The sequence below is a fragment of the Monodelphis domestica genome, chromosome 2, assembly GCF_027887165.1.
Source record: "Monodelphis domestica isolate mMonDom1 chromosome 2, mMonDom1.pri, whole genome shotgun sequence".
Taxonomy (NCBI): Eukaryota; Metazoa; Chordata; class Mammalia; order Didelphimorphia; family Didelphidae; genus Monodelphis; species Monodelphis domestica.
In genome coordinates, this window is record NC_077228.1 from 290,566,423 (window position 1) to 291,438,922 (window position 872,500).

At 37.2% G+C, this 872,500-nt stretch overlaps 5 protein-coding genes and 1 long non-coding RNA gene across 19 annotated transcripts in view; 2 read left to right on the forward strand and 4 right to left on the reverse strand.

Moving 5' to 3' along the window:
* The window catches only part of CLIC5 (chloride intracellular channel 5), a 254,156-nt gene extending 41,487 nt beyond the window's left edge, over positions 1–212,669 (reverse strand). The window contains exons 1-5 of one of the 2 annotated variants that reach the window (XM_056818344.1): positions 212,524–212,669; positions 177,496–178,199; positions 33,699–33,808; positions 27,831–27,956; positions 20,782–20,888 (exon numbers count right to left, since the gene is read on the reverse strand). In XM_056818344.1, coding sequence (XP_056674322.1) covers positions 20,782–20,888; positions 27,831–27,956; positions 33,699–33,808; positions 177,496–178,199; positions 212,524–212,665 — 1,189 coding nt within the window. In that variant the 5' untranslated portion in view covers positions 212,666–212,669. Of the gene's footprint in view, positions 1–20,781; positions 20,889–27,830; positions 27,957–33,698; positions 33,809–105,720; positions 106,126–177,495; positions 178,200–212,523 lie in introns of those variants that run through there. The other variant, XM_056818345.1, reaches the window with a different exon arrangement.
* Positions 104,574–110,165, forward strand: LOC130457383 (uncharacterized). Its single transcript, XR_008916556.1, has 2 exons — positions 104,574–104,879; positions 105,287–110,165. It is a non-coding gene; the product is annotated as an uncharacterized LOC130457383 (long non-coding RNA).
* Positions 212,670–259,122: 46,453 nt separating the features above from the next.
* On the forward strand, positions 259,123–276,064 carry ENPP4 (ectonucleotide pyrophosphatase/phosphodiesterase 4). 2 transcript variants are annotated; one of them, XM_001363337.5, is made up of 4 exons: positions 259,123–259,396; positions 266,914–267,775; positions 270,089–270,256; positions 272,649–276,064. In XM_001363337.5, the coding sequence occupies exons 2-4, from the start codon at positions 266,938–266,940 to the stop codon at positions 273,014–273,016; spliced, it is 1,374 nt and encodes a 457-aa protein (XP_001363374.2). In that variant the 5' UTR covers positions 259,123–259,396; positions 266,914–266,937; the 3' UTR covers positions 273,017–276,064. The 2 variants fall into 2 exon arrangements, with proteins under 2 accessions (XP_001363374.2, XP_016286591.1); XM_016431105.2 differs by lacking the exon at positions 259,123–259,396 and adding an exon at positions 265,848–265,997.
* Positions 276,065–286,868: 10,804 nt separating this feature from the next.
* ENPP5 (ectonucleotide pyrophosphatase/phosphodiesterase family member 5) lies at positions 286,869–309,187 on the reverse strand. Of its 2 annotated transcripts, none has more exons than XM_001368497.5 (4): positions 308,968–309,187; positions 294,620–295,467; positions 292,438–292,614; positions 286,869–289,551 (listed from the first exon to the last, which is right to left on the reverse strand). In XM_001368497.5, exons 2-4 carry the CDS (start codon positions 295,449–295,451, stop codon positions 289,133–289,135), a joined length of 1,428 nt encoding a protein of 475 aa, XP_001368534.2. In that variant the 5' UTR covers positions 295,452–295,467; positions 308,968–309,187; the 3' UTR covers positions 286,869–289,132. The 2 variants fall into 2 exon arrangements, with proteins under 2 accessions (XP_001368534.2, XP_016286596.2); XM_016431110.2 differs by having other exon boundaries at positions 308,958–309,172.
* A 5,449-nt stretch (positions 309,188–314,636) lies between these two features.
* LOC103096394 (maestro heat-like repeat-containing protein family member 1) lies at positions 314,637–458,189 on the reverse strand. Of its 5 annotated transcripts, none has more exons than XM_056818347.1 (35): positions 457,967–458,188; positions 445,197–445,290; positions 444,240–444,309; positions 443,718–443,837; positions 441,874–441,950; positions 437,404–437,526; positions 431,215–431,313; positions 430,508–430,655; positions 413,444–413,511; positions 409,903–410,044; positions 405,983–406,029; positions 404,421–404,528; positions 387,749–387,865; positions 385,898–386,020; positions 378,939–379,082; positions 377,299–377,418; positions 368,427–368,506; positions 364,930–365,059; positions 364,263–364,358; positions 359,063–359,158; positions 354,875–355,016; positions 350,744–350,829; positions 344,216–344,365; positions 342,891–343,045; positions 338,080–338,227; positions 337,866–337,969; positions 334,723–334,860; positions 330,781–330,895; positions 330,206–330,358; positions 325,991–326,170; positions 322,133–322,282; positions 321,019–321,150; positions 318,735–318,804; positions 316,149–316,212; positions 314,637–314,963 (listed from the first exon to the last, which is right to left on the reverse strand). In XM_056818347.1, exons 2-35 carry the CDS (start codon positions 445,254–445,256, stop codon positions 314,957–314,959), a joined length of 3,762 nt encoding a protein of 1,253 aa, XP_056674325.1. In that variant the 5' UTR covers positions 445,257–445,290; positions 457,967–458,188; the 3' UTR covers positions 314,637–314,956. The 5 variants fall into 5 exon arrangements, 4 of the variants coding, with proteins under 4 accessions (XP_056674325.1, XP_056674324.1, XP_056674326.1 ...); XM_056818346.1 differs by having other exon boundaries at positions 337,803–337,969; XM_056818348.1 differs by lacking the exon at positions 344,216–344,365 and having other exon boundaries at positions 337,803–337,969; positions 457,967–458,189.
* A 13,330-nt stretch (positions 458,190–471,519) lies between these two features.
* On the reverse strand, positions 471,520–857,414 carry RCAN2 (regulator of calcineurin 2). Of its 7 annotated transcripts, none has more exons than XM_056818351.1 (6): positions 857,038–857,414; positions 855,776–855,800; positions 800,699–800,925; positions 507,933–508,106; positions 505,126–505,297; positions 471,520–474,345 (listed from the first exon to the last, which is right to left on the reverse strand). In XM_056818351.1, the coding sequence occupies exons 2-6, from the start codon at positions 855,798–855,800 to the stop codon at positions 474,182–474,184; spliced, it is 762 nt and encodes a 253-aa protein (XP_056674329.1). In that variant the 5' UTR covers positions 857,038–857,414; the 3' UTR covers positions 471,520–474,181. The 7 variants fall into 7 exon arrangements, with proteins under 7 accessions (XP_056674329.1, XP_056674328.1, XP_016286598.1 ...); XM_056818350.1 differs by lacking the exon at positions 857,038–857,414 and adding an exon at positions 856,032–856,345; XM_016431112.2 differs by lacking the exon at positions 855,776–855,800 and having other exon boundaries at positions 857,216–857,414.
* Positions 857,415–872,500: the final 15,086 nt, after the last annotated feature.

The following is an 872,500-nucleotide window of genomic DNA, read 5'->3' on the forward strand; positions in this document are numbered from 1 at the left end:
TCTCCAAAATCCTCTCAAAAAAGTTCTCAGAGGCAGGGCTCTAACTAGCAATTTCTGTGGACAAGTAACACCAAAGTTCCCCAGGTCAAATGACATGGAATGTCCCCTCAAATCCTGCTGAGAAGGCCATGGGTTTGGACAAGGTGGGCCAATGGGTCAGGAGGAAAGTTCACCTGGGATTCTTCTGGCTCTCGGAGCGCTGGAAGCTTTCTAACTTAACTAATTATTCTTGCTAGCTAGGAGGTACTAATTTCAATTGCTTCTATTTGCTGAAGGGCTGCACAGTGTTCTCTTCTAAATTCTGGTTCTCTGAGGAAAAAGCCTCAATTAAAAATGTGCAATGTCTAGCTGTCCTTTGCAATGCAAAGCAAAAAAAAAATTGAAGTAGGCAAGGGGTGTCAGGGGAACTGTGAAAGAGGAGAAAATTTATCTGTGGTGGCCCTATGCCTTTTATAACGAGACAGAAAGCACTATTTCATGAGCATTATTACCTACTGGATTGTTGTATCATTTTTCAAACTATTTTCCACAAATCCCTGGTCCTCTACAGAATGTCAAGAGGAGGTCTGGGAGAAAGTTTCAATGCTAATGATTTTTTTCCCTTTAAAATATTAAATTTGTTGTTGTTTCAGTCATGTTCTACTCTTTATAACCCCAATTCGGAATTTTCTTGGCAAAAGATAATGGTGCAGGGTTTGCCATTTCCTTCTCTAACTCATTTTACAGATCAGGAAACTGAGGCAAAGAGGATGAAGTGGCTTGCCCAGGGTTGAATAGCTAATAAATGTTTGAGGCCAGATTTGAACTAAGGAAGATGTCTTCCTCATTCCAGGTCTGGCATGAGCTGCCCAGTAAAATATTAAATAATTGTACATAAAAGATGCTGTTCACATAATATGGGCATATATTTTGCTTCCAAACTTACCCCCCCCCACACACATGCTCTTATTCGGTGTGTGTGTGTGTGTGTGTGTTGGATGGGGGAGATATTTCATCCCCTCCCCTTCTCAGACTTATTGGACCAGAATTTGTAGGTTCTACTAATATATTTAGAACTCCAGGGTGTTCTGTGGGAAAATTAGCTTGGTGAAGGCAGGTGTGAATATTAGCATGGATGTCAATGAAGAAGTTGATTCTAGAAACAGAGACACAAGTCCCTTATGGCTGGGATGGGCATTATACTAAATATGAAAGATTTACAGGGGCATACATCTTTTTAATTTGCAAACCACTGGATGGTTGCAGCTCCAGGATTCTTAGAGTAAATACTTTGTTTCCCCTTGCCTCTGTCCAAGAGAGCATAAGAATCTGGACAACTGGGTATATTAGTCAATAGAGCCCTGAATTGTGGTCCAGAAGACTTGCTTTCAAATCTTGCTACAAATACTTACTAGTATATGATGCTGGACAAGTCACAACCTCTTTCAATATTTTTTTCCCCATCTACAAAATGAGGATGATAATAGTTCCTTTATCACAGAGTTCTTGTGAGAAGAAAATATACAAATAATGTCATTAAAGGGTTTTACAAATCTTAAAAGCATACATGTGTGTATACGTGCATATACATGTATATGCACATATTTTTATGTACAAATGTGTTCATGTGTGTATGCACATAAGTGTTGGCCATAGTTATGATGAGTCATCCAAAGGGTAAAAGATAAACAAATTAAAGGTAAGAGCCATGCCATTTATCCATGCAAAGATGTTTCTTACATGTTTAATTAATGTGTTTATTATCTCTAAAATAAAACAATTCTTTCAAGAAGTCAGGAAACCATGCATTCCAATTTGGAATTAAATCCTGGTCATAGAACCTTAGAAGTCCAGAACAAAGTTGGAGAAAAACTATCAAGAATCAACTGAAATAATTCAGGAGACACAGGTAGGCTCCAGAAGTTAGGATAGAAAGATAAAGATGGCTTCAAAGAAATGTGGAAATAAATATATAAAATCAGAGAGGGTATGGACAGACTGTGTTTGGGCTTATTTCCTAAATCTCAGTGGACCAGAGGTTCGCCCTATTCCTACCCCCCACCACGAAGCCTGGAAAAGCAAGTTTATAGAATAAACCAAAAAAGGAAGTAGTATTTTACACAGTGGGTAGTGAGCATATGGAACTCCTTAGTCAAAGAGGTGGTACAGACTGCAAATGTAACTAGGTCCAAGTAAAATCTGGATGAATTCATATAAGGTAGCACCATAATGAGTTATTAAGGAAAACTAGAGACATTTCACATTATTCTTCAAATTCTAAAGTCAGTCCTGGTGGTAGCCAGCCATGATATCCCCTTAGTACCCATTTCACAAATAGAACATTCAACAGACCATAAATGTGACCAGGATGGCCATTCTTATACTACTGTGTTCTTCAGTTTGGGGAGGAAAAACTAGAAGTCTCAGAGACCTTTTTTCTTCCCCCTGTATCCAACCATGAAAACTCCAACTCCCAGATAAGTCTACATGGGCTTGTGCTCCCCAGACCAAAACTGAAGTCTGCCATCATAGACTATTTCCCAGATGATCACAATAAACTTGAAGCCTTAATGCAGTTCAATTCCCCCAGAGAAACACACAGAGCAGACTAATCTTCTGGTGTGACCTAGCTTCACATCTGAAACATAAAGCATAATCTATTACTCCAAAAGGACTAGCAAGGAAGGGATCACTGCGTTTTATGGTCATTTTGAAGGCTAAGTCCTGTGTTAGGGAAAGGAAGGAAAGGAGAGAAAATTTATTAAGCACCTACTATGTATTAAACATTTTTAAAAATAGTATATCATTTGATCCTCACAACAGCCCTGGGAAGTACCTCATTTGACAGATGAAGAAACTGAGGAAGGCAGCAGTTAAGTGACTTGCCCAGACTCACACCATTAGAAAGCATAAAAGGCTAGATCTGAATTGAGGTCTTCTAGATTCTAGGTCCAGCACTCTTTCTACTGCCTCACTGTGACAGAGAAAAGAAATTACCTTCCACCCTGTTCAGTCTAACAGAACTGTAGTGGAGCATTTCAATAATTCGCTTAAATACTTTCTAAACTTTCTATCTATCCCCAAAAGAAAAATCAACAATACTTTATTTCAGGCTAACAATGAGGGTTTTTTAAAGACTTCTTTTACCTCATCCCAAGATTTTTTTAATCACTCAATTATTAGCAGAGGAAAAGATGATTCCCACCATTCCTATTCTCCTAGCAAAGGAAACCAACAATCTTAATATTATATAATATATATATTTAATATATATAATATAATAACAAACAAAATGTAAAAAATCTTAATTTTAATCATTTTCTTTGTATTTTATATTTATTCTTTATGAAATAAAAATTTATTACTTTATATTATTAGTTTATAGTATTTATTAAAAGTGGTATATATGTATGTATGTATATATATATATATATATATCACAAAGACAAAATAGGATAGTCCCTAGTATCAAGGAGTTTACAGTCTATGAGGATGACATCTATATACATACACATTTCTTCTGTGTGTGTATGTAATATGTTTATATATAGAGAGAGTAAACTGGAGAGATACTCTATTAAATATATACTATGACATAAATAAAATAATACACATTTATGCTACATTGTATGATAGAATAGTATATATATATGTCTATATAATATAAATATATTTGATATGTGGTATATAAATATATTATACATTTGATATGTATTTATAGAGATAATACTCTCTGCATATACATATTTTTATATCTATACATAATATACACACAAACACACACAGAACAAATGCCTGTGCATATAGATGTTGCTTTTCTGATAGATGTAAACTCCTTGATAGTGGAGACTCTTCCATTTTTGTCTTTGTACCTAGCATAGTGCCTATAACCTAACTGTGATTAATAAATGTTTGCTGATTAATGGACTCATCCCTCTTTCTTGATTTCAGCTCCTCCAGATGAGAAAGTGGTAATAAGATAATTAGATTCTACTTCAATGAAGTTTTTTTTTTTTTAGTTTTTAAAACATTATTTTATTTGGTCATTTTCATACATTATTCATTGGAAACAGATCATTTTCTTTTCCTCTCCCACCCCTCCCCTAGCCGACGCGCAATTCATCTGGGTATCACATGTGTGCTTGCTCTGAACCCATTTCCTTGTTGTTGCTTTTTGCATTAGGGCGCTCATTTAGCATCACTCCTCCATCATGTCCTCTTAACCTCTGTAGTCAAGCAGTTGCTTTTCCTCGGTGTTTTTACTCCCTCAGTTTGTCCTCTGCTTGAGGATAGGTTTTTTTTTTTCTTTTCTCGTAGATCCCTGCAGATTGTTCAGGGACATTGTAAAGCCATTGATGGAAAAGTCCATTATGTTCTCTTGTACCACAGTGTTTCAGTCTCTGTGTACAATGTTCTCCTGGTTATGCTCCTCTCACTCTGCATCACTTCCTGGAGGTTGTTCCAGTCTCCATGGAATTCCTCCACTTTATTATTCTTTTGAGCACAATAGTATTCCATCACCAACATATACCACAATTTGTTCAGCCATTCTCCAATTGAAGGGCATCCCCTCATTTTCCAATTTTTGACTACCACAAAGAGTGCAGCTATGAATATTCTTGTACAAATCTTTTTCCTTGTTATCTCTTTGGGGTAGAAACCCAGCAGTGGTATGGCTGGATCAAAGGGCAGACAGTCTTTTATTGCCCTTTGGGCATAGTTCCAAATTGCCCTCCAGAATGGTTGGATCAATTCACAACTCCACCAGCAATGCATTAATGTCCCTACTTTGCCACATCCCCTCCAGCATTCATTACTTTCCTTTGCTGTCATGTTGAACAATCTGCTAGGTGTGAGGTGATACCTCAGAGTTGTTTAGATTTGCATCTCTCTGATTATAAGAGATTTAGAACACTTTTTCATGTGCTTATTCATAGTTTTTATTTCTTTAACTGAAAATTGCCTATTCATGTCCCTTGCCCATTTTTCAAGTGGAGAATGGCTTTTTTGTGCAACTAGTTTAGCTCTTTATAAATTTGAGTAATTAGACCTTTGTCAGAGGTTTTTGTTATAAAGATTGTTTCCCAATTTGTTGCTTTCCTTCTAATTTTAGTTACATTGGTTTTGTTTGTACAAAACCTTTTTAATTTGATGTAGTCAAAATTATTTATTTTGCATTTTGTGACTCTTTCTAAGTCTTGCTTGGTTTTAAAATCTTTCCCTTCCCAAAGGTCTGACATGTATACTATTCTGTGTTCACATAATTTACTTATAGTTTCCTTCTTTATATTCAAGTCATTCACCCATTCTGAGTTTATTTTGGTGTAGGGTGTGAGGTATTGATCCAAACCTAATCTCTCCCACACTGTCTTCCAATTTTCCCAGCAGTTTTTATCAAATAGTGGATTTTTGTCCCAAAAGCTGGGGTCTTTGGGTTTGTCATAGACTGTCTTGCTGAGGTCATTTACCCCAAGTCTATTCCACTGATCCTCCTTTCTGTCTCTTAGCCAGTACCAAATTGTTTTGATGACCACTGCTTTGTAATATAGTTTGAGATCTGGGACTGCAAGGCCACCTTCCTTTGTATTTTTTTTCATGATTTCCCTGGATATTCTTGATCCTTTATTCTTCCAAATGAACTTTGTTGTGGTTTTCTCTAATTCAGTAAAATAGTTTTTTGGTAGTTCAATGGATATGGCACTAAATAGATAGATAAGTTTGGGTAGGATGGTCATTTTTATTATGTTAGCTCATCCCACCCATGAGCAATCAATGTTTTTCCAATTGTTTAGATCTAGTTTTAATTGTGTGGAGAGTGTTTTGTAGTTGTGTTCATATAGTTCCTGTGTTTGTTTCGGGAGATAGATTCCTAAGTATTTTATTTTGTCTAAGGTGACTTTAAATGGAATTTCTCTTTCTAATTTTTGCTGCTTCAATGAAGTTTTGAGAGATCCGTGAAGCAAGACTTGAACATTTGGATTCTACAGAATATGCTATACTTTTCTACTTCAGCTTCAAAAAGCCTATGTTTTCCCTTCTCTAGGATTTCCTGTCCTAGGTCTCTGACCAGATGCTGACCAATGCTCAGAGGAAGGGCTTTAAGTAACCATCTGTGTGGCCAAGGAGCGGAAGAGAGCAAGGTACAAAGAAACATCTCCTCAAGTGATTCTGTGGAGGTCACAGCAATGGATCAATCCACAGTTCTGAATTAAATATCTACTATATGCCAAGCATTACACAAGGTGATATAGATAACAAAGAATGAAACAGTGTCTTTTGTCAATGAACTTACATTCTCTTAAGTGGGCAAGGGTGAGAGAGAATTCACTATTGAGAAAACAGTTTTCAGATCAGTGATGAGGTTTGAAATCAGATAGAAAATGGTTGAGTGTAAATGAGAGAAGACAAAGTGGAGGTGCCGAGAATAGTTAAATTTTCCTAGTAGTTTGGCTGAAACAAAGAGATATAAGATGATAGTGTAAAGGAATAGGGTCTAGTTTTATTAGGCTAGAGATACTAATGCATGTTTGATGGAACCAATAGAAGCTGAAGATTGGAAAGAGAGAAGGGAAGATTCAAAGGGCAATGGAGAAGATGGGAGGGGATGGAATCAAGAGTAAATTCTAAAGGATTGACCTTGAAAAGAAAGATCACCTAATTGGTAGAGATTTTACAGAAAAGGAGGAGAGAGTTGGGGGATCTCTCAAGGGCTTTGAGATAAAGAACAGAGAAGTCCCAATTTTTTCATATGGGGTGCTCAGGGAGGGGTAGTATCTCTGGTATGGAGGGCTTGTCATGCCCTCCTAGGGCAGCTCTCCAGCCTCTGACCCCCACCTGACCCCCAGCTCTCACTTGTGGCTCCCAGTAGCTGCTAGCATGCGGCAGAGGCCACACCCCGGGCAAAGGCTTCGACAGGCCGGCTAAAAATTGTGAGAGTAGCCATCAGGTTGTTGACCCCTGGTGAACCAGGGCTTTGCTCACCCAGCATGTGAAGACTACTTCGGCGGAACAAGTGGAAGAAACCAATAAGAAGGTTCAACAGCTGAGAGGGCAACGCAGCAAGGCACCGTGGAGTGCTTAGGGCGTGTTGGAGCACAAAGGACAACATGGCCATCCAATGCAGCTGAGGAAGTCTCCAGGTGTAACTACTTTTTGTGCCACTGGACCCAGGCTTCCAATGCCGAGAGAGTGGGAGTGTCTCTGTGCATCGACTTTTCCACTTAAATATCCTTCACACACAAGTGTCTTTGTGCACACTCATCTATCATAGATGAAAACGCACAAAGACAATCGTCATCCTTGGTTACCGAGAGACTACTACTACATGACACAAGAGCCACAGCTAAGAGGGTAGCAGAAATGAGAAGTGGGGAAGACTTGGAAGAGAAGGTTTGGAAGAGCTTCTATGATGAATAAGATAAGGGAATTAGAGAGGGGGAAAAAAAAGACTTCCTTGCTGCAGTGAAGGCTCAGATGAAGTTGGAGAAAAGGTATATAATACTTCCAATTAGAATGGCATTATGACTTCTTCCAATTCCATTAAGCAGAACATGAGTAGGAACTGGTAAGACAGATTTAAGGACAAAGAGGTAAAAGATTTGAGAGTAAAGGAGTATAGGATCAAAATTGGGAAGAGAAGAAAATGAAGTAAGATCAGGGAAGATGACCTGAGAAAATCCTTAGGTGTGGAAGGATTACATCTCCAATTATACAAATCAAGACTTTTCCATACCCTGAAGAACTCATGGTCAGTTCTACATCATAAAGGAGTATCAGAAAAGGAGGGTAGTAGAGGTCACAGTCTTTTGTGGCTATCCTTAAAAAATGTCAGTTTGATTTAGGAAGCATTAAAATGTAGTTGCTTGAGTACTGAACTTGGAGTCAGAAAGATGTGAACTTGAAGACTACTAGCCTCTGTGTGCCTCAGTTTCCTCACCTTTTAAAAGGAGATTGAATTTGATGATGACATCTAAAGGCCCTTCTTACTCTGCTATCTAACGATTTTAACATGAAAAAACATCATCATCATATTTTAAGCCCCATTTGGCCAATCTATTTCCTTTCTCCCTCTTTTCCTTCCTTTCTTCCTTCCTTCCTGTCTCATCCAGGCTGGAAGCAGTCATTCACAGATAAGACCCCTCTGCTGACTGACATGGAAACTCTGACCTACTTTTTCTACCCTGGGCTGGTTTGTCCTACCTCAGGCAGCCTGGTATGCCAGAGGCTTGCCATATTGGTGTCAGACTTCGTGGAAATGCCTAATTGCCTTCTGCCCTACTGCAGCTCAAACCTACAACGCTCAAGCGATCCACCAGCCTCAGCATCCCCAGTAGCAGGGATTATAGGCATTTACCACCCTTCTCAGCAACCAATTTCTTTCTGATAGTCCAGACAGACTAGCAGTATGTTTTTGCAAGCTATTTTCCAACCACAGATGAGGGTTATTATGGAAGTCACTATGTAAACTTAACTGTAATGCTCTCTAGCCAGATACTCAATGAAATGCACATACAAACACATGTGTATTTGTACACACACCTATATACATAAACACACACATATGTATGTATATATGTAAAATCAAGTTTCTTTCGATTAACCACCCTGGTACTTTTTAGCAAAGTGGGGAGACTTGGATTCTCATCCAGTCACTAATAACTTTCTAGTGTAAACATAATTTTTTTTCTGGCTAATTGGCATATGTGCCTGTTTATTTAAGGAGGTATGTTATGGCCTCTGGTGGTACACAGAAAGCACCAGAACACACACATACAGTATATGGGCTCTGTGTGAACCTCTCTTCCTATATATGACATATTATCATTATATATAAATATATATATATATATATACACATATACAGGCAGAAAGAGCTAGACTCATGGAATTATAGATTGCATAAAAGAGGATTCCTTTTGTATAGTATGAAGGAGCAGTAGCAAGAGGTAAAAGAGTATTTAACTCATGTACAAATTAGTCTTTTAATGTTCCTTTATTCCTGGCCCTTGATCTGACTCCAGGCCAGGCTGAGAGGAATCATTCTGGTCAGACGGCTGGAAATTCCACCGCATGGAATGGTGTTGGTGGTCTCCCCGCTCAGTTCTGAGGAGGGAGCCCACACAGTGAAAGGCCTTCTCATCCCACTAATGAATGCGCCCACCCACAGAGGACCGAGTTCTCTCCGTACCCTTCCTCCACCCTCGCCCTCCCTTCTGAGCACACTGCCTGCGGCTACCACCACCACCACCACACGCCATCCCTATGCCTGCCCAAGGATTCATTTCATGAATGTCTCTGAGACATAAATTATAAATTTTTCTCTCCAATAATTCATCCCTCTAGAGATCAGCCCCTGGACAATTCTGAGGGGAACTAAGAGGCGCCAGTAGGAAATGTTCACCTCAGGCAAGAGGGAACGTGCGGCTCTACAAGATGACCCAAACCTTCCCCTTGAGCCCTAAGGAGGCTCCTCACTGGAAGGTTGGGTGCACAAGGTCTATGTTGTTTGTTTTTCCTGGGAGGGATTTTAAGCAAAGCAAAACTGTAGCTTGACTGACAAACAAAAAACATGCCAAAAAAAAAAAAACCAAACAACCCACCCCAATATCAACAACCAAGACTGGCCATTTACACATCAGAGCTGCCAGGGAAGCTGGACTGAAGGGTCCCTTTGTGACCAGGGTGGGTTTGGAGAAAGCATCTTGTGGTTAAGGAGGAAGTGGAAATGAGTATACAGTCACATCCTTATCCTCATTGCTCTGGTGGGACTTGTTGGACCACCTAGTTGTGTGCCACAAAGATAACAGCAATAGGGGCCATCTCCTCTTCTCCTTCCAATCCCATTCTCTCAACTGAGGTTAGGGTGAAACAAGTAATCGTGTATTAGGATCCAGGTACCTTCCTCTGCAGGAGCTGCTTGAAGCCTCAGATGAAGGAAGAGATGATGGGGTCACCGCTAAGTGACACCCCACTTTTCCAGTACCATGAAGTTCCAACTGTTCATTTTTTTTAAACCCTTACCTTCCATCTTGGAGTCAATACTGTGTATTGGCTCCAAGGCAGAAGAGTGGCAAGGGCTAGGCAATGGGGGTCAAGTGACTTGCCCAGGGTCACACAGCTAGGAAGTGGCTGAGGCCATCAACTGTTCATTTTAATGCCAGAAAACTCCCAAGGCAGAGCTTTGCAAACCAACATAAGGCCATAAGATCAATGACTTAGAGCTAGAAAGCACCATAAAAATGAGCTAGTCTAATTGCCTCATTTTTACAGAGAAGGAGACTGAAGCTCAAATAGATTAAGTAACTGGCCCAAGGAGATACAAGTAATGAGTGGAAGAGCTGGGATTGGAACTGAAGTCTTCTGAAGCCAAAGCCTGGGCTCTTTCTACTCGATCCCCTTATTGCTTCCACTTCTAAGGTCCTTGTAGTGTGTTTGTTTAAGCAAGCAACCCAAGAGACTCCTGAGGCTAAGATTGTGTCAAATAGGCACACTCAGAGATGTTTGTCTTATGCTGTGAACCGCACCCAGAGAATGCAAAGGAGCAAAGGGATATAGCTGACATTGAGATCTCTCTTTACCTACATTATTATCTCATTTGAGCTTCACAAAACTTCATGCGGTGAGTAACTCAAGTAAGTTGTTCTCCATTTTACAGATAGTGAAACTAAGGCTTAGTGTAGCTAGTTTACAACACAAATAAGGCAAATCAGAATCAAAATTCGAACCTAAAGCCTCCTGATTCTAATTCCAGCATCCATCTCCAATATCTACCTCCTAAATTAAGTATTTGAACTCTAGGAATGGCAATGCTTTTCTCAGACTCTATGCATTACAGATGTGACAGAAGGAATTTTTAGAGGTAACTCAGGCCAATAGGAAGCTAGGTGGCTCAGTGAATAGAATACTAAACATAGACTCAAGAAGACCTGAGTTCAAATTGGACCTTAGATACAGATGCAGTATGGCCCTGGGCAAGCCACTTAACCCTACTTGTCTCAGATATCTCATTTGTAAAATGAGTTGGAGTAGGAAATGATAAGCCACTTCATTATCTCCCCCAAAAGGGGTCAAAGGTGAGTTGGACATGACTGAAATGACTGAACATAGTCCAAAAACTTGATTATGCAAATAGGGGAAACAAAGGCACAAAGAAGCTAAATAACTCATCCAAAGTCACACAGCAAGTTGTTGAAAGAGGTAGGACCAGAACATAAGTCAACCTTCTCCCAATCAGGGCTCTTCTTATCACCACCTTGTTCTTTTCTCCTTAATCCCAGTGGGTGAGGAGGGGAGAAAGAAAGAAAGGCTGTTGAAAGGCACAGGGGAAGAGTAAGAAGAACTGAAAGCCTTGTAATTGAGGATGCTTAGAATAATAAATATATGTATTTTCTTTTTTTAATATCACTTGCCACTTTCCTGGAGATCTGGAATAGATTCTCCATCCTTCTTACTTTCATGATGCTTAAAGAAAAAAAAAGAAAAAAGAAAGGCACTGATCCTTTGATAGAACTGGGAGCCCTATGATTCCACAAATAAACGTTATCCTTGCTTTAATCTTTTCAGACTCTTTTTTATTTTAAGCCAAAGAAATTAATAAGAGAGGGAAAGGGGTGGAACAAGAAGAAAGAAGCTGGAAATTAGAGGAAACTGTGGCATCCAAGGATCTTTCACTACTACCTAAGAAAGAGAAGTCAAACTATATCTATGCTCTGAGTCTCATTCCTGGGGTATGGGGTGCCATTAACAGAGGACCAGGCTGGACCCTAAAGGGCTGTGATGGACTAACGATCCAAGAACCCTTTTCTTTGCTCTTTCTATCATCTTTTCCCCCAAGTGCCAGGAGAGGGCAGCACATAACTCTTTAAAACAAAGATGGGAAAGCAAAAATTGGTCTCATCAAATAGCAAGACATAAAGGGACCCAGAATTCATAGGCTCATGGGATTTGGAAATGAAAACATCCTTGGAGTTCATAGTATCATAGACCTAGAGTTGGAGCCCTAGAGGCCTCAAATTATAGTATCATGGGGTTCAAAGGATCCTTGCTATTGTTGTTCAGTTGTTTCCAACTCTTCCCAACCCCATCTGGGGTTTTCTTGGCGAAAATACTGGAATCGTTTGCTATTTCCTTCTCAAGCTCATTTTACAAATGAGAAAGCTGAGTTAAACAAGGTTAAGTGACTTGCCCAGGGTCATAGAGCTGGTGTCTGATGTCAGATTTGAACTGACAAAGAAGAATCTTCCTAACTTCATGCCAGCACTCAATCCATTCAGTCACCTAGCTGCCCTAAAAGGGGCCTTAGGAGTTATAAAAATCCAACTCCTTCATTTCACAGAAGTGAAAACTGAGACACACAGAGGTTAAGTGACTTACTCGAGATCATGCAGCTAGTAAGTGTCTAAGGCAAGATTCAAACACAAGTGCAAGGTCTTCCTTATTCAAATCCAGCATACTATATTCCATGCCGCCAAGACCTTCATTTTGTAAATAAGAAAAATGAAGACTAGATGAGTTAAGTCACTTGTCCAAGGTCATGCAGGTGGTAACATCAGAGGAAAGATCTGAATCCAGTGGTCATCCCATACAACTCTGCTCATCTAGACAAGCCCCTTCATTTTACACAGTAGAAAAGTGAGGTGCAGAGAAGTTGCTCCTCCCTCCAAATACAATACAAGATCCTTAAGGCAAGAGGCTTCTTTTCTTCCTTTCTTTTCTGGCATTGTGTCCTCAGGACCCTGTGGTGACTAGGTAGCACAGTGGATAAAGCTTTGGACCTTGAATCAGGAGGACCATAGTTTAAATCCGGCCTCAGACACCTACTAGCTGTGTAACCCTGTCAAGTCGCTTCACACTGCTTACCTCAGTTCCCTAATCTGTAAAATGAGCTGGAGAAGGAAATGGCAAACCATTCCAGTATCTTTACCAAGAAAACCCCAAGTGGGTTCAGAAACAGTCAGACCTGACTGAAAAATGATTGAATAACAAATTATTCTAAACTCTTTTAATGGAAAGGAGCTCAATTCCTCCTGATCTTTTCCATGGCTATTATTCTGATTCTTAGTCTAGTTTTCCTTCTACCATGCCATCCTGTGTTCCTGGTAGGTAAAGGGCATGCTTGAACACCTCCAGAAATGCTCACTAAGTAGCCTCTCTCATTTTTGTTTTAAGCGACTGGTTCTTCTCATCTCCTCTAGGCTGGAAGTACAGAGGATACTCATGGGTCTGATCCCAATACAGATTGGCATGGAAATTTTGACCTGCTCCATTTCTAACATGGCCAGCTTGCTCCTCCATAAGCAGTCTAGCACTCCCCTACTTCTACAGAAGATAAATAGGGGAAAAGTAGAAAACATTGGTTTGTGTATTTTATCTTCAGTAAGAGGTCAAACAAAAGGAAAGAGAAGAAAAGTTAGTTAGAAGTAGAGTGGTACGTGGTTTGCTCACCCTATTAGAGCAGGACTTAGTGTGTATACTCAATCAATTTTAGCTTTACTGGATCCCAGAGCTCCTGCGTTCAAGAATGCACCAACCTCTACCTTCCCAATATCAAGGATTATAGGCACATTGGAGAAGGAAATGGAAAAAGCACCCTGGTAACTGCCAAGAAAATCCTAAATAGATGAAGAGTTAGACAACAGTCATCTCCCTCCCAGAACTCCATTCTTTTTGTTAAATAGCTCTAATTGTTAAAGTCCTAATGGAAAATGGTAAACATTTGTCCTTACATCCTACACATAGAGCATATAGAGGCATGGTGACAGCAAAGAAGGTTTCTTTCCATCTCCATCACTTTCCTTAAAACCCTGGGAACAGACATTGGTGAATTTGGGAGGGTTGTGGAGGAGAAAGGACGATTGGGAGAAAACTTCTGCCCACATCTTGAGTCTTGGCTTCCTCTTCTGGGCAATGGGGATAAAAGGGTAACTAAATTAGCTTCCCTTGCATATATACGTGTTTCCTTGTATATCGTACATATTAGGAAGAAGCCAACATAGCTATTGACAGAATGAGAAGAGGAGAAAGGCAATAAAGTCTTATGACTGTACTTTAAGAGACGTAGCCGTTCAACCAGTTTCACTAAGATACAGAAAAGGAGAGCAGTAAGAACTTGGTACGGATAGATGCCACATAGAACTTGAAAGGAAAAGAAGAGATGCAAACACACACACACACACACACACACACACACACACACACAGAGCCCTGCAGCAGGAGCAGAGCTGTGAGATAGACCATAGTAAAGAAAAGGGGGAAATGAGTAATTAAAGCTGGATAGGAGAGAAGAAGAAAAATAAGGATGAAGAAGATAAATAGGGGGAAAGTAGGAAATATTGGTTTGTGTATTTTATCTTCAGTAAGGGCAATAAGAGGACAAACAAAAGGAAAGAGAAGAAAAGTTAGAAGTAGAGTGGTACAATGGAAAGAGTTCTTGGCTTTGGCATCAGGAGTCTTGGGTTCAAATCCTAGCTTTGTCACATGCTACCTATGTGATCACAGGCAAGTCATTTAACCTTTTTGGGTCACAGTTTCCCAATTTGCAAAATGAGGGCCTGGTCTAGATGGCTTACAGGGTTTCCTATAAATCTATAATTGTTATTTCTGAGGGTAAAGAAGCATGGAAAGGCCTCTTTAAAAGAAATGTTTTGGGAGAGGCACTTGGCCAAGAATGAATAAATTCCCAGTCAAGAGATTCTTTGGTGAAACCTCTAATTATTCTAATTTAATTGTAACATACTTAAAGGATGTACTTATAGGAACTGAAATTCTGAGAACTGAGGACTTTGTGAACTTCAAGATCAGGAGAAAAAAGATTTACAAGAATTTCTTACACTTAAAGAGGATTTTGTTCCTGGAAATGGTGCTTAGCCTAAGTCAAATCTAACTTTTCCATAGAAATGATATAATTATAGGAGGGCCCATGCTTGACACTTTTATTAAAATAATCACAACCATTTAATCAATAATAAAACTTTCTAAAGTATCTACAAATGAATGAAACAGGGCAACACAGTAATATCACATATGATTGTTTTTTATATAAAAGTCTCTGTGAACTGAACAAAATAAAATATTTTATTTTTTTAATGAAAGTAAAGGAGACATGGGGAAACATGGAGAGTCATGGTAACATCAGGAAAGTTTCACTTCATACTTACCTTGACTTCAGGCACAGAAATTTGGGAGATGAGGGTGAAGTGAGGCAGTGGGGAGATACAGATGGAAGAAAATTCTTCCTCCAACCATTCAGCAAGTAGCAGGAGGACATATCAAAAACCAGGTCTCAGCATCCTGGTATCCTATTTACTCATGTTGCTGCAACCATGAGAAGCAATGGAAGTTTCCATGGACATTCTAATATTAGCACAGACAATGGGTTAAAGGATTGTGTGATAGTTTTCCAAGTGTAGTTCCAGTTTTACTGAGTGCCAAGATATTTATGACCAGATACTAAATCTTACAATCTTGTGACCCAGATCTCATCTGGGGAATCTGTAGCTACTGGGGAAATGGATAACCACCCTGAAGGTGGCTTTTCCTGCCTTGGGTGAGGGTAGAGGGAGGGTTGAATGGAATATAATGATTTTATATTTTATGCTCCTTTTAGTTTAATTCAATTGAAATGCTACCAAAATAATGATCTTTTTAATAGTGGTTATTGATTGACAGCATAAAGGGAAGGAAAAGATTAGCCAATAGGCAGAGGAACAAGCCAAGAAGTTGGACTGGTGGACAAACATGAAGCCTATAGTCTGATTTGGGGATCTGGAATAGCCTGAAATAGGAGGCTGAGCCTCTTCCTGAGTGGCTTCCAACTTGCCTAAGGATTCTGTCTGAGAGGAGAAGGCAGCTTGGTTAAATAATCACAGTAAGTCCAGGTGATAATAATGATAACAAAGAAAGATAGAGCCTATGTCTACAGAGTTCCTGAGAAGAGTTATGTTTTAATATACGTAATACAAGAAATAAGCCTGAATATAAAGAGGGAAATTACAAACTGCACCTGAAGATCTCATCAGGCAAAAGAATAAAAAAAAACCATAGAAGGGTGGGAAATTTTTCTGGTGGTTTTTGTTTTTAAACCCTTACCTTAATTCTATCTTAGAATTAATACTCTGTATTGGTTCCAAAGCAGAAGAGTCGTAAGAGTGAGGCAATGAAGGTTTAGTGACTTGCCCAGGATTACACAGTAGGAAGTGTCTGAGGACACATTTGAACCCAGGACCTCCTATCTCTCTAGTCCTGTCACTCTATCCACTGAGTTGCCCCTATTGTTTCTTAAGAGCACAATGTGGATGTCTCAAAGATATTAGACCAATATATCAAAAGATGAATTGTCTTGGATGTGAACCGAAGAGGTGAAAGGACCAAATTTATGAATGAAGTACTCCAAAAGAAAAATGAAAGGAATAGCTTCTTTCCTGCTTACAATGAGAAGAGTGTTGTGTGTTTTCCCTGGAAAGGGTTAAAAATGAACAAAAACCTGGCATAAGCCAACTACATAGAATTAATCAGTTGCCAAGTCTTATGGACTCTACCTCCACGGCATCTCTCATAGGTGTCCTCTCCAGTCTCACACCTACCCCTCTATAATTTCCTTTCACCTGGACTTTTAGAAAAACCTCCCAGTTGGTCTTTCTGACTCCAGTCTCCCTCTTCTCTCTCACTGAGACTCTACATTGCTGCTAAATTTATATTCCTAAAACATAGCTACTTGCTGAATGAATTAAAGAAATAACCTTAAAAAGTCCAGTAGGGAATGAAACAGGAAACAATGAGACAAATATACAAATAACTTGAAAATGGCACCAAGACAGTGCTATGGGCATTATGACATAGCCTTCAGTTGGAGGTATCAAGGGAAAGCATCATGAAGAAGATGGAATGTGATCTAGTTCTTCAAGGTTAGCTAGAATTACAAGTGAGATTGAAAGGAGGACACTGCCGATAGAGATAATAACATGTGGAGAGGCAGAGATGGGAAAAGAGTGGGGTGTGTCAGAGGAACCGAATAGTAGACCCATTCTGATAGCAGCAGAATATAGCATAATTGTGATAGGAATGGCTAGAAAAAGAGGCTGATGTTAGAACATGGATGGTCTTTAATGTTACCATGAGGAGCTCAAATTGAAATCATCGTGAGACAAGGAGTCATTGAAAGTCTCTGAGCAGAAGAATGACTGTATTTTGTAAGCTCTGTCACTATGGGAAATTTTCTTAAATTCTCTGTCTTAATTTCATCATCTCTAAAGAAAATAGCAATATAAGAATATCATACATAACATATATCTAATATAATACAATGGCTAGTTAGCACAGTGGATAGAGTGCTGGGTCCAGAGTCAGAAGACTCATTTTCCTGAGTTAAAATCTGATCTCAGACACTTAATAGCTGTGTGACCTTGGGCAAGACACTTAACCCTGTATGCCTCAGTTTCCTCGTCTGAAAAATAAGCTAGAAAAGGAAATGGCAAACCACTCCAGTACCAGTGCCAAGAAACCCCACAAAAGGTCACAAAGAATTGGATATCAGTGAAAAGGAGTGAACAGCAACAACATAACATAATGGAATATAAACTAACAATGTTCATGGTGGTTATAATAAAGACCAGTCAAATGAGACCAAGTATATAACAAACCCTAACCATAAAGTGCTATGTCGACATTATTGTTATTATTAGAACATAGTCTGGCAGTGATGAAAGATCAGCATGTCTAACCTCTTCACTTTTTAGATGATTGATACGAAGGCTCATAGAGGGGATGTGACTTGTCCAAAGTTACCTGGTGAATTCCAATCAAGAATATAAGGGACTCTGTCCTAATCAATTTGGATGCTTGCTCCAACAATGCAGAAGGCAAATCCTTACATTTCTGCCCATCCTAGTGGAACTCTTAACAAACAATGAAAAACAAATCCCTTCCCACACAGAAACACACAAAAACAAAAAACCTTCTGCAGAGAAATAACAAAGGATATTATGAATTATGGAATGTCAGGCTTAGGGAAAAAATGTCAGGATAGAGAGCATCTATTAATCAATCAATGAGCATTTTTAAGCACCAACTATGGCTCAGGTAGGGAAGCCAGGTGGCACCATAGTGCAAAGAGTGCTGGGTCTGGAGTCAGGAAGACTCATCTTTCTGAGTTCAAATCTGGTCTCAGAAACTTCTTAGCTTTGTGACCATAAGCAAGTCACTTATCTCTTTTTGCCTCAGTTCATCTATTAAAAAAAAGACCTGGAGAAGAAGTCAAAACATCACCCCATGATATCACTGGTCCTGTTGAAAAACAAAGGAAAAATAACAGAGGTTTCATCTTATACACCTACTTCTCTAACTACATTATTTCTGTTCTACATTGTGAGCTCCTTCAAGGACAGTGTTCTTCTATATTTCCTTGAATATGACACAATGATTTGCAATTAATAGGCAGTCAGTAAATATTTGCTAATTGATTATGCCAAAATACTCCCTCATTGAATGTTTCCCTGTGGACAAGATGGAATAACAAAATAAATTCAATGGGAGGAAATGAAGGAAGGAAACTCTTAACAGGAAATGGAAATAAAAATGAGACTCACAGAATTCTTGGGACCTCAGCAATGATCTAATTCAACATGTTCATTTTACAGATGAAGAAACTAAGGGTTAGAGATAGAGGAAAAATCTTCCCAAAGACACTCTGCTACGAAGCACAGAGCCAGGGAGATGGTTGGTCAGAAGCCATATTCCAGTCAAATATCTTCCAAATAGTATGGAGAGACATTAAATTCCTATCTAGAGAGGTGAAGAGATCTATCTCTAGCCATGGTATTAGCCATAGAGTTGTGAGTATAAATCAAGTGTCCTAATATGGCCTTTTTTTCCTGCCCTCACCTCTCATGTCATGATGATTTGTTCATCATTCTAAGAAACTCTGAACACATGGCAGTATGGCAGAATGAATTTGGAATTCAAATATCTGGGCTCAAATCCCGGGTCTGCCATTTTTATTATCTTATGCCATTTTCGACCAGCCATAACCATTCTGTGCTTCAAGTCCAAGCGTATGCTGGAGCCAACTTGTATAGGCTCTCAAAAGCCTGATTGTTAAATTTTCAGTGTAAACATTTACACCTCAGAAATAAGCAAAGGCTGCTGTCAGGGCTTGACTTACTCTTCGGTTGATTGTCCAGGTTTAAGAAAGTGATGAAGGGGGCAGCTGGGTAGCTCAGTGGATGGAGAGCCAGGTCTAGAGATGGGAGATCCTAGGTTCAAATCTGACCTCAGACACTTCCCAGCTGTGTGACCCTGGGCAAGTCACTTGACCCCCATTGCCTAGCCCTTACCATTCTTCTGCCTTGGAGCAATACATAGCCTTGGAGCCAATACACAGTCAATACTGTTATTGACTCCAAGACGGAAGGTAAGGGTTTAAAAAAAAAAAGAAAGTGATGAACAGAATGGTAATAATGTGAATTAAACTTAAAACTGTGTCATGCTTACATTTTTTTTATTCTGAAAAGTCAGTTGTTAATTAACAACACACCCCTGTAATCAAGTATCTTATCTATAAAATGAAGAAAGTAAATAGAAAAGAGAATTGGACTATATCAACAGAGCTTAAAGTGTGGTCTGAAGACTCTCTGGGAGTCTCCGAAACCTTTTCAGGGGGTCAGTATGATCAAAACTAATTTCATAATATGAAGATCTTTTTGTGCTTTTTTCATAGAAGCTAGATGACCTTGGATTAAAAATTTAGCCACAATCATGAAGACTGAGTTAATATATCAACCATGTGACTATAATTTTGCATTACAAATAAATGAATCTATACACATGGCTAAAGTTTATCTTTTGCTTGTACCGATGTGAATGTTTGGCTACAAACACAAGTGGTGATGAAATAGCTAATCTGAAAATTTTATTCCACATCTCATGATTGATCCTGTAACAACTAGGTTGAGTTTTGCACTGATGGTAAACAAACAGTTTCCAATTTACATTTCCAAAAATGTAAAACAGTGCCACTCTTATCACTCTTCTGTTTTGGAAAATATAGTTATTTTTAATTAAAATGTTATTTGTCTTAACATGTAAGGGGCAGCTAGGTAGCATAGTGGATAGAGTGCCAGGCCTGGTTTGGGAAGATGTGGGTTTAAATCTGACTTCAGGCACTTCCTACCTATATGACCATGGGAAAGTCACTTACCCCCAATTTGCCTAGCCTTTGCTTCTTTTATGTCTTAAAATCAGGCTTACTGTTGTTGTTTTTAAATGAATATTTTTTTAAAATTTCATCAATTTTAATTTCTAATATGAAAAATATTGATAAATATAATTCCCTTAAAGCTCTTTGCAGTCCTCAATAATTTAATAGATTAAAGGATTTCTGAGTCCAAAGAAAGTGTGAGAACTGCTGGACTAGATAACCTCTAATGTCTCTTCCAGACCTAAACTATCACTCTAAAAGCATTGGCCACAAAAGGCAAAATGGGCTTCTCTACATTATGCTCTCTGATACTCGGCAAGCTTACCAGCTTAAGTTACGTCAGAACTGGAGAATCCTTAGCATTGTATTAATTGTACTATTCAACTATGAAGGGCCACAAACCCTCTTTTGAGCTCAGCCATTTAAAAAATGAGGTTGATGTTTCCCTAATAACTTCTTTGTCTGTGCCAATGATGAAAGTGAACAAAAGCAAAGAGGAGGCATCAATATCAAATGTCACTTGCTATAGATTTCACAAATGGGGATGGGAAGAAACAAAGATGTTGGAATGTATGCAAAAACCAGGGTCCTGAAATATGGGCATTACTCACAGGCATTATCTTGTTTCTTTGTGTTCTTAATGTATGCAGAAAACTTGGAGAAGATGTCAATCCCAGCTGTGTTGGATTCTCTGTGTTTAGCAGCCAGTTTGGGGTACCTGGAATAGAAGAAGATGGGACTATAAACTATTATTTCTGCTGATGGGAAGGGAATGCAATTGTTGGCATCAATGTTATTCTGCACTTTGGATCAATAGATTGCTTTTAAAATTGTTTTTTTCTTTCCAATCTGGAATTTTGATAGATGAGAAGATGGGGTAGAAATATCTGAGAAATGGAGGGACAAAGATTAGTCCAGGATGAAAAAGCAGATTGTTGTGAAACCTATATCTAAACTTAGGAACTACAAGTTTGTAGCCCATGTATGAGTCATTGACAGTAGAATTTTTATTTCAAGGGGGAAATTTACAAAATAGCCCATTAGAGTAATTTCTCAGAAATCTAGGATGTCAAAACTAGAAGGGACTTAGAAAACAAAATATTGGTAGGCATAGAATATACAGCCAGTAGAGAATTTAAAATACGGAATGTTAGAACAAAAGACATAAGACGTCAGAGTTGGACCATATAGCCCAGCTTCCTGATTTTGAAGAGAAGGAAACTGAGACCCCCAAATGGGACAAACTAAACTCCAATGATAAACCTTTTCATCTCTCCTCCTTGAGCTTTCTGTGGTACCTATTCTCTTCACCTCCTAAACTGGAGACGTTTTGCCTCATATTTCATCAAACAAATTGAGACTGTTCATTAATGACTTTCTTTTTGCCACTTCTCCTTATCTCTCATCACCTAGATGTTTTTCCCTTCATCTTCACCTCTGTCACATGAAGCCCTGTGGATCTCTTCCTTGTCAAGGCAAATTCTTCTACATGGACCCTTGATCACAATCTGTCCTGTCTTCTCCAATAGATTGCTTTGTCAGCCCCACTCTCATGCTCATTTTCAACGTCTCCCTATTTACCATTTTCCTGTTGCCTATAAACATGCCCATCTCCTCCATCTTTTTAAAACTTTCACTTAAATCAACCATTTCCTCTAGCTTTTGCCCTTTATCTCTCCTCCCGTTAATAACTGAATTCCTTTATTAACTGAGACATCTTCATTCTATGCTTCTATTTTTCCTTCTCTCACTCTTCTAAACCCTCTTCAGGCTGGTTTCCAACCTTATCATTCAATTGAAATGACTGTCTCCAAAGCCACCAGTGATCTCTTAGCTCCAAACCCATTGTCCTTTTCTCAATCCTTATCCTTCTCTACCTCTCTGCAGCATTTGATACTATCAGTTACCGTCTCCTCCTGATACTCTCTACTTTCTAAGTTTTAATGACATTATCTCTCCTGGCTGTCTTCTTCCCTGACTAACCATTCCTGGGGGTCCTCTGTGGATCTTCCTCCAAGTCATGCTCATTAATCATAAGTCTCTCCCAAAGGTCTACCCTAGATCTTCCTCTTTTCTCTCTATACTGCCCTCATTTGGTGAGTTCACCAACTTCCATGGATTCACCCATCTATTATTCAAAATAATTTTTAGATCTGCTTATCCAGCCCAATCTCTCGCTTGACCTTCATATTCTTAATGCCAGTCGCCTCTCAAATATCACAAACTGGAGTAGAAATTTCAAACTCAACATACTAAAAATAGAACTCACCATCTTATTCTTCTTAATTCTTCAAATAAGAAGTAGAGGTCAAAAGGGAGAACATGGACAAAAGCCAAGAGACCGGAAATTAATTGGAGGTCATCCCCAATGACCACCTATCTCTGAAAACACATGTAGGTCAGCAGATCCCCCCATAACTTGACCCCTTTCCCAAAAGCATATGAAAAAGATAATTCTCTGATTCACTGATCAGAGGCCCTAAACAAAGGCAAGGAGAATTCAATTCATATAAAAAACCAGCAAGGGTGAGGGGACAGGTAGGTGGCTCAGTGATTAGAGAGCCAGGCCTGGAGATGGGAGGTCCTGAATTTAAATCTGACCTTAGATACTGTATGTCTGAATGGACCTGGGCAAGTCAATTGACTCTCATTGCCTAGCCCTTACTACTCTCCTGCCTTGGAAACAATAAGCAGTTTTGATTCCAAGATGGAAAGTAAGGATTAAAAACAAAACACAGGAAAGAAAATTCTCAGACAGCTCTAATTTACAGAGGTTCCCAACTGCCATATCTTGGAATGACTTTCACATCTACCATAACATTTCAAATAATTCCTGTCAAATGCTAGCAGAAGGACTATTGGATTGGTCTCTTATTGTACTGATCTAAATATAGAATTTCCTTAGAATATGGGACAATCTCCTAAAAAGAGATTTTTTCTTTTAAATTTATTTATTTAGGATATTTTTCCATGGTTACATGATTCATGATTTTTCCCATCCCTCTTCCCTTCCCCCTTCCAAAGCCAACAAGCAGTTCCACTGGGTTATACATGTATCATGGTTCAAAACCTATTTTTCATATTTGCAATGGAGTGATCTTTTAATGCCAAAACTCCAATCACATCCCCATCAAACCACGTGATCGATCATATCTCTTTCTTCTGAGTTTCTACCCCCTCGGTTAAAAAGAGATTTTCTAAGAAAAATATGATGAAAAAATAACTGAAAATTCGGAATAAAATGTTATGTAAATGGTTTTCTTCTCAATTTTTTCTATTCAATTAAGTATATCTTATTTTTTATTATCAATTGCTTTCTTCATTTTCATAGTTTTTATTGTTCTCTTTCTTTCATGATTTTAGGATGCACTTAACTGCCATTGTCTAGCCCTTACTGTTTTTCTGCCTTGGAATCAATATATGGTATGGATTCTAAGATGGTAAGGGTTTTAAAAAACTGCACCTTTGGAGTTTTACAGTCTTGTCAACCAATCAGAGTATAAGAAGAAGATAGCATCATAGGTAATACAATGGATAAGTTCTATGAGTTGAGTGCACCGCATGTGCAACAGAATCCATGTCATAAGCTCTGCCACCAAGCTCTCTATCGATTTGTGAATGGGCAGGCATTACCCTGCTATGTTATATCAAGAGGGAGACTTAGTAGACACACGTGTCTCAGTAGCATTGAGAGCCAACAGCTACATCCATGTGCAGGAACAGTTGTCAAGCCATCGTAGGTACTGGACCTCCAATACTGGAGGTTCAACATGTCTTAGGATAAAAAAACATGATATTTTAAAAAGTCCTCATGACATCACAGGCTCTTAGATGTAGTGCTACAAAGAACTCAGAATCTCTATGGTTCAATTCTCTCATTTATAGATGAGGGAACTGAGGTCTGGAGAGGTGAATGACTTGCCCACATAGATCAAAAATGATAGAGCTGGGTTTTCAACCCAAATCCTCCCACTCTAAATCCAGAACAAAATCTTTTCACTGGACCATGCTGTTTTCTGGTTTCTTGGCAGTCTATTTATGTCTTTCCTCTCCACTCTAAAACTCATGTATCCTTAGTGTATTGTGTATTGTATTTGAATCTAAATGAGTATCAAGTCAGCTGTGAGTTTTAATTATGTGTGTGATATAACTACAAGGCAACTTTCCCTCTCCAGGATACCCAAAGCACAATCAGATATATTTATTCTCTATGAATCACACACACACACACACACACACACACATAAACGCACACGGACATTTTTGCTTGCTTGCTATATTATTGAATTTTGTAAAAGGCTTCACTGCCCAAGCAATCCATCCTATGTGTGTATGTTGTCTCCACTGATAAAATATGAGCTCTTTAAGGAAAAGTAAGCATAGTGCCTGGCACCACAGTAAGTACTGCCTAAATGTTCCTTGATTGGTGATTGACACAAGATAGAAAGTCCTATGATACCTTGTAGATGCAGGTCTGGTGGTATGCTGGAGCCATTTGGAAGTGGTTCAAAAGAACGGATTGTTAAAAAACAGAACTTAAACAAGAACTTGAAAACAAAGCTCCCTCGAGTTAGAGCTGCTGGAGGGAACACGGCATTTTTCTCTGGTTCAGAGCTGAAGGCTGGGAGGAACGGATCACCTTATTTTCCTTAATAAAACTAAACACAAAACTTGCTTGTTTTCCAGGCACTTTAAATTAGGCTCTCCACATCCTCTTGCCCTCCAAAGAGGACATGAGGAGGAGGACAAAGAGAAAGAAGAAGAGGAGGAGGAGTAGGAGGAGGAGGGAATAAGATTCAATTCATACAGTAAAGTAATTTTGCAGTGGGAAAGGTAGACTGGCCTGAATATATGGCTCTCTCACTGATTAAATATTTTCAGTAAGAAGAATAGGTTTATGCCTATGAAATTAATGATAATAATAGCTAATGTATTTTTGAAGCTCTTATTATAAGCCAGGCACTATGCTAAGCCCTTGACAATCATTATCTCATTCCATCCTCACAACACTGGGAGGCTGATGCTAATATTATCTCCATTTTACAGGTATGGAAATCAAGAGTCTCCAGAGTCTAGGGACCTTGGAGTTTTTTTCTGGATTAATACCATCATATTAGAGATGAAGCAACCAAGGCCAGAGACGTGAGGAAACTTCATTGCAGAACCAGAATTTGACCTTAACTCTTGACTCCAAATCCAATTCTCTTACTATTATACCCAAACACATGTTGGAGGCATCTTAAATTGGCTCATAAGAGTCAATTATTAAATTTTCAGTGTGAAAATTTACATCTAGGAAATCAACAAATGCTATAAATCCTCACTCTTTGTTGTTTTGTTGATAAGAAAGTGATGGAGGCAATGTTAATAATATATTTTTATTGTTCTGTTGTCCAATTCTTTGTGATCCCATTTAGGGTTTATTTTTTTTTTTGTTGTTGTTTTGGTTTGGTTTGGTTTGGTTTTTTGGTAAAGATACTGAAGTGGTTTGCCATTTTCTTCTCCAGTTCATTTTACAGAAGAGGAAACTGAGGCAAACAGTATTAAGTGACTTCTCCAGAGTGACACAGCTAGTCAGTGTCTAAAATCAGATTTCAGCTCAACAAGATGAGTCTTCCTGACTTCAGGCCCAGCATTTTATCCACTGTACCATCTAGCTGCCCCTAAGAATGCATATTAAAAATTAAAAATTGTATTCAAGAGGATCTCATTTTATAAGAGCTCAACATACATGGATTCAGTATTCAAAACTGGCAATCATAGAAAAATAAAGGCAGAAAAATACATAAGATAAACGTTTTCAATGACAAGCTAAATCTATGCTATTTTCCCAAGTGGTATAAAGTCTCACAACAGTTCACCCAATCATGGTCATTCTTGCTCTGAGAAACATTAGTGTGAATCATTACATTTTTTGCCAAACATTAGCTCCCGTATCATCCTCTGCGTAGAGTTCTCGCCTGTAACAAGTCATGTCTGCATCAGAGCAGTGTGTCTCATTCTTTCATTGATGACATTTAGTTATTAATAATAGTCCCAAAGTACAAGAGTAGTGATGCTGGTAGTTCTGATAAGCTTAAGAAAAGCCATAAAGTGCCTAGGTATGTTCATTTAAGAAATATTAATTAAATAATGGAGTTTGCTATTATTTTATATTTGTTATACACCATTTTCAATTTCTGGAAAGCATCTTAGAACATATTAGATGCATAAAACAGGGACCTATTGAACATGTGTACGTTGTGTCAAGTGTATATTTTGGAGAGCTGGTTATTAAACATTACTAAATGCACAATTGATTATATATTTCACCATTAATTGTGAAACTGCGAAGCTCATATAATTTCTATCTCCAGATGTCCCTTTCTTTCTTCTCTCCTTGCCATTCCCTTCTGTAATCTTCAGCTAACCCACACTCTTCAGTTCTCTTCTTATCCATCAGTCTGATCCATTCAAACATTCTTACATTCTGATAATAAGCATTTTCTTTATTTAGGGGAGCACTCTGGTGGGAGGAGAAGAGAAGAGTCCCATGAGATCATTAGTAAAAGGAAATCCTCTAATGTCAGTAAACTGGACTGTAATTTGTAAATCTGAGTTTCCTGGGGTCAATGGTCAAAGGCAAAATCCCTTACACAAAGTAATACAGCCAGGCCATAATTGAACCCAGGCTTCCTGAGTTGAATTCTCTAACCACTTTACAATGCTGCCTTTCTTTAAAGCTCTAAATACATTTTCTCATTTCATTTGATTCTTTAAAATGACTCTCTTGATTGCTGCGAAAAATAATTGTGAAAATAAAATATATTTAAAGAAAATGATGCTCTGAAATAGTGTGAGCGCTTGATAAACATGGAAATAGAGGCTTTCGAAGAAGCTATATGATTGGCCCAGGTTCTCCCAGGGTGTCAATGTTAAGAGTTGAAATCTAGAGTGCTGATTCAAGGTGAGAACTCTCTCCACTATACCATAAAGGCATTACTGTGAAATGAAGGGTTAAATTAGGTGAGGTCTGGTCCCTTTCTAGCTCTAAGGGTGCACATTTGAAATACATCATTTTATGGTTTACATATGATTTTGAATTAAAGTCAATGGTTAACTGCCATAAGGATAAATAGATTTGGGATGAGAAGCCACTGGTGAGATCATTTTATAGATGAGGTATCTGAGATAGAGAAAAGTTAAATAATTTGCTCAGTGAGTAGATCTCTGAGGTCAAATTGAATTTAGGTCTTATTATTTCAAATCCATGATGATATATTGTGGGTATTTGTATGTTAAACTTTTTAATCTCTAAGTGTGATGAAAGAATTTGCTCTCCGTTCATGGAATGCTAGGTATCAAGAGTGGATGGAGTAGGTAGAACACCTATTCCCAATGAAGTGGAAGACTTACCTTATCAAGGAGCAGGTATTTGTCTATGAGCCTCCTCTGTGTCTGGGTCTTTTTGGCGACTGACAGACCTGTCTGGGAAGCTTAAGCATTTTCTTTGAGAAGAGAGAGACCTCATTTACTGTAAGTTTTTGACCTAACCAAACTGGATGAATACCCTTTGCAAAGCAGACACATAATAATGGACATTTATCCTGATCTCAGTATGGAAACCCATTTTCTCACCACCCCCTATTTCATGAATATTGGAAAAGAAATATCCCCTTACTTTTGCGGGGTCAAGGTCTCCTCCAAGAACTCTTCAATCTTGTTAACATCAGTTTTGACATCCCCGTTGAATGTCAGAAATGGCGGATGAGTCCCAGGGGCCAGGTTGTGCAGGTCAGCTGGTTTTCTACAAAGAAAGTGAGAAGACAACATTGGTTCATCCTCCTTAACTTAGTGTTTCAGGGAAATATGAAACTCTAAAATACAGATCAACTTTCTTTATTGCCAAGCATCTTCAAATGATTCCCTATGTCAGACTTTTGGGAGGACATGGATAATAGTCATAAAGTCTGAGCAGACATCAATGAATTGCAATCTGTATCTTTGAAGTGATCTCCTGAATCAATGAAATTATAAATCTGTTTGAATGTAATACCTTACTCTCCTTTCAATAAAAACCAATGGGAGGGGTGGGGTGGGGTGGGGAAGGAAAAGAAAATGATCTTTGTTTCCATTGAATAATGTTTGAAAATGACCAAATAAAATAATGTTTAAATCTGAAAAATAAACAAAAACAAAACAAATTTGATGTGAAAGAGGAAAAAATAAAAAAAAAAGACTTAATGCTATAGTAAAAAAAAAAAGACAATGTAGTATAGTGGTCAAAGGAGAAGATTGAGAAATAGAAACCTGAAAATAATTATTTCTAAGGTCTCTTATAGTCCTAACACATTATGTCCAACCACTGGAATGTTGCTGAGAATTAAGTAGGACAGGATGCCCATACTTTGAGTTCTACCAGAAAAAAAAATGGGCAATGATAGCTGTGCAGTGACTAGAACCTGAAGTCTGGAAGATAAGAGTTCGTATCCATTTATTAGCTATGTGATTCTGGAAAAATCACAACCCTTATTTGACTCAGTTTTTCATCTATAAAATGAGGAAAAACTGGATAATGACTTAATAACACCAAAAACAACCAGTACATACCTATGAGCATTGCTAATATAAACACCATATCTTCTTTTGCTTCTAATAACTTATTTGGGAAATTGGCATGGTTTATTTGTTTAACAAAAATAAATTTAACAGAATTCTGACCATAAGAAATGTATGTGGTATATGTTGGTGATGGAATACTATTGTGCTAAAAGGAATAATAAAGTAGAGGATTTCCATGGAGACTGGAACGACCTCCAAGAAGTGATGCAGAGCGAGAGGAGCAGAACCAGGAGAACATCGTACACAGAGACTGATACACTGTGGTACAATTGAAGGTAGTGGACTTCTCCATTGGTGTCAATGCAATGTCCCTGAACAATCTGCAGGGATCTAAAAAATACTATCCACAAGCAGAGGATAAACTGTGGGAGTAAAAACAATGAGGAAAAGCAACTGCCTGACTACAGGGGTGGAGGTGATATGACTGAGGAGAGACTCTAAATGAACACTCTAATGCAAATACTAACAACATGGAAATGGGTTTGAATCAAAAACACATGTGATACCCAATGGAATTGTGCATCGGCTATGGGAGAGGGAAGGGTGATGGGGGAGGGGGGAGGAAATGAAAATGATCTTTGTTTCCAGTGAATAATGTTTGGAAATGACCAAATAGAATAATGTTAAAAAAAAAAAAGAAATGTATGAATTGTGCCACAATTCCTAAGCCATACATTCCTAAAGAATAGTTTCTCTTAGAAAGAAGTGAAGATCCTATGCTGCTCCAAGACAGTTTACCTATTATTATTCATCCTACTTAAGCAATTTCTTTTCTCACAATGATAAGGCTCTTTCCAAATTCAACAACTACTACTGTGATATGTTAACAATCCTTAATGAGAATACCAGGCATTGGAGACCATCGGATTGAGTAAGAAATAAAAAAGACCAACAGAAACATACTAGACATTAGTTCATAGACCACAGGTCCCATCAGACATTGAGGCAAACATCCGTTAATAAGCAAAGACAGGACATTTCAATCCTTAGTTTTAAGTACTATTATCTTTTCCCAACCAGGGATAACACAGCTAAGAAATGACTAAGGTTCAGAGTTGAACTCATATCTTCATGACTATAAATCTGGTGTTCTATCCACTGTCCTACATTGCTATTCCACACAAAACATTTTTTTTTTAAAAAATTTGAGAATATATATATTTTATTTTGCATAATTAAAAACGTCATTCTAAGAAGGGGTTCATAGGCCTCACCAGACTGCAAAAGGATCCATGACATAAAAAGGCTAAGAATCTCTGTAGGGTTAGAAAAGAGTAAATTCTATGTGAAGAATGGTGATGTCAGAGTCATTCTTCAAATATACTCTCAGGAAAAAAGGAAGTTTTAGGGGACTTGGCAATGGGGAAAGTGGGGGTGGAAGGGTTGTAAAAATGCTCAGAGAGTACTAGATTTGAGATCAACCTGAAGACAATTAAAATTCTAGAGAAATCAATATGAGGAAGGGGGTCAGGAGCGGGAAAGGAGGCAGGGAAGAATTTCAATTACATTGCCATACCATTCCTAAAACATACACACACTTAGCAGCTGTACTTTGTGGCACTTGGAACGCCTTCCAGAAGCATTTAAAAAATTTCATTTACTTAGTTTCTTTGTTTACTCTGTATGTGTTCCTCACTTTAGACAAACAAAAGGACCTGTTTAGTTTCACCTCCTTTTTCTGAGAGCTAAAGATCTTAATCAGCAAGTCTTGGGTACCCAGCAACCAAGATGAAACTCATCTCATTTTTCGATAATTAGTACTTTCTGCCTTGAAGGTCAAGATATTTTGACTTTGCAGGGAGGGTGACTGGAGAGCCTGTGGGGGTGGGGTGCTCTAAAACAATGGTTTCAAGCTCTCATAGGAAAAGGGGGTACTAAACTCTCATAGGAAAGGGGGATGTAACATTTGTGCAATCCAGTGGAATTGCTTGTCAACTCTGGGAAGGGGGAGGGGAGAGGGGAGGGCAAGAAAATGAATCATGGAAACATGGAAAAATATTTTAAAAAATAAAATAAAAATTTTAAATGAAAAAGGGGGTGTACATAAGGATCTCTGAAGGCCACATGCTGACTTAGTTTTAAAATACAATGATATCTGTTTTATTGTATTTTTATTTATTTTGTTAAATATTTCCCAATTACATTTTAATATGGCTTGGGGAGCACTTAGAAGTGCCATAAGCTCCATGAAGCTCTCCATGGAGGGTTAGATACCTCTGTTCTAAATTAGTGTGTCAAACTCAAATAGAAAGAGGACCAATACACCCTGTGTAAGGCCACCATGTAGCCCCATGGGCCACCTATTGGCTTGGTTTTTAAATATAATATCTGTTTTATCATATCTTTATTTTGTTAGATATTTGCTAATTTGCTAATTAATCTAGTTTGGAAGGCATTTAGGAGTGCTGAAGGCCCCAGGAAACCCCCAGGAACCTGTTGGATATCTCTGCTCTAAATCACTGGTGACAAACTCAAGAAGTGAGGCCTTATAGAAGGATCCCTATAGCCTCATATCGACTTAAAAATCACATGTTAATATTATGTGTGCCCTATTGTATTATTATTCATTTTGTTAAATATTTCCCCATTACATTTTAATCTGGTCCTTACAGCACTTCAGAGTATTATGGTGCCCATAGCCAGGGGGCCACTTGTTGGACACTTCTGTTCTAAGTGACTTTCTCCTGAAATTCTTGTTTATATGTTGTGAGCAAGAGCCAGGCCACCTTTAATAGATGCTATATTCATTGTGCTCTTACTGATCTTCCTATCTCTGAAACTTCTCCAAGACTTACCTATCCTGGGGGCAACTGGGTAGCTCAGTGGATGGAGAGCTAGACCTAGAGATGGGAGATCCCAGCTTCAAATCTGGTCTCAGATACTTCCTAGCTGTGTGACCCTGGGCAAGTCACTTAACCCCCATTGCCTAATTCCCTTACCATGCTTCTGCCTTGGAACTGAACCATAGGAACTAATTCAAAGGCAGAAGGTAAAAAAAAAAAGACTTACCTATCCCATACAACTTAATCCATGGGTCTTCAAAGCCCTGTACTTATCTTGGTGTGGATATTCCCCCTCTAAATGCAGTTTGCAGCTCATTTTAGTCTCAGACTTACAGGGATTCTTAACATGTATGTGCATATATGAGTAAAATAGATTAGATCCCTTCAGCAGTCTGATGAACCCTGTAGACCTTACTCAGAAAAATGTTTTTAAATGCACAAAATAAAATACAAAAGAATTCAAAGGAAGATAGTTATGGTAAAATAATGCATGTTAACAGGGAGGCCCTAGACAATTGGGGTTAAGGTGACTTGGCCAGGATTACAAAGCTAGGAAGTATCTGAGGCCAGATTTGAACCCACATACTCCCGAAACCAGGTTTGTCACTATCCATTATCCATTGTACTACCTCACCACCCATTCAAAATATTTTAAAAATTAAATAAAATATGAGAAATAGTTTAAGAAATTATCAAAACGTTGAAAAAATGTGTGTAGATCTCATCTAGTTAAAATAAAACCTTCTATTAATCATGTAACCATGGGAAAATATTGTAAATTTTAAAAAAGGAAAAAAAAACCTTCCTATTAGACAGGTATTTGTGGTGTGGGGAAGTGACTTGCAAGGTCAAACAGATGTCAGAGATGGGATTCATACTCAGGTCTTCTGGGTTCCCAGATCAGCTTCTCACCATATTTGATGCTTGCTTATGCCATGCTATTATGTATCATTTGTTAATTGCTTCATATTTAGTATGGCTAGACTCCAAGGTTCGGTATCTCTTATAATAATTGTTCAAACTTTGTTTTCAAATAAGGACCAATGACAATTTGGAACTAAGCCCAAAGAGTGCTAAAAGACTGTCTGCCTTTTGATTCAGTCATAACATTGCTGGGTTTGTACCCCAAAGAGATAATAAGGAAAAAGACTTCTACAAAAATATTCATAGCTGCGCTCTTTGTGGTGACAAAAAATTGGAAAACGAGGGGATGCCCTTCAATTGGAGAATGGCTGAACAAATTGTGGTATCTGTTGGTGATGGAATACTGTTGTGTTCAAAAGGATAATGAACTGGAGGAATTCCATGTGAACCGGAACGACCTCCAGGAGGAATTGATGCAGAGTGAGAGGAGCAGAGCCAGGGAACATTGTACACAGAGACGGATACATTGTGGCACAAATAAATGTAATGTACTAGCCGCAATGCAATGATCCAGGACATTCTGAGGTACTTATGAGAAAGAACACTATCCACATCCAGAGAAAGAACTGTGGGAGCAGAAACACCAAAGAAAAACAACTGCTTGATCACATGGGTCAATGGGGATATGTTTGGGGATGTAGTCTCTAAATGATCACCCTAGTACAAATATCAACAATATGGAAATAGGTCTTGATCAATGATACATGTAAAACCCAGTGGAATTGCATGCTGGCTAAGGGGGTGGAGGGAAAGAACATGAATCATGTAACCATGGAAAAATACTCTAAATTAATCAAATAAAATGTTTCAATAAAAAAGACAAAAAAATAAAATTTAAAAATATGTTTTTTAAAAAGGACCAATGACATCACAGGGTAATGACTTTTCTGAAAATTGGGTTTAAATAAGGCAGACAACATACTGAGCCAGCTAGTTGCCCCTTGCCCAGTCTCTAGAAATGTAAGCTCCTAAAGTTGTTGCAGATATCAGTGAATATTTTTTAAACCCTTACCTTCCATCTTAGAATCAATACTGAGCATTGGTTCTAAGGCAGAAGAGCAGTAAGGGCTAGGCAATGGGGGTTAAGTGACTTGCCCAGAGTCACACCACTAGGAAATGTCTGAGGCCAGACTCAAACCGAGGACCTCCCATCTCTAGGCCTGGCTCTGCATCCACTGAGTCATCCATCTACCCCCAATATCAGTCAATATTTCCATTACCTTTTAAGATCCACTGTGGTGACATTGAATACGACTCCTTTTAACCATAGGATCATGAAGAGACGCTGAGAGAATGGGCAGTTCCCAATGCTTTCGCCATCTGATCCAGCCTAGGAGAAAGGAAACCCAAAGTATTTTAATTCATTTCAATCCAACAGACATTTATTTAAAAAGGGCTGGCATTCTTTTAGGTGTTGGGTACATAAAAACAAAAAAGGAAACCTTTTTTATCCTTGAGGAAGGAATACTCTATTGAGGGTCAGTGAGGAATTATAGACGCGTGAAGAAATGAGGAGAGAGAGACAGAGAGAGAGAGAGAGAGAGAGAGAGAGAGAGAGAGAGAGAGAGAGAGAGAGAGAGAGAGAGAGAGAGAGAGAGAGAGAGAGAGAGAGAGAGAGAGAGAGAGAGAAAGAGAGAGAGAGTATGTGTCATGTCAAGGCAGAGAGAGAATGAACCCATAGACATGTTTTCCAAAGGAGATGGAGCTTCCCCTGAAAGCTGGGAGGCCTCCAAAAAGCTGAGGGGAAGAGAGAGAATACCTGGGTATGAGGGACTGTCTGAACTATCTATGGAGGCAGGAGATGAAATATATTTAGAATTATGTTAATAGATATAAAATTACAAGTACATAGTTATATGTGTATGGATATATTTACATTAAACGTACATGCATTTGTGTTTATATTATACTGTGGTGTGTGCACATGTATGATTTATTATGCACATGTTTGTACATTATGAATGTGATATATATGTATATTGTACATGTAGGTGTATACATGCATATTGTGTGTGCTGTTGGTGTGTATGATTTGTCATGAATATATTGTTTATATGTGTACATATATGTGTCTATATGCATTATATATATCATGTGTGTCTATATATAGGTATAAGTGTATACATGTGAGTATATGTTTGTAGGATCACTTGAGGAGGGAGAGAACACTAACAACTTTCAGGGGGGCCCAGGAAATGCTTCTCAGAACTGAGTCTTGCAAGAATTCTTTTTGCCTCAGCCACTCTCCAGCTTCTGAGACAACCTCACAAATTCCTTAGCTTATCAAAATCTTATCAACATATATTCCTAATTTCATCTCTATAGAGACTAGGGAGTAACTAAGAAACAGAGGTGAGGAGAGAGTGAAATCTCAAGGCAGAAAGAATAGTTTGTGCAAAGGTATCAAGGGGATATAAAAGACAGAATTCAGAGAATAGAATTTAGGTCATTTTGGCAAGGAAGGGAGAATCCATGGAGGAAAGCAATACTCAGTAATTGTGGAGACAGAGTCTGGAACTAGATCGTGTAATAAGAAGATTGAAGAAAACAGTACAGATGACTATAGACATAAATTAATGTTTGAAGAATAACCTGTGAATGTCCACCTCCTGAGAAAAAACCGATAAACAGAAATATGAGACATAATTTATATATACATCTTTGGTAGGATTCTGTCTGCTATGGTATGGAGTAAGATCCCTGGGACTTTTGCTGTAACTCACTAACAAATACATTTTTTAAAGGTAAGAAACCAAAGAGGAAAGTCAAGAGTTGTCCAGGATGAGGACTGGATGGGTATGAAGTTGGAAGAAGTTCCCAAATGATAGGGTCATTTCTCTCCTGACAATCACATACTCACCCAGACAGAGAGTTAACCATGGAAAACCTAGACTTGTTCCAGGGTTGGACAGGGGTAATTGCTGTGAAATCACAGGCATTGTAACTCTGTCCAAACCAGGCAAGCCCATCGCATCTTTACTTCTCACTTTGTTCCACTGTTGAAAACGGCCCCTGTGTGGCTAAGGGTGCATACATTCTATTAAATGTGCAAGGATAAAATAATCGGGCATCATGTCTCACCTAAAGAGCTGTAATTACTGACAGCTCCTTATTCTGCAGAGCTTGCTAAGGCAGACCACTGTTAATTTTAATAACATCTTGGCCCACAGAACAGTGGCTTAAATGAGTTCCATCATGCAAGAAACCTCAGCCAGATTTGAGGAAAGGAAGAAGTGTACTTAGCACAATTCTAGGCACATAATAGATATTGAATAAATGCTTGTTCCTTCCCCCTACTAAGTGCCAGGCACTGTGTTCAGTCATTTACAAATGTGGTCCCATTCATGACAATCCTTCAAGGCATGTGGTATTATTGTCTCCATTTTACAGATGAAGAAACCAAGGCAAACAGAGATTCAGCTAATAAGTGTGTGAAGTTGGATTTGTAATCATGTCTTCCTGATTCCAGGCCCAGCTCTCTATCCACTGGAAATGGAGTTTGGAACTAGATTGTATAATAAGTAGGACCAAAAAAATATTTATATAACTCTAGAATTAATGTTTGAAGAATAACTTGTGAATGTTCACCTTCTGAGAAAGAACTACTAAAACAGAAACACAAAAGACATTATATATATATATACATACATATATGTATATATATATATATATATGTAGGGTGATGACTGCCTAGCTGCTTCCTTAAAAATATCCATTTTAAAGGCCACTTCTTCACAAAGCCTTTCCAAAGAGCCATCCCAGTTGTTAGTGTCTCCCTTTCCCCCAAATTACTTTTTGTTTACTTCATACTTCTCTATTTCTTTATATGTGCATAATATATTGCTTACTCTAAAAAAAAATTAAGCTCCCAGAGGCCAGCTTCTCTGCCTTTTAAAAATCGAAAATGTGCCTGGAATGTGTAATGTGCGATTGTGTGCTAACAGTGCTAACTGGTTGGTAAATGGACTTGTTCAATGTGGAAGAAGCAAACACTGGGCTTTGAAAGCTCATCAACAAATACTTGATGAATTGAGCTGAAATTGAAGGCTAAGAAGGAGCCTGTGGTTGCTAAGGAACATAGAAGGCAGAGGGACCAACCTGAAAACGATGAATCCTAGAGGAGAGATGACAGGATACCTGGGTACGTTGCTGATGGGAAGAGTTTAATAGGATCAAATGTTTAATTATCAAGGTGTTCTTCCATTAGTTCATAATTCTTTACAGCAATGAATTTTGCATCTGTCTTTTGAGGATGAAGTCATTTGCAATAGACAAAAATCTCCTTTTGTGTAGCTGATTGTGAGCTCTGTGTGTGAACTACTTGATGCCCTAGGAAAAGGATTTTGCTATGATGGAAAGAATGGAGGAGATAGAAACCCCAGTGATTACATGACTAATGGAGATGGATTTGTCATAAACTGTGGGTAAGTCACTGAACCTCTGTGAGCATTGATTTCTTCATCTGTTGAATAAGGATGATAATAATAACAAGTGCCCTGGCTCCCTTGGAGGGTCACTGTGAATAGGAAATTAGATCATGTCTGTAGAGTGAAGCTCTAACCAAAGCACACGGTGTAATTATTACTAGTAGGGAAGGGGGGGGGAGAAGGAAAATATGCATTACTGGCTTTGTGGCAATGGCTAGTAAAGGATTGAAATTCTTCAGTTCAGTCTAAGGAGTTATAATTATGAGAAATTGGAAAAAATCAAGATATACTAAGGATCAGGTAGACTTTGAACAAAAATGAGGGTATAATATTCCTGCTGGAGAAAGCAGCAGAAATCCTACTGCCTGACTAGCATAAAATCTGGCAAGGCCAAGTCTGATGAGAGCTATTAGAAGAAAGATAAGGCAGTGTATTCCCAGCCTAATACAGTTATTGGTTCTGCCAAAACACATTGGGTAAAAAAAAAAAAAGATTGCAGAAAACATGTAGCTACTTAGGAACTAATCCATAAATGGGAAAAAAGATTCAAGCTAGAAAAACTTCAATTAGATTTTTAAAGAGACCCAAGACAATACAAGTTTTATACTGGTAATTCCGATTTATATTGTATCCCTACTTGGCAACTAGGTGCTATAGTAGAGAGCTGGGATTGGAGGCAGGAAAACCTGAATTCAAATCAGACCTCAAACACTTACTAGCTATGTGATCCAGGGCAAGTCAGTTAAGCCTAATTGCCTCAGTTTCCTCAATCTATAAGATGGGCCCCGAGAAGGAAATAGCAAAACATTTCAGTATCTTTGTTAAGAAATGAAATGTCATGAAGACATGAAGAGTCAGAAATGGCTGAACTGACTGAACAACAATCCCCAACAGTTTTCCCCTTTTCCCATTCCTACCCTGTGAGTCAAAGTTTCTCACCTAAAGGACAGGATGAGGGGGCAGCTGGGTAGCTCAGTGGATTGAGAGCCAGTCCTAGAGACGGGAGGTCCTGGGTTCAAATCTGGCCTCAGACACTTCCCATCTGTGTGACCCTGGGCAAGTCACTTGACCCCCATTGCCTAGCCCTTACCACTCTTCTGCCTTGGAGCCAATACACAGTATTGATTCCAAGATGGAAGGTAAGGGTTTAAAAAAAATAAAAATAAAGGACAGGGTGAGAAGTCTTCCAAAATATTCTTCCTGGGGATGGGGAGAACAAGGGGTTGACTATTCTTTCATCCCGTGTCAGCATAATGGAAAAAGCAATTTCCTCAAATACCAGTGCCCAATACAACGCCACAGCTTCTCTCTCCAGTTCATCCCACTAAGGGGGATAAAGAGGTCAAAAGTCACATGTAGCCCCTCTCCCCAGTAAAGGAAATAGGTCTTCTCAGCCATGGATGGGTTCCTCTTCTATTTCCCTTGGCTTGTCTTGAAGTCACTTTCTAACTGGCCCAATTATTTTTTTTAAAATATATTTTATTTGATCATTTCCAAGCATTATTCGTTAAAGACATAGATCATTTTCTTTTCCTCCCCCCCACCCCCCATAGCCGACGTGTAAGTCCACTGGGCATTAGATGTTTTCTTGATTTGAACCCATTGCTTTGTTGATAGTATTTGCAGTAGAGTGTTCATTTAGAGTCTATCATCTGTCATGTCCCCTCAACCTCTGTATTCAGGCAGTTGCTTTTTCTCGGTGTTTCCACTCCCATAGTTTATCCTTTGCTTATGAATGGTGTTTTTTTCTCCTGGATCCCTGCAAGTTGTTCAGGGACATTACACCGTAACTGGCCCAATTATTAAGGGTCTCTAGGTAGGCTGCACTGTTTTTTGTACACAATGTATTAGAGCTAGAAGGAACGCATCTATCAGACAAAAGGATTTTGTACCTTGAGCACTAATTACTTATAGCTAAGTTTCGTTGCTAGAGGGGTTTGGTGGAATAATAAGGAATTCATTCACTAGCTTATTACATCTCTGATCTTGGCAATTCTGGACAGTGAGGTGGTACAGTGGATTGAATGTGAGCCCTGAAGTCAGAAAGACTCATCTTCCTGAGTTCAAATCCAGCCTCAGACACTTTCTCGCTGTATGACCCTAAAAGAAATCACTTACCCTATTTGCCTCAGTTTCCTCATTTGAAAAATAAGCTAGAGAAGGAAATGGCCAAATCCTCCCATATTAAAAGTCTCACACAACTGAACAACAAAAGGCAGCTTCAGTTACTCAACAAATAAGGTTGTTCACACCCATTAGTCTCTCATGCCTCCAGTCTCTTACTGGAGATGTTGCTAAGAGGAATCTTACATTGAGTGGGAGGTTGAACAAGATTCCATCCAACTATTCTGTCAAGTTGCAAAACTTTCCTGAAGAAAAGAACATTACAAACCATTATGGGTCATCATAGCCTTAGCTCACCAGATCAGTTATCTTTCTAGAAGACCAAACTTGATGTGGTTATATGAATGACACCTGAAAAGCTGAAGGAAAAACTGCATCAGACACTTAATAGCTGTATAACCCTGAGCAAGTCACCTATCCTCCAACTGTCCTCCATGTCATTGTCTGTAGAATGAAGATAATAATAGCATATGGCTCCTAAGATAAAATGAGTAATATTTGTAAAAAGCTTTACAAACCCTAAAGTATAATCTAAATGCTAGCTATAAAATACAACCACTCTTGTCATCGTGAAGACCTCATTTCAAATCCTGACTCTAACAGTAATAACTAACACTAAATAGCATTTTGCAAACCTTAAAACATAATCCAAATGCCAGCTTTTATTACATACAGCCACTCTTGCAGCCATGAAGACATTGTTTCAAGTCCTAATAGTAATAATAACTAACATTAAATAGCATTTTACTATAGGACAGGCACTTTACAGTTATTAACTTATTTGATCCCATAACAACCCTGAGGCAAACAGAGGTGAAATGACTTGCCCAGGGTCACACAAATATTAAATGTCTTTAAGCCAGATTTTAACTCTTTGAACATTTACTAGCTCTATGAACCTGGGCAAGTGACATAACCTCTGTTGTCTCAGTTTCCTCAACTGTAAAATGGGAATAATAGCAGTACCTTCCTCCCAAGGTTGTTGTGAGGATCAAATGAGCTCATATGATGCCTAGTACACAATAAGTGTTATATAAATGCTGACTATTATTATCAAGTTTTTCTTGTTTTTAATATGGTCTTCATCAAGAAGTCTAGTATTCCTAACTGCATGTATGCCAATTGATACATATTGCCTGTTTGACCGAGTAAGACACTTAACCTCTTCCATTCCCAACAACTTTATCAGATTATAATCCAATTGCTCATCTTCACTGATAGGTAGAGGGATTTTCCCCATCCTCCTGGAGTGCCTAATACTGAAGAAACCAGACGTCTAGACCAAACAAGTAAATAATCGGTGCCTTAGATGGTGAAGACAATAATCCACAAAGAACTCAATAAATCGGTTCTAGGTGTAAAAAAATAGTAAAATCATGCCCTCTCTACTGGGGGAAGGGAAGGAAGGGAGTTAGGTGGGAATTTAAATGGAACAAACAAATACATTTAAATTAAAAAAAACATAATAAATTAGTAGAATAAACAGGGAAATAGTAAAAAGGGAGGAAAAAGAATTGATAAAATTAAAAGTTACAAAATTGAGTTAACATTCTAGTCCCCCTGCCTCATCCATACTACTGTGTGGGTCTTTGAGTAAGTTATAGAATCTCTTGATGCCTCCATTCATCAGTTTTGGCCAAAGGACTTTCTCACTGGAAGCTCCTCACACTCAGGAAATCCCTGAGAACAGTCTGCTCTACCTGAGTTCCAAATTTCTTTATCTTAATACCTTAATATCTTGTGCATCTGTTAAATCAAAGCATTGCAGTGAACAGCAAGACTGGTCTGGACTCAGGAAGACCCAAATTCAAGTCCTGCCTCAGATACTTACTAGCTCTGCATACCTGAGCAAATGACTTAAATTCAGTTGCCTCAGTTTCCTCAGCTTTAAAATGGGAATAATAATAGCATCTCCCTTTAAAATGGGAATAATAATAGCATCTCCCTCCCAAGGTTATTGTGATAATCAAATGAGCTCTTTGAAAAGTGTTGGCAATAAGTGCTTTATAAATGCTGACTATTATTATTAATGTGGTCTACATTAAGAAATCTGGAACCACTGTAGGGGAGCTCTACTTACTTGATGTATCCCTGTCTTTGCCTTTTTCCTCATTCAGAGCTGGAAGAAGTCTTAGATGCCATTAAGCCTACCCTTTTAATTTTAAAGATGAGGAAACTGAGGCCCGGGGGGGTGACTTGCCCAATGTCATGGAAGCTCTGGGATTCTAAACCCCAGTTCCTATTCCCCTTGCTTCAATGCCTCTCACCCTGCCCTGCAGTTTTATGGATGGAGATTCTTCCTGCCCTCCTCCTGTGCCGTGGTTCCCCTGTCTTCCAGTTGCTCCAACATTTATCTTTTCCCTCTTCAATATCTTCAAGCCCCCCACCACCACCACTCATAGCTCTTGTCATACTTTATTGTACATCCTAGTCATCTTCTCCTGGTCACCATTGCCTTTAGCAACTCTCTATGACCACAAAGGATGGGCAGGTTGCCAATATGAATCAGTGGAGGATATATTTTCATTCCGGGAGCTCTCTATTCATATATAAAATCACAGCTATGGTTTAAAAAAAAGTCATTGGGTTTTTGCTGGGGGCAGAAAATTCCAAGTAAGAGCAGTCAATGATTATTTTGATTACATCAGGAATTAAAGTTATGAAACTGAAAAATGGAATGAAACGGGGTCTCTGACCCCACTACTGCTTCCTGAAAATCTGCTACTGAAGTCTAATGCAAGCCTTTGTCTTGCTCAAGAGCACCAGGAACTTCCCTCACAAATATTTATTATATAGACATGTTATTCTTAGGCTTTCTCACTGGATCTAACACTTGGATCAGCAAGGCGGGTTTGAATCCTCCTGTCCCAGCAATGTACCCAAGCACAGGAAACCCGCATCAGATACAAATCTACAGCTTCAAATAAACAGAATTCCTTCTCACATGGTTTTGATTCCAAAGAGACGCCCTCCTTGCATAAATCTCCCTTTGGAAGAATCCTCCAACTTGATGGAGGAAATATGTTTTCCTCTCAGCTCACTGTCAAAAAGTTTTTATTTTCTTCTCTTGACATATTATTTCATTTGTTATTCAAGATGTTGGGGAATGATTTCCAGCATTTAGTCATGGAGCCATTTCCCTGGCATACACTTGAGGGACATCTCATGCAAACAGATCTGGCATGTGAGTCCTGTAGTCTTACTACCACAAAAGATATGTCTACGATATCTTGACACATGCATATCCAGAACTTCATGCAAATTTCTATGATGATAGCCAAAGTTCTCTATCTCCCCAGGCCCATGTGGGTACTGAGTTTTAAATACAGATATCCTGACTCCCTGTCCATGATTTATAGAAGTTCAACACATTTGTGAAGTGAGAAAATACTCAAGGAATACAAGAAGTGCAGTACTAGACTGCAAGAAGTTCACAGTTTAATTGTGAATAAAGACTAAAGTGCACAGAACAATTAGGGAAAAAAATACAAGACTTCAAGGGATCAGAAGTTCTATTCCAGGAAGTCAGCCAAGTTTAAGGTCCTATTGTTGAACTCTGAAAAACAAAAAGAAACCTACAATGAAACTAGATTTCATTTTGGCCTTAAAAGAAATTATTGATGAAACATAAAAACCTAAAACCACTGCAGAAACTGGAGCTACTATCCAATTCATAAAAGTCGCTAAAAATCCCAGGAAAAAATAGGTATAAATAGAGGGTAACATGTTGACTAACAATGAGCATTTTTTTCTTTTTTCTTTTATTTTCTTTTATATTTTTATTAAGAAATTTTTTCCATGGTTACATGATTCATGTTCTTTCTCTTCCTTATCCCTCCCATAGCTGAAACACAATTCCACTTTCCCACCCCTACCTCTCCTATAGCCAATATGCAATTCTACTTTTTTTTTTTTTACATGTGCCATTGGTCAAAACCTATTTCAATATTATTGATATTTGCATTAGGGTGATTGCTTAGAGTCTAGATCCCCAATCACATCTATCAACCCATGTGATCAAGCAGTTGTTTTCCTTCTGTGTTTCTACTCCCACAGTTCTTTCTCTAGATGTGGATAGTGTTCTTTCTCACAAGTCCCTCAGAAATGTCTTATATAAAACAATGAATCATTTAGGAGAAGCATGATGTGTGAAGGACATTACCAGATGCTGGGGACCATCAGTCCACAATGCCTTGACAGAGTCATGCATGGTAGCTGGGGAGATCACAGAGTGGTCCTTGGCGAGATGTGATTGCCCACCCAACCCCCTTTACATGACCTCTTTCATCAATGCCCCTTACTTATGAATTGACATGATTATTATCCCCCCTAGTCTCAAAAGAAATAATGCAAGAGCACCTGTACCTTAATTCTCCAAAACATTACCAAAAGATCAGACCCTCAAACCCAATCCCAAAAGACTATCGTGGATTAACTTTTACTTAGGTACATAATTCCCAGCAAAACCGCAGCTACAGGCCAAACCCAAAACTTTCTCATGAAGCCAACACTGTGGAAAGGAAATTAGACTGACAGTTTGTGGGGGAAGGGGCCAATTGGGAGTGGCAGTTGGGTCTTGTGACTAGCACTTCCTTCCTGCCAGGAGTGGCAGTTGGGTCTTGTGATGAGCACTTCCTTCCTGCCGTGGGGGACTGGCTTCTGGGTGTTGGAGGAGAGAGGAGCTTGTTCAGCCCAGTCTGGAGTGGCATGCTTTTCTTGGTTCAGCTGGAAGATTCAGGCCCAGTTGCTTCTGAAGGTTAGATTTGTTCTTGTTTGCTTTCTATGTACTGCTAAGATTCTGAATTAGACAAACGAGAGTAGACGGGAGTGGGACAAACCCTCCGCCAGCCTCTGGGGCCTGGCCTCAGGTCTGAAGCTAAGGAAAAACTCCAATTCCAACTGGATTATCAAACTTTATATTATTTGAATTCGCAGTCAGATAAGTGGACTATCTTTTCTGGTCATAGAGGGAGCTGAAAATCAGTTCAGTCATCAAGGCAATAAAAGACTTTATCGGACCCCTGCTGTTTCCTCTCAGCAGGGGGCATCTCCCTCCTTTGCCTCTCCAAGCAATATATCCTCTCTCCCCTAAACTCCTCCTTACCCCATACAAACCTCCCATTATCACCCATTTTTCCAAATCCCATTTCCTTTCCCAATAAATATTATAACACACAAATCAACCATAGAAGCCCATACAAGACAGGTACACCAAGCTTCAATATGCCTCAGTAACACAAATCAGTAACTCAAAGTCCCTAGTAAGCCACCTGTGATGAAATCATTTATCTTGTATTCTGTCTGTAATCACAATACAAAATATAGAATGTTAATCAAGTGATTTGTTAAAAGTTAATGTATCACTTTTCCAATTATCTCTCTTAGATTTTGTGTATCAGAATGCCAAGAGAATGGGTATAAAAATAAAGATCAGACATCGGGAAAGTTGAGCAGCTTGGAGATGCAAAGCAGTCCTGTAGCCGTAATGATCAAGCTGTCTTCTGTTTACTATTTCTTTTATTTTATTTATTTTGACTGATTGTTCACCAGTCAGGAACCCTGGAGTCGCGAATGGGGCTGAACCCTGACCGCAGCAATCAGAGAGTTGTGTGAGCTGAAAAAGGTGGTGTGGGCAGGTAGCAAGAGCAGGAAATAGTCAGAAAAAGCTTATATGCTCCACTGATGTCCACACACTGTGGAAATCTAGAGGAAGAATCCCTGTGATTATAGAATATTGAAAAAAAATCATATCCTAGAAGAAAGGGATTAATGGGACATAATCTTCACTTTGAAGGGTTTATCAGACTTGAAAAATCCATTTGTAGTAAGAAGGTCTAATAATAGTATTTTTCATATTTGAACACTGCTTACAATGCACTTTCCTTACAATAACATGAGTATTATCACCCCCATTTCAGAGACGATAAAATTGAAGTACAAAGAATTTTAAGGGGGCAGCTATTTGACTCAGTGGATTGAGAGCCAGGACTAGAGACAGGAGGTCCTAGATTCAAATATAGTCTCAGATATTTCCTAGCTGTATGATCCTGAGCAAGTCACTCAACCCCCATTGCCTTGCTCTTATTGCTTTTCTGCCTTGGAACCAATACATAGCATTCTAAGATAGAAGGTAAGGGTTTGTTTGTTTTTTTTTAAAAGAGAATTTTACATAACTGAACAGAATCATAGCTAGTAAATGTCATAGCTGAACCTCAAATTCATATCTTCTGACTCTTAAGACCAGTGCTTTCTAGTACACCCAACTACTTTCCTAAGCCATGATTAAACAATTGAGAGGGCATTGGCACCTTCCTGGAGTCCCTGAAATCACACCTTACATCTCACCAACTTCATTCAGTGATAAAAATCACCTATTACCTCAATTAATTAGGGATATTATTTTTTTTCATTTTTATAGCAGTTGCCACAGGCAAATGGACATGGATATCCCTAAAAAATAAATGGCTTTAATTTCTACATAGGCTTTTATCTTACATTACTTTAGCTTCTTAGTCCCAGTGTTGTGACAAAAAAATATATACAAGCTTCATTTTAATTAATTTAGAAGTGGGTGATATTGGGGATATGTGCATGTGTGTTTACATCTAATTTTTTTAACCAAAAAGAAGCATTTGTTACAATATGTTCTCCTATTTCTTCATAAAAAAATAAAATTTTGATTAGGCATAATCTTGAAAGAATAGGAGAATTTTCTGGTGGAATGGGTTTTCTGAATAATCCTTTAAGAATGGCCCTAATATAGTATAGGTAGAATTGGAATAGGAATGAGAAACCTGTTGTTAACCCCATTTCTGTTTATCAGTTACTCTGTGATGTTGAGCAAACTATTTCAATCCTGAGCCTCCATTTTTTTCATCTTAAAAATGGGGGGAGGGTGATAGGATTTGGAAGGGAAAAAAACTTTGAAGTGTTCTAATCCAGCAGCTAGGTGGCAGAGTGGATGGTATGCCAGACCTAGAGTCAAGAAGACATCCTCTTAAATTCAAATCTGACCCCAGACACTTACTAGCTGTGTGACCCCAGATAAGTCATTTAACCCTCCTGGCCTCAGTTTTCTCATCTGTGAAATGAACTGCAGAAGAAAAAAATATGACATTACTTGTTTATATGGGTACATGATTTGGGGGTTTGGTTTCAAAAGATTGCTCTATTGCAAAAATTAATAATATGGAAATAGGTATCAAGTGATAACATTTGTATAACCCAGTGGAATTGCTTTTTGGCTCTGGGTGTGGGGAGGGAAGAATGGCGGGAAAGAGCATGAATCATGGAAACATGGAAAAATATTTTTAAAAAGAAATGAGCTGTAGAAGGAAATGGCACTCCAGTATCTTTGCCAAAAAAGCCCTAAATAGGGCCACAAAGAGTAAGACACAACTGAACAACAAATCTCTCTCATTTTACAAACAAGGAAATTATGGGCCAAAGTGGTTGTACCTTGCCTAAGATCACATAGTCAAGTGGCAGAGCCAAATTCAAACTCAAATCCTGTGACTAAATTCAGCATGCTTTCCACTGTACCATGCTGCCTTCAACAGTTGGGCTAAATGATCTCTAAGGTACTAACCAGTCCCAATATTTAATATTGACTCATTTGCTACCTTCTCTACAGAACTTTCCCTGGTGCTGCTCCCCAGTCCGCTTCTCTCCACTCTCTAGTCTTATGTGTGGAAGTGAGAAATTGAGAATCATTCTCAATTTCTCACTTCCACACATGGCATTTTATTCCTATTTTATATATTTGTATTGGGGGGGGGGGCTTATGGGTTATTCAGAGAGGACCAGTACCTCTACAATAAAGGCTTGCTGGGTCCTTCTCAGGGCTGTTCATTCACATTTGGTGCCTACCTTTTACCTGAGAATCCAAGAAATTATGGCAATCACAGAGGTCACATCCCAGAAAAACCATCTCAGCAGATGGGCTAAACTAGGTCGAGGGCAGCCAACAAGCCTCTATCCAATCAGTGAGTTAGGGGGATGTCTACCTCAAGCAGGGGAAGACTTCCACCTGGGGAATGGAAGAATCAGAACAATTTGTTCCAACAGTCATCAAGGTGGCTGGAGCAGAAACTGTGGAGCATTTAGAACTTGGCCAAGCATTGAAGGTACCAAAGTCAGTCCCTCATCCTGGGCCAATGCCAGGCATCTTGACTTGTGTCTTGCCATTGGACTCCAATGGCTCTGGAAGAGAAAGTGAGGCTTACAACTTGGTACAACGCTGTCTCATCTAAATCCAATTCATGCTCAAGTCAAGACATCGCCCCAATACTACTGTGCCATAAGAATGACCAACAGAATACTCACAGAAAACCTTGGAACGACTAATATGCAGCGAAGCAAAGGAAAGTGAGAAGAACCAGGAGAATGTGGCATAAAGTAACAGCAATAAAGTATAGTGATTGACTGTGAATGAGGACTATTATTAGTGATGCAAGAATCCAGGACAGCTCCAAGGAACTCGTGATGTGAAGGAAGTGATCTTACAAAGATATGAGATGGAATGCTAGAGAAGCAGAGATGATAGGCAAGAACCATTGGAATGTTCAGGAGCAAGGGTTTCTAGGAGAACAAGTTCAGTTTCTGAACCCCAGAGAGAAACAGCTCCTAGACCCACTTCAGGATTGGAACAATTCCATTCCTGAGGATTTCCCCTGTCATATCCAAAGCCCACTGTGACTCTTTACTGATCTTGTCTCTGTGAATTCAAAACCTGTGGGGACTGATTGGACATTCAGCTGGCTGAGAGGATGTCACCCTGAAGGGCAAGCTGGGTCAGTCCCAAAGCCTGAACTTTATTCATTTGTGCCAGCTACACCTAGAGATGTTGCTGCTTCTTAGTTTAGCCTAGGTTAGCTAGTGTAGAAGAATCCAGCAGACAGAGGGGGCTTCCAGGTCATTCCCTACAGTTAGCCAAGGGCTGAAAGGACCTGTCATCAGTCTATGTTTTTAGCATAAGGACTGCAAAATGTCAGAAATTGATCAGTGAAATCTGTACAGTCATGTAATGTGGAAAAAACTTATTAAAAAAAAAGACATCAGCCTATGTCGTGGGTCCTCTTTGAAAATGAAAAATGAACAACATTTGTATTTTACAATGCATGTGCTTTATATTTTATATTATTTTTATAGATTTTATATTTCTATTGGTATGAATAGGAAGCCATTAGGGATTCAAATGCTAGGGATCAAACAAGCCACCAGTAACAAATTCCAGGTCAAGATATATAAATGCATTAAGAATTTTTTAAACATGCCACAAAATATTATCTCATCTGATCCTCTCAACAACCCTGTGAGGTAGGTGTAGTTATCATTCTCATTTTACAAATGAGGACACTGAGGCTGAAAGATTTAAAATTATTTGCACACCATCCTACAACTAGTGAAGTGTCAGGATTTGAATTTGAGTTTTCCTTACTCCAAGTCCCACACTCTACCCAGCAGCCTCAAAAGCTTCAAGTAAGAACTTGCCAAGATCACCAAGATCCTGACAGGAAAGGTTAGTTTGAATTTAGAAGCAATGTTGTAAGACCAAGGGAAATCCACACAGAGAACATCCAGAGAATAAACCCTGAGGGATTATGGTTTCTGGCAATGACCATTTGCTCCATGATAAGAATCAAGCAGAGGCAGCAGCATTTTATGACATCCCACACCTTCAGGTGAAGGAACTCAGCCAAGGACTCTGCCAAAAATAGCTGATAAGTGAATAAGGAAGCACCATGATCCCCTTTGTTTTGATACTTGCTCTTTCCTGATATTTATTTGTTAGTTCTTCTTAAGAAAGGAGCTGAGAGAATATCACAGAATCAACTTTGGGGCATAGAGGTCCTTGGGGTAACTCAAGACCATTATTCTAGATTCAATTCAGCAGGTATTGAATTAAGCCCCTGATCTGTGAAAGGCAAAGAAGTATGGCACAATGGCTAGAGAGTTGACCCTGGAGTCAGAAAGATCTAGGCTCAGTTCCTACCTCTCATACATATTGACCCTCTGCTGGCTGTGTGATGCTAGGCAAGACATTTAACCTCTTAATGCCCTGTTATTTTTTGTTGTTCAGTTATTTTCAGTCACTTCCAATTCTCCATGACTCCATTTGGGGTTTTCTTGGCAGGAAGATGAAAAGAAGGATAAGTTGCCATTGTAACCCCATTTGGATTTTTTTATAGCAAAGATACTGGCATAGTTGGCCATTTCCTTCCCCTGCTCATTTTACAGATGAAGAAACAGGGGCAAACAGAGTTAAGGGACTCATCCAGGGTCACACAGATAGTAAGGTGAGTGGCCAGATTTGAACTCAGAAATATGAGTTTTATTGACTTCAGACCCAGCACCCTATCCACTTTATCATCTAGCTGCCCCAGTACAATGCTAGGCAAGACATTTAACCTCTCAGTGTCCTAGGCAATTCTATATACATTGCAAAAGAATAGTGAATTTACATGAGTAGAAGGAGCAAAGGAATCAAAGGTTAGAATGGAGAGCCAAAAGGTAGGGAAAGATGCCTATTGATTGGGGTAGGGGCTACACAAATTTTCATACATGGATATGATGGAATATTTCCATGCCATAATGATGGCTATGATGAAAAGAAAGGGCTTACATGAACTGATGCGAACAAGTAGAGCCAAGAAAATATATACCACAACAATTTAAAATGAAAAGAAAAAGCACCCAAAATTTTATTTTAAATCATAGAACAAGCATAGGCCCAAAGAAGATTTAAAGGAAGATACCTTCCCCTCTTTTTAGAGGTGGGAGGCCCACAAATGTAGAATATTGTATGTGTTTTCAGATATTTTCAATATATTAGTAGGTTTTGATCATGTCTTCCTCTTCCTCTTATTATTTCTCATCATTAAAAAAAACTTGTATACAGAATGACTCTCTGGAAGGAGGAGAAGATGGGACATAGGAGGAATTTTAGGCAATGTAAAAAAAATCAATAAAGTTATTTTCAAAAAAGAAACCAAAGTTCTATAATCTATCCAACCACAATGTATATAATATTATGCTAGGAGCTTTTTTTTTGTGGGGGAAGAGTGGTTTGAGAATGGTATATAGCAGACTTATGATGTCATTAGTAAAAGTCCATATAACAATAAAGACAATGGCATAAGGACCACTCTTAAATTTTTAGTCTTAGAGAATTTACCTATGGCACAAAAAAATGACCAAGATCACACAGCCAGTGGGCAGCAGAGGTAGCACATGAGCCCAAGTCTTCTGGACTCAGAGACTGGTCCCTTATTACTACATCAAAATGAATCATAGGTGATGGATATTCAAAGACAAATACTAAATAAAACAAAACAAAACCACCCATATGTGCTGCCCTGAAGGAACCTGCATTTTACAGTAGGAATAGAATGTACTCCTGCAGATGAATTTGTGAAAACAGGAGGTTGAGTGGCATCTACACAGGGACCAGAGTATCCCCTGAAATTTGATTTTAAAATAGAAATTCTTGATGCCAGCTTGATTTCTTGCCATTGCCTTCTAATAGAGAAAGGGTAAGAGAGGAAGACAGAGAAGCCCATTTTGTGGTATACTAAGAAGATTATAAATTTTCATTTAAGAGATCAGGACTTGGACTCCACAGAAGTCTTCTTGTTCACCCTCCAACACAAATATGACAAAGAGCTTAGAGATCTTTTACTTTAATCCTTTTGTTATTGTTCTCGCATGTCCAATACTTTATGACATCCCTTTTGGGGTTTTCTTGTCTGAAGTGGTTTGCCATTCCCTTCTCTAGCTCATTTTACAGATGAGGAAATTAAGACCAATAGGATTAAGTGACTTGCTCAGAGTCATACAGCCAGCCAGTAAGTGTCTGAGGTTAGATTTGAACTCATATAGGTGAGTCTTCCTGACTCCAGGGCAGGTAGTCTATCCATCTCACCACTTAGCTGTTGCTAGCTGTTGAGAAAACTAGAAAAGAGAAATGACTTGTCCAAGGTCTTTATCAGACAAATGTCTTCTTTCCATATATAGGCATATCAAACCCACTCTATAAAGTCAGCAGTAGGGCCAGTAAATATTGCTACAACTTTAGAGAAGGACATTTAAATGTAGAGGTATTCCAATTGCACACCATTTTTTCTTGCAAGGATAACAAGAAAGAGTTCACTTTGTCTTTGCTATTAGCAAACTAAGAATGATCTTTTGACATCAGCTACATTCTACATCCACTCTAAAGACAGGCTATAATTTAAAAAGCAGTTTGCTTTTTATTTCCCCAGGACCTAAAGAGAAAAGGAAATAAAAGCTTTTTCCTCAACTTCCGAAAAGAGCAGAAAATATTCTGTTTACTATATTCCTATTAAAACAAAGCAAAATAAAAATCCAATTCTGCAAATCTGCCCTAACAGTATTCTGGTAAATGCTTAATAACATGCCCTCCAATTAAAGGACATATACAGAAATAAATGTTTAAGTCTAATCTGCATTATTAACATTTTTTCCAATACTTTCTTAAGTCTAGACAATCAACAAAACAATAAATAAAGCCCCGATTTGTGGCAGTTTGCCAATTTTTGAGGTATAAGTAGATTCATTGAAAATTTAACAATTGGGCTCTCCCAAGCCTGTGAGTAGTTGTCTTAAATAAGTGGAAATCTTGAACCTCAGGACTACATTCCCCAAAATTCCTTTAGTATCTACCAGCATCCCTTTTCCTTGGTCCTCATCTTTGCACTGTTATGTGTATATGTAGGTCAGTGACTCTGCCCTCTCCATCTCTTCTCTGGTGACCCCAGCTTGAGTTAGATAGCTCCTTTTTAACTCTAGTTTTTATTTTAGTTATTTTACTAAATCATATTAAATATAATATTTGGAGTTATTGTACATTAATTTTAATTCTCACAGTCTCTAGCATACTCCTGATATATATCCTACTCCACATTGCCGCAATTAATGTCATTTCACAGTGATTTCTTTAAGATATGATAGCCTAACTCTAATATAATGCTCCCCACTCATTTATAATAATGTCATTAGCCCCAAGGCCAGTTCAGTTCCCCTGCCCATCCCACTGAATCCCACAATGCCAGCTCAATCCCCTGGAACTGATCTCTTACCCTGCAAGGAAGACTTTGGTCCCTCTCCTTAGCTTTATTCCTATGTAACTAACTACTCCCAAGTAGTGTTTCCTTCATTTGAAGTTGGGATTCCATGAGGCCAGTGGCAGGGAGATATGCTAATAATGTTGTTGGTATTTATCCTTCATCTTCAAAGTGTAAATAATAGACTCGAATACAGGACTACAATCCCCACAAGCCTTTGCTCCACTTCCCCAAAATGCTTTGTAATCTCACGGGAATTCTGAGGTGGGCCAAGATTGAGGTAGGATTTAAGCTGGTGGCAAAGGTCTTGTCCGGGCTCTTGGACTTCCGTTTTGGGGCAGGCGTGGCTTTTTTTCATAATGTAGGTGAGGTTGTGTCTAGGCCTCTCTATGGCCTGGACACGTGTCTCTTATCCTGTATTTTCTTTAATCCTTAATCTTCAATAAACCTCTAAAAAAATATAATACTCCTTGCAGAGAGAAACTAATTTCTACCTGCCTCAGATGCCTCAGTCTCCCCAGTCTCCCCTAAATTTTAATCTTTACAGATGGCAACCACAAAGGGATGAGAACTTCTCAAATTTTTTAGCCTAGAGAATTTTTTTTAAAGCCACAATTCTCCAAGATGCTCTTAGAAAACCATCTTGATCAGCTCCTGCCTGCGGCCCGCTCCGGCTCCTGCTTCTGCTCCTGGCCTCTAACCTGCGCTCCAGCTCCCGGCCCGACCCACCCCGGCAGTCTGTCTCTCACCCATCTGGCCTCCGACCCAGACGGCTCATCACCCCAGCTCCAGATCCAGGAGCGTGACCCCAGCCAGCTCATCACCCAGATCCTTGGAGCAGATCGCTCAGGACTCATTGCGACCAGCTGGTAACAGTATTGGCCACGTGGGCGGAGGGGAGAGAGGAGAGGGAAAGAAGAACTGGCAATTTTCCCTTAGGCTAAGCCTCTGAGCAAACGGGGTGTATTGGCTCCACGTGGACTGGGGCAGGAGGAAGGATCATATCAGGGGAGAGGGGAAAGAGAGACTAGAGAGAAGAAACAGATCTTTTCAAACAGAAACCTAAAAAGCAATGGGTTTAAAAGGATACCTTTTGACTGTTCTGGTAATTTCATTGATTTCACCTGCCTGTCAGGGAGCAGACTCAGCCCAAAGATTCAACTTTAACTTTGGGGAGGCAAATGGGTGGCTCAACGAACTGATAGCCAGGCCTACAGACATGTAGTCCTGGGTTAAAATCTGGCTTCAGCTCCCCAGCTGTGGGGCGCTGGACGGGTCCCTTAACCCCCATTGCCTAGCCCTTACCACTCTGCCTTTGGACAATAGACATTTAAATGGATAATTAAAAACAAACAAACAAAAAAAACCCAAGGAACTTTGAAGAGACTAAAGGCTATATTTTGAGGCATTTCAAACTCCAATGGTTTATAAAAAATCTCTGTATTCTATTGCATTTTTTGTTATGGTTTAACTTTGTGATTTTAAGTTCATATATTACTGGATTGAATATTATTCTGTGAAGTGAAGGTTGATTGAATTTATTTTGAATGTACTGAGTTTTGAAATTCTGTTGTTTTTCCCCTATAACTGTGCTGAAAATATTGTTGTGAATAAGCCCATATATGAAAAAATAGCCTATTTTGACTTTGTAAATGATCACATAGATGGACTTCAGAACTGGTTATAATTGTATTAACAACCTTGGAAAATTTTAATGTGCTAAATACCTCAAATGATTTTATTTTAAGGGTTTTTTAAATATGATTTTTGGAATTTTTTTTAAACAATATGGTTATTTTTGCCTGCCCTAAGGCCCGTTAGCTGAGTGAAATACATTTTATAACCCCCAAGCTTCCCGCATTTCTAAATATGTGAATGGAAGTTGGGCATTTAATCTTGGGGCATTTGTATCCCTAAAAGCCTCCAAAAAAGGAGCACCCCTTTATTTATACTCTTCATCTTACTATTTTACTTCTACCAAAATGATATATAGATTTCTTGATTATGTTCTTAACCCAAGATGAGTTTTACTCTGTTTAAAAATATGTTTATTACCAAGGTTGAAAGATTGCTACGTTTGTAAAAATTGTGACAAATGTCCATCAATTCATAGGTTTAAATGCCATACAATGTATGTGAAATATGAAAGTGTGTTTCTTTGCTATTGTAATTAATTGGGCTATTGAGAATTTTGGGGATTTTGATAACTACATATTTGCACTACTGTATTTTTAAAAAATGAAAAAATTGTTAACCTTGTTCAATTCATTTGCCTTCTACTCACAGTGGTCATGGCCAGATATTAAGAGGAAATGGATCTCATTTTTGGTGAGAAAACCTTGTATTTTATATTTTCTTAGCTGACATAGAGTGTCAATGATTATAAGCTATATTTTTGAATTTTTAAAGCTCTTTTATTATTATATTTTTCTTGCATGTGCAATATACTTTTTCAGTTTTTTTATTATTTTTCTCTCCTTTTTATATTTGAAGCACATGTCACCAGCATTAAGATTTTCTTTAACCTTTTGATTTTTCAGTACTACAAGTTTGAAATACATTTGCCAATGCATGCCCTAAATGGCTAGAGACTATAAAAATGATGCCACTAATTATTTAATAAATTATGGGACTTTGCTTAATGATTCTGTCTGATTCCAGGATAAGATATACACAAAAGAGCCATTGCACAGAGCCAAAGAAAGGCCAATCCAGGATGGATTGATGCATGTCTAGGCCAATACAAAGATCTTGAACCTAGTGTGAAGACTCAAGGTTACTGTGTTTAACATGTTGTTAAGACATAGGCTTTCCTTGTGTCCACACTCACTCTGAAGATACTTACAGACGAGTATCCCCGAAACCTTGGCTCATATAATCTGGTCCCTTTCTTTTCTGCCTCTCATAGTGTGGTACCTTTCTGTAGTCCTGGCTATTGACTGGGTAAATGCATCATTACTTAGATCATTTTGATTGGGCCCTGATTGAAGGACCTGTTATAGATTTATTTTTCTTCTACTTGGAATTTTTACACATAAGACTTTGATAGTCTATATTTTCATCCAGAAATTTTTCTTTTCTTTTTGATTTTTCTGATGTCTTTTTAATATCTCTTGCCAATTGATTCATATACCTCATACCTCAGCCATGCATCCCTAACTGATTCTGTATTTTTCAATTACCCACAACATGGGGAAATGTAAAAAAATATTATTGTAAATTGCAAAGTTTAAATTCCTTTTGAGAAGAATTTTAGGTAAAGAAGAGGCTACCTCTCTGAATCCAGAAACTGAACTGTTGGAGAAGCCACCATGAAGAAGCCTCCAGACCACAAGCTGCACAAGATCAAAATGAACTTTGGGTGTGGTTGATTGAACATTTATTTGTATGTATACTTTCATGCCAAAGGGGACTGCCCCCTAATGGGCTTTTTGTCAATGCGTTCAGCAATTATTGTTTTTATTCTTTTTTTTCTTTTCTTCTCTTATCCTCACATTATTGTAATCTTTTAAGTTGATTATGTTTTTTATGATCCTTTTGGGGAAAAATTAATTTTTCCAAAAATGATCACACGGGGAAATGTAAATAATAGACTCGAATACAGTACTACAATCCCCACAAGCCTTTGCTCCACTTCCCCAAAATGCTTTGTAATCTCACGGGAATTCTGAGGTGGGCCAAGATCGAGGTAGGATTTAAGCTGGTGGCAAAGGTCTTGTCCGGGCTCTTGGACTTCCGTTTTGGGGCAGGTGTGGCTTCTTTTCATAATGTAGGTGAGGTTGTGTCTAGGCCTCTCTATGGCCTGGACACATGTCTCTTATCCTGTATTTTCTTTAATCCTTAATCTTCAATAAATCTCTAAAAAAATATAATACTCCTTGCAGAGAGAAACTAATTTCTACCTGCCTCAGATGCCTCAGCCTCCCCAGTCTCCCCTAAATTTTAATCTTTACAAAAGAGGACCAACACCATCGTGGGGTAACATCTTGCCTGGTGCATGAATTGGATTTAAATGAGGCAGAGGCACAAAGTCATCAGTCTCACTCTCTCCAGTGGCAAAACAAAGTCAGGGCGGCTGTCCATGGTCCAGGATGCACCTTGGTATCTTGGATATCTGACCAAGTGTTCAAATTGTTCTCATTCTCCCATTCCACCAGGGGAAGTCTTCCCATGCTTGATGTAGACATCTCCCGAAGTCACTCACAGGTCTGGCTGAGCCCTGGTTTAATGCCTCCCTAGGTGATTGCTGTAAAGGGGTGAGGAGATGACTCTCAGCAAAGGTAGCAACATGGAGTGGTGGGAAAAGTACTACATTTTGAGTCAGAAAACCTACATTTAAATACTGACTCCCTTTTGTGACCTTTAGCCATCCCCTTCACCTCTGTTTCCTCAAATGGAAAATGCAGGAGCTAGACTAGATGATCGTGAAAGTTTCTTCTGGCTCTAAAAGTACATTTCTATAAAAGCAAGGTATCACTCCAAAGAAGCCATGTTTTCTAGTCATACTGCATTTTCTTTCTTTTTTCACCCTCTTAATCAAAGTAAGGGTTGGTATGAAATAGTCCGCTGGAAAAGCATAGATCTCTTTAAGAAGTTCGAATATTGTCTCCACACAGAGACAGCACGCACACACATACAAACACACAGGATTAAGACATATAAACAACCTACTACCTGTTTAATGTCAATGAAGCATATTTCATTGACATTAAATTCTCAATTAAAGTTGTCATCACACAGGTACAGAATGGCTCATGATGCACAGGGACATCAAAAAGTTGTCCCCATAAACATTCCTTTGGATGGATTATAGATACAGTGAAATATAAATGGGAAAAAAGTTAGATTTAAAGAGTCAAGATTTAGTCATTTGCTGGCCCAGTAAGCCAAAGTAAACCACCTTGTCTCTGACTCACTTTTACTCCCTATAACATAGAGATTAAAATAACTGGCATATTTCACAGGAGCTGTTGTGAGCAAGTATTTTGTAAACTTTATAAAAAGTATATATGTATGTATATATATGTAAAAATTATAAAAGATAACCATGATGGATAAGGTATATTTCATAAGGGAGAATACTTAAGAAAACAAAGGACACAGGTGATTACAAAAGATCCAAGATTCAGATTTGAACTCAGGTCTTCCTGACTCCAAATGTAACATTCTATGGATCTAGTTGCCTAAGAACTGTTTTCAAAAGGGTTACATGTAAACTGTTAACAATATTGTTAACAATATGATAGATGATTCCAAATCATTAGTGATAAGTGAAATGGGAATTACTCTGAGATTTCACATCCCACTCATTAAATGGGAAAAGGATGACAAAATATGGTAATATTCAACAATAAAGGGATTGTGAAAATATAAGTACATTAAGATACTGTTGATAGATCTTTTGATTGGTTAACCACTCTGATAAGCAATTTGGAATTACCTTAAAGAAAATGACTAAAATATCCATGCCTTTTGACACATAGATAGATGTCACTGATAGGCATATATTTTAAAGAGATCACAAATAGGAAAATGTCTCATATAAACCAAAATATTCATAGCAATACTTTTTTATGGTAGCAGAGAATTGAAAACAAAGTATATATTAATCATTTGAATTATGGTACATGAATGTAATGGAATATTACAGCATTGTTGAAGAATAATAGAATTGATGAATACAGAAAATCATCAAAAGATTTATATGGCCTGATAAAAAGCAAAATAAAATAATTGAGAAATCAACATGCACAACAATGTCTCCAGCAAAACAACAATGATAACAATGACAAATTAAAACCAAACACTGATTAACTAGAATGACCAAGCTTGGCCCCCCAAATAAGAGATATGAGAATGTATCTTTCTCCCTTCTTTGCAAGGATGAGGGACTATGAAGGTTTAAGACAGAATATATATATATATATATATACATATATATATACATATATAATATTACTGAATTTGGCTGACATGCTAATTAGTTTTGTTTCCTTTTTTACTCATTGTTATAAGAGATGGTTCTCAAGGATGGTGGGGAAAGAAAATATTGGAAAAGAAATGTGATATAAAAAAACTATCAAATGATACATGTATATCACCCGGTGGAATTGCTTGTCATATCTAGAAGGAGGGAGGGGAGAGGGGAGGGAGAGAACATGAATCATGTTACCATGGAAAAATATTTTTATAAATAAATTAAATTAAATTAATAAATTTTACAAATTAAAAAACAGTAAAATATAAAAGAATACACAAATGAAAAATGGGAACTCTAAGCAATTCGGATATTAGAACTTTCCACTGTGGTTAGATACCAAATATGTTAGACTTGTTCTGTACCAGAATCTATTAGTAAATAGAATTAGGTATAATATAAAATCAGTTTAGATTTCAACCATAAAGATCTTGTCATTGAGCTCCAAGAGAATTTTGCTATAGCATCCTCTCAACTGTAACAGTCATGCATGGATCTCCATTGTGTATTTAAAAGAATTCTCACAGTTCACTTAGACTACTTTTTGTGGTAACAAATAACAACATAACCAGGAAAGAAAGCGGATATAGTTTATGGTTGGCTAATAATTAGCAGGTTCATAATTTTTAAAATGAATTCCCCTTAATTGGGAAAGTGGCTGGGGAAAAAAAATGGCACAGAAGTGTAATAGACTACAGTAGGGCCCTCTTCTCCATGATTTCACCTTCCAAGGGTCAAACAGAAGTGCCAGCAGTCTGCCCCCAGCATGGTCACTTCTGCATTCACTTTCACTTTTTTTTTGGCTTTGAGTTTCTTTTTTTTTTTCTTTTTTAGGTTTTGTGGGGAAGAGAATGGGAGACCACAGTACAGACTAGCCAAGGGGCAAGAGTCAGGAGAAAAAGCATCTATACATAGGGTCAGCAAGTATTTGATTATATCTGAGGTTTCTGCCATTCATGGTAGATCTAGGTACATATACCCCTCTGACATGGCGCCTACAGTAGTATCTTCACTGTAAGAAATGACAAAATAGAAGCAGCTAGGTGGCCTAGTGGATAAAGTGTCAGACCTAAAGTCAGGAAGACCTGAGTTCAAATGTGACTTCAGATATTTATTGGTTGTGAAACTCTGGGCAAGTCACTTATACTCAGTTTGCCTCAGATTCCTCATCTATAAAATGGGAGTAATAAGCAGAGCCTACTTCCCAGGGCCGTTGAGAAACTCAAATGAGATATCTGTAAAATGCTCAGCACATGGTCTGGCATCTAGGAGGTACTTCACAAATGCTATCTATATATTATTATTACTGAGAAATTCAGATACATAGAAAGATTTGTGTGAAGTTATGGGAGAGTGAAGCAAATGAAAAACAAGATAACTTACAAAATTATTTCAGCAATGCACATTAAAACATTGAAAGGCAGTTGGACTTTGATTAATTGTGATGAGCAATCTCAGTCCAGGAGAAAAGATGATGAGACATTTCCTTTCTCTCCATAGAGAGATAGAGGAATATTAATAACTAATTAATAATATGGACTAAAATGTTCTATCAGACTTCATTGGATGTTTTTGTTTTTCTTTTTTACAAGGCAGGCTTTTGGTGGGGGACTGGGGGTGGTACACAAAGAAATGACTGACCTGTAAAAACAAAAGGCACTAATAAAACTTTATTTTGCAAGTATACCTTGTCCATTTGCAAATATGGAACAAAAGTAATTTTAGGCAAAGGTATATAGTGTTCTGTTTGATGGCTCAGGATTAACTAGTTTCACCTGTTTCTACAAATTGCTTCCAGTCCTCAGATAATGAGATACTCTTTTGTCCCTCCCTAGCTCCCTCTTCCTCCCAACCATCTCCTCTCTAGTCGCCTGGGGCAGGCCATAGTGACATCAGCTTCCATTTATTTTGATGGCATATTACTAAGGAAGGAAACTTGCTATTATTTGACTATGTTTAGAGTATTCGATAAGAAAAATGGCCTTTTAAGCACAAATAGCAGTGAGGCCCCTGCAAGATCTTATCTGGTGCTTTGGACAGCCAGTCCCTTCAATTGTTTTTGGACAGAATCATACAGGCTATTTTCATGAGCAGAGCAGAGAGCAGGGGGTCTCTGAACAGTTACAAGGAATGATTTGCAGCCAAAATGAAAGGGGCTTGAGTGGAAAAAAGTCATGGTGATCCCTATTATCCTTCTAACGTAGGAGGAGGAAGAGAAGTTGCTAACATATATTGCTTCAAGGTTTGTCAGAGCTCTCTATATAATAAGGAGTAGCAGTAGCAGCAGATTATAGCATATATCGCAGCAAGGTTTTTTCAGAGCGATCTATACATTAATCATTTTATTATATCCAACCAACAACCCTGTAAGATAGGTGCTCTCATTGTCCCAATTTTACAACTAAGGAAACTGAAGTTTTAACAAGTTCCCTGACTTTCCCAGCATCATAAATGATGCTACATAATAATAGCTGACACATTAAAGTTTGCAAAACATTTTCTGTACATTATTTCATTTGGTTCTGGCCATAATCTTGTGGGGAAGCATCAGGGTGCAGAGCAAAGAGCACAGTTTCTGGACTGGGAATCAATCCTACATATCTGTGTAATTCTTCTATATATACTTTCATATATGTGTGTGTGTATAAATATATATATATACACATTTCTCTGTATATATATACTTCTCTATATGTATATAAATATATTCCTATATATAATACTTATATATGTACATATATTCCTATATATAACACTTATATATGCATATAAGTATATTTCTATATATAATACTTATATGAATATATTCATATATGTATATAAATATATACATTTCTACATAATACTTATATAAATATACACACATAAATATATTTCTATACATACTCATATACATATATATTCCCCTATATAAATGCATATAAATATACATATATTTCTATATATAATACTTATGTATATAAATATATTTCTAGATATAATATTTATATACATATACAAATATATACATTTCTAAATAATACTTATATAAATATACATACATAAATATATTTCTATACATACTCATATGCATATATATATTCCCATATATAAATGCATATAATATATATTTTTATATATAATACTTATATGTGTATATAAATATATATTTGTCTCTACTGTATAATACTTCTATGTATATAAATATACACATCTATATACACTTCTATGTATGTAAATATATATATATATATAGAGAGAGAGAGAGAGAGACAGAGACAGAGACAGAGACAGAGGGACAGAGACAGAGAGGGACAGAGACAGAGAGGGACAGAGACAGAGAGGGACAGAGACAGAGAGGGACAGAGACAGAGAGGGACAGAGACAGAGAGGGACAGAGACAGAGAGGGACAGAGACAGAGAGGGACAGAAAGATAGAGAGGGACAGAAAGATAGAGAGGGGGGAAGAGGGAGACAGAGAGAGGGAGAGAGGGGAACAGAGAAAGGGAGGGAGAGAGCGAGAGAGAGAGAGAGAGAGAGCGAGAGAGTGAGAGAGCGAGAGAGAGAGAGCAAGAGAGAGAGAGAGCAAGAGAGAGAGAGCGAGAGAGAGAGAGAGAGAGCGAGAGAGCGAGAGAGCGAGAGCGAGAGCGAGAGCGAGAGAGAGAGAGAGAGAGAGAGAGAGAGAGAGAGAGAGAGAGAGAGAGAGTGTTGGGGGGGGGGGGTCACCAGGATCAACAATTCCAGCTCAGGTCTTACTGACTCCCAGTCAAATGCTCTATCCAGTAAGAAACAACTAATGACAGTGGCACCTTGACACAGGAGCTTAATTTAGTCAATGGCCAAGCTTGTAACTCAATTTGCACATGTGTCAAATCAAATTTCCCCATTTAAATGAACAAAAATACAATTAATCTGTTCTGGACCCCTCCTCTTCAAAAAAGAACATGATTTTCTTGTTTTATATGCTTTATAATATAAAAATGTACTTTCTAAATAGCAAATAAATATATTTATAGATAATAAGAAAGAATGTAAGGAAATAAGCTTGCTTATGAAATGTTATTTAGCTTCAAGGTCACGCAAAGATGCTGGCAGAGAAGGTTTTCATTTCGTGTGCTTTCACTTAACATACTTACTCTTTATATACACTTAATGCTACATTTAAATGTAAAATTGACCTTATACATTACTTAGGATATATAACTTTATTGCTAAATTTAATTGCTATTTTCACTCACTTCACTTAATCCTCATCATTTTCTTCATTGCATTTTGGCTGTTTTGCCACACATTCCTAATTTCATTTAGAGGCTGTTTCAACAAAAACCTTTCCATGGAAGCTGGTTTCTGCCTCCCTTTCAGAACATTTCGATAATGTGTGAAACGAGTGTCATTACACAGCTCCAATGAACAACCTGTTGCAACTTTTTCTGGGTATGTCTGTTCAATAAACTGTTTAATTTTTTCCCCCCAAATCCTCAATATTCCCTTCAGCTCCTTTGTACTGATTACCTCATCCATCTCGGGCTCCTCCCACAGACAGAAGCAATCTGCTCCTGACTTAAAGCCAAAAGTCCTGAGCAATCTTTCAAATTGCTCATGACTTAAGGTGTTCATCTATCAAGGCACCGCTGTATGTTCAAACCACATCTTTGAGACTTTGGGTTCAAATCCCAACTCCTATATTTACTAACTGGGTAAGTCCCTTTATTTTTTTTTAACCCTTACCTTCCATCTTAGAATCAATGCTGTGTATTGATTCCAAGGCAGAAGAGCAGTAAAGGCTAAGCAATGGGGGTTAAGTGACTTGCCCAGGGTCACCCAGTTAGGAAGTGTCTGAGGACAAATTGGAATCCAGTCGTGGGTAAGTCACTTTAATTGTAAGCCTTCCTTTTTCCATCAGTAAAACAGAGACAATAGTAGCACCCACCTTCCCTTAGGAGCATAGCTCTAGAACTCCGGAGAAACTTTGGCATCTAGTTCTGTTCTTTTTACAGATGAGGAAACTGATGCCCCAAGGGGCTAAAGTTCACTTATCCATAGTCATAAATAGATGTCAAAGATCATCTAGTTGAATTCACTACAGGTAAGAAAACTGAGGCTTGGAGAGATTCGATGACTTACTCAAGGTCACACAAGAAATTAGCATTAAAGGCAAGATTTGAATTCAGATCATCAGATTTCAGAGGAAGTGATACAGAGTGCAAAGAGCATACTCTACCCCATAGATGTAAACAGTTTTTTTTTATTATTATGCAACATGATGTTCAGTGCTGAAGGAGATAACAGAGAAATATAAGTTGGGAGCCCTGTTGTTAAGGAGCTTATAGTCAAGGAACTGGGGAACTGATGCCTAAAACCGTCTCCCTCCCCAGACATCTGGTAAAGTCAAAAGAGTGCTGGGTCTGGAGTCAGGAAGATCTGAGTTCAAAACTGGTCAGACACTAATTAGCTATGTGACTCTTGTATAGTTGGAAAATCTTGAACCTTTGAACTACGTTCCCCAGAATTCCTTCTGTGTCTCCCAGCATCTCTTTCCCTGAGTCCTAGCGTTTGCATGGTTGCATGATTGGTTATAAATTTGCTGTAACTCCTCCCTCTGGCTCTTTCTTGTGACCCTTTTAACTCTAGTTCGCTTTTTTTTATTTTAGTAAATCTTATAAATATACTTGAGTTATTGTATATTAAATTGCATTCTCACACTCTGAGACAATCACTTAACCTTGTTTGCCTCAGTTTTTTTTATCTTTCAAAAATGTGCTGGTAGCAGCAGATGGGTGGCTCAGTGGATGGAGAGCCAGGCGGTCCTGGGTTCAAATCTGACCTGGAACACTTCCTACCTATGTGACCCTGGGTAAGTCACTTCACCCCCATTACCTAGTCTTTACTGCTCTACTACCTTAGAACCAATATGGAGGATTGATTCTTAGGGAAGGGAAGGGCTTTAAAAAATGAGCTGGAGAAGGAAATGACAACCCACTTCAGTATCTTCACTTAAAAAAACTCCAAATGGAATCGCAATGAAGTGACCAAACAACAATAATAATTATTATTATTACTTACACAGCACTTTTATATTTTTAAATAAATTACATATTTTATTGAAACCATAAACACTGTCTCACTTTTGTATTTATATCTCTAGCACCTACCATAGTATCCAGTTCTTAAAAAAAAACCCTTACCAGGATAGTTTTGAATACATTGTGTGAATCTTTTAGGAAAAAAAAAACATGTGTAAGAATTACATGGATGATAAAGAATGGAAGGGCTGTTCTCTGTACCACTGGAGGAAGTATCTACCTAAAAACAATAATAGGTTAAGCTAAGCATAACCATAAATCACAGTGCAAACTGCAGTCTAGAGTAAAGAAGAGGCAATTGTCTAATAAAAGAGCTTTGCTAAAGATCTCTGAGCAATAAACATCCAATTTATCCCCTACCCCTCAAAATAAAAATAAATAAATAAATAAAGCCCTTACCATATTTCTTGTAATCAATACTGTGTATCGGTTCTAAGGCAGACAACTGGGGTTAAGTGACTTGCCCAGAGTCACACAGCTAGAAAGTATCTGAGGTCAAATTTGAACCCAGGACCTCCTGTCTCTAGGTATGGCTCTCAATCCACTGAGCTACGCAGCTGGCCCCACATCAAAAACTCTTAGTAAATACTTGCTGATTATCCCCATTTTACAGATAAGGAAACTGTGCCTAAGAGGGGTTGTGTTTCATTCATAAGTCTTGGGCATCTAGAGTAGGAAGGGATCTCAAAGGTTACCTCGCCTGACCTCATTCTATAGCTAAGGAAACCATGCCCAGAAGATTATTTAAGGCACCAAAAGACACACAGGGTAGCAAGCACCAGAAACAGTATTTGTGTACATTCCAAAACAAGCAATTTTTCCACTTTGCTGTATTCTCCTGTGTATGTCCCTAGCAGAGTATTTAACAGTCAGTCAACTAACCTTTATTAAGCACCCACTATGTGCCAAGCACTGTGCTGTCCTGTATCTACACATATCATGGAACACCAAAAATAATGCCCCAAAGAGCCCCTGTTCTCAAGGGGCTCACAGTATAATGGGGGAAGAAAGTTGGAAATAACTTTGGACAGACGAGTTCTGGGCAGGATAAAACTGGGGATGGGGAAAGCCTTGAGATTAAGGAGAACACATTAGGCTCTTAATAAAGGTTTACATTGGTCCATTGTTGACAATATAGTTCAGCTAAATTCAGTTAATTCTTTCATCTCACCTTTTTATGTGCAGACTGAGGGTTATAATAATGTAAATATGTACTATATAAATAATTGTTATGTTATATATTATATGCATGTAATATATTATATATTAAATAATAGATAGTAAAATATAAAGTAAATTTTTTCATTTCACTTTTTCATGTGAAAATTGAAGACTATAATAACATAAATATATAATATATAAATGATAATATATGATCTATAAATATATAAATTATATATTATATGCATGTAACATTTTAAAATATAAAGTAAATTCCTTCATCTTATTTTTCATGTACATAACATAAATATGTAATATATAAATAATACATAACAAGTGTTATATATTATATGCATGTAATATAGTATATCATATATTAAAATAATATATAATAAAATATAAAGTAGATTTTTTAATCTCATGTTTTCATGTGCAAACTAAAAGTTATAACATCCCTATGAAATATACATATAAACAACAACACATATGTTAGATAGTATATGCATGTGATATAGTGTATTATAAATTAAAATAATATAATAAAATATGAATTATTTAATCTCACTTTTGTGTGCAAACTAAGGGTTATAATAATATAAAGAGGTACTATAGAAATAATAATATATAACATGTTATATATTATATGCATGTATTATAGTATATTATACATTAAAATAATATACAATAAAATATAAAGTAGATTCTTTCATCTCACGTTTTCATGTCCAAACAAAAAGTTATAATATAAATATGAAATATTTATAACAACACATGTTAGATATATGCATGTGATGTCGTGTATTATAAATTAATATATATAATAAAATATGAATTCTTTAATCTCATTTTCACATGTAAACTAAAGATTATAATAATATAAATAGGTACTACATAAACAATAATATATAACATTATATATTATATGCATGTATTAGAGTATATTATACATTAAAATAATATACAATAAAATATAAAGTAAATTGCTTTATCTCATTTTTCATGTGCAAATTGAGGTTTATAACATAAATAAGTATATAAATAATAATATATCATATTAGATATATGCATGTAATATATTATATATTAAAATAATATATAATTAAATATAAACTAAATTCTTTAATCTTACTTTTTCATGTGCAAACTGAGGGTTATGATAATATAAATAGGTACTATATAAATTATACATATATTAGATATTATATGATTGGAATATATGGTATATTGTATATTAAAATAACCTATAATAAAACACAAAGTAAATCCTTTAATCTCACTTTTTCATGTACAAATTTAGGGTTTTAATAATATAATAAAATGCTATCCAGTCTGCCTACTTCTATGGGGAGGTTATGAGGACCAAAGGAGATAACAGATGTGGAAATACTTTTAAAAGTAAAGAACAACTATACAGATTATATGACAACTAAGTTCAAATCTCACCTTTGCCACTTTTTGTCTGTGTGCTTTAGGTGAGTCATGCTGCCTCCTTGGGTCTCAGTTTCCTCATCTGTAAAATGAGGGGGATGAACTAAATGTCCTCTGAATTCTCATTGTGCTCTTGAACTCTGGATTCTATCTCTGAATAATGGACCGGCTCTCTCCAGCAGTGTGGATGGATAACTAAGAATTGATTAACCAAGTGGCAAATATTGCCATATAGTCATATGCTGAAGGCAAATGAAAAATACAATATCACTCAATTAAACCAAATCAAACAATACAGTTTTGGGATGCACAGATTAAAATATAGTAAGCAAAGGGCAGCTAGGTGGCTCGGTGCATAAAGAGAGGAGATTCTAGTAACCAGGGGTTGCAATGGGTTTGTGGTGAGGAAATGTCTTTGTAAACCCTTAAGCACCATGAAAAATGTGAGTTGTTATTGTTGTTTGTTATTATTGAAAGCCCACTTCTCATGAAGTTTTTCCTGTTCTTAAGAAGACATTTCTTCCCCCAAATCTCTATCTAAATATCTGTGTGTATCTCTCTATCCCTTTTTCTCTCTGTCTCTGTGTCCCTCTCATCTCCTGAAAGAGGGAATTGTTTTTTGGTTGTTTAGGGGTTGGTTTGGTTTTTGTTTTTTGCTGGGGTTTTTTTTTTATTAGGAGGAAATCTCCGGAGATTTTCCCCAGCACCCCTGAGGGAATGTCTTTGTAGTACAAAGACAACAACATCAACAGGATGTAAAGCAGGGTATAACTTTCCCACATGGTACATTTAGACAAAAAATTAGTTCACTGCTCCCAAGAAGCTACATAAAGATACCCCATAACCAAATGTGCCAAAAACTAGAGATATCTATGCCCTGTATTCCTTGCCAAAAAAAAAATTAATCACATCTGTGAACATCTGGAAATCACATAACTCCTGTTTAAGGAAAAAGAAAAAAAAATCTCTGACTCTAGGACAGTAATCTGGTACTTCTGTATTCTAAAGAGGGTAGTGAATCTCAGCCAAATTTCCATACCTCTGAGAGGAGGAGGGTCTTGCCTGCTGCATACAGTAATGGCATCCAGGTGCTGAAAGTTAACACTGAAACTGACACCAGGGCCAGGGTTAAATTATTTATTGAAATTCCATGAGTCTGCCTGTTCTATTAGAAGCCAGGAGAATTTGCATTCATTGAAAATATACAAACTAAAGAAGAATCCAGTTCTGCATCCTTTAAGTCACTGGGCATTCTGCCTATTGGAATATTAAAGCACTGGATCCTTACAATGGTTTAATTTGTGAAAATTCGAAATGCTGCTGTAGATATTAAATTCAGTTCTCCAAGATTCACACTGGAGAGCTCTTGGAGCCCATCTGTAACGAAGTACACTTAATCAGTAGGCCATCAGTTTGAACCACAAAACACAAAAAAATACTACATTTCTAAGGCAATTTAGGTTTTAAGTTCTCTGCCTCAGTTTCTCCACCTGTTGAATGGTTAGAGGAAAGTGAAAAAAGTCCCTGCTGCTAAACACCCAAAAGCAACATACAGACTAACCCGAAAATATAGTCACATTTTTTTAATTAAAAAAAATTTTTAAACCTTGCCTTCTGCCTAAGAATTGATTGGTTCTAGGGCAGACGAGCAGTCAAGCCTAGGCAGTTGGGGTTAAGTAACTTGCCCAGGCTAGGAAATATCTGAGTATAGATTTGAACCCAAGACCATCTGCCCCAGGACTCTATCCATCTAACTGCCTCTAATAGTCAAAATTTTTAAAGCACTATAGCTAAAACATCCTTTTGAATTATAATTACAGGCATTGTTTCCTTAATCAAAAATCTCTGAACTGAAGCTTTTTATAGGCTAAAGACAAAGTGCCTCATTTATGGCAAAAAAAGAAGAAAAAAAGGAAATTTAGGTGCTTGGAATCCATCTTATGATACAATGGCTTTACATGCTCCAAGTAATGGAAATTGACAGGAAATCTATGTGTCCTGGTTTGGGATTCCAGTGTGTAAAATCAGTACCATGAATTCCTGGTCACTATGGAGAAGCGTATTTAGCTTTCACTAGGTGTCAAGCCTACCGTGGTGTCCTGGGAAACACAGGAGAAGAAAGCCTAGCTTGGTGTTTTGGCCAAGGCTCTGTCCATCTTTGCTCTTAATTAAAAAAAAATTTTTTTTTTACAATTTCTTTTTTTAAAAAGGCTCGAGTTTAAGTATAATAAAAAGGGCCATTAATCCACCTATTTTTAAAAGCCAGATTCTTAAATGTTAGCATTAAAGTTGCTAATGCTTTATAACCTGAGTCAAGTCACTTGGTGCTCAGTGACTTGGTTTCCCTTACTATTAAATGGATAGCACCAATCACTGCATACTCAAGTCTTGAAGGTAAAATAAAAAGGGTTTTTTTTAAATCCTTTGAAATCTTTAGATTGCATATGGTGTTGAGAAACAATATGATGCCCTGGAGTTAGTCAGAGGACCTGGGTTCAAATCTCACCTTTGACATGTTCTACCTGTGTACCTCAGTCAAGTCATGTTACCTCCTTGGGCCTCTGTTTCTTCATCTGTAAAATGAGGAGGAGGGGCTAATTGTCCTCTGAATTCCAGTTCTCCTCTAGAATCAAGATCCTATCTCATCTGAAAAATGAACAGGCTTTTTCTGATAGAGTGGATAATTTTTGAGAATTGACTTTTTAATTGACTGACCCATGGTGGCATAACCACACACTGAAAACAAGTAAAAATGCAATATCAGTCATTAAACCAAACCAAGCTATGGTTTGGGGATTCATTATTTAAAATACAGTATGTGAGTTCCTTGAGGGTCAAGGATTTTTCATTTTATGCCTTTGTATCCCCAGCACCTACCACAATATTTGGAACACAATAGATATTTGGCAAATGATTGTTACTTGATTCATAGTTTAAACAAACAAACAAACAAAAAATGCTTCTGCCTTAGACTCAATACTATGTATTGGTTCCCAGGCAGAGGAATGGTAAGGGCTAGGCAATGGAGGTTAAGTGACTTGCCCAGCATCATGCACCTAGGAAATTTCATCTGAGCCTAAATTTGAACCCAGGACCTCCTGCCTCTAGGGCTGGTTCTCAATCTATGAAGTCACACAGCTGCCTCCCTTGATTGATAGTATTAAAAAATTATAACTCAGGATAGCTATGCCAGTAAAAATTTGAGATCCAGAGGTCTTGGGTTCAAATATGACCTCAGACACTACCTAGATGCATGACCCTGGGCAAATCATTTAGCCCCCATTGCCTAACCCCTACCAGTCTTCTGCCTGGGAACTAATACTGCATATTTGATATAATACTGAAGGTAAGGGTTTAAATATATATATATATATAATTTAAATACATATAAATCATATATATGTATATATGTGTATATGCATGTATAAAAACAACTATTCTTTTATATCAATAAGGATCTTGGCAAATTCTGTTTTGGACACTAGCTACATGACCCTGAGCAAGTCACTTAACACTATTTGTCTCAGAGTCTTCCTTTATTAAAAAAATGAGCTGGAGAAGGAAATGGCAAACTATTCCAGTATCTCTACCAAGAAAATCCCCAAAAGCGTCACAAAGAGTTGGACACAACTGAAAAGTGACTAAACAACAACAAAAGCTTTCCATTGACTATAAGCTGCAGACAAGTAGCTACTCTGGATCAGTGAAAAGGCATTTCCATACCAAGAGTTCTCTCTAAATATGGGGTCCTGGATCTGGATCCTCTCAATAAAAAATTCAAATAATACCTTTTGATCTTAACCCCATTTCCTTTTTTGAAAGATTAATTTTAGGGGAATGTCATAGATATAGTATATTTTTATTGTTAAAAGCGAGGCATTTACATCTACCAATGTCCTTATGAACAAGATGAAGAATAGCAGAACAGTTGAGAAGATGTAAAACTATATCTGAACTACAAGTATAATCAAAAAAACGATATCCAAAAAGTGCTAAGAGGTCAATGTTAATCTGCTGCAATGTTTTTAGATGTTTTTAGTGGTAGTTAATGTTCTTGTTCAAAGATACATTTTTTTTTGTCAGTGATTAAGTTGCTATGGAAGATATTCTTTTTCCCCCTTTTACAAAAATAGTTTGTTTGACCATTTACATGTAATAGCAATTTTCCACATAAGTTTTCTGAAGTTATAAGAGCCAAATTGTCTCCTTCTCTCCCTTTCCTCCCCCTTCTTGAAGATGGCAAGCAATTTGATCTGAGTTATATGTATATTATCATGCAAAACATATTGCCATATTGTTCACTTTGGTATGAGAATACTCAGAAGAACCAAAACCTTAAAATAAAAAAAAATAAACTGGGTTATACATGTATTATCATGCAAAACATTTCTATACTGTTCATTTTTGTAAGAGAATACTCATATAAAACCAAAACCCCAAAATAATCAAATAAACTGGTTTATGTATGTATTATCATGCAAAACATGTTACCATATTGTTCATTTTTGTATGAGAATACTCATAAAAACCAAATCCTTAAAATAGAAAACCAAATAAACTGGGTTATACATGTATTATCATGCAAAATATATTTCAAGGAAGACATTCTTAACAAGAGTACAGGGAATAATTAATCACATCAAAGGGGACCCCAGATCTAGTGGAGTATCTGAGAGAATGAAGGCAAGGGCTGATAGAATCAAGAATCAAAATCATGTCAACAGACTGGAAGAAATAATATAATAGAAATAAATAAAAATTACTATACTTAAGGGTTTTTCCCCCCTTTGGTTTCATTTTTAACCTATTAGTCATTTTGCTTAGCACAGGTTTTAAGCATTACTAAGCAATGTCTCTTCCCAGGTACTCCCAATCTCCTCATTTTCTTCCTAAATCACAAGCTCATATTTAGGCTCCAATTTTTGAAGTTTTGGCTTAATCTTGCTAGTCTATCCTGCTCCTACATTCCAGTCTAAAGGACTAAAAAATTAATTTTAGTCCTCTTTCAGTCTCTGGAGGAAAAAAGGTCCTTTTCTACCTAGGATCAAGGTCTGGGTTAAATGGTGATCACAAGTTTGGGGGGGGGGGACTGCCATCATCCTGTTTCACCACCTGCTTTACTAACTTGGTTGGCAAGCTCCCTTGGGCTCTACTCTCAGGAAATCTCTAACTAGCCCTTCTAATGGCAATGTATTGTTCATTTCCCCTTAATTGAACTTCCTATTGTTATCAGCACGTCTATTATTCCCCATATCTGCTCTTCCTGAATGTTGTTCCTCTGTTTCCTGCTGCCCTTATTCTTGGAGAGGTTTTTCTGGTAGGCCACTCTCCAAACCTTTTCATTTTTAGTCTATTCATGTCACATTTGCTCTAGCTTCTGAATCATCCCTGAAATAATATTAAAAAGTCTTTTTTAGGGGGCAGCTGTGTGACTTAGTAGATTGGGAGCCAGGTCTAGAGATGGGAGGTCCTAGGTTCAAATCTGGCCTCAGACACTTCCTAGCTGTGTGACCCCTATTGCCTAGCCCTTACCACTCTTCTGCCTTGGAACCAATACACAGTATTGATTATAAGACAGAAGGTAAGGGTTTTTAAAAACTAAAAAAATTTAAAAAACTAAAAAAAAGAAAGTCTTCTTACCCAAAAGGTCCCTAATTGTGAATATCTCCCAGGGCTCTGCTCTGAGCTATCTTCCTTTTTTTCTGCTCACTAGGTGATTTCATTGCCTCCCTTGTATTCAATTATCATTTCTAAGCAGATAATTCTCAAATCTATTTGTCCATCACCAACTTCTTCCCTGATTTCATATCTCCAACTGCCTATTTGATATCTGGATGTCTCAAAGATCTCTTAAGTTCAATATGTCCCATGAACTTATTATCTCCATCCTGCCCCAAGTCTCTTCTTAACTTCCCTGTTACTACCATTCTCCTTGCCTGGTCACCCAGGCTCATCACCTGAGTGTCTGTCATCTTTGACTCCTCCTCTCTCCCACCCCTTATCTAGTTGCCAATTCCTATCAGTTTTACCTTTACAACATTGCTAGCATATGTGTTCTTTTTAATTCTGATGCTTCCATTACCCTGGTTTAAGCTCTCATCACTTCATATTTGGTTTATTACAATAACACTATGATTGATCTTCTTGTCTCCAGTCTCTCCCTGCTCTGGTCCATCTTCCATTCAACGGTCAAGTTGATCTTAAAGCATAGGTCTCACCATGTTACCTCCTCCATTCAATAAGCTCCTTTGCTCTTGTTGTTCAGTCTAACACTTTGTAACCCCATTTGGGATTTTCCTGGTAAAGATACTAGGGTGGTTTGCCATTTAGTTCCTCAATTCATTTTTCACAGATGAGGAAACTAAGGCAAACAGGGTGAAGTGACTTGCCCAAAGTCACACAGTGAGTAAGTGTAAGGTCACATTTGAACTCATGAAGTTGACTCTTCCTGACTCCAAGCCTAGTACTCTATTCACTGCACCACCTAGCTGCCCCATCATTACCTCCTAAGTCAAATATGGTTTTTAAGCACTTCATAACCTGGCCCCTACCTACCTTTCTAGTGTTCTTATATATTACTCTCCCCTCCATGTTCTCTGTGATCTACTAAAACTGGTGTCCTTACTGTTCCTTGCACCCAATACTCCATCTATTCACCTGGTGCATTTTCAGTAATTGTCCCCCACACCTAGAATTCTCTCTCACCTCTGCCTCCAGACTTCCTGGCTTCCTTTCAAGTCTCAGGTAGAGCCCTACCTTCTACAAGAAGCTTTTCCTGGTCCTCTTCTATCCTATCTCTTTCTCTCTGAGATAGTCTCCAATGGATCCCATCCATAATTTGTTTGTCATACTTGTTTGCAGGTTGTCTCCCCTGTTAGACTGTGAATTCCACGAGAATAGGAATAGTGCTGGGGATTTTGTTTTGGTTTGTTTTTTTCTTGCCTCTTTTCCTTTTTTAAAAGCCTCAGTGCTTAAGCACTTAAAGCATCTAGCAGAAGCTTAATAAATATTTGTTGATTTGATTTGACAAACTATTCCCCCAATAGAAAAGTGATCATAGGACACAAACAACCACTTCTCAAAAGAATTGCAAACTAACAAGCATATGAAAGAATGTTCCAAATCACTAATAATAAGATGTGCAAAACCAAACCATTTATCTCACATCAGGCAAACTGGTAAAGGGGTTAGAAGAGAGAATTGTTCATATTAGAGGAGTTGTAGAAAGCAAGGCAAGCTTAGAGGCAATTAGGTAGCACAATGGAAGAGTCAGTTAGGACTTGGGTTCAAATCTGCCCTCAGGCACTTCCTAACTGTGTGATCCTGGGGAAGTCACTTAACTCCAATTGCCTAACTGATCTGCCTTAGGAAGGCAGAGAGTAAGGGTTTGTTGTTTGTTTTGTTTTTAAGAGAGAAAAAACATGCATGCTACTACCTTGTTGATGGAATTGTGAACTAGTCTAGCTTCTCTGATAAATAATTTGGAATTACACAAAGAAAGTGACTGAAATGCCCATTCTCTCTAATTTAGAATTTTCCCTGCTGAGCATATATAAAATGGTGTTCCTTTTTAATTAGAAAAATCCACCCTGCATGCTTCTCAACCACAAAAAGAAAGAGTCAGCTTTGATAGTATATGTATATTCATATGTAATCCTAGCTGATGGGGTGGCTGAGGCTGGCAAATCTCTAAGCAGATTGGGTTTCGAAGTTAAGTTTTGGATCAATATGATGAGCCCCTGAGAGTGAGGGGCCACTATATTGCCTAAGGACCCAGGACAAAATTGACCCAGGACCTAATTGACCCAGGACAAAAATGGAGCAGATCAGGCCAAGAGTAACCCCTGCACTTGCATCCTGAGTAAGATGAGAAGAATTAGTTTTTCTTTTTTTAATTGACAAAAAGAAATACTGAAATATTGACAATAGCATTTTTCTAATAGTAGAGAAGAACTTGAAACAGTTAATGCCCATGAAGTGGTAAATTGTTCAACAAACTGTACATGAATGTTATGGAGTATGACTGCATAATAAGAAATTATCATTATGATGACTAGAAAGAAGCATGGAAAAACTCATGTGACCTGATGCAGACAGAAATGAACAGAACCAAGAAAATAAGATATGCAATGATTACAACCATATAAATGAAAAGAACAATAAAATGACTCTTTTCTGAGAAAACTCCTTTCTCTGCAACTGAGAGAATTGCCCAGGGACTGAGTGGCTAAATGATCAGCTCAGGGTCAAACAGAGGCTGAAACTTGACCCTCCTGACTGCTAGGACTATAGATAGACTCCCATAAGACCTCTCAATTATCCTAAAGAGTTTGGTAAACCATAGGGCCCAATGCCTATTTTTGTACAACCATGAGCTAAGAATAAATTTTATTTAAAAATATAAAAACCAAACAGGTAGAAGTGGATTTGGCTCTCAGGGCTATATAGTTTGCAGACTCCCTAATATTAGGACATTTACAAATACTTAGGACCTATATATATATACATATATATATATACACATATATATTTATATTTATATTCTAACACACATCCTCTCAATCCATAAACATTTTGCAGGAGGGAAGGCTTTTGCCACAGCCTCCTATACAAACAACTCCATACACATATCCTCATTCATGTAGTGCATATGTAAGCATCGGGGGTCACATTTCACAGCAGGTTGGCTAGAATCCACCATCCACTCCCCCCTCTTCATTATCCTCCACTGAATCCAACTTGGTGAATGTCAGTATCAGCTGTCAATGGGGCTGCCCTTCGGGGGTGGAGTTAGGCATCCCCACAGTTTATGCATACCTGTGCACTGTTCTGAAACAATGAGAATAGCTATCAGGCAACTGGGGAAGAGGGACAGCCTCTGTTGTTATTGCCATTGTTCTAGGTTTCAGATTTGTGTGTATGTACGTTTAATCTACCTGTAGATTGGGTTACCCTGATCTTTTAACTTTTTGCAGTTGACTGAGCAACTAAGCTCACTTGGCTCTGCCTGGGTATGATTTTCTTAAATGGATTCATCTTTTATAGAGGAATGCTATTTATGATATATATTTATTGTGATATTTTTAAAAGATAAGGGATCACTTTTATTCAAGTTTTAAATAACAGATTACAGAAACATTTCCACTCTTATGCATGGCACTGGCATTATTTCAGTCCCTAAATTTTCTTGATATGGCACCTTTCATTCCAATCAGGATGTCAGACTCCTTTGCAATGCCTACCAAGCCTTTTATCAGCTGCTCCTGCCAACTTCTTTTGACAGTATAACCACCGTGTCTATGTGAATATTTAGTGAAAGATGATTTTCCTTGCTATCATCAGAAAAAGAAAGAAAAAGAAAACCTTTCTAGTCTTTGAAAAAAAATTCAGCTGAGTACTTTCAAATAGTAGTTTGGAGAAGCAGCCTCTCCTCCTAGCAGAGCAAGTCTATCTAGCCCACTAGTGCTAGACTCTTCTTAATGCACCACTGTCTTCAGGGAATCAACTTGCTCAAAACCCTTCAATGGCTCTTTATTGCCTAAAGTCTACTTTATTGGTCTCCAAAGTAGGGACTGTTTTATGAGTGTTTAAGAGAACATCTACGTTGGGGGTTCTTAATTTTTTTCTGTCATGGATCACCCTTTTGGCAGCCTGAGGAACCTATGCACCCTTCCTCAGAATCATGTTTTAAATCAACGAGGAAAGTGCTACATTTCAGTTAAAGGCTGGTGAAAATAAAGATGTTAAGTTGATTTTTTTTTGTTTTCTTCCCATCCAAGTTAACAAACCTTCTGAAATCTATCCAGAAATCCCTTGGAACTCAATATCCCCTCACACTCTGTATTATCTTCCTGTCTATGAACTTTAGGTTAAGAAGTTCTAATCTAATTCATCTTCTTCATTTTGTGGATGAATAAATCAAGGACTTTCATTTTCAAAGACCTTGGGGTATGCTGATCATTCAGAGGGAGGCTGGGAAAATGATAGCATCCCCTTTCTCCAAATAGCCAATCCTAAGTTTGTTTCCCACACAACTACATTATGTTGTTGTTCAGTTATGTGCAATTCCTCATGATCCCATGAACCATAGCACCCCAGGCCCTTCTATCCTCCACTATTTCTCTAAATCTGTCAAAGTTTATGTTAATTTTTCTATTACACTATCTAGCCATCTCATCCTCTTTTCTTTTTTCCCAACTTTTCCCAACATCAGAGGCTTTTACAATGAGCCTTACCTTCTTATTAGGTGGTCAAAGTATTAAACATCAGTTGAAAGTTTAAATATTATCTCCATCACATCTTCACCCTCATCCACTTTGCTCCCTTACTCCCCTCTCTCTGCCCCCCCTACTCTGAGCTTTCAACCACCTCATTCCTTCTCTAGTTCTCTTTTCCAGGTGGTAACAACTTAGCCTTGACCTATTGGCACCAGCAGCTATGCAAGAAAAATTTGCTTACCACGACTACTCCCCTAATCACATTCTGTCCCCTAGATCATCTTATAGTTGCAGCAGGCTACCCTAAGAGGGACAGGCTCTATCCTGGGGTGAGGGGGATAGAATGAGTCATATAGGAAAACAAGAATGTGATCAAATTTCATTTTATAATCTTTCCTCACAAATATTCACCTGTTCTGAACTTCCCTCTTTCTATTGAGGGCACCACCATCCTTTCATTCACCCAAGTTCAAAATCTTGGTATCATCCTCTCTCATTTACTCTCACCTACAATCAGGTTCCAGATCTTTTTTTTTCCTACCTCCACAATAACACTTGAATATCTCATCCTCTCTACCCACATAGCTATCACCCTAGTTCAGGACCTCATCTCCTTTTGCCTAGATCTTTTTTTTTTAATTTTTAAAACCCTTACCTTCTATCTTAGAATCACTAACGTGGGGGTGTCCATTGATTGGGAAATGACTGAACAAATTGGGGTATCTGTTGGTGATGGAATATTATTGTGCTAAAAGTAATAATGAACTGGAGGAATTCCATGTGAACTGGAACAACCTCCAGGAAGTGATGCAGAGTGAGAGGAGCAGAACTAGGAGAACATTGTACACAGAGACAGATACACTGTGGTACAATCGAAGGTAATGGACTTCTCTACTAGCAGCAATGCAATGACCCAGGACAATCTAGAGGAACTTATGAGAAAGAACACTATCCACATTCAGAGAAAGAACTGTGGGAGCAGAAATGCAGAAGAAAAACATATGATTAATCATGTGGTTCAATGGGGATATGATTGGGGATTTTAACTTTAAATGATTGCTCTATTGTAAATATGAATAATATGTTACTAGGTTTTGAATAATGATATGTGTATAACCCAGTGGAACTGTTCATCAGCTCTGGAAGGGGGTAGGGAAGAGGGATGAGAAAAATTATGAATCATATAACCATGGAAAAATTCTAAATAAATTAATCAATTATTTAAAAAAAGAATCACTACCGTGTACTGGTTCTAAGGCAAAAGAATGGTAAGGGCTAGGCAATGGGAGGTAAGTGACTTGCCCAGGGTCACACAATTAGAAAGTGTCTGAGGCCAGATTTGATCCCAGGACCTCTGAACTCCAAATCTGTCTTACCTAGACTGTTACAAGAACCTCTTAATTGTTGTCTTGCTTTGTGTCTCCTTATTCCACACAGTTCCAAAGTGATCCCTGAATTATAAGTCTCATCATATAACTCCCTTACTCATAGGAGTTCCTTATTGATCCTAAGATTAAATACTATTTAATATTTATTTTATCCTTTCAAATTATTAGTATGATTTTATGTATATATAACTTAGAAATAATTAAACATATATATATATATATATATATATATACTAGGAAAACATGCTCTTTTTTATTGATAGAAGAGTGTGAATGAAAATGTGGAGACTACTGACCTAAAAGATAAATTTTAAGTTCCTTAGCCTAGAATTCAAGACCTTTCAAAAGCTAGCTCCAACCTATATTTCCAAACTTGCCTACAGGACTCTATCCCCAAACTCTAAATGCCGGACAAGTCTTTATGCCATTCTTGTCTTTTCCCAACTACCTTGCTTTTGTTCATACTTGGCTTGCCTCCTAGAATGCCTTTCCACACTTTAATCCACCTTTTCCAAATCTGAATATACTTCAAGTCCAGTTCAAATCTGTTTTCTGCTGTAAAAGACTTCCCAGGCTATTACAACCCAATCCTTTGGCAATTATTAGTTGCACAGCATTTGGCAAATAATCCTACTGCTGCCTCATAGCCTCTCTCCTAGTGTTGTCAAACTGTCGATTATATCTTTTACTGCTATTGTTTTACATATTTGTGTTCTCTCTCCCTAGAAGTATAGTGAATTCCTTCAGGGTAAGAAGAATATGTCTCTTTTTTTAACCCTTACCTTCTATGTCAGTATGAATTCTAAGACAGAAGAATGGCCTGGATGAGGCAGTCAGGGTTAAGTGACATGGTCCAAAGTCACACAGATAGGAAAGTGTTAGGGACCAGATTTGAACCCAGGTCCTCCCAATTCCAGTTCTTCCACATCTTGCTTTTGGTAATTGGAAGGATACAGCCCTATGATGGACATGTATAACAACCTGTTAATATGTGCTTAAATGCCAGCAATAGGAGAATGGCACTTGACAAACACACACCTGTGCCTTTCCTTTTTTAACTGACTGTCCCCCATACCTGGAAAGCTTTCTTTCCTCACCTCCATCTCCTGGTTTCCTTCAAGGCTTAGCTCAAATCCCACCTGCAAGGAGCCTAATTAACTAAAAGAAAATAGATGTTCATTGAATTGAATTATTTAGAAAAACTAAAATAAAGTGGACAGACTGAGAGTTTTTTTTTTTTTTTAGCAAAGACCAGGGGATCTATAGAAAATAGGATTTCCAGAAAAAGAACTCAGAGGAATACCAGCAGCAGATCAGACAACTGGATTCTCAGAGAGTAGTTCTGATCAGAAATGAAATGGTAAATGACCTAAGATCCAAGGAGGAAAGGGTCTATTTCATTCAGGGGAACCAAGGGAGACTATAAACAAACACTTGAGATAATATAGAAAGTAATCCTAAAGGAACTTTCTGTTTCATTTAAACTAGAGAAACTTGGGGACTCTGTACCTCACCATACAATTTAACCACAAGACCAAAGAGTAAGGAAAAAGGCCTTTTTGAGCATCAGGCCTAAAGTCTAGAATTCCAATTCATCTTCCTGGATTCAAATCCAACCTCAAACATTTCCTAGTTGTGTGAACAAATCATTTAACCCTGTTTGCCTCAGTTTCCTCATCTGTAAAATGAACCAGTGAAGAAAATGCCAAAACATTCTTAGTCAAGAAAACCCCAAATAAGGTCATAGAGAGTTGTGAGTATCTGAAACAATTTAACAACAATTTTCTTCTGAAGCCATGTGGGGAAGAGAAATAGGCCTTCTGTCCTTGACCTTTTCATTTGATTCTGTCCATCAGATGTAGACCGAATGGAGCCTATTCACACAGGCAAATTCCATGTAAGGTTCAGGAGGGTGTCTAGGTGTTCTGGTATTATCCAAGCCCAACTCCAAGACCCACATCAAGGAAAGCTAAAAGGAATAGTCCTGGGGGCAGCAAAGTCATCTTTGGACATGTATTTGATGGGACCAATGCTAATGCTGGAACTAAGCTACCTTTTGAGCAAGCTTCTCCAAAAGACTAAGGTAGTATAAGGGAGAAGATGCCTGATGGGTATTGGAGAAAATATGTTTTTTTTTTCTTTTTCTTATTTTTAAAGTTTATTAATTTAGAATATTTTTCCATAGTTACATGAATTATGTTCTTTTCCTCCCCTCCTCCCACTCCAGAAGCCAATGAGCAATTGCACTGGGTTTTACACGTGTAAAGATGTAGACCTATTTTACCTTTTACATGTAGACCATGTAAAGATCAAGACCTATTTCCATATTATTGATATTTGCACTAGGGTGATCGTTTAGACTCTACATCTCCAATCATATCCCCATCAAACCATGTGATCAAGCAGTTGTTTTTCTTCTGTGTTTCTACTCCCACAGTTCTTTCTCTGGATGTGTTTAGCGTTCTTTCTATTAAGTCCCTCAGAATTGTCCTGGATCGTTTCATTGCTCTAGTAGAAATATACATTACATTTGATTGTGCCACAGTGTATCCGTCTCTGTGTACAATGTTCTCCTGGTTCTGCTCCTTTCATTCTGCATCAATTCCTGGAGGTCATTCCAGTTCACATGGAATTCCTCCAGTTCATTATTCCTTTAAGCACAATAGTATTCCATCACCACAGATACCACAATTTGTTCAGCCCTTCCCCAATTGAAGGGCATCCCCTAATTTTCCAATTTTCTTTTTGCCACCACAAAGAGCATGGCTATGAATAATTTTGTACAAGTCTTTTTCCTTATGATCTCCTTGAATTATAAACCCAGCAGTGGTATAGCTGGATCAAAGGGCAGGCAGTCTTTTAATACCCTTTGGGCATAGTTCTAAATTGCCCTCCAGAATGGTTGGACCAATTCACAACTCCACCAGCAGTGCATTAGTGTCCCAATTTTGCCAGATTCCCTTCAAAGAAAAATGTGTTTTTGCTTTGTCCTTGCTCCATTGTTAATGTAAATATCATTTTGTAACATCAAAAATAAAAATTAAAAGTAACCCTAAGGTCCTAGGAAAAAGAAGTGACAATTGAGAGAGGAAATGGAATACAAATGGTATAATTCATCTTAACCAGAACTTCCCCGGAAATGGCATTATCAAAAGTATTATTCAATCCATGTAACATTTATGCATAAACCCTAAGAATCCCATTGTGGCTCTCCAACTAGCTTGATCCTTGATAGTTTGTTTCATCGTATACAGTAGTCATTCAGTATATTTATTATCCATCCCCATTTCAGAGATGAAGCAACTTCTCTGGAGAAGTGTAATGTCTTATGCAAAGACATAGGGAAGTCAAGGGCAAGGATCATCCAATTACTATTAGTTATGGGTGTGACTTCTAAACAAAACTGCAAAATACCCCTCTAATTTCTTCTTCAACTCCACCCTCTGGAGTAGCTTGCAATGATGTCAAAATTGGCTTGCTTTTTGGAAAAGAAGGTTTATGAATTTAATTTATGGTAGATAATTAGTACAGAAATGAGGAACTCATGTCATTTCCCATCTCCATTAAACATATTTTGTGTTGTTATTAGACACCCTTAAGCAACGCCCCCTGGGCAGATGATGTGGCATTTAGCAAACTTCCAGAATCTTTGGATTTTGGAATTGGAAGTGATTTTCAAGAACTTCATGAAGCAACTAGCTGGTATAGTGGGTATAATCTAGAATTTGGAGTTAAGAAGTTCCAAGTTGTAATTCTTCTATAATCATTTATTAACTAGATGACCTTTTATGAGTCTTTTAATACTACTGAGCTTCAGGTTCTTTGTGTGAAAAATGGGGATAATAGTAGTACCCACTTCATGGGGTTTTTGTGGGCAAGCTCAAATAAGCTAATATATGAAGCATTTTGCATATCTCAAAACATTATAAATATCAAAACATTATTATAAAGTGTTATATTATAAAATATAATTTAGTGAATCATAATTATAAATATTGCTTTTATCTCTGATTATCATTAGATAATTATCACAGATCATCATTTCTCGAGGAACTATAGTCATGCTTGCTAATTCCCAAATTACTCTCTGAGTTGCTCTATCTCCTTAGCTACTTCAAGAAGTCCCTTCCTCTACCACCACACCCTATTCTTTCTTCCAAACTCAGACCCAGTTTCCATCTCTCCTTTATGTATTGTCTTCCTCCCTTAGAATGTAAGCTCATTAACCCCAGTAGAATTGCTTGTCAGCTCCAGGAGGAGGAAGGGAAAAGGGAATCGAGAAAACATGAATCATGTAACCATGGAAAAATATCCTAAATAAATAAATTTATAAAAATAAGCAAAGGAATATAAGCTCCTTGTGGGAAGGGACCCTCTTGTTTTCTTGTATTTCTTATTCACATCACTTAACATAGTTCTTGATCCATTGTAAACAACTTAATAAATGTTTTATCTTGATGTGTCACTGTTCTGGGATGAAAGAGATCTTGATACCATGAAAAGAGAAGAGGTTATCTGAAGACTTGTTCTGCTACTTCCTAAATGTGTGGCCTTGACATGTTGCCTTATTCCTATGGGCCTCAGTTGTTTAGCTGTTTTTTTTCAGTTATGATTGACTCTTCATGTCCCCTTTTGAGGTTTTCTTGGCAAAGATATGAGAGTAGTTTGCCATTTCCTTCTCTAGCTCATTTTACATATGAGGAAACTGAGGCAGAGTTAAGTGACTTGCCCAGGGTCACACAGCTAGTTAAGTGTCTAAAGCTGGATTTAAACTCAGAAAGACAGTCTCCCTGAATCCAGATCTGGCACTGTATCCACTGTACCACCTTGCTGCCCTCAGGGTGCTGTGTAAAATGAAGAGAATGGACTTGGTGACCTCTGAATTTCCTCACAGTTCCTCTTAATCTAGGATCCTATGGTTACTATCCCAGAGGCAGTGGCATTTCCCGGTTACCCAATGGCTTATCCTAGAGACATAAATGTCAGGAATATCACTTGACAGCTATGGTCCCAAAAATACTCCAGGGAAAAGAGCAGCAGGAAGGAGAAATGAGCAGAAAAGAGACAGATGATTTCTGTTCCAAGAGAATGTCCATGCAAATCCCAGCAGTTCAGAAGCAGTCAACACCAGGACCAAAGGACTTGCCCATAGATAGAAAGATTTCTCAGCATCCTGTGTCTATGGCAGTATGACAACTTCCTTAGTCTCCTCTGCTATGAATACTTCACCGTTATCTAGCTAGGAATAGTAATAACTGAAGATTTACACAGGCAGTTGATCCAAGAAAGTTTTTTTTATCTTATTACTCAACCATATGATAGCAAGAGAACAGGTCAGGAACAGAGTCTACCCCTGGCCAAAGCAGACAGAGGTTACAAGTTCATAGTCTCACTGCTTCAAGAAGCCAAATCTACAATTTCTGCTGCATTCTAGTGAAATGGGTGTTTAATTTAAGTTATCTAGTTCACTGAAATTCTGGCCTCTTCCCCAAGAAATCCTTGAGGACAAAAATATGCTTTTATATGCTCCACAATGTAAAACTGAAGTACCACCAAATTTAATAAAGAGTGGGTAGAGTGCCATGGCTGAAGTCAGGAAAACTCATCTTCCTAAATTCAAATCTGGCCTCAGACATTTACTAGCTCTGTGGCCTTAGAAAAGTCACTGACCCATTTGCCTCAGTTTCCACATTTATAAAATAAGCTAGAGGACATGGAAAACCCATCTAGTATCTTTGTCAGGAAAAACCCAAATGGGGACACAAAAATTGGATACAATTGAAAAATCACGATCAACTCTCCCATGTTAGGGATGAAGAAATAAATTTAGGGTTCAGAGAAGATAAGTTATTAATTCATGGAGTTAGAAAATTGGAAAATGAAGGGATGCCCTTCGATTGGGGAATGGCTGAACAAATTGTGGCATATGTTGGTGATGGAATACTATTGTGCTCAAAGAAACAATGAACTGGAGGAATTCCATGTGAACTGGAATGACCTCCAGGAATTGATGCAGAGTGAAAGGAACAGAACCAGGAAAACATTGTACACAGAGACTGATACACTGTGGCACAATCAAATGTAATATATATTTCTACTAGAGCAATGTAATGATCCAGGACAATTCTGAGGGACTCATGAGAAAGAACACTATCCACATCCAGAGAAAGAACTGTGGGAGTAGAAACCCAGAAGAAAAACATGATCACATGGGTTGATGGGAATATGACTGGGGATATAGACTCTAAAGGATCACCCTATAAGCACATGAAAAAGTTTTCTAAATCTCTGATAATCAGAGAAATGCAAATCAAAACAACTCTGAGGTATCACCTTACCCCTAGAAGATTGACTAACATGACAGCAAAGGAATGTAATGAATGCTGAACGGGATGTGGAAAAGTTGGGACACTAATGCATTGCCGGTGGAGTTGTGAATTGATCCAACCATTCTGGAGGGCAATGTGGAACTATGCCCACAGGGCACTAAAAGACTATCTGCCCTTTGATCAAGCCATAGCACTGCTGGGTTTGTGCCCCAAAGAGATAATAAGAAAAAGACTTGTACAAGAATATTCATAGCTGTGGTCTTTGTGGTTGCAAAAAAAATTGGAAAATGAGGGGATGCCCTTTAGTTGGGGAATGTCTGAACAAATTGTGGCATATGTTGGTGATGGAATACTATTGTGCTTAAAGGAATAATGAACTGGAGGAATTCCATGTGAACTGGAACAACCTCCAGGAATTGATGCAGAGCGAAAGGAGCAGAACCAGGAGAACATTGTACACAGAGACTGATGCACAATCAAATGTAATGCATATTTCTACTAGAGCAATGCAATGATCCGGGACTATTCTGAGGGACTTAAGAGAAAGAATGCTATCCACATCCAGAGAAAGAACTGTGGGAGCAGAAACACAGAAGAAAAACAACTTCACAAGGGTCGAGGGGATATGGCTGGGGATGTAGACTCTAAATGAACATCCTAATACAAACACCAACAACATGGAAATAGGTTTTGATCAAGGACACATGTAATACCCAGTGGAATTGTGCATCAGCTATGGGAAAGGTGGGGGGGGGGTGAGGGAGGGAAATAATATGATTCTTGTAACCAAGGGAAAATGTTCTAAATTGACTAAATAAATTTAAATTTAAAAAATAAAGGAAGAGTGGGCTGTTTATCATGAAAAAAAAAAAGCCTTTTTCCTAGGTTAGCTAAGATTATTGTAAATAAAATTCTCCATCACCTTCTACATATTTTTTGTACATGAAATTGTGTTATGGATAAGGCAGGGGAAAAAAGTCTTTTTGTTTCTAAACTTGATTTTGCCTCTGAAAGAGAATAAATTTAAATAATTGTACTTAGATGTAAAAGCTGATTCAATCGCTTATTTTTATCTCTTAAGTTACACTCTTCCCTTCCTAATCACATAAAGAATACAGTGCATTCAAGTTCTTAAGTGCTTAGTGTTTGTTGACCCTTTTTAAAAAGTTCAGTAGAATGCAATGTTTATTTAAAGATCTCTTTTAACAGAGTATCTCGTCTATGTATTTTCAAATCATACATGATTTCTTGCAAAGCTATAGCAATGGAAATAACTTTGTTCAGCAGTTCTCTGATTGTTAACATCAATTAGGTTATAAGATAGGATGATATATGCATTCCAAAGCTGTTTGCCTCTATCATCAAAGATGGCCTACTGTAGAGTTCATATCTAAAGGGGATTTCCTATACATGGAGAGGTTCTCCAAAGTTTCTTATTTATAGATGTCATTGTGTAGATTATTCCATCAATATCTATCTATATGCAATATAGATCTATAACCACTTTTTAAAAATTCCCCTAAGTAACCAAATGGTAAAAACCAAGTAGATGAAGAATATTAACTGTGATGTTCATCATTGTTTCTTTCTTTTGTTTTAAAGATGACCAATCATGTCACAGGGTATTATCTTGACTTGCATCTGAATTGGATTTAAGTAAGGAAGAGTTTCACAAAGTCATCAGCTTCACTCTCTCTTCCAGAGTCATTGAAGTCCAGTGACAAGATAAGTCAGGATGACTTATAATGGCCAAGGATACAATATATGACCTTGGTGTTTTTCAGTGTCTAATCAAAGCTCTAGGCACTCCAAATGCCTGCTTCTGCCACTTTCATGGTTGTTGGAACAAATTGTTCTCATCTGCCTATTCTGCCAGGGGAATAATGGAATAATGCCCAGCATTATATATATAATGAGGATGATGACAGCAGAGATGTCCAGTAGGAAATTGTATGATGCCTTTCAAACTCTTGCCAGAGAAGTTGTACCTTACAGGTGAGGAATTGTGAGACATCATCAGTATGCTGATTTATTTTGTTTAATTGTATGTCTTTATTATCAAGAATAATTCTGTTTGGCAAGGGGGATTCATTGGGAAGTAATGTAGATGTTAAAAAGAGCATCAATAAAGCAGTTTTTGAAAAAATACATAGTGCTTTTAATGATCCTAAGCTTCTCACTGAAATAAAGGCCATTCTTTTTAACATTAATATTCTTCCATGGATGCAATATTAACTCTGAGACATAGATTACCACAGTCTCTAAAGAACAAAAGGAGTAAGTCATTCAAAAGGCAAAGTGGGCATTAGCAGGCTGAAACGTATCACCAACAAACACTGCACAAGAAAATTAGCATAAAGGGTGATATCAGAGAAAGGTGATTCAAAAAGAAAATGAGATGGAGGGCATCCACACAATATCAAGAGTTTTAGAGAAAAGCTACTAGTGTATGAGGACTCCCACCTCCCTGACATCTGAAGAGGATCTGGGTGACAAAAAAGTCAAGAACTGCATAAAAATAAATAAAACAAACAAATGAATGAATAATAAAATATAGTAAAGTAAAAAATAATAAAAAAAAAGAAATTTAGCTTAGCCCCCACCCCCCACCCAAAAAAAGAACTGCATAAAATAAGCAGTCAAGGATGAGTTGCAACCCACACAATTGTATGATGCCTCTCAGTTTCTTTATAATTACTAAAGTACAGGATATTATACAGGTTCTGAGCTTCAATTTTCTTATCTGTAAAACAGAGATAATAACAGTATCTGCTTTCCAGGGTTGTTATGAGAATAAAATATTTATATTTACTCAACATAAAATTTTATCAATATTATTTATAATATTACTTTATTTTTATACTTATAACATATTTGTTTTATTTATATTTACAAAATATTATATATCAAAACACAGTGTTGCTGAAATTCCACCCCTTCAGCTACATTTACTAGGACCCTACTTTAATACCACTGGCAACATCAAGAAACAATTATGATTGCTTTTTCAACCATAGTTTCCCTCAAGCCTAAAACCACTGAATGTACCCGTTTTCCATTGCCTTGACAACAGCCAGAATTGTTTTTTTTTTTTAAGGTAGAGTAACTAGGGCACTGTTTACAGTCCTCTTCATTCTAAGTAATGGGATCACAGTTTGACTCCATTGGGGGAAAAAACCCATACACACATATAAAGGCTTTTCTTTCTATATTTTTTCTTGATGTGGATACATATTTCTTCTACCTTTATTGACTGTATGGTGATAAATAAGTTTTTCAAAATGCTCCAGATATAGATCAGAGATCTAGAGCTAGAAAGGACCTTAGAAGCCTGTCTATTTCAAGCCCCTCATTTTACAGATGAAAAAAAAAAACTCACTTAAAGTCACATAGGAATACAACAGTCAGATCCAAACCCAGACTCTGATTCCAAACACATCCATATTTTTCAACTTCACCACAATGACTCTGTGAACTAAAGGGCGGTTTATATTTCTTCCCCATCCTACCTCCACAATTTGAATGCTTTATTCCTTTAAGAACCTTTCTTCCTATCTTTAGTGCTTAGCACACTGTCTGACACTGATGATGAAGATGATGATAGTGGTGGAGATAGTAAATTTAAAGCTGAAAGAGACTGTAAGTGTCATTGAGCTCAATTTCATTTTATGAGTGAAGAAGTAGGCACAGGAAGATTAAGTGCCCAGGATCCTACAGGTATTGAGTGTCTGAAGGAGGATTTAAACCCAAAATTACTTCATTCCAAGTTTGCTACACTATTCATTTTACCAGAATAAATGCTTGCTGATTGATTAAAAGTTAAAATATGTCACTGGGCATCTAAGTCACATAGGGGTTCTGAGTCTCACCTTCCTCATTTGTAACATATTTATACATAAATACATAACACAAATATATATAAAATATAAATATATACATACCCATATATATACATAACATAAATATATAAGCATAAAACAAATATATACACATAACAAATATATATAACATTTATAAATATATATTACATAAGTGTATACACATAGCATATATGTTATAAAAATATGTACATAAATATATACATACATAGAAAAATATATACACAACTATATAATATATACATAAAATATCTATATCTCATACACATATTACATATAAATATACACATAACATATTAATGTATATACAGTCATATATGTAACTATAGCTATATATAAAACATATACTCTTTGATTCAGTGACACTGGCCCCTTGGTTCCCCTATACACAAAAGATTCTATCTCAGCTCCCCTCATTCTCTCTAGCTTCCTCCATGCCTGGAATTATCTCCCTCTTCTGCTCAGAGTATTGACATCTCTGGTTTCTTTAAGGTCCCAATGTTAATCCCATCTTCTATAGGAAACCTTCCTCTAATTTCTTTAAAATTCTAGTTATTTTAATTAATTTAATTTATTGGATCCCAAATTAATTTGATTTATTGGAGTTCAGTAACTAAATTTAATTAATAATTAATTCTAATTATTTCCCATTTCTCCTATATATAGCTTTCTTTGAATATATTTGTTTGCATATTGTCTTAGTAATGAGGTTTCTCATTGTTATCTCCTTGAGGATAGGAATTATCTTTTGTCCCTTTTTGTATCCCTAGTACTTAGTGTAGTGCCTGGCACATAGTAATCATTTAATAAATGTTTATTGACTGATTGATACAGTTCTCATTATGTACCAGACATTGTGCTAAGCACTTTACAAATATTATTTCATTTGATCATCACAACAGTCCTGTGAAGTGGGTGCTATTATCCTTGTTTATAGATAAGGAAACTGAGGTAAACACAGGTGAAGTTGCCCAGGTTCCCAGAGCTTAAAAGTATTTGAGGCCACATTTGAACTCAGGTTTTCTTGACTCCAAGCCCAGAACAGTAGCTACTGAGCAATGTAACTGCTCTTAAGATGACAATAATTATTAAACAACTGGTGGCTAATAAGAAATAACTGATATTTGATTGTGAGTTGAAAAATCACTTTACAAATCATTATTCTTTAAAAATGTCTCTTTACTATTCACATCCAGAAAAAGAACTGTATAAGTAGAAACACAGAAGAAAAACTGCTTAATCACATGGGTTGATGGGGATATGACTGGGGATGTAGACTCTAAAGGATCACCCTAGGGCATATATTAATAATATGGAAATAAGTCTTGGTCAATGAGCATATAAAACCCAGTGGAATTGCTCATTGGCTATGAGGGAAGGGGGAGGGAAAGAACATGAATCATATAACCATGGAAAAATATTCTCAATAAATTTAATAAAATTTTTCCATTCAAAAAAATATATGAATTTTTTAAATTTCTCATCTTCTCCCCTTTTTTGTATTGCTACTTTCCTTTTTTCCTGCTTTTGCCACACCCCTGGCATGTCTTCCTTTCTCTATCTTTATCCAATTTCTAGCTATTCTTCAAGTTTCAGAAGTCGATTGAAATTATTCAAGTTTATACTGCCCAACCTCCTCTAGTGTCATATTCTACTTTCATTCACTACCACAGTTTAGAACACATAAGAATTTAATGATTTTTCAACTCACAATCAAATAGTTATTTCTCATTAACCACCAGTGTTTTAATGATAATTTCTGTCTTAAGGGCAACTATGTGGCTCAATGGATAGAGGGCTGGGCCTGGAGTACATCCCTAGTATTGGTGATGCATTACCTGTTGCAAAGACCAAGAGATGGAATGTCACATATAAAGGATAGCAAAAAGAGCAAGTTTGACTGAAATGTTAAAAATATGAACAGTAGGAGAAAGCCATATTACGTAGGATTTTAAAAACCAAAAAGGGAATTTTTATTTTTATTTTATTTTAAAGGAAAGAGTCACTGAAGCTTTTTGAATAAGGTAATGATGAATGACATGGTCAGACCTATACTCTAGAAACATCCATTTGGACTGTCAAGGGGATAGAATAGAGAGGAGAGAGACTGGTAGCTGTGAGACCAATTGGAAAGCTATTAGTACTAGTGAAAAGCAATGAGAGCTTGAACCAGAATAGTGTCTGTATGAATGGACAGGAGAGGACAAATGGGAAATAAGCTATACCGTTAATATCAGTAAGACTGGGCAACTGATTGGACATCTCAGGCTCTATCGGGGACTGGTCACTCGGGTCCCACATTTCCAGTCACCTGTCTCACATTTCCATATGGATATCTCAATACATTCAGCCTACCAAAACTAAATATCCTATTTGTTCCCAAATCCAACTCTCCTCTCCATCCTGGTTTCCCAGTGTTTACCACTGGGCATCATTATGACACTTAGTCACCCTGGCTGAAAGCCTCGGGGTCATCCTTGACCTTTACCCTTCCCTCACTGCCTCAAGTCTGTTTCTAACCTTGAAAATGTTTCTCCTGTTATTCTCATATCTTCCAATTCATTCTCATTCGTGATACTTGGTTCAGGCTCTTCTTATGACACATCTGGAGCAACTTCAAGTCAAAAGTGAATCTGCGGAAATTAATTTCATCACTTTCTCCACCTGAAAAACTTGTCTTGGTTTCCTGTTACCTACAGGATAAATGAAACTCTTTGGGCAAAAATTTAAGATGCTTCCTAATAGGGCCCCAACCTTTAATCTTACTTTATCCCCCACTATTTCCTCATCCAGCCTAGGTAGACTTGAACACATTGGCTGACACATTCCAGTCCCCATCCCAAATAATTGATTTGAGAGCATTTTTTTCCATATTTTGACCAGACAAAATGAGTGAATGGCTGAGAACTATGTATAATCAGTCTCAATCAGCAATTTGTGCACTTATGTGATGCCTAGATTGCCATCTCCATCGATCTGAAGCCCACCCATCCCTCAGACCTAATTCAAGTTGAGTCCATTTCTCAATGAATCTTCCTTCACCAGTCTAACACCATCTTTCTCCTCTGAATTCCTATACCTGTCTATACCACCTTTCATGGAGCATTTTCTGGTTCCTGGTCTCTTTCACAGACATTGTGTTAATGGACATTATCTAATTTGAGTTGGCAGCAGAGAATAATGAATAATATCCTTGAGTTGGAATCTGGAGAACTGGGTTCCAATGTTGCTTCAGACATTTAACAGGCATATGGCCATGGAAAAAAATCACTTTACTTCTAAGAATCTCTACTTTGTCTGCAAAATGGGGATAATTATCATTGAGAAGTCCACCTCAAAGGAATATAGTGATTATTACCTCCTGGATTTTGTTATTATTTAGAAATGTTTTTGGTTTTTGAGGGTTTATTTTGAGACCTGCCACTCTTTTAAAAACTATGATCTCAAATAATGGTGAAGAGAATGGGCATCCTTGCTCCATTCCCATATTTATTGGTTAAAGTTCTAGGATATTCCCATTGCATATGATGCTTGCTTTTAGTTTTTGACAGATATTTTTATAGGTAAAAAAGTCCTTCTGTGCCTATCCTTTGTAAGATATTTTTTGAAACATGAATGAAAGTTATTTGTCAAGGGCTTTTCCCACAGCCTTTGAGTTGATTATGTGATTTTGGTTCTTAAAATGAATATGCTTATTATCTTCCTAGTGTTGAACCATCTTTGCATCCCTGATATAAATCCACCTCAGTCATAATAAATCATTTCTTGAATTAAAAAAAAGAATATAGTGAAAAGGCAACTTATAAACCATAAAGTGCTACATAAATCTAAATATGATTTGACAAATGTGTATGTGCCCATTACTTGCCAGGAAAGTACATACCTTCAAATAACCAGCATTCTACTAGAAGTTGTTGGATTGACTAGAATATCCTTAAGTTTTGTTCTGGGTCTATGATTCTATTATTCTTTTCCTTCCTCTAGAAGAGAAGTTCCACTCTGACACTTAACTCCAGTATATATTCAATCTTAAAGACCTTTTTTACACAGGCCAAGACTAAGTTAATGGTGGGGATAGATCATTCTTATACTACAAGTTAGATGAGGAATTTCCTAACTGCTATTTATTCGAAACCCCAAAGTAAGAACTACTTCTTTTAAAGGGGCAGCATGGAACAGACCATTGGTGTCAAACTCAAACAGAAATGGCCATCACAAACTGCACTTAGGGATCCCTGATTGACACATCTTGCCACATATTATTATCTATGTTCTACCGTTTTGGGGGGCAGCTAGGTGGTACACCACGTATGGAGTCATGAAAACCTAAGTTCAATCTGGCCTCAGACACTTATAAGCTGTATAGCCCTGGTCAAGACACTTAAGTCTATTTGCCTCAGTTTCCTCATCTGTAAAATGAGCTGGAGGAGGATATGACAAAGCACTTCAATATCTTTGCCAAGAAAACTCCAAATGGGATCACAAAGAATCAGATATGACTAACAACTGGCCAAAAAAAGTTTTTTTATTTATTTTGTTAAATATTTCCCAATTACTTTTTAATCTGGTTTAGTCCTTACTCAGGAGTATTGTAAGTTTGCCCTCTCTACTGTAGATTACTGAAGTTGGGCCTTGGTTTCAGAAAGGTATAAGTTCAAGTCTTGCTGTGAACTCGCTAAGTCAGGCCAATGTACCCATTGGCAAGTTTCCATGTTCCAGACAACTGGAACCATGAGTTATATTTGCTTTGCCAGTGGCTAAATCTATAAATTACAATCCTTTGCCAATATTTCATCAATGAAGGGAGTTTACACAGCCCACCCCCAAATACACAAATAAAGCAAGCCCTTAGGAGAAGCCACATATCTCCAAAAATGTTCACCACCACCCTCTTCCCCATAATTTTGATCATGAACAGGACTGGTATTGTGCCAAAACTAAATGTCAACTTGGTCATTTGAATCAAAGAACTGCTCCAATTTAGTAGAAACAGAATCAAAGCAATTATTGACTCAATTAAGCAATCCAAACCATCCAAACAGCCAAACTATCTTTGCTCTGAGTAATAACATCTAACACATTTATGATATGCTTTAGAATTCTTCAAAGCACTTTATATAAATATAATTTGATTTTCACAATTGCCTATAAGGTAGGCATTCATTGTACAGCTGTGAGGAAGAGACCTTAAGTGACTTGCAGAGAACCACACAGCTACTAAGTGGCTGAAGCAGGGTCTGAACTTGGGTCTTTCTCCCTTCAAGTCTAGTCCTCTATCCAATGTGCCACATAGCTTCACACACACACAATAGAAAAAGGGTGTCTGCACTTTTTTCTGTTCTAGAGAAAAAGTAGTTTTCAATATAGCAGAAACAGAAAAACATGGGATTTAAAGTCAGGCAGCAGTCCTTGTCAGGTATGATCCTGGACATCTCCTAAAAGGAGAGATTTGAGGAGCATCTAAAGATGCTCTTTCCTCCCCAACCTACTTAGATATCTAAAATTCCTACACATAGAAGGACTTGCCTAGGGTTAAGACATTATGATTCTAGGAGGCCTCCATGAAATGCAAACATATTACAGAGAGGCATGGTGTGGTCAAATTGGAGCAAATGAATTTGAATTCTCACTCTGCCTCCTTATGTGATCTTGGGTGAGTCACTTAACCATTCTAAGTCTCAATTACTTGTGAGTCAAATAGGAATGCTAGATTAAATGATCTCTAAGGTCTTTTTAGCTTCTGATCCTTTGAGTTTATTAATCCACCAGTACCAACAAATCATTGAAATGTGGGATACAGGAAAGGTAAGTTTTGATGGTGGCAGGTTCCATTTTTATGGCTGAATCCATAGCATACTTTATATTCTTGCCATAATAAAAATAAGTAAGAGTAGTAATAATACAGTGAAGTTTGACAGGTAGCCACATAGCCTTAGAACATTTGGGTTCAAGTTCTGGCTCTGATACATACTAGTGTGTATGCTTTTGGTCAAGTCACTGATTTCTTGGGAACCAAAGTGGGATCATAAGTTATAGATGAGTGGATGTAGGAGTGTTCACATTAGATGTTCCATGTATTGGTGAAATCACAGGTCTACACTCTACCCAACCGCCTGAGAAAACAAAAACAATAGCATTTTTCTTTTGCACAGACTTGTAATTTTATCAGTGCAGGGAGCTCATCTATAATGAAAGTGCTTTCATGAAAGCAAATAGGGTCTTGCCCTGCAATTGACAGTCTTACAAAAAGTTTCCTGCGGCAGTGAGAGATTAAATGCCTTTTCCAGGGTTACAAAGTCAGTATATGTCAGAAACTAGACTTGAACTCAGGTCTTCTTTTCTATTCCAGTTCTCTATGGCATGATGACTACTTACTAATTATATATTATACTTATTATTTATCAGCTTAAGATTAGTAAAATGCTTAAATCATTTTGAGCATCACAACAATCTTTCCAGGGAAGTGATATCAGTATTATTCCAGTTTTACAGATGAGGAAATTGAGGTTCAGTGGGGTTGTGCAGATTGGTTTGCTTGGTCATTCAAATAGTAAATACCAGGAGTGAAATTTGAATCCGACTCCAAATCCAACATTCTTTCTGCTATGCCATACGTCAGGTAGAGGAATGAGAGAATACATGGAGAAGAGATGGAGGAAGAGAAGGTCTGGAGACTGGCCAAAAGGGGAGGACCTGAATGGTGTGGGGACACTGGATGCCTGCCAAAAAAGAAGAAATCAAGTATGGACTATAATGAAAGACTGGGAGGTAAAGTATCCAAGATTAACTTCATCAAGCCTTGGCTCTGATACCAGGCTTCAATCTCTTCACAGATAAAATGAAGGGGTTAGAATAAATTATCTCAAAGGCCCCTTTTAGCTCACACAATTCTATAATATGATATTGTCACAATCTTACCTAGGGTAAGCCCTAAGAAAGACCCTTCTTTTTATATAAATAAAATTTATAAATAAAAATTCAATTTTTATTTTTATGTCTGAGTTCATAGAGTACTTTATGTCCTTTACCATAATTTTTTTGTGTTCCCTCAATATACTATCAAAATGATGGTCAATTCATTTGACTATATATTTTTTCAGCTGAAGTTGCTGACTGTTTGACTGGATAGATCACCTGAATGAATGATTAGGAGTTCTGCAGTTCCAGTCTCAGTCCATAATTAATATACTTTAGTCTTGATTCAGACATTTACTAGCTGAATGACCCTGGGTAAGTCACTTCACCCTGTTGGCTTAAGTTTTCTCATCTGTAAAATAAGCTGAAAAAAGAAATGGAAAAACATTCCAGTATCTCTGCCAAGAAAACCCTAAATAGGGTCACCAAGAGTCAGACAAGACTGAAAACACCTGAACAATAATAACAACATTAGATCTAGAGGAAGCTGAAGGTGCAGTAGATAAGAGTACTAGGCATGGAGTCCTGTGGATATGAATTTAAATTCTGCTTCAGACACTTACTAGTTCTATGACTCTAGATAAGTCTGCCTCAGTTCCTCATTCGTAAAATGGAGACACACTGGAGAGGGAAATGGCAAATCACTCCAGTGTCACTGACATGACAAAATCCAGGGAGTCATGTAGTGTCAGACACCAACAACTATAAAGCATTTCTCCAAAGCTTCTGTATATTCTTCACTTCTCAAGCGATGGTGACAAACCACAAAAGGAGAAATGTTGGCCTTTCAAAGACCAGCTTTGATTGTTAGTGCCTCCAAGGAACATAAAACCATGACTTTATAGAGCAGCTTTACTGAATTTTCACAAGCCTTGAAGGCAGAAGAGGGAAAAGCAGGAGGAATGATGCCAGGAGAGTCCTGACCCACAACATACAACACATCCTGCATTTGTCCGTCCAAATTACTTTCTATCTTCCTTTGTTCCATGACTCTTTTTCTTCTGTACCACCCTCCACTTCTACTTTCAAGACTTAAAATGGATAGGGTACTTTCAGACTTTGAAAAATCAAAGTTCAAGCTGCCTCTATGATGGCATACCCTTTGCTGTAGCACCTAGCACAATGACTGACACATGGGAGGCAATTAATAAATATTTGTTCACAGATGGATGCAGTAGAGTACAGAGGATGAAAACAATGGGCTTCAGAAGTCAGAAGACCTGGTTCTGGTCTTGGTTCTTCCACTTATTGCTTATAGGACCTTGAGAAAATCATTTGACAATTGCTGAGCATGAGTTTCATCACTTAAAAAATGGATATTTTTCAATGAAACATGTAAAACCCAGTGGAAATGTTCTTTGGCTATGGGAGTGAGGGGAAGGAGGGGAGGGAAAGAACATGAATCATGTAACCATGGAAAAGTATTGTAAATTAACTAATTAAATAAAAATTTTCAATTAAAAAAATAAAACAAAATGGATATTTTTCCCATTATGAATTATTATTGATGGTGAAGTTATTTAACTGCTCCTATTCACAGATAACATCTTCCTAATTGCATTCAGTTCTAGAATACTATACTATACTCCACAGTTAGACTCAGGGATCAAATTTCCTGAATGAAAATGACCAAAATGCAAAAGAGTTCAATCTAACTATCTATATCTTAAGAACCAAAGTCCATGGGTAACAGGCAGGTGGTTTAGTCAAGCCTAAAGTCAGGAGGTCCTGCCTGCCTTCAAACATGGACTCAGATACTTCCTAGCTATAGGAACCCAGGCAAGTCACTTACCCCCCATTGCTTAGCCTTTCTTCTACAGTGGAGCCAATACACAGTACTGATCCTAAGATGGAAGATAAGGGTTTTTTTAAATGAATTAAAAATGCCAACTATCCAGATTTTAACATGTAGCTAGATGAATAGCTTGTCAAATTCATCTATTAACATATATATCTTGGACAAGCTCTGCTGAAAAACAACAAGGCTGAACCTAGAATTGTGCAAGAAGATCAGTTGCACTGTATTTTCCAATTAATAGGTTTAAGTCCCTCCTCTGACACATTCTGGGCATGTAAACAACTCACTTAACTTGTCAACTGTTCTAGGCAATTTTTAACTACCATGAGATGCAGAGGAGTAGCCAGGAGATTCCAAGGCCAATAAAAATGAAGGTCCCATTCCAATTTCTATCTCTTTTACTCCTACCCCTAGACATCAGTCAAGAAGCACTTATTGATCACATATTGAGTTATATCAGGCACTTTAATTATGTAATATAGTCTAAAAAGCATAAGATCTAAAGCTAGAAGGTCAGGCTTTAATTTTGGATCTGCTATTGACAGAACATCTGGCTTTAAGCACATTTAAATTAAAACTAAACTGTTATCTGTCTTCAAGAAGCTTAAATCATACATGTGACATATATGTGTATACAGCAATTAGATGACACAGTAGATAGGATGTTAAGCCTCTATATATGTCTAAATGCTTACATATAAGTGCTAAACATCTTTATAAATCAGAAAGACTTGTATTCCTGGGTTCAGATTTGGCCTCAGACACGTAATAGTTGTGTGACCCTGGTCAAGTCACTTCACCCCATTTGTCTCAATTTCCTCATCTTTAAAATGAGCTGGAGAAGTAAATCACAAATCCCTTCACTATCTTTGTCAAGAAAGCCCCAACTGACATTACAAAGAGTTGAACATCACTGAAACAACTGAACAACCTGAGTGTATATATACTAATACGTGGCTATTATACTGTATTACTCATTAGTATGTATCCTAGTTGGCCTATATGTATTAGATTAGTATGTCTATTATTTGGCCTAAAAGGATAGAGTTAACAAATATAAAAATTAATGCAACACAGACCATTTCCTTCTTTCTCATTCTTTTCTGGAGTTAAAATTTCCCCAAATTTTGTTTGAGAAGAGTTCAGTGACTACAAGGTATCTTTTGGTCTTGTTGACAAAGGAAAACAATAAAGGTGATGGTGGAAGAGGTAGTTTACTCACTTCCTTCAGTGAGTAAAGGCAATACAAATATGGTAAGTCCTACAGTTTTTTGAAATCTGCTTGGAAGGTTGAAAAGCATCTGGCTCAAATTTAACAAAATCCTCAAAAACCTGTGGCATCATTCCTAATCTGAAGTTCTTTCCTCTGGATTAGGTCATTATCTTCATTTACCAAAATTGAGACTAGTTTAAGTAAAATATGCTTGCTTACAAGGTTGGAATTTAAAGTTCCCAAGGTCTCACCTGTCTCCAAATATGTTTTTCTCCAATCTAAGAATATAAAAGTATTAGCGTTAATCTGCTCCCTGCCCAGATCCTACCAAAATGTTTTCCCAACCTTCCTACCAACAATCCCTTCCTTCTTCCCCCATCCTGACTACATGTTGGCATCTCACTCCCTTACTTTACTCTGATATACACATTTCTACAGAAGGGAATCTAGAGTACCTATAATACTTCAAATTTCTTCAAGACTACTTCACCTCCACCTGGTAATGAACCCTAGTCTACTCATACTACATTTAATAATAATGATATTGTGTGGATAGAATTTTGAAACCCAGAACTCTCTTTCCCAGCTTCCCATGTACCTTACTGACTCATTAGGGAAACTAGGCATGTAAATCTGGGAGATTTCTACATGCTCATGTTCCAATGGAATCACAGGGGGGACTGTATAATTAGATTTTGCTTCCCAGGACTCTAAATTCCAACTTCCCATGTTCCTTCTCACATTACATGCTAATGTAGGGAGGATATAAGTGTTGTGTAGCTCCACCCTCACTCTCTCTCTTCTCAGGGAAATGGGGCTGTGGATGAGGCAGGAGAATTTTACTGAGGTGATTTTTACTCAGGTTTTACTTTTGATCCTTTTATTTCTTCTACTTCAAATGATTATTAATAAACTTTATAAAAATATTTGGAGTTATTGGATATTAATCTAAATTTTTCAATAACTAACACTTATATAGTATGTGCTAAAGTACTATGCTAAAAGCTTTACAATGATCATCTTATTTGATCCCAGTAACAACTCTTCAAGGTAGGTACTATTATTATTCCCATTTCATAAATAAGGAAAAAGAGACAAACAGAAGTTAAGTTACTTGCCTAGGGTCACACATCTAGGAAATATCTGAGACTGGATTTGAATTCAGGCCTCCAGAGTGCAAACCCAGTACTTAATCTGTGAACCATCTTACAGGATGTAACCAACTACAATCCTTCTGGTAAGGTGGAAGCCCACCAGGTCTTCCATGTAGACCCAGGAGCTCTGCCTCCCACTTCGCCCAAATACTCTGAAGGACTCTTATCTGCCCAGTGGTTAGTTGAACACTTTTATATGTTGTCTCACCCAACTAGAATGTGAACTCCTTGAGAGCAGTAATTGTGTCCTTTCTCTCTTTGAATCCCCAGCACTTCACAAAGCTCTTGGCACACATATGTGCTTAATAAATGTTTATCTGTTAACAGCAGAAAGGCCCTTAAGAATCACTTAATACAAATCTCTCATTTACTGGAAAGTCAGAGGCTAAACATTTAGATCACTAATTTAAAATCATTCCTCACTGACACCATCTCTCTTTTTGTCCCTTACATCCATCCTGTTACAATGCTCATCAGATCTTCTTTTACAATTTTTTTGGGGTTCATCCATTCCCCTCCCATTGCCACTAACCTAATCAAAATCTTTTTTACCCATGACTCAGACTTGCTTCCTAGCTGGTCTCCCTGTCTCCAGTCTTTCTCTGATTCAATCTATCCTACAAACTAATGCCAGCTCAATTTTTCTATATCTGTTTTCATTCTATTTCCCTTTCCCAGGAATCTATGATACTATCTATTCCTTTAAAACTCCACCTTGTTTGGTTTTCAAAGTTTTCTATTACATGGCTCCACCCTACTGAGCTAATTTCCTGTAGGATCCCAACATAAACCCTCAATGTCAATTAGCCAGATTCTTTATTGTCCCACGTACGTAACAAGGCTTCCTCCTAACTCAGTGATTTAGCTCATGCTTGGGGGGGGGGGGGAGGAAGGTTAATCTCTACCCATGTCTCAGATATTTCTTATTCCTACTTATTTGTCTTCAGAATCTCCTTCTCCCCAATCTTTTACCTTCTTTCATCCTATCACCACAAAGAGAATTCATGAAAATGTGCCTGATTATACTTGGCCATATTCTATTAACAAGCACAAATTACATTTGAAGTTTTGGTTAATGACTAAGAAAATTTAATAAGCCTATGATGAGGGGGTCATCTAGGTGGTACAGTGGATATAGTGTTGGGTCTGGAGTCAGGAAGACTAATCTTCCTGAGTTTCAAACTTATCTCACTTACTAGCTGTGTGACCCTGGGCAATTTGCTTAACTCTGTTGGCCTCAGTTTCCTCATCTATAAAATAAGCTGGAGAACAAAATGGCAAACCAAACCCAAATGGAATCACAAAAAGTCTGACACAACTGAACAAAAAAGATTAAGTAGAAACTTTTAATTAAATGACAATAATGGTCAGACTGACAGAAGAGGGGGAACAGGGAGAATGGAGGCAGTGTATGTCCTCATGGAAAGAGGACTAGACTTGGGGTTAGGTCAGGACAGAGGTGAAATTCTATCTCTGAAATATGCTAGCTGTGTGGACATAAGATTTAAATTCTTTAACCAAAGGAAACTCTGTAAATTGTAAACTAGGTATAATCTGGATGAGAAACCATTCCAGTGAAATCACAGGTTCTTTAATTTGACTATGGGTTATTAATTTATACTCTCTGAGACTAAAAATATCTATCTGTAAAATAGAAATGACAATATTAGAATTAGTTGATTTTGTATGGTCCTTGTGAGGAAAAGAGAAGTTGTATAAATTCAAGATATTGGAAAGGTAACCAGCTGGGTACAGTAGAAGAGGTCAGGGGCAAAAGTTCTACTCGATAGCTATGTGACAATCTTCATGGTGAAGAAATTAATGGACACACTTTTTATTTTGACAGCCTTATGTGGCTCTCTGGCATAGTAATTAGAAGACTGAACTTTGGAATCAAGAATATTTGGATTCAGTTTCTGCCTCTGACACATTTAGCTGTCACTTAAGTGAAAGTCACTTAAACTCTTGGTGGTGTCCTGAAGAAATCTATGTAATCTTAAACACTTCTTAATCCATGAAAGTCTAGATTTAAGATCAATAAATAAAGAACAAATAAAAAAATCTACTCCAGTCAGATAACTTGTTGCTGGGGTAATTTTTTAATTAAAAAAAAAAACATGGGTTAATCTAATAGATCCACAACCCATCTGGGCAGGTAGGTGGTAAAGTAGATAGAATGCTAGGCCTGGGGTCAGGAAGATTCATCTTCTTAAGTTCAAACTTGGCCTCAGATACTTGCTGTGTTACCCTGGGCAAGTCACTTAATTCTATTTGTGTTCTTTTCCTCATCTGTAAAAGTAGCTGGAAAAAGAAATGGTAAACTGCTCTTTTACTTTTGCCAAGAAAACCCCAAATGGGATGAGGAAGAGTCAGACATGACTGAAAAATGACTGAACAAAGATAGCCTATTTATCTAAATTTGCACTGAATTAAATGGAATGTTTTACAGAGGTTGATAAATCTAGAACTAGAAAGGAATTCTGAGGACATTTTTTTTCAACTGCCTCGTTTTATGATGAAGAAATGGTAACCCAAGGATTCAAACCATATTTTTGACACTTACTAGCTGGACAAGTCACTTAATCTTTCAATGCCTCAGGCAATAACCCTAGGATTTATCTACTAGATCATAGATGGGTTGAAATCTGTGATAGTAGAGGGAATTCACATACTAAGAGCTTCCTGTGCTGATTAATGCACAATCTTTCTGCACCAATGGACTTCTTTTTTTGCCCACAAAAAAAATGACATAAGTAAATACCTTCCTTAAATTCTATTAAATGTGTTATTTCTTCCTTAGAAGGTACAACTGAAAGTCCTGACCAATATAACTATATCAGAATATTTCAGATAATTTCCTATCCCATGATTGAAAATCCAGTTTATAGAAGAGGAAACTCAGAGTCAGAGAAAGTAAATATCATGTCCAAGTCACTATATCAAAAATTTCCAGTTTGATAAATGTAGAAATTAATCAACTGTCAACCCATCAGTCAAAAAACATTTATTAAGCAGCTTCTATATACCAGGTACTCTGTTGCTCATTGGGGATATAAAAAGAAATAAAAGGTAATCCTTGACTTTGAGAAGAAATTCATAATCTAATAGAGACAACAAGCAAACCAATATGTTTAAACAAGCTATATACAGGAAAAATAAGAAATAAAAACAGGGAAGGCACTAGAACCAAGAAGGGTTAGGAAAAACTCTGACGTATAACTTACAATCTTAGAATAAAAAGAGGGGCTAATACATGTTGGTGGAACTATAAATTCTGAAAACCCATTTGCAATTATGTTTTTTTTTAAGTAGCAAATGCCCATAACCTTTGACCCAAAATGGGCCCTTTGTTCCACTGCTAGGCATACTGACCCAAGGAAGTCTAAGAGAATTTTTTTTAAGATTCATCAAAAATTCATCAAAATTAGAATAACATTTTGTATTAGTAAGTGGATAAACAAATTCTAGTACACAAGTAGATATTGGAATATCACTATGCTGTAAAAAATTATGAATGCAAAGAATACAGAAAATGGAAAGACATGAATTAATACAATAATGCATTATTGAATTATTTAATTAATTCATTGAAAGAATGATACACAGAAGTCATAACTGAATTTATCTCTTCTTTCCCTTCTTTGCAGAGATAGAGGCCTAGGGATTTGGAACAATGCATATAAAGAATGTTGGTTAATTGCTGATTTATTTTCCATATAAAAATTATTTGATATAAGGGCTGGATCTATAGAAAGGATAGATTGGGATATGTCAAAAAATAAGCTAACATGAAAAAGAATATATCCATTTCTGCCCCTCCCCCCAACAATTATAGTCTTAGAGTTTTCTCAGGCTCAGAAAAGTTAAGTTATTTCCTTGGTCACACAACTAAGTATCAAAAGCAGAATGTGAATTATTCAATAGCTCAGAAATGAAAATTATTTTGAAGAATTCCCTGTCCTATCCTCTGAACTCCTCAGTACTAGAAAGATTATTGGACTCATTATAAAAGATTGGGCTACTAATTATGGAGTAATGATCTTTTATGGGAGAAATTGATCACTACAACTATTTTTTAAAGTCCTTTGGGATGGTGGGAATTTTATGCAAATGGAAGAACTCTTCAGTTGTCTATGTCAAATTTCCTGAAAAAAGCTGACAGTGGTGCATACACCAGTAAGAAGCTTTGGGGGGGGGGGGCTTTAAAGGGCTCATTTGTGTTTTTTAAATCTTTCAGGAATCTGAGACTGAAGCTCCTACTTACTCTTGGGGAATCTGAGGAAGCCCCAAAATAGCTGTCTTCCAGGAGAGAAACAAAACTAATCTCTTTGTTCAGGTTTCCTCCTAGTCTCCTGACCTGGAAGCTGTAATTGAGGCCATTCTTGACTGGCCCCACAATAAGGCCCCTGGACAGCTCAACTGATGGATGGATTTTTCCCATCTTTTCTTGGTCCCTATCTGTCAAGGCACCTGGATACTCACATGGAGAGCTGTCATAGCAATAGACAGAGGAAGCCAGGAGGGGGTAATGAGAAAGAAGTAAGGGGGGGGGGCAGAAAAAAACAAAAAAACATGTCGAATCTCACAAACACACTTCCAAAGATAATTTAGAAAAATATTTGTGTGTGCATGTAACTAACACATGCTCAAAGCAGAGTCAGTGGAATTAAAATGACACTGTAGAAGGCAGGTAGAGTATAGGGCGAATCAAATTTCCTAGGGTAAAAAGAGCCAACAACTGGATTTTAGATTCTTTAGAGGGACCAAAGGAGTGTTGTGAAGTGTCATGGCATTTCTAGAGCTCTTGGTAGCTGCAAGGTGCTTCAAATTCCCTTAATAGTTTATAAAATGAGGAGGGGCCACGTGTGTGGGGGCATTTCTTTTCCATCCTAGAGAGGATTCTAATTTTCCCTGAGACAAGAAACTCCTGTGACCCTGACAGGAGGTCACATATTTGTCACGTCAAACTTGTCTACTGATTTCTGAGTTTGCCTTTGTATTTTAAATAATTTTTTTGATCCTTTCACTTTCCTCTATCTTTTGCCACCTTAGTCTTTAGAACCCTGTTACTTCCTTCCTCCCACCATTTCCTTCAGCAGTTTCTGGAGGCATTATTCAATTGGCCTCAGGTTACTCAGCTCCGGAGGGTGCCCAAGCAAGAGACCGATCAAATGTTTCTTTCTCCTTTCAGGGGCAGGACCAGAGAAAGCAGCCACTTTTCCCAGATATCTTCTCTTCGCTACAGGTTGCAAATGAATTATAGCAGCTTTCAGGCTAGGCTGTTACTGCTTAGAGAGCAAGATTGCTTAATTTTACCCTGGGCTTCTACTGTCCATCCAAACCCTCACTGAGGCTTATTCCAAGGCTCTGCATTTCCACATACATAATTGCTCCCACTTTTAAGATCAATCTTATGATAATGAGGGTTATCACCATCACAATCATCCCAACTGCCTGGCAGAGCCCTTTCTGGATTTGCTGAGCCTGGAATACCTTTGTTTGTTTGTTTTCCTTTTGAGTAACTCTTATTTTTAAACAAATTAATTTAGTTTTTTTTTTTTTTTTAAAGAAAAGGAAAACTGCTGACTTGGTTTTCTGCAGTCGACAAAGGAGTAAGATATCGACCATCTTTTTTTTTTCTTTTTCTTTCAGAGTCCTAGAAGCTTCTTTGCCTTAGCATCCAGATACCGACTTCCAACCCCGCTCCTTTATCTTTCTCTTCGTAACCAACCTAGGTGGGAAGACAAGCGGAATTCCTGCCTGGCTCTGGAGCTGGGGAGGTGACGACACCGTCGGTCCCAGGCGACAGGTTTGACAAACTCTCCCAGAAGAAAGTAAACAGGGGGCACCTGCCAACTTTTCACCTGACTCCCGTCTCTATTCCCTGGAAGCCCTGGGGTTCCAGAGAGCAGCCTTGGGTGCAGTACGACGCGGGTCCCCCGAGGACCGCTGCCCCTGGCAGGGGCCACTCTGGCCCCTTCCTCCCCTCTCCCTAGGGTTCAGCCACCTGAGCCACAGCCAGGGCGGGGGCGACCTAAAGTGCTAGTGAGGGGCAGGTCGGGGAGTGGAGCCTGGCGCAGACCTACCTTCACAAAGAGCTCAATTTCAGGATCCTTGCTGTCCCCGTTAGCAGAAGCAGAGTCAGTCATGGTGTCATAGGCAGGAGTCACTGCCCGTTTCCTGAGAGGTGGCCACTTCAGCAACAGCTGGATGCTCTCTCTCCCTCCTTCCCTCCCTCAATAGCTCCCACCGAAGCTTTCTAAAAAAACATGCTAATTGTCCAGCTGAGGGGGGTCTTCTATGGCAGAGCTCCTACCCAAAAAAGAGAAGAACCGGGCTACCAAAGGAGAAGGGGAAACAAATGAGCCGGTGGGGCTGATAACAGTTTCAGGGTGCAACAAGTGCCGGGCCCGCTTCTGTGGTGTCACAGTATCCTCAACTGTCAGCGCTTCGGAGCTCCCTGGCGGCCCAAAATAGCCGGGAACACAAGAGGGCGGGGCTAGCGGGCAGTAGAAGGAGGCGGAGACACTGCCCGGCCTGAGCCTTAGACTCTCTCGGCCCCAGACTGGGTACTGGATCTGTGCTCGACCCCCGGGCCCGCCGGACCTGGACTTTGCCTTTCTTTACGCATCCGTGGCGCGGCCTTGTTAAAAGGAGGGTCTGGACTGCGAGGAATGTGTTTCGTCCTTTTTCCTTGGGAAAGGCGGGGGAGAAGAGGGAAGAAGAGAAGAGTGAGATAAGCCCCGGTGGGCGAAGGGGCAAGGGATTTGTGGGGGAGAGGAGACCTGGAAGAAAAGAGGCGAGCAAAGTAAGGCATGAGGAGAGGAGACTCGGAGAGGAGAGGGAAGGAGAGACCTGGGGCAGAGGAAAGGAGAGATAGACAGAGATGGTTTTCAGCTTCTTATGTTTCTTTTATGAAGAGTTTTTTTTCAGGACAGCAGAGTACTAGTGTTACCAACTCGAAAGTTCCATTTCTGCATGATCAGTGCTCAAGAGGGGGGAAGAAGAAGGAGTCAGGGAGGGAAATCCCGCCATCCCCAAGAGAAATGAGATGGCATTTGTCGCTTTATGATCAAGAAAAAGAAGAGTAAGTCAAAGGAAGGAGTGTGGAGAGATGGGCTGGAGAGGAGTGTCATTGTAAGGGAAAGGTGAGCCAAACAGGTCAGATTCATTCATAACTAGGAATCAGTGTTCTTTTTAACCTTCGGTTTCTTTTTTTTATTCCGTTCGTTTTCTGGCTTGCTTTATTTTTTCCTTCCCTAATAGAAACTAAAGACAGATTTTTTTTAAAAAGATGTATTAAACTTTCTTTGTAAATATTTGTATTTATTAATTTTGCATTTATACAGTGTGTATAATTTAATATATTCATTTCCCGTATTAAAATAATCAGTTCTTTTAAGTAGGGATTATTTCTTTTTTTTTTCTTTTTCTTCTTTTAAGCATATACCCAGTACCTAGGATGTAGTATGTATTTATTGAGTGGTTGATTGATGCAACCCATAAAGACTTTTTTTGTTTTCATTTTCCTAAAACAATGCCCACCTGGACCTTGGTCTACTTAATCACCCATATATACCAGGTGTTCCACTTTCTTTTTCTTTCTTTCTTTCTTTCTTTTTTTTTTTGGTAGTGGTTTTTATTTGACTTGAACTATGATCTTATCAGTGTAGAAAGCTTCAGGGAAGAAACTTCCCCCTGTTAATGCCCAAGACAGGTCTACACCTTCTCTATAATTTGTAGTCTCAAAGAGTTGTATAGGGAACTGGGGGGAGAGGAAGAGGGAGAGGCAGAGGCGGGGATGCTGCATGACTTACTCATGCTCACAAGGCCAGTACATATTAGAGGTAGAATTTGAACACATCTTCCTAATGTTTTGGCCAATTCATTATAGGTATCCCATAATGCCTTTCACAGATAATTATTGTCTTTAATCATACCATTCACTAATGTTTAAAAGTTATACTATCTTCAGGTTTTGCAAATGCCTTTACAAACATGACCTCAATTGATTAAAAAGCAATCATCCAACTTTTATTAAGCACCTACTGTGGACAAGACAGAAAGTGATTACAAAACTACTCTGCCCTTGGGGAGCTTACAATCAATTTGGACAAATCAGGACCCAAGATTAAAAACAAACAAACAAAAAAAGATAAAGCTAAAAAAATAACAAAACCATTAAAAATGAATGTCTGTGATATAATACTGACCAAGCTTGATCCCAATGAATAGATGTCAGAAGATATTTCCACATCCCCATTTCTTTGCCAAAGTGAAGTGCTATAGATGTAGAATACTGCTTATGGTGTTAAGAATTGTTTCAATATATTGCTTATTTCTATGGAACGTTACAATTTTTCTTTCTTTTGTCTGTATCTATAAATAAAATATAATCTAAAATAACAATAGCTAACATTTATATAGCACTTACTGTATATCAGATCCTGTGCAAAGCACTTTACAATTATCTCAGTTGATCCTCACGACAACCCTGGTGCTCTTATCATCCTTACTTTACAGAGGAGGAAACTGAGGCAAAAGAGATTAATTGATTTGCCCAGGGTCACACAGCCAATATGTGTCTAAGGTCAAATTTGATCTCTCCTCTTCCTGACTCCAGACCCAAGTGTTTTATCCATTGTATCCCCTGGTTCTCCAGCAGTGAGGGAGTAGTAGTTAGGGGGATAAGGAAGGGGACAAGACAGGAATGTAAGTAAAGTAAAAGCAAAAAATAACAAAAAAAATGTTTAAACCCGTAGGATGAGCAATACAAGAGAATATATAATTTGAATTAAAAGAATTATATGGAAAATGATTCAGAAAAGGATCCCTGCAGAATAGGACTTGAGATGGACCTTGAAGGATGATCAGAATTCAAGAAACGGGAAAAACAAATCTTAAAGTCCTTTAAAGCAAGTCACAATAGGAACATCACCCTCACACCAGAAGGGTGCTACTATTTTTGCTGTGAAGGAAGCACCTGCAAAGCTCAGCTTGTAGTCTTCACAGGACATTTAATCAAGATTGTGGTTAATTGCTTTCATTGTTGGTTTCGGGCTTACATCACGAAAGCACTTGGAAAAAATTGTTTTGTGATTACACATTCCAGATTAGTGACATACTCACCATAGGAGAGGACCAAAGAAATGGTTGGTGGATAAGGCCCTAAGCTGAATGAAGAAGCCTGGTCTAGGCCCTCCCCTGATTCTATCATGGCAGGTAGCTGTTTTCTGTGCTGAGAATTTCTGTCTTTGAGATAGGTATAATATGCAGAGCAGGAATGTGGTAAGGAGGGGAGGCTGACTCGTACACAAAATTAATTTGAAGAAAAGTACTCTGTAAATATTAGCTAGCTGTGTGATGTTAGGCAAATTATTTAGCTTCTCTGAGACTCAGTTTCCTACTCTGTAAAATGTAGATGATGATAATCATGCTACCTACTCCAAGGGGTTCTGTTGAGGAAGCCACTCAGGAAACTGCAAAGTGTGACAGTCTTATTCTACTGACATCTTTCTCAGCTGTAATAAAAAGCAGACTATCTGAGGGTGTGTTTCATGGAATTGTGAATTTTTGTGAAACAAATCAGGTTCCATGACCAAAAAAATTGTTATGATAGAGAAGAATCCATGGAAGACCAAACAATTTTGTTTTAGTCTGTATTCATTGTACATAAGTCATATATGCCTTCTGTGGGGAAATTAGCCAAGCTTAGTTGAAAGCAATCACTTGATTGAAAATCTGACTTCTTATTGGCCTACACTTAATCAGCAAATTTACCCAAAGATCAACTGTTTATTGTATGCTCTGGCATAAAATGTGTAAAATAAGCTATACCCACTCATAGTCTCAACTTTTTTTTTTAAACCCTTAACTTCTGACTTAGAATCTATACGAAGTATAGGCTCCAAAACAGAAGAGCATTAAAGGTTAGGCATTTGAGTGCCTTAAGTGGTTTATTCAGGGTCACACAGGTAAGAAGTGTCTGAGATCAGATTTGAACCAAGGTCCTCCTGAATCCAGGCCTGGTTCTCTATCAGCTGAGCCATCTAGCTGGCCCTTATAGTCTTTGCTTTTTAAAAATAAGATTATTAATACATAATTTTAGGACCAAAGTCCATTGGTATGGGACTCTTATTGATGGAGATCAATGTCCCTGGCCCTCCAGGGCAGAATTGTGGAGATTCACTTTTTTGACCTGCTTTAAGCTTCAAGTTGCTTTAGGTCCTTCAGTCTCTTTGGGGACTTCTGATTTTGAGAAAGGAAAGATGGACAAGGTCAACTTCAAGTTGCAGAAGAAATTACTTGGAAGACAGGAAAGGAATTTACAGTCTCCATCATGTGCCTATCACATCCTTGCTCTACTAGAGACTTCAAGGAACTTCTCTTTGGGTGAGATCTAGGATGCTCTCTTGATTGAGCTCCTAGTGGGAGACCTCCTTCACTCTGTGTCATCTAATATGTATTCTTCTAAGTATACTTTCCCTGATTTGTTCTGCTACTGATTTGGATAAATGGATTTCTTGGGTAATTGCTCTATGTGTGTTCATTGTGGAACCTGTATTTGTTGGCAAAGGAGTCAAGCTTTTATTTATTATTTTTTTTATAAAGGATTCAGTAGGAAAGGGGGAGTTGGCTTATGAAATGACTCCAGATTTTTTTAAAAAGCTTCAGTAAAACTTTTAAAACAATAAATAAAACTTTCTCTCTAAAATGGGGTAACAATTAGGTTTATCAAAAATAGAGGGGGAAATGAACATTGTGACATGTCTTTATAAAAGAAGCTATCCCAACATTCTTCCCAGTTATCAAATATTTATTTAGGATACTTCAGTAAAGCCTTCATCAGTGTCAAGATGACCCTAGTTCTTGAAGGCTGTGCTAGCACAGTAGTGAAGAAGCTCTGATACCTTTTGCAGAGCTGGTCAGGCTTCCAGTATGGACCTGATGACAAAAGGGTATGTCTGTTGTCTTGAGGACAAGTCTCAGAAGTAGGGGGAGGATCCAGGTTGGCTGTAGAATTCCCCAGAATCCTCTACTAAACTACAGACAAGTTTACATCATCCCAGAAGTCAATCAGGAAGCAAACTCTATAGTTTCACAAAAGAGAGAACTAAGACCCACAGAAGTAAAATATCTTCTCCAAGATCCTGGAGGATCACAAGCAAACTTTATCATGTGCCAGGTGTTATTAAATGTGTCATATTGAGATATAAAGCTAGATTCTCTGACTCTCAATCCATACTACATTTATTCCCTTTATTGATGAGAAAAGCCAAACACTGGAGAAATTATAGATTCCTGAAATATTAAAGTATTGTTAGCAAAAATCACTGACATTTGATGTTAGGCTTATAAAATTCATTTGAAAACAGATCTTTGGAAAAAATACACTTATATGTCAACTATTTAGTATCATTAGTTGGAGATATTTACAAGAAAATTTCAAAATGCCTACTGCAAAGTTTCTGCCAGAGTTTTGTTTAAAATTACTGCAAAAAGTAACCCTGCTTTAACACCTGTCTCTAGCAATATCTGACATGACCTCTAGAGTTTCTGAAGTCACTAGTATTTCTTTCACAACTACACTTTAATTTTGGAATATAGAGTGATCCCCTTTAGACAATCATTTCAAGTTCATACTGGCCATTTGCTTCAGTGTGTGCAACCCCCCCACCCCCATCTGTTTTGTTTTCAGTTTTGTTTTTGTTTTTGAACTTTTGGTGTTTAAACTTCCTCTGCCAGTGTAGACCAGATTGGTACCTTAAAGAGTTTTTTCTCCCAATAAGCCCTTATCTTCAAACTTAGAAATGATTCTAAGAAAGGCAGAACAGAGGTAACTGTTAGGCAATCAGGGTTTAAGTGACTTGCCCAGAGTCACACAAGCATCTGAATCTAGATTTGAACCCAAGACCTCTTGTCTCCAGACCTAGTTCTCTATCCACTGAGCCACCTAGCGATTTGTAGGATTCCTCAGGGTATGTTTCAGAGGCAAGTCTTGAATCAGGACTTCCTAACTCTGAGGCCAGCTCTCTATCTAGTTAAGTCACACTATCTTTCATGCTGGAGGTATTAATACAAAACAACCCCTGCCCCTGCTCCCTGTCTTCAAGGAGCTTCCATTCTTCTGGTGGGATCTAATGAATATGATATAATCTGTAGAGGGACAGTCAGTGTTTCAATAAATAGGGAGATTAAGAAAGACTTCCTATCGGAAGTGGCCTTTGACTTGAACTATGAAGCAAGTTTAAGATTTTTAGAGGTGGATATAAGGAAGCAATACATTTCAAATATGTGAAACAGCCCATAAAAGGCATGGAGTCAGTATATGGAATACGAATTCTGGGAAGAGAGAAAAGGCTAGTCTGACCTTGTGAGAGCCACAACCAGGGTTGGGCAACATGGACAATGTCCCAGAGCACTTAAATCATAAAAAAGCATAAAATTTTGACACACTTTCCCAGCAGAAAAGCTGATAAAGTAACAATAACTAATTCTCCCTCCTGATTAGCAGAGTTGTTAATCTCCTAAAATACTACTTATTTTATTTTTGCATCATGATATTACAAAGATGATTTAAAGGGTAACATTCAGGGAGGGAGACAATTTGGACCATATAACTTTGGAAATTTGTTATTACATGTAATTGGCAAAAAGAAAACACAAGAAAAGGGGAGCAATATTCACTGCAAGTACATTTCTTACTGCTTTTCCTAAGCACCAAAATTCTTAGGGAGAGATCTCTGTTCAAGAGAGATCCCCATTTCTTTGTGAGATCTCAGATCTTCCTTTTTCTGTGTTTTGGCTAAAGGAACATGTAGTCAATCCCACCAACTCTGGGCATTAAAGAACCATAGTGTATTCCTACAGCTATGATTCTACCTGTTAATTTATGTTTTCCTAGCAATGGATTTTGGGGGGATTGCATTTATGGGAGGCCTTCTGGAACCTAAGGGCAAGGAAGCCCAGGGAGAAGGAAGAAGAAGCCAAAGCTTAATAAGATGGCATGTTTATACCTGGGTGAGGCCAGAAGGTATAAACCAAATTCCCTATAAACAAAAGTGCCCTTGGGTGTGTCCAGCTTCAGTGATGATGTTGGCATTCAGAGTCATACATTCACTGTGTTATAAGTTATAAGCAGATGAGGTGGGTCTGCAGGGTGATGCAGATGCAGAGAAAAGATTCTAGAATGTGTGGGGGGTGAGACAATTAACTGAGGTTGGAGCTGGGTTCCTTCTCTGGTTTGACCAGGAGGGTGGCTGTTTCTGCCTTGTCTTTCCCATCCTACCTGCTTACCTGTTGGGCTTGTTGTCATCTACTGAGCTTCCTGATGTGATCCTGAACCATTTAATCCATCTGTCTGTAATATTGGGTCTGGGGTCCTTCTGGATCCTTGACCTCTCTTTGGGCCCTATCATGCCAAACTGCCAACACTCTACCTCTATTACCATCAAAAGGGGGGTCGGTTTATCTATATTAGGGTCTGGGACCTTTAGACAGATAAGTAAGGATTAGGTTAGCTCAAATCTGTGAAGAAATCTCTGTGAAGAGATATTTAGATCTGGGGGTTTGGGGTATTGTTATTAGCTTAGAATTATCCAAATCCCCTTTTCACCTTCCCTTATTTAATAAATCCAACATCCATCATCCCTGTTGTATAGTGGTCCCTGTTTGTTACCTCAGGACAGGCTCTGCCTGGACTGGACCTGTTTGCCTGTCAGCCCACAGTTGGTCTTCCCAAAACAGTTATCCTGATAGTGGCCTATAAGTAAACATCTAATCCCATCCCCAAACCACCCTCCATTACACCGGATATTTGGGCAAGGATGAATAAGGGAATGAAAATGGCATCAGATGAAGCCTAAAGTCAAGGCATTTATGCACCCCATTTGTATGTACAATCCCTGAAGCTACCCCTGATTTATCTTGCCTGTTTCTTGTTTGTACATAGTGGCTGGTAGCCCACCTCCCCCATTAGACTCTGAGTTCCTCAAAGTCAGGGATTGTCTTGCTTTTCTTTATACCTTAGTGCTTAGCCCAGTGCCTGGCTTATAGGTACCTAATAGATGCTGGTTGACTAACTATGATCTCAATGTGTTCTTTAGTCACCTAGAAAGGATTTGAAAAAAAAAATCTCCCATTCTTCATTATGATGAGAAACTTTGGTTCCAGGAATTCTGGGGTATGGACAGCTCCTACTTTATTTCCAAGCAAACTGACCTACTTAGTTGGCATAGACAACATAACAAATCTTGCTGCCATGTCTGGAATGCTTTCCCCTCCTCACCTCTGTCTTTTGGGAACTCTGGCTTCCTACAAAACCAACTAGAAGAGCTATTTCCATATTTCTATATACCTGATCTCCCACCACTGCCACACAGTTGTTATACCTCTTCCAAATTTCTTTGCATATATATTTTTATGTATTTATTGGTTCCCACTTGTAGCAGAATAAGAATGCCTTGAGAACAGGGATTTTTTGTTTGTTTTCTTGTTTTGGGCTTTATGTCTTCAGAAATTAGCACAAAGCCTGGAAAATAGCTTTTTGTTAATCCTTACCTTCTCTCCTAGAATCAATATTATTATATTGTATATATACTATATATACATATATGTATATATATATATATATATATATATATATATATATATATATATATAATAGTATCTCCAAGGCAGAAGAACCGTAAGGGTTGGCAGTGGGGGATAAGTGAGGGCCATATAGTTAGGAAATTTCCGAGGTCAGAATTGAACCCAAGACCTCCCATCTTTTGGGGTCTGGCTCTCCATCTACTGAACCACTTAGCTGCCCCCATAAATGCTTTTTTAAAAAATGAACTGACTTCTGTAGAGCCCCAAGGAAATTGCCCGTGTTAAGTGTCCTTTCAAGAATAATTAGACTCTTATTGGAATATTAATCATGGAGCTCTCTGGGGGGGTGATGCCTCAGTGTTGTGTGATAAAACATTTCTGCTTGCATTTCCTGGCACTTCTGAATTGATTCTCCTATGGGCTGGCCCAACATAAAGGGCATGTCCCCATCTTAATGTGACTGAGAATAAGTAAGAAAAGAAAGGAAGAAAGAACGGTCCCCTTATGGTAGGGAAGGGAATAAACATTAAAAAAAAAAAAAGAAAACTTACTTCCACCTTAGAATCAATACTGTGTATTGGTTCCAAGGCAGAAGAGTGGTAAGGGCTAGGCAATAGGGGTTAAGGAACTACTTGCCCAGGGTCACACAGCTAAGAAGTGTCTGAGGCCAGATTTGAACCTAGGACCTCCCATCTCTAGGTCGTCTTTAGGCCTGGCTCTCAATCTACTAATTTACCCAGCTGCCCCCTGAATAAACATTTATAACATCTATTATATGTCAGGCACTGAGCTAAGCACTTTATAAATATTGCCTCATTTGAGCCTTACAGCAACCCTGGGAGCTATTATTCCAATTTTACAGAAGAGGAAACTGAGGCAAACAGAGATAAATGATTTGCCCAAGGTCACATAGCTAGTCACTAGTGGAGGTCATATTTGAACTCAGATCTTCCTGATTCTAGGTCCAGTGCTCTATCCACTGTACCCCCTAACAGCCTCACAATTTTTTCTTTTTTCTACCATAGGAGGGGGGGAAACACTGGCTCTAAAGTCAGAAGTTTGGGACCCTAAATAGACTAAAAACTGCAGGGGTTTGCCATTTCTTTCTGCAACTCATTTTGTAGATGAGGAAACTGAGGCAAATGGTAAGTTACTTGCCCAAGGTCACACAGTTAATATATGAGGCCAAATCTGAACTCAGGTCTTCCTGACTCCAGGCCTGGCTCTTTATTCGCTGTGCCACCTGGCTTCCCTACCTCGCAAATGGTATGTACTTAATAAATGCTTTTTGATTGATCAACTGTTTGCTGACCTCTACAATGGGATTGGAAGTCAAATAATCTCTAGTAAACTGGAGAAGTAATCAGGAATAGGTAAACAGGGTCAATGCAGGTTTGCAAGGCCACACGAATCCACAGGAGCAAAGACCTGGGTGTCAGGATGACTAACAATGATTTTAGGAGCATGGGAAAGTCTAGTACTATTTTTTTTAATTTTTTTAATTAAATAAAAATAAATGAATGAATGAGTGAATTAAATAATTAAATAAAATTTAAAAAATTTAAAAGCAAATAAAAACTTCTGAGCTTACATTGGGTAGCAGTTATTATTATTACAAAAATCATAGGATCATAGGAACCTGGCAGGTTATCTAATTCAACCTCCTTTTATAGATGAGGAAACTGAGGCCAGGGGAAGTCAAGTAACTTGTCCATTGTCGAACAATGCATCCAATAAATAGAAGAGACATGATTTGAATATAGGTCCTTTGACTATAAATCCATTCTATGGTTTGGAAACTGCTTTCCAATTCATTGCTTAATTTTGATCCTTAACCACAACCCTTTTTTTTTTCTATTTAAAATTTCTATACATTTTTTTCCAGATTACATGTCAATTCAATTTCTTAATATTCATTTTCTGATATTCTACAATGCATGTTCTCTCTCTCCCTCCCACTCCTCCTGCCTCCCCAAGAAGGCAGGCAATATGATGTAGATTGTATACATACTACCCTATAATACATATTTTATGTTTGTCATGATGTGAAAGAAGACACTTATTGTTTATAATAGAGAAAAATTCATGGAGGAAATAAAGTAAAGAAGAGTATGTTTAAATCTGCATTTGGACTCCATGTTTTTCTTCTATGCCAATGGATATCCTTTTTTTTTTTTAAATCATGAGTCTCTTGGAGTTGTCCTGGATCCTTGCTTCCTGATAACCATCAAGTCCTTCACTGTTGATCATCTATTGTTAGTGTGTACAACGTTCTCCTGGTTCTTCTCACTTCAGGATTTTTGGTGATCATCTTGTTTGTCATCTCTCATGGCATAATGGCATTCCATTATAATCAGATGCCACATCTTGTTCAGTCATTCCCCAACTGATGGACAACCTTTTGGTTTCCACTTCTTTGCCCCACAAAAAGAGTTGCTATGAATATTTCTGTTCAAATAGATCCTTTTCCCCTCCCTCTAATCTCCTTGGGATACAAACCTATTTCCTAGTCCAAGGCTAGGCACAGTTTTATGGTCCTTTGAGCATGGTACCAGCACTGTGTACTATAGTGTCCCTATTTTTCCACATTTCCTTCAACATTGATCATTTTCCATTTTTGCCATCATTAGTCCATGGATATGAGATGGCACCTCAGAGTTGCTTTAATTTGTATTTCTCTCATCAATAATGATTTGGAGCATTTTTTTTAAATATGACTAGAGAAAGTTTCAATTTCTTCATCTGAGAATTGCCTGTTCATATCTCTTGACCTTTTGTCAGTTGGGAAATGCTTTGTATTCTTATAGTTCCCACAACCTTTTAAAGTAGGTAGGGTAGTACAGTGACATACCAGATAGAGTACTGGACCTGGAGTCAGGAAGACTCATCTTTCTGAGTTCAAACCTGGACTTAGACACTTAGACCTTGGACAAGTCACTTACTCCTGTTTGCCTCCATTTCCTTATTGGTAAAATGAGCTGGAGAAGGAAATGGCAAACCATTCCAATATCTTTGCCAAGAAAACCTCAAATGGGGCCATGAAGAGTCAGAAATGATTGAAACAACTGAATAATAATAACAAAAAGAGCAGTTTATGTACTGGGATCTTAGGATCAAAAAATATGAAGTCCAGAGTTCTTTACCCTAAACCAGTCTTGGCGAACCTTTTCCAAGTTGAAGTGCCCAGAGGGAAAATTCAAGCTGCCTCTGAGCCTGTGCATTTCCTGAGAGAGCTGAGGGAGGAAGTGTTTGCTTTGGGCAGCTCAACAGAGAGGGGAGGTATGCAAAAAATGTCCTTAGGTGCTAGGAAAGGGGGAAAGGAGCAGCTCTCCAAGTGCAGGCTCTGCTTGCCACATCTTTGCCAATGCAACATCATAAAACTTCAGTTTTATATATTTTTTTCTATTTTCTATGGTACTGTGACCTGCCCAAGGTCACAAAAAAAATACTACAAATGGCAGATTCTTTAATGGCAGAGCCAGTTTATCTCTACATCTGATTTTTTTTCAAAGCCATCAGATGAATAAAGATTTTCTTTCATTAATTAACTGATAATGCATGGGATTTGAGGTTGTAGGAGCAATGAGGAGAGGGGAGAAATATTGAGAAAGGAATTGAGTGACAGCAGGTATTGTATAATGGGAGGATGGGATTGGAAATCAAATAATCTCTAGTAAACTGGAGAAATAATCAGGAATAGGTAAACAGGGCCAATTCAGGTTTGCAAAGCCACATGATTCCAACAGGAGCAAAGACCTGGGTGTCATAATGACTAACAATGATTTTAGGGCATGGGAAAAACTAGCACTATTTTTAAAAAAGCAAATATTATACTTGAATAAATCAATAGGATTTAACCTGCCATGTACCTGGACTATACAAATCTTACTTTAGTTGCCTCCTGACTGAACCTACATGCCCCTTCTCATTGGTGAGTTCTCCCTAGAATTGCCATTTTCAGGAAGATCCAGACCAATACATCCCTCATTCTCTAGGATGCCACCATGCCTCTGTTTCCTCTTGACTCCAATCCTGCTAGCTCTTTACCCCAATGGCGAACTTTCCCTGGAACTTACATTTTAGAACTGAACATCCACCTGCCATTCTCTGGACTTGGCTGCCACCTTACTTTCAGTTCCCATTTTATGTAATGTCTTTTCCTCACCTAGGAATAAAATCTCCTTGAGGGCAGAGATTATCTTTTTGCTTTAATTTGTGTTAATTTATGTTCCTGGAACATCCTAAATCTAACTTCCTAAAGGCTAGATGACTGACTGATTATTCTTACCAAGGTTCAAGACTTTACTAGAATTCTAAGACCTTCTAGGCTTCACATCACAAAATGAGGGCCTACAATGTAGGAATTTGTTTTGCTTGACTGTGCATATTTAAGGGTTTTGTTTTCCTTTTTCAGTGGGAGGAAAATGAAAGGAAGGGGGGTGGGGGAAGCCTGTTAATTAAAAATAAATACAATTTTATTTAAAAATGACATGGAAAAAAATTGTCAAGGCTTCAGGTGCTGAATGATAAAAAGACAAAGAAGAGACTAGAAAGGAAAACTAATAGAATTGGAATTATTCATCCTAGAAAATAAAAATAGGCAAATAATTTGCACAAACTAAGTTATTGATCTAGAGCTGGAAGGAACTTTTAAGACCACATAATTCCACTTTCTAATTTAATAGGTAAAAAACTTGAGGCTGAAGGAGGTTGTGTCTTATTTCAGATATTGGCAGTAAGCTTTTAAGGTGGGATTTAAAACCAAGTCCTTTAAATCCAGAGACAATATTCTTTCTGATGTATATACTCTAATAAAAATACCATAATGTCTTCCAAAATATGAGTTTATTGTTATTGTTCAGCCTTTGTTTTGGAAGAGTACCAAAGGTGTCTTGGTGGTAATATTGTTGTGAATTAGATTTAAGTAAGGAAAAGTTGTGCAAAGTTGTCAGCCTCACTCTCTCTGCCAGAATCATCAGAGTCCAGTGACAAGACAAAAATCAGGATGACTGGCCATGGCCAGGATGCAGTGGAAGACCTTAGCATCTTCCATGTCTGACCAAGTTCTAAGCCCTCCACAGTAGCTACTTTAATCACCTGCATGGCCACTGGAACAAATCGTTCTCATCTGCCCATTCCACCTTGGACATCCCCCCTAACTCACTGATGGGTCTGAGGCCTGTTGATTATCTTCAACTGTTTTAGCTCATCTGCAGAGACAGTTTTCCAAGGTGTATACACTGTGTATGCTACAGCTTTTTGAAGCCACGAGGGAGAGTTGAGTGAAAAACAAAAGAGCTCATCGAGAATGGACATCACTATTTTCTTCTAAAGACATGGGTCTAAATATGCTATATGTAAGATTCAGGCTGGGTTCAAGGAACTATTTTCTAATAGGAATCACTACTCAAGAATGAAATAAATTCATGTATGGGAGGCAATATGGTATAATGGAAAGAACACTGAGCTGAAAGCAGAGAACTGAATTCTGATTCTGTCACATCTCCTTTGATGCTGTTTCTTGGTAGTGTCTGGCTATATTGAATGACCTACAAGTGTGTCTCACTTCATTTCAACATTGAACCTGAACTAACTGGGTACTGTCCTACACTGGGTCTCCTACTAACAGAGGCCCAAGGAAATTAAATGACTTGTTTAATATCATGTAGGTAATAAGCATCAAAAGTAGAATTTGAACACAGATCCTTTGACTCTGGACAACTAGGTGGTACAGTGGACAGAGTACTAAGCTTGGGGTCAAGAAGATTCATTTTTCTGAGTTCAAATGTAGCTGCAATCTCTTACTAGTTGTGTGACCCTAGACAAGTCACTTCACCCTGTTTACCTCAGTTTCTTCCTCTGAGAAATAAACTGGAAAGGAAATGACAAATTACTCCAGTATCTTTGCCAAGAAAACCCCAAATGTGGTCACAAAGAGTCAGACATGACAGAAATGACTGAATAACAACTTCTGATTCTCAAACTAGTTCAAGTTAAAAAAGAAATCAAAACAAATTATAAAGCTAGAATAAACCACCAAAGTCATCTAATTATTTGGCCTGCCAACTGTCCCCACTTCTCATTTTTCAGAAAAGGAAACTGAGGCCCAGATGATTCAGTGACTTGTTACAGGTCATAAAAACTATGATCTTCAGAAATAAAATTTGAATATAGCTCCTCTAGACTCTGATTCAATGTCTTATCCATTTACAACACTTCTGCTGCCCTCAGGCTCAGCTTCTTTGAGCTCTTATGTCCCTTCCAGCTCTAACTTTCTTTGTTTCTACAAGTTTAAGATAATGAAATCTGTTCTGGGAGTACTTGATGATGAGACTGTTTCTCAATAAAGGCAATTATTTAAGGAAAGTCTATTATCAAGTCAGGGAGTGACACTCTGAAGACCTATCCCAGCCCTAGGACCCTACATATAGACCTACATTTCTGTCAGAACTTTTTTTTGCTCCATCATCTTCTCTCTGTCCCTCTTTTTTATGAATAACTTCATATTTGGATCTTTAAAAAAAAGTTTGTTCTACCTGTCTATCTTATATCCCAGCTGTCCAGTTATTCCATCTAGAGAGCCCTAGCATCTCCTTATATTCCTTACAACTATTTTGCAACCACTGCTGATATTGTAGCAAAAGGAGATCAATTTAATTTTACTTTTTTAAGCTATCACACATTACACCTGAGTTCTGCTCAGTCCTAACACCAGGAGATAAGCATGACTATTTCATGATGGACTTTGCCCTTTGAGCAGTTAGTAGATTGTTTATAGTCTGCTCAGAGAGATGACAACAATATCCCACATGGGTTGGGTAGAAATAAAATCATAGGATTGTACCTTGGATTACCTTCGTGCCCTTCTGATTAGAAGGTACAAAGTACTTCACACATCTTATCTATTGTGCTCATAATGTTCTCAGAAGGTCTAAATGTCATCCCCACTTCCAGTTGAAGAAAGAGAATGTGTTGGCAGGAAAAATCTATTTTCACTGGTCTGTAAAAAATTGATCTTTGAGTCACTCCCAACTTTGATTCTTTAGGGATTATGGTGTTCCGAGTTTCTCAATCACAGAGTGTCACCAAAAACATAATTTTGTTTTTAATGATCATTATTTTTTGGCCTGGGATAAAGCAGACTTGGATCACTGAGGACAGGGTACAGTGTCCTAAATGTAATCTAAGTTCTAGCCCTTTGATTAGACACATATAATCTATCAATGTAATCTAAACTATCCTTTTGGATAGTTGTTGCAGGTAGTCACTATCTAATATCTCTCTCTATATATACCTTTATATCAGTATAGATCTATGTAAATAATATATAATTATACAGGATATAATCTATTGATGTGTATATCTATATACATACATTATGTACACAGACATGTAAATATATATATAAACATATATTTATAGGCATACACACATATAAGCACATGTATAAATTAAATACATTTATATCTATATCTAAATCTATAGATAGATATATACAAATAAATAAATCTAGATAGTTATAAATATATACATATGTGCATTGGGTATATACCTATAAATAATACATGTGTATTATATATACATACATATTTAGATATATAGGTATTAACATATACTATATAGATGAATATTTATATTTGCTAGGATATGCCACCTCATCAACAGGTCCCATGTCCAGAAGACAAAAGGCTAAAGATGACTATCATAATTCCCAAGGTAGCCTTATATACAGTGGAAAGCACACTGGTCCCCTGAATCAGAGAATCTGGGTCAGATCTGCCTTGACCCTACATAGGAGGCCCTGGGAAAGTCCCTCAATCTCCCTAGGCTTCAGTTTTCTCATTTGTGAAAAGAGGGGATTAGACTAGAGGTCTTTTAAAGCCCCTGCTTTCATGATCTGACAATAAGCCTGGATTTTTTATGTTAACATCACTACTAATTATAATGAAATAATGGAATGTGAAATTACAGAGGATCCTACAGTTTATAAAGTGATTTGTATACATCCTCTTATCTAACCATATATAGCAGTGATGGCAAACCTTTTAGAGACTGAGTGCCCAAACTGCAACCCTCATCCCACATGTGAGCCTCCACCTTATCCCAGACAGGAAAGAAAGGAAGTGTTCCCATTGGACTGCTGAACAGAAGGATGGGTGATATGAGAAATGTCCTCAGGAATTCGAAGAGAGGCGAAGGGAGCAGCCCCATCCAGCACAGGTGCCATAGGTTCACCAACACAAAAACATAAATGGTCCAACATCTCTATGTGTGTGTATCTCTATCTATAGTTATATATGTGACATATTCAGTCATTTCAGTCATGTCTGACTCTCTGTAACTCCATTTGTGGTTTTCTTGGCAAAGATAATAGAGTGGATCACAATTTCCTTCTCCAGCTTATTTAAAGATAAGGAAACTAAAGCAAACAGGATTAAGTGACTCGCCCGGGATCACACAGCCAGTAAGTATCTAACATTGTATTTGAACTTCCCAACTAAAGACTCTTCACTATCTATTGAGCCATCTAGCTGCCCTATATGATAGACAGACAGACAGACAGACAGACAGACAGATAGATAGATAGATAGATAGATAGATAGATAGATAGATAGATAGAATATGTGCATATATATAAAATATATTATAGATACTTAATATAGTGAAGGTACTAGCATCAAAGGCAATCAGGAAAGACTTTGTACTAAGGGTGTAACTTTAGCTGAAATTTAAAAGCAGTCAGGGAAGTCAGGATGCATAGATAAGAGAAAGAATCTCAGGCTCCCAGTTGGGTGAAAGATGGCACAAAAAACATTGCATAGAGGGAGTTTCTTCATCCAGAGGAACCAGAAATCCAGTCCCTCACTGTCCCATATCCTCACAAAATTAAGAGAACTTGAAAAAGGCCTCCAGAATGCTGACTGGACCTCTTCAGTGGCAAACATATAGGAGGATATGGCCAAGGGCAACATATGACTGGCTGTGATCCTCATTGTTAGAAAGGATATTCTCTTCTATGAGATTACATATCTGTTGAAGCATGGAAGGATAGACAGAGCCATTGTCACCAAAGCCTCCTTGTCTCCCTCCCCCTTATAAAACACAGCCTCTGGATGAAGAAAGCTGATTATAACATTAGTCATTTTTCTTGGATTGACACAGCCTGACATGATTACATCAGCTCCCATCACACTTAATGTCACTATGAAGCTCTGAGAGCCCAGATGTATGGCTAATCAAAGAACTGACATTTATACTCTGCATTACTCACATGCTAGACTTCTTTGGTGGAAAGCTGTTGAATTCAAGGACATGGGGATGGGTTGCAAAGCAGTCACACCAAGATTTCACTAAGTTCATCAGTCAACTTTGGCTCCTTAGCTTTTCCCTCTCTGCTGATTATGGAAATGCCATGAGTCCCTACAAGCGAACCCTACCTTAGTACCCTCTCTATGAGAGAGAGGAAGGGTGTGGAGATGAAAAAATGAGGGCAGGGTACATAGGATGATGACCATGATAATGTCCAGGGTGATTGTATGTACAACAGAAAACACACTGGTCTACTAAGTCAGAGAACTTGGTCAGATCTGCCTTGAAACTACCTCTATGAACCTAGGGAAGTCCCACAACCTCCCTGGGTTTCATTTTCTCCATCTGTGAAAAGAGAGGATTGGACTCTTAGAGGTCTTTTTAAAAAATTAGGTATTTAATTAATTAATTTAGAAAATTTTTCCATGGTTCCATGATTCACATTCTTTCCCTCCTCTCCTCCCACCCCCCTACTATCTAGTGGTAGTCTCTCGGTGATCGAGAATGACTATTGTCTTTGTGCAGTTTCATCTACAGTGTACCCTCATGTGGCTTTGGAGTCCAAAGGCTGAGGCGCAGAGTTTGTGGCACATGGGGCATGGAATGCCAGTTGTTACGGGAGGTGCGGTCGTGGCCTGGTGTCGGCGTTCACGCGCAGCAGCAAGACGTCAACGTTGCTCATCTTCAAAGGTGGTGGCGGCATGGTTAATATGGATTTGCCAGCTGCTTCTGTCACAGGCAGCGAGTTCTAGTTGCTTTGGTGTAATGCCAGCCCACTTCAAGTTGGACTTCAGCTGATCCTTGAATCTTTTCTTTGGTCGGCCTTGTTTCCTGAGTCCAGATGACAGTTCACCATAGAATACCTGTCTTGGTATTCACTGTGTGTCCATGCAGATGACGTGTCCAGACCATCATGGCTGGGTTTTGAGGACCATGACTTCGATGCTGGTGGAGTTGGCTCTGTCGAGGACTTCCTGGTTGGTGATTCGGTCCTACCATCGGATCCTCATGATTGACTGGAGGGAGCATTGGTGGAATTGCTCGAGCTGTTTCATGTGCTTCTGGTACAGTGTCCATGTCTCACAACCGTACAGGAGCGAGCTGAGGACCACTGCGTTGTACACTTTGAGCTTCATCGCAGTGCTTACACCTCTGTGTTGGAGGACTTTGTAGTGCAGCCGCCCAAGTGCCTGGCTGGCCTTTTGGATCCTGGCATTGATCTCATGGTCTAGGGACCCGTTGTTGGTGATGGTGCTGCCCAGGTACTTAAAAGTGTTGACGTTAGAAAGCTGCGTGCTGTCGACTGTAATGCACGGCTGGTTCGTTGGCCTCCCTAGTGCAGGTTGGAACAGCACCTCTGTTTTGCTGAGGCTGATAGTCAGGCCAAACAGTTTTGTTGCGGTGGAGAACCTGTCCACAATGGTTTGAAGATGATTTTCTTGGTGGGCCATGAGAGCACAGTCATCTGCAAAGAGAGCTTCCAGGATGAGTCTCTCTGTTGTCTTTGTTTTTGCAGTCAGGCAGCGAAGGTCAAATAGTGAGCCATCCAGTCAGTATTTGATGTAGACGCCCAGGTCTAGATCCATCATAGCATGTCGTAATACTTGGGTGAAAAATAGGTTGAATAGTACCGGAGCGAGGACACAGCCTTGTTTCACGCCATTGGAGATGTTGAAGCAATCGGAAGTCTCTCCACCAGATAGGACTTCCCCTGTCATGTCGACATGAAAGAGCTGGATCAGTTTGACAAATTTTGCTGGGCAACCAAGCTTGCTGAGGATCATCCACAATGCGTCCCTGTTCACTGTGTCAAATACCTTTGTCAGGTCTATGAAGACAATGTAGAGACTCCGGTTCTGCTCAAGACATTTTTCCTGCATTTGCCTCACCGTGAAGACCATGTCGATGGCGCTTCGATCTGGTCGGAATCCACATTGTGATTCAGGCAGGTTCTGCTCTGAAACAGATGACAGGAGTCTGTTGAGTATAACACGGGCAAGGATCTTTCCCGCAGTGGAGAGTAGTGAGATGCCTCTGTAGTTGTCACAGGCTGCTCGTGAGCCTTTGTTCTTGTATAGGGCTACGATGGAGGCATCTCTGAGTTCTGGGGGCATGTCTTTCTCTTCCCATATGCTGGTCAACACTATGTGGAATGCCTGGAGCGACTTTCCATTTAAGGCCTTGTACACCTCGGTTGGGATCCCATCTTTACCGGGTGCCTTGCCTACACTCATTTGTTTAATGGCTTTTTGGACTTCCTCCATTGAAGGAGGGACGTCAAGTTGTTCAATGGAGTGATTTTGGGGGATCTGGTCAAGGGCGCTTTGGTCGACTGAAGAGGGTTGGTTGAGAAGCTGACTGAAGTGTTCTTTCCACCTGTTGCTGATGCCTTTTTTATCTTTTATGAGAGTGTCACTGTCAGAGGATAGCAAGGGAGTGGTGGTGGGTTTTAATGGCCCATAGACAGTCTTGAGGGTACTGAAAAATTGTTTGTAGTTTTTCATATCAGCAAACCACTGGATTTCTTCTGCCTTTTTTTTCCCCACCATCGGTCTTGCATCTTCCTGATCTCATGCTGTGCCGTGGCTTGGAGGGACTTGAATCTGTCCTTTTCAGGAGCAGAGTTTGGGTTATTTTGCCACTCCATAAAGGCTTTGTTCTTCTTGCTCAATAGGTCTTCAATAGCAGTGTTGTTCTCCTCGAACCAGTCCTGGTGGTTGCGTTGTTTGGGGCCTAGGACTGCCTTTGATGTTTCCTTCACTGCGTCTCTGAACTGGTTCCATCTCTCGGTTGAGCTTCCAGTGAGTGGTCCCTTGGCAGACAGCTTGTTGTCCAGGCAGGACTGGAATGTTTGCAAATAAGATGGATCTCTAAGACAACTCACGTTGTAAAATGCGCGAACTGTCTGGGCGCATTTTGGATGGCGAGGCGCAAAGCGCATTTGAAGAGTCGCTCTAACCAATCGGTGGTCTGTCCAGCATTCAGCTCCTCTCATGGCTCTGGTGATCTTTACATCCTGGATGTCTTGCCGGCATACAATGATGTAGTCAATGAGATGCCACTGTTTTGATCACGGGTGCATCCATGTTGTTTTATATTTGTTCACCATTCTGAACACAGTGTTCGTGATGGTGAGTTCGAACTCTGAGCATTTGCTGAGTAGCAGTAGGCCATTGTTGTTCATTTTGCCCACGCCGTGTTTGCCAAGCACTCCTTTCCATCTTTCATGGTCCTGGCCAACGTGGGCGTTGAAGTCTCCCAGTAGTATCAGCTGGTCATTTGTGGGCACTGAGTGCAGGACAGCACTCAGGTCAGAGTAGAACTGCTCAATGGTCTCCTCTGTGCTGGTCAGTGTTGGGGCATATGCGCTGATGATTGTGGCATACCGGTCATTGCTGAGAGGCAAAAGGATCTTCATGAGCCTCTCGCTGATGCCCACAGGCAAGTCTGGCAGCTGTTTGAGCAAACTGGTCTTGATAGCCAGGCCAACGCTGTGGATTCTGTCTTCATTTGAGGCTCTACCTTTCCAGAAGAAGGTGTATCCAGTGGTGGGTTCGCTGAGTGATGCCTCTTCTGGTAAGCGTGTTTCGCTTAAGGCTGCGATGTCGATGTTATATCACGCCAGTTCTTTACCTATTAGAGCTGTTCTTCTCTCAGGTCTTGGGGTGTTCTCTCTATCAAGTAATGTCCTGATGTTCCATGCTCCTAGTAGGAGTTTCTTTGTATTTTTTCTTTGATTTCGACTGCTTAAAGGGGATGACCCGCCAGCCGGGTGTTTGTAGGGCAGGCAATGTTTGGGACACCTTTTCTAGTCCCCTCCCTTGATTAGGGTGAACAGTGCTGTCCTAGAGAGGGCTGCTCAGTCGCCCAGGATGCTGCTGAACGTCCCTGCTGCCTACAGGGCCGAGCGACCACTGGTCCGTGGGCCTCCTACGTGCAGGATCGTGACTACAACTGCCAGTGGTCACCTCCACCTGTTGCGTCGTCACTCCCCCATAGCCGCAGGTCTTGAAGAGGGTGGACAGGGTTAGGATAGATGAGTGTACACAAAGATACTTGTGCGTGAAAGAGATTTAAGTGGAAAAGCCGATGCACAGAGACAGTCCCACCCTCTCGGCGTTGGAAGCCTGGGTCCAGTGGCACGAAAAAAATTGTTACGTCTGGAGACTTCCTAAGCTCTCCCCTACTATAGACAACAAGCAATTCCACTGGGTTTTACATGTGTCATTGATCAAGACCTATTTGCATATTATTGATAATTGCACTAGGGTGATCCTTTAGAGTCTACATCCCTAATCATATCCCCATATGACCGATGTGATCAAGCAGTTGTTTTTCTTCTGTGTTTCTGCTCCCACAGTTCTTTCTCTTAGAAGTCTTTTAAAGCCTCAGATTCTATGGTCTGATATTAATGGACCTGTCTTCTTTTTGTTAGCATTGCTACTAATTATACTGAAATAGTAGAGCAATTAGGATTTGCAGTGGACAGAGTGCTGGAACTGGAGTCAAAAAGACTCCTCTTCCTGAGTTCAAATCTAGTCTCAGATAATAGTGGTGTAACCCTTAGAAGTCACTTAACTCTGTTTGCCTCAGTTTCCTCATCTGTACTGGAGAAGGAAATGGCAAACCACTCTAGTATCTTGACCAAGAAAACCCCAAATGGGATCACAAAGAGTCAGACACAAATGAACAATGAACATATTGAAAAAGTAGTACAAATAGTAGCCTATCCCCTGTATCCAGTCATCATTGACTTTGTGATTAATAGAAAGTAAGAATATCTTTTATGAAACTATTCTTTTTTCTCTACCAGACCCTTACTTCCATCTTGGAACTGACACTATCAGTTCCAAAGCAGAAGAGCCAAAAGGGCTAGGCAATTGGGGTTAAGTGACTTTTATTCAGAGTCACGCAAGTAGGAAGTGCTTGAGGTCAAATTTGACCCCATAATCTCCCATCTCCAGGCCTGGCTATCTATTCACTGAGTAGGTTAGCTGCCCCTGATACCATTCTTATCTAGCAGTATGTCATTCTCAAATGGTGGGTAAGAACATGGGATAAAGATAAAACACAGATCATAATATCTTAAAGCTGGAAGGGACCTTGGCATAACCTCTAGTTTTACAGATAAAGAAACAGAGGTTGAGAAGGGAAGTGACTTATCCAAAGGTGCAAAATTCAATTCAATCCCATATGCATTTATTAAGTACCCCTTACATGTGAGGGAGGGACTATGTGGTGGGTGTTGATAGATCTTTAATTCTCTATCTCTGGCATCTGAATTCTTTTCATGACCTATGCCATCACCATCTCTTCTGTAGACTATTCCAATAGCCACTTAACTGGTCTCCCTACATCTAGCCTTTCCCTTTTCTCGTCTTTTTCTCTACACAGTTATCAAATCGATTTTCCTAACACATGAAATGACATAATACTTTCCCATTTCAGAAGTATCAGTGATTCCTCTAGAATAAAATACAACATCATCTTTTTTGGCATTTAAAAACCTTCATAGTTAAGCTCAAATGTATCTTTCTATAATGATTACAAATTAATAGTTTCTCCTTATAAGACAGCTTTTTTATTTTGGGGAAATATTATTTAATTAGTTAATTTAGATTATTTTTCCTTGGTTACAAGATTCATGTTCTTTCCTTCACCCACCCCCCAGCTGACACACAATTCTACTGGGTTTAAGTGTGTCATTGATCAAGATCTATTTCCATATTATTGATAATTGCACTAGGGTGATCATTTAGAGTCTACATCCCCAATCATATCCCCATTGAACCATGTGATCAAGCAGTTGTTTTTCTTCTGTGTTTCTGCTCCCACAGTTCTTTCTCTGGATATGGATAGTGTTCTTTCTCATAAGTACCTCGGAATTTTCCTGGATCATTGCATTGCTACTAGTAGAGAAGTCCACTATATTTGATTGTACCACAGTGTATCAGTCTCTGTGTATAAGATTTCCCTGGTTCTGCTCCTTTCACTCTGTATTAACTCCTGGTGGCACAATTGATGAGCACTGGGCCTGGAGTCAGAAAGGTTGCTCTGCCTGAGTTCAAATCCAGCCTCAGATACTTACTAGCTATGTGACTTCTGGGGAAGTCATTTTCTTTTATTTATTTTTTAAATTTTATTTAATGGATTAATTTAGAGCATTTTTCCAGGATTACAAAAGTCATGTTCTTTCCCTCCCCTCCCCCCAACTCCCTCCCATAGCCGACACACAATTCCATTGAGTTTTACATGTGTCTTTGGTCAAGACCTATTTCCATATTATTGATATTTGTACCAGGGTGATCGTTTAGGGTTTATACTGGGGAAGTCATTTAACCCTCTTTGCTTCAGTTTCCTCCTCTGTAAAATGAACTGGAGACCACTCCAGGATCTTTGCCAAGAAAATCCCAAATGGAGTCATGAAGAGTTGTAAGCAGAGACAGAAAAACCACTTGAAGCCCTTGCTAGGGAGGGAACAGGCTAGAGACTAGTTGGGGAGGAGGTCACCTGGCTGTCCAGGTTGTGGTAAAAAGGATCAATGGGAAGAAAAAGCCATCTGGTAGCTTCCTAGTTTTATTAATTATCCTTGCTAGGTAGCTGCTAAACTCAGTTGTTTTTGCTTGCTGAAAAGAGCATACAAGTATTGCCAGCTTACTCTAAATGTTAGCACCCTGGGGCAAAGTATTAGTTATGTAACTGTAATATATATTATACATATTATGTTATATTAAATATCATATTATATATTTATACAAATATTATATATGTGTATGTGTGCACATATATATATTATTTACATAAACCCTAGGTACAGTTATATTGAGTGGAGATACCAAGATGAACTACACAAGGAAATTTGTGTGACTAAACAGTTCACCAAGTCTGCTGGGGCCAAATTTCAAGGTAGGTGTCATAGAAAAACAAAACATGATTGGACAAAGCACATTTTTTCTAACTATGGTACACAATGAGGCAAACTTGTTGCTGTAGAATGAGTTCTCAGTGAAGGAAACTAATAACTCATTTAAAAAACTGGCACATTGTCAGTTGACTCTGAAGAATGGAGGTTTGGGTTACCAAGAAACCTTAGTTTTGTGTATTGTTGCCTTGTGATTCCGAGGTAGCTGTGGCTTCAAGTTACCGGCCTTAGATCTGTAGCTGAATTAGGCTTTCATGAGGAAAAATGGACTTTCTCTTAAGATTCAAAGCTCCCATCATCTACTAGCCACTTTGTTCTTGCAAATACACCATTACCATGATTATTTCCTTTCAGTTACCCAAAAATATTTATTAATTCAATTCAATAAACATATATATCAAATACCTATTATGTTCATGACACAGGTCACACAATGATGAAAAATGATAGCATCTCTGCCCTCAATAAGTCTACAGTTGAATCGAGTTATATGACATGTACATAAATTTGTTCCAGGCTTGGAAAATAGTTTGTATAAATTCATGGAGACACCAACTTACTGGTCAGTTGCCTTTGACAGACTGGTGAGCCCCAAAGCCCCTTGAACAGTAGCATTTCCCCATTCTTTGGTCATTGTTTCAACTCCAAAGCCATCATTTATGGAATAATACCTGTGGAAAAGAAGCCTGACATCCCTGTCACCACCAACAGTAATTGCCACTGGCAGGATAGTCAAGGCAGCCTAGCTGAAGTATCGAGGTACCCTGAGGAAGGGACAGGAGGTGTAATATGCCAAGTGGATCTTCAAAACCTTGGTCCAGGACCTTGCATGCAAGAGGATCAGGAAAAGCAACATCCTCTGTGCCAACAGCCTTGTTTCTAATCTATGTATCTAGTCATCCCCATTGCCATGGATCAAAGAAGCAACGCTTTCAGAGAGAAAGACCTGCAAAACACCTCAATAGGTGCTGTAGGCCCACCTGTTCACTCACTACATTTATAATAAATTCACAAAACTCAGTTTTCATCATCAAAATCCTTTGTACCATCAAATGGCCATATATCAGAAATATAAATTGTTTTTATTAATGAAAATGACATTAATGAATTATTACTGCACTCTAAGGACGACTGGACTTTTCTACTGGACTTAAAGTTAAAACAACCATTAAAATGGAAGTTTCTTAAGGTCAGGAGCTGATATTTTTGCCCTCAGATTATCAGTGTTTCACCCATAGCAAATAGTTTAATAAATGCTTTTTTATTCATTCATAAAGGTGACAAGAATAGACAAATCTTTACATACAGATTAATACCATATTATCTTCCCCTTAGTTTCTATGATGATATCCTAGGCCAGTGATGGCAAACCTTTTAGAGACAGAGTGCCCAAACTGCAACCCTCATGCTACATGTGAGCCCCATGCCTTACCCTAGATAGGGGAGGGAGGAAGGGTTCCATTGAGCTGCTGGGCAGAGGGGCAGGTGATGTGAGAAACGTTCTCAAGCTCATGGAGAAGGGAGGGGAGCAGGCCCCTCTGGCACACTATGGCACATGTGCCATAGTTTCACCAACACGGTCCTAGGCTTCCTGGGCAGGGGAGTTGGTGATTAATTCCTCTTTATGCAGAAACAAGTGTGATGCAAGCTAGAATTTGATGTAAGCCAGAAAGTAAAGATTTAGACAAAGTATTCTAAGAATGTTGTGAGGAAATATAGATAGATGACTTTCAGATCAGAAAGACTGTGGAAGAAGTATTTTGCACATGGTGCATAATAAAAGGTCTGTTGGCATTGTAAGAAATGGTGAATACCACAAATACAGAGAAGAATGGGAAGATTTATATGAACTGATTCAGCAAAAATGAGGTAAGAAGACTAGGGAAAATATACACAATGACTATAAAAATATAAATAGGAACAATAACACAAATATTGAATAGGAATTCTGAGAAATTATAATAACCAGTCTAGCTCCCAAAAAGAGAGATGAGAAATCACTTATCTCCCTCCTTTGCAAAAGTGGGTGACTGGGAACATGGACATCTGACTCAGCTAATGTGTTAACTCATTTTATTCATCTGACTTCATTTCCTCTTTTATTTTGGGGGTATAAGGGAAAGAGATTGGGGAGGGCTATTCTAGGAAATTAAGGTTATATTAAAACACATTATCAATAAAAATTAAAATAAAGGAAAGCTGAGGTAGCATCTGAGAGGGATCCTTGATGAAAAGAATGTCTGTACCTCTAGATATAATGGCCAGACCACTGGTCCTGGAGTAAGGAAGACCTGAGCTTGAATTGTACCTTAGATACTTACTAGCTATGTGACCCTTGGTAGATAATATCTCCTCTCTCAGTATCAGTTTCTCCAACTATAAAACTGGGATGAAAAAAGCACTGACCTTACAGGGTTACTGTAAGGATTAAGTGATATAACATTATCTTTGCAAGCCTTAAAGTGCCATCTAAATGTCATCTATTGTTACCTCAACAGGTAATGAGGAGGGAGCCTGTTCCACATACATAGCAATCTGCAGGAATTCTGGAAAATGACATGAGTCCTAGAAGGGAGGTTGAGACCAGGTTTACAGTAGGCTTGAAATGAAAGGTTTTTTTGTTGGGGTTTTTTTTTTGTTGTTGTTGTTCAGTTGTTTCAGTCCTGACTCTTTATCACCCTACTTGGTGTTTTCTTGGCAAAGGTACTGGAGTGGTTTGCCATTTCCTTCTCCTACTTGTTTTACAGATGAGGAAACTGAGACAGAGTTAAGTGACTTGTCCAGGGTCACATAGTAAGGGTCCAGCACTCTATGCACCATAGTGCCACCTACCTGCCATTAAAGAGTTTCTACTTCATTCTACAAATGATGAAGAGTGGCTGAAGGTTTTTGAATAATGGAATGATTTGGTCAATCACAACATATGAAGTGCCTAGTGCTATGCTACATATTTTAAAGTCTATAGTTTAAGAGTTAGTACTACTATTGAGGAGTTGACAGTCTAATTGAGGAAATCAAAGTTTAGACACTGAAACAAGAGGACAAGTAGGATCATAGTAAATAAACCCAGAAGGAACCCTTGAGCTCATCTCTTTTGAGCTTTTAATTTTACAAAAGAAAGAACTGAGGCTCAGGGCAGTTAAATTGCAAACACGTTTATTAAGTACTTCGGCAACTAGAAGGTATAGTAGATAGACATCAGGCCTCAAGTCAGGATGATCTGGGTTCAAATCTAGCCTCTGATGCCTACTATGTGACTGAACAAGTCATTTAACCTGTTTGCCTCAGTTTCTTCAACTATAAATGGAAGTAATGACAGCATTTTCCTCCCAGAGTTGTTAAGATCAAATAAAATCTTTGTAAAGTGCTGGGTTATCACAATAGTGCCTGGCACATTTTTGTTATTGTTTTTCAGTCATGTATGACTGAATTTGGGGTTTTCTTTGCAGAATGGTTTGCCATTCCCATCTCCAGCTCATTTTTCAGATAAGAAAATTGAGGCAAACAGATTTTAAATTACTTCCCCAAGATCATGCAGCCATTAAGTGTCTATGTCCAGATTTGAACTCAGAAAGATGAGTCTTCTTGACTCTAGGTCTGGCACTCTACTGGGCCACCTAGTGGCCTGCCTAGCACATAGTAGGAGTTTACTGCATCTGAGTCTTCCTTGAATTGGACCATTCTGATGAGCTTGACCAATCATCAGTGGAGTAGAAATATACATGAACAAACTTCCATTTCCATAAAGCTTTAAGCTATACAGTAGAGTACTGGCTACTTGAGGGCCAGTACTGTTTCAGTGACTGTTTTGACTTTATACATTTAGCACTGAGTTCTTGCCCTTTGATACACATTTAATGAAAACACAAAAGAATTACTTATTGATTAATAATAAGGGAATTGCTATCCCTATCAGGAAGAAACATTTCCATGTTACTAAAAGGAGAACGCAATGGGTCAGTTCAGTTTAACAAACATTTGTTAAACACCAGGACTAGGAAAACAAACATTTATTAAGCACCCACTAAGTCTGAGACACTGTGCTAAGTATTGGGGATAGAAAGACAAAACAATGAACAGTCTCTGACCTCAAGGAATGTATGTGTTCCTGGGGAGATATGATTACACAGGCAGATAAGTAAATGCAAGGTAATTTGAGGCAGGAAAAAGAACTAACAACTCGAGGAGAGGGAGGGGACCAGTTCCCAGAGAAAGGATTACCAGAGAAAAAGGTTGTCTGAGCTGAGCCTTAGAGAAAGGGAAGGATTTCAAGAGGCAGAGCTGGGAGGAGAGGGTACCTTTCAAACCTAGGGGGTTAGCATTTAGGTGAAGGCACAGAGGCAGAGGATACAATGTAGAGACTGAAGACTACTAGCTAGTAGTCCATTTTGGCAAAAAGATAAGAGTCCTTGGAAAGGTTTGATGGGAAATAATATTGGAAAAGTAGCTAGAAACCAGATAACAGAGAACCTTGAATGCTAAGCTAAACAGTTTGCCTTTTGTCCTCGAGGGAAAAGCAAAGATAATGACATGATTGACCAGTATTCAGTCTCTAATAGTAGAATATAGATGAAGAAATCAAATGGGAAGGACCCTACACAAAAAATGACAGAATACTACTACTAACAATAATAATTATTATGAACATAGCAATATGAATGTGAAAAGATTTTAAGATCCAACCAAGCTATTTGCTGTGGGTGTTACCACTATAAAAACTATAGGAGAAAAGGTGAAGTTATCAAGGAATACTCCTCATGACAAGTACCACCATACCAGAAGCAGCTTGACAAATCTATTGATAATCTATAGAAACACTATGGAAGTGTTTTTATCATTAATACCAAGCCTATATTTGCAATAGAAAATTGCAGTGCCCTGCCAGCTAATTAGAGGGGGAAAACATAAAGAATGGAACTGAGAAAGCAAAAGAATACACTAGAAATGAGAGAGAGAGAGAGAGAGAGAGAGAGAGAGAGAGAGAGAGAGAGAGAGAGAGAGAGAGAGAGAGAGAGAGAGAGAGAGAGAGAGAGAGAATTTACTAGGTACTTTATATAGGACAAGCCCTATGTTAAACACTGATAAAACAAATACAAGCAATAAGGAGGATTCCTACTCTCAAGGAGCTTACATTCTAAGGGGGGAAGGCAACAAAAAAAAAGGGATCTGGAAGAAGGGGTGATAAAGAAGAAAGGAGACAAGGCACCTGTGCAGGAGAAAAAGAAGTCCAGAGAATGGAACCAGTAGTGGAATGTAAGATTGTTGAAGCAAGTCCTGCCCCTTGGCAGCCAGACACCAATCAAAAAAAGCTGTCCTCAATCAACAATTGAGAATGAAAGCCAAAAGATCAAGGTTATACAAGAAGTCAAAGCAACACAATAAACTTAAAAAAAACCACCAACAAATAATGTTATTATAGAGAAGCAAGAAGAAAAGAAGTCAAGAGAGGACCTCCAAAGAAGATACAGAAAAGTTCTTATCATCCATATCTATAAGGATAGAAAACCCTATGCTAATGAAAACATGATTTGGATTAAGCACAAAGCAAAGAGCTTACTCACTTTTAATATAATGAATTACAGAAGAAATACATCAAGAGAGATGGTTGAAACTCTAACTTCTTTGCAAAATTGGAAATGGTGACTGGATAAAATTCATAATTATTGTCTTAGACACTTCATAGGTGCATGAATTACTAACAGAATAATATCCAGGTGTTCTAACTTGGATATCAGCTTTCCCATTCTTTTTAACAGAAGGCAACACATACTTATTACTCAAAAATGAGAACATCAACTATCTTCTCTAAATATGTCACTTATGTGTCTATGTACACTCTATAAAGCACTCATATATTGCAGTATCCACAAAATTTATTAGCACTGAAGTAAACAACATTTTAGCTGAGGCTATGCTAAAAACTTCCAGAGGTATAAAAAGCAACAAATTACTAATTTGGAAATTATTTAGCAAACCAGCCAAAAACAAAATGTTTATATGACTTTTATTGAACATGCAGAGGTTTTGATTCAACTAAGTGTCCATAGGTTATTCACACAAGGAAAATATGTAAAATAGACATGACTATATTGAGAACACAACATCTACATGAAAATTATTCTTTGTTGAAAATATACCACAAATACAATAAAGAATAATTCATGCAAAACATGGTCTTTTAAGACAGCCTAAGCTTATTATGTATCTGCCTAGCCTCAAACTCATTATCATATCTTTTGAATAGAATTGAGTATGGCTCTAGTAATGGCTGCTCCCAAACTAAGAAGAAAGTTACATCAAAACATCATATCAATCACTTAAATTACAACAATGATATTAAAAAGTAGTTCTCCACCAAAGAGCACATTAAAAGCTTCTCTGTCACAAGGAAGGTTACTATTATTATATAAGACTATTATTTAGACTCAATCAACATAAATTTCTCAATGAATGCCAAGAAGAAATAGAAACTAAAAGCTTTGATCTTGAATCAAAAGGTTACATAGAACCAAAGGACAAAAGCACTTTCTCTTAGTCTTGTCTAGAATTCTCCATCACTTGCAAAATAACTATGGATAGAGGGAAGGGAGTCATATATGGAGAAACAAGGGTGATGTAAAAGCAGAAGGTATCAATATTTTTAAAGTTCCTAAGAGGGCTAATATATTAAGCTTAATGAAGGTCAGATGAAAACAAAAACCTGTGGGAACCAGACACAAAACAAGAAGATTTGGGTTGAGGAGAAGAATGATAGAAAAAGGTGATAAAAGGTAAATTAGCACAATAATATAAAACAAACTTGAGATCCACTAAGAATAAAAGTTGGCTTTATTATTCAGCATGTGCTTTACTTTCACCATCATTTAACAATGCAAATCTTTGTGAAGACCTTGATAGGCAGGACACTTGACCTTGAAATGGAGTCCAGTGATCCTATTGAGAATATCAAGGTCAAAATCCAAGTCAAGGAAGGCATTGCTTCAGACTACCAGAGATAGATCTTTGCTGGAAAGCAGTTAGAAGATGAGTGAACTCTGTTTAACTACAACTTCCAGAAAGAATAGACCTTGTACTTCTTCCTATACTTGATGGGAGGTATCTAACTTCCCTTAAGTTTCTTTCAGGCTTTTGAATAATTAAGGATTTTCTCCCCACTAGATAGGCTGATCATTTCACTGAAGTGTTTGACTGTTTGGATGTCCCAAGGACACAGTTTGTTAGCCTTTATTTACTTTTGCTAAGTGGAATCAACATGGTGCTATAAAGGCAGGGATTCAACTGAGCTTTCCTAAATTCCTCTCCATATCACTTTAAATAATGCCTCAAAATGAATTTTGGAGTGGCATAATCAACAAAAAGCAGGGTGAAATAATTTGTCCATCCCAAGACATTTTAGAAGGTCAACAGGAAAGGTCTATCTCACTAGGGTAAGAGTAGAGCACAGTCCAATTCAGATGGCTCCTTGGCAAGCCAGCAGCAGGTTGGGAGCTGGCAAGGCAATGTAAGCCTTGGAGGCAACTAAATCAGTGGAAGCAACTTCTGGAGCTCTTAGCCCACAGATGGTAAGGCGGCTGGACCACCAGTCAGAATGTTCCTGGGAATATTTTGCTGGCACTAGGTGTGGGACTCTGTTGCATTACACATAAAGGTATCTGAATTGCAAGCATGGGTCACAATTCCAAGATGAGGAAGAGCACTAGCACACAAGAACTCACAGACAAAGGAGAGCAAGGGCCTTGGTCACAATTCTAGAGTAGAAAATAATTCCTGTCGTTGCTCACAGACCAAGAGAGCAATGACCACACCTCTCCTTAGATCATAGTACTATAGAAAAACTTGAAACTTACAGAATTATCTCTAGAACTGCATGAAAAACTTGAAACTTGAGAAAATGCCCTCTACCCCAAGAGCAGAGATCAAAATTAAAAGTAAAAAAATAGGCTAGAAAAATTAGCAAACAAACAAATAAACAAACAAACAAACAACAACAACAACAACAACAACAATCCAGATTATCAAAAGTTACTGTGATGACAGGGAAGATCAAAACATAAACTCCAAAGAGGACAATGATGTCAAAATGGCTACATGTAAAACCTCAACTAAAAATGTAAATTGGTGTCAAGTCCAAAAATAATTTCTGGAAGACTCAAAAGGGACTTTAAAAATCAAATAAGAGGTATAGAGGAGAAATTGGAGAAAGAAATTAGTGATGTAAGAGAATCATTTAAAAAAGTCAATAGCTTGGTAAAGGAAGCACAAAAAAATGGAAAAACATGCACAAAAATTCGCTAAAAATATTTTTCTTAAAAAGTATAATTAGTCAAATGGAAAAGGAGGTAGAAAAGTTCACTGAAGAAAATAATTTCTTAAAAATTAGAATTGGAAAAGGAGAAGGTAATGACTTGATGAGGCCTTAAGAAATAAACAAAATCAAAAGATTGAAAATAAAAGAAGAAAATGTGAAATGTCTTCCGAAAACAAAACAGACCTGGAAAACAGATCCAGAAGAGATAATTTGAGAACTTTGGAGTAGGTGAAAGCCATGATAATCAGAACAATAGCCTAGAATTCATACATATTTCAAGAAATTATTAAGGAAAACTGCCTCAATAGCCTAGAATCAATGGATAAAATAGAAATTAAAAAAAAAATTCACTTGTCACTCCTGAAAGAAATTCCAAAATGAAAACTCCCAGGAACATTATACTCAGACTCTAGAGCTTCAAAATCAAGAAGAAAATATTTCATGCACTAAGAGAAGAAATAATTCAAATATCATGTTGTCAGTCAGGATAACATAGGACTTATTAGTTTCTACATTAGAGCAGAGGACTTGGAATATTATATTCCAAAAGATGAAGGAGCTAAAATTATAATCAAGAATCCCCTAACCAGAGAAATGGAATATAATCTTTTAGGGCAAAAATTGATATTTAATGAAATAGAGGACTTTCAAATATTCCTGATGAAAAGACCAAAGTTGAACTGAAAATTTGACTTTCAAATTCAAAACTCAAGAGAAGCATAAAAAAATTAACAGGAAAGAGAAATTATAAGTGATTCAATAAAGTAAACTGTTTATATTCTTACATGGGAAGATGAAACTTGGAACTCCTAAGAATTTGTCATTATTGGAATATTTAGAAGGAGCATACATAGACAAAGGGTAATGGCTATAAGTTGAATATGATGGAAGAATACCAAAAAAACAAAAGTAAGGGATGAGAAAGGGATGAACTTGGAGAAGGGAAAAGGGAATGGAAGGATGGAGCAAATTATCTCACATAAAATAAGGATAAAAAAGTTTTTACAGTGGAAGGGAAGATGGGGGTGTAGCAGACAATGCGTGAACCTTACTCTTATCAGAATTGGCTAAAAGAAAGAATAATATATACACTCACCTGGGTATAGAAATCTAGCTGACCCTACAGGGAAGTAGGAGGGAAGGGAGAGAAGAGAAGAAGAGAGGATGAATTAGCATAAGTGGCAGTCAGAAGAAAAACACTTTTAAGGAGGGATGATGGGGTGAAAGAAGAGAGAGGGAGAGAGAGAACGAGAGAGAGAGAGAGAGAGAGAGAGAGAGAGAGAGAGAGAGAGAGAGAGAGAGAGAGAGAGAGAGAGAGAGAGAGAGAGAGAACAGAAGGATAAACTAGGAGGAAAATAGGATAGAGGGAAATACATAGTAATCATAATTGTGAAGGTGAATATGAATTAAATAGAAGTGGATACTAGAAGGATTTAAAGACCAGAATCCTAGGGGCAGCTGGGCAGCTGGGTAGCTCAGTGGATTGAGAGTCAGACCTAGAGAAAGGGGGTCCTAGGTTGAAATCTGGTCTTAGATACTTCCTAGCTATGTGACCCTGGGCAAGTCACAATTCCCATTGCCTAACCCTTACCATTCTTCATCTTGGAACCAATACATAGTATTGATTCTAAGGTGGAAGGTAAAGGTTTTTTTTAAATAAATAAATAAAAATAATAAAGACCAGAATCCTGAAATATATTGTTTACAAGAAACACTTGAGGGGGCAGCTGGGTACCTCAGTGGATTGAGAGCCAGGTCAAGAGATGGGAGATACTGGGTTCAAATCTGGCCGCAGACACTTCCTAGCTATGTGACCCTGGGCACTTCCCTTAACCCCCATTGCCTAGCCCTTACCACTCTCCTGTCTTAGAACCAATACACAATATTGATTCTAATATGGAAGGTAAGGGTTTAAAAAAAAGAAACACAAAACATAGACACAGAAAGTAAAGGAAAGGGGCTGAAACAGAATCTATTATTTTTCAGTTGAAGTAAAATTTAAAAGAGCTGGGGTAGCAATCATGATCTCAAACAAGGGAAGGTCAAACATAGATCTAATGAAAAGAGATAAGCAAGGAAACTACTTCTTGCTAAAAGGTACCATAGACAATGAAGTTATATCAATACTAAATATATATACAAAAAATGGCAGAACTTCCAAATTCTTAAAAGTTAAATGGGTTATAGGAGGAAACCACACTGGTGGGAGACCTTAGGTTTCCCCTCTCAGAACTAAATAAATCTGGACCAAAAATAAACTAGAAAGAAGTTGAGGAGATGAATAGAATTTTAGAAGTTAGAGATGAAAGATCTCTTTGGAGAAAACTGAAAGGGAATTGAAAGAAATGTACCCTTTTCTGAGTGGTAAGACTGACATCTATACTATACTTTTTCCTCTTTCTTTGTATCCTTAACACTTAATAAAGTGCCTGGAATGTAATAAATGCTTGTTTATTGAGACCTACAAAATTCATTGAATAAATGAATAATTTAAATTTCATTTCAGATTAGTCTATGTTTCAGTAGCTCACCCTGGTAGCTTACGATATTTAGCTGTGCAGCAGAGATGTGGGCTAGATGACTTGGACTGAATGACATCACATTGGGAATTCATATTTAGGTATGGGATGGATTCCATGGCCTCCAAAGTCCTATCTCACCTGAAATTCTGAGATTCTGAGATTCTACATAGCAGAAAGGGGGGAAAAATAAGTCGTGATATCTTTTCCTCTGGCACTCAGATTCTTCATATCTCCTAATCTGATTTCACTTTGCCCCTCTGACTCTCACCTGGAATCTCAAACTTTCTTCTTCTTTCTTCCAAATTCCAAGTACTTCTCTCTTTTCCTTCACATGAAGCTCTTCCAAGGAAATTTCTTACAGGGTTCTACTTATGTTAACAACTATCCCTACCATCAAGGACAGATTAAAATCTAATTACTTTATTTTTTCTTCTTTTAAAAGAATGCTATGAAATTCCCCATCATACTGAAGACTTTTAGCTTTCCACACATAAAATATCATCTGTTATTCTTAAGACTGCCCCCCAAGGGGGCAGCTGGGTGCTCAGGGGATGGAGAGCCAGGCCTAGAGACAGGAGGTCCTGGGTTCAAATTTGACCTCAGACACTTCCCAGCTGTGTGACCCTGGGCAAGCCACTTAACCCTCATTGCCTAGCCCTTACCACTCTTCTGCCTTGGAGCCAATACACAGTATTGATTCCAAGATGGAAGGTAAGGGTTAAAAAAAAAGATTGCCCCCAAAACATTATGATGGGCAGCCTTAGAAGGACTGATTGGTCTAATTGGGTTGCTGTATAGGGGGGAGATATATATATATACATAGAACTCAGAATTGTGAATGGTTCTCCAAGCCAAGGAAACATAAGTACATAGTACATCTGCTAATGGAGCAAAGTGAAGAGGATCCCATAAGGAAGAGAAATGGGCATAATGAAAGAAGGGTAGGGGCATCAAAGACCAACTGTACCATCATAATTATCCAGTACAAGCATTCATTAAATGCCTACTCTGTACCAGATACAATAATAAGAGCTAGAGAAATGAGGAAGATTTTTTAAAATAGTCTCTGTCCTCAAAGAGCTCACATTCAATAATCACAATAATGTGTTGGGTCCACTCCATCATTCAGTTTTGTTTAATTTTAATGAAAGTTTGTGGAATATAGCAAAATGGTAAAACAAATATTTTTGTTAGCAAAAAATCGCACAACTGAAGACAGCATAGGAATGTATTGATTGGAGGGTTCTTGAACAAATTATAGGGTATGGATGATGCTATTACACTCTAAGAAATGATGAATATAAGGAATTCAGAGAAATAGTAAAAGACGTATCTGAACTAATGTAGGATAAGGAAAGCAGAACGGGAGTATCATCTATACACAATGACTACAAGAATGGAAAGGAAAGCAAAATTCTAAGGCTTTGAATTAAATTAAGTTAAATGGTCAATATTGATTCCAGGGGACAGATGATGAATTTCACTTTCCCAGACAAAAGAATGAAGATGAAATAAAGGGCTCAACTCTTGATAGAGAGTGTTGAATTTAAAATGAAAAGAAAAAGTGATATGTATTTTTGGACATGGCTAATATGAGGACTTCTTTTGCCAGATTAAATTGCTATGTGTTAAGGGTTTTGTTTATGAGGTTTTAATTTTTTATTTGCTCACTTGGGCAGAGAGCTAGTCAAAGGGATAAAAAAAACTGTAATTGAAAAAATAAAAGTAAACTTGAAAAAATAAGGGGAATTCTGAGAAAGAAATACTGTGTAGGGTATCAGATGAAAATACTGTTAGTTGTTTTTGCTTAACTTGGTTGTTGGGTTGTTTTTTAATAAGGAAGGGTGGGGAACAGAATGCATACTAGCTATGGTGTAAAAATAAAAGGCACTAATAAATTTTTTAAAATCAAAGTTCATGGGGCAGCATGCACTTTTTTATAGATCTGAGACTTTCCTGTCACTTTAAAAGAATTGGTTTTTAAGGTGGAAGATGATGTGAATTTGCTTTATTTATCTTTCAAACTACTTAAGAATAGGACCTATGTAATAATAATAGTAATTATTATTATAATCTAGCATTTATATAGCACCTTAAGGTTTGCAAAGCATCTTATATATGTTGTCTTAGTCTTCACAACACTGTACAGTTGGTGCTTTTATCTCCATTGTACAGATGTGGAAGTTAAGGCAAACAGAAGTTAAATGATTTGCTCTTGGTAACACAACTAGTAAATGTCTAAAGATCTGAACTCATTTTCCTGATTCCAAGACCAGTGTCCTATTCGTCGTTCCAACTAGCTGCCCTGTTCATCCTTCAATCCATAGTCCCTGGCATGGTACCTTTTGATGCTATTAACAAATCTTTATTGAAATGCATTCAATTGAATTGGGTGGAGTTTTCCAAGAACCATATAAAATCAGTCATAAATTCCTGAGCATAAATCTATAAAGACTCTGTACCTGTGGCTTAAGTCCATGACATGGGACCTAATGACTCTATGATCATTTTATTCTAACTTATTATTCTACCCTATTCAAGGACCTGGTGATTAATAATCAACATGGCCCTTCCCAATCTCTCTCATGAGTCCCCCCCCCCCATTTCCATTTGACATTCCTTCCTCACTCTATCCTACCCTCAACTTTCTCATTCTTCACAATAATCAGGAAGAGCTTTCCAAATGTTTCCATCCATCCTATGAACCTTGACACAGCAGAAAGTGCATGTTAATAGAAAAGCCATGGATGGGAACCTAAGGAATTGTAATTTTTCTTAATGGGAACATTGGCTAGCTTGTGGTTATAGATAAAAAGCCCACAAGCATCATAAAATTGTGATTTTAAAACACAGGCCCCTAAAATGCATACTTTAGGATTGTAGATTTAGAACTAGAAAGACTTTAGCGATCCTCTAGTTCAACCATTTCACTGATGTCATGGTCAACTCTTCATGATACCATTTGCAGTTTTCTTGGCAAAGATAATGGAGTGGTTTGCCAATATAACCCCAAATGAGGTCAGAAAGAGTCAGGCATGACTGAAAAATGACCGAACAACAAGTGACCTTTCAGGAGGATGAGGAGATTAAAGTGGGATGTGGGAGACTTAAAGGTCTATGAAGATCAGGAATCACTATACTCTCTGATGCCTTTGAAATTGCTGGTTGCTTCTTGTTTTATCTCTCATTCTCAATTCTGGGCTTTTCTCAATCAGTCCCTAGAGGGCACAGTTTCTTCAGTTTATTGATTCTGTTTTGTCCTCTTATTTCACAAGAGAAAAATTAAAGGGAGAAATGGAAGAACAAATATGAAAAGTTTTATGCTATATGATCCAAGAATTTAGAATCAGTCCAATTCTTGCATTTTGCAGATGTAGAAATGCAGCCCAAGAGAATCTGATATGACTTAACTGAAGTTAGCAATTAGGGTTACATCATTACTTCATTAGGCATTACATATTGGGCATACATCAAATATGATGTAGAGAATGTGCTGTATTGGGTGAAGGCTACCATGATCAGCACCAATAGGATGTAAATTTCAAGAGCAAGTCACTTAGCCCTGTTTGCCTCAATTTCTTCATCTATAAAACGAGCTAGAGAAGGAAATGACAAACCACTCCAGGATCTTTGTCAAGTAAATCTCAAATGGAATTACAAAGACTCAGACATGACACAACAACAACAACACTTCCTATTCCTAAGACTCAGTATTCTGTGCCTGGCACAGGTTGTTCCTCATACCTGAAAGGAAGTCCTTCCCCACCTACTTCTGCCTCCTAGAATCTTGAATTTCTTTTAAGGCTCAGCTCAAGTACCATCTCCTACAGCAAACCATTCCTAATCCTCCTACCTATTAGTAAACTGAAGCTTTCTCCCTTCAAAAATTTTCTATATTCTTAACAGTTTGCATTCTATCTACTCCTGGCCCCAGTAGAGCATAAACTCCTTGAGGGCAGGGACTTTTTTGTTTTGTCCTTAGAACTCTAGCACTTGGCTCAGTGCCTTATGGATTGTAGGCACTTAATTAATACTTTCTGGATAGGATTGGATTGGAGTTGAGTGAATGGGACTGGATTGATGGTAGATTTCAGTTCAACAATCCATATGTTCTCATTTGTCTATTTTTTGTAATAGAAAAACATATCTTTTTAAGGTAACAATTGAAGAAGACAAAGGGGGAATTATCCCATTTTTGGACTCATCTGGAGATCTCAGAGTCTCCTTGGTTTTATTAGCACCAAAAGAGTTGACTGGCCTAGATGTGAATATTATTAAAAGTATTAACCATTTTAGTAGCTACAAATAATATTGAAAGGGCAGCTAATTTGGTATAATAGAGAGCTGGACCCTGGAGTCAGGAAATCTCATCTTTGGGCAGCTGGGTGGCTCAGTAGATTGAGATCTAGACAGGAGGTCCTGGGTTCAAATATGGCCTTACACACTTCCTAGTTGTGTGATCCTGGGCAAATCACTTGACCCCCATTGCCTAGCCCTTTCAAGACAGCAGGTAAGGGTTTTTTTTAAGGGAAATATTTATCTTCCTCAGTTCAAATCCAGCCTCAGACACTAGCTCTGTAATTCCAGGCAAGTCACTTAACCAACTCTGATGGCCTCGGTTTCTTCATCTATAAAAAGAGCTAGAAAAGGAAATGGCAAATGATTCCATTCTTTTTGCCAAGAAAGCACCAAAAGAGGTGATAGGGTCAGATATGACTGAAAAATGATTAAACAATAACAATGGTATTGACATGAAATAAGGATTGGAAAATTTGAAACAATAGGAGTTACATAAAGACAGGATGCATAAATCAAATTGCAGTTTATTACTAGGAACTTTAGTTTTTATTTTAACACTTTGATTTGGCTAGATCTGGCTGACCATGTAATATGGAATCCTTCAGAAGGAACTCTTTCCCAAAGCTTCCGTATTACTTTTCACCCCTTGAATTGCATTATTAGAAAGTTATTCATTTGACTTAAGACTGCAATATGCCCTTTCAAGATATAAATAATACTGAGAGGTCATACATTAAACATAATCAGTCATTTACAACTCTTTTGAATTTAAATTATTTCCTGAGTCCATTCATAAGGGAATAGAAAATATATAGATATGTGAGGAATATAATGGTAAAGAAAAATGAGGAGTCTGGTAATTCTAGAAGACATATATCACTTATGAAAACCAGTCCTGTCCAGAAATTAATATAAATTGTGAAATCCTGATTAGGAATCTGAGGCCTTTTAGGTCTCTTACAAATAAGTCTCAGTCCAGGGATGATAAAGGGGTTAGATAACTAGACAGAAAGAGATTATAGACAATCCTTTGCTGACATTGGATACATCTAGCCCTGATTGAGAACTTTCTTATTCATAAGCAGTTCTATGTTGCAGTTCCATGGAGGAAAGGAATGCTAGGGATCAGTCACAAGGGAAAACAGGTCCTGGTCACAGTTCCAAGGCATAAAGGAACTCTAATGCTTTTGGTTGCAGGGGACCAGGGGCCCTTCCTGTGTAAGGATTAGAGTACAGATCCAGAGAGTATTGACCATACTTCTCCCAGGATCACTCCACTTTCAAAGCACCAAAAACTTACAGAACACTAGAAATGAAGCACAAAAAGAATCATTGATTCTTGGGACAGCATTTCCCCAACTGTAGATGAGCAGAGATCAACTTTAACTTTAACATTAAGTTCAAAGTTAAGAAGTAGGCTGAAAAAATAAGCAAACAATAAAAAAAAGAATTTGACCATAAAACGTCATCATGGTGGAAGACAAGAAACAAGACATAAACTCAGAAAACAAAAACATGAAAATATATAAAGCCTCAAAGAAAAAAAACTGATTTCCCCCAAGCACAACAAGAATTCCCGGTAGAGTTAAAGAAAAAGATGAATGTCATAAAAAAAATTGGTAAAGAAATGAGAATGATGCAAAAATAATTGTGAAAAGAAAATTAGCAGCTTTATAAAAGAGGCATTAAAATATTCAAGAAAATACCATCTTAAATGCGGCATATTTCAAATGGAAAAGGAGGTACAAAAATTTACTGATGAAAGTAACTTCTTAAAAATAGAATCAGTCAAATGGAAAAGGAGATACAAAAACTCACTAAAGAAAATAATTTCTTAAAAAGTAGAATTGTAAAGTAGAAGCTAAAGACTCCTTGAGACATAGACACAATAAAACAAAGTCAAAAGTATGAAAAAAAGAAAAAAATTAGAAATGTCCTATCAGAAAACCATTTGACCTGGAAAGTAGATCAAGGGATAACTTAAGATTTATTGGAATATTTGAAAGCCATGATCAAAGAAAGAACCTAAACATCATATTTCAAGAAATTATAAAGTAAAACTGTACCAATATCTTCGATCTGAGGGTAAAATAGAAATTGAAAGAATTCATCAGTCATATCCTGAAAGAGATCCTAAAATGTAAACTCCCCAGAATATTATAGCCCAATTCCAGAACTCTCAGGTCAAAGAAAACACTTCAGGCAGCCAAGGAAAAAAAGTCAAATTCCATAAAGTCACAGTCAGGATCACACAAGATGAAATATGGCATAAGCTATAAGAACTGATGCAAACAGTATCAGGAGATCATTGTACATGGCACGGTAATAGCAGTGTTGTTACAGAGACAATTTATGAAAGACTTGACTACTCTGAGCCATACAATGATTTAAGACAATTCTAAAGGAGTCATAATGAAAAATTGCTATCCACCTGGAGAGTGGATGATGAACTCTGAATGCAAATTGAAATATAATATTCTCACCTTGTTTTTGTTAATTAAAAAGGCTAATATGGAAATGTTTTGCATTACTTTCTATGTGTAATTGATATCATTTTATTTGCTTACTTAATAGCAATTAATGGATGCGGAAGAGGTAGGAAGGAAAGATTTTGGAACTTAAAATTTAAAAGAAAAGAATGTCAAAATAAATAATAAATTTACAAATGTTAGATAAAGATAATCTAAACTTCATCCTTTCAAAACTGAAGAAATTAGTACCTTGAATGAAAAATTAAAGAATCAGAGAATATTTCTCTAAGCTATTATTGTAACTTAGGCTTTTTTCTCTCCTGGCCATGACACTTATAACAGTTTGCTGATTGGTATCTTTTCCCCAAGTCTCTCTGAATATCAATAGTTCCCAACCAAATAGATTTCCTAAAGCACAGAAGTGCCATATCACTCTATTCCTCAATAAATTTCAGTGCTTCCTTATTTCCTCCAAGATAAAAAAAAAGTCTTTTGTTTAGTATTTAAAGTCTTTCACAATATGGTCCCAATCAACCTTCAACCTCATTACATATTACTTCCCTTCATATACTCTATAGTCCAATCAAATTGGATTTCTTAGTGTTCCCCATATAAAGTTCTCCATTTTACTGTGTGACTCTGGGTAACTCATTTAACTTCTATTTTCCTTATTTGTAAAATGGGGATAATAGTAGAAACTACCTCCCAGGGTTATTGTGAGGATCAAATGAGATAATAATTATAAAATGCTTAACAAAGTTCTATATAAATGTTAGTTATTATTATTAAAATTATTATATTATGTATTATTATATGTAATATATAAATATTATATTTATATATTATATTATTATAAGCCTCTCATGTGCTAGATAAGGAAACAGAGGAATAAACAGGAAAAGTTATTTTTCAAGGACATTTATCTTGAAGCTACATGGAAAAAAATCTAGCTCATTTCAGATTTATTTTTTATCCTAAATCTTCCCAATATGTGGACATTCACCAAGCCCACCATGAACATTCATTCATGGCTTCACCAATGCCTTATTGGAATACTGTCTTTTATAAATAAATGATCATTAGGCTGCTGACCTAGAGCAATGAGTGGGCTTTCCTTAGAGAATAAAATGCCTTCATCCATTTTTAATACCATCACAGATACTTGTGGGTCAAATTTCCATAGAGTTTGCCAGAGTAATTGGCTGACTTTTTTTTTAGAAATAAATCTCTTTCAAAAGGTTGTAAATAAACATTTTATAAGACTAAAAAGATAATTCCCTAAATTACCAGTCCTTGGGAGGGAACATCTATCTTAATTTCACAGTGTAGACCATCAAACAATAATTCACATTTTCAAGATGCACCATGTCTATGTTCAATGTTAAAATAACAAAGTTGTATTAACTTTCTGTTCTTCTTTTCCTTATTTCCTTCCTATGCCAGATGTGGGTAATTATCTACCCAATGGAAAACATCAATTATTGCAAACTGACTCATGCCTGGGAGTGATTCCATGCATCATTTAGAAATGGGCATTTGGGCAGGGTAGGGTGTCATTTTCTCACCCCTAAACATTGATTCCCCAAGTGGGAGTTCAGTCTTCAGAACAACAACTTGGTCTGAGTGTCAAGAATCTAGTTCTTATGGGTTTTGATCCTGACTCACTTTGCAGTTTTGATTGAGTCACTTCATGTCTCTGATTTTCAATTTTCCCAAATTATTAAAAAAAAACAACTTTGTAATACCCAAAGTTCTAAAAAAGTCAGAACCCTGAATATTCTGCTTCTATTCCTTTCTCTTTATAAATTTCGTCAAAGTTTATACAAATGGCTTAGTCCTAGATTTTTTTTCTTTACATTGCTCCTGATGTTAGGGAGGATATAATTTTATTGTCCTTAATACTAGGTAAGGAAAAAAAATATTATGACAAGTAGAGATATATGGAAAGGAAATGGGCCAAAACAAGAATCCAGTTCTTCTGATGACCATTCTAGAGCTCTTTCCACTTCACCAAGGTAGAGTTTTCTAAGTTATTACATCATGTAAATTTCAATTTGCCACATTTTTCCCCTTCTAAGAAATTATTTTGACAGGGAATGAGTGAGGTAGAGCTAGTCCTAAAGTATTAGCCACTTCCCTAGAACAGAAGCAGGAGGAGAAGTAGGAGAAGGAGGAGAAAGAAAAGAAAAGGTGTAAGAAGAAGAAGAGGAAGAGGAGGAGGAGGATGGAGAGGGCATGGGGAGGGGAGGAGGGATATGAGAAAGAAGACTCTTTCTAGAAGAAATTGGGAGGAACAGACTCCTAAGATTCCTAGACAGAGATGGAGAGTGAGAGGATTCCAATTCATATTATGACATGAGGAAATTGGATTAAATGATCTCTCAAGTCTCCTTCAGTTCTAAATTTATGACCCAGAGGGCTAGATGAGATTTGATAAATTTAGAATGGTCATCTTAAGGGAGCAGAAATCACCTAAAAGAATGATAATTTCATTTAATTTAGTTGAAGTTGAAATGAACTGACCTCCTCAATATGATCAGTAAGAAAACTGACCTCTACAAAGAAAAGACTGAATTTTCCACCCTTTTTCTTTTATTCATTCAACAAATATTATTAAACTGTGTATAAGGAGCTATGGTAAGTACTCAATGAGATATGAGGATGAATAAGATATGGTTCCAGCCCTCATATGATTTACAATCAAATAGAAAATATACAACATGCACATGAATCATTATAACATATATTAGAATTGGATTCATGAAATGATAATCCAAGTGCCATTAACATAGAAGGAATAGAGGGCCCTATCCCATTGTATAGAGAATAAAGATCAGAGAAGGCTTAATAGAACAGGTAGCATTATAACTGATGGAAGAATTTCAATCAATCTTCAATCCTTTATTATATACCTTCTCTGTGCTGGAATCTAAAGGCAAAAATATAACAGGTCCTTCCTTAAATTTCCACAAATGAAGAAGGAAGGACAGTCTAAGCATATTAAACAAAGTTTCAGAGTTGCTAAAGTGTAAGATGTGGTTGGAAAGATCTAATTAATTAAGTAATCTAATTAAGCTGGATTATTATCTCTTCTTAATCTTGACTTTCCCTTTGGTTCTTCCTTCATCTCATGCCCAGTTAGTTGCCATTTTCTGTTGCTTCCATTTCTGCAGTAACTTTCAAATTTTACTTCTATTCTCTATTTTTAGGGTAACTGCCCTACTATAGGCTCTCATTATGAACCACCTGAAGTATTACAATGGCTTCCTAACATGTCTTCACATCTCTACTGTCTCCCCTGCTCCAATCCAGCCTTCATACTACTTCCAGAAGATTTCTTGAGCATAGGAATAGTCATGTTACTCCTCTAACCAAATATCTTCAACAGCTCCTTAAAGCCCTCTGAGTAACTTTAATCCTTTGCCTGGAGAAGTCAATGCCCTTTAAACACCCTGGTGGCATCCTATCTTTCTTTTGGCCAATTTTCATATCATCTCATATTTTTCTTCTTCACACAATATGAAGACTCTCAAGCTCTCATACTGTTGGTCAGAGTGTTCTTTGAGCCTAGAATGCCATCCTACACTCTCTAACCTTTGAATTCCTGCTTAACCAAATGAGGCTCTTTGTGTACATCATTCCTTTGTTCTTTTCATTATCTATGATCATATAAGTCGTAATACTATTGATACAATTATTATTCCATAGCAAGAGATAGGGAGACATGCCACAGAGGCCAATCAGATGGCAAGATGCCCAACCTGGGTAGCAAGAATAGTAGCAAGATAAAATAAGAAACATGGTCCACACATGATTTTTCAAGACTGTGTGATTGTTATTCAGTAGGCTGTGCTGATTCTTCTGATTAATCAGATGGGAATGGGGTTGACAGAACATTAAGAGATGGTTACTATAGAAGAACACATTCACAGCAGCTCTCACTGACAGAAAACTAAGCAAAACAGAGGAAAACTCAAACAAAAAATGGACCTGCATCAATTTGGTAAAAAACTGAAAAAAGTAATTGAATATTTATTTTCAAGTCATTAAAATGAGACGTAGATAGGCTTAATGGATAGAAACCTTGGAGTTGAAGACCTGGGTTCAAGTTCTATCTCTGCTACATTCCAAAACTAGTGAAAACATCTCAGCACCCTAAGCAGCTTAAAAGGACTAGAATTATAAATGAATCAACTATCAATGGTGGTAATTCCCATGCCAAGATTTCCTTGTGTCAGCTGAATCACAGAGAGAAGAAAAAAGAAAGGCAAAAATTTCAGGAAAAAATGGGAAGATTTGTATGAAGCGATACAGAACATGGTCTTTCCATGGTCACCTTGTTACAGAAAAAAAAAAGGCTGGAAATGACAAATCCCTTATCTCATCATGTCATGAAAAAGAACACAGATGAAATTCAAGTTTGTCTTCCTTCCAAATTGTATACAATGGATATGTTTAATGGTGTTTCAGAATGCTAACAATGTATATATGTGAAAAGGCTAATTAATATTTTCCCATAGTACATATAGCCATATAAATCTCCTGATGCAAAAATGGATTTAGTTTATAGTCGTTTGTGCATGTAGTAGAATGTGTGTAACTTTGCTTCAGGAATCCTGTATGGAAAATGCATCCTGTTGGGGCTTTTTTGTTTGTTTTTTGTTTTTGTTTTTGGTAGATGTTTCCAATCTTCTTGTCAAAATGCTTCTAATTAATCAGAGTTTTAAAACAGTATGGAACTTGCACATAAGGCTTTTCATGTGCCTTACTTTTTAAAAAGGGGTATACTGTATCATTTAAAAATGTAATGTAAGCAATAAAGAAAATGGTATAGAAAAAATAATGGTAGATAGATGAGAATGATATATAAAATGACCACAACAATATCAACTCTAACAATACTAAACGACTATTTAAGTTTTGATGAATTATAATCAATGATCTTAGTCTTAGAAAAATGATAATGATACCGACCTCTCTTTTCTTAATTGAGAGGTGGGAGAAGATGTATGTCACATAGTTAATATTTCATGTGACTCTATTTTTATTACAAGACAGGTTTCACAGAGAAGGGTGGTGGGCTCAAGAGAAAATAACTGATTCAAAAACAAAAGCTACAATCATTTTTTAAACACTCTAATTGAGCAAAATATCCATTAGATTCCAGTTTTGACAAAGATAGCCTTCAGTTTGATTGACAGTTGTTACTGTGAAGCATCTAGAATCTAATCTTAGATTACAAATAAAAATAGTGATGAGGAGAAAATAGGATACAGTGGTCCGAAGCAGGAGGGCAGAACAAAAGAGCTGGCTGTCTAAAGGGTACTTCCTTAAAAGCCTTTAGCCTGAATTCTCTTTTGCACTCTCCTATGGGAAGACTGATATGGGAAAGATAAGAGATTGGACTTTGGCCATCCCCTGCTTTGCATGGAGCAGGATAGTTCAGAACAAGGGCTTATTAAGGACAGCAAGGCCAAAGCCAAAATTACAGTCGCCTGAGAAAGCCTTTTTCTGAGAATACTGAACCATCCCACATAGATTAATACCTACAGCGCCTGGTCTTCAAGCATGCCTGGTAGGGGATGAAGGAAGAAATGCTTAAAAGCCTTCTTTTGGTAAGGTCCTCCCACAACATTATTTAAATTGCACTGCAAGCTACTTTGCAAGCCTCAGGTTTTCACATTAATTGTATGCAATTTTCCCCATTCTTCTCTTTAAAAACCCTGCAGATCCGGTTGGAAAGCAAATAAAAGATGAGGAGATGGGGATTCTGGGAATTATTATAGAACTGCACACCAAGAGTGCCTTTCAAACAAAGGAACAATTTTGAATGTATACACATAGTTGTTCTTCCTTTATTTTTTTTACCATGGGGAGATTCCTGACTTGCAGATGAATTAGATTTAAATGAGGCAGAGTGACACCAACACTCTCTTCCAGAGACATTGAAGTACAGTGACTAGACAAAAGTCAGATTGCCTGGCCCAAGATGCAGTGGATGATGTTGGCATCTTCAATGTCTGACCAAGCTCTAAGCCGGTGTTGGTGATGTCATGCATGTTGGAGCATGTTAGAGGGACACGTGCCTGAGGACATTTCTCATATCACCTGTCCTTCTGCCCAGCACTTCCTCCATCCCCTGTCTAGGGTAAGGGGGGCAGTGCTCACATGTGACTTAAGGGTTGCAGTTTGGACACTCAGTCTCTAAAAGGTTTGCCATCACTGCTCTAATTGTTTCCCTAACCTGCTTCAGTTTCCTCATGGCATTGGAACAAATTGTTCTCATCTGCCCATTCCACCAAGTAAGATTTAAATTAATAGCCAATACTCTAAGAATAATATTTTATAGGGTATATCACTTGAAGTAGGAGGAATAAAAATGAAAAAGAAGTAAAAAACTTAATTATCTAACAAAATTAAAACCATGTGAGCAAGTTCTCCTGCCTCTCCCTCACTTCCCCTCCACAGTGCCCTATCACAGAAAGAGAGAGTGAGAGGTGGGCTACACCATATTTATATCTTCCTTATTTCAGCATATAATGTGAGGAGTGAGAAGAAACATGGGACGCTGGGAATCTTGGTTTTTAGGATAACAGATCTAATTGCACAGAAGTCTTCCTATGTTTGGGTTACATACCCCATGAATTTACAAATGGGTTTGAGGCTTGTGAGTTAACTTCAACCTGATTTAACCTGTCTCCTGAGATGTTTTTATAGGGTATGCCTGCTACAGCTTCTTAGAACCACAGATGAGAGCTGGGTTAAAGGTATCTGGAGTGTTCCAGGAGGACTAGCCCTCAGGTATGAGGGTTTGCTGAGCCCTCTTCAAAGCTGATCATCTACCTCGGATGTCCACCTTTCACCTAATACAAATAATTGATATTAAATAAATAGTCCTTGAGATACATGTAAAACCCAGTTAATTTGCTCATTGGCTATGAGAGGAGAGTGGGAAGAAAGAAGGGAAAGAATATGAATCATGTAACCATGGAAAAATATTCTAAATTAATTAAATAAATAAAATTTAAATTTCAAATAAATAAAAAGTCATTGAATTGTTTCTTCATCTTTTGCTTTAGCTCAAGTGCATTTTGTAATGTGCGTAAGTAAATAAAAAATATTACTTATTCCTGTAATCAAAAGTTTCTTGTGGCCACCTACAGTTAACAAAATAAAGTTAAAACTCATTTACTATTCAAACCTCTCAGTTAGGCCTTTCTCATAACTATGTTCCAAAAAAACCTTGATCTTGATGCCTCCAATTGACCCTTCATTTTCCCACCTGCCTAGAGCTCATGATATTCCTCCATTCTTCACTCTTACCACTCTCCTCAATCCATTGTTTTGCCAGATTCTATCGCTTCTACCATTATAACATTTCTAGTCTATAATTCCTCTTCTCCAATTTTGCTAACATCCAAGAACAGACCCTCATCACTTCATCCTTGGAATACTGCAATAGTCTTTTGACTGGTCCTCCTGAGTCAAGTCTTTCCTAACTGCAGTCCATCCTCTACTCAGTTATCAAACTGATCTTAAAGCTCAGGTCTGGCCATGTCCCTCAATAATCTGTAGCATCATCCTGTTACCTTCAGGATCAAATATAAAATCTTCCATTAACCTGACCCCAGCTACCTTTCTAATGTTCTCACAAGTATTTCCATCCTACTCATTCCCTATATACCTTCCAACAGTGACACTGGTCTCCATCAACAAGTGAATCCATTATATATATATATATATATATATATATATATATATATATTTAAATCCCTACCTTATTTAAATATATATGTATGTAATATATATTTAAAGCCTTACCTTCCATCTTAGGACCAATACTGTGTATTTGTTCCAAGGCAGAAGAGCAATAAGGAACAGGCAATGAGAGTGAAGTGACTTGCCCAGGGTCACACAGCTAGGAAGTGTCTGAGGTCAGATTTAAACAGAGGATTTCTAGGATTTCCCATTTCTAGGCTTGGCTCTCAATCCACTGAACCTAGATTCCCCCATCTAGTAACTCCTAGTATTTTTATAGACTAGTCCCTAAGCCTAGATTTCTCTCCCTCCTCATCTTTGACTTTTTTGGGTTCCCTTCAAGTTCTAAATAAAATTCCATCTACTACAAGAAGCCTTTTCCCAATTCTAATTAATGCCAGTTCCTTCCCTTTGTTGATTATCTCAAAATTTTCCTGTATATGGTTTGTTTATGCATAATTATTGACATGTTATATTTCCTGTTTGACTGTAAGCTACTTGAGACCAAGGCTAGGGGTTTTTTTTCTTTTTTTCTTGCATAGCCAATACTTTGAATAGTGTCTGGCACATAATAAGTACTTAATAAATGCTTAACTAACTTTTTAACATGCATGGAATGTTATAGAATCAGAATTTGAGATAAGCCCACCAATACAATTACTAGGTCTATATCCCAAAGAGATCAGAGATAGAGGGAAAGGACCTACTTGTACTAAAGTATGTACATCAGTTCTTTGTGGTGGCAAAGAACAGAAACTGAATGGATGTCCATCATTTGGGAAAAAAGCTATATGACTGTAATGGAATACTATTGTGCTATAAGAATGACACACAAGAGGATCACAAAAAACCTAGAAAGACTATTATGAAGAGATGCAAAGTAAAATGAGCAGAATCAGAGGACCAATGTACAGAGTAAACAATAGCCTATGATGATCAACTGTGAATGATAGCTATTATCAATGGTGCAAGGATCCAGGATAACTCCAAGGAACTCAGGATACAAAAGGCTATCCACCACCATAGAAGGAACTGACAGTCTGAATGCAGATTGAAGCATACCATTCTTCATCTTATTTCCTTCATGAATTTTTCTCTAGTGTAAATGACATGTCTTCTTTCACAATATGACAAACATGAAAATATATATTATATGATAACACATGTACAACCTATAACATATTACCTTCCATCTTGGAGAGGAGAAAAGGGTTTGAGGGGGAGATCATGAATCACAAAATGTCAGAAAATGATTATTAAAAATTGTATCAACATGTCACCTGGAAAAAATTAAATAAAAATTATTTGGCATAAGAAACAACCTTTAGAAATCATTTAATCTACCTCCAATTCATAATTGAGGAAGTTGAAGCTCAGAGAAGTAACTTAATTTATGGAAAATCAGAGATAATAAATGGCAGAGTTTGGATTTGAATCTATAAACTCTAATTCCAAAGTTCTTTCCATTGGACCATGATACTTTTTTCTCTTTGCCTCTTTGATTCTTATCTATCCTTTAAAGCCAAACACAAATTCTATCTCCTCTTATGCTCTATCAGGAAGGACCATTTCCTCTTTCAAAATAATTTTGTTTTCAGTCTCTCTAAGGCACATATACATTATTCTGTATCATCAATATCATAATGCCTCATAAGTCAATTTGCATATATTATCATATGTAAGCCTCATAAAAATCCTGAAAGGTTTATATTCTCGGTAATGTTTTCTAGATGGGGAAACAGAATTTCAGAGTTCAGTAATTTGACCATGGACACATAGCTAGGAGTTTCAGAGATGAAATTTGAACCTAGGTCTCTTTTTATTCCAATTCCAGCACTATTTCTGTAGCTGTACATTGCCTCTTTAACTGTCTTATTCCACTTTTATGACTATGCCACAATTATAACAATAGCTAACATTTTTATAGCAGTTTATGGCACTTTACATATATTGTTTCATTTGATCAATACAGCAACCAGGGGAAGTAGGTGGATGCTATTTTTATGCTCATTTCACAGATAAGAAAATCTGCTATTGAGATAAATTAACTTTCCCAGGGTTCCACAACTAGGAAGCATCCTAGGCAAGATTTAAACTCAGCTCTGCTGGACTCCAGGTCAAGTACTCTATTTTGCTTCTTAGCTACCTTAAGTCCCATAAGGGCAGGGACAATGCCTTGTCTAAATTTTGTATTCTTCTCTCCCCCAGTTTCCTAACATGGTTTCCTGAATGCAGGAGATATAATAAATGTTAAATAAAGTGAGTAAAATCTGAAAAGTTTCCTGTAGTGTAACATAGTGAACAAAGAGCTGGTCTTGGGGTCAGGAAGAACTGGGTTCAAATGCCATCTCTAATAGGTATTACATGTATGATGCTGAGCAAGTCATTTAATTTCTCTGATTCTCTTCCTTTCTCCCTCCCTTCCTCCCCCCTCTCTTTCTTTCTTTCTTTCTTTCTTTCTTTCTTTCTTTCTTTCTTTCTTTCTTTCTTTCTTTCTTTCTTTCTTTCTTTCTTTCTTTCTTTCTTTCTTTCTTTCTTTCTTTCTTTCTTTCTTTCTTTCTTTCTTTCTTTCTTTCTTTCTTTCTTTCTTTCTTTCTTTCTTTCTTTCTTTCTTTCTTTCTTTCTCTCTCCTTTCCTTCCTTCCCCTCCTCTCTCTTTCTTTTTTCCTTCCTGCCTTGCTTTCTTTCTTTCTCCTTTACTTTCTGTCTTACTAACAACTTTAAGACAGAAGGGCAAGAACTAGGCAAATGGGCTTAAGTGGCTTGTCCAGAGTCACACAACTAAGAAGTATCTGAGACAAGATTCAAACTCAGATCCTCCTAATTCTGAACCTGGTGCTCTCTCCACTGTGCCATCAACCTGATACAATTTCTCTGATTTTCAGCTTCCACCTAAAACTATATATTACAGAGAGAATTTCATTTGTCATGATAAAAGAAGTTCCTTTGATAACTGGACACAGGATTTACACTATCACATATTGCTATGCCGAACTTTTAAGGTCTCTAGCACTGGCCTTTACCTAGCTTTTCAAAACTGAATATTAGTTTGCAAATGGAAAATATTTATTGGCAATTATCCATAACTTACCTTGAACTTTTATATTTTCACTAACATCCTTGTCTTTCATCTGGATAGTACAATGGGGAAGAGTACTGTAGTTGTAGTTGGGGAGACGAGTTCAAATTCTGCTTTAGATATTTACTAACTGAGTGATCTTGGAGAAGTCACTTAACTTTTCTCAGCTTCAGTTTCCTTATCAATAAAATGTGGATATTAACAGCACATATCTTGCAAGGTTGTCATTGTGGGTCAAATAAAATAGCACATATATAGTTGTTTGCAAATCTTAAAGTGCTATTTTATAAATGCTTTTTATTGTTCAGTAATTTCAGTCAAGTCCAACTCTTTGTGACACTATTTGGAGTTTTCTTGGCAAAAATACTAGACTGGGTTGCCATGTCCTCCTCCACTCATTTTACAGATGAGGAAACTGGGACAAAGTGTATTAAGGGATTTGCCCAGGGTCCTGCAGATAGTAAATATTTCAGGCTAGATTTGAACTCAGAAAACTGAGTTTTACAGACTCTAAACCTAGCACTCTATCCCCTGTGCCACCTAACTACTCATATAAATGCTAGCTATGAGTATAACTATTTTTAATTAGGGCTTTTCTTTGGATAAACAAAACATTTAGACCATGTCTATAATGTACATCTGGTTGAATGATTTTGTCACTTGGCCAAAATAAGTCAAAAGAGACAAATTGCTTCCCTCAAGGACATTAATGATTTCACTTAACAGTTTGCTAAAGCATCTGGCCAGTTCCTTTTTAAAAAATCAGTCCAACAACTTGTGGACATCATTTAGTCAAAACAGCTGGGTGAATGAAGAAATGGCCTCGTTTTCTACTGTTTCTTTCCTCTCAAACTAGTGCATTGATAACAGACTCAATGTGAAGTATTGATCATATTTCTGATATATCTACATTCTCAACAAAGAATTCTAGAATCATTCTGCCCTTTACTTTCCATCCAACTGGGCAGCCCCTCCCCATTGCCATTTGAGCCCTTGCTAACTGGACCTGTGCTCACCCAAGTGACCAAAAGTTAACCTCAGAACAGTACTAGGATGGTTTTGCTACCGGGGATGTCGATACAGCTTCAAATGCTCATGAAATGTCCTTTTGCCACCATTGATTGTTTGACTAAATTGAATTTTCCAACTGAAAATTTTAAGAAAGCAAGATAAAGAAGTTCAAGTTTAACTTAAGGAAATGAAGAGCTGATAGAAATGTTAATTGATTTTGGACCAAAGGAAGTTCAACATTCTGGTATAATGAAGCTGCTAATTGACAAGAGTTGATCATATAGGTGCAAAACCCATCTACTGTTCTTTAAGTTTTGGAAAGGAAAGGATTAATAATAGATTCACTGGCTTTTGGGAAGAAGAGCTATAGTTTCCAGGAAAAAAAATCTTGGAAGGGGGTAAAGAGAGAGAGAGAGAGAGAGAGAGAGAGAGAGAGAGAGAGAGAGAGAGAGAGAGAGAGAGGATAAAAATAAGAAAATAATATAATATGATAGAGGGAAATGCATAGTTAATAATCATAACTGTAAATGAATGGGAATGAGATGAACTCAAGAAAGACACTGAAAACAGGAAGACATACACAGAGTTAAAACAAGGGGACGAAGTAAAAAAGACAGAGAGGAATTATGATCTCAAACTAAGTAAAATCAAAAATAGACCTAATTAAAAGTGATAAAGAAGGAAGCTACATCTTGCTAAAAGTCACTATAGAAAATGAGGTAATATCAATATGAAACATATATGGACCAAATGGAAGAACATCAAACTTCATAAAGGAAAAATTAAATGTTACAAGAATAAATGGACAGTTAAACAACTGGTGGGGAAACTCAATTTTCCCCTGTCAGAGATAGATAAATCTAATCATTAAATAAGAATGAAATTAAAGAAATTAATAGAATCTTAGAAGTTAGATATGGTAGACCTCAGGAAAAAACTGACTGGGAATAGAAAGGAGAATACGTTTTCCTCAACTGTAAATGACACCTTCCCAAAAATCATCGATATATTAGGACACAAAAACCTCACAAACAAATACAGAAAAGCAGAAATATTAAATTTACCTTTTTAGATAATAATGCCACAATAATTATAATTAATAAAGGGCCATGGAGGCATGGGTTAAAAATTATTTGAAAATTAGTTATATAATATAGTCTTCTGAGAAACAGAAGGAAATTCGGGCAATGTAAAAACAACATGTTCAATAAAATTTATTTTAAAATATTAAATGAATGTTCATGTATATGATTAAAAATGATATTAATAGTGCTTTCCTGCTAAGAAGAATAAAATGTGAAAGACAGAAGAAGACTAAACATATATACAATAGGACCTTGTTTTACATGACCAAAATGTTCCAAGACCTTTTGAGTCAGTTGAAAATCATAAATTTATTTATTTAATTCATCTAATAAGTATTTTCACATGAACTTAGTCACTTTATGACTTTTCTTAGGCTTATCAGAGCTACCAGCATCTCTACTCTTGAACCTTGGGGTTATTATTGCCAATAATTAAATAGCTTTAATGAAACAAAGAGAAGCACTGCACAGATGAAGAGAATCCTAGACAAAGACTGCTGCAGAAGCTAATGTGTTGCATAAAACAATGTAATGAATCACACTAAGGCTTTCCAGAACAAGAATGATAATGACTGAGCAAACTGCTGTGAGACTTCATACCCCTTGGGAAAGTGGCATAGATTTATTTAGCATGTAACTAAATTTTTTATTTTACATATTTTTCTGCCTTTATTATTTTCAGTTGCCAGCCACATATACATGAATTTGCATGTGTTAAGTTCACCTAAAATGAGGTCCTTCTGTATTCACCAAAATAAAGTCAAGGTTTTTTGGAAGTAAGACTGCCGGTCCTATGTTTAGGGAGGCATTTATCCAGGGAGCTGGGTGAGACACTTCAAACTCTGCTTTCAAAGAAGCACATGCCTTTTCAAATTTCTTCCTTATACAGCTGCCTGGAAGTCCTGTCCCTGAGCTCAGGGGCTGAGCTGGGCAGGATGGAAAGTGAGTTCAAAGACCTGGGCAATTGAGTCACTAGATGATAGAATGTCTGAGAAGGGAACAAAGAGATGGGGAAGATTTTACTAACATGGTGAGCAAAGATGTAAACATGCAAAAGCAAAGATATGAGAGTTCATTTTGCCAGTATTTGGTGCCAGTGTATCCTACGTATAACCCTAAATATAACCAGAAATTATTAGAACACAAGGTATCATTTAGCCCTTGAAGGAATGATACTGATGTACCGAAGAGAAACAGGAGCCCTGAAGAACCCATATTTTTCTCTTAATGAATTACTTTTTATATTAGACCATGCTTTCCTGGGTTTGTTAAAAATGTAATTCTTATTTGCTTATATCTGAATAGGTTATTCATTTTCATTTTCATCTTTTTTATCTCCAGAACAGTAAGTGCCTACAAATAAATCTTTTTTTTTTTTTTTAAGGGGGCAGCTGGGTAGCTCAGGGGATTGAGAGCCAGGCCTAGAGATGAGAGATCCTGGGTTCAAATGTGGCCTCAGATACTTCCCAGCTGTGTGACCCTGGGCAAATCACTTGACTCCCATTGCCTAGCCCTTACTGCTCTTCTGCCTTGGAACCAATACACAGAAGGTAAGGGTTTAAAAAAAAAAGAAAATCATTTAATTAATTAATTAATGCTTTTCCATGGTCACATGATTCATGTTCCTTGCCCCCTCCTCTCTTCCCCCTCCCAGAGCCGATGAGCAATTCCACTGGGTTTTACATGTGTCATTTCTACAAATTATTCTTGAATGGAATGGAATTGACATGAAAAGTGAATAAAGTCACTAATTAGCAGTCAGATAACAAAATCCTCATTGAAATAGTATTGGCAGTGGCATCTTGAAACCTAAAAATATAAGCTTAAGACAATGTGATGAAGTAGAAGGAGCGCTGGACCTAGGCACAACCAGTTTCAAATCTTGCCTTGAAAGCCTGCTGCTATGGCCACTTTTCTTCTTTCTGAACCTCAGTTTCTCATCTGTAAAATGGGGATAATAACACCTATCTCAAAGAGCTTTTGTGAAGAAAGCATTTTGTAGATCTTACATGTAACATGTTAATAAAATAAAATTTGTGGTTTTGCTAAGGGCCAATCTTAGTTGACCTAATAGAGATGGTAGATAACTGTATTTCCTTCCCATCACTAAGAAAAGCATCCTGGAAAGTGCCCTGAATAGGAGGACTGGCTCTAGTCCAGCCTAGTTCTTCCTGTAATTTGCTGAGTAACATTGGGTAAATCATCTGAGAAAACTGAATCTCAATATCCTCATTTGCAAATCCATAGGATTGTATATCTACTCCAGGAGGTCTTTTCTGATCCTCTCTAGCTCTCCCAACAATCACTCTCCAATTTACATGATAAAAATGTTTAATATTTATACTGGTCATTTCCTACCCTTCAACTCAGTAGAATAAAAGCACTTTGAGAGGAGAAATGGCTCTGGTTTTGCCTTTTTTATCCCTGTCACCTAGCACAGTGCCTGGCAAAGAAAAGATGCTTTTGGAATTGAATCAAAGAGATGTGGAAAGAGCACCTGTGGCTCTTAAGCACTCAAAAATTCTCTTTCCAATCTACTTTATTTTTTGAAAGTTGATATCATAGGCAGGCAAGTGAGTACATGCTTGATAACATGTTGGCAGAAACCCTGGCAGACCTTTCCATCTGCCTGTTTTACTTCTTGGAAATGAGTGTCCTCTGACCACTACTGCACACTGGGTTTTTATACTCAGGCTATATTTAGCTGTTGTTAGCTATGCCAGTCAGAACCAATCACCTCCTGAGACCAACAGGAACTTTACCCTGGGCAACCCATTTTGTAATCTCAGAGAGAAGAGCCCTGCAATCAAGATTTTACAACTGAAGTCACTAAGACCTAGCTCCACCCTTCATGAGATGAAGGAATGCAAGTAAATAGAAATCAGCAAAGAATAGTCTATGATATACTTTAGAGTCAGTCCATTCAGTTCTGATACATGTTATTTGCTAAAATGATTTTTAAATTATGTTTTAGAAGGTTTGATCCATAAGGATAGCATGAAGCATTAATAATTCAATTCAACTCCATTCATTTAATTTTAAAAGCAACTTAGTGGGACAGGTAGGTAGTACAGTGGATAGAGCGTCAGGCTTGGAGTCAGGAGGATTTGGGTTCAAATCTAGTCTCAGACACTTCCTAGCTGTGTGACCCTGGGCAAGTCAATTAATTCCAATTTCCTCATTCTTCTGCCTTAAAATCAGTACTTAGTTTCTATTCTAAGATAGAAAGTAACAGTTTTGTTTTGTTTTGTTTTTAGAGTAGCCTAGCACAGTGAGAAAAACATTTGATTCAGATGCAGAGGACCTGGGTTACAAATACAACTGTTACAGCTCAGGTCATTTTTCCGGCTCAGTATCTGAATTTTCTACATTATAAAATGAGGAAGCAGGCCTGGATTTGATTCAAATCATGTCCACTTAAGCCTTATAGTTTGTCTGACATTATGGCAGGCACTGGGAATACAAAGATACATAATGAAGTGGTGCCTACTACCCTCAAGAAGTTTTTGAGGAGAGAAATAGCATGTACACAAGTAAGTACATACTACATAAAAAAGTAATACAAAAGTAATTTCAAGATGTCAAGAATGATAATCATTGGAGAGAGGTGGAGAGGAGGAGATGTTAAGAAAGGCCTCCTATTGGAAGCAATTCCTGACCTGTTCCTTGAAGGAAGACAGGGGTTCCAAGAGGCAGAAAGATAAGGAAGCAATATACTCTTTATATAGAATACGTAGAATGAGGGCTAGATACCAGGAGAGTCCAAATGCTGTACTGGTAATGTCGAGATATAACAGAGCTAGAGGAAGGCTTTGTATTTCTTAGATATGTTCTCAACGAATGAAGGATTTACAGAAAGACATGGACCAAAACTGCCCAGAATGATAAGGTATGAATAGGTTAGTGTCTGCATCAGTGGAGAAAGTATTCAAAGGTTCACAAATCCATTATTAGAAATAATTTTCATTATGCATTTGCTTTGTTTTTAAGTGTATTCTAACATCATAGGACTCATAGGATTTTAGCCTTATAGTGTCTTCAAGCTATAATAGGCTTAGAAGTTAATCTAATACAACTTTTTCATTTTATAAAACGTTTAGAGAGATGGCATAATTTGCAATTAGGTCATCCAGGTTGTTAGTTACATTAGGACTGGAATGAATTGAACTAGATGTTTCTCAGGTCCCTTCTAGTTCAGACATTCTATGGTCTGTATAGTAATATTCTTTGTTTTATATTTCCTTCCTATTTGATCATTCACTACTCTAAGGTCCCTTCCAACTTTGTCATTTTATGTCTTGTGTTCTAACATTCTATGTTCAAAGGTCCCTTCCAAGAGAAAGGGTATAATGAGGATGATGAGATGGTGTTTAAAGTAGTCAGAAGCAAAACAGAATTTAGAGAAGGAATGAGAGAGAGAGAGAGAGAGAGAGAGAGAGAGAGAGAGAGAGAGAGTGAGAGAGAGAGAGAAGATAAAGAGAAAATAGGATAGAGGGAAATGCAGTTAGTAATCATATCAGGAACTGTGAATAGTATGAACTCATCCATAAAATGGAAAAGGATAGCAGAATGTATTAGAAATCAGATTCCAGTAATATGCTATTTACAAGAAAAATACTTGAAACTGAAAAACATACACAGAATTAAAATAGAGGCTAGAGTTTATGTTTCAATTGAGGAAAAAAAAAAGGCAGGAGTAGCAATCGGGATCTCAGCCAAAGCAAAAGCAAAAATGGACTCAACTAAAAGTATAGGCAGGAAAACCATATTTTGCTAAAAGACACTATAAAGAAGGAAGCAATATTAATATGAAGTATATATGCATCAAATGGCAGAGCATCCACAATCATAGGGGAAAAGTTAAATGAGTAAATAGACTGTAAAACTATACTAATGGAGAACCTCAGCTTTCTCCTCTCAAAACTAAATGAATCTAACCATAAAATAAATAAGAAAGAATAAAAGGAGGTGAGTAGAAATCTTAGAAAATATAAGTATTATAGACTTCTGGAGAACACTGAATGGGAATATAAAGGAGTATATTTTTTTTTTCTAAGGTATGCATGGCATTGTCACAAAAAGTGACGATGTATTAGGGTGTAAAAATCTCACAACCAAAAACAGAAAGGCAGAAATATTTAATGAACCCTCTTGGGACCATAATACAACAAAATTATATTAAATAAAGGGAATTAGAAGTATAGATTAAAAATTAACTGTAAATTAAATATTTTAATCCTAAAGAATGAATGGATTAAAGAAAAAATAATAGAAAGAATTAAGAATTTCATTAAAACTAATGAAACAACATACCAAAATATGTGGTATATAGCCAAAGCAATCCTTAGTAGAAATTTTATGTCTCTAAATACTTACATCAATAACAAAGAGAGAGTAGATAAATGAATTCAGCATGTAATCAACGATCCCTTCCATTTCAAACATTCTATGTCCTATGTTCTAACATTCTAAATTTTATGCCCCCTTTCATCACAAATACTCTATTTTTTAGTGCAGCTAGATGGCACAGTGAACAGAAAGTAGAATTTAGAGACAGGAAAATCTGAGTTTAAATCTTCCCTTAGACACTATCAGCAGGGCAAGTCATTTCATCTCTATGAGACTCAGTTTCTTCATTTGCAAAAATCAGGATAATGCCTCATATGGTTACTATGAAGAACAAATGAGTTAACATACTTTAATTGCTTTTCAAGTCTTAAATCACTATGTTAATGTTATTATCACTATTGTCATCATTAAACTCCCTTTTAATTCTGAGTCCTAAAGGAAGGATGCTAATTTATTAGGTAACCTGGGATATTTCTGTCCCAAATTCTCCAGGAGGACCTTAAGCCAATAAATGTGTAGCTCCCCTAAAAAGTAACTTCCCTGCTCCCAACATAATCTCAGGGATCACTGAACAATGAAATAGAAGAAACTCTGGAGAGAGGGTGGAGTAGGGTGGGTGAAGGGGAAGAATGCCCTGGCTGTGTCCCTGTAACAAAAGGATCACATTTCTATCATTCATGACCAGGCTCCATACACATCCAAGGCAGTCATTGTTGCTGAAACCTCTGAGCTTTAAGAGTTTCCCAAACAATGCATACCCCTATTTATTTTAGTGGTTGCTGGGTGACTGCCATATGCCAAACTCCTGTAACCAAGGGAGACTGAAAGCTACCAAAAGGACATTGCTTCACCAATATCCACATACACCTGGAGATTTCAGAAGGACAGGAATGCCTTTTTTATGGAGCACATGAATGGGGTAAATATATATGTAATGAAGGTGACTCAAAGCACAGCTTTCTAATTTTTATCCCCAGAAGGTTACACAAGTCAGTGAGAAAGGACAGCATCTGATCACAAATGATTAAGGCTTTATCTGGAAAGAAACAACTAATCAGCAGATTATGATAATTATTCCATGCAAACCCCATGCGAAGCAAAAAATGAAAGGTTGAAGAGGTTGAAGAGTTACTGAAGCAATAGAATCCTTCTTAGTGGCAATTTCCCTTGGAGATGGAGTGAAGTATCAGGCATAGAATTACCCTAAATTTGAATAATGAAAGGAGAAACCTGAAGAGATGGACCTGCCCAGAGCTGGATTCAGTGATAGCAAGCCTTTTAGAGATTGAGTGTCCAAACTACAACCCTCACGCCACATGTGAGCTTCCCCTCCCCCTCCCAAGACAGGGGAAGGAGGAAGTGCTCCCATTGGGCTGTTGGGCAGAGAAGCAGGTCATGTGAGAAATGTCCTCAGGCGTGTGTGGAGAGGGGGAGGGGAGCAGTATACTCTGGCACACGTGCCATAGGTTTGCCAACACAGGCCTAGAATATTTACTTGTTGTTCAATCATTTCAGACATAGATGACTCTTTATGTCCCTATATGGGCTTTTCCTGGCAAAGATCCTGAAATAGTTTGCCACTTACTTTTCTTGCTCATTTTACAGATAAGGAAACTTACGAAAAAGGGATTCAGTGACTTGCCTAGGGTCATACAGCTAAATGTCTAAGGTCAGATTTAAACTCAGGAAGATAAATTCTCTTGACTCTAGGCCAGGTACTCTATCCACTGTGCCACTTAGATGCCCTCAGTCTCTAAAAACTAAAAGTATGAGCCATAAAAAAGCATTGTATAGGAGAAGATGAACTGTTACAGAAATTGGAGGTTAAGGGATGGGGATGGGAACTGATTGACTCTTGCTCTGATCTAGATGAGAATAAAGGGCACACTCAAAACCAAAACAAATCCATTAGTGAGTATTTAATTTGTATCAATAGGTATATGATTCTATCAATGTGGGTTATCCTTGCACTGGTGCATGTAGCACTGCTAAAATGTTTTGCTGTATCTTCATTAATATATGCTCATTTCAATCACAGTAAGCTTTGACTTCATTCCATCTAGGCTTCAAAACAACTCCTAAGCTGTAGCACATTTCCTTTAATATCCATCAATATTACTTAATCAAAAGATAAAGTAATTCAGCAGAGCCTGGGTCTAGAGTCGACTGTTCAGTTTCTGTTCACAGAAATAAAGGCTGGAACACCCTTCATTTTATAGATTAGGAACTACCCTTAATCCAACTCTTTCATTCATAAGGAAACTGAATCCAAAAGAGAGAAAGAAACTAACCCAAGTTCACCAAGGAACAAAGTTGGGATTTGAACCCAGGTCACCCAACTCCAAATATAGTGTTCTTTTAGCTACAGCATATTTTCTTTGAGTTCTACTCTCCCTCTGTCTGATTTTTGCAGAAACATTCTCATCCTTGTGCCACTTGTTATATATTCTCTTGTACCCTTAAAGTAACAGAACTGAAAAGGGTCTCTCAGAATATTAGTATGATGTTGTTTTTCTGGAAAAGAAAAACTTTTTATTGAAGAGAAAATGAAACTTTCAAATCTAAAAAGTCAGAGCTGGAGAAGAAATCTTAGAGAACATCTAGTTCAACTCCTGAATGGTATTGAGGGCCAGAGGAGAGGAAGCCACTGCCCAAGGAGCAGAGCCAAGTAGCCCGAGTATAAGGTCAGTGATGGTTTCCCTGTAGGCTCTTAACCAGGACCTTTTCTTTTTTTTTCCAAATGGCAATGTAGGATTATCATCTTCATCATCATCATCATTGGTCAGGATCTAGAATTTCACTGGTATGGAGAACTCCCTGTAAAGAAATTCCTTCTACCAATACAAATCTAAACCTATCCCATACCTTCTAATTTTAATTGCTTGGGGGTGTTCAGGAGAAGTTTAAGTGACTTTCTCTTGTTTAATTAATAGCTTGTATGAGATAGGAATTGAGTACAGGTCTTCTCCACTATTGAGGCTTTCTCTGTATACACAATTCTATGATGCCTCTGTAAAAGGAAGGAATTGGAATAGTTTCTAAGGTCCCTTACAGCACTGAACAGTCTAATTCTAACATCTCTGCTTTAAGGTTCCTCCCAGCTCTGGCATTCTATGGTCTGTCTTCTAACATTCTCATTTCTAAGGTATTTTCCATCTCAAATGTGTTGTATTCTAAAGTTTCGTCCAGCCCTGCATTCTAAAACTATGGTCTAAGTTTCCTCCCAGCTCTAACATTTTGTCTTGACTTCTAATATTCTAAATTTTAAGGCATCTTCCATCTCAAATGTTTTGTGTTCTACAGTCTCATCCAGCCCTGTGTTCTAAAACTATGTTCTAAGGTTCCTATGAATGTTTTCTTGAGGGTTCAAATCAATAATTATGGACAAATAATAGAGACTTCCTGGTGCCTGCTGGCCCATGTTAAAATACTTGAGTATACTGATTAAGCAGGAATTCATAGTAAGGACTTTATCTTAGCTCCAACTTGCTCCTCATTTGGATTTTTAAAAATACTTCCTTAGTCTTATTAAATGACAATTGGATTTATAGGGCAAGTCTAAGCTTGCACAATCCCCACAGAGGTTTCCAAGGACACAGTTTGAACTACCTGCTTTTGTTCAAGCTAGAACAACCTTTTCTTAGTCTGTCTTATGGAATAAGACACCTTTGCAGTCTCAGATATTCCCAAATATCTCGATATTTGACATTTAATATACACAGGTTGAGATAGATCATACAGACACCTTTGTGAGACACAGTTTTACCAGAAATAAAATGAATAAATAAAGTTCTCCCAATGTAAATCCTTATATGTGTAACAAATTTTAATAAGGTTTATGTCCCTGGCCACTCTTTACCTTACCCCTTCCCTCTTCTCTCTTTCTCTGGTTCTCTCCCCCTCCTTTTCCCCCTCCCCTCTCTGTCACACACACACACACACACACACACACACACACACACACACACACACACACAACTGAACAATCAAATCGAATGCAATACCTGTCCAAGCCCCTAGGTGGTATGCCAAGTTCTGAATGATCAGATCAAAGATCACGCTGCCCATTCAAAGTCTCAGGACCATATAAGTACTTCTTTGGATATGTGTCTGGATTTGCTTGGTTTCCTGTGCCTTTCCAACCTTTTTCCTTCCAGGATCACCCCAGTATCTCTATTTAATCTTAACAATTTGACATAATTTGCATCATAATTCATAATTCCAAATGGCTCTTTTGTCTCTTCCCATAGGTTCAGAACTTTAGAGCTCAGCCCCCTTGTTCTCCCTCCAGATGAGGAATTGAAGCTTAGGGTAATTAAATTACTTGCTCAGACTTACAACGCTATCAAGCATTTGAGGTGAGATTTGAACCCAGGTTTTCCATACTACAATTCTCCACACTATTCTAACTCCACCCACTGTTCTAACAGGCTGATGTTCTAGAAATCTCATTTCCCTTCAGTGTTCCACCATCTAGAAAGATATATATATATATATATATATATATATATATATATGCATAAAGGATACCTACTGAATTGAAATAGAAGAAAATGAAAACAAAACAGAACTCTTAAAACTCCTTAAAACTACTGAGCCACTCTTAGAAAGGATTGAATGGTGGGTTTTTTTAAAATTCCCCCCACCTTATTTTCTGTACCTGATTGTCAGAGGTACACCCAAATGCCATTTTGGAGGAAGTATTTTCCAGTATCCCATTCTCTAAGTCTCATGGAGGAAAAGAAGGGAAAGGAGGAAATTAGCTCACTTTGAAACAACTTCCTCTGATAGTAGGCATTCTTAAAATGAGGTCTATGAATGTGTTTAAAATAAAATATTTTGACAATTTTTCAATATAATTTTTTCCTTTATAATCTGATATATTTTAATATATTATTTAAAAAAATAATGTGGTCACCAGGCTGCCAAAGGGGTCCATGGCACAAAGAAGGTAAAGAATTCCTACCTTTGGACAAGGTCTTCATCCTACATGAGTACCCCAGTTGAATCCTAGGAATATTCTCTCCAGAAACTGGTCCTGGAAAATTTGATATTAACTGCCAATGTTTTTGAATTCTTTCTCAGAGGCTTCTACCCAGGTTTTGGGTTGCGGGCATGGGCAGGGGCAGTCATACTTAAACCCTGTTCTCCAGCATACACTACAAACTTGAATCCTGGAATCAAAAGAGCTAAAGAGACACACAAATGCATAAAACAATACCCTCCTCTTTTAAATTCCTGAAGAAGCTCACAACCTCCCAAGATCTCCTGACTCAGTCTTCTACATTAGCTAAGCATCTTCCTTGTGCCTATTTCTTTCCTTAATGATTAATTTTTTAAAAAGAGAGAGAACACAGTTTCTCCACTAAAGCTATAATGAAGATTTCATACACTTAAAGAAAAACATCAAAAGTGTTTTTTAATTGCCCAGATAATTTGCCTTAAATATGTTTTATCATTAGGAAGCAGAGTATTTGGATATCTGAACTCACCTTCCCTGGATTACAGTTTCATATAATGTTGACCTGATTCTTAGTTTCCTCATCTCTGAAATAAGAATAATAATATTCATACTAACGTCCTGAGAGACATAACTGGGGAGGTGGTAGAGGTAGCCCTGGTTAGAAAGAAGATCTGGAGTCTAGTAGGGCCTTTGGCATATAATTGTGTGACCACTGACAAAATATTTAACTTCATGATCTAGATAATTCTCTGAAGCTAAGTGGCTTAGAGCATCAGGTCTGGAGTTAGGAAAACCTGAATTTAGACCTGACCTCAGACACTTACAACAAGCTTTTGTGACCCTGGTCAAGTCACTCAACTCTGTTTGCCTTGGTTTTCTAATCTGTAAAATGAGCCAGAGAAGGAAATGGCAAAATTTCCAAGATCTTTGCCAAGCAAAACCAATTAGGATCACAAAGCATCAGACATATCTGAAATTACTGAATAGCAATAATAAGTTCTAGATGAGTTACAGATCTACTGTCAATAAAATCATATTCCTAGACCAAAAAAAAAAACCAACTAAAAAACTTAGCTACTTACTTCCTGAAGTTGTTGTAAAGGTAGGGCTTTATAAACTTTAGAGTGATATTAAAATGCAAGCTTTTAGTATGCTTATCTATTTCAATTTAAATAGTAATTTCTTATTTTCTGGGTTTAGGTCAATTGATTATTTTTTTAAAGAGGATAATGATGCGATACTACAAAAGAAAAACAGCTTAGTAGCTCACACTAGCTCTCTCAGGTTGTATTTAAACTCTAGTCTTCCGAATTTCAGTTCTAATGCTCTATCCACTGTGCTACCTACTTGCCTATTGAGGCAGTCTGGCATGAGAGAGAGTGGATGAAAAATGAGTGAATTAAAAAAAAAACATTGGTTAATTATTTACAATGTGCTAAGAAATTAGAAAGACACGAATTCAAGTGTTACCTTCAGAATTTACTAATTGTATGGTCATAGAGACAGATGGTAGCATAGCATGCTGGGTGTGGAATCAGGAAGATGAGTTCAAATTTAACTTTAGACACTTACTAGCTGCCTGACCCTGGGAAGGTCACAACCTCTGTTTGCCTCAGTTATCTCAACTATAAAATAAGAGTAATAACAACATCTATCTCAAGGGTTGTCAAGAGGATGTAGTGAGATTTAAACAATGCCTGGTATAAAGTAAGTGCTTAATATAATAAGCACTCATTTCCTTCCATGGGCAAGTCACCATGAACCTCAGTTTCCTCAACTTGTAAAATGTGGATAATAATAATACTTGCAATGTCTACCTCATCTAGGTTGCTACCTGGAGACAATGTGATTAGAGAAAGGAAAGTATCATACCAAGAAAAGGGTAGCATTCATTTTATTACTGCCAGGAAAATCTAAAATGAATACTACTGTAAATGGTAAGGACCTCCTTTATGGATAAGATTTTTAGAGCCAGGCCTAGAGCCAGGCTGTCCTGGGTTCAAATCTGAACTGAAATATTTCCTAGCTTTGTGACTTCAGGCAAGTCATTTATTCCAAATGTCTAACCCTTACCTCTCATCAGCCATGGAACCAACACTTGATGGTAAAAAGAAAAGTAAGGGTTTACATACATACACACACACACACACACACACACACACACACACACTGAATGAATCAAACTTTGTCCAATTTAGCAAATGAATCTCATGGAGAGATTCTCTAATTTTTAGTTCATAAAAACATTGCTCATTTCTGTCTCAAGATCCTTACATTCTAGATCCCTAAGAAATCTACTTGCCTCTGATCCTCAAATCTCAGGCCACAATAAACTGTTTTCCTGAAACCCCTTCTGATCACTTGAAAAAATATTAACTCCAAAACAGCAACAGCATCAAATTATTTCAAAGCAACAAAATTTTGAAGTAACTCAAATAACACTGAGTTATATAATTCATTAAATTGATGTCCAGTAAAATGAACATTTTGGCTGAATTCCTCAGCTTTCTAAGAAGTTGATATCTTTCAGCATTATTCTTCTACTCTGCCAGTTGAAATCCAATTCACTCTAAAATGCAACTCAGATGGCACCTTATTTATATATATTTCCTTATTCCCCTAGCCCCAAATGAGTACTCTTCCCTTTGAATCACCCATAACACTTTGCTCATACTTTAAAAAATATATTTTCTGTGGTTCATTTTTAATAGTCACTCATGAATATCTTATATCCCACTGTTTAATTAAATTCAACTCAATAAACAAGATGATAAGCTCTGAGAAGGCAGGGGTCCTGCTTTATTTAATCTTTGTTTCTCTACCTTTATGTCTTTACCTCTCCTGATGATACAATCTTTTACCAATACTGAAGAATCAAAGCTGTGGTTGACCCAAAAGTCACTTGCAGAATGAATATAAATAAATAGGCAGTAGCTTATATTCATCCATGACTCCTGAGAAGGGAATGACTTAAGAGATATGATGGAGGAAATGGATTGTCAGCTAGGTAGGTTTAGTCACTCATGTGGCTGGAGAGAACAGTCTGCCTAAGTATGGCACCAGTGCCCATTTCAGTAAGAGTCAGAAGGAAGCTTCCAGAATGTCAGGTAGAGCCCTGTAGAGGAAAAGGGTCCCAGAATCAAATGGGAAGAGGCCAACATGAATTTCAACCCCCCCACCAATACAGATCAAACTACTGTCACTTAAATCACATATAAGTCAAATTTTGCAACACTGAAGCCTTGGAAGCATTTCTCACCATTCCTAAACACACACAAAAAAATGCTTGAGAAATTTCTGGTGATTTATCCACTACAAACAGATGCAAAACACTCCATATACTGTCAGACTCTACAAATATGTTTGTTGGCTAGTTTTTGTTTAACTGCCTTTTTTCTGTTGATATAAAAAACTCTTGTAACAGGTTTTTCTCTGGGAGGTAGTGGGTTAAGGATGTGTTGGAAAATGAAGGTGATCTAAAAAATAAGACACTAAAATTAAAAAAAATATTTGATGAATTAAATCAAACAGATCTTTATTACCAGGGCATATAACCATATTCAACTAGATGCTCATTAATAGTCAATCTTCAAATTAATAACAGTTGTGAATACTGACAAGAGAAAATGTTGAGAAATATTGCACATATTCTAATATGTAACAATTATTTGTTAATGACTGAAATAATTATCCTGTCTCATGAGATTCATAAATATCATCTATTTGGGATGCCCCTCAATTCAAAGATTACTGAAGGTTTATCTCTGAATATTAATATCATTAATCATTAACACAGATCATAATTTTCCTGACCATTATGAAAGCAGAAATTACTTTACAAGCTGATATAGATAGTATTATCAGGAACAGAAGGACAAGGTCAAAGACAAAGGCTCTATTTATTTTTTGAAGACAAAGTCCCTATATAACATATGAAAAGCACAGGAAAAAAATCTGAAAACAACATTCCCAAGTTGATTTTCACAAGCAATAGTATTGTAAATAATAAAAATCAATAATATAAAAATTCATGTTGATGAGAGGAATTTAATTTGCCTGAGAATATAAAAATCTTAAATTCTTCCAGAACACATGAATTTGAGGCAATTCTTAGGTTCATAGGTAACATTTAAAATTACATAGGGACCTGGAGCTCACAGACGCTAGTTCTCTAATTTACCAGGGAGGAAAAACTAAAAGGGAAAGTGACCTGAATCCAAGTCCCTCAACTTCAGGAAGACATTAATACATCCCGACTTCCTACCTGCCTCCTTACTTTCCCTGAGCTTTATCTTTTTTCACCTTTAAAATGAGGAATTTAGACTAGATGACCCTTTAAGATCCATCCCAGCTGATTGATTATGCTAACATTCTGTGTTCTAGGTTCCCTTCACCTCTGATATTTTAATAGCTTTTAGGAGGAATTTTTCATTGTTTTTTAAAATAATATTTTATGTTTTGTGACATTTAATGATATTTTATGTCTTTTAAAGTGACAGTGTTGTTAATTAACATTTCAATCTGTAACCATTATTCATTATATGAGGGCAACTAACCAGCTGACCTTTTCTGAGTGAAAATAGTATATAGTGTCAATTTCTAACTTCATAATGTATTTTAACAGGCTCCTAAATGTTTTTATATATTTGAGAGGATTTAGATAGATTTTGAGATTATCGAGATTATTATTGAGATTCTATGGTGAATAGCTGTTGAATAGCATAAATGTAGAGTCAAAAGGGATTTTGGTTCATATCATATATCATGCCACACATTTAGAACTAAGAGAGTTCTAGTCCAATCCCTTCATTTTATAGGAAAGGGAACTGAAGCCTAGAGAGGGGGGAAATTGACTTCCTATATTAGCAGTATTAAGATCAAAATTAGGTCCTCTGATTCACTATTTGGCTTTTCATTCACTCAGCTACATCTTTGGTTGCTGTTGATACTTTTTAACTGTGTTGCTTAGGAAAGAGTCCCAATGTATGATATTGTATAGCAGTATTGTCAAACTCAAAACAGAAACTGGGAAACTAAACCATGCATATGGATCTATGAGACCTTCGTGTTAATTTAGAAAACCAGATATTGTCATTAACTGTGTTCTATAGTTTAAAATTTTTATTTTATTAAATATTTTACAATTATGTTTTTTTTAATCCTTATTTCCATCTTAGAATTTGTACTGTGTATTGATTCCAAGGCAGAAGAGCAGTAAGGGCTAGGCATTGTAGGGTAAGTGATTTGCCCAGGGTCACATAACCAGGAAGTATCTGAGGTTAGATTTGAATCTAGGACCTCCCATTTCTAAACCTGGCTTTCAATCCACTTAGACCATCTAGCTTCTCTCTCTCCTCCCCTCCCCGCTGCCCAATTATATTTTAATCTAATTTGGGCAGTACTTAGTAGTGTTGTGGGCACTGTGACTAAAATAATCAGATTGATTCTGTATCATTTTTTAATTGACCTTTTTCATAGTTCATTGATTCTGTCCTATAACTGCCTAACTCATCTCTCAACTAAGCTTAGAATTCAGCTGACCTCTAATAAGATAGGTTTAGAAATCCAGCTCTCTTGTCAATCACTGTTCTATTCTCATGTCAAGGAAATCTGTTAGCTTTGACAGAAGCAGGTGCATACAGGGATCCTGGGCCAGTGACTTTACATCACCAAGCTATCTTTCAAGGCTATCTGGTTTGCTTTTCAAAGAAGTCTGGTCCACTACCTCTAAACTTGTAGGTAGACTCAAACACGGAACATTTCTTAGTCACATGAGGGAAGGAGGGGGCTGTTTTTAGCCCCTCAATCCCAGTTTCCAACTAATCATACTGGTGCCCATGCCTTAGCTCTATAACTGATGATGTTAAGTTTGTCATTCATGATATCAAGTTCTTTCAACCAATTATAATTTGTTCTTAACCTATGAAGAAATGTTCTTTGTTATGCACTTCCCTAAAAACTATAAAAAGATAGCCATTCCCCACCTCTGCATCTTAGCTTTGCTGAAGAAGCTGAGTTCCTATTTATTAGTAAATTCATGCTTAGAATTTGTGCCTCAGTTTGCCTTAATTTGACCATATGTTCAACACTTTTGCTATATAAAATGACCAGTAAACCATGATTGGCTTTTTTTTAAAAGAAAACTTCATCAAACCATGTAAGAATACATATAATTAACAGGAGCATCTTCTTACCTTGACATAGAGATGGATCTCCAGGTCAGTGGATGAGTTTCTATCTTCTTGCAAACTGCTGGATCTGGAAAACAAGGTAGTGGAGAGGGTTTTGGTAGACTGTATGCTGAAGGCAGTGGGAGAGAGCAGTGTGTCCCCAGGGAGAATATTGCCTATTTCTCTATCATCTGAGCAGGGATCTGGACAATGGATCATCCTGCTCTTCATGGATTGATCCTCTGGACCTTCTTCATCCAGTTGGTAGAATGCCTTGGTCTCCTGATAAATTCCTTCAAGCTTCTGGTCTGCTTCATTCAATTCCTGGTAGATTGGTTCTGATAACTGGTTGGTGTCTTGGGGCAACTCGTGGGCTTTTTCAGGCTGCTGATAGACATCTTCAGCCTGCTCATAGGCTTCTTCAGGCAGCTCATAATTTCCCTCTCCATGCTGAGAATCGACCAAGCTGTAATCTTCATCACTGCCTGAGTAGGGGAGCACAGAGTCATTCTCTGGAGTCTCCTGGACATTGATGTATGTGGTTTTTGTATCTATAGTGGAACCTTGAGAAAACTCATCATGACTAACCTGGTCATAAAGACCATCTTCACTTTCGGATGACTGATCAGGAACCTCATATGCCTCCTCTTTTTGAATAGTGTCATAGATGGTGCTGTAAGCTGTGTCTTCCATCCTTGTTGGTCTGTGCAGTCTTTCTTTAAGGAACACTGTGCAGGATCGGATAGAATAATGAAACAGGTTACCATACACAACCTTTCAGAGGAAATGAAACACATAGAATATCAACCAACAGCTACAGATGACAGGTCTCTAACAATAATTTACATAAGGCTTTAATCAGCAAACCACATTTCCACTGGGTGGAAGATAAAGCCAATAAACATAGTTAACTCTTTCATTGCTAATGATTCTTACAATTGGGATGGTAAGGGGGGTGGAGTTGTTTCCTTTCCACCACACCCTTATTTTATTTTATTGTGCCCAGACCTAGGATTTTGTTGGTTTAGACAACTCCTGGCAAGGAAATTTCCTTCACCAGTTCAGATCACTAACTGTTCTGTAACTTACAGTTTTATAAGAAATAATGAGAATAATAGCTATCATTTATATAGCACTTTAAGGTTTACAAAGAGCTTTGTAAATATCATCTCATTTCATCTTCACCACAATCCTGGGAGGTAAGTGCTATTATCCCCATTTCACAGATAAGAAGACTGAGGTATACAGAGGTTAAGTAGCTTGTTCAGAGTCATAACAGCTAGGAAGTATTTGAAGCCAGATGTGAACTCAGATCTTACAGATCCCAAGTCCAGTGTTCTATATACCATATAACCCAGCTGTCTATATTATAAACATAAAATAAATATAATATAAAGTTTTTGGGGCCAATGAGAGCTCAAGTGACTTCACCAAAGTCACCCAATCAGTACGTGTCAAAAGCCAAAACTGAGTATAGATATTTATTACTCTAAAAACAACCCACCACCACCGGCAATTATTTTTATTTCCTAGGTACCTTAAGTAAACTAGGGTGGAATTACCCTCTTGGAATGTGTTTAATTCTAAAATGTATGGCTATCTGTTAGTAAACCTACCCTACCCCCTCTGCTAAATTTTGACAACATTCCTATGAAAATTATATAGCTCTTTAAAATGGTAGGAAATCCTTTTCTAAATGAATAAATGGCTTTTAAAGTCTTTGAGTATAAGGAGCCTTTAATGAATGAATTTCAACTCATACACAGGTCCAGGTGCTAAATTGAATTTGGAGTTCTTATCAGTTAGCAGCACCATTCCCTATCAAGGTGATTAATCAGCAGAAGGAGAAGGACATGGGCAGAGACCACATTAAACAAAGGCACAAGGATTCATAATGGGTGATTTCATTTTCATAGACATAATCACCAAACTGCAAAGCTAGTAGAGTCCCAAAAGACCAACTTCCTCATATTATCGTTGAAGAAACAGAAACTCAGAGAATTAACCAGGCTTTCTCAATAAATTTGGAGCTTGTAATTTAGAAGTCATTTAGGCCAATTCCCTTATTTTGCAACTGGGATTATTGAGGCCCAGGGAGGTCAAGTATTTTGGCCCAAGTCACAGGTAGTCAGTCAGTGATAGAGTTATATCCAAACTAAGAACCTCTGTCTCAAAATCCAGCTCTCCTTGATGTTATAGCTAGTCAATAAGAAAGATGGTGATGAGGATCAGTCCTGCTGCCATTTATATGGTGCTTTACATAGATACAGGATCCTTTGTATACATAGTGCAATGAATAGAAAGCTGGTGAGGAGCCAGGAATATGGGGGTTCAAGTACTACTTCTGACACATACTGGTTCTGGGGCTTAAGGCATATTCTCTAACACTATTTAAAGAAGATGCTGATTTATGCTGGTAAAAGGAGTTATCTCATTTTGGAGTTCCCAATACAAATGAAGGGGCAGCTAGCTATTACCCTGGATCCAGTGCTGAGTCTGGACTCAGGAAGATTCATCTTCCTGAGTTCAAATCTGGTTTCAGACACTAGCTGTGTGACCCTGGGCAAGTCACCTAAAACTCTACCCTAGTTTCCTCATTTGTAAATGGTGCTCATAACTGCAATGAACAACAATACTAAGACAGGTGACCTGTCCCTATCTCCTTTGTAAACATTATCACATTTGACTCTCACAACAACCCAGTGAAAACTGGAAATATAATCTTGTTCTCTTTTTATAGATGAAGAAACTGAGGCTCAGAGAAGTTACAGACTTTACTAGTCATACAAAGTAGGAAAGAATAGAATCAGCATTTGATGCTAGGGCCTTCTTTCTCCAAGTCTAGAGTTCTTTCCACTTTATTATGCTAACTCTCAACTCTTCTCCTGGGGTCTTGACTGTTATTTACATATTCTCTCCTTTCTACTAGTTCCTACATGATACAACATTTTATGAAGCATCAGGATTGTATTCATCAATGAACATTTTATCGAGAAGCAATTAAGCTGCGCTCAATTCTGAGGATTCAGAGGCATTGTCTCTGCCTTCTAAGGGTTTCCAATCTAGATAAGGAAAAGAACTGGAGAACTAAATAACCGAAGGAAGAAAAACAAACTTTTTCTTAGTGCTCCCCCCAGATAATTAGTGCTATTTTGACATTTTGAATGGTTGGAACAGCACCTTGTATTCAAGGGTTTCTGTTTGTCTATTTCTTTGCCAGTTTCCATTGTAAGAGGCTCAAAAATGTGTCCCATTTTATTCTGGGAGCTTAGGGTCTTTCTGTTGTTGCATTTGCCTCTGCCACCTGCCCCTAATATAGCTCTTCTTTTGATATGCCAATGCAGATAGACCATCAGATAGAAGGTGCTAAGAGGTACATTTAGGTTTGATACAAGGGGGAACTTCCTAGGAAATCAGAATTATTCAAAAGTAGTGCCTACTATGCACGTAAGTCACTATACGAAACTCTGGGGTTACAAAGAAAGATAAAAGATAGCCCCTTCCTTTCACCATCTTCTGGACCATTCGGTCTATTTTTTAAAAGTTTATTTATTTAATTAATTCATTTAGAATATTTTTCCATGGTTACATAATTCATGTTATTTCCTTCCCCTCCTTCCACCCCCTCCCATAGCCAATGAGCAATTCCACTGGGTTTTACAAGTAACATTGATCAAGACCCATTTCCATATTATTGATATTTGCACTAGAGTGATCATTTAGAATCTATATCCCCAAGCATATCCCCATCCACCCATGTGATCAAGTAGTTGTTTTTCTTCTGTATTTCTACTCCTACAGTTCTTCTTTCTCTGGATGTGGATAGCTTTCTTTCTCATAAGTCCCTCAGAATTGTCATTTGGTCTGTTTTTAACAAACCTCCCTTCAGAATTAGTTTCTGATACTCTATTTCTAGACACTAGCTGAAATCTGTATTTTTCCTAGTAATAACACATTCCTTTACCACTTCTCCAGTGCTGGCCATTACTTCTCTATTGCTACTGACTCACAGAGGCAAAAAGAGGGCTGTTATGTCTAGACTGCCCCTCTACTACCATCACCCAGCAACCTCTTCTCTTTTGATCTTCTGACTCTCTGGATGAGTCATTGTGACTAAAAAAGTAACTCTTCCTTCTGTCATCAACTGACTTCCAGATTTCTCTCCCTTCTTGCTCACCGAGTCCCACTCATGGCTTATAATCTTTCTTTCAGCCTCAACTCCATTCATCATCCTCAGTGACTTCAATATTGATTTTGATTGTTGTTCTATCATTGCTTCCAACATTCTCAATTTCTCTGGCCTCCATTCCCATTCTACCTCTGTTATGGAAATCAGGGTTTGGCAAACTATGACCCATGGCCAAATATCATAATTTTAAAATGTAAAAATCATCCTTAGCTTGCAGGCTATGGGGGAGGGGGAGCAGAACAGTAGGCCAAAGTTGGGCCATGGGTCATAGTTTATTGATGTTGGACCTCTTTAATAACATCATAGACTTTATCTAAGCTCTTTGGTAGAATGCCCCAGGGGTCTCTGGTTAACCTTGTGCTGTATTATTAACTTGGAAAAAGGCATAGACAGAGAAGTTATCAAATTGGAAAATGACACAAAATTAAGAAAAATAGCTAACATCCTAAATAAGAATCAGGATCCAAAAAGACTTTGATAGGTTAGAACATTGAGCTGACTCTAATAAGGGTAAAATTTAATAGGGATCAAATGTAAATCAAGTGTAGGATAGGAGATGCATGGCTAGATAGCAATTTTTATGAGAAAAAATGGAGAAGATTCTTTGTATTCTGAAACTATAAACTGCAGAGCAAATATAGATTTGAATAGTAAAAGGAATTCCTCCCATTCCCTACCCCAGGTCTCTATATAGTTCTCTTCATAGGGCTGATCCAAAAAAAATTGTTTTTAATTAAAATAAACTAGAAAGCATCTAAAGGATGGGCAAATCATTTAACTTCCCAAGGCCTTAGTTCCTTTATTTGAAAAAGAAGGTCATACTCCATGTCTAAAGTCCTTTCAAACTCAAAAATATGATAAAATGATCTTATGAAGAAAACCACTGTGGACAGATCTTTGAATCTATGAGAATTATTTTTCATATACTGCATTAACATCTAAATTTTTAAAAGAATTATTGTGTATTCCTGAGTCTGGAATCTGGGTCAGAAATACCATGGAGCCTGCTGCTTTTTACATTTTCTTTGTCCTTTGGAATGCCAAAGAAATCCTTCCTTTTTATCAGAATTTGGTTAATAAATGAAAGAGACAATGGTTCTTTTTCTGTGAACATGACTGTCTAACTGTCAGTTAGGGAAGGTCTGAGTGTCTGATGGACCATCTCTTAATTAGTTGTCACTAATTAAAGATGTCTTCAGAGAGTCAAGGGAGGACCTGAATAATGAGCTCCTAAAAATCTGCTTATCAGGCTGCTTTACCCATCCCACATGGTCCATGGTCATGAGAGACAACCCTGGAGACCGATATCACTTTGTTGATTATGATGTTGGCCTAACTGATAAACCTTATATAATCAATAAACTTATGTTCTTACCCCAAAATCTGTCTCTCCAGATAATTTTAATCATAACAATTCCATGCCATACAAAGATCAGTTAAAAGAAAGGGGATGTTTAACTTTGAGAAGAGAAGATGGAGAAGTGAGACAGGTGAGGGGAGGAGGAAAGATAGCAGCTATCTTCAAGGATTTGGAAAATTATCATGTGGGAAAGGAATTATACCTGTTCTAATTAGCCTCTGAGGGAAGAACCAGAAGTAATGGGTGGGAGCTGCAATGAAACAAATTTAGAGTTGCTGTCATAAAGAATTTCCTACAGATTATAACCAGTGTGCTTGAGCCAGCTGGAACTGGAGAGCCAATTGTTAAGATTTCAGGGTTAGCATATAAACCACAGAAATTGGCAAATGCTACAAATCAGGGCTTGATTTATTGTTTTGTTGATTTTCTGGAGTCTAGACTTTAGAAAGAGGTGGAGAAAATATTAATAATGCAGATTAAACTTAAAAGTGGGTCATAAAAACACTTCTCTCACAGAGAGCTGGCTTTTAAATATTTACCTGAGCACCACTGTTTAAAAACACCTTTAAGTGGAATGGACTGCCTTGGAAGGGAACATTGGTTTTTGAGAAACTTGAAAAGAACCTGGAGGACCCTTGGTCTGCCATATTGTAATGGAATTTCTTTGAGGGTGAGTTTGGCCATATTATCACAGGGGTCCCTTCTAACCCTATAGCTCTGTGATTCTGTGACATAATTCTGTGAACTTATTCCGCCTCTAAGATATTGAATTCTAAAATTCCCCTCTCTGATCATAATCTCCTTCTACCTAATTATTGTACCCTTCTTTTATCATAGCTCATCTTTTTTCCAAGCCCCAACCCTAGGATACCCTTATTATGTCTCCCCTCCTACTTAGGCCTGCTGAATTGTGCTGAAGGAAGTCACATAACCATGCTAATAGGATGCACTTCAAATTTTTGTTACCTTTTCAAAGGGGCCCCCACTGATGAAAAATAATTGTTTTATTCTCTAATTAACTATTGCATTGCTCACATCTACTGTCCTAAATTTTCTCTTCACTCCTCATTTCCCTACTCCGATTCTTCCTCCCACTTTACTGAGAAAATAGAGTACATTTGCTGTGAGCTCTCTTTTCTCTTCTGTTTTGCATCTCTAGACTTCTATCATTCCTCATTCTTTCTTCAGTTTCTGATGCAAAGGGTAAAGGGTCCTATAAGCACAAATATGAAGCAGGAAGAGACCTCAGAAGCCCCTCTTCTTGCCAAGGCCAACCTCATTCACATTCCCAGTGAAACTGAGCATAACTGTCCAAGGGAAAAGTGACAATGAAATAGAGAACTTACAGGTATTCTTGCCTCCCTCCCCCCCCAAAATCCCAGAGCTGAAAAGAAAGTTTGATGAACAAATTTGACACTTAAAAAAAGCACAAAAAGTACACTTGTACACCTGACCCCACCCTCTCCCATTTCCTCTAGCCCCTTGCCCCAACAATTATTCCTTCTTTCTCATTTTTAAATTCCCCTAAATTCTGGTTCCTTCCCTGTGTACTAAAACACACACCAAACACCTTACCATCCTTTAAAAAAATCTTCACTTTACCCTGCCCTCCATTCAATTTATCTACATCTTCAGAGCTTCCCTCAGACAGTCAAATTCTTGGAAAAAGTCACCTTCACTTTTTCTATCAACTTCTCCTCCAGCTTCTTCAACTTCTTGCTATCTGGATTCCTCCCTTCTCAGTTTGAAATTGCTCTATCCAAAATTACCAATGGTCTCTCTCTCTCTCTCTCTCTCTCTCTCTCTCTCTCTCTCTCCTTTCTTTTTATTTAAACTCTTAGATTGTCTTAGTATAAATTTCAAGGCAGAAGGGAGGGAAAGGCTAGGTAATTGAGCTTAAGTGACTTGTCCAGGGTCACACAACTGGGAAGTATCTGAGGTCACATTTGAACCCAAGCCCTCCTGATTCCAGGCCTGGCTTTCTATTGACTATACTACTGAGGTGCCCCCCATTCCCCCAATGATCTCTTAGCACCAATTGTCATGGTCTTTTCCCTTAACATCTCTTAGCACTTGACACTGTTTAATACTATACTGTCTTAAATATTTGTCTCCTTTCTGAGTTTTCCTGATGCTTCTTGTGCTTGATTCCTCTCATATTTGTCTCCTCAGTTTCTGTTGCAGGATAATTATCTGTGTCTCACCCCCGTTATGATTTAAATTCTCTAGAGACTGCATATTTTAATTTTATAATTATTTATTAAATAGCAAAAAGCAGGTCAGAAAAAGAAAGAAAGAAGCATAAACCTTTTGTGGCTGGCTAGCTCTTTTGGCTGCTTCCTCCAGGAGGGGGCTGTAACCACACCTCACCCTCTCTGCTTCCAAGTGAAAAAAGAGACTTCCTGTCCCCTCACCAATTTATGCTCTTTGAGATGATCCTTTCCCAAGCCTCTCTGATTGGCAGACTCAGCCCTGAGGCCAGACAGAAGGTGGGTCTTTCAGACTCCAGAAGTAACCACATGAGATTTAGAAGGACCACTGTAAAAATGGAGATTTGAACCCCAGACTTCAATTCCCAGGAGTCCTTGGTAGCTCCCAGAGTTCCCCATAATCTCAGGTGAGGTCATCACCTGGGCCATGAGGAGAGAGGGGGTTTTAAACGGACTTGGCTTTCTTCTCTCTCTCTCCTCCTGATTGTGCTTCCAGGGACACATGTCTCTCATGATGTAGTGTAAGTGAATGGGCCATTTGGCCCTCCTAGGCATGTGCTTTCTTATTTTGTTTTTTCTTTATATTTTTAATCTTAATAAACCTCATAAAAATATAATACTTCTAGCAGAGAAACTAATTTTAACTGCTTACACCACATAGGGCATGTGTAGCACCTCTTAGCATGGTAGACAAAAGGGAGGAAACCTACCATAGCCTCAGAGAGATATAGTCAAAAGAGCTTCAGATGTACTTTTTTTATTTGAAATCAAAAGGTTATTTTGGGGGCCAAAATGGGGGGTTCAGATTAATATTAACTTTTCACACTCCCAACCATGGGTATATCCTAAAGTTCTGTCCTGAGACCTCTTCTCTCTCCATTTTAGATGATCTCAGTTCTCAGAGATTCAATGATTATCTCTATACAGATGCCTCTAATTTATATCTCCAGCTCTAGTCCCATATCTCTAATTACCTACTGAATTCTTCATGAGTATTTCTTAGGTATTGCAACCATACCATGAGTAAAATACCTTTCTCCAAATCTCATTCTTTTTTTTTTTTGTAACTTCCTTATTTCTGCCAAAGGTACCACAATCCTTCTAGGCACCCATATTTGCTACCTGTAACCATACATAACTTTTCATTTATGCTCTTTGAGATGATCCTTTCCCAAACCTCACTCTCCATATTAAACCAGTTCCCAAATTATGTTGATTTTTATCTCCCTAATATCTTGCTGCATCCATTTCTAGTCAAAGTTCTTATCATCTTTTGATTAGACTATTGTAATAGCCTTATGAGTCTTCCCTTTCTAATCCATCCTCCATTCACCTGCCAATATGATATTCCTAAAGCAAAGGGTTGACTATACTATACTCCATCCCAAAAATTCCTGTGGCTTTTGGGGATTAAATGGGGACTCTTATTTAGCATTTAATATCTTTTAGCACTAGACCACAGCTGCCTGTCCAGGTTTATTAATTCATTACTACCCTTCATGTACTCTATCTTCCATCCCAAATGGCTTACTGGTCTGCCATTTTCTTTTGTCCTTTCCTTTGTCCAGGATGTTGGCCAGGCCTGGAATGCCATCTTTCTTTACCTACATATCTTGGAATCTTTAGCTTCCTTCAAACCTTAGCCAAAGGGCCACCTCCTCCTGTATGAAGATTCTTTCCCAATTCTTTCCCAGGCTCTTCTTGATCCCCATCCTCCCAGTAGCTAGTGCTATTCCACCAAGTTGCTTTGATTTACTCATATCCAAGCCTGTCTTGTTTTTACCTATGGGAGATGAGCTATGTTAGGGCAGACACACTTTTGATTTTTGTGTCTGAATCCCTAGACCCTAGCATAGTGGTTAGCACATAGTCAGTTCTTAAATATTTCTTGAATGAATAAATTAATAATGCACTATTAAGGGAATAAATGAGGATCCTTCTGCCACACTCCTCCTTAAGTTGTCCTTTATCCTCATCATGACCTCTGGTCCCTTGATCTTTGCCTCTTTTCCAGGTTTATCATTCCTATTATGATTTCACTTTCCTCTCTTAGCATTCTAGCCCTTTTAGAAAAAAAAAACAACACTCTCCTTTACTATTGAATCCCTTGTCCCTTGCCCTTCTGCTGCTAATCTACAACCCTTGGTCACCCTCACCATTCATCCTACTCTGGATCTGCTGATACTACTAAAAGGAATCACAAAACCTTGCTGATTAGCTCTTTTCCCAAGTTCTGTTATCTAACCACTGATGGACCATGATCATACAAACATAGGATCATTGATTTATAGCTGGAAAGAACCTTAGAGATCAGGTTCAATTTGACCATCTTACAGATAAAGAAACTGCAATCTAAATGACTTGGTCACAGCTAAAATCTCACCTCCTACAGGAAACTTTCCCTAAACTCTTTTAACTCTCGTGCCTTCTCTCTTTTAATTATTTCCTATTTATTCTGTATTTAACTGGCTTTGTTTGCATAATATCTCAGGCATTCGATTGTAATCTCCTTGAGGTAAGGATTGTCTTTTGCCTCTTTTTGTATCTCTAACATTTAGCACAGTACCTGGCATGTAGTAGGCACTTAATACATGTTTATTGAGTGAGTGAGTGAGTGAGTGAGTGATGTGTCTGGCAAGATTCAAATTCAGGTGTCCAGGATGCCAAGATTGGCATTGTCTACTAAATCAATTACTTGCTTTTATCCTTCTCTGAATGACTGCACCGTACTTTCTAGCTGTAATATCCTATTTCAAATCATCATTCCTCCCAAATGGACTGCCACCAGATTTACCTAACTGTTTTCCCTAACTCCAATGTCTTCCTCCCTCAATCTTTTTTACATTGCTGAAAAAACAATAATCTTCCTATTACATAGGTCTGACCATGGCAGTCCCCTTACTGAAAAACTTCAAAAGTTTCTTAGTCTCTAGGATAAAATACCAACGCCTTAGCTTATCAATTAAAAGCCTGTACAATCAGGATGCCACCTTGTTCTGGCCTTATAACACAGCACTACCCTTTAGGTATAAAAATAAAATATTGTTTGTAAGTTACAGTTTGCAAAGTGCTTCACAAATATTATCTCATTTGATCTGCCTAACAACCCTGCTATTATCATCTCCATTTTACAGATAAGGAAATGGAGACAACTAGAGGTTAAGTGACTTGCTGAGAGGTACACAGCTTATAAGGGTCTGAGAATGGATTTGAATTCAGGTCTCACTGACTCCAGGTCCAGTGCTCTGACCACTGAACTACCTAGCTTCCTCATAGTGTAATCTGCATCCCAGTCAAGGTAGGCTATTTCCAAAACTCAGTATGCCACCTTCCCTATTTACTCAAGCTGTCCAGGAAGCCTGGAGTGTATGTCTTCCTTGTCTCTGCCTTTCCCAATTCTTTATTCCTTCAAAACCTCAGCTCAGGTGCTATCACCCCTGTGAAGCCTTCCATGCTCCCACTGGCAGAAAATCATCTCTCCTTTCTCACCTGTTACTGGAGTACTCTGTCTAGTGTCTCCCTTGCTTTATCCCAGCAAACCTGGATCACACTTTTCTTTGTACGTGTCCTATGCAACATATTTAGATATCGTATTTCTTCTGGGCAGGAACTGTGTAGTCTTCTTTTTCTCTCTCAAGTATCTAATATGGTGCCTTGCACATAGTAGGGTCTTCATAAATGTTTTAACGAATGAAACTTACTTACTTCTTCTGCTTTAAGTTCATTTCTATCAAAGGAAATACCGTTTATGCATTCATTGTTATTGGTAGTCACTGGATTCACACTGACTGGTAATGAACATAGAGGCCACCTGATTAATCTTTCGCTCAGTATGCCTCCACTAGGAATTTACTCCCCACTTATATTAGATATAACTTATGCTTAGGGTAAATGCGTTTTAAAAAGTCTCCCTCCCTTGAAGGCAGCTGGGTGGCTCTGTGGATTGAGAGCCAGACCTAGAGATGGAATGGTCTCGGGTTCAAATTTGACCTCAGACACTTCCTACCTGTGTGACCCTGGGCAAGTCACTTAACCCCCATTGCCAACCCTTACCTCTCCTGCCTTGAAACCAATACACAGCATTGATTCTAAGACAGTAGGGAAAGGTTAAAAAAAAGTGTCCTTCCTTCTTTTTTTATTTTTATTTTTTTATTTGGTCAATTTCAAACACTATTCCTTGGTTACAAAATTCATATTCCATTCCTCCATCCCCTCCCTCCACCCCTCCCATAGCCAAAGTGAAATTCCACTGGGTATCACATGTGACCTTGACCAGAACCTATTTCCATGTTGTTGATGTTTGCACCAGTATGTTCATTTAGGGTCCACATACCTAATCATATCCCCTCGACCCAAGTATTCAAGCAGTTGTTTTTCTTCTGTGTTTCTACTCCCACAGTTTTTCCTCTGATTGTGGATAGTGTTCTTTCTCATAGATCCCTCCAAGTTGTTCAGGATCACTGCATTGCCACTAATGGAGAAGTCTATTACATTTGATTGTACCTCAGTGTAACAGTCTCTGTGTACAATATTCTCCTGGTTCTGCTCCTTTTGCTCTGCATCACTTCTTGGAGGCTGTTCCAGTTCCCATGGAATTTCAAGCACAATAGTATTCTATCACCAACATATACCACAATGTGTTCAGCCATTCCCCAATTGAAGGGCATCCCCTCATTTTCTAATATTTTGACACCACAAAGAGTACAGCTATGAATATTTTTGTACAAGTCTTTTTCCTTATTATCTCTTTGGGGTACAAACCCAACAGTACTATGGCTGGATCAAAGGGCAGAGAGTCCTTTAGCGCCCTTTGGGCACAGTTCCAAATTGCCCTCCAGAATGGTTGGATCAATTCACAACTCCACCAGCAATGCATTAATGTCCCCACTTTGCCACTCCTCCACCAGCATTCATTACTTTCCTTTGCTGTCATGTTAGCCAATCTCCTAGGTGTGAGGTGATACCTCAGAGTTGTTTTGATTTGCATCTCTCTGATTATAAGAAATTTAGAACATTTTTTCATGTGTTTATTAATAGTTTTGATTTCTTTGACTGAAAATTGCCTGTTCATGTCCCTTGCCCATTTATCAATTGGAGAATAGCTTGTTTATTTTGTACAATTGATTTAGCTCTTTATAAATATGAGTAATTAGACTTTTGTCAGAGGTTTTTGTTATGAAGATTCTTTCCCAATTGGTTGCTTACCTTCTCATTTTGGTTGCATTCATTTTGTCTGTACAAAACCTTTTTAATTTAATGTAAAAAGTTATTTATTTTACATTTTGTGATTTTTTTTTAGCTCTTGCTTGGTTTAAAAATCCTTCCTTTTCCAAAGGTCTGACATGTATACTATTCTGTGTTTGCCTAATTTACTTATAGTTTCCTTCTTTATATTCAAGTCATTCACCCATTCTGAGTTTATCTTGGTGTAGGGCGTGAAATGTTGATCCAAACCTGATCTCTCCCACATTGTCTTCCAATTTTCCAAGCAGTTTTTATAAAATAGTGGATTTTGGTCCCAAAAGCTGGGGTCTTTGGGTGTATCATAGACTGTCTTACTGAGGTCACTTACCCCTAGTGTATTCCACTGATCCTGCTTTCTGACTCTTAGCCAATACCAAATTGTTTTCATGACCACTGCTTTATAGTATCATTTGAGATCTGGTACTGCAAGTCCACCTTCCTTTGCTTTTTTTCATTATTTCCCTGGATGTCTTTGATCTTTTGTTCTTCCAAATGTTGTTATGTTTTTTTTTTCTAATTCAGCAAAAAGACTTTTGGTAGTTTAATGGGTATGGCACTAAATAAGTAAATAAGTTTGGATAGGATTGTCATTTTTATTATGTTAGCTCATCCTACCCATGAGCAGTTATTGTTTTTCCAATTATTAGATCTAGAATGTGGAGAGTGCTTTGTAGTTATGTTCATATAGTTCCTGTGCTTGTCTTGGCAGATAGATTCCTAAGTATTTTATATTGTCTAGAGTGATTTTAATTGGAATTTCTCTTTCTAATTCTTGCTGCTGATGTGTTGGAGATATATATAAATGCTGATGACTTATGTGAGTTTATCCTGCAACTTTGCTAAAATTGTTGATTATTTCCACCAGCTTTTTAGTTGATTCTCTAGAATTCTTTAAGTAGACCATCATATCATCTGCAAAGAGTGATAACTTGGTCTCCTCATTGCCAATTTTAATACCTTCAATGTTTTTTTTCTTCTCTAATTGCTACTGCTAGTGTTTCTAGTACAATGTTAAACAATATAGGTGATAATGGGCATCCTTGTTTCATTCCTGATCTTATTGGGAATGCATCTAGTTTATCCTCATTGCAGATGATGTTGGCTGATGGTTTTAGATAAATGCTGTTTATTACTTTTAGGAAAGACCCTTCTATTCCTATACTTTCTAGTGTTTTCTATAGGAATGAATGTTGTATTTTGTCAAAGGTTTTTTCTGCATCTATTGAGATAATCATGTGATTTTTGTTGGTTTGCTTGTTGATATGGTCAATTGTGTGAATGGTTTTCCTAATATTGAACCATCCTTGCATTCCCAGTATAAATCCCACCTGATCATAGTGAATAACCCTTGTGATGACTTGCTGGAGTCTTTTTGCTAGTATTTTATTTAAGATTTTTTCATCTATGTTCATTAAGGAGATTGGTCTATAGTTTTCTTTCTCTGTTTTTGACGTGCCTGGCTTTGGAATCAGTACAATTGTGCCATGAAAAGAATTTGGTAGAACTCCCTCTTTGCTTATTATGTCAAATAGATTGTATAGGATTAGGATTAGTTGTTCTTTGGAGGTTTGATAGAATTTACTTGTGAATGCATCAGACCTTGGTGATTTTTTCTTAGGGAATTCTTTGATGTCTTGTTCAATTTCTTTTTTCTAATATGGGGTTGTTTAGGTAATCTATTTCTTCCTCTGTTAGTCTAGGCAATTTATAATTTTGTAAATATTCATCCATATCACCTAGATTGGCATATTTATTGCCATATAATTGGGCAAAATATTTTTAATGATTGCCTTAATTTCCTCTTCATTGGAGGTGAGGTCTCCCTTTTCATCTGTGATACTGTTAATTTGGTTTTCTTTTTTGCTTTTTTTTATTAGATTGACCAGTAGTTTGTCTATTTTGTTTGTTTTTGCAAAATACCAGTTTCTAGTCTTATGTAGTAGTTCAATAGTTCTTTCACTTTCAATTTTATTAATTTCTCCCTTAATTTTTAGAATCTCTAATTTAGTTTTCTTCTGGGGATTTGTAATTTGTTCACTTACAAGTTTTTTTATTTGCATGTCCAATTCATTGACCTCTGCCCTCCCTAATTTGTTAATATATGAACTCAAGGATATAAATTTTCCCATAAGTACTGATTTGGCTGCATCCCATAGATTTTGAAATGATGTTTCACCATTGTCATTTTCTTCAATGAAATTATTAATTGTTTGTATGATTTGTTCTCTAACTGATTTTGGAAAATCATATTATTTAATTTCCAATTAATTTTTGATTTGGCTCTCCATGTGCCCTTATTAATTATTATTTCCATTGCATTGTGATCTGAGAAGGTTGCATTTATTATTTCTGCTCTTTTGAATTTGTTTGCAATGTTTTTATGTCCTAGTACATGGTCAATCTTTGTGAATGTACCATGTGCTGCTGAAAAAGTGTATTCCTTTTTGTCCCTATTTATTTTTCTAAAATTTAATTCTCATCTCTGACCTCTTTCTTATTTATTTATTTATTTGATTTCTCTAAATTTGATAATGGTAGGTTCAGGTCTCCCACTAGTATAGTTTTACTATCTATTTTCTCCTTCACTTCCACTAGTTTCTCCTTTAGAAATTTGGATACTATACCATTTGGTGCATACATACTGAATACTGATATTTCCTCATTGTCTATACTCCCTTTTATCAGGATGTATTTACCTTTCATATCCATTTTAATCAGATCTATTTTTACTTTGGCTTTGTCAGATATCATGATTGCAATTCCTGTCTTCTTTCTATCAGCTGAAACCCAATAGGTTTTGCTCCAACCTTTAATTCTAACTTTGGCAGTGTCTACCTGCCTCAAGGGTGTTTCTTATAGACAACATATGGTAGGATTTTTGGGTTCTATTCCATTCTCCTATTTGTTTTCATTTTATGGGTGAGTTCATCCCATTCACATTCAAAGTTCTGATTGTCACTTGTGTATTCCCCAGCATTTTGATATCCTCTCCTAGTTCTGTCCTTTCTTCTTTTGCTATATCCTTTTAAACCAGTGGTCTGATTTTAATCAATCCCCCTAATCCTCTCCCTTAACATGCTTCCTTTTATGGCCCCTCCCTTTTTGTTCCCTTCTTATTTTTTTAGGGTCTGTTAAGTTCCCTCCCCCATTTATTTCCCTCCTTTTGTACTCCCTCCTTCCCTACCCCCCTTAGTTTTCCCTTATCACTTTCTCTGTAGGATAAGATAGAATTCAAGACCCCAATGGATCTAGATGCTCTTCCCTCTCAGAATTGATTTCACTAAGAGTAAGGTTTAAGTATTACCTATTAGCACTGTCTTCCTCTCTTTCTTATAAGAGTATACTTCCCCACCCCTTCCCATGTGTATCTTTGTATGATAAAAATTATCCTATTTATTTTATTTCTTCAAGTATCTCTTGGTGCCATTTTCGAATCCCCCCTCCCTTTTTCTTGTTTTGTATATCATCTTATAGCACTTATTACCCCAATCTCTTCCTTTGAATGATTCTTCTAATTACTATAATAGTGAATATAATTTTTGAGAGTTACAAATGACATTTTCCCCATATATTAATATAGATAATTTGATCTTATAGTAGCCCTTAAAGAAAAAAGTTTGAATTAAAAAAAACATTTTTACCCTTTTCCCTCTCTTATTTACCTTTTCATGTTTCTCTTGATCTTTGTGTTTGGATATCAAACTTTCCACTTAGTTCTGATCTTTTCTTTCCAAATACTTGGAAATCTTCTACTTTGTTGAATGTTCATACTTTTCCCTGGAAGCATATAGTCAGTTTTGATGAAAAGGTGATCCTTGGTTGAAGACCCAATTCTCTTGCCTTTCTGAATATCATATTCCAAGTCCTGTGGTCCTATAGTGTGGAAGCTGCCAGGTCTTGTGTAATCCTGATTGGTGCTCCTTGGTATCTGAATTGTCTCTTTTTGGCTTCTTGTATAATTTTCTCCTTAGCTTGGAAGCTCTTGAATTTGGCAATTACATTCCTGGGAGTTGTCTTTTGAGGATTTAGTGTAGAGGGTGTTCTATGAACTCTTTCAATGTATATTTTGTTCCCTTGTTCAAGAACATCAGCTCAGCTTTCTTGGATAATGTCTTGTAGTATGATGTCAAGTTTTTTGTTTATTTCTGGTTTTTCAGGTAGACCAATGATTCTCAAATTGTCTCTTTGTGCTCTGTTTTCCTGATCCATCATCTTTTTAGTGAGATACTTTATGTTTTCTTCTATTCTGTCAGTCTTTTGGCTTTGATTTATTAATTCTTGCTGTTTTGTAAGATCATTGGCTTCCAACTGCCTAATTTTGGTCTTTAAGGATTGATTTTCCACTATAATCTTTTTATTTTCCTTTTTGGTTTGGCCTATCCTTCTTTTCATGGCTTCCAGCTGTTTCTCCAATTGGGAGTTCTTGTCTTTTCAACTGTTATTTTCTTTTTGAACTATTTCCCACTTTTCTTGCCAGAAGGCTTCCATCTTTTTGATAAGTTCCAATTTAAAGTCTTCAAGAGCTTGTGAACAATTTCCATTTTGGGGAAGGTTTTGGTGCATTTATTTGAATTTCCTATTCTATTTTCTCTGTAGCCTGGGTTTTTCCTCCATAAAAATTTTCGAGGATCATGCCTTCTTTTTCTTTTTTTTTTTTTTTGGTGGAGGGAGGGTTGTTGTTTCTGGGCACCATTTGCCATAAGTGTGGAGGTTTTTCCTTCCCTTTTTAGTCAGAAATCTGAGTGAGATGGGCAGGCTCTCTGTGTATGGAATTAAGGAGCAAGGATTTTACATGAGGCAAGCTCTAGAATCTCTGCAGTTTCTGCTGTTTGCTGCCCTTCTCTGTGCTATCTTTTTGCTAGAGCCCACAGCCTGTGCTCTTCAGCCAGCTGGGGTGTCAGGTCTAGTTGCTCTCAAGGGTAGGACTTTGGTGGTCAAGACCTACAGGTGCCCCTCACTAACTCTAAAGGTGCTCCTCACTCACTCTAGAGGTGTTCCTTATTTACTCATTGGTTCTGGTGCACGTTGGCTCTGACTCTGGCTCCTTAGGTGGGGTGGGGGAGGGTATATCAGCTCATGTTTTGGCGGGAGCTTTTTCATCCCCTTATAGTGTGGAAATGCCCAAATCCCATGTACCTTCAATGCTATGCCCTACTATAGAGTCCCTTCATTCATATGAATTTGAGGGGGGTTTTTTTGGTCTTTTGAGGTAGGTCTATTGGTAGGTGCTGAGGAAAGGAAAAGTCCTGTGTCTAGATTGCCACCATGTTTACCTGGAAGTCTCACGGTTCTTCCTTCTAGTTGCCATACAAGCATTCAAAGTAATCAATGAATAGGATAGACAGCTTTTTTTTTTTGCTCAGCAGAAAAACAAAAGACTCACAGGAGCCCATAAACAGATGCCAAAAAAATATAACATCTAAATAAATTCTCTGGAAGCAAGGGTAAGCATATTCGGAAGCTCCTAAAAAGATAATATCCTTGCCTACATTGTCTGAAACACTCACTGAAACTGTAGATTTGGGGACTTTTATCTTGCTAATTCTATGGTCCCCAAAATCAGCCCTGCATCACAAGGGTCATGTGGGCAATGCTCCTGCTAAAAAGAAAACACTGATCATGAGATCTCCTTTCTTGAGAATGTTTGATTTGTCAGTTCTTTAATTTGGAACTCTCTACCTGGAAGTCCCCTAGAGAAAGCAATCTTCCAAGGCTGGCATTTCCCAAGGAAACTTCCCCTTCTCTCCTAGAAAGCTGTATCCTACAATCTCACTGCCTCTGCTTCTGTCACATGACTGCCTTTAGAAAATCTATAGAGTCTTAGTTGGTTCCCTTTCTTAGGCTAGGGAAGTCTGTTCTAAGAAGGAGGAAGGAACAGTCTTCTCTTGCCTGGTAGACAAGCTGATAGAATCACAGACCTAGAGCTAGAAGATATTTACTGCTCATCTTGTCCTATCCTCTCATTTCAGAAATGAGCAAAGCAAGACCAAGGAAGGTGAAGTGACTTGAAGGTTGGACCTATAGAAAGCATAAGAAGCAAGGTAGGAACCCAAACTCCAGGGCCAATGCTGTTTCTACTATATCACACTGCCTCCTTGTGGAAGTGGATCCTCATGTTTTCCAAGGGAGCCAGTACCACTTTCTAGAGTAGAGGAAGAGAAGAGCCCATAGTCATAGGTTTACTCTTCCCCAGAAGAGCAGTCATCTAAACAGGAAAAGGAAAAGAAAAATCCAAAAAGGGCTGAGCTGGCCTGTTTCCTCTTGCAAAAGAGTGGCTCCTCTGTAAAGACTCCCCCTTCCCAATAGCAGTCTGCTAATGATTTGGGAAAGCAGCCCCAGTCACTGAAAGTCAATCAGGAGTTTGGTCTTCCAGATGAGGTACTGATGGGTATACATATGTTCCACAGGGACGTAGGGACAAGAATAATTTCCTGACTCATGATAAAGAATCAACAGATGTTAGCACCTAGTTATCAAGAATCATCAGTTTAAGTAGAAAGTTAGAAATGTTATAATTCTTATTTTAAAAAAGGATGTGGATTGAAGTCAATGTCCCCATCACTGGACTCATGGTAAATTATGTTTCTGTCTTTACTTCTCCACAACTGAGTCACAGAATTTCAGTCTAGTCCAACTTGTGTCCTTGAAGCAACATGCCTGTCATGAGGTTGTTGAGCTTTTGAAAGAAAATCTCCAATGAGAGAGAATCTACTACTTTTTGAGGAGAGACAAGCCATTCTACTTTCAAATAGCTCTAATGGTTAGGGAGTTTTTCATGACATGTGATCTAAAATTGCCTCTTTGCAACATGTACTCCGTGCTCCAGGTTTACTCTCTGCAGACAAACAAAGTAAGTATAATGCCACTTTCTTCTTTTTATCACAAAGCTTCTAGTGCCTAAAGACAATTATCAAGTCAAATCAAGAAATATTAATAAGCACCTACTATGTGCTATATTATGTTATATTATATTGTCATATTCAATCATCACTATTATATCATAATATATCATATATTGGAGATAATCAAAAGAGGGAAGGTATTAGCATTAGGGAGGAGAGGGAAAGGTTTTTTGGAGAAGGTAGAATTTTAGATGGTGCTTGAAGGAAGACAGGCAATCCAGAAGACAGAGATGAGGAAGGAGAATATTCCAGATTGGAGGATGGCCAATGAAAATGTACTGAACTTCCGGTCAAGATGGCGGCTTAGAGAAAGCTAAAGTTCAGATCTCCGGAAACCCTTCCCTACCGAACTGAAACTATATGCTTCTAAGGCACCGAAATTCAAAACGAACAACAGCATAGACCCCAGGAATCCTCCTCCTGGACCTGGACCTGTATCAAAAGGCATGCCCCCCCCAAAAGCCAGAACACGAGATCACTCGGACCTAAGGGGTAGACAGAAGGAAGGTCCCAGGACCCATCCCCCCAACCCAGAGGCAGTAGAGGGAACCTCAGAGCCTCAGGGCTGGCTATCCTGAAGGCAGCTTCCTGAAAACAACCTGATCCAGTTGAGGGGGCACCCAGACAGCAGGGAAACAGAGAGAGATAGGGGGAGCCTGTAGCCCCCTGACCGGATCCTTCCATCTGAGTCTCATCAAAGGTCCTTCCCTCAGGGCATACTCAGTCTGAGGTTAATCCTATCACTGGCTCTCAGAGCTCTGGGGAGCCACGGTCCCTCCCCCCTCAGAGAGCAGGGTCGTCTGAAACAACAGTAACCCTTAGGGCTGGCAAAAGAGCCTCAGAGCTGAAGGCCACATCCTGAAAACAACCTGACCCAGTCGAGGAGGCACCCAGACAGCAGGGAAACAAAGACAGGAGGAGCCTATAGCCCCCTGACCAGATCCTTCCATCTGAGTCTCACGGAAGGTCCCTGCCTCAAAGCATACTCAGTTCAACCCAGAGAAAGTTAATCTTATCAGGAGCCCTCGGAGCTCCAGGAATCCACGGCCCCTCCCCCCTCAGAGTGCTGGCTCTCCTGGCCAGCTAAGGCACAGAAACAAACACCCCGTGGAAAGGGCCAAGCCAGGCTCAGAGCGTGGAAGTAAGGCAATAGAGAAGCATCGGGAGGGAACTGAGGAGGGCAGTAACACGGAAACACCGGCAATTCTTAGCTTCCCCAGGAAGACAGAACAACAAATGCATAGAACGGACAATCTGCCTAGGGCTAAAATCTCTGAACACCAGACAGATATAAGAAAAGCTAGTCCTCCCCACTCAGATAGAGATGGCAAACTCCACAGAAGCACAAAAGCCCCAAAATTCCAAGAAAAACAAGAAGAAGGGAGCAACTTTGGACACATTTTATGGAGCAAAAATACAAAATACAGAGGAGATAGAAGAGGAAACACAAGCAAATGCTCTGAAACATTCCAAAGGAAATGGAAACTCTCCACAAACCCATGAATAATTTGAATCGGAAAGGATCAAAAAGATGGAAGCCCTCTGGGAGGAAAAGTAGGAAATAATGCAAAAGAAATTCACACATCTACAAAACCAGTTTGACCAAAATGAAAAGGAAAACCAGGCTTTAAAAGTCAGAATCAGGCAACTCGAAGACAACGAGCAAGAATTAATAAAGCAAAGCCAAAAGACCAAGAAATTAGAAGAGAACATAAAATATCTCACTGACAAGGTGACAGACTTGGAAAATAAAGGAAGAAGAGATAATTTAAAAATAATTGGACTTCCAGAAAAGCCAGAAATAAACAGCAAACTCGACATCGTAATACAAGATATAATCACAGAAAATTGTCCAGAGATTCTAGAACAAGGGGGCAATACAGCCACTGACAGAGCTCACAGAACACCCTCTACACTAAATCCCCAAAAGACAACTCCCAGGAATGTAATTGCCAAATTCCAAAGCTTTCAAACAAAAGAAAAAATCCTACAAGAAGCCAAAAAAAGACAATTTAGATATAAAGGAATGCCAATCAGGGTCACACAAGACCTTGCAAGTTCCACTCTGAATGACCATAATGCGTGGAACATGATTATCAGAAAGGCAAGAGAGCTGGGTCTTCAACCAAGAATCAGCTATCCAGCAAAACTGACTATATACTTCCAAGGGAAAGTATGGGCATTCAACAAAATAGAAGATTTCCAAGTTTTTGCAAAGAAAACACCAGAGCTCTGTGGAAAGGTCAATATCAAAAAACAAAGAGCATGGAATACCTGAAAAGGTAAATATGAAGGAAAGGGAAAAGGAGAAAAATGTTATCTTTTTCTTTTACTCAAACTCTCTTCTATAAGGACTACATTTATATCAATCTATGTATACTAACATATGGGGAAAATGTAATATGTAAAAAGGGGGGAAAGAAAGACCAAATAGAATAATCTTTCTCACACAAAGATTCACACAGGAAGGGGAGGGGAAGAAAACTCCTATAAGAAGGAGAGGAAGAGAGTTTTTACTTAAACATTAATCTCAGGGAAATCAACTCTGAGAGGGAAGAACATCCAGATCCATTGGGATCTTGAATTCTATCTTACCCAACAAGGGAAGGGAGAAGGGAAAACCAAGGGGGGTAGGGGGAAGGGAACACAAAAAAGGGAGGGAAGAAGAGGGGGGGAGGGGTAGGGAACAAAACAGGAGGGACTAGAAAGGAAAACATATCAAGGGAGGGGACAAGGGGGACTGATTTAAAGTAAATCACTGGACTAAAAGGTAGAGCTGAAGAAGAAAGGTTAGAATTAGGGAAGGATATCAAAATGCCAGGGAGTCCACCAGTGACAGTTATAACTTTGAACGTGAATGGGATGAACTCACCCATAAAATGTAGACGAATAGCAGAATGGATTAGAATCCAAAACTTTACCATATGTTGTCTTCAAGAAACACACATGAGGCTGGTAGATACCCACAAGGTCAGAATTAAAGGATGGAGTAAGACTTTCTGGGATTCAACTGACAGAAAGAAGGCAGAGTGGTAATTGTGATATCTGATAAAGTCAAAGCAAAAATAGACCTGATCAAAAGGGATAGGGAAGGTAATTATATTTTGTTAAAAGGGACTTTAGATAATGAGGAAATATCACTAATCAACATGTATGCACCAAATAATGTAGCACCCAAATTTCTAATGGAGAAACTAGGAGAGTTGAAGGAAGAAATAGACAGTAAAACCATATTAGTGGGAGACTTAAACCAACCATTATCAAATTTATATAAATCAAATCAAAAATTAAATAAGAAAGAGGTAAAAGAAGTGAATGAAATCTTAGAAATATTAGAATTAATAGACATATGGAGAAAAATAAATAGGGACAAAAAGGAATACACCTTCTTCTCAGCACCACATGGCACATTCACAAAGATTGACCATACATTAGGTCACAGAAACATGGCACAAAAATGCAGAAAAGCAGAAATAATAAATGCAGCCTTTTCAGATCACAAGGCAATAAAAATAATTATCAGTAATGGTACATGGAAAACCAAATCAAAAATTAATTGGAACTTAAATAATATGATAATCCAAAATCATTTAGTTAAAGAAGAAATCATAGAAACAATTAATAATTTCATCGAGGAAAATGACAATGGCGAGACATCCTTTCAAGCCTTTTGGGATGCAGCCAAAGTGGTAATCAGAGGTAAATTCATATCCCTGAGTGCATATATTAACAAACAAGGGAGAGCAGAGATCAATCTATTGGAAATGCAAATACAAAAACTCAAAAGCGATCAAATTAAAAACCCCCAGCAGAAAACCAAACTAGAAATCCTAAAAATTAAGGGAGAAATTAATAAAATCGAAAGTGATAGAACTATTGATTTAATAAATAAGACAAGAAGCTGGTACTTTGAAAAAACAAAGAAAATAGACGAAGTACTGGTCAATCTAATTTTAAAAAGGAAGGAAGAAAAGCAAATTAACAGCATCAAAGATGAAAAGGGGGACATCACCTCCGATGAAGAGGTAATTAAGGCAATCATTAAAAATTACTTTGCCCAATTATATGGCAATAAATACACCAATTTAGGTGATATGGATAAATATATACAAAAATACAAACTGCCTAGACTAACAGAAGAAGAAATAGAATTCTTAAATAATCCCATATCAGAAAATGAAATCCAACAAGCCATCAAAGAACTTCCTAAGAAAAAATCCCCAGGGCCTGATGGATTCACCAGTGAATTCTATCAAACATTCAGAGAACAGCTAACTCCAATACTATACAAACTATTTGACATAATAAGCAAAGAGGGAGTTCTACCAAACTCCTTTTATGACACAAACAACCAGGCAGGTCAAAAACAGAGAAAGAAAACTACAGACCAATCTCCCTAATGAATATAGATGCAAAAATCGTAAATAGGATACTAGCAAAAAAGACTCCAGGAAGTGATCAGAAGGGTCATCCACCATGATCAAGTAGGATTTATACCAGGGATTCAGGGCTGGTTCAATATTAGGAAAACCATCCACATAATTGATCACATCAACAAGCAAACCAACAAAAATCACATGATTATCTTAATAGACTCAGAAAAAGCCTTTGATAAAATACAACACTCATTCCTATTAAAAACACTAGAAAGCATAGGAATAGAAGGGTCTTTCCTAAAAATAATAAACAGTATATATATCTAAAACGATCAGCTAATATTATCTGTAATGGGGATAAACTAGATGCATTCCCAATAAGATCAGGAGTGAAACAAGGATGTCCATTATCATCTCTACTATTTGACATTGTACTAGAAACACTAGCAGTAGCAATTAGAGAAGAAAAAGAAATTGAAGGCATCAAAATAGGCAAGGAGGAGACCAAGTTATCACTCTTTGCAGATGACATGATGGTCTACTTAAAGAATCCTAGAGATTTAACCAAAAAGCTAATTGAAATAATCAACAACTTTAGCAAAGTTGCAGGATACAAAATAAACCCACATAAGTCATCAGCATTTCTATATAATTCCAACACAGCTCAGCAGCAAGAACTAGAAAGAGAAATCCCATTCAAAATCACCTTAGACAAAATAAAATACTTAGGAATCTATCTCCCGAAACAAACACAGGAACTATATGAACACAACTACAAAACACTCTCCACACAACTAAAACTAGACTTGAGCAATTGGAAAAACATTAACTGTTCATGGATAGGATGAGCCAATATAATAAAAATGAACATTCTACCCAAACTTATTTATGTATTTAGTGCCATACCCATTGAAATCCCAAAAAATTTCTTTACTGATTTAGAAAAAACCATAACAAAGTTCATTTGGAATAACAATAAATCAAGGATATCTAGGGAAATAATGAAAAAAAAAACACAAGTGATGGGGGCCTTGCAGTCCCAGACCTTAAACTCTATTACAAAGCAGCAGTCATCAAAACAATTTGGTACTGGATAAGAGATAGAAAGGAGGATCAGTGGAATAGACTGGGGGCAAGCGACCTCAGCAAGACAGTATATGACAAACCCAAAGATCCCAGCTTTTGGGACAAAAATCCACTATTTCATAAAAACTGCTGAGAAAGTTGGAAGACAGTGTGGGAGAGATTAGGAATAGATCAACACCTCACACCTTACACCAAGATAAATTCAAAATGGGTGAATGACTTAAACATAAAGAAGGAAACCATAAGTAAATTGGGTAAACACAGAATAGTATACATGTCAGACCTTTGGGAGGGGAAAGACTTTAAAACCAAGCAAGACATAGAAAGAATCACAAAATGTAAAATAAATAATTTTGACTAAATTAAATTAAAAAGCTTTTGTACAAACAAAACCAATGTAATTAAAATCAGAAGGGAAACAACAAATTGGGGGAAAATCTTCATAGAAACCTCTGACAAAGGTTTAATTACTCAAATTTATAAAGAGCTAAATCAATTGTACAAAAAAATCAAGCCATTCTCCAATTGATAAATGGGCAAGGGACATGGATAGGCAGTTCTCAGATAAAGAAATCAAAACTATTAATAAGCACATGAAGAAGTGTTCTAAATCTCTTATAATCAGAGAGATGCAAATCAAAACAACTTTGAGGTATCACCTCACACCTAGGAGATTGGCTAACATAACAGCAAAGGAAAGTAATGAATGCTGGAGGGGATGTGGCAAAGTAGGGACATTAATTCATTGCTGGTGGAGTTGTGAACTGATCCAACCATTCTGGAGGGCAATTTGGAACTATGCCCAAAGGGCGATAAAAGTCTGTCTGCCCTTTGATCCAGCCATAGTACTGCTGGGTCTGTACCCCAAAGAGATAATGGAGAAAAAGACTTGTACAAGAATATTCATAGCTGCGCTCTTTGTGGTGGCCAAAAATTGGAAAACGAGGGGATGCCCATCAATTGGGGAATGGCAGAACAAATTGTGGTATATGTTGGTGATGGAATACTATTGTGCTAAAAGGAATAATAAAGTGGAGTAATTCCATGGAGACTGGAACGACCTCCAGGAAGCGATGCAGAGCGAGAGGAGCAGAACCAGGAGAACATTGTACACAGAGACTAATACACTGTGGTATAATCGAAAGTAATGGACTTCTCCATTAATGACGGCGTAATGTCCCTGAACAATCTGAAGGGATCTAGGAGAAAAAACACTATTCATAAGCAGAGTATAAACTGTGGGAGTAGAAACACCGAGGAAAAGCAACTGCCTGACTACAGTGGTTGAGGGGACATGACAGAGGAGAGACTCTAAAGGAACACTCTAATGCAAATATTAACAACATGGCAATGGGTTCGAATCAAGAACACATGTGATACCCAGTGAAATCACGCATCGTCTATGGGGGGGGAGGAAAAGAAAATGATCTTTGTCTTTAACGAATAATGCTTGGAAATGATCAAATAAAATATTATACAATTAAAAAAAAAAAGAAAATGCACTGAACTGGAAGATGGAGTGTTAGGTGTGAGTGACAAAAAGGAGGCCAATATCCTTGGAATGTAGAGTATGTTGTGGATGGAAAGAGTTGAAGAGGCTGGAAAAATAAAAAAAGAGACCAGAGGATTTTATATTTGATCCTGGAATTAAGCTAGAGATAGGAGAACTGAATTCTAGACCCACCTCTAACACTAATTTTGCGATTCAGTCTCCTCTGAGGAACAGGGAGCCATTGGGCAAGTCACTTAACCCCCATGACTAGCCTTTACTGCTCTTATGCCTTGGAACCAATAAACAGTACTGAATCTAAGACAGAAAATAAGAAAAAAATTAATGTGGCAGTTTAGGGAAGGATGGAATAGAATGGAATGGAGTCTTAAGGCAGGAAGGAGATGTCTAGGGTTTTTATCAGAAGATCAGAGTTTCAGAGGGTTTTTATGAGACTTGTGTCAAGGGGGTATGTATAAGAGATATGAAGGTACAGTCAACAGGACTTGGCAGATGATTGGATATGCGGGCTTAGAGTGAGGAGCTGAGGCTGGCACTGAAGTTGTAAGCTTGGGTGACTGGCTGGGTGGTAGTAGTCTTGACAAGAAAAGGGAATTTAAGTGGAGAGGAGGGTTTGGGCAAAAGCCATCTCTTCTTCATGTTAAATATCCCCATGTCCTTTACCAGCTTCTCATGTGGCATGACCTTGAGGCTCTCCCCCATCCTGGTTATCCTCTTCTGGGCAATTTCCTTCCTAAATGTGATGTCCTTAGCCAAACAAAATACTCTAAATGAGATCTGGCCAGAGCACAGTGAAACAGATTTCTCAGTGACACAGAAGGCATACCTCTCTAAATGCATCCTGAGATGAAGATGCTATTTTTGCCACTTGTCTTGGACATGCTTTGTGGTACTTTACCCAGGTGCAAAAATTCCTACTTATGGCTCCATCTTTTGGACAACTGGTGTTAAGGAGGTCATGCATGCAGTCCAGTCAAGGGGAGACTTGATTGTATAAATATATGGAGACAGAAGATGGCAGAACAAATTCAGAAAAGAGATAGCAACGCAGTCTGGCTGAAAAGAAGTGTGATTGAAGCGGAACCCTGTGAAAAAATGCCTGAAAGGTGGCTTGGAACAGGATTGCAACCTAAGTGGTTTGCATTTTATTCTAGTGGAAAATAGAGATGAAGTTATGACACCACAAACATAGAAGCACTGATTTTTTTGTTTATATTTTGTCATAAGGAGGAGGAGAATGATGAGGATAGAATTACCTTCATTTCCTGACAATCTAGACTGGATAGCAGAGAGGAAATGACAGTGTTCAGCTATAGCATGGAAATGTGATCTCTGAAGAGCACATTCCACCTTATTTACCATGAAATCATAATTAGAAGGAGGCTTTACCCCAATCCTACTATGCCTTTTTCCACGCTTCTCACACTTCTCTTATTGTTGTCTTCAAGGTTTTCCAATGGCAGCCATTCTCAAGGGTTCTAGGTTCCTAGTCTTTCTAGCCTTCTTAGTATGACCTCTCTCTACCCTTTTCTCTCTTTTCAGCCTATAAAGCTGATGATCTCAGGTTCCCTATTGACTTCCACTCCTTGAAGCTATCCAGTCAGGTAAATTCAGTCCTAGACTTGTAATTAGCAAACCAGGATTTGTATACTACTTCTATCACTTATTGCCCAAGACACCATGGCCAAGTAAGTTCATTTTTCCAACTCTCAATTTCCTCATCTGAAAAATTAGAGTCAATGAGGTTTATGCTGCCTGCCTAATAGAAAAGAAAGACCTTGGTAAACTCTACAGCACAGTGTAAATAAATTACTCTTCTCTGCTCCCAAGGCAGGGAAGAAGGGCTCAGATTGATTAATTTACTCCCCACCTGGCTGGGGTACCTGGGCTGGTAGTTTTCAGTCCCTCTGTTCCCCTTCTATTCAAGACCTCATCTGCTCTCTCCTGGGCTATTGTAAAAATCTCCTAATTGGTCTCCCTTCTAGCCTATTCCTTCTCCAACCTATCACTAGAACCACTGCCAGATTCATCACACTAATTGGAAGGACTGATTATTTCATATCCCTAAAGGAAGATGGGAGAAATATGTGGAGGGAATTGGGGATTTGCCCTAAGACAACAACATGGTGTGGTGCATTGATTCCCTACAGGAATTGCTGTCCCCATGCTTCCCTTGTAATCATCCAGCAATGTGTTGCACCACTGTCTAGTGGCCATCCCTGGATCCACCCAGTTCCAAGACAATTCCCCTGGTAATTCCAACAAGAGCATTAGGGTTAAGTGATTTGTGTAGAAAAAGTCTGAGGCCAGATTAGAGCCCATGATCCCCCATCTCTAGTCCTGGCTCTCTATACACTGAACCACCTAGCTCAAGTTTAAGAATGGATTGATTCCAGTCTGTCTTACTACATTTTCAAGCAACATTATCCTTCATATACTGTACATTCTTTAAAAAAAAAGACTCCACATTTCCCCTGCTTTGGATTTCCAGTGTCTGAACTGAAAACCTAAAATGACTCTGTTTATTATCCTTTATCTCTGTCCAGGACTAGCTTAGGTGGTACCCCCTTCATGAATTCTTCCATGATTCTCTTACTTCTCATCCCTTGCACCCCATCTATTCTCCCAGTTTTCGCAAACTATTCTGTTTAGATCTCTCTAATGTATTGTATAAGTGGAAATTTGTATCCTTTGGACTTCATCTCCCAGCATTCTTTCCTCATCCCAAAATTCCCCTTTCCCTTTCTGTTTATGTGCCTCCTTTATGTTATGAGTTTTAATCTGTGGGTAAAGCCGCTCTCACTCTCTTTTCCATGTGGAAAGCTGGTGAGCTCTCTCCGTTTTTCTAGCCTTTTACTTTCCCTTTGCTTCAAGTTAAATATAAATAAATATTATTAAATATAATACGTAGAGTACTGAATACTAATTTTTAAAGTTTACATTATATAATGATGATAGCTAGCATTTGCATATTGCCTACTTTATTCTAGGCACTGTGCTAAGTGCTTTAGGTATTGTTATTATCCTATCCATTTTACAACTGAGGAAAATGAGGCAAAAAGAGGTTAAGTGACTTGCCCAGGGTAATATGGCTAGTAAGAGACTGAGGCCAAATTTGAACTCAAATCTTCTTGACTCCAGACCCAGCACTCCATTCACTGTACCACCTACCTGTCCTCATATTATCTCAGACACTTATTAGCTAGTGACCTGAGCAAGTCACTTAACCTTATATCCTCAGTTTCCTCATCTACAAAATGAGGTGGAAAAGGAACTGGCACCATTCCAGAATCTTTGCCAAGAAAACCCTAACTGGGATCACAATACAACTGAAAAATGCCTGAATATTCTGCTGGGAGTATTCTTGGATAGTAGCTTTCCCATCCTCTGTGAGCTTTTTATGGAAACTTGTCTTTCCTGTTCCAAAAAGAATTCCTTGTGGATCTGTTATCTTTTTAAACAACACGCTCCTGGGAGTGCTTTTATTTTTTCTTACTCTTTATCATACAGAGCTGTCTTGGTTCAACAGGTGCCTTCCGCCGTCCTGTTTGCTTAGTCTCTTCCTCACTTTGTGTTTCTGAGAATACTATAAAAGACTCAACCTCGATGCTGTTGTCCCAGTTTGATAACAGACTGGGACAGAATTGCAGAGGCTGGCCGTCACAACAGTATACCAGATATTTGCTTGGAATTATAGAGTGGGAATAGAAGAAATTAAAATTTCAGAGATTTTATTGGGCATGGATTTTTAATTTTATGTGTATTAAATGACTATCAGGAAACAATAATGCAGGACTTGGGTGGTAAATAGGAAATTTAAAAATATTTGACAGACAGATGCTTGATTCTTGGTCTGGAAGTCTGTTCTCTATCAGAAACAGCACTCCCCAAAACACTTTAGTGTCTACTTTTTTAACCATTGCTAAACTACAGAGTGATTATATCTAGTTAAGAGAAGGAACTATAAGCTAATATTGGTTCAATTTTCTCTACTATCAAGATTCCTTCCCTGAGTCAGAATAGAAAAAATGCCAGTAATGTCTTTAGAAGTTTAAAACATGTACCGGATTTTCATATAAAGGGGTCAACAAATGTGTAAATTATAGTAATGACTTTGTGCACTACTTCTAATAAAATAATTTCTTCTCAGCTTTGAGTGTGATGGCACCTGGTAGGTACCAGAGGTCAACCCTGAAAACTTCTTTTAGCCTTCCTCTAATTGTTCTTACCCCTTACTTCCATAAGAGGGAAGTGTTGTCTGCTTTTCATCATAGATTCTGGGCTTTTAGAGGAGCTCTTTATCTTATTTTTCACATGGAGAAAAACCGAGAGGGTCTATGTGACCAGTGATCATTATTTTATAAGTTTTGTGAATATTCCACATATAATGATGGAGCCAGGAGTAATTTTTCTTTCTTTTTTTTTTTTGTTAAGTTTTGCTGCCACCAGTTCTAAACCCATAAAGTGATAACCAACCAATTATACATTTTCTCTTCTTTTTTTTTTTAATTTACATTTTCTTTATTCATTTATTTAATTATTTAATTTTATGTAGTCCCTCCCTCCCCTCCCCACACCACAGAAGGTATCATCCAGTAAACTAGTTAGATTTTTGTCCTTCCTGTTTCCACTTCTCCATTCATTCTCTGGAGGTAAACATTCATGAGTTAGTCTTCAAGTATTAAATCTGTAGCTGTATATAATGTTCTCTTGGTTCTAATCATTTTACTCTTCATTATCTCCTGTTCTTATTTCCGAGGTTTTAAAATATTAATCTGCTTATTCTTTCTTGCTGTGCAGTAGTATTCCATCACAATCCTATGTCGGTTTATTTAGCCATTCTCCAATTGATGAATATCCTCTCGATTTCCAATTCTCTGTCACCACAAGGCAAACTAGTGTAAGTATTTTCAAATATATAGGTTATTTTCCTTTTCCCCTGATCTCCTTGGGAAATAGACCCAGCAATAGTATTGATGCATTGTGGGGTTTTTATTTGCATTTTCTTCCTTTCTACCACTTTTCTTTTTTCCTTATTTCACACACATTTTTAATCAACTGTTAATGTCACTATTCTCCAAATTAAATGACAAAAATATCCACACCCCATTACTAGTCACATAACCCAAGGAAGTCACTGTTAAAAGAGAAAGTCTCCATATACAAGAAAATATTTAAAGCAGATTTCTTTTTTGTGGTGGAAAATAAATAAACAGATAAATGAACAAAAAAAGAGACAAAACAGAAGTCCCTTATTGGGAAAAGGTTAAATGAATTGTGGTATATGAAAGTTTTGGGATATTATTGTGCTATAAGAAATAGCAAATACCATGCCTGCAAAAAAAAAAAGTCTGGAAAGACTTATTTAAACAGATGCAAAGTGAATTAAACAAAGTCAAGAAAACAATAATAAATAATGACTACAATAATGTAAATGGGGAAAAAACTATAGCACAAAATTATCAAAAATGAATATTATAGGAGGGCAGCTGGGTGGCACAAAGTGGTTTGAGAGCCAGGCCTGGAGACAGGAGGTCCTAGGTTCAAATCTGATCTCAGACACTTTCTAGCTGTGTGACCCTGGGCAAGTCACAACCCCCATTGCATAACCCTTACTGCTCTTCTGCCTTGGAACCAATATACTGTATTGATTCTAATATGGAAGGTAAGGGTTTAAAAACAAATGAACTTTACAAACTACAAAGCACAAGTCTAGTCCCAAAGAAATGAGAACAATCTACCTTCCCTTACTCCTTCCCATAGGTAAAGTGTTAAGGTCTAGTCCATGAGTGTGGAACATTGACTACATTTTTATATTTTTCCGTTTTTTTTGATGCTCCACTCCCCTTTTCTCTCTCTTTTTTTAAAAGAATGTATCAAAATCTCTTTATTATGAAACGATTCCCCATAAGTGGGGAAGGAAAAACAAAGGGGGAAATTTAGACAATATAGATTTTAAATAGCAATAAAATTTATTTTATTAAAATGACATTTATTGAGTTCCCACTATATCCAAGGTCCTGGGAATACAAATATAAAGAAAGAGACAATAGCCATAATCAAAGGACTTATGTTTTACCTAGCAAAGAAATAAGCATGCCTATGAGTATATATAAACTAAACAAAAAGTGATAAATCAAGAGTAATTGGAGGGGAGGGGGGAAATCAGGAAAGTCTTTCCATAGAAGAAACTCCATAGAACAAAGAAGCTTGTACCATAGTGAAACCAAATCCCAATTTAAGAAAGAGAGAAAAAGAAAGAAAGAAAGAAAAAAGAGAGAGAAAGAGATAAAGAGAGAGAAAGAGATAAAGAGAGAGAAAGAGATAAAGAGAGAGAAAGAAAGAAAGAGAGAAAAAAGGATAGAGAAAGAAAGAAAAAGAAAGAAAGAAAGAAAGAAAGAAAGAAAGAAAGAAAGAAAGAAAGAAAGAAAGGGAGAGAAAGAAAGAAGGAGAGAAAGAAAGAAGGAGAGAAAGGAAGGAAAGAAGAAAGAGAGAAAAAGAGAGAAAGAAAGAGAGAAGAAGAGAAATAGAGAGAGAAAGAAAGAAAGAAAGAAAAAAGAAAGAAAGAAAGAAAGAAAGAAAGAAAGAAAGAAAGAAAGAAAGAAAGAAAGAAAGAAAGAAAGAAAGAAAGAAAGAAAGAAAGAAAGAAAGAAAGAAAGAAAGAAAGAAAGAAAGGTAGGAAGGAAGGAAGGAAGGAAGGAAGGAAGAAAAAAGAAAGAAAGAAAAAAGAAAGAAAGGTAGGAAGGAAGGAAGGAAGGAAGGAAGAAAGGAAGGAAGGAAGGAAGGAAGGAAGGAAGGAAGGAAGGAAGGAAGGAAGGAAGGAAGGAAGGAAGGAAGGAAGGAAGGAAGGAAGGAAGGAAGGAAGGAAGGAAGGGAGGGAGGGAGGGAAGGAGGGAGGGAGGAAGGAAGGAAGGAAGGAAGGAAGGAAGGAAGGAAGGAAGGAAGGAAGGAAGGAAGGAAGGAAGGAAGGAAGGAAGGAAGGAAGGAAGGAAGGAAGGAAGGAAGGAAAAAAGAAACCCCCAAGAAAAGAAAAAACATATTGAATTTGAAGCAAATATAATCAGCTGCAAATTTAAAGGCCTCCAGCAGAGGTCATGCAGGGTAGTGAAAAGAGTTCTAGCTTCTAGGTTAATAGACCTAGCTTTAGACCTTGCCTCTGCCACGTTCCTAGCCATGTGATCTCTCTTTTCTGAGGTCTCATTTTACACATCTGTAAAAGGAAGAGTTTGGATTAGATGATTTCTGAGGTCCTGACCCTAGACCTTATAAAGAGGGGAAAAAAAGTAAAAGTAGAATAAATTAATTCCCTGGGAGTGGGTTAGCTTTTACTATGAATTATAACTGTATCTTTTTAGATTTGTTAGACAAATGGGAACAGAATGTGTTTTTTTTTTCAATGTCGTATTAAATCACCGGATTTTCCTCCTACTTAAGTAAGAAGTAACATTTCTTTTTGGTGGTTCTGGAGTCTGGGGGCATGACTTTCTTGGCTCACTGTGAGATTTGCTGGAGGCATTGAGAGTGAATTATTGAGGGTTATATTGTCAACATGTATCAGAGGCAGCACTTGACCCCTTGTCATCTTCCTGCCTGAGGCTAGCCTTCTATTCACTATTCTAGGCTTTTCTCTGTCTACACACATATACTCATGTCTATTCATACATACTTCTCATCACTACTGTCCATTTGGTGGATGAGAAATTTATATGATTAAGCTCTTTATTTTGATGTTTCCAATTTAGCTGTCCATGAATAAGGGTGGATGAGAAGAGCACTATTTAGAAAACAAGTCTTATTAACCTGCAAATTTAAACATGCATTGGAATATAGCTCATGTATAGGTGAGAATGAATTTGAATTTGCCTTCCCAATATTTTATGCAGGCAGTGTAAGGTAGTGTGAATAATTGCAGGGAACTTTCCCTTTTATATTACTCACGAAAAAAATAAATGTATCAATAATGAATTATCTGAATCATCCAGGTGTACCCTCCCTAACACTTATATCCTAAATGCTTTTTCTCTACAGATGATCAAAGGTAGGTGCTGCATAGACCAGACAGACATACACATCTCCCAGAAAAGATATTTCTAGCAATACCAAAAGGTGGTTTCTAGTCTGTTTTTGTTTAAAAGAAACCTATTTCCCAGAGGCAAGACAGAGATTTCTACTCACCTGGGCCTGTATCATCTTCCAGTGTATCTGTTGATAAAACATCAATCAATTCTTCTCCCTTGATTTGTTCTAGTTTTGTTCTGGGATCTCCTGTGCCAGAGAAAACTTGATTACATATGCTTGTTAATATTGATCCACTCATTAACCAGTCCTAATTCAACTAGTCATTCATGGTCTGACCCTGGCAATTCACCAAGTTTTATTCTCAAAAAATGAGGCCCCACCCACCAACATAATTGTCACATTTAATAATTCACAATGTCACATTTATTTCCTGTAGAGAATGCTAGCCAATTTAAATGCTAGCAAACATGAAATACTTGAATTTTCAAAATCATTTTCATATGCATTATTTCACTTGATTTGGTACCAACTTGAGTCCTCTGAGGTAGGCAGAGGAGATATTATAAAGTTCATTTTATTTGAAGAAACTAAGACATGAGATAATGAGGTTCTGAAGTGAGAAGTGGAATTAGCCCTAGAACACTAGCCTCCTAACTTCTGGCCCTAAAATTTTTGGCTATGCCTCACCTGTAATTAGAGTAGACTGCCTGAGCTGCGAGGATCAGTTCTTTAGTCTTATTGGCTGAATGAAGCTGGCCAAGTCACTCACTCTTTTACAAGTCCCCAAGAATTTCAGTAAAACTAGTTTCAAAGCAGTTGCTGATCTGCATTAGTAGAAAGGGATTTCCCTATTGGGAGACCTCTATTCCAATGGAATCATAGTTCCTGATCCCTTGAAAGAATATTAATTACCCTCAAGCCATCAATGCCATCCAGAAAAATTATTTTCTATCTTATCCATTCTAGCAGATTTCCCACTTCAGTATAACAAACCTTTCCTATTTCCCCCAATATTCCCACCCCATCGTTGCCTTCTTTGTTCTGAGTAAATCAATCTTTCTTTGCTGAGATAGAGATAATCCAACATGAACTCCCTCAATTTTCTTCCTTCATACTTCAAAGCTTCTATTTTTATCCTTCCTTTCTCTTTCCTGCTTATCTAATAAAAATAATAGCTAATATTCATAGTCTTTAATATGTGCCAGACACTCAGCTAAGTGCTTTACATAACAACCTAAGAGATAGGTGCTATTATTATCCCCATTTTATAAGTGAGAAACTGAGGCAAACAGAGGTTAAGGGACTTGCCTGGGATCACACAGCTAGGATACCGATGTTAGGGCTTCCTGATTCCAGGCTCACCTAGCTGCCACTTTAGAGTAAGAAGTGATACCCCTTACTCCCAAAATGATTCAACCTACCAAAGCCTTTATTCTAATCCATTCAGACCTCCTCCAGGACCTTGCTCCATTCTTCCTGCAATCATATCCCCACTGTCCACCACTTTTATAGAGACCAGGAGAGTGGAGCTCCAGCCGTGAGGGTCAAGTATGCCATTCTAGGACATTTTAGGGTCATCATCTTTCAAATTTCTTCTCTGAAATACTCCATATTTTGGCAGATAGAGCAGATCACCTCATTGTGTTTCCCCACCTCTCCACGTACACAGGCAAAATCATATCTAGGAATTGTATTACCTACTAGGAAAAAATAGCTGGAAATTAAGACCAGCAGAACCAAGGCAATTCAACGTCAGTTAAGGTCACCCTAGAAGAGAAGGCAACTATTTCCCCTGAAAGTTTAATCCCCATTCCCACTGGGATTAGAGAGCAAAGCATGATACCTCTCTTCTAGGGTACACCAACTGGTCTCTAGGGGTAGCTGAAGCACCTGGTAGTAAAGGTCTAGAGATGATGTGTGAAGAATGTGGCTACTGAGGGAAAGGAAGTATATATGGGATGAGGGGCCATCCACCCTATGCTAGCTATGGCGCCATGTCCAAAGAACCTAAACATAGCAAAGAAACTCCTTTCTCTTCCAGAAGTTAAACAATCAAAGCCACCTAAAAGAGACATGGAGGGCATCAGGAATATATCCAGAGGACCACCCCAGGTGCAACGCACCACAAGACCCCAAATCCTTACCCAGACATTCTTCCTATACTCTCCCTTACCCTGAACCATAGATATGACTACTTTACCATCTGTAAACCAAGCCTGACTTCCCAATGATTATTACTTCAGTAGTCTTACTTAAATGCTCAGAACCCAAAGAACAATAAAACATCCACAACTATGTACATAAACCTAACAAGGAAGACAACAAAATCCAGATAAACAAGGGGGGAAAGTTCAGTAGATTTGTTACAAAGGACATTTTTTGGTGCAACTTTGTTAAAATTAACACAGCCTTAAAAAATGAACATTAAAAGTTTATGGGATGTGCTCCATCAATTAAAAAATGTCATTCTTTTGCTTTAATATATCTTAATTTTCAAAATATACCTTTCAATTCCTCTCCGTAGAAAATTGCCCCATTTAACAAAGACTATAAAAAGAAGGGAGGGGAAAAACAACAGTTCAGCAAAATAAAAATATACAATGAATCTAAAACTGTGGTTATTATTTCATACCCATAGATGATCTCCAAACTTTGCAAACAAGTGGGAGAGAGGAAAATACCTTTTCAACTGTCTTCTTTGGGTCCAGATTGAGTCATTATAATTACATAGCATTTTGTTTCCTTTTTAGATCTTAATATTTTCATCTCATAAATTATGTGGCTAAAATGCTATGCCTAGATTCACAAAGACCTGAGTTCAAATATTGATTCAAATACTTTACTAGCTGTGTGACCCTAAACAAGTCACTTAATCCCTGTCTGCCTCAATGATCTCAAATGTAAAATGGGGATCAAAACAGCACCTCTCAGGGTTGCAGTGAAGATCAAATGAGTACTTTGTAAAGTTCTCAGCACAGTGCTTGACACATAGTAGAAACTTAATACATGTTCATTCCCTTCCCTTGATTCTTTGTGTTGCTTTCCTGGTTCTGTTTATTTCATTCTGCTTCAGTTCATATGTTTTCTCAAGTTTCTCTGAATTCCTGATATTCATTGTTTTAAGAAACAGTGATATTCCATTTTAATCATGTATTGGTTTGTTTCACATACCAATTCCCTAATAAATGGGGATTTACTTTTTTCCTATTCTTTCCTAATCTAAAAAGTGATGCTATAAATGTATTTGACAAATATTAACTAGTCATCATCTGATGCTGGATTTGAACTCAGGGGTTTCTGACTCCAAGTTCAGGATTTGATCCATTATGCTACCTAGCTGTCAGATATACCAGCACTATGTTATTGTGTCTGTCATTCTATAATCCCTTCAGCACTGACAATTTCCACTTTTTATCATCTTTGCCAAATTCTTGGTCTTGAGGAAACATTTCAGAGTTCTTTTGATTTCTTATTAGTAGTCCCCCTTGTTCCATAGACTGTTGAAGCTGTTGCTGCCTTTTAAAAAACCAAATATTGGAGGCAGCTAGGTAGCTCAGTGGATTGAAAGTCAGACAAAGACAAAGAGGTCTTGGGTTCAAATTTGATATCAAATACTTTCTAGCTATGTGACCTAGGCAAGTCATTTCACCCCCATTGCTAAACCCTTAATACTCTTCTGCTTTGGAACCAATATACAATACTAATTCTAAGATGTAAGGTAAGGGTTTTTAAAAAAGAATAAATAATATGACATTCCCATAGATTAATATCAAGTTTGGGCTTAAGTTAAATATACAGCAATAAGTCAAAAGGTAAGATGAGATTGGATAAACTATAAGGTAAGTGGTAATTCCTAGTGAAATGTTGCCACCTATGGAGAAAATTTATTAGCAGAGATGCTAAAAAGTAAAACAAAGTCACAAAGCCAAAAAGAAATAGGTTTATTGAGAGAGGGCTGGTTTCACAATAAAGTCGAACTCCAGTTATCTACAGAAGACTCAGAGCCTTGTGAGTGACCTCCTTATATACCCAAAAACTTTTACTAAAGATACAATAATTTTTCAGATATATTCATAGTTACTCAAGAATCAAATCAAATAAAAAAACATAAAATAATAATAATAGTAGAACATAGGGTAGAGAAGTGTCAGAAAACTTTATGCCTGCTGTATTATACTTAGAAATGATTCTTTCAGAATTAAGTGATTGCTATTTTTAGAAATATTTAATACTCCAAATAAAATACTTATTCAGGTCCAACAGGACTATTAATTGAATACTGATTCCGTTCCTAAAGGACTGAGTTACTTAAATGCTTATATGATTAAGACACAGAAAATACTTCAGATAGAATCATATCTTGATTATTTTTAGAAAACTTTAAGATCTATGATCACAAAATAACTGAAATGTGAAAAACTGCTAATCTAATGTAATCATGAGGAAGGGTAGGGGATTTCACATTCACACATCCATGTAGTGTTAGTGTCCCTTCTATCCTGCTTTATGTTGGGAGGATGGTCATTTCCATGGCTTCTCTAACTTGCTATATAGTAATTTGGAGCAATCTTACATCTACTTATTAATAGTTTCCAATGATCTATTCCCATTCCTGATGTCTCTTCACTATTCCATCTCACCACCCCTTAGAACTTTGGAATAAGTCCCAAGAGATAAACATTCCTCCTCCCCATTTTTCCCTGGATCTAGAAGCAGGACTCTACCACCCCTTCCCACTAAAATCACCGACACCCCCCACCCCCGACCAAATTGGGTTGTTAACTTTGTCTTCCTTTGCTAGAACATGAGCTTCCTGAGGTCAGGAACTGATTTGATTGTTTTTATTTGCATTCTCAGAATTTAATACAGTGCCTAACACAAAGTAAGAGCCTAATAAATGCTCTGTCTTTTATCTAGTTATATTGTTTAACCATTTATCTGTTGAAAAATGACTTGCTCTTATTTATTTGTGTTAATTCCCTACATAGATTGGATATGAGATCCATAATGAGGGATATTTGATACAAGGCTGTTGTCCCTCAAAGGACAGCTTCCCTTTCTATGCAATATCCTAGCTGCTGTAATTTTGTTCATGCTACAATTGCTTTTTAATTTTTATTTTTAACTCTCTATTTTGCCATTATTTAAGAAGGAGATGCTGTATAGGGGCTAAAGGAAGTTTTCCTGGTAGTAATGCACTTATCTCTCTAGTGAACCCTGCTGGAGGAGGCAAGATTAAGCAAGCAGCTGAGCAACTATTTCTCTTCTGAGCACCATTTATTTAGATCAAAATCTCAGCACGTCACCAACTGGCAGATTAAGGTAAGGCTACTAGCCACAGGCTTCACATATATCTAAGTTTCAAACTACCTGATGAGATCTTAGCATACGATCTGGGAACCTTTTCCAACTCCCATTACTTACTATGCTCAACTAGATTTGAGGATTAACATATAAAAACAACATAAAATATTTGATCAAATTCATCAAAATTTACTCATGATCTTATTCTCCATTAAAAATCTAGTCCTTATGAACCTCTAGGAACTGATGTGGAGTGAAATAAACAGAACCAAGAGAACATTATACACAGAAAGTGAAACATTGTGGAACAATACAATGTATTGGACTTTGCTAATACAAGACAATCCCAAGAGACTTATGAGAAAGGATGCTATCTACATAGAGAGAAAGAGCTGGGGGAGTAGAAACACAGAAGAAAAACAAATGACATCATTTTTTTGTATGGATATATGATTTGGGGTTTTGGTTTTGAAAGATTGCTCAATTGCTCTATTGCAAAAATGAATAATATGGAAATAGGTATAAATGATAACATTTGTATAACCCAGTGGAAGTGCTTATTGGATCCAGGAGCAGGGAGGGAAGAGAGGGAGAAAAAATGAAATATGTAAACATGGAAAAATATTTTTATATTAAAATTTAAAAAATTCTAATCTTTAGTGCGCAGCTGAGTGGCTCAATGGATTTAGAGTCAGGCCTAAAGATGAGGGGTTCTGGTTTCAAATCTGATCTCAGACATTTCCTAGCTGTGTGACCCTAGACAAGTCACTTAACCCCCATTACCTAGCCCTTACCACTCTTCTGCCTTGAATCCAATACATGGTATTGATTCTAAGATGGAAGGTAAGGATTTAAAAAAAAAAAAAGAAAGATTCTAATCTTCACCAACTTCATGTGACTATGGCCTAAAGGAAAACACACATGCATTATAGATTAGGGGAAGATAATAAGCATTTAAGTAGCACCTTCTATGTACCAGGAACTATGCTAAGCATTTTAAACAAATATCTCATTTGATCCTCACAACGATGTTGGATGGTAGGTACTGTTATTATCTCCATTTTACAGTTGAGGAAATTACAAGCAAATAGAGATTCAGTGACTTTTCCAGGCTCACACAACTAATAAAGGTCTAAAACAAATTTGAACTCAAGTTTTCCTGACTCCTAGCCCTGTGCTCTTCACTACCATACCTCTAGCTTGTTAGAATACTTTTACAGAATAAAACCAAAATCAGAGACACTATTCAATCTCTTGGTTGCTCTATCAATCTAGAAAAGAAATCTGAAGAAACTTCCACTTTCTTCCCCTCTTCTCTTCACTCAGGTATTATGTGAATGAACTTTTAGTAGACCACATTTCTGTACTCCAATTCAAAGTCAATGGAGAAAAAGGAAAAAAAAAGCAAAACTTCTTCATCAGTATTCCCTTTAGTGCCTGACATCTCAGTCAACAGTTCATCAGGGAATTCAAGGTCAAGTCTCCCAGGGTCATCTGCATGTCATTTCCCATCCTACCCCCATCTCTGAGTAGAACACTCTGCCTTCTTCCCTGACAGGTTCTGGCAGATCTCCTTACTGTCCCCACCATCTAAGCATCTGAAGCCTCCAAGGCCCTGATCCCCAAGAGAAAGAGAAAGTGTCCCCTACCACAATAGGAAGATTAGCTACCACCTACACATTGTAGCTACATGTCCAACTGGTTGTATTCCAGCTATGTCTTGGCATGTTTTGTTTTGTTTTCCCAATATCTTAATCCTCCCCCATTATATATGTATAGATATGAATTTTTAACATTTATTTTCTCACACTTTGAGTTCTAAATTCTTTTCTTCCTTCCCTTCCCTCTCCCTTCCCTGAGATGATAAGCAATTTGATATAGGTTATAAGTGTGCTATGGCTGCCATGTTTTTGTTTATTTTGCAAAATAGGCTACTCCCACTCAGTGGGACAAGTAAATGTTTTTTTTTTCAATTATCTTTATATCAGTGGTTTGGGGCAAGTCACTCCAAATCCCCTGGCATTTCCTATCCCAGTCTAACTTAGTTGCCAGGTGGAAAAATACAAGGAAATGCTAAGGAAGATGTTCTGAAGTGATGAGTCCTAACTGGCCCTTATACTGTGCTTGTAAAGTTAATATAGGTTCATAGGAAGAGAGAAAGGTGAGAACTTGTGTGGAATTTCCAGGGCTTTTCCAATGCATCTTTGTTCATGCTCCTCTCTAAGGCATGTTTTAATTGAACTGTGCTGTAAACTTCTTGAGCTCTCAGCTCCAACACAGGAGTAGGGAGGGATGACCCTGTAACATGAGGTCAGAGATAGTTTCAGCTTTGAGTATACAAATGAACACTTCTCCGGTCCATGTTAGAGATGTTGAGACCCCAATCAGTTGGAAGTCATAGAATACCTATAAGTAATGTCAGCTTTAAGGATCAATCCTATCTCCTAGCCTATAATCCTAGAGGGTCTGATTTTAGTTATCCATGGGTTGGATGAATAATTAATAATTATCATAATAATTAATGGTAACTGAATTTGTGGTACAGCAAGAGTATCTTACTTCATTGACTATATTAGCTGGCATGTTTCTGTCATTGGGTTTACCACTAGAACAGACACTCACCATCAAAGGTGATAGTAGGATGATGTAGTGGGTAGAGTGCTGGAATTGAAATAGAAGGACCTAAGTTTGAATCTCTTCTTTGCTTCTTACTACCTGAGGGTTTCAGGAAGTCACTTAAATTCTCAAGGCTTCAGTTTCCTAAAAGGTAAAATAAAGCGGATGAACCAGCTGGCCTTTTAGTTCTGATGTGATGCTCTGAACATAGGCATGCTTTAGGTTGCTTGGTGACCTCCAGGGATTTTGTCTTGGAAATGTAGAGATGAGTTCAACTGTGCCCAGGAATAAAATAAGTGTGAAGATAGTATTAACTCTTCCCTTGCCTATTTTTAAGTTACTCAACAAAAACTGAAAACATCCCTACCTTAACACTAAGTAGGGGAGGTTCATAAGCCACTTACTAAAAGTGGGTGAAAACTCAGAGACTGACCACCCCCTGGGCAGTGCTAAGCAAATTTAAAGACTGCAATTGGCTACCGTAAAGTAGAGAAAGAGACAGGAAGTGACATAGAAAAAGGACTATAAAGGGTCCTTAACTTCCTGTCCAAGAGGTCTTTGGCCTGAATGGGGCTTGGAGGAACTTGAACTGGGTCTGTGGCTTGGAGCTACGAATTGGGACTTCAACCTGAGACTCTGGCTCTTGGACTGCTTCTTGTAAGGCTGCTCATGGCTTCTCTCCTTTGGAGCTTTGGGGGGGGGGGGGTAAGAAGCTGACCCTCCTTTCCTGGCTTCTGGAGAGATTAGTTCCAGAGAGGTCTCTCCTTCTTGGAGCAGACCTTGTAGGTTGAGTCCTTATTTAATTCATCTCCAAATTCTCCAGCTGAGGGGTTGACAAGCCCTTCATGGGTTGAGCCAGGGACCAGAGCAACATTTAGGGTGATAGACTAAGTTTCTTACTCTACCCTCTTTCACATTTCTCTACTTTCACTCATTCCACCTCTTTATAAAGCTACTGAAAGTCAATTTGATTTGAGCTATAATGTTTTTAAATTGGTGACTACAGTATTATCTTAGAATTTTCATGTATTTAAATCAAACCCTTAAATTTTAATTCCTTACGTAAGTTATACTAGAGGAGAGGATCTTATAGCTCTCATCATTGTTTATAGACTATAAGGAATCTGATAAATGAGAGAATCCTCCTCGTGGGTGCCTTGAAGTCATTTTAGGAAGGCATTTGTAGTGTTCCCATCATAACCTGGACACAGTCACTGCTTGGTAGAACTCTTAATGAGGTGGATGGATATTGACCATTAGATTATTGTGTTTTAGGTATCCATTAGGAATTGAGATTGAGATGTTAAATAACTTGCCCCATACAAGGTCATACAAGATGGTGGCAAAGCTAGGTTTTGAATCCATCTCCTCAGTCATAAAATTCAATAATCTTTCCCTTATACCATGCTTCCTCACCATAGATCCTCTATAAATTAATTCTGCCAACTAAGGGTCATCTTGGAAGGCCAAGAGGCAGTGCCAATGGAGACATTTCACATTAGACTTTCTGTGAGTTTAAAGAACTCTCATCAGGACCTTCTAACTCTTAGCTATTTTAGCTGAATGACTTCTTGGAAGAAAGGAAGGTGGTGATGTAAGTTCAGGACTGGGAAGGTTGTACAGTGTGGCAAATGAGGTCTCTCAAGTTTATGTAAATATGAACCTACTGAAGAATTCATTTCCCTTATAGGTTGCAGTATTAGGCTTTCCATAAACTGAGCTTCTAGTATGCCACCTTTGGGAAGTGAACAACCAGCTAAGAATATGATAAATGAAAACGAAACCAAAATTTCTGAACTACAACATAAAATGAGGAAACATTGGGCTTGTTGGGCAGGGATGGAATATGCCTAACAAAGACTGGCAAGAAAATATCTATTTAGGCTCTATTAAATATGCTTTAAACTGTAAAAGAAGGGGTCAGAGAGGAAATGTCTGATATTTGTATCATATTTTAAGGTCTGCAAAACATTTATCTCTCTGGAGCTTTACAATAACCCTGTGAGGTATGATAACTTTTTTTATGAAATCCCTAAATTCACCTTTGTCCCTAGGGAACTTTCCTTCAAGGAACTCTCAAAATTATCCTTGTCTTAGACTGAACAATGTGATCTAGATATAGATAGAATTAGTCGATATAATCAAATATTAAGTATGCTTTTGTCTTGGAAATTTCTCCCATTGCATCTAGGCCTCTCCCACTTAGTCCATCTCCTTACTGGAATCCTACTATTCCCATTCATGGTACTTTTTCCCAAAGACATTGTTTCCAGAGTTCTAGATGTTGTCTCATGTGTTGTATGTTTATTACTCTGTGTGGTGGCCATATGAACTTTGTCTCCCTTGTCCTGATTAAAAAAACTTGTTCTTCATAACTGCTTTAGTGGGTCTGTGTTTTTCTAGGTTGACAGTTGCATTCTACAAGTATCATTATCCCCATTTTCCAGATGAGGAAACTGAGACACAGAGGGCTTCAGTACCTTGTCCATGGTCATATAGTTTATAATTATAGTTAACATTCTCAGATACTGAAGGGATGTCAAAGAGGATGAAGACTGATAAAAAATAAATTGGATTTGACGAGTTTTAGAAGAGCAGTTTTATTTTTTTTAATTTTAATTTTTTTTTTAATTTGGTCAATTTCAAACATTATTCCCTTGTTACAAAAATCATTTTCTATTCCTCCCTCACCACCCCCTTCACCGCCCCTCCTGTAGCCGACACACAATTCCACTGGGTATTACATGTGTCCTGGACCAGAATTCATTTCCATATTGTTGGTATTTCCACTAGGATGTTCATTCAGAGTCTACATCCCCAATCATATCCCATTCAACCCATGTAATCAACAAATTGTTTCTTCTTTGGTGTATTTACTCCCATAGTTTTTCCTCTGAATGTGGACAGTGTTTTTTCTCATGGATCCCTCCAGGTTGTTCAGGATCACTACCTTGTCACTAATGATGAAGCCTATTACAATCAATTGTACCACAGTATATCAGTCTCTGTGTACATTGGTCTCCTGGCTCTGCTCCTTTTGCTCTGTATCACTTCCTGGAGGTTGTTCCAGTCTCCATGGAATTCCTCCACTTTATTATTCCTTTAGCACAATAGCATTCCATCACCAACATATACCACAATTTGTTCAGTCATTCCTCAATTGAAAGGCATCCCCATGTTTTCCAATTTTTTGCCATAACAAAGAGCCCAGCTATGAATATTTTTGTACAAGTATTTTTCCTTATTATCTCTTTGGGGTCCAAACCCAGCAATGCTATGGCTGGATCAAAGGGCAGACAGCCTTTTAGTGCTTTGGACATAGATCCAAATGGCCCTCCACAATGGTTGGATCAATTCATAAATCCACCAGCAATGTATTAATGTCCCAACTTTGCCACATCCCCTCCAGCATTCATTACTTTCCATAGTTGTCATGTTAGCCAATCTCCTAGGTGTGAGGTGATACCTCAGAGTTGTATTGATTTGCATCTCTCTGATTATAAGAGATTTAAAACACTTTTTCATGTGTTTATTAATGGTTTTAATTTATTTGCCTGAAAATTGTCTATTCATGTCCCTTGTCCATTTATCAATTGGAGAATGGCTTGATTTTTTGTACAATTGATTTAGCTCTTTGTAAATTTGAGTACTTAAACTTTGTCAGAAGTTTTTGTTATGAAGATTGTTTCCCAGTTTATTTCCCTTCTAATTTTGGTTGCATTGGTTTTGTTTGTACAAAACCTTTTTAATTTGATGTAGTCAAAATTATTTATTTTACATTTTGTGACTCTTTCTAAGTCTTGCTTGGTTTTAAGATCTTTACCTTCCCAAAGTCTGACATGTATACTATTTTGTGTTCATATAATTTACTTATTGTTTCCTTCTTTATATACAGATCATTCACCCATTCTGAGTTTATCTTGGTGTAGGGTTGAGGTGTTGATCCAAGCCTAATCTCTCCCACACTGTCTTCCAGTTTTCCTAGCAGTATTTTTTTTTTTATCAAATAGTGGATTTTTGTCCCAGAAGTTGGGATCTTTTGGCTTGTCATATACTGTCTTGCTGAGGTTACTTACCCCATGTCTATTCCACTGATCCTCCTTTCTGTCTCTTAGCCAGTACCAAATTGTTTTGATGACCACTGCTTTGTAGTATAGTTAGAGATCTGGGACTGAAAGGCTACCTTCCTTTGTATTTTTTTTTATAATTTCCCTGGATATCCTTGATCTTGTGTTCTTCCAAATGAACTTTGTTATGTTTTTTTCTAATTCAGTAAAAAAAGGTTTTTGGAAGTTCAATGGGTATGGCACTAAATAAGTAAATTAATTTGGGTAGGATAGTCATTTTTATTATGTTAGCTCATCCTACACATGAGCAATCAATGTTTTTCAAAGTCTTTAGATCTAGTTTTAGTTGTGTGGAAAGTGTTTTGTAGTCGTGTTCATATAGTTCCTGTGTTTGTTTCGGGAGATAGATTCCGAGGTATTTTATTTTGTCTAAGGTGATTTTGAATGGAATTTCTCTTTCTAATTCCTGCTGCTGAGATGTGTTAGAGATAAATAGAAATGCTGATGACTTATGTGGGTCTATTTTGTATTCTGCAACTTTACTAAAGTTGTTGATTATTTCCACTAGCTTTTTAGTTGATTCTCTAGGATTCTTTAAGTAGACCATCATGTCATTCGCAAAGAGTGATAGCTTGGTCTCCTCATTGCCAATTTTAATACCTTCAATGTTTTTTACTTCTCTAATTGCTACTGCTAGTGTTTCTAGTACAATGTTAAACAATATAGGTGATAATGGACATCCTTGTTTCACTCCTGATCTTATTGGGAATGCATCTAGTTTATCCTTATTGCAGATGATGTTGGCTGATGGCTTGAGAAAATGCTGTTTATTGTTTTTAGGAACAACCCTCCTATTCCTATACTTTCTAGTGTTTTCTATAGGAATGAGTGTTGATTTTGTCAAAGGCTTTTTCTGCATCTATTGAGATAATCATGTGATTTTTGTTGGTTTGCTTGTTGATATGGCCAATTATTTGAATGGTTTTCCTAATATTGAACCATCCTTGCATTCCCAGTATAAATCCCACCTGATCATAGTGAATAACCCTCCTAATCACTTGCTGGAGTATTTTTACTAGTATACTATTTAAGATTTTTGATTCTATGTTCATTAAGGAGATTGGTCAATAGTTTTCTTTCTCCATTTTTGACCTGCCTGGCTTTGGAATCAGTACCATATTTGTGTCATAAAAGGAATTTGGTAGAATTCCCTCTTTGCTTATTATGTTGAATAGTTTGTATAGTATTGGGATTAGCTGTTCTTTGAATGTTTGATAGAATTCACTTGTGAATCCATCAGGCCCTGGGGATTTTTTCTTAGGGAGTTCTTTGATGGCCTGTTCAATTTCTTTTTCTGATATGGGGTTATTTAAGAATTCTATTTCTTCTTCTGTTAATCTAGGTAATTTATAATTTTGTAAATATTCATCCATATCACCTAGATTAGTGTATTTATTGCCATATAATTGGGCAAAATATTTTTAATGATTGCTTTAATTTCCTCTTCATTGGAAGTGAGTTCTCCCTTTTCGTCTATGATACTGTTAATGCATTTTCTTCTTTCCTTTTTTTATTAGATTGACCAGTACTTTGTCTATTTTGTCTGTATTTTAAAATAACAGCTTCTAGTCCTATTGATTAGTTCAACAGTTCTATCACTTTTGATTTTATTAATTTCTCCCTTAATTTTTAGGATCTCTAATTTGGTTTTCTTCTGGGGATTTTTAATTTTTTCACTTTCAAGTTTTTTGTATTTGCATGTCCAAATCATTGACCTCTGTCCTCCCTAATTGTTAATATATGAACTCAAGGATATAAATTTTCCCCCTGAGTTCTGCTTTGGCTGCATCCCATAGGGTTTGAAAGGATGTCTCATCATTGTCATTTTCTTCAATGAAATTATTAATTGTTTCTATGATTTGTTCTCTAACTGATTTTGGCAAATCATATTATTTAATTTCCATATAATTTTTCATTTGGCTCTTCATGTGCCCTTACTAGTTATTATTTTCATTGCATTGTCATCTGAAAAGGTTGCATTTATTATTTCTGCTTTTCTGCAGTTGTATGCCATATTTTTATGACCTAGTATATGGTCTATCTTTGTGAATGTACCATGTGCTGCTGAAAAGAAGGTGTATTCCTTTTTGTCCCTATTTATTTTCCTCCATATATCTATTAACTCTAATTTTTCTAAGATTTCATTCACCTCTTTTCCCTCTTTCTTATTTATTTTTTTATTTGATTTCTCTAAATTTGATAGTGGTAGGTTCAGGTCTCCCACTAGTATAGTTTTACTATCTATTTTCTCCTTCAAGTCTAGTAGTTTTTCCATTAGAAATTTGGGTGCTATACCATTTGGTGCATACATGTTGATTAGTGATATTTCCTCATTGTATATACTTCCTTTTATTAGGATGTATTTACCTTCCCTATCCCTTTTAATCAGGTCTATTTTTACTTTGGCATCATCAGATATCATGAATGTAACTCCTGCCTTCTTTCTCTCAGTTGAGGACCAATAGGTCTTATTCCAACCTTTAATTCTAACCTTGTGAGTATCTATCCACCTCGGGTGTATTTCTTGAAGACAACATATAGTAGAGTTTTGGATTCTAATCCACTCTCTTATTTGTCTACATTTTATGGGTGAGTTCATCCCATTCACGTTCAGAGTTATGATTGTCACTTTTGAATTCCCTAGCATTTTGATATCCTTTTCTAGTTCTGCCCTTTCTTCTTTTGCTGTATACTTTTAAACCAGTGGTTTACTTTTAACCAATCCCCCTAATCCCCTCCCTTGATATGCTTCCCTTTCTGGTCCCTCCCTTTTTGTTCCCTTCTTGTTGTTGTTTTTTGTTTTTAGGGTCTGTTAAGTCCCTCCCTTCTCCTTTCTTCCCTTTTTGTACTCCCTCTCCCCTACCCCCCCTAAGTTTTACCTTCTCCCTTACCCTGTAAGATAAGATAGAATTCAAGATCCCAATGGATCTAGATGTTCTTCCCTCTCAGAGTTGATTTCACTGAGAGTGAGGTTTAAGTATTCTCTATTAGTACTCTCTTCCTCTCCTTATAAGAGTATTCTTCCCCTCCTCTTCCCATGGGTATCTTTGTATGAAAAAGATTATTCTATTTATTTTATTTCTTCAAGTATCTCTTGGTATCCTCTTTGATTCCCCCTTTCTCTTTTTTTTATATCATCATACAATTTTTGAGAGTTACAAATAATATTTTCCCTATATATTAATATATATATATATATATATAATTTGATTTAATTGTAGCCCTTAAAGAAGAGAGTTTGAATACAAAGAAAAAAAACATTTTCTCCTTTTCCCTCTTTTTCTTATTTACCTTTACATGTTTCTCTTGCTCTTTGTGTTTGGATATCAAACTTTCCACTTAGTTCTGGTCTTTTTTTTACAAATACTTGGAAATCTTCTATTTTATTGAATGCCCATACTTTCCCCTGGATGTATATAGTCAGTTTTGATGGATAGGTTATTCTTGGTTGAAGACCCAGTTCTCTTGCCTTTCTGAATATCATGTTCCAGGTCTTGTGGTCCTTCAGTGTGGAAGCTTCCAGGTCTTGTGTGATCCTGATTGGTGCTCCTTGGTATCTGAATTATCTCTTTTTGGCTTCTTGTAGAATTTTCTCCTTAGCTTGAAAGCTCTGGAATTTGGCAATTACATTCCTGGGAGTTGTCTTTTGGGGATTTAGTATAGAGGGTTTTTCTATGAACTCTTTCAAGGTCTATTTTGCCCCCTTGTTCAAGAACATCAGGGCAGTTTTCTTGGCTGATTTCTTGTAGTATGATGTCAAGATTTCTGTTTATTTCTGTATTTTCAGGTAGACCAATGATTCTCAAATTGTCTCTCCTTCCTCTGTTTTCCTGATCCGTCACCTTGTCAGTGAGATATTTAATGTTTTCTTCTATTTTCTGTCTTTTGACTTTGCTTTATTAATTCTTGCTGTTTTGCAAGATCATTGGTTTCCAGTTGCTCAATTCTTGTCTGCCCTTTGATCCAGCCATAGCACTGTTGGTTTTGTATCCCAAAGAGATAATAAGGAAAAATACCTGTATAAGAATATTCATAGCTGCGCTCTTTGTGGTGGTAAAAAATTGGAAAATGAGGGGATGCCCTTCAATTGGGGAATGGCTGAACAAATTGTGGTATATGTTGGTGATGGAATACTATTGTGCTAAAAGGAATAATAAAGTGGAGTAATTCCATGGGACCTAGAAGAACCTCCAGGAAGTGATGCAGAGTGAAAGGAGCAGAACCAGGGGAACAATGTACACAGAGACTGATACACTGTTTTACAATTAAATGTAATGGACTTCTTCATCAGTGGCAATACAGTGAGTCTGAATAACCAAAGGGATCTATGAGAAAGTACATTATCCACATTCAGAGGAAAAACTGTGGGAGTAAGAACACCAAAGAAAAACTGCTTGATTACATGGGTCAAGAGGGATATGATTTGGGATATAGACTCTAAATGTACACCCGAGTGCAAATACCAACAACATGGAAATGGGTTCTGATCAATGACACATGTAATACCCAGTGGAATTGAGCATCGGCTATGAGAAGGTGGGGAGAGGGGAGGGAGGAATAGAAAATGATTTTTGTAACCAACGAATAATGTTTGAAATTGACCTAATTAAAAAATAATGTCATAAAAGGGCAAAAATTATGTTCTTAAACAACAACAAAATAGATTTGAATGAAAGATAAATCTCATAATGGGAAAAGGCACAATAATGAATTAATATTATACTTAATATATATGCCCCAAATGATTTTGGCATGGGCACTGTACAGTGACCCAAAACCATAGAAGTGTTTCAGCTAAACTATAAGCAGGGCAATTCCTTTGCTCCCTTACATCCTTGTGACTTCTAACCCCAAACATCTGATAATTCTTATAAGACCCTGAGAGGATTATCCTCCTTGAGGCTTCCTTTAGATTTGAGATGGATAGAGAGATACATCTGCAGGCTATGCCTTGATACCATCAGGTTGTAACTAAGACATCTACCTGTCATGTCCCCTAAAATGTGAGGGTCACCCCCTATGCTCTCAAGCAGGCCCCAGTCAGATGACCAACCCTCCCTGTCAATGCTTCAATGCATATCACTCTAAAGTCATGTCTTCACCATGACACAAGGGCGTGTCTTCACTGTTGTTAAGAGTATAAAGACCTCCAAAATCATGTCATTCAGGAACAACTTTCCATCTATGCTATTCCTGTGGGAGGCAGTCTTCCTGGCCATATTTAACATTACCTTGTAAATGAATGAATTTCTCTTTTTATTTTTTAAGATAAGTTTCAGAGTCTTGCATCCTTGCAAAAGATACCCTTCCTGAACCCCAGGGGTTCACCTCAAGTCCCCCACAATAATATTGCATGTAAATATATAAGGGAGACATTAAATGAGTTGCAGATTGTATAAGTTAAACCAAAGATGGTGAAAATATTATAGTGGGAAAATTAAATGTTATCTTTCAAATCAAGATACACCTAATAAAAAATAAACCAGAGGGAAAGGATCTGAAGATAATTTTAGAAAAAATAAATATAAAATTCTGATATTTCTTGAATAAGAAAAGTGTATACATATTTCTCAGCTGTATAGGATAGGTCACGTTTACAAAATTTGACTACCTATTGGTCACCCATCTTATAAACAAATGCAGAAAAGTAAAAATACACATTCTCAACTTACTATACAATGTAAAAAATTTAATTAAGAGCCTCCATATAAAAATTAAAAATTAAGTAACCAAATCCTAAAAAATTGGTGAGTCAAGAACAAAATTATAGAAATAAGAAAATGTCATCAAATAAAACAACAATTAAGACCCCTAAAACTTATGAGATGCAACTAAAGCAATGCTTACTGGAAATGTTATAACTTTAATGCTTTCATCAACAACAAAAAGGAAAAAAATCAACAAAATGGTGTTGAAATTAAAAAGATATACCAACAAATAAAAAATCTAAAACTAAACAGAGAATTAGAAATTATGAAAATTAACAAAATTGAGAGCAAGAAAATTGATTTGATCAGTAAAACTAAGGACTAGGTTTTTGTTTTTGTTTTTTAAAAACTGAGAAAATAGATAAACCTCTTGACTGAAAAAGAGTAGACTAAATTGTTAATATTGGAAATATAAAAATTGACAACAAATGAAGTGGGAATGAGGAAAACTATCAGAAATTAACCAAATTATATCAACAAAGAAGTAATCAATAAAATAGATGAATACTTATAAAATATAAAATATCTAGATTAACATAAAAAGAAAAATTATTTAAATAACATATTTGAAAAATAAAATTAACAATTCATAAGTGAACTTCTAAAAAAAACCCTCCAGGAGCAGCTGAATTTTTAAGCAAATTCTATCAAAAAATAATTTAATGCCAACATCACATAAAATATAAAAGAGCAAGAGGGGGGCCCTTCTAACTTATCTCTAAGAAATATGGCTTTGATACCGAAACCCAGAAAAGACAAAGTAAAGGGGGAAAATATTCCTAATGAACCCGGTTATAAAAATGCTAAATAAAATATTAACAAAAGCCTACAACAACATCAAAAAGATTATACATGATAGCCAAGTTGGATTCATACCAGAAATACAGGGCTGGTACAATATAAGAAAAAATATAAACATAATAGGTCATTGTGACAACAAAAATAATAAAAAGTACATGATTATATCATTATATGTTGAAAAGGCCTGTGACAAAATCCAATACCTGTTTCTCTTAAAAATTCTAGAGAGCATAGGAATAAATTACTTTTCCTTAAAATGGTTAGTAGTATCTACATAAAACCCAGAGCAAAAATCTCATATAATCGAAATAGTTTGAATATCTTCCTTAAAAGACCAGGGATAAAACTAGTATGCCCATTATCACTTGTGCTAGCTATATGATTTTTTAAAAAAGACAGAAATTAAGGGAATACGCACAGGAAAAGAAGGAACAAAACTATCATGTTTTCCAGATATAAGGTTCTGCCTAGTGAACATTTAAGAGTAAAATAAAAAATTAATTGAAATATTAACTTCAACAACATTGCACAATATTAAATAAATCCATACAAATAATCAGCCTATTACAAATAATACCCAGCAGGAAAAGAGAATTTCTATTCAAAATAAATATGAAATATATAAAAGATTTGGGAGTCTATTGAGACACATAGGGGAATTATATAACTATATATATAAAATTATATGCAACTACAAAACACTCTACAGAAATAAAGACAGAACTAAAAGACTAGAAAAATGTTAATTATTAATGGGTAGGCTATGTATAACATATGTAGGCTATTGTATAACAGAATACAATCTGAATTTATATTCTTAGTGCCATACCAAACTACCAAACGATTCTTTTAAAGAGCTAAAAAACTGTAACAAAACTCATCTTGCAGAACAACAGGTTAAAGGATCTCAAGAGAAAAAAAATTTTTTAAGTGGGGTGAGAGCACAGGGTATCTAGCAGTATCAAAGCTCAAATTTTACTACAAAGCAGTAATTATCGTTTCTAGTTATAAAATAAAGAAGTCAGTCAGTGGAACTGCTTAGGTGCACAGCACACAGAAGGAGAAAAACAGAGGGGAAGAGTGTTCAGCAAACCCAAAGACTCCAGTTAATGTAATAAAGATTCAACAAGAACATTTTGGGGAAAATGGAAAGCAGCCTGGCTTAGAGGGTAATGTCTTTTAAAAAGAGAGGAGCTAATTATATAAAACAACTCAAAGTTTTTTTGCATAAAATCAATGCAATTAAATTTGAAGAGGAATGGGTAATGGGGGGAGGGTAGGAAAACGTAATAAGTTTTTTTATAAGTATGAAATACAAAATATATAGAAAATAGACTCAAATTTAAAAGAATTCATTGCCCAATAGATAAATGATCAAAGGTGTATAATTGGAAATCAGTCACCCTAAAAATTGCATTTCCCAGGAGCCCACTGACTTCCTGATATTAAATGGTGATGTAAACAGGGAAATATATTGGGTGGGGCTCCTGGTCTCCCTCTCTTTGCTTCCTGTTGGCAATTGTGGTAGAGCGTAGTGTTTTTGAACACGTTGAATAGCCATGGGCACATGGTTTTATTTTGTTACCTTTTTTACTCCTTTACTTCTAATGATCATTAATAAATCTCTTAAAATATAATATTTTATGTATTTTATATTAATTTTAATTTTTCCAATGATGATAACCACTGAAGTTGGGGAAAGAATTCTCAAATTTTAAAGCCATATTTCTCCTACCATGGCTTTTTGTACCCCCAACCCCATTACAAATTATAAGAAAACTCCGAACTCTCTTTGGAGCTGCTGCCCTGATCCTGCCAGGATTTGTTCTTTCCCATTTTTTTTTTGCCAGCCACACTGCTCTTCCTTCTGCTTAAGCCAGCATTCCTTGATGCTGCCTCTAGCATTGCTGCTTTTGCTGAAGCCTCCTCCTGATCCTCCTCCTCTGGCTCTGGCTCCTGCTGCTGCTGCTGCTGTTCCTGTTCCTGTTGCTGCTGCTGATTGCTGCCTCTGTGTCTTTAGAACACACAAGCTGGGAGTCCTTGGAGCCACTCTCCAGGCAGCTGGTAAAAACCTGGGTGCGTTTCTCTTAGGCAATAATTAGCCTCCTAACTCTCTGTCAACATAGCAGGGGAAGCAAGCTGCTCCCTAGTTTTTTATCCCATGGGGGAAGGGGAAGGAAGGTTACTTCCAAACAGACTCTCTCTATGAAAGGGCAGTACCTTGCCTATTTCAAGCAGCTCCTGGTTTTTGGATGCTTTTTCTTTCTACCATTCCTGGGTGCACTAATCCTTGTGATTATCTTGCCTGAGCTTCAGGGGAGAAATTCATCTCCCTAAAATCCCTTGCCATTTGGGCCTGCCCAGTCTCTAAGATATATCCAATTTGGGATTCCTCCACACCATGTTCAGTAAGGATTTCTCCCTCACTATGGGAGATCCCAGAAGTGTGACAAAAGGAACCTACATGGATAGGGAAGAAACTTTAAAGAGTCTGAAGGTGAATTTTTTTTTTAATTTGGTCAATTTCAAACATTATTCCCTGGTTACAAAAATCATTTAATATTCCTCCCTCCCCTCTTGCCTCCCCTCCCATAGCTGATGCAAAATTTCCTTGGGTATTACATGTGTCCTTGACCAGAATCCATTTTCATATTGTTGGTATTTTCACTAGGATGTCCATTCAAAGTCTACATCCCCAATTGTATCCCCCTCAACCCATGTAATCAAGCAGTTGTTTTTTCTTTGATGTTTTTACTCCCACAGTTTTCCCTCTGAATGTGGATAGTGCTCTTTCTCATACATCCCTCTGGGTTGTTCAGGATCACTGCATTGCCATTAATGGAGAAGTCCATTATATTCTATTGTAACACAATGTATCTATCTCTGTGTACAATGTTCTCCTGGTTCTACTCCTTTCACTCTGCATCATTTCCTGGATGTTCCCTTCTTGTTTTTTTTTTGGTTCTGTTAAGTTCCCCCCCTCTCCTTCCCTCCCTTTTTGTACTCTCTCCCCCTACCCCCCTTAGTTTTACCTTCTCCTTTACCCTGTAGGATAAGATAGAATTCAATATCCCAATGGATTTAGATGCTCTTCCCTCTCATAGTTGATTTCACTGAAAGTAAGGTTTAAGTATTACCTATTAGCACTCTCTACCTCTCCTTCTTATAAGAGTATTCTTCCCTTCCCCCTTTCCATGTGAAAAAGATTATTGTATTTATTTTATTTCTTCAAGTATCTCTTGGTACCCTCTTTGATTCCCCCCCCACCCTTTTTCCTTTTCTACATAACATCTGATATCCCTTAATGCCCCAATCTTTTCCTATGAGTGATTCTTCTAATTACTATTATAATGAATACAGTTTTTGAGAGCTACAAATAATATTTTCCCCATATATTTTATATATAATTTGATCTAATTTTATCCCTTAAAGAATAGAGTTTGAATAAAAAAACATTTTTTCTCCTTTTCCCTCTTTTTCTTATTTACCTTTACATGTTTCTCTTGCTCTTTGTGTTTGGCTATCAAACTTTCCACTTAGTTCTGGTCTTTTCTTTACAAATATTTGGAAATCTTCTATTTTATTGAATGCCCACACTTTCCCCTGGATGTATATAGTCAGTTTTGATGGATAGGTTATTCTTGGTTGAAGACACAGTTCTTTTGCCTTTTTGAATATCATGTTCCAGGCCTTGCAGTCCTTTAGTGTGGAAGCTGCCAGGTCTTGTGTGATCCTTATTGGAGCTCCTTGGTATCTGAGTTATCTCTTTTTGGCTTCTTGTAGAATTTTCTCCTTAGCTTGGAAGCTCTGGAATTTGGCAATTACATTCCTGGGAGTTGTCTTTTGGGGATTTAGTATAGAGGGTTTTCTATGAACTCTTTCAAGGTCTATTTTGCCCCCTTGTTCAAGAACATCAGGACAGTTTTCTTGGCTGATTTCTTGTAGTATGATGTCAAGATTTCTGTTTATTTCTGGTTTCTCAGGTAGACCAATGATTCTCAAATTGTCTCTCCTTCCTCTGTTTTCCTGATCTGTCACCTTGTCAGTGAGATATTTAATGTTTTCTCCTATTTTGTCAATCTTTTCACTTTGCTTTATTAATTCTTGCTGTTTTGCAAGATCATTGGTTTACAGTTGCTCAATTCTGGTCCTTAAGGCCTGGCTTTCTACTTTAACCTTTTGATTTTCAGCTATATTTTTTTGGTTCTCTGCTATAATTTTTTCATTTTCTTTTTGAACCATTTCCCATTTATCTTTCCAGAAGTCTTCCATCTTTTTTATAAGCTCCAATTTAAATTCTTCCAGAGCTTGTGGACAATTTCCATTTCTTTTGGAAGGTTTTGGATCATTTATTTGGATTTCCTCATCTGCTATTTCCTCTGTAGTCTGTATTTTTCCTCCATAAAAATTATCCAAAGTCATCCTCTTCTTCTAGTTTTTCTTGGTTTGGGGAAGTTTTTCCTGGGCACTATTTGCCATTTTTTCCCCTTCCCTTTCCAGTCAGCAATCTGAGTGAGGAGGGCAGGCTCTCTGTGTATTAAGCTAAGGAGCACAGCTTTTGCCTGAAGCAAGCTCTCAAATCTCCACAGCTGTACTACCTGCCCAGGGGCACTCAGGGTTCAATATTCCCCACTTGCCTGCCTTAATTTTGAGTGTAACTGCTCTCAGAGGTCTTAGTCAGCTCCCAAGACCTACATGTGCCCCTTGCTCGCTCCAGGGGTGCCCTTCACTCACTTGCTTTTTCTGATGTGTGCTGGCTCTGAGTGCCCAAGGTCTACACTCCCCTGCCTGCCCACCTGCATTTCGAGTGTGACTGCTCTCAGGGCTAGGTGCTTGGTGGTCTTAGTCAACTCCCAAGACCTAGGGCTTCCCCTTGTTCATTCCAGGAATGCCCCTCACTCACTCGTTGAATCTGGCATGTGTTGTATCTAATTCTGGCTCTGTAGTTGGGGTGAGGGGAGGAGGGTAGCACAGCTCAAGTTTGGGTGGGAGCTTTTTCACTCCCTTGTAGGGTGGAAATGCACAAGTCCCACATATCTTCAATGCTGCGCCCTACTGTAGAGTCCCTTCGTTTTTGTGAAGATAGTTTTTTGGGGTCTTTTTAGGTTGTCTATATTGGTGGGTCTGAGGAGGGGAAGCGTACCATGTCTAGACTGCCTCCATGATTACCCGGAAGTCTCTAGAAGAGCAGTTTTAGAAGCACAGTCAGAGTAAAAGTGTTTGCACTAAATTAAAAACAAGGAAAATGTCCTCACATTCAGCACAGAATTTAAAGAGTAGAGTTAATAATAATTCCTCAATTTGCATATTTATTTCAACTTTTTAACATCATTTTTACTTATGAACTAGATCTAGTCTCATCAGGTTCTATGATGAGAATATGGCAGCTACCATTGCCATGTTATAGATGAACAAAGTGAGGCAAAAAGAAAAAAAGATAAAATTATTCATTTCTACTAAAGTATTACAAGTTATTAGTGGCTAAATCTAGAATTAGGCTAAATCTTAATCTCCTAATTCCTCCACTACACTATCTTCCCTACTTAATTACAGAAGTGGGGGACTGTGGCTGTAGAATATTATATATTCTGTCAGAATCAATGGCTGTGCTAATTAGCTTTTGCTAAACTTTTTTTTCCTCCTTTTTTAATCTGTGTTACAGGAAGGACTCGAGATTGGAGGAGGAAGAAATATATTTGAAAATAAAGGATATACTGAAACAAAAGAAATCATTATGTAGGTAAGTGGTCTAAGAGGAAGAAGGCACATGGGAAGAAAGTAGCAAAAAAGAAAATCAAGGGGAAGAAAAGAGGTTATTGAATCATCTTTTTACAAAACTGCAGGGAAGGCAGTAGAAAGATGGCCAGAGGCACAAATGACCAGGATAGCTTTGAAAGCTACAGAAAGAAAAGCAAGTTGTATATAACAAAGAGCTCCAGCTTTCTGTACAATTCTCTTTTTCTGTTCTACCATGTATATGGAAATACCCATTTCATTTGGTGTTTGTTAAATTCTGAATAAAAAAATAAAATTTTAAATAAAATTAAAAAAAATCTTTTCCTCTTAGCTTTGTAACAAATAAAAGGGTGGCATGGAATAAAATGAGAGAGAGAGATAGTGAGAGGTTGAGAGGTATCAGCCTTAAGTTGAACTGATTCATCATTTGACTGGCTGAGGCCCTATCTCTACTGAAATTTGGCAGGTCATCATAGATCAAGAGCCCAAGTCAAGAGCCCCTCCCTGTCCCTCCCTTGCCTTTTAAACCCCATTAGCTCCTCCCTCCATGGTGCCATTGCACATTGACACCAGGAGACACTAGGCCATTAGACATGATGTCAGGGTGCCTAGGGGTAAAGGTAATTTACTTCACACAATTCTCATTGCAGCTCCCCCACCATTCTTTGGGAGTCTAGTGTGTTATGTCTCCCTACTCTTGTTTTTCTAGGAGATTACCATGTCAGGTCTTCACTATGAATCATTACACATGTGGAGTCTATACTTTTAGGGTTTTCTCACTAGGGGGTATAAAAACAGAAAAGATATTATACATTTCATGGAGGAAGTTACAACAATTTTGGGAATAAACGAGAGAGAAGAAGAAAAAAAAAATCATCAATAGGCACATTGACAAAAAGTCCACTGGGGACTCCCCTTCAGCATGAGTTTGCAATCAGGATAAATGGTGGGCTCAACCCAACCTCAGTTCAGTTCACTATATCCAAAAGTTCACTCCAAATCTCCTGAGGTAGTGTATATTTTCTGCAAGCATCCTTATAGCATCTTCTCTAGAAGATCCACTCTCCCGGTCCAGGGTATTAGTGATTATCTTTTCCTAAAATTACTTTAAAAGATCTTAAACTTTGGATTTTAGAATAATTACACAATCCCCCCTCAGAAGAGCATATATCAACAATAGAATAGGCACAGGATACATGGCTAAGCTATAAGGTATATGAATCAATTCTCCCAAAAATAAGAAGAGATGAGAGAAAAGTTAAATTAAAAAAATATTTTAAACTTAAAGCAAAACCAAATCCCAAAACAAACAAGCAATAAAATACGATGTGTGTGGCAGTATACAATCACTCACTGTCAGAAGATGGTACATAATTTACATGAGAACAATGAATACAAGAGAGTTTTTTGCTAATTTTTAATTTTAATTAATTTATTTTTAAAACCCTTACTTTCTGTGTATTAGTTCCAAGGCAGAAGAGTGATATGGGCTAGGCAATGGGTGTTAAACTAACTTGCCCAGGGTCACACAGCTAGGAAGTGTATGAGGCCACATTTGAACCCAGGACCTCCCATTTTTCTCCAATAGTTAATGGTACTGTTAGATTTAAAATCGTTTTGAGCGTTAAATAGTTGTAGATAAGAGAGTGGGAGCCATAAAATGTGATAATTAAAATGTTTGGGAGCAAGGGAAATATATAACAATTATGACCGCTGAAATATGTTTTCTACTGTGTCTTGGTTTATATAAATATAAGATGGTCGCCAGGGAATATATTCCCAATTTATGAATATGCCCAAACCAACTGGGTTTTATAGAGAAATTTAATTTATAATCACTGATTATTCAATAGAAAAAGAGAACAAGGAAGAAAGGAAGAAGAATGAAGGGCCTCAAGCCAATAAGGCCTAGACCTCAGTCCTAAGAGATAAATCAGTCAGTTGGTTTTATCACTCACCCAAGGTCTCTCTAGGTAAGGCTTCTCATGCCAAACTCAGGCTCCACCTTCAAGAGATCCTCCTTTCAAGAAAAATTTCCAGAGAATTCTCCTCCTGACTACTCCTGAGTTCTCCTTCCACAGCCTCCTTCAAGACCTCTCCAGGAGCTCTCCCTCCAGGACCTCTCTCCTCTCAGACCTCCTTCAGAGCATCCACCTCCTCCAGTCCCCCTACCTTGCTATCTTTAAGCAAACAATCTAAGTTCCCTCCCCTCAGTTCTCACATCTACCAATCACTGTCGATGTCTCCCCTGTGCCAATGGTGGCTCTAGCTTAACCCAGGACCACCCAGAGGTCTGTCCCCTTTGCACATGTCTGTTGAAGGTCATATTCTCAAATAATTAAATCTTGATCTTTGCTGCAGCCCTTCCTAAATCCTGTTACTCTGAGTAGGGTGGAGACTGTAGTTTCCAAGACCTGATTCTGTCATTCCAAGTATCTCTATTTTATCAATTCTAAAATCAATCATGACTCAAAGAACTTCCTGTTCTATGCTTAAGCATAGGTCAAAGCCCTTTCCATTGTTTAGCAAAAGGTTTCTGTCCTAAAGTAGACTTAAGTAGGGAGGAGAAGAATCCTCCCATGCCAAGGAGTTTCATATTCCAATAGAGTTCTTACTATCAGTAAGAAATTTTTTCAAGTTTGAAATTTCCCAATGGGGAAATTTCCAACATTCATAAGTCTAAGAAATTTTAAGGTTTATAGTACTGGGAAAGGGTGTTCCCTGGTAGGCTGAGTTCCTGCAGTGCACTGGAAATTAATTGTATCCTGAGTGTAGATCTGCATTTATGATTGTGTTGCATGAATTTTTTTCACTAGAGAGAGGGGAGAAAACTGAAATAATTAGCATCGATAAGACATTAGGGTCTGAAAAGGAGTAAACTTCACCTCCAGATTCCTTGAGCCATCAGAAATCCTGATTCCTTTGGTCATATCTCTGGCCATTCCTCTTGTCATTCTTGTCATTCCTCTAATCCCTCACAGTGACTATAGGTTCCTTGAAGGGTGTTATGGTTTGAGTTATGATTTACCCCTATGAGAATTACTAACTCTCTTAGAGAGTCTGTTGTTATTATTATTTCTCTAGCTTCTGTTCCTATTATACTGATTCAGTCTGGACAACTCTTATGAAAATACTCTCTGTGGAAGAGTGATTTATAAAATTATTTCTTATAATTCTAGAGTCTGTTTTTGATACATCTGGTCCCTAATTCAACAATCCTATCATAAAAGCAGATTGGCCTTTCATCTTTTTCCTCGTTAATATGTTCAAATTTTACCTAGTCTTCTGTTCTTGAGGAGCAAGCCTTCATACCCCTTAATAAAGCCTCCCTGGCTTCACATAATTGTATATAATCCTCAGCTACATTTGGGTCCCATTTTGGGTCTTTTTTAAAAAATATTTTATTTGATCATTTCCAAGCATTATTCATTAAAGACATAGATCATTTTCTTTTCCTCCCCCCACCCCATAGCTGACGCGTAAATCCACTGGGCATTACATGTTTTCTTGATTTGAACCCATTGCTATGTTGATAATATTTGCATTAGAGTGTTCATTTAGAGTCTCTCCTCTGTCATGTCCCCTCAACCGCTGTATTCAGGCAGTTGCTTTTCCTCGGTGTTTCTACTCCCACAGTTTATCCTCTGCTTATGAATGGTGTTTTTTTCTCCTAGATCCCTGCAAATTGTTCAGGGACATTACACTGCCACTCCATTTTGGGTCTTTTAAAAACCTTTTTTTTTTTTGCATTTTCATCCTGAGACCCATTCACTGCTGAAAAAACCATGTGTCTCTCCCCTTCAGTTAATAAAGCATAGAGGATATCCATGATGTTAGTCCAACTTTGATTATAGGTCCTAAGTATATTTTTAAACCTCCTGATTACCAGCAAAGGTTCAACATCAAAGGAAGGGGTATAATATATCTATCTTTCAAGATCTCCTGGAGGAAAGGAAATGAGTTCTTATTGTTATTAAATTCCTTCTTCAATCCTGTGTGGGCACTTCCCTTAGAGGGAAAATGCCTTTATTTAAATTTCTTTGGTATTCAGTACCCAGTCTATCCTTTAAGTAGAAATTAAGCACATCACATGTGGCATAGGGGGAGGAGGGAGAAGAGAAGAAAGTGAAATGGATGGAGTGTCAGATGAAGGAAAAGTAGGAAAAAAGGAAGAGAAAGGGGAGGGACAGGAGGAAGGGAGATGGGCAGGGGTGGGAAAGGAGAGAGAAGAGGGGAGGGAAGAGGGACTGAAAGAAGGAAGGATATAGGGGAGGTGCTGGGGGGTGAGGAAGAGCAGGGAAATCAGGAGGTGGGACCTCTGAATTATGGTGGGAGGGACTGAGGGAGCCAGGGCATTGTTTTTAGAATCTAGTCTCCTTATATAGGAGATTAAACATAATTCAGGCCTTAAAACTGAATCCTGAGTTATCAGGGACAACCAAAATTTTTGGGGAAGTTAGAAATTGGACTGGTAGACAGATCTACAAAACATCCCCAAATAAACCAGTAATAAATCTCTTTAGGATTATCTGCTCTTATAGCTAGCTTTAATTCCTTTAAGTTTTAAAGTCAAAAGAGTCATATCTTGGCCATGAGAAAACCCATTTTGACCAAGCTTTACAGAAATAAATTGCTTCCTTCCATGGCTCTATAGGAATATTTGTAATGTCATAAAATTCTGGTTTTATAAAAGTTAAGAAATTTGCTACTCTTAAGGGTAAATTTTTAGGGTTGAGACAATATAATTTTAGTGGTTGCCAGGGATTTAAATTCTAAATCCTAATGAAATACTCAAGTCAGAATGGAATTTTATGGTGGTTTATTTACAATAGAAGGAAGAAATGGAGAAAGAGGGAAAAGAGTAGAAGATCTACTCCAGCCCGGCCTGAGCCAGGGGGAGTTCAGAGGCCTCAACCAAGGGGCCTTCCCAGAAGATTAAATCTAGCTGGGCTTCTAGCCAGGAGGCTTCCTCCAAGATGAGGGGCTTCCTTGGAGGCTGGTGCCTTCAGAAAGTCAGGGCAAGAGGATTCAGCCTTAACCCTCACCACATAATATGTGTGATATTGCCAAAGAAGCAAGTAAATTAGAAGACTTTTCATAGTCACTACTAAATGATGGCCCCTGGATATTCCCATTATTTAAATTCAGATAATAAAATACTAATTACTCTTATTTATAATATCTACTGATATGTTTAAGGAGTAAAACTTGTCTTGAGGATTTGATTTGCAATAGTGATTTGTTTATTTGTGGACTAGAATTGTGGATAGGAATTTACCTTAGGCAAGGTGTGGTTTTGTTTTCAAACCTTTTTTCTTATCAGTCTTCCAGTTTCTAATTTACTCTGTTTGGCAAAATATTGTTTACTATAAATCAGGTGACATATAATTCAATATATAATAGAATTCAAGAGAAAGAATTGGTCATTAAAAAACAATCTTACTGAACACTTAAAAAAAAATCTCACCACTGCTTTTCCATACAAGTCCTACATCATGGCATGAACCTGATTCTGCTTAAGGGGTTTAGGACAATGGAGGAAGAGAAAAGTGAATGCAAGTCTTGCCTCAGACTCATTAATTGTAGAAGTACAGATAATCACTTATCTTCTTTGAACCTCAGTTTCAACACCTGGTTCAATTTTGGATGATAATGTCTATATTACCTTTTTCACCTAGTCACTGGGAGGATCAAAAAGGATAATGAATAAATGAATGAATAAAAAAAACATTCATTAAATGTTGACTGAGTACTGATCTCAAGAGTTACTGCTGTCTAGGAGCTCACATTCATAACTGAGAAATGAGTGTAAGCTGCAAGACATATAGAAGGCTTGGAAATCCTATGGGTTCAAAAGAGTGTAGATGGAAAGGTCCAGGGGTTCATAAGGTATATATATATATATATATATATATATATATATATATATGTCAAAAGGCAGTGTCTGAGAGTCTGAATGGCACTGTACCAGGGCAGATGGTGAGACCCATAGATATTGTAGTTGATGACTTATTGCTTATCCAAGTTGTGGGATCAGCAATGTCTGCCATCTTCCACTGAGAAAGGAAAAGTGGGCTTAAGGTTTATGAATGTTCTGAGCACCCTCTTTGAGCAGAGAGAATCAGAGGAGATGGTAGTATTTAGCCATGAGTAGAAAAGGGGAGGAAGGCACTTCCTGCCACTGTCAGGAAGGTTCAGGGAGAAGGAGATCTTGTATCACTTGATCCACAAGATCCTCCAGTGCCCAAGGATAGCCTGGGATGGGAAAGCAATGGTGGAAACTTCCTCTTGTTCCTTCATAATTATGTGAAGTGCTTTATAAAACTGTAAAAGCATTGTATGTCAGCTATTATTATTTTAAGTGGCTATAATTGCTGATATTTATGTGGTATTTTAAAGTTTGCAAAATAGTCTCAGTATATCATTTTATTTGATTCTCTGAAGTAGGTGCTATTATTATCCCCATTTTTACAGATTAGGAAATGAGCTCAGAGACATTAAATGCTCAGGGTCATACAGTGAATGTACTTTTAATGTATTTTTTATTTTTTCAAACCCTTTCCTTCCATCTTAAAATCAATCCTATATGCTGCTTTGTAGAGAATTATTTATTAATTAATAGTTCATTAGGAAATAGAGTAAGTAGCATAAGTTATTTATAGATGCATAAGAGATTATAAACTAGAGTTCTTTAACAAATCTGAAGAGAATCTCAGTTGGACTTAGAGGCAAGAGAGGAATTCCATGTGAACTGGCTTTGGGAGACAATTACCCAACTGACTTTGCACTCTGAGGGCTATCCCTGTCCTGAAAGGAGATCCAAAGAACTGCTCTGTGAGATTTGAAAAATCTCTGTGTTTTCATATCAAGTACTTATCTACAAGATCTGATAAGTGAAGGAGGTTGTTGGTGATGAAACATTGGTGCAAGACCAACAGGTTTTCTGGGCAAGTGGAGAAAGCTGTGGAGATTCAAGCTGTTTGTTCATCTACACAGCAGAGAGAGACCTAACTTATTTCTCTTGTGTATAATTTAGATAGGCTAGATAGATTAAGGTTTGGGGGATTTAGATAGACTAGGGAGAGAGAGTAGCCTCAACTCTTGGAGAAAAAGGAGATCCTTACAAAACAGAATTGGGTGGTTGGAGCAAAAAAATTTAGCTTAGGGACTTATATATCACAAGAATTTCCTTTCCTTTTACTTTTCTTTTACTGTCTTTTTCCTTAGTTTTTTTTTTAACCATAATAAAAAATATTTTTATATAACTGGCTAAGTGGAATTCTTAGGCTGATCTGATAAGCCATTTTCTTAAAGTCAGATCCAACAGCCTGTTCACACAACATCTAATCATTGGTATAACCATACTATACCAATAATCAATAAGGGTAAGAAACCCTTATAATAGGTTTCAAGACAGAAGAATGGTAAGTGCCAGGGAATAGGAATTAAGTGACTTGGCAAGGGTCATGCAGGTAGGAAGTATCTGAGGTCAAACTTGAACCCATGACCTCTCATCTGTAGGCCTGGCTCTCAATCCACTGAACCACCTCCCTGGCCCCTGGTGTAATACATTTTTGAACCCAGGTCTTTATGATTCCCAAATCTAGCAGGCTATTTACTGACCAATCTACTTTTCAAATACTAGTAGAATGCAACATCTGGAAAAGCTCAATGAACAAGAGCCACATTGGTCACTAAATGATCAGCTATGCTCATTTTGAAAAGCAATAATAATTGAAGAAAACTGCAAAACAATATGGCAGACCCACTTTTTGTGGTGGCAAAAAATTAGAAAATGAGGGGATGCCCTCCATGGGGAGAAAATGGGGAATGGCTGAACAAATTGTGGTATCTGTGGTGATGGAATACTATTGTGCTAAAAGGAATAATAAAGTGGAGGAATTCCATGTGAACTGGAATGACCTCCAGGAATTGATGCAGAGTGAAAGGAGAAGAGCCCGGAGAACATTACACACAGAGACAGGTACACCTTGGTACTATCAAATGTAATGGACTTTTCTACTAGCAGCAACACAATGACCCAGGACAATTCTGAGGAACAAACACAAAAGAAAAAAACTGCTTGATCACATGGGTTAATGGGGATAGGGTTAGAGATGTAGACCCTAAACAATCACCCTAGTGCAATTATCAATAATATGGAAATAGGTCTTGATCAATGACATATGTAAAACCCAGTGGAATTATGTGTTGGCTCCAGGGAGGGGAGGGAAAGAACATGAATCATGTAACAATGGAAAAATATTCTAAATTAATTAATTAAATAAAAATTTCAAATAAAAAATATGGCAGAAGCTAAGCAATGACCAACATCTTATGCCATATGAAAAGGTAAAGTGAAAATGGATACATGATTTAGAAATACAACCTATAGTTAAGGGAAGAATTTTTGACAACACAAGACATAGAGAACATTTTGGGGTTGAAAAATAAATAACTGACTATACTAAATTAAAAAGGTTTTGCACAAATACTATTAGAAGGGAAATAACAAACTGGGAAAAAATAATTTACAGCAAGTGTCTGACAAAGGGCTCATTTCTTTCTTAGGTAGGAAATGAAGTTAAATTTATAAGAATACAAAGCATTCCCCAATTGACAAATGGTCAAAGGATATGAGCAGGCAGTTCTTAGATGAATATATTAAAACTAGCTTTAGTCATATGAAAAAAAATGTTCCAAATAACTATTAATTAGAGAAATAAAATTAAAACAACTCAGGAGTACCACTCCCACCTATCAGACTGACTAATATGATAAAAATAAAGGAAAATGAATGTTGGAAGGGATGTGGAAAAACTGTGACATTAATACAGTATTGTATTTAGAACTATGCCCAAAGTATCATCAAACTATGCACACCCTTTGACTTAGCAATACCACAATTAGGTCTATATCTCAGAGATCAACGATATGGACTTATGTATATAAAAAATACTTAGGGCAGCTCTTTTAGTGGTAGCAAAGAATTGGAAACTGAAGGGAAATCCATCGAATGTGGAATCACTGAACATGTTGTGGTATATGATTATAATGGCATATACTGTTGTAACATAAAAAATCATGAACAGGACAATCATAGAAAAACCTGGAAAGACATGAAGTGATGCAAAGTGAAGTAAGCAGAACCAGAAGAATATTTTACACAATAATGGCAGTAAAGTATGATGATCAACTATGAATGACTTACGTCTTATCAGAAATGCAAAAATTCAAGACAACTCCAAGGGACTCATGACAAAAAAAAGCAATACATTACCATAGAAGGAACTGATGGAGTCTGCTTGTAGATTGAAGACCATTCTTCACTTTATTTCCTTTATGAATTTTTCTCTAGTGTAAGTAATATGTGTCCTCTTTCATAACATGAGGAACATGGAAATATGTATGGAAGGATAACATACATACAACATATGATATGTTACCAATCGTGCCAGGGAGGGGGGGAGAATATGCATCACAAAGTATCACAACTTTATCATTAAAATTTTAAACATGTTAGCTGGGAAAAATATAAAGTAAAAAAAGTAACTATAGTACTGATAAGATGACTATCTCTAGAGCAAGAAGCAGAAGGAAGGATGAACAAGAAGCTGCTGGGTTTAAGGTCAACACATCTAAAGCAGACATGGATTAAATGTGAATTGTGGTTTGGGGATAGTTGTAATAGTTGAGTTTGCTAAATGAATGAGTTGGCACTTATTCATCAACAAGGAAACAAATTATGAAGCACCTTAGAGAGGCTTGTGCATAAGGTCTGGGCAGTAGGAGCGAGGGAAGGAGAAGATTTGGGTAATAATGGACAGTGGGGTCAGATTTTATTTGGGTCCTTCAGAATTTGATTGCTGTGATGTAAGTGGCATGTGGTCCACCTTTTATGTAACCTGTGACAAAGAACCAGAGGCTGAAATGATATGAGTAATATATTTATGCTTAGATATTTCTTGATAATGAAAAATAGTCTCCAAATTGAAAGCTAGTGTGGAATGTGGATAGACATCTCATACTCATCTCATACTCATGAGGTCTTGGTTTCAAGCTACATCTCTGACACATATTGGCTATCTGATCATGGGCAAGTAACTTAACCTCTCAGTGTCCTAGACAAATCTTTTAAACAAGTCTCAGTTCAGGGACCTTTAAGGGGTGTTGAAACTCTTTCAGGGGGTCCATTAAGTCAAGATTATTTTCATAGTAATACTAAGACATTTTAATTTCCAATATGGTAAGTATCAATAGATATGACCCACATAAACCCACTATTTGGAGGGTCCTCAATAACTTTTAAGAATGTAAAGAGATCATCAGACCAAAAAGTTGGAAAATTTCTTCTCTATGAGAATAATTTGTTCTTCTGTTTTGCTAGATAAGGATATAGGTGATATGCAAACAGTAGAAATGAATAATTCATTTGTCTAGAAAAATCTGACCAGCCCAGAAATCATATATGATTTGGAATGGAGTTTTCTACACAGATGAAATCACATTTCTGAATGAAAATAATTCTCTAAATCTTTCTTTTGGGCTCATATTTTAACTCTAGTTATCTCAGGGCAGCAGTGCAGAGAGAACAACAGATAAACAGAGGGGACAAAATTAGAATATGGGAGGTTTAGCTCTTGCACAGAGATACTGAGTTCCATTTCTGCAGTAGTTCAACAATTCCATTTATTTGTACATAGATTATTTATTCAGGATAGTAAAGGGCATCACATTTACTTCAAGGCTAGAGAGAAGCTAGCATTATAGGCCATAAAAGGGACTAGTATTCCCCTCCCACTTTGTGTCTACAAAAAGGATTAGTCATTGCAAAAAAGGCAGACTTAGGCTTCATAATGACTAGATCAGGGGTTCTTAACATTTTTGTGTGTATCATAGAGTCCTTTGACAGTCTAGTGACACCTATGAACTGAACCCCTCAGAATAATACTTTTTTTAAAAGTTGAAGGAAACAAAATTCAGTTAGAGGTTAGTGAAAATAAAGGTATAATTTTCCCCAAAGTTTATGGACCCCTTGAAATCTATACCTGGTTAAGAACCTCTGAAACAGAACTTCCACTAAAGGGTAATTTTAAGTAGTGAATTTTCCATTTGCTGGAGATAATTAAGGGGAGACTAAATGATTTACTGATAGAGATACTATAGAGCAGGGATGGCAAACCTTTTAGAGACTGTGCTTTACCCTGCCCCCTGCCCTCTCAGACCATGTGCCATGCCTCCCCCCCCATCAAGTGCCACCTGCTCCCAGACCCCCACTCCTTACCCCACACAGGAGAGAAAGTTCTCCCATTGGACCACTGGGCAGAGGGGTGGAGGATGGGAGAAAATGCCATCAGGTACAATGGAGAGGGGGAGCGGAACAGCTCTGCCAGAGTCCCTCTGCCTTTCAAATAAGGAACTCTGGCCAGCATATGCAGCCATAGAGAGAACTCTGCATGTTCTCTCTGGCACACATGCATTAGGTTCACCATCACAGCTATAAAGGGTAATAGATCACCTCTGGGATTTTGTATACAGGCATTGAACTGTGAATCAGAAAACCTGAGACATTTATTAAGTACTGTCTATATATATATATTCTTATAGAGGCAGATTGTACTTCACTGTGTAATTAGAATTTTGTACCCTAGGACTCCATTTCCCAGAATTCCTCTTTTGTTCCCACGTTATCACATTATGTCCTTATGTTTTGTAGATAAAAGTTTCTGTAACTCCACCATTTTTTTTCCTTCTGCTATCGTTGCTGGGAAAAGTTCTCTTTACTCAGGTTTTTTTCTATTTCCTCAACTTCAAGTGATTAATAATAAATCTTATAAAATGTAATACTTGTAGTTATTAGATATTAATTTTAATTTTACATTTTTGAGGACACAAAGTCTGGAATTCATAATCATTAATTGAGTAGAGAAACCACATTTTTCTCCAGCCATTGGCTTTTTGCTTCCCCCACCACCCCTTTGGCATGAGAGAGTACATTCAAAATAAATGTGTTCAATCCTCCACAGTTCAAATCACCACATCCTAAAGGTCACTCTGGATCTTCTGGTGCAGTATATGGTTTTTGCAGGCATCTTCATGGCACCTTCTCCAAACAGTTCACTTTCTGGATTCGAGGAAATAGCAAGTGTCTTACCCTAAAATTACTCTCAAAAAGAATTTAAAGTTTGCATTATAGGATGATAATACATCACTTAACCTCTGCTCAGTTTCCTCAACTGTAAAATGAGGATAATAATAGTACCTGAATCACAGGGTTATTGAGAGGATCAAATAAGATACTATTTGTTAAAAGAAAAAAGAAACACTTGGCATGTAGTAGGCGCTATATAAATGCTTATTCCCTTCCCTCTCCTTCCCTTCCTTCTGGGTATACTGCTAAACATTGTGGATCAAGTGCCTTCTCCACAAATAGTTTACATTTCATCTGGGGAAGCAAACTGTGCATATATAAGTAGATATAAAATATATACAAAGTAAATACAAGGTAATTTTGGTGGGGAGAAAGACTAGCAGCTCTCAAGAGAAAAGCTTGAGCAATAAATCTAAAAAAGGAGTTTGGAGCTCCATTGTGAAGGAATTTTAAAGCTGAACAGGGGAATTTATATTTGATCTTAGAGCCATTAGGGAGCCACTGAAACTTCTTCTTTAGCAAAGGAGTGATACAGTCAGCCCGCATTATAGGAATATAATATGAGAGGTATAGAGAACAGATTGGAGAGGAGGCTGTGAGACCAGTTAAGAGGCTGTTATAATAATGTATGTGGGAGGCGATAAGGACTCAAACTATTGTTGATATATGAGTGGAAATAAAGGGCAGATGGGAGAGATGCTGTGGAGGTAGAATTGATAAAATTTGGCAACTGACTAGTTATGGTAGAAAGCAAGAAGATGGAGAGTAGGAAATGACTCAAAATGTATAATTAAATGATTAGGATGGTGGTATGTTTGAGAGAAATGTGGAAGTCACAACATCTGGGCTACTGTTTTCAAAGTAGACTAATGAAAGGAGTTTTTAAACTACTATGATTAGAATCACCTAACTAAACTTATATTATGAAGGGTAAATAGATTTTAAAATTATTAGCTAGGAGAGAAAACTCGGTGGTATAGTGAATAGAGAGCTGGGCCTAGTCTGGAGGAACCAAATACAGCCAGACACCCACTAGCTATGTGACCCTGAGGAAATGACTTCATCTCTACATGCCTCAGTTTCCTCAAATGTAAAATGAGGTTAATAATAGCATCCATGTGCCAAATGTAATGATTAAAATTCTCTGGAGACTGTATATTCATTTATAATTATTTATTAGTAAAAGTTAGAAGAAAGAGAGAAAAAAGACCACATAATCTGTCAATCACTCTAATTTCTAGCTGCTTTTGCTGCCCTCAGCTGGAATCCAAGTGGCTACTCAAGCCACCAAATAAAACAGTGAGAAATGCCAGAGTCTGTCTAGCATTAAACACTCCAGAAAGGAGAGAGAAAGTGGCTCTAATCCAGCAGAGAGAGTATCTCCAGGAGAGAGTGTCTAGTGAGAAAGAGCACACTATTGCTCCATCCCTTTTCTAATAAGGCCAATGACATCGCTCCTCCTGTATCTCTCTGGTTGGACAGTCTAAGTCCCAAGTCCTAACTTCTGGACACATCACCCATCTCTCTGGCACTTCTATCAGCTTGAGCTGATATCTTCCAGGAAACCAGAGAGCCATGTACCCTGCCATAGTGCGTAAGGGTGGTGCTATCAAATGGAATAAGGGGGTACAATTAACATTAAATTGACACACAGGGCTATTGTGAGAATCAAATGAGCTAATTGTAAAGTGTTTAACATTGGGCCAGGTATCTAATAAGGGCATAATAAGTGCTTGTTTCCTTCCTTCCTTCCTTCCTTCCTTCCTTCCTTCCTTCCTTCCTTCCTTCCTTCCTTCCTTCCTTCCTTCCTTCCTTCCTTCCTTCCTTCCTTCCTTCCTTCCTTCCTTCTAAAGCAAAGGCAGAGGAATTCTAGACTGCCTCTTGGAATCTCTCCCTATCTTTTGACTTGGGTTAAAACTGAAAAGCCTTGGGGAAAGAGAGGGAGGGTTAAATACCTATATATCTGAAAGGAATTGATTTGGCTCTCTTTGACTGACCTTTGAAAGAAAATAAATAAAAAGTTTATGGAATGGTGAAAGTGTTACCTGTGAACCTTTGAAAATGAGTTCACTGTTAACTCTGGACTCTAAATTTTAGCAGGTAACTTATACTCTTGGAAAATTGAGAATTTGATTTTGTGGTTGTAAATCCGTATTTTATCTGGTTGATGTTTTTCCAGTAACTAAATCATATTGTGGTAAAACATGTTCTATTAATTGTGGCATTATGTGCAAAAAAAATACTAAAAAAATACATGGATCAAGGAAACCAGAGCTGTCATGTAGGGAACAGTCTAGAAGTCAAGGAGAAAATGGCATGTGCTGTAGTCTAAGAACTGCTACAGTTCTTATTTGGAAAATATTTGGGAAAAGTTGAAGGGATGATTTTGGCATTGCCTAAGTTAGGGCCCTCATGATTCAGATTCCTCATTGAGCTATTTCCTTTCTAAAAAGGAAACTTCCCCACCTGGTTAATCCTGAGCCTAGCTTTTGATACCTTGTGACTATGTGACTGATTGGCTTTCAGAGAGGACTCCTGCCTGGAATCAAACTCCTAGTTGTACATATCAGGTCAGTCTGTGCCCTTGAGGGAACAGTCTTGACACTATTATAATTATTTCTCTCCTTTGCCTTTCATAGAAAATTTCTATTATCAGGGCAGATGACCTTTGGAAGGAGATGAAGTCAATTTGGAATAGGTTGAATTTGAAAGATTTCTGGGACAATATGAAATGCCCAGGTCATGTGGAATGTGGCTTCTATGATTATTATGAAGTATAGGATAAAAAGTTAAATAAGAGAGCCTAGAAGAGGCTGATTATGGAAACTGGGAGAATAATTTTGTCTTTGATTTATTTTTTTATAACCCTTACCTTCTGTCTTGGAATCAATACTGTGAATTGGTTCCAAGGCAGAAGAGTGGTAAGGGCTAGGCAATGGGGGTCAAGTGACTTGCCCAGGGTCACACAGCTAGGAAGTATAGTCTTTGATATTTATATTCTGCTAAAAAGTATAGTGTGGTTTCCCTATTTTCAGTAGTTAGGGGAAGTTTAGGAATGGAGAATAAAGTATAAACTTTCAGATGAGGTTACTGAGTAGTTAGCTTTGCTTAATTTTTTCTTTCATCAACTCAAGGCATGAAGGTTTCAATCCACAAGTATGTTGAGAAACTTATGGAGGAATGATTGTGGAATAAAACAAAAGACAGCGACAAAATTTTGAAAAAAATTTAATGCTATTTTATTTTTTTATTTTATTTTTTAGTCTTTTTTTATTTCATTAATTTAGAATACTTTTCCATGGTTACAAGAATCATGTTCTTTTCCTCCTTTCCTCCTTTCTCCCTCCAGTAGCCAATGCGTAATTCCACGGGGTTTTATGTTATTGATCAAGACCTATTTCCATATTTTTGTCATTTTAAAGCTGTTGGACTTGCTATTTTCCCCACAGAAATGTTACTACAATTATAGATTTAGAAGTCTAACTCCTTCATTTTGCAGATGAGTAAAACTAAGGCCCAGAAAGGTTATGTCCAAGTTGAAAATTAGAAAGCCAGGATTCATAATTAAGGCCCTTGTCTCCAAATGCTCTTGTAATTGAACTACTTTGTCTTCATTAGAAGAACAAAGGATTTCTTTATTTCCTAAATTAACTCTGTGATGGGAAAACATGGAGTCATTGAACTGGAACTGATTTGTAAGGGGAACAAATTGTTTGGGGGCATTAGTTACTTTGAGCTGTAAAAGTAGAACAGGGAATCTGATGGATACCTATTATACTTGAAACAGTGTCATATTGATTTATATCTTCCTTGAGTTTGCATCTTTTACTGAGAAAAGATAAAACTAGTCTACACCTCGACGTAAAAGTACACTTACTATGTGAAAAATGCACTTGGTGTTAGTCCTGCCTTTTTGTGGTCCAAGCAGGCTAATAATTTTATTGGTATGGGGTACATGGCACTTTTCCTTTTGTGGAAATTGCCTCTATTCCTACAGATGAGCAAGTGACCCCTTCAAAATTTTTTTAAGTTAAATTACTTGCCCATGGTCATACAGTCAGCTTGTGTCAAGGCAGGATTTCAACTCAGAGCTTTCAGGTCAGCCCTCTTTCTACTAATTCATATAAATCCCAAAAGTCCACCATAAAAGGTGGTCCATTAAAAAAAGAAAACCTGTTTTTTAGGGTCTTCTCACATTGCTCTCAATAGAATAGAGAATGTATTTATAAGACTATGAAAATAGATTAAATTTATTGTCTAAATATTGCAATGTTAGCTATGAGGATAGCATGCCATTCACTAATGTATTATTGATGGACCTGTGAAAGCTGTCCAGTCATTCTGAAAAGCTGTTTGGAACCAGGCCCCCAAAGTTATTAAAATAGGCATTATCTATGATTCAGCAATTCCATTGCTAAGTCTATTCTGCAAAAAGATGAAAGATAAAGGTAAAGGACCTATATGTATTTATAATGACTCATATTGTGGTGGCAAAGAATTGGAAATTGAATAGATGCCCACCAATTTGGGAATGACTGAATGAGTTATATAGTATGAAAGTGATGAAATACTATTGTGCTATAAGAAATGGTGAGAAGACTTGTATGGTCTGATGTAAAGTGAAGTGAGCAGAACCAGGACAAAAATTTAAATAATGGTGTGAGAATTTGTTTTTCATAAACTGTATTAATTCTTACCTCAGTACTCGAGAATAGAAAGACCCCAATTCCTATATAATGAAGAGGATTGCTATATATTTCAGTGTCTGGGTCCTGGGACAGAGATTCAATGCATCCTGTTGCTTTTTGCTTCTACTTTGTCCTTAGGAATCCTAAATGATGCCTTCCCTTTTAATAGAATTTGGTTAATGCATGAAAAGGACAAGGGTTCTTTTCCTGTGTATGTGTTTCCCACAACATGGGAATGGGGGTGGTGGTGGGTAGTTTGATGGACCACCTCCTAATTTTAGAGCTATTTACCAACTATAGATGTCTTGGGATGTTCAAGGAAGGAGCTGAGTAATGAGCTCCTAAAAGTGTATTTACTGATCTGTCTGACTGACCTTCTCTGGTCATTAAGAGGGTCACTGACCTATGTCACTTTATTGGTTATGATGATGGCTTAAACAATAAACTGATGTTTCTTACCCTAAATGTTCCTTGAAATAATTTTAATTGTAACAATGGTAATAGGGTAAAGAAACTCAACTTTGAAAAACTTGGTAACTCTAATAAACATAATTCCAAAGAATGCTATCCATCTTCAGATGGACTCAAAGTGCAAAGTGAAGCATATTTTTTCCTCTTCCTTCCTTTCTTCTTTTTCTCCCTCTCTCTGGACTTTGCATGCATGTTTTACATATTTGTAATATATTTTATTTTCCTTGCCTCCTCATTGGGCGGTGGAAGGGAAAGGATGAGAGAGAAAATGCAGAATTGAAAATAAAATAAAATTGAATTAATAACAAAAAAGAAAACACTCTAATAATGTGGTCTGTTTTAGAATAATTCAGATTATATTGTGCTTTTAAGTGGCCTAAAGATTAATAAATCTCTTATCTAAAGCTATCTGACTATCTCTTTATGTCATCATGCAAATATCTGAGCAGAATTTGTGATGTTCATTACCTTCAGAGTACAAAATGTAGGAGTTCTCTTGTCTGGAGTAAAGAACAAGCAAACCACAAAACAGAATTAAGAAGAGTTATACAGATTAGATTATACTTGAAAATAAAGAATACAATTATTTAACATTGGGAAAGAAATATAAATATCTCAGCTTAACCAAAGGGACCCCAACCTCCCTACAAGAAATTCCTTCTAAATTGTCTTCTAATTACTTCATCCAGGTATATTATCTTTGTATTATCTTTGAATTTGTATTCTTTCTTTCCCTATAAAGAAACTCTACTACTAAAAACTCTTGTGATCAGAAGAATACGGCAGAGCCAAAAGGGGCACTGGTGTGCCAGTACCAACTGGGTACACAGTTATGTTGGCAGCAATAAAAAGTAGACAGTAAAGGATGATTATACATGGGTCATGTAAACAATAAAGTGAAGGATTAGATATTTTCTCTGAACCCTACAGCCCCTTAAACTTAAATTTTACAACAAAGATAAAGCAAATTTAATTGTCCCCATAGTCTAGGTCAGTACTTTAAAACTCAAATGGAAAGGGATTCCTACATGCTGAAGATTGATTAGAAAAACAAATTAACATTATGTTATATTTTATTTTAATTTGTTAAGCATTTCCCAATTACATTTTAATCTTCTTTTGGGCCCTATTCTAGAGTTTGTGACCCCAATCATGATTTTGATATGTCTGGTCTAAGGCAGCAAGAATCCAAAAGAAGGTTAAAAACCCCACAACCTGCTATATACCCTAAACTCACTCAACATCTCTCCTTCACCTCCCACACTACAAGTAGCAAGGCTCTTCTAGCCAACCCAGGAACCTGAGAAGTTGACTCCATAGGCTTGCCACAAAGTATACCCAGTTTCCCCTCCCTCTTCCCAGTTTGTGGAGATCCTAGCTGATCTTGGTGGAAGTTTCCCCGGGGCTCCTGAAGTAGACAGACAGCATGGTGGAAGCCCTCCAGGGCAGAAGCCTGCTGGGCACTGTGGAAGATCAGAAGGGAAGGAGTAGCCTTGGAAGAAAACTCATCATCATACTCCACTCATTCCTCTTTTCAGAGCCTGGACATTGCTATGTGTGAAGGGGATGTGAGGTGGGGAGGGGTCTGCTACTCCACTAAGCCTCAGGGAAAGAACTCAGCATTCAGCTGGGGCCAGTTCTGTCTCCTCAAAAGTCACTTTAAGGCAAGATTCCAGGTTATTGAAACATGAAATTGCTAGCATGGAGGAAGCGGAGATGCCTTGAGTTCAAGTCCCCAAAGAAACCACCATCAGAGAGGAGCCAGGAAATAAAAATAAAGGAAAATAAGGAGGGTGAGGGGAAAGCCTGAAATTACCAAAGATCTCAGGGAGAAAAAACTCAAAGACCTTGAGCTTGTACAAGTGGATAAATCAATATGGAAAACATTAAAAAACAGAAAGCAATATGGACTCCATATGAGTAAACCAGTTCAGGCATCTATGAACAAATTACTGCAAGCAAAGGAGAACAATACAACACTTGATGAGACAGAGGATTCTGCAGAATGTGAGGTGAACATGGAACTAGAGCATACTGTTCCTGAGTGGTTCAAAAATGAATGAGAATTATGAGAGCAGAATTTATGACCTGTGCAGTAAAGAAAACACAGAATGGGACAACTGGAATCTGCAATGGCAAGTCTCATCTAAGAAACAAAAGAGAATAATAGATTAGTAATGCAAATATACAGAAGTATAGGATAATCTAGAAGAGAAGAAAAAAAACCATAATAATACTAGAAAAGAATATGCTCACTATCCAAATAAAACATACTGATCTCAAAGATAGGATGTATATAAACAAGCCAAAGATCACAGGTCTCTTAGAAGAACACAACAGAGCAAAATATCTTAAGATAATAATATTTTAATATATCTCATAATGTAGGACTCTTCTTAACATGTACAAGGAGATGGGGATAACTCCAGGCCCTGCAATCTACTCACGGCACCACTTTGCACCTCTTATATTCAGTTATATACAAGATGTCTAACAGTATATTAGGTATTGTAAACACAATCTAAAGAGGAGAGGTACATTTTCTTACCTTGTGTTTCATTTAGATATAAAGGAAGAAAATATTTAAATTCTGGGCGCAATTATATCTTCTGATCAGTATTTCTTGCTTTTCTAATCTCCATACTGTTTCTTGAATTAGAAACTTTATCTCTAAATTCTAAGGCATTTTCACTGGGTGTCCCCCATACTTGAAATTTTTTCCTACCTCATCTTTATCTCCTGGCTTCCTTCAAGTTCCAGTTAAACTCTTGCCTTTTATAAGAAGCCTTTCCAAAAGCTCAGTCTAGTGCCTTCATTTTGTTATCTCCATTTTATCCCTGAGGCCTTATTTGTATACAGCTGTTTGTATGTTGTTTCCTGATTAGGCTGTGCACTCCTCCAGAGCAGGAACTGTTTTTGTCTTTCTTTGCACTCCCCTCCCCATTGCTTAATATGCAACTACCAGATAATAGGCACAATATTTATTGACTGACTGGTACATAAAATGTTTATTATCAAAGGGCCTTTTTTCCTGAAACTCATAAAATACTAGCAATTCAAAGGGCAGAAAAATACATTTGCTGTTTGATTTATTTTGTAATTAATTATGTTTGTTTACTTCATAGTATTCAAAGTAATCTATTACTAAAAACCCAAACCATGCTTTTATTTTCATTTCTTATTCCTTGGTTTCCTATATCAGATCCTCTTCCAACATTAAGAGGTTGCACGAATTGGGTGTGTGTGTATGTCAGGGGAAGTTCCTGTTTCCCCTTTGGCTTATCACTACACCTACCCATTATAGCAGGGAATGTTTTCTGCCAACTCTTTCTAAACTGAATTATACAGAACTTTACACATAACGTATTCCTAAGGGAGGGGTGGCAACAGCAGAACTGAGATATAATAGATTAATTCTAATTTAATATAAACATTTTCTGTTTATTAAAATTTTTCTATTTTGGTTCTAGGCCAATTGATCAGAAAATCATCAGATTATTTACTGAATTGGCAGCAAACACTAAAAGGTCATCAAAATTCAAAGTTTTAACTACTGAATAGGGGGAAAAAATAAAACCCTTAAAACTTTTAACAAGTTCATGAAGTGTCTGTTACTAAAAGTTCATCTTAAAATCTAATTTAAAAAACAAAACAAAATTATAACTCCTCCTTTTACTTCTCTCTCCTCAGCACCTGACCTTTAAGTGTTATACCTTAAAGAGGGTTGGTGAAGAGTGTAATAATCTATAAAACAGGCACATTTTGGATTGAGCAATGCTAATTTAATCCAACCTCACTTTACAGATGAGGAAACTGAGACCTAGGAAGGTTAAGTGGCTGTTACACAGTAAGAATTTAAATCCTTCTTAAATTTGAATTAGAGCCTATATATATACACATACATACATACATACATATATATATATATATATATATACATATATATATATACCTTTTCTGTCTTCATTCTGGACCAATAGATCATAAAATCATAGGATTTTTTAAATGTTCAGGAACTCTGGAGGTCATCATCTCTCAGTCCACATAATGCAGATCATCAAAGGCCTTTCTTAAAAGCTATGTAATTTTTAAAAAGAAAAAAAAACTACTCCTTTTCATCTTCTCTCCTCAGTTCTCATACCTCTGTCCTTACTAAGTCCACAAAATGCTGATTGTCAAGGGCTCTTCTTAAAAGTTCCATAATTTTTAAAAATAAAAAAAATTTAAACACTGCTCCTTTCCCTCCTTTCTCCCAGCTCTCATCTTTGTCCCTAATAAGTATACAACTTGTTGATTATCAAAGGCTCTTCTTAAAACCTAATTTTTAAAAAGACTGAAACAAAAAACCCAACTACATCTTTTCCTACTCTCTCTCCATCTCTCTTTTTTTGTCTCTGGCCTCTAAGAATCACATCTCTGAGGTTGGGGGGGGGGGGGGGGAAATGTTATGATATTGAAGGGCAATACATTTTGAACTGAGCAACGGTAATCTAGACTTAATCCTCTCATTTCTTTTTATGAAGAAACTGAGGCCTGGAATGATTAAATGACTTTGTCCCTAGTAGGCACTTAAATGCTTTTTGAAAGGAATTAGAATTTTTTTTCCCTCTCTAGTTTTGGAACCAGGCAGAACAAGACTAATCCCTCATACACTTGACGTCATTTAAATTTAAAGTACCTTAAAAGGTACTTTAAACTCTTGAAGGTCCTGGTCCAGTGTGCTCTCCTCTTCAGGTTAAATATCGCCCTAATTTCCCTGAGATTCCCGGGATGCAGGGGCAGAGTCCAGGGAACTGAATGCTCCAGGGAATCGTTTGTGGCAAGGGCACAGTTCAATTCAGCAGAGGCAGAAAAGGAAGGTTATTTCCCACGACCTTTCCAGCCACACCCTGCTCCCCCCACCACACACACACACCCCATTCCACTTTTTGGTTCCGGGAGTAGGGTTATACCGAATGCCCACAAACCGTGCTCCCTCTCACATAGGATAATTCCATTCCTTCGACTAACCAGGACTCCACCTTAACCACCTGTATTCAAGGGGCATCCCAAGACTGACCAATCAAAAGTCGGGTCGCATCCCACCCTCTCCCCAACAGCCAATCGTAGGGCGTGTCTCAAACAAAACGCCACCACACCCTTTCTTCCATTATCGCCCAACACAGCCCATCCCCCTCCTCCTCCCCCCAGCAGGCCAGAACCGCCAGGCGAGCTCCCGACACCACCCCCCCTCTCTCCGCGCCTGGCGGCGGCTGCTCGGGGCGGTTAGAACCGCGACCCGGACGCCTGCCACAGCTGCGCAGGCGCCGTGGGGGACCGCCACCACCCCAACCACCGCACACCCTGCCTCCCTGGGCACCTCCCGGCGGGGGTCCAGGAGTCCCGAGGCTCTGCGCTCCGGGGCTGCGACGGTGGCGGCGGCGGCGGGTGAGTCCTCGCATCTCCGCCCGCCAGTTTCCTTTTCAGGAGAGCTGGAGGGAGGGGTGAAGTGTGTCCTTTACAACCCCCAAACCGCTCCCACCCCACCCTAAAAGCCTGGTCGCTGGGGACGGGGGGTGCGGAAACAGATACTCTTACCACCACTACCTCCCAGCTCCCCCGGGTAAAGGATTTGAGGTCAGATAGACCTGGGGCGGGTAGCGGACTAGGGAGGAGGAAAGCTGGAGAAGCGACGAGAGCCCGAGAGGAGGAGGAGCAACGGGGCAGGAGGAAAATAACTCCAGAGGCGAGGGGCTGTGGAGGGCACTGGAGAACGGCGGGTCTGGAGAAGGGGAGGGAGAGGGGACTTAAGGGGGAGGTTGAGGAAGGAGCGGCTGAAGAAAGAGGGGCTGAGTAGAGAAAGCATGAGGGTAGGGAAATGGAGAAAAGGGGGTGGGGAGGGAAGCTGAAAGAGAGGGACTAGGAGAAGCTGCGAGGACTCCGGACACAGCGGGAGAGTGCTGGAGAAAGGAGAGGGAGAGGGGTACTAGATAAAGGGGAAATGGAGATAGAAAGGCCATAAACAAAGTTGAGGGACCTGGAGAGAGGGAAAGGCAATGGGGTTTTAGGGGAGGAAAAACGCTCATATTTGGGGAAGAGGAGGTACAGATGATTTTGGGGAGGGAGGGGAAAGTGCAAGGACCACAGGGGTGATTGGTGCCCAGTAGCGGAGGGGCTGAAGAGGAATCTTAGTATGTGAACCCGGAAGGGTTACAGCCCCTTTCGGAGAGTAATAACATCTAGGAGGAGATGGTACAAAATGGGCGCAATAAGTAGAAATAGGATGGTTGGGTTTTTTTTTTTTTTTATCTGAGGATGAATTTTATTTTTTTAAACTAAAGTATGTGATGCCTTAAACACCTGTGTGGGCATCAGTTATGTGAAATAGCATAAGGCAAATGACTCACAAATTAAGGCAGGTGTTATTTCAGGGACCTGTAATAGGTTATTAAGAAATGCCTAACTTTAACAGAGGTCGATGGACCTTGGGGAAGCCATTTAACTGCTGTGAGTTTAAATTTACAACTTTTATTCAAGGAAATGAACTTAGGCTAAATAGTCACCAAGTTCCTTACAATTTTAAATAGTCATGTGGTCTGGAAAAGTGGAAACTTATGTGGAAAAAGTAGTAAGAAGCGAAAGTGTTGAATGAAGCCTCTTCTGACTTCTATGATCTTGGCTCATGCTTGTTTATATGGATTTATTTTAAACGCATAATTCTCTCCTCTTCCCTGTCAGTCAATAGGCATTAATTAAGCACCTACTATGTTTTAGGTAATGGGGATCAGTGAGTTGGTGCTTTTAGAGGATGCCTTCCTTACCCCAGTGTGAACTCCAGTAACCCGAAGTTGAAAATTCTTAATTATACCATCAGATATTTAAGTTCTAATCACATTAGGGGATCTAAAAACAGTTTAAAATAATAGGAATCATATAACTTTTAAAATATTGATAGAGGATAATTTACCTTTCTTATCTTGAACAGAAGATTGCTTTTCTTAACATGCTGACAAGGTCATTACCAGAAACTGTCAAAAAACTGGATACTCACACAATATGTAGTTAGTAAATATTTTTAAATAGGGAGATTCTTATTTGCAGAATCCATTTAAAAATTTTCACTTGAATTAAGAACCCTATTCTAAAGATATTAAAGGGTGCTTATAGAGCTAATAGGTTTTTTTAGATTTCATTGCAGGTGAATTGTGAGTAGTGACACTTTTCTCTCGATTAAGAATATCCTGCCCACTTCAGAAAGGGTTAGGTCTTTTTTTTTTTTAATCCCTTACCTTACCTTCTCTCTTAGAATCAATATTGTGTATTGGTCCCAAGGTAGAAAAGATAAAGGCTAAGCAATGGGGATTAAGTGACTTGCTCAGAATTATACAGCTAGTAAGTGTCTGAGGCCAAATTTGATCCCAGGACCTCCTGTCTAGGCCTGGCTCTCAATCCACTGAGCCATCTAGTAGTACTTTCAGTGAAAAATATCTGGGACATAGTAGATATTTTTGACTTCTGGAAGAGGGTTGTCTTGTGGTATATAGCCTGGGCTGCCAGATAATACTAGAAGTAATATTGATTAGTAGACCTTTGCCTATATTTCCAGAATTTTCTTTTTGTATAGAGGTTAGAAAATCTTGTATGTCTTTACAAGTCCTATGATTTTGCCACTATGATGTTCCTAGTGAGAATGCCTCTCTACCAATGCAGATTTACATGTGACACTGCAGTCTAGGGCATTAGACAGTAAATTGGGGCACTGAATATTTAAATGACTTTATAGGGTCAGGTAATAAGAATGTGTCAGAGGCAGGACTGGAAGTTAGGTTCCTCTAGACCAGAGGACAATTCTCTTATTGTCCTCCTTAAATAATTATATCCCAATCCTTGGGGAAACTACTTGGAAATATTTTTGTGAAAGTTTGTCTGGGACTCAGAGAATGAAACAAAACATCAGAAATCTATCAGGTCATAAAAATAAAAGTTATATCTATATCTATGTACAAAGTCCTGTGGTTTGGAATTCACACCTATTGTTTGCACCAGAGCCCACTATAATACTATTGTCTGTGATGTAATAGAAAGAAATCACTGTCCAAGTCAGAAATCCTAGGTCATAATCCTAACTTTCTTGATAACTCTCTGTGACTCCACCACTTGACTTATTGTGAAGGACCTTGAGTTTATGATGTGCCTGAGAGATAGATTGTTATTATTATGTTTTGTCCCTAACCTGGTCCTGTGATACACATCCTGGGAATAACGTTGTGGTAAATTATACATACACATACACACACACACACAATAAATGGACAAAGTCAGCTGGGTTTAAAATATATCTCTGTAAACCTACATCATGCCTTTATTTAGGGTGCTTGTAGAATCAGAGAGCTGGTGGCAGTAATAATAAAATATATTTTCTTCTGCAAGTATCCCAAATTTCTTCAAAAGATCCAGACTTGAGGAGTCCCTTCACATTGAGTCAGATGGCCAGGTTACTTGCCTAGAGTCACTAAGAGTAAGCTGTTAACATTTATATAGTACTTACATGGCTTTATAACCAGGCAGTGTTAAAAACTTCTTCAAATATTATCTCATTTCATCTTCACAACAACCCTGGGAGGTAGTTACTATTATTAACTTCATTTTACTATTGAAATCACTAAGGGCAAATATCATGTTAAATGACTTGCCCAAGGGCACACAACTATAGAAGTGTCAGATAATGGATTTGAACTCCAGTTTTCCTGACTCCAGACCAAGTATCCTATCTACTTTGCCATCAGCTGCCTCGTAAGTTAGTATCTTCATCTCAGACTCCTGCTAAATTCAGTGTTCTTTTCTCTTTAGAACAGACAAAAAGGTATGGATTTAGTTTAGACAATACATGTGCGTACCAGGCTAGAATACTATATATGTAGATAACTTTCAACTGTGACATCTGGATTACCATTTCTGTGTTTTTGGGCAGCTTTCAACAAGTGAACTTTAAAAGTTTCTTTAACTGTGTGCTTTATTTTTATAGCTGTACAATAGGCCTGAAACTTTGACTGATATTTGATGCACATTTAAAACCTCTAACATGATGAGAATTAATAAACAACTTTTTTTTAAGAAAAGGGCTCAAAATCTCAGATTTCTTACAATAGCATAATTTTCTTCAGTCCTTTTCAGTCATGTTCTACTCCTTGTGACTCCACTTGGGGTTTTCTTGGCAAAGATACTGGAGTGGTTTGTCATTTACTTCTCTAGCACATTTTACAGGTGAGGAAACAGGCAATTAGGATTAAGTGGGTTGCCCAGGGTCACACCAGGTACTAAGTATCTGAGGCCAGATTTGAACTCAGGAAGATGAGACTTCCTAACTCCAGGCCCAGTACTCAATTGATTTTGCCACCTAACTGCCCCCATAGTATAAATACATTGATCGAATAAAAATATTCCTTCAAATAATTATCACTTAAAAATTATGATGTTTTAAATGAGCGGAGGAGTGTTAACAATATAAAATACTACTATAAATATACTTATTTACAATGCTGCTCTATGATATTATTGATTACTTGATTTTGTTACCACTCATAATTCAGTAGAGTGGATTTCCAGAAGGTGGCAGTATTCCAAGAGAAAGATAAATCCACTAAAATGCCATTAGCTTTACATTCATTGGCATGAAAATGCCACACTGTTGCTTTTTACTCATTTATGACAGTCTTTTTATTTTTTGTCATATTTTAAAAAATAGATTTCCTACTGGTTTCCTATAAGAATAAATAGTTCCTAAAGAAATTTAAGTAGCTTGCATCCGTGACACAAAAAAAGTTAAGAATCACTGTACTACAAGTCTTCCATCTCTAACAATTTTAAAATAAGAGTTTTAAAATCTTTTTGTGTCATGGACCCTTTTTGGGCAGTCTGATGAAACTTATGAACCCATTCAGAATGATTTCTAAATGCATAAAGTAAAAACAAAGTTACAAAGAAAACGATTGAAATACAGTTTTCAAAATATTTTTTTAAAACGAGTTCATAGGGGCAGCTGGGTGGCTCAGTGAATTGAGAACCAGACCTAGAGATGAGAGATCATGGGTTCAAATCAGGCCTCAGATACTTCTTAGCTGTGTGACCCTGGACAAGTCACTTAATCCCCATTGTTTAGCAGCCCTTAACTCTTTTCTGGCTTGGAACGAAATGTTGATTCTTAGATGGAAGGTAAGGGTATAAAAAAAAGTTCAGTAACTATAGGTTAAAACCCATTATCTTGTCCTATACATACCATCCTTTTACATATGATACTAAGAGCAAAATCTTTGCTTTAAACAAAGGTCATCTGATTCCATGTTCATTCTTCATTCTCTGTAAGTTACATAGCTTAAATAGTTCATATTGAGGAATCTTTGTGGGGTATATATGTGTGTTGTATTAATACTTTGTGTCCTCTTCCTTTTTTTAGTTATTAGAAATGGCTAGTGGGTGATGAAGCCTTTATTGACCCTTGTTCGTTTTTTGTTTTGTTGTTTTTGGCTACCCTTGTTCTTTCTAGTGGGCTAATTATTTTTATCACATACAAAAACAGATCATCTTAGGTTAATATGGGATGGGAGGGACAGAGTCTTCCAGAACTGAAAGATCTTCACAGAAAAGAATCTGTGCTATTTTTCAAAATTTCAAATATCATTTCTAGCATGGTGAGAAGCCTATTTGGATGAGTGAGATTCATTTAGTTGCTTTTATTGAGAACCTGAGTACTTAGCATTATACCAGGTGCTGTGAGTGAAGTAGAAAGTAGAGCCTTCTGCCCCCAAGTAATTCACTGTCTCAGTTGGGATGCAAGAGAAATACAGAATTTAAACATGTTTTAATATTGAACTCTCTCTAAATGTGTACACCTACATATATGTGTGTATATGTATATATATACACATACAAATATATAGCTGAGGGGAAAGTACTAGAGAGTGGCATAGGAAAGTGGGTAAAGATGGGTGGCAGGGATTGGAAAACAGACATTTCCTCTTTGAGGAATGGCATGAGGAAAAAGCTATAGATGTGGTTAATAAGTAATTTGAGCTGGGCAGAGCATGTAGAAGAAGGGGTAGTGGTAGGGTACAAATGATGAGAAGGGACCATGTGGTAGTAGAGTAAATGTTGAATCGGGTGCCAGGACATGTAAATTGGATTTTGCCTTAGATACTTGAGTTAGCTGTGTGATCATAGACCACTGATGACGAACCTTTTAGAAGGGAAGGTGATGGGAGAAATATTCCCAGGAGCATGTGGAGAGGGGGAGGGGAGTAGCATGGCTCCCTGTCCCTCTGGCAATGAACTCTGGGGAACCTTGTGCTGGGGCAACAGTGTGCATGCCCATTGTAGGGCTCCAAGTGCCCCCTCTGATATGCCAGAGGTTTGCCACTATGGTTATAGTCAAATCACTCAGTTTCTCAGAGCCTCAATTTTTTCATCTGTAAAGGGAATTGTAATTGGTATACTAGATACCTCAGAGTGCCTTATAACCCATCTGGTGTTCTAAACATGTGAGATGGTGGTTGTGATGATTAAGATGACTATGTGCCATCAAAGCTAGACCAAGGAATACTAGAATTGATCAAAAAGGTAGGAGCACCACTGAAGGTTTGTGAAAAAGACAAGGCCTTTTCTACCTATTGCTAGCTGTGTGACCCTGGGTAAGTCATTTAATCTTTTTAAGTCTTCATTCTTATCTATAAACTGAGAGAGTTGAATTTAATGGTCTCCATGGACCCTTTTCAGGTCAAAATCTATAAACTCTGAATGTATCAGGAATAATAATGTTTAAGAGATTTATTTTAGGAGATTCATGGGCAGGAGTAGGGACAGAAGTTATGTTACTAATGTTCTATTTAAACAATACCTTTCAAAGAAATGGAAAGGAAGAAGACTCAACTCCTAAGAGGAAGGATTAACAAGTTAATAACTGCCTAAATAAAGGGAGTAAAGTTAACTCTGAAGTAAGCCTGAGGGAAAGGGAGGATAAATGTGTCATTGACAATGATGGAAGAGCTGAGAGAGAGTGAGTAGAGGAAGATGGTTCATGTTAATATGGAAAATTTTAGATACGTTTTCTTAAGGATATTATGCCCACCTCAAACACAGTAAAACTCCTTAAGTCTACCTGTGGTAAACTATAGTAAGCAAATTTAGGAGCTGGTTTAGGAGAAAATAATTGGATGAGGAGAATTCTTTACTTTTTAAATTTCCATATTGTTCATTTTTATAAGTGAGTAATCTTATAAAACCCAGGCCCCAAAACATAAACCCAAACAAACAGTTGAAAAATTGTCTATTTTCTTCTGCATTCTGACCCCAACAGTTCTTTTTCTGGAGGGTGGATAGCATTCTTTGTCATGAGTCCCTCAGAATTGTCCTGGATCATAGTATTGCCAATAATAGCTAACTCTGTCACAGTTAATCTTTCTACAATGTTGTTGTTACTGTGTACAATGTTTTCCTGAGAGGAAGAGAATCTTTTAATACAATATTTACTCATCTGCCTCTATTTCCTCTGACTTCAAAGTGAGCCTTCCATGGATGAAGTGGAACCCATAGGACAGAATAATTTAAACCAGTAATGTATTTTCCTTACCCCAAACCCCATAAACCTTTAGCAAACTAAATAAGAGCAGTTAATGTCATTTATATGTCATCTGTTTTTATCAAGTCTTCAGAGCAGCTCCTCCTAACAGCTGCAGATAAACTGGGGCAACCAGGTACCAAAACATAGAGGAATGGGGTGGCACAAGGAAAAGTAAGGCCTTTTTCTTTAAAAGATGAAGGTGGAAAAGGAGTGAAATTGTTAATGAAAGCATAGTATTTCTTTTTCTAACTACTATTGCTAAATGTAAATAATTTCATTTAGTTGAAATATCTTCAATAATTTTAAACTTAAAATAAATCAATTGATGAACTGAATATTTTTATATTTCTAGGAAGATTGGCTATTACGTTTTGGAATGGTGTCCACAATGAAGTTAGTATTGACACTTCTATTTTCTGGAATTATAACTAATTGTAGAGGTAATTCTACATATAATTTGATGCCCAGGTTACTCTTAGTATCCTTTGATGGCTTCAGGGCTGACTATCTAAAGAAGTATGAACTTCCTCATCTTCGTAATTTTATTGAAGAAGGTGTTTTGGTGGAACATGTTAAGAACGTTTTTATCACAAAAACATTTCCAAATCACTACAGCATAGTGACAGGCCTGTATGAAGAAAACCATGGCATTGTGGCTAACTCAATGTTTGATGCAGACACACAGAAAATTTTTTCAGAATCTAAAGACAAAGATCCTTTTTGGTGGAATGAAGCAACCCCCATTTGGGTAACCAATCAGCTTGAGGAAAACAAAACAAGTGCTGCTGCAATGTGGCCTGGTACTGATGTGGCTATCCACAATACAACTCCTGCCTATTTTATGAATTATAATCCTTCAGTAACATTTGATGAGAGATTAGGCAATATTACTAAATGGCTGAACAGCTCAGATCCTCTGGTTACCTTTGCAACACTCTATTGGGAAGAACCAGATGCAAGTGGACACAAATATGGACCTGAGGATAAAGAGAAAATGAGTGCTGTATTGAAAGAAGTAGATAACCACATTGGCTGCCTTGTCAGTAAACTTAAGACATTGGGATTGTGGGAAGACCTTAATGTCATCATTACAAGTGATCATGGGATGACACAGTGTTCTAAGGATAAATTGATAAAATTGGATCCCTGCATCGATCGCTCAAACTACAGTATAGTAGACACAACTCCTGTTGCTGCAATATTGCCTAAAGAAAGTATGTATATATTGTTTATGTATATGTATATACAAAAGGAGAAGTCATTATTATATTGATTTAGGGGGAAGAATGTAAAAAAGATGTTTTATTGGTTTTTAGCAAATATGTCTTTACTTTAGGTAGATCTATAGCCTTACAGTAAAAAAGGGGTATAAAAAGTTTGGCTTGCATGTTTAAGTAACTGCATATATTTTCAAGGTGACTATTTTACTTCTATAATTATGCCTTAATGATCCTTATCATTGAAGTAGAGACATTCCTTTAAAAGACATTTATTTTAGTTTTAGAATACACCTTTTTATGTTTACTGCCTAATTAGATTTCCTTTTTAAGTAATCTTAAAAATTGATTTGCCATTTAATCTGGCAGAAACTAATATATGGGGAAAGTATTTTTAAGAATTGCTATAGATAATTCATAGTCAGTAAAATGTCATTAATTCTAGCATTAAAGTGACCTAGCATGATCACACAATTCTTATGTCTATTAAGAAACATAGATGACTTAGATGATATTTGTGGTTTGGAAATTATTTTTAAAATATTAATATATCAGAAACTCTGCTTATAGGAGAGAAATTCAAATTCCAGGTACAATACTTTTTTCCTTTAAAGTCGATTTAGATGAATTCATCATGAACAGAAAAGGAAAAAAAGAATTATCAACATCTATTATATACAATCATATGTTGTGAATGAAGAATTTAAAGGAGAAGTATGCTTATGGAAACAAATTCATAAAAGATCCCAAATATCAAAATAAGAAGTAGTTTTCTTACCAATTTTAGAACATAAAATTGAACAAGGTACAAATGAAATACTAAAAGGGGAAAATAAGAACTCTGGTCTAAACAGATGTACAAATGAATTCCATCCAATAATGAAAGCTCCTTACTACAAAAATTATTATCAGTAATTGAAAATGTTCTATCACTTTTTTAAAAGAAAAAACGTATGACCCTAATACCTTATAAGCCAAGAGATAAATTGGAGAAAGAGAACATAGGACCAATATCACCAATAAATATTGATGTAAAAATTAAATAAAATCCTACCTTGAAGACCGCCCTCCTCTCTCTCTTTCTCTCTCTCTATACATACATACATACACACATATATATATATAAAATCTATGTATAATTCCTTATAACCAAGTTAGAATGACAAGTAAAAATTTCAAGAGACTGGGTTCTGGATAAGAAAAACAAATTTATTGATTAGGCTACCCAATAACCAGTAAATTTAATATTGGTCCATGATATCTCTCAGTAACCAAACACAATTCATTCAGCCTTGAGTCATTTAAGTACAATTTTGAAAGCTCAGAATTAACTCCTTCCCTAGGCAGGCCAAGACATCTCTAATTGGTAGATATCTAATGAGGTGGACTAATATTTTCCTATCTCTCCCAGATCCCCTTATGATGATGAGGAAAAATCACATGATTCCAATATTTTTGCTGATCTAGATGAAGAAATCAAGTTAGGTCTGGTAAAGATTGACTTTCATCATTCATCCCAATGGGGAAATGAAGGACATAGTCACATCCTCACTCCCATCCTCAGAAATACTTGATTGGAGTCAAGTTTGTTTACTAGATAGGAAAAAACTTATATTCTTTATCTTAATTATTCCAATTTTAGGAACTGCTCTAGGACAAGGAATGTAAAGTATATTTCTATGTCTATTAGACAAAGGAATGAGAAAAAAACTTGGACATAAAATCTTATAGAGCAATATTGGAAATCAAAATGACAGTGTTAAATAAATCTCATTAGATCTATGCTGGTTAAGCTTTCAACCTAGGAAAGCATTAAGCATAGTTAATCATATTAAAAATAGCTACATGATTGTATCAGATATAAAAAAATCCCACTTTGATTAAATGTAACACTTAATAATGCTAAAAGTCATAGGTATATAGGGATTTGTTTAATATGCTAGTAGTATAAACCTAAAACCAAGTTAGCATTTTTAAGCAATCCTAGTAAATGTGGGCATAATGCAAAAATGCCACTATTTGGCATATTCAAGAAATGCTAGTAGTAACAGTAAAATAGGAGAAATTAAAACTATGTAAATATTGACAGAAAGGAGATGAACTTGTTCTTGTTGTAGATGACATGATGATTTAGAAAACCCCAGAGAATTAGCAAAGAAATTAATTGAGTGTTAATAGTTTCAGAAAAGTATTAGGATAAGTCTACAAAATAACAAAAATAACTAGATTATTTCTTTAATCCTTACCATGTTTTTCCTTTGCAGTATATTCATTTACTAATTTGTCATCTTTTTTTTCTTTTCCTCCCAGATCAAACAGATGTTTTTAAAAAGCTAGAAAAATGCAATCCTCACATGAAAGTCTATCTTAAAGATGATATTCCAGGAAGATTTCATTACCAGCACAATGGACGAATTCAGCCAATTCTTTTGGTTGCTGATGAAGGCTGGACAATTATGTTTGATGAATCATTTAAATGTAAGTGCTTTTTCTGCTGGCTTGGGGCCAGATGTAAAAGTGGTTCTGTACTATTGCTACTTATTTGAGACATATCTCACATTTAGAATTGATAGGATTTTGCCAGATGTTTTATAATTATGACATTCATTCTGAGGTACCTTCTAGCTCCCTAAATCTGCTTCAATAGATGTCACATTCAGTCTACGTTTGAGATCTTTTTTTTAATGCTACTTTGTATACATTCAAAACAACAACAACAAAAAAAACAAGTTTACTTTTCACAGATTAAATACAGCAAATTAGAAATTGAAGGGAGGGTGACTGGTAGAAGTTGGACACAAAAGGAGAGAAGCAAGAAATAATAATACCTTTTCACTGAGGGAGGAGACAGAAGATATTAAAAACAGATATGTGAACTCAGAGTATGATAGTGTGGGGCCATTTCATTCATGTAAGATCATATAATCCAGTGGACCTGAGTAGTCTGGATAATACCACTCTATTATAGCATAGTACAAAAGTTTATTTCTAAATGTACTTGTGATGCTTATTCTCAGCATCATTCCATTATGTTTAGTGCAGTCCTCCATATGTATATAGTCCTCCATGAAAGTGCTTGTTAACTTTCTTCCTGTAGATCTGCCCTTCCCATTTTATTTAATTTTTTGGAAGCATACTTTTTCTTTTTTTAAGATGTCCCTGTCATTTCTGGATATACCTTTTGTAACAAAAAAAGCCAAAAACCTTATCATAATCAACTGATAGGTCAACTCTCTTTGACAGTGTATGGTAGTAATCTATAGTTTTAGGTTCATACTAGAGTGAAAGGAGGGAGGTACTTCTTAAAACATAGATTTCCATCAGAAATAGTTACTATTACATTGTGGATAACCTGAAAATATCTGAAAAAATTCTTTGTGTATGTAGGACTTAAATCTAAAATTCAGATGTCATTACTAAAAATATTATTTTTATGCTGACCATAACTCAGTGTATCATAAGATTTCCCAAAAAACCTGCGTTATCATAAAGTGATCTTGAGTTCAAAATAGCCTATTGAAAATTCACAATTGTTGGACATGGAACAATGAAAATTGTGTTAAAACTAACATAGTTTAAGAACATCTGGTCCTGGGATATATTGCATCAGTGATCACTTAAATGTTAAAAGTGAATTTGATTTAGTTTTAAATATATTAGATATTTTATACAAACAAGTATAATCATCCTGTTTGTGTAGACAATGCCACATAGCTAAAGGATTTTTACTACATATTATGTATGAGCTAACATTTTGCAATGCCTGAAAAGACATACTAATTTTCATCTAATTAAACCAATATTTCTTTTAGACTGTTACTATGTACCCAAGTGCAGTGATGTGTAAACCTTTTAGACACCTTGTGTAGTGCCCTGCCCCCAGTAGTCTGAATGCTCTGTCCCACCCATGGGCACACCCCTCTCTCCCCTTCTACTCATCTCCCTCCAGACTGGGGAGAGAGAAGGGGTGAGGGTGAAAGGGAGTGGCCTGGACTCAGGGGAGTAAGCACTTCTACTGGGCTGTTGGGCAGAAGAGCAGGGAGGTACATTGGAGAGGAGGAGGGGAGCATGCCCAGAGAGATCTCTGAGTGCCATCTTTGGCACCCATGCCATAGGCTCACCATCACAGCCCTGGTGTATCATTTTTAATGGTTATTGATTTTACTTATTTAATTAAATTAACTAAATTTAAATATTTAATTGTTATTGATATGTCATGGCTTAATGTCTTTTCTCAAGAGGTTTATAAGTTTTACTTGTATCTTTCTGAAATTTTTATAGAAAGTTGCATTATGTGTGAAGCAAGGTTTGCTAAATCAATTGACATTCCTGGTCATGAAACCATATTCCTGCAATATCTGTTGACAAATGAATTTGTTCGGTCTGCAGTCCACATTTAGACAGTGAACTACTGTTTGTACTCCTTAGTCTATATTACTGTCATCTCATTGACCTCACCTAAGCATTCTGCTTTTTCACACTGTACTTTCTTACTGTGCTCATACTCATTTGTATTACCCCCAATTGTTTCTTATTCCCTCTTTGCAGCAAACTTTGGGGAATTGGTGAGTATGAGTAGCAGGAGGAAGTAGTAGGGAGCTTGTGTTAGAGACTAGGGGCAGCCTAGGAGAGAAATGTTATTGAAGACAGGGAGAAATAGTGGTTCAAGGGAATCAATGGGATGGGAGAAGGAGGGCTGATTTGACCATAATCCCCCAAACCTTAATTTTTTTAATTTCTGTGCAAAATGATTTAGTTAACAGAACTCATGCATAAATATACTGTTCCTGTATTGGAAATTTGGGTTGGAGGGTAGATACCAAGAAAGAAAATCTGTTTGCTAACATAAGTTTTTGTTATTTTTTTTCAGTAGGTGACCATGGTTATGATAATGCTTTGCCAAGCATGCATCCATTCCTGGCTGCCCATGGCCCTGCCTTTCACAAAGGCTACAAGCACAACACAATTAACATTGTAGATATTTATCCTATGATGTGTCACATCTTGGGATTAAAACCACATCCAAACAATGGAACCTTTAGTAACACTAAATGTTTATTAGCTGATCAGTGGTGCATAAAGCTCCCAGAAGCTATCGGAATAGTGATTGGTGCCCTTCTCGTGTTAACTACTTTGACCTGCCTCATCATTATCATGAAAAACAAACTGTCTGTTCCACGTCCATTTTCCCGACTTCAACTACAAGAAGAAGATGATGATGATCCTTTGATTGGATAGCCTGTGCAAAGTTTTGACTTTGTGTCTTGAAGCAGTCATTTGAATTAGTCATCAGAGTTAGTCATCAAATTTAGGAGAATTATGCTGGATGGTATATCAGCAAAAAAGGTACACTTTCAAAGAATTACAAAAGATTTAGACCAAACATGTTAACAGTTGTTTTACTATATATCTTTCGGTGTGTTAGCAAATATAAACTATTCTGACTGAACATAGATAAATTCACTATACAAGCCAAAAAGTGATCTCTTTTGCTAACTAGAAAAATCTGTTATGCAGAATTATTTATTCCACTTTTTTTTGCAACCTGTTGCACTTTCAAATACTAAATCTCAGTAAATATCTAGATCTCTAGTGAATTTTTATATTTGTAAATGAAACAAAATTCTTCATGCAATTCTTGCACATTCATGTATCAGGGAGAAAAGAGTTTCTATATTTTTGTATTAATCTTTAATAAGACCTTTCCCCTCAAGTAGTATATACATATGGTGAACTGTTTTCTGTGACCTAGAGTTAGGAAATAGGAAAGCAGAGATCCAGTTTAAAAGCAGTCGTTCTTAGGAATTCTAATCTGAGTTAAATTTTTCCTAACCAGTGTGTATTAGTTACCATTGTTGGAGAAGTATTTATTTTATGATTTTAATCTGCTGAGGTCTTACACATACTCTTTGAAGAATTATACTTAATTAGAAATGTGGGGGGGAAGTATGATAAGTGTGACAATATATATTTTATTAATGCCTTTTCTGCAAGATTAACAATGTACTTAGTGTCTATGTGGCACCTGGCATTTTTTTCCCCTAAAGAAAGAACCAGACAACTTAATGCTAAAGTCCATAGGTTTTCAAATGACCATGTGGGCTTTAAGTTTTTAGGAATATTTTCTTTTTTGCACTTAAACTTAGTCCATCCTCTCTTTGTAACTCATAAATTAAAACTATACTTAAAAATCACTGGTTTGGTTACCATTGCTAACTTTCTTATGTTACTTATTTTAACATCTGATATCCCATTACTGGGTAATATATGAATATCGGGTCTAAGAAGTTCTCTCTCTCCTTTGAACACCACAGATTTTTAACACTCTTGGTAGTTCAACTTTCCAGGCATTTGGATAGTTCAAAGAACTAGGAGTGAGATTTAGGACCTTTTAGTCTTATTTACGTGTCATCTTTGAAGAATAAACAATATTTACACTGTGATGATATTCAGTATATCAAATAACTTTGTTGACTTTATTTTCAGTTTATCATGGAGACATTGCTTCTCTCATATTTTGATTAGCTTAAAGCCTAAGATTTATTGTGAAGGAGTGCCTTTTTCCATCCAAAGGAGGCACTTCCTGATGTTCCTTGAGAATTTAAGATTTTTATAAGGTAGTTAACACATACTTAGTCACTAGTTAGTAGAAAATGTTATCGCTGTAATCATAGAGAAATACCTGAGACAAATGGTTAATAGCAGTTGCAATCTTTAAAAAGTCAGTAGTGTTAAATATTGAATAGCTAAACTTGTGAAAGTCAATATTGGATGACACTGCAAATATTTTGTTTTCTAAACATATCAACTTTTTATTATTTGTGATGATGGAAATAACAGTATTGTTATGAATTATCAAACTGAGCAGTGTTGTAAACTCTGGACCCATTCCCGGTAGTGTAGTTCTTTGATTAATTAGGTCATTTGGCCTTGAGAACAAATTCCCAGACCACATCTGCAGAAATAACTTGTGTGACTAATGTATATGCCGGTTAGAGGGAATATTAACTATTGAGGGTGCATAAACAAAGATTATTTTGCCTTTTTGACAAATATTTGTATCCCATTTTCCTCTAATTATAGGGCCAGGAAGAATAGGTAACATAAAAAGAGTATTAGTTTATTTTTATGAATTAGTGTAAGCATTCAGACGAAAAACTTACTTGTAGAACAAAATTAACCCAGGAGAACTAAATTGAAAAATGTTTTCAGAACTTTAAAATTTGGGGCATTTGACTGTCTGGAGTGAGTGCCCTTAAAATAAAGTGAATCAGTAGGTTAATCCTTATAAAGTCTTTGTGACTCCTTTATGAATGAAAATCTCAACTTTGTAAATGTAACATTTGCTTTGTTAATGAATTATTTTCAAACAAGAATATGCATTTATCTAGTAAATCCCCCAACATGATTAGATTCTTTTTTGTTTTTGACAGTTAATGTATGTCTTTCTAGGGGCAAAGAAGAACAGCACTAGGGATGAAAAGTTGTTTATTATTAAATTATACTTTGAGTTCATTTACAATATGAATACTTTAGTCTGCCACTCTAGAAAATAAACCAGGAGCTGCACTGGTGATAAATATCTAGTAAAATTAACCTTCAAATAAAACTGCTATAACATTTTGGTAAGCATTTCAAATGCTTGATTAGTAAGTCTGATATCAATCTTTTTATACCACTTGGAAAATAAAATGTATATTACGAGATAACAGTTTCAACAATGTCAGTAAGTCAAGGGTAATAGATTTTTGAATGTTTCTCAATTAAGAGTGAAACTGTTAGATGGTGTCTTTAGTACATAATGGGGATAGTTCTGCTATTCCCATGAACAACAAAAAAACTGAACCCATTCATATGATATTTCCTACAGGGATCTGCTATGCTTGTTATAAGAACTTGAATATCAAGTTCCTTAGGACACTGGAGAATTGAAAGTGTTTTTTTCATGGTTTCTGAATGACCTTTTTTTTTGCCAGTATCTGGTGAGCACTGAAGGCCTGGGAAGGGTGTGGGTAATGGAGGGAGGTGGTGGCTGGAGAAGATACTTGCCCCTTCTTGATAAAGGTGGTTGTTGAAAGGAAAAGGGTGATTTGAAATGTTCATCCATTTTTCCCTCATAAAATGTTGTGTGTGAATAAAGCAAATGGGACAAAATGAACTTTAAAAAGTGGAGTGCCTTAAGTTTTAAGTAAAATATTTATATTTTGACTTTATCATTTGGATTTCTATGGAAAGATTTTTGCAGATGCCTTTAAAAACACTTCACTAATAAAAATTATCCTCAAATTCTCTGCTGTGTTTATTCTAAGGGTAAGCTGTACCAATAGGCAATGGTGGTGTGGTTGAAGGAACATGGGACTTCAGTTATTAAGATCTAGTTTCAAGTCCTTGTTCAGCTATAGTAGTGTGCTCATGGGCCTGTCATTTAATCATTAAACCTCAGTTTGTTTATCTGTAAAATGGTCAAATATTGAGGGTAAGGTACTTTGTAAACTTTTAAAGCCTTGCAATAATGAAAAAGTATTAAGTATTGACTCTTGAGTTACCTGTTTGGGATATAAATAGAAGATCAAGACAGTCCCTGCTCTCTTGAATCTCACATTATTATAGAACAGTTGATGGTGAACTTATGGTATGAAGGAAGGGTGCTCTCTGTAGTCATGCATTGCCCCCCCCCTTTCATTTCTACAAAGCCAGAAAGACTCTGCAGAGCTGCTCCCCTCCCCCTTTTTACCTTGCCTGAAGACATTCACAACCCAGCCCCATGTGTGTGTGTGTGGGGGGCATGGCACTCAGTCTCTGAGGGGGTGAGACCTGGCATCCATCTCTAAAAATTTCACCATCACTGTCATAGGAGATAGCACTCTATGGAAAGGGCCCTTGGTCTTTAGTTGCATCAACAAAGCAGATGATAATAATGCATATTTAAATCATTAACATATTTTCAATATGGAATGATTCTGTCTGGATACAGTGATATTTCTGGGTCTTCAGTCGCTCTGGCAATTGAAGCAGTTACAGAGTTGCATCTCTGCAGGTTTCCCAGGATGATAACCATAAGCAGGACCAGAAGGTATGGGAGAGACTGCCACCTCAGGGGCTCCTATTTGGTTCTCCTCATCAGTCACCAACAGTAGTTAGTGCAGTGGTGGTAAGGAATGGGGGGGGGGGCGCTTCTCCTTGGTGCTTGCTCCCCTCAGTTGTCATCGGGGGCCTGATCTAGAAGTAAGCTCCATAGTCTGGGGCTTAGGCTCAAGACTCTTTGGGTGTCTCTGTTAGGATCAGAGAAGTAGTTGTCAAGGGTGGGAGTGGTGACTATGACTTGCTTAGCACATGCTGCTTCAGTGAGGCTTGCTTACTTGTGCCTCCTCTCCATAGGTGGGAGTTGATGCAGATGGTGGTTGGCCTTTTCTTCACCATAATTGCTTCCCTAGATGACAACTTTGAGGCTCTGACTTAAAAATAAGAACCACTGCTCTGGAGGAACTTATTATTCCCAAACCAGAGAGGATTAGCTACTAAGGAGTGACCAGTGCACTTTAATAAGAGTGACTCCTCCTCCTTGGCTGGCTCTCAGTTCTCAGCTGTCAAATATGAACTCTTATTACAAAATAGGTTAGAGCTGTGCCTGTTTTTTTCTTTTGCTTTAATTTTGTCATATCGCTCATGACCTTAATATTTCAACATTTTATTCAAGGTGCTTTTAGCCACCTAGATGACCCTGGCATATATCACTGATTATTTATGATGACGTTAATTTCAGTAACCTGACGAACATTTTCAAGAATCAGAGGGTTGCCAGTAAAAACACATTATGTATACACTATGTGGTTATACTTACCTAGCCTGATTTTTATTCCTGCCCCTGCCCAATATGGGTAATAGTCTTTTCCTGTAGACTTGCTTCACTCAGGACTCTTTCTCTTGTCTGTATTTCTATTATATCCCCCTATCAGGACAAGTATTTTGTCTTTGTACCTTTTCCAAAACCTACTATTGGTAGGCTGTGCACAGTAGGTATTTAATAAAGTATTTGTATTTTTATAATATTTAATTTACAAGTGTAAAAACCAAAGTGTAAAAAGGCTTAAGAAATCCAAGCAGAATTTCAAAAGTACAACAGGTGATTTGGAAGAACTTTAACACAGTTTTAGTTTTTAGAATATTAAAAGATCTTGGGCAGTTGTCCATATAGTTTGAAATTCTTTTTCCATTTGAGATAACTGGAGAAAAGTTCAAATACTAGTTTTTTAACTAAGTGTGCACGGTTGGGATGATCCCCCCCCAATATTCCAAAGCAGGTGGAGTATAATTGTATGAACTTTTTAAAGCACTTAAAGAAGGAAAAGACATCATTCTAAGCCAGAGGTTATAGTTGACACTTTGGTGTTGATAGATAAAACTTGCATCATTTTACGCACAGAAATTTAAGAGAAATTGGGATTGGGGAATTCTCAGGCCACTTACCCAAAAGAGATTTATTCCAGATATGTGATTGCCCTTTAACAAATGGCTGTCATCTTACCTTATTTAGTAGTTAACCAAATTGGCATTAAACACTTGCTATGGGCTGGGGATATAAAAACAATAGTTTAAATCAAATTATCTCCATATTCCATCTCTTCTAATTTCCCTACTTTTATTGAAGGCTCCTACAGTTACTTTCAACTTTCTCCCTCCCCCTTCTTTCACCATTAAATCTATTGCCAAGATAATTCTGCCTTCATAATATCACATCCATCCCATTTTCTCCACTCATTCTAATCACACGTTCCATTTATCTCTTGCCTGGCCTCCTAAATGGCCCTTTGTTAACCTGACTAAGCTGCTGCTTCTTCAATTTGTCCTTTACAAAACTATCAAACTGATATTTTGTCCAGGTGTGACCTTGTCAGTCTTCCCCTCAAGAGGCTCTAACATCTGGCTTCCTATTGCCTATAGGACAAAATACAAATTCCTTTCTTTGCCTTTTATAGGTTTCAATCTACCTCCAGCCTTTTTTTTTCGCCTCATTGTACATACCTTCTATGTCATATCCTTAATATCCCCAGTTTACTTCAGAATTTAGCACAAGTGCTACTACTATAAGAATACTATTTCCTACAAATAATTGTTTCTTGATCCATAGCTTGCCTTCTCCCATTCTTTGTTCTCTCTTTGCGGAAATTATATTTTATATTTAATTTTCAATGTATATCGTGTTTGTCCTTAATAGGATGTGATATCTTTGAGATCAAGGACTTTGTTTTTTTGATGATCATAGGTTCCTGGTACATAATGAACATTTACTAGCTATATGCATCTGGGCAAGTCACTTGTCCTGCTTTGGTTTCTTCATCTTCAAAATGAGTATAGTAATATTACATACCCCACAGCGTTGTTGTTAGACACTTTGAGAACTTAAAGTGCATATAAATACTAGTACTAGCTATGAATAAATGCAATAGTTTTCTGGCCATTAAAATTTTTTCTCTGTTCTCAGAAAACAAACATTTCAAGCCATTTAGCAGTGTTACAAACTCATACTTGCACAGTGACTACCAAAGTAAGTTAAGCCAGGTCACTTGGAGTGACTGTCTTCTCATTCAGAGCAATAGTTCTCTCATGGCAAAAACATAGATCCAAGTACACACTAAAATTATCCATCCCACCCTCTAGCTGTTGTCATCTTTGTCTAAATTATGATTCATCCCAAACTGTCTATGGTTTATGGGCTTAAGAGTAGTTCCATAACTAGCATTTTTCTTCACTGTGGTATGCAACATGGGAAGCACCCACTGTTGTGACAAGACACAATAAAGCTGCCCCAACATTTAGTAGTGGGATGATATGGGAAGGGGAAGAGTTCTCCTTGGATTAGTTAAATGGAGCTAAACATACATCTTCTGGTAGTTTGCTATTTTAACTAATTTTTTCCTGGGTAGCTATGTAGTATAGTGGGCTTGAGTTCAAATTTGGTCCCAGATACTAGCTATGTGATCCTGGGCGAGTCACTGTGGCCTATTTGCTTAGTTTTCTCATTTGTCAAATAAACTGGAGAAACTCCAAATAGGAACACATTGAGATCAGACACAACTAATAACTAAAACTAACAGGTAATTTGATCTAGTGCATAAAGAAGTATACTTCAGCCTGGATTCTACCTCAGTTTTGAGACACTTAAAAAGATGAAACACTTCTACCTAACAGTTAACAAAATAGGATTTACTTTGCAGAGGAAGGGTATTTTTCAGAAGATAAATTGTTATTTCAGTTGAGCATAGTTCCCCAGTGTTGGATATACTTGTTTTACAGTCTGAAACTTTAGAAAGAAATCACTGGCTTTTCTATTCAGAGGACCAAGAAGCATTGTCAATGGCTCAAGCCTTAGCCACCTGGCCCAAACCAATCCTGAGTCCAGTGTGAAAGAATGGGGGTTACACGACTAATAGTTTGGGTTTAGATTTGGATCAGTGCTGACCCAAACAGTAGTTCTGGCCTATCTTTGGCCCAGGGGTCAGCCACATCAGCCCTCTGTAAGTTTAACAAAAAATCTGAATGCTCTTTGATGTTCAAATAAATGATGTTTATAAATAGCAGGATGGGTAGTGCACCAAGGTAAAAGGAGTCCCCTAAGCTACCAGGTTCTACCTCCCACTTCTTATGTACCGGTTTGGTCCCATCTGACTACTGGTCCACAAGTACGAGAACAAAGTAAAGATTATAAGGTTTTAGCTAGAAGTCAACAAGCTTAAGCCAAGAGTGGTCTGGCTCGGAAACTTGTCTTATGCAGATAAAATATCCAGGAACCAGATCTCAGCACTAAGGCGAGATCAGGATGAGGGTCAGGATCAAGTAAAGAGTCTCTGAATTACTGGTTCTCCTCAGGTAGATCTAGAACTCAGCCAAACCCCCTGTAATGGATCAAAATGGCCACAGGAAGTTCCCGTCTCCCACTCAGTGTTCCAAGGCAAAAAGATCCCCTGGGCCTCTGTCCTCTCACTTATCCTTCCCTCTCAGTCCAGAATGTGACCCCAAATGGTTCCAGGCATGCAGTCTCTTCCACAAGGTTCTTGCCTACTTTTCTCCCAGAGTCTTCTGCAAGTTTGCCTTTGTCTATATTCATTTTAACACATTTCAATTCCTTCCAAGGAAAAATTACCCTCACCTCTGTGGGATGACAGCCTTAGGAAAAGCAAGCCTAGCTAACCTAGCTCATCAACACAGGCTGAAAGTCACCAACACATCCTACATCTCTTGGGATCATCCTGGGACCCCGTAAAAGGCAGGGATCCCTCACTTTGAAGAAGATTGGAGTGTAATTATTGCTATGTTAATCTTCTTGGGCACCCCCTTGTTGATAGGTACCAAATAGATAAGGCTATTGTGGTGATTAGTAACTACTGTTTTTTGATTTGCAGACTACCACAAAGTTAACTTTCGTCGCCAATTACTTCATTCTCTACTTTTTGCAACAAGCAGAATTTTGCTTCTATATTATGAACATGTTGTCTTTTGTATTTTATTAGTAATTTTTTTTAAAATAGGCTTTATTTTAGTCTTTTTAAAGCTGCATCATCTATCTCACTGCTCCAAGGGACACTATGAATCTGGAAAGCCCAGCAATAGCCACTACAACCTTTCCAAATGTGATGTCTAATTCTAGCATAAAGTCATGTAGAATTGAACAAAATGAGGCATCTGAAGTCAGAATTTTATAGCATGGGCTAATTGTTTTATTCTAGCCACCATTAATTTCCTCATCCCCTTCCTTTTTAATGTTTATCCAATGCATCTTCAAAAAGTTAAAGTTGAGGAAAAGGGGAGGAAATTAATAAACACAAAGGTAACAAGAACTCGAGAGCTAGCATAAATACAAAAGTAAAATATATAAGGTGGATTTCCCACACAGGTGTGACTTCAGCTCTCCTGTAACCTGAAATATGGATTCAGGTTAGGCTCAAAAAGTTTAACAAGACAACAGCCAAGACCAGGAGATTGTCCCATATCCAAGGTGAGCAAACACTTAGCATATGAAGATGGTGGGAAGAGGGGAGGGGGAAGCAGACATTCTTAAGTTCTTGAAATGTTCAAGAACAGAGGGAGATTATTAGATTTAGACCTGGAAGAGATTAAATTTTAACTCAAGTTATTTGGTCCTGCACCATCAAGTGGCCCTTAAAAGAACCTGGGTCACTTCAAGCAGAGACCACACTCCAAGAGGAACTTGGCTTCCTGATGAAGATGCCAGATGCTGGAGAAGTGGAAACTGAAAAAGATGTGTGGATACTCATACTCAACAAAGTATTTCTACCAGCACTTTGTGATAGCAAAGAACTGGAAACAAAGTAGATGTCCATGGGCAAAGCAAAATGGATTGTGGCACAGGAATGTTATGGAATATCACTGTGCTGTAAGAAACAATGTCAAATAATGAACACAGAGAAGCATAAAAGAGGAATTTTCATGCAGAGTGAAATTAGTAGAATCAAAGAAACAACTAAATACAGTGCCTACAACAATATAACTGGGAGGAGCAACCATAAAAATGATTGAAAGTGTATTGCAGAATTTCAAAATGCAAGTCTGGCCTTGAAGAAGAGATATGAGAAGATACTCCTCTGCCTCCTCACATTCCTTTCCAAATATTTTCAGAGGACTCTAGATGTGAAAAATTGCATATATTTTCAGACTTTCTCAACATATTGACTGATTTTGCTGTTCTTTTTCCTTTAAAAATCTTTTGTCATATAGGAGAGCTCTGTGATGGGGCAGGGAAAGAAATATAAAACAAAAGTATCCGTTTTTTAAAGATATGAAAAGCTCTGTGGAGTTGGGAGAACAAGTATATGGAGACATATAGTCAAGACTCTAATAGGCTAAGTGGCCTGATTGGGCACAAGGCATGCCAAGGCAGATGCCTTTTGGTTGACCTGTCCCAACCTGAGACACTATAATTATAATCATTTCAATCATTGATTGTAATTTTCATTTAATGATGGGATATTTGAAATGAAACAAGTTAATCATTTAAAAATATTTCTGTATAAAATTTGTCAACTGATAAAAGTTAAATGAGATCGAAGCTAGCCAAATAAACTTATAAATTATTAAATTAGTTGAATACAAAGACTGATATGAATGTAAAATATAGTGTTTTAGTGCCTGCTACTGAATGGTATGCATATTCTCCATCATATGTGTATGTTCCTTATTCTAATCTGACAAAGAAATCAGGTAACAATTTCCTGCAAGACCTTGTTGTAATGATTGGCAAGAATTTTCATCACTTTTAAATGTAGTGCAGACTAGACCAATTAACATTCAGGAGTTTCCAAATTTAATCAAACACGTAATAAAGGCTTTGGAAAATTTAAGGATTAATATTTGGAAAGCATCAATCTCAAGTTGAAGATGTGATTAAGATAAATTTAGACATTTCACTTAATAAAAATAATGCTTTTCCTTAGGAATGTTATTTAGAAAGTACAATTCAACACATGAGGTCTTTTAACAGACAAATAACAATGAAAATATTGTTAATTATTTTGATTTATTAGGACCATCATCTATTTGGCCTTATGAAGAATTAATTTCACTATGGCTGGTAGAAAAATGTATTTTCTAAGTGAAATTGTAAAATATGGAATTGATTTCAATACTCTCTGAGATTTCATAGATAATGATGTAGAATCAAACAATGTTCCAACCTCTGCAGTTATATTAAAAGATAAAAAGATAGTATTATTGCACAATAGTCAGAAATGCTGAAGCCTAAAGAGGTTTCAGTTTAATGAACATGATTTGTACTGAGGGTGAGAAACAATTTAACAGTAGATCGCATATTTGATATAATGTCAATAAATTTATTGGGAAAAGAGTAGGTTAGGAGACAACTCCATTTATCACATAGTGGTTCATTTGCAACCACAAGTTGGCTACAGATACAAGAGTTCAGCAAAAAATAAAAATTATTCTGTGATGTTCAATTGCCTGTATGCAATTTATAATAGAATATTACATATTTTATTATTTGTAAATTGTGTGCTACATATCCTGTATGTCTTTAAAATTTATAATAAACCTACACATATGTGCATATACACACACTTCCTGGAATCAGAAGTTCAACTCTGGCCTCAGATGCTTCAGTTGCTGTGTGAACCTGGGTAAATCACATTTTTCTTAAAATTTCCTCTGTTTCCTTATGTGAAAAATGAGGATAATAGGATTGTTGTGAAAATCACATGAGATATTTGTAAAGTGCTTAGCACATCTCCTGGCACATAGATGCTATATAAATGTCATCATTACTATTATTTTGAGAACCAGTTAGTAAGCACTCATGAACTAACCACTGGTGTGAGATAAGATTGGGAAGCCATTGATAACTGAACCTTGATGAGTGTACTAGGAAAGGGAAAGGAGAGGCAGAATTTAGAGGGTAGAGAATACCTACAATTAGGATATAAGACATGGACCTAATTTGACAAAGGAAATCAAAACAGGAAAACCAAGAGAGACCAAGTCACAAAAACCCAGAGAGTAGAGGATATTCAGAAGAAAGTGGTCAAAAGTGTCGACTGCTTCAGGTGTCCAAAATGATGGGGCTTGAGAAAAAGCCATTAGATTTGGCAATTTAGCATGAAAGCCTATTGCTAGTATGTGCTGTTTGCCTTTATGATTTCAGCAACTAGCATAGTAATGGACACAAGGATAGTAAATAGTACTTACCTCTTGGGGTTGTTGGGATGATCAAATGAGATAATTACAAAGCCCTTAGCAACAGTGTCTAATGCATAATAAACCCTATATAAATGTTTATTATTGTTTTCTAGTCAAGAATTGACAATATGACTTAAATCTTTCCATGAAAGGGAAGCAGAGCCATGTGGAAGAGAAAACTGGCCAGCATCTAGAGACATGGATTTTAATATTAGCCTCCTTTTCTATTTATGTTCACTTTATAAACTGGGTTCAAATCCAAACTCAGTCACTTAATGCCTGAGTGACCAAGTGAACAAGTCATTTTCAAGTCTCTGTCTATTGTTTGTAAAATAATGAGATTAGACTAGATGCTCTAGAAAGCCCTAGCTTTCTAGGATTTCGTTTATTGCTTCTGTTTTTGACTTATTTCACCTTGTCTAACATCTATATAATTTGTGGGTTTGATGAATGAGAAATTTGGAGACTCATTGAATTTTAGGAATATTTATTTGACTTTCTAAGTTTAGTGCTTTCTTCCATGATATATTCAGGCTCACAGTGTGGCACCAGTCAAGGTTCTAGCAATTAAAGGGAAAACACAACTAGTTTCTGGAACCAATTTTCTTTCTATACAAGGTGGAATGTAGATAATGAAGATAAATATAATCAACACTAAGGTAGGGACAAGAAATCTGTTATGAAGGTGAAAAGAAGGGAGCTCAAGGAGAAAGGAAATAATCGATATTGTTCCTTCCTCTTCTTGGGATTGGTGTATAAACCTTGAAACAGTTTAATATTTTAGCATTTAATAATAATTTCTTTCATCTATAAAAATTAGGGTCAGTAGAATCAAATGAATTCACAGAAAAGTGAAAAATAAACAACTTTGCTGTCAGTTTCAACTTTTTTCCCCACCATGCCTTACCCAGGGTTCTGGACCTCATGAATTTTAGAGAAAAAAAATGATCAATGTATTTCTGCATAACTAGATTTCTACATAATCCTATGTACTTTATTAATTTAAAAAACATTATCCTAAGAAAAAGTTTGTAGCACAAAAATGTTGTCCCTCTCCAAAGAAAGAACTGATAAACAGAAATAAGTAAGACATCATTTTATTACACATATCTTTTTGTCAAATGATTCCTTCTTTAATGGATAGAGGAGAGGAAGGGAGTTAACTGGGTATTTTAATGTAATATAAATATAATAAGTAAAGAAATTTAAATTAAAAAACAAAAAATCTTGTCTTACCCCAAGGTGTTAAAATGTACTAAACTAACTTTAAGATTTTCTTGGGAAAAAATCACACACACAAAAAAGAAAAGAAAACTAGAAGGTAATTTGGCCAAGAATAATTAAACCTACTACATGTACAATTGACCAAATGGGGGAAAGCTTCTGAGGAGAAATGGAGAGTTATACCCTCCAAATGCCAACTAATTGCCACACACAGGGCAGACGCCAATTTAGTTGAAGCATCAAGACATCACTATGAGGGAGAGACAGGAGACAACATGTGACAGACAAGTCAAACCACACCATTGTTACCGTGACCACCATTTTTGGAACCAGATCTTGAGAGGCAATTGTTAAATCTTTAATGTTAAATATTAACACCTTGGAAATCAGCAAATATTATGGTCAGGGCTTGATTTATTATTTTTTTTATTGTCTAGACCCTAATGGGAATAGCTTAGGATACCAAACTAAAGAGCATTAGGAATAGTGACATTAAATAATAACTTGAAAGACTTTAACATTTGAATTGTCGTCACTCCCTAAGAACCATAGAACTTTTCCATTTGGTTTACAGTTGAAACTTTCCATATTTGCTATCTATTCTATTAGTACATGAGCCCCTTAAGGGCATTTTCTGTTTCATTTTTATCTTCATATCTCCAGCACCAAGCACAATGACTGGCACATAACACATTTAATAAATATTTGTTGATTAATTCACATGAGAAAATGTAGCCAGCCAGAATCCTGAAAAAAGTAACTGAGAAATGGAAATTTACTGTGTCTCAGATTTTATTTTCCATTCTTGTTTCATTTTTTTAAGACTAGATCTCCCTATCTTGTCCAGATTGGAAGTAAAATAATTATTTATGGGATGATTTCCACTATTGATTTGCATGGAAACTTTGACCTGCTCCATTTGGGACCCAGGACAGTTTACCACTTCTGTAGGCTCACCATATTGATGTCAGATATAGTGGGGATATCTGATAGGCTTAACCTCCTGCAGCCTCGAAATTCCAAACTCCAAATCTACAGCCTCAATCTCCCCACTAGCTGGAATTAGCCCACACCCAGCATGATTTATTTTCCAGTGCAGTCTTTCTTGTTAGCTTAAGAGTTGAAAATCAAATATTTAGAAATAAAGGAAAAATCATACATGTATATTAGAATCTTAATTTTAATGGAATCATTACAAGGTTGATTTTTTCTTCATTATTAAATAATTTTTCTTACATCTTATTGTTTACTGTATCAGAAACTTCTAGAATGGAGGAAAATCTGGCTTCATGATACTTGCATTTACAGACATCCCCCACCCCGCAAAATACAAACAAATTAAAAAATGGGCAGTTGACCCTTAAAGACAACACATTCTATTTACATCATCCACATAGCAACATCCCAACATTAAAGGTAAGCAGGAAAATGGAAAGTCAAAATTGATGCATACATTGTCCAAGATGGCTGACTCAGGTTCTAGATTTCTTGAGATTAAATATCAGTATCATGTTTCACAGCTTAAAGAGACTTATAAACTTGTAATCAGCCTAGGTGCCATCATTCATTATTATATAAAACAACTCAGGTGTTAATGTGTATTAATAGTACTATTATCCAACAAATGGTCTGTTCACATTATTTTAGAAAGCATTAAAGTGCAGTTATAGTAGCTCTTTAAAATTTCACACTTCTTACCATTCTTTTATGCTTCTAGCAGCTTGTTTGTTAGTCATTAGTACAAATATATATGTATATATATATCAATTTATATGTAAAGATTTTCTATGAGTTACATTTCTGACCTACTTAGAGAATTTATCTATTAGGAGAAATGATGTCATTTCCCATTACTTAAAACAAGAGGGGGAAAAAACCACCTCTCTTTTCTCTTCCCTCTGAGAAGCCCTTTAAACACTTGAAAAAAATGTCTTAAACTTGAAGTGTTTGTTGTTTAATTGTTTCAGTCAAGTCTGAATCTTCATGACCCCATTTGGGGTTTTCATGTCAAAGATACTGAAGTGATTTGCCATTTCTTTCTCCAGTTCATTTTACAAATGAGAAAACTGAGGCAAACAGGGTTAAGTGATTTACCCAGTGTCTGAGACCACACCTGATTTAGGAAGATAAATCTCCCTCACTCCAGACCCAGGAACTATTCATCTCACTACCTAAGTGCCTTTAAAATACATTTTTTTGTGCTAAGATACAGTTGGGAATGAAAGGGGCTGCTGGGATGACATATGACACATAACAAGTACTAAATGGAAATGAAAAAAAAATTCCTAAAACCAATTCATCTATGACCCCCACTTCCCAGCCCCTAGCAAAGTACCTTCTTCTTTAAAAGCTTTAAATTTATAGTCCATTTATCTTGATAAGTATTTTTTGAACATATAACCTTAGGCTTAAACTTAATTCTTGCTAGTTACTAATTCATGTATGCCTAGCCTTTTTCATGTTTATTCTGAAGCTATCGTTAAGATAATCTTCTCCACTTTATGTTTTGTTTTGAGGGTCTTAGAAGAAAAGGTATTTCATCAATATTGATTGTAATGTTACAGGAAAGGGACTGGACCTGTGATTTCTCTGGTTAAAGAGACTACCTGATAAAAGTAATCTCTCAACCAATACAGGTAGGCATAAGGGTAGGAAAGGTGGGCCTTTTTAGCTGAGGACAATTTAATCTAGGTCTCCTAATTTTTAAGGAGACGTATTATGTAATTTTGAAGCAACTTTTGTATCTCTCTTGTAGGCAGAGAATCACACCTCTTCTTTTATCAGGAAAATTTTGCTAGTGATGGGCATGATGAGTTCTGTTTTTCATCAATTGGCCAAATGTTAGGACTCAATAGTCCATAAAGTGCATTGTATATTTGAAAATTTAAATTTTTGAAAGGATGAAAAGTCACAACATGTCCAATATTGCTTAACATTGGATATTAAGGGGAAGCTGGGTGGCTCAATGGATTGAGTCTAGAGATAGGAGGTCCTGGGTTCAGATCTAGCCTCAGACACTTCCTCTCTGTGTAACCCAGGGCAGGTCATCTAACTCCCATTGCCTAACCCTTACCACTCTTCTGCCTTGGAACCAATATTTATTATTTGTTCTAAGATGGAAGGTAAAGGTGTTTTTTTTTTTGTTGTTGTTTTTTTAAACCAACAAAAAACAAACATTGGATATTAACCTTCTCCCCAACTAAAGAATAAAATAAAGACATGCCCTTAGTTATATTTTTAATCTCATGCAGGTAAAGAGCATTGTGAACTTTAGTTGTATGTATGGTACATGGGTGAACTGTGATGTGTGTTTGTATAAAACACTATGTTCTTTCTATGCAAATTCTGAAGTTGATTTCCTGAAATCACACCTTTTTTTTAAAACAACAAACACCTAGCTATAAAGTTCTCTGTTCCAAAGAGCTCTTAAGACCATAGCAATGGCTGAGCTATTTCAGCATTCCGCTCTTGTATGGTGGGCATTTGGCTGTGAACTAAATGCTTAACAAACACTAGAAGAAACACAATCACTATGATGCTCCCAAGGAAGACGCCCACAAAGTAAGCATATGAATGTAGTTTGTAAACCTTTAGATTCATGTTGCTCTGTGGAGTCATCACACTGGGTGAAATTGCTTTGGGGGCTGTTGTAGAAAGAAGTTCCTTTACGTTCGCCAGTGATCCATTGTGTGGCAGTGGAGGAATGTCAAGAATATAGCACAGCAGAGGGTACAGGTCTGTAGAGTTTATGGATTCCTTTGAAACATTCTTTTTGAAAGCAGGACCAAGGGCCAAGAACAACGGATGCATATCAGAAAGTGCATTATCGTAACCATGGTTACCTACTGTAAAAACAAAACCGATGAGTTAGCCAGCTGCTTGACACTGAAATAATCACTTGGTTTTTCATATTTTTAAGTTAAATACAAACTTGGTCTGGTTTTGAAAGTATCTTTTTACCCAGAAGTTATACTACAATTTCTTTCAATAAATGGGAAGTCAAACAGGATGATCTCTCTAGACCACATGCTATGAATTATATAGGTAGTCTTCAACTTGAATTCCAAATTCCAAAATTCTTCAAAATTTACCATTCAATTATGCCCAATTATATATATATATATGTATATATATATATATACATACATATATACATATAGCACCTACTATGTGCCAGACACTATGCTAAATGTTTTACAACACTATCTCATGTGATTCTCACAACAATCCTGAGAGGTAGGTACCATTACTATCCCCATTTTATAGATGAGGAAACAGAGGCAAACAAAGATTAAGGATTACACAATAAGTGTCTGAGGTTGGATTTGAACTTGATCTGTCCTGACACCAGGCCCAGTGTTCTATCCCACAGAATGCATGAACATGAATTTATGTCAGTCTTCTATGGGATGTGTTCTGCATATTCTGAATCTTGGTCTTGCCCATGGCCAAACCACTCACCCTGGGGGACTTTGATTCTCAACCAGTATTTAGTTTTTGTTTGGAAGTACTAATCTGAATAGTGGCAAGCCAGTGATAGCAGAGGAGAAAGGATTAAGGGAAAGATAAGGTAGATCTCTTTTAACTAGGAGAATGACTTTTTTTTTGTAGTTAGTAAGCTATATCAGAAGATAACTCTAAATTAGGGATTCTAAAAATGTTTAGAGCCACAGTAGAATCCTTTGAATAAGTATGCAGCTTCTCAAAGAAATTAAAGTATGGCTCTCACTTGGATGTGTAAATACTGCTAAGTTTGTCTCCCTGCTTTCTAGTTATTTATCAGACTCGGTGCTGAAACATGGCTAATCAAAGGAAGTGGCTAAAAAAGAGTGAGCTTTGATCTTGTGGATTCATCATCAGTCAGCATTGTGTTTTTGCATTATTTAAGTCAAAGTTTGGAGAATTTCTGACACTGTGAAATGATGGGGGGAGGGACCAAAGGATGGGAAATTTAGGGCAAATAATTTGGTTCATGCATTCCAAAGGCAGGTTTACATGGCATAACATCAGCATGCAAGCAAGGCAAAGCAGTCAGGGCTGATGAAATGATATATGAAGAATGCAGAAAGACTTTCTGTTTCAAAGGTGGACTGACCAGGAACTTGATCAACATTGGCAGGTTTATACTTGCTACAGGAAAGTATGTGATGAGATCAAGAAAGAAACAAAGCAAACACCCTGTCTGTCAAAAAGTAATCAAGTGACCTTAAATTTCCTCCAAAGTCTCTTCAAATTATCCGTCACAGCACCCTAAAATAATAAAAGCTTGCATTCATATAGCTTTTAAAGGTTTGCAAAACCCTTTACATTATTGTCTCATTTGACTCTCACAATAACCCTATGAAGTAGATGCCAGCATCACCCCCAATTTAAAGCTGAGGTAACAGGCTGGGAACGGTTAATCTACTTGCCCAAGTTCACACAGTCAGTAATCATTTGACATAGGATTAGAACTTGGGCCTTCTTATTTTAGGTGTCACTATCAAGCTGCCTGAATTCCATGGTGCCATTAAAGGTATTTCTTCACTTAATTTTCTGTAGGAAAAAATAGGTGTAAATGATTTTTAGAAATGTAATCTACATATAATCTGGAGAAGAAAAAATTTATAAAAATTAAAATTTAAAAAATCAGATAAGAAATATGAATTATGGATATTATCATTCCTTCCTTTCCTCCCTCCCTCTCTTTCCTCCTTCCTTCCTTCCTTCCTTGATAAAGAATCTGATTTATAACATAGAATTAACCAAAAGGAATTTAAAGCTACCAACTGAAAATCTGGTAGAGGTAAAGTACTTCCAGAAGTGATCAAGTTTATAAAATGATGAAAAATGATTATATTTATAAATTAGATTCATGTCCTTTTCAGACACACCTGTTCTATAAACTATGTTGACAGTCAATAAGTCCTGGAGCTACAAAGGAAGACAAAAGTATTGTCCCTTCCCTCACCTCAGGAAGTTTATATTTTAACTGGAAAGTCAACATGGAAATAACTAGGTACCTATAAGATGGATATAGAGTAAATGGAAAGCAATCTTTAGAGGGAAGGGTCTGGGAATGAGAGAGAGGGAGACCAGGGAAGGAAGGCCCCAGATAGAAGGCAAAGTTTTGAAGGAAATATTAAAGGAAGCCAAGGAACCAAAGAGGTGGAAATGAGGAGGCACCACATTCCAGGCATGAGGTACAAGTTAGCTAGCACCAAAGCAAAGAGTGGAGAGACGGAGCATCATTATTCCAGGAATAGCAAGAAAGTCAGAAAAACTAGATTGCAGAGTTCATGTAGGGGAGTCTGGAGTAAAGAATACTGGGAAAGGAACAAGGAGCCAGTTTATAAAGACCTTTAAATGCCAAACAAAAGATTTAACATTTGATCTTAGTCTAATATGATTCAGCTGGTGTATGTGTGTGTGTGTGTGTGTGTGTGTGTGTGTATTTGTGTGTGTGTGTATGTATGTGATGGTGGGGGAAGGGGTGTCATGATCAGATACCCCATTCTAGGAAAATCACTTTAGCAGCTGAGTGAAGGATGGGTATTGACTATGGGTGGATCCTCAGAAAACAGAGTAAATTGTTTGCTATAAGGAGGTGAATGCTCAATTCTTAGGGCATGCAGGTGTGCTTAACTATGAGTAGAGAAGGCTAATTGGTTATCTAAGCAATAATTAATCCCCAGGATGACAGTTCTTCATGAAAATAATTACATTGAAGCAATATACCGCAAAATACTTACACATAAATGAATTGGATCTATTCTGTAAAATGGTCCATCCTTTGTCAGCCATTATTAAGATGGGTTGAATTCTCTGATGGTACTTGTAATGAAATCTGTCTGGAATATCCTCTTTTTTATAAACAGTCAGGTTAGGATGAGCATTATTCAATGCTGCAAAAATCTTATCAAATTTACCTGGAGAAGAGTGGAGAAATATAGGAAACTGAAACCAGATTGTGCATTATAAATCCAAAAAAAAGCTTTCTCTGAGAAAAAAAAATAAAACAAAAGTTCTTTGGCCACTGAAAATTACAATTTTTAAATAATAATTTTTAATTTTACAAATCACATTTTTAAAAATAGGCTTGCAGGGCTCTTAGAAGTCATCTGATCTAACGCTCTCATCTCACAAATGAAGAAACTGAGGCCAGGGCAGTTTGGAAAAGGATCTTCCTGAGTAAGAAAAAGTTAATACAGCAACATTTCCAAAACACAGATGAACTATGTCAGTGAAAAGCAATTGATAGAATACAACAACATTTATTTAGTCTTTTTATGTGGAGAAATTCTGTTGGACTCCTCCCTTCCCTGTCATGCCTCAACACTGCAGGGAAGACTGAAGAGCTTATTCCTTGTTTTAAGTAAACTCGCTTTAAAGAATTAATAAAGTAATAAAAAGGGGGCATTGATTCATCTGCAGATCTGGAAAGTGCAATATAAGGAATTTTCTGCTTGGAATATATTATGCATTTACCAGGGAAATAAAATATTACCATGTAATTGTAAGTTTGTCAGTTAGATATGGATGGCTAATACCCAAGCAAAAGAAAGTAAGGTAAAGGAGAGAAGGTAAGATTTAGCAGAAAAATGTGGAATTAGGGGATCCCTTGAAAACTAAAGGAGAGGGGCAGGTAGGTAGCACAATGGATGGAGTACTAGTTCTAGAAGTGGGAGGATATGGGTTCAAATATGATCTTAGACACTGTGATCCTGGACAAGTCACTGAATCCCATTTGCCAAGCCCCTGCTTTTATTTTGTCTTAGAATTGATACTAAGACAGAAGGTTTCTTTTTATTAAAGAAATCTGTCACTTTCTGGCTATATGATTGTGGGCAAGGCACTGAACCCTGTTTGCCTGAGTTTCCTCATCTGTAAAATGAGCTGGAGAAGGAAATGGTAAACCAGTCTGATATCTTTGCCAAGGATTCATGAAGAGTAAGACATTCCTGAAAGGCACAACAAAATAGTCATCGAATCAGATTCTGAAGGGGTCTATTATGGCAAAAGATATACCATTTAATATATTATTAAGGTTGGAAGGACTTTTCAGGACTGGGTTGAGAATGGCTCTTCGGATTCAGTCCCCTCATTTCACAGATAAAGAAAAGGAGGACAAAAGAGGTTAAATGATTTGGCTTCAGTCATATACTCCTGGCTCCAACCCAGTTCTCCTAACTTCTAGAAGGTCCTGGGTACTTTCCTTAATAAAATTCTGGAGCAGCTCGGAGGCACAATGTATAGAGCACTAGAAGGGAAGTTCTGTGTTCAAATCCAACCTCAGAAACTGCCAAATTGTCTGACCCTGAGCAAGTCACTTAACCTCTGATTGCCTGACAGAAATGCCAGACCACTTCTGTATACTTATCAAGAACACCCCATGGATAGCTATGTTCCATGGAGTCACAACAAGTCAGACACGACTGATCAATAACAATATTACTATTGCTATGTTAAAGTCAGGTGGGTGGTGCAGTGGATAGGGAGCTGGGCCTGGAATCACAATGACCTGAATTTAATTCCAACCTCAGATTCTTTGTAATTTTATGATGCTGTGCAAGTCACTTTTATCTCAATTTCCTCAATTATAAAATGGGGATAATACAAGCATATGCCTGTGTAAGCATGTGGGTGAATGTATAATTAAATATGCATGTATGTATGATACACATATACATATATATGTATACTTATTTATGCTTGGCTCTCATCAGTAGTAGGCACTCAATAAATGCTTATTTCCTTTTCTCCTTCCTTTCCTATGACACAGCTGAGCATATTAAAATGAGATCTTAGAAGCACTTACCTAAGAAGCTCCCTAGCTTGGTTACAGAGATCAAGCTATGTTAAGACAAAAGGGATAAAGAAGAACAAAGTTCTCTTTTAAAATGGCCAATCAGGACAATCAGAACTGGGTTTTACCTTTTTTTGGCAAAATGGCTCTAACTGGTGAATGGTCTATCAGGATGTAGTCATTTGGATCAACATATTGGTCAAGCTCTATGATCTTTTCCCCAGAACACTGTGTCATGCCATGATCGCTTGTGATAATGAGGTTCATTTTGTCCCACAATTTTTCTTTGTTCAGCTCGCTGATGAGGTACCCCAACTTATTGTCAATATCAGAAATAACAGAGTCCATGAGGGGATTGTCGGGACCTAAATTATGGCCCATCTCATCAGGATCCTCCCAGTAAAGTAGACCAAGATTTATGGGTTTCTTGGACTTAAACCATTCAATAAGTCTTCTGACTCTGTCTTCAAATGAAACAGACTCATTGTAAGGCAAATAGTAGGTAGGAAATTTTCCATGTATTTTCACATCTGTTCCAGGCCACATCGCGGCACCAGTGTTATGTCCTGCACCTTGATTTGTGATCCATATTGGGGTTGCATCTTCCCAAAATTCTGAATCATAGATGTTCATGTCTTCCAAGGAGAAGGTTTTGTTCCGAGTAGAATCATACATATCATTGGCAATTATGCCATGACTCTCTGGGTAGAGACCAGTCACCAAAGTATAGTGATTAGGATAGGTTGTTGTAACAAAAACATTAGTAACTTGCTTGACATAGGCACCGTACTTCATGATATAATGAAAATGGGGTGTGGGTACTCTGTAGATGTAATCCCAACGGAATCCATCAAAAGAAACCAGCAGAATTTTTTGCTCATGTTGTAGTTCAGAAAATGCGACTGAAAATGTTAATGCAGACAGTGTGAAGAACACACAGCAACAGAATTTTGAATCCATTTTCAGAAAAAAAAATCTGTAGAGTAAAGACAGGCATGTTAGCATCAATCATTTTCAACACTTTATAGCAACTCTCAGTGATCCCCCCAAAATGATTAGGAAGAGTTTGTTTTTTTCAATCATAGCCTGTGAAGAAGCATAGCAAGTACCCTCTGCATTTACTTTAGGCAAAATAAAAAGAAATTTTTTGGATAAAAAATTACAGTAAATAAATAAAATTTCATAAAGAAATTGTTATGAGAAGAAACATTCATAAAATTGATAGAAATATAGCTATCCTTAAGAGGGCCTTAAATACTCTAAAAATTATTTCTCCTTGCTTACCAGCATTTTATAAAAGGATTCCTATAAGTAGTGAGTTCCTTTAGAGTATCCAGAATAAGGTTTACTTTTCTGGAGCACAACTACCACTAAAATCAAGAATATCCTATACATGCAAATATTTTTTATGAGTAGACTAAAATCTGGCATCTTGGCAGTAGGAAAAATTTGCAAATTCATTCACTGCATTTTTGTATACAAAATACAAAAAAAAATGCAAAAGTCAACTAAAGTCAACTATTAGTTCCCTTTTTTTTTCTATCTTCATTTTCAAGTTAGGCAGTTGTTTGCTATTGTTGTTCAGTCTTTTCAGATGTATCCAATTCTTCATGACCCCATTTAGGCTTTTCTTGGCAATGATAATGAAGTGGCTTGCTATTTCTTTTCCAGCTCATTTTACAGATGAGGAATCTGAGGCAAACAGGGTTAAGTGACTCATCCAATGTCCCACTGCTAGTGAGTGTCTGAGGCTGAATTTTAATTTAAGATGAGTCTTCCTAACTCCAAGCCTAGTACTCAATCCCCTGTACCACCTAGCCAAAGGAAAATAAACAGATGAACTCTGAAACTCAAACATATTTGCAAAATACAAATCTGTTTTCATTTACTAGGGGGAACAGAATCAAGGTGTAATTTCTCACTTAAAACCCGCAATAGATTTTGAATGCGAACTATAAAATGGAAAAACAAGCCTGGAGTTGTTTTTGTCTCCTGCAAACATTAGCCTTTAGCAGAAATATGTGCAGATAAATAATTCCTCAGGAGAGGATCCAAACCAGTTTAAAAAAGACTTAATCAGTGTAAAGATCTCTTCTCTAAAAATGATTTACTATTTAAGAAAAGTAAGTAGCTCTGTCTCAAGTATCCATATAAAATGGACAGATCTACCCTCTGCAAATAAATCTTATTTTAATAATTAAAACAGACTTTCTCCCAAAGGAAGGATTATTTAGTTTTGTTTTTTTTTTCCTTTCTTAGCTAATACTTCACTGAATATGTTTTCAAACAGCACAAAAAAGCAGATCAAACCTAGTTTTCTGCTTATTAGTCTTGAAATTAAATGTGTAAAATGTTTCTAAAATAGGTAAATACTATTTGAAAAATAAAAAAAATTGTTCCTTTCAGACTATAATTTTGGGGACTCTTGTCCCTGGATCAGCGACAAGGACAGGTATTATGATCTCTTCTGTAGAAGGAACTCCCAGATAATGAAATTCCCTCTACCAATGCATTTGGTAACTTCTCTGAAACTTATGATCTTGGAGAGATGGCTAGAATATGTCCAAACCAAAGACACACAACATATTTGCACTTATTCAATGTCAGTATTAAAAAAGACACCATCATTTTGTCATAGGTGTCCAGCCATTTCAGTCATGTCTGACTCTGTGACTTTATGTGGGGTTTTCTTGGCAAAGATACTAGAATGATTTGCATTTTCCTTCTCCAGCTCATTTTAAACATGAGGAAACTGAAGCAAATGGGGTTAAGTGACTTGCTCAGGGTCATACAGCAAGTAAGTGTATGAGACCAGATTTGAATTCAGGAATATGAGTCTTCCTGACCCCAGGTCTGGTGTCTATCCACTGCGCCACTTGGCTCCCTATTGATAATATATCTAGACCAATCTATAAGCAAATAGGATTCATCTCCTAAAATATCTCTAACAACCATTCATCTAGTCTCTTTGAAGGCACTGAGGATTAAAGAACTCATGCTCTATTGAGGCAGTCCACCCTTCTTTTGAACAGCTCTAATTGCTAGAATGTTTTTCCTTCTATCTGGCTAGAATCTGTCTCTCTACAACTTCCATCAGACCCTACTGAGTTTTCCTTTTAAACCCAAGTAAGCTCTTTTTCCACCTGACAGTACTAGATTTGTGGAGGCAGAAATTGTATTCTTGTCATTTCTTCTGTGAGCTAATGATCTCATTTCTTTTTGTTTCTCTGTAGGTTATTTATTTAGTCAATTTAGAATATTATTCCTTGGTTATAAGAATCATATTCTTTCCCTCCCTTCCCTCCCCCTCCCCTTCCATAGCTGACGCACAATTCCACTGGGTATTACACGTGTCCTTGATCAGAACCTAATTCCATGTTGTTGGTGTTTGCATTAGGATGCTCATTTAGTCTACATCCTCAACCATATCCCTTTGATCTATGTATTCAAGCAGTTGTTTTTCTTCTGTGTTTCTACTCCCACAGTTTTCCTCTGCATGTGGATAGTGTTCTTTCTTGTAGATCCCTTCAAGTTGTTCAGGATCACTGCATTGCCACTAATGGAGAAGTCTTTTACATTCGATTGTACCACAGTATACACAACATTCTGTGTACAATGTTCTCCTAGTTCTGTTCCTCTCACTCTGTATCACTTCCTGGAGGTTGTTCCAGTTCCCAAGGATTTCCTCCACTTTATTATTCCTTTGAGCACAATAGTATTCCATCACCAACATATACCACAATTTTTTCAGTCATTTCCTAATTGAAGGGCAGCCCCTCATTTTCCAATATTTTGCCACCACAAAGACTGCAGCTATGAATATTCTTATTTGTCTTTTTTCTTTATTATCTCTTTGGGGTCCAAACCCAGCAATTCTATGGCTTGGTCAAAGGGCAAACAGTCTTTTAGTGCCCTTTGGGCATAGTTCCAAATTGCCCTCCAGAATGGATGGATCAATTCACAACTCCACCTGCAATGCATTAAAGTCCCAACTTTGTCACATCCCCTCCAGCATTCATTACTTTCTATTGCTGTCATGTTAGCCAATCTGCTAGATGTGAGGTGATACCTCAGAGTTGTTTTGATTTGCATTTCTCTGATTATAAGAAATTTAGAAAACTTTTTCATGTGCTTATTTTTTTATTTCTTTAACTGAAAATTGCCTATTCATGTCCCTTGCCCATTTATCAATTGGAGAATGGCTTGATTTTTTGTACAATTGATTTAGCTCTTTATAAATTTGAATAATTAGACCTTTGTCAGAGGTTTTTGTCATGAAGATTGTTTCCCAATTTGTTGCTTCCCTTCTAGTTTTGGTTGCATTGGTGTTTGTACAAAACCTTTTAAATATGATATAATCAAAATTATTGATTTTGCATTTTGTAATTTTTTCTAGCTCTTGCTTGGTTTTAAAATCTTTCCTTTCCCAAAGATCTGAAGTGTATACTATTCTGTGTTCACCTAATTTGCTTATAGTTTCCTTCTTTATATTCAAGTCATTCACCCATTCTGAGTTTATCTTGGTGTAGGGTGTGAGATGTTAATCCAAACCTAATCTCTCCATATTGTCTTCCAATTTTCCCAGGAGTTTTTATCAAAGAGTGGATTTTGGTCCCCAAAGCTGGGGTCTTTGGGCTTATCATAGACTGTTTTGCTGAGGTCACTTACCCCAAGTCTGTTTCACTGATCCTCCTGTCTCTTGGCCAGTACCAAATTGTTTTGATGACCACTGCTTTATAGTATAGTTCTAGATCTGGGACTGCAGGCCTCCTTCCTTCACTTTTTTTTCATTATTTCCCTGGATATCCTTGATCTTTTGTTCTTCCAAATGAACTCTGTTATGTTTTTTTTTTTTCTAATTTAGTAAAATAGTTTTTTTGGTAGTCCAATGGGTATGGAACTAAATAAGTAAATTAATTTGGGTAGGATTGTCATTTTTATTATGTTAGCTCATCCTACCCATGAGCAATCAATCTTTTTTCAATTGTTTAGATCTAGTTTTAATTGTGTGGAGAGTGTTTTGTAGTTGTGTTCATATAGTTCCTGTGTTTATCTTGGCAGATAGATTCCTACATGTTTTATATTGTCTAGAGTGATTCTAAATGGAATTTCTATGTCTAATTCTTGCTGCTGAGATGCATTGGAAATATATAGAAATGCTGATGACTTATGTGGGTTTATTTTGTATCCTGTAACTGCTAAAGTTGTTGATTATTTCGACTAGCTTTTTTGTTGTTTCTCTAGGATTCTTTAAGTTGACCATCATATCATCTGCAAAGAAGGATAGTTTGTCTCCTCATTGCCTATTTTAATAATTTCAATTTCTTTTTCTTCTCTAGTTGCTTCAGCTAGTGTTTCTAGTACGATGTTAAATAATAAAGGTGATAATCCTTGTTTCACTCCTGATCTTATTGGGAAGGCTTCTAGTTTATCCCCATTGAAGATGATGTTTGCTGATGGTTTTAGATATATACTGTTTATTATTTTTAGGAAAGGCCCTTCATTCCTATGCTTTCTAGTGTTTTTAATAGGAATGAGTGTTGTATTTTGTCAAAGGTTTTTTCTGCATCTATTGAGATAATCATGTGATTTTTGTTGGTTTGCTTGTTAATATGGTCAGTTATGTGGATCGTTTTCCTAATATTGAACCATCCTTGCATTCCTGGTATGAACCCTACCTGATCATAGTGAATAATCTTTGTGATCACTTGCTGGAGTCTTTTTGCTAGTATCCTATTTAAGATTTTTGCATCTATATTCATTAAGGAGATTGGTCTGTAGTTTTCTTTCTCCATTTTTGAATTGCCTGGCTTTGGAATCCGTACCATTTTTGTGTCGTAAAAGGAATTTGATAGAAGTCCTTTGCTTATTCTGTCAAATAGTTGGTATAATATTGGGATTAGTTGTTCTTTGAATGTTTGATAGAATTCATTTGTGAATCCATATGGGCCTGAGGATTTTTTCTTAGGAAGTTCTTTGATGACTTATTCAATTTATTTTTCTGATGTGGGGTTGTTTAGGTAATCTATTTCTTCCTCTTTTAGTCTAGGCAATTTAAATTTTTTGTAAATATTCATCCATATCTCCTAGATTGCCATATTTATTGCAATATAATTGGGAATAATAATTTTTAATGATTGCCTTAATTTCTTCTTCATTAGAGGTGAGCTCTCCCTTTTCATCTTGGATACTGTCAATTTGGTTTTCTTCTTTCCTTTTTTAAATTAGATTGACCAGTAAAGCACTGGTGTATTTTATTTGTTTTTTTTTTTTAAAGTACCAGCTTCTAGTCTTATTTATTAATCAATAGTTCTTTGACTTTTAATTTTATTAATTTCTCCTTTGATTTTTAGGATTTCTAATTTAGTCTTCATCTGATAATTTTTAATTTGTTCACTTTCTAGTTTTTTCTATCTCATTTCTTGAACAGATCATTGTAGAGATTGGTTTTTAGTGTCCAGTTTTATCCTAGTTGTACACCTATGGACATACTCCAACCTGTTTCTTAAAATGTGACACCTTGAAGTGAATACCATAATCCTATACTCAGGAGGTGGCCTAATCAAAGCAGAGGACCACAGGACTCCTACATCCCTTGTTCTGTAAACAAAGTAATACATATTGCATGGTGACTAGAGTGCTGGACACAAAGTTAATAGATATAGATTTAGAGGCAGCTAGGTGTTTCAGTGGATAGAAAACCAAGCCTGGAGTTGTGAGGACTTGGATTTAAATCTGACCTCATACATTTCTTAGTTGTGTGACCATGGGCATTCACCTAACCCCAATTGCCTAGCCTTTACCACTCTTAGAACCTATATTGAGTACTGATTCTAAGACAGAAAGAAGGTAAAGATTTTTTTAAAGATATGAATTCGAATCTCACTGCCAAATCTTATGAACTATGTCACCAAAACCAAGTCATTTAACTTCTCCAAGGCTGTTTCCTTTTTTGTAAAATGGGAATAAAAATAAAACTGTAGCACCTATCTCATGCTTCAGCTATCTTTTTACCCTGGAATTTCCCTCAAGGAGTGGGGCCTTTTCAACATGCTTCTCCAACTTCTTCCCTTCTTCCTTTCATAAGCTCCTCCTGAAGCATTCATTTTGGAGATAGGCCCAGGCCAGTTATGCTTCATTTCCTTCCTGGCTTTGCTTTTGACTCTCTGGATTTCCCCACCTTGCACCTACATGGGTACTTTCCCTCCCACTCACCCTTGCTCACTTCTCCCCACCTCTACTTTTCTTAGCCAGCTCTCATCTGTACTGTTTTTTTGCACTAAAGTGCAAGCTCTATCTGTATATGATACAGAATGCAAGCTGTGACTCTCTTGTTGCTTATATTTGTGTCTTCAGCACTAAGTATAGTGCTTGAAACATTATTGTCATTCAGTCATTTCAGTTGTGTCTGACTCTTTGGGCCCCTATTTGGGAGATTCTTGGGCAAAGATTCTGGAATGGATTGCCCTTTCCTTCTCCTGCTCATTTTACAGATGAGGAAACTGAGGCAAATAGGTAGAAGTGACTTGTCTAGAATCATATAGTTTGTAAGCACCTGAAGCCAGATTTGAATCCAGGAAATTGAGGTTTCCTGATCCCAGACTGAGTATTCTATCCATTGTACCACCTTGCTGCCTTGCTTCAAATATAGGAAGTATTTAAAATATTCTTATTTCTTGCTGCTTGCCTATCTTTCCAGAGTTGTTGTTCAGTTCAAATAATACAACAAAGGTAAAGTTTCTGTGACTATTATAAAATAGTTTCATATTTTTGTATTTGTATCCCCAGGACTTAATACAGTGCCCAGCACATGTCAGGCATTTAATAATGATTGATTTAATTTGATGCCATGCTATTTATTTGAATCAAGCTCTTAGTCTCCTAAAACTCCAGGTTATCTTATGAACTGTCTAGCTCAAATGCCTGAACAGAAAAAAAGAGACTTTAGATTTATGCCTGTTCATTTTATCTTCTCTGATTTGGTCTAAATCTGGAATTTGAATCCAATTCTTCTGACTTCAAATCTACTTCTCTTTCCAGTGCACCAAACATTCATTATAACACTCAAAATGCATTTATAAGAGGGGGAAAATATTTTCCTAATAAACCAAGTCCAAACATTTTGATAAGGAGGAAGTTAGGATGGTAGACAGTCATAGAACCTGTTGGATACTAGGAAGCAGCAGTAGGGTTATAATTATTAGGTACTATATTCATCCATCTGGCAATTCACTTTTGATTTGCAATACCTTTTTTAACCCTTACCTTCTATCTTAGAATCCATACTAAATATTTGATTTGTGTGATAAGGGCTACCCAATTGAGATTAAGTGACTTACCCAGGGTCACACAGCTAGAAAGTGTCTGAGGCCAGATTTGAATCTATGTTCTCCCAACTCCCGGCCTGGTGTTCTATCCCCTGCAATACTTTTTTGATGTTTCCCAACTTTGGACTTGTTGTCTTCTAGACCATATGAATATCTCACATTCCTGGAGTCATCTGACTCCACATTTATGGCTTCAAGAAATCTCTTCTCTTTTCCTCCTTTGGTCTGAATGTTGCCACAAATATCACAATTCTACTACCTTGCATGAGGTACTCTCTGAAAATTTCTCAAGTTCAAAACTGGCAAGTATACTAAATGAACAGATCCTTAATTTGTTTCTTTCCCCCACTATGTTTAAAATTTACATTTTAAAGTGATTTATTGTTAATGGATTTGGGCTGATTCTGTCTCACATCTTGTCCTTGCTGTGACTAACACCACAGTTCTGGAAAGAGAGTTGACCTGGTTTGGAACTATGGCTTTTATTTCAGCTTTGAGCCATGAAACGGCATTGTTCAAAGGTGAGAATTTAGAACTTCAGTGTCATTCATTTTATCAAGCTATAACTAAATAAATTAGGCAACTCAAAGATTACAAGGCACAAAGAAGATGGCAATCTCCATTGATAGAGGAAATGTTTCCAGCCTTTATGACGACCTGATAAAAATTTGTTAGTTTGGTGGGCAGGCAACCCTCTTAAGAAAGTAAATATACACACATATTTAGGGGCCGCTAGTTGACACAGTGGATGAGTGCCTGGTCTGGAGTCAGGAAGGCTCATCTCCTTGAGTTCAAATCTGGTCTCAGGCAGTTACTAGCTATGTGAGCCTGGGCAAGTCACTCCACCCTGTCTCCCTCAGGTTCCTCATTTGTAAAATGAGCTGGAGAAGGAAATGGCAAACCATCCCTACTGCCTTTACCAAGAAAACTCCATATGGAGCAATGAAGAGTCAGAGACAACAAAAAATAACTGAATGTCAACAACAAATCTATATTTATAAAAGTGTAAGTATACATACAAATGCATATTTATAGAAATGTAGATACATATGTATATATAAATATATTTGTGTGCATATATGTATATATAAATGTATGTGTACATACATTTACATATACCTATATAAATATGTTGACATACATATGTGCATATTTATATATGTAAATATATTTATATAGACATGCATATATTAATGCAATGCATCTGCATAAATATGTTTACATAGGTTTGTGTTTGTATACATATGTATAAATCAACATGCACACATGCATGTATCAATATATTTATATACACATATGCATATATTCATGGCAACATACATATAAGTTGCAGAAAAGGTGCTGGCTTGCATGGCAGAGGGAGTTCCCCACCTGGGAATTCTCTATACCAATGGCATCATAGGTCCAATTCCTAGCTCTATTTCTGTTTCGCCAGATCCATTCCCTGGAGATGCAAAAGTTAAACAGTCCAAATTACGAGACAGTTGGCAAGTAGCTATTATGTTCCCTTAATTCATAGGATAATCTATAAATGGCTCCTAGACTCCCCTTTGCGAATTTACTTCTTACTATTTTCACCTTGTACTAACTTCTTATAAGCTTACTTAATATATTAGCTGTATTAATCTTCATTTGTAAAATGAGCTGAAAAAGGGCATGGCAAACCACTCAAGTGTCATTGCCAAGACATCCCGGAGTGGGGTCAGGAAGACTTGGACATGACTGAAAAGGACGACTGAACAAGAAGACTACATTAACGAAAGGGGGCAGGGTGATCAGGGGCACCAGAACAACATACACATTTTTAACACCTTTAACAAGTTTAAACTCTTCCCTCAAAAAGTTTTCTAATAGGGCAAATCAAAAGATCAAAAAAAAAGGCACATGCATCATAAACGTTTGAATAATGAAAAAGTAAGATCATTCAAGTGGAAAAAAGGTTTTCACAACTATTTCACAACTATTTCACACACAATGCCTCTGTCCTGTGGACATTTTTCTCAACAACTAATCCAAAGGCTAAGTATGACATTGCAGTTTCTCTTTCCAAACAAACAAACAAAAAAAACCCAGTTCTTCTTGGATGGAATATCTATTAAAAAGAAAACAAACACCAGCTTCTCATGCCTCAACTTGGCTAACAACAAATAGGTTTATTCCTAGAAATGAAGACATTGACCACCAGAATGGCTTTCTGAGCCCCTGGATCACACATAACCTGCTCAGGATAAATTAACTGGCAAACATTTATCAGGCCCCAGTTACTGTTACACATTGTGCTAGGTGCTGGGTATCCAAGGCCTGAAACAAAATAGTCACTCTTCTCAAGGAGCATTCTCTGTGGGGATTCAACATGTCTGATACAGGTAGATACAGAATAACTATAACAATTTTAGGGAGGAGGAACTGGCAGCTGAGGGGAAGGTAGAGATTAGGAAAGCTTCATGTAAAAGGGGCGCTGGAGTTAAATTGGGAAGAAAATTATGGATTTGAGGAGGCAGAGGTGAAGGGTAATTCTATTTCTGGTAGGAGGATCCTTAGTGCAAGGTTCTGTGTAGGGAAGAAAAGAGAAGAAATAAATGTACTATATCTAGACAGAGACAGCAGTTAGAGAGCTCTGAGTCCACATCCTGCCTTAGATTGCCTTTATAACCCTGAGTAAAGTCATTTCACTTTTCTCTCTGTTTCCTCATTAGTAAAATTGGGAAGGAAATGGTAAACCACTCTAGTAGTTTTGCCCAATGGGGTCACAAAGAGTCAGACACCACTGAAACAAGTCAACAACAGCAACAAATTTGGGATAATAATAGTATTTTACCTCACAAGGTTGTTCCATTCAAATGAGATCACATAAGTAAAACACTATTTAAATGCTGTTATCATTATTTGAGGAACTGCAGAAAGAAGGTCAACTTGACTAGAATGTAATAAAGCTGGACAGGTTGTAAAGGGCTCTTGCCATAACCCAGCAAGGAACACCAGTTACTGATTCCCCTACTTTCCTATATATGTATATATATGTGTATATATATATGTATATATATGTGTGTATATATATATATATATATATATATATATATATAATACACAATACTGGGTATTGGCTCCAAGGCAGAAGAGTGGTAAGGGCTAGGCAATGGGGGTCAAGTGACTCTCCCAGGGTCACACAGCTGGGAAGTGTCTGAGTTCAGATTTGAACCTAGGACCTCCCGTCTCTAGGCCTGGCTCTCAATCCACTGAGCCACCCAGCTGCCCCCTACAGTTACTGTTATAGATCCCACTAATATGAAAATGTCAATATTATGGAATCAATCATTATTAAACATCTTTAGTAACTTAATTTTTAATTATTTAATTTTAAATTTTCAGTTACAAATTCTTACCTGCCCCATCCATTGAAAAGGCAAGAAATATGATCTTCCTAAACATTTAAAATGGAAACATATAGGTAGCCTACATTTTATTATTATATCTCACTGTGTAATTTAATGATATGATATAATAGAATGAAAACTAGATTTGCCAATCTCTGTCACTTATGACTTGTTTAGCCTTGAGTTAGGCATATAAGCAGTCAGAACTTATTTCCTAAGATAGGTAATTAGATTAGAATGGATGACCCCTAGGGAAGGAGAAGGGAACAAGAATTTATTAAACACCTATGGTGGGCAGCTAGGTGGCACAGTGGATAGAGTGCTGGGCTGGGACTCACAAAAGATTTAACTTCTTGAGTTCTGGTCTAAGACACTAACTGGATATGTGACCCTGGGCAACTTTAACCTGTTTGCCTCAGTTTCCTCATCTATCAAATGAACTGGAGAAGGAAATGGCATACTAATTCAGTATCTCTGCCAAGAAAACTCCAAATAAGGTCGAGTTTGACAGTATTATAAAAAGCAGTGAACAAGAACAAATATGGTGTGTCAGGCTCTGTGCTAAGGGCTTTATAAATATTATCTCATTTGGTGCTTACAACAATCCTGAGGTACATGCTATTGTTATCCCTATTTTACAGTTGAGAAAAATGAGAAAGGTTAAAAATGAATTGCCCAGTATCATACAGCTGGTTAGTGTGTGAAACTAGATTTAAACTTAGTCTTCCTATCTTCAGGTCTAGTACTCCATTGCACTACCCACCTGCCTCTGCCTACTTCAACTACTCAATCAATCCTCCTTTAGTGTCAAAGATTCTCTTATCTGGTTAATAAGTTCTCAATATCCTAATATTTAATACTTACCTCTAGGGTTCCTTTCAGTTCTGAACTCATGAAGAGGGCAAGGTTGACCAAGGTTCAATAAGCATTTATTGGTGGTAAATCAGATTACAAAGTAGTGCTCTCAAATCATTTTCCATCTACCCCGCTTGATAAGAAAATGTTTTAGCCTCAGAATTATTCATAGAATTGTTTTTCTCCTCTTTACTTTGCTATTACGGAATATACCCATCAAATTATGTGCTGTACAGCTTTTTTTTTTTTGTGGTGGCAAAGAATTGGAAATTGAGGGGATGTCCATCAATTGGGGACTGGCTGAACAAATGGTCATATATTTTGGTGATGGAATATTATTGTGCTAGAAGAAATGAAAGCAGGATAATTTCATTAAAGGAAGGAAAGATCTACATGAATTGATACAGAGCAAAATCAGCAGAACCAGAATACTGCACACAGTAACAGCAATATTGTAGGATGATCAACTGTGAAAGACTTAGCTACTCTCAGCAATGCAAAGATCCAGTACAATTCAAGATCCAGGACTAATGACAAAGAATGCTATCTACCTCCAGAATAGAACTGTTGTAGTTGTAGTATGTTTTGCATGATAATACATGTATAATCAATCCAGATCAAATTACTTACCACCCTTGAGAGAGGGAAGGAAGTGAGGGAGGAAGACAATTTGGATCTTATAATTTCAGAAAACACAGGCTGAAAATTATTACATGTAATTGGGAAAATAAAATATCTTTGAATAAAAAATATGAACTGTACAAAATTCCTGCTTTTCCTGAGTTTACTATTTGAAGTGCCTATAAATGTTGAACTACATAAAAACAAACTGACTCATTCTGATCAGCTCCAAAATTCTGTATTTGGGGCTAGTTTCTGCTCTCCATCTTCTCTTCTTCCATCCCAACCTCCCCAAATATGACAGAATAGGAAGAAGCTCAAATCAGCCCTTCATTATTAAGCCCATAGATAAAATGAGTGATACAATACTTCTGATTTTCCTCTAATTTATTACGCAGCAGAAATGGCAGGCAAGGGGAGAGGCACTTGGCTTTCACTGGCCAACAGAACAAATTAGACCAAAGTTACATTAAAAAAAAAAAAAGCTTTCTAGTGTTTTGTAACTTGAGCTGCCACATCAATGACATCAACATAGCCTGTTCCACTAAAATGGGAAGTAGGGGTGGGAAGAACAGAAAGCAGAGCTTCTTTCTGCTTCACCAGCAAGAAATGCAGTTTTGCTGTGTCCCAGATCCTAATTTCCTAATTCCCTCAATTTACCGGGAACATGTGAAAGGTTGATTTGGGGGTGAGGGTGGGGATAACGCAAGGTTCAAGGATGGGCGAAAGAAGGGAGGAGAGGCTTAAGTTCGGTTTGTAAAAGAAAAGAGAAGGGATTAAGAAACTGGCCGTAGGAGTCTTTGTGGGCTGAGGGTTGGGGCATAGGGTTAATCACAGTTACACTGTTTTCGTTAAGGCCCAAGAAACCTCCACTGGGTAATGAATTCTCATTTCCCCAATATCTGCCCAGGTATTATATAAGGTGTGTAATTTACAAGGTGGACTCCGAGTGTTCGTTGGTGCGTGCGTGAGAGTCTGTATGTTTACATACCCCGTGGACTGCATGTGTACAGGATGCATTCCATGTATGTGTGGGTGTGCAAGAACGAGAGTGCATGGAATGGAATTTTGTGTGCGTGACAATATGAGCATGCAGTCACAGGGGAAGGAAAGGGTAGCGCCGCCCCCTCCCGCATCACATTCCTTTTCCTGGGGCTCTAAATCTCCGAGCTCAACCTGGGGCAATTTCAGGGGACTGAGGCTCCTTTCTCGACCCAGCAGATCCGAGATCCCAGGAAGTGGGGGACGGGGTAGGGAAGAGAGGCATTAAAGAGACAATACAGACTCACTTCCACTCACCTGCAAGTTTCCCGACGCTCTGCAGTGCACCTGACCCTTACTGATCCACCTTCCCCCGAAGGCTAAAGAAAGGAGCTGTCTGAAGTGGCCAGACTTACTGTCAATCAGAGGAGAGAGGGAAAGGCGTAGAAGGATGGGGGTGGGAGCTGATGTTACGGAGACTCTACTTGGGCTGGACCACGGAGGTGGAGCTGGGGTGGAGTCAGGAGTGGGCATCCAAGTACTGGCCAATGAGGAAGAAGATATCGGAGCATGGATCGCTCGGTCCCCCTCTTCACCGCCCACCTCTACTGTCTGCGAGCCCGGGGAACTAGTCTCAAAAAAGTTATTGGACTTGAACGAGAAAGGTGAATTTGTCAGAGTAAACAATGGTAAACAATTGCACAGCCATTAGCCTCGTTAATTCTCTTGAAGCTTATGATTGAAGGATTGTCTTTTCTCTAGCATAAACTTTAACTATATTTGTGAAAATATGTTTTTGGTGAGTTTAAATGTAAGAGGAGATGATGGCAAAGGACAATTTTTGAGTCCTGTCTCCACTTCTACCCCACCCCCCCAGCCACGTTTCAACTCTACATTCGGAAAAAAAAAAAAACAAACTAACAAAATTGCCTTTCAAATAGACAGCTGCTTCTACTTGTATCCTCCCATAATAAGCTGCTTGAGGGCAGGAACTATTCAGTTTTGTCATGGAATCCCCAAAGCCTGACAAATAGTAGAATTTGAAAAAATACTTATTAATTGACGAATTAATTCCAGCTCCTCCAATATTCTCCAGACGACCCATTGCCTCTCCCTCACCACCCTCCAATCTTTCCATTTTCCCTTTCTACTGTCTTTTCTCTTTTTACCTGGGAATAGTTACCTTAAGTTATCATTTTCCCATGTCTCTCCTCCCTTTCATAATCCAACTCCTAGAAAAAGAAAACCTGTCTGCTGTCTTTGCCTCCATTTCCTTTTCTGATCTCTTCACAAATAAAACTGCTCTTTCCAGTTACTACTGATCTTAATGGCCAAATCCAACAGATTTTTTCAATCCTCATTTTTTAGCCTCTCTGTAGCATTTAATGATGTTGCTTACCCTCTCCTATATACTTTCTTCTCTTTGAATGTTTGACATTGCTTGTTTTTGACTCTCCTACTCCTCTAACCACCCCTAACCTTAACTCAAATCCTATCCTCAACACTAACACTAACTCAGTGACTACATCAGTTCCCAAAGATTCAATTAGAAGTTCAGTATAAATACTCCCAGATCTATATATCCAATTCTAGTCTCTCTGGAGTACCAACCATCCTTCACAAATTACTCTTGGGCATATTCAACTGAGAGTGTCACAGGCATCTCAAATTTCTGTTGGCATCTCAAATGTTAATTAGCTGCTCCTCTCCAATATTATCCTAAATTTCCCATTTCTTTCTAAAGCATTGCCATCTTTCCAGTGATTCTGGTTCAAAACCTCAGAATCATCTTTTACTTTTACATCCACAATACAGTTCAATTTCTCATCGCTTTTTACATGGATCTTTGCCACTGTCTCTTAATTGGTTCCTTTTCCTCTTCTTTGTCTTTTCCAATCTACCCTGATATTCCTAAAACTTGGAAACACAGTCCCTTCTTACAAAAAATCTCTTAAGACTATTGTTTCTAAGATAAAATATAGGCTAGTTTACTTATTCTTCACATGACACTATTTCATTTTTAACTTTGTATCCAAAGTTCCTAGCATAGCTCCTGGCATAGGAGAAGTGCTTAATGAATACATATTAATTGATTGACTTATATTCTTTTGTAAAAATAAGTTAATTTATTTAATTAATTAATTTAGAATATTTTCCATGATTCCACGATTCATGTTCTTTCCATCCACTCTTCTCACTCCCCTTCCATAGCCAAAGAGCAATTCTGCTGGGTTTTACATATGTCAAATAGGTCAAGACCTATTTCCATATTATTATTTGCACTAGGGTGATCATTTAGAGGATTGACTTTTTTCTTGCAAGGTTGATAATGCAAGTTTTAGTAGTCTCATTTTAAAGAACTAAAAAATAGAATCTCAAAGAGGTTTTGACTCATTGCTACTTAGCTATTAAGTATGGACTTCAGATAAGAATCTCATGTCTCTTGATTCCAGGTCCTATACTTTTTCTAAAATGCTATACCATCTCTTTCCTTATTCTCCAAATGTGGGTAATTTGGGCAGTGAAGGTGTTTTCAAGGATTACTTATTGTCTCTCATGCTTCCACCATTGCTACTAGTTCTGAGAACTGGTACTCTGCCTCTAAAATCCTATTATCATTAGAATCTGGGAATCTGATGACCCATGTACATGAAATGGCATCATGCAGAGTGGGACATGATCTTTTCCTGACAAGATTTGTGATTGTGACCATTTAGAAGGTAATGAATTTTTAATTTAACTGCATAATCATATAAGGGAAATCTTTTTTATTTTGGATTTTCTGATAACTTTTTAATATCACTTGCCAATTGATTCATATACCTCAGCCATGCATCCCTAAGTGATCCCTTTTTTTTAAATCACCCTTTTAAAGGGGGGAATGTAAAAAATATCATTATTTAAATTGCAAAGTTTAAACTTCTTTTGAGAAGAATTTTAGGTAAAGAAGATGCTACCTCTCTGAATCCAGAACTGAACTGTTGGAGAAGCCACCATGAAGAAGCCTCCAGACCACAAGTTGCACAAAATTGAACTTTGGGTGTGGTTGATTGAACATTTATTTGTATCTGTACTTTCATGCCAAAGGGGACTGCCCCCTAATGGTCTTTTTGTCAATGCGTTCAGCAATTATTGGTTTTGTTCTTTTGTTTCTCTTATCCTCAAATTATTGTAATCTTTAAATTGATTATGTTTTCATGATCCTTTGGAAAAAAATTAATTTTTTTCAAACGATAAAATGGGGGAATGTAAAAAATAGACTCGAATACAGGACTACAATCTCCATGAGCCTTTGCTCCACTTCCCCAGAATGCCTTGTAATCTCACCTGGGCCAAGATCGAGAAGGTATTTAAGCTGATTGAAAGGCTTTTTGGCTCTCTTGGCTCTTGGACTTCTGTTTTGGGGCAGGCCTGGTTTTTTTTCCATAATGTAGGTGAGGTTGTGTCTAGGCCACTCTATGGCCTGGACACGTGTTTCTTATCCTGTATTTTCTTTAATCCTTAATCTTCAATAAACCTCTAAAAAATATAATACTCCTTGCAGAGAGAAACTAATTTCTACCTGCCTCAGATGCCTCAGTCTCCCCAGTCTCCCCTAAATTTTAATCTTTACAAATGGAGTTATTATTTATGATGCAATTTGTTGCATTATTGGATATTTATTTGTTTGGTAGTCTCTAATCATGATATCTGATTTTAGCTTGAGATTCTCAACTTCTACTTCCTAACCTTACCTTTAAATTGCTGGCTCTACTTTAAGCACTGTATGCTTGGCTTAGAAAAATAAACAGGAGATGTGTTACTATCACAAAAAAAGGAAATTCTCTTTTTATATCTCCTTTCCTGTTCCTACTAAATATATCCTAGAGTACATATCATTCCTATTTCTCCTAACTGGATCAGAATTTCATCTCAAGGAGTTTTGGGGCTAGGTGAGGTATAGACAGGGTTAATCAAGAAAATTCCATGATCAGACTGATGAGTTTCCCTAGAAACTCTAAGCATGAGTGTACTGGAATCTGGTCTTCTACCAAGAGAAAGGGGAAAAGAGAATGGATCACACATGTGACCCCAGAAATCAGAAGAGTAGCAAGGGACCAAAGTCACAATAAAAGGTGGCAAGGAATCCACTTGTGTTCAAGATTTATTAGAACAATGTGGGTCTGAAAAGGTGGAAATTTGACTATCTAGCACTCCAAAGTATTTTTCCTTCTGAGAGAGTCCCATCCAGCATCATCAGGTTAGATATGAATCACTATGATGTGAAAAGGAAGATTCACTGGAATTTTGGAGTTTTTGTCATTTGAGTGACTCTAAATTTGTTTCTTTTGAAGGAATTCAGTTATGGAATGGTGCTATAAGTTTGGAAGACTGCATGCATTTTTGTATAAAATAGATTTATTAGAATGTCAGAGGACCTCCTACTAGCAACCACAAGTTCATTTCCCTTCTAAAGAGAATCTGAATCAAAGGCTGATGCGAGAACCTTGTGGAATATGGGACTCCTTGGGGAGAGAAAGGATTGCATTGATTATATGTGGGCTAGTATAAGTCCTATTGATTCTTTTCACTTTCTGTTGGGTAGGCTAAAGATTGCCCTATACCCAGTACCTTAATTATTAAACTGAATACTATTTAAAATTTATAGTATCTTTTTTTTAGTAACTTTTATGAAAACCTAAACAACTTATATTTTGATACATCCTACAGAAAACTCTGGTCAGAGGAATAATGAGCCACAGTGAAAAGCTAAAGGAAATTTAGGGCCACCTCCAATATTAGACCTGATCTCTGTAAATTTAGAATCCAATTGTTCTGAGCCAAAGGCTATATATATTTGTCTGTGGTTTTTTTTGGAGTAATCATTATATTTCTCAATTTCCAGAAGGGAAGCACCACAGTAGCTGACTGCTACTTTAAACTTCACCTGTAGTGATCTTATAAAAATGTTACAGATTCCCAAACTCTAATATTTTGAGGTTCCATCCAGTTTTCTATACCATCAAAAAACATTCTCCAGGCAGTTATTTCCACTTGGCCTCAACCAGAGACACTGGAAAAATAGCATGTTACTCTAGCAAAATGGTGAAGATATGAGACTTGGGCCCTCTTTTTTATTTATGATTTGTTGTGGACCACTATGAGACTCTGTTCAGCTCAATTCATCTGTCTTTCTAACAAGTTGTTCACTTACAATCAAGTAGGGTCACCAAATAACTAAAAAACAGACAATGAAACAAACAAAAAAATGCATATACCCTGATACATCATTAAGAAGTTACTCATTTCCTAGCTGTGTGACCCTGGGCAAGTCACTTAACCCCAACTGCCTAACTCTTACCATTCCTCTGCCTTGGAACCAATACTTGTATTAATTCTAAGATAGAAGGTAAAGGTTATAAAAATTACTCACTAAGTTGGTTAAATATCAGCCATGGGCAATCCTAAAATGAAGTTCTATCTGTGAAGTAGTTATGGAGGAAATTATCATCATCTACAAAAATGGACTATTGAAAATTATGTACAGGAAAGCTCAAGATCACTTGAAGCTGGGACAATGAAGGAAATGGAATCCAGGGCTCCTTATTCTAAAATATAGGGTGCAGCTGTGCATATAATCCATGTATTACATCTGCTCCCCTTAGAAAGTATGATTCAAATAACAGCTAGTAAAGCAGTACAAACATGGGGCAAAAAGGACAAGACATACAATCCCTGTCTGTCCATGATTACCTTTTACCTGCCTTACTTCTTAGCTCTGATTTCTGATCTTTCTGCCCCAAATACTCTTTATTATTGGGAAGCCAAAGTTAGTATGGAGACTGCCCTTTAGCCCACCCCCTACTGCAAGTTAGGCTTAGTTGTGCCATAGAGAGATTATGGGTACCATAACCAGAAAAAGTGAGGGGCAGGATTTGAACCAGATCCTGTCTATGAGCCTAAAATTCTACCTACTATGCCAGCCACTTCAAACAGAAGTCTGAAAATAATTACCTTCATTAATATTTAATTATATAATTTAAATCCATATAAGCATCCTCAAAATAACTAATAATTATTTCCCCCTGGATATCTGAATTTATACAACCCCCATCCTGAAACTGGCCCTCAACTCCTCTTTTCTTCATTGTTTTGGGGGAATTAGTGCCTTCACGGAATCTCTAAAGCTTGTAAGGGGCCACAAAGACCATTCTGTTTCTTCTAAAAGGGCTGAAAAAGCTTCTTCTGCATCTGGAATAAGAGGCTCTTGGTTATGGAGTATCCAGGGGTATGTCCTCATCGCAGGGTCCTTGTGTCCAGGACCGGGTTATAGTCTAGAGCAAGGAATAGCAAAAAATATGAAATTCTTAACATGCATAAGACCCATCACACTTTTCCTGGAATTTCCCTGCAAATAGTTCAAGTTATCCCCTCTAGACTAATCCATAAAGCCAAGATCCTACAGTCATCGACAGGCCCTAGTTCTATGAGAGTTAGGTCCCATACCACCAGCAATACCTTTAGATAGGGCAGATAATAAACACCAAAATAACTTTGGTTTTGGAGAAAGCAAGAGGATTTAGTGGGCTAAGGCTTCAAAGTTAAGTTTTATTTTGGTAATTGGTATGGATCAGAGATTTAGAGTTATAAGGGATTTTGGTGATTATCTTGTCCAGTTGTCTTATCTATAGATAGATAATATAGATAGATAGAAGAAATTGAGGCTCATAGAGGAACCCCAGGTCACATAGGTAATAAGTAGGAAGAGCAGGGTTTTGAACTCTGACAATGAGTCCTCTTTCCACTAACCATATTACCTCCATTACTTTTCTCCCACTGTACTTCCATACTCTTTCTTATCTTTTCCCCTTTAAATCATAAACTCTGAGAACAGAAACTATATCCTATTCATATTCATATTTCCATAGCATTACCCAGATTAGGAATTCAGTGAATACTTGATGAACATACAGCTATGTTGAGCTGAAACTGCTCCTGAAGTGTTTGCAAGTGAAAGTATGTACAGACAGGCTAGGAATGACAGTCCTGCAAAAACTGTTCAATTCTTTATGATAGCCTGCTGCGTAAGTGGGTTGAATATTTTCTCCCTTTTTACCCTCCTCCAATCATTTTTTTAAACCCTTACCTTCCATCTTAAAATCAGTACTGTTGTGTATTGGTTCTAAGGCAGAAGAGTGGTATGGGCTAGGCAATGGGGGTCAAGTGACTTGCCCAGGGTCACACAGCTGGGAAGTGTCTGAAACCAGATTTGAACCTAGGACCCTCCTGTCTCTAAGCCTGGCTCTCAACCACAGAGCTACCCAGCTGCCCCCCTCCTCCAGTCTTATATATTCTCTTAAATTGCTTAGTGAACCTTTCATTCATTCATAGTTAGTACAAAACGTAATGAGCCCAGCCTAGATCAAAATAGCATCAATCACAGATAAATAGGGTTTGATGAAATTTTTCTGTATGAGCTTAAGCATCAGGAATTTAGTCTCTTGAATACAAGAACTTACAGGTGCAAGAACTCCTTGGGGTTCCCAGATGTGCTGATGTTCATATCCTGTTCCTCCATGAAACCTGAAGACCACACAACAAGATGTGGAGTTATTTATTTACTTTTATTTTTTTGTTTTGGCTCCAGAACCAAGTATTACACCTTGACTGTAATAGATACTTAATACATGCTGGGATTGGATTGGATTTAGCAGTCAAAGACTAGGCCACTCTAGAGATGTAATTGAAATGTGAATAAGAAGTAGCAAAGATCCTTTGGGCACTTGATTTTTTTTGTTGCATAAAATGATTTGGAGAATACCTTATATGTTATGCTCACCAGAAAATCAAATATAGAAATGGACCACTTTTGGGCTCATAAGAGTAGCACATTACTCCCCCTCACGTACTTTATGGACCAGACAGATTGGCCTCCTTTCTATCCTCATACATGCCATTTTCCTATCTCTGTTCATAATATTCCATCTCACATATCTATGCATTTGTAAAGCCTATTATTCCTCCGGCCTGAAATGTATTTCTTTCTCATATGCACTTCTTGGAATTCCTGGCTTCCTTTAAAACCCAGGAAAAGTTGTACTTCCTCTATAAGGCCTTTCTGAGCATCCTGGTAATTGGTAACATGTAGATATGACTATATTGAGCTGAAACCACTCATGAAATGTTTGCAAGTGAAAGAATCTGCAGACAAACTGTGCATGATAGTTCTGAAAAACTTGCTATATATCTTCTCCTAGTAACACTCCAACAAAATTGAGAGGGAGCATGGAGTAGTAGATAGAAAGCTGGTCTTGTCAAGAAGATGAGTTCAAGTCACACATACTGTTGGTGTAATCTTGGGCAACTCATTTCGTCTCTGTATCCAAGGCAACTCTAAGACTAGGTCATTGAGAAAGTTCTAGCTTCCATTGGTAGAGGAAGTTTCCTCCCTATAGCAATGAAATCATAGATTCAGTCTTTAGCTTTACTCATGATTTCTTCTTCCAGACACTCTCTTGACCATCTCTAAGAAGCAACCTCTCTTCTTTGATGTTCACAGGTATCTAAATTTATTGACCAGTCTATATCCTTGTGGCTGTTATCTGTAGAAACCTCAGGTCTTTCTCTTTTCTTACTCAGTGAGTTCAGTGCCTTGCTCAAAATCTTCTCCCCAACTCTTATCCCCATACTAGGGGACTTCCACATCCACACTGATACTCCATCAAATACCCTGATTTCCCAGTTTCTCAATCTGCTCACTTCCTATGACCTACCTTTCTACTCCACCTTGATTACACACAGAGATGGACATATTCTTGACCGTACCATTTCCCATAGGTCAATATTCATAAACTCTGAAATTCTCTTATCTAATCCTAATCTTTCATCATTCCACCTTTCGTAATGCTTTAGGACTCCTAAACCTGGTTTTAATCTTCATTATGAGTTCTATTCCCTCCACTCCTCAATTCTTTTCTAGGCCATCATGCCTAAACTGGCTATTCTAGCCTTCCTTCTCTGCCTTCATCCATGGATAAGCCAGTTCAAAGGTATACTTTCCTCCATCCTCAATTTCCTCATCCCTTTCTCTTATCAATGATCATGCGTTGTTTTATTTTTAAATATTTTTTCATGTTTACATGATTCATTTTCTTTTCCTCCCCTCTTCTCTCCCCACTCCCAGAACTGACAAACAAATGTTGTCACTTGATATCTACTTCCATATTATTATATCATTCTTCCTTATATTTGTCCTGTTCCAAGTGAGTAGGATAATTTGTGAAGCACTAGTCAGGGATGTGTTAATAGTGTAAATAGTTTTATAGCCTTTTAATTGGTCTCTTTGCCTCAAATGTCTACTTTCTTTGTTGCTTCATTTTCTATATAGCTGCCAAAATTATTTTCCGAAAGCACAGATATGATTGAGTCACTCCTCAATAAATTCTAGTGGTTCCCAGTGTCTTACAGGATTAAATCCAAATATTCTTTCCCTTCAAACATTCTACATGTCAGACAAACTGGGATTCTTGTGGTTCTCCACACATGATACACCATCTCCCATCCCATGTTTGTGCAGTTACTATTCTTTTTACTTGGAGAATGCATTGCTTAATTACTTCTACCTCTTAGAATTCCCAATTTCCCTTAAAACTGCTCTCGAATGTCACCTTGAAGCCTTTCATGGATTCTTCCAGTTTCTAGTGCCTTTTGCAGCAAATTACTCTATTTATTTTATATCTTCTCTGTATACCCTTTTACATGTACCCTCATTAGAAAGTTAATTCCTTGAAAGCAGAGGATGTTTCATTTTTGCCTATGTATCCCAGTTACCTAGTTAGTTCTAATAGACTCTTACTAAGTGTATGTTGTTTGGCTGAATGAATCAAAGTTGCTCTTAAAGAGAGATTTTTGTTTCCTCCAGGAAATTCTATTTCTAAAATGTAAATGTATCTCTCCTAATGACATTTTTTACATTCAACTTTGTATTAGAGTTATATTGTTTGGAGAGGGTTCAGGGCATGAAAAACACACTTGGTCTGCTTCACAGTTTTTCCAAGAGTCAACTCTACTTTTTGGTTATTTTCAGGTTAAGTTTTTTTGCTTACAGCGGATCTCAGAGGCTGATGCTGCTTTTGAAAAAAATGTCTCATCTTCTTTTTCTGAGTACTCCTCCATCTAGAAAATACAAGCAAATACTCCAAATTCAATTTTCCTGGACATACTAGTCACTGACTATTTTATTAGGGCAGCAGACCAAAAGAAATGATCTTTTCCAAAGTGGTAGATAACACCCTCTAACGCCTTTGATTGATTCAAGGAAGACTACAGACCCTGTTCATAATCAATTCTAATTGGCTAATTCAAATACAAAAATGTTCTTACTTATGACTTTTCAGGGAGGTTGAGATAATCAGTTGAACCTCACTCTTATATGCCCATCATTAAAAATGACATCGACACTACCATGTAGTCTTTTACCATTTGGGCTGGGCTTTTACTAGCCATCAAAAATAATATGCCAATTCCCATCTCCATGTTTTCAATCATGCTCCCCCCCCCCCCGCTTGGAATGCTTTTCCTTCTTCCTGCCATCTATATAAATACTACCTATGCTCCAGCTTACATTCCACCTCTTCCATAAAGACTTTCAGACCTTGATGCATTCATTTCCATCTGAACTTTTGTAGCATTTTAAGCATATACCACACAATTGAGCATTTAATGATTTTTTTACAAAAATAGTAGAATCTGAACCTATAATTACATCTGTATGGCAAACTTATTTGTAACTTATGGTCATAGTGCACTGCAAGGTTTAATGACTTGCCTTTGGCCATAGAAAGAGTATATTGCAGAGAAAGTACTTAAATCCCTGTCTTCCTGGCTCACAGGCTAGCCTTACTATTCAGTGATGTGCTAATAAGTGCTTAACAATTGTCTCTCTCAGATTAAAAAAAAGGTGAGCCTGATATATTTTAAAGTTTAATCTAAATTATTTCATTTTCTCCATCACTTTCTTAAGTCTAGACAGTCAACAAAGCAATACATAAAGTTTTAATTGTAGTATTTGCTGATTTATGAGGTGTGAAATTTTTAAATTGGTTCTTATGAACTGGTTTGAACTAATGCCAGGGTGCCCTTGCTATTATCTAATTTATTCCAGAAATCATAAACTATCCATTGGTAAGTACTGAAGAAGTCATTGTGTCCAAATCCTACCTGAAACATGAGCTCCTTCTATAACTGCAGTTCTCACACTTTTTGGTCTCAGGATCCCTTTATGCTTTTTAAATTATTGAGGACTAAAGAGCTTATGATTTTGTAGTTACATCTGTTGGTATTTACCACATTACAAATAAAAAGTGGTAAATTCTGAAATTTATTATCTCAGTTCAAATAAGAATAATTCCATGTAACACAAATAGCATTCTAATAAGTAATAAGTATGTTTCCAAAACAAAAAATAGTGAAAAGAGTGACATTGTTTATACATTTTCACAAATCTCTTTAATGTCTAACTTAAGTAAAAAACACTTGGATTCTCATATCAACCTTGGCGCTCAATCTATTGTGTTATATTTTTTTGGTTGAGATATATAAAAGAATTCCCAACTCACACAGATATATTATTAGAAAAGGGAGGAGTGTCCATTGCATTATTATGACAATACTTTCAACCATCTGGAAGAAAGCATCTGGAGGATCCATAGAGGGCTGTAGATGATAATTTGAGGACCATTAACTCTACAACATCCTGAGGATGTGTTTATGTACTGAAGATACATTTTTGTGGTTTTTGAACACTTTTGGTGATGAAACACTTACCACTTCATAAGGTAACTCATTCCATTACTGTACAGTTTTAATTATTAGGACACTCTTCCTTATGTTGATATATATCCTCCTCCTAGTTTCCAATCACATGCAATAGTCTTATTTGCCTGATTAGAGTCAAATCAAGCAGTCAACAAGCATTTACTAATCACCTGCTACATACCAGATAATGTAAGCTCTTGAGAAAAGGAACCTTCTCCCCCAAAGCCTACCATGATTTGACATAAAGTAATCAAACATTAAATAGGGTTATAAATATTTGTTGATGTTAATAGTGAGTGGCTCTAAATAATTTAAGCCTCTGGCAGTTATTTAACCTATGATATTGTTTTCTTTTACTTTCAAAATATTAATCAATTAAAAGATGAATAGTAACAAGTGATGATCACATGATTTCACTGATGGACAACTCATTCACATTTAGTATAGTTTTATGATACTATGGCAAAATTATTGTTGAATAAAAATAGGGCTAATTCTGCAATTCCCCAAGTCTCTTTTCTTCTGACTAAACATCTTCAGTTCTGAAGCATTAAGTCATGCAAGCCTACTTACCAGGAGATTGTACACTTTGCCATAAAATTGTGGGAAGTTGATTTCTCCCTCAGGTTGAAGATTCTTTAGTAATTCCTTAAGTGGCTCTGAGTGGAGGAATGAAGAGCAATCCCTAAGCACAATTCTAGAACTCTGAAAGAAGTAGAATCACTGTGTTAGGGAATTCAACAACCTAGTTACTGAAAGCAGTATGTTACGCAATTTTGCATCTATGATAATGTTCATTCAATCTATCAGCAAGCATTTATTGAGCCCTCATTATATGTCAGGCATGGGGCTAAATTCTGGAGAAGCAAAGACGTGCAAAACATAAAAAAAACAATACTTTTCTCTAGGAGGTTAACACATAAATTGATACAATCCATATTATCCATCCTCCACCCAGCTACAAAAGGGGTATTCCTTTTTTTTTTTAATCAGTAAAGCTTTGGCAATGCTTAGTTACTGTCAAAATTTATTTTAAAAAGTTGATCAGTGGAAAAGGTTTCATCAACAAGATCCAAAAGGAATATTTAAAAAATATAACTGACCACATTATTCTCTCACTTAAAATATTCTAGGAGATCCTTGTTGTCTAGAGGGTAAAGTATAAGTATCTTTTACATTTCAATCTCTTCAATATTTATCTCCAGAGTACTTTTCTTGTCTTATGCCATATTCTATATTCTAGCCAAACTGGTCTCCTTGCTATTCCATGTACATGGCATTCTATCCCTTGTCTCTTTCTTTTTGCACTATTTCCTTTGCCTGGAATATGTCATCCTCACAACTACCTCTTGGAATCTTCAGGTCTTTTCATGACTAGGTTCTTAGAGGAGATCTTTTCTGATACCAACACATCCTCCCCTCTCTCCCATAAAAACTTGGTATATATTTTATGTGTACTTACATGTATTCATTTAATTTCCCCCAAGTAAAATAAGCTTCTGGAGGCCAGGGTTATTTAATTCTTGCTTTTATGTGCCAATTGGTAGGCAATGCCTATTCACAGATTGAGAGGAAAAAGACTTGAAGTCAAGAGAAACCTAGTTTTTATGGTCCTCAATAAAAAGAAGCCTAGTCCTGAATAGCTGAGCCTGGCTATCCATTTCCAACAACATCCAGTTGTTCTTACTTTGACTACTCGGGGGTCATTGTCTTTAAGAAGGATCAGAAGTGAACCCAAGCTTTTCTCTACTTGATCCACAAACACAGGCTTTTTATTGGCAAAAGAAAGCAGGAGTCCATACAGAGTGACAGCAGCCAGACGTATGGTGGTCACCTCCTATGGAAACAAGATGGAGCAAAGACAATAATTAGTAGTGAAAACTGTCTCAGCTAGTATAATAATCCAGAAGTATGATGTCTATGCAGCAAAGATATCATAGAATAGACTAGGGTTGGTGAACCTTTTCCCAATTCAAGTGCTCAGAGGGCAAATTTAAGCTGTCCATAAGCCCCTCTCCCCTTCCCATTACCAGAGAGAGTTGAGGGAGAAAGTGTTTGCTTTGGGCAGCTGGACATAGGGGCAGGGCAAGCAAAAAATGTTCTGGGGTGTTGGGAAGAGGGGGAACGGAGCAACTCCTGGAGTGCCAGCTCTGCATACATGCCACAGCTTCACTGACATGGGCATAGACTTATCCCACAGTGGAGAAACATAGAAAGTTACTTGCTACTTGGAGCAAACTTTCAGCACATTTACACTCTTAGATTGTAATCCTGAAATTGGGATTCTAAATAATATCTGGTTCTGTATTCCCAGTCTAGAACAGTTCTGTGCACACAATAGGTACTTAATAAAAATTTAAAGATTTTAAATAGAATCAAACTGGCTATATTTAATTAGTCTTTTTCGAGAGAAAAGAAAGCATGGCTTGATTGATTTGAGAGTTGCTGGAGAAAGGAAGATTTGGGTTCTTTTCCTACCACTGGCACATCCTGGTTGTGTGACTTTTGACCTCCCAATATCATAAAAAGGCGACTCCAAGATAACTTGAAGATCAAGGGCTGATCTAGACTGGTAGAGGGATTTGCCTAACTGGGAATTCTGCTTACCAATGAAAGTTCTGGTCAAATTAAATGAAAAAAACAAACTTTTTTGAGGGAAATTTTCTTAAGAATCTGCAATAGATAGAATAGCCCAGCATTAAAACATCAAGTCCACATTCTTCTGCTTGACACTGAAAGCCTCCCACCAATTTACGACTCCCTAGGAGAATTTCTCAGATATGTCCAGAGGAGCAATCTCCACTTGGGCCATTGCCTTCCACTCTCTCTCCAATAGAAAACTTTGCTCTGCAGTTGCAACCTCCTGGACTTTTAGAGGCCAGAATGGATCTTACATTGCTGGGTGCCAGGCCACAGTACTTCTCAGACATCTCTAGGCCATACCATCATGTGTATGCCCCACCCCATCCCAAATTCTAGTTTTCTTTATGTTTTATGTGTTAGTTATCTTCCTTCATTAGAATTTATATCTTTGAGAGCAGATACCATCTACCATAAATTTTATTTGCATACTTAGCACTAAGTACAGTGACTGGCACATTGCTCTTTAGTCATGCCCAACTTTTTGCAATCCTTTTTGTGGGGGGGGGGGGTTTCTTGGCAAAGACACTGGAATAGTTTGCCATTTCCTTCTCCAGCTCATTTTACAGATGAGAAACTGAAGCAAACAGGCTTAAGTAACCTGTCCAGGGTCACAAAACTAGAGTCTTCCTGACTCCAACCCCAGTACTCTATTCATTGCACCACTTGGCTCAGCCTAGTACCCAGTAACTACTTAATAAATGTGTTCTCATTTTCTCTCTCTGTCTCTGTCTCTGTCTCTGTCTCTGTCTCTGTCTCTGTCTCTGTCTCTGTATATCTCTCTCTCCTCCATCCTTTCTCTCTGTCTGTCTGTCTCTGTCTCTCTATCTCTATCTCTCTCTCTCTGTTTGTCTCCACTAAATCATGTCACCTGCCAATAATAATATGAATAGTTAGAAGATTTCCTTGGGGAGTAGACATTTATACTCCTATAGGGGTGGGTGTAGGGTGATACTTAAAGGTAAGGTGGATACTTAAGGAAAATGGATCAGGAAGGAACATTCACATTTCTAAATTTATCCTTTCATCTTTCAGGATGCATCAGTAACTAATGCAAGAGGAAGACTGGAAAGGAATTCCCAAAGCAGCAAGCCAACCCAACCATGATAATCCAGGATTTTCCCAGGACCTTAATTTTTTTTTTTAATTTGTTTTGTTTGTCTTGTGTGTATTCTCTTGACCAAATCTTACTATTTCCATTTCTGCAAGGGAAAACCACCTAGAGCTATATTAGTGAACCTATGGCATTCATGCTGGAAGGGGACTGCTCCCTTCCCCTCTCCACAAGCCTGAGGATATTTCTCTGCCCAGCAGCCCAATGGGAACCCTTCTTCCCTCCTTTATTTGGGGTAACACAAGGGACTCACATACAGCATGATGGTTACATTTTGGGCATTCAGTCTCTAAAAGGTTCACCATTACTGACCTAGAGGTTCAAGAATGTATAATCATAAGGTAATGATTAATGGGCAGCTAGGTGACACAGTGGGTAGAATGCCAGGCCTGGAGTTGAGAGGTACTGGGTTCAAATATGACCTTAGACATTTCTTAGCTTTGTGACCCTGGGCAAGTCACTTAACTTCAATTGCCAAGCCCTTAATGCTCTTTTTGCCTTAGAATCAATTGATTCTAAAATAAAAGGTAAGGGTTAACCACCACCCCCCAACAAATCTGACTCTAAATTTCTCTTTAGGTAATTCACCTCTTTTTCACTTGAAGTAGTCAGTAAGGGATTCTTTTTTTTTTTTTGGTGGGATGTGGTTTTTTACACTTTATCAATTACCCTGGATTTGCTTTCTACATTATTTTATAAATGTTATATGTTGATGCTTGTCCCTGCAACTGGATTATAAATTATATTATAAGGAACCCATCTTATTTCTGTGGCATCAAAGCATTCCATTTTTTTTGGCATACAATGAGTATAGATTATGGTTGACTGACTAACACCACACGTGCTGCTGAGGGGAGAAGGAACATTGAGAACTGAATTACCATTTACTCAGAAGTCATCAACATGATAATTATTATCATCTTCATTCTCATCCTTATCAAAACTTGGTTTTCTTGTCTCACTTAGTCTAGAAGTACAACAGTCACTCACAACCCAATCCCAGGCCTGATTCAGCACAAAAGCTTTCAATTGCTTCATTGTTTTATGAACTGGGGCAGTTCACAGTTCACTCCTCCACAGGGAGCCTCCATCCCCAGAAGTTCATTGCATTTTGTCTGGTCTTACCGAAGAACCTGCCTGACTCAGCTTAGTCTACCTTAGAATTCTTGAACTCGAATCATCTACCACTGATTCTTTTTTCTCCCCTCCTTCCTCTAGCAGAGTTTGCAGGAATTCATTATCATGACCTGCTACTTAATAATATTATTTGTTGTTTAGTCATGTTTGACTCTTCATGACCCCATTTGGGGTTTTCTTGGCAAAGATCTTGGAGTGGTTTGCCAATTCTTTCTCCACCTCATTTTACAGATGAGGAAACTGAGGCAAACAAGGTGAGGTCATTTGCCCAGGGTCTTGTAGCAGTGCTCTATCCACTGCTCCACCTGTCTTTGTTAAAATATAATAATTTATTTTATTATATATCATTTTGTATTATACTATTTACATAATGCTATTATTAATATAATAATATAGATTATATTATTTTGTGTTCTAACTTATAAAACTTATAATATTATAGTTAATCACAACTATTTTTCCTCAAGGTGATTACATCAGGTTCTTAGTGTAATAAAAGTGGATAAAGTTAGGGCAGGCAGCCAGAGTAAACTAACCTCAGGGAATATGGTTATTTTTTATAAAGTCACAAAATCATTGAACCACAACTCATAAAGGATGAGCAATGAGTGCTTTATACATAAGGAGGCAGATCCTCTGTCTCTGTATACTTACATCCCGCAATAATGCTCTGATCTGGAGAACTAACTGTAGAACAGTGTACCTCTTCAAAGTCTTCAAGTAGGGGACAAATTTTGCAAGCACAATTAATGTTTCTTCAATAATATATGGGTCACAGGCCCAGCACAGAGTTTCTGTAAGGACCTTAAAAATTATCTTCTTGCATTTAGGTGTCTATAAAAGAAAGAAATGTAAATTCATTCCAATGGCACAGGATTTTCTATGTTCTCTCCTTTAAAATTTGAGTCTAAAATCAAAATCTCACTATTGAAATGGAAATTATTTCTCTCCATTTCCTAAAAAAACACTATTTTTTTAAACCTTACCTTCTGTCTTTCAGTCAATATATTTCCAAGTCAGAAGAGTGGTAAGGACTAGGCAATGAGGGTTAAGTGATTTGCACAGGGTCACACAGCTAGGAAGTGTCTGAGGTCAGATTTGAATGCTGAACCTCCCATCTCTATGCCTCTCTCTATGTCTACTGAGCTATCTCACCTCCCTCCCTAATTTTTTTAAGCAGAAATGAAATATTAGGATCATAAGAGTCATTATAAGTAATCTAGTCCAACTCCCTATCCAATGATGAGATCTTTCATCTTTAGAATGTAAGACTTACATTGTAAGTTTTATGACAAGTACTATTTCATTTTAATATTTCTATGCCCAATCATTAGCACAGAGTCTGGAATACAGTAAGTAATCAATACATTAGCACTGACTGAATTATACAATTTCTCGGATAGGTAATCATTCAGATTCTGTTTGAATACTTACAGTGAAGGAGAGCTCAATACTTCACAAGATAGCTTATTCCATTGCTAAATCACTCTAATTTTATTATATAAATCTCAACATCTACCTTTAAATTGCACTTGTTTGGGGAATATGATGGGTATGCGAGCCAGAATAATATTCCTAGTGTAAGGATGATATTAGAAAAGAAGCATTGTTTTTTATTAGTTTAGGGATAAGAAGTAAACTGGCTGGCTTGAGAAAAGAACTGCAGTTTGAAGCAGAGCTGAGAGAGTGTGTTAATTTCAGATGTGACAGTTATAACTGTTTTTCTATGTCAATTACTATCTCTGGCAGTTGGGAGTTGGTATCTGGCAGTTGGCAGAGACACACACTCAGAGACTCTCTCTCAGGGCTAGAGGAGGTAACATCTTTGCCTCTCTCTCTCTGAGGGAAAGACCTGAAGTAACTCAGTGTTTTCCTTTCCCAATTTGGGAAACACTATTGAATATCTATTATGTTTTTTATAAATTGTTTAACTCTGAGAAGACCAAAGAAAAAAACTTGGTCTTTGGTTTGGACTCTGAGTCTCTTAAGACTCAGAGTCCTAAATGGATTTTTGTTGAGACTCAACCAGCTAGCCTTTGCTATTTTATAATTTGAAGGTGAAGTTAAGATTTATAAGGATAATAGTAGTAGTTTTTATTTAGATAGTATAAATTTGGGTTAGTCAGATCAGGGAGGATTAGTGTAGCCTGTGAATCAAAGGAGAAGCAGTTCCTTGCAGAACCTGGGAGTTTATTTGGGTGGATTTAGAATCCCTTAGAATTAGAAATCTTTATTTATCCTTATATATTTCAATAAATACTTTATTTTCATAATACGATTCTTTTTAGCATCCTTGCACCTGGCCCTGAAGGGAAGTTCACATTTGAGCTTCACTTCATCACTGAGGATACGTTTGATTATCTCCATCAAAAGTATCCAAACCATTTTGAACAGTTTTGAACCTATATTTGAACAGTTTTTCCATCTAAATATTTTATTTTTATAACTTGCCAATTTTATTTTTTATACTATGCAGCCAGGTGGCAAAGGGAAAAGAATACTAGGCTTGGAGCTGTCAGGAAGTCCTGAACTTAAATCCTGTTTCAAAAAAAATTTTTTTTATTTGTAAGACCTTGAGCAAATCTCTTTGCCTGTTTGCTTCAGTTTCATCTTCTGTTAATGGAAGTAATAAAGCATTTATCTCATGAAGTTATCAGATGAAGGATAAACTGAGATAACATGTAAATCTCTGCAAATTTAAAGTACTATGTAAATGCTAGCTATTGTTATTATTCCTTCTCAGTTAGGTAGGGCAATAGAGTGTTAGGTCTCTGGTCAAGAAGACTCATCTTCCTGAGTTCAAATGTGGCATTGGACACTAAATGTGAAACCTTGCACAAGTCACTACATCCCATTTGCCTTAGTTTCCTCATCTGTAAAATGATCTGGAGAAGTACATGGCAAATCACTCTAGTATCTTTGTCAAGAAAACCCCAAATTGGGCCAAGAGGAGTCAGACATGACTGAAACAAGTCAACAATATCAACAATCATTATTACACCTACTTAAAAGCAGGGCTATCCAGATGGTGTATGTAATGTAGATTTTACAATAGACTAGCTTCCCAAGGGTTCCCATGTGTAACTAACTTAAAAGGTGGTATCTGGTTCTGGGTTTAGACCTGGTACAGGCATACCATAGACTCAAGAATATTTAAGTATGGCTCAGATTAAAAAAAGCATATCAGTTGGGACACTACTGAAAGTTGGGACTCTGAAAGATAAAAGAAGATATGGAAATGAAAAGCTGGCATTGGAAATGGTATTAAAAAATCAAGCTTTCCTTTCTTCCCTCTTTACTATCACTTAAGATAGCATAATGACATTCTTCTTATAAGGACGGGTTGGAATTTTGCTGCCCTAAAACTGAAGGGAAAGCAGAAAATTTAATTTAAACTATATAATTGCTATAAAATAAAATTAAGCTATAAAAATGGACTTTATGAAAGACAGCAGGTATGATTTGGTAAGAACAACAAAATTAGAGGTGTCCAGATTGGTGATAATACTACTTCCACTAAATATGTGGATGCTCAGAATATGAGCAATAAACAAAAGAAGTTGTCATTTTATATCATCAAAATAGCTATGATTGTGAGAATTTATTTTTTATATAGTGTATTAATTTCTATATATTAGGGAGAATTACTGTGCATTCCTGTCTGGGATCTGGATCAGAGATTCCATTCAGTCTGTCCTTTTTGCCTTTTCTTTGTCCTTTGAAATCCCAAGGAATGTCTTCCTTTTTTATTTTTTAAATTATTATTATTTTTAAATAAACCCTTACCTTCCGTCTTGGAACCTATTGGTTCCAAGGCAGAAGAATGGTAAGGACTAGGCAATGGGGGTTAAATGACTTGCCCAGGGTCACACAGCTGGGAAGTGTCTGAGGTCAGATTTGAACCTAGGACCTCCTGTCTCTAGGCCTAACTCTCAATCCACTGAGCTACCCAGCTACCCCCTGTCTTCCTTTTTAACAGACTTTGAAGTGAACAAGAGTTTTTGTCCTGTGTACATGTTTCCTATGGCGTAGATATGGGGAAGGGTAGATAGACCATCTCTTAATTACCAGTTAAAGGTGTCTTGGGATGATCAAGAAAGGGACTGAAGAATGAGCTCCCAAAAATGTACTTATTAATTTACCTGAGATAGCTCTGGTTGTCTCCAGTTATGAGAGGCAACCATGAAGATCTATATCACTTTATTGGCTTTGATGTTGGCCTAACCAATAAACCTGATATAATCAGTCAACTAATATTCTTACCCAAAGATCAGTCTCTCAAGATAATTTTAATTGTAACATGAATAAGACTCGTTTGAATGGGATTCATGACCAGAATTTGGCAATGGGATGTATAATTTATGTCGCACCTCTCAAAAAAAAATACAGGTTGATAGAAGGAGTGTCAGAGTAGCATTATATGTTAAGAAGACATGAAAATCCATGTGGATTTCTCCATCTGAGTGTAGAAACACAGAGAACATTTTCAAGAGAATGATAGGAGCAACAGAGTGCTTAGGCTGATGAAAAATAAGGATGAGATGAATCTTTCCTAATACAGATCAGAACTGCAGGGGTGAGACAATGGTGACAATGGACTTCTACTATTTGTATAGCTGCCCTCAATTTTTTAAAAGCATTGTTTTGGGAGGTCAGGTAGGTGGGTCAATGGATTGAGAGTAAGGTCTAGAGATAGGAATTCTGGGTTTAAATTTGACCTCAAACACTGCCTAGCTGTGTGACCCTGGGAAAGACATTTAACCACCATTGCCTAGCCCTTACTGCCATTTTTGACTTGGAATTCTAAGACCAAAGGCAAGGGTTTAAAAATAAACAAACAAAACCCCAAGAGAATCTAGGTAGACTCACCTCCTTGGGTAACCCAACAAGAGCATTTCCTAAAGCTCTTACTGCCAGGAATCTGATAACAGGATTGACATCTTGGGTTCTTTCTATTTCTAACTTCAAAGCTGAATTCAATGAGTTTTTCTCCAGCATCCCCATTTCCTGGCAACCTAAAAGCTACAGAAGACAAAATGTGAACATTGCATAGTGTGCCCACCCAGGAACCCTTTAGCCCAAGTTATTCCTTACCCCCACCCACCTCACCTCTATTCCTTAAAAATACAATCTTCCTACAAACCTCAGCTCAAGTGGCCATCTTCCAAGTAAAGTCTTTCTTGATTTTCCACTCCCTACCCTAGTTGCTAATAGTTTCCCTTCAAAATTACCATGCATTTATCTTGAACTTATTTTGTATAAATCTATTTATGCAAGCATTTTCTCTTCTGATGGAGTATAATCTCCTTGAGGGTAGGGGCTTTTTCATTTTTGTCTTTGTATCCCCAGCCTCCAGCATAGGGCCTGTAACAAACTAGACCGTTAATAAATTCCTGTTGATTAACTGGTTGTCCAATATTTTCCTGACTCTGGCTTGGCCTTACCTCTGAAAACAGGGCAGTGCAGACCATTCTGTATTCATGTTCAGCCGACTTAAGGAAAGGCAAAAGATTATGTAGCACATTGCGATTTAAGATCTCAGGGTACTGGACCAAAGATCTATAAAGAAAAGGAATAGCAGCAAATGAAATATTTTAGGGTAATGTCTCAGAGATGTTCCTAAAATCCTTCCCTTCTGCCCTAGGTCTTTGGCAGAATTTCCTTTTGATTTTCTGTACCCAAACTTTCTTGTTTCTTCTTCTTCTTCTTCTTCTTCTCTTCTTCTTCTTCTTCTTCTTCTTCTTCTTCTTCTTCTTCTTCTTCTTCTTCTTCTTCTTCTTCTTCTTCTTCTTCTTCTTCTTCTTCTTCTTCTTCTTTCTTCTTCTTCTTCTTCTTCTTCTTCTTCTTCTCTTCTTCTTCTTCTTCTTCTTCTTCTTCTTCTTCTTCTTCTCTCTTCTTCTTCTTCTTCTTCTTCTTCTTCTTCTTCTTCTTCTTCTTCTTCTTCTTCTCTTCTTCTTCTTCTTCTTCTTCTTCTTCTTCTTCCTTTCTTCTTCTTCTTCTTCTTCTTCTTCTTCTTCTTCTTCTTCTTCTTCTTCTTCTTCTTCTTCTTCTTCTTCTTATTGTTATTACTTAAATAACCTTCAGGGTTCTATTTTATTTTATTTTTTAAACCTCTTTACCTTTCAACTTAGAAGCAATACTAGTTATTGATTCCAAGGCAGAAGAGTAGTGAGGGTGAAACAATAGAGGTTAAATGACTTGTCCAGAGTCACATAACTAGATTGAACCCAGGACCTCCCCTCTCTAAGGTCTGGCTTTCAATCCACTGAACAGCCTGACTGACCCACAGGGTTCTTTATTTTAATACCATTTTCAACACCATTTACTCTGAACCATGACTTTGGCCATTTGGTGCAGAATGTTATTATTATTATTACCAGAATTATATTAGCAGAATAATAAGATTTGCAGTGTCACCAAGGTTAGAGTGAGGAATTGCTCTGAATATCAGATTTTCTGGGTAAATTTCAGAGAACAAATGCCTAGACAACTTTTTCAAACAAAAATCTCCTTCCAATGTCAAAACAAAATACTACCAGAGTATTCTTTAATATCTGACAAGCTGCGGGCAAATGTGAAGCTATTTAAAGTGGTTTTAGAAATTTAAAATTAAAATGAGAAAAACCAAATCTTTTCCATTTCCTCCCTATAAACTAGGAAAATATTAATTAGGCTGAGTGTGAGTAAGCACTTTTAGTAGTTACCTATGGGAGCTCTATGGCCTCATTAAAAGAGTCACACCCAACTTGACAGACCCATAATTCTAGCTCCAGTCTGAGCAATATCTTGATATTTCAGGAGCTAGGATCTTTAGAGAGGAAGGCAAATATACTTTTGGGGGGGATAAGGGAGATAAGGGGACTATATATGTCAGGAAAGTTAATTAGATCATTTATTAAACAGTCTGGTAAGTACAATAGAACAGCTTGCTTGTTCAGTGGGTTAGAGCAGGGGTCCCAAATTATAGCCTATGGGCCACATGAGGCCCTCTGAGGCCATTTATCTGGCCCCCCCTGTACTTCCAGAAGGGGCACCTCTTTCATTGGTGGTCAGTGAGAGGAGCACTGTATGTGACGGCAGTGCAAAGCATGGTGTCTCTCACGTACAGTACTACTTCCAGTGACATAATCCTTTGCGTGGTGCTGTGTTCTGAGAGTAACTGAACAAGAACAAGGTGCCACACAAGAGGATTATGTAGCTGCACAATGGAAAGCATCAGCATGGTGAGCAATGATCTGGGGGGAGGGGATTCCGCAGTGTATACTGCTGTCCGATATAGTGATGGTAGTGACGGGGTATGACAGGCACATCACAGCCAGTACTGCAGCCTCTGCTATGCTATCCCAGACAGAGATATACAGGTTTGTTCATAGTTTTTTTTTTTTTTTTATAGTCCAGCTCTCCAATAGTCTGAGGGACAGTGAACTGGCCCCCCTCTGTAAAAAGTTTGGGGACCCCTGGTAGAATATTGGGCTTGGAATCAGTAAAATTCATCTTTCTGAGTTCAAATCCAGCCTCAGATCCACATTTAACTGTGTGACCCCAGGCAAGTCGCTTAACCTTGTTTGCCTCAGTTCCTCATCTGTAAAATGAGCTAGTAAAGGAAATGGCAAACTACATAAATATTTTTGCTAAGAAAACTTGAATGGGATCCTGAAGATTCCACATGACTGAAAAAGATAGAACAAGCCTTTAAGATTCTTGCCCTCAGGCAAAAAGATAGAACAAGCCTTTAAGATTCTTGCCCTCAGGCAGAAGTAGAAACTTGGACTGAGATGATTAAGGATAGCAGAGGTCTTTGATCAGCCAGAAGCCTGTGGTCCTGGTCACAGAATAGAACCAGAACTTCAGAAGCAGCCAAACTATCCTTTCAAGCCCTGCTCAGGACCCACATCCTTCATTAAGATTTTCACAGCTTAGCCTGCTAACACAGATGACATCACCCTCAGAACACCTGCTTCATTGCATCCCTAGTTCATCTCTGCCACTTTAGGACGTAATGGCTCCTTCTTATAAGCAAATAAGTCACAGGATGATAGAATCTTGGCTTCTCATTCAGGCATCACTATCACTCTACCCCAAGCCATCCCTGAGCAGGAATCCTCTCTACAATACTTCTGTTAAGTAAATGGTCTTCCAGACTCTGATTAAAGACCACTGCTTCCTGAGGTGGTCACTTCTACCATTGCCTTCCTTAATTAGTAGGAAGTTTTCTTCTACACTGAATCTGTATGTGCTGCCCTATCACTTCCATCCATTGATCCTCCAGGGGTCCAAAGAAGAACAAGTAGAAGGTGCTTCCCAGAGCATAGAGTTTCAATATTTCATGGTCCCACAAAGTTTTTCCGCCTTAAGAGTAAATATCCTGTTCTTATTTGTCATGGTCCCCAGTTTCCTCACCAACCTGGTCACCTTCATTTAGATTAACCCTCATTTAGATTAACCCTCATGTGAAAATCCTTCCTCAAATGTGGCATCCAGTAATGAAAATGATTCTCTAAGTGTGGGTTGACTAGGGCAGATACAGCATCACTAGAATAAATGTCATCCTGGATGCTTTGTATCATCTATTGATAAAACCTAGGATTGAGCTGAAAAAGCATAGCAGAGCAGAGCAGAGCAGAGTGACTGGAGTTGAGGACACTTAATTTAAATGTACAATAATTGTGTGGCCAGAATCAAGTTACTCCACCTTCCAGTGCCATGCACAACTCTTAGGGATTATAAGTAACACATTGAGATCCAGCATGACCCCAAAATGAAGGGAAGATATATCTCTTTTACTTCTTTGCAGAGGTGCAGGCAACTGGATAAGAAACATTGCATATACGATTAGGCATGGTGGATTAAAAAAAAAAAACAGAAATGTGTCTCCTCCCCTTGTCTTTGCTCTTTTAGAAAAAATATGTTCATTTGTTTGCTACATTAAATTTCTCATGTGTCTTCCTCCCTTCATCTCCCACCCTTTTGAAATCTTTGTTGTAAGAAATATCTCCTTAGGGAGATGTGGGGGTGGGGAAAGGTTTGTAATTGGAAATGAATATGTTATAAAAATAGATGTTTATTTAGATACTTAAATAGATATTATTTAAATATTTTAAATATATTTGATATTAGAATATTTAAAATATTATAAAGTTCATACTTATAATTAGTCTGCTTCAATAGAAGGAATTTCAATATAGAAATTCTCCCACACCCAATGTGTCACAATTCCAGATTCACTGCATGCATCCAGATGCCTTTTGTTTCTTTTGGGCGGCAAGTATGTCCTACTATTGATTCATCCACTTCATTCACTTTTTTTGTCTTTTCCCCAAGTTAGGGTCCAGTACTGACCAGCTCCACGTTAGGTGCTTAATAAATAAGAGATGATTGATCTTTACCTGCACAAATGAGTCACTCCAATGTGTACAAACTGGGCATTCTGAAGGAACTTCCAAACTTGTGTATTTTCCATTTGAACAACAGCACTGTGGAATCCCTTGAGTTCCAGAAAGTTCTTAAATCCATCCTCCATGGAGCTAGACAATGAAGGAGAGAGAAGAGTTGGTTCCACCATGTCTTTACAAATGGTCAGAAAGGAGTACATATGTAAATAGGAAAATACACAAAGTTCTTAGCTTAAAAAGACCCTGACTGGTCAACAATCCATGGATGTAAATTGCTACTTTCACCTTGATTGCTTGTTATGGTCAGCTCTTGCCCTGATATTTAAGAAGATACCTGATAGTCCAACCCATCCCCTATTCCCTACTTTAGAATTTTGCTGGGAGATTAAGGAGTTTCTTTCCATTTGCAGTTGGTAGGAGATACAAGAGTTCAGGGTGGATAGAGTGCCAGCCTTGGAATCAGGAAGACTTATCTTCCTGAGTTCAAATCCAGCCCCAAACATTAATTAGCTGTGTGTAATCCTGGGCAAGTCATTTAACCCTCTGCTTCAGTTTCCTCTTCTATAAAATGAGTTGGAGAAGGAAGTGGAAAACCATTCCAGTACCTTTGCCCCCCAAAACCCAAATGGAATCATAAACAGTCTGGCACGACTGAAAAACAAATGAATGACAACACAAGAAATAAAATCTTTTGGCTCTCTAATCCCATTCTTACAATATTATGCAATAGCTGCATGTGACTCTGGGCAAGTCACTTACCTTCTCTGCAAAGCAGTAATAAAGAACTTTTGTACCCTGGTAAGCACAACAAACTGTGATAGAGGGCATGGGGGGGGGGGGGAAGGAATGGAGAAGAAATATAGTCTTTAGTGAGAGTTTGAGACCTCAGGCTGCTGCTGGGAAAAATGCCCACTCCTCATCCCCAGAAAAAGAGGTCAAATTGGTAGTTTTCTAGTGGAACTGACAGCACCTTGTTGCTATCAATGTTGTCTCTTCATACTTATCTATAAGAAGCCTGATTACATAGGGGGATTTGGGGAGTAAAGAATGGACTCTTACACTGGAGAAACAACTGAAAAAAAGTTTTTAGACATTATTACTCCAACCCCCAGACTCTCAAAGTATCAAGTAATAACTAGAAGGGGACTCAAAAATCATATCGTTTAACCATACTATCCAATAATTTATTGTGCAAAATAAAAAAAAATTGAGGTCCAGAGAGGCTCGAATTTATACAGCTCTTATTGAAATTGTGGTCAAGTTGAGGGGGGACTCAAATGGTGTCCAAAGCTCATAGATCCACAGAGTTAAGAGCTAGAAAAGACTTCAGAGAGTATCTTGTCTATCCTCCTTATTTTATTGAAGAAGAAAAGAACCAGAATTGGAGTCAGAGTGCAGATTTGAACTTTCTTAACCAGGATATTTGAACTTCTTAAGTGGTTCAGGGACATGGGACTTCCCAGAGTATTGGTCCTCAGACTCATGAATTAGGACAGTCAAGGAGGCAAAGCCCCTCTATCTTTCCAGGTACACTCTGACTCCTAGCTCATGAAGATCTACCAGAAAGACAGGGGAGCAGTCAAAGTATTATCAGCATCCTCCTTGTCAGCATCTTCTGACAGCTATGGCGAACTTCTCTTCCAATCTCCAAGGCAGTGGGTTTCAAATTTTTTTTTGCTTATAGTTTAGCTTTCTTTGGTGTGGAGAAGCATTGAAGGTTAAAGCCAGTGAAATGGTAGAATTGAAAAATAATTAAAACAGCCATAAAAAAGGTTCTTTATGGATTTAATCTACCTACCATCTAGCTGCCTTTATATGCCTTTATTATCTTTCCCTTCCATTGTCCCCCTCCCCACTGAACAATTTTTAAAAATGCAATTAAAATTTTCATAACAAATACTCAGTACAGCAAAACAAATATGGGGTCACAAGATAAATTTTGTGATTAATGCATATATGTGTATAAGGAAAATTGTGTTTATTTTGTGAATACTACATTTTCCACACTATGCATGGTGGGTGAGTAAAATTTATATTAAACAAAATTATGTATAATTTTATTTTATTTGCTCTAACATCCACAATTTACCAGCACATTTTGAGAACTACCGACTAACTCAAATAGTCTTAAGATCAGAGGTTCTTAAACCTTTTTTTCACATGGAGCCCTATGGCAGGTGAAACTTATGGACCCTTATATATTAAGAACCTCTGCTATATCATAAATTTAGAGCTAGAAGCCTTCAATTCCAACTCCTCCATTTTATAGATAAAGAATCTGAGGGACAGAGAAGTCAAATATTTCATCCAAGTTTATAAGGCCAGCAGTCTCAGAAAGCAGATTCTGAACTGGTGTTTTCTTGATTCTATATCTGGCATGTTAGCTATTTTACGCCATTTTGTTTTTCAGTCATTTTTCAATCTGTTTGACTCTGATCACATTTGGGTTTTTTTTTTAAAAAACTACTGGAGTGATTTGCCATTTCCTTTTCCAGCTTATTTAAGGTAAGAAAACTGAAGCAAATAGAGTTAAGAGACTTACTCGGGGTCATACACTAGGAAGTTCTGAGGTCAAATTTGAACCCAGGTCCTCCCAACTCCAGGCCTGAGGCTCTATAAACCATGTCACATAGTTGCCCTCTAACCTGTGATCTTAAAATATATGGAAGGAGAACTATTGTTCAATCATTTATGATTCTATGTAACCACATTTGGGGCTTTTTTGACCAAGATATTGGGTGGTTTGTCATTTCCTTCTCAAACTTATTTGGCAAATGAGGAAACTGAGGCAAAGAAGGTTAAATGACTTGCCCAAGGATATATATCTAATAAGTGTCTAAAGCCAGATTTGAACTCATAAAGAGGAGTTTCCTAACTCTTAACACTCTAGCACTATTCTATGTAGCTGTCCATTTTGCACCCTACTGCTTCTCAAATGATCAAGTGTTGTCCTTCCATGAGACTGTTGCCATAGCTACTATCACTTCCATGCCATCCTCATCCCAGACCTGATGATTGTTTTCACTGATAGTCCTAGGGACCCTTTCCCATTAATCCTTTTGTTTCCTCCTTACCTATATGAGGCTAGCTCACTGGGGCTCTGGATCTTGGATTCAGAAACTTGCATCTTACTTAACTGTGGAAGGGAGAGAAAATAGGTGGTGAACAGTTTATCTTCTAATCCTTCCAGAATTTCCTTAAACTCCAGTGCAGCAGTGACCTCCCATAGGGCCTGTGTTTCCTGAAGGGAAATGAGAGAAAACAATTGGGTTCACTTTCAGCAAAGGTCACAAAGAGAGGAGGTTATTTGTAATCAGAAACAAAGAGTAAAAGTTTGATTTGTAAACTTACCTTGGGAAATGGAGGGATTGGTTCCTGAGATTTAAGCCATAACTTTGTTTCTTTTTTCTGGCCCCTGTTACAGTGGAGTAGAACAGGTAACACCAAGATGGCAAGGCAAGCATCATTGCCAAGTAGCCTCCAAAGTTCTCTGATATCTCTATAAGTAGAAAGACAGAGGTCCAAACACTAAAGCCAAGTTTCCATTTGATAGAGAGATGAGAATAAAGGGGAAAATAACTGATCCCCTCTGTTAAAGTAAATAGCAGAGTTATCTGGGTAAAACTCCATCAGTTATTTCCATTACTGATCTGAATAATTAAAAAATCAATAAGGATTTGTTTGGTGACTATTATGAACTAAGCACTTTGCTTTTTTGTTTTTCCTTCCTTCCTTCCTTCTTCTTTCCTTCCTTCCCCTTCCTTCCTTCCTTCCTTCCTTCCTTCCTTCCTTCCTTTCCTTCCTTCCTTCCTTCCTTCCTTCCTTCCTTCCTTCCTTCCTTCCTTCCTTCCTTCCTTCCTCCCTCCCTCTCTGCTTTCTTTCTTTCTTTCTTTCTTTCTTTCTTTCTTTCTTTCTTTCTTTCTTCTTTCTTTCTTTCTTTCTTTCTTTCTTTCTTTCTTTCTTTCTTTCTTTCTTTCTTTCTTTCTTTCTTTCTTTCTTTCTTTCTTTCTTTCTTTCTTTCTTTCTTTCTTTCTTTCTTTCTTTTCTTTCTTTCTTTCTTTCTTTCTTTCTTTCTTTCTTTCTTTCTCTCTCTCTTTCTTTCTTTCTCTCTTTCTTTCTTTCTTTCTCTCTTTCTTTCTTTCTTTCTTTCTTTCTTTCTTTCTTTCTTTCTCTCTCTCTTTCTTTCTTTCTTTCTCTCTCTCTTTCTTTCTTTCTTTCTTTCTTTCTTTCTTTCTCTCTCTCTCTCTCTCTCTCTCTCTCTTTCTTCTTCTTTCTTTCTTTCTTTCTTTCTTTCTTTCTTTCTTTCTTTCTTTCTTTCTTTCTTTCTTTCTTTCTTTCTTTCTTTCTTTCTTTCTTTCTTTCTTTCTTTCTTTCTTTCTTTCTTTTCCATTTTTTTTCTTTTAAAAACCCTTACCTTCTCTCCAGGGTCAATTAAAAACCAGAAGAGTAGCAAGGGCTAAATTACCTCATTACCTCCTTCTTTACTGTCCTCCCTGAGACATTAAGCAGTCTGATTATAGATTTTATATTTCCAATCATGTAAAACATTTTCCCACAAAGGTATATTCTTGATGAATATGTTATGACTAAATAAAATGTATCTTAACCATTAGACATTTGTTCTACACAAGGCCATTCATTTCAGTCTCAATCTTAAGCTGCTATATTGGCCTAAATCAAGTCTGGCCTATTACAGTACCAGGTAAAGTTGCCAAGACAGAATGGGGATAGAGAGAAAGAAGAGGACATAGGAAAATAAGTCTTGGGCTACACCTATAATGAACAGGATATGGATGATGACAAAGCAAAGGAGATGAGGAGAAACAGTCAGATAGGTAGGAGGAGAACCAAGAGAGAACAGTGTCATGAAAACTCAGAGAGCAGAAATATACAGCAAGAGAAGGTGGTCAAGAATGGTGCTGCAGGAGACAAATACCTATACAGCCAAATCTTGAACTAATCTTGCAGAAATTAATAGACTGATTATTGAGTGAAGCGAATTTTGGAATTCCAGTGACACCCAAGAGGAACTTTTAGGGCTATGACTTCTTTTGAATAACAGTGCTTTTTGTCACTATAAAATGAGAGGGCAAGAAGCAAGTACATGGTAAAGTGGATGAAGGATTGGAAATCAAATTTAAAACCTGAGTTGGAATTCTGCCTTCTACTGTGTGAAATTAGAATCATAGTTGGAAGAGGTCATCTCATTTCTGGACAAGAATTCTTTCTTGAACATTTCCAAAAAGTTATCATCTAGGATTCAAACTGTTGTGGAATTTCAAACTAATCTACTCTACTGAGAAAAGTAGCTGTCCATAGCTATCAAAACAGTATAGTCCAGTCCCAAGAACTCTGAGGTTCCTGACAGTAGATCCTTTAGATTCAGTTCTGAACTTTTAAAAATCCAAAGAGGCCTAATCTTAGGATGTGGAGGTCAGTGCCAGAACACATGGGCTCCAAGATAAGACCCAACATAAGCAGTCAACATACCCAGAAGGTCTATCTGTGTCATAACTCAGTTCCAGGAGAAAATCTGAATTCGGGAACAAAACCTGGAGAGACGAATAAATTAAAGATGAAAATAACATCCAGAACCAAAACCAGAGATCCTCAAGATGAAGGAATGAGCAACTCTATAACAACTCTAACTAGAGACTTTAAGGAAAAAATAAATTTTCCACAAGAATTTCATCAATTCTTAGAACAAATGAAAGAAGAGATAAAAAGTGAAATACGAGTCCTAGAGGAAAGAATTGGGAGTAAATTAAATAGCTTAGAAGAGAATGTGGAAAGCCTTGCCCAAAAAGTAGAGTTCTTGGAAGCAAGAATAGATCAAACAGAAATCAATGATTCCTCAAGACAGCAAGAAATATTGGAACAAAATCAAAAGATTGAAAAACTGGAAGAAGAAAATGTAAGATATCTGGTATCAAAAACAACTGATTTAGAAAACTGGTCAAGAAGAGATAATATTAAAATTATTGGGCTCCCTGAAAACACTGATCTAGTAAAAAGCTTAGATACTATTTTTCAAGAAATCATAACTGAAAACTGCCCAGATTTATTAGGACCAGAAGGGAGAGTAAAAATTGAAAGAATCCATAGATCACCTCCTATAAGAAATCTTCAAATGAAAACTCCCAGGAATGTCATAGTTAAGATTCAGAATTCCCATATCAAGGAGAAAATATTGCAAGAATCAAGAATGAAACAGTTCAAATACCAAGGAGTTACAATTAGGATTACACAAGACTTTGCAGCTTCAACAGTAAATGAGAGGAGATCTTGGAATACAATATTTAGAGAAGCAAAAGACCTGGGTTTACAACCTAGAATAATTTATCCTTCAAAACTTGGCATAATCCTATATGGGAAAAAATGGACATTTGATTCAGTAGAAGATTTTCAGGCATTCTTGATGGAAAGACCAGAACTGAGTGTGAAGTTTGGAATAGAAACAAAGGAATCCAGAGAAATGTAGAAAGAATCCTGGTAGTGTGAACTGATGCTGAGTGAAATGAGCAGAATCAAGAATTAAAATCAACAATGTAAAGAGAAATAATGCTGAAAGTAATGAAAAAACTGGACAACTGGACAAAGTTTTGAGACAGAAGAGATGGACTCGAATGCATAAAGAAACCTATATTTTGACTACAGTGATTAATCCCAATATGGGGATTAATTTTGTTGGTGTTAGAAATCCTCTCAACACTGTTTTTGGAGGAGAAATGAGGTTGGGTTTAGCAATAATGATGTCTTAATGGCCATTGCAATATTGTAAATTCACACAAAGGAAGAGAAGTTCAAATAGCATGACAAATATTTTGAAATGAAAGTAAAGAATTTTATACTTAAAGAAAATGGTATGATGCTAGCATTCCTGGTTTCATATAAAGTCCACTTTTTTTGTGTTTACATATTTTGTTTTAGGTTTGGAAGGGCTTTTTATGTTTATTAGTAATAAACAGTCCCCAACAAGTTGTAATTCACATTGTCTATTGAAGATGTTTTATGACTGACAACCTGCCTTCCAAACCATCATATTTTGTTATAATAGAAATTTGGAAATTTTCATTACAATAACTTGTCTGATCTCCAAAACTTGGCTCACTGGTTCTAGTTCTTTTCTGTCCCTTCCAACCCACCTCTTTTAAGAAATAGAAGCCTGATTCTTACTCTTCCCCATGATCTTTCTTTACTGCTACTGTCAATCCTACTTCAATAGGTTTTGAGGTTTCTCCATTACCTTGAAGTATAAAGTTCAACTTGTTTACCTTGACTTTCATCTCCCTACATTTTGACACTAACTCAGTCACTCCAGCTACTCTCATCCACTGAAGACCACCAGCATTCTAACCTTTATTCCTTTCTCTTGAGAAATTTGCTTCCCTCCCCTTCATTCATAGAAAAAAGTTCCTTGAGTGAGTTGAGGATCCTTAAGTATACCTTACCTTGTCTAAAAGCTTTTTTTTATGCATATAATAAATATTTGTCAATATCAAAAAAAAAAAAAAAAAAAAAAAAAAAAAAAAAAAAAGAATGGTGCTGCAGACCCATTTCTATTCCCAGATGATGCAAGTTTACCCTTCATGACACATAAATTAGTTCATTTAATAAAATCAATATTCCTTTTATCTGAGAAGCTATGGGAAGAATGTTTTGGAGGGAGAAAGGAAGTAGAGAGAGACTGAATGCAGGAAGACCTGCTGTTAGGCTATTATAGTAGGCTATTATAAGAGAGAATGTAAGAAGAACAAGTTTCGGTATCTGAAAAATAGACATCATAATATTTGCTCAGATAGGTGGCACAGTGGAGAACGTGCCAGGTTTGAAATCAGGAAGATTCATCTTCCCAAATTCTAGCCTCAGATATTTAATAGCTATGGGACCTTGGGCAGGTCAGTTAACTCTGTTTATCCCCATTTCTTATCTGTAAAAAATGAAATGGAAAAGGAAATGGCAAATCATTTCAGTTTCTTTGCCAAGAAAATCCCAAGTAGGGTCATAAAAAGTTGAATATGATTGAAACGATTGAACAAAAACAGAGATAACTGGAAAGAGGGAATCACTGTTCTAGATTACTTACCTCATGTCAGCAAAGGAAAAAAGAAATGTATTGACAGTGAAGATGGACAGGCACATATGGGTAAGTTTGTGCTTACTTGTCATATGGAAGTGGGTTTTTCAGGAGGCAGGGTACCACAGTTCTTGGAGCCAATTTGGTCAACTGTTGGACGGTAGCTGTAAGTTCTCTTCGTACTAATTCATCCTTTAAAGAATGCAACATTTCCACCAGAATAGTAAGGAGACCTGGGATCTATGAATAGAGCATGGGGATACAGAGTGGTTTCACTTTAATTTAATATCGATCAATCAATCACTAAGTGTTAATTAAGCTCCTACTATATGCCAATCATTGTGCTAGAATTTGGGGGTGCAACAATAAAAGTGGAGCAAGGAGCATACATTCCATCAGGAGAGAAAACAAGGACATAAATAACTCTACAGGAATCCTACTCAAAGTAAGTGGGTTGGGGGACTAGAAGATGGGAGAATCAGGAAAGGCTTCATATACGTATTACTTGGCATGATAGGTGATCACATTGTCTTACTCCCAGCAGTGCAATTAAAAAAAACATTTTTAAACCCTTACTTTACAGTGTTATGGATAAAGAGGCTGCCACCAAGATACTTTATCTTTTTTTTAAACCCTTACCTTCTGTCTTGGAATCAATACTCTGTATTGGTTTCAAGGCAGAAGAGGAGTAAGAGTTGGCAATGGGGTTTAAGTGACTTGCCCAGGGTCACACAGTTAGGAAGTATCTGAGGCTAGATTTGAAGCCAGGATCTACTGTCTCTTAGCCTGGCTATCTTATCTACTGGGTCACCCAGCTGTTCTCAGTGCAATTAAAATTGAACAAGTATATATTAAATACTTGCTTCCTATATTGAATCCAACTTCACACCATTACTAGTTTCTATTTGTTTTCTAACTGTTTGGAGTGATTTAGAATTGGAATTTCAATGACTGACTTCTTTCTGGGGTCTCTCTGATCTGCCACTTGGGATTTTAGTGCCTGGAGTAAGTCAGTGTCATTTGAAATTAGGAGATGATACTTCTCCATGGGGAAAGGAGACAGAAACTTCAGGATACTGGCACAAAACTGTTGTTGAGAAGGTTTTGGGGGGTGGAGCTGGTACAGAACAGCAGAAAAGTAGCTCATGCTACTTGCCATCTGGTAGCTTCCTTCTTTAATTACTGTTAACTAGTGTCAGATACTTTGGTTTCTAAGCCCCTGAAGGACTTCCAAAATTTAGCACCTTCTAGGTTTGGTGCTCTTGGACAAACCTCTAGTCACGTCACCCTAGGTACAGCTCTGCCACTCCATATCATTTGCCACAGATACTCCCACAATTCTCCTCATTCATTGGAGAGGGCTGCAAATGTGGCAAATCTCATATGTTACCTTGAAACACACAGCATTACCTCATCTTTGACTCTGGCCCCAAAGGACTCTACCACCATCCTCAATACAAACACAATCGACCTGGGGCAAGTGACTCTCTCTATTATTCCATCAGAGGCAGTATACAGAAAGGTCAGTAGCTCCTGAAGTGGCAGATGGTTAAAAATGAGCTGAAGAAAGACAAAAATAGACCAAAATCCTAAGAAAAGTAAGCATCCCTTTGAATTGCGAGAACTATGGTTAAAATGGCAGTCGTAGCTATGAGCCTAGTTTTAGAAGAATCCTGAGCTGTGCAGTAGAACTGAAAAAATACCCCCATTTCCCTCCTCTATTTTATTTTAAGAACCTAGGGCAGGAAGCTGATTTATGTCAAATCAGTTGGTAGGGAGGTGAGATTTGAATCCAAGTCTTATGAATCGAGAACCAGTGCTCTTTTAACTATACCCTAATCCATTAAACAACCCATAGCTGGCCTTTAACATTTATATATATTTTTTAGAATTGCTGATAATAAAGATCTTTTGTAAGCTAAAGAAATATGGTGTGATCTTTTGGAGGTTCTCTTTATGCTTGTGTAATTAATAATTTCCTGAAGATGAGGAAATGGCAGGATCATATATTTAATTGTTCAGATATTTCAGTAATGTCCAACTCCATGTGGGGTTTTCTTTCCTTTTCTTTTCTTTTTATTCAGGTTATATTTATATTTTTTCCTTTTAAACATTATTTTATTTGGTCATTTTCAAACATTATTCATTAGAAACAAAGATCATTTTCTTTTCCTCCTCCCCTCCCAACACCTCTCCCATTGGCGATACGTGATTCCTCTGGGTATCACATGTGTTCTAGATACAAACTCATTTCCATGTTATTGGTTTTTGCATTAGGGTGTTCATTTGTAGTCTTTCCTCAATCATATACCCTCCATCCCCATAGTCAAGGTGTTGTCTTTCCTTGGTGTTTTTACTCCCACCATTTGTCCTCTGCTTGAGGGTAGTGTTTTTTTTTTTCTCCTTGATCCCTGCAGGTTGTTCAGGGACATTGCATTGACACTAATGGAAAACTACATTACATTTGATTGTACCACAGTGTATTAGTCTCTGTGTACAATGTCCTCCTGGTTCTGCTCTTTTCGCTCTCCATCACTTCCTAGAGGTTGTTCCAGTCTCCATGGAATTCCTCCACTTTATTATTCCTTTTAGCACAATAGTATTCCATCACCAACATATACCATAATTTGTTCAGCCATTTCCCAATTGAAGGGCATCCCTCCATTTTCCAGTTTTTTGCCACCACAAAGAGCGCAGCTATGAATATTCTTGTACATGTCTTTTTCCTTATTATCTCTTTGGGGTACAAACCCAGCAGTGCTGTGGCTGGATCAAATGGCAGACATTCTTTTATCACCCTTTGGGCATAGTCCCAAATTGCCCTTCAGAATGGTTGGACCAATTCACAACTCCACCAGCAATGAATTAATGTCCCAACTTTGCCACATCCCCTCCAACATTCATTACTTTCCTTTGCTGTCATGTTAGCCAATCTGCTAGGTGTGAAGTGATACCTCAGAGTTGTTTTGATTTGTATCTCTCTGATTATCAGAGATTTAGAACCCTTTTTCATGTACTTATTAATAGTTTTGATTTCTTTGGCTGAAAACTGCCTATTCATGTCCCTTGCCCATTTATCAATTGGAGAATGGCTTGATTTTTTGTACAATTGATTTAGTTCTTTATAAATTTGAGTAATTAGACTTTTGTCAGAGGTTTTTGTTATGAAGATTGTTTCCCAATTTGTTGCTTCCCTTCTAATTTGGTTACATTGGTTTTGTTTGTACAAAAACTTTTTAATTTGAGGTAATCAAAATTATTGATTTTATATTTTGTGACTCTTTCTATTTCTTGCTTGGTTTTAAAGTTTTTCCCTTCCCACAGGTCTGACATGTATACTATTCTGTGTTCTCCTAATTTACTTATAGTTTCCTTCTTTATGTTCAAGTCATTCACCCATTCTGAGATTATCTTGGTGAAGGGTGTGAGGTGTTGATCCAAACCTAATCTCTCCCACACATTGTCTTCCAGTTTTCCCAGAAGTTTTTGTCAAATAGTGTATTTTTGTCCCAAAAGCTGGGGCCTTTGGGTTTGTCATAGACTGCCTTGCTGAGGTTAATTACCCCAAGTCTATTCCACTGATCCTCCTTTCTGTCTCTTAGCCAGTACCAAATTGTTTTGATGACCACTGCTTTGTAATATAGTTTGAGATCTGGGACTGCAAGGCCACCTTCCTTTGTATTTCTTTTCATTACCTGGATATCCTTGATTCTTTGTTCTTCCAGATGAATTTTGTTATGTTTTTTTTTAATTCAGTAAAAATTTTTTTTGGAAGTTCAATGCGTATGGCACTAACTAGATAGATCAGTTTGGGTAGGATGGTCATTTTTATTATATTGGCTTGCCCTACCCATGAGCAGTTAATATTTTTCCAATTGCTCAAGTCTAGTTTTAGTTGTGTGGAGAGTGTTTTGTAGTTGTGTTCATATAGTTCCCGTGTTTGTCTCGGGAGATAGATTCCTAAGTATTTTATTTTGTCTAAGGTGATTTTGAATGGGATTTCTCTTTCTAATTCTTGCTGCTGAGATGTGTTGGAATTATATAGAAATGCTGATGACTTATGTGGGTTTATTTTGTATCCTGCAACTACGCTAAAGTTGTTGATTATTTTGACTAGCTTTTTTTGTCTATTCTCTAGGATTCTTTAAGTAGACCATCATGTCATCTGCAAAGAGTGATAACTTGGCCTCCTCATTGCCTATTTTAATACCTTAAATTTCTTTTTCTTCTCTAATTGCTAGTGCTAGTGTTTCTAGTACAATGTCAAATAATAGAGATGAAAATGGGCATCCTTGTTTCACTCCTGATCTTATTGGGAATGCATCTAGTTTATCCCTATTGCAGATGATGTTAGCTGCTGGTTTTAGATATATACTGTTTATTATTTTTAGGAAAGACCCTTCTATTCCTATGCTTTCTAGTGTTTTTAATAGGAATGGGTGTTGTATTTTATCAAAGGCTTCTTCTGCATCTATTGAGATAATCATGTGATTTTTGTTGGTTTGCTTGTTAATATGGTCAATTATGTGGATGGTTTTCCTAATATTGAACCAGCCCTGCATTCTTGGTATAAATCCTACTTGATTATACTGAATGACCCTCCTGATCACTTGCTGAAGTCTTTTTGCTAGTATCCTGTTTACGATTTTTGCATCTATGTTTATAAACCCTTACCTTCCATCTTAAAATCAATACTGGGTATTGGTTCTAAGGCAGAAAAATGGTAAAGGCTAGGTAATCTGGGTTAAGTGACTTGCCCAGGGTTACACAGCTGGGAAGTGTATGAGGTCACATTTGAATCCAGGACCTCTCATCTTTGGGTCTGACTCTCAATCCACTGAGCAACCCAGTCTCCCCCCCCCCCCCCTCGCCGGGTTTTCTGGACAAAGATAATGGAGTGATTTGAAGGTTTCTTCTCCAGATCATTTTACTAATGAGGAAACTGAGGTAAACAAGATTAAGTGGTTTGCCCAGAGTCACACAGCCAGTAAATGTCTGAGGTTGGATTTGAACTCAGTTCTTCCTGACTCAAGGCCCTGCATTCTCTACTGTACCACCTAGCTGCTCTGTAGGACCATACAATACCAACCTTGTTGCAGAAGAATAACTCTCGTTTACTCAATATTGCATAAATATTGCCAGGTGTATAATGAGGCATGCTACTGGCCTTAAGGTACAGCTTATGAATCCTTAACAAACTTTAGTGATGTAGATAAGAAATACATTCTATTTTTTTTTAAAGTATAGCTACACGAACATGGATACCACATTAAAATTCCCAAGGACACAAGCCTTTCTCTAAGACCATAAAGACAAGACAAATAAAGATAAATAGGTTGCTGATTTGCATCAGTAAAGGAAGTCTCCATATTAGGAGCTCCCCACATCAATGAAATCACAATCTGAACCCTTCCTAAAAAAAAAAAGGAAAGTGGAGCAAATCACTAGATATTTCCCAAACCCTCTTATTCTAGAGTCTTCTTATTTAACAGTATATAGCTTGCTTATACATATTTATTTGCTTGTTATCACCTCCATTAATTTATGAGTTTAAGAATAAGGACTGTCTTTTGCCTTTTTGTGTCCCCAGAATATGCTCAGTGCCTGGTACATAGTACGGGCTTAATAAATACTGTCTTTATTGACTCATAGACGAATAATCCCTAAAAGGGATAAGGTGATATTTATTTGCATATCGAAGTTTATTGAATTGTATATTGTTTACTGAAGTAGGGTTTCTGATTACATAATCATATCTAAGAAACTTGTTTTCCACTCATCTGATGGGAAAGGAGTAAATAAGATGGCTTGAGAAATTCTGGGGGAAATATGGACCAATGGCAGGTGTGAGAAACAGTAAAGGGCTGTTGTTTTCCTGACCATTCTCCTCCCTGGTGAGAGAAAATTGTTGATAACATTTTTCTGTCAATAATTATGACTTCAAATAAATATTTGATCAGAATCCAAAGAAGTCACACAGGAGTCTCTAACCAGGACTGACTATGCCTGCAGACTATATTCCATTCATCAATCACTTGGACAGTGCTCCAAATAACCCTGATCCTGATCTGCTAGCATTAGTCATCTCCCTCCCAAAGAAAGCTTTAAATGACATAGAAATGGGTCGGCACCATTGTGAGTGACTGACTCCAATTAGTTACCTGAATGAATCTGAGCTTTACCCCCATGGCCTAGGTAAACCTCTGAACTCCATTTTTCCCATTCTTAAAATAGGATTTTGAACTTGAATCAGGAAAGGACCTTTTCAACTCTTTCATTTGATTGGGACAAGAGGGGTAAAGTGATTTGTCTTGGGATACACAGCAGCAATATCTGGGTTGCAGCTTAGGGCTACCACAAAGAGTTGATGAGACATTGCATCTGAAGGAGCTGTTGTGACCAAAGGATTTTGGAAATTCTAAAGATCTCCATCTCTTCTCCAACCCTTCTATCTGTTTCTCTGTTTCTGTCTCTCTTTCCATATAGTTATATATGTAAACATAGGTATTTTGCACCTATACATAAAAATACATACATACATACATACATACATGTTATTTAATTGTTTCAGTTGTGTCTGACTCTTCATGACCTTTTTTAGGATTTTCTTGGCAAGGATATTGGAGTGGTTTGTCATTTTCTTCTCCAGCTCATTTGACAGGTAAGGAAACTGAGGCAAACAAGGTGAAGTGACTTGCCCAGACTCTCAAAGTAAGTATCTGAAGTCACATTTGGACTAAGGAAGATAAGTCTCTCTTTCTATCCTTCCCTCCATCCAACCTTCCATCCATCCATGTATCTATGTAAGCATGCATGCATGCATCTATGTATTTATGCATCTATTTGCATATGCATGCATGTATGTATGTATCCATCCATCTATCTATCTATCTATCTATCTATCTATCTATCTATCTATCTATCTATCTTTCTATCTAGTTAATTGACCTACCTACTTACCAACCTATCTGTCTGTCCATTTGTCAATATGTCTGTCTATGTATCTTTATAAAGGAATGAATTTATTGAGATACAGCATGGCAGAGTCACAGCAGAACCAGCATCCAAGTCAGGGAGCAGGATATAGTGACAAAGAGGCCTGTGTTTGCACTTAGAGAAGCTGGATCGAAATTCCAGCTCTCCCTCTTACTACATGTGTGATCTTGGGAATCAGGTTGCCTCTATGGGTTTTAGTTTCCTCATATGTAAAATGAAGGGGGTTGGGAGTGGAGAGACTAGACAACTTCTAAGGCTTCTTTCACTTCTTTATCTATGACCTTGAGACTTGGGTTCAAGTTCCTCCTCTGGCATACTGGCTGTGTGACTCTGAGCAAGTTAGTAAACCTTTAATGCCCCCAAGCAACTCCCTATGACCATAAAGTACAGAACAATTATTGGTCTGCCATCAGGGCCATTGAAGGATTTTGAGCAAGGAAGATGGCAGGATCAAATATTTGCTTTAGGACAAGGCAAAAGAGAGCTAGAAAACTGAGGCATTCCTCTCTTTTCAAATTCCCTGTCTTAGCTTAGCCACAGTTCTCTATTGGGAAGGGAAAGGAATAAACATATATATGTAACATACTATGTGCCAGGCATATGCTAAGTGCTTTTACAAAAAAAAATTACCTAATTTGATCTTCCCAACAGCTCTTGGAGGTAGGTGCTATTAAAACTTCCCATTTTACAAATGAGATAATTGAGACAGACAGAGAGAACTTCTAAGTTCCCTAAATGAGTGACATCTCAAGAATGAACTTAAAAAAAGTACTATACGATTGCTAGGTGGATGTGAGCAATTGTTATTATTACCATAGCTGTATTATAACTTGTTTGGGAGACAATTCATTGATTTGTATTTTGAACCCAACCCCACCCTACCCCGTCCCTCAAGCCAGCTTCAAACTGAACTATTTTCATCATGAATCCTTTGGACCTTACCCTAGCAATGTCAATAGGCATGATGTTAGAAGCCTCAACTTCTTGGGCATCGGTCTTCAGGTTGTAGCCTTCAATTTCTGAGGGTCCTGAATAAGAAGCAGGATAGAATAAGGAGAGGATCCCATTGATTTTACTCTGTTTGCTCCTTTCATGCACAGTGCCAAAGTCAGAAGGGCTAGGACTGGACTAATCTCTTTGAGATAAGGGTAGTATTCCAAGGACTGGTATGTAGTTGCTGAGCCATTTCAGTTATATCTGACTTTTTGTGACCCCATTTGGGGTTTTCTTGGCAGAAACCCTGGAGTGGTTGACCATTTCCTTTTCTAGTTTATTTTACAGATAGAGAAACTGAGGCAAATAGGTGAAGTGACTTGCCCAGGGTCACACAGCTCCTAAGAATTTGAGGTCAGATTTGAACTCAAGAAGATATAAGGTCCTAGTAATAAGGCTTTTATACCCCCAAAGTCTTATTATTAGACCTTAAAAGTACACTAAGACTTTTGGAGCTATGTGTGCATAATACACTTACACACATACACACATACGTCCATACATCCATACATACATACACACATAACTAGTCCCTAAGGCAGTGAATAGAGCAAAAGTTAGAGTGCCTGAAATTAGGAAAACTCATTATTCTGAGTACAAGTCTGATTTTAGATTCCTATATGACTCTGGGCAAATCACTTAATCTTGTTTGCCTCAGTTTCCTTATCTGTAAAACATGTATATATATGCATGCACACACACTGCATAAATTTATTTGTACACATGGCAGCATACAAACAATGTGCATGCGATATGCACATGTTTACATACATTTTCATATGAACAAGCACATGTGTACATGTATGTATATAAACACATATTTGCCCTGGACCCATGATTTCATAGATATGGAAAAATCCCAGTGATGAAAGTCCCTTTACCAATATATCTCTTTATCATGATAGGACTCATGTTTTATTGTTTTAAATTAATTTTGTTAAATATTTCCCAATTACATTTTAACCTGGTTCTGGTGCTCTCAGGAGAGTTGTGAGTTGAGTGTTGGCACTTCCCTTGTAAACAATAAAGAGCCCAAGAAGAATTCTGAGCCAAAAAGATGGCATGAACAAATATTTTATAGGCAAAAGAGAACTCAAGAAATGAGGCATTCTTCTCAAATTCCCTGTCTTAACTTAGCCATAGTTCTATAGTGGAAAGGAAAGAGAATAAACATTTATATAGGGCCTACTAAGCCAGGTACTGTGCTAAGTGCTTTTACAAATAAATATTATCTGATTTGATCTTTACAGGAACTCTTTACAACTATTCTAGGAGGGAGGTGTTTTTAAAACTTCCCATTTTACAAATGGGAAAATTGAGGTAAAGAGAGATTAAGTGATTTGCCTAAGGTCACAAAGACTGGAAGCTATGAAGTGTCTGGGGCTAGATTTGAATTCACATCTTAATTCCAGCCCCAGCACTCTATCCATTGCCTTAAGTTATTCCTGTGGCTCTGAAAACCTAACAAAGAAAGGTTTTCAGTTCACAGAGAATAGTAACATTATAGTAGGATAGAGCATTAGAGCAAGAGTCAGGGGACCTTTACTGATAATATAGGTTCTGCCAGTAAAAAGCTGTGTGACCTTGAAAATAAATCACTTAAATTTAACTCTGACAAATTCAGTGGTCAAATAAGATTCCAGATTTGTGGGCTAGAGGTAGAGAATTGAGGCCTGAATCTTCAAAGAACTAATGTACTAATTTGTTTTGCTTCTCTATGTGTTTACTGAGTGGAGAGAGTTGTAGGGAGTAGATTAGGTAGTGAAGATTCAGAAAAGAAGAAGAAAAAAAAGTACTAATAAAATAGTAAAAAATTATGCAGAAGAGGGGGCAAATTATGATGGGAGGTCTTGGGTTCAAGTGTGACTTCAGATACTTCTTGGCTGTGTGACCTTGGGCAGATCACTAAACCTCAATTGCCTAGCCCTTCTGCCTTGATATTTAGTACCTATTCTAAGACAAAAAGTAAAGGTTTAAAAAATTATGCAGAGGAAAACATATATTCATTCCCTGCCCACATGAAACTTATATTCTAATGGTGGAGACAACATTCACCTGATATGTTCAGTTCATCATCAGAGAAGTCAAGTCATGAGAGTTTCCTCTCTTCTTTCTCTCCTCTCTTTCCTCTCTTTGCTTCTCTATTACTTCATTTCTAAGTTTCCAAGTAACTTTAGCCTCTCCAGTAGAAATACAGGAACTCTTCTGGCAACAAGATGACTGACTCTCTCTCTCTCTCTGTCTCTCTCTCTCTCCCTCTGTTTCTATCTCTGTCTCTGTCTCTGTCTCTCTCCTTCTGTCTCCTCTCTGTCTCTCTATCTCTCTCTGTCTCTCCCTCTCCATCCCGCTTCCTTCTCTCTTCCCCTCTGTCTCCCTCTCCCTTTCTCTCTCTTCCTCCTTCTCTTTCTCCTTTTCTCTCCCTCTTTCTTTCCGTCTCCCCCTTCTCTCCCCTCACCTTCATTCCCTCATGTGTGTGTGTGTGTGTGTGTGTGTGTGTGTGTGTGTGTGTGTGTGTGTGTGTGTGTGTATAAGGTAAGGTATGGTATGGTGGTCTGACAGTAGCCTGGCAATGGTCATAAACAGTCAGACAACCCAGTCTGTGTTTTTTAACACCCCCGCCCCCCAAGCCTATGAGAATTCATCATACTCCCTCTGAGTTTGGGACACTTCCTCAAAACACCTTGCTTCTGTACCCTGGGGCATGTAGGTTTGGGTGGAAACCTAAGAAATGAAAATATAAGATAATTCTTCACAGCCCTTAAAAAAAATGGAGGGCAGCTTTACTGCCTGGCTGCTGCTTATTCTCAGGAGCTGTGGGAGCCAGAGGATTCAGTAACCCATGTTACTGGCTTGTGCCATCTGCAACCCCATGAATTGGGACCTACCCAGCAGGTACTGTAAGTCAGCTTTCCCAGCTGCTCTCTTTCCTCCAGACCCTGTCACTCTTGGTATCAGCCTCCCATCTCTTCTCTGCTAAGCCCAGGTTGGATCCTGTATGCTTGGTACATAGTAAATAGGTAATAAATATGTATTGACTTCTTTCCTTTTCTCCCTTCCTCCTTCCTTCTGCCTCTAAGTAATCTCTCATAGCAGAGCGTCATAATCCAAAGGCAACATCTAAAATGTGGAGAATCATGCCTGACTCCATGCTTGGGGGGCATAGGGATTCACTGGAAAGAATGCTGACTGGAATCAAAAGACCTCAGTTCAATTTCTCTCTTTCACTTAATTCCTATGTGACCTTGGGTAGCTCATAACTTCCCTGAAGCTGTTTCTTAAACTATAAAATGAAGAAATGGCACCAGGTGGCTTCTGAGACATTTTAAATTCTAATTCTACCTTCCTATCATTTTCAAGTATAATATTTGATTAATTGAGTCTCTGAAAAAAAAAATAGCACCAGCCTTAGAGATAAGGGTAAGTAATGGACCTATGATTTCACTTGTATGGGGAACTCCCTCTATCAATGCAGGTTGGGATCACTTTACAACTTATTTTCTTAGAAAGTTTCTTAGAGTGATGAGAAGGTAAATGATGTGTCTGGAGTCACATAGCCAGTACATGTCAGTGTCAAGACTTGAACTGAAGTCTTCCTAATCTCTCTGTCTACTACTACATGGTCTTTCTAGAACCAGATCAAAATGGAGGGATATAATAATAGCTACAGCATTTAAATAGTGTTTTAAGGGTTGTAAAGTATATTAAAATATTATTTTATTTTCACATCAATTCTTGTGAGGTAGATGCCTCAGTTTTTCTGATGAGAAAACTAAAGCTGACAGAGATTAAGTGACTAGACCAAGGTCACATAAGTGGTGACTATCTTAGGTTAGATATTTGGATCTTCTTGACTCAATGTTCAGCCCTCTAGTACCTCCCTTCTCCTTCCCCCATTCTCTCTCCTCCTTTTTCTCCTTTTCTCTTTCCCTCCTACCCCCCTCCTCTCTCCTTTCCCTTCTGTTCCCCTTGCCTTTCCTCTTTCCTTCTCCCTTCTCTCCTTTCCTTTCCTTTATTATGTCCCTCCTAGTATTAGATAGTGGGAATTGAATTTTTGTTTCAGAATGTCTCATGAACTTTTACCTGAAAATATATTATTCTGATTTCCTTGAAGCACAGAGGTTAGAGTTTTAGAAGCCCAGTTCCTGATGGATGGCAGTTGGTCAAAGCACCGGGGAACCAGAGCACCAGCAAAGAAACCCAGACATGGGAGATGTCGGACATCCTATATCATGAAAGGAAGTTAGAAGTCATCAGTAAGGTGTCAGGACATGAAGGGATGATCAAGTTAAAGCAAGTGGAAATTTTTCCTACATCCCAGGCATTTCCCCAACCTTGCTCTAACCAAATTTCAGAATTGATCCTACTGTTAATAATAATCATGATAGTCTGACAGAAGCAATTTAGGAAATGGGAAAGAAGCTTTCATTACCTTCTCAAAAATTGTGGGAAACAAATTTTAAATGAAAGCAAATAGCATTGCAAGAAAGTGATAATTTGTATTTACCACTTCCCAGGTGGACTATTGCAATAGCTTGTTGGTGAATCTCCCTAACTTGAGTATCTCCCCTTTCTAGTATATTCTCCACTCAGCTGTCAAGGTGATTTCAAAGTTCAAGCCTAACTATGCCAGCCCCACTCCCTCCTTCATATTTCAGTGGCTCTTCACCACCTCTAATATCAAATATAAAATCCTTGATTTAGTATTCAAAGTCCTTCATAATCTGCCCCTTCCGACTTAACTCTTACATCATTCCCACTGTCTCCCCAACCAAGATACATATACTTTTTGATCTAGTGACATTGATCACCTTGGTATTCTTAAAACAAGACCTCTATCTTTTGCCTCCAGATATTTTTTATTATTGGTTGTTCCCCATGCCTGAAATACTATTCTTCCTGGATTCCCTGATTTCCTTCAAGTTATAGATAACATTGCCTCTGTCTACATCCTCAGTACTTAACACAATGCCTAGAACATAGTAGATACTTAATAAATGTTTGTTGATTGTATGACAAGGTCTGTAGGATGTTCATCTAACTGCATTCAAAATCTGGAGTACAGACACACTTGGAAGGAGAATTAGAACATTGACTGTCATCAAGAAAATAGCAAAAAAAGAGATGGACTATTTCTACGACAAAAAATAATGAATGGATAGACCAAGTGGTCTGCTCTAAAAAACACTCAGATATTGGTTTGACCCTTCCTGACTAACTTCTGGGAGGATATAGAATAGCTGAACAGTAGAGACAGCCCTCAGTTAGTGGAGATCTATGTTGCTGGAGAGAATATTCAAGTCATTGAGCTCATGGATCCATTTTAATGTAAAGAAAGTTATATTTTCAACAATTTCTTGTATTTTATTGAATGAATGAAAAGAAGACAGTGTCACAGCAATGAATTAATAGTATTATCAAATTAATTAACATATACAAAGTGCTCTGTAAACTTTAAAGTGCTACATGAATACTGTGAATTTTAAAAGTCTCCATCTTGGTCTAGCACCCAAAAATTGTGCACACCCACACTACACGGGCATGTGCTAGTCAATGACAAATCTGAACTAACTGCCCACCTGGGCTGTCCTAAGCCAAGCTAGAGCCAACCATTGGCATTTGTGAGACACAGGAAGTGAGGTAGGGAACAGCCTCTGGAATTCGCTCACTTCCTGTGGAGAGAGCGAGACGGGAGTTGGTGTTAGGAGCTTGGACAGGGAGGACGCCTGCAGACAGAGCGGTCAGGTGAGTTAAGGACTGATTCTTTCCACCTTGGCCCTTTGGGCCTAAAACTCTCTCTGCCTTGGTCAGAGGTTGAGTAGCCCCTTTCCCTTTTCTCTTCTCTCCTTCTCTCCCATCTACCAATCCCTGTTCATCAATTTCCCTGTGCCAATGGAGGCTCTAGCTTAACCCAGGACCGCCCAGAGGTTTCTGGCTTTTGCACATGTCTGTTGAAGGTCATATTTTCAAATGATTAAATCTTTGATCCTTTGCTACAGCCCTTTCTAAATCCTGTTAACCTGAGTAGGGTAGAGATTGGAATAATTAAATTTTGATCTAGGCTGCAGCCCTTACTCAATCCTGTTAGGACTGAATAGGGTGGAGATTTATTCCAAGTATCTCCATTGTATCAATTCTAAAATCAATCATGACTCAAAGAAATTCCTGTTCTATGCTTAAGCATAGGTCAAAGTCCTTTCCATTGTTCAGTTCTGTCCTAAAGTAATCTTAAGAAGGGAAGAGAAGGAACCTCCCATGCCAATGGGGTTCCCATTCCAATAGACTATCAGTAAGAAATTTTCCAAGTATGAAATAAATTTCCAACATTTATAAGTCTAAGGAATTTTGAGGTTTACAATACTAGCTATTATTGGATATTATTATCATTAGTAGCAAGTTGGCATAGTGGATAGAATGCTGGGTTTGAAGTCAGGAAGACTCATCTTCCTGAGTCATAATTGATCTTAGACACATTCCAACCAACTTGGATGCCCAGGAAGATAGTAGTACCCTTTCTAAGAAGGGGAAAGTTATATAGAAGGGGAGTTTGGTACAGAAGGATGAACTTTATTTTGGACATATTTAATTTGAGATTCTTATGGGATATCCAGTGGTAAATGTCCAATGGGCAGTTGGTTATCTGAGAGAAGTTAGGAGAGCTCCTCTAGGTGGATATGTAGTTCTGGAGATTATTTTCCTAAAGGTAATATATGAAACCATGGGTGCTGCTGAGATAACCAGAAAAGAGTGTGTATGAAAAATTAGAGACACTAAGGCTCAGGAAACACTGTCTTTTTTACCTTAGGAAAAGGTTTTTGTTGTTCATGGATAATTTAAAAAATAATATCATTTAGCTTCAATAGAGAATAATGAAAAATGTTAATATTTCACAATAAGTTGTTTATTTCCTTTTCCCCACTGTTAGCTTCTTTGCTTAAGGAATATTTATTTATAATTTGCTAGGCTTTCTTGGAAATTTATTTGAGACAATGTAATTGAATGTCCAACAAGAGAAATATGTCCATGAGAAATGTGGTAAAAAGTATTTCCTAGATTTTTAATATCTTTGCTTTAATAAGTACAATAAAAGAAAAAAATTGCAAAAAAAAGTCTATCAGAACTAGGCTTTGGAGTAGACAAAGTAGACAATGACCTAAGGCAGAGTTGGTGAAGTATTGGCATGTGTGCTGACCCCTGCACTGGGGAGCTGCTCTGTTCCCCCTCTTCCCATTGCTCAAGGACATTTTTGTATGCCCCTCCCTTTTGTCTAACTGCCCAAAGCAAGCACTTCCTCCCATCTCTCTCTCTCTGGTAATGGTGGGGGGACCTCACAGACAACTTGAAGTTGTCTTCTGGGTATGTGGACTTGAAAACCTTTGCCAACACTGGCCTAAGGAATAACATGAGGGAAGGGTGTGATAAAGGCCATTTTGGGGTACAATCAGGAATGTTCTATTTCTCTGTGGGACTGGGGGACATGATGTGTATTCTGGGCTTTGACCTATTCCAGTGGATTCCATGTTTGACATTTGTAGAAGGACTTCCTTAATTACTTCCATGATACATATGCTCTCAGTGCCAGAAATTTATTCTTTCTATTGATATGTGTTAGCATGTTTTGTGACCATAGGGCAGAAAGAGCTCTGAGTTTTGTGTCAGAGGAATCTGGTTTGAATCCTGGTTCTGCCTCTTACTATTTGTGGGACTTTGATTATGTTACTTCAAACCTCTGGTCTCACTTTCATAGATCCAAATGGTTTTGGGATGCCCTTCCAGATTCAAATCTAAGATCCCCTGATTAAGATATGTATTAGGATCACAGATCTTCAGGTGGAAAGGACCTTAGACATCATATAATCTAACACCTTCATTTTACAGATGAAATAGTGACAATGAGAGGTTATGACCTGCCCAAAGTTGCAAAGGTATTAAATAAACTCAAAGCTGGGATAAAAACCCATAATTCCATTCACAATTTTCCAAACCTGCCTGGCCAAGAGTACACCAGAATCTTTTCTGGATCTCTATTCTCTGCTGACATAATGGTGTTTTTATGAGTCCAAGATGTTCCTGCACAATTGATCTGAGAAGAACAGTTCTTGTCCTTCTGATGTAGACAAAGAAATATTAGTCTCTGAATGGCAGAACTGGTTTTTCCATGTAGGTGCCCTTGTACAATGAGTCTGTCCCAATCTTGATTCTCACAACACAGCTTGAAACTAGGTTGGTTCTCATACCTTGACTCTTCCCTTTGCTAAACCTGTATCTTACCTCAGATGTGTAATAGAAAGTAAAGAGCAGGTGACTTAATCTCATGGCTCCCATGCGCAGCACCGGCTTCTCTGATCCCAACCACTTGGAAAGGTGCTGTGGGTGAGAGGATATATTAGGTGATAGATCAACAACTGACATCTATTAGAAGGGGCTACTTATGTGCCAAGCATTGTATTAAGCACTGGGGATACAAAGACAAAAAAAAAGAAACTCACTTGGGCTGCCCATCCATTATGCAGTACATCTCTCTCTCTCTCTCTCTCTCTCTCTCTCTCTCTCTCTCTTGCCATTTCCTTGATTTCTCAAACTCCTTTCAAATAGTATGAATGAATTTCCTGGTCTCAGGAAATTATATATATACATATGCATATGTATATATATATTTATAGTATAATATATAGTGTATAATATATATATTCCTACTTATAGTGTATAATATATTACTATTTAATAGAATCAAACTCCTCGAGAGCAGAGAATATTCTTTTTTTGTCTTTGCATCCCCAGGGCGTAGTACAAGACCTGATGTACTGAGGCCAGGAAATCCATCCATGCTACTTCAGCTTGATATAATAGTGAGAGAACTAGCCTTGAAGCCAGGAAAGATCCGAATTCAAACTCCTACTTCTTATATATTCGAGCTGTGTATCCTTGACCAAGGTACTTAATCTCTCAGTACTCTTGACAACTCTATAAGACCCAAGGACATGTAAAGAATGTTGCTTTATCTCTCTCTGTATTGATTTTACTTTTCTGGGTGTTTACTGAGTTAGTTGTATCTGATTCTTCCATCCTATTGTACTAGGTGGGCCCAGGGGATACAAAGACATCACCAGAATGGAGCATTCTTTGCCTTCAAAAAGTTCGCTTTTTATTTTTTTTGCTGAGGTCAGGGAATTCACACTCTTCTTTTGTGTTCATATTGTATATAACATTTAGAAACAGCTTGCATGTAAATATATATGTATATATCTGCAAATGTATACAGGTATCATTTCTACATTGCAGGGGTTTAGGGACATGGCACAGCTTCTCCCACCCCCCAACCCAGGAGGTCTAGAAAATCTGCATAAAACTTTTTGGCCCACTCTTCATACCAGAGAACAAGTCTGATTTTTCCTTTTCTTTTATGAAGTTCTTACAATACTTTATATGTATTTTGGAGTTGCTAAACTTTTTAAGATATCCCTACCTTTCTAGCCTTTGGGTCTTGTCTGCTGTCTTTTGTATTCATTTTATAGACTTAACTTTTTACTTATTTTAACTTTAAAAAAAATTGTATGTACTTATGGTATAAAGGATAAAATATGTAGATATTATATGATATTATACATGTAATTTATGCATTTCTTGTTTCTAAACTATTTCTGTATTGTCTGCTGGCCACACATATCATCTGTAGCTTTTGTGAAACTTCCTCAAAATTCCCACTTAGTTTCTTATACTGACCTATGCCATGTCATAACAACATTGGAAAAGTTGTGATGTGGAAGGAAAACCGTTTTGTTATTCTGCATTTTGGAGTATGTGGGTGAAGAGAACTGACCCAAGTGATAAACTGTTTCCTTCTCCTGATACTAATCAATTCCTGATGTTGTGTAACTAAATAAAAATTCTAAATTCAATAAAACCAATAAGACAAAACCAAAATAGTCAAGTAATAAAGGTTTGGATTAGGGTGTAGCTGTGTAATTAGAGAAAAAGAGAGAGATGTGAGGAGTGTTGTTGAGATAGAGTTGATATATATAATATATATACATATATATATTATATATATATATGTCATCTGTGTGTGTATATACAGATATATATGTATATATAAATTAGGTGATAAAATGGGCTGGCTCTGGAGTCAGGAGGACCTGAGTTTAAATTTAGCCTCAGCCACTAGGTACGAGATCCTGGGCAAATCAGTTAACTCTTTTCACTTCAGACTCCTCTTCTGTGAAATGAGTTGGAGAAGGAAATGGCAAACCACTGGAGTATCTTTGCCAAGAAAAATCCAAATGGAGTCACAAAGAGTAGGACACAACTAAAGTGGGTTTATTTCAATATCTATATGCATCTATGACAACAACATTCCCAGAAAAGTAAATACAATATAGAGAGAGATGGGGCCAGGGATTGGACCTGGGATTTCATTGACAAAGCAATCTCCTGGTTGAAGAATCTCTACCAAGGGAGATTGGCACATTCTTTGCAAGGGGTAGCCTTAGGGAGTTGTCTAGAGCATTGAGAAGTTCAGCAACTTGGTTTAAGTATATAAAACCAGAAATTTTAGAAATAGGACTTAAATTCAGTTCTTCCTGGCTTCAAAGCTGGCTTTCTAACCACTATAACATCATGTTTCTAAATATTATATACAATATGAACACAAAATAAGAGGTAGAGTGGATTTCCTGACTTCAGAGCCTATAAGACTTGGATTTCAAGTCCTGATTCTAGTATATTCTCACTGTGACCTTGTAAATCACTAAACCTCTAGGTAGTTCTCTAATGTGATGTAATTTGCATTAGAAGATGTTAGCCTACATTAATAGAGAGAGTTTCTTCATCTTGGGATGCATCAATAAAACCACAGATCTGGTGTCTCAAATACCTCAAATACCTAGTAATTTCAGTGAGAGGAAGACATTAAAATTTAGATTAGGAAAGATTTGTTTCAGAGGCTGGGCTCAAGATGAGCTTTGCAGAAAGCTAATTATTATAAGAGATGGAAGTAAAGAGGAAGACTATTCCAGGTATAGGGTAAAAGCTATATAAATGCACAGGAATGGGAGATGAGACTGTCATCTATAGGAAGAGTAAAACAGTTAGTTTGACTGCATGAAAGAGAATAAAGCGTGCTAAATCTGAAAGAGTAGGCTGGAGTAAGATTGCAAAGATCTTTAAATACTTAATGAGAGTTTGTATTTGAAACTAGGGTTTACTAGTTACTAGGTAGCAAAGTGATGTGGTTAGAATGCTGTTCTAGTGGGGGAAGCTAGGTGGCTCAGTGGATTAAGAACTAGGCCTAAAGATAGGAGGTTCTGGATTCAAATATGATCTAGCTGTGTGATCCTGGGCAAGTCACTTAACCCCCATTGTCTGCCCCTTACTGCTCTTCTTCCTTGGAGCCAATACCCAGTATTGATTCTAAGACAGAAGGTAGATTTCTAAGACAGAATAGAGAAGGCTATTCTAGGAATATCACTTTGGAAGATCTATGAAAGATGTATTGGGGAGGAGAGAGTAGACAGTGATGATTATTAGGAAGACATTTCAATAGTTCTATAGGCAAGTACTGAGGGCTTGCACTAGGATGTAGCCATGTGAATAGAGAAAAGAAGAGAGATGTGAGAAATAATGTCAAGATTGAATTAACAAAACTTAGCATCTGGTTGGCTATGAGGTTGAGGGAATGAGGGAGAATGAAGAGTTGAGATTGACTCTCAGGTCTTGGACTTAGATGAAAAGATGAGGGCATCCTTAACAGACATGGACGTTATGGGGAAGGATGGGTTTGGGTTGGGTAAGGAAGACAATGAATTCTGATTTAGATATTTGAGGCTTAAGGTGTAATTAGGATATCCAATGGGAAATGTTTATGATAAGTGGTTTACATGGGGTTGGACCTTAGGAAAATTACTAGAATTGTGGATAAAGATCTAAGAATCATCCTCCTAGATGTGATAATTTTAGCCATGGGAGCTGATGAGGTAACCAAGACAGAGTGGAAAAAAAAAGTAGAGATGAAGGTCTAAGATGAAGAGTTGAGATGAACTCACAGTTAACACAGAGACAGAGGCAAAGAGACAGAGAGATAGAGAGATGGGCACAGAGAGGCAGAGACAGAGGCACAGAGAGGCAAAGAGACAAAGAGACAGAGACAGAGAGGCAGAGAGATTTTGATTACATCAAATTAAATAGGTTTTGTACAAACAAAATTAATGCATCAAAAATTAGAAGGGAAGCAACAAATTGGGAAATAATCTTCATTACAAAAACCTCTGACAAAGTTCTAATTACTCAAATTTATAAAGAGCTAAACTAATTGTACAAAAAATCAAGCTATTCTCCAATTGATAAATGGGCAAGGGACATGAATAGACAATTTTCAGTTAAAGAAATCAAAACTATTAATAAGCACATAAAAAGTGCTCTAAATCTCTTATAATCAGAGAAATGCAAATAAAAACAACTCTGAGATATCACTTCACACCTAGAAGATTGGCTAACATGACAGCAAAGGAAAGTAATGAATGCTGGAGGGGATGTGGCAAAGTGGGGACATTAATGCATTGCTGGTGGAGTTGTGAATTGATCCAACCATTCTGGATGGCAATTTGGAACTGTGCCCAAAGGGCACTAAAAGACTGTCTGCCCTTTGATCCAGCCATAGCACTGCTGGGTTTATACCCCAAAGAGATAATAAGGAAAAAGACTTGTACAAGAATATTCATAGCTATACTCTTTGTGGTGGCAAAAAAAATGGAAAATGAGGGGCTGCCCTTCAATTGGGGAATGGCTGAACAAATTGTGGTATATGTTGGTGATGGAATACTATTGTGCTAAAAGGAATAATAAAGTGGAGGAATTCCATGGAGACTGGAACGACCTCCAGGAACTGATGCAGAGTGAGAGGAGCAGAACCAGGAGAACATTGTACACAGAGACTGATACACTGTGTAATAATCAAATGTAATGGAATGCTCCATTAGTGGCAATGCAGTGATCCTGAACAACTTGGAGGAATCTATGAGAAAAACCACTATTCACATCCAGAAGAAACACTGTGGGAGTAAGAACACTAAAGAAAAACAAATGCTTGAATACATGGGTCGAAGGGATATGACTGGGGATGTAGACTCTAAATGAACATCCTAGTGCAAACATCAACAGCATGGAAATAGGTTCTGGTCAAGGTCACAAGTAATACTCAATGAAATTGGCCATATTGACCATAAAAGAAAGGGGAAATAGAGGACAATACGTTGAGGACATGGTAAGGACAAAAGAAATTTTTCTTTAAATATGAAAGAATTCTCAGCAACAGGGAAGGATCTAGTAGATGAAAGATAAATAATAGATTGGGAGAGAAAGGGATGACTAGATCAACATCAAACCTTTTGTTTGCAATGTAAAGAAATAACCTCCCATCCTAGTATGTTCCAACGACTGTTGGTAGATCTCCTTCTCCCCCACAAACCCATCTTACTTTGAATATTCTGAATGTAATTTCTGGTGTGGGTTGACTCTCCAGAATGGTCATGATGACATTATCCAAGGCTTCAATCTTTTTCTGGCACAGGGACTGAAATAATGAGAGAAACATTACAATGTGATGATTCCAGGGGAGAGTACGCAAATGGACTGAAAAAAGGTAGCCAAAAGTCAGGCATGATGCTGTACCAGATTGGATGAATAGGTAGAGTGCTAAACATGGAGTTACAGAGACTTGGGTTCAAATTCTACCTGGTCATTTGCTAGTTGTGTAACTTTTCAAAAGTATCTCAGAGCTGTTTCCTTAACTATAAAATGGGAATAATACTGACATTAAAGGGTTGTATTGTGGTTCAGATCAGGTAGATGTTTTGCAAACTTTAGAGTACTTTATAAATGTCACATACAATATGAGAAGAGAATATGAGTAGGAAAATTTGGGTGAGCTAACCTTAGAAGAATTGAGAGCCACTAGAATTTATTAAACAGAGAAATGTCATGATAGAACTTGTGCTTTGTTCACAGGATGAAAGATGGATTTGAGACAAGGAAAACAGTTAAGAGGAAGCTATACTTTTATTCAGAGAGAGCTAACTGAGGCATTGGGTGAGGTGGGATAAAGCATATTGCTTTGGTCTGAATGAGGCCTACTGAAAACTCACTTTCATGGATGTCCTCAATGGTGATTTTCCTTTCAATGACTCATTTCTGGGAGGCATCGAGAACACAGATTTAAGGCAGCAACTGATGACCAAATCTATCTCTTCCTCATTTAGAGGTGGGTAAAGTTCCCTAAGGGGAGAGGAATAAGACAGATTATCAAGTTCAAGTAGACAGTGAAAATATTCACTGCTTTTTTTTGATACCCTTTGATCCAGCAATGCCACTACTAGGTTTGTACCCCAAAGAGATAATAAGGAAAAATACTTGTCCAAAAATATTCATAGTTGTGCTCTTTTGTGGTGGTAAAAAACTGGAAAATGAGGGGATGCCCTTTGATTGGGAATGGCTGAACAAATTGTGGTGTATGATTATGATGGAATACTATTGTGCTATAAGGAACAATAGACTGATTTCCATAGGAGTTAGAAAGACCTCCATGAACTGATGCAGAGTGAAAGGAGCAGAAGCAGGAGAACATTATACTCAGAGACTGGAACATTATGGAACCATCAAATGTCATTGACTTTGCTACTAGTAGCAAGGCAATGATCCAGGACAATCCTAAGGGACTTATGAGAAAGATGCTATCCACATTCAAAGGAAGACTGTGGGAGTAGAAATGCAGAAGGAAAACATTGATTTTTCACTTGTTCACATGGGTATTGGATGTGGGGTTTTGGTTTTTAAAATATTATTACAAAAATGGATAATATGGAAATAGATATTGAGTGATAATACATGTATAACCCAGTGGAATTGCCCATCAGCTCAGGGAGTGGGAGGAAAAGAACATGAATTTGGAACCATGGAAAAACAAATAAAAAATTTTAAAAAGATATTCACTGTTTTTTGTTACCATTTATTTTTATTTTTATAGATAGCATAATATAATATGTAATATAACAACAATATAATTTGTGTAATTTGATATAAACATATAATAAATCTTAGTAAATACACCTTTTCAAGATAAATTCTCACTTTAGCAAAAATCTGTCTCATTCTTTTCTTACCCCTTCCTGCCACCCCTGAAGGCAGGTAATATGATGTTGGTCATACAGATATATCATACAATATATATTTCCATTTTCATCATGTTGTGAACATATTGCTTACACCAATGGGGCAAGTCCTTACCTTTGGAGCCAAGAGATTTGCAGTTTAGTTCTGCTAGTCCCCTTATAAAATGTGTGAACTTTAAAGGAATCAATGATCCTTTCTATGTCCTAAGTTCAGTAAAATGGTGACAAAAATGAGGTCCCTGTACCTCTTCCCTCAGAAAGCTGCCATATGGCACAAGCATCAAAACATCAAATCAGCATGGAGACAATATGGCCAAAAAAGCCTTAGAGATCCAGTTTTCAGGGTACAGACAAGATGGTAAGGAGTGAAAAGAAGTATATTTGCCTAACTCAGCCAGCACACCTTCTCCACAATGACTTAGAAAATGTATTAGGGGCGCTGGTGACTCAGTGGATAGAGAGCCAGGTCTGGAGTTGGAAGATCCTGGGTCCAAATGTGGCCTCAGATACTTCCTAGCTATATGACCCTGGGCAAGTCATTTAACCTTGATTGACAAGCACTTACCAATCTTCTGCCTTGGAGCTGATACCTAGTATCAGTTGTTATACAGAAGGTAAGGGTTTAAAAAATGTAACAGACTAAATTCTGATCAGTAAAGCCACAATAATGTCAGAATGGACCACTTTTCCAGCCCAGGGGTACCTAAGGAGACAGACAGACAGAGAACAAGAGAGAGATAGAGAGAGAAAGATCTGGAGACAATAGGGAAAAGGATTGGTTAGGAGTATATACAATGGCAGCAACAGACAACATTTCACTGCTAAAGGATGGGAAGGGGACTGAACCAAATCACCAGGACAGGAAACACCTGGACTAAACAAACTTCCAGAGGATTCCTGGGCTAGCATTGGATGCAGGAATGAAGACCATCTAGTTATCCTGTTACCCATTTCTCAGTTCTGGATCACAGATCCTGGGAACAGAAGAGGCATCTGGATACTGGCCCTAACCGTGTGCTGAGCAAGGAACAAATTGTGAGCAGAGACCCAGTATATATCAAGCTTTAGTGGAATAACCAGGGCAGAAATCCAGTACCAAAGAGAAGCCAGACAATTCAGTCTCTCTGAACTTGTATAATCTCTTAGTGTGTAAACACTGACTGAGAATATGAGCAATCTATTAAAACACATAAGGCAACAGATCATATTCTGGGTCAGAAACTTGGAGAGTATAAACTACGTCAATGAATAGACCTCTTCCTGGTTCACACCTCACTGGGAGCATCCAAAACTTGCAAACCTCCAGACTGAGTTGTAAAAGCACAGAAAGACACAAAGGAACAGAAGCTCAGATCAGACATCTGGCAACCTCCAGAAATGCACAGAATCCAGTATTAACATAAAGTCCAAAGTTTAGAATAGATTGAAAGAACGAATCAAAAAAGAAAAAAAGAACCCAACCATAAAATACTACCATGATGACTGGGAAGCTCAAGACACAAAACCAGAGGAAAACGATGACTTAAAATCATCCACAAGCAAAGCCTTAAGGGAATATACAGAAAGCCACAGAGGGAAAGAGCCTAAACATCATATTTTATGAAATTATAAAAGATTTCATAAAGGGCAAAATTGAAGTAAAAACAAAGAAAAATTCACCAGTCACCTCCTGACATTTATATAGTGCTTACCATATGCCAGTCACTGTGTGAAGCACTTCACAATCATCATTATTATTTGATCTTCACCACCACCCTAGGAAGTGGGTACTGCTAATATTTTCCTTTTTTACACACCAGGAAACTAAAGTAAATAGAGATAACATAACTCACCTAAGATCACACAGCCAATAAGTTTCTGTGTTTGGAGCATAACTCAGGTTTCTCTGACTCATGCAGTTTTCCAGTATTTGATGCCACATTTAATAAAAGAACATATGTCACCTCATTATAAATGATTTAAAAGACAAAATTTCAACCAAATCAAATAAGGATTTACAAGCACCAAATTAAAATCTCAGTTTTCTAGGATTATCAGGAACCTGCACTTTAAAAGCTAGAGCCCAGAGTTAAAGAACTCATTCTCAAAGGTTCCCAGTTGTACTTTCACCTTTCTATAAAAATTTTAAAATGTTCTTTCAGACGTCAACCAAAGAGCCTAATCCATCCCTTTCATGTTCACAACTTAGCCCCACCCTCTCTTTCCCTGAGGCTTTTCAGTTTTAACAGCTGATAAAATAAAAGGAGATAGTCTAAGCAGCAGCCTTGAATTTCCATTCCCTTGCTTTGGAGCTCATTAGATTTTATAGACTGGGGAATATGCCCCTGCAATGATCTTTCCATATTCCTGTTATGTCCTTGGGACTCTCTTCCCAAAGAATGGTACTTTCTGCCTGTTAACCTTGGTTTATTGTGAGTCCTAGAAGCACCTGGAGAAAAACTAGTTAGAATCTATTCTGTAGACCATTTACTTACCCCAAGTAAGAAAGAGCTGTCATAATATCTGAGCAGACTGAGGTGTCTGAGTCTTCCTTGGACTCTACTGCCAGTATTTGCTAATGTAGAAAAATATGGAGAAAAGAAAACACAGAACAAAGGTTCGAATGGGCATATCTATTCCTGTCCTCCTGTCTACAAGAACCCCCCCCCCCCCCAATCACCTTTCATATGTATTTCCCAAAGGACAGAGCAGAACAAATCTAGACTAAAGCATCTTTTAAATGTGTAATCAGTTAGCAGAAAAACAAAATCAGATAATCCGCAGTTGTACAGTGTAAACTGTATTGCTAGAACTACCTTGTATTTTCCATATTGCCAAGAGAAGAACTGAAACTTAAATTGCTGGGAATTAGTGATGCTAAAATGAGCCTTTCTCTGGGAAATAGTTCATCCTACTAAGCATTTGTATAATCAAAACCTCAAGCAATGTAGGGAGAGATTGAAGACTATCTTGAATGAAAACAAATTAAGTGTGATGTAATAAACTTTTTTTAAAGTACTTTGAGGTACGTTGCCTGTCATGAAAAAAAAAGTCAATTCAGTTGAAGTATTAGTGAGAAGGATTTTTCTGTCCTTCCATGACTTAAAAAGAAAAGGAAGGAAGGATATAGAAGAGGTTGGTCCTTTCCTATTCCCTTTCTTTTTTGTTTCTTGTGTTATTTATTTAAATAATCAGTGGCATCATTTTTATAGTCACAAGCCTTTTAGGGCATGCATTAGCAAATGTATCTTAAACTTAAAAATCAAAAGGTTAAAGAAAATCTTAATACTGGTGACATGTGCTTCAAATATAAAAATGAGAGAAAAAATAATAAAAAAACTGAAAAAGTATATTGCACATGCAAGAAAAATATAATAATAAAAGAGCTTTAAAATTCAAAAATATAGCTTATAATCATTGACACTCTGTGTCAGCTAAGAAAATATAAAATGCAAGGCTTTCTCATCAAAAATGAGATCCATTTCCTCTTTGTATCTGGCCATGATCACTGTGAGTAGAAGGCAAATGAATTGAACAAGGTTAACAAATATGGAGTTATCAATATGGCTTTTTTCATAATGTAGGTGAGGTTGTGTCTAGGCCACTCTATGGCCTGGACACGTGTTTCTTATTCTGTATTTTCTTTAATCCTTAATCTTCAATAAATCTCTAAAAAATATAATACTCCTTGCAGAGAGAAACTAATTTCTACCTGCCTCAGTCTCCCCGTCTCCCCTAAATTTTAATCTTTACACAGTGAGGTTTGTTTTAGACAAATATTGGTTGGGAGAAAAAAGATTCACAAGAGTCTTGGATGTTCTGTTAGCCATAATGTGTTTTGACAGAACATCAGGTACTGAAGATTCTGTGAAAAGCCATCAAAGAAAAGCCAGGAGCCTTTCACATGGTACAAATGCTTAGTACAATGCCTTTCTCCAATACAATCCAATATAAGACAATAAACATTTTATTAAGCAGTTACTATATATAGGACAAGGAAAGTTTATATAATGCTTAATATCTTCCCTCCTGGAGTTTCTCATTTAGTTGGGGGGATGGCAACAGCACATTTAGCTACAATGCACACAATTATACAACATGGAGACAACCTTGGAGTTCAGAGAGCCTGAGTTCAAGTCCTACCTCTGCCATCTACTGGCTGTGTGGTCTTGGATAAATAGCAATTTCTCATGCCCCAAATGCCTCCAAACCTGGAATACTTGCCTTTTTTTTTCATTCATGTCAGACTCTCTAGTAGTCTAATGAAACTTGTAGACTCTCAGTATAATGTTTTTAAATGGCTAAAATAAAATACACAGGATTACAGAGGAAACAATTGAAATACAGCCGTTCAAAGATTCTAATAAGAAACAAGTGCCCACAAAACCTAGGCTAAGAACCCCTTTTCTATAACTAGATGTTACAGAACAAGTGCCTATTTGTATTGGTAGAGGGGAGAGTTCCTCATTGGAAATCCCTGCGCCAAGCAAATGAAGTCATAATTCAGGCAAGTCTAGCCAACAGGCATTGTTTAAACATTTACTATCTGCCAGGCAATGTACTAAGTTCTGGAGGCCTGGGGGTGGAACAAATACAAACTGAGGGAAAGGCTATCCCTGCCCTCAAGGAGCTTATTTATATTCTAATGGAGTGTATATAAAAAGTAATTTATATAAAATAAAAAAAGGAAGTTGAAAGAGGTAGGAAGGAGTGGGAAAGAACTTATCTGGCCAGGGGGAACTGGAAAGAAAGTCCTAGAGGAGAGTCAAGAGTATTGAAGAATGAAAGCAGATTCTCCTTAAAATGGCGATTCAAAACAAAAACATAAAATTACTTGGAAAGTACTTCAGAGAGGTCGAGGGGGACATTGAAGATATAAGGAACAGCATAAGGAAAAGAGACAGGAGAATGTAATATATTCTAGAGGGGAAAAATTACCAAGCTTAATGATAGCCTAGAATACAGAAAGGGGTTGAAAAAGAGATAACACTAGAAAGTTGGGATAATTCTAGATTAGGGGTGGTGGAGATCCTGCTGGAAGGCAGAGGATTTTGGTCTTTACTAGATAGCCAGTTAAAGGTTTCTAGTGAAAGAATTTATGACCAGATCTATGTTAAGGATGATGTTCTAATAATGATATGAAAGATGGATTTGAAGGGAAGAGAGAATAGAAGCTGGGGATCCTCCTAGGAAGCTATTGCAATCATTCAGGGGGTTGGTAGTTAGGAACTCTCTGCAGATGGTGGGAAGCCTGGTGCCCCTATACTCCTTTTAGCTCCTAACTTATACTTTAAGAGTATAAGGCCAGTTAATTAGGAGGGTTCCCTGAACAATTTTATAAGTTCCTTAGTCAACTTGAAGAGCTTTTAGGATGGCAATTCTTTGGGTAATGAGCTCTCCTTATGGAGAATAGCCATATCCATTAATGCCTTGTTGAAAGGACAGGGTATAGCTCTTGTTTCAATGAAAGGCAACTTTGCCCATGGTGACTGACTGGCTGGTCTTTAGTGATAGACCTCAGTGAACTCTTTTTCCACTTTCCCCCCTACTTAGAGGACAGACCAGAGTGCAGGTGGACAGATTTGTGTTCTCTGATGGATAAGGGGAAGGAAGCTCACGCCTGCTTGGTCTTCTCCCTGGAATTGATAATGAATGCCTTGGGGACAGAAGCACAGTTATATAGATTAGCTTACTGCTGTCTCACCCACTCTACTTGAAAGGCGAATTTCTAAGCGGGTATTCCCAATCTAAGAAATGGCAAAAGGAACAAGATTAAGAATTTCTACTGAAGCACATGACAAAAAATAATGTATTTGTTCACATGGTCTGAGAGGAAAGTCATGGATAATGAATGACCCTGAATCCTAATCTCTTGTGCAAAGAAGAGTTTATTATGAATCCCTAGGCTATGTGATCCTAGAATCTAGCCAGAGAAGGAAAAATTCCTGGGCCTCATAGGTAACCCAGTTTCAAATGTCCTGAAATCCAGTATCCTAGTAGGAATGGGGAACTCTAAGCAGAATAATCATGGATGATTAATTAGGTAAAGATAAGATTTTCTGGGCATGAGAAGCCTTGGAGATTGCTTCAAGAATTTTCTCAAGTTTGTGAGTTCAGGAATCAGACCTCCTAGAAAGAGAAGCCAATTTACCCAGTAGCTTGTCTCTGTAGTTGGAGGAATAATAAGGGTATAAGACATGACTTTGGAAGGTCTAAGAGTTCAGGGCCCTGCTGTCTCTATAAAGAATCAGAAGTATAGGTCTGATGGGAAAGATGTTGTCTGTTCAACAACTCCAAAGTGGACTTGCCTTCTGGAGTCTAAACCAAAAGAGGGACACTTATGAGTTTGTGAGATAAGAGATTCTGGGCAGAGTTGAATTTTTTGTGTTGTCCCAGTAGCAATCCTGAGTTCAGTATCTTTCAGGAAGAACTGTTGTGAATGCTTTTTTGTGTTTTCTGTATTTATTTTCTGGGTTATGAAATAAAACATGCCTTTGAACTGAAATTAATTTATTATCCTTAGTGCTTGCATGGGATCTGGGCATAATATTAACTACATTCGTGGATTGATTACCTATATTTGACGATTTTTCCACAGTAAATTCTGAATAGGAATCAGATGAATCTTTTGGATCAGACTCCTAGGTCCAATCTAGTCTGTGTGAGCTCAGGGCTTTGGGAGGCTCATGCTAATAATAGTAATTGACATTTCTATAGTGCTTTTAGTTTACTTGTCTTCTTAAGTTTATTATGACTTCTACCCATAGTCTCTGTTTCCTCAGTACCCAGAACAGTGCCAGGAATAATAACAAGCACTTAATAAAATATTTATTGAATTGTATTGAATTTTATTTGATCCCCAGAAGTAGGCACTATAAGTATTATCCTAGTTTTATAGATTAGGAACTGAGACACAGAGAGCTTAAGTGCCTTGCCTTAAAATAATATTTTTTAATATTCTAATAATCACACACATATTTATTATCATCATATAATATCATCATCTCTATATGACTATTGACTGTATGACTACTGGTGATAGTGTTTTTAGCATCCAAGGCTCCTTTTCTCTTTTTCCTAAGTCATTGCCTCAGCACTTTTAGTTAAGCTACTCAAAGTACACCTGCCAAGGAGAGGTACCCAATACCCTGGGGACAATGCTGCATCATGTTACATCCTTACTACATTAGCACAGCCTTCCAGGTCACAATTTTCCAAATCATCTAATAATGGACTCCATTTTAAAAATTCCACCAAAGGCAGATTCCATCACTTCCTGAAACATTCCTTTTCAACAGTGGCAGGATGTCTTTAAGTGGGAGGAACACTTGGGTTCAAGTCTCCATTCCTTGATGAATACTGTCTGTGTGACTCTGGGTAAATCACAACCTCTCAGTTTCCCCAGACAACTTTCTAAGACTATAAATTTCAGAGGAGATGGAAGATCAGACTTGGTAGAGCAAGATTCTCCCTAGGAATATATTTTACTTCTGAAACCACAAGTATGGTCAAAAGTCAAAATTCCAAAGCTATGAGTGCATAGGAGACAATAACTGCTGAGATAACATCTTAATCTGCATATTTATAATTGTAAACTTCTTTCAGATGTAAGCCCATAAACATTACTGAACTGTTGGTGAAGCTATGAACTGGTCCAGTCCTTCTAAAAAGTAATTTGGAAGTATGCATCAAAAGTTAATTAAACAGTATGTGCCCAGAGATACTGCTACTAGGTCTATATACCACAGAGATCAAAAAAAGAGATGGACCTATATATACAAAAATATTTGTTTCAGCTCTTTTTTTTTTGTAAAAACAAAGTATCTATCCATTGGGAAATGGCTAAGCAACGTATGGTACATAAATGTGAAGAAAACTATTGTGCTGTAAAAAAATGATGAAGATGTAATCAGAGAACTGAAGAAAACTTGTATGAACTGATGCAAAGAAAAGTGAGTCAAACCAGGAGAAAAATAATAATATTGTAAAGTCAAACAACTTTGAAATATTTAAGAATTCTGATCAATATAATAACCAACCATGATTATAGAGGATTGATGATCTATTCTCTTCACCTCTTAACAGAAAAAGAGATTTAAGATGCAGAATGTAACATCTTTGGACCTGGCCAATATGGGAATTTGTTTGCCTGATAATGCATATTTGTTGCAAGGAATTTTTTCCTGCTTTTAAGTTGGGAGTGAGGTGGGAGGGAGAGAAAATAAATGCTTGTTTATCGGAAAAGAACGGAAAATGGAAAAAGACCAATTGAATGTAAGCTCCTTGAAGACATGGGCAATCTTTGCCTTCTTTTTTGTATGCCCAATGCTTAGTACAATACTCAGCACCTGTTATTGTTTTTGTTTGGTCGTGTCTGACTCTTTGTAGTGGAGTTTTCTTGGCAAAGACTCTGAAATTGTTTCCATTTCTGTTTTCAATGGATCAAGGTAAATAGGGATCAAGTGATTCCAGGGTTACATAGCTATTAAGTAACTGAGGTTGGATTTGAACTCAGATCTTACTGACTCCAGATCTAGTTCTATACATGGTGCCATGCAATAACCACACCCTGGACTGGGAGAGAGGAATACAAAGACAAAAAAGAAAAAAGAAAAGAAACAGCTCATGCCCTAAAGGAGTTGACATTCCACCAGGAGAGAGAGCATCTATAAGCATATGCATTTGCATAGGTAAATATTTCATCATGTAAGCACATAATATATATATATACAAAACAAACACATCAAATAATAAACATTTATGAAGGGATTACAATAAATGCATAAATACAGGTATCCCTTTCACATCAAGATCTTCGCATTGTGGATTGGTATAAGAAATTTAAAGGAAAATTTATGGGAGTTTTCTGGAAGTCAAAGACAAAGACATGTGAAAATCAGCAGATGACAGAAAATATTTAGGAATTCAGAAATGCATAAAATATGTGAATAGTATTGTTTAATATCACCATATTTACCTTTTAATGCCATAAACATACATAATTTGTTTTTGAAAATTAGAATAAGTAAAAAGTTAATTTTCATATTTATTTAATAAGTAAAGTTTTTCTCATGCAGTATTTTTATTTAACATTAACCTACATATAGCCTATGGTCAAATACTTAAACCAAATTTTACAATAAGGTACTGTCAACACCCCATAAAGAAAAAGAAAAAGAAAAAAAATTCAGACTTCTTTGGTATGAAGGGAGAGCCAACAATTTTATGTGGAGTTTCTAGAACAAGGCCACTACACCTCTAACCCCCTGTGAAAGGGAAGGAATCCCTGTTCAAGGTAATTTGGGGGTGGGTCATGACACAAGCAACTTAGAGTGTCAAGGGTCATTGATAAGCAGGAGAGAGTCCAAGGGAAAGTTACCAGGATGGGAAAGAGCCTCCAGATCATGCTCAATACAGCCCATTCCACTTTGGGATAATTTAAATTATTAGGAACATTTTTCTGGATTTCAAGGCAAAATCTCCTTTTTTGCAGTCTCCTCTCACTCTTAATTCTGGAGTTTGGTGATGAATAGTAAAAATGTAATCTTTAATTAGGAGGGCAGTTGAATCTCAGCAATACATTGTTTTACTGACATTCAGGAAAGTCCACTGACCCAACAATTAGGATGTGGCATCCGGAAAAAAAAAGGGGAAGGGGGTGGTCAAGACTGTGTTAAAAATAAATATATAATGCCCAGGACAAGAGAAGTGATAACCCTACTACAATCAGTCATCAAGGAACTAGGGGGATGAGAGGGAAGAAGATATTAATTATAGAGAAGAGAAAGCTGAGGTGCGAAGGGAGGAAAATGAGGTGAGCAGGTGATATCCTTTGAAAGGATATCAGTGGACAAGGGGCTGTCTCCTCATTCCTACCTCCCACCACCAGGCATCTAGTGTCATAGATAGAGTACAGTTCCAGTTATTACTCTGCAGCTACTACTACTACTACTTATATTTATACTATTACTATTATTGTTGCTGCCACTACTATTATTACTACTATTGCTACTACTGTTACTACTACTGCTACTGCTACTGCTACTGCTACTATTACTGCTACTGTTGCTACTACTACTGTTACTACTGCTACTATTGCTACTACTATCACTACTTTTACTACTGCTACTATTGCTATTACTGCTACTACTGTTACTACTACTACTGCTGCTACTACTACTACTATTACTGTTACTATTGCTACTACTGTTACTACTGCCTCTATTGCTGCTACTACCACTACCACTACTTCTACTACTGCTACTACTATTGCAGCTACTGCTGCTGTTTGCTGCTGCTGCTACTACCGCTACTTCTATGACTATTTTCTACTACGCAGATGAGGAAACTATCTAAAAGATGTTAAATGACCTGCCTAGGGTCCTACAAGTAGATAGTGTTTGAGGTGGATCAAACCCAAGTCTGAAATGTAGGTTATATTATTATTATTATTCCTATTTTTCAGAGGAGGAAACTGAGGCTGCCAAGAGGAATTAAGTGACTCAACCATTGTCACAGCTGATACAAATATCTGAGGCTATTTAAACTCAGGTCCTCCTGATTCCAAGACTGATTCTTTTTACACTGTAGCTACCTAGCTGCTTCATTATATATAGAAAGAGTTGATGACTCTTAATAGAATGGAAGTCAGAGATAAATGAATGGGATGAGTAAATCTCAAATTAGGAAGATTTTAATTCAAATTCTACCTATGCTTCTCTAGGAAATTCTCTAAGATTGTATTACAGAGGGACAGCTAAGTAACAAAGTGAATATAATAAGGCTAGGCCAGGAGTTGGGAGGACCTGGATTCAAAATTGACCTTAGTCACTTCCTATCTGTATGACTGGACAAGTCACCTAACTTCCATTGCCTAGCCCTTGCCACTCTTCTGGCTTAGAATTGGTAATAATACAAAAGAGAAAGGTTTAAACAATTAAAAATAAATAAAAAGATTACGTTACAGAATAGTTGCTGATCTTCAAAGGTAGAAGGAGTTTTCTCACTATAGAATTGTCTGTACTAAGAAATCTTGGGTTCAGACCAAAAAAATTCAATTCATATTTCTTATATATACTCACTGTAAATAACATCCATGTGGAACTGGCTTCACTTGCATCTTAATTATCTGTAACTTAACAGATAATAAATCTTGGAGGATTGAAAAGTTAAGTAACTTATACAAGGTCATAAAGATAGTGTCAAAAAGAATTTTGAATTCTAGGTATCTCAAACTCCAAGTGAACACTCTAATGTCCTAGGACAGAATGACCTGCCTACTGTAAATAACTGACATAAAAGGGTTACATCACATGATATTTGGCAGCACAATAAAATAGAATGTCTTTTGACTAAAGTCTCACTTACCAACAGATGATTTGTTGCTGCCCTCCTCAAATGAGTTTTGAAAAAAAATCCCTTTCCCTGGGCCATTATTTCTCCAGCCATCAGGACAGACTCAATAAATTCTCTCCTGATCTGGACATCCTGTAGTTCAGAGATACCATTCATGGAGGGAAGGGAAGAAGAAGAAGAAACAGTCATGAAGAAAGCAGTGCAAAGTTGGCCACTTAGTGAACAAGCAGGATCCTTACTCTATGTACTTGTATAAACATACATGTGTATGTTTTGTGTTTAGTCATGTTTTTAGTTATGCCTGACTCCTCATTGACCCCATTTGGGGTTTCTTTAGCAAAGGCACTGTAGTGACTTGTCATTTCATTCTCCAGCTCATTTTTATAAATAGGAAACTGAGTCAGAGTTAAGCGATTTGCCCTATGTCATAGATTTAGTAAGTGGCTGAGGTCAGATTTGAACTCAGGAAGATGAGTCTTCCATTGTGCCATTCAGCTGCCCCCTCATACAGTCTGCACTGTAGACAAATATAAAGGGTGCTAGATTCAATAAATTAGAATGAAACTTAGTTCTGGTCCTAGATTTGCCAATATGAACTCTGATGCTAGAAATCTATGCAGTCCCAAACAGTTCACATTGTAGAGTTTTATGATTCTATCTTAGCCAGTTCTAGCACTCACAAAGCTTTTCTGTCAGCACTTCATAGAATCATAAAATTTAGCTCTGGAATGTACCTTGGGCATTGGCTAATCCTATCCCATCATTTTATAAAAGAAGAAACAGATCTACTAGAGTGAAACGATTTATTTATTCAAGGTGACAGTCAGAGGCAGAGTTGGGACTAGATCCCAGATCTTGGAGAAGCATAAATTTAGAGTTGGAATGGACCTCAAATATCCAAAGCTTTGATTTTACAGAACATCCCATTTACTCTTCATATGTCTTTTATGTATATAGTTGCTTGCATGTTGCCACCTCTATTAGACTGTAAGTTCCTTGAAGAAAGGCACCCTTTTGCTGCTTTTCTTTGTGTTTTCATTGCTTAGTGTAGTGCTTAGTACCAAAGAAACACTTAATGATATTCGTTGATGTGACCATAGAGGAGGATACTAGCCTAGCAGGAATAAATGACTTCCAGGTAGTAAAGAACAGAGTCAAGCTGCAAATAAGTGTGGTTCAATCCCTTTTATTTCCCATGAGTGATCAAAATGTCTTATAGAGTCCTCAAGGTTCTCTATCCCTTCCATGAGCCAAGTTGGTGAACTTGACTCATCCAAAGGTACATAACATTGTTAAGACTCTTTCTGATAGCTCACACTTCCTTCAACAAATTATAGCTAATAGTTTGTTACCAATAATAACGAATATTCATAGCTAGCATTTATATAGTGCTTTAAGGTTTGCAAGTCATTTAAAAACATCATCTCATTTTATTTTCACAGTAGCCCTGAAAGGCAGGTGCTATTATTGTCTCCATTTTATAGGTAAGGAGACTTGTCCAGGGTCACAGAACTGAGTCAGATTTGGACTTGGATCTTCTTAACTCCAGCCTCAATTCTCAATCCATTGTTCCACCTAGCTGCCTCAGTTTCTTCACTTGATATGAATTGTAGAGCATTTACTTATATGCTCTTTACTTATATATGACTTACAGGGCAGCTTGTATTGAAGCAGTTGACTATCTTTTCAATGATTTCATTTTCCACAATAGGAAGCAGCTGTTCTTTGGGGACTAGTAGAAGTACCTTCTGATAACTGTGAAGTAGGAGCTGAGTCATTTCCTTGCAGGTAGGAACCTGGAAGTTCCAAAGGAATGCATGAAGAGAAGAGATCAGATGCCTGAGAAATGTCCTCTCTTTTCCAACCTAATGAAGATGCTTCAATATTCTGTTCTTCTAACAATACCATCCCCATGATTATATCCTGTCCCCAGGGATCATTACAAAAGCTCTTTACCACAGTAGCCTTCCCATTCTATGTTCTTCCACTCTCTGAGATTATATCAGTTTTATCTGGTATATTTCTTCTTTATACATGACATTATATATTAAATATATTTATATATGTTATATCTATCACATGTGATATGTATTATAGATAATGTATATAGCATACATATATGTATAAACATATTTGTACACACATATTCTACCTCCTTGAATAATGGACTATACATACTCTGGTTAAATTTGTCATCTTTGAAATAATTCCAATAAGAGTGAGATTCAGGCCTTATATGTCATTTCTCCCTTCACTATAAAAATTCTTTCTTGGATGCCTCTTTTATGTGAAATAAATTTCCCCATTCTACCTTCCTTTTCTCCTCCCAATACATTCCTCTTTCTCATCTCATTTTTTAGATTATCCCACCATAATTGACTGTTTGTGTTTAAGTATGTACATATTTCCCCATTTAGATTGGAAACCCTTTGAGAGAAGAACTATTTTTGTCCTTATTTGTATCCCCAGCACATAGAAGGAAAACCGCCCTATTATCTTAGATCCAGAGGGCAAAACAGAAATAGAAAGAATTCACTGATCACCTCCTGAAAGAGATCCCCAAATGAAAATTCCCTGGAATAGTATAGCCAAACTCCAGAGTTCCCAGGGCAGGGAGAAAATAAAAACACATTCAAATATTATGGAGCCAGTGTCAGAATCACTCAAGATTTAGCACCTTCTATTTTAAGGAGTAGAGACCTTAGGATATGATATTCTAGAAGGCAAAGGATCTAGGATTACAACCAAGAACATTTTTCTCAGAAAAACAGTATATTTCAGAAAGAAAAATTCATATTTAATAAAATAGAAAATTTCAAGCACTCAAGATAAAAAGACCAGAGCTGAATAGAAAATTTAACATTCAAACATAAGACACAAGAAAAGCATGAAAAGGTAAACATGAAAGACAAGACTCAATAAAGTTAAACTATTTAACATTCCTATATGGGAAGAGAACACATGCAATTCCTATGAACTTTATCATTACTTGGATAGTTAGAAGTAATACATGTAGATAGAGTATAATATAGGATATATAGTCAGTCAGTTATTTTGGAATGAAAATTTAAAAAATGAAGAAGTGAGAAAGAAGAATGTATTAAGAAGAGGAAAGGGAGGTAGAATGGGGAAAATTATCTCACATAAAAGAGGCATCCAAGGAAGAACTTTTATTATGGAGGGAAAAATGAGAGGGGTGACAGACAAGGACTGAATCTTACTCTCATAATTTCAAAGAGGGAAGAATATATATGTATATATAAGTATACACACAGACACATATGATTATATATGTACATTTATGTGTATATTCATATGTGTTTCTATCTATATGTCTATAAACATATGTAGTTGGGTTTAGAAAGCTGTTTTACTCAACAGAGAAATAAGAAGAGCAGGAGATAAAAGAAAGGGCAGAATGATAAAAAAGAGAAGGGTAGATTAAGGGAGGCAGTGATCAGAAGCTATGTGGCCCAGGCCAAGTCATTTAACTCATCTCTACTGGACTTTCTTGATTATCCAGTAGAAACTCCACCCCTACTTCACATACTGGAAGTGTTTGGCATCCCTGAGCATTCACTTTCTGATCAACTCATTCATCCAGGAACTTTAGGACCCAGGCCAAAGATGTCTTCATTCCTCTTGAGGCTGTATTATTTTCTCCAAAGGTTTTCTCTACCATACTTGCATACCATATTCTCTCTCTCTCTCTCTCTCTCTCTCTCTCTCTCTCTCTCTCTCTCTCTCTCTCTCTCTCTCTCTCTCTCTCTCTCTCTCTCTCTCTCTCTCTCTCTCTCTCTCTCTCTCTCTCTCTCTCTCTCTCTCTCTCTGTCTCTCTCTCTGTCTCTCTCTCTCTCTGTCTGTCTGTCTCTGTCTCTCTGTCTCTGTCTGTCTTTCTCTGTCTCTCTGTCTCTCTCTGTCTCTGTATGTGTGTATGTCTGTCTGTCTGTCTCTGTCTCTCTGTCTCTGTCTCTGTCTGTCTCTCTCTCCTCTGTCTCATGTGTTTTTCCCCCCTGATTTGAATGTAAGCTCTGAGATTGTTTTTCTGCTGCTATTTGTATTCCCAGCTCTTAACATTGTACCTGTCATATTTGGTTAGTTATTTCAGTCAAGTCCAGCTCTTCATAGTTAAATCCTTTATAAATGTTTCTTGACTGACTGACTCAGTGCTCTAGGCAGTTCTCTAAGATTATAACTTGCAGAGAAGGTGCTGATCTGAATTTGTAAAGGAAGTCAATTTATCTCTATCACATTGTAATCAGAGGTCTAGTTCCTACTCTTGTGCCTCAGAAGTATTCTGAGAAGAATTCTGAGAGAACACACTTTGAGAGAGGGTATCCAAGGAAAGTGCTATTAAAGATAATTAGAGGAATTAGGCAGAACAGGTAACCCAAGCTGGGAAAAGGTATGATTCATCATTAGGCTCTGTGTATCAGTTATTTCAGTTCTTTAAATGAACAGAAAATGAGCTATGTGCTAATAGGAACTTGGTGGGAGCACCAAGTTGAGGTCTGATATTTGACATTAGGAACAAAAGCAGTTTTTTTTTTATGGTCCTTGGAAGGAATGGTCATGAGAAAGATCCCTAGGAATAGTCCAGTAGCCATCAAGATGCATTGTATCTAAGGCAGTGATGGTGAATCTTTTAGAGACAGAGTATTGAGCCCTACCCTCACCCCCAGACCATTTGCCATGCCCCTACCCTTTTTACCCCACACAGAGGAGGGAGAAAGCACTCCCATCGGGGTGCTGGGAAAAGGGGCAGATAAATTGAGGAATGTCTCCAGGAAGTGTAGAGAGGGGAAGGGGAGTGGCCTGAGCACTCTGCTCCCTTCCATCTCTGCCTCCTGTGAACCACTCACCTTACCCTCTGTGTATTCCCATTGGACTGCTGGATAGAGTGGTGATGGATATGAAAAATTGTCATCAGGCCTGGTAAAGAGGGGGAGGAGAGCATCTCCTCCTGAGTCCCTTTGCTTTTATAGTAACAAATTGGGGAGGTGGTGGACACATGGCCACAGAGAGTACTCTGCATTCCATCTTTGGCATCTGAGCCATAGGTTCACCATTACTGATCTAATGAAACTTTGTTGTTATTGTTGTTGTTGTTGTTGCTCAGTCATTTTTCAGCCACATCCATCTGTTTGTGACCACATTTGGGTATTTCATAGCAAAGGTACTAAAATTGTTTGCCATTTCCTTTTATATAGTTCACTTTATAGATTAAGGAACTGAGACAAACAAGGTTAAGTGACTTGCTCAGGGTCTTCCAGTTAGTAAGTGTATGAGATCAGATTTGAACTCAGGAAGAGGAGTTCAGACCCAATACTCTACTGAATTACTTAGCTTTGAAGGTGGCAATCAAGACATTACATGAAAGACTTGAACTTTAATATGCCACCTTTAGTGAATTTGCCTTAAGCCAATCAAGTAGATAGAACTTTCAACAGTCCAGAGCTATAGTAATCTACTAAAAGGAATGATGCACATGATTGCAAAGTCACCAAAGATATAATAACAATGATACATTTAGAAAATACAATGCAAAAGTGCATACTTATCTCATAGAGAGGAAGCCAGGGGCTGAAAACCTATATTTCCTTCTATAGGTTATCTGAGGGGAGGGAGACCCAAGGACAAAAGGAGAAGTGAGAGTAAAAATGAGGGAATAGATACCCCTCAGTTTCAAGAAGGAAAGAGGAAAAAAAAAAGCTGACGTGGGACTGAGAAATAAACCCTAGATAGTGGTAGAAGGTTCTGTTTTAATATAGGTAAGAAATTCTGCCCTTGCCCTTCCCATCTCTGACCCTACATTGGTATATTAAAAACATGAGAACATAGGATGTTCCCATACCTTGGAATAATCTCTCTATCCCCCCTTCTATTTGAAAATTTTAAGTTGGATCCTTTTTTCAAGGCCCAGCTCAAGTCCTACTTCTTTTGTAAAACATTCAATCTTCCCCGTTCTTGGCATTCTTTTTCTTTCTCTACATTCCCATAGTACTTATGATATAATGTATTCTTTAAAAGATATTTTTCAAGTACTGTACATAAGCTACTTCATTTGAGTCTTGCAACAAACCTTTGATTTGTAAATATGCCCATCTTATAGTCAAGAATACTAAAACTCAGAGAGGATTAAAGATTTGCCCAGGGTCATATAGCTAATCTTTCCACTGATTTCTAAGCTTAATTTTTTCCTGTCCTATTATATTGTCCCTCTATAAGTCTATTAATTTTATATTTCATTAGGTACTACTTTATATTGTTGGCTATGTTTTTATATGTATAGATCCTATTCCACCAGCTAGACAATAATCTCCTTGAGGCTCAAAGACTATGTCTTCTTTAATATAATTGCAGAATTTCAGAGTTGGAAGGGATTCATTAGCCAACTTGTCCAAAATCTATATGAAAAGAAATCCCCTGCCCATCATTTGGGGAATGTCTGGAAAAGTTGTGGAATTTGATTGTGATGGAATACTACTGAATTCTAAGAAATGATGAAGGGAATGCTTTCAGAAAAAACCTTTACCTGGGAAGATTAGTATGAACTGATGCAATGTGAAGCAAGCAGAACCAGGAGAAAATTGTTCACAGCAACAGCAAATTGTAATGATAATCAATTGCATTAGCTACTCTGATCAGCATAATTCCAAAGGATTCATGATGAAAAGTGATATCCACCTTGCAGAGAACTGATGAACTCTGAGTGCAGAATGAAGCATTTTTTTCACTTTATTTTTCTTGTTTTGGGGGTAGGGGGGTTGTTGTTACAACAGGGCTAATGAGAAAATATTTTCCATGGCTTCATATGTATAATAGATATATTGTTTGACTTTTCAGTCTGAGAAATATGCCCTAGGGAGCGGTGGGAGGGTTCTGGTGGTTTAACATAGGCAAGACTTTCTACCCCTTCCCTCCCAACTTCTGACCCTATATTGGTATATTAAAAACATGAGAACATAAGAATTAGCCTCCCTTTGCCTCCTCCTACATGAATAACTCAGTCTCAGGCTGGATTTGACTTCTCAGTGGGTGAGGGAGAAACTGAAGGGAGGAAAAGAATTTTGAACTCCTAATAAAAAATTGTTAAAGATAAATAAACATTAAAAAATGAATTCTTATTATAACAGGTTTAAGAAGTCATCATTCCGTCTCTGAAGACTTAACATTTTTAAATAGATCCAATTGTTAGGAAGTTTTCCTGACTCCAAATTCTCTCCTATATTTACCCTCTCTGCAATTTCTACCTTTTCCTCCTAATTCTGCCTTTCTGGGGTCAAACAGAACAAGACACATCTTTCTTTCCTTGGGAATACTCTTCAAATACTCAAAGATAAGTATCAGTATTTCCCCTGACTAAGACCTCTCTTTTACAGTATAAAATCCCAAGTTCCTTCCACTGGATATGTATATGACATACATTCAAGTCCGTTCAACATCCTAGCTGCCCTTCTCTTAATGCCCTCCAATGTATCAATGCCCTTCCTGTCTGGGTACAATCTGAATACAACCTTCTGGTTGTGGGCCAAAGCAGAGTAAATCTATTTTTCCTTTATTCCAGGATGCTATGTCTCTTTTCCCCAAACCTTGATAATAGGCATTCAATCATGGGTTGCTGCTGTTGTTGTTATTCAGTCATGTCTGACTTTTTATGACCCCATTTGGGTTTTTTTTTGGCAAAGATACTAGAGTGGTTTGCTGTGTCCTTCTCTAGCTCCTTTTCCAGATGAAGAAACAGAAATCAACAGGGTTAAAAGTCTTGCCTGGGGTAACACAGCTTGTAAATATCTGAGGCTGGATTTGAACTCAGGTTTTATGAATTCTAACCCCAGCACTCTATCCATTCTGCCACCTTGTTGAAGTTTTGCAATACTATTGCAATATGAGATGTAAATTCTCTACTATGTACAAGGTTCTGATCAAGGCACAGGACTTGGTTGAGACATTAAAGAAATGAGTAAGATAACATTGGATTTGGGGATCAAAGAACCTGGGTTTAAATCCCAGCACTACTCTATTACATCAGTTAAGTCACTTAATCTCTGAGAGTTTCAGTTTCCTCATCTGTAAAATTATAACAATGTTATGTTGACCTTTCTTGGTAAAAATACTGAAATGGTTTGCCATTTCCTTCTCCAGCTCATTTTACAGATGAAGAAACTGCAGAAAACAGGATGAAGTGACAGCTAGCAAATGTCTGAGGTCAGATTTTAACTGGGGCTTTCTTGACTCCAGACCCAATGCTCTATCCACTGTGCCACCTAGTTGTATAATAATAAAAAATCAGTCTAAACGACTTTACTTTGTAAATTTGTATAAACTCCCTAGTTTGGCTTTTCTAAATTATCACCATCTTTTTTTTTTCATTATTAAACTTGTCTTTGTACCTTCAGTGCTTAGCATAATGCCTGAAACAGAGCAAGACTTAATAAATATTTGTTGGTCAATTGATTCACTGGTCTTGACCCTCAAAGAACAGGGACCACATTTCTGTGATTGGGACTGAGGGGGGAAGGGAGTTGTCAACAGGACAACTCCCATTTCCCTCTTCCCTGACTAGGTTTTGTAACTAGAGAAACATGAAAGGGAAAAATGAACTCATTACCTCCAAGTAGTACAGCATCTTTCCATCATGCAGCTTGTCAATAAGCATTGCCATCCTTTCCAAGTTTTCTAGTGCCTCCTGGAGGTGGCCAGAAGCCCAGATTCCCACTCCATGAGCAAATCCCTGAAAAATAAACTTGCAATATTATTGGAAAAAGGTAACAGAGAGGTGGCATTTTGGAATATAGAGTTCTGGACAGAAAATCAGGCAGTCTGATTCTCTCTTCCTGGCTTCACTAACAAGTAGCTGTTTGACCTGAGGGAAATCATTTTATCTCTTAGAGACTTAGTTTTCTCTTTAAATGGAGTCAGGGAGCGCTAAGATCTTGCCCATTTCTAACACTTTATGACCTCAAGAAGCTTCTTAAAAACTACTCTGATCATTTGCCCTCGGGTTTCAAAGTCTTCAAATGTCCTAGACTCCCCTCCCTGAAAAAAACCCAAGTTTCTTTTTCTTACTCAAGACCCTCTAGAGCCAAGCTCAATGGACTTTACCAACGTGTCCCCTACTGGCACCATCACAAACACTTTTTTTCAGTCAAACTGGGTTGCCATATCTGGAGATTCTTAAATTCTTTGTTCATGATTTTGCTTCCTCAAATGCTTTCCCCACTTAGTCCCATTTGTACGATTCCTGCCAAATATTCAAGACAGAATACATTTTCTCTTAAATCAAATATTCCTGGATCTTCCTCTTTTCTATCCCTACTTTAAGAAGTTGACTTTTCCTTCCTTTGAACTAATAGAATTTTTCCATCTTTCTTTTGGGACCGATCATATTCTAATTTATATTATATGTAAGAGAGGAAAATGTAAAAAAGAGAAATCAGATCCATTGGAGCAAGAAGCAGCCCACACAGGGGAAGGACAGAAAGGAAAAAAAAAAACCCCTAAGATTCTAGGGAGAAAACAGAAGCTGTGTGAACTCAAAACTGCCAACTCCACTCCACTCCTCCAGATGGGAGCCTGAGAAAAGGATCTCTGAGGCTGGGGATAACCCTGTTTCCTAGTAAACCCCTGAATCTCTTATTCAGCTCAAATACTCTCCAAGGATTATTCTCCACCTCTCTATCCCCAATTTGTCCTGAACTCCATCATCCTAACCAGATTAGCTGGCATCTGACCAGAAGAGGGGTTGAGGCTGAGAGCCTGGACACCCCCTGAGATTTGGGGGTGTCAGTCTGCCAGCCAATATGGATTCCTGCTACCCACTCACCTCATTCAGTACCTTCATTCATCCCTTCTCTGGGTGATTCCAATTAGAAGTGTTATTACTTACATCAGGTCTGTCTGCTTTTTGACACAAAAGGGGACTGAAGATTTGGGGAGAACTATACATCTCCCCAAAAAGTAGGATTAGCTCAAGACCCTGGGGAACCAACAACTATATCCAAAGGACAGTCCTCTCCCTTGGGCTGAGGAGTAAACTGAGGTCTTAAAGGGAAGAAGTGGCAGTTGGGGTACTGGAAGAACTCAGAGGCAGGAAAGTCTATCCTGCCTCTCCACAATAACTGAGGTCAAGAAGGGAGGCAGTGAATCACTTCACCAAAGCTTTTGCCTATAAGCTAACCTCCACTTTCCAGACCCACTCTCTGAGGAGACATATTTAGTCCCTCAAGGAGACCTAACCAGGTTACTTTTCACAAAGGGAAGGGAGTGGAATATCCATCCCTTTCTCCTCTCATTCTCTCAATTCTTTCTCTCCTTCTCTCCAGTTCCCCAGTGTAGGTGGGTAACCTTCCTGACTGGCCATTTATTAAATATAGTTATCTGTATTTAATAATAATGATAACAATAATAACAACTAGAATCTATATAGTGCTTTAAGGTTTGTGAGGTACTTTATTTTTACCTCACATTCTTCCTTTTCTTTGCAGTTTATGGATTCAAGGCAAGTCCAAAGATGGTCCTCACTGCTTTTACAGTTTACTAACTTCTGAGCAATTCCCCAAGATTGGTAGAGAAAACTCTGCAAAGATAGAGGACAGTATTGACTATTCAGTTTGAATTTGAACTGTGAGACTGAAAGAAAGCAGAAGTAGACATCCAGTAGAAGTAAAACAAACAAAATAGAGGTGTTCTCTGGTCTTTGTTCTCTACTCTCCATCCTGTTAAGAATATCTACTTGTAATAACATGGAAATAGGCTTTGAACAATGATACATGTATAACCCAGTGGAACTCCTTGTCAGTTCTGGGAGGGGAAAGGGAAGGGAGAGAAAGATCATGAATCATGTAACCATGGAAAAATATTCTAAATTTAGAATTAAGCTTAAAAATATTTGTATAGTCTTTAAAAAAGATTAGAAAAACTTACCTTTCATTTTAGAATCAGTACTGTGTATTGGTTCTAAGGCAGAACAGTGGTAAGAGAGAGGTAATGGGGGTTAAGTGACTTGCCCAGGGTCATACAGTTAGGAAGTGTCTAAGGCCAGATTTGAGCCCAGAACCTTCCATCTCTAGGCCTAGCTCCCAATCCATTGAACCACCTAGCTGCCCCCAGTATTTGTGTATTCTATACTCATATATCAAGTCCTGGAAAATCATAGCACCACCAAAATGGGAAGTATAAACACTCTATGGAGTTTGGCCAAACCATTCAAACAGAAAAAAAAAATTGGCTGAAAAATACATATTATAATATTCAATTAGTTCAAATACTTCAAGGTCTTTGATGTATTTATATGTTAGTCAGAAGACAAAAACATACAATTAACTGATTCCAGACCTGAACAAGAGTAGGAAAATGGAGTGTATTTTAATAATACCAAACCTCTTCCTGAAGCAAAAGTCATTCAATTAGAAATTCAAGAAGCATTTTAAAGTGCAAGGCATTATTGAATACTGAAGAAATGGAAAGGAAAATGAAACAATCATTGTCTTCAAAGAGCTTACATTTTCCATTAGTTTTTTCCCATTGTTGGGTACATGGGTGGTTTCCATTTTTTTTGTTATGAATAGTTGTTATAAATGGTTTTAGTAAAGATAAATCCATTTTTCTATCTTTTGATAACATTCTTAGGGCATGATACTAGTAGAGGGATCACTAGGTCAAAGGTTGTGAATAATATTTTTGCTCTTCCTTTTAAATGTCATATTTGTTTGTGAAAAAGTTATACCAGTTCAAAGTTCCACCACCAATGCATTAGAGTGGTGACTTGACAAAGACAAAAGTCGTGGGATGGTTCCAGCTGAAGGCAAAAGCAGAAATTCTTAATTTTGTATGTGTCTTGGGGCTCATTTGGTGGTCTAGTGAAGCCTAGGAAACTCTTTTCAAAATGATATTTTGAAAGAATTGAAGAAAGTGCTAAATTTCAGTTAGAAGTTAGTGAAAATAAAGATGTATTTTTCCCCATTCAAGATCACATGCCTCTTGAAATCTATCCACAAATTCCAGGTTAAGATCCTTGACTTACAATAATGAGCCACCTAAGACCCAGTCTCCCTTTCCCTATTTTCTGAAGGAATTATGATATTGAACAGTGATTGGAGGGATTCCTCTAGATGGCCCTTGAACATCTGGGATTGGGCCAAGGGAAAACCTTGAGAGCAGTGGTCAAAGAGTATTGAGTGGCTTTAGGATACTGATTGTTCAGGGAAATTCCAAAATATTAAGTTGAAATTTTTCTAATATATGAAGTTGTAAGAATTGAATATTTCTACCCAGATATGTATTTTATAAAGTTTATTGGAAAGGGTAGACAATCATTCCTATAAGTAACCTGACCATGTGGTCCCTAGCTTGCATGTCTTTTCCTCCATCCCTCTCACCTGCCTGCTCTGTTCCCAACTTCTTCCTTCTTCATTCTCTTCTCGGTTCTACCCGCCCCCCAAAGCTTGACTTTTATTGACATACATCACATAGAGGGCTCCAACCTGGCTCAACTGTGTTATTTCAGGAATGTTTGATGGACAGGCCAAGCTACTCAGGAGGGGGAGGGAATGAATTGCCTTGACACAAACCCCCCTCAGTGATCCATTGGGAGATCCATCTCTCCAATGGATCATTTAAATATAACTATCTTATAACTCGAATTACCTTCTTGCTAAAAGTGCATATAATACTGTGATTTTCTAAGAGGAAGTTACAATAGTTAGAGATGAGAGTAAAATACAAAAAATGATTGATAGACGCATTGACAAAATGTCAATTAGGGGACAGTCCCCTTTGGCATAAGAGTTTACATTCAGAATAAATATGTTCAACCCCCTTCAATTCAGATCATCATATCCCAAAGTTTAGTCTGGATCTTTTGATGCAGTGTGTGGCTTCTTCAAGCATCTTTATAGCACCTTCTCCAAAAGGATCCACTTTCTTGATTTGAGGTGTTGGCAAGTTTCTTTTCCTGAAATTTCTCCAAAAAATTTTAAATCTTCATTTTGGGATAATTACACAATCCCCCCTGAGGAGGGTCTTGACCAACAACAGAATCACAATGGGATACATGACTGAGTTATGAGGTATATGAAACAATTGTAAAAAGAAAAACAAAACAAAAAAAATCCCAAGTAAAAGCATAAAAATGAAATTCTGTATAAAAATAATAAGTACATAAATGATAAAAAAATCTTATGTGTATAAAATTCTGTGTAAAAATATAATAAACCTGTAACAGGTTCTTAAATCACAGTAAGGCTCTATTAAAATTATTTATGTCCCACAAGCCTGTAGGACAATAGCAGCAATACAGTACTTTACCCATTTACAGCCAGAACTACAGAAAATTGTCAAACTATAAAAGAGAAAGGACTAAGTTTTAGCAGCAAATGGGAAAAAAAATCATTCCTTGGTCTGATTTTACCATCACTATAAGGGATAAGGGGAGCCAGGATGATAGCCAACCTTAGATACTTGACTCAAAGTATTAAATATGGGGTGTTGTTCAAGGGAGTCCTGTATCTTAACATATGTCAAGTGCTGCAACCTTGATTCTCACATTAGGTTCAACTCCTTTCACATTGGCATTGAAGTTCAACTATCCTCCCTGGATTGGATTTGGTCTTTTTTGACCTCATGCTATTTGGCACTGTATATTGACTCTTTTGTTCCCTTCTCCTGGAGTCAGACATAATCATTCAACAAAGTCCCATAACATTTATCAATAAATGGCAGGTTTCCATAGTCAAAAGCTTCTGGATATACATATTACTAGGGCTAATAGATACCATAAACATACTGTAAACTCTATCCTTCAAGTAAAAAAAAAAAACATTAATGCTGATTTCATGTACTTCAAGTATCACCAAGGTTAGGAAAAAAGAAAGAAAAAAAATCAAATATCATATTACAAACATAAGAGAAAAAATAATTTAAAAAATCATAATATCACAGTTCACATTCCATGTGACAATATGCTAGCCAAGCAGAGTTATCACTCTTAATTGGCCAGGATCCAAGTGTGAATGTACATAATTTTTTCACCAGGTAAAAACCTTTTAAACACAATAGTACAAGAACTAATACAGATTCAAAAAAGTACCAAAATTCCCAAAATTATAAGAGCCCATTTAAGGATAATTGCAAACAAACCAACTAGCATTATGATTCACATGAGTTGCTGTGTGACATTCAAAAAACCTATGAACACATGAATATTTGTCACAAGTTCTACAGATGTAGCCAATTTTTCTACCTTGGCAAAGATATAATTAACAAAGTCTATTATTATAATCATTCCAAAATTTGGTGGGAGAGAAACCCAGAAAAAAACCTCTGTACTTTTGATGAAGAGTTGCAAATATAAGAAATCCATTTCAAATATACTAGGCTTCACAGGAAAATCATTCCCACCTCCTGGATGAGATTACAACACACCACAGGGTAACTAAGCCACATGGGCAACTCCATCCCTCTTGGTGTAAGACTGAAACAGTGTAACATAACTGTCTCCAATATGTCCCACCAATTTTCAGGTGGAGCCAAGGACTAAAAAGCAAAAATCACTTCAGGTGTGTCATCCATTACATTTACAATAAATGCAGAGATGGGAAAATGCAACAATACCATTTCACTCTACTTCAACTACAAATGGATTTTTACCTCTTGTTACAATTCAAGAGGCAGGCAAATAAATGATCAGTCAGAGGTAGGGATGCTCCCAAATATATGAAAATCAATTTTGAAGACTCATGAAAATCAGTTTAAATTATTAGACAATTAAATTCTCCAAAACTTGTATACAGGTTGAAACCAGTTTGATGGAGTCCATCCATTGGCTCTGTGTGACAATTAACAAAGGCAAAAAAAGGAACAAAATTCTGTTTATGGGCTTTTTACAAAGATATTCTTCTATAATACAATCATAGTCATAGAGGAGATACAAATATAGAAACACAGTGTAGCAGAACATTTCAATTTTGATAACTTATGAAGTAGTTAAGAGTAAATTACATGTATCCTGTATTTAGAATTGAGTTATAGAGACTTCTTCATTCTGGGAAGGGGAACAAACTGCAACAGTTAATATCAATAAGGCAATTAGGTCTGAAGAGGCTTGAAAATTCACCTCCAGACTCCTTGAAGTTCCTTCCCCTCCCAATTACCATCATTCATCACAATCTCTTTGTCCTCACATCCAGGGTCCTCCATACTGAGGGGAGTTCCCACATGTTTGGGTGTGAGTCTTGATTTGCCTCATTCGAATAATTATTCCTCCTATTAATATCATTATTCCTGAAACTTCTATTCCTATTTTCCTGATTTCTCTTATTGCAATTCATAATTACATGCTCCACTTTTCCACAAAAATAACATGTTAGTGGTTGTTTTGTGAATTCTTGTAAGGGAGCTATGATCTCTCCTTGCTTTACGTTCACAATTGTTTCAGTTAATTCTTTTATTTCCTTCCTCAATGTCTCTACTAAAGTAGCATTCTCCTTATCCTTCTCAGCCTGTTTAGAAGTCAATTCATTCATTTCCTTCCTTAATGCTTCCACTAAATCAGTGTTCTCCTCCCTTTCCTCATGTCCCCACCAAAGCATAAACTTCTACCCTTTTTAATTCTTCAAGGTCCATAGTAGACCAATTTGGACATCTACTCATACAATAATTCCTCACTACCTTACAACTGTTTTTCACAAATTGTATTCTAATTTTTCTAAGATCCCATTTCCCTAACCAGATCAAGCTCAGTATATCTTCCTCCAGGCTCAATAAGTCCATCCATAAATTTGGATGGGCTTTCACTTTCTTCTTGCTTAAGATTTTCAAATTTAGTCCATGTGCCAGGACTATCAAAACAGCCTTTCATAGCTTTTAGCAATGCATTTCTAGCCTGGCATAGTTGTAAGTAATCTTGCTCTGAATTTGGGTCCCATTTGGAATCTTCAGTTGGCCAATGAGCTGTTCTCTCTCCTTGGGCCTGATTAACAAGAGAAAGAATCTTTTCCCTTCCCCTTTCTGTTAGCAAGGCCTGGGGCAAATCTCCTACATGTGGGATTATATGTTCAAAAAATGCTTTCAAACTTTATTTATCACCACCAGAAGCTCAGCTTCACAGGAAAGTATTTTTTCTTTGAATCTCTCAATGTTCTGTGGAGAAAAGGGTGTAGGATATCTACGTTTATTAATCTCCACATCTGTTATATGTAGGGACAACTTTTTTTTTTGCCAAGTTTTTCAATTTTATTAGGAGGTAAAATAGTTGTTTTCTTTTTTTTAAAATATATTTTATTTGATCATTTCTAAGCATTATTCAATAAAGACATAGATCATTTTCTTTTCCTCCCCCCCACCCCCCATAGCCGACACGTAAATCCACTGGGTATTGCATGTTTTCTTGATTTGAACCCATTGCTTTGTTGATAATATTTGCATTAGAGTGTTCATTTAGAGTCTCTCCTCTGTCATGTCTCCTCAACTGCTGTATTCAGGCAGTTGCTTTTCCTCGGTGTTTCCACTCCCATAGTTTATCCTTTGCTTATGAATAGTGTTTTTTTCTCCTAGATCCCTGCAAATTGATCAGGGACATTACACCACCATTAATGGAGAAGTCCATTACGTTCGATTATACCACAGTGTATTAGTCACTGTGTACAATGTTCTCCTGGTTCTGCTCCTCTCCCTCTGCATCACTTCCTGGAGGTTGTTCCCGTCTCCATGGAACTCCTCCACTTTATTATTCCTTTTAGCACAATAGTATTCCATCACCAACATATACCACAATTTGCTCAGCCATTCCCCAATTGATGGGCATCCCCTCGTTTTCCAGTTTTGGGCCACCACAAAGAGCGCAGCTATGAATATTTTTGTACAAGTCTTTTTGTCCATTATCTCTTTGGGGTACAGACCCAGCAGTACTATGGCTGGATCAAAGGGTAGATATTCTTTTGTTGCCCTTTGGGCATAGTTCCAAATTGCCCTCCAGAATGGGTGGATCAATTCACAACTCCACCAGCAATGAATTAATGTCCCTACTTTGCCACATCCCCTCCAGCATTCATTACTTTCCTTTGCTGTTATGCTAGCCAATCTGCTAGGTGTGAGGTGATACCTCAGAGTTGTTTTGATTTGCATCTCTCTGATTATAAGAGATTTAGAATACTTCTTAAAGTGCTTGTTAATAGTTTTGATTTCTTTATCTGAGAACTGCCTATCCATGTCCCTTGCCCATTTATCAATTGGAGAATGGCTTGATTTTTTGTACAATTGATTTAGCTCTTTATAAATATGAGTAATTAAACCTTTGTCAGAGGTTTCTATGAAGATTTTTTCCCAATTTGTTGTTTCCCTTCTGATTTTAGTTACATTCGTTTTTTTGTACAAAAGCTTTTTAGTTTGATGTAGTCAAAATTATTTATTTTACATTTTGTGCTTCTTTCTATGTCTTGCTTGGTTTTAAAGCCTTTCCCCTCCCAAAGGTCTGACATGTATACTATTCTGTGTTTACCCAATTTACTTATGGTTTCCTTCTTTATGTTTAAGTCACTCACCCATTTTGAATTTATCTTGGTGTAGGGTGTGAGGTGTTGATCTATTCCTAGTCTCTCCCACACTGTCTTCCAATTTTCCCAACAGTTTTTATCGAATAGTGGATTTTTGTCCCAAAAGCTGGGATCTTTGGGTTTATCGTATACTGTCTTGCTGAGGTCGCTTTCCCCCAGTCTATTCCACTGATCTTCCTTTCTGTTTCTTAGTCAGTACCAAATTGTTTTGATGACTGCTGCTTTGTAATATAGTTTTAGGTCAGGGACTGCAAGGCCCCCATCATATGTGTTTTTTTTTTCATTATTTCCCTGGATATCCCTGATCTTTTGTTCTTCCAAATGAACTTTGTTATGTTTTTTTTCTAAATCGGTGAAGAAGTATTTTGGTAGTTCAATGGGTATGGCACTAAATAGATAAATAAGTTTGGGTAGGATGGTAATTTTTATTATATTGGCTCATCCTATCCATGAGCAGTTAATGTTTTTCCATTTGCTCAAGTCTAGTTTTAGTTGTGTGGCGAGTGTTTTGTAGTTGTGTTCATATAGTTCCTGTGTTTGTCTTGGGAGGTAGATTCCTAGGTATTTTATTTTGTCTAAGGTGATTTTGAATGGGATTTCTCTTTCTAGTTCTTGCTGCTGAGCTGTGTTGGAGATATATAGAAAAGCTGATGATTTATGTGGGTTTATTTTGTATCCTGCAACTTTGCTAAAGTTGTTGATTATTTCAATTAGCTTTTTGGTTGAATCTCTAGGATTAAGTAGACCATCATGTCATCCGCAAAGAGTGATAACTTGGTCTCCTCCTTGCCTATTTTGATGCCTTCAATTCCTTTATCTTCTCTAATTGCTACTGCTAGTGTTTCTAGTACAATGTTAAATAGTAGAGGTGATAATGGGCATCCTTGTTTCACTCCTGATCTTATTGGGAATGCATCTAGTTTATCCCCATTGCAGATGATATTAGCTGATGGTTTTAGATATATACTGTTTATTATTTTTAGGAATGACCCTTCTATTCCTATGCTTTCTAGTGTTCTTAATAGGAATGGGTGTTGTATTTTATCAAATGCTTTTTCTGCGTCTATTGAGATAATCATGTGGTTCTTGCCAGTTTGCTTGTTGATGTGGTCAATTATGTGGATGGTTTTCCTAATGTTGAACCAGCCCTGCATCCCTGGTATAAATCCTACTTGATCATGGTGAATGATCCTTCTGATCACTTGCTGGAGTCTTTTTGCTAGTATCCTATTTAAGATTTTTGCATCTATATTCATTAGGGAGATTGGTCTATAGTTTTCTTTCTCTGTTTTTGACCTGCCTGGTTTTGGAATCAGTACCATGTTTGTGTCGTAAAAGGAGTTTGGTAGAACTCCCTCTTTGCTTATTATGTCAAATAGTTTGTATAGTATTGGGATTAACCGTTCTCTGAATGTTTGACAGAATTCATTGGTGAATCCATCAGGCCCTGGGGATTTTTTCTTAGGAAGTTCTTTGATGGCTTGTTGGATTTCATTTTCTGATATGGGATTATTTAAGAATTCTATTTCCTCTTCTGTTAGTCTAGGCAGTTTGTATTTTTGTATATATTCATCCATTTCTCCTAAATTGGTGTATTTATTGCCATATAATTGGGCAAAGTAATTTCTAATGATTGCCTTAATTTCATCTTCATTGGAGGTGCTGTCGCCCTTTTCATCTTTAATGCTGTTAATTTGCTTTTCTTCCTTCCTTTTTTAAATTAGATTGACCAGTACTTTGTCTATTTTGTTTGTTTTTTCAAAGTACCAGCTTCTTGTCTTATTTATTAAATCAATAGTTCTATCACTTTCTATTTTATTAATTTCTCCCTTAATTTTTAGGATTTCTAGTTTGGTTTTCTGCTGGGGGGTTTTAATTTGATCGCTTTCGAGTTTTTTCATTTGCATTTCCAATTGATTGATCTCTGCTCTCCCTTGTTTGTTAATATAAGCATTCAGGGATATGAATTTACCTCTGATTACTGCTTTGGCTGCATCCCAAAATGTTTGAAAGGATGTCTCGCCATTGTCATTTTCCTCGATGAAATTATTAATTGTTTCTATGATTTCTTCTCTAACTATCCGATTTTGGAGTATCATATTGTTTAATTTCCAATTGGTTTTATATTTGGTTTTCCATGTACCATTACTAATCATTATTTTTATTGCCTTGTGATCTGAGAAGGCTGCATTCATTATTTCTGCTTTTCTGCATTTGTGTGCTATGTTTCTGTGACCTAATGTATGGTCAATTTTTGTGAATGTGCCATGTGGTGCTGAGAAGAAGGTGTATTCCTTTTTATCCCTATTTTTTTTCTCCATATGTCTATTAATTCTAATTTTTCTAAGATTTCATTCACTTCTTTTACCTCTTATTTATTTTTTGATTTGATTTATCTAAATTTGATAATGGTTGGTTTAAGTCTCCCACTAATATGGTTTTATTGTCTATTTCTTCCTTCAATTCTCCTAGTTTCTCCATTAGAAATTTGGGTGCTATATTATTTGGTGCATACATGTTGATTAATGATATTTCCTCATTGTCCAGAGCCCTTACCTTCTCTATCCCTTTTGATCAGGTCTATTTTTGCTTTGGCTTTATCAGATATCATGATGACCACTCCTGCCTTCTTTCTGTCAGTTGAGGCCCAGAAGGACTTACTCCATCCTTTAATTCTGACCTTGTGGGTGTCAACCCGCCTCATGTGTGTTTCTTGAAGACAACATATGGTAGGGTTTTGGATTCTAATCCATTCTGCTATTCGTATACGTTTTATGGGTGAGTTCATCCCATTCACGTTCAAAGTTATGATTGTCATTTGTGGACTCCCTGGCATTTTGATATCCTTCCCTAATTCTAACCTTTTCTTCTTCGGCTCTACCTTTTAGTCCAGTGATTTACTTTGAATCAGTCCCCCTTGTCCCCTCCCTTGATGTTTCCCTTTTTAGTCCCTCCCTTTTTGTTCCCTCCCCTTCCCCCCTCTCTTTCCCTCCCTTTTTGTTCTCCCTCTCCCCCTCCCCCCCCTTGGTTTTCCCTTCTCCCTACCCTTGTTGGGTAAGATAGAATTCAAGATCCCAATGGATCTGGATGTTTTTCCCTCTCAGAGTTGATTGCCCTGAGATTAAGGTTTAAGTAAAAAAACCCTCTCTTCCTCTCCTTCTTATAGGAGTTTTCTTCCCCTCCCCTTCCCATGTGAATCTTTGTGTGAGAAAGATTATTCTATTTGGTCTTTCTTTACCCCCTATTTATACATTACATTTTCCCCACATATTAGTATACATAGATTGATATAAATATAGTCCTTATAGAAGAGAGTTTGAGTAAAAGAAGAAGATAACATTTTTCCCCTTTCCTTAATATTTACCTTTTCATGTATTCCTTGCTCTTTGATTTTCGGTATCAAACTTTCCACAGAGCTCTGGTCTTTTCTTTGCAAATAGTTGGAAGTCTTCTATTTTGTTGAATGCCCATACTTTCCCTTGGAAGTATATAGTCAGTTTTGCTGGGTAGCTGATTCTTGGTTGGAGACCCAGTTCTCTTGCCTTTCTGAAGATCATGTTCTATGCCTTACAATCATTCAGAGTAGAACTTGCAAGGTCTTGTGTGACCCTGATTGGCATTCCTTTATATCTAAATTGTCTTTTTCTGGCTTCCTGTAGGATTTTTTCTTTTGTTTGATAGCTTTGGAATTTGGCAATTACATTCCTGGGAGTTGTCTTTTGGGGGTTTAGTGTAGAAGGTGTTCTGTGAGCTCTGTCAGTGGCTGTATTGCCCCCTTGTTCTAGAATCTCTGGGCAATTTTCTTTGATTATATCTTGTATCACCATGTCCAGTTTGGTGTTTATTTCTGGCTTTTCTGGAAGTCCAATTATTCTTAAATTATCTCTTCTCCCTCTATTTTCCAGATCTGTCACTTTGTCGGTGAGATATTTTATGTTCTCTTCTAATTTCTTGGTATTTTGGATTTGCTTTATTAATTCTTGCTCTTTTACACGATCATTGTCTTCCAGTTGCCTGATTCTGGCCTTTAAAGTCTGGTTTTCCTTTTCAGTTTCATCACACTGGTTTTGTAGATGCGTGAATTTCTTTTGCATTATTTCCCACTTTTCCTCCCAGAAGGCTTCCATCTTTTTTGGTCATTTCTGATTCAAATTCTTCATGGGTTTGTGGAGAGTTTCCATTTCTTTTGGAAGGTTTTGGAGCATTTTCTTGTATATCATATTCTATCTCCTCTGTATTTTGTATTTTGGCTCCATAGAATGTGTCCAAAGTCGTCCCTTTCTTCTTATTTTTCTTGGTATTTTGGGGCTTCTGTGCTTCTGTGGAGTTTGCCATCTCTGAATGTGGAGGATTAGCTTTTCTTATCTCTGTCTGGTGTTCAGAGGCTTTAGTCCTGGGCAGATTGTCGGTTCTATGAGCTTTCCCTGGGTTAAATTGAGTATGCCTTCCAGCAATGACTTTCACTGGAACCAGAATGGAAGGGTCAGATCAGGAGGCCACACTCTCCCCCGGCTCTCTGGGTCGGGTTGCTTTCCGGAAGTTGCCTTCAGAATAGCTGGCTGTGAGGCTGTTTCGTCGGCCCTGAGGGTTACTGTTGTTTCAGAGGACCCTGCTCTCTGCGGGGGGATGGGCCACGGCTTCCGGGAGCTCTGAGGGCAGTGACATTCACTGGGACTTGGATAGCAGGATCCAGCCCGTGAGGCTGTCTTGCCAGCCCTGAGGGTTGTTGTTGTTTCAGAGGACCCTGCTCTCTGAGCGGGGCAGGGCTGCGGCTTCCCGGAGCCTTGGACTCTGCGCTCCTACCCATTAGGTCCGAGTGATCTCGGGTTCTGGCTTTTGAGGGGGGGCGTACCTTTTGATCCAGGTCCAGGTTCAGGAGGAGGATTCCCAGGGTCTATGCTGTTGATCGTTTTGAATTTTGGTGCCTTAGGAGCTTATAGTTTGAGATCGGTCGGGAAGGGTTTTCCGGAGATCTGAACTTTAGCTTTCTCTAAGCCGCCATCTTGACCGGAAGTCTAGGGACGACTCTTAGGGGGAAAAGATCTTTATTTGAATCATTTGTGGCAACTACTTCTTGGCCTGTGTTCTGGAGTTCAATGGAGTGGGTTGCAGTGAGACTGGTAGGGGAAGGGGGTGGGGTGGTATAATGGAGCTGGTCAGGAGGTGGGAAGGCAGAGCAAAAAGATTGGGGGCAGGATTGGGGGTGGGGTGGAGAGGAACAGGGGAGGGGCCAGGGGCAGGGTGGAGAGGAGGGGTGATTGGATCAGGTATGGGATGGAGAGGAGTAGGAAGGGAGAGGTCTAGAGTAGTCATAGTAAGGTGGGTGGGAAGGAGGGTACAGAAAAGGATTGAAGTAGGGATGGTATGGGTGGGTGTACGGGAGATGGGTGGGCACTGGGTAGTTAGGGTAGTGAGGTAGATTGGGGGGAAGGGGATAGGAGGAGTAGGGGATGAGTGAGGTCTGACAAAGAGAGGAGCTGAGGGGTTCAAGTCCTGGTTTGGGTCAGTATGAGGAGAAACCTCCTCACAGGCCAGGTGGGATGATAGAGTGTGTTTCTTGTTAGATTTCACTGAAGGAGTTAAACTAGAATGGTTTGGTTCCAAAGAAAGAAAGGTTTCCTCACGTGAGCTAACAGTCGATTTATCAACATGATATGCCCATAAGAACCCGTATTTATAATCTTTGGAATCTTTGTTTTTAATGGTTAACTGCAAATCTTTTAAGATCTTAAAATCAAAAGAGTCATATTTTGACCAGATAAAAGATATGTCCATCCATGCCTTACAAAGCTTTCTAGCTTCTTTCTTTGTCATCCAATTTTTCTTAAGCAAATTAGGATCACTCCAGGAATTTAAAAAGGTATGCAGGAGTGAATCAGAAGGAATATTTTCTGATTTCCCTTGATGTGTTGCATTATTTCCCATATTGTCTAGTTTGTATGTCTTAATCTGCCTATTTAAGCTAGTTTGAGTATTGCTAAATGGTCAACTTAAAGAATGAAAAGTTCGCAAAACATAAAAAGAAGATAGACCTGAAGTTCTTCAATGTTATTGTGGAAGGCAATAAGAGGAGGTTTAAAACAAAAGACTAATGTAAGGAAAGTGTAATTGTTGCACAGCAATAGTATCAATAATGAATGTGTATTTAGTGTAATAATTTTTGTTATTTATAATTATTAACAATATGCATTTATTATAATTAGTGATATTGTCATTAATAATTAATAACATGCATTTATCATAATTATGAATAATTAATAATATGCATTGGTTATAATTATTGTTATTAATAATTAACAACCATAAACCATAAATATCAGTCATCAATAATAACCATTAGTAATTACTAATAATAGTTATTAAAATTAATAATTATTTTATTGATAATGTTATTAATACTATTGTGTTCTTAAATTATTCCTTAATATTGCATGTAATATATTTGATTTAATGTTGACTTTGTTCAATTTTAGAAATTTGGTTTTAATTTCAATTCAATATTATTAATAATTCCTATTAATAATCCTTTTCTTTGAATGTATTCAATTTAATAGCATTATTTTAGATCACTAGTAGCAGTAGCAAAGGAATTCTTTTTATTTTCTTGCAATTTTAATTCTCTAGACAGTAGGTTGTGTTATAAATGTGTGTAGAGTGTAAGGCACCTGTGGGTAGACCTAACTAAGCAAGCAGTCAGATAAAGAGAAAGAAAAAAAAATGTGGCTTTTGATATGTTAAAGAAGGCCAGTAATCTGCAAGGAAAGGTTGAGGCTGGGGGAGGGCAGAGAAGAATTCAAAGAGAACTTCCTTGTAAAAATGCAGTCTGAAGAAGTAATGGAAAAAAGAAAATGATCCTAAAAGACACTTCTTAGCCCAGTTCTAAAGATTGTTTGAGGGGGGAAAGGAGAGGGGAAAGAAAAAGGGAGTGAAATTCCTTCCCCTCCCCCAGAATGAACAGCCATGTGTTTTCAAAGTTGGAGGGGGGAAGGGAATGCCTAACCCTAGTCCACAGCCTGGAAGGACCCCCAGGATTAATTTAATGGGTGTCTCCAAGCAGGTCCCTGCTGCAGTGGTTCAAGTGGGTGTGGCACTTGGGGAAAGTCACTGGACTGGGAAAGACCTGTTGGGTCCCAGTGCCCCTTGGTTAAAAAACAAAACAAAACAAACAAAAAACCTCAGTCCTGTTTGGAATTGAGGGGTGCTCCCATGCTCTGGATTGTGCTGATAGTGTGCCTGGAGAGAGTGCAGAGGCTGGGAAGAAACAGGACTCTGGGTTTTTCATAGCCAGGGCAAGTCAGACTATCAGAGGGCATGTGGGATCCTGCCATGGGATCCTGTCCTTTAATATAAAGCAGCTTCTCCCCTGCCTGGGTCCCCAGTTCCATTTTGGGCAAAAAGCCTCCTTTACCTTCTCTACTTCCCCAGGGAGACCCTAACTCTACCCCAGGATTAATGTGATGCGTGTCTCCTGAGCTTTGAGCAAAGCGGCATTACAAGCCAGCAGTTTGGTTGGTCTGGGCTGGGTTCCTGTGCTCTGGCTGGGACTTAACTGACCCACCCTAGGCTATGGTAAAAGAACAGGGGTAGGGAAACACATGGGAGGGAGATTTCGCACCAATCCATCCAAAGAGGGGCTTAGATGATTCTCTTTCTCTTTCTCAGCAAGTTTCATGTATGTAGGCAGGTAGCAGCCGCTTCTAACTTACCTTAGCTAAGGACTTATTTAAAACTTCAGAAGAAAATTAAGGTCCTAAAAAAAGCTCCTGACTGATGGTCACCAACTGTAAGAATTGAATAATATTTCTACCCAGATATATATTTTATAAAGTTTATTGGAAAGGGCAGGCAACGATTCCTATAAATAACCTGGCCATGTGGTCCCTAGCCTGCATGCCTTTTCCTCCATCCCTCTCACCTGCCTGCTCTGTTCCCAACTTCTTCCTTCTTCATTCTCTTCTCAGTCCACCCCCCTCCCCCCCCAGCCCCTAAGCCTTGACTTTTATTGACATGTACAGCATGTAGAGGATGCAAACCTGGCTCAACTGTGTTATTTCAGAAATGTTTGATGGACAGGCCAAGCTACTCAGGAGGGGGAGGGAATGAACTTTCTTGACACAAAGTACAATGCTAAATGTGAAATTTTCCTTGTTCATAATTTCTATAAATGTCATTTCAAAATGTCTTGTGTGGAAGAGATGCCCAAGTACCTACTAGGACCATGTCAGTTTTAGACATTTCTCTTTCTTAGCTAAAATGCTTGGGATTAGAGTAATGAGAAATTACTAAAAATGATTTCTGGCAAACTTGTGCCTAAAATGCAGAGTATGATATTCGTATTTTTTCTTTAGTCAAATGTATTGTTGAGACTTAACCCGAATGTATTGTTGTTCAACTGTTCAGTCGTGTCTCACTCTTTGTGACCCTGTGGACCCTAACCTGTCATATGGAGATTTCCATTTGATTTCTCAGCAAAGATATCGGAGTGGTTTGCTATTTCCTCTCCATTGGATTAAGGCAAACAGAGGTTTAATGTCTTGGTCGCACAGCTAGTAAATGTCTGAGGCAATATTTGAACTCAGATCTTCCTGACTTCAGGCCCACTGTTCTATCTGGCTGCTTCTTCAAATATTGGTAAAAAAGGATATAATTTTCTCCAGGAACTAACTACTAGAACATAGGGCTGGCCTAAGGAAAAATTCTGAAGAAGGTAACATTTATCTTCACTGCTCCAAGACTATGCTTTCTGTAACTTTCTCCCCTATTCCCTAAGCTCCTTTCTTCCACAATCTTCCATACTTTCCTTGCCCCAAACTCAAAAGGAAAAAAGATAATGCTGACAATACTTCCTTATTGATATAGTATTATGTCTCACAAATCAAGTTTTTATTAACCACCTACTTATTATGTGTCAGGCAATGTGCTAGGCACCAAGGATTCAAAGAGAGAATTGAAACAGTCCCTGATCTCAAGGAACTCATATTCTAAAATGAGACAATATATCCATTGACTTAGTATGTGTAAATGTGTGTACCCAGTACAAAGAAGGTGATTTGGAGAAGTTACTAGCAGCCCAAACAAGTATTATTATTTTCACTCTACTGATAAAGAAATTGCATCTCAGAGAAGCTAAATGACTTCCCCAGAGTTATCCAGCTTATAACTATCAGGGAAAAGGTTTGAGCCCATGTTCTCTTTGTACAATATCCCATTACTTTATTATTAAAATAATTAATCTCTAACACTAGCATTTCAGGTATCATTAAGGAGATATTATGGGAATAAATAAGGGACCCTTGCAGAATCTTTAAAATTATGCAAACTATGGGCATCTAGGTGAATTTAGAGCCAGGCTTAGAGATAGCAGATCCTAGGTTCAACTCTGGCCTCAGACACTTCCTAGTTGTGTGACTCTGGGCAAGTCACAACCTCCATTGCTTAGCTGTTACTGCTCTTCTGACTTGGAACCAATACAAAATATTGATTCTAAAATGGAAGTTAAGGGTTTAAAACAAATACATAATGCAACTAGGCATTCACCAATTTTCTATGAGTAAGGCTGACTATGAGTCCAGCAGAACTGACCTTCTCATTCGGGGTTCCTTGCCCAAGGCGCAGTTGAGCAATGATATCTTCCAGGAAGTGAATAATCCATTTCTGCTTTGTTATACATTGGAGTGTATACTCAAGAAACTATGAAGGAAGAAGAGAACATTTAAAAGTCCATGCTGGCTCCTATTTTCAATAGGAATGCAACCTTTTGGACCCTTTCCTGGATTGCTATGAGACAAATATATAGGAGCTCCTCCGTCCCCCATTACCTGGTTCCATATCTTCATCCAATTTTTCTGCATGGAGGTAAGGAGTGGAAAAAGAGCATGTAATGGATGACAGACATTATTTAGCAAGTCTTCTGAAAGTGATGGGGAGAAATTAGGGAGATGTTCACCATCAGATCCTGGCTTTTGCTAAGGCTACTAAAGTGGGAGCCAGGGACATCTCTACCAAAAACAAACAAACAAACAAACAAGCCCTTACCTTCCATCTTAGAATAAATGCTTGGCATTGGTTCCAAGACAGAAGAATGGTAAGGGCTAAACAATGGGGGTTAAATGACTTACCTAGAGTCATGCAGTTAGAAAGTATCTGAGGTCAATTTTGGACCCAGGAGCTCTCCTCCAGGTCTGACACTCTATTCACTGAACCACATAGCTGTCCCTCTATGAAATGTTTTTGACTCATGGGCCTTATTCTGTGTCCACAGACTTATTCTATCTCCAGTGTTATTTTGTCCACTCAGAGACTTTTTTAGCCATCAAGTCTCAGAAGTCAATTATGATGGCATAGGTAGCCTTCTTGGAGTTGTAGAGCTTCAAAGGATTTTGAAAAGATAGCTAATGCATCTTTTGCTCCCTAAACAAAGATACATTATTAACAGGTATTGATAAACTTTTATTTTTTAGGATTAGTTTTCTCTGTCTGATAAACTGTGTCCTTCTCATACCCTCTCCTCTTGCCTATCCATATTCTAGGTTCTCTCAGATCTGGGTTTTCTATTCCTGAAAGTTTTTGTGCTAAAAACTTTCTATTTTCTGGCCTGTGCTTCAGAGGTGGGGAACTATTTGCATTTACCTGATAAGACTCACTCCTAGCCCTATAAAATATCCAGGCTGCCCTGCTCCGTGAAGATTGAACCAGGATTCACAGGAAGAGTTAAGTGTGATAATGTACCATGCCCAGGAGGTGGCCTCTCAAAACCCAATTCTGGACTTTCTCTTCCTGCCATGGCATGGAAACCATTAGTCCTGAGGTTTCCTGGTGACATGCTTGTTTGTATCCCTTCCCTGTACTTTTTTTGGAGGTGTGGGTCCCAGCACCAGGGGGAGGCTTGGTGAACTACCCTAGCACTCTTCTCTTGTGGACTCTGCCTCCTTGATTCCATTCTCTCCAGTATTTCCAGTTCAGCCCCTTGGTTTTCTCTTAAAAACACCAAATAAAAGAACCCAATGCTTCCAGAATTTACCAGTCTACCAGATTCATTTTTGAAGCATCTTTATTTCTAGTAATGATATTAAATACTACGTTAAAATATAAACTATTTGATTTGCTATGACTTACTAATGCTAACAAGTCTAACACCAACTTACCAGAAATATGTTCTCCTCCCAGAATTTCTGATAGCATGTTTCTTCACCTTAGAGAAGAAGGAATATGAATATTATCTGTTTGCATTTTGTACCCTCACATTTAGCTCTTGGTTTTCCTGCTTCCCTTTTAAGACTACCACCTCAAATCCTGCTTTCCTAGTCCCTCCTAGCTGCCTATTCCTTCCCCTTTGTGACTTCTCTCTAGACATATTGTTTGAACCTGTTGTGTTTTTTTAAATGTCTCTCCCACCAAAATGTAAGCTTTTTGAGGATAAAGACTGGGATTTTTTGCTTTTCTTTATATTTCTAGTGCTTTACACAATACCTAGGATATAGCAAGCACTACACAAATGCTTATTGACTGTTCCCCACTGAATGTGGGCAGTTTTGTGATCTTTTATAAGGATAAGAAATACAACCATCTCTTATAACATCCTGACAGTAGGAAGACTTTCCAACATTCCTCAGAACTCAAATCAATATTGAGGCATTAATAACTAGAGTTTCAGTAGTCTTATTTTAAGATGAATCTATAATCAGGAAACCTGAGTTTGAATCCTGTCTTAGACAATTACAGTTTGACCCTGGGCAAATCACTTAATCTCACAGAGTTTAAGATTCTCTTCTATAAAATGGAGATAATCACAAGATTTAGATTTTTAGATTTAGAACTACAAAAGATATTAGAGGTGATTGTGTCCCAATTCCCTCATTTTTACAAATGAGGAACTTGAGGCACAGAAATCTTGGGTTTGCCCAGGATCAGAAGGTATATGAAGCAGGATTTGAGTCCAAGGACTCATGACTCTAAATTCAGTGCTCTAGCCATTATGCAATCCTGCCTATCAAAACATACATCTCCTTAGATTCAAAATGGAACCACTGGGTGGGAGCCAAGAGAGTGGCTTAGTAGCAACAAAAGCTGAAACTATTTTGGTAATCCTTCTAAACCAATCTTTAAAAAGTGACTCAAAATGACATAAGTAAAAAACCAACAGCAAGATGGAGTAAGAGGGCTCTCCTGCTGAATATGTCTTGAAAGTTAGGGAGGGAGGGAGGGAGGGAGAGAGAGAGAGAGAGAGTTGATTTTCATGGGATATGGGGGAACCAGAAGCAAAACTGCATACAGAAAAGTGCTGAGGTGGGTTGCCCTTCTGCCCACTCCCCACTTATTGTATCAGATTCTAAGCCTGTTTAACTTCAGAATCCTGGGATGCTGCCTATACAAAAAAATAGAGCACTCCATATACCAGGCCCTGGCATCACTCACAATGAGGTCATAAGTCCATAGCACTTGGCTCTTTCAAGCCTGCTTTGAGGAGAAGACCTAGCCCTAGGACAAAATACTTCACAGTGCTGAAATCCTCAAGCCATCAATAGAGGAGACAGAATCAACAGCTTTCAGAATTCCCAGTCCACAGGCAAAATAAAAAATTACTGAGAAAATGAGCAAACAGCAAAAGAGACATCTATCCCTAGAAAATTTCTATGATTTCAAAGATTGAAGCAGTCAGTGGGGGATGGTAAGATCCAAAAAACCACATGCAAAACTTTAAAGAAAAATGGAAATTGGTCTCAAGTACTGGAAGAACTCAAAAAGGAATTCAAAAATTAAATAAGATAGATGAAAAATGAAAGGAAAATGGGGAAAAGAAATGAAAGTAATGCAAAAACAAAATAATAGCTTAAAAATCAAAATTGGTTACTTGGAAAAAGAGACACAACAATTCAATGAAGAAAAGAGTTACAGAAAAAGTAGAATGGACCAAATGGAAAATGAGGATTAAAAGGTCATGGAAGAAATTCTTTTTTAAATATTAGAATTAAAGAAACAATAACACAAAATAAAAATAATGCAAAAAATTGAAGAAAATATGAAATATCTCATTGAAAAAACAACCAACCTCAAAAATAGATCCAAGAGAGACAATTTAAGAATGATTGGACTACCTGCAAGTTATGATAAAAAATAAAGCCTAGACAATCTATTACAAGAAATTATCAAAGAAAACTGCCCTGGTATTCTTGAATAAGAGGGTAAAATAGAAATAGAAAGAATGTAGATCACCTCCTGTAATAAACCCTCAAATGACAACTCCCAAGAATGTTGGAGCTGAGTTCAAGAGCTTCCAGGCCAAGGAGAAAATACTGCAAACAAGAAAGAAACAGTTTGAATATCATAGAGCTCTAATCAGGATTACACAGTATCTGGCAGCTTCCACATTGAAGAACCACAAGGCTTCGAATATGATATTTCAGTAGGCAAGAGAAATGAGTTTACAACCAAGAATTACTTATTCATCAAAGCTGACTATATTCTTTCAGGGGAAAGTATGGCTATTTAATAAAATAGAAGATTTCCAAGCATTCCTGAAGAAACTATCAGACTTAAACAGAAAATCTGATGTCCAAATACAAAATTCAAGAGAAGGATAAAAAGGTAAATAAGAAAAAAATTTAAGGACTTCAATAAGGTCCAATCATTTATATTCCTATATTGTGACAAGGAAGTCACTTTAAAAGACTGATATATATCAATTTAAGGTCACCAAGGAATTCAGCTATGTAATTCCTAAATGAAAACTCAAGTCAGTAGTCAACCTTTTATGGAATTTAATTACAAACAGGAGGAAGAAAGGTATTAGAGATAGAGAGAGAGAGGGAGAGAGAAAGGGGAGAGAAGGGAATAGGGCTTAAATACCCCTTCTGTTTAGGCTGGGCCAAAAAGGCCCAAGCCCTTAGATAGCTGAGGCAAAGAAAAGAGATCAGTCCCTATCACTCACGTGACCAAAATGGAGAAACAGTCTCAGGGGCCTCCACCTCCAGCTTCCTTCAGAGCAAGCTTCTCAGAGCACAACCTCTCCAACCCACCACCCAGTCCTCAGACCCTGCTATCTTTAAGGAAAACATCCAAGTTCCCTCCCCTCAGTTCTCACATCTACCAATCACTGTCCATGTCTGCCCTGTGCCAATGGTGGCTTTAGCTTAACCCAGGACCGCCCAGAGGTCTGTGGCTTTGCACATGTCTGTTGAAGGTCATATTCTCAAATAATTAAATCTTGATCCTTTGTGCAGCCCTTCCTAAATCCTGTTACCCTGAGTAGGGTGGAGATTGGAATAATTAAATTTTGATCTATGCTGCAGCCCTTCCTAAATCCTGTTACCCTGAGTAGGGTGGAGATTGGAATAATTAAATTTTGATCTATGCTGCAGCCCTTTCCATTGTTCAGCAAAAGGTTTCTGTCCTAAAGTAATCTTAAGAAGGGAGGAGGAGGAACCTCCCTTGCCAATGGGGTTCACATTCCAATAGACTATCAGTAAGAAATTTTCCAAGTATGAAATTTCCCAATGGTGAAATTTCCAACATTTATAAGTCTAAGAAATTTTAAGGTTTACAATATGAAGAGATGATGTCTGTAATTCTTAAAAATTGCTATCACTATCATAGTAATTAAAAGTGTACAAAGACAGAGAATGTGATACTAAGCTGTTCATGAGGATATAAAAATCTAGGGGTGAAAGGGAGGATTGTACTAAGAGAAATGAGAAGAGTGAAGTAAAGTGGGGTAAATTATATCACATAAAGAGGCATGTGTGTGGGGGAGACAAAGTGGAACCAGTACCTCGAGGTAGTAATTACATCTACCCTTCAAAACAGTATTATGAGAAATGAATAACTCTCTCCCTCCCTCCTTTTCTGTCTTTGACTCTCATCTCTCTCTTTCTCAGTTTGATTTGCAATAATTTCTCATATTATTTTCTTTAGTAAGAACTTCCTGATTAGGTTTTGAGGTGCCATGGTGTCACCAACTACTTCTCTAGGCAATAGAAGATGGGGTGGGAGAGAGACTCAGTCTTTTACTCAAATGAATGACATCATGGCTTCTACTCATATAGGTCAGCATCCTCCTCCACCTTACCTTCCAGGTAGCCGATCAGAGTCTCAATCTTCAGAACCCATTCCTTCCCCAGCTGCTTGCTAATCTGGTTATGGAGAATTGAAAGGATCCGAAGGGCACTTTTCCGAATTTTTATGTTCACCTGACTAGAATAGGAGAGTATCTAGGGAAGGGGAAGGAAGAAACATGACCTCACTGAGAGAGCTTCCATTCTTCTTCCTAATTAGAATATTTTTCCTTGTCAGAATGTAAGTTTTTTGTGATTTGAGTTTACTTCATTTATTATATTTGTATTAGCACTTAGTGTAATGACTCTACATAGTAGGAGTTTAATAAATTCTTCTTGATTGATTCATTATTGATATTGAATAAAAAACATTGCTTTTTTTAATCTTCCCAAGACCTATGAATTCATCACTGTGACCCTGAGAGAAAATTCTCCCTACCCACGCAGATCTCTGTTTTGAAGCTTATTGTCTACAGATATAGTAGGGGAGTGAGGAGAATAACCTCATTCTTCCATTAGATAATGAAATCAAGGAAAATAATGGACAGAGAGTAGAAATAATGTGGAATATGTTAAATGGAATGCTAATATATGTCTATTATCATATCATTGGTATACAAATCTGAAGAAGTCTCCCAGGGGTAACTAGAAGGGCAGCTTGCCATTGGTTGGCTGGAGATTGACCATGCCATGATGACTTTTAATAAAGATGAGCCAAATTTAGCCTAAATCTTAGAGAGATGAAAGATTTTTAACAGAAGAGGAAGTATCAGACAGCTGTTGGGGAGGGGAGGGAAAGAGAAGTGAATAAGCATTTCTAGAGAATATATTAAGCATTTTATAATAATTATCTCGTTTGGTCCTCACAGTAACCTTGGGAGGTAGGTACTATTATTATCCTCATTTTACATATGAGGAAACTGGGGCAAACAAGAAGCTAAGCAATGTGCCATGGTCACATATCTAGCAAGTGTTTGAGGCTAGAATTGAACTCAGGTCTTCCTGATTCTTGGTGCAGGATTCTATCCACTACAATACCTTGCTGCCTTTGTAAATACCTAAGGCAGGATTTGAACTTGGGTCTTCTTGATCTAGGAACTAGCAGTATTCACTTTGTCACCCAGCTGCCTTCATGTGACCTGGGAAAAATTACTCAATTTCTCAAACACTCAGTTTCCTCATCTTATAGTAGATATTCAATTCAATAAGCAGTTATTTTAAATATCTACTATGGGTCAGACACTGTTCAAGGTGCTCAGCATTTTATTTTGGGTCATGTCTATGATTTCATTCACAAAGAGAAGTCCCAGTGGGGAGACTCCCTTACTAATGTAGGCTGGTACCTTCTCTGAAACTTAAAGTCTTAATTTCCTGGACCACTGAGAGCTTGAGTGATTTATCAAGGGTTATACAGTAATTATGTGCTAGAGATGAGACTTGAACCCAAGCCTTCCTGATTCTTAGCCTAGTTCTCTATATACTAGACCCTGGCTGCCCCTTATGCTGAGGACACAAAGACAAAAACAACCAAAAAAATATCTCCCGCCTTTAGCAGGGGAATCACTACCTGGGCTGGGAGAATGAAAAAAGCATATGAAAAACTAAGTATATACAGAATAATTTGAATATGAGAAAGTATTAAAAATAGCAGGATCAGGAACACAAAAAATCCAGGCAAAAATCAATGCTATTATTCAATACTTTTATTGTTGTTGAGTCATTTCAGTCATTTCCAATTCTGTGTGATTCCATTTTGGGGTCTTCTTGGCAAAGATAATGGAGTGGTTTGCCATTTCCTTCTCTCCAGATCATGAGGAAGTAAGGCCAATAGGGTTAAGTGTCTTGCCTAGGGTCATACTGCTAGTGTCTGAGGCCAGATTTAAACTCATGATGATGATTTTTCCTGATTTTAGAACCAGTGTTCTCTCTACTCTACCATTTACCTGCATTTTTTTTCAATACTACTCATTCCCTTGTCTGCTTGCATGGTCCTCCTATATGTGATGCCTTTCTTGAATAATTGATAAAACTTCTCATTGGTTTGTCTTTGCCCATTTTCTCCAAAGTCCCCAAGTACCCTCAATGCCTCTAAAAAAGACTGCATAGGACATTTTCTTCAAATAAGCTATGTTTTTTGGTGTGGATTTACTAAGGTTCCCATTGACTATTTAAAATGTCACCAAACCCATAACAATAACCCAGATTTCTGTGTCTAGTTTGCTTGATAGACAGACCCAGGAGAGTTAATTCACAGGATTGTAGACAACAACTCTTGATAAACTTTAAAGAGCCATTGTATACTTCAATAAGTATCTGTTTAAGTTAGGATTATTATTGCTAGCATGGGGCAATTCAACATCTGAAATTAAATAGCTGAGTAGCAATTTGATGGCCCTTCCACCTGCATGATTAATGGACTCTTTTGGAAATGGGAAGAGGGAAGAAGATGACATTGGTAGAGTTTTAGTCAGAATCAAAGAGGAAGATTCCTTTAGTGCTTAAATATTACCAAGTCTTTAAAGGCAACATGCATTTAGTCTAGTACCAAATGAATGAATGAATGAATTTCTTCTATCATTATGATGGAATGCCAATTCCAAAATAATCATAGAGACTGGGGGGTAGGGACTGAAATGCCAGTTTCAGAACTGATCATGACTATGGACAAGAAAGGGGATATATGCAGTTCTAAACTAAAAAAAGAAGTTACCAAAGAATTAACAAGGTGGTCTTCCTTCTCCTCCTCTTCTTCTTCTTCCTCCTCCTCCTCCTCTTCCCCCAAAAGTTATATTTTTATAGTTTGAAGGAATCTCAGATAGTAGAGGATCATAGGTCAAAGCAAGGGATCTTATCCTAGGGTTTTCTTTAATATTTTGATAGCCATATTGCAACATGCCTAGTTTCCTTTGTAATTTTATGTTATATTTTGTAAATTTAAAAATATTATTGTCAGAATGGTTCATGTGCTTCATCAGACTGCCAACGGTGTCCATGACACATTAAAAAATGTTAAGAATTCATGGCCTAGAGCCAGAATGAACCTCAGAGATAATTTATTTTAACTTTCCTATTTTACAGATAAAGAAATTAGGGCCCCGGAAGGCTAAATGATTTGTCCAGGGTTATATAGGTAGCAAGCATCAGATACAAAGGACTTGAACCCAAGGTCTCTCTAAGCCAATATTCTTTCTAGTATCTCTTAATTAATACAACTGTTCAGTCACATGGCAATTTGGCTATAGAAAGAGTCCTCTGAAAGCGACTCCAAGTAATTTTGACCAGTGAATTGAATCATGTGTGACATAGGTCTTAATCAGTCTCTAAATATAATCACTTTGATTTCAGAGAAGTCAAATTTGACTAGTTAGTCTTATTTTAGTTCTATCCATGAGAAGGAAGAAGGATTTAAACCATTTCATCTTCTTGGGGAAATTTACAAAATGGTTTACTATTAACTTTGAACTAAAACTAACTGAGTCAGGCTGCCCTTGTTTCAAAGATTCCTTTTCTTTACACTTTAGATAAAAGAAAATTCGAAGAAAGTGGCTTACTAACCATGAGTTGCAAGAGAAGGAATTGAGGTGTTGGAGTTCTTCTATTTGCAGTAGGCATAATAATAGTTCCTGAAAAGAAAGAACCATCACATGATCCTACAGCTTTGAGATGGGAAAAAATTAAGTGGGAATAAAATGAAGAGTTAACATTAAATTAAGAGTTAAGAGAAAATTTATTAGTTTGTTTGTGTTGTGTTCACTAGACCAGTGAATTCTGTGAAGTGAGGAATTCCCATTATTGAAATTCTCTGTACTAATTGAAAGGGACAACTTATTTTAATGCATTGCCTGAGAGCACTGAGTGGTTAAGTGACTTCCTCATGATTACATAATTAGTATCTATCAAAGGCAGAACATGAGCTCAGTTGCTTCTGACTCTTAGATTATCTATTTGCTATGTCAGATGCCCTTCTAATCAAAGTATATTTGTGCATTGGACTTATGGTTTCATTCATGTAAGGAACTTAAAGTGAGGAAATGTCCTCTAACATTGCATATCAGCACCTGCCCTGCAACTAACAATCTTTGTAAAAAATTCAATTCAATTTTAATTTCCGTTCTAAATTCTCTCCTTCCTCTTCCTCACCTCCCCAGGCCACAGAAAAAGCAAAAGAAATAAAATTCATTATGAATATGTATGGACATTAACAAATTCTTTATTAGCCATATTTTTAAAAAGCAAGGATGAAACCAAGCAAGACTTAGAAAGAATCACAAAATGTAAAATAAATAATTTTGACTACATCAAATTAAAAAGTTTTTGTACAAACAAAACCAATGTAACCAAAATCAGAAGGGAAGCAACAAACTGGGAAACAATCTTCATAACAAAAACCTCTGACAAAGGTCTAATTACTCAAATTTACAAAGAGCTAAATCAATTGTACAAAAAATCAAGCCATTCTCCAATGGATAAATGGACAAGGGACATGAATGGCAATTTTTAGTCAAAGGAATCAAAACCATTAATAAGCACATGAAAAGTGTTCTAAATCTCTTATAATCAGAGAGATGCAAATCAAAACAACTCTGAGGTATCACCTCACACCTAGCAAATTGGCTAACATGACAGCAATGGAAAGTAATGAATGATGGAGGGGATGTGGCAAAGTCAGGACATTAATTCATTGCTGGTGGAGTTGTGAATTGATCCACCCATTCTGGAGGGCAATTTGGAACTATGTCCAAAGGGCGATAAAAGACTGTCTGCCCTTTGATCCAGCCATAGCACTGCTGGGTTTGTACCCCAAAGAGATCATAAGGAAAAATACATGTATAAGAATATTTATAGCTGTGCTCTTTGTGGTGGCCAAAATTGGAAAATGAGGGGATACCCTCATGAGGGGAATGGCTGAACAAACTGTGGTATATGTTGGTGATGGAATACTATTGTGCTGAAAGGAATAATAAAGTGGAAGAATTCCATGGGAACTGGAATGGCCTCCAGGAACTGATGCAGTGTGAGAGGAGCAGAACCAGGAAAACATTGTACACAGAGACTGATACACTGTGGTACAATCGAATGTAATGGACTTCTCCATTAGTGACAATGCAATGTCTCTGAACAACCCAGAGGGATCTATGAGAAAGAAGACTATCCACATTCAGAGGAAAAACTCTGGGAGTAAAAACAAAGAAAAGTAACTGCTTGATGACATATGTCGGAGGGGATATGATTGGGGATGTAGACTCTAAATGAGCATCCTAGTGCAAATACCAAAAACATGCAAATGGGTTCTTATCAAAGACACATGTAATACTCAGTGGAATTGTGTGTCAGCTATGGGAGGGGCGAGGGGAGGGAAGGGAGGAATGGAAAATGATTTTTGTAACCAAGGAATAATGTTTGAAATCGACCAAATAAAAAAAATGTTAAAAAAAACAAGGAAAAGAATAGAAAGTAATATTCTTCAATCTGCATTCTGAGTTCTTCTGTGTTCTTATTGGAGGTGAATAGCTTGATTCATTATAAGTCCTTTGGTACTGTGATTGGGTGATGCTTTGATGAGTGACTGTCTTTTAGAGCTGATTATATTTATAATATTGTTGTTACCATGTTAGTTGTTGCCTTGTTCTTCACACTTCACTTTGCATTAGTTCACACAAGTCTTCCCAATTTTTTCTAAAACTATCCCACTCACAATTTTTAGATAACAATAGTATTTCTAAACAGTCATGAACTATAACTTGTTCAACCATTCTCAATTGATGGGCATTTCCTTAGTTTCCAATTCTTTGTTCCCATAAAAAAGAGTGTAAATAAATATTTTGATATATATGGATCTTTTCCCTCTTTGAACTTTTTTGGGTATAACAGTATTGTTAAGTAGTGTGTACTATTTCATATCTTTGGGGGAATAGTTCCAAATTACTTTCCAGAATGGTTGAGTTCACAATTTTACCAACAGTACATTAGTATGTCTTTTTTTTCTCACATTCCTCCCAACTGTTGACATTTTCCTTTTTTGCTATCTTTGACTATCTGATGGGTTTGAGGTTATTTTATTTTGAATTGCTCTATTAATGATTTAGAGAATTTTTTTCAAATGTCTCTTAAGAGCTTTGATTTCTTCTAATTAAGATTACCTATTCATATCCTTTGACTTTTTGTCAATTGGGAAATGCCTTTTATTCTTGCTAATTTGACTAAGTTTCCTATATATTTTAGAAATTGGCTCTTTATCAGAGAAACTTGTTGCAACGATTTCCCCCTAGTTTTGTTGTTTTCTTCTAATTTTAGCTGCTTTGGTTTGATTTGTAAAAATCTTTTTAATTTTAGGTATAAAAAACTATCCACTTTACTTTCTTTGAAATGCCCTATTTTTTATTTGCTCACGAATGCTCTCCTATCCATAGATCTAATAGGTAATTTATTCTATGTACTTCTAATTTGCTCATGATATCACACTTTACTTTTAAATCATGTGCTAATTTTGAGCTTATCTTGGTATATGGTATGAGATGTTGAACTATGTCTAGTTTCTGCAGAATACATTCAGGTTTTCCCAACAGTTTTTATCAAGTTTTATCAAGTCCTTGACCCAATAGCTGGGATCATTGTATTCATCAAGCACTAGGTTGTTGTTGAGTCATTTCAGTTGTGACTGAATCTTCATGACCCCATTTGTGAGGTTTTCTTGGCAAAGATATTGGAGTGCTTTACTATTTACATCTCCAAGTAATTTTACAGATGAGGAACTAAGGCAAACAAAAAAAACTTGCTCACAGTCACCTAATTAATAAGTGTCCAATGCCAGATTTGAAATCAAGAAGATAAATCTTCTTGACTTTAGGCCAGCACACTATCCACTGTGCTACTTCATTACTCTAAATATTTGGATATTGTGCTTATTTGTTTTTGGATATTATATACCTAATTTGTTTCATTGATTGAATCAGTTATTCTTTTTCTTATCTAGTACCAAATTGTTTTTAAAATAGCTTGAGAATTATTTTGGAGTTTTTAATGTGTAAGTTTTCTAATTTTTTAGTGGCATTTTCAATTTATTGATCTGATCTTTCTCTCTTTTATAGAAATAAGCATTCAGAAATATAAATTTTCTCCTTAGTACTGCTTTGACAGTGTTCCACAAACTTTGAATCATTATTTTTATTATCTTTAGCAAAATTATTGTTTGTTTCTAGGATTTCTTCTTTTACCCATCCAGTTTTAAGATTAAATTATTTAATTTACATTTAAATTTTAATCTATACATCAAAGGCCCTTTATTGAATACAATTTTAGTCAGACAAAATTCATTTAATATTTCTACTTTTCTGCATTTGTTTTTGAGAGATTTGTTTTTGCCCTAAAATACGTTCTGTTTTATGAAGGTATCAGGCACAACTGAGAAATAATTATACATCCTTATATTTCCACTGCATATTCTTCAGAGATCTATCATATATAACTTCTCAAATTTTATTAGTCTTTTTAACTTCTTACTGGTTATTTTATAGATAAATTAATTATTGTCTGAGAATTGTAAATTGAAGTCTTTCCCTATTGTAGATTTATTTCATCCTGTAACTCATTTAGCTTTTCCTTTAAGAATATAGATACTATGCCATTTGGTGCATGTATGTTCAGCAATTCATTGTCTATGATATCTTTTAATAAAATATAGTTTCCTGTTTGTCTCTTTTATTAGGTCTATTTTTGCTTTTGCTTGTCTGTGATTATAATTGCCACTCTTGCCTCTTCTTGCTTCAGTGGAAGCATTCTAGATTCTGCTCCAGCTCTTATTTTAACTCTATATGTATCTTACTGTTTTAGGTGTCTTTCTGTAAACATCATATAATTAGACTCTGGTTTCTAATCCATTGTTATCTTTTTTTTTTATCTTATGGGTGAGTTAATTCCATTCACATTCACAGTTATGACTGCTAACTGTATTTCCTTCTATCTTATTTTATTATACTTCTTTTTTCCTCTGCATCCTCTTTAAGAGTTTATTTTGCTTCTTATCACTTCCTCTTCTAATCTATCTTCATTCTTATTGTCTCCCCTCCCCCCACATACACATATTTCTCTAAACCCCTTTCCTTCTCTACTTCTCTATTTGGTAAGATGAGGTTCTTTACCCAACTATCCTCTGATGAATTCGACTTCTTCTAAAACCCTTGTGATGATACAGTTTTGAAAGTTTACATGTTTCATCTCTCCACAGAATAATGTATTTTAAAGTTAAATCTTTTTAGTATTCTATGATCACTCATAATTATCTTTTTATGCTTTTCTTGAGTCTTGTGTTTATCAGTTTTATTAGCTTTTTTTTTTCTCAAGAAAAGTTCCCTATTTTATCAACTTTTTCTAAACTTACTTTTTGTCTTAGAATTGAAATTAAGTATTGGTTTCAAGGTAGAAGAGTTACTGGTAAAGGCTAAAAAATTGGGGTTAAGTGACTTGCCTAGGGTCATATAGCTAGGAAGTGTCTAAGACTAGATTTGAAACCAGGACCTTCTGTCTCAAGGTCTGGATCTAATTGCTGAGCCACTTAGCTGTTTGATATTTTATGAAATGTTCACTTCCCCCTAGTAAGAGTATAATAATTTATGCTGAGTAGGTCATTCTGGGTTGTAATTCTAGAGCCTTTCCTTCCAGAATATAATATTCAAAGTCCTCTAGTTAGTCATTATAGTAGTTGCTAAATATTGTATAATCCTGACTAATGCTTTGGTACTTGAATTCTCTCTTTTTTGGCTGCTTACAATATTTTCTCTTTGAGAGTCTTGGATTTTAGCTAAAATATTCTGGGGAGTTTTGATTTTGGAGTTTCTTTCAGGAGGCAACTTATATTCTTTCAATTTCTACTTTGCTCTCTGAATCTATGATATTTTTTAAGTTTCATAACATGATGGTTAGGCTCTATTTTTTTTTTTTATTGTTCATGTCTTTCAGGTAGGCCAATGATAAATTATCTCTCCCTCATTTGTTCTCCAAGGCAGTTGTTTTTCTCACCAGATATCTCATATTTTCTGCTATTTTCTTTTGTTTGTTTTACTTTGTTTTGCAGTTTTTGACATCTCAGGAAACCATTAGCTTCCATTCAAATAATTTTTTAAACCTTACCTTCTGTCTTAGAACCCATATGGGTTCTAAGGAGAAGAATGGTAAGGGATAAGTAATGGAGGATAAATGGCTTGCCCAGGGTCACACAACTAGTAAGTGTTTGAGGCTATCAATCAATTCTAGTTTTTAAGAATTAATTTCTTTGGTAAGGTTTTGTACTTATTCTTTAAAATCAAGTTGTTAATTGTTTTTTTTTTCAGAACTTTCTTGGCTAGGTCTCATTTTTTCCTCTATAATTATTTAGTTTAAAAAATTTTTTGTTGTTGTTCTTTTTAAATAAAGCTTTTCTAAGAATTCTTCTTGGACTTTTGTTCTACTGGCTTTTTCCATTGAGGCTTTGCTTATGGATGTTTTCAAGTTATTGTCTGCTTCTGTGTGTCTTCAGCTTTTCTTTCATCATACTATCTCTTTATGGTCATGGTTTTTTTTTTTTTTTTGCTCATTCTTGAACTGGATCTTGATGTTACTGTTGGATTCTGCTTACTTCTGGGGACAATATGGAGGGGGGTTATGTCTGGCTTAAGCATCTTATGTTTTCATAGTTCAGTTTGGGGACCTGTAAGATGTTAGTGCTTCCAAAGTGGTGTGACCTAGGGAGGAGTCTGTTCAGAGTTCTTCTGATCTGAGATCAGTTAGTTCCTGACCCAGGTTTGAGACTGCCAGCTTGTATATAATTGAGTGTAAGTAAACCATTGCAGTCATTGTTAGGTTGCTGAGAGGTTCTGATGTCTAATTCAGTGTCTCATTTTCTAGGTTGTTGTGGAAAAGATCAAAGCTAAGCAAAAAATGCTGATTCTCATTCTGCCATTTTGGCTCTGAATTTATTGCAATTTAGAGTCATAAATGATTATCTTTGGCTTTGAGAGGTAAAGGGATTTTCCCTTTGTCATGTAGCAAATAAATTCAAGAGAAAAGACTGGTATTCAAGCATCTACTACACCGTGCAATCTTTATTCTCTGAATCTGAATCATAGGAGATTTAAAAGAGAGAAAGTGATGAAATTTTGACATAGAGCAATCAAATAATCTGGGTATGAATTCTGGCTCTGCTCACTGCCTTGGAGTCTTTGGGCAGAGCTCTTTACTTCTCCAGCCCCTAGGTTCCTTATATATAAAAGGGGGAGAGGATAGTGGAGTCTGTACCATATGATGTTAAACAGATGTTCCAGTTCACATCTATGAACCTTTCATTTTCAGATCTTTGGAGTTGAGTCTTGCTATATTAATATTGTTTTCCAAGTTTTATTTATTTCACTGTTCCTTACTTCATATAAATCTCCCCATAATTCTTTGTATTCTTGATACATAGGCAACTAGGTACCATAGTACATGGAATATTGGACTTGAAGCAAAGAAGACCCTGAGTTCAGATTCTGCATCAAACACTTACTAATTCTGTGTTCTTGGGCAAGTCACTTAAACCTTTTAAGTCTAAGTTTTATCTTCTCTAAAATGGGAATAATAATCATATCTCCTCAGTATTGTTTTGGGGAACAAATGAGAATATGTATATATGTATGTGGATGTCTATGCCAATGTATATGAAAATCCATCAATATAGCTTTACATCTATGTGCACATGTAAAGTACATATATGTATATACATGTAAAGACACACATATATTGGTTTGAATTCTTTTGATAAACTTCAAAATGCTATAACAATTTAGCTATTATTTTAATTATCATTAGTTTTATTACTTTTAGAATGCATTTTGGAAAAATTTGACAATACTTCTTTTTTAAACCCTTACCTTCTGCCTTAGATTCAATACTGTATAGTGGTTCCAAGGCAGAAGAGTGGTAAGGGGTAGGCAATGGGGGTTAAGTGATTTGCCCAGGGTCACATAGGTAGAAAGTGTCTGAAGTCAAATTTGAACCCAGGACCTCCCATCTCTGTGCTTGGCTGTCAATCCACTGAGCCACCCAGCTGCTCTTGACAATACTTTCTTAATAACATCAACTAACAACAACAACAACAACAAAATAACAATCCATAACCTTCAACCCCCCCTCCCCCATCTAGAAAACTTTTCAGTTATGGTAAGAAAAACAGCTTCATGGGAATACTTTCATTAGCTGTCATCAGTCATGCAGCAGCAGCTTCACAAATCAGAAAGGTCTTTAAGCATTGCTTTCAAGTGTTATTCAAATTATTCTAGTTTCAGTTTAATTAATTAATTAGGTGAGAGAATATAAGCCTTTTCTCATTAGTCTCTGGGTCAGGCATGCATAGGAAAGATAGATGCACTGGTGATGGTAATTTTTAATTGGTGAAAATAATTTGTAATCATGATTTATCAAGATTTATTATTGTGTGTGATTTGCCAGAGATTCTGGGTAAAGGCTAATGTATATTTCATGACGATTAGGAAATTGATCAATTTTATGATGCTGATGCCATATGTGAGAAGCATGACTAGGTATGGTAGCCCAGGAATTTTAAACAGCTTATATTTGTAACTGTCAAACAATGCTGTAAGCCTTTACTGCCTGCTGTTAAAAATTCCTGCTTTAATTAGAAACAAATTTTTCATTCTGTTCAAGGGGAAAAGCTTCAGTGCTTATTTAGCTAACAGGCACAACAGACTTTATAATCAATCTTAGACAAAGTTGGTAAACTTCATGAGTTGGTTATGGTGAAAATATTGAATTTCATGGTCTGTCATAGATGAATAGAAAATCTCATTAAGTGGCATGAATAAACAACACAGGACAAGGAAGAAGGCTCTTTTTACATTAGTGCCTTCCCACTCATATGTTTTATTTCCACTAAATTGGATATTGGAAATAATACTCTTAAACAGTCAACAAGTAGTGCCTTGCACACTGTAAATATTCATTGCTCTGAGAGACTCTCTCATGGAGGCACTCTATTAAAGGATATAGGGAACAGAGCTTCATTTCCCCCAACACGATTTAGATCTCCATTGTGCCTTGGGTTAGTTAGACTTCCCAGAGATTTTGCTTCATCAATCCAGGATCATGTTCATGCCAAAATGTTGCATTGGCATAAAACTTTAATGAAGGCTATGTAAATGAGTTATTGTTATGAGAGCCAGGAAACCCCTAAAATAGTCAATAACCACGATAATTTATTTTGAGTTACTTTAAATGCCTCTTTGTGAATCAAAAGTCTTGATATCAACAATAATCATCATACTACTTTGCATATTTCTATTTTCTTTTGTTATTCCATCTATGAGCAATGGGTAGGAATGATGAAATTTTCTGTTTGTAGTAAGTCTGAAATGAATAAAATAAAAGCTCTTTTATCTGATTAACTTTAATCTGACTGAAATTAACTCCACTAAATTCTTTTTTGAAAATTTTATTTAATTAGATGATTTAGAATATGTTTCCATGGTTTCAAGACTCATGTTCTTTCCCTCCCCTCTCCCAATTCCCCTCCCATATCTGATATGCAATTCCACTTGGTTTAACATGTATCATTGATTAAGACCTATTTCCATATTATTAATATTTGCACTAGGGTGATCTTTTAGAGTCTACTTCCCCAGTCATATCCCCATCGACCCATGTGATCAAGCAGTTGTTTTTCTCTTGTGTTTCTTTTCCCACATGCTAAATCTATTATATTCAAAATTCCCTCCTAGGCTTTGGATTGGACTGACATTGACCAATCTCTCACCTGGAACGAGGGTAGGCCCACCCCTAGCATGGATTGGTCCAATTCAAGACCAAGCCTATGCCAGGAAATGGGGTGGGGCATGGTCCCTCCCCAGCATGGGATTGGTCCATTTAAGACCAATCCCACGACAGGAAGTAAGGAGAACCCTGGGGCATGCTGGGGGATGCAGTTCCCTTGGCCACAACACTTTAAAAACTACAGTCTTACACATTGTTACTTCTATGTTAATAGTCAGTAATTTCCTTTATCAACAAACATTTATTAAGTATCTACTATACATCAAACACCTTACTAGAAGCTGGAAGCTACAAAGACAAGAGTGAAACCACTCCTACTCTTAAGGAGCCTATTTGTCTATTCCATGGATATATGTAAAGGCATATGTAGAAATATAGAATATGTAGAAAATTGAAACAAGGTGATGGCATGCAGTGAGAAAGCTCAGAGGGAGATCAAGAAATGCTTCATGTAGAAGGTGGCATTTTAACTAAGCCTTGAAGGAAATAAGAGATTCTGAGAGAAAAAGATGAATACTGATCATGTTCTCAGGCATGAGAGTCAACTGATATAAAAGTACAAAGGTGAGAAATGTAGTATTGTGAATAAGGAAGAATAAAGTCAGTGTGGTTTAAATGTTACATAGATAGAGGGGAAAAGGTCTGGAAAGGCAAGTTGGAATTAAGTTTAAATGATTTTTTATTATTATTTTGTTATGAAGGCCTTAAATGATAAAGAATCTGTGTTTCATCTCAGAAGCAATAGGGAATGATAAGAATTTTGTGATTAAGGTAGTGACTCGGCTTTAGAAAAATTACTTTAGGGGGCAGCTGGGTGGCTCAGTGGACTGAGAGCCAGGCCTGGAGATTGAAAGTCCTCGGTTCCAATCTGGCCTCTGTGAATTTTAGATTTACTCCTCCCTGCTTAGTCTTTAGAATTCTAGCAACCAGGATTGTATACACCCCCACTTAAGGATTAACTGTGAGGAGGATGGCCTATGACCAACATGTGCTAGCTAGTGACAAATCAGAAACAACTGACAGACCCCATGGGCTGTCCTAAGCTAAACTTAAGCTACCATTGGTACATGGGAGATACAGGAAGTGATGTAAAGAACTGTCTATATATTTTGCATCACTTCCTCTCTCCATGCTCTCTTGGAAACATTGAGTTCTTATGGTTACTCATTGGTGTGCTTGTGGGTTTTTGCTCTGTAGCATGGTTTAGGTGAGGCATCTTCCCTGAGGGAGTCTGGTGAGTGATTAGGCTGATTCCTCTTTTTCTTTACCTCCTAAAGCACTATCCTCTTGGGAGGCCCCTCATCTCCTAGTGGCTGGAAGCTGAGTTAGATTTAATCTTCTGAGGAGGCCTTGTGGCTGAGGCCTCTGAATTTCCCTTGGCTTAGGGTAGGCCAGAGAAATCTTATACCCTTTCCTCTCTCTCTTCTTAATTTCTTCCTACTATTGCAATTAAACCACCATAAAAATCTCAAACTGACTTGAGTATTTCATTGGGATTGAATTTAAGTCTCTGGCGACCACTAAAATAATATAATCAGTCAACAATCCTAATTTTACCCCTAACACCTCACATACTTCCTGTATGACCCTGGGAAAATCACTTCACTCCCATTGCCTAGCCCTTACTGCTCTTCTGCCTTGGGACCAATACACAGCATAAATTCTAAGATGGAAGGTAATGGTTAAAAAAATCACTTTATCATTTATATGTCAGAAGAGGGCCTGAACTAGTGTGGTGGCTGTATGAATGGAAAGGAAAGCACAGATGTGAGAAGTATAGTGGAAGTAAAAAGGACAATATTTGACAACTGAGTGAACATGGAGTGAATAAGAGTGAGGAAACAAAGACAACCCGAATGTGATGAACCTGGGTGATTAGGAGGATAGTGGTAACCCAAATAAAATTGTGGGAGTTTGGAAGAGGTGTATTTTTGGTAGGGAGATTTAATTTTAACATTGGATATGTTAACTTTGAGATATCTAAGGACATCTAATTCTACATATCCAATTGGTGACATGATATGGAGTTCAGGAGAGATACAAGATCTTGGAATCATTACCTATATAAAATGATTAAAGCCTTGGAAACTGATGAAGTCATGAAAAGAAGAGAAAGAGGTTCAAAAAAGACCATAAGGAATACATATCCAGTTAGGAATATCTAATATAAATGATAACCCAGTTAAGGAGACTGAGACGAAACAGTTGGACGCATAGATCAAGAGAGGGGGGTCAGCTTTACAACATCTTAGAGAGACCAAACAGGAGAGAATGATTAATAATATAAAGTGTTGCTAAGAATATCAAATATGCAAAGACTCACATGAAATAATGAAAAATAAAATAAAGCTAAGAAAATAATATACAAATAGAAGTGACAAATCCACAATAAAAAATCCACAATAAAAAGAATATTGCAAAAATGTTATTTAAAACATAAACTTGGCCTCAAAGAAGAGATATGAAAAGATATCTCCTCTCACTTCTTTACAGAGGTAGTGGTGCAGGGTGGTCCATGGGTATAGAAATTTGTGTATAATGCCACCTACTGCCAGATATTTTTGGGTGCATTTTTTTTCCCTAAACATTTTCCCTTCTTTCTATTAAAAAAAATCTTTGTTATACAAGATAGCTCTCTTGGACAGAGGAATATATGGAGTATGGGGAAATCTGGGTAATGTAAAACCAAAATATATCAATCAAATTCATTCTGAAAAATGTTGCAAAGAGGTCAAGAAGGCTGAAGACTGAAAGACCATCAGATTTGATGAATAAGAAGCCACTGGACACTTTAGAGAGAATAGGCAGAATACAAAGAATTGTGTAGTGAATGAGAGGCACTGTGTACAAAGCAACTTTTTTCTTGGAGTTTGGCAAAAGGAGAGCTATAGAATGAGGGTTATAGTAAATGGCAGAATTTTTATGTTAGTTTTCTTTTTAAAAAGGGCAATCTGGCATATTTGTAGGCAGCATAGAATGAACCAAAAGAAAGGGGATGATTAAAGATGAGAAAAAAGACAGAAAGGGGAGGGCAATCTACTGACAGAGATGGAGGAATTTGAATATAGGGCATATATATAAGGGTCATTATTGGCAACCTCTTCATCAGAGACTTAAGTAAAGATGTAGAGAATGGGGAATGCTACAACAGGTTCTGAGAAAGGGGTTTTGGAACAGTCATTATGTGGGATGATCTATAGAAACAATTAGGGAAGAGCAGAAACTTTGTCTTGTTGATTCAAGGTCCCAATTGAGATAAGTTGACATAAATGTAATGCACTCAGATGGCCCTATTGTGTGGCTTTTCCTAACACCATTTAGTAGTGCATGAGTAGGAGCAGAGGAAGCAAATAGTGGAAGCAATCCAAGACTGGGGTTTAGCAAGGGTAGTAATAGGACAAAGGTGCATAAGATTCAAGAATAATATATGATAAAGAGTGGAACTAGGGCACCTAGGAAATACAGTAAATAGAGTGCTGGACCTGGGGTCAGGAAGACTCATCTTCCTGAGTTCAAATCCAGCCTCAGACACTTGCTAGCTGGGCAAGTCACTTAATTCTCCCTCCATTTCTTCATCTGTAAAGTGAGCTAGAGAATGAAATAACAAGCCACTTTAATATTTTTCCAAGAAAACTCCAAATGAGATCACAAAGATTTGGGCATGATTGAAAATGACTGAACAACAGCATAATAGAACTGTATGAGATAAAGATTAAGATTGGGAAGGGAAGAAAGTAAAGACAGCATAGTAGTCTAGACTTGGGAAAATACTGAAAGGTAGAGGGATTGAAGGCCATGGTAAGGGCTAATAATGGAGAAGGGAGACAAAGAAAAGGTGGAAAAGAGAAATGGGAGATTATGAATGGATAAAGCCATTTCAGAGATTTTGATCATAGGATTACAATGTATGTAGGGGATGAGAGATCATGGAGAATGGCCATTTCTGATCATAGCCAAAGATGAATAGGTCATGGAAGCCAAATTGATTGAGAAACTGGGAGGTTAGAGTATTTGAGAAAGCATTTGAATCCTCTACTAATGGAAGGGAGAGATAGTTTTGGGGCTAGAAAGGAAGATTGTTAACTGGATACTGAATGTCTTTAAAAATGATGAAGAAATGACTCATGGATTTGTAGATAATAGCCATCACAATCTGGATTGATATAAAATAAATATATAAAGTGATCCTCAAAGAAGGAAAGTTGTTGAATGATTACATCAGAGGAAGAACCTTAAAGAGCTGAGAGTATTTCTTATCCTGCTCGCAAGATGAGTGTGTTAAAAAGTATGAGAGAAAGTATCACTTTTGGAAAAGATGCCCAAGATACAAGTGCCATGTGTCAGAAGTGGAAAGAGAATTCCAAAGGACATGGTAGAAGGAATGGACAGAGATGAAGTATGCCACTGGAGGGATAGAGTTGCATACAGACTGAAATCCAGTCACTCCTTGTTTTCCTGAGACTTTTGTCCATGGTCGAGAGGTTCCTCTAGAGGAATCCAAGAAGTGATGTGCAGGGGTATCCTTGCCTATAGATGTTTTTTTTTTTTATAGTGAGTTTTTTTTTTGTCATAGTGAGATACTAATAGAATATTTCAACTGTCCATCCCTCTCTTTCTTCATGACTAGCTCTCATCTTTTTCTGGTCATGGATTTAGCTGATGACATCTTTTTATCATTTCTTCATAGTTGTCATAGTTAGATGGAAAATTTCTTTCATTATGGTTACTGTTTAGTCAATTGCATATACTTTTTTGAAGTATGCAGAACAGATTAAATATTTGTAGAGTAGCAGGTCATTAAGAATTGATATTCTGCATTGTACTGTGTATTACTGATTCTCCTCTAAATATAATTCCATCAATTTAATTAAATCCATTTGAAAAAGTTTGATAGCTTTCAGGCCCTAGTTACACAAGAGAATATTTTGGGGGGAACATTACTATAGTCATCAAATCATGTAGAAAAGCACAATCTTCAACGTTAAGGTTTTTAAATATTGAATGGAATTATCTTTAAGTTTCCTTAATCTGCTTATCTCAGAGGTAAAAATTTATTCCCTCTTTCATGATTATCAGGAAACAGGCCAGGAGTTACAAAGGGTGTTAGAGAAGGCTTAGGGAAATTACAAATCCTAGAGCATTTTGGGATTTAGTTACATAGAATCGTTGATTCAGAGCTAGAAAAAACCTCTTAAAGTCTTTGTGGTCCAACCCTATCATTTTATTTTATTTCATTTATTTATTTATTTATTATTTATTTATTGAGTCAATTGAGAACATTATTCCTTGGTTACAAGAATCATATTATTTCCCTCCTTCCCTCCCCTTCCCCTTCCCGTAGCTTACGTCCAATTTTACTGTGTATTACATGTGTCCTTGATCAAAACCTATTTCCATGTTGTTGGTGTTTGTATTAGGATGTTCATTTAGAGTCTATATCCCCAGTCATGAGCCCTCGATCCATGTAATCAAGCAGTTGTTTTTCTTCTGTTTCTACTCCCACAGTTTTTCCTCTGAATGTGGATAATGTTCTTTCTTGTAGATGCCTCCAAGTTGTTCAGGATTGCTACATTGCCACTAATGGAGAAGTCCATTACATTCCTCCTGGTTCTGCTCCTTTCACTCTACATCAATTCCTGGAGGTCCTTCCAGTTCACATGGAATTCCTCCACTTTATTATGCCTTTGAGCACAATACAATTTGTTAAGCCATTGCCCAATTGAAGGACATCCCCTCATTTTCCAATTCTTTTCCAACACAAAGAGCGTAGCTATGAATATTCGTGTACAACTCTTTTTCCTTATTATCTCTTTGGGGTATAAACCCAGCAATGCTCTGGCTGGATCAAAGGGCAAACAGTCTTTTAGCGCCCTTTGGGCATAGTTCCAAATTGCCTTCCAGAATGGTTGGATCAATTCACAACTCCACCTGCAATGCATTAATGTCCTGACTTTGCCACATCCCCTCCAGCATTCACTGCTTTCCTTTGCTGTCATGTTGAACAATCTGCTAGGTGTGAGGTGATACCTCAAAGTTGTTTTGATTTGCATCTCTCTGATTATAAGAGATTTAGAACACTTTTTCATGTGGTTATTAATAGTCTTGACTTCTTTAACTGAAAATTGCCTATTCATGTCCCTTGCCCATGTTTCAATTGGAGAATGGCTTGATTTTTTTGTACAATTGATTTAGTTCTTAATAAATTTGAGTAATTAGACCTTTGTCAGGGATTTTTGTTTTGAAGATTGTTTCCCAATTTGTTGCTTCCCTTCTAATTTTGTTTGCATTGGTTTTGTTTGTACAAAAACTTTTAAATTAATTATTGATTTTACATTTTGTGATTTTTTTCTAGCTCTTGCTTAGTTTTAAAGTCTTTCCTTTCCCAAAGATCTGATATGAATACTATTCTGTGTTCACCTAATTTGTTTATAGTTTCATTCTTTAAATCCACCCATTCTGAGTTTATCTTGGTGTAGGGTGTAAGGTGTTGATCCAAACCTAATCTCTCCCATACTGTCTTCCAATTTTCCCAGGAGTTTTTATAAAATAGTGGATGTTGGTCCCCAAAACTGGGATCTTTGGGATTATCATAGACTGTCTTGCTGAGGTCACTTACCCCAAGTCTATTCCACTGATCCTCCTTTCTGTCTCTTAGCCAATACCAAATTGTTTTGATGACCACTGCTTTATAGTATAGTTTGAGATCTGGGACTGCAAGGCCTCCTTCCTTCACATTTTTTTCATGATTTCCCCGGATATCCTTGATCTTTTGTTCTTCCAAATGAACTTTGTTATGGTTTTTTTCTAATTCAGTAAAAAAGTTTTTTTGTAGTTCAATGGGTATGGCACTAAATAAGTAAATTAATTTGGGCAGGATTGTCATTTTTATGTTAGCTCATCTGACCCATGAGCAGTCAATGTTTTTCCAATTGTTTAGATCCAGTTTTAATTGTGTGGAGTGTATTTTATAGTGGTGTTCATATAGTTCCTGTGTTTATCTTGGCAGATAGATTCCTAAGTATTTTATATTGTCTAGGGTGATTTTAAATGGAATTTCTCTTTCTAATTTTCCAAGATGTGTTGGAAATATATAAAAATGCTAATGATTTATGTGGGTTTATTTGGTATCCTGCAACTTTGCTAAATTTGTTGATTATTTTGACTAGCTTTTTTGTTGATTCTCTAGGATTCTTTAAGTAGATCATCATATCATCTGCAAAGAGTGATAGCTTGTTCTCCTCATTGCCTATTTTAATACCTTCAATTTCTTTTTCTTCTCTAATCGCTACAGCTAGTGTTTCTAGTATAATGTTAAATAATAGAGGTGATCCTCGGTTACCGAGAGACTACTACTACTACTATTACTAATGGGCATCCTTGTTTCACTTCTGATCTTATTGGGAAGGCTTCTAGTTTATCTCCATTGCAGATGATGTTTGCTGATGGTTTTAGATATATACTGTTTATTATTTTTAGGAAAGGCCCTTCTATTCCTATATTTTCTAGTGTTTTTCAATAGGAATGAGTGTTGTATTTTGTCAAAGGCTTTTTTTTTTGCATATATTGAGATCCAACCCTATCCTTTTAAAAAGGAAACAGCTGATGTTAGAAGACTAGCATGTATTAATTCTGATATATTTTAAAGCAAAAGCAGTGCATTGATGTGTCAGTCAGTGGGAATAATAATAGAAATAAGTGGCTTCTTGATCACCAATAGTTTCCCAAGGGTGTGTTTGTAAGTGGCATCTCTGTGTGGAAGACATGAAGCAGAATTCATCATGCCAGCCTCCTGTGAGATAATAAATGCAACCATAGTGCACCTACCTAGCACACAGTCAGAATAGTTGATGTCCAGAGCATCCTGATCTTCGTGTTGAAGCTTCTCAGCCAAGTATAGAACGAAGCTAAGGATGAGGGAGATGCTGGCATATTGATCTGGGGCTATGTATTCCAGGAGCATTGGCCACATAAGCTGGGGAAAAACGTTCTTCATTAGGAATGAGTTTTCTCTTCATGGAAGCTTATCATGTCTGTCTCCTTGGAATTTTAACCACATTAAAAATTGAATAGATTCCCACCCACCATCCCACCCCTTTCAGTTGACAATATTATGTGAATCTTGATGCCTCTTTCATGAAGAACTCTAATAACGTCTATCAGAGAATGAATCTTTATTTGCAGAGAGGTACTTAACTTACAGGGCAGCTAGGTGGTACAGTGAATAGAATGCCAGACCTGGAGACAAGGAGACTCATCTTCTTGAGTTCAAATGTAGCCTTAGGCACTGACCAGCTTTGGGAACCTGGGCAAATCACTTAAACCCTGTTTGCCCTGTTTTCTCATCTGTGAAATGAGCTAGAGGAGGAGCTAGAAACCACACTAGTATATTTGACCAGAAAACCCTAAAGGGGGTCACAAAGAGTTGTACGTGACTTAAAAATGCCTAAACTGCAATGACTGATTATATATTATAATGGTGAGTCTGGAAACTGTTGTGCATGCCCTGAAAAGTGAAGGAAGATTCCCTTTACCTTAGCCATGGAGGGATTATGGACACAGTCAGCCAAGATTTCCAGACATGATTTTTTCAGTTTTTTCCTTTCATCTTTAGCTTCCATCTCCTCTGAAGCCTTTGGGAGGAAGGCAAAATCATGAGAGATAGTTTATTTTTCATCCTACTTTTTTCATAGTCATCAGAAAGACCAGAAAGGCATCAGAAAGAATGAGGAAAAAATAGAAGACTGACAGGTGAACATCTAGTTTGAAATATTTCCTTTGTAATTTAATTGAGATAGCCCAGAGCTATTTTTTTCACCTTTCATAGAATGCCATGTTAAGAAGATACAGAGGGGAGGCAGCTAAGTGGCTCAGTGGATTGAGAGTCAAGTCTAGAGATGGGAGGTCAGAGGTTCAAATATAGCCTCAGACACTTCCTAGCTGTGTGATCCTGGGCAAGTCCCTCAACACCCATTGCCTAGCCCTTGCCATTCTTCTGCCTTGAAACCAATATAGAGTATTGAATTTAAGACAGAAGGTAAGGATTTAAGAAATAAAAAGATCCATCAATCAATATTTGTTTTCATTTACTTTATATCATCTAAATAATATTTTATATCATTTACATAATACTTTAATATTATTTTATTTATTTATTCTGTAAATTCCCATGAATGCCTGAGAGGCTCAACTGTTCAATTATTTTCTAAAGTATTTGATGGAGCATAAAATACTTTAGAAAGTGATCTGAATTCTACTCCATATGTGTCAAAACAGAGATCGAGCAGTGGACATTTGAAACTTGATTATGATTAAAAGAAACATTGGGATGAGGCCTTCCTTATCTTGTTCACTGCCTTTCCATCACATGCTCAGAAGAGAAAGGAGATTTTGAAGAGATAATCCGTTGCTGCTGCCACGACCAGGGCCACCACCACCATCATCTCCCCTATCTGCTTATTTGTGGCTCCTTTGTCTTTCCAGAACCGCAAGCCCCGAATCTGGTTCTCTGCTGCCCTCTAATGGTTTTCTACTGCCAGCACTTATGTTTGCTTTCTCTTCAGTCCTCTAATATTATATTGCCAGCTTCTCTTTGGAGGGAAGAATGAATGGTTACACTTCACCTTCTTTCCCTTTTTTTTTTAAACATTATTTAATTTGGTCATTTTCATACATTGTTCATTGGAAACAGATCATTTTCTTTTCCTCCCCTCCAACTTCTCCCCACCCCCCACCCCTTCCGTAGCCAACGTGTGATTCGTCTGGGTATCACATGTGTCCTTGCTCTGAACCCATTTCCTTGTTGTTGGTATTTGCATTAGGGTGCTCATTTAGCATCTCTCCTCGATCATGTTCCCTCAACCTCTGCAGTCAGGCAGTTGCTTTTCCTCGGTGTTTTTACTGTCCTCTGTCTGTCCTCTGCTTGAGGATAGTTTTTTCTTTTTTTTTTTTCTTGTAGATCGCTGCAGGTTGTTCAGGGACATTGTAAAGCCATTACTGGAGAAGTCCATTACGTTCTCTTGTACCACAATGTGTCAGTCTCTGTGTACAATGTTCTCCTGGTTCTGCTCCTCTCACTCTGCATCACTTCCTGGAGGTTGTTCCAGTCTCCATGGAATTCCTCCACTTTATTATTTATTATTCCTTTTAGCACATTAGTATCCCATCACCAACATATACCACAATTTGTTCAGCCATTCTCCAATTGAAGGGCATCCCCTCATTTTCCAATTTTTGGCCACCATAAAGAGCGCAGCTATGAATATTCTTGCACAAGTCTTTTTCCTTATTATCTCTTTGGGGTACAAACCCAGAAGTGCTATGGCTGAATCAAAGGGCAGACAGTCTTTTAGCGCCCTTTGGGCATAGTTCCAAATTGCCTCCAGAATGGTTGGATCAATTCACAACTCCACCTGCAATGCATTAATGTCCTGACTTTGCCACATCCCCTCCAGCATTCATTACTTTCCTTTGCTGTCATGTTGAACAATCTGCTAGGTGTGAGGTGATACCTCAAAGTTGTTTTGATTTGCATCTCTCTGATTATAAGAGATCTAGAACACTTTTTCATGTGGTTATTAATAGTCTTGACTTCTTTAACTGAAAATTGCCTATTCATGTCCCTTGCCCATTTTTCAATTGGAGAATGGCTTGATTTTTTGTACAGTTGATTTAGCTCTTTATATATTTGAGTAATTAGACCTTTGTCAGAGGTTTCTGTTATGAAGATTGTTTCCCAATTTGTTGCTTTCCTTCTAATTTTAGTTACATTGGTTTTGTTTGTACAAAACCTTTTTAATTTGATGTAGTCAAAATTATTTATTTTGCATTTTGTGACTCTTTCTAAGTCTTGCTTGGTTTTAAAATCTTTCCCTTCCCAAAGTTCTGACATGTATACTATTCTGTGTTCACCTAATTTACTTATAGTTTCCTTCTTTATATTCAAGTCATTCGTCCATTCTGAGTTTATCTTGGTGTAGGGTGTGAGGTGTTGATCCAAACCTAATCTCTCCCACACTGTCTTCCAATTTTCCCAGCAGTTTTTTTTTTATCAAATACTGGATTTTTGTCTCAAAAGCTGGATTCTTTGGGTTTGTCAAAGACTGTCTTACTGAGGTCATTTACCCCAAGTCTACTCCACTGATCCTCCTTTCTGTCTCTTAGCCAGTACCAAATTGTTTTGATGACCGCTGCTTTGTAATATAGTTTGAGATCTGGGACCTTCCTTTGTATTCTTTTTCATTATTTCCCTGGATATCCTTGATCCTTTATTCTCTTTCCCTACTTTCTTCCACTTCCAAAACGATGATTCCATGAATCCACAATCCAGCTCTGGATAAAAATATCCCATCACTCTTTTAGGATTGTTTTTTCCTCTGCTATTTTTTTATGGGGATTAATTACAAAGCCCTATGGGGGAATAGTAGAACACTTCTATCACCATCATTACTCTATCACAGCTACCACCACTACTACCACACTGATAATTCTATTAAGTAGGATTATTCCACATTTCTGGGGTCCATTAAATTCTATTTTTGCTTCTTAGCAACCTAGTAAGTCTCATAGCACTTGTACGATAAAACTATTTTATAGGTAAGGAAAGACAGGAAAGAAATGATAAAAGATGAAGCGGATCAAGTTATTATTAAAGTTTTTACCAAAGGTTTCCTTCTTGGTTCTGAAGACAGATAGGAAGGTACTAAGTTACTTCATTTTGGTTTTAGTTCTGTGAAGATTAAATTTAACTCTCCCCTGATTGTGAAAATGAAAATAATTAACTCTCCCCTGATTGTGAAAATTAAATTGTAACCCCTGACTATTTTTAGATTTAATCACCAAAAGTGTAAACACCCTACTTAAAGTTAAGAGGGAAGATCTGCCCATTTTTAGATTTAATCATCAAAGGTGTAAACATCCTATTCACACTTGAGTGGGGGAGGTCTGTGACCCACATATTTTCTAGTGGGCGATGAATGAGAATTACTGACTGCCTCCTGGGCAGTCCTAAATCAGGAATTCAACTGTGATTGGTAGACATAGAATTAGGAGAAGGCACAGGAAGTGATGCAAGAGAAAATGTCTTTAAAAGGGAGTTACAACTTCCTGAGTGGAGTTCTACTGACAGTTCTTTATTTGGAATGGAGGCTGGTGGAGAATCTACTAAGTGGACGTGAGCCATGGTGAGTGAAAGGCTGACTCCTTTCATATTGGATTTTCTGAAGAGGCTAGCCTCAGGAGAGGACCTTTCCCAGGTCCTCAGCTTTGCCGAGATCTAAGAACTAACTCTTCCTGCCCTGGTTGAGTCAGGGGCTGGGAGTAAATTACTTAGTGCTTAGGCTAGATATCTTATCCTATCCTCTCTCTGATTTTCTAACTTCATTTTTTCTATATTTTGTAAATAAATTATAAATAAATCTCTTCAGAATTTCATAAAATTCCTGGCAACCCTATTTTTAAATATAACTCAGTCCAACCTTTTTTTTTTTAATAAAACTCCCTATTTCCCCCTTACAGCTCTCTCTTCCCTTCTGGCTGATCTTCCTGTTCTAGGACTTGTTATCAATGTTCTAGCTCTGTATTTTGGCTAGCAAGGACATATGATACCTTAGCCTCCCAGAATTTGCTTACCCAGAAAAGGTGTGAGAACCTAGAACCTCTTTAAGGCAATGCTTTCCTCCAGTCTTCCCAGCTTGGTAATTTTCTGGACATCTTTTCATTTCATCATGAATATGGAGAGGTCCTTGCCTTCTTCTCCTACTTGTGATATGTGTGGCCCCTCATGATAGGACCATTATCTACCAGGGCTCTCCCTCATAACCACCACTTGGGTTTGCCTAATTTTCCCAGGAAGGTGACAAAGTTGTTTCCAGAATTTGTTTGACACAGGGACTATGACTCAAGCTATTGACTCCTTTAATACAGTAGGGTGAGGAGGGAGTAAATATGCATTTATTAAGTACCTAGTATATACCCTGAAAGGTAAGTATTATTATCCACATTTTACAGATAAGGAAATTGAAAAAGATAGAAATTATATAACTTAATAAGTCTGAGGCTGGATTTGAACTCAGGTCCTTACTGACTCCAGACACAGCATTCCATCTCTTGTTCTATCTGCCTGCCTCAGGAGAAGATCAAAACAAAACATGAGATATACTCTTTTATTTTAATATCTCAGTGGGGGGTAAGGAGGTGTAAGGGAGGAAACCAAATGTGTAAGAAACAATTGGACACAATGGAATGAGATAGTAGCATGATATAGTACAGAGGGGAATTGTGGTGGAGTCAGGTAGATGTGGGTTCAAGTCTCACCGTTGATACTTAATAGTTATGCGACCATGGGTAAATCATATAATCTTTTAGTACTCCCAAAAAACTCATTATAGATAAATTACAGATAAGGTGTCATCTGAATTAGGTATAGGGGTTTTCCATACTGGGAATCCTCTACCATGATGAAATCACAGGTCAAAAAAAGCCCAAGTACAGGATATAAGCAAGTGTTAATTGTGTAATTCAGGAACAAAAGCAAAACTGATTGATTTCACTTTGCCTATCTTCCATCTTGCCCTTTTGCTTTGGAGAAGGAAATGGAAGCCACTCCAGTATCTTTTCCCAAGAAACAATAATGTCATGAAGAGTTAGAAATGGCTGAAAAATGACTGAACTGAACCTTTTTGCTTTGGAGGTCTCTGAAGATGATCAATGAAATGGCTTAATAGTAGGTAGTGTAAGCAATGGAAAAGGATCTCAGCATTTTGGAAAAGAATCTTCAAACTAAGAAATTGATTCTTGACTATACTGGGTTTTCAAAAACCTTTACCTTCTGTTGTAGGATTAATACTAATAGATTCCAAGGCAGAAGAGTAGTAAGGGCTAGGCAATTGGGATTAAATGACTTGCTCAGAGTAACAAAGCTAGGAATTCTTTGAGACCAGATTTGAATCCAGGTCCCCAAACTCCAGGCTTGGCTCTCCATCCACTGAACCACCTCCCCTCCCCTGTCTATACTGTTAAAATGCTCATTCAACCTTCTTCAGTGGTATGCTGATAAATGTTTGACAACCCCCTCACCAGAACAAGAAAATGTAGTATGGCACACTTTTAAATTTAATCTATACTACTAACATTTCCCCCATTATTTCCTTAAGTCTAGATAATCAACAAAACCATAAAGTCCTGACTTATAGTGATTGCCAGTTTCCTGAAGAGTAAATCCTTATGCTGAAAAATTAACAATCAGCTCTGCAAAGCTGCTTTGGGCTGATTTCAGCACATTTTTGATCCTTCTATTTCCCAGCTACTACCCTTCAATCTTAGTAATTTTTGCTATCTGTCTCCTTTTCTTGAGAGACTAAATGACGCTGGAGGAAATAACTAAACCCTATTGCAAGAGTTCTCTGAAAATGTACACTATCCAGCCCCAAGTGAGCCTTAGGTGCTGTATTACAATCCATTGCTCACCTTCTATTTGATACTTTATCACATTCCCCACAGTGGTTATTCCAGATTTTTTCTTTCTCCTCCTTTTTCCATCTCTTTCTTCCAATACTCAAGCAGAGAACAGAATTTCCCCTTTTACTGAGAAGACTGAGGACATATGATAAGCAATTACCCCACTCTCCCTTTCTGTGCTCCTTCAAATCTTTGAATTCACCTTGAATTCACCTAGAGAGAAATAAGTTCTGATAGGGTGAGTATTCCCAGAGAAAGGCACTTACTGAGTTATCCAGTGGCTTCACACATTCATCTATGAGGAAGCGGATTAAAACTATCGCACTGTCTGTACACAGGTGACCCCCTTTCCCCAGAGCAAGCACCAGCTTGGCCATAGCTTCTTTAACCTAGTAAAATAAATATAAAAGGGAGAAATCATCAGGAAATTGGTAAATCTGTTATTATTATTCATTAAAGGTAAGCCTGTGGATATATAAGGTTATTTTATTTTTATTCTAAAACTAGAAAACATAAAGATAGCTAGCCACTCCTAGAACCCTGAGAGAGATACAGTCAACCTTATTCTGGAAGTGTGAAAGCAGAGAGATGCTTGTAATATGACCATCAGAGATAGGGTTTAAACACAAATCCTTTGTCTCCTCTAAATTCAGAGCTAGTGTTCTTTCCACTGTGGTACATGCCACTTTCCACTTGGATCAAATCGAAGTAGAGGGGATCTGCCATAATGGCAGGATAGCAGAAATAAATATAATTCAACTCTCCCCAATAACTCTTTCACAAAGATCCAGAAAAATGCACCAGATAAAGTCCTAATTGGCAAATCCAAGGAAAAAAATCCCAGTGATTCATTTTTTTCAGCCCTGGTAGAGATAGGTAGACACACATATGGGTTTGTAGACACTGAAGACAGGATCTAGCCAAGAATAACTAAGCAAAGCAATCTATCCATGAAGGCTGAAATAAGAGTGGGACTGAAATACAGCAAAAAAGAAGCCCCAGACCCATGATAAAAGGCATCTAACCTTGTATAGATTGTAAGACTAGGTGTCAATAGGCAGATCTTTTCCAACTACCCAGTTCTAGGGCACAGATCCTGGGTGGAGACTGACAAGAGAACATCCATCTTGGAGTGGCATTCCAAGGAGGGGAGAGGCCATGGGCATTAGGTTATGTACTGAGTGAGGAACAAGTTCAGAAGAAAGCAGCAGCTATGTGTCTCCAGGAATGGAGCAGAATACCAGAAAAGGAGATGTGTCTTAATTCCAGCCTCCAGGCCAGTATGAAGCATTTAACAGAATAAGCAAGGCAGAAAACTCTAGAAAGGAATTTGCAGGTTGATTACAGCAGAACTTTCTAGTGAACTGATAGTGGACAAGTTCAGCAGCAATCTAAGGACAAGCCCAGAAGTGTGATGATCCACCTCAAACCTAGGGAAATAACTTACAGAGGTCAAACTATGAAAGCAGACATCAAACTTTGCCCCTGGATTAGAGCACCACAGAACTACTAGAAGTTTGCAGTTCCCTATACCGAGCTGTTCCTGGATTCCTAGAATAACTTCATTCTTAATAACCCAAGAAAACAGCAGCAGAACCCAAGAGGATATAAGTTCAGGCAAAATATTTCCTTTTAAATTGCACATTGCCCAACCCTAAAATAACAATCAAAATCAGAAAGTAGAATGGAAGAATGGGCAAGCAAAGAAGAACATAAAGAACTATTCTGGTGACAAAGATGCTCAAGACATAAAGCAGGAAGTAGAGAAAGACACCAAAATCTCTATAAGGAAAATCCCAAATAAAAATTTCAGCTTGAGCACAAGATCAACTAGAATTCTTGGAAGGGATGAAGCAAGAATTAAAAAAAAAGAATTGGAAAATACCTTTATATATGAAATGAGAGTGGTAGAAGAAAAAAAGAGTTCTGGAAGAAATTACAAAGGGAATTAACAACTTAGTACAAGACATTAAAAAAATCTTAATAAAATGATACATTCGTTGAAAATTAGAATGGACCAAATGAATGTTAATAACCCCATAACACAATGAGAAGTGTTAAAACAAATTCAAAACCTAAAAAATAGAATAAAATGTAAAGTGTCATAGTAAAAATAACTGATATGGAAATAGATCAAGGAGAGATAATTTAAGGCATTGGACTGTCTAAAAGCTCTGACCTCTCCCCCTCAAAACAGAACATAGATATTATATTTCAAGAAAACTGTCTTATGTCTTGCAGAACCAGAAGGCAAAGTGAGAATAGAAAAATAAAAGCTCACATGAATATCACACAAAGCTAGAGTTATTGGATCAAAGAAAAAATATTGACACTATCCAGAAAGAAAAAACTCAAGTACTGTAGTCAAGATAGCATAAGATTTATCTATCAGTCACCAGTACAAAGAAGCAAAGAGTTTGGAATATAGTATTCCAGAATGCAAAAGATAGAGACTTGTAATCAGCAAAATCGAGTACAAGTCTTCATGGGAAAAATATATCTTTAATGAATTAGGAGCTTACACATGTTCATGATGAAAATACCATAGTTTAGTAGAAATCTTGAAATACAAATTCAGGAATCAAACAAAATATAAAAATGTAAACATGAGTGACCAACTATAAGGGACTAAACAAGGATCAACTGTTAATAGAAAATGGTATCTGTCCCCTCAGAACTCTATTGTCATCAGGGATTATAGAGGGTATCTAATTAGATAGACGACCTGGGATCAATTTTCTTATGTTTTGATGATCTTAAAAGGAGAAAAGAAATGGAGGGAGAAATCATTACAATAGAGTAAAAAGGAGAGGGAATGATGAGGAAAATTATCTCACAATTGAAGTTCTCTACAGGAAAACTATAGAAAAGGTTGAAGAATATATTAAAAACTGAATCTTATTCTCATCAGAACTAATCAAAGAGGAGAAGACACAGTTTGGTACAGATATACACTTCACTTAGCAGGATAGCAGCAGGGAAAGAGGAGAAGAGAGAAGATGGAAAAAGAGGAAGGGTAAGTTAAGAGGGATTAGTCTTAAGGAAAACAAATTCTAAGGAGGGGGAATAGTAAAAAAAAATTTAAGAGCAAGGAAAAGATAAGAATTTATCATTGGTGCTGGTTTAAAAAAAAAAGAAAAGAGAAGAGGAGCAGGGGAACTTTTAGTCCTGGTGTTTAGTGCTCTCCTCTGTCACCACCTTCTTCTGCTTTATAAAGAGTATGGAAAATAAAGAAAAGGAAAAGTATTAGAGAATAGGATGGAAGGAAATTTATAATTATCAGTCATAATTGTTAATGTGAATGGGATAAACTCACCTCTAAAACATAAGAAGATAGGAGAATGGATTAGAACTCAACTTAATATATTATTTACAAGAAACACTCCTGGAATATAAAATTAGCACATAAGAGTTAAAATGAATTCAACAATATCTATTATGCTCAAGTAAAGACTTAAGAAATTCTGATCATGATTCCTGAGATCTAAGAATGGATCCTCCCCCTCATCCCTTGCCAGAGAGGTGTTAGACTATTGATTCAAAATGAGACATAGATTTTGGACATGACCAATTTGACAACTTATTTTGTTTAATTATACATATGTGCTCCATCAGTGGTTTTTCTTTTTTTTTTTTACTCCTTCCCGCCCCCCACCCCCACCCCTTGGAGAGACAGGTGAAAGGAAGAGAAAATTAATGGTTGTTAACCAACAAAAAATAAAATAAAAGTTACATTTAAAAATAGAGATGCAGGCATGTGTCATGTTCCTTTTAAGGGAGTCTTATTGGTAGCTCTCAAACACTTGAAATGTTTGATGAGACAGTGCCCCCAGATAACCAGCTCCTCCACTTACAAGCTACATTTTCATATCTTTCTTCTTATCAGAAAAGCATAGAAGGATACTAGTTTGACTGACTTCAATATTCCAATTTGTGATTTTATCAATGAATGAGATAAAAATCAAATAAAATATATCCTCCATAGATGGAGATTATAACCCATTTATATTTACTATTAAAAGGGTCCCATATTGTCTTGTAAATCCACCAGAGAGGGGCTATCCAACATTCTGGGAGCCTAACTCTTTTCTCTTAATATTTTGTGGCTACCAATAGGGTATATAGTTGCAGTAATCTACAACTCTTATTAAATGATCAACTCATCTTTTTCTAGTCATATGTTTTTTTTCTGATGAACTCCTTTATACCATTTGGCTAATAGTGCTTTAAAATTCAAAGGCTTCTGTTTTATTGCATTCAATTATAATCACATTTGGAAATAATCCAAACAAAAAACACTTTGTAAGCTAATGGTTCTATGCCCAAAAGACATTTCTAGGCAAACACTGGCATATACCATGGAAACACTTTAATTTTATATCAATTACTTTTGAGAGTCTAGCTCTCTGACCATACTCTTCATTTGATTAAAATTTGATTAAAATTGATAAAAAATTAGTCACTTAAGGATCAAAATCCATTTCCCCCCAGTCCTTATACTGTTCATCCAGGAGAAGTGCTGAGTCCAAGCTATTAAAGGAAACTCAGAATACATTACACAAAGATGAAAGTTGTAATGAGCCTTATGGAGAATATTATTGAAATGACTACTGCCTGTGATTAACTTCAGGAGCCAACAGCACTCGTTCTTATGTTTGTGTATGGCCAGCTCCTTCTTCTAAGTCAGCCCTGTAGAGGCTCAGGACAAAGTTTTCATTTGGATTAAAGTCACTCACCTTGTAGCTGGGGTTCTGAAGCCATGGCCACAAAGCATGCTGCAAGTCTATCATGACACCCGGAGTCATTGAAGGAACTGGAAGAAGTAGCAAAGATAAATACACCATTGGTATAGAAAGCTACTGAGAAGACAACCCAGGTGTGGTCATCTGTGGTTGTAGGAAGCTTTGATTAAAGCACTTATTTATATCCCTTCCTTAATGAGGTAGAAAAATAAATCAACCCAATGCTGTGAGGAGAGTCTGCTGGTACCCTGGTAAAATTTATTAAATATGTTAAGATTTCTTTTCTGTCTCTTCCTCTTTGAGTGATATCATCATCCTCTACTTTTCTATATTTGGTAACTCATCACCATTGTCCTTCTTTCCCTTCCCTGGAATCTCATTACTTCCTACAACATGGCAACTTTGCCATCTCAGTTACTCATTACCTAATGTACAACCAGTTAAATCTAACCAACAAATCTTGGCTTATGTGCTAATGGGACACAAGATCTTTATTGTCAGTATCATTTCAGCCTTTGATATCTCTTACTAATGATATAGTGGGACCCCAACTAGGCAAGAGGGGAGGTTGATAGGCAGGCCAATAGGCCATAAATAATTAGATTTGAATCTCTCAGGCAAATGCCATATTCTAAATACTCAACAAAGAGGACTCAAGAAAGTGAATGTCTTGGATTTGCCTGATGTTTTTAGCTTCATGTTGGCCTTTGCCATTGCTATCATTACTACCCTTTTCCAATCTTCTTCCTCTTTTCTGAAGTTTCTTCCTCTTACTTCTTCCCTCTCTTGCTTTTTCTCATTTGACTACTTCTTCCTCGACAGGGTATCAGAGCACTGACATTTTTTATCACTCTCTGGAGGATCAGAGCCATATAAGGGGGAAAAATAAGCAAGAGGGGAAATGATTAGAACAAAGATCAAGTCATCTAGATTCTCCTAACTTTACATGATTCACAGTAAACTGTCTACATGACAGAGGCAGAAAAAAATAGTGTAAGATCTTATCAGAGAAGCAACATGGGGTAAATCACTGGACTTGAAATCATGGAGACCTCAACTCAAATCCTACCTCTGATTTATACTAGTATGTGACCCCAGGGAGGTAGTCATTTAATCTCACAGAACACTAGGCAACTCTTTCAAACTATAAATTGCAAAGACCTTACTGAACTATATTAAGAGAAAGTATTTTCTCAACCAGGAGTTCCCTATATCAATGAAATGGCAAGCCTAGTCCTTATCTCTCTCCCTATCTCTAGGGCTTGGCATATAGTGTGCCCTTATAAAAATGTTTGTTGATTGATTGCTTAATTACCAATGTATACTTTAGCTCCCTGATAACTATATGTAAGAAAATGTTCCAAATATGCCTTTAATTTGGCACGTGAATCTTTTCTGATTGCTCTGAAATGAAATTTTCTGGGGGATAAAAGGAAGGAATGTTATCTTTTATGTGTTTTGCTTTACACTGAACATAACCAGACTCTTAGCCTAATGTCGATCATAAGTCTCCAACATTTCATTCACTTTAGTATCTTGGCCCAGAAAACCTCAAATGGGTCCCAAAGAATGGGATATGACTGAAATGACTGAACAACAGGGTGTTTGATGACAGACAGACAGACAGAAACAAACACACACACACACACACACACACACACACACACACACACACACACACACACTGGACCTCAACTCCCATTTATATACTCTGGACCTCAGTTTTCTTCTCTTTCACCCTAAAATGAAGGTATCTCAGAAGTGACTTGGTTACATAGCATTCTGACAAATTCAGCAATTAGAAAGGCTCACAACTGTAACTCACTGTATTCACTTACGGTCAGACTTCACTAAGCCTTCCAAGACCCCAATAAGCCAACACAAGGCAACTTCGTTTTCCTCATTCTCCTCAATTTTCACAAATAAAAAGGCAAGTAACTTTTCCAGGTGTGCAGGACCTATAGAAAAAAGGCATTGAGATTTAACATGGTATCTTCCCAGTCAGAGTTTATTCAGTCAGGGTGATATATCAGTGATGGAGGGAGGAGGTATGTTTACAGTGCATGGCACATTGTTGCTCAATCATTTTAGTTGTGTCTGACTTGTCTTGACCCTGTTTGATCTTTTATTTGCAAAGATACTGGGGTGGTTTTCCATGTCCTTCTGGAGTTCATTTTACACATGGGGAAACTGAGGTAAAGAGGGATAATAAATAACTTACTCAAGATCATATACCCAGTAAGTGTTTGAGGCTGTATTTAAACTCAGGTCCAACATTCTTTCCACTGTGCCACCCAGCTGCCCCATACATGGCACATAGTTCATACTTAATATTTATTTATTGATTGATTGTTGCTTACCCAAGTCTTTAAGTCTGAGAAGGACCATCTGCACCTGTTCATTTGGAATTTCAGAAGAAGGAAAGCTTAGCTGTGGAAATAAAACACTCTGTTGACTATGAAAGGCAAGACCAGAGAAACGAACACATTAAAGGATGCAAAGGAGAAATAAAGAAAATGATGAGTGGGAAAAGCTCTATAAGGATCAAATTACCTTTTAGACTAGAAATAGAACAGCTTGTCTCAGGGGAAAAGGTGGGATGTGAGCCATATGAGATGGCTTAATATAGGAAATATATAAGGTTTCAGAATAGAGTTAAGAAAGCCAAATGAGGTCCTTGAGGAATCAGTAGGTTCAAAGACATTATAGAATTTTTAAAAGTCAATTGAAATGGCTACTTAATAAATATTCGTTGAATAAATGATCTATGGAATCAGACTAAGTTGAAAGAGACCATAGAGATCAACTTAATTCAATACCCTCATTTTATAGTAAAGGAGAAGAAAACAGGTCTGGAGAATATAAAATGAGAGTTGAGGTCTAGTGTCTGTCTGTTTGTCTGTCTGTCTATCTATCTATCTATCTATCTATCTATCTATCTATCTATCTATCATAATGAACTTGTGAATTCATTGATAAAGTAAGTTCTTATGGAGAAAATTTCTTCTGCTAAAGCAAATCACTACCTACCTTGCAACTTATACTCCTAGGAGAGTGGCTGTGGCACTGCAAAGGTAAGTGTCTTAGGATCATATAGCCAATATTTGTCAGAAATCAGATTTGAACTTATGTCTTCCTGAAATTAACTCTCTCTGTCTCTGTCTCTTTCTCTCTCTCTCTTTGTTTCTATCTCATTCTCTCTCTTTCACTTAGTTTTCTGTCCCTATGAACTGGGATGCTCCATTAGTATTCCATCATCCATTTCTAGGAAAAAGGGACTCCAAGGGCACTTAACAAAGAACCTGAGCTCTCCTTACCTGTGAATATAGCTCTTGGAACAGATGAGTTGGGTCTTGAAAGTTTGTGTTTATTGCCATAAAAGGAAGTAGTTTTTCACAAGTCCAGGGTACTCTATCCAGGACCAGAAGGAGACAAATATAGAAATTATATTGGTGTTGAAGGCAAGTACTATAGCAGAAATGGATCATAACCCCAATGGTCGAGCATTTCTTCTCCATGTTATTATACTTTGTTCTGATTCTGCTGCTCCATGTGATTGGAGAGGCTCCAGACATGGAAAACAAAGCACTAAACGTTGACACTTCAAGCAGCTAGATTTTTCACCAAGCCATGTATAGCACACAGGTTTTGTTTTCTCCCACAAAAGCACTCCTCACTTTAGCTTACCTATTTATGTTAATGGCACCTTCATTCTCCCAGTTACCTAGGGTTGAAAACTCCGTCATCTTTTTATTTTTTTTCCTTTCTCCCTCACTTTCACCCTCCAATCACTGGGCAAGTCTGTTCTCGTGGTTTTCACTTCTGCAATATTTCTCCCACCTGTTCCCTCTCTTCCACTTCTCCTGTAACTCTCTTATTTTTCCTATTATATTATAGTAGTCTCCCAACTGGTCTTCTAACCACCAGTCTGTGTTCTTTCCAAGTCAACTTTCACACGACTGACAAAGCTTTGGTTTTTTTTTTTTCCTGCTATACTATGCTAGTCATGGCATTCTTCTACTCAAAAAAATCTTCTGTGGATCCCCACTTCCTACAAAATGAAGCCTAAACTTGGAGCCTTGGCAGTCAAGGCCTTCAGTGAACTGGTCCTACTTTATAAAGCCCCAGGCTTAGCTCAGATTCTATGTTTTCTCTAAATTTAACTATTCTCTATTCTTTGTTCTCATCTTGCCATTCTCCCTCTCTGTAATCTTTTCACCAAACTCATATTTGTGTCTTCCTTCTTTCAGAGTCCAATTTGGGCATCATATCTTCAGTGAAACCTTCCACAAACCATCTCCCATCTCACTTTTGTCCCATGACAGTAATCTTTGCCTTCTCAAATTCCTTAGAGTATTTTGCCTGATCTGTACTGATCTGTCTTATCTAATATAGCGTGGAGGCAAAGAGAAGGGCCTTGTATCTTCCATCTTACATAAGTGTCTTTTTTCTTGAAGCTTTTCCATTTGTGTTCAGATTTTTCCTCTAATCTAGATCTTGTGCAAGGCACACTCAGAGATGCTCCATCTCAAGCCACTGAGGCTCAGACTAGCAAGTCCCTAAACTCCCTCCTTAAAAACAACAAATTTTTTTTCCCAAGAGCAGCTCAAACAGCTTGCGATCCAATACATGGCCTCTCATTTCCCCCCTTGATATTCCAGATAGTCTAGTTAATCAGGAGAGAGGGGAAAGGTTACTTGGATAACAGAACAAGGCTCATATCCAATCGACCTTTTCAAGCCATGGCTTGTAAGAACAGTTTTGATAGGAGGAATATCTACTAAAGTCTCCACAATTGGGCTGCAATATTGAAACTATCCTTGTGACTTAATTGTCTCAGGGTAAAGGCTCAGGATATGGTTACTCTTCGTGGTCATGTAAGCAAAAAAAAGGCACTTCAGATGATACTTTGACATTTGTTTGGCATGCTACTATGAATAACACAGAGAATCCTTTCCCAGCCCTGACAGTCCTTTCACTGCTATGACTAAGTAAATCTCTTTTTACTAGCAGGATTACAAGTGATTTATTCTGTTGCAACTTCAAATCTGAGGTTCCATGCTAACCTGAGTCAGGCCTGAATATCTCACCTATAAAGCTTTTTATTGGCTTGTATTCAAACTTGGAAGACTCTTGGAAAAATAGTTGCTCTTTGTGCCCTTCATATGATCACAAGATTTGATTGTGATTTGTGTAGGCTATAATATATTAATGTTATAGATCCTTAAAATATTGATGCTGAATGAATTGAAAAGGCACTTATTGAGCACTATGTACTAAGGTGCTATGAACCTAGCTAACTACACACCCAATTCCTTTTTCCCCCTTCCTCCTCTTTTATTGTTCTACTCAGATCACTCAGGTTACTTTCCTTATTTCTTTACAGACAATTGAAAGAAGTTAAAGTAACATTTTCACTGCATATGTTCACCACTGTCATTAAAAGCTATTCTGATGAATGACGATGGTTCTTTAAAAGGTCTCCCTCCAACCTGACTTCATCCATCCATGTAAAGTTTTTCCCTTCCTCCAAGTCATCCTATATACAAATTCCCTGAACCCATCATGATTCCTATCAAAAACCTTTCAGTTTAGTAATAACACCTAACTCCTAGGGTTATTGTGAAGATAAAATGAAGATAAAATTGTGATGTTGAAATGAAGATAAAAAAATCTTGAAGATATTTGCAAACCTTAAAGTGCTATATAAATGCATGTTGTTATTTATTGTTATTGTTCAGTGTCTTCCCATTGCCTACATAAAATAAACTCAAAGCCTTTTTCTCTGGCACTAACATTTCCATGGGATCCACATCCTTCATTAAGCTTTTCCTGCTTTCCACTTCCAGTAGGAAGTGATGTTCACTTGAACTCCCACAATCCTTTTTCTTTTATACATTTATCAAATAACTTTGCAAGTTATATGTGTACAAATTTGTATCTATTTTACTAAATTTAAAGTACTTAAGAGGAAGGAAGTGGGGGTGGGGAAAGGCCCAAGTCTCATAACTATTGACTGCTTAGCCCAGTTTTTTTTTTTAATCTGACGATTTCATTGGGTTGCACCTATGCCAACACACTGTACAGAGCTCCCATTGAGGAAACTCTCCCCACTTAATGCCCATGGATAAGTCACCTGCAACTAACAGTCTTCTGGGGACAACAAGATGATAAATGACTTGCTCATAGTCCCACAGCAAGTATTCCTCTGAAACAGGAATTAAACCCCAGACTTTCTGAGTCCTAGAACTTCCCTTTATCTCTGTTGATTCTCTTGCATATAATGTATCTCCATAAATGTTTATTGACAGAGCAAATGGGAGTAAATTAACCCTTTAGCACAGTTACTTTTTAGAACTAGATAAGGTCAGTCAGTTTTAGAGATAGTGGCATAAGACAAACAGGTTTCAGCAGGGGAAAAAAATAGAGTTTTTGGCATGATGGAATTTAGATTTGAAATGAGGACCCCACAGGTCCACTAATTTAGCTGAGATAAGGAGGGAAAGAGCTGTTGGGCAGGAAAGTTGATGAAATAGCAGAGAGATATGACAGGGAACACAGAGAAGTTTGAACTTGACAGTTGACTCAGGAGAGTTTGTATCTGTAAAAAAAAAATAAATAAAAGGGATAATGGAATATGGGGGATGACTGGTGGGAGTGTCCAGGCACATGGTAAGAAAGGCAGGCAAGACTAAAGTGTATCTGTTCATCAACCAATAAGTCAGAGAACAGGGATGCTTTAAATGCCCACTCTTTGCCAGATGTGGTGCTGGGCACTGAAGATACAAATCCAAAATGAAAACAGTTCCTGTTTTCAAAGTGGAGGATTCATCAACATTCCATTGATGAAAACCTGTGGCAGTGGTGGTCTGGCCAAGAAACTTACTCTACTGTAAATTTGTGTTAATTTTTAAAGACAGGCAATTCAAATTTATATCTCTGCAAGTTCAGGCCTTTGCTCTTATTTCTTCCTTTTGTAGTAAAGCAGAACAAGATGAATCTTTGTCTGGCCATGTTTTCTCCCTACCTTCTTTTTTTCATATTTATTTCCCTCTTATTTTCTACATTGTTTCCTTCTTGAGCTAAATCCCTCTATTTCATGCAGGACACATTCCTTAGTTTTCTCTGGTCAGTTCCAAACACTTCTGTGTGAATAATGTTCTTCTCTTATCATCATTACTATATTTACCTCCTCTCTTTGGTGGTGGTGAGGGCATATATATGTATACACACACACACACACACATACACACACACACACACACACACACACACACATATATATATATATATATATATATATTTAGATAGATAGATAGATTGCTCCTGACAGACTTGTAAATCAATTGTAAACTGCTCCTTTTCTCTCCCAGAGTTCTCTGTTCTGTATCTGAGGCATTAAGGCAACAGGAGGAAAAGAAGGAACCACAAATGACTTTGTTGAATCATTGTATATAAACTGAGTGGCAGGGACACAATGTTCTTTTCCCTAAGGTGGAAAAAATAGAGGGCACTGATTGTGCTTTCCTAGGAATGCATCCTTACCTCAATACCTCTTGTGGAAACAGTGATAGTAGCTGTTAGATTTGTTTCCTGACTCTTCCTTTCCTGTCTACTTATGCTTCTAGCATTATCCCTATGGCTTCTTCTCCTTGATGACCACACTTTTCATGGGGTATCACTCTGGGATGGACTCCAAGTAGGATCTCCTTCTTATCTCCCCAACTTTTCTAGAGTTAAAATACTAAGAATTATGCTGCTATTCAATGGATAGATACATGAGGAAAGGGCAGACTCGTGTAGCAAACTCCTATTATTATGGTTTTGTTGTTGTTCAGTCATTTTTCAATCCTGTCCTAGTCTTCATGACCCCATTTGGGGGTTTTCTTGGCAAAGATACTGGAGTGGTTTGCTATTTTCCATTTTTTAAACCTGTTATGACTCAGCTTTTTTCTATTATTATTATGGCCATTTTTTTTTGTCTCTTCTTAAAAATTTGTCAAGGCTATTTTTCCATGGGGACAGCTAGATGGCTCATTGGATAGAGTACCATGTCAGGAGTCAGAAAGATTTGTATTCAAATTCAGCTTCAGACATCTGCTAGCTGAGTGCCCTGGACAAGTCATTCAACCCTTACTTGCCACAGTTCCCCATCCATAAAATGGCAACACACTGGAGGACATGGTAAATCCCTCCAGTAACCTTGTCAAGAAAAGCTTGGGGACAAGTCCATGAATTCATGAAAAGTAGGGCACAACTGAATAGAACAATTCTTCCACATGATTGCTCTAAAACTCTCTCTTTCATTGAGTATGTAGGTAAGCAAATACTGAGCATTTAAAATGTGATTTTCTTTTTACCTTTTATCCTATCAAGTCGTGAGAATCATATGTGGCTTCTGAGCTGGAAGAGACCTAATCCAACCCCCTTATTTACCAAATAGGAAAATGATTACTAGGTGGCTGAGGTCATTGCCCAGAGTCATGTAAGTCGTGTGAGGAGCCAAAAAGAAATCCATGTTCTCTAAGTCCAAATCCAGCTGACTTTTCCTTGTGCTATACAGAATAGTACTGACAATTAGTAGAGGATGTAAGAGACAAGGTTCATTGTCATTTTATTCCTCACTAACATTCCTGTAACAATTTAAAGTTTATCAGGAGTTTTACATACTTTATCTTATTTGAACATCACAAAAAAGCCATGTGAGTACAATCCATTGGCGAATATAGGATACGAAAATGAAGAAAGCACTGTCTTTGCACTCAGTGGAACTTGGTTCAAATCCTACCTCTGCAACTTATTAACTGCATGCCCTTGGGCAAGTCACTACTTTCATTCTCATTTTCCTTATCTCTACAATGAGGAAGTTAAATAATATGGCTTCTAAGGTCTAGATTTGTAATCCTTTTATGAAAGTAGTGTGACATTTAACTATATTTGAAATGAGTCCTACTTAAAAAAAATAGATTTGCCACCACTAGTTTTATCTTCATGAATTTCAGTTGTCATTGTTCATTTGTTTTCAGTTGTGTTTAACTGTTCTTGATCCTCAAAACTCATGAAGACCTTGCATTTTAACAGGGGTGAGAACAAATTCACATACAATTATATTATCTTATAAGTATACAGTGAATAAATTTAAATATATGCAAAATACTTGAGTACAAAGTAGCTTTGGAATGACTATCCCTTGGGGATAATAAGAAAAGGCTCCTTGCAGATGATATGTATATATATACACATATGTGTGTTTATTACATTTATACATGTATGTATGTTTGCATATATATGTATGTGTGTATATATGTACATTGGGGGTTCTTGGCAGAGATACTAGATTATCCCTCTTCAGATATACTCCTTCTTCAGCTCATTTTACAGATGGAGAAACTGAGGCAAACAGGGTCAGATGACTTGTTCAAGGTCACATAGCTATTAAGTGTCTGAGGCTAGATTTGAACTCAGGAAGATGTCTTCCTGATTCCAGGCCCAGAATTGTATCCACTGTGCTACCTAGCTCCCCATCCTTATGGATACAAATTCTGTAATTACAATAAGAACTGAGTAAAAAACTCTGAGTAAAATTCCTAATCCTTTTGTGTCTTATTTCTTCCATCCATAAAGTCAAAGTAATATCTCTTTCCATAGAATCATCACTTATCAAAGCTAAAAGTTGCTGAAGAGAACATCTGGTCCAACTCATTATTTGACAAATGCAGAAAATGAGATCTAAGGAATTAAATAATTTGATGAAGATAATTCATATAGTCAATAAATGATAGAAATAGTATTATCACCATCACCAAAATTTTCTAAATCCTAATCTAATGTTTTATAAAAAAATTGAAAAAGAAAACTATAATCCTTTGAAGTCAAGGTGAACTCATTATCATTATATTTTCATGTTCTTATATTCATCTAGCATTTTGTTGCTTACAAAGTGCTCTTATGAAGGATTTTATTTGATCATATGAGAAAGGACAAGAATTAGTATCCTATTTAACAGATATCAAAACTGAATCATAACAAACTTCAAGTTCAAGCAGTAAACATCATAGAAAGAATTCAAGTTCTGATCTTTATAACAACTAGTTCTGGACACAGGGTTTGGGATGATGTTGATATAATCAGGTGTAAATGTTTTTGTTTTTTCCCTTTCCCTTTTAATTTTTATTCTTTCCACCCTTTCCAAAATCCACTCCTCATTCCTCAACTCCTGTTTCTGGATTTCCTTTATCCCCTCACCCTTTACCTCTTGATATGTACTGCCCTCTAGGTATCCCTCTCTTCCCTCCCTTTTCTTATCCTCTTATCCTCCGTTCTCTTAATCTACTCTTTCTTCTTTTATTCTTTCAGTCTCCCAAGAGGACTGATTTTTTTTTTCTTGATGCTTGTAGTATTTTTTCCTTAAACTGGGGGCTATGCAACTTAACAATGACATTCATGTGCATTTCCATCTCTGGGCCTCTTCAAGGTGGTAATCTGTGATTCTATCAATTTCTATTTTACTGTTTCTAGAACTTCTGGGCAATTTTCCTTGGTTATTTCTTGGATTATGACATTTAAACTCTTTTTGTCTTAACTTTCTGAGTGTCCAGTTATACTTATATTGTCTCTACTTGATCTGTTTTCCAAGTTAGTTCTCATCATGATAAGAAGTTTCACATTCTCTTCTATTACTTCGCTCTTTTGATTTTGCTTTATTATTTCTTCTTGTTTTAGGAAATCATTAGCATACCATCATACAATTCTACTTTTTAATGCATTATTTTCTTCTTTAAGTTTCTAGATCTTTTTTTCATTTGTGTGATCCTTTTTTTTTAATAATTTTCTTGATTTTCTTGAATTGCTCTTTTTTATTCTAATTTTTCCTCTACCTCTCTTGGTTTTTGAGGTCTTCTTTAAGTTTTTCCAAAAGTTCTTTATTATATTTCTTTGCTGTTTTTGAAATAGGCATTTTTACTTCACTGTCATTTGAGTTTGAGCTGAGATCTTCTCTGTCCCCATAATAGCTATCAATAGTTGTGTTCTTTCTCTTTTGCTTGCTCATTTTTATTTATTTATTTAATTTTAGAAGCCAGGCCAAGAGACTTAATTATTGGCTTTTTCAAGGAGTCCCAGGGTTCACATTGTGTGAAGTATGTTATCTCAGGTTTCAGGGTTTGTGTATGTGTGTGTGTGTGTGTGTGTTTTCCTGGCTCCTATTTATTTATTATGGTTTTTATAGCCCAGAGTATATGTAATTCAGGTCCCCTGCTCAAATCCCAATCTGTGATTGATCTTAAGTGCTCCTATCAGAGCTGGAGGACATTTTTATTATCACAACTGGAAGCAGCCAGTCCACCTCCCTCTGTGGTGACAACCAGGGATTCTATTCTCCTAGGAGTGACCACAGCAAACATACTCACCAGTGTGTACTGTTTCCTCACTTTTCCCTTTCTACACTTTTTTTGGGGGGCCTCCAAATTCCTGATTTTTAGCAATTAGGCTTGAGTTCCTGCCTTGGATCCTGGCACACAGCAGCTCCAAGGTGTCCACTCCTTCAGTTTCTGGCTGCCCCAGAGCCTATAGCACTGGGACTTGGGCTGGGTGAAAGGGAGCATTTGAATCTCAAAATTGGCAAATGGCTACAAATTAGGACTTGACTTACTATTTTGTTGATTGTCTAGAGTTAAAATAGTTATGAAGGAAATGTTAATTGAGGTGGAGAAAGGACAGAAGACATGCCTACAACATAAGTTATATAAGTGTAAAGTAAGTGACAGTCAAAATTTAAACAGAGGAACCCTGAATCCACATCCCATTCTCTTCCCCAAACTATGCTGCCTTTATTTATTTAAAAACCCTTATCTTCTGTTTTAGAATCAATACTAAATATGGGTCCCAAGGCAGAAGAGTGGTGAGGGCTAGGCAATGGGGGTTAAATGACTTGTCCAGGGTCACACAGCTAGGAAGTGTCTGAGACTAGATTTGAACCCAAGATCTGTCTCCAGGCTCTGCTTTCTATCCACTGAGCCATCTACTATGTTGCCTCTAAAGAAAAAGGTCAGCATTCTCTAGGTTTTAAGCCAATTAAAAATGTTAGTTAAAGACTGTAATTTCTCATTCACATGGATGGTTCAAGGGAAATATTTAGTTTGAATAGTAGCAGGACTATATTGGAGCCAACTCAAAGATTCAGGAGAGTCAATTGCTAAATGTTCAAAGGGAGAATCTCAAAATTGGCAAATGGCTACAAATTAGGACTTGACTTACTATTTTGTTGATTGTCTAGAGTTAAAATAGTTATGAAGGAAATGTTCATCAGAAATTGAATTTAAAATATGTCATGCATTCATTTTTTTTCTGAAGGGCTGATTACTAAATACTTGCCAGCACATCACTAAATAGTAGATATATGCTAAAAGAATGTGAAAGCATTAGATTAAGGTCACAGAGTCACAGATATCACTACATAATCTAACACCTTCATTCTACAGAAGATTAAACTGATATTCTGATAGATAAGTAATTTGACTAAGATCCCACAAGTAGTAGGTGACACAGAATTCAAATTTGAGTCACTTGACTCTAAATCTAGGACTCTTAAGCAAGCAGGTTGTTTTTGCTGAGAATAGGTTTGAGAAAATGATAGAATTTTATAGTCTTGGTGACCACCTAGATCAGTCTATAACTAAAGAATTCCTTCTATTACATTCCAGATAAGTGATCTTCTAGTTATTTACCTAAAGACCTCTTGTGGGGCAGCTGGTGCAGTGGATAGAGCCCTGGGCTGGGAGTCAAGAAGGCTTCAGTTCAAATCCAGCCTTTATTATCTGTGTGACCTTGAGGGAAAGTTATTTAATCTCACTTTCTTCATTTTAAAAATAGGAATAATAAGAACACCTACCTCCCAGGGTCATTGTGAGGATGAAATGAGATGAAAATTGTACTTAGTGCAGTTTATAAATAGTAACTATGATTATTATTAGTTAGAGGAAGTTAGAAGGAGTCATTTAGAAGAGTCCAGGCAGGATTCAGAAATCATGGAAGAACTCACTCCCTAGGAAGGAATTGATCTTCTTCTCTTAGATCTTCTCCTCTTCCTTCATCAGTGAGTGTACTGCGAATTATAGAAATTTGTCTGGTGGGGGATACTATGTCCAGCAAGAGAGACATGTTGAAAAGTTAAAGAGGCTAAATAATTTGAGGCAAGGAGCAGGTACCCACACAGAGACACACATACACATGCTCCAGACAGACACTGACACTGAGAGGCAAGTTCAAAGCAGGAAGTAGCTTCAAGGTTTCTGGCAGCAGGGAAGAGAGCTCATGACATATTTGAGAAGATATTAGTCCTGGATGTTGAAAGAAATTAACTTAAGTGAGCCCATCTGAACAATTTGCCCATCAGAAAATGAGGGAGTAAGTGTGAGGCTTCAATCAAAGGAAAAAAAGAAAATCAGACGCTTGGGACCTGGCAGTACCAGAGTCATAATTTACTTTGGATATTTGTATTCTCTCCATATGTACCTCTCTACCCTGCCATTGAAGTTGCCCACTTTTTTCATGGTTATCATACTTTATAGGAGGATGTATCCTAGACATCTGGGTTGGAAGTTTTGTACTTAGCTGTTCTTACCTTGCCATGTTAGAAAATTCCTTTCCTTTGAGATAATTGTGTCTATAGGCTGTATACTCTGTTTAGAAAGAAAAAAAGCTTGCTTGTGGAGGCTGGTGAATGATCATTTTCAGAGTACAGACCTGTAGGGTACTTTAGAATCTGTAAGAGTAGAGACCTAGCTTACAAACCAGTGAATGCTAAGTTATGGAGATAGCCTAGGAGTGCAAGACAAAGGTAGGGTTCTGCATCACCCCAAAACTCTAATTATGAAAAGAATAATTTGTTTTCCACAATAATAGTCCTATCCCCACTTGCCAACATTCCACATCTTTTCCACTTGTTGGTGCTGGCCTTTTATTTATAATGTTAGGAACTTTCTGTTTCTTTTCTTACTGAGTCTAGTCTGTTGCATGATGTAGGTGATTTCTCCATAGGATTACTAGCAAGTGATCCTTTAACATTTTTTTAACACTTCTGGTGATATTTACTGTGTGATGAATGATTGCATTCCATTCTCAGCAATGCTTATTGTGGCAAATTTTTCCACATATATACAATGTGTATTCCCTCATATATAATAAATATATCCATATATAATGCATGTATATAATATAATGTATAGTCCCATGTATATAATGTGTGCATATGTGTATATATTTACATTTAAATATACATCTATATGTGTTGCCTAATGGGTAGTGAGCTGGCCTTGAAATTCAAATCTTGTCTCTGATGTATCTGTCCATAACATCCTTCAAAACTCAGGGCAAGCACTCCCATTTTCCTAAGTTTAATTCTTGGTTTTCCTTAGGTCCTAGTGTCCTTCCCCCAAATTCTTTTGTATCTCTTTTGTATCTTTCATATCTACAGGCCATTCCCAATAGAATATAAGCTCCTTGAAGGCAGGGACTACTCATTTTTACCTTGTACTTCTTCTGCCAGCCTAGTTCAGTGCCTTGCACATCGCACAGAGTAATTAGCAAATGTTTATTGATTGATCGATCAGTTCTGGCAGTGTGATTTTGGGTTAAGTTAGTTAACCTTTTAGCGCTCCAATAGATTTTTCTTTTCTTTTCTTTTTTTAACCATTGCCTTCTGTCTTAGAATCAATACTAAATATTGATTCCAAGGAAGAACAGTGGCAAGGTCTAGGTGATTGGGGTTAAGTGACTTGCCCAGGGTCTCACAGCTAGGAAGTATCTGAGGATAAATTTGAAATGAGGACCTCCCACCTCCAGGCTTGCCTCTTTATTCACTAAGCAATGTAGCTGCCCTGCTCCAGTCAATTCTCGAAGGACTATAAAATGCATAATGGGTGTGAATCTCTATTGATAGAAGGAGTTTCCTCACTTGAAGCTCCCTACACAAATAAAATAATAGGTCTGGAGAATCTATCTAACCATGTATCTATTTAGCATCTGTCTATGTGTCATCTTCTGATGTATTCAACTAAATATCATCTATGTAACCATCAATTTATATCTATCCTCTATTCATCTCATCTATTTCTATCTCCCTAACTATGCATCCATCCATCCATCTATTCATCTACTAATCTATTTAATATCTAGATATCCATCCAGTTCTATCTATCTGCTCTCATCTATTTTTCTAAGAATCTATGATCTACATTTAATTCATCTATAACTATTCTCTTTCTTTCTACTATTGATCATCTGTGTATCCATCTGTTTCTATCTCTCTCATCTCTCAATATGTATCCCTCTATCTCTATCTTCTATATATCTATTTCTTTTTATTATTTTATCATATACCCTTATTCCTTGTCTTATGTACTTGTTACAAGCCCTTTCAAGGAGTATGGTGGAAGTAATGCAATGTAATACAAGAACAGAATAAAAAGAACTTAGTTTTAAAAAGGAAGGAAATCTCAGGAGTGGAAAACTAGTGTAAGCCAAGACTGAGATGCAGTTCTGTCATTCTAGGCTTCTGAAAAAGTTGTAGCAATGAAGAAATTCAAAAGTTCCAGGAAGAGAAGTATGTTTGACCAAACTATATTTGGTCAAATGTTATACATAATTCCCTAAACCCTTTAAAGTCTGATAGCTCCCATATAAAGAACTTCAAGGTTCACAAAATGTTTTATGTATACCGACTTATTTGATCCTTACAACAATTCTGTGAAATATATTCTACAACTATTATTATTATCATTTGATAAATTAGAAAAGTAACATATAAATAAATTAATCGACTGATCCAGGGCCATTTAGCTAAGGTCACGGGTAATATGTGAACCAAGATCTTGCTTTATCCACTATGCAACACTCCCTCTCAATTATAACTATTTGAATTGTAGTTCTAGTGTCCAGGTAGAACTGACCCATTTCAAGATATCATGCCTTGCAAATTCAGCCCTACTCCCGTGACAAAATTTTAGGAGACCAGAATAAAATAAAGAAATACTGTAGTCAGTCAGCCAGAATGTTGGTTGAATGCTTGTGTTAGTCTCTCAAAGCTCACCTATTGATCCAAGTGAAAGCTTTGTGGGGCAAGTCCAGAGCAATAAATCTGTACAGGAATCTGAAGGAAGTCAGGACCCTGAAGATAGTACAAGACACGTGGAGTAGAGATGAGAAGTGGTTCTATCAGTTTCTATCCAACATTCCATTCTTATCATTATGACATCTTTGAGGCACCATGTCATAGAACTGACAGAGTATTATAACTTGAAGGGACTTGAGTTGTACAGCTTCTTCATTTGATAGATGGTCTATTTGGTTTTCATAAACCAACATTCTTTATGGACTATTGGCAAGACTGGCTATTACCAATAGTGGCCAAAGGGCTTCATCTAAGTGACCAACACAGGGCCCTTCATAGAGGAACTAAAAAAATATACGTCATGATTGATGGATATAAATCGTAGGTAACATGTGACCCAGGCTTGTGCCATAATCATAAAACTACTAAATGATATTTCAGTTTCCTGTTCTTAGAGATGAGTGAATGTACATAGTCGCTTTGAGCAACGTTTCTTAATTTATTGGTCTCCAAAATAGGGGCTGGGTAGTGACAATATGGAGGCTGTGGCTGATAAGCCAATTAGATGGTGGAAATATGACCTATCTATGGTAACCATTCATGGCAGTTTCTTCAACATAACAACACTTACCATTCACCGACAACAGGAGAGAAAGTTAAGAGCTTGCAAAGCAACAGGAGAGAAAAGAATGGGGTAATGTGGAGCTGCAATAGATGAAAAAGGTTAAAGGCAGGAAGATCAGTTTGGAAATGAAGAGTCTGGAATTGAGATACTAGTAAAAAAAAAAAAGGTGAAGATGTTCAGAAGGTCACTGGAACCACAAGATAAAACACAAATTCTACTTAATTTGAAGTTTGTGATTTTATGTATTTTTACTATACTTTAAATTTTTGTTGCCTATTTAAATGTGTTTTGTTTTGTTAATTTGATTAATAGTTTTTGTTTACTCAAATTAGAATATGTATTTTTAAAAGCCAGTTTTCAAGTAGTTGAGTTATAAGCAAGTGGTGAACAAGAAAAGGCAGCATAGTAAAAATTTGGTAGTGAAAGAGATGAAAGAAAAGAGGCAGTACCTCATGGAGTTGGGGAGAGAAATGTGGCAGTCAGTGGGAAGATTTGTTCGGATACTTGAAGGATGAAAGAAAGAAGCCATTGTAGATGGAAAGATGATCCATTATGAAGAGGGAAGGGATACACAAAGGAATAACACCCTGTGGGATGAGGAAGGGGATAGGATCAACATAAGATATGGTAGAGATGATCTTTGAAAGGAGGAAAAAGAAGGATAGAAAAAAATGGGCATAAAGAGATGAAGAGAAATGAATATGAAGTCCAAACCTTATCACTTCTATCTTAAAATTTAGTGGAAAATTTATCTGCTAAGACGGTATGGGGTTGAAATTATATAACTGGAAAGAATCTAGAATATTAAGAATGGATATTATGGGAAATATTGTTTCTATAGAGAAAACAAGATAGGATAACATGTTGATAGAGTAGCATTGAGGGCTAGCAAGTAAACTTAGTTACTGTGAATGTGTAACAGGCTAGGTCAGCAAACTTCAGTTACTTTCTCTAACAGTGATCTTTAGTTTAGGAAAAGAAGAGGAGAAAATGTAAAATTGGAATGACCCAAGGTTGGGAATTCATAAAGAACTTCATTGAAGTGGATGATTATGGAGTCCAAGTTTAGTAAGAAGATAAATATCACCCCACCTCACCCCAAAGGAAAATTTTATTAGACCAGGTGAATTAAAACTGGTCAAATGATTGAAAATTGTTGATTTTTTTTCCTTTCAAGGGGAAAAGAGTCAGGTCATTGGAAATGACAAAGTGGGAGAAGAGGGAGAAGGTAAGGAGGTTGTAGCCTATGGAGACAGCATGATATAGTAGAATGAAAACAGGGCTTTCAATCAAGAGACCTGGGTTTGAATTCCACTTCTGACATTTATTATATATGTCATCAGGAGTATGATCTATCCGAGATGCAATGGCTTGCTTTGGTTGGTAATGAGAAACTAATTACTCGACATCTTCAAGTAGAGGTTAATACCTCTTTTCTAAATTTTAAAAGCAAATATCACATTGAGTTTTTAGCTGTCATAATGAATTTGAAGGCTGCAGGCTACTAAAACTCAGAATCTCTTTAATGACAACCAGAAATACCTCTACTATTTAAAAAAAATATTATTGCTGTTTTTTGGAATCCTGACCCTGCCACTTAGTGACTTCCCCAAACTTTTATTTCCTCATTTCCAGGTGGAGGAATAATGACACTTGGTTGGACTGGGCCCCTTCCTCTTTGAGGGTAGAAGGGAGACATGTGGGCAGAATAAAAAGGACTGCAGCTGAGTCCATTAAATGTATTGTCCTCTACATACAACCAATCCATTTTTTATGTTTTTTAGTCTATTCATGGTTGATGTATTCGAAAGTGATTGGAATCTGCTTGCCTTGGATTGGTGCATTTATCAAAGGCTTCAGCTCATTCGATAGAGCATATGAAGAATTACTCCCTTTAACTAAAGTGGGTCATGGTAAAATAAGCCTTAATTTCTGAGCAAGTCTGGTTGCCTGGGACCATGATGGATGTTGCTTTACTTCTTAGAACTGGAACTACTATTGGGACCCTGGGCACAGGTAGTAAGGGTATTGGGCATATACATCTTCAAAATACCTTTTGTCCAGAAAATTGATTTTTAGCATTACCATTTTCTAAATATTGTCTAGTTGTCAAACAAATAATAAATCAAATTCTGAATGGTTGTGTTTTCTGATGTACAAGGTGTAAATGTTTATAAAAAAATTTAATTATTGACTTTCTACAGTCTATGTGAGTTGACTCCAGTATATCCTTGTTTTTATAGTATCAGTAAACTTCATGATTTTATCTGCTGATTCTCTCTTTTTATCTGCCTGCCTCTGCCTCTGATTCGCTATCTTTGCTTGCTTCAGTGTCTCTGTCTCTGTCTGTCTGCTTCTCTCAATATTTCTGTCTGGCCAAATGCCAAAAGATTATTTTATGGGAACCCCATAAGGCAAGTGCTCACTCAGAGGTCAGAAGAAGTAGTATAATATGCTCTTGAGATCTTTCTGTAGAACTTCAGTATCAGTTGTGGCATTTGGGAGATAGTGATACAAGACCACCCAACATGGCACATCCACATCAAAAGATGGCGTTGTGCTCCATGAGTAAAGCAGAATGGCAGAAGCATAAGGAAAAATATGATGTGAAAATCTAAAGACATCTCCATTCCAATTATTCAAATGGATTATTTGTGCCTGAATTGCTCATATTGGACTGATTGGCCACAGTTGAGCACAATGTACCTTGAACCCAACATTATAATAACATTGGTCCCCTTTGAGTACAAAAAACAAAGAGCCTCTATCTATCTGTCTCCCTCTCTGTATGTCTATGTTTCTCTCTACCACCGGTCTGAATGTGAGTCTTTGTCTCTATCTCTTTGTCTCTGTGTTTTTGTCTTTATGCTTTGAAATCCTGGACCCTTCTGGCAGAGGAATCTGGATTATACTATGATCTTCACTGAATCCTCATGAGGATGAAAAGGGATAAAAATGTCAAATGTTTTATAAACCTTAAAATGTGAGTTATTATGAAACCATAATACTTTGGCATTCATGCCAAAGCTGGCACCTAGTTCAGTTTGGAGATGGTATCCAGGATTGTTGCCACTGCCTGTGAGCTCTTCATTCTGATTGAATGTTGAATATGAGATCATTCATCAGTACTTGAGAGAGATGCCAATGGTTTACCCAATTACCCTATATTCCCACTTCAGAAAAAGTAAAGTAACAGCCCAGCCATCATCTCAAAGGTGAATGAATTTATCATCTAGTCCAATCTCCTCAGTTAGAGCTACAAAAATGAGGAAAGTGGCTTGCTAAAGGACAGATAACTAGCTAGTGGTAGAGTTGTGACTGGAACCCATCTCTCCTGAACTCAGTATAGGCTTTATTTCTTTATTTTCTAACTATATCACTGTAAGATCACTGCCCCTACCACCCTCATCTCTCCCCATCCCTGGCCAATAATCTCTGAATTGCCTAGATTATTCTGTGACAATGAGCTCTTGTGAGAAAATCGGGGGAGGGGGGAGTACATGGAAAATAACACGATAGACCAGATCAGATGTTGTATATGATGCCCTTGAGACAGAGGTTGCTCAGGAATTTCCAACCAATCTCCTCACCTCATACCTCCTCTCCCCCAACCAATATAAGCAAACAAAGCTAATTCTGTATATGGCTTCCTTCTGGAGACATAAAAGGCTCTGAATCAAACCCATATCCATTTACACAGACTGTCTATGGAAGGAATAGATGAATGAGTGTGACAGAAAACTTTTCTGCTTGAAATTTATGCCATTCAAATGGCATCAATATAGGCAGCAGGTCTGCCAAATGCTCAATGATGCTAGACATTTCCGCTGCTGGCAGGGACACTCTGAACCAGGAGCAAAACGAATATATTTTTCTGAAGCAAAGACTTATCATTCCCCATCACCTGCTTTGCTCCTCAGCCTTCCTGCCTCAGAGCGTTCCAAAATAACTCAGGGGAAAATAAATCACTTTTCTAAAGCTAGGCCAAGCAATATAATTTTTTTTTTGCTTCTGGGCAAAATCATTTAGATGAAATTGCTTGAAATTATCATCAAATTATTAGAAGTTTTGTGCCTTTATCAAGTCCTAAAACCTAAACAGTGTGACTTCTGAAAGGTGGTGAGAACTGGTGGATGGAGCAGTAGGCTTGGCATCATGGGTTTGAATTCTGCTTCAGATACTTGCTAAACTATATGAACATGGGCAAGTCATTTAACTTCTCCAACCAATAATTTTCCTTGTCTGTAAAATGGGGATGATAACACCTAAGCTGATGGATTCCTGTGAGGATAAAATAGACTAATCTATGTAAAATACTTTCCAACCCTTAAAACATAATAAAAATGTTAACAACTATTATTCATTGATAAGCAAAGGATTGACCATCCTCTTGGATTTACCTCTTCAAACCAAGAATGGTTATTTCTCTGTTTCTCTGTACTTCAAAACTATGCCCTCTCTACTGGAGCTTCCCTTGGGCTTTAGGGCCTCCTTCTTAAGTTAGCCTATTACCCACTATGCCCCACTCACCATGGAATATCCCTTTACATGACCCACTCCATCTATTTCTCCTATTGATGAATTTCTCATAGAGTTTCCACTTTGTGGAGGTACTGGGCTAGTTTGCCTTCATTTTCCTTCTTGCCCTGTTTCTGACTTTCTTTGAACTTCAAAATCATGCAAAGTTCCAGGTACCTTCACCTTATATTTAATCCTCTTGTTTTTCAGTTCCTTTTGTGAATTATCTTCTTCCATTAATAATGTAAGGGCAGCTGGGTAGCTCAGTGGATTGAGAGTCAGGCCTAGAGACAGGAGGTCCTGGGTTCAAATCTGACCTCAGACACTGGGAGCTGGGAGCTGTGTGACCCTGGGCAAGTCACTTGACCCCTATTGCCTAGCCCTTACCACTCTTCTGCCTTAGAGCCAATACACAGTATTGACTCCAAGATGGAAGGTAAGGATTTAAAAAAAAATAATGTAAGTTCCTTAATGGCACAAATTCTCTTCCTTTTTGTTTGTATTTTTATCTCCAGCACTTAACACACACTGCCCAGTACATAGTAACTAACTTCCTTCCTTCCTTCCTTCCTTCCTTCCTTCCTTCCTTCCTTCCTTCCTTCCTTCCTTCCTTCCTTCCTTCCTTCCTTCCTTCCTTCCTTCCTTCCTTCCTTCCTTCTTTCCTTCCTTCCTTCCTTCCTTCCTTCCTTCTTCATTTAGTCTTTCACTGTTACAGGCAACTTTCTTTTAAACATTCATTTAAAAAATTTTTGAGTTGTGAGTTCTCTCCCTTCTTCCCAGTTTCCCTTCTTCATCCCATACTTTCTCAGAGACAGCAAGCAAACAGAGATTTTGCATATGCAAACATGTAAAACATGTTCCCATATTAGTACAGACTAAAGACTAAGACTGAAAATTGGCAGAGTAGTGTTACTGATCAACATTGGTGAAGGAATCCCATTCCTTGAAGTTCTCCACACCATTTAAATCAAGGTTTCTAGGTATCCCTCATATATCTCCCCCTAATATCATACAATGTAGTCATAGAACTTTAAGGTTAAATGATGCAATTAATGATGTAATCATAGAACATTTTGATTGAAGCTGGAGGGGCCCTGAGAGGGAAAAGTCCAACCTCCTCATTTTAGAGATGAAGAATTACAATAAGGTGACTTGGCTAAAATCACTCAGCTCAGCCAAGATTAGAAGCCAAGTCTCCTGAACTCAACTCTTCCCATTTCCTATTGTTCATTTTTATAAGTGTAGTGTAGAATCAGTATACTACAGAGGCACTTTATTGCCTCTAGAAACAAATATAAAATGGCTTTATATTGCATTCATAGTCCTTCACAACCTGAGTCCTTCCTACTCTTCAGCCTTCTTATATATCACACTCGCTTTTCCATTTAGTTCCTACTGCACACTTTGACATAGTTGCACCTGCTTGCTGTTCCTCACAAACACTGTTCCATCTTCCACTACTACTGTAAACATTAACATTTCTTAGACTTATGAATGTTGGAAATTTCACCATTGGGAAATTTCATACTTGGAAAAAATTTCCTACTGATAGTAAGAACTCTATTGGAATGTGAAAACCCTTGGCATTGGAGGGTCCTTCTCCTCCCTACTTAAGACTACTTTAGGACAGAAACCTTTTGCTAAACAATGGAAAGGGCTTTGACCTATGCTTAAGCATAGAACAAGAAGTTCTTTGAGTCATGATTGATTTTAGAATTGATACAATAGAGATACTTGGAATGACAGAACCAGGTCTTGGAACTTACAATCTCCACCCTACTCAGTCTAACAGGATTTAGGAAGGGCTGCAGCATAGATCAAGATTTAATTATTTGAGAATATGACCTACAACAGACATGTGCAAAGGAAACAGACCTCTGGGTGGTCCTGGGTTAAGCTAGAGCCACCATTGGCACAGGGGAGACATCGACAGTGATTGGTAGATGTGAGAACTGAGGGGAGGGATCTTAGATGGTTTCCTTAAAGATAGTGGGGTCTGAGGACAGAGGGAGGAGAGTTTTTTGCTCTGAAGAGAGTTTTTTGCTCTAGGAGGTTTTGCTCTGAGCTAGGTGGCTCTGAAGGAGGACTGAGGAGGTTGCTCTGTTGGAGGACCAGGAGAGAAGGCTGGCTCTGAAGGAGGAGAATTCTCTGGAAACATTTCTTGAAAGGAGGCTCTCTTGAAGGTGGAGCCTGAGGTTGGCATGAGAAGCCTTATCTAAGGAGATCTTGGGTGAGTGATAAAACCAACTGACTGATTTATTCATTCTTATTCCTTTCTTACTTTCTCTCTTTTTCTATTGATTAATCAGTGTATTATAAATTAAATTTCTCTATAAAACCCAGTTAGCTTGGGCATATTCATAAATTGGGAATATATTCCCTGGCGACCATCTTATATTTATATAAAACCAAGACACAGTAGAAACATATTTCAGCGGTCATAATTGATATATATATATATATATATATATATATATATATATATTTCCCTTGCTCCCAAACATTTTAATTATCACAGTTTATGGCTCCCACTCTCTTATCTACAACTAATTAACACTCAAAACTATTTTAGATCAAACACTACACCTTTGTATTGACTATCCAGTATGTCTGGAATGCTTTTTCTCTTCATCTCTGCCTTTTGAGATTCTTGATTTCCTTCAAAACACAGCATGAACTTTCTAACAAAGGCATTTCATGGTCCTCTCAAAGTCAAATTCCTTCCCTGCCTGAGCGACTTTATATATATATTTTAGCTTCTCTTATTATATATGTAAATGTGTGATTTTGGGCAGGGACTTTCACTTTTAAATTCCTCACCCTACCATCTAGAAGAGTGACCAATCCCATTACTTCATAGTCATGTGTCATCTCTTTAGGAGAGAAAATTCTATCTTGAAAACATAAGCCAGTTTCTAAGAAGAGGCAATACCTAGCTTGATTCTGGCCATGACAGGACCATGTGATACTACTGTGTTGGAAGAATCATAGTACCTAGATAAATGCTATACTGGAGATTAATTTCTTATGCACAAGGCACTATGCTAAGCCCTTGAATGATAAAAAAATAGTGGAGGAAATATGGTAAAAGGGAATGAGTTTCTAGAGCCATAGGACCTAGGCTTGAATTTTTGTTTTTCAATTTACTTTTTCTGTGACTTTGGGCAAAATGTCATGTTTTTTGATGCCCAGTTTTCCCCCTGCAAAATGAGAAAATGGTAATACCAGACCTCAATGGCCCCTTTTTAACTCTATATTTTTTATTTTATCTGTGATAAGGCAAGTGGGACATATGCCTTTCTAGAAATATCATAAATTTAGAAGTAGAAGACCCAAGAGGTTAAATAAACTACATTTTACAGAGGAAAAATTGAGTTCTTGACACGTGAAGTAACTTTCACCAGTACTAAGTGGCTGAGCTGGGATTTGAACCTATAGCCTTTGATTCCACATGCATTAGGCCACCTTGCTTGTATATTATCTAGTAGGTGAAGTAAGGCAAGTATTCAAATACCTATGATACCAGATAGTATGGTCAGTAATATCTAAATGACATAAACAATCTATTAGTTGGCATAGTGGATAGATCCAAGTTCAAATCCTGCCTTAGATACTTATTAGCTGTGTGACTCTGGGCAAGTCACTTCACCTCTGTTTGCTTTGGTTTCTTCATGTAAAATGGAGATAATACTCACACCCACCTCCCAGGATTGTTGTGAGGATCAAATGAGATAATAACTGTAAAGTGTTTAACACAGTTTCTCAGCTGAAGTAATTACCTATGTTAGTTATTATTTTAATCGTTATCATTGTTACATTACTACTAAATTATTTTTATGTTAGTGTTCAAAGAAAGGGGGGATCACATCAAGGGATATTTTGATGCAAAAGGATAGGGATGCCAAAGAAGGACATTTCATTTAGAAGAAATACAAAGAAGCAAAGATTTACAGCTAAGAAGGTGAGAAGCATGATTGGGAACAACAGATAGTCAAATCTTAATGGAATATTGAGATGAGAATAGTGAGAGCTATGGCTGGACAAAGAAATGCTAGGGTTTTCTGGTGAAGATTTTGGAATACTGTGGTGGTTGACAAGTTAGGATTCCAGTCTGTAGGCATTGGGGAGCCATTGATCATTTGTGATTGGGGATTGGTATGACCATAATAATGCTTATAAAGATGAATCTGGCAGCTATGGGTAGGATTTATTGGAGAGGGAGAAAATAAGTCAAAATAACGCAGGTCATATGGTGCTTTGAAGTTTATGAATCATTTTCCTCACAACTCTTATCTCCCACCACTCTCATCTGTGTACTTTACATTCCAGCCAAATTGGACTACTCATGGTTCTTCAGTCATAGTCCTCATTTCCTCTGCATCCCCACCCCCAATGGCTTTGCTCATGGCATTCTACCCAGCTGGAAGATAGCGTTAGAAGCTATTATAACAGTGAGTGAAAGAGCTATTGAGCTCTTGACAGGGGATCTTTCTAAGGCATAATTCACATTCCAAGAATACATTAAGGTTTTCAGGGAGATAGAGATGGGGGACAAAAGGGTCAGATAAAGATGTATGAGGTTTTTGAGCATGTGGAACTGAGAGAATAGCAGGACCTTCAACAGATATAAGCAACTCACAAGTGCAAACTGATTTGGTGGAAAAGATACTGAGTTTGAGATATTGGTGGGACATCTGGGTGGAGCTGTCCCCAGGGAGCTGGGAATATGAGATGATCTTGGGCCTATTTTTAGGGAAGTTATTAAAGATTTGCAAGTCATCAGAAAAGAAGGAGATAAAACAATAAAAGAAGAGAATATGGTCAAAGCTGAGAATGTGTGTGTCTCTTCCAGTACCTAATATGAGTCATATAAATAAATCTCATAATGCAGTGCAAAAATCATGGAATTTTCTGTTAGAGAACCTGAGTTCAAATTCAGCTTGTCATTCCCTTTGTGTTATTTGGGCAAATACACCTCATCTCTCTGGGCCTCATTTTCCTCATTTGTAAAAATGAGAGAGTTAGACTAGATCATCTCTTTGGTCCCTTTCAGCTCTAAATCTATGATCATATATTTATGTTTCTATAGATAATCAAGTGAAATACTCAACTCAGTACTGAGAGGACAAGTTCTAGTCCTGACTTGAATGTACATTAATATCATGTTCATATATCTCTTGGATTGTCTTTGTTTTTGCAATATTTATCTCACCTCATTGCCTACTCCTGTATATTTTTTTCTTTATTTCTCTGATTCTTCAAGTAATACCTAAGACCAGGCTAACATTCTACTTCCTTCATGAAGTCTTAAGAGCCCTCCAGCCCACATGTATTTCTCTGAAGTTCTATAGACATTTTGTGTCTCTGTTATGTACCTGACTAGGTGCTATCTTGTCTTGCTCTCTGTTTGGTTTGTGCTTGGCTGCATTATTTTCCTATGTAATACCACTTCTGCTACTTACAACCTTTGTGGTCACTTTTATGAGTCTCAGTTTCCCTCTTTAATAAAATGAGAAGTTTGACCATGATGATCTCCAGCTCTAAGCCTCTGTTCCAATATGGTGGAAGAGGTGGCTTTCCCATCATTTGTCTGTCAAACAGTACCTGAGCATGAAAGTAATGAGTGCTCAACAAATATTTGGTACCTCGTGTGAACTTAAGTCATTTAGTCTTTTAATATCTCTACTTCTGTCTGCAAAACTAGGGCCGAATTCATATAGATTTTGCCCATTGAGACTCTTGATTCTACTCTCAGATCATAACCATTTCTACAAATGTACTGAAGAAACCAATACAAATGCAATTTTTGCTTGTGTTCATCAAATCTAGTGATGTGTTATTGTTAATTTACAAAGTAAGATGTGCTTGTCCCTAAAGTAGTTTTGTACATTTCTAACCTATTCAAATCATCACCTTTCTCCTTTTGACAAGAAAGTAATATTCTTTATTTATCTCTCTTGGGGGTGATGACCTCAGCATTTTAATAATATTATTCAGGTTTTTTAAAAAAGGGGAAGGATTTGTATGTAGAAAAATATTTAAAGTAGTTCATTTTGTGGGGGGCAAAGAATTGGAAAGTAAGGGGATACCCATCAATTGGTAATGGCTGATCAAGTTATAGCATATGATTTTTATGGAATATAATTGTGCTGTATGAAATGACAAGCAGGAAGAGTTCAGAGAAACCTGAAAAGACTTACATGAACTGAAGCAGAGTGAAGTAAGAAGAACCAGGAGAATACTGTACACAATGGCAGGAATACTGTACAATGACTATGATCATCAATACGATGATCCAAAACAATCCCTAAGGTCCATGATTTTTTAAAATGCCATCTGCTTGCAGAGAAAAGACTGGTGAAGTCTGAGTACAGATAAAAGCAAACTTTTTTTCATTTTCTTTATTACTTTTTTGTTCAAATTTCCTTCCATGAAAGGATTAATGTGGGAAAATGTTTTTCATGATTGCACATATAAAATCTTAATCAGATTGCTTACTATTTCAGTAGGGAAGTCAGGGGAGACTTTTAGACTCATAACTGATGTTGGAAATTGTTTTTAACATATAAATGGGAAAGAAATAAAATAAAATTTTAAAGCATGAAAATATTATTCAGGTTTTTGTTTGGACATTTTCCAGCTCTACTGTTAATTGTATTATGCCAGAAGTATATATTAAGATTGACATCACAAGGGTTTTGATTTTATTATATGTGTTCTTTGTATTTCTTTGACTTCTGGATGTATATTACCATACATACTCCTTTTTCTTGATAAGTCCTATGCTTTACATGTCCTATTTGAAGAACAGTATATTTGTCTTCATTGCCTACATCCACTGGGCCACTTTGACCTCTAAATTAAAGCTCAAAGACTTCAATCTCTATTCTTCCTCACACACAGTAAAAATTTTATAATTATCAAATCCAAATGATATTTTGTTTTCATTGGGAAAATCTCCATGAGGTGAGGAAGCACATCAAAGTGTTAATATATTTCGATACAGTTCTCACTTTGATTTGAAAGCTATATTCATTTCTATTCAAGAATTATGATGGCATGGGTAGCCAGGTGGCTCAGTGGAAGAATTCTAGGCTTGGATACAGGAGATCCTGGGTTCAAACCTGACCTTAGATACTTTCTAGCTGAGTCACCCTGGGAAAGTCACTTAACTCCCCATTGCCTAGTCCTCATTGCTTCTTCTACCTTAGAACCAATGCATAGTAATGATTCTATGAGGGAAAGTAAGAGTTTTTTAAAAATGAATTGTAATAATACTTTTAATATTAGAAAGAATAATAGTGAATTTAAACTCATATGTTTATATATTAATAGTTATTATTATTGTTATTATATAAATATATATATACCATTTGGGTTTAGCCAAGGATTTACTTCACTGGCATAAAACAATGTAAGATTCTTCAAAGTTTAAAAAATACATATTATATTTCTATATCTAATATAATATGTATTATACTACAGAAATAATGTAGAGCACCACTCTGGGGGCCCTATTAATATTTAACACACTAGATATTCTTATTGAAATCAACATCAATATTGTTTATTGGTCCCAAGGCAGAAGAGTGATAAGGACTAGGCAATGGGGGTTAAGGGACTTGCCCAGGATCACACAGCTAGGAAGTATCTAAGGCTAGATTTGAACCCAGGACCTCCCATCTCTAGGCCTGACTCTAAATCCACTGAGCTGCTTATCTGTCCCCAAGGTATACCTTTTTTTAAAGTAAGTTTGAGAAGCCAAGGGATATATAGTAGCTTCTTAAAAATATTTCCTATATGTCAAATCATTGTCTACTCAGAACTAAAGATAATAATGCCAATATATCAATACTAGAGAGAAAAAGAAATTAGAAATGAAAATTCCAACTGGTGCTTCTTAAATTTATGACTGATATATGACCACCAATTTACAGGCACATTCAATTCATTTTCCAAATGATTCCTTATTCCCATTTTCCTTATTATTTTAATATTTTTATTTTAGATATTAAATATATTTTATGAATTAATATATATATATATATATATTCTTTATTTCCAAAGAATTCCTTAGTTATCACCCAGATCAAAAAGTAAAATAATAGAACTTTATGAGTCAGTGGGAATTCCAGGGGTTATCTCATAGGATCATAGGATTTAGAAGAGAATAGGGATCTTAGATGATTCCCTCATCTTACAACTGAGAAAACTCAGACTTAGAGAAGTGAGATCACACAGCTTGTGTGAAGACTCAAACCCATACCTTTTAGCTGCTATATCATATTGTTTCCTTGGTTGATAATACATTTGGACCATCATCAAATTTCCCCTGGCCTCTGTTTTAGCCTCCCAAATGCCCAAAGCAAGCAAACCACTTGGACAAAGAATCATTCACCAGATTTATTTGAAGTCTAAGCTTTCTGAGTTATACACGTGCACAAATGATTCAGTCGGTGGGAACCTCTCACTTTTTTTTTACACTCTTCAAACTGAAAATAGTGCTAAAGAGGTTTGCATAATGCATGTCCATGGAAATGCTGAGGCAATTCTGACTTTCACAGTGCGAGGAGGTACCATTGAGTCTTTCTGAGTTTCTTATTCATCTAGATAATCAAGCTTGCCTTTTCACTGCAAACCTTGCCCAGTGAAAGATGTACTCAAACAATTTGGGGGGATAAATTATCACTGGCACTTGGCAGGACACTGTTATCGTCTTTGAAATACCTGATGAGATCAGACCTGCTCTGTTGAGCTTGAATTCTGTGAGGGTGTTGCATTTTATTGTACTTGCTCAGGAATGTGATAAATTTTCTCTCAGGGCTAGTGAGATAACTGGAAAACAGGAGCTTTACATTCTCTTGTACAAATTTTGTTGCAGTCAGTATTGGGGGTAATAAGAAAGAACAGAATGAAGATTTGAGGGCAGGAGTAATTTCCAGTTTGTCTTTGTTTTCCCAGCACCTAGTCCAGTGAATGACACATAGTAGGTGCTTTTTAAAAAATGCTCTTTGATTGATTGGCAAGTAGCCTTTGTATCCAACTGAGGGACTTGTCCACTGATGGCTTGAATGGTTGGACAGGGCCAGTATTATTACTTTAATGGAAAGGGACAGACAAGAGTGCCAGTAGAGGGCAATATTCCTTTACTGTTGAATTTCTTCAATCTCTTAATAAAAGCAACCTCTGCAGCAAGTGAAAGCCAGAACTCATATACTTCTCTTTCTCTCTCTCTCTTGTTTCTTTCCTTACAGGAGCCATCTTTTTTTTTTCTTTTGGAATCTCAGTATTTTATAAGCCCCTTCTCCAGTTTGTTAGAGCTGGACAAGCCCTAACAAGCTCCCTCCCAACTCCCACCCCCCCACCCCAGTTCCCCCTCTGCGATACAGTACTGTATTGCTATGTTCACAGTAAAAAGGACTTCTGATTTCTGAATGAACATTCTATGTGACTTCAGTCTCTGATGAAACTGAACTATACACCCTAGTCAAAAACCATGAAATTCCTTCAGTCAGTCGGCTGTATTGTTTTGTTTTGTTCTGTGGTTTGGGCAATGAAAAGATTTTTCCCACTCCATCATAACTGGCATCACACATCTAAACTAACTCATTAATGGACAGTAGTAGATGACCGAGGCCCGGAACATACAGCAGAGAAGGTGATGGTTCTATAGGTGTATATTTTGTAATGCACTTTGGGATAGAGAAATAGAAAATCACAAACCTAAAACAAATGTCTTCTATGTACAGCGTGTGGGAATTGAAGGAGTAGGATAATTACCCATTCCTCTTTTCTCTTTCTTACTTTAGTTTGCTCAGTTGCTGCTTCTCCCTGGAGATATCCCATTCCTTAAACCACTTTCGAGGGATGTTCACATTTGATAACTTTGAAAAAATGGGTTTCAAGAACAAAGATGCTTGCTCTTTACCTACATGCCATTGCAGTAATCTTTGTGCCCCTTCAATACATACTATTACCCATAAGATACTGTAATATTACCATAACAGCTGTAATATTTTATGAATGCGTTAACAGCAATGCAGGAGTTATGTTTCCAGGCAGGTGATGGCTGAACAATCACCAAATTAAAAAAAAAAAAGTTCCTGATTTCAAAAGCACAGCTGAAACATTTGTACAAATATACACAAAAAGAAAGGAAAAGGGGGAAAAAACCAACAGCAAAGAGTTCTGACACTGGAAAGCCATAATAACACATAGTTTCTGCTAAAGTCAGTCTTTATCACCCTGGACATGTCTCCTAGCTGGGATGTGGTAGCTACTGTGAGGAAGTAATATCCGAAATACATCAAGAAACATCTTTGGGTACTGGACTTTGGTTTCCCCTCCGGAAATGTTAACCGTGTTAAAGAAATGTTTTATTCCAAACAGTGAGCACATCAGAAAACAAAATAAGACCTCTCCAGGTAGACAATCCTACCAAAGATCCCCTCTAGAAAGTCCTCTGCTAGATAAGGGGAATTCATGGGTTACACCATTACCTCAAATGATGGAAACAAGTGCTGGTGACCATGCATATTATGTGGATGTTGGATGCAGAGACTGGGTGAGAGACAATGAATGGAATCTCATGCAATCAAAATTCAAGTTTACATATGGTCCTATTATTGTGGCCAGGAAAAAATGCATACACCTCAGGATGGGGATTGAGAAAGCCAAAGGACCCTTTCCCCGCAAAGGGTGACATTCATTATTGACATCTCTGGTTTAGGTTGGCTTTTGAGAACTTAGCTCTGAGATGTGATGGTGGCTTAATAACAAAATGCTATTTATTTTAGGCCCTCCTAAAAGATGCATTAGGGTTAGTGGTGAATGATGGGATTCAGGAAACAGATCCCCTTTTCCTAGCCCTTATGTTGAGAGGCTTTAATATAAGGAAGGGGTGGGTTGGGGTCCCAGTGAACTAAATGTCCAGGGATTTGAAGGCAACCAATTCCTTTAAATATAACTGACCTAATAAAAATAAGCCAACAAGAAAGGAAAGTGTGTGAAAGAGAACAAGTGATCATAATGTCTGAGGCGTAGAGGGAAGCTCAGTTAGACACTGGGGGAGGCGGCAGGCCAGGACGCCGGGTTTGAATGATTTTTGGCTTTGGAGAATTCTTTGGATCCTCTTCTTCCTCGATGTCGCTGTCACATACATGAACCACAACACTTGGGGTGGACTCTGTTCCTGCATGAAGTTCATACTTCTCCCCTGAAAAGCCAAATAAATGGAAGAGATTGAAAAAATTGGACTATTCTGGACCACTAGCCTTGGAGGCTGAGCATCACCATTCTCCCAGGCACCCCAACTCAGAACCTCTGTACCATCTTTTACTGCTCATTTTGACCCCACATGTCTGCTGTCCTCATGTCTACCTTCACATGTCTCCTTATTCTCTCCACCTACACAGTCACTACCTAGTTCACCCTTCCCTGGACAAGAGCAGCATTGATCTCCTCATCACTACTCAATTTTCTCCTTTCTTAACTGTGGATTCAGAATAAATATCCTGTGATTAGTTTGTGATTTTCTATTTCTCTATCCTAAAGTGCATTACAGAATAACATTCCTTTCAGCATTAAATCTGTAATCATAAGTGAAGCATGGCCCAGTGACCAGAGTGCTAGATTTGATGTTAGAGGGCATGGCTTTGAATCTTGGTTCTTCTACATATTACCTATAAGACCTTGGGAAAGTCACTGATCTCTAGGCTTCAGTTTCCTCCTCCACAAAATGATGGAGCTGGATCAGATGGCCTCTAAGACCTCCGGCAGAGATAAATTTACTCACCTGTTTGTCTCCAAAGACTTGTATGGCTGTATAACAACTTTGTTCTCAAAGGGAGTCAAGGAGTCTACAACTGACTTTCTGCATGACTAAATCACCTTTAATCAACCAATCAAACAAAATATTTATTAAATATCTACTCTAAGCTGGACACTGTGCTATGTTGCACTTGAGATTCAAAAGGCAAAGAATTGAAACAATCTCTACCCACTGAGCTTACATATTAATAGGACACAAGACTATCTAATAATACATATGGCATAAATATAATGTGAATGAATACAAATATATACAAAACAGTTAAATACAAGATAGTTTGGGAATTAAGACATTAGCAGAGAAAGGTCAAGGAAAATCTTTATGCAGAAGATAATCTTTGAGTTGTCTATTAAAGGAAGCTGCTTGGTCATTCAGTTGTGTCTGACTCTTTGTGACCTTGTAGAACAAAGCATTCCAATGCTTTTCATTGGGTTTTCTTGGCAAAGATACTGAAGTGGTTTGTTGTTTCCTTCTCTGGTAGATTAAGGCAAACAGAGGTTATGTGACTTTCCCAAAGTCATACATATGAGGCCAAATTTGACCTCAGGTCTTCTTGATTCCAGGCCCAGTGCTCTATCCACTGAGCCCCCAGTTGCTCTATGATGTTAGAAGTAAGGAGGAAGTGCATCCAATCAGTGTGGAGGGATAATGCAAAGGCCAAGATTGGGGAGAGAAAGTGTTCAATAGGAAGAATAGGGAAAAAAGCCAGCTTGGCTGGATGGCAAAGTGGAAGAGACATTCAAGGGTCTAGAATGATAGGTTGGGACTGGATTTAAAAGCTAAAAAGGGGAGTTTCTTCCTATTTTATTCCAGAGGCAATAGGAAGCCAGTGGAGTTGGTTGAATAGGGAAAGCATGTGGTTAGGTCTATGCTTAAGAAAAACTACTTTGAGAGCAGTGAGTGGAATGAACTGGAGTAGAGAGAGACTAGGACCAATAAGGAAGCTCTAAGGGTTGGTTCATTTAGTAAATATTTATTGGACTCCTGCTATATACTATGGGAGCTACAAAGATGAATAAGGTATGGCTCCCTGGATGTATAAGCCAAGACTACCTACCTATCTGAAAACAAGAGTAACTTATTCAACTAAAAGACAGAGAATTTAAAGCTGGAAAGGATTTTAGAGATTGCCTCTTGTCAATTAATCAACAAATATTTATTAAGTGCCTACTATGTTTCAGACATTATTCTAGGTAATGAAGATTCAAGGACAAAAACAAAACAGATGCCAACCCTCAAGAAGCCCATATGCTTCAGGGGGAGATAATACATTGATACAACACCCTCATTTTGTGGATAAAGGAAGAAACGGAAGACTAGAGAGAAATGACTCACCTAAGTTTGTAGGGGAAGTAAATAAATAAGCAGCAAACGTGGAATTCAAACTCAGGTCCTTTGGCACTAAATCTTACATTCTTTTCACTAAATCATACTGTACAAAACTATTTGGAAATCTACTCCATCCTTATTATATACTGTTAATAAATTATTAATTCTTATATGTGGCAGCTAAGTGACACAGGGGAAAGAGCATTGGATTTAGAAAGACTCATTATAAATTAAAAAAAAACTAGCCTCAGGCACTTCCTAGTTGTGTGATCCTGGGCAATCACTAAACTCTATTTGCCTCAGTTTCCTCATCTATAAAATGAGCTGGAGAAGGAAATGGCAAAACCACTTCCATATCTTTGCCAAGAAAATACCAATGGGGTTACAAAGAGGTAGACATGATTGAAAAATGACCAAACAATAACCAATGTAACATTTTATGGTTTTAACAAACTTTGTGCTACAATGAATTTTTTCCCTTTCATATCCTATCTAAAATCTTACTTTCTATAGGAGGTGTTTCCTGATTCCCATAATTCTAGCACCTTCCATCTACTGATTATCTCCAATTTATTCTATCTATAGTTCTCTCCTGGCTTCAGTCTTCAATCATCAAAAGCTTTTTGGACATCTCCTACTTGATGTCCCCTAGATATTTTCAATCATCACATTTAAATGAGAAATCATCACCTCATTCCTGGACTATTGCAATGACCGTATGGTTGGGATTTCTGCCTAAAGCCTCTCCCTCCCTCCCATCTAACATCTAATATGCTCTCAGTGAATTTCTTAAAGTATAGGTCTGACCATGATACCTTACTCCCACTCAATTAACTCCAGTGGTTCCCTATTTTATAAAATTAAAATAACTTCCTCCTTTGCATTTAAAGGTCTTCATTATCTGACCCCTTCCTACCTTTTCATTCTTCTGACATTTACTCCCTTTACCCATTCAATGATCCAGCAACACTGGTCTAATCAGATCCTTTACATGATTACACATGTAAAATCTATATCAGATTGCTTTTTAAAAATCTATATCAGATCAATGAAGACCCTGGATGATGCATGGATATGCCCAAACACACATTAAGAAATAAAATAAAACTAATAAAACAAGGGAGGAATCTCTTATAATCAGAGAGATGAAAATCAAAACAACTCTGAGGTATCACCTCACACCTAGCAGATTGGCTAACATGACAGCAATGGAAACTAATGAATGCTGGAGGGGATGTGGCAAAATTGGGACATTAATGCATTGCTGGTGGAGTTGTGAATTGATCCAACCATTCTGGAGGGCAATTTGGAACTATGCCCAAAGGGCACTAAAAGACTGTCTGCCCTTTTACCCAGCCATAGCACTGCCAAGTTTGTACCCCAAAGAGATAATAAGGAAAAAGACTTGTACAAGAATAGTCATAGCTGCGCTCTTTGTGGTGGCAAAAAATTGGAAAATGAGGGGCTGCCCTTCAATTGGGGAATGGCTGAACAAACGGTGGTATATGTTGGTGATGGAATACTATTGTGCTAAAAGGAATAATAAAGTGGAGGAATTCCATGGGAACTGGAACAACCTCCAGGAATTGATGCAGACTGAGAGGAGCAGAACCAGGAAAACATTGTATACAGAGACTGATACACTGTGGCACAATCCAATGTAATGGACTTCCCCACTAGTGTCAATGTAGTGATCCTGAACAACCCAGAGGAATCTACAGAAAGATCTAGAGAAATCTAGAGAAAGAACACTATCCACATTCAGAGGAAAAACTGTGGGAGTAGAAACACCGAAGAAAAACAACTGCTTGACTACATGGGTCAAGGGGGGATGTGATTGGGGATATAGACTCTAAATGAATATCCTAGTGCAAACATCAACAACATGAAAATATGCTCTGATCAAGGACACATGTAATACCCAGTGGAATTGCACATCAGGTACAGGAAGGGTGGGGTTAGGGGTGGGAGGGATAGAATATGATTTTTTGTAACCAAGGAATAATGTTCTAAATTGACTAAATAAAATAAAAATAAATAAATAAATAATTCAGTTTGACCAAAAAACAAAAAACAAGGGAAGTTGTATATTTAAAATGCCAAATGAGAAGTACAGGAATTCAGAAGAGTCAGGTGAGGCATCCTGTGAAGATTCTACAGAAGGGGTGGAATGGTGTGGTGATGGTGGGAGGAGGGGACCCTGGATTTGGTTTCTTTTGAATTTGATCTGGGTTCAAATCCTAACTCTTCTACTCACTAAATATGTGACTTTGGACAAGTCATTTATCTCAGGCCTCAGTTTCCTCATCTGGGAAAGGGGAAAATTGGACTTAATGGACATTAAGTTTTCTCCTTTTTAAACCTCTAAGAAAGAAGAGCAGCAAGGACTAGGCAAATGGAATTACATGATTTCCTCAGGGTCACACAGTTAGGAAATAACTTTGATCAGATTTTGAACCCAGTTCCTCTAACTCCAGGTCTGTTGCCAAATGCACTTTGCTACCTAGGGGCCCCTAAGAGTTCTTATGGACCTAAATTTACAGTCCTTTGAAACTAAGGAGGTATTTGTCTACCTTGTCTGGTGACATTGGGCAAACAAATTGCCCTCTCTGTAAAATCAGTAAAATGAGGGAGTTGGGCTTGATGGAGTCTAAGGTCCTGTCCAGTGTTAAATCTTATCCTATGATTTTGACCTTGAAAAATGTATGGGATTTTTGCAAAAAGAAAGGAGAATCACTAAATGTCAAGAAGCCAGCTTCCTCCCACACTATAAATTGGAGACAAAGCCAGCTTCTGTTCCCAGGAGTCAGAGCCTGAGTGGGCACCAAGATGGACCTGAGACAGAACTCTTTATCTGCCATCATCACTGTGCAATTCCCACCTCCTGCTCCCTTACCTGTATCCTTCTCTTATAGCTAAAAAATTCTCAGCTCTTATTCATTAGAAGAATCAGAATTCAAACCCAGAATCCAAATACAGTGCTTTTGCCACTAGGCATTATGCCTTTCAGTGGCTGAACTACCATTAAGCTGGTGAAAACAATTACTCAGTTCATGATTCTAAGCCAGTAATTTTATGTAGGCTTTTAATGTAACCAAATGAATTCACCAGCCTTTATTATCATTTATCTGGTGGTATGAATAGGTCAGGAATTTAGAGACGGTCCCAGGTCTTATGCAATATGATTCATATTTGGAAGTTTTACAAATTTCTAATAAAACAAGGTAGGTGATATATCCAAAGTGCCAAATGAGAAATATCGGCACTAAATATAGTAGGAATTTAGTACAAGTTATTGATAAACTGACTGGCTGATTCTCATTGGGGAAAAAAAGACATGCTATTCAATAGTCTTACTTTTCAGCTGTCCTCTAATGCCTTGTTTTAGCATGACATGGAGTGCGAGCACTGAAAGACTACTCAAACTAAAAGCAATGGATTCTGTGTTTGTCCTTCAAGAATCAGCCTGGAGAACTTTGGAGAAACTATGAGAGGAGGAGCTTAGGATGCACTGGTTCAAATTCTGACTTTAAGACTCAGTGGAGGAGGAAGTTTGAGAGTTAGACCTAGGGTTGGGAGAGCCTGTTCAAATCTGTCTTCAGATACTTCCTAGCTGTGTGACCCTGGGCAAATCACTTAACTCTCATTGCCTAACCCTTATTGCTCTTCTGTCTTAGAACAAATACACAGTATTGATTCTAAGATAGAAGGTTAAACAACAATAAACTTACTGGCTGTCTGACCCTGGGCAAGTCACTTAAGTTCTGAGTACTTCTACAAAATAAAGAGGTTGGACTCAATTGTTCCTAATGTGCCTTCTAAGTCTTTAGATATGAAGCTAAGAATATGAAAGGCCTGGCAACCAGGTAATGAATAGTTTGTCCATAGCAATTCAGGAGATCTATGGCTTGGAGAAGCTTTTCTCTGCATTGGTAGAAATTTTCATTCCAGAGAAACCAAAGATTTTTTGAAGTCTTGAAGAAACATTCTTATTAAAAGTTATACTTAGTTGAACCTCTCAAATCCCATTATTCAAACATATCTTTAAATTTATACATTCCATTTAATTCATTTTGATTTAATCCCAGAAAGAGGGATATTCACATGTACAAATAGGTTATGAGGGAACCTTTTTGGCCATGGTAAATAACACATTGGGCAACTAGGTGGCACAGTGGATAGAGTGCCATTCTTCGAATCAGAAACTCATCTTCCTGAGGCCAAATTTGGCCTCAGACATTGACTATGTGATCCTGGGCAAGTCACTTCACTCTGTCTGCCTCAGTTTCCAATCTGTAAAATGTGCTGGAGAATGAAATGGCAAACCACCCCAGTATCTTTGCCAAGAAAATCCCAAATGGGGTCATGAAGATTTGATCACAATTAAAACAAATGAGCAACAACAACAAAATGGCACAGCCAGGCAGTGAATTATGGATAGAGTACTTGCCTGGCATCAAGAATCAAGAGTTTGAATTCCTTCTTTGATGCTTATTAGCTGTAGGATCCTGAACAAATGATATTACCTTTATGTAAATCAGTCAGCTTTTTAGGACTTGGGCATCATGGAAGAGTGGAAGAAGCCTTGGATTCAGTCAGAAGACCTTAATTTAAATCCCATCTTTGTTACTAATGTGATCTTGAGGAACCTGCTTAACTTAAGTGGTACAATGGATAGAGTTCCCAGCCTGGAGTCAGTAAGACTCTTCTGAGTTCAAATCTGACTTTCAGGCACTTATTAGCCATGTGACCCTGGGCAAGTCACTTAACCTGGTATGCCTCAATTTCATCATCTGTAAAATGAGCTGGAGAAGGAGGTAACAAATGACTCCAATATCTTTGCTAAGAAAACTCCAAAGAGGGCCATGAAGAGTAAGACATGACAGAAAATGACTGAACAACAACAACAACAAAAATAACAACAAGGTAGGGCTGGATGACCTGTGAAGTCTCTTCTATCACTAAACTCCGCTGCTGTGAGCTATTAAATCACAGATAGGTTGCAATCTGTGTTGGTGAGTGAATGTAAAAGCATTTATGAAGCAATTAGTTCTCTACAGTGACAAAATCACAGATCTTTCATGTATTTACATATTAAAGGCTAAGCTACATTAGCTCACATTGCCCTTCCTCTCATTGTCTCCTAATATTTTTGTTTTAGAACAGGAAGGAGGAAAGGGCAATCTGGATTCAGAGGTACCTTCAGTCTTTTAGATTCTTATCCCCACTTTTTATTCAAGTACCATCGATTAGTTAAAGATTAATCAGTGGCCAACAACTATTTTTTCATCATTACTGTTGTTTCAGTAATGTCTGACTCTTCATGACCCCATTTTAAAAATTTTATTGGCAAAGCTACTGGCGTGGTTTACCATTTCCTTCTCCAGCTCATTTTACAGATAAGGAAACTGAGGCAAACAGAGTTAAATGACTGGTGTAGTAGAAAGCACAAATCTAGAGTGAAAATCCTTAGGCTCAAATCCTAGCAAATCATTATCGTTCTGAGACTCAGTTTTCTCCTTCAGAAAAAAAAATGCAAGTTTTTGGACTAGATGGGATTATCTCTAAAATATTTCCTAGCATTAAATCTTAAGGTTTTTTAAAGCAACTCTTTACTTTAGCCAGGACAAACCACATTCCCCCAAGTAAAATCTCTGTGAGCAGTGTGAGCAGCTAGCTGCACAGTGGTTAGAATGCCCGGCTTTGAGGCAGGAAGACTCATTTTTCTGAGTTCAAATCCTGCCTCAGATACTTGCTAGCTCTGTGACTCTGGGAAAGTCATGTCACCTTCTTTGCCTCAGTTTCCTTCTCCATGAAATGAACTGGTGATGGAAATAGCAAATTATTTTATTCCAGTATCTTTGCCAATGAAAGCCCAAATGGAGTCCTTAGGAGTCAGGCATAGCTGAAAAGTAATTGAATTGAACAGCAGTGCAGGAATTATTTTGAAGAAGAAAAAAAAGCCATTGTAAATGGGGTGAATTCTATATATAGGCAACAGTCTAGCTTTCCTTCCCTGAATGAGAGTAAGTATGAGGGGATATATACTATGGGGAAAAGTAAAGGTGACGACAACACAGTTTGTCTGTTTCAGGGCCGAAAGCAACATCCACATCAAGCTAATGAAGTCGGATTTCTTGGTACTAGGGATATTTTATTGCCGTGATCCCATTAACTTTGACATTTCACTGTTCTATTTTTGGAAAATTTCCTACTATCAAAAAGCAGCAAAGCATCACAGCTGCTGAGAAGCTACAAAATAAAAGAGAAATAACTTTCGTCTTCCCGGATTGAATTTTTTTTTTCTTTTTTGGCCTATTTCCTCTTCAGGCTTTAGTTAATTTCTCAGCCATAAGGGCTGACGTCAGTGCTGCCAACCAGCAGTGGGAACCAATTGGTCATTGTCAGTGGCAAGTTCTTCTTGTTACTGACTGTGCCCTTGTACTTACAAAGAAGGGGAATTTACAACACAGATAGGACAGACAGTTCACACCTGTCTCTTAAAGGACAACGATAGCACTACACATGCATGCTACTCTGTTTTTTACTCCTCTAAACAATTTTCCTAGTAGCCTTCTCTTTGAAAAATATAGGGCACTATTACTAAAGGTCATTCATTTTTATTAATATTGAGACATGGATGCAAAGAATAGGGTAACCAAGTCTTCTGCTTTCCAAACCTTCTCTTGAACAAAAAATTTCTATTCTCTACCACTTAGATTCAACATACTTCATTCGACATAATATTTAAAATCAGAAGGGCCCTAACAAGGCATTTAGTACAACAAATCTATCTTGCAGAATTTTACAACTGTCCCCAGCACTTAGAACAGTGCGTGGCACATAGTGGGAGCTTAAGAAACGTTTATTGACTGACTTCAGTGCTCATCTATTTAGCCTATAACCAAACAAGAATCCTCATTATAAATACAGCAAAAAATGGTCTTCCATCCTCTGCTTGCAGACCTCTAATGACAGGACACCTAAGGAATACATTCCTTTTTTGGAGAGAATCCAATAATTAGAGCATTTTCCCCACAAGAGGATTTAAATTTGTCCTTTTTTGCAAATTTTCCCCATGGTTTCTGATCAATTAGGTGGTGCAATGAACAGAGACTTGGGGTTGGAATCAGGAAGAATCATATTCTTGAGTTCATATTTCATGGTATCAGATACATATTAGCTATGGGAAAATCATTCAAGCCTGCTTGCCTCAGTAGCCCCATCTATAAAATGAGGTGGAGAAAGTAATAACAAACCATTCTACTATCTTCACCAAAAAAACTTAAAATGGGGTCATAGAGTCAGTCACAACTGAAAATGACTGAACCCATTTTTTGTGATTTTGTTTTTCAAGTCAAATAGAACAAATCTAGTCCCTCTTCTAAATGTCCTTAACTGAGTCTTTTCTTTTTCAGTTTTGACACTCCTTTGTTCTTTCAACTGCTCCTTATATAATCAGAAACGTGATGAGGAGACTCATTCTCTAAGAAAGGAAAAGCCTTACCCAAGATAACATCAGTCTGAATTTGAACTCACATCTCTAATCTCCAAATCTGGTGCTCCTTCCACTCCACACTACAGGGTGCCAGGACTGGAAATAGCTTTAAAGTTCTTGCTCCTTTTTCTTCCAGGGTATTTGAGGGGTGGGGAAAGGCTAGTGAGGAAGTGTTGATTCTTCCAAGCATCAGGGAAGGAACTTTGATAGGACCAAATGCAGGCTGCCAGCTCTGATGGGGAGAGGGCTCATTTGGTCGTAACAGTGGTCCTCCGAAGCATTGGAAAAAAAATGTGGTTGCACCAATAGTCCACATCTGGCTATAAACCAGCTGCCAGATACCATCTACCCTGGAAAGACATTATTTTCATAATAATCTGACTCCAATACATCTTCATCTTCAGCCAACTGTGTCCCTGTCCTCCTCCTCCTTCCCCCCTTCTTCCCCTCCCTCTCCTCCTCCTTTTCCTCCTCTCCTCTTCTTCCTTTTCCTCCTTATTATTAACCACTTCTGGCAAGATCCTACATGGAAATATGTGACAGTCTCTCAACCTTCACCGTAAATAATCTCTACTGCTGTTTGTGTCACCTGTCACTTCAGTCCTTTTTAAACTAGGATAGTCCAAAGTCTACAAACTAATGACATCAGCAGGAGAATCCTGTGTTGTTCAAAAGATGGTTGTGCATGTGATGAAGGTCTAGCTTGAGATGGTAAAGAGCCCTGTAGAATTACCCAGATGTCATTTCGATGGCTCTCTTCCTCTTTCCCAGTTCTGGACCTGGCTCATCATTTGCCTACAATGCTTTTCCTAGATATATGTACTCATGCACTAACTCAATGGACTGGCTCAATAAATAATGAAAATTAACAACTTAGACGGACGTGCTGTGGGTTATAAACTGAATTCATTTAAGCCTCTCCAGGAGCTTTAGGCTGCCAGGGAAAGGTCCTTTATGGTTTCCATTCATTTGCCTGTGGTCCCTCTCATACCAATCCTAAATTCTCATTTTGTGTGCCAGTGAAACATTACAGGCTTAGGGTAAAACAGGTCTGTTCTGTTTGAGTTTCAATTAATCTCTGGTGGGTGTTTATCATTTTTTCTTCTCTATAAGTACCCCCATCCATAGGGAATGAAAAAAGTGATAAAAATGGAACCACGTTAACAAGGCTAGGTTTTAAGAAATTTGTTTTTAGGACCTTGTAATACCTAGCTTTGGAATGATGGGCACTAAGTAGTGAATTTCCATTTAAATTAATGAATTTAAATTAAAAATGTTGTTTTAATTGGATTTTTCAGAAGAAACATTATTCCTTTAAGAGAAAAGAAAGCACTGTCAAGTCAACCTATCTTCATGTATTATGTATAATGCTTACATTTGTCAGGACTCAGCTAATGTTCATTTATTAAGCATTTATTGTATACCAGACACTGTGCTAAGTTTTGGGAATACAAAGAAAGGCAGAAACATGATCTTTGCTTTCAAGGAGATCACAATCCAGAGGGGCAGATGATATGTAACTAACAAGATATATATGGTTATAACCATCTTTGTTTGTGGGAAGGACAAGGCAACTGCAAGAGCTCCATTTCACCATGCCCATATTGTCAAGAGAGCATCAAGACTTAATAAGAAAACTATTTTTTTGTTTTATTTTTCAACAAAAAACAAAATTTCCTCCCTTCTTTATCTCTATCTCTTGGCTTCCCTGACCTACTTTAATGCTCAGTTCAAAACCCACCTTCTACAAGAGGCATTTCCCAGTCTTACCCACTGACAGTGACTTTCCTCTGAGATTACCTTCCATTTATAGATAATCAACTCTGAAGTTTGTACCTCTTCAGGACCCCCTGTCCTCATGCCCCTCCTTCTGTATATATGTTCAGTTATATACATCTTGTATCATACCTGAAGTCAGAAAGACTCTTCTTCCTGAGTTCAAATCTGATCTCAGATATTTATTAGCTGTGTTATGCTGAGCAAGTCATTTAACTCTGCCTCAGTTTCCTCATCTGTAAAATGAGTTGGAGAAGAATGTGGCAAACTGTTTCAGTATCTTCGCCAAGAAAAACTCAGATGGGGTCAGGAAGATCTGAACACAACTGAGCAACAACAACAATAACTAACTGTGTGATATCTTTTGTATACTGTGTATGTATTTATACCTATATCTTATTATATATACATAATTATTTTTATTTTGTTTCTTCCATTTGATTGAAAGTGACTTGAGGGCAGGGAAAAATTTTCTTCTTCTATTTTTATCCCCAGGATTTAGCACAGTGCCTGGCACAAGACAAGAACTTAGTAAATATCCATTGAGTGACTGACTGAGGTAAGTGCCCTAAGGTGCAAATCATATTATTTTCTTTTTACAGATGAGGAAAGTAGAGTTCAGAAAAGTTACTTATTCAATACGGAATCTAAGAATATAACCCAGGTCTTTTGATTCAAAGTACAATTTTTTACCCCACTATTTAAAAAAAATAGATTTGCCATGCTTAAATATATTGTTTCTTCCCTTTCCATTTTTCTTTAACTGTTTACCTTCTGTCTTAAAATGGATAGAGGTTAAGTGAGCTGCCCAGGGTGACACAGTTAGGAAGTATCTGACTCCAGATTTAAACCAAGCCACCTACACATCCCCTTTCCTTTCCTTCCAATGTTTGTGCTACAAAGCAAAGAAAGAAAGGACATCCCTGCTTACTCGGCCTAATTGTTGTCTTTGGATCTCAGAATTCCATCTTTCTCCAGGCTTTGCAGAGGCTAGACCCTATGTATGCAATGTATACCCTCCATGCTTCTAGCCTTTATATCTCTTTCTTTTCCAGGCACAGCATGTGTGTCATATCCTATATCTGCTTGCTTGTTTGTGCCTCCTTAGCAGAACTTAAACTCTTTGGACCATTTTTGGGGGTCTTTTTTATTCCCAGCTCCCAGTACATTACTGTACACATAGTAGGTCTTTATTAAATGTTTGCTGAATTGAATAGTTAGAGAATGTCTGGACCTTTGCTCATAGCTGGTATAAAATAAGAAAGGAAGGACAGAAGCAAGCAAATAGTAAGTATCAGTTATCTTATTTGTTCTTTACAACAACTGTGGGAAGTAGATGCTATTATTATCTTCATTTTACAGATGAGAAAATTAAATCAGAAAGAGTATAATTGATTTGCCTCAGGTCACACAGATAGTAAGTATCTAAGGCCAAATTTGAATTCAGATCTTTCTGATTTCTAGAGGTATCTAGGTTGCAGTGGATAGGACACTGAGCCTGGAATCCAAAATGTGTTCATTACTCACCATGGGCAAGTCATTTAACTCCATTCATCTTATCTGTTCATCTATAAATGAGTTGGAAAAGGAAAATGGTGGACCTCTCCAGTATCTTTGCCAAGAAAACCCCAAATGGGGTCACAAAGAGCCGGACACAACTGAAATGACTGAACAACAACTCCCTGATTCCTGGCTTGATGTTTTATCCATTTCTTCAGGAGTGTATAATCATTCTTCCTCTTCTTTTGTCCTTCAACTATTTCAGTAAGGATGAACATCCCAAATGCCATTTTTTTTTCATTTCGGGAGAATGTGATTTCTAGAAAATGTCAGTTAAAGATAGAATGAGCATAATTTCTTGTTCTTGGGGTGAGGGAAACTGTGGGGCTCCACACAGAGAAAGGTCATTGTTGGGCTACTTTGAGTGAATGAATTATATTCCCACACCCCCCCCATACACACATATATACATTTCCTGACAGGAAATAGTATTCCACAGGAAAGCCATCAATGAATTTCATTTTTTAATTCCAGGTAGGATGGAGTAAAAATAAGTTTTGCTGTTGTTCAGTCATTTTGGTTGTCTCCGACTCTTCCTGACCTCATTTGGGGTTTCTCTGGCAAAGTTACTGGAGTCATTTGCCATTTCCCTCTCCAAAGTATTTTACAGCTGAGGAAACTGAAGCAAACAGGGTTAAGCAGCTAGCTCGTCCAGGATTACCAGGGAGAAATTATCTGAAGCCAGATTTGAACTCAGGAAGAAGAGTCTATTGCCCAGCACTCTATCCACTTTCTTACCTAGCTACCCTGTAAAAATAATCATTACTAATAGAATCACATATTTTTTGAGCAAGAAGAAGCTTTAGGGATCAATTATTGCAATTTTTTTTCCTTTTATTGATGAGGAATTTGAGAGAAAGTGACTGGTCCTATGTCATACGGCTAAATAACAGCAAAGGTAGTACAAATAATGTATTCCTCCACTTTTCTAGCTGCTGTCCATTCTGTTTCCTCCAGTCCTTTTCTATGCTATTTTTAAAGTGGTATATAAAAAAGTCATTGGAGCTGGTGTCTGCATAGGTCATGAGATGAGGGAAAGCAATTTTTTCTCCTTGACTAAATATAAGCTCGGATCAAGGACAGAGTGTGGGAAAGTGGGCAGAGAAAGCTCTTCTGACTGTTGAGGGGGGTATTCATTCCTTGATTCCAAGAGAAGAATCTAGCCTCATTCCTGAATGGATCATAATGAAGTCAACAGGAAGTGTTTATTATGCACCTACTATGTGCCAGGCATAAAGGAAATAAAGAAATGCAAAAGGGTCTGCTATTCACCATCTAATTGGGGGAAGATGAAGGAAACAGTTATGTACAAACAGGATACATATGGATCATAGGAATGGCCATCTTAGAGTGAAGGCACTAGCATTAAGAAGAGCTTTCTTGCAGAAGGAGGGATTTTAGCTGGGAACTGGAGGAAGTTTTTGGGAAATCTCAGGATCATCTAAGCAAACACCCATGGGCAGGCAGGTAGCAGAAGGGGTAAAGTGCCAGTCAGACCTGCTCTCAAGAAGACCTGAGTTCAAATCTCTCTCCAGACACTTAACTGACTGTGTGATCCTGAGCAAGTTACCTAACTGTTTGCCCTCCATTTCCTTATCTATAAAATGATCTGCAGAAGGAATATTGCCAAGAAAACCCCCAAATGGGGACACAAAGAGTTGGACGTGAATGAAATGACTTAACAATGACAAAAACAGTAGAGCCTAAATCTATGATTTTAATGAATGGATGTAGCATAACTCTCCACCCGTAGTAATTTTTTAGCAGGAAAGGAGCTGTGGCTGGAAGTCACCTCACTTGGCAAGTACCTTCTAGGCTTTGGGTCATCTCTGGTTTTATGAACTTTCATTCTGGATGTCTTGCCAGCAGGACCACTTCTGCCTCCTCCCTTCCACTATGAATTTCAATATTTTCAGATGATAAGCCTTCCTGTGGCATAGAAGAATCAGAGAGACTCTGACCTAATTCACCCTCTTTGTTCTGGAGAGCGCGACTCCCAAGGTCACACAATTTGGGGATGACAGGCAGAAGCAGAACACTGTATGGGAAGAGCTGGGCTGAAAGTCAACAACTGGGATTGATGGAGCCTGGCAGAATTTACCAAGCATGTAGAGGATAAGGGCTCTGTACAGAAGATCAGGGCAGCTAGGGAGGCAGGTGAAGTGGATTGAGTTCTAATTCAGTCTCTGACACTTATTAGCTGTGTGACCCTGAGAAAGTCACTTTGCCCTGTTGGTCTCAGTTTCCTCAACTGGAAAATGAACTGGAGAAGGAAATGGCCAACTGGAAGGCACATGGGAAGCCATCTAGTCCAATCTCCTCTCATTTTACAAATGAGGAATTCAGAGGACCACATTGGTTAGGTGACTTTCCTGAAGTCATATAGATAGTCGTTAGTGATAGTATAACTCAGAATTGGTAGATTCAATGAATTCATAAGAATAATTCACATTTCTATAGGGTTCCAAACTACTTTCCTTGCAACAATCCTACCAAATAGGCAACGCAAGTATTATGTTCTCATTCTACAGATAAGGAAATGTAGGATTATGGAAGTTAAATAATTTGCCAGTGGTCACACAGGCAGTGAGGTGGTACAGTGGAGAGACTGGTGGACCTGGATTCAAATCCAGTCTCAACACATAATTGCTTTGTGAGCTTAATTTCTGCCTCCATTTTATCCTCTGTAAATTGTGACTAATAATAGCCTCAAGGCTATTATTAGAGAAAATATTTATCACTTGAAATTATGAAATAATATTTAAATGTTAGATATCATTGCCATTATTTTAATCATTTTTAGCATTATTGCTAACTATCAAATTCTAGGTTTAAAATATAGTTCTCCTGATTCTTTGTTCAGTTCTTCCTTTTGGTTATTCCATGCTTTGGCAGGTAAGAAAACTTAAGGTTTAGAAAAAGAAGAGGATTTGTTGGAACTCATATTTGGACCAGTGACTTCATCTGTAACGGGAATTGTCCACATAGCAACTCGTCCCATGATGAACATTGATAATCTCCTCTGTAACTTATGGTCCTAAAGTTGATTAGAGTAGCTAAAAAAAGTTTTGACTTGCCCATATTCACATAGCTAGCATGTACCAGTTTCAGGCTTTAAACTTAGGTCTTTATAACTTCTGATTTTATTCACTATGTTATTTTGTCTCTCTTTTGTAAATAAATCCAGATATATATGCTTTCATCTCTTCTATCTTCATCTTTATAATATAAAATATTCTTAAGAGAGTCTTTATTCTTGATATGATTTGTATATCACTTCCTACTTTGTTGTTGTTATTCAGTCATTTCCCAGTCTTATCTGAATCTTCATTACCCCATTTAGGGTTTTACTGGCAAAGATACTGGAATTGTTTGCCATTTCCTTCTCCAGCTCATTTTACAGATGAGGAAACTGAGGCCAACAGGATTAAATGGCTTGCTCAAGGTCACATAGCTGATAAATGACTGAGGCTAGATTTGAACTCAGGTTTTCCTGACTCCAGACCTGGCATTTACTTCACTGTGCTACTTAGTGGTCAAAAATTAGGTCTTTACCTATCTTTGCAGTTTTAGTTATTTCCAGTTGTTTCATAGGGGATTTTCTTGGCAAAGACACTGGAGTGGTTTATTTCCTTCTCCAGCTCATTTTACAGATGAGGAAACTGAGACCAACAAGGTTTAGTGACTTGCTCAGTCACACAGCTAGGAAATGTCTGAGACTGGATTTGAACTCAGAAAAAAGACTTCCTCTATCTACTGTACCCCCCTAATCCTCATACTTCCCACTTTGCAAGTCCCAATTGCAATTCCTTGAATAAAATGGCTTCCTTCAAGTCCCAAATCAAATCCCAACTTTCAACAGGAAATCTTTCCAGATCCCTTTTAAATGTAATGCCTTCCCACTGCTAATAATTTCTACTTTATTCTATTTTCAAGTACAAAATGGCATAATGTAAATATCAAAAGTTCATTTAATCCTAGGATGATATCCTATTCCCCTGGTGATGAAGAATGAATGTGGGACTTTGTTAAGCAGGAAAATCTCTTAAAAAAAATTTCTTTTTTTTTTTAACCCTGACTTTTTGTCTTAGAATCAATACTGTGTATTGGTTTCAAGGCAGGAGAGAGATAAGGGCTAGGCAATGGGGTTAAGTGACTTTCCAAGGTCACACATCTAGGAAGCATCTGAGGCCAGAATAAGACCCAGGTCTTCTTGTCTCTGGGCTTGCCACCCCGCTCCCCTTAAAACCATTTTCTAGGGAAAATTCCCTAGAAGGGAAATGGAAAATCATGTATAGGTCATCACAAATTTGAATCCCCCACTCATGCCAAAACTTGTTAACTTTAATGAAATAAAAAAAAGATGTAATGGTTGGGTGCACTGTGATCATTTCATATTTATCTATCTGTGTGTGATATGTGTTTGAAAAGATATATAATATATGGCAAATCACTAAATCATTTAATCGATCCATAAGCACTTATTACACACCAATTATGTGCCGGGCAGTTTGTTAGGCACTAGAAAAAATAAAGACAAAAAATAAAATAATCCATACTAATAAAGATCTCCCTTAATTTTTTTAACCCCTCAGGCAGGAAGCTTTAAAGCAACAGCTTTTAAACAGGGTCTCACTGAGAGAACATAGACACCAGAATGCTGGCTATTTTATTCAGATCTTAAACCTGCAATTAGAACATAGCAATTGCAGGAACAAAGAAAGGCTCCCAAGTATTTAATATTCAGCTCACGTATTCTAGTGCAAATATGGGTCTATATTTCATTTTTACCTGAAGCCTAGAATGTACATTTTTTATCCCCGTGTATATAAAATAAATAGATTTCCTTTTGGAGAAAGTTGGACCTGTAGCAAGCAACAAATAAGAACAATATTGCCTTACCTAGAGCTTGGTTTGATGGAGAAGAATTTTTTTTAATCGAATACTAAATATAGTAGACACACACAGCTTGGAACTGTAGTGCCACTTTAAAACCGCCTCTGCAGTTAACTAAAATTGATCTTCCTAACAAGGGCTAAAAATAGCAAGCAGCAAAAGAGAGCAGACAATGACTTTACATATTGCTCCCTGTGGGCTCTTTAAATGACAGTGAGCCTGACCTTCGGAGCAGAGCTATCCCAGAGTACAGAACAATGACTGATATTCCACATTTTGCTGCTTTCCTGTGGGGGAATTGATTTATTCCCTAACTAGGGAGAGACAGTGCCTAAAGGTAGCCATTTTTACTGCTCCTGAAAGGTATGGATGGACCTGTCATTCTTTTTCCCCCCTCTTCCCTTTTTCCATTTTACTTTCTACCTGAAAAGATATACAATTGTTATTTCTAGGGTCAGATAGTCATGACTTTTAATAAAAAACATTTTTAAAGGGCAAAACTGGATTGAATATCCATTTCATTTCTCCCAAAATGGAGTCACTCTTTTAAAAAAATATTGTATTCATTTTGTCACTAAATGTCTCAAGAAAGACAGGATTCAATAAATTCCCTAATTGGGACTCTAGCAATGGAGGCAGAAGCCACTTTTAGACTTGCTTTGTTCCTGAAGATGATGTCTTTAAGGGGATGACTATGATCACTTAAAAGAGGCCACAATAGAAGAGTAATTCTGACTTGGTCCACACTGCTCCCTCAGGAATTCATAGTTTTGCAGCAACTGTCCAAAGGCTGATAAAGGTAATGAGGAGTGAGGCATCATGGATTAGGCAATGTCAAGGGAACAGAACAACAGAAAGGAGTCACTAGATTTATGTGAAAACAAAAATATTTTCAAGAATATTGAATGGTACCTAATTCACTGATTTTTGGACTTCTAAAGCTATCAGAAGCATTGTGTTACACTGGAAAGAGCAATGGAAAACCTAGATTTATGTCCTGTTTTACTACATACCCTTGTAATACTACAATCTAGGTGGATGGGATGCTGAGTCTGGAATCAGGAAAACTCAAATCTGGCCTTAGACACTTACTATCTGTGTGCTCTTAAGCAAGTCACTTAACTCTGTTTGCCTCAGTTTTCTCACCTTCAAAAATTACCTGGAGAAGGAAACTGAAAACCACTCTAATGTGTTTGCCAAGAAAACCCCAAATAGGGTCATGAAGAGATATATTTAACTGAAATCACTCAACATTATACATCATCGAGTTTGATTCTTTTGTTTATAAATAAGAAAATTGAAGCTTCGAGTTAAATGATCTGTCCAAGGTCACAAATCTGACTAGTGGCAGAGTGAATGAGTCTCAGAATTTCAGGAAATCAGGGCATGAAAAGACATAAAAGTGACCTGGTCTCAACCTAGACTTAAAAATATCCACGCCCATTCCCACCACCACCATACAACATTTCTGACAAATGGTCAGCCAGACTTTGCTTTAAAATCTCCAATGTGAGAGAAGCCAGAACCTCTCCAGGCTATCTATTCTACTTTCAGATAGCTCTAATTGTTAGTGTGCTTTTCCAAAGCCTAAATCTGCATCTGCTCCAGGTTCTGCCCTTTGGGACCAAGTGGAACAAATTTAATCCTTCTTCTCAAAGTCCATTAAATACTTGAAGACAGATTATCATTCCATATTTTCCCAATGCCATTCAATTATTCTTGCTAACCAACCAAAGTTTATTTCATTTTTATGGTTTTTTTCAACAAAGGGGTACAAAATCCACTTAAAAGTCTTTATTTGGTAAATTTTTTAATAACATGAGAAAAATTCTGTTTGAATTTGGAAACCACTGGTCTAGGCGATTTTCAATGACCCTTCCAACTCAGGGTCTGTGATCCCATGATCTTAATTTAATCGACTTCTCATTTCATTGCTTATTGTCAGTTGGGCAAAGTGTGGTATTTAATTTCCCTCCTTCTTTAATTTGTTGAAAGCATTGCAAAACTGGTCTTGCTTAATTAATTGTTGTTTTCTTTGAGGTGTTTCAGGGAACACAATTAGAAAACTGGAAGACTTGACCATCTGTAGGGAATGCGTCTTCCATCTGGATCTTGTACAGAACATCCTCCAAGACAGGGACAAATTCCTTTGATAAGTGTGGCTCTTGTCTCTGCTTTATTCTTTTCTTGATAGGAAGAAGTTTGTTGGACAAAGTCTCAGCTATTAGGAATCTTGTATGATCTTAACATGCCCATTATCAGAATCCATTTTTCATGTATTGTATTAATTCCTTCATCAGGGCCCAAGATTAGAAAGGCTCCAAACAATTTTTGCATTTTGAAGAGGATGCCTGTGCCAAGGTCTTGGATGTCAGACTTTATTCAGTCTACAGATTTGTGTATTTTCCTTGTTTATGGATTTCAAAATAATATATTCCTTTTACATTATCTGGTGAACAGGAAAGCTTTATAATAATTCTTTTCTTGTCTATGTGACAAAGCATCATCTATTGGTGTGAGGAAAGGCTGATAGGTTGGTGGACCACCTCCTAATTAGCTATTTGCCAATTAGAGATGTCTTGGGATATTTGAGGGAGCAGCTGAATAATGAGTATGTGTACATAGGAACCTGGGTTAGGAGTTTCAGGATCCTGTATTTATCGGGGGAATCCTTTGATCAGATTAGGATGTCTTGACTGGTCAATTAATAAATTATTTTAAAATGAATAAATATTGCCTCTTGAGAATTTTAGTCATCATCCCTATAAGAAATACTTCCCCATGAGAAAGACCTGGCAGGAAGTCCTTGCCTTGGAAAAATCGATGTAGCTTCATTCCTTGTTTCTCCTAGTTTTGCCCTCAAAGGCATCTATTGGCCTCCCTTTTGAAAGTTAATTTTTAGAGAAGGATTTTGTTTACAAAGTTCTTATTTCATAAAATCCCAGGAAATTGATGTCTCATTTTATGGATGACAAAATCAAAGTTGAAGAGGCAGCATAGAAAGATGGATAGAGAGTTCATCTCAGTGTCAGGAAGAACTGGGTTCAATCCCTTCTTCTTACACATATTGACCGTGAGATATTGCACAAGTCATTTAATTTCTCAGGGCCCCTAGCCAGCTCTCTAAAATGTTAAGTTTCAGAGTAAGTGATGACCTACAGTGGCTGAGAATTTCTTCTGATAAAGTTCCCTATGCCAACAAAATCCATTAAAAAAAAACAACCAAACTTTACTTCCTGTCTTAGTAACAATTCTAAGACAGAAGGGCAATGGCTAAGCAAGCAGGGTCATACAACAAAGAAGTGTGATACCAGATTTGATCCCAACTGCTCCCAACTCCAGGTATGGAGCTCTACCCATTGTGCCACCTAACTGCCCCACAGATTTGGGTTTTAAAAAGTAACAAAGAATACCGAGGCTTAGTGGTTAGGTAATTGAACTCATTATTCTCTAAAATTATATCTAATTCTTAAGCATAACACTACAAGGCTAGTGAATGCCAGAGCAAGGGGACAATTTGAGTTTATTGAAAATGCAGCACAGTTTCCTGAATGTGAGCTAATCCCATCTTGTTTCATCCAATTCTAAGCCCAGCTCCTTGACCTTCTTCAGTTCCTGCCCAAAGTATAAAGAAAGAGGGACACATTCAACTAGCTGCCCATTCTATTGCATGTCATCTTCTGGAAAATTTTGTTTGGATCTTCATATGTTTTAAGAGAAAAGACACAGTCTTCTGAAGCCAAGTCCAGTAAACAGAACTGATATGTGTGTGTGTGTGTGTGTGTGTGTGTGTGTGTGTGTGTGTGTATTTTTAAACCCTTACCTTCTATCTTAGAATCAATACTGGGTATTGGTTCCAAGGCAAAAGAGTGGTAAGGGCTAGGCAATGGGGTTAAATGACTTGCTCAGGGTCACACAGCTGAGAAGTGTCTGAGGCCAGATTTGAACCCAGGACCTCCCATCTCTAGGCCTGACTCTCAATCCCCTGAACACCCAGCTGCCCCCAGAACTGACAAATATTTATGAAGAGATACTAGTCTACAGGTGCAAAGATTTAGGGTCATAAGAGACTTTAGAGGTCATCTAGTCCAACTCTTTCATTTTGTTGTGTAGTCAATGTATATATAGTGTCTGACTCTTTGTGACTCCATTTGAGGTTTCCTTGGCAAAGATACTGGAGTGATTTTCGATTTCCTTCTGTGACATATATTACAGATGAGTAAACTGAGGCAAACAGGATTAAGTGACTTTCCCAGGGTCACATGTTAGTATGTGTGTGAGGCTGGATTTGAACTCAGGTCCTCCTGACTCCAGGCCTGGCACTCTATTCTCTGAGCTTTGTTTTAGGGAACAGGAGAGTGAGATCCAAAGGGTGCCTTGGTCAAGGTCATGAGAGTAAAAAGTGGCTGCTCTAGGGTGTAAATTCATGTCTTCTAACTTCAAATCCAGGGTTCTTCTCACCATGGCACTGTGCCTTCCTTCTATCATGTGCCTTGATATTATAATATCATTCTAGATACTAGTCAAGAAAGAGCTAAGAGTTTACTATATGTCAGCCATCATTATGCTACAAAGAAAGGCAAAAACAGTCCCTGCCAATAAGGAGTTTATGTTCTAATAGGGAATACTGAATATAATAACTAGGCATACATAAAACAGAAAGAGAATAAATGAGGAGTGATCTGACAGGAGAAGCAATTGCCAGTCTTTTCCCATTGCATTTGCTTCAAAGGCTACACTGGAAAGTCTGAGTAGTGTAATAGGGTATTTTGGGAGATGGGCTTAGATGGGATTGAATGGGATCAAGTGTGTACTTTGGGCCAGTAACAGATTCTACCCTGTGGGTTCAAATCCAGAGAGAGACAGACAGCCTCCAACAGTCTCTGAGTTTCTCAGCTTCACCCCCCACCCCCCTGCAGCATTCCAGAATCCTTTTCTGCTGGTCTCCTGCCACTGTCCCTTGCAAACCTCATCTCTTCCTTATAACAGTAGCCACAGTTTCGTCCCTCTAGATTAAGGAGACCATTTGTCATGCATGCCCCCTTTTGAAAGAGAAGAAAGGTATTATGGTAAATCCATTCCTCTTTCATCCTTCTAATACCATCCATGGGTTTTTCTTGGCAAAGATACAGGAGTGGTCTGCCATTTCCTTCTCCTTCTCCAGTGGATCACCTTTTGTCAGAACTCCCTACTATATAACATGTTCATCTTGAGTAAAAATGATATGAGATGATATTGGAAGATGAACCCCTCAAGTTGCAAGATGTCTAGTATGTTACTAGGGAAGAGCAGAGGACCACTACAAGTAGTTCCAGTACTAATGAAGGGGCTTGGTCAAAGCCCGAAGGAAGCTTGGCTGTGAATAACTCACTGGAAAACACTCTGATGTTGGGGAATATTGAAGGCAAAAGGAGGAGGTTGAGATGAATAGAGTGTGCCATAGAAACAACAAACATTAACTTGGACAGTCTTTGAGAGATAGTGGTGGGTAGAAGTGCCTGATGTGCTAGGGTCCATGGGGTCATGAAGAGTCAGACAAAACTGAACAACTGAACAACAAAAAATTTCATTCATTGTTTTTCCTGGTTTTGCCCTGAAAGAAATCAACTTTTAACACCCTCCCTTTTGAAAAGTTATTTTCCATTTATATATTTGACTTGTGTGGACAGCTAGATAATGTGGGGTCCTTTAAATACCCTACTCTCAGAATTCCAAAGTTTCCATTGAACTTGTTTCATTAGAGTTTGACAATCAGCTTGGACTTCATCATGTTATTCTCCACTTATGTTGTGGCTTTCTTCATATTTACCTTTTTGATATTATATGTATCTTTTAAAATCTGTTCTTAATTACCAACAAAGCTTAGTTCTACCAATTCAGCATGATGAATCAATCTGCCTTTGCCCAGTTTTTGCATTGCTCTTCTCTATCTTCCTTATTTGTGTCATTATTTTTGGTACTTAGGGACTGCTGTGCTTTTACAATTGTATTCAGAGATCATCAAATACATTTGCCATCATTTTATAGATGAGAAAACTGAGGCCCAGAGAAGGGAAATAGCCTGCCTGAGTCAGGTGAGTGATGCAGCAGAGCTGGGATTTCAAACTTCGGTCCTCTGAATTCAGTTAAATTAAGGAAATAGACTGATCCAATAAAAAAAATAGCCTTTTACCAGTTCTTTCTCATTCTTCAAAATTGAAGGCTAAGAAGTTTTCTTTAACAAAATAATCTTTTTTTGAAAACAAAATAATTAATTCAGTGCTCATGAAATTAAAGTTCTAAGGGAACAAACCTTGTTAAAGTAGCAGAACAAGCTCCAGCCACCAAAACAAAACAAAACAAAAGCAAAACAAATACTCTATCCCTGGGCAACAGGATGGTTCTCAGCCTCTCTATCTTGCTCATTTATTATTTATAGGATTTTAGATTTAGAGTCAGAAGTAACCTTACATGACATCAAGTCTGACCCTCTCATTTTATAGGAAACTGAGATCTAGATAATTATAATAGTAATGATGATAATAATAATATACTGCTGATGATAAAGATAGTTACCATTGATATAATGTTTTTAACTTTACAAAACACATTACAAATACGGAAGTCATTTGATTCTTACAATCACCCTGGGAAGTAGGCATTATTAGCACCCTCATTTTACAGATGGGAAACTGAGTCAGAGATTAAGTGGCTTGCCCAGATTCACCCAATATCTGAGGATAGATTTGAATCAGGTCTTCTTTCTTTTTTAAACCCTTACCTTCTGCACAGACAAGTGGTAAGGGCTAGGCAATGAGGGTTAAATGATTTGCCCAGGGTCACCCAGCTAGGATGGGACTAAATCCAGACCTAAACCAAGGACCTCCTTTTTCTAGGTCTGGTTTGCCATCCAGCTTCCCCATTAACTCACATCTTAACTCTAGACCCAGAGCTCTGATTATTTGCCCCAGATTACATAGATAATAAAACTGAAAATATAGGATTTGAACCCAGATTCCAAATCTATTTTATTTTCCATTATAAAATGAAAATTCTCTCAGCCTAATGTCAATATATCCGGATCCCTGATTTTGTTGGTATACAAACTCCCTTCCCTTACTTAGTTTGCAAACTGAATGTCTCTTAGATAAAGGACAGATGATGGAATGGATAAGTGTTAAAAGATCAGAGAGGGTAGGTGATTTGCTTATGATCACATAGCTAGTAATGGACATAAGCAAAATTTGAGCCTACATCTTCCTGATGAGTCTAAGACTTCGTCCATTATATCAAGTAGCCCCTTTTCCTCTTAGCTGAAATTGTCACAAACATAACTTGCCTATATCTGACTCCACACTATGATGGATTTGGCTTAGATAAACTGGAGGCAATTCCCAATCTAGGTCCCTGATTTGCTATGAGATTTACTTAATGAACGGAGAAGTTGCAATGAAACAAAACTTGACATTAGAACTGAAGACCAAAAAATGACTTAATGATTCACATTTAGGTAGTGCTTTAAGGTTTCTAGAGTATTTTTCTAAAATAAACATTATTATATGTATTTTTATATATTTTATATTTTATTTATAATTTATATTATATTATATATAATTATGAAACACTATATATGTGTGTGTGTATATATACATATATATCTATATATACATTGCAATTTTGGTGGCAGAGATCCAAAGGCAGATTTTTCTAATTCAAACAAAGCAATAAAAAGAGTTGAGCATTTATATGGTATTAGGAAAACAAAACGTTTAATGTACATTATTTTACTTAATTCTCATAACAGCCATCAGGTAGGTCCTGTAGATACAAGTATCCTTATTTTGTAGATAAGGAAACTGAGGCTTATGAAGTGATTAAATGACCTGTGCTATGACCTATAGCAACCAAGTACTAGAGGAAAATCTTTTTGTCTCCTTCTAGAATACAATCACGTGAGGCAGCATGGTGGTGCAGTGGGTAGAGTTCTGGACCTAGAATTAAGAAGACCTAAATTCAAATCTAACCTTTGACAGTAGCTACATGACCCTGGGGAAATCACTTAACCTCTGACACTGTTTTCTCATCTATAAAATTGGGGGGGGGGATAATAATAGTACCTACCTCCTGAGGTTGTTGCAAGAATCAAATAATATACTATTTGTAAAGTGTTTTGCAAACTTAAACGTACTATCTAAATTCTTTTTTTTAAAACCCTTACTTTCCATCTTAGAATCAATACTGTGTATTGGTTCTAAGGTAGAAAAGTGGTAAGGGCTAGGCAATGGGGGTCAAGTGACTTGCCCAGGGTCACACAGCTAGGAAGTGTCTGAGGTCAAATTTGAACCCAGGATCTCCTATCTCTGGGCCTGGCTCTCAATCTACTGAGCCACCCAGCTGCCCCACCCCATGCTCTCTAAATTCTGGCTATTATTATTATTAATGCCTCACTAAGGCTGGTAATCATAGCACCTGGATGGAATGAAAAATGAGGGATATGAAGGAAGTTAACCCTTAGCTAAGTGATCAAGAACAAAGTTAAAGTGAAATGTGGGTTATTTTTAGCCCAACTAATTTATTAATTTGTAAGAATAATTCCAGTTCATACTGTTTTCAGCTACTGGTTTAAACTTACTAGCCTTTGTTCCTTTGTATCTTAAATATTGCTTTTAATCCTCAGTTCCTCTGCCATAGAGTCAGTTGTGGCTCAGTAGTTAAGAGCAGAAAGACATGAGTTCAAATCCAATCTAGCTGTGTGACCCTGGGAAAGTCACTTAATTTATGATTGCTTGATAAAAGGATCCACTGGAAAAGGAAGTGACAAACCACTCTTGAATCCATGGGGTCATGAAGAGTTGGACCCCACTGAATGACCGAACAACCACTTACCTCTTACCTTATGCTTTATTTTTTTTTTCACTAACTAGTACCATTTCCTAGACCTAAAAATAGTCAATCCTCCTCCCCAACCCAAACAAGAGAGATCACTAGGGCAGTGGCCTCTATACATTTTTGATCCAGCTCTCTTTTTCTTGGTGAGTACGCTGGGAGGAGAATGGAAGAGTTTAGGGGGAGGTGCCATGATTTGTTTAGGGGCAGATAGGTAGGTGACACAGTAGATAGAGTGCCAGACCTAGAGTCAGGAAGAGTTTTCTTCCTAAGTTCAAATCCAGCTTCCAAAACAGTATTAGTCAAGTGACTCTGATAAGTCACTTAACCTTATTTGCCTCAGTTTCCTCAACTGTAAAATGACTTGGAGGAGGAAGTAGGAAGCCACTCCATAGATTTGCCAGCAAAATACCAAAAGGGGACATGAAGAGGCAGACATTATTGAAAAATTACTGAAAGACATCAAAAGGTTGTCTTTTTATTCTCAATGGCACCTGTACAACTGCCACTGTCAAGATCAGGTTATAATTACCATGACAGTCTTAAAACTAGCTCAGTAGAGAGGATGTTGGGATGGGAGCAGAGGGAAAAGGTAAGTGTGGTTATATTAAAGCTAAGCCCCATGACTGGTCACTGGTGGGAGGGTAGAACATAATACTCTTCCCATCCACAAATTGATGGAGCGCACCTCCCTTAGGATCATGCCCACTCTTTGAAGACCACTCATCAAGATCAGTAGAGACAGCATGATCTAGTAGAAGTAGAAAGTCAGGAAAACAGGGTTTGAATAGAAAGTCCAGTATTCACTAGCTATGGGACCATGGGCATCACAATTTCATGAAGGATTAGTTCCCCAATTATGAAATCTAAATTATAATACTCACTTCATAGCTCACAGGGTATATCTTGGACAAAACACTTTAAATGACTTTAAGCTTCCTGGAAATGTGTTATTCTACAGATGAATTTTCTTAATATTATGAAGGTTCTAGACTTAGAGCTGGAAGGGACGTTAGAGGCCATCAAGTTTAACTCTTTCATTTTATAATGGAGAAAAAATGGAGGCTTACAAAGGACTTGTCTAGGATCTCACAGATTATATGTGAGTCAGGATTCATACTCAGGTCTTCCTGACAGCATGTCCAGCAATCTATCCATTTTGACATTTACCTCTCTCCATAAGTAGTTCTTGGATACAACTTCCATCACCTCTCTTATCACTAATTTTTTTGTGAATCTATTTTTCCCCAAAAAAAGAGTTTTTCCCCTCACTTTTTTGGATTATCAAACATACTGAATCTACCAGATCCTTATAGATTAGAGGCAAACTGAGTTTTTTCTGTGAGAAAACTTGTTCCCCCCTCTACTTTTTAGGTCTTTTCCAAATGCTTGTTGGCTTACTGTACCGGCTCCCCAACTCTCTGATTCTTTGAAATGGGGTCCTATATTGGAAAGAGCTTTTGACTGAGAGTCAGGAAACTTCTATTCAGGTCTCGTTTTGGCTAAGGACTCTCTATGTGTGACCTTGGATTAGTTATTCCTCTCTGGACCTCAGTTTTCTCATCTGCAAAATGAGGAGTCTAGACAAGATAATCACTTGAATTCTATTGTGCAGGAGAAAGGAGCAATGAACTTGTAGTCAGGGAATTGGGGTTCATATGCTGACTTTCCCTGTGTGGCATTGGTCAAGTCACTTTACCTATGCAGGCTTGTGTCTCCTTTTCTGTAAAATAAGGTGGCAGGAAAAGATGTCCTCCAAATTTTTAGCTTTAAGTGTATGATCATATGAGTTAACATCTTTATAAGGCACAGATTGAATCTATTTATCCACATGTTTGTAGCAACAATACAAAATGCTGGTTCTAATTTCTCTCAATTTGGGAATGACACTGGTAGAAACTAAGGGGGACCCACAGCTCAAACTGATTAATGTGGGCAGTGCCAACTTTCTTGCCTGCACAATGACTGAATAATAACCATGAGAAAATCACTTCCACAGGCATTAAATTATCCATGCTCTACTCATTTTCTATGATACACAGCCCTTCAAATATAGACTCTTCTCTTTAAAAAAGTATGCTGTCACTCTTTGAATGGATATTACATAACAAAGATTTCTGTATATTCAGCTACCTTGTAGCATAAGCCATCAGACTAGAAATGCATACTGAAACACTCTATTCACAATCACATGCCATCTTTCAATCGAGTGTTTTAGGTACTAAACATTGCTCTGTCTTTTCTTTTTTTAATGATGTAGTACGGTGGAATAAGGATCTGGGTTAAAAATCTCATCTCTGTTTATTATCTGTATGACCTTATGCCTCTCACTTAACTTCTCTGGGTCTCAGTTTTCTCCTCTGTAAAATGAATGGTCTTAGACTGAATGGCCTCCAATGTTCCTTCAAGCCCTGGTAAGCTCCATTTTCAATGCTTTTGTTGTTGTTCAGTCACTTCAGAACTGCCAGACTCTTGGTGACCCCAATCGGGATTTTCCTGGCAAAGATACTGGAGTGGTTTGCCATTTCTTCCTCCAGCTCATTTTATAGAAGAAGAAACTGAGGCAAACAGAGTTAAATGACTTGCCCAGGATCATAGAGCTATTAATTGTTCCAAACTAAATTTGAACTTACATCTTCCCAACTCCATGTCCAGTGCTTTATCTACTTCACCACCTAGCTGCCTTTTTCCAAGGTTCATGTGGGCACAAAATGATTTAATAATAGCATCTAGAATTTATGTAGCACCTACTATTTGCCAGGCACTGTGTTAAATCCTTTAGAAATATCTCATTTTTTATCTTCACATCAACCTTGAGAGGTAGATTTTTTGTTATCTCTCTTTTATAGTTGAGGAAACTAAGGCAAACAGAGGTTAAATGACTTGCCCTATGCCACACAGCTATATTTAAATATCTGAAGTAGGATTTAAACTTAGGTCTTCCTAACTCTAGGCACAATAGTCCAAGCCATAGTATCACCTTTTCTCAAGGTCACAAAACAAATCAGAAGCCAATTCGCATATCCCCTCAAGTCCTTGCCTCTGTTGTTCACTCCCAAAGATTCCTTAATTAACTCCAGGCTTGAACAGACTGTGGGCCACATGTGAAAGCCTATGCTAGAAAAGCCTTCCTCTAGGTCTCCAATTCCCTCTCAGGGTTCCATACTTTGTGCATACCCATGTATAGGATTGTTGTCTTAAAGTTGGAAGGGACCTTAGGAGTAATTTAGTCCAATTCTTTTATTTTACAGATGAGGAAACAAAGGCCCAGAGATTGAATGACTTGCCCAAGGCCTCATAGTAGCAGAACTGGGATTTGAGCCCAGGTCCTGACTCCAAATTCAGTGTTCTTTCCAATTACTTTCCAGTGGGCTTCAGCCCACTCCCATAGCCAAGCTTCCTCTACAGTCACAGGGATTTAGTTTTATTCTAAGCTTCTGGGAGTCCTTGATGCTATTTTTAATTTTATCTGCTGAAAAACAGCTTCCTTCAGGTCCAAATCTGAATCCCATAAAGAGGAGACAGCTCTCTCAGGTCTCTGGAAATCTGCATGGAATCTGCAATCTGCAGGAATTGCAATAAATCTAGGGCAGAGTGTCCTGGATTGCTCCTTCAAGAGATACAAATCCTAAGTGGCTCTGATGCCTTAATTCTGACTCAGCACTTTCAGGGAAGCATCATCCCCTTCTCCTCTTTCACTCTGCACAATTATGTCCATTGGAAATGGAGGTGGAATTATTAAACCTGGGTTTTCAAGGTTGTTCATCTTGGTTAATTTTCCAGGCAGCAAGACAGACAGACAGACAGACAGAGACAGAGACAGAGAGACACAGAGACACAAAGAGATACATAGAGAGAGTAAGGGATGGAGGAAGGGAGAGAAAGAAAGAAAGAAAGAAAGAAAGAAAGAAAGAAAGAAAGAAAGAAAGAAAGAAAGAAAGAAAGAAAGAAAGAAAGAAAGAAAGAAAGAAAGAAAGAAAGAAAGAAAGAAAGAAAGAAAGAAAGAAAGAAAGAAAGAAAGAAAGAAAGAAAGAAAGAAACAAACGAAGGAAGGAAGGAAGGAAGGAAGGAAGGAAGGAAGGAAGGAAGGAAGGAAGGAAGGAAGGAAGGAAGGAAGGAAGGAAGAAAAAAGAAGGAAGGAAGGAAGAAAGAGAAAGAATGGAAGGAAGAGAGAAAGAGAGAGACAGAGAGAGAGAGACAGAGACAGGAGAGAAGATTTCAAAGGAGGACTTGGAGCTTACCTGGTCCAAGCTTTGCAACAGCATAGAGAAGGTCATAGTTGATGACTGGTGTAGCATCAGTAATAGGCTGCCAGCCCACAGGGGGTGATGCTGGAGGTGAGATGAGAAACTGTTTTGCAGGCTGGGGGGGTGCCAAGTGAAGCTTGTCTCCATCTGTCTCAGGGGTCTGAACCTTTCAAATAAACCAGGGATAAAGGCTCAGTGTTCAATTAAGTTGGACATGTTTCATAAACTAGAATGAAAACGTGGTCTTGTACTTCTAGAATATGAAGACTGTGCCAGTGACTGATGGCTAATACTAATTTTGGTCAACATCTCAAATTTGTCAGTTCATGAATGGCTCAAATTCCAAGTCAGAACTGAATGACATTGGTGGATGAGTAGGTGACCAAATGCATAAAATCCTAGACCTAGAGTCAGGAAGATCTAAGTTCAAATCTAGCCTCAAATCTTTATGTGAGCCCCGGCAAATCCTCTAACCTTTCCTTGCCTCAGTTTTCTCATTTGCAAAAGGGGGATAATAAATAGCACCTACACTCAGAATATAACAATAAAATGAGATAACATGTAAAGTACCTTGCAAATCTTAAAGTATTATATATATTATTACAATTATTTTACTGATATTTACTAACATAATATGAATGTTAATTAATGTTCATCAATATATAATTATTAATGGGATATCACATAACCTTGTCCTTTATTATTATTCATGGGGCTTCACATGGGCATATCTTGGATTATACATATACTTCCTGAATGATGGCTTTCATTTGCCTATTTACTTTTTATTTTCCTGCCTCCTGTAGAATATAGATTCCTTGAGAATAAGACTTTTCATTTTGGTAGTTATATTCCCAGGGTCTACATGGTTCTTTGTACATATTTGGTGCTTAATAAATACTTGCTGAATTATTTTAGCTTGACTTATGACTTTCATCAACAGTTAAAATTTCTCTTTATGGAACCCAAAAATTCATATTTTGAAGGATATATGTGTTCCTAACCTGAATCTGTTTTTGACATTAGGCTGTAAGACCATGAACAAATCAGGTCACCTCCTAACCTCAGTTTCTTCTTGGGTAAAATGAGGTGGAGGAGATGATGAGGTGACTTCTAGGGGTCCAGTTAACTCTAAATCAATGATTCTCTGACCCAACTATCATAAAACATGGGCAGATGCTGTAATTTCAGCCCTTTCTTAGACCTAGTTAGTAGCAGGAGTTCAAACACATTTACTGGGGGACAAGGGGGACCTATTTCAGAAGACTGACCTACTTCTCAGTGAACTAATTACAGATTGAAAACTGTTTCCTTTTCCCTCCAGAATCTTTCCTGATCTCTCTGGGCTGGACTTCCTAACCTGTGGACTAGGCATTTCAACAGCATTGGTTTTCTTTGAAATCCTATACTTTTGGGCGGTTAGGTAGCTCAGTAGATAGTCAGGTCTGGAGACAGGAGATTCTGGGTTCAAATACAACCTTAGACACTTCCTAGTTATGTGACCCTGGGCAAGTCACTTAACCCCAATTGCCTAACCCTTACCACTCTTGGAATCAATACTTCAAATTGATTCTAAGTCAGAAGGAAAGAGTTAAAAAAAAAAAGAAGAAATCCCATACATTTAAAAACATGGTTCTAAGAAGACTTCCATAGGCTTCAGCAGACTGCCTAAGAGGGTCTGTTGTCCACAGAAAGGTTAAGAACCCTACCTTAGGTGTTGGTACTCTTTCTCTTTTCATTGGCCTCATATAATTTTATCTGTGTTCATCTAGGATACTCCCAATTAGAATGTAAGCTCTTTGAGGGAAGGGGTAGTTTATCATTTTTTACCTTTGTGTATCTTTGTGTACTCAGTACCTAACACAGTGTCTTGAACATAGTAGGTGCTCAATAAATGCTTATTGAACAAAATCTGTAAGAATTAAATATGAGAAGGAATTGGGATTTTGAGAACTCCCATTAATGAAGAATGCACCTCTATGAATTAGTTGGGAAGTTCTAGGGAATTGACTGAGACAATCAGTATATAAGTCAATAAATGTTTATTTATTAAACCATAAATCATTTATTTACATATTATTAAGCAACTATTATGGGCCAGGAACTGTGATGAGCACTGAGACTACATTTTGCTAAGAATCAAAAGACAATCTCTGCCCTCAAGGAGAAATTGTTTTTGTTCAATCATGTCCAATTTTTCCTGATCCCATTTGGGGTCTTCTTGGAAAAGATACTGGAGTGATTTACCATTTCCTTCTATAATTTATTTTACAGATTAGGAAACTGAGGAAAACAGTGTTAAATGACCTGCCCAGGGTCACACAGCTAGTAAGTATCTGAAGCCAGATTTAAACTAAGGAAGAGTCTTCCTGATTCCAAGTCAAGTGTTCTAGCCACTATTCCACCTAACTGGTACACATCAATTATTCAATCTATCAATGCAATTAAATGCCTAGTATATACTAGGTTCTGTTCTAAGAGCTAGGGATCCAAAGACAACAATGAATCAGCCCTGTGCTCAAAAGAGCTGAATATCAGAGATGGCATAGGATCATAGGAGTTTAGATTCATAAACAGGCTGAGGTCAATGTAATCAGTACTTTCATTTTACAGGTAAAAAAAAAAACCAAAAAAACTAAAGCCTGGAGTAGATAAATAACTTGCTAAGGGTTACACAGCTACTAAGTGTCTGAGACAGGATTTGAACCCATAAATTTCTGCTTCCAATCTCTAACTAATAGGTACTAAATGGTAAAATCTCTTAGGGAAAAAGTCAAGTACATGAAAAATGGAAGTCTTACCTGTGCAAAGTAGAGTTTTAACTTCTTCCCTCTGAATTGTGTTTCATGAAGCTCTATCCTGGCCCGAGCTGCAGACTTGGGATTGCTAAAGTTTATTCTCACGCGTCTGAAACTCTTAAACAGCTGGAACGTCACACAGTCATCGTACGTGCGGAATAGTCCCTCGAATTTCTCCTTGACAAAACAAAACAAAACAGACACATGTGCACATCCACAAGAAAATCCATTGGTCATATAATGTGCATGGTGTCATAGATGACACAAGCAATTAAAACCTTGAAAAGAGGACCTTATTTAATGAATCATTTTCAATGGTTATTAGTCATGTGTGAGGGATTTTTAAAAAACAATCAAACCTAAATCATGAGAATTCAGGTTAATGAAATACTTGGCAATATTCTGATATTCTGAACATTCCTTCTGAGTACAATTTCCCTTTATTCTCTTCATCTTTATTGCAAGTGACAAACAACAGTTACGACTCTGCTATTGGTTATAATGATTTTTTTTTTTAAATCCTTACTTTCTATCTTAGTAACAGCTCCAAGTCAGAAGGGCAAGGGATAGCAAGTGGGGTTAAGTGACTTGCTCAGGATCGCACAGCTAGGAAATGTCTGAGACCAGATTGAAACCCAGGTTCCCAACTCTACACTTGTTGTGGCTTTTTATGTAATATAAATCATAGTTTATATTTTAGGGGCACATTAGTGGCACATTGGATAGACTTTCTGGCTTGAAGTCAGGAAAACTCATCTTCTTGAATTAAAATCCAGCTTGGGACACTTACTGACTGTGTGATTCTAGGTAAGTCACCTAACCCTGTTTGCCTCTGTTTTCTTTTTTGTTAAATGAGTTGGAGAAGAAAAGGGCAGACTATAGCAGTATCTTTATCAAGAAAACCCCAAATGGAGTCATGAGTGAAACAACTGAACAACAACAAACCATAGTTCTCTGATCCCTCATAGTGAATCCCCACCTTTTTACAAAGGGAGAAATAAAGGGCCAAAAATCTAAATTGGTGGCACCAAGACCATATAGCTCCCTAGTGGCATAGACTGGACCTAGAATCTAGGTTTCCTGGTTCTCATGTCAGGGTTCTTTCTACCACTCCAAAAACTTAACTATATGAAGGAGGGAGATAAAGAAAAATTGCTTTCATAAGAAGGAGGGAACTAAATAGAAATATGCTAATGAAACATGAATTGTTAGAGAAAAAAACCTGGAGATTTTATGTGATCACAAGCATAACATATTGCTGCCATGTGTGAATGTGATGGAATATTGTTTTGCAATGAGAAATGATAAAAATGAGGAATTCAGAGAAATGTGATAAGATTTATATGAACCAGAAAATCACTATGTAGGATTTCTTTTTTTTTTAAATCATGCCCGACTTTTCATGACCCGATTTCAGGTTGTGTTGGCAAAGATACCAGAATGGCTTGCTGTTTCCTTTTCCAATTTATTTTGCAGAGGAGGAAACTGAGGCAACTGCATTAAGTGACTGGCCCAAGGTCACACAGCTATTAAGTGAAGGCCAGAGACTTGAACTCAGGAAGAAGAGTTGTTATGCCTACAGCCCCAGCACTCCATCCACTGAGCCATCTAGCTGCTCTATACAAGATTATAATAATATAAAAGATCAGTGTAATTGAAAATCTAAGAACATAGATAATGAAATGTAACTTTAGTTATTGAATTTGGAAAGCATAGGAGTCCAATGCTACACACATTGTCACACACAATTATTCTATTGATTATTTTTGATTAACTGGGTTTTTTTGTCATAAGAGAAACTTTACTTTGGGGGTAGGAAATTCAGAAATGATTATCAAGAAATGAGAGGGATCAATTCAACTCATTTTAAAAATAATCATAATATAAGCTATGAGGTCAATATGCCTCTTAAAATAATTAATGGCATATTGGACTGCATTAATAGAAGTAAAACACCTGGATTACAATAGTTTTCCAGGCTCTTTGCTGTATATATCCCTTCTGGAACATCATGTTCATCTTGGGAATCAAATTTTAATGATCATATTTAATCTCATCATTACTCACCAAAAAAACTAAAATGTCTAGAGGAAAGAGACCAGTCTGGCTAGCAATATGGAAGCTTTTTGATATAAGGAGTTGAAACCTGGAGGAGAAAATAAGGGGAGTAAATGAGAAGTATATTTTAATATCTGGAAGACTTATTAATCAGTCATTTCGCTTTTATCTGACTATTCATGACTCCATTTTGGAATTTTCTTGGTAAAAATACTAGAGTGGTTGGCCATTTCCTTCTCCACCTCATTTGACAGATGAGGAATTGAGGCAAACAGGGTTAAGTGACTTGTCTAGGGTCACATAGCAAATTAGGGATTGAGGATGGATCTGAATTTAGGAAGACTTATCTTCTTGATTCAAAGCCTAGTTTTCTATTCACTGCACCACCTAAAATCTGAAGGACTGTAACCTAGAAAATGAGTGAATCTTTTGCTCTGGGATTCTCTAGTGCCTAGAATTAGGATAAATGAAGAGAAGTTATGAAGGGGGGAAATGAGGCTCAACAAAAGAAAAACCTTTCTAACCAGTGCTGTCTAGTAATTGAATGGTTGTCTTCTAAAAGACTTAAAGTCTCATTTTTGAAGACCAGAAGTCTTCAAGGAAATGCCACATCAATATTTGTCAAAGATGTTGGGGGCATCCCCTCATTTTCCAATTTTTGGCCACCACAAAGAGCGCAGCTATGAATATTTTTGTACAAGTCTTTTTGTCCATTATCTCTTTGGGGTACAAACCCAGCAGTGCTATGGCTGGATCAAAGGGTAGACATTCTTTTATCGCCCTTTGTGCATAGTTCCAAATTGCCCTCCAGAATGGCTGGATCAGTTCACAACTCCACCAGCAATGAATTAATGTCCCTACTTTGCCACATCCCCTCCAGCATTCATTACTTTCCATAACTGTCATGTTAGCCAATCTGCTAGGTGTGAGGTGATACCTCAGAGTTGTTTTGATTTGCATCTCTCTGATTATAAGAGATGTGGAGCACTTCTTCATGTGCTTATTAATAGTTTTGATTTCTTTATCTGAAAACTGTCTATCCATATCCCTTGCCCATTTATCAATTGGGGAATGGCTTGATTTTTTGTACAATTGATTTAGCTCTTTATAAATTTGAGTAATTAAACCTTTGTCAGAGGTTTTTATGAAGATTTTTTCCCAATTTGTTGTTTTCCTTCTGATTTTAGTTACATTGCTTTTGTTTGTACAAAAGCCTTTTAATTTGATGTAGTCGAAATTATTTATTTTACATTTTGTGATTCTCTCTATGTCTTGCTTGGTTTTAAAGTCTTTCCCTTCCCAAAGGTCTGACATGTATACTATTCTGTGTTTACCCAATTTACTTATGGTTTCCTTCTTTATGTTTAAGTCTTTCACCCATTTTGAATTTATCTTGGTGTAGGGTGTGAGGTGTTGATCAATTCCTAATCTCTCCCACACTGTCTTCCAATTTTCCCAGCAGTTCTTATCAAATAGTGAATTTTTGTCCCAAGACCTGGGATCTTTGGGTTTATCGTATACTATCTGGCTGAGGTCGCTTTCCCCCAGTCTATTCCACTGATCCTCCTTTCTGTCTCTTAGCCAGTACCAAATTGTTTTGATGACTGCTGCTTTGTAATATAGTTTGAGGTCTGGGACTGCTAGGCCCCCCTCATTAGTGTTTTTTTTCATTATTTCCCTGGATATCCTCGATCTTTTGTTATCAATTGGGGAATGGCTGAACAAATTGTGGTATATGTTGGTGATGGAATACTATTGTGCTCAAAGGAATAATAAAGTGGAGGAATTCCATGTGAACTGGAACAACCTCCAGGAAGTGATGCAGAGCGAGAGGAGCAGAACCAGGAGAACATTGTACACAGAGACAAATACACTGTGGTATAATCGAATATAATGGACTTCTCCATTAGTGGCGGTGTAATGTCCCTGCACAATCTGCAGGGATCAAGGAGAAAAAAACACTATCCAAAAGCAGAGGACAAACTGAGGGAGTAGAAACACCAAGGAAAAGCAACTGCCTGACTACAATGGCTGAGGGGACATGACAGAGGAAAGACTCTGAGCGAACACTCTGATGCAAATACTAACAACATGGCAATGGGTTCAAGTCAAGAACACATATGATACCAGTGGAATCACGCATCGGCCACGGGGGGTGGGAGGGAGGAAAAGAAAATGATCTTTGTCTTTAATGAAAAATGCATGGAAATGATCAAATAAAATACTATAAAATTAAAAAAAAAAACAAAAAAAAACGATGTTGGGGGGGGATTCCTACCTGGAAGAGAGTATTGAATTAAATGATCTGAGGTTCCACCCAACACTATGAGAAAGAGAGAGAAATAATTTGTATATCCAGCTCCCTGACTTCATCCCAGGAATCTGGCTTAATAACTGTCTACCTTCTGTCACAGTGACACCAGGCAAACATCCCCAAAACATTTTTTCCAGGTATTGGCTAGGCCTGCTCATAAAACTTTAAAGTAGATAAAATTAAAAAATCCACAACATCATTGGCAATGCCATATGGCACTAAAAACAAGTTAAATTATAGGGAAAACATCCATTTAAATTAATTGTGAAATTAAAATATTCTTAAACAAAATCAGTAAGGCAAGATTAAGAAAAAAAGTTAATGTGGTGGGAAAACATTTTTACAAATATTTCTGCTACAAGTTTTATACCTGGGTTCTATGGGGATTTGGCATGTTCCCTGTAAAGTTAAGATGAAATGTTTTTAAAAGAATTGCAAACCATCAACCAGTATATGGAAAAAAATTCACAAAGCAGTTATAACAAATACAAATTCAAAGAATTGTGATGATGTATTTCACACTATCAAATTGGCAAAGATGTCAAAAAGTGAAAATATTTAACATTGAAGGAGCCATGCAAAAATGGTTATGCTCAGGGCAACTTTGTGACTCAGTGGATTAAGAGTCATGCCTAGAGATTGGAGATCCTGGGTTCATATCTGACCTCACACGCTTTCTAGTTGTGTAACTCTGGGCAAGATAATTAACCCCCATTGCCTAGGTCTTCTGCCTTGAACCCAATTCATGGTATTGATTCTAAGATGTGGTGGTGGTGGTGGTAGTGGTGGTTGTTTAAGAAAGAAATCTCTTCCAGTATTACTTGAGCTTAGTGCCTTCTCTCTGATATTATCTCTAATTTATCTTAAAGATCTTGTTGGTATTTGGTGGATTTTGTGTTATCCCCCCAATTAGACTGTAAGCTCCTTGAGTCCAAATATCATCTTCATCTTTCTTAGTATCCTCAAGGCCTGCCCAAGTAGCTGGTACTTAGTAGGAGCTTAAGGAAAAGGTTCCATCTGTACAAAAATATTCCTAGAAATTTTCTGTCAGTTAAAAAATGAGAAACAAAGTGAATTCATCCATCAGGGACTGGCTGAAAAAATCATGTTATTTGAATGTAATGGAGAATCATAATGCCATAGAAATGAAAAAAGATGAGGAATTTATAAGCTCATGAGAAGACATATAGGAATTTATGCTTAGTGAAAAATAAAACAGAAACAGAAGGAAACTGTTAACAATGATTGTAAGAAGGCAAACGAAAACACTTGTGAAAAGTAGTTCCATTCTTTCTCACTGTAACAACCAGTGGACCTGGAGAATGAATTTTGAGACATTCTTCTCTTCAGACATTAAATGTGGAATGTTGGATATTCATTCAATTGTCAGCTTCTTAAATGCAGGGAGCTTGTCTTTTTGTATCTCCAGAGTTTAGCACAATGCCTGGAACATAGTTGGTGCTTAATAAATGTTTATTAATTTATATGTTGCCAGATGTGCTTAATTTTTCTCCCCTCTCTGACTTCTGCCTTTATATTAAGAGACGTGAATGCTCAAAAAAATGCTCCTGCAAATTCCCTAGACTCCCATTTTCACAGCTTCCTTAAATTCCACGACCTACTTCTTCACTCCACATCAGCCACACATAGGGATGACACCAGCGACACACTGGATCTCACCATTCCTCTTACCCTCTCTACCTCTCCATATTTTCTCAGTTAATTAGCCCTGCTCCAACTTCACTTTCCTCCTTTCTAGTCCCAAGGCAATAATTAGCCACCTCAACTTTACATTTCCTTCTGCTCAAGAATCTCTCATTTTTTTTTTGTCCCATGTCCATTCATCTTTTGCTAATTGGTCTCCTTTTCTTAAATCTCTTGCCACTCTGGTCTGTATTCATTCTTCTGCCAAAGTAATTTTCCTTAAATGTAAGTATGGTTGCACCTTTCCCTCACTCTGTATTCTAGTAGCTCACTATACCTTGGGGAAGAAATATAATCCCTTTTGTTTAGTCTTTTATCATCCTGGTCCCAGTGTATTTCTCTTTTTCTTTGGGAATTACTGCACTCCCACACTTTACAACCCAAACAGACTGACATTCTCTCCATTCTTCACAGATGATACTCCATTTCTGTGCCTTGGTTTTGGTTGTTTCCCCTGATGCCTGGAATACATTTCCTTTCCACCTCTACCTTCACAGACTTCCTCTCTTCCTTCATGCAATTTGAACATCAACTGTTAGTGTCTTTACTCCCAAGCTACCTTGAAGTTAAGATATATCTATGTTAACTTCAAGGTATATATACATATATATGTTGTTCAGTTGTTTCAATTAAGTCTTATTTTTGATAGCCACATTTGGGATTTCTGTAGCCAAGATACCAGAGTGGTTTACCATTTCCTTGTCCAGCATATTTTATGGATGAAGAAATTGAGGCAGAGTAAAATGACTTGCCTAAGGTCACACATCTAGTAAGTGTTTGAGGTCAGATTTTTTCTCAGGACTTCATAACTCCAGGCATGGTACTCTATCCACTGCTATACTTAGCTATCCCTTGTATTTAACTACTTTGGGTTTATTGTCATAATTTTTATTCTGTATGTGCTTATATGTGTCATTGTTGTCTTCCCCAATAGAATGTAAGGTCCTTGCAAATAGGGATTGTTTTATTCTCTGTTCTTGCATTCTGAGTGCCTAGTACAGAGCTTAACACTGAGGAGTAGGTCTTTGCCTCTCAATATAACTTAAACAACAATCACAACAGCCAACTATAATGCAAGTGGTATGTGCTTTCAATTATTTTTCTCCCTCATCATATTTAGGTGACCTTTGCCACATTTCAGCGTTAATCCTCTGACTAGCTTCTAGTGCCCCTTCATAGAATCCTAGTATCTTAGAGCTCAAAAGGACCGGAGAGCTCATCTGTTCCATCTTATTTATATCTGAATAAGGACTACTTTATAAAGCATCCTTGACAAGTGGCTCAGACTGGGGGCCCGTAGACACTCAATTGTTTATTAGCTCCCTTTTAGTCCAAATGATTCATTGTGCCCTTCCAGGCCCAGAGCACATAAAAAAATCTTTGGTCTCATAATTTCTTTCAGTAAAAATTACTTCAATTCAACAAATATCTGTTAAGTGTTCACTTTGTGCTGGTGCTGAGGGAGATATAAAGATGAAGAATGCCCCTGTCTTTAGGGAGTTTATAATCCAAGAGAGAAGAAGGCTTTGAAAATATCTTTGATAAATTGGAATATCATCAAATAAGCACATAGGAATTTCCGAATGGAATAGCACAAAATATTTGATAGAGAACAATCACTTCTAGCAGGATTGGGCAAGATTTCATGTAAAAAATGGCTGCTGAAGGAGTAGCTAAGTAGCACAGTTGGGAGAGCTCCAGACTTGGAGTTGGGATGATTTGGATTCAAATCTGGTTTCAGACATTTTCTAGACCTGGGTAAGTCACTTAACTCCAGTTGCTTAGCTCTTACAACTTTCTGCATTGGAATAAAAAATGGAAGGTAAGGGTTTAAAAAAAGAAAAAGTAATGCTGAGTTGGGCCTTGAAGAAAGTGAATTTTAACAAACAGATGTGAGTGAGTTATACAGTAATGTATAGTGATGAGAGAGAGCAGAATTAATGGAGGGATATTTTAATAACCATGAACTACTCTAGTTTATCTAGACTGCAGAGTGCAGGTGAATAATGAGAAATGAAGCTAAATAGGCAGGTTGATGTCAGATTGTGGAGGAACTGATTATCTATTTCTCTCTCAGTTTCCTCATCTGTAAAATGGGACTAATAATAGGATATACTTCTCAGGGTAGTTGTGAAGCTCAAATTAGATAATACTTGCAAAGTGTTTGAGATAAAGTATTATATAAATGATAATTGTTGCTATTAGTAAATAATAAAAATGTTATATAGCACCATATATTAAATATTCTATGGTATATAATATTAAAATATTAATATTAAATTTTAAAATATATGCTTTAACAAAGTTAACATGTATACATCTATAAAATAAAAAATTATTAAATAGAAAACATATAGAATGCTCCTATTATGTATTATAGAATGATATTATTACATATGTATATAATAATAATTATGATGATCATGATGTATTTATCACCAGCGCCTAGGACAGAGGCTGGCATGTCAAAAGAGTTCAATAAATGTTTTCTCATTCATTCCTTCATTGACTACACAAGCTCAGGAGTTCCAGCTTTGCTTTCATAAAATATAAGTCAATGGAGCTAATAACTAGAATGAGGCTGGAATCCAAAGAACCCAAAGCCTCTTCAGACTCCATAATGTCTCTTCCAAACAAACCATCTCTGTCACTAGTTCTCTATCTTCTGTGTTCTACAAGTTCTTTGTCTTAACCTTGCTGACAGACATAACTGTAATGCCATCTGGCCAAGCTTGTGGATCTAGTATCCTCAATGCCCCTTCATGCCTTGTGGCCAAGGGAGCCTTGAGCCTATCCAGCTCTGGCTTATGTTGCCATCTGCTGCTATGCCCCAGGGGCGTCTGCTTGACTTCTCTGTGAGATAATGAGAACTCCCTTTGAGTGCAGTTTTCAGATTCTAATCTGTACCATACTGATCAACTTTACACTGAAGGTTTAGCTAGTCAGTTAAAAAGAATGTCTGCTGTCTGCCATACTAGTGTCTCATTGGTGGAAGTAATTCCTCCTGTTTTCAGTCCTTTCCATCTTTCATCAAAGTTCGTTTGTCCTTTTCCCCAGGATTTTAAGGTCATGTTCTTTCTGTGATGACAGTAGCTAGAAATGGGTTCATCAGAAAAAGTAATAGCTCAGCAATCCACTATCCCTCCAGGGAAAGCCTTAACCCAGTTAAAGTGTACATATTTATAAAAGCAGATTAATGGCAGGCACCATAGCATCAAAGATGAAACTCTGTGTTGTCCCCTCAATGCAAGCCATGTAGGCAACTGCCTACTTTGTCTCTACGTCTACAGATGGCCTTGGTACCTTCCATTCTTGTGGGGATGCCAGAGGTAAAAAAGTGGGTGTAGTTTCACATATCTCAAATGTTTAAGAAGTATGATCCCCCCCCCCCACGCACACTAATGAAGACACTGGTGAAAAGAAAGACCCCATGTACAACAATGTCTTTGGAAACAAAGTAGATGCTCATATAAGGGAATGACTAAGCAGACTGAAATACAATGTTACTGTACTGGAAGAAATGAAGGATGAATAAAACAAAATTTAAAACAATATAGTATAAAAGAACGCCAGTGACCACAGCATGGGAAAACAGTCACAATACAACTGAATTTGATGGTATGAAATTGCAAAGGACTATCTTGGCCCCTCCAAAAGAGATGAGAGAAGACTTCTTCATTTTTGCCTCCCTTGGCATATCGGTGTAGAAAATTTAATTAAACATCAGTAGTTATTTTTTGGGGGGAGGGGTCAGCTAGGTGGATCAGTGGATTGAGAGCCAGATCTAGAGATGGGAGGTCCTGGGTTCAAATCTAGATTTAGACCCTTCCTAGCAAGTCACTTAACTCCTGTTGCCTAACCCTTTCCACTCTTCTGCCTTGGAACCAATACACAGTATAACCAGTATTAATTCTGAGATGGAAAGTAAGGATATATCTATATCTATATACATGTATATATTTGTCAGGTGTTTTCTATGTGTTGATTATATTTTCTAGATATTTTCTGTTGTGTTGGTTCTAGGTTTCTAGAGTGTTATTTTTCTCTCTTCTTTTCTATTTCCGTCTCCACCTCATTTTACAAATGAGAAAAATAGGGTAAACAAACATGATTTGTCAAATCTAGCCTCAAACACTAGCTGTGCAACCCTGGGCAAGTCACTTCACCTTGTTTGCCTCGATTTCCTCATCTGCAAAATGAGCTAGACCTGAATCTAGGCCAGTACTCTATCCATTTCACCACCTAACTTCCCTATCAGAATCTTAGCTATTCCTTTTTGTGGTGGCTAAAAACTGGAAACTTAAGGGATTTCCATTAATTAGGTAATGGCTGAATAAGTTATGATATATGAATGTGATTGAATACTATTGCTGTAAGAAATGATGAAGGGGAATGGTTTCAGGAAAACCTGGGAGGACTTCTATGAACTGAAGAAGCAAACAGGACCAAGAGAATGATTTAAGCAATAATAACAATAATACTATAAAGAGAAACAGCATTGAAAGATTTAGTCCTCTGATCAGCAAGTGACCAACTACAATTCCTGATGAAATTTGCTTTGACCTCCAGAAGGAGAGCTGACAGATTCAGAGTACAGAGTGAGGCGTATGGCTTTTCACTTGCTCTTTTTTTTGGGACATGGCCAATGTGGGAATTTATTTTGTTTGACTAACTCACACCACATGTGAAGTCAAATAATATGACAGCCACCAATCCAAACACCTGGACTTTTGGTGTCTCTATTTTTCAATCTGTTTGCTTTTATTTCATTGCATTTGGAGAATGACTGCACATAGAAGTACATATTGGTCATAGCAAATTGAATATTTTTCTGTCTTTCTTTATGATATCATTTGTTTTTTTTCCAAAAAACCCTGAAACTAAACCAAATGAGGTATTCTCAATTACAAATTCCAGGACTGACTTAATTCCTAGGATCATAGGTTTAGGGCTTGAAAGGACTTGTTAATCTCTTCATGTTTTGCTTTTTACTGATGAGAAAAAAGACCCAGAAAAATTAAGTGTCTTGCTCAAGATGATAGTAGTAGTAGTAGTAGTAGTAGTAGTAGTAGTAGTAGTAGTAGTAGTAGTAGTTAGTATATATAAAGCCAATACTTTGGGGTTTGCAAAATACTTTATACATATATCTCTTTTGATCCTCACCCTGGGAGGTAATTTCTATTATTATTTCCATTTTGCATATGAGGAGAATGAGGCAGAGAGAAGTTAAGCGACTTTCCCATTTCACAGTAAGTATTTTACTACAGATTTGAACTTAGTGCTGATTCCAGCTCTACTGCTTTGTCCACTATGATGCCACCTCGCAGGTTAAGTGACAGAGTTGACATTTGAACCCAGGTCTCCCAATCAAGGGCCTGTCCTCTTGACTCTACTCTTGCCACAAGAGAATAAGAGAGTTCTTTATCATTGAATACTCTGCCCTCACTCAACCCAAACAGTACTTTTATTTGAGATTTAAAGGAGCTTGAATTTCTTTACATATGACGCTATCTTTCACATATTCTTACTGTGACTAAGGGTGGAGGGATGGTTCAGCACAGTGGACTGAGAGCTGAATTTCCATCTCTCAAATAATTTTAAATTTATTAGGAAAATGTTCCTATTTGAAAGAGCCAATCCACATGATATTGTGCATAGTAAATAAAGACCATGAGACTTGGAATCAGAGGTTGTTGCTGTTCAACTCTTCATGGCTTCATCTGGGGTTTTCTTGGCAAAGGTCCTAGAGTCATTTGTCATTTCCTTCTCCAGCTCATTTTATAGGTGATGAAACTAAGGAAAACAAGGTTAAGTGACTTGCCCAAGGTCACATAGTAAATGCCTGAGCCTGGTTTTGGAGTCAGATCTTCCTGACTCCAGGTCTGGCATTCCCTCAACTACATTCAGGGGTCCTGGGCTCAAATTCTGATTTTGAGTCTTACTCTCTATGTGCCTTTGAGCCAAGCCATTAACCAGAATGACCTCAGGGTCCTTATCTATAAGATGAAAGGGCTTTTGTAGGTCCCTAAAGATTACCTAAGGTCCTTTCCTGTTCTCAATCTATGATCTCAAAGCTTCTTTTGTTGACATGAATAATTAACCACTAAATGATCTGAATTGATAATATTCTAAAGTTCTTTTGATCACAGGACCCCTCTATAGTTTAAAAAATGATTCAAGACCCCCAAAGGACTTTTGTTTATTAATATAATATTGCTTGATATTTACCATATTTGAATAAAATGAATAAAATTAAAAATAGTTACTTGTTAATTTATTTAAATAATAATATACCGATTACAAACCTATTTGATTAAACCTATTACATGTTACATTCATAACATTTTAATGAAAATGAACTTCATTTTCTTAAATAAAAAATAGTGAGAATAGTATTATTTTACATATTTTTGAAAATCTCTTTATCTTCTGACTTAATGAAAGACAGCTGTATTCCTTCATCTGTTTCTACACTCAAGCTGTTCTCATATGTTGTTTTGATTAAGTTTATTAAAGAAAAACCTTGCCTCACTCAGATATGTAGTTGGAAAAGCAAGGGGTATTTTAATAGACAAATAATGTCAATATGATTTTGAAGATTATTTTGACTCAATAGCCTCAAAGTCCCCCAGTGGTCCTCAGACCATACTGCTCTGTGAGTTGTTTTTCCTGATTCCTTTTAATAATGTGGAGGGAATTAAGGAAATAAGCTTCTTTCAATCAAGTCACTCTGAGAAGCTAAGATGTGGATAGATTTTGCCTTCTGTCCTATTTATTGCAAAGAGAATTTATTCTGCTAGACTTGGGGAGGGTTCCCCCACCCCTACCTCACCAGGGACCTTTTTTTTTAGAAAGAGCAGAATCTAATACTTAGCTCAAACACTACGCTCTAAAATGTCAAGGAAGCAGCTTGGTCTTAATAGACCATGAATTCAATACCATAGCTCTCCGAAGAGTACTTTCTATATTCTTTATTTTGTTACAGTCTCTCCTTTCCAGTAGTAGTCTGAAAATGCATTGACCCTGGAAAACATTACAGTGAGATGGTACTGTCTTCGTCCACTTCAGTAAAGTCAAAAGCATTTACTTTGATCCCACCTAGTATCTATTAAAGAGTTATGCTAGGAATGGAAGTGACGTTAAAAATCATTTTAATTGAACTCCTTCTTTCCAGACCCTTCAGCTTACAAATGAGAAAACTGGAGTCAAAAAGATGTTGTGACTTATACAAGATCACACAGATGGTAAGAGCCAGAACTGGAATTCAAACTCACATTCTCTTACTCTAAATCCAACACTTTTATCACTGCACCATTTCACACTGAAGATTTCTTAAAATTGGGACTTTTCCTAGTTCATTTAAAAGAATTCAATTTTCAAAAATGTAATTTACTCCAGAAATAATAACAGTTAACATTTTACATCAGGGATTCCTAATCTTGTGTGTGTATGCGTGCATGCGTGTGTGTGTATGCATGCATGCGTGTATGTGTATGTGTATGTGTGTGTCCTAGATCCCTCTGGCAGTTTGGTGAAGCCTTTCTCAGAATAATAGTGTTTTAAAGTAAATAATAAAAAGTGTCAAATTTTATTAATTAGTAAAAATAAACAAAGTAATTTCCCCCCATTCGCATTCACAGATCACCCTGGAATTTATCCATGGTGGGAGTCCATGGGTCTTACATTGAGAACCTCTCACATACATTGTGTTTAGAAATTTTCGAAGTATTTTATATGTGTTTTCTCATAGGCTCCTCACAAAAATCTTGTGCAATGGGTGCTATACATCCCCATTTACAGATGTGAAAACTGAAGCCAGAGCAGTTAATGACTTGACTGGGGTCACATATGCCATATAAGGAGTGATAGGGAATGGTTTATGAAAGCATTCATGAATACTAAGCAACTTTATCAATCCTACATTCCCTATACCTATATAAATATGCAATGCAATATAATAAATATACACTAACCACAAAACAATTATAATGCCAAATAGAATAAAATCAGAGAACTAGAGAGGTATAAAATATGATGAGAACTTGGAAGATAAAATGGCCACTTCCAACTGGGGGATCAGGGAAGGCTTCTTAGGGGAGGTACATTTTATTTGAGCCCCAAAGGAAGGACTTTTTTAAAGTAGAAATGATTAAGAGGGCATGGCAAGGCAGAACTGGAGGAAACTTCCAGGAAATAATAAGGGGCAGCAAGGCATCAAGCTTAATGAACTATAGCTCATGTAAAAGGGAATGGCATGAATTAAGGTTGGTAAAACAGGAAGGAACCGGAACATGCTATACCTTGAATGCTAACTTTAAGAATTTTATTTGGTTGGCAATAGGGAGTGTTTGGGACAGCTAGGTGACATAGTTGAAAGAGCATGAGGCTTAGAGTCAGGAATAATCAGATAGATTCATCTTCCTGAGTTCAAATCTGGCCTCAAACAAGCTGGGCAAATCACTTAATCCTAGGGATTGCACTCACCCCTGTTGGCCTCAGTTTCCCCAGATATAAAATGAGTTGAAGAAAGAAATGGTTAACCACTCCAGCAGCACAGAAATCCCAAATGGGGTCATGAAAAGCTGGACATGAATACACAACAACAATCTTTCCCAACAATAGGGAGTGATTAAAAGCTTTGGGGCAGAAGAGTGATATAATTGGATCTTTGGAGGAAAAAAAGATGAATACTGCAGAGATTTGAAGCTATGGTAGCAATCATGAGGCAATTGCATTAGTGCACACCAATGATAAGGAGCAGGAAGGAGGGGATTATGGGAAAGATATTCCAGAGAAAAAATCTACAGGACTTGTCTACAGGTGATGCACAAGGTGTAGAAGGGAAAGGATAATTCTAAGGTTTTAAACATGAGAGAGTGGATAAAAAATGTTGCCATCAAGTGAACTGGTAAAGCCAGAAAGAGGAAGTTAAATTCTACTCTAGAATAAAGAATTAGAGATGCTATTTAATATCCCAAAGAAAATGTCTGGTAAGTAATTAGAAATGTGGATTTAGCTCTTTGGGAGGGAGTTAGTAATTGGATTGAAATGATAGTTGAAGCTGTAGGAGTCAAGGAGGCAGCAAAGTGAGAGAGACTAGAGGGGTCAGAGGTCTGAGCATAGATTCTTGGGGATGTAGTAACCTTTGTCAAAGGACTAGGAATCTGAAGAGGGGGAATAGCAAAGGAGACAGTAGGACAAGAGTTCCTTAAAGTAGTTTTTTCAGTCTTGCCTGACTCTTTGTGACCCCATTTGGAGTTTTCTTGGCAAAAATACTCAAGTAGTTTGCCATTTCCTTCTCCAGCTCATTTTACAGATAAGAAACTGAAGCCAACAGAGTTAAGTGACTTGCCCAAAGTCACACAAATTTGTCTGAGGCCAAATTTGAAGTCATAAAGATGAGTCTTTCTGACTTCAGGCCTGATATTCTAAATTCTGTGCTACTGAGCTGCTGTATACAACCTCCCAAATATAAATATACACATCTGTATATAGAGGCAGAAAAATAGATACATACACAGATAGAGATATATAAATAGATTCCTTTATAAAATATATATTACATATTTTGAGGGAATATACATATTATATATACATAATATATATATTGAATTGACAGCATCTTGAATATAGCATGTACTTTTTGCAAGTTTGTTGTTAAAATGCCTTGCAATAGAGTTTTTACTCATATGACTTGTTTAATTAAACTGAAAAGTAGTGGTCAGAGAAGTAGGAGAACACAGAGACTGGTGAATCTGAAGAGGGGGTGGGTTCCAGGTAGGGAAAGGTGACTAAGAGGGTCAAATTTTAAATTTTATACCAAAAGGAACAAACCCCAACCTGTTTCTATGTACAACTCATTCCTTAACAATCTCAGATAAATGAGGACTTACAGTAAGTATCCTCATTTTATGAATTGGGAACTAGATAGATCAAAATAACTTTCCTAAGGTTTATACCACTATTCAGTTTGGAGATGGACTCTTTTGATAAATATATACAATACTCTAGCCCAATGGTTCTCAACCTTTCTAATGCCGTGACCCTGCAATACAGTTCCTCATGTTGCGGTGACCCCAAACCAAAAAATTATTTTGGTGGCTACTTCAAAGCTGTAATTTTGCTACAGTTATGATTCAGAATGTAAATACCGGATGTGCATTATGTATTCTCATTGCTACAAATTGAGAGGTTGAGAACCGCTGCTCTAGCCCCTTCCTTTTTAATGCTATAGCTTTCAGATTTAAAAAAAAAAATTGCTGATTTCTCCCATCTTCTTTATTGTTCTTTCCAAACCTTGACTCTGATCCTTGCTCTTACAAGTACAATATAAACAAAATAAATTTTACATTGCTTTTGTCTGTGGAGAAACTGTTCCTTGCTCTCCTCATTGGCTATTTACCAATCTAGTTTTAAGGGCAGCCTAAAAAGACTGAACTTTACATTGATGGGGCTTGGAGGAGTGGGGACTTCCTTGGTAAATCTGTAGCTAATGCTGAATGTAGCTGAATGGTGAATGGCATGGGCAAGCCTCTTAATGTCTGTATTCCTGAATTTTCTCATATATAAAATGGAGAAAGTACCTGCCTCCCAGAGATTTTATGAGGACCAAATGAGATATTTATAAAGTGTTTGCAATTCTTAAAACACTTTATAAATGCTGTTACTGATGCTACAACTGCCCACCAACAACAACTATTACTACCACTACCACTACCACTTCCACTACCACTACAACAATGACGACAGTGATGATGATGACAATGACAACATGATTGCTGAATTAAACTGAACCCATCAAAACAACTCAGGAAAGCAATTCTATTTTTCCTTGCTGATAATTGCCATATACTCATTTATACAAAGTCCCTTCAGAGTAGGTAATATAGTGCATTTTTTTCAACAATTTATCTACTTCTACCAGTAGCCCCAGGGTTCTTAATCTGGGGTTCATGTGTAGATCTCAAGGGTATACATGAAGTTGAATGGGAAAAAATACATCTTTATTTTCACTAAGTTCTAATTGAAATCTAGTTTTTTTCCCTTTATTTTTTAAACACTCACTTCCATCTTGCAAGTGCATTGGTTATAAGGCAGAAGCAATGGAAGTCAAGTGACTTGCCAAGGATCACACAACTAGAAAGTGTTTGAGGCCATATTTGAACCCAAAGCTTCCCATCTCTGTGCCTGATTCTCTATCCATTGAGTCACCTAGCTGACTGTTTCTTTCAATAATTTAAAAAAAAACATGGTTCTGAGAAGAGGTCCTTAGACTTTACCAGACTCCCAGAAGGATCCACAATACACAATAAAGTTAAGAATCCCTGCTGAAGGACTCAAATAAGAAATGAAAGAGCTCATATTTATGTATACAACCCACCTAGAATCGTTACATGCTCTCAAAGCTAGAAAGACCTTCAGAAGTCACCTTGTCCAGTCTATATTTGGTTGAGAATCTCTTTGGAACAATTTTAATATTGTTCTAATAATAATTAATTAATTAATTTTAATATTCTGCATTCACTTGAGCTTATGGTTAACAGCTGATGAATAGCATTGCCACATTTGGAAAACAAGAAGTTACAAGAAGGTAGACCAAGGACTACATGAAGAAGCACGATGCATTGGAGGAAAGGCAATATGATGACTGAAGTGTAGATCACACTTCACTCATCTCCCTGGAATGCTGGAAAGAATTTTTAAAGTCTTCCTCAAATTTAAATTCATAATATATTCTATAAATGGCAGAATTGAATAATGTTTGCTTTGTATTTTTTTCTACTAATCAGTCTAAGGGCACTTAGAGAAACTGTAATAACCTTGAAGCATTTTCCTAGAATATACATTTTGAGATGAGAAGGTCACTAAATTAAAAAAAACAAACCGAATCCTGAATGCATAGACAATAAGTATTGACCAAGTAGAGAGACCCAAGGAGGAAAATGCTTCTCATTGATATCTTTGCTAGATCTCAACTTAAAATAGCAGTGATTACTAAAGTGTTGGGCATTTCTTAGAAATTCATGGTGGTCTTGCTCTACTCTAGGTCCTCAATTCCTCTTTATCTGTCTGTTAATCTGTAAGAAATATCTGATGTCTTCTGAGTTCTTAAAAACAATTCTACCTGTTCATGCTAAAATTGGGAGATAGATAATTCTATTAAGAAGTTATCTTGTATTTTAAAGATTTTTAAATTGTAGTTTAAATGCATGTAAATATTGATTTCACCATTAGGTTTATTACTGCTGGCTTCAAAAGCAAGGATTTACGTATCAGCTATTCAGAGGCAGCTATGATGAATTCATTGCAGAGTTGGTCTTGAAGTCCTGGAAAACCTGGGTTCAAGTCCTACCAGAGACACATAATGGGCTTGTGACTCTAAGCAAGTTATTTAATAACTCACTCACCAACTCAACCTTTAGAAACTATGAGTTAGAGAACAAGTGATGTTCTGTATTCATAGAGTTTCATTGTTGAAATTCCCAATGAGGGAAGTCTATTCCAATTAAAACATATCTGGTTCCAAAAAAAATATTTAAATTGATCAAATGTGATTTTTCATTAGATTTCTTTAATGAACAGATTTTTCTTGGGTCCGTGCAGGTACATGTACATTTGACTTCAAAAACATACATTCTTTGTGTGGAGAGGTACCTAGAAGGAACATAAGTACTTAGGGAACCACAGGTTAAGCAGTTTATTACATTACATATGGACATATATATACATACATATATTATAGATACATGTAATATAGGGTATTTAGTGAAGTTTAGACTTTTGATTTTATGATGTTGGGACTTCCAGTGTGGACACTCTCTTCATCAATGCAGATGGGCAACTACTCTATTATTTATAATCTTATAGAGTTGCCTGAAAATTTGAGAAAGTGTACAATCCATCAGTGGCATAGTTAATATATGTCAGAGGCAGGTCATCAACCACATATATAATCCATAAAGATTTTAAAAGATGTTTTTAAGGAAATAAGTATAAAATATTTAGATTAAACTGATCCTAATTGAATGAAATCGTATATTGAGAACTGAACATGGAGTTAGGAAGACCTGAGTTTGAATCTTACCTCAGGCACTTAGAAGTGATGTGATCTTCAACAAATCACTTAATGTCTCCATGAATCTCAGTTTTCCCATTTTAACATGATGATAATAATAATTACACTTTAAAATATACTGAATCTCACTATACAAATAATGGCCGTTATGATGGTGGTCTTGATGATGACTCTACCTCAAAGTTGGAGCCCACATCAATAATTAGATATGGCATTTGGATTTTAAAATTCTACTCTGCTCAGAACACTAGAACTAAGTGATTCCAAGCAGCAGAGCTTTCCCCATAAAACTGAGAATGGAGGCAATCAGAGAGACTGACTGTCCTGCTCCAGGTTTCTGGACTATGACTCCAGAACAGTAGCAGGCTCTACTATCTGAAGTTAAAAAATATCTGAGGATCACATATGCATAATCAGCAAAAAGGAAATCATAAAAAAATTACCAAAGCCAACCAGTTAGAACTATGCTTCCCTACTTTCAACCAGCCTTGCATATATCCCTCTGGCCAGGACTGTAATCAGGACATCCTGGCATCTGGGACAAATTCAGTTGAGGAGAAAGGTGGGACAAACCATCCCTGAGAGAGATCAGTCTATGGTAGGCAGACCTGGGAAAAGACAAGGTAATTAAGATAGGGATTTAGGAGTGGTTGGAAAGGACATGTCATTCCCTCTCTCTCCTTCTCTTGCTCTTTGAGACAAAGACTCTGCTGCCTTTTTTATTCCCTATCCTGGCACCCACTTTCTCCCTCAGACTTCTCAGGAGTCAGTGTAGTTTTGATGGGAAAGGAGGCAGTTTGGACCATCTTTTGCTTTTACTCTGCCTACTTCCAATCTCAGTCTTTCAACTGGATGCCTTTCCCCACTTCTCTACCTCAGGAGAATGGGTCAGGGAGAAATGTGACAGAAGGGAATGGTGATCTCAGGATTCCCTCCACTCTGGATAAAGCGAGAGGTTTTTCTGCAGCCTAGCTGCCCTAGCCTAGTTATAGCTCTGATTCAGACAGTATATGTCCCTTTTATGATTTTCCTCTTCTTTAATGTTGCTCTTCATGGTTCATTAATGCTATGGGTAGAAAGAAGAACCCAAATTCAACATGACTTGTCCTGTGACCTGGGTCTCTTTAAGGATAAACTGAGGCCCCCAGAGATGATGTCATTGAACAGTTGCAGTTATAAATCATGCCACACATTGTTAAAAACCTAAGTAAACATAATACAAATAATGTGACTTTGTGATTGTATTCATTTTAATGCATATTGATTTCCTTTTACATATTTTATATTTATTCTCCTAATACGACACTTCATTAAATCACTTTTATTTTAATTCTAAATTATGGGGCACAAGGGCTCTGCTGTTGCTGTCGTTTGTACAAACTACTCTCACTCTTGACACATAGTTACTCTTTGAGACTACTAACGTCCATTTAGGAAATTAACCCTCCCACTTAACTACCCCCCATACTCCCTGGTGGCCCAGATGGCAGAAACAATAAACTTTCCTCTGAACAGTAATTTATTGTCTTCTCCTTAGGAACAGGAATGTCTAAAGCAAGCTTTCCATGTGGGCAATAAGGACTTTAGATGAATGTTATTATCTGAATGAAACCAGAGGATCATAGATTTAGACTGGGAATTGACCTTAAAGATCATCTATTTCATAGTATTCTCTTTGGTTTCCAACCTTTTTTAATTCCTAGAACTGCTTTTAACAATAACCTCCCCCACAACGTGTTATGAACTCCCTGAGTAATTTAATATGTTCTATAATTATTTATATCAATAATTTGAAGAATTTTTGGGGTGAAACACTTCGGGGGTTTTCACAAATTACTAAATGGGAACCATGGGATTGGGGATACAGAGCCTGAATAGACTTTAGAGCTCACATGATTAGGGGTCATATATCTAAAGAATCAGATTCTAGAGGATCATATATTGAAAGTTGCAGGAAACCTCAGAAATCATCCAGTTCAATTCATTGGGGTTAAAGATGAAGAGACAGGGGCCCAGAAAGGACTTGGCCAAGATTATGAAGTGGCATCTAGGTGGTGCCATATTGCATAGAATGCCAGATTTGCAATCAGATGATTCCTCTTCCAGAGTTCCAATCTGACCTCAGACACTTACTAGCTATGTGAACCTGCGCAACCACCTCACTCTGTTGGCCTCAGTTTCCTCATCTGAAAACAGGCTGGAGAAGGAAATGGCAAAACACTCTGGTATCTCTGCCAAGAAAACTCCAAATGGAGTCACAAAGAGTCTGGAAGACTGAAAAACAACTGAACAACTTTTTAAAAATGGCAGCTTCCTGCTTCATTTTTACAAAAGATGGAACTAGAGCCCAAAAAAAGAGGATGACTTGTCCAAGGTCATCCAGGGAGTAAGGTTGTTGTTCATCCTTTGTTTTCTAAGAGGACCAATGACATCACCATGTCAGGGTCAATGTAGAGGGTGCTCAGCTATGACTAACCAGTCCAATATGAATTCAGAAGACTCTACCACAGGTCAGGCACAAGCAGTCTACTAGAATATTTGAGATAGAACTTTGTCTTGATTTGTGTAGCTCTTGTTTCCTTTGTGCTACTGCATTCTGCTTTACTTATGAAGTATAGCATTTTCTTTGATTTGGGTCTGCCATGTTGGATGGTCCTGTGCCACATCTTCTATGTCTTAAAATTGATATAAAAGTTCTTCAGAGAGACCTTGAATAAGCAGCAGCCTAGAGAAATTCAAACTCAGATCCTCTGATCCCAGTCTAGTGCTTTCTCCATAACATCCTGCTAGCTCTCAGATGTTTCTTAATCCAGTTTTCTAAAGATATTCAGCTTAAAATTTAATTTATTCAATTTTCCAGGGTTTATGAAAATGATCAAAGCAAACCTTCAAAGATGTTTCTATCTCCTTTAATTTTCCTCCCTGAAAGATAGTTTTTTTTAAAACAAAGATACAAGCAACCTTTTATCAACAAATGTAGAAATCATGAGCTTTAGAACTAAGGCGTGTGAATCAATTATGCTGCTAAGAATACACATGCTCCCTTATCTCCATGTAGCATTCGTGCGTTTTCTCCTTTATTTAGAATGTCAGCCCTCTAGGCATGAGCCAAATCTTTCTGATCGGTTCCACTCTTTGTACACTCTGGGAACCCAAAGCTTGTTAATTATAACATTCTGACACAAAATGAATGCATGCACATTGAAATTCATTGGCATTTTGGTAAATCACCCTTCTAATCAATGGATGATTCCAGAACACAGTTTACAAAGCCAGAAAAACCTTTCCTAATTGGAAAAAGACAGTCAATATCCTCCATGACAGAGGTTGATTTATTGAAAGTTAAACTGAGTCCTCAGCTAAAACAAGTACTAAGTATGGTTTCAAATGAAGTATTATAAAAATTGATTGAGATGATGCTTAGGTGCTGTTCAGGATAATAAACCAGCTGTTTTGCTAGGAACAAGCAGGTTGAATGTTTGAAGTGGGAGGCAGTATCCATCAGAATCCACAAGCTACACCAGTGCAGTTGAGGGAGAAGAGAGAAGACATCAGCCATAAAAGAGCATGCTCTCAGGCAAAGACGTAGGAGATGAAATGTTTAGAATCTCAAATACATTTCTGATTTAGTCACTCTCCTGTTTGCTACTGAAAGTCTTTCAAGACCTGATTCCTAACTTTGTGCTGTAAAGGAAAATTCCAAGAGGCAGAAAGGAAGAATAAATGCATTTCAGCCTTGGAGGCCAACCTGTACAAAGTCACCAATACGAGAGATGGAATGATCTGTGTGAAAAATGGCAAAAAAAGGTCACTCACTTCCCTTTATAAGCTGTCCAGTTAAGTTGACCTTCTGCCTCTTGGAATCCCTAGTTTTCTTCAAAGCTCTGCTCAAAAGCTACCTTGTAAAAGAGGCAGTTCCTAACATTCTTTGCCCCAAACCCTAACTACTAGAACATTATCCCCAAATTACTTTTATTTTGTGCATTTATATATATATATATGAGAATACATATATATCTATCTGCCTATCATCTATCTATCTATCTATCATCTATCTATCTATCTATCTATCCATCCGCCCATCCATTCATCTATATATCTATATCTATATCTATATCTATATCTATATCTATATATCTGTCAATTTGTCTGTCTACATGTCTGTCTGTCTGTTGTCAGTCTCTCTATCTAGTTCAGTAATTTAGTCATTTCCAACCCTTCATGATCCATATCTACACATAGTAGACAGTAAGTATGTATTAACTAATAAATGCTTTTTGATTGAATAATGGATCAACTGATCTCACTGATGCCTACTATTCCCCCTCATGAAAGAACAACTGATGCAGTGGAGAGTGCCAGGACTGGAGTCAGGGAGGCTCATTTTCCTGAATTCAAATCTGGCCTTGGATACTAGCTGTGTGACTCTGTACAAGTCATGTAACCTTGTTGGCCTTGGTTTTCACATCTATAAAATGAGTTAGAAAGTGGCAAACCATTCTAGTATCTTGGTTGTGTGACTCTGGAAAAGTGATTTAACTCCATCTGCCTTAGTTTCCTCATCTGTAAAATAAGCTGGAGAAGGAAATGGCAAACTACTCCAGTAATAGTTTCCAAGAAAACCCTAAATGGAGTCACAGAGTGAATATATGACACAAATGAAACAACTGAGCAACAACAATTACTTGCTGGCACAAATGTCACATCCTCTAGGGAGCTTTTCTTGATTCTCCAGTTGGGAGTGGTTACTACCTCTTCTGCTCTTTCAAAGTAGTTTGTACTGCCTTCATGCACATCACAGAATGTCAAGATCCCAGAACCCACGACTTGGAAGAGACCTCAAAGACCATCTAGTACAGCCCATATCTGGAAGGTATCTCAATTATATTCAACAAGCTCACCCGACTTCCTACTAGTTCTTCATATACATCTTGTTAAATTGGAAACTCCCTGTGGACAGGGACTGTGTCATATTATCATAAGTCTTTCAGCACCAGCACTGTGCCTTGAATTTATTAGAGAATCAACATATCTTTGCTGAATTGAATAATTTAATCTCGGCCTGTATCTTTTGTGCATTCATGATCATTTAAATCATACTTTCACCAGCTCTCTTTCTTTTTTTAATGTGTTATACCCAGCCCTCCCACATAAAGCATCTATTCCAGGCTTTGATTCACCATGGCTTCCTGTAAGGGGATATTTTCTACTTTGCTTTTAGCTATTCTCAATGGCAGTATGTCGTAGAGAGAGAGCAAACTTCTAAGCCAGGAAGACTGGGGTTCAAATATCATTTCTGACACATACTACCTGTGTGCCCCAGGGCAAATCACTTAACCTCTTGCTACAATAGGTGACACTAAGACTTCACTAGCAAAGTGAATTTCCCAACAGGAAGCTCCGTATGCCATTAAAAGCACAGTTACTATTCCTTTCCCAGTACTCCCAATAATGTCCCACTTTGAGAGTAGTCCATTTAGCATAATGAAGAGGTACCTGAGTTATATGGGGAATTCAGAATTTCCATAATGCTTTCAAAAAGCGCTGAGCCAAAAACATTCCCGGAATCTTTATTTTCTCCTTTTCATCCTGAACATATCTTTGACAACACAATCACACTTAGTCACTAGCTGGCCTCCCCCTTTCATACATGTAAGAAAGAAAGTCTTTTATTATTGGCAACATGAGTCTTGTACCATTGCTTAACTACAGATGGAAGGACAAACGATTTCCACAGGATTTAACATATGCTAATTATAAACCTAGTCAAACAAAAAATGGATTATTCATTCTACGAAGGTCATTAAGGCATGAATAGCACTTTGCCAAAAATGTATGAGCAGAAAAATCATGATAATAATAGTAAATGGCATCTTCAGAGAGCTTTAAAATTAGCAAAGTATTCTCATTGGTTTTTCACAACTATCTCATGAGGTAGATACTATATGTATTATTATCTATATTTATTGATGAAGAAACTAGGCAAAGAGAGGTTAAAGAGTTTCTCATGGCCACCCAGTTATAAAGGTCAAAGGCAGGATCTGAATTCACTGAAAGTCAACTATTTGCCTATAAATACCAGTGTCGCTGTTGTTCAGTGATTCAGTTATGTCTGACTCCTTGTGGCTCCATTTGAGGTTTTCTTGGCAAAGGTACTGGAACAATTTCCCATTTCCTTTTCCAGATCATTTTCCAAATGAGGGAACTGAAGCCAACAAGGTTAAGTGACTTGCCTAAGGTCACAAACCAGAAAGTGTTTGAGGATGGATTTGATCTAAGGTCATCTTGACTCCATGACCGATGCTCTATACACTTCACCACCTGCCCCATATATGTCAATATCATGAGATTTTACTCCTTTAGCCACATGCAACTTTTGTACTGGAAATAGAAGAGCAGGTATTATTTTCTACCTTCAGAAGAAGGTAATGTGAAACAGTTATCCTTGTGATTTATGTACTATAATTTGGAATGTAATCAAAGAATTTATTTTGTTCCATGTTGAGAGACAGTGTACAAAGTAGATAGAGGGTCAACCTTGAAATCAGGAAGCTTCAATACATGCTGACTGTGTGACTGTAGGAAATTGATTTAACCCATTAGTATCTGGGGCAAACATCTGATTCTTCATTTCACACCCAGCTACACTCCTCTGTACTTTTCGATCATGTCTCAGGACTTCTTTATCCTGAAAGATACAATCAGTTTTGGACCCCATACTTCATTAGAACCTCCTGCTCCTGGAGTTCCTCTAACTGGATGTTGGAGAACTCCTTCCAGAATGACCATTTAAAGAGGGCACCCAGGCTAGCCATCTCTTCATTTTCTCCTAGTTGCACTTCACTTCTGTACTTAACATGGTCCCAAAGTGGACACCTTCCCTCCATGGCACTTCTCCCATTCCCCTTTTCAATTTCCTTTTGTGTATTGTCTTTCCCTATTAGACTGTAAATTCCTTGAGGGAAGGAACTGTTGTTTTTGTTTTTTGTTTTTTTTTTCCATTTATATTCACAACACTTAGTATAGTGGCTGACACATAGTAGGTGTTTAATTAAAAATATTGCGTTCAGTTTTACACAAATAGACAAGTTTTAGACAATTTTAATTAATGCATCAATGGAGCTCCTTAAAATGATGAAAGTGTATGCCTGGACCCCTAAAGAAACAAAACAAAATTATGTTGGTATGTAAGGAGTTCTGTTGGGAGAAACATACCATTTGCCCTGTCATTTTCTCCTACCATTTGTAGATTTTGCCATTTGTCCTGACTTTCCTCTCTCTGACACCTGGCCCTTGCCATTCATCCCTCTACTGCACCTTTAGGATTTTTAAGTTTCAGTGGATGAAACATCTTTTATGTACGGTCTCCTCTAAATAGATTAGAAGCTGCCTGAAAGCAGGAGGTGTCTTTTTTTTTTCTTTTTATATCCCCAGCACTTGGTATAGAGCAAACAATAAATGTCAATGCAAATGCAAATGTCACTGCAGAAAGAAACAATGGTGAGAATTTTAGATGGATATAACTACATCTCTTCACCACTGTTGTTTCATTAAGAACTTTCAAACACTTTGATTCAACTACTAACACTATAGTTAGGGAGACATGAGAATTTCAACTTGCTCCAGGATGGGTCCAACATCTAATATTAAGTAGAGGGCAATTAATAAGCCCCCAAGGAAAGAATCTGTGAATCAAATCCTTATAGAGAAGTTAAACAGAACTCTTTCCTAAGGTCAAGCTCATGGTCAAACCAAATCCAAGAGCCTACATGGACAGAAAGAGGTTTGTAGCAATAGTCCAAAGTCAGGAAAGCACTGTGTTTTATCAGGTAGAGAATGCTTTGAATGGGAGTAGTACATGTTGGCAGAATGACAGCTTGTCTTAGGCAACTCTTCTTCCTTGGACAGAACTCCTTTATGCCTGTGTTTCCTTTCTGCTTTGCCATATTGGAATTGCTACAGCTCTAAACACCTGCAACATTTAATAGCAAATATTGATGGCAATTACTTAGTGTCTCCTATGAGCATCTTCTCCTTATTGATGGTTGCATACTCATGGCTCATAGACAGGTGTTGGGACATTTTGCCAGACTACTTCTCTCCAATGCAGAGGCTTCTGTCACATTTGTTGTTCTGATAAATAGTTCTCCAGAAAAAGTCACCAATAACTTTAGTTTCCTTAGTAAAATCATTTTTTTTCACAATGCTATCACTGGAGAAGAAATAGCTAGCTGCTCGGTTGTCAGTAGTAGCTAGAGTTGATTTTGATTAGCTGACAAAGTCTATTTGGAAAAGCTCACAGAATCAAGGCCACTTCTGCCCCCTAAAACTGTGTATGGTATTACAGTAATCACCCCTCTGCTGATAGCTAGGAGAGGAGGACACTGATGTAATTATCATGACAGGAGCCCTCTTCAATTTAACAGGAACAAGTAACACACATACAATGGAAAAAAAAAAGATAGTGAATGCGTCCAAATTCCAGGGACATACCAGTAATATCAGTGGACAGGAGTATATTATGAAATTAGCCCAATTTCACTGTATTAGTAATGCTTCAGCAGAGCTCCAACTAGGGTGAAACAGCTAGGGAATTGCCTTAGGGAGTCAAAATTCAAGGTGGGGAAGGGAGAACACTGGCAGCAGTTATATTTCTATAGTAGTAAAGAAATAAGGATGCTTAGTAGCAAGTTAACAAGAATAATTCATTAAATCTGGAAGCTACACTAGATGGCACACTTTTCTCATTAGTTTGACCCCAAATGGCTGTGCTCATTTGCTTCCCCCTCTAGTGGCCTGTCATAGGGGTTGGTGTCCTGGGCTTTCTATTTCCTTTTTCTATAGTATCCCAAGGTCTTTTCCACTGCTGAATTGTTTTAGAAAGTTGATTTGAGCTTAACCTCCAGCGTGCCTTTCCTGAGCTCTTTCTGTGAAGCTTGCCCTGAGTGCAGAACTTACTTGCTATAGCTCTGGATTTCATAGATGGAGGTCATTTAACATTTCCAATTTTTAAAAAATGACCAGCATCAGTTTTGAAGTATGGTATGTCCCTGGAATTTGGACGCATTCACTATCTTTTTTTTTTCCATTGTATGTGTGTTACTTGTTCCTGTTAAATTGAAGAGGGCTCCTGTCATGATAATTACATCAGTGTCCTCCTCTCCTAGCTATCAGCAGAGGGGTGATTACTGTAATACCATACACAGTTTTAGGGGGGCAGAAGTGGCCTTGATGCTGTGAGCTTTTCCAAATAGACTTTACTGGATCTCATGATATCGACAACAATAACTATGTAGGGGGACAGCTGGGTATCTCAGTGGATTGAGAGCCTGGCCTAGAGATGGGAGGTCCTACATTCAAATCTGGCTTCAGACACTTCCCAGCTGTTTGATCCTGGGCAAGTCACTTAATCCCCATTGCCTAGTCCTTACCACACTTCTGCCTTGGAACCAATATGCAGTATTGACTTCAAGATGGAAGGTAAGGGCTTAAAAAAAAACAACTATGTAGCACTTTAAGATTTTCAAAGTCATTTACATTCATTCTTTCAGATGATTCTCATAACAACTCTTCCAGGTAGGTGCTATTATTGTACTCATTTTATAGGTAAGAAAGCTGAGTCTGAAAGAGATTAAGGACCTTGCTCAGGGCTACAAGCTGGGAAATAGCTGAGGCAGAACTCATATTGGCTATAAGTGTTTAAGCCAATATAGCACCTAATTGCCTACAATATAATAGTTCTCTAAAGGCTTCTTTAAACATAAATTGTTAACAGGGGCTTTTATGGCTAAGGATTAAGGATGAAAATGTGTTCCATGTGGGTATGACTAGTCACAAGGTGACCCAGCTATTTGAAAGCCATCAACTGATGAAAGCCAGGACCAACAGAATGTAAAAAACAAAACAAAACAAAAACAAAACAACAATAACAAACAAACAAACCAGAAAAGGTAATGTTTGGAGTTCTGATAAGATATCTAGTTGTTCCTAGGGACTAAAGATTGCTTTCACATCAAAAGAGGCACCTATGAGATCTATATCTCTCCATCAATAGTTTAATTAAAATAACTGGAATAGGAGGGCACAGTGGATAGAGAGCCAGTCATGAAGTTAAGAAGACTGGGGTTCAAATCTGACTTTAGATATTTCTAAGCTGTATGACCCTGGGCAAGTCACTTAACCCCATTAGCCTAGCTCTTGCTCTTCAGTCTTAGAATTAATACCAATATAAAAGGGGTTTAAAAATAATAAAATAAAATAACTCAAATCAGGCACAGCAACATTAACTCCCAGAGCCCCAACCACTCTGATATAGTTATTCCAAAGACCTTTCCCCTATCAAGAGACATTAGCAGCTACGAGCTACATGTAAAGCACTCAATGACACTCCAATTGTATACAGAAGCCTGTCTGCTTCTGTTAGTAACCATTCCACGCACTTATCGATAAGATATCTCACCTATGGTTATGCTTTTTCTGCCCTTGATCATGGGATGCAAAACTGAATTGAAAACTGTCCAGACTGCATTAAATCAGACCTGGGGCAGTGCCATGGGAATGATTTATTTCATCTTGAAGGAATCTTTGGTTTCCGGACGAGTGGAGCTGAGCCCAGCAGCAGGCAGGTGCGTCACTCCATGAGGTAAGCTGGGATGTGAGCTGGTTGAAAGCGGGAGAAGCAACAGAGAGATATTCTCTGACCCTGCAATTGCTGCCTGCCCCAAAATGGGGAAGTGAGTTTCATTAAGTCAATGAACAGATTCTATCGAGCATTTTTAAAGAGTGACTTATTGGAAAATGGGACACAAATGGAACCTGAGATGGGGAAATCTATGCCAAAAAGGGCGAAGGGTGAATGGCAGCTTTGTTCTCCTAAATGCAATGATTAAGAACTTATTGAGAGGGGAAAAAATGGAACCATTCCACTCTCTTGTCTAATTGATTTTCTGTTCTTAAAAGTCCTTTCATTGTTTCTTTGGAAGGTGTCAGATTCCTTTCTTATCACCTAACACTTGCCACTGTTTCAATCTAAACTAGGCAGTTTGTATCCATCTAGCTATTTAGCTGAATGAGATGATTTTACTGTTATTAAGCCTGATACATCAGAGAGTAAATTTATCTTTTGGAGCAAAAGTGCCCTCTTCTTTGAGGTGTAATTGCTTTTTCAGGGCAATAAAAAAACATTTAGAGAAAATACTTTATTTGATGTATGTTGTCCACTGTAGTTGACTGGAAAAGCTCACGGGGAAAACATTGTTAACAGCTAAAGGAAGTACTAGAAATTCCTGAACCCAACCCCTAATTTACAGAAAAGAAGATGAAACCCCCAAAAGAATTAGACTTGCCTATTTTCATGGAGCAGAACCAGAATTTGAATTCAGAACTTTTAGGGCACCAAGTTCACGGTGTGGCTTTCATTATGTCACAATTGCTAACCCACATTCTATTCTTGGAAAGTGGATTCACACTTTAAATCATGATGAATATTTATTTACCATTTAGTGTTTATAGCCATAAGTAGAATTGATAGAGTAAATTAATTTATAAGAAGTTCCTATCTTCAAGGAACTCATACTGGTGCCAAAGAAGATGATAATAATTTTTACCAATTATATAGTTCTTTCAAGTTTGCCAAGTACTTCATATATGAACATCAAAACACCCCTGTGAAATAGGTATGATTGTTATGCCCATCTTATAGATAAGGAAACTAAGGACAGGAGGAGTTAATGACTTACATAGGGCCACAGTGTCTAGCAAGTATCTGCAGTGACTCAGATCTTCTTGACTCCAAGCCACATGCTCTATCCAATGTGCTACTTAGTTGCCATATTGGATGCAATATTCATAGTCTTCTTGTATGCTCAAATGGGTGAAATTTGTAAAATGGGCTTTACAAAATATTGATGGATACTTGAAATGACATAAGCTCAAAATAGGTTCATTCCCTCACTTCACTGAGGAACTCCAAAGGGTAACAATAATGGTTTCTTGTTCTTTATCACATAATCTAAATCCCAGAGTCCACTGGAAAGGGACTCTCTCCCCAATGGTAGGGATGTCTACTAATTGCTCTCTCCTATTGAGGAGACAGTCGCAAACTCATACATTCATATACCACTTAGTCCACAGTTCTTTACTCACTAAAATCCCAAGAGGCAAGTGGCTCAAGTATTAATATCCATATTTTGTTGCTGAGGCAATTAAGGTTCTTAGAGGTTAAATCCTCAAACTAGTAAGTCTTAAAAGATAGGATTGAAATCCAAATATCTACTTCCATTTTAGTGGTATTTCTATTAGGGACAATTAAATAACACATTGCAGAGCATGCCAGAGTACTTGGAGTTAAGGAAAACCTGAATTTGAACTCTGTCTCAGAAATTCCAGAGAATTTGAAAATTTGGTAATGCTATATAAGAAGACTGAGAACAGAGAGGCAAACACAAAAGATTCCTCTTTCTAAATTGGCCAAATCCAAATTATTGAGGTTTTATAGTTGTTCAAGGAAACGTGAAAATGAGTAGAGTTATTTTCCTAGCACTCCCTCATATCTAGAGCACTTGCTTCAATCTTTTCCAAGCATCTGGTCCCAGAATTCTGGATCTTTATTTTAAAAAATGGCAGCTCTTAAGGGTTTAAGCAGTGCTTGCCATGGTTTTGCAGAAATAAACATTAGCAAAGGTGGCCCAGGGATAAGACTACAAAATGAAGCAGATTCTTTCTGTGTCCAATTTAGGGTGAAGAGATCTTTGAAGAACAAATAGTGCTTCTCCCCCAGGCATCAAATAAACACATTATAAAGTTCAGAAAAGAGGAGAACTTACTCTTCCCCCATAGGTTTCTATTAGTTTTATTGTGGGATCATTCTCTACCTTCTTGCAAACTAATAGGCCAGTGGACCTTAATCACTGTGACAAATGGATGGTAAAGATGAACTAAAATGTCCCTTCTCCCATTCTGTGAACAGTCTAGATATTAATAACACTAAAGTGTTTTCATTAAGGTTGGGTAAGTCATTTAACCTCTCTTGGCCTCAATGAAACTGAGAGACTTAACAAATATCTGAAAGTACAAATTTGTTCTTTTCAACCCCTTCTCTCCTCACGAGTCTGGGTCTAAATTTCTCATTCAAACTATATGGAAAAATTAGACATTTGGTTCTTTTAAACTAATTTTAAATGTCTATTATATATAGAGGGGAGTAATGTACTAGGAATTATGTTGTTGTTGGTAAGTAATTTCAGTTATGTCTGTCTCTTCATGACTCCATTTGGGATTTCCTTGGCATAGATACTGGAGTTTCTTGCCATTCATTACCTTCTCCAGCTCATTTTATAGGTGAAGAAATAGGGGTAAATTGGGTTAAATGGCTTGCTCTGGATCACACAGCTAGTAAGTCTCTGATTCTGGATTTGAACTCAGGAGAATGAACCTTCCAGACTTCAGTCCTGGAACTCTATCCACACTGCCACCTAGCTGCCTAAATTTTGAGTGAGATAAAAATTTTAAATAAAATTATCCTGAGTTTTCTGTCTAGTAGGAGGAAATGAAATATGTGCAATAGCTTTTTTGGGGAGAAAGGGTCCTGTGACTTCATTCATGTAGGGATATACTGGTATGGAAACTCTCTTCATTGATGCAGATTGCTAATTCCTCTGAAAATAAATAGGCTTATGATGTTGCCTGGAGATACTGAGAAATTAAGAGACTTGCTGATGGTCACATATCTAGTATGTGTCAGAGATAGGACCTAAACTTAGTTCTTCCCAAGTCCTAGACTGGTCCTTTGTTCATTACTCTACCTGTGTTGCCTCTCAAAAAAATGACCATACTACAAATGATGCAGGATTGGTTCAAAAGAAAGGTGTCACTGAAATATTCTGTGTGCTCCAAAAGGAAGGAGGTAATTTCAGACTGTATGAGTTCTAGAGGACTGCCTTGAGATGTGACATCTGTTGGATCCTTAAAAGATGGATAAGATTTCAACAGGGAGTAAGAAAGAAAGAAAGAAGGCTATAATATAGGGTATTGGCAGAGAAGAGTATAAGGTAAGGACTTCAGAGTATTGATTTTATCTATGGGTAAGTACTGAGTGGCATGCTGGAAAGGTACACTAGAAATGTTTTCTTGGACTGAAACAATGACCACATCTGTCTGACAACAGCAGCCTTTTCAAACAATAACTCTAGGATGAACTGAAGATGGATAGATATACTCTAGGCATCGGGGAAGACATTTTCAAGAACAGGCTGACTAAAGCAAAGCAGAATCACTCAATGTCGATATTGAAGAAACAGGCTGACAACCTGCTAGCTTGTCATTATCAGAAATGCTCTGGTTAAGTTTGTATGAATGCAATGCTTTCCAAGAAAGAAAAGTTAAAATACAAATGAGCTTGCTTTCCTCCTATCCTGATAATAGTGGATAACAGTAAAAGCATTGGCTTGTACTCAGAAGAACAATAGAATCAAGATGGTGGAGTATAGGCAACAACCCAGCTGCACTCACTCAATATTTCCTTCCGAATGGCTTTAAAAATAATTCTTCAAGTCAAGTTTTGGAATGGAAAGGCCAATAAAAGATCAGAGTGAGAGATTTTTCTAGCCTGAGGGAGTTTAGGAGGTCAACAGGAGAAGTCTATGATAGCTAGGCAAGGGCCAAGTACAAGCACCAGTGGTGGGTCTTGGAGGCTGCAGCAATAGCAGCAACATCAGTTTAAGTGTTCTCATCTCAGAGGTGATAAAGGAGTTGGACAACTGATTAGCAAGAGATTATAAGGGGCCTTTTCCTGGCATTGGATAGAGTTGGTACTGATTTGGCAATTTTTTGGCCCATATGAAGTTTTTTAGACCACAGTTCTAGAGCATAGAGGAATGCTTGTGTCTCCTGAAGAGCAGGAGCTCCAGTCAAGTTTGAAGACCAAGAGGAGATCTAGTGACTTTTGAGAAGCATGGGCCCTTTCTGGGCAAAGACAAGAATACAGACTGAGAGAGCAGTAAATACAGCCCTCCCTGGATCACACCACCTCAGAAGCAACAGAAATTTGCAGATCACCAGAACTACTTCTGACAACAACCTCTGAAGTTTGGGATAGGGATTCTCCAGTTCAAGTTGGACAGAATCCAACTGAAATATAAAGTTCAAAACTAGGAAATAGGCTGGAAAATGATAAACACGCACACACACACACATACACACATACACACATACACACAAGGAGCTTGACATATGTAGCTACTACAGTGGCAGGCAAGACCAAGACATAAACCTAGAAGAAGACAACAATGTGAAAATAGCTATAAGCAAAACTTCAAAAAATGCTAATTGGATCCATGGTCAATAAGAATTCCTGGAAGAGTTTAAAGAAAGAGATGAGTAATAGAGGAAAAATTGGGAAAAGAATTCAGAGTGATGTAAGAAAATTATGAAAAGAGAATTAACAACTTGTTAAAAAAAAGCATCAAAATACTTTGAAGAAAATAATACTTTAAAAAATTGACCTAATGGTAAAAGAGGCACAAAAATTCAGTAAAGAAAGTAACTTTTTAAAAAGAAAAATAGGTCAAAAGAAAAAAGAAGCATAAAAGGTTATTGAAAAATGAATTTCTTAAATAGTAAAATTGGGCAAGTGAAAGTCAATGGACTCCATAAGAAATCAAGTAACAATAAATTAAAGTCAAAATAATATTTACAGAAGCTCTTTTGTGGTGACAAAGAATTGGAAATTGAAAGGATGATCATCATTTGAATGAGGACTGAACAAGTTGTGGCATATGATTGTTTTTTAATTTTTTGTTATAAATTTTTAATAGTCATTTTATGACATTTTGCAATCTATGTTCTCTCCCTCCAATCCATCTTCCCTTCCCAAGATGACAAGTAATATAAGACAGATTGTACATAAGTTATTGAATAATACATATTTATAAGTTTATCATGTCATGAAAGGAGACACATTGCTTACACTAGAGAAGAATGCTTGGAGAAAAGCGGAATATGATTATGATGGAGCACATTTGTGCACATAAGAAATGAAGAAGGGTGGTTTCAGAAAAACAACAACATGGCAAGATCTATTTGACCTGATGTAAGGTAAAGTGAGAAGAACTGGGAAATCATTATGCACAATAATAGCAATGTTGTAATAATGGTCAACTGTGAAAGACTTGGTTACTGTGATCAATACAATGAGCCAAGACAATTCCATAGGACTTATGGTAAAAAAATAATGCTATTCATCTCTAGAGAGAGAACTGATGAACTTCATGTGCAAATTGAGGTATAATTTTCTTCCTTTTTTGTTGTTCAAAATGCCTAATTTGGAAGTATATTTTGCATGATTTTACATATATAATTGATGCAATATTGCATGCTTCTTAGTGAGCAGGAGAGAGATGAGAGGGAGGGAGAGGCTTTAGAACTCAAATTTTTAAAAAATCTTAAAAATTAACAAATAATAAAGTAAAAAATAAGAGGAAGAGAGAGATGGGGATCCAAGTGCTACTTCTGTCTTGGGAAATAAGCCACAAGAGGGAAAGTAATAATTAAAGTATAATTCCCTTAGGGTTATGTGAGGTTGTTAAAGTTGGAAGAGTAATCAATCAAGAGTCAAAGGACCTAGATTCAAATCCTGCCTACAATTATTTAGCATTTCTGTGACTTGAGGAAGCTTGGTGTCTCAGTAGACAAAGATTTATATGTGGAGATAGGAGGCCCTGAATTCAAATGTGACTTCAGACACGTTTTTTTTCTGTGTGACCCTGGGCAAGTCACTCAATCCCAAAGGCCAGCTCTTACTGCTCTTCTAGCTTGGAACTAAAACTTAGTATCCATTTTAAGACAGAAGACAATGGTGGTTTTTTCCTTAAAAAAAAGACTTCTGTGACTTTAGGCATGTAACTTACTCTCCTTGGGCTTCAGTTTCTTCATCTGTAACATAGGGAGTGGAGTTTGAATTAGATAGTCTTTGAGGTTCCCTTCCAAGTGTAGGTTGATGATAGGAAAGTAGGACATCAAGACAATGTAAATGAATTCTAACGTGCACTTGAAATGACTGCTCGATCAGAGGCAGAGATGAAGTTACCAAACAAATCATCTTTCAAAGAGAGGCATGATTGCTATTTTTCATTCACATCCTCCTTTATTTCATCCTCCACACTGAGGAGTATATCACGGAAATGATTTTTGTATGTGTGTGTTTTTCAGTACTATTAATTTTGTCTTAGCTTTTCAAAAATGCCTTTATTTTGATGTAAAATATGTATGATCCCTCTATAAAAATACAAATTATAATGAGATTTCATCATCATAAATTTATCTCCAGAAAGGACAGCCCTGGGCAAAATTGTGGATTAAAGCTTACCTTACCATCTCAGTCTCTTCTTTCTTTATTCTTTACTTCAATTCCTTATCCACCACCACTCCCTCCTATTCCCCCCCCCCATCTTTCTAGGCATCAAATGCCCTTTTTGTCCCTTTGAAATATGTTTCTTCAAATATAAACCATTTACTTCCCTCAGAGATAGCTGCATATTAAACTTTGTCCACAACTGTCTAAGACAGCTATTCTCAAAGTGTGACTGGGGACTCTCCGTCCTCAGACCCTTTCAGGGGGTTCTTGAAGTAAAATTTCCATAATAATGCTAATGCATTATTTTCATATTAAAATACTCATTTTCAACTATATATCTGTGTGATGCCAAATTTTCTTAATATACTTCAACTAAGATAACATATTGCACCAGACTGAATGAAGAAAATATGAAAATCCAGCTATTTTCTATCAAGCCAGATGTTAAAGAGATTTGCAAATATATGTCAACTAAAGCTTCTCTTCTTACTAGTTTTTGTTTTGAAAAATAGTTATTTTATTTTTGTTTTTTATTCATTGTTTTTATATTTTTGTTTTTTAATTTTTAATTTGTTATTTTAGATGAATTAACAGTTTTAATTTCTAATATGTTATTCCCATTCACTCTTCATGCCCCCTTTTGGAGTTTTCCTGGCAGAGATACTGGAGTGGTTTGCCATTTCCTTTTCCATCTCATTTTACAGATCAGGAAACTGAGACAAATAGGTTTAAGTGACTTGCTTAGGTTCACACAGCTAGTAAGTGTCTGAATCTGGATTTGAATTCAGAAAGATGTCTTCCTGACTCCAGGCCTGGTACTCTGAGATCCACTGTGCCACATAGCGCCCAATTTCTAATATAGTAAATATCTGTATATACAATCCACATAAACAAAAACTCTTTGGGGAGAATCCTTCATAATTTTTAAGCTGTCCCAATTTTTAAGGTGTCCCAAGATAAAAAGCTCTGAGAACTATTTTAAGGAGAACTATTTTAAGTTACTATTTCTTAGATAATTTTCTCCCCCTTCTCCTATCCAGCAGGTTCTATCTATCTGGTGCCACTGAAATGCTATCATCTGAGCAACAGTTAACTATTCCAATATGTAGGAATATCAATAAGTCAAGGAATAGACATTTGTTATGTACCTACTATGTATCAGGTACTGTGCTACTCAATTGGGATATGACTTCCCCCTCCTGCAAAGAAAGAATTCCTGTCCTCAAGGCATTTCTATGGGGAAGACAACATGAACTCATGTAAGTACATACAGAATAATGCTCAGAATAGGCGAAGGATAAAGTACCCCATTGTAGAAGATGTCACTTGAGCTATATCTCGAAAGAAGTAAGGGATTCTGTTAAGACAGAGGATGACTATATCTGCATGGGGTCAGTGAAAGTATTGCTTTGTGTGAGGAACAAAGATAAATCCAGTTTGGTTGCACTGTGAAGTGTGGGGAGGATAGTCCTATATTAACTAGAGTGGAAAAATACATCAAAAGAAATTCTAGGAAAGAAGGAAACAAGCATTTTTTAAGTTTCCTTTAAGTGTCAGGAATTTAATAAATATTATCTCAATTAATCTTCACAACAACCCAGGGAGGTAAGGGCTGGCCCATTTTACAGTTGAGGAAACTGAGGCACAGAGAGGCTAAATGATTCAAACAACTAGTAAGTGTCTGAGGCCAAATTTGAACTCTGGTCTTCTTGACCACAGACCCAGAGATCCGCCCACTGCACCATCTTGCTGCCCCTATTGTTATATACTTTTGTAGTCTATCCATTTTAGAGAGATCTAGAATGGGCCAACTAGGTAGGAAAGTGAATAGAGCCCTGGAGCTTGGAGTTAGGAAGACCTGAGTTCAAATGTGACTTAGTTACTTACTAGCTATATGACCCTATCATATCACTTAACCCTGTTGGCCTCAGTTTCCCCAACTGCAAAATGAGATGGAAAAAAGAAATGACAAACAGCTCTGGTATTTTTGCCAGGAAAATTCCAAATGGGATCATGAAGAGCCAAACATAGTTGAAACAACTGAACAATGATAATAGAATGGGAAAGTAACTTGCCCAAGGTCTCATGGTATTCAAACTCATCTTCTGATGGCAAATTCAACATTTTTAGTAGCATAATAAAGCTTCTATTCTCCCCCCCTCCATTTTCTTTGTTTCCATCTTTGGTCCAGTTATTTTGAATAATACTGTCTGGCAATTGCAGGCTGAAAGAACAAGTTTTTGTTCTCATTCTTTATATGCTGAAATATTTATTTTCTTCAAAATAACTAGGCTTAGAGGTGGAAATGGAAGGAGATAATCCTGTATGTCAGTATGGTTTCCAAACTAGTATCTAGGTTGTAACCCTAAATGATGTGTTATCAGTAAATCTGAGGATGTGGAAACTGGTTGCATCTTATCTTCCTTTTGACAGACAAGTGAAGGTTTATATCCAATACAACTCCCTACCCTTATTCTCAAATCTCTCTTATTCTATCCTCTCTGTCTGTGAACATTCCCAAAGGGCCTTCTCTTCTGAGCCTTAGTTTAGTCTCAGAGGGAATCTTAATCTAAACAAACTACCAACAGAATCTCCTTAGATGACACTAGGGAAAATCTACTTCTGCCTCTGGACCCTTTGGGCCACATCTTAGATGCAGTATCCTCCACCTTTGGAGTAAGGACTCTGCTCTTAGAGCCAATGACCAGAAAGAGCTACATCTTGTTCCTTCTGTCTGGAAGAAATCCTGAATGGATTATAATTACCGTTGCAGATATCATTACATTAGATCTCCTTCCAAATCCAATCCTCTTTCAAACATCCCTATAATCTTTATGTAGACATATATAATTTATTTTTTGTTTCTTTGTAATTAAAATCCCCAGGTATCTCCCTTCCTCCTCACACTAGAGAAGGCATTATTTGACAAAAAAGATATTATCTATACATAAAATGATACCTTGCTTCTCTTTATCAGTTCTTTCTCTGAAGTTGAACATACACATGTCATTCTTCAAACTATATTTCTGTTGCTATATAGAATGTTCTTTTGGTTCTGCTGATTTTACTCTTCCTACTCATCTTTGAGAGCATCACCATTCTCTAATGTCATCCAGGTTAGCAAGTTGGGTATCATCCTCTACTTCTCAGCCTCTCTCCCTCTATATATTTAGTTAGATGCCAAATCCTATCATTCCTACCTCTACAATATCCCTTGCTTCCATCCCTTTCTCTGTAGCAGAGCTAAAATCCTTATTTTTAGATGCTCATAAAGTCTCACTTAGAATACTTTGACAGCTGCCTAATTGGTCTTCCTGCTTCATCTCTCCCCACTCCAATCCATCCTCCAAACAGTTGCCAAATTGATCTCCTAAAGTGTCATTCCTCTATTCAATATACTGTAACAGTTTCTTATTGATTTTTAGATCAAATATTTCTTTATTTTATCCTTTTAACTATCTTTTAATGTATTTTTCATGTCATATAATTATGAATATAGTGTTATATATAAAAATTTTATGTATGATTTATTTTATTCTTTCTTATTTCTATTTTTGAATAGGTTTTATGATATCCATATATAATCATTCATTTAAATGTGAATTATATGTTTTAAAAATAAGCAAATATGTACTTATTGAGGTATACACTCAAAATAATTTTATAAACAGGAATAATCTAAGAAAACAAATTTGGAGGCCACTCCTATATGTGACTTTGAGCAAGTCATTTTAAATATCTTTAGTCCTTGGTTTCCTTTGTGTAGTAGGGGAGGGTTGGGCCAGAAGGCCCCTGATAGTGATTCCAGCTGTAAATCTATGCTTCTATGTAATGAGCAGCTAGATGGCACAATGAATAGATTGCTGGACCGAGAGTTAGGAAAACTGACCTCAAATACTAGCTGTATGGCCCTAGACAAGTTATTTCAACTTGTTTGTCTCCTATAAAATGAGCTGGAGAAGGAAATGGCAAATCACCCCAGTATCTTTGCCAGGGAAGTCCTAAATGGGTTCACAAAGAGTCAGACAAGACTAAAATGACTTGAACAATGGTAATGACTCTCAAGCCTACTGTCTCTCAGTTTGAATACTATTAAGATTTATTTTTATTAGGGGACAATGTTTGCTTCTAAAGTTCCTACATCTAATGATCACCATCATTCATCATAATCATCATATTAGTTTTAGCACTTTGAGGTTTGTGAAATACTTAAAAATAGTATTTTCCCTTATCTTTACAACTCTGAAAAGTGTATAGTACTATGTTAGTATCTCCATTTTTCACATAATGAAACTGAGGTAAACAGGTGAAGTGACTTACTCAGGGTCCCAGCTAGTAGATATCTGAGATTGATTAAGGATACAAGTCTTCTTTTTTTTTAAACCTTTACCTTTTTTTTTTGAATGAATACTATGTATTGGTTCCAAGGCAGAAGAGGGGTAAGGCAATGGAGGTTAAGTGACTTGTCCAGGATCATACAACTAGGAAATATCTGAGACCAGATTTGAACCCAGCACCTCCCATCTTTAGACCTGGCTCTCAATCCACTGAGCTACCCAGCTGCCCTCAATACGGGTTTTATTGACTCCAGGTCCAGTGCCATATTCACTATATTACCTAGCTGCCTAGTTATCATTCAAGTAATTTCCTCTCAACAATCTTATGTGCCAGACAGTGTAAGTCATACAATCTGCCTTCTATTAATGAAAAAACCACAGCTCTAAGCAAATTGACTTAACCATCCCCAGCCATAGAAACAGCTGATGGCAGAACTGGGCTCAGATACTCACAGGTCTTGGCTTCTCAATTCCACTAACTTCATTTACCACATCTTTTTTTTTTTTAATCCAGTCATAAAGACATGCCAGAGGAAATGAAAAAGGCATCTTGATGTTCTGGACTTTGAATAAGCCTGAGTGAGTGAATCAGAAAAACTCCCACAGGTTTGTTTCCAGAACAGCCTTGGTAACTGAAGACAAAGTAGGCAGATTGCCTTGGTATTGATATTGGCTAAAAACAGAATATCTGACTAAGCACCGATAAGTCTTACACAGATGCCTCCTTCCAGTTAGAGGGTCAATTTTTAGTAATGCAAGATGCTGTATAACCTTGGGCTAATCATTTGCCTTCCCTGGGTCTTCCTTTCCTGTTCTATAAAATGAGGGGGTTGGTCTAGAGAAATCAAAGTTATTTCTAGCTCAAACATTATTCCATGATTCTATTATCTTCCCCCTTTCCCCCGGTCATTTTTAGATTCTAAAGAGATTGTTAAAGTAATGATTCATTCTAGTAGGATATGTTAAAAAAAAAGTCTGAGGATTAGAGACCTAGAGCTGAAAGGGACGTCTGAATAGATAAAATATTTTTAAGCACCTAATGTGTTCTAGAGCTGCTAGTTGGCACAGTGGCTCTGTAGAATGCCAGACTTGGAGTCAGAAAGATTGAACTCAGATATTTACTAGTTTTATGAACCTGGGCCAATCACTTAACCTTCTTTGCCTCAGTTTCCTCATCTATAAAAATGAGGAAGAGAAGAAACTGGCAAACAACTTCAATATCTTTGCCAAGGAAACAGCAAGTAGGTCACAAAGAGTCAGAAATAAGTGAAATAACTAAATACCAAGAAAGAGTTCAAAAAAACGTTCTGAGTTTTAATCTGGCTGCAGACACTCACTAGCTGGGAAACCCTGGGCAAGTCACTTCACCCTGTTTGCCTCACTTTCCTCATCTGTAAAATGAGCTGGTGAAGTGAAATAGCAAACCACTTTACATTCTTTGACAAAAAAAGCCCAAATGAGGTAATGAAGAGTCAGACACAAGAGAAACAACTCAACAACAACAAAATATTACACTTTAAAACCTTCAAAAACTTTATATATGTTTTCTCATTTGGGCTTAATTGCAACCATGTAAAGTAAGCCCAGAAGAGATAGTTGCTGATGAATAAGTACTTATTGATTGATTGGTTCCCTGTGTCCTTAGGAAAGTTATTTAATTTCTCCGAGTTTCATTTTCCTTAGGGGAAAAAATTTATCTCCAGGGTCCCTTTCAGCTCTGATATTCTGTGATTTGTGGAGAAGTACAAGTGGGGAACTAAATGTTTTTTTCCTCAAAATTAGCAATAGATAGAAACATCCTTCCTCATAATAAAAACCATTAGGAGAAAATTGAAAAATAAAATTGAACAAAATGATTCTCTTTATTCAATAGAGTAAGATACAGTAGTAGTCTCCTGGAACAACTCTGATATACAAATTCTATCACTCGGTTCCAGCAAGATGCTGAGGGAATCGAAGTATGATAAATCTGGGAATAAACCATTTCGGCAGGGTTCATTGAATGCTTGTTTTGCCTAGATCTGGTTTATTGCCCTGCTTAATGACAAGGAACCCTATAGTCACTTTGAACTTTTTGCCTCCTCCTTTCACAGTCATGGGAGAAGTAAATTAAATGTCTATTAAAAATTGTCATTGAATTGTTGGAAACAACCAACAAGTCTTTCATGAGATATAAATCCTCACAGTAATTAAGCAAAGCAAAGAAAACCCTGGATAGGGAAACTGATCATTTGATAGTGAAACCCTCTTTGGACTTTAATTTTTTAAAAAATCCATTATTTCCTAATCCTGGTTCTTCCCTCTAGTAGGGCAGATCACAGATCCTTTATGGGCTTTATTAGCTTCAAGACCCGCTGGGGCCCAAAAGAATGTGAAAAAGTTTATCTGAACTCAGATGTCCTCAAAAAGTAGATGCATAGTCTATTACTGGACTTTCAAATAAGTGGGGCTCCTCAGAATCTGGGCTCCCTTAGAATAACCTTTGTGAAGTCAGCTTACCTCTAATAAGCCTTTAGTAGAGCAATACTAGAAAGATCTCCAGTAGCATAGAAATGAAATACCAACACCATTCTAATATATTGACTTGTAATGGCTGTTAGCAGGATTTTTACTTAAAATGTGAGAAACAATTTAATGCTATTGAGAACACATTGGGACCTACATTTCTCACAGAGCTTTGGGTAAGGACTGACTGGGCAAAATTTCCCTATTGATTTCATGTCTCAAGAAATTGTATGTAAGCACATATAGTGGTGATGGTTCTCAGTTCACACTGTAATTGGGTAGGCACAAATTCAGCGAACCCAGATTGAAAAAAAAAAAAGAGGATAAGAATGTAGGGGCATGTGTAATTAGACAGGGAGTATGCTACTGCCTTTTGAAGAAGCATAGAAACGAGAGAGTTGCACAGGCACAAGAAAGATGGAACAAATTGTTGGCTGCAGCTAGATATTGCTGAGAGTGAGGACATAAGATTCAGGAGCCCAGCTAGAGTGGTATGAAACACTTTAGTGACCAGAAGCTACAGGAGAAGCTAATCTAATTTGTAAAACCTATAGATTTGTATTTTCAGTTTTTAGATACCCATTCCCCATAGGCCAATGCCTGCTAGTTGATGTCCAAGACAGACCAAAGAAGCTTTAGTAGGATTACTTGCAGACATGCTTCTCTAACACCACTCTGAGTTTAAATGACCTACCTCCTTTTCTTCTCTCATATATGAAGGGATGAAGGGGAAATGGATGGGTTTTGTTCAGTCATTTCTCACTCATGTCTGACTCTTCATGACCTCTTTTGGGGTTTTCTTGGCAAAGATACTGGAGTGGTTTCCCATTTCCTTCTGCAGATTTAATGGATATTTGACTTCAAGTCTTGCTGGGAGACATGGGGGGCTACTGTCTTTGACTATGGGCACAAATAACATTTGCTGTTTGCCTTTCTGTCTCATCAAGAATCTTTTGCTTTAATGTATCATCTGACTTAGTTTGAGAAAGACTCATAAGGTGTAAGAACCACATAGGTTCAGTTAAGGAGGGAATTACACATGGGCATTATTCCATTCACCATAAGAATAGGGTATTACAAAACAGGGTTCTCTTGGGAAATTAAGAAAAGTCTGGGGTAGTATGTAGAATCTAGACTGGGGCCTCATAAGAGGTGTCATAATTAAAGCACAAGAATCTATAATTTCTCTGAAACAAGAGTAAATACATCCAGTATGATTTCACAAAGCACATCATGATGATTTGTAGACTAATTAACATCTCTCCTTAATGGAAGAGAAGCTACATTTCCATATGTTACCTCAATTAAAGGTTTCAGAGAGGAGGAAGATGGTTTTTAAAAAAAAGCATATTTCTGTTGTTAACAAAAAGGGTCAAAAGGAATCCAAAGAGGGAAAAATAAACAACCTCTAAAAATTAAATTTTATTTGATTCTTAATGGTTTGAAGACAAGCTGAATTCAGAGAGCAGTTTTGAAACGTATGGAACAAAATAAATCATCAGACATTTTGCTGTTATATTCTGATGCTCTTAGAATAAAGGAGCAGGAAAAAAGAGGATGAGAGAGAACGAATACCTTCATGCTCTGAGCAACAACAAATAACAAATTCATATTATGACTTTAGGTAAGTAATTTCATCCCTTTTAATACTAGTTTCTTTACTTGTCAAATGAAGGGTTTGGATGAAATGATCTCAAACTTCCTTCCAGCTCTAAATGTCTATAATTCTATGACCCTGCAAAAGAAAGCAAAGTAAAATTTGTTCCTACTGAAAATAAAACTTACCACCTTTGTTCACTGTGGGGGTGGGTGGGAAGAGATTCAGTAGGCTAGGGAATGGACCTGTGATTTTATTCATATAGAGAACTTTCAAATGGAGAAACTCTCTCTACTAATGTAGGTTTGTGCCTTCTCTGTGACTTAGTACCTTCGCTTTGCTTAGAACACTGAGAGGTTAAGTGACTTGCCCAATTTCACATCACTGATATATGTTAGAATTGGAATTTGAATCCAGGCTTTTGGGTTCAAGTAATGGATAGCTTTTTATCCTTTACTTCAAGAGAATTTAGGTAATTTAACAACCTCACCCCTATTCCCATATAGAGATACAACAGTGTTTTATTGTTGAGGAATGTTGGAGAAAGAAATCGAACTATTTTCTCTGCTCTCATTTGTTGTCCAGATAGCCATATATTCATATCTTAGCTTCCAATTGTTCATATAAACCAAAGTCACCTCTCCTTGACACCACACACACACATACACATAGACACACACACACATACATACACATATATAAATCTAAGCATTCTAAATTACTATAGCCTTAAATGACAAACACTCTTTTCTCTTGGCTAAGGTCAAAAGTACTGCTAAAATATAATTGTCTTTATCTAAAACATGTCTATAGAAGACTGGTAACAGAATAGAATGTTTCTTTTAAAATTCAATATATCAGGGCAGCCAGATGGCTCAGCGGATAAAGAGCCAGGTTTAGAGATGGGAGGTCCTGAGTTTGAATCTAGATTTAGACTCTTCCTAGTTATGGGACCCTAGGCAAGTCACTTAACTCCAATTGCCTAGCCCTTTCCACTCTTCTGCCTTGAAACCAATACTTAGTATTGATTCCAAGATGAAAGGAAAGAGGTTTTATTTTTTTAATTTAATGTGTCCCATCCTTATGGAAAGATATCTTGGATTTCTATCACACTCATTCCAAGTAACTGAAAACAATTCATGTATATTGATTATCTTAACATCAGATCCCTGTTGTAACTTAATCACCTTATTCTGTGTCTTGATTATAGTAGGAGCTTAATAAATTCTTATTGGAAAAGGTATTGACTCTTTTAGTATAGAAGGGCACCATTTATAATAGCTTTGGGTTTTTCTATCTTTATGACTTAGTTTGCTTAGAATTTTCCCAGGGAAGATTGGCAAATGTTCTGCAATTTTAGTCTCTGGGCAAGGGTATCTCTTTGAGGGCCATTGACCCCTCTGCATTCTGATGAAACCTATCATATTTCTAAATGTGTAAAATAAAATACATAGGATCACAAAGGAATACAAAGGTAAAGACACAGTTTTCTTTATCTGAAGTTTATAAATGCCCTGAAGTTGATCCAAGGATCCTGGGTTAAGAACTACTATTTAAGAGAGTTGTCTGGGGCTAACTGGGCTTTGGTGACTGGTTCAGGGTCACTATTTGTTTTAGAGGCAGCAATTACATCTGAGGCTTCCTGTCTCTCCAGCTTTCTCTGGATAGACTCATCTACTTCCTCATTCCTATCAGTAAAGTTACATCCTTTATAATAATAAAAAAGGCTACATATGAATGACACATTTCTTTGACACAATGACTTCATTACATACAAAGTCCAAGAGAGTCTCAGGATCATAGATTTAGAGTTGAGAGAGACCTTAGAAGCCCGTAGCACATCCATCCCTTACAGTTTTCAAGTGAGGAACTGGAATTTCGAAAGACTAACTGATTGTCCAAAGTCACACAAGTATTAAGTAGCAGAGAAGAGATTCTAATCCAAGTCCTCTGACTCTAAATTCAGCACTTTTGTATTCAGTACCATGTGGTCTCCCATTCCAGGATGCCCTCTCCCAAATAGCACCAAATGTCTGAGCTATACATCTGGAAGTCCTAGGGGCAAGGGGTTTTTGAGCAGAGATGAGATGATTCCTTGTTGAGGATATGGGGCAGAGATGATCCATGCTTTGGGCTAGTGTGTGTTTGATTAGATTTCATCAAACATCTGTTATCAAAGATGAAATCAACTCTTTAAGAGGGTCCTAAGAAAGAGAACTTAAGAAAAAATCAGCAGAGTCTGAGCTGTGCTCAGTCGAGGAAGGGAAAAGAGACATCAAAAATGGATAAAGATTTCTGTCTTGGGCCAGAAGGGTTCTAAACCCTAAGAAGTTAGTGACAATAAGGCACCCAGGAGATAGACTGTTTGGGATCATCACTTTTGACTTCCTTACTATAGCCACTCCGAACTTAAGTCTAGTTTACCTTCAGAAATATCATTACAGGGTGAGTTTAGATGAGCATCCCCCCCCCCAAAAAATTACCAACTCCCTATCTGCCTATATATGCTTGAAATTTCTCTAATAGAACGTAAAGTAGAAAGCATTTCCGCCCTTAGTCACAGATAAAAGCCTTACAATGTCAATGCCTAGTTGAAGTAATTCACTAGAAAGTGTGATCAGTCAGTCAAAATGCTTAAGTGCCTTTTTTTTTTAACAAGAGGAAGAGTTGAAGAGAATAAAAGCAGGGCAGGCAGGTGGTTAAGTGAATAGCAAGCCAAGCTTAGAAACAGTAGGTCCTGTGTTCAATTCTGACCTCAGACACTTCCACACTGTGATTCTGGGCAAATCATTTAACCTCAATTACCTAGCCCTTGCCACTCTTCTGTCTTAGAATCAGTTCTTAGTATCAATTCTAAGATAGAAGGTAAGTTTTAAAAAAGAGAGACAATAGGAGGAGGGTTTTTGTTCCTTGAAGAAATAAGGCACCATGGGGCCCAGAAAGGGAAGGCGGAGGTCAGAGAAGACAAACTTTTCAGACTTCACAATTCTGCTTTGTATTAGTCCTATTTATCTGCAACCACAGAGGGACACAAATAGAAACTAAGCAATGAGGTAGTTATGTCAAGAGGAATCTAGGCTATCCCCATATATAGGCTGCTCTCCTAAAATGAAATTTCTTTAAAAGGATATATTATAAAAAGCATAATATATATACATGCACATAACCTCTCCATATACATATTTTATTCATGTACATATATTTAATAATATTTTATTTTCCCCAATTACATATAACATGATTTTTAACATTTATTTAAAAAAATCTGAGTTCCCAATTCTTTCCTTAGTTCCTACCATCTCTCCTTTCCTCTCTCCCAGTCCTCCTCTCTTCCAAAGATCCTAAACAATGTGATATAGAATTTACATGCATAATTCACATATTTGTATGTGTAAATGTAAATGTACATATAGGAGTTTTCAGTTTTCAGGATTTAAAACTGCAACAAGACTTTTGGGACAAATGACAAATGTATCCATGTATACGTGGGTATGTATGTAAGTGCGTGTATTAATTCTGCACTCCTCTGCAATTTTCCATCATGCCCCAGGAACTTCTTCATTCTGGGAAGATGGCTTCATTCTTGAACTCATACCTTGGAAGAAGCCCTCTGTCCCTGAGGTTCCATCCTCTGATTGGAAGGTGAAGGGCTCTTAAGAAGACAATTTGTCTTCATTTCCCGCCAGGCTGGGCTCTGTTAGACAATCCCATTATGACACCTGCCAGGTACCTTCTCCTCTCCCCACAAACATTTCAATTTCCCTTTATGTGTTATCTTCCCCATTATAATGTAAACTCCCTAAGAACAGAGACTCATTCTTTTTTGTTTATATTTATATTCCTAGTGCTTAGCATACTGCCTGGCACATAGTAATCATTTAATAAATGTTTGTTGACTGATAAACTGACTGTCTCTGGGTGTGTTTGGATCTAGACATGGGATTTCATACTTGGAGGGATCTCCCATTATGGAAACTCCCTCCACAGTTGTAGATTACAATTTCTCTTCACTTTGTAGTCAGTGGTTGGTTGATGTCCTTCAAAGAACATCAAAATGACTTCATGATGTGGGGGTGAATGTATCCAACTGATTAGACCAATACAAATTTAGAAGATTCTACCACGGTGGCCCATATGAACATTTGGGAGGGAGATGTCTCTAAATTTGTGGATCTCCTGTTTCTTTTGAACCACTGCAATTCTGCTTTGCTCATAGAGTACTGTGCCTTCTTCGAAGCAGGCGGCATACCATGCTGGATGGTCCTATGCCAGTGTTTCCTATGTTTTTCAGAGAGACCTTGAGAGTGTCCTTTTATTGCTTCTTCTGACCTTTGTGGGAGTGCTTGCCTTGTGTAAATTCTATTCTCCTTAGAATAATAAGCTTTGAGACAAGCTTATCTTTGACATTCAAACAATGTGGCCAGCCCATTGGAGATGCATTCTATGCAATATAAATTGAATGCACTGGAGGATTCTGAACCCAAAGTCATATTACTAGTACATGTCAGAAGTAAGATTTGAGCCCAAATCTTCCTGATTATAAAGGCTATTCATCCATTGTCAGGACATCTAATTTAAGTATGCATTGAAAATTCGAATAATTAATAAACTATATTACATATATAATAAAACAGGATATATTTGTTAAATTACAAAAATTAATTTCTTCTATTTTAGGCTGTTAAGGAGTTGTGGTTTCATTCCTCTGCCAAGGAAATCCTACCCTCCCACAACTTAGTTTTTGAGAAGTTTTGGAATGAAAAATTCATCCCCCCATGGCTGAGCAGGATTAATCTTCAGACAAGAGTCACACGAGTAATTCCTGAGCATAGTGGGTAGGACCTACCAGAAGCCAGTCATTTGTGTCAAAACCTTTGAAGTCCAGTGGCACCTCTACACTATCTTTGAAAAGGTGTTGGTGAGGAACTTAGCCTTGTAAAAATGTACTCACTGTGAAGGTGGCTGTTTTGAACATTTCTTTCAATTCAAATAAAGGCTTTATTCTTTTAGTACCATTACTCATCTTCTCTTTCCTAACACTTTTATTCATGGCTTCTCTGTTTCTGTCTTTCTCTATCCCCTATATTCTCTTGTCTCATTCTCTGTTTCTCCTTATTCTTTTCTCTTCCCTCTTCTTTTTTCTTCTCCCTCTTTCTTCTCCTCTCCCTCTCTTCTACCCTCTCTTATCTGTTTCTCTCCCCATCTTTTTCCTTTCCTTCTTCTCTTCCCCATCTCTTTCTTTCTCTTTTTCTCTTGTCCTCCTCTTTCTCCCTCTTTCCTTTTTCTCTCCCACTTCTTCATTTTTCTTTCCCTCTTCTTCCTCTCACTTCTCTCTCACACTCTCCTCCCTTTTCCTTCCTCTCATTATTCTCCCTCCCTTTCCTTCTCTCTCTTCCTCTCCCTCTCTTTCTCTTCAGCCTCTGTCTCTCTTCTCTCTCCATCTATGATTTCATCAGTGTAGAGAGCTCTAGATGAGAAACTTTCTCTGCTGATGCAGAACTGAACATTCCTATCTTAGAAAGTTACCTAGAGGACACTGAGAGTAACTGGTCCAAAATACTACAACCAATATTTACCAGAAGCAATCCTGTAACTCAAGTCATTCTTATTTTCACTATGCTAGGCAGTCTCCATATAGTGATGATGATGATGAAACTACTACTAATAATGATTAACAGAGCAACCCATATTCATATAATGTTTGATCTTATAGATATAAAAACCCTTCCCTCACAACAACCTTGGGAGATCAGAAATTCACTGTCATTTATTTTGGACTTGACTGATGATTTCACGAGTGTAGGGAACTCACAGTGAGTTGACTACATTTACTTCTCTGAAATTTAAGGTCTTAGAGAGTTCCATGGGGCACTGGGAGGGGAAGTCCCTTACCCAGAATCACACAGCCAATATCATGGACAAGTCTGAAACTCAGGATTTCCAGATGTTATGGCTGGCCCTTTAGCCTCAATACTAAATACCTTTAATATTCTTTTCTAAACTGGGAGCATAATGAGAGATTATATCCAGGTACTGTAGAAACCAGATTTTGGGTGGGAATTGGGGAAGTATGGCATGTATTCAGATTAATGAAGTATTATTGTGATATGTAGCTGCAGGATTTATGAAGCTGCCTGTTTGCTTTTATAACACAGCATTTCTTACAAAAGAACTTTGTTCCCAGGGGATTCATTAATGTAGGTATTGCTAAACCAAAGCACTAATTTACAAAATTATAGCTCTGTAGGCAGTCTAGGATATGCAGGCCAACAGCTGAAACTAGGGGAACAGGGATAAGGTATAATATTTTGAGACTTTTAGGTCTTTAATAGCATTAAAATAGCAGTGCCTAGCACCTACCCAGCAAAGAATAGCTAGCTAAAATAATTTAATCTATATAAAGATCTCCAGAAGAGAAACTTCCTCTGATAGTACAGAACTCAACTTTCTGATCTTCATTACTGAAATGAATTCCTCTTCTATCCTGCCTTATTTCTTCCTTGACCCATGACAAGTCTTTCCAAGTATTGTACTTATATTAGGGTTCTGGTGTCTATGTTTCTTGTCCATAGGAAAGCATGTCCTCCCCTAAAAATTGGGGTCTGATTTCTTCCCATTAAGAGGCATCGAGGTGGCAAATTGAACTTGCTATCAGGAAGACTAGGGTTCAAATCCTGACTTGTATATTTAGTAGCTATGTGCCCATGGGCAAAGGGTTTAACTTCTTTTGGGTCTTGGCTTCCTCATCTGTAAAATAGGGGTGGGTGAGGAGCAGCTAGATTGCTCAGTGGATAGAGCCAGACCTGAAGACAGAAGGTCCTGGGTTCAAATTTGACCTCAACTACTTTCTGGCTGTGTGACCCTGGGCAAGTCATTTAATACAAATTGCCTAGCTCTTATCACTCTTCTGCCTTAGTACTGATTCTAAGAGAGAAGATAAGAGTTTTAAAATGGGTAGGTTTGAAAATAATACTTAGGCATTTTACATATTTTTTTCATTTGACCCTCGAAGGGTTGTCGTAAGGATCATATGAAATAGCATATACAAAGTCTTTTCAAAACTTAAGGTACTAAAAAAATTAGCCTTTATTATAACTACTATTTCCACCTGGTTATGATTTGTGTACATGTCCCTGTTATAAATATTCCTATCTACGGCTCTGCCAGGGCCAGCAACTATGAAGGAAATTATTGGTAGACAAAACTAAAGATCATGGTTTGGTTAAAAAAAAAACATGAAAGAGAAAGAGACACAAAGAGAGAGACAGGGAGAGAGAGAGAAACAGAAAGTCAGAGAGACAGACACAGAATGACAAGAGAAAGACAAATATAGACTTATGCCAACCACTCCTGCAAATCTTTAGTATAAACTAGGGTTTCTTCTGCTCATTCTTGCTTCTTCACACCTAATCTTGGCCACCTAAATTGTTTCCAATACACACATGCTTGTTATTAATCCATGATCATTCCAGGTCTCCTCTAGATTTTTGTTTAGATCTGCTTCATCTGTTTTCTGTCTCTCTATAAATGATTAGGAACTTCAGGCCTAGATTCAGATTTATTGCCTATGGCCTTTGCAGTTCCTAAACAATTTTATCACATGTTCCTTAACAATTTATCTTCCTTAGAGGCAACCTTTAACCACCCTCTACTACATACACTTCCTTCCATTTTTTTTTGTTTTTGGTTTTTTTCTTGGTGTCTCCTTCCATAGTCACACTTTCCCCCCTGCCTCCCCTTTCCTTTTATTTTTCTATCTTTCCCCCTCTTCCCCTTTGTCTTCTGTCTAGGAGCATCCACAGACATTATTTAATAATCACTAGTATTTATAAACATTTTTAGTTTTACAAGGGCTTTATAGATTATTTCATTTGATCCTCCTTGTATCCTTGCTGGGTAAATACTACAAATTCCCCCATTTGATATATGAGGAAATTGAAACTGGGTTGAGATATGTTAAGTGACTTGCCCAGGGTAACAAGGCTAGTAAATGCCTAAAGTTGGATTTGAATTCAATATCTTCCTGACTAGTCAGTCACTGTGCTGCCTAGCAGTTTATGTGGTAGAGGTAGCCATGGTCACTGTCCAGGGTCCTAGATATTTGATGGATTAAACAATAGGTCCATTCTCTTTTCTCCTGCAGTCTGTCACCAATAAGAATTTGTAGATGAGAAGTTAACCTCCCTTCCTTCTTATTAGAGACATTTATTTTAGGAGCATAAGACCTAGAGTGTGCATATAAATACAACTCTGTTTCTTTCCTTTCCCATAGTTTAGACCCAATCAGTCAAGGCAATAAAGAAGGGATGACCTCTAGAGAAATGGTTTAAAACTAAAATAGAAATGAGATCCATTAAAATGTATAGAAGGATCCCTACAGGCTTCACATTGACTTAGGAAACCGCATCTTAACATTATCTCTGTTCTAATGTATTTTTGTTTATTTTGTTAAACATTCCCCAATTAAATTTTATTTGTCTACCACCTCAGTCAGTCCTTGGATCTAACCCTTTTGCCCTGCACAATTAGAAGGGGCATATGGACTGTCCAAAAAATGACAAGATCCAGGACCAGAAGGAAAATAGTAGAAAAGGAAGTATTAGAACATTCTATTTCTTTATGTCCCATGAGATACTTTTGATATTTTTTGAGGAATATGAGGGAATTATGATTTCTAAGCTTTCTATGAAAACAAAGACATATCTTTTAATACCAATATTCTATTGAATTGTTTGATTATACAGAGACAGAGGATGCAGTGGTCTTCAGAGAATCAAAAAGCAAGTATCATACAGAGAGCCATAGGGAGCAATTTGGTGGATAAAAGCAGAACAAAATTTATAACCAATGAAGAACTTTGAATCAACAATAAAATTAATTAAGACAATGAATATTCCAAGTAAAGTATCAGGACATAAAATAATCCTCCATAAGTCAATGACATCTCTTTCTATATATAGATATCAATAATGGAAGAAATGATAAAAAGGGGAAATCTTATTCAAAATAACTACAACATGAAAAAAATCTGGGAGTCACTTTTCCAAACATATTCAAAACATAATTTTAAAACATACTTTAAGGAAATTGAGAACCACTTGAATAACTGGAGAGATACTCAGAACTCTTGACTCATGCTGTATCAATATAATACTGCCTTGCCAAAATAAGAAGTTTAAGACCACATAAGAAATAAGAATTTGAATATCATTCATTACACGAGAAGATCTAACCAATGGTGCATTCATAACAAAACAAGTAAATGTCCTTAATTACCTTGGTGTAACACAACTGTCATAACTCTTTTAAACCTGGAAAAGGCCTTGGATATCCTCTAGTACAACTAGCATTTTATATGCCTACAAAGAGGAAGTGACTAGCCCAGGGTCACACAAGTAGTAAATAGAGCTGGAGTTTGAACTCAGATCTTTGAAATCGAAACTGAGAGGAATGTGGAAGAGTGGATAAAGTACTGGAGGAGAAGTAAGAAGATCTTAATTTTAACCTCACTTTAGACACTTAACTGTGTAATCCTGGGCAAATCACAACCTTCTGGTTCCTCAGCTTCTTCACCTGTAAAATGAGGGTAGGAGATTGGAGTAGATAACTTGTAATGCCATTTCTAACTTAAAATCTAGGCTCACATGATCAAATCCAGCTGTTCTTTGTATCATACAAAACCAAAGTATACGATGTGCTGATTTGTTCTATTTGATAACCTTGCCCTTCTTCCTGTGACAAATTCTTTTTTAAATTTAGAATATTTTTCCCATGGTTATATGATTCACGATTTCCTCCCCTTTCCTCCCCCTCCCAAAGCCAACAAGCAGTTCCACTGGGTTATACACATGTTATTGTTCAAAACATATTTCTATGTTATTCATATTTGCAGTAGAGTGATTCTTTAACATCAAAACCCTAAGCACACCCCTATTACACTATGTGTTCAATCATATATTTTTCTTTTTCATAAATTCCTCTGGATTGTCCTGAATTGTTGCATTGCTGCTAATAGAAAAAGTCTATCACATTTGATTGTGCCATAATGTATCAGTCTCGGTATACAATGTTCTCCTGATTCTACTCCTCTCACTCTGCATCACTTCCTGGAGGTTGTTCCAGTCTCCATGGAACTCCTCCACTTCATTATTCCTTTGAGCACAATAGTATTCCATCACCAACATATACCACAATTTGTTCAGCCATTCCCCAATTGAAGGGCATCCCCTCTTTTTCCATTTTTTTTTGCCGCCACAAAGAGTGCAGCTATGAATATTCTTGTACAAGTCTTTCCCCTATTATCTCTTTTGGGTACAAACCTAGCAGTGGTATGGCTGGGTCCAAGGATAGGCAGTCTTTTAAAGCCCTTTGTGCATAATTCCAAATTGCTCTTCAGCCTATGACAATTTCTTAAGATGAAGACATTAAAAAAATATCCTGTACTGGATTTAGTGCCCTGTGATCCCAAGGAATACCCACTTGACCTATGTTTAATCATTTATTTGGTGCTTATTATGTGGCAAACACTGAGCATACACTGGTGCACTGGGGATACAAAGAGCAAAAACATAAACAAAAGGAACCAGTTCCTGTCTTGGAGAAGCATACATTCTATTTGTGGGTCAGAGATTATACTACATGAGGCACTGCAATTCTACAAAGGAGATGGGTGGGGGCAGCTAGGTGATTGAGTGGATTGAGAGCCAGGACTAGAGATGAGAGGTTCTGGGTTCAAATTTGAATTCAGATACTTGCTAGCTGTGTGACCCTGAATAAGTCACATTACCTAACACTTACCTATCTTCTGCCTTGGAACCAATACAAAGTATTGATTTTTAAACAGAAGGTAAGAGTTTATAAAAAAGAGAGAGAAAGAAAATGGATACAAAAACTTTGCATGAATACTGCAGATCTACAAAAGGAAATGGATAAAAAGCCTTTAAGAAATTTATCCTTCTTAGAGAAAACAGTGTCAACCAGAGATTTCTCAGTGGACCTTCAATACTTTGTGATCTTAGACTTGAAGCAAACACTTCATTATGAATTGTTTTATCTTTTTCTTTGGGGAAGGGGACATGAGCAGGAACCTTTCTGCAGAAAGCATTATTTGTGACCATTTTTAGAACAGCTCAGGGATCATTTCAATCCCTCTGGCTAGCTGCCCTTAGTCAGAGGTTTTGTTTTGTAAATAGGGAAGCATTCAGAAGAATATATATATATATATATACACATATATATATATATACTGGAACATTAAAAATATCTGCTATCCCCTCATAAAGAAGAATTTAAATGTTTAGAAAGTATTTAAATACCTATTAATAATTAAATAGGGTCGAGTCAAAGAGATATAGATACTAATAGTGGAAGTATTTTTAAAATATTTTTTTAAAAAGGAAAATGTGTTACTGTTATTTGAAAATTCAAAACCACCTCTCACGTGATACTTTAAACTTATGGGAGATATATGTAATATTCATCATATGGTTCAGGATGAATTTTTGCCATAGAAATATTTAACTTTTATAGATTTAAAAATTTATAATAGCCAAAAAGACAATATAACCTTTCCTTTACTATGTTTTGTTTGGATTTGGTCCCCATTTCTACTCACATAGCTACCATTTTGGTAAGGCCTTCATCATTATTATAAGTGACTACTGGTTGCTCTCCCGGCCTTAAGTCTCTTCTCACTGTAATTTATCCCTTATTTGATTTCCAAAATGAGTTTTCAAAAGCCCAGATCTGACTCTGTAACCTACAGCTCTATTGGATAAACTCAATGGATTCTTTGGCATTTGAAGTACTTCTCATTCTGGTCCTTTACTCTCTTCCTGACTTCTTACACTTTATACTTTCCAGTAATCCTAGCTTTCTTACTGTCTCTTCTTTTTCTTGTTCTCATTCTCATTCTCTATTTCCTCCTCCTCCTCCTCTTCCTTGTCCTCCTCCACTTTCCTCTTCTTTTTACCTATCCCCTTCCCTTTCCCCTCCCTCCTTCTTTCTTCTCTCTCCATGTGTTTATAAAATCTTGCCTGTATAGAGTTGTTAGAATGTTGTCTCTCCAGATAGAATGTGAGCTACTTGAAAACATGTCTTTACCTAGTTTTGTATCTCCAATACCTAGCTCAGTGTCTGGACATAGTAGGTACTTAATTAATGCTTGATAACTGATGGGTAGGAATTATGATTAATTGGACCCAGGAATTAAAAGTGAAAGAATTCTTTCTATCCATGGAGATAAGGTACTTACTCTTTAACATATACTCTTAGGGAAGTGAGATGCCTTACTCAGGGTCATACAATAAGAATGTTCCAAAGGTGAGCTTTGAATCCAAGACTTCTTAACATTAGAGGATATGGGCTCATTACAATTAATAGTACACAAAATTGGCAAGGTCTGTTAAAGCAAATGTGGCTTCTTTTCCTAATTTACTTCTATCTCTCATTCTCATTTTTTCTCTTCCTCTTCTGGGGCTCTAGAGTATTTACTCTATAAAATATTAGAACTGAGTTAAGGATGATCTCCCTCATCCCTTCCATCTTTAAGTTCTATATTATTGGCTACTACCTGTTTCCTTTCTCTACCTTTTGTCAAATCAAGTCAACTACTATGAATCAGGCAATGTACTAAGAGCAGGCAATACAAAGAAAGACAAAAACAGTTCCTACCTTCAAAGTCTTTGCTATTTGCAAGCATGATCTCTAGAGGATAAATTAGATTAGAGATAATCAATTGAAGGAATGTAGCATTGTAGATAGAGTCCTGAAGTCAGGATGATTCATCTTCCTGAGTTCAAATGTGACCTCAGGCACTTATTAGCTATGTGACCTGGGGTAAGTCACTTAGCCCTGTTTGCCTCAATTTCCTCATTTATAAAGTGAGCTAGAGAAGAAAAAGGCAAGCCATTCCAAAATGATCTTTCTTAATAAAACCTCTAATGATGTGATCAAGAGTCAGACACTACTGAAAAAATGGAAGGAAAGTATGTGGGATTTTAGCTGGGATTAGATGTCACCCACTCTTTCCTTATTTCTTCTTCCTATCTTCCCTTCCCACTTAGCCTCTGTTTGAGAACAGCAGAGGGAAGAATATAAGAAAGAATTTCCAAACAAGTTACTAAGGCATTATATAATAGAGAGAGCTATACAATTTCCTTCTCTAGATATTTTTTAAAAACTAGGCAAAGACTCTACCTATTTGAGATGTTTAGAGATTTGGGTTTGTAAAATCCTTAAGGCACAAAATAGATAACATACAAGGTCTTTTTTCTGTCTTCTTATTCTTTAAGTAAGAAGAACAACATCATGAAAGACTCAAGTCTCAGACACCAAAAACAAAAATAAAGACATAATGTTCCTCTCCCACTCTCCAACAATTATTTTTCTTAAAATAATCAATACTATGACTCTCAAAGCAATATTTCTACTGTTTCTAAAATATAGGCTTGGAAATGCCTCAATGATCTATAATTTACTTCCTTCCATCATCTACTTTGGCAATTTAATAGATTAGTAAGTGTGTTTAATGGCTTCCAAGGATCACCCAGCTAATAAATGCTAGAGGAGGATTTGAATCCAAGTCTTTCTGTCTCTAAGTCTTTTGTTCTGTCCACATTTGCTGTTGTTTAATAGTTTCTTTGCAGGTGGGACCAACCTTTTATGATCCCACTTGGGGTTTTCTTGGCAAAGATGTTGAAGTGTTTTGCCATTTCTTTCTCCAGCTCATTTTTGTATAAGTGGAAATTTTGTGCCTTTGAACTACGTTCCTCAGAATTCCTTTAGTATTTACCAGAATTCCTCTCCTCTCTCCACCATGATGTGTGATCATGTTTTGTATATAATTGGCTGTAACTCTGCCTCTCTCTCTCTTCTCTTGTGACCATGGCTGTTAGCTCCCTTTTTACTCTAGCTTTTTATTTTAGTTCCTTAATAAATCTTATTAAATATAATACTCAGAGTTATTGCATATTAATTTTTAAGTTTACAGTTTACAGATGAAGAAACTGAGGATAACAGGGTTACATTACTTACCCAGGGTTACATAGCCAGTAGGTGTCTGTGGCCAGATTTGATTTCAGGAAGATGAATTTTCCTGACTTCAGGACTGGTACTCTAACCACTGTATTACCTTACTGCCCTGTTTTATCAATTTCATCAGGTTTTTCATCATGTGGGCTGGAAATTATATATATATATATATATATATATATATAAAGAAATATGTTTTCTTCTTTTGTCTCTCTTCTTCCCCTCTCTGTCTCTCTGTCTCTGCTTTCCCCTCCTCCCTCTCTCCCTCCCTCCCTCTCCCACTCGCTCTTTCTTTCCCTATCCCTTTCCCTCTCTGTCTTCCCCCCATCTCTTTTCCTTCTCCCCCTTTCTCTCCCTCTCCCTCTCTTCTTCCTCCCACCTCTTTTTTCCCATCCTATATATGTGTATGTATCATTTTTGTTACTTGTTTTTTTCCACTTTGAGAAAAATGGATTTTGATGGAAAGTCAAATGCTGGTGAGTCTCTCCTGTACAGCTTAGTCACTATCACACGTTGGAAGGAGCCACTGATTCATGGAGTGTGATATCTTAGTCAATAAAGCTGTTTCTGAAATGCTATTTTATCATGGGAGGGAAAGTTTCATCTGATCTTTCCTGATAATCATCTCATACCCCAAAGCATAAAGAAACCTAATAAGATTCATGTTCCAGAGATATTAATTTTTGTCTGGACCTTCAACTATTTAAAAAAATGTTACCATTTATTTTGGGGAGTTCTTATGTCTTTATTCCTTTTCTGGCCATTATAATCTTTATTCACTGCCTTGAGAAAGAGATATTTCACATAAGAGTTTATAAATAATTCAAAACTAGCTACTATGCAATGAGTGGCTGTCTGGTATGGGGTTAAAAGTCAGGAAGGACTAGGTTCAAGAGGCAGCTAAACAGCACAGTGGATAGAGCACCAGGCCTGGAATTGGGAGGACATGGGTTCAAATCTGGCTTCAGACACTTCCTAGCTATGTGATCCTGAGTAAGTCACTTAACCCAGATTTCCTAACCCTTACCACTCTTCTGTCTTAGAACTAATACTCAGAAGGGTAAGAGTTTAAAAAAAGAAAGAAAAGAAGTAGGTTCAAATCCTTTCTCTGTCACCTACTACTTGTTTAACTTTGGACATGTGACAACTTCCCCTGGCCTCAGTTTCCTCATTGGTAAAATGAGGGGCTTGGGATAGATGGCCTCTGATGTCCCATGTAGTTCCAAGATCTTAATCTAGGAAGAATTGAGGTAAAATGGAAAGATCAGGAACAAGGTTGTCTCAAAACCAATGTCTACTGCTTACAAGCTAAGCTATGTGGCCCAAACTGAAACATTTTACTATGTAGACTCAGTTTCTTCATCTGTGAAATAAAAATAATACCTATAGTACCTATCTAGCTCCTGGATTGTTGAAAGACTCAAATGAGCTCATCTAGATGAGCAGTTGCAGACTTTCACATTGTTGTATAAATGTCAGTTACCATTACATAAGTGGTTGTTATAGTTGGCAATTCATTCTCATAATTAGAAAACCAGCTACTCGAATCCAGCCTTTCAAAATTCTCTTTCCAGATTGGTCCCAGATGTGGAAGCAGACCCCCCACTCCATTTTTTTCCAATAAATGTTCTTCATTTTCTTTCTGGTGAAAAAGCAAACCCTGATCAGTGAGCAACAAATGAAAACAGCTGAGAACAGCTAAAGATTATACCCAGTGCTCTGGAATTGGTCAGTTCACTGCCCAGAAGGAAAGAGGGAGCCTGATAGATTGAAGGTGTCAGCAAAAGGGTGCTGCTTCTTGCACATAGGCCAACTGGCCAAGACAAAGCACTCGACAATGTCAACAAGCATTTATAAAGTGCCTACTATGTGTCAGGTGGATCAAGTACAAGACTTGGAGTCGGGAGGACTTATCTTCAGATCTATTGGGTTCAAATCTGGCCTCAGACACTTTTTAGCTGTCTGACCCGGGCTACTCACTTACATTCTGCTTGCCTCAGTGTCCTCATCTGTAAAATAAGCTGGAGAAGGAAATGGCAAAGCACACTAGCATCTTGGCCAAGAGAACCCCAAATGGGATCACAATGAGTCAGACATGACTGAAATAACCAAACAAGACAGTGTGTCAGGCCCTGTGCTAAACACTGGGGATTCAAAGATGGGGGAAAACACAGTGCCTGCCTTTCATGAGCTGATAAACTAATGAGAGAGATGCAAGCAACTATGTATAAATAGGATGCTTCCGGGCAACTTTGTAGGCAATTTCAGTAGAACGCATTGGTATTACAGGGGACCAGGAAAGGTTTCTTGAAAAACGTGATACACGTTTTAAAAAGAAAAGGAAAGCCGAGAGAGGAAGAGAGAAGAGACAGCTAGATGTGTGGTGAATAAAGCACTTGACCTTCTGGAGTCAAAAAAAATCTAAGTTCAAGTTTGACTTTAGACACTTAATAGCTGTGTGACCTTTGGCAAGTTACTTAACCTTTCTCAGCCTCAATCTCTCCATCTGTAAAATGGAGTTCTGCATGCCATGTAAGTCCTAGGGCTGTTTGGAGGATAAAATTAAATAATATTTGGCAAGGCATTTCAAAAACTTAAAGTTTATAAATGGTAGTTATGAGAACAATATGGATAATAATGCTAATTAATAAATTACAATATAATCACAATTATGATGTATACAATTAGAAATGTAATTATAATAAATTTTAATGTAAATAATATAATCATACTAATTAAACTAAAAGGTATTTATACAAATTAAATATGTTAATGCTACAAATTAATATGTTAATATTATACTACATATACAAATTTATTAAAACTTAATAAAAGTGTTATATATTTAAATGAAGTAGTTAATAAGATATAATATACTTTACATAATGTTAGCAATATAACCATAAATTCTATGATATGTTGCTAGCATTATTAGATCAGTAGTGATGACTAGAGTCTATAAGGACTACAGTGGTGGAAGCAGCAGACACCCTAAAAGCGGGGAAGAAGAACAGAGCTGTCTTTCTAGAAAAGAGAGCAGTCAGGAAAATTAGCCTAATAGCTCCTTGAATTACCCCTTAACAGACCTTAAAGACACTGGAGTGCTATACTGAAGGCATACTGGCCGGTCCCCTCTAACAGTACTTGGGAAGAGAGTTATAGGGAGGGGGAAATTTCCTCTGACATGAATTCTGGTCTTTCTCTAATACAAGAGCCCTTCATCATTTTGTGTCATGGATTCCTCTGGAAAGTTTAGGATCCCTTCACAGAATAAGGTTTTTAAACACACAGAAATAAAAGATAATATTTTATAATTAAAATACATAAATAAAATATCATGATATGTTAAAGACAAATTGATAGATAATAATATATTGTTATAAATGTAATAAATAATATACAGGATTACTAAGGAATACAGTTATCAAGACATTTTTCCTTTTAAAGTTCACTGACCCCCAGGAGAAGGACTCCTGCTGGTGTAAGGAAATGGCCAGAATTATAAAGGCCACATATCAATACCTCAATGAATCTGTGACATCACTGACATGAATGTTCCCTCCGTCTTTGCAGATAGAAACCCATCAAAGAAAAATTGAGGAGGGCATGGTGGGTGGGTTGAGTGGATGAACTTTCAGTTCTCCTCTAGTTTTAAATCTAAGATCCTATGAATTACACCCCAATTAAATGAATGAAAAATCTCTACTGTTATGACTACATATGGCCCATAGTTGAATGACTAGTTCATTGCAATCCTATGTAATTCTTGTCCATAGAACTTACAAAAGGGATCAATATATCCAATGTGCTGGAGGTCTTCTTCTAAGTTCATCTTTCACTTAGTAATTAATAAAGTTCAGATTCAAACCTAGGTTCTCTCATCTTCAATCCAACCTCGTTTTCCACTAAGCCTTGTGTTGTTGTTGTTGATGAATCACTCAATCATGTTCAGATTCTTCATGGCCCCATGGACCATTGCTATCTATCACTGGCATGCCATGGTCCATAGGGTTTTCTTGGCAAAGATACTGGAGTGGTCTGCCATTTCCTTCTCCAGTGGATTTAGGCTAACAGAGGTTAAGTGACATGCTCAGGGTAACACAGCTTTCTCCAGTGCTCTCTCCACTGAGCCACCTAGATGCCCCATCACTAACCTTTAGGAGCCACTGAATTTCTGTGTCTTTTTAGTAATTGTAGACATCCTTGAAGATCTGTAAAATGGTGATGTGCAGGAGTTTGATGCAATCTGCACAGTACCATCCACACACAGGAGCATCTTTAGGACCTCATTATCAATGGGGCATCTTTCTTTCAATTAAACTGTGTAAGAAAAACTTCATGGCAATGGTAAACACATTGAATGATATATATCTTCTGATTTTATGCTTCCTTCAAAGCACTAAAGCCATAAATGCTTTTTTAGTGCCTGTGGTTAGCTTTTTCCCCACTTGGTTGATTGTGTTCTTTGCAAGCAAGGCTGGGGCTGGAATTCAGCTCTGATTCCCCAGGGCCAACCCTCTTCTTTTTTAAAACTCTTACCATCCATCTTAGAACCAATACTAAGTATTGGTTGCAAGGCAAAAGAGTGGGAAGGGCTAGGCAATGGGGGTTAGGTGACTTGATGAAGGTCACACAGTTCTATCTTAGGATCAGTATTGTGTATTGATTCCTAGGAAGAAGAGCAGTAAGGGCTAAAGTGACTTGCCCAGGGTCACAAAGCTAGGAAGTGTCTGAGTTGGATTTAAACCCAAGACCTCCCATCTCTAGGCCCAGCTCCCAATCCACTCAGCTGCCCCATCTTAATACTTTCAATGAACTGTTTGTGATTATCAGTTCCATTTGAAAGACTTCTATATCCTACTGTTTCATTCCGAGGCTTTGAAGGACCCCTTGCTTAGTGGCCTTCTCTAAATATCCCAGAACTTCTGGGCTGCCTTGGAAAATCTGAAACATTAATTTTTTTTTCCAAAAATGTCCTACGGGGGCACCTGGGTGGCTCAGTGGGTTGAGAGCCAGGCCTAGAGACGGGAGGTCCTAGGTTCAAATCTGGCCTCAGACACTTCCCAGCTATGTGACCCCAGTGGGCAAGTCACTTGACCCCCATTGCCTAGCCCTTACCACTCTTCTGCCTTGGAGCCAATACACAGTATTGACTCCAAGATGGAAGGTAAGGGTTTTAAAAAAAATGTCCTGGGGATTTCAATGAAAAAGTGAGAACAAATACTACAGAACAGAAACAGCTATTTTAAAAAATGTGATGCTTACCAAGAAACTTTAGCAAATTTCAACATGATCTGTTAATCTAGCATGATTTCCATATTTGTTGAAATTTAATTAAGAAAGATTAAATATGATGCTGTGGTTTGTTTTATTTTTCTTTCTAAGAATTGCATTATCAATTTAAAGATCAATTTAAGATCTGTCATTTAGGGAAATTCTAATCTACAAAATTTAAATTTCATTAACCTACAATTCATAGACCGCCAAACAAATTGCACTTTTTTTTCACTTCTGAATTCCAGTGCAACATATATAATGGCTCCTGAATTAATGTTTGCTTAATGTTGACTTTTTAAAAAAATTCCAATAATGGAGGACATGTACATATAATTATAAAAGTTATATTCCAATTGGCCCCCTATATCTAGGATGAATCTGTAGGTAAATTATCTGAAAAACTAATGAGTATCTACAAGCATTTTAAAAGTTCCCCAAGGAAAGTGGAACATCAAAGAATATTTTTTTCCCCTTCATATACTCTATGGGCAGCTAGGTGGTTCCAGATAACACCGAATTCTAGGCTTGGACTCAAGAAAACTCATCTTCTTGAGTTCAAATCTGGCTTCAGACACTTCAATTGTGTGACCCTAAACAAATCACTTCAATCTATTTTCCTTAGTTTCCTCATCTGTAAAATGGGTTGGAGAAGGAAAAGGCAAGCCATTCTAGTATCTTTGCCAAGAAAACCCTAAATGAGATCATTGGACACAACTGAAAACAACATTTCTCTGTGACTCAGCCAGACTCTGTTCACTGAATATGCAACAATGCCTCTCCCTTCTCTTTAAATTACTTTGGATTTACTTGGTATTATTCTGTATTTACTTTTCTGTGCATCTGAGATTTTCTCTCAAAAGACTGTAAGTTTATTGAGGATAGGGTCTGTTTTGTTTTCATTTTTGTATGCTCACAGACTAGCAAAGTGCCAGGGACTTAGTAAGTAGATAGTGAATAATAAATATTTGTTGAATGAATAAATAGATTTTGCCCCCACAGCTCCATATGACTGGAAATCTCTTCCTCACCCTTCAAAGCCCTATTTTCTACAAAGTCTTCCCTGATTCTAACTTTGGGGCAACTTGGGGTAACAATTCGGGGTAACAACTCCATCCAAGATTCCAGATCACTTTGTTTGATAACTGTGTACTATACTGATCATGGAGTGGTATGCATTCTTCTTTTCTGCCTATGTCTTATCTCCCAGATGGCCAGAAAAGCTGCCAAGAAAATATCTGTCCTACAGAATTCAATCAACTAATTAGTTAATCAATCAACACGAATTTTGTAAAGAGCCTGCCAAGTACCAGACCCTACATGCTACATACTGGGAATACAAAGACAACAAAATGAAATTAAATACAATATCTTCTCTCAAGGAACTTACAAACTATATGCTATATTCTCTGCCCCTATTCTGAGCACTTAGTTTGACATTCTGCACCCAGTGACTAATAAATATTTGTTAAATGAATGCATTAATTTACTCCTAAGACAATATTCCTTTCTGGATTTAACCATACTTGTCATCTTTCTTACATCTGACTTCCTTTCTGTTGCCCATTTTCTCCTGTTCCCAGCAGAGATAGAGAACTAGTCATCATCTTCCATGATTCTTACTTTGCTTATACAGTATTTGGAAATCTGGCATGATGTCTCCATTTAGCCCCATGAGAAAGAAACTCAATTACTTCATTGCTTTCCCCTGAGCTCTCTCTCAGGTGTCTTACTTTTATAATCCCAATCTGCATAGCTTAATAAGGAATCATCAAATGTTAGCACCAGAAGGGCATCTCTTTTACCACACTGATCATTTAGTCCACCTGTCTCAATTTAGAGAGCACAAACTGAGACCCAGATTGGGAAGTGAGCTGGCAAAGATTACACAGCTAGTTAGTGGCAGAACTTAGACCAGAATCTAGGTACATAGGCACATACGAACTAATACCTAGGAGAGCTCCCAGTCATGGGGTAGCCATATGTATAGGTATAAAAGGTGCCTGCTTGTGCGGGATGATTTGAAAGGGACCCACAGTGCCCTGTTTATCTCCTTTTCTCGACTCCTATTGCAATTTTTTTTCCTAAATCTTTCACTCATTTGCTTATGAAATTCCCAGCATCAGTCACTCTTCTGTGTTTTTATTAGTATCCAGACAACTCCTGATAAATTATGTTAAGAGCTCAAATATGTTAAGATATGTTAAAACCTCAAATTTATATAGTGCTTTAAGGTTGGACAGCTAGATGGTGAAGAGGATAAAATGTGGGGCCTGGAATCAGGAAGACTCAACTTCATGAGTTCAAATCTGGCCTCAGACCCTTTGGGCAAATCACTTCACCCTATTTGCATCAGTTTCCTCACCTATAAATAAGCTGAAGAAAGAAATGGCAAACCACTCCAATATCTTTGCCAAGAATAGGATCAAAGACAGTTGACCACAGCTGAAAATGACTGAACAACAACAACAACTTAGCACTTTTCACATTAGTGAGATAGCACTACTATTATTACAGTAATTATTATTAATTACAATGATATTAATTATTATATTATTATAGCCATGATATGGATAAAGAATCAGAGGGTCAGAAACGTTAAGTCAATTACCCAAGGTCACACAGTGATTAAGAGCCAAGATTTAAACCCAAGTCTCCCAGATCAAGTTTAGTACTTTTTGCCACTACACCACTGGAAGGAAAAAAGTTCAATTCAATTCAATTAAAGATGTTTATCAGATATCTACAGCGTGCAAAGCCCAGGGCAAGAGCACTGAGGAAATAGGAAGGCAGACACATTTGGAATTTAGTACAAGAAATCAGAAAAGTGGCAGAGGATGGGAAAATCAGTGAAGCCTGTCTTACTCCATGTCTTTGGTCTCTTGAGAAGGTCAGACATTCTCTCGACATCCCCCACAGAACTGTGTTCGGCACATAGAGGTGAAGGAGCACCTGTCCAAATCCTGGTGGGACCAGATGACACATTGGCACCTGGGGCACCCTTGAGAGGTCACCCTACTTGCCAAGCAGTCAATCCCATCTCTGTTCCCTTAAAAGGAGCTAATGAATGGGCAACAGGAGAGCTCTCTTTGCACTTAGACAATAATCAAGGTGTCATGTCAATGGTAAGTGAATGTGTTTCTCAGTAGCAACCTATATTGTGATAAAACCAGCTTCCTGACTCAGGAAATAGCACCAGCAGCAGAAAAAAAAATGAACATGCTGAGACAAGAGACTGGTTTTCGAGTCACTTATTTGGCCCATGTGCCACGAATAATTTCCGGTACACATGGACCCAGTAGTTCCCCATTTGCAACTCTGCAGTTTGCTTTTTGCTGCCTGAATGCCTGCATGCATTTTCCCCCAAAGGGCTTTAAAGCTCGGGGACATCAGAGACATCAGCTAACTGCCCAGTCAGCCAAAAGTACTGAGTGAGAGGGGGAAATGCAAAGGACTTTGAAGATTAGCTGAATGCAGGGTCAAGTCATTTTGAAATACGGGACTAAATTGATTCTTTACATGTAGTAACTTGAATGGTTCAGGTGCCCCAAACAGCTGAGCCAAATTCGAGCCTCTCCGACTGTTCTAAAGGATCTCTCAGCTTGGAACTAAATAGTCTGATGGAATTCATCGCTAGCTTCTAGGAGAGTCTGTGGGCTATAGGAAAAAACAAGAAGGAATACAAATAAGCAACATTCAAGACAATTACATGCTGCTTTCGGCTTTACAAAGCAATTTCCTCTGTTTACTGCAAGGATGCTAGTCCCCAAGTTAACAGCTGGCATTGCTGAGCTATAATCATGGCATCATAGAAAGAATTTTGAATTTGGAGTCAGGAAATTTGGATTTAAGTCTTGGCTCAGACACTTACTAGGTATGTGACATTGTGAAAATATCTCATGCTCAGAACCAGTTTCTTCTTCTGTAAAATGGGGGAAATGACACTAACTCCATCACTTGCAGGGATGCTATGTGGAAAATCCTTTGTACTTCATCATATAATAATTTGTTCAGCCCTTTCAGATTCCTTATAACCCCATTTGGAGTTTTCTTGGCAAAGATACTGGAATGGTTTGCAATTTTCTTCTTCAGCTCATTTGACAGATGAAGAAACTGAGGCAAACAGCATTAAGTGACTTGCTAGGATCATACAGCTAGTAAGTGTTTGGGGCTAGATTTGAACTCAGGTATTCCTAATTCTAGGCCTGGTATTCTATCCACTGTGCAACTCAGCTGCCTTTATCCATATAGTGTTCTAAGGTTTACTAAATACTTATATTATATGTATAGTTATAATACATATAATAAATAGCTAACATTTATGTAATAATTATGTGCTAGGCACTGTGCTAAGCATTTTACAGTTATTATCTCACTTGGTCCTCATAATAATCCTGGGAGGGTGGGGTGCTATTTATTATTCCCATTGTATAGATGAAGAAACGGAGGTACACAGATTTACCTAGTGTCACAAAGCTAGTAAGTTTTTGAGGCCGGATTTTAACTCAGAACTTCTAGGCTCTAGGTCCAACACTATCCATTATGCCATCTAACTGCCTATATCTATCTAGTGCTTCAAGGCTTACTAAATACTTGCTTTATCTCATTTCTATTTAAGTTTATATTTACACATTTATATTTATATTTAAAATAAATGCTGATTGTTTTTTTTTTGCTAAGCAGATGCTATTATTATTTCTATTTTATAGATAAAGGAATCAAAACTCAGAGAGGTTATCTGAATTACTTAGGGCCAAGCAGAGACCAAGGATCTGATGTTGGATTATATATATGATAGAAAGAACATTAAACTAGGAGTCAAAAACCAACTTTGGACAGTTATCATTTGTGTGACCTTGGATAGATCATTTTACTTTCTTAGGTCCTAAATTTCTCCTCCATAAATAGGGGGCCTGTGAATTATACATCTAAGATTTTTTTACACCTCTAAATTTATGATCAATTCGAGTCCCTTCAAGGGTAGTTAGGTGGCACAGTAGATAGAGTTTCAGAACTGGAGTCAAGAGGATCCAACTTCCTGTGTTCAAATCTGACCTAAGATATTTAAACTGTGTGACCTTGGGCAAGTCACTTCACCCAGTTTGTCTTTGTTTCCTCATCTGCAAAATTAACTGGAAAAGGAAATGGCAAACCACTGTAGTATCTTTATCAAAAAATTCCAAATAGAGTCATGAAGAGTCAGACATGACTGAAACCACCAAACAGCAACAACTTTAAAGTTTGAAAACCACTTTCCCTACTTATCTTATTTGAACCTTCTGATAACTATGTGAAGCAGATTTTGCATATTTTAGTACCTATTTTATGGAAAAGGAAACTGAGGTTCATAGGCAATAAATGGATTATTCACAGTTACAGAGCTAGTAAGCATTAGGGAAGTATTTAGACCCTGACCTTCCTGAATCTAGACAGAGCAGATCATCAACCACACCAGCATTGGTGAAGATTTTCAAGTTCAAGTGCCTAAAGGGCAATTTCAAGCTATCTGTGATCACCCCACATTAGCAGAGGGAGGAAGTGCCTTGCTTTGGGTGGCTGGACAGAGGAGCTAGGCATGCAAAACATGTCCTTGGGCTCTTGAAAGAGGGGGAATAGAGCAGCTTCCCTGTCCTGTGGCCAGCACGTGTGCCAATACCTCACTAAAAATCCTGAATGAACAAGGTAATACTCAATTTATCCTAGGCACCAAAGATAACCATCTTATACATCATCAAATAGGCAAATTTCTATAAAAAAGTCTAATGTTTTACTGATTAAAAGGGGTTAAGAGTCATTGCTGTGAAATTTCTTTAAATTCAACATCTTTTTTCCCACAATGCTGAATAAGTGAGTTGCTACCCATATATAGTTAAGGATCATTAGAATGAGACTTGGAGATGGCATTTGTAGAAGTATTTGGTGTTTGAGGGAGGTTAGGAAAACTTTAGTAAAGGAAACAACTGCAAAGAAGAAGAAAATAGAGAGCCTTGAAGTCAATTTCATCTACCTCATGACTTTGCCAAAGACCAGCTCTGGTGGAAAGTCTTTGTGTGGTTCCTTTGTATTGTGAATTTTAGTTTTACTCCACCCTACTTAGTCTTTAGAATTCTAGCAACCAGGAATATATACACCCCCACTTAAGGATTGGGTGTCAGGGAGGAAGGCCTATGGCTTCCATATGCTAGCAAGTGACAAATCAGAAACAACTGACTGACCACCTGGGCTGTCCTAAGCCAAATTTAAGCCACCATTGGTACATGTGAGACACAGGAAGTGATGTAAAGAACTGTCTTTATATTTTACATCACTTCCTGTGAGAGGGGCTTTTGAGGCTTTTGCAGACTTGGGTGGTAAAACTTGACTTAGAGGAGCTCTTAAGCATGGATCCTGAGACTGCTTCCCTTAGGCCATCTCGTGGTGAGTGTTAAGGCTGACTTCCCTTTCCCTTGACCCTTCTAAAGGTTCCAGCCTCCAAGTAGGCCCCTCATCTTGGAGGAGGCCTCCTAGCTGGAAGCTGAGCTAGATTTAATCTTCTGAGAAGGCCCCTTGGCTGAGAGGTCTCTGAACAACCCTGACTCAGACCAGGCCAGAGTAGATCTTAACCCCTTTCCCTCTTTCTCCTTCTTCTTGATTTATTCCTTTTATTGTAAATAAACCACCATAAAATTCCATTCTGACTTGAGTATTTCATTGGGATTCAGAATTTAAGTACCTGGCAACCACTAAATAATATGATCAGTCTCAACCCAAAATTTTAACCTTAACAGTCTATAACCTAACTTAGTAAATTTTTTTACAAAACTGAATGGTCAGGAAATTAAATCAGACTATTCACTGGAAGGTAAAATAATGAAGTTGAGTTTGAAATACTTTGGCCATGATATGAGAAGATAGGACTCACTGGAAAAGACTCTGATGCTGGGAAAGACTGAAGGCAAAAGAAGACAGGGATGCCAGAGGATGAGATAGATTGATGGTGGCATGGAAACATGAGGATGAACATAGAATTTTAGAGATAGTGGAGGATAGAAGAGGCTGGCATTCAGTGACCCATGGTGTCTCCAAGAGCAAGGTCAGATATGTCTGAATGACTGGTCTATATTATTTTGATTTTATCTTTATTGTTGAACATAAGTTCTTGAACTTTATGAGACTTTCTAGAAACATACTTAATTTTTTTTCTTAACCACTTTCACTGAATCAATGAGTAGAATCAAAACCTAAAAATCTTTCTAAAATGTCTTTTTTACCAAATCTATTAGACATCAACTGAGAAAAAGAAGGCAGGAGTCACAAAGCCAAAGTAAAAATAAATCTAGTTAGAAGAGAAAGGGAAGGTAATTACATCCTGATAAAAGGAAGTATAGACAATGAGGAAATATCAGTACTCAACATGTATTCACCAAATGGCATAGCATACAAATTTCTAAAGATGAAACTAGTGGAGCTCAAGGATGAAATAGATAGAAAAAACTATACTAGTGGGATACCTGAACCTTCCTCTATCAGAACTAGATAAATCAAACAAAAAAAACAAATAAGAAAGAGGTAAGAGAAGTGAATGAAATCTTAGATTAGAGTTAGCAGATATGTGGAGAAAAATACATAGGGACAAAAAGGCATACACCTTCTTTTCAGCAGCAAATTCACAAAGATTGACCATGTACTAGGGCATTAAAACATGACAAACAGTGCAAAAGAGAAGAAATAATAAATGTAACCTTCTCAGATCACAATGCAATGAAAATAATAATTAGTAAGGGTACGTGGAGAGACAAATCAAAAATTAATTGGAAATTAAACAATATGATTTTCCAAAATCAATTAAAGAACAAATCATAGAAATAATTAGTAATTTTATTGAAGAAAATGACAATGATGAGACATCTTTTCAAAATCTATGGAATGTAGCCAAATCAGTACTCAGGGGGAAATTTATATTCTTGAGTTCATATATTAAAAAATTAGGGAGGGCAGAGGTCAATGAATTGGGCATGCAAATTAAAAAACTAGAAAGTAAATAAATTAAAATCTCTGTTTAAAATAGATTTAATTGATATCTTTCATTTTTATATCACCTTGATTTTCTATATTCTCCATCCCTTCTCCTAGAAAGCTAACTCTTATAATAAAGACAAAAAAAGAAGAGAAAAAATCACTAAGGTCTATAAACACATCCCCTAAATCTGAGATTATATGCAAAGTTCTGCCCTTGTGAGTTATGACCTCTCTCTTTTCTTTTCAATACTTTTTATTATTTCTTGATCTATTTAATATGCTAGTTGATTTAAAATATATCTTCATTTTTTGGAGGGGAGTTCCTACCTGTGTTTTCATTAATATGTAGGCTAGGCTCCTTTTGGGGTACACCTCGCTTGGCTAATATGAAACCTGTTATGATCTACTACAACGTGGGTACAGATAGCTTCCTTGATTTACTGCCTATGTCTTTAAAAGTGACAAGACAGTTTTTTTATTCTTCTCTCTTCTATCTCACCAACTCCTAGTTGGTATAGAACAACAAGTACAACATCTGGTACAGGACACTGATCTCCACCAATAAGGAGAGAGTCCATATAAGTAGAAGAAATTTCCTTTATGGAAACTCCCTACACTGACATATTTTAATTACTTATACTCTTTAATAGTATATATTTAGTATATATTCAGTATATATATGTAAATATTAAATTACACAGAAAATACATTTTAACATTATTTTTCTTTTTAAATTTTCTATCTTTCCTTCCCTTCCTCTCTCCATGAGATGCGATGGTAAGCAATCTGATATAGATTTTACAAATGCAATCATGAGTTCCTTATAATCTTTTGTTGGTTTTTTTTTTGAGTTGTTTATAGTCTTCTTAGAGTTTACTCCTCAGTCACAGAACTATTATGTGTCAGATATAGACCATGTGTCTGAGTCAAAGGTCTCTTCTTTAAGTACCACTCCATTTTGCCTCTCTGGAAATGGGTTTTGTCCATTTGCAGGGGAAATAATTGCATCCATTTATGATTCATCAATCTAAGCTTACTCTCTAAAGTGCTGCATTTACTGGTTCTGACTTGAGATAAATAAGCAAGAGAAATAACTTAATTCTTTTCTGTTTTTTTAACCTACCCCCCCACAATTGTCAAAGTTAAGAATGTCTCATAAATTGCTTACTACAAAATAAGTTTCACTATTGTTTTAAACCAGTATTTACAACAATTTCATTAGTGTAATCCCATTCCAAAACTGGTATTTTTTTCAGAAGTTTCTATTTGGCCTGAGCCAATTAGTTCTTAGTTGGAGATAATCCATCCTGTCTATTAATGAGTAATTTTTACCTTTGGAAAAGACTGTCCTGGAAATTTAGTGTGTTTGCTTCAGTTTTATTCTTGTCTCTCCTCACAACATACACCTATTATTTCCCTTTAAATTTTCTTCCATCTATCCCTTTTCTTATAGAAAAGAACATTAAATAAAAAAAAACAAAGTAATTCACTAGCCCCTTCTGACATTATATTCTATATTCTATATCTTCCTACTTAGAAGGAATAAGAGACATTTTATCCAATCCATTCATTATTGGAACTCCAAGTCCAGTGGAGAGAATCAGGAATGCCTGGATTCAAATCCTGATGCAGCTCCTTACTAGTTCTGTGACCCTGAAAAAATAATAGAATGATCACTGGCCCTCGAAGACTTGGGTTCAAAGTCTACCTCTGATATTTACACTCTGTGTGACCTTGAATAAGTTCCTTAACCTCAGTGGGCTTCAGTTTCCTCATTAGACCAGGAGTTTTTAGTTTTGTGTGTGTGTCATGAACCTCCGTTCTCAGTTTGGTGATGTCTATGGCCCTCTTCTCAGAATAAGTTTTTAAAAAAATATAATTGAAGCAAAGGCTAAATTTTATTTAGATATCAGTCAACATAAAGATTCTATTTTTTCCCATCCAACTTCATAGTCTCCCATGAAATCTACCCTCAGACTCCAGGTTAAGAATTCCTAAAAGGGTCAGCTTTAAAAAAAACAAAACTTTTAAACTTCTTTGTCAATTTCATGTAGAAACACTTTTTGACAACTGTTTTCTGACATTTTGCAGTTTAGATTCTCTCTCTCTCTCTCTCTCTCTCTCTCTCTCTCTCTCTCTCTCTCTCTCTCTCTCTCTCTCTCTCTCTCTCTCTCTCTCTCTCTCTCTCTCTCTCTCTCACCCCCAAGCCCAGAGGCAGTAAATAGTCTGAAATAGCTTATACCAGTGCTTTCATGCAATACATAGTTCCATAATTGAGGGGCAATTTTTGAGGTTCCTTTGTGTCCTAGACCAGGACAGCATTATCAGTGGACTGATTACTCAGTATTAATAGACTGGCACCAAAAAATAAAATGATAGTATGCCCTCTTTATAGCACCCAAAATAACAAAAGCAACAACAACAAAATACATAGCTATGGAGAGCAGAAAAGCTTCTCCCATGGAGCCAGCCCCATCAGAAGTTTAAGAGTCCAAATGAAAAACAACAGAGTAATCAGCATTTGGGCTGGGATTCCTGGAAGTGATCAATTATGCTAGGAGAGCAAGCTGGAGTGGCTTGTGACAATGCTGCTGGATTCATTTGGCAATCAACTAAACTCCCCTTTTAATATATAGTTTGTCCTCCCACTCAGGAGACATCCATTATAAGGAAACAAGTACCTCCTGCTTTTGTTCTCTGAATGCAAGCATTAATTAAAAGCCAACTAGGGGCAACTAGGTAGAGGACCTGGGTTCAAATCTGACCTCATATTTGAACACACAGCCTTGCTGTGTGACCCTGAGCAAGTCACTTAACATCAATTGCCTAACCCTTCCCTCTCTTCTGTCTTGGAACCCATAATCAGTATCCATTCTAAATCAGAAGATAAGGATGTTTTCTTTTTAAGCAAACTGACAAAAATGAGAACTCGAAAACTAGGTTCCAGATGGATCTCAGTGAAAAGGAATGGTAGATCTGCAATTGAGATTCAGACTTGCTTTTATCTTTTAATAAGAGAAATAAGGACTTCTCTTATGATTCCTTTGGTATAAGGAACTCTTGGAAAAAGACATTTTCTGAACCAATGCAGGTCCAACTTGAGTTTCAGGGAAGACCCAAGATAAGGAATGGGGAGAATGGATACTTTGTGCCTAGGATACTCTGAGTCCTAGGCACAAAGACCTCAGAAACCCAGCCTCTGGTTATGTGCACCTGAGCAAAGACATTTAAACTTTCAGTACTCTAGGCAATTTTTATTTATTAACCATGTCAAAAGTTATATTAGCTAGCAAAAGAAGCTATAATAGCATGATGTTTATAGGAATGAGCCTACTGTTTTATTGTTGGCTTTTTCCTAGACTGGTGATTTAATCTTTAATAATAATGATAGATAACATTTACATAGCATGTTTTATATATATATATATATCTTTGTTGTTGTTTGTTCAATTGTTTTCAGTTGGGTCCAATTCTCCATGGTCCCTTTTGCTGTTTTCTTGGCAAAGAGACTGGAGTAGTTTGCCATATCCTTTTCAGCTCATTTTACAGATGAGGAAACTGAGGCAAACAAGGTTAAATGACCTGCCCAGGGACACACACTAAATAAATGTCTGAAGCCTTCTCTAGTGCAAAAAAGAAAAGGAGGGAGGGAGATACCCAGGAACTTTAATATGACAGACAAACTAATAAAAATCATTTAAAAAATTTAAAAATAAAGCGCCCTCAGAAAGGAGGTTGGATGAACAAAATGGACAATTACTTGTGTATATTTATCTGGGTACATATTGTTCTCCCTACCCAACTGAACGTTCCCTGAGGCCAGTAGCTATTTTGAGTATATTCGTTGCCTTGCTCACAGGAATTTAATAAATATTTATTGAATTGAATCTATTCATGCAGATCAACTTGAAGACTTAATGTGTCAATTGGGAGGGATTGAGAGTGACTTGTCTTGGGTCACACAACCATTATGTTTGAAGAACTGAACTTGAATCTAGGAATTCTTAATTCTAAGACTGCCTGGCTATAATATCAGGCTGCCTCTCCATTGGGTTTTTGCTTCCCTCAAATTCCCTGCTAGACTATTGGTCAGTTAGTAATTTTTCTAAATAAAGGAAACTAGTACAGAGCCAGAGGTTAAGTGCTAAATGCAAGGAGGACTTTAAAATCAACTGGCCCCATACACCAACAGATAAACTGAGACCTAGGACTAGAAAGAAAATGGCAACCATCAATACAACTCCCCCCCCCCCCATCATTTCATTGTGTAAGAAAAATCACTTTGTGACTCATCACTCAAAAGACTTAGACAGGAAATTCTGACCTTTTTAAAGTAATCTGGCATCAAGCACATGACTTGGTTAATAAATGTTTGTTTTTATTGAATTGAGCCAGATCGTGTGTCGGTTACAAACTGACCCCTACCATGTATGTGACTGCATGTGGCCACAATTCCCAGCTACTGACATTATTTCTGGGAGCTCTGCCCTAAGAGATTACTGTCTGTTTTTCTTGGCTAACATCTACAGAACCAGCTATTCTGAAGCTGGTTTTGAGCTGTGATTTAGCCCCATCAAAATAGAGTGATGGTTTCTCTAATGAGTAGGTCAGCTGCCTAAAGGCTTATAAGCATAGTTTTAGGGAGCAACAGTAAAATCTGGTTTAAAAACAAGGAGGCAGGGTGACAGGAGCTTGTGCTGGAAAGCGCAATGACTCTGGTGCCAGAAGATTTGGGTTCAAAGATCAATCCCACAAAAGAATATGAGAAGACAGTTATCAGATGAATGAATTAAAGCTATCTTTAGTCCTATGAAAAAAGGTTCCAAATCACTACTAATTAGAGAAATGCAAATTAAAACAATTCAGATACCACCTCACATCTAACAGACTGGCTAATATGACAAAAAAAGGAAAATGATAAATGTTAGAGGGATGTAGGAAAATTGGGACACTGATATACTGTTGGTAGAGCTGTGAACTGATACAATCATTCTAGAGAACAATCTGAAACCATGCCAAAGGGCAATAAAACTGTGCACACCCTTTGATCCAGTAGTACCATCACTAGTTCTGTATTGCAAAGAGATCCAAGATAGGGGGAAAGGACTTGTCCAACAATATTTAGAGTAGCTCTTGTTTGTGGTGGCAAAGAATTGGAAACCGAAGGGATATCCACCAGTTTGGGGGAAATGGCTGAACAAATTGCATAAACTTTTAATGGAATACTATTGCGTATAAGAAATGACAAGCTAGATGATGACAAAACAATCTTGGAAAGACTTCTATGAAGTGATGTGAGCAGAAGCAGAACTTTGTACACAGTAAAAACAATAATGGATGATGATCCACTGTGAATGACTTAACTATTATTAACAATGAAAGGATCCAGAACAATTCCAAGGGGCTCGTGATGGAAAAAGCTATATATATATTCTATAGAAGGAACTGACAGAGTCTAAATACAGATTGAAGTACAACATTTTTCACTTTATTTCCTCCATGAATTTTTCTCTAATGTAAGCAATATATGTCTTGTTTCACAACACAATTAACATGGAAAAATGTACTGTATGATAACATGTGTACAACCTTTATCATATTGCCTGACACCTTGGGAAGGATGGAGGCGTGAGAGGAAGAGAGATAATATGGATCTCAAAATGTCAGAAAAAGATTATCATAAATTGTATCCACGTGTAATCTGGAAAAAAAAGATTAATCCCATGACTTTACAGTGTGATCTTGGGCAAGTCACTTCTTGCTGGAACTCAGTGTTTTTTTTTTCACCTATAAAATGAGAGGGTTGGACTAGGCAACTAAACTCCTTCCAGTTTTTAATCTATAAATCTATTAAAATATTATCTGATCAAATGGTTATAGAATTCCCCCCTCCATAAAAAAATGTGGGGGGGGGAAAGCCAGGAAAAGGGAAAATCTGTCTAGAGTTATCAGAAATCTAGAACAAAAACTTTCTGAAGGATCTAGGTGCTATAAAACACAGAACACAGCAGAAATACTTAAACCAGAATAGTAAATAATAATGTGTGGATGGACTTTTCAGACTTACCCAGGTAGAGAGAAATTAATTTTCTTTTTTGAATCATTAATCACTGCTTCCACTTTTGTGTGGACCTGGTCCATGTATTTGTTCTTTAAATATTTTGACAACTGTATTTCAATATAATTGGTTTCTTTTGCAACCCTCATGTATTTTATTTTTATGAATTAAAATGCATTATTCTGAAAAGAGAGAAGGAGAAGATGAGGGAATGCCTACTATTTAATTGAAGTTCTGTTGTGGGAAAGCCTACCTACCTGTGCCAGGTACTATGTTAAGTGTTTTACAAATATTATCTCATTTGGTCCTCACAACAGCCCAGAGAGGTGGATATTATAATTATCCATATTTTTACAGTTCTGGAAACTGAGGCAAATAGAGGTTAACTGACTTGTCCAGAATCACATAGCTAGTAAACATTTGAGGCTAGATTTGAATCAAGTCTTTCTATCTCCAGACCTAGTACTCTATCCACTGGGTCACCTGCTGCCTTTAGGTCAGCTATAAAGGACACATTAGGCTTCATCAAACTGCCAAAAAGGTTCACGACATTACAAATGAAAGATAGACATGATCTGCAAAGATTTTTATAATAAATTATTTTTACCATTAAAACCAATGGAGCCACTAAATTTGGATTCTAACATCACAGTCCCAGATGTGCTTATGGGGGAAACAGAAATGGCACAGAATAAAATGAAGAAGGGAAAAGAAACTAAACTAGAACAAATACAGGCATCATGTTAGACATTAAACACATTTGTAGGCATAGTGGAATTGATTCTCAAGGTATCTAAAAGGAGGAAAAATATGAAAGGGAGAAACCACAGACATTACCATATCATGGTGCCTAAAAGTTGCACAGTGGTTAGGGAGCTTTTATTGGAATCAGGAAGACCTGGTAGTTTTCCAGTCATGGAAACATCCAGTGCCAAGGAAAGGCTTAGAAGATGGAGTGTGGCGATAAAGGAACAGCAAGTAGGCCAGTGTAACTGAAAAAGTGCAGGGAGGGGAGTGAAATATAAGAAGGTAAGCAGGAAAAGTAGGAAGGTGTTAGATTAATGGCAAAGGATTAATCAAGATTCCATATTGAAACTCTTCTCTCCTTTTTCTCTCCCTCCATCAATTTTTTCTCTTCTCTCCTCCTCCTCCTCCTCCTCTCTTTCCTTCCTTCCTTCCTTCCTTCCTTCCTTCCTTCCTTCCTTCCTTCCTTCCTTCCTTCCTTCCTTCCTTCCTTCCTTCCTTCCTTCCTTCCTTCCTTCCTTCCTTCCTTCCTTCCTTCCTTCCTTCCTTCCTTCCTTCCTTCCTTCCTTCCTTCTCCTTCCTTCCTTCCTTCCTTCCTTTCTTCCTTCCTTCCTTCCTTCCTTCCTTCCTTCCTTCCTTCCTTCCTTCCTTCCTTTCCCCTACCCTTTCTCTCTCCTTCTTTCCTTTCCTCCCATCACCTCTCCCTCAGAACATAAAGGGACTTTACAGAAAAATAGGGAAGTTCATATGACTCATATATATCTTTGTAGACCCTACACTACTGAAATAGTCCATTACACCCAGTAGATCCTCAATAAATACTTCCAAATTTTATTAGTAGTTAAATAAATGCGTATTTCCAGTTACTTTTACAACCTAGTAGGATTGGTCCCAATCAATACTTCAAAAAATGTTTAGATTCAGGAAGTAAGATCTCTCCTGGATAGGCAACATTCACAAAACACTTTGTATTTGGATTGTACAGTATAAACCACAATTGATAGTAAGAAGAAAAGAGAGAGCAATAGCAACAGAGAGTGAGCTCCTGTGTGTGTGTGTGTGTGTGTAAAGACAGACAGACAGAATGACAGTGAGCAAGAAAGAGACACACACAGGAGAGAGAGAGAGAGAGAGAGAGAGAGAGAGAGAGAGAGAGAGAGAGAGAGAGAGAGAGAGAGAGAGAGAGAGAGAGAGAGAATCTGTAGCCGCATTTGAAGTAGATAGCTAAAGCTCTTATTATATGCAAAGAACATTGGGGGCACAAAACCAAGCAAGCCAAATATTTCTTGCCCTCAGTGAACTTCATTTTAACGCAGACATTCTAATGGAAGACAAGACATAGGTAGCTGGAAAGGGGGAGGGTACCAATGGTGGCGAGGAGGTCGTCATGTAGACATCTAGGAAGAAAGGAGGAGGTGGATCCAGACAAAGTAAGGTAAAATCTTGCCAGTCAGAGCCCACAAGGTTCTAGGAAACCTCTTAAGCAGAGGTATAATTTGATCAAGTCTGTGCTTTAGAAATATTACTTGAGTAAATATGTGGAGGAGAGATTAGAGAAGAGTCTAGATATAGGGGGATGGCTTAGGAATTAAATACTCTCACTGATCAAAATCCTGCAGTTACTGACTGGTCATTCAAGTAATAACAACAACTAACATTTATACACCATTTCCTGCCTGCTAGGCTCTGTGCTAAGAGTTTTACCATTAAAATCTCATTTGCTTCTCACAACAATCCTAGGAGGTAGGTACTATTATTACTCCCATTTTACCGATGAGGAAATCAAGGCAAAAAGAGGTTAAGTGCCTTTCTCAGAGCCATACAGCCTTCAAGTGTCTGATGCTGGATTTTGGCTCAGGTCTTCCTGACTTGAAGCACAGTACCCTCTCTGCTATTCCACCTACTGGCCAGATGGTGCCAACTAGCTTCCACATGCAATGAAACCCAATATCTCCCTATTCTTTTTGCTGCAATAGCTCACATTATAACCATCCTGTACCAGCATAGAAACAAGTCATGAATACAGTCACATTTACAACATTGGCACACTTGACCATATCATTATCATGGTTGCATGATGTCTGCTTCATACAGTTGTTAACAGGTAGGATCTGACTGCTGGTCTAACTGGCAACTAGGTTTAGTCTAAGGTTGGTTTTAATATAAGAAACATTTATTAAGTGTCTGCTACATACCAGACATTGTGCTAGGTTCTGGGGGTATGATACATAAAATAAAAAAAGTCCCTGCCTTGCTTTCAAGAATATTTGTACTGTTATAGTGTGGTGGGCACCCAAGTGGCATGGTGGATAAAGCACTGAAGGTGGATTTGGGAAGACTCATCTTTATGAGTTCAAATCTACCCTCAGACACTTCCTTGACCTGAAATCCCAGACAAGTCATTTCATCTTGGTTGCCTCAGTTTCCTCATCAGTAAAATGAACTAGAGAAGGAAATGGCAAACCACCCCATTATCTCTGACAAGAAGACCCCAAATGGGATCACAAAGAGTCAGATATGACTGAAACAACTAAATAACAAGGTAGCAGGTAGTAGACAAAGGACCAGGAAATCATTAAATGAGTGCCATAAATCCTGGGGATATAGCCACTGGAAGTGAGGTTCTAGACAAAACCTCAGATCTTTGAAAGACTAACAAAATCCAGTCAGAGCCTTAGTCTCAAAGCACCTGAGACAAGAAGGGAATGAGGTCTCTCTCATACAACAGAACAAGACAGAGACCCAATTTCTGGATTGTAGCACAAGGCAAGGGGTTTGGTCCCAGTGAAAAAGAACCAAAGAATAGTTTCTGAGCATGATGAGAAGCAAGGCTAACTTGATATACCTACTGATTTGGGAACTTGAATTCCCACTTTGGTCTTAGAGCCTGAGGCTGGGCTAAGTCATGGAGTGGGAATTTCTATGAGCCCAGCTAGAGGAAAGAAGACTCCTGAGACCAGATAATCATGACTGAACTAATAGTGAAGAGCCTGTTATCTTTGGTGACTGTAAGACTGTCATTAAAAAGCAACAGGAATTAGAGCAGTGAGGTAGTTCAATGGATGGAAAGCCAGGTCTAGAGAAAGGAGGTCTTGGGTTCAAATCTAGATTCAGACACTACTTAGGTGTGTGATCCTGGGCAAGTCATTTAACCCCCATTGCCTAGCCCTTACTGCTCTTCTATCTTGGAACCAATGAACAGTATGTATTCTAAGATTGAAGGGAAGGTTTAAAATAATCAAGATGTTGTATTGTCTATACTATCTGATCTATGGGTCATTTTCAGACATTTATTATATGTCAAGGCACTGGATAAGCTTCTTGATGCCCATGCCCTCTACCTCTACCATCCATGCTCCATGTGTGAATTTCCATGTGTGCCCATTCCTGGGTTAAATGACATGCTGACTTTTTTTTTTTTGCAGTAGCACTGTGCCTGGCCCATAGTAGGCATCTAATAAATGCTTATTGACAGACTGATTATTTTCTTATTGATCCAAGCTGCATGCTCCTATTGTTGCCAAACAGTTCCCTTTGCCTTTTTATAGGCACAAGTGTTAACTATGTGTTGATAAATATTTCCCTTGAATTCCACCCACTCCATTTCAGTCCTGCTGGTGGAATCCTGATTTCTTTCTACAAGAAAGACATTCTGTGCCTTTTGAGGTTTTCTCTCTCTGACAGGTTTGGCTATTTTTCCACTCTGCTTTTTCAGCAATTCCATTATTTTCTTTCTTTTTCTTTTAAACCCTTACCTAAACCATACTAAGTATTGGTTCTAAGAGAGAAGAGCAGTAAGGGCTAGGCATTGATGGTTAAGTGACTTGCCCAGGGTCACACAGCCAGGAAGTATCTGAGGCCAGATTTGAACTCAGGACCTGCCATCTCCAGGCCTGGCTCTCTATCCACTGAGCCACCTAGGTGCCTCCCAAATACATTATTTTTTTAAAATACCAAAATGGTATAGTGGATAGAGTGCTGGGTTTGGAGTTAGACATATTTATCTTCCTGAGTTCAAATCTGGCTTCAGACACTTATTTGTTGTGCGATCCTGGGCAAGTCACTTAACTCAGCCTGAGTTTCCTCATCTATAAAATGAGCTAGAGAAGCAAATGACAAACCTCCAGTACCCAGTATCTCCAAGAAAACCACAAATAGGGCCACAAAGAGTTAGACATGACTGAAAAACGACCAAAAAGAATGATAGTACACTAGAGCTGGAACACTTGCAGTTCCCTATACATGAGATTCCATTGTCAATTTCTTTGCCTTTGCACAGGCTGTCCCTATAATATGCTTTCTCCTGATTTCAAACTTTTAGAATCCTGAGTTCCCTTCAAAACTTAGTTCAAGGGTCACCTCCTATAAGAGGCTTGTCCTGGTTGTTCTCCTTGTTAATGCTAATCCAAATTTGTCTCTTTATGTTTAATGAGAGTGTTGGACTGCATGGTCTTTATGGACCCTTCCAGCTCTGACATTATACAATCTTGTCTATGGATTGTTGTGGGGCATTCTGGCACCAGGTGAGGAAGGACAGGTCCAATTGGTTCTGAGTCAATGAGGGCTCTTGGGTGCCAATTCCATTTGTGTTAGGAGTAAAGGTATAAGAGGGGATAACAGAAAACTTCACAGAAAAGGCAGTTTTAAAATTGTTGTTTGTCCTTCATTTTTTAAGAAGACTATTGATGTCATGGTGTCATGTCATGACTTGTGCTTGAATTGGATTTAGTGAGGTTGGGTTGCACAAAGTCATCAGCCTCACTCTCTCTTCCAGAGTAATCAAAGTGCAATGGCAAGACAAAAGTCAGGACCACAGGTAATGATCCAGCATAGAGTGTATGATCTTGGTGTTTTTGATAACTGATCAGACTCTAAGCCCTTCAGAGCACCCCCTTTAGCCTCCTTCATGGCCAATGGAACAAACTGTTCTCCTTTGACCATTTTGCTGGGTGAAGTCTTCACATGCTTGGGATAGGCACCCCCTTATCTCATCAATGGGTTTGAGGCCTATTTGGTACCTTTTGCATAAAGATACATAAAGAGAAGGCTTTCTTTCATCAACTAATTTTTGTTCTTCAGAGAACTTTGCATTGATAAAAAAACAGAAATCTGAGGATGCAATACTTCAAAACTCAAATGGCAAGTGATGTGATTATACATAGTAGGCATGTGTTTATTAAAGGATTGCTGATTTTTATTGAGTCTATTGTGTCCAGTCTTTTGTGGGGCAAATGAAGAAGCCAACAAAGGCAGAGATTAAATAATTAGCTCAGGGTCACATAGCTGGTAATTATTGAAACTGGGATTTAAAATTAGGTCATCCTGCCTCCAAATCTAGGGAACCATCTATTAGGCCACTGAGGGATTACCTATGGAAGAAGCTTTAACAGATTCAAAGACAAATCAATCAATCAATATTTATTCATCAATTACTATATGCCAAGTTCTGTGCTAAGCAATGTGGAGACACAGAAAAATCCCTTGCCTCCAGGAAACTTACATTCTAATGGGGACACAAATATAAAAATCAAAATCTACAAGATAAATACAAAGTGGATGAAAAGCATCCTTAGAGGGAATGACTATTAGCAGCTAAGGGGACCAGGAATTGCTTGGTAGAGAAGAGGACATTTGAAGTGAATCATAAAGGAAACCATGGATGCTAAGAAATTAGAAAAGCTAGCTTCTAGGCATAGTGTACACTCAGTCCAAAGGCATTGTGAGAATTAAAATTAATATACAACATCTCAAGTATTATATTTATAAGATTTATTAAAATAAAAACTAGAGTTAAAAGGGAGCTAACTCAAGCCATAGTCTTGATAAAAACAGAGAGTAAGGGAGGAGTACCAGAAAGTTACGAAACAATCACATAAGGACCCCTGCAAATAAAGGAAAAAGGATGCTGGGAAATACAAGATGAATTCTGGGGAACATAGTATTGGGGTTCAAGATTTTCCAACTATATAGCACAAATACAGTTTCCTGGACAAATAACAGAAAGATCTAGATCATAGAGTGCATTGAGGGGAATAAAGAAATAAGAAGATTGCAAAAAATAGGAAATGGCCAAATTGTGAAGATCTATGAGAAGGGTTGCTATATTTGATTTTTTTTCCAACCTACATATTTATTTTTTAAATTTTATTTAATTAGTTAATTTAGAATATCTTTCCATGGTTACAAGATTCATGTTCTTTCCCTCCCCACCCACCAATCCCCTCCCACAGCTGATGTGCAATTCCACTGGGTTTTACATGTGTCATTGATCAAAATATATTTCCATATTATTGATATTTGAACTAAGGTGATCATTTAGAGTCTACATCCCCAATCATATCCCCATCGACCCATGTTTTTCTTCTATATCTACTCCCACAGGTCATCCTCTAAATGTGAATAGCATTCTGTTTCATGAATCCCTCCAAATTGCTCAGGATCACTGCATTGCTCCTAGTAGAGAAGTTCATTATATTCAATTGTACCACAGTGTATCAGTCTCTGTGTATAATGTTCTCCCAGTTCTACTCCTCTCACTCTGCATCAATTCCTGGAGGTTGTTTCATTTCCCATGGAATTCCTCCAGTTGATTATTTCTTTGATTACAATAGCATTCTATTACCAACATATACCACAATTTGTTCAGCCATTCCCCAATTGAAGGGCTTCCCCTCATTTTCCAGTTTGTTTTTTTTTTTTTGTTGTTACCACAAAGAGCGTGGTTATGAATATTCTTGTACATGTTTTTTTTTTCTCCTTATTATCTCTTTGGGGTATAAACCCAGCAGTGCTACGACTGGATCAAAGGGCAGGAAGTCTTTCAGTGCCCTTTGGGTATAGTTCCAAATTGCCTTCCAGAATGGTTGAATCAATTCACAATTCCACCAGTAATGAATTAATGTTCCAATTTTACCACATCCTCTCCAACATTTATTACTTTCCTTTGCTATCATGTTAGCCAGTCTGCTCGGTGTGAGGTGATATCTGAGTTGTTTTGATTTGCATCTCTCTGATTATAAGAGATTTAGAACACTTTTCTATGTGTTTATTATTAGTTTTGATTTCTTTATCTAAAAATTGTCCATTCATGTCTCTTGCCCACTTATTAATTGAGGAATGGCTTGATTTTTTTGTACAATTGATTTAACTCCTTATAAATTTGAATAATTAGACCTTTGTCAGAGGTTTTTGTTATGAAGATTTTTTCCCAATTTTTTGCTTCCCTTCTAATTTTCATTGCATTGGTTTTGTTTGTACAAAACCTTTTTATTTTAATATAATCAAAATTATTTTTTTTACATGTTGTAATTTTCTCCAACTCTGGTTTGGTCTTAAAATCTTTCCTTTCCCAAAGATCTGACAAGTATATTATTCTGTTTTCACTTAATTTACTTATAGTTTCCTTCTTTATATTTAAGTTATTCACCCATTATGAGTTTATCTTGGTAAAGGGTGTGCGATGTTGATCTAAACCTAATATCTCTCATACTGTTTTCCAATTTTCCCAGCAGTTTTTGTCAAATAGTGGATTTTTGTCTCAAAAGCTTGAATCTTTGGGTTTATCAAAGACTGTCTTGCTGAGGTCACTTATGCCAAGTCTATTCCACTGATCCTCTCTCCTGTCTTTTAGCCAGTACCATATTGTTTTGATGATGACTTCTTTATAGTACATTTTGAGATCTTGTAATGCTAGGCCACCATCCTTCAACTTTTATTTTCATTATTTCCTTTTATATTTTGTTCTTCCAAATGAACTTTATGTTTTTTTTTTCTAATTAAAAAAGTTTCTTGGTAGTTTGATGGGTATGACACTAAATAAGTGAATTAGTCTGGGTCAGATTGTTATTTTTATTATGTCAACTCATCCTACTCATGAGAAATTAATGTTTTTGCAATTATTTAGATCTAGGTTTAATTGTTTGGAAAGTGTTTTGTATTTGTGTTCATATAGTTCCTGTTTTTGTCTTGACAGGTAGATTCCTAAGTATTTTATTTTGTCTAGGGTGAATTTAAATGGAATTTCTCTTTCTAACTCTTGCTGCTGAGATGTGTGAAATGCTGATGACTTATGTGGGTTTATTTTGTATCCTGCAACATTGCTAAAGCTGTTGATTATTTCCACAAGCTTTTTAGTAGATTCTCTAGCATTCTTTAAGTAGACCATCATATCATCTGCAAAGAGGAATAGCTTGGTCTCCTCATTGCCAATTTTAATACCTTCAATTCCTTTTTCTTCTCTAATTGCTACAGCTAGTGTTTCTAGTACAATGTTAAAAATAGAGATGATAATGGGCATCCTTGTTTCATCCCTGATCTTATTGGGAAGGCTTCTAGTTTATCCCCATTGCAGATGATACTTGCTGATGGTTTTAAATATATACTGTTTTATTATTCTTAGGAAAGGCCCTTCTATACTTTCTAGTGTTTTCAATAGGAATGAGTGTTGTATTTTATCAAAGGCTTTTTCTGCATCTATTGAAATAATAATGCGGTTTTTGTTGGTTTCCTTGTTGATATGGTCAATTTTGTAAATGGTTTTCCAATATTTAACCATCCTTGCATTTCTGGAATAAATCCCACCTAATCCCAATGAATAACCCTTGTGATCACTTGCTGGTGTCTTTTGGCTAGTATTCTATTTAAGATTTTTGCATCTATGTTCATTAAGGAGATTGGTCTATGGTTTTCTTTCTCTGTTTCTGACCTGCCTGGTTTTGGAATCAATACTATATTTGAGTCACAAAAGAAATTTGGTAGAACTCCTTCTTTGTTTATTCTGTCAAATAGTTTGTATAATATTGGGATTAGTTATTCTTTGAATTTTTGATAGAATTCACTTGTGAATCCATCAGGTCCTGGGGATTTTTCCTTAGGGAGTTCTTTGATGGCTTGTTCAATTTCTTTTTCTGATATGGGATTATTTAAGTATTCTATTTCTTCTGTTAATCTAGGCCATTTATATTTCTGTAAATATTCATTCATATCATCTAGATTGCCATATTTATTGCCATAAGATTGGGCAAAATAGTTCTTAATGATTGCATTAATTTTCTCTTCATTTGAAGTGAGGTGTCCCTTTTTATCTTGAATACTGTTAATTTTATTTTCTTCTTTCCTATTTTTAGTAGATTGATCAGTACTTTGTCTATTTTATTTGTTTTTTGTTTTTATAAAATACCAGCTTCTAGTCTTATTTATTAACTTAATAGTTCTTTTACTTTTGATTTTATTAATTTCTCTAATTTTTAGGATTTCTAATTTAGTTTACATTTGGGGATTTTTAATTTGATCACATCCAGGTTTTTTAATACTCATGCCCAATTCATTGACTTCTGCTCTCCCTAATTTGTTAATATATATGAACTCAAGTATATAAATTTCCCCCTGAGTACTGCTTTGGCTGCATCCAATAGATTTTGCATATCATTTATATCCCTTAATGTCCCAATTGCATCCTGTGAATGATTCTTCTAATTACTATAATAGTGAATATAATCTTTGAGAGTTACAAATAACATTTTACACACACACACACTCACTCACACTCACACACACACATGCACACACACATATTATATATATATATATATATATATATATATATATATATATATATATACACATATATATATAATTTGATCTAATTTCAGCCCTTAAAGAAGAGAGTTTGAATAAAAAAAAACACATTTTTCCCCCTTTCCCCTCTCTTTCTTATTTACCTTTTAATGTTTTTCTTGATCTTTGTGTTTGGATATTAAACTTTCCACTTTGTTCTTTACAATCTTTACAATCTTTACAAATACTTGGAAATCTTCTATTTTGTTGAATGCCCATACTTTCCACAGGAAGTATATAGTCAGTTTTAATGGATAGGTGATCCTTGGTTGAAGACCCAATTCTCTTTCTTTTCTGATCATCATGTTCCAGGCCTTGGGGTCCTTTAGTGTGGAAGCTGCCAGGTCTTGTGTGATCCTGATTGGTGCTCCTTGGTATCTGAATTTTCTCTTTTTGGCTTCTTGTAGAATTTTCTCCTTAGCTTGAAAGCTCTGGAATTTGGCAATTGCATTCCTGGGAGTTGTCTTTTTAGCATTTAGTGTAGAGGTGTGTTCTATGAACTCTTTCAATGTCTATTTTCCCCCCTGTTCAAGGACATCAGGGAACTTTTCTTGGATGATTTCTTGTAGTATGATGTCAAGATTTCTGTTTATTTCTGACTTTTCTGGTAGACCAATGATTTTCAAATTGTCTCTCCCTCTGTTTTCCTGATCTGTCATCTTTTCAGTGAGATAGTTTATGTTTTCTTTTATTTTGTCAGTCTTTTGACTTAGCTTTATTAATTCTTGCCGTTTTGCAAGATCATTGTCTTCCAGTTGCCTAATTTTTGGTCTTTAAAGACTGGTTTTCTTTTTCAGTTTGGTCTATCCTGCTTTTTGTGGCTTCCAGCTGTTTCTTCAATTGGGAGTTCTTGTCCTTTTGACCTATTTCCCACTTTTCTTGCCAGAAGGTTTCAATATTTTTGATGAGTTCCAATTTAAATTCTTCAAGAGTTTTTGTACAAATTCCTTTTTTGGGAAGGTTTTGGGTTTATTTGAATTTCCTCCTCTGTTTCCTCTGTAGCCTGGGTTTTTCCTCCATAAAAATTTTCAAGGGTCAATCCCTTCTTCCTGTTTTTCTTGGAGAGAGGTTGTTACTCCTGGGAACAATTTGCCATCCCTATAGAGGTTTTTCCTTCACCTTTTGATCAGAAATCTGAGTGAGATGGGCAGCCTCTCTGTGTATGGAGTTAAGGAGCTAGGATTTTGCTTGAGGCAAGCTCTCGAATCTCCACAACTTCTGCTGTTTGTTGCCCTTCTCTGTGCTATCTTCCTGAGAGGGCCCACAGTCTGCACTCCCCAGCCCGCCAGGGTTTCAGTTATAGCTGCTCTCAGGGATAGGTCTTTGGTGGTCTTAGTCAGCTCCCAAGGACCTAGAGGTGCCCCTTATTCACTCTAGAGGTGCCCCTTGCTCACTCACTGATTCTGGCATGCGCTGGCTCTGACTCTGGCTCCGTAGGTTGGGTGGGGGAGGGTAGATCAGCTCACGCTTTGATGGGAGCTTCTTCATCCCCATATAGTGTGGAAGTGCCCAAATTCCATGTACTTTCAATGCTGTGCCCTACTCTAGAGTCCCTGTGTTCTTATGAATTTGGGTTTTTTGTTTTTGTTATTTTTTGGTCTTTTGAAGTAGTCTATATTGGTGGGTGCTGAGGAGAGGAAGAGTCCTGTGTCTATACTGCTGCCATATTTACCTGGAAGTTCTATCCAAAAGATTTTGAAAATATGTCTCATTATTGATATTATTTTCAATGAAATTATTCATTGTTTCTATGATTTGTTCTTTAACTAACTGGTTTTAGAGAATCACATTATTTAATTTCCAATTAATTTTTTATTTGCCTCTCCATGTACACTTACTAATTGTTATTATTATTGCATTATGATCTGAAAAGGGTATATTTATTATTTCTTCTCTTTTGTACTTTTTGTCATGTTTTTATGATCTAGTACATGGCCAGTCTTTGAGAATGTATGATGTCCTGCTGAAAAGGTGTATTCTTTTTTGTTACTATTGATTTTTCTCCACATATCTATTAACTCTAATTTTTCTAATATTTCATTCACATCTCCTACCTCTTTCTTATTTTTATTGGTTTGATTTATCTAGATCTGATCGAGGAAGATTCACATCTTCCCCTAGCATAGTTTTACTATCTATTTTCTCCTTCAACTCCACTAGTTTCTCCTTTGAAATATGGGTGCTATACCATTTGGTGCATATATGTTGAGTACTAATATTTCCTCATTGTCTATACTGTCTTTTATCAGGATGCAATTACCATCCCTATCCCTTTTAATCAGATGTATTTTTACTTTGGCTTTGTCAGATATCATGATTGCAACTCCTGCCTTCTTTTTTCTCATTTGAAGCCCAATAGATATTTTGCTCTTTTCTTTGACCCTCATTCTGTATATATCTACCTGCCTCATGTGTGTTTCTTGTAGACAACATATGGTAAATTTTTTATTTCTAATCCACTCTGCTATTTGTTTCTTTTTATGGATGCATTCATCCCATTCACATTTAGAGTTTTGATTGCCACTTTTGTATTCCCCAACATTTTGATATCCTCTCCTAGTTCTGTTCTTTCTTCTTTTGCTATTTCCCTTTAAATCAATGCTTTGCTTTTAATCAGTCCCCCAATCCCCACCCTTATTTTACTTCCCTTTCTCCCCTTTCCTTTTTGTTCCATTCTTATTTTTTAGGGTCCATTAAATTCCCTCCTTCCTCTTTCCCTCCCTTTTTGTACTCCCCATCCCACTCCCCTCCTTAGTTTTTTCCTTCTTACTTTCCCTGTAGGGTAAGATAGAATTCAATGCCCCAAGGGATCTAGATGCTCTTCCCTCTCAGAATTGATTCCACTGAGAGAAAGGTTTATTAGCACCTATTAGCACTCTCTCCCTCTCCTTCTTATAATAGTATTCTTCCTCTCCCCTTCCCATGTGTCTCTTTGTGTGATATATATTGTCCTATTTATCTTATTCCTTCAAGTTTCTCTTGGTGCCATCTTCTATTCCCCTCCTCCCTTTTCTTTTTTTTTCATATCATCTTGGACCACTTATTACCCCAATCTTTACCTATTAATGATTCTTCTAATTACAATAATAGTGAATATAACCTTTGAGAGTTACAAATAACATTTTTCCATATATTAATATAAGCAATTTGATCTTATTGATGCTCTTAAAGAAGAAAATTTAAATAAAAACAATTTTTTTTCTTTTGTCTCTCTTTGTTATTTACCTTTTCATATTTCTCTTCATTTTTATGTTTGGATCTCAAACTTTCCATGTAGTTCTGGTCTTTTCTTTACAAATATTTGGAAATCTTCTGTTTTGTTGAATGCTTATACTGTCCCCTGGAAATATATAGTCAGTTTTGATGGGTAGGTGGTCCTTTGTTGAAGACCCAATTCTCTTGCCTTTATGAATATCATATTCCAAGCCTTGAGGTCCTTTAGTGTGGAAGCTGCCAGATCTTGTGTAATCCTCATTGGTGCTCCTTGATATCTGAATTGTCTTTTTCTGGCTTCTTATAAAATTTTCTCCTTAGCTTGGAAGCAATTGAATTTGGCAATTACATTCCTGGGGGTTGTCTTTTGAGGATTTAGTGTAGAGGGTGTTCTATGAACTCTTTCAAAGTCTATTTTACTCTCTTGTTCAAGAATATCAGGGTACTTTTCTTGTATAATATTTTGTAGTATGATGTCAAGAATTCTGTTTATTTCTGTGTTTTCAGATATACCAATGATTCTCAAATTGTCTTTTCTAGACCAATTTTCATGATCAGTCATCTTCTTAGTGAGATATTTCATGTTTCCTTCTATTTTGTCAGTGTTTTGGCTTTGTTTTATTAATTCTTGCTGTTTTGTGAGATCGTTGGCTTCCAACTGCCAATTCTGATCTTTAAAGACTTTTTCCAGTATAATCTTTTGGCTTTTCACTACAATCTTTTGATTTTCCTCTTTGGCTTGGTCTATTGTGCTTTTCATGGCTGACAGCTGTTTAATTGTGTTCTCCAATTTATTTGTCATTTCATTTGATTTCCCAGCTTCTTTCTCCTATCAGGAGTTCTTGTCCTTTAAACTGTTATTTTCTTTTTGGACTATTTCCAACTTTTCTTGCCAAAACTCCTCCATTTTTCTCAAAATCTCAGATTTAAATTGTTCAAGAGTTTGTGGCTGATTTCTTTTTTTGGAGGGTTTGGATGCATTTAATTGTTTGTTGTTCTCTGCTGTTTCCTCTATAGTCTGGATTTTTTCTCCATAAAATTTATTCAGGGTCAAAACCTTCTTGATCTTCTTTGTGGTTGGAAGTTGTATCTTCTGGGCATTGTTTGCCATAACTAAGCTGGTTTTTCCTTCCCTTTCCAATCAGGAGTCTTAAAGAAGAGGGCAGGCTCTCTGTGTAAGTAGCTAAGAAGAGTGGTTTTTGCCTGAGACCACCCCTCACCAACTCCATTGCTTCTTCTATGTGTGCCACCCCTCTCTGTGCTATCTCTGCTCCGAAGGTCTGTGCTCCTCAGCCTTCTGGGGTTTCAGGTCTAGCTGCTCTCAGGGGTAGGTACCTGGTAGTCTTAGTCAGGTACCAAGGATATTGAGGTGCCCATTGCTCTCCTGATGATTCTAGTGCACTGGCTCTGACTCTGGCTCCATAGGTGGGGTCGGGGAGGGTTGATCAGCTTGTGTTTTGTTGAGAACTATTTCACCCCTTATAGTGTGGAAATGCCCAAATACCATGTACCTTCAGTGCTGTGCCCTATTGTGGAGACCCCTTCATTCATCTGAATTTCTTTTTTTGGCCTTTTGAGGTGGTCTATATTGGTAGGTGATGAGGAAAGGAAGAGTCCTGTATCTAAACTGCAGCCATGTTAACTCTGAAGTCTCTATATTTGATTTTAAAGATGATTGGGAGCCACTAAGGTATGAGAGGGAAGGGATTAAGCATTTATTAAATACGCACTCTGTTCTGGGCTTTGTGGTATATGCTTTTACAAGAGATTTATCTCAACTGATTCTCACAATATCTCTGTGAAATAGGTATTGTTGTTATATCCATTTTACAATTTGAGAAAACTTAGGTAGCCAGAAGTTAAGTGATTTGCCCAGGGTTCTAAAGCTAGGTGTCTAAGTCTGGATTTGAATGCAGGTATTCCTGACTTTAGGCCCAATGCTTTCTCCACCGAATCATCTAGATGCTTCTAGATATCTTATTCATTTATTTGAATACAAAAGAATATTGGTCATTGCATGATTAGCAGTGTAGCTTCATGGAAAGAGCACTGCATTGTGATTTAGAAGGTTGGAGTCCTCATCTCAGCTCTTTTGTTCACTGGTTGTACAATCTAGAGATAATGATAAGATCCAAGATTTACAGCTGACAGTGACCTGATTAAGAGTGCAATGGCCCTTTAATTTGTCTCTCTAACTCAAAGCTCTCCATTCTAATCTACTGGTCAAACAGCTTCCTAAGTGATTTTCCCAAAGTGAAGATCTGACCATATCATTCTTCTTCTCAATAAATTCGAATGGCTCCCAATTGCTTCTAGAGTGAACTATCAACTCCCTTGTTGGACTTTTATAGCTTGTTCCAATTTACAGTTCCAGTCTCATTATACATTACTCCCTTCCATCACTCTATGGTCCAGTCAAACTGGCCTTAACTTCTTCTCCTTTTCCCTCCCTCCTTAGCAATGCCTCAAAGCATCTTCTCTTTCTTGAAGAAGTGGGTCAAGTGCCATCTTATCCTTGAATTCATGCAGCTATTCACAAACAACACTGCATTTAATCACTTCGTATATCTTTGGGTTTTGTTTGTTAAAAACATTACTTCTGGGGCATCTGTGTGTCTCAGTGGATTGAGAGTTAAGCTTAGAATTAAGAGGTCTTGGATTCAAATCTGGCCTCAGACATTTCCTAGCTGTGGGACCCTGGGCAAGTCACTTAACAACCATTGCCTAGCCCTTGTCACTCTTCTGCCTTGGAACTAATACACAATATTGCTTATAAGATAGAACTGTTTGACCCTGGGCAAGTCACTTGACTCTCATTGCCTAGTCCTTGCCACTCTTCTGCTTTGGAAACAATACATAATATTTATTCTAAGATGGAAGGTAAGGGTTTAAAAACACAACTTACTTACTTAGAATCAATTCTAAGACAGAAGAGTGGCAAGAACTAGGCAATCAAGGTTAAGTGACTTGTCCAGGGTCATACAGCTAGGAAGGGTCTGAGTATAGCTTTGTATTTATTCTGTACGTAGTCTGTATATTATATGGTGTGGACTTCTTGTTAGAATATGAACTCTTTGTAGAACCAGGAGAACATTATACACAGAGATGGATACATTGTGGCACAATTGAATATAATAGACTTCTCTATTAGCAATAATGCAGTGATCCAGGACAATTCTGAGGGACTTATGAGAAAGAGTGCTATCCACATACCGGTAAAGATCTGTGGGAGTAGAAACACAGAAGAAAAACAACTGCTTGATCACATGGGTCAATGGGGATATGATTGGGGATGTAGCCTCTAAGTGATCACCCTAGAGCGAATATCAATAATATGGAAATAGGTATTGATCAATGACACATGTAAAACCTGGCAGAATTTCTTGTTGGCTATGGGAGGGGGGTATGAGGAGGGGAGAGAAAGAATGTGAATTATGGAAACATGGAAAGATATTTTTAATTAATTAATTAAATAAATGAACTTTTTAAAGAGAATTTTTAAAAGAATATAAGCTCTTTGAGGCCAGGTATTGTTTTATTCTTTGTATTTCGATCCCTAGCACTTAGAACATCATCAAGCATGTGGTAGACATTCAATAACTTCTGGCTGATTGGTTGAAATCATTTGTCCTCTATAAAAGAAGCTTTTCCCAGTCCTCCTAATGTGAGTGCCTTCCTTTTTGAGATTATCTTCAGTTTAGTCTGATTTTATCTTATCTGAAGGAGGCAGTTAAGTGGCATAGTGGATACAAGTGTCAAGCATGAAATCAGAAAGACCTGAGTTCAAATTTGACCTCCGACACTTACTAGCTGTGTGACCCTAGGCAAATCATTTATGTTTGCCTCACTTTCCTCATCTGTACAATGAGCTGAAGAAGGAAATGGCAAACCACTCCAGTATCTCTCTGCCAAGAAAACCCTAAACAGGGTCATGAAGAGTCAGATATGACTGAAGACAACAGAACATCACAAACATCTTGTCTGCACATAGCTGTTTACATGTTTTCCCTTCTTTCAGACTGTAAGCTTTTGGAGGGCAAGGACTATTTTTTTTTCTTTCTTTGTATCTCTGTGCATATTCCCAGTGTTGGGACCATAGATAATAAATGCCTGTCTACGGGCTATGGCTTTATAAAATAAAGAAGCTGGATTAGATGAGGCTTCTAAGAAGCCTTTTATGTCTAAATCCTCTGATTTTGTCCGACCTCAGTGTATCCCCCTGGTGAGCAGCACAGGAACATGTGAGGAATAAATATGGATTGGCCGTAATGACTATGATATAACCCTTGCCCTTTAGCATGGGAATGAGTAAGGAAATGCAAGGCAGGCAGCAACATGCCCAAAGGCAGTCCAGCTGTTTCAAAAACAATCTCCTGATGAAAGCTAGGTCTAAGGAGAAAATTGTAAAAAGCAGAGAGCGCTGTCAGTAATGAATAACAGGGTGCTGCTGTAACATCTGAGGGCTGCTTTGGCTCTAAGACTGGGATATTCCCACATCAAAAGAGGCATTGATTGACAGACAGCTCAGTTCAAAACCATTTGTCTCCTTTGTCTGCTTGGAGTTACTGTCCTTGAATAATCACAACCCACAACTGGTAAGAGTAAGTGAGAAAATTCAAGAAGCTTGTGCTGAGTCAGAGCCCCAAATAGTGTGATCATTAAGATTCCCACAACTCCCCACTGCTCCACTGAAAATCAGATTGCAGGTTCATTTTCTTCTTAGGAGTGGAGGATATTTTTGACTTAGAGGTGGAAGAGTAGAACTATACAGAGTATCAGAGCTGGAAGAGATCTTAGAAATCATCTCATCTTACATGGGTGAGGAAAGAGATAAAGTAATCTATAAGAGATTATGGACAGGTAGGTGGTATAGTAGATAGAGCACCTGGACTTGAGTTCAGAAGACTCATCTTCCTGAGTTCAAATCTGACTTCAGACACTGTGGGACCCTGGGAAAGTCACAACCAAGTTTGCCTCCGTTTCCTCATTTGTAAAATGAGCAAGAGAAGGAAATGGAAAAACCACTCTAGTATCTTTGCTTAGAAAATTACAAAAGGGGCCACAAAGAGTCAGATACAATTGAATAACAAAAACAAAATTATAGTGTAGGATTAAAATTAATATCCAATAAATCAAAATATTATATTTTATAAGATTTATTAATAATCACTTGAAGTAGAGGAAATAAAATGACAAAAGTAAAGCCTGAGTAAAGAGAAGTTTTTCCTGACCTTGTTCTTAGGAGAAGAGAGAAGAGGGGACGGGGTTACAGAAACTTTATCTCCCAAAACATAAGGACATAATGTGAGCACAAAAGTGGGATTCTGGGAAATGGAGTCCAGGGGTACAAAAATTCCAATTACACAATAGGCAAGAGTAAGAGAGGATAAGAAGGTTGATGAAGTATCAAAGGTCAACTCATTCTCTTCAAATAGCTAGAATTCACTTCCACTATTAAAAAAAAAAAACAAATGAACAAGGAATGATATAAGATTTCAACATGGTCCACACAAACCTATTTAGAGATCAGGAGATGCTGCAGTAGAAAAAATGGTTCTATAGTTAGAAGACTTAGGTTCAAATTGCACTGCTGATAAGTACTTATGACCCCCGGCAAGTCACTTAAATTCCATTGGTCTTAGTTTCATCCTCTGTAAACTGAGGGATTTAGGGATGGACATCTTCTCTAGATGTTTCATCCTAGGAATGGGGTTAAATGGGATTTTTCTTACAGACACACTATTAGTATGCCAAATGGATCTGTGGGTCCCCCTCAATGGGCATCTCTGACCCTCAGCTCTGGCCTGCAGCATTTGTTTTGCTGACTCTGACTTTCAGCCTAGGGTTTTGTTTCTTGACTTGTTTTTTTTATGATGTAATTTTCAATCACGTCCAACTCTTTGTGACCCCATTTGGGCTTTTCTTGACAAAGGGCAGAGAAACTGGAATGGCTTACCATTTCCTTCCTCAGCTCTTTTGACAGATGAGGAAACCAAGGCAAACAGGGTTCAATGACTTGCCCAAAGTCACACAGCTAATAAATGTCTAAGGCCAGATTGGAACTCAGAAAGATGAGACTTCCTGATTCTAGGCTTGGCACTTTATCCACTGTGACACCTAATTATCTTAGACATTCTTGAAAGCTTTTCCCCTCCTTGCAGTCTGATCTCCTGCCTTTTTTTTCACTATTGAGTCAAATCACATTATCTTTCCTCCAAGGAAAATGCAAGCCTCTTGAAGGCAGGGATGGTCAGGTCTGTTCATCATACTCACACTGAACTAGGGTGGTGGCTATGGGAATGGAGAGAAGGGTGTATATATATATATATATATATATATACACACACACGTATGTATATATGTGTGTGTGTGTGCACGATATAAATAAAAGAAATGATAGAAAAACAAAAATAAGACAGAGCATAATTGACTCAATAAATGCTGTGGAATGAATGGATGAGTTGAATTTGTTAAATAAATAACCTATGGGATTCTATTGATTAATTTTTTGGAGACAGAGGCACAAGGCACAAAGATGGCTTCTTTAGGCTTTTCAGGATATTGCTAAAGGTTTTGTTTATGTCCTGAAAGGAGTCCTTGATTTTCAGAGTAAAAGGATAGCTCATGTAGCCATTTAAGAACCACAGGAATCCCTAAAATCTACCCTCTGATAGTATCAAGAAGCAATGGTATGGGGCAACTAAGTGACTCAGTAGATTGAGAGCCAGGCCTAGAGATAAGAGGTCCAAGAATCAAATTGGCTTCAGACATTCTCCAGCTTGGTGACCCTGGGTAAGTCACATAACTCCCACTACCTAGTCATTATTGCTCTTATGTCTTAGAACCAATACTTAGTATTAATTTCAAGACAGAAGATGAGTTTTTTAAAAAAAGGAAGAAAAAAAGAGGAAGAAGAGATCATACATTTGGGGTTTTGCAAGGGCTGGAATTTTGCATTTTATGTAAGGGCATTAAGGCAAAGCAAAAGAAACCATTGTCATACTGAGAAAGGACAAGTTAATAAATGAACCTGAGCTAAAACTGAGCTGCTACCCTGATTTTGCCATGCCCTTCCAAATGTTCTTGAGAGTGAAGATGTTATTCCCCTTCAGAATTCCACCATATCCTCAAGGGGACCATTTGGGCAGTCTATTTGTTGTATGCTCCATCTATTAAGGAGTCCATCTGTACCATGCTCATTGTTTGTAGCTTAATGCCAATCACCATGAATATGTGAAGTCTACACATGAGGCAAAAGCCAAAGGCATTTTCGGAATCTCAATAGTCACTAAAGCAAAGAGATAATAAAAAAAACCCAACACAACAAGAGTGAAACATTTCATGCAAAGACTACTTCAGGAATAAATGCAAAGGAAAAGCTGATTCCAGAAACTTAGGATAAACTTAGAGCTAAATGGAACCTCAGAGCCCATCTAGTCTAACCACCTTATTTCATAGATAAGGAAACTGAGGCCCAGAGAAATCAAATGACTTGCCCAAGGTCATCCATGGAGCACCAGAGGTAGGATTGAAACCTAGATTTTCTGACTCCAGAACCAACATTCTTTCTACTCTCCTTCAAATGTTTAAAATATTTTTGCTTCCTTCCTTAATAATCTTGGTATTCTCCCAGAAAACAACAGAAGAAAATATAAAGGTAAACCATTCTCAAGAGAATTGTTTGGTTCAATATTTATTGATTTCCCTTCTGCTCTCTCTTCACCTGTAGGTAGGTATGCTGGGTAGGTATTCAAGTGACAAAAGAGGAGGTAAAAGGGAAAAAGACATCTTCTCCAGAAAGTCTTCCTTTATATCCCCAGTCAATAATGACGTTGACTTCACAAAAGACAGTGACATAAGACATTAAAGACCACTCTGATGTCTGCCTACAATACTACATATACTATACTATACCACATATACTAGTTATCTATTTGTCTTATCCCCCTATTAGACCTCAAGTTCCCTGGGGAATGAGAGTGTCTTTTTTAAAAACTTTTTAGCCGTTCCTCGTACATTGAGGTTAATGCTCTGTGAACAACAAATGCTCATTGAATTCATTAACTTCTGCATGCATTAAATATAGTGCATGGCCCCCTCTGCTTAGATTCAAAGTTGGTTAACAGCTATCATGAATTTTTTGCTCAGATACCCAAGAACACTGTGCAGACCATACCTCTTGGTTATTTTTAACTTTCCCCCATTTTATTTGCCTTCTCACTGGTCTTCCCCTACTCCACATTCTACCTGAGCATTCTGACGCTTTTAGTGGTAGTTGAATTAAGAATAATTGTCAGAAAGGACAACAAGTAGCAGAACTATGAAGGAGGAATGATTCAGGAGCAATGAGATAAAGTGGAAAGAAATGAAATCAAGCTTGAGAAGATAATATATAGGGCAATGGGTAATGAGGAACCTTGGAGAATTGAATTCCAGAAAAGAAAAGTGCTGTCCTTTCTACATTTCCCAGTAAAATAGGACTCATTTAAGAGGGCAAGGATTGAGGCAAGGATGTTATAATTTACTTCCTGTACAGCTTTGGAAAAGACTCTCTGGTCCTCCATTTCCTCATATTAAAAAATGAGCGATTTGGACTAGATTACTCCTGAGTTCCTTTCTATGTCTAATCCATGACGCTGTAATATATAACCTGACACTTATTAGCTAAGATGCCTTAGGAGAGTCCTAACCTCTCTGAGTTTCAGTTTCTTCATCTCTGAAATAAGGGGGAATTTTTGGTCTCTCAGTTCCTTTCCAGATCTGCATTTCTGTGAAATGGCACCAGCCTCTAAGGCTGGGATTATGATGGCATTGCCTAGAATAATTGCAGAGGTGGATAAGTGGGGAAGAGCTCAAGGGAAAGATGAAGGAGCCTAGTCTGCATTCTATTGACTTCACCCAGACTTCAAGAGCTTAGAGGGTTTTCAAAATTATCTCACTTATCTGCACTAGAATTTGAAGCCAGAATATTCTCAGGAAACTTTTATACAATTCTCTGTCTGTCTCTGTCTCTGTCTCTCGTCTCTCTCTCTCTCTCTCTCTCTGTGTGTGTGTGCACGTGTATACTCAGTAGTTCTATAGCTCAACTTAAAAATGAATGAAAATTTTCAGATCCTTTCAGATCACCAGAGAAGCTCTATTTTTCCAACAGATTTTGTTAGATCAAGGACTAACATTTTAGAGACGAGGAACTGAGGCAAACAGCATTCAGTGACTTTCTCAGAGTGAAATGGCTAGTACGTGTCTAAGACCAGATTTGAACTCAGGAAGATAAGTGTCTTTGACTCTACTTTCAGCAGCATTTCAACTGATATGGAGAGCTAGTGCTCACTGATCATTTCTGAATATTGAAGAATGACCAAACCCTCTGTCCTCAATATTTGAAGCTAAAGTGAAACAACCCAAGTTATAAGATTTAATGGAAGAATTTGACCAGGAATCATTTTTCCCTTTATAGCCTGGATAAATTCCATGGTATTTTTCTGTCACTTAATAATTTGACAAGAATTAAATACTTACTATTGGTCAAGCATTGTGCTAGGTGCAGAGAATGAAAAGGGGTGGCATATAAGTAGTGCTTGCATTCAAGGAGCTTCTTTTCTACCAGAGAGGCATCAGAGAATGTTAGAACTTGAAAAAGTTTTAGATATTGTCTAGATTTGTATAAACTAGATAGCTCAGTGGATAGAGCACTATACCTAAAGTCAGAAAGACCTGGGTTCAAATCTGGACTCAGGCATTTACTAGCTGTGTTGACCCTGGACAAGTCCCTGAACCCTGTACATTTCAGTTCCTCATCTGTAAAATGAGCTGGAGCAGAAAATGGCAAACTACTCTAGTATCTCTGCCAAAAAACAACTCAAATGGGGTCCTGAAGAGTAGAACACAACTGAAAAGCCTAGACAACCACCAAAGACTTGTATGAATACCTCTTAGGAATGCTGAGAGGCTGACCAGATACACATTTTAGGAACAAGGTCATACCATAGATCTTACCATCACTTTAAATATCTTCCTAAATCTTGTATTCTAAATTTCCTCTCTAACCACAATCATTTAGCCTTCCAACTTTCCCACTTCTTTGTTCCTAAAATGCTCATTTTTAACCTCATTATGACTTTCAGGCTTTCAATCTCCTTCTATCCTTCAAGTCTATTAATTCTTTTCTAAGCTCATTTTTCCTTATGTCCATCCAGTCTTGACTGCTTTAATAATGCCTACTCTTAATTCCTAATTTCCTTGATTTTAAGTCCCTTCATCTTTTTGCATTGCTAACTCCCAGAATCTGGGATCTACTATCCACTCTCTCTGCCTCTCTTCCTGAGAGCCAAAATGATTCTAGAGAAAAGCAAGGATATGTTGACTGGATGATCTACATATTTTGGCAATTTCATGCTATGCTCTGCAACCAAAGGGGCATAGCAGTTCTGGTTCCTGGGCTCTTCCTGGTCTCTTTATTGGTAAGTTTTCCATAGCTAACCCAACCAAGATGCATAGCACCATTCTCTGCCATCTCATGCCATGTCACTATATACAATTTTCCCTTATCTTATCTTTCTTCTCCCCACAAATTTTAAAAACAATAATCAAATCAATAGTTCGTAAATATTTTGTATTGACATAGCTATTCTCAGCATTCAATAATCTAAGACAATTCCAAAAGGCTCATGATGAAATATATCATCCACCTCCTGAAAAAGACCCAAAATGGAATCTGAATGCAGATCAAAGCACACTATTTTTCACTTTATTTTTTCATGTTTTCTTTGGGGGGGTTGTGTTTCCTTTCACAACATGACAAATATGGAAATATGTTTTGCAGAATCTCAGACTGGTTTGAACTCACAAAATGACTCAACTCCAAGTATGGCCCTCTATCGACTGTACCACTTAGTTTGTTCCATTTATGGCCATACACAAAACAAATATTAGAATCATATAATAATAACCAATCAATAAACACTTGTAAATCACCTACCATACTAGAAATTGTGCCAGATTCTTGAGCTACAAAAATAAAAATAGAATAGTCCCTGTCCTTAAGGAGTTTCCAAAGTATGTAAGGAAACAAAATATGTACTCTCACATATATAGAAATAAAAACGAAGTAATTCTGTGAGGGAGGCACTAACAACTAGGGGGACAAGGGCAGGCTTGTCCTTATATAATACGTAATTCAGGGTATAACATACTCAGATAAATTAATATATAATTCAAGATAGGTTAGGTGAGCTCTTATGCACTGGTTTGATAAAAATCCTCAATAAAACCTAAAATGCACCCAGAGGGAAAACCCCTATATTTGAAATGAGAGGACCTAGGTTAGAATTCTAGCTTTGCTACCTCCCATATGTATCTGAGCAAGACATTTTTCCTTTACATGTCTCAATTATCTCCACTATAAATTGAAGGGGTTGGCCTGAGTGGTCCCTAAAGTCCTTTGAAACTCCAAATCCTATGATCTCATGAACAAAAATGCAAAGCAGGAAAGAATCACCATAAGATTCCCTTACTAGAGAAAAATAGCAGCTGAAAATGACCCTACATGCTTAAAACACTCTTGGCTTATAACAATGCAGCATAGAACAAAAAGCTAGTGAGAGACAATTCTGAAAAGGATAACTTCTAGTATCAGAGAAGAAAGTTATGGAAGAACTGAACTTCTGAGAGCTCTTCACTTGGGGGAAAGAGGAATTTCTCTCTTCTCCGCAACATGCTATTTGGTGGAAGAGTGGCTTAGAGAATTGGAAATGCTATATCTGGAAAGGAGCTAGTCAAGTAGTCATGGCAAGAAACAATTCTGAAGTATTGGACCTCTGTGAGTTGAGAAGAGAGCTAACAGGAATAGAGCTACAGATAGGAATAGCCCTGGGGAAAGTCACTTGAGTAAAATTTCCAGATGCTACAAGAGAAACAGGACAAAGGCATCATAAGAAAGAGAGGGACATCAAGGTTGAAAATGTGCATTGCTTTGGCCACATCAGCTTATTCATGGAAATCTCTCTACCAGAATGTGCTATGTTTGTTCCTATCTTTTCCACTAACCATGTATAGTTGAGTGAGAATGCACCCCAGGTTTATGGAGGGGATGGATGGTTCATTACTATTATTCTTATAATTACAACTTAATAAATGACTTTACTTTTATCTAATTAGGTCTACTGGTTTACTATTAAAGTTAAGTGCACCAATGGGTACCCAGGAATAAAAAGTTCTAGGAATATGGACTCACAGAGTACCTTGAACCACAAGAACTCAAATAGTGAGTATGATATAGTGTTGGAGGGAGGGAGATGCTATAATATAAAACTGTGATATGTTTTTACAAAAACTTAATTGTTGCCCTACAGGTGATAAGTGATATAAAGAAAGTAATAGAGGAGATTTTTTAAATTGGAATTTTCAGTTCTTTGAATTTGCATTTCTTTTTTGTTGCAAAAAATGGAATAAATTTATTGGCATTTGCATAATTCTGTCTTGAGACATTTCTTTTGAAGATGGCAATGGTACCATAATATAGCTGAAGCATATCTACTGTTGGTCTCCTGAATATATGGACATAAAGTAGACAAATTGTCTTCAAGACCTTCAATATAGCTATGTAATAGAGAAGAAAGGGGAAAAAACACATGAAACTGGAGGATAATATTAGTGATGATGTAGGGCAGTGGGGTGGGGTATTTTGTCAAGCAGATGATCTTACCCTAAGTATGTGGTAGCTAAAATGATAACGTACTGTACTATATCTAAGTAATATGTGATCAGTTACAGTATAGGATTTTGTGTTCCTGAAATCTACAGAGAAAGTTTGTTTGTAAAAAGCATAGTTTAATTCATACAGTAAACTGGTCGAAAGAGCTTTCATATAAGCCTTGGATAAGCAGCAAAGAAAATATTATGGGAGTTGAACATGTGATGAAGAAAAATGTGTAAATGATCAAGAAAAGACTGAATGTGAAAAAAAATATGAAAGGTAGAACACATTTTAGTTACCTGTAGGTAATGCTTATAAAACAAGCTGACAGATAAATGGGAATATCATTGGAACTAGAAGCTAAGGAAGATTACTGTTCAGATTGTGAGAACGGAATGGAGAAAACATCATTGGAAAGGCTGCAATGATGCTTATTGAATTCCATTCCATAATTCTCTATAAGGCAGCTATTCTATGCAAGGCACTATGCTAAATACTAAACAACAAAAATTAAAATGAGTGATGTCATCCCTTAAGGAGCTTACATTCTAAGGAAAGACATAAGTAAACAAAGAAGTCAATGTTAAAACAATTTGTCAGGGTAGTATACTAACAACAGGGAAGATCCACCAAACAAGTACTTACTAAAAACCTACTTTGTTATCAGGCATTGTGACTCTGTATACAAATATAAAAATGTTAATTCCCAAATGCAACAATTTCTGCTCTCAAGGAGTTTGCATTGTAATAGGTTGTTTATATGTATATGTATATAGATAGAAAGATACACACACATATATGCATATATATGTATATATATATATACGAAATTTATGTCTATATAAACATCTATGGAAAAGGTAGGAGAGAGGAGAGTCAAAGAGAAAGAGAGAGAGGGAGAGAGAGAGACAGAGAGAGAGAACACACTAATGGACATACCCAGCAATAAAGCCATTGTCAGCACCAGGTTCCAGGACAATGTACCTACTCACTCCTTTTCTATTAAGGGACCCATCTACTCTGGACCTGTGCTTTGAACTCATATTACTCTAGTAGTCTAGTAGTCTTTGTTCTCCCACTAAATAGGCATAAGAACAGAGCCTGAATATTTTTATTTCATTGGTGTTCGGAGTTCCTAGTGAATATATCTCCACTCCCACCCCAATGCCAAAGAGGGGGTGAGGATGGTGAATGGCCAGTATGTGTGACAGGAACTTCTTGAACCCAAGTCTACCTGGCTACAAGGCCAGCTTTCTATCTACACTGCCTTTCCATAGTAGAATTAAATGGTCTGTGAATTAAAGAAAATTACTTTTTAAGTGATAGAAACCCTATTCCCTGGATTGGCACACTATTTAATTTCTCAGGAACTACTACAGTGATTTTAATTATTGATCTATGTTAAAGCCCTTTGCAAATGGACTTAGATGAAGAATCCAAGCCTCAGATATCATTTGCAAAACCGGAATTTGCATTTACTTACTGTTTTCTCTTCCGGAGATTGGTCCTTATTTTCCCCTTCCTCCCACCCCTCTTGTTCTGCTCCCTTTACTGATAGATAAGGAAAAGTTCCCAGAATGTATCTCAGACAACCATCTAGCCAAACTTTCATCCTAGGAAGATATATTAAGAACTGGAAAAGACCTTAGAGGACATCATGTAGACATCCCCTCATTTTTAAACATATTGATATAATTTTTAATAATTGTTTTCTGACATTTTGCCATCTATGTTCTCTCGATTCTTCCCTCTCCTCTCCCCACCCTGAGACAGCAGATAATATGATATAGATTATACATGTGCTATCATGTAATACATATTTCCAGGTTCATCATGTTGTGAAGGGAGACATATTGCTTATGTTAGAAAAATATTCATAAGGAGATAAAATAAAAAATGGTATACTTCAACCTGCATATGCCCTCATTTATACAGATGAGGAAACTGAAGCCTGAAGAGGAAACAAAACTCGGACAAGATCAGCTGCTGGTTGTTGGCACTTAAACTCGAAGAGGATCAACATGACTTCACTATGTCAGGGTCAATGTATGGTGTGTTTGACCAGCTGATTTGACCAATATAAGCTCAGAAGGATCTTCTACAGATACAGCACAACCAGCTTGTATGAATATTTGGGATGGATATTCTGTAAATGTCTGCATCTCCCATTTCTTTTGAGTTGCTGCATTTCTGCTTTGATTATACAGCACAATGACTTAGTCAAGATCATATAGATAGTACCTGATAGGTGGCTTAGATTTGAACTCAGGTCTTCTAACTATAAATCCAGTTCACCTTCTGGTGAACTATAGCCTTGTATTATATGAAGACTGGACCAAGGACCAAGCCTTAATTTTCTCTAGTCTACAAAAAGGCACAAAAACTAAGGAAATTCCTCAAAGTAGCACAGAACAATAGAAAAACCACAGGACATGGAATCAGAACATCTGAAATTCATCTCATCCTAGCTCTGCCTTTTGTTTACCACTTGGGTTATTTTGAGCAAGTCACTTCACATCTCTGGGCCTCAGTTTCCCCATTGATAAAATGAGGGAGTTAGATTAGGTGACCCAGAACTACAATCCTATTAGAATACTACTAACTTTTCAGGCTTCTTAAACTGTTCTTCCCTTTCTGAACCCTACAATCCATAGCAATGATCTCTTTGTTGTTCTGAGAACAAAATCCTCTATCTCCCAACTTCCAGCATTTCATGCCTAGAACACGTTTCTTCTTTGTGATTCCCGTTTTTTTTTCCAAGTTTCAGCTAAGACCTCACTTTTGAAAGAACCTTTTCACCGAACTCCTTAATCTTAGCACTCTTCTCCCTCCTTCCCTCTCTTCCTCCCTCCCTCCCTCCCTCTCTCTCTCTCTCCCTCTCTCTCTCTCTCCCTCCCTCTCTCTCTCCCTCCCTCTCTCTCTCCCTCCCTCTCTCCCTCTATCTATATCTCTCCCCCCTCTCTCTCCCTCCCTCCCTCCCTCTCTCTCTCTCTCTCTCCCTCCCTCACTCCCTCCTTCTCTCTCCCCCTCCCTAAATCTCTCTCCACATACATATATACACTATATATATAAAAAGTATATATTATGTGTTTGTATTATTTATGTATGCATACATATTAAATAATGCATACACACATTCTATATATGTCTATGGGTGTATGTACATGTATAATATATACACATACACAAGCATATGCATATACACACATATAACATATACATGAAACTTCATGCATATCGTGTATATGTTATATGTATGCATGTTTTGTGCATAATATATTAATCTGTGGAGCATATATAGTATATATAACACATAACATATATATATAGAACTTTCTATATTAAAAATAGAAACATTATTATCATACCATGTGTGCATATATGTTGTCTATAATGTGTATTATACATTTTCATATATTTGTGCATATGGGGTTTGTGTATACAGGCATCCATATTATATATAGCATGTTATATATATGCATTATATACTTATGTACACATGATATTCACACATATAACATGAGACCTCCATATGTATGTATGCATGTTTATATATGTTTATGTGTGTGCATGTACATGTGCAGTCATTGTTGTTTGCCTGTTCTCTGCCCCATCAGTGCTCTTTGTGAGCATGCACTGCTTGTTTCACATCCCTCATCCTTAGCGTTGTGCTTTTGTCCCATAGAAAGGCGCTTAATAAATGCTACAGACCATGATCCTACGTGCAGAGACAACACAATCCATCCATCTATCCTTCTCTCAGGCTCAGCACTGTGCATTTAGAAGGAAGGTCAGAAGGAAAGGAGCCTTTAGAAAGTACTTGCAGTGTACCAGGCATGGTGCTAAATTATTTACAAACATATTATTTTGTACTCATAACAACCTCAGGAGGTATTTGCTATTATCTTCATTTTACAGCTGAGAAAACAGAGGTAAACAGAGCTCAAGTGACATCCCCAGGAGCACACAACTTCTGAGAGCCCCAGGCAGCATTAGAACCCAGATCCTTCTGACTTGGAGCCCTGTGCTCTCTCCAACTCGCAGAAGAGTTGCAAGTTCTAAAATCACACTCAGGATGTCTTGGATTTCCAGAGGTCAACCGTTTTTGGTCTAAGTGGAAGACAGACACCCAGTTCCCTTGTGGGCTAAAGTGGATACTATCTGAGACTGAGCAGCTCTTATAATTAAGAAGCAAGTCAGGTCATTGTTGGGACCAGCAGGATATTAGATGAGGCTTAGGCTTGGCGTCTCATCTGGGGACTGTAGTTGGTTCACTGTCTTATCTAACAAAGAAGGTAAACCAGATAAAGTCTGTAATTGAAAATGTAATTGAAAAAGATATATAGTTCCTTTCAGAGAAGGACATCTCAGGCAGAGTGCCGGGAACTTGTGAAAAGTTGGAACATTCTCATTCCGTGCCTGGTTTTGAGGGTCTCAGACTTTTCAGAACCCTTCCTTTGAGGAGCAACAGCTACATCTGATAATGATGAGGTACAGTTTTATTACAAGATAGTGGAAAAGAACAACACACTTACTTCAGAAGAAAATGATTACCAAGGGCAATTTATCTCCCAGCCAGGAGTCACTGATAATTATTTGAATTCAGATAAACCCAGTTTATATGATTTGGGCCAGGGAAGTTTTCTGTGTACTTGACATCAAGTGTTGATGTGAGTAAAAGATTCTATCTCATAATATGATGGAGAGACTGTGGGGCTTGGAATCAGAAAGACTTGGGATCCCTGTTTCATATGCTTACTAGCTATGTGTCCCTGGAAAAGACAATTATCGTAAGCCTTGTTTTTTGCCATCTGCAAAATGAGGATAATGATAGTATCCACCTTATAGAGTTACCTCAAAGATCAAAGGAGAAAATTTATGTAAAAGGGCTCTGAAAACCTTTAATCACTATATAATTGTGAGCTTTTATAAATATAGAATTCTTGAGAATTCTCATAGCAAATAGTCAGGCAAGTTAGTTAATAAGCATTTATTAAGTACTCACTAAGCACAAGTCAATCAAACATTTTGGTGGCTCAATGGATAGAGCACTGGGCTTGAAATTAGGAAGACTTTCCTAAATTTAAATCTGGCCGTAAACATTTACTAGCCTTGTGACCCTGGACAAGTCACTTAATCCTGTTTGCCTCTGTTTCCTCATTGGTAAAATGAACTGGAAAAGGAAATGGCAAACAACTCCAATATTTTTGCCCAGAAAATCCTAAATGAGGTCATGAAGTGTTGGAAATGAGTACAATGACTGAACAACCACAGGACTACCCTGGTGAAGGTTGAATATATTCTGGCTCATGAATTTTGCTCCCCAAAAGGCAGGGAATTCTTGCACTCTCTCAATGCAGATATGTACCAATTCTGCAAGTTATAGTCTTTAAAAAATGAGCTTCAGTGGCTGTGTCAGACAGAAGCAGGCCTAGAACCAAGATTTCCCTGGCTCTGGACCCTCTCTCCACTACACCAAGTTCCTTCTCTTGAACTTCCTTTCTTGTGAAAGTAGAGGGAGGGGACAAAGTATGGGAAGACCACTTTTCCCCCAAGTCAGTGAAATTTGAATAAAGTTCATTGCACACGTTCTGTGTGTAGAGCCCTTTATAGTTATTAAGTTCTGCTTAAATTTGTCTTTAAAAGCCATTTTCTGGAATAACCCAGAATTTGTAACTGCAAAGATAGTCTTCCCTTAAAATGCAGTGAGTGACGTCAGATGTGGACTATAAAGATAATGATTACTAGAGGAATAATAATAAAAATATTTTCCATTTACATAGCACTTTAAGACTTGAAAATTGCCTTAAAATTAATTCATTTGATCCCCACAGGAAGCATGTGAGGGAAGTGCTATTATTATCCCCTTTTATAGATAAAAAAAAAACTGAAGATGAGAGGTTAAGTGATCTGTCCAAGGTAGTTCATCTAGATGCATATGTCAGAAGTGTTTTTCAACTACTTTTTTTCTTTCTGCCTTCATAGGTCAGCAGTCTATCCTCTTTATCAGCTAACCAACCATTCAGAGGAGGATGTAATACTAGATACACAATCACTCCCTTAGAGGTGCTATAAGCCAAAGCAGGCTGAAGTCCTAAGAGCAAATGAATAATTTTTACCAGCTAAAGAAGAATTTTTTGGTTCTTTCTGTTGATATTCAGTTGTTTTTCATTCATGCCCAATGCTCAAATGAGGGGATTTTCTTGGCAAATATCCTGGAGGGGGTTGCCATTTTCTTCTTCAGCTCATTTGACAGATTGAGGAAACTGAGGCAAGCAGAGTTAAGTAACTTGCCCAGGATCACACAGCTAATAAATGTCTGAAACTAGATTTGATCTCAGGAAGATGAGCCTTACTGAATCTAAATCTGGCATTCTGTCCATTTCCCATCATTTTACAGATGCAGAAACTGAGCTACAAGAAGGAATGACTTGCACAAGGTCACACCATTCTCATGCATCAGAGGCAGTATTTAAACCTAGATCCCCACAGCGCTCTCCCTAATCATAAGTGTAATGAGCATCAAATAAGATGTATCTGTGAACAAGGCATTTTGTAATCATAAAGTACAAATATAAATGCAAGTTTTTATTATTTGGAGCTACTCTGATGAGGAAAGGTTATTTTCATAGCTAACTGTGGATTTTTACCAAGGTCCTACTCTGGGGCTTTTCTTCCTCTATACTATTTTGCTTGGTGATCTCATCAGCTCCTATGGATTCACTTATTGTCTATATGCAGATGATTCTCAAATCTATTTATCCAGCTCTAACATCTCTCCTGAACTCAACTGTCTCATCTCCAACTGCCTATTGAACATCTTGAATTAGATTTCCTATCTGCATTTTAAACTCAGCATCTACAAAACTGAATTTGTGTTTTTTTCCCCCAAAATTTGTCCTCTTCCTAATTTTTCTACTAATGTTCAGAGCTCCATCCCTCTCCCTTTCACCCAGGCTTGAAATCTATACAATATTCTTAACTCCATTCCTCTCATCTCTCATATCCAATCAGTTACCAGATGTTATTTTTGTCTTTGTATATCCCCCCTTTCTCTTATCTGACACGGCCACCACCCTGATACAGATTCACATCTGGACTGTTGTAAAAGCCTTCCTTGGTGCCCTCCTTGCCTCAAGTCTTTCCCTGCTTCCTTGGCAAACTCCATTTAGCTGTCAAGTTGAACTAGCCATGGTCTAACCATGTCATCACCATCCCCTCTACCTAGTGAAATCCAAGGGCTCTCTATAACCTCTGGATCAATGAAAAAACCCTCTCTGACATTCAAATCTATTCATATCCTACCATCTTTCTGTTTTTCCAATCTTCTTACACCTTATTTACTCCTTCTCACCTATTGGAGGATCTCATGACAAGGATCACCTTGTTGTTCATTCCTCACACCTAACATTCCATCTTCTAATTCTAGACATTTTCACTGGCATCTCTCATGGCTGGAATACCCTCTCTCCTCATCTTTGCCCTCTAAGTTCCTTGACTTGTTTCAGGAATCAGCTAAAAACCCTTCTATAAGAAGCCTTTCCATATCTCCTTTAATGCTTATGACTTCCCTCTGTTGATTAACTACAATTTATCCTGTTTGTTTGTTTTGGGGTTTTTTTTTGCATGCTGTCTGGGACTGATTTTTGTCTTTCTTTGTATCTCCATCACAAAACTCAGTGCCTTGCTCATAGTAGACTCTTAATAAATATTTGTTGACTTGACTTGTTGCCTAGTAAAAAAAAATGCTAGCAGAATCTATATTCCCTGAGTTTCCATTAAAATATGATAAAATGTCATTTTTAAAAAAGAATTCAATTTCAATGGAAACAGACCCACAGAACCTGACATGAGTGCCTCCATAACTCACATCAGTGCAAATGTCCTTGAAATACTAAAGTTCTTTCAATTGTCCCAGTGGCATTTCTTATTTAATCAATAATCTGTCTTCCTGTCTAGGCCAACATGGCCCTAAGACACTACTTAGATTTTCTGCTCATGGTGGGTCTTTTTCCTGCCCTCTTTCTTTTCTTCCTTCTATCTATATAGATATTTCTTCCTCCCTCCCTCTCTCTCTCTCCCTTCCTTCCTCCATCCTCCCCTCCCTGCACGTACCCCCTCTCTCTCTTTTCTTTCCTTCTTCCTCTCCCTTTTCCCTCCCTTCTTTTCTCCCTTCTTCCTTCTTCCCCTCCCTTTTCCTTCCTTCCTTCCTTCCTTCCTTCCTTCCTTCCTTCCTTCTTTCTTTTCTTCCTGCCTTCCTTCCTTCCTTCCTTCCTTCCTCCCTCCCTTCTTCCCCTCCCTTTTCCTTCCTTCCTTCCTTCCTTCCTTCCTTCCTTCCTTCCTTCCTTCCTTCCTTCCTTCCTTCCTTCCTTCCTTCCGTCCTTCCCTTCCTTCCTTTCCTTCCTTCCTCCCTGCCTGCCTGCCTGCCTTCCCTCCTCCCTTCCTTCCTTCTTCAATGGCTCCCCCCCACCCCCAGCATAGAATCAAAGCTGGAAAAGACTTTAAAATTCCTCATTCTACACATGTAGAAACTGAAGCCACAAGGGATGAACTTATCAGAGGCCACACAGATATTAAATAACAAAGCTATAGAAATTTAAGAATAAGCAAAAGTTTCTTCCCAATTCTTTCAAGACTTTCTTAGAATAAATTACTGATTTTAATTTTCCCATAAACCCAGGGTTTTGCAGAACTGCCTCAGTCCTTGCCCATTTTGGTGAGGAAAAAGATGGAACAGACAAAAGGAAAGGGGAGAGGAAAAGAAATAAATTTTATTTTTGAATGTCCTAGCATTGCTACTCAGAAAGAGAGAATGAAAGTATTTTGTGTAAATAACCTTTCAGTGATGAATATACACTTTATAAATGTATAGCAATATCATTTTACAACAAGGGTGAAGGAGCCAACAATTAATTTAGTGGACAGAGAGCTGGCCTCAAGAGTCAGAAAGAAATGTCCAGATGTGTCAAATTCCACAATTGTCTTATGTTTGGCTATATGGTCCTCTTAGGGCTCCAGGCAACTCTCTGAGGGCACAGATTGTAGAGAAGGTGCTGACCCATCTCACTGGGAGTTCCCAACATTTATGAATCAAATGGCTAGTTTTTTAAAATGTTTAAATTTTATCTTATTCAGAATATTTGAGGAATGGGACAGTCTAGTTAATTTACTATTCTGGTGGTAGTGAGTTGTCATAAGAGTAGGAATAACTAACATTTGTATCATGATCTAAGATTTACAAAATTATATAGCAGGAAAAGAATCCCAGGAAGACCACCCCCCTATTGGTGCCTCCTCTTTGGCCACCTTCTTGATTTCTTCCCATAAAACCAGGCAAGTTCAACATGAGACCAACATTGGCAATTCAGGAAGTCTGGGTAGTCTTTCCCCTTGGAAGGCAAATAAATACCTCATGTACCATATTTCCATGAATATAAATATATGGGCAAAGCAAGCCTGGGTTATATATTCATTATCTCACTTGAGTCACATAACAACTCTTCTAGTCATTATTATTCCCATTTTATAGAGGAGGAAACTGAGGCTTAGAAGGATACTAGTAATACTAGTAATACTAGTGAACAGTCACAGACCTCAGAAAAACCCAAATCAGTACTCCAGAAAAATAGGAAAGATATCTATATGGCAGTGGTATGCTGGAGCTAGATTGAATTGATTCTTGAAAAACTCCTCAGAAACTGGCAGACTCTACAAATCCAGGCTTGATTTATTGCTTTGTTGATTTCTTGACAAGAAAGTGATGGAGAAAATGCTAGTAAAGCAGATGAAACTTAAAATGTGTTGTGTGTATATTTTTTGGAAAAGCTAGTTGTTAAACATTTACCAACACTCTATTACCATATGTACACAGATTTTCAATTTTCAAAGATAGAATATATTTATCTATACATCTAAAACCCGACGGAGCTACTATTCATCAATGAATATTTCTTTGATGATTCAAGAAGGCACTCAAGATTTCATTATGCTTCAAAGTTAACATTTTCATATCATTTAAAAGCAGCTCATGTTAAGCATAGAGATTGGTTTGAAATTGGATTGCCTTTGCTTTGTATTTTAATTAATCCTTGATATCAGCCTGCTTAATTGACAGAGGATCAAAATTTTGGAGTTGGGAAAGACCTTAGAGGTCATCTGGTCCACACTGTTACTTTCCTAATAAGGAAACTGAGGCTCCAGAAAGGTTAGGTAATTCACCCAAAGTTGTTTGTGTAAATTCTTAGAATAGCTAAATGTAGATTGTGACAAAGTAAGCAAATTCCAAGGATAATCCTTTGAACTCACCAGGTTTTTGATTTCCAGATAAAAAAATGTATTTGTTTGAGCAGCTTCAGGGTATGGGAATAACATTACTCATACTGGTCATGAGCCAGTAACACAGGAGAGTTGTCAACAATAATAAAAATTAATAATAAATCTCTTCCTTCTACAATATTGGAGTCCCATCTCCATCATCAACTATGCCTATGATCTTGAACCCTTTTTTTTATTCATCACCACTCTTTGGGGTCAGCCATTTAGCCCCAGAATATTGAACTATCCTACTGTCAAGCCCATATTTTCCCATCTTGTCACCAGTAAAACAATAGGAAACCAGATTCCTTGTGTAAACTCAATTATATTTGGTCTATGATGTGCCTTAGTTGTTTCAGTCCAGTGATATTAGGAAATTAGGTTAATCTGGCATAATTTGATCTTTTTATTTTTAAACGTTATTTTCTGTTTTGGGATTAATACTGTATGTTAGTTCTAGGACAGAAGAATGGTAAGGGCTAGGCAATGGGGGTTCAGTGACTTGACCAGGGTCTCACAGCTAGTAAATGTCCAAGGGCAGTTTTGAACTCAGGACCACTCATCCATGATGTAATCTTGATGAAGTTCTGCTGTCTCTTAGTCTTACTCCTTTCTTGTATAAAATGCTTGCAAACTACTCCTCTAACAAGTCAATCTTGAATTTTGCCAATAGTGGAAGTCATTATTCCATCCAGCTGGAAGCTGACCAGTTTGTAGTTTAAAAGTGTCTGCCTCTTTGCCCTTTTGAAAGTGGGACAATATTTTCTTATCTTCAATTTTGTAGAACTTCTCTCATTCTCCAAGGAAAAGTGCCACAGAGGACTACAGAGGACTACATCCTTCAGTTTTTCAAAGATCCAGTGCCTTACCAATAACGTCTATATACTCTTTCGATATTGGGGGGGTGTACTTTGGCTAGTTTTAAGACTTGAACTTATTGAGATAGATTATAGGTTCATTTGCCTTTTTTAACATTTACTTTGTTCTTTTATTAATTTACTGCTATTTCCTCTCAAGAGGAAGATGAGTAGAAGAATGACTATCATTCTTCCTTGTGGAGAAAACAGATACACAATAGGAATTGATAGTTTTGACTGCTCTTCATCACCCATTATCATCACCTTTTCTATGGCAAACAGTAATCAGCCTTTTTCTTTGATTTTCCTCTTGTCCTTAACAAAAACTTTTTCTTGTCCTTAGACTTTACTGAAAGCCTCAGCTTATTCTGTACTTGAGAATTTCTGTTATCTACTGTGCCAACCATTTGTATCTATCTTCTACTTCCTGTCCTAGCTGCTTCTGAAAATGTCATTATAAAATGCAAATTGATTAGTGAGCTCCCTATGCAGCTGCATTATTCTTCTGTATCTGAATAATTAGTGTTTATTTCATCAGAATTTTCCTCTCAAAGCTATCTACTCCCTCTTGAGCCAAATTTGCCTCTATAATCATAGGACACTAGATTCTGCCTATATTTTCTTTCTCTGAACTATTTGAAATATCCCCCAAACCCCCAGAATCTAGACTGTACCACAAACTATGCCAGACTAAGATGGGACTTCCTGATTGTTTGTATCAGGGCTTCCTTTCCTTGTTCCTTTCTTCCTCTGGTGGCCAGTACTAGATGTTGTCTCTCCTTGTAGAACATCAAAAAAGGTTGAACTTCAAAGTGTCATTGACAACAACCATATCTTTCCACAAGAGATTCATGGTGACAGGTATTGTGGGGAGGACAATGTGAGGTTAGTGTGTGGAATTCTTGACCAGGGATAAATAGGAATTTAAATGGAACCTCTTTTCCTCGAACCCTTGGCATCTTTTAAATTTAAACCAACTTAATTAGCATTTATTAAGTACTTTGTATATGCCAGACATGGTGCTAGGTACTGAAAACATAAAGACAAAAGTAAACAGAGTCCCTGCTTACAAAAAATATATATATTCTACCAAAAAGGAGAGGAGGAAATTATTTCTTTCCCTCTCAAAGCTAGAGTTAGGGAAATATGTAATGGTAGAAACAGCAAGATAAATTATTTGGGAAGAACAAAAATATCTATTATTGTAAATAAATTACAGAATGGTTATCAATTGGTATTGGTAGAGGGGGTGATGGTAGTTGGATCCCCTTCCCAGGAGCTACTTTTCCAATGAAATCACAGGTCTAGACAAAGGAAAGGTGAGAGAAACCTTTCTGAATTTTTTCTTTGGTGCATATTAAATAATTTTTTTCAGTCATGTTTGACTCTCTGTGGTACCTTTTTGGGTTTTCTAGGTAGAGATACTTTGACATTTTCTTCTCCAATTCATTTTAGAAATAAAGGAACTGAGGCAAATAGGATTGAGTGACTTGACTGGGATCATACAGTCAATAAGTTTCTGAAACTGGATATGAAATTGCAAAGTTGAGTCTTCCTCGCACCAGACCCACCACTCAATCCACTGTGCCAACTAGCTGATCATTTTCTTTCTTTTTTTTAAAATTTATTTTTTTAATCTTTACCTTCTGTCTTAGAATCACTACTGTGTATTAGCACCAAGGCAGAAGAGTGGTAAGGGATAGGCAATGAGGGTTAAATGACTTGCCTAGGGTCACACAGTCTAAGGTCAGATTTGAACCTAGGACCTCCAGTCTTGAGGCCTGGCTCTCAATCCACTGAAACACCCAGCTGCCCCCTGATCATTTTCTTTGGATACTAAAATTTAAATTTATTTAAATTATATTAGTTTAGTTTAGTTAATCAGCAACATTAGCAATATAGCATTTTCTGCTGGCTTTCAAATGCAATTGTGGCATATTTATATTGTTTTATTTTTCCATGAAAGCATTAAAAATATAAGATTAAGCATAAACACAAGATTAAATGTCTGAGGTTAGAGTCCAGGTTTTTATGTGTTTATTTGTAGGGAAAGGCTGCCAGTCCTAAAGTATTTGAGTATGATGTTCTGTCTGTGAGGAAATGCCATTCTCTGAGCAACCATTGATCTATCAACTCTATAGATTGGATAAATGGAAACAAATATCTTATACCATTACAGATCTATGAGCTGTAGTGAAGTGGAATGTCAGCCTTTAGTTGGAAGCTTTTTGTAAAGCAAGCTGTACCCTAGCCTAAATCATGCACAATGATCCTTACTTAGGTGAACACTCTGCTCCACCTAGAATGTTCTATTCACTCTCCGTCCAATTCTCCTATTTTTTTCCATTTTGCTCCTCAGTAGCATATCTTCCTCCCTGACTAGAAAAATTAGATCCACCCAAAATCTTTCAGAAAGCTTACCCAACTTCTCTAGCTAAAAATGATTATTTATTTCCTCTGAAATTTTCTTAATTCTTAGTCCTTTTTTCTATACCATCTGCACAGCAAGTTTCTAATACATGCTTTTCTGTTCCTTCTCTCAGTTGGCAATTCAGTTCACTGTGCCTAGCACATACTAGGTGCTCAGTAAATGCTTCTTGACAGATATTTATTTATTAAGTGCCTACCACTGGTCTCTGCCTTCCTAGAATTTATAAACATATAGGGGGCAAAATATAACACCTATAGACATAGGCATTAACAGAGAATATTCAGGTTGTGTGGGCACACCCAGTTCCTTTCTATGAATCCCTATAGGCATAAAAGAACACAAAACACAATGTAAAAAATATAGAGGAAAAACTTGGAAATGCCATATAGGACTGAAGAGGGTTAGGGTTAGAGGGTTATTTTTTCATATAAACATGTCTTTAAATTTTTTTTTTCAACTAAAATACAAGCTCATTGAACACCAGGATTGGACCTTATGCTTCTTGGAATTGCCCATTTTGTCTTGCACATAGTAGGGGCTCAGCAATTAATGATGCTCATGCCCTGAATTCCTATGACCATGTTTCAGAAAAACGTGATGGGATAAAGTCCAGAGCTATTTGAGTGACCTTCCCACGTCACATGGAAAATTGGCAATGCATCGTCTAAAATATTCTATGGCTGCTAAGCATAATGCTAGATTATGCCTGGCAATTATACTTACACATCTCTCTGCACCACTAATTCCTGGAAAACAGAATTTAACTCTTTCATTATTCCTGCTATGTTGGTTTCACACCATGATAGTGGAGAGAGCTTTCAGGAAACAGGCATCTTCTAGAAACAGTATGTGAAATACCAATCAGTCTCACATGCATAACTAAACCAGTACACATGACTCCATTCAACTTAACCAACATTAACTAAGCATTTCTTCTGTGCAGACCAGTGGGCTTCACTTGGACTCTGACTACTTATAGAGCAGAAATTAGAAATTTGCCATGATCCTTGCCTAAGAATTAGCAGCCACTGAGTCAGTCATTGAAAATAAGTAGGTAGGATCAACTCACAGCCCTTGAGTCTAGTTCAAAAATGTTTTGCAGCAGTTATGTTGGATAAATGACATCCTTAATTGACAGTCTTCTCCTACTGGTAATTTAGAAGTGCCTGCCCATAAGACAATGTTGTGTCTCACCTGCATACACAGCAACAAGGAAATTAGCTCTTTCTTTTAAGCAAAGATTGAAGGGGGTGGGGGTGGAGGAGAATGATGATGCAGTCCAATTCCCTTTTTCTTCCTCCTAAGCATCTAGCAATTCTCTATTTTTTGTTGTCCTTGTTACTGTTGAACTGTCTTTATCATCATTTTAAAGAAGATGCTATTTTGCTCAGTCTGAAGCTTAGCTGCCTTAGTCCTATTTGAGAAGAGTAATTAAAATTTCCTTTGCCATGAAAGTGGATTCTTTCCATCAAAGAAAACCAAATGCTGAAGATAATTGATTTCATCAGAGCACAATTATCCATGACAATTAGACTACAACTGCAGCAATCAGTAAGGGCTAGCAGAGAATGTTAAGTCTAAAACATTGGTTCTGCTTTTTCCACTCTACTGTATTTGTGACTGAACTGCCCAAACTTTCTTCCTGGGTGTCTGCTCAGTCACAAAATAACCTGTTCCTTTAACTTGAAGGAACCTTTAGACAAATCATATTGGAAGGTGGCTATTTTGTTTGTTTCAGAAAGGATTCTGAAGATTCAACTGCCCCAAGCAATCCTTCTGTGTTTGCCCAACTTAAGAAGCATCATACTTAAGAAGTATGTAAATGGAATAAATGAGAAGTGAAGCGAGTTGTTCTGTCATCACATTGGACTATCTTGGACTTACTGTTTGTTAGGCACATTTTCTTTAGCCATTTAAGAGTACAGCTCCTCTTAGACCTAAGGATAGCCTTTTTTTTTTTAATTGACAGGTAAAAGGAGAGGAAATGAAAATATAGCTTTCATGAAAAGGACTCGAAATAGCAAGAGTATAATAAAAGATGTTGGCTGCTGTCCTTTCTTGTATTAAAAGAAAAGGGGGGGTGGCAGAGCATTTTTCATCTAACTTGATGTAGTTCAGGCACTTAGGCACTGCCAATGTTTTCTTATGCCAACCACTTTCACATCTCCCTTCTGTTTTTAAAGTACTAAACAAACTCTTATTTCCCAAATTAAAAGGCTTTTCAAAGCAACATCAGTGATAACCAAAAAAGGAGGATGAACGAAAGGAAAGGGGAAAAAGGAAGAGAAGAAATAGAAGGAAAAAGAAAAGGTTAAGGAAGGGAAGGAGGGAAAAGAAGGAAAGGAAGAGAAAGGGATGAGAAAGGAGTGAATAAGGAAAGGAAAGAGAAAAAAGAGGAGGAGGGGGGAATAGGAAGATGGGAAGGAGAAGGGAAAGAAGGGAAGGGGAAAGAATGAGAGGAGAATGAGGAAGGGGAAGAGAAAAAAGAGGAGGAAGGAGAAATAGGAAGATAGAAGGGAGAGAAGGGAAGGAGGAAGAAAGAAATGAAAAAGAGGAAGGGAAAGAAGAAAAAAAAGAGAAAGAAAGAGGGATTGCAAGCGCATACCTTAACCTCTTGGTTGGTAAAAATCTCCACATCCACCACACAGGCAACCAGAGTGGAGACATCACAGTCCATGCTCCGGGCTGGCATTCCCCACTCTTTGTATTTAAAAAAGAAAAAAATAATAATAAAATAAAGCTCAGCAGCTTTGGAGTTTTCAGTTATGTGAAAAGCCTCCAATTAAGAATCTCCCCTGAAAAGTGGGTAGTGGTGTGTTCCCCTTTGAGCCAGAAGCCAGGGACTCTTTGCGCCCCGAGCGGCCTCTGCCTGGTACACCCTTGCAACTGAGCAGGCACAGCCGAGAAACAGCCCTCGTCCCTCTCTCCCTCTCGCATGGCAATGACATCACCACAAAGACTGACATAAGCGAAATCTACTTTTTTTTTTTCTTCTCCCCCTCCACAAGCCTTTTATCTCCAGGCAGTGCAGTGGAGCAAATTGAACATGATTATGTGCTAAATCTGAACTTGGACTAAATCAATTCGGGCAACGTTCACTGGGAACTGAGTCATAGCTGTTGTTTCTGCCGAGTGCTTATGTTTGCAAAAAAAATAATATTAATAAGTGTGGGGTGCTGGCGGCCGGGGTGGCTGGGGGCCGGAGGAGGGGGGAAACAATTGACAGGAGGGATTCTGTTCTGTTGGGGGAAATACCTCTCCAGTTCAGCGTTGTGAAATGAAGGTTTGCAGATTTCCCTCCACCCCGTACCCCCCACCCCCCACTGCAATACTAGCATGAAGTTGAGGCATTTTGAAAATCGCTGGGCTTATGTTAATTGTCTGTTGCCAATCAGAGGAGCGCACATGTCCTGTGCATCCTGATGCATGCAGGGTGTGAGAGGAATGGAACTCCATCCTTAAAGGGGCTGCACATGGCTGGCCATCAGTCACTTAAGCAGCCGGAGAGGAGGAGATAATTACAGGTTGGCTAAATGCTCTCCAACGAGTGTCAGGGCAAGCTGGGAACTCTAAAAGCTTTCTTCCATGTTCAGGCACCCAAGCAATCACCAAGGTCACTCTAATGAAAAAATGGGCCATGTGTGGGAGGCTGCAAACAAAACATGCATCTATTTCTCTGGGGAAGGGGAGAGGGGGCAGTTGGTAGAATCTAAGGGGAACAAGGCATCAGCAGGACTGATCCATCCGGGACTGTTTTTTTTTTTGCCTTGACCAAAAGCATCCATTCCTCTACCCTTGGTCTTTTTTTTTTTTAATTTTTTAATTGTTACCTTTTATCTTAGACTCAATACTGTGTATTGGTTCCAAGGCAGAACATTAAGGGCTAGGGAATAGGGGTTAAGTGACTTGCCCAGGTTCACACAGCTGGGAAGTGACTAAATTTGAATTTAGGACCTCCCATCTCCAGGTCTCCAGGATTGGCTATCTATCTACTGAGCTAATGAGCTGCTCCTGGTTCTTGAGAGAGATAAATTGACATCAGAAGTAGGTAGAGGAGAAATAGAGAATTTGCTTTCATTTTGGCATTAATTATGAAAATTCCATTAGTATTCATAAAATATTAGAGCCTTTTGTAACTGGAGGAGACACTGGAAATCATTCTTCCGGCAGTGCCCTCCTTATTTTATATAAAACCAAATAAATACCAAAACATCAAATGACTGCCCCAAGGCCACACGATAAGTTCAGAATAGAACTAAGACTAGAAGCCAGGTGACTTGTTTTCCAGTCTAGTGCTCTTTCTATAGTATTACATTGCTTCTCATACTTTAACACTCTAATAGCGTTTCACCTATAGTAATTCCTACCCTATCAGCTTGGATTGAAAAGTAGACTAATAGTTGCAATGTCTTAACACTAGAATTCATGGAGAGGATTAAAGGGGCAGTATGGCTTGCTCTTTAGGGGCAGCTAGGTGAGGTAGTGCTGTGTATAGAGCACAAGTCCTAGAGTCAGGAAGACTCACTTTCCTGTTTTTGAATCTGGTCTCATTCACTTACTAGCCAGGTGACCCTGGGCAAGTCATGTAAGCCTGTTTGAGCCTCAGTTTCCTTACCTGTAAAATGAGCTGGAGGAGAAAATAGCAAACCACTCCAGGATCTTTCCAAAAAAATCCCATTTCTTGGAAAGAAAATCCAAAACAGGATTACAAAGAGTTAAACACAAATGAAAGATGACTGAAATATGGCACTTTTTAAATGTTAGCTCATTTGAATGTTACAATAACCCTGTAAAGTAGGTGATAGTATTATTCCCATTTTACAAATGAGGAAACTGATGCTGAGAGATATTGTGATAAGGGGGTTAGGATTTTGGCTCCACCAAGGGATGTATGGGATTCTGAGAAAGAGAAGTAATTTGCATCTATATAATGGCTATTATGTGCTAGGCACTGTATTAAGCAATTTTTAAAAATATCGTCACAAGAAATCTGAGGTAGGTGTTATTATTATCCCCATTTTTCAATTGAGGCTACTGAGGCAAAAAAAAAAATGTTAAGTGACTTGGCCAGTGTAATATAGCTAGAAAATGACTGAAAGAGGATTCAAACCCCTCTCTGCCCATCTCCAAATTTAGTACTCTATCAACCTGACCCTTTAACTGCATAACTTTGTAAAATTTTGGATTTGAATGAGGTCTGAGAACCTGGGTTTATATTTTGGATCTAGAATATATTACTAGCTATGTGACCCTGGGCAAGTCATTTTACCTGTTGGCTTTAATTTCCTCATCTTTCAAATGAACTGTAGAATGAAACACCAAACCACTCTAATATCTCTGCCAAGAAAACCCCAAAAGGGATCACAGGGAGTCAGACATGACTGAAATGACTCAACAACAACAATAACTTATTACCAGTGTTACTCTGGGCAAGATATTTACCCTTCCTGGGCTTTGATGTCTTCATCTCTAAGATAAAGAAGTTGGGCTAGAATTTTATTCCAGTTTTAGATCTAAGCTCCTGTGATATCCTCTTCTTCCTTGAGAAAAGGGGAAGTAAAGAGAGAGGAGAAAAAAGGAAGAACAGGGATTTCCTCCCTCCTTACTTACCCTTAACTTCTGTCTTAGAATCAATAAATATTAAGTATCAGTTTCAAGGCAGAAGAGCAGCAAGGGCTAGGCAAAAATTAGAGTTAAGTGACTGGCCCAGGGTCACACAGCTAAGGAAGTGTCTGGGACCAGAGTTGAACCAAAGATTTCCTGCCTCTACCTTTGGCTCTTTATCCACTCAGCCACCTAGCTGCCCCTGAATATCCCTCATGGTTTGTTCAAACAAATAGCAGGAAGACTGGACAAAAGGCTCCAATTCATGTAAAAGATAATGGTGATATTTATAGATAGATTTCTTTTATTATCATCCTTGTTTTCTGACATTTTTGAGCAACAATTGAGCATTTAATGTTCCCATCCTTCAAGGAATCCTATGTATCTAATTTAATCCATTGGGCAAAAAACAAATGTGTTTTGAGCATTTCTTGTACATAGGGTATTGGGACCAGCTTATGGGGGTTACAGAGAAGAAACAGCCCTTGTTTCCATATCCTTGTCTCCATGCAGTCATAACCCCTTTTCAGGCTTTCATCACCCTCCATCTGGACTGGTGCAATACTCTCTTAAAAGGTTTTCCTTCCATAAGCTCTTCCTTCTCCAAAGAAAACGTCACACAGTTTCCAAAGTGATTGTTCTAAAAGGCTGAACCATCACCTCCCTCTCTAATGCCTATAACTCTGTATAAACTCTTATAATAGGAACAAATACAAACTCCTCTGGGTCACATTTAGTCCTTCACAACTTGCCTACCTACCTTTCCACACTCATTACACTTCACACTCCACACAGTCTAAGCAAACTGGGCATCCTTCTGTGCTTTACACAAAACAGCCCATCTCTCATCTCTCTGCCTTTGCAGTCTATCCCTTTGTCCCAGAATACACTCCCTCTTCACCCAAAGCTCAGCTCAAAAGTCTACTTCACACAAGACTTTTCCTTATTCCCCTAGTTACTAATATTTCCTCTCTAAAGATGCTGTGTTGACTTTGGGAGTACTTTTCTCCTCATTTAAAATCTAAGAGTACTCAAGTTTCATTTTCTCTTTTTGTTTCATTTGCCACTTATTTCCTTTTTGTCTTTGTATTGCCAGCATCTGACACTGTTTCTTTGGTCTGTGTTCAGTTGTTTCAGTGGTATCCAACTCTTTGTGGCCCCATTTGGAGTTTTCTTTACAAAGACACTACAATGGTTTGCAATATATCGCCTACTCTGAAAGATGAGGAAACTGAAGTAAATAGGGTTAAGTGACTGGTCCAGGGTCGCACAGCTTGGAAAATATCCAAGGCCAGATTTGAACTCAGGAAGATGACTCTTCCTGACTCCAGGGACTGTCATTCTATCTACTATGCCACCTCCTTATTCCCCTAATTACTAATGCTTCCTCTGCATCTTACCTCCAAAAAACCTTGTATAGACTTTGTGTATGCTTTTCTCCTAAATCTAAATGCTCTGAGGTCTATTTCATTTTGGTCTGTGTTTTACCAGTATTGTCTGGAATGAAGTGGGGGCTTTAAAAAATACTGGCTGATTCTTTGATTGAAAAGCACAGTTGGGCTTGATCACCTGGGTGGAGGGGGATATGATTGGGGATGTAGACTCTAAACAATCACCCTAATGCAAACATCAACAACATGGAAATAGGTCTTGATCAATGGCACATGTGAAACCCAGTGGAATTGCTTGTTGCTTATGGGAGGGGCTGGGAGGAGGGAAGGGAAAGAACATGATTCACATAACCATGGGAAAAGTCTTAATTAATTAATTAATTAAAAATTTCCAAAGGAAAAAAGAAAAGACACAGTTGGGGTCTAATTGCAGAGAGAAGTCATTAGAACATAAAAATATATCCTAAAAGTCTCAGTGCAGTTCTAAGCTTTAGAAGTCTTTCATTCTAATATCAAAGAATTCCAATATTCAACTTGCAAAATATTATCTGACTGTGAGTTGATACAACATATAAATAGATAATACTGTATGTTCAGTGTTTTTAGTCAAGTTTTTATTTTTGAAACAAACTCTCTGGGACCCCATTTTGGAGTTTTCCTGGCAGAGATACTGGAGTGATTTGCCATTTCCTTCTCTAGTTCATTTTACTAATGAGGAAACTGAGGCAAACAAGCTTAAGTGACTTACCCAGGGTCATACAGTTAGTAAGTGTCTGAGGCCAGATTTGAATTCAGGAAAATGAATCATCCTGACTCTAAGCCCAGTATTCTTTATCCATTGGTTCACTTAGCTGTCCCCAAGTACCGTATGTGTCGGATAATTTAAAGAGTTAGCACAGATGATTAGGAGGATCAGCAAAGAGAATGGCATGCTAGGGGATTCTAAGACACAGAGGTGAAGAGATTGTGCATTCCATGTACATGGGACAGCCTAAGCAAAGACGCGGAGTGCATAGCAAGTAGGCCAGTTGGAGTGAAACACAGAATGCCTGAAGGGGAATAATGAGTAACAATGCAAAGGTCAACTAGAGCCCACTGGTGAAGGACTCTTCTGCCAAGATGAGGAGTTTGTATTTTATTCTAGGGAATAGGGAGCCCCTGAGGGTTATTAAGCAGGGGAGTTGCAGAGTCAGATCTGTCCTTTAGGAAGATTATTTTAGCAGCTGCCTGGAGGGAAGCTGAACTGGAGAGGGGAGACTCATGAATTCTTTCATATTAATGTCTAAATGACTGGCAAGACTTAAGCTATTTTTATCAGAGGTCAGAAGCAATCCAATTTCAATACTGGGCTTTTAGGCATCAACAGGAAAAATGGGGAAATATTGGGGAGGAGACACCTTCCCAGGGCTTCTGGATTTAAACCAGCCAGGCACTAATTTCCTCTGTTATTGTGTAAGACTAGTCCAGCCCAGTTATTTGTGGTAGCCCCTAGCTCTGGCCTTTTTTAAATTTTACTCTTAGTTTCTGTCTTAGAAATGATAGTAAGCATTGATTCCAAGACAGAAGAGGGGTGAGGGCTAGGTGATGGGATGAAGACACTTGCCCAGGGTCACACAGCTAAGAAATATCTGGCCACATTTGAACCCAGGTCCTCCTAAGCCCAAGCCTGACACTTTATCCACTGAGCCGCCTAGGTGCCCCTCTAATCCTCATATTCTTTGTCTAGATAATGCCATCCTAAGTTTCTCTTTAGCCACTGGGCATCAGAGGCCATAGGTCTTTTTCAGTCTCAGAAGCAGCAGCAACTATATTTTTGCTGATTAATTGGTCACATTATTTTCCATTGCCATCATCTGTTTTTTAAAGTATGATGCTGAAGCAGTATGAAATAGTAGAGTCCAGAAAGCAGGCTTCTGGGTCAGGAAGAACTGAGTTCAAATCCTGCCTCTTATATAAACTAGCTATATGCCTGCCACTGAATCAGTCACCAGTTCTCCCAGGTCATGCTCTAAGACTCTAAGCTGGAGAACAGGTATAGATCTGCCCTAAGAATGCCTGATCTTAAGTCAGATTAAAATACCCAAACAAATACACACAAACAACCCACCAAAATAGTACAGCTTTTTTTTTCTTTCCTATACTTGTACAGGAATCTTCAGAGATCAAATCACTTCCTCTCCTATTATTAAGGTTGGATTTGAACTCCTGAAGATGAGTCTTCCTGACTCCAAGTCTGGTGCTCTATCCACTGCTCCACCTAGTTGCCCCATAATATGTCTGACAATTTGAGGAGTGAGCCGTAAAGATTAAGAGGATTAAAAAAGGTTTCCAAATAAGCCCATGCACCTTGTCATGAATTAATCTCTCCTATGAACCCAAAGATCAATCTTTCTACCTCAAATATAGTACCTCCCCTCTGAGGCTACCCCAAATTTATACTCTCTATATTCTGTTTGGGGGCAGCTAGTGGGGCACCACAGTGCATAGAGTGCTGGACCTTGATTCAGGAAGATTCATCTTCATGAGTTCAAATCTGACCTCAGACAGTTACTAGATCTACTTAACCCTGTTTGCTTCAGTTTCTTTATCAGTAAACTGAGCTGGAGAAGGAAATGGCAAACCACTCCAGTATCTTTGTCAAGAAATCCCCCAAGATAAAATAAAATAATAAAAAAGAACCCCCCCAAGAGTAGAAACACTGAAGAAAACAACTGCTTGTTCACATGGGTTGATGGGGATATGATTGGGGTTATAGACTCTATATGATCACCCTGGTGCAAATATCAATGATATGGAAATAGGTCTTGATCAATGATACATGTGAAACCCAGTGGAATTGCTCATTAGCTACAGGAAGGGGGTAGAAGGAGGAGAGGGAATTCATGTAATTATGATTCATGTAATTATGGGGAGATATTCTAAATTAATTAAATAAAAATTTCAAAATAAAAATATTTATAAAAAAAAAGAAATCCCCCAAAAGGATCACGGAGAGTTGAACACCACTGAATAACAACACTAACATATATTTTTCCATGTAGTCTTCCCCACCAGATTTTGAGCTCCTTGAGAGCTACTTTCTGCCTTCTTTTGTATCCCCAGGGCTTAGCACAGAGCCTGGCACCCAGCAGGTACTTAATAAAGGTCTATGGATTGACTGAGAGCAGATTTTAGTGTAATGGACTTATCGCTGGACTAGGACTCAAGAGCTAGTTCTGTTGCTGACTCAGGATGTAGTCTGGGGTCAGTCATTTATTAACTTCTATAAGGTATAGTTGCCTCATGTATAAAATGATGCAGTCAGACCAGAGCATTGGTATTATAGGATCAGCTTTTCCCTATCAAAGTTTTTATCCCTCCACATCCCCAGAATTCTATTGGCCCCTACTTCACTGACACAGCTTCCTGGTCATCAAAGGCAGGAATGTACCTGTAAATGTTTAATAATCAGTTCACCTAACAAAGGAAAAAGTACCCACAACCTAATTTTGCACTGTCTGTGTTATAAACATTTTATGCATCACTTCTTTAGTCTAGACAACAAACAAAGTAATAAATCAAACCCTGCTTTTGCAACTTTCAAGAAAAAATGTTCATGATGAACATTTAACAACCAGATATTCTAAGCTGATAAGAATTGACTCTACTTTGTGTTGGCAAAAAATTGGAAAATGAGGGGATGCCCTTCAATTGGGGAATGGTTGAACAAATTGTGGTATATGTTGGTGATGGAATACTATTGCGCTCAAAGGAATAATAAAGTGGAGGAATTCCATGTGAACTGGAATGACCTCCAGGAAGTGATGCAGAGCAAGAGGAGCAGAACCAGGAGAACACTGTACACAGAGACTGATAGACTGTGGTACAATTGAATGTAATGGACTTCTCTACTAGCAGCAATGCAATGACCCAGGACAATTCTGAGGGACTTATGAGAAAGAATGCTATCCACATCCAGAGAAAGAACTGTGGGAGCAGAAACACAGAAGAAAAACAACTGCTTGATCACATGGTTCAATGAAGATATGATTGGGGATGTAGATTCTATATGATCACCCTGGTGCAAATATGAATAATATAGAAATAGGTCTTAATCAATGACAAATGTAAAACCCAGTGGAATTTCTCCTTGTTTATGGGAGGGGGTGGGAGGAGGGAAGGGAAAGAACATAACCATGGAAAATTTTTCTAAAATAAATAAATGAACTTAAAAAAAAAAAAGAATTCACTCTACCATGCCATGTTAGGGAAGAAAAAAATCTCCTTGCGTTAAATACTCAACATTAGCTAGTGAGTGTCATTTTTTTTTTTTGGTCCCATCATTGATGAACCAGATGGCATTAGAAACGCACCTTCAGCAATGGCAGCTTGAGCATCTTTTTGTGTCATAGACCTCTTTGGCAGGCTGTTAAAGCGTAAAGACCACTTCTCAGAATAATGCTTTCAAGTGAAAAATGAGACTAAATATATAGGATAACAAAGGAAAACCAGTTGTGTTGAAAAAAAGAGTGTTTTCAAAATACTTTTTTTCAATCAATCGATAAGCATGTACTAAACACATTCCAGGCACTGTACTAAGAACCAGCTTACAAAGAAAGGCAAAAAAAAAAACAATCCCCTGATCTCTCATGGTGCTTACAGACTAATGGGAGTTTCTTATTTTTAAAAAAAAAATTTTAAAGAAAATTCCATAGACTTCTTACAAATTGGTCATCTTTTGCTACTCAAAATCCTTCATGAGCCCTGGTTTTGCCACTAACTAGTTAGTGGTTCAACCTTGGGAATGCTATTTAAATTTCTCTCAGTCTCAGTTTCCTCATCAGTACTATGAAAAATGGCATTTGGTGTCTCTTCTAGCTTTAATATTGTTCAATTCTATTATGAAGAGTATAATAGAGCAATTCTGAGAATGACATGTTCGCCAGGGGTTGCAGGTCTGGGGGGGGGGTACAAGATAGTACTGAAATCACAGGTGGGGGGCCACAAGAAGTAAAGCATGAATATAATGGAGATGCTTCAATTTTCACTGCAAATGTTTACACCTTAGACAAAGCAAGTCGTGGCCTGATTTATTATTTTGTAGGTTGTTGCAACATAAGAAGAGAATGCAGGAAATATTTAAACTACAGATTAAAGTTTAAAGTGTCGAGTGTATTTTACTTTGAAAGCTGGTTGTTAAACATATGCCAGAACACTCTTGTGTAAGAGGATTCCGGATTCGTAGTTTAGAGACAAAAGGCACTTTAGAGGATGGAGAAGGAGAAGTGGAAAGGTACCAAAGACAAACAAACACACTGCCTCCTTCCCAATTTTGCTGAGAGCCAGCTCTCTTTACAGCTGCAGGGTGCACAGGCCAACTCAGCACCTGTTAATATATTATCTCTTCACCACCGAGCACCTATATCTGCTGATTCTTAAATACACACACACACACACACACACACACACACACACACACACACACACACACTCAACCACAATTCCACTTCAGTTTGCAGTTTATGGGGTGGACTCCTGAGGAATCCAGCATCAGTCCTTAAGATCAAAGTTTTGGAAGGAATCTTTTCTCAACCTACTGCTTCATTTTACAGATTCGGAAATGGATGTCCAGCGAACTGAGGTGACTCTCAAGTTTGATTGCAGGGTCAGTGCATGTGGTCTTATTCAACCAGATGAAGAAACTCTGGGTCTCAGTTTCCTCATCTGTACTGTGAAGGAATGGGATGAGGTGTTGCTTCCAGCTTAATATCGTTCGATTCTATTATGAATGCCTTATTGTCCAGGGAAGGCAGGTCTGGAGGTGGGGGTGGGCTGAGAAGGTGAACTGACTTACCCAAAGTCTCATGGGAAGAGGATCTCAAAAATCACAGGGTCATAAATTTAGAGCTGACAGGGAATTTGTAGGTGATCTATTATAATCTCCCATTTTACAGAAAAATAAACAGATTAAAAAAATTAATTACCTTTACCTTCTATATTAGAATCAATACTGTATATGGGTTCTTGGGCAGAAGAATGGTAAGGGCTAGGTAATGGGAATTGTAAGTAATTGTAAGTAACAAGTAAGTGACTTGCCCAGGGTCACACAGCTAGAAAGTGTCTGAGACTAGATTTGAAGCCAGGCTCTCCCATCTCTAGACCTGGTTCTCAATTATTGGGCCATCTAGTTGCCCTTGAGACTTTATGATTTTAATATGATAGCATCCCATCACCCTAGTCCAAATATAAATAAAATGGAAATAGGTCTTGATCAATATCACTTGTATAACCCAGTGGAATTGAGCATCTGCTACAGGAAGGGGGTGGGAGGAGAGGAGGGAAAGAACATGAATCTTGTAACCATGGAGAAATATTCTAAATCAATTAATTAATTGATTAAAAAATTATAGCATCGCAGATTTGGATTTTGAAGGGCATCTAATTTATCTCTTTCATTTTACAAATAAGGAAACGAAGATCCAGAAAGCTAAAGTGACTTGGAAATAGCTCAGTCAGAATTTGAATACAGAACCTTTTTATCTAGAATTAATATTCTTATCACTGCTTCTTTTCCTTATCCTTGATCTTTTCCAAGTCTAAGGAGGGGGGCCTATTTTGGGCTCATCCTCTGAGAAGACATAAAGTTGACCCTATATTCAATTAGCTATCTTCTAAGGGTTCTCTGCAACTGCTATGATGCCAAAATACTTTTCAAAACCAACGACTCCAGCACCAAACTGTGAAAATAGGGGATTAGCCTGCCAGACAGTTCAGGATTACAGACACAGACAGGGAACCATGGGAATGATGGGCCAGAAGGGATGAGACAGAAATAAATCTGTTTTCATAATTGAAGCTGGGTTAGAATTAGAGAGAAAAACCCTGATAAGCACTCTGTCGGACACCAAACAAATTCTGGTCAAATATCTCAGCTTAGCAGAAAGTTTGTTGTGGCTTCATTCATTCCCTTGGCCAAGTCCCATGAGCCCCAGGTTGGTAAGAGAGCTTACCCCAGAGTGCCAGAGAGTGACCCATCAAAGAGATTTGCCAGGAGGTTCTTGTGGAAGCCACCAGGAGTCCTTCTGATTTTCTGTTTACAGCAAAACACAGGCAGAATCCTTGGCATTTTCTTTAAATCAGGAGAGATGACTTACAGCTTACTGTGTGAGGGACCCTCATCTCTAAAATAGGGATAATAATAGCACCTGCCCACCTCCCAGAGTTAGGAGGATCAGGTGACAAAGCTGATAACCAGCCTTCTACATAAAACCTTTACTCATTATCTCTAATTGCTAATGCCAAACTACCTTGGATTGAACAATTTGCTATTTATTTGGCATTTATTCTGTAGGTGCTAATACAAACACATATTGTGTCTCTCCCATAGAATGTATTGATTGTTCAGAATTGTTCAGAATAGGAATGTTTCAGAAGAAAAACATTTTCTTGATCACATGGTTTGATGGAGATATGATTCGAGATGTTGACTTTAAATGCTCACTCTATTATAAATATTAATAATATGGAAATAGGTTTTGATCAATGATACATGTAAAACTCAGGAATTGCTCATTGGCTATCAGAGGGGAGGGAAGAAAGGAAGGAAAGAATTATGTAACTATGGAAAAATATAAATATATTTTTATTTTTATTTATTATTATTATTTTTAAAAACCCTAACCTTCCATGTTAGAATCAATACTGTGTATTGGTTCCAAGGTAGAAGAGTGGTAAGGGCTAGGCAGTGGGAGTTAAGTGACTTGTCCAGGGTCACACAGCTGGGAAGTGTCTAAGACCAGATTTGATCCTAGGAACTCCCATCTCAAGGCCTGGATCTCAATCCACGGAGCTACCCAGCTTCCCCCAATAAATAATTTTTTTTAAAGAATAGGAATGTTTTAAATTTCTGTCTTTGTATCTTAGTGTGGAGGTTAAAACAGTTTTGTTAATGTTTAGTTATTTCAATCATGTCCAACTCCTCATGACTCTATTTGGGAATTTTTTAGCAAAGAGCCTAGAGTGGTTTACCATTTCCTTCTCCAGCTCATTTTACAGATGTGGAAACTGAGGCAAACAGGTAAAGTGACCTGTCTAGGGTCACATATCTAGTAAGTATTTGAGGCCAGATTTGAAGTCTTGAAGATGAGTTTTCCTGAATCCAGGCCCAGTGTTCTACCCACCAAGCCACCTAACTACTCCCACTTAAAAGGTGTTGAATAGATGCTTATTGGACAATTGGTTGACTGAAATCCAAATCTGTTACAACTGGACCCAAAGAATGATGATTAACTTTTTTTTATCAACTGAGGGAAAAGGAACATATTTCATTATTTGCCACTTCCACTGCATCCTAAGTATGGAAGAATCCTAAGGAATGAAATAGGAAATAGATATTACCTGAGACTTCACCTCATGGGGAAAGTTTTGTCACCGCCATTTGCCTTTTTCTTTACTACAGCAGAAGTCTCTATGTGGTAATGGAGAACTGAAATTTGTAATGGATTGTAAATTCACTGTGAGTCAGCACTGTGAAGTGGTCGCCAAAAAGGCTAAGCCCATGATAGACTGCATTAACAGAAATAGTGTTCTAAAGGAGGGGAGTGCCCATTTTGTTGTAAACTGCCCTGCTCAGGCCATATTGAGAATATTGTGCTATCCAATTACAGGTACCACATTAAAAGGAAAGTTATTTAACTCCCCTGAACTTTAGTTTCCTAATCTGTAAAATGAGGGGGTTAGACTGGAGGTTTCTTAGGGTTCTTTCCAGGCTCTAAGTCTATCCTAAGATTTTTCTTTTATATCACAATTATTTTCAGATATACCCGTTCTACACTCCTTACTCCTGATCATACAAAATCACCTGACATAGCAATGGTGTCTGACAGTGTTGTTTATAGGATTCCACATTCATCATTTGGAACAAAAGAATAGAAATATATCTCCTCAGCTCTTACCCTCAAATACTGGTCTTTATATAAAGTATTTAGCAGACTTTTAATCTATCATTCCTTTAGTTTGTACTGTTTATGCCAATGTTACTATTTTCCTGTTTTTGTTCATGTTACTCTGCATAAAGTAATTCAAGTCTTTAGGTGTTTCTATATTCTTCCCATTCCTAATTTTGGGGAGTGTAATGATTTTCCTCTGCATTTTTATAATGTGTTTATTTTCAGAAAGGTAATATGGTACAGTGACTAAAGTTTTTTATTTTAGAAAAAAAAAAGAATTCATTCTTTCATCCTTCAAAACAAGATACAGTACAATCAAACCACAGTGCACATTTCTGCAAAAACACAAATGACTGCATTGTCTATTGCTTGCTCCTCTTTAAATAACTAACTTGGACACTGAAGAAAAGAACCACCAACCATATTAACATATTTCAGAGATCAAAAATAATTTACAACACAAAAATAAATTAAAACATCAAATATCAACTTTTTCAGTGCAACATATTCAGAAGAAAGGTACCATGACTAAAAAGTATCAACCTGAAGCCTGAGGTCAGGAAAATCTGAGTTCCAGTCTAATTTCTGATGTACTGGCTGTATGTATGACCTTGGGCAAATCATTTTCCTTCTTGGTGCCTCCAGAAACCCTCTAAACCTAAAAATTGAAGAGCAGTGCCAATTTTATCAGTATAGGGAGTTCTCCCATCTGTTAACTGCCTGTATCAGTGAAATCACAGGCTGTCATTATCCTTCCACTTCTGTACCACCATTCTCTATTCAGTGGGTACTTGTCAATGTTACTGTTATTGTAGACCAGTCATTTCAGTTGTGACTGACCCTTTGTCATCCCATATAGGATTTTCTTGTCAAGGATACTCTAAAAATTAATATGCTTCACTCTCCTCTCAGAGTTCATCAGCACTCTCTGGAAATAGCATTTTTTCTATCATGAGTCTCTTGGATTATTGTATTGATCAGAGTAAGCAAATCTTTTACAGCTGATCATTGTTAAAATATTTCTGGTACTGTATACATTTCTCTTCTAATTCTACTCACTTTTACTTTGCATCAGTACATGTATGAGTCTTTCCAGGCTTATCTGAGAACTTCCTGCTTGTCATTTCCTATAGCAAAATAGTCCTCCATCCCATTCACATACAACTTCTTCAACTATTCCCTAATTAATGGGCAATCTCCCCAATTTCCAATTTTTATGCCATCACAAAAAGAGCTACTATAAACATTTTTCTACATTTAGATCCTTTTTCTTTTTTTATTTGTTCTCTTTGGGATACATACCTTACAGTGGTATTAATGAACCAGAAGGTATACACAGGTTTATAAATCTTTTGGAATAGTTCCAAATTGTTCTCCAGAGCACTTGAACCAGTTCACAGCTCCACTAAGATTGCATTAATATCCCTATTTTTTTCTACATCTCCTCTAGCATTTGTCAGTTTTCTTTTTTTTTTTTATGTTCGCCAATCTGATAGATGTGGGGTGGTACCTCAGGCATTTTCATTTGAGTTTTTCTAACTATTAGTGATTCAGAGCATTTTTCATTTGACTTTTGATAGCTTTGATTTCTTCCTCTGAAAACTTCCTGTTCATATTCTTTGACAATATATAAATTGGGGAATTGCTCTTGTTTTGACAAATTTGGCTTGGGTTTTTGTGTGTGTGTGTAAGGTGTGAATATATACTAATTAACATATAAATGTGTGTATTTAAACACACTATATATGAACACTATATATGAATTAATGTATATAAAGTACTTTGCAAATCTTCAAGTGCTATGTAAATGCTCATTATTGTAGTTGTGGTTGTTGCTGTATATATATTATCCTCTCTAGGAAACTTTGTGTTCCTTGAAAATAAGAATTATATCATTTTTCATTGTCTTTCCGTAGCACAATATGTAACACATATACATAAGTAGGTGCTTATTATATTCTTGTTAAATAGAATTCACAGAGCTGAAAAAAACTGTTTCTTTTAAGTTCCCTCAAAAGAGAAAATTGAGTGCAGCTGGGTAGCTCAGTAGATAGAGGGAGTCAGACCTGGAGACTGGAGGTCTTGGGTTCAAATTTGACCTCAGACACTTCCTAGCCTCTTGTCCCTGAGAAAGTAATTTAATTATAATTGCCTAGCTCTTATCACTCTTCTGCTGTGGAACTGATACTTAGTGCCAATTCTATGAAGGTAAAGGTTAAAATATATATCATACTTACATATACATATAGGTATATCTATCTATATATGTCTCTTTTGGGGAAGCCAGGTGGTTCAGTGGATTCAAAGCCAGGTCTGGAGATTTGGGGGTCCTGGGTTCAAGTTTGACCTCAGAAACTTCCTAGCTATGTTACCCTAGTAAGTCACTTAACCCAAATTGCCTAGCTCTTCTGCCTTGGTGATAGCATCAGTTCTAAGACAGAAGGGGAGGGGGGTTTTATGTTTTCTTTTTAAGCCAACATTGACCTGAACTTCCCCTCTCCTACAACTGAATCATATAGCTCAGTTAGAAATATACATTCATCTCAAAAAACCTTTATTAAGTATTTTTAGATACCACTGTTGTGCTAGATACTGGCCATGTATAGACCACCCTGATCATCCCTGTTCTCCATGAGGTTACATTTTCTCAGTATGTGTTTCATTAAAGGGAAAAGGATTGAATGTGTGACTTCCTTGGTTGGAGGACTCTTGATGAAACTATTTCTACTGATGTACTTCTCTCTGACTATCATCTTAGGGCATTACCTAGGACCCTGAATGATTAAGGGACTTGCCCAGAGACCAGAGCTGGGCTTGGTTTTCCTGATCCTAAGGCTGGCTCTTAATCCCACTATGCCATGCTTCTTGCAAGTATATGTAGGAATAAGCCTTCCATTGTGGCTACTCCATTAGGTAACAGGGCCAGAAGTCAGGGAAGGGTGACCTATGAATGTGATTGCCCTTTCATTTATGTTTATTCCAGGCCTTGGTTTAATTAGCAAAGGTGTAAACTTGTAAGCCAGGTACTTGTGGAAACAGGGAAGCATCAGGAAAATAGCTCAGGGATGGAGAAAGAAAGGAAAAAAAAACAGGACAAAAACAGAAAGCAGATAAAAGGTTTACTTGGAAAAGTCATAGTTTTTCAACTATTTTTTTAATGTGGTACCAAAATCAGCAAACTTTTTAATTATATATAAAGTAACATAATTATTTTGTAATTCTATGGCTGTGCATTACCAATGTGAAATCTGCAGGCTGTAGCTATCCTTGCTTTTCCCTGGCAGTAGATTTCACTGATACAAAAATATAGGAAGGGGAAGGGAAAGACACCATATGACTCATTTTAGGCCTTGCACATCCTCCAGTAACAGTGTTCTAAAGAACACACATAAGTAGGTGAAACTTTCCACCAGATTTAAAGGAAAAAAATCATTTAATCAGAATGGTAATAGGGCAAAATTAGAATCTGGATTTTTGAGCAGGTAGATTAACTTAGTCACATCATTCTATTTTGTCAGATAATAAACTTTATAAAAATAATACTTGAAGTATTGGACATTAATTTAACCCTTACAGTAGTAAGATGGGAACAATCACAATCAGCTCATAACTATATAGTTTTATATACATTATCCTCATTGATACATACAACTCTGGAAGGTAAATTAGAATGGAGTTTACTATCTTCATTTTATAGATGAGGAAAATGATGCTTAAAGAAATTAATTGATTTATTCAAGGTCATACAGAACAGGGACTCTAACTCTGCTTTTGCTTCTACATCTGTTTTTTGTTTTTTTTTTAATTCCTTTTTTTGGTAACTTTTTTTCTTGAGAGGATTTCTCTCATTCTCATTAGCCATCCACTCTTTCTGTCTATTAGACCCTTTCTCTCTGGTTCATGACTCCCATCAAATTATCTAGTCTCTCTCTATTCTTTGAATTCCTCATGGAATGAAAACTTCTGGGCTTTGCCCTTTAAGCAGTTTCTGCTCCTGCCTTATAGAGTTTGCCCTGAGAATTACCCTTTTCCATTGTGCCTCACTCCCAGAATAATGTTAATTCTTTCATGAAACATAAAGGACACTTTCCCATGGTAGGAGCACCCTCCACACCCAACATGTCCCTGATTATGTAGCCCACAATTGATCTATTTCATCCTTATCTTCCTTCCTTCCTTCCTTCCTTCCTTCCTTCCTTCCTCTCTCTCTCTCTCTCTCTCTCTCTCTCTCTCTCTCTCTCTCTCTCTCTCTCTCTCTCTCTCTCTCTCTCTCTCTCTCTCTCTCTCTCTCTCTCTCTCTCTCTCTCTCTCTCTCTCTCTTTTCTTCCTTTTCTTCCTTTCTTCCTTCCTTTCTTTTTTTCTCCCAATTATCTTCTTTCCCTTACCCATCTTGAAATCTCTCCCATGGTTCCATGCCTTCCAACCCCCCCCCCCAGTACCAGTTGCCCCAGAGATTTTCAGCTCTCATCTCCTTTGGTAACACAGTGATCTTTTTAAAGTATCAGATCCCTTAGAACCACTCAGCACAAGGTTTCCATCTCCCTTCAGCAGCCATTTCTCTTCATCACTGAGAACATTCATTAGTAGAACCTTCTATCACCACCAAAGCAAAGCCTCCTACCTTGCTCCTCTTTTTTAGTCCTTCCCAGTCCTTCTCACCCACTCCCTGCAGGCTTTTCTCTCCCTGAGTACCTTTCCCTCATACCTTACATTCATACTACCTAATATTCTCCTGTACTACTCCCCTTTTTATGCACCCTCCCATTTTTCAATGTAGTCTCACAAAGAACACTAATTCAGTTTTAGGCAGGATGTCTCCAGGTTCTGTCCCTAATGCTCCAGGCCTGCCTCTTCACTGTTACTTCCACCTGACTCCTGCCTTCCCTTCCTCTGTATCCTTGTGCACATTCTGGGGGAGGGGGGGAGTCTCTAGTCTCCCTGCTATCATTCTGTTACTATTTCTGTCTTTGGATATGTGATTTCTTTTTTTTGATTCTTGATTTCTGTTTTCTTTCTAAAAATATTTCTAATACTTATTTTTATTGAATGTTCACCTTTTTTAATTTATGATTAAGCTTGGATTTGTAGAATATGTCACAGTGAATTGCACCCTGAGCTTTCTTGCACTTCAGAGCACATTATTACATTCCCTTCTGAATATTCTGGTATGTACAGAATAGTCTGGTGTTATTTGAATTTACTTTCATTTGCATTTGAATGCATTTTGCAGAACTTGTGTTTCAGAATTATATTATTAAATATAACTAATATATGTCTTTTTATGAAGGGAATCTATGACTTTTTCAATTGGTGTTTTATTTTTCCTGTTCAGAAGTTCTGGGCAATTTTCTTATATTATTTCTTGTATTCTGGTGTTTGGATTTTTTTGCTTATTATATTGTCTGTGTAAACTGTTGTTTCTTCAAAATCAGCGTGTTTTAAATGATATAGAGCATATTTTCTTTCAATATTACTTTTTGTTTACTTCTTCTAGATTTGCCTTTACTTCTGTGTATTTTTATTCCCAATTGATACTTTTTTTTACTTTTGTTTCTTTAGTGAGACTTGCCATTGCAGATTCAAATTGCCATTTTTCTTGCCAATCATTTTTGCTGTGTAAATCATAAATTCCACTTTCATTGTCATTCTCTTTTAAATCATTTAGGAATAGTTTATTATTGTCCAGTGCTCGCAAGCCTCATGTTTCACAGGGTCCTCTGTCTCATTAAGTATTGGCTCATTTTCCTTTGATTTGCAGTATTTATTTATAGATGTCTCAATTCATTTTTACTAGATCTTGAGGTCATATTTTCATTGGCTCAATGTTTTTTCTGCCAATTTACTGTCTTATTTTCAGTCTTTGAATTTCCTTTTTTCTGATGTCTCTGGTAATTTCAGTCATTTTCATCCTTATTTTCCCCCTGTCTTTCACTTTCTGATTTCTTCCCTTCTAAAAGTAGTTTTCTTGGGAGTTGGATCTCAAAACACCCCAGGCTTCTGCCATGCTAGGTAAATCACATTTCACTAGCCTCAGTTTCTGCTCCAAGTAACTTTTGGTGAGATGGAATTGAGCCCAGGTGGATACTGGGATCTTTCCCTCAACCTTAGTAGAGTGCCTCAGGACATCTTAAATCCAGCACATCCAAAACAAAATTCATGGTCTTTCCCCCATGAACCCTCTCCTCTCCTAGTCCTCTAGGTTTACAACCTAGATGTCATCTTTGAATTCTTATATCACTCACTTTGCAAATCCAATTTGTTGCCAAAGTTTGAAGGTTTCACCTTTGCAACATCTTTCAAATACCCCCTTCTCACCTCTGAAACTGTCACTACTCAGGTACAGACTCTCATCTTCTCACACTTGGACTACCACAATTACCTCTGGGAGGGTCCAATTCTATAAGTCTCTCCTTACCCTACTCCATCCTCCATAAAGTTACCAAAGTGAATTTCCAAGATACAGGTTTGCTTATGTCATTCTTCTACTTAACAAATATCAGTGGCACCCTATAATCTCCAGGATGAAAAATTAAATCCTCTACTTCCCATTCAAAGCCTATTATAATCTACCCATGCCACCACCAAACTCCCCACTTTTCCTGGCTTCTTATAGCATACATTCCACCATATACTCTTCAATGACACTGGCTTCCTTGATGTTCTTCAAACAAAAGATTCCATCTCTTTGCTATGGTCATTTTCTCTGGTTCTCTTTCATGACTAGAATCCTCTTGTTCTTCATTTCCTTTTGCCTTCCCTGGCTTCCTTCAAATTCCAGCTAAAATCCTACCTTTTGCAGAAAGCTTTTCCCAATTTCTCTTCATTCTAGTGCCTTCTGTTGATTCTTTCACATTTATCTTGAATATATTTTGTACTCAATGATTTACATGCTGTCTCTCATATTAAACTGTGAGCTCCTTATGGTCAGGGATTGCCTTTAGTCTCTCTTTGAATCTTAAGTGCTTAGCATGATAACTGGCATATAAGCAGACCTTTAAAAATACTTACTGATCAATAGTATTTTTATATTTATAAGACAGAGATTTATACATAATAAGTACTTAATACATATATGGAATTTAGTTAAAATATGCCTAAGCCACATTCTAAATCCCAGATGGCTAAAATAAATAATTGCCATAAAAATATTACAGTTGCATCATTCATTGGAGGAGAAAACTGACTGGTCAGGAAAACCCTGTCTGATCAGGCTAAAATCTAGATACAATTAAGAACAAATCTAATTTTCATATATGATCATTCTTGCTCCCAATATTTGTGCTTGCTTACAAAATAATTATTACCAAAGAGAAATATTACAAAACAACTAAAGACTCCCTTCTTTCATGATATGTTAATAAGAATATCAATTTTGAGTGAAAATAATAGCCAGAATTTTTTAACCACTGAAAGGCTTGAAAAGGATAGCTAAATTTAAGGGGAAAAGTCAGAAAAAGAAATCAGCTCCTTGTCTTTCTATTGATTTAAAACTATTTACCATGATTTTCAGTGATAATGACCAACTTTTGAGAGCATTCAATTATATAGAGTATATAATTAGAGAAATCACAATAGACCTTGTGTCAAAGCAATAAATTATCATTTCATCTGGGTGTTCCCTAAAACTGGGTATGCCTAGAACTTGGCAGTCCAAGTTAGAACTCAGGACTCCTCCTTTTGTCCATTGAGTTGACTTCCTTACTTTACAGATCTTTTTAGAACCATCGTCTACCACCTACTTTACTTTCAATGGATTTTCCTATACCAGTGATGTTGAACCTATGACATGGGTGCCAAAGATGGAACACAGAGTGCTCTCTGTGGTCACATGGCCACTCTTCCCACCCCCCACCCCAGAGTTTGTTACTGGAAAGGCAGAGGGACTCCCCTTCTCATTTTTTTTCACATGGTCCACCCTTCTGCCCAGCAAACCAATGGGAATGCACAGGGGGTAACATGGGTGGCTCACATGAGGAAGAGCTGGATGGGAACAGAGCTCTCCCCATTCCTCACTTCCCCTGCCCCTCCATCCATCAGCACAATAGAGTGCTTCCTCCCTCCCCTGTGTGAGGTTTGGGTGGAGGCAGGTTCTGGCACTCCGTCTCTAAAAGGTTCATCATCACTGTCCTATACTATTTTTTCCCAACTATTAATAAAGTAGCATTAAACTGGAAGTCAGGAGGCTTAGGTTGGATCCATTGTCCTGTTATCATTCATCTGTATGGCCTTAGATAGGTCATAATCTGAAGGCAGACTGGCAAAAATACTGGCTGTAGGGTCAGGGAGTTGGGTTCAGAACCTACCTCTGATACCTACTACTTATGTCACTCTGTTCAGATCACTTTCCACATGTGTAAAATGAGGGACCTTGAAGGTTCCATCTAGTTTTAGAACTATTGGTCTACGAAATTCTCTGATCTGCCTTGAGTTGTAGTTAATATGAAAGGAATGGGTTGGTGTTCTCTAAGGTGTTTTCCAGGTCTAAAATTCCATGATTTAAAAAAGATGTTTTGATTATCTGTTGTTTTTATTCAATTCCCTATTCAAAAGTTTCTTCTTTTTTTATAGCTGGGTCTTCACTATGTTTTGTATGCTGAAATTATATTGTGCCATGAACCTTGGTGACTTGATAAGGATTAACTAATAGATAATATTTATAATTGTTTTAGTTGAAAAAATTAAACTGATTTGGTATCATTTTATAATTGCTTCTGCTCTGCAATTGAACCTACTCTGTATTCTTGCTCCATTTTGTAATTTTGCTCAAGCCACATTTCTTTGTCTCATTGCCTATGAGCTAAGTTTAGAAGTTCTCCTGTTAATCATTGTTCTAGTCTTGCCACAAGGAAGTCTGTTATCCTTGAGGGATGCAACTAGCCAGCCACCAGGGAGTCTGGTCCACTATCTCTAACCTTGGAGGTGAACTCAAACAATGAGCATTCCTTAATCACAGTAGTCTAGCTTCCCCTCTGTCTTATTTAAAGGAAAATCTGTTATTCCTCATACCTTTATCTCCTAAAACCTCCATGACATGTTTGCTATCTTTGAAGTACTCCTAGGAGCCAAGGAGTCCCCCTAATTCATCAACGAGTTTGTGACATTGGTTACCCACAACTTGGTTTACTCAGCATAGAGCCACAGGTGGGAACTGGGGGACAGATGAACACCAAAGGAGGAAAGTAGCCCTGAAAAGGACTCAGCAAATCCTTATGCCAGGGTGCTACTCCTCCCAGAGCACTCTATACTCTACTGATTGAGTAAATGTCATGAGGATGAAAATATTTAACTTTGAGTTGGAAAACATAGGTTTGAAGTCCAGCTCTATTATTTCCCAGCAATGTGCAACATTTCCTCTCTTTGAAACTCAGTGTGCTATCAGTCCATCAAGAAACATCTCTATTAATCACCTACTATGTGCCAGGCAATGTGCTATGAACTAAGGAAGACCTCACACCAAAGGAAACAGAAACTGGGTGTGAAAGTTGGGGGTCAGAGAGGGAATCCTTGGTAAATCATAGCTTCCCAGTGTCCTCAGGCAATTGCTTAATGCAATATACATCTAAAGTTAAAGAGGAGCTGCTGATCTAAATCAGGGAAAGTAGGTTCCATGCTTGGGGTTCCCACATTGATGAACTCAGAGTTTTGACCAAAAAAAGTTTACTTGCCAATAAAATGGAAATGGTAAAGATTAAAGGCAGCATAGTTCAAATCCCAGATCTGCTACTTACTATAAGTAGATATTGACGGGGTAAGTCCACTCAGTCTTTCTGGGGTTCAATTTCTGAAGCAATAAAATCATGAGTGAGACTCCTTTTGGCTCTAAGCCATTGCTATTATCTACTTTAGGATTGGGATTATAACAAAATAAAAGACTTTTCTGAATTTTGTACACTGATTGTACATTTAGACAAAACATTCTTAAAGCAAATTATATGTTTAATTATTAGATGAAGAAATGGATTAACAATAAACATTTTGAAAATGTATTTAAAGTAAAAATATTAAAACATGATCAGCTTTTTTATTCATTAGTAAAAATTTATTTGCCATCAAATAAAGATAATATTTTATTAAAAACACTCCTGAAAAAGAGTTTTTAAAAATACTTAAAAAAGAATTGAGTATTATTAATCTTATGTGTGTCGAGGAAGTTTTTCTTACATATGTGAGCAATTTGGCAGCTAAGTAGCACAGAGGATATAGTTCCAGGCTTGGAGTCATAAAGACCTGCATTCAAATCTGACCTTACAACTTACTGGCTGTGTAACCCTGGGAAAGTCATTTAACCCTGTTGACTTCGGTTTCCTCATTTGGAAAATGAGCTAGAGAAGGAAATGGCAAACCACTCCAGGATTGTTGCCAAGAAAACCCCAAATGAGGGCAGGAAGAGTCAGACATTGAAAAACAACCAAACAACAGCAAGAACAGAAGCATGAGCACTCAAGCTTAAACAGTTCTCTCCTCCATAATTAGAATTTCCTTTGAAATCAATGGGAGATATAGCAAAATATTCTCAGCAGCACTTTTCAAGGGGCAAAGAAAATCGATTGGGGAAATATACTATGGCATACAAATGTCATGGACTATCACTTTGCTATAGGAAATTATGACTATGAAGAATTCAAAAGCATCCAGACAGCTATGAATGTTTGTAGAATGAAGCCTAACCAGGAAAAGCGATAGACATGATGACTACAAGGGAAAGAAGGGGAAAAGCCTTTATTTAGTAGCTACTGTGTACCAGGCATTGTGCTTTTTGTTGTTGCACAAATCGTAACAATGTAAATGGAAGGAGCAATGAAGAAAAGCCAAAAAATCTTAAAATTTAACGTTGTGTAATAATAATGACCAAGCTTGTCCATGAAGCAAATGTGAGGAAGTGACCTCAGCAACTTTTCTTTGCAGAGATGGGGATCACGAGTGTGGAACATCACTTATACGATCAGACTCAGTGGTTGTGTTAGTTAATTTTGTTGAAATGTTTTGTTTTGGTTTTTTCCTGTCTTTTTTATTCTTTGTTGAAAGGGAAGGGTTGGAAGGAAGGGAAGCCTTCAAGGGCTCTTTGGGTTGGGAAAGAGTGGATAAAATCAGACATGAAGGTGATGTTAACACAAAATAAAACAAAAAATCACCAGCAGAATAAAAATCAATGATCCCCTCCTGAGCAGATTGACCTAAGGACTGTTCTAACTTACCTTGTACCAGACCCAACTGCTGAATCTGGTTCCTGTTATGCTTCACTCGTTAGCTGGCATCTGCTATTCCAAACATAAAAAATTGTCAAAGCATGCTGGTCACAGGTTAAAGGCTCCCAGCTTACCTTTAAGGTGGGGTCAGGGGTGGGAGATGGGGAATGATTTTTGCTTTAAGTCTTTATTGGAAATTTGTTAATGACTCGGCATCTGACTGGACATATTTAAAGGAGGAATTTCTCTTGCTTTTGTGGGATAAAGAAGAGGAAAGGCACTAGGCAGTTTATTTTCATTTTGATCTGAGATGCTTTACCAGGGATTTGAAGGAAAGTGTGTCCTTGGAAGACTCTTGAATACCAATGCTCTGCTCTGGAGGGCCTTATCTTTTAACTGCAGCTCAGCGCAGGCTGTGTCGGGGAAAGATTGAATGGCTGCTCTGAACAGTACATGCTGCCAATCTAGCAACGCTGGCATCTTGTCGGGGAGATGGGGTAGGCAGAGCAGGAAAGGGGATCCACCCTTAAATGATAGTAAATACGAAGATGATAAATCTTCAGCAAAACGACACATTTTGTTGTTGTTCAGTCATTTGCAGTCGTGTCCTACTTTTCTTGAACCCATATGGGGATTTCTTGGCACACATAATAGAATGGTTTGCCCTTTTCTTTGCTCATTTTCTAGATGAGGAAAGTGAGACAAATGACTTGCATAGGGTCTCATAACTAGTAAGTATCTGAAACCTGATCTGAACTCAGGTCTTCCTCACTCCAGACCCAGAGCTCTATCCACTACTCTACCTAACTGATCCCCCCACCAAAATGGTGAATTATCAATATTGAAACTCACCTATATGTACAGATAGATGTTCCTGGCAGTACCTAGTATTATCTTTATTTTATTTTTATTTATTTATTTGTTAATTTATTGATTTCATTATTTGTTTGTTTGTTTATTTCAAAAACCCTTACCTTCCATATTGGAATTAATACTCTGTAGTGGTTCCAAGGCAGAAGAGTGGTAAGGGCTAGGCAATGGGGGTTAAGTGGCTTGCCCAGGGTTACACAGCTGGGAAGTGTCTGAGGCCAGATCTGAACCCAGGATATCTTTATTTTATATTTCTTATTTTTAATAATTCTAATTTTTAATTTTATTACTTCTAATTTTTAATAAAACTTTTTTAGGTCCTCAGCTATCAAATATTCTCTACATCTTCTTTTCTCCAGACTAAGTATCTCCTGGTTCTTTTTTTTTAAACTCTTACCTTCCAACTTTTGGGGCAAATATTTTATCTAGTTGGTATGGGGAACTCCCTGCTATGGAAATGGTCTCCATTGATACAGGTTGGCAAGTCACCTATAGTATATATAGTGAAGAGTTTCTTGGAACTGAGAGGTTAAGTGACTTATCCAGGGTCACCCAGCCAGTCACTGCACCAGTGGCAGAATTTGAATCCAGATCTCCTGGATTTCTATACTAATCCTCTATCCATTGCCTCCATTGAACTATTATTGTTATATAATCAATCTTTTTTCAGTCATGTATGATTCTTTGTGATTCCATTTGGGGTTTTCTTGGCAAAGATACAGGTGTGGTTTGCCATTTGTTTCTCTAGCTCATTAATCAGATGAGGAAACTGAGGCAAACAGAGTCATCAGGGTCACACAGCTAGTAAGTGTCTGAGGCCAGAATCGAACACATGAAAATGAGTTTTCCTGATTCCAAGCCCAGCACTCTATTCACTGCACCACCTAGCTGCCTAGTTTATCTACTAAACTGTGGTTTGGTGAAATGGAAATACTGGCTTTGAAAAATGGTAAAATTAGAACTATTTCAAGGAAATAGAAATGGCTTGCACTAGAAACAGATAGGCCTCCGAGAAAGTTTGGAGGTAATATTGTTGTTATAACAAATTAAAGAAGAACCCAAGAGAGGCTAACCTGCTCCACAGTCAAATTAATGCAAGTGGTTTAAATGTTGTTAATCTGTCCAGTCTTTTTTAAACCTTTACCTTCTGTCTTACTGCCATATTCTAAATTAGAAAAAGTGTTAAGGGCTAAACAATGGGGGTTAGGTGAATGACCCCAAGGTCACACAACTAGGAAGTGTCCAAGGTCAGATTTGAATCCAGGTCCTCTCAACTCCAAGCATGACGTTCCATGGCGTTCTATCCCCTGTGCTACCTGGCTTCTCCTAGTCTAACCAGTCTTGAAGACAATTTAAGGAATAATGATCTGTTATTTGGGCCAAGAAAGCCTGGAGGTGTGTGGATTAGGTGTAAAAGAATGAAAGAACAGCACTTATATCTATTGGACTCGGCTTTTTGAATCACCTTGACTGGCTGCACACCAAACAAAAAATCTACAGCAATTATTTTAAGCACATCAGTTCTCATGTACTTAAGGCATGGATCTTAATGAGGGTATGGGAAAAGAGAAAAAATGTAATTGCTTTTTTATAAGATATTACTGAAATTACTAGAAGGGAATCAATTGAATCATTGAAGGATTGAATTGAATCATTGAATCAATTGAAGGATTAGAATAATCTAAAATCCCTATTTTGGAGCAGAAAGGTAGAGCGAAGGAGATTGGTCTAGACTTGTGACTCCCCTTGGGTAGGGAACCCTCCGGGTAAAGGAGTTCCCTTATCTGAAATAACATAGTTTTAGTGAGAAATGGTTTCTGCTCTGAGACTTTGAGTAGTTTGTTCCTGGTCTCACAGTCAAGATTTACAGAGACCACACTTGAACCCTGGTCTTCTTGACTCTGATACTAGCCCTCCACACACTATGCCAAGTTGCCCCTGGAAACCAAGATTAGACATTTCTAAGTATAATAGTACATCTAGAACTGAAAGGGCCATCCAGTCCAACCCCTTACTTTAGAAATGAAGAAATTGAGGTTCAGAGAGATTCACTAATTAACCTAGGCTTATATAGGAAGTAAGCATCAGAGGAAGGATCTGAGCCCATGTCCTCCATGAGACCTGAGTGTCACAGCTGATCACAGGTTTGTTACAGAAATTCTATGATGATGGCAGCTAGGTAGCATAATGGATAGAGCACTATGTCTGGAAATAGGAATACCTGGGTTCAAATCTGGTCTCAGACACTTCCTAGCTGTGTTACCCTGAGCAAGTCACTTAACCCCAATTGCCTAACTCTTGCTGATTTTCTGTTTTAGAATTGATACTTAGCATGGATTCTAAGACAGAAGGTAAGGGTTTGCTAAACAAACAAATAAATAAATGCTATGATAAAAAATCAACATGATATAATGACACACTTAACAGAGTATAATATACTAAGGTGAGGAATCTAGACTACAACTAGAATGTGGTAGATGATTTTAACCAATGCTTATAACTTATAATTTATGATTATAACCAATTCTGGTTACAACACTTGAAAAAGGATGTGGAAAAAATGCAAGCAATTTAGGAAAGATTGACTAAGATCATTAGTGGGATAGAAGATAGGACCAATGGAGAACTATATTATTTAGGCTGAAAAACAAGAGGTTATTTGACCAATCAATAAGTAACTTATAAGTAAATTTGCTGATGAATAAAGAAAAAGATGGAGGAGGAAGAAAAGAAAGAAGAGAAAAGAAAATGAAAGAGAGAACTTTACATTTTAATGGAAAAAGTCAACATCTATAGGGATTCCAGAAAGTCATTTGGAGAGAGAAGAGTGTTGGAGTGGGAGTAATTGGACAAGCAAACAGAATGATGTGGATCATGGAAACTGGAAAGAATTGAAGTGAGTTTGAACCATTCACATTCAGCCATTTTTCACCTCTTTTCATTACATGGATAGAGAACTTCCCAAAATGGTGGTCTGGGGAAGAAATGACCAATGAGGAGAGGAGAACCTCAGGGCAGGTGCTGAAAAATGGGGATCAGTGCCTAACAAAGAACAAAATGAAAATAGTCCTAGATCTCAAAGACCTTATATTAACTCTGAGTTGCTTTGTTTTGTTTTGTTTACACCCAGACCTGTGATTGTGTCTATGGAGGAAATTCTCCATGACAGAAACTTATTCATCAACACAAACTTAAAGCTTGTCTGTGATTTACAGCTTTAGAGAGTTGCCTGGGGACATTTGAAGGTTAAGTGACTTTTTAAGGCTCAAACAGCCCAGATGTGTCAAAGGTAGGTCTTGACCTGGGTTCCTTCTGATGTCTCACTGTCATGCTTCTGCCTCAGCTTCTGACCTAATTACTGGCTTTTCATATTTGAAGGTTTTTTTTTTAAAATAAGCTTTAACCATCATATGCTTTCTATCTTCCTAGAGGAAATGGATCATGACAATCAAAAAGGCTTTCCTTGGACATGAGGAAGACCTTTTTGCTGAGGATGGGCTACCATCAAATCAAAATGGGTTGCCAAAATAGGTTTTGGGATGCTTATATGTGGACATGTGTGAGATAAGAATGGACAAGTAAGGTCACAAAGGAGAGTATTGAACACTGGAGGGGATGTGGCAAATCTTGGACGTTAATTCATTGCCGGTAGAGTTGTGAATTGATCCAACCATTCTGGAGAGCAATTTGGAACTATGCCCAAAGGGCCTTAAAAGATTGTCTGCCCTTTGATCCAGCCGTAGTAGCACTGCTGGTTTATACCCCAAAGAGATAATAAGGAAAAATACATGTAAAAGAATATTCATAGCTGCACTCTTTGTGTTGGCAAAAAATTGGAAAATGAAGGGATGCCCTTCAATTGGGGAATGGCTGAACAAACTGTGGTTTATGTTGGTGATGGAATAGTTTTGTGCTCAAAACAATAATAAAGTGGAGGAATTCCATGTGAAATGGAACAACCTCCATGAATTGATGCAGAGTGAAATGAACAGAACCAGGAGAACATTGTACACAGAGACTGATACACTGTGGTACAATCAAATGTAATGGACTTCTCCATTAGTGATAGTGCAGTGATCCTGAATAACTTGGCGGAATCCACGAGAAAAACCACTATCCACATCCAAAGGAAAAACTGTGGGAGTAGAAACACAGAAGAGAAACAACTGCTTGATTACATGGGTCAAGGGGAAATGATTGGGGATGTAGACTCTAAATGAACATCCTAATGCAAACACCAACAACATGGAAATAGGTTCTGATCAAAGTCACATGTAATAACCAATGAAATTGAATGTCAGCTAAGGGAAGGGGTGGGGGAAAGGGAGGAAAGAATATGATTCTTTTAACCAAGGAATAATGTTCTAAATTGACTAATTCAATAAACTGTCAAAAAATAAAAAAGAATGGACAATTAAGTAGCTACCCTGGGTAGTCGTTCACTTTAAACATAGAGAACTGTACTCCAGAGAGCTTGCATCCAACTCATTGTCTTTAGGGATAATCTTTTTCCTGACTAGAGGACATATTGGCTTAATGTACAATGGAAAAATCTATTCTGTTACAAAACAATTTATCTTTATACTAAAATATTTATCTCTACACTGAATAAATTTAATGTTGCTAGTTGAAAAATTCAGTATGTTTTGATCACTTTGATATTCACCAAATGATAAGTATTTGGAGAACAAGGATTTTAAATTCTTGGGTACTGCACTGCTTTCTGAGATGGCATTAGTGTCTGATTCTGGTGTCCTTTCTCCTTCCCTTGATGTCACCATGGGCCCATCTGTATGGAGGTTCCATGTAAATCATTGAAATATAAAATGTACCAAGTTATTAAAAATATATGTATGTTGTGTTTATTTTGAGTATACAGGGCATTTCTTTCACCAGCTATAATGTTCACGCTTCAAAAGATCTTCAGTCTGCATATCTTTCAAAGATAATCTTGACCTCACATGAAGGCAAAAATTAGCCTAATAGTTTTTTGGCATCAAGAGGTTGTGTGGTGTAATGAATAAAGACTTGGTTTTGGAGTTATGAAAATCTATATGAGTTCAAGTCTCACCTCTGACAGACTATTTGATTGATCTTAGGCAACTCACAACCTCTCAGTGTCCCAGGCAAATCTCTAAGACAATAAGTTGCAGAGAAAAGCCCCATTTATATTGGCAGAGGCAGTTTCTCACCTGGGAGTTCCCTAAACTCTCAACAGAAAGCTGACTTTTTGAAAGCAAGGATTGTTTCATCGTGTTATCTTTGTATTCCTAGTGTCTTACACAATGCCAAAGTAGGTGCTTAATAAATGTTTCCTGGTTGATTGTAATTTTTAATATTTAAATTTTATTACATTATATTATTTATCTATTTATTTAAATTTTATTCAGCACCTCTCCCCTCCCCACACCATAGAAGATGCTATCTGGAAAAATACCTAGAGTACATCTTTCAGGTTCTTCAAAGATTAAATCTGTAGCTGTATATAACTTTCTCTTGGCTCTATTTGTTTCACTGTTCATCATCTCATGTAGTTCTTTCTAAGTTTAAAAAAAATTAATCTGCTTATTTCTTATGGGGCAGTCATATTCCATATCTTATATTTATTATGTATATTATTATATGTGACCTTGCCTTATCTCATGATATTTGAATGTAAACCCCTTTTAAAAAGAGTTTGTTTCATTTTTGCCTTTGTATTCTCAGTACCAACCAATGTCTGAAAAAGAGTTAATAGATGCTTGTTGAAAAAAATAACTTGAGGAAGCAGAAAGTTATCCCAGTTATGGTCTGAAAGAGGGCATCAGGGAAAAGGCAATAGGAGGAAACAAGGAGTAAAAAGTTGGATCTACACATTATAATAACTAGTTAGAAAATTAAAAATATGATCTCAGTTCCAGCAGTTTTCAAATTAGGATCCATAAATTTCTGGGGTCCCCAAGATCCTTTAATGGGATCCTTAAGGTCATAAAATACTCCACCCTTTTATAACTATGTATACATATTATACCAAATATTTCGCATACTTTAACCAAAGAAATATATCACAACAAATTAGATGCAGAAACATGTATGAAAATGTAGCTGTATTCTATTAAACTAGACACTAAAGAGATTTTTAAATGTCTAATCAAAAATACTTTTCTCACTTAAATGTTTTTATATTCAAAATCATAGTTTCATATTATACTTATATGTTATTTATGTTAATATGTAATGGGTTCATTATTCTTTAAAATGAATTAACAAATAATTTTTAAACATTTATCAGTTTTAGTTTCACTATGGTAAATATCAATAAATATAATTCACATAAGGTGAATGAGGTCTTTAGGGACCTCAAGAATTTTTTAAAGTGTAAAGAAATCCTGAGACAAAATGAAAATTTAAATTACTTTTTTATGCCATTGATTAAAGTGAAAAACAAAACAAAACAAAACAGATTGCTTTGTTATTTTGTGTAAATAAAATTGACCTAAGGGAGAGGAGACTTTAAATGGGGAAAGCCAAGGAAGCAATAGAATGCCAATTTGTACTTTGTATTAAAAGATGATTCTGTCAATGACTTTTACATCAACAAAGTGATATGATTGTCCTAAAATTGTCCCTTTCCCCTTTGATTAGCATAATTCTAGAAATTGAATTTAGTTTCATAGAAAAATCATCTCAATACATCTCAATAGTGGGATGTTAGCAAATCACAGTTATTTGAGGTCTCTATGGAAGCATACCCCAAACATCTGTATGCTTATAGAATCTCAACCCCAATATGATAACAGAGGAAATCATTTGGGTCATCATTTAAAGAGTACATGAAATCATATTAAGAACTTCCACAGAGGAAAAGTAACCAAAGCATTGGTGTGGATACTGAGACTTGGAACCAAAACCCAAAATTCGTGTGGAAAGCAAAAGGAAACAAGATGGAGATGGAACAATCTATCAAGTGTTACTATGTGCCCAAGATGAATTCTTATACATGGTACATGGAAGTCTATACTGACTTTGCCAATAACCTGCTTTTAATTTTCATCAGAACATGTTAAAAATCATATCCATATGAGTCTCAGCTCCATCTACTCTGATCCTTGGCTTCTGTCCTCACTGTGCCACAAGTATATTAAAAAAAAAAGGAAAAAATTTAATCAACCTACAACTTGTTTTGCTTAGACACTCAAAAACAATTGGTTTGACTGACATAGAACTGCTGGAATTCAGCAGTTATCTAGGTGTCCTACAGGCACTGCCTAAGTATATAGTTTTAACAAGCAGTTAAATGCAGAAACCATTCTGATTAATTTTAACCAGACACAAAGAGGAGGGAAGAATTTCCAAGTTGTTTACCAGATTCTTTTTAGTGTACTTTATTAAAGAATCAAGGAGCCAATTTTTCTCTCACACCACATGAAATCTAGCATTGCTGGTCTTTGGGTTAGTTTGTATTTTTTTAAAGGATTCATGCCAGACAGTCATTTGACCTCACACATGCTTGCAGATGTTAAAGGTTTTTTTTTGAAAGATCCTGGTGACATGAACCATTGCTGTGCCTGAAAAGGGACTAACAATGAATCATTTGGTCATTTGTCTTTCAGTGACTTAGGTCTCCAAAACCCCTCCATATTTCTCTGTGGATTTTAAAGGCAACTATCATTAGTGTGCCCAGGGGCTCAGACAGAGATAAGACCTAGTTAAAAGCAGTGCTAAACATGGGATTTGGACCTGCAATCCTGATTCTAGATCCAGCAGTGTATCTCAAAACAGATGAATGAATAGGAAAATCTATCTGCTTAGATAAAAGAAAAATATAATTTTTAGAATTAAAAATATAAGGACAATGAATCATGCAGATGTAAAGTCTGAGAAAAACTAGTGGACAGAGATGGTATCCTTTTTCTGTACACTCGTAAGGGTGTACAGGTCTTTTCCCTCGTTTTGTATGTTCACTGTACTTTAACTTTTTAAGGAAATTGTCCAGTGAAATGCAAAGATGATGCTGGACCAGTTCTAGAAAGGAGCAAGCCCTATTGCATAATGCACCATAGCAGCAGTCACTTAATGCATTTGCTTTGCAAAACTGACATATCGCTATAAAGGTTTAGTTATGCTAGGGTACTGTAACTCTATATTTTTCCTCACTCTCTAATTATAACTTTCCCTAGCAGAAAAAGGTTTCTATCCTTTATGTATGATTATTTGGGGTGGGGGAGTCACCACATGGTAATTTTCTTCCTTGAAATGCTCCTTATCAGTTGACAAAAGAAATACCATATATTCTTTCACCCTTAGATTTTACACATAATGTGCCAATAACATGCATAAGCACAGGTTTCTAAAATAGTCCTCAGGAAGAATGGGCTCCTCTTCATCTGTTCTCCATTTTTTGGCTACTGAGACAAAGTATTGATTCTGGTACATTGATCCCAGATATAGATTCAGCATGGTAGAACACTGGACTAGAAGTCTGAATTTAAAATAGAAATTGTGTCTCTTTCTTCTTCCTCCCCCATATAACAAGACATTTATCTTGTCAAGTCTTAGTTTCGCCATTTGCAAAATTAATGTGTTCTTACATGAACTACCTACCTCCCATAGTAGTTGTGAGGCTCAAATGACAGAATGGATGCAAATGGCTCTGAAACCATAATGCAATATATAAATGTAAACTATAGAGAATTAACATGGTCTATTAGAAAGGTCATTGGCCCCAAAAGTGGAAGATCTGAGTTCCCACTCATGCCTCTATCACACATCAGTTGCCTGATATCGGGAACATCTCAACCTTCCTGGCTTTCATTTCCTCATCTATGAAACAAGGATAATAATATTTCCTCTTCTGCCATGAAGTTAGGTCCCAATTTGTGAGAATAATGAATCTAATGAAGTAGTCACAAGATCTGAATTCATACTGCATATTTCCATTAGATTCTAGAACAAATTGCTATATTTTGAATAATCATGGCTTCAAATAGTGTGAATTCAAAACTATGTGACCATTATTATCATCATTCTCACTAATCAGGACCTGGCTATAGTAATATTTGTGGTAAGTAAATGAGATTTGTAGAAAGCACATTACAACTCTAATGAGTTAGGAAACTTTCAGCTATGCTTATTCCTGCTATTATGTACAACCTGTTAGATTTATACCAATTCGATTCAACAAGTATATAGTTGAACATTTACTGTGTGCCAGGACTTAGAGATCTAATGGTGACAAAGATGGAACAATCTTCACACTCAAGAAACTTACATTTTAGTGGGGGAAAGAACATGTACATAGATGAGTAGACAAAGTACATACAAAGGAGTTTTGGGGAAAAGAGAAAATATTAACTGAAAGTCAGAAGTATCAAGGAAGGACTCAGGTAGGAGGAGATGATACCTGAGCTGTATCTTATTGGAAGAAGCTAAAGAATCTGTAAGAGAGAGGAGCAGAGTAAGCATTTCAGGCACGGGGGACATCTGTACAAAAGCCCAGGGGTAAGAAATGGAATGTGGTCCATGGGGAGTATTAAGTAGGCCAGTCTGGCTGAAACACAGAGTATGCTAGAGGGAATAATTAGTAATCATTATGGAAGATACATTGGAGCCATACTGTAAAGGACTTTTTTGCACCAGACATAGGAGCTTACATTTTATCCTAGAGGCAAAAGGAGCTAATAAGACTCCTGAGCAAGAGAATAACATTCTTCATTCTGTAGTGTAAGAATGACAAAATGGGGGTGGTGTATAGCTAGGTGGCTCAGTGGATTGAGAGCCAGGCCTAGAGAGAGGAGGTCCTGGGTTCAAATTTGGCCTGAGACTTCCTATCTATGTGTCCCTGGGCAAGTCACTTAACTCCCATTGCATAGCATTTACTGCTCTTCAACTTTGGAACCAATACATAGCATTGATTCTAAGACAGAACGTAAGAATTTTTCTTTAAAACAAAACAAAATAAAAAAGACAAATTAGAAGAAATATAGAGGATAAATTAGAGACACTGGAGGTAGGGAGACCATTTGGGAAAGTTTTGAAATAGACCAAGATAGAGGCAATAATGAGCTGAACTAGGGGAAGGGACTCTGAGGGGATTGATGAAGATGGATATGAGATTCACTGTGAAGGCAGGAATCTAAAGGCTTGTTGGCTAAATGATAGAGGGGGAAGACGGGACAAGTGAAGAGCTCAGCATTATTCTGAGGTGCAAACATAAGGTAACTAACAAGATGGTAGCATACAGAAATCAAGAAGTTCATAAAATGGCAAGAGTTTGAAAAGATGAGTCTTCTTTTGGATATGTTGAGTTTGAGATGCTTAAGAGACATTGAGTAGATTTATCCTACAGGCAACTGGTTATGTGGGACTGGAGCTCAGAAGACATGAGGGCTGGATGTGGATTGTATGTACACACAAAACTTGTATCTTTTCACATATCTATCTAAATAGATATAGTACTCTCTCTATGTATGTATTCATACACATGTGTGTGTGTGATGTCCCACTCTTCATGACCCCATTTGGGGCTTTCTTGGCAGAAATATTGGAATAGTTTGCCATTTTCTTCCCCAGCTTATTCTCCAGATTCTAAAATGGAAGGTAAGGATTTTTAAGTAAATAAATTTGGGGTTATTCCACTGTCTATGTGAATATTTTTGACACACATCACTGCTGCTTATAGTTGAAGAGGAGTTTAGATGAGTTTTATTCATTAAACTGAATTTTCAGCTGAATGAAGCAGCCTGCATTATCTTATTTCTTAAACAACTTATTGGACAGAATTATGAAGTTCAGAAGATTCACAGGGGACTTTTATTTTCTTTCTTTCACTAACAGTGAATTCTTAGATAAATAATGCAAAATTCTTCATTTGAAAAGAGTAATTTTGACTGAGCCTTCTTGATATCTCCCCAAGATCTTTATTGCTTCTGTTTTTAAAACTGTCATCATCTCTTTAACAACTCCCCCATCTTCTGAGAGGAGCCCCACTTTTTTTTCTTTTCAACAGATATCTTTAAATAAGGAAGTCTCCTGTGACCTTGGGCAAATTATTTAAAATCTCTAGACCTCAGTTTCCTCATCTGTACAATGAGAGAGTTAGGATCATATGATCTCTAAGGTCCTTCTGGTTCAAATCTATTATCCTATGATCCTTAGACTATGTGTATTGCCCCTATTTGTGGCAATAATAATTTAATCTCATATTTTTTTAAACCCTTACCTTCCGTCTTGGAGTCAATACTGTGTATTGGTTCCAAGGCAGAAGAGTGGTAAGGGCTAGGCAATGGAGGTCAAGTGACTTGCCCAGGGTCACACAGCTAGGAAGTGGCTGAGGCCAGATTTGAACCTAGGACCTCCCATCTCTAGGCCTGGTTCTCAATCCACTGAGCTACCCAGCTGCCCCCTTAATCTCATATTTTTAAAGTACTTGAAAAAGAAAAAAGAGAAATGGTAGGGAAAGGAAAGGAGAAAAGGAGAAGAGGGGAGAAGAGGAGGAGAAAGGAAGGAGAGAGGGGAGGAAGGGAGGAGAGGAGCGGAAGGGAAGGAAGGGGATGGGAGGGGAAAAGAGGGAAAGAGAGGAGAGGAGAATTCTTACCCTTAAGAAGCCTTTATTCTAATTGGGGGGGGAGAGACCACACAAATTAAGAAATGAATAAATTATTTATTGAATATTTACTATGTGCAAAGCATTGTGTTAAGTGCTAGGAATACAAGTAGGAAAAGTAACACAACTCTTACAAAAAGCTCAGATTCTAATGGAGATAATACATGTGGAAGGTTTCAGCTGCATGTCAGATGGAAAGGTTCCATGGTCCTTAAGTTACAGGGGCAAAGCAGATGTTAATGTTGTTTCTTTGATGTCATGTCTTCTGAAGACATCATGTCGTTTTCTGATACTGATATCACTTGACAATGCCAAGGACTTTAGTGGTGAGAATCTTCCTTTCTGGGTTCTCAGTAGCTATAGCTGTAGCACCTATAGGAGCTGATGTGAGGATACATCAACATAGGTTGCTTTCCAAGATGATGTCTGAGGCTGCTGAATTGGTAACAGTGGTACTCCCAAGGCTCTTGGATTCAGGGTTCTGGGGTGTCTCCATCAGAGGCTGAGAGGAGATTGTGGTCAAGGTGGTAGTAGGTTGACTTGAGATTGAGAGAAGTTTGGAAAAGGTTGGAGGAATGAAGCTAGGTGTATTACTATCCCCATTTTATATATAGAAACAGATTCAGTGGGATTGAAAGCCACTCAATTAGTATGCTGGAGCTGGGATTAAAACCCTGGTCTTTCTACTCCTTGGTGACCAAAACTCTTGACCTTTTACTCTCTTACTTTCCTATACCCAGTGTGAGCCATCAATAACATTCTGCTGGCTATTGAGAGTACATAAAATACTGAACTATAAAGAATCTAAGGAAAATGATGTGCTGGTAAATATCTAACAAAAGCTTTACAAAAAAAGTATTCATATGAGAAAGAACACTATCCACATTCAGAGAAAGATTTGTGGGAATAGAAACACAGAAGAAAAACAACTGCTTGATCACATGGGTTGATGGGGTTATGATTGGGGATGTTGACTTTAAACAATCACCCTAGAACAAGTATCAATAATATGGAAATAGGAGGTCTTGATCAATGATACATGTAAAACCCAGAGGAAGTGCACATCAGCTATGGGAAGGGGTGGGAGGAGGAAAGGGAAAGAACATGAATCATATTACCAGGGAAAAATATTCTAAATTAATTAATTAATTTTCCAAAAAAAAATGTATTCAGTGATGGGGGTATTGTGAAGCTCAAATGAGATGATGTAAAAAACTTTTCAAACCATAAAGTGCCATTTAAATGCCAGTTGTTGTTGTTGTTGTTATCATCATCATTTTACAGTCAACAGACTCTAGACTGATGATGATTTCATTCCCTGAGCTTTCTACTAGGTTCCTCCTGAACCAAGCATGTTTGTAAATCAACACAGGAGGTTATTGATAAATGTTTAACAATCCAGTTCTTCTGAGGTAGGGTGTGAAATCTGCACAAGCACTTTAAAATTTAATCTGCATTATTAACGCTGTCTTAACAATTCTACATAATCAACAAAATAATCAACTAAGCCATGATTGTGGTATTTCTGAGGTTTAATCACTCACAATGAAAATTGGATAGTTTTCCCAAGCCTATTTGGAGCTGGTTCTAGCCTGTTCCTGCCTATGGAGACAAGCTATACATAGATGTCTGACTCTCTGAGAAATCTAGTTTCTTCTTCTGATTCTACCACTCTTCTCTATCCCCAGTCCAAGCAAGAGCATCCTCCAGCAATTCCTCTGGCTACTGAGGAAGCAAAGTCATGAATATTGCAGAGGAAAGAACACTTGAAAAGGAGTCAGCTAGACATGTCTCTGCCACTTATTAGCTGCCCAAAGTTACTTGGGTCAGCAGTCAAACCCTTCGGAGCCTCAGTTTAAGTATCTGCAAAAATAGTCTCTTCCAGTTCTAAAACCCTATGGACTATGGAAATGAGGGGCAATTTACTTAATCTGTCTGCCTCAGTCTTCTCTACTATAAAATGGGAATAATAATAGCATTCACCTCCCAGATTGTTGTGAGGATTAAATGTAATTTTGTAGATCTCCTTGCTCATTACATAGAATAAAGTATGCAGTTTATAAATTCTTATTTTGTTCTCTTTTCTTTCCCCTTACTCTGTGCTAGGTAGTCTGTTGAAAGCTAGGGATACAAAGAAAAGAAAAAAAAAAGTTGAGGAAGGGGGATAAAACAGTCTTTGCTCTCAAAGAGCACACATTCTAATGGGGGAAAAACAGGTAAAATATGCAAAGTGATTTCCAGACTTTAAAACATTTAAAACTTTAAAGACCAGTTATTATGATTAAATCCCAAATAGCTCTTCCTGTTTTTGTCTTTTCTTACCAATCCCCTCTCAACTCATCCTCTCTTCCTCCTTTGTTCTCATCTTTGAGTATGTCTTGTCTAACTAAGATTCACTGTTAGCTTTCCTGGCCATCTCCTGACTCATTACAGGATTACATATGGCTATATCAATGCACTTACTCAATAAACTCATTATCATCTCTAGGACCACACATCAGCCTTTCTTGGATTTTCAAAAGTCTTCACAACCTGCCCCCAAATTACCTTTCTAGCCTTAATACACATAACTCTTCTTAAAAAAAAAATTAAGCCTTTATCATGTCTTAGAATCTATACTAAGTATTGGTTCCAAGCTAGGCAACTGCAGTTAAGTGACTCACCCAGAGTCATACAACTAGGAAGTGTCTGAGATCAGATAGGAATCTAGGACCTCCCATCTCCAGACCTTGTTCTCTAGCCACTGAGCCACCTCACTTCTCCTATACTTGATTTCTTTTTTTGTTTTTGTTTTACACATGACTTCTTAACACACTTCAGAATTCAGTTAAGCCTTCTTTCTGCTCCTGCTCCACAAGGATGAATCTTTCATCTCTGTGGCTTTTTGCAGTATGTTTGCCTCATGCCTGGGATTCACTTCTTCTCACCTTGGTTTATTAGAATCCCTAGTTTCTGAGACCCAGCTCAAAGGACCGCCTTCTACAAGAGGGCTTGCTTGATCTTTTCAACTGCTAAATTATTTTTCTCTCCCTCCCTATAACTTAGTGTCTGCTTTGTGAGAGGGAATGCTGCACAATGGAAGGAGTCTTCAAGCCAAGAAGACCTGTATTTAAATCTCACCTCTGGCACATACACAGAAAGAGAGACTGACAGCTTTGTTGAACTCTGCCTCATTTAAATTAAAATTCATACAAGAGTCAAGACATTATCCTGAGAGGTCATTGGTTCAAAAATAAGGACTAGATTGTGTGGGTTTAGGAAAAGTCATCTAACCTGTCAATGTTCTAGGCAAACCTACATTGTTATAAAGGAATTTCCTCTCTGGCAGATCTATATATCAGGAAAATCTCTGGTTTAGTCCCTAACCTATCTTCTTTTTGTTGTGTCATTTCAATCATATCTAACTCTTTGTGACCCCTTCTGGGATTTTCTTGGCAGAAAAGCTGGAATGGTTTACCATTTCCTTCTCCAGCTAATTTTATAGACAAGGAAACTGGGGCAAACAGGATTAAATTGTTTGCTTAGGGATATATGGACACTGTCTGAGGCAAGATTTGAACTCAAGCAGTGTTTCTGACTCCAGCCTTAGCATTCTAAGCAGCCTTAAGCATGTTGTATGTAATTAATATGCCTATTTGTCTCCTCAGAAAGGATGAAAGCTTTTTGAGGAATAAAACTGCTGGCTTTTGTCTTTTTAACTCAGTAACTAGTACACTGCCTGACACATAGATATCTCTTTTTTTTTTTTTTTGGGAAAATTTTATTTAGTCAATTTAGAACATTATTCTTTGGTTACAAGAATCTCCTCCTGCCCTTCCCACAGTCGACACACAATTATTCCACTGGGTATTACATGTGACCTTGATCAGAACCTCTTTCCATGTTGTTGTTTGCACCAGGATGATCATTTAGTCTACATTCCCAATGATATCTCCTCAACCCATGTATTCAAGCAGTTGTTTTTCTTCAGTGTTTCTGCTCCCACAGTTTTCCCTCTGAATGTGGATAGTGTTCTTTCTTGTAAATCTCTCTGAATTGTTCAGGATCACAGCATTGTTACTAATGGAGAAGCCCATTACATTCAATTGTACCACAGTCTATCAGTCTCTGAGTACATTCTTCTCCTGGTTCTGCTCCTCTCACTCTGCATCAATTCCTAGAGGTCATTCCAGTTCCCATGGAATTCCTCCAGTTTATTATTCCTTTGAGCACAATAGTATTCCATCACCAACATATGCCACAATTTGATCAGCCATTCCCCAATTGAAGGGCATCCCCTCATTTTCCAATTTTTTGCCACCACAAAGAGTGCAGTTATGAATATTCTTGTACAGGTCTTTTTCCTTATTATCTCTTTGGGGTACAAACCCAGCAGTGCTATGGCTGGATCAAAGGGCAGTCTTTTAGCGCCCTTTGGGCATAGTTCCAAATTGCCCTCCAGAATGGTTGGATCAATTCACAACTCCACCAGCAATGAACTAATGTCCCGACTTTGCCACATCTCCTCCAACATTTATTACTTTCCTTTGCTGTCATGTTAGCCAATCATCTAGGTGTGAGGTGATACCTCAGAGTTGTTTTGATTTGCATCTCTCTGATGATAAGAGATTTAGAACATTTTTTCATGTGCTTATTAATAGTTTTGATTTCTTTAACTGAAAATTGCCTATTCATGTCCCTTGCCCATTTATCAATTGGAGAATGGCTTGATTTTTTTGTACAATTTTGATTTAGCTCTTTATAAATTTGAGTAATAGACCTTTGTCAGAGGTTTTTGTTATGAAGATTGTTTCCCAATTTGTTGCTTCCCTTCTAATTTCCATTGTATTAGTTTTGTTTGTACAAAACCTTTTTAATTTAATGTAATCAAAATTATTTATTTTCTATTTTGTGATTTTTTTATAACTCTTGCTTGGTCTTAAAATCTTTCCTTTCCCAAAGATCTGACATGTATACTATTCTGTGTTTGCCTAATTTACTTATAGTTTCCTTCTTTATATTCAAGTCATTTACCCATTCTGAGTTTATCTTGGTGTAGGATGTGAGATGTTGATCCAAACCTAATCTCTTCCAAACTGTCTTCCAATTTTCCCAGAAGTTATTTTTTTTATCAAATTGTGGATTTTGGCCCCCAAAGCTGGGATCTTTGGTCTCATCATAGACTGTCTTGCTGAGGTCACTTACCCCAAGTCTATACCACTGACACTCCTTTCTTTCTCTTAGCCAGTACCATATTGTTTTGATGACTGCTGCTTGGTAATATAGTTTGAGGTCTGGGACTGCAACTTCTCCTTCTGTCCCATTTTTTTTTCATGATTTCCCTGGATATCCTTGATCTTTTTTCTTCCAAATGAACTTTGTTATGTTTTTTTTTCTAATTCAGTAAAAAAGTTTTTGGTAGTTCAATGGGTACGGCACTAAATAAGTAAATTAATTTGGGCAGGATTGTCATTTTTATTATGTTAGCTCATCCTACCCATGAGCTATCGATGTTTTTTCCAGTTGTTAAATCTAGTTTTAATTGTGTGGGGAGTGTTTTGTAGTTGTGTTCATATAGTTCCTGTGTTTGTCTCAGCAGATAGATTCCCAAGTATTTTATATTGTCTAGGGTGATTTTAATTTTTCTTTCTAATTCTTGCTTCTGAGATGTGTTAGAAATATATAGAAATGCTGATGACTTATGTGGGTTTATTTTGTATCCTGAAACTTTGCTTAAGTTGTTGATTATTTTGACTAGCTTTTAGTTGATTCTCTAGGATTCTTTAAGTAGATCATCATATCATCTGCAAAGAGTAATAGCTTGGTCTCCTCATTGCCTATTTTAATACCTTCAATTTCTTTTTCTTCTCTAATTGCTACTGCTAGTGTTTCTAGTACAATGTTAAATAATAAAGTGATAATGGGCATCCTTGTTTCACTTCTCATCTTATTGGGAAGTTTTTTTTCCCCCATTGCATATGATGTTTGCTGATGATATCTCTTAATAAATGCTTGCTGATTGATCAATTGAATTACAATCACCTGTCAAGATCTTTCCCATTTATGATGAACTATCAATGGAACTTCAAAGTCTTAGCTGGTTAGAATGAATTTTAAGTGTTAGCTCAAGACAGACATAATCATTTAATTATTCTTTCCCACTATACCAACATTGATTGTTTTTCATTTTTTCCCTTCCTTCCTTCCTTCCTTCCTTCCTTCCTTCCTTCCTTCCTTCCTTCCTTCCTTCCTTCCTTCCTTCCTTCCTTCCTTCCTTCCTTCCTTCCTTCTTCTTTCCTTATTTCCTTCTTCCTTCCTTTCCAGGCCAATAGATCACTTATCATCTATAATAAAAGATCTACTCCTTTAAGTCATCTTTAAAATAAGCATTACACTGACATCTTCTCTGACTGATTTAATTTTCCGTCCTTCCAAAAATGTCTAAGATCTGATTTGAAATGGCTTTGGAAATAAATTGCTCATGATGTTACCTCTTTGCTTCTTTTCTTATCAAATATGTATGCACCATAGCTTCTAAATTTTGCTTAACTGCTTTTAAAGGGAAAAGAGGTTGAGGCAGGGAATCAGAATCTGTAGATTCATCTGTGTCAGAAATTCCCAAAATGAAAATCCCCACTGATGCACATTGGCAACTCATAGGTAACTTTTAGTCTTATTGAATTGACTGGGGTCACTGAGATATTAAGAAAGTTATTCATAGAGTGGGGCTCTAGCTTGGGTTTTCCTAATTCCTTTGCTGGTCCTCTAATCAACATGCCATGCTGCCTTAGATTTACCTGCCTAGAAAACAATTACTCCCAGGATAGTAGAATGTCAGAGAAGGAATAAACCAAGAAAGCATGTGGTCCAACTCCTTAATTTTTTATTTGAGGAAACCAAAGCCCAAAGAGATGAAATGACTCCTCTCCATTCATATAGCCAGTAAAAAAAAATCCAAGATTTGAACTCAAGAATTTTGAATTCAAAGCAACTTAAATCCTAGCATGTTGGCTCATATGGTGTATTGGAAAGAATATTGGATTTGGTGTCATAAGACCTGGATTTAAAAACCTTAGGTAAGTTCCTTCTCTCTCTTTTTTTTTGTTCCTCAGTTTTCCCATTTGTAAAGCAAAGATGGTGGGCTAAATGATCTCTAGTCCCCTTCCAGCTCTAAATCCTGAGCTCTTGTATTTGTTAGGTCAAAGAAAGGATTAAAAGAGATGCTGGCAATAAAAGGGGAATTAAACATTAGATGACATTCATTCTGACTATCTAATTGGAAATTCAACTGGTAGAGAAGTTGTTAAAGGAAAATATACTAATAAACTGTTGATAGAGCTACAAATTGGATCAACCATTCTGGAAACCAATCTGTCAACATACTGGAAAAGTCACTCTATTGTAATCTGATCCAGAGATAAAAACACTGATAACAGTATTATTGGGTACATATACCAAGGAGGTTAAAGACAGAGGGTAGATACTAAATATAAACAATTATGTGTAGCAGTACCTTTTGTGCTAGCAAAGAACTGCAAACAAAGTTGATACCTAACAAATGAGGAATAACTAAACAAAGTTTTACCTAAAAAAAAAAATAGGATATCACCATACTGTAACAAACAACTATATGAGGTATTTAAGGAAACTTGGGAGGATTTCTACAAACTGATAAGGAATGAAGTGAGCAGAACCTCAGAACAATATTTGAATGACCACAATAATGTAAAAGAAAACAAGGCAAAATGACATCACAATTCTCAGTAGACTGTTAAAGTGTGCTTTTATCTTCCAGGTGGAGAGGTGGTGGACTATACATGCAGAATGGGATATATATTTATAAACTATGGCCACTGTGTTGATTTAATTTAGTTTTACATTATGGGAAAGAACGTTTAGTGGGGGTAGTCATTGAGAAATGACTATGATTAATTTTTGAAGAGTATAAATGAAACATTTGGTTATGAGGGCAACTAAGTGCTCAGTAGATTGAAAGCCAGACCAAGAGATGGGAGGTTCTAGGTTCAAATATGGCATCATATACTGCCTAGTTGTGTGGCCATGGACAAGTCACTTAACCCCTATTGTCTAACCCTTAAAGCTCTTCTTCCTTGGAATCAATATACACTATTGCTTCTAAGATGGAAGGTGAGGATTTTAAAAATAAATTAAATAAAACATTGCTTTACTTTTTAAAAATTAACAGGTATGTTTTCTCATCTCCCTGTCATAAATTGCAGTTGACATCATTATATTATTTAATAGCAGCTATATCATACCTCAGGAAGAGTTAGTATTTCAAAACTTGGTGATTCTTGTTTATATGTCCTCAAAACTACATATTTGTGTTTCTATTGAAATCCTTGAGAACAGAAGGTATTTGTAGCTGTGGCCAGTATTTTGTTAGTATTTCAGGGCTATAGTTAAACTCATGATGGGTGTGAAAGGCAGGACCCATCTGCTGCAATTCTATTCACTTATTTTTCTCCTATAGAAAAAAAAAACTGTGCTAAAGGGGCAGATATGGTTGAAATGTATTCTGGCATTTATATACAAACTGTCCTCAATTGTTTGGACTGTTCAGTTTAAAATTGAAAAACAAAAACAACAGATCTTTTTCATTTCCTGGGGCAAGAGTAGCCAATCAATTTTTTTATTGCTTTTCCAAGGGCCTCCTCTACCCTGACATTTTTCCAACTTGGCAAAGAGATGCCACTGTTAGAACCAAAAGTACTTGGACCTCGGCTAGAAACACTACTCCCTCTGGGAATTGTCTTACTCTTGCTAAGCTTATCTGCCCACACCAGTCAAGGTATTTAAGCTGAGAGAGTAGTAGAGAGAGAGACAAATAGACAGAAAGGCAGAGACAGATACACACACAAAAACAGAGACAAACAGAAGGAAGGCACCCTCTATGTGCCAGACTCTATGATAAGGACTTTACAAATATTATCTCATTTAATCCTCATAATAACCCTTAGAAATTATCCTAGTACTATTATTCCCATTTTGCAGGTAAGGAAATTAAAGCAAGCAAAAGTTGTGACTTGTCCAGGGCCCCAGTGCTAGTTATATGTCTGAAGCAAGTTTTGGGCTGAGATCTTCCTTAATTCCGGGAGAAAGACAAATAGGCATAGAAACACAGACAAAGCTAGAGTTAGACAGAATGGGTCATAAAAAAGCAGAGGCAGAGGGTGAATGTATTAAGCATTTACTTTGTCCCAGGCACTGTTTGGCACTGCCACTACAAATACAAACAAAAACCAAGACACTCCCTGCCCTCAAGGAGCTTACATTCTAATTAGAGAAGCCACATAAATTGGGAAGGGGATGTGAATCTACACAGGGTCAAGTTGCAAAAAGAATCCAGAGAGAAGCAGATTTGAAGTGAGCACAGCTAACACAGAAGCTTCCTCAAAGGTCATTCAGAGGAAGAGACTTCAGAGGGGTGGTATTGGCAGGGTAAAGACCACCCCTGGGTCAGAGGTAGAGAGGAGTCTAGGGATTGAGGTGGGGGTGTCAAAGGCTGAGAGTTAACCTATTTTTAGACTTAGTCTTGAATGCCAAGATTCTGTTCCTGGGCTCCCTTTTGAAACTCCATTTCCTAACTAGGAAGAGTTAAAAGAGGCTTTCACAATCATAGGTTCATATTTTTTGGATCTAGCCCAACCTCCTCATTTTAACAAATGAAGAAAGTGTTACTCTGAGAGGTCAGAGGTTATATGGATACTAAAGAGTAAGGGGCACTATTTGAACCCAGAACTGTAGCCTCCAAAATGAGAGTCCACTGTCTCATTTGGTCTTGTGCCTAGCTTGAATCCTACCCATGCCTATCTGTTCAGATTCTCCTTCTGCCTGTGCCCTCCTGTCTAACATGGACTTTGGGGCACTAACTTCTGGCTTATAAATCCTGATCACACCTCTGCCTGTAAGTCCTCCCCCAACTCTCTTATTCACCCAGCCCAGACCTCTCATCATATGCTAATATTCACCTTTCCAGACCATTTATTCAGACCTTAAATGTTGCCTGCTTCCTCCAGTTTGTCTTGGCACTGGCAGCACCCTTAGTATTCACAGTAGCTCTGTGCCCACTCCCTGTGCACTCCTTCCTGGCCATGCTTCTAGTCCTGACCTTCTAAGAGCTGCCCTGCCCTACAACTAACTGGCTGCCATCTGGCAGCAACTTGTGGAAGAGATATAAAAAGTGAAGTCCAAAGAAAAGCTCATTTCCAAAGAGAATTTCATGCTGAGTTGGCAGGATCAAACTTGTTTCCATTTTTCTGCTGATAGCATGTGTATGTATAAGTCATTTATTTTTACCGACACCCCCATCAAGGTCTGGAATGGATTGGGGAAATAAGCATGCTGATGAACAGAGGGCACTAAAGTCTGAAAAATCCTCTTTTTAGAGTTGAGCATCCAGGGGAGACTCCGTAGATACAACTTCGGTATTTGCTGTATGTAAACAAATATACTCCAACCATCACCTTCAAGGCCCCAGATTGGAAAATTGTCACATGATAATGTTCAAACAAGGATGTCTTTTCAAAATAATGTGTATGAGGAAATTAATTATTATACAAATGTGGCAGTGACCATTTGAAGGAATGGCCCCATCACTGGTCCATCTACACACACGTGCCATAGGATGACCCCATACACATACTATAAAAGGGAAAATCAATGCCACAGATTAGGTAATGATTGAAATGACCTGCTTTGGCCAGTAAATTCAAAATACAAACTGGGACTAAGGTTACTAAGAAGGTTAGATAAATCTAGTTTTTCCTCATTCATTTTCCTTATTCCTCATGCAGGAATATATGGCACATAGAAGGTGCTTAATAAATGTTTACTGACTGATCCACCTGTGTAGCTGGTGATGAAAGGATGGATTAAATACAGAGACCTGAAACAGGTAGACCAATTAGGAGACCATTGCAATAGTCCAGATTAGAGATGATGAAGGCTTACACTAACGTGGTGACTATATGGCTTTCATTCATTCCCAGACAATATTTAGAGCTGGAAGGGACTTCAAACGCCAAAAAGCTCATGCTCTTCATTTTACAGGTAAAGAAAATTAGGTCCAACATAGTTATAATTTGTCTTTCTATATCTCTCCTGACTTCTTTAGCCAAAATTCTAAGAAAACGAAAATACTATCTATACTTGTTGTTTTTATTTTTTTCAGTTCTCATTAATTTCTCAACTCATTGCAACATTACCTCCAACCTTGGTCCTCAAATCTTTTCCCTCTCTCCAAGATTTCTAGAGAGCTCTTAGTTTCCAAGTTTTAGAAATCATTTCTAAGTTCTTATCCTACTTGACTTCTCTCTTACCATTGATACACTCTCTTCATAGATACCCTCTTATATCAGAGATAAACCTCTTCTCTTTGGATTTGCATGACATTGTTTCTTTCTTGGTGTTCATCAAACCTGTTTAGATACTCTTCAGTCTCCTTTGCTGGATCTTCATCCATATTTATGTTGTCTAACATAAATGCCCAATAGGAAATGATACCAATTTTTCATTTAAAAATATATTAAACTGATTTATGTTTATTCTTTTTTAACCCTTATTTTCTGTCCAAGTAACTGTAAGGATAAGTGATAAGGGATAGAGAAAAATGCACAGATTGTCTTTAAGAAGAAAGGAGGAGAATTTAGACACAAACTCTGGGAGAAGATTCTGGAAGGAGAGGAGATCTTGGGAGTTTACTGGGTTTTAACAGTCTCTCCTGATCTGGCTTTCCTCTGAGCTGGTAAGGAGGATCTTTGCTCTGGCATCTCCTGGGAAAAGACTAATCTTGTGGAAAGATTAGGAATTCATGGATTGGAGAACTGCCTTGGAGGAGAGCTGCCTCTCTCTGAAGTACAGAGATCAATCTGTCAGAAACAACTTGGTTAAGGTAAACCCAAGTGTTCTGTCACCTGGGACTTTGGGTTTATCTAAGAAGCCAACCCCAGGTTTTGGGTAAGGACTCAGTACATCTATGAGTCCTGCATCTTTTAAAGATGCTTTTTAAAGACAATCTATGGTATATAGGTAGTCAGATAGTCAGTTCAGGGAGTGAATAAGAAGGGCTTGAGAAGACCAGAAGAGCAAACACCAGTAGGGGGAGCATAGATTGGTGGGAAGAGCTATAGCTATGTAGATTTAGGACCCTATCTACCATTTCCTACCCTCAATAAGCTTTTTTTTTTTATGTATATAATTTCAAGGGTTGTGCTTCACTGGCCCTGAAAGGTTCCTAGTTGTTTGTTTGTTTTTTTTGTTGTTGGTGGTGGTGGTGGTTTTTTTCCATTTCCAATATTTCTATGTCCTTTCCATTAAACTATCTCCTTTTGGAGGTAGGTTTCTTTTTCATAACTATGCCCCAGATATCTATCTTGAGTCATCTTTCTCTTATTTCTCTAAAACATCTCTCTTGGGGACCCCATCAACTCCTACGGATTTAATTATAATCTATATTGATGACTCATAGAATTCTGTGCTTTAGTCTCACAATTAAAAACTATCTGTTGGATATATTACAATGGCTATCTCAAAGGCATCCCAATCAGCAGGTGCAAAAACAAACTCATTAACTTCACTCTCTTTTCCAAACACTACACCCTCACCCTTTAATTGGAATTCCCCATTTCTTTAAGAGTACCATTATTCTTCCAGTGTCCCCAGTCCAGTGTCCTGGCATTCTCACTTGACCTCACCCAGTATACTCCCACCAGTTGTCAGTCTTTCCATATCTATTATTGTTTCAATCATACCCCATTTTAGGGTTTTCTTAGCAAAGATTCTATACTGATTTGTCATTTCTGTCTCTAACTCATTTTAGCAGATGAGGAAACTGAGGCAAACAAGGTTAAGTAACTTGCCCAGGATCACACAGCTAGTAGATGTGTGAGGTCAGATTTGAACTCAGGAAAGTGAGTCTTCCTGATTCTAAGAGCAGGATTCTAAGAGCAGGGTTCACTGGATCACCTAGCTGATTCCTTTCATGGTTCCTATCCACAACATATCTCAAATCTGGCCTTTGCTCATACAATCACCATCTCCAAATCCAAGACCTCATTATCTTTATCCTGGACCACTGCAGGAGCCTCTTAACTAGTGTTTTCCTACTTTGAATTTCTCTCTATTGTTCTAATTTTGAAGTATAATGAAATAAAAGTAAAATACTATAGAACCTCACTCTTAAAGTCTTCAACATTAAGACAAATAGCTCTCTAGGATGCTTTTGGTGTAATATTGTCTGGAATCCATTTCTTTTCACTCCAATATATCCAATATATTGCTGCCATTTTAATGTTCCTAAAACACCATTTTCATCATATTGCTTCTTTGCTCAAGGGCCTTTCATGAATCCCCATTTCATATACATAATGAAGCCCAAACTGGCCACTTTGAGTTTCAAAGCCTCTCCAAAATTGACCTGAATCTAGCTTTCTAAATAGCTACTGATAGTTATTTATTTAACCCTTTCTTCCATTCTTATTAAACTGTCTCCTCACTATTTCACAAATATGTCATATTCATTCCTACTTCTGTAGCTTTGTACAGAAATTACCCGTCCTAGAGTGCCTTTACCTTCTTTTTTGTGCCTATCCAAAATTATACATTTTTGCAATACTATTATTGGTGTGTGTGGCATAGATTCTAAGGTCTGCAAGAACAGGAGACTTGCCTTATTTATTTTTGTGTCTCTCCTAGTTAGGTTATTCAGGAGGTATATTAATTTCATGACACCTGGCCCCAATAAGGTCAAAAATAGAAAAGAATCATTAACTCATAAGCTTGGGGCTTTTAAATTCATTTCTCTGTAATTTATATCTCTTCAGATTGATAGATTTCATAGGATTTAAAGCTGGAAGAAATCTTAGAGGTCATCTAGTCCAATTCTTAATAGAATGTCAGCTCCTTTAGAGGAAAAAATATAGCAGATGTAATAAATGCTTCTTGGATGGGAATTATTTAAATAGAAATTAAATAGAAAGTTGTCTGGGGTCCCGAGAGATTAAATTATTTGTCTACAGTCACAATGTTAGTATGTGTCAGGCAAGAGATTTGAACTCATATCTTCCTGACTGAGACTGACTCCTATCCAGTAAGGTATGATGTGCCTAGCACTGGGAATCTAGGATTTAAGAAAAAAAATATCCACAACCTTTGGATTCAATATAAAAATAAACATAAAATTATTTCAATAATAGGAAATGAGATATTTCAATATTCCATCTAAAAGATCTAAATATATCAAACTGACCTATGTTTATTCTCTTTTTAACCCTTATTTTCTGTCCTAGTAATTAAAACAGAAGAGGAAGGGATAGGCAAAAGGAGTTAAGTGACTTGCCCAGAATCAACAGCTAGGAAGTGTCTAAGGTCACATTTGAACCCAAATCCTCCAGAATCCAGACGTTGTGCTCTATCCTCTGTACCACCTAGCTACCCTCTCTATGTTTCTTTTTAGCAGATGACATAGGTTTTCTTTTCACTTGACTGTGCCTGTAAACAATACAGTTACAAAGCCATGGATACAAGATGGAAGTTCTAAGTAGCCCCATTCAGTAGCACTGACTATTTTGGATACATTTCAAGAGTCCAGCAAAGGAGAAAAAAACCTGAGTAAGAATAATGCCCTCTCTAGCTATTTACAATAGTCTTGGAAATTCCTAATTTATCCAAGAAAATGAAGCTGGTCTGAAAAATGATCTTTCTGTCCTTATTTATTTATCTTGTGCCTTTTTCATATGAGGATTTTAAATCACTAAATACATAAAGGAAACTGTCATCCAATGAATGAGATGGTGGCAATCATTTCTAACGGGGAATCTAAAGTTTCAAGGAACTCCTATTCATTGTCCTCTAATGGATCTAATACTAATGCTTCTAATAAACTACACACTAGGCACTTAAAAGCTATAGAAAATGATCACTTTTCAGGCCTCTTGGTATTTCTACAGAGGAATAATTTATTGTCTGGTACCCCAAATCCCTAAAAAAAGTTAGGTAGGTTATTCCAGAGGTATATTAACTTGGGGTGGGGGGCAAATAAGTTAAAAATGTAACACAGAATCATAAGCCTGTTATTGGTTTTTTTTAAGTCATTTCTGTGGAACTCATATCTGTTCATACTGACAGATTTCATAGGATTTAAAACTTAGATAACTTAGCAGTTATCTAGTCCAATCTTCAATAAAATGTAAGCTCCTATAGTAGAAAAAGTATAGCTTAGAGTTAGAAGATCTGTATTTCACTCTTTATAATTTCATGTAAGTTTCCATTTTAAACAAATTAATCCACTTACCTTAGAAATAAGCAAGATATAGCTTTATAAATACATACATCTTTTTGTCAAATGATCCTTTCTCTATTGGGAAGAGGAGAAGGAGGAAGGGATTTACCTGGGTATTTTAATCTAACAAACAAACAAATAAATCTAAGTTTTAAAAAGATCTGAGTTTGATTTATGTCCCAGCAAATAATTATGGAACTTTGGACAAATTACTTCAATTTTCTTGGCTTTGGTTTCTTCAGTAAAAAAGAATCATAGTCACAGATAACCTCTAAGGCCCCTTCCAATTCTAATATTCTATGATTCTGTGATTACAAAGGAAATTGTTTTAAAAGCTTATTTCTTTTTTTGTTCCCCTGTTGTTTGACACAAGGTAGGTATTTACAGATTGTTCTTCTTTCAAAGAGAACTGGTGACACCATGGGGGTGATGCCTTGACTTGTGAGCGAATTGGACTAAAGTAAGGAAGAGTTGCACCAAGTCATCAGCCTCACTCTCTGTTCCAGTTATTGAAGTCTAGTGGCAGGGTAAAAGTCAGGATGATTGGCAATGCCCTGGAGTGCAGTGGATGACCCCATCATTCTTCCAGGGAAAGGGAAGACTTTATATGCTTAGGGTAGACATTCCCTAACTCACCAATAGGGTTTAAGGCCTAATGGTTACCCTTGTTGCTTGACTGACAAAACCCCCTTATTTTCAAGAGTTAGAAAGAGCACTCAAGAAAGGTAATGATTTGCCATTGACCATAAAGGTAGAAATTTGCCTTTGAGTTGTATTAAAAGTTAGGTTTTTTGACTTAAAGTCCAGGGCTCATTCTATTTTACCACAGTCTCCAAGTCATTTAATTCAGCTAGTTTCAGAAGTGTAATCTAAAGCAAAACATATGCTAATGGCTCATGATGAAAATCCCTTTATGGTTCTGTAATGCCCCCTAGGAAGCATTTAAATTTAAATGAAATGCTGTTTGGGGGACCTGAGCAGTTGATTCATGCTTGAACTGACTCATTAGCTAAGTGTGGCGTATGTGTATGCATGTGTATGTTATATTCTCTAAGTTTTAATTATATTAAGGAAAATCATATAAAAAGAGCAAGATCCGGAATTTAAATGATGCTCAATAAAAACCATCTGTCCTTGTTGAAGGCAACTTGAAGAAAGGATAATTAAACATAGCCTCAGAATCCCTTCCTGTTCTGGATCAATAATTCTATAATCTTATGATTTTATAAGCTTCAAAATATATTTGTTTGGGGCTCCTACTTCCTAAGGTTTGCCTGGATATCTGGGGAATTCTTCTATAGTCTATGTACTTCATTAGGGAGCCATGTTCCTCTAGGTAGGACACTGGATGCTATTATGGTCTACTCTAAGATGATGTAAATTGAGTTCACATGTATTAGTCTCTGTGGTTCCTTAAACTCTCAATTTCAAAAGGATGAGTTGATGAGTAGTGGCAAATATATGACCCAGGAGGTGTAATGCTGGTACCCTGTCACTGGGCTATTTACATTTAAAAGTAAATTGTTTTAATGTGTGTCAGTGTTTTTCCCTTCTGTGATCTCTAGGTAGAGAAACCTAATAGATAAAGAGGTGGCTTTGAAATTATAAAGACCTGGGTTCACAGTCCTGTCTCTGATACCTACTAGCTGTGTGACTCAAAGTAAGGAATTTAACCTTTCGGTACCACAGACAACTAAGACCCTACATTGCAGAGCAAGTATAAGGAGTGTTCACACCGGCAGTTCTCTCAGTCACTGGAATCATGTGTTTACTGCATTTATGTTGGTTGCAAAGATTTATAAAATGAGTTCTGCATAAGTAGCAAAAATTCTTATCACCAAGGTCCTGTCAAAGGGGTCAGTGCCATAAAGGATTTTACCAGCAGAAATAACAATAAAGAGGATGAATTAACCATCTACTTTAATAGTCCACTTAAAGGTCTATGGAGCCCTCCCATCTGATTAACAGCTGAAACCTACTCTGTGTGTGTGTGTGTGTGTGTGTAGATATAGATAGATATATAGATATATATGTTGCCTCTTCCTATTAGGATGTGAGCTCTTTGAAAGTAGAAACTGTGTTGCTTATCTATTTGCATCCTCGGGGCTTAACACAATGAGTTCATATATAGTAAATTAATTTTTTATTCATTCATGTAAAGGGCTCACCCTCCTTAGATATGGAATCAAATAATTTGTGTTCAGATCCTGTCTCTGCTATACTTTTACCTCTCAGGGCTTCTTTCTCAAGTATAAAACTAGGAAGCTGGACTAGGTGATTTCTAGGGTCTTTAACATTCTATATTGTCTAATGTTCTAACATAATCTCGTGCCCATTTCTTGATGCCAAACACAGAAAATACCAACTGCTGAATGTTGATAGATCTTATCATAGGTATAATGGAAAGAGCTTGGACTGGAGGTCAGGATTCCTGGATTCCATCCCCAGTCTGTTAATTATCTAAGTGACATAAGACAAATTATGTCCCCCCTGACACTCAGTTTTATCACCTCTTGTCTCACCTGTACTACCTTCTTCACCTGTCTAATCATGGATCCATTGTGAACTAAAATGGTTCTTTAATCATCTGGCACATGCAAATGAGGCATCTTATTTTCATGGGTCTCTAGATTTACATTAAATATGAGATACTGCCAACTACTATTACCCTAGGCATTAGTAAGTATAGTGTTAATCCTGTTAGCCATTATGTATTCCATAGTCTTTATTTTAAAGGAAAATTTGAGGATGGGAAAGTTTAAGTAACTTGTCTAAGATCACAAGTCTGGTATATTATTGCTAGACTTGTGACATGTACAGGAAAATTTGATTTGGTCTCTATGACTAATTATGTCATTTGCCTCATTACACTAAAACTCCTCTTCTATAGAATCTAATTAACCAAAAGCTCAAAAAGCCTGTTATCTTTCATTCCCTTGGCACCCCCTCAGATTTTATACAGCAATAATGGATGTGCAAAATACCCAAAGGCATTTTTGAATCAAATCAAATCAACAAATACTTATTGCATGCAACACTGTGTGCAAAGTATTACATTAAACAACATGAGTCATCAAAAGGATCACTTAGCATCATTTTTGGTGGAAAGAGATTTCTTTTTACTTCGACGCTTTAAGAATGAATGATCCAAGGTTGGTATGTATCTTGGCAATTCTTGGTCAATCAGAACTTAAATAGAACATTATTTTACAACTATTCTAGCTAAATGGATGTTTGCTATTATTATTATTACTATTATTATTTATGGTAAAAATAAGTTACTAAGTGGCTATACAGAATGCTTAGCAAAGGTCTGTAAAGAATCATTAGCACTTATAACTCAGGATGCTAGGGTCTATATAACTTTTGTCAGCAAAGTTAGGGTAGTGGTGATGATGATGATAATAGCTCGCATTAAATCTCTTATAATAAGAGAAATGCAAATCAAAACAACTTTGAGGTACCACCTCACACCTAGCAGATTGGCTAATAAGTCAGCAAAGTAATAAATGTTGGAGATGATGTGGCAAAATTGGGACACTAATACATTGCTGGTAGAGTTGTGAATTGATCCAACCATTCTGGAAAGCAATTTGGGATTATGCCCTTAGGGCTTTAAATTGATACCTGCCCTTTGATTCAGCCATACCACTGCTGAGTTTGTACCCCAAAGAGATAATAAAGAAGACATGTACAAGAATATTCATAGCTGCACTCTTTCTGGTGGAAAATAAAGATGGAAAATGGGGGGGGTGTCCCTCAATTGGGGAATGACTGAACAAAATGTGGTATCTGATGGTGATGGAATACTATTGTTCTGAAAGGAATAATAAACTGGAGGAATTCCATGTGAACTGGAACAACCTTCAGGAATTGATGCAGAGTAAAAGGAGCAGAATCAGGAGAACATGGTACACAGAGACTGATACCCTGTGGTACAATCGAATGTAATGGACTTCTCTACTAGAAGCAATGCATTGAACCAGAACAATTTGGAGGGACTTATGAGAAAGAATGCTATTCACATTCAGAGGAAGAATTGTGGGAATAGAAACTCAGAAGAAAAAACATTTCCTTGATCATGTGGTTCTATGGGAATATGATTGGGGATGTAGACTCTAAATGATCACTCTATTGCAAATATTAATAATATGGAAACAGGTTTTGACATGTAAAACCCAGTTGAATTACTCATTGGCTATATATAGGAAGGGAGAGGGGAGAGGGGTGGGAAAGAAAATGAATTATGTAACCATGGAAAAATATTCAAAATTAAAGAAATAAATCAATGAATAAATTTAAAATAAAAAATTAAGACTTCTTGTTTGTAAAAAAAATAATAACTAGAGTTTCATAACACTCAAAGATTTACAAAGGAACAGCTAGGCAGTGCAGTAGACAGAACACTAATCAGGATGACTCATTTCCTTGAATTCAAATCCAGCCTCAAATACTTACTAGTTGTATAACCCTGGCCAAGTTACCTAGTTCTGTTTTCCTCAGTTTCCTTATCTGGAAAGTAAGCTGGATAAGAAAATGGCAAACCACTCTAGTACCCATGCCAAAAAAACCTCAAATGTAGTCAAAAAGAGTTTGACATGACTGAAATTACTCAACAACAATTTTAAGGTTTATGAAGCACTTTACACATGTTATCTCATTTGAACATTACAACTAAGCAGGTTATATTATTATTTCAATTTAATAGATGAGGAAACTGAGGCAAAAAAGAAGTCAAGAGAATTGCTTAGGACCACATAAATAGGCAATATACGAGACAATATTTTAATTCAGATCTTTGTGCCTCCATGCCCAGCTCTATCTACTGAACTGCCCAGCTGCCTCTGGCAGACCATTGATAACACACAAACAATAAGTAGATGAATTTGTGATTTCAGTGAATGGAAGTAGCAGCATGATATAGTGAATGGAATTCTAGATTTGGCATTTGGAAGACCTCGATTTAAATTCCTTTCTCTGATACTAAAAAACTTGTGCGATTATGGTCAAGTTTCTCAACCCCTCTGAGGCTTAGTTTCCTAAGAATACATTTTGTATATCTCTCACAAGGTTGCAATAACCATTAAATGAGGTAATATATGTAAAGTGAATGTCAGTGCAGAGGAGTGATGTTGGTTACTACTATTATCATTTATTATTCACATGGGTGGGTATTTACCAGTGAATATTACAACTACTCTGCCCCTTCCCTTCTGTGCCATCCTTGTCCTTTCCCTCTATTGTTATTATTACCATTATTATTATTGCCCATCCTTCATTTTGAAGAGGACCAATGACATCATGGGTAATTGATTTGCATGTGAATTGGATTAAAATGAGGCAGAGCACAACAAACTCATAAGCCTCACTCTCTCTTCCACAGTTATCCAAGTCCAGTGGCATGACAAAAGTCTTGACCTTCTCTAAATTCTTATAAGGTACTAAAAGCCTTCCTTTGGTTCTTGAAATCATCAGATCTGCGTTTGAATCTCAGTTCTGTCGCTTATTACCAGTGACCTTGGCCAAGACCATCATCCTATCTAGTACCAGTTCTACAAAATAAGGGGACTGGATTCAATCAGGCATTCTCAAGGTGTGGTCTGAGAACAGATCAAGGTCTTTAAAAGACCCTTTGCAGGGAACTATGGTGTCCAAACTATTTTCACAATCATATTAAAATATTTTAATATCATGTATGATAAATATTGATAAATATAGCCTCCATAAACAAAAGATCTTTGTAGTCCTCATTAATATTTAAGGGGAAGGGAATAAACATTTATATAGCTTCTACTATGTGTTAGTCACTGTGCTAATTACTTTACAAATATTATCTCGATCCTTTTAGTAATCCTGGGAGGTAGCTGCTGTTATTATCCCCATTTTAGAATTGAAAAAAGTAAGGCAAACAGTTTAAATGGCTTGCTTATGGTCTTATAGCTTGTAAGTATCTGAAGACAGATTTAAACTCAGTTCTTCACTCCAGGACTGTCTGGGATGAAGGGGTCCTGAGACCAAAAAGTTTGAGAACTGCTAGACTACATGATTCTAAGATTTCCTACAGTTCTAAAACTAAACTATTATGATCTCAAAAGTACAAATGGTTGGAATTTGGCTACTCATCTTTTGTCCCATTTGAATGATGTGGCCTGCCAGCTTCTTTTTCTAGCCCTCTGTGTCCTTTAACTTTTATTCCCTTCTTCCAAATAAGCCATTATTTATAATGTGCCCAAGACTACTGATAACCATCTTGCATTTTTCCATTATCTTTGGGTCACTTATAATCATGATTTGTTTCTGAATTTTTGATGTCCATGTTTCCAGTCATTCAGCACCTCCAGGAAAATGTTAGGGTTATAGAACTGGATTTTTGCAACAATTAACAGCTTAGGAAAAGAACAGCACAATTTCCCCAAAACCATTCAAGCTGATCTCTTCCTATCTGCCATGAACTTATTCAAACTAATTAAAACATTTCTTATGGTATTATAACTAGCACATGATTGGTGTATGTGTGTGTGGGACATCAGAAATTATAATAGCTAGGAAATTGCTTCCACTAAAAATAATGACTTTAAAGATCCCATTTCTATTTGCTAATTCCAGACTTTTGGAATAGACATTCCATTATTTATAAAGGTAATAAATATTGGATTTTAATAGTGACCATTGATAGTCCTTTAGCTTTACCCAGGGATATTCTTGGGAGATACAGTAAATATCAGTGTTTTAATTCAATTTAGGAAACATTAATAAACACTTAGTATACACAAGGCACATTTTGAGTCAACAAGCATGCAAAGATAAATAAGGACACTATCTCACTTTTCAAGGAGTTTAAAATTTCCTGGGGGTGGGATTGTTGTTCCTTTTGGAGGATCAGTGACATTAAGGGATGATGTCTTGACTTGCACATGAATTGGATTAAATGAGATAGAGATGTGCAAAGTTGTTAGTCTCATTCTTTCTTCCAGTTATCAAAGTCCACTGGCAAGAGAAAAGTCAAGACAACTAATGTTGATTCCTCCTTAGTGTATTATTCAGCAACCTTCATAGCCACTAGAACAAATTGTTCTGACCTGCCCATTCCATGTAGGGAAGTCTTCACATGCTTGGGATAGACTTCCCCCTAACTCACCGATGGGTTTGAACTCTGTGGATTTTGTATCTGCCAAGATGATCTTACCAACGTGTGGCCACTGTCTATGCTGTAGTTTCTTGGAGCCAAGGATCATGGTTAAAAAAAAAAAAAAGCAGTTATCTACAATACTGGAGATTGCAAAAGAGGGATTTGGGGAAAAAAAAAAACAATGTTATGTCTCCTACTTCTTCTCCACCAAAAAAATAATGAGCTTACCTCCTATCACTAGGAAAAGGTTATTATGATCCTATTCCCTCTATGTCCCCTGGTTCATTTATCAAAGCATAATTTCTTTGAGAAGTAAGGAAAGATTCATAAAAAGACAAGCATGGTTTTTTGGTTTGATTTCAAACACATTGAAGTTTTTCAGGGATAAAGTCTACAAAGGTGAATGAGCATCCTCTGAAAAGGATTCCACAAAACCTCACACTAGTCTTCCCTGAACACCCCAGACAGCCCCCCCCCAGGCTAGGGGTGGGAAAGTGAGAGGGAAAAGAGGGTACATGAAGTATAATACAAAGTGATAAGAACAAAGAAGAGGTCTACATGAAGGCTTCTTTAACAAATTGAGGAAAGAAAGAAGACTGATTTTAACTTGGGGAAATTAAAGAACTGATCCTAGAGGAGTTTAGTACCTATGCTAAACATTAAAGTAAAAGCAGACATGAGGAGAAAGTGCATTCCAGGAATGTAAAATGATGATACTAATGAAAGAATAAAGGTAATGCCTTCCCTATTAGATTATCTCTAAGTTATTCTGTATATATCTTGTTAGTACAGAGGTATTTCTATATTTTCTTAAAATTAAATTATGAGCTCTTTGAGGAACTCTTTTTTGCATCCCCAATACTTAGCATAGTGGATGACACGTAGAAGGTGCTTAATAAATGCTTTTTAAGTGACTGCCTTGAAAAGCAGATTGCAGTCTGACTATGAAAGACCTTAATTGCCAGGGTTAAGGAGTTTTGTATATATAAGAAGAAATTATATCATAACAGAGAGTCAATTACTCAAGTTTTGTAGAAGGTGGTCAAATCACTATGATTATTCTGGAAATTGTATGAAAGATAGACTGGAGAGTTTAGCCAAGAAACTTAAGGCAGGGAGTCCATTTTGGAAGTCATTACAACACTGTGGGTGGGAAGGAAGAGATGGATGTCAGAAATAATGTGAAGGTAGAATCAAGAGAATTGGAAATTGATTTTATGTGGAGGTGAGAGAAAGGAGTAAAGGGTGGTACAGAGATTTCCAATTTAGGTGACAAAATACCATGTTTCCCTTGTAATAAATAGGTATAGCCAAATAAAATAAAGCAACCCACTGACCAATATGGAAATGTATATTTCATTCTATACCACTAGACTATCACCTTTTTGACAAGAGGTGTGAAAAATGCTTCATCATTAGCCTTCAGAAGTCATGGTTAGTCCCTGGAATAAGCAGAACTCTGTAGTATTTCTTTTTCTTTTTTTTTAGATCCTTTATTTTTTCTCTTAGAATAAATACTAAGTATTGGTTCTAAGGGAAAATAGAATAAAGGGCCTGGCAATTGAGGTTAAGTGACTTGCCTATGGTCACAGTTAGGAAGTGTCTGAGACCAAATTTGAATGCAGAACCTCCCATCTCCAGATCCGAGTCACCTAGCTATTTTTTGGTAGTATTTCAAAGGTGATTTTCTTTAAATTATTGTGGTCATTAAATAAATTGTTCCCCTATTCTGCTCATTTCATTCCACATTGATTCATACATATCTTCCCCAGATTTCTCTGAATTCATCTATAATTTCGTATAGCTCAATAATATTCCATTATGTTTATATGGCATAGTTTCTTCAGCTGTTCCACAAATTATGTGCACCCATTTGGTTTCTGATCCATTGATACAGCTAAAAATGCTACTATAAATATTCAAAATTATACAGTTTACTGACAGTGGGTATAGTTTCAAATTGTTTTCCATAATGTTTGAACTAGTTCACAATTCCTCTAAAAATCCATTAATATACCTACATTCCCTTCCGATAACTCATTTCATTTTTTTTCATCTGTACCAATTTGATCAATTTGCATTTTTGTTCTTACTAGTGATTAGTAACACTTTTTCATATGGTTCTTGGGAGCTTGTATTGCTTCACTGTTCACAATCTTTAACCACTTCTGTTTTAGAGATTAAGTCTTTTATATATGTGTCAACTCCCCATATGTCTTGCATTAGATAAGTTTACTATTGACTATCCTCACATGCATTAGAAAATATTCAAATTGTATAACCTGGCAAAATAAAACTCAGGGTGCACAGTATGAGAGAAAAATCTGGGTCTATTTTAGTAAAAGGTGTTCCAGTGTGTGATCTGGGTTAATTAATGCTATAATTATCTTGGGGGTTTGACCCAATTTCTGTGTCAGTAAGTAAAATGTGGCTTCCTAAGAAGTGACTGTCAAAAGTAAAAATTCTTCATGTAGATAGATAACTGAAGTAGAGAACTGTAAAACCTAACTGTAATATAGATCTGTTCTTATATAAGCAGTGATGAGGTTGGATTTTTGTTGTTGTTTTTGTTAACAGTACAGCTGAGAAATGTCATTAGAAAGCAAACCAATAGATAAAAATATGTGTCTATGGAAGGGGTGGCATGGAACAATGGGAATGGTTATGACTTTCATATCATGAACACATATTGTATGTGGAAGAATTCTTAATTGAATTAACCAATCAATGAAAGGCATAAACTAGGTTTAAATAAGGCCTAGACCCTGATATCAATTAATCAGAGGGGTAAACTAGATGTAAACAAAAAAATACATAATAGAAATATATTGGTATTGATTGGGTCAGATACGCTCGGAATTAGATCAAGCTCTCATGCTATATACAACAATAAACTCCTTGTAGAAATATAACCTAACTATGAAAGACCACATCAAACATATGTGATAAGGATCAAGCAATAAAATACAATTTACAAATAGAAATAAGATGAAGAATTTAATCACCAGATAAGGGAGAGAAAGGATCATACAAAAGAAAATGGATAATTTTGATTATACAAAATAAAAAGTAAGTTTTAAATAGTAAAAATCAATATAGTTAAAATAAGAAGGAAATAGGTCCCTCTGGGGAAAACATTTTCTGTCAAGCTTTTCTGATAAAAGTCTGATATCTAAGATACAAGGGAACTACTTCAAATATATAAAAATGATAGCCATTTTTCAATAGATAAATGATACTTGTCCAAAAACATCCAAGAAAGCAACAACCAAATAAAAATGTTCCAAATCACTATCAATTACAAAAATGCAAATTAAAGCAGCTCTCTGGCTCTACAATTATCAGACTGGCAAACATTTAAAAAAAAAAAGAAAAAGAAAAAATGGCAATTGTGGGAGTGTCTATGGCAAAATAGGTACACTGATACTGATACATGGTTTATGGAGCTGTACATTGTTTCAACCACTGTGGAAAGAAAATTTTAACTCTACCAGGAAAGTCATTTAACTGATCTGAATACTATTAGTAGTCCTACATACCCAAAGAGATCAAGAACTTGTTAAAAGATCTTTAATTACAAAAATATGCATATTTTTATTGTAACAAAAAACTGGAAACAAAGAGGATGCCTACATCCTGGGGAGGGGCAGTTGAGGAGTACATTGAGCACTAGACCTTGAGTCAGGAAAACCAGACTTCAAATCTAGCCTCAGACATCATCTTTCTTACCCTGGACATGCCACTTAATACTATTTGCTTTCAGTTTCCTCATCTATAGAAGGAACTGAAGATGGAAATGGCAACCCACTTTAGTATCTTCCTAAGACAACTCCAAATGGAGGCAAAAGTCAGAAGTGACTGAACAGCAAACAAAAATATCTTCTGAGCAAATTATACTATGTGAACATGATGGAATATTATAACTCAATAAGAAATATCAAATGGTACAGTGACAAAATTTTAAAATACATACATACACTTACACATAAAGATAACCTGGGAAGAATTGTATAAATCGATGGAAAAAGAAATTAATAGGAGAGCTGTTTATTCAGTAACAAAATTATAAGAAAAACAATCAATGCAACTACCAACCATGACTTCAGACAACAGGATGCTAGCCCTATCATGATAGGGGCTTGACAGATTCAAGATGCAGAATGAGACACCCAATTTTTGGACATAACAAATGCATTGATTTGCTTGGCTTGACCACAAGTATTTGTTAGATGGGTTGTGTTTATTTTGGGAAGAGGATAGAAAGAGGTGAACAAAGATAAAATACTGATACAGTCACCAAAAACAGAAGAAAGAAAATAAGTCATTGAAGCTTTTTTTTAATTTTTCAACTGCACAAATGAAAATTTTAGACAGTTACATGGACAAGCAGGAGAGTTTTGAAAGAAATTTGTTGAATTTATTATAGACTCTTTTTTTAAAAAAAGCAAGCTATATATATAATAGAATTGCACATTTTTACATAGAATCTACTTTTTATGTTTTACTTTGTATATGGAAATATTCTCCTTTTTGGTGTTTGTAAGATTCAGATTTTTTAAAATTCTAAATGAATAAAAAAAGATAGACACATCTCTGGGTCTATGTATATGAGAGAAAGTATTTAAGCATCCACTCTTTCAAATTTCAGGAGGGTTTTGAAGAATTAGACCATTGCTCCCATAATCAGAGAAACAAAGGGAAATGGGGATTGAGCTTCTCTTCATGTCTGTCCATCTATCTGTCTCTCTCTCTGTCTCCTCTCTCTCTTTCCCCCTCTCCCTCTCTTTTGTTCTTTGTTTCTTTCTCTGTCTCTCTCTGTCAGTCTGTCTGTTTCTCTCTCTACCCCTTCCTCCCTCCCTATCAACTAGAAAATGACCTTGTGCACTTTGAAAGGTATGAACATTTAGATTTCCAATTGGTAAAGGATCTCATGAACAATGATGTCTAAGGGTAGTCTGTGCATCAGGAATTAAGAGATATAGGACAAGGAAAAACTAGAAATGCTAAGGATGGAAGCTTCAGGAGTCTTCACCAAGAAGGGAGGTAATATGAGATATAGGCTGTACATATATTATCATATAATACATATTTCCTTGTTTTTTGTGTTGTTAAAGAAGACACATATTACTTACAGTAGAGAAAAATTCATGGAGGAAATAAAAATAAAGAATGGTATGTTTCAATTTGCATTCAGACTCTGTTCTTTTTATGGTGTTGAAAGCATTTTCTTTTGTCATGAGTCTCTTAAGGGTTATCATTGACAATAGTAAGTCATTCCCAATTGATCATCATACATTATTGTTGTTACTGGAACTCTATTTCCTAATTTACTCTTTCTATTCTAGCTAAGTCATCTCTGGGTAGAAAAATTTCAGTTTGCTTTGTCTCAGGATCATATGTAAATTGCTACCAATAGTATACAAATAACTTAGCTTAAATCATTCATGTGCACTCCTGGCTCTCCCTTTTAAAGGTTACCAATACATATAAGAAAGCAACGAAGTTGAAACTTCTTGTCAGTTGAGAAGACAACATTGACAATTCTGACCTTTCTCTTATCTGAGGGAAAATGTAATTATTTTTATCTGTTTTGAGAAAATATGTCTATTGTCCTAGGGTCTGGGTTAAAACAAACGAATTCACCATTTCAATGTAAAACACACGCAGAATCTTTCCATAAACTAGACATGTACAATCTGGTATTTGGCATGGCCACTTCAAATGCTGCAAAAACATCGAGCAATCACATCTCATCCTGAATTATGATGAAGTCCAAACTTAGAGAATTCCTTTGGAACCCATGTATGACATTAGAAACTAGTGCTGGCAGTTTAAAGGGGATAGGTAGGTGTTGCAGTACATAGAATGCTAGTCCTAAAATAAGGAAGATTCATCTTCCCAAGTTAAAATTTGGTCTCAAATATGTACTAGCTGTATGAACCTGGGCAGAACACTTAACCCTGTTTGCCTCAGTTTCCTCATCTGTAAAATGAAATAGAGAAGGAAATGGAGAATCATTCTGGTATCTTTGCCAAGAAAACTCCAATTTCTTTACTGATTTAGAAAAAACCATAACAAAGTTCATTTGGAATAACAAAGGATCAAGGATATCCAGAGAAATAATGAAAAAAAAACACAAATGATGGGGGCCTTGCAGTCCCAGACCTCAAACTATATTACAAAACATCAGTCATCAAAACAATTTGGTACTGGCTAAGAGACAGAAAGGAGGATCAGTGGAACAGACTGGGGCAAGCAACCTCAGCAAGACAGTATACGATAAACCCAAAGATCCCAGCTTTTGGGACAAAAATTCACTATTTGATAAAAACTGCTGGGAAAATTGGAAGACAGTGTGGGAGAGATTAGGAATTGATCAACACTTCACACCCTACACCAAGATAAATTCAAAATGGGTGAATGAATTAAACATAAAGAAGGAAACCATAAGTAAATTGGGTAAACACAGAATAGTATACATATCAGACTTTTGGGAGGGGAAAGACTTTAAAACAAGCAAGACATAGAAAGAATCACAAAATGTAAAATAAATAATTTTGACTACATCAAATTAGAAAGCTTTTGTACAAACAAAACCAATGTAACTAAAATCAGAAGGGAAACAACAAATTGGGAAACAATCTTCATAGAAATCTCTGACAAAGGTTTAATTACCCAAATGTATAAAGAGCTAAATCAATTGTACAAAAAAGCAAGCCATTCTCCAATTGATAAATGGGCAAGGGATATGGATAGGCAGTTTTCAGATAAAGAAATCAAAACTATTAATAAACACATAAAGAAGTGTTCTAAATCTCTTATAATCAGAGAGATGCAAATCAAAACAACTCTGAGGTATCACCTCACACCTAGCAGATTGGCTAACATGACAGCAGAGGAAAGCATTGAATGCTGGAGGGGATGTGGCAAAGTAGGGACATTAATTCATTGCTGGTAGAGCTGTGAACTGATTCACCCTTTCTGGAGGGCAATTTGGAACTATGCCCAAAGGGTGATAAAAGAATGTCTACCCTTTGATCCAGCCATAGCACTGCTGGGTTTGTACCCCAAAGAGATAATGGGGAAAAAGACTTGTACAAAAATATTCATAGCTGCGCTCTTTGTGGTGGCCAAAAATTGGAAAACGATGGGATGCCCATCAATTGGGGAATGGCTGAACAAATTGTGGTATATGTTGGTGATGGAATACTATTGTGCAAAAAGGAATAATAAAGTGGAGGAATTCCATGGAGACTGGAATGACCTCCAGGAAGTGATGCAGAGCGAGAGGAGCAGAACCAGGAGAACATTGTACACAGAGACTAATACACTGTGGTATAATCGAACGTAATGGACTTTTCCATTAGTGGCAGTGTAATGTCCCTGAACAATCTGCAGGGATCTAGGAGAAAAACACTATCCATAAGCAGAGAACAAACTGTGGGAGTAGAAACACCGAGGAAAAGCAACTGCCTGACTACAGCGGTTGAGGGGACAGGTCAGAGGAGAGACTCTGAACGAACACTCTAATGCAAACACTAACAACATGGCAATGGGTTTGAATCAAGAACACATGTGATACCCAGTGGAATCACGCGTCAGCTATGGGGGTGGGGGGAGGAGGAAAAGAAAATTATCTTTGTCTCTAATGAATAATGCTTGGAAATGATCAAATAAAATATTGTTTAAAGAAAAAAAAGAAAACTCCAAATGGGATTGGGTAGAGTCAGACATGACTGAACAACAACAATGGAGGCTTGGGATCATAAATTTAGAGTTATAAGAGACCTCTGAGACCATCTAGACCAACCAACTCATTTTACAGATGATGAAAATAGGACCCAGAAAATTTAAGTGACTTGCCCAGGATCACAGAAGCTAGTAAGTGTGAAAGAAGGGTTTTAAACCCATATTTTCCTGATTCTAAGTCTACTACTTTACAGGTTCCTTATTAGTAAAATGACTTCTGAGTTCCCATCTACTCTAGTTATATAATCCTAATTTTGGGAATTCAAACCAAAAGGAAAAGAAGTTTCAGGGCTGTACAAACATTATATGTAGACATCTCACTATGATCTAGAAGACCATGTGATATAACAGAAGAAACACTGGGCTGGGAGTCAGAAGTCTTGGTTCTAGCTCCGTCTCTATCATTATCTGAGTCCCTTGGTCAAGTTAGATATTGCCTATGATGGATGAAGGATTGCATCTAAAACACTTGAGGAGGATTGCTTGACTAGTAGGTTACTCAGATCTCATTCTAAACGGTTCTGTGATGAATAGGACCATTCTGAATTCCATGACTTAAATGTAGTCAGGATCTGCCTACATAAGAAATTCTGCCAGAAGTCGACTTTATCACTACTTTCCAGCCCCTGAACTAAATCAGCTGCTTTCAATACTTCTTCCTGAACAACCCAGGGGAGACACACTTTTAAAGAATGGCTATTGCCCAACTGAAAGGGTACTACAGTCTTTCTGGCTTGAGATGAAGGATTGCCTCAGTTATCAAGTTCTTATACCTTATTATTGAAAACCTAGACTAATGATTCGAACAGGATGGACCATCTGAATTAAAGAGATGAAACTCCATAAATGCAGACTTCTTTGAGAAACTGGTACATTAGCTAGAGAGATAGCATTTAAACCTAGACAGTAGATGAATAGGCTTTTCAAGTGAAAAAGAAGTCAAGGATCAGGAACTAACCATTTCTTTCTTTAGTTTTCTATCTAATTGCTTCTAAAGGGGATTATAGGTTTAAAGGAGGAGGAGGAAAATCAGTAGTGTTGATGGGGAAAGAGAAGTGAAACTGAAATCAGGACAGATGTTTTGCTCACTGAGCGGAGATCAGTAATGCATCCTGTGCTTGTAAAGTTTAAAAAAATCCTGTGCTGACCTGTGCTTGTTGGGTGACCATCCACCCCCTAAAATGGAAGATCAGGGGGCAAAGTTGGGGAAGAGAGAAACCCATGGCCTGTTTTACTTTCCATCTGGTCAGATCTAGGCTGATCTAGGAAGATTTGTGATGTTTTCTACACAAACTAGTACTAAAATCTCCTCATAGTACTCTCCTCCAATAGAATTCCACAGAACACTTTGTATTGTTCAGGGAACACCCTGGGTCAACTCATATTTGATCTAGCCTATTTCATCTGGAAGGCCATGAGTTTTGTTTCTGTTTTTGAACATTTTGATAATTGTGTTTCAGGATCATTTCTTTCCTCTTCAATCCTATGTATTTTGTTGTGAATTTTAAAATATTATTTGGGTAAGGGGCCCATCAGCTTCACAAGGCTGGAAAAAAGGTTAAGAACCTGTTTTAAAAGGGCAAACACAAAAAGTGAAAGGAAGAATAAAAGCATGGACAAATATTGACAAATTCCAAGGATCTTAAGGATTAGAGCTGGAAGGAACTTTAGAGGTCATCAGTCTAACACCTTCATTTAATAATTAAGGAAAATGAGAAAGGTAGGAAGGAAACAAGCATTAATTAAGCATCTACTATGTACCAGGCATTATGCTAAGCACTTTTTATAAAAATTATCTCATTTAATTCTTACAACAACCCTGAGAAATAGGTGCTAGTATTACAGATGAGGTGACTAAGGCAAACAGAAGTTGTCACTTGCCCAGAGTCACATGTTTGAGGATGTATTTGGACTCAGGTCTTTCTATCTCTTGGACCAGTGATCTATTTACCAGGTCCAGAGAGGTCATGACTTGCCCAAGGTCATAGAGTGAGAGAACTAGGAGTTCTCTGACTTCACCTTTTTACTTTACAATGATGCCTTCTCCAACAGGTCTCTACAAACAGCATCAGCAAAATTCATAACCCCAGTTGAGCTGAAGTTTTGGGAAGGGGACAAAAGGCAGAGTAGAAAATGAGCTCTTTGAAGGTAGGAGCCATTTCATTAGTTTTACTTATAATTCCCAAGCACCTAGGACTTTGTCTGGAACACAGTAGGTGCTTGAAAAATGCTTAACTGAATTGTAATCTTTGAAAATAGCACAGAAAATGTGGTCATTGTTATCCCAATTTTAAGAAAGGTGGGGAGGAGAGCACATTTTTGAAAAATCACAAACTGATAAGCCCAACATGTTTCCCTGATAAATCCTAAGATGTGACCGTAGAGGATCATGTGTGAAAGAAACAATGATTAACAGAAGGCAGCATGGGTTCGATGAAAACAATGAAGGAGCTATGAACTGATACAACCATTCTGGAGAGCAAAGTCCAAAGGACCAATAAACTGTGTATATTCTTTGATCAGCAATACCATTCCTGTGTCTATATCCCAAAGAGATCCAACATGGCAGAAAGGTCCTACTTATTTAAAAAAACATTTATAGCAGCTCTTTTTGTGGTGGTAAAGAATAGGAAACTGAAAGGATGTCCATCAACTGGAGAATGGCTGAACAAATTGTGGTATATGTTGTAATGGAATACAATAAGAATGCCATAAGAAATGATGAACAAGATGATAAAAAATCTGTAAATACTTGTTTGAAGTGATGCAAAGTGAAGTGAGTAGAACCAGAAAAAAAAATTGTACACAGTAATAGCAATAATGTATGAAAATCAACTATAAACTATTTAACTATAATCAGCAATGTAAAGATCCAGGGTGACTCCAAGGGACTCATGATGAAAAAAACTGTCCATCACCATGAAAGGAACTGATAGACTGAATGCAAATTGAGGCATATCATTCTTCACTTTATGAATTTTTCTATGTTACAAGTAATATGTTCTTTTTTTCACAGGATGATGAACATGGAAATATGAATTGTACTATAACACATGCACAATCTATATCATTTCACATACCATCTTGGATAGAGGGAGGGGAGAGAGAGACAGAGAGAGAGAGAGAGAGAGAGAGAGAGAGAGAGAGAGAGAGAGAGAGAGAGAGAGAGAGAGAGAGAGAGAGAGAGAGAGAACATGGGTCAAAAATGTCAGAAAATGATTATTAAAAATGAATTGACATGTAAAAAATAATAAAACTGAATTTAAAATATCAAATCAAGACAAACAAAATCTCCCCCTTCCTCCCAATATGGTTATTAGCTCAGATGCTATGGAAATGCAATTTCAGCAAGGTAATTGACAAAAATATTTTATTAGATCCTCATACTCACAATGGAGAAATGTGGATTGGGTGGACTTTTGCAAGAGAAACAACTACACACAAAGAATACTGATGTATACATTGGGATAGGTAAGGGGGGCTTAACCTTTTTTGTGTCATGGGTCCCTTGATAATCTAGTGAAGGCTATAGACCTATTCTCAGAGGATTACATGAATATGCAAAATAAAATCACAGATTATGAAGGAAACCAAAAAGATCAGGGAAAATTAAGATATGATTTTTTAATTCAAATTCACAGACTCCTCTGCGCCCTTGAAATATATCCTTGGGTGCCCTAAGAATCCCTGTTCAGAGGGAAGTCTATAACAGAATGTAGAGGCTACTCCCAGGGAAGCAGTACCAAGAACTTCTTAACAGTCCAGAACTCAGAGACCTAGCTTGCTTCACAAAGGACCAACCCTCACATTTCAGAAATGCTACAGAAAATACATATTCTACTGGGCTTTTGTGACTGGAGTACCGTCATGCTGAAATTCTAGAACACATTGAATAGAAACAGAAACATTGAACAAAGGCTGTTAAATTAGGGCCAGGATGACAAACGCTATACAAAAGCTGAGAGACATCAGTGGTGAGCCCAGCGATCTGGCATTTGCGTAAACTAAGATGTGCAGGGTTACCATGAATCACCATTGGCCAGAAGTCTGCCAGCATGAGCAATATTAAATAGAGAGTGACATTTGCAAAAAACCACTCAATGTTCTTTTTGTTTAACTCCCCACTATTCATCTTGCATGACAAGTACCAAGAGGGATACCTATGCAGGTGGAAACATGGTTCAGACAGTGTCTCCAGCTTCATACTTTACTCGATTCAGATGTAATGTCTGGTATCACTAAGAGAGCTCAGATTTTAAAATCCTGGTGGGTATAACTGGGAGCTGATCACAATGGAACTGGAGAACTGATTGATGTTCAATGACAGCATTAAGCTATTGAGCTAGAGACTGTGCATAGGGATATTAGCTGAGAGATATCAATTAGTCATTCAATAGGCATTTATTAAGCATCTACTATGTTAGTTAGCAATCAGTTCACAAGCATTGATTAAGTTTCTCCTATGGGAGACAACTAGGTGGCTTAGTAGATAGAGAACCAGTCCTTGAAATGGGAAGTCCTGGGTTCAAATTTTGCCTAAAATGCTTCCTAGCTGTGTAAGCAAGTCTCTTAACCCCAATTGTGTAGCCATTACCCCTCTTCTGTCTTGGAAACAATACTTAGTATCAATTCTAAAAGAGAAGGTAAGAGTCTTTTTTTTTAAGTTCCTACCATGACAGGCAACTGTTATTAAATTTTTATTAAACATTTACTAGGTCAGTTAACCATGAGGAAGCATTTATTAATTGTTTCCTATATGGAAAGCATTGTCTTTAAGCATTGGGGGCGCAAAGAAAGTCAAAAGCAGTCTCTAAGGAGCTCTCAATAGAATAGAGGAGACAATAAATAACTATATGCAAATAAGGTGATGCAGTAAAATCAGAGATAATCTTAGGTACTAACATTAAGGGGGACCAAGAAAGTCTCCTCCCAGAAGGTGGGGTTTTAGCTAGGGCTTACATCTTCCTTAACAGCAGAAAGACATGTGGAAGCACAGGAAATAGCTAAGGAAAATGTATATAGTGTCTTGTGGGAAGAATAGCATAGAAGGTAGTGTAACTGGGTCTTAGAGTGCATTGAGGTAAGTGAGGCATAAGAAGACTGGAAAAATAGGAAGGGCTTTACAAGCCAGAGGATCTTATGGTTGATCCTGGAGATAAAAAAGGGAGCCTCTGAAGTTCATTGAAAAAAGGACATGAGTGTGAGTGTGTGTGTGTGACAGATGGACAGACAGACAGACAGATAGATGGCAGACTGGTGAGGAAGAAATGGTCAGACCTATGCTTTCAGAACATCAGATTATCAGGTGAGTTGAGGACTGAATGCAGTGAAGAGAGCTTGAGGCATTTTAGTATTTGTGTAAACTAAGATGATCTGAATGAGTATTATTAAACTCACACATGAAGGCATTTAGGCATGTGCAAATAATACACACATATATTACTGTATACTGTAGGTTCTAAATCAAATAACTTAAAAGAGAGCTTCTGAACCTAAAGAAAAAGAGAAATATACTCTGATTGTAGTAAAGCTGATGAAGAGAAAATTGGGCAAAGAACCAAACTGAGGTTCCTAAATACAGAGCTGCTGCTGACAAGCTTACTGGACAAATATACTTCCCTTCTCTGAGTCTGAGCATCTTTATGGGTAAATATATTTGCCCCTTCCCTCCCTGAAAGAGATAGTACAATAACATACCCTGTGTACAAGTACAACAAGAAATATTCATTGATTGACTGATAAAAAATAAAATATTCATGGGAAGATATCTAAGTTTTGCCTTTTTTCAAAAGAATAAAAAATTCACAGATATTTAAGATTCCTGAATTTTTTTATTACTCATAGTGGTAAAGCATAGCCTACTTAGACAGAATTCATTATTTCATAGGTTTAGGGTACTCCCTATACCAACGCAGATCAACTCTGAATTTATAACATAAGAATGGTGGAAAATTATCTGAGGATACTAAAAAGTCATGTGACTCATCCAAGGTCACACAGGTAAATCTATGGTAAGATTTGAACTTAGGTCTCCTTGACTACAGGAAAACCCTCTATTCACTATATGCCCTTGCAAATAAGCAAAATAAGTTAGTGGATTGACCATATCTGACAGCCTCCTTCTAAGTTCTTAGTCCATCATTTCTTTGCTGCAAACTGCTTCACCCACATTTCACTGAAGTCATGATTTATGATTCCATTGATTAGTTCTGATGGATTTTTCCTTTTTTAAAAATATTCCTTCGTATCATTAAGTACTTGATAAACATCAACAGACATGAACTTTTTCCTATACATAGAAGAGGGAAAAAAAGACTGCATCTGAAGCTGTGAATCTCCACTATGTAGAAATTGTTGGTTGTTGTTTTTTTTGAATAACCAAAATTTAACATGGCCGTTCCAACATTATCCTGCTTATCTATGTCTCCTTCTGAGATTCCATCTATTTTCTGATGTCTTTCACAATGTTATTTTTTCCTTTACGTTATTTTGCTAATATGTAAGCTGTTCACTTGATTATGCTTACTTTGCTGGATGTCAGTTCATACAAATTGTCTTCTGTTTTTCCATATTCTTCCTACTGGTCATTTTCTTATAGTACAACAATACTGCCTTATATTTATATAGAATGATTCATTCAGCAGTTTACCAGTCTTTAGAAAATGACTTTGTTTCTTGTTCTTTGGTCAAAGAAAAGAAATTTCCATAAATATTTTTTGTATATATGTGGCTTTTCACTGTCCTTGGTTTGCTTGGAGGTATATGGTGCACCAGGATCAAAAGATTTTATGATTTTACTCATTTTATGCCAAATTGTTTTTCAGAAAAAATAAATTCATGGCTTCAACAATAATTTGTCCTTGTGTCTATCTTCCCATAGTTCCTCCATCATTTGCCCTTTCTATCTTTTTCATCTTTGATCATTTGAAGGATAAAAGATGTTATCATAAGCGTTTCTCTCATTTTTGGTAATTTGAATCATTTTTATATGGACATTGAAAATTTGAAATTTCTTTTTTTATTTTTGGCCTCTTTCTCTCCTTTGACCACTTCTATATTTCTAACAGTACTTGTTTTACTATATTGCACTAATTCCTTATATATCTTAGAGATTTGGCCTTTAGCAAAAATATTTGCTATAACATTTTCCCCTAATAACAACCTCTATCCTCTATTCTGATTCTTTAAAGTTATATCGGAAAGGTCTATTTTATCTTTGGCAATCATGTGTATTTCTTTAGCCATCATTTTACAGGGCATCTCTTTCTTTTTTTCTTACAGTGTGACCTTCAATATTTATAGTACATTCCCATTCATATATATTGTCTATATAGTATAAGATGATGGTAGAAGCCTAATTTCTGACCTACTTTCTAATTCTTCTAACAGTCTTTGTTTAATAGGGAGTCTTTATTCAAGTAGGTTAGAGTATTATCCAATCCTAGGCTACTAATTGCTCTGGGATTTTTCATTTCTAGTCTTTTCCATTCATCATTTTTAAATGCATTTCTATTTTTTAAGTGCAGAGTTTTAGTGGTTTCTCAATTTGAAGTCCTGTAATGTTATGCTCTTTTCATTTCAAATTATTTCCCCTTGAGATTCTTGGCTTTTTGTTACTAGAAATGAATTTTTGATAGTTTTGTACCTTCAAAGGAACTTGTAATTGGTAGGATTTTAGGCAGTAAGAAAAATTGAAGTAGAAAAATGTTAAAAAATCAATTAAACTTCAAGTTAATCTAACAAATCTTTAAGCATTTGCTTATTATAAACCAAGAACATTCTTTTCCTATCTTAAAGAAATACTTCCTAGCTCCCTCTACTGGTCACTGCCCCTAATTCCCGCCCCTTTACCAAAAAGTAAGCTAGCTGAGACCCTTCCTTGGTCATGAGACAGAGACTAATTATGGTATTCCCCAGAGACCTTTTAGAACTGGAAGATTTGGAGAAAAGAAAGAAGGCTTAATTCAATGATATTTTTGAGCTCAGGCCTATGGCAATGCTGCAACTCTAAAACTAGGACAGGTAGAAAGAAAGAAGAGAAAATAATTAATTCAATGGCCTGAGAATGTGCCCAAAGGCAAAGAGGATAAAGAAAAGTTGCTTCTTGACTGAAAAAAATGGGAGAAATATATTTAAGATGGAGTAGTTGAAGTAGAAGGAATGAAAGAACAGGTAGTAAAATTAAATATTTAATAAAATTAAATTTTAATTAATCAACAAGTCTTTGTTGAACAATTGGTATGTGTAAGTCACTATATTAGGCATTGTAGGGAATATAAAAAATATGGTACAGTCCCCGGTTCTTTAGGAGCTCATAATCTATGTGGGGAGGCCAGATTTACAAACATGAAACAATTAAGGAATAACATAAGACAGATAAAATGTAGATATTAAAAGATGTGTTAGTTAGACTGTTCTGAATTATGTAGGAGCACAGAAGATATCTGAGTGTGGTGGTGCATGCCCTGTTGTGGGGAAGGTTGAGGCTGGTGGATAGCTTGAGTTTGGGAGCTCTAAAGTGGAAATGAGTTGAAACTGATAGGTCTGACATATGCATATTTCGCAACTGTAATTTCATCAGCAGCATTGGCCATTCTTTATAGGAATCAATGCAAATTTAGCACCTACCCAGCAACTAATGGTCTTAAATTGCCATGTAGAGCCCTGAGAGGTTAGGTGACTTATTTAGGGTCACATAGCCAGTGTACTTCAGAACTGGCATAAATGACTTATTTAGCAATGCAAAGATGCCTTAGAAGCAGAAAAATCAGAATTCAAATCTCATGTCCGACTCATACTGGATAAGGTGACACTGGGCAAGTCACTTAACCTCTCAGTGGTCTAGGAAGTTCTCTAGGATAGCAAATGACTGAGAATATGCTGAACTATGTTGACAGAAGGAATTTCCCCACCTGGGAATTCCTTATACCAAAGAAATTACAAGCCTATTCCCTACCTTTATCCCTATTTCATGTACTAATCCCAGAAAGATTGGCACTATAGGTATTATTGTCCTGATTTTACAAATGGATGAATTGAGAGTCAGAGAGGTTAAGTTACTTGTTCATAATCACATAGCAAATTTCAAGGCAGGATTCAAATACATGTGGACCTGACTTCAAATCTAGCACTCTAACCAGTGAGCCACACTATTACTTTTGGTCGGTGTTTGATAAATATTTGTTTGGAATTACTGAATTGGGGATAACCAATCATAAGTTTAACATCTCCTCTGGACTTTGAAGGATGAAAAGATTTTTCAATAGGTGGTTGTAATTGTATAGTAAACTATTCCAGGCCTCTGGGACAATCTACAGAAAGTCATAGAGTTGATAAAGGATTCTGAACAATATGATTAAACACCCTTTTGCTTTTTACAAATTAATTACGGTTTCTTTTTGTATTTAAGAGAGAATAAGGAAATGAGTATGATTCGCCTAGTCATATTATTCCCTACATTTAGCTTTAATTGCTCTCTAAATTAGCTATTTTGCAATAAACTAATCACCACACTCAGGAAGGAAACAATTCACAGACACAGAACTTAGGTATTCTAATGAAGCTTAGAGATGGAAATTCCTTGCATTGAGTAGAGATCTCTGGAGGAGGGCTGAAGATGAGATAGGAAGCTCTAGTGTGTATCTTGAGTTTGGTCTGCACCTACCTGAGTCTGAGCAGCATAGAAGTTCCTAGTATCAAGTTTAGCTAGAAAGGAGGCATTTCCCCAAATGAGTCAGGAGTTACAGCACAATAAACTGAGTAGAAGCACCTAGAAGAAGAGTGGTTCTCCAACACTACCTGAGTAATTTGGAGGCCCATTGTCTCACTCAAATCAATTGGTAGAAGTTGGATAGTAATGCCAGGAAGTCTTAGAAACATTAGAGCACCAAAGATAGGCTTGTAGCATTCCTGGGGTGATGCTATCCCCAAGGGTGAATGATTCTCCATCAATTATCAGAGTAACACAGGGATCTCTGGTCTCAGAGTAGTTGGGGCTTGGGGTGGGGAGGGGGTGGGGTGACGGGTGGGGGGGGAGATAGAGGTGGAGCATAAGCTTCTCTAAAAACTAGTATATGTGTTTGTGGGGGAGGTTACTAGTATCCAGAACACATCACCAGCTTTTCCTTTTTATATATCAAAAGTACCATCTCTGACCTGCAACCGTGAAGTTTCAGTTTTCTAGTTTCTGGGGATCTTGGAGTATTGATTGAACAGACTATCAGGCTAGTCTAGGATAAGGAGTCTCATCCTTCTTATTTCTGCTTAGAATACAGGAATCTATTATATGTAGGAACTGGGGCACTCCAAAATCTTTCATTTGGGCTGAGATGAGCATTTGTAAAGTTTTAGACAAAGGGAAATAGTTTCCCTTGAAGTTCAGAGGTAAATTGAATTTTGCTGTTCAGTCATTTGCAGTCATTTCCAACTCTTAATGATGTCATTTGTGGTTTTCTTGGCAAAGATACTGGAAGAATTTGCCATTTCCTTCTCCAGCTCATTTTACAGAAGAGGAAATTAAGGCAAACAGTGTTAAATGATTTGCTCAAGGTCACACAGCTAGTAAATGTCTGAGGCCAGATTTGAACTCAGGAAGATGTGTCTTCTTGACTCCAGGACCAGAATTCTATCTGCTGCACCATCTTACAACTGTCTGTAAATTGAATAAACATAGAACAAGAAATAAAAGCATCCTAAGCTTCTTTGTCTTCTAAAAACTTTTTCATTGCCAAAGAAAATGAAGGCATGCTTCTTAGGGGAAAACAAAATGATTTTGTTCAGAAAAGCTTTTAACTGTCCTTTGGGATTTTACATGTGAATGTCTTTCTAAATTGTGTAAAGAGATAGAGTGTATAGGAATAAACATTCTCTAACTTTATATTACTTTATTTTCATTTACAGAGAAAGGATAGTAATTTTAATTACAAAAATCCCAAGTGGAAAGTATGCTTTTATATACATTGTGAACAGTAGATTAGACATTATGAAATGTCGTAATAGTAGTCAACCTTTCGTTGTTCTGGGGTATATGTTTTAGCTGGAACAACACATTATATAAAGAAGGTTAATGGAAAATGTCTGCAAAAACCACTATTGTCTCAGCAGTAGTCAGTGCCATGGCCAGCATCTGTAAGGAAGCAGGCTGGTTCAACACTTATGCAGCACATTACAGTTGATTGCATTCCTAGATTGTACTAATGTATGCATATCTTTGCATTTTTTCCTCTTCTAACTGGCAGGGAAGCAGTCAAGAAAGCATGTATGTCTACCAGTTTTTTTTTTTCCTGAATGTCTAGCATTTTGTGGTAGTGCCATCCTCGCCTAGGAAGGGAATAGTGTTCCAGTCAATCAAAGAATCACAGAAGTGATCAAATCCAGAACAAACCTGAAAAGCATTTCTAATAAAATATGCTGATACTCACCTAGTCATTTCTTGAAGACTGCCAAGGAGTTGTAGGGAGCTCATAACTTCTTGAGGAGGCCTTTTGGACAGTTTTAAGACTTAGAAAATTGTTGTCAGAACTCAAACCTAGATGTGCCTTGCTGCAACTTCCATTTGGTTCTAATCTCTGAAGCCAAAAAGGACACGTTTAATCCTTTTTTCCGCATGACATCCCTTCAAATGCTTGAATATTATTGGAACTTGTGTCTCCCTCTCTCTCCCCAAGACTTCTCTTTTCCAGGCTAAATAGCTTCAGTTCTGTTAACTGATCCTTAACTCAAGATCCTTCACTATCTTAGTTGCCCTCTACTAACATCCCTCTTAAACTTTGGTGCCCACAGCTAAAAAGAATATCTGACAAGAGCAGAATATGGAAGGATTGAAGCTTCCTTATCCCTTGGAGCTATGCTTCTCTTAATGGTCTTAATGCAATACAAGATCAAAGTAATTCTTCTAGCTGTCACATCATGCTATTGACTCATATTGAAGTTCACTAAAACCCTGTGGTCTTTTTTCCTCCAGAAAACTATGGTCTCACTCTACCAGATAGGCCTTATACTTTTGAAGTTAATATTTTGTGATGAAGTATAAGACTTTATATTTATCCCTATTGAATTTCTTTTTGTTAGGTTCATAAATCTTAATTTGAGAGAAAGGCTTTAGCTGTGTTTACAATACAGTACTTCTCCTGAGACTTTGGGTCATCATCCTAAATGTACATTTTTAGTACTTAGCTGTGACAGGTGGGTTGGAACCATATAGCAATGACCTTCAATGTCAAACCAAGACATTTGTATTTTATTTTGTGAGGAATGATAAACTAATGAAGGTTTTTGATTGGGTGAATGTGATCAGACTTATTCACTCGAAAGATTACTGGCAGCAGTATGAAGGATGAACTGGAGATTGGAGACTATGTGGAGTTACAGAGACCATTTAGGAAGTAAGAAATAGAGTAGAAGAAAAAATGTTAGTATGGAGTGGAAAAGAGAAGATGAATATAAATTATATTGCTATTGTAGAACAAGCGGGACAAAGCATCAGAATGGATATAGGGAGAGAAGATGAGGGAAGAGGCATGTAACTAACTACAAGATTGTGTTAGATTAATGGTTCTTAAGATGTTTATTCTTAATTTTTTGTCCTCTTTTAAAACTGGTAGCTTTAAGAATAATAGCAGAACAACTATATGTTTGTGGTTGCTTGAAATGCTGAGTTTCTTTAATGTTTGGGAGGGAAATAGCTCAAAATTCACAAAGTATTGAAAAAATAAATAAAATTTTAAAAATGTATAGCAGAGAGTTGTAACACTAGAAATGGAGCTCAGGAGGAAAGTCATCTACATAAAAAGAATTGCTGAAGCTGTGTAAGTAGATAAGGTCATCAAGTGATTGATAACTTAAGAGAAGGTTAAGGACAAAAACTAGGGAATATATTGAAGGTTCAGGAAGAGGCAAAGACATTGGATGAATGGTGGTACTTTTGACAAAATATCAAAGTTTGGAAGGGATGAGGATATTGGAAGGTGTGGAGAATGGGGAGAGAAAAAGACTTCTGTTTTGGACTTGCTGAGTTTGAGACTGATGGGGTTTCTAGTTAGAAACATCTAGTTGGTTATTCAGTACTGAAGTTTCAGGGAGATGTTAAAAGTTAGACAGGTAGATTTGGTAGTCATCTGCTTACATAAAAGTGATAATCAAACCTGTGTGAGGTGGTGACATCACCAAGAAAGAGAGTATAGAGAGAATATTGATGAGAACTCAGGTCAAAGCCTTATGTACATAATACTGATTTATGAATCAAAAAATTTTAAAGCTAAATGACATGAAAATCAGGGGGGGTTAAATATTAGGTATGTGCACAGAGAGAAACCTAGTAGTAGTAGAAAAATAGAAATCTAATGAGTAGAGATTTGAATTCAAATAACTACTGGTTACAGAAAGCTGCTTAACATGTGTATTTAGTATACCCTTTTGGATAATTCAGATGCTAACCATGATTAAAAATCTCTGAATTTCTCTTTCTTAACTCCACATATTTACATAATAATTTTAAACGTTCAAGCTATGTTCTTAAAAGCATCCTAATGGGATGGTTGTGCAAAGTAACTTTATTTTTTTCCACTTTTCAGATTTAGACATTGAGGCTCAGAAAGCTTAAATGAATCTTATAGGACCACACAGCTATAAAGTATAATGGTCAGGATTTGAACCCAAATTTCTCCTGTCTGCAAATCCAATATATTATGCTACTCTACATTCTATGCTGCTCATTCATATGTCCTGACACATGTCCTCCTGCAAAGCTTTATCTCAAATGACTGAAAAAAACCCAATACTACTATTTTTGTGAGTATGAAGACAATTAGGTGGTACAGTGGACAGAGGACCAGTCCTGAAGTCAGGAAGACTTGAATTCAAATCTAGCCTGAGACATGTAGTAGCCATGTGATCCTGGGTAAATCACTTCACCCTGTTTGCCTCAGTTTCTTTATCTGTAAAGTGAGCTAGAGAAGAAAATGGCAAACCAGTTCAGATTCTTTGCTAAGAGAACCCCAAATGGAGTTACATAGACATGACTGAAACGACCAAACAACAAAATAATACTTGCAATTTTGAGCACATGATTGATGGATAGGAAAAATTTAAATAAAATTATGCATGAATAAGTTCAAAGGGCTCATCAATAAAATAAAATTTTCTGGATTTTTTTGTTTTCATATCAACAGAATTTTCTCAAGTATCCTTCCCCTTTTCCCTCTCTAAAATCATCTTATATGACAAATAATATTTTTAAAGAAAAAAAGGAGAGAAAAAATAAAAAAGAATGAGTGGCAGAGCTTCACTGCAGGACTGCATGTCAAATTTGGAACTCTACAAAGTCTGACATGACAGAGGCACATCAAAAAGGTCTGAAAATATATATATTGTTCCACACTAGTGGACTTCTCACCTCTGCAAAAGGAATAGGGTGGGGATGTCTTCTTATATCTCTTCTTTAGGGTCATGTTTGTTCTTTGTAATTTTATATCACTACTCCATTTTTAAACAGCTTTGAAAACTTGCACAAAGAGGTCTTTATCCAGGTTCAAGGGGAAAGATATTATTGTTGTTGCTATTATTATAACTAAATTTTTGCTAATAAAACCACTCCAAAAAAAATCTCATTAGACCCCAGCACTCTTTTTGGCTGTCTGTTTCTTTCATGGACTTCAAATGCATTCATCAAAGGAAAGAGATCCTTCGTTCAGTCCTCTCAGTTCCTTCTGCCTTGCTATCTCCTCTAGTTTTGATGAGACCAAAGACAGTTCCTAACTGCAGTTCGAATTTCAGGGCACTTTAAAGCAAATGTTTCTGTCAGCTCTTTCTTTTAATGCTCACAAATGACTCACAAAAAGAAACAGGTATCATTACCTTGCTTTTAAAAAACCCATTGCTTTAACATAAGATGACTGCTAAATGTGTCAAAACACTTTTCAGAGACACTTGTTCCACTCAGAGAGGCTATTTACTCAAACTAGGTTGTCAACAAATTGCCTTGAAACTTTTAGTTCAAATGGCAGTATTTTGACCCTGTGAAATGTTACGTTTTCTCCTCCCTCTTCCTGATTTCAAAGAGAGAAAAAAATTCCCATTGGATTCTTCCATTGATTTGCAACTCAGGGAATTCAAATTTTATGGGGTATAAATATGAGATTGATTCCCAGGCTCCAGGACAAAAATTTACTCATTAATTTGTAGTTACGTGTGTGTGCCATAAAGATGTTGTGGTATGTACAGAGATCTGATTCTAAGACGGGAAGACTTATGATTTCGATTTCTCACAAATACTGGCTGTCTGGTCTTGGGCAAATATTCATTTGGGGGGACTCTGTGTAGACCCTGTTTAGACCCAGGTTAGAGGGAAGTTCTTTGTATCAATGAAATCACAGATTGAGGCTATTTCCCAACAGTCATTCAATGTCCATGGTGTCTGACTCTGTGACCTCCTGTGGGCAATAGCATGCCAATACTGTCTATGGGGTTTTCTTGGCAAAAGTACTGGAGCAATTTGCCATTCCTTCTCTAGCTCATTTTTACAGATGAGGAATGGAGGCAAACAAGGTTAGGGGACTTGCCCAGGGTCACAGAGCAAGGTGCCTGAAGCCAGTTGAGCTCAGGAAGATGTCTTCCCAATTTTAGGCTTTAGCTTCCCCCTTTTCCTACAGATACCAGATGAAATGTAATGTGTCCTAGTGAAATGACAGAAAATCTTAAAGTCAAGAAGAACTGGATTTTGAGACACATAAAGAGTATGTGACTAGGCATATCCCCTAATCTCTTTATGTGTCTGGAAGCTCTCTAAATCCACAAATTACAGCTGAGTTGTTGATATGAATAAACTCTTGTCAGATCTCTATATGCATCTACTTCAACTTAGGTGGAGGGAGTTGTTATATTAGGAGCTCCCCACATTTATTAAATAGCATCTACTTTCTGCCCTCAAAAAAAAGATAGATACTAGTAAGCAGACATTCTGTCTTTGTCCATTGGAGTTCCTGGGTGCTTCCAAGAAACAACAGATGGATATAGAATAGCCTGACAAAGAAAAATTCAGAAGAGAGTGAAGGTCTACTTCTAGCCATGTTTCTAGAATTCTACATAGCAAAGAGAAGATAGTTATACAGTAAAAGACAGTGTAGAAAAGACTGTACTTATTAGTTACATCTTGCCCTATTTGAATAAATCTCCATACATTGATCAGGAATGTTTGTAACCCAGGAAACTCTCAATGTGGGGATTCCCTCCACCAGTGCAGAATATAAGCTTTTCATGACTTTGTAAAAAAAGTCCTAGAGTTATCTGAGGCACACAGAGCCTAAAAGTCTTTGCTCACAGTCCCAGTGCTGGTGTCACAAGTAGGATTTTAACATAGGTCCAATCCAGAACCTCTTTTCCCCAAGGCAAGAGTTCTTAACCTTTTTTACATGTGTTATAGACTCCTTTTGGTAGTCCAGTACAACTATGGGTTTGTTTGGGTCCCCTACAACCAGGATGTTTTTAAATATATAAAAAAATATATAATATTAAAAGGAAGTTAATTATATTGAAATACTGTTACCAAAATATTTTTAGAGAATCAAATCCATAGATCAAGTCATATAGTGACTATTAATATATTCAGATAAAAAGATGGGCAACATGATACAATCTCAATTATCCAGAGAACTGGAGGGCAGCAATAACACAAAGAAGGTAGATTTTTGATAATCTTGATCAACTTGGTAATAACTTAATTTGTATTTTGAATAAAATACGTGGGATATTTTGCCACATTCAACTCTCCCTCATTATAAGTCACTAAAGACAATTTAAAAATTGATTTAGTTTCCCCAAGTATTACATTTCTGGGCTGAGTAGAAAGATAGTCAGAAAGAGTTTATAAAAAATCTGGCCAGTCAGGAGAAATCAAATTAAAGTGGAATTGTACAGATGAATAAGAATTGATACTACACAATTGAAAATTAAAAGGGTAAAAAAAATCAGAGTATGATTTATAAAATATACAAAAAGAATATTTGTATACAGATTTGAGTTGTTTTTAATCTCTCTGATCTACTAGTGCTCAATGACCTCCAAATTCTATTGATTAGTTTGTGAAAATTAGCATTGAAATTGTCAATGATCCAAGTAACTTCAAATAAGCAATTTAAAAACCACTCTTTTGAATGAATTACTATATTAAATACATGCTTATGTATACACCTACATATATAGGTGGTAAGTATTTAGCATATATAATTTTGTGATGATGGAGGAATAATTCCACCAAAGTAGGAAACTTTCAACGTGTAAGCTTTTTTTCCTCAAATAAATCAATAAGTACTTATTAAAGGTTTACTATATTTCATGAGCAGTTAAGTGATGCAGTGGATAGAATGCCAGCTCTGAAGTCAGGAAGACTCATCTTATTGAATTCAAATCTGGCCTCAGATACTTACTGTGTGACCCTGGGCGAGTCTCTTAAGCCTATTACCTCAGTTTCCTCATCTATAAAATGATCTAGAGAAGAACATGGCAAACCATTCTAGTATCTTTGCAAAGAAAACCCCAAATGAGGTCACAAAGGGTTAGGCAAAACTGAAACAATTGAACAACTATTTTCCAAAAACTATGTTAGATGATAGAGCATGAAAAGGCAAAAGTGAAAATTTTATCTTTCCTCAAGGAACTTAGTGCCTATTAAGGGAGACATTATGTCCTTACATGCATATATATAATGGTAGTAGTAATAATAATAATAACTGGCATTTCTATAGTATTTTAAGATGTTCCTAGCACTTAACATGCTATTGCATTTGATTCTCACAGCAGGCTTTTGAGGTATGTGTTATTAGTATCATTTTACAGATAAAGAAACTGAGGCTAAAAGATATTAAGTGATTTGCCTAGGATCACATCTAAGACTGGATTCTAATTCAGCTTTTCCTGAATCCAAGTTTAATACTCTATCTACAATATTGCTTAGTTGTCTTAACTAGATATGAGGTAATTAAGTAATCTGGGGATGAAAGTACTAACACCTAAGGGTCTCAGGACAAGTTTTAAGCAAAATGTGATTCCTGAGTTGAGCCTTGAAGAAAACTAGAGATTCTGAGAAACAGAGATGAGAAGGAAGAATATTTCAGGCAACTGGGAAAGCCAGTACAAAATTACTGAGATGAGAGATGGAATATTATATATGGAATAAAAAAATGAAAAACATTTGTTAAGCACTTATTGCATACAAAACATTGTGCTAAACAGAAAAGTGAAATTACCTCTGCTTTTAAGGGGCTCACCCTATCTCCTTATAATGTGTTGATTTTCACAATGCTAATTTTATTTTTATTATCATGGAAAACACACTTTCATATTGGTCATTGTTGCACGAGCACACTCGCACAGAACCAAAATGCCTCCAAAAACTGTAAATACATATTTCTGAAAGATATCAAGCTTTGGTCTGCATCCATCTGGCTCCAACAGTTCATTCTCTAGATGTGGATAACATTCCCTGTAATAAGTCTTTCAGGATTGTCCCAGATCATTTCATTGCTGAGAGTAGCAAAGTTTCACAGCTGATTGTCATACAAGAATGCTGTTACTCTGTACAATCTTTTCCAGGATCTGCATATTTTGCTCTGCCTCAGTTCATGCAGTCCAGGAATAAAGAGTCTTTATAGAGATGTGGACATCAATATTTGACCTCCCTAGAGGATTTCACAGTAAATTAGGAACTCCACCAAAATCAGAGAAATTGAATTATTTGATATAGACTATCTTAGGAAAAAAATATTTGCTATAAACTATGTAGCAAAGGCCACAAATGACAGCTAGATTTTCTGACTAATGTGGTTGAATCCCTGAGAACCACAAATATTTGATAATAAGGCCAAATTAAAAAAAAATAATGATAGTTCTTGAAATCCGAATACACTTAGGAGCAATAATATATACACTTAAGTTAACAATAAGGTCCAAATGACTGGTGCCATCTTTCCCAGAGAATAGAGTTTTATTGATGAAATATAAAGGGTAAAGATGAAGAATGTGGAAGTGAGGGAATCATAAAAACAGAGGAGTGGTAGAGACAAACTTTATCATTTAAAAAAATTTACTAAGCTTCTCCTATTTTAGAAAAAGCTAAGAGGAATAGTAGATATAGTGGCTGTTCTGAGTTCAAATCTAGTTTTATTTCTTGTTCAGTCATGTTAGTCATGCTAAATGTCTTGACTCTGTGGGATTTTTGGCAAAGATATTATAGTAGTTGCCATTTTGCTCTCCAGCTTATGTTACAAAAGAGGAAACTAAGAGAAATAGGGTTAAGTGACTTGCCTAGGGTCATGTAGCTAGTACATGTCTGAGGTCAGATTTGAACTCAAGTGTTCCTGACTCCAACCTAGTTGCTCCCTAGACTCACCTGCTGTGTAATTATAGGCAAGTCACTTAATCTGTTCAGTAGCTTGCAACTTCAACATGAGACTTCTCCAGTTGACCTTTCTACTCATTTCTTTGCCATTTCTTATTGTCTCTTTTCCATGTGGCTCCTTGTCTCTTTTCTTCTTTTGCTAAACTCAGAACTGGTTGAACCTACAGACCCAAAGAGACATTATTAATGGATAAATATCAACTTGAAGGGACTGATGTTGTGCTCAAGGTATCTCTCCTTTACCACTGAATTCATAGATAACATACATATTAAATTTCCATATGTTATGAGGGAAACAGGAATCTGTAAAACTATTTCTTAACTGTAAATTCACCTCATTTTAGGGATTATTTCCTTAGTGAATTCACTTACACCTGGATAATTTTTTTTTAGAAGATAGGATTTTTAGGCACTCCATTTCCTCTTCTGTAATCTGGACAAATTATATTTTTGTGAATATTCATATCACTCATATTTTCAGTCTTATTATCATATATTTGGGCGAAATAATCCCTAAAAAGCTTTACTTCTTATCTTCATTGGTGGTACATTCACTCTTTTCTTCTTTGAGAGATAATTTGATTTTCTTCCTTTAAAATTAAATTAATCAATGATTTGTATATTTAATAGTTTTTCCACAAAACCAGGTCCTAGTTTCATTTATTAAATCAAAGGTTTTAATCCCCTCTTTTCTCAATCCCCTCTTTGATTTTTAGGATTTCCATTTTGATATCTAGTCAAGGATTTTAATTTGTTCTTTTTCTAGTTTTTTTAATTGTATGCTCTCATTCATTGATCTGCTCTTTCTCTCTTTTGTTGATGTAGACATTTAGATATATACATTTCCAGCTAAGTAATGCTTTGGCTGCATCTCACATATTTTGGTATGTTGTTTCATTGTTGTCATTATCCTTAATAAAATTATTGATCGTTTCTATTATTTGCTCTTTGACAAACTCATTCTTTGGGATTAGATTGTTTAGTTTCCAATGAAATTTTAGTGCATTCTCTTTTGTCCTTTTTAATGTAATTTTTATTGCATTATGGTATTAAAAGGGTGCATTTTGTATTTTTGCTTTTCTAAATTTGCCTGTGAGGTATTTTGCTCTTAAACATAGTCACTTTTTGTGAAGGTTCCATGTATCACTATGAAAAAAGGTAAACTTCTTTCTATCCCCATTCATTTTTTCTAGAAATCTGTCATATCTAAATTTTCTAAAATTTTATTTATCTCCTTAATTTCTTTCTTTTTAATTTTTGGTTAGTTTATTCTAGCTCTGAGAGAGAAAGTTGAGACTCTCCACAAGTACAGCTTTACTATTTCCTCTAGTTAATCATTTAGCTTTTCCTTTTAAGAATATGGATGCTATGCCATTTGATGCATATGTAGTTAGTATTGCTATTACTTCCCTGTCTATGATGCCTTTTAGCAAAATGTCAGTTTTTGTTTATCTCTTTTAACTAAGCCTATTTTTGCTTTTTCCTTATTTATAACATGACTCCTACTCATGAAAAAGCATAATATATTCTGCTCCAGCCCCTTATTTTAACTCTTTGTGTGCTTCCCTTTTTCTACTATGTTTCTTGTAAACAATGTACTGTTAGATTGTGGTTTCTAATCCATTATTTTATCTGTTTCATTGTTTATTTAATTTTTTTGAAAATTTTATTTAATTAGTCAATTTAGAACATTATTCCTTGGTTACAAGAATCATATTCTTTCCCTTCCTTCCTCCCACTTCTTCCTGTAACCAATGTGCAGTTCCACTAAGTTTTACATGTGTTCTTGGTCAAAACCTATTTTCATGTTGTTGATGTTTGCACTAGGATGATCATTTGGAGTCTATATCCCCAATCATATCCCCCTTGACTCATGTAATCAAGTAGTTGTTTTTCTTCTGTGTTTCTGCTCCCACAGATTTTCCTCTGAATGTGGATAGTGTTCTTTCTTGTAGATCCCTCCAAGTTGTTCAGGATCAATGCATTGCCACTAATGGAGAAGTCCATTTCATTTGATTGAACCACTGTGTATCAGTCTCTGTGTACAATGTTCTCCTGGTTCTGCTCCTCTCACTCTGCATCAGTTCCTGGAGATCATTCCAGTTCACTATTTCTTTGAGCACAAGAGGATTCCATCACCAACATATACCACAATTTGTTCAGCCATTCCCCAATTGAAGGCCATCCCCTCATTTTCCAATTTTTGCCACCACAAAGAATGCAGCTATGAATACTCTTGTACATGTATTTTTCCTTGTTATCTCTTTGGGGTACAAACCCTGCAGTGCTATGACCGGATCAAAGGGAAGATAGTCTTTTAGTGCCCTTTGGGCATAGTTCCAAATTTCTGCTCCATTTTTAATAAGTGAATTCATCTTAATCACATTCACAGTAATGATTACTGTGTATTTCCCTTCATATATTTATCCTTCTTTCTCTCTTTTAACCCTATTGTGAAAGAGAATTATTTATGTCTATCTTGAGTTAACACTAATTTAAGTACCCCTACTTAGTACCTCACTAGACTAAAGACAAGATTAATTCTCCTTTGTCTACTTTTGAATTGAATCAGCAAAAGCTTGAACACCCTACTTAGCACTAGGTAGAGGAGCTCTCCACCCTTTCAACTCAATCAACCAGGAAATGAGAATTCACACCTCAGTCAGCCAGGAATCTGTGAACTCTTTTGATGAGTATTCACCTCTCCAGAAGGTGAAATTTAGAAAATTCACACCCTTAGAAGAGAACTTAACCTTCAGAAGGTGAGAAGTCAATCCCACAGATACTGTCCCCTGGACAGTGCTAGACAATTTAGAAACTGTGAGTGGTTCCTGTGAAGTGGGGCAGGGACAAAAAAGTCACCATAAAATTGATCCCCAAAGTCTCTCAAAGGAGATTGTCTTTGAGAAGAGAGTCTGAAGAGATTGTCTTCTGGAGATAGTTTTCTTAATGAGGAGAGTCTTTGAGGGAGCTTCCCTGGAGACTGCGGCTTAGATCATGGGCTTGGAGCTTGGCTTCAACTTAGACTCTGGCTCCTGGACTACTTAGTTGGGTGAATGAAAGGTTGGCTCCTTTCCTAGTTTCCTAAGGGACTAGCTTCCACCTTGGAGGAAGCCATGTGGTTTCTGACCACCAGCATTGCTGGTTGAGAGCTAATTAATCACTGCCTGGATTAAGCAGACTGGGAGTAAACATTTAGGCTGGTTGGATAGATAGCTCTCTAACCCCCTCACATTTCTCTTCTTTATTGTTTCTTCTCTATTTGTATATATTTGTAAATAAATTTCTGACTCAAGATATAATAAATACTGGAAACCACATAATTTCATATAATCATTGTCCAACCATTAATTTTAACCTTTATACTGTTCCTCCTCAAAAGTTGGTTTTGCTTCTGACCACTGCCCTGCCTCCCTTAATCCATCCACCCTTTAATCATTCCAAATTTTGTTTGTTCCCTTCCCCTCCTACTTTTCTGTTGGATAAGATATATTTCTCTACCTAAATGAGTGTGTTTGCATGAACATATATTATATATAATACTTTTTCTTTCTTTTTTGAATCAATTCAAGTGAGAATGAAGTTCAAGGGGTATCTGATCCCTCCCATTTTCCTTTCCACTTTAAAATATCTTCCTTACATGCCTTTTCATGTGAGATAATTGCCCCCATTCTTCCTCTCCTTTTCCCTTCTCCCAGTGTATCTCATTTCTTCATTCTTTAGATCCTCTCAACATAGTTGACTTGTATCCATGCCCTCTTATCTATGTAGATTCCTTCAAGTTGCCCTAATAATAATGTTCTTGGAAATTATATGTACCACTTTCCCACATGGAAATATAAACAGTTTAACCTTATTAAATCCCTTGTGGTTTCCCATTTTCATTTACCTTTTAGTGCTTCTCTTCTTGAGTCTTGTGTTTGAATATCAAAATTTCTATTCTGCTCTAGTTTTTCATCAGGTATGTGTTACATCCTCTACTTCTTTAAATATTCATTTTTTCCCTCACAGGAATGTACTCAGTTTTGTGAAGTAGGTTACTCTTAGTTGTAATTCTAGCTCCTTTGCCTTCCAGAATATTGTATTATAAGCCCTATACTCCTTTCTTAGTAGCTATTAACTCTTGTATGATCAAGACCATGGTTCTACCATATTTGAATGATATCCTTCTGTCTGCTTGAAGTATTTCCTCTTTGACCTGGGAGCTCTGGAATTTGGCTACAATATTGTGTGGAGTTTTTAATTTGAGATCACTTTCAGTTGGATATTTGTAGATTCTTTTAATTTCTGTTTTGGCATCTTGTTCTATAAAGGGAAATAGGGGAATATAGGATAAAGGAAAATTTTTCTTTTATAATTTCTTGAATATAATGTCTAGGTTCTTTCTTTGATTGTCACTTACAGGTAGTTCTATTATTCTCAGATTATCTTTCCTTAATCTCTTTTCCAGGTCAGTCATTTTTTTCCCCTTGGTAGTTCACATTTTCTTCTAACTTTTTATTGTTTTGACTTTTTTTATTGCATCTTGATGTCTTATGGAGTCATTAACTTCTATTTGGCTAATCCTAATCTTTAAGGAATTATTTTCTAAAGTTCTGTACCTCTTTTTCTATTTAACTAATTCTGTATTTAAGGTGGTGTTTTAAAAAATATATTTTGTGCTCTTTTCCCCCAGCTGTTAAAAATTAATACTTTCAGTGAAATTATAGTACAAAATAAACTCACATAAAGCATCATCATCTACTCTGTATGTTACCAATAAAAACCTGCAGGAAAGGATGGAAAAGGAAATTTCATTTGAATAACTATAGAATATATAAAATAGTTGGGAATCAATTTCCCAACATATATATTGAAACTATGTGAATACAATTATAAAACAATACACAAGTATGGACAGATACAAATAATTTTAGAAATACTAATTTCTCATGGGTAGGTTAAATAAATAAAATAAAAATTACCAATCTATCTAAATTAATTCACTTATTCTATGCCATAACAATCAAGTTCCCAAAAGCTTACTTTATAGATCTAGGGGAATAATATTAAATTCTTCTCAAGGAACAAAAAGTCAAGAATCCCAAGAAAATACATTTTTAAAAGGTGGGAGTTGGGGAAAGGAAGGAAGTCTAGCAGTATCAGATCTCAAATTATATTATAAAGCAACAACACCAAAATGAAGTGGTATAGGTTAAGGAAAAAAACAACAAGTTTATCAGTGCCTTAGGTTAAGTATATAACATACAAAAACAAATAGGCACTTTAGTGTTTGAAAAACCCAAAAGTGTTAGCTACTAGGGTAAAAACACTATTTGAAGAAAAAAATGTGCCAGAAAATTTGGAAAGTAGTATGACAGAAACTGGGTAGAGTCCACCATCTCATACTGCATCCAAATATGGACTCCAAATGGGTACCTGATTTAGACGAGAAGTTCTCAGAATATAGTTTGGGGATTCTTGGGCATTTTGAGGTCATTTTAAGGATAAAAATTATTGTTATGATAATATTAAGACATTTTAATTTCTGCTACAGTAAATATCAGTAGATATAACCCACACAAGTAAAAGTTCTTTGAGAGAGGTCTTTAACAATTTTAATAATGTAAGGGTGCCTGAGACCAAAAAGTTTAAAAGTCATTGACTTAGACATGAAAGGTGATATAGTAACCACATCACAAGTGCAAGGAAAAACACATCTTAAGAAGCCAGGTATGTGTGTGTGTGTGTGTGTGTGTGTGTATTTGTGTGTGTGTGTGTGTGTGTGTACATATATGACAATTCAGATAGAGACAGATTGAGATAGATATCATTGTAGACTATGGATGAAGAGGGATCTGAACTTGTCATTTTGTTGACATAGGGAATTTCTGGTTAGTAAACTCTCTACAGTACAGACTACCACCTGTTCTACAACACAGAGCCTTAGATAGCTATCTGAGGCACATAGAGATTAAATGATTTTCCCAAGGTCACTTAGCCAGAAGGAGTCAGAAATGAATGTGAGCCCACTTTTTTTTCTTAAAGGTCAGCTTTTTCTCCATTATGCTAAATTCCATAATCTCCTTATTACAGAGTAGAAATGATCATAAATGTGTTTAGTCTTTAATCCTTATCCATTAGTTATTAAGATACTGAAAGTCACAGTCATATAAAGGCATTTCTCTTGAAGATGGCCCTATCATCAGAATCTTCACAATGGTATATTTGGAAATTTCTAGAAGATAATCTAGAAGTTATGAAGGTGTACCTCTTGGTCAGAGTGCTGTAACATTTAAAATTGGTGAGGGATAAACTGTAGCGGGTTAAAATGGTGGAAGATATAAATTGTGATAGATATAAGAGAGGGTGAGTAAATTTGACCACAGAAAATATGTTTCACTATAGTGTCTTGGTTTTTAAATAAAATATAATGTGGTCGCCAGGGAATATATTCCCAAATTATGAATATGCCCAAGTCAACTGGGTTTTATAGAGAATTTAATTAATAATACAATGATGAATTAAAGAAAAGGAGAAGGAGAGAGAAAAGGAATTAATGAGAAAAGAATAGGAAGGCCCCAGGCAGGCCTGGCAAACCCAGGCCTAAGCCTTAAGAGAGAAACCAGTCAGTTATCACTCACCATAAGATTGTCCAAGTAAGGGATTCAGAGGGACAGAGTCTCCCCAGAGGGAGTTCCAGCCAGAGTCAGCCTCCCTTGAGAGACCTCCTTAGAGAATTCCTCCAAGAGCTCCTTCTCAAGCGATCTCCAAAAGAATCTCCTTCAAAGCCTTCAAAAGCCTCCTCCAAAAGGATCTATCTCCAAGGATCTATCTCTAAGGAATCTATCTCCAAGGATTTCCAAGCCTCTCCAAGCCTCCAAGGATCCCTTGCTCAAGAGATTCCTTTTCTTATATAGGAGGTTTTTTTCCTATGTCACCTCCCCTAAGTTCTTCCATCTACCAATCACTGTAGATGTTTTCTAAAAGACAGCCCATCTGAATTCCTGCTAAGTCGACTAACCTCCTCAGTAAGTCTGAACCAGAGAAAACACAGCTGAGTCGACTAATCTCATTAAGAGAAAACTTGCCCGACCCTTTTAGGTACCTAGCATCCCATTGTATCAATTCTAAAAAATAGGCATGGCTCAAAGAACTCCTTGCCTTATTATAAGCATGGGTCCAAGTACTTTCATTGTTTATCAAGGAGATTTCTCTCCTAAAGCAGTCTTAAGTACGGGTGGAGTAGAGGTCCTCCCATAGCAAGGAGTTTTCTCCCCTAACGCAGTCTTAAGTACGGGTGGAGTAGAGGTCCTCCCATTTCTGATCCTGGCGAGTTCTCACATCAAAATGGGGAATGTTTCCAGTAGGGAATTTGTTCCAATGGAGGATTCCTCAATGTGGAAATTTTTAACATTCACAAGTCTGAGAAATTTCAAGATTTACAATCTCCCCTGATGATCATTGGGAGACTAGTCTCCCCATTGACCATTTAACATAATCAATTTGTAATCCTAAATGCACTTCTAACTATAAATATACATGATATTCAAATTTCTAAGAGGAATTAGAATAGTGAGGGAGGAAATAGTAAAGAAAAGAAAGCAAAACCAATGTTTTGCTAGGCACATTGACAGAAAGCCAAATTAGGGGCAATCCCTTTTGGCATAAATGTGTACATTTACAATAAATGTTCAATAAAAGTTCAGTTCAATCAATCATATCCAAAGTTCATTCTTGATCTTCTTGATGAAGTGTAGGTTTTCCGGCATCTTTCTGCAACAGTTCATTCTCTGGATATAAAAGTTTCAAGGTTCTTTCTTGAAGATCTTTTCTCAAACAAAATCAAAATCTTGAATTTTTATAAAAGTACAATTTTAAACAAAAAATCAAAATTCTTGGATTTTTATAAAAATGTAATTTCAAACAAAAAATTCAAAAATTCTTAGATTTTAAATTAAAATACAATCCCCCCTGAAGTAAGTGTTAAAAAACATTCAGTTCAACTCAGAATGCAATGTTGAGTTATGGGGGTGTATGAGTCAATTATCAAAAGAAGAGAAAAAAACAATCAAAAACATAAGGAAAAAAATTCAAAATAGGCCCTTGTATAGGTCCAATATAAAGTAATTTCTATCCCACAAGTATGTAGGACAGAATGCAGTAATATTTCACTTAGCCATTTGCAGCCAAGACTACAGGAAGTTGCCATAATATAAGAAGGAAAGAATTAGAATTCTATTTTGATAGGGAAGCTTTATTCCCTCTTTTGACTTTTTTGTCATTCTCAGGGATATAGGGAGCCAGCATGATAGTCAAATTTTGTACTTGTATGAGTACTTCACAAAGAGAGTAGATACAAGGAAGTCCTATGACTTAACATATGTCAAGCTTCGCAACCTCGAGTCTCACATTAGTATTTCCTGTGTGCTCTTTTTGGCACTTTTCAGGTTAAGTCTGTGCTCCTTGTTTTTATCCCTTTTTCTGGAATCAGATACAAACATTAATAATAGTCTCATAACATTTTATCAATAAATGGCAGGTTCCCATAGTTTAAAGCTTGTGGTATACATTGATATTATAGCAAGAATATATATTAACTTCTATTACTGCAGGAAAAAATATTAATATTAAAAAAGTGTACCTTCAGTACAAAAATGAGAAAAAAATCAAATATTCTAATCAAAATAAAGCAAAGAAATAATAAAAATAAGGAAACAATCAGTAATTCAATGTGTTCTCGAAAAAACAGCATCAATTTGTCTATGGATTATTGTCTCCAATTCATATGATAGGATACAGTCAATCAGTCTCAGCAGAAGATGCTTTCTTCACATGTGAGCAGTGAATCCAAGAGTCTTTTTCTCCAATCTTTATAGATGCTGGAGTAGTTAACAATATTTGGAATGGTCCTTCCCACGAAAGTTGAGGTGCTCCATTTCGCTTGAAATTCTTAATATAAACTTTATCTCCTGGATTCAGGTCATGCAGAGAAAAATCTAGTGGTCCAGCTTGTACTGCAGCTCTGGATTCATGAAGTTCACATAGTTTGTGCTGTAACTCCTGTATATAGGAAGCAATAGTAATATCTCCCCCTAAGGAAGTACCCACTTTTAATAAAAATGGAAACTTGGTATCTGTAAGATATCATACACCTTTTAGCCCTGAGGATTTAAAAAAATTGAAGGAAGATATGCCATCATTTGAGGACGAACCAATATTAATTATAAAAAAAATTAGAGAACATATTCAGAACTTTTGACCCCACTTGGTTGGATGTTGAGAATATAGTAGAAGCATTATTGACAAAGAGAGAGAAAAATAATATTGTCTCTCTGGCTAATCAAAAACGAGGTAAAAAAGGAAGTTATTGGCCAACTGAAGATCCACATTGAAACCCCAATATTGAACTAGATTACACAAAATTAAACCAGGCCAGAGAAGCATTATTGATAGCCATGAGAGCTTTCTCTGATAGACCTGAAAAATGGTCAAAATTTGAAAAAACCCGACAACATATTGATGAAACACCCTCCCAGTTTATGGACAGACTTATTGACGTAGGGAATACATATATGGACCTTGATTTATCCAGAGAAAGAGACATTAGACAAATACATAGGCAATTTGTTAAGAATTGTTGTTCAGTGGTAAAAGACTACTTTAGAACTAGCTGTCCTAATTGGGACTCTATGAACCTCGATGAACTAAGGAGAATAGCAACCTATGTTTATAAAGGTCGTGTAAAAAGACTTGAGGAAGACGATACATCAGTGGAAGATTTAAAGAAAGAAATTGAAATGTTAAGGAGACAATTGAAAAATAAGGGAGAGACTATAGCCCCTTTGCGGGAATTCACAAATAAATCAGTAACTTGCCACTTCTGTGAGAAGAAGGGCCACAAAATGATGGAATGTAGAACCTTTCTTAAAATGATTGGAAGGAATACACAGTTTAATAATAGCTTTAGAAATAATAACTATAGAAATGATGATAATGGTCATAGAAACCAGAACAACTATAATGATGATAATGGTCATAGAAACCAGAATTCTAGAAATTGTAGAAATTATAATAATGACTATGGAAATAACTATAATGAATATAGAAATAAGAACTTTAGAAACCAGAATTATAGAAATAGGAATTGGGAAAATAATGACAATGCTCCAAATGAAGAAAATGATAATACCTAACAACAAAATATAAGAAATGGAGCTCATCCAAAAAATAGTCGAAGTGCCCTTCAGGGGGGTGCCCAAGGAATATCCCAAACACAATGATGGTGTCTGGGGGGGCTGGGGCACAGGAATCAGAGGATACAACCTTTGGTTTTCTGGACCCTGATGTCCTACTACCCATTGTCCCTATCCACTGCCCTCCCCATACTAATCAACCCCATGTTACCTTAAAGGTGGGTAACACTTATTATGATTGTCTATTAGACAATGGAGCTACCAGGTCTGTATTGAGGAATGTACCAGATTTAAATTGTTATTTCATTGATTCACAAAGTGTAGTGGGGGTATCAGGAATACCCCAAAGAGTTGAAAAACTTGCCCCTAGAATGGTGTCTGCAGGACCCCTAGAGGTACAACATTCCTTTTTTTGATGCCTGAATCCCCTTTAAATTTGCTGGGGAGAGACCTTCTATGCAAACTCAGAGCCACAATAACTTGTTCACCAAATGGTTCTTTATCATTGGAAGTACCAGAGGAATCTTTAAATTTACTCCCTGTACTTCTCTCGGAAAACCAGGAGGCAAAAGAGCCTTCCACTTTTGAAATACCTAAGGATATCCTGGAGTCTCTTTGGGCCACATCTTCTTCCGATGTAGGCTTACTTAAATCTGCTGTTCCTGTGCAGATAAAAACTAAATCTAGCCCACCTCCTTCCAACCTTCAGTATCCCCTCTCAAAGGAGGCAATTGAGGGTATTACTCAAGTTATTAACTCCTTAATAGAACAGGGAATAATAATCCCTTGCAAATATGAATACAATACACCCATCCTGCCAGTTAAAAAACCAAAAAGAGGGCCTGATGGCAAGCACCTCTATAGATTTGTACAGGATCTGAGGGCAGTGAATAATCACGTTATAAAGAGACACTCCATAGTTTCTAACATAAATACTATTATTTTCTCTATTCCTAGCACAGCTACATACTTAACAGTAGTAGACTTGTGTTCAGCTTTCTTTTCCATACCTATACATGAGAACTCCAGGCATATTTTTGCTTTCACCTGGAAGGGCTCACAATATTCATGGAGTCAGTTGCCACAGGGTTATGTGGAAAGTCCGAGTTTATTTGAGCAAATTTTGAGCCAAGACACAGACAATATAACATTTAAAAATAGCAAATTAATCAAATATGTAGATGATCTACTCTTGGCATCAACAGACGCAGAAACATGTCAAGAAGATAGCAAACACCTTCTTTTGGAATTGCACAAAAGAAGACATAAAATCTCGAAGGATAAAGTTCAGTAGTGTCTCCCTAAAGTAGAATATTTAGGATTCATCCTGACTGCGGGTGCCCGTTATATTTCTCCAAAACGAATTGAGAATATTAAAAATTTCAGCGCGCCTACTACTAAGAAACAGTTGAGAGCAATTTTAGGAGCAACAGGGTTTTGCAGACAATGGATTCCTTGCTATGGGGAAATTACTAAACCCCTTATAGCATTAACAAAGGATTTGGTTCCTGAACCCCTCAAATTAGAGCTTGAACACTTGTCAGCTCTATCAGATCTAAAAAAGGCTATCATGTCTGCCCCTGCTCTAGGCATCCCAGATTACAACAAGCCATTTACTTTGTATGTGCATGAGCGAAGAGGAGTAGCTTCTGGCGTGTTAACTCAGACTTTGGGACCTTCTTAGCGCCCAATTGCTTATTATTCTGCTCAACTGGACCCAGTAGCAGCAGGAGCACCACCATGTCTTAGAGGAGTAGCTGCTACAACCTTACTAGTGACAAAAACTGTTGATTTAGTATTAGGATGTCCATTAAAAATAATGTGCCCACATGAGGTAGAAGCATTGTTGATAAAACATAGAACACAGGCATTCTCGGATCAGAGAATTACAAGATATGAAATAACCTTATTAAATAGTGAAAACATTACTTTAAAACGTTGCACTACTCTTAACCCTGCCACCTTGCTTCCAGATTTACCAACTTCAGGAGAACCATTACACAATTGTGAAACATTATTGTCCATGGCAGAAAAGCCTCGAGATAATCTCTTGGACACTCCCTTAGACAATGCAGATCTGATTTTATTTACCGATGGTTCCTCTTTTATGAGGGATGGCATACATTACACTGGAGCTGCCATAGTCTCAGAATTTGCCACTGAATGGTCAGCTTCACTACCTTCTAACATTAGCGCTCAAGGAGCAGAACTCATAGCTCTGAAGCAAGCTTGTATAATCGCCAAGGATAAAAAGGCAACAATTTATATGGATTCTAGATATGCTTTTGGCATTTGTCACTCAGTCGGAATGTTATGGCTACAGAGAGGATTTTTAACCTCAGCTGGAAAATCTATAGCTAATGCAGAAATTATTAATGAAGTTCTTTCTGCTCTCCAGCTTCCTGAAGCCCTAGCTATAGTTCATTGCTCTGCCCATACAGGTGGCACTGACCCTGTCTCTAGAGGAAATGATCGAGCAGATGGCGCTGCAAAGCTAGCAGCCATAGAAGGACCTGAATTAATTTTAACATTAACAACCACTAATGATTTAAATCTACCACTTTCCTATAATGAAAAGGAAGTGGAAAAATGGAAACAAAAATTTAAAGCAAAACAGATTAATGGTGTATGGGTGTCATCTGAAGGAAAACCCCTGCTCCCTAGAAGTTTCTATAACTAAATTTGCCAATCTATTCATAAAAATGGTCATTTTGGCACCCAGGGCATCGTGGACTCTGTTAAGAGAGTATGGATAGCCCGTGGTATAACTACTATAGCCTCTAAAGTATGCTCAGCCTGCTCTACCTGCCAGGCATATAGTGCCCTATGAACTGTCTAGTCTGAAAAGCAAAACCTTGACTTTCATCATCAATATGTGAATTTGATGCTTTAAAAGACCCATGAGTGTTTTCTCAGGGAGAACCTGCTTTATGAGGCACCTACAGAAGGTCTTATTTTGGAAATCATGAATGTTTTATGATTTGTTAGCCTCTTCTGCCAGATATATTTAAGAAATATCTCCTTTTTATACTCTGACAGTACTTGGCATTATTTTCCTGTGGCTTGTTCATGATACTCTATTCACCATGAGTTTGCTAAGATAGTTTTTTTTTACAAGTTTAGACCCATCTAATATTTTGCTAACCAACTTTGTAGTCCAAAGGTTAATTGTAGTATCCTGCTAAAGATAGTTCCATTCTCAAGGACTAAGGCACAAGATCTCTTCCACAGCAGGTTTTTTGGAAGTAATTGTCTTGCTAAATCTATGCCAATTCTTTATTTTTCAAAAAAAGATATCTAATTTGTCATCCTTCTTATGAAAAGAACCAAGAGTCTTAGGTCAATTACTAATGAGTTGTGTGACCCAGGGAAAATCACTTATCCTATCTGAGTAAGTTTCCTATAAAATGGGAAATAATACTTGCTCAACTTACTTCATCAGATTGTGAGTTTTAGGTGAGAAATCAGACAATTTTATCATTAAGGAGTTTCCTAACAATAAAACCATAGATCTAGAGCCAAAAAGGATCTCTAAGGCCATGTGATAATAATAATAATAGCTAACATTTATGTAGCACTTTCTATATGTCAGGGATTTGTACAACACATCTCATTTGTTCCTCACAATTCTGCAAAGAATGTGCTATTATTATCTCCATTTTACAGATGAGGAAACTGAGGCAAAGATTAAGCAACTTGCCCAGGGTCACATAGTAAACGAATGAGGCTGGATATGAATTCAGGTCTACTTGAGCCCAGGATCAGTTCTCCCTCCACTTAGCTGCCCTTTCATTTGACAGATGAAAAAACTGAGGACCAGAGGGATGAAATGATTCACCCAATGAGTCACATAGATAATAGGAATTTGAACTGAGTGGGATTTGAACTGTGGTTTTCTGATACCAGAATCAGTTTTCTTTCTACTGTAACAATAATAGCTAGCATTTATGAGGAGTTTGAAGGATCTTACAGATGTCATCTCATTTGATCCTTAGGAGAACCCTTGATATACTATTATATTTTATTATTCTCATTTAAGAGATAAGAAAACTAAGACAGAAGTCAAGTGATTTGCCCAGTATCTGAAGCTGTACAAGTACTTGAGATTTCTGGCTAAAGATCTAACACTCTACTCCCTCAAGTACCTAGCTGGCTCTATGTGTCCTTACCACTCCATTATTTAGGGAAATGACTTTCCTCTGGTCACACAGATGAGGAAGGATGAGTGGTAGAATTAAACCCTAGCTCCTTATCCAAATTAGCTAGGTGGTACAGTGAATACAGTGTCAAGTCTGGAGTCAGGGAGACTCAATTTCCTTCACATCTGGCCTTAGACACTTACTAGCTATGTGATTTTGTAGAAGTCATTTAATCCTGTTTGCCTCAGTTTTCTCATCTGTAAAGTGAGCTAGAGAAGGGAGTGGCAAAAGAGTCCAGTATCTTTGCAAAAAAATTTAAAAAATGAGGTCGCAAAGAATCAAATATGATTAAAAAACTATGAAACAGCTTTGTCCACTATGAATCATCACTCTACATAATAAAAGAGATCTTAATGTAAAATAAAGGATACTTCCATACTCCCAAATATTTGTGATTCCATTAATATGTATTCTCCTTCCCTGGCAGATGCAGACCACAACCTCTTTGACTCAGCAACCTTTCTACAGTTTCCTGTGGCCAAAAATTTATCCCCTAGTGACCAACCCTATGGAGACAAACATCACTGAATTTGTCCAGGCTGATTCTTGGATGCCAAGCAGAATCTGTTGCCAGTTAATCTCTGATGCCTTTCCAGCCTATTAGGATATGCCAGGGCATACACTGAAACAGACTTTGGAAACCTAAAGATATCTCCATGCTACAGTGATGTGTCAGTAGAATTTTAGTGGAGAAAACTAGTGAACTTTTCACTAGTTCAATGAATCTGCAATTCCCTAGATTTGTGTTCTTCCCCACAAGGAAACCCATACTCTTTCATCCTATAAAACTCTTGTCTATCCCTTCTTCTAAACTTCGTAAAGGACTACCCAACATATGAGAATTCTTCCTTTGGTCTTTTAATTTTTGTGGGTACCAGTGAGCACAGATATTGCCTGTTATCTATCACTCTCAGATCACTTTTGTTCTTTGTTATATATCTATCTTTTTGGTGGCATTTTTATGCCATTTTTGGTTCATTGGTAAAATGATTCAATCTAAAGCCCATCAATGTTTCCCTTACCTTTTGAGTGATCCATAAATTTCATTCTATGAAGAGGGAAAGAGTTAAAAAAAGAGGAAAGCTTTTACAAACAATATTCTACAATGGGCCATATATTTATAGTTGCATGATTGACCAAAATATGCAGAGAATACACAAGTCTACTACTTCTTGCTTATCAACTATGTCTATCTATGTTTAGATTCAAAAGAGCGAAATGCAACCTCAAAGAATCTCTTCTGATAAGTTTCCTCTGACTCTATTGAGACCAAAAGGATTCCACAAGAGAATCAAAAATGGGGATTAACAAAGTTCAGCACTCTCCTGATTATGAATAACAGGCAAAGCACAAAACAAGGGCTCACAAGGATTAAAAAAAAAAGATGTTTTCCACTTTCCTAGAGGTGAACCATTGCAGTGGCTAAATGAAAGAGAGATTCCTTATAGATGATGATGTCTTTCAAATGCTTTTATTTTTTGGATGATGTGTCGATTTGGTCAAGCCCAAGAGCATTTCAGAGCTTCCTAAATGAAATTCGCACAAATTCAAAAAAGAGTTTTGACAACGTAACCAGGAAAACCCAAGTGGAAGAATATCACTGTTGTCCTGAGTATGATATGTAATTAGATGTGGAAACCATTGAAATAATCCACTGGTACATATATCTAAGACAAATACAGATGGAAAATGAAATCAATTAAGAATTAATTAGGAGTAATAGTATATGCTGAAGGTCATTCATCAAAATATGACTTCAATGATTCGGACCCAAACTGGAAACTAGAAAAAACTGGAAAAACTAGAGTGGAAAAAACTGGGGGAAAAATCTTGGTAATACTAATATTCTTCTAGTTAATATTCTAGAGCCTAAAAATTTATGGAAGAATATGCACAGACAAGAACAAGATGTAAAAAGGTAGTGTGCTACAAGGTTTACAATAATATTTAGACTGACAAATTACATATCTACTGAAGCATAAGAATCTTATTATTTTGATAATGTTGCCAAAATCAGGGAATACTACCATCTCTAAAGAAGTGGGGAAGAGAAGTATTTTAATAAATAACAAAGTCACAAAATGCTGTTTGGTCATTTTCAGTGCTTTATTATCTCTCAGCTCTCATCGATTTGGTAACTTTCCAGTGATGCAGCCTACATGCAGCCCATTGTGCCTTTTTATTCTAGATCACTTTAACATTTATTAATTGATACCAGCTATGCAATTTTTATTGACTTTGATGTGAACTTCAACTTCAGTAGTTTGTGAAGCAGAATTCCTAGATTATTACAATAGTCTTCTACTTGGTCTATCTCAGTTTAGTCTCTCCATTCACCATTTTTCCATCCAGCTGCCAAATTGACATTTTAAAATCAGAAAATTAATCATATAATTATCCTATCCAAAAATTTTTCAGTAGTTCCCCTTTGCTTCTAGGATAAAGTTCAAAATCCAGAGAATGGTATTTATATCTTTCCCACAATCTGGCTTCCACCTACCTTTTCAGTCTTATTTTATATTCAACCTATTCCAGTCAAATTGACCTATTAGTTATTCCCAACACCAAGTGACCTACCCTATGCCTTGGCATAAGTGCTCACCACCATAAATTCTACCTCTTAGGATCTCTAACTTCCTTCAAAGTACAGTAGCTCAATATTAACTCTTTTAAAAATTTAATAAACTCTTACCTTCTGTCTTAGAATTAATATTATGTATTGGTTCTAAGGCAGGAGAGTGGTAAGAGCTAGGCAATGTGGGTCAAGTGACTTGCCCAGGGTCACACAGATAGGAAGAGTTTGATATCAGATTTGAACCCAGGACCTTTAGTCTCCAGGTCTGGCTCCCAATCCACTGATCCACCTAGCTGCACCCTCAGGATTAACTCATACTTCTTTTCTACTCATCTCCTTTCCTAACCTCCTGCCATTATACATACTCCCTTACTCTTTTGAAATTACTTTTTATATACTTTGAATTTACTCATGTGAATTCATTTTATACACTTTCCTTCCCTAAATAGAATAAAGTCCTTGAGGGCAGAAACTGAACTTTTTGTTTCTGTATCCCCAAACCTAATACCCTCATACAATGTTCTGCATGCTATGTTGAGCCCATCTTCAAGACCCTCTGAAGTAGATTTTCAAAATGCTGACACTGCCACAGAGCTGTGGAAATAAAATGAAGGAAAAACCCAGGGAAAAAACAAAAAACAAAACAAAACAAAAAGCCATGTTAATGTGTTGAAAGTGGAATGCCGCCATCTTCTGGTTGAAGAAGGGGATGGTTCTCTTCAGAATAACAGCAATATAGGATGATGATCAACTGTGAATGATTTGGCTATTCTGTTCAGTATGATGATCCAATAGAATGCTAAAGGACTTGTGACAAATTGATGGAGTCTGAGTGCAGATTAAAGCATAGGTTGTTGTGGTTTTTTTTTTACTTTCTTCATTTTTCTTACTTTTTGTGGGGTGGGGAGGGACATGGCTAATATGGAATACATTTTGCAAGATTTTATCTATATAATTGACATAACATGTCTTGCCTTCTCAAGGTGTGGCAGGGAGAGAAGGAATTCAAAACTCAATTTCAAAAAATATTTTAAAACATTAAAAAATGATAAATGCATATTCCAAAGTCCTTCAAATTTGATTACATTGAATCATGGTAATCATTTGGGATAAAAATAACAGCATTTACTAATGAGATACTGGTGACTCTTCTAACTGCAGACCTGAGAGGTTCATTGAGCCCTTTACCTTGGTCTTACAGAGCTCACATAACAATGCTTTACTGAATGTCTATTCAAGGCACAGTGATAAACATTACCTCATCAGGACTGTAAGCAGGGAAAAGGAAAGAAAGCTACAGGAAGAGTCCTCTGCTATGCTGAAAGTAGAGCTATGAACTACTTTAACCATTCTGGAAAAGAATTTGCAATCAGACAAACAAATTCATGAGGTAATTCATATTCTTTGGTCCCACGATCCCACTATGGGGCAGAATGTGTCCAAAGTCAAAATCAGACAGAAACGTGTTTTTTTTCTATCTATCCAGACATAGATCTAGCTATACACACACATACATACACATATATATGTATATGAATATGAAACTTTTAACAGAAATATATGTATGCAATAAAACCTTTCTTAGACTATATATATGAATATAAAACTTTTAAATATAAATATAGGTATACAATAAACCCTTTTAAACTGTATATGAATATAAAATATTTTACATGAATACATATATACAATAAAACCACTCTTAAATATGTATGTGAGTATGAGTACATATAAATGGTTCATGTATGTGCATGTATATAGATACCTTATACATACACTAGATATTGTTATTTGTCTTTCATTTTCAAGACATTCAAAGGTTAATTTAGTCTTAACTTGCACATGAATTGATGATGTGAGACAGAATTGCATAAAATCATCAGCTTCACCCTCTCTTTCAGTCATCCAAGTCCAGGGACAAGACAAAAGTCAAGATGACTGGCAATGGCCTGGGATGTAGAGGATGACCATGGCATCTTCAATGTCTGACCAAGCTTGAAGAGCTCCATAGCACTTGATTCAGCTGCCTTCAATGACCATTGAAACAGTATGTTCTTATCTGCTCATTCCATCAGGAGAAAACTTCACATGCTTGGGATAGCCACTGCCTAACTTACCAGTGGGTTTGAGCACTGTCAGTTGCCCTCAACCTGATTTAGTCTGTCTGCCAAGCCAATTTTACTGTGTAAAGGATAATTTTAGCATTGTGACTTAAAATCTAAAATTTAATTGGTTGCCAGGAAAAATCTCAAATAATAAAATACCCAAGTCAGCTGAAAATTTGTGGTGATTTAATTGATATAGTAGAGGAGATTAAGAAGAAGGAAGAAGGAAAAAGAGTAGGATTTCTCCTGCCTGGCTAGTACCAGGAGAGAAGATTAGGAGATCTAGAAAGTAAGGTTTTTGAGTGTGAAGGAAGAAGGAATCAGCCTGAACTCTAAAAGGGCTCAGCCAAGATGCCCAAACCTGAATCAGCTCAAGGGCAAACTCACCGCCAAAGCCAAACAAATAACTGCCACCACTACAAGATGTCAGAATGCCTAGCACGCTGCCAGCCAGAGTCGCTTCTCCAGGGAAAGAGAGCGAAGAGAACCAGTGACATGCCTTATATAGACAGTTTTATATCACTTTCCTGCATCTCTTCTGTATCAATGATAGCTTAGCTTGACTTAGGACAGCCCAGGGGTCTGTTCACTGTTTTCTGCACATGTCTGTTGAAGGCCATTTTCTCAGAAAATTAATCTTTGAGTATGGAGCAGGCATTCCTGACCTTGTTAAACTGAGTAGGAATGAGAAATGTAGAGGTCCCAAGATTTGATTCTGTTAAACCAAGTATCTCCATTGTTACTAATCAGGAAATAGCTAAATCAGATCTTCTAAATTAAGGCCTGAGTAGGGTGGAGTAGTTTTAAAATTCACAGCTGGAATGTGACCACTGTGCATGCTACAGTTTCTTGGGTGAAAGGTGTCACATTGAAGGTAGTATGAAGTTCTGAAAAGAGCTTGGCGAGCCTTCATGCTAGAGTGCTTGTCCTCCTTGAACATTTCATACATTCCATATACATAGATGCACACAGAGAGATTAAATTGTCATCATTCATAGATTCTGTAAAATGAGCCTACTTGCTAAAATGTATCTGTAACCCTAAAATTAATATTCTTGGAGTTATTGAAGTCATTCATGTGCAGACTGGTGCAAAATTTGAGTCAAAAGAAGTGAGTATGTTCCCAGTTGAAGTTGAATAAGGTGACCCTCTGCTTTCTTGTTTTAGCTCTTGTTCTATAAGCAACTGTCCTCTTCAGGATCTATTTTAGTGCCATGGTTTTTGCAATTTTGCAAATTCACTGTTTAAAATGATCCTCAAGCTTAATGCTGAAATTCTGTGTAGTATTCCTTAGCACAAGAAGGCATCTATGTGCTTTATGGAGACAATATGTATCTAGATAAATTTTGTTCAAGCATAAGTTATAGGGTTACTGGCTTCTTGGCTTTGAGTTCAGTCCTAATGAATCCACAGTACATGAATTTAATATTAATGAATCAACAATAGGACATATATGGGGGGGAAAAGAGGATACTCATCAATCTGTAGGTAAGTCTATTCCAGAAAGTGCTAAAATAAATGTCATGTCAAGAGACTTTGAGGAACCTAACCCTATCCAAGGAGCAATGGTTTAGTATTCACAGATGTTTTATAAAGCATTATTACCTTGAATGATGAGGGTAGCTAGGTGGCAAAGTGCACAGAATGCCAGGCCTGATGTCAGAAGGACTAATTTTCCTGAGTTCAAATCCAGACTCAAACACTTACTAATTGTGTGATCCTGGGCAAGTCATTCAACCCTGTTAGTCTCTGTTTCCCCATTTGTAAAATGAATTGGAGAAGGAAATGGCAAGCCACTTTGCCAAGAAAACCCCATATATGATCACAAGAAGACTTCATATACAACTAAAGCAATAACAACTATAATCTATCTCAATAACATATCTATATGGATGTATGAATATTCAAACATATATCCAATCAAGAGTTGTACAATTTACCCATCAGTTCATCCACGAGAAACTAAAATATGTAATTTCAGCAAGTAGGAGCCTAATCAAGAGTTAATATTGGTCACTGACTTCTAAATTTCTATATCCCACATCCTCCAAAGTAATTTGTTGTTGTTCAGTCATTCAGTCATGTCTGACTCTTCATGATTCCACAGATGACAAGTCCTCAATCTAAAGGACTTCTCTTCCAATATCTTTAGTTGGTATTTTACCTAAGAATCGGTGGATGGGTATTATGTAATGACATGAATGAAGCTATACAACATCCAGAGGACAAATTAAAGCCTCAGCCATCTGGCAATGTAAATTATTAGACATAGAAGATCTATCAAATATCTTTTAAATTATCACACATTCCTGCTCTGCTCTTTCTTTATAGATGAGGAAAATGGGGCCCAAAGAAGGGAAATAATTTGCCTAAGGGTAGATCTAGCTCATTAGTAGCAGAAATGAAACATGAACCTTTTCTTGTGAACATTTATTATGTTATACTGTCTACTGCTGGCCTCTGTGCTCAATATATTTAGACTGTTGTGCTTTAAGTTCTCATGCATATATTTGTAAATTTTTATCTCCTCCTTTACTAGCAATAAGTAGATCCTCCTGACTTTTGCAAACCTGTAAATAATTGTAAATGCTGCTTTTCCCTTCTAGTATGTTGTGTTCTTAGAAGCCAGATACTTGACTTTGTTTATAATGATGCATAAAGACAGAGGGGATAGGTTGTAAATGAGAGGCTAAGGGACTCTGTAAATGGGTAAAATCCTGCTTTGTCCTGCTCAGCAGTCTTTGTCCAAAAGTTAGTCATGGGTTCTTGGCTATGTTTCCCATGCATAAATGCATAAAGCTAAGTTTTTAGCTAGTAGAATTATGATGCTATCAGGGTTTTAATTTTTTTATTTGGGGGGAGGGGAATAAAAGGGATGGTATTTTGATTTCTAATGCTGTTTCCAGGAATGTATCATGGCTGTGTGTCATTAGTCATTCTTGATTTCATGATAAGACTTTAAAATCTATTTTGTTTTAAACACTCCAGTAGATCCATGGCTTATCAATATGGGTCAAATTAAGTCAACAAACATTTATTAAGAGTTAAATATGTGGTCACCTGAGCAATAAGGTGGAGGATCAGACATTTTCTCTGATCCCCTCAACCTTTTGAACTTCTCTAAAACAGAAGTTATATGCAAAACATAAAGTAGCTTTAGTTTTCTCCACAGTCTGGAACATCCAGAATCCAAAATAAGGGTTTTAAATAGACCATAAACTGACACTCACTGACCCTTAGTTCCCTCAGGAGCTGTGTGGCTGTACAAAGATTCAAGGATCCCATACACAGGCTTGGAACAAAATTTAATCCCATACCCTGCTACATTCTCTCCCCTTCTTATGCTGTGCAGACTTCAACTCCAGGCTGCAAAAGCTTACTTAGGCTTTGAAAAACTGTGTTGGTAACTGTTGGATAATAGTATCACCAGTAATACAAAGCTCTGAATCATGTGTTCTGAGCTAGAGACCCTGAGGATCAGAAGGAACAAGGCAGGACAGGTGTGTTGGAACAGAAGGAAGGAAGCCCTCTAGTACTCCACTAAGTCTGAGGTAAAGAGGCTCAGCAACCAGGTTGCTTCAGTAACCCAAAAATCACTTGAGCCTGAGAACTATGCTGGTGAACCTTGAATTGCCCGATATGGGAGGAGGTTGAGATGCTGTCAAATCTAGCCCTCAAGGAAACTACCATCAGAGGGGGTAGAGTCAGAGAATGAGCAATAGGAGAAAATTAGGGGAGGGAGAGAGCCTGGAATTACCAAATATCTTAGTAAAAAGAAATTCAGGGACATTGGGTATAAGCAGGTAAATCAACAATGAAAACATAAACAGCAAAAGGAACCTTCAGACCTAATAAAAAAGAATTTGGGTTCATATGAATGAATACTACAAAATAAAGGAAAATAGTTCAACACTTGATAAGATAGCCCTGTGAGGAGAACACAGAATCAGTTCCTCAGTGGTTCAAAAGTGAATGAGAGGGGGCAGCTGGGTAGCTCAGTGGATTTAGAGTCAGGCCTAGAGATGGGAGGTCCTAGGTTCAAATCTGGCCTCAGACACTCCCCAGCTGTGTGACCCTGGGCAAGTCACTTGACCCCCATTGCCTAGCCCTTACCACTCTTCTGCCTTGGAGCCAATACACAGTATTGACTCCAAGATGGAAGGTAAGGGTTTAAAAAAAAGTGAATGAGAATCAAGAGAACAGAATTCATGACCTGAAAAAATAATGGATAGAATAAGAAAAACTGGAATTTGATGGCAAGTCTCATCAAAGAAATGAAAGAGCACAACAGATCGGGCATGCAAATATATAGAAGTGAAAAGCAATCCAAGAGAAACAAAAAACATAAGAGTGTTAAACGAAAATAGTATAACTAAGAAAGCACTTCTTATATGCCAAGTACTGACCTATGCATCAAAGTTACAAATATATATGCATATATATGTATATATAATGAAAGACAGTCCTTGGTCTCAAGGAATTTATATTCTATTTATGGAAGACAATATATAAAAGGTAGCTGAAAGAGGCATGGTAAGAGAGATGGTGAAAGTACCCACATTTGGACATATTAGTAAAATCAATAGTTAGGAGATATAGGAAAGTAGTGAAGGATGGGTAGTCTGAGCTCTTCCTCAAAATAGATGTTCTAGAAGAAATTCACCAATTGGAGAAGAGGATCTTCTGGTATGAGAAGAGAGCTGAGGCTTGATGGCAAAGTCCAGATAATCAGAATCAGAGCCAGGAAAAGAATGAATATTTTTTCCATTGATTTAGGTCTCAACCTAGTCAGTACTTCACATTATGGGTATAAGTTGCCTGTAGTTTCTTTCTAGTCATGAATCAGAAGTGGTATAATAGTTATCCTTAAAGATTTGTATAATCAGAAAAGAATATGAACTGGTCACACAATGAGAATGAAAGATACTCTTTATCCATATTCTCCCATAGATCCTTCACAGAGAACCTGTCCAACATGCTAGAGACCTTCCTCTAGGTGATAAAATAATAGGATTATATGTGTAAAAGTCATAGATTTAGAGTTTGAAAGGGTCTTCAAGCCTCAGATGAGAAACCTGAGGAAAGCAATTTAATTGAGTTCTCTATGCTCGTACAGCCAATAAGTATCTAAAATAGGATTTGAACCCAGGTTTTCCTGACTCTAATTCCCATGCTCTATGCACTCTACCATGTTGTATTTTCATATCTCATGAATACTGATACAATAGTCACTCTAACTAGCTACTTATCCTTCATTCTTATTATACGACCAGTGTACCTCCTTTTCTGATCTCACATTTGTTTAAGGATGTATGTTACATCACTTCTTGGTCACAGATTATCTCTATTCATCAATACATGGGGAGAACCTTAAAATTGAAGTACTAGCTAATGATAGGCTCTTTTAAAAAATGAACTAAATAAAGATATAACATCAGCCTTGAAGATTCTTTTTAAAAGGACAGGTTACATTTCAAAGCCCTGTGCTAATTAGATAGTATTTAAATTTACTAGTTAGTTTTATTATAATGTAGGAAGTTTCTATAGTATGATAATTTTTCCCTTTATTGAGATTTGTAGGATACTAATCTTTTGACAGAAGAGGCTAGGGTATTGGCCCATGTTAAAAGGAAATGGAGGAGGGGAGAAAAGAGTTATACAGGAAGGGATAGAGTTCAGTGGGAATTTTTAAAAATTCTTTCTATTTCTGGAGAAGAATTATAGTAGCTTTTGATATTTAGAGCTAAGCTTATGTATAAAGAATTGAGATTAGGAATTTTTAGAGCTCAAAGAAATCTTAAAGGTCATCTAATCTAGTCCAGTTTGCTTATTTTAGTGATGGAGAAACTGAAGCCCAGGGAAGCTAAATAATTTGCCCAAAGTTTCATAGGAAATAAGGAGCAGAGCTGGAATGGAAACTCAGCTTCTCATGAAGTCTATTCCTCTTTCTATCATATTCTTGCTGTTATTTCTCAATTGTGTTTGACTCTTCTATGATTCCATGAACTTTTCCCACAAGGTTTTCTTGGCAAGAGATCCAGATATGTTTTCAGGGCATCACTAAAATGGTTTGCCATTTCCTTCTCCAGTGTGCCCCTGTTTTACAGATGAGGAACCGAGACAAATCAGGGTCAGATGATCATATGATTTCTCAATGAAAATTTTTGGGAGGAAGAGCAATACATATCTGAATACAAACATACATATATTTTTCTCTGGAATGGTTTGAAAATTCTATGAGAAAAAAGATGCCCATTGAGGGGTGGCTGAAAAATTGGGGCATATGAATGTAGTGGAATATTTCTATGGCAAAAGAATCATTGAATAAAAAGGCTACAGAGAAACATGGGAAGACTAATATTAAATGGATTCAAAAATTGGTAAGTAGTAAAATAATGTTCACAATGACTACAATGATGTAAATGAAAAGGCAAAAATAAGAAAAATTAAGTGAAATCAATGGTCCAGAAGAAAAGAGGAAAAAATGCACTCATTTTTTTGCAAAAGAGAGGGACTATGGAAAATGCCTATATGAACAATTTCAGCTGATATATTGGTTAATTTTGCTGAAATCCTTTTCTCTATTTTTATTCTTTATTACAAGGAATGATTCTCTGAAGAAATAAGGAGAGACACATTTGAAATTGAAAGTAAGATAAAAAACAGGAGGTATCAATAAAATGTTAAAACCTTTGAGAACACATTTATGACTATATGGAATTTCCTACAACGTCATACTCACTATTTTATTTTAATAATAACTGACATTCATGTAACCTTTTAAGGTTTGCAAGCACCTCATATATAGTATCTCATTTATAAAAATCATTTGAAGTTGATATTCCACATATTTTTATCTTCATTCCAGATAGAGACATTGAGACATAGAAAGGTTAGATGACTTGCTCACGGTCACACAACTAGTCAGGAGCAAAATTTAAACTTGGTTTTTCTTACTCCAAATCTATCAGTCATGTCATTCTTCTGTATCATCCTTTTTTAGGAACGTGGGCTAAGTGTCACTGCTGTATATTTTCTAGGCATGAGAAACAAATATGTGTGACTGTATTAGGTAATGAAGCAAGTAGCCACAGAATTGAGTATACAGTCATATATCTTCTGTTTCTGCAGATGGGACTATTTTCTGTGATTTCAGACCATCTGTAGAGTAAAAAGAGACGCTTTCAAGGACATTTTTTTCAGGGCATCCCTAAAAGAATGTGAACAGGAATAGATTTGAGCCTTTATTTGATGCATCTTCTACTCAAATTTTTGATTGTCCTTCTAAAGAAATGCAAGCTGCAAACAAACTCACAAATATCTTCTGGAGTCATTGTATACAAGTAAAAACAATGATGATAATGAAGATAAAATAATAAGAATATAACATATATTATAACAATGATATGTAACAAACTATGTAATAGCAACTAATAATTTGTTGTGCTTTAAGGTTTACATATCTTGTTTTAGATGATAACCACAAGAAGTAGAAGCTGTTATGCTCATTTTGCAGATGTGGAAACTGTGGCAGAGATAGAGTAAGGGACTTGCACACATAGTGAGTAAAGTGTCTGAGTCTAGATTTGAAGTCAAGTACCTTTCATTGAAAGTCCAGTGCTCTATCTACAACATCATTAGAGGCAACTGGCATCACAACAGATACAGCATTGAACCTGGAATAAGAAAGACCCAAGTTCAAATTCAGCATTAGGCAATTAGCTGTCTGATCCTGGAAAAGTCATTTGACCTCTCTTGGTCTCATCTGTAAAATGCAGCTAATAACAGCACTTGCCTCCCAGGATTGTCATAAGGATAAACTGCAATAATGTTTTAAAATTGCTCTGTAATCCTTAAAGTAATATATACATGCTGCCATGATCATTATCACTGCTATCGCCTAGTGATGGAAGTTCCCTAGTTCCTAACACCAATTCCCAGAATTAGTAATTATGATGATTTTAATGCAACACCATTATCCAGGTAGCAGGTTATAAAGGAAGGAGTAATGAGTTTGGAGTCAAGAGATTCTTGTTGTTGATCAGCTGTTGAGTGTTCTCACTCTTTGTGATTCCATTTGAGGTTTTCTTGGCAAAGATAATGGTGTGGTTTGTCATTTCCTGTCCAGCTTATTTTACAGATGAAGACCCAGGGTCAGACAGCTAATATCTGAAGCCATATTTGGATTTATGAAGATGAATGTCCCTGACTTTTGACCTGGTGCTCCACCTAGCTGTCCTAATCCATCTTCCCCCCACCAGGTTTTTGTTTCCCTGGCCCAGAAAATGAGGAATTGGACTCTAGATCTGAATCTACGATCCCATAATCCTCATTGTTCTCATTGTTGACTGGACTAGATACCCTCTGAGATCTCTTCCATCACTAAGATTCTGTTATTCTATTAAGCACCCAAGTAAGTTATATCTTTTCTAGGCTTTAATATTATCATGTATAAGACAAGGAGACCATATTAATGTACCTCTGGTATTGCTTTCAGTTTTATCACTATGATTCTAAGATTACTTATGAGACCAGTGTTATGATTAAAATTCTGTGGGGAGTGTGTCTTCATTTATAATTACGTATTAAATAACAAAAAGCGGGCTAGAGAAAGAAAAGCCACCCACCACATGTGGCCAGTAGTTCTTTTGGCTGCCTCTCCCCTGAGCTGGCCATAGTCTAGAGCCTACCAGCATGCCAGGATTCCAAGGAAAAGGGTCTTATCTCCTCCTATTACTTCAATTTATGCTTTTTTGCAATATCCCCTTACCAAACCTCATTGACTAGCGGAGTTCCATCTCAGTCTTGAGAAATGGTAGGTCTTGCTGAGGCCAGAAATCACAGGACATGTAGAATGGCTGCCCACCAAAAAAAAAAAAGTCTGATTTTCTCTGACTGATTTTAACTAACTTCGTTGCTTCACTGCCCTGAAAGTCTTGTTTAAAGATAAACAAAGGACTTGTCTCCATCCTGGTTCAGAAAGATGTGGAAACACATATTATAGCTTTAATCTTAAAATTAAATTTTCCCCCTTTAAAAGCCAAAGGGTGTCTTAGGGGGCCAAAAAGGGTACAAATCAATATTAAATTCCCACATCAGGTTTATCACTTTGTATATGTGACTTGCCTCTAAGTATTCTAGTTTAAAAGGGAAGAAAGAGATAGAAGAAATAAAAACAGAAAGCAAGTTTAATTCCATACACATGACTTTACAAATTAATTTAATCTACAATAAACAAAAAGCTGTATCCTGGAACAGGCAGTTGATCAGGGAGTTGATCACCTTCTCCCCACTATTATAATGGGACCAATGCTTAGAGGTGACATTCCAGCCTGGAGATGTTTTCAAAAGATTCTCTTTCTTATTTAGGTCACCATGATCTCTTGGAGACATTTTCTGAAATCACTGCTCCTTAGATAATAACCTCAGCAGACCAATAATGATGGATGGGATCTATATTCCATATGAAGGATGAGATATACAACAAAAGGCAAACAAACCAAAAATATCCTCGTGAGGGTAAAAACATGTAGATAGATATGTACATATACAATCTATCAAGGGGATCTGAAAGATGAAGAGATTATTAGCTGGGGGTGGTGACTGGGGAGGGGAGACTAGGAAAGACTTCTTAGAGAAGGTAGGATTTGAGCTGGGTCTTAGAGAAAGACAGGGAGGGGACAAAAGTTAGAGGGAAGGGCATTCTAGGTAAGGGAGATAGCCGGGGCAATATCAAAGAGACAGGATATTGAGTGTTATGCTCTAGAAACTCCAAGTAGGGCAACAGAATGATGGTAAAGAGAGCAAGGCTTTTGAAGGATCAAAAGGTAGGACAGGAAGAGGTTACAAAAAGGTTTAAAGGCCACACAGAGGAATATAATTCTAATGTAACTCCTCCCCCCAAGTCTTGCATAACCAAAATTAGAAATAAAATAAGATTATGGTGTTTCATTTTAATTTGTTTTTACGCATGCTTAAGATTCTAGTCAAAAGTACTTTTTCTGAATAATTTCTTCAAGGGAAAATGTATATACTAACCCAGTCTATTACTTATATTACCTTCCCATTTCCCCATTTCCACAACACACACACAAACACACACACACGAAATATATTTAAAATTAAATTCTGAAATCAACTTAAATTGTTCATACTCCATTAAGAAAGTATTTTGCTATGGGGGCAAGAGTCAGCAGAGGGCACTAGTGACACTTTGAATGATAATCTAATGGCTACAAAATATAACAGGAATGGAAGGAATGATCAAAAATTGTTACAGGAAATCTAAGTATTTTTTCAATAGTTATCTAGTTCATATTTTCTCATCTCTAGACAGCTTTCTTAAAAAGAGTCATTTTGTTCTGTCTCATGTTATTTGGAGGACAGACAGCTCATTCTATAGATCAACCCGTGCTTAGCATCACTAAATAGACTCTACTTTGATATCAGGTTGTAAATAATCAAATTCTCACAGCCTTAGATTGAAATTCTCATATTTGAACTATATTTGAACAAAAGTCTTATATAACCACCATCAACTATGAAAATGCATACTATGTATTTAGTATGCAAAAATGGTACAAATTATGTTTTATTATGTTTATCTGTTATAATAATCTGCATTATTATGTTCCTTAACTTGTTCGATGATTAACTTAATCAAATAACTATATAATATAAATAATAAAACCCGTTAGTTTATTTTGATTTATTGTTGTTTAATTATTATGTTTATTATGCAAAATAGTGCAATTATATTTAATCATTATGCTTATGTAATCATGTTGCTTAATTTATCAATAATTAATTTAATCATATAACTGTATAACTTAAATAAACTCAATTATATATTATTTAGTATTTGAGTTCATTTTGTTAAGTAAATAAAAACAATCTAAGCAATATGTTCAATATAAGTAAAGACAATGATAAGGCGGTGTTTAAGAATAATATCATATAGAATTGTTTTGATTCATAAAAGGTTTAGTCTGAGTTTAAGTAAGAACATCTTACCCAGATGCAAAGATTCTCTGTTAAATAATTAAAGAAAATAATTTTATAAGCCCTCCATGGAAGGTGACTCAATAAGTTTGGTGACTGAAAGGCAATGACAAGCAATACCTCAAAGGTAATGCTAAGATTTCTAGCCTGAGTAATAAGAGAATGAATGAATAGGGAAGTGAGGTTGGAGTTGAGGAGAAGTTTGGGGAGAAATGATTAATCTGTTTTTAAAATTAAAAGTTTTAATTAAATATTTTAAAACTGACTAATTATGAATGAAAAGATACTTATTAAGCATTTATTCTGGGCAACATATTTTTTTTTTATTAATGGGGCAGTCCCTGACCACAAAAACTTCACAATCCAAATGGAGGACAGTGATATATTTTTTAGAGTTCTGTTTTGGGATGAATGAAAAGGCCTAGAATTTCTAAAAGTGTTAGGATACATTGGTATAGCAGATGGCAAGCCTAGAAGAGCTGAGGAGTACCAGCAGGTCAGATGGCAGTGCCCAGGGGTCTAGAGGGCATAGCAGCAAGGCACTGAGTAAAACCTGGAGGACTTTAGAATGCTATGGAAAAGGAGTTGTTATGGCTTGACAGTCCTTCAGCTCACTGGAAGGCTTGTAGTATGTGACCCTTAGCTCATCCAAGTGGTACAAATAGCTCTTCCTGCCTGACCACTCCATGAGTAAAAGAAAATGGCAAGATCAAATGGAAAGGTGATTAGACGAGGAGTAAAAGTTAGAAACATACAACTGGTGAAGAAAAGACAAAAGATGGAAAAGTGGGATTTGGGATTCATCTGCATAGAGATGACCAGTAAAGCCATAGGAATAGCCATGAATTCTGAAAGAAAAGACATTCTTGTTTAGTCATTTCATCTATCTCTGACCTTTTGAGATCCCATTTAGTTTTTGTTTTGTTTTGTTTGTGGGGGGCAAAGATACTGGAGGGGTTTGCCATTTCTCTTTCCAGCTCTTTTAATAGATGAGAAAACTGAAGCAAACAGGGTTAAGTGACTTGCCCAAAATCACACAGCTAGGATGACTGAGGACAGATTTGAACTCAGGAAGGTGAGTGTTCCTGACTCCCATTCCCTATCTGATGCAACACCTAGCTGCCCTGGGAAAGGAAACAGATGGTAAAGCACTGTATCTTTGGGGACTCCATATTTATGGGACAAAAGAGAAAGAGCCAAAAGACAGAACAGGTGGAGACTTATATAACTAATCAGTTTCATAACAGAGGTCAGAAGGAGTGAAAGATCAAAATGATGAAATATTACACAGAAGTCATGGAGAATGGAAGACTGTGTGGACAGTGGACAAGTTCTGAAGTCAGAGGACATGAGATCAAATCTTACCTCTGTTACTACCTTTGGCAAATAATTTATATTCCGAGGCCTCAATTGCCTTATCTAAAAAATAAATCACTCCAAATAAAAGAACTTTAATGACCCCTCCAGCTCTAGATGTAGTCTATGAGAACTTGAAAAATGCCAAAGAATTATATTCCATTTAAATAGTTGCAGTGAATTCTAGAGAGCAATATGGAACCATGTCTAAAGAGATATAAAAGTATGCATACCCTTTCACCCAGCAGCAATACCACTACTGGTCTGTATCATAAGAAAAAAAAGATTAGAAATAAGGGGAAAGGACCTACTGGTACAAAATATTTTTAGCAACTCTCTTTGCAGTGGCAAAGAATTGGAAACTGAAGGGATATACATCAATTGGGGAATGGCTGTGGTATATGGTTGCAGTGAAAAAGTATTGTGCCTTCAGAAATGATAAACAGGATCAGTTGAGAAAAACTTGGAAAGACATAGAATTGATGCAAATGTGAAGTGAGAAGAACCAGGAGAACTGTGTATACAGTACAGAAATATTGTTCAATAATCAACTGTGAAAGATAAACCATTATCAACAAAATGAGGTTCCAAGATAAACCCAAGGAACTCATGTTAAAAAAATACCAACAACAAAATGCTATCCACAGCCAAAGAAGGAGCTATTGGAATCTGATTGCAGATCAAAGCACATCATCCTTTACTTTATTTCATTCATGAGATTTTTAATTGTATGTATTTATATGTATTGCATGAAAGCACTGACATATCCTGTATCAGACTGTTTACCATTTTGTTTACCACTTTGGGGAGAGAGAAAAAGAATCTGAATAACAAAATATCACAAAAGAGTTAAGAATTGTTTCTACAGGTAATTAAAAAATAAAATTCAATAAAGTAAAAAATTGTGGTGCACAATACAGGAAAATACAATGATTCTCACTTATATATAGAGGATCAGTTATATGTAAAGTATTATGTAAGAATGAGTTTTAAATTGCTGAATATCCTAGAGCAAGTGTAAAGAAATTGAAGGGTTATTTTAAAAGATAAGGAATAACAGTCATGTTCACCTGCCATTGGTGCAGAAGAAACTTTGATAAATATTTGCAAATACAAAAAAATCTACTATAAAGTCTTTACAGAGAAAGACAAATAAGCTCAGATAAGTAACTTTTAGCTCCACTACATAGCACATTAGGATCAAGCAAGCTTATAATTTCCTATGATTGCTAGGATCAAAGGATTACAAGGATTTTTATTGGATTATAAATTTTGAGCTTGAAAGTATCTCAGTGACAATCTAGTCCATCCTTTTTTATTTTACAGATGGAGAAACTGAGACACAGAGATAAAGCATCCAATATCACAAAAAGAGTGTCTGAGGAATTTGATTGTTTTAAACTTTTCAAAATCCTTTAAGTCAACACTCTATTGCTTTCAAATGTCTAACTAATTATTATAAGAGGTGTTGTATGGGGTCTAAAATGACTAGTAGAATGTGTAGAATTCTTAACTGTAATTCTGAGAAATACATGGGCTTCTGGATTAAATCTGTGAATTCCTGGAACTGATAGAATTTTAAAGCTTGAAGGAACCTTTCAGGTATTTATTCAAATTCTCTTCTTTTACAAATAAGGAGCCTGAGGTCCAGAGAGACTACACAGGGAGTTTAGGCCAAAATCAAATCTTCCAACTTCCAAACCCAAGTGAATGTTTTTTCATTATTTCATCTTCTGAGAAAACCTAAGTACCAAGAATTGATTTACTCGTGTTGTCAAGATACTATAAATTGTCACTTTTTGATGGGCACGGGAGAGATATTTGGGTATGTTATTCCTAACTGTGACTCTGTTGGTTTGGGAAACTTCCAATTATAAAATACCTCTGCCGATTCATACTGCTTCTAATTTGTAATTTATTATCTTAGAGAAGTACCTAGGTCACTGGGAATAATTTATAGTCTTAGAAAGAGGTGTCTGAGTTCACTGTTTTGTCCAAGGTCACACAGTTCATGTACACAAGGAATAGGCTTTGAATATTTCTGACTTCAGGTTTGGCCCTCTACCCAATGTACTACAATAAACATCACAACTGAACAAATGTACTTTCTGAATGTTGTCCCATTTCTCTCTATTTTCTGTTACTCTCTGGGCCAACTCAACTTGGACCAAGAAGAAATACAGCCTTTTTTTTCTCAAGATCCATTCCAATTGCCCTTCTGTTCTATCAGTGAACACTTAAACACATTTTTTGGAAGTCATTTCTGTAAGGCCTGAAAATGGAGATAAAACCTAATTTTAAAAGTTAGCCTACAGTGGAATGATAAAGTAAAATTGCCGGTGTCAAGAAGGATTTTACATCTTTCCACCTTTAGGGGAAGGGAAAAAGTTCTGTGATCAGAATAATAAAATTTTAGGGAGCCCAGCCTTTTGTTGTCAGAAAAATCAACTGTATGCTCTTGCCCTTTAAAAAACAAGTTTATTGGCTCTGGGATCAATTAAGACAAAATTCTGTCAATCAAGAGAAGAAGCATCTTTGGTATTTGAGAATAGAATCAGAGATGCAGGAAAGGCTCACATTTTGAAAGATGATGGGGAGGAGGTGGACAGGGAAGGATTCTTTCTTTTTGCTCCTTTGGCAATAGCATCTTGCTATAGAGTAACTCACCCAGGAGATACTGTAACCAGAAGATAGTAGGATTAAAGCATCCAGTATAGAACTGAGTGAATCAGAGAGAAGGATAATCAAGGATCCCTGGAACGACCTACCCAGCAAAAATGGTATATTCAGCAGAGAGAGAAGACATTCAAGGCTCTGAAGCACTGAGGATGAGAATAACCTTGGCCACATTCTTTCCCTATTTTCATTCCTTTATATTCCTGTATTTTATGTGTATCCACTCCTTCTTTCTCCTGGGGGCTGAGCCAAACAGCTGCTGCTTGCTCCTGAACTTGCTCCTTGCTTGGTACACAGCCTAAGGCTCATGACCTCTCCTCACCCTGGAACACTACATGTAGAAGCTGGTTTCCTCCTCAGCCTGTCCCAGATCTGTGATCTGGAATTAGGCAATGAGTGTTGGAATTGCCAGTTGGCACCTGTTCCTGAACCTCATATAAGTTTTGTTATTGTTCAGTCATTTTCAGTCATGTCTAACTCTTTATAACCCCATTTGGGGTTTTCTTGGGATACAGGAGTGGCTTGCTATTTCCTCTTCCAGCTCATTTCATGGAAGAGTTGGTTGGTTGGTAGTAGTCTCTCGGAAGCTGAGAGTAAAATGAGGCAAACAGGGATAAGTGACTTGTCCAGGGTCACACAGTCAGTGACTGTCTGAGGCCAAATTTGAACACAGGAAGATAAGACTTACTGACCCCAAGCCCACCAAGCCCACCACACTATCTCACACAAGTTTAGGCTCCTCTATCAAGGTTCTGAGGCTTCTAGCTCTTGTGCCAATGCTCCCCCAATCTGGATTGCTTTGGAATCTGTTCCTGGACAGACCCTAATCTTCAGTATATACAGACTTCTCTGTTTCTCTAAGACAGCCTGGGTACTATGGGATTTTTTTTCTTGAATTTCCCCTTCAAGATTCAGTCTAGTATATTTTCTACATCTTTTTAGAAGGGTGGAAAACTCATATTCTTCCCCTTTCTTACCACGCCCTCCCTTCTATTTCATGTGAAGTAAAATGTAAACATCTTAACAGGTCTCCACTCTCTGATTCTAACCTCAAATGCTTCTAACTTCTTTTCACAATCTATTTTCATTCTGTCATCATTACTTGATTTTGGAGCATTTTTTTTTACATAAAATACATAAGAAACATCAATATGTTGTCTAGTCATTTCAATCTTGTCTGACCCTTCATTACTCCATTTAGGGCTTTCTTGGTAAAGATTCTGGAGTGAGATACCATTTTCTTCTTCAGTCCATTTTACATATGAGGAAACTGAAACAAACAGGGTTAAGTGACTTGCCTAGGGTCACATAGTTAAGAAGTTAACACAGATTTATAAAAAAAAAAAAAAGTTAACAGACCACCAATAAAAAAGCATGTATGGAAGAAATGGGTTTTGAGGTGTTTGGGATTAGATTGGCCTTAGATTCAGAGTCAGGATATCTGGGGTATAATCCCAGATCCATGATTCACTATGTAAAAGAGGAAAGCAGACTTATCATGCTGGAAGACCGTCTTGAGAGGGGGAAGGGCAGGAAGGAGAGAGAATGCCAGAGAAGAAACAGGAATTGAGAAGATTCAAACAAATGAATTCACTTCTCTTTGGGAAGCCAACCAGGGAGGTCGATCTGAGCCAACCTCTGAGCCTGGAGCATCCTCCTGTGAAGCCCGATCCAGTATCCAGTGAAGACAAAGCAGAATGAATAGGACTTTGCCAGAAAACTATTCACCACAAGAAGATTTCCTCTCAATCCCTCTAGACAGTCTTTTAACTGATATTATAGTTAGGACAGCTAGGAGTCAGGACAGCTCTCACAATTGACCCCAGAGGGTCAGGCAGGCAAAGCCTGACCCTGCAGGACTTGGGGAGAAGGGGTTCAGTTGTCACTTTAGGGACTTCCTATTTCCCACCTTCCCAGGACCTTATCCCACAACTCACTTATCCTACCTTTCATAGGTTCCTTTAGAATAAATAACTGTTTACAAGATCAAGTGCCTGCTTCATAGTATCCAAGAAAGGAGTCTCAGAGTCTAGGGGAAGGAAGGTTATACTTCTCTCCTTGGAGAGGGAGAAGCTGTCTGCTTTGTACTTTATTTCAATCAAGTCTCTGAGGGAATAGTAATCTGTGATTCTGAAGGCAACTGGTGTGAGGTTTACCAGGGAAAAGAGAGAGGGAAACCAATCTATTCCCACTCTCCACCTTCGGCTCTATTCCCTCGTTACCACACTCTGGTCCTGAACTCAGTGGTGAGGGATTCCATTTCTCTCCCTCCATTACAGCTAGCTACTGTATGTAACCAGTGGCACTCCACTTAACATTTTTGAGGTTCAGTCCTTTCTTCGGTAAAAATAGAAATAATAATGTTCACTGTCTTTTTAAATTTTATTTTATTAATTAATTTAGAATATTTTTCCATGGTTACATGATTCATGTTCTTTGCCTCCCTTCCTCCCACTCCTCTCCAATAGGGCAATTCCACTGGGTTTTTACATGTGTCATTGATCAAGACTCATTTCCATATTATTAATATTTACACAAGGTCTTAGATCGATTAGAGTCTACATCACCAATCATATCCCCATCGACCTATGTGATCAAGCAGTTGTTTTTCTTCTGGGTTTCTGCTCCCACAGTTCTTTCTCTGGATGTGGATAGCGTTCTTTCTCATAAGTCCCTCAGAATTGTCCTGGATCATTGCATTGCTGCTAATAGAAAAGTCCATTAAATTTGATTGTACCATAGTGACACTATCTTTTTCATGGAGTTATTATGAGGAAAATATTTTATTAAACTTCATGTGCTATATGAACTACTATTATGACACCATTCTAACTTTATATATTATACAAATCTAATATTTATATATTAAACATTTCTTAGCTCGTTGCCTTTGCAAGAGTTTTAACTCTCAGCTTTAGTTCAGTTGCAAACTCTTTTCTATTAAAAGAATCACATCCCATTCCAGAGAAATCAACTTTTAATGAAATGAAAAAAATAGAAACATTTAAACAGAAAAATCATCAGAGTTTTAAATAGAGTTTTAGAGTGACTTCATGATAGCTTTCTGTCCTTAATTGGTTTCCATTTTTTTAGACCTTTAGTATCCCCTCTCCCCACCAAAGACTTAGAAAGTTGAATTTCAGGATTTCTGTAACATAATTAATGAACCTAAAGACAATAAAATGTACAACTAAGACTCAGTATTTGTTTTTTTGTGTGCCTGCCGATCAGCATTTTTTTTACTGCTATAATACTCTTAATAATCAAGCAGTTTAAAAGAGGTATACAATTACACAGCTCTTCCTGCCAACCAATTTAATTAATCTGAATGGGAAAACAGCAGGGAGCCTGAACATTGTATAGCTTGAATAAGAGCAGCAGCTGGATATGCAAATAGGTAAAAGGTAAATGAATGAGTCTCAAAGCCTAGAATAAGCAACTAGAATTTCTCCTGAATTCAAAATTTTTATAGCACACTAAGAATAGAAGCAATAGAGGAACAAGATGTGCAAGGGTAAAGAAAGAAGGCAATTGGAAATCTGCAGCTTAAGGTGACCTAGGATCATAGGATTTAGAAGTGGAAAGAAATATCAGCATTCAGCCAGTCCAACCCAGCCATTTTACAGAGGAAGAAACTGAGGCCCATATGACTTCATTGTGTTCATCATACAAGTAGCAGAGCGGGACATGATGCATCAGGAAAATGGTTATGGGTTATGCATAGGCTCATTCTTCCTGCACTGGAAAGATAACTGACAGCAAGCCTCCCGCAACAAAGGAGAGAACCCTTTATGAATGTTTTTTGTCCTGTCTGGAATGTCTTTTCAAAGAGCAATAAAGGTCAGTTTAATTATAAGGTACCAATAAGGTAGGTAGGTAATGTTTGGAATTCCTTTCATGTTTAGGCTACACTGGACAGTCCCTGAGGTTCCTCGTAGCTTCCAAATTCTGTGATTCTGTGATTTTGTGAATTGTAAAGAAAGCATAAAATAAATACACCACTATGTAATCTATTGTTAATGAGTAAAAAAAAAAACCTGGCTAAAAGACCAAAATTATATACTTTGTAAACATCTAATAGCTAAGCAAGACACTTTAGCTTTATGAAGTAATCATTAAATTAAATTTCCTAAAAGATGAATACTATTTTGAATAAAACAAATAAAAAGAAAGTCTTCATAGTGGAGTGAAAGGTGAGCTAGTCAGAGTTAGACTCGTTTCAAATTCAGATAGGCTGTGAGACATTGGAAGATTCATTTAACTATTCATTATATCAGAAAATTCCCTAGGAGGAAAAATCCCAAGAGTACTTAACCATCAAAGCCCAGAGTCCCTTACAACAATAACACAACAAATCACAGACTTGGTCTCATCTCAATCTCCAGAACAGTAACAACTATAAATGTGAATGTAATTTAAACAATTTTTTATTATTTTAAAGCAATGGAAATAAACCAATAAGTACGTAATATTTAAGGTTTATAAGGCTATATGTACATAAACATATCTATATCAATTTATCTATATACATAACACATTTGTTTAAAGGTTAAGATGAGCATATATATGCATACATAATTTACATATATACACACATAATATATATTTAAGAATTATTATAGACTTGATTTGGGGGTTTGGTTTTAAAAGATTACCTTATTAAAATGGATAATATAGAAATAGGTTTTGAGGGATAATATATGTATAATATATGCAACTGGAATTGCTTGTCAACTCTGGGAGGGGGGGGAGAGAAAAGGGAAGGGAGAGAACATGAAACATGTAACCATGGAAAAAAATTAATAAATAGAATCTAAAAAAGAAAAAAGAATTAACATAGCCTACTAACTAGGTTATTAATACCTATAATAATTAGTAACTATAGAAATTACTTCATCTAACTATAACTATATGTAATAACCACTATATTAGTTACTACTCTAGTAACTAGTAACTATTATAGTAACTACTTTAAATAACTATACTTATATATATATAGTAACTACTATTCTAGTAACTATAGTCACTAGTTACTATCTAGTTACTAGTTACTATATGATAACTATTATACTATATGATAACTATTTTATATTATATTTTATATTTTTATATATTATTTATTTATTATATATTTATATTATTTTATTTATTATTTATATTTATATTATATTATATTATTTATATTTATATTTTATTTTTATTATTTATATATTATATTATATATATTATATATTATATATATTATATTATATTTATATTTTATATTTATAATTTATAATTTAAATTTATAATTTATATTATACTATATGATAACTATTATAGTAACTAGCTTCCTAGTTATTAAGCTATAGTAACCCTTAAACATATATGTATCCAGCGCTTTGCTGATACAAAAAACTACGATTTTTCAGTGCCCTCAAGACTGTCTATGGACCATTAAAACCCACCACCACTCCCTTGCTATCCTCTGATGGTGACACTCTCATAAAAGATAGAAAAGGCATCAGCAATAGGTGGAAAGAACACTTCAGTCAGCTTCTCAACTGACCCTTTTCAGACAACCAAAGAGCCCTTGACCAGATCCCCCAAACCGCACCACTGAACAACTTGATGTCCCTCCTTCAATAGAGGAAGTCCAAAAAGCCATTCAACAAATGAGTGCAGGCAAAGCACCCGGTAAAGACAGGATCCCAACCGAGGTGTACAAGGCCTTAAATGGAAAGGCGCTCCAGGCATTCCACATAGTGCTGACCAGCATATGGGAAGAGGAAGACATGCCCCCAGAACTCAGAGATGCCTCCATTGTAGCCCTATACAAGAACAAAGGCTCACGAGCAGCCTGTGACAACTACAGAGGCATCTCACTACTCTCCACTGCGGGAAAGATCCTCGCCCGTGTTATACTCAACAGACTCCTGTCATCTGTTTCAGAGCAGAACCTGCCTGAATCACAATGTGGATTCCGACCAGATCGAAGCGCCATCGACATGGTCTTCACGGTGAGGCAAATGCAGGAAAAATGTCTTGAGCAGAACCGGAGTCTCTACATTGTCTTCATAGACCTGACAAAGGTATTTGACACAGTGAACAGGGACGCATTGTGGGTGATCCTTAGCAAGCTCGGTTGCCCAGCAAATTTTGTCAAACTGATCCAGCTCTTTCATGCCTACATGACAGGGGAAGTTCTATCTGGTGGAGAGACTTCCAATCACTTCAACATCTCCAATGGCATGAAACAAGACTGTGTCCTCGCTCTGGTACTATTCAACCTATTTTTCAACCAAGTATTACGACATGCTGTGATGGATCTAGACCTGGGCATCTACATCAAATACCAACTGGATGGCTCACTATTCGACCTTTGCCGCCTGACTGCAAAAACAAAGACAACAGAGAGACTCATCCTGGAAGCTCTCTTTGCAGATGACTGTGCTCTCATGGCCCACCAAGAAAATCATCTCCAAACCATTGTGGACAGGTTCTTTACAGCAACAAAACTGTTTGGCCTGACTATCAGCAAAACAGAGGTGCTGTTCCAACCTGCACCAGGGAGACCAACTAAGCAGCCATGCATAACTATCTACGGCACGCAGCTTTCTAACGTCAACACTTTCAAGTACCTGGGCAGCACCATCCCCAACGACGGGTCCCTAGACCACGAGATTAATGCCAGGATCCAAAAGGCCAGCCAGGCACTCGGGCGGCTGCGCTGCAAAGTCCTCCAACACAGAGGTGTAAGCACTGAGACGAAGCTCAAAGTGTACAACACAGTGGTCCTTAGCTCGCTCCTGTCCGGTTGCGAGACATGGACACTGTACCGGAAGCACATGAAACAGCTGGAGCAATTCCACCCATGCTCCCTCCAGTCAATCATGAGGATCTGATGGCAGGACCGAATCACCAACCAGGAAGTCCTCGACAGAGTCAACTCCACCAGCATCGAAGTCATGGTCCTCAAAACCCAGCTACGCTGGTCTGGACACATCATCCGCATGGACCCACAGCGAATACCAAGCCAGGTATTCTATGGTGAACTGTCAGCTGGACTCAGGAAACAAGGCTGACCAAAGAAAAGATTCAAGGATCAGCTAAAGTCCAACTTGAAGTGGGCTGGCATCACACCAAAGCAGCTAGAACTCGCTGCCTCTGACAGAAGCAGCTGGCGAACCCACATTCACCATGCCGCCGCCACCTTTGAAGATGAGTGACGTCGACGTCTTGCCGATGCACGTGAACGCCGACACCAGGCCACAGCCGCACCTCCCGTAACAACTGGCATCCCATGCCCCATGTGCCACAAACTCTGCACCTCAGCCTTTGGACTCCAGAGCCACATGAGGGTACACCGTAGATAAAACTGCACAAAGACAATTGTCATTCTCGGTCACCGAGAGACTACCACTATATATGCATGTGTATATGTGCAGGCATATATGTATGTGTTTATCTTAACATTTAAACAAATATGCATAATTGCATTTAAGCCTCATCATCTGGTCCTCCTAGAGTTTGGGTAGGGGAAGATTGGTCAGGGTTCTAGTGGTCCAGAAGAGGATCAAAGGCCTGACAATGTCGCATATGCCTTTGTAATTCTCAGTAGAATTATTATTTATCAATTATTTTAATATCCATTGTAAAACTCAGTGAATTTCACAGAAAATAATTTTTACAAAACTGTCTCTCATCAACCAAAGAACTACTAATTATGTATTTAGAGCAGAATGCAAATATATTTAAATATAATACATATATATATATATATTTCATATTCAATGCATGCATAGTTCTGAATAAGAGTTTGAGATTTGTCCCCAAAACCAAGTATCACCAGGTCTCCAACTCTATAAGAACATTTCCTTCTATGTTTTGATAGTTATTGACATTCTGTTATTTTTCAATTTTCTGACTCTATGATCCCATATGAAGTCTTCTTGACAAAGGTACTAGAGTAGTTTGCCATTTCCTTCCCTAGCTCATTTTATAGATGAGGAAACTAAGACAAAGAGTTTTAAGTGACTTGCCCAGGGTTACACAACTACTAAGTGTTTGAAGCCAGTTTGGACCCTGGAAGATTAGTTTTCCTGACTTCAGGACAAGAGTTCTATCCATTGCATTAGTTAGCTTCCCTGCTCTATCCACTTCACCCACTATGCTATCTAGCTGTTCCAGTTCTGACAGTATGAAAATGTAATTTCATCTTATTCTGAGCAGTCTCAACTTTCCTGAATTGCTTGTTTTTAAATCCACTTTTTATTAATCAAGTTTCAATTTGGGAATTTGGGGTATACCATTATTATGATGAAGATATTTTAAATTTCAATTATTCTTCAATTATAAAAGTTTCAAAAACCTACATGTAGGTACTAAAGTTACATTTTTTAAATATTTCTTACTATATTTTCTCTTGGTTTTCAAAAACTTAGATCACATATTAAAATTCTGCAAATTTTAGGTTTTAATATGTTAGCAAAAAACAAAGCAACTGTATTTTTTTGAAAGCTAATTTTAAGTATATCATTATGTACTGCAATTCATGAAAAGTTAAAAATTGCAGTTTATGTTTGATGTAATGTGAATTTAATTAATGTGAAATGTGATTTTAGTAAGTTTTTATATGTTCTTTTCAATTTCACTTTAACATATTTTAATTAACTTTTTCTTTTCCCACTTCCTATTTCATTTGTATACCAGAAAATGTATATTTAGAGTCTTGTACACATCAATGCAAATCCTGTATAAAAATTTTAGCTGGTCAATAGAGGCCTCCACTTCTTCCTTTACCTCTTATTTTCTCTCCTTATCTTCCCTTGTCTTCATTTTTTTTATCTTCCCTCATCCTTCTCTCCCTTCTATTCCTCTCCTTTGCATTCCCTTCCCCCCCCCGTCTCTCTCTGTCTCTCTCTTTCTCCTACATAAAGAAGTAGTTTAAATAATATCTAATAGAATTAGATGTTAACAAAGCAAATAGTTATCCAGACATCCTTATGTGCTAACTTACCATGAATAAGCCCACTTAATAAAAACTCAAACACAGATGATCCCTTTGAGTTATAGCATCTTATGATATTTATCAAAGAAAGTATATATATATATATATAAATATATATATGAAGTTTTCAGAATATGCATATTTTGATGGTTGCAGACATTGGTTGTATTAAGGTTTTTTGTGTATTTCAGAATCAGGCTAGGTACTGGGGATAAAAACACAAAAATGAAACAATTCTTTCTCTCAAAGAGCTTAATTTTATTAGGAAAGAATTCAAGAAAGCACTACAATTTCACAAACAATTCAACTATATAAATGTTTATTAACAGATTTTTGTTGTTGTTCTGTTGTGTCTCACTTTATATGACCCTATGGATATCTTTGGAAAAATTACCAGAGAAGTTTGTTACTTCCTTCCTCCAGTATGTCCCCATTTTACAGATGAGGAACTGAGGCAAATAAGGATCAAATTATTAGCCTAGGGTTGCACAGGTAGTAAGTATCTGAGATCATATTTGAACAGATCTTCCTGACTACAGGCTCTGGTGTTCTATCTATTTCACCTATTAATAGCTGCCCTATAAATAGCCTACTAATCACTATTGGGCTTACCCTCCAAGGAGTTCAATGATAAATAATCACCCCAAAACAAGAGGAAAGGAATGTTGCAGACTTACAAAGAACAAGTTTGGCCTTGAAGAAGAGATATGAGAGGACATCTCCCCCAACTCCTTTGCCAAGATAAAAAGAAAAGGAAGGGGAGAGAACAAAACATTCATTGAACAACAATTCTGTACATGGCATTATGCTGAATGCTTACAAATATGTTCTCGTTTGGGTCCCTGGGTATAGAACACATACACATATGTATATACATACATATATGTATACAGATTTTCTTACATTGACTTATTTTGTTGATATATTTCCTCTTCTTTTTTTTCTTTAAACATTCTGTATTACATTAGATAGGAGATATTAGGGATACCAAAAAATATTTTAGACAATGAGAAAATAAAAGAGATCAATAAATTTTTATTTTTATAAAGAATTTATCAATAGAAAACCAATGGACTTAGAGTGCCAATAGAGATTATTTTCCTTCTATTTTTCTTGCCTTTGTTGGGAGTGGGGGAAATATAGCCAAAGGAGAAATGTTTTGCATTACTTCAGATGAATATTGGATATTGTATTTCTTGCTTTCTCAGTGAGGTAAAAAAAAAGAAGAGAATAATTGAAAATATAAAAGAGTTTACTATAAATATTATTCTGTGTATCCTATAAGAAAAAAAAATACACAGCAACACAGTCTCTGTGCACAAAAGGCTTCCCTCTCCTTCTTGCTTCTGTGTCTTTGGACATGATTACCATGTTTTAACTACCTTATCAATCTAAAGCATCTATATGTCCCTTCTTCCTGGTGAGCTCCTCCCAGAATTTTCATTTTGAAGAAAAGTCCCAGGCCAGGCTTCCTTCATTCTTTTCCCTGTTCTACTTATTATTCTTCAGACTTCACCATCATGACCAGAATGAGGATTTTCCCTATGCCCTTTTTACATGTTATCTTTTCCTATTAGATTGTATGAACATTTAGGGTAGGGACTAACTTGCTTTTTTGTTCTGTTTTGCATTTTTATTCCCATTTCACACAGTACCTGTTATGTGGTAAATAATCAATAAATGCTTGTTGACTGTCAGCACAATCTATTGCTGAATTTATAGTCTAACAAAAGGATATATAATATATGCAACCATAATCATGATGCAAGATAGAATTAATAGGCATAAGAAAGAGCTATTAACAAAATATGTAGGTGTATGGCCTTGTATTAGTCTATTATGGCCTCAGTTTCCTTACCTATAAATAAAAGGAATTCAGCTCCCAAATCTCTTACTGATTCTAAGTTTATAATCCTATTACTGGTAACTGGTTGACCCTGGGCAAGTTAGTTTCTTCATCTATAAAATTAGTGTTTAGATGAGATGATCTTTAAACTTTTCAGTACTAAATTCAATGATCCTATTAGAAAATTTAAAGGAAAGATCACTTTACTTTATAGTTTTTTGTTTGTTTGGGGTTGTCGTTGTTGTTTTGGTAGGGAGCATGTTGAAGAAAAACTTCCTGAAAAAGACAGCCCTTAAAAGTAATGTAGTCGGAAAGGCCATTACTATAGGACTCTCTCCTTATGGGTAGAGATCATGCCTTGTGCCTGGATAGATTCCTTATAGGATCACACTTCAAGCATTGCATTTACCTTGCAGCAGACTCAGTATCAGGGAGATGAACAGAAAATAGAGTTTCAGAAAATGTCTATAGGGAATAATTCTAAATTGAGTAGAAGGAAAAGATTTGTTTTTAGTCTTTGGATATTTTAGGATTTAAAGTGAGGGTGAAACATTCTTTTCATTCATAAAATATCATAAACAAGGGGGGAGGGAGGGAGGGAGAGAGGGAAAGAATAAGAAATCAGGATGTTAGTCCTGTGTGCTGAGAGGTGATAAAATGTCAGAGATTTTTGTGGCAGTAGAATCCACAATACAAAACTGAACAAATGATTGGATAGGAGGGGTAAGGAAGAGAAAAGAATCCCTTATGATCTCAAAATTGTGAATTTGAGTGATTAGAAGAATTATGGCACCCTCAGTAGAAACAGGGAAGAATTACAAAAGGAATGGATTTGTTTGGGGATATTTTTTTGGTGATGGTGTGGGTTAGCAGGGTGGAGTGGAAAATGGAGAATAAAGCCTTCAATATAATTCATGTTGAGTTTTAGCTGCAGCTAGAATATCTAAGTACAAATATCCATCAGTTGGCAATATGGGACTAGAATTCATGAGAAATTTGATTTAGCTACAGAATGGAGGGTAGCTAAGTGGTGTTGTGGATAGAGAACTAGGTCTGGAGTCAGGAAGACTCATCTTCCTGAATTTAAATACAGCCTCAGACATTTACTAGCTGTGAGATCTTGGGCAAGTCACTTCACCCTGTTTGCCTTAGTTTCCTTATCTGTCAAATGAAGTGGAGAAGAAAATAGGAAACCACTTAAGTCTCTTTGCCAAGAAAACCTCAGATGAAATGGCAACAGCAAAAATAGAATGTAAAGTAAAAGATCTTTTAACAAAATATATAATAGAGCAAAACAAATCCACACAGTAACCTTGTTTGACATCACATATCCCATTCTGTATCACTCTTTACCTTTGAAGTGAATGGCCTGCTTCTGAAGCCAAGATTGACCATTGCTTTGATTAGAATTCTAAAATAAAAAAATAAAAAATAAACACTAAAATAAAATAATTATAAATAAAATAAAATAAAAAATAAACTAATAAATAAATAAAATAAAAATAAAAATAAAATAAATAAAAATAAAATAAAAAATAAATAAATAAATAAATAAAATAAAAAATAAATAAAAATAAATAAAATAAATAAATAAATAAATGAAATAAAATATAAATAAATAAAAACACTAAATAACAGTTAATTATCTAATATAATCCTCTTTCTTGTCATTGTTTTGGTATTTGTTGGCTGATTGGTACCTTCATTTAAAAAAAGAAGAAAAAAGAAAGGGAAAGACTTCATCTCAAAGAATGAAGATCACCTCCCTACCCCATCCCAAAGTAGAGTCAATGCTAGTTCTCATAAACAAAATTTCTTCATGAAAAATATAATTTAAAATATGTGCATATAACTTCAATATATAATAATAACAGTCTCTCTAATAACATTTTTCCTTACTTTTTTTTCAGACACCTTTAATGCAACTGGAAAAGCAGGAGGGGAAATGCCATACTAGTAAAATTTGCACTGATAATAAAAAATGTATTCTAACAATGTACCCAAAGACTTCAACAGCATCTGCAAGTGTGAGACATTTTTAATTTGTTCCTGTTACATTTGCAGGGCAGACTCTTTGAAGCAGCTGCTCTTATTAAAGCTGACAGCCAGGAAGCAAGGTACACAGTTATAACAGCTGAGATTGTTTTTTTGTTTGTTTTTGTATGCCTTCCAGACCACGCTGCCTGGAAGTTGGCTGACTTTCTGAGCACAAGAGAAGAAACAAAAGCAAGAGGTATAAAAGCAATGCAGAACTAAAGAGAGAGAGAAAAAGATGGAAGGTCTAGAGTACAATACCAAGAATATAAGGCCAGAGAAGCAGAGACTCCGAAACAAAGTTTATTTTTGTCGGTGTAAGAATGGAAGCAACGTGGCCACTGGCAGAATGTTTCAAAGTCTGTAGTCATCTAATGCATAAGTCTGGTCTGATTGATCCTATGAGTTAAGAAAAAAATGTGCACATATCACCTTGCACTAAATGAGGTTGAGCTATAATATAACTGCCATTACTTGTGTTATCTAAAACTAGATTAAATTAAATGCCACTGCATCTGTTACCTAATACTAGATTAAACTAAATACTATTATTCATGTCACCTAAAACTGGGCAATGCCTTTTAAATATGTCTTTGGAGAAAACCGTAAATATTCTTAGAACCTGAATCTGTGATGAAATGTCCCAACCTCCTGAGATAGTATTTGTAAATACTATCAGAATGGAGCCTGGCTCAAAGAAAGTGCTTAAATACTGCTTGTCCCATTCGCTTCCCCTCTCCCTGATTTCAAAGATGAATCTGAGCAATTCTCCCTTTTTCCTTCTATAGAAGAGTAAAATGGAAAGGGGGAGATGAGGTGACAACCCCCCAAAAAAAATTCCCCCCCTTTGTCGGGACAGGCTCCTTACTTTCTCTGTCTACCCTGATAATACTTCTTTCTCCCATCCTGTCCATTATGGCCAATAAAGGCAGGTGGTTTAGGCATACCTATTAAGCTTTTCTATAGAATAAGGGGTAGATAGCTAGGTGGCCCAAGTGCAAAACCTGGCATCAGGAAAATTCATCTTCCTGAGTTTAAATCTAGTCTCAGACACTAGCTATGTGATCCTGAACAAGTTGCTTAACTTTCTTTGCCTCAGTTTCCTCATTATAAAATGAGCTGGAGAAGAAAATAGCAAACCACTCCTATGTCTTTGCCAAAGAAATCCCAAATAGGCTTATGAAGAACAGGGCACAACTGAAATGACTGAACAACAATATAGAGTGAGAACATTTCATAAAGTAAACAGTGTAAAGGTGGGACATGTCATAGTACAATTTACTTTACTTGACTTTACACAGATTTAAAGTATAAATTAATCACTGGATGATTATTGGGAAATTGGAAGGATGCTGAGAGGTCCCTTAGGAGTCATCTAGTTAAATCCTCTGATTTAAAGATGAGGAAACTGAGATTCAGAGGGTGAAGTGAATTGCTCTTCAAAGCATATCCTGTTTTTACTTTTTTTTTTTCATCTATATGTCCCTCCACTTAATCCTTATCTTCAGGGTAATAGTTCTTAATTAGTCCAACAACTTCTATTCTGAAGGCCTTGTCTTTTAACCTCCCTTTTAGTATATGGAGGAACAAAGTCCTGTCCTGTCTAGATCATAGCTACATATGCCCAAAGCCAACTAAGTGGCATAATAGAGCATTGAGCCTGAACTCAAGAAAACGCATCTTCCTTAGTTAAAATCCAGTTTACTAGGTGCATGTCCCTGGACTAGTCACTTAACCTTATTTACCTCAGTTTCCTCATCAGTAAAATGAGCTGGAAAAGGAAATGGCAAACCACTCCAGTACCTTTGCCAAGAAAACCCCAAATAGGGTCATGAATAGTTAGACAGGATTGAAACTACTAAATAACAGCAAATGTTTTGCCTTCTAACTAAAGCAAAGCTAACTTTATAGCTACCTCATTTACAAAGCTAGCTGGTTTCCTAATGGTATCTGCAATCGAGATTGTGCTTTCTGTCTATCCTCTCCCTGGTCTATTTTGTTTCTTTGTTGTTTCGTAGATATCCCAAGGCTCTGAAGTTTAAATTCAATGGCATATACTCTTCTGTCCTGGGATTTAGTCAATATAAGCCTAGCCCTTTGCCATCATACCTTTTTCTCTTTCATACCTCCTCTTTTCTTCAGAGCTCTCTGTCTTCCTTGATATTTTGCCTCTGTCACCCTTTTTATAGATTTTAAAGTCCTTGATAGCAAGGACTATGTAATTTTTATATTCTTAGTATAGTCTTTTTTTTAATAACCCCTACCTTTCATCTTGGAGTCAATATTGTGTATTGGCTCCAAAGCAGAAAAATGGTAAGGGCTAGGCAATGGGGGTTAAGTGACTTGCCCAGGGTCACACAGCTGAGAAGTGTCTGAGGCCAGATTTGAACCCAGGACCTCCCATCTCTAGGCCTGGCTCTCAATCCACTGAGCTACCCAGCTGCCCTCCCCCCTTAGCATAGTATTAACACTTGAAAGAAATCATGAAGAGAAGGAGGGAGAGAATTTGGAACTCAAAATATTAGAAAATGAATATCAAAAACTGTTTTTACATGCAATCTTTCCCCTCCATCTATTCACTAGAAGAATGCAAAGAGAGGCTGGTAGGCAACATACATTGCTTATAACAGTGCTTTTTACTATGTGTCAAACACTGTGCTAAGAGCTAGAGATACAGACCCTGTTCTCAAGGAGTTTATATTCTGATGGGAAGAGAGAATATATAAAAGTGAATCAAAAAGCCAGGGTTGTAAAGGTATCAGAAAAAAATCTGGACCTTGGCGAAAACTAGGAATATATCTAGGTTCTGACTCCAGCTGTATAACTTCAAGGAAGTTACTTTGGTGTGGAATAATGAAAAGAACACTGGCTTTAAACCCTGGCTCTACCAGGTACTTGGTACCTGTGTGATGTGGACAAGATGTGTCATCTTCCTGGGCTTCCATTTCCTCATCTATAAAATGAGGCAGTGTGGACTAGATGATTTCTTAGGTCCATTAGAGTGATAAATCTATGATCTTATGTCTCTTTAAGACTCACTTTCTTCATATGTAAATTGAGCAAAATAGTTTATTCCCTACCTCTTAGGGTTGTGGTAAGGAAAATTCTTTGTACAACTCAAAATATAACCTAAATGTAGGGCAGGTAGGTAGCTCAGTGGAAAGAGAACCAGATCTGGATCAAATCTAGCCTCAAATAAATGGCTGTTTAACCCTGGACAAGTCATTTAACTCTCGTTGCCTAGCCCTTACCACTCTTCTGCCTTGGAACCAATTCTTGGAACGGATTCTAAGATGGAAAGACAGGGTTAAATATACATATACATATGTGTGTATGTATATTCAAGTTGCTATCCTTAGCACCTAGCACAATGCTTTGGACACAATCATTGCTTATATATTTGCTATATTTAATTTTTTAATGAAAATATTTCAACTAACCCATTGTCCTGGCTCATTTGAGAAGTATCTTCTTCTGACATTATCTCTCTTTAGAAAGCTCTATTCAGGGATTTTCAATGATTTTCATTAACATTTGGAAATACTCAGGGAAGGCATTTTTTTTAGACAGAGCCTCCATCCTCACCCAAATAGAACCTCTTTTTTGCTCTAAAGTAGAGCCAAAATATAACTTCCCCAAAAAAAGAATGATAGCAGATTCCTGCTACTAAAAATATGACACAACTTTTGAGGCACTGAGGAAAGTTATTAGCATTAGATTCTAGGGGTTATTAAAAATTGAGGGAGAAGGGAGAAGACTTTTTTAATGACTCTCACCAATATGGCCTTTAAAATACTTTTGTGCTGAGGCCCTCAGAGACCATCAATCAGGAAAATTTTCTCTAGCAGAGAAGAATATGGCAGATGTAAATAATTAATGAACAAAGACAGAAACAGAATATGTAAGAGGGGATTTCTCTTGGAGGAATGTTTCTATAAGTTAAAAAAGAAGCCAGAAATATTCTTTCCTTATTAATTTCCTTCAGTTATGCATGTCCAAATATTTTTAAAAGTTAAATTTTTCTTCAGTTGTATAAGAGAATCTCTAAATATAAATACCAACATCATTGAACATGGAAACATTTTATTTTTTGATGTTAGTTGACAAAGACCTTCTTGAAAAACAAAAGGACATGTTGCTCCAAAAATCTCATATTATATATTTTAGTTTTCATTGAAGTCATTCAGAGAAAAATTTTTTGAGAAAGTCAGTCCCTATTAGGAAATACTGAGACAAATGGTAACAGGGCTCTCAGATGTCATTCAGAAATATTTGTTTTCAAGATCATTAGAGAAATGAATACTTAACATTACTCTTCATTTAAAATTATTCTTAAATCTCTGTAAACTATTATTATCAGTATAATATCAGTAATGATAGCTGCTGATATTTATATGGCACTTTATGACTTACAAAGTGTTTATGTACAATATCTAAATTTGTAATCATAGGACCTTATTTCAAATACCAACCTTGGTAATTACTGCCTAGATAGCCTTATTCCTGATCTGCACAGTGGTAGACTTGAATCAGCTGATTTCTAAAGTCTTTTAAAACTCACAAATCTCTCTCTCATATTTTATTTTCCTCAATTATATATAAAAAAGGTTTTTTACATTCATTTTCTAACATTTTGAGTTCTAAGGTCTATTTTTCTTTCTCCATGATCTTTTTCAATTCTGAAAACAAGTCTGTGAGGTAAACTGTGCAAGTATTATAGGTGAGGCCATTGAGGCTCAGAAAGATCTTCTCAAAGTCACCTGGGTTCTAGTTGGTGTCAACTCCCTGAAAACTGGCAGATCGGGAATAAATCCCAAGTCTTCTGATTCCAAATCTAGTGTTCATTTCTAATACCACTACTACACTGTGCAGACTGGAGTTCTCTGTTCATTATAAATATTAACATATCATGCTAAGAATTTCTTTTAGAGACTAAATGAGGTAGATTGCTAATATGGAAATGTCCAAGGTAGGAACTGACATCAGTATATCACCACCATCATCATATTATCATCAACATCATCAGAATGAAAGGAAGGAATCAATGTTTTTAAGCCCTTATCATGTGCCAACCATTTTATAAATATTGTCTCATTTAATTCTCTTAACAAACATGAAATGTAGCTGTTTATTATATGTTATAATGTCATACATGCATATATAGTAGTCTCCCATTTTATAGTTGAGAAAACTGAGGTAGACAGAGGTTAAGTGATTTGGCCAAACATATAGCTAGCACATATCTTAGGCTGGATTCAAACTAAAATCTTCCTGACTCCAGGACCAGTGCTTTATCCACTTTGCCACCTAGTATTCTCAAAGTTGTAATAACTATAAAAATAATAGCTCTGTAAGATTTGGAGAGCACTGAACATATGCCATAGTAATTATCACCACCCCTATTATACAAATGAAGAAACTAAGATTCACAGTGGTTAGTTATAAATCAACTCTTTCCCCATTAAACTTCATCATTTAAATTTCATCAGTCAATTCCTCTTGTGCCCTTGCTGTCCCAAATGCTGGGCTCAAAGATTCCTGCACATAGACAATTGTGGCCATGAAATTAAAGGACATTTGCTCCTTAGAACACAAACTATGGCAAGTCTGGAGAGCAAACTAAAAATTAGAGGCCTCACCTTGCCAGCAGAGGTTCACATAGTCAAAGCTATGTTTTTTTTCCACTAGCAATGTATAGCTATGAGAGTTGGATTATAACAAAAACTAAGGTCCACAGAATTGATGCTTTCAAATATCTGGAGAGGACCTTTGAGAAACTCTTGGATAGTAAGGAGATCAAATCAGATTATAATTAAAGAAATCAATTCAGACAATTAACTAGAAGGTCAAACACCAAGTCTGAAGCTTAAATACTTTGACTACATAATAAAAAGAAAGGATTCAGTGAAGACACTGTTGTTGGGAAAGATTGAAGGCAAAAAGAAAAGGAACAGCAGAGGCTGAGATGGATAGATAGTTTCATGAAAGCAATGAACATGACCTTGGACATACTTTGAGAGATAGTGGAGGACAGAAAAGCCTGGGATGGTATGGCCCATGGGTTCACAAAGAGTTGGACATGATTCAACAACTGAACAACAACAAATGCCAAAAATATTCTCCCACTTCACCTCTGCTTCTAAAAATCTCTATTCTCCTTCAAAAGGCAGCTCAAGAGCCTTTCCAGATATCCTCAAATGCTGGTCTTCTCCCATTCCCAAACACCCATCCTGAAATCATCTTATATCTGTTTGGTTTCCCCAATAGAATTAACTTCCTTCAGGGTGGGCATTATCTGACTTTTTAATTTATATCCCCTTTACCTTGCACAGGACTAGATACACTATGGTATTTAATAAATAAATGTTGATGAATTATCAAAAAAGACCATAAGAACAGAGCCATCAATCCCACTACAGTGTTATTCTTGTTCCATTCTTTTCAGTCATGTGACCCCATTTGGGATTCTTTCCTTCTCCAGCACATTTGATGGATGAGGAAACTGAAGCAAATAGAGTGAAGTGACTTCCCCAGGGTCTCATAGCTAGTCAGATTTGAACTCAGCAAAATATGCCTTCCTGACTCCAGGCCTGGCACTCTATCTACCTGCTCCAGTACTGTGTGTAACAATTAAAGACAGAATCAGTCTTGAGTATCATCCTTTCAATCTTCCAGGTTTGTACCTCAGCACGATCTTGAGCTCCTTATTCTATCTCAACCTATGTATCTTTCAGTTGCTGTATCTTGCCATTTCTCCCTTACAACACTTTGTCTTGTCATTCGGCTTATTGATGACTTTTAAACAGAGAATGAGGCCAACAATTTTGTTTAAATCTGCCTCACTTAAATCCATTTTATGAGTGAGTGAAAAGTCATCATCAGTGATATCATTTTGGAGCTCTTAGAGTATGAAGGACAACAGCCATCTCCAATGCCATCTTCTGCATGAAGCTTTCCCCATTATCCCTTATATCCTAGAGTTTTCCCTTGGTTCATTATCTCCAATTTATCCATCCTGTCATATTTTGTTTGCAAATAGTTGTTTGCCTATTGTTTCCTCCATTAAACTGTGAGCTCCTTAAGAGCAGAAACCACCTTTGTCTTTTTTTGGTATCCCTAGAATTTTGCTCAGTTCTTGCCACATTTTTTTAAGGAAATGCTTATGGTCTAAGGGACAGATTTCTTCAGCTGCTAGTGCTCCTTTACAAACTACTTTGTAGTTAATTACTTTGTATGGATTTATATTTATTAACGTTATATTTGTACTTTTCTTGGTTAGTTATTTCAGTCATTTCTGACTCTTCATGACCTCTTTTAAGATTTTGGCAAAGATACTGGAGTAGTTTGCCATTTCCTTCTCCAGATTATTTGACAGATGAAGAAACTGAGGTAAGCAGGGTTAAGTGACTTGCCCAAGATAGATAGATAGATAGATAGATCTTATGTAGCACTATATATACTATACTATATATCCTGTTCTAGTACTAGATACACTATATATCCTATATATTACTATATATGTTATATATATGACATGTCCTGTACACACACACACACACACTATACCAGTGATGGTGAACCTCTTAGAGACTGAATGCCCAAATTGCAACTCTCACACCCATGTGAGAACCCCACATTACCCCAGGCAAGGGACGGGGAACACACTCCCATTGGGCTGCTGGGCAGGAAGATGGGTCATATGAGAAATGTCCTCAGGTGCCATGGAGAGAGGAAATGGAGTAGCCCCTTCTGGTTCATGCGGGTACGTGTGCCATATTTGCCAACACAATACTATACTAGATGCCCTCTATAGGCATATGTGTGTGTGTGTGTGTGTGTGTGTGTGTGTGTGTAATTGTCTCCCTCATTGGAAAGTAGGTTTCATCATACAAATAAAGACTTTTTCATTCTTTGTACTTGTATTCTGAATGTGATATTAGACAGACAGTATATGCTTGGTAAATACTTATGGAATGATTTAAAATGTATGTTAGAATAACTTCATTTCCCCATTTTAATAGATCTGTGATCACACCATTGTGCATATGTCCCCCAATCAAAATTTGTTATGCAAATCACAACCACTCCACATTTTGTTTGGCAGCTCTTGCCTCATTCCTCATGGACCTCACACTCTGAGCATCAGTTATTTCACCCTTCCTCTGGGATTGTCCCGTATCTTTTATTGGTTTTATATATATATATATATATATATATATATATATATATATATATATATATATATATATATATATATATATATATATATATATATCTTGGATGGTACATGTTGGAGATGGAATACTATTGTGCTACGGGAAATAATGACCAGGATGATTTCAGAAAAAAAGCTGCAAAGCGCTTCATGAACTGGAGCAAAGTGAAATATTGTACACAGGAGAACACTGTACACAGTCACAACAATATTGTATGATGATCAACTGTGATAGGCTTTACTACTCTCAGCAATACAATGATCCATGGCAATTTTGAAGGACTTATGACAAATGTTAACCACCTCCAGAGAAAGAACTATTGGAGCTGGAATGCAGATGAAAGTATATGATTGAGTTTATTTGTGTTTTTATTTGGGAGTTTTGGTTCTGTATGAATGGGCTCTCAAAACAATGACCAATACAGAAATAGATTTTGCATGATAATACATGTATAACACAGATCAAATTGTTTACCATCTCTGAGAGGGAGGAGGAAATGGAGGGAGGGAAATAATTTAGACCTTATAATTTCTAAAAACATAAGATGAAAATTGTTATTACATGTAATTAGGAAAAATACCTTTAAATAAGTAAAAAAAACTTTTTAAACTTTACCATTTATCTTAGACTTAATACTGTGTATTGGTTCTAAGGGAGAAGAGTGGAAAGGGGTAGGAAGTAGGGGTTAAGTGACTGCCCAGGGTCACACAACTAGGGAGTGTCTGAGACCCAATTTGAAAAGGGGACCGCTAGTCCTCAGGCATGGTTCTGAAACCACTGAGCTATCTAGTTTTCCAAAGGTATTGACTTTTGATTGGGGGAAGTGATAACTTCAATTCTTACTCACCAAGATCATGGAAATTATATTTTACAATGAACAAAAGGAAACAAATAAAATGTATCTCGTATATGGAATGAATGAAATTAACTGATTAACCACTTAATATGTGCCAGGTTTTGTGCTAATGAACCCTTTTTACCAATGGAGGCATTTTATCAGATCATAGAATCAGAACTAGAAGGTAGTCTAAAGGTCAAGTCTAACTCTCTTATTTTACAAATAACAACCTTGGGGTCCTGCTCACAAAGGTATTAAAAAGGATTAGAGGTAAGATTTGAACTCAACTCCTTTGACTCAGGGATAGCTAGGTGGCACAGAAGATAGGAGTTTGGGACCTGAAGTCAGGAAGACCTGAGTTCAAATCTTATCCTAGACATTTGCTAGCTGTGTAACCCTGGACAGATCAATTTACCCTCTTTATCTCAGTTTTCTCATCTGTAAAATAAGCTAAAGAAGGCAATGGCAAAACACTCCAATATCTTTGCCAAAAAAAATCCAAATCAGGTCATGAAAAATCAGGCACAATTCAACACCATCCTCCCTCCTTACTGTATGAGTTATTGTACTCTAGTGACAAATTGTGTCCAACAAGAATAAAACAGGATTCTATAAATAGCATTGAAAATTTCTGCACTGACTACTATTGTTATAGAGGATTTCCTATTTTTTAATTTTTACCCATTTTTAAAACTATTTTTTCACAAAAACATTAGGTATATTTTAAGAATAGTGTAGAATTGAATGAAGCTATACTTTGAAGGTAAAAAGTGGGAGGGATTTGGCAGATAGAAATGATGGGGGGGTCCACTCCACACTCAAAAGAAAGCCTGCCAGAATGCATGGAGGTAGGAGGGAGCAGACCAAATTTGAGAAACAAATGATAGTCCCATTTGGCCCAGATGCATATGGCATGAAGACTAGTAATGTAAAAAGTCTGGTAAGTAAACTGGTGATAAATTGTGAATAGCATACATGTTTTTGAAATTTTTTTGGTTAAACACTACAAAATATCTCTCTCCTTCCTCTCTCACCCCACATAGAGAAGGCATTATTTTACTACACATATACATATCTCTGTAAAGTCACTGGCCAATACATGACTTATGTTACTTAATTCATGTTTGTTACAAAAGGGTTTGTTTCTTTTTATTTTCCCTTCAAGTTTGGGGGCAGGAGAGATGAGGGGAGGGGGAAGTTTGACAACTGAAAAAAATTTATTTGAAGAAGAAAAAGAAGAAAAGTGTAGTAACAATGGATATGGAGTCAAAAAACTTGAGTTCAAATCCTGGATCTGTCATTTGCTACTTGTCTGACCTTGGGTAAGTTGCTTAATTACAATATTTCTAAATTTCTTCTACACTTAGTTTCTAAATTTGTAAAACGATCCCTTATGGTCTCTTCCTGCACTATATGCTAGGATTCCATAAGATACTCATATTAACTATAATTATATTGAGGACAAGGACCATATCATGTATTTCTGATGCTTCTTCCCTATTTGATCTTGGTCAAGTAAGTAATTTTTTGCTTCCCTGAGTTTCAGTTTCTGTATCTCTAAAATCAAGGGACTAAACTAGAGGACTTCTGAAATCCCTCCAAAATCCATTCGTCCTTATATCTTTCCCAAATCTTAGAACTGTGCTCTCAGAGTGAGCACTTCATAGGATCATAGATTTAGAATTACTGAAGGAATGTTTGTTGTCCAGCCATGTCTGACTCTGTGACCCTATTTAGGTTTTTCTTGGCAGAGATATTGGAGTGGTTTGCCATTTCCTTCTCTAGTCATTTGACAGATGAAGAAACTGAAGAAAACAGCGTGAAGTGACTTGCCCAGGGTCACACAGCTAGCAAGTGTCTGAGGTCAGTTTGAAGTCAGGAAAAGGAGTTTTTCAGGCTTGGAGCTCTATCCACAACATATTCCAGCTGCTGAAGAAATCTTAGGACTCCTGAAATCTAACTCTTCTCCTGCTTTTATAGATGAAGAAACTGAAACCTGTAGAGGTAATTTTTTTTTCTTTCAACAAGCATTTATTAAATGCCTGATACTCTGGTAAACATCTTATCAATTTAATCTTTCATTTTCAAAACAACCCTGTAAAATAAGAGCTATTGTTATTTCCATTTTACATATGAGGAAACTAAGACAGAAAGAAGTTAAGTGATTTGTCCAAGTTACAGAACTTCTAAGTGCCTGAGGTCAGATTTGAACCCTAACTTCAAATCCAGGGCTCTGTACCACCTACTTATCTCAAAACCATCGAAGTAGGCAAAAATCTATAATCCAGGCCTCCCCTAGGAGCCCTAAAGGCTCAGCCTCATTTCAGCCATTGGTTAAATTTATGGCAGTAGAAAATGCCTACATTGATAACAATGAAATGTATACCATCCTGCAGTAATGCTAATAGCACAAGCATCTGCTTCTGTAAGATATTGCTTGCTTGCTTGCTTCTAACAAACCTTATTAGGAAAGATATATGTATGAATTTGTTTGAATATACCAATCCCTTCCTGTGGCACATGTGCCAAAGAAAAATTTCCAGTCCATCTGTACTTCTATAAATTCTGTGCATACCTACTGTTTGGGGTGATTCCCACTTAGGAGGGTGCCCTGGCCGGTAAATAAAGGTTCCTCTAATTTGTACTCCTGGGTGTCTGTACGTTGTTGCATGAAATGTTCCCCTTCACCTTAAGGTAACAGTCTTTGAAAGAATGAATTTATACAGATTTAACTTTATTCTGCACTTAGTGTAATTTGTCTTCCAGATGGAAACTTTCCAATCAATGATTGATAAACATTTATTTTGTTGGTTTGTCTTTTTTTTTCCAGTACTGTCCAACTCGTTGTGGCCTCATTTAGGGCTTTCTCGGCAAAGATATTGGAATGGTTTGCCATTTCCTTCTCTAGGTCATTTGACAGATAAAGAAACTGAGGCAAACAGGGTTAAATGGATTGCCTGGAGTCACACAGCTGGTAATTATCTGAGACCAAGTTTGGACTTGGGAAGATGAGTCTTCCTGACTTCAAAACCAGCACTCTATCCACTATGCCACCTAACTGTCCTATAAGCATTATTAAGCACACTGTATTTCCCAGGCACTAAACTAGGTACTGAGAATAGCAAGACAAAGAATAAGATAATTCCTGGAGGCAAAGAAGTAGCTCAATGGATTGAGATCCAGGCTCAGATAAGGGAAGTCCTAGGTTCAAATCTGTACTCAAACACTTTCTAGCTTTGTGACCCTAGGCAAGTCATGTAACCGCCATTCCGTAGTCCTTACCATTCTCCTGTGTTGGAACCAACATACAGTATTGATTCTAAGATGGGAGATATATAAATATATATATATATATATGTATATGCATATTAAATGTTTTCCATATGTTGATCATATTTTCTTGATATTTTCTGTTGTGTTGATTCAATTTGTTTCCAGAGTACTATTCCCCCCCCCCTTTTTTGTCATTTTCTTCTCCAGCTCATTTACAGAGGAGGAAATATTTCATATGAAGAAAAGGTAATTTGTCTGGTCTCAGAAATTTGCTAGCTGTGTGATCCTGGGCAAGTCACTTAACTCCCACTGCCTCTCCCTTATTGCCATTCTGCCTTGGAACCAATACATACCAATACATAGTATTGATTCTAAGACAGAAAGTAAGGATTTAAAGAATTACAGGTCCTATCCTCAAATTTTCAAGTAAGTTATATTCTCTCTAGTCTTCTAAATTAAGAAAAAGTGGGAAAATATGAAAATATAAGACTAATTTCACACTATTCTAAATATTTGAATAATATTTAGAATTCTTCCTAAATAAAAAAAAATATTTTAAGGTTACAAAGCTCTCTTTTCTTTTTCTATTCTTCATATATGTAAATTTAATTCAACAAAGGCCTATTATGCAAATCTCTTCTAAATACATTAAATATGCAAAAATCAGCAGTTATGATTGCGCTCATTCAAACCTGCCACTTAGTAATTTGAAACTCAAACACAGTCAAGTTGCATTTCCTGACATTAAAATGAAACAATCTTAATTGTGGCCCAATTTCTTTGCAAAGATAGAATGGACAACTAATCAAGTTTCCAAAAGCAACAGATTAAAAAAGATAAGGTAAAAGGAAGTAGTGGCTTTATAAATCAAAGAGAAAAGAATGGCTGGCTATTCCCTTAAGAGAGCTTCCAAGTCCTATAAGTATCTTCAATTCATAGAGAAGTCTCAAGTTCCATAAAAAGAGGTAGTACTGCTATATGCCTACCTCTAGTGTTTTTAGTCTGAACCAAGAAATCATCCTTTCATGCAGTATAGAATAGTTTTTTTAAGGTTCAAGAAAGACATGAGGACAAGGTATTGAACTCTATATTGAATTAGGTGAGAATGTACAGATGTTAAAAGACATGGAGAAATAAAAAAGAAAATGCAGAATGAAAACTACCATGTTAAATTTGAAATACATTTTAAAGCTTTTTTTCAAAGCCGTATATGATAGAACTTAAAAATAGCATATATGGTCCTTTTTTCTATTCTTTGAATGTGGAAATTTGTGTGTTTGTTAATGCTTATTAAGCTTATAGTAATGAAAGAGAAAAATTTAGGATAGGCAGCAGGCAAAGATACTGATACATAGTTGGTGAAGCTGTGAAGTGCTCTAATAATTCTCAAAAGCAATTTTGAATTATTCTAAGAAAGTGACTTAAATGTCTAAATCCTTTGACTCAGGTATATACTCCTAGGTATATACTTCAAGATCAATGAGAAAAAAATTAAAATAAAGGTTTAATATGAACAAAGTACTTTTCATAATAACACAGAATTAGAATCAAAGAATATGCTGATGGATATTTCCCAATTGTTAAGCAAGTTGTGACATATGAATGTTAAAGGAATATTAATATATTATTCACTAATATATTAATAATTAATATAACTATTAATTAATTAAGTCATTGATTTATGATTATATTCATATATTTACATATAATTAAATTATAATTTTATTTTATGAAATAAATTGATTTTAAAATAATATATTAATAATTAATATAATAATAAAGTAATGTTAAAGGAATCTAATGAATGCAGACAGTATTGTAACTTTGTATGAACTGATGTAAAGTAAAAGGAGTAGAACTAGGGAAATAATATACAAATTACTAAGAATATGTAAATAGAATGAATATCAGTCAGCCAGCAATCTTTATTATTTACTATGTGTAGTAGTAATGTAGTGTAGGCACTATGCTAATTTTCAATCAATAAACAAGCATTTATTAAGCACCTATTGCTTCCTAGGCATTATGCTAAATGATGGATATACAAAAAAGAAAAGAAAAAGAAAAAGACAGTCCTTACCCTCAAGCACCTTAAAGTCTAATAATACTGGGGATACAGAGAAAGGCCAAAAGTCCAACCATTTCTACCCTCAACAAAACAAAACAAAACAAAACACAGTCCCTGTTCACAAGGAACATACACTTTCCTCCATTTCAACATACACATTCCAAAAACATTCCTCATTCCAACATACACATACTCAATTTCTCCATACTTTAAAAAATATTTTTAAATTTATTTTTCCGTGGTTACATGATTCATGTTGTCTCCCTCCCCCTTCCCGGAGTTGACAAGCAATTCTACTAGGTTATACACATGCATTCTTTTCTTAAAGAATGTTTTTATTATATTTTTTTTCTCCATTAGACATAAAAACAAATTTTAACATTCTTTCCTTTGGTGTGTTTTTGTCATTTTTGAGTTCCAATTCCCTCCTTTTCCCCCTCACTCCCTTCTCCCTTATTGATAAGGCAAGTACTCTGAAAGAGAATATAGAAGGAACATACATTCTGATGAGGGACATGACATGTAAAGATAGAGCTATAATTGTGCAAAGTATATGAATGTAATTCAAATGAATTTCTCAACAGGGAAGAAATTAGCAGTCAGAAGGCCTAGGAAAGGTCTGAGAAAAAGCAATCGAAGTATAATGCTATGAAATTAAAATGACCAAGCTTGATCTCAAAGAAGAGTTTCGAGGATATGCCTCCTCTTTCTCTGTTCTTTGCAGATGTACATAAATACATATGCTTACGGTATTTAATTCAGTTAATATGTTGGTTGGTTTACTGAACTTTTTTTTCTCTTCTAAAAAACTTTTGTTATAAGAGATGACTCTAGGAGAGGGGATATATTAGGAAATACCGGTGATGTAAAAAATGAAAGATAGCATTTAAAAAAATGTCAAATATTCAGCTTGGTTGTTGATCTCTGTTTTTGTGAAAAGCAAGAAAGAAATCCCATTCTATTTTCAACAGGTAATATGTAATATTCTGCCTACCTAATTTCTCCCTGCCATTAAATTTGGAAACAAACATACCCTTGCCAATTGGCTTGCTCACAGAAATTAGCTAGACAAGTGTAAAAGATGGGTAACAGCAGGATTTCCAGGGAAATGCTATTATGGTGAGTTGTGGGACAGCCATAGTGAGGGTAGGAGCTGAGAGGTAGAGGAGGAGAAAGGGTCATAAAAGCACATAGAGATACAATTTCCAGTGAAGTAACATCACTGTGGGAGGCTGGGAACTAGCCAGGAAACTAGCTACATTTGCCTGATTCTGTAACAGTTCGAACTGAGATGATCCCTTTGGAGAAGTGGGCCAAATTGCAAACAACTCCAGACCTGTAAACAATACCTATAAGTAGAAACCAAAACACAGGACTCACCCCATATCCTCAGGGTTGGGAAAGACATTTCAGTCATGCTGCCACCCAGTTAGGGACAGGACCAGCCTTGCATCACCTCCAGCTCCGAAAGGACAACATTGTAATATAACATTGAACCATTGCCACACTTCATTTCAAGCAGGTGTTCCATTTATCCTTCAGTTGAAATAGCTTTGGGGTGATGCTTGCAAAATCACTTGCCCTACTCTGGGTTTAAAAGTGCCAGATAATATAAGGGGATGCTATATGCACCTGCATTTTCTTGAGGCAGCAGGGAAAATTAACCTCAGTATTGAAAGAGACACACACCAAATCCCATTTCTGTTCTTGCGCGATTCTTTTTATTACTCTGGCCTCCAGTTACAGTATCAGCTACAATTTACATGCTTTTTTATTTTTGCAGAGGAACATTCAATCTTTATAGAATGCAAGCCGTAAAATAGCACCAGGACCCGCAATTGATAGAAGCTTCTTGAATATCATGTTTAAATGTTCTATTACCTAAGAAGGTGGGCTACTAGCTTTCTTCATTTAAAACACACAATCTGTGAGGAAAGAGATGCATTTGGTGACGTGCATGTATTCTCACAGGCTGTGCCTAGTTCCAGGTTTGAGGTCTGGGACATATTACTTTGTTTATTGCTAAGTTGCTCATTCCTTTTCTTCTCTCTTTTTCCTTACTTATGTACCACATAAATATACACACACATTATTCACACAGCTGAAGTCAGCAGAAAATGAACAATAAGTACCATGTCCCAGAAAAGAAATTTGAGTTTTAGTTCCACCTCTGCCACTAACTCAGTATGACCTTGGATAAGTCACCATACCTATCTCAATCTCTGTTGTTTTTTTCTTTGTAAAATTCAGGGGTAAGATTAAGATTCCTTCTAGCTCTCACTTTTCATGGCTTTATAATACCCAGAACAACTACAAATGAATAGCATGTAGCCTTCCAAGATAATAATACCTTCTAGGGTTACAAGAATCAAATGAAAATATAATTGCAAAGTTGTTAGCACATGGTGTTATAGAAATGTTAGCCATCATCATCATCATCATCATCATTATTAAAGTTTTACCATCTTAAAACCTCACTAAAACTTTTGGAACATTGTATTCTAGTAAAGCAGCTTGTGGGCCCTGGGAATAGAACCAAATTAATGGAAAAAGAAATAGGGCATCAAGGTGGCATTGTGGATAGAGTACCAGGTCTGAAGATTCATCTTCTTCAACTCAAATCCAGTCTCATACATTTACTAGTTGTGTGACCTTGGGCAAGTCACTTAACCCTGTTTGCCTTAATTTCCTCATCTGTAAAATGAGCTAGAGAAGTAAAAAGCAAATCACTCCAATATCTTTGCCAAGGAAACTCCAAGTGGGGTCATAATGAGTATGACAAGACTGAAAATGACAGAATAAATGAATTCTAGATAATAAATTATTGAATGTTTAATAAAATATCAGCTAACATAAATATTAATTTTTGTATATATCAATAAGAATTCCAGAAAATGAGAGGGGAGATTATAGACTAATTATGTTATAGCAGACATGAAATGCTGCCAAGTCACTTTTAACCTGCCAATGATCTAGTCATCTCTTAAATAGGTAAGTTGCAGAGTAATTCCCAATCTATGTTAAATGAAAAGAGTTTCCACACTTGGAATGCCTCTCACTGATAAAACCACAGATCCAGACCAAATAATAGGTATGAAAGTACTGGGAATTATTTTGGCACCAGCTGAAGAGAGACCTCCCTCTCCTCCCATGTTCTGCCTTCCCAGTCACTGTTCTATCTAAAGGCAATTAATTAGTTTTTGTCCTTTGAGGTCAAAGAGGACCAAAATGACATCACCATGTTGGGGGTCAATGTACAGTGTGTTTGACTGTGGCTGATTAGAACAAATGAACTTGGAAGGCTCTACCACAGCTCGGGCACAAATAGCCTGTATGAATGTCTAGGAGGGATAGCAAAATGTAAAATGGCACCTAGATGGTCTATTGGACAGTCAGGAAGTTCAAATTTAGCTTCAGACACCTACTAACTATGCAGCCCTGGGCAAGTCATTTGACTTCTCTCTGCCTCGGTTTCCTGAATTATAATAAAGGAATTTTAATAGTATTAACCTCCCAGGGTCCTTATGAGAATGAAAAGAGATATTATTAGAAAAATACTTGTTGTTTAGTTATTTTTCAATTGTATCCAACTCTTTGTGGTTCCTTTTAGGTGGGCAGGTTTCTTGGCAGAGGTACTGAAATGCTTTGTCATTTCCTTCTCCAGTTCATTTTACAGATGAGGAAATGAGGCAAACAGAGGTTAAAGACTTGCCCAGGGTCACATAGTAATTACCTGAGGCCAGATTTGAAATCAGAAAGAGGAATATTCTTGGTTCCAGGCCCAGCTGTTCATCTGGCCCATAGTACATGTTTAATAAATGTTTCTTTCCTTTTTTTCTTCCTATCACAATCATGGAAATGGGGTGATCATTTCAATTGGTCCCATTCTCATGACATTTGTGCATGTGAATATGTACACACAAAAACACCAAGAAATGTTGCATTTGTTTTACTCCTTATGTTTTCCTATTTGCATAGGGAGGTTTGAAAAGCAAAAACATTCTTTAAAAATATGTAACCTCAAGTGGCATTCCCTAACAATGTTATTATGTGAATGATGGCCTTAAAAGGTAATAAATGGGAAGGTATATTGAAAGCACCAATTAATGTGTCCTGGGGAGCCAGGAATGAAGGGTGCATTCCATTCCAACCTCTTAGCAGGGACAGAATCCTTACTGAGGTGACTTTCCATGGAGTCCAGACCCAAGTGCTATTCTTGGAACAACCGAAAAAAAAAAAAAGCACATAGCTGCCTAAAAATAATGATGACTCAACACCTAGAGGCTTCGATGATGTAATGCTGTCAAAGAACACCCCATCTCCTCACAGGTTGCTGTTTTTAAATTAGACAAGATAGCAGCTCACCTTCTCAGGGAAAGAAATTTCCCAGGGTGAAAGTGAAAAGTAGGACCTGGGCTTGGGGACAAAATATTCAAGGTATGCATTTACCCATCACTTTGGTCCAGTTCATCAATGAGAAAAGACCCCCTTCTTGACCTCTCCACCACCACTAAAGTCCAGGTGAAATCTCTTGATTCGTTAGCCTATATTTTTTAAAAATATATTTTATTTTCCCAATTTTATGTAATAACAATTTTCAACATATGTTTTCCAGAATTATAAGATCCAAATTATCACCCTCCCCACTCCTGAAGATGGTAAGAAATTTGATCTGGGTAATATATGTAGGATCCTGCAAAAAAATATTTCATATTGGTCATTGCTACAGGAGAATTCTCATATAAAACTAACCCCCTCCCCCCAAAAAAAGCACAAATAAACTAAGGTGGAAAGTCTTATACTTTGATCTGCATTTCAACTCCAACAATTGTTTCTCTGAAGGTGGACAGAATTCTTGTCTTTAGTGCTTCAGAATTATCCTAGAGCAAGCATTGTATTGCTAAGAGTAATTGAATCTCTCATAGTTGATCATTGTACAATGTTCTCCTGGTTCTGCTTATATCACTGCATCAGTTCATGTAGGTCTTTCCAGTTGTTTTTTTCTGAAATCATCCTGCTCATCATTTTTTAGAGCACAATAATATTCAATCACCATCATATACCACAATAGATTCTTTAGCCTTTAGAAATCACACAGCAAGAGGCAGATAGGTGGCTCAGGGGATAGAGATCTAGGCCCATAGACAAGAGATCCTGGGTTCAAATCAGACCTCAGACACTTCCTAGTTGGATGACCCTGGGGCAAGTCACTTAATCCCCATTGCCTATTCCTTACCACCCTTGTACCTTAGAACCAATACAAAGTATTGATTCTAAGACTAAGGATGTTTAAAAAAAGAAAAGGGAAGGAGGTGTAAAGTAAAGGTGAGTACTCTTTCTATTAGCAACAAAGTTTTCTTCAGGTTTCATTGTTTCAGAAAACATCTCTGAAGGTAGACTATATTTTGTCCAGGTTCCTAGCCAACGAAATGGTATAACAAAGATCAAAGTCCTAGCAATGAAAAGATCTAAATTGAAATTCCAACTGCGTTGCCTTAGGCAAAATCATTTGGACTTTCTGGGTCAAACTATCTTAATTTCTAAAAAAGATGATGTTGAACTAGATTAATTCTAAGGCCGCATCCAAATGTAATGGTAATGGAATAATTGGTTTAGAACTAGAAGGGACCTCAGATGTTATTTTATCAATTAAACAATTAATAAGCAATTAAGTTCTTACCAGGGGTCAAAAGCTATTTTAAAGGACAGGAACACAAAGGAATAAGTTCCTGAACTCAGAAAGCTTACATTCCAAACAGGGTCTTATTTTTTTAAATGAGGAAACTGAGGCCCATAGAGGTAAAATGATGCCCAAGGTCATAGTAGTAAAAAGTAGAATCAGAATTCAAACACAGCTCTATTGACTCCAAATTCCGCCTTTCTGATATCAATCAGAACAAGCCCTTAGTAAAATTTTGACAGAAGTAAAATAATGCTATCCCTTTTATACCCTTCTCTGTTCTGATCCCCTATTTTTCCCTACTTAACCTCTGATTCCTTCAAGATTTGTTCCCAGCTCCTTGCTAAGGAATCTCCACAAAGGAATTAATTAATAATTGTTTAAAGAATAGTCTTCCCATGGTATTTTCATTTTAATTGGGGAAACCTAATGCCAAAAAAATAGCCTCCAGGACCCAAAGACATGATATACACAGTACACAAAGCAGAGTGTTAGACTTGGTATCAGGAAGGCCTGAGTTCAAATCCTTCCTTAGATATCAAGTATAGGACCTGTATAAATTGCTTAAACTCCCAGTGCCTCATTCTCTTCATCTACAAAATGGGAATAATGAAAGTACTTACCCCCTGACACTATCATGAAGATCAAATGAGATAACATATGTGAACCACTTCACAAAATTTTAAACACAATATAAAGACTAACTAATAAAAATCATATTTTCAGGTACCATGACAGTGGAGGAGACATTTTAGCATAAAAAGACCTTCCTAGAACTCTTCATACCATACCATAAAAGGCAAACTAGGAGAGTGGGGTGGTCCAAAAGGAACATAAGATGTGGCCCCTGAACACAGGCAACTTAGAATCTTCTTATAACACCCAGAGGACCATATAAGAGGATAAATTAAATAGAAAACCATGAAGCACCAAAATCTTATTCAGTTCCTTCCAACAAACATTTTTTGAGTGTTTACTATTTATCTATTTCATGATGTGATAAATATCAAGGAAGGAGACCTTTAATTTCAAAGTACCATACTGATTAACTTTTCTCCTCAAAATATTGCAAGATTTCATAGATTTTCCTTGAAATAAAGGTGTTTTTCATTGTTGTTGTTTTTTAACTTTATAACCGAACTTCACAAATTGGATAGGACTACGTCAGCTCATTACCCAGAAAGATCAGACAAACTTCTGAATTTTCTCTAAAAATTTGGCCATTCCATTCTTTAACATATCTTAAAAATAAGAAATCTTGGTTAAGGAGGACATATCTCAGGAGCATGTAGGTGGTACAGTGTATAGGGTATTGGACCTGGGGTCACTGAACCCTTTTTGTCTCAATTTCCTCATCTGAAAATGAGCTAGAGAAGGAATGGCAAACCATTCCAATATCTCTGCTAAGAAAACCCTAGATGTTGTCACAAGGAAGCAGACGTGACTGAAATGAATGAACAATGACCACAAGGACATATCTAAGGGGCAGTTGGGCGGCACAGTAGATAGAATGCAGAGCCTGGAGTCTATATGACTCATTTTTCTAAGTTCAAATCTGGTCTCAGACACTTACTATCTGGATAGCCCTGGGCAAGTCATTTAACCCGATTTATTTCAGTTTCTTCATCTGTAAAATGAGCTAGAGAAGGAAATGGGAAACTACTCTGGTATCTTTGCCAAGAAAATCCCAAATGGGGCCATGAAGAGTTGGATATGACTGAAAAATGAATGAACCAAGGGTGCTTCTAATGCTAAGATAACAATGATTCAAGCAACCCTAGAATCATATGAAATTTAAGAGCTAGAAGAGACCCCAGAGATTATTTAGTCTACCCCCATTCATTTTATAGTTTGAAAAACTGAGGCCTTGAGAGGGGCTATGACTTGCACTGACCTTGGTCAATCTTAGTTAAGAGATAACCTAATCAGATGATCTCTGAAGCTCCTTCCAAATATCTATTCTGTGATTCTTAATAATGCTATTCTCATACAGTAAATACCATCACATGACATTAATGGGACTGGCACCCAGCCTGCCTATCTCCCACTGATTTCTTCTATTGAACTAAATGTCAAGCCTGCTGTGACAGATGCCTTGGAAGAGTCTAAAAGTGGATTTCAAACTCCCTGACATCCTCTGCTTATCTTCAGATCCATCTAAGGATTTCATGAACATTAAGCTCCAGCCTGATTAAACCCTCTTGAAGATAAGGAGGATTTGGCCAATACTAGCATCCTCTAGCAGCCTGAACAGTCCTTTTCCTATACTTCCTTTGTCCTTCCCCTTGAAAATAATCTCTCAGAAGAAATATGTGCTGATGTGGCTGGACAACATATTATATGGCTCCAGTATTCATTACCTATTGTTCAGTTTCAGTCATGTCCAACCCCTCATTATCCCATTTGGGGCTTTCTTGGCAAAGATCCTGGAATGGTTGACCATTTCCTACTCTGACTCATTTTACAGATGAAGAAACTGATGTAAAAAGGTTAAATGACTTGCTCAGGTTCACACAGCTATTAAGTGTTTGAAGCTGACTTGAACTCAAGAAGATTTATCTTCCTGACTCTAGGCCTGGTATTCTGTCTACCATACCATCAAGCTGCCCACCTATTACCTACATCCAACCAAATGAATTCTCCTAAGCATCCAGAACTAAACATGTCCAGTCTGAATAAAAAGCTATAACAAAAATGAAAGCAACCAGAGCTCTGAGCCAGAATATCACCCTTTAGAGGGTGCTGTTTATATTGTATTCCTTATGTAGTGCATAAATAATTGAATGAACATACAATTTTTTCAGCTATTTAGCATTCTTAGTCATAGCATCACAGATATAAAACTTCTGGGGACTTAAGAGGTCACCAAATTCAACCCTTCTTCCCCTGTTGGACAAAACACGTAAGGAAACTAAGCCCTGGAGAGTTTAAGTGATTCACCCAAAACCACTCTGAAATTAACAGCCTAGTCAGGAGTTTACCCCTGTTCTCCAGATGCCAAATCTGTCTCCTCCACTGTCCTGCTCTTGGTACCTGATAATGCAGTCTTAGATTATTTTCTTTGGGTCTTGATGGTTCTTCTGGCATTAGGATTCCATTATTAAACTGCCAGTACAAGGAAGAAGACTACTTTAAATCATCGACAAGGTTTTCTTTTAGAGGAATCAGCTGGCACTTAACAGAAAAAATACTAAAAGAATAAAAAACTAAGGAGAAATAGGGGACAAGAGTGGGGAAAGGATATTAGAGGGAATGAAGAGAGGTAGGTGCCAAGTGTCTTCACTTTGAGGCTGGGGAAAAGTTTTGCTCCACCCATAGGACTTTTCCTGGACTGAATGAAGAAGCATGGCAGTAATCTCTCTCCACACAGGCAGCCAAAAATGTACTCTCACTCACTCCCTGGCAAAGACACTGCAAACACTAAATTCTGTATACATTAAGATTAATCCTCTAGAGTGCCTAAATTGTTTCCTGATAGTAAAAGGAGGTGCTTAGGGAAGCAACACTGTCTTTTAGGGCTCTAGGGAATCATTTATTGCTCTTCTGGAATGTGGCACTGAAAAATCTCTGAAGAGCAGGGACTTTTTGGCTACTTCACCTACAGAATTGATCTTCAAGATTAAGAACCCAGGGAAAGGCAGAGAGCTAGAGGACCTGGTGAAAGGTGGGGTCAGAATGGAGTGTCAGTGTTCCCACAGCTATGGGGTACATGAAACCCTTTTTATCCCTCACATGTATAAAAGTGCCTTAAGATGTTTCTTGATCTCTAATGATTTGCTATACTGGGGAGGCATTGCTGAAAAGGAAGGAAGGAAGGAAGGAAGGAAGGAAGGAAGGAAGGAAGGAAGGAAGGAAGGAAGGAAGGAAGGAAGGAAGGAAGGAAGGAAGGAAGGAAGGAAGGAAGGAAGGAAGGAAGGAAGGAAGGAAGGAAGGAAGGGAGGGAGGGAGGGAGGGAGGGAGGGAGGGAGGGAGGGAGGGAGGGAGGGAGAAAGAAAGGGAGAAAGGGAGAAAGGGAGAAAGGGAGAAAGGGAGAAAGGGAGAAAGGGAGAAAGGGAGAAAGGGAGAAAGGGAGAAAGGGAGAAAGGGAGAAAGGGAGAAAGGGAGAAAGGGAGAAAGGGAGAAAGAGAGAAAGAGAGAAAGAGAGAAAGAGAGAAAGAGAGAAAGAGAGAAAGAGAGAAAGAGAGAAAGAAGGAAAGAAGGAAAGAAGGAAAGAAGGAAAGAAGGAAAGAAGGAAAGAAAGAAAGAAAGAAAGAAAGAAAGAAAGAAAGAAAGAAAGAAAGAAAGAAAGAAAGAAAGAAAGAAAGAAAGAAAGAAAGAAAGAAAGAAAGAAAGAAAGAAAGAAAGAAAGAAAGAAAGAAAGAAAGAAAGAAAGAAAGAAAAAGAAAGAAAGAAAGAGAAAGAGGAGAGGAGAAGAGAAACTCTAAAATGGACTCTTGGAAGAGATTACTCATTTGAACTGTGAAAATGAGGACATTATCTGAGCCAACCCCCTATTGGGTGTGGGCAGTGGGCTCTAGAGACACAGCCAAGCTGGCTGCTACTGCCCGGGAAGGTAACTTTGAAAGGTTATAGAACCTGGACCCTATTCCAATGCTTTTTGAGTTGTATTAGTATTTTGAGATCAGTAATGACCAAGTTCTTTAAAATATCAAATTAGAGTAGCTTTAAAACCTAGGAGTCTTATAAGTATAGTTAGTACCAAATGGGCTGTGCAATAACAGGGAAACGGTTCTAGAAAGGTCATAGAAAATATTTTTTTTTAATTCTACTCAAAGAAGTCTCACCTCTGGTAGCTGCCACTAAGTAATTAATCTTCCCTAATTAGGGTAATTCAGGCATGGTGGATTAATTTACTTCAGCCATGGAGATCTCAAGCAAGAGATCACTTAATATATTAACTTGATTTTTAAATTTAAAAATCATAATATCTTATTAAAACAATAACAATTTCATTTTCTCAAGTAAACTTCAATTTTTGTTTTCAAACCAATACAAAAGGAATAGGAAAAAAGTTTGCATTTGGTTAAACTGTTAGGAATATTTATTTAAACTGTTAGGATGTTTTAATGATTCATTTCTCTTTCTTCAAGATCCAGGCTGTTTTTATAGGTCATTTTCACAATTGGGGGATGGGAGAATTTTTTTTCAGTCTGTTACTTAGACTACAGATAATAACTGTGTCTGTATTGTTGTTGTTCAGTCATTGTCATGTTCAGCTCTTCATGGTCATGGCAAAGACAGTGGAATGGCTTGCCATTTCCTTCTCCAGTGTGTCCCTATTTTACAGATGGGGAACTGAAGCAAATAGAATGTAAGTGACTTGCCCAAGGTCACATGGCTAATAAATGTCTTAGGCTATATATGAACTCAATTCTTTCCAACTCTAGACCCAGTTTTCTATCCACCACCTGACTTTCCCTATTGTACTGCACTGTATGGTCATTACTTATGCCACTGAAAAGTATTTACAGCAGCCCTTTTTATGGTTGTAAAAAATTGGAAATTAAAAGAATGCCCATCAAGTGAAGAATGACTAAACAAAATAAATATGATGGATTGTTATTGCTATAAGAAATAAGGAAATTGCTGATTTCAAAGAGAGTGAAAGACTGAGTCAGAAGGAGCAAAATTTGGAGAACAATATGCTGTGACATTGATGTAATAAAAATGAACAATTTTGAAGATTTTTATAAACTGATGATGAATGAAAAGAGCAGACATAGGAGAGAATAATTTATATAATAAAAGTGCTATAAAGAAAATCAACTTTGAAATTGGTAAGAACTATGATCAATTCAATGACCTATAATGATCTCAAAGGATAGATGGGGAAACATGCTATCTACAACCTAATGGAGAAGGATTTAGGACACAGAATTTATGTATGTGTGTGTGTGTGTGTGTGGATATGTGTGTTTAGCTATAAACCAGTCCAACCATTCCAGAGAACAATTTGAAACTATGTCCAAAGGGCTTTAAAACTGTGTATACTCTTTGACCCAGAAATATCATTATTAGAGTTGTATTACAAAAAAAAGTCAAATAAATGGGATGGGACCCATACATAGAAAAATATTTTTAGCAACTCTTATTTTGTGGTAGCAAAGAATTGGAAATTGAGGAAATGCCCATCAATTAGAGAATGGCATATAAGCTCAATGGAATGTAATTGTGTTCTAAGAAATGACAAGAAGGATGGTTTCAGAAAAACCTGGGAAGTATTAGATGAACTGATGCAAAGTGAAGTGAACAGAACCAGGAGGACATTTCATATAGTAAGAGCAATTTTGTAATGGTAATCAACTGTGAAAGACTTAGTTACTCTGATCAACGTAACGATGCATGATACTTTAAAAAGTCTCATGATGAAAAATGCTATTCGGAGGAAATTGATACACTCTGAGTATAAGTTGAAGAATACTTTTTACTCTATTTTTCTTGCTTTTTTTCAACATTGCTCATATGGAAGTATGTTTTACATGATTTCACATGAATAATGGGTATATCATATTGTTTTCTCAATAGATGAGGGAAGACCTGGAAAAAGGTAGAGAATTTAGAACTGAATTTTTTTTAAATGTTTAAATGTAATACAATACAAAAAGAATTAAAAGTATTTGATTTCTATACAAGTATAAAAACACTGAATTCATTTTCAAATGAAGTCATCGTATTGTTGTTTACTTAATTTTTTTTATTTATTACAAGTGACCTTTCATTAAGTGGGAGGTAATATAGAAATGTTTATAATTTAAAAATAAAATATATTTTTTAAAAAATTAAAGGAAAGAAAATTTCAACCATCTCTGTAAAGGCTTCCCAGAATATGTGGTTTCTACAGATTTCCAGGGCACCAAGCCTCTGTGATTTTTCTTTTAACCTTCACTTCTATTTTTCCTTCTCTCCAGGTAGTTCTCAATTGCCATTTATAAGAATGCTTTCAGCAGATGCCAAGATGTGCAAGACAGCCCTGAGGCAAATAACAAAAAATGTGTCCTTAAGTCAACTTCTTCCAGAAAAAAAAGCAGCTGAACAGTGAGACAGACACTAGGACAAAAGGACTCACACTGGGAGAAAGGACAAAAGCTCAGGACCCTATGAGGTTGCTAACAGAAAGTCTAATGCTAGAATGGGGAACAGGGAGGTGATGGAAAGGAAGGGGAAAAAGAAGGAAGTATCATTTGGTAACTTCCCATTTTAACTAAATATTCCTATGAATAAAAAGCAGGTGATGAGCTTAGTTGCCCCTACTGCTGAAGGGAAACAGGAAGGAAGAAGGGAATAAGAATTTATATAGACACTATTATGTTCCAGCACTAAGTGCTTTTTTACAAATATTATCTTATTTGCTTCTCACAACAACCCTAGGAGAGAGATACTATTCTTGCCCCCATTTTATAGTTGAAGAAACTGAGCCAAACAGAAATTTATTGATGTGCCCAGGATCACACAGCTAGGTCTTCCTGGATGCAGGCCCAGCTCTCAATCCACAGTCTCAAAGCAGCTGCCTCTGAAGGGAATAGGAGACTTCCAACATCCTTTAAACACTGGGGCAAAGCCTCACTTGTCTAGCTTTGTTATGTTTTTCTACTCTAAATGGTTTTCTTTGTATTTGCTGTTTGTAATTTCCCCCCAAGAGGCAAAGACTTTCAGTCTTTCTACCTGGATTCTTAGAAGTCCAAGTAACTTCTAAACACTTAAATATAACACATCAAAACACAGAATAATGTACTTTTCCATTAGAGTCCAAGTATGCAATTCTTAGCTTTTCTTTTGCATGATAATAATTCATCTTCATGTCCTTAATATTTAATAAAGCCCCTTCTTTCCAATAATCTGTTGTATAATAACTGATTCTGTTTTATAGATAAGAAAACTTACATTACTGTGTACAATGCTCTGGTTCTGTTCACTTCACTTTGTATTGCTTCACATAAATCTTTCTAGATTTTCCTGAAATCTTCCTGCTTATCATTTCTTATAGAACAATAGTTTTCTACCACCATTATATGCCATAGCTTGTCCAGTCATTCTCCAATGTATGGGCAGAACCTCAACTTCCGATTCTTTGTCACCACAAAAGTAAATAAATATTTTGGTAAAGATCGTATTGTAAAAATAGATTGTAAAAACATTTTTCTTTGATTTCTTTAGGACCCAGACCTAGTCATGGTATTACTGGGTCCAGGTATGCCCTTTGGGCATAGTTCTACATTGATCTCCAAAATAGTTGGATCAGTTCATAATTCTATAAACAATACATTACTGTCTCAATTTTCCTACATCTTCTCCAACTTTTATCTTTTGCCAAACAGTATGGCACTGTACAAGCACATACCTAATTGCCTATGGGATATGTAAATATCAACTGCAATAATTATGCCATTTCTCTTAGAGCTAAATTTGTGATTGCACTGATAAAAGGAACTCCCAGGTAGCTTGGCACCTTCAATAAAAACTTAAGTCTCTAGTCATCTATAGCTCTCAAAGGCTAAATGACTTGCCCAGGTTTACACCGCAAGCTTAGTTCAGAGGTAGGACTTGAAGCCAGGTCTTCTTTTATTTCAAATACAATCCTCAATTCACTATGTCAAACTTCTCCCTCTAGCATCATATAAATACTCTTATTAATGTAAACACAAAGCAGTAATAACTAACATTTCTATACCACTTAGTATGTGCCAAGAACTATGCTAATTACAATGACCTTTACATTATTATTTAATTTGATCCTTACAACAATCCTGGGAGGAAGGTACTATTATTATCATCTTCATTTTACAGATGAGAAAACCAAGGCAGACAGAGGTGGTGATTTGCACAGGGTCATATAGCTGGGACACTTCTGAGGCCATATTTGACCCTAAATCTCCTGACCTCAAACCAGGCACTCTATCCATTGTGCCACCAAGCCACTCCTTCTTTTTTAAAGTTTGTTACATGAATGAATCCCATGCTATGTCATGCCTTTATCTGATATTATAAAGGGAGTATTATATAGAGCTGTTGTTGTTGTTCAATCCTGTCTAACTCTTCATGACTCCATTTGGGGTTTTCTGGACAAAGATACTGGAGTGGTTTGCCTTTGTCTTCTCCTGCTTATTATACAGATGAAGTGATTGAGGCAAAAAAAAAAATTAAAGTGACTTGCCTAGGTTCACCTAGCTCCTAAGTGTCTGAAGCCAAATTTGAACTCAGGAAGATGAGTCTTCCTAATTTCAAGCCCAGTGCTCTATGTTCTATACCTCAAATTATATTCACGATACACTAGAGATCAACAGAGAGTAGCTAGAATTAAGGGAAATGGGATAGACTTCCTGTATAAGAAGGTGATGTTTGAGCTTTGAAGGAAGCCAGGGATTCTTAGAAGCACAGGGGAAATGGGGACCTAGTCATCTAGTACATTGGATACCTCCTTTTTAGAACATTTGTAGAAAAAACATGGGTAAGAAATAGATAAATAAGAAAGGGCAGAAGAGATCCTCTCTGCCCTAGTGGAGGAAATTGCAACACCAAGGAGATCCTAGGTCCATCATAGTCTTACTAATATCCTTTGAGTCTTCCCTTTCCTTGGGTGAATTTAGGGTTGCTTTACTCTCTCATATAGCTAGAACCATCCTTCTCCTTATACAGTTCAGCATAAAAAGAAGATGAAAGGGGGCAGCTAGGTGGCTCAATGGATAGAGTGCAGTACCAGACTTGGAGTCAAGAAGACCTGAATTCAAATCTGGTCTCAGACACTTTCTAGGTGTAAGATCCTGGGCAAGCCATTTAAGCTCAATCACTAATGACTCTTCTTCCTTAGAACCAGTACTTGTATCTGTTTTAAGATGGAAGGCAAGGGTTTAAGAAAAAAGGAGATGAAAGGAAATCACTTTTCTCTGTAGAAAACAGCAGGGTAGCATGGGAACTGCATTATTTTCCTTGTTCATCAAAAAGACTTCCAGTGTTTCTGAACAACAAAAACAAAAACAAATGAAAGTGTTTCAAAATGCTATTATCAAAGACTTTAAAGGTCATTTTTGCTAAATATATTTTTAAAGTATTTCCAATTGATATGACATCATTTACCAGTAGCCTGGTCAGCATTTGGTTCAATTAGTACTATGTGCTGCTAATAATAATAATAATTGCTAACACATATATAGCATTTCCTACATGTTGGCCTCTGGGCAGCTAGATAGTTCAACAAATAGAGCACTGGAATTGGAGTAAAGGGCACTGAATTCAAGTCTAGCCTCAGACACTAGCCATGTGACATTGGGCAAGTCATGTAACCTCTGTTTGCCTTAATCCCCTGAAAAAGGAAATGGCAAACCTCCCCTATATCTTTGCCAAGAAAACCCCATGCACAGTATAGTCTGCGAGGTCATGAAGAATCAGACATGGCTGAACAAAAAATTAAGTATTTGCAAAATGCTTTACAAACGCTATCACATTTACCTTCCTTATATGCATGTGGAGCAAGTGCTATTCTTACCGCCTTATTTACAGATGAGGAAAGTGAGGCATATAGTTATTAAGCATATAGACATAATTTACTCAGGGTCACACAGTAAATAAATGCCTGAAGTGACACTCAGATTGGATTTATTCTGACTCCAGGTTCTGTATTCTATCCACTTCACCACCCAGATGCCCAGGATCACAGCTAATAAGGGTCTAAGAGAAGATTTGAACACATATCTTTGAAACCCCCAAGTCACAGCTGCTTCAAGGAGCCCACAGATTGTCAGGAAGGCATAATTTGATAAGGAGTGATTCCTTGTAAAGAATAATTTTGGTTTCTGATCTCAACAATATAATAGCTACCAAAAATATGTGGGTGACTTCATACCACATCCCTAAATATAGTAGTTTCAAGAAACTTGAATTTGAACCCTAGTTCTATATAATATTGAACAAGTCAATCTCTTTTGTCTCAGTTTCCTCACCTGTAAGACTGAATGAGGCTTCTACTTCCTGCCTGTCACAGAGCAGTGATGCAGACTGTGTAATTTTTGCAAGCGTTATAAAAACATAATTTTTTTATCACCTACCACAGTAATTCAGCTCCTCAGCTAGTCACAAAAGGAAAAGTAATTGGGAATTTTGTTGAAGGGGAATGAACCCTGGTATCTTTTTAAAAGTTGGAGGCTATGAATATCCCAAATCTAAATTTGTTTCATACAAAAATATTTATGCTCCAAGCTGTAGCATACAAACAGCAATCTGTACTTATCAGTTTCAGCCGCCAATTTCCTCTAGCTCCACTTTCTCCTTGGTGTTATATAAACAAATCCCAACCATCTGGACCCTAAGAAGCCACAGTGAAGTATGTGTTAGCAAAAGTCACAACGATTCCACATTGAAATGAATCTCACATTGTTCTGTCACTGAGAAATTGGAATGTCATCCCAGAACCTTTGCAAAGGACTCCTCCAATACTCTATACCTACCTGGCACAAAATAGACATGCTGGGATACTCTGTCATCCTCTTCACTCCCAGCCTGGAGCCATCTTTTCAGCAGCCACCTTACACCGCCTTAAAGCTCCCAGGAGGATCTAATCTTTTTCTGACCCAGAATACCATCCCCTTCTATGTCCTTTCCCTGCTTGGTTCCAGCCTTCATTTCATTTTCTTACCATATTCTGAAAAACTGCCTTACCAAATCATGGTTGTCTTCTACCCCTTCTCCCAACTTCCATCCTGGAACCATAATCAGATCAACTCCTGGAAAGCATGTATCAGTCTACTCTCTATGACGCCATTCCCCATCTCTATAACTTTCCAAACTATTAGAATGGGGACTGTCTTTGTTTTTAAAAATACATTCCCAATACTTAGCAGAGACCTGGCACATAGAATGCACTTAATAAATGATTTCTCAATCAGACATTCATTCTGATAGGCATATATAAATGTGAAACAGGGGACCACCTCCTGTTTCTTACCTCTATTTGTAAACAATTCTATTTTTGATCCTTTCTCTCTGACACATACTCGCTGCTTGACTCTGAGCAAATTGCTTAACCTCCCAGGGCTCTAGGTATCTCTCTAAAACTACAAATTGCCAAAATGGAAACAGTCGAGGGATTTTCCTCATCTGGGAGTTAGATATACTAATGAAATCACAATTCAGTTCTTTTATCTTATATTTAACTATCTTGTTCACAGCAATCACAGCAATCTTAAAACAAATGGGGCAGGGGCAGCTAGGTGACTCAATGGATTGAGAGTCAGTGTTAGAGATGGGAGATCCTGGGTTCAAAACTAGCCTCAGATACTTCCTAGCTGTGTGACCTTGGAGAAGTAACTTAACCCCGTTTGCCTAGCTCTTACCATTTTTTCTGCCTTAGAACTAGTACATAGTAACAGTTCTAAGAAGGAAGGTAAGGGTTTTTATTTTTAAAATTTTAAAAAATATATATCAAACAAATGGGTTGAAGAAGGTCCTCCATAAGGGTGGATAGACACCGCACTGGGTGCTACTGACCAGTTTTATAATAGTAGCTATTTGGCAAAAGTGGCCATATCACAATTTAAAGCAAATGAAGGAAAGGTGGCTGAATTCATGTTGTATTTGTTTTGAACAAATAATTAGACCTTAAGACCAATAGCCTTAAAATTAAGAGGACAAAATAGGTTCTGCCTACGCATCTGCTATTTCTAGTCACTAATATACCCACAGTGTACTGGTCCTAACCATCATGACTTTTCACACTCAACCTTAGCCTCCTGGCATTTTTTCCTTCGAGCAGAATTTCTATGTTGTTAAAGATGCCACTGGTCACCAAAGCCAATAAAAATGCAGCCATGTCCTATATGTCTTCACTGGTAATCGTGAAGGCAAGTCCTTCTCACAGTGTAAACATCTGCCTATATTATGCTAGATTATTAGAATTAACTGTCATCTTGCAAAAAGTATTAAGTGTAAGAGTACACTTTAATGAGACGGGGAACAAAGAAGATGAGAGAAGGAACATAGGTAGACTTGGGCATCATAGAAGTTTCATTAAGACACAGGATCCAAGAGCACTAAAACTCTTCAACTCTTTCACAACTTTGTTTTATTCTGTATATTTAGTCCATTTTTGCATCTGGCAATTTGCAGAGCATCACCAAAACTGAAAAGAACCTTGAAAAACTGGACGGGGGGAAGGAGGAGTAAACAAGATGGAGTTCAACAGTACCAATGCAGAAGTGTCTCAGACCCCCAGTGAAAGAGGGGATTTTTACAATGAATAGGTAGTCAAATCTATTAAAGCTAGCAGAAAGCCAGTCACTTGAACTTTGGCCTTGATTTTATTTGTATAAATAATTTTAGAGAGGACAAACTCTGGCAAACTCCTTTCTCCTCTCTCAAATTGTTTATATAGAATAAAAGTAAGGCCAAGGGTCAAATGGCTGGCTTTTATCTAGTTTTATTAGATGTGACTTCCTATTCACTATAAAAATCCTCTTTTTGGCTGTGGACTCTGAGTCACTTCTACATTGGTTGCCATTAAGCTCCATATTGTTTACTCCTTCTCACCTATACAATTTCTCAGGATAGTCTTCATTTCTGGTGGTGTTCCTCACATTGCTCTCCTCCCAAGTACTCATGGGGACAAATGGAATGAGCTTGTTTTCATCCCTGATGAGTAGAAGGGAAAATGGAAGCAAGAGATCACCTCCAGGCAGGCAATTGGGTACAGAGAAAACTGTTATTTGGAGTCAGAAGTAGTGAAAATGGATCCTGGCTCTGCTGTTACCTGGAGCAAATCAACATCTATCTTTGAACTTCCATTTCTTCATCTGTAAAAAATAAAGGTGTGTGTTTGGATATCCCTTCCAATTGTAAATCAATGATTTTTTTTACCATCCTGTGTTTCCACTGGAATATAGAGCTTCCAGTAGGGAAACTCTTTCTGCCAGCTAGATGAAAGCTAGGTGGTCTGACAGAGGTTGGCACTAAAGAAAAAGTGCCAGGCTGAAGGGTGTGTGAAATTAATCACCTCGATGGGGGAGGGGCCTTAGGGGAGGAGAAGACTCTGGTTGGTAGAGGAGGGGCTCTCAGTCCTGAGAAGCCAAGGGGGGAGGGTAAAAAAAAGACTTTCTCCTGAGGGTTACCCACTTTTCCTGCTGGTGACTGGAAAGCTTTCCCCCCAACATTTCCTAATTGAAGGGACTTTCTGAAGAGAAACCTGAGCAGACTTTACCTCAGCTCCTGTTCCCCGGGGGTGAGTCAACCTGACTTTCTCTCAGGGGGCTCAGGCTGCCAAGGCCGGAGTTCCCCCCAAACTCTAGGAGGGAGGAAAAGGGTTTTAGATAGAGACAGGGACCCCCTTTCCCTACATTCCTTTCCCATTCTTCCCTGACTGTTATTCCTTTTGTATTACCTGATTGACTTGACATTAAAAGTTATTTGTTCCCCAAGCTGAGTGTGAGTGAACAGTTCAAGGAGAGATCCTTTGGTCTTGAGTAGGGGGGGGCGGGGGGCAGGAGGGACAAGAGTGAATGGGGAGAGCAGCTTTAGCTAAGCGGGGAAGACAGAATGAGGAAAATCTTCAAACCCCGTCTCCTCTCTCTGAGCCAACCCCTAAACATCAGCTGTCTCCCCTGAACCCTGCTTTGAGATACTGCATGGTGCACTACCACTTGTGCAAGTTTGCCAAAGTGAGATTGTACACATCACATGATTGGCTGATGGGATGAAAGGAGACCAACCACAGCACTGTGTTCTGTATCCTGGGTGCTGATCCTCAGTGACTGTAGCATCTGTCTGTTTGCTCTCCCCCACAGTGCCCATGCACTCAGCATCTCTCCTTGTCCACTTCACATGGAGGTCTGATCTCTGCCTATAGTGTTTCTCTGTGGTGTTGTGTTTTTGTGAAGTTTTGTAAAAGTTTGAATTTACTTCAAGTCCTATGTCACCCAAAAGTTCTGAGGCTTCTGGCAGTGAATGTCACACTATGTGTATATATAAAACTTGATATATGTGTAACTTGATAGATATATAACACTTGATAGATAGATAGATATATAATGATATATATAACTTGACATATATAACTTGATATATAAAATTTGATATATAAAAAACTTTATATATATATATATATATATATATATATATATATATATATATATATATATACACTTGAACCCAGGAGTTCCTGACTTCCAAACTAAGGCTCTATCTAGTACATCTCCCTAGTACACTTGGTTGCATCTTTATTCTATTTTATTCTCTATCTCTAAACACCAGCATTGAAATTCACTATCCAAAATATAAAAGAGGACCTGGGCAAACCCTTGTCAAATTTTTTAGGCTTTATATTTCTACAATTGTTATTTGGTTCAATTCAGTTCAACAAATATTCATTACGGTTATACTAAAGGCAAGGTATTGCATTAAATCCAAGGAATCCACTGTCCTTGAGGTCCTCAAGCACTTTCCATTCTAATAGAGGATACAGTATTACCACAGAAAAGTAAATAGAAGATAAATTGAGAAAGGAGGAAGTCTAATAACTAGGGGACAGCAAGGAGGCTCAGGAAAGACTTCCTTTCCTCAGGAAATAGCCCCTGAGGTAAACTTTAAAGAAAGCTCAGTAATTGTTATTCTCAGCTATACAAGCAAAACAACACAATCCCAGAAATTCAGGATGAAAAATGTCATCCTTCTCCAGGGTAAGAACTGATGGAGTCTAAATGTATTCCAAGGCACACTTATTTCACTTTCTTTTTTTGTTTGTGTGTTTATTTGAGATCTCTCCACAGTATGATTAATAATTTACAAGACTGTACATGTAAAATCTATATCAGATTGTTTATCATCTCAGGGAGGGAGGAGGTGGAAGAGAGAAGAAGGAGAGAGTGGATGGGAGGGAGGGAGAGAATTTGAAAAAGAAAGAAAGACAGAAAGAGTGAGACACACACAGAGAGAGAAACAAAGAAAGAGAAAGGGAGGGAAGGAAGGAGGGAAGGAAGGAAGGAAGGAAGGAAGGAAGGAAGGAAGGAAGGAAGGAAGGAAGGAAGGAAGGAAGGAAGGAAGGAAGGAAGGAAGGAAGGAAGGAAGGAACGAAGGAAGGAAGGAAGGAAGGAAGGAAGGAAGGAAGAGGAGCTGGCTGGATTACTCAATTGAGAGCCAGATCAAGAGACAGAAGGTTCTGGGTTCAAATTTGAACTCAGACACATCTTAGCTGTGGACCTTGGGCAAGTCACTTAACCTCCATTGCCTAGACCTTACTATCTTGGCATCAAATAACATTTTATTGAATCTAATATGGAAGGAGAAAAAGAAAGGGAAGGGAAGGGAAGGGAAGGGAAGGGAAGGGAAGGGAAGGGAAGGGAAGGGAAGGGAAGGGAAGGGAAGGGAAGGGAAGGGAAGGGAAAGGAAGGGAAAGGAAGGGAAGGAGGAAGAAAGAAAAATAGGCAAGAAGGAAGCACATTCCAATCTTCGAAAATAGTTTGTTTTGAAGTCATGGAGAGGGAAATCATGATATTGAGTTTAGGACACAACAACCAGGCCAGTATAACTCCAGAGTAAAAGGTTAAAGTATGAAATAAGCCAAGAAAAATCAGTGGGAGCCACATTATGAAGAGATTTAAGTATGAGGCTAATTAGTCATGTCTTCTGTGAGTGGCAACAGAGAGCCACCAAAGGTTGAACCATGAATATCAGTTTTTCCAGTACAGTCAGTTCTGATACAATTTATGTTTTAAAAACAAGAATTTGTTCCAACTTTATCAATGTATTAAGTAACATTGTGAACATAATACAGATTTTGAGTTTGCTTCTGCATGACCTCATAATATCTCACAGCTGTAACCCTTCCTCACTTCCACAAGTAAATTTCAAGTCTTTGTTAAGGTATGCTATTTATTGTATATCTCCTGGTGCAGTAGGAATTGTGAAGGGTTGGTCCTCTGCTACTTCCACCTCCACCTTTATTCTACCCCATTTTGCCATAGTTTCCAGCCAAAGATCTGGAGTTTTGGACTGTCCGACTTCCTCCTGCAGCCTTCGGCACAGGTCAAACAGTAGCTGGAGCTTATAGATGATGCCACTATTTATTTCAGTATTTATATATTTCTTAACCATTTAACAATTATAAATTGTACTGCCATTTTTATTAGTTTCCTATCATTCTTTTAATGTGTAGCTGAAGTTTTTGAGCACTGTATCCTTAACTCATTTCCCCCATAACCTCTATTGCCTTTATTGCTCATTTTTGCTTTATTGTTTTTCAGTAGTATCTGACTCTTCATGACCCAGTGGGACACAGCTTGCCAATACTATCCATAGGATTTTCTTGGCAAAAATACTGGACTGATGTGCCATTTCCTTTTCCAGTGGATTAAGGCAAATAGAGGTTAAATGACTTGCCCAGGGACACACAACTAGGAAGTGTCTAAGGCCAGATTTGAACTCAGGTCTTCCAACTTTAAATTTAAAGGCTCTATCCCCTGAGCCATATAGCTGCCAATTTTGTATATCCCATTGCTTTTTTGAGAATAAATACATCAAGGGTATAGCAGGACTAACTATACAATCTGACATGAATTCTGTATCTATGTTGACCAAATTTTCTCAAGTTATTTTCAATTAATATTTCATGAGGGAGAGGACTGAGTTACTAGATCACCCAGAAGTTTGGAGCTGGATGGGATCTTTAAAGATCACCTAGTCAAGTTGCTTTATTTTACAGATGAGGAAAGTAAGGCCAAGAGTATGGTGCCTTGTCCAAAGACATGCAGCTAATAAATAATAGAGCCAAACTTTGAACCTAGGCCCTGTGACTCAAAATCCATAATATATTTTTTCCTATTCCATACTGCCAAGGACAAAGAACTACCTTCAGACTCTGGCTCCAACACTTTCTTAGTCCACCAAGCAAATCATATTTGTCTCCTTGAGAAGTATTTTCCTAACCTGCAAAATGGGATTATAATAGTGTTGGGTGGAAAATACTTTAGAAACCTTAAAAGTTGACATAAAGATAAAGCCTTATAATATAGACTGGTGTTGGTGGTGGGTGCTGTACCCAAACTTGGATGATTTGCTATCAGATCATTTGGAGGCAGAAGTCACATTTCTGGCTGAGGCAGAATAAGTAGAAAAAAGAGAGATTTTTTTGAACTGAAATACCAGGAAAACCTACTTTGTACTCTTAAAGAAATTTCTTGTAGTCTGTATTCTTTAAAATGTCTTACCCTCAGTTGCCCTTTCATTGGTGATCTCCTGGGGATAGCAACTTTGCTCAACAAAATCCAGTCTATAGAACATCAATTCATAGGTTTCTAGAATTATTAGATAATAAAAAGAAATCTGTTTCATTCTCCTGTACATACTCAAAAATGAACAACCCAAACAATTTAAAAAGAACTTTCTCTGAGACCAAGAAAAAAAAAACTACATATAAATTAGAACAAGAAGTCCTACAAAATATTATGGCACCGGCATGTCTTATAAATAATAAAGATCTTCTACCTTACTGGCTTCTTCTTCAAATACTGACTGGTGAACATTGCAGGCAAATAGAGCATTTGGGAGGTCGTTGAAGTCAGTTATTGCTTGGAAAGCTTCTTCTGTGAAACATCTCGTTATATCCCAGTCTCTATCTATGCAGTATAGTAAGAAAAGTCCTCCATCTTCCGATAGGTGACCATATTGCCCAGGGTTTCTCATTCCAATGAAATAAGATTCTCCCCTCATTCCTGGTGAGGAAAAAAAAAACAACACAAATGCATAATGGAAATAAAAGTTAGACTTCACAAGGGAGAACCAAATAAAGAAGAAAAAAAAAAAGCAAAATATAGCTACATATTTTGGGGGTAGCCAATACAAAGGCAAGGGGAGGAAGTAAGAAAATATTGTTCCTTTGTCTTCTCCAATCCTTCATGTATAAAAGGGTGATGAGAAAGTATAGCAAAGTGAGTGAGAAAGAGTATTAGAGACACCAGGTCTAGAGGACTGCCTTATCCCAAGCGTTTTCTGAACTTCTGATTTTCTAAGGGCAGATGAATGTGGTAGAGTAGGAAAGAAGCCAGGCATTTAATCTCTTCTGATTTATTAGCAAACTAATAACAATAATTCCAAACTTTTAAGTACAAGTCAATCATTTTATTCATTTGAACAACAGTTTAAAGAACATTCAAGAATCATAGCTAGACAACAACTTTTCCCAGGGCAATTTTAATCTAATTATCAGTAAACAAGATGAAAACAAGATAGCAATAATACAGTAAAGAAGTGTCGTTGAGCAATTGACTGATTATAGAAGTGAAAGAGGTCAAGAATAATATTTTTAAAAAGAAAAAATAGAAATGGAGGAGACCATGACAACAGTATGGGAGTTTATTCTTAAGAAACCCAGATTAATGCAGTTTTGCAAAACAACAACAACAACAACAATATGTGCCAACATGTCATTGCAGAGGTCAAAATATTAATATCTCCTGAAAAATCAAACTTGCTATTCTTCATAATCAGATGACAAATGCTGCTACTACAATTACTCAAAATATCTTTGATAATCGAAAAAAATCTTCCAAACTATATCTACAGCCTTATCACAATTGCCCAGATATAATATTCACCACACAAAAATGTTAGAACAATTTCTTTAACATATCATGCCATACTGTACACCCAAACTTCCAAACTATGTAAAATGAAAAGCTCCGAAAATATAAATACCTAGGAGAAAAACTGCATGTTTTTAATGGGTTTGGTGATGGTCAAGAGAATGTATATTATCATTGTCATCCCATCTACCATTAGAATTATCCAGATGTTTCAGTAAATCTATGGAAAATAAGCCTGCATCCTGATATGATGATGACGATAAGGAGGAAGAGGAAAACTCCATTTTTTTCTGCTACTGTTCTTGATTTCAGCTCCCCCCCCCCTTAAAAAAGATGTCTTTCCCAGGATAAATTCCTCACTCCAAAATTTACCACTAAACTGCCCCTTATAACTCTGTGTTAAGTATTTTAACTTCTTAATGGTCTATTTTATCATTGTCCTTCTGTTTCAGTCATATCTCACTTGTTACTCCATTTCAGGTTTTCTTGCCAAAGACACTAAAATGGATTGTCATTTCCTTTTCCAGTTCATTTAACATATTAGAAAATGGAGGCAAACAGGGCTAAGTGACTTGTCCAAGGTCATTACAGATAGGAAATTTGAGGTCAGATTTGAACTCAGGAAGATGTCTTCCTGACTCCAGGTCCAGCCCTTTTACACCACCTGAGCAGACACCCATTGCTATTAGGGGAATGATGTTTTTTCATTCAAATATTGCACATTATGAATGACAAAATTAGATAAATCTCATAAAGATATCATAGAAAAAAATTTGAAATAAAGAAAAATGAAGCATTTCTGATCATCTGTCAGCATAAGACATAAACATCAAGGATTTGAATTTTTAAAAATCACATCATACCTTTAATTAAAATATTTTTCAAAAATAATTAATATTTGATCTCCGAAATGCTCCCAGATATTTTCTGATAGAGTGTTTTCATTCTTCTTTTTTTTTCTTATCATTGTTGCACAAATTAATTGAATAAGCAAACTTATGCTCCACTCATGAATCATTTTAATCTACTCAAATAACTTAAACTTTAGATCTATGCTGTAACAATGTGATTATCTTCACAGGACATTATTCTAAGCTCATTACATCCAGTAAAGATTTAAAAGGTGAATAAATCCTTGGCAAGAGAACTATTATGCTTATTTGGAGAAATACTTCAGGGTTTAGGGCAGTGAACCAGGAATGAGGAATCCTTAAGTCTATTTTCAATGCTATTGCTGACTCACCTCAGTATCTTAGCTCGACCAATTAATCATTCTGTGACTCAGTTTCCCTATCAACAAAACAAGAGTATTTATATCCATTTGCCTATGTAAGAGCAATGTTGGTAGAGGTAAGGGTGCATATGGAGGGAGACAGAGGTAGGCTTAATCAGTATCATCTACATTATGTAACTGGATATTTAAATATAAGATACTCAGTATTATTATAATCTCAGGAATAAGTGAACAACCCCTTAGAATTAATCTCCATTAATCCTAAATACACAGAATGAAGAAAAGAGGTGAAAAACAAAGGGGAAAAAAGGCATGACTTTAAAATAGTGACATTTAATGGCCAAATGACCAAGCCAGCTATTTTATTTACAAATATTCATTTTCAGATTTCTAACTACTTGGAGAAAGCCTTTGGGGGCAAGACAAAATACTTGTAAAGCTTTGTTTAGTCACAAAGGCTAAATGACTCAATTACCTATATTGCATAAACATTTTAAATATATATGTATGTATATATATACAAATATACTTCTGCTGAGTCTTAAAAAAAGAAAAGAGCAGTGAGGGCACTAAAAGAACAGCACTGAATTTGGTGAATCTTGATTTGTATCCTGGCTCTGTTACTTACTAAGGGCATGGCCTTGGGAAAGTCACTTCCTTATCCCTAAAATAGATTGGGGGGGGGGGTAAGGAGGCAAACTAAATTATCTCCTTCAAACTCTAACTCCTGTGATTTACTTAAGAAGAAAAAATACCACTTAAAAAACACATACTCTAAAAAAAAGCAAAAAAAAACTTGAATAACCAAACTAGAACTAATAAGTTGAAGTTAAGATGGGAGAGGACAAATGTAGACTAAATATAAGAAAGGCTTTTAAAGTCATTAAAGTTGTTTGAGAGTGGAAAGAACTAGCTTGTGATACAATGGGTTCCTTATCACTTGAAGCATTTAAGCATAGGTTGTCAAAGACTGTTGTATATTGTTGCCCAATCCTTAGCTCATTTTAAAACTGGTATTGCCTTAAAATTCATTGTCTTCTGACTTCTAGGCCAGAGAGAAGAAAATCCATTAGTTCATCTTTCCTACCTCCCTATACCTTTCTTTCTCTGGTTCCCTATTTCTTTATCCTTCTCTGTCATTTCTGCCTCTGTCCATCTCTCTGTTTTTCTCTCTGTCTTTGTCCGTCTCTCTGTCTTTGTCTGTCTCTATGCTTCTGTCTCTATCTCTCTGACTCTCCCATTTTCCCCTTTTTCTCACTCCCTCTCTCTCTTTCCCTTTCTTTCTTTCCTTCCCTCTCTCTCCCTTCTTCTTTTTATCCATTCACCTCTTTTTCCATCTTCCATTTCTCTCCTCTTCTTTCTCTCTTGTCCCTCTCTCTTCTTTCCCTCCTCCAACTCTTATTTTCTTACTACCTGATAGAAATAACGAGTGACGGGCTCTCCAAGAACACTGAATAACTGTGCAAATACTCCTAGGCAGATTATGGTATTGAGTCCAGGGAATGGTTAGTTGTCTAATTTGACTATAAACCCAGAGCAGTGTTGTCAAACTCAAAAAGAAACAGTGACCACTAACATACATAAGGACCCCTGAAGTCTCATGCTGACTTAGAGAAATGCATAGTAGCATTATCTGTTTTCTCTTTTATTTTTATTTATTTTGCTAAATATTTCCCAAATACATTTTAATTTGGTTGAGCCATTCTCAGAAGTGATGCAGGCTGGGCCATGTGTTTGTCACCTGTGACCTAAAGAGAATGTAGGGGAATCATAGGAAATAAGTTTGGTCAAGTAGATGGGAACCAAATTATGAAGGACATTAAAGCCCAGGCTAAAGAGTCTGTATTTTATCCTCTAGTCATTGGTGAGAAACTGACAGATTTTGAGCAGGGCAATGAAATGGGCAAACCTATGCCTCAGCATGTTCATTTTCACAGCTATGTGGAGGATGGATGGTTTGGAGAAGGGATAAACTGGGAGACAGCAAATAGGAGGTTATTAATAGATATCTAGGTAATATGAAGACCTGTATCAAGATGTTACTTGAATAGAGAGAAGGGAGTAATAAAAAAGTAGATATTACAATAATAATAACAATAATACTTTCCCTGTCTACATAGAATCTAAGAATTCTAGAGTTGGAAGGGATCTTAGAGGTAACCTAGTTCAACCCTTTTATTTTATAAATCAGCCAAAACTGAAACCTAGAGAAGTTAAGAGTCTTGCCTACAGTCACCTAGTAAGTGACACAGATTAGATCTGAACCCAGTTCCTCTGGATCCTAGACTGGTACTCTTTCCACTCTACCACGGTATCTCTAAATCACCAAACCTGTCTGCTACTCACTATCCCATTTGTCAATTAAGGAATGACTACTCCTCCAACAAAATGAGGTTGCTTTCAGGATCAAGGGAGATAGTATTAAATACTTTTCAAATGGAAAAATGTTATGAAAATAAATCATATTATCATTTCTAGACACATGAAAATGAGGATAAATATCAGTAGAACTCTGGCATGGTGAGCACATTTGCCAGCTACTGGTATTAGAGTATTTCAAATTCTCCAGACTTTTTTCAGTGTTAATGAGTGCTAAATCAGTATCATTAAGGAGATAGAGATTTCTCATTCATCTCTACAGTGAATTTGATGAGTAAGAGACCCTCTAGAAAAAAAAATCACCCTTTTCTTAGAGAGAATAATGTATTAAAAATAGTTCCTGTGCAAATAGTTGAACCACCAACTGGCTTTAAGAAATTGTGCAAATTTTTTTGTGTACTGAAACACAAAATTTAATTTGGACAATTTTAGGGGTAGAGGAGGAGTGTACTAAGAGAATATAATAATACTATTTCACTACAGCCATTTTTATCTCAAAATTTCAAAAGACTTGTTTCCCTTTATTCATTTATACTAGACCAGTGATTTTACTCAGAGTAGAGACAACCTCTACCAACACAGGTTAACATTTCCTCTACGACTTAGAATCTTTAGAGAGTTTCCCAGAGCACCAAGAAAGATAAGTGACTTGCTTGGGTCCCAAAGCCAATTTATATCACAAATAGCAAAATTTCCATCCACTATGCTATGGGGCCTCCGATTTATTAATTTGCTTACTAATTATATCTTGTAATACCTGATTTAAAGATAGTATTTTTCCTACAACAAGCATTAGTTAAGTCTTCTTTGGTCCCATTAGTGGGTAATCCCCTCTTCTTCCTCCATAAACTATTCCTTATTTTTGGCTTGTGTTCGTGTCACATCTAGCATAGTGCCCTAAATAGTAGCCATGAAATACCTTTTAGATTTGAACGATTTGGCTATAAAAATCAAAAGTGAAGAAAATCTTGGGTATTGGAACTAGAAAGAGCTTTAATGATTACCTATCAAAGTCTGTGTCTTACAAGTAAGAAAATGATTATCCATGACTTTTGGCAAATGGGGTAAATAGCAGGACTCAGAGAGGTCCAAGTCTCCTACTTGTATTCCAGTGTTGATATAGAAAAGAAAGCATATTGAGTAATGACCCTGAAACCCAAAGAGAAACAACAAACACTGAGTTTCAACATCCAACAGGAGGCTATACAAAAATACAGCCAAAAGTTGTAGTCGGTGAAAGTAAGACTGGCCAGAGAGGTGAGAAAAAAAATGCAGTTTTAAAATATCAGAAACCCCTGGCAATAAAAAGGGGATGAGAAAAGGAATGGAAAAGGGAATATAAGAAAGAAAAGTGTGTGTGTGCTGGGGCATGCAGGTACTTTCTATTTTTTTACAATCGGATATAAAAGAAGACACATATACATAATCTGGAAGAAGGATTAGGGAGAACAGGAACAACATGACTCCTGCTCTTATCTGAACCAAGTAAAGGTATTCTGAACATATGCAGATCCTTACAGACACAGGTAGTATATTTGTTCTAAAAATATATGGTGTAAAAAATAAAAATATATTAAACACAAGAAGTAAATAATCAGGGATGAGGAGGGTAGATTAAAAGGTTTAGCAAAATGAAGAAGGAATGGTTAGAGCAAAACAAACGTTCAACTTCAAAGAGTGGTTGTGAAAGGAAAATGAAAAATTTTTAAATGAAGGATAAGAACAAGTGATGAAAAGAACAAAGTAGAAATGATGACACGGAAACAGATTACTACAATTATAAATCACTATGGTCTATCATACTCCTTTTTAAGCACTCTCTTCTTCCTTATAAAAATGTAGACAAGGAGCAAAGAGAGGGGGATAGTGTTAAAGGATAGGATGGAGGGAAATACACAATTAATAATAATAAACATAAACATGAATGGGGTGAACTCACTGTAAAGTGGAAAAGAATAACACAATGGTTTAGAAAGTAGAACTCAATTATATGTTGTTTACAAATAATACATCTGAAATGTAGAAATTATGCAGTGTTAAAATGCAAGGCTAGAGTAGATTATGACAGATGAATTTTTAAAAAGCAGAAATAGAAATCAGAATTTCAGAAAAAGAAACAGTAAAAACAGACATGGTTAAAAGAGATAAAAGGAAAGCTGACTCATGCTTAAAGGCACCACAGAAAATGAAATGATAGCAATACATATCATATATGAACTGAATGGTATAACACCTAAGTACTTAAGAAAATTTCATTAAATTATAGGGAAAAGTAGACATCAAAATTATATCATCAAATTATAGGGAAAAGAAGACATCAAAATTATAACAGCTTTAAACCCAGATTATCTATTTCACACCTAATTATATCTAAAAATGCTAATGAGAAAAATTAAGGAATTGAATAAAATTTTAGGAATGTTATAGATGATTTATGTTGAATAATGAGAATCAAAAGAATTAAACATTCTTAACTATACATGGCACCTTTACAAAACTGACCATATTTCAGTATAAATATTAAAGATTTCCTTATCTTACTAAGATACAATAAAAATTAAAATCAGTAAATTGTCTTTGAAGAAAAGAACAAAACTTAAAGACTAAATAATTTAATCCTAAAGAATCACTAAGTTGAACAACTAATCTTGAAAAAAATACATTATTTCATCAAAGAAAATTACAGTTATAAGACAATATAATGAAATTTTGGGGATACAGCTGAAGTATTCCTTGGGGGAATATTTATCTTTCAAAACTCTTGTATTAACAAAAGCAAGAATACAGATAAATGAATTAAGCATGCAACGAGAAAATAATCTATAAAAGCAACAAATCAAAAAATCTCGAATAAACCTCAAACTAGAAATTTTAAAGATCAAAGAAAAGAAGTGAAAACAAAAGAACAATTGATCTGAAAATTAAAACAAAGTTATTTTAAGCTAATGAATTAAATAAACCATTATTCTAATGTTGTTAAAGCTACAGGACAATTAAAATAATATAAAAAATGAAATATGTAAATTCATAACAAATAAAAAAAGATTATTAGATATTATTTATCCAACTATATGCCAACAAAGCCAATAAGTTAAAAAGAAAATGATGACTTTTACAGAAGCACAAAATCCCCAAATTAAAAGAACAAGAAAGTGTATATAAAAAATCCAATCTCAAGAGGAAAGAAGGAATAAGCCATTAATGAACTCCTAAAGGAAAAAATCCTAGGATTACAAGGATTTGCAAATAAATTCAATCAGGCATTTGAGCAATGATTAATTCTTCATTAAACATTTGCTGGAATATAGAAAGAAATTCTTTCCATTATAGATATATGTTCCTAATAACTAAGTCAGGAATAAAAAAGGCAGAGAAAAAATGGATTAGAAGTCTTTAACCCCTTTTTTCACAATGGAATACTTTAGTAATGTTTTCAAATGCATGAAGTAAAATGAAAATTATTATCAAAAATTAATTGTAAGTATAGCAATTCTTTCTTTATATTTTAAAGTTCATAGACCCCCTGGTAAGAAACGTTGCTCTAGAACAATGTCCATTACAGATATTTATGCAAAGATATTAAATAAAAGAAATTTCAGCAACATTTTTTTAAAATTCTGTACAATGACCAGATTGAATTTCTAAAAAAGGATGTATATTCAGTTCAATATTAGGAAAACTATAAAAATAATTACTATATTAATTTTTAAAACCACCAAAGTCACATAATTCTACTCAAAACAACACTATTTCTATTAACAGCATAAGAATAACATTCACAGGAATAAATGTGCTTTCTTTAATATGGAGAATACTTTCTAAGGCCAGTGGTAAGCATCATTCATGATGGAAAAATGCTAGAGGCCTTTCCGATAGGATTAAGTGATAAAACAAAGATGCCTATTATTACCACTATTATTCTCTATAGTTTAAAAATGTTATCTATGACAATAAGATTAAAAAAATAGAAATTTAGGGAATGAACAAAGGTGAATAGGAAACAAAATCACTGTTTTTTGCATATAGTATGATGATTTCCTGAGAGAACCATGGGGATGCAACTAAAATCAATTGAAACATTAACTTTAGACAAGAAGTAGAATAGAAAATAAACCCAATGTAAATCAAGAAAATTGCTGTATTTTGTCAGTAAAATCCTGCAGGAAGAGATACAAAGAGAAATTCCACTTAAAGTAACTAGAGAATACATAAAATATTTAGGAATCTGCACACATAGGAACTATATAAATTACATCAAAACACAGAAATAAAAAAAGACAAAAATAAATGGAGACATATCAGTTACTCATGGTTGGACCATGCCAGTTTAATTAGAATGACAAATGATACATAAAAAAAACACGGATGTGAAGGGTTAATTTTGGGTAGGAGTTTGACAAAACTAAGGATAAAAGTTTGATAAAAAACACTGAGGTTAATTTAGAACTTCAGATAGAGATTAGAAAGGAGGAAAGTGAGATTATTGCTCTAAATGCCTTATGACTATACCTAAAATCCTAATCCTACCTAAAATTTCTAAAAACTCTAATCTGTCTTCAAGGACAGGTTCTTCTGCCTGGGTAATGCCTAGGCCTAACTTATCTACACTATCTACCTAAAAATATTCACTACCTACCTACCTATGCTACTCAATAACCATTAATCACCTACAACTCCTTAAAGCTATTTCTTTATTCCAACTGTCAGTAGTAAAACTGCATGTCACTGAGACAAAGACAGAGCTCCTGATCTCTAGGGAATCTGGAGGCAAAAAGAGTCCCTCTAACTCTCGACTCTCCTCCTTATATACCTTCCTCATCCCCTAGGTAGCAGAATCTTCAGCTCTAGGAAATTCTTTCTTAGAAAACCTGTCTGTTCCTGCCTCTTAAAGAGATAGAGGGAGAGATAAAGAAACTCCCTTTAATGCTATACTAAAAAATAGAATAGTACCTTAAAACTATCTGGATAATTTAATAATTATTATCCACATCAAACTACCAAATACTTCCTTTGAAGACCTAGGAAAATAAAAATAAAATTCATTTTAAAGAACAAAATTGGGGGGCAGAGTCAAGATGGCGGCTTAGAAGCAGCAAAAGTTCAGACCTCTAATAGTTAGTAGTAGTTAGTATTTTCTAATAGTTAGTAGACATGTGGAGAAAAATAAATAGGGACAAAAAGGATTATACCTTCTTTTCTGCAGCACATGGTACATTCACAAAAATTGACCATGTATTAGGGCATAAAAACATTGCAAACAAATACAAAAGAGCAGAAAAAATAAATGCAACTTTCTCAGATCACAATGCAATGAAAATAATAATTAGTAAGGGAACATGGAGAGGTAAATAGAAAATTAATTGGAAATTAAACAATATGATTTTCCAAAACCAGTTAGTTAAAGAACAAATCATAGAAACAATTAATAACTTCATTGAGGAAAATGACAATGATAAGACATCCTTTCAAAACCTATGGGAAAGAAAGCAGTAATCAGTGGGAAATTTATATCCTTGAGTTCATATATTAACAAATTAAGAAGGGCAGAGGTCAATGAATTGGGCATTCAAATTAAAAAATTAGAAAGCGAACAAATTAAAAATCTTCAGAGGAAGACTAAATTAGAGATTCTAAAACTCAAAGGAGAAATTAATAAAATTGAAAGTCAATGAACTATTGATTTAATAAATAAAACTAGAAGCTGGTACTTTGAAAAAACAAATAAAATAGACAAAGTACTAGTAAGTCTAATTAAAAAAAAGGAAAGAAATAAAACAAATTGGCAGTATCCAAGATGAAAAAGGAGACCTCACCTCTAGTGAAGAGGAAATTAAGGCAATCATTAAAAACTACTATGCCCAATTATATGGCAATCTAGGTGATATGGATGAATACTTACAAAAATATAAATTGCCTAGACTAAAAGAGGAAGAAATAAATTACTTAAACAACCCCATATCAGAAAAAGAAATTGAACAAGCTATCAAAGGACTCCCTAAGAAAAAATCCCCAGGTCCAGATGGATTCACATATGAATTCTATCAAACATTCAAAGAAAAACTAATCCCAATATTAAACAAACTATTTGACATAATAAGCCAAGAAGGAGTTCTACCAAAATCATTTTACGATACAAACATAGTACTGAACCCAAAGCCAGGCAGGTCAAAAACAGAGAAAGAAAACTATTGACCAATCTCCCTAATAAATATAGCTGCAAAAATCTTAAATAGGATACTAGCAAAAAGTCTCCAGCAAGTCATCATAAGGGTCATCCACTATGACCAGGCAGGATTCATACCATGAATGCAAGGATGGTTCAATATTAGGAAAACCATCCACATAACTGACCATATTAACAAGCAAACTGACAAAAATCACATGATTATCTCAATAGATGCAGAAAAAGCCTTTAATAAAATACAACACCCATTCCTATTGAAAACATTAGAAAGTATAGGAATAGAAGGGCCTTTCCTAAAAATAATAAACAGTATATATCTAAAACCATCAGCAAAAATCATCTGCAATGGGGATAAACTAGAGCCTTCTCAATAAGATCAGGAGTAAAACAAGGATGCCCATTACCACCTCTATTATTTAACATTGTACTAGAAACATTAGCAGTAACAACTAGAGAAGAAAAAGAAATTGAAGGTATTAAAATTGGCAATGAGGAGACCAAGCTATCACTCTTTGTGGATGATATGATAGTTTACTTAAGGAATCCTAGAGAATCAACCAAAAAGTTACTTAAAATAATCAACAACTTTAGCAAAGTTGCAGGATACAAAATAAACCCGCATAAGTCATCAGCATTTCTATATATCTCTACCCCATTTCAACAGCAAGAATTAGAAAGAGAAATACCATTTAAAATCACCCTAGACAATATAAAAATATTAGGAATCTATCTGCCAAGACAAACACAGGAACTATATGAACACAACTACAAAACACTCTCCACACAACTAAAACCAGATCCAAACAATTGGAAAAACATTGATTGCTCATGGGTGGGACGAGCTAACATAATAAAAATGATAATTCTACCCAAATTAATTTACTTATTTAGTGCCATACCCACTGAACTACCAAAAAACTTCTTTACTGAATTAGAAAAAAACATAACTAAGTTCATTTGGAAGAACAAAAGATCAAGGATATCCAGGGAATTCATGAAAAAAAAAATACAAAGGAAGGGGGCCTTGCAGTCCCAGATCTCAGACTATATTACAAAGCAGCGGTCATCAAAACAATTTGGTACTGGCTAAGAGACAGAAAGGAGGATCAGTGGAATAGACTTGGCATAAATGATCTCAGCAAGACAGTTTATGACAAACCCAAAGACCCCAGCTTTTGAGACAAAAATCCATTATTTGATAAAAACTGTTGGGAAAATTGGAAGACAGTGTGGGAGAGATTAGGTTTAGATCAACACCTCACACCCTACACCAAGATAAATTCAGAATGGGTGAATGACTTGAACATAAAGAAGGAAACTATAAGTAAATTAGGCAAACACAGAATAGTATACATGTCAGACCTTTGGGAAGGGAAAGATTTTAAAAGCAAGCAAGACTTAGAAAGAGTCACAAAATGCAAAATAAATAATTTGGAATACATCAAATTAAAAAGGTTTTGTATAAACAAACCAATGTAACTAAAATCAGAAGGGAAGAAACAAATTGGGAAACAATCTTCATAAAAACCTCTGACAAAGGTTTAATTACTCAAATTTATAAAGAGCTAAATCAATTGTACAAAAAATCAAGCCATTCTCCAATTGATAAATGGGCAAGGGACATGAACAGGCAGTTCTCAGCCAAAGAAATCAAAGCTATTAATAAGCACATGAAAAAGTACTCTACATCTCTTACAATCAGAGAGATGCAAATCAAAACAACTCTGAGGTATCACCTCACACCTAGCAGATGGATTCACAAGTGAATTCTATCAAACATTCAGAGAACAGTTAATCCCAATACTATACAGACTATTTGACATAATAAGCAAAAAGGGAGTTCTACCAAACTCCTTTTATGACACAAACATGGTGCTGATTCCAAAACCAAGCAGGTCAAAAACAGAGAAAGAAAACTATTGACCAATCTCTCTAATAAATATAGATGCAAAAATCTTAAATAGGATACTAGCAAAAAGACTCCAGCAAATGATCAGAAGGGTCATCCACCATGATCAAGTAGGATTTATACCAGGGATGCAGGGCTGGTTCAATATTAGGAAAACCATCCACATAATTGACCACATCAACAAGCAAACCAACAAGAACCACATGATTATCTCAATAGATGCAGAAAAAGCCTTTGATAAAATACAACATTCATTCCTAATAAAAACACTAGAAAGCATAGGAATAGAAGGGCCTTTCCTAAAGATAATAAACAGTATATATCTAAAACCATCAGCAAACATCATTTGCAATGGGGATAAACTAGAAGCCTTTCCAATAAGATCAGGAGTAAAACAAGGATGCCCATTGTCACCTCTATTATTTAACATTGTACTAGAAACACTAGCAGTAGCAATTAGAGAAGAAAAAGAAACTGAAGGCATCAAAATAGGTAAGGAGGAGACCAAGTTATCACTCTTTGCAGATGACATGATGGTCTACTTAAAGAATCCTAGAGATTCAACCAAAAAGCTAATTGAAATAATCAACAACTTTAGCAAAGTTGCAGGATACAAAATAAACCCACATAAATCATCAGCATTTCTATATATCTCCAACACAGCTCAGCAGCAAAAATTAGAAAGAGAAATCCCATTCAAAATCACCTTAGACAAAATAAAATACTTAGGAATCTATCTTCCGAGACAAACACAGGAACTATATGAACACAACTACAAAACACTCTCCACACAACTAAAACTAGACTTGAGCAATTGGAAAAAACATTAACTGCTCATGGATAGGATGAGTCAATATAATAAAAATGAACATTCTACCCAAACTTATTTATCTATTTAGTGCCATACCCATTGAACTCCCAAAAATTTCTTTACTGATTTAGAAAAAAACATAACAAAGTTCATTTGGAATAAAAAAGGATCAAGGATATCCAGGGAAATAATGGGAAAAAAAAACACAAATGATGGGGGCCTTGCAGTCCCAGACCTCAAACTATATTACAAAGCAGCGTTCATCAAAACAATTTGGTACTGGCTAAGAGACAGAAAGGAGGATCAGTGGAACAGACTTGGGGCAAGCGACTTCAGCAAGACAATATACGATAAACCCAAAGATCCCAGCTTTTGGGACAAAAATCCACTATTCGATAAAAACTGCTGGGAAAATTGGAAGACAGTGTGGGAGAGATTAGGAATTGATCAACACCTCATACCCTACACCAAGATAAATTCAAAATAGGTGAATGACTTAAAGATAAAGAAGGCAACCATAAGTAAATTGTGTAAACACAGAATAGTATACATGTCAGACCTTTGGGAGGGGAAAGACTTTAAAACCAAGCAAGACATAGAAAGAATCACAAAATGTAAAATAAATAATTTCGACTACATCAAATTAGAAAGCTTTTGTACAAACAAACCAATGTAACTAAAATCAGAAGGGAAACAACAAATTGGGAAAAAATCTTCATGGAAACCTCTGTCAAAGGTTTAATTACTCAAATTTATAAAGAGCTAAATCAATTGTACAAAAAATCAAGCCATTCTCCAATTGATAAATGGGCAAGGGAAATGGATAGGCAGTTTTCAGATAAAGAAATCAAAACTATTAATAAGCACATGAAGAAGTGTTCTAAATCTCTTATAATCAGAGAGATGCAAATTAAAACAACTCTGAGGTATCACCTCACACCTAGCAGATTGGCTAACATGACAGCAGAGGAAAGCATTGAATGCTGAAGGAGATGTGGCAAAGTAGGGACATTAATTCATTGCTGGTGGAGTTGTGAACTGATCCAACCATTCTGGAGCGCAATTTGGAACTATGCCCAAAGGGCGATAAAATACTGTCTGCCCTTTGATCCAGCCATAGCACTGCTGGGTTTGTACCCCAAAGAGATAATGGGGGAAAAGACTTGTACAAGAATATTCATAGCTGCGCTCTTTGTGGTGGCCAAAAATTGGATAACGAGGGGATGACCATCAATTGGGGAATGGCTGAACAAATTGTGGCATATGTTGGTGATGGAATACTATTGTGCAAAAAGGAATAATAAAGTGGAGGAATTCCATGGAGACTGGAATGACCTCCAGGAAGTGATGCAGAGCGAGTGGAGCAGAACCAGGAGAACATTGTACACAGAGACTAATACACTGTGGTATAATCGAACATAATGGACTTCTCCATTAATGACAGTGTAATGTCCCTGAACAATCTGCAGGGATCTAGGAGAAAAATACTATCCACAAGCAGAGGACAAACTGTGGGAGTAGAAACACTGAGGAAAAACAACTGCCTGACTACAGCGGTTGAGGGGACATGACAGAGGAGAGACTCTAAATGAACACTCTAATGCAAATACTAACAACATGGCAATATGTTCGAATCAAGAACATATGTGATACCCAGTGGAATCACACGTCGGCTATGGGGGGTGGGGGAGAGGAAAAGAAAATGATCTTTGTCTTTAATGAATAATGCTTGGAAATGATCAAATAAAATATTATTTAAAAAAAAAGATTTTGGGGTTCACGGAATCCATTGGTGTATACTCCTCAAAATCTTCCCCATTCCAACCACAGTCTACGTGCTTCCTTTCCCTTTTCTCTCTATATAACTGCCCTCAACAACTCTATTTTTTACATCTCCATTCTATCCGTCTCTCCAGTGTATCCTCAAGCAGAGACACCACTATCTTTAGCCATTCTTCCTTCTTTTTTGGAAATTAGAAAAGTACATATTCTGGTCTAATCCTAGGGTACCTTTCCATGATCTTTCAAATATAATTGAAGGATCAAGCAATCACATCCATCAGTTCTTCTAGTACCAGGAAAATGCAGACTTTAATTCAACCAAAGGTGAACAAGCAGTCCTGAAAAGGACTTGGCAACCCTGCATACCAAATGTGTTAGTCTTCTCCAAACTCCCCATATACTCTGCTGAGTGGAGTACTACTTGAAGGACTACATAAGAAGCATCTGAAATTTTAAAAATTGTATTTATTGCTGAGCAAATTAAATTACAAAACTTGAAGGCTGAATCTGGGAACTACAACAGTTGAATTATATCATTGCTAAGGCGATTTAAAGCTTTAACACGCTATGATTCTATAGTAGCATCTGGGAAAGTCTTTGAAATGATTGAGGGAAAATAGTGTCATGGAAATAACAATAATTACAACGACCCAAAAGTAGCTCATCTCTACAGGAGGGCTCCTGTGGTCACATCACCTAGAAGCTGCCTACCAGGGTAATCACACTTTCTACCTAAAGCATGAATCCCTCCAAAACTTGCCCAAGAAGATGTTAATTTGAATATCTCCACTGATAAGAGAACTTATCCCTTACCCCCTTTCTATTCTGTTCTATTTTGTAGACCTAACTGTCAGAAGTTTAAGATAGGAATAGGCCAAGGGAGGAAAAAGGGACTTCCTAAAGCTCAAATAGCCTACTAGAAGCAAACCCTGGTGGGACAGTTAGGCTACTCAGTGGACAGAGAGCCAGGCCTAGAAATGGGAGGTCCTGAGTTCAAATCTGACCTCAAACACTTTCTAACTATATGACCCTAAGCAAGTCACTTAACTCTAATCGTCTAGCCATTTACCTCTCTTCTGCCTTGGTACTGATTTTTTGTACCAATTCTAAGATGGAAGGTAAAGGTTTAAAAAAAAGAAAAGCAGCAGCAACAAATCCAGGAATAGAACCAATCTTCTGGTTGCCATTCTTGTCTTCTTTTGTCCTTATTGTTACTTTTCTAGCAATGGTATTATCCTGGTGGATAATGAAAAAGTCTCAAAGGAAGCCTTGGAGAGATACAGAAAAGCAAAAATTCTCAGATTGCCCATATACTCCTTCTAAAAGGGAATTGAACCTAGGACTGTCATCAGGGTAACATTATGTTATTTTGTTGAATCCTTTCTTTTTGAGACAGACTTTCCAACATATGTTGTGCTACTTATAGTTTAGACTCCCCAGAAATGGTAAACCCATTTTGAATGTTCCTGAACGCTAAGCAAAGTACTTATTGGACCTGCAGCTTACCTTTCAAATCAATATTATCTTAGGAGTACAGCTTCCAGTCAGACCAATGTAGCTGTCATAATAACCTTTTGTATCACTAGCTCCAAAAGAGAAATGAGATATTCTTAGACAGTGTTCTATGGAGACCCATTTCAGCTCTTTCTGAAATGTAATGGTACTCAATTCAGTGACAGAATTCTCACACCTGCTGAGCTGTGTGAACCTCCTGCTATACTTGTTATCATTTTGGACTGGTCTTAAAAGTCAATGACTTGCAGTTTTCAAAGCCAATTATCCAAGTTACCTTATTCTTATGTCCCTTCAGGACAATTTCATGAGCTACTGTTCACCTAAAGCTTCCCACAAGGCAAGAATTCAATTAAAACTAACTCTGTGCAATACCGAAGGAGGCATCCACTTCCAAACACCTGGAACTAAAGGGGATAACTATATTTGCTTCCATTTTTTCTTTTTCCTTGTCAATTTATCTATTTATTTTTAATAGTGACAAGTTCTTAAACCATTCACATCATAAAACTATATTTTTAGTGTGAGGGATCAAATGGAAAATTATCTCACAAGATCATGGAATGCTGTTATTACCTGGGGGGCACAGAATTATAGAGTTGGAGTGAAGTCATTTAAGCATTGGATTACCAGATTAGAGTTGGAAGGAACTAAGAAGCCATGTAATCTAACCCTGGACCAGCTAGGTAGGTGGTACAGTGCCCAGAGAACAAAACCTGCAGGCAGAAGCACCTGAGTTCAAATCTATTCTCAAAAATTTCCTAGCTGTGTGACTCTAGGCAAGTCCCTTAACTCTGTTTGCCCGAGTTTCCTTATCTGTAAAAATGAGATGGAGAAAGAAATGGCAAACCATTCCAGTATCTTTGTCAAGAAAACCTCAAATGGGATCATGAAGAGTTGGAAGCTACAGAACAAAAACAAAGTCAAACCCTGCCATTTTACAGGGGAAGAAACTTCAGACTAGAGAGGTTATGCCAAGGGCACATAAGTAATAAACAGAAAGCCTGGCTTTCAAACTTAAATCCTCTGATATCAGATCCAGTCTTCTTGAGTACACCCTTTTGTCTTCCAGGATTGATTAAGAAACTGAACCCAGGGAGGAAAAGGGGACTTCTGAAAGGTCAGGTCGCCAATTTGAAGAAAATCAGGAATAGAACCAGTCTTTCCATTCTTAATTCCTTTCCTCCTTAACATTACCTTTCTGGCAAGCTGGATACCAGGAATCCTCAGTAGAACCTTATCCTTTTCCTTAGCTTCTCAGGATATGTAAAATAGCACCTGTGTCTGCTTTAAAATCTTTCCTTACTCCTAGTCTCTCCAGGTGAAAGTGTTTTTGAGGGTACCTTGATGAGAAGCCTCCCCAGACTTTGCAAACATTTATAGCCCTTCCAGGTGGGCAAAAATAGGCAGAAAATGAATGAATGAGTATTTATTAAGCACTTACAATTTACCAAACATTGGGGATACAATTTTAAAAGCAAAGACAATCCTTGCCCTCAAGGAACTTACTTTTTAAAGAGGAAGGGTGGCCAGGGAGGAGTGATTTGTTTTGGGAAATTACTTGGATGGCAAGTTGTTGGAAAGGAGATTGATGTATCCCCTCTCTAGGAACAATGGCAGTTTATCTAATTGTGGTTTATGGTTCCACAACTAAAGGACAGAAGCAAAGTGTTCAGACTTTAGCTTTTACTAAACTGCCATAGTTTCAGAGAACAGTGTCATTTCTACTCCATGATGAGACAACATAGGAATAATTTAGTGCAAAGGCATTTTTTTAAAAAAAATTATTATCTCTTGTTGATGATTCCCACACGTTCTTATCCACTTTTAATCTCTCCCCTAACTCACATCTCCATTTACCTATTGGACAGATGTCCAATGTCCAAACTGTATGTCCTATAGAAATCTTAAACTCAACATGTTCAAAATTAAAGTCATTATCTTTCCCTCCTCCACCTTCTACCTTTCTGATTACTGTCTTTGAGGTTCATCATCTGCCAGGCTCACAAGTTAGGTGTCATCCTTGACTTCCTACTCTCTTACTCTCCATATTCAATCTCCTTCCAAAGCCTGTCATTCACCTCTGTAAAATATCTCTAATACAGTCCCTTCTCCTCCTCTGATACAACAACCACCCCATTGCAGGCCCTCATCACCTCCCAGAAGGGTTATTGCAACAGCACCAAGGTTGGTCTCTTTGTCTCATATTTCTCCAGTTCATTCTCCACTCAGCTATCAAACCAATCTATCTAAGGGATAAGTCTGATCACTCTCTACTCTGTCTCCTAATTCAATAAATTCTAGTGGCTCCCTATCACCTCTGGGATAAAATATGAAATCCTCTATTTGCATTCAAATTCCTTCATAACTTTTTTCCCTTCATACTTTTTTACATCTTCTTGACTTCCCTCAAAGTACTGTAATGATAATTCGGTGACACTATTTTCCTTGCTGTTCCCACAATAAGACATGCTCTACTCTGTGCATTTGTACTATCTGATCCCCATGCATAGAATGTTCTTCTTCATCTCTTTCTATTGACTTTTTTGACTTCTTTCAAGTCCTAGAGAAAGTCTCACCTCCTAAAGGATGCCACCCCCCTTCAATGCTAGTAACTTCTGTCGCTTATGTCCAATTTTTGTTTGTGCAGAGATATTTGTATGTTATCTTCCCCCCTTTGACTGTGATCTCTGTGAGAGCAGACTACGTTTTGCCTATCCCTTCTATCTCTCTCTCTCTACAGTGGCATTGTGGTGGAAGACAGTCTTGAGTGGAAGCTCTGGTGCCTGCTGGGTGCTGGAGTGTTTTTTACAGGCTTAGGTGGTTTGGCGGCTTTGGATCTGGGCTTTATTTGGGCATTATTTTAGATAGGTGATATTTTCTGTCCCTTTCCTGCATTTCCCTTTTTTTTCCTATATCTCCATTTTTATAAAAAACATAATTGTTAAGAACTACTAACGGACTCCTGACTTGAGTGTTAATTTTATAAACATTGACCATAATTTTTTATTAATTTTTTATTAATCTTTTTATTAATATTACATTTAATCATTTTACTTTCATTATCACAGGAGTATGCCTTTTTTTGTGCAGACTGCAAAACATCAGTGACTACTCACCCTATGAAATTTTTCTTTTAATTCTTCCTTAAATCCTCTACAGTCTGCCAAATCATTCTAGAGACCTTCTTCTAGATCTCTACATAATCTATGAATAACAATGGAGCCCATGAAGCTAACATCCATCATCTCCTGTCCTTGTTATGTGACCAATTCATCTTTGTTTTAGTTATGCTCCCCCTGGATGTTTTCTTTTTCTTTTTTTTAAACCCTTACCTTCTGTCTTAGCATCAGTCCTAAGACAGAAGAGCAACAAGGGCTAGGCAGTTGTCTTGCCTGACTTGCCCAAGAGTCACATTGCCAGGAAGTGTCCGAGGACAGAGTTGAACTCAGGTCCTCCCAATTCCAGTCCTGGCATTCTATCCATTGTGCTACATAACTGCCCCCTGATAATGTGTTTTCTACAACTTTTCCTGTCCTTGGTATATAATCATTGCAGTTTTCACACCACCCTCATATGTTTCTACATTGTCCTTTGGGTAACTGACCTTCTGTTTTCGACAGATTATATTGCTCAGTATTTCTTTTATTCTTGTTAAAAGAATTTTGTTGAAAGGAGAGACTTTTGTTTTAGGGAGAAGCTTATAAGTCCTAAAAAGTACTGAACAATTTGATTGTACTAATTGACAATTTGATTGCGCTAATTTGATATCACTTTGTATTCCTACTAGCGCTATTTTATTTTTTTTTTACATAACGAAGAATCAAAGTTGAGTCATTTCTAAGATGACAGTTCCAACTAGGGCTTGTATAATGCAGTCTCTGATTCACCACCACTGACAGTATTTTTCTCAGAGACAAAGGACTGAAAGAGATAGAAATGGTACTGAGTAGGGTACAGGATATTCTAGCTTTTGGCCTAGTTTAAGGAACAAGCATTTGCCACCAATGGGATTGGAGGGTAGAACAGGTTTTCTGAGGCCAAGGTCAATGATGAGGATAGAAAGCTGATAGATTTGTTTTTGTTCAGTCATTTTAATTGTGTCCAACCTTTTTGAAACCCCATTTGGAGTTTTTTTGGCAAAGATCCTGGAATGGTTTCCCATTTCCTTCTCCAACTCATTTTACAGATGAGGAAACTGAGGCAAACAGCATTAAGTGACTTTCCTAGGATCACATAGATAATAAGTGTCTGAGATCAGATTTGAACTCAGGAAGAAGGGACATTCTATCCACTGCAACACCTAGCTGCCTAAATAGATAGAGCATGATTAAGTGCTTAACTTATTTGTGTGCCAGGCACTGTATCATGCCCTAGGGAGAAAAAAACAAGCAAAAAAGAGTCCTTACTCTCAAGCAGCTAGCAGGGCACAGTGGATAGAATGAAAGGAAGAGAAGACCTCCAGAGAGTGAACTGAGATATGAGGAAGGTGAATCATCCCTGGAGTCCTTCTTGAAATAGTGGTTGAGGAGAGTCACTAATCAAGAGAAAGGAGCCTCAGGGTGGAGCTGATATTTATATAACACTTTACATATATTATCTTTTTTGACCTTCACAACAACTCTGCCAGACAAGTATTGTATGAATATGATCCTCATTTTATTGCCAAGAAAACTGAGACTCAGAAAGATTAAGCACTGAACCCCAGACCACACAGTCTTTGCCAGATGTGAACCTAGGTTAGCCAGCTTCCTACCATTCCACACTTCCTCTCTCCAATCTACTAGTACTACATTGTATAAATAATATAAACTTTTGAAGGGGAAAGGGGAAAAATTACTTTAAAATGAAAATTGGAGGGACCAAAAATCTTGAGGCAGCCAGGTGGTGCAGTGGACAGAGTGCCGAGTTCTGAGTTCAAATGCTGGTTCAGATACGGGTTGGAATACCCTAGGCAAGTCACTTGACTTCTGCCTCTCTTACTTCAGTTGTAAAATGGGAATAATAATTGCAACTACCTCCCAAGTTACTGTGATGATTAAATGAGATAATATTTATAAAGTGCTTAACATTATGCCTAGCATAGTGTAGACACTTAATAAATGCTTATTTCCTCCCTCCCGCAACTTAATAGTATCAACTTTATGCACCTATATTCAAAATAACTTTCATACCAGTAAGGAATTTCCAGAGTTCCAAGATGGTTGCTCTGGCAACAAAAGGTGGGCTTTTGCCTCTCCTAAGTGGGCAGCCACCTCCCCTGGGGGACTAGGGATGTGCATTTTGAACCATGAAAGGAAAAAGAGAGGAGGAAGCTTGGGTAAAGCTATCTCATCCTCCAGTGGAAAAAAAGAGAAAAGCAAAAGAGGGGTAAGAGTGGGGGTGGGGGATGAAATAGCCAGAAACTGCTGGAATACACTTGAGCGGGTTGGAAGAATCAAGCTTGTGTGAGAATGTATACAGCAGTGCTATTTTAACTACAAGTTAACATGACAACATGTGGGGAGAGCGGGTGCACAATGGATATCCCAAAGCAAAGGTTTCCTGTATGCCCAGTTGAGATCTCCTTCTGTTTCTTTCCTTCCCCAATTTGTTCTAAGCCCTTCCCCCTAAATAGGCAGCAAACTGTGAGCCCCTGGTTCTACTCAGTTGCCTATTGTAGGGGGAAAAGAACTCGCTCTACCTTTCTAGCTTAAATAAAACCAAACAAAATTATTTTGCAATTGGTCACATTACAGTCCTTCAGTAAATTCTTTCTACTCAAAGGTCAAGTTCCCTCTGTTTTTCCCTCCAGGGGAATAAAAGGATGAAACAGTAAGGTAAATGATCTTGTAGGAAGAACGTGTGAATAGAAATCAGAAGATACAGATTTACATCCAAGCTCTGTTTACTGTCTCTGTGAACTTGGGGAAGCTACTTTACCTCTGATGAACTCAGTTTCTTTATCTGTAAAAAGAAATGGCTAGATTAGGTTTTCTAAATCCTATGAAACTATAGAATGATAATAACCCAACATGTATATAGATTCAATATATACATAGATTATAAATTAGATATATATTGATGAAAATTTTTAAATGATGCATAACATTTATATAGATTAAAATAAAAACAAAAACTTTACCTTCCATTTTAGAATGAATACTGAGCAGTGGTTCCAAGGCAGAAGATTGGTAAGGGCTAGGCAATGAGGGCTAAGTGACTTGTCCAGGGTCACACGACTAGGAAGTGTCTGAGTTCAGATTTGAACCTAGGACCTCCTGTCTTGAGGATGGCTCTCAATCCACTGAACTAACTAACTGCTTCCCCTACACCCAATTTAAATAGATTCTAAAGTTTACAAAGTTAATATCTCTATAGACCTCAAGTTTACATCTTATCTAACTCAGTCCTCACAACAATCCCGAGTGACATTATTATCCCCATTTAATAGATAAAGAGGTATGGGCTGAGTTACTTGATTAGTATCACAGAGCAAGGAATTAACTGAAGCAATTTTTTAAATTTTTTATTTATTTTTAAATATTTTCCATGTTTCCATGATTCATTTTCTTTCCCTCCCCTTTTCCCTTCCCCCTCCCAGAGCCAACAAGCAATTCCACTGGGTTGTACAAATGTTATCACTTGATACCTATTTCCATATTATTCATTTTTGCTATAGAATGATTTTTAAAGCCTAAACCCCAAATCACATCCCCATATATTGTGTAAGAGAGGATTTACAAGCCAAGCCAAGCATGCAAAACAAAGTAAAGAACCTCAGCTGTCAATCAAAAAAGAACATTCCAAATAAAATGTCCCCAGGAAAAACAGTTGGAGAGTCAAGCCAGGCTGAAGAAGGAAGAAGCTGGGAACAGGTCCCCTGTTAGCTTCTGTCCTAGGCTGAAGGACCCTTGGGGCGGGGGGAGCTTCTGGAGCTTGGCTAAGAAGAAATTATCTTTTGTTGGTGGCTTAGTGTGGTGAAGAAGATATTTGTGTCTGAGATTTAAGTTTGAAGGAAGAAGAAAGAAGATTAAACAGTTATCCTCCCATCTCCTTGACAGACTTGTGCCACAGTTGTGACAGGACTGACATTTCTCAAAATCCTCCTAACCCTCACTTTCTGTCTTGCATGCATGAAATTCTCTCTTCCTTCATGCCTCTTCCACAATATACATGTGATAAGTGATGTCATATGTTTTGCATTTCTACCCCCATAGTTCTTTCTCTCAAGGTGGATGGCATTCTTTTACATAAGTCCTTCTGGAGTGTCCTGGCTTGTTGCCTTGCTACTAGTAGCAAAGTCCATTACACTAGATTTTTCCACATTTTTCTTTCTGTGTATAATGTTTTCCTGGCTCTGCTCATTTCACTCTGTATCAGTTCCTTGAGATTCTCCCAGTTCATATGGAAATCCTCCAGATCATCAATCCTTACAGCACAATAATATTCCATCACCAACATATACCACAATTTGTTCAGCCATTCCCTAATTGAAGGGCATCCCCTCATTTTCCAATTTTTTTTGCCACTATAAAGAACATGACTGATTATTTTTGTACAAGTCTTTTTCCTTATTATTTCTTTGGGGTACAAACCCAGCAGTGGTATAGCTGGATCAAAGAGCAGGCAGTTTTTTTAAAGCCCTTTGCACATCCTTCCAAATTGTGAGGCAAATTTGAATTTAGGTCTTCTTGATTACAAGCACTGCAACTTTATTCACTAAGCCATCTAATTGTATCTCAGGCAGTCACATAGCTAGAAGAGATTTCAAGGACATCTAGTCCAACCCACAATAAATATATTTTTAAATAAAATTCTATTTTTCAAATGAAGACCTGTGTTTTCTCCTCTGTCTTCCCATTGAGTTAGTAAGAAACAAAACCCCTGTTACAGTCAAACAAGGCAAATTTATGCATTGCTAGCCAAGAAATCTTTTTTGTGATACTCCAGACAAGAGTGAATGGAACCTGCTACCTCACAAATCAATTCAATCAAATCGTTCAGTCTTTTTTCACTCATGTCCAAATCTTTGTGACACCATTTGGGGTTTTCTTGGAAGTAATACTGGAAGGCTTGCCATTTCCTTCTGTGAGTGTGAAACTCCCTACCCCCTTTTGTGATTATAACAGTATTATCCTTTATGATTATTTTAATAATATAATCATTAGTCTTGAGTTAATAGTCAAATAATATAGTTTGTTTATATGGATTATAAACATTAGCTAAGAAGAAATATACAGTTTAGGGTGGTATCAAATCTTGTTTACATGTTGACCTTAAGCCTATAACCCAAGGGTTTCCACATAGCCCATCACACCCCTCTTTTTGTATAGCAAGACAGTTGAACAGGGGGTGCAGGACTATTCTTTTTTTGTATAACAAGATAGTCAGAAAAGCACCTAACTGCTGACTCCTGGTGTTTTGTAATATTTATCAGCAGAAAAACAATTAGCCCCCAACCCCTTATTGCAGAAGCCTTGGGAAGGTCAACTATAATGATAGACATAAGTTACCACTCATAGTGATTCTTTTTACACTTCGTGGCTTAATCAGCATTTGCATCACTAAGAACTGCCCATGTGAAAGATTTTGCATCCATTCTATTTTAATTGTCATTGTATTTTCTGTCACTATGTCATCAGAATTCTTGCCATATAAAAGGCATCTCCTATGATTTGGGGTCTCTGGTTTTGATTCTTGATGAGGGTCCAGCTTTATTGGGAGTTTGGTGTCCTCTCAATAAACCCATTTAGGTTGGAGTTATTGTATTAATGGAATAAATTTTTGACACACTTCTCCAACTCGTTTTCCACATGAGGAAACTGAGGCAAATAGGGTTAAGTGACTTGCCCAGGGTAACCCAGCTAATAAGGTCTGATATCAGATCTAAACTCAGGAAGGCCTGGCTCTCTATCAAGGTACCACCTAGCTGCCACCACTATGATCTAATTGGGGATAGTTCTAATTGTTAGAAAGTCTTTCCTTACATCAATCCTTAATCTGTCTCTTTTGAATTTCTACCCATTCGTCCTAATTCTGGTTCTTAGAATCCTTCCCTCCCTTCAAAGAAAAGCTCATTGTTCCTGTGGTATTTCTTCAAGAATCCAAGAGATTGAATATCTCCAGTGGAATAGTAGTCTTCCCTTGATGATTCCAAACCCAAAATTCCATATACTTGTGAATGTTCCTTCAACCATAAAAAAGAAATCAAGTATATTTATTTTTATATATGTTGAATTAATGCAGCACCATCCAACTTACTTTGCTGTAGCAAATTCTAAATTCACTGAGAAAAGAAATTATTTGGCTTTTGCCTTTGCATCCTCAGTCTTGCCTGACTCATAATAGGAGCTTAATAAATGCTTCTTACACTGGATTCATAAAATTTATAATTAATTCATAAACTTATGAAATAAGTTTTCTACAGATACACTACATGGGGATCACTGTAAATTGACCCCAATATTCAGAAATTCTCAAATAAAAAATAGAAATGACCAAAAAACCTGAATAAAAAGTAGGGCTTATCCCATCTGTACAAGCACCATAAGAGGAAATATGGTTGATGGCAAGAGCTTTGGATTTAGGGTCACAAGAGCTGGATTCAGAAATATTCACAGCAGTATTTCAGAATGCCAAATACTAGAAGTCACCTTGTCCAACAACAGAGGAGTAGTTCATTGAATTGTGGCTATTGTGTGCATTAGTGTATTAGAATACTATAAAATATTGTAAGTATTAAAGAATAAAAAGAAATCCAGAAAGCTTTTTATGAAATAATGCAAAGAAAAAATAGAATAGAAATAAATACAACAATAACTACAATGGGAACTTTAAATGACAATGAATAGATAAGCAAAAGAATCAGAAGGGAAGAGATATGAGGAAAGGGCTGAAAAAATATTTATATCCTTTGAATTAAAATCAATTAATTTTTGTTTCTACTTTCCCTCTGGTAGTCACAGCTTTGACTTCAAGTCTAATAAAATAGAGGAATAAAGACATATATATATATTGATTCTCTTATATTTTTCCGATGTTATATTTTCTATATGGCATTTCTGTGTCTATCTTTAGATGTATTAATGTCGATTTCTGTTTTATTCTGTTGTCATTTTTCATTTTCCTGACCCCATTTGAGGATTTTTTTTTGCAAAGATACTAGAATTGTTTACCATTTCCTTCTCCAATTCATTTTCCAGATGTGGAAACTGAGGCAAACAGAGTTAAGTTTCTTGACTTGTCCAGGGTCACACAGCTAGTAAGTATCTGAGACCAGATCTAAACTCAGAAAGAGAAGTCTTCCTGACTCCAAGCCCAGCTACATAGTTGTTTTACTCTAGTGAATGATAAAATGAATCTAAAATAATCCCAGGAAATCTCATCATTTTATCCACGCTCTCATTTTATAGACAGGCAAATTGTAAGGTCAAAAGAAGTTGGATGACTTGCCTATGGTCTTGTGGACAGTAAGCAGAAGAGGCAAGATTCAAACTCAGACCTTTTGATTTCAAATCAAAGACTTTTTCCACTACATTACACAAACAGCCCTTGGTAGAAGGTGAACTCTATAACCATCTACCATATAACACTTTCTCTCTCTCTCTCTCTCTCTCTCTCTCTCTCTCTCTCTCTCTCTCTCTCTCTCTCCCCCCCCCCCATTTGTCTGTCTGTCTGAATCATCCATCCATCCATCCATTCGTCCACTATCTATGTCTGTCTTTCTGTCTGGTATTAAAATCTACTCATCTATCATTATTGTATAGAATGCATTATTATATCTAATAGCTCCTAAAGTTATAGATCTTTAAGCTACTCTGTATAGTTCTGTTGTATCTGTTAAGATATCTACATATATCAATACCTTGTATCTGTATACATATATTTGCATATATGTATATAAGCACACATACATACTCATACATATATGTACACACATGTATTTATATGTATGTGTGTGAATGTATATATCAGTATCCCTACTCCCACTATAAGGATTCTGAGCATTGGGGGGCATAATAACTAGTATTTATTATAGCATAGGCAAATGCTATTATTATCCTCAGTTTCTAGATGGGGAATCTGAGGCTGAGGGTCACACAACTAAGTAAGTGCCTGAGGCAAAAAAAAAATCCCTCTGTTCCAAGGCTTTATTCATTACCCTGTGTAGGCAGCTAGGTGGTGCAGTGAATAGTGTCTGGGCTAGAGTCAGGAAAACAAATCTTCTTGAGTTCAAATCTGGCCTCAGAAACTTAGTAATTATTTGAATGCTGGGCAATCCCTTAACCCTGGTTTTCTAAGTTTCTTCATTTTTAAAATGAGCTGGAGAAGGAAATGGCAAACTATTCCACTATTTTTGCTGAGAAAATCCCAAATGGGGTCATGCAGAGCTGGACATGATTGAATACCAACAATAATAGCTTCCTCTAATAGACTCCTTAGAAATACTGGAAAAGCCTATATATCCCTTCCCAGAATACTGTTTTAAACTCACAAAATACAAAAGATCATAAAACAAATCACTTATGTCGAAATGTGGTTATAAAAAAAAATTTAAATCAATTCCCAGACCCCATTAGCCCTAAGCTGGATAAAAGTTCTCTGAGGGTAGGGACTGTCTTATTTTGTCTTCTTAACCTACCACAGGGTGAGGACATGGATGGTGTTTAAGAAATCTTTACTGAATTGCATTTCACTACATGGAAATTAAAATTAAATTGATTTCTGCTGAGCAATGACTCTTTGGAATTTTCCTTCTTCCCCTAAGACTTTTAGAGGAGTTTTAAGCTTTAAAAGAATTTGAAGCCTACATCTACCACCCCTTAAAAAGATATGTTTGATGGCTTATTCTGCTTTTTAAAAAATTCATCATACTATCATAATAAAATAGCTAGCATTTATACAGTACTTTATAAAAGCATTTTACAAATATTATCTCATTCAATCAACATGACAAATCTGGGAGATAGGTGCTGTTATTCTCTTCATTTTACTGCTAAGGAAACTGAGGCAGACAGAAGTTAAGTGATTTTCTCAGTATCACATAACTAGTTGAATATCTGAAGCTCTACTTAGACTCCTGTCTTCCTGACTGCAGGTCAGGTTCCTGTACTACTTATCTGTCTCTAGAATGTCTCAAACACTTCAAACTTTAAAGGATCCTATTTTACTGTAACTATTGTTTTCCCAGGACCCTATTTTGCTGTAATTACTGTTTTCCCAGGAACTTTTCTAAGTTCTCTCTACCAATACCCTCACTCCTCTACAAGACGCTTTTTTTTTTTTAACTGATGACTATTTTTATTTCTAATGGTAATGAAGGCAACAGAAGCAGGTGCTGTGGAGTGCTTAGAGGTTGGCCAAACAATGAAGAAACCAAGGTCATCCGCTGCATCCTGCGCCATCACCAGTTGTCATGAATTTTATCTTGCTCCTGGACTTCAATGACTATGGAAGAGACATTGAGGCCAACAACTTTGTGAAACTCTGCCTCACTTAAATCCTTAATCTAATCCTTAACATCTTAAATTTATGTACAAATCAACAGATATCACTATGATGTCATTTTGGTCCTCTTTGATTATGAAGGACAACAACCAAACAACCAACCATTTTTTTAAGACCAAGGTTTATTTGTTCTGGACAGGACTGAAGGATTTGGGAGAAGAGGGCTCTCTAAGTACTAATTCTGTAGCTCTAGGCAAGTTATTTTACCTCCAAGTGTTCCAAACCACTGATGATCACTAATGAGCATCCACCCAACAGGAGCTTCTCATGGTGATGAAATTACAGTCCCAGAGAAATTGTTTTATCTTTGTGTTCAAGAATAGGGACCCACTCTCCTGACACTCGTACATATATATTACATATATATATATATAATATATCATAGTATACTATGCTTATAGTTGTTAGCATGACCATTCTATTTATGCATTCTATTGCTGCAATCAGCATGTTTTTATATAGAATGGAAAAGCATCTGTTGACTTTTATGTTCCTAATTTCTTTTTTTAAACCCTTACCTTTCATCTTAGAATGAACACTGTGTATTGGTTCCAAGGCAGAAGAGAAGTAAAGGCTAGGCAATGGGGGTTAAATGACTTGTTTAAGACCATACAGCTAGGAAGTATCTGAGTCAATTCTGAATGCAGGACCTCCAGGCCTAGCTCTCAATCCACTAAACCACCTAGCTGTTCCCTAAGCTCCTAATTTCAATGGTTTAAACAAAATGAGAATCATAGGTTTGGAGTTGGAAAGGACCACAGAGGTCAAGTAATCCAAACTCTCTTCTATTGCAGCAGAAGAAACTGAGACCGAGAAAGACAGTAAATTACCCAAGGTCAAATAGGAAATAAACAAAAATAATTAGGACTTGAACCCAGGACCCCTGACACTGGAGCTGGCATTCTTTCCAATGCACCAGGAACAGCTAATATTTCAGAGGTTGTTTACAAATGCTGGTATCACATGAGCCTGAGCCCCAGCATCTAACTGATATTTGAGTTGGCTTCTAATGTGATGTTCCATTCTTCTCTGAAGAAGCATGAGTCAAGACCCCAGTGAAGAATTCCTCCTCTGTGTGTTGGTAGGGGGAGGGGTGGATGGGGGAAGGATGCCTGGATCCCCTATGTTGTGTCCAGAGCATACATATGTTGTTATTTACAACAGTTGGCAAAGTGAGTAAGCTTGGTGCAATTTTAACATCTTCTCCCATATGCTTGGGCATTTTTGTTATTGCCTGTAAGAGCTGGCATACTCTGTGGTTCCTGAATGTGGGGTGTTTATGAGATAGAAAGCATTGGTCATGTCCAGATTCTAATGTAGTTTTCCCCACCCCCAAGACTATATTCCATCCTACAGACTTGTTTCTTTTACTTAAATTCTGATACTTCATTGGATTCAGAAAATATGTAGTTAGTTCCTAAGGTGAATATAGGCATAAGGTGACCACGGGAATGAAATGAGCTAGAACCCACAATTAAAGAGTGTATAGTCTAATAGAGTGGAAGACAAAACCATAAAACATGTATGTGAGTGAGTGATTATAATAATACCAGGCAGAACATGATGAAATGTAAAGGAGAGATCCGGCAGAAGTGGATGAAAAATCTGAGGAGGGAGTGCTCACTTTCAACTGGAAAGACGTGGACAAAGTGGCCCCCAATATGAGCCTGGAATGGAAGGAAGGATTTTAAAAGACACAAATTGTGGGAACACTGTGCCAAACATAAGGGACAACTTGAGCAATGACAGAGAGATAGGGGAAGACAGGACATGAAAAGGAGGCACTAAATCATTTATTTTGCATAGAAGATAACATATATGAAGGGGAATTGTGGAAGATAAAACTGAGAGGTAGAGTTCAGTCAGATTGCAGAGAGCCCCAAAGGTAAGGTAAGGAATTAGAATGTAATTTTATGTTGTATTAGAATTTCCTTCCTTACAATGAAACATCCTTAAGGATAGAAACTGTTTCACTCTTTTTACTTTTATCTCTAGAGTTCTGTACAGTTTCTGGCATGCTAATAAATGCTTGTTGATTGATTGGTTAATTGGTTTATCTGATTGCCAACAGACAGACACTGAAAGCTTCTGAATAGAGTTGAAACCCTAGCAGAACAGTACATCAGGAAGATGACCCTGTAAGTCATGTGAAGTAGGATTTTGAAAGGGGAGACACTAGGGGCAGGGAGATTTGTTAAAGGAGGCTGACACAAGGAGCTAATCATTGAAAATCTTTGTGAGTGCAGAAAAGAGCTAGTTTGGGAAAGCTCTGGGGGAAATGAAGTAATGATCTGGCAATCAACAACTAGGATAAATAGGGGGCAGAGGAGAGTATAGGAAGGAATATGAAATGGAGGAAAGATGCCTATTAATAGATTATATTTGGAGATTTAAATAAGACTTGTCATTGTTTCTATGTTATCTTCTCAAATAAATGTAGTCTTCCTCATTCTTTTCATGGGGATTAGGTTAGTAGTACATAGTGCTGGGGGCAGTTAGATGGCTCAATGAACTGAAAGCCAGGCTAGAGACAGGAAGCTCCAGGTTCAAACCTGGCCTCAGGTACTTCCTAGCTGTGTGACCCTGAGCAAGTCATTTGACCCCCATTGCCTTGCCCTTATCACTCTTCTACCTTGGAACCAATATATGTTATTGATTCTAAGATGGAAGATAAAGGTTTAGAAAAATAATAATAATGTAGTGTTTCACAAGTAAAATTTCATTTGATCTTTACAGCAACCCTAGGAAGAAGGTGCTATTATTATATCCAATAAAGATGAGAAAATGGAGGCAGACAGAGGTGAAGTGATGTCACATAGCTCATTCACATCTGGAATTGGAATTGAACTCAATTTGTCCTAACTGTAGGGCCATGCATTATGCCATGTAGGTGCTAACAGTGTCAAAATGTCAAGAATCCTTTTGAAGAATGAAAATCACATAAAGTCTTTTTGATCTCCACAGATAATTTTAACTAATTATTCATAATAGAACAGCACTCAGTACATGTTTTAAAACTCCTCCTTAGAAATTTTAATGATTCATCTGACAATTACCAGATATAAAAACCTCAAGTTAGTTTTGACTCAGAACACTTGGCTTTATCAAGGATGAATAACATTGAGGGTTAGGGCTACCATCTATCTTGTATTCTATTATATGAGTTAATGATATTGATATTGGAATCCTTATGGGTAACATCAGAGATCTGTGCTCACTGTAGGTCAGATTTCTTAAGCATTATTTTTAATGTCAAAGTTGTTAGAAGAGATGTAAGACTAGACTAAGCATGACATTTGTCTACTCAGAAGTCATTACAAAAGTGTGATATCACAAAGAGCTCTGTAGTTGGAGTTAGGAAAAACCCAAATATGTTTCTCATTTCTAGCATTTATTAACTCTGTGGCCATGGACAAAGCTCTTGACCCCTCTGAACCTCATCTATAAAATAGGTTTAATAATAATTATAACACTAACTTTGTAAAATAGAGATATAAATAAGGGCATTATCTCATTGAATTCCTATAATTATAAAATATATCATAATTTTACAAGAAAAATCAGATAATGTTTAATTATTGTCATTAACTAGGTATTAAATTCTTATGGTATCTTTGAAATCTGGTACCCTCTAAATTCAGTACCCTGGAGAAAAATCAATCACCCTTTCATAGTTATGACTTTGGCCAAATGCCCTCTAATACTGAAATGGGAGTTTGAAAGAGTGAATATGTGGAGATTTGACCCCAAAGAATCATGGATTTCAATCCTAGCAACCACCTTGTTGTAATTAAAGGTTTCAGTGGTTTTAGCTCATTTAGAATCTAGGTCAGTTCTTTCTCTTGTAAACAACATGTGGCACCAGAAGTGGAGGATTAATTTTGGACTGTCCTAAGCTATTTTTCAGACAATATGGGGGAGAGAGAGAGAGAGAGAGAGAGAGAGAGAGAGAGAGAGAGAGAGAGAGAGAGAGAGAGAGAGAGAGAGAGAGAGAAGAGAAGAGAAGAGAAGAGAAGAGAAGAGAAGAGAAGAGAAGAGAAGAGAAGAGAAGAGAAGAGAAGAGAAGAGAAGAGAAGAGAAGAGAAGAGAAGAGAAGAGAAGAGAAGAGAAGAGAAGCAGGGAGGGAGATTTTTTCCCCTTAAATCTACCTGGTATGGACAGACAATTAGGCATCATGGTGATGTACAAAGAACAGTGGATCTGGAGTTAAAGGACATGGATTCATCTCTTGTCTCTGATGCTTGCTGCCTGTGTGTCCTTAAGCAAATCACTCAATCTCCCTGGGTCTTAGTTTCCTCATCTGGAAAATAAGGCAGTTGGACTAGTTAGCCTCTGAGATCCCACCCAGCTACAATCTATTATTTACTAGCCCCATAAAATAAGATATTCCTCAGATTGTAAACTCAATTAAGAGTTCTTTGATAGTAACTGGTCTTGGAAATTTGATGAATATTCCAATCTAGAAACAAAAGCCAAGGATTTGGAAAGACATATGTTTTCAACTACAAAATTAAAATTAGAAAGATGATAGAAACCAATAAAGAATTTTTTCCATTGATTGAAAGGCATTTGGGAAAACTGACTCCCAGATCAGAGATCAAATTGTGGTAGAAATAAAAGATGATTTTTTTTCTAAAAACCATAAAATACAACAAAGGCTTATGGGAAACCACAGATTTAATACTGTAGAAGATGATTAGAACCTTCAGGACTATGAAGGCTTCCATTAAAACTCCAGCCCTACCTTTACAAATCTCTGTTGGTTATCTCCATCTGGCCTCCAACTAATTCCTTGAACTCAGTATGCCCCAAACTGAACTAACATCTTACCCCACAAAACCTTCACCTCTTAACATCTATCTTTCTAATGATGACACTGTCATCCTCCAAGAAACTAAATTTTAAATCTCACTCATCTTTGACTCTTCCCTTTCCCTCACTTCTTTAGCTAATCAATTGTCAAGTACTATAGATTTCATTTCTTGGGATCTCTTGTATTTACCTACACAACACCAACAAATATTTACTAAGGATCTACTATGTGGCTGACAATGTGATAAGTAATGAGAATACAAATGTGAAAAACTATGTAGTTCTATCTGCTTATAATCTTTAAAAATATATTTTAGTGATATTTGGGTGGGGTTTGTATTTTGGGTTTGGGGGGAGGTTGGTTGCTTTATTTTGTTTGGTTTGTGTATTATCTACATTTCTCTCAAGGCAGCTAGGAGGTACAGTATATAGGAGCGCTGGGACCTAAGTCAGGAAGACTCATTTTCCTGAGTTCAAATCTGGTCAAAGACAATTCTTAGGCATGTGACCCTGGGCAAGTCACTTAACTCTTTTTACCTCAGTTTCCTCATCTATAAAATGAGCTGGAGAAAGAAATTACAAACCACTACAATATCTTTATCAAGAAAACTCCAAATGGGGTCATGAAGAGTCACATATGACTGAACAAAATTATTATCCAACATCCTACTTCCTTTTGCCCATTCTCCCTAGTAGGAGGAATAAAATAACAAATATACATATATACAATGGATAGAGAACTATTCTTGGAATCAGAAAGACTCATATTCATGAGTTCAAATTGGGTCTCAGACACTTACTAATTGGGTTGTCCTGGGCAAGTCTTTTAACTCTATTTGCTTCAATTATTCATCTATGAAGCTGGGGAAAAAAAAACCTGACTCCAGTATATTTAAGAGGAAAATCTTCCAAAAAATGAGTTCATGAAGACTCAGGTACAATTGAACATTATTATTATTATTATTATTATTATTATCCCCATTTAGTAGTTGAGGGAAATTAAACGTTGAGGCATTTAATAGTTGGGTGAGTTAAATCACTTACGCAAAGTCATATAGTTAGTGTCTGAGATCATATGTGGATATAAGTCTTCTTGACTCTTAGACCAGCACTCTATCTACATGCCACCCTGTTGCCTTGAAGAGTATTGGAGCACTGCTTCACTAAAGATTCTAATTAAAATTTTCTATTTCACCATTGATTGATGAGTGGAGTACTTTGCCACTTTGGAATAAGAATTGAAATTCCTGTCCTATAAAACTGATCTAGGTTAAGCAGTTCAGGAGAGTCCCTGATACAATGGAATATTGCTCTCATTACTGTATGGAAGAGATCAAACCTTTTCAAGGACAGGAACTATTTCAATTTTGCCTTTCTATCCCCAGTGGTTCATGCAGCACCTGGAACATAGTAGGAATTTCATAGATTTTTTTTTGGTTAATTGATCTAAATTAAGGCTAACACAGACCTACCTTTGTAAATCATTTCAAAACACAGCCTGGAGGAAACGTCTGGTTTCTGAGGAATGAACAATTTGGTTAAACCATTCAACAATGTCTAATAAAATTCTAGACTGCATCATATGTAAGTAGTGTTATACTGAGATCTCTTAATTGCTTGGATTCTAAATGTTGAGTCAATTAGTTGTGGCTGACCCTTCATGACTCCACTTAGGGTTTTCTTGGAAAAGATATAGGAGTGGTTTACCATTTCCTTCTCCAATTCATTTGATAGACAAGAAAATTAAGGCAAACAGGGTTAAGTGACTTGCCCAGTGTCACACAACCATTAAGTACCTGAGGTTAGATTTGAATTTGGTTCCTCTTTAACACCAAACCCTGTACTCTATTCACTGTGCCAACTGCCTGCCCAGGATACTAAATAGCAACCATTTAAAGAGTTGAAGACAGCTATCATGGCATTCCTAAGGCTTCCCTTTTCTAAAGTAAATATTCTAATTTCCTTAAATCAGTCCTCAAGTGTCATATTTTTAGTTCCTGATCTTTCTTGTTACCTTCTAGGCCAGGAGTTCTTAACCTAGAACTCACAAACTTATTTTTTTTTAGTCTTGTTAGCTATATTTCAATATAATTGCTTTACTTTGTAATCCTATTTTTTTTTCCTTTTAATCATTTAAAACATTCTCTGAGAGAGTCCATAGGTTTCACTAGAAATCAAAGGGGTCTATGTCACAAACAGATTAAAGAACCCCTGATCTATATTGCACAAGTTTGTCCATATCACCTCTTTACCCAAGACTATGAATAATACCCAACTGTGATACCCCAAACTACACACTATATTACAACTAAAATCAAATAGAGTGAGAGGATCCTTTCCTTTTTTCTGGACACCTAAAGTAGCATTTTGAGTTTTATAATTATTGTTATTACTATTTAGAGTCATGTTATATCCCCAAGAGCAATGTTACCTCAGTGACAGATGGTTTAGGGTCATTAAAAGCACTACACAATTTCTCAGACTCGATCTAATCATATAGCCTTCCTCTTCCTCCTTTAATATAGGCCCAGCTCATTATTCTCCAAAGAATCTATAGTTGGGCATATTACTCTTATCCAGTTACATGTCATAATCTGAGCAATATTTGTGGTCCATCTTCCTTACTTTTCTTGTGTGGAAAGTGTGGCTAATTTTGCACATTAAGAGTGTAGATTTTGCATAAGAGACCATATAAATCTGTGATACATTCCAATTAAGTATCTGGAATAGACAGCAAGATGGTGCTGTGGTTAGAGCTCCAGAACAAAAGTCTGGATAAACCTGAGTTCAAATCCCACCTCATTACCTTACTAGCTGTGTGTCCCTGACAAGTCACTTAAGTTATAAAGACCTGAGTTTGAATATGGCCTCAGACACTTGTATGACACTGGACAAGTCACTTGAATGCTCTCTGCTTCAGTTTCCTCATGTATAAAATGAGGATAGTAATAAAACCTATCTCCTAAGTCTGTTGTAAGGGTAAAAAATGAAAATATATTTGTGAAATACTACATAAATGCTAGCTAGCAACAGTAACAGCAATAGTAGTACAACTGTAGTATTTGGAGGATTTCATCAGAAGAAAGCCTTTCTTTTGTTTCACCTTTATGTACTACACAATTCTATGCTATCAAATTCTCAATTCAATTCAACAATTTTTAAAAAATTCTATTTTTATTTTCAGTTCCAAATTCTTTCCCACTCATTGAGAAGATAAACACTTATTGAACTTCTACTATGCTAGGTGCTTGGGATAAAAAAAATCAAGCAAACAAACAAACAATCCCTAGCCTTAAGAGTCTTACATTCTACAGAGATGTGCCTAAGTAAATACAAATAATATTCAAAATAATTGAGGGGGGAAGTTAACACTGGCAAATGAGATACTAAATAAAACACTTCCAGATGATGTGGTACTGAACTGTGTCTGCAAGGAGGCTACCAATATGTCTCCTGCATTAGGGCTTCCCTTCATGTCAATCAACATTCAGCTACTGAACAAAGAAATCTCCATACCCTTGTCTATTGTAAGTTTTGTAATTTTGACATATCCATCAAAGACACCTTATCTAAGGAGAATCTCAGAGACCTCATTTTTGTCTACTAAGTCAGACACTTTTATGAGGTCAGTAAAGAGTAAATTCAGAGGTTCTTCTATCCTTCGTAATTGTCTGTCAATTGTGTGCCTCTAAATATTTACCCAACTCCCTACAGAGGATTGCCTACAAAGCCTGTTTGCTCCCTGCACATTTTTCCTCAAGAATGTCCTGAAGGAAAAAAAAGAACACCCTGAACCATTCTTATAAGGATTTTATAGAAACAAGAAAGTAGACATTTGGGTCTAACCAAATGTTCTGATATTAAATTAGGTTGTGCCTCTGTGTGTGTGTGTGTGCACGTGTGTATGTGCATGCACACTAGGTTATACTGTGGTATCATTTTGGTTTTGATGTCTATTAAAATCCTTAGTTCTTCCATTCAAAAATGTATTTATTAAGTACATACCATGTAAAAGGAACACTGAGGGATAGAAAGGAAGAAACAAAAATTATTGATGGATTTTCTAAACAAGCCCTTTAAGGATGATTTTGAGAATTATTGTCTATAGCACCTTTGTAGACTCCACAGTTTTTTTAAAAATGTTTTCCAAGAAAACAATCCAGAATTTCAGTGAAATAAAAGTGCCTGATAACATTAATCATTACTCTGAAGTCATTGCTGGGCATCATTCCACTAAGTCAGTTAAAGATTGGGGTGGGTATAAGTGCTTGTTGGCTGATGAGAATTCTCTCCTTGTTGACCATGCTCAGGAAAACAAGCCCAACTGCAATTTCCACCCTAGAATGACAAACTCTAAGTGTATGGGAAGATCTAGAATCCTGATCATTCTGACATTGGACTTTCTGTTCAAGCCTTTTTCCAGTGACACACTTGAAAGGCTAAGTGCCATGGGAGGGATTTGGGAGCCGAATGCCACTATCATTAGAGATGATGAAAGCAAAATTTCCCTGACCCCTTGGCTAAGAATAGTCTTAGAGTCGGAGAGATGGAACTTTAACAGTGGTCATTCTCTTTAATGATAGACAAGATGCATGAATGCTGTAATTCATGTTATTGCACTGAATCCTAATAGGTTCGGTCTTTCATGGTGAAATCTATTGAAGCCTGAAAACAGAAGTGACTAGTACATTAAGCTTCAGAATCAAGACTACTTCCTTTAAGTTATTCCTCTAACTTTTCTTTTACTCCACAACACTCTATATCTCTGCCTCTTTCCTTTCTTCCCAGGAAACGTTTTTCCCGTATAGCATCTTTCCTCAGGATCTTCATTGTTGTTTAATCATTTCAGTCATATCTGAAAATTTGTGACTGCATTTGAGATTTTTCTTGGCAAGGAAAGTAATTTGGAGTGGTTTTGCCATTTCCTTCTTCAGATCATTTTATATTTGAGGAAACTGAGACAAACAGGGTGAAATGACTTACCCAGAGTGACATGATTAATAAGTGTTTGAGACCAGATTTGAACTTAGGGAAGATGAATCTTTCTGACTCCAAATCCACAGTGCATTACTCTGAAATCTGAGGCAATGGGAACATTGACTTTGCAATATTATAGTTTTCTTTCCCATTGTTTGAGGGAAGGGAAAGTTTGGGTTGGAATAATAGACTTAGAACTGGGAGAGACCATAGAGATCATTAAGTTCAATCTCCTCATTTTACAGATTAGGAATCTGAAGTCCATAAAAGTCATTTGCCCAAGATCATACAAGTAGTGAGGAAACAAAGTCAGTATACAAATGTCCAGGTTCTCTGACTCAAAAGTCTAGTACTTATTCCAGTGTACTACAGATGACCTATTTAAAAAGAAATTAATGTAACCAACACTATTGCTGGACAAATTGTGGGAAAACAGGTAGAGTCATTCACTATTAGTTCTAAAAGTAGACAGTAAATTTTCCAGAACTCATCATACAGAAAAGTGATGGACTAATAAGCAGAAGGAAGTTATACTTTCAGAATGGTCAATATGGGAAGTGGTTTTGCTTCCCTATACTTGTTATAGTCTCTCTACTCCATCACTCCCCACCAAAACATGCTTCCCCCTATACCTCAGGAAGTAAAAGAGAGAAAAATAAATATATGTTTAATACCTCAAAGAAAATAAATATTTGATGATTGAAAAATATCTTAATACATTAAAGCTAAAAATTATCATAGTCTTCCACCTAATTATTCAATTGTTGGAAATAAACTTTGAAAGTGTTATCAAAAACAATTTTTTGAAGTCACCTGTTCAGAGATGCTCACAGCAATGTTTCAGAATGATAAATACTGGTGGCCACCTTGTCCAACAATGGAGGAATACTTCATCAGATTGTGGTTATTTTGTGCACTAATGCACTTGGGTGGCTATATAATATAATTAAGATTGGCAAGCTAGATGGCTCAGTGAAAAGAGAGCCAAGCTTGAAGTCTGGATGACTTAGGTTCAAATCTGGCTGTGTGACCCTGGAAAGTCACATAACTCCAACTGAATAGCCCTTATTGCTCTTTTATCTTATAATCAATACTTATTGCTTCTAAGACAGAAGGTAAGGATTTTTTTTTTTAAAAAGGAGAGAGAGACTAGGAAAGTAGGGGGACAGAAAGGTTCCTGAAATCACATTATCTAGTGGTTTCCTTAACTTTTAATCAAAGAATCCACAACAGAAAGGACCACATGGATCACCCTGCCCAACCCTACCAGAAGAATGAATCCTGAGCAACTTCAACAAAAAACCTGCTTAAAGCTAAAGTGACCAGGAATTCATTCATTTTCCTACCTGACTCTAGGCCATTGTAATATTAACTAGTCAAGAACTGTCTAGAAGTTTAGAGAATGGTTAAGCTCAGTCACAGTTTGGTATAACTAACAAAAAAGTCAGCCTCAGTCAGGAAAGCTTGGGTCCAATTCTCATAAATACTTGCTCTGGAAACAACTTCTCAATAGTCCAGACAATTCTCTAGTTCATTGGATTGTGGTTATTTTGTGAATTAATGCTCTGGGATATTATATAATATGATTAAGAGTGGTAAATATTAAGGAATAAAAAGAAAATTGGAAAGACCTTCATGAACTCATGCAAAGAAAAAGTAGAACCAGGAATGACTACAACCATATAATGAGACTTGGAATGAGAATGAATAGACTAGTAACAGACAAAGAATCAGAAGGGTAGAGATATGAGGAGAAGGCTGAAAAAGTATTTATACCCTATGAATTAAAATCAATTATTTTTTTCTCTTACTGCACAAAACATCTCATTAAAAAAAAAGAAAAAGATAGCCCACAGCAGTATATGTGGAATAGCCCTCAAATCCTCTAAAATTTGAATCCTTCTAGGTTGACTCAGTGAGCCTAGAATTACAAAAGCAAAGGATGAACTTGATTCAGAATGCCCACTGGGTGAATCCTAAATTGGTCTGAGGGCGTGCCAGGCCCATCATTTTCCAAGAGATCAAGAATTGGATGAAACAATCTTGCCTGGGCTGGCCCTTAGCCTAAGGAGAACCATGAAAGCTAAGTTGGACTTGGGGAATTAAGTTAAACAGGGTTAAAAAGTCTAGCTACAAAAAAATTTTTTTCTACTGCCCAGTTTCGGACGAAGTGGTCTTCCATCTATTTTTCCAATTACCTCATGCTTTTTCCTTTTTTCTAGATGAGTATATTCTCTTGCCATCTGGAATGTGCAACAGACAAAGGCAAAAAGGAAAGAAAAAGCAGATGCAGACTCTAGCATCAGCTCTAGTGGAAGCAGCTGAAAGAAGAAAGGTAATTAAGATTCCGGTGCCATATATCTCTGAACTCAGGCAGCCAAGTAGTCTCAAGGACTAAAACAGTCAGGGAGCATAGTGCCTCCAAGTGGGGTTTAGAAATGAGGGAAGCTTAAGATAATTAGAAAGGAAAAAGCTCAGGCTGTTAATCAAGGCCCCATGGGTTATTTTCAAGGAAGATCTAGAATCTTCCACAAACTGACCAAGGTGAAAAAATAATAAGGCTAGGCTCACAGTCTTCACACACATAAGAAGCCACCAATCAATGATAAGCATAGATTGTTGTTACCTTCCATTGTATCTGACTCTTCATGACCCTATTTGGGGCTTTCTTTGCAAAGTTGCTGGAGTAGTTTGCCATTTCCTTCTCCAGCTCATTTTACAGATAAGGAAACTGAGGTAAACAAGGGTAAGTGATTTTACCTGGCTCACACAGTTAATAAGTGCCTAAAACTGGATTCAGGTATTTCTGCCTATACACCTGTGCCACTTTCTCTCCTGTGCCACTTAGCTGCCCAACAATTTATTAGATGTTTAATGATATTTATTATGCCATATTAAGCCCTAGAGATATTGAGAAATGAAAAACTCAGTCCCTGACTTCAAGAAATTTATATTCTAACAAAGATATTTCCTATAAATAAATAGGTACATATAAGATATAGAGAGTAGATGGAAAAAATAAGCTTATTTAAACTGAAAGTCAGTAGTTTAGTCAACAAGCCTTAAAAAAAGTATTTGCTAGTCTCAGATGCTATGCTAAACTGGAGATGCAAAGAAAGACAAAAACCTCACATTCTAATGGAATTATTAACATAGGATTTTCCAGAAAAATCAGTGGAAAAGAGATTGGGGACAGCTGGGTAGCTCAGGGAATAGAGCACCAAGCTTGAAGTCAGGAGGACCTGGATTCAAATATGACCTCAGATACTTCCTAGCTCTGTGACCCTGGGCAAGTCACTAACCCCAATTGCCTAGCCCTTACTGTTCTTCTGCCTTAGAATGGATATTTAGTGGTTCTAAAACAGAAGGTAAGAATTTTTTATTTTTGTTTTTGTTGTTTTTTTTTTTTTTAAGGAGAAAGAGACTGGAAAATAGGGGGTCAGGGAGGTTCCTGAAATCACATTATCTATTGTCTTCCTTAACTTTTAATCAAAGAATTCAAGATGAAAAGGACCACATGGATCACCTTGCCCTACCCTTACCAGAAGAACCTACTTAAAGCTGTAGTGACCAGGAATTCATTCACTTTCCTACCTGACTCTGGGCCATTGTTCTGTTAAGTAATCAAGAACCATCTAGAAGTTTAGAGGATGGTAAGCTCAGTCAGTTTGGTATAATGGACAATAAAGTCAGCCTCAGAGTCAGGAAAGCTTGGGTCCAATTCTTATAAAGACTTACTCTGGACACAACTCCTCAGTAATTCAGACAATTCTCTAGGACCACAAATTGTAGAGTAAGTGCTGAACTACATGAAAGAGGGAAAGACATCAAAGGAAGTTCTCTAAATCAATAAAACTACAGGTCTGCTCCCTTCCACCCCTACTTCCTCCCTCTACCATGTCTCCTATCCTCCCTGCAAAATGTAAAACTAACAGAGGCCAGGATATGATCACCTGACTGCTTGCAGATCACACATTTTCACGACAGCCCATGTAAAATGTAGCTTTAAATATACAGGTAGAATGTGAGCTATGACAGTCAGCAGAGGGAGTTTGCATCTGCTTCCAAGGCAAAGCCAAAAGCAAAATGATTGATAGGTCCAGTCAGGAGTGTATTACAGAATCACAGAATTGTAGAGGTGAACCTCTGGTGTAGTTTGCCATTCCCTTCTCCAGCTCATTTTCCAGATGAGGAAACTAAGGTAAACATGGTAAAGTGATTTAACCTGAGTCACAGGAATCATCTTATCCAATTCCCTCACCTGAAAGATGAAACCAGAGCCTAGAATGAAGTGATTTGCCCAAGGGGGATGGGGAGGGAAGTCTAGATTCTATGTATGCCATAAATGAAACAATCTATAAATCACTCTGGACATATAATGAGCTTTTAGATTTTCCTTACCTAATGGGGTAGCTAGGTGATACAGTGATACACAATGCCAAGTCTGGAGTCAGGAAGATCTAAGGTCAAATCCAGCCCAAGATACTCACTAGCTGTGTTACCCTGGGTGAGTCACTTAACCTTATTCACCCCAGTTCCTCATCTATAAAATGATCTGAGGAAGGAAATGTCAAATCACTGCAATATTTTTGCCAAGAAAATCCTAAGTAGGGTCACTAAGGGTCAAATATGACTGAACAACTACAACAAATCTGTACTGATTCCAAAGAAATTCTAGAAATGCTTATTTGGGACAATAAATAAGGTCTGATTGGACATAGATGCCCAAGGAATATGGTTCAGTCTCCTCTCATCCCTTAGGGTCAATATTCCCAAGTGGATCTCAATATCGGTGTTCAGAGACTCTGATCATCCCAAAAATGGAACGGAGCTTCCCATAAGTGACTACAGACCAGAAGAGGATCTTGATACTTTTACCTCCTGGGATGAATACAACTGAAGCAACCTCTGGATTTCTGACAAGAAATCCAAAAATGTTCTCTTTTACCCAAGTGCCTACAAGTGGACATGCCTTGTATTTTGTTATTATTTTCAGTCTTGCCCAACTCTTTTTGACCCTATTTAGGGTTTAAGATCCAGAGTGGTTTGCCATTCCTTTCACCAGCACATTTTCCAGATGAGAAAACTGAGGCAAATAGGGTTAATTGACTTGCTCAAGGTCACACAGCTATTAAGTTTCTGAGGCTAGATTGGAACTCACAAAGATGAGTCTTTTTGACTTCAAGCACTATACTCTATCCACTGTGCTACCTAGCCCATACCTTGAGTAGTCTACCTTTATTCTCTAGACTTTGCTCCCATGTCATGACTACTCTCCCCTTTTGCCACTGTGGTCCCTGCCTCCCGCCAGTGAGTTCCTCATAGAACCTCCATTCTGAGGAAGACCCCAGAGCAGTTATCTATTCAGCAGATTTAGTCACCATGTACCAATGAATATATCCCCAAACCCTCATTTTCTAGCTCCCTTTCTTGAGTTGTCTGCCCCCATTAGACTGTAAACTCCTAAAGGGCAGGAATTACACTACTTTTTGTGTGTATCTGTGTCTTTAGAGCTTAGCCAATGATCAAAAAGTATTTGTTGCCTTGTCTGACAAGGTTAAAAAACTGATAAATTATAATAATTCACATTAATATTCTTTGAGGTTTGCAAATTATTTTATGTATGACAAATCCTATGAATTATGTGTTGTTAATAATCCTATTTTATTGATGAAAAAACTGGGTCCCACAGAGCATAAGTGGCTGTAGAAAGCACAATTCTAATGGACTGGCCATATTGTCCAAATGCCAAATGCATATTTGCCCAAAAGATTATTTTACATAGGACACAAACAAGGCAAACACTCACAAGGAGGTCAGAAGAAGATACTCTCCAGGTCTCTCTGAAGAACTTTAGTATCATTTGGGAGACATGGGAGATTATGGCACAGGACTATCATCCATCATGGCACAGCTACCTCAAAGAAGATGCTGGGTTCTATGAGCAAAGCAGAACTTCAGTAGCTCAAAAAAAACTTGCAATGTGAAAATTTTGAGACATCACCATCCCAAATATCCAAAAGGATTATTTGTGTCTGATCCTAAACTTACACTGAACTAATCAGTCAAAATTGAATATACCATACATTAACACCAACATCCCTCGGTCATTGGTCCTCTTCAAGTACAAGGGACAAACAATAACAACAGTGTTTAAAGTACAATTTGAGCCCAGATCTTCATTACTCTAAGTCCTATCCTACCTTGTCAGACTATAGTATTTACTGCTAAATAACAGCTGTGAACATTGTTGAGCAAAATTAAATACTGAGAAATTCAGACATTTCTTAGGTGTGTGACCCTAGACAAGTCACTTAACCTCAATTGCCTAGCCTTTACCCATCTTTGGCTTGGAACCGATACTTTGTATTGATTCTAATATGGAAGGTAAGTGTTTAAAAAAAGGGGGGTGTTGGGGATAGACTAGGTAGGAAAGTGAATGCTACTGAATTCTCAATCCTGGCTAAAATGTAAATAGTCTGCCTAAGGTTGTGACTTTGTCACAGCTGAAGTCTGAATACTATTAGTGTCTTCAGCAGAAAACATACTTAGCATATTCATGAATCTTGGCCCTGTTTGCACTTACCTTGTCAAGGCAAAAAACATTATTTGTTCTAGTTATTAGTTCTCTCCAGTAAATGAAGATGTTTTTGAACTCATACATGTTGAATTTTCCCTTTTCCATTTCAAAGATCAACTGATTCTATAATCAGTTAACTAACATTTCTTAATATCCTTAACAATATAAACAGAATCCTGATTCATGAAAATTTATTGTTTGGGTTTTTCTTTTTCTGTTTCAGCAAGGTAAGTAGTAAGGCTGGGTAGGGAGGTGTCTATCAGTCCCCTGGGTATTTCTTTTTGTATTTATGATTGTCTTTGTCTGTGTGATTATGGGGTGTGTTTGTGTTATACTATGGATGTTCCCTTGAAGGATCTTATGGGCCTCACTGAGCTGCCAAGCTGGTTGAGGTTTTGGGTATAGAGAACAGCAAAGAAATTTTGCTGTGCTGAATCATTGGCACGAAGTCAGTGAAGCCTGGGTTCCTTGGCAAAGCTTTCTAAGGCTTTCATTCTCCCAAGGCATGTTGGGTTAGGATCTGGAGACTCCAGCAGAAATCTCAGGATTGTGCCGCTTTTGTAGACATTAACAGAACAATATTTGTTCCTTGGTTTCAACTAATCAACAAGCATTTATTAAGCAGCTATGATGTTCCTGGGCCTGTGGAAAGTTGCTGGGAGGAAGAGAGGTGTGGAAGGAGGAAGAAGGTCTAAAATAAAACTCATTAAGAAGTTTACAGTTAAATTAACATTCACAATAATAAAGATCAAGACATCTGATTGATCCAATCCAATTTAATCTAATGGCTAGCTGGTTCAATGTAGAATAAATTAACATTCAAAAATGTTTTATTTTGTTTTGTGTTTTTTAAATTGCCTGATCAATTTAATAATTTTTTAATCTATCTGGTAGCCTCATAATACAGGGTAAAAGCAAGCAGTTATCCTCAAAGAAACCCTCTGTTTAGTCAACAAACTACAGTTCTCTTTATAATGATCCTCAGAAAGTCATAGATTGAGCACTAAGTAGAGCTTTAAGAGAGTTTAGTATGTGTTAGAAACAGCATATTTGGAAAAAAGCAATGTGTCAAAATAAAAGAATCACTCCATTTAAAAGGGAAAGAGTTTAAGTCCTAGCTCTGCATTTACTCATCCTGTGACTTGAGGCAAATTATTTGATTTCTGGGGACTTTTTCTTCCTTTCTCTGTAAAATGAGGGGAATGGACCAGATTCCTTTCAACCAACTAGCATTTTTGAAATGTTTGCTACATACCAGGCATATAGCTAGGGTGCCAGAGATGCAAATAAAATAAATGAAACAACTTCTTCTTAAAAGGAATTTCCATCCTCACGTGAGAAACAATTATAATATATAGAAGCATATATAGAATAAATGTAAAGAAAATAAAGACATTGATCCTTGTAAAAAAATATTATTGTAAATTGCAAAGTTTAAATTCCTTTTGAGAAGAATTTTAGGTAAAGAAGATGCTATGTCACTGAATCCAGAAACTGAACTGTTGGAGAAGCCACCATGAAGAAGCATCCAGACCACAAGCTGCACAAGATCAAATTGAACTTTGGGTGTGGTTGATTGAACATTTATTTGTATGTATACTTTCATGGCAAAGGGGACTGCCCCCTAACGGCTTTTTGTCAATGCATTCAGCAATTATTGGTTTTATTCTTTTGTTTCTCTTATCCTCAAATTATTGTAATCTTTATGTTGATTATGTTTTTATGATCCTTTTGGGGAAAAATTAATTTTTCCAAAATGATCACACGGAGAAATGTAAAAAATAAACTCGAATACAGGACTACAATCCCCACAATTCCTTGCTCCACTTCCCCAGAATGCCTTGTAATCTCACCTGGGCTGAGATCGAGAAGGTATTTAAGCTGATTCAAAGGCTTTTGAGGGGCTCTTGGCTCTTGAACTTCCGCTTTGGGGGCAGGTGTGGCTTTTTTTCATAATGTAGGTGAGGTTGTGTCTAGGCCACCCTATGGCCTGGACACATGTTCTTATCCTGTATTTTCTTTAATCCTTAATCTTCAATAAACCTCTAAAAATTTATAATACTCCTTGCAGAGAGAAACTAATTTCTACCTGCCTCAGTCTCCCCAGTCTCCCCTAAATTTTAATCTTTACATCCTGTGTCTATTGTAGATAGTATTTAAGCCCTATGCAGCTATATGTAACCAATTACAGTTAGTCAGAACTAAACATTACAAATTTTTAGTTACTTGGGCTGATGACAGAATAAATAAAACAGTGAACCCAAGGAAGATGTTGAGGGGGTGAGGTAGAATATTTACAAAATATTCGGGTTTTCACAGTAGCAAAAATTTAGAGCTAGGAGGCACCTCCAAGCTTCTCACCTTACAAATTAGTATGCTAAGGGGCAGGTAGGTGGTACAGTGAATAGTTTGGAGTCAGGAGAATGTGTGTTCAAATCTGCTCTCAAACAACTTCCTAGTTGTGTGACCCTGGGCAAGTCACTTAACCCTGTTTGCCTAGCCTATACTCACCCTTCTGTCTTAGAGTTGTTACTAAGAAAAATAAGCATTTTTAAAAAACAACAACAAATTAGTATACTGAGGCCCAGAGGAGATAAATGTCTTGCTTAGTGTCACAGTTTGTAAAAAGGTTAGAATTCAAATTTGGTTCTCTGACTTGAAATCACTTTAATTCATTTGAAAGGAATAAAAAGGTAGGAAAAACTAATGTACACATATTCATCCACCCTGAACATCTTATCACCTGCCTGGCAGCCTTGGAGGGGAGTTCCATCTCCAGCTCTGGGAAAAATGAGCAAATTAATAAAACCAATGCTTCTGGAGAAGTTGCCCCATTTGTCTACCCCGGGGCTTCATTCCTTGGATTTCTGGGGCCCAAAGTCCCTTCCCTGGTGACCATTCCCTCTCTATGTGTTGACTCACACTATAAGCATGCAGACTTGTTAAAGGCTTGGTTTGTCTCATTCTGTATATGTATCTTCAGACTATAAACAGTGCCTGGCACATAATGGGTACTTAATTTTTTTTCACTCATTTCATTCATGCATTCCCATTTAGGTAGGGCTTTATTCTTCTCATCTCAAATCAGAGCTAATGGTCCTAATAGTTCAAGTGTACTTAACTGGCTCTGTAAATCTGGGCAAATCTACTCTGGCCATTTGCCAATCGCTTGTCAGCCAATCTGGAGGCTTTGACATAGGCACTATATAACATTAATATGCTCTGGAATTTAGTAATAAAATCATTAGGAAATGACTACTGAATACCTCAATTCAGACATTTGAGAACTAGTTGCTTGGACAGGACCCTTACAAAATCCTACTTTGCCCTGAAGAGCAATATATGCTAGTTCAGTCATTTCAGTCATGTCCAACTCTTTTTTTTACTCCATTTGCAGTTTTCTTGGCAAATATGCTAATTTTCCATTTCCTTCTCTCACTCATTTTGCAGGTGAGGAAACTGAGGCAAACAGGATTAAGTGACTTGCCAAAGGTCACACACATAGAAAATATCTGAAGTCAGATTTGAATTCAGGAAGATGAGTGTCCCGGACTCTAGGCCTGGAACTCTATATACTGTGTCATGTAGCTGCCCCTAGTCCCAATATATATCCGCCTCAATAAGAAAAGACGTAGGGTCACCTCTGTGCCCATATTGAATCCCAATATGTACCCATATCAATAAGGGGTTTCAGAATTAGGATCACCTCCATCCCAGGAACATTGTGATGTGGACTGACCCAGATTCTGAGATATTTCAAGATCAGATTCAGTTCCCTACCTGATTTAACTGAGATGTCCAGATGTTTTTCCTGTCTGTATACTTTTCTTCTGCATGTGCATCCCAGAAAGATGTCTAGAGACATCTCCAACCCAAATATTCAAACTGACTCTGTGCCTGACCTGTGTTAGAGCCTTCCAAGCTTGTATTGGACTGAGCAGCCACAGTTGAACACACTGTACCCTGACCCCAATATCATGATGTCACTGGTCCTCTTTGAGTACAAAGGATGAACAACAATATTTTTCTTCTGTCTGCACTTTCCTTTCTGGTATGGCTCTTTGAGCATTGACCTAGGTTTACTCACTTAGACGCCAAATCTTACTTGTCCACTCTGGTTTGGACTAACATGCTGGCCTGACCGTTCAGTCTTCTGAATTGACAGTGCCCTCACATCCAGGGATGTGTTGAAGTCGTTGTTTTCAGTGTGTTCACTTAAAACACAGAAATCGACAAGAAATATAGATTAAACTTACCAATTCCCTTTTTTGGGTCCTTTTCCACAGAGAGGGTTGTTAAACATTACCAGCACACACCTACTCTTATATCACTTTTTTCTACTTTTAACTTCTCGGATTATGGCCCATTTGTTGCCATTAGACCATGCTGTTCACCACATCCTAATGCCCTGAACTTATTTTTACTGCTGGGTCTCCTAATCAAGCCCTGTCCAACTGGAGCATAGGACTAGAGGCTCCTCTTACATAGGAGGGAAATCAGTCTTACAGAAGGTAGGGCTAGTCAGTCAGTCATTTATTAAACACCATGTAAAGTGCCAGAATAAAAAAGGAAGCAAAAGACAGTCCCTGCCCTCAAGAAGTCCTCAACCTAATGGGGGAGGCAAGGAGCAAACAAATATGTAACAAGGAAGCTATATAGAGGATAAATAGAAAATAAGAGGGGGAAGATACTCGAATTAACAAAGATTGGGAGTCAGCTAGGTGGCTTGGTGGATAGAGAGCCAGACCAGGAGATGGGGGGACCTGGGTTTAAATCTGTTTGCAACCACTTCCTAACTGTATGACCCTGGGCAAGTCACTTAATGCCTATTGCCTAGCCCTTATCACTCTTCTGCCTTAGATAGTATTCATTCCAAGAGATTAAGTAGAGACTTTTAAAAAAACAAAACAAATCAACAAACAAAGTTTGTGGGAAAGGCTTCTTGTAGAGGATGAGATTTTAGATGTGACTTAAAGGAATCCTGGAGGTGGAAATGAGAAGGGAGCATATTCCAGGCATGGGGAACAGCTGGAGAAAATGCCTAGGGCTGAGAGCCTGAGTATATTATTCATGGAACAACAAGGAAACCAGGACCATTCGATCAAAGAGGCTCAGTGGGCAGAGTGTTGGCCCTGGAGTTGAGAGGATGGGGTTCACATCTGGCCTCAGACACTAACTTTGTGATCTGGGCAAGTCACTTCACCCTGCCTGCCTCAGTTTCCTTATCTGTAAAATGAATTGGGGTAGGAAATGGCAAACTCCAATATCTCTGCCAAGAAAATAATAAATTAAATATCAAAGGCATAAGAGGATTGGAAAGGTTGGAAGAAAGGGGGCTAGATTATAAAAGTCTCTGAATACAAAACAGAGCATTTTGCATTTGATGCTGAAGGTGATAGGGATTTGTTGGAATCTGTTGAATAGTTGAGGTGAGGAGAGTACAGTAAGAAAAATGATAGATCTGAAGTCATCAAGGACCTGAGTCCCAATCCTAATTCTAGTACCTATCTATTGAATGATTTTGTAGTGGACTTTGGATTCAGTACCTATGTTCAAGTCCTAAATTCTACCTGTGTGACCTTGGCAGGTCATTTTACCTTCATCTATAAAAAAAGATGTTTAGACTAGATAATCCCTAAAGTCTCTTTAAGCTCCAAAAATCTGATCCCTGTGTCACATGTCATTTAACTTCTCTGAAACTGTTTCCTCTTCTAAATATTGGGGATGATACCACCTATGGTACTTACTTCACAGGATTTTGCATTATCAAAGAGGTAATATACCGAATGTCTCAAAAGTCTTTGTGCACTGAGGCTTAAAAATGTTTTTTATTTCATTTTTCCCTGATTACATTTAAAAACAGTTTCCAACATTTAAAAAAGAATTTTTAGTCTCAAATTCTCTTTCTCCCTCCTCCCCAACCTCCACTCCCCCATCCTCCCCACCATGGTGAGCAATCTCATAAAGATTTTACATGTGCAATCATGTAAAATATTTTTCCATTTTAATCCTTTTTGCACTAAGACTTGTACATAAAATGGTTTACAAAAATAAAGAATGCCAGCAATGTTGTAATTGTTATTCAATTGTTTCTGACTCTTTCTGATCCCATTTGGGGTTTTCTTGACAAAGATACTAGAGTTATTTCCCATTTCCTTCTCTAGCTCATTTTACAGATGAGGGAACTGAGGCAAACAGGATTTAGTGACTTGCCCAGGGTCCCACAGCTAGCAAGTGTCTAAGGATAGATTTGAACTCAGGAAGATGAGTCTTCCTGACTCCAAGCCCCACATGCCATCCACTTCGCCATCTGGCTGCCCTCTAGCAATGTCAACCATTATTATTATTACTACTGCTACTACTTTCTCACAGGGTTGTTAGGAAAAAAGAATGTTGTAAATGTATAGATGCTATAGAAATCTGAATTATTTTCATGAAGTGTCTAATAAATTTACTCTCTCTGGTATAACTCCTTTCTCTGACAGAGAGATATTTTCTATGGACATTTTGAAGTTTGGGAAGTTGAACTTAGGCTATTTTGGGAAATGCCCTTCCCCTCCCCCAAACTTTTTTAACCTCTAGAGAATACCCTTCACAATTACTCATTTTTAAAAGATATTAAAAATTGCTTCTATTCACTTGTCAGATTGCTTCTATGTGTAAAAATACAAAAATGACCCATCTTAGGGTATTCGATCATGCCAGAGAGCACTTGATTGGCTGTAAAATAAGTTGAGAGGGTATAAAACAGTCAAAATTTGACAGCCATTAGAAAAGAAGCTTCTTCATAAGACAATAAAATGTACTAAGGGAAAAATGAAAGAACAGCAATATTTTATTTAATATGCTATGAATTCTAGTCATGATAATCATAACTGGAATCACTGACCTTATATAATATTGTTGCTTTATTGTGTTCTAAACTAAGAGTTTAAGGCAAATGTGTATGTGTGTGTGTGTGTGTGTGTGTGTGTGTGTGTGTGTGTACATCAAGTGTTATCTATGTTCAGTACTATGGTTTTCATTCATATAACACTTTCAAACATTTCCTTACTTCATCCTTAACAGAACTCTGAGAAGTAGAAAGCACAAGTTTTAATATCTCTCCATTTAATAGGCTGGGAAACTGAGTCAAAGAAAAGGTTAAGTGACTTGCCCAAGATCAATAAATGGTAGAGCCAGGATTGGAGAACTCAGGTATTGCGACTTCAAACTCTGGTACTAACAGATCTAGAGTTAGAATGATCTGTAGAAGTCATCCAGTTCACCTCTTCATTTTACATATGATGAAAATGGGCAGCAAGGTGGCACAGTGGACAGAGTTCTGAGCCTAGAGCCAAGAAAACTGAACCTCCTGAATTCAAATCTGGCTTCAGATACTTACTAGCTGTGAGACCCTGATGAAGTCACTTAACCTTGTTTGCCTCAGTTTCCTCATTTGTAAGAAGAGCAGGAAAAGGAAATGATGAACCACCTCAGTTTCTTTGCCAAGAAAATCCTAAATGGGATCACGAACAACTGAACAACAAATTAAGATATAGAGTATTTAAGTCATTTGTCCAAGGTTAAATAAGTATTTGGAGACAGAGTTGAACTCCAAGCTGAATGCTCTTTTCCAAGCACCATGGTGCCTGCTACAGCAATATAGCTTTCATTTCAACAGCAGAAATAGCCCTTGGCAGCACTTTAAAGGAATATTAGTTCCTTCTAAAATCCTCTTTCTTTATCTTTCTCTCCATAGACACCAAATACCTTATGCTCATTTGGCTGCCCCAAAGTCCTTCCTGCAGGGCACTACTGAATCCCATTTTGCCTAATCAGTACCCAGCCTTCTAAAATCGTACCTCTCTCCTCCTCCTGCCTCTCAATACAGCCATTGCTTGAACCACACTGAGTGAGCTATTCTTGAAGAATATATGTGAAAAACTAAATCACACTAACAAATTTCATAGATGATTCCTACCCTGGATTTGCATTTCAAAAGGGAAGCTTGGAGACTTTGTTATGTCATTTGGAGTCATGTCTGTTGCTTTGGGACACCATTTGAAGTTTTCTTAGCAAAGATAATAGAGTAGTTTGCCATTTCCCTCTCCAATTCATCTTACTTAGGAAACCTAAGCAAACAGGGTTAAGTGATTTACCGAGGGTCACACAGCTAGTAAGTGTCTGAGCACAGATTTAGACTCAGGAAGATGAGCCTTCCTGACTCCAGGTCCAGCATTGTGCTACCTAGTTACCCTTGCTTGGAGACTTAGGGGTAACTGAAAGGAATGAATCTCTAAAAGTAGATAAACTTAAAGAGAGTATAGCTACCAGCTAGGATCTACATTTAGGGGCTAAGTAATTCCTGTTCAGGACATATATGTTCAAACAACTGCTTTCCCACTGGAAGATAAAACAACTCAGGCATTCCAAATCCCAAGAAATTTACTTTGTTCAGAAAGGGAGAGAATAGACTAGAGTAGCAGAAAAAAGAGAATAAGAAATTGACAAAGTTAAGGAGAACAAAAATTGGTCAAAATAATGAGAACAGATAGATCTGCAATGCATATACATCTCTGTGCCTGATTTAGGCAGGTGTTTTTAAAAGGAGTGGGATGGGGATGAGTACTTGTAAATGACAGTGCTCCCAAAGCATCATTTATGCTTAGTCAATTTTTACTCAGAAGATAAATTTCTAAATTCTCCCATAATCTAAGACAGTGAATCAAGCTTTGAAAGAAGCAATGGAGCAAAAGTTCAGAAAATCCACCTACAATGACTCTCTTTGATGCTAGAAATGTTTGCCTCAAATAGCTCCCATATACCCAAATAGTGCTTGGCATACAGTGGACTCTAGAATATCTTGATTTGATCTGCTTTCAATATGAACTCATTGACTGTGCAAAACATGAGCTAAAAGGACCCAATGATTGGCAAAAGCTTGATACAATGGCTTTAAGGTAAACACAATCAATAAATAAGGTCTGAAATCCTGCCAAGTATCCACCACCACGGGAGAGCCACAGTCAATATGCTTCTCCCTCATGCTTATTTCCAAGCCCTGTGAATTTCTAACTTCATGGTACCCCTCAAGCTGGGACTGCCTAGCAAGTCAGCATGAAGTATCTTTGGCCATTTTTAGTTCCATAACTTTGGAATAGATATTAAAAAGGAAAATGAAGTTGCTGGATTATGTCATTGCTAACTATATCCTACTTTCCCCAAATGGATTTAAGTAAAGTCCTTCCTGCAGACAGAGAGGATTGTACCAAATATCTTCCTAAACCGCTGTGACCCATTAACTGTGAGTCCTTAGGTAAGTCACTTACCCTCTCTGGGTCTCAGTTCCCTCATCTGGAAAAAAGAAAAGAAATATTTGGACTGGATGATCTTTAATGTCCTTTCCAGGTCTAAATCCTATGATCTATGAGTCTTCTAGTTCCATTGTCCATTAGAATGGGATGCTGCTCCCTCCCCCCAACCCCCCTCCCATAAATTGAAATAACAGGAAAGCTTTTAAAAATCTTTGCTAGCAAAATCATGAAATGCAAATTTAACTCCTTCTTCATTCCCCTTCCCCCTCACCATTGACATTGCAACTGATGCTTGGACTGCCCGAGAAACCACATCAGAAAAGGTCCAAACCAGCAGGCACCAGGAACTCTGCCTTTATTCTTTTTCGGATCAAGAAAAGATACTGCATGCCTTGGGAAATGAATCATTAACTCAAAAGTCCAACAAAGCTGCCCTGGAAACCAAAGCGCTGTAAGAAAGTGATGGTATCTCTCGGGCAAGTTGAGATTTTCCTGTTCCCTCCTGTGACTTCTAAAGTGAAGCATCCCACAATCCTGGGCCAAGCAGACACAGAACAGTCTAGTTCTTTCACTTTACAAACGTGAAGTTATTTTTAGATGACCCAAGCTAGCTAATTCCCCTTAGGGCAATTTCCCAGCTAGCTCAGCCACCAGGCAACAAGTCGCCCCCTTCCCCAGCACCCACATCATCCTACCCTGGGGCCGAGGGCAGGATTCTCCTAATTTTCTTCTTAGCTTCCTCTAGGCACCCCCACCCCAAGTTCTCTTTGAAGGTCCCCCAGTCCCGAGAGCGTTATTTTCCTTTCTTCACTCCATGTATCCACCTGCTGCTAGTGCTTGTTCTCAGCTACTTAACTCGAAACCCATTTTTCTGTAAAGCGGAATTCTTGAGATTGGGCTCATTCGAACCCTCGCCGCCACAAAGATTCAGCCCACAGGTCCTGCCGAGGTGCCCTAGATGGGCCGAGGGGGGAAGGGGGATAGGAAGGTAACCCCCCTCCCCTGTCGTACGCCCTGTCCAACTGCCAGACTGAACCCAGCCGGTGCTGTCCCCTCCCATCCCTTCTTCCCACCCCAGCATACACAATGAGCCCTTCCCCCCATTTACCTCCTTTCCCCTCAAAAAACTAGAAAGACTCACTCTCAGACCTCACTCCCTACCCTCCAACCTTAGAGGACCTGGGCAGACCGAGCTCTCTCCCCCGCCTTCCCCGTTGCAGGTCAGGCGCATGTATTAGGTGGGGTGATCCAGGGACTGGCGGCGTTACGTAACTGACCTGCCGGGTGTCCAAGATGCCCCCCGAGTAGGGTAGCGGGTCGGGGTATGGAGAGTGGCTCGGTTTAGTTGGGCTGGGCAGAACACTGCAGGGCAAGGCAATCTGCTGCTGCCCCAGACGCGGTAAAATGGATGGTGGTGGTGGCACTCCTCAGGACCGTGCTCAGGGTCTTCCTCACCTGCCCCTCCTGATGTGTGTCCGCGTGTGTGAAAGTGTGCAAATGGGGTGGGTGCCGGTGGTGCGGAGGTGTGTTTAAAGAGTATCCACAGCGCCCAACCTGCCTCCTTGGCCCGCAGCAACTGAAAAGCTGCCTGGCTCTCTTGCTCGCTCGCTCTCTTCCCTCCCTCCCTCTCTCTTCTTCTTCTCTCTCTCCCTTGTCTCTCCCCCAACCCCCCCCCCCCCCAACCTCCACTGCTGTCACCCGGGACAAAGCTGTTCCAGGGAGGGGCACAGCAGGACGCAGAGGAGCCGCGATGGGCGACTCTTGGGCTCCAATTCAACAAGCCAACCTCCAATCATACCGGAGGAAACCCAAAGCCCCAGGGCTAGGTTCTCCTTTCTGTCTCCCCACCTCTACCACCTTTACTTGTCCTCCGGACCACCCCCAAACACTCCTCCCCATACTCCTTTCCCTCCTCCCACTCAAGAGACCCACAATCTTTCTGTTCCCCTGGTTTGTCCCTGAAAAAGATGCAGAAAAGATTGACTGACTTTAGCTTGGGTGTCGCTGTCATAAAGAACATAGGACCATGGTTTGAAAGAAAACAAATGAGAGGAGAGTGGAAAGGGAGAGCTATGGTTTAGCTTGGTAAGAAAGGTCTGGATGGAGTTAGAAATAAACCAGCATAGGGAGAGGTTGTGATGAAGAGAAGTAGTTGGATATTAGGCATGAAAGATGGGAAAATAAGACAGAGTCTGTGGCTGTTTATGAAACAGATGATTGAGACAGAATTATGACTGAGAGGCAATGAGAACTATGAAGAGTTGTGTGTTATAGCAAGGTGACATTGATTGGGGAGGGTTTTCAAGTTATGAGAGACAGAGAGACAAAAATTGAGATTACTCTATACTGAAGAAACTCATAGAATTTAGAACTAAGAAAGGGTCTTCTCCAAGAGTTTTTAACCTTTTGGTAAAACCTGTAAACTCAGAATAATTATTTGCGGGCTAAATTTCAGTTAAAGGTTAGTAAAAATAAAGATGTAATATTTTTCCCAATCCAAGTTCACAGAACCCCCTTGAAATCTACTCATGGATCCCTTAAGGATCCATGGACCTCAGGTTAAGGACTTCTGTTTTAGATCATTTAATCTAATCTAATTTATTCATTTAATGAGCATTTATTAAGCATCTACATTATACTTGCACTGTGCTGGTGGGGCAGGGAAGTGGAGGAAAATAGGGACAAAATAAACAAAAAATTCCCTGATTTCAGGGAAAAGAGAAAAAGAAAACATATCCACATAAGTTCATGCACAGTATATTCAAAGTAAATAGAGGCTTCTGGGTCATGTAACCACTACAATAGAAGACTGAATACTTTCTCCAATCCTCATGATTTCTCTTATTTCTCCAATATAAGAATTATTCATAAGTGGTAAAGCAATTACAGCTTTCTTCTAAGGCTAAGACACCAAAATCCCCAATAAAGTAACAACCTGTTGAACTAACTTCAAAGACTAAACCCAAATCCTAAACAAATTAACTCAACAATAATTTCCATATCATACTCATAATCTGGCAGGACTGCATAATAGGACACTGGGATCCATTCAGCAACCCCTTTGCTACTGCTGTAGTCTTTACCAGAACAACTTCTTTAACCTTGTCCTCAATTCACCATTCTGAGGCAATTAGCAATAGAACTCAATTCTGCTCCCCACCACCCTTTGTGGAAGAAGAAGAAATATGGGAAGGTAGATAGCTTGCTCTGATTGGAGTGGCAGCCAGACAGCATGCTATGCTATACCAGTGATGAGCCAGAGAACTAATGAAGGGAAGAAATTGGGGGAGGGCACCATTGATGGAATAGAAGAAAGGAGAACTTCATCATACCTAAAGAAAAGGGATGAGAATCCTCCTGAGGTCAGGTTCATTCATTTCCCTATCCCCCTAGAAATTACTTGGGGCAGACACTAAGTAAGGCCAATGAAAATTGAATTAATTATCCATATTAGAAGGAGGTTGAAACCACTTTGAGGTGAGGGATCTGCCATGAAAGGGATAGGAAAGTAAGTGAAAGTAGGAATGAGGAAGAGACAAAAATTGCCAAAGATTAAGGAGGAAACTCAAAGCATAACCAGATAAATAAGTATGAAATATATTTATAAGAGGACTCCACATATTTTGCAATAAATATTACAAAAGAAAAGAAAGTGAATCAATGCCTGAAAGAGGTACAAGAACCTGTAGATTCTCAAGAGATTATAGAACCACAGTTCTATATCCCTGAATAGTTTAAATAGAAATAAGAATGAAGTGCAAAATCAGAATTTATTACCACAGCAAAAATTATCAACAGGATAGAAAAACTTGAATCAACAGTGACAAACCTCACCAAAGAAATCAGAGTAAACAGTGGATTAGGAATGCAAATACAAAGAAGTTCTTTTAGAAGTCTAATGTGGAAGAAGAGAAGCAATAAGGTTAAATGTTAAAAGAAAATATGACCTCTATATAAGCAAAACATATTGACTTTGATGACATGATGCATAGATAAGCTACAAATTATAAGCCTTTCAGAAGAACATGAGAAGGCAAAAAAAAAAAACCAAATACTATAATGTAAGAAGTAGTACAAGAAAACTTCTAACAATTTCTGAATGCAGAAAGTAAAATGTCAATTAAAAGATCCTAGAAAAAATCTCCAGTAAAAAAAACTCTGTTTCAAACTTGAACACATAGTGGTTAAGAGTAACACTTACGATGACAAAAAAAAAATTCTGTAAGTGTACAAGAGAAATAATTACAAATATAAAGGAAAAGAAATTCAAGTGATGATAATAGAAGTCTATTCTACACCCAAAACTGCAGAAGGAAATAGATTAAAATGTTCTAAAAAGCAAAGCAGTTCAAGATTCAATATAAGATTATATACCCTTTATTTGATGAAAAATAATGGACCTTCAGTAGGACAATCATTTGAAACATTCCTACAAAGCAAACCAGAGATGAACAGATCTTTTGCTTTGAAAATATGAGAGGCAACAGAAACACAAGAAAGATAAACAAATACAGCAACTATGGCACAAATAATAAAATAAATTAACTCAGAAAAAAAGAAGTAGAAGACTAGAAAGAGAAAGATACCTATGTAGTATAAAGCAAAAGTAAACTAAAAAAATACAGAAGGGTCATGAATCTAATATCTAGTTATGTCTACTATCCAAAAGTACACAAGGAAACAAGGCTAAAGGAATAATGGTGGAAGTGTCAGGCCTGAAACATCATAGATTAAACCTCATTGTATCCTAGTTCCTACAGATGAATCAGTGGTTTGAATTTTAGGAGGTGAGGGAGAATAAAATTGCAGAATGGAAGAGGATATAAATGAAGAGAGGAAAGAAGAAATCAATGTAGAATGTACCCCCAAACAAATCAATGGGAATGATGATGGAAATATAACTTCTTTTTAAAATTTTTATTTAATTTAGAATGTTTTTCCATGATTCCATGATTCATATTCTTTTCCTCTCCTCCCTCCCATAACCCCATGCACAATTCCACTGGGTTTTACATGTGTCATTGATCAAGACCGATTTCCCTATTATTGATATTTTCACTAGGGTGATTGTTTAGAGTCTATATCCCCAATCATATCCCCATCAGCCCATGTGATCAAGCAGTTGTTTTTCTTCTGTTTCTATTCCCACAGTTCTTTCTTTGAATGTGGATAGTGTTCTTTCTCATAGATCCCTCAGAATTGTCCTGGATGATTGCATTGCTACTAGTAGAGAAGTCCACTACATTAGATTGTACCACAGTGTATCCGCCTCTGCGTATAATGTTCTCCTGGTTCTGCTCCTTTCACTCTGCATCAATTCCTGGAGGCCATTCCAGTTCACATGGAATTCCTCCAGTTCATTATTCCTTTGAGCACAATGGAAATATAACTTCTATAATCCTTCAGGAAGAAGACAGTCTACTAGGGAATGAAGGAGGTGACAATATGAGGGACTTAAATAGGTGAAAAGAAAAAATTTTTGTTTCAGTAGTGGGAGGGAGTCACCCTGAATAACACTTCCATTGGAGGAAGAGGCTGTGACAGGAATCTTATAAGTAAAATCTGCAGGAATTTAGTACTTTGATACCTCTGATAGAGTGTTATGGTCTCCATGTCTTTAGGAGGAGATTCAGTGCTCCAAGGGACAACTACCATTCAGAAGGATGGGAGGGGGTGACTCTAGAGATTATATTTCATGGCAAAAGGGGACAAATTATCATGCGGAGGACAGAGGGTAATAAAGAATAACACAATTAAGGATCTAGGAAAATTTCTATCATGAGTTACTTGTGCTTTGGGTTTTTTCCTCTTGAATCTTTCATCATTTCTTTTCCCACTTATATTCTCTTTTTATGCACTTTCCTTCCCCTTTGGAGGTGGATCCCCCAAGGACTAGACTTCAAAGCTATTTTAGCTTCCTCCTAAACTGTAAAATTCACTTTTCACTGGACTCAGCCTCTGCCCCAACTAACTTCTGGAGGAATGTGGATAGTCCCATCTAGATATCAATCCTCTTTTCTTCAGACCTGGTGGAGTTCTTTTCCCCTCCCTGTAGCAGTACCTTTCCCAGTTCCATCTCTTCACTAGTTCTCTTTTATATTCTACTCCATCTCCATTAGGAATTGATACTTCTCAGACTGAGACAGGAGAGAGGGAAATAAAAGGGGAAGGGCATGATCTACAAGATAGTAAGGTGAGCTGGGAAAGGAATTTGCATTTTTTAAAAAAGAAGGGAGACTTCCTTCTTTTTAATGGAGAGGGTTTGATGGTTTGTCTCATTGGAAAGATGTAATCACCAGTAAAATACTTGAGTGGGCCAAGTGGTGGGGGAAAATATGGAGGTTGAGGTGAATCCCGATGATGGAGGGAAGATGGTAAGATATCTTCCTCCTTGAGTGAACTGAAGCAGGAGATTGAAGTTATCTCTACAGAGAAAGAAAGAAGACTTTCTCCTTTCTCAAGGAATATTTTAACAGACTGTATCCCTTGAGCACTAAAGAGAACAGAAGCTGAGGGGGAAAGGTGTCCATTTCCCCTTTCAGCTGTTTCTGAGGAAGGTTTGTACTCAACCTTCCTCAATGGAGATTGTGACAGACCTAGTCTGATCTTGCCAGGGACTGCCCAACACTCCTCTTGTTATGAAGATAAGCCAAACCCAGATCTGACTTAAGTAAGGATTTATTTGAAAGGAAAGGGTAATGTGTTGAAGGAAAATGGGGGAAGGTTGCCCTATCAAGCTAAACCCCCAGATGCCAGACCAAGAGGCAGGAACCCAAACCCCAAAGTTCTCAGCCCTCTTTCCAGCTGTTTGCTTCCTTTATGTCTAAGCTAATGTATCTTAACACTAAATCCTAAATCAGTTAAGAGAAGGATAGGAGAGACCAAGAAGAAGCCAGAGGGCTGAGCTCAAGGGTTTGTGTGAGTCTTTTCCAGCTGCTCCTCAAGAACAGAGATCTTGATGGCAGGTAGAGGAAATAGTGGAATGAATTTCTTTTAGAGAAATAGTGGAATGAATTTCTTTTAGAGAATAGCTGCAAGAATCAAAGGCAGGAAATCTAGGTCCTCTTGTGACTTTGGGGAATCCCTTGGCTGCTCAGAAGTGAATCTTTCAGCTCACCCTCCTGAATCAGAAGACCCCAGGGCAGCCCAGAATCTCCCCCAGCCAATGGTCCTCTTCCCACAATCCTTTGCTGTCCTCAACTGTCACCCAGCTGCTGTCCATCATTGTAGAATTCCAACAAGGGTCTCTCCAGTCCCTACAATTTATACAGCTCTTGTCATATACCAGGAACTATACTAAGTGGTGTTTTTTGTTTTTTTTTTTACAACTGGATAACTATAATACAAGGAATGTGCTGTTATGATTACCATTTTACATTTAGGAAAACTGAGGCAAAAAGAATAAAAAAGAGACTTGCCCAGAATCACACAACTACTAAGTGTTTGAAACCTGATTTGACCTCAGGTCTTCTTGACTCCTAGTCCAGTGTACTGAGCCACTTGGCTTGCCTCATTAAAAATAGCATAGAAACTTTAAAAGAGGGAAGTCAAACATGATTCTTAGAAGTCTTAATTCCCTGAAGAAGAAATAGACTTAAAGAAGGAATAAATAATTATGAGGATTTTGAATCAAATAATAGAAGTCTAGAAAAAATAGGGAGAAAAGAGAATTAATGAAGAGGATGAGGGAAAGAAATCCATTTTAGATAAAGGTACAAAAAAATTAACCACAGTAAATAGATAATAATTTCTAGGGCAACAGCAGTAACAATAATGGGAAAGAAATAAAAAAAAATTTCTAGTGCAAGAGAAGGTATTTGATTCTAAATTGTAGAAGTAATTTTATATATGATGAAAAAGAGGACAAAAAGTGTTAATTAACATGCCCAAGTTGACAAAGGGAGTAACAAAGCTGGACTTCTACCCCTGGCCCTCTCAGAGCTTTTTCCACTCTAGGATATCTCTAAGTTTCTTTGCCTTGTAAAAGAAGTTACTTCAGACAAAGAAAACTGTGCCATAGGGTGACATTGATAAAGGCAGGCTGTGCAAAAAGTTTAAAATGTCATTGGCCCTGATTTAGGAGAATGCTGTACACACTAAAAGGGATGGTTGCCTTTTAGGACAAGAATACAGGCCTAGTATAAGTGACTGTATTAGCAGTTTAATATTTTTAAACTAATGGTCTTATTGTTCTGAGGACTCAAAAGGACCTTCTTTTGACTCTTTTTCACATTTTTACTGCATTGTCTTACAATAATAAAGTTTATATATTGGCATTTGGATAATGGAACAATAAAACAAACACATTGCCTTGAAGCAATTCATAGAACATATTTCCATAATGTATTCCTCATTGTTAACAAAAAATAGAGAGCTGGATTAGATGATCTCTAAGAGCCCTTCCAGCTATTAATTTCTATGATTCTAGGACAAAAAGATCTCAATGTTGTTTCTGTTTTCCTTTCTCATAGAAATATAACATTTTTAGAGCCAGACGAGACCTTGGGAATAATTTAGTTTAGTCCTTTAACTCCACAGATGAGGAAACTGAGAACCCATGTCACATAGCTACTTAGTATCAGAACCAGGACTAGAATTCAGGTCCCCAAATTCTTTCCACTGAATTTTATTTCAATTCAAGAGAAATTAAGTAATTTGTTCAAAATCACAAAGCAAGTAGGCATTGGAGATAGGATTCAGACCCAGACCTCTGGACTCCAAGACTAATAGATAATGTGATGCATACAGTTGATATTTGATAAATGATTATTGATTAAGTTGTGTGATAAACTCAGTCTTTCTGAGGGCTCAAAACACTTTCTTTTGTTGCTTTTTCACATTCTTAATGGATTGTCTCATAATAATAAAATTAAAATATTGACATTTGGTTAATGGAACAATTTAAAAAAGCAATTTCTTGAAATATCTCATAGAACAGATTTCTATAATTTAGTCAATCGGTATTTATTGAGTACCTACTGTGTACAACAAAACACACTAGGTACTTCAAGGAATACAAAGGCAAGAGAACATAATGCCTGCTTTCAGACTTCTTATAGTCTAGTAGAAGAAATAAGGCAAGAACGCCACTAAATATAGAACAAGTCAGAATGTGTGCTTTAAGAAAGGTAAACATAAAATACCATTGGGCCTCAGAGGAGAAAGAGACTATATTTATTTTTAGGAAACAGTGCATTCCAAATCATCTCAAATTCAGAATAGTCCCCATAGATTTGGATTAGTTGTGAATACATGGGTGAAAATAGATATTCCTTAAGTTTGAAATTGAAGATATACATTCATTAATGAATAAACTAGATAAGAGGAAAAGATGCTAAAATAGTCTGACCACTTCCTGCAAAATGGTTCCTGCTAAGTGCAAAATATATTTTGTTGATAAGTTGTTTTTAAGTCTGACTCTCTGTAACCCCATTTTGGGACTTTCTTACAATGATACTGGAGTGCTTTGTCATTTCCTTCTCCAGCTCATTTTACAGATGAGGAACTGAGGCAAACAGAGTTAAGTGGCTTGCCCAGGTTCACACAAGCTAGTAAGTGTCTCTGACTGCATTTGAATTCATGAAGAAGAGTCTTTCTGACTCCAGGTCCAGTGCTCTATTCACTGAACCACCTAATTACCCTAAAATATATTTTAGTATATAATATTTCACATTAAATCATGGTGGTAGAGTCAGAGTTTGAATAAAGGAAGAAATGAATCTCAGAGAATTTAGGATGTATTTGCATTTTCATTTTTCCTTTGATAAAGAGTAGGGAAAGTGACTGACTGGAGGCAGAAGTTCCTGGGTAGCATGTTACCCTAGAAATTTACTGTTGAACAAGGATGTTCCATCTCCCACTTTTCATGGCTCCAGGATAAGGCTATTGACAATGAGTGTCTCTTCTTCTTTTTCTTAGTCCCTTCTGATTTTTCTGCAGTATGACTTTTGATTTCATCATTCAATGAAAACTGAGCTCTCTGAAGTTAACAGAGTTTTCTCAATTCTCAAATCAGATGCCCTTTCTCAATACTCTTTCTCCTTGACATCTCTGGCCTTGAGCATTTCCCTCCTCCTAGAAACTTTTCTCTAGGTTTTCCTGACAACATTTTCTCCTAGTATTTCTCTTATCTATCTGACTGTTTCTTTTCATCTTCATCTAGGTCTTGCCCACTCCTATGACTGTCCATCAAGGCTCTGTCCTGTGCCCTCTTCTCTTGTCCCTCTGCTATTTCACTTGGTGATTTCATCAACTCTCATGGATTCAATTATTATTTTTATAGAGATGATTTTCAGAGTTATTTATTTAGCCTTAATCTTTTTTAAAAAAACTCTATTTTCACATTTCACAATCTTACTTTTGGACATCTCAGGCTGGATATCTCAAACATCTCAAATATACCATATCTAATATAGAACTTTTTATCTATCTCCTTAAATCTTACCCTTTTGAAAACTTACATCTTATTTCCAAGGGTACTATCACCCTCACAGTCACCTAGCTCACAACATGGGTCTTCTTCTGGACTCCTCACTTATACTCATCCCACAAGAAGTTAAGCTATAATAGCTTAGAACTGCACTAAGATGTCCCTGACAAATTGCTACCAGATGGCTTAATGGATAGAGCCCTGGACCTGGAGTCAGGAAGACTTGAATTTAAATATGACCTCAGACACTCACTTGTGGAGTGACCCTGGGCAAGTCATTTAACCTCTGTTTATCTTAATCTACTAGAGAAGAAAATGGCAAACCACTCCAATATCATTACTATGAAAATTTTACATGGGGTCACAAAGAGTTGGACATAAATTAACAACTGAACAATAACAAATTCTCTTTCTGACTAGGTGTTCAGTCACATTATTGTCTGAGCTCTAGGCTGCTCCCTGCTACTGCTGCCACCAACACAGCCCCTTGCTTCCTCTGCCCGTTGCAGGTCTGCCATTGCTGTTTTATTGTGATCCTGGCCAGTCCCCACCAGTATTAGGAAACCTCTTTGTCTATCTTCTAAGCTGCCCTGGGCTGGAAAATCATCCACCATGAATTTTTCGTGTCTTTTTTTATGAGAATTTGAATTGCCTCATTTTCTAATTTGTTGTGGGGGGTGTATATTGGGAGAGTGAGTCAAAAATGTTGGTTCTCACTCCACCATTTTGACTCTACCCTCCTGTCTTCAAATTCAATGGGTTTTGTTTGAATGGAGATCATACTTTTTTTAAAAAATGTTATTGCATTTTGCTTTTTTTCTAGATTGTTCTTCCTGTCTATGTATTTGCAATCCCAATTCATTATTTTATCTCCTGTTTCTTTGGTGAGGTTGGCCTTGGTGGATTCAAGTTTTTCTATTCCTTTGACGATTTCTGTTGTGCCCATCATAAATTCTGAATTCACAATTCTTCCTTAAACCATTTAGAAACATCCTGTTTGTGGTACTATGCTCTCTTGAGAATCCACAGGATCTTCTGCCTTGTCAAGTGTTGATTCAATTTCCTTCATCTTCCAATATTAATTTTAAAATATTAGATCTCTTTTGCCTGGAAGTCATATTCTCTTCTGTTAATAATATTTTCTCTGTTGCTTTATTTACTTGTTCTTAAGGTCTTTAAGTTTTTTTCATCTTTGATTTTTAGTAATTTTAGGCTCCCCCTCCCCTTATATTCCCTCTTTCTTCACTTTCTGACTCTTTCCCCTCTGACAAGAATTTCCCTGGGGTTTAGGTCTCAAAGCTGCCACAACTTACTCCTGTGCTAAGCAATGTACTTGGGTCTCTTCCACAAGTGACTTTTGAGGGAATTGAATAGGATCTAGCTACATGCCCATTCCTTTTCCAACAAGTCTGGTGGATGTGCTCATTCTAGTGCCTTCCCCCCACTTCCCTAAATCCCTCAGTTATTTAGCTGGGTATTTTGTTGTTGCCATTCATTCAGTCACATGTCTTCATGATTCCATGGGCCATAGCACATGAAGTTCTTTTATCCTCCTCAATCTCTGGTAGTCTGCCCAAGTTCATGTTCATTGTTTCCACGACACTATCCATCTCACCTTCTGCCTTCCCTTTTTCCGTTTGCTATCAATATTTCCCAACATCTTTTCCAATGAATCCTGTCTTCTCATTATATGTCCCAAGGATTTAAGCTTGAAATTCAATTTTTGACCTCAGTGTGTAATTTGAATCGATTTCTTTAAATATTGTAGTATAAATCCCAACAGGCTACAGTTTCAGTCAGAATAATCTTCTTCGTTGCCTTTTTTTTTCCAAGGGGCAGGGTTTAGAGTTCAATCAATCAATAAACATTTTTTTCCAAGTTCCTCTTATATACCAAGCACTGTGCTGAGTGCTGAGTTGTGTTGTAAGCCCATCACAGACCAGCTGGTAAAGGTTCTGCCATATTGTGCTGCTGATTGATTTTGGAGGGGGTTGCTGAGTGAGTGTGTTAGGAATTAGAAAATAACTTTATCTGCTATTAGTTCATTGAGTTTTTACCTCATTAATGATCTTGGTGTCTCATAATGTTGAGACAGCTGATATTGCTTTATCTCATGATCTCATGCACATGATTCTTATTTTGGAGAGGTCAGAGAAGTCATTGAGTTCAGAGAATGTGTTTAATCCTCCATCTTGTTGGTAACCCAGATATATTTTCAACATACTCACATAACACTATTTCACAAATTTGTGGTAGTTAAAATACTCACAGGATCATAGATTTAGAGCTGGGAGGGATGTGAGAGGCCATCTTATATTCTTTTTCTTCTTTTCTTCTTATTTAATGTGCTCTCTATATCACTCCCCCAAAAAGCTATTCCAAATCTGTTTTTCTCTCTTCAACTGAGTTACCTCTGTTTCCCATAATACTATCTCAACTAAAGACCTTGCCTGTTACTTTACTGAGAAAATTAAGGACATGTAAAATAAACTCCCCCTTTCCCTCTTCTCTTCATCTTATAACTCCTTGACACCATTCCCCACTATCTCTTATTTTTCCATAATCATTGTCAATGCTAAAGTCAACCCTTTAAGTATGTCACTTATTCCATCAGCACTCATCTTCTCTAGCTGACTATCCCCACGAATTACTTTCCCTCTTTCTCTCTAATCTTTAATCACTTTCTATTTCTGGCTCCTTCCATACTGACTTCAAACATGTCTGGGTATACCCCATCCTCAAAACAAAACAAAAAGTAGCCAAACTCCAAATAAACCTCAAAGTATCATCCTATATCTCTCCTCCCTTTTTTATTCAAAATTCATGAAAGAAGATCTCTGCCCTGATTCTTTGGACTTCCAATCCTCTTACTCCTTTGTAATATGACTTCTAACTTTTGTCACTCAATTGTAACACCTCTGTCTCCAAAATTGGTGCTGGTCTTTAAATGGCCAAATCTGATGGCATTTTCTCAGTTCTAGTCCTTCCCCGCCTATGTGCTGTATTTGGCAGTGGGGGACCACTTTTACATCTTGTATACTCTATGCCTTTTGAGCTCTCACAACACTAATTTCACTTGGTTCTCTTACCTGTCTAACTTCTTAGTCTCCTTTGCAGGTCTATTATCCAGTTCACCCCCCTTAACTGTGGCTACCTACTTTTCTGTATATATACTCTTTCTCTTGGAAACCTCATAGCTTGCATAGGCTTTAATTGTTATCTCTAAGCCAAGGATCCTCAGACCTACATATTCAACAATCATTTCTCCCCTGAATTTCAACACCACATGAACAATCACCTACTGGACAATTCAGACTGGATGTCCCAGAGACATTCCAAATTCAATATCCCCAAAACAGAGCTCATTACCCCGTTACTGTTCAATCTCTATCAGTTGTTTGACTCTTGGTGACCCCATGGTAAGGATATTGGACTGGTTTGTCACTTAATTCTCTAGTAGATCCAATGGATTCTTTGTTAGTTGATCATAGATTAAGTGACTTACCCAAGGCCACACATCTAGGAAATACATGAATCTGGATTTGAACTCAGATTTTCCTGACTCCAAGCCCAGCACTCTATCCACTGAACAGCTTTGGTATTCCCACTCTCATAATTCCCATACCTCCCTTAAATTTACCCCTCTTCCAAATGTCCATGTTTTTGTCAAAGACACCAGCATTCTTCAATTTTCCTAGGTTTTACCTTTCTGGCCTCTACCTCCACAACATCTCTCACATCCCATTTCTTCTCTCTACTGACACAATTACTGCCACCTAAATTCAGGTCCTTATTACCTCTCACCTAGATTATTGCAGCTACATCCTAATTGGTCTCCATGTCTCAAATGACATTTCTTTCAATCCTTCACCTTGGTCCCAAAATACTTTCTTTAAGCCCAGATATAATTCAAATCTCCCTTCCTCCATAAAATCCACTGACTCCCCATTGCCTCTAACTTAAAATATAGACTCTTCTGTTTACATTTTAAAACTCATACAACCTTGTCCCGACTTATCTTTCAGGCTCATTGAACATCATTGTCTCTTGCATCCAGTGATTCAATCAAATTGACTTTCTCTCTGTTTTTCACATAAAACACTTTATCTATTGACTCTGTTCTTGTAAAATAAATGAACAAAATAAAAGGATCTCTAAATTCCAACATATGGCAAGAACAGAAGTATAAACATTTCTCCCCCAATAAATGCATGGCACACTCTCCTCAATATCACTTGGGGAGAGTGAGTTCAGACACTACAATTTCAACATAATATTCATTTCCAAATAATTCACTAATTCACTTCCAAAAGCTCCATGGTAGAGGATTGGATCAGTCTGCATCTCTGCTACTGCTGGACTAGGGCCTGGCAAATCACTCAGGACTTTGATATTCACCATCTGGCTTCCAGTAAATGCCGACATGGAATCCAGCTTGCTCTCTCTCCTGACTTTTTGAAGCTTACAAGGTCATAGACATTGCCAATGTCCTTCACCTAAAACAGGAAGAACAAGCAGAGGCTGGCAGCCCTTGGATGGGGAGGGTCCGAGGCAGTGGTATTCTTGGAACAACTGGCTCTCTGGGCACTGGGGAATCTATATATAACAACACATTTAAGTTTAATCTATATGATAAACATTTTCTCCATCATTTTCTTAAATTGAGACCAGTGGTATCAAACTCAAGTAGAAACAAGGGTTACTAATCCATGCATATGGATCCCTACTGGTTGTATAATAACAGTTTAAAATATAGTATTATCTATGTTTTATTCTATTTATGATTATTTTGTTAAATATTTCCCAATAATGTTTTAAACTGGTTTGGGCTGGGCCATTTGACACCTCTGATGTAAACAACCAAGAAAACTATAAATCAAACCGTAATTTTTAGCATTTGCCAATTTCCAAAGTGTAAGTGCCCACACTGAAAATTAAATAATAGGTTTTAGCCAGTTTGAATTGGCTGCAGCATACTCTTAGTCTGAGGCTTTTCCCCTTGTTATATCATCTCCCAGGAAAGAGCTAGTTAGGAAAAAAGGCTACCAATCCATAACTCTTTCAGATGTGCCATACCACCTCCAAAAGATCCATGAGACTATCCCTATCTAGAACTATCTATGAGTCATTTTTCATTCCCTTAATATTTAAGGGAAATATTTTTTCATTGAAATCAACAACAATTTGGCATTCCCTTCATTCACACAGGTTACAACCCATCCAGGTCCAATCATTGTGGTCAACTCTAATATATGTCCTCCCATGAGTTTCAAGAGGACTTTCTTCAAATCCCACTCAAGCATTAGAACCTTCTCTCTCTCCCTAAAAAGAAAAAAAAAAAGATATGTTACATTTACTTTGACTATATTCTGTACTGCCATCAGTACATGCACTATTTTCCTTCCAGCAGAATTATAAACTCTGAAAGCAGAGGTTCTGTCTCTTTTGTTATGTAATATATGACACATAGAAGATATTTAATAAATACCTAAGGACTGCCAAGTCTTGCAAAAAAATTCCACCATTGTGTCAGGAATTTTCCTCCAGACCAGTGGACATATAGGTTGTCCATATTTATTACTGCATGCTCGTCCTACTTGACCAGCTCATTTTCTTTTTTGCCCTTCAAAATATTTCCGGTGAAGACGAAAAAGCAATGATTTGGAATTGTGCCTCTATTATTTACTAGCTGTATGACCTTGAGCAAGTCACTCAACCACTGCTTTCAGACTAATCTTCATCTGTAAAATGAGAGGGTTGGACTAGAAGATCTTTAAGATTCCTTCCAGTTCTAAATTTATCATCCTATGATCTATGATCCTGTGATTCTCCTTGACAATTCCTCATTTGCTGTTCTTTGACCTCTGGGTGATTTTCATTTTCTTGTTATTGTTTTTAACAAATTTTATTAATAACTTTTTAATATTACCTATATTTCCTAATGTGTCCCAATTTCCCTCTCAAAGAGTTCCTCTTTAAAAAGGGGGGGGGAAAGAAGAAAAAAGTTCATCAAAATTGATCAATCTATGAATTTATTATTTGTTTTGGAAAAAGCAAACTAAGAGAAATGTTCAATTTCACAAACAATCCCATTTTTCTGTTTTTTTTTTAATTTGTGGAAATTCCCATTTTATTTAGTACTTGTTAAATTTAGAATAAGAAAATGAAAATATTTTAAGAGAGCATATCAAAAAAAGTCTAACAATATATAGGATTCCACATTAATAATCTCCCCCTCTGCAAAGAAGCTAAGGCAGGCATCTTCTTCTATCTTTTCTTTGGAGATAAGATTGATCATAATTTTGTAACAG

Coding starts and splice junctions, on each gene's coding strand:
- ENPP5 (XM_001368497.5), bottom strand. CDS start 295,451: ATGGATTCAAAATTCTGTTGCTGTGTGTTCTTCACACTGTCTGCATTA. Junction 292,615..294,619: donor AGCCATTTTGCCAAAAAAAG/GTAAAACCCAGT, acceptor ACTCTTCTCCAG/GTAAATTTGATAAGATTTTT. Junction 289,552..292,437: donor TAGATCCAATTCATTTATGT/GTAAGTATTTTG, acceptor TTGTTTTTACAG/TAGGTAACCATGGTTACGAT.
- ENPP4 (XM_001363337.5), top strand. CDS start 266,938: ATGGTGTCCACAATGAAGTTAGTATTGACACTTCTATTTTCTGGAATT. Junction 267,776..270,088: donor TGCAATATTGCCTAAAGAAA/GTATGTATATAT, acceptor TTTTCCTCCCAG/ATCAAACAGATGTTTTTAAA. Junction 270,257..272,648: donor GTTTGATGAATCATTTAAAT/GTAAGTGCTTTT, acceptor ATTTTTTTTCAG/TAGGTGACCATGGTTATGAT.
- LOC103096394 (XM_056818346.1), bottom strand. CDS start 445,256: ATGGCAATAAACACAAACTTTCAAGACCCAACTCATCTGTTCCAAGAG. Junction 437,527..441,873: donor TTCAGAACCCCAGCTACAAG/GTGAGTGACTTT, acceptor TTATTTTACTAG/GTTAAAGAAGCTATGGCCAA. Junction 365,060..368,426: donor ACAGCTCTTTCTTACTTGGG/GTAAGTAAATGG, acceptor CTCTCCCCTTAG/GGAACTTTACCCACCTCTAA.
- RCAN2 (XM_056818350.1), bottom strand. Junction 508,107..800,698: donor TTGAAGAAGAAGCCAGTAAG/GTAGAAGATCTT, acceptor TGTTTTGTCAAG/GAGAAATTCGAGGGACTATT. Junction 474,346..505,125: donor TGTTGCAAAGCTTGGACCAG/GTAAGCTCCAAG, acceptor TTGGCTTTTCAG/GGGAGAAGTATGAACTTCAT.